Source organism: Amphiura filiformis, chromosome 2, assembly GCF_039555335.1.
Source record: "Amphiura filiformis chromosome 2, Afil_fr2py, whole genome shotgun sequence".
Classification (NCBI taxonomy): domain Eukaryota; kingdom Metazoa; phylum Echinodermata; class Ophiuroidea; order Amphilepidida; family Amphiuridae; genus Amphiura; species Amphiura filiformis.
In genome coordinates, this window is record NC_092629.1 from 68681512 (window position 1) to 69819045 (window position 1137534).

General features: G+C 36.3%; 14 protein-coding genes, 6 long non-coding RNA genes and 2 other non-coding genes across 22 annotated transcripts; 10 read left to right on the forward strand and 12 right to left on the reverse strand.

Annotated features, from left to right (window-relative positions):
- Positions 1-154728: 154728 nt before the first annotated feature.
- Positions 154729-154801, reverse strand: Trnal-caa (transfer RNA leucine (anticodon CAA)). The gene has a single exon. It is a non-coding gene; the product is annotated as a tRNA-Leu (tRNA).
- Positions 154802-170254: 15453 nt separating this feature from the next.
- Positions 170255-174709, reverse strand: LOC140171832 (ras-related protein Rab-2A-like). The gene is made up of 4 exons (XM_072195165.1): positions 174449-174709; positions 172684-172846; positions 170859-171023; positions 170255-170412 (listed from the first exon to the last, which is right to left on the reverse strand). Exons 1-4 carry the CDS (start codon positions 174632-174634, stop codon positions 170255-170257), a joined length of 672 nt encoding a protein of 223 aa, XP_072051266.1. The 5' UTR covers positions 174635-174709.
- Positions 174710-214822: 40113 nt separating this feature from the next.
- Positions 214823-223331, forward strand: LOC140171843 (N-acetyllactosaminide beta-1,6-N-acetylglucosaminyl-transferase-like). Its single transcript, XM_072195176.1, is given in 6 exon segments — positions 214823-215236; positions 215729-215812; positions 215815-215862; positions 216655-216693; positions 219180-219983; positions 223131-223331. Coding segments are annotated over 6 exon segments (1590 nt in total).
- A 3000-nt stretch (positions 223332-226331) lies between these two features.
- On the forward strand, positions 226332-259493 carry LOC140146551 (DDB1- and CUL4-associated factor 11-like). Its single transcript, XM_072168425.1, has 15 exons — positions 226332-226567; positions 239384-239484; positions 240482-240513; positions 241630-241725; positions 241904-241968; positions 243034-243237; positions 244138-244181; positions 247491-247614; positions 247949-248006; positions 248795-248980; positions 249519-249678; positions 251101-251210; positions 252603-252642; positions 253077-253183; positions 255154-259493. Exons 1-15 carry the CDS (start codon positions 226470-226472, stop codon positions 255346-255348), a joined length of 1620 nt encoding a protein of 539 aa, XP_072024526.1. The 5' UTR covers positions 226332-226469; the 3' UTR covers positions 255349-259493.
- A 27789-nt stretch (positions 259494-287282) lies between these two features.
- On the reverse strand, positions 287283-298556 carry LOC140136665 (uncharacterized). Its single transcript, XR_011856730.1, has 4 exons — positions 298482-298556; positions 295527-295599; positions 290921-291043; positions 287283-287720 (listed from the first exon to the last, which is right to left on the reverse strand). It is a non-coding gene; the product is annotated as an uncharacterized lncRNA (long non-coding RNA).
- Positions 298557-320844: 22288 nt separating this feature from the next.
- LOC140146557 (uncharacterized) lies at positions 320845-739357 on the reverse strand. Its single transcript, XM_072168431.1, has 13 exons — positions 739247-739357; positions 733565-733665; positions 731243-731355; positions 729467-729650; positions 728959-729063; positions 332573-332649; positions 331882-331995; positions 329675-329771; positions 328808-328976; positions 326115-326206; positions 325565-325732; positions 321528-321659; positions 320845-320968 (listed from the first exon to the last, which is right to left on the reverse strand). Exons 1-13 carry the CDS (start codon positions 739323-739325, stop codon positions 320897-320899), a joined length of 1503 nt encoding a protein of 500 aa, XP_072024532.1. The 5' UTR covers positions 739326-739357; the 3' UTR covers positions 320845-320896.
- Positions 398411-403277, forward strand: LOC140146552 (cell adhesion molecule CEACAM5-like). Its single transcript, XM_072168426.1, has one exon. The coding sequence runs from the start codon at positions 398831-398833 to the stop codon at positions 401849-401851; it is 3021 nt and encodes a 1006-aa protein (XP_072024527.1). The 5' UTR covers positions 398411-398830; the 3' UTR covers positions 401852-403277.
- Positions 596612-597652, reverse strand: LOC140136676 (uncharacterized). The gene is made up of 3 exons (XR_011856741.1): positions 597486-597652; positions 597234-597427; positions 596612-596780 (listed from the first exon to the last, which is right to left on the reverse strand). It is a non-coding gene; the product is annotated as an uncharacterized lncRNA (long non-coding RNA).
- On the forward strand, positions 615502-621203 carry LOC140171853 (uncharacterized). The gene is made up of 6 exons (XM_072195185.1): positions 615502-615559; positions 617706-617951; positions 618529-618642; positions 619739-619984; positions 620408-620554; positions 620913-621203. The coding sequence occupies exons 1-6, from the start codon at positions 615502-615504 to the stop codon at positions 621101-621103; spliced, it is 1002 nt and encodes a 333-aa protein (XP_072051286.1). The 3' UTR covers positions 621104-621203.
- Positions 635597-637366, forward strand: LOC140146553 (uncharacterized). Its single transcript, XR_011858262.1, has 2 exons — positions 635597-635731; positions 637069-637366. It is a non-coding gene; the product is annotated as an uncharacterized lncRNA (long non-coding RNA).
- On the reverse strand, positions 730213-730285 carry Trnat-ugu (transfer RNA threonine (anticodon UGU)). The gene has a single exon. It is a non-coding gene; the product is annotated as a tRNA-Thr (tRNA).
- A 754-nt stretch (positions 739358-740111) lies between the features above and the next one.
- LOC140136687 (uncharacterized) lies at positions 740112-742484 on the forward strand. Its single transcript, XR_011856751.1, has 3 exons — positions 740112-740407; positions 741666-741754; positions 742305-742484. It is a non-coding gene; the product is annotated as an uncharacterized lncRNA (long non-coding RNA).
- A 9569-nt stretch (positions 742485-752053) lies between these two features.
- LOC140146554 (uncharacterized) lies at positions 752054-772414 on the forward strand. The gene is made up of 4 exons (XM_072168428.1): positions 752054-752226; positions 756389-756706; positions 767723-767761; positions 771434-772414. The coding sequence occupies exons 2-4, from the start codon at positions 756391-756393 to the stop codon at positions 771715-771717; spliced, it is 639 nt and encodes a 212-aa protein (XP_072024529.1). The 5' UTR covers positions 752054-752226; positions 756389-756390; the 3' UTR covers positions 771718-772414.
- Positions 772415-796810: 24396 nt separating this feature from the next.
- Positions 796811-810747, reverse strand: LOC140146555 (large ribosomal subunit protein eL13-like). Its single transcript, XM_072168429.1, has 3 exons — positions 810467-810747; positions 808913-809086; positions 796811-797115 (listed from the first exon to the last, which is right to left on the reverse strand). Exons 1-3 carry the CDS (start codon positions 810710-810712, stop codon positions 796891-796893), a joined length of 645 nt encoding a protein of 214 aa, XP_072024530.1. The 5' UTR covers positions 810713-810747; the 3' UTR covers positions 796811-796890.
- A 5021-nt stretch (positions 810748-815768) lies between these two features.
- On the forward strand, positions 815769-952690 carry LOC140146558 (probable leucine--tRNA ligase, mitochondrial). The gene is made up of 19 exons (XM_072168432.1): positions 815769-815918; positions 822704-822829; positions 824232-824327; positions 825092-825220; positions 826218-826309; positions 826920-826980; positions 827931-828071; positions 828527-828619; positions 829462-829572; positions 830699-830873; positions 831986-832221; positions 832897-833064; positions 833833-834118; positions 835607-835780; positions 837133-837315; positions 837939-838090; positions 839382-839618; positions 951147-951215; positions 952246-952690. The coding sequence occupies exons 2-19, from the start codon at positions 822713-822715 to the stop codon at positions 952477-952479; spliced, it is 2754 nt and encodes a 917-aa protein (XP_072024533.1). The 5' UTR covers positions 815769-815918; positions 822704-822712; the 3' UTR covers positions 952480-952690.
- On the reverse strand, positions 845278-847653 carry LOC140171862 (E3 ubiquitin-protein ligase TRIM45-like). The gene has a single exon (XM_072195198.1). It carries the CDS (start codon positions 847486-847488, stop codon positions 845278-845280), a length of 2211 nt encoding a protein of 736 aa, XP_072051299.1. The 5' UTR covers positions 847489-847653.
- LOC140171869 (uncharacterized) lies at positions 879320-890543 on the forward strand. The gene is made up of 7 exons (XM_072195211.1): positions 879320-879865; positions 880056-880217; positions 882017-882216; positions 883073-883169; positions 884264-884374; positions 887834-888000; positions 889080-890543. Exons 1-7 carry the CDS (start codon positions 879320-879322, stop codon positions 890377-890379), a joined length of 2583 nt encoding a protein of 860 aa, XP_072051312.1. The 3' UTR covers positions 890380-890543.
- On the reverse strand, positions 905913-914951 carry LOC140171878 (uncharacterized). Its single transcript, XM_072195222.1, has 6 exons — positions 914803-914951; positions 911346-911429; positions 910015-910079; positions 908148-908227; positions 907532-907573; positions 905913-905978 (listed from the first exon to the last, which is right to left on the reverse strand). The coding sequence occupies exons 1-6, from the start codon at positions 914934-914936 to the stop codon at positions 905913-905915; spliced, it is 471 nt and encodes a 156-aa protein (XP_072051323.1). The 5' UTR covers positions 914937-914951.
- LOC140136698 (uncharacterized) lies at positions 915913-922873 on the reverse strand. The gene is made up of 3 exons (XR_011856752.1): positions 922743-922873; positions 917010-917099; positions 915913-915971 (listed from the first exon to the last, which is right to left on the reverse strand). It is a non-coding gene; the product is annotated as an uncharacterized lncRNA (long non-coding RNA).
- Positions 952691-956307: 3617 nt separating the features above from the next.
- Positions 956308-974278, reverse strand: LOC140146556 (uncharacterized). The gene is made up of 11 exons (XM_072168430.1): positions 973947-974278; positions 971785-971872; positions 969840-969961; positions 967982-968170; positions 966893-966971; positions 965688-965736; positions 964389-964481; positions 962465-962601; positions 961554-961702; positions 959296-960300; positions 956308-958151 (listed from the first exon to the last, which is right to left on the reverse strand). The coding sequence occupies exons 1-11, from the start codon at positions 974187-974189 to the stop codon at positions 958071-958073; spliced, it is 2235 nt and encodes a 744-aa protein (XP_072024531.1). The 5' UTR covers positions 974190-974278; the 3' UTR covers positions 956308-958070.
- Positions 974279-982520: 8242 nt separating this feature from the next.
- Positions 982521-983006, reverse strand: LOC140142430 (uncharacterized). The gene has a single exon (XM_072164402.1). It carries the CDS (start codon positions 983004-983006, stop codon positions 982521-982523), a length of 486 nt encoding a protein of 161 aa, XP_072020503.1.
- Positions 983007-1133199: 150193 nt separating this feature from the next.
- On the forward strand, positions 1133200-1136118 carry LOC140136709 (uncharacterized). Its single transcript, XR_011856753.1, has 4 exons — positions 1133200-1133286; positions 1133713-1133833; positions 1134389-1134430; positions 1136073-1136118. It is a non-coding gene; the product is annotated as an uncharacterized lncRNA (long non-coding RNA).
- Positions 1136119-1137534: the final 1416 nt, after the last annotated feature.

Genomic DNA, 1137534 nt, shown 5'->3' on the forward strand with positions numbered 1-1137534 from the left:
TGCCACAAACAACATAGCAGGGTGACACTATTTGCACACATGCATTGTTATTACTATGTGCCTTTAGGGTGTTGACAGATTTGGGGTCAAAGGTCATGAAGGGGGTAAAATCTTACAATTGCATTATCTGGACATCTGTAAGGGGTATGGGCACAAACTCAGTGACAAAAAATGTCATGACCAAGGGAACATTTTGCAGGGGTCAGGTCAAAGCTCATGCAGAGGTCAAATCTTATAAATGCATTTTCTGGACATATGTAAGGGGTATGGGGCTCAAACTCGGTGATAATAAACTTGATGACCAGGGCAATATTTCAGAACATTTTGCAGGGGTCAGGTCAAAGGTCAGCTGGGGCCAAATCTTGGAATTTCAATAACTGGACATCTGTAAAGGGTACGGAGCTCAAACTCGGTGACAACAAACTATGTGATCAGTGACAACAAACCTCATGACCAGGGGAACATTTTGCATGGTCGGGTCAAAGGTCATGCAGAGGTCAAATCTTAGAAATGTATTTTCTGGACATCTGCAAGAGGTACAGGACTCAAACTCGGTGACAACAAACCTCATGACCAGAGGAACATTTTTGAAACATTTTGCAGGGGTCAGATACCTCCACAACACCAACACGCCCCAGCTAGGTTTGTGGTCTATGACCACCATTTGCCACTAGTTTACTCTTGTGTTTTAGCTACCCATATCCGTACCAAAATGAATACGTGGGCGTGTTTATAGACGAATCCAACGAGCCAAGTGATGGTCAGAATTCATTTGGCCATTTCACTTGGTCCCCTCCGCACCAATCTGGTGGTGTAAATTGGGTGAATTAGAACCGCTTAAAAACGATGTTATATTGTATTGTATTGTAAACTTTCATAATTCTTTTGTTTAAGTGTAACACGAGTGATAGAATGCAGTTTAAAATCCCCGCCAAGGCCGCAACATTTCCAATTACAGGTGGGATGGACTCGACGGGAGCTATGGTTGTTATTGAGGTGTAGGAATGCGTGAAATTGGATTCATCTGTACCAGCTACAACATGGAATGGAAAGATTGATAGTGTCACTAATTTGGTGTTGTTCTGTTTCAAATTTCAGATCCAGCTAGCATATACATCGAACAAAATGTTTTGTTCTGGACCGATAGCGCTGCAAATACAATCAGTCGTGCCGATGTTGATGGTTCGAACAAAATGGTGATAGTAAGCAATTTTGAACAATGCAGGGGTATTACAGGACATAACAGGTATGAATGTGCTTATGTATACACATATTAACATCAATATTTTTTATCTTGTCTTGTATTTGTGTGGTTGAGCAAAATTATCAGGATCGGAGAAGTAAACTTAGTAAAACAAGTTCGTTGTATCTGATCCAGAAAATACAACTTACTTTTGTACGTTTCAGAGAACACTGTTGCCTTTGTCAACACTTGATAATGAATGATTGCTACTGGCAACCGACACTAGATGTATTTACAATGCAATTATTGGTGTTACCAGTTGATTTTCCGCCTGGGGGATTTCTTGAAACCAGTTTTAGAAACTCATCGAAAATGTGTGATAATTTTATTGATACTGGCCTTCATCGCTGTCCATGAACAGAGATGAAGGACATCATTAATTATCTCGATAAGTTTCCAAATCCTATTTTCCACCTTACGAAGCGACTCATTCTTCCAAAGTAATGTTTTCCTGAAACACAAACAAACAAGCAAGTGAACAAACGAAACGAAACATATTCGTGAGCATTGAATGTTCTAGCTACTGGACCGCGAAGACTGTAATAAAACTCCATTTTCAGAATAGCACCACTCATGATTTCATAATACATTTAGGAATACATTGGAATTCTGAATATAAACCCAGAATCTTTCTCAATCTTGGCAGATGCTTAGATTCAAGCCTACATTTAATACTTGGCACTCATTTTTAACAACATTTGCCCAATTTTGTTGGTTTAATAGGTGTCAGAGTTTTCACAATATAAAAACACTGCAGATCGAAATGATGTTAAATCTTACGGATCTAAACAGGAGCGTGAAGGAATTAAATTGCGGGGTCTATCCCAGGCTTCCAGAGCTTCCAGAGAGATGCTCTGTAAATATTTTGTAATAATAATAATAAAATAATATTCAGTCACTTCATTATTTGAATATCCCGTGAACATCTCTGGATAAATTATGGTAATTTTGATTTGTATGGTTTCTTTATCAGTTTTATCTTCTGGACGGAACAAAACACCGGTACAGTTAAAAAGGCGGCGATGGATGGCAGTGGTATGAGCACTGTTATATCTGGGAGGGATAAACCTTACGCTATTACAATCGATAACGCTGGTAAGTTACGTGCTTTTACTTGATGTATGATTAGCAGCGGTTTCCAGTGAACGTACGCTTAAGCGTGACACCCGACAGTGTGCCCGATTGTTGAGGTCCGAACTTACATCCGTAACATAGGGCTTGCAGTATATCTTCGTTATTTGAAGGGGTGTGAACTTATTTTTGGACACGCCTCTATTATAATGATACCCACACAGTGATCTGTCTGTACACAGATTCTCTATGCATATCTAGGGACCGTGTATGAAGGAGTTTACTGGAAACGGATTATTGATAGCTATTGTCATGCCCCTTGATACAGGTATATGGCATTTATTTGACATGGCAGCAGGTTGGTTGACAACAAGAATGTCGAGTCCAACCAACCAGCTGTCATGTCCATCAATGACATATCCTATGTTAACGCGGCTGTGTACTCTAGCCATTGTTTCTTTCTCAAAATTGAGTTTTTATGATATGTTTGTACCTTGTTATGTTTTTTATAAATACAAGGAATGAAAATCCAGATTTGTAAACTCCAACTGCAATATTTTAAGGATTTTATTTTACTATTCCACTCGTGTTTGAAATTGAAAAGGAAAGAAAATCTTTGTTGTACCAGCAAGGTACACGCGCGCAACAACTCATCGCGTTGCGTATCGCGCAATTTGTTAACGCACAAATACGCGACGCATACGCGACGCTTATCTGCATGCGCGGCGCATCTTATGGAAACACCACGGAAGAAAAAAAAAAAAAAAAACCTAGTGGTCAAATGGCTCCGTTTTAGCTGATAAAATGTGGGTTTTTCAAGTTCTTTCCCCGATTTAAATATCAAGTTATGAATGGATTTCGCTCAAACTTCTCAAGGGGCTGTGGATTTACCCAATGTTCACGTAATATAAGTTACAAAAACGAAAACTGTCGCATTCTCCTGTGAGATTCGATGAACGTGCAAAATGTGACCACTTTAAACTTCAACGGCCATTATTTCAATGTTCATTTTCTCGGTAAAATGACGATTTAGGTACACGATAACTCAATAAATACAGCATCTATAGGTAAGCAAATATGATCATCGTAAAAGCATGATCGACTCAAGAAACGGTTTTCTCATTTTTTATATTTTGGTCTATTTCCGAGTTTGGGCATCATTTTGTGCAAATAGGCGTTTTTGAATTTTAAAATTCATTTTGATGCCTTATATGGTCAATATCTCAAAAATAAGGCCAATATCAAAAAATAAAAAACCGTTTTTGGAATGGAGCCTCAAGATTGAGCTAAAAACAAAATAAAATATTTTAGAAAGAGTGTTTTTTTTTTTGATATACCTAAAAAATATTGCCAAAAACTCACTTTTTTGTGATTTTCTTCAAAATTGTTGTTTTTACCCCAAATCTGTATTTATATTAAGATTTATTGATGTCTTGCCTTCATAAAAATGTATACTTTTATATGTTTTGCGCGAATAATTACAAAGTTATTGCACTTTTACTACATGCATGTCTGAGAGTACACAGCCACCTTAACATTTTAGGAAAAAACAACGAAAAACAAAAAAAATGCACATATCAACTAATTATTGAAAGTAAATTAATGAAATTAGTGAACAAAATATTGACGAGGTACACATGATTGAAAGACTGTATATAATTAAGAATAGCTTTGCATAAGATGTTGTTTATACTTTTTCCGGAAGTGTTTCACTAATGACGAGCACTTGATATCAGAATCAATATCATTCCAAAGCTTTATACCTGCATATTTAATAGATTTCTCACAAAAGACATTCTTGACTCGAGGTAAGATGAGATTCTTTCTATATCTAGTGTTTATAGCGTGAATTTCAGAGTGCTTTGTAAAGATGTCGTCAAAACATTTGGTAATAAGCAATTTGTATGTTTATACATGAATGTCCCAAGCTCCAGAGCGTACATATCTTTGATGCTTAAAGTATTATATTTAAGTAACAGAGGATTAGTTCTAGATCTGTAATTACTGTTACTAATAATACGCAAAGCTCTTTTTTGAATTTTAAACAGATTATGAATATATGAAGAGCAGGCACATCCCCATGCTAAAATACTATAATTCATGTACGGCAAGACTAACGAACAATATAATGTATACAAAGCTTCACTGGGTAGAAAATGTTTGACTCTGTTAACGCCGACATTTCGAGAGCAAGTTTTAATGACACTGACAATATGCTCCTTCCAAGTAAGATTTTGATCAATTTGAAGGCCTAGAAACTGGTGACTCTTTCAAGAGGAATGACTTGACTTTCATATGAGTCAAGACAAAGATGTAGTCAGAGCATGTATTTTTACCACTGCCAAGTAACACGTAGTTTTTGGGTTTTTTTGGCGTTTACGGATAGTTTGTTTACTTTAAACTATCTGTCTATATGAGTAAGCTCTTTATTCAATACTGTTTCTACCTCCTCAATTTGGCTGTGTGAGAAAAACAAGTTAGTATCATCTGCAAAGGATATAACATCGAGAGAATTTGTAACGAGATGGATATCGTTAACATATAAAATAAAGAGCAGTGGCCCCAAAATTGATCCCTGAGGCACGCCACAAGTGATATTTTTGCTCTCTGATGAAACACCATTGTAAGTTACAAACTGTTTTCTGTTACACAGCATAGTCTTTGAACTAGTCATAACATACACCTCTGAAGCCATAATGGTATAGTTTACTCAGAAGTATTGAGTGATCAATTGTATCGAACGCTTTTGATAAATCCAAAAAGATACCAGCAGTAAATTTGTTTTCATTTACTGCGTCCGTAATTTTATTCACCAAATATATCACTGCCAAATTTGTACTGTGGTTCTTTCTAAAACCATATTGGCGCTTATACAAAATGCTATGTGTATCTAAGTATGATACAGATCTGTTGAGTACAAGACGTTCAAGAATCTTTGATAGAATGGGTAAAACCGAATCAGGACGATAGTTTGAAAACAAATCACAGGGGAATGACCTTTGCTATTTTAAGAATGTCTGGTACTCTGCCAGTGGAAATAGATACATCGAAAATGGTTATAAGTGGATGCACTATTCCAGGAGCTACATTTTTGATGATGAATGAACCAAGACCATCCTGCCCTGTACTTTTATTTGAATCAAGCTTATTGATTATTTTGAGAATTTCATGATCAGTGATGGGTGTAAATAGGACGGTGTTCTTGTTCGCAATCTTACTCTTTGAAAGATAATGTGAATAGTCAATGCCAGGAATACTGTCAATTGATTGACCTAGATTTGGACCAATGTTTATAAAGAACTCGTTAAAGCCATTAGCAATATCCTTTGAATGTCTGGTACTCTGCCAGTGGAAATAGATACATCGAAAATGGTTATAAGTGGATGCACTATTCCAGGAGCTACATTTTTGATGATGAATGAACCAAGACCATCCTGCCCTGTACTTTTATTTGAATCAAGCTTATTGATTATTTTGAGAATTTCATGTTCAGTGATGGGTGTAAATAGGACGGTGTTCTTGTTCGCAATCTTACTCTTTGAAAGATAATGTGAATAGTCAATGCCAGGAATACTGTCAATTGATTGACCTAGATTTGGACCAATGTTTATAAAGAACTCGTTAAAGCCATTAGCAATATCCTTTGAATGTCTGGTACTCTGCCAGTGGAAATAGATACATCGAAAATGGTTATAAGTGGATGCACTATTCCAGGAGCTACATTTTTGATGATGAATGAACCAAGACCATCCTGCCCTGTACTTTTATTTGAATCAAGCTTATTGATTATTTTGAGAATTTCATGTTCAGTGATGGGTGTAAATAGGACGGTGTTCTTGTTCGCAATCTTACTCTTTGAAAGATAATGTGAATAGTCAATGCCAGGAATACTGTCAATTGATTGACCTAGATTTGGACCGATGTTTACAAAGAACTCGTTAAAGCCATTACGGTCTAAACGCAGGACAACCGATTGTTATTGTTCTGCAAGGCTCACTCAGTCATTTAATAAGGCAATACAAACGATCGAATTTGGTATTCAAATGAACAAAATTTTGAGTTACACCTTTTCAGTGTAAATTTTTTTTTCTCGGCCAAATGAAAAGCAATAATTTTCATTTTTTCAGTATATGTCAGTAAAACTGTAATGCTTGATACTGTATTTTTTTTTTCAAATCTTAGTGTTAAACTTAGTCGTGAAATTCAGTCATTTAGTGTAAGATTTTCGATTTTGATAGGCTTCAACTCTGCCCGCGAGCCTTTTTTGGATCAACCTTTTAGCTTTTCAAAGTAATATAGTTCGCTAAAGAAGGATTTTTCCCAACTTTCTAACGCACATCACCGTGAGCGATATATCATAGTTTTGTCAGAATTTCCGTTTTGATTCCATAATTTTTGACTACCAGCTGAAAAAATTTCAAATCCACGCGTGAAATACTAGCATTGTGGATCGATATCTCTGGGTGCCCGGCCTGGATACAGTTTTGCCAGAACTTCAATATAGCAAAGAAATTACCTAGTGTTTCGGTATAGTGCCTTTTGTTTGTGTTTGTTTGAAATTGCTTAAACCCACCGAAAGTCATAATGAAGCAGCCAAAACAATACAAGGTTAAACACGGAAGTTTATAACAACCTATTATAATGACCTAAAGGAAAAATCATTTATGGTAACAATGAGCCTTGCATTGTAAGTCATGGTTAAAATGTGTTGAGTACCCACCCCACCCCCATAGGCCTACATAATATTACATACCGGTACCTTATAATATTTATATAGCACGGCTATAGCTATACATTTAGAAAGTAGGTCCTATAGCGCTAAATTATGACAAATAGGCCTACACAAACCCGAACGCAAGTCTGAAGGGTGTAATGAAAAAGCCAACCCGCGATGGGGGGGGCTCATTCAAAATTCACCTGGAGATAGGAGGGACAGAAAATTAAAATCCCCTCTAATAACACGCGAATTTTTCTAGGTTTGGACAGTGGATTTTCCCATGGACCTCATCCTAGGTAAATAAATAAACAAACAAACAAACAAACAGACAAAATGGTTTTCATAATCATGGAATCCATAGCCCCTATAAATTGAAATTGCAGGCTATCACGGGAGCAAATTTGCAAAATCCACCTCATTTACCAGAATTGGGGATTTGGGCTACCAAATCGCTGGTCAGGCAATCCTGGTTTTCAATGGAAAAGGGACCTGGGTTGACAACAATTGAAATATCGATTATTTCTGCTGGTTGCTCTCGAGGTAAAGTACTAAGTTTGACATTTTCGGAGCATGAAGGGAAAAGGGTAAAATAAAAACGGAAATTCTGACAAAACTATAATATATAGACCCACACGATGTGCTTTACAGAGGTGGGAAATATCTTTCTTTAGCAAACTATATTAGTTTGAGACGCTAAAAATGAATTCTGTAAAAAGCTCACGGGCGAACTAAAGGCCTATAAAAATCAAAAATATCACACTAAAAGACACAATTTGATGCTTAATTTTAACACCAGCATTTAAAAAAAAAAGTTCATCCAAGCACTATGTTTTTATTTGACATTACTGAAGAAGAAAAAAATTTTGCTTTATATTTGACCGAGAAAATAAATTTCATAGCAAAAAGGTGTATCTCGGAATTGTGTTGATTTTAACATGTATCGATCGACTTTTAGCGCGACTAAGCAGAAAATAAGATCGGTTGTCCTGCGTTTAGACTGATTAGCAATATCCTTTGAATTAGTGTAAACTTTATTTTTGTCCCAAAATTGATTAGACTGTTTTGAAATTTTATTCTTATTCAAAATATTTTTTAAAGTTTTCCAAGTATTTCTCATATCATGCGTGTAATTTTCTAATTTATGAGTGAAATAATTTTCTGTATTTAATTTGTTTCTATAAAGTTTATATCGATCTTGTTTATCGGCCGTTCGGTGTTTCAGATAATTTATTTTTATGATTAATTGAATTCAGAATACCTTTAGTTATCCATGGCGAAATCGGCTCACTGTTCCTCCTATTTTTTAATTTCTTGGTGGGAATACACTCATCATATAAAACACTAAATTTATCCATGCATTTATTATACATTGCGTTAGCATCATTTGGTGATTGACAATTTAAGATATCATCCCATTTGACTGACGAAAGTCTGTTGTTTAGTAAGTTTATTTTATCATCTGTAAGTTGCCTTTTATAGTTGCTTTTATTTTCTTTACATAGATTGTTTTTTTTACTATTTAAATCAATATTAGTCCTGGCAAAGATTGGAAGATGATCACTGATATCTGCTACAAATATACCAGAATGATACTGAGTGTTGTTATTCGTAATTATGTTGTCAATAATAGTAGCAGAAGTTTTGGTGATTCTAGTTTGGCTTATTAATTATTGGATGAAATGTATAAGAATAAACCATGTTCAGAAAATCGCCTATTGGTCTATGAATCTCTTCCTTCAGCAAGTCTATGTTATAATCACCGAGTAAATAGCTGATTTTATTTTCATTCGAAATCTTATTCAAAATATAATCAAACTCAGAGTTGAAATGGGAAGTTGGGTTATCATTTCCCGGAGGTCTGTAGATAGCTCCTACGATAATATTCTTGCAATTTGCTCTTTCAATTTCGACAAACACTGATTCAAATGTTTGAATGCTGATACAAACATGTATTATATTTTGAGAAGTCCTATAGAGGCCCTGTATATGACATATCATCCCGTAAATATGGCGGACTACTCAAATGCACTCAACAAAAGCATGATTGCAATCTACCGTGACAGTTCGTCTCACACACATAACCCTGCACTACGATCAAATAGGTTGATGACAACATTTGATTGAATGGACTGCACTCCGCCATAACTACGGTAAAGGACACCGTTTTGTTTTTATGACACATTTTATAGCGATACCCAATTTTAATGTTTGTCCAAGAAACATCTAAATTTTGAATGTCAGCCCACTCTGTGTAAGGTAGATTTGGAACAACTACTATTTTCTTAATCTCATTGGCATTGAAATAAAATGGAGCACCCAAATTGTTATTGTCCTTGGTCTTTTTTAAGGAAAAGAAACATTATTTGTTGTTATTTTCATTTTACCTCTACTCTAAAGATGTTTATTCTCTATCAAAAATATACACATTTGAAGGCGGATTTTTTCAAAAGTCGAAATGAAATGCGCGCAAATTAAAGTGGAGTGAATTATAAAATATCCAGTATGTTGGACATATTGGGATTAACAAAACCTTGAGTTGAGTCAAGTGTGGAATGAAGGACTTAAAGTAATGTCAGAAAGTTTGTTTGGACAGAAAAACGAAATTAAAATAACGCAAAAATCAACCTTATTTAAGTTAAAGTCAGTTTCAGAGCTGGTGCCTTTATCGTGCATAGTATGCTCTCATTCAAAATACATGGTACCTCGTGGACAATAATGAAATTGGGTGTTGTAGCAAAAGGACTCATAAATATTAAACGGTAGATGTGATTGACTTCATTTTTTCACAACAGGTGACTATTGAGTGTGGCATTTATTAAAATTTTCAATAATTGGAAAGTTCAACGTGGTTCTTACATAAATATCGATTCTTTCCTCTATTGCACTTTTTTTATTCGCCCTGTATGGCGGAGTACTCAAATGCATTCAACAAAAGCATGCTTGCAATCTACCGCGACCATTCGTCTCACACACATAACAAATGCACTACGATCAAATAGGTTGACGACAACGTTTGATTGAATGCACTGCACTGCGCCATGATTACGGTGAAGGACATCGGTTCAAATCCTTTGTTTGGAGCCAATCAATAATTTCACGTATAACCTCTATGGATAGAAGTCCTTAATATTCAAATGAGGTTATCCTTGGGCAGGCATCCTTGAGAGTCTATTCATAAACCTCATTTAAATACTTGGGACTTCTATATGATACATCTACCTATGTGCATAGAACAATACCTGGAAGCGTCAATAGAAATTAGCATGAGGCCGCATTGATATGTAAATAGCGTATTGTTATTGAAATTTGTGCCCAGAGTTATAGAGGGCGGTAGTCATGTTATGCAGACAGAGATATATGGGCAGCCAACAACGATTTATCAGCATTTAAAAGATATATTAATTAACAAAGATAAATAATCAATAATACACATGTCAATTTAACTAGTAAACAAGTCTGAAATCTTAAAATGTTGCCACGTGATTTCCCGAACACATGATATGTCAACATGTGACCATTATTCAGATTTACCGTAAATATTTGGAGTATTGGTGCACGGCTTGCACATAGTCGTAGTCAACTGTGCATTTCTTTACCTCCGTATAAAATCAATAATTCATGCTGTGAGCCAAGTAACATTCTGTCTGCTTAGTGCAGATTGGTATTTTATTTTACTTGAGAACATAAATAGAAATACATAAGATAAATAAGGCGCCATGATGGAAGGTCAGGTCGGGTATCAAAGGTTATTGTAACTTCAAATACTACTAACTTGTATTTCACACCTTGCCTCTGTCACGTATTTCCTTCATATTATTGACAGCAAGTCCTAATTTTGACTTTGCTATTGCAAAATGTCATTTCATATCAAATTAGTAGACTTTCTTTGAAAAAATCACTGGTGCCTGATGGGAATACCCGTCCGCCATTTCATAAACTGGATCGTTTTCGTGTGGTTTGTGCCCATATGTATTGGGGGCGCGCTATGCTCTCATTGAATAAGGCAAAAAATAACAACGTTGTTATTTGACAATCTCAATTAACATGATCCAAGGGATCGAACATGAATTATTCATAACGGATCGATAACTGGCCTCATTTTCTAGTTTGTAAACCAGCGGAATTTTTCATAGGTTTTGCGTTGCTAATAGAACAACCGTCAATTTAGTGTCACCCCCTTGCTATATTTTCAATGTAAGGGATTGAATGGCCAATCAGAATGAAATAGTAATCAAATTGCAGTGACCATTTCTTTTGTAACCACATGCCAATCATCTGATGCTTATCAGACCGTGCAAACCTGCAAAAAGCTCGATATACTGCAAGCCCTATGATTATTTTAATTATTAACACTGCATAATTCACATGTTTGAAATGTGCACGCTGTCGTATTTTGTACAAGCAACCTACATTTAGCCATTCATCCAATCAATTAACCGTAATCCACAAAACAAGTCAATTTCTAAAGAAGCCTGGTAAGTCTTGCCATGGTAATGCGGCCTCGATGTGTTTTTTTTTTCTTTTTGTTCTTCTTTTCTTTTTCTTTTTTTGATTTTTTTTCTGGATACTGGCACCATGCAGTCTGAACAAAACATTAAGGCCGCAGGACCGGCAGAACCGAGACCGGCGACTCCCAAACGACGACTAAACACTCCAAGTGGGACCCAATATAAGGGCCCTGCAGGGCATGAAAGCAATAAGTAACCTTAAGGGTGACGGGCTGTCTATACAAAATTTAACTCTATGTTAAAACCTTTAAGTAACCTTAATGCAACGACCTTTTTTTTGTTGTTTTTTTGGTTGATTTGTATGGCGCTTTCAACTACTGAGGTTATTTGCGCCAGTACTCACTCCTTTGTCAAGTTGCACCTGTATATCTCCATTCAGTCACAATACGTAATTATCTGCTTCACTGCATCTTAGTGATTTCTATCTTCTTCATATCTAGCTCGTTGTATATCTCTTGCTGTATATGCTCGTACGATGAGTCCAAATTTGTTTCTTTGTCGACGTGGTAAAAAACCAAACGGTGTCTCTTCAGAGCCACACCAGGCTGAGTCAGCCGAGGAAGGGCTAAAACGTGGTCAAAATACTTTGCATGATCCTCCGCTAGCTTGACTTCCTCGCATTCAAGCCTTTTCCCCAGAGCCCAAGTTTGCGTTATCCATCCGACACCATGTAGCGGTTTTGGTTAAGTTGCCCGCGAGCAAATACTAGAGACATTGCGATTTTCCAGACGCAGCACGTAGCACGTACGTTTTCGCGTACGTTTTCGCGTACGTTAATACGGTGTTAAATATTGCTAGTCTCAGTTCCAAACTGGATTTTGCTCATTCGTCACGAAGGAGAACAAATGAGCTGAAATAAAGACTATACTATTTGATCAAATCTCAACAGCTTCTAACCTAGGTCGATAGAGGGCATAGTACTTGAAAAAATAACAGTGAGCGGAGTCTCTGCTTAAATTCAAACAGACCGCTTTTGATTTTGATTAAAATGTTGACCAACATGCTCATTAAACCTAATTGTTTTTTGTGCTCCCCAAATATTATAGTTGCCCCAAAACATATATTTTGGTAGATTAAAGATCACTACATACATACATCATGACTTTAGTTTCAAAATGAGAATTTTTCGTCCTGAAAATTGGGCGCGTTGCATGGACTTAGACATGAGGTAAAATCAGCATATTTCACGTAGCATCTGCGTTTTTATTCTACGTTGGAATCCAAAATGGGAAATCGCAATGTAATTTTCTTAACGCAAAGTATCACACACATTTCAATGGGCAATCTCTGCGTGTGAATATTGCGTTTAAATTTAGTCCATTTTTAACACATCGCTGTACCTTTATTACAATGATATATTACAAACAAAAAGGATCATAATAATAATTAGACTTTCCTTCATATGTTCATTATCTTTGACTGTCTTTAATATATTGTGAAATGGACCAATTTTGTGCATTTTCAACGATGTATCTACGTCGATTTCGCACGTGAATATCTTCAAAAATAGCTAAATACGTGACCTCGCTTCGATACAGGAGAGTGGTTTTGAATAGATCAACGTACGTCCGATGTCTACGTTTGGAAATCGCAATGTCTCTACTATGCCAGCTCTGCGGGCCTTGCCGGACCTGCAACGACCTTGAAATGTATTGTAGAATACTACTTTTTATATTCTATGGTGTTCAAAATTTAAACTACGTACTACGTATTTTGACAAAGGGGTATGCCGTAACACAGTATGGACACTATGTGTTTCGTGTACATATGTATGTGTAGAATTTTTCTTGTCAACATGCTTCCCGCAGAACCAGGAGCTAATTTACATGACATGCAAAATCTGAATATTGACAATACGTAATTAATTGTCCACAAAAGAAATGGACTGACACACTGCCCAGGTCTACACCACATTTCGCCATACTGCATTTTAGAAACGCTTGCTGTTAGAATAAGAAAAATTTTAATTGTAATTATGGCGACCCTGTGACCTTTCCGGAAAAAGCCGAGTGGCAGGTTTTTCAAATAAATATTTTCTGTGTAAAAACTGTACCATCAGATAGGAAATGGAATATATGAATATTAACTGTACATCTATCACAACAATTTTTGATAACAACTTGAAGGTAGAGAATTTATTTCAATCTTATATACGCCTTTTTTTTTGGAATTAAGTGAAAATTAATTCTGTAAAACTGTAATTTTTATGTAATTTTCACATTAGACCCGACAAAAGATTACCGTTTTGTTGTTATGATAATCTAATCTTTTGATTTCGTAAATAAAATTAGGGGTCTAATGCGGATTTAGGATGCAAACTAGAACAATCCAATGCCTTGTCAAAAGCATTTGCTTCAAAATGGAGTTCGGATGCACATCGTAATACAACTTCCGCCACTGCGGGAAACCACATGCACAGCAGAGCACGTGGCCGATATCAAAATCGATTTTATGTATTGTGTATGTATGCCTATTCATAGGACCCTCGTATTAATTGTCTCTATGCGCTTGAGAATTCAACAATATAAATAATGGTAGCTTTATTATAATACACATTAATGTTTTAAGCAGATAAAATTCCAAAATATGATGTAGTAATGAAGTTGCGATTTATTTTAAAATAATATAACATTTTAAAATATTATATGTTTAAATTTTCACGATGACATTATCAAGTCCTTCGTGGTCGAGGGGTCTAAGGCGCTGGTCATATGGTATACGTGATAGTGGCGCAGTGCAGCGTGGGTTCGAGCCCCGCCTCTGCCTAATTAAATTTCCTTAATTCTTTTTTAAATTTCATATTATGTTAGGGAAATGTGGCTTGGAGAATGTATGTATGGCGAAGAGTGGTGTGGCCCAGGTCTGTCCACTAGCATACACACCCAAATTGCAAGCTTCAGTGCACACCACTTGCAAGCTAGATGTAAGGGATCATGTCGAAAAATGTGAGCCCAGAAAATAATCCACTTTTATTTTATGGGATCAATTCTAAAATGTGACATATAATAATGTTCACTAATGGCTGATGGCACAACTGTCACATGAACAACTAGAGGTCAAAGATATTATGGTAAATTATATGTTTTTCTGAGATTTTAACTACATAGCTCAATGACGGGACTTCCACGTATGCATCAAATATACCAGTGTATATCAAATGTACAAAAGAAATTGGGGTCAAATGTCATTTAGGGGCCTGTTCCTAATTTCATATTATTTCAGTGTACTAAAAATTAAAACAATACAAATTAAAACAAAACAAATCTATGTAGTGAAAACTGCCAGGGCTGGAGCAGAAGACAGATGCGGAGCAGGTGGTCATGCATCACCTAACGCCAGTGTCTAAAAGTTTTACAATCATTGATCAAAAGCCATTTAGTGATGCGATAATCTAAATGACCCAAAAATAACCTTGGCATTTTTGGGCTTGCATCGGTGGCCAATCCTACCAAATTTCATGAACCTGCGACAATTTGACCCCAGATGATCCCGAATGACCCCAAAATGACTTTAAAATTTTTTGTCTTGCATGAATTTTCATGAACCTGCGACAGTCTATGTGGATTTGACCCCAAATGACCCCAAAATGACCTTCTCGCTTCGGTGGTCGTTCAATTAGTTACATCCATCCACCAATAGTTTACATTAGTTACCTGTCAATGGTGTTAATAAGAGAGACTGACCATGGCAACCTATGGGGAGTAAGTTTAAAGGTCCCAGGTAATCCACTGACAAATGCGCACTTGCTCTGGCTCGGACTAAGTCGCACCTACCGACCAGGTTTGAGGGCTCTACGACCTATCAGTTCCGAGAATAAGGGCGGACAGACAGACTCACAGAATCACAGCCAAACTACCGGTATTAAGATTATTATTATTTTATTATTATCATTACAGAAAATATTCTTTACGCAGGAACCTTCACGTCACCTGCCCAGATTGTTAGATACGATCTGGACACCGCTAGCCTGGTGGATGATTTCAATACGGGAGAATTGATATATGACGTCACGATCATTGGCGACTTTCTATTCTATGTTATAGGAGACAATGGCCTCAAGGCCGTACATAAGAATGGAAGTTCACTACTGCAACTCAGCGTTAGTGGTTTACAGAATTGCACTCATTTCTTTAGCATTCACGCTGTGAACGGTAAGTGAAATTTAGTTATTACTTGAAGCATTATACAGTCTCAAAAAACATTGTGCAAGTAAAAAGCGCCCTCTATGGCAATTAGCAAATACCGTTGTGACATGATGCCTACATCAACGTCAAGGGCGTAGTCTTAGCTCTCAAATACCGTTTGTTCTGTTCTATTTGCTTGTTTCAATCTCGAGATATGTTTAGTTAACAACGAAATGGTAAAATCACAATTGTGCCACTTTTACTAGGGAAATGGGCTGTACATGTAAATCAATGATAGCATCAAGTTTATCAAGAGTTCCTTCGTGAAATCAAAAGAATGCATCAATTACACAACAATACAAAATTTGTTTTTACTGTTTTATCATGATACAGGTATAATGATTATCTTTTTCCATTTAAACAGATTAAAAGATAAATAAATATTTCACATTTGTCTATAAAATTAAATACATATGCATGTCAATGATTTTATCATGGTAAATACTGTTCTCTTTGTCACTCAAATAGGTTAATGAACGCGTATTACTTGTTGGGAGAGTAATTAGACAAAATAATGCAAGCGCGCTGATGTTGATGCGTCTAATACACGAGCCCCTATCAACCTCAGCTATCATTGATTTACATGTACAGACCTTTTCCCTAGCATGCCTAGTAAAAGTGGCACAATTTAGGTTTAGGTTTAGGTTTTGTGATTTTGTGATTTGTGAAAATTGTGATTTTACCCTTTCGTTGTTAACTAAACATATCTTAAGATTAAAACAAGCAAATTGAACAGAACAAACGGCATTTTCTAATTGCAACAGATTGCGTTTTTCACTTGCACAATTTTTTTTTGAGACAGGCTGTACATTGTAGATGCAGTTATAACTAAACGAATATGACCGCTTTTATAATGTGCTATTTCTACCATAGACCATTTCTAGGGTCTATGTTTCTACCATGGTTTAATGACTTTGACCCTACTCCCTTCCCTACACATGAAGTTTCATGACAAGGTTTATATCTCATGTAACATGATGCAGTCATGTCTACAGTAGAATTCATTTCGACCTTTGCAGGACTTAAACCCCATTAAAAGCTATTAAACCAAGATAACACTCATTGAAGCAGCTCAACTGATTAAATCAGATCTTCTCTGGTTGTGCACAAGTGTCTGTTTTCAATGTGCGACATCACAATAAAGCTGGTATTATAGCTTCAGTTGGGTAACCGAAACAATGGTATGTGTACTTTTGTTCACGAAATGAGACAAAGACCTGCTTTTTGTTAACCAGCATTCTTCAAAATGAGCAACATAATGATTGTTGACTTAACACGGTTTGGAAATAATTTCTTCATATTTTTGGTTTTATCTGTCGTTTACATATCCTTCCTAAAACACAAAAGTGCGACCCTCTCCAAACATCTAAATTAGCTAAAAATTTAGGACATGTTACAAAACTATATTTTCTAGAACCTATTTAGAATAGTTAAAATGTAGCTTATACCCTTTTTTAGTGGCATCCTTCAGAAGTGAGCGGTCCGATACTAATATTTTCGGTCAAATCTCCATTCAATTAACACGGGGAGTTGGCTAGCTATGCCTTGCCCTCACTCATATTTTACAAAAGTGCGACTATTTCTGAACATCTAACCTAGCTGTAATTTTAGGTCATGTTAGAGAAATATATTTGCTAGAAGTTTGGAGAATAGCTAAAATATTGGCTGGTTATTTTTCACACAGTGATGTTAACTAGGCATGTGCCCATTCTTCCAACGTACATCATTTGTAGAGTTCACGCGTCAATGGTGAGAGCACTGTGTATTGTGTATAGGAAAACGGACAGTAACTGCAGTATGAGAGCCAAAAACTCGCCATAGAAGTAGTGCTTTAACAGGATTAATTAGCGATGGTTCTAAACAATTTTGAGTGTATTACCCCGCATCACCCCCGGGGCATCGCCATGAGAGCTGCACTCATCACCATTCACCTGTCATGCCTGTGTATGTTTGTAATAATAGATAAGACAGTCGTGCAGGTTCGAGTGAACGTAAAAGGACTCAGCATAATGTGAAATATCGATTGAATTACGTGCAAGATCTTTATGCCTAATCTTTGATGATCGTTGGTGTGATGCTGGTGCAGGACCTTACATTCAAAAATAGTTTTGACTCATCGCTATTGTAATAAATCATATTATATACATCCCTACTTATATTACCCTGCACTATAAGCAGGCTGCACTCATCACCTGTCATGCCTGTGTATGTGTGCAATCATAGATTGAATACAATACCGCTCTTTTCAAAGACACTTATTGTTCAGTTTCGATTGAAAAGTAAATGGACTCAGCATAATGTGAAATATCTAAATGTGTGCAATATTTGAGAACAGGATCATACTTCAATTATCCAAACGGCTTAGTATATTTAGTAAACCGACAAAGGGACGGTTTGTAAATATCTCAATTTCAAATTTTTAATTTTCATTGCCGAATTTTGTCTCTATAATGTGCGCATATTCTTACCGTAGAGTGATTTGCCTCGAATTGAGTAAAAACAGTATCTTAAAATGTTAAAAAAATTATTTCTCAGAACTATACAAAATTGACTTAACTCCATTAGGGAACAAACTCTTTATATGTTTAATACTAATACTTAAGGACAAAAAGAATGTCTCAAAGCTCTTGGCAGTTTCAAAAACCAATGCGGAATGCGGGGTATTTTTCGGTCTTTTTTTTTTTAAAGATCTTTTAAAACTTTTAAAACTATTTTAAATTAAGGTGTCATTTGCGAGTGTTCAAAAGTACACAGCGTAAAATTGTGGTTCATTTGTTTTATATATCAATTGTTTTATACCTCATATCAACTCAAGTAATTATTGTCTTCAAAATATATCTCAGAATTTCATGATATTATGACAAAAACATTTGCGTGATTCATGTTCTTTAGGAACTTTAAATGCGATTAAATAAACAAGTGAACCATAATTTAAACAATGTCTTCAAATATAGTATTTTCTACAATCCAAGGTTAGGGTGGGAAACTTTTAAAAATATTACTATGAACAAAGTGATAAACTAAAATGTCTAAACGCATGGAAAGCAGAATTAAATTGGTCAAATTGAACAACAAACACCCATCTTAAAAGCAGGTGGTCGTAAAGGCAGACAATTCTTGTGGTTCAAGAACCCTTTTGTTTTATTATTTATCAACAGAAGCGACGATAGAACCAACGACGATGCCGACGACAGTTCCGACAACAGAGCCGACAACAGTGCGCACGACGAAGTCGATGACGGAGACAATAGAGCATACAACTACGGGTATGTAGGGTAAGAATGTAGATGGGGTTAGGGATGAGTGTGGTAAGTGGTGAGTTGACTTAGGGGTGGGGTTACGAGGTTGAGTAAGGGTAGGCATTGAGGTTGGGGATTGTTGGTGTAAGGTGTTGGGGTGTTGAATGGTATGGTGAGGGTAGCGCGTAGTGGTTAGTAGGTGCGGGTGAGGTTGGGGATGGGTGGGGGTTTGTTAAAGGAGTAGTACAGGGGTAGGTAGAGTGGGGTACGGGTAAAGAAAACTAAATAGCACTATATTAATGTGGTTGACGTTATAATGAAAAGTAGTAGCCCGAAGGTAAGATAGCAACGGACCCGAATGCCAAGATAGCAAGGGCAACTGCTGACTTGCAGCTTAAATCTGCCATTGTTTGTAGCATTGAAAGTGTTTTAGATTGTAGAATTTGCATACTGACAAAATTGGTACTCTTGATTTCTATATTAAACACTCTTGAGTGAACATATGAGTAGGTCAGGTTCTCTTTTATCCAATTATGCAAAAATAAGAAGCATCATTCATCGCTGATAACTATGACTCCATCATGTGAGTGCGCACTTCCGGACTGAAAACAAAACATAGGCAAAAATACCTGTGGGCAGAATCTCGTAGCTGGGGTTAGGGATGGGTGTGGTAAGTGGTGAGTTGACATAGGGGTGGGGTTACGAGGTGGAGTAAGGGTAGGCATTGAGGTTGAGGATTGTTGGTGTAAGGTGTTGGATTGTTGAATGGTATGGTGAGGGTAGCGCGTAGTAGTGGTTAGTAGGTGCGGGTGAGGTTGGGGATGGGTGGGGCTTTGTTAAAGGAGTAGTGCAGGGGTAGGTAGAGTGGGGTACGGGTACATGAAAACTAAATAGCACTATATTAATGTAGTTGACGTTATAATGAAAGGTAGGAGCCCGAAGGCAAGATAGCAACGGACCCGAATGCCAAGATAGCAAGGGCAACTGCTCACTTGCAGCTTAAATCTGCCATTGTTTGAGTGAACATATGAATAAGTCCGGTTCTCTTTTATCCAATTATGCAAAAATAAGAAGCATACATACATACATACATACATTCATCGCAGATAACTATGACTCCGTCATGTCAGTGCGCACTTCCGGACTGAAAACAAAACATAGGCAAAAATACCTGTGGGCAGAATCTCGTAGCTGGAGCAGTACAAACAAAAAATCACAAAAGCAAAACAGATCTGCACCAACCCATGCACCCAATCCCTTATCTTCGAAGACTGACCGACGTCCTCAAGTTTGAAGGTAGGTTGAAAAAGCGTATAATTTCTTGTTATTAAAATAATAGGATATTTGATACATTTTACCGCTTAATTCACGCGGGAAAAACCTCATATATAAAAAGGTCAAATGCAAAACCTGATATGTAAAAAGTGGGCCCCAGTATCGAAACCTCATATATATTGGTCAAATTATTTCTTTGGGTGCCAACTTGAAGAAAATGTGCTATACACCTACATACTGATACCACCTGTTAACTGTATACCGTATAAGTGTCTGTAAATTACAAAATACCAACCCCATTTTCTATGTAAATTCTGTTCATTTAAAAAGAAAATTGTGCCTTACGCTAAATGACAGAATCGTTACATATGAGGTTTTGTCATTGGGGTCTACTATCTACAGGGTGTCCCAGAATGATCTATACCGTGTTTAAAAAAAAATTTAAAAATATATAGTCAACAGTGTATCTAATTTTGACATTGATATTACTGAAAATGGACGAAAACTGCATTTGTGTAATTTACAGCGCAAAGGCGTCATGGATGCTTTATCACCATTGTCAAGCCGTGCTGGAGAAATCCACATTCTTTTATGGGAAATACATCAAATTTGGCACAGATGTAGAATGTACAACGCTGAACAATTTTTGATGTGGAATAAAGTGACACGTTTCAATATGACTTCAGATATTTAGGTTCAAATACGTACTTTTTATGTAATTTTTACCACAATTTTTACCCACAAATGTCATTATTACAGAGAATATAACTTCCTCGCGGATCCTACGCAGTCAATTTTAATCTTCTCCGTTACGTAGTTGTTGCTTTGCCAATATACTATGGACATAAATAAATGCTACGATACTAAGGACAAACATTCTCTATACTTTTATGACAAATACATCTTTGCCAGCATTTAAAATGATGAAACTCAGACACATGAGCAATCTTCAAAACTGCCAACAAAGAAACAATAGTATAAGGTCACTCAAGCGTTTATTCCATACAAGGGTTACTTTGTAACATCATACATAATCGATAGATATTGACTATTTAGGAAAGTAAGAACAAAAGTATCTGCATAGCAGTTAGTAATTTTACAGATTTTCAAAATAGGTTGCTTTGTGAAAACCTTAAATTCACCAATTTTACGCAATATCCTGTAATTTCTATTAGAAACGTCCAATTTCTAAAATCTAAAATTTCTAAGAAAGCTAAATATTATGTAGATATTAGAATTTAAAACAATACTACCAATAATAATGCCCTTCATACCTAAAAAAATCAACTTTCCCGGTATAGATCATTCTGGGACACCCTGTACATATAAGGTTTTGCATTTGAACCTTGAAATTTCATAATTGAGGTTTTTCCCGCCAAGCAACAAAATGCTACTCCCAAAGTTAAAGCACGATCCTATGCATATGGAATCATTATTCTTTAATTCACTCTTTAATTTCTTATAGGTCCACTGCTCGACATCACAAAGCTTGCGTGTTACCTCAATAGAGAGACTGTTCCAGAGTTCAATAATGAGTTTCGTTGGGTCCTTGACATTGATAAGCGTCAGGTCTGTCGTTGTTCCAGTGTTGACGTCGGGAAGATTTATAGGAAACCTGTACCCAGAAGCTTTCAGCCGTTTTTTGTTCGATGTCCAATGGACGTCTTGGGAAAGGATGAGGAAACACTCACCAAAGTGTTTCAATGTTAAATGAGGACTTACATTATTTGCGTGAGCGATATGGTACCACTGGCCGGTACTGCTCTGGAATGGTGTTTATTTTATTTACATGAACGTGTACAATCAATTAACATTGGTATAACGTCCTTTCTGATGACCTTTCACTTTGTGAAGGAGTTCCACAAGGTTCGGTGTTTGCAAGAAGCGAACGAGCTCCACCGGTTAACCGTGCAACAGCGAGTGAAGTATAAAATCGTACTTCTCACATTCAATACCTTAAACGATATGGTACCTTCATAATATCTGATCTTTTATGGGCGCTCATCGTCACAATATCTTCTTCGTCACCCGAACTCTGTAAATACCATTTACTACCGTAAACAGTTTTACCTTCTAAAACTCTCGACTCAAAATCTCTGGTCAAGTTTTTAAAAACTCTTAATACTTGTTATTTAAAATTAATAATTATGTAATGTTGTTTATTCATGTTTTATCGCAATTGTATGATAAAACTGCCTGTGGAAATATTTTTGTTCTCCAATTTTGAAAACCTGCCACCATGTTTTGGTTTTATAATTTCTGGAGATTCCCCGTGCAGTCTGCCTTTGTGATAGAAGTCTGTACTACCCCCTCCCCCTACTACCCCTTCCTTAACTTTATTGTTGGCATTGATAATCAAACTAATACCCCCGGGTAAGGCTAATAAAAGGTCGAGCTTATTTTCGGAGTAAATACATCTACCACATTTTGGTTTTTATCGGGGGCGTAGCCAGCTTTCTTGGTGGGGGAGGGGGATAACATTTTCGGGGGCAAAAAGTTTCGCAAATGCATAATTTTTTTTAGAGAGAATGTACAATCTTTGAGATTCCAAAAGGCTTTATTAGGACAATGTGCGCGCGTGTTTTACACTATTTTGCACCATGATCTAGGTGAAGGGGACCGATTGGCACTCAAATTGTTTTGTATTTAACTGTATTGGCCCATGATCGGGATGAATTTTCGATTTTCTCTTTTATTTTTTGTCGGATGGATACTTTTCTCTTTCATTTTGGTTAGGCCCTGCGTACCAAACCCCCCCCCCCCCCCAACCCACCCACCCCTCACACACACACTACTACGCTACTGGTTTTTATTTGAGCAACCAGATTCAGTGATATTTTTGAGCAAGAAATTTATGAAATTTTTATCTCGTGCATTATGTATTACAACTAATATGCAATCAATTTAGTATTGTTCTGAAGCTTACAATTTTATTTATCATGGACATTGGCTCTAAAAATATAAGAAAATCACATTTCGCATTTTGTTTTTCAGTCCACCTACATACTTAAGTTAACGTAAGTGCTGGGTTAACATTGTTATCACTAAAATGAGCAAAAACGGTTGGATCTACGATTAAATGGAAGTATTTGGTTGTACCGCAAGCCCCTTTTCCCATCTTTGATAGGACGAAGGGTTACATTACAGCCACAAATATGTTTTCAATTATATGTGTATAAGAATGTAAGTTATTAAAGTTTCGAGCATCTTAAGCTTATTTTTAACTGAGTTTAAGGCAGATTAAAAATACGCAGTCTGCATTAGAATTTTAGAATCTGCGAATGCCTTATAACATGCTATTGTGTTTTTGTAATAAGACTTTTTTTTCAAACTTACAGTATATACAAGACATAATTTTTTTATAGTTTAGCATCTTAATATACCTAAGATGCATCAAATATTTCAGATAAAACGTTATACAGGTACTTACTGCCATTATGTGTAATTTTGTGGGCTTGTCTTTAAAATATAAATTCGTCGTTGGGCAGGAAAAACCTCCTTTGTGTCATTGGCCCCTGAACATGCTTAAAGCAAAACCTCCTATGTTTATCCGTTGGCAGTTTTGTTTTAAAAATGTTCAGGGGTCACAAGCACATAGTAAATGTTTCCTGCGCAACGACAATATACGAAAGCTCAATCATATAAGAGATATATGTCAAAAAGTGTAACTAACAATAAAGAAAATTAAAAATTCAAACCATAAAATATCTGAATTGAATTGTGTAATTGTGTTCACCCAAAAATAATGATAAAATAATATTAGTAATAACACTGTTTACGTTAACAAAAAAATAGATCTTAAAGGTGGTGTATGATTGGACAATATTCTTGAGTTTGGGTGGGTGATATAAGGGGTGGGCGAGATAGGGATGGGATAGCGGGAGCAGGTTACAGGTTACAGGTTACAGGTGGGGATATTTTAAACGAGTTTACTGTCTACCATACCAAGGTTAGGAAGATTAAAAATATACCAAAATAATGCTGGGATGGACTCGTCCTGTTTAGTCCTACCAAGGAGGACTTTTCAGAAAATTAATAATGAAAATAATGGACAACGTTCTCTTTCATACCGTAAAATAAAATTTATGTCGTTTAAAGTAATCTCGGACAGGTGGTCTTGAAGGCAGGCGAAACACTATGGACCACAATGGCCTCATCCCAATAGCATAGTTCAATAACCTCAATTAAACAATATTAGTGCAATAGTAGACCTCAAGTTAGAGATTATGAGTTTTTGTACCCAAAGGTCATTCAATGAATGTACAAATGTATTGGGGTCAAAGAACTGTGCCCCTGATAGATGGATATGTTGTGGATCCTAGGGAAAGTGCTGTTTTATCATCTATCAACAATTATTCTTATATAGATTCCGAGATAACAACCCAACGAATAAGGACAAACAGTATGAAGCCAACAATGATAATACAAATTGCAGCAACAGGTGTGCAATCTATATCAGCATTTGAAAATGTGGCTTCTATGTTCCCTGCCAATTCTACACCCGGGATATTAATTAATAACAGTGATTTAGGTAAGTCAAATATTACTTTCTGTCCTCGTATTTCTAATCGTCGTTCATGAATTAAACCATATATTTGGCTGAAGATACAAACATATATCATTGGATCTGTGTAATGGAACTGTAAATTGATTTCAAAGAAATATAATGGATTATTTTTGTGGATGGGAATCTTCATGTTTGCATGTTTTAAATGCTCTCGATAGTAAGCACATATGTTAACTATCGAGTTTTTACGGTATTGCAGTATTCTACCTATTTGACCAAATAAACCGGGAAGAAGATTTCCATCTTGATAGCGAAGGTGACATGGCAGTTACAATTCCAAAGGAATTTCTTGAGTCTGGACTTTATAATGGAACCGGTAAGTTTAGTTGAACATGTAAGTGCAAATTGTGTGATGAGTATGTTTCTCTGTTAGCGTGTTCGTTTTCTATATACCATTGAAGCTTTAATAATCAAGGCTGTCTAGTTCCCCTCCCATTGTACACGAGAAAACCTGTACTGACATTGATTTTATGTGCACTAAATCTTCATATTAATAATATACCTACATGAAATGATTAGCCTATAGATCTCTTTATGAGTGAAGGATAAATCTGACAACGATAGTAAGTTAACACCCCATGGTGGCAACCGTACATACATGTAGCTGTTGCCTTTAACATGTAATTTAAGTGGATTACTTGTTTTAATATTGATAAACATTGTTCAAAGAGCATTAAATAATTCAGATTATTCCTCTATAAACCACATACTTTGGATGGTATTCTAGTGCAGCATTTAACAGTTGTTCGCAATGGTCAATGGATATAAGACACACAATAATATTCTTTAATAACATTTTTTGTGACAGGTTATCTCACAGTCATCATTAGGACAACTCTAAATGATGATAATGAGTACAGCGGTGATGACTCGGACACAGTACAAGTGCTTGGAAGTGCATTGGTGTCCGTCAACCTGTTTGATGCATCTGGCACCATAAGGAAGCACGAGGATGGCGACAATCCATTGAATATCACTTTCCTATAAAGGTAATGCAGTGTCAATCATAGCGAGAGTGCCACAATCTAAGCAGTAAAAGAAACTTTTATAGATATATTGAGAGGATATTTGGGGCTATTTATAACACACAGTTAACATCAGAAGAAGGAAATTACAACAGTGACCTATGGAGCAGTGTAATACACATAATCATGCAAAACTCGCAATCGCAAAATTGGAATCAACTTAAATTTGGGGAATAAGCTTTTTTTTGTGGATATCTACTGAAAAATACCCTAAAAATAGGATGCTAGGATCATGAAATACTCCTTTAAATTATCGTAAACAATTGAATGAAAAAATGACCAAAATGTCAATGAATGCAAAACACTCTATTGGCAAAAATTAATATATCCGTAGTACACAGAATAACAACAAATACATTGCTTCCTAAAGATGTATTTACTAATCGGTCCTGATATGGTAAAACTATCTAACTTGAAAAGCTCCGTTTCCAGTAAAAACGCTTTAAAATTTGAACATATGACGTTTTTCTTTCTTAATCAAATAAATTTATAAACACATCTTAAAAGTATATAGATTTTATTATTTGCACGGATTTAGCTAATTTGGAGTAATTTTGAAACAACATTCATTTGTAGCAAGTGAGATATTTTTACATTATGCGTTGTAAACATAACAAGACTCGTTAATGTGGTAAACTTGTCTACCGAGAGATAGTGTTTTGCAGTGTTATCATAAGCGTTGGGGTTTGTTTGGCGCCCTCTAGAGGGTCTTGGCTACACGGATACACGGAAAGAGACAAAAAGTGTCAAGACGTTTTTGAGGATTTGAGGATGTCACCAATGGAAAGACCACTCTCACATTACCCAAGATATGGATTTATCTAATTATGTCAAAACTAGTTAGATAGTTTCACCAAATTGTCTAACATTTTTGAAACTCATTGTGTGATCTCCTTTTCTGAAATACTTATGTTTTTACAATAAAGTATTATGGTTATCACGCTAAAACACAAAGACAGTTTTAGCCACACAAAGACAGTTTTGCCCCTGGTTTTCTACCAACGTGTATGTTGTGTATCTTTTAAAGGTTTTGATCTTAAAAGTAGATTTGTTGACATGTCGGGGTTTTGTGAGAATAGGTCACATTATGTGTATTGATAAACAGTCCTGAGTGTAACCCGACTTACAAAATTAATTCTGTGTTTGACAGGATCCTCGTAGTCTGAATATTTCAAAGCAAACAGAGTATAGCAAGCGTGTCTGTGCATTTTGGGATGTCGAAAACAAGTAAGTTAATCCTTCAAGTTTTTCGGGCGTGAGGTGGCTCATGTAGGGTACGGTAAAACCTGTGTCAATATTATAAATATTTAGAGACATTTCACATCACTGTTTTTGTTACTCAATTACTCATACACATTCCCAACAAGTTTACAAAAGTAAACGTACAGTAACAACATTGCAGAACTTCATAATACCCGCTCAGTCCTTGCCTCATACAGGCTTTCCAACCAATGTGAGCCACAGTGACCCCATGGAGAACTCATTATTATAATTAGTGTCTTTGTCTAATATTATAATAGCCTGTGGTCCCAAGAAGGTTCATTGACGTATAAGGCAGACACTAATGATACACTCCAAACCTGTGGATTTACCCATCTTACAACCTTTGCTGTACTTTTCGAGTTTTCGAAGGTAATCACTTTGATAACACTTCTTTAATAATTTATAAAAAAAATTAAAGAAAATATTATGTCATGTTGGTCAGTCATTGTAAGCTGCTTAGTACATATTTTTTGTTACGAAATTTATTTATTCTAGTCCATCAAACCTAACTCTCTGGGGAGTGGGGTTCCGGGGCGTTGGCCGGAGATGTTCTATGACATGCTCGTCACCGCTCGACTTACGGTGAGGCACGGAACTTGTAGTTTTTTGTGGTATATGTCGAGTTAGGGTTGTTGAGGGTGCTAAATTGAGGTGGTTGGTGCGCATGCATCGTAGACGTGGCAGAGGAAAAGGAAAAACACAGAGGACGTGGTAGGGCTGGGTTGCTGTTTTAGTTATGGCATGAGCGACGTACGTCGGGCGGTTGAATTTCCGTTCCGTTTTTCGTTGTAAACAACACCAAGAGGGACAACAAAGCTCTGGAAATAGCTAACTTGAACATAAATCAAAACTGAGAACCGACAGTCGCTGCAGGGAACTGGAAACGGAGTATCTGTCACGACGGAATATCTCCCATATATATCTGTGATATTTGAATTCTGTTATACACTGTCTATGAATTGATTAATGCAATTTTTGCCAAAGCTTACTACCATTCACAAGATGCTGTGAACTACCAAATCGCAACAGTTTAGAATAGTTGCTAAACTTAATAAGGCAACAACGTTAAATTTAGCCCCCCCCCCCCTCATTCCTGACGATTTTGTGGTATTTGGAGGCGTTACGGTTAAAGGCCATCTATAATTTGATGTCCTGCGGGCGAATTTCCGTTGCATCATTCGCTGCAAACAACATCAAGAGGGAGAACAATTAAGCCATGGGAAAAGTTGAGAACCAAAAGTCGCTGTGGGGACTGAAACGCGGTATCTGTTGCAACATAATATCTCCCGAATGTATGCCGGACTTTAACCATGTTAACAAAGTAATAAGGTATAGAAAACTGACCCCCCTCTCCAACATTCCTAACAATTACACCTTACCTAACCTCACCTCACATATTGTGTCACCCACTTTCGGATGTAGTCCTCCTCAAGTAGCTTCCATTTACTTCTGTTCTGTGCTTATCTTGTCCAGGATGTGAGATCATCACGCCATCTTCGTTTTTGTCTTCCGCTTCTTCTCTTTCCTGTTCTTGGCTGTCATTCAGTTAACATCTTTGTCCATCTATTGTCCTCTCTACGAGCTATGTGACCCGCCCATCTCCACTTTGCCTCTTTGATCCTTTTAATGATATCTTTGGCATTTGTTTTGTCCCTTTTTCAACATTCTTTACTATACTTTATCACGTATTGTGATATGTAGCGTTTTTCTCTCCATAGCATGTTGTGCTACCTTGAGTTTTTGTTACACGTTCATTAAATCTTGTCGGTTTGCACGTTACGCATGCGACATCACGTGTATTGCCATTAATGTGCTTTGAAACTATACACACTTTTAACACATTTTGTCTTCAATTTTACCCACCATTATAGGGTGTTGCAAATAATTACTCACCCGTGATTGACAAGGTGGTAAAAGTTCTCATCGGTACTTCTCTCGCCGCATTATGTATTGGTTTAGTCATCTGTGCAATATTGTTGTAAGTGCACTCTTTTCCGTTTAAGATGATAATAATAATATTTATAATCATAAAAATGATAATAATTAATACATCATAATTCAAATTGATCTAAACCTATTGTTAAGATTTGCTCCAGATACCTAACTGCCTAGTTTACCATTCAGAATAATTTCACATGAGCAAAATTAAAATCTGTGCATTTTACTGTATACTCACCCCACCTTATTTTCTACGGTTGAGCTTTACTGCCGGGTATGGTGGTGGGTTTAACTTGAAACAGGTGCAAAGGATGGATTTACGATTAGGTTAAGTCGTTAAAATTTGAGTATAAATGCGAGCGTCATGCTTGATAAAAATCCTTAGTGTTGTGCACCAACTTTAGTAGGATGGGACTTATAGATACATGATAATTATAAAACTCAATTTAAATACTAAAAAAGATTGTACAAAATAAAGCAAATACTAATGATAGTCAATAATGAATTTTACGCAGGAAACGAACAGCCTTGGATAGAGAGAAGATACTGATCCATGCCAACCTAATGGCTGCAATGACTTTCGCGTACTTTATAACCCTTGCAAGCAATAGCGCAACATCGAATCAGGTGTGTAATGAATTCTTCTACATAATGGTTGCTGTACGTCAGTAAAAAAATACACGAAATTAATACTCCAGACACATGGTCAGAAAAACAAAACATTAATAAAATATTTACTTAGTTTTTGAATAACTCTCATGGTCGATTTCATTACTTTTAAGTTATTATAAGTCTCAACATTTGTTGCATGTTTCTTTTCTAAACATGCTAAATAGCGATAAATATATCAAAGCCTTATTGGCTTTCAGTCATTTCCACATATCCCCTCTCATAACCTCTTTTGTTTCTTGACATATTATGGAATTACGTTAAGAAATTGCACCGATATATAGCAAAAACGAAAAAAAAATCAAGTGCGCGGCGCAAGATGTCACTGTTGCCTTTGTCAACACTAAATGATGGGTTATTCCTACTGGCAACAGACACTAGATGTAACTCCAGCGCAGGTCTCGGTATTGCTGAAGATACACCTACGCTGGAGATACATCTAGCGTCTTGTGACAGTAGAAATCACCATCATTTAGTGTTGACAAATGCAACAGTTTTTCTGAAACGTACACAAGTAAGCGCAATTTTGGATCAGACACAACGAACTTTGTTCACTGAGTATATGGGATTTAGTTCTATAATTTCTCCCAAAGCTATACTCCGCTATTGAATACAAATAAATATGCTGTTTCGTATTTATTTTATGCCCTGATGTGTTGTTTTTTCATCAGATCGTCTGTCTTGCCGTAACCATCTTGCGGTATAACATGCTCATAGCTGTATTTTGCTGCATGCTCGTCGAAGCTTTACATCTGTACCGTATGATTGTGCTCGTTTTCGGAATTGAGAGAAATTTTAGAATTGCTTACATCGTCATTAGCTGGGGTAAGGACAAGAAATAAAGACAAACAGAACAAATGTGTCTTACTAGCATTTTGCGATTTTTGCGTTTACACCGGCAATTGCTATTACCATAAATCCCCCTCCCCACATGTGATCGTTTGTTTGTTTGGTTTTTTCTGGTACGTGGTTCACCACAATACGTAGCTCTAAATAGTAATTTTTGGCATTTTGTTTTTTAAAGCACGATATTTTATTTTTACCCAAAAATTGGTAAGGATGTGAGAAAAAAAGTTACCTGAAATTTTCAAATAAGCAAACTTTCCCGCTTTCGTTCGCATCATAATTATATTTGGACCAATTAAAAGCCCAACATTAACACGTACCGAGGATAGCGATTGTCGCATCAAGCAGATGCAGGGAATTTTGAGCAAGCTTCGGGAATGTTGTTCGAAAGTTTAAACAAGAATCACAACAGCTAACAAGCAATTGGATATATTTGAATAAGTATGCATTAATCTTCCACACAGGAAGTTCCATTTGAAAGCTACAAATTCTGTGTGGGAGATTAATTATGTTATGTCTTCCGTAGAAGATGCATATATTTCAATTGGAATAGCCCAATATTACTAGTGAAGAAGATTAATAATATTCTCTTGGTTGACTTAGCATCATCTCCTTCTTATTTTGTATTACATAAAATGGTGTGTTTGTAAAAGTATGATGATTTTAAGTTAAATATCTCGATTAGCACAATACATGAAATACGCACGGAACTATGCATTTTACTTTATTAGGTGTACCTATGTTAATGACCACCATTACAGCTGCAATTGGTAGAGAAGATTTGCGCGACCACAAAAGGTATAGTATAACCGGAATTTGTATTATCATTGTATGACCAATAGTGTATAATTGTTTTAAAATGGTTAGCTTTCAAGATATGGATTTAAATGACAATTTATTTATATTTTAATGTTTACTTTAAAACGATGACAATACGCATTGACCCAAGGAGTTATATTTAATTAACACGGAAAATATAAAATGCGTAGTGCTTAGATCAACATCATGTTTTAATAAAATATTAGTAATACCTAGGACTCGTGTAGATAAATAAATTGTGTTGTTGTTAAGATTTAGAGTTGTTCACTGTTTGTAAATTAAATAAATGACGATTTGGTCTTCTTTAATAAACCAATTCATACGTGTCCCCTTTATGATTGTTCTCATTAGGTGCTGGTTGACAGAACAGTTTATTTGGGCATTCATCGCCCCTGTAATTGCCATTCTGACGGTAAGTGGTTCAGTAGTCTTTTTAGAAGTCTTGCATTCCATAGCGAATCTCTTTGGCTGGATATTTGCAAGACTGTCGTGAAAAACATTAACGATATCTTAAATACTTAATTTTCAGCTTAAATAGTAATAATTAGTACTTTAAAATACCCCAAGAAGTATCAATTCTGATCGAATATTTAACGGTACCAATAATTTGGTTATTTATAGCTTAACCACATAAATGTAACTTGCTCTTGGACCGTATCTGGTCCACCCCTACTTTTTTACTTGTGCAGGGGGGTGTGTGGGGTTGGGGTGGGTTTTGTGTGTGTATTATATAATTATTATTATTGTTGTTGTTGTTGTTGTTGTTGTTGTTGTTGTTGTTGTTTTGTTTGTTGTTGTTGTTGTTGATGTTATTATTATTATTATTATTATTATTATTATTATTATTATTATTATTTAGGTAAACTTAGCAATCCTTGTGGTCATCGTGTGCAAAACCTTGGGAGTAGCAAAAGCTGATAATCAGGATAAGATTCACTCCATCAGGTAAGATGTCGACCAATAACAACATTTGGTTCCAAACAATCATACGTGGCAAGACCTGATTCAATCTGTCCAAAGATGGCAATTTTGAATTTGAGATACAGTCAAGTATAGAGAGCAGAAACAACAATATCAGTATAATAACAGTTCATAACTTATCAGCCATGTGTCCTAGTTCCTAGTGATATTAGGATTTCAGTTGAGTATGTTAGGTTAGTGAGGTTACAGAGTGGATGTTGATAAGAAGTCAATTTTCAAAATTGCCTCTTTTGGTTTGATTAGATCACATACAGTAAACCAAATAAATAAGATACCAGTTATGTTCACCCACTGTATATCCTGAACAAAGACAGATATGTCGTAATTGGATCAGCTAATAGCTGCATCTTTGAGCTCGAATTTAAGACCTCATTCGTTGAAATTATTCAAGACACGACGATCCAAAAACCCAAGGAAGATGCCAATTTAAAAGTTGCAGTTTACCCCATTGCATGCCTTATTGATTTGTACATAAAGCGTTCACGAACTAGAGAACTAGCGCCAAGCTTCCATTGATTAGCACGTTAAAACTAGCGTCGTGCTTTCATTGATTAGAACACAAAAGTGCAACATTTGATTTCGTTTCTTCGTTAGGTTTTAGATCACCGTTGCTTTACTTCTCAACCAATTTCAGCAATAAGGTCGTAAATCAGAGCTTAAGAGTACATGTATTGGATGCTTGTTTTAATTTTGATATAACTGGTACAACTGGTACCTTAATTCCTTGACTCACTGTATCTGCAGATTTCATATCTGCAAGCAGTATTAACATCTGAAGCCGTCACGTTCTTAAAGGGACCAAAATCACAAAACAAATATCTGTTATTTATTTTACACTTAAATTTGAAAACATAGCTACACCTAACCAATGTCATTTTGTTTTATTTTCCCCAACAGAATTGGACTGCGAAGTACAGCCTTGTTACTTCCAATGGTTGGAGTAACTTGGCTGATTGGGCTACTTGGCAACATCAACATACATATTGTGTACGTGTTTGACTTACTGAGTTCCTTGCAGGTGAGTGTGGACGCCGGATGTGGGCGTTTATATCAAAGCATTGAGATCAAGGGGGAAACATCATAAGCCATCGTAAATGTTTCAAAAGAAAGAGTGCAAACATTGCTATCTGAGCCCTTAATGCTTTTTTTCTATTATGTATATTTTTGTCTGCAACATAATATGTTTACACGTTTTTCAATATTCATTTCTGTTCAATGCAGGGGATGTATCTGGTTTTCGTCACCTGCTATGTTAACTCAGAGGTACGTAGTTATAACCTATAAAAGGTTCTGATATCAATATTTAAATTGAATTTGAGAAAATGGTATGGTCCAAAGTATAATCAAATTATGTATAAAACACACAAATACAAACCACGTGCGTTCGTGCAACAAACAAAAAGAAGTGATAACATTTCTACATATTTTTTATATATATTCAAAAATATTTTGCACCCATATTATAGAAACAATGTGACTATATCAGCCTCTCCCCACTTTATCATATCAAATAGAGATTTTGGCTTCAAAAGCAAGCTCATACTTTTTCCATGATCCCATCGTGATTTTAAGCCTGAAATATGTTCAATTTATGAACGAAAAGGTGATAGCCTTATCACCATTTATGGATATATTGTTCTATGGGCCGATGTGAAACACGTTTATGCTTCTAATATCAAAACCACTAATGCAATTTATTTTAATCCAATTTTATTTGTTTGTTAATCAGAATGTTTATATTAATGGAGAGATACTTTATTACCTTTGTTATGGCGCTATTTGCTTTCCATAGTTTCTAATTTAAATATATCGCTCCGCGGCTTCGTGTCATCAATTACCCTCGTCTATTATTCTGGGTAGTTGACAGTTAGCCGCTGGAGAGGACGGACTGGAGAATATTCACTCATCTATATTATGTTGTGATCACTTTGTTGATGAGAAATTAAAGTTTAGTTGTGAAGTTATATTTTGCTATATGTATGTTTCTGTTTGAGTCTTTCCCCGTCTCACTGGAAAATCCATTGGCCATGTATCTGGTTTAATTTATATTGACCAAATAACTGGTTAGTGGATTTTCACATCAGTTCTGAGTCATATCACCTTTGTATTTTGTTGGTAAATTGCCTTCAAGTGGTGTTGATGTGCTCTCAGATCTATAAAATAATACTAATTAAATTGACTTATTACTAATTTCAGGTTCGTAATGCATTGACGAGCGAATGGAGTAGAAGAAATGGACGAGTCGAACATATAAACGTAAGCAAAAACTACTTTATATCTTATTACTAGTATCCTGAGATGTATCAGATTTAAAGAAAAACTATTGCTATTAATAACATCCTTATTATATTTTCTTCTATTTTGAAGCTTCGAAGGATAAATACCCGACCAGCGGATGACGCTATAGATACAACAGATGAGTGAATGTACATAAATGTGACACGATTAAGGAAAATAAGCCTGATGACGTTAATATTGATAATTTACCCATGCATTGGTAACATGTAGTTGGCATCAAATGTAGCAGGTTTGAAATGCTAGTAAATGGTGTAAAATAAATAATATGCTCGACATTATCATCATTTCCCGTGATCTTGCTACAAATGAGATGAATATTTAGTATATATTATATAGATTATAAATAATCAAAATCTTTGTTTCTGAAGTTGACCCAGCAAATTGTGTACATACAATTCGTACTTGTTGCCCTTTGATTAAAGTATGTGGATATAGTGAACTTAGCCCCGAAGTCTTTGAGCTTTTGGGACGTTGTTTTGTACAATAAGCCAAGAAAAAGAAAACTCGAACTTGTAATGTAATATATTCTGAGGTGTCAAAACGTTTAATATACGTAAACTGCAGTATATAATGAGTTTAAGATCATTTGTAAACTGGCCATATACGGCAGTTCGGTTGGACACCAGGTGGTGGAAACAGCTAAACACAGGAAATGGAATTGGGCAGGGCACATCAGTAGAAGAACAGGCAACAGATGGACAACAGCAATTACTGCATGGAAACCCATGTTGCGCAACAGGAACCGGGGAAGACAATGCAAGAGACGGGGAACAGTAAATTAGTTCAGCAAGGCTAGAGACAACCCTACCTGGCGGAGACATGCTGAGGCTTTCGTCCAGCAGTTAATTGTTATTGGCTGATGATGTTGAAAACGGACACAGGCCTGTTATCAAATAACTCAAGGCTTTCCTTTTTGTATATTTGAATTACTTGAGATGATTACTTTTATTGAAATCGGTTGAGAATTAAAGAAATGGTGATCGAAAACCTAAGGAAGAAACAAAAGTTGCGCTTTAATGTTTTAATCATTGAAAGCTTTGCGAACAAATCAATAGAGCATCAAATAGAGCCATTTGCAACTTTGCATCTACCTTGGAGATGTTTGATCAACTTGTCAAAAGATGCAGCTGGTGGTTGTACGACATATCGTTGTTTAAGATAATTCAGGGATGAAAATAACTGGTATCTTAATCCTTTTGCTGTCTATATTAGCAATCACCCAATCAACCGATGGAGCTATAATATGTCTGCATTGCAAACAATATTTACATACCAGTTTGTGCTGCAGTAACCTTGTGCATCACCACAAATAAAAATTGCATTTGCAATCACTCAATTAACCGATGGCGCTATGTGGATGCATTGTAAGAACTTGCTACACACGGGCTCGTGATGTATTAGGGCCTCGTCACAATATCTGCAATAATACTCCAATTAACCGATGGCACTACTTAAGTCTGGTTGCCAAACGAAATTTTGCTACAGAAGCTTGTTTTGGTGTCAGGTGAAAATACCACTGGAAAGAGCAAATTCTACACGTCTGAATAAAAATAAAAAGAATTGTTGCAATTGCTTACAGCAAACTCAAGTTATACTCATTTGAATACAACCACCCATTTTTGTAACTGCACTCGGTTTCACTTCCCAAGTAGGGGCCTACCTATTATATTGATTGGTAAGGCGCAATATTCAAATGCAAATAAAGTTCTGTGGCAGGTGTGGTTTAGATCAATAATTCCTACATGTTAAAGGACTCTTTTGAAAATGAATTTTACCTCATTGCACTACATTATAATAAAACGGGCCAAATGACAACATGGCACCACAATTAACCGCACGGGAGCGCACGTTTCTGTCGACGAAGTATCATGAAACTAAGAGCCCCACTGAAGTACAGCGTCTTTTTCGTCTCCAATTTCCTACAGCTAACAAGGTTTCATGCAAAGGAGCCGTATATAAGAATGTGAACAAGCTCAATGTGCATAGGACACTAAGGAACAGACAGCCAGAAGCTTCAGGCAGACCACGAACTGCTAGATCACAAGTGAACATTGCTAGAGTTAGACATGCGTTACAGCAAGACCAAAGATCAGCTCAATCCTTTACCCAACATTCCCCAATCAAGCTTCTGCCCTTCGTTCGTAAAGACTTGAATTGGTATCCCTATAAATTATAGTACCGTCATGGACTTTGTTGAATATTAATTAAAAGCAAAAGTTGTCTTTTCAACAATAAATCCTGTTAGCACTTTGCTGATTCGTCGAAATTTAAATGGATGAAAATCAATCAGCCGTGTGCTGCTACAAAAATGGGTGGTTGTATTCAAATGAGTATAACTTTAGTTTGCTGTGAGCAATTGCATTTTTTTATTTAGACGGATATAATTTGCTCTTTCCAGTGATATTTTTATTTTTGCAGATTCTTTGCAGATCTCGAGTTACGGCCCCTCAAACATGAGTTTACTTCTTTTTGACTCAGCCAGTACATGTACAATAAGACTTTTAAAAACTTACTTTCAAAACATGTGAAAAAATCATATAAATAGAATCTTATTACAGAGTAGATATTGAACACAGTGGAGTGAGTGTTCATCCGTCAGAATTTATTGATCCCATAACAAAAGGTAGCAGAAATCGCCTTGGTGAAGGAAATCGACCTTTTGAAATTCAAATCCCTATAGTTTAGTGGAATAAAATCGCATCGTGCCGAATAAGGTATCAAAATATGCAGAACAACATTCTCCATATATCGACTACTTTATTTTGCAACTTAGTTTCAGTGTCTTTAAGACGTTGTTTTTGTATTCAGATACTTTTTGCGCAGTATATAAGAGGCATGGATCGACCTAGATTGTTTATACCTGTTAGTGTTATTAGGCCAAACTAAAAGAAAATAGGTGATTATCTGGAAGCACCATGCGCATGTGCGAACCTTTAGTCATGTCAAATATTAACCAATGAACCTCTCTACCAATGACCTGTACCAATTACTGCGCATCACATCAGGCGTCTATTGTCATTGGTCGATATTTGAGGCATTTTCGTAAAATTCTTATTATTTCAAGAACGGAGTGGTAAATTTTCACAATTTTAAAAATATGTGTCAGCTGTTTTAACCTTTAAACACATCAACTATTTTTTAGTTTTGTTTGATTCGGGCATTAACGTAGCCAAAGTTTCTTGGCTAAATACAGGGGTTTACAGCCTACATCGCCCAAATACTTTAACCAAGTCTAAGTTGATGACAGACAGCGACCTTTCTGAAATATTTTGGTACAAAAAATGAAAGCGTTTTAATTACACTAACAACGCCCTCAAATACCACAAATTATTGATAGCTGTGTGACTCCCCTTAAGTGGGCGGGGACTGTCAACATATAGGGCACATACGACCAAAGCCTGTCGGAAAGCGCCAGGTTAAAATTCTCTTTTCATGCTATAATTTGAAGTGAAATGACTGATATGAAATATTTATAGGCAATATATCAAACAGATTATTAGCAGGAACGCATTATTGAAGTCGGTCAGCAAGTCACTTACGACGATCAGAACCAGGGAGTGGAACCAATGTAATTAGCTGTCTGTTTCTTGTGGTATTATAAATGTATGACCAAAGTAAGCGATAATGAAATTTTAAGTCGAAAACTTACCATTTTCGTAGTGGATACCGGCTGCGCTGGCATCCACTACTCAAAATATTGGACCTGTCGTCTATCACAGGGTAGAGCATATTAAAAACAAAAATTCCTATCGTTTATTCTCTAAATTGACCATAAAATGTATTCATCCATTAAAAAAATATTTCAGTAAAAGTACGTTGACCACTCGCGTGCAAGGTAATAGGAATTTTGTTTCAAGCCTGAGAAGGCATATAATTAGAAGGTAAAGGTAGATTTCCAATAACAATTGGTATCAAATGACTATAATTGCTCTTAGGCGTTGTCATATTATTAGAAAAATGGATAAAGTGCATGTCACATCCTTTGTATTCTATCATAAATTATTTTGAGATCGGATGGATGGTATCAATAAAAAAGAGCTTAGCCTACTTAATAGCCGATTGTTAAAGACTCATTTTAAGATGTCTGGACTTATTTAACAATATATCTTATGCGAAAAGGGTAATTAATCATAAGCATGATAGCCAGTTTATTAGGGAGTGGGGCACAGCGTCATCATACCTATATCTTCGTGTCAGAAATTGCCATGATAATAGTGCGAATCCACTAGTTCTTCAACAGCCACGCATTGCGAGTTTGTTTGAGATAGGCCGATCGACTCAGGCTAAGCACATCTATCACCTGGACGATACCACAAGATACCACAGCGTTTAGGGTAGTTTGATTGAACACTCATGAACATCAGGTAGTAATTAACTGCCATTATAAATATCTATGGTTTTCATATAGTTTTGGCATTGTTTAATAGTTATGAATTGAAACAGTACAAAAGAATTATCTAGTATTTTAGGGCAGCTCTGACTTGATCAGAGGTTAAACCGATTTGTGGTCATTTTCAAGGCCGTGTGAACTTTTACCTCTGGTCAATACATAGCTGCTTGAAAATCATTAAAACAAATTCGGATTGTTGCAGTTCAAATCTACGCAACAAGACTACATTTGTGAGATTTGCCTGAGTAAAAGATGTTCTAGGGGTTAGCCAATATTGGCTATGATGTCATCTGAATGGCACTTTTATACCCAGGTTGTTCCTACTGATTTCCCTATATAGAGTTATACAGTAAGAAATAACAGCAAGGGAAATACGCCAGAGTGCTACCCTTAAGGAACTTAAAGACCATCAATATTTAACTATACAAATGCAAAACGCACTTTGAATCAAAGTTTGCCAGGCACATAGCGAAATAATCCCGAGGTACATGTAGTGACCTCCATGAGCAACACACAGACATGGATGAGTCAGTTCTCTTTGATTCTACCCCAATGATTGGGTCCCATTAGGTACATTAAGTAGCCTCCATGAGCGACACAAAACATGGCGAAGTCGGTACTCATTGATTCTACCTCATTGAGTGAAAATGACAACTATATAAGGCAGAGGCAACGTAGTGGGCTGTCCCTATGTAAGAAATGACCTTAATCTCCCACACAGGGAGTATAGATTTCAAATGGAGTTACTCATTCAGGTAACCCCATTTGAAAATCACACTCCTTGTGCGGAAGATTAAGGTCATGTCTTCCTGAGGGGAGTGTGGATTTGAAATGGAATAGCACAATGGTACCATGCTATGTTATAGTTTCACTTATGGCCAATATCACAACACAAGACACTGTTATCCATTCAAAGACAGGTCAATAAGCACATGGGTTACCCAGTGCGTTGGGTGAGATTAAGAAGTTTTGAACATTCAAAATATTCTTTTAAGCAATCATTTAGCTATAAGTTATATTCACCACGTTCACATGGCTCCAAATTAGCCGTGTATTTAATAGGCATGTAAAATCGTTGAGTACCAGCTAAATCATCTGCGTACATGTTGAATTATTAATCTCTTGCTTCCGTTGTCAAATTAAACATTTTATTGTATTTAAGAAAATTTATATAAAAAAGAGTGTAGTATAAAACCACTTAACTTGATATAGTGCTTTTAATGCCATATAGACTACATAATTATAATAATGCTTTATGAATTTTTAATTTGGTTCCTTTTCATCATAGCTGAGAGGCAAAGTTAAAATTAATTTCAAAACACGTATGTAGATGCAGAAGAAAAGTTAATGTTGACGTAGGGTCGAGATTGTCGTCTTCAGAATTGTTTTTTGTTATCACCAAGGAAACAAAACATATTCAGTGCGCGATAAAAGGTAGGTTTTTAGTTGGACTTCACTTCTGACAAAGCGGTTGGAATTGGCATACGCGTTTTTATCTTCTCTCGATTTAAAAGATATCAGTAATAATTATTTGCTAAAGTAAGAGACAGTTTGAATAGTCACCAATAACTTTTCATCTGCTAATTAAAGAAGTAATTAACAGGAATTAGCTAATTTAATCATCTGCTGATTTAAGAAGAAAAATAACTAAAATGGATAAATCAAAGGCTAGCTGCAGTTTGGTGTGGATCGTTGTAGGACTGGTGACAATGATGCTTTCATGTATTATTGCAATTGCTTATGGAGAAAAGGGTAAGTACTGTGTCATCATCTCCACATCATCATTAATCTTTTTCTTACTTAACATGAAAAGTAATCATGTATTATTAACATCCCATTATCAGAGCAATATCTTTTGGAGATTAGACGCGAAATCTCACCTTTTTTGATGATATTTTGCTTGAAAATTCTGGCTCATATGTGACACGATCTGAACCAAAAGATCAAAGCAGGTGCTTTTGAAAATTGCGTTAATAGTTTTACAACTTTACAGTGGCCAAGTGTACCATGAGTACTGAAATCTTGACATCCCTAGCATACTTGCTTGCAATGTTATGAGCCAACTTTCTTATGTATTTTATTCTGTGTTCCTTATTTCCTGCATGTATATCAATTTCACCATGTTCACATTTGCCACCTTTGTCTAATTTGATCAGAACATGTCACATATTTACAGCTGTTCTTGTTTCATTTCGTGACGTAGTCCAGGATGTTATTTATAATTCGTTCTAAATTCATAATATAAATTTGCTGATATTTATACTTTTTTGACACTCTTTTGTAGTATATTTATATCACCTTCAAGAATTCCCTGGAAATGTGGTAATGCATTATAATAGAGATAAATTCTACAAAAAATCACTGGGTTACTACAAACAAAAGATCACATACGTAAATCACGGAGGGGAGGTCATTGGGTAATAATAAATAATAATTCACAAAGTATAAAATACACAAAAATCCATATTCTAGCAAACTAAACTATTGTAAAGGCAAGACGAGGAATATCCGTAAGCCCTGTTAAAAATCTTTAAAACAAAATTTGCACATGAAATATTACATGAAGAGCATACATTTTAAAAACATTTTCAGTCTTCAGAGCAGAGCTAAACATAAAAAAGGTGACATTGTGCAGGATTTCAAAAAGAGGTATATTGACATGCTAATGATATATACCTTCATATGAGGTAGCCTCGGTTCGAGGCGTTAGGGCGCTAGGATAGTATTTTTAGTTTTTGCTTCTTGATTTATTTGTTTTATTTATTTATTTTTTCTTTCATTTTTCTTTTTTTGCTTCTCATTTTTTTTTATTCTGATCTCTGTGAGTGTTGTCCACCTACCTCTGCTCTATAGTATATCCAATTGCCAGTGATCCTGATTGTCATTTTTATTCACCCAACTTTAATGGAGTAAATGGAATTATAGTTTTAAACATAGCAATGAAAGGCACACAGAAACAAAAACAATGGTGTTTGTGTGTCCGAGAAAATATGGATATAAACCATCTCAAACTCTTTTACAGCATACAGATGTAATGCATTCATGACCTAACGAGGAATTAATTTATTTTCATTATTTCAGTGTTTGTGGGTTGTAGGGACGGAACACCGGGAGGTGTCTACGTAGCTGAGACAGAATCCAATGTGGATTCCCTCAGCTTTACCCGCATCATCGAATTGAGCGGGACACCTTGGGGCATTACGCATAACCCACTTGGTGGTATGCTATATGTAACACAGCACCAGAATAGGATCCTAAGAGCAAACCTTGACGGTTCAGGAGTGGAGACTGTAATCGACCTAACAGGAAAAGGTGAGTATAATCGATATCCCATATTTTTTGGGAAAACGGTGGCATGATCGACGGGAATTACATATAATAAACATAATTTTTCACCAGGTTCGCCGTCGCAAATAATAAAGGAAACAAGTAAAAAAAAGTGATGCCGCCTGGGAATCGAACCAAGGACCTCGGGTTTACAAAACCTGTGCCTTAAACACTTGGCCACGGGAGCTTCGTGATTAGGCTGGTTGCAATTCGAATCTATAAGCGGTCACTTAAACTTCTCTTCCCCGCAAGTAGCCTATAGTAGCTAGAGCCTGTCTAAAAAAATTGTGCAAGTAAAAAGTGCCCTCTATGGCAATTAGAAAATACCGTTGTGACATGATGCTTATATCAACGTCAAGGGCGTAGTCTTAGCTCTCAAATGCCGTTTGTTCTGTTCAATTTACTTGTTTTAATCTCGAGATATGTTTAGTTAATAACGAAAGGGTAAAATCACAATTGTGCCACTTTTACTAGGGAAGATCAAGAGGACCGTACACGTAAATCAATGATAGCATCAACTTTATCATGAGTTCCTTCGTGAAATCAAAAGAAAGCATCAATTATACAACAATAAAAATAGTTTTTACTGTTTTATCATGATACATGTATTATATGATTCTCTTTTTCCACTAAAAACAGGTTAAAAGAGAAATAGATATTTCACATTCTGCTGTAAAAGTAAATACATGTGCATGTCAATGATTTTATCATGGTTAATGCTGTTTTCTTTGTCACTCAAGACATGTTAAAAGACAAACAAATTATTGCAAACTTATAGGTCAATGAACGCGTATTATTTTTTGGGAGAGAAATTAGATCAAATAATGCATGCGCGCTGAGGTTGATGCGTCTTATGGACGAGCCCGAAGGGGGAGTGCATTTGACACATCAACATCAGCTATCATCATTGATCTAGGGCCTACTTGTGTAGCCCTCTTCCCTAGTAAAAGTGGCACAATTGTGATTTTACCCTATCGTGGTTAACTAAACATATCTGGAGATTAAAACAAGCAAATTGAACAGAACAAACTGCATCTGAGAGCTAAGACTGCGCCCTTGACGTTGATGTAAGCATCATGTCACAACGGTATTTTCTAAGGTGGAACCTCTATAATCCGACGGTTCTTTTTTTCCGACGGTTCTTTAGTCCGAAGGTTCTTTATTCAGACGGTTTTTAATTACGAAGGTTCTTTATTCCGACGGTTCTTTATTTCGAAGGTTCTTTAGTCCGAATTTTAAAAAAGGTTCCCCAGTCCGAATATAAAAAGAGGTTCTTTAATCCGAATTTTAAAACGGTTCTCTAGTCCGAATATGAAATTAGGTTCTATAATGCGAATTTAAAAAATATCGTGTTCTTTAGTCGGAATTGGTAAGCGGGTTCTATAGTCCGAATTTTATTTTTATCATTTGTTTCAATGTCAAATCATCAATTGTTAATACAAATCCGCTGATGGTCAACATGGTTGCTTTCTCTGGATATTTTCCGTAGCGTACATTGACGTTTATCTTTATTCTGGTGATATTTTCTTAATTTTTATCAGGTGGTGGTCGCCGTGCATTCTCTAAATTCAGTAAAATTTCATAGTCAAGCGTGTAATTGAATGGGATTATTTTGACATTTTAAAACGCTTGAAATATCACAAACAAATAGGCCTATGTTAATAAATAATATAAATACAAGCTAAAACCGTTGGGGTTCGATAATGAACCCCACAAAACTAACCGAGTATAATGGAAAATGCCATACGACCGGGCGGTTTCACAAGTTGCCGGCTCTATCATGTCACTCGCCGCCTGATTTTTATCTGTTTTTCATTCCGTTATAATATTATACATGTATACTAGTAATACACTACGCTGTATTCGAACATTGTCGAGTTCAAATTTTCATAGCGCTATCCCTCCTTGTAAAAGCTGCGGCTTTAGTCATTGAAACAAATTTTAGTCATACAAATTAGTTTAGAAAATAGTTAATTTAAGTATGGTTTTATCTTGCGATTTGGGGAGTGTGTGTATAGGTCTCAAATTTGTATTTAAGTTATATATAGCTCTCTTTTAGTCCACAGGAAGGCCAAAATATCTCTAAAAAGATTTTGTTTTTACCGAAATCCATCCACATTACATCGTAATTTGCTATTATCTAACTAGAGGGCGCATGCGCAGTATACGTTAATGTTATAAAAATTCGGACTATAGAACCTTTTTACTGATTCGGACTAAAGAACACGGTATCCGTTTCGGACTATAGAACCGTTTTGCAATTTCGGACTAGAGAACCTTTTTTTAAATTAGGATTATTGCCTATTTCTATATTCGGACTATAGAACCCTTTTTTAAATTCGGACTATAGAGCCTATTTTCATATTCGGACTAGAGAACCGTTTTTAAAATTCAGACTATAGAACCTTCGAAATAAAGAACCGTCTGAATAAAGAACCTCTTTTCAATTTTTTTTCGGACTAGAGAACCTCTTTTAAAATTCGGACTAGCGAATGTTATGAACACATGTTTGGACTAGCGAACCTTCGGACTAAAGAACCTTCGAATTGTAGAAGTGTCGGATTATAGAGCAGTCCCCATTTTCTAATTGCCATAGATGGTGCTTTTCACTTGCACAATTTTTTTGAGACAGGCTGTAGATGTACCATTAATATCAAATGAATCAGGTAAGGGCTTTATCCTATTATTACTTAAAAGATTGTTGAACACTTTGCTAGTCTCCAAAAATAAATAAAAGGAAGTTTTTTTTTTTTTTTTTTCAAACTCTAATGGTGACCCGCAGGTCAAATTGCTAGAATTGAACATTAAACACACCTAAACAGACATGATGCAATTTGCAGGCAGCAGCTTAATCAGCGCCAATATTGCAACATTGAAACAAACAACTATACAAACATCCAATCCAACCCAACCACATCCCCCAGTAGGCAATGAGGATAAAGTTCCTTGCCCAAGGACACAACACGTTGGCACGAACTCACAACCTATGCATTATGAGTCGGGCGCCTTATCCACTCGGCCACACGTGCTCCACAAAAACAAGACTAGATACTCTAGTATAACCTGAGACTACTCACAGAAAATATAGGGTCCCAGGGCGCAGGGTGCAATTGTTGTTTGTATTGTGTAATATGCCAACATATGTAATTTTGAAAGTAGTGTTATGGTCAATTGTCATAATATCGTGAATTCTGACTTGGTTGTTTCTTGTTGTTTATTCCACGATCTCATGTTATTAATTCCACATTCCCCCTCCCCAACTAAGAATTTCTCACCCCTCAGCATCTACCCAATACCCATACTAAATACATCTCGTTGATAATGTGTCATGTTTATACTAGCTTCATCCACCTAAGCACGTTTTATCCTCATGCATAATGAACTGCTAGTGTCACTAATTTACTGTTGTTCTGTTTGAAACTTCAGATCCAACTGAAATATACATCGAACAAAACGTTATGTTCTGGACCGATCCCACTGCGGATACAATCAATCGTGTGAATCTTAATAGTTCAGACAGCGTAGCTATAGTAACCAACGCAGACTATTGCTATGGAATTACAGGACATAATAGGTATGGATGTGTTAATGTATACAGGGTGTCCCATAAAAAATACCGGGTGACTGAATTTAGACGTAAATCTAGAAATGGGCATCATAATAAAAAAAAAATTAAAAAAACATCGTGTTGCCCATCTTATTATGCGCCTTATATGCTAAGTTTACTTGAATCGGTTGACCGATTGCGAAGAAATGAGCGATTACATAACGCATGCGTCAATTCACTTCATTCCAAGTTTGAAAGAAAGATCATTCAACCAACGCAATGCGAACTAGTGGTTAACTGTCAATGGGCTTTATATTTTGTTCGGTGAAATCCGTCTCGATCTTTCTAAACAATCTGTTTCTTGCAAATTTGACAAACTGCACGATATTGAAAATGAAAGCTTGCATGTAATTAATTAAATAATTTTTTTCGCTAATGTTGATATAATTATTGCATACAAAAATTCCAGCTGGCTAAAAGTTTTCTCACACACATTAATTATTTCTGAGAAATGGTAATGTAAAGTTTAAATCTTTTAACTTCAACATAATGCTGCATGATATCAAATTAAATTACATGTAAAGTTGTACGTGTAAGCGCTTGATCATTGTCATTGATCATTGTAAAATGAGCTACGCGATACAGTTTATTTATTTATTTTTTATTCTGATGTCTATTTCTCGACTTATGTAAAAATTAATGTTTTTCTGGGACACCCTGTATTACTTACCAACAGATAATAATACTTACATAGAATATGGCCTAAAAAGTAATGTATTATTGTATTTGCTTATTTTTTTTACTTATTTATTTATTTATTTATTTATTTATTTATTTATTTATTTATTTATTAATAAAACTGGTATCAAAATGCAGACATAAGGGAAAATACAAACTCAGTGACTTTGGAGTAACATGACATTTTTCTTGGTTGGCCAAGTGGTTATTGACGGTTTTTCACAACTTCAACTAACTCGTTTTATGATGGACTATTGTAGCTTAAGTTCAAGCAGTTTATGTCAAGTGTATAACGATTGTATTTATATATGTGTGTGCTTGTAATGTAGTTTTAAGATCAGTATGCCTGATGATTCCATCATGGATGAAACTGCCAGTTGCATAAAAATTTACTTTTTGCATTACTTTTTGTTTATACTTACGCTCTCCTTACGGATCGAGCACTTTGTTTACTGGCAAGTCAGCCTTATCTACTTCGTATTTATTTATTTATTTATTTATTTATTTATTTATTTATTTATTTATTTATTTATTTATTTATTTATTTATTTATTTATTTATTTATTTACTTATTTATTTACCCATAAACATGTCTGTCTTTTTTCCTTTTCTCTATTTAACTAATGTGTAGTATTAATATTAAGAAATACACTGCCATTTTGTTAATTTAAAGATGCCGCAACTGTTTAAAAATGAAATCATTTTTCAGCGTTGGACTATGTGATGTGCCCTCAGTAATTTAATTTAATTATTTAACTTTGTTTACAAGCTGAAAGTATGTCATGAGAAGTGTGAGACAAGGGGGAATACCTTGGAAGCAATCATGCAAGAGTTTTTGTGTTACGACATGTTTTAGAGGAAAGACCTTAAAAGCTATAAACAAACTGAATCAGAGTTATTAATATCATAGGAAGTAAATGTGACAGAATGGTCTATTAATAGATTGTGTGTATAAAAGGTGAAGATTTGGAGTTTGGTTTCACAGAATGTCATGGGAGATTGCACAACTCCACATGTGTGTGATGGTCTTCGTGCTTCAAAAAAAGTACATTTAACCAGTTTACATAGCTAATAATTGAGCTATTTTGAATACAGCAACGAAGGAGATTTCGAGTACACAAATGTGCTCTTCCTCATCAAAGGATTAAAGTTCTGTCGAATTCCTCGAGTTTGCTGGGTTTATGAAAACCACACATCTGTCAAATACAGCGGAGCAGTGTTAATGAAGCCTGTTCCCTGGAGAGAGAGTGATTGGTGAAAGAAACACCATTTTTGGAGAAAGCAGCGCAAGAAGATAAATATTTGGAGAAAGCAGCACAAGGAGATATATTTTCGGAGAAAGCAGCGCAAGAAGATAAATGATTGGAGAAAGCAGCATCATTTTCGTGTGATGATTTCATACGCAAGGATGTACAATGGACTTCACTTCGCTGAGGACAAGTGAATAAGGATATATTACATCAGTCGTCCAGAACATTGCTAGAACTCTAGGATCACCAACAAGAAAACCGCTGGTTAAGTACTGATAGAATAAAACTGTGATTGTGTGATTTTATTGTATATGCAATTGTTGTTATATGTACCAATCATACTTTGTTTTCAATTAAAGACTTAGATTTTGTTAGCTTAATCAAACAGTGTATTTGTGTTGTGCATTCGTGTGAGTTCGGGTAAAAAGGTAAAAGGTGAGTTTGGCCTTTAGTCAAGTACGACTCGTAACAACTATGATAACACTGAATACAGCATAGATAGCAATTTCAAAACCTTAAAATCTTAAAATGACTTTGTAATGACATAATACTTGTTTGGAGGTGCGGGTACCGGGTATACTGAGTTAGTATACCCGCACTTTTGAATTGCTAGATGCACATTCGGCCACTTACCGGGTATTTTAAAATGATATGTATGGGTGTGTAGGGGTATTAAACAACTCCCATCAACACCTCTGTATATTATGGTAATTATGATGTGTATGGTCCCCTCATCAGCTCTATCTACTGGGCGGAAAGGAACACCAATACAGTTAAAAAGGCGGCGATGGATGGCAGTGGTGTGATTACAGTCATATCTGGACTGATTAATGTGTTGTCTGTTACTGTTGACAAAGCTGGTAAGTCACATGCTTCTACTTAAAATGTCCATACAGTGGTTTGCCCCATCCGGAGGATAGTAAAAATCACCAAAATTCAGATGGCACCTTTGTTAGTGTTATAGACATGCCAACATAGCCTGCTAGTGGCTTAGTCAAAAGTCGTGTATTAAAGACAAAAAAAGACATTAATACACGAGTCTGTAATTTCTATAATTAAGGTAGGATTATCGGCTATGGTGTCATGCACAGAGTTGAAAATGATACAGGATGTGTAGTTGGGTGAGAAAAACTTGCCTGCCAATTTTTAATTTAGAGAAATTAATTACCTGAAATTAATTACTTGAATGGGGCTTTATCTTTAACTTTATCAATACTGCTGTCTTCCTTGTTTGATGTGAATTGTTGCATAGCAAAAATACCTTTTAATGACTTCACTCTTTGGCACTTTATATACAATATTAATTTTTTACACCTTCGCTGGGATCCCTGAATATGCTTTTAATGTACGATTTAGTTTACAGTTTATGACATATACTTGTTTCATTTTGCTGTTATAATATTATCGCACATGCATTTTTATGATTATTTCTATAAGGTGTGAGAGCACCATAACAACATGTTCTAAGGATTCTTTCACCAATTTTAAGCACGATCGGGCAAACTTTAACATTTGCCCTAAGATGACCTTTGATCTTGGATGACCTCCGATTGATTTTTATTTCCCCTATCAAGGATTTACGAGTATCAAGTTTAAGCCCAATTGGGAAAACTTTAAAATTTACCCAATGGTGCCATTTGAGTTGAGTTTTTTTTTTTACCTGTTAAATTCCAATTAGACAATTTTTTTTAAATTTGGCCCTTATAGCCATGATGACCTTTGACTTCGGATGACCTTTAAATATCGTACGCCCGGTACCAATCACTGTCTATAATATCAGGAGGGGAATTGCCGTTTGGTCTAATACCATTCCGTCTAATATCCCTTTCGTCTACACCTATTTCTTCTAAACCCACTTGGTCTATATCTACTATGTCCACTAATCATTTAGTCCTATAACCGTTTGGTCCGATAACCAGTTTGTCCGATACCCATTTAGTCTAATAACTGATAAGTCTAAACCCATTTAGTCTAACAATCATTTAGTTTAATAACCAATTGGTCTACCTCCATTTGGTCTAATAACCAATAGTCTAATGACCATTTCGTCTAATACCCATTTGGTCCGGCAACCATTTAGTCTACTAACCGATTGGTCTACTAACCGATTGGTGTAATAGCATAAGGCTACCATTGTGTGCGGCACTACTCTTCAGTACACTCATACAGGTCATATTCTGGGGGACTCACAGTGGTTCTAAAGGAGGGCGCCTGTCGGGATTTCATGCCCTATATTACCACCCCAGGCCCTACTAAATGTAGTATTTAGCATTTTAATTTGCAAAAACAGGAAAACATATTTTTGTTGAATTGACAGGTATACTGGCCCATGTGCCACCCATGGCATCCCGGTGATGTAGCTATAGAAAAGACCGGGAAAAGACTGCCGAAGGACAAATATCCCAGCAAAATATCGATTTAACCCATAACCAGTAGTAGGCGAATTTTTTTTACACGAATCGGCAAATAGTCAAAATGGTATTAGACTAACTGATTAGACCTAACCGTTATTAGACCAAACGGTTATTAGACCAAATGGTTATTAGACCAAATGGTTATTTAAAAGATATTAGACGAAATGGTTATTAGACTGAATGGTTCTTAAACCGAATGGTCAATGGACCAAACAGTATTAGACTAAATGGATATTAGACTATATGATAATTAGACTAAATGGTAATTAGCCTTTCTGGTGATAGACGAAATGGATATAGACTAAATGGGTATTAGACCAGATGGTATTAGACCAAATGGCAATAGACCTATTAGGAGTATCAGATCGGTACATCGAAGCGCCTAGCAGGACAAATACGCACACAGACACCTCTCATTATTTTTGTATATTATCGACGCGATATTATCGAGTTTTGATATTGGGGTAAAAATTTCTGCGTGTTGTGGTTGAAAGGATGTTTTTTTTTGGGGGGGTTTACATCTGCATATTTTGTACCTGTAGGGGTGTGTTTATTACTCAGCATAAAACGTTCGCCTAATGACGCTATGGGCTCCTTGACATAAGTGGAATTTTAAGCACAACCTAAAAGTGCCCTCCTGTAAAATTCCCACCAGCAATTAAGTGCACGGAACCTTAGTTCTTATTGGGATTTCAGAGAAGAGAGCTCTCTATTTGCACATGAAATTTCCCCCAAGGCAAAGGAGCCCGGGCGCGTCATTAGGCGAACGTTTATGATATGCTGTTTTGAAATTGATATAGCTTGTCCCATTTTTTGCGTTAATATTTTTGTATAAAATATTCACACAGTTGACTTTTGATCAACATTCTGTGTGAATCATACGCAAAAATAAGTCCAAAGAATCTCAGATGGTAAAAGATTATTATTATTATTATTATTATTATTATTATTATTATTATTATTATTATTATTATTATTATTATTATTATTATTATTATTATTATTATTAATACAGATAGGATACTTTACATAGGATCATACGGAACATCTGCTGACCGCATTGTAAAATACAATCTGGACAACAACAACCAGGTTGATATATTCAATGCGGGTAAATCGATTACTGACGTTACGATCCTTGGTGACTATCTCATCTTTTTGGAGCATTCCAGTGGCCTCAAGGCCATACCTAAGAATGGTGGGGCACTACTATCCCTCACTGTTACTGGTTTGCAGGATTGCACTGCATTCGACAGCATTCATGCAATGAACGGTAAGTGCAGGTTAGTTAGTTATTCCTTCAATCATTATACAATGCAGATTGCAGATACACAATAATGATAGATTCAATACGGGTAATTGAATATTATGATTTATGACGTAACGATTCTTGGTAACTGTCTATTCTTTGTGGAGGCCATTAACAAGATTTGCGGTTCACTACTACTTCGATGGAGTACCAGAGAAACTTGTGGCGGCTATTGGAAGCACCTATGAGAACACGGTTGCCCATGTTACCACACCAGATGGAATCACCGACGACTTCATAATTCAGGCTGGAGTACTGCAGGGGGACACACTTGCACCATTTCTATTTGTAACCGTCCTCGACTACGCTCTCAGGAAAGCACTACATGGGAATGAAGATCGTCTAGGGCTCACGCTAAAAACAAGGAAAAGTCGGAGGATAGGCCCGCAAACAATTACAGACCTCGACTTCGCTGACGACATAGCACTGTTGGCCGACAATCTCAGGGATGCCGAAGAGCTATAAAAATACTCCATCTTGTTGAGACTGCAGCACTAACAGTCGGTCTCAGCATGAACGCCAAGAAAACCAAGGCAATGGTTTGTAATATGGCTGCATCCCCAATCCGAACACTGGATGGAAGCAAGCTTGAAGTAGTAGACGATTTCAAATACCTTGGGGCTTGGATTGGCAGCAGTGAAAAGGATTTTAACATCAGGAAAGCCCAGGCATGGAGGGCCTGCAACAGCATGAACAAGATATGGAAGAGCAGCCTGCCTAGAAATCTTAAAACCAAGCTTTTCACCACCACAGTCGAATCAGTTCTGATGTATGGTGCAGAAACCTGGACAATTACATCAAAGTTTAGGAAGGCGCTTGATGGTTGTTACACAAGACTACTGAGAAAAGCACTCAATGTTACCTGGCAGTCGCACACCACCAATAAGGAGCTGTACGCCAATCTCTCCCCAATCTCCGATAGGCTGAAAACAAAAAGGCTGAGATTTGCTGGACACTGTGCCAGAAGTGAAACAGAGGCAGCTTCCAGAGTTTTGCTGTGGCAGCCTACGCATGGTAAAAGATCAAGAGGACAACCATGGAAGGACTACGTCAAGCAACTAATCGAGGATACTGGACTAGAGAAACAAGACATTAGGAACTGCATGCAGAACAGAGTTGTGTGGAGAGCCATCAGCGGAGTCCGACTAGACAAGTCGACATAAGCAAGTAAGTAAGCAACTACTTCTTACCATTAATGGTTTGTAGGATTGTACTACCTTATGGAGTATCCATGCGATGCGATGAGCGGTAAGTACAAGTTAATTATTAATTCAGACATTATACAGTGCAGATACAGCCATAATCAAAGGAGTATGACAGCTTTCATCGTGTGCTATTTCTACCATAGTTAAATGACCTCAACCCCACTACCGATCTTTGTAATTATTGTTTAAATCTGATTGTCAAAAACATCGAGGATTTAAGATGAATTAACGCACTTTTTACTTTTGCAGACAACATATTTTTCAGCCCTGATATTTATCATGTTTATAGCGTCATTGAAATAAACACAGCCAAATTAAACAGTCTCTACTATTTCCATCCCCATTTAATCAGAGTCTGATGAGTTTATGGCAAAATAATTCATATAATAATTTTCTCTACACTTTCCTTCGAAGGTTGATACCAAATTTGATATCAAAAGTTTAATCATCGTGAGCATAGGAACCGATGTTTGGAAATTCGTGCAATTTTAAAAATGACATAGGGAATTGTATCACGTAGCGGAGCTAGCGTGAGTGCCAAGAATTACGTCCCCTAAATAGGCCGGCAGGTTAAAGGTTTACCCATGCATGTCAAAATGCAAATCAAATACCCCGCTCTTTCAATTGTGCGCAGGCAAGTGTACAATGAATCCTGTACGGGTTGCTTCAGGCCACATAATAAGCTGATACCATGCATTGTCTTTTGCGTGGCCAATTCGTAATTTGTCATTTTTAAAATTGCACGTAATTTCCAAACAACGGCTCCTATGCTCACGATGATTAAACTTTTGATATCAAAATTGGTATCAACCTTCGAAAGAAAGTGTATAGAAAATTATTATATAAATTATTTTGCCATAAACTCATCAGACTCTGATTAACTTGGGATGGAACTAGTGGAGACTTTTTAAATTTGGTTGTGTTTCGGACTTTCCACATCTACATTGTGATGGAAATAAGTGGAGATGGGTTGGTTGCGCCTCGGAATATCTTCATTTAACATCACGATACTTAGTTTCTGTGTCCAAGATTGATGTTGATTAAAGTGATATTTTGGATAAAACAAAATATTTTGAATGTAAAACATATCAATATGTTATTTAATTGTGTTGATATTTTGAAAGAAACCAATCTGTTTGTATACTTTTGTCACTATAATAATATAATTTAATTTAAATTTGAATAAATTCTACATGTCAAAGTGCAGAAGACATTGATGAGGATGACTTTATTCTGAAATTGCTAAAATAAAATGCCATAAACACCCAACATTTAGGAAAGAACTTTTTGGCATCTGCTTTACACGGATGGGTCATTTTATATATCAGTTTTAAAGCAATAGACAATTCCTTGTAAGACTTTGTAAGTAAATAGACTGCTTGATATAGTTGTCTTTCTTTAAAATGGCTTGGGATACAAAAATGATATAAAAGATAAGGTTGTATTAAAACAATAAAATATTTTTATTGATTTGAAATTCTGCTGTAGACAATTCAAACAAGTTGCTACAAACTTTCATATACTTTTGTCAGAAATGTCAGATTTCAGGGTCGGATCCAGGAATTTTTGATAAAGGGGGCGCCTTTTGGTCGACGACGAAAAAATGTGTTAAAGGGGTTACCCCTCGAAAACTCAACGGTTTTGGCCCATTGTTCGCTGCTCATGGCCGAATGTGTCCCTCTTTTTAAATTTCTTACAATTTTTGTATTTTTAAGCTACCGGCGCCCTTTGCTAATCAAAAAATAGAGGGGGCGCGCGCCGGCTGCCCCCCCCCCCCCTAAATCCGCCCCTGGATTTTGATTTAAAAAAATGTCTAAGATTGTTCCGCTTGCAAACATATTTTAAACAAAGAACAGTTTATCATGTGTCAGATGTTTCATTCCCTGGGTAATAGGACAAACAAAGGTCAAAGCCCCTTGAGCTCTGTTGACCTTGAACTATTTTGTGATGTTTCCATTACAAAGAAAATCAAAATGAGCAAATGAAACAAACTTTTTCATATGGAGCTATATGGGTACGGAGTGTGTTAAGAGTAGGGTCAAGGCAGGGATAAGAAGTGGGTAGGGATGGTCATGCATTCTTTAGTCCTACTTTCCTGACCATTAATGATGGAAATAAGCTCTAAACCAATAAGCTCTACTTGCTGTCGCCCAAAGTAATCTAGAAAGTAAGTAGTCGTGAAGGCAGAGGGTTATCATAATACCTTTTTCTATATAGCTTACGAGATGACGGACACTACAACAACAGGTGTGCAATCTATATCAGCTTTTGAGAATGTGGCATCCATATTCCCTTACAATGCGACACCCGGGATAATAATTAATAACAGTGATTTAGGTAAGTCAAATATTATTTTCTGTCCTCGTAATTCAAATTGTCGTCCAAGAATTTGACCATAAATTTGGTTGAAGATAAAAAAACTGTAAATTGATTTCAAAGAAATATAATGGGTTGTAAGCGTCATGCATTAAAGTCCCATTCAGTGATCCCAGCGAAAGTGTTAAAAAATGAAATTGTTCATAAATTGCTTAAAAGTGAAGGATAAGTCATTCATTGTGTATTTGGTATTTTTTGAAATGAAAATTTGGCAAAAAACGAAAAAACAACAGTATTGACGAAGTTGAAGCCCCATTCAAATACATGTAGCTAATTTAGATACTGTCAGTATCTAAATTAAAGATCCATATAAATTCCTTATTGTTGTCTAAAATACACGGCTTTCGGCTGAACCACTAACAGGCTATGTTAACACATTTATGACAATGACAAAAGTACCAAAATTTTGATGATTTTTACGATCGTCTGTATCAGCAAATCACTGAATGGGCCTTTAAATGTCCATTCCTCTATAACTAAAGAATGATAAGGTTTTTTATTGTTTTTAATTTTATAAACAATGTTTTTTCTCCTTCTCTGTCAGCTTTGACTGCTTAATAGCAGTGGTATTCCCGTCGTGAAAAGTAGAAATTGTTATTTTTATATCACCTGAGGACCTTTTATAGTCCAATAGATTCCCGTAACCATCGTGCAAATCACGAAATTTCCCATATTGGACAGATTTATACAGTACTTATAGAACTAATCATTATAGGAGCAATTTCACCAGCACCCCTATGTGGTGGGAAAAGGTCATTGAACTTTTACACAGTGCTCAAGTTCAAACTTACTCGGACTTTTAAAAAACATATTAATGTGTTCTTCTAATCATAAGGATTCACAAAAAGTATAGTTTGACCTATCTACGACGTAGGGTTATGGGGTTATTAAATCTTAATGCTAAGAAATGCCAGGCACTTGAGGTTAATTTCAGTCAAACCAAACCACAGCATGCTGACTTGAGCATTGGATCTGACAAGCTTGATTATGTTGACAAAGCCAAAATCCTGGGTATCTGTATTTAAAATGACCTGAAATGGCAATCTCAGGTTGATATTATGATCAAGAAAGCTAACACCCGTCTTTTCATGCTTATATCCCTGAAAAGGGATGTCAGAAGCTACAAAAGCTATGTCAGACCAGTTCTCGAGTAAGCTGATGTGGTTTGGCATTCGGGGCTCACATGTAAACAGGCTAGTGATCTTGAGCGCATACAAAGAAGGGTAATTAGAACCATACTTGGTTACAAATACACCTCATATTCAACAGTGCAATATTAAAAACCTATCTGACAGAACTTAGGTTGAGCACTGCCGAACCTTTGCCAATGGACTGAGTGACAGTCTAATAATTTATCATTTATTACCGCACCAGAATTTCAGTCCATGGCAGAAGTTTGTACAATGCCCACGATCATACACAACTCAGGGCTAACACGAATCGTTTTAAACAGAGCCCTATCCCCTTTTATTCCTCCCTTTTAAATACGCATTAATTGCCATACTCGTAATATCAACATGGTTGTTTGGCGATTGCTTTTATCTATTCTATTTTTATATAATGATTTTATCCTGCTGGCAGGTTCAACATTTTACTTTTAGTGCTTTTCAACCAAATCTATTGGTGATTTTTACCCATTGTAATTAACCTATTTTTTGTGCAAATTTCATATATTTGTGTCGTTGTAATAATATATTTTCCATGTGTCATGTTTATTCATACTACTATGTGCAATACTTGTGTAATTTTAAATATTATAAATTTGTGTGTTATTCTAAGTATCTTCAAATAATAATTTGTAATATTTCTCTGTATTTTGGCCCTTGGCCAAGAATGTGAAATAAAATATATATGAAATGAAATTATTAGCAAATGTGTACAACTGTGACGTCATAGGTCTAAGTTTGGTTGTCTAAGTTGTCTAAGTTTCACAGGGGACGAAAATTATAATTGCTCCGATTTCGTTGAAAATGGTCTCAAATTATTTGTCTTTCCATAAGAAATCAGAAAAAGAATAGGTTACCCTAAATAAGATGTTTCGTTACCTTGGTAACACAGCCAAATAGAACAATACCCAGTCTCATTAAGTTCTATATTGAGTCCCATTGTCCCTGACAATTGTTGTGTTACCTGAATAAGAAAGCATTCTAGGGAGTTATAACTATTCTTCTTCCTGCAACAAGATGAATAATTTGAGACCATTTTCAACCAAATCAGAGCAATTTTCCTTTTCGCCCCCATGCAGAGCCAAAATTAGAAATGACGTCACAATGTTACACTTTTGCTCAACTTTATAACTGTAAGTCATAGATAGGTCAAAGTATACTTTTTTATTTAATTCTTATGGCCAGAGGATGACGGCGGTGTGAGCAAATTTGAGTAACTTGAACTTGACCCACTATGCAAAGTTCAATTACCCTTTCCACTAAATGTGGGATGTTGTTGAAATGGCTCCATATCTTAAATTAATCAGCTCTATAGGTACCTACTATTACTCTGCCAAATACGGCAACTTTAACATGATTTGCACGATTGTAATGCCAATGATCTGAAATCTCTAACATTAACCTAAATTAGTTTGTGAATTAAAACATAATTCTGATAGCTAATATCATTTCTATTTCATATGGACATTACCTATTGGCAGTATTCTATCTATTTGAACACAAAAACCGAGAAGAAGATTTCCAGTTCGAAAGCGAAGGTGACTTGGCGGTTACAATTCCAAAGGAATTTCTTGAGTCTGGACTCAATAATGGAACCGGTAAGTTTAGTTGAACAAATTGTGAGATAAGTATGTTTCTTTGTGAACGTGTTTCTTTTCTTATGAATTACCGTTGAAACCAATACCAAATATTGCTTGAAAATATATCTAACCACCAAGTTTAATAATCAAGACTGATAAAACCTGTATTTGACACTATGCCGACACGGTATTATCAGGGGCTGTGCAATAATTATGAGCCCTGGGTGGAGGGTAAAATTGGGGGCAAGAAAATTTTGGCGAGCCGAAAGGGGGGTAAGTAATTTTTGGCGGGCCGTTCAGAAATTTTATTCCCCCCCATCCCCCCCCCCCGTGTGGAGCTCATAATTATTGCACAGCCTCTTATAGATCACTTTCATGAGTGATAGATATATCTGATTATGGTAGTAAATTAACATCCCAATTAAGTGTTTCAATAGTGATGAAGAAAGTACTCAAGAGCATTAAAATAATTCAGATTTGGCAAAAAAGTTTGTTTCCTGTAACGCGCGCATTAGCTTTTTGACAGCCTATTTTGCGCATTAGAATTTTTTTTTCAAACAAAATCCCCAAACCGGAAAAAAAATCACAAAAAATAAAATATAAAACACTACTGGAGTAAACATTTACACATCACACAAAAAACAAGCGTAGTGAAAATCTGCTGGAGAAAACATCACACATTTTTTTTAATACTTTTTTAATCTGCAGATTGAAAGGGGATCATAAATATTCTTGAATATGAAGAAATGTGATTTTTTGTGTGTGTCAGATAGACCCACTGTAAATTTCCATTCCAATTTGCAGCAAAAAAGGTTGTTGTTTTTTTCATTTGAAGACATGGATTATAAAAAAAATAAAAATAAAAAACCGCATTTCGCATTTGACTTTTTTGACCTGCTACAGGAGACAAACAATTTGTTTGTCTGAGCATTGCTAAAAATATTAATAAATATATAGTAGTAAATAAACTTAGATGAAATAAAGTTAACATAACATGTTAACTTTTCACTTGTTCTGTCGAAATACATTGCTTATGAAACTACACTATCTTGAGAAGAGAAAGCATGATTATGTCGTGTTTGCATCTTAATTCAATTTCATCAAGTATTAAATCATTTAATATTAATATTTAAGAAATAAAGGGTAATGCATTATCCTTTACACGCAAATAATGTGTCCGAGGCAGTAAAAACGTAAATAATGGGTGAGGCGCAGCCGAACCCATTATTTTAACGTTTGTACTGTCGAGGACACATTATTTGCGTGTAAAGGAAAATGCTGCACCCTTTATTTCTATTCTATTACCACAAAATAGTGCGATTTAAAGTGAAAATATCACATTTTTTGCCCAAATATTTCAAGTTGTTTACCTCAAGATGGAGCGCCTGCGCATAGCCAAAGCGTAAGTGATAGCGAGTATTGCAGACCGCGTAACCAAGCGTAAAGCTTTGCGTAGAATGCGTAACAACGCTAAACATACTGCATCGCGCTTTGCTGTGCGCTGTGATACGAGAAGAACATAAAGTTCGTTGCCCCTGCCACTTTATCGCTAATTAATGGTCTTTCACGTGACGCGTTTCAACAAATCACAGTACGCGATTTTGAATAATGGGTCGTGGAGGTAATAGAATATAATATAATAGGTTCGTACTAATGAACTAATTAATATATTTGATTGACAGCCACCTGCTATGAGTAACACGTCAAACCAAACAAAATATATCAAACGATTTTGTGGATTTTGGGATGTCAGAAACAAGTAAGTCAATTGTCGAAGGGCGGGAAGCACGTGTGGAGATTAAGGTGAAGTAGGAGGCAGTGGGTGTACATAGGTTAAGTTGATATAAGGCCAAGAAATAAAGCCAAGACAGTATGTGTTGATTTTTTGTCAATTTCTGCTTCTATTAAAGGTCAAATTTACAAAATACTACTAATTCCCTCTCCTTAAAGATCATCTCATCAAATTTTGGCACACATTGACTCATCTATCGATTTAAATTGTTCACCGAATTAAGGACCGAAGTATTCTATCTACATAATCATACTTATTGATATTTAATATGTTTCATTATGTTTCCCATATCATGTAGCCGTTGGTCGCGTGAAGGTTCCTTTACTTATCAGGAAAAGAGAAATGAGACATATCAAACCTGTGGATTTAACCACCTTACAACATTCGCCGTCCTTTTTGAGTTTTCGAAGGTAATGTCACACTGTTGCAAAAAATGTATTTAATGGGAATGAAATATAATAGAGATAAATACGATACATATTTTAACATTATTGAGACGATACAGATTTTAACATAAACTTACTTGCTACATTTTCTCAAAACATAGGATGTTTCCCAAGTTTATTCGCACGTAATTGAGGAATTAGTCGCTACTGGAATCGCCATTTCCATTATATCATTGATATTTGGATTGGTCATCTGCGTAATATTGTGGTTAGTAGATATTTTAAGATAAAATAAATAATAAACCAAAAAAAAAAAAAATAACCGGGAAAAACCTGATACCATTAAATCTGTACATTAGTGTTTTCTGTTTTGTTTGTTAAAATAGGAAACTAGAGAGATGAGAACACCATAGCATATATTTGTATGCTAATTTTGTTTGTTTCAATTCGTTTTAATATCATTATTCAATTATTATTATTATTATTATTATTATTATTATTATTATTATTATTATTATTATTATTATTATTATTATTATTATTATTATTTTTATTGTGTCATTTTCTTCATTTTGTACTTCGCTAGGAAAAGAACGAGTTTAGACAAGGAAAAAATATTGGTGCATGCCAACCTGATGCTTGCCATGGCAGTCGCGTATATTGTGACCTTTGGAAGTAAATGGGCAACATTAAATCAGGTATTTTAAGATGAATAGCTAGTTGTGATTAACTCTCGTTCTACGAAGACCGAAAAATAATACCAGTAACCTTATCCTCGAACTTAAATCGTTGACCCAACCGCCGACTAAGGTGTTGGGTCATTTTTTCAATGAAATAAGTGCAAGGGATGGTCATCAGCAAACCATTTGGTGACTTATGTGAGCGTTTAAGTCCGGGAAACATAATATTAGGGGAGGCATTTCCCTTAGTAAGACGAAACTTAAATATGAATATTCTCCTTTCTACATTAAAATGAGACAAGTACAATTGCACATGAGTCTAATTTGCCACAAACGAAACTCGGTGGTATTTTCCAACCTCTCTCCTTTCACAACCCAGCTTTTAGTGTATTATGCTTTGCTATATACTTATGCAGGACAGATATTAAAGACAGAAGGAAATGAGCTGTTTCATTTAATGTTATACATTGGTTTTCTTCACCAACAGATCGCCTGTCACGCAGTAACCATCTTGCGGTATAACATGCTCATGACAGTGTTTTGCTGCATGCTCGTTGAAGCGTTACATCTGTACCGTATGATAGTACTAGTTTTCGGCATTGAGAGAAATTTCAGAGTTGCTTACATTGCTATTGGATGGGGTAAGGGTGTAATTAAAACAAAAAGTTAAAACTATCGAATCTCTCTAAGATATTCTAAGATTTGAAATCCTCAGAGAAAAGGATCCACAATTGAATAGACTTTTCATTCATAGAACAGTCTCTACGCAGGACAACCGATTCTTTAGAAATGCATAGTCGCGCTAAAAGTTTATTTCCTCGGTCAAATATAAAGCAATATTTTTTTTTCTTCAGTAATGTCAGTTAAAAACATAGTGCTTGGATGTACATTTTTTTTTTAATCCTGGTGTAAAAATTAAGCATCAAATTGTGTCTTTTAGTTTGATATTTTTGATTTTTATAGGCCTTTAGTTCGCCCGCGAGCTTTTTACGGAATTCATTTTTTAGCGTCTCAAACTAATATAGTTGGCTAAAGAAAGATATTTCCCACCTCTGTAAGGCACATCGTGTGGGTCTATATATTATAGTTTTGTCAGAATTTCCGTTTTTATTTTACCCTTTTTCCCTTCATGCTCCGAAAATGTCAAACTCAGTACTTTATCTCGAGAGCAACCAGCAGAAATAATCGATATTTCCATTGATTGTCATCCAGGTCGCTTTTCCATTGCAAGCCAGGATTGCCCGACCAGCGATTTGGTAACCCAAATCCCCAATTGGGTGTTCTGGTAAATGAGGTGAATTTTTCAAATTTGCTCCCGTGGTAGCCTGCAATTTCAATTTATAGGGCCTATGGATTCCATGATTATGAAAACCATTTTGTCTGTTTGTTTGTTTGTTTATTTATTTACCTAGGATGAGGTCCATGGGAAAATCCACTGTCCAAACCTAGAAAAATTAGCGTGTTATTATAGGGGATTTTAATTTTCTGTCCCTCCTATCTCCAGGTGAATTTTATATCGCGGGTTGGCATTTTCATTACACCCTTCGGACTTGTGTTCGGGTTTGTTTTTAATTGGACATGTAGGCCTATTTGTCATAATTTAGCGCTAAAGGACATACTTTCTAAATGTATAGCTATAGCTGTGCTATATATTTAAATATTATTATGTAACGGTATACGTGTAATATTATAGGCCTATGGGGTGCAGAGGTGTGTGAGGTGGGTAGTGGGGGTGTATGTAGGGATGGTAGTGGTACTCAACACATTTTAATCATGACTTTCAATGCAAGTCTCATTGTTGCCATAAACGTTTTTTCTTTAGGTTATTTAATAGGTTTTTATAAACTTCCATGTTTAACCTTGGATTGTTTTGGCTGCTTCATTATGACTTTCGGTGGGTTTCCAAAAGCAATTTCAAACAAACACAAACAAAAGGCACCATACCCAGTCACCTTCATGACAATTGAAACACTAGGTCAAGTATTAACATCCAAGTTATTCTGTTTTTAGGCAAGCAATTTTTAATTAATTGCTTGAACAGGTTTTTGTTTAAAAACAAAAACCTGTTTAAATTAACAATGATAATGAATGGTTCTTAATAAGGCACAATTTCTTCCGATGAGGAACTCACAGCGCGTAAAGCACGAAATTGACAAACAAACATAAAAACAATCAATTCTGGGGATGTTACGAAGGTTATTTGGAAACAGTTTGCTTGAAAAAACATACAGCGTAATATTTATGTTTTGTAAATGAAAGTTTTGTTTAAAATATTGCCCAATTGTAAGATGTAAGATTGTTGGGCAATGAATTCAAATAATTAATCGCTCACGTGATGAAAGATCCTCATAGCATGATCAGTGTCATAGGAGCGCTAGGCCTGGGAATATCTTTGCTATATTGAAGTTCTGGCAACACTGTAGCCAGGCCGGGCACCCAGAGATATCGATCCACAATGCTAATATTAGCCTCAGATTTCACGCGTGGATTTTGAAAATTTTCAGCCGGCAGTAAAAAATGGTGAAATCAAAACGGAAATTCTGACAAAACTATGATATATTGCTCACGGTGATGTGCGTTAGAAAGTTGGGAAAAATCCTTCATTAGTGAACTATATTACTTTGAAAAGCTAAAAGGTTGATCCAAAAAAAGGCTCGCGGGCAGAGTTGAAGCCTATCAAAATCGAAAATCTTACACTAACTGACTGAAGTTTAACACTAGGATTTGAAAAAAAAATACAGTATCAAGCATTACAGTTTTTCCTGACATTTACTGAAAAAAATGAAAATTATTGCTTTTCATTTGGCCGAGAAAATTAATTTTACATTGAAAAGATGTAACTCACAACTTTGTTCATTTCAACACCAAATTCGATCGTTTGTATTGCCTCATTAAATGACTGAGTGAGCCTTGCATAACAAAAGAATTGGTTGTCCTGCGTAGAGACTGAGAATGGGAAGATTTGATTATAACAACCAAACAAGGACACAAACAAAGAAACAAAATAATCTGTCTAAAATTTCTGCTACTGGCTCGATATTAACTCTCTCTTACTTGTATAATGCATCGAGCGTATAAGTGTTTAAGTTAAGTATCTCCATTAGTGTTTGCATCAAAGCAGTAAGAATGCAGACAACTTTACATTATATTATTTACCTCAACAGGGCTACCTGTGTTGATGACCACCATTACAGCTGCAATTGGTAGAAAACATTTACACGATCCAGAAAGGTAAAGTTTACAAAATGTTAATATTTTATGGCTAATGATTGTATAAATTTTTAACATTTATTTCACATTTATTTAAGAACATGTTCCAATAGCAATTTCTAAAATGTTGGAAAGAATGTGGTAATGCACATGTGTGCCTTGATGGAAAATATCGCTTAAACATTTTGTGCTCAGACCAAATAATAATATTGATACAAATCAACAATAACGCCTTAGCGCTTCCACTCGCCTTTGCGTTTCCAGTCGCGATTCGCGGTCCGATCGAACCGAGCCAGTTCTAATTAATAAGTTAAATAAGTTCGTATTATGAATTAAATAATTGGCGCTTTAAATATTTGACAGTAAACGATGATTGTAATATTTATTTGTAATTATTTATACAGTACGTAAAACTACCGTATATACACTATATTGTTTCCATTAGGTGTTGGTTGACAGGACATTTTGTTTGGGCCTTCATCGCTCCTGTAATCGCTATTCTGACGGTAAGTATTCAAATCAGCATTTTTAAGATGGTTTGCAGCGCATAAACATAAATAACGGACAAAAACAATCACCAAACTGTGGGCAAACTTCGAAGAAATAATAAAGAAAGTATTGTATTATTATTATTATTATTATTATTATTATTATTATTATTATTATTATTATTATTATTATTATTATTATTATTATTATTAGATAAATCTAATAATCCTAGTGGTCATAGTACACAAAACATTGGGAGTGGCTGATATACAAGAACAGGATAGAATTCGTTCCATCCATATGATCAGGTAGGTTACTGACCTATAACATCATTTATATGAAACATTTTTGAAGTTAATTTGTGTAAAATATAATAACTGATAATGTAAGTGATTCGAGAACCTTTATAGGTGGATCCTGAAACCTCATTACACACACTTAGCATAGAATTTGAAGCAGTCTGATTCTTAAAATGTACCTAAAAGTACCAGACTTGGGGCTCATGGGACAGTCTGTGTAGCTCAGTGGTTAGACAAACGATAGGTCTGGGCTCGGGTCTGGCGTTCAAGTCCCTGCACATGCAGGTGTGTTCGGAGTTTTTTCTGTGGTGTATCTGCCTATGCATGTTATGTTTTTATTGTAATTTTGTGCTTAATTTTGCTAGCAATACGTGCTTCTTCTTTTCTCTGTATACCTACAAGTCACAAAAGGTATTATTTTACAAAAACTAAATTCCAGTTCATATCAAAAACAGAGCTTCACCCAGCCAGCGTATTTCTTTTCTCCTTTTCTCTACAAGGATTGGACTGCGAAGTACAGCCTTGTTACTACCAATGGTTGGAGTAGCTTGGCTGATTGGGCTCTTTGGCAACTTCAGCATAAACGTCACGTACGTTTTTGATATACTTAGTTCCTTGCAGGTAAGTGTGGACATTTATATCTAAGCATTGATTTAAAAGGGAAACCTCAGGCTATTTAAGTTTTAAAAAGAAAGAATGTTATGCCAAACTACTATTCAATATAGAAAATCAGAAGGTAACCCCATTTCTATATTTCTTTTTACCGATATAAGTAAGAAGCAGAATGTCAACATAACACGAGACGATCTAGATTCCCCATTTTTCTGCGACATTTTTGTAAACACTGGCTAGTTAAATATGTGGTCGTTTCTCTCTTTTGAACCAAATGCTGGCGATAAATTTGTTCAGTTTTATTTGTTGGAATTAGGCCAACCGGATAGGCTTGCGTGCTTGCCTTTTTTCACTTGTTTCAGCATTATAAAATAAAAATAAAAACAAATTTTGGATTTATAAAGCGCCTTTCTCCAGATCTTAGAGGACTCAAAGCGCTGTAATTTCGCTGCAATGGTGAATCATCACAATCAGATCGCATCAACTAGGTTGCTGCCGAACGGCGCACACCTATCCGCATTTAGATTGTAACATCCACCAATTATCTGTGCAGCTCCCCAAATTCCATTGGGTGAAGGAAGTTTTGATAACCAAACAACTAATCACCGATTTTTGCGATACAGGAGGAAACCGGAAACCCGGAGAAAACCTGCGAGAGCGAGCATGGAATCGGGATGAACCAAATGCACATGAGTCCTTGGGCCGCGCCGGGGCTTGAACCCGGGACCTCAGTGGTGCAAAGCGAGGGAATTATCGATGCGCTAACTCGCCCTCCCAACTGAACCTAGTCTCAGTATAGACTGAACCTAGTCTCAATATGACCAAAGGTGTCTCAATATGACCAAAGGTGTCTTTGTACAGAGCGACCGTTACTCTGATCTACATTGTGTTTTATCCCTTAGCTTTTTATGTCTGCCTCGTAACATTTTACCCATCATTTTTTCATTTTTGTTTAATGCAGGGGATCTATTTGGTTTTCATCACCTGCTATGTCAACTCAGAGGTAAGTAAATAAAAGGTTTTAATTCACGAGGCAAATTTACCATGAGAAAACTATCACAAATTATTGTAAGATGCGGAACAAGGTGTAAGAATTGTATTTCTTATCAAATCCTCTTTCAAACAAACAAACAAACAAACAAACAAACAAACTCGCATGTGTTCAAGCAGCAGTAATAATGTCCACTAAAACTGACACATGTTTTTTATTTAATTTGAATTTAATCTTCGTTTTGGCAAATAACCATTATTTTATTAAATAAAAGGATTCAGAAGAGTGGTGAGAGGTATCGTCTGCCATCTGAATGCCCGAACTGTTCTGAATCTCAGGATGCTTTCAGTTTAGGTCATACACTCCCATCGCACCGCTTAGGTGTGTATCTGGGGTGAAGGGGCCAGCAACCCCCACCCCCCTGTTGCTGCTGTGAACCACTGATTGGCACACGTGGTTGTCTTTTATAGTGCATATGTGCCTATATAAGTTGTTAAGCTGTGTCACTCCTCATGGGCTATTGTTCACTCTAGCATTTGATATTTAAAAAACATGTTACTTCTAATTCAATTATGAATCTGTGATTTTATTATAATCATAAACAAAAAAAATAGTGCTAAAACGGACGGCTTATTTGAAAGAAAGAAAGGAAAGAAAGGGAGGAAGAAACAAACACAAAGACATAAACAATAATTTGAATTCATTCATTGAATTTTATTATTACTTTTAGGTTCGTGATGCATTGAAGAGAGAATGGAGTCGAAGAAATGTGCAGGTCAACAATATAAATGTACATGTCAACAATATAAATGTACATGTCAACAATATAAATGTACATGTCAACAATATAAATGTACATGTCAACAATATAAATGTACATGTCAACAATATAAATGTAAGCCACAATCCCACACTATACTAGATTAGTATAGGTATTAAAACGTGTAACATTCATGGGTTATGAAATGTTGAAAAATGAAATAACTTTGGTAGTTATCAAAGTTTACAGCTAGTGGGTAGAGCTTTCAATCCTGTAGAACCTCAATCAAAGGGTTACAAGCTCAGTCCACTAACTAAAACAAATTAAACCAAATAGATAGATGTAGGTATTACATTGTTCGCAAACACAAGGAGCGCCTAAAATGAGGACAAATATAATTAAATAAGTACTTATATGCAATAGCTGCCAGGTGTCATATATTCAGAGTATGTGCAATACAGAATGCAGAAATTGTCATATGTCTATAGGGCAGTTATTGCAGATATGGTCTTATGGAACTTATCCTCGATATATAACACATTTCTTGGTTTTTGTAATTACATCTGAAAATGGTTCTCGAATATTATTAAATGTGTTGTTTTTAATTACTATTGATATTAATAACAACCTTATTATATTTCTCTTTTATTTTGAAGCTTCGAGTGATACAAGTCCGACCAGCTGATAACCCTATAGATACGACAGGCGATTAACTTCACAAGTACATACATGTAACACGAACAAGTGAACTAAGTCTAATGTCGCTAATATTGATATTAAGTTGCATATATAACTTGGTAACGTGAACTTCTCTTTGCATGTTTTTTGCATCGAACGTAGCAGTAAAAATATTATATCGACATTAGCATCATTTTTCTTTATCATGTTACAAATGAGATGAATATTCAGTTTATAGATTACAAACTTAAAGAGGAAGCCCCGTCAGAGCAGTTCTTCTGGGGTGAACCAAACCTGCCAAGTTATCAAATTAATATCAGTAAAAAGGTTATCCCTGAATTTGATTATGCTAATCGATGCAATAACATTAAACATCAATTAGCATCTATCAAATTAAGAGATAACCTTGTCACTGATTAATTTGATAACCATGCAGGTTTGGTTCACCCCAGAGAAATAGTCTGGTGGGACTTGCTCTTTAAACAATCAGAGTAATTGTTTCTGTAATTGATCAGCAAATTGTGTACATAATTTATATTGATAAAGTATGTATATATAGTGAACTTAGACCCGTAGTCTCTAGGCTAACATGCAGCAGGTAACCAAATGGGGACGTTGTTTTGACTGGTCGGCAATAAGCAGACAGGGCCGGATTTACCTTTTTGTGGGCCCTGGGCAAGGTCAAAATTCGGGGGCTAAACTCACCGTGAGGAAGGCATGTGCACTCAAGTGGCCAAGTTTTGGTTTATGTATAAGATCGACGGTGTCGGTGGGAGTATTACAATAAAGAAGGGAGACGAGCATAAATGTTATTAGGCCATTTGAGCGCGACGCGCGAAAAACAAATTCAGTTTCAAACTTTTTAGCCCAAATGAACGTGAGTTTTGCTATATAAGGGGCCAGTAGGCATACATGCGCGCGAAGCACGTAAAATTATGCAATTTTACCCTATTTTGGCCCATAACATGGTGTTTTTTGGGGCTAAGGAAGATGCACAGGGCAATTTTTTGGGCCACCTAGATTTGGTGGCCCTGGGCCCGGGCCCATCTGGCCCAATGGTAAATCCGGACCTGTAAGCAGACCAGTCATTGAAATAGATTATGTTGTTGCGATATAAAGCTTAAAGATGTAGGAACCTAAGTGCAATTATTGTATAATTATATTAAAGTAGTATATAACGACACATGTTTTGTTGTATATTTTAAAATATGGTATCAATTTGTTATATGTATAAAAACAAGACCTTGTGTCTAAAACAAATTTATCAAAATATAGTTTTAAATAGAAAGAATACTATAATGTAATGTGGATATGCCATGATATAATGTGAATGCTTCTAAAAATGCAAAATTACATAAATATATAATTTAAATGGATGGGACAAAGCAAAAGATCAGAACTTAATTTACAACTCTCAGCATGGTTTTATTATTGACAGTACATTTTCACTTAATAACATAAAACAAAACAATAATTTCAAGTAAACCTTTCAATGAACTGCACGTTTCTCTCAAGGTGCTCAGAAGGAAGAAAATAATACATTTAAAGTGGAAAAGTATAAATTAATGCAAATGAAAGTAACATTATTAAGGGTTTCAATATTTCAATGACAAGCACTGCAAACCAAACAGCCTCTCTCATACATTGAGATAAAGATTCAAGTTATGTAGTAAGTTAAAGGATTCAGTGATTTGCGCATCAGGACGATCGTAAAATCATCAAAAACTTTTTTGGTACCCATGTCATTGTCATAGATGTGCTAACATAGCCTGCTAGACGTTCAGCCGAAAGCTGCGTATTTAAGACAAAATAAGGCATTTACATGAATCTGTAAATTATATACTGACAGTATATAAATTAGCTACATGTATTTGAATGGGGCCTCCACTTTGTCAATACTGCCGTTTCCTCATATTTACCAATTTTGTTCATTTCAAAATACATAATGACACATTTTAATGATTTATCCTGCACTTTTAGGCAATTTATAAACAATTTTAACTTTTTTTGCACTTTCGGTGGGATCACTGAACCCGGATATGTGATTCGTGAACTATAATATAACAAGTCCTAGAATTGGTGTTAATCCTTCTGAATTTTCAAATATTACAAGCATTAATTTCTCAAAATTTGACAAATCTCTAATACTGTTACTGTAAAGACGTCGTGTGTGATGATTAAACTAGATATAATAAATTAGATGTACATGTTATATTAATGTTTAAGGCCTGGAGGAAAATATTGTGTTTAGGTAGGGTCTTTTACATATCATTCATTAAACCCTTGTGTGAATAAATCAAATGTTCCATTTGTTTCAAAAGTTCAATCAATCAATCAATCTTTATTTCATTCAAAAATACAACAATACAATAACAGCAAAACATACACATGTGAATGAGGAGATGCTCAGAAGGCCAAAAAGGTCTGAACAAACACCCCCTTAACTTTAGCCTAAGTTTTCTTGTTTCCTAAGTTGATGAATATAATTAAGTCATATAATCCAACAGATCCCAATAGGATTTAAGCTTTACTTCGCACATTTATGTCACTTATTTCACTTATTTCAAATATTATATGTCTAAATGCGGACAAACAAAATTGCTGTTCATATATAGTAATGATATAACAAATTGTAATAGTAACGAATATTTTTAAAAAAACACTTAAGGTTTAAGCTTCAAGGGCATAGATTTTGAGCTGTTTATTGGTTCATTTATTAAAATGTAAAGTAAAGAAATATTATTTATCTCGTATAAACAAATAAATATTTTGTATGTTACATGCAATGAATTTATAATGATGTTAACATAAAATAAAATTTGCAATAGAAACAATAAAATGTGTCTTGTGTCTTATGATGGTAGTGGTGGTAGGGTTTGTGTAATCATTATTCAAAATTCAGTATTTGAAATTCTAAAAAAGACATACACACCAGCATGACTACTGTCTTGTCGCACGCATCTTTTTAGAAGCTAAGTTTATAATTGTATGCGAATATGACGACGATACAGCATCTCCTAATAAAAAACGCAACACCGCATGCGTTGAGGACCATAACCCCAAAAAAATCGCCTGTCGCCCTCAGCTTTAAATATAACGTCATAGGCATGTCTTGGACATCACACAGTCGAGGTTTAGAAAAATGAGCTATGTCGTTGAAAAAGAATCTAATCTGGAAACCCAATTTGCAACACTTGCCTTTATCGTGCAGTATTTGTAACCTAATATCCCCATCAATTTCCTGTTGCGGTTATTTGGGGGGACTCGCTATTCAAACACAGTTCTTTCGTTGAAAATAAGCCTATATCTCTAGATATATATCATAAGTTGGCCATCCTGTAAGCGTTTGGTAGTGTTGACTGTTACACTGCAGATATATGTTTTTCATGAATCGTAGCAATAGCTACTAACACTCCAGACCGTCCAAATATGCAACAGTGCACCATCACCAATAACATTTTTTGCTATAATATCAGCAATCGCTCAATTCACTGATGGCGCCAGATGGCTGCATCACATTATGCGTACGTGATGCAGTAGTGCAACAAATACCAATACGATTTCCAATATCACAATGGCACTACTCAAACAAGGGTCACAGGCAAAACTTCAAACACATTTTACGGTGTAAGTTACTCTCCACTTTCCCTGCTTTTTATTGATAAAGCCTACTAAATAGCAAGCAGACAAAATCAATTTGTAATCTCAGCAATTTATCACTCAATCAAGTATGCCCAGTGGCGGCTCCACGGGGGGGGTATGCCCCCCCAGTCAGAACTCTTGCCCCCCTGGTTGCCCCCCAGAAAAACCCAAAATTACGAAAATTTCCACTTTTTGCTGTAATTTTCCTCAAAATTGCCCCCCCCCCCTGAAATTCACTTTGCCCCCCCTAATGCCCCCCTCCCCCCGAAAAAAATCCTGGCGCCGCCACTGAGTATGCCTATGTCTGAATCATAGCAATAGCTATACTCCGGACCGTAAAATAATAGTGCAGCACCACCAATAACTACGGAAATTGGGAACTTATTTCGAGATTATAAATTATCCCGAAGGTTTCTTATTGATAGAATTAGAAATGAAGTAAACAAAAAGTTGAGAGACGAGCATTTTAGACGATTTAGAAGTGGAAGAAGTACATGTACAGCAAACATATTTTTGTTTTGCAAAATATTTTTCGGAAACATTTTAGACCTGCTTCATACTTCTGTATGAGTACTGTAATATTTTGATTTTATTGTTTTATTCACATCAGAGTTAAAAGTGAATTGGCACGTTTTCTACAGCATCAATACATTTTCTAAACCCATGCAAATTTCATGACACTCCTCTTTACCTGACAACATTGTCATACAGAATCGTTACTAGAGCAAGTTGACAAAACAGGGCGGAAAACAAGAGAACCCTGGCAGGGAAAGCCAAATAGTGACAAGGAGTCAACTTTCAAAGTGGCTAACCGTATGGTTCTCTACAAACCACATATACAACAAAAAGCGCTGAGAGACCCACCCCCAGGACGAAAGAGCAAAACTACCGCCAGTCCAGGCAGCTCATATGAACATCTAAAATTTAAAGTAAACAAGACAACAAATAACCACAAATCCCGACCGGCACACAACCCAACTTGAAAATATACATTAGTACCAAATACAACGGTATATGACGTTTTTAATTGAAAATTAGTAGCTGGGTTGCAACAACCCTCGTAGTCAGTGTTATAAAATATGACCCAGTAGTTTTAGAGACTATTTGTATCCTCCTACAATAAGACGTTCTTCCAAAATATGTACAACAATGATCAAAAAACAACTTTTGACAAAGTATATATTTAAACATATTTGCAATAACATGCAGTACATGCAGAGCCAAATAACACAATGAAATGGAGCTCCATGGTTTTGAATTGATTACTATTACTTGTAATACTAATGTTACATTATTTTTGTTATAACTGTTAAAAGGGTGGATTTCAGCTGGATATATCAAACAGATTCCGGGTCTTGAGCATGGTTGACGCTACACCCATCTTTGATAGGTATGAGACCTTCGAAACCGCGGTTGCTGAGTAAGTTATTGGAACACAAGAGCCATACGGACTGCCAAGTTGGGTATCAGATGCAACCATCAGACTTAAACTTGAAAGGGATAAGGCCAAAAAGCAGTACTCCATATCAAAGTCTTGTCAATCTAGAGAAAGATAGAGGAACTTGAACACCAGCCTTAACAACTCTTATAAATCTGATGAGCTTGCTACCCTCAATAAGCAGATGGAAGACCCGAAGCTGGCTAACGAGATGGGAAATTATAGACTCGCTTTCTCGGAAGAACTCAAGGAAAGGGGTGAAAGTCAAAAATAGAGAGAGGGGTCAGCTCCAAACAGTGGCTATGAACTGCTTGAGGAATGGAAGGAATATTTTAGCTCACGACAGTGGTACAGCAGCCTCAGAACTTCCTGCACCAGCTGATGGAGATCTTCTTATTATCACTGAGCCCCCAACTGACTGTGCTATAACTGCTGAAGCACTTCAGGGAGGATGGGATAGCATGATTGATATGATTCTCGAATTCTATATGGAAGTATTTTCAACGCTGACACCGCCACGTCAATGGGTCACAAATGTAATCATTCCTCTACCAAAGAAAGGCGACCTCACTCTCATGACAAACTACCGTGGTATTTCGCTTATGTCCATCGCCGCAAAAGTGGACAACAAGATCCTTCTGAACAGGATCCGACCCCACATTGATCCTTTACAAAGAAGCAACCAGGCTGGCTTTAGATCAGGTCGCATCTGTGCTCAGCATATACACTTTTTGAAGAGGATCATGGAAGGCTTCAAGGTTTACCAACTTCCCTTGACAGTCACTTTCATGGACTTCAAAAAAGCCTTTGACTCCATCAACAGGTCCGTCATGTTTCAGTGCTGCGGTATTATCGAATACCAAAGGTTGTGGTCAATGCCATCCAGGTGCTCTACAAGGACTCAAATAGAGCCGTTATGGTAGATGGAAGTATCTCAGAGCCTTTAAAGTAACAACTGCAGTTCTTCAGGGTGATATGTTGGCATTATGTTCATTATCCTGGTAGACTACCTGCTGAAGCCTGGTCCATCAAGACCCAAGTGTGTGTCCGCCCGGACCGTCCGGTTAAACAAGCAATTAAGTAATAATTGACCTGTGCATCTTCCTTTTTAGGCCGAAAAAATCCGTGTTTTGGGGCTAAAATAGAGTAAAATTGCACAAGTTTGTGCGCAAAGATCCATCAAATTCAAAACTTTACCTTCATTCGGCGTTTCGCTTCGCGCGAAAATGTCCCTTTAAGACTGCAACAAAATATGTTCCTCCCTAAATGGTAATACTTCAGCCGCCATTGATGTGCATCTCATTGTATGTTCTGGTTTGAGGCCACAATTTACCCATTTAAACGTTAAAATTGATCTTTTTACGCGCTTCGCGTGCAAATGTTCCGGTAAAAAAGTTTTAGTACATGTAGCAGGTAAGCGGGTTGATTTGGAAATTGTGATCCCCTAGGCTCGTTGGTGCCCTAGACGAGAGACAAAAGGCAAAAAAGCGAAAGAGTGTTTTTATTTTAATGCGCGAAGTTTACCTTCATTATTGCCATATTATTAATGTCGGCAGTTTTGCGTGTAATGTCAGTGGTTTCGTGCGCTACACGCACAATTTGTTCAGCACAATTCATAGGAGCAGATTTAGCTGGGCGTAACATTGCTGAGATACCAGGACTAAATCAACCAAAAGCTGTAATGTAAATCTTCCTTTGGCCTGGATTTAGGCCACAATAGTAATAATAATTTCCTCATTTGGCTCATTTTAGCATTACAATTGCACATTCTTTGTCCCGGTATTAATAGCAGTAGATTAGCGGGACGATTTGATAATTTTGTCCTCCTGGCTGGTCCGCTACCTAAAATAGCCAATGGACATGGCCCTACTAAATTTTACTTTTCTTACTTTTTTCGCAGTTCAATTGCACCTTTCCTTGAAATAAAATGTCTTTCTTTTGACCATGTTTACCCCAATTCCTTCCATATTCCTCTTTCATGTCACCCTTATAAAATTGATGGGGCATTACAATAATTATTTGAGCGTATTTGCAAAGTCCCGATTGATTAATACGCAAAATTTTTAAAGTCGCAACGCGGTGTATGTTTAGTTGCAATGTATTATGATATGCCTTATATTAATTACATAATAGACACAATAAAGATAATACGAATGCTGTCTGGAAGTTGGAAATTATTACAGCCGCAATCAGGGCTTAGGCAGGGGGTGGTCCCCCCCCCCCCCCATGACCAAAAGCGAAAATTATCTACTTTGCGAGTGTATCGAGCGAAACAAACTAGGTTTTTTATGTTTTTTCGGTCAAAAAGGTAAACATTTGCCCATTATCGAACGGAGCGAGCGAAAAACTAGGGTCTTTATGTTTTCTTGGTCAAAAAACCCTAAATTTTAGGAAAGTGTCCAAAACAGGTTTACTTTTTCAAAACCAGCCCCAATAAGTCCTGGCTATACGCCCCTTGCCGTTATGAAGCTTGTGGGAAAAATCACCAAAAGCAGCTAAGGGTTAACATATTTTGCAAAGGGTTTACGTTATCTGCACTGACACACAGTCAGCCAGACACACATACCACCGAGCTCATTTTATAGTCCTCATTGACACACAGCCAGATACAGATACAACTGAGCTCATTTTATAGTCCCATTTTCAAACTTCGTTTGGTGGGGAGGAACAATATTGTACTCTATATGCACTTTTTCATTAAAAGTTGGAGAAGAAAATCCATTACGTAAAAAAATAACGTTGGCTCATAGATCATAATATTGGGGTTTAGTTGCATTGCAAGCCGAAAGGTCAGTCACCTTTTCATTGCCTGTGGACTATTAGCCAATCATCATGACTTTCTCTTAATATCTGGCGATTTTTAGCCAATCATCGTGAGTTTCTTTTAATGTCTAGGAGCAAGACGCGGACTTATCAGAAACAGTAATAATAATAACATTTTCACCACAACCATTAAGAAACAAAATGTAAATAAATTATATTTTTCAGTAACATTTAAAAGCAACCAATGTCGCTACAAGTCTGCATTACAAAACAATATCTGCGTACCGGCTCGTGTTCTAGTACCCTAGTGCATCACAGGAGTTTGACAGTTCTTAAGAGCAATGCGGAACTTACGGTCACAGTTCGAGAAGAGATGATATACCACCACCGCTCTTTGTGGAAGCAAAAATCACGTCAGTGACCTGTACCATAGTCTGGCTATTCAGGAAGGTTATAAAAATCCCTGCATATTATGCCTCATCAGTTACTTGGTATAACCAATTTACTAATATTTACTGAATTAAGTTTTATCATATTGATACAATGTGACCAAATGTTTATTAAATATACTAGTGCGCCTGTTGCTGTAATAGCCCTTTAGCTATTAGGGGGTATGTGGGCACTTATTGGGGTATGTGGGCGCTTATTGGGGTAGGGGCGCTTATAGAAATCATTTTCAGCAATGAATGCTGGGAAGACACTATAACATATTTGCAGCAATGCATTCTGGGTAGACATTTACAGTGCATTTCAAATTGGGCATGTAGCCAAAAGCTGAATTGAATCTATGAATGAATGACCTTGTTCACCTGCTCGGGCAGCTTAAAACTTGTTGTAGATTGTCTAGTGGATTATTTTTATCCATGTGCACTTGCTGCTTTGTATCCACGTGGGGTATTTTCCCCCATGACCTTTGACCTTGACCTCCGATGACCTTCGAAACTACCCGGTAAACAGCGCACGCCCGATACCCATCTAATGTATGTGTGAAATATCGGAACGATGCGTCGAAGTGCGGCGGAACGCATAGCCGGACAGACATACAGACACACAGACAACGGCTATTATTTTAGTAGTATAGATATCTTCTAGGGTCTACGGTGAAACGGATGTGCCTACTAAGCATGCCGGGAAATATAATGACCTGTTTCAATTCAGGCCACAGAGATGAGATCTGTGACCTTTTTCCGTCTCAATTCTCGGGTCAGTGATATAGTAGGGCATCACCGCAATGTACAATATTTAAGAAATAAAGGGTAATGCATTATCCTTTACACATAAATAATATGTCCGAGGCAGTAAAACGTAAATAATGGGTGAGGCGCAGCCGAACCCATTATTTAAACGTTTTACTGCCGAGGACAAATTATTTGCGTGTAAAGGATAATGCTGCACCCTTTATTTCTATTCTATTACCAGAAAATAGTGCGATTTAAAGAGAAAATATCATTTTTTGGCACAAATATTTTAAGTTGTTTACTTCAAGGTGGAGCGCGTACGCGTTAAGTGACAGTGCGTATCGCGGAAATATTGCACGCGTAACCAAGCGTAATGCTGTGCGTAGAATGAATTACGGCGCTTGACCCATTATTGCAGAATAATGGGCTCTCACGTGACGTGTTTTAACAAATCACAGTGCGCGATTTTGAATAATGGGTCGTAAGAGTAATAGAATGTACAATATTGGCCATTGCGCTATCACGTCTGCATTGTAGTAATCAATTACTATCATATAATCAGTTTCCATACAACAAAACTGTTAGTTAATACATGTTTTCCCCCATACAAAACCACGGAATCCTCCCATACACACACCCACCCACCCCCACCTACACAAAAGAAAAGCTGGCAGAAAACGTCTAAATGCGAGCGGGGATCGATTAATTCTTTTGTACATCATATTTGTAACACATACGTGTAAAATCAGTTGATTTTTCAGAAAATCTTATTTTTTAGTGAGTTTTGCTTTATTCAGTGTTTGATTATGAAAAACGGAAAAAATCACAAAATATTCGCGATCTTCACACAGACATGTTACGAGTCGTACTTGACTCAAGACCAAAATCACCTTTTACCCAAATTAACACGAATGCACAACATAAATACACTGTTTGATTAAGCTAACAAAATCTAAGTCTTTAATTGAAAGCAAAATATGATTGGTACAATATATGACAACAAATGCACATAAAAAATAATCACACAATCACAATAATATTTTAACTTATTAGTACTTAGCCAGCATTCTTCTTCTTGAAGATAACAGAGTTCTTGCAATGTGAATATCCTTAATCACTTGTCCTGCGAAAATCAGCGAAGTCCTTTGTACACTTGCACTTATAAATATCCTTGCGTATAAAATCCTCACACAAAAATGGTGCTGCTTACTCCAAACAATGATCTCCTTGAGCTGCTTTCTCCAAACGCTTATCTCCTTGCGCTGCTTTCTCCAAACATTTATCTCCTTGCGCTGCTTTCTCCAAATATGGTGTTTCTTTCACCAATCACTCTTTCTCCAGGGAACAAGCTTTTTCTGCATTGCTCCACTGTATTTGACAGATATGTTGTTTTCAAAATACCAGACTCCAGCACGTCGACAGAAGAACTTTAATCCTTCGATGAAGAAGAGCACCTTCGGATTCAGGGTGCCCTGCTCTAGAACTCCTTCGACCAATCATTGAAACAGTCTCCAACATTGGCTATTTTCAAACATAGACTTAAAGATTATTTAATCGAATCTTATACCACAACTGATTAAGGGTATTTTCAAACTTTCCATCTCTCTTGGGTCTGTCCCGTCCTGTCCTGTCTTGTATTGTTCAGTCTGTCCATACCCCATTAATTTATTTGGCACAATATATTTGATTCCGATCTTGTCCGAATTATCTTTACGTGAAGGAATCATACGCTTCTCCTTTCATTCAGCTTTGTGTCAAAATAATATGTGATTTATTATATATTTTTTTATTATTGTACTTTTGATTATCTGATTTAATGATTCCATTCAATTAAATTTCATTTATTATTATTTCGGCCACATGATATCAACTTGTGTACTCAAAAATCTCCTTCGTTGCTGTATTTAAAATAGCTCAATTATTGGCTATGTAAACTGGTTAAAAATGTACATCTTTTTTTGAAGCACGAAGACCAACACACACATGTGGAGTTTTACAATCTCCCATGACATTCTGTAAAGTCCAAACTCAAGCCTCCAGCTTTTATACCAGTACTCATGCAAGAACCCATCATCTATTAATAAACCATTACTTCATTCACATCTTCATAACAGATGATGCAAGCTTGGGATTTCCCAAGATTAACTATACACATTAACCTTTCACATTATATCACTTACGGGGGGTTTTTCCTATGGTGCAAATAACTGGGAATTTCCAAGTTCCAAACATAGATCTCACTTTGTTTACAATAACTTGGGGGAATCCCAAAATGACTTAAAACTCATGCAAGTGCAAGGGGGTTTCCCATATCATGAAATACTCAAGGCACATCACACAATACACTACTATTATAAGCATGATTGTAAAGAAACCGATGTGATGGAATTGAAAAGTTTTTCCTCTCTTTAAATTATATTTTGATAGATAAAAAATTAATTATGGTTTGTGCACTACATAAAAAGCGGCAATATTATATTACTTTTCTCGTTCATTTCAATTAATAAACCATGCTTCCTTATTTGACTTTATAGTATGATGCTATGTCTTCATAATAAATAAAACCTTATCAGATGCATGTATCTATGCGGCACAACTTCCTAATCTAATCTAATTGTGTCACATACCGGGGTGTAATATTGCCGTAAAAAGTCCTCAAGTAAAAAACATGTAGTTACCATGGAGTTTATTCTAAATAATTAAATACGTTTAAATTATAGAGTTATGTCCCTTTTAAGTTTCTTAAACTGACTGTATCAATGAAACTTTTAATAACACAGCCACATCGCAGTTTCTGACTTATTAAAAAATCAATTGAAATTGCAATAAACTTTCTTTTGTTTTTTGCACGTACATAAAGAAAAATAATTATATTGTTAAAAAACAAATACAATAAACCTACGCCACTTGTAAAATTCAAATTTATAATGCGCCATTTTTACAAAGCGCCCTCTACGCTGAACTTTGGAGGACAATTTGTGTCTCCATAGCCTTATGAATATATAATATATATTCTAATATAAAATGAAATAAAATAAAATAAAATGAAATAAAATGAAATAAAATAAAATAAAATAAAATAAAATAAAATAAAATAAAATAAAATAAAATAAAATAAATATAATATAATACAATATAATATAATATAATATAATATAATATAATATAATATAATATAATAAAAAGCAAGCGAGTGCAGCATGCTCTACCGAGAAAAACATGCTCACCATTATTTTGTTTTTGTTAAGTTGTTTCAATATTCAGTGTACGTGTCTTTTCTCCATGATGTATCTATAGAAACTAGATAAATTTTCTGACAGAGTTACGAAGGACGAAATTGCATTTTTATAATACTTTATATAATTTTAAGGGTTCTGTTTTGTTTGTTTTTTATCACCAAGGAAACAGAAGCATAAATTCAGGCCGCGATAAGGGTAGGTTTTTCGTTGGACATCACTTCTGACAAAGCTGTTGGAAATGACATACGCGCTCTTTATCTTCTCTCGATTTAAAAGATAGCAGTTGCAACTTGCTCAAGTAACACATTGTTTGAATAGTCAGAAACAACGTTTCATCTGCTAATTTAAGGGGTAATTAACAGGAATTGTATATTTCAATCGTCTGCTGATTTAAGAAGAAGAAAAACTTGCGAAAATAACAGATATGGATAAATCAAAGGCTATCTGCAGTTGGGTTTGGATCGTCGCAGTCCTGGTGACAATGATACTTTCATGTATCATTGCATTTGCTTATGGAGAAAAGGGTTAGTACTATATCGTCATCTCCTCATTATCATAAATCTTTTTCTTACTCCTTTTTCCTTTCTTCTTCCCCCATCTGTGTAGTAGAACTTGAAAGTAATCATGTAATCCCATTTTCAGAACAATATCTATTGGAGATTGGACGCGAAATCTCTTCTTTTTGTTGTTGTTGATGATATATTGTTTGAAGGTTTTAGCTCATATGTGGCACGATCTGATCCAAAAAATTGCGTTATTAGTTTCATCAACTTTAGAGTTTTAAAGTGCGCTATTACCATGAGTACTTAAATCTTGACATCCCTAGCATACTTGCTTGCAAAGTTATGAGCTTTTGCTTTGCCGACTTTTTATGTATTTAATTTTGTGCTCCCTTTTTCTGCATCAATTTCACAACTGCCACCTTTGTCTAATTTGATCAGAACGTGTATCATATTAACAGCTGTTCTTGTCTCATTCCATAACGTATAATACAAAGTTGCTTCATTACAAAAAATAAGTTTATAATGTGTGCTTTGATAAGTAATATTCTCTGTTCCAATGTTAAGAACTTAATGCTCACTAAGTCTGTTTTCTTTTCTCATGTCATGATGTAGTCCGGGATGTTATTAATACCACAAAGCTGCTTCCCTATTCTTTACAAAAAAACATGAGAAATAAGTTCATAATCATGTGTATATAAGCTAGTTCCTATGTTAAGACCTTCATGCTCACTTAGTCTGTAAAAGTTAAAGACTTGTTCTTGTCTCATAACATGATAAATGCTCATTGTAGGTGATAGAGCAAAAATGTTTAATTAAGTTTCTTTTATGTTTCCTATGTCCTTACCAATGAATGGTGACGGTATATGCCTACCAGCATCTTGAAATTGGGCCTTTGATAGTGAATGTGTTCACAAAATGAGGCATTATGTAGAATGTTTTTAAAAAAATGTGGTGATTGCCTAGGAGATTCTTAAAAGAGGGTTATTAGCTATACAATTTTGAAAATTAATAATAATAAAATTTCATCAATTTGTTATTAATTCATAATATAAATTTGCTGATATTTATAAGTATGTGATTGTTTTGCACTGTTTTGTAGTATAGATATCACTTTTAAGAATTTCCTGGACAATGTGGTCATGCATAAAATTCCACAAAAATCACTGGGTAGCTACAAACAAAAGAGCATATGCGTAAATCATGGTGGAAGGGGAGAGGAAGGTCGTTGGGTAATAATAAACAATAATAATTGGTATTTGTATGGCGCTCCATCAGCCCCAGAGTGCTTCACAATGAATAAAATATAAGCAAATTACATAGTTAGTTTAGTTTTTACATATAAACACATTCATGAACTATTAAACTTAATATACCAAATTCTACTTACTCAAAGATAACATGATAAGTTAAAAATGACAGAGTATGAAATACATAAAAATCCATATTTGTGCAAACTACATTTAAAAACCGAAATGTTGGATATTTCACAAACAGTAACTATTGTAAAACAAGATCAGCAATTAACGCCAGCCCTATTAAAAAAACAACGTTCAAAACACAATTTTCACATGAAATATTGGATGAAGATCATACATTTTAAAAACGTTGAACTTTTGAGTCTTCAGAGCAGAGCTAAACAAAAAAAGGGTGACATCGTGCCGGATTCCAAGAAGGGGTATATTGACAAGCTAATGATGATTATTATACTTCTATATGAGGCAATGCCCGCTGGAACCTTGAGCAAAATTGAACAAAAATCTTCCTTTTGGTCTCTTTTAGTCCAAAATTAGAATTAAAATTGCTCATTTTTGCATTTGTCATGGTAAAGTCATTTTGTTAGCAGACGATTTGCATTTTCCCCTTGGACATTTTGATCGGTACGCCACTGCTTGGTGCTTTATGTTTAAACAACTGTTTCCAACACACATGATGCAGTCATGTCTACAGTAGAATTCAATTCGACCTTTGCAGGACTTAACCCCCATTAAAAGCTATTAAACCAAGATAACACTCATTGAAAACAGCTCAACTGATTAAATCATATCTTCTCTGGTTAAATACACACATCATATGTTTCTGCTTTTACACGTACAATGGAGCAATGCGCTGGGATTATACTTTCAGTTGGGTGAACGATTATAAAGCGAGCGCTAGAGAACAATTGTGTGTGGTCTTTGTTTACGAAATGAGACAATACGTGCTTATTGTTAACCAGCGTTCTTGAAAATGAGAAACATGGTGGTTTGCAGACTTAACACGGTTTGGAAATAATTTCTTCATATTTTTTGGTGTTATCTGTCGTTTACATATCCTTCCTAAAACACCAAAGTACGCATATTTCCAAACATCTAAATTAGCTAAAAATTTAGGACATGTTACAAAACTATATTGTCTAGAATTTTAGAAGAGTACTTTTAATATTGGCCGGTTCTTTTTCACACAGCGACGTTAACTAGGCATATCCCCATACTTTTAACGTAGGCTATTTGTAGAGGTCACGGTCATGGGAAAGAGCACTGTGTATTATGTATAGGACAACGGACAGTAACTGCAGTATGATTTTATCATCGGAATGAGAACAAATGCACAAATTCGAGCTTGATAATGTTCATAGATTACGTTCCTCGGCAATGTGTTTGGGGTGTATGGGGGTGTTGGGGTGTACTTGAGGATGTGTATTTTTGTATTCATATTGCATCTAAAGTGGATTTTACCATGTGATGGTATGTGGGGAATAGCCGATTGTGGATGTAGTTGTGGGCATGGGTCACAGCTTGCATGGATAGTGAACAATAATTATTGTAAATGTGGTTATCTGTAGGCCTGTTCCATATCATTTTCGCAATATTCTATGTAGTTTTTATATTCTTCCTGGTTTGTGTTATGTAGTGTTGTAGTGTTCAATTATTTAAATACATTATATGTTATTTTCGGGTCATAACTTAAGTTAAGAGCAATATTGTAATTGAACATGTCTTACCATTTCGAGGGGGTGTTCTGAGTGGAAATGAGAGTACGGGGATGTGCGGCACATTCGGGTGCATTTTGCAGTCATTTAGTTTAGACTTGGGTGAATTTTCAGCCATTTAGGTTTATTGATAGCCATCAATTTCCTAAAATGTAGTTTAAGAAATGGTGGTTTTTCAACGTTTTTTCAAAAAAGAGTAGAATTTTCATTTTTAAGCAAAATTTGTGAAAATATATTCCAAAAATTGGTATAATTTCAGGTCTTGCTTTTCATCCCCACCCTCTCTGCCGACACAGTGTATAAATTGTAATAATGATATAGTAATTCAAATTTAAACCAATTGTCATAACAAGCTGTCTTTACAACAAATTAATTGTTGAGACTACAAATTACAAATGACATATTTCAACTGCAATCACTTAATTGTATAAATGGGAGGGGTACTATTATAGTAACCATGATTTGTTCTTTTTACTCTCGCATTTTAACACTGAAAATATTTGTGATTGTTTCATTCGCCCAACTTTTACACCGTGCTAAAATATTTGTTAAGATAAAGTACCCTATCTAGTGGGTAGTGAATACCCTACACAGTGTCATCGCCCCTATATCTTCATGGTAGAAATCGCCATGGTAGGTTGAATCCACAGCCACGCATGGCAATTTTCTTCCGACCTGTAATATGAGAGGCAGTAGCCAAGTGACCTGACTAAGGCTACTGACAATAGCCGGGGTAATTGATTTCTCGCTGTGTGAGTAAGCTTGTATACGACATTGCGGTCAATGGTCATACAGCCTCCACTGTAGTGAGTGCAGCTATATAGCATGCGCGCTGTAGTCCATACAGGACAACGCAATATAAAATTAGGGATTTTGGTCAGATTTTGAGTTCAAGACTCACGGCCGTCTGTTCAACACGTATTTTCAAGTGTATGAGACCACATCTGGTTTCTTGAGACAAAATCATTTACGGGATATATTCATCATTTTCCAACCCGGTATCCGAAGATTTTCGTCTGATATCAAAATCGTGCATAGCAATTCACGTGTATCGATCCCGTGTATTTATTTTAATATCTCTGCTGCATCAAATAATTATTAGCCAGGCGATGTCGGTGTGCCCTACAACTGTAGGTTTTCAAAGCAGATCTTTTAAAGAATGGTGCATAGCAGCATAGACATGCAGAGTAAACAGAATCATAGCAATGAAAGGAACACAAAAACAAAAGGTGGTGTTTGTGTGTCCGAGAAAAGCTAGGATATTTATAACACATCTCAAACACTTTTAGAGCATACATGTACATGTATAATGTATTTATGAATTAAAGGAGTATTTCGTGATCCTAGCATCGTCTTTTTATGACATTTTTCAGTAGATATCCACGAAAAAGGTTATTCCCAAAATTTCAGTTGATTCTGATTTTGCGTTTGCGAGTTATGCATGATTATGTGTTTTACACTGCTCCATAGGCCACTGTTATAATTTCGTTCTGGTATACCAGAACGAAATTCAAATTTGGAGATATTTTTGCTAAACGAATTAATCTGCAAGAAATATTTGGTACATAAACATTATGTAGCCAGAGGTATCCAGAGGTATAAAAATCTCAACTTTTTTTGAGAAAAGTGGGGGGATGAGGCTGTGGATCACGAAATGCCCTTTTAACAATTAATTAATTGATTTTCATTATTCCAGTGTTTGTGGGATGCTATGCAGGTGGGCCATATGCCATCTATGATTTTAGAGCATACATGTTTAATGTATTCCTGACTTAACAATACATTTATTTATTTTAATTATTCCAGTGTTTGTGGGATGTAAGGAGGGAGGACCTTTTGGGGTATACAGAGCTGAGGCAGATCCCAATGGGGACTCACTCAGCTTTAGCCGGATACTAACCATGGATACTTACCCTTACGGCATCACGCACATGGATGGTACTCTGTATATTACACAGCACAATACCAGGATCCTGAAAGCAAACCAGGACGGGTCGGGGGTGGAGACTGTCCTAGACCTAACAGGAACAAGTGAGTATAATCAACATCCCATATTTATTGTCGAAAGTAAGGATCTACAGCCATTATTCTGATGATGCCTACCGACCATGATAGGCAAAACCGTCAATAATGAGTTACATTTTGGTTTTGTACAAATAAAATCATTTATAATGTTAACCAACAAACCTGATGAATCTATTTATTATTATTATCATTATTAATTACATTACTGAGATTATCGAGGTATTCAATACTAGAATCGGGTGGTTGCGATAACAATATTAGTACAAGGTAGGTTTAACGGAATCCCTTCAATATCATTATGAGTTTCTTTGGATGTTTTGCTGAATATGCAAGGAGCTGACTACAATGTACTAAAGTTGGAGTGCACATCTCCATCAGAGGCATTTCCAAAGTTTCACAAAAGATGTATATGACCCTAAATGATCTTTGACTGTTTTTTGTTTGTTTGTTTGTTTGTTTGTGTGTTTTTTTGGTGTTTTTTTGTAAGAGGCACTATTCAAATCATGATACCGGGGGACAATCCAATGGTCTAGTGACATATGCCACGAGAACTGTCAACATAGACATCTAAAGGGGAGGATTTGAATGTATTGAGCACAAACGGTGGGCCTTTTGGAGGCATGGTAAAATTCAGGGAATATGCTAACACATTGGGTCATTCGGGAGAAGATACACGGTTGAAATTTCCCTGATAAGAACCTTAGTATTTGGGTTTGTTTACTTCATTAAATCACACAAGATTGTTTCAAATATTTATTTGTAGCAGCAGCAATGTTGAAAAGTAAATCAGCGAGGACTATAGAATATACACAAAGGGGAGTCTCTTGAGGAAAAACGAGAACAAGTTTTATAGAACTTTTAACATTTAAAGAGTTAAACTTTTGATCCCTGTATTATTCTATCGGAATCATTGTAATATGTAAGAGATGGATCTAGGAGCAGAGAATGAAAATAAGTTTTTAAATGGTAAAATTGAATTTAGTCAACCAGAATTTGTTTAAAATACAGTAGTTCCAACTTATACAAAAATAGGTAAACAAGACTAGATACCCCAGTATAGCCTGAGACTAGTCTCACATAATATAGAGGGTTCTAGGACAAGGTGCAATTATTGTTGTTTGTATTGTGTAATATGCCAACATATGTAATTTTGAAAGTAGTGTTATGGTCGATTGTCATAGTATTGTGAATCTTGTCTCGGTTGTTTCATATTGTTTATTCCACGATTTCATGTTGTTAATTCCACATTTTCCACACCCCATCAACACTCCCTTTATGATCTAGTGTTGTTTTTTAGTTGTCTCAGTTGTTTCATGCTGTTAATTTCACTTTTACAGTCACCTACATTTTATTTAAAAGGACCGATTTCAATACAATTTTAGCCTGTTTAAGGAGTGAGGTGTATCGGTGGTGGGGGTCATATATTTTTTGTTGCCGAAATAGGGGGTCGCAATTTTATTGGCGCTAATTTTTTGTAAATTTGGGACCCCGCCCGTCCGAAGAAAATGCCAGCCCCCTAAATACATACAAGTAATGCATGAGAAAAAAACCATGAAAATAATAGGCCTATACCTTGGTTGTGAAATAGGCCTAATAATGGAGAAATGTTTAAATGGCCTGGCAGAAAATCCCCCTCGCATGGCAAAAAAACGTGAAATTTTTTGTAGACCGAGAGGGCAGTGGCGGATTTAGGAATAGCGCGACCGACCGTCGGGAGGGTGTCTGAGGGGGATGTCACCCGACAGAATTCGAAACCTTTTCAAAATAAAGGCTTATTAATTGACGCCATTTTGTAGACCATTTTTACACTGTTCTTGTTATCATTGCAAGTGTCAACGGGTGTCCGAAATAGAAGCCACTTATTCCATACACAGATGGCGGGAGGGTGAGGGGGATGCCCACCCCTCATAATTTGGATTTTTTTAAATAAAGACCCAGTGAGCTAGGCCATTTCGTGGACCATTTTTACACTAATTAATTGCTTTATCTGTCATTTCTTGGAACATTTTAAAATTATTATTGTTATGATTGCTTAAAACACAAGTGTAGGGGCCCTACAGAAGCCACAATGAACACTTCTTCATTCATACGCAGGGAGGGGATCTTTGGAGAAATGTCGAAAATAAAGGCCCAATTGAAGCCATTTTGTGGACTATTTTTACACTATAGATGTGAATAAGTTCATTATTTTTTCTTTTTTGTCCGGGGGGCGGGGGCTAAGTTCTTTTTACACAGCATTTTGTTTGTGTTAGCACGAAGGGTATGGGGGCATGGGCTGGGTTTAGCCCTGTCAGGATATGCCACTACGTAGAACATTTTAAAGCTAAACGGAGCAAAACAAAGGGCTTTTTTCCAACAAAATTGTAAACATTGACCCTCGAAAACCAGTGTGCCCCTGCCTTGATTCTTGTCTGCAGGGGCTCAAATTGCAAAACCCGTGTCGTGATGACCCACGGTCAAAATTATTTTGCTGGAACAAATTCGCACGAATGGAGCAAAAGTTTTAATGTTATTAAAAATGGGCCAAAATACTCGGACCTTTATATACTGGCTTGTCAATCTCAGTCCAAGAAGGGGGGGTGAACAAAAATCAGACCCCTTAACTTTGTGGATTGTTACAAAATTAGATATCCCCTTTGTCTCTGTTAAAACAAACAAACACCCAACCCCAACGAACTAACTAAACATAGGCCTACAAACAAATACATAATCTCAGACAAATTGCAAGCCTGCCGTTCGTGCTCATAAAACATGCGCAAGTCGGAAATGAAACAAATAGTTTGCATTTTACTCCAGCAAACTCTATCACAGCCCGTTATTTGCTAATATCGCGCAACTGGGGCGGTGCCTTCCCTAGTTACGCGATCATGACTAACTAAAACATGATCACGATCACGGGCCGTAAGGTATTTATTTGACAGGCCCGATCGCGTCTGGGTCGAGCTATATTATAATTTGACATGAGGCTGACATCCTTATAGTATGTTTTTGATACAGCCATTTGTGTTGCTCATGGCAGTTGAAAAGCTATCGTCTGTCAATCAAGTTTGTTGCCCATTGGGCATGATAGAAGGTGACAAAATAAGCTAAAAAGGACATTTTTACACGGTTTATTTTTCACACGATTGGTATGCATGTTTTCTTACGTGTAAGATGATAATATATTTTTGCAGCTGACAAAGCCATCAAAGACATTATTTAACCTTTAAGTCACCTATTAATTGGGCAGAAAATTCCGGCTGATAGAACTAATGAAAAATGAAACTATTAAAAATACTATTACAGACCTGGTCAAATGACAAGCTAAAAAGAAAAGTCTGTTTTTGTTTTGTTTTGTTTTGTTTTGTTTTGTTTTGTTTTGTTTTGTTTTGTTTTTGTATTCCCAACTATACACACATCTTTGTTTTACTCTAATGCTCAGCATCTACCCAATACCCATACAGCTCGTTGATAATGTGGTCGTGTTAATACCAGCTACATCCACCTAAGCACATTTATCCTCATGCATGATGGGATGATGAGACTGCCAATGTCACTAATTTACTGTTGTTCTGGTTCCATCTTCAGGTCCACGCAGAATATACATCGAACAAAACCATATGTTCTGGACCGATAACGATGCAGATACAGTCAGTCGTTATGATTTTAATGTTTCAAATAGCACTGTTATAATAATTTCAGACTATTGCTATGGAATTACAGGACATGACAGGTATGTATGTGTTAATGTACAAACCTTAATCAGATGTAATGTATTCAATAATAATAACACTTACGTTGAGTATTTGAAGAGCTTTGTTGCAAAACCCCTTACATCCATTTTTTTACTTTTTGAGAAAAACAGCTTTTTTGAATTGTGCAAGTAGTACTTGTTCGGTTTGATTCAATTTGGGTTTGGATAAAGTGTTGATGAATAGAAACTAAAAGAATAGGTTTAGTATAATTTTCCAGCCTTCCTATTTATTTTATTATTTATTTTAGGCCGCGCATTTTGTGGATTTAAGGGCTTCTGCAACAAAATAAATTTACCCCTTTTCTAGAAACCACCTCTGCACTTTATCTAGATGCCTATGTAACTTGTCAAAAAAGTACCCTAGACTTCCATTCTAATTGTATTGTATCTCAGATGTTGAAAAATGTAAAACTAACTGGTTATGTAATTGTTGTTTCTCAAAAACTTGTAATGAGGAACTTCTTTTTGTTGAGTGCTTTGTTGATCTAAATTGTAAGTTACAAAAGGGACTTAAAATTGCTCATTTGAACATCCGATCCCTCATAAACAAAATTGATTCTATTAATCTGCTTTTACATGACAATAATATTGATGTATTTTGTATCACCGAGATTTGGTTGTCTGATGACATTGATGACTCAGAACTTGGTATCAATGGATATTCTTTTTGTAGACTTGATAGATTTAATGGCATGTCTCATGGCGGTATTTTATGTTATGTGAAGGAAGGAATTTCATTTAAGAAAAATTGTGATCTTCATGACAATGACATTGAAAGCCTTTGGGTTGAAATTATTCTGCCCAAAACAAAACCAATTATTGTTGGGACTGTCTATCGCCCACCAGATTCTATACTTGATTAATTGGAAAAGGTTGATTCAATTTTTCAAAAGCGTAATTTTACTATGATGATGTATATATTCTTACAGGTTTGTGTAAAAATAGTAATATGAAACAATTAATTACAGATTATACTAGGATTACTGACAAGAACTAGACAGGGCTGTGGTCTAAGACCACGAACACAGCCGTGTTTTAACCCCATTAATGACCTTTGACCCCAAAATATATGAAAACCCCATAGACATTGGCTAATGTCAATGCATGTGTGCACGTGGCATCACTTTGCTATGTTATTTGTGGCAGAAGGGGCGTTTGAAGGTTTTTCGTCTCAGACCGGAAGTAACCCCTTAATGAGCTTTGACCTCAATTTAAAAATACCACATATACATTGGATAAACACAATTCATGTGTGAACGTACCCTCACTCTCCTATGTTTTCCTTGGCTGATAAATTTTTTTTGAAAGTATTTCGTTTTATACCGGAAGTGACACATTGGATAAACACAATTCATGTGTGAACGTACCCTCACTCTCCTATGTTTTCCTTGGCTGATAATTTTTTTTTATTCGGAAGTGACACCTTAATGACATTTGACCCCAAATATAAAAATACCACATATACATTGGGTAAACACAATTCATGTGTGAACATAACATCACTCTCCTATGTTTTTCTTAGCTAATACAATTTTTGAAGATAATTCAATTTATACCGGAAGTGACCCCTGAATAACCTTTGACCTCAAATCTGTGAGAACCTTATAGACACCGGATAATAACAATGCATGTGTGCAAGTGGCGTCACTGTCCTATGTAATTTGTGGGAGAAGAAGCATTTTAAAGATATTTCGTGAACCCTTAATGACCTTTGACCCTAAATAAAAACATACCACAGATACACAGGGTAACCAAATAAAAAAAATACCACAGATACACAGGGTAACCACAATTTATGTGTGAACATACCGTTACTGTCCTATGTTTTTCTTAGCAAATACAAAATTTTGAAGGTTTTTCGTTTCATACCGGAAGTGGCACCTTAATGACCTTTGACCCCAAATCTGTGAGAACCCATAGACATTGGGTAATAACAATGCATGTGTGTAAGTGGCGTCACTGTCATGCGTAATCTGTGGGAGAAGAAGCATTTTAAGAGGAAATCACATTTGTGACCCCTATGACCCGTGCGTGACCTTTGACCCCACGACTTTCTTGTGACATGTAGCGTTATGGTCAATGATGGTTGTGACCAAGTTAGGTAAAATCGGAGTACGTATGTTAGTGCTAGAGCAAATGTAAAGGTTGACAGAAGAAAGAAAGAAAGAAAGAAAGAAAGAAAGAAAGAAAGAAAGAAAGAAAGAAAGAAAGAAAGAAAGAAAGAAAGAAGAAGATCCTGTAAGAAGAAAGTTTGATATCGACAATCAAAATTCCTCATATGGCCATTATATACCAAGAGAGATTTTTCAAATCGGAACAAAACATTTGAACTGTATTTTACGAAAAATGGGAATTTTAAGCTGTTATAATCCAAACCGGAAACAAGTTTCGTTCCTTCAGGTTACATGAGATATGATGTGCATAAAAATGATTAAAAAAATCTTGCTTTCCTAGCACTTTGGAAAAAATCATATTTTCAAATTATTGCAGATATCCAGTTCTGCCAGTTGCGTAGGTCTATACCTTTTTAAACATTGAATATTTAAAAAAGAATTTATTGATTATCAATAATCGGTAATCGATATTTTAGATTAATATACATTTTTATATTGACATGAATATGAGGATTTATCCCTGAAAATTTGGTGGCCATATATTTTATGGTTTATATTTTATAAGCCTAATATGAAATTAGATGCATATTTTTGGAAGAATTATCATAGCTTTAAACTACGAACATAATCGGCAATCATATAATATTCTTTGACTTGCCCATTATTTCACATTATTTTTTTATTAATACGAATTTTATATATTGATAGGAATGTGAGGATTACTCCCTTAAAATTTGATAGCCATACTTTTGATGGTTTTTATTTTATGAGCCAAAATATGAAATTAGAGGCATATTTTTAGAATTAATTCAGACAATATGGGAAAAAAATGGTTGGCACACTTACACTAAACAATTGAAATGCATGGCCTACCAAAATTGGAGCGGCGTGTGATATATGTAAAGTACAGACTCCTCCTATATCTCACCCTTCCACACTCCCCATCTTTCAATGTTGGAGGGTCTCACGGACCTGTTGACAACATGGCTTGGTCCAACATTGAATTGGGGGGGCGGGCGCAGGGATATACCAGGAGTCGGGCAAAGTGTGCCAACCTTTTTTCCTGGATTGTAAATGATCAGGCATTGCAAACATTTTCTCCTGAAGCCTTTTAAGTTGCTCTTGCTGTGTGTCACATTGTAATATTGAAATAATCACCCTAAATAATCTTCTAGAAAACTGAAACAATAAAAGTCAAAATTAACGTGTTGACCTTCATCTATTGTATTTGTTCATCTGTGTATGGAGAGAAGAAACGTCATTAAACGCCATTAAAACTCCATCAGTATTATGGCGTAACTTCAACAGGTTTAAACTATAATATAATGCTATTCAAGACGCATGTATATATATACAGTTAGCAGCCTGGACAACCGATTCTTTAGAAATGCTTAGTCGCGCTGAAAGTCGATCGATACATGTTAAAATCAGCACAATTCAGAGATACACCTTTTTGCTATGAAATTAATTTTCTCGGTCAAATATAAAGCAATATTTTTTTTCTTCTTCAGTAATGTCAGTTAAAAACTTTGTGCTTGGATATAGATTTTTTTTACAAATCCTGGTGTTAAAATTAAGCATCAAATTGTGTCTTTTAGTGTGATATTTTTGATTTTTATAGGCCTTCAGTTCGCACGCGAGCTTTTTACGGAATTCATTTTTAGCGTCTCAAACTAATATAGTTTGCTAAAGAAAGATATTTCCCACCTCTGTAAAGCACATCGTGTGGGTCTATATATTATAGTTTTGTTAGAATTTCCGTTTTTATTTTATTTTTTTCTTTTCATACTCGGAAATGTCTTACTCATTTTACTTTTATCTCGAGAGCAACCAACAGAAATAGTCGATATTTCCTTTGTTGTTTATCCAGGTCAATTTTCCATTGAAAGCAAATTGCCCGACCAGCGATTTGGTAGCCCAAATCCCCAATTGAGTGTTCTGGTTAAACATGATCAGTAGGAGCGCTAAAGGCCTGGGAATTTCTTTGCTATATTGAAGTTCTAGCAACACTGTAGCCATGCCGGTATTCCTATTAAACCCAGGGATATCGATCCACAATGCTAGTATTAGCCTTAGATTTCACTCGTTGATTTTGAAAAATGGTCAGCCGGCAGTTAAAATAGTGAAATGAAAACGCAAATTCTGACAAAACTATGATATATCGCTCACGGTGATGTGCGTTAGAAAGTTGGGAAAAATCCTTCATTAGCGAACTATCTTACTTTGAAAAGCTAAAAGGTTGATCCAAAAAAAGGCTCGCGGACAGAGTTTAAGCCTATCAAAATCGAAAATCTTACACTAAATGACTAAATTTCACGCCTAAGTTTAACACTAGAATTTGAAAAAAAATACAGTATCAAGCACTACAATTTTTCCTGACATTTACTGAAAAAATGAAAATGATTGCTTTTCATTTGGCCGAGAAAATTAATTTTACATCGAAAAGGTGTAACTAAAATTTAGCTCATTTCAACACCAAATTCGATCGTTTGTATTGCCTCATTAAATGACTGAGTGAGCCTTGCCAAACAAAAGAATCGGTTGTGCAGGCTGCTAACTGTATACGCTCTTACGATATACAGTCAAACAAATCACACTTTTACGGCATTTGTTTCATTAACTGAATATTTATCATATAACAGGTGTTGGCTGACATTGTGCTCCACATTTATTTCAGTTTTGGGGCGGGGTAAAATGACTTCGGGACAAAAACGAAAAAATTTAATTACTCATTCATTCAGGGTATTAAAACATGTTTATGTTAAAATTAAGAGGGAAGGGTTTTTAAATGATAACCTTGGTAAAATTTGGAAAGAGAACTAAAAAATGAGTCACAATTGGTGAAAATTATTTTGAAATCTAAACATGCAACAATGCTTTCAATTGGTCTCAAGTCCATCATTATTTTAAGCAGGGGCGTACCCCTGGCGGAAAACAGAAATTTTTTCATCAATAAAATGGGAACGGCAAAGAGTAAAATGTTCTTAAAATGACTAAAATGGGACAAAATTGACAAAAGTGGACAAAACTTTTGTTTTACCCTCACACTAAAATTTTGGCTACTTATAAATTTCTTTATATAACAGTATGCTGGTACTTTTGCCAAAACATTTTGATTGATGAAAAATTGAGGTCAAATGTCAAGTAATTTGCGTATTAATGGATATTTTGCCATTTCAGTTTTTTGATAACTAGAATTTTCAATTTTCATTTTATTAGTGATACTTGCAAACCTATAAAGTTATAAAAAGACCCAACGGTGAACTTTTTAAATGGTAGGGTGAAGGGGGTAACAAAATCGATTGTATTCAGTCGAATGTCATGATTTATGTTCAGCTTATTTTGTTCAAAAAGTAAAATAAATTAATAAAAGCTCGGTTATGCCTTTTGCCATCACAAGAAGCACCATCAGTCAAATATCGGTGGCAATAGGAGGCAAAATATGAATTCTGAAAAACAGTTATCAAAAACTAGTCCACCCACCTTCAAAATTGTGAAATTTGATGAAAATGAATAGGGAGTAATTAGGGCTATCCTAATCCAGCAATGTGTGTGTGTGTTTTTGTTTTGTTTTGTTTTGTTTTGTTTTGTTTTGTTTTGTTTTGTTTTGTTTTGTTTTGTTTTCAAAATGAGAATGATATATTAACACACAAAGCATAGACTTTTTCCAACCCAGTTTGGTAGCAAACTATGTTAAGTCCACGAACACTGCACTCATAAATTGTAATAGTGGGATCAAACAAGTAGATATTTCAGGTTATCACTTATTATCAGTTTTATTCAATTCTGAGAAATGCAATACAATCACTGCAATAAATAGGCGGGATGAGGGGTTCGAGATGCAAGGTGTTTTGTGGCAAGATTGTGTTTTGTAGTAAAGAGAATCACATTTTGTATGTTTTTAATAAATTGTAACACTAGTTTGAGAAAAATTTGGTCAGTTCCGTGTTACAGATACTGTGTTTTGTATCAAAATGCGTTAAGTCCATGCCAGAAATTGCGTTTTGTGTCAAAACGTGTTAAGTCAATGCTATTTTTAAAACAAATTAATTCATTAAAAAAAATCGGTCTTATGTACGTTACCTTCACTTAACGATAATTTTATAGAAATCTAATTATTTTTCATTGCCATAAAGAAATTTCCTCATTTTCTTCAAAGTGAATCTTGTGGACTTTTACGGTTTGGAAATAAGCTCTTCATATACTGTTATATTTAACCCATATATATTTGGTATCACTGTATAGTTATGGGTCTTCACTATCCATGTGATACCAAAATAAATACAAACATTCCCCATTTATATACTGTCGCTATGAATATAACGTCATACTGTGGGTGGGCCTCCCCAACTCCTCTATTTTTATGGTCGGTCCTACCACCAGGTAAGGTACTGGGGTAAAACTTTTATCGTTGAAATGAGCGCAATGGGTGGATGGTTTTTTTATGCCGGATAAAAAAACCCTTCGCGGGACTAGGGTTAAAAATTATTCAAGTTAATTCATGCACCACCATAAAGTTGTAATCCAAATGATTTTAACATCATTTGGGAGTATTTTTATGCTAGCTAGGTACTTATTTCAAAGATTATGAATTCATAGTAAAAATTGTTAATATTAAATATCGCTCCTTCAAAAACAATTTTACTAAATGAATACAATTCTGTCATGTATTCCTCTTGAACGATTTTTGTGAAGATTTGCATGAAGTGGACATTTATACATTTGTTACCTGTGAACAATAATGTCCGATTTTCTTGGAAAAAAGCAATTATGCTGCTTTGTGAACAATATCTTGCTTTGTGTCACTTTATATCACTTTGCATCATAAAAAATCTTTCTAGAAAACTGAAAACATGGATGTCGAAAATATATATTTCTTCAGCACAAATTTACAGAAATGTCAGATTCAGTGCCAAAGTTTTTCAAATCTCACATGAATGACACTAGTTTATGGGCAAATCCATCATCCTTTTTGATATCTTATATTTGGATTTAAAAATCACTTCAACATTTGAATATACCGGGTATTTTAAAATGATATGTATGGGTGTGTAGTTATATTAAACAACTCCCGTCAATACCTCTGGGTATATAGTTTAGTGGTTTAAACCTTTGATCACAACACAAAAAATTGCATCCCTGCTATGTCCTTCTTCTCGGTTTTGTCTTTTGAGGAAACAGGCAGTTGTCTTAGCGTTTGGGTAGGCTTGAAACACGCTCTCATCCCGTAAATGCCAAAAGTTCTTCCAAGCGCATCGGATGTTCCCTTTATATACGGCAAAAACCACTTGTCCCTTTGTCTCAGTGTTAGGTCACGGTTAACTTTTTTCTGTGTCACGTGTCCAAAAGGTCGCTGACCTCTAATTTGGGTTACCAGTCTGCTGATGAAAGCCGAAGTGTCGACTGAAAATTCCAGGTACGCAAATTTTTGTGTTCAAAGGTTTAAACCACTAAACTATGTTTACTACCAACACAGATGAACTCTCATACCTCTGGGTATAGTTATGGTAATTTTGATTTGTATTGTTTCCTTATCAGCTCTATATACTGGGCGGATTCTAATACCGGTACAGTTAAAAAGGCGGCGATGGACGGCAGTGGTGTGACGACTGTCATACATGGACTAAGCAATGCAAGATCTGTCACCATTGATAAGTCGGGTAAGTCACATGCTTCTACTCCATGTATTATTAGTTTACAGTTCATGCTTTGAGAGTACCAGCAACATGGTAACGACACTGTTTGACATCCGATGACCTGCTTTAAAAATTTGTATATTTTCCCTTATATTGCGGATACTTTTTACCATGTTTAAGTCCAATCGGAAAAACTTTACAGTTTGGCCCCAGATGAACTTTGACTTCTGATGACCCTCTCTGAATTTTTGACATATTCTAAGTTCCCATCTTATCGAGGATAGTTTCACCAATTTTAAGCCCAATCGAGCCAACTTTAATATCTAACCCCTAGATGAGGGTTTGACCTTTGACCTTGGATGACCTCGATTTGATTTGTTTATGCTCCTTTATATCAAAGATTACTTCCAGCAAGAATAAGCCCAATCGGGAATTTCTTAACATAAATTTGACCCAATGATGATATTTATTACACAAAGTTGAAAATTTGGCCCCTCCATGACATTTGACTTCGGATTACCTTATATATATAACTAAAGACTGTACAACATTTCCATCGTAAGTTAAAAGAATGCGCGAGTAGCGCGCGAAAATTTTGAGCGACCAGCCCTTAATAATTCTATAACCCCCTATTTTGGGTCTAAAAATTCTTTGACTCCCCCAGTATATTCATGATCCCCATTTCGAAGAAAATTACAGCCCCCTTAGATAGACACGCACACAGAGACCTCTCATTTTTTAGTATATCGAGTTTTGATTGAACAAGCTTCAGTCAAAGCTAAAATTGTCATTGGCGTAATAAATCCCCGGGTGTTTTTGGTTGAAAGGGTGTTTGTCTTTATTTTGGTGAAATCTGTATATTTTGTGCTAACTAGTACTTAATCTATTCTTTTTGTTAGTTGGCCTGTAACGTATTTGAAGTAACCCTTTGTAGAAAAATTCTTTAGATGTCATGACTGAAGCAGGAGATGGAGGGTTCCATGGACCAAAGCACTTAAGGGATCTAGAATGAGCGTTTATGGCGCTTCGACAGTATTTTTGTGGGACATGAGAGCACCTCAGACGTATCGAATTGCATTCTGAATACGAAGCATGCCTTTCTGATATCAAATAATTTTCTTTTTTGAAATTCACTATATAATACAAATTTTATGACAATTTATTAAAATTTGATATTTTTCACATTTTTGATATATCAGTCCTCGAAATAAATTTTATAAATCTAATGATATATTCTTAAAGTGTATGTAGCTGGGAGGAAAAGCCGACGATCAATTGAAAATTGGATGTTTGGGGTTACTTGGATTCTTGGCGGGTACCCGTGCTCGATCCGAAAAAGCGAGACTACCGCTTGTCTCGAGACTCCCACTAGGGGTATCACATCCAACAACAAAAAATGACTCTCTAGGGATATCCTATTTCAAAAGTCTCTTCTAGTCTGCTAGGGATATTAAATCAAATCAAAGTGGTATTAAAATTTCTGATTCCATGCCCATTCTATTTTTTATTTTTGATAAAGAAAATAGAAGAAAATCTAATTTTTGTGAGTTTCAAATGTCATTTCTGGTACAATTATTCTCAATATATTCTCCAACTTGGTCATTGGGCATTCATTACACTGATGAAAACATCCTAAGTTGAAACATATACTAAGTATGTTTTATCACCTCCCTTCATTGCGATATATTGATTATTATATTATGTTTCATTATATTATGTTTCATTAATATGGTCGCTGAAATCCGCAACTATCCCGACTTAAAAAAAATTATTATTATTATTATATTATTATTATTATTAATATTAGTAGTAGTAGTAGTAGTAGTAGTAGTAGTAGTAGTAGTAGTAGTAGTAGTAGTAGTAGTAGTAGTAGTAGTAGTAGTAGTAGTAGTAGTAGTAGTAGTAGTAGTAGTAATAATATTATTATTATTATTATTAATATTATTATTATTACAGATAGGATAATGTACGCTGGATCCTGGGCGTCATCGGCAGGCCGCATTGTAAGATACAATCTGGACACTACTGTCCAAGATGATATATTCAATAACGGTCAATCTATATCCGACGTCACTATCCTTGGTGACTTGCTATTTTATGTTGAGCGATACAACGGCCTCAAGGCCATACCCAAGAATGGCGGTTCACTGATTCCCCTCAACGTTAATGGTTTGCAGGAATGTAATCAATTTCGGAGCATTCATGCGATCAGCGGTAGGTGCAACTAAATTAGTATTTCAGGCATTACACAATGCAGATACAATTTTATATTCAATACGGGTAATTACATATGTGACGTCACGTTCCTTTGGGGATGTCTATTCTTTGTAAAGTGAGATTTCGGCATCAAGGTCATTAACAAGACGTCACCACTGCCCACAGTTACTGAGCGGGAAGTGCAACTTAGTTATTGCTTCAGGCATTAAACAATGCATAATAATTTGAGCAAAACTTGGGATCTCCATTTTCACCCCTCTAAATGCCAGATCATATCAATCACCAGACGTAGGAATGCAATTCGTCATGATTATAAAACGAATGGTGCCGTTCTAGACCGTGTTAGTTCCATCAAATATCTTGGTTTTGATATTTCCTCGTCTTTCACTTGGGATGATCACATTAACAGGGTTGTTAAAAAGTGTAACAAACCACTTGGTATGATTAAACGCACCATTGGCTTGGAATATTGCAGTCCCCTCTGGAGTGGTACCTCAAAGCGCAGCATCCAGAAAGTTGAGGGGGTCCAGAGATGGGTAACTAAATTCAGTTTAGATTTTCCCGAGGCTGAGTACGAAGAAAGGTTAACCGAGCTAACTCTTCTTCCATTAAATTTTAGAATAGAATATGTTAATCTTAATATATTTTTCAAGTGCAATCTGGGATTATATGACATCAATCTAGATGATTATGTAGTTTTAAATGGTATTAACAAAGACCGTCCCACCACCAGATTTTCCTCTGATCCTTTGTTGCTGGTAAATCAGCGCATGGTGCCCATTTGACGCCAGCTCCCTTCAGATCTACAAATTATGTTGCTTCATTTAAGCAACAAGTGGTCCAAATAGACTTTCGAAAACTGAAAAGATAAAACGACCCTTTTATGCACATGATGTATGTTTCTTGTTATATTGGATAATACTGCTAGTCTCATCCACAGGGTGCTTTGATATTTCATATCATTCATTTTCATCTTCCTTAAATGCCATTGACCCATAAACTGCATTTTGTTAAATCAAGTCGATAGGTCTTAAGAAGTGAATGATGTCAAATTATATATTTCATACTGGCAACACTGATATCTTATACATTAATTGAATACTTTGGAAAATATCTTTTTAAATTCCTTGTCCCGTAGCTCCTCTGTAAACCGTTTTTACATATGTGAGTGGACGCGGCGAATCAGCCGTAAACTCGGTAAATTGTATTCTGAGTTAAAGTGTAAAATGTATGTGAAGGTCGTATTCATAGGTGTATCAATTCGTTGCGACAAGTATCTTATCAAACGCTGTTTAAATCAATCAATAATACTACTGCTGAAGAGGATAATAAGCTTCTACCTATTTCTATAGAATAGTTCTTGTCTTTGTTTGCTTTGGCTAAATCCTGTTCAAGTGGTAGATAACAAAGCATTGTATTTTGTCTAGGTATGTATAATCAACAATGAACAATGAGAGGATATTTCTGAACCTCGTTGACTTGGGGATGATTTGAAATGACCGCCAATTATTACTGTTGGATATTTATTACCAGAAATGTAGAAAAGGAGACACATGTAGAACCGATAAAAAATATAATTTTGTCGAAGGAACAGAGTTCAACAAATCATAACCCCGCTTTTGGATATCGTTTGAAGTCAAATGATATACCATTTTAAAGCTTATGGTATATATTTTCTAAACACGAAATAAAACAAAATTGACCGGGCCGACTTTACGGCTGATTCGCCGCGTCCAGTCACATATCTTACCTCTTAGAAAAAGGTTCAAAGTAAAACATAAAAAGGATCTTAAGTTGTCCTGTATAATGTATCTATATTTTGATGGACTTAAATGAGAATGGGTTAGTTGATTGTTTCCAAACGTGTTTTTAGAATAAAATGTATCTAATGTTAATTGCACTGGCTAAGGAAGCCTGATAACTTTTTTGAAATAGCCGAGTGGGGGGGTTTTTAATGAAATAATTTTGTGTAAAAAGCATGGTATGTATAAAAGAATATATGAATATTAACTATACATTAATATAACGATTCGTGATACCCACTCGCGGTACAATTGGTCTGGTTTAGAAGGCAGAGTATTCTATTTTGATTTTATGAACGCCAAAACAATTGTTGAAGTTAGTGAAATTAAAGACTGAAAAAATTGTGAAAAATCTATGTAAAAATATAAACCGCTGTTTCGTTTGTATGGTAATATAATCTTTTATTTTCTGAGGAATTTTTGTATAAATTGTAAAACTCCAGAGCGGCTTTACTAGAAAAATGGTACCTTGCAAGCCGGTGACCACCATGTGCACCGACTTTTAACATAGTCAGAATCGATTATGTATTGTGTATGTTTAAAGGCCTCTATTGTCGTAGTTCCTGTATGCAGACACACATTATCAACAATATAGCTAGCGCTAAAATACACATTAATGTTTTTAAGCAGGTAAAATCAAAAGATATGGTACAGGGTGTCCCAAAAAAATAGGCCCCTCATTGCGCTCTCCTTTTCTCCTATTTCAGAAAAGTTGATCAAGTATATGTTGGTATGTAAAAAAGCCTTTACCCGTTAGCTTTCATAAACCGAAACCATTATTTCAATCGGCTCATAACTTTTGAAGATATGCCCTTTTAAAGAAATGTATCCGTTTTTCACTCTGTCTACGGAGGAGGTTTGGCTACTTCAAAGAGTGAAAAGTGCATATACCAAGCATGAATAACTTTATAAAATAACAACTTTATGTTAGGGAATGGGCTTTACCGATGGGCTTATGGGTTATGGATTTTGTTAAGTGTCATTAATTTGGGCGAAATTGACATGGGATGGGACTTCTTTTGCTATACTTGCAATTATTTATGTTTTTCTCGGTTATTTTATGCCTTATTGTTTTATTATGTTTCTTACTTTCTTACTTTATTGTTTCTTGCTCTCTTTTTTATTGACAACATAAGTCATTTCTCTTTTTGGAGTAAAAGGTAGCCCTGAAGGGCGGTTTAGTTTGTCTTTGGTTCTTTTGAAGTGAGTTTACCAGAGGATGATTTAAGGAAGCCCCATCATGCACTGCAAACGTGTTATCACCAGAGTTTCAACTGCCACTTTACTTTTCAAATCCCATTGAATTCTGTGCAAAAGACGTTGTTTAAGAATTGTGCGTGTGTCATTATTAGTTGGTCGATTTCAGATCTAAAGTGATGTATGCATGAAGGATATTCACACCATCTGTAGGTAACATAAAATGTGAAATCGACCAGCATTGTGAATGCGTTTTTATTGTAAATATACCAGTCCAAATTCAAATTTAACCATGGCCGCCAATGCAGTGTGCGAGCAGTCGTGTCATGTTCACTCACACAGCTGTGCTAACCGCAAGTCAACACAGTGGCGTGGTGGGAAGTGCTTAAATCATCCTCTGTGAGTTTACTGTGCTGCTCTGCCCTCTACCTGGTTGCCTCCTTGACGAATACAGGTTTCAGCCCTAGTCCTCATTGCATCAATCGCGTGCGTACCAACCTTGTGCGCCGGATACTTGCGAATATAGGAGTAATACGTTTGCAAAGATCTTGGATTTTGCCACAAATGAAGAAATCAAGTGGTGTGAGGTCTGGTGATCTTACAGGCCACTCCACAGCATGACCCATTCCAACCACTTTGTTTACTATCTGTGGACAGAGTGAAAAACGGCTACTTGTCTTTAAAAGGGCATATGTTCAAAAGTTGTGAGCCGATTGAAATAATTGTTTTGGTTTATTAAAGCTAACAATTGAGGGTTTTTTTACATACCAAAATATATTTGGTTAAATTTTCAAAAATATGCGAAAAAGAGGGCGCAATGAGGGGCCTCTTTTTGGGGGGACACCCTGTATGTTTACTGTCTTTGCTTGTCATGACATTGTTAATTCTATACCAGATATATTCAAGTTGTGTATATAACTTCAAATTTCAAGATGTCTACTTATGAATCAAGTAGGCGACTGCCCTAGCGCATTTGTACTTTACTGTTGTATACTGGTGAAACCCCCTTGCAGTCTTATAAAAACTTATAAATAAAATAAAGCAATCTACAAAAAAAAAAGTAAATGGCAAACGAAGCCCCACAGTTGATTAATAGCCTTTGTGTATTCATCTTTTCTTTATCCAAGCTTGGTTCATTTTGATTGATTAGCACCTTGACTCTGATCATCTTCTTCACCGATTTGTATGATATTTGAATCTGGTGATATCAGAGGGTCCAACTTTGTGCCAAACCGAATAATATATATGTTGTAAATAGGTTACTGACACGTTTTTGGTCACGATACCCAAACAGCAAATACTTGTCTTCAAATTTCACACAAGGGCAATGATAATTATTACAAGTGTTGCAATGCAAAAAACATGTTCATTGGGAACATTAAATGCGATTAAATAACCAGGTCGACTATATTTTAAATGAGGTCGTATATATTGTCTACCCTACCGAGGTAAGGGAGGTATAAATAAATTAAATAATTATGGTAAGTAAAGTGATAGACTAAACTCAACAGCTTTATTCTTCAATAATTTTCCTAGATTCCGAAATTACAACCACGCAAATTACGACAGAAGGGATGCGACCAACTACTACAACACCAATGGGGACAACCACTAAATCGACGCAACCCACTGCCACAGGAATGCAAGATACAAGTACTACTGCATTCGCTATTGCAACACCAATGGGGACAGCCACGATATCGATGCAACCCATTACCACAGGAATGCAATATACAAGTACTACTGCATCGGCTATTGCAACACCAATGGGGACAGCCACGATATCGATGCAACCCATTACCACAGCAATGCAATATACGAATACCATTGCATCGGCTACATCGCCAATGGTAACAACCACTAAATCGATGCAACCCACTACCACAGTGCTGCAACCTAGTATTACTGCATTGGCTACTACAACCGAGACTGACACTACCACGTCAGCAATGGACACTGACGACACAACGACTTATCTTCATATTGACAATCTATCAGCCTTTGAAAAGTTTGCCTCAATGTTCCCTGAAAATCCCACACTCGGAATTATATCTAATAACAGTGTTTTAGGTAAGTCAAAATAGTATTTTCAGTCCACATAATTACAATCGTTTGAAAGTTGTAATTTGACCATTAATTTGGTTGAAGGTACAAGCAAATATAATTGGATCTGGGTATTTGAACGGTAAATTGATTTCAAAGAAAGGTAATTGATTTTAAGCGTCGATGTAGTCAATGTCAATTCTTCAAGGTTTAAAGCATCATAAGGACACACTACACAAAAGTATTGCAACATTGCTGAAAACCGAACAATTCCACAAACTGTAAGTTGAACATTGATCAAATATCATGAACATGTTCTTTTCATGAATTAAATCTCTTTACGGGTGTCGACTGCAGACGACATGTTTCATTTCAAAAATTCAACAATTTCAGAAATATAAACTTTGATGACCATATTTGGAATCAGCATGAAAAATGCATTCAAATGAGTATAAACAAGCCTAGTATTGGTTCAGTAGTTCTTAAGATAGCTCTTGATATTTTGAGAAAATATTTCAAAATTTCAACCTTTTCCGTTGAAGCGCATGGCTAGCACGCAGAGCATTAAGTGAGATTAGATTAATACATGAGATGGAAGGTGTCATTTGTAGTGATATCATGCGCCTATGCCAGTGCTTACAATGGCGGAAGGACGGTAATCCGTTTGAATAAAAAGACAAAGAAACTCTAGTCCACAAAATGTTCAGATGCCTTTAGAAGTGTCGCCAAATGGTTTAATCGCGTTCTGCAAGGAAAATGGTTACGGAAGAAGGTTACAGGGGAGTGGTGGTTGGACGAAAATGTTAATTGCAATTATAAGGTCACGTGGTTACTCTATAAAGGACATAATAGCATTTAAACACGTAATGAGCACACAAGACAATATTTTTGATGCGAATTAAGTTCATCTGGTGCCTTATGGGCTAGCCGCTTGACCTTTCATTCGGGCTTCGAGAGCGGGCTAGGCTTAGAAGCCTCAAGGCCACCTTAAGACTAAGGCTTACTAAGACTCCTGTCGAGAAACTCGCCCTAGCTGTGGTCCTCACGGTTTATCGTCTCATTATCGCAATGTTCCCGGCGCAAAAGACTAGACCTAATTGTGATGTGCCCTGAATAATTTAATTTGATTATTTATCTTTGTTTACAAAGTTACATGAGTGATGACATTTTGGGGGAATTCCCCTCTCAAATTGAACAAAACAAGTTGAATCATATCTAATTTGGAATATTTGCAAACCCCCTGAGATTGTAAAAAGTAAAGATGATGTCACGGGATTCCCCTCAGGAAGTGATGTCAGGGGATTCCCCTCAGGAAGTGATGTAATGAGAAAGGTTAATGTTATAAGTAAGACTTGGGAATTTCCCAGATTGAGCATAGTGTGAAGGTAGTAAATGACCCATAATAGAATGGGGGTTTTCCAATGCTTGATATATAAGAAAATGTAAACACAATTATTGTCACAGTTTATAGTGTTGATCTGGGCTACCTAGCTAATATGCTTACAGTCCAATTCCTTCAAAGAAAGGAAATTGCAAACCAGAAATATTTTATGTGGTCAAAGTACTACTATTTGCCAGTGTTGTCGGAGAAGATCTAGAATACGTCCAAGAACGTACTTCTTCCAAGAAAGGAATATATATTCTTCTGTCGACTTGCTGAAGTCTGGTGTTTTGATTCAACGCAACTGTCAAAATAAGTGGGGACAACTGCATCGCAGTCCTGCTTCCTGAAGATATTGTGTGAAAGGTGGAAATAGCACCAAGTTTGGAGAAAGCAGCGCAAGGAGTAAAGAGATTTGGAGAACTGCGCAAGGAGGTTAGCATTGGAGAACGGCGCAAGGAGTTTAGTATTTGGATGTTATACGCAAGGATTTATAAACTCAAGTGTAAACTGAACTTCGCTGATTTTCACAGGACATGTGAATAAGGATATATTACATCAGTCGTCCAGAACATTGCAAGAACTTTATGATCACCATGAAGAAGAATGCTGGCTAAGTACTAAATAGTTAAAGAGTGATTATATTTGATTATTGTGTATGTGCATTTGTTGTCATATATCAATAATAACGTGCTTTCAATTAAAGACTTAGATTTTGTTAGCATAATTAAACAGTGTATTTGTGTTGTGCATTCGTGTGAGTTCGGGTAAAAGGTGATTTGGCCTTGAGTCAAGTACGACTCGTAACATAATCCTATAGTTAGTCCTAACTAGCAATAGAAGTCAAAATATAATATTCTTCCAATTTTTGGAAATAAGGGCCAAAAACAAGCCCAAAGACATGTACTAAGACTAATTTCAGTTTATGGTTAAATACCACTAAATAGGCCTGGGCGATACATTGAAATACGGGGAGTAACTATTTGTTTTCATTGCATCTGAAAAGACTGCATTAAAATCGCTGAAATTGATCAAGTTATACAGCCAAAAAAGTACTTTTTAGGGTTTGATGCTTCAAAATGGTACATTTTCTCTCATTATATGACATTTTTGTTGTAATAGTACCAAAATTCATACGCACGGCTTCGGTTTTTAGTAAATATTCGCCCTGCCATATTGTAACTTTCAGCTTCGAGGGCGCACTGTAATTTTAAGGTGTTTACGGTTCAGTGTGTTAAAACAAGAAAAGTCTCAGGTCAACTTATGTTGAATTTTTGATCATTTGGCATCTAAATCATATAGTTTCACCTGATATTATTGGCATTGAACTGTGAGAGTTCTGAATATGAGAAAATTCCACCCGAAATTAGCCATTTTTCCATTGAAACCAGTGTAATACATAATTAGTGGTATTTAACCTTATGCATTTTAATTTTTGGAAAAGACATGTTTCATTCTTATAACCAACCATTTAATTAACGTAACACAAAAAAGTGAAAATTAGAGCAAAATTTCGGCATATACTCAAGATTTTTAATGCTTAGACTTGTTCCAAGTCTGTGATTTTTGTGACTCGATTGTCAGAAAACATGCCGAACATCATGTTTTAGGCTCTTTTTTCAAGAAATTAGTAAAATAGTGAACTTTTTCTTTTATCTCCAGTTAGGCCTAAATGAATGATTAGAATTGAGCTATGTTTCATTTGGCAGATCTTGATAATATTTTTTTAATCCCCAAAAAATAGTGTTGTATTATTCTGGAATGGGGAGTAGACATTTTCATTTGGGGGGACAAGCGGGAGAAAACATAATAAATGAGGGGGCAGGCATCGTTCATGCTGTTTGGGTTTGTAAGCGCGCGCGCGTCAACACCCTTGTCGCACTGGGCGACATGGGGGTCTGAGGAGTTATGGGATATGCTTGGAATGTGTCCTAACAGTGGCATTTTTGACATGGGGAGGGTGGGGGCTAGGATCGGAAAAATTGTCTTGAAGTATAGTGAATGCAGCAACTGTTGGTGACATAGGCCTATGGCACAAAAGTGGAATAATTGCAGTTTAGTTAACCTTACAAATTGGGTTTTTAAGGTTAAAATGACCAAACATTAGGTTAATTAATAATTCTCAGAAGTAGGCCTAATTTACCTTTTTCATTGGGGTGGGGCAAGTAAGGAGCTCCCCCCAACCCCCCCCCCGCCGCTAGTTACGCCACTAAAAGTCAAAAATATGAAAGAAAAACCTTGCATTACAATTTAAACAATTTGTAAATTGAAATAGACCAAGGCTTTCAACCTAAGACCTACTCTGAGGCAGGGCCAAGAAAAGCCACTGTAAGCCTGGTCTAACAGGCTTGTGAAGACTACGGCTACAGAAGACTGATTTCGAGAAATGCAAAATTTACCGAAGCCTGGGACTAATCCTACAAGCCTGGCCCACAGGCTAACGAAGCCTCGAGGCTATGGTAGCCGCCGTGCTTCGGGAAACGCGTTTTCAGTTAAGCCTGGTCTTACAACATCTTAAGCCTTGAGGCTAGACAAGCCAACTGCTAAGCCACCCGTCGAGAAATTCGCCCCTAGAGTCACGGTATGGGGAGCATTTCACAGTAGGTCGAAATCACACCTCTACATGCTAGAAGGACACATGAACCAGGACCATACCTGTATGTTCTTGATACAGTTATGCTTCCGTTTGCAAGAAGAGACTTCGGGAACAATTTCGTGATCCAAGATGACAACACCACGACGCACAGAACCCTACGCGTAAGGCAATTCCTTGAAAATGAGAAAGTAGAACACCTGGACTGGTCGGCTTTGACCACGGATATGAACCCTATAGAGAACTTATAGGCAGAAGTATCCCGCAGGATAGGTAACATGGACAACCAACCAATCACCCTGCAGGAACTTAGACACGACCTCATTGCTTGCTGGCGAGATATTCCACAAGGGACATTGGCAAACCTGGTCGAGGCAATGTCACGTCGCGTAAATGACCTTGAGCTGGCAAAGGGTGTACACAACGAATATTGAGATGTGTTTACTCAAACAAGAGATTTATCTAAACAAAATCACAGTGAGAGTTTAAGTTTTTGTTTAAACAGTAAAGTTTTCTAGTGTCTTTAATTTCATTTTGTCATGTTTGTGATACAAAGAGACCGCCAAAAAGTGTTGCGATTGTGTGATCCTTCCATTGTAATGCGCTTCCTCGGGTAATTCTTTGTTTAATTGGCTAACTGTGTGATGCAAACATCAAAGGACATTCATATCTTTCAATTCAATTCAACTGAGCACTACTCCCGAATAATAAACATGTTCTTAATATGATTGAAAACTGCATTTGATACAAAAATAAGAATATTCCAAACTTTTGTCCATGACGGTATTATGTCACCTGGATAGCGTATATGTGCTTCGAAAAAATGCACCTGAGTAAGTGTTAAAACATGTTTCTGATATTCATGACAAACCTGAACTTATTTGTGGTTATGTTTCTGATACTTTAACATTATTTCTTTTATTGCAGCATTTTACCTATTTGAACACCGAAACCGAGGAGAAGATTTCAAGTTCGATAGTGATGGCATGGTGGTTACAATTCAAAAGGAATTTTTGGAGTTTGGACTTCATAATGGAACCGGTAAGTTTAGTTGAACAAATTGTGAGTATATTTCTTTGAGAGTGTGTTTGTTTTCTTATAAAGTACCATTAAAAATCACCTCCAAACACTACTTAATAACACTAAATATATATAACCACCAAGTTTAAATAATCAATGCTCCTCTTATTCGAGAGTTGCATTGGTTGCCAGTCCAGCAGACGAATTGAATTCAAGATCTTAATGCATGTGTACAATTGTGTTAATGGTTCTGCACCTGCTTAGTTACACGATGTCCTTACTAAAAACAACTTAGGTCGTCAAGGGCTCAGATCTAACCAAGATCATACTCGTCTTGCCATACCCCCAACTAAGCGATCCTTTGGGACAAGTCATGTTCTGTTTTAGAGCCCAAACTGTGGAACAACTGGCATTTGGAAGTACGTGCTGCTCAGAATGTGTAATGTTTTAAAAACTGGGTTTTTTAAAACTTTTCTTTCTCCAAAGATTTAAGCCGTAGTCATTTGTTTTGTTTTGTTTTCAATTTGGCTACTGTATATTGCCTGCCTTGTTGGTTTTTAAATATCTCTCTGATGTTTCATGTAATACCATAATTTCCATGCAGACGTGTATATGTATATGTATATGTATATGTATATTTTTGTTGATGAAATTGGCAATATGTTTCCTTTTATATAATGCTTTTGATATGTATTTATGTCTCTTGTACTTGTAGTTATTTTTTTATTATGTAAAATGTTTTTGTGACAGGTTATCTCACAGTCATCATTTGGAAAATCCCAAATAATGACTCGGACACAGGACATGAGCTGAGGCATGTAAGAAGTGCGTTGGTGTCCGTCAATCTCTTTGATTTAAATGGAAATTTGAGGAAGCACGAGGATGGAGACAATCCATTGAATATCACTTTCCCTCTAAAGGTAATTAATTGTCAATCATAGAAAGAGTTGCCCAATATAAGCGGTAAAAGCAACTCAACATATAATACAGGTATACGAAAGCATGGTAATAAAGATATATTGAGAGGATTAGGGTTAATTATATCATTTAATCTTAGAAGGTTGCATACCTCTTAAAAATCTTAAATTGAACCAATTGAATCAATATGGCCAAACATTGAATGTAGTACAAACAACGAATAAAACGTTTTTCCCAAATTTGAACGAGATTTAACATGGTCAACGCCTCAACGGGCAATAATTCTACTTCTCTTTAAGGGGTATTACACTGCCCAATTTTAATGTCTATTTTGCATTTTTCTCAAAATTATAGCGCATTGGTGACAAGTAAGATATGTATATTATAGGGGGCAAGGACTACAACTACTGCACTGGAAATTTTATTTCAGCACAGACAACAGTTGTGGAGTTACAGTCAAAAATGAGGAAAACCAATATTTGATCAATAAATCAATAACTACTTGCCTTGAGTTGCTGAATTTTCAGTGCAGTAGTTGTAGTCCTTGCCCTATAATGTACATATCTTACTTGTCACCAATGCGCTATAATTTTGAGAAACATGCAAAAATAGGCACAAAATTGGCCAGGGGTGTAGTACCCCCTTAAATGCTTGTGTTTTTATATCAATGTAATATAAGTATCACATCCAAACACACCAACAACCCATAGTCAGTTTTAGACACGTGTTTTTAACCATTGTGTATGGTGTGTACCTTTCAAAGATCTTTATATCAAAGCAGGTTTGTTGACATGTTCGGGTTTTCGTGGGAATGGGTAACATAAGGTGTAACTGATAATGTTGAAGTTACCTGACTGGTAAAATTAATTCTTTATTGGCAGGCTCCTCGTAGCCTGCATGCTTCAAAGCAAATCGAGTCCAGCAAGCTAGTTTGTGCATTTTGGGATGTCGAAAACAAGTAAGTTTGGACGATGACAGATATTTAGAGACAATTTACACCTGCATTGTCTTCATTAACGACAATTTTTTCGCTTATTTATGTTTCGTCTACTTTTATGCTAAATATAAAAGATTTTGTGTAAATATTATGTTGTAAATGGTGTATTAGGTGGGAATCACTTCTGAGACCATGCAAAGCAACGTTTAGATTCAGCTTTTGTGTCATTACTAGCGGTTTACTTCTTGTTTTGTTCTTCGTGGCTTTATCATATTTATAAGTTGTTTTTTTGTCATGCTTTCGGGCGAGCGGAATCGACTTTGGGCTAGCAGTTTGTTGTTTGGTTTCACTTTTTTGCATACCCATGCTGAACCTGTCACTTATCTCTTGGTTCGCTTGACTTTTCGGTTTCCGCTCTCTCGAGAATTCAGTGTTTGTAGTTGAAGGTAGTGTTAAGGTATTTTATCATGTTTATGAAGGATGTGACTTATTTTTGTCAGTTTTTCATTTCATTGAATGTCATTTTAAATTTGTTTGCTCTCAATTACTCACACACAAATTTACAAATAACTGGCAGCATGTAGAGTAAGCACACTGCACACTTCTAAATATGCCACGTGTTCTTATTTTTAGTATATGGAGGCCATTAAGGGTAGACGAGGTATTGTTGGTCGAAGCAACCTAAAAATCGATTTTCATTATCTAGATCAATATATTATTGAAAAATCACACCTTGATGTTTTGCAAAAGTTCATTCTGCAAATCATATACTTTGCAAACTTGCTTAATTTATTGTTGTTAAATGAGTTATGTACGTTTTACACAAAGTGTTGTTGTTTCAGCCCTCTTTACAACGTAACTCAAGAACCGCAGCACCTATAAAAGTATATCTGTGATATTTTAATTCTTCTACACACTCGCTATGAATTGAGCAATACAGTTTTTGCCAAAGCTCACTATCATTCGTAAGATGCTGTGAACTACTATTAAAATAATTAATAACCTTAAAACGTTAACTTTCTACAATACCGCTCATTCGTTGTATCACACAGGCTTGTAAATCAATTTATTTTATTTATTTCTTATTTAACCTGGGGTGACCAATCAATGCACTGGCACTGTCCTCCCTTGATTACCAGGTGGCACAAAGGCCATACATATAATACACAGTAAAAACGTCATATGAAACATTATATCATACGATTGCACACATTACAACAACTTACATCAAGAGTAAATTGTTTTCCCTAATTTGAGGGGAAACATAAATTAAATTGCCCACCCAGTAAATTATCCTAGTAGCAAATACGCTTTCCAGGGTATCTTCCGGGTCACGAGGTCAAAGGTCAAATCAGGTCAAAGGTCAAAAGGTCACTTCCGGGTCATGAGGTGACGAGGTCAAGCGGAAGTGATCAAAGGTCAACAGGGAGTGGTCAAAGGTCAACCGGAAATACCACCATTTAAAAAAATTTCAAAATAAAAAATTTCACAAAAAAAATTTCCACAAAATTTCCAACAAAAAATTTCAAAAACAATTTTTGCAAAAATGTTTGGAAAAAAAATCAACTTTTTTTTAAAGAGAGACTTTTTACCCGGAAGTGACCTTTGACCCGGAAGTGACCTTTGACCAGAAATTACCCTCACGATGCTGTTTTTGTTCTCGAAACACTGAATTTTTAAAAAAAATTTGGCCTAAAATAACGCGCCGTATGTGCCGTATTACGGAACGTATCGGTATCAAATTCGGTATACTCATATAAGGATCAAATTACCCGCGGGGGTCGAGAGGTTAAAAGGTCGATGCGCATCGAAGTCAAAATTACGGGCTTGACCTCGCGATCCAGAATGACCCTTGACCTGGAAGTGACTCTCGACCCGGAGCGACCTTTACACAACCTTCGACGCCTACGTGACCTACGACCGTTCGCGCGTATCCGTATGAAAACGACCTATCTAGTAGGAATGCGTAAATGGAGTAACGAAATGAGCGGATGAGCGGTAAAATGAGCGGATGAGCGATAAAATGAGCGAATGAGCGGCAACATGAGTAAATGAGTGGCAGAATGAGTCAATGAGCGGTGAAATGAGTAAATGAGCATGTAAATGAGTAAATGATCAGGGAAATGAGTCAATGAGCTGTGAAATGAGCGGGGCAATGCTATATATAGAGCCGGATAAAACCGGTTAGAACCGGTTTAAACCGGTTCTCCTCTTCCCTCCCATCACCACCAAATAATCAACAAAATGCACAAATGCGTCAAAATGGGTCGATTGCGTAACAAAATGCGTCAAAGCGTAAAGAATTTTAAGAGGTTTAAAATTGGGGTAATAAAGAGTAAAAGAGTAAAAAAGAGTACAAAAATTGTATTTTGTTTCTCTACTTTATTATCGTTAAAAATACGCGAGTATTTGCGGGTTAATCATCGCCGCCTTCATCCGTGGCAGACTCTCCGACGTTATCATCTTCATCGTACTGGGACAGCCCGTCAAATTTAGACCGATGTTTGGGCATCGTTCTCTTCACGGCTTTGTCCACGTCGACCTCTTTTTCCATTTTCTCCTCGAGGTCGTCTGTGATCTCCGTATAAACGTCTTCCTCTTTGAGACGCGCGTGGCTTCTTAGAAACGTACTGTACTGGTCGAAAAAGTCACGTTTGACGGCCCATACCGTTTTCATGTAGGCCTTTTCCCTAGCCATCTCAGGGTCCATGCCGTCTTTCATGTACTTTTGTACGTTGTCTTCCAGTTCGTCGTTTTCTTCGTCCGACACAGCGCGCTCTTCGACCTCTGAGTCGTTATCGTGGGAATCCATCTCCTCCTCCTCTTCTTCTTTTCGTTCTTCAGGGTGTACGTGTCGCGCGTGTCTCTCGAGATCGTAATTGCGCGAGAACGTCTTCCCGCAATTAATGCATTTTGACGTATGTGGGGTGGTGGTGGGAGGGGAGAGGAGAACCGGTTTTATCCGGTTTTATATCGCGATTCCCCTTGATTAGTAAATACGCCTCAAAATACCCATTTGGGTTTTTTAAAGAACGATACTCCGCGAAAGGGAAATATTCGATATTTACGGTCAAAAAGCGTTGCACTGTCCCGCTCATTGACACATTCCTTGCTCATTGATACGCCCATTCGGTCATTTTCCTACTCATTCCCTGCTCATTGACTCATTTTACCGCTCATTCGCTCATTTTGCTGCTCATTTACATTCTCATTGATTCATTTCCCTGCTCATTGACTCAATTTGCCACATATTTACTCATTTCCATGCTCATTTCACCACTCATTTCACAGGCAAAATTGACGTGTTTGATGCAAACGGCGCATTTGAGGAGCGGTCACGTAGGGGGTCAAAGATCGTGTAAGGGTCACGCTGGGTCAAACGGTACTTCCGGATCAAAGGTCACTACCGTTTTGCATGGTCAAGGCCGTAATTTTGACTTCGATACGGGGTATAAAAAAAAAAATATGATATTTCCCTAGACGAAATAAAAAATTTTAACGCATCGACCTTTTGACCTCTCGACCCCGGCGGGTAGTTTGTAATTCGACCCTTAACCCGTATACCGAATTTGACACCGATACGTTCCATAGAACGGTGGATACGACGTTTCAAATTAGGCAAACAAATTTTCTTATTTTAAAAACTCGGTGTTTCTAGAACAAAAACATCCCCGTAAGAATCATTTTTTTTGAATTTTTTTTTGAATTTTTTTTGAATTTTTTTTTTCGAAAATGTTTTTTTTAATTTTTTTTAGAATTTTTTTTTCGAAATTTTTTTTTAATTTTTAATTTTGAAAATTTACAAAATGGCGGTATTTACGGTTGACCTTTCAAAATGGCGGCACTTCCGGTTGACCGTCCGTTGACCCCAGTTGACCTTTCACCTCGGCTGACCTTTGACCTCGGTTGACCTTTGAGCTTGGTTGACCTTTGACCTCATGAATATTAAGTAGGCCCTAAATACGTACTTACTACTTATCCTTATTTACCTGTCTGACATGGTCCCAGGAGCCAACACCCCATGGCAAAAACGAGAACACAGTGTTGTCGTCTCCCAGATCCATATGCCGCTACTGTCAACCCATAGGCAGCCGGGTAATGGGCCCATGGCCATGCCCCAGGGGGCAGAGCTAGAAGTACAAAAGTCAGGGGTTCACTCAGTCCGAAAAATTGCACACAAACATTTAAAAAGTTCAAGATAAATAAAAGATATAAAATATGCATCAACTGAGATGAAACAAGATATAAAGAGGAAATTATATGTAGGCCACAATGACCCCATTCTGATGTCAAATGTAATATTATTATTATATTAGTCTGTGGTCGCAAGAAGGTTCATTGACGTATAAGGCAGATACTAATGATGCACTCCAAACCTGTGGATTTACCCATCTTACAACCTTTGCTGTACTTTTCGAGTTTTCGAAGGTAATCACTTTCATGAACTATTTAATAATGACTTAAAATTATTAATGAAAATAAAAAAATATCATGTTGGTTAGTCATTTGTAAGCTACTTAATACACATTTTGTATTGCAAAATTTATTTATTCTAGTCCATGAAACCTAACTCACTGAGGGGGTTTGGTCAACATGGTCAAGGTGCCCTATGTGTTGCCTGACACCGCCTCACTCAAGGGGAAACTAGCTCCCAGTCTATGGTATTTGTGGCCATGGTATAAACCCATTGTATGGTGTTACGTTACATATACGCGTGTTTCCCGCACCTTCCCCGCTGAAGGGGAAGGCACCCAGCCTGCGGTGTTTTGTGGTATTTGGAGGAGTTATGGTTAAAGACCATCTATAGTTAGATGTCTTGTGGGCGATTTTCCGTTTTGTCTTTCGCTACAGAAAACTACTGTTCGATCAGCCTTAAGAAACCATATACTGAAAATTGAGCCCCCATTGGCCCCCACATTATTCCTAAAGATTACACACTATTATCACTATCAATAATGTCGGTTTGTAGGTTATGCATACGACATCATGTGTATTGCCATAACTGTGACTTAAAACCAAACACACATTTAACCTAGAAATGATACAATTTATATTGTATTCACCATTGTAGGGTGTTACCAATAATTATTCACCAGTGATTGACAAGGTGGTAAAAGTTCTCATCGGCATTTCTCTCGCCGCATTGTGTATTGGTTTGGTCATCTGTGCAATCCTGTGGTAAACAGTCTCTTTTTCCGTTTAAGATGATAATATTAACAATCATGAAAATTATAATGATTAACACACCTCAATTAAAGTTGATTTAATCCTAAAGCAATATTGTTAAGTTTTGCTCTAGATATAAAGCAATAGTTTGACAAGAGAACAAAACGAAAATCAAGTACTTCAGTGTCAGAGACCTATGCATTTGTCTGTGGACCTCCCCCACCTTATTTTTGACGGTTGAGCTTTACCGTTGGTTAAATTTAAAATAAGCGCAAAAGATGTACGCTCCCCTTAGGATGAGGTTAAAAAATACATGATAACAATATAAATATTAATATCAATTTAAATACATAAAAACTACTGTACAAATCAAAACAAATAATAATGATTGTTAATACCCTCTTCTCCAAAATGTATTTTATTTAGGAAACGAACATCCTTGGACAAGGAAAGGATCTTGATCCATGCCAACCTGATGGCTGCAATGGCATTAGCGTACTTTATGACCCTTGCAAGCAGCAGCGCAAAATCGAATCAGGTATGTAATGAATAGTTGCCGTAAGTCAGTAAACAAAATACGTGAAATCAATGCTCCAGGCACATTGCTAAGAAAATAACAATAGTAAAATATTTACTAACTTTTTGAATGGTCAATTTCACTATATTTAAAAGTCTCAATTTTTTGGCATATGTGACCGTCCACGGCGAATGAGCCGTAAATTCCTCCCCCGGTCAATTTTGTTTTATTTCGTGTTTAAAAAATAAACATCATAAACTTAAAAATGGTATATCATTTGACTTCAAACGAAATCCAGAAGCGGGGTTATGGTTTGTTAAACTTTGCTCCTTCAACAAAATTATAGCTTTTTACATTTTTACATGTGTCTCTTTTTCCTCATTGCTGGCAATAAATATCAAACAGTCATAATGGGCGGCCATTTCAAATCATCCCCAAGTCAACGAGGTTTAAGAAAGTTCTCTCATTGTTAATTGTTGGTTATGCATACCTGTACAAAATACAATGCCTGGTAACCCACCACTTGAACAGGATTTAGCAAAAGCAAACAAAGACTAGAGCTAATAAAGGTTCTATAGCTATCTTATTATCCACTTCAACAATAGGATTATTGATTAGTTTTTGACTATCAAAATGAGACGGATGTCGGGCCAGCTTAAGTTACCGATGAATATGACCTTCGTACACATTTTACACCGTAACTCAGAATACAATTTAGGGAATTTACGGCTCATTTGTGCTGCCGGGTCACATATTTCTTTTAAATAGGAATGAACATATCTAGCTTAATTGGCTTTCAGTCATATATTTCATATTATGTTATGGAATTACGTTAATAGAAACCACTCATATATAGGGAGAATAAACATAGAAACAACAGTCACTGGATCTTAATTTGACAAAACAAGTCTAAAAGTGTCTAGTAAATATCTGTGAAAGTGTGGCACAAGTTGCTCCTTCCGTATGGACGTACGTTTGCCCCAGGTCGCGCAAAGTTCTGGTTTATGACTGTCACTCATTACAAATATATTACCATGGAATAAATACCGGTTAGTTCTATAATCTCCTTCAAAGCTATACTCCGCTATTTGATATAAATAAATATGCTGTTTCATTATACATTTTCCCGGGTACATTTTATGCCCTGGTGTTCTTCTTCATGCAGATCGCCTGTCTTGCAGTAACTATCTTGCGGTATAACATGCTCATGACAGTATTTTGCTGCATGCTCATCGAGGCTCTACATCTTTACCGTATGATAGTGCTAGTTTTCGGCATTGAGAGAAATTTTAGAGTTGCTTACATCGTCATTAGCTGGGGTAAGTGCATGAATAAATAAAAAACGAAACTAGCGAATTCCCGGGAAAACTTACGACCACAATAATCACAATGCGTCTTTCTAAGCATAGAGTTGTGGGTTTTATTCACGTGCTGGCGCCAATTCCCGATTTCTTGCGTTTACACTGGCAATTGCTATATGAATTTGTTTGGAGGTAATATATCGTAGTACATTGAGTGGTTTAAGCCATTCTTTTCCCGTGCTCTGATTATATTTAGTTTCTCTCTTCGTTATAACCATAAACTTAAGAGGGTACTACACCCATGTGGTAAATTTGTGACTATTTTTGTATTTTTCTTAAAAAATAATTACACACTGGTAACAAAAGTTATTTATATTATTGGAGCAAGGAATGCAATTACTACACTGAAATTTCAGTGACTCAAGACAACCGGTTCAGTACATATGATAGGAAACGAGGTACATCCTAGCGGTACCTTATTTTTGATCATAAATAACAAACCGCTTGTCTTGGGTCACTGAAATTCCAGTGTAGTAATTGGATTCCTTGCCCCTATAATATACATAACTTTTGTTACCACTGTGTTATTAGTTTTTGAGAAAAATTTATCGAGGGGTGTAGGCCTACCCCCTTAACCCCTTCGGGTGATTTGTTTTTTCTGGTAGGTGATTCACGATGCGTAGCTCGAAATAGTACTTAAAACCACATTATAATATCATCCTTCTAAAACTCGATGGCCAAAGGGACTGTAAAATAATTATGTGTCTCGTGAGACTGCAATAAGGGACAGGCCAAAAGGACGCGATAATGGGGGTTATGGCCGGCCTAAAGGAAAAGGCCAGACATACTGTCAGTTCAATGGGTTGACGGTAATTTTTGAAGCAGCACAATTATTCGTTTCACCTACTAAATATTGCTAAAGATGTGTGAAACATGTTCAGTGAAATTTTTAAATAAGCAAACTCTTCCGCTTTCGTTCGCATCATATAATTGGACCAATTAAAAGCCATAAACAAGAATCAGAGACGCGAACGGCCAATGAGCTATATGGAAGATGTAGGCCTTAGTCTTCCACACAGGAATGTGAATTTCAAATGGGGTTACCTGAATGGATGACTCCATTTGAATTGTATTTCAACTGTAATAGCCCAATATTACTGGTGAAGAAGATTAATAATATTCTTTTGCTGGACTTGGTATCATCTCCATCTTATTTTGTATTACATAAAATGGTGTGTTTCTAAACTATAACTTTAAGGTAAATATCTCTATGAACACAATACATCAACTTCATCAACCTTTGCATTTTACTTTATCAGGTGTGCCTCTGTTAATGACCACCATTACAGCTGCAATTGGTAGAGAACATTTGCACGACCACGAAAGGTACAGTATAAACAGAATTTTTATGATCATTGTAACCTTTTATTATAGTGTATGATTGTGTTATGACAATTTATATTATATTTAATGTTTACTTTAAAAGGTTAGCAATGAGAATATATTGACCCAAGGACTTGCACTACTTAATTAACACAGACAATCAATAACACTTAGTGCTCAGATCAGTAGCAAATTCTATGTTTTAATTTGAATATTTGTTATACCTGGGACCAATGTAGCTAAATAAATCGTGTTGCTGTTAAGATTCGGAGTTCACTATTTGTAAAATGAATGAATGGCGCTAATTGGTCTTCTATATTAAATAAACCAGTTAATACGTGCCCCTTTATGATTGTTCTCATCAGGTGCTGGTTGACAGGACAGTTTATTTGGGCCTTCATCGCCCCTGTAATCACTATTCTGATGGTAAGTATTCTGATGGCTCAGTATTGTTTCTAGATATCTAGTTTCCACAGCTACTCTCTTAACCTGAACCCTTGGGTCCGTAAATGCACAAAAGAGTTAGACCGGGTCTAAAGTTAGACCTGGTCTAAGTGGAATTTTGTCCAAGGAGAAAGGGCATTTTCCTTTATATTTGCTCAAGTTATTTTGTATTATTTTTGAACTTTGTATTTAAATCTTTAGAATTTGCTAGCTATTCTAGGAAGGAAATAAGAGTAAAGAACCATTCCTGATGGAACTAAATCCCACTTAGACCCGGTCTAACTCTTTTGTGCATACGGACCTTGGTGTGCAAGACTATTGTAAAGGACACTAACGACATTTTAAAACCTGAATTGGCTACTTTTAAATAGTAATATTTGATACTTTAAAATTATTATAATTATTATTATTATTATTATTATTATTATTATTATTATTATTATTATTATTATTATTATTATTATTATTATTATTTAGATCAACTTAGTAATCCTAGTGGTCATCGTGTGCAAAACCTTGGGAGTAGCTGAGGCTGATAAACAGGACGGAATTCATTCCATCAGGTAGGTTATCGACCTACAGGGTGTCCCAGAATGATTTGTACCGTGTTTGCAAAAATAACTAAAAATAGAAGACGGGCAGTGTATCTATTTTTGATACCAGCATTATAATGTTGGACATGTCTCCTACTTATTCTGTTAATTTCAGCACGCTACCTCTATTTGTTTTGGCGTGGCATGCAATAATGTAAAATCGATGAAAAACGACTCTCATACCTTTGAAAAATGGCACGAAACGATTAAATGAAGAACGTGGGATGTTTGGCACAGCATTTCGACGACAACTACTGTTAGTTGCGCCTTAAAGCTTGCCGGACAGATACAATGTTCGCTCTAGTTCTTAGAGTTTAACCATGCTTACGAGCACCTGAAGCTTCACTCTGCCGATTCCTGACAGTTCCGTGCTCGTCAAACTTCTTTACGTTATACACTATCGTCTAATGAATCTTCTTTGCGTCTCAACATAGCTGCCGGTTTGCCAGTAAGTTTTTGAAAGAAATCCACGCTGCTGTACAGTAAATTGAGGAGCCGTCTTTCCTGTACCACAACCAGTTTGATCTCTGCAAGCATTTCAAATGACATGGACCTCACACCACAATAACTATATTTTTAAATACAGTTTTAAAAAACTACCGCCAAAGAGAGAATGTGATTAGGCCACAAATCCGTAATTCCATATAATGATTGCTTCTTAATGTCATAAATAATAGATAAATATCGGCTATTTAGTGGAAATATGAACAGGGCACAACTAAAATACCTGCACCACTTTTTCCAAATAACTTTGTGCTGAACGGTTAGTAATGTTACAGATTTTCAAAATAGGTTGCGTTGTCAAAACTTAGAATTCACCCATTTTTACGCAATCTGCTATAACTTCTACTAGAAACGTCCCATTTTTAAAATCTAACAAATCTGAGAAAGCTAAATATATGTAGAACTTAAAATGCAAAACAATATGACCATTCAACATGCCCTTCATACCTAAAAAATTCCATCTTTCCCGGTACAGATCATTCTGGGACACCCTGTATAACATATGAAAAAATTGGTTCCAATTATAGGTGTCAAGATCACTCCATTTTCCCAAAGGTAGTAATTATCAATTTGAAATACAGGCAATATAATCATAACTTCGCAACCATGTGTCCTAGTGACATCAGAATTTCGGTAAAGTGTGCTAGGTTACTGGGTAGATGGTGATAAGACAATATTCAGAATTGTGTCTTTTAGTCTGATTGGATCACATCATGTTATATATCGTTATGAACACGGCAGAGTGCCGAATACGCAAAATTGCTGTTCTGAGTAAACGGCGTTTGAAAATCTTGGTACCATTCCATTGGTCCTTCTAAAAATTGAGAACATTATTGAGCACTCATTTGAAATGTATATTATAGAAGTGAATGTGCGCGAATTATTTGCAATAATCAAATGTTCTGAAACAATCGATATCATCCCTCCAAATGGGTATTTACAGCTATTCGGCTTTATGCTGAATCCAAAATGTCTCTATCGCTGCACAAATAGTTGTATACGAGGTCGAATACGCATTCAACAACGTGTAAAACTATAGCACGCATTCTTGATTTTGGGCTTTTGTGTAGAAATTATTGGTTTGTCAAAGGCTGTAGACTTTATATTTGATTCATAAGTTATAAAATAGTCATCACTGTAATATTTAGCAAAACCCGAGGATTTTAAACCAAAAATAACAATATTGGCCTATATTTTGCATACAATTTTTGGGATTTTACGAGGGCGCACTCACATTACTAAGCCATAGCGATATCATGTGGGGAATGTTTGTACTTATATTGGTATCACTAGATAGATGACACCTATAGCTATCCATTGGTATCAAATATAATAGTATAGGACATTTAATATAGAAAATTCGGGGTTTCCAGCTATACAATACTACAGATTAACCTGATTTGTACAGGGAAGTATACGATTCGTCTTTTGGTCGAATTCATTAATTGCACTCAGGCGCGATTCGTCCAAATCAAAATTTTGGTATCTACGTCAGGGGGTAACATTTACCATTAATTTTTGGTGGAAATAAAAGATCACCTGAAACATAATCATAAGTATACAATAACTCAATTTACTCAAAATTCTCGATTCGTCACTCTGCCGAATTCATAACGATATATATAAGCAGTAAGATCTGAAACCGTCAAATTCTTTTTTAAAAAGGGTATATTGTATTAATTTAGCACTTGAAACATAGCTACGCCTATAGCAATGTCATGTTGTTCTATTACCCCAACAGAATTGGATTTCGAAGTACAGTCTTGTTACTTCCAATGGTTGGAGTAACTTGGCTGATTGGGCTTCTTGCGAATGTCAACATAAACATCGCATACGTTTTTGATTTACTGAGTTCATTACAGGTGAGTGTGGACCGTGTGTGCACGTGTGTGATATCTATGGGGAAACGTCATAACCCATCGTACATGTTTCAACAGAAAGACTGTTGCATGTAAAAATTGCATGACGTGTGGATCAGCTTAGTAGATTGACCCTAGTTTCACCAGGACCCAACCTTGTCTTTTGCAATGTGCGACCGTTTAGTCAAACCAGGGATGGTTAAACACAGAAAAATTGATCGCCTTCCTATGCTTTGTTCTACTATATAAATTACGTATATGTTTCTCCTTTAGGTTTTTGTATGTCTTCTCCATAATATGTTTACACATTTTTATATTAATTTCTGTTCAATGCAGGGGATGTATCTGGTTTTCGTCACCTGCTATGTTAACTCAGAGGTACGTAGTTATAACTTGTAAACGGGTTGTAATACACTATTCGAATTTTATTTGAGAAAATAGATACCAGCATGCTGTACTATAAGCAAGTGTGAAACACTTTTTGATTCTAATATCAAAACCACTTGACTGACTGGTACGATTTAATTTTGAATCAGATTATTTTGGTACCCGGGTTTGGTACAAGCGTCAATATGAATAAATCTGAGCATGTCTCTTTAATGTAAAGTATTATTATTTTTATAGTCATAATGTTAATAAATAATGTTAATTTCCTTTTGTTTTATTGGTAAATCGCCTTCAAGTGGTGTTGGTGTATACTGCACAGTGTCAACACCCTATATTATAAATATGTTTTCATACAGCTCCATACTCCGTTGGTGAAATTAATATTCTATTATTGACATAGATAAAGAAAGTTTACATATGCATTGTGATATACACGTGTGATCCCTGGTGTGATCGAATATTCTATACAAGCCGCACATGGATCTTAGGTGAATGGGCTATGTGTTCCTTTATATAATTGTAATTCTCAAAATTAAATATATCACAATTTTAACTTACGATTTAAAAATTGTTACTCCAAAAATGCAGTAAAATGTATCCAGAGCAAACAGCAATGGCCGCTAATTAGTGTATTTAATTTCAAGTTAGTGTATTAAAAACAAAACCTGTGTTTTACCTGAAAACAAATCGAATTTCCTTGTAATAGCAACACCATATGGGATACTAGAGCATGCGCAAATCGTAATAATGTGTAGAATGGAACTTGGTGGTATCTCATACGATAGTCGTACTATGCTTAGCCTGAGTCGCTCGGCCTATCTCGAACAAAATCGTCATGCGTAGCTATTGAAAAAAGGAGAGGATTCGACGTACTATCACGGCAATTTTTGACACGAAGATATAGGGATGATGACGCTGTGTACTGCCAGGCACTATACTCAGATCTAAACATAATATTCATTTATTTATTGACTTTCGTTATTAATTTCAGGTTCGTAATGCATTGAAGAGCGAATGGAGTAGAAGAAATGGACGGGTCGAACGTATAAATGTAAGCCAACATATCATACTAATTATTAAGGTTTTACAATAAAATGCACCAATGATAATAGGTGAATGTATATAAAATAAAACTAATTAAATAATTAATAATAAAAATCAAAAAGAATAACATACGATTCCAGCTTGACCATGCCATATTTGTAGTATTGGTCATGGTTACGGGTCCGGGCCATGAGTACGGGTACGGGTTCCATGCCATGAGTACGGGTACGGGTACGGGTCCCAGGCCATGAGTACGGATACAGGTCAGGTACGGGTCCCAGACCATGAGTACGGATACGGGTCCCAGTCAATGAGTACGGTCCATGAGTACGGTCCGAAGCCAAAATAGGGCTTGAGTACGGGTACGGATCCAGAGTCACCGGTACGGGTACTGAAATTGCGACACGAGTTCCTGTACGGGTGCGGGTACTACAAGTATGGACCGTGCTAATTTCAAAGTTTTGACATGTATACCAAACTGAAATATTTAATTAATTACATTGTTCGTAATTATCAAACAAAGGTCGCTCAAAGTGACAATAAATTGGCACAAACCCAACACCTATAAATATCGTTCTTTGGGATGGCAGCCATTTTCTTTGGGAGGAGTCCCAAATAATGTTTGTGGTCCTATATTTTGTACACCAAATATACGGAGTCGTAATTTGTGTTTATATTAAAAATTAGTATTCTTTTCAAATAAACTAGAACGAATATAAACACAATTTTTTAACCTTTGTTTTGGTTCTGTGTGTGGGAGGGGATAAATTGTTTTTATCTGTTCAGTTGTTTGTTTTTACGGCATCCAGTTTCAAATTGTGAATTATAGCTAGAGGTTACAAGCTGAAAATGCTTCTTCAATGTTATGGAATATATCGGATTAAAAGATGAATGACAACAAATAATTTGTTTTTATCTGATCAGTTGTTTGTTTTAACGGCATCCACTTTTAAATTGTGAATTGTAGCTAGAGGTTACAAGCTGAAAATGCTTCTTCAATGTTATGGAATATATCGGATTAAAAGATTAATGAAACCTTTATATTTATCTTCTATTTTCAAGCTTCGAAGCATAAATGTCCGACCAACAGATGACGCTACAGATACGACAGATGATGGTTTGAAGCGTTAGTAACTGGTTAAAACAAATACATAACATTTCTCTTGATCATGGTCACAAATGAGATGAATAATCAGTTTATAGATTATAAACAGTCGAAGTCATTGTTTCTATAGTTGGCCAGCAAATTGTGTACATAATTCATATTAGCTGTCTTTTGATAAAAGTGTGTGGATATATTAAATTTACCCCCGAAGCTTCTGGGCTTGCATCCAGCAGGTAATATATGGGGACATTGTTTTGACTGGCCTACAATAAATCCCTTCTGAATTATCAAATATAACAAGCATTCAATTCTCGAACTTTGACAATCCTCTAATAAAGTTATTACGTTATTGTCTGACGATCACACTTTGGTATCATACTTCAATGGGGAATACAAACAATGAAATAGATGCACATGTTACATTAATGTTTAAAGACCAAATCCATCACGTGAATGCAACGTGTTGTCGTATTTTTGGGATTTTGATGCAAGCCGAAAGGTACGGATAGAAGATGTTCTTTTGTACCGGGTTGAAAATTCAGATATTTTGAAAAAAAATAAGTAATTGAAACATAGAGCAAGTACTAAAATCATAGCTTTTATACTTTTTGATATATGACGCTAACTAGTTCATCTCCTATATTTTTTTTTATTTGATTTGTTCGGGTTTTGACAACCCTGGATAACCCAAGAACGCCTCTATTGAAGCTTATTTCCATTGGGGTCCATTTGAACACCGGGACGGGTTGGAAACAGTCAGGGGTTATCACCCTACTCTTTTCGAAACTGGCTGCGAGATACATGTACAGGTATGGCTCTCTGTACACGGGACCGACGGCTTAACGTCCCCTCCGAAGGACGGAGTACTTTCATGATTCATTTACCCAATTCTAAATGAACCATGGGAGAGTGGAAGTCTGAATTTAATCTACAGAAGTTGCCAATTAATTTCAGACTTTTTTTTCCAAGTCGATATCCCAGCAAATCGCCACCGCCGGGAATCGAACCCGGGACCTCATGCACTAAAAGGCAAGTACCCTGACCATTGCGCCACGCTCTCCCTAGAATATCTACAACACAGCGCTACCAGTAGAGGTCAATAACTGCATGATGTGTTTTGATGGGTCTTTTCAAATATCATTATACCCCTTAATAAATGGGAACTCTGATGTAAGTAAATCTAGTGCACATGTTAATGTGCAATGGAAATATAAATACATATTCATGTTTTACTCTTTAATTTTGATTGTGTCTGAAACTCATTTACAGACACCGCGTTATACATGTTGTGCAAAATGATAAATAATACTTAAAGGGTGAAACATAGAATATAATAAACTGGCCTCAAAAAGAAACTTATATTTTTCACAAGGTCATATATTAAAATCCTCTCCATAAAAATGAATAAAAATTGCACAGGATTACTTCAATACTCTACTCTAAACACATGTCAGTAACCAAGCAGTTGNCCAACTGACCCAACATTAAAATGNACTGACACTGAACACCTTCCGGGACCACATTCACAGACGAATGATTGGAATCCAACAAAGGAAATTTGTTGGGATGTGAATTTTGGTCCAGAAAGGTGTTCCATGTCAGTGCGTTTTGCTGTTGTGTCATTTGGACAACTGCTTGGTTACTGACATGTGTTTAGAGTAGAGTATTGAAGTAATCCTGTGTGCAATTTTTATTCATTTTTATGGAGAGGATTTCATTATAACCTTGTGAAAATTATAACTTTCGATTGACCAGTTTCGCCTATATGGTCGATATTTGCATCATCAGAATGATGCTTGTTGATCCTTTCAAATTTTCAAAACTAGACTGAATGAGCACCAAAAGAAACGGCTAGGTGTCAAAGACCAAAACCAACTATACCCGTCAATCGCGCAAGCAATCAGCGAGTGAACAGTCTAAGTCTCTATTCATGACCATGCGTCCAGCAAAACCATGATCAAATTGGGACAATGCTAAGATCTTGTGCAAAGAGTGCGATGCAAATACAAGAAGAATCAAAGAATCCATTTGGATCAGGAGAAGAGGCACGAACGTCATGAACAGAGACGAGGGGGCCCACTTCCTTAGTCACGGTATGATCCTTCCTGGCTGATAAAACACCTCGTCGGCCGGGATTCGTCCAACCGGAAGTAAGGATCAACAAGCATCATTCTGATGATGCCTATCGACCATGATAGGCGAAACCGTCAATCGTGAGTTACATTTTGGTTTTGTTCAAATGAAATCATTTATAATGTTTACCAACAAACCTGATGAATCTATTTAGTGATTATATTATATGTCTTTAAAGTATTTAATATAATAATTGTCGATTTTTCACAATATATAGAACACGCACCTTTCATATTTGTATTTGTTTTCAAATATAATAGATATTATTAAGTCAAACATTTAAGGACCTCATCTTTAAAAATCGGTTTCCAGCCTGAATTAAATCCGAGATAACCCATGTGACCTGCTATCACGAAATGAGTGTAAAGTCGCAAGTTGGTAGTTTCGAGACATCCTAGCTGACTAGTTTTATGTTGTTTGTTTGCCGCGCACCTGTACAAGCCAGTAGTATGTCCTTCGTGAATAGCCCATTGCCCCCCCCCCATTCACAAAGTGTAACTAGAGCTAATTGCGCATACACATATACGCGACCTTAGCAATAGCTAATTAACTAGGCCTATGGCTAATTAGCCCAGCTAGCTATCTAGCATGCATGGATGTATTAAGGCATAAACAGCCAGCAGTAGTATAATATGCTGATTTTACTGAGAGGTCTTTGAGGTCCTTGAGAAATGCACTGTAATTTGAAATTGACCATAGGGACAATGGGAGCAAGGTTAATTTGTTAGCTCACCTATAGCATATGTGAGTTCAAAAGGTCCAGCAGTTTGGTGTAATTCATTGAAATATACATGTATAACTACAACAGAAGTTTGTAGTATCATATAATTAGACCAAGTAAAATAAAAAACATGTTTCAAGTCCGGGTTTTTGTAAAAAAGGAGGAAGAGGGGCTTTTTATTTTATATTTTCATGGCAAAATCGGTGTGAATACCCATAATTTGAGCTGTTTTATTATGCACAATAATGCCTGGAAAAAGGAGGAGGCCTCTTTTTATTTTTGTTCTGAGGATATAGGCCGTCTCCTCTAATTTTCATAAAACCTTCCAAAGTGTTTCTTGTATATTAGCAAGGCTATAGAAATATTTCTGCTTCCTAGATATATTTTTTGAAAAGTTATAACTGAATAAATATATAATTGAAGAAACCTCAAAAAGGAAGCGGGAGGGTACATGAAACATGTTGATTTTTTATTTGGCCTTATAATTATTAATTATATTTATACATAATTATTTTCCATAGTTGTAAAATCATTTTGTTAACCAAAATTATTCAATATTCATGTAAATATTTCTGTGCAACTTTGGTCATGCGCTATTAGAGTGCGACTTTTTTTTTTTATACCGGAAGTAATATCTGCATGACCTTTGACCCAATGACCTTTGACCCCAATGGATGAATACAATGTGTAATGTTATCATGCTATATTATAATTTGTGGAATGACTTAGCATTTTTAGTAACAGAACAGAAAATCACATCAGCCATAATGACCTTCGTATGACCTTTGACCTCAAGGCTAATGCATGTGTCAAGTGACATCATCTTGCTGTGTAATTCGTGTAAGGAGTAGCAGTTTTAGTAACGGGAAATAACATTTTCAGCCATAATGACCTTTCCATAACCTTTGACCTTGAGTCGGTCACGTGACATTTGTGCCACCAGCTATTGGTCCTGATGACCAAGTAACATTGTTGTACCATATATATTTGCGACAGCAGCAACATTTTAGGGTATTTGGTCATATACCGGAAGTGTCCCCTTAATGACCTTTGACCCCAATTCTGGACAATAACTTTTAGACACTGGGTATAGCTGATGCATGTACCCAAGTGCCATCATCGTGCTGTATAATTTGTGGAAGAAGTAGCATTTTTAGTGAAATCACGTTTTTGGCCATTGACCGGAAGTGGATGACCTTTGACCTGAAGTTGACCATGTTTCATTTGTCCCCCCACCCAATGGTCCTAATGACCAACTATGGTCAACATGGCTCAAAGCATATGGCTACGGTGGCTCATTATAAGATTGACAGAAAGAAAGAAAGAAAGAAAGAAAGAAACAACTAGATCTGGTTACAGATCTGGACCTAGCCGGGGCCGGAAATGCCAGTCTTAACTTAAAGTTTGACCTTTGACCTGATATTGTGGACATCTAACACCGTTAATGGAGCTTCACTGTAGCATGTAGGGGCTTTATCCGTCTTCCATAGGCTGATATACAGCTACTTTTCCGTAATTTTAAACTTTTTTTTGCAAATTTGACGTTTTGACTTCCTTAATGACCTTTGACCCCAATATAAAAAAACCCTCATATACACCGAGAAAATGCATTGTTACCGTTTAAATTAAAAAAATCAACTATGCTTAGTTATGGAGATAAAAATTCTTGAAGTTATTTAGCTTAAAACCGGAAATGACGTCTAAATGACCTTTGACCAAAATAAAAATACCGTGCATACATAGGGTAACACTAATGCATATATGAAGTTTATGTCACTCTGGTTTGGTTACGTTTTGAGATTAAAAAAAATGAACATATTTGATGATTTTTTTTTTTTTACCGGAAGCGACCCTTTATGACCTTGGACCCCAAAACTGTAGACACCCCAAAGACCCTGGTTGGTAGCAATGCATGTGTGCTAATGACAACACTCTGCTATGTAATTTGTAAAAACAGTGATTTTTAAATATTTTTAGCTTTCAGACCGGAATGACCCCCTTAATGACCTTTGACCCAAATTCTGTGAATAAGTTATAGGCACTGGATATAGCCGATGCATATGTGTAAGTGACATCATCGTACTATGTAATTTGTGGCAGAAGAAGCATTTTAGAGTAAAAATTGCATTTTTGCCATTGTGAGCAGGTCAAAGGTCAAATGGAGTCCAATGTCATGTCACTTGTGGGGACATGGTCAGTGGTGATTGTGACCAAGTATGTGGTCAAAATCAGTCTAAGCATAACAGAGCTGGGGCGAAACGTGGCAAGTCACGCAAAATGTCACGTGTTGCCAGAAGAAGAAAGATCCGATAGCATCCCAAGACCTAGCCGGTGTCCCGGCTAGGTAAAGAAACAAAGAACTTGACAGAAACAGACCTTAGCAATTTTGCAAATTGCTAAAGAAAAACAAAGAACACGAACACAGTAGCCAGCGCGTCTCGAAACTAACAACTTGCGACTTTACGCTATTTCGTGGTAGTAGGTCACAAATAAGTAGCTTTATTTGGCATTTATGTGACTTATTTAAAATATTATAATAAATGGACAAACAAAATGCTGTTCATAAGTAATAATAATGATACAATAAATGGTAATAATAACGACTTTTAAAAAAACTTAGGTTACAGCTACAAGGGAATTAATTTCATTTGATAAATTGATGTAAATTATATTGTGTATCGTATAATAAACTAATAATTATTTTTAAATGTTTGGAAAATCACATACAATGAACTTATAATGATGTAAACATAAAATAAAATGTACAGTGGAAATAATAATTTCTTGTAACTTGTAAAGTTAATCATCTGTCGTATCTATAGGGTAATGTCTCTTTCGTTCGCTTACTGGCAAAACTAAGAATTATGTTTGTTGTTGATATAGGTGACGATAGCGATGGTAGGGCTTTTGCAATCATTATTTTAAAATTTATTGTCTGAAATTCATAAAAAGACGTACACACTAGCATTACTAATGTCTTGTCGTTGGCATCTTTTTGGAGTTAATGTAATAAATGTATTAGAATAAGACGATACAGCGTCTCCCAATCAGTGGCGTAGCTAGGGGATGGCAATGAATGGCACGTGCCCTGGGAGCCGTCTATAGAAAACATCGAATTGACCTATTCAGCACTCCTAGATCGATTCTGCGTAAAATATACAAATTTTTACACAATCTAAATGTGAGGATATTTACATTACATAAACAAACAGATTGAGAGAAAACTAAATTTATATAAAATATAAATTTAAACAAAAATATAATAAATTAGAACAAATCGTCCTTCAGTTTATTTTTGAAAATATTTAAATTTGGAGAATTTCTGACATTGTTATCAAGGTTATTCCTAATTGTTGCACCTCTGTAGGATAGGCTTCGTTTTTTAAAGTCAGTACGAGGTTGTGGAATAAAGATGTTATGAACACTTTGCCGAAAATTGTATTTTTTATTTGAAACAGTTGAAACAGTAAGAAGGTAAGGTACGGAGGTGCAAGGTTGTTTAAAATTTTAAAAATTCAAATTGAGATGTTATATTGATGCATATACGAAAGTGGCTTCCAATTAAGCTGATCAAGAACAATTGCACTGGAGGTGTCCCAGGGGGCTCCACAGATAATGCGAGCAGCTCTGTTTTGGATTATTTGCAATCTATTTACAACAGTCATACCACAATTTTCCGAAACTACATTACAATATTTTAGGTGAGGAAGTACGATTGTATTATATACATGTACCATATTCAAAATATCTTAAGAAATAAAGTTAGATTTACATTTCTTTAACATAAACATACCTTTAAGAGATTTTTTTCTAACTTTTTCAATTTGCTGGGTTCAAAACAATGTATTATCAATGAGGACCCCTAAATGTTTACATTCATAAACTTTCTTAATGTTAATACCATTTATATTTATTTACAGAAGCATTTTCAAAAGCATCTTTAACAGAATACAACCGTTGTCTGTTTTCTTTATGTTAAGGCTAAGTTTGTTGCTTTTAAGCCAATTATTGATTATTTCAAGATCCTTATTTATGCAATTAATTATATCAGTAGTTGAGTTGGAAGCAAAATAAATTATAGTATCATCAGCATACATATTAACTTTACAGTGTGTGACATAATTAAGTAAGTCATTAATATAAATAAGGAAGGCAAGTGGGCCATCGATTGACCCTTGTGGCATTCCACATGTTATGCTACAAGTTTCAGAGAGTGTACCATCCACAAAAGTGCATTGGGTACGTCCTGTAAGGTAACATTTAAACCATTTAATGCAGTATTCACTGATGCCATACTGAGACCGTTTATGACGGAAATTCAACTTGATTATAACCAAATTATATAGTAATATTTTGCGCGCACCGGGCGCAATTGTTTCAGCAATGGGTTGAGGATCATAACCCAAAATATCGCCTGTCCCCCTAAGCTTTAAATATATGTCATAGCCATGTCTGGACATCACACAGTCGAGTTTTAGAAAAGTCGGTCATAAATTGTACTGAAAAATAAATAAATTAAACCTAAATACCCAATTTACAACATTAAATCTTTATATCCCCCATCAACTGAGAATAATTAGAATTCCTATCGGTTGTTTGAATCTGAACATATATGACAGAATGACTAAAGAAGGGTAACAATTATTTAAATATTTGAACAGAATAGGAGGAAGGAGGGAGGAAGAAAAATAAGGCGAGGAAAGAAGTAGAAAGAAGGAAAAGAGAAAGATGTGTAGTAGAAAGAAGTAGAAAGTGAAGGGAAGAAGAATAAGGGAGGAAGAGAAAGTAGAATAATAAAGAGCACTGAAATTTATACTCCACTATAATTTTGATCTGATTTTCCGTAAGACAAGAAGAAGACACATAATTATGTTATTACCTTAGTGATAATAAATAAGGACAATATCCACCATGATGTAATATTATGAAGTGTGTCCGATTCATAATATCCAAATACAAAATACGCTTTTTTCTTTATCCTTATCGCAAAAAACCGTCAACGGATGTTGCAAGCATGCCAACAAAACGCCTTTCTGCGTGCGTGGATACGCTCTTTGGGATTAGGATAACGCACGCGATTCGATGCTGCGACCAGTAAAATACGCAGCTACCGTCACTACCATACCCGAGAGGGCACAATGTCCAGGATAATGAGATCTTTGCCGGGGATCCCTGTAGCCGTTACGAAATCAATTACGAAATTGTAATTGACTGCCGCAGCAATAACGTGACTTATAACGATGACTATTAAATTACATATTTACAGTAGAAGTGTGACAAAAAGCGTCAAAATGTGGTCAAAAGCAATGCGAAAGATGGATTTTTAATGTCACGAAAAACAAATGAACCCGCTTCACAAGCCCCGGCGCATTCAACGCTACGATAATATACCATGTCAATACAAGATAGACATTGACATTCATAGATAAACAAATTAAATATTTGCAATTAAAACTCATGTTTTTGAACGATTCTGCAAATTTATCAATGTTAATCCAGCGATGACGTCATTGGGTAAACGATTTCCCGAATGCTGATTGGTTGATTGCATCACTGTCGGTGATCTGTACACGTATGGTACGGAATGATTTTTTCTATGGGTAAAATACACTGTGAATGTACCGCTGAATGTTGGTCAAAACATTTTCAAAACATATCACCTTATATATTGGCAGCATGCTGTTCAGCAATATTAACCGGCATGCTTACGATATTTCAACGAAGACACAAAAAGAAAAGGTGCATCGACCACAAGTTAGATAGAATATCGCGGGGAGAACGAGTTGGCGCAGCGGTTGTTCCCTCGCCTTGCACCACTGAGGTCCTGGATTCAAGCTCCGGCCGTGCCCAAGACTGTATGTGAACTTGGTTTATCCCGATTCCATGCTCGATCTCGCAGGTTTTCTCCGGGATCTCCGGTTTCCTCCTGCTTTCAAAAAATCGGTGATAAGTAGTTTGGTTATCAAAAACGTTCTTCACCAAATGGGGAGCTGCACAAATAATTGGGGGATGTTATAATCAAAGTGCGGATAGGTTTGCGCCGGGTTCTGATTGTGATGATTCACCATTGCAGCAAAATTATCATCATTTATTTATTCATTTATTTATCATGACATAACAAAAGCATACATTTGTAATACATTCGAGTATAATGAAGTCCAGAGTACATCACAAACGTGTAAATGGAGAATGACAAGTGATGTAAGAATAAACTGCGTATAATTGTTAGGTCTGTCATAATAATTGGAAATTTCATGGTGAAAATGTCGATTTGACAGGTGTGTCCTCCCACTGCGTTCTATTCTGATGTATCGTAGGGAGTACCGCTAGAGCTGTCACCCTACATAATTACATGGTATTAGGAACGCCCCATATGACAACAGTTAAGGGTAGACGAGGTATTGTTGGTCGAAGCAACCTAAAATCGATTTTCATTATCTAGATCAATATATTATTGAAAAATAACACCTTGATGTTTTGAAAAAGTTCATTCTACAAATCTTATACTTTGCAAACTTGCTTAATTTATTGTTATTAATGAGTTATGTACGATTTACAAAAGTGTTGCTGTTTCAGCCCTCTTTACAACGTAACTCAAGAACCGCAGCACGTATAAAAGTATATCTGTGATATTTTAATTCTTCTACACACTCGCTATGAATTGAGAAATACAGTTTTTGCCAAAGCTCACTACCATTCGTAAGATGCTGTTAACTACCAAATCACAACAGTTTAAAATAATTAATAACCTTAAGGTAATACACTATTTTAAAGTGTTGCGATTTGGTAGTTCACAACATCTTGCGAATGGTAATGACCTTTGGCAAAAATTGCATTGCTCATTTCCTTGCGAGCGTGTAGAAGAATTCAAATATCACAGAAATAATTTTGTAGGTCCTGTAGTTCTTGAGTTATGTTGTAAAGAGGGCTGAAACAACAACACTTTTGTAAATGTACATAACTCATTAACAACAATAAATTAAGCAAGTTTTCAAATTATATAATTTGTAGAATGAACTTTTGCAAAACATCAAGGTGTTATTTGTCAATAATTTATTGATCTAGAGAATGAAAATCGATTTTTTTGGTTGCTTCGACCAACAACACTTCGTCTACCCTTAAAGTACTGTCTGATTTAAATATTATTTTAGATGATACAAGTATGAACAGAGTGAAACAAACCAAATTCTTAGTTGAATAATTGGAAAAGACTTTTAAAGAACGACGCATATTATATTGTACACTAAAGTTCCATGCATCAAGTTTCCTAAACCATGAATATTGCTGTAAAAGAGTTTAAAAGAACGACGCATACACTAGTGATATTACATATCCTAATTATCCTAATTAGTCAGAACAATATGCAAATTATCCTAATTAACCATAATAATATCCAAATTATCTAGAATATCAAAATATCTTAAATATCCCAATTATCCTAATTAGCCATAATAATACCCAAATTATAAACCAAATCTAAAATATCCAAATATCTGAAATATCCAAATTATCCTAATGAGACATAATAATATCCAAAATGTCTAAAATATCCAAAGTATCCTGTCTAAAATATCCTAATTATCCTAATTAGCCATAATATAACAGGGCTATGCAACAAAATAAAAAATATTCCAAACTTTTGTCCATGACTGTTAGTACTTCAATAGTAAAACAGACTTATCCTGTAGTTTGATTGACAGTTGCTGGGGAGTCTGGTACACTATTTTTTTCCAAGATGGCGCACATCGACTGCCATTAATTTGGACCCTTTCCGGCAAAAATACAGCTTATTTAGCCAAAGTCAACATAGGGGCATCTGTTTGAATATTTTCCTAGCATATTGAGCTAACACCTCAGCGTTTTGGTTTTCAAATTATGATAGTAAAGGAAAGATACAGCCAAATGTGCGTCGTTTTTTGAAAGTCCTAAACAAGATTATAGCAGTGAGTCGCTGATAGGATATGCAGCTTATAGAACACGGATAACCTCTATTGGTTTATATTCAATGAAGACACCAAAAGAATAAGTGAATCAATCACATAGGTTAACAAGAATATCGCGTTAAGGATACGATACATGATTTACCGACAAGTGACTCATTTCGGAATGCGATCATGAATTTTGAAGGAAAAAAAGTTTCCACAGGCTTCGTTGGGATTCGAACCAGCGATTCGGAACTTCCTTTGATTACGCGTCTAGCGCTTTACCGCTCGTCCACGGTGGCAGTTGAGTGGAGGAGTGTAATGATAAATGATAAATGATAAATTTCATAATGCCATCTTTAGCCTTTTGTTTACTAAAAAAGAAGCGTTTTGTAAAGATAGATTAGCCGTTTTATGCATAAAGAGCACGAACGTTTGGGAAATGTTTCAAACAAATAATAAAGACACTGATGTGATGATGAAATTGCGTAAGTCGGGAAATATCTGGGTCGCAGTGTTTTGTTTTGGTTTTAGGAATGTGACCTTAAAATTTACGACTTCATGATAATATTCGAAATCAACAAAAGATATTTAAACAGTATATGTATGTGAAATAGCTTCAACAACGGTTCGCTGCATAATGGTAAAAAACAGCCTTGACCTAAAAAAGGGCGAGAGGTACCATATTTACCGATTCAGGCTAAATTTAAAATTGATATAAAACGTTTGTTTTTTGATCGATTACAAAAGTTAATTTTTGTCATATAAAGAAATTGGCTCTGGCGTGAATTACACTACAGTTTTTTATTCTTAGGGCTCTTTAACTTCTTCAAATAATTTTTTTAATGATAGAGTGAATCCCCTGGCCCTCTATAATTACGCACAAAAGATCGAGTCCCCTTAACAAAAGCATTCATGTAGTAGCTTAGTTTAGTTAGTTTAGTTTAAGGTTAGCCGAGAGTTTTTCATGCGCTTGATTTCAGAGGGGCGTAAGTTCATAACAGAAACAGCCATGCAGAAAATGAACAAGCGTACCGGGACGTAGGCCTACTTACAATAGAATATCGATCCACGGTCAAGACATGAAAACGCTATGAAACTTGGCTTAGCTCGTGCCCGGAGCTCGGATGCCGGGGGGGGGGGGTGGCACAAGCCGTTTTCGGCAATTTTCACAAGGATTTTATAAATTTTAATATTGATTGGGGGCATTTTGAATTTATAGCCTTGATATCTTTGATGAAATCAATGCTGCTATTCCCTGATTACAATGTAAGGGTAGGCAACAACAACAATATCAAAAAGCAATTATTTGTAAATCGAATTTGGGATGAAAATCAACAAGACAGACTTAGCAGGCCTACAAATTTCTGAATTATATAAAGTGAAAAACAATCAATCACGATTCACTGCACTCAGCGAATCAATCAAATAAAACTAAAAAGAAAGGAGCAAGAAAGAATAAAGAAATAGTGAAAAGAGAAAGAAAGAGAGAGAAAAGAAAATGAACGAAAAAGAAAGAAAGAAAGAAATGAAAAAAAAAGAAATGAAAAAGAAAGGAGAAAGAAAAGAGGAAAGAAAGGAAGTAAAAATGAGAAAAGAGAAAAAAAAAGAAAATTCAGCCACACGGAGACTCTAAAATATCCAAAGTATCCTGTCTAAAATATCCTAATTATCCTAATTAGCCATAATATAACAGGGCTATGCAACAAAATAAAAAATATTCCAAACTTTTGTCCATGACTGTTAGTACTTCAATAGTAAAACAGACTTATCCCGTAGTTTGATTGACAGTTGCTGGGGAGTCTGGTACACTATTTTTTCCAAGATGGCGCACATCGACTGCCATTAATTTGGACCCTTTCCGGCAAAAATACAGCTTATTTAGCCAAAGTCAACATAGGGGCATCTGTTTGAATATTTTCCTAGCATATTGAGCTAACACCTCAGCGTTTTGGTTTTCAAATTATGATAGTAAAGGAAAGATACAGCCAAATGTGCGTCGTTTTTTGAAAGTCCTAAACAAGATTATAGCAGTGAGTCGCTGATAGGATATGCAGCTTATAGAACACGGATAACCTCTATTGGTTTATATTCAATGAAGACACCAAAAGAATAAGTGAATCAATCACATAGGTTAACAAGAATATCGCGTTAAGGATACGATACATGATTTACCGACAAGTGACTCATTTCGGAATGCGATCATGAATTTTGAAGGAAAAAAGTTTCCACAGGCTTCGTTGGGATTCGAACCAGCGATTCGGAACTTCCTTTGATTACGCGTCTAGCGCTTTACCGCTCGTCCACGGTGGCAGTTGAGTGGAGGAGTGTAATGATAAATGATAAATGATAAATTTCATAATGCCATCTTTAGCCTTTTGTTTACTAAAAAAGAAGCGTTTTGTAAAGATAGATTAGCCGTTTTATGCATAAAGAGCACGAACGTTTGGGAAATGTTTCAAACAAATAATAAAGACACTGATGTGATGATGAAATTGCGTAAGTCGGGAAATATCTGGGTCGCAGTGTTTTGTTTTGGTTTTAGGAATGTGACCTTAAAATTTACGACTTCATGATAATATTCGAAATCAACAAAAGATATTTAAACAGTATATGTATGTGAAATAGCTTCAACAACGGTTCGCTGCATAATGGTAAAAACAGCCTTGACCTAAAAAAGGGCGAGAGGTACCATATTTACCGATTCAGGCTAAATTTAAAATTGATATAAAACGTTTGTTTTTTGATCGATTACAAAAGTTAATTTTTGTCATATAAAGAAATTGGCTCTGGCGTGAATTACACTACAGTTTTTTATTCTTAGGGCTCTTTAACTTCTTCAAATAATTTTTAATGATAGAGTGAATCCCTGGCCCTCTATAATTACGCACAAAAGATCGAGTCCCTTAACAAAAGCATTCATGTAGTAGCTTAGTTTAGTTAGTTTAGTTTAAGGTTAGCCGAGAGTTTTTCATGCGCTTGATTTCAGAGGGGCGTAAGTTCATAACAGAAACAGCCATGCAGAAAATGAACAAGCGTACCGGGACGTAGGCCTACTTACAATAGAATATCGATCCACGGTCAAGACATGAAAACGCTATGAAACTTGGCTTAGCTCGTGCCCGGAGCTCGGATGCCGGGGGTGGCACAAGCCGTTTTCGGCAATTTTCACAAGGATTTTATAAATTTTAATATTGATTGGGGGCATTTTGAATTTATAGCCTTGATATCTTTGATGAAATCAATGCTGCTATTCCCCTGATTACAATGTAAGGGTAGGCAACAACAACAATATCAAAAAGCAATTATTTGTAAATCGAATTTGGGATGAAAATCAACAAGACAGACTTAGCAGGCCTACAAATTTCTGAATTATATAAAGTGAAAAACAATCAATCACGATTCACTGCACTCAGCGAATCAATCAAATAAAACTAAAAAGAAAGGAGCAAGAAAGAATAAAGAAATAGTGAAAAGAGAAAGAAAGAGAGAGAAAGAAAATGAACGAAAAGAAAGAAAGAAAGAAATGAAAAAAAAGAAATGAAAAAAGAAAGGAGAAAGAAAAGAGGAAAGAAAGGAAGTAAAAATGAGAAAAGAGAAAAAAAAAGAAAATTCAGCCACACGGAGACTCGAACCCACAAAAATAGTTCATATTAGATTCCCAGTCCAGCGCTCTATCCACTGGGCCATAGCTCAGCTTACGCAATTGACTGCTCTCAAAGCGGATGATATTACTCTAATTGGATGCAATTACATATGATTACAATCGCGTCCGCATTATGGCTCTTAGAATAAACACGCATGTCGGCGCTGAAATTTTGAACGAACTGATGGAGGAAAACCTCGTTTTTTTTTAAACTAGCTTCAATTTGGAGTGAAAATCAAATGGAATAGCAATTGGCAGAATGTTGAGAAATAATGTAGGTATTCAGATGTCTAAATTAACGTCTCGTAATCAAGATATCGATAATTTCACAAACCAGCTTTTTCTCAAGCAAATTCTCCAAAATTTTCCCCCAAAACGGGCTTTTAAAATTTAATCGGTACTGTATTTGGTTCTTCCCCATGGCAACATTATTTCTTTGATCGATTTGTAATACAATACGAAAAAGAAGAAAACAATCGCTCGGTGTGGATTTATACGGAGCAAAAAAAAAAAAAAAAACCTCATGGAACGTGTTTTTGATCTTGTGTACATGGTGGGTAAAAATGCTTTAAACGAAGGATTTTCAAATTTATTCTAATAATTTGTATATAACACACACAAAAAATGTTAAGCTACTTCCAATGCACCAACATTTCACTCGCTGCGATATTTGATTACTGAGAAAACTCTGTTTTAGAGAACAACTTTATACGTCTTTTATACGTTTTTTATACGTCTCTTTGTGTAACCTTAATCTTTATTAACGTCACACTCTCACATAGAGACCAGCCAATTCTGGCTTATGAGTGACAAAACAATAATATACAATATAAAAATATAGCACATAATAATACATATAAATAGCACATAATAATACATATAAATATAGTCAAGGTTTTTTAAAAACAACAACATAATATACATTTAAAAAAAATAAACACAAGGAAATGTTAGCTGAAACCTCATCAAACGCCCATCATGCTATAGGCCTAGATCAAAAGAACCAAATAAAAAGCAAGCCGCAAATGCGCAACATGGCAGAAGCAAGCATGATGTTGACGTATATGAGGAGACAGCTAAATAATAATTACAATTTATCCCTTAGTGTACACAATAGATTGACGAAGTGTGAGAACTTCATTTGCAAATTTTGCTACCCTGCAACAATGGTTGCCATCTGACATTACAAAAATAAATTTATTGTAATCTGAAAGATTTGAGAAACTTGGGTTAAATTTAACCATGTCATTAAAGAAATTGGATCTGATATCATTATACGTTGAACAAATTATAAAACAATGGAACTCATCTTCAATACAATTCATATTACAAATATTACAAATTCGGTTCTGTACTTCAGTGTTGTTATAACGACCCGTTTCAATGGCAAATGGAGCGCATCCACACCTGAAGAGGGCTAAAGCCCGCCTATTACACTTCTTTATAATGGTGTTTACATACTCAGCAGTGCCATAAGTGGATTTAAAGGTGCGATACGTACGAAGTTTATTGCGAGCATTTGGGTTCTTTCTTCGATCATTAAAGATTGCCTCTTTCCAACGATTTTCTACAAACAATTTAGCAGCATCGGAGACGAATCCAAATCCACGCACTCCTACACCTGACTAGCAGCCTTTAGTTGGGTAGCCGTCGGCTACAATGCACCCAAAATGTGAAATAATTCGCCCTTGGCGGAAATTTCAAACTGCATTCCATCACCCGTTTTACACCTTCCGCGAAAACACAGGTAGACAAAAAAAATGAGCACAGGAACACCACAGTTTAATTCTTGTATTTCATTCACAATACTATTCAAATAAATGTTAAAGAGCACGGGAGAAAGTAAACAACCTTGTTTCACACCGATTTCAACATCAAACCAATTTGTCATAAAGTTATTAACCTTTACCGAACATTTCACATCTTCATAAAGACTTTTAATACAGTTATAAAAGTTACCATTAATACCTATACTTCTAAGTTTATACCATAAACAATCACGATTGACACGGTCAAATGCCTTCTTGGCATTAATAAAACAAGCAAATGTGTCTTTTTACAAAGATTTCGATTCTGTACAATAGATGAAAATGTGTATAATGAAGACAACCACGATTCTTTCTAAAACCATTCTGCTCTTCATTGATAATGTTATTTTCTTCAAGCCAATCTGTGAGCCTTTTACGGATCACATCACAATATATTTTACATACCACTGAAATCAGCGTTATACCTCTGTAACTCATCGGATCTCTAGGGTCATTACACCATTTGTTTAAAACATGGTCAGTATTATCTGTAGTTTCACCAGTATCTGTTATTACCTCCATTGGTATACTACTACTTTGTTTACAACCAATTAACACCAATTTTACCGATCTCTTTCCAAAACATAGATTGGTCACCATTCAACATATCATCAATATCTTTGATCTTACTGTATTGAAATTGTCGTTTAGCTTTCTTCACAGCTTTATCAAATTGTCTATGAGCTGATTTATATTGCACAAATAAGGTATTACGCATGTTTGGTATTTTACATCTTAGCCAAGATTTTTGTTTACAACACACCTCATCCCAGATCAATTGAAGTGATTCGTTCCACCATGGTTTAGGAGTATGTCTCATACCCTTATTTTGTTTACCACGCTTATTGTTCTTTTCTTAATGCTCTGCATGCTATAGCCATAGGCTTCAACATAAAAAGTCCTAGTTTTCAGGTATTTTCTCAAAATATCAAAAGCTATCTTATGAACCACTGAACCAATACTAGGCTTGTTTGTACTCATTTTAATGCATTTTTCATGCTGATTCCAAATATGGTCATTTTTGAAATTTTTGACTTTTTAAATTTTGTTTGAAACTTGACGTCTGCAGTCGACACCCGCGTGAAGAGTTAAAGTTCTTTTCAACTGCAGACTTAATGTAAGTTTCAAACTTGTCATAAACACTGTCAACCTCACTCTGATTGCCTTGGTTGGTATTTATTTCAGCAATCAATTCATTTGCTTTTGACACACTAGACTCATCCATAAGAAAAGTGGACGGTATTTCACGCAAATCATACAATTTAGCCAGACTTTTCAAGTCGACATTTGACTTATTCACAGATTATTCATAACAAGAGAAAACATTAGTTTTGAACACCCATGATAACAATGAATGGTCAGGTATAGTACTACACACAGGCACACTATACTTTTCAATAAGATCTTGAACAAGTGACACTTCGAACTGCGCAAAGTTCATGTATCCATCAAATGGAACGAGACAGTAATCAACAACTGATTTACCTTTTGTTGAAACACAAGTGAAATTATCTATTACATCATCATTTCTACCGTTTAGACAACACATATTAGCACTTATGCAAAAGTCAATGAATGGTTTACCTTGTGAGTTTGTACTAAAATCAATGGCTTTACGAGTTTTAACTTCATCAACACCTTCAATATAATCTAAACTGTCACCAATTCTGGCATTAAAATCACCACATATTTGCAACGAACCAGTATCTTGAAATTTGTAAATATCAGAAATTAATGCATCAAAAAACTCTTCAGCGTGACCACCGCGACTTGAATTTTCGGGTGGTTAATAACAACAGCAAACATAAAAACTTTCCTTGGCACTTTTGTTAGTAAATTTCGACCACAATTATACCATCATGCGTTTTTTCCACAGTTTTGATTGTGAACGATTTAAGAATACGTTTATGTACAAGGATACCAACACCACCTGAACCTTTTCTTGCTTTACAATGGAGAACGGATCTATTATCTATTATGACCAAACCACATATAGTTGGGAACATTTATAACATCATTTTCTTTCATATGAGTTTCTACAAGATACAAAATCACACTTAGCAATAATATTTTTACGCAATTCACAGTTTTCTAAGTACCAACCCCCAATGTTCCAACATTGCGAGCATTTGGGTTCTTTCTTCGATCATTAAAGATTGCCTCTTTCCAACGATTTTCTACAAACAATTTAGCAGCATCGGAGACGAATCCAAATCCACGCACTCCTACACCTGACTAGCAGCCTTTAGTTGGGTAGCCGTCGGCTACAATGCACCCAAAATGTGAAATAATTCGCCCTTGGCGGAAATTTCAAACTGCATTCCATCACCCGTTTTACACCTTCCGCGAAAACACAGGTAGACAAAAAAATGAGCACAGGAACACCACAGTTTAATTCTTGTATTTCATTCACAATACTATTCAAATAAATGTTAAAGAGCACGGGAGAAAGTAAACAACCTTGTTTCACACCGATTTCAACATCAAACCAATTTGTCATAAAGTTATTAACCTTTACCGAACATTTCACATCTTCATAAAGACTTTTAATACAGTTATAAAAGTTACCATTAATACCTATACTTCTAAGTTTATACCATAAACAATCACGATTGACACGGTCAAATGCCTTCTTGGCATTAATAAAACAAGCAAATGTGTCTTTTTACAAAGATTTCGATTCTGTACAATAGATGAAAATGTGTATAATGAAGACAACCACGATTCTTTCTAAAACCATTCTGCTCTTCATTGATAATGTTATTTTCTTCAAGCCAATCTGTGAGCCTTTTACGGATCACATCACAATATATTTTACATACCACTGAAATCAGCGTTATACCTCTGTAACTCATCGGATCTCTAGGATCATTATTACCAGATTTAGGTATTGGGTTTAATAAACCAAATCTCCATTTGGATGGACAAATACCACATGTAAAACAACGGCTAAAGAGAGCATGGAGGACAACTGTCATAATTTTGTTCTTAAGTAATTCTGTTACAATAAGATCAACACCAGCAGCTTTATTCAATTTAGCTCTATTAATTGCACCAATAACTTCATCAAGCTCAAGAGGTTTATTGAGATTAACTGTAGTATAATTTTTCTCAGACGAACTAGCTTCAAGATCTTTCAATTTTGTCTTTATATGTGACAAAAACTCCTCATCAAAATTATTTGCATCAGCTTTGAAAAGCGATTAAAATTCATTACACCATTTGTTTAAAACATGGTCAGTATTATCTGTAGTTTCACCAGTATCTGTTATTACCTCCATTGGTATACTACTACTTTGTTTACAACCAATTAACACCAATTTTACCGATCTCTTTCCAAAACATAGATTGGTCACCATTCAACATATCATCAATATCTTTGATCTTACTGTATTGAAATTGTCGTTTAGCTTTCTTCACAGCTTTATCAAATTGTCTATGAGCTGATTTATATTGCACAAATAAGGTATTACGCATGTTTGGTATTTTACATCTTAGCCAAGATTTTTGTTTACAACACACCTCATCCCAGATCAATTGAAGTGATTCGTTCCACCATGGTTTAGGAGTATGTCTCATACCCTTATTTTGTTTACCACGCTTATTGTTCTTTTTCTTAATGCTCTGCATGCTATAGCCATAGGCTTCAACATAAAAAGTCCTAGTTTTCAGGTATTTTCTCAAAATATCAAAAGCTATCTTATGAACCACTGAACCAATACTAGGCTTGTTTGTACTCATTTTAATGCATTTTTCATGCTGATTCCAAATATGGTCATTTTTGAAATTTTTGACTTTTTAAATTTTGTTTGAAACTTGACGTCTGCAGTCGACACCCGCGTGAAGAGTTAAAGTTCTTTTCAACTGCAGACTTAATGTAAGTTTCAAACTTGTCATAAACACTGTCAACCTCACTCTGATTGCCTTGGTTGGTATTTATTTCAGCAATCAATTCATTTGCTTTTGACACACTAGACTCATCCATAAGAAAAGTGGACGGTATTTCACGCAAATCATACAATTTAGCCAGACTTTTCAAGTCGACATTTGACTTATTCACAGATTATTCATAACAAGAGAAAACATTAGTTTTGAACACCCATGATAACAATGAATGGTCAGGTATAGTACTACACACAGGCACACTATACTTTTCAATAAGATCTTGAACAAGTGACACTTCGAACTGCGCAAAGTTCATGTATCCATCAAATGGAACGAGACAGTAATCAACAACTGATTTACCTTTTGTTGAAACACAAGTGAAATTATCTATTACATCATCATTTCTACCGTTTAGACAACACATATTAGCACTTATGCAAAAGTCAATGAATGGTTTACCTTGTGAGTTTGTACTAAAATCAATGGCTTTACGAGTTTTAACTTCATCAACACCTTCAATATAATCTAAACTGTCACCAATTCTGGCATTAAAATCACCACATATTTGCAACGAACCAGTATCTTGAAATTTGTAAATATCAGAAATTAATGCATCAAAAATCTCTTCAGCGTGACCACCGCGACTTGAATTTTCGGGTGGTTAATAACAACAGCAAACATAAAAACTTTCCTTGGCACTTTTGTTAGTAAATTTCGACCACAATTATACCATCATGCGTTTTTTACACAGTTTTGATTGTGAACGATTTAAGAATACGTTTATGTACAAGGATACCAACACCACCTGAACCTTTTCTTGCTTTACAATGGAGAACGGATCTATTATCTATTATGACCAAACCACATATAGTTGGGAACATTTATAACATCATTTTCTTTCATATGAGTTTCTACAAGATACAAAATCACACTTAGCAATAATATTTTTACGCAATTCACAGTTTTCTAAGTACCAACCCCAATGTTCCAACATCCAATTCGTAATGAATGATGACAGCCATCTCTGTCCTAGTCCGAATGATCGTGATGAGAACCCGTGTTCTCTTGAGAACCCGTATTATCAGCGTTGTCACTTGATTCTTTGTACAGTTTATTATCTATGAACAGTTTACCGCGTTTGAAAACTGTTTTCTTGCCAGCTTTATACGCGGTCTCCGCAACTGATTTCAGTCTGAACCGTTCCTTTCTGTCTGACTCGATTTCGTCGGTCTTGATGTAATACATGGCCTTTTTAAGTTCCTTCTTTGCTGTGATAATGGAATCTTTATCGATTAGCGAAAGTACTTTAAAAATGATTGGCCTATGACGATTCTTGTCTTGACTCTGTCTACCCGTCCGATGGGAAACCTCTACCGTAATGTTCAGCCCAAGATCTTTTTTCAGAACTCTGTTTACGATATCTGCGGGGACCTCATCTTTCTTCTCAGGACCATAGTTGCATAACAACAAGTTATGACGCCGTGAATGCCTTTCTAGATTATCACTTGATTCACGTAATTTCTTCACATCACTTTTGTGTTGATCTATTTGGTGTATCAGCTTATCAGCTTGTTGTTTTAAAGCTGAGACCTGTTTTTCTATGTCTGATGTACGGGATGATTGAAATTCAATCGATTCATCAAAATTCTGTTCGTTTTCTTTAACCATAGCTTACAGTTTGTCTTGACGTTTTTGGAGGCTTGTAATTGACTCACGTAAGGAATTTTGACCATCAATCGTTCTTCGGGAGCTTCTGACAAAGGTTTCGAAGTCAGGCTCTGTTTGAGGTTGAATATCAGTACTCACATCACCAACTTTCACGGGTTTAACTTTCCCGCTCCTACCTCTCAGTTCCATTGCTGGTGTTGGTGGACCCATTCCGGACACAAAAAGTCACTTAAATATCGCTGAAAGTAACAAAACCAGTCAAATATGGTCCAAGTATGATCCACAGGACACAAATAGTAGGTGATGATGAAAATGAAATATTGATGGCAAAACTGCTTACTGCCCCGATCTCTGCGAGACACGCTGCGGATCGTTTTAATCACAACTGACAGCACTGACAGTATTTACTTGCGTATTGTGGTTATAGTTATTAAAAACGGTACTAATAATGAATTCAACAAATAGTCTTATTTTTGAAAATGACATGTTCTATGTGATATGGTTTGAAAAAGCGATTTGGCATGTATGGTTGCTAGTTCTGTCACAATGATTGGAACACTTCATTGAAAATGACAACTTCACAAGTGTGTCCACCGACTGTGTTCTGTGCTGCTGTATCACGGATACGTTTGTACCGGGTACAGTAATTGTTGATCAAATGTTGTCAAAAGCTGACGCCCTATATGTTGACAACGTGCGGTTTGGGCTCTTTAATTTTCAGCAATAACCGGACGTGCTTACGATATTCCGATGAAGACACAGACAGAATAAGCGAATCGATCGCATAGGTTAACAAGAATATCGCGGAAACAAAAGCATTCCAGTAGTATGATCGAGTAAGAACTCCAAAGTAGATCAGCACCGTGTAAGTGGCGTATGGTAAATGACAAATGATATAAGAACCAACTATAATAGCACTTGCTCGAAGCGTAGCTATCTCGTACCGCGGCCGCTTTCTGCCACGACCTCTGCAAGACAACGCTGCGGATCGTTTTTTAGTCACATAAGACAACACTGCATACCCGAAGAAGATAAAGAAAAATAGTCCCATAAAAACGGCCGTATTTACCACCGTACTATGGTTATTTGTGCTGCTGATATTCTGGTTACAGATGTTATTTTTCGAGAAAAAAGTGCGGTAGATTGAAAACGGTACGACTACTACAATATTAAAGCCAACGAGTAATCTTATTTTCGATATGGACATTTGCCATACATGCTTTGAAAAAACAGATTTAGCGCGTATAACTGCTAATTCTGTCATAATGAAGATTGTAAACCATTTGACAAGGTTCATAGTGAAAAGACTCATTTCACAAACAGGTGTGTCAAGCGCCTTCGTCCTGTGATGGTGTCTCACTAATATGTTCGTTAGCGGTACTGAAACTGACGATCCTATAAAGTCAGCGACAGATAAAGCAAATGTTAGAACATTGAATGAGGTGCGAAGCCGAGGAAAACGAATTATCACAGTACAATAAAGCGAGTTGCTTAAAATACCAAAGATGAAAATGAACAGATGTACTGCTAATGTAGTGTAATACAAAATATACTCATAAGGCTTGGTAATCGCATCCGGCGATGAAGTAGTCATTGTTGAGAAGTTTGATGAATTGATGGCCATTTTGAATATTATTTGTCAAAAATGCTAAAAAAAGCGTTATGGTTTTAAATATTTTGTTAAGCTGGCAGAAGCAAACGCAACATAGACGCTCGGCATAGACGTAACGTATGGAGACTTCTAATAATACTCCGACGGTTTCGGCAACTTTCTCTTTTAATATATCAGTCGATTATCTCCGACACTTCTGACATCATAGTTAAAATGTTAATATTTACTATGACGAGTATGAACATGCGTACTTACTTTTTAATACGCCGTCGTTGCACATGCGCATACCTGTTGATTTAAAAAAAATGAAAGAAAAGTTGGCGTCTATCAAAATTGTATTCATTAACCGAGATTAATGGGACCGAGATTATGCAAATGCGATAGTGGTGAACACGGAAGAGTCTTCGTGCCACGCCTTGACACGATAATTATCTTGCCATGTCGACTTATCATCAGTATAATGTCGACATGACGAAATAAATTAACTCGCCAAGACAACTTACCAAAACATGTCGACTTATCATGATAATTTATCTTGACACGTTGATTTACATGTTTTGGTAAGTTGTCTTGGCAAAATATTGATATCTTCATGTTGACATTGGGAAGATGAGAATAGATTTTCTTCTTCTCTCTTCGAACCCACTTTCTTCGGTATTAATATGCAAATACGACTGGCTGTATCTATTGCTCTATGCATTTAGTTCAAATTAGCGATGTTTGAGTTTTGCATAAACTAAACAGAGTTTGGTGTTGGATGCCTCGGAAGTCGCCATGGTGTATATTATTCGAACAACAAGAAACAAACCCCATTATCATATAGATAGTACCCTGTTTACTTATTAAAGCAAAATGAAAATAGATACTTTAACATGCCTAGCTCGATTACTACCCACCAAACACAAATATATTACAGAAAACGGGGAAGGGGTATAAAAGGTTTTAATATCACTCAAAAAACATTTTGTTCAAAACTTGCTGTAAAACATTTTAACATATAGACACATACACACAATGTTTGGCAAATAATATTTTACAATATTCTACCGCATTCTGTCGTAAGACGACACGAACTTGCCTAAAACGCCTCTTCGCAAGCTGATTTTTGGACGGCATTCTCCACATACAAATGAATAGGCAATCTGCCCGTTTGAATTCGTGTCGAAAAAAATCGAAATTTATTCAATTTTTCTTGTCTATACTAGGTCAAGTTGTAACCCCAAAATGGGTCATATTACATGTCGGACTCTACTTGTTCTATTTGGATACTTTGATTCGCTTCATAACACGACAAACATATCATTTTTCTGCATTTTATATTGCGGGGTTTTTTTTTGTCATTTTGGAACGTCATTTTTTGCTACCAACCGCAACGTAATCCCCTTACGGTAATTCAACGATTGACCAATTCACAATAGATTTCACCCGCTAGAGGGCATACTAACTGATTTTCGACTAATGTAGCTTGCCGTTGGTGTTCCCGTATCACGTTTAACGTAAATTTCGCAATCTTTCTAGTGTTGATAATAAGTCGACATGGCGAGATAATTATCTTATCGTGACACGTGGACTCTGTTCACATTAGGGAATTTTCTTCTTTCGAAGAAGGTCGAACGAAGATTAACAAGCATTTTTTCCTAATGTGCACGCACATGTCTTCGTTCGACGAAGATTAAAATTGCTTCGAAGCTAGAAAGTTTGTTTCGACGACGGAATACTTCGTTCGACGAAGCTATTTTTGTAATGTGTACGCTCACTTCGTTTAACGAAGGAAAATGATCATGTGACAGATGGCCCTCGCTAGCTAATTCATTCATTCAAGGTTTATTAGAAAAGTGCATTTCGTAGTCAAAGTCTGAATTACATACATTGCACAGATAAAAATACATAAGCTGAATAATAATTGGCATATAAATGACATAATAGATCTATCGCATGTGTCGCTGTATCAATATAACTCGCATTTAGAAATTGTTTTATCTATTATAGGCCTAATTAATTTGAAAAGCAACTCATTAGCCATGGCCGAGGATACATGGGAGATTGTTTTGTTCAATTAATAGGCCTAATTAGTTTGAAAAGCAACTCATTAGCCATGGCCGAGGATACATGGGAGGTTGTTTTGTTCAATTAATAGGCCTAATTAGTTTGAAAAGCAACTCATTAGCCATCACTAGGAAACCCAAAAGTCCGGAAAGTACCAATTTTGTCCGGAACAGGCGAGGTCTGTCCATATTGGTCCGCAAAAGTCCAGATAGCCAACAGCTAAGACGATAATTCAATTAACTCTGGTTCAGAGTCTGGTCACTTTGTCCGCAAAAGTCTACAAGAGTCCGCAAAAGTCTGCAAAATCCTAGAGCTTGTGATAGAGCTGTAGACTTGAAGTCTGAGCTGGTCAAACCAGAAGTCTCACCCAGCTCCAGGCCATTGTTAAACTATTTATTTAAAGGATCATAAAGTTCTGGCCCTGTTGGCTGTGAGCAGTAAAGTATTGATTGGAAATGGTCATGGTTGGTGATCATGATATATGACAACTCACAAACTACAGAATTTGAACAAATTCAGAGATGTTTTTACACATTTTATTTCTTATTTAGTAAAGCTAGTAATAATTATGTCACATGTTTTGATCATGATCGAGTGAGTAGTGTTTTTGAGTTGACCATACTCAGGAGTTACTTTTGTAAGACATCAAAACAAGAGGTGACGAAAAAATCCGGAACCAGAATTTTGCACTTTGGAGAATTTTTTTGTAATTTATTTAAAATCATGTAAAAGTACAGATATTTAGGTTGAACATTTTAGAAAATAAGTTTTCAAAAAAATTTTCAGATTTTTTTTAGATTTTTCAGTTTTGGTGATATAAGGAAATTTTAGCCTCCAGGAAAACCAATACAAAAATATCGCCAGACATACTTGAAAGGTCCCGTCCTGTTTTTTTCCCTGTCGCCTTATTTTAGTTTATTTTTCACAAAATTGGTAATTTTTAATTTTCTTGGTTTTTTTTAAATTTCCACTCATTTGATCTTGATTAATGTGACCTCATAGAATGTTATGAATGTTATGTGTACTTTTAAATATCATCTCTGCTTGAACACACCAGAAATGTCATACTGATTTCTGGCCGATGTGTTACCTAAGAAAGCTCTGTAGGCAATGAATTACAGAGTACAAGCTATTGTTTGATACAAAATTATTGGATGAAACAACAGGGCTGGCTAATTCTTGGCAACATGTAGACATGGATTTGAAAATGATTTTCTAGGTTACCATGCAACATTCTTGCCTTAATCATGGGAAAAATAAATAAATAAAGTATTTTACAATGCTCTTTTTAAGTTGGCCTAAACAATGACCTGATTAATTATTTAACTAATTACTCAATCTTAAGTGATATATTTTCATATTTATGCATTCTTGATACTGAATGCAAAAAAGTAACTTAATTAACATTCAACTGACTTATAAGACACTTCATTGACAATACACTTGACTTAATCTGACAGCACTTGACTTGATCTGATCATGTTAAGTGGAATACAATAGTGGACAATTGATCTTGTGATCTAGTAAGTGTACACTGTAATGGACCATTAAATGTAATCACTTGTCACCAGCACCTTGTGGGCCTATCTCTGAATCTACTATTTCAATGGTTTCTGCAGAGGTGCTTTGTGAAAGAGTGGGGTTGCATGAAATTGGTCAAAAACAATGGTTTCTAACAATCTAAACAATTAAAAATGATGTGTGAAGAGGTAATTTTTAATCACCCACTTGAAATGTGAAGTTCATGACACAAAGGAGACACAGCTGGCTATTTGGTATTCATCATTTACAAGTAGTTGATGTTTTGGGTTCATAATATTTGTCATCATTGTTAAAATTAGGGGGTGGGAACTTAAAAATATATTTTGCAAAATTGATACAAAAATGGAAATTATCTTGGAAAAGATTCATCCCCATCATACTTCATTTGTTTATTTTAATTTTATTTTAACCTGCAAAATGTTCAGTTCACTTGTAAATAGTAGAGGCAATTTTTATGGAAATTTGAAATAAAAGAATGTGAACACCAAAGACCATTAATTATTCCATGCTTAGTGATTAAAATGAAACCTATTCCTGTCTTATAATTCTAACATTATCATCTTACAACCCGAGACAAAAAAATATCTTTTGGTATTTCAAATGGTGGCATAAGTGTGTTTTTATGCAGGTCTGCAGTCTAAATATTAGGCAAAATCTCAAGTTACTCACGCAGAAACATTACATCCCAACAAACACAAAATATTTTTGTTGCTCAAGTTTCTTGAAATATTTACACAAAAACATGATCAGAAACATTTATTAAACATTTTGAAGATGTTTTTCTATTTTTCTATAAATATTTTTGAGAAAATGTTTATCTCAACCAATCTAAAACCACACATTTAATATTATAACATTTAAAAACAAAACAAATGTTGTGAAAATGTTTTGTATTTGCTGGGATATCATGACACACCACTAATATTTTGTAATTTTTCATAGAAACTAAACAGAAAATTCAAATAAGAAATTTGCATTTAACCATGGATATTGTTAAAACATGCAAAAATATTCTGAATGTTAGGAAAATATTTTAGACTCAAACCTTGCAGATAAAAAACCATGTTCAACCATGACCATTTCCAATCAATACTTTACTGCTCACAGCCAACAGGGCCAGAACTTTATGATCCTTTAAATAAATAGTTTAACAATGGCCTGGAGCTGGGTTAGACTTCTGGTTTGACCAGCTCAGACTTCATGTCTACAGCTCTATCACAAGCTCTAGGATTTTGCGGACTTTTGCGGACTCTTGTAGACTTTTGCGGACAAAGTGACCAGACTCTGAACCAGAGTTAATTGAATTATCTTCTTAGGTGTTGGCTATCTGGACTTTTGCGGACCAATACGGACAGACCTCGCCTGTTCCGGACAAAATTGGTACTTTCCGGACTTTTGGGTTTCCTAGTGCATGGCCGAGGATACATGGGACGTGGATGTGGACAGAAGCGTAAGAATTGGCCTGAGTGAATGTGTTTATGGTCAACGGTACACAGTGGCGGCGCCACGGGGACAAGGGAAGGGGGATTTCCCCCCCCCCCCAATATTTATCTTGCCCCCCTCCCACTTTTGAGGCAAAAGACCCCAAACCACATAAATTTTCACCTTAAGCGGCAATTTCGCGCAGAATTTGTCAATTCACCCCCTCCCTGAAATTCACTTTGCCCACCCATGCCTCCTCCCCCCAAAAAAAGAAAATTCCTGGCGCCGCGACTGACGGTACAGCTTGTAGCTGTATTGCCCCATATATCGTTGTGCGCCGCACTAGTAATAGCTTCGCTTGATCTTCGTTAATTTTCATGAAATCTGTACAGTGCAACGTCTTCGTTCAGCGTAATGTGTACGCATGCTTAATTAGTTAATCAAGATTGACTAATATTCGTCCAAGTAAGAAATTGTCTAATGTGAACAGGGTCTTAGACACTTCCGTACATGTAGTATGGGTGGGTATTCGAAAAGACATTTTCACACTTTGAGTTATTCTTTTAAAAACATACAGTATGCGTGGCTGGAGCTCACAGGCTCGTCTATTGGTTTGGAAAGAATTATTGGCTGCATTTGCCTTTACTTGTCTGATAAAGCAACATCATGTCATGTCTATCATTGCTTATCAACTCAACCGTCTCTCATCGAACTTCACTGGCTGCCTTTCCAATTAAAATTAAAACTTGCTGTTTTGGCTTTTCTCTTGGGTTCAACCCTTCGATTTATTATGACGTTATTTTCTCTAGGAATGATTAACGGAGGAAAGGTAATTCCACCCGGGAATTGAACCCAGGACCTCTGGTTTTTGAGACCAGCGCCTTAACCACTTGGCCACGGGAGCTTCATGACTGGGAATTCAACCTATAAGCGGTCACTTAACCCTATAACCCTACCTCCTTCGTGCAAGTCACTCCCAATGTGGCTCAGGCTTTGACAAGCGTAAATAATGCCGTCCTCACTATAGAGGGACATAACATGAAACACAGCGGCTTTTTTTCGACGGGAATACGCAAACTATGATGCAATTTTATCAGCTTCGCCGTCGAGCAATGATTAAAGGAGGAAAGAGGAAAAGTGATCCCGCCCGGGAATTGAACCCAGGACCTCTGGTTTACGAGACCAGCGCCTTAACCACTTGGCTACAGGAGCTTCATGATTAGGCAGACTGGGAATTCAACCTATAAGCGGCCACTTAACCCTATAACCCTACCTCCTTCGTGCAAGTCACCCCCAATGTGGCTTGGGCTTTGACAAGCGTAAATATTGCCGTCCTCACTATAGAGGGACATAACATGAAAAACAGCGGCTTTTTTCGACGGGAATAAGCAAACTATGATGTAATTTTATCAGTTTCGCCGTCGAGCAATAATTAAAGGAGGAAAGAGGAAAAGTGATCCCGCCCGGGAATTGAACCCAGGAGCTCTGGTTTACGAGACCAGCGCCTTCGCCACTTGGCCACAGGAGCTCCATGATTAGGCAGACTGGGAATTCAACCTATAAGCTCCCGTGGCCAAGACCAATTCTTGTTTAGTATCTTTTTACCTTAAGGTTGTGCTTATTATCAAGCCTCTTCTTATGCTGGAGAATATAGGCAGATTGCATCCTTTGCCCCGTTCACCTGTGTTGCTTGTCTGTGTTTCTGTGGGAATCAATTAGGTTCAGCCACTTTAAAAGTGACTTTGTCACTATCCCTGTCAGGGGCTCTCTTGTCCTTTGTTTTGTTCCTGGTAAGTTTCTCTCTAGTTTCTACAACATGGGTCGATTCAATGTCATCCTATATGACCTTCCACGGTTTGCATTTTATACTTTTTGCATTGTGTAATTTATATGTAAGTGTGTAACTTTGATATTGTCTCAATATTTTATATGTATGTGTTTTTTACTGGCAAAAAAATGATATGATATGATAGGCCTAAAAAGCAGAAGAACAAAGTGCGGCCGACAAAAAAAGTTAATAAAAACATCAGCAGCAAATTGTTTTCCAATAAACAAATTTCGTTTGAAGCAACGACGTGTAGGCAACACTGCCACTTTACTCCCAGTATTCAATTGTCCCCTGCGACGGTCATGTTAAATTTGTCTGCGAGCCCGTGTCTGAGTAAGCGGGGGTGAATGAGTGCGTGTGAAATTAAGCAAATTCTTTGGAATGCCAATGTATATTTACGCCGACTGGTACCCACGTCTGAACATGGCTACTGCTGCCCGATTTTTCCTAACTATAACACCTGCTACTTGTATCTGATTTATATCAGCCAAGTTGAATCGTGATTAAAATCCAATGACAATTCAATATTTTAAAAGGAATTTGGTTCTCTTTCTATCTCTCTACTCTTTTACTTATATATTCCTTTTCTTTTCACAGTCGGAGGTGGGGGTTGACTGGTCTCCGGCCACCAACGGATATCAATATACATTGAGTGATCATTAATAGTCCATGCGACGGATGTGTAGAAGCTTTATTTGAGGTTTACACGGACGCATTGCCACTGTTGAAGATATCGCTTAGACAATTTTCTGAACATGGCTACTGCTGCCCGATTTTTCCTAACTATACCACCTGCTACTTGTATCTGATTTATATCAGCCAAGTTGAATCGTGATTAAAATCCAATGACGATTCATATCAAATTCAATATTTTAAAAGAAATTTGGTTCTCTTTCTATCTCTCTACTCTTTTACTTATATATTCCTTTTCTTTCCACAGTCGGAGGTGGGGGTTGACTGGTCTCCGGCCACCAACGGATATAGTTAGGGGGAAAAGTTCAATTTGGTGACCACTCTCTGGCTAATAAGGTTTGACGATTGATTCGACTTCTATGGACCATTTAGAAAAAAATTGCCACCATGTCCCTCGCGAAAATCCCGGCATTTTTCGCTAGAGTCCAAAATCCAAAATGGCCGCCGCCACCATTTTGAAAATTTAAGTTTTGAACCAGAGCACCTATAATCATGTGCAAAGACACTTTTTCGGATATGTCGAGTACAAGGATTACGATTCTGACATTAGTTTGACATTACGGCATCATTTTCACCCAGAAATCCAAGATGGTGGCCGGCACCATCTTGAAAAATTTAGTTTTGAACAAGAGGACCTAAAATCGTGTACAAAGACACTTTTTTTGGATAAGTCGACCACAAGGATTTCAAATTTGACATTACGTTGACATTACGAACTCATATTTACCCAGAAATCCAAGATGGTGGCCGCCGGCGCCATCTTGAAAAAAAAAAGTTTTGAACCAGATTACCTAAAATCGTGTACAAAGACACTTTTTCTGGTAAGTCGACCCCAAGAAATCCGAATCTAACATTAATTTGACGTTATAACATAATTTTTGCCCAGAAATCCAAGATTGCCCCTATTTGGTAGAGCGTAAATGTGATTTTTGAATGAGAGTAGAAGCATAAGTGTCATTTCCGCCTTATCCGGGGTTCATGTCCCTTATATGGGGTTTAAACTGCCTTATCTTGGGTTTACATCCCTTATCTAGGGATAAGTAGCGCCTTACCTGTGGTTTAGACGGCCTTATCCTGTGTTTACGTTCCTTACCTGTGGCTAAGATGCCTTAACCTTAGCATATCGCAGTCTAAACCCAGTTAAGGCATCTAAACCCCAGATAATGCGCCGTAACCCCAGATAAGGGACGTAGACCGCTGATAAAGCATTCCAAACCCCAAATAAGGCGCTTTAACCCTAAATGAGGAACATAAACCTAAGATACGGCATCTAAACCCCACATAAGGTGCCTTAACTCTAGATAAGGGTCGTTAACCTCAGATAAGGGTCGTAAACCTCAGATAAGACATCTAAACCCAAGATAAGGCGCCTTAACCCCAGATAAGAGACGTAAACTCAGATATGACAGTCTAAACCCCCGATAAGGCGCCGTAACCCAAGATAAGGGACGTACACCTCGGATAAACCAGTCCCAACCCCAAATAAGGCACCTTAATCCTAAATAAGGAACATAAACCTAAGATAAGAGAAGTAAACCCCAGACGGCGCCTTATCTGGGGTTTAGACTGCCATATCTGAGTTTACGTCTCTTATCTGGGGTTAAGGCGCCTTATCTTGGGTTTAGATGCCTTATCTGAGGTTTACGACCCTTATCTGGGGTTAACAACCCTTATCTAGAGTTAAGGCACCGTATCCCGGCACCGTATGTGGGGTTCAGATGCCTTTTTCTGGGGTTTATGTTCCTTATTTAGGGTTAAGGTGCCTTATTTGGGGTTTAGACTGCTTTATCTGGGGTCTACGTCGCTTATCTGGGGTTACGGCGCATTATCTGGGGTTTATATGCCTTATCTGGGTTTAGACTGCGATATGCTAAGGTTAAGGCATCTTAGCCACAGGTAAGGAACGTAAACCCATTATAAGGCCGTCTAAACCACAGATAAGGCGCCTTATCCTTAGATAAGGGATGTAAACCCAAGATAAGGCAGTTTAAACCCCATTTAAGATACATGAACCCCAGATAAGGCGGAAATGACACACTTAGGCTTCTGCTCTCATTCAAAAATCACATTTACGCTCTACCAAATGGGGCCATCTTGGATTTCTGGGCAAAAAATTATGTTGTAATGTAAAATCAATGTCAGATTCGGATTTCTTGGGTCGACCTCTTGTTCGAAACTAAATTTTTCAAGATGGTACCGGCCACCATCTTGGATTTCTGGGTGAAAATGATGCCGTAATGTCAAACTAATGTCAGAATCGGAATCCTTGTACTCGACATATCCGAAAAAGTGTCTTTGTGCATGATTATAGGTGCTCTGGTTCAAAACTTTAAAAATTTCAAAATGGTGGCGGCGGCCATTTTGGATTTTGGCCTCTAGCGAAAAATGCCGGGATTTTCGCGAGGGACATGGTGGCTATTTTTTTTTCTAAATGGTCCATAGAAGTCGAATCAATCGTCAAACCTTACTAGCCAGAGAGTGGTCACCAAATTGAACTTTTTCACCTAACTAGATATCAATATACATTGAGTGGTCATTAATAGTCCATGCGACGGATGTGTAGAAGCTTTATTTGAGGTTTACACGGACGCATTGCCACTGTTGAAGATATCGCTTAGACAATTTTCTGAACATGGCTACTGCTGCCCGATTTTTCCTAACTATAACACCTGCTACTTATATCAGCCAAGTTGAATCGTGATTAAAATCCAATGACGATTCATATCAAATTCAATATTTTAAAAGAAATTTGGTTCTCTTTCTATCTCTCTACTCTTTTACCTATATATTCCTTTTCTTTTCACAGTCGGAGGTGGGGGAGGGTTGACTGGTCTCCGGCCACCAACGGATATCAATATACATTGAGTGATCATTAATAGTCCATGCGCCGGACGTAGAAGCTTTGTTTGAGGTTTACACGGACGCATTGCCACTGTTGAAGATATCGCTTAGACAATTTTCCATTCATAACCGCTTATGTGAATTCGTATTTTCCTGGAATCTAGACAGTTTAAATATTTTAGCATCCACAAGGTCGCTGTTCTGGTTTCTTTTCTAGCTTTGTAGCGAGTAAAAAGAGCTGATGTTCTTCCTCGTTGGTCATGTTGATGCTTTCGCGCTTCCGTAAATTAGGATGGGCGAGCATTGATCTGGCAATTTCCTGACACATTCCTTTGATTCCATCACCTAAGATTTATAAGAAACAAAAGTAAACAAATAAACACATTAACAAAATAGTCACAAACAATGGTAAAAATACTAATACGCGGGTTTCTTTATCAAAGTCAATTTGCGCATTGCATAACAACGGCGATGGATTAACCGAACCACAGCAGTATATGTCATAAATGACAAGTTGAAGTTTCTAAAAGTGTTTTTATAATCAAATCAAATAATAAACGCTAAATATACACAAGCTAGGAAATCCTGATTACCTTTAAGAAATAGCAGAGTGGCAGGATTTCAATGGCATTATTTTATGTATTAAAACTGAAGAATCCGATGCATAAAGGAATAGGCCTATATGATTAATGTACAAAATTATAACGATTCGTGATATCCAATCGCGTCACAATTGATTTTCTTCGAAGGGAGAGTAATTATTTAAATTTTTATAAACGCCATTGCTTTTTCGGCTGAAATTGATTTCTAGTAGATAAAATTAAAATCCGCGTATTGCTTTGGTAGTTTTGTTTGTAAATTCCTGTCTAAGTTGTCTTACTGAGATATTTACATATACTTCACTTAGGAGGACTGTTCGAAACCAATTTCCGTTCTCTTTCGAAAAATGCCGAAAGTCTTTGTCTTGTCGATGACGATGCTCAAATCGTTACTGCGCATGTTGGCAATGGCTGAATTGCACAATAAAGATGTGTGCATCGGCGTCTTCACATCTTCTCTAGTATTCAGGGTTGCATCTATCTATCTCCTAATTGGTTAACAAGATATCCTTTGACCACTCCCGGAGGTGGCGACGTCTCTACAAGCAATATTACTACTGACTTCCATTGCACATAACAAGTAATGTAAACAGTTTAGAAGGCAAGCTCTATACTATTTCTTGATTCTTGAGTAAGTTGAAATTTTTACCCCTGTAAAACCAAAAACCTGATATTTTACCTAAAAGTTAGAAATTTGTAAAATAGCTCCGTAGGTAGCACAAACTATACATTATTTTAATCCTTATGATCAAACGACTAATTTGGTATACATGTCAACAAGATCCGAGCATTTTTAATTTTTTACCCATGTATGACTTTTTGTGACCTCTAGCGGTCCCCAGGGGTCAAATCAAAATGGTCCACGTCTTAAAATCAACAATGTACTTGTACTTTATGTGTGAAAATTCTCATGCTTCTACTAAAAAGTGCAGTGTTTCAGCTTAGCAGCTGTACTGATGATGAAAAATGGCAAACGCAAATTTTACAGGGTAGAATTAAAACAACCTAAAATAATATTATAACAAATGTTATATATAATTTAAGTCAGAACAATATAAATGGATATTTTAAAAACGCAGTGATTTATAGTGCACTACGCACAGGCACAACGCCTGGACGTTGATTCACAAGCCTCAGCACACTTTAGATCATAAACAAATACCATGTCTACATGTAATGACTTTACTGTCTCACCTGTTTTAGAAGAAACACGGAATTGCCCATCTAGTTGATAGGCATAGCAGAAGTATTCCATATGTCGGTCAGTAATCTTTGCCTCGTTGCTATCTGATAATGTCTACATGACTTTACTGTCTCACCTGTTTTTGAAGAAACACGGAATTGTCCATCTAGTTGATAGGCATAGCAGAAGTCTTCCATCTGTTGGTCAGTTATCTTTGCCTCGTTGCTATCTGATTTGGTACCAACTAAATATAGAAACGCTTGAAAAGGATTTTAAAAAGTGGTGAAAAAAACAAGTATTAACTGACTGAATTCTCTGTGCAAACATAAATTAGTTTATGGTTAGCAACTGTTTAAAACTGTTGCGATTTGGTGATTCACAGCATCTTGCGAATGGTATTGTTAGCAAAAATTGCATTGACCATTTCATAGCGAGTGTGTAGAAGAATTCAAATATCACAGATATAATCTTTAGGTCCTGTAGTTCTTGAAATATGTTGTGAAGAGGGCTGAAACAACAACACTTTTGTAAAACGTACATAACTTATTCACAACAATAAATCAAGCAAATGTTCAAAGTATATTTTTCGGCTGCTTCGTATTGAGCTCAAAAACTGACAAAATTTCTGATTTTATATATGCCGAACTACAGCGCAGCGTAGGCTAGCTGCACTCACTCGTGAATGCAGTCTAAAAGCAGATAACCTCATGGCGTATACATGCTCACTCACACACAGAGAGGTCAGTTACCAGGCTATTGTCAGTTGCCTTAGTCGGATGTCCCACGGCTCATTATGCGCCTCAAAACTATTAAACAGGTCGGAACAAAATGGCCATGCGTGGCTGTGGATTCAACCTACAATGGCGATTTCTGCCATGAAGATATCGGAGCGATGACACTGTGCAGCGCGTAAAATGACGCTTGATTCATCTGGTGCCTTCATCGAAGAAAGGAATCGCAGCAAATGGCGACAAGGCAAAAACAAGTTTTCTGGGCATTGTTGACATGATGACCTCAGAAAAGAAAATTTCCAATTACTAAAACCTAACTTTTGAAACGGTTTGTATGTTTGAAGGTTGATTAAATTTTTACATCATTTGGGAAATATTACAGAGTTCTGAGGTAAATTGCACTTTCGAGGTTCTATACTTACATAACGTCATGTAAAATTTCTCTGTGTGTAAACAAACTTACCATCTCTTTGGAATTGTTTAACCTGTTGTATCCAATGTCGTGTGTTTTCTAGTGAATTCCTGTTAGTCAAATCAAAGATGAGTAATCCAACATGGCAACCTCGGTAATAGCTATTGGGCATTGAATCATGCGCCTCAAAGCCTCCCGTATCCCATAGTCCGAGCTAATCAAAATAGAAACCATAGAACGTAACGGTTATCAGTGGCGTACCGTTCATGGCCGCTCAAATCAGGCGGTGGTGGAATCGATATCGCAATTTTTGACGTCGCCATTGGATTAACACATAATCATGAAATAGGTATTTTTACCATTGTTTGTGACAATTCTAAATTTGTTATGTGGTGTCAAAGCAAAATTATCTTACTCTAAAACCGTTGGGGTACGACAATGTACCACACTGTACGTATGTTATTTTTCAATTTATAAATGCTAACCGTGTATTTTGAATGGGGCTGTCAGCCTTGTATTTTCGCCAGCCTCGAACGTCACGTGTCGCGTGACCTATGTCACCTGGCTCCAATCCCGGGGCTGCAGAAAAGGTAAATTTTGCCGCCCCTTCATCAACAGCCCGAAACGGTTGACCCATTTTTTTGTTAACCAGGGCGCTCAAGAATCTAAAAAGTAGGGAGGGGAATGGGATGGATTAAAAAAATTTTCATTAGTAACTATTTTCTAACACCCCCTCTAGCAGCGGCCCTGATGGCGACCAAAAAACAAAATTTTAAGATATAGTTTTATTCGTTGCACAACTTTTTTAACCTTTTCAATAATTTTCCGCCTTTTTTGCATTAATAATTCTCCTTTTTTCTTTAATTAATAATCTTCCACCGCCCATTATTTTTGCCTCCCCCTGCTTTTACCCCGAGGGGTTCGCATTCGGCTCGTAATCGTGAGGTTGCAGGTTCGATCGAACCCCGACGGCGTTAACGTGTCGTATGTCACATGAGCCAATCACAGGGCGAATTAAACAGAAATATGAATAAATGAAATAACAATGCAATAAAAAAATTGTTACAAATTGAAAAGATAGATCTTCAGAGTAGCTTTAATTCATTGGGCATTGGTGGTTTTTCTGATGTTCTCTGAAAGCAAATTCCTTTTTGTAGAAGCTGCAACAGAGAAAGCTCTTTCATCCCATCCTACGTGCCACACTGGGGGTTTCTTGTAGTAGTGTGAGGGAGCGAGAACGCGATTTGATTGTACGTGTAAGCATAGACGTCAAAGTTAGCTCCCGCAGTAAATTTACTAGATCGTGTACAGACTTCGATTGATCCAGTGGATTTCCTTTTCCAGCCAATCGAAGCACATGGAAAGATAATGAGAGTGCAGTCATTGGCTTAGGAGAGTATCATAATGGTATACAGCCCGATATTCGTGTTCCATATGCCACTCTCATGAACTGGCATTTATTACAGTTTTATGGTTTATGTTTAGTTACACATACACATCATCGGCACGCTGACACCAACGTCCCAGCAAACACAAAAACGTTTTAAATAAGTTATATTTTGGCTTTTGGTTTAGGTAAAAACGTTTTAATAACATTAAAATGTCGGGTTATATAAAGGTCATGATAACGTTTTAAAACGTTTTGTATGAAAACACACTACAACAATATTTTTAAATATTTCAAAAAAATGTTATTGTAAACTATTTTTTGCAAACATTTTTGCGAAATATTGTGTCAATACTTAAATAACATCATGTTAAAATGTTTGAACCCAGCAAACACAGAAATTTTTTTTAAATGTTTTTTTTCAAAACCTTTTAATAACATTTAAATGTCTGGTTATATAAAGGTCATGAAAACGTTTTTAAAACGTTATTGAAAATATTTTTCGCAAAATATCTTTCATTCTGTTTAGAATGTTTTGTATCAAGTTTTCAAGAACGTTTTTGGAATGTTATTAAAACGTTTTATACCCTTTATATAACCAGACATTTAAACGTTTTCTGTAAAACATTTTTGTTTGCTGCTCAGTAGATTATCAATAAATGTTTTTTTAAGCTTATGAAAACGTTTTATACTCTTAATATACCCTTTATATAACCCGACATTTAAACGTTTTCTGACAACCTTTTATAACCTTTTGCGAATGATGTCGAAAACGTTTTGTGTTTGCTGGGGTAAGACACTTAATAAAAAATTAAAGTGGATGCACTTAGCACAAGACGTCATAAATAGGTCCTGTGGACTTCGGATTCGCACTTTCCTACGTGGTTCAGGCGTCCATCTGTAGTATATTAACCTGTGAACTAAAACGCATGAATGTAACACACGTATGTACACCCCCACACTAACTATGACACACTTTGTGCGCGCATATATATTACATAACCTACCTTAACTATCCTTGAATCTACACGAATTTCTTTCACATGGAAATCATTTCGTATGGAATTTCGTCGAGTCGAAGTAAACTGGTTTGTCTGTAGACGATAAAACAGGCTCGATTTTCCCGTTCCTTTATCACCTAACAAAATCACTTTGCGAGTATCCCATACATGCTTCTGCTTGTATGACATTATACTTTAATGGTTCACATTTGCACTGTTATAACTAATTATCACAAAATTCGCATTTCTCCAGGCCATTTTTACCACACAGTATGTGTTATTTAAATCGTGAACTGAAGGCGAATGTCGAATATTAAGAACGAGGAAAAACATAAAAACAAAGTGTTTCATGAAAGTCGTATTTTGGAATAGCTGCCGGTTAATGCTTCGCACGTTTCAATATTTGAAACGTGCGAAAGAAGACTGTCATACCAGAACATCAACAAGTCGTAACTGGACTATTTTAATTTCCAGACACACGGCTGATCTTGTTAAAGCTTTGAATGTCGTTACACACTGCAAATTATACTCAGTCTTGATCCCAAGTCTAGCATTGTCCCAGGAGGATTGTCAGGACAAAACCTACCCAATGCTGAACGAATGAAAAAGGGAGACTATTTTCCAAGATGGCGGGCAAGAAATGGTACTAACTTTTACCCTTTCGGGCAAAGATACAGGTTATTTGGCCAATTTCAACATAGGGCATCAGCAGCAATACTTACCCAACATACTGAACTAGTACCTCAACTACTTGATACTTCAGAATAATGACAGCAATGGAAAGAAAAGTGCAAATGTTTGTCATTATTAGGCAGTTATATTTTTTCAAAATTTGCGATGAATTATGCATCATCTCTTACACAAGTCAATATATTAAACAAGACATGGCATTGCGCATTGAGAATGTGGGATTTAAGGCAGTTATATTTTTTCAAAATTTGCGATGAATTATTATGCATCATCTCTTACACAAGTCAATATCTTAAACAAGACATGGCATTGCGTATTGAGTATATGGGATTGACATCATTTGCACAAACGAGTTACTAATCCTATAGTATATTATTAGTCTATGTTTTCAGCTGGCATTTTAGCTACAATATATTATTATATTATTATTATATACAACTTATTCGAGTGCTTCGCGTGCATCTGTAATATCAAAAGCACGGGCTAATCATGTTTCCGTGCCCAGAGGCCAGCAAAAGGTAAATCCGGTCCTATTACTTTTAGCCGCCTAGGTGTTCAGGGAGAAAATAGTTGCTTTATTCTTCTGAAACCAAAATACTAAGTTCTGAAATAAGGATTTCTTCTCTAAAGTGTTCTGCGGCAGCTTTTTTTTGGATTAGTATCGTTTTACGGGATGTACTTTGTTCGATAGATCGATAGATAGTTATGGCACTTTGATTAAGGGTATACGATGTATTGTTGGTCGAAGCAGCAACAAAAAATGTAGTTCACAGCATCTGGCGAATGGTAGTGAGCTTTAGCAAAAATTACATTGCTCAATTCAAATATCACAGATATACTGTTGTAGGTCCTGTGGTTCTTAAGTTATGTTGTAAAGATGGCTGAAACAACAACACTTTTGTAAAACGTACATAACTCATTAACAACAATAAATTAAGCAAGTTTTCAAGTATATGATTTGTAAAATGAACTTTTGCAAAAGGCCATTTAAGTGTTATTTTTCAAAAAAATTAAAATCGATTTTTTGGCTGCTTCGACCAACAATACCTCGTATACCCTCTTTTCTCTTGTTTTGGAAACTCTTTAATTGCTCATATCTTTGGAATTGGTTGTTCAATTTCAATAGGGTTTTCTGCAAAATGCAGCTTTGTAAATGCCTTTTACTATCCTTATATATATTTTATATTTCCCAGTTCCGACTGATTTTGCAGAAATAAGGCTGCTGGGCCAGACGGAATAGTTGTTAAAATGATTGAAGCATTAGAGGATTATGGAATTGAGAAACTGACAGGAGTCATCAACAGAATGTATGATGATGGGATATTTCCGGAAGACCTGAGCAAATCAATCTTTATTGCTCTTCCCAAGAAACCTGGCGCTGTGGATTGTGAACAAAACCGTACAATTAGCCTTATGAGCCATGTTACAAAGATAATTCTAAGAATCCTGTTACTCCGTGCAAGAAGTAGAATAAAACCTGAGATTGGTAAAGAGCAGTTCGGGTTTGTAGAAGATGCTGGTACCAGGAATTCGATTTATGTCTTGAGAATGATAACAGAGAGAGCGGTAGAGATGCAGAAGGATGTTTTCATGTGTTCCATTGACTACTCAAAAGCCTTTGACAAGGTGAGACATGATCAGCTTTTTGAAGATCTTGGTAAGCTAGACCTGCATGGAAAGGATCTACGACTGTTGCAGAACCTTTATTGGAACCAAACAGCGTGCATAAGGGTGGATGGAGATTGTAGTGAATATACAAGCATTAAGAGAGGAGTCAGACAGGGATGTGTGATGTCACCAGATCTCTTTAATTATTACAGTGAGCTGATTCTAAGGGAGCTAGAAAAGGAAAATGGTCTCAGTATAGGTGGACATAACATCACGAACATAAGATATGCAGATGAAACTGTCCTATTAGCTGAGTCTGAGGAGGATCTGCAAAGGCTTCTTGATGTGGTGGTTCAGGAAAGTGAGAGGAAGACGGAATGTATGGTGGTATCAAAGACTGAAAGCCCAACATGCATATTAACGGTGAAAGATCAAAGAATTAAGCAAGTTTCCTCCTTCAACTACCTTGGCAGTATAATCACAGAAGATGCAAGATGTATTAAGGAGGTTAAGAGAAGGATTGCACTGGCTAACAGACATTAAAATAAGATTGGAGAGCTGCAAGATGTGGTTCCTTAGAAGAATGATGAAGATCCCGTGGACTGATAAAGTATCTAATGACGATGTCCTAAGTAGAGCAAATGTAAACAGGAAGCTGTTACGTGAAATCAGATTTAAGCAGCTCAAATTCCTTGGTCATATCCTCAGAAAGGATGGTTTCGAGAACCTAGTATTGACAGGAAGAATAGAAGGAACAAGGAGCAGAGGCAGGAAGAGAGTGATGTGGTTATCAAATCTGAAAGACTGGCTAAAAGAAAGGGGAGCTGAACATAAAGCGACAGAGCTTCTGGAGATGGCTAGCAATGTACCAACGGACGTCGATACCGGGTCCCGTGCCCTTTTTGGGTCTATACGACCACTTTATTGCACAAGTGTCATCTTGGTTGTTATTCCTTTGTTTTGGGGGTCACGTGCAATCCTTTATGGAATGTTGCAGCCATACCAAATTGTATCACTGGTCTAGTTTAGACAGAGACCTACATATACACCTTTTTCGGCCACTTCGTTGCCGTTGGCGGCGTTTGGCTCTGCTAACTCCAATTAGGCCGAGCAGAAAACTGAAAGCGAGGTCAAAGATATAAATTACATACACCCAATTATGCAAAGTTAATTAGCCAAGTAACTTTAAGGACTATCTAGCTGAGACTGGGTACATATGTACATGTAGTACAAGCACAATAAAAATGTATAGTGTTTAGCATTTTGCTAATTTTAATCCGCATAATTAATTAGGTTTAATTTCTTGAAAAAATAAAATGAACTCTAATTACCTCCAATTAATTATGCAGATTAAAATTAGCAAACTGCTAAACGTAATATATTTTATTTTACTTGTACTACATAATGTACCAAGTCTCAGCTAGATCGTCCTTATAGTTACTTGGCAAATTAACTTTACATAATTGGGAGTATGTAATTTACATCTTTGGCCTCGCTTTAAGTTTTCTGCTCGGCCCATTGGAATTAGCAGAGCCAAACGCCGCCAACGGCAACGGAGTGGTCAATTACGAAAAATGTGTATTATATCTATATTTTAGCAAACGTGATTGTTTCTACCCCAGGTCTGGGAACTAAGGTCTAAGGAACAACCTAGGATTAGAGTACACTCTGTATGTAAATACGATAATATTTTATCATCACTATGAATAAGTCACGATCTCTGTAGTCTATACTTGATCAGCCATTATAATAATAACATTACTGAACATTGATTGATATTATCTTGAAGTTCCTTGACAATTCGATCAATTTATTCAAAATATTCAAAGGTGACGGGGGGAAACCCGTACTACGGGCCCGGCCGACCCAGATTGTGCGTTTTGGGATTTTCTTTAGCTGTATCCAATTAAAAACAGTCGAAGTGGACTGACTTTGACCATGTTGACTGAACTATTTTTAACTAAAAATCAAACAATTTCAAAAATGTTTTTAAAAAAAGATTTTGTTTTCAAACTTCCTTGGGGTTTATTAGTCTCTTCCAGAAAAAAAATAGACATCCAGACCTACTGACCGACCGACTCTACTTAGCAAGTCCAGACCGTCTTTAAAATGGGTTCATTTTTTCTCGTAACCCAGCCTAAACGTCATATCTATAGACCACTTGACATGTGACGTCATTGCCCGGCAGTATGCGCACGCATTATGGTACTTTCCATTGTTATTTGCCCTGCAGTGTGCGTGCGCATCGAAGTCTGCTCAGGGCATGTGTATTTTAAATCTCCCACCACATTTCATATAGTACAAGAAAGCCATTGAACAGTGAAGCGGTTCGTTCGGGCATATCGACAGACCAATCCCTCGCCTTTGTTGATAAACAATGATGTAAAGTGGTCTATATCCAGGCGCCCTTGGGCAATCCAAGAATTGCAAGGTCCGATTTTACACAGGGGTAAAAATTCAAAAATGTTCAAATTGTGCAACTGAAGGTCATTTTTTGTGCAAACATTAATGAATTAATTAGATATTAATGACTGCGCATCAATTGTTTTGATGGTATTGTGAACAATCTAACTGTTTTGCAAGCACGTAATCAAGCGATGTACGGCGGTCAGCTCGAGAGTAAATTGTTCCAGTGCATAACACGTCACATGACACGGTCATTGTAAAATGAATCAATGTACATGGTCGTTATTCGCTATCGTAGACATGACGTCATATTAGTGACCCCGGGCGTTACCATAGCAACTGGATTACGCTTTCGTGAGAACCGCAATGGCGATATCAATGTATGGAATTTATATATCAAATTTTTAAATTACCAGTCATATTTAAGACCTGAAACCTGATGATTTCAGAAGGAAAACATCTTGCAAAAGCATACTAGGCAGTGAAACCCGTACGAAGTGGCTAAAACTTGATTTTCATACAGAAGAACATCGACGTATACAGCGTAGATAGCGTCGTCATGCAACCGCTTGATCCATCACTACGAAAGTAGTTGTGACCTCGGCAGGAACTGACGTCGGACTACGACAGCGAATACGATTTGAATAACCTGCATTTGCGCCCTCTATTTTTTTCGATTGGTATTTTAGTCGCGGAATAGACTAGTAAGCCACCAGAACCAAATATGACCGTCGATGCTGCTTCGATCGATGCTTGTAATTAATGAACTACCAACTAATTAATCAAAATTACTGGTAAATTTGTATTGGTCAATATCAATACATGCAAGGGTTCATATGCAATCACAATTAATAATAGTCAATTAATTGACATTATAAATAACATGGATAGACCAAGCATCGATGGTTTGATCGAAAGATCGAACTAATTTGGTTCTATTGCCTAATAAAAATCAGGGCAGCTTTGTGAATCCGTGTTTCAACAACTACAAGCATCCGTTTTATTTTGTTCATCTGACGTAGTATAGAACCCGTGATGTTCATGTGTGAGTTCTTGAGTTTCTCGTCTCCTTTTTGTTTTATGTAATGTATGAATCTCGTGAGCTATTTCATGAATTGCTTCCTCGACTCCAATACCTGGAATAGAACAAAGACGGTATAGTTTAACCCCATGAGAACTACCTGCCTATCGGTCAAAAAGAAGCTTTCATTATCAATTGGACCAATTGCAACATTGTTAGAATACTTTCACCACACAAAACAATTGGAATGAATTATTTGCAAAGCTCCATTCTGATTGGTGATTAAAATGAAGATATCATGTAATTGACCAATGTTTGTAATAGCCTACCAGACAGCTCAGTTCACCATCCTTCAAGAGCAGAGTGCATAAACTTCATGTGTCTGATGCTTTACTGTACCCCATCACTCTTGTTGTTCCTGAACTTCTGTGAACCTCTGATTGGCCCATGTGGATTTCTTTTATAGTGTCTGGGTGCCTATTGAGTTCTTGACCTGTGTCACTCCTCATGGCATTTCATAAGAAAACCCATAATAGAGAAAGAAATATAATGTGTAATTACTTCGTATACGATTTCTGTCAGTTGACGGTACGAACCTGCCCATTTTTGCTGACGTCATAAAGATCTTCCGACATCCATGGGCCTGAGCAAAATTGTGTGCGTCTTGTTCAGAAAAATCCTGGTCACTTGGCATGTCACATTTACATCCTATGAGATATCGAAGAGCTGGCAAGATTTGAAAAAAAGAAAAGAAGAATACTTCAAAGAATAATAATTTTCTTAATCTTACGTATTTTTGTTTATTTACCGTGATATTTTAATCGCTTTTATCACAGGCTACAAAGCCTGAAACGAAAAATTTGAAAAAAAACACTCGACGCCACTATATGACCTCCCCCGCTCAATTCTGTTCAAAATGTGCTTCTAAATACATAGAGCTCAAGCCACCGTCCTCTTCATTGATCCACAAATAATACTCACACAATACTGCATTGTATACGTTTTATTGACCACGAAACTCCCGACGAAACATCAACCGAGATTCTTTGACTTTGTTTAACGAATATTCCTTCCATATAATTTTTAAACTTAATACGGTGAGATGCAAGTTAGCACGCGATGTTATCAAGAAGAGTCGTTTTACATATCGCGGCGATATCAAATCAATACAGAGTCTCGCTACTAATACAACCGCAAACCTTGGCGCATGTCATGTCTGCATTCCAATTTTGAACGATCCAACAGAGCGTACAGTACTCTAGTATGACATACATGCATTGCACACGAGACCGATGGCTTATCGTCTCTCCAAAGGACGGAACACTCTCATTGTGATTTTATATGTGCATATCAATTTGTAAGCACTCTTTTTAAAAATCATAATTCATTGAATTTACAACCGTATGACAAAACAGGCAAAAATAGTAATAGTAATAGATTTGCAATTTAAAGAGAATTGACCATTGCTCATTCTAGTGACTCTAGTATATGTACAATATAAGTGTGCTTTTTCATTTAATGACATAAAAATCGAAAAATATTGTAAGGAACACTCGAGGCTTTGACTTTTAAAACCTACATTTTGGTCAAAAATGTGCTTGGATAGGTAGTTTTCAACAGATTTTCCATATTCGCCTTGCTATAACATTGAATTGTGTTATCTGTTGACCTAGTGACGAAAATTGTTTTAGGGGGAAGTGTTAGCTTTCGTTTGATATAAAAAAAATTCTGATTGGATGAAGGGAACACTTGAGGTTTCGACAAAACCAATCAAATATGCCAATTTTTAGCTAGAAGCTTCACAGCTCCTACATTGCTATGCACTCAAATGTGTAGTGTAATCAAAGACTGTGGTGGAGACATTCACTGCTTGTTGTTCTCTGCTTGGAAGCTCTTGGGACGAAAATGTGTCCTCAGGCGTGTCGAAGTGGAAACTGTGCACATGATGGTTTATAAGAGAATCGTTTTTGTATAGAAACATTTCCATATGTCGCGAAGAGCCTTAGACTTATGTTTTCTTCTGATCGCTCACGGCTTTGTCTTCTTAAGGCTAGTTCACACATGAAATGTCTCCCAAGTGTACTAGGGTCTAGTCACACTTTAACCAAATTATATATAACCATAACACACAGGAAATCCTAACATGCACCAATATAGCTTTGCCCACATATTTATCTGTGATTTTTAAAAATTTTAGAATTGTACAATTTCATGACCATATTTGGAATCAGCATGAAAAATGCATTAAAATGAGTACAAACAAGCCAGAATAGTCAGAATATTTGAGAAAATATCTCAACACTTGTATTTTTTTATATTGAACCCTATGGGTAGCATGCAGACCATTTAAAACATCGTTAGTTTAGGCATCAGAACAGATACTAACCATCAGGTGCGCTGTCAACGGTGTCCTCTACAAATTGCACTAGATTCAGTAACGAATTCTTGTTTGCAGTACTGAATGCAAACAATACTGCACAGGCCCCACGAAAATAGTTCCGTGTCAAAGTTCGAAAACGTTCGACACCTGCTGTATCCCATATCACGAGCTGAAATAACAATATATTCAAGGTATTCAAAACAGTAACAAATAACTATCCTTTAAACTTAATGTTGACCATTTGATTTGCGCCACATTCATATATTTCATTCATATTTTTACCACATACTCTCAGGTAATGATCTATCAGCGTAACGCAACAGGTTATACGTTAAATACCACTAATTAGAGCCGGGAAGTGTTTCTTGCATGGCATCTGAAAAAGGTGCTTTCAAATCACTGAAAACACCAAGCTGTATAGCCAGCAAACACAAAAAAGTTTTTAAAACGTTTTAAATAAGTTATATTTTGGGTTTTGGTTTAGGTAAAAACGTTTTAATAACATTAAAATGTCGGGTTATATAAAGGTCATGAAATCGTTTTAAAACGTTTTGTATGTAAACACACTACAACAATATTTTTAAAATGTTTTCGAAATGTCATTGTAAACTATTTTTGCAAACATTTTTGGCCAAATATTTTGTCAATATTTAAATAACATTATGTTAAAATATTTGCACCCAGCAAACACAGAAATGTTCTTAAAATGTTCTTTACAAAACGTTTTAATAACATTTAAATGTCGGGTTATATAAAGGTCGTGAAAACATTTTAAAAACGTTATTGTAAATATTTTAGGCAAACATTTTTTGCAAAATATTTTTTCAACCCCAAAATAACATTCTGTTTAGAATGATTTGTACCAAGTTTTCACAAATGTTTTTGGAATGTTATTAAAACGTTTTTGTACCCTTTATATAACCCGATATTTAAATGTTTTCTGTAAAACATTTGTGTTTGCTGTGCAGTAAATTACCAACAAATGTTATTTAATGTTATGACAACCTTTTATAACCTCTAGCGAATGATGTCGAAAACGTTTTGTGTTTGCTGGGTAGCCACAAAATGTGCAAATGTCAGAGTAACATGCAGAAATGACATATTTTCTGTCGTTGTTTTGCAGTTTTTATAAAAGTTTCCCAAATTCATCCGCTGTACATCGATTTTCCCACCCAGCCGGTGTGCTCCTATCTCGTCCCAAAAAATGAGGGCGCACTGTAAAAGTAAGGATTCAGCCTTCTATTCCCCTTTTCTTTTCCTTTGTCTTCGTGATTTTCTCTTCCGACTTTTTTGTCACTGTGAGCATTTTCCACTGCCCCAGTTGCCCGCAGGATCACTCAAAGTGAAAAAATTTTCAGAATGGAAATGATGCAAGGAATCCAACTAGTACGGCGGATTTCTGCAAAACTTTTGAGAAAAACGTCAAATTTGGCCACCACAACAACTTACCCTAAATATCAAAATTGATAAAATTATATATTTGTGGTCAGCAGACACAAATCTAGAAAGTGTTTTTTAAATTTTTTAATTTTTTCTTCATTTTGAAAATATACTTAAACATATCCACAATTTCGGTGAAAATTGAAAGAAATGTCAACTTTTATGTACTTATCATCATTACTTTTAAAGATACAATACAAAACAATGTCTAAAATTTCCCACTTTGAGTGATCCTGCCTGCAACCCCCCGCCCCCTTAAAACATTTTAACATGTTATTGAAGAATACAGTGATATTCTAAACACCAATTTATTTCGAAAACCAAAGCTCACCTGTATGGCATCGTTATCTACCGTTATCGCCTTAGTAATATAATCAACACCTGGTCCATAGCTCTCGCTCGGGACATATCGTCTGTCTCTTATATGGTAAAATAGCGTCGTCTTACCAGCGTCTACTTCCCCTAGCAGAATGACCTTATAAGTTGGTATATTTTCGGTTGAAGGCTCGTTCGCCATACTATAATTGTTGTGGTAATGTGATAATAATCGTCATGCTGGTCAATTTCGTTTCCGTACTGACGTTGGAAATCCCTGGTTAAACTGAAATGGAATAGTTATTATGAATGTACAAGACGACAGTATTGCATGCGATACGGACGGAGCCTACACCGGCAAAGGCTGCTATGTATCGTTTTCAGTACTTGCACTATAAAAGTCATAGAACACTTGACACTAGCGTTCTGCCTCTGTTTCCAAGATTAGTTATGAAAAGATGTCTGCATATCCATACTAAAATTTGCCTTAAATAGTGTCTCCTTACCTAGCACTATCACAAAAAGTAAACATTGTTACATTAATATTTGATTTTGAAAAATAAAACAACATTTTCAAAACTTCCAGACAATGCCCTTGACGTCTTATCAATACTACCAGACGATTATATGTAACGCCTTTTGAACACTTAACACGTGTTCTTATTTCCTTAAATGTCTTCTTTGTTTCAATGGAATACTGGTGTTCTTGTAGTTTGAACACTGATGTTTTGAACTATTTTAGAACACTTTAATTACACATGTGTCAAGTGTTCAACTGTATCTTATGAACACGTCTCAGGTGTTCATACTAGTGTTCTCGAAATAAGTTGAACACGTGTTAAAAAACCGTTACATTAATGAACGCGTTCCATGTGTTCTGGCCAATTTACAGTGTGTGAATATACCGACAACATGATATCACCGAAACATGTTCTTTTCAAGCATGCCACATTATAGTTTATATATCTACCTCCAGTCACCGGCACTAGCTTTGAAGTTCAGCGTGTTCTGCGTTAGCTTAGCGTTACTTGGTGCATGTACATACTTTTATTCGAGCGATCAACGTGCCGCATATTTACACGCAAGAAACCACGCTATGTCAACGCAGCGCACGCCGAACCTCAAAGCTAGTGCTGGTGAATCGAGGTACTCCCTTCAATATAGCTTTCAGTGGTGTACCAGCCGATATTTCTGGGAGAGATGCTCGAAAAATGTTGCAATATTAATGCTTGAAATGGGCCAAAATTATGTTAATATTGGAATGAAATAGGCGAAAACGAAAGAAATCACATCGCAGTTATTGGTCACTTTTCTTAAGGTGGCTGTATTGTGTACTGACGATCTGTGATGTACCAAATCTGGTGATAGGAGAGTACAGCCCCCAGCCCTTACACTGGCTATACGTAGTCTCCTCAGCAGCCGGTTTGATTCCGCTCACCGTGTGGAGTGTGCACAATCATATTGGCTGCTGAGGAGACTAACTGGCTACACTAGATTTCCGGGGATGCTTCCTACAAGTGGGTGACGGGGAAAATTGGCCATATTTCCTTTGTCAATGAATATCATAAATTACTCTTTTTGCATTTGATCCTCATCTAAGACCCCATCTTAATAACGAGTCGAAGAATGACCTAATATTTGCAACATAATTTAATCCTCTCACCGCATGATCTCGCATGTCCCACTTTGCAGAATAAGAGCTCAAAGAAAGTTAACATTAAAATAATATAAATGGGGATCAGGTTTCATGCAAAACTGTTCAAAATAGCCCAGATCTTTTAGCACGCTTTAAATTTCAAGTTAGTTCAATAACTTCACGACGAGAACAAAATAGAATGAGCCGGGGCTCGTATTGTCACGCACCGGAGTCTACCACTTCACCGACTGAGTTTACTTGACTACATTTATAATAATCATACAGCAGCTTTACTGCATCACTGCCGTGACTTTGAACTTGCTGTGTAAATACTAACTGTTGACAACCAACATATAAAGCCTGAGTCATACTTTTTATTTGACGTCGAAAATAACGAATATTCGTTATTCAATCTGTTTCAATTTACATCATAGCCATAAATTTGACAATCTCATCCATAGACCACCGTGTTAAGCAAGTTAACCGCAATCCAATGTAAGTAGTCCACTTGGGAAGCTAACAAACAGAGGGAGTACAGAGACTGAAAAGATCAGATGTGATCAATCGCGCACAAATAATACAAATCAGAGTTTTATGCTTATATGTAATAGCTAGAGTATATGCACAATGGGCAAGTGGACTACGGAGAAGTCTAGTTGGAAATTTAGTATCGATTTTGCCATGTTTACGTCAACAAATAAGATAAAACTTATTGTAAAGAGAATGGAATTAGACATCGGAACAAAATATGAATCGGGCCTAATAATAACAAAGTTCACAGGGGTAACTTCTGGGCTTGATGTTTTGAAAATAGTGTATTGTAAAAGTTGCATTCTGTTAGTTTACTCTGATGTGCGTCATCGATGAAATAAATCAAACATGATTTACGACGTGTAAACAGATACGATTATGTTAGTTAAAGTAAAGTTTATATGACATTTAAAATAATAAAACGAAACACTAGGTAAAGGGCTGTGCAATAATTATGTGTACATGTACCCCGGGTGTTGAATTCTCAAAATGGTCTGCCAAAAATCGCTTCCCCCTTTACACATGCAAGATTTTGGTAACGCCGAATTTAAAACCTTAAATTGTCTTATCATATAGACGAATCTCATTTCACGCATTCCTACACCTCACTGGCAGCTATAACTGGGTCCCCTTCGGCTACTATGCACCCAAAATGTGAAATGATTCGGCATTGGCCGGAATTTCAAACCGCATTCCATCACCCGTTTTACACCTGCGGCGAAAACACACGTAGACAAAAGAATGATGAAAGTTTACAACACAATAGAGGGTATTCATTACTACGTCATTAATGTGATTGCTCATGCACAAAATTCCTTCACATAGGCTGTTCAGCTTAATCGAGTGACCTTTTGAAATGATATCACAGTGATCTTTATGTTATTACAGTTGGCTTGTGAGATTCGTCAATAGACGAATCCAATTTCACGCATTCCTACACCTCAATGACAGCCATAGCTGGGTCCCCTTCGGCTCCATCTCACCTAAAATGTGAAATGATGCGGCCTTGGTGGGTATTTTAAACTGCATTCTATCACCCGTGTTACACGTAGACAAAAGAATAATGACAGTTTACAACGCAAAATAATCTAGCATCGAACTTTAAGCGGCTTTAATCCACCCAATTGGGCAGTCACAACAACAGTTAGGTGCTGCGGGGACTCAGAATGGCCGACTAAATCCTGATCATGACTTGGCTCGTTGGATTCGTCAATAGTGCGAGCGCAGCGAGCAGGAAATTTTGCATATCTGAACATGTTCCTAATGTTTTCCTACACCTTTTTATGGCGTAACATAGACCCGGTGTCCAGAATATCTGTGCCAAAAATCGCTTGCTCCCCTCTTTCTACCTGCCAAAAACCGCTTCACCCCTCCCCTTCGACCTGCCAAAAAATGCCCCCCTTTTGGCCTGCCAAAAATCTTTGCCCCCCCTATAATTTACCATTTGGGGGTACACACAATTTTGCACCACCCCTAAGGAAAGAAACAAACCAAGAACATTACATTCCCTGAGTACACTAATGTGATGTATAGTCCCCACGATATACTCGTGCGATAAGCTCTTGTCATGTTCATTTAGGAACGAGTCAAAAAGTGTAATAGGGCAAAGCATCGATATTTAGGTCAGAACCGTTTTATATTTGTAGACCTGAGCGCAAGAAGATCGTAAGTCTACTTGGCCCCTCAACATGTATACACTAAAGTTACGTATAGTTTCTTAGGGTTTTATGTTTAATACATGTTCCAGGGTGAAAACATCATGAAAGGTTGTGAAAGAATTGTTTTGGCCCTGAACATGCATAAAACATTACCAACCTATGCAAAACTATACGCAACTTTAGTGTATACATGTTGAGGGGCCAAGCGGACTTACGGTCTTCTTGCTCTCAGATCTTCATTTATGGATCTCTTTACTGCGATACCAAATTTATTTATTATTTGTCCACGAGGCACCATGTATTCACCACGTATTCACCAGAAGAATAAGAGAAACAATCCAAATTCGCAAAAAGGGGGCCAAAGCAATCAACCGTGACGAAGGTATCGTCTCTCTCGATCACGTATCTCAAAACAAAAACATCATCACTTACGGGAAATGTTAACAAGCCATTTCGCGAGAAAAGCGGTAGACCAAGCCACTTGTGATAAAGCCGTCAGACCTGATGGCGAAAGCTAAAGAAGTGAGTTATTTTTTTTATTTGATTTGCCTAGCAAAATGTTTGAATTATGTATCGACGAGAGCTTTTTATCGCCCGGTATTCTTGCGCAACTCATTCATTAATAAATGCGCAACTTGTGAAGTATGGATGAGAGGGTGTTTTGGGGCAAGAAGCGTGCGCAACTCATTCATTAATAAATGCGCAACTTGTGAAGTATGGATGAGAGGGTGTTTTGGGGCGAGAAGCGTACGCACTTCTTGCCCTTTCGTCTGAGTTTTGACCTTTTGACTCACAGTGTTGCAGAAAAAATATTCGTGCTGTATATATACACGGGAAACTACAGAGAGGCGACAGTGTACATTGAAATTTGTAATTATTATTACTTCATTCTGATATTTAATCAGTGCGATAAAGCCATTTTAGGTAGCAATGTGTTTATATTGAAAAGAAATAATAAACTACAATGAACTAGAATTACTTGCATGCAAATCCGAAAGTTGCAACAGATATTTTCATTTTTTTTTATTTGTTAGCATGATTGCCAGTTTTTACGTTAAGTTGGGCTGCCTATGTGTTGTGCGGCACGAATTTACTAAATTCGTTAATTTTCCTTTGTCGGCCGGGTAATTGAATGGGATTATTTTGTAACACTGTATTATCAATGTCATAACTACACCTTTAACTTGACAGTTCCTCATTTCTTATATATAATTGTGATGGTTGATATATGTTCACACATTTTGTAGTTTTCATAATTGGGACTTGTTAATATGAAATAAAAGCACGTATAGGTCTGTAATAAGCTCAATCGCCATTCTAACTTCCGGTTTTTGAGAGCAGTTTTGGGACACTTTGACCTCTGACATATCGGGAAAATTAACGTAATTATTATTAGTTTTCTTATTATTGTCGTAATGTTGATCATTAAAAATACTAAATAATTAATTTACAAAATACTGATATTTTTATATTTGTTTTAATTATTGTAAAACATTTTAGATTATATTTTGTACGTACAAAAACCCAACATTTCTGAATTTTCTGAAAGGTCAAAGGACAAAGTGTCCCAAAACCGCAAAAACTGACCTACAATGCATTGCAAACTTTCAATGCCGATTTGGCTTATTGTAAGAATAATTGGATCATTTTTAACATAAATAATTACGAAACGTTTTATGAACAGAATACAATGGTGGATTGTAATAGATTTTAAGTATTTTAAGACTTTGCACTAACTTTATCTTGTCGCGTTGCTTAAATTTCACGTTATTATCATTTTTATTTTATTTTTCTTATATGCCCTTTTTTGTCAAAACTTTGACCACGGTTTTTAATAACAACAACAACATCGACAGTGTGTAAGAACCAGAGCTGCACCTAATAATAAGTATTACCACAGGGTTAACACGGGTCATTCTGTCCTATGAGGTACAGCATAACATGTTGAGAACACTACATTATTTACAGTCTTGTAAAACAAAGGATTACCGAGTAGGTTTGCTGCTTATAATATACAGGGAAATCCTCGTCACATAATATAAATATTACTTTACATAGAAATGTCTAGAATGTTATGTACCTTATACATACATTAAAACAAAAATCCCTTAAAAGGGGATGTGCTGCGACGAAGGTGTGGTACACTCATGTAATGCAAATGATAATTGTTATGCTTGATACAATTTATAACATCACCAGCAATATGCTTCGACTATATTTATAAATACGTATTTATAAATACACACGTGACCACTTCTGCGATGCCCTAACAGCTTGTAGACAGTAAGTCTCGAAGTGACCTTCTACACAGCGGGTGGAAATTTGATGATACGAGGGGCGGTCAAAATTTCGTAGAACAAGGTGTGCTACTTTGTCGCACGGTAATGAATTTCATCGCATTTGAAAGATTGTTCCGTCAAAACAGTAATACAAAATTATTCTATTTTTGCATCACTGTATTATGAGCATGACACTCTGCAGAGGAAGCATACCTCCTTGAATTCACGGATACTACCAAATGTGAACACATGGTCATCGAAGAAAATTCACCCGACGGTGGCGAAAACAATTAAGTTAATTGAACAATGTACATTTGCTATAAAAGGGTGATCAAGTTCTTGATTTTCAACAGCAACGACGTGGTCCTTAGAGTTCAAGGATGGAATGAGTGTCTTTGAAGATCAGTCAAGGTCCAATAGACTTGCTGACATCACTATATGTGCAGGTACAGTGACATCGATAACGAATATAAAGAACCAGACAAGAAAGATAAGATACCCAAAAAATATGACAACTCTGGTGAAATTGTTATCAATATAAATCCATTAACATTTGGGTATTCCAGGGTATCTTCTAGATGGGGGGGGCTTGAATCTTCATGCACAAAATTGACATCAGTTGACATAATCAGTTACCCACTTTCTATACACTTAAAATGAGGACCGATAAAAGTTTCATTTATTTGGTTAACTGGAATTATGTTTAATGGAAGTACCTGCAAGTCCTGGATCTCCCACCCCTAAGAAGATCATCACTTGGTCACCATAGTGGAAGGTCTTTGTTGCTGTTTTCTGAGATTCAGGGGGGAGTCTTGATTACAGATCACTTGCCAAATGAAAGTACAATTAGAGGCATACACCATACAATTTTGATAGCAATGTGTATTTTTAAATAGGTATTTATAAATATAAAAGAAGCATAATTATGTGATGCTATCAGCAAAATCAGTCGGAACTCGGAAATATTATTTTTCTAGACTCTTATAGGATAGTAAAAAACATTTACAAAGCTGTATTTTGCAGAAAACCCCATTGAAATCGAACAACCAGTTCCAAAGATATGAACAATTAAAAAGTTTCCAAAACAAGAGGAATCAAAAGGAAATATTTCCTTTGTTTGGCTATATCTGAAAATCAATATTTCCGAGTTCCGACTGATTTTGCTCAGGAAAGCTGTTTTGCTTGATCGCATCACATATTGACCAGTATGACAAAAAGAGTCATTGGTACCTACCGATAGTGCTATAGGACCGAATAAGACGCGGTGCCTTAGGGTGCTTGATTTATTAGGCTAAGATCGACCGGAGACATCGTATGGTTTTGATCTTCTTTTCAACAGCAAACCAATGTGTTTACGGTATTCCGACGAAGTGATTGAAAGAATGAACAAATCAATTATGCAAGGTAATAAGAAAAATGAAGCACAGAATGCATGATGATAATAAGATCGCTTAAGGACCCCCCAATAAATTAACACCCAGTAAGTGAAATAAGGAGCATGGCAGATAATATACGAGATAATAACGACAGCACTTGCTCGGAGCGTGGCTATCTCAAAACGGTGTGGATTGCTGCGATCGGCCCTTCGAGATGATGCCGATGCTCGCATCTTCGCTACAATGATCAATACAGTATAACAGATGAGAATGATAGTAAATAGTGGCAAAAACACTATCGCATTTACCAATGAAGTATGATTATCTTCGTTCACGTAATGGTAGCAAATGATATTGGTAGTTATAAATGTGCGATACATTGAAAACGGAATAACAATCATAATGTTGAATATCACGAGTAATTTGACCTGATTGAAGGAAATTTGCCATCTACGTGTTGAAAGCATCGATTTTGCGCGTATGATAGCTACTTCTGTCATGATCAAACAGGCAAACCACTTCAAGATATTCCCAGCGAAAACAAAGACTTTGCAGAGAGGGGTTTGTAGTGACCCAGTGTTATAGTGGTAGATAACCACTGCGTCTATCAGAGGTACTAAGATTGTTGATGCCAGTAAATCTGTGACAGATAAAATGAAGGCTAAGATATTAAATGACGTGCGAAGCCTGGGAAAGCGAACAATGACAGTACAATACAAACTGTTGCTGATTATACCAAAGATGATGACAAAGATATGTACAGAAACTGTAGCGTAGAAAATGACGCGATGATATGGGACGATATCACTATTAGACGTCGAGTTTGGTGATGAAGAGTTTGTTGTATTTAAAGCCATTTTCCTGGCAATGTTATGTTTAAGTCTTTTCTCCAACAAAATGGGTATTTAAGGTATACTGCATAAAGGAAAAAGAGTAGCGTAAGAAGTTAAACTCGTGCCTCCGACACTGAGAACATGATTATAGTCTATGGCAAAAGCCGTGATTTATTGATCCAAAACTGTGAAACGCGTACTGACTTAATCTCAGGAGTTCATTTTGGTTTTCTTCTTGAGCTATAGGCCTATCTCCCATCTCCTAAAGCTGAAGCGTACAATAAATTTGATTGAAAGGATTCTCTGTAGCGCCGTTCAATTGTAATGTTATAGAAGAACTCGCAGCAGTTTTGCGATCATACTACTTTCATAAAGATGTTGTCCTAGGATGTTGTAGCTACCACAGACTTAGTAGAGATTCTATCTGCAAGGACAACGTACTTCAAGGCCAGTACTGAAGGCTAAGATGTTAAATGCCGGTATTAAAAGATATGTGTAGCCTGGAAAAGCGAACAACTGCAGTACAGTAAAGACTGTTGCTTATTATACCGAAGACGAAGATAAAGAGATGTGGTGACACTGTAGCGTAGAAAGTTACTATTAGAGTTCAAGTTCGATGTTGAAGAGTCTGTTGTATTAAAACCCCATTATCCTAGAAACGTGTTTTAAGTATAAGTATTTTCTCTGACAAAATGGGTAGTATCGTTGTATAACTCCGGCCTCCGATACTAAAAACGTGCTTAAATAGTCTATAGCAAAAGCCGTGATTTACTCATCCAACACAATGAAACGATTACTGGAGAATGATCAGTTTGGGTTTGGTAATGCAGAAATTGTAGCTAATTGTCAAAAAAATACAAAAAAACACGAAAAAGTACTCCGCTATGATACCAATAGTAATATGCAGTCACTGCATGAAGTTTACTAACAGAAATTCACGATCTACCTCAAAACACATCCAGACCACTTGCGGCAAAGCTAGACAGAACTAAATAGTAATAAGCTTACTACTTAATTCCGCAAAACGTCATAATTATAATTGTCGTGCGCATCTAATATCCACCTGCCTTTCTTCTGTATTAAATCTACATATCTGTGTTTCAATTGGCTAATTAGGCAATAATCATATCATAATGAGTGCCTAATTAGGGGGAGAGCTAATGAATGATGTTCACCATCTGCCAACATGGACGCACCATTTGATATCAAGGGGAGGGCTTGTGTGTTGCTAATCTTCGAGTATCGAGTTTCGAGTTCAGTATCGAGTTTCGAGTTGCAATTTTCGAGTATCGAGTTGATATTGTCGAGTATCGAGTTGAAATCTTCGAGTATCGAGTTGCAATTTTCGAGTATCGAGTTGATATTGTCGAGTATCGAGTTGAAATCTTCGAGTATCGAGTTGCAATTTTCGAGTATCGAGTTGCAATTTTCGAGTATCGAGTTGAAATCTTCGAGTATCGAGTTCAATTTTCGAGTATCGAGTTGCAATTTTCGAGTATCGAGTTGAAATCTTCGAGTATCGAGTTCAATTTTCGAGTATCGAGTTGCAATTTTCGAGTATCGAGTTGAAATCTTCGAGTATCGAGTTCAATTTTCGAGTATCGAGTTGCAATTTTAATTTTCAATCTGCTTTTGAAGTAGGCTATAGGATGTCCCTCTCCGACATGAAGAGAAAGCACAAATGTTTAACCCTTCTCTATCCAATTTGTTATTACGTTCTCCACGGAATTCGTAAAAGCCCCGTAAAAGCACACTAGTTGTTCATAAAAAGGGTAGGCCTACTAGTGGATAGGTATTAACCTCGGGGTATTACCCTCCCGAGTAGGCCTACATTGATACCAGAATGACTAAATTAGACTAGGGTTAACTTATATATATACCGGGATATATACACGTTACCATTATATTAAGGGCTCGTGGATAACGAGAAAAAAGGAAAATCTGCATCAGAAAATTCAAACTAGAAAATCGTTCATTTTAGCATACTTCAAGTTTCAAACTCGAAAACCTGCAAAATGAGCCTACTTCGAGTTTTATACTCGAAAATCTGTAAAATGTTTAATTTTAGAGTTTCATTTATACCTATTATAATGAAAAGCAAACTACTTCACATCATATTAGATTAACCCTACTCTAACGCAGGGGGTGCATGGTACCGTGGTATCCAACTCCCCTTACGGATGACTTTAACGTAACCCTAAAACGCTTTTATTTAGTTTTAGCACCCTCTACTTTTATATAGCTCGAAAATCGTTCATTTTGGCATACGTCGAGTTTCAAACTCGAAAACCTTTAACATGAGCCTACTTCGAGTTTTAAATTCGAGAATCTGCAAAATTTTAAATGTTCGAGTTTCATTCATACCTCATACCTATCATAATGTAAGGTAAACTAAATTTACTTCAGATCATTAGATTAACCATATAGTCCAACGAAGGGGTCGTATCGTGGTATCCAGCCCGGGATCCAACACCCAACAGATAAGTTTACCGTAACCCAAAACGCTTTTATTTAAGCTTTAGCACACATTTCTTTTGTGCATGCGCATGTGCGAAAAATGTATCATTTGTAACAGGAAAGTTTAACTCGAACTTCGTTCATTTGAGCGCATTTCGAGTTACAAACTCGAAAACCTGCAAAATGAGCGTTCTTCGAGTTAAAAATTCGAAAACCTGCAAAATGCTTAATATTCGAGTCTCGTCCATATTTACTATATATGAAAGGCAAAATACTTCAGATCAATCTAGATTAACATTTGGCCTAATAATATGTGTTTACCACTTTGATTAAGGGCCGCATGTGCGAAAAGTGTATCATTTGTAACAGGAAAATTAAACTCGAACTTCGTTCATTTGAGCGCATTTCGAGTAACAAACCCGAAAACCTGCACAATGAGCGTACTTCGAGTTAAAAACTCAAAAACCTGCAAAATATCCAATATTCGAGTGAAATCCATATTTACTATATATGAAAGGCAAAATACTTCAGATCAATTTAGATTAACCTTTGGCCTAAATAATATGTGTTTACCACTTTGATTAAGGGCCGCATGTGCGACAAATGCATCATCATTTGCAACAGAAAAGTTTAACTCGAACTTCGTTCATTTGAGCGCATTTCGAGTAACAAACTCGAAAACCTGCAAAATGAGCGTACTTCGAGTTAAAAACTCGAAAACCTGCAAAATGATCAATATTCGAGTGAAATCCATATTTACTATATATGAAAGGCAAAATACTTCAGATCAATCTAGATCAACCTTTGGCCTAATAAAATGTGTTTACCACTTTGATTAAGGGTCGCATGTGCGACAAATGCATCATTTGCAACAGAAAAGTTTAACTCGAACTTCGTTCATTTGAGCGCATTTCGAGTAACAAACTCGAAAACCTGCAAAAAGAGCGTAGTTCGAGTTAGAAACTCGAAAACCTACAAAATGATCAATATTCGAGTGAAATCCATATTTACTATATATGAAAGGCAAAATACTTCAGATCAATTTAACTTAACCTTTGGCCTAAATAATATGTGTTTACCACTTTGATTAAGGGCCGCATGTGCGACAAATGCATCATTTGCAACAGAAAAGTTTAACTCGAACTTCGTTCATTTTACGAATTCCGTGGAGAACGTAATAACAATATGGATAGAGAAGGGTTAAACATTTGTGCTTTCTCTTCATGTCGGAGAGGGGACATCCTATAGCCTACTTCAAAAGCAGATTGAAAATTAAAATTGCAACTCGATACTCGAAAATTGAACTCGATACTCGAAGATTTCAACTCGATACTCGAAAATTGCAACTCGATACTCGAAAATTGAACTCGATACTCGAAAATTTCAACTCGATACTCGAAAATTGCAACTCGATACTCGAAAATTGAACTCGATACTCGAAGATTTCAACTCGATACTCGACAATATCAACTCGATACTCGAAAATTGCAACTCGATACTCGAAGATTTCAACTCGATACTCGACAATATCAACTCGATACTCGAAAATTGCAACTCGAAACTCGATACTCGAACTCGAAACTCGATACTCGAAGATTAGCAACACTCGGAGGGCTTGGTAGTTTTATGGAAAAAAATTTGCCTCACCATCTGAGCAAAAAGAAATTGCTCAACCTCAGAAACACTTGATTCAATCTTCTTCACAAATTTTCACCAAAGTCCACCTGATATCAAAAAGAATTTTATGCCAGTCAGAGCCAGATTTACCATTGGGCCAGATGGGCCCCTGCATGTTTCTTTTTAGCCGAAAGCACCATGGTTTAGACCAAAATAAAAATTGCAAATTTTTGCGCGTTTCGCGTGCACTGGCCATTTACATAGTAAAATTCACATTCATTTTGGATTATAATTGTCTGAAATATAAAATATAAAATAACGCAAATGTCTTAATATTATCAGAACAAAATATGCTCATCTCCGCTACTGTCGATCTTATTGTTAGGCCCCTATTTGTAAATGAAAATTTGGCTACTTGAGTGCACATACTTTCCCCACGGTAGGTTTGGGGCATACAAAAATAGCCCCTGCCCCCTGAAAAAAAGGTTAATCCGGCTCGTATGCCACATGGATGGGAGCCATACATGGGGAAGACACGCAAAGCTCTATCGCGTGTACGAGAAGGCACGCAACGCTGGCGTGATAGTTAGACACGGCGCGATGGAACAATCGGCCCTCGTGAACATACGAGATTCACAGCATACAAAACTTTGACTGGTTGCGATTGGTTTGTATTATTCTGTGCTTACATTTTACCGATTGAGTTTACGTGATTACATTTATAATAATCATACAGCAGCTTTACTGCATCAGTGCCCGTGACTTTGAACTTGCTGTGTAAATATTAACTGTTGACAACCAACATATGAGTCATACTTTTTATTTGACGTCGAAAATAACGACAATTCTTTATTCAATCTGTTTCAATTCAGTTTTATTTTCTAACGAATGTTTGTTGACAAAAGGTAAATTATATTTGTGACGTGTCATGTCAAAAGAAGACACTTTTGGGCAGGTTATCAATTGTGAGATTTCGGACATTCCTAAGCGAAGATATTGAGTTCGTAAGTTATGGTATTATGTAATTGGAAATTGAGATATCGACCTTTAAAAATATTATTGACAATGTTGAGAGTAGGAATTACCTTTAAAAATGTCTCAAAAAATACAAGATGTCAGTTGTATTCCGATCTGAAATTATCAAACAATATTTTAAACATTAATAACATCATACGTTCGCAACAAACCCAAATTGTGAAAAAATCTCCCCGGGCAGAATTTTGGCTATTTCTTCATTTACGATCCTGCCCAAAAGTGATTCCCTTTGACATGATACGTCATATTTGACTTCCAATGTCCGTTGGAAATATATGATCGATTTTGCCATGTTTACGTCAACAAATAAGATAAAAATGACTGAAAAGAGAATGGAAATAGACATCAAAACAAAATATCAATCGGGCCTAAAGATAACAAAGTTCACAGAGGTAACTTCTGGACTTGATGTTTTGAAAATAATGTATTGTAAAGTTAAAAATAACATTCCGTTTTGATATGCCTTTAAAAGGCCCATTCAGTGATTTGCTCATCCGGACGATCGTAAAAATCATCAAAATTCAGACTTTGGTACCTTTGTCACTGTCATAGATGTGCTAAAATAGCCTGTGAGTGGTTCAGCTGAAAGCCGTGTATTTAAGAGAAAATAAGACATTTTACACGAATCTGTAATTTAGATACTGACAGTATCTAAATTAGCTACATGTATTTGAATGGGGCTTCAACTTCGTCAGTACGGCTGTTTTCTTCGTTTTTTGCCAAATTTGTCATTTCAAAATTTGAATGACTTATCCTTCACTTTTAAGCAATTTGTAAACAATCTTGATTTTTTACACTTGCGCTGGGATTACTGAATGGGTCTTTAAAGTGTATGTAGCTGGGATGAAAAGCCGACTATCATTTGAAAATGTTGACCTTTTGCACTGAATATAGACCTGTACATTTTTTTACTCAAAAGACTTGCACAATGAAAAGTATCAATCAGCCTACCGCCCATTCAATAGTACGGAAACTGCTTTGTTACGAGTGCAAAATGATTTTCTACGTGCAATGGACAAGACCAAAATTACGCTGCTTGTACTCCTTGACCTTTCCGCAGCAGTTGATACTGTAGACCACAGGATACTTCTGTTGCGCATGAAAGAGAGACTTGGAATTGATAGCACCGCACTTAACTGGTTTTAAAGTTACTTGTCTAACAGGAGCCAGTTAGTTTGTATTAATGATCAGACTTCGGACACTGTTGCATTGGATTATGGCCTACCGCAAGGTTCATGTGTTGGACCAGCATTATTTCCAATTTACATTCTTCCCTTAGGTGATGTTATAAGCAAGCATGAGGTAGACTATCATTTCTATGCTGATGATAGCCAATTATATCTATCTGTTGAGCCTACTCAAGAAGCTGTTGATGCAGGCCTTGCCAAACTTGAGAACTGCATTGACGATGTTCGCGGGTGGAAAGGAAGCAACTGCTTGAAGTTAAATGACTCTAAAACTGAATTTATAATCATTGGCTCAAGAGTTATTGGAGAAAGTCAACATTCCGCACATTAGGGTTGGTTCTTCTTACATTGAACCATCCACTGACATAAGAAATCTGGGTGTTATGTTTGACACTTCATTGACTATGGAGAATCAGATCACGTCCATGTCCAAAGCTGCTTATTTATCACTGCGCAACATTGGAAGTGTACGCAAATATTTGACCAGAGATGCAGCATAAACTCTCACTCATGCTTTTGTGACATCAAGAATTGATGGAAATAATGCTCTCTTAAATGGTCTGCCAGATAAGCAACTTTTAAGTTAAAATAGGCTCCAGAGACTACAAAACATGGCTGCACGCATCATAACTTACACCAAAAAGTCTGACCACATCACACCTGTGTTAGCGGACTTACATTGGTTACCTGTTAAACAAAGAGTGTCTTTCAAAGTTTGTTTGATCTTGTTCAAATGCATGCATGGTCAGGCACCCCTCTACTTGAGTGATCTAGTTGATGCTTTCACTCCGGATAAAGCTGGATTGAGATCAACGGACAGTGGATGCTTGCTGGAGCTTCGTACAAGAACCCTTTGAGGAGATAGATCCTTCGAAGTTGGTGCACCTAAACTATGGAACACACTGCCTGTAGCACTAAGAACATGTGACAATATCGCAACTTTCAAATCTGGACTTAAGACCCATCTATACAATGAGGCATTCAAAGAGTGACTCTTTTAGTATTTGACTCTTTTTCTTATGAACTGTGTCACCATGTTGATATAGTTTTCTATTATCTTTTGAACTTGTTGTGTCAAGCGCCATTGAGCGTCGACAGGCGGATACCGGCGCTATATTAAATCGTCATTATTATTATATTATTACAATATAGCGACGTCTTCAATGGGCCAGAGATCACTGCCACAACAATGTGCTTACGTTATATTTAGGCCAATCAAAATAAAGAATCACCCACCTCTAATTGAAACAGAAACCATTTAATCACTATTCATTTCAGAAAAGTATATTAAAGAATTTATTAAAGTCCCCAAAATCTCCTTAGCGGAACAGTGCCTAATTTGCACAAATCTAAAATGGCCGCTTATGCAGGGGTGAAATTTAAAATTTGGTCAATTGTTGTTAAAAACCATACCAATATATTCCTTTTATTATAAGGATTCAAAAAAGTATAGTTTGACCTATCTCCGATATACATGAAAAATGCTCTGATTTCATGGTTTCATATTGCTCCGCTTGCAGAAACATGTTTTTTAAAGAATAGTTTGCCATATCTCAGGTGGTTTGTTTCCTTGGAGACATGGCAAAGAAGCTCGAATTTCATTGAGCCCTGTTGACCTTGATCTATTTTGTGATGTTACCAATGTAACAAAACACCAAAACAATGCAACCTTTCTCATTTTGATTTATTTTCCCAAAGGAACAGTTTAAGACCATTTGCATAAAATCGGAGCATATTTCCATTGTAAACAACTGAGGACCCAAAAATTTGACCTTTGACCTTTTTGCCTATAACTCCAGAACTGCATGGTAGAGAATGGTCAAACGGGGATTTGCCATTTGGTCTTTGGATTTATGCAAATTAGGCAATGTTCCACTATTGGACTTTTGGGGACTTTTTATATTTTCTTTAATATACTTTTCTGAAATGAATGGTGATTAAATGGTTTCTGTTACAATTAGTGGTCGGTTTATCCCTGCTTTCCCTTAATTTAATTGGCCTAATTCAGTGATGGTGTAGATTTGAGGTCTACCACCATAATGATCGCAATAGAGTCCACAGCTGTGCACACATGCGTCTCAATGAACAGTGCACCCTGCCTCGAGTACTGTCATGCAGGGTGGGGCACCTCCATGTGGCGGTGCGTTCCATGCAGGTAAAAAATAGGACTTAATTGTCTAGGAAGGCAATCTCTCTGGTCCACTGAAGACGTTGTTGACGATGATGTCGGCTCAGCAATGGTTTTCCATAGTGATCTTGTAGCAGAATAACCAGTCTGAATCAAGCGATTATGTAGTATACTTCTTGATTATTGCATTTCTTCAGGGTTGAAGCAGTCTTTGTGCGGTCATTCAAAACTATTCGGATTAGGTAATGGTCTGAATCGTCTGGTAGTATTGATAAGACGTCCATGGCATTGTCTGGAAGTTGGTACACCTGTCTCAACAATCCTCTTCAGGATCTTGCTATTGGGCACTTCCTGTGGAAGATCTTGGAAATATCTTCCTCAAGGGTAGTATGTTTTTCAAATGTAATTAGTCAGGGTTAATCATTTTGAAACCCATACTCCCCCTGTATTATGGTTTTACCTATTTCTTCCACAACTGGAGTGAGTATTTCAAATGAAAGTTACTCAACTGTCTATTTTATTTGAAACTCATAGTCTGTGGAAGATATTTCCAAAATCTTCCACGGGGTAGTGTGGATTTTAAATGGAACAGCCCATTTTCTCCTTGCGTGAAGTTGTACTGCCGTGCAAAAGTGCAATAACTCTAATGACAAATAATTGGCGAACCATCACTTCAGAAATCTCTTCTTAGAGTTTCACTGAGATTCTTCAAACCATTTGTCAGATATGGATGTCGATAGATGAAAGACCATGCCAGGGGGGTGGCACTAAATTCACGGTTGTTCTATGAAACACGCAAGCTGAATGACAATCTCGCTTGCTGGTTTGGCTAGAAAATGAGGCCAGTTATCGATCGGTTGTGAATAATTCATTTCGATCCCTTGATTATGTTAATTAAGGTTGGCAAGTAACGACGTCGTTAGTTTTGCGAACTCTGCCTGTTTAATGCGAGTAGAGCGCGCCCTCATAAGACCAAGGAGCAATTCGCCGGCGGCGTACTACTATTTCCCATCAGGCACCAGTGTTTAGTTTTTTACAGAAAGTCTGCTAGTTTGAGAAGGGAATGACTTTTTACAAAAGTAATGTCGAAATTAGGACTTGCAGTCAGTAATGCGATGGAAATGCAGGACAGATGTAATGTATGAAATACAAGTAGTATTTCAAGTCAAGAAAACCTTTGACACCACATCTGACCTTCCAACATGGCGCCGTATTCATCGTGTGTTTCTAATTCATGTCTCGTGCAAAATAAAATCAATCTCAGCAGTGAATCAGACATAATCTTATTTGGCTCGCGGCGTGAATTATTGATTTTATAAGTAGGTAAAGAAATCACAATTCAGTATCGAAGTTACGTAATGTTACTATGTCAACGGGATCACGCGCTAGAGTAATGAACCACGATCGAAATGATCACCACATAAAGTATATGGCACTCGAAGGCATACCAAAGTAGCGTGATCCGGTAACCAAGAGAATTACGTAACCACTTCGATGCTGAATTGACTCACGGCTGTGAGGCAGTTATGGATCAATGACTCCAAATATTGAAAAGCCTGATGACTAGTCACATGTTGACATATCACGTGTTCGGGAAATCACATGATCAACATTTAAGATTCAATGTTGGTTTACAAGCTTTTACATATAGTTAATTGTCATTTGTATTCTCGAGTATTTATCTTCGTTAATTAACATCTCTTTTAAATGCTGATAAATTGTGGTTAGTGCACATTTATCTGTTAGAATTCAGTATTATTTGAATATAAATTCTAATACGCAGAGTAGACTGCGGAACTCAGTCCTCAATGATAGTCAGTCATTTATCTTTTGGTCGTTATATGACTATCATTTGAGGGACTGAGTTGTTATAATATATCTTCCGAGGTGCAATTTCAGACAATAGCTGGGGATTAGTGGGGCAGAGGTTATCTATTGAATCCTTTCATGACCACTGAAGCATAGTCAAGTCTGCCAAGGACACTCGGTACAAATTGAAAGACCATCACAAAAGAATGCATGCATGTCAGGTCATCGACACCAATTTGGTGTTTGTTATGACACAAATTTGGTGTCTGTTATGCACCTCGAAATATGTACCTTAAAGTCTGTATCTATACGCAGAGGGGGTCACACGGCACTGGAATTTCACATCACCCTACTTAGCTAAATTTCGAGCTCTGCACTTCAAAATCAGGTAAATTTCAAAGTTTATGCACTTAAAACATTTAATATAATACTCATTTTTATAACGGAATGATATACGAAATATACCAGCTTATACGGTACAGCAGAAAGGTGATATACGCATGCCACCCATCCAACAACATTGCCATACCTGCACACTAGCCATGCTCCCTCTGCATGCCATGAATACCGCACTCTATAAGCAGGGGGATGACACTCTATTCACGTGGTTTCTTTTCCAACGCTAAAAGATTACGAATTTTGGTGGTTTGTAAATGAAAAGTGTCCGCACTATCGATTGATTACGTAACTGTTATGAATAATTTATTAGTTTTTCAATGCAATCGCCTCGACCCATTAATACATATTATCTGTATTTATCAAAGTACTTGGAATAGCAATCTGGTGAGTTCACTGAACTACGCCCAAATACTGATGGAGTTTTAATGGCGCTAATCCTCTCCATACACAGATGAACAAATACAATAGGAGAAGGTCAACACATATGACCTCCTATATGACATGTTACATGAGATGTACAACAACCTGAATATCATAAAGATCAGTGTTCGAATGTGCATATGAACTGCATATTTACAATACTAAATATTACTCGTTATATATTATGTCAAATATTGGTATTATGACAACACGGTATATACATTGTATATAAAACGACTAATAGATCCTACTATCATGGCGTCAGGTCATTGGTTCATCATATCCCGTATGTTTCTTAAAATTCATTCATATTTGAGACAAATGTCTGTGCCCATTTTATAGGCGTACAGGTGGATCCGGTTTTTTTGTCATTTTCATTTCTTTTTGATGAAAGAATTAAGGTTTTCCACTGCACGGAGGCCACTATGTGATACTAATTTAATGCTATTTGTAAATGAATGCGGATTCCCGGTTGTTGTTTTTCCACAGTGTGACAACTGTCCACCCATCCAGACAACATCATCACACAATAAAACGTCTGTATTTGTACGATGAGTAAATATTAAACTGAACTTTGCCTTGGAACATTGTGTAAGACGGTGTAAGATTTTGTGGGCGCCCTCAACATTATTATCCTCTTTGTATCCGTAAATGACATGGCATAGACTGTGTGAATTCTATGAAGACTATACTTATACATGGGGTCATAATACCGTCATATCCATGGACACAAGTAACGATAATTGACAACACGATACGCGACTGTATTTAGGGAGGCTAACCACTAGACTGCGGAACTCAGTCCTCAATGATAGTCAGTCATTTATCTTTTGGTCGTTATATGACTATCATTTGAGGGACTGAGTTGTTATAATATATCTTCCGAGGTGCAATTTCAGACAATAGCTGGGGATTAGCGGGGCAGAGGTTATCTATTGAATCCTTTCATGACCACTGAAGCATAGTCAAGTCTGCCAAGGACACCGACACAAATTGAAAGACCATCACAAAAGAATGCATGCATGTCAGGTCATCGACACCAATTTGGTGTTTGTTATGACACAAATTTTGTGTCTGTTATGCACCTCGAAATATGTACCTTAAAGTCTGTATCTAGCTAACCACTAATAATTAATAATGCCGGGTAGGGCCTACTCCTGGGCGACTCGTGTGGGCAAGGACGCTTTAATAGGACGGTGACCAAATGAGTCTCAAATTTCACCGGGGAGGGGGGAGGGGCACTCAAGTATGATAATGTAGGCCTATACGCATGTGTGGCCAACTTATTTAAACACCCCCCTAAAACGAGTTTTACCCTACCAGCAAATTTAGGATCTATAGGCCTAACTTAATACACTAAAGGAAGTTTTGGATGAGAAAACGGACATTTTGATGAGAAACGGCCAAAATGGTGAGAATTTAAATTTTCTCATTCTTTTGGATGAGAAACTTCCTGGTGTGTGTGTCAATCATTATTATTAAAATCCGGGACTTTGGTTGACCTGTGCTAGACTCCAGCACATGTTAATGACGCAAAGACAGTTGTGGTAACACCATGGTCGCAGACCTGCAAAAAAGCTCAAAAACAGATAGTAATGAAACCAGTTTTTATTTTCCTTGCTCTAGCGAGTTCACAGAGAAGATGTTTCTAGTACAATGCAGCGTCGGACTCTAGCTGAGAGCGTAGCCTGAGTCCAAACGGACTCCAAGAAGGGCTCTCCATACACAAATGAACAAACACAAAGGAAAGTAGTCTCCTCCGTGACCAGCTTGATTTCGATGAAGCGAAACCAAATTGGCTGCAGAGGAGACGGGTAATTTTGCCATGCAAATGAGGTGAGTGCCCTCTCAAGAATAACTACTCTCTGCTATAAGACCAGGGAGCAAATTTAAATAACAATACGCTATTTTAATAACACTGCGGCTCATGCAAATTATTTATTGACGCTTCCAGATAAATCTTCCTTGACCATGCATTCATCAACGGAGCAAAAAGGAGCTTATACTAAGAGAATCATACATTCAATAACCTTATAGAGGCCCTGCATGAAATTATCGATTGGCTCCAAACAAAGGATTTGAGCCGGTGTCCTTCACCGTAGTTATGGCGGAGTGCAGTCCATTCAATCAAATGTTGTCATCAACCTATTTGATCGTAGTGCAGGGTTACGTGTGTGAGACGAACTGTCACGGTAGATTGCAATCATGCTTTTGTTGAATGCATTTGAGTAGTCCGCCATATTTACGGGATGATAGTATGATACGTCACATGCAAGGCCTCTATTGGCTTCTAAACCTCGTCGTAGCATAAAACACCCTGGCCAAAAAGAAGTCGACATGCATGACGTACCACAGGTGAAAACAAAGTGTCCGCGGGTCATAGAATTGTCGATATAAGAGACTTATCCGGGTGAAAACAAATTGGAAAAAAAATTCCATGTTAAATATCAAGACTTAGAGATTTAGATTTCCAATGCAGCTCTGTGTTTGATGATACCATTTTTAACGACTGCTATTTTTGTAAGTCCTAACTTCATAATATCAGGTTTGCTGGTGATCAGTGGTTCATGGTGCAATCGGAAGACTTCCATTTTGTTCACATTGGAAGTACTCTAGTCTAGTACTCTTTCAAGTACCTTGTTCTACGAACTTATTGACCGCCCCGTGTATTTATCTAAAGAGTTACTTTCCTTTTCTGTATGATAGTGGTCAATGGCATGAAGGTTTGATATGCCCATGAGTCACATGTGTATTTAAAAATACGTATTTGTAAATATGTAACGAATGACGAATGACACGACGAATGAGCCATAAATTCCTCCCTCGATCAAGTTTGTTTTATTTCTTGTTCAGAAAATATATATCATAAGCTTTAAAATGCTATATCATTTGACTTCAACAATATTCAGAAGCGGGGTTATGGTTTGTTGAACTTTGCTTCTTCACAAAATGGTACTTTTTCCCGCTTCTACATGTGTCTCTTTTTCCACATTGCTGTTAATATCAAACAGTCATAAGTGGCGGTCATTTCAAATCATCCCTAAGTCAACAAGGTTCAAGAATGTCCTCTCATTGTTAATTGGTGGTTATACATACCTAGACAAAATAAAATGCTTTGTAACCCACCACTTGAACAGGATTTAGCCAAAGCAAACAAAGACCAGAGCTATTAAGAATTCTATAGACATCTAATGTAGGAGTTTATTATCTTTTTCAACAATAGGATTATTGAAGGATGTTTGACTATCAAAATGAGATACATATCGCACCAACTTGAGGTACCTATGAATACGACCTTCATGCACATTTTACACTGTAACTCAAAATACAATTTAGGACGTTGACAGCTCATTCGTGGTGTACGGTCACATATAGTAGAAGCATACTTCTAAAGAGTCATTAGTACCTAACCGGACACCAATAGTGCTGTAGGACCAATAAGACGCGGTGCCTTAGGGTACTTGATTTATTAGGCATGCTAAGAGCGATCTGAGACATCGTATGGTTTTGACCTTCTTTTCAACAGCAAACCAATGTGTTTACGGTACTCCGACGAAGTGATTGAAAGAATGAACGAATCAATTATCAAAGGTAATAAGAAAAATGAAGCACATAATTCGTGATAATAATAAGATCGCTTAATAACCCCACAGTAAATTGACACCCAGTAAATGAAATAAGGAGCATGGCAGATAATATATGAGATAATAACAACAGCACTTGCTTGGAGTGTGGCTATTTCAAAACGGTTTTGATTTCTGCGATTTCCTCGAGATGATGCCGGTGCTCGAATCTTCGCTGCAATGATCAACACAGTATAACCAATGAGAATGATAGCAAATAGTGACAAAAACACTATCGCATTTACCAGTGAATTATGATTATCTTCGTCCACGTGGCCGTAATGGTAGCAAATGTTATTGGTAGTTATAAATGTGCGATAAATTGAAAACGGAATAACAATCATAATGTTGAATATCACGAGTAATTTGACTTGATTGAAGGAAATTTGCCATCTACGTGTTGAAAGCATTGATTTTGCGCGTATGATAGCTACTTCTGTCATGATCAAATAGGCAAACCACTTAAACAGATTCCCAGCGAAAAGAAAGACTTTGCAGAGAGGGGTTTGTAGTGACCCAGTGTTAAAGTGGTAGATATTCACTGCGTCTATCAGAGGTACTAAGATTGTTGATGCCAATAAATCTGTGACAGATAAAATGAAGGCTAAGATATTAAATGATGTGCGAAGCTTGGGAAAGCGAACAATGACAGTGCAATACAAACTGTTGCTGATTATACCAAAGATGAATATAAAGATATGTACAGAAACTGTAGCGTAGAAAAAGACGTGATAATATGGGACGATATCACTATTAGACGTCGAGTTCGGTGGTGAAGAGTTTGTTGTATTTAAAGCCATTTCCTGGCAATGTTATGTTTAAGTCTTTTCTCCAACAAAATGGGTATTTAAGGCATAGTGCATAAAGGAAAAGGAGTAGCGTAAGTAGTTTAACTCTCCGACACTGAGAACATGATTATCGTCTATATGGCAAAAGCCGTGATTTATTGATCCAACACTGTGAAACGCGTACTGACTTAGTCTCAGGAGTTTATGTTGGTTTCTTCTTGAGTTATATTTCCTAAAGCTTAAGCGTACAATAAATTTGATCGAATTGATTAGTGTAGCGTCGTTCAATTGTAAAGTTATAGAAGAACTCGTAGCAGTTCCGGAAATAGTATATCCCTTTCGCGAGCATACTAGCTTTCATAAAGATGTTGTTGTCCCAGGATGTTGTAGCTACCACATGCTTAATTTCTATCTGCAAGGACGACATACTTCAAGGCCAGTACTTAATGCTAAGATATTAAATGCCGGGATTAAAAGATATGTGTAGCCTGTTGCTTTTTTACCGAGCACGAAGATAAAGAGATCTACTGAAACTGTAGCATTGACAAAAACGTGAAGATTTGGGACAATATCGCTATTACTATTAGAGTTCAAGTTCGGTGTTGAAGAGTCTGTTGTATTAAAACCCATTCTCCTGGAAATGTATTTTAAGTGTAAGTCTTCTCTCTGACAAAATGAGTAAAAAAGAAGAGTATCGTAGTTTAACTCGGACCTCCGAAACTATGAACGTGCTTTATAGCCGTGATTAGTTCATCCAACACAGTGAAACGGTTCCGGGAAACGGTTACTGACTTATTTTAAGAATTTTAAAAGGATTTTCTGGAACTGAAGCGCTTACTGACTAAGTCTCAAGAGTTCTTTATTTGGACTTCAGCTTTCATAAAAGATGTTGCAGCTACCAAAGTCTGCAAGGGCGATGTGCTTCCAGCATGTCCAGGCCAGTACAGTCGCTGATGAAAGTATATAGTACAATTTTAATAGATTAGATCTTCGAGCAATAGTCTAAAAGCGTCACCCACTAATAAAACACTTATATTGACATTCAATTCACCAAGTGTCTGGAAAATGATCAGTATGGGTTTAGTAATGCAACAACTGCAGCTAATTATCACAAAAATACTCCGCTATGATACCAATAGCACTATGCAGTCACTGCATGAAGTTTACCAACAGATATTTACGATATCCCTCACATGCTCCAGGCCTTAGACGTCGACCAACAACTCTTGTGGCAAAGCTCGACAAAACTAAAAAGTAATAAGCTGTATTTTGTCTTAATTCCTAAAAGCTCATAATCATAATAAAGTGTCGTGCACATCCGATATCCGTCTGCCTTTCTTCTGTAATAAAGTTTACATATCTATATTTCACTTGGCTAATTAGGCAATAATCATGATAGTATATTATAATCCTCATGACAAAAATCCTGTTTACAAATAATATTGAGTGATTAGTGCCTAATTAGGGCAGAGCTAATGAATGATTAGGCCCATTTATATGTTCACCATCTGCCAACATGCCACGCCTGCGGAGACACCTACAGTCTCTTGTTTTGTATGCTAATTAGAATTGCTATTGATTGATCTTTTTGGTAAGTCTCAGTGTTTAGCGAACATCTTCACTGCGCAATACAAGTCGGTGTGACGTCAATTGACGACATCTGGGGTCTAACCGCATGAATTATGGGATTTACCAAAAAGACCAATTGTCAAGTTAAGTTAAGAATGCCAGAAGATTATTATTGACTTCTAACAAAAAATATTAAACAATCGTTATGACCAATAAAATATTGCTCCCCTAAATTGTAATCTATAAGATATTTATAGGTTAATAAATGCGTATCACTTGCTGGAAGTAAAATTGTACTTTGTACAATTTCAGGAGCAACAAGTGACACGGTTTTTTTTTCATACAAACATGAGAAAAAAATAATTCCATTTGCTATTTTTATAACAAAAGTGCCAGTAAATGTGTTGGAAAATACAAGCAAATATACATGCATGAACCCACAAGAAAAATGAACGCGTCCGTAAGCACTGCACATAGTACGCGGAGTGCGCACATGTGCATATATATACACAATCAATGCATGGTTTGGAATTTTCAAGAGTGTATGAAAATACCATAATAAATCAAATGCATTGCGGCACAGTTTGCTTGTAAGTAGTACACGGGATAAACTGGAGACGGAAATGAGAGCGCCCCAACGTCGAACCGGAAGGGAAGGGGAATCTAATTAGTTAGAGTGACCTGATATGACCCTAGAATCCCTTTCCTGGGGAAATTCATAATTGGAGTGACTGTCTGTCTTAGGGATCCATTAATTAAGATGTACTGACTATCTTAACATGTTCCTGGTATAATAATTGCTTAATTAGGTGTTCCCAACATCTTGGATCAAAGTACTGCAGGTTGTCAAAAGTGAAATCATGAACTAATAATAGCAACTGTTACAAAATCCAAAATCATTAAAACCAATTAGCGATAATATGTCTCAACTAGTAAAATGAAAAAAATGTAAATATGAAATAAATACCCAGCAAACACAAAAACGTTGTAATAACGTTTTAAATACGTTATATTTTGGCTTTTGGTTTAGGTATAAACGTTTTAATAACATTAAAATGTCGGGTTATATAAAGGTCATGATAACATTTTAAAACGTTTTGTATGAAAACACACTACAGCAATATTTTTAAATGTTTTCAAAAAATGTTATTGTAAACTATTTTTGAAAACATTTTTGCCAAATATTGTGTCAATACTTAAATAACATTATGTTAAAATGTTTGAACCCAGCAAACACAGAAATGTTCTTAAAATGTTTTTTCTAAAACCTTTTAATAACATTTAAATGTCGGGTTATATAAAGGTCATGAAAACGTTTTTAAAACGTTATTGAAAATATTTTGAGCAAACATTTTACGCAAAATATTTTTTCAACCCCAAAATGACATTCTGTTTAGAATGTTTTGTATCAAGTTTTCAAGAATGTTTTTGAATGTAATTAAACCGTTTTTATACCCTTTATATAACCCGACATTTAAACGTGTACTGTAAAACATTTTTGTTTGCTGAGCAGTAGATTATCAAAAATTGTTTTTTAAGGTTATGAAAACGTTTTATACTGTTAATATACCCTTTATATAACCCGACATTTAAACACTGTGAAACGCGTACTGACTTAGTTTCAGGAGTTTACATTGGTTTCTTCTTGAGTTATATTTCCTAAAGCTTAAGCGTACAATAAATTTGATCGAATTGATTAGTGTAGCTTCGTTCAATTGTAAAGTTATAGAAGAACTCGCCGCAGTTCCGGAAATAGTATATCCCTTTCGCGAGCATACTAGCTTTCATAAAGATGTTGTTGTCCCAGGATGTTGTAGCTACCACAGACTTAATTTCTATCTGCAAGGACGACATACTTCAAGGCCAGTACTTAATGCTAAGATATTAAATGCCGGGATTAAAAGATATGTGTTGCTTATTTTACCGAACACGAAGATAAAGAGATCTACTGAAACTGTAGCATTGACAAAAACGTGAAGATTTGGGACAATATCGCTATTACTATTAGAGTTCGGTGTTGAAGAGTATGTTGTATTAAAACCCATTCTCCTGTAAATGTATTTAAAGTGTAAGTCTTCTCTATGACAAAATGAGTAACAAAGAAGAGTATCGTAGTTTAACTCGGACCTCCGAAACTATGAACGTGCTTTATAGCCGTGATTAGTTCATCCAACACAGTGAAACGGTTCCGGGAAACGGTTACTGACTTATTTTTAAGAATTTTTAAAAATGATTTTCTGGAACTGAAGCGCTTACTGACTAAGTCTCAAGAGTTCTTTATTTGGACTTCAGTTTTCATAAAAGATGTTGCAGCTACCAAAGTCTGCAAGGGCGATGTGCTTCCAGCATGTCCAGGCCAGTACAGTCGCTGATGAAAGTATATAGTACAATTTTAATAGATTAGATCTTCGAGCAATAGTCTGAAAGCGTCACCCACTAATAAAACACTTATATTGACATTCAATTCACCAAGTGTCTGGAAAATGATCAGTATGGGTTTAGTAATGCAACAACTGCAGCTAATTATCACAAAAATACTCCGCTATGATACCAATAGCACTATGCAGTCACTGCATGAAGTTTACCAACAGATATTTACGATCTCCCTCACATGCTCCAGGCCTTAGACGTCGACCAACAACTCTTGTGGCAAAGCTCGACAAAACTAAAAAGTAATAAGCTGTATTTTGTCTTAATTCCTAAAAGCTCATAATCATAATAAAGTGTCGTGCACATCCGATATCCGTCTGCCTTTCTTCTGTAATAAAGTTTACATATCTATATTTCACTTGGCTAATTAGGCAATAATCATGATAGTATATTATAATCCTCATGACAAAAATCCTGTTTACAAATAATATTGAGTGATTAGTGCCTAATTAGGGCAGAGCTAATGAATGATTAGGCCCATTTATATGTTCACCATCTGCCAACATGCCACGCCTGCGGAGACACCTACAGTCTCTTGTTTTGTATGCTAATTAGAATTGCTATTGATTGATCTTTTTGGTAAATCTCAGTGTTTAGCGAACATCTTCACTGCGCAATACAAGTCGGTGTGACGTCAATTGACGACATCTGGGGTCTAACCGCATGAATTATGGGATTTACCAAAAAGACCAATTGTCAAGTTAAGTTAAGAATGCCAGAAGATTATTATTGACTTCTAACAAAAAATATTAAACAATCGTTATGACCAATAAAATATTGCTCCCCTAAATTGTAATCTATAAGATATTTATAGGTTAATAAATGCGTATCACTTGCTGGAAGTAAAATTGTACAAATTAATGCACGCGTGCATTATTTTGTACAATTTCAGGAGCAACAAGTGACACGGTTTTTTTTTCATACAAACATGAGAAAAAAATAATTCCATTTGCTATTTTTATAACAAAAGTGCCAGTAAATGTGTTGGAAAATACAAGCAAATATACATGCATGAACCCACAAGAAAAATGAACGCGTCCGAAAGCACTGCACATAGTACGCGGAGTGCGCACATGTGCATATATATACACAATCAATGCATGGTTTGGAATTTTCAAGAGTGTATGAAAATACCATAATAAATCAAATGCATTGCGGCACAGTTTGCTTGTAAGTAGTACACGGGATAAACTGGAGACGGAAATGAGAGCGCCCCCAACGTCGAACCGGAAGGGAAGGGGGAATCTAATTAGTTAGAGTGACCTGATATGACCCCTAGAATCCCTTTCATGGGTGAAAATTCATAATTGGAGTGACTGTCTGTCTTAGGGATCCATTAATTAAGATGTACTGACTATCTTAACATGTTCCTGGTATAATAATTGCTTAATTAGGTGTTCCCAACATCTTGGATCAAAGTACTGCAGGTTGTCAAAAGTAAAATCATGAACTAATAATAGCAACTGTTACCAAATCCAAAATCATTAAAACCAATTAGCGATAATATGTCTCAACTAGTAAAATGAAAAAAATGTAAATATGAAATAAATATACACCAAATAAAATCATGGAAATAATTAAAATTGGTATTGTCCGTCCAAACACCAGTCCAAACTGCTTCTATCGGACATAGCTTTAATTAAGTAAACTGTATATAAAGCGTACAGTTTGTGGGTCTAACCATTCACTTTTCGATTCGACACGAGAGCAGCAAAACCTGCATCAGCTATGGCCACCAGTTGTAGCATTAGTATGTAGTATAACGCATTCATAGGTTTACGGGAGGGGGCTGAGTGGTGATCACGGGCATAATATTTGCATAAGAATGAATATTTGACAAATCCTGCCCTCTGCGGACTGGACAATCCCAATGGGTCACGGAGAGAGTCATCAAAATTCTATCCTCTGATTGGTCAGTTAAAGATTAAATAGCAGTGGTTAGGTACACAAGAAGGAAATGCAGGGACAAGAGTAGGAACAGCAGGGGCTGTATCTGGTAGTCAAGGTTACTTAGATTGGTAGTTAGGGTCATCAGTATGAATATTTGTTTTAGAATCCAAAACAACTAACTGCAGTAGGTTCAAGTCAAATAAAATGCTCAAATATTTTAAGAGGGGTTAAATGTTCAATAGGGGTATGATGTGGCAGTGAGGTCTGTGCGCATTTCATTGGACGCAGCTTCAAACCCTGTGTGTTCGCTCAAAGCGCTGGTGTACATACGCACAAGCTTAAAGAGCTCTGCTCAGTGCTTTGTTCACATCCATGCCTTTATTCATTTTCTCTTCAAGATCTTCCACAATCTCTTGATAAGTGTCATCGTCTTTAAGGTGTAGGTAACTCGACAAAAACTCGACTGCCCAAGTGGTCTTCATATTTGCTTTTTCCTTGGCTTCATCTTCCCTCATGCCTCCATGGACATACTTTTATACTTCCCACTTTCATCTCTTCAGTTGATTCCATGGCTTCTTTCAACCAGTCTTGATAGGCGGTATTGTCTTCCAGATCAGAACTAGACTCATTTTCATTCGATGACTCATCATCTTCTACCTCCTTTTCAATCTCAGAATCCTCTTCCTCTGAATTGTCATCTTCATCCTGAGATTCACTTTCACAATCTTCTTCTTCTGACTCTTCAACTCTAGGATTTTTAAATACAGGCTCATAATTGTTCATCATAGAATTGTTAGGATCATAGTTCACGCTTTCATCCATTGTAGATTTCTCTTCGGCTTGTACGCCCTCTATATGTCGTCTTAAGCTATACCTTCGACCAAAACCTTTATCACACATGTGACAAGTATGGGGTTTGAAGGCAGAAATAGAATTCATGATGTTTACTCTTCAAAGCTTTGTCTTCAAATGACAGGAACATTGTTTATATATAAGAAATACTGAATACGAAGACTCTGAAAATATATGTCATTGGCTTGCAATTTAGATCGCAAGATTTGAAAAAGCAAATAATGTGCATGATGTTGTGCCAGAAATGTGCAATTGTGCAAATAAATGTGCCGGAAATATGCAATTGTGCAAAGATATGTGCCGGAAATGTGCAATTGTGCAAAGAAACGTGCCAGAAATGTGTACCTCTAAAAAGGTACAAAGACTGCCTTAAGTCATCTCTGAAGGCCTGCAACATGGACCCCAGACACTGGTCTACCTTGGCTGCTGACCGTGTTGTTTGGAGACACGCTGTGCAGCAAGCTATCTCTGCCTTTGAAGTTTCGAGAAGAACCCAGTTGGAAGACAAGAAAAAGAGGCGGAAAGAGAGCAGCAACAGACCCCCACCACTGATCAGACTTTTACCTGCAACTACTGCAGTCGGACCTGCCTATCCCGCATCGGCCTTGTTAGTCACCAGCGAGCCTGTAGCGGCAAACGTGGACAACAGCCTTAAATCTTCGTTAGCGAAGCCAAGCCGAGAGAGAGAGAGAGACGGATACAGTGTGTGCGAAGTATAGTTTACATTGGTAAACGTGTTAAAATAAGGGAATGGAGCACTTGTGGTATGGTACGTGCTGAGATGCTCAGAAAGATTCCCAATTTCAAATGTTAGTCAGAAAAACTTTTACTTTTATTTTTCATCAAAAGACCCCATATTTTGTCAGGATGCGCTTGTGTTATTAGGATCGGTCAGAGTCACTGCGTGGTTTTGAAATTCTTTTCAACAGCAAACGAATGTGTTTACGGATTGAAAAAATAAACGAATCGATTTTAATCAAAGGTAAAAAGAAAAATGAAGCTCCGAATTTGTTTAGATTTGCTTGAGGTATTACATGTATTAGGCATGTTAAGATCAACCGGAGACATTATGCGGTTTTGAACTTCGTTTTAACAGTAAACCAATGTGTTTACGGTGAACCATCGTTCAAGTGATTGAAAGAATAAAATAATCTACTACTAGAGATCAAAAGCACTCTGTATGCTTGTAGCGAGGTTTTACGGTATGTCTTTTCTTGACCATAATGTACTGATGTATAATGTACTTAATATCTCAAAAACTTTGAACTTTATCAGGGATTGTTTATGTTGTAGGCTATTGCTAGCACGCAAAGCATTAAGTGATCACTGTATGGTGATTATTTACTTTCAAAAGCCAATCCCGCAGGTAAGGTGGATCCCAGTGATCATTCTGAAGAAGCCAACTGCCTAGATGGCCAAAATCTAAAAACAGTGAGTAATTATGGATTTGTCGATAATTCAGACAATCTAGTCAATTTTAATCTACTATACCACAAATGCATCATTTCAAGACTGATTAATTATCTCTGCAAGGACTGCGTGGTTCCATTCCAGGAAAAACATGTTGCAACTATTTAAGACTGATTAGTTCTCACTGCAAGGACGCCAAGTATTAAGATTGAAGATACAAAGAATGATTAGTTCTCTCTGCAAGGACAATCGCCCATCATTAAAGATGTAGCTACAATGAATTTTGTACGGGGATGAGCCACGCTGACTTTCGCAAGATGACTTTCACTATACCTACCTTATACTCCCACCCATCAGTACATTAATTTTACACTAGAACTAGTTCCAGTTCCACGACGGGGGTGCGCGCGAAGCGGAGCGGTCAACCAGGCGCGAAGGCATTTGAAAATCTCCCATTCACCCGTGTCTGACTACGTAATAATAACACACTCCAGGGTATAGGCCAACTGCACGTATCCACTTCTTTCGAAAGCCATATCTTGCTAAACAAAATGTATTTTATACATTTAAAAGGCGAAAATATCACAATTAATATTGATTTGAATATGTTATCTTCGTATTTCAAAAAAAAAAAATCAAAAGACTTAAAAACCGACTCAGGTACCGATGTAATTTTTACTGTTTCGTATTGAATCAACTCTGTGGATGGTGGCGTGCTACCATTCATACTACGTTCATTCATAAAAAAATATAATACTTACTCGATAGTATCAACCATAAAGTATATTAGAGGCAAATTTGGACACCATCCGGGTATATACATAAATATAGCACTATAATGCTCATAATTTGGCAAACCACTGCACAAATATTATACTCGTGTGCGTTAGAAATTCTGTGTTATTTTTTGACACAGAAAACAGCTAGGTTCTCTTTTGATGTTTACTGAGATATGGAGATTGTAGCCTTCAACACGTAAAATTGGGAAGGCTATTTAGCATAACAATGGGTTATGCGCATTCAATATATCCGCCTGCACTCCACCTGTAGCTGTATCTATAATGAAAGACAGAGATAAAAGACTAGTTCGCGTCTGACGTCAGGGCAAAGGCGCGCCGTAATTGGTTGCCGACCTGCGCAGTATGGCATTTTCTGTCTAGTTGTTCAGACTCGAAGTAATCTTTTTATCTCTGTCTTTCATTATATATACATGGTGTATCAAAATTCAGTATACACTTTGAAAAATGCCGCTAGATTAAAAAGTATGAGGTCTTTGGTCAATATTCTCTAGTTGATAACTCAATCAACATCTTGTCCTCCTACAGCTGAAAAATCACTGGCGTGTGACCATTAATAAGGATTTGGTGGCTACTTTTGTGAGCCGAGTACAAAAAGCAGTTGCGCGAAGTCAATTGGGTTCAAATGCCCGGTGCTTGTTATTGCTGTGCAGTCAAGAGAAACATGCAGGTGTACAGATAATTTGCCCTCATTGTTAGGGTTCCAATCCAGTGCATGTGTGAGTTACATAACGCGCGACTTTGGGTAAATCTGGGCAACTATCTCCTTACATCTGCTAGGTTTTACTTGACAAGGAAAATAGCAACATTAAAATGGATACTCCACAGTACACGCCAGAGCAAAGGGCCTTCCTTGTTGCAGTGTACCATCGCACCCAGAGTCTAGCAGAAGTGCTTCGGAGATTCCGTCAGCAGTACCCAAATGCACGTCCCCTTCAAGTGGCGCTATTTACAAAATGTTGCGAAGTATCAGATAACTGGAACGAGTCGTAATCTGAACAGAGAACATTGTGGTTGCCCTGAACTGGAAGATCTGCTACTAATATCCTAGCAGTCCATAACACTCTGCAGGCGGTGCAAGCAGGAGGTCAAATTAGCTGCCATCGAAATGGACTTGGAATACCATCTGCAACCTTTAACAGAATAACTCATTTATGACTTGCGATCTCATCCCTATCAGACGATAAGGAGAAATCAACTTCAGCAAGCAGATCACCAATGTCGCACTGTGTTCTGTCAGTGGCTTCTTGCCCGTCCTCTATGTTTCCTGGAAGATTTCATCATTGGCGATGAAGCAGAGTTTGCATTAAATGTTTTCACAAGTCCTCCTGCAGACCTTGATGAACTTCAGAGACGCATAATTGCACAAGTTGACATTCTCAGGCAGGACAGACATCTCATTCGCCGTAGTCTGCATACAGAAGAATTGTGGGCATGTGGAAGATTAAGACTAAAACTGTCAATAACTGTAAACAGTAAAGAAAGTGGTGAGACTTTTTTGTGATTTGTATGTTGTTTTGATTTTGATTGACTTCGCGCAACTGCTTTTTGTACTCGGTTCACAAAAGTAGCCACCAAATCCTTATTATTGGTCACACGCCAGTGATTTTTCAGCTATAGGAGGACAAGATGTTGATTAAGTTATCACTAGAGAATTTTGACCACAGACCTCATACTTTTTAATCTAGCGGCATTTTTCAAACTGTATACTTAATTTTGATACACCCTGTAGTTCAATTAGCTAATCGAGTAATAATTAGAAAGCTTTGTTTATGATTTATAAGGTCACCATCTGCCAATTTTGACAAATTGGTACAAATTAATTGTAAAAATCTTTCATTTTGTAATTGTGTATTGACTACTAAGGCCACATCTTATGTATTCCAAGGTCTACTGATACAGTGCCTCGCTTTTGGAAGTACAACATTCATAAAACGTTTTTGAAAACGTGATGCAAAATATTCTAACAAAATAACTGTTGAAAATATTCAGCAGAATGTTTGGCCAAAATATTTTACAACAATGTTTTATAAACGTATCCATGATCTTTATACAGGGTGTCCCTGAAAGAACTGTATCGTGGGAAATGTAATTGTTTGGGTATTTTAACGCCACAACTAAACATCACTAAATACTTGGTGTGGTTGAGGAATGCATCAGCTATCACATACTTTTTGAATTTTGACAATTGACCATACCGTTCTTGAAATATAAGAATTTTACGAAACTCTCTCATTTTCAAGCCTTTCCACGGATTCAAATATCAATCGATGATCTATATAGTATAGTCAAAGTGCTAAGGCCATCTTGATTTAATAATTCGTCTCACAGCCCCGCGCGCATTAATAAAATCGCCTGTTTTTTCGCGTTATTCCCGCTGGATTGAGTAAATTTCATTTTTCCCCGCTATTTTATTTTTTTCCCTATCCACCACACAAAAATCTCGTGTCTCATATCGTCAGACGTCAACATAGACCAAGGCGTAAAGCTCAATAAAAAAATCTTTATCTTGACCACAGAGCAACCTCCCTGAGAGATGAAAAAGTGGTCTATTCTTGCCTCAGATACACAAAATTAAAGTAAAAAATTAATTAATTAATTAACTAATTAATTAATTAATCAAAACCACATTCCGTATTAGGTTTTTAACTTTGGAAAGGCGAACTATTAAGATTAAAAATTAAGATGGCGTATCATCAGCGCATGATGGCTACTTTTGTGAGCCGAGGAAATTATTAAATTTATTATGGAAATAAAGATTATGCCGAGTTATCATTGTTAGATATTGACTCCGGGAACTCCGGGACAGTCGCGAAGAACTCACAGACTTGATTATGTTCCGGGTCGGGTAAATCCCCGCGAATCACAGCAGTGGCCGCGATTCTTTATAAAAGGCTGTTAGAATAAGATCAATTTTAATGCTAATTTATTGCACATGCTAAGACTGCTTGGTCCAAGTATGAAGGCACATCCTTCATGGTAGCGTCAAGCACTACGCTGAAGCGTGTGATTGGCTGCTCGGGCTTGGCTGAAGTAAATCTTAGCTGTGATTGGCTAAGCACTCCTTGCTCCTACCATGAAGGATGCTTGGTCCTACCATGAAGGATGGTTGGTCCTACCATGAAGGGTGGTTGGTCCAAGCGTGAAGACTGATTGGTCCAAGTGTGAAGGCACATCCTTCATGGTAGCGTCAAGCACTACGCTGAAGCGTGTGATTGGCTGCTTGGGCTTGGCTGAAGTAAATCTTGGCTGTGATTGGCTAAGCACTCCTTGCTCCTACCATGAAGGATGCTTGGTCCTACCATGAAGGATGCTTGGTCCTACCATGAAGGCTTCATGCTTGGACCAAGGGATTTGTCGTATTTGGCCAGCGATACTAAGGAAGCCTGATTACCTCTTTAAATTAGCCGAGTGGGAGGGTTTTCAGTGAAATAGGGAGAGTGAGGGAGCGCGAGTTAGCGCAGGGGTAGTTCCCTCGCTTTGCACCACTGAGGTCCCGGGTTCAAGCCCCGGCGCGGCCCAAGGACTCATGTGCACTTGGTTTATCCCTATTCCATGCTCGCTCTCGCAGGTTTTCTCCGGGATCTCCGGTTTCCTCCTGCTTTCAAAAAATCGGTGATTAGTTGTTTGGTTATCAAAAACTTCCTTCACCCAATAGAATTTGGGGAGCTGCACAGATAATTGGTGGATGTTACAATCTAAGTGCAGATAGGTCTGCGCCTGAGGTTCGGCTGCAACTGGCTTAGATGATGCGATCTGATTGTGATGATTCACCATGGCAGCGAAATTACAGCACTTTGAATCGTTCAAGATCTAGCTGGAAAAAGGCGCTATATAAATCCGAAATTTATTTATTTATTATTTAATATTTTTTTGTAAAACTGAAGCATCATATGTATAAAAGAATATTTGAATATTAACTGTACATCATACATACCGATTCGTGATACCCAATCGTGCTACAGTTTATGTGGTTTAGGAGGCAGAGAATTTTATTTCAATTTTATATACCCAAAAATATTTTTTGAATTGAGTGAAAATTAACACTCTCTAGCTCTAATATAATACACATTAATGTTTTTAAGGTCAATTCCGAAAATATGGTAAGTTTTCTGTCTTCATATTGTTAATTCTATACCTGATATGTTGAGGTAATGTACATATCTTCGTATTTCAAAATGCCTACTTCACAATCGATGGGCGAGCGGGCTAGCGAATCGGAACCATACACTGACGTTTTAGTTCGATAGCCATGCTAGCGACAGGCGGCCTGGATTTGAGGCCCACCTCTGCCAAGTTCAATTTTTGAGATGTATGTCGTAGGGAGGAGTGCTCGCGAATCTTGTCCTTTAAATAGTTTTGTTTTGATTCCAATAACTTAATTGTAACATTATTTTGGCGGATTCTCTCATTTAATAGAGTTCGTTCAGCATTAACCGGAGGCTCTTCGGAGTAATACGCGATTCTGTGTTGAATGACTATTTAAACTTTACTTGCTGTTTAACTACCAGCACGTATGGGCATTCACTCGAATCTTAAAAGTAGTAACTGTGAATGTGACATATTATAATAACGAAACACAATTAAAGATTATAAGAAAATGTGTTTTAAAAGTATAATGAATTTGTAATATCCGTTAGTAATGCAAATCTCCACTTCATTCACATAATAATATTTTTTCCAGATCTCTTCAGCTGATTATCGGCCGAACTTTTCAGTCTTTCAGGTAAGCTTGGCGGAGAACCCCACGTTGTATCCTGAACACATGCTTATACTTTGATCAGCTCGTAATCGGCGGGAATTATTAGGCTTTTACCACTGCGCCGAAAAGTAGACCCACGTTCAGAAGGATGTAATTAATCTACCTGGTCTATATTTTGTGTGTTAAAGCAATTAGACAACGTACATGACTTCAAATAATAATTTGTAATACTTCTGGCAAGATGTCACAAGACAATTCTTCAAATAAAATATATTGATATTAATCCGCGATGTTATAAGGCTCGCCGATTACGAGCTGATCAAACTATAATCCATTTTAAACATCTCTACCAATTTAATGACATAATTGTTGCAGATTTTATCAAGCACTGCAAGGCACCTCATTTTAAAATCCTAAAATGTTTAGAAACATATTTCGAAATACTCAAAAAACAAAATATAAATATAAACAATGTTTATATACATTTCACGGAGCGTGGTGTAAAATGAAAACATCAAGAACAAACGTGAATAAAATATAAATTAAAAGGAAAAATTAAAAATTAAAATTAAATATAAAAAGGAAAAATTAAAATTAAAAATAAACATATATATAAATATAAATATAAAATACATAAAACAGCGTAATTATGTTATAACATAATTACGCTGTTTTATGTATTTTATTACACGCTCTACTATCTATTCTATTACCTCCACGACCCATTATTCAAAATCGCGCACTGTGATTTGTTGAAACGCGTCACGTGAGAGCCCATTATTCTGCAATAATGGGTCGAGCGCCGTAACACATTCTACGCACAGCATCACGCTTGGTTACGCGTGCAATATTTCCGCGATACGCGCTGTCACTTACGCGTACTCGCTCTACCTTGAAGTAAACAACTTAAAATATTTGTGCCAAAAAATGATATTTTCTCTTTAAATCGCACTATTTTCTGTTAATAGAATAGAAATAAAGGGTGCAGCATTATCCTTTACACGCAAATAATATGTCCTCGGCAGTAAAACGTTTAATAATGGGTTCGGCTGCGCCTCACCCATTATTTACGTTTTACTGCCTCGGACACATTATTTTCGTGTAAAGGATAATGCATTACCCTTTATTTCTTAAATAGTATCGAGCACTATCTTCAGCTGTTTTGATTAACTATATATTATAAATATAAATATAAATATAAAATTAAATATGATAATAAAAATGAATATTATGAAATAAATATAATCATTAATGAAATGAATAGTAAGTTCACCATTTCTCATCATGCATTCGACCCAAGGTCCCATGAACTAAAATCTATACGGTATCCTTTGTAGTCTGAATTCACTGAATTAACTAATATCAATAACGTCGATTATTAACCGATGGTTAACACCACGGTGTGAAAAAAGCTTTGTTTTGCTAATAATTTATGCATAATTTTAGTTCATGAATGGTTAGCGTAAAATCTGCTTTTTATGACATCGCATTTTAGTTGTACTTACGTACTTCAAGACTATAAGCAAATGAGGTAAGTAGATTTGTTGGTGTCATTAAGGGAACTGGAATGAGCGTTTTGAGCGTTTCGACAGTATTTTTGTGGGACATGAGAGCACATCAGACATATCGAATTGCATTCTGAATACAAAGAATGTCTTTCTGATATCAAATAATTTTCATTTTTTGAAATTCACCATATAATACAAATTTTATGACAAATGATTAAAATTTGATATTTTTCACATTTTTGATATATCGAGGGTTGACAAACAGAAGGCCTTAACTCAATGAAATTAAAATGAGTAAAATAATATTTTTGCATTGAGATGTGACCAAGTATTATTGTGCTATAGATGCAATAGGAAGTTGAATTGAGTTAAGGCTTATGATTTTAAGAATCTGTGGGTATTACAGATTATTTTGGTACCAAAATCTTAACATGGCCAAAAGTGAGTTAAGGCCTTCTGTTTGTCAACCCTCGATATAACAGTCCTCGAAGTAAATTTTATAAATCTAATGACATATTCTTAAAGTGTATGTAGCTGGGAGGAAAAGCCGATGATCAATTGAAAATTTTGACCTTTCATATTGAAGATATGGATTTTTTTCCCAAAAAGACCTAAAATTTCAATTGATCGTCGGCTTTTCATCCCACCTACATACACTTCAAGTATAAATCATCAGATTTATAAAGTTTACTTCAGTACTGTTAAATATCAAAAATATCAATTTTAATGATTTGCCATAAAATGTGTATTACATTGCGAATTTCAAAAATCAAAATTATTTGATATCGGAAGGACATTCTTCGTATTCAGAATGCAATTCGATATGTCTGATGTGCTCTAATGTCCCACAATAAATACTGTCCAAACGTTCATACCCCACCCCTTAAGCCCAAAACACTTTCAAACCTTTGTTCCAAGATTTGGTCACGAAACGTTAGCATTCTTCCTATAGTACTAAGACATGACTGACCCTCAAAAGTATACATTTGTTCTCATTCTTAAACAGATCAGCCGTAAAATCATGTTTGATGTAATCGCGTTCACTCTTTGTGGCCATTTTATCAGTCCAACCAGTCACTCACGTGCACGAATTTGGCGAATCCATTGGGCCCTTCACACGCGGGTGCAAAATATCGCACCCCGGGTTCGCACCACTCCAACACGTGAGATCACTGCGGGCATACCCTGTTACATCCATCGCAAACGATTACCACATCCGCGCAGTTCAATACACAACTAGCTTTGCTTCATTGTCTCATGTGACAGGTGCAAGAACCAATTAAATTGAATTAAAAACGACAACTTTTTAAGAATGTCCTGATATTTTCTTGGTCTTTTATCGTGAATAAAATCGTTTGCAATGATTTCCCCCATTATTGCTAAGCGCACTATTAACACAATAATGTAATAATTTGAATTTATACATTTTAATTTTAAGGCCATCCAGATAACCAACATGAAAAGGCGTTGCGTCAGAACACTCTTCGTAGTCATCGTTTGCCTCGTTGCATGGCAATTATGTCTTTTTATCATCAATGAATCAGACTTGGGATCTGATGGCGATGGCTTACATCAAAGGCTACATAAAATCGTTATCAAGCCAGATGAAGAACGTGTTACAGAAGAAACAAATAAGAACGAAGAAGAAGTAAAGGATGACCATTTTGATAAAGTGGTACCAGATAAGATTAGGAAGATAAGACCAACAGCGTTCCCGGGGAATTCCTTTATCTCTCCATTTCATAAACATTGGGATGTCAATTGTTCCGAGATTTTAGGTGGTGACAATCAGATTGTAAGGGAAACTACAACGATGCTGGACCAGCTTCGAGATAAAGATGGATCCTTACCCATACCTACAGATGAAGAGGTTAGTATTAGACTTTGATCTTGGTCATGATCCTCTTCAACATCGTTGTCGTCTTTGTCTCTTTCCTCCTCCTTCTCTTGTTCTCTTCTTGTTCCTCTTCTTATATGTTCTCTTTCTTCTGCTTTCTCCCCCTCTTCATCTCCTCTTTCTTGTTTTTCTCCTTGCTCCTCTTCCTTCTCCTCCTTTTTGACTTACTCGACGATTCCGGGGATACTGACATGTAAAGGCGCTTCACTAGATACAAAAAGTTTCGTTCATAATCCTCCATTTTTTTGCCGGGAAATCAGTTCTTCTGCTCCTGACATCCGCGCCAATCCAATATGCAAGTTAAGTTTATCCGGGGACCGACTAAAAACTCTAATACTCATTTCACTGATATTGTAGTTGTCAAAATTATACGATCACGGTTTTGACGAGTACGTCGTGGCTAGCTATTAAAAAACGTGTTTTGCATGATATCTGTAGATTGTTTTCTGTAATCTCTATTTTTAGATAGAGAAGTGGATGGATGATTGCCGCGAATTTACAGGAAAACGACATTATCTAGAAACACCATTGTCAGACGAAGAAGAAGAGTACGGTATCCTGTAGCATTTATCATTACTACTCATAAAGAAGTCGTCCAGGTAATGTGTTCCTTATTTTACTTTGAAAACATTTTCTTAACTGAAGATAGTAACGTAACCCTTGGGAAGCCAGACGTAAGAGAATCTTATGTGTGTAGAAATTCCTCTCTTGTTACGATATTTCGCACTTTGACTGGACATGCTCGAGAAATAGGCATACACGCAGAACGCTAGTCAGTCGATGGCTAGCTATGATCGAATTTGGTGTTGAAATTGGCAACATTTCACTTCATAATTAATTTTCTCGGCCAAATGAAAAGCAAACATTTTAATTTCTTCGGTAAATGTCAGAAAACAACTACAATGCTTGGTTCTGTATTTCTTTTCAAACCCTGGTGTTAAACTTATGAGTGAAATTTAGGCTTCTAGTGTAAGATTTTCGCTCGTCGCTTTCGCATCTATACTTATCACAGCGATAGCGATTCCAGACGACAATTAAATATTCAATGCCACAAAATACATTTTAGAATATCCATTGCTATCAATAATCATTACTTTGATTAATTAATCACCGAAAGTTAGTAATCGAGAAAGGTATATTATTTAACCAAATAATATATCCAGATGATAAGAAACGATTGGTTGAATCATTCACGTGTCAAGCGATTTTGCTCGAAAGTTGAGATTTCTTCAACTCGCCAAACCGATGTCGTTTTGGCCTCAGCGATTTGTATCGTTTGATCGGCTTGACGCTCCGAAAAGGAGAAGTAAACACTGAGCATGCGCGAGAAGTGCTTTTCTACAAAAGCTATCGAGTATAAATTCATATTTACTTTCTCCTTTCTAATACAGGTAGAGCGTCTATTACGATCAATTTACCAACCACAGAATGTGTATTACAATACAATACAATACAATAAACGGAATTTATATAGGGCCTTAGCATAAGTATGAACAAAGCGCTTTACAATGATCTTAAAAGTACAACTTACACTACATCTTAGGCTACACTTAATGTACAACTTAATTAAAAATAAAAACTTAGTTTGGAAACAAATAGGTTTTCAGGTTAGATTTAAAAGTGGCCAGACTATGTGAAGTACGAAGTTTTAAAGGTAATTTGTTCCAGAGAGCTGGCACAGAATTGCAGAAGGCATTATTCCCATATGTTGTGTGAGTTCTTTTACATTCAAGCAGACTGCCATCAGCATGTGATCGTAGGAACATACCATCAGAAAATGTGTGAGATTTTAGGAGATTTTGTATGTACAGTGGTGTTGTTTCATGTCTACTTTTATAAGCGAATGTGAGTAGTTTGTAGGTAATACGCTCATTTATTGGAAGCCAGTGAAGCTCTTTCAGCAGAGGAGTGGTGTGTTCCATACGGTTTGCCTTGAAAACAAGTCTGGCAGCTCTGTTTTGTATCTTTTGTAGTTTTTGTGTTTTTTACAGTTGTTCCATATAATAAAGAGTTACAATAATCAATTCGAGAAATAACAAGTGAGCGGACAGCATGGTTGCAAGTATCTTTATCAATATAACAGCGAATGCGTCCTATATTACGAAGATGATAATTTAAAGAGCGAGAGACAGCAGATATTTGAGATGACATAGACATGGTTAAATCAAAAAGAACTCCAAGGTTGCGTACAGAATCAGATGGTTTGATAATTGTTCCACATACATTAAGAGTTGGTTCATATATATATTTCAAATTATATGCAGAGCTAGCAACAAAGAATTCGGTTTTATCTTCATTCAGTTTAAGCTTATTTACATTCATCCAATTCTTGATTTCAGCAATACATGATTCCAATTTGAAAAGAGCAGTTACACTATCTCCAGGTATGCGGGGATTAAATTCTGTATATATTTGCGTATCATCTGCGTATATGTGATAGTTCAATCTGTGTTTCTGGATAATTTTTCCAAGTGGGTATGTGTAGTAGCTAAACATCCCAGGACCTACCACTGATCCCTGGGGTAGGCCAAATTCCATTGTTTGAGTTTTAGAAAAATCACCACCTATACCAACTTGGCTATTGCGTCCTTTGAAGTAGGAGAGTATCCAGGATCGCACGGCTCCATTAATGCCAAGAGATTTTTCAAGTCTATCATTCAAAATATCAAAATCAATAGTGTCAAAAGCTGCACTTAGATCTAATAATACAAGATAAACAGCTTTTTGTTGTCCAGTGCACATAGAATATCATTTTCACTTTCAGAAGAGCAGTTTCTGTTCCATGATTAGGCTTGTAAGCAGATTGGTAAGGCTCCAGCAAACAATTTGTAGACATATGGGAAAACATCTGTGACATAACACATTTTTCCATAATTTTTGAAAAACATTTAATATTGGAGACAGGTCTATAATTTTAAAGTTCATTGGGATCCAGGGTTGCTTTCTTTATGATAGGGGTGACAATAGCTTGTTTCAAGGAGTTGGGAAAAGTGCCAGACTTTAGTGATATGTTAATAACTGTAGTTAAGGTGGGAATAATTGATGACATGCATTGCTTGAGTAGCCAGGTTGGAATAACGTCAAGAGAACAATTCTTATTTGGTAACTTGCATATAATTTTTCTGACGATTTCTTCCTCTACCAAATTAAATTCTTGCATTGACTGTATTTGATTGAGTTCTTGAACTTCTGTATGTATTCGGATGTTATTACCATTTTTGTCCAGATTATTTCGGATTTTGACAATCTTGTTTTTGAAGAAGTCGGCAAACGAATCGCTAAGTTCTTTATATGAGTCACATGATGGTAGAACTTTGGCACCCTTATTGAGAAGTTTATTTATAATTTGAAAAACCTGTTTGTTGTCAGCGGCTGCTAGTTGTTCATTATAATAAGATTTCTTGGCTTCGGTTTTCTTCAGTGTCATGTTTTTGCCATTTACGTTCTAGATGTCGGCGAATGCGATGTGCCTCTTTGATTTCATCATTGTACCAAGGTGATACTGGTCTTACTGTCCTGATTCGTGTTGTTGCTGGTGCATGTTTGTCAAGGACATTTTGTATGGTTTGTTCAAATAAGTCATAAGCAAAATCAGCATTCATGTTTTCATTTAGTTCAAGTTTTGACAAATCCAGATTCAGATCATTTATGAAAGATGGCATATCAATTGTTTTATATTTGCGAGATACAGATTTGATTTTCTGAATTGGTGGTTTCTTTTTGCACACATCGAAATGTATAACATAATGGTCAGAACTGAGACATTTGCGCACATTACAGTTCTTAATTACTCGTATATCATCATCAGACCTCGTTATAACCAAGTCAAGAGTATGACCTCGTTTGTGAGTTGGTTCCAAAACATGTTGAGACATATTCAAACAAGATAAAATAGATATGAAAGATGCAACTTCAGATTTATTGCATTCACCCGGATGCCAAATCACCAGCAGCCTATCAAAGAGCTATACGAAAGCTTGTCTCTTATTTTGACAATGTTTTTATCGCTTCGAAGGTAGAAAAGGTTGAATATTACGGTTTTACTAGATTATTAGCTGATATTAACTGTATGGCAGATTTAGTTCAACATCATGTGAAATGGAAATACGTAATCAATCTATGTGGTCAAGATTTTCCTCTGAAAACCAATTTAGAGATTGTACACCAATTGAAAGCTCATAATGGCCATAATGACATCAATGGTATCATCCCACCACCGTACATTGTGCCAAGAATTAAATATCCACCACCTTATAACCTCACCGCATACTTCGGGAACGCGTACTACGCAGCTACGCATGAATTTGTTGATTTTGTTATTCACGATAAAATAGCGATAGATTCATTAAAGTGGGCGAGAGATGTCTGGAGTCCGGATGAACATTATTGGGTGACACTCCAGAGGGCGCTTTACACTCCTGGAGGATATCCAAATGGAACGTGGGATTCAAACGTGCGGTTTATCAAATGGGGAGATAACCGCAAGATCCCTAAATGTCGAGGGAAAGGGAAATATGCAAGGGCAATATGTGGGTTTGGTGTTGGTTATCTAGAGTATCTTCATCGCCAACCCTTTTTATTTGCTAATAAATTTTATTATTCGTATGATCCTATTGCGATACAATGCTTAGAAGAAATGCTGGATTACAGAACATGGCATCCTGAGCTGTCAGATCAGTTAGACGATTTCCCAAGGAAAGATTATGTCTGGCAAAGTTATGTACCGCCCAAGAGAAACGATTTACAATTATGATCAAATCCAGTGGCATAGCCAGGATTTTGGAACCGGGGGACCACAACTTGTAAATGTACCGAAGAAAATATTTTTGCCGAAGGAAGTTGTGAATTGTTGAAAAAGTGAAGAGCAAAAAAATAAAATAAAAGGATAATAGGCGCTAGCAACCTAAAAACGAACATGTTTAGGTATAATTGCGTTTGTTTCACACAACTGAAAAGCCTTTTTACCATAAATTTTTCAGCCTCTTTTTCTGTAATAATTCTATTTCGGGTAAAGAAATTGTAAATTGCCTATTGTGCACGTATTTGCCTATTTTTCACCAACACCTTTCGTGAACCGACAGCCTTACACAAACCGACGGCTCGTGTTTATAAAGCTCCCGCCACATCACAATAAGACTATTGAACAGTGCAGTGGTTGCATGGGGTTCACTCAAGCATTAAGATATACCAGTCCCTTGCCTTTGTTGATAAACATTGAGGCGGGGTTCGAACTCACGGCGCACCACGCCGCTTTGGATATGCTCTATGAGCCTAGCGCCTTAGACCACTCGGCCACTTGTCTTGATGGAATCCATTTGAAACTTATTTGAAGATATAATCGCAACTACAATATAGGCCTACCACGTGACAAGCAAAAGCAGAAAACGTACTATATTTTGGAATTTTATTTGCCTAAAAACATTAATGTGTATTAATAGCGCTCAATTGTTGTTAATCCGACAATAAACATGATAAATGCGCGTCTATATGGACAATACATTATATCGATTTTGACATGTGCTCGCACGGTGTCGGTACATTTCCATGGTCAGTAAAATACTATAGAGGAACCTACCATTTTTCTTGTATACACGTTCGATGTTTTTATCAATTACATACAAAATCCATCTTAGACCCCAAATGTTTTTTCAGGAAATAAAAGATTAGATTACCATAAAAACGAAACAGTAATCTTTTGCCGGGTCTAATGTTATTTATACATAGAATTTTCAACGTTTTTTCTATCCTTATTCTTGCTCAATTAAAAAATATTTTTGCGTATATAAAATTGAAATAAAATTCTCTGCCTCATAAACAACATCAAATGTGCCACAATTGGGTATCACGAATCGTTATATATGATGTGCAGTTAAAATTCATATTTTCTTTTATACAGAGGATGCTCTAGTTTTGACAGGAAAAATATTTTCTTGAAAACCCTCTCACTCGGTTATTTCAAAACGCTAACCACGCTTCCCTAGAATGTGCAATAATTTAGCATTAAAATTTTTCTTATTCTAACAGCAAGCGTTTCTAGAATTAGAATGCAGTATGGCGAAATGTGGTGTAGATCAATTCTTGGATTCGGCAACAGCTATATAGCATGTGACCCATTGTTATGTAAATAGCGTATTGTTATTTAAATTTGCGCCCTGACTTATAAGTTATAGCGGGCGGTAGTCATGTTATGCAGACGGGGCTTGCATCCATGCCAAATTGATCAGTGAATACCTATAATAATCATCTATCCATACTGCAGTTACTGTCCGTTTTCCTATACACAATACACAGTGCTCTCACCATTGACGCGTGACCCCTACAAATGATGTATGTTGGGAGAATGGACACTTGCCTAGTTAACATCACTGTGTGAAAAATAACCAGCCAATATTTTATTTATTCTCCAAAACTTCTAGCAAATATATTTCTCTAACATGACCTAAAATTACAGCTAGGTTAGATGTTCAGAAATGGTCGTACTTTTGTAAAATATGAGTGAGGGCAAGGCATAGCTAGCCAACTCCCCGTGTTATTTGAATGGAGATTTGACCGAAAATATTGGTATCGGACCGCTCACTTCTGAAGGATGCCACAAAAAACCGGTAAAAGCTACATTTAAATTATTCTAAATGGGTTCTAGAAAATAAAGTTTTGTAACATGTCCTAAATTTTTAGCTAATTTAGGTGTTTGGAGAGGGTCGTACTTTTGTGTTTTAGGAAGGACATGTAAACGACAGATAACACCAAAAATATGAAGAAATTATTTCTAAACCGTGTTAAGTCAAAAATCATTATGTTGCTCATTTTCAAGAATGCTGGTTTACAAAAAGCACGACATTGTCTGATTTCGTGAACAAAGCCACACATAACATTGTTTCCTTTCGTTTCCTTTATAATCGGTTACCCAACTGAAGCTATGAATACCAGCTTTATTGCGATATCGCACATGAAAACAGTCACTTGTGCACAACCAGAGAAGATCCGATTTAATCAGTTGAGCTGTTTCAATGAGTGTTATCTTGGTTTAATAGCTTTTAATGGGGTTAAGTCCTGCAAAGGTCGAGATGAATTCTACTGTAGACATGACTGCATCATGCTGTATTAACTATAAGCTGCAGTGGCGTAACTAGGGCTGGTAGCGCCCGGGGCAAGAAACAAATTGGCACCCCTCGACCCTACCCCCCCCTCTCCGAGAATATCTTAGAAATTTTGGACAAATAAGTCCTACCACTAATTAATGTTGGTTACTAGAAGTTGAATATCGGGCTTAAAATGTTCTTTTTATGTGCTGAAATGCGCGCAAAGCGCGCGAAAATTTTGACTTTGGAGGCATGGAGGGGCGTAGAATCGATGCTGAATTGGTCAATTTGGCGCCCCCTAAGGGTGGCGCCCGGAACACGTTGCCGTCCCCTAGTTGTGCCACTGGGGATGATAAGCTGGTATATTTCGTATACCGTTTCGTTATAAAAATTAAACCCAAATATTAAATGTATCAAGTGTACAAACTTTGTGAGATTTACATGCCTTTTTATCGTCTGAGGCGACTGAAGCTACAGCTGAAGCTAGTTGGTGATACAACGGTGGCCGCACCCGGCTGCATCATAGAATCCTAATCCAATAATATTGCTTTTTATCAAATACATTTGAAGCAGGGAGAGCTCTGAAGAAGGGAGACAATAAAACTGCTAAGGAGCTGAAGAAAGATTTTCATAAGCGTATTAGATTACATAACAAAGTAAGGAAGTTGGAACTGTGAAAACTGGAGGATGCCTCAAGCGGCAAAGCTCACAATAATTTTAGAAGGAATCCACACCAGTTTGCTAAGAAACTTCTAAACCAAGATACAAATAGAAACCCAACATTTCAGAAACCTGCTGCAGAAAAGTACTTCAATTCTGTCAACAATGATAAGAAACGTGGCTACAAGTATCACCCACTGAAAGGGATGAAAAGACCGCCATGTCCTAAACAACCCTTCAATACCAAACCACCAAGTCTCACAGAACTGACCGATTATCTTATGAAACGAAGAAACTCCAGCGCTCCAGGAATCAATCGCATCCCTTAGTGTTGAAGAAGCGCCCTAAAACAACAGAACTCCTCCACGAAGTAATCTGCAACATCTGGAGAACGGGTGACATTCCGATGAGTTGGCGGGTGATGGGAGAAACCATTCTTATTTCCAAAGATGAAAATACATCTGAACCTGCCAACTTCAGACCAATCACAATCAAGAATACAAGTGGTAATCTTGGAATGGGACTCCTAGCTCAGAGGACGATAAGCTACCTGACTGAGAATGAATATATTGACAAATCCATCCAGAAAGGGTTCATGGAGAAAATAACGGGATGTGTAGAACATACTGAGGCACTTTCCGAGATACTCCAAGACGCCAAAAAGAATGGAAAACCGAGTGTGACAACGTGGCTTGACCTACAAAATGCATATGGTACCTTGCCACACAACCTCATCCAGTTTGCATTAGATTGGTACCATGTTCCCGACCACATCAGGAAGATGATCTTTAACTATTATGATGAAAGCTATCTATGTAAAGACTAAGGAATGGGCAACAGATTGGATACACTGCAGCATAGGAGTATTCCAGGGATGCCCACTATCTTGCATCCTATTCCTGGCAGTATTCAATCTTTGTCTTGATCTTCTTGACCAACACAGCCATCTGGGGTACTGCATGAAGGATTCATCCTTCAAATCTTCAGTCAAAGCTTATGCTGATGACCTTACTCTAACTGCAAGAAACCCAGAAGACTGTCAGAAACTGGTCATAGTCGTTAATGACTTCCTGAGGTGGACTCGATCAATGAAGGCAAAGCCAAGCAAATGTCGATCCCATGTGATGAAGTGATTTGTCCCAAAAAAGAAACAAAAGCAAGAGGGACAGAAAACCCAATATGTGGCATACGATCCACAGTTGACAATAGATGGAGAAGAGATTGCGTATATCCACGACCAACCCATGCGATTCCTCGGCAAGCTTATCTTTAAAGATCTGAAAGATAAGGAAATCAGAGAGTCTGTAAAGCAGAAACTAACAGACATGCTGAAAAAGACAGACAAAAGCTTACTCAATGGAATCATGAAGATGTGGATATATATAATAATGCAATCCTACCCAAAATGACATGGGAGTTTACCATCTACAACTTCCCATCGAGGGCTTGGAAGCTACCTGCACCAAATACTTGAAAAGATGGGCAGGAATAAGCAGATGTACCACCAACAGTGCTCTATATATACAGAAACAGGAAGAAGTATGGGCTTCACCTTAAAAGACTCACCACTTCTGTAAAATGCATGCAAGTCACCAAGCACCATCTCAACAAGTATTCTATTGATGGAAAAACACAGACTCTCTACAAAGAAAAGAAAAGCAATCAAGGTGGAATGGAGTCAGAGAACTTGAACAAAGAGAGCGACATCTGATACTGAATGAGATGTGCAGAAGTCAAACAGACAGAGCAATTTACAAGTTCGATTTGAACAGCAACTTTCATTTATCACTGATTTGTTACTTATTTTGAAAAAACAAAGAAATTTGAAGCCATTTAGAACTAGAAATTTGATTTTCGAGGTTTCTGTGGCGCTGTTTCGGTTCTCACCCAAAGATTCCATTTAAAAAAGGTCATGTTCTCACCCAATGACCCCATATTTTTTACATTTTGCTCTCACCGAATGCCAAAAATCCTGCTCTCACCCAATGACCCCATTATTTTTTACATTTTGCTCTCACCGAATGCCCCTTAGTGCGAAAGTGCCAGCCCTACACCTATTTTATCCATTTCAAATTGAAGTGCCACCCCCCCGGGACTTAGCACGCTGGTTTACGCCACTCATGCCAGCTGTTCCTACCCCGAAAGTAGGATGGAGTGCCCAATCTCTGATGATGATTTAATTAAATCTATCTCTGAGGGAAGCGGGACGGTTCATACTGCAGTTACTGTCCGTTTTCCTATACACAATACACAGTGCTCTCACCATTGACGCGCGACCTTTACAAATAGTGTATGTTAGAAGTATATTGCGTTTGCCTAGTTAACATCACTGTGTGAAAAATAACCGGCCAATATTTAAACTATTCTCCAAACTTCTAGCAAATATATTTCTCTAACATGACCTAAAATTACAGCTAGGTTAGAAGTTCAGAAATAGTCGCACTTTCGTAGAATATGAGTGAGGGCAAAGCATAGCTAGCTCATAGCTAGCCAACTCCCCGTGTTAATTGAATGGAGATTTGACCGAAAATATTGAGCTATATTGGTAACGGACCGCTCCGTTCTGAAGGATGCCACAAAAAAACGGTACAAGCTACATTTAAACTATTCTACGAAATTCTAGAAAATATAGTTTTGTAACATGTCCTAAATTTTAGCTAATTTAGGTGTTTGGAAATAGTCGCACTTTTGTGTTTTAGGAAGGATATGTAAACGACAGATAACACCAAAAATATGAAGAAATTATTTGCAAACCGTGTTAAGTCAACAATCATTATGTTGTTCATTTTCAAGAATGCTGGTTAACAAAAAGCAGGCCATTGTCTCATTTCGTGAACAAAGGTGCACATACCATTGTTTCCTTGCGTTTCCTTTATAATCAGTTACCCAACTGAAGCTGTATTATAGCACCTCATAGCGGTACCGCACATACACATGTGCACAACCAGAGAAGATCCGATTTAATCAGTTGAGCTGTTTCAATGAGAGTTATCTTGGATTAATAGCTTTTAATGGGGTTTAAGTCCTGCAAAGGTCGAGCCTGATGAATTCTACTGTAGACATGACTGCATCATGTGGGGCCCCCTAAAACCGGTTTATCCCACCTGCAGAGTCTGGTGCCCGGAAAGTTGACATTGCCATTAATTAACCCCTCGACTGATCTCTACAGATCATAACAGATCAGTGGTCTACCCCCTCACGAAAAAAAAACAAACGGCAAGTCAGGGAATAACTTCTACTTCTACTTCTCGGTAGGATCCACATAAAGAGATGGTGGCGCCCTATCAAAACAAATACCGATGCCAAAACAGGGCAAAGGTCATGGGAAATTGGATGTTTTCGTAATGTACAGACAGAGCTGAATTCGGGTTGAATTGCACTCAGAATTGCTCATTTTGCAACCAGTTCTGATGTTATGATCCATCTATAATCTTTTCCCGTTGTCTTTCTTGTTGCGTTCTGATAATATGGGGTCCAGACATGCGAGTGGCGACGGGGGCGACAGCGACGACGGAACGACATCAGAGAGAGACGCAACACGTTTACTCGCTATGTTAATTCGCAGGTAAAATTCTGCTAGTGCTATCCTTCCCAGGACCGCGACACTCCGGAGGACAGCAGAAGACAGAAAAATGTGACTCTCCTGCTAGTCTCCTACACAACCAGTTAATTATGTTTTTGTTCATACCGCATACAGTCTGGCCCGCGCTCGAGACTAGCAGGAGAGTCACATTTTCTGTCCTCGGCAATATCGTGTTTGACGGCCCACTATTTTGCCGCCAAAATTTGACTCCCTAGCTTACTGAAAATTAATCAATAATATCTGCGAGCTGTATAAGCGGATGTTTTTCTGTCGTCTTGTGCGTAAAATCGAAGACGAGAGATTGCGTAGTTGTGCAAGCTTAATATATATCGTGTTTGGCGCCCACCTACACGCAAATAATAGAATTTTCCCCTAGGGTGGGCCGCGAAACACGATTATATATATAGGGTCGAACATCATCAAGCTTAATATATAATCGTGTTTGGCGGCCCACCTACACGCAAATAATAGAATATTCCCATAGGGTGGGCCGCCAAACACGATTATATATATATAGGCTTTCCAACAAGCTAAAACTAAAAATAAGTCCCCGTCCGGAGGACGAGAAAGAGGGTTTCCTTTGGGGGGGTACATTGCGCAGCAAAAGCGGGGGTTAGGAGATTTTGCGGGGCTATAACAAGCTTAAACTAGAAAGAGCGGGAACATTTTGGCGGGAGACTTAAGTTTTAAAAAGGCGGGAAAATTATAAAACTGAACTTGGATCATCAAGCTTAATATATAATCGTGTTTGGCGGCCCACCAACACGCAAATAATAGAATTTTCCCATAGGATGGGCCGCGAAACACGATTATATATATATAGGCTTTCCAACAAGCTAAAACTAAAAATAAGTCCCCGTCCGGAGGACGAGAAAGAGGTTTCCTTTGGGGATACATTGCGCAGCAAAAGCGGGGTTAGAAGATTTTGCGGGCTATAACAAGCTTAAACTAGAAAGAGCGGGAACATTTTGGCGGGAGACTTAAGTTTTAAAAAGGCGGGAAAATTATAAAACTGAACTTGGATCTACATCAAGCTTAATATATAATCGTGTTTGGCGGCCCACCAACACGCGAATAATAGAATTTTCCCATAGGATGGGCCGCGAAACACGATTATATATATAGGGTCGAACATCATCAAGCTTAATATATAATCGTGTTTGGCGGCCCACCTACACGCAAATAGTTGAATATTCCCATAGGGTGGGCCGCCAAACACGATTATATATATATAGGCTTTCCAACAAGCTAAAACTAAAATAAGTCCCGTCCGGAGGACGAGAAAGAGGGTTTCCTTTGGGGGATAAATTGCGCAGCAAAAGCGGGTTTAGAAGATTTTGCGGGCTATAACAAGCTTAAACTAGAAAGAGCGGGAACATTTTATGGAAACTTAAGTTTTAAAAAGGCGGAAAATTATAAAACTGTTTATTCTATGACACTATAATAGGCCTATATTGTGAGATTGCTCAACAATAAATCGTTAAAAATAGGCCTATATCATGCCGTCACAAAAAACAGGCCCCTAGCATGATTAAAATAATTATAAAATCAACGCAATATAACTTGATTTTGCCTTTATTCCGTTAAGACTGTAACACAGAATATTGCTGTATGATTAAGCCAATGCAGGCTGCTTTGAAATCATTCCTAATTTTTACATTTATTCCGTTCGGTAGGTAGGCCCTACGGAATAAAGCAAATTAATCAACTGCGCTTCAATTATTATTACCTCTAAAAATATCGTATAGGCCTATATCTCATACCATACCGGCACTAGAATGTCAGCATGATCATGTATGATCAAGAAATATTTGCATATTCCGTTATTACTGTTACATGATACCGTGTTTAAAAGTTGGTAAATGACACTGATTCGATTTATTCCGTAAAAGAATAAGACTGATAATTAAAAAAAGCAATTGCTTTTTAAAAAAAATATTATTACAGACAAAATTTTGACGGAATAAATTGCATACTTTATACTATGATTTATTCCGTAATTTTATAGCCGACACGCGACAATAAAAGATTTATTATTATTATTATTATTACAGGCAACATTTTGACGGAATAAATTGCATACTACATGCTTAGGACTACTATGATTTATTCCGTTATTACTGTAACATGTTATGACTTGATCCCGTGTTTAAAAGTTGGGAAGTGACACTGATTCGATTTATTCGAATAAAACTGATAATTTAAAAAAACCATTTTTATATTATTAGGCCTACAGACAAAATTTTGACGGAATAAATTGCATACTTTATGCCTAGGCCTACTACTATGATTTATTCCGTCATTTTATAGCCGACGCGCGACAATAACAGATTTATCTGCATAATTTTGACGGAATATATGGCATGCCATAGTATAGGCCCTCTGGATTGCTATTTATGATTTTCATTTTTACCGCTCCCAATTTTGTTTTAATAGGCATAGTAGGATAGGACAATACAAGAAAGAAAATGCTCTCAAAGACAAAAAGCAACACTGGCAAACTGTATTTTATTTCATTTTTTTTTTAATTTACTATAATTTTCACCAAGATACATTTCTACACATTAAATATAATATCTTACCAAATTTTTTAACAAGATTATAGAACAATACAGCAAGAAAACATTAAACAATTCAAAAACATCATCATTTTTGCTATTTGCGTATAGTGCGACCAATTTTCAGTAAGCTAGGGGGTCCAACTTTGGCGCCAAAATAGTGGGCCGTGAAATACGATATTGCCCTGTCCTCACATCGGTATAGGCCGTCTGCACGTTAATTGTACGGAGTGTCGCTTCTCTACCTTTATTTTCTCTGTCCTTCCTTCAAATGAATGCTGGACGGTTCGCACCCTTTCAATTTCGGACCCGTGCACTTTCGCCCCCTTTCTATTTCGCACCCGTGCACTTTCGCCCCCTTTTTTATACCGCGGGTATTGTGCTGCTCAGCTGCTGTCATGTTGTTGATTGATGCATGATCGATTACTTGAACTCCCGGCGATGCGGCGTAGTATGTTTATGTGCCGTCGCGTCGGGCATGCACTTATTAAAGGGGCATTTCGTGATCCACAGCCTCATCCCCCACTTTTCTCAAAAAAAGTTGAGATTTTTATATCACTGGAATACTCTGGCTACATAATGTTTATGTACAAAATATTTCTTGCAGATTAATTCGTTTAGCAAAGATATCATGAAATTTGAATTTCGTTCTGGTGCACCAAACGAAATTACAACGCATTGTCTATGGAGCAGTGTAATACACATAATCATGCATAACTTCGCTAACGCAAAATCGGAATCAACTGAAATTTTGGGAATATGCTTTTTTTTCGTGTATATGTGGTCATGTGTCTTATGGTGGGACCCCAAAATACCTGGTGACGTTACATTTTTCTCTCCTCTTTCAGATTTAACTTGTTGTCACACTCACAGGGCTATTCTTGGTCCAATTGCATCAAGTTTGGGCTCATTATACAGCCTGATTATTCTAATTTTCAAATATGTTTCTCAATTTGGAATGCCAATTTGTTTAATTAGTGAAAAATACCAAAATGTTAACGAAGATAAACCTGGTGGATAAGCGGTAGTGGATAAGCGGTAGTGGAGTATGTGCATTCTCTATGAGCGACATGGCATCCTTTTGAATTTTAAATTATATCATTGCCAAATAGTGTGCTATACTTGCAAATCATACCTCAAATGAAAGCTTGATCATTCATTATTCATATTCAGCTATTAATTTTTATCAAATCGTGTTAACAAGTATTCACTGAGAACCGCAAGTCACAAGAACCTCAATTTTTTCCTATTCACTTACACACAAATGCCAAGATTTTCAGTTACGACATGCGTTTTGGCTTTCAATTGTTGTATCTTGAGAATTATACACCCTAAGATAGGAAAAGTATACATTTTTGGAAAGCTTTTTACACAAGGAATCCAAATATGCAGTTAAAATAAATGTAGGATACACTCTAAAGAAAATATCTTCAAAAATGTAATCAACATTTTGTGCGTGAAATTACGTATATTTTCACACCCTGTATCACCACTTTGGTCAATCATAACATGGCAAAAGTATACATTTTATTTAAGCTCATAGAGTTGCCTGCCACAAAATTAGATTACATTTGAGGTATTCCATATCAGTAGCAAATGCAATAAATTATTAATTTACTAGTAAAAATTTTTTTTTTCATGATATCACCCTATATATTTTCTTACGCACCCTGTATACCAACTTCATTTTTGCATAGTTGGATTCCTTGGAACATAAGCTTTCCAAAAATGTATAGTTTTGTTGATGTGAGATGTATAGTTTTAGAGATGTAACAATTTAAGTGAAAAGGAGGACAAATGATCAAAATCAGTGCTTGTAACGCAAATGTGCCCCACCATATGACACATGACCATGTACTGAAAAATGTCATAAAAAGAGGATGCTAGGATCACGAAATACTCCTTTAAGTCATAATAAACCCGGGAAGGAAGGAAAGAAAGGATATTTTAGCAGCAGGCTTACCCAAAATAATGAAATAATTAGAATTTAATGATAAAAATAGTAATAATAATAAATAGTAATAATAATAAATTTATATTTAATTATTAATTATAATATGTACAAAAACAGGGGAAATTTGTTCCAACTGACGACCAAAGGATGGATCCAAAAGGATACAAGTGTCAACAAGCAATGGATAAAATTAAAAACAATGAAAGTATGACACACAATCCAATGGGGAGTAACACAAAACATATAAACACAGTTAATTTAATAATAATAATAATAACAATAATAATAATAATAATAATAATAATAATAATAACAATGATAATAATATAAACAAAGTTAATTTAAAAATATAATATGATGATAATAATAATAATATGATAGTAATAATAATAATAATAATAACAATGATAATAAGGGGCTGTGCAATAATTATTCCCCCCACCCCGGGGTTAATTTCCAAACGGCCCGCCAAAAATTGCTTCCCCCCTTCTCGGCCTGCCAAAAATCGCTTGATGTGCTCTAATGTCCCACAATAAATACTGTCCAAACGTTCATCAAGTACCCCTTCCCTTAAGATGAACCGAACAAATCTAATTGATAGAAATAAATTATTATGTGCAGCAACTTCCAAAAACAAGACATGTTTCAAAAGACAAAGCAGCTTTCTTGATAAAAAAAAAGAAGAAAAAAAAGGCACTATAATAGTATAAAAAAATAAAAAAAGAAAGTAATCCCCTTTACACGATCTTCTTTATTAATATCTAAGAAATAGATGCTATTACATTATTGACATCTTCGAGTTCAAACATCCTGCCTTAAAATGGTCGGCATAAAGTATTTAGCGGATTAAGATACCGCGTAAGATATGCCGTGGTGTTAATGAAGCATCGTCATAATGAGTCCGTGATTGACAGGCCGTTAACAAAATGAATCATGAACACAAAAATGTCAATCATTTACAATGCAGAATTGGATAGCATGAAGCATTTTTTCCACAAATTTGTTTATTTACGTATGTTATTTATTAAAACCATATTTATACAGGGTTACCATTCAGATAAATCTGATATTACAGGGGCCCTGTGTCATGAAAACAATATACATAACAATTTGTAGAATTATACATAGGGCCTATATAAGAATTTTTTTTAAACATAAACAAAAAAAAATCATACATCAAATAATTATATCAAAATTCATTAAAAGTATTTACATTTCTTTTGTTTTATACAATTTACGTAACACTTGTAGAAATATATATATATTAAATTAATTAAGAACACAGACAAAATACATTATTCATTAAGACATAAAAGTTAAAACATTTGGTTCATTAATTACATTTCTCATTAAAACGAACAGAAAACTTTTCTGATTAATAATATTTTATATTTGGCAAAGAATATGGATGCAATTGTAATATTTCTCAATGTGCAATCGTAACATATTGTTCGTAATAAATATCTTTGTATGCATATGTATTTCTTGACAAGTTTATACCGGCACGAGGCCGCGGGGCCCGGGGGCTTGTCAAGCAATCGATCGTATTCGTACGTCACTTGGCATATATGGCAGTTTTGCGTGTCTGTTTACGGTACCATTGATTGAACCCACACCATACCGGTTCTTTCCGTTGAAGAAGTCACACCTTATGTATACAGTCACGCGTCGCGTGGGTCCGGAGACTTGTCAAGCAATCGATCCGGTACGGGCAAGTTCTGGGACGAATATATGCGTGCTACTGCCTAGTCACTGTAGGCTACCATTGCATTGATTGAACCCATGTCACGCCCGGCGCTTTCGCGTACTAGTGGCAGCTAATACTCGCGGTGATTGAAGAAAGGTGGCGAAAGTCAGCACAGCATTATCGCAAAGTTGCTGCCAGGCGTTTGTTTAATTGCTTGTGCGCATTTGTCTTTGAGAAATTTGCTAAATATTTTTTCCCATTAGTTTCATGTCAAAGAAGATCAATTCGGCAACATAAAGATGGGATAAAATTATAAATTATAAGCCATCAAATTTTTGGCCATATCAATATTAGGCCCTATATAAATTTTATAGGCCATAAATAATTTAACACTAAATTATATAGCTATTAATAAAGTACTAATAAGGTAACATAATTCTAATAATAATAATAATATAATAATAATAATAATAATAATAATAATAATAATAATAATAATAATAATAATATATAAAAATAATAAATAGGCCTAAAATAAAAATAAAATAGAAATGAAATAAAATAAAATAGGCCTAAGTAAAATAAAATAACAAATCAAAAACATAATGAATACCAATCTCCAGTCGAAGCACATTTAATGTATTGTAATAATATAACAAGTATTATTTTCAGGTGACTAACTTTGGAATTAAAAGTGCTCAAACCCATTACAGGTGAGCGTAGAAACAAATTCAAAGTATAGACCTCTGGAAAAGGCAACCGTTACTACTAGTTTCACAGCATACCCTCACTTACGATCATAGACCTATTAAATTCAATCGAACCGGAGAGTCCATCAACATCCCGGTAAACGTACTATTTCCTTTTGTACACGCTGGACTCAGTACCGGTACTGCAAGTCTGCAAACACAGACAATCAACATTAAACAGTCAACCGATCGATCGTGCATCATCAATCAACAGCAGCACATTACCCGCGGTTGTAAAAGGGGGCGAAAGTGCACGGGTCCGAAATTGAAAGGGTGCGAACCGTCCTGTTTCCCTTCAAATAGCGTCCCATTTTTTTCAGCTCATAATGAGGCAACTATTACAATATTCATTATTTTCAATGTTTCATTTATAAGCGGCCTTTTACCATAAATTTATTCTAATGCACTTTTGTTCATTCTATTTGGGTATCGTCAGTCCCAAAGAGCTCCAAAGACAGTTCAAACTGCAATAATTATGAGCCCCCGGGTCAAATTTCCAAAAGGCTCGCCAAAATCGCTTGCCCGCCCCCCCCCCTCTCGGCCCGCCAAAAATTGTTGGCCCGCCAAAAATTCTTTGCCCCCCCTCCCTTGAACATGCCAAATTTTTAGGATCCCAATTTACAAATCTTAAAATGTTCTAGATGTATGTTGCGAGCGCAGCGAGCAGGAAAATTTGCATATTGAAGCGTTTCCATACTGTTTTCCGAAGCCTTTTTAGAGCGTTTTATTAAAAAAGCACCCCATGAATGTGTGCCAAAATTGCTTGCCCCCCCCCCTCTCGGCTTGCCAAAATTGCTTGTCCCCCCTTTTGGCTCGCCAAAATTGCTTGCCCCCCCCAATTTTACCCTCTCCCGAGGGCTCATAATTTTTGCACATCCCCTAAATGTCACACACAAACGTTTTATAAAAGTAGGTATGCTAGGTGAATTCAAATTTGCCATCAAACTGCATCATTTTATACAAATTAAAGCCCTTGAGTAAATAAAGCCAAAACTGAAAACCTTTTTTTCATAGCATTTTCCGTAGCAAAGTTACATCTTGTCAAAGATTGACTTTCATCAAAAAGATTCAGCTAGCAAAATTCCCCAGATCTTAGTCTCATGATGATAGCAGCTTTTTTTAATGGAACTGCTATCAAAATCCCTCTAAAATTCCATGTGCGATTGTCTTATCACCATAAAAAAACATACATGTAGGCCTATATGGTCAAGTGAAGTATAGAAAACATATTTATGTAGGTTTCCTTGACCGGCCAGTTCTTTTAATGTAAATAATATGCATTGTGTTCTAGGCGAATTTGGCTGACTAGCAAATGTGTTAACTAAGGTTTGCCTGGCATACCTAATAAAAGTATATTTATCTTGCTTTGAAAACAAACTCGATGTACATGTATAGTCTTCACTCCAGTTTGTACAGTGTTGTAGGTCTCGAGACCAGTCTCGGGCTCGGTCTCGAGACCATCTCGAGACCTGGTTTTGCAGTGTCTCAGTCTCTGATGTCAAGGTCTTGGTCTCGGAACTCAAAAGTCTCGGTCTCGGACCTCAAAAGTCTCGGTCTCTAACGTTTTTTTGGTCAAGACCTGAAGAAAAAGATATGATTTTCTATTGTTGTTCATTATTTTTATTCCTTACCCTAAATTTCAATGAATGCTGAAGAAATTGTTAAGAATAAAGATACAGAAATCATTTTATAAAGTTATAAAAAGTTATAAATGAATCATAAGTGAGCATGTTCGTATGTGAGCTTCCAATTTCAGTTCATGATTAAACATAGGTGGGCAGATGGCGGAAGCGAGGATCCCACTAAACTTTTACAAGGGGAATATTCTCCACAAAAGCATAATAGATGAACAAATAGTTGCCCTGTGCAGTGTGCATCTTATTTTCAGCACGAAAAACACTGTGTTTTGGGCCCAAATATGGTAATTGCTCAATTGCTTCACGCACTTGCCCTTTACACACTAGCCTAATTTTGCCTCCACTGTATCCAACATTTATGAAATTTTCTCAAAATTTGGAGGAAAATTGTACAAATTAAGACAAATAGTGTTAAACTGAGGGTCCAAATTTCTTGAAAAGTTGGTACAATGATGGGTTCTCTTTCAAATTTTCAGCGGCACACCAGTACCCCTACCCAAACCAAACTTGAGTATCCCCCGGGATTAAACCAAGGTCTCGGTCTCGGTCTTGGTCTCGGAACTTAGAGGTCTTGGTCTCGGAAGGGGTGGTCTTGGTCTCGGAAGGTTTGGTCTCGGTCTCGGTCTCGGACGGGAAGGTCTCGGTCTCGGACATAGAGGTCTTGACTACAACACTGGTTTGTACTAACCTCTCCGTATGCATTTGAAAACTAAAAACATTCTGCGCAAAGCATTACGCTTGGTAATACGCGTTCAATATGCATTATTATTTATATCAGGCCTTTGAGCGATACAATAAAACTGTATATTGTACAATATTTTCAAAATACCCCGATGCAATAATATTTCTTGAATATTGTACACGTATCGTATGCAGCGTCGCTGCGATACCATGGTGACGGCACAAACACGCAGCGTCATGATACAACAGCACAACAATACACAGACATCGTTACGGCTCACAGGAGATTTCGTACTGTAAACAAGTAAAATCACAAACTTAATTTGCGGCAATTCTGGATGATAGGAAATATAATCCACATCTACAAATAAACCTGTATATAATTATTCCGAAATTGTTTTTGGAGAGTAAAGAGCAGAAAACAAGAAGGTCAAAAGGTCAGGGCCGGATTTACCATAGGGCCAGATGGGCCCGGGCCCCCAAAATTGCCCTGTGCAGTGTGCATCTTCCATTTTAGCCGAAAAACACCATGTTTTGGGCCAAAATAGCCTATAAAAATCACAAAATTTTGCCTGATATAAATAATTTTTTTCGATAGAAAAATATTACACTCGTCTTCGACTTGTGCAATATTTTTCTATCTCGTGCAATATATTCTTGTATCACACGAAAATAAGCCATTCAATATTATACTCTCTGTCACTTACACCTAAGCTACACATGTATATGCGCGCCACCTTCAAGTAAACAACTTCAAATATTTGGGCAAAAAAGTGATATTTTCTCTGTAAATCACACAATTTTGTGGTACGGTATTTGAATAGAAATAAAAAAACAAATTTTAAATGAATGAATGGATGCATGCATCCAATTATTTTTAAATGGATTTCCACATGACAAAAAAACAAAGTATCTTCTACAAATTCAGTGGATTCAGACATTCAGTAAACTTGTGAATAAGGCCAAAAAAAAAAAAGTTGTTTGTTTGTCCTCCACCCACCGATCCTCAGATGAAGGCCTGACCAATATTTTTTTTTTTTTTTCAAATTTTTTTTTTTTAAATAAGTAAAATTCAATTTTTTTTTCAGATTTGAAGTATCTCTGGACCTAGCTAGAGCTAAATACTAAGATCTTTCATGGTTGAAAATTAAAAAAGCCCCCAAAAAACATTTTGTGTCTTCAATATGCAAAGTTATAACTTGTGTTCATGTCATAGTCTATTATTTTTAGTGACTTCAAAATACATTGGATTCGAAATCATTGAAAGACTATGACATGAACACAAATTATAACTTTAACTGCATATTAATGAAACAAAATGTTGGTTTTTTTAAGTCACCATGAATGATTGTAGCATTTAGCTCTAGCTAGGTCCAGGAATGCGCCATGCCAAAAAAAAAAAAAAAAAAAAAAAATCCGCCCGCCCGCAAGTCCTCTTTCAAAGCTGTGGAGGACAAACAAACAATTTTTTTTTTTGGCCTAACAGTGCTCGAGGAAAACAAGGAAGTCCTTTTTCCTGTTTTTTCTAATGTGATATCTTGATACAGCCTTAAAAAACATTGTTTGATTGGCGTTGCAAGCTGACCGACCCTAAAAATAGGCCTGACCCTTGTCTTTGTTCTTATTTTTTTGCCAAAAAAATATCAAATAATTTTTTTTTAAATTAAAATTTGAAGAAAATGGAAGAAAATAGCAAGGAAAGGAGAGAAGACCACTCTCAAACACATTGAGGGGGGGGGACGAGAACCAACAAATAATTTTATGTGGCCTAAATTTTGGTATTAAAACTAATAAACAATAACAAATGTCAACAAAAGATGCAATCCTATGTAGATGCATGTTGATGTGTGTCTGTGGGGCCGGGTGCACTGAGCAATGCCCATGACACTGATATGTGACATGATCAAGGGGAATGAAAATGAGTTTTACACATGTTTCTGAAGAGGACATTTAAAGAGCTTTCAGAAACTGAAACCCCATGTTGATGCGACTTTTCTTTGTGAAGTTACATCAATTTATCAATCGCTGAAAACAATATAAAACAAAAGAATTTTAACACTTTCTTTGCCAATATCTCAAAATCAACATCAGCAACATCCGACTCATTTCCCTTGATCGTGTCACATAATGTGTGTCATAGGCATTGCTCAGTGCGCCATATGATATCAGGTTGTACATGTATAGGCTGCTAGCCTGCTAGGCTAGATTTGTAAATACTGGGTGTAAACAATGACTCAGGATTTCCCTTATCACATGTATGCAGTGCAGGGCCAGGGCATGTACATTGTAGGGGTGCATGATCATGCATATAAACAAACATTTAAGTTATTATTGTGACCTGCTTGCTGTGTATGCCCTACTTAAGCTTTTGACACTATTCAAGTAATCCCCCCATCATGGCTCTCAAATAATATGGAATGTTTTATTCATAATTATGAATGAGACCACTATGTGCCGACTGCCTTTCACAGCCAATCAAACAAACTCAGCTTATGGAGATATATGATTGGATCAGGGTAAATGAGTCTGATATCGACCTGATACTTTTCTTCTTTGCAGTTGATTTCCTCTTTTTTTCCCAGAAATTTAGGGTTTTTTTTTTTTCAGCCCAATTTGAGCCATTTTACCCCAATTTTAACGCTGTTTTTCTAGAGGTTGCTACCTCTTTTCTTATAAAGACCCTGTTTCAGGTCTGTGATTAAAATCTAATTCAGTTTTCAATTTCATTGTAAACATGAGCCATTCTCAGAGCTTTATTTGACTGAAAATCCCATCATAATTAGACTTACGCTTCTAGAGATTCAACCATTCTAGTATTCTGAGAACAATAAAATACAAAGGAAATTGAATACTACTATATAATGGCTATTTCTCAAAATCAATATTCCAGACATCCGACTCATTTTGCTTGCATTATATGTCTTTTGATTAAATAAATAAACAAATAAATTAAATAGATTTATATAGTGCCTTTTTCCAAATCTCAGAGAACGCAAAGCCAAGGGTGAAAATAAGAAATGATGAACCAGGGGCTCCTTTTTACACAAAATGGCCCCTGGTTCACTTCATTCAACATGGAACCAGGGGCCACTTCTAATCAACAGGGGCCAATATTGTTCTGAATAAGTTCATCATGCGTTAATGGCTATGGAATTGAATTTTTGGGTGTAGTGACCAGGGGCCAGTTTCTGAAGAAAAGTGTCCCCTGGTCAGCTTAAATTTAGATGGGACCAGGGGCCATTTGAGGGTTTCTGTGGGCTTAAACGGCTCCCGTCTCCCACTTATTTTCCCCCTTGCGCAAAGCGCTGTAATTTCGTTGCCATGGTGAATCATTACAATCAGATCGAGAAACTGGTGCAAACCTATCCACACTTGTAATATCCACCAATTAATTGTGCAGCTCCCCAAATTCCATTGGGTGAAGGAAGTTTTTCAAACTAAACAACTAATCTTTCTGCTGAGTGTAAGCCATAGATTTCCTTCTCAGAGATATTGTCTAAATTGACACACGTTTCAATTTTTTATGTTTCAGTGGTCAGATACGTCTAATTACTCAAGACAGAAGCCTAGATTTCATGGATGATGATGACGATGATGATGATTATGAACCATACATAGAGTGCAAACCTGAAGGTATGTGCATGGTGTGGACCACGAGGGGTTCCCCCTAGTTAAAAAGTTATACGGGGATGTGCCATGGTTTGGGGGTACCTAGCAATTTTGGTATATTGATGGGTGGGTTTTCACATTCAGATATAAAACCCTTTGAGAGGAACTGACAACAACCAGGGGGAATTGTTGAGGTTGTTTTCTATCGTTAGTGGAGTGGAATATACATGTATTATGTATGTATTGGCAGAATTTCATACTTGCCAAGTTTTTTCCAAAACACTGAAATACTGGATTGTCCAGTTTTCCCTTTTTCAGGAAAATTAAAAAAAGAAAATAAATGAAGGTTAGGTTATCTATTTTTATGGGTTTGTAGTGTCCCTGGACCTAAAGCTAAATGCTAGGATCATTCATGGTTGACCTATAAAAAAAAGTGAGTGTTTATAATATACAAAGTGATAATTTGTGTTCATGTCATACTCTTGGCCCCGTCCGTGACAAGTGAGAGCTTCGCTTTGCATATAAGCTTGTCCCTGTTTTTGATTTTCCAATGATGGCAAGTATGGAATTTACATATGTGACATGATCAAGGGGGAACGAGTCACATGTCGGCCCTGGTCGAAAATGAGTTTTACACATGTTTCTAAAGAGGACATTTAGGGCTTTCAGAAACTGAAAACCCCATGTTGATACGAACTTTCTTTGTGAAGTTACGTCAATTTATCAATCGCTAAAAACAATATAAAACAAAAGAATTTTAACACTTTTTTTTTGCCAATATCTCAAAATCAATATTAGCGACATCCGACTCATTTCCCTTGATCGTGTCACATATTTGGTTTCCAAAAAACTACTGGCCCCATCGGACCAGCTAGGCAGAAAGTTCACTGGCCTGACAGTGAAAGTTACTGGTCCAGGCCATGCAGGCCCGCTGCTATTTGGAGCCCTGGTATTATTAGATGTGATTTTTGTCTACAGAATTAATCAAGAATGCTTCTTTCTACTTTGTTATTTCTTGCAGCTGATAAATGCCCTGATACTAAAGCTATCGATGTAAGTATAGCCATTGTGATGCATATATTCCTTATTTTCAGTTCTTGTCAGCCTGTTATAGTTGCCCTAGGCCACCTTAAGTAAATAGTTTGTTTAAAAGTCCACACACACAATAGTAAAATCTACCGCTTTATATTGGCGCTCTATTCTTCAAATCATCCACACAAAATCTCACGTCTGACATTATCATAATTATGTAAAAATAGTTAAACAGGTTAAAATTTCCTTAATAATAATAGCTTGTGTCTTTTTATTTGTCTACAATGAAAGGTTGTCTAATCTTGTCAAAAAGTTTGTCCCACAGTTTGATAAAAAAGAAAAACTAAAAAAACACATTCCGCTTTAGAATTTTGACTTGGGAAGGGCTTTGAGACAAAAAAAATAATTTAAGGTGCATGGCCTTATGATTAGTGATGAACCGTTCAAATCAGTAATTTCTGAATATGTCCTATTTTCTCATCTGATCTGGATCGGTATTGGGGAAAATCCCTTCATTTGCTGATCAAACTAAGGAACCGATTATAACTATTTAACTTGCTCATGCAAAATTAGTTTTAGGCTTCAAAATTCACAGCAGCAATTAACCAAGATAAATCAAAGAAGAAAAATCAATGATTATGTAGTGTACCATATTAAACTACACTTCCTTGGGCTCACTCGCTTCCACGGGATTAGCTTATTACTCAAACTTTAACTTTCTGATGGAAGGTTTTATGATCATTACTCAAGATTGTTAGCGTTATAAACTGACACTCGTTGCGTTGACTAGAGATGTAAACAAACCTTATATAACTTCTTTCTGTTCTTTACTAGTGCAGTTTACCTATTACTTCCATTTGTCAATCTTTTTGTGAGTTGTAATTATTTACTTTAAATGTGGTCTCCCTCTTTTGAAGCTATTATAGTTAAAAGTTAGGTAAAATGCGATTTATCCATGCGGGTTCCATGCAAGTCGCCATTTTGAGCCAACCTTCCCACAATGCATCACTAATACCTTACAGGGACAATCAACGATTTTGGAGTGACTCAGCAAATAAACAAACAATTTCAAAAATAGGGTTTGGACATTACAGTTTGATCAAGATATTTAATTCAAGATTTTATTTTCATTCACAGAAGAGTGAGTTGAAGCAGCAGATGCTAGGCCAAGCTGGTTTAAAACATGATGCCTCACTACCTACTGCAGTGTCTGTTAACAGATTGTTGAGAAAGGTAAATAAGTATGTATGTACGTCCCATGTGATATTGGTATGATGTGCATGTGATATAACATGATGACCACCTAGCTACTATAGTGTCTGATGATAACTACTCAATCATGTAATTTTAAAAATCATGTTTATTCATTACATATAATGTTTGCATGCATCCATGGATATTGTTTTTTCAGAGGTCATTAGGCAGATGTTCACAGGGGCACTTTACTCCCAATGACTGTGCAATGTTAGGTGCAAAGTAAGTGTTTATACCAAATTTTACTGCACACAAAAAGTATCCACACATATGAAGAAAAGCAACAAAAAGACACTAAACCTTAAATTACCAAAATAAAGTATACAGGGGAAAGAAGAATTACGCATCACACACTAGCACAATTGAACATGAATTTACCAATGGAAACATGACATGTATAGGCAGATATACCAGAGCAAAAACTCTGGACATACCTGCCTGTGCGGGGAACCCCAGACCTCTCGCTTGTCGGACGAGTGCTTTACCACTGAGATACACACACTGTACCTGATAAACAGGACTCTAGTACTTATGGATATGAGCAGTTAGGGTAAACAGTACAAACAACACATTAAACACCAGTGTACGAGATACATTGTAAATTAAGGATGCTTACCCGCCAGCCTCATATAATCATGCAAACAAGGGAAGAGGCTTACGCATCATACAGGGTGTATCAAAATGATTGGTAGCAATCAATTTTGATGTTTATTGAAAAGCCTGCCTCTTCCAAATACAACATTGGATACATTTGTAATGTCCAGAATGTGACTTGTTTTACAATTAATATACAAAATATTTGGATCTTGTGTTGAATTTTGATGTGTCAAGACTCATCCATTATCGATGAAAACTGATGGATACCAATCATTTTGATACAGCTTGTACACTGGAACATTAAATCAAGAGTGAACAAAATTCCTGACAGGAATTGAAATATTTCTATTTAAAATCCACACTACCCCTGTGGAAGATTTTGGAAATACCTTCCACAGGGGGAGTATAATGTTTTTCAAATGTAATTGGTAAGAGTTAATCATTTTGAAACCCATACTCTCCGTGTATTATGGCTTTACCTATATCTTCCACAACTGGAGTAAGTATTTCAAATGGAAGTTACCCAATTGTGTAATCTATTCAAAATTGATACTCCCTCTGTGACAGACTTTACCTAAATCTTCCACAGGGGTAGTGTGGAATTTAAATGGAATAGCCCATTGGACCTGAAAAAGAGAACCTTTAGAGGTGACATAAAATACCTGTACTTATTGTTTTTAATCCCCTCAGCTATTTACCAAACCAGATGGAAATTGTTGCGAGGCTTAATTCAAAAGTGTTCTGTGGCACCTACTCCAAAGATGGCAATGTCTTCCTGTCTGCGTGTCAAGACCAGTATCTAAGACTCTATGATGTCACCAAGGGAAATTTTCAGAAATTCAGAGAAATTCGTGCCAGAGATGTTGGGTGGAGTATAGTGGATACGGCCTTCAGGTGAGTGGCTTTGTTAGATTTTGTTACAGACAGCCCATCACCCATTTCATAAGTAGAGGTAGCCCGTCACCCATTTCATTCACCTTCAGGCCTGGTTGAATTTTGTGAAACGTTTCTCTTAAACAGAAAATTTGCCTCTTTCACTGAACCACAGCACTCGATCACTGGGCTATTCCACCCCCATATAAAAGACATGACCTTAGTGTTTGATTTCCGTTATTTTTGTTATTCTTTACCAAAAGCAATGAAAGAATATTCATATTACCTGTGCGTCTCAGTCTGTTGCATGTTAGATTATTACTAGTCGAGGAGTACGTATCAGGTATAGGCAGTAGCCCGAGCCAGATACAGATTTAAGAGACTAGATGTAATCCGTATCACCCCCTAAACCGTACCGAATAACGATTTTATCATACCATACAAATAATCTCACATAATGAGAAAAAATATTCACAGGCATAATTCCTATGGTACCTGACACTAGACTGCTGCCCTCAGTTGTCAACCGTTTGGATTGATGACTGAGAAAACTATGTGGAAAAAAAGTGACGGATTTTGCAACAGGAGTCCTGTGGCATAGAGCATGCGCAGTTGTGTCCAAATTGACCTTTTGACCGAGTTTGTTGTTTTTAGAAGTTCAGAGCGCGATCTTGTCACAGCGGCGTGGTACAGCGACGCGGTACACGGGCGCCGCTAGTCAGTCGCGCTACGGCGCACAACCAAAGTCGCATTGAATATTTTTCAGAAGTCTGTCATGATATGGACTGGAAGATAATCAGTCGTCACTACGAAGCATACACAGTACATGCGAAGCGTAGACGGGCTGATTGGAATTAGTCTAACCTGACACATGGATACTACAGCAGTCAGTTTGATGAGTGTGTTTGTTTTCTTTTGCAGTCCTGATGGATGCTACCTCATCTACTCCAGCTGGTCTGAATGCAGTAAGTTTATTTAAGGGGAGGCGATCTTTTGTGCATAATTATAGAGGGCCAGGGGATTCACTCTATCATTGTACAAAAATATTTGAAGAAATCAGAGAGCCCTAGGAATAAAAATTGTAGTGTAATTCATGCCAGACACAATTTCTTTTAATGACAAAAATGAATTTTTGTAATCGATCAAAAACCAAACGTTTTATACCAATTTTGAATTTAGCCTGAATCTGTAAATATGGCACCTCTCGCCCTTTTTTAGGTCAAGGCTGTTTTGACCATTATGCAGCGAACCATTGTTGAAGCTATTTCACATACATGTTCAAAACACTCTAGAGAAAGAATGTGGCCATATACTGCTGAAATATCTTTTGTTGATTTCGAATGATAATCTCTTAACGTCGTAAATTTTAAGGTCAAATTCTAAAATCAAAACAAAACATTGCGACGCAGATATTCCCCAATTTATGCAATTTCATCATCGTATCAGTGTCTTTATTATTTGTTTGAGGCCTTTTCCAAACGTTTGTGCTATTTATGCATAAAACGGCAAATCTATCTTTACAAAATGCATAATTTTTATGTAAACAAAAGGCTAAAGATAGCATTATGAAATTTATCTTTTATTATTACACTCTTCTGTTCATATGCCTCCGTGGTCGAGCGGTAAAGAACGGGACTGATAATCAATGACACGCGGAATCGTTGGTTCGAGTCCCATCGAAGCCTGTGGAAACTTTTTTTTCTTCAAAATTTATGATCGCATTCCGAAATGAGTAACTTGTCGGTAAATCGTGTATCATATCCTTAATATTGTATCAGTGGCAAAAAGAGGATGTCTAATTATCATATGTTCGACTTACATACACAGACCACTACCAGTTTATATGTTCACCCCTGTATATCCTAAACAAAGACAAATATATCAAAATTAAAACTAGCAGCCAGTACCTGTACCATTTAGATCTGATTGAACACCTCATTTGGTGAAAGTGGTTGAGAATTACAGAATTCAGTAATCTAAAACCAAGGAAGCAATTAACAATGGAATCAAAAGTTGCTTTTTTATGTTCTAATCAGTGAAAAGCATGGTGCTAGTTTTAATGTGCTAATCAATGAAAAGCATGGCACTAGTTCTCTCGTTCGAGAACACTTTGTGTACAAATCAATAAGGCATGCAAAGATTTCAACGAATGAGGTCTAAGTCTGAGCTAAAGATGCAGCTATTGACTGCTGATTCTAATAACATATCTGTCTTTGTTTAGGATATAATGGGGTAACAAGTAACTGGCACCTTACTTGTTTTATGGTCTGTATAATCATGGAAGTAGTAGAGCTACTACTTCCATGGTATAATTGAATCCATTGATCACAAGATGGATGTGTGCAGCAGTTCACAAAAGCCGATGCATGGCAGAAATGGCACAAGTCAGTTTGAATGCTACATTTAAGCTTGCTGTAGATACCAGATTTATTTTTGCCAGTTATCTATGCCCGTGCAACGGGGCATAGATATTGTATTTGTTCTGTTTAGTTTTCTCCTTCTCCTCCTTCTTTTCACGCTTCTTTTGCACGCCTCTAGCTCAGGAACTAAAGTAGCCTCGGGCCCATACTTGGCACAATGATGGCCCATGACCCCTAAAAATTTCCTAGGGTACCCATGACCCCAGAGGTCAAAGGTCATGGGCTACAGGGGGCAATTTGTGTAAAATTTCAAACAGCTCTAGCTCAAGAACTATAGCGCCCTCAGGGTTCATACTTAGTATAATGATGACCCATGACCCCTAAATGTAACCTATGGTAGCCACAACCCCAGAGGTCAAAGGTCATAGGCTACAGGGAGGAATATGTGTAAAATGTTAAAACAGCTTATGCTCAAGAACTATAGCGCCCTCAGGGTTCATACTTGGTACAACGATGGCCTATGACCCTTAGATATTTTCTGCAGTAACATCGACCCCAGAGGTCAAAGGTCATGAGCTACAGTGAGCAATATGTTTAACATTTCAAACAGCTCTAGCTCAAGAACTACAGCGCCCTCAGGGTTCAAACTTGGTACAATGATGACCCCATGACCCTTGATGTATTCTATATTAGCCGCATCCCCAGAGGTCACCGTCTAAAGGCTTTAAAAAGCAAAATAGGTACGACCAATTAACACGGTGTAGCGCAATAGGTAGTAGTTTGTTAGCTACCTGTGTTTGCAATGATAAAGGTCTGAATCGTACGTCAAGGAAACTGATCACTTGACAAAATCTCCCTTAAAAGGGAATGTGTGGACATTTTGATTTTGGTTCCTTGGACCACCTCAAAAGGTTGTCATGATGGGACAAGGGGTGTGGATGGTTAAGGGGTGGGGTATTAGAGATAATGCGGTCCAGTCTTGTGGTGTTTTAGAGAGAGTGAGTCTGATGGGGTATAAGAGAGAGTTAAGGCTTGGTAGGGTATTACAGAGAGTGTGGGCCAGTCTGGTGGTGTTTTAGAGCGAGTGAGTGTCTGGTGGAGTATAAGAGAGAGTGAGGGTCTGGTGGGGTATTAGAGAGAGCGTGGTCCAGTCTGGTGGTGTTTTAGAGAGAGTGAGGGTCTGATGGGGTACAAGAGAGAGTGAAGGCTTGGTAGGGTATTAGAGAGAGTGCGTGCCAGTCTGGTGGTGTTTTAGAGCGAGTGAGTGTCTGGTGGAGTATAAGAGAGAGTGAGGGTCTGGTGGGGTATTAGAGAGAAAGTGTGGTCCAGTCTGGTGGTGTTTTAGAGAGAGTGATGGTCTGGTGGTGTATAAGAGAGATGGGGTATAAGAGAGAGTGAAGTCCAGTCGGGTGGTGTTTTGGAGAGAGTGATGGTCTGATGGGGTATAAAAGAGTCTGGTGGGGTATTAGAGAGAGTTTGGTCCAGTCTTGTGGTGTTTCAGAGAGAGTGATGGTCTGGTGGAGTATAAGAGAGTGTGAGTGTCTGATGGGGTATAAGAGAGAGTGTGGTCCAGTCTGGTGGTGTTTTAGAGAGAGTGATGGTCTGATGGGGTAAAAGAGAATGAAGGCTTGGTAGGGTATTAGAGAGAGAGAGTGTGGGCCAGTCCAGTGTTATGAGCATTACACGTATATCAAATGAAAGCTTAAAACAAGTGCTTTCACATGGTGCTCACCAAGTTTTCGCTTTGTGAATAGGGGAAGGGGTTAGGTGTGGTCACGGGCATAGATATTCGTGTTTGGTAAAACACATTACTGTGGCATCTAGTTTATTTTGGGCTCATAATTGCACAGCCCCTAATGTGAGATGGAAATGTGCATCATAACAAGTGTTACAATTCTCCTCTTTGAATTTCAGTTCATCTATGCAACATCTACGGAGATTACGACACCCATCAAGCCTTAAACTTGCGTCCTGGTGACGGACATTTCTGTGCTTTCTCTGTGAAATTCTCAAGTGATAACTCGGAAATTCTAGCTGGGTAAGTCATGTTTGTTACCATACTGTAAAGGACTATTATAAATCTTTTCATCTTTTCTCATCACGTCATATCCATATCTAATGCCCTTGAATTAGTTCTGTATTATTGACCTGTGACGTCATTGTGGTAGTAGTGACGTCACACGAGTCGCTGAGGAATTTTCCTGATGGTTGGTTCGTAACTCTTTGGCAAGTTGTGGCGTAGTCCTCCGTAATTTGTTCTTTGTCGAGCACAATAACATCCAGGCAATGGCCTTGGTGGTCTCCCTCGGAAATTCGACCCTGGACTGATTATTTAACATCATGTAACTTTCTCTTTTTTTTTCAATTTTCAGAGCTAATGATGGCCATCTTTACATTTATGACAGGGAGAAAAATGATAGGATTCTAAGAGTAAGTTATATCCAAAGTGACACTAAGAAAGATATAATTATAGGAATACCAGTGTGGATTTCATGACCGAAATTATGATAATACATGCTAACAATAAATGGTATTTTAATGCTGAATATAACCTTGATTATTACTTACTTTATTATTACTTATTGTATATTCTCTAAAGCTCTCACAAATGTAACATTTTCAAAAGGGGGCCATTTATTAGAAATGAATTTTTCAGAAGTGAATTTTCCAGGAATTTTCAATAAAAAAAATTCTGGGAAAAGTCACAAAATGTGACTTCTGGTTTGAAATACATTGCGGCACTCACACAGGGCCACATATCATCGGTAAATACTACTAAATTTGATCTGTAAGTGCATTTTTATGTAAGAATGTGATTTATTAAATATATGAACTATAATATAGCAATGAATTTGATGGAAATTTTAGTTAGGGTTTGTCCATGCAATTTCACGATCATGAGCATGCCAGTTTTAAGCTTACTTACCATGCTTAGTTGCTTACATGCTACGGCATGGAAATTTCTGTATTTCGGTCACTTTTTCTTAGCAAAAGGTTGGGGACGAATATACGTTATCTACTTGGTGATTACAAACTGTGTATCACTTTACTTAAACGACAATAAGACAAAAAGTAATTGTATTTTGCATCAGAACTGTTTACTTTTAATTAACATTTTATTTGTTTGTTGAGTTGATGAGCTGTGTATACCTTTTGCATAATTGCTACAAACAGTAGTAGGATTGTGACTCTTTTTCTGCCACATTATCTTAACACAGATTGATGCTCATGAAGATGATGTCAATGCTGTGTGCTTTGCAGACGACAGCTCGCATATCATTTACTCCGGCGCTGATGATGGATTGTGCAAAGTATGGGATAGGCGTATGCTTGGGGACGACAATGCAACTCCAGTAGGCATATTAGCTGGACATCAGGATGGCATCACATATATTGACGCAAAGGTATGGTGTTATGGTGTGATGTTTATGATGGATAAATAACTCGCACAGAAATTATAGGATAAGTAGATTGTTGATAACACAACAACTGTAGTAGGCAGCTTGGCATGAGGGTGGTATAACAATATGTTGGCTCAAAAGTATTGGTGCGTCCCTAACAAGAATTTTTTGCACCACATACGTCAAGTTCACTTTTCAAAGGGTCAAACTGTTATTAAGAAAACAAAAACTAGTAAAGATCATCTGTGAAAATAAAACTGGCAACAAATTGTCTCAAATTTGCTAAAACACAGCTTATTGAGCCAATGGGTCATCAGCTGAAATATTTTCTTATATATTGGACTAACACCTTGGCTATAGTACTTTACAATATGACAGTGATGGAAAGAAAAGTGCAAATGTTTGTAATTTTTTGTTACTAATAATTTTTACAAAATGCAATTTCAAATTGACAAATGTTAGCACTTAACCACCATTCCTATAGCTAGCTTGTCAAAATCCCTGGGCTGTTATTTATATGTGATGTGTATGGTTTTTACAGGGTGATTCTAGGCATTTGATAACCAATTCCAAAGACCAGAGCATCAAGTTGTGGGACATGAGGAAGTTTTCAAGTAACAGTACCATTGAGAAATGCCGTCGTGCTGTGGCTACTCAACATTGGGATTATAGATGGCAGGGCATACCAAGGAGCTCCAGATGTAAGTAACATTACTGTGTTTTCCTTTCATTTACAGACTGCAAAATCATTAAGGCACCATTTCTACGGTTTCACGATATGTGACCCGCTCTGACGAAACCCGCCATAAGTCGCACTCAGCCATTTCGAGATGCGGCAAGTCAAAGTTGGGAAAGGGGTGAAAAACCTTGCAGATTTTGTTTTTCAGTTTTTATTATTTTTTGATTCCTTAATATGTTTACTTTAACCTACCATTGAAAACAAAATATTTTTACGTCTAAAGCACCCAAATCTAGCATTTTCTGAGCCAAACCCAAGTCCTTTACATGTCATTTTACAATTTTAAAGTCATTTTTCTTGCATTTGCCTTTTCTTTATGTGTAACTTCCCCCTTCCCGTTGAAAGACTGTAGAATAAGGTCTGTATGTCCCAGAAACATAATTTTGGTATCAAATAAAAGCTGAAGACCTGTATTAAATGATGACATCAAAAACTCAATTTTCAAAATTAGTGACTTATGTCTGGTTTTGTGGGAGCGGGTCACATACATGTATGTGATGCGATCAAATCAGTCGGAACTGGGAAATATTAAATTTTTCGTTTCTTATAGGATGGTAAAAAGCATTTACAAATCTAGATTTTGCAGAAAATGCAATTGAAATTGAACAACCAGTTTCAAAGATATGAGCAATTAAAGAGTTTCCAAAACAACAGGGAACAAAAGGAAATATTTTGTATGGCTATATCTCAAAATCAATATTTCCAAGTTCTGACTGATTTTGCTTGATCGCATCACATATAGTACAAGAATGGTCCAAGAAGGCATTGGTTCAAAGTTTATTGAACGAGATGAAAGTGACATTATTGAAGTGAATAGATGAGACAAAATGTTCAGTTTGCTTTCTCATGTAAACTTTATCGAGTGACTTAAGTATGTGGCACATGCATATAGAATTGACCATTATAAACACAGAATAAAGTACATGTAGTATTTTATTTTATCTACATGTCTATAATTCAAAAAATTCCATATACATGTACGTTAATGGAAAAAAAAGTTCAGCATGCAACAAAAAGTGTGTAAATTAAGCCCAATGTGATCTTCCTAAATTTGCCATATTTTTCATGTTAGAAAATAAGTTGTATTTCCCTCTTTTTATGTTTTAAAGCTAGATAGTCTGCTTTCACCAGGTCAAAGGCCAATGGGGTGAATAGTGCTATTTATGGGCTATTCCAGTTGAAATCCATACACCCTCTGTGGAAGACCTGACCTTAATCTGTCACACAGGGAGTGTGTGTATTTCAAACTTGAGTTACCTGAATGGGTGACTCAATTTGGAGTCTTGAAAGATCATGAACATGTCTTTCATAGCGGGTGTACGGATTTAATATGAAATAGCTCAATAGGGTTGGCTTATATGTGTTTTCTTAATTCAACCTGCAGCTAAGAAGAAAACAATTGCTGGTGATTCATCCTTGATGACATACAGAGGTCATGGAGTACTACATACTCTTATCAGATGCTATTTCTCACCCACATTCTCCACTGGGCAGGTGAGTTTATTTATTGTGACTAGTCCCTAATGAGAGGTATCAGTGTTGTGACTGGTCCCTGATGCATACAGAGGTCATGGAGTACTACATACTCTTATCAGATGCTATTTCTCACCCACATTCTCCACTGGGCAGGTAAGTTTATTTATTGTGACTAGTCCCTAATGAGAGGTATCAGTATTGTGACTGGTCCCTGATGCATACAGAGGTCATGGAGTACTACATACTCTCATCAGATGTCATTTCTCACCCACATTCTCCACTGGGCAGGTGAGTTTATTTATTTATTGTGACTAGTCCCTAATGAGAGGTATGAGTATAGTGACTGGTCCCTGATAACATACAGAGGTCATGGAGTACTACATACTCTCTTCAGATGCTATTTCTCACCCACATTCTCCACTGGCCAGGTGAGTTTATTTATTGTGACTAGTCGCTAATGAAAGGTATGAGTATAGTGGCTGGTTCGTGGTGGCATAAAGAGGGCATGGAGTGCTACATACTCTCAACAAATGCTATTTCTCACTAGCATTCTCTTCTGGGCAAGTGAGTTTATTTATTGTGACTAGTCCCAAATGAGAGGTATCAGTATTGTGACTGGTCCCTAATGAAATAAAGAGGTCATGGAGTCCTACATACTCTCATCTAGTTTTGTTCAAGATGCTCTCTTAGCAATATGACCAGCCGACCTCCCCATTTATAGCCTATTTCAGACACAGACCACTACCGTGCTCTGCTAGAGAGATGAGAAACTTTTGTGGTTGTACGAAGCATTCAAAGTGCGTTTTTATGTACACAATGAATTTATATAACCTTGGGAATTATTGCTATTTATAGCAGATAAAGAGGAAATAGACATAATTGAATTGACCCTATGCACGGTCATCTCAAAAATGAGGTTCTACTCGCAAAGTGTATATATGTTGTGTGTGTGTACACTTGTCAAACGTGTGCTTTAATTACCATATGTACGCTTTGCAAATGCCTTCTGTTGTGTTCCTAGAAAAGCTCGAGAAATAAAAATGCACTTTTTGCGCATGCGTTTGTAGGGAAAACCTTGTTTTGATAGCAAGATCGTGGGCACGGTGCAAAGGGTTTTATTTACATTTTGTACAGTAATTTAAAACTACCCTTCATACACTTACCCTAACTCCAAGGCTTCCCACATAGGGCAAAATTTCCTGCTGACTGGCTCCCAGAGTGACTTTATCAGGACTAATGCATGCAAAAGACGCAAAAATTTGCAATTTTAACGCTTTAAAGGGGTTATATGACCAATATGATGGTGCCCTTTACGTTACTGCACGGAGACATATAGAGGTGTTATAGACACATGATTTCTAATTCAACACTTTGTCGGCGAACTACATGTATTGTCTTTTTTAATTACAGAGGTACATATATACTGGATGTGGAACTGGAAAAATAGTTAGTAAGTATACTATACAATCTAACTCATTTTAAAAGGTTTTTGTACTTTTTGTACTTGGATCTTAAACTCTACTACTGAATTATAAAAATTGTGTATTAAATGTGCATTAAAACAGTGAATGGAAGATACATTTTCAATAGTCTTTTTAAGTAAAAGATTTTGTTATTTGCATGAAACAAATTTATAAAATGGCGAAAATGAATGACAATAACTTTGCACCATCAATTTTACGGTCATTGCGGGAATCATCATGGTTTGTGTTGTGCCTGGAGCTAGAGCTCCAAAGGAAAATTACCCGTCCCAAAACAAACCTCTCCAATTTCACAATGACCTCAAAACAGATAGCGCACATTTATTGTTGTCTAAATATTTGCTTAAACAAGCATATTGTAAAGCATTTGCTAACCCTAAATTCTTTGTGTCTTTTCTTCTAGTATATGACGTGCTAACTGGGCAGATAGTAAGCAAGCTTGATGAACACCATGGAGCTGTCAGAGATGTGTCTTGGCATCCATATGAGCCTAAACTTATGAGCACATCAGTAAGTATTGGGCTATTCCATGTAAAATCCACACACCCCCTGTGGAAGATTTTGACAATATCTTCTACAGTGGGAGTATGAATTTCAAATGGAATGAACACATTAGGCAGCTCCGTTAGAATTTCATACACGTTCTGAGAAAGATTCAACCTGAATCTTTCACAATGGGAGGGTGAGTTTCAAATAGAGCTGCCTAATGTGTTCATTCCATTTGAAATTCATACTCCCCCTGTGAAAGATATAAGGAATTGTTGGCCTTTTAGCGCTACGCCGAAAAGTAGTCCAAGGTGAAGAGTGATATAGTTGACCTGTATGGTCTATATTTTTCATGTTAAAGAAAGTAGACAAAAGTATATGACGTCAATAAAAAACTTGTGATGCTTCTGGAGAGATGAAATATATTGATATTAATCTGCAATGATATAAGGCCCACCAATTGTGAGCTGATCTAACTATATGATGCCATTTTATTTAATGCTAAAAATTCATCTTCAAGGTGTAGAATTCAACAGGTTTTTCCCATGATTTCAAAAATTTTTTTTCCTTTGAAATTTCAATTTTTTTTCCTTTGAAATTTTCACAGGTAAAAACACATTTTGATATTTTGTAAATACCTGATAGGATTGTGCATATATCCTGCATTCAGATCCACTGGTCTCTTTTGACTTAATCATGGTGTATAGCAGTTCTTGGAATAAAAAAAATCAATTTAAATAAAAAAATAAATTGATTTTTAAAAACAAATTTTAAAAATCAAACAAATCGCCAACCGTGATATAAAAAGGTATTCCTACAACACATTTTGTTTCTAAGGTAATGTAACAATCTATAAAAGAAATGTGTAATTCTCGCTATTCGCAATAAGGGCGCCGCCAGCGGTTTGCGATGTATCATGGGAAAAATTGTGATGTATCATGGGAAAAGGTCGACATCAAGTCCGGCATAATCGAATATTACCATGCTATTACATAGGAACCGTGACAATATTTTTTAGTTTGTCAATATAGCGGTATTACACGCCGTCGATAGAAAAAAATTAATTGTGCACATTTCAAATCACATTATTAAGTATTATTGAGTATCGATTCGTGTAACACCTTTATTTTGACAAACTAAAAAATATTGTCACATGTTCCTATGTAATAGCATGGTAATATTCAGATATGCGGACTTGATGTCGACCTTTTCCCATGATACATCACTGATTTTTCCCATGATACATCGCAAACCGCTGGCGGCGCCCTTATTGCGAATAGCGAGAATTGTATCATCCAAAGGAGTTGAAAAAAGATGCTATTTTCTAATATTTTCTGCTTATTTACGTCACACTGCTAGGGTGAGAGAGTTCCTCATTTCAGCTAATTTCTTTTTTTGTTACCAACATATATTTGTTTTCTTTTATTTTCAGCCCATATTTGTCGTTTTTATCCTGATTTTACGATGTTTTTTATTTTTTTTTATACAATTTTCCTCATATTTGGTCTATGGCCTCTCACACCCCTGAACTGTCCAAGCTCTTAGACAAGATCCCACTACTGCACTGCCCTCAGCTTTACGATCAGAGTGATGCTTCTCATATTTAGTACTAAAATCCTCTAGCATATCGCCCTGAGATGTGATCAATGTATCAGACTTCCTCATTTGCTGACAGTCTTCTGTTTTCTGCATTTGCAGCCATCTGGCTAAAAAATCAAAACAAAATCAAATATATGTCCACTGCCCTGTCCTTTTGCAAAAAAAAAAGGTTGAGTCGCCCTGGAAAGGCATTTATAAGGGTCTCAAAAAGCTAACATCCAGGAGCTTTCGGGGGCGCTGATCCCACGCCAAGGGCTGCTGCCCTTGGCATGATACATCCTAAGCTTTTTTTTACACTTCAAAGAAATCTTCTACATTTACATATTCCAATGTTGGCAGCTCTGGTGATAATTTCCAATCCATAACTAGTTTATATCTTAAATTCTTTCCTTTAGTGGGATGGTACTCATGGTTTATGGACCTACAAAAAAGATGACTACCCAGAGGATGAAGACCCTGAAGATAGTCTAAACGAATCTAGCGATGATGAGACCGACATATTTAAAGTCTTTCGCAGGAAAAGTCGCAGATTGCAGGAGCAGAGACGAGAACGAGAACGAAGGCAACAGAGAACGGGTCAAGGGTTTTAGTAAAATAAGGGTGTATATGCTCTGATTACTCTCAATTCCAGAAATTGGGGGACTCATTGTTCATATAAAATCTATGTACACAGTGGCGTAGCGAGGGGTTCTGGGGCCTGGAGGAAAACGATACAGAAGGGTGCGCCACAATTTCTAGCTCCGGGCAAAAATTTGCACAAATGCTACTAATTTGATTATAATCTAGTCAAATTTTGGTCTTTCAAATGATTATTGATGTTGAAATGCGCACAATTATTTTTACTTTCACCACTTGACGGGGTGCAGCTGATCGGGGAGTGCTGAAGTGATCGATTTTCCCACCACCTCTGGTCCCAGATGGTGCTTAGGTGCTCCGTCGCCCCTAGCTATGCCACTGTATTGTAAAGACATGAATGTATGTAAAGACATAAATGGTTCTTTACATTAGACAAAAACAAATATTGTGTTGCCCTTACCTGACTGACAGGGCAATAAGGCCATGTGTAAGGGCAATTAAGACCATAGCCTTCATGGCCTCCGTGAATTTTGAGGCCTGTCTTAACCTTCCACACTGGGAGTGTGAATTTCAAATGGGGTAGCCTGAGTGTGTGATTCCATTTTAACTTAACACCCCCTGTGTGGGAGATTAAGGTCATGTCTTCCTTGTGAAGCTTAATCTTTACTTAAGTTTGAGTGGGTAAAATCAGGAAAAGGTGGAAGAAGTCATGGCAGCCAATGGGCTATATTCCAGTTGAAATCCATACACCTGGTGGATGGGTTTTAACTGGAATATCCCTATATGCAGGTCTGTTAACAACTCTGTTGGAAACTGTAGATAAAAAAGGATTTCCAATTTTAATCATGTTTAAGAATAAAAATATTGTACCTATAAGAAAAAGAGGAGAAGATTTTGTATCAATATCTTGTAAATTATGTTTATATCCATATATGTGACCCAATCTGATCCACTCAGGCTAAAATCAGAAATTTTGAAAATTTAGTTACTACCATTACTAACTTGCTCAGTACATACAATTACTGATAATGAATCCCCAGGTCTGTTGAATTATTGGTTGCAAAGTTATGAACCTTTTATATATCTATTTTCTTATTTTTTTTCTCCTCCTTTTCAATATTGCCAACTTCAGCCTGATTGGACCAGATCTGGCCACATATTGAATTTATTGGTGTGTGATATTATATTATTATTATAATTGCTTTGTACCACACTTAAAAGTGGAAATTTTTACACAATTAATTTTTCACACTTTTGCCAATTTTAAACAGTTTCCCTTGTTTTTAAATTTGTGATTCAAAGTTTCCTTACATTGACCTATAAACAAAAGGAATATATTTGTGCATTGTTATTATTGTGGTAGAAGCTTGGAACGAGAAAAGCGTGAAAATAAATGTAGTGCGAAATTTCTAATTTTAAGGTACATACAAAGTAAGTTAACAAGGTTGTGATTGAAGGGTACATGCCATTGAATTTGTGCAACCATCAAATTATGTCTTTTAGTTGTATGTGTTCTTTTGTTTTATCTATAAGTTTTATATACAATGCGATAAGCTCACAAAAAGTAACTCGGCCATTAGAAATATGCTGATAATTTAAAAACTATTCATTTTTGATCCAAACACAAGAAATTAATTCCTAGGAATTTTCAGATAGTATTCCATCTTTCATCAGTGAGTGAGTGACTATCAGGTCGTGATCTCTTTGACCTTTGATCTGATAACAGACTTGTAGACTCCTTAAAGTTTGGATCCCCCCCCCCCCCTCTTTGTTGAGAGATGGTTGGTTGGCTTTGATGTGACGAGTCTGTTATCAGATTAAAAGTCAAAAGATCACAACCTGATACAGTCACTCACTCGCTGATGAAAGATGGAATACCCTCTGAAAATTCTGAGGTAGGAATTAATTCCTTGTTTTTGGATCAAAAGTTTAAATCAAAAATCATGATTTATGCCAACACAGATGAACTTTCATGAACTTTTCATCGTATTTGGTATTTAAGAGAAAGGCAATTTAATTACAGTACTTTTGACGCAAAATTTGTTACAATTCATTGAGTAATGTGGTCCCAGTGTAAGTATGAAGTGACAAGTACAATGTACCCATTTTCATTTTTGCAGTAAATTGTATTAATTTCAATTCAGTGTGGAGATAATGGCAGGTTTTACATGCCACTATGCGTGTGTTTAATAACCATTGATCGCTGTATGTGCAGCTTCTAACTTCTGGTGTTTATTTATTTTTTTATTATTTTATGAAAACTACTCTGTTAATATTGGACGAATGGATATCAAAATGCACATAAATAAAGCAAATTGTAATCATGTAATGGCTAAGTTAATTTATGTGAGGTCTTTATACTGGGTGTTAGAAAATAATGGGTTGAATTAAATATTTTTGTAAACTACCTATATTTTATGTAGCATATATCACTCCACTCCACTCCACTCCATAGGAACTGAGGTATCTTCAATGTAAAGCTTGTAAGCTAAACTATAGGATCTACAACTTAAAAGTTCCCCCTAATCTTTTTGAAATAAATTGAAAAAATGTTTTACGAAATGTAAACAGGTATATGTAGCCTTTTTTGTGGTGTCATCAAGCAAAATCAGTCTGAAGTCGGTCATATTCAATTTTCATTTTTTTACTGGATTCTAACAAGAATTTGCAAAGCTACATTTTGCAGCAAACCCCCATTGAAATTGAACAATATGAGCAATTAAAGAGTTTCCAAAACACGTGGAAACAAAAGGAAATCTTTATTTGGCTATATCTCAAAATCTATATTTCCGCCTTCCGACTGATTTTGCTTGATCACATCACATTTGGTTTGCACATTTGGACCAATTTATGGCATCACACACTATTGCGTTCGGTCATAATGGTTCATTATGCAGACAAAGTTGTATCCGAGTCCATAGGAGTCAAACAATACTGTAGGCCAGGCTTATTTGTGCGTTTGTTAAGGAAAGTTGACTATTTTGTACTCAGATGCAACTTTAAAAACGGGCTCATAATGACCCATTGTGACTGATCGCAATGATGCGTGATGCTATAAATTTGTCCAGATGTGTACAACTAATAAGGCTACATAACCTTTTTACATTTCATAAAACATTTGATTTATTTCAAAAAGCATTAGGGGGAACCTGTAACTTGTCGATCCTATATCTCTATGTACATTAGTCATCCAGTAAATTGGCTTCTGTTAAAACTGTTTATAGACATCATTGTTCTTTTATATCTTTGTTCTTTGAAACCTCACTAAAATGATCTTGGAATTACACAAAAAGAATGAAAATTGTCTCAATCATAATGTGTTATTTTAACTTATAATATCAACAGCAATTTAAGACTTGTACCTCAAATTTTCAGTCACACTGATTGGGACTTTCATTAACATGCTTAATAGAAATGAACAAAAATTTAAAAATGGAAAAGAACAGGTTTTTATACAGTTAAGCTTCACATATAGGGAGAAATTATTACAGAAATGAAATTTGGAAGTGACTAATAATTTGTGTATTGTGCAATTTTTTGTCATCGGTCTGGGCAGTATTCTGATGCGAGTTGTGTTTCCCCCTAAACAAGAATTTTTTGTTACTTCTCTACTTAAAAGAGCATTTCGTGATCCACAGCCTCATCCCACACTTTTCTCCAAAAAAAACAAGAAAGCTCTGACTATGTTATGTTTATAATACCATACAGAGATGTGCGGCAAATATGGATATCATTTTCGAGCCTTTGGTATAGCGAATGACCCCTATTTGTCAGCTTTGATATAAAAAATTATAATTTTTTCAAAAAAAATACCCCAGTTTCACCTTCTGAAATTTTGTACAAATTTCACGATATTGTGTTTGTGTTAAATTTGGCCAAAAATCTGGACCTCTGGTAAAACTAAAGTGTCTAATTTTTTTATAGAAAATTGGCATAAATATGGGTCTTCTTTCAGATTTTCGGGGGCATCCCTATATACCCAAATCCCCCTGATGCACTATCCTTCAGAATATTGTACCATACTGTTACCATGGTGATATGGACTTTTTCCTTTTATATTATATATAATCTATATATCTACAAAACCTCTTTGTACATAGTATAAAAAGTTTTACTGGTTTATAATAAATTTGTCACAAAATATGCAGTGAACACTTAATTTAGATTTTGCCTCATATTTAGAGTGTATTTTAAAATACTTGGAAACAATATAGTCGAGGATAGAGACCATTGACAACCCAGTATAAGCATGTAGTTGCATACTACCACCATTTTTTCTTCAAGTAACAGCCAGGCGTGTATAGATTCAGAATTAGCCGGGAGCCAAAATGGCATCCTTGAGCAAATTGAGTTATTGAGGTCAAAGGTCACACAAGGGGATAAAATTTTAAAATGCTTATATCAAAGTATAAAATAGCATAAATTTTTCTTTGGGTTCAAGGAGAGGAGTAAAAAAATAGTAAATAGTCATATCTCTAGAATATTTAATTAATGAGATATAGATCAAAATAGGTCAAAAGGAAAAAACAAAAGTGTACTGGGTAAAATTTTCAAAATGCTCCAATTGCAATGAAAATGGTCTAAAATTACCCGTCTTGACAAAATAAAACATAAAATATATAGTTTGCCATATCTGCGGAGTAAAGATTTTATGCTATGACGACTGAAGTGCTATTGTTATACATATTGTGTAGGATATATAGGGTTGTTGAACTCAGACCCAAGATTCTAGAATAAGATGACTTCTCAGATATAGCAAACTATACATTTTGTGTTTCATTTTGTCAAGACGGATAATTTGAGATCATTTTCATTGCAATTGGAGCATTTTCATTAATTGGGCATTCTAGAGATATATGACCTTTGACTCCTTAGGACACAAAGAAATATGTCTGCTATTTTAAACTTTGATTTAAATTTTACCCCCTTGTGTAACCTTTGACCTCAATTTGCTCAAGGGTACCATTTTTGGCTCCCGGCTGATTCTGAATTTACACATCCCTGGTTACTTAAAAGAAACAAATTGCAGTAATACGCAATTTCACGCTCATACAGCAATTTTCCTTGACTAATACCAGAGAGTAGTTATTCTTGAGAGGGCACTCACCTCATTTGCATGGCAAAATTACCCGTCTCCTCTGCAGCCAATTTGGTTTCGCTTCATCGAAATCAAGCTGGTCACGGAGGAGACTACTTTCCTTTGTGTTTGTTCATTTGTGTATGGAGAGCCCTTCTTGGAGTCCGTTTGGACTCAGGCTACGCTCTCAGCTAGAGTCCGACGCTGCATTGTACTAGAAACATCTTCTCTGTGAACTCGCTAGAGCAAGGAAAATAAAAACTGGTTTCATTACTATCTGTTTTTGAGCTTTTTTGCAGGTCTGCGACCATGGTGTTACCACAACTGTCTTTGCGTCATTAACATGTGCTGGAGTCTAGCACAGGTCAACCAAAGTCCCGGATTTTAATAATAATGATTGACACACACACCAGGAAGTTTCTCATCCAAAAGAATGAGAAAATTTAAATTCTCACCATTTTGGCCGTTTCTCATCAAAATGTCCGTTTTCTCATCCAAAACTTCCTTTAGTGTATTAAGTTAGGCCTATTGATCCTAAATTTGCTGGTAGGGTAAAACTCGTTTTAGGGGGTGTTTAAATAAGTTGGCCACACATGCGTATAGGCCTACATTATCATACTTGAGTGCCCCTCCCCCCTCCCCGGTGAAATTTGAGACTCATTTGGTCACCGTCCTATTAAAGCGTCCTTGCCCACACGAGTCGCCCAGGAGTAGGCCCTACCCGGCATTATTAATTATTAGTGGTTAGCCTCCCTAAATACAGTCGCGTATCGTGTTGTCAATTATCGTTACTTGTGTCCATGGATATGACCCCATGTATAAGTATAGTCTTCATAGAATTCACACAGTCTATGCCATGTCATTTACGGTTACAAAGAGGATAATAATGTTGAGGGCGCCCACAAAATCTTACACCGTCTTACACAATGTTCCAAGGCAAAGTTCAGTTTAATATTTACTCATCGTACAAATACAGACGTTTTATTGTGTGATGATGTTGTCTGGATGGGTGGACAGTTGTCACACTGTGGAAAAACAACAACCGGAAATCCGCATTCATTTACAAATAGCATTAAATTAGTATCACATAGTGGCCTCCGTGCAGTGGAAAACCTTAATTCTTTCATCAAAAAGAAATGAAAATGACAAAAAAACCGGATCCACCTGTACGCCTATAAAATGGGCACAGAAATTTGTCTCAAATATGAATGAATTTTAAGAAACATACGGGATATGATGAACCAATGACCTGACGCCATGATAGTAGGATCTATTAGTCGTTTTATATACAATGTATATACCGTGTTGTCATAATACCAATATTTGACATAATATATAACGAGTAATATTTAGTATTGTAAATATGCAGTTCATATGCACATTCGAACACTGATCTTTATGATATTCAGGTTGTTGTACATCTCATGTAACATGTCATATAGGAGGTCATATGTGTTGACCTTCTCCTATTGTATTTGTTCATCTGTGTATGGAGAGGATTAGCGCCATTAAAACTCCATCAGTATTTGGGCGTAGTTCAGTGAACTCACCAGATTGCTATTCCAAGTACTTTGATAAATACAGATAATATGTATTAATGGGTCGAGGCGATTGCATTGAAAAACTAATAAATTATTCATAACAGTTACGTAATCAATCGATAGTGCGGACACTTTTCATTTACAAACCACCAAAATTCGTAATCTTTTAGCGTTGGAAAAGAAACCACGTGAATAGAGTGTCATCCCCCTGCTAATACTGTAGAATTCCCCTAAACGCATCAAATTATGTTTTGTTTCGTTTGTTTGACAAAAGAGATGAAAGGCTACAAATATAATTATAGCAACATACGGAGCATTCAAGAAAACACATTTACAACATTTTATGGTGCAATGAGAATATTTATTGAATAATATTACTTACAAGTATATTTTGCTACTACTTTTATAGGAAAAAAAGTTTTAAACTTGGGTTGTTTAAGTGCTAGGCTTTTTAAACCTGGCACTTAAAAAATATTTTTTTATTTAAACCTGGTGCTTAGAGTAGTTATGTAGGATTTTCCTGCTTATATTCAAACACAAGTTTGCTCTGATGAACAGTGGTGGCACCATGAATTTTTTTCGGGGGGCGGGGGGGGCATTGGGGAGCAAAGCGAATTTCAGGGGGGGGGGGGTAAAATCAACCAATTTTGTGCAAAATTGCCGCAAAAGCTTGAAATGTACATAATGTTGGGGATTGCCTCAAAATTTATTTGGGGATGCACCACCCCAGTCTAAGAACTGAGACTAATATATACCTGAACCCGACACCCTTACATGAAGCTCCAACCACCTTAAATTTGCCCTGTTTTTGTTTTCAAATTTTTGACACCTTATTAAAATTTCAACCCCCTGATATTTATTAAAGAACACACTGCATTACATGTTCATTGCATTTATATATTATCTCTGTCGTAGATTTGGAAGATTCACCATCTCATCCATACAGTCCTGCATGAACAGAAAGAAAGTAAAAAATAGAAATTTGATGAATATGTTAGAAACATGATCAGCCATCATCAGTTGTAAATGATCAACTTTTATCATTTGATCGTTAAAGAAATCCAGGATGTTTTTTTATTTCTACATTGATTGTTTTAATAGAAACTGTTGTCTTCTGTACAGAACCGTAAAATGGGGTAACTTCGGTCAGCGGGGTAACTTTGGTCAGTCAAATATATTTTTTTAAATGGTCATATTTTCGTACAGCAATATTGTTTTTAGTCATATTTGGTGTCAATTTGTTAAGAAATATGTTTGGAAGAAATAATAGTCGCTCATGTGTAATTTCCTTGAAATTTACGAAAAAGCGGGATTTTTGACCAAAAATCAGCATTTTTTACATTTTTTCAGAAAAATAAAAATCGATATTTGTGAGCAAGGATGTGTGTTTGATTAATTTTGCAAGGTGTCAAATGTCACAAAAAACAACAACTTGCCCATATTCAGCGAAGATCAATTTTTTGATTTTTTTCCTTCATGGAATGTAATACTGTGACCAAAGTTGCCCCAAAGGCGGGGTAACTTTGGTCAGGTCATTTTGAACCCCTAGGGCACCCTTACAAAATTATTAAAAAATCTTTTTCAACTTCAAGGTGTAGAAGGGAACCCTAATGTCACAAAAAAGAGTTAATTAGAAATATAATTGGTTTTGTTTGGAAGCAGTGGTTTAAAAACTCTGAAAAGTGCCCAAAGTTACCCCATTTTACGGAACCTTTCTAAATAGTTCTCTGAAGAACCAAAAAAGCTCCTTAAATGCCCGCTTAAATGTATTCAAGAAACGTTTTTGAAAACTTGATGCAAATCATTCAAACACAATGTTATTTAAAGACCCATTCAGTGATCCCAGCGCAAGTGTAAAAAAATATAAATTGCTTAAAAGTGAAGGATAAGTCATTCAAATTGTCATTTGATTTTTTTTAATGAAAATTGGCAAAAAATGAAGAAAACAGCAGTATTGACGAAGTTGAAACCCCATTCAAATAATACATGTACATGTAGCTAATTTATATACTGACAGTATATAAATTACAGATTACATGTAAATGCCTTCGTTTGTCTTAAATATACGGCTTTCAGCTGAACCACTAGCATGCGATGTTAGCACATCTATGACAAAGGTACCAAAATCTGAATTTTTATGATTTTTATGATCGTCCTGTTGAGCAAATCACTGAACGGGCCTTTAAGTGTTTACAAAATATTTTTTTAATGTTTGCCCAAAAATATTTTACATGTTGACAACATTCTTGAAATGTTGTAATACTTTTTCATGTAAATGTTTAAAAACGTTTTCATGACCTTTATATAAGGCAACATTTAAATGTTATTAACACGGTTTAAATATAATCAACACGTTTTTATAACGTTTTAAGAACATTTTTGTCATTAAGCAAATGAACTCTAAAGAACTCTTTTTGTTCCTTCTCAGCTTTATAATTTTTTTTGTCTCAGATCATCTTTTACCAAAAAGTGCTGAAATGATCATTTGAGGAAAATCAAGAATGTAGCTTAGAACCCCAACTAAACACGCAACCCCGTTGGATCCATTTTTAGCGAGACTACCACTAGTTTCAAGACTAAGTTTAGACTAGAGTTATCATATCAAAAAACATGACTCTCTTGGGGTATTATATTCCAAAAGTCTCTTCTAGTTCCGCTAGGGATATTAAATTTGCCTCTTCTAGTAGGTATGTCACAGTGGCTGCACAATAATTCTGTCATACTGTGCACGCATACATAACAGTGAATCAAAAAGCGCGCGGATCAAAGTTGGCCAATTTTTGAAAACATACATGTCAAAAAACGATTTCCTCGTTATGTTTCATTGATCACAATAATTTGTCTTTTTAATATATGGTAGGTGAAACATTTCCTAAATCACTATCAACTCCGCCGAAATTAAACACTGCCTAGTTTAAGAGTTAAGACCTGTTTTATGAATTTTTTAGATCGTCCATAAATCAATAAATATAGGTCTCTCGAAATAGAGGACCTAGTACCACCGGTCTGAAATACCAGTGTTTGTTATCATGTATTTTTTTTCCTTGGACAATGAGTGAAACACTTCCCTATACCAATTGAAAACTCGGTGCATTTAGGCAATTAACTGCAGTTTCTTTATTCAACTTCACAGCAGGTTCATATTTGACAAAATCATGCTGTATGAATAAAACATAAATAAAACATTGAAAAAAGTAAAAATTACATATGCCTAATTAACATAAGAATGGCATAAATATATAATTAGATGTAATTAGCTAATTTGCATAATTAATGACTTTTGTGAATTTTTTTGTTACCAAATGAAAGAACTTTGGGTACTTATGTGTGCAAAAAAACCGCATCCTCATATCATGTACGGTTCTCTGTTGGCATTATTTTTGCATATTAATTAGCTGGACTTTTAAGCTTTTATTTGTCTGCAGATTGGTCAAAATGGCTAAAATTGTATATTTGGTGGATTTATTACATTTATTCGAGGAGAGATTTTTTAATCTTGTTTCTTTAACGAAGTCCGGAAAGATATGCAATTAATCTGTGATACTTAAATCAATGCTACCTTTTCAAGTAAGTGTCCGAATAAGCATTACAGATCCCAAAATTACCATTTTGCCATTTATAGCAATTTGTGGCAGGTTTTCACCCGATTTCCGGGTATCTTCAAGTTGACGTTACATCACTTTGCATTATCCGATTTCAATTCTGTTTTTTGTTTTTTGAAGCATTCATAACGATGATTCAATTAAAAGCGTCAAATAACATGTTTCTGCTGCGCTTATTTTTGGGGTGATATACCTACTTCTAGTCTCCAAATGGGTATATAGAACAAAGTGTGACTTTTTGACTTTCAAAACTTATGTCAATGCATCTAGGGCGTTCTAGGGGGGACTTATTTAAAACTAGTCCCAGTATAGGGGTTACCTCCAGGAAACTCGGATCTAGCATGGGATCCCATAAAATCCCTGGGATCCCCCCTCCTTGGCATACAACGGTATGTTTTCAGATTTTACAACATGTACATGGGAACATGGTATTATATCCTTCGTTAATCTCACAGAATAAGCCACTAAAGCCAGGAGCACAAATGCATTTGCCATCCGATAGACACAGCCCGTTTTTGCCACAACAACATGCACATTCTCCAGTGCCTTTACACCCATTGCAACCTGTTCACGGATATTAAGGTTATTAATTATTTTAAATTGTTGTGATTTGGTAGTTCACAGCATCTTACGAATGGTAGTGAGCTTTGGCAAAACTGCATTGCTCAATTCATAGCGAGTGTGTAGAAGAATTAAAATATCACAGATATACTTTTATAGGTGCTGCGGTTCTTGAGTTACGTTATAAAGAGTGCTGATTGCTGAAACAACAACACTTGTAAAACGTACATAACTCATTAACAACAATAAATTAAGCAAGTTTGCATACGATTTGTAGAATGAACTTTTGCAAAACATCAAGGTGTTATTTTTCAATACGGTAATATATTGATCTAGATAATGAAAATCGATTTTTAGGTTGCTTCGACCAACAATACCTCATCTACCCTTAAAGGGATACATACAGTCATTTTGATGCCCGGTTTGTAGATCCTTTACGTTACGTGTCGAAATTAAACTGCGTATCCCTTTAAAACTTATAATGAATGGAATAATTTCAATGAATTGTTAAGGAATCGGATAGCAACGAAAATCCAAACAAACATATTTTTGTTGTTGTATCTAGTGCAAATAAACTAATAATGATGGAAACAGACATGCTATGTTACATGTGTCTGCTTCATTGTGCATTAAGTTGGTTGTCAGGAGTGTAACACCATTTTAAAGTTACACTCTTGACAACAAAACAACACCAATGTACAATTGTAAAGTGAAATTTATGGCAATATTATCAATAATATATCATTTAATCATATAAACTAAAGTACAAATAACAACAAAAATAAAAAATCATGGCAATGTTAATGTGTTCTGTTCAAAAACAGGACTTCACCTTGCCAAAGTACCATAACAGGCACTTAGCCACATATTTGTACTTTTTATAACAGATGTATGTATAAATAATATATTTATGATTGTCAGCATTACTTTAATATCTCTAACAGTTATTATTTTAAACAATGTGAAATGTTTGTGATCATTAAGAGCTGCTAGTATTTACCACTCTTGGTGTGTCAGGAGGGTAACACAAAGCGAACAAAGTACATTATGTTTCTTGGTGTTGAACTGTCTTAGAAATGAATGAAGCATTAGCTCCACATTTCAGGTAAAAACAAGACTATGTTGAAATTTTAAAGGCAAGTTTACATGGTGTTATACTGATATTTGTTTTGAATGTCATTAAAATATTACAAACTTGAGATAAATTCTTGCAGAAGGGACAAAAAATTTCAAAGACACCCAAAATAATTGGTGTAGAATAAGCTTTTCTATGTTTCATATATGTTGGACAATCTAAATACTTGATTTCTAAACAAGACAAGGATTTTGAGATACACAGAATAGCAATTTCCTAGCAAAGTTGGCATGTCAGGAGTGTAACGCCAATGTACAAATATGGTATAAATACATTTTGGATCCTGCAGTGCCTTGTCATGCATTATGCTATGAACTTGAAACTTTTGGAATAGTTTCTGACAGATATTGTTTATAATGTAAGTATGTTAAACAGTTTAATTACAGTTAATTTGTTTGAGAATGAAAACTTCTGCCCCTCAAGTGAGTAAAAATCAGTGTTTTTAATATGAAAAATGATATTTTTTTCAATTTTTGATGGTAAAGATATACTTTTAAAAGGGCTTGTTTGTCTTTAACCATGTCACAGATTACCTCTGAATGTTACAGTAGTGTTGCTAACCATTATTATACCTAAAAGACAAACAAAGTTTTATGTGTCTTTTCTTAAAAAGTGGGCATATTCTGTAGTACATGTGTCATAAGAAACAGAGATGTTTTCAGACTGTCCCCTCAATTGTTTCACAAACTTTAACATACTAACAAAATAACACACACAAATCACTTGGATAGCGAATTTGAAATTTCGGACAAAATGTCCCATTTTGGAGTCCTTTTTTTTAAGTTGCCCAAATAATGAACCCCTTGTCTTGAATCACTGAAATTTTAGTGAAGAAATTGGATTCCTTGCCCCTGTAATATACGCAACTTTTGTTACCAGTGAGTAGTTGTTTTTTTGAGAAAAATAAAAAAATTAGTCACAATATTTATCAGGGGGTGTAGTATACCACCTTAAACAATCAACCAAACAAACATAATTTCGAACAAGCACATGCAGGCCCGTAGCCACAATTTTTTCGTCGGGTGACGATTTTCGAAATGTAGACCTTTTAATTTTAAAGAGCAACCTTCAATTTGGCCAAACTTTGTCCTCTCTGCAATGAATTGGATTTTTGGATCCCCCATTTTTAACATAATCACAGAAAGTATTATCAATTTTTTTGACAGTTTTGGTCCAATTTTGCTATTTTTTTAAACAGACAAAACAGACCTTTTGCAGTTTTATGGGGGTGCGTCGCCCCGCCACACCCCCCCCGGCTACGGACCGTGGCACATGGTGAAAAGTAAATTAAATTTGCAAAATTAGGCCTACTTACTGGCGCCCAAACTGAGTTCAGTTTGTATTAAAATACAGAGACAGATCGTCGTAAACAGCAACAGTCGACCCATTTCAAACTAAAAGAACAAAGTCAGTATTACAGAGATGATGAGTACAACAATTATAAAGTTGGCATAAAATCCACAGCATCAGTTTTAAAATATTGGACGAGACGTAGTCTCGTCCGATATTTTAAAACTCATAGCGAGACTAATAAATATTGGGCGTAAATCATCAAATTTTATCATTATTATCTCAATATTTTCACACACTTGGATTCATCAAAACATAATAGGCCTAATGACGAAAATGGTTCGCAAAACGCATGAAGCACAAAAAACACCTACAATTCTTAAATATGATGGCGGCCAACATCCTAGTGATTGACAAGAAAGAAAAAAGAAGAGAAAACATGGAAAAAGTTAAATTGTACGTTATTGAGTAGGCCCAGGATAGTAGTAAGCCTTAGTATAGGCCTGTGATTATTATAGGCAGTGCTTAAAATTAATGTGGTTCCTTGGCCCAAAAGCCTGTGAAAATTACTGCCGGCCCGTCGATATATAGGGCCCGTGACATTTTGTCACCAAAGTCAGTATTTAAGACGGACTTAGGTCTATTACTGACTTTAACATATCAATCCATGCATGCTTTACCTGAAATTACGAGTCTGAAGTCTTCAGTGGATCAGTGTAACATTTTAAATTTTGCAAATTCAGTTCGGGCCTTATTTGTTTTTTGTTTAAGGCAATAATAGTGTAAAAATGATGCACCAAAAACAATTTTCCAAATTTTCCATTTTTAAAACTAAATTTTTACACAATAGGCCTAGGCCTATGTCCACACATCCACGTGTTATTTTTAAAACAATTGTTTATATTATACAATAATGGTGAAAACTTTTCAATGGCTTCAATTAGGCTTTCGTTTCACCAATTTGCGGCTGTTTCAAACTAAAATAGTACCCAATAATAGTGCTAAAATTTATCCAAAAAATGACAAATGGCTTCAATTGGGCCTTCATTGTCCAAAGGTTTCTCACCTCTGTTGCCCCCGGACGCTGGTTGCCCTGATATATCAGATTTGTAGCCCTTTTGTACTTATTAGCCAATATTTGACCATTTTCGTCAAAGTTTCCCCCCTTAAAAGTTGTCTTTCCCCACTTTGTTCACCCTCTGAAAAAGTGCTTGCTACGTCACTGCCTCTTAGGGGTCAAAAACGCTCTCAAACACCCTCTCCTCCCCCACTTTTCTGATAGGGTGGACGTCTCTGTTGGTGCCACATGCGACGGATTCGCCGGTCATTTGTCGGACGTTGAACGATTGAATATAAAACGCCTGCAGGATTATTAGCGGCCACAACGCATAGAGAGACGAACGGGAATCGGACCCCCAAATCCGGTCATTTGTCGGACGTTGAACGATCGGATATAAGACGCCTGCAGGATTATTAGCGGCCACAACGCATAGAGAAACGAACGGGAATCGGACCCCCAAATCCGGTCGTTTGTCAGACGTTGATCCCCAAATCCGGTCATTTGTCGGACATTGAACGATCGAATATAAGACGCCTGCAGGATTATTAGCGGCCACAACGCATAGAGAAACGACCGGGAATCGGATCCCCAAATCCGGTCATTTGTCGGACGTTGGACGATCGGATATAAGACGCCTGCAGGATTATTAGCGGCCATAACGCATAGAGAGACGAACGGGAATCGGACCCAAAATCCCACCGAATCTTCTGCCGGACTGGTGATTTTTCCACCGAATAAAATATTTTTGTATTCGGTGATGTACGTTGATCCAGTCCGTCGTAGTGTGACAGACCTATACTGCCGATGGAAATCGCCCTGAAGGAGGAAATGTCCCAAATTTGTCACTTTGGAAATGCTCTCTTTCCATTCAAATTGGCATAACTTGGGGAATAAAGTCGCATTGTGCCGAATGAGGTATCAAAACACACAGAACAAAATTACCCACCTATTGATTACTTTATATTTATACTTTTGTGCAGAGTATATGGTCGAATCCAACGAAAAATGTACACGGCATGTTCAGGGCCATAACTTAAAAGTATTAATCAATTGGCATTCGTTTTTGTATTGTGTTTATTCGCCTTGCATGATCATACACTTCGCGCCATATATAATAAGACCCCTTCTGTGAAAAACTTAGACACAGAGTCCCCAAAACATGCTATTTTTACCCATTTTTTTAAAATATTTATTAAAGTATTTTTAAAAACATCTAAATCAGTTATGAAAAGAAGTCATTGGATTGAATCTAAATTGATTTCTGTAAGGTGTGTATTCAAAGATTGCCTGTTCAATTTTTCACATATTTGTACATAATTATGAATTTTTGTGATAATTTTTTGAGTGGTATTTTTTACATTACCTACGAATACAATTTTTCATAGCACTAGATATATCTTTAAAAAATGGAAATCACTAATAAATGCGCAATTGTTACAAGCTTTGATATGTCCAATACTGAAATGCATTGCATTCGGACATCTTTATTATTGTGTTTAGCTGCCAGAAATTCTAAATGGCACAAAGGTAGGTTTGGTAAAAATATACATTACCTCCGAATACATGTTAAAAGCTGTGTCATTTCCACAAAGTGAGAGAATAGTAAACAAGTTAAGCAATAGGTGCAGGGTAATACACTCTTTATTTCTACCAAGTTTCAATAGCCTGCGTTTAAATATTTCTGAGATGTCAACAATAAAAGCAAGTATTCGTAGGTCAATTTCGGTAACCGAATGTTACCTACGAATACAATTTGACATCATGACAGTATTGTGAAACACCGCCATTCATGCCAATGCCCATATTGGTACATAACGAAGGCCTGTATGTTTGCTATCAAATCATATGTCAATGAAAGTTGCGAATTCACATACATGCCCACCATGCAAAAGTGAATACGGCTTTATTGTTGAAAAATATGTACTGAAATAGACGACGGTCTGTTCATTTGAAAGAAAAATCAGATTCAAAGAAGATTAGAAGGGGATAAATACTTGGATTTGTCAACTGTCATATGTGCTTCATTTTAAATGTTTACCGACCTTCTGGTTTCTGAGTAATTTGTGTCCAAATTGATTTATTCGAATGGTAACTTTTGACGTTTTCGCTAAGGCCTACGAATACCATGGAAAAAACGACTGTTCTCATTGTCTCATGATGTAGACAACACAGTGATGGACCCTGGTATAAAGCTAATTGTAGTTGCCCTCAAACGAAGGGCCACAAGACGTAACTGACTCCAAGATGGACTTCACAAGTCGGCAATAACGGTTTTAAGCGATTTGTGTGCAATTAAGCAAATTAAAGTCACTTTAGTGCCTTTGTTTCTTACTTCAATCCTCTGTGAACCGACATTATTAATACATGATAGGGTCTAAGTATCAATAAACGCACATAAAGAAAATAATACATTCGAAGTGCTTTATAAAATGAAGTTTTGATTGCGATATCCACCAAAAGTCTAATTCTTACCTACAAATACTGAAATGTTACTTACGAATACAGCATAATACATGACATGTGTAATGAAGTGTCCCTACCAATGGAAATTAATTGTCAAAAACATTAAGCGGTACCCCAGGACACTATTATTACCCATATACGGATTCATTCAACAATTATTTATTATGTAAAATTGCTGATCAACTACTTGTATATCAAAATGAAGTGGTCAAAATCTTCCTAAAAGCATCAAAAAATTTTTGATCTAAGGTAATAGCATTTATTCATTTGGACGTACCATCTGAAAGAGATCTAAAACTACCATTTTATTAATTCATTACCATAATAGCAAAATTTAAACCTCTAAACTCAATATATCAATCAATCAATCAATCCCTGAAACTTATATAGCGCCTAAAACCAAGAAAACTTGCACTAAGGCGCTGGACACATACAAAGATCATCAAATGCAAACAAATGAAAAGAAATACATACATAATATCAATTCAAAATATACACAATTACAAAGAAAGTTAATGCTTATACGCAATTCCAAACAGGTGATGTTTAACCAGTTTCTTAAAAATGACAATGGATTCTGCATTTCTGATGTGTTTGGGCAGTTTGTTCCAGATGCGGGGTCCATAGCAGGAGAAAGACCTGTCCGCGAATGTTGAATGTTGAGTTCTTTGTTCAATGAATAGTGTTGTTGATGTTGTGGAGCGAAGGCCAGTTTGTTCATGAAGCATATCAGAAATGTAATCCGGAGTTTGTTTGTGAGAAGATTTGTAAACGAGGACCAGGATTTTAAAATCAACTCGTTGCTTAATGGGTAACCAGTGCATGTCAATGAGATCATTTGTGATGGAGTCATACTTGCTTTTTCTGGTAATTAGGCGTGCAGCAGTGCGCTGGATATTTTGAAGACGCTTGAAAAGTGTTTCGCTGATGCCGACAAGTAAACTATTACAATAGTCGAGCCTTGAGGTGACAAGAGTGTGAATATAGATATTGTTAAATCGCTCATGTTACCTACGAATACCCGGATTTCTTCACCTTTTCATTGTATAAAGCGTTAGGTGTATGCGTATAATTCCTAATATTCTTGAAAACATATATCCTACTCGTTCTTATACAATGTGTAAATTGATTCATACTCATTTGATAAATAAAATACAGAAACTGACCTAAACTTCATTTTCAAAAATAAACTAGCATAAATTGACTAAGATCATATTGATCGCGTTATAAAAAAAACAACAAATATTTTCTGGTTGAGCTAGCATTTTCCTGACACCCTGTGGTCTACATTACACGAAAAAAAGCGTTAATGGGAATATTCCATTTGTTTTAGGTTGATTAGTATTGCGATAGTGAAAGCATCCTAGTGGTATTCGTAGGTAACATTGGGTTTTGATATCACATTTACTATCACACGTCCTGGATTTATTTTTCAAGATTAGTAATGGCACTTTTGGTCAATATGTCATCAATCAATGGGCAAAAGGAAAACATTGTGGAGACATTTTTATTTCGGACTTTGATTTTTGGCCCGTGGACACTTTTGGTTGGATTCGACCATATGAATAAGACTAAAATAATTGACTCGTCTTACCTTAGATAGAGAAGTCCCGCTTAATATTGATGAACAAGTGATGATTTCAACAGGTCCTTGATGTACTCGAACCGAAATTATTTCAAACAAGTTATGATTAATTCTTGATCCCATGGGTCTTTATATATACACATATCACGACCAGGTGCATATCGAGTGAGATACCAAAATTATTTATTCAAACCATTAACATTAATTAATTGGTAGGATGGTATTGTTTTTAACCAATGAACTCTATCTATTGAATATTAATCGCAACCATTGTGTTTGCTCGTGAGACATCAACATATTAATTAAAAACCATTTACATTAATTAAATGCTAGGATGGTTTTGTTTTTGTACAATTGCTCCATCCATTGCGCTTTATACCCATAATTTTTCACGTCTTGTCAAAGAGGACACCCTCGCAAAATCCCTATTGATTGTGTACAGGGCCTTGTCTTTTCTTTTTGTAATTATTCAGAGTATATTATCCTGATAAGAAATCAAACTTAAGGAATGATTTCACCAAGAAGTTTTTATTTTATGTTTTGCGATTTCCCCCACTGAGTGCAACGGTAAGTGTCCCCTTCGTGTCAGAGGGTGCGATATGGAACAGCCGAATCCCTCACAAGTGACGTCATGGCGACCGACCGAATTGAACTTTTAAACACAACACTTTCTTTGAAAATTGAATACCATGAATACAAAATTAATGTTAACAGTAAAGTGCATTTACACCGGTAAAGGGGCAATGACCATAATGTTATTGCATGCATGGATATCAAAACCTTATTTGATTGTGTCTTGCCGGGTGTCTTGACATTTTTAAATTGCAAATTGTTGCGCGCTTCGCGCGTAATTCAAAGCGGATAAGCAGGATGACTTCGCAATTCTCACTCACTAAATAACGAACCCACCCTCTCACTTACTCAGTGCGAGTGGCATGGGATTTCCAGGGTCAAGTGCACGTTGGGGCACATCTTCTTTACAAAAACCTACAAGCAAAAAAAGGAAAAAGCTCACACCGTAGTTTTTAGACGCAAAATATAGCTCCGCAACCATGGCAACTGCAAGGAGGGACTGGCCTATAATTAAACCCTAAATGTTCGTCCCATTTGTCCATTTTAGCCCTATCTTATAGTCATTAATTTTTAAGGACACTTTCATCTCTGCTGTCCCCATTTTATCCCTGAAAAGTTCCCCCAGATCCTATGCTACTACTAGTGGAATCACCACTCCCCCTAACTCATCCCTCACTTAGTTTATTGACTCAATGGTCAATATATCGAGCAATTAAGAAGGATATACGTATTGGTCTCATTAGTATTTCCTATGTATATGGTTTAGATGAAGTAGCTATCTACTGCTGATATGGTGTTAATGAAGTAACTATCTACTGCTGATATGGTGTTGATGAAGTAGCTATCTACTGCTGATATGGTGTTGATGAAGTAGCTATCTACTGCTGATATGGCGTTGATGAAGTAGCTATCTACTGCTGATATGGTGTTAATGAAGTAACTATCTACTGCTGATATGGTGTTGATGAAGTAGCTATCTACTGCTGATATGGTGTTGATGAAGTAGCTATCTACTGCTGATATGGTGTTGATGAAGTAACTATCTACTGCTGATATGGTGTTGATGAAGTTGCTATCTACTGCTGATATGGTGTTGATGAAGTTGCTATCTACTGCTGATATGGTATTAATGAAGTAGCTAATATATCGGGTACTGCTGATATTGGTACTGATGAAGAAGCTATCTATACTGCTGATATGGTGTTGATGAAGTAGCAATGTAAAGCTGACATGGTATTGATAAAGTAGCTATCTACTGCTGATATGGTGTTAATGAAGTAGCTATCGGGTACTGCTGATCATATTGGTATTGATGAAATAGCTATCATCAGAAATAGCTAATGATGTGAATTTTTTAATTTGTACTTACCCAAGTTTGATGCTTACGAAGACTCCTTTTGTTCCCCCAAAACTACTGGAAAGGTGCAACAAAATACTAACACGTTTGCGTATTTTGCTCCTACGTTATTGTTCGGTAGAACTTTGACGCTAATGATCCCCGGATTTACAAAATTGAAATCTATTAAGAGCGGACAACTCACGCGTCTTGCCTTGATCAATAGATGTGCTGCGATTAATCATGATCCAAATGGTACCACAACTTGTTCTATGAAAATCACACCATGTTTTTGTTGTTTTGAGCATCAGTTGCTTGATAATAGATGGCATTCCAGGGGGTGACACTCGCTTGATTTGAGGTGGCAATCTGAGAATAAATCTGATAATTTATACTACTTGACAATTTGTGACCACTTCGGGCAATTTCCGCTGTGGAGCAGTGGTATTGATGAAGTAGCTATCTACTGCTGATATGGTATTGATGAAGTAGCTATCTACTGCTGATATGGTATTGATGAAGTAGCTATCTACTGCTGATATGGTATTGATGAAGTAGCTATCAACTGCTTATATGGTGCTAATGAAGTAGCGATCTACTGCTGATATGGTGTTGATGAAGTAGCTATCTACTGCTGATATGGCATTGATGAAGTAGCTATCTAATACTGAAATTGTGTTGATGAAGTAGCTATCTATTGCTGATATGGCGTTGATAAAGTAGCTATCTACTGCTGATATTGCGTTGACGAAGTGGCTATCTACTGCTGATATGCTGCTGATATGGTGTTAATGAAGTAGCTATCTACTGCTGATATGGTGTTGATGACGTAGCTATCTACTGCTGATATAGTATTGATGAAGTAGCTATCTACTGCTGATATATGGTGTAAATGAAGTAGCTATGCTACTGCTGATATGGTGTTAATGAAGTAGCTATCTACTGCTGATATGGTGTTAATGAAGTAGCTATCTACTGCTGATATGGTGTTGATGAAGTAGCTATCTACTGCTGATATGGTGTTGATGAAATAGCTATGCTACTGCTGATATGGTGTTAATGAAGTAGCTATCTACTGCTGATATGGTGTTAATGAAGTAGCTATCTACTGCTGATATGGTGTTGATGAAGTAGCTATCTACTGCTGATATGGTGTTGATGAAATAGCTATCTACTGCTGATATGGTGTTGATGAAGTAGCTATCTACTGCTGATATGGTGTTGATGAAGTTGCTATCTACTGCTGATATGGTGTTGATGAAGTAGCTATCTACTGCTGATATTGTGTTGATGAAGTAGCTATCTACTGCTGATATGGTATTGATGAAGTAGCTATCTACTGCTGATATGGTATTGATGAAGTAGCTATCTACTGCTGATATGGTGTTAATGAAGTTACAAGGCATGTTGTTAATACTGAAATTATACATAAATAAAGCTTTGATAAGTTTATGAATATCAAAAATATTCAAAGTATTTAACTGTCCAAATAAAGGTGATGTACTCTCTAAATTCCTAAGATTTAAAAATAAGTCTAAGAGACTTGTTAGAATGACAAAACCTTTCAGAGACTTAAAATTCAAATCTTTATTAGAGTAAAATTTAAATCCATTAGATTTGAATTTTAAGTCTTTTCAAGGTTTTGTCCTTCTAACAAGTCCCTGGAATGGGCCAGCCAGCTAGAATTGGTACATAACCTGATAATTCTCTTTTGTTTCACATAGATAGAATTCAAATTACAATTGTTAGGATCTGCCCAAATTATATTACAGTAGTGTAGATGAGGTAGAACTAATGTATTATACAAGGTAAATAACGTATCACACGAAAGAATGTGCTTTAGACGAAATAATATTCCACTATATCTTGAAACAATATTGGTAACATAAGAGGTATGATCATACCATGTCAGAGATTCATCAAGAATAACACCCAAAAATTTAGTACGAGTTACTTTAATAAGTTCATTGCCATCTATAAATATATGAGTATTGTGGTATGTGCGATTGCTATGACGGTTTTAAACATAATATAATTCGTTTTTTGAACATTAAGGGACAACTTATTGGCTTTGAACCATACAGAAATATTAGTTAATTGATTATTAACAGAACAAATAAGTTCATCAAGGTTCGGATTGAACATAATAGCATTTGTATCATCTGCATAAATAAAAAAGGACAAATCTTTCGAAGAATAAACAATATCATTAAGGAAAATAATAAAAGAAGGGGACCCAATACAGAACCTTGGGGAACACCACATTGAACTGTACTTAAAGAAGATTTACAATTATTAAACACAACAAATTGTTTTCTGTTGGTAAGATAGCTCCTGAACCACTCCAAAGCCTTTCCACGTACTCCATAATGGTGAAGTTTCTCAATGAGAATATCATGATTGATCGTATCGAAAGCCTTGGAGAGGTCCAGGAATATACCCAAAGTATGGTGACCTTTATCAAGGTTAGAAACTATCATATTGTAGGCCTCTAAAACAGCCATGTAGGATGAATAATTTGTCCTAAAACCAAATTGACTTTGATGAAGTAATGAATAAAATGTAAGAAAATTATAAAGTCTCTTGTGAATAATACGCTCAAATATTTTTGAAAACACAGGAAGGATTGAAATTGGGCGATAATTGTTACATAAATGGGAGTCGCCAGCTTTAAAAATAGGAACAACTTTAGCGTGCTTAAGCTCATCTGGAAAAATTCCATTAGAAATAGACAAATTAAATATGTGAACCAACGGAGAAGCAATCAGATGTTTAACATGTTTTACAATATCAGGTCTAATTTCATCATATCCAGGACTTGCACCAGATCTAAGAGAAGCACATGTTTTGATAACTTCATTCGTGTCCGTTGGTGTAAGAAAAAGTGAATTCTGGGGAGAAGGAATATTATTCAAAAAGTGATCAAAAGAAACATGTGTAGGAGGAATATTTTAGCTAATTTAGGACCAATGTTGGTGAAGAAATCATTAAAACCATTTGCAATCATTTCAGGATTAGTTGTTGGTGTGCCATTTATATCAAAACAATCTGGAAGAGGTTGCTTACGCTTCCTTCCTAAAAGATCATTAAGGATTTTCCAGGTTTGTTTGAGATTGTGCTTTTGTTCACTGAGCAAATTACAATAATACATTTTTTAGAATTACGAATCAGACTGGTAAGAGTATTTCTATAATTTACTAGTAAACGCTTATTGGCATCTGTTGGAGAAGATTTAAATTTACGGTACAGCTTATCCTTACGATTGATGGATGTTAAAATAGCAGTTGTAATCCATGGTTTATGAGGAATACGCTTATAACTTAAATTCACACGTTTAGCCTTAACGGGAAAACAACGATTATATAATATAGACAGTTTATCAATAAATAACTTATACGCTTGGCTAACAGATTCCTCATTAAGAACATGATTCCAATTAGTTAATTGAAGGTGATTTGTAAATGAATGAATGTTCCGTTGAGTAAATGAACGACCATGTGTGGATCCAACAAAATTATATTTCAATGAAATATAATCAGTAAATTGAAAAATAGGGTAATGATCCGTGATGTCAGACACACATATACCAGACTTAATTTTCTTATCAAAAACATTAGTGAAAATATTATCAAGAAGTGTGGCAGAATGTGACGTTATCCTGGTGGGGCGATCTATAAGTGGAAACATATTATGATCAAAGAAATTTGTAAGGAAATTCTGAATTTTAAATCATTCTCGTGCTGTAAAAGGTCTAAGTTAAAATCACCTGAAATATAGCAATGCTTGTTTTCATTTGCAATAACATCAAGACAACGGTTTAAATCAGAATTAAATGAATCAACGTCAGTTTTGTGAGCACGATAAACATTACCAATAATTATATTCTTACACTTTGAATTCATAATTTCAACGAAGATAGACTCAGAATGATCAATAACATTAACAGAAGAGTCATGCTGAATTAGATCAAGATCCTTTCTTAATTTAAAAGAAAGCGAATTATGAATATACAAAGCAGCACCACCACTTTTCCTGTTCTTCCGTGGTACACTAATTAAATTATAATTGGTAATATCAATTAAATTGGATTGATCCTCCTTAAACCAAGTTTCTGACATTGCAATTACAGAAAAAGTGTGTTTCAAATTTGATAAGAAAATTTCAATGTTGTCACGGTTTTTGTTAAAACTACTGATGAAGTACCGTAGCTATCTACTGCTTATATTGTGTTGATGAAGTAGCTATATCTACTGCTGATATGGTATTGATGAAGTAGCTATCTACCGCTGATATGGGTATTGATGGAGTAGCTATATACTGCAGATATGGTATTGGTGAAGTAGCTACCTACTGCTGATACGGTGTTAACGAAGTAGCTACCCAGCAAACACAAAACGTTTTCGACATCATTCGCAAAAGGTTATAAAAGGTTGTCAGAAAACGTTTAAATGTCGGTGTATTTAAAGGGTATATTAAGAGTATAAAACGTTTTCATAACCTTAAAAAACATTTTTGATAAGCTACTGCTCAGCAAACAAAAATGTTTTACAGAAAACGTTTAAATGTCGGGTTATATAAAGGATATAAAACGTTTTAATAACATTCCAAAAACATTCTTGAAAACTTGATACAAAACATCGAAACAGAATGTTATTTTTGGGTTGAACAAATATTTTGCGAACAATGTTTCACCAAAATATTTTCAATAATGTTGTAAAAACGTTTTAATGACCTTTATATAACCCGACATTTAAATGTTATTAAAAGGTTTTGAAAAAAACATTTTAAGAACATTTCTGTGTTTGCTGGGTTCAAACATTTTAACACAATGTTATTTAAGTATTGACACAATATTTGGCAAAAATGTTTGCAAAAATAGTTTACAATAACATTTTTTGAAAACATTTAAAACTATTGTTGTAATGTGTTTTTCATACAAAACGTTTTAAAAGGTTATCATGACCTTTTTATAACCCGACATTTTAATGTTATTAAAACGTTTTTACATAAACCAAAATCCAAAATATAACCATTTAAAACGTTTTTAAAACGTTTTTGTGTTTGCTGGGTATCTACTGCTGATTTAGTGTTGATTAAGTAGCTATAATGGTGTTCATGAAGTAGCTATCTACTGCTGATATTGTGTTGTTGAAGTACCGGTAGCTATCTACTTCTGACATGGTATTGATGAAGTAGCTATCTACTGTTGATATAGTGTTGATGAAGTGGTATTGATCTACTGTTGATATGGTATTGATGAATTAGCTTTCTGCTGCTGATATTGTGTTGATGAAGTAGCTATCTACTGCTGATATGGTATTGATGAAGTAGCTATCGACTGCTGATATGGGTATTGATGGAGTAGCTATATACTGCTGATATGGTATTGATGAAGTAGCTATCTACTGCTGATATGGTGTTAATGAAGTAGCTATCCACTGCTGATATAGTGTTAATTACGTAGCTACCTACTGCTGATAAGGTATTGATGAAATAGCTATCTACTGCTGATGTAGTGTTAATGAAGCAAATATCTACTGCTGATATGGTGTTGATGAAGTAGCTATCTACTGCTGATATTGTGTTGATGATGTAGCTATCTACTGCTGACACGGTATTGATGAAGTAGCTATCTACTGCTGATATGGTGTTGATGAAGTAGCTATCTACAGCTGATATAGTGTTCATTAAATAGCTATCTACTGCTGATATGGTATTGATGAAATAGCTATCTACTGCTGATATGGTATTGGTGAAGTAGCTATCTACTGCTGATATGGGTATAATGAATCTACTGCTGATATGGTATTGATGAAATAGCTATCTACTGCTGATATGGGTATTGATGGAGTACCTATATACTGCTGATATGGTGCTGATGAAATAACTATCTAATGCTGATATGGTGTTGATGAAGTGGCATGGGATTTCCAGGGGCAAGTGCACGTTGGCGTGCATTTCTTTAGGATCTTCTTTACAAAAACCTACAAGCAAAAAAGGGAAAAGCTCACACCGTAGTTTTTAGAGGCAAAATATGGCTCTACAACTGCAAAAAGGGACGGGCCCATAATTAAACCCTACATTTTCGTCCCATTTGTCCATCTTATAGTCATTTTAAGGACACTTTAGTCTTTACTGTCCCCCATTTTATTCCGGGGCAGTTCCCCCACCCCATGGCTACGTCCCTGCCAACCCCAGATCATATGCTTCTAGTGGAATCACCACTAACCCCTAACTCATCCCTAACTTAGTTTATTGACTCAATGGTCAATATATCGAGCAATTAAGAAGTAAGGATATACGTATTGGTCTCATTAGTATTTCCTATGTATATGGTTTAGATGAAGTAGCTATCTACTGCTGATATGGTGTTAATGAAGTAACTATCTACTGCTGATATGGTGTTGATGAAGTAGCTATCTACTGGTGATATGGGTATTGATGAAGTAACTATATACTGCTGATATGGTGTTGATGAAGTAGTTATCTACTGCTGATATGGTGTTCATGAAGTAGTTATCTACTTCTGATATGGTATTTGTGAAATAGCTATCTACTGCTGATATAGTGTTAATGAAACAAATATCTACTGCTGATACGGTGTTCACGAAGTAGCTATTTACTGCTGATATGGTGTTGATGAAGTAGCAATTTACTGCTGACATGGTATTGATGAATTAGCTATCTACTGCTGATATTGTGTTCATGAAGTAACTATCTACTGCTGATATGGTGTTGATGAAGTGGCTATCTACTGCTGATATGGGTATTGATGAAGTAACTATATACTGCTGATATGGTGTTGATGAAGTAGTTATCTACTGCTGATATGGTGTTCATGAAGTAGTTATCTACTTCTGATATGGTATTTGTGAAATAGCTATCTACTGCTGATATAGTGTTAATGAAACAAATATCTACTGCTGATACGGTGTTCACGAAGTAGCTATTTACTGCTGATATGGTGTTGATGAAGTAGCAATTTACTGCTGACATGGTATTGATGAATTAGCTATCTACTGCTGATATTGTGTTCATGAAGTAGCTATACTGCTGATATGGGTATTAATGAAGTAACTATCTACTGCTGATATGGTGTTGATGAAGTGGCTATCTACTGCTGATATGGGTATTGATGAAGTAACTATATACTGCTGATATGGTGTTGATGAAGTAGTTATCTACTGCTGATATGGTGTTCATGAAGTAGTTATCTACTTCTGATATGGTATTTGTGAAATAGCTATCTACTGCTGATATAGTGTTAATGAAACAAATATCTACTGCTGATACGGTGTTCACGAAGTAGCTATTTACTGCTGATATGGTGTTGATGAAGTAGCAATTTACTGCTGACATGGTATTGATGAATTAGCTATCTACTGCTGATATTGTGTTGATGAAGTAGCTATACTGCTGATATGGGTATTGATGGAGTAGCTATCTACTGCTGATATGGTATTGACGGAGTAGCTAATATCTACTGCTGATATGGTGTTCATGAAGTAGCTATCTACTGCTGATATTGTGTTGATGAAGTAGCTATATACTGCTGATATGGTATTGATGAAGTAGCTATCTACTGCTGATATGGTGTTGAAGTAGCTATCTACTGCTGATATGGTATTGATGAAGTAGCTATCTACTGCTGATATGGTGTTAATGAAATAGCTATCTACTGCTGATATGGTGTTGATTAAGTAGCTATCTACTGCTGATATGGTATTGATGAAATAGCTATCTACTGCTGATATAGTGTTAATGAAGCAAATATCTACTGCTGATATGGTGTTCATGAAGTAGCTATCTACTGCTGATATTGTGTTGATGAAGTACCGGTAGCTATCTACTGCTGACATGGTATTAATGAAGTAGCTATCTACTGCTGATATGGTGTTGATGAAGTGGTATTGATCTACTGCTGATATGGTATGGATGAAGTAGCTATCTACTGCTGATATTGTGTTGATGAAGTACCGGTAGCTATCTACTTCTGACGTGGTATTGATGAAGTAGCTATCTACTGTTGATATAGTGTTGATGAAGTGGTATTGATCTACTGTTGATATGGTATTGATGAATTAGCTTTCTACTGCTGATGTTGTGTTGATGAAGTAGCTATCTACTGCTGATATGGTATTGATGAAGTAGCTATCCGCTGCTGATATGGTGTTAATGAAGTAGCTATCTACTGCTGATATAGTGTTAATTACGTAGCTATCTACTGCTGATAAGGTATTGATGAAATAGCTATCTACTGCTGATGTAGTGTTATTAATGAAGCAAATATCTACTGCTGATATGGTGTTGATGAAGTAGCTATCTACTGCTGATATTGTGTTGATGATGTAGCTATCTACTGCTGACACGGTATTGATGAAGTAGCTATCTACTGCTGATATGGTGTTGATGAAGTAGCTATCTACTGCTGATATAGTGTTGATTAAATAACTATCTACTGCTGATATGGTATTGATGAAATAGCTATCTACTCCTGATATGGTATTGATGAAATAGCTATCTATTGCTGATATGGTGTTGATGAATTAGGTATCTACTGCTGATATGGGTATAATGAAGTAGCTATCTACTGCTGATATGGTATTGATGAAATAACTATCTAATGCTGATATGGTGTTGATGAAGTAGCTATCTACTGCTGATATGGTATTGATGAAATATCTATCTAATGCTGATATGGTGTTCATGACGTAGCTATTTAATGTGGGTTCAAAATGAATGTACATTTTAATTAATACAATTATTGTATTATAACATGTTGTGTAGTAAAAGCATTAGACTCTTTGTATGAATTTGTAGGGACCTCAGTGAGAGCAACACTAAGTGCTGATGAGGCTACCCTGTATAAACAAAATGTAAATAAATAAATAAATAATAAAAATAAATAAATAAATAAATAAATAAATAAATAAATAAATAAATAAATAAATAAATAAATAAATAAATAAATAAATAAATAAATAAATAAATAAATAAATAAATAAATAAATAAATAAATAAATAAATAAATAAATAAATAAATAAATAAATAAATAAATATATATATATATAAACAGAAGTAATGCAAAAATTAAATTTTTATGCAACTGGCAGTTTCATCCATGATGGAATCATCAGGCATACTGGTCTTTTAAGAAACTACAGCACAATCACACACATATATAAATACAATCGTTATACACTTGGCATAAACTGCCAGTTGCATAAAAATTTAATTTTTGCATTACTTCTGTTTATACTTACACTCTCCTTTACGGATCGAGCACTTTGTTTACTGGCAAGTCAGCCTTATCTACTTCGTAAATAAATAAATAAATAAATAAATAAATAAATAAATAAATACTGGTGATATGGTGTTGATGAAGTAGCTATCTACTGCTGACACGGTGTTGATGAAGTAGCTATCTACTGCTGATATGGTGTTGATGAAGTAGCTATCTACTGCTGATATGGTATTGATGAAGTAGCTATCTACTGGTGATATGGTGTTGATGAAGTAGCTATCTACTGCTGACACGGTGTTGATGAAGTAGCTATCTACTGCTGATATGGTGTTGATGAAGTAGCTATCTACTGCTGATATGGTGTTGATGAAGTAGCTATCTACTGGTGATATGGTGTTGATGAAGTAGCTATCTACTGCTGATATGGTATTTATGAAGTAGCTATCTACTGTTGATATTGTGTTGATGAAGTAGCTATCTACTGCTGATATGGTTTTGATGAAGAAGCTATCTACTGTTGATATGTATTAATGAAGTACATACTTGACATTTAGTATGGAATATTTATTCACGAAGTACCAAGACTAATCTGAAAGGGCACGATTTAAATATTTTTGGGGGTGTCGGGAGATGATGTCAAATCATTTTTGATAGAAAATGTGCTTTCCACGAGTTTCATTGTAGAGAATTAGCCTAAAACGGCGGATTTAATTTGAGTCTTTGTGTGGGGTAAAAATTCTTAATTTCTGAACTTTCTTTGTTCTGATATTATCAAATTTATTGAAGTTTGAGGTGATATGTATACTAAACCTAAATACCAATAAATGTTGATCAGAACTGAAATGCACTTGTAATGTACCAATTTTGAATGTGGGTGGAGCTTTTTGAAAAAATGGCGGTACATACTCAGAAATTTTGATTGGCCATCTGGGGCCAAGTGTTATAAACTTTTTGTACACAAATTAACAGCGCGAGTTCATTGGACAACCAGTAATCCGAAACAGTTGTTTTTGTACCGTAAGTTTATAACATTTCACTCAAACTTTCTGAGCACGAACCACTTTTAAGAACCATCTTTTAAGCTGCTCCATTTGCAACAAAAAATTGGTACATTGCAAGTGCATTTCAGCTCTGACGAATGCCAATTACTGACGAAGTTTAGGAAATATCACCTGATAAATAAATTTGATAATAACAGAACAATGTTATCTACTGCTGATATGGTATTGATGAAGTAGCCATCTACTGCTGATATGGTATTGGTGAAATATCCATCAACAAAAATCAAAGTCAGTCTCCTTAAGGGGGTACTACATCCCTGGCCAATTTTGGGCCTATTGTTGCATTTTTCTCAAAAATTGTAGACATTGGTGACAAGTAAGATATGTATATTATAGGGGCAAGGACTACAACTACTGTACTGAAACGTCAGCAACTCAAAGCAAGTAGTTATTGTTTTATTGATCAAATATTGGTTTTCCCTCATTTTTGACTGTAACTTCACAACTGTTGTCTGTGCTGAAATAAAATTTCTAGTGCAGTAGTTGTAGTCCTTGCCCCTATAATATACATATCTTGCTTGTCCTACAATTTTTGAGAAAAATGCAAAAATAGACACAAAATTGGGCAGGGGTGTAGTTCCCCCTTAAATCCACCATTTTAGGCAAATTCACTACATTATGAGCGCCATAACGTAAACTATCTCCCGGCACACCCAAGTAATATTAAGCCGTGCGGTTTATGCAGATGTCTACCAGACCAGTCTTGGAATTTTGCGAAAAAGTATTCCATATTAAATGTCAAGTCTGTAATACATGTTTGTATTGCTGCCTGTCTGTATCAGTATAGTTGCTCAAACTCCAAGTCAAGTTTTTGTGGAGGGTATCTTAAAGGTGGTAAAGGAGTCGAACCTGTATTTTATACGACGGAGTGCTCTTTCGTTAGCGATTAGGACATGTTGTTGCTGTGGGGATCGCCACACCTCCTCCACCTCGAGTCTGTTACCTTCCCAGCATTTAACAATGCCGGTACCCATTTATACACCTGGGTGGAGAAGAGTAATCGAGATAAAGTGCCTTACTTGATGGCACAACACGATGGCATTGCCGGGGCTCGAACCCACAACCTTCCGACTATGAGTCAAAGTTGGAGCCCGTTCCACTTGGCCACCGTGTTCCCTGTGGAGGGTGTCTGCAAATTCCAAATAAATGTTTTGTGGAGGGTGTCTGCCTTTCGTAAAAAAAAAAAAAAAAACACCATTCCTTTAGAGGCATATTTGCTTGTAGATAGAATTCTACATTATTCTGAAATCATGCTACAAATATAATTATAGCAACATACGGAGCATTCAAGAAAACACATTTATTACAACATTTTATGGTGCAATGAAAGTATTTATTGAATAATATTGCTTACAAGTATGTTTTGCTATATACTATCAGTAAAAAATGTTTTAAACTCGGATTATTTTAAATGCCACATTTAAATAACGTAATTTTTTTAAATTTAAACCTGATGCTTACACAACCTGAGTTGTTTAAAATATTTAAACAGTTTAAAATATTTTTGCAGTGTAGCGTACATTTAGAGTTTTAGGATTTTTCTGCTTAGATTAAAAAACCCATTTCTCTCCGATGAAACATTCATTCAAGTTGTCATTACATCAGTTTGGTCTTTGCAGCCGATTTGGGGTTCACCACCCCAGTCTACGAACTGAGACTAATATACCTGAACCCGACACCTTCAAATAAAGCTCTAACCACCTAAAATGTGCCCTTGTTTTTGTTTGTTTTCAAATTTTTGACCCCTTATTGAAATGTCAACCCCCTGATTCATTAAAGAACACACTGCATTACATGCTTATTGTATATTATCTCTGTCGTAGATTTGGAAGATTCCCCCATCTCATCCATACAGTCCTGCATGAACAGAAAGAAAGTAAAAAAATAGAAATTTGATGTTAAGTATGTTAGAAACATATCAGCCATCATCAGTTGTAAATAATCAACTTTTATCATTTGATCGTTAAAAAGGCATTTCGTGATCCACAGCCTCATCCCCTACTTTTCTCACAAAAAGTTGAGATTTTTATACCACTGGAAACCTCTGGATACGTAATGTTTATGTACCAAAAATTTCTTGCAGGTTAATTCGTTTACCAACAAAATTAGCAAATTTAGCAAATTTGAATTTTGTTCTGGTATATACCAGAACGAAATTACAACACATTGTCTACGGAGCAGCGCAATACACATTATCATTCATAACTCGCAAACGCAAAATCGGAATCAAATGAAATTTTGGGAGTAAGCTTTTTTGTGCATATCTATTGAAAAATGATATAATAAAAATTCCCTTTAAAAGGGAAGGCCAGCGTCAATGCAGAAGAGGTCTTGTAAATAGTTTGGGTCACCGTGAAAGGCATTTTTAGGATCACGCTTACATCCATGTTACATGACAGTTCACCAAACCATCAATGGTGAGAACATGCACACTGAAACAGCAAAACACATTAACTCCTATATTACTCCTGTCAACTCTTTAATTCATTACTCCAAATTGTTCTGTATTTTTGTCTTTACTGCTTTTTACCCATGCTTATTATAAAAATCAAGAAATACACTGCAGTTGTTAGTTAATTCGCTATGTTAACTCAACTTATATATACATGCACATTTTATTTTAAAATAATTTTATATTATTTCGCAATGTATAGTTTACTATAAAGTAGATAGTGGCAAGCACATGATAAAGGACTGATCATTCACTACAATCTTCACTTTTAAACTGTATTTTTTAATGTGTTGATTGTTTGTCCGAAACTCCTGCAAAGCTATGGACATGGCATCTGCATTGTGTGTTTTCTCAGTCTTCAATCATTTTGTTGAATGTAATTTTATGAATCAAATAAAAAAGATAGAAATTGGCCTCACTTTAGTTATGTGTCATTTTACAGTATTTATCATTTATAAAGTAAGACAATAATTTATTTATTTTCTATAAGTGCATGTCAAAATATGGGATATATTGTTCAATATTATAGCTAGCCCCTAAAAACTTTATTTTCAATCGGATTTTTCCCGTTGAAAAGACAAAACTGATGTTAAAGATAGCAATAATATCATCAATAACATTTTGAGTCAATTTTATCCATAAAACGATAAGGATAGGATAGATAATTACTTTGACTTCAATGTGGTCCATATAATGAAGATTTTGATTCCACAACATTATTAGATCTGTTATCAACATATCAATTATGCACTCACAGGCAACCAAACATCAGTAGTCCACTGATATGACCTCGTGATCATTCCCCGCTTTGACCATGTCATTTTTTTGATATGCTGATTGCTGAACAAGTTTATGTTTATATGTGTAGGCCTAACCTATGATAACTTTTTAAGTCATAATTAATTCAAACATAACTTTGGCAATACTCAATCGTTTTCGTTCGTTGAAACGGCAAAACATACTTTCTTTTCCTTGCAAATCGAATTAGCAGACATCAAAAACATTTCCACCACGAGAAGTAAAAAAAAAATTCATACCAATAGAAGAAGGCTATAATCTTAGCTAATCTTTAGTGTACACAAACCCCATCTCAGAATTAGGTACCAGCGCCCTATGCGCTGGCGAAAAGAAATCCATGATGCTTTTTTTTATTTATACATTGATTGTTTTAATAGAAACTGTTGTCTTCTGTACAGAACCTTTCTAAATGATTCTATGAATAACCGCAAAGGGTCTTTATGTAATGTGATCAAGCAAAATCAGTCAGAAGTCGGAAATATTGATTTTGAGATAGTCAAACAAAGGAAATAATTTCTTCTCTTTCCTATTGTTTTGAAACCCTTCAAATGCTCATATCTTTGGAACAGTCCAATTTCAATGTATTTTTCTGCAAAATGTAGCTTTGCAAATGCTTTATACATCAAAGTATAAAAATTAAAATTTAATACGCCCGATTTCAGACTGATTTTGCTTGGTTACAGCACATATAACACAGCAAACACAAAGCATTTTAGGAAAATCAAGAATGTAGCTTAGAACCCCAACTAGACACGAGTCCATTTTTATCTCAGAAAAAAAGGTGCTACTTAGAACCTTTTTTTGTCCTCTATGTAGAACCCTAAGCAGTAATAAGGTTCTAAAAAGAACCTTAAAAGGTTGTATAAAGAACCTTAAAGATTGAAGTAGGCCTGGGAGCATTCTAATTCATTCATTCAGGGACTCATCACAAAGTTAATCAAAGTAAAACGTAGTGTTAACCCATTTGGTACTAAAAATCATTTTCTTGGATAAAAAACCTTTTTTCTGTTCTACTAAGATTCCTTAAAGGTTCTTCAAGCTTAAGGTTCTACAAAGAACCTTTTTCTTCGCTAGAGAACCTTTTTTGGTTCTACAAAGAACCCCATTGGGTTTCAGTTGGGTTCTTTGTAGAACCAAAAAGGTTGTGTAGCTAAGAAAAGGTTCTTTGTAGAACCTTAAGCTTGAAGAACCTTTAAAGAATCTTAAAGAAAGAACCCTCAAAGGGTTCTTAGTAGAACAGAAAAAAGGTTTTTTATCCACGAAAATGATTTTTTAGTACTATAAAGGGTTAACACTACGTTTTACTTTTCTTAACTTTGTGATGAGTCCCTGAATGAATGAATTAGAATGTCCCCAGGCCTATTTAAATCTTTAAGGTTCTTTATAGAACCTTTTAAGGTTCTTTTTAGAACCTTATTACTGCTTAGGGTTCTACATAGAGGACAAAAAAAGGTTCTAAGTAGCACCTTTTTTTCTGAGAGTGATATATACCACTAGTTTTGAGACTGGAGGTATCACATAAAAAATGACTCTAGGGGTATCATATTCCAAAAGTCTCTTCTAGTTCCGCTAGACATATCAAATTTGCCTCTTCTAGTCTCCAAAGGGATATATAGAACAAAATGTGACTTTTTGACTTTCAAAACTTATTTGTACATCTGGTGTTCTGGGGGGGGGGGGGGCTTATTTAAAACTTGTCCCAGTATAGGGTTACCTCCAGGAAACCTGGATCTAGCATGGGTTCCCATGGGACCCCCCCCCCCCCCTGCATAAAACGGTATATTTTCAGATTTGACGTATTACTTACCTTCGTTATTCTGACAGAATGTGCCACTAAAACCCGAAGAACACCAGCATGCGCCATTCGGTAGACATTTGCCGTTTATGCAACAACATGCACATTTTCCATCGCCAGTACACCCATTGCAACCTGTTCACAGAAAAACATGTTAAAGGAATACACAGTCATTTTGATGCCCTGTTTTATTGATCCTCAAGTTACTCTATGTAAGGGGTGTCCAAATTATACTGTGTGTCCCTTTAAAACTTATAATGGAATACTTTTAATGAATGGTTAGGGCAGACCTCAGATAGCCACGTTCGCACAGTATTTTTTGTGGGACCTGAGAGCACATCAGACATATTATAGAATTGCATTCTGAATACGCGTTCTGAAAATAATTTTGATTAAAAAAATTAAATTCGAGATAATACAAATTTTATAGTAAATTATTAAAAGTTGATACTTCTTATTATATTTTTGATATTTAACAGTCCTCGAAATAAACTTTATAAATCTAATGATATGTACTTCAATTGTATGTAGCTGGGATGAAAAGCCGACCATCAATTTTTCCAAAAAGACATTTTTTGGTGTTTTGGGATCAAAACTTTGTATTTTCAATAAGACATACTGCAGTTACTGTCCGTTTTCCTATACACAATACACAGTGCTCTCACCATTGACGCGTAACCTCTACAAATAGTGTATGTTAGAAGTATGGGAAATTGCCTAGTTAACGTCGCTGTGTGAAAAATAACCGGCCAATATTTAAAGTACTCTTCTGAAATTCTAGAAAATATAGTTTTGTAACATGTCCTAAATTTTTAGCTAATTTAGATGTTGGAAATATTCGCACTTTGGTGTTTTAGTGTATGTTATAGGTAATAGGACATTGCCTTGTTAACGTCACTGTGTGAAAAATAACCGGCCAATATTTAAAGTACTCTTCTGAAATTCTAGAAAATATAGTTTTGTAACATGTCCTAAATTTTTAGCTAATTTAGGTGTTTGGAAATATTCACACTTTTGTGTTTTAGAAAGGATATGTAAACGACAGATAACACCAAAAAATATGAAGAAATTATTTCCAAACCGTGTTACGGTCCACAGCCATTATGTTTCTCATTTTCAAGAATTATGGTTAACAATATGCACACTATTGTCTCATTTCGTGAACAAAGGCCCACACAGTAATGGGCTATTCCAGATGTATTCCGCACCCCCCTATGGAAGACATTTAAAAAAATACAATTCCAGCTGGAATTGAGATGTGTCTAGAATTCCAGCAGTCATTTTTAGCAGAGATTCCGGCTGGAAGGTATGGAAGACATTGAGATTAGGTGAAATTCCGGCTGCTAAAATAAACGAAAAAACAAGAGTGGGGATTGTGAAAGGCCATGATGATGTGCCTATGGAAGACATTCACATTTCTTAATATTCCGGCTGGAAAATGGTCAAAAATGCTCCAATTCCAGCAGAATCTTCACTTATGATCACCATCTCGATTAACCTATGACAGACATTTACTTGAATTCTGGCTGGAAACAAAAAATGTTCTAATTCCAGCTGGAACCCTATGGAAGACATTTACATTTACGTTAATTCCGGCTGGCCATATTAGACATATTACCACAATTCCGGCAGTGTCTTCCATGGGTTTTTCCTGACATGTGAATTCCGGCTGTCAATTTAGCCCCGTATTCCGGAAGTGTCTTCCATAGGGGGGGTGCGGAATACATCTGGAATAGCCCAATTGTTACCATGCGTTTGCTTTATAATCGTTCACCCAACTGAAACTATAATACCAGCTCATTGCTCATTGCACAGGTAAAACAGAAACATGTGTAGTGTGGATTTAACCAGAGAAGATCTGATGTAACATAGTTGAGCTGTTTTCAATCTGCGTGTTTACACTGAGCACCCTGTATTTTTACTCGGTATTACCGGGTAACCCACAATCCGATTCAGGCAACAACCACCACGTTTCTACAGGCGCTTAAAATAAGGGCTGCGGTGTGTACCGGAAGTACTGAAAGTATTTTCCTGACCCCAAGCTGCTTTTAAGGTCACGATGTGATACATGAAATCAACATAAAAGATGTTCAACACCCAGCAACCGTTAACCGTTGTGTTTCCACTGACAGAAATAACGGGTGTCACACCACATCGTCTACCTCACTGGGTGGATCACGGTTGCCGGGTGTCCACACCGCATCACTCTGAACTGATCTGTTTCCACTGGGCACATCAACCGTTCCCCAGTAGAAACACCCAGAATGAGTGTTATCTTGGTATATACGTCTAGCCCTTTTCTATTCACAGATTATCCATTGTATTCTTTTTGTTTAAGGTTCGTTGCCTCGACCATTACCTAGAGCAATGGAGGTAGCTAGCTGCCCAGATACCATTATCAACACAATAGCTCAAGATAACGGTCTCGGGCAGCGAGCTAAACAAAAGGAACACCATGGACATTCTAGAAACACTATGGAAAGGATCACAACATACATGCAGAATCTGAGTTGGTTACTTGTCTCGGATAGGATTACGGAACAAATGCATTTACAGCTCGATTTAAATGCAAATGTTACATGACAAGATAAAATTATAGAGGGCTCCTGCAGTCCGTATAACAGTATTCATATAACGCCACTGGTGCTCAGTTAAATTTATGCAAATTAAATTTTAATTAACATAACGAAGTAAATATTCATAAATAAAAAGTAACCGTTTCGTTGAATGTATACTCAGTACATGTATAATAACTTGCCATTGGTCTTTAGAAGGGAATCTGTCTTTATCTAATTGCCCAACCCAAAAACGCTCAACGGTCCATGCAAATTAGCTACTAGGCAAGAACCCCGGGATACTACCCGACCAGGGGAGCTTCGCAAACTAACCTGCGGTACTCATTACAAGTCAAGAGGCTGGGGGTGCAAAGCCTTACTGTGACCTACCCGTAATGGGGAGTACCATTGGACACAACGTTACTAGGTTTTTCAAATATCTGCTTATACTCACATTTTTCTAAGATATAAATTTCATGGTGTTGAAATAGATCATAGTCTAAACGTTGAAAACTCTATACAATTTGCATTATTCATTAATCATTTGAATAACAATGGTCACAGGGTTAATACACTCCATCGGATTAACTATGCAAGTGAATAACCTACCAAACCACTTCAATTACTTAGATATCAATTGAGATCAATTCTGTATTGATTTGATTAATCTTTTGCATTTGTCAATAAATAGACTCGTATACTCGCACGCAGGACACATGGGAAGAATATTACACTATCTCGGGGTGTTTTTATTTTGGGAAAAACCCACAACTTTTACAAAATAATACATCAGTTTTTTCCATTTTGTCTTTTGGAAAGTGAATACACCATTACAACAAATTCATTTATTTTGGCTCGCCGTATATGTAAGCGGGGTCTCGCTTTCCGAGCGACTAACATGCTCACCATACCTCAACAAGACACCGATTATCTATGGTAATGGTCTGTTTCTCACCCTTTATCTACTACTTAAAGTCATAATGTACGATCTTATAATATGAATTTGGTTAATTTTTTTTAAACTTGATTTTGGCATATTTGTAATGTTTACACATGTCACAACTTGCACCTAAATGGAATCAGCCAAATTTGTTGTGTTTGTAGGTAAACAGAGCAAAGTTCGACATAAAGTCATAATTCAAGAAATTATGACTTTATGTCCGCCCATAGAACTGCGTGTTAAACGGCAAAATAACAAGCAGTGTTTCTTTCACGTTACCTCGTTATTTCAGCTCAAAATGGACAGAAACCATTCCCGATCATTATTACTAGTATTATTTCAGCATTTTGAGTATATAATGACAAATTTAAAATTTGAAGGAAATCGTACATTAAGCCTTTAATAGCTTTTAATGGGGTTTAAGCCCTGCAACGGTCGTGGTGAATTCTACTGTAGACATGACTGCATCATGAAAGGTTGAAATTTTCATATGATTGACAGCTTTTCATCCCAGCTATACATACACTTTAAGTACATCATTGAAATTTTAGATTTTTGGATCCCATTTTTTTAAAATTTCACAGAAAGTTCATGGTTGGGGGTATATTCAGTGGCGTCGATTTCTTTTTGACATGGGGGAGGGGGGTGGAAATTGTTTTGCTTGGTAGAGTGAGTCCAGCACCTTTTGGCGACAAAATACGTTTATGGTACAAATGCGCGTGAAAAATTTGGGTAATGCAAGCTAAACTTGGGAAATATGGTACAAAAGCGGAATAAATGTGCGAGAAGCGCGCAAAAATTTGGTTTTTTATGTTAAAATGACCAATGAAGTTATTTTGATCAGAGATCCACATACGGGGGGATGATTGTATGGACCATCCCCTAGCAAAATATTGGGGATTTATTCCCCTTCCCACTCCCATCGGGATCTACGCCTATAGGTATATGTTTGTCAATTTTGTGACATTTTGGTCCAATTTCGCTATTTTTCTTACAGACAAAGCAGACCTTTTGCAGTTTTAAGGGGGGGGGGTTTGGCGTCGGCCCCACCCCACCCACCGGTTACGGGCCTGAGAACATGGTGAAAAGCAAACTGAACTTGTGAAAAGTTACGACTACTTACCCAAACTGAGTTCAGTTTGTATTAAAATACAGAGACAGATCGTCGCAAACAGCAACAGTCGACCCATTTCACACTAAAAGAACAAAGTCAGTATTACAGAGATGTGATGAGTAGACCTACAACAATTATAAAGTTGGCATAAAGTGGTTTTTTTTCGTATCAAAATATAAATTTATAATTGATTTAATTATAAATAGAAGAAAAAGATGATGCAAAGATGCGCAATGATGGTTCTGATTTTTATGGGACACCCTGTACAAGGCCACCCAAATCCACCAACACAGAAGAGTGGTTGCTGATGGTTGCAAGGAACCCAACATTTGGTTTTGCTTAAGGGATGGGGTATGAACGTTTGGACAATATTTATTGTGGGACATTAAAGCACATCAGACATATCGAACTGCATTCTGAATACGAAGAATGTCCCTCTGATGTCAAATAATTTTGATTTTTTGAAATTCGCAATGTAGGCCTAATACACATTTAATGGCAAATGATAAAAATTGGTATTTTGATATTTAACAGTACTCGAAGTAAACTTTATAAATCTGATGATTTATACTTAAAGTGTATGTATAGGTGGGATGAAAAGCCGACGATCAATTGAAAATGTTGACCTTTCGTATTGAAGATATGGATTTTTTTCCCAAAACACCAAACAAAATTAGGTCTTTTGGGGAAAAAATCCATATCTTCAATATGAAAGGTCAACATTTTCAATTGATCGGTGGCTTTTCCTCCCAGCTACATACACTTTGTCCTCAGAGGGTCTTAGGCTACATGCACTGAGAAAAAACCATCACACAGCCAATTTTTGATACCACCCAATTAACTTTTATTTTTTGCGGAAATAGCTGAAACGGTCAGAGCACCACACTGATGCACGAACAAGTAGGACTATCTACAGAGATTTCCCATTGATGGGGAACAAAAAGGTGGGAACGGATTCTGGACATATTATTTGATGATTTGGATGGTGGATCCCACTTGGGGCAACACACCTCCAAATATTTCCCGGACATGACCATTGAAACTACCAAAAAAGAAACGGTCCAGACCCTGATCCCCCTGAAAAACATGCCATACCTGGCTGAGCACACGGCTGCAAGATATCTTGCCAGCCCACCCCCACATCCAGACGGGGACTGCGCAGTGCGCATAGACCTGGCCAGCTACCCCCAAACACCACTGGTCTGGGAACGACCCGCCGAACCCTCCCCCAGCTGCAAAACTGGGCGGGTTGGGCGGGATTTTCAAACGAACCTGACCGCTTCAGCCGAAAAAGTGAATGAGGAGGAAAGGGGAAAAAACGCGAAGTACCAGACACTCGCTAACAAGAGATCTGATTGGTACGAGCCTGGCATGGTCGTAAGGCAGCCAATCAAGAAGGGGAACAGCCCCGCCGCAGTTACTACCTCACAAGGGTGACATTACTGATATGGCTTGAGCTGGGGCAATTAATACAAACTGCCTTATTACTCCCCCCGAACAGCGAGAAAAAACCCAGCCAAAACAAAACCAAACAGGGAGACCACATGGAGACAAAAACGCTTTTGAATAGACAAGCTATTAAAAACCGCACTTAAGAATATATCATTAGATTTATAAAATTTACTTCGAGGACTGATGTTATATCAAAAACAGAGGATTATTTAAGGAAGCCCCATCATGCACTGTAAAAGTGTTATCACTAGAGTTTCAACTGCCACTTTACTTTTCAAATCCCATTGAACTCTGTGCAAAAGCTGTTGTTTTAGAATTGCCCGTGTGTCATTATTACTTGGTCGATTTCAGATCTAAAGTGATGTATGCATGAAGGATAATTCACGCCTTCTGTAGATAACATAAAATGTGAAATCGACCAACTTTTTGAAGGTGTTTTCATTGTAAATATATCTGTCCAAATTCAAATTTAACCATGCACGTGTGTATGCAGTGGGCGGGCAGTGGTGTCATGTTCACTCACACAGCTGTGCTAACCGTAAGACTTGCTGGGAAGTGCTTTTAAAAATCATCCTCTGTATCAAAAATGTGACAAATATCAAATTTGAATAATTTGTCATAAAATTTGTATTATATTGTGAATTTCAAAAAATGAAAATTATTTGATATCAGAAAGACATTCTTCGTATTTAAAATGCAATTCGATATGTCTGATGTGCTCTCATGTCCCACAAAAAATACTGTCGAAACGCTCAAAACGCTCATTCCAGATCCCTTAAAGGGGCATTTCGTAGATATCTTCTGAAAAATGTCATAAACAGAGGATGCTAGGATCACATACTCCTAAGGCTTCTTATTTTTTAATCGTACGTATATCAAACATGTGAATACACTGTTTTTTTGTCGAAAAAAAAATCCGCCAATGCGTTGATGAGATAATTAATTTGCTTGGTTCATTAAGACCCCCCTTCTCCCCTACATAATACAATATGTATACCACATGTATACTGCGCACAGTATCCGTTCACTTAAAACAAAAGAAATATCTTAAAGACACTCAACCTAAATTCCCAAAGAAAGCAGTCAATAAATGAAGAATTTTCTTCTACGTATTTTTATATCCCCATTCGGCACGATGTGGTTTATTTTAGGCCTACAAACTTATACCAATATTTGAGTGAAGAGAGCATTACAAAATTGGCAAAATTTACACTGCTCTGGCACGTTAATTTTGAGTAGGCCTACAACGAGTGCATGTTGATCATGTCACGCTCTGATAACCCCGTTACAAACGCTTACAAACGCCGCGGTGCGAATCGCCCTGAAAGAGGAAACATCCAATTTTGAAATGTTCTCTTTTTCCATTCAAATTGGAATAACTTGGAGGAATAAAGTCGCACTGTGCCGAATGAGGTATCAAAATACACAGAACAAAATAACCCATCTATTGATTACTTATATTTATACTTTTGTGCACAAATGAATAAGACTAAAATAATTGTCTCGTCCTACCTTAGATAGAGAAGTCCCTCTTGATGTTGATGATCAAGTGAAGATTTCAACAGGCCCCTGTAATCGAACCGAAATATTTCAAACAAGTTATGATCAATTCCTGATCGACTTATGCGTATTTATACAAATATCATGACCAGGTGCATGTCGAGTGAAATACCCACATTATGAATTTAACATTAACTAATTGGTAGGATGGTATTGTTTTCAACCAATGAACTCTATTAATCATAACCATTGTCTTGAGAAATCAACATATTAATTAAAACCATTTACATTAATTAAATGCTGGGATAGTTAAACCAAGGTACAATATTGCTCCATCTATTGCGCTTATGCATCATTTCTCACGACTGTCAAAGCAAAGGGAACAACCTCGCAAAAATCCCCATAGATTTACAGGGCCTTTCAGTTCTAGACAATTTTCTCCGCATAGAAAATACCAAATTGCCTTTTCTTTTGTAATTATTCAGAATTTATTCCCCTGATAAGAAATCAAACTTTATAAATTGTTTCACCATGCATGAGGGTTTTTTTATTTCGTGTTTTGTGACCCTTCACCCCCTCCACTGAATGCAACGGTAAGTGTCCCCTTCGTGTCAGAGGGTGTTGTAAGTGACGTCATGCCGACCCATCGAATTGAATTTTTAAACACAACAATTTCTCTGAAAATTGAATACCATGAATGCAAATGTAATTTATTGTTAATAGTAGAGTGCATTTACACCGGTAAAGGGGCAACGACCAAGATGTTATTGAATTTAAATTACAAATTGTTGCGCGAAGCGAATAAGCGGAATGACTTTGCAATTCTCACTCACTCACTCACTCACTCACTCACTCACTCACTAACTCACCATCTCATCCAGTCTCACTCAACCCTCAGTGCGAGTGGCGTGGGTTCTTGTCAGGGGTATGTGGAAACCCGGGTGGGGGGAGAGGAATAAACCCCCCACTATTTTGATACGGGAATGGTCCATACAATCGCCCCCCCCCATTTTGACGCCTGTATGTGGGTTTCTGACCAAAATAACCTCATATTTCGCCATGGTATTGATGAAGTAGCTATCTACTGCTGATATGGTGTTGATGAGGTAGCTATCTACTGCTGATATGGTGTTGATGAAGTAGCTATCTACTGTTGATATTGTTGATGAAGTAGCTATCTACTGCTGATATTGTGTTGATGAAGTAGTTAGCTACTGCTAATATGGTGTTGATGAATGAAGTAGCTACCCAGCAAACACAAAACGTTTTCGACATCATTCGCAAAAGGTTATAAAAGGTTGTCAGAAAACGTTTAAATGTCGGGTTATATAAAGGGTATATTAAGAGTTTAAAACGTTTTCATAACCTTAAAAAACATTTTTTAATAATCTACTGTTCAGCAAACAAAAATGTTTTACAGAAAACGTTTAAATGTCGGGTTATATAAAGGGTATAAAAACGTTTTAATAACATTCCAAAAACATTCTTGAAAACTTGATACAAAACATTCTTTTTGGGGTTGAAAAAATATTTTGTGAAAAATGTTTGCCCAAAATATTTGCAATAACGTTTTAAAAACGTTTTCATGACCTTTATATAACGAGACATATAAATGTTATTAAAAGGGTTTGAAAAAAAAAACATTTTAAGAACAGTTCTGTGTTTGCTGGGTTCAAATATTTTAACATAATGTTATTTAAGTATTGACAAAACATTTGGCAAAAATGTTTGCAAATAATTTAAAATAACATTTTTTGAAAACATTTAAAAAATATTGTTGTAGTGTGTTTTCATACAAAACGTTTTAAAACATTATCATGACCTTTATATAACCCGACATTTTAATGTTATTAAAACGTTTTTACCTAAACCAAAAGCCAAAATAATATAAAGTTTTTGTGTTTTCTGGGTATCTACTGCTGACACGGTATTGATAAGTAGCCATCTACTGCTGATATTGTGTTGATGAAGTAGCTTTCTACTGCTGATATTGTGGTGATGAACTGGTTATCTACTGCTAATATGGTGTTGATGAAGTAGCTATCTACTGTTGACATGGTATTGATGAAGTAGCTATCTACTGCTGATATGGTAATGATGAAATAGCTATCTACTTCTGATATGACGTTGATGAAGCTGCTGATATGGTGTTGATGAAGTAGCTATCTACTGCTGATATGGCGTTGATGAAACAGTTATCTACTGCTGATATGGTGTTAATGAAGTAGCTATCTACTGCTGATATAGTGTTGCTGAAGTAGCTGTCTACTGCTGATATGCTGTCGATAAAGTAGATATCTACTGCTGATATGGTGTCGATGAAGTAGCTACCTATAGCCTACTGCTGATATGGTAATTGATGAAGTAGCTATCCCAGAGCTGGTATGGTACTGATGAAGAGCTATCTACTGCTGATATGGTACTGATGGAGTAGCTATATACTGCTGATATGGTGTTGATGAAGTAAGTAGCTATCTACTGCTGATATGGTGTTGATGAAGTAGCTATCTACTGCTGATATGGTGTTGATGAAGTAGCTATCATGATGCAGTCATGTCTACAGTAGAATTCAATTCGACCTTTGCAGGACTTAAACCCCATTAAAAGCTATTAAACCAAGATAACACTCATTGAAAGCAGCTCAACTGATTAAATCATATCTTCTCTGGTTAAATACACACATCATATGTTTCTGCTTTTACACGTACAATGGAGCAATGGCTGGGATTATAGTTTCAGTTGGGTGAACGATTATAAAGCGAGCGCTAGAGAACAATTCTGTGTGGGCTTTTGTTTACGAAATGAGACAAAACTCTGCTTATTGTTAACCAGCGTTCTTGAAAATGAGAAACATGGTGGTTTGCAGACTTAACACGGTTTGGAAATAATTTCTTCATATTTTTTGGTGTTATCTGTCGTTTACATATCATTCCTAAAACACCAAAGTACGAATATTTCCAAACATCTAAATTAGCTACAAATTTAGGACATGTTACAAAACTATATTGTCTAGAATTTTAGAAGAGTACTTTTAATATTGGCCGGTTATTTTTCACACAGCGACGTTAACTAGGCAATGTACTATTACCTATAACATTAACTAAAACACCAAAGTACGAATATTTCCAAACATCTAAATTAGCTAAAAATTTAGGACATGTTACAAAACTATATTTTCTAGAACTTTAGAAGAGTACTTTTAATATTGGCGTTAACTAGGCATATCCCCATTCTTTTAACGTAGGCTATTTGTAGAGGTCACGCGTCAATGGGAAAGAGCACTGTGTATTATGTATAGGAAAACGGACAGTAACTGCAGTATGTCTACTGCTGATTTGGTGTTGATGAAGTAGCTTTCTACTGCTGATATTTTGTTGATGAATTAGCTATCTACTGCTGATATGGTGTTGATGAAGTAGCTATCTATTGCTGATATGGTGTTGATGAAGTAGCTATCTACTGCTGATTTGGTGTTGATGAAGTATATAGCTTTCTACTGCTGATATTTTGTTGATGAATTAGCTATCTACTGCTGATATGGTGTTGATGAAGTAGCTATCTACTAATGAAATTATGTTGATGAATTAGCTACATACTGCTGATATGGTGTTGATGAATTAGCTATCTACTGCTGATATGGCTACCTATAGCCTACTGATGATATGGTAATTGATGAAGTAGCTATCCCAGAGCTGGTATGGTACTGATGAAGAGCTATCTACTGCTGATATGGTACTGATGGAGTAGCTATATACTGCTGATATGGTGTTGATGAAGTAAGTAGCTATCTACTGCAGATATGGTGTTGATGAAGTAGCTATCTACTGCTGATATGGTGTTGATGAAGTAGCTATCTACTGCTGATATGGTGTTGATGAAGTAGCTATCTACTGCTGATACGGTGTTGATGAAGTAGCTTTCTACTGCGGATATGGTGTTGATGAAGTAGCTATAATTATACTGTTGATATGGTGTTGATGAATTAGCTATCTACTGCTGATATGGTGTTGATGAAGTAGCTATCTACTGCTGATATGGTGTTGATGAAGTAGCTATATACTGCTGATATGGTGTTGATGAATTAGCTATCTACTGCTGATATGGTGTTGATGAAGTAGCAATCTACTGCTGATATGGTGTTGCTGAAGTAGTTATCTACTGCTAATATGGTATTGATGAAGTATATATCTACTGCTGATATGGTATTGATGAATTAGCTATCTACTGCTGATATGGGGTTGACGCGACGAAGTACGGTAGCAATCTACCGCTGATATGGTGCTGATGAAGTACCTATCTACTGCTGATATGATTTTGATGAAGTAGCCAGGGCCTATCTACTGCTGATATTGGTATTGATGAAGTAGCTATCTACTGCTGACTCAGCCCCATCCCCATCCGCCCAAGATTTTTTTTTTTTTTTTTGGTCAAATTGTTTTCTTTTACTGGAGTGACCCGTTTAAACAATGAAAAGAATAAATTGAATGCCGCCCGTCATCGCACTGGAGTGAATGAAAAACCAAGTATAACTGCGCCCCCAATAGCTTGGAAATTCCCCACAACGCCACAACAGCCCGAATGAGGCGCTGCGTTGCTTTACATGTCGTGTCAAATGACCCTGATTTTTGGATTGGCGTATACTCAAATCTTTAACATTGTTGATGCCATATTGGGTTCAGGAAGTTAGTTAACGCCATTTTACGTTAAACATAATGTGACATACGTCAAACAGACACCTGTACTAACATTGGCGTATCACAAATTGTTCAAAGGTCTGTCACACTACGACGGACTGGATCAACGTACATCACCGTCACCAGTCCGGCAGAAGATTCGGTGGGATTTTGGGTCCGATTCCCGTTCGTCTCTCTATGCGTTGTGGCCGCTAATAATCCTGCAGGCGTCTTATATCCAATCGTTCAACGTCCGACAAATGACCGGATTTGGGGGTCCGATTCCCGTTCGTTTCTCTATGCGTTGTGGCCGCTAATAATCCTGCAGGCGTCTTATATTCGATCGTTCAACGTCCGACAAATGACCGGATTTGGGGTCAACGTCCGACAAATGTTCGAATTTGGGGTCCGATTCCCGTTCGTCTCTCTATGCGTTGTGGCCGCTAATAATCCTGCAGGCGTTTTATATTCAATCGTTCAACGTCCGACAAATGACCGGCGAATCCGTCGCATGTGGCACCAACAGGGACGTTCACCCTATCAGAAAAGTGGGGGAGGAGAGGGTGTTTGAGAGGGGTTTTGACCCCTTAGAAGCAGTGACGTAGCAAGCACTTTTTCAGAGGGTGAACAAAGTGGGGAAAGACAACTTTTAAGGGAGTAAATTTTGACGAAAATGGTCAAATATTGGCTAATAAGTACAAAAGGGCTACAAATCTGATATATCAGGGCAACCAGCGTCTGGGGGCAATAGAGGTGAGAAACCTTTGGACAATGAAGGCCCAATTGAAGCCATTTGTCATTTTTTGGATCAATTTTAGCACTATTATTGGGTACTATTTTAGTTTGAAACAGCCGCAATTTGGTGAAACGAAAGCCTAATTGAAGCCATTGAAAAGTTTTCACCATTATTGTATAATATAAACAATTATTTAAAAATAACAGATATAAGACTTCAGACTCGTAATTTCAGGTAAAGCATGCATGGAATGATATGTTAAAGTCAGGAACAGACCTATAAGTCAGTCTTAAATACTGACTTTGGTGACAAAATATCACGGGCCCTGCATATGGACTGGCCGGCAGTAATTTTCACAGGCTTTTGGGCCAAGGAACCACATTTAAGCACTGTCTATAATAATCACAGGCCTATACTTAGGCTTACTAGTACTACTATCCTGGGCCTACTCAATAACGTATACAATTTAACCTTTTCCATGTTTTCTCTTCTTTTTTCTTTCTTGTCAATCACTACAACTGGTAGGAATTTGATATTGCGTCCTCTACCCTTCAGAAAGGGCCCCTCTCTCTCTTCAATACTACTTACATGCATAGGCCTACTATAAATTACGTGCAATTTAACTTTTCTCTTCTCTTCTCTCTTCAATTTTTCTCACTTTCTTTTCTTTTTTTTTTCTCTCCTTTCCCCCTTTTTTCTACTTGTCAGTCACTAAAGTATAGGGGAAATATGATATTGCGTCACACACCCTTCAGAAAGTCCCCCCCATGATCGATGCACATGTTCGCCATAGGCCTACATCCGGCACAAGCGCCTGCGAAACCTTGCAAACACCTGCGGTATATAAACGAAAGAATAACGAACAAACCCAGGGTATATATGGGCAATTCCATGGTAACTCGTGCTACACTTTATCGCGTCCTTTGACAAACTTTATGCTCCAACCTTTAAACTCATTTGAGTGGAATCTTTATTTTTTGTATTTTAATACCCAACATTCAAGGCTAGATCCTCATAGTATTGCTAAATGCAGATATCAACTTTTATACGTATGGGACAGTTGTGAAAAACGGTAACTCGTGCTACGAGCCGTGACATGCCAAAAAAATCACTCACTTTAATTTGGATGGTGTCCTAAAACAAAAAACACTATAAAGCCTAATTGATTATGATATATAACTACTTTGTTAAGCTTGATCTTGATATACATAAAAAAGATTTGTCCTTCATAGTTTTACTTTGGCTTGCAAAAAACATGGTAACTCGTGCTACGGTAACTCGTGCTACAGTTTGTCCGCCCAAAAAGATGGAAACAAATTACGTAATAAATACATTAACAAGCTAAAAAAACATGAAAAACATCATAGAATATGTAAATTTCAATATTCCTTGAGCAATCTAAAACAAAAAACATGAAATAAAACCTTAATGAAGATGTGCAAATGAGATCCCAAATATAGGTCTTTTTTCACTTAAAAAAGTAACAAATTTGGCCCAAAACAGGTTTTTCAAAGAAAATTCATGATAAACATGCAATAATGTAACTGCAAGTCGACTTAATTTAAAGAGTATGATAATTTCTTTCATTTGATACCAATAGTTTTGAATTTCTGAGCATTTTGCATGTTTTGGGTCATGTCCACTTTTGCTTGGAATTGCCCATATACAGAACAGTACGAACACACATCGGACAACTTCCGAACATGTGTATTCAGCACACTCCGTTTCAAGTTTTGTGCATGCACAAAACTTGAAACGTATTGTCGACGGACTAAACAAACATCACCTAACACGAAACGCATTTGGCGGATAATAGCAAGACATATGAAGAACATAAAACGAACATTGACGAACACTAACGGATTTGCTAAAATACCATCCGTTTCTTATACGGAAGACCGATCCGGTGTAGTGTGACACTAAGACGGTCTGGGTCAACGTACATCACCGAATGCAAAAATATGCTATCCGGTGGTGAAGGCCTCACAGGAACGTATTTGCAACGAACACGGGCCGAGTGCAACGAACAAAGAACGAACATGAACGAAAGGCCAAGGAGAGCGAACAAACTCCGGCAATATGCAGCACCATACGAACGCACATCGGATAAATACCGAACATGTGTATTCGGTACACTCCGTTTCAAGTTTTGTGCATGCACAAACTTGCCGACGGACTTAACGAACATCACCTAACTCGAAACACATTTGGCGGATGATAGCAGGACATAAAAAGATCATAGAACGATCATTGACGAACAACAACGGATTTACTAAAATGCCATCCGTTTCTTGTACGGAAGACCTATTCGGTGTAGTGTGACAGACCTATCAACCTGTGTGTTGCTGCATAGTACGAGAATATAACGTCAATGCATTTGTCTGATGATGGCTGCATACCTTGAAACACACGTTGCATTTGCAGCTGTTTGACGTATGACAAAATATAACAACGGATACAGGGATATCAAACCAGCTCGGCCTATCAGTGTCGACTATCACTATCAGTGTCGTGAACATGACAAAGTTGTATAGGCCTAATTAATACGCGGCTGTGGGAGAATTACAACATTTTGTTCTGTTGACCTACAAACATAAATTTAGCTGATTCCAAATAAGGCGATCCGAGAGGAGCATGACTTAGCTGTGTCTGCACTCAAATATTGATACAAATAAAGCTGACACACAAGAGGAATGGTACGGATTATAAGCCTATAGGCCTACACAGGAAAGTCCAAGGGTGATACAAGTGGTGCCGCCCATGTGCATGATATTTCCTGGGAGGGGGAAACCACAAACTATCTTGAAGGGTCACCCTGGTGGGGATATTGTGGAGAACTTGCTCTGTTGACCAGGCGGCGGATGACATGATCGAGCCGGCAACTTGTGAAACCGATACACTCGGTTAGTTTTGTGGGGTTCATTATCGACCCGATTATCGAACCCCAACGGTTTTAGCTTGTATTTATATTATTTATCAACATAGGCCTATTTGTTTGTGATATTTCAAGTGTTTTAAAATTTCAAAATAATCCCATTCAATTACACGGTTGACGATGAAAATTTACTGAATTTAGAGAATGGAATGCGGTCACCACCTGCTGTTGGCCTACAAACAATAAATATGGCTGATCCCCATGAAGGCGGTCTTGAGGGAAGCATGGCTTAGCTGTCAAATATTGCCACAAATAAAGCTGACACACAAGAGGAATTGTACTATGTATATATTTATAAGCATAGGCCAGGCCTATATACAGGAGATTTCAAGGGTTAAATAAGGGGGTGCTATGTGCATGCTATTTACTGGGTGGGAAAAATGCACAAAACGTTTGATTCCTGTGAAAAATCTATGATTACTATTTTATCACTGATAACGTCATGAATATCAGCTTGATATTACAATTTAATTCTCAAGTTGAAATGATTTATGATGCAACCATACCCACCAAATCTATCCTTACCCACGAGTCCAACATGGTGAAGAATTCATTATATGTTCGTGTGCAACTATTTTAAGAGTTGACAGATCTAATAATACTACGACAAAATAATATTAGAGTCAAGCGGTAGCATGACCAGCAAGTTTTAAAAAAAACGACTGATAAAGAAGAATAAATAGATGCACCGCGGACTATATTTACACGAAACAAAACGCTATTGTTCTGTGATATTTTTCGCTGAGTACAAAATATATCTAAAATCATGCTAAATCTTATTTACTGTCGAAAGTGTAATATTTTAATAACTCATTAATTCAAAAAGTTACACCAATCTTACAGTCAATCCGATTGTTTGATAATAAACAAACATTCTTGTATTATTTCACGCGGTATTTCATAGCCAAAATTAGTGTAAAATCATAGCTAATCATACTGATATCCAGAATCTTTCGTCACTGCTACAGCCATACATGGCTGTCACTGTCACACTACTTTTTGAGATTCACTTTCAAAATATACCCTAGCATTTTCCTGGATACCCTACATACAAATTCTGGATCCCATTCGCCAAAAAATCAAGTTTTTCACAATTCTTTTATTCTTTCCGGACCACAGCATACATTCATATTAATAAATACTCCACTTTCACACGTCGTTACGTCGGGACGTCCCCGTGGCGAAGTGGTTAAGGCCATGGACTTCTAATCCACTTATGAAGTTTTGCCCAAGTTCGAAACTTCCCACCACCTTTTTTTTTTAATGTTTAATTAACCAATTTATTGTCATAAATCAAGAATAACACCATTTCGAACATCCATTGCTATTGTGATATTATATTTTTTTTCATCAAACAAACATGTTTGATTTTTTATTCACATTTAGGCCTAGGCCTAGGGCCTACTTTCACCATCCAGATGCTTTCACCATGCCTGACTATCATGATATCTTCGTCATTTAAAACACATTTATCAATGGCTCTGTTCACAGCTCAGACTGAAATTATATTTGGAATAAATATTATAAATTGTCACAAATTAAAATCACAAACAGCGAAAGATCGCCAACAACTGCCGCTGAATATTGTTATCCAACTAGATTTCCCCACAGGGCTACAAAGAACCAGCTATAAAGAATCACACACCACGAAATATGGATATCCAACAAGCGTAAACTATAAACTAGCTCCAGATAGAGGGCAGGGCTTGATAAGGGAAATTAAAATCACAAACCGCGAAAGATCGCCGACAACCGCCGCTTAATAGGGATATCCAACTAGATTGCCCCGCAAATACAAAGAACCACAAACCGCGCAATTTGGATATCCAACCAGATTTGCCACAGGCCTATCGATTATAAAGAACCACAAACCGCGAAATATGGATATCCAACAAATTAAGACCACAAACCGCGAAAGATCAACAACAACTGCCGCTCAATATTCATATCCAACTAGATTGCCCGCAGGGCTATAAAGAACCACAAACCGCGGAATTTCGATATGCAACTATTGCCTCACAGGGCTTCAAAGAACCACAAGCCACGAAATATGGATATCCAACAAGCTTAAACTATAAACTAGCTCCAGATAGAGGGCAGGGCTTGATAAGGGAAATTAAAATCACAAACCGCGAAAGATCGCCGACAACCGCCGCTTAATAGGGATATCCAACTAGATTGCCCCGCAGGGCTACAAAGAACCACAAACCGCGCAATTTGGATATCCAACCAGATTTGCCACAGGCCTATCGATTATAAAGAACCACAAACCGCGAAATATGGATATCCAACAAATTAAGACCACAAACCGCGAAAGATCAACAACAACTGCCGCTCAATATTGATATCCAACTAGATTGCCCGCAGGGCTATAAAGAACCACAAACCGCGGAATTTCGATATGCAACTATTGCCTCACAGGGCTTCAAAGAACCACAAGCCACGAAATATGGATATCCAACAAGCCAGATTATAAAGAAGCACAAACCGCGAAATATGGATATCCAACAAATTAAGACCACAAACCGCGAAAGATCAACAACAACTGCAGCTCAATATTGATATCCAACTAGATTGCCCCGCAGGGCTATAAAGAACCACAAACAGCGATATTTGGATATGCAACTAGATTGCCCCACATGGCTACAAAGAACCAAAAACCACGAAATATGGATATCCAACAAGCTTAGACTATAAATTAGCTCCCGATAGAGGACAGGGTTTGATGAAAACCACAAACCACGAAAGATCGCCGACAACCGCCGCTTAATAGGAATATCGAACTAGGTTGCCCCGCAGGGCTACAAAGAACCACAAACATTAAAACACGATTATATTGCCTACTCGGGGCATTTAGACACTTCCGTAGTATAGGCTTAAATATAATGCGCATTTTACAGTTCCGACTTGAAGTAGGTCTAAATCGGACTTACTCTCTGTGTCTCTCTGGCATTGTCAACATTTGGTGTGTGTTGTTCATATTTAAATTTTCTTTACATATTTACGTTGCCTTGAATAATTAAAATATATTAAAATGTATATTGATCATTGTGTACGCATCTTAACATTACAGTCACGTGTGACAAGCAAGTTTTAAAAATAAACGACTGATAAAGTTTGGTTTAATTATTTATTGCCATGAATCCAGAATTGCAACTTCAAACATCTATTTTTCGTTTTATTTGTTTTATGGAGCACATCCTAACCTGATGACTTTCCAAGCTTGGAGCTGCTTGGCTACATTCATAAAAAGAAAAGAAATCTACCAAAAAACGTTGACAACGTAAAGAAATCAGCAAGTTTAAAAAAACCCACCTCGGCTCACTTTTTGAAACTTGGTCCCATTTTAAACACCAACAGCAAATCGGTGTTTTTATTTTATTTCAACAGAACACAGCGTTTCCAACAAGATTACAAACCTACGTGTTATTTGTTTAATTCAATCATTAATCATGATTATTATAAAACAAAACACAATAGGATATTGGCTTACCGTGCAAGAACAAGATAATAACCTTTCAGGTCGTTCCAGAAAGCTTAAAAATTAATATCGCATCTGCACATTAAAGATACATAACACTTCTGGAAATGTTTTAAATTGATATAAATATGATAAAGTTTAAATCAGTACCTTTTACAAATGGGACCAAGTTTCAAAAAGTGAGCCGAGGTGGGTTTTTTTTTAACTTGCTGATTTCTTTACGTTGTCAACGTTTTTGGTAGATATAATATTACAAACATCCAACAACTATTATTATAGGCCTAAACTGCTTAATAGTGCATTTTATATCACTCATACATAAATTCTAGACAGTTCATTGGTTGATTACCATTTGCTACCATTTGCCATTTTTACCATCACCCACTCCGTGTGATAGTCTTTACCATCATGTGCTTTGCCGTAGTGCGCCTGGGCAAAGCGGTGCGTTGACTCTTGGACTCGCCGATTTAGTTATGGGGTGGACCCCAAAATGTGAAGTATATCGCCACAAAACATGGTGTTATGTTGATGAATAAATGTCGGACTATTTCCTACCTGCAATAGTATTTTTAGTAATAGAATTTATGCATGAGTGATATAAAACAAATATTAACTGTCTTAAATTCGTGTAATGGTCGAAATATAATCACTCGGTGAAAGATGTATTGTTCCATTCCACTCGCCGTTCCGGCTCGTGGAATGGAACTATCCATCTTTCACCTCGTGATTATATTTCGACCATTACACTCACAGACAGTTAATATTTGTATACAAGTCTATGTAAATACTTCAAAGTTATAAATGCAAAATTATTGTAAAACATTTTACATTAACATTTTGACAATATTTTAAAAATGTTGTTGTAGTGTTTTCATACAAAATGTTTATCAATACGTTTTTTACAAACCCATAATATAACTCGTTTCAAACATTTTGAAAACGTTTCGTGTTTGCTGGGATGGTATTGATGAAGTAGCTATCTACTGGTGATATGTTGGTGAAGAAGTGGCTATCTCACCTACTGCTGATAATGAAGTAGCTATCTACTGCTGATATGGTGTTGATGAAGTAGCTATCTACTGCTGATATGGTGTTGATGAAGTAGCTATCTACTGCTGATATGGTGTTGATGAAGTAGCTATCTACTGCTTACATCCCAGCAAACACAAAACGTTTACGACATCATTCGCAAAAGGTTATAAAAGGTTGTCAGAAAACGTTTAAATGTCGGAGTATATATAAAGGGTACAAACGTTTTCATAACATTAAATAACATTTGTTGGTAATTTACTGCACAGCAAACACAAATGTTTTACAGAAAACGTTTAAATGTCGGGTTATATAAAGGGTATAAAAACGTTTTAATAACATTCCAAAAACATTTCTGAAAACTTGGTACAAATCATTCTAAAACAATATTATTTTGGGGTTGAAAAAATATTTTGCAAAAACTGTTTGCCCAAAATATTTACAATAACGTTTTTAAAATGTTTTCACGACCTTTATATAACCCGACATTTAAATGTTATTAAAACGTCTTGTAAAAAACATTTTAAGAACATTTCTGTGTTTGCTGGGTGCAAATATTTTAACATAATGTTATTTTTATTGTTGACAAAATATTTGGCCAAAATGTTTGCAAAAATAGTTTACAATGACATTTCGAAAACATTTTAAAAATATTGTTGTAGTGTGTTTTCATACAAAACGTTTTAAAACGATTCATGACCTTTATATAACCTGACATTTTAATGTTATTAAAATGTTTTTACCTAAACCAAAACCCAAAATATAACTTATTTAAAACGTTTTAAAAACGTTTTTGTGTTTGCTGGTATGGTGTTGATGAAGTTGCTATCTACTGCTGATATGGTGTTGATGAAGTAGCTATCTACTGCTGATATGGTGTTGATGAAGTAGCTATCTACTGCTGATATGGTGTTGATGAAGTAGCTATCTACTGCTGATATGGTGTTGATGAAGTTGCTATCTACTGCTGATATGGTATTAATGAAGTAGCTAATATATCGGGTACTGCTGATATTGGTACTGATGAAGAAGCTATCTATACTGCTGATATGGTGTTGATGAAGTAGCAATGTAAAGCTGACATGGTATTGATAAAGTAGCTATCTACTGCTGATATGGTGTTAATGAAGTAGCTATCGGGTACTGCTGATCATATTGGTATTGATGAAATAGCTATCATCAGAAATAGCTAATGATGTGAATTTTTTTTAATTTGTACTTACCCAAGTTTGATGCTTACGAAGACTCCTTTTGTTCCCCCAAAACTACTGGAAAGGTGCAACAAAATACTAACACGTTTGCGTATTTTGCTCCTACGTTATTGTTCGGTAGAACTTTAACGCTAAATGATCTCCGGATTCACAAAATTGAAATCTGTGAAGAGTGGACAACTCACGCGTCTTGCCTTGATCAAAAGATGAGCTGCGACTAATCATGATCCAAATGGTATCACAACTTGTTCTATGAAAATCACACCCTGTTTTTGACATGTTGTTTTGAGCATCAGTTGCTTGATAATAGATGGTTTTCCAGGGGGAGACACTTGCTTGAGGTGGCAATCTGAGAACAAATCTGGCTAAAAGTTACACTTTTGTACCAAGAAATCGCAACTTTCCTTTCACTTACAAAGTTTCCCTTTTTGTTATTGTTGCACAAAAATATTTAATTCTTTTTTCCCAAAATCGATACTTCCTCCAAATAAAAATCTAAATAAACAAACAAACAAACAAATAAATAAATAAATAAATAAATAAATAAATAAATAAATAAATAAATAAATAAATAAATAAATAAATAAATAAATAAATAAATAAATAAATAAATAAATAAATAAATAAATAAATAAATAAATAAATAAATAAACTAATTAACTAACTCATTAATTATCAATTATTTACGTCAATAAAATCTTATACGTTTGATAAATTATTTCAGCATATGCCCCTACCATGCATGTATGGTTATACCCCGGGTCCTGGCGGGTCCTGGTTAATTAAATAGAAGCCCATCCCATTTAGGTAATAAAAATTTTAATTTCCGATCATGAACCTTCATCCGGTGTTATTAAAATCATCTGGTGTTTACAAGAGTGGTTAACAAAACTCTTATAGTTGATCAAAATGATAGGATTACATGTAACTTTACCCTCGTAATATATAGGATTACAATGTTCCTTGGTTTCATTTAATTTGATTAATCGGCCGTTTCTGTCTTTCATGCCACATGTCACAGTGGAAATTGACCAATAATGGCAACATTTTCCAAAAACGCCTGCCATTTCACAACAGTTTTATAATATCACGTCAAGTTCCCCAAAGCTGCGCAACATTGTCTTGACCGCATTGGAAAATTTTGGACATCTTTGTGAAATCCGCGGCTACTTGACGCAGTTTGGGCGCAGGGTGAAGCAATTTTGAAAACTTTTGAGTGTCGTTTCAGCAACTTGACGCAATTAAAAAAAATGTTAAGCAATTTTGTGAAACTTTGAAAGACTTTACGCGATTTCGAGAAACTTTAAAGCAAGTTTGTGAAACTTACCACGATTTCGAGAAAGTTTTAAGCAAGTTTGTGAAACCTTGAGCAACTTTATACTACTGTACTTGACAATTTGTGACCACTTTCGGCGATTTCCCCTGTGACATGAGGCCTTCCTTCCTCGTCAAGTTATTGTTTGTTGTTTGCCCTTTGTTTTACCCAATTAATATAGCTGTTGTGCAGTTTATCAATTTAGCCGAGCAGAGTTTTTAGTTTTTTTTTTTAACTTTTACTGCCAGTTAGTTATATGTGACGTGGTATATCGAAAGGAGACACTTTTGGGCAGGATCGTAAATGTAGAAATAGCCAAAAATCTGCCCGGGTGATTTTTTACACAATTTGGGTTTATTGCAAATTTGTGATGTTAATAATGTTTAAAATATTGTCTGATAGTTTCAGATCGGAATATAACTGGCATCTTGTATTTTTGAGACATTTTCAAAGTAATTCCTACTCTCAACATTGTCAATAATATTTTTAAAGGCCTATACTGTATCTCAATTTCCAATTTATAAAACCATAACTTACGAACTTAATATCTTCGCTTATTAATGTCCGATTTCATTGGGGAAAACGGCGTTGTGGAGCAAAATATCTCTATATTTAAGATATGTATACAAAACACTCAAAATTGATAACCTGCCCAAAATTGTCTCTTTTTGATATGTCACGTCACATATACTCGATAGGCTGCGCGATTTCCATAAAGAACAGATTCTTATTTTGTTTTCCACAACATTATTAGTTTCCACTGATCACGTGCCCCCTTTTAATTTCGAGTCAAACATTGAGGTAAAACAAAGAAAATCACAATTTCATTCTAGCGCCTGTAATTACCGTCAATGTGTGTAGTAGCTCGTGATCGTTATTGAGCGGAACTCCGCGCAGTTGGGACGTCATATTGTATTTTAGTGCACCATCATTGGACATTAATATCGTGCAAAAAGGAGCAGTGGTATTGATGAAGTAGCTATCTACTACTGATATGGTATTGATGAAGCAGCTATCTACTGCTGATATGGTGTTGATGAAATAGCTATCTATTGCGGATATGGTGTTGATGAAGTAGCTATCTACTGCTTATATGGCGCTAATGAAGTAGCGATCTACTTCTGATATGGCGTTGTTGAAGTAGCTATCTACTGCTGATATGATGTTAATGAAATAGCTATCTACTACTGATATTGTGTTGATGAAGTAGCTATCTACTGCTGATATGGCGTTGATGAAGTAGCTATCTACTGCTGATATGGTGTTGATGAAGTAGCTATCTACTGCTGATATGGTATTGATTCGATGAAGTAGCCATCTACTGCTGATATGATGTTAATGAAGTAGCTATCTACTGCTGATATGGTGTTGATGAAGTAGCTATCTACTGCTGATATGGTGTTGATGAAGTAGCTATCTACTGCTGATATGGTATTGATTCGATGAAGTAGCCATCTACTGCTGATATGATGTTAATGAAGTAGCTATCTACTGCTGATATGGTGTTGATGACGTAGCTATCTACTGGTGATATAGTGTTAATGAAGCAGCTATCTACTGCTTATATGGTGTTGATGACGTAGTTATCTGCTGCTGATATGGTGTTAATGAAGTAGCTATCTACTGCTGATATAGTGCTGATGAAGTAGCTATCTACTCCTGATATTGTGTTGATGACATAGCTATCTACTGCTAATATTGTGTTAATGAAGTAGCTATCTACTGCTGATATTGTGTTGATGAAGTAGCCATCTACTGCTGATATGGTGTTGAAGTAGCTACCTACTGCTGATATTGTGGTGATGAAGTAGCTACCAACTGCTGATATTGTGTTGATAAAGTAGCTACCTACTGCTGATATAGTGTTGATGAAGTAGCTACCTACTGCTGATATTGTGTTGATGAAGTAGCTATCTACTGCTGATATTGTGTTGATGATGTAGCTATCTACTGCTGATATGGTGTTGATGAAGTAGCTATCAACTGCTGATATGGTGTTGATGAAGTAGCTATCTACTGCTGATATTGTGTTGATGAAGTAGCTATCTACTGCTGATATTGTGTTGATGATGTAGCTATCTACTGCTGATATGATGTTGATGAAGTAGCTATCAACTGCTGATATGGTATTGATGAAGTAACTATCTACTGCTGATATGGTGTTAATGAAGTAGCTACTGCTGATATGGTGTTGATGAAGTAGCTATCTGCTGCTGATATGGTATTGATGAAGTAACTATCTACTGCTGATATGGTGTTAATGAAGTAGCTCTCTACTGCTAATATGGCACTGATGAAGTAGCTATCTACTGCTGATATGGTGTTGATGAAGTAGCTATCTGCTGCTGATATGGTATTGATGAAGTAACTATCTACTGCTGATATGGTGTTAATGAAGTAGCTCTCTACTGCTGATATGGCACTGATGAAGTAGATATCTAATGCTGATATGGTGTTGATGAAGTTGCTATCTACTGCTGATATGATGTTAATGAAGTAGCTATCTACTGCTGATATGGTGTTGATGAAGTAGCTATCTACTGCTGATATTGTGTTGATGAAGTAGCTATCTACTGCTGATATTGTGTTGATGATGTAGCTATCTACTGCTGATATGGTGTTGATGAAGTAGCTATCAACTGCTGATATGGTGTTGATGAAGTAGCTATCTACTGCTGATATTGTGTTGATGAAGTAGCTATCTACTGCTGATATTGTGTTGATGATGTAGCTATCTACTGCTGATATGATGTTGATGAAGTAGCTATCAACTGCTGATATGGTATTGATGAAGTAACTATCTACTGCTGATATGGTGTTAATGAAGTAGCTACTGCTGATATGGTGTTGATGAAGTAGCTATCTGCTGCTGATATGGTATTGATGAAGTAACTATCTACTGCTGATATGGTGTTAATGAAGTAGCTCTCTACTGCTGATATGGCACTGATGAAGTAGCTATCTACTGCTGATATGGTGTTGATGAAGTAGCTATCTGCTGCTGATATGGTATTGATGAAGTAACTATCTACTGCTGATATGGTGTTAATGAAGTAGCTCTCTACTGCTGATATGGCACTGATGAAGTAGATATCTAATGCTGATATGGTGTTGATGAAGTTGCTATCTACTGCTGATATGATGTTAATGAAGTAGCTATCTACTGCTGATATGGTGTTGATGAAGTAGCTATCTACTGCTGATATGGTGTTAATGAAGTAGCTATCTACTGCTGATATGGTGTTGATGAAGTAGCTATCTACTGCTGATATGGTGTTGATGAAGTAGCTATCTACTGCTGATATGATGTTAATGAAGTAGCTATCTACTGCTGATATGGTGTTGATGAAGTAGCTATCTACTGCTGATATGGTGTTGATGAAGTAGCTATCTACTGCTGATATGGTGTTGATGAAGTAGCTATCTACTGCTGATATGGTGTTGATGAAGTAGCTATCTACTGCTGATATGGTGTTGATGAAGTAGCTATCTACTGCTGATATGGTGTTGATGAAGTAGCTATCTACTGCTGATATGGTGTTGATGAAGTAGCTATCTACTGCTGATATGGTGTTGATGAAGTAGCTATCTACTGCTGATATGGTGTTGATGAAGTAGCTATCTACTGCTGATATGGTGTTGATGAAGTAGCTATCTACTGCTGATATGGTGTTGATGAAGTAGCTATCTACTGGTGATATGGTGTTGATGAAGTAGCTATCTACTGGTGATATGGTGTTGATGAAGTAGCTATCTACTGGTGATATGGTGTTGATGAAGTAGCTATCTACTGGTGATATGGTGTTGATGAAGTAGCTATCTACTGCTGATATGGTGTTGATGAAGTAGATATCTACTGCTGATATGGTGTTGATGAAGTAGCTATCTACTGCTGATATGGTATTGATGAAGTAACTACCTACTGCTGATATGGTGTTAATGAAGTAGCTATCTACTGCTGATATGGTGTTGATGAAGTAGCTATCTACTGCTGATATGGTATTGATGAAGTAGCTATCTACTGCTGATATGGTATTGATGAAGTAGCTATCTACTGCTGATATGGTGTTGATGAAGTAGCTATCTACTGCTGATATGGTGTTAATGAAGTAGCTATCTACTGCTGATATGGTATTGATGAAGTAGCTATCTACTGCTGATATGGTGTTGATGAAGTAGCTATCTACTGCTGATATGGTATTGATGAAGTAGCTATCTACTGCTGATATGGTGTTGATGAAGTAGCTATCTACTGCTGATATGGTGTTGATGAAGTAGCTATCTACTGCTGATATGGTGTTGATGAAGCTATCTACTGCTGATATGGTGTTGATGAAGTAGCTATCTACTGCTGATATGGTGTTGATGAAGTAGCTATCTACTGCTGATATGGTGTTGATGAAGTAGCTATCTACTGCTGATGATAGCTATCTACTGTGATTAATGAAGTAGCTATCTACTGCTGATATGGTGTTGATGAAGTAGCTATCTACTGCTGATATGGTATTGATGAAGTAGCTATCTACTGCTGATATGGTGTTGATGAAGTAGCTATCTACTGCTGATATGGTGTTGATGAAGTAGCTATCTACTGCTGATATGGTGTTGATGAAGTAGCTATCTACTGCTGATATGGTGTTAATGAAGTAGCTATCTACTGCTGATATGGTGTTGATGAAGTAGCTATCTACTGCTGATATGGTATTGATGAAGTAGCTATCTACTGCTGATATGGTGTTGATGAAGTAGCTATCTACTGCTGATATGGTGTTGATGAAGTAGCTATCTACTGCTGATATGGTGTTGATGAAGTAGCTATCTACTGCTGATATTGTGTTAATGAAGTAGCTATCTACTGCTGATATGGTGTTAATGAAGTAGCTATCTACTGCTGATATGGTGTTGATGAAGTAGCTATCTACTGCTGATATGGTGTTGATGAAGTAGCTATCTACTGCTGATATGGTGTTGATGAAGTAGCCTTTAGTGCATCGCCTGCATCCCTTCATGTGTTTGGCACTCTGTCATCTTCATAAAGCAAAAAAAAATGTTGTGTTGCCTTTTATGGGAAAATCAGGATGGCTAGTCGGTCAATTTTTATTTTTTTTGTAATTTTTTTTTACCTTCAGTTTTTAAAAATCCCCCCAAAATATTACATGCTGCTTCTTCCATGAGGGATATTTGTCAAGTTTGACTACTGGATAATTGTTAGTAAATAATCAATTTAGGACTAGTCTTTCAATAAAACATTAATTTTAAAGTAAAAATCATCATTCAAAAAACAAAAAACGACCCTGCTTTTTCAGGATTTTAGTGCTGGTCACTGAGGGCAACACATTTTTTGTCTAATAGTATGTAATACACATTTTTATGTTCAATGAAGGATAAGAGACAGTATACAATAATAAAATGCAAAATATAAACATTCATTTCATTTGCAATAATTATTTTCAGGAATTTTATTATTTCATATTTGAAATTCACATTAAAATGCTTTAAAAAGGTTTGAATTTTCTACCTTATATACATGTTATTAACATCATGATTATGTGTTAGAGTTAACACAATAGCAAAAGAATTAAGGTCCCACTTATATTCACCTCGACCTAAACAAAGACAGATATGTCATAATTAGAATCAGCAGCCAATAGCTGCAATTTTTTTTTATAGTTCAGATTTAAGACCTCATTCGTTGAAATCAGTCAAGAAATAAAGATTGCTACATATGCCCTATTGATTTGTACACAAAGCATTCTCAAGCAAGATAACTGGCGCTGTGCTTTCCATTGATTAGAACATTAAAATGCAACTTTTGATTTTGTTCCTTTTTGGGGTTTTCGATCACAGTTTCTTTAATTTGCAACTGATTGTAACAAATGACGTCTTAAATCAGAGCTAAAACTACACAGAAATTATGATTGAAAACTCAAAGAAAATTTACACAATTTGGCATAGCTTTAGAAAATATTGGAATAGTTTGATGATTGTTTGGTATTTTGAAGGGTAAAATGAGCAAATGTTAAGAAATCATACATCGCACCCTCAGCGCCATGGGCGTCAATATGGGGGGGGGGGGCAAGGGGATGTGTCCCCACCTTTTGTCAAAATGATCCATTTTTTGTTCTTTTCAGCCACTTTTTAACAATTTTGACCGGGTGCCCATACCCCCACCTTTCAAGCCGGATTGGCGCTAATGCTCAGTGCAACTTGCATATAATCGAAGGTAGTAACAGATAATCCAATAACGATAATCATCAATAAGCCATTTCCAGTCCCTTCATACACAGTCCCTGATTACAGCTACATGCAGAGAAATTCTGGAGATTGTGTGGCATATGTACAGCTACAAATTGAAAGGATTCAATCATGTTTCCCTGTTTTCATTACGGTTTAACTACAATGCTTCTACATCATCTGTGTGGTAAACCACAGTGCCATACATGAGTTGTTAACAGGTGGTGAACAACAGTGAAACTTGATTGAACCCCTTCAATGAAAACAAGCTAAAATTAGCCTAATTCACATGACTACATCATGAAGAGTGTCACTTTATAGTCATTGCCACTCAACATTACAAGAAGAGCTATGACTTCTGTTAATATCAGCAATAAAACTTCCAAATAAAATGGCAATGTTTAGCCACTTCCTCCAAAATAATGAATTCAACATGTAGCCTAAGTGTATATGCACAAAACTTCCAGGATGACAAATTTTACTTGATCATGTGTATGCATGCTTCCTTTATCCCCCAGGGCACTACCAGCTGAATTATCAGCCTCTAAAGATTGATTGGTTACAAAAAAGACTTGTATCATATATTGAGCCAATCAGAGATATGGTAAGAATAGCCAGTAGGACGGAAAAAAAAAAAAAAAAAAAAGAATAGCCAGTAGGGCTTTATGTTTAAAACTACTAAGCGATTTAAAAGCTATATTTAGATTGGTTACTCAGATGACTATTATATTGTAATTAACCAATCAGAAGAGCTGTATGAGATGCAGTAGTGCCCATGGGGTATATGCACAGGATGACATCCTAGAATTCTTTTCATCTTTTTTCTTCTGATGTGTTTAATCTCCATGTTGGATAATCTGTGGGATCATCTTGTTCACCGGAATCCTGTCAAGAAAAGATAACAAAAGAGTAAATTCGCTGACTTTTATGCACAAAGGGATGGCTTTAAAACCCAACCGTCAGTATATTCTAACAGCTTTTATGATTGGCTAAGTGTTTCTAAGAGTGAAAGAATCTGACCAATCCAACCAGGCCAAAGGAGGTCATTGTTAAAATTGAGTTAGTATTATCATCACCTTGTATGCTATTGTTGAATCCTTTACATCCCTAGCATATATCTGGTTCCAAAGTTATCAGCTTTTACTAGTTTCTTATGTATGTATTTTTTTTTGCTGCCTATTTTTTCTCTGTGCAAGATTTAAGAAAAGTCTCCTACAGAGGGAGTATATGTTTCAAATGGAATGGAATTGACTAGGGTTCTTTATTTTGAAATCCATACTCCCCTACATAAGCTTTATCTAAATTATCCCCAACTGGAGCGAGTATTTCAAATGAAAGTTACCCAATTGTCTACAATGTATTCTATTTAAAACCCACACTCCCTATGTGAAGTTAAATCTTCCCCAATGGTATAGTGTATATTTCAAATGGAACAGCCAAATACCTGTTGCTCCGTGTCTTGATAGAAGTATGTTTCCAGTAACTCATTAGCTTGTTGTTGTACTGTCTGGTTGCCATGGTATTCCAGTGCTTCTAACCTAGCAACACCGTCATTCTCCTCAAAGATACGACTACCCTGGAGAAGCAAAACAATGAATTGTAATAAGCTCATTAATATTCATAAATATGCGGATAATATACACTCCCACCCTATTCATTGGCTGTTGCGTTTAGGCGGCACCTTGCACCTATATTTCTTTAGCACTGAACCACAAAAATTAACCCTAAATGGTGATGTATGAGGATCAAAAAGAGACCCCTAAACACCTCTGTAGTCAAAAAACGACCCCTAAACGTTGACGCCGCTGTATTCTCAAAATCCTACCCTTTTACGCTGTTTTTATTAATGAGCAAACGTAGAACTTTTATGACCAACTATACATCTATGTCATAATGAAACAGTGTTTGACAGGTTGGGCGGGTTAGTGCAGTGGTCTTCTCACTCGCTTCTCACCACTGTGGCCCGGGTTCAATTCCCTGCGGTGCCACATGTGAGTTTGGTTGTCGATCCATGCTCATCCTCGCAGGTTTTTCTCCGGGTGCTCCGGTTTTCCTCCTGCTTCTAAAATCGGATCTCTTCCCAAATCCCTGTCCCGTCATATATGGAGGCATCCCTTGAATTTAGTAGCCTCTGAGCACTATTGGGTTTAGCCTGGCTTCGGCCGAATGTTATAAATAAATAAAGGTTGCTGGTATGCCAAAGTGACAAAGTTACAAATGCCAAATTTGTATACTGGGAATGTCCTCAGTGTATGTTACCAAACGTTTCTAGTTCATTTTTCTCACTCTCAGACTTGAATGTATCAAACAGTTTTTCAATCTTAGATTCAGATGATGATGTCTTCATACCCAGTGAATTTACATCATCAAGTCCCAAACCTGTCAAATTAGATGGTAAACATGGCAAACCAAAGACTGGTAAGAAACCTCAATCAATCAAGATCATGCTTGTTAACTGTCGCAGTCTGAAAAGTGAAAGAAAGCGGCACGATTTTCAAGAGCTTATTGAAACACATAAGCCCGATGTTATATGTGGCCAAGAATCTCATATAGACAATTCCTTTACCAATGGTGAGATTTTCCCCCCTGGATACAATGTATCCCGTAAAGATAGAAACATCAATGGTGGGGGTGTGTTCGTTGCAATATCTGACAAACATGTTGCAAGCACTGAATATTTCCTTGATACTGATTGCGAAATTGTCTGGTGTAAAATTAGCATTGTTGGATCAAAACCGTTGTTTATAGCATCTTTCTATAGACCAACAAATGAATCTACTGATGCTTTAATGGCTCTCAATCAATCCCTCAGGTTACTTCCAAATAATGGAGCACTCCCCAATGTGATTCTTGGTGGAGATATAAATCTTCCTGATATAGATTGGGATAACTATACTGTGAAACCAAATCCCCAGTATGGCCATAGAGTAAACCGGTTATTTCTCGATATAGCAGAAGAGCATGGGTTACAACAAAATGTTCACGAACCAACACGTTTGGACAACATTCTTGATCTTCTCCTTACAACATACCCAGACCTTATAGAAAAGCGTGCAGGTGTCCTCAGGAATGAGTGACCATTCTGTTGTTACGGCAGAGGTTAATGTTAATCCTAGACCGAACAAAAAACCTCCCGTAAGGTCTTCTTGTTTAGAAAGATGAATGTTACCCAAATGAAATTGGGCGAGTGGCTTTCAAAGATCAATATCTTAGTCAGAGTGTAGACGTAAATCACATCGGCGTGAATTGGGAAACCTTTAAAACAAATGTCACAGAAATGATAACCGACAACGTCCCAGCAAAAACGATCAAAGACAAATGGGACGTTCCATGGATGACTCGGGTATAAAGAAGTTAATTCGAAAGAAACACCGTGTTTATAATATAACTAAGAAATACAACACCTATGAAAACCAAACCAAATTCAAATATCTTCGCAAACTTGTGCAAAGAAAAATGCAGAGCGCCAAAAATGACTACTTAATGAGTCTCCTATCAAGACCAGACCAATCTGGTAAATCTGACGGCCAAACAACGCCCGTCAATGATGGCAATGTTTGCGTCACAAAGAAGTTCTGGAGTTACATCAAATCAATGAAAACAAATGGTTCTGGTGTAAGTTCACTTATGGTGAATAACAAAGAAATATCAAATGCTAAGGGTAAAGCTGGAGCATTAAGCGATCAGTACTGTAGTGTTTTTACGATTGAAGATGTTTCAAATATTCCATCAATGCCCAGAATTCAGTACCCAACAATTGACGAACTTAGTATTGATGTAGATGGTGTAGAAAAGTTGCTGAAAAATATCAATATTAAAAAAGCCAATGGTCCAGATGGAATACCATCTCAAATTTTAAGAGACCTAAGTGAAGAACTGGCACCGGTCGTAACCAAATTATTTGCACAATCCTTAAATTCAGGTCAACTTCCCACTGATTGGCTCACGGCCAACATCACTGCTATATTCAAAAAGGGTAGAAAGAGTGATCCAGCTAATTATAGGCCAGTGTCACTGACATCTGTATCGTGTAAGTTATTAGAGCATGTAATATACAAACATATAATGAACCACCTTGAAAAATATGAAATATTATCTTCTTTTCAGCACGGATTTCGATCCAATCACTCATGTGATTCACAACTCCTAATTACAGTAGAAGACCTCGCCAGAAATCTCGACCATGGCTTACAGACTGACGTTCTTATTCTAGACTTCCAGAAAGCCTTCGACAAGGTGCCCCATCAACGATTAATACAAAAACTGCATTTCTATGGTGTCCGTGGTAAGATCTTGGACTGGATAACGCAGTGGTTAACATCAAGGACACAGCGTGTTGTTGTTGATGGGGAAATATCCAAACCTGTCCATGTAAAATCGAGGCGTTCCTCAAGGGACAGTCTTAGGACCCCTTATGTTCCTCGTTTATATCAATGATATCTCCGATAATGTTAGCACCCAAACAAACATCAGACTTTTCGCAGAGATGACTGTGTACTCTATCGAGTCATAAAATCAAACATCGACACAGAACATCTGCAAAAAGATCTTAAGTCTCTCACTGACTGGGCTGCCGCTTGGCAAATGTCTTTCAACACGGCTAAATGCAACATTCTCCGCGTCACCACAAAAAGGAACCCAATCATTCATGACTACAAAATGGAAAATGACTTTCTGGACAGCGTCCGACATCATCCATACCTTGGTATTGAATTAACCCATAACCTCAAATGGTCTGAACATATTAACAACATAACTCTGAAAGCTAACAAAGCCCTCTGGTTTATTCGTCGCAACTTATTTAGATGCCCACCATCAATTAAACAGCAGATGTACTTTGCACTGGTAAGACCAATTCTCGAGTACGCGAGTGTAGTTTGGGATCCTCACACTGCAGCGGATATTAATAAAATAGAGATGGTGCAAAGAAGGGCAGCGCGATTTGTAAATAATAACTACAATAGAACAGAGGCACAGTTACCAACTTGTTAGAGCAGTTAAACTGGACATCACTCCAACAACGAAGGAAACATCACGTTTAATCACCATGTTCAAAATTCAAACTCAAAACATTGCCGTCCCCATACCGGATTATATACAAACACCAAGGGCATCACATACTCGCCAATATCATCCTCTTAAATTCCGTGTCATGGCTCCCAAAACAAACGTATATAAGTTCAGCTTCTTCCCGCGCACCATACTGGACTGGAATTCATTACCCTCATCATTACTCGATTGTAACAAACTGGAATCATTTACATCTGGTCTTAAAAACAAAAGTGTTAATTAAGTAGTGCAGTTCTTTTTGTAAGTTTAAGTAGCTTTAAGTGTAATTTTATTATTTGTCAATTTTTGATCCGTGTCTGATGACCGGCGTCAGTATTGTTTTCTCAGTCAGATATTGCCTTGGCAACTTTACTGAGTATCCTAGTAGATGTAGATGTATGCCACATTTAAAACAAGTAACCTATGACTTACATTTTTGGTTTGTCTGAGTATCATTTCGGCAAACCCAAGAGCAAGACAGATGGTATCAGGGTCATGTGACTTGAGCATTGCTATGACTTCTGGGAAGGCTCCAAGATGGAGGATATCTTGACAGTATGCTGGACCTCTATACGCCAAGTTACATAAGCAAACCACAGCCTGAAAATGACAAAATAATTGAGATCATATTTTTACGACTAAAATAAATGAAAAATTATATTTTTATAATTTTTACAGGAGGTGGGGTTGGGGGGGGGGGGGCAAGAGTTCTGACCGTGGGTATTTTTCCCATCCTCCACCCTGGCCTGGCGCCACTGCTGTTGGTTTCAAGTTTCAAGAACCCCAAAATGGTTATTTCTTGCCTTTACATAACCTTTTTCATGTCCATAATTGTTCTTCCTAGTCTTTGCAAAATCATTTATAGTTCTTTGTAGAACTATTGAAGGTTCTACATACAGGACAGCTTAAGAACCATTTAGGTGCTACTTGGAATCTTTTTTCTAAGAGTATGCACTAAAGTAAAAAACATATTAAGACTTACTTCTCTTTTGATATCATAGGTAGAGTGTAGATGATGAACAATATTTGCTAGTACACCAAGCTTGACTACTTGCTCACAGACTCCTTCTGACTCTGGAAAACAAATGTCAAGATTCAGATTTGAAGTTCTGTAAACATTTGGTCGTCTATTATTTGCACTATTAGGCACCATTAATTTGAAAAGCTCCTCTGATGTTCAAAATCCAATGCAAATTGGATGTTATATTTAGTTTTAGATATAATTGATTTATGACTGAGTAATATTGCACATAATGAATTATAAATACAAAATTATTTGAGTCTTGTGTTCTTTATTTTATGCTGTTGGGGCATACAAATAGCCTGGCAACCTTTGCTACTAAAAAAACAGTGAAGAAATTTTGGAAACTATATCTGTTGACTGTAAATTACGGCCTTCTTTCATATATTTGGTAAAAAGTAAATATAAAATTGCTTTTTGACAATCCAGGCAATCCTAACACAAAGTTATTTTCTAATGTGTGTGGGAGCTGCAAACTTATAAATTAATGGGGCCTATTTATGTTAATACCATGCAAAAATCAAAGGCCTAGGGTGCTGTATTGATGACAAATCTGAGATGTTGAAATAAACCGTGGGCTACAAGGACTCAATCAGCCAATAAGATTGGGTAATACACACATTCATGATCTACTCCTGATTCCAGAATAATTACAGCACTATTTTTTTTTGATAAAAAAATATTATCACGTTACACGCAGAACACTAACAACCGCACATTTTATGAGTACACGCGGTATTGTTGGTCAAAACAGCCAAAAACTTGATTTTCATTATCTAGATAAAATATTATTGAAAAATAACACTTTGATGTTTTGCAAAAGTTCATTCTACAAATCATATGCTTTGAAAACTTGCTTGATTTGTTGTTGTTTTAAATGAGTTATGTGTGTTTTATAAGTGTTGTTGTTCCAGCCCTCTTTACAACATAACTCAGGAACCACAGGACTTACGCAAAAGTATATCTGTGATATTTGAATTCTTCTACACGCTCGCTATGAAATGATCAATGCAATTTTTGCCAAAGCTCGCTACCATTCGCAAGATGCTGTGAACTACCAAATCACAACAGTTTAAAATAGTTAAATCAAAGTTTGCACGGCGCATTATACAAATATTGACTGCTATGAGAGGCATGGTTAAAATTACAGGCCCAAGGTGATGCCGAGGGGCATAGTCATGGTTTTGAGATCACCGCGGGTCTATAATTTTAACCATGCCCCCCAAAAAAGCAGTCAATATTTGTTTTATATACCAAATCTTAAGATTCTTGTCATCTGTTTCAATGCAAACGGCACGGATTACAATTTGCGATTTCTGCATAGTTATAGCGTGCGAATACATTGATGCCTGCGTAATATCATTTTATGCTGAGAACAAAGCACACACAGAACTAATGCCTGGGAAATAGTTACTTTTGCAGGCATTGTCAAAATTATGCCTGCGCTTGTAACCAATCAGATGGCAGGAATCTTTAGATGAGGTATAAAAAGCAAAATAATCAGCAGGTACATTAAGTTGCCTCCATGAGCAACACACAAATGTGGTGGAGTTGGTACTCCTTGATTCTATCTCATTGGGCTATTCCAATTGAAATCCATACACCCTCTATGGAAGACATGACCTTAATCTCCCACATAGGGAGTGTGAATTTCAAACAGGTTACCTAATGTATGACTCCATTTGAAATCTACACCCCCTGTGTGGGAGAATAAGGTCATATCTTCCATAGGGGGTGTATGGATTTCAACTGGAATAGCCCAATGTGTGTCACAGACAGTGAACCATTTTGACATTTTCAGAAATCAAATATTTGAACATTTTTCTTCTTTGTACCAAATAATTCAGAATTTTCAGAGGTTACACAGAATATAAATGGTAATAACAGGTAAGGCAATAAATGCAGAATGGGCTATTCCATTTCAAATCCACACTCCCCCAGGCCCGTACGCAGGGGGGTTGCGGTCGCATCCCCCCCAAATTGGTCAAAGTATACAAAAAGTTTTTTACGCTTTTTTGGTCAAAAAAAGGTCAAAATTTTGGGAAGAAAGTCCACTTTTCACAAAATTACCCCCCACCCCCTGGAAAAAAGTATATTTTTTCAAAATCCGCACCCCCCAAATAAATCCTGCGTACGGGCCTGACTCCCCCTATGGAAGATTAAGCTAAAATCTTCCACAGAGGGAGTATGAGTTTTAAATATAATAAACAATTAGCTTGCGACCGCAAGCCGAAAGCTCACGTAAGTGAACATTTTTGTTGTGAGAACAGTCATAAATTCATCAATATAACAATTAGGTAACTTCCATTTGAAATACTCACTCTAGTTGAGGCGGGTAGAGCCATACTACAGAGGGAGTATGGGTTTCAAAATGATTAACGCTGACCAGTTACAGTTGAAAAACATACTCCCTCTGTGGGAGATATTTCTAAAATCTTCCACAGGGGTAGTATGAATTTTAAATGGAAGACTGTGGACGTCCACGGTTCGCTATGTGTGGTTTTTCACTTCATAAGTGTGGACTCAAAGTCCACGTTTGAAGGTGAAAACAAACGCAAATAAAAGCAAATTTTACCAAAACATGGCAAAATAATGTGTGACATGCAAACATGGCGGATCCCAACTCCTCCATTTGAATTCATTGGTGCAATTACCTGTCATGTTATTGAGTGCCCACAATGTTTCCTTCTGTACATGTCTATGTTCTGATTTCAACAAATGACTGATGACTGGTAGGAGGTGGCCATCTTGGATTGCCATGGTAACATATTCCTCTGGTCCACTGCAGATATTACCTAAACACCTCACAAGAGGTGTGATTGTCTAGCGGAAATAGGAGGAAATATATGGTGAATTAGGTTATTCTTTTCCAAGCTCAAACATACCTGTCATGCACATTTTTTTTTTGGGGGTTTGGGGGTGTGAGCCCCAGGGTAAAAAGCAGGGGCTGCCAAAGCGAAGGGCGGCGGAAGAATAAGGGAGGCAAAGCGAGGGGCGGGAAGAAGAAGGTGGCAAAAAGAATAAGTAAATTAAAAAGGGCGGACAAAATTGGAAATAGTATAAAAAATTGTGAAATTTGTACTCTACATTAAAATGTGTTGCTTTTAGGGCGCTAACGCCTATAATCCTTTTTTTTTTTTTTTGCTCTTCACTTTTTCAAATGACAAAAAAAAAATTAGGTCAACCTTTTCGGGCTGTTGAGGAAGGCGGCAAAATTGAATTTTCTTCAGCCCCCCGGGGTAGGAGCGGCCATGGTACGCCACTGCCTGTTGCATCCACAAATTATACTAGCGGGCATAATTAACATTTATAATTATATAGTGTTATTGTTTCATTTAAATAAAAAATGCAAGCACTGTGCAAATGTACAGGGTACAATAGAAAGAGCTATCAGTACCTATCAGGACCAAATCAGATGTTGTGCCTTATTCAATTTCCATTCTATTTCTGGCCATTTTTTTTCTTCTAACAAAATGTTTGTTGATTATAAAGTATGAACTGGGCTTAGAATGGGTACTTACTGGACCATTGTTGGGATGGTTGGTTGCCACATTGACAAGATTTGAAACTAAATTTGGGATGATCCCTAGTGACTCCAGCAGCGCCTCATGTTCACCACTGTACAGATTAAGAAAAAACCAGATAAAAATTAATAAGACTACTTTCATAAAATACCAAAATTAGCTTGAAGTATGATAGTTGCCACTTCACCAATTTTTGACCAATTTTTTTAAATAGTAACTACTATAACATTAACAATAGGTCTATTATGTAACAACAGCACAATTTTGTAACACATTAACCTTTTATATGACAATCACACCTAGCTTTGACTACATTTGCCGACAATCACATGGTTTTGACAACAACAGCTAATTTTTGCAGACAAAATTTTGTATTGGGGGGTGTCACACCCCCCATCTCTAGCGATGGCCCTGAATGGGTTCACCATCATGATCATACCACTATACAGTCAGTTGACAATCAGAATGAATAGTAATAATTTGGACCTCTCTCTCAACCTTAAATTGCATAGATATTTGGCGTCAATTTTCACTACTTCTGTTAAAGTTTGTACTGATGAGATACTTGCATTTAAATGGGCATTCTCCAATTTTTAATTTTCTTAAATATGTTAAAAGCACTCCCTGATCCGAATTACATTTTGACAGGGGTGTGCCGCTGGAACTCTGCAACCCCTACCTATATTTAGGGATTTTTTTAACCTAAAAATTTGACAGTTTTTGGCAATTTTATTTCTCAAATCTGGACCCATGTTTGATTTTTTACATAAAAAACAGGTGATTTCACAGTTTTTGACCAATTTTTTTCAAATCAGGACTCATGTCAAGGATTTGTTTCTTGAATTGGGACACATGTTTATTGATTTCTTGCAAAAAAGTGACCCATTAGAGCATCACATCCCTGTGTACCTCCTGGTCCCTGATAAGCATACCTAATATTAATAAGCACACCCTAATAAGTGCTACCCTAATAAGTGTCCCCCTAATAAACTGCCCCCAATAAGCACCCCTAATAAGCGCCTCCAAATAGTACCCTAATAAATGCAAACTGCAAAAGCCATTTGGTTCAAACCCCTCACAAGAACTGCTCTAGTTAATGAATCACCCCTATTGTGCTAGACCATTCCATGCTTTGGCAACTGCAGCAGGAAACTTGTAATCTCCAGCAATAGAGCTGAATTACTGAATATAATGCTGGTTTCATACTTTCCTGCAGCTTTGCCGCATTTTGCTTCACTGCGCAGTTGCACCAGAAACTCTAGCAGTGACCAGCCGCAAGGTGATATATCAATCACCCCACTGCTTTGGCCAAGCGGCAGCATCGCTGGGAGTTGAATGCAAGTCAACTCGGAGCTGTGCCGCTCTGACGAATGAGAACAAAATACGATTTTGGAGCAGTGTTGAGCGGCAAGTTGGCTTTCAGAGTCATGCCACTGCCGCTCAGCGGTGTGCCGCTCCGGTTGCAGACAAGTGCAATCGGCAAGATTAAGTGTCACTCAGCGGCAAGCGGCAGAAAGTATGAAACCACATATCTGTGATGAAACCAGCATTAGACAGGATATAAGACAGGAGGGTCATTTGAAGATCTGAGTGGGTGCACACAAACATAATATGAGAACATTTGAGCAATTATGCAGGTGATTGATCATGAAGTAAGTGTCACAAGAAACCAGTGTAACTTTGTAATTTAAGGGTGTGGCTTCAATTTGACAACCCACAGTATAATACATCCTACACTGTTCTGTAGGTGTTGCAAGGGGCTCATGTTATGAGATGACAGGTGTGTCCACTTATTAGCCCAATTGGGTGACTTCTGAAGATTTCACTGTGACTTGTGATAATTTCCTGTACCATTGAAACCAATGGTTAAGAAAAGAATTGGGTGACTTTTCAACATTGGCTCCGTCACTTTTGGTAGTTTAACCTGGGATTTGGGCTGAAATATTTTGGCAACCCTGGGTGTGTCAAAAGGATGTAACAAAGAGGTGAAATTAGTAATGCTTTATCTTTATTCTTTTTACTTTCTCTTTTCTTTGTTGTCTTGTTAATTGTTGTCGTTAGGCAGGAAAACCCTCCTATGTGTCATTGGCCCCTGAACATGTTTAAAGCAAAACCTCCTATGTAACCTATAGGTGGTTTTATTTTAAATATGTTCAAAGTTCCACAAGTGCAGGAAGTTTTTCCTACCCAATAACGTTGTTTACCTTGCTGTCAGGTAGGTGAGCACCCAGGAGACCTCAGAGAGTAAGTCCAAGTTGTCATGGCAACTGCTTAGTAGATGTAATAATTTGGGAGCGATACCAGCATCAATTAACAACCTGTAATCACAGCATAACAATATTTTACACAAAAGAAAATAAAACAACCAGTCAGCAGCAAATGCCTTGGGTTTTTGATATTGTAAAAAAAAACCTGCCTTTTCCAAATGCAACTTTGGACTTTTTCATTAATGAAGATGATGATGACGATGATGATAATAATGATGACAACAATGTTGATTACAACAATGATGTTGATGATGATGACAATGGGAATAAAGATGATGATGGTGATAGAAATGGTGATAATGATGGTGGTGATGATGATGATGATGATGATGATGATGATGATGATGATGATGATGATGATGATGATGATGATGATGATGATGATGATGATGATGATGATATCGATGATGACAATGATGATGATTATGAAGGAAACAATGACAACAGAATAGAATAAACACATAAACAATGGTGGTGAAAGGTGGCAATAGAACGATTATTACTCAAGAATTACCTTGCTGCTCTTATCTTTAGGAGGAAGTGAAGGACAAAGAAAAACAAAGAGGAAAATAAGTGAAGGAAGGAGGAAAAAATAATACAAAAGAAGGAAAAAGAGCTGAGTACTTACTTTGTATTGGCACCAGGTCCTCTTGCCAAATTTGACAGAGCAAACGCTGCTGACTGAACAACACTTGTTACGGGAGACTGTAAAATAGACAAATAAAAAATAATCACAAAAAATATAATTAATTATGGTCCAGAATAAGAATGTTATGATATTGAGGAAAATAACTATGTGGTCAAGAGAAGCTTTCAAACTCACTGTATTTTACTGTTTCCGCAAATGAGCAATCCAGCAAACACGAAAAATTTTCTTAAAACGTTAATTGAAAAAATTTATATGTCAGATTATAATATTATAAAGATCATGTTTACATAAATTTTAAAAACATCATTGTAAAATATTTTGGGCAAACATTTTTGCAAAATATTTTGTAAACAGTTAATTTGCATCATGTTTTCAAAAATATCTTATGAATGTTATTAAAATCTTTAAACCTGTAAAATGTTGTGTTTTTGCTGGAAACCTACTACAATTGTTGAAGGAACTAAAATGTGGATCAAAACATTGAAAGAGGTCTTGTTAGACAAACTTAATTTTTTGACCCTATCTGTAGAGTAAATCTCATCTACTTAATTATATTATCGGATATTAACCCCAATATTAACAAACCAAAGCAGAATAATCTTTCAAATCTGTTTCTTTCAACAATTCTTAAATACATCTTTTACACCAAGAACCTCAAGCTGTAATTTTAAAGACTTAATGAAAGGCTACAGGAGAAAACAAAGACAAAACATTTCAAATCAACTTGTGTTTTCTAACTAAAATATACCCCTTTAAGCTAACATATTTGAAGTTCTTACCAAATTTAAGGTCACATATTACCAACACAATAAGGCTAATGAATAGCGGTTTATTAAGGTTTATTAAGTGTCAAAACTTATATGGGATTAAGTGCTCTATGTGATTTGGTGCAACGAAACAATACATATTGTATGAGGTATACCAATGAGCATTCAGATGCAAAACATGATATAATAGCCAAGGCTGCCTTCTGTGTTTATTGCCACTGGTAATGAGACCATTCTTACACTTCCCACAATGCATTTCTTCCATTTCAATTTTCTGTACTGATTTTTTATCCAGTGCAACACAGATCTAGACCACATCCAGATCTTGTGAACTATGTTTATTTCTTGACTATCGACCTATGTTTAGCCAGTCTATTCTCAACATGAAAACAAATGGAACATGTACAAAGTAATAGGAGTGTTATTTGATGAAATGAGGTGATGTGTCATGTTGCAAAGGATTCTGGGAAGGGTAAGATGTCTTCTCTAATTCTGGCTTAAAGGGAATCTATGAGGGTCATTCAAAAAGTTCTGCCTGCCTCCATCCTTATAACTCGGCATCTGTAATTAGTAGCCCTTTCACATTTTCCATGATTATAAAATCTGGGTTCTTATCTAGCTCAAGCGAAAAATATTCTTTTAATATCCTTTTCCATTTGTTGTAGGCAAAGTAAAAAAAATGAATTTAGGATTCAGTACCAAGCAAATAGAGAAAATATGTACCTTCAAAGAAGACAATGAAATACCATTTGTCACTTCAGATGGCTTAAATTGAAGCTGATGTAAGGAAAAATATTTTAAACTATTCGGAATTACAAAAAATTATTCGCCATCATTTGTAGATGACATTCCAATGTATACTTATGCCAAGTTTGAAGAAGCTACCACACTCTACGAAATAAAGGTTCTAAAAAGGTTCTAAATTTGTCCTCTCAGGAGAATCCTTAGAGGTTCTCTAAAGAACCAAAAATGGTTCCGAAACCGTCAAAAATGGCCTCAAAAATGTGATACAGAACCATTTTTGGGAGGTTCAAGAGGGATGCATCTCCTGAGTAGACAAAAAAGGTTCTATTTAGAACCTTTATTTCTTAGAATGCATTTACAGAACCAAAGTTATAAGAGCGAAGGTAGAACTTATTGAATGACCCTCGTAGACCACCATAGAATAAATTTCAGACAATGAGGTCATTGCCCTTTATAAATCCATCAAAACAAAATTACTATTTGGGTTGAAATTTATTCCATTCCTTTATACACAATCACCCATGCACACTCATGAGATTACATCAATGACCAATTGATAACATGCATTGAATTCAATGGCAAATGATTGGGGTATTAAAAGTCAGTTTTTTGTATTTTTGAGTTTCGCTTTCTATGAGTATGAAAATTAAGGGTAAATAGTCACACATGAAATATGCTTTTATGGGTTTAGATTTTTTAAGAGCATTTTAAAAGTGCATTGCTCGTTTGTCAGTTAGATTTAATGATTTACACAATGATTTTGTACTTGAATTAATATGCAATCAAAAAAAATATTTTAGTTTTTCTAAATTTTTATGCTGAGTCTGCCCCTATATAACATTAAATGTTGACTTTGTCATAATGACATTTGCTTAAAAAGTTTTTCAGAGTAACGTAGCTTGCGACACCGGGGGGGGCACTCAACTTTGGAAGTGACAGGAATGTGCAGACAGCAGTTCGAAACTAGGAGTCTTTCAGTGAGAGCCTAGACACCAAATAAGGGGGTCTTTCGGTACCAAGGCCCCCAAAAGGGGGTCCTTTTGTGAGACTGGGGAAAATCTTACCAAAAAGCAGGGTCTTTCGGTGAGACTAGGAAGAATTATGGGTCAAAATATTTATATAATATTGAATGACTTTGAGTGTGATACAAGAATATATTGCACGAGATAGAAAAATATTGCATGAGTCGAAGACGAGTGCAATATTTTATATTCTTGTATCACACAAAAATATTAAGCCATTCAATATTATTATTATTATTTATATCAGGCTTTTGCTACACACTTAAAACTACGGGGTCAAAAAATGACCCAAACGGGGTCATTTTTGACCCCAGCATAGTTATCAACTAAACACCATACCACTAACGGGGTCATTTTGACCCCATGGGTCGGGGTCATTGCAATGACTACATATTTGGGTCAAATAGTAACCCCATTGGGGTCAAAATATTACCACATTTCGGGGTCAAATGAAATGACCCCTTCAAAAGGGTTGCCTTATTGGGTTACTTAATGACCTCATTTCGAGGTCAAATGAAATGACCCATTTGAAAGGGTTGTTTTATAGGGTTACTCAATAACCACATTTAGGGGTTGTTTGGATTTTTTTAGTAGGCCTATGGTCATGCTGGTCCCACCAGGACATAAGTGTGTTTCTGCACAGAGAAAGCATTACATAAACAGCAAACTGCAAAATGCATCTGTGTATCACACTCACACACAGTCAGTCATCGCCTATGACAGTTCACGTATTATAAGCTTACATGATATAAGCTTATATAAGAACTGCAGCCAAGACACCAGCCACGACAGCATGAAATTGGAATGAATCTGTGTGCATAGACAAGGGTCTATGCATCCTTGCAGTCTCACTTTTCAACTAACTTTTCATATTCCATCATGCAGACAAGCACACACGACAATCCGCTGAGCTGCACAATCAGAACAAATATGGCGCTGATGTGACCACGTGAGCCGATGCACACCGTGTGTGCAAATAGTTCCGAAATGCAAGTCATTATAAAGTTGACAAATTGTATAACTTCGGTCAAAAATTAGTTTTATTTATTAATCAACAAACATTAATTGCAGCTCATGTTTAAACTCATTTATGAATTGAGATTTTCAAAGCGGAAGATTGAAACTGATATCAATGCGCCGACGGTATCGGCAAAATGACCACTAAGTTTTTGACCACGTCCGTCGTGGCTAAAATGACCTCGTGAATGTGGTCAAATTAAAACAGTACAACCCCCCTTGAAGGGTCAAAACAACCCCAAACGTGGTCAATTCAAAATGACCACGGAAAATATAACCCCGTAGTTTTTAGTGTGTATGTGGTAAAATGAAAATTTAAGCTTACCTAGCCACCGGGTTCAACCAATGTGTATTGTAATGTAAGCTTACCTTTTACCTTCTTGGTTTCTGCTCTTTCTTTCGTAAAAGACAAATTCGGACTAATTTATATACAGGTTTATTTGTAGATGTGGGTTATATTTCCTAAGGTTATTCATCATCCAGAATTGCCACAAATAAAGTTTTGGTTTTACTTGTTTATAAAATCTCCCGTGAGCCGGTATGGCTGTATTGTCATGATTGTTGTATTGTGCATGACGCGTGTTGATAGTGCTGTCAGGTGCTGTGACCATGGTGACGCATGATGGCGTACGCGCTACGCAAGATTGCGCTACGCGTACAATATTAAAAACAATATTGTATTGCATCTGGGTATTTTGCAAAAACTATACAATATACAGTTTTGTTGTATCGTTTAAAAGCCTGATATAAATAATAATGTTATTTGATGGTTCTAAGGAATTGACAAATCTATTTTAAAAGCTTATTGGACAGAAGCAATTATATTGCCAAATGTTAACTTATAAAACATTTTATAAAAAAGTTATGCCTGAAATAAAGAAAATAACAAAACAAAATTGAATATCACTAAAAAAGAAAGTGGGCAGGGCCGATCAACTGGGTGTTTAATTTACTTGTTAAAGGCTTGTAAAAATGTGTAGGTCAATATTTGCAAAAATTTCATTCATTTTTTCCACTAAAATTTCTGATTATAGTTAATTTTGTGGAAAACTTTATAAAATATTGTCATAAATCTTACATCATTGTTTTAATTTTAAGATAGACCATAACAATATTATTTTATACAGTCTATATACACAGCTAAAGGGAAAAGGTCATATGACAGTCAAATCTAAAATATTTGACAAAATAACAAAAGACAACTATCAATGATTTTTTCCCTTAATTCTTTTAATTGTTAAGTCACCTAAGCAAAACAAATATGTCAACGAACTTGCTACTGTTGCATTCAATAAGTCACCATTCTCATCTCCATAGTCACATTACAATAATATACATTGGTTATCTGGTGGGAAAAGTGATTCTGTGCACAAACGGGTATGATATTCAAACCCCAGAAGGCACAATTCAATTAAGTATCCTAATGCCTATTGAACTGTGACTTGAACTATGAGAGCAACTTGAACACACTTGGCCGTTCCATACCACTTGTTTAATTCACCAAAAAGTCACACAAATTTCCGCTTGACAAGATATTTTGAACCGATGGACTGGTCCACTATTTGTGACATTTCTCATTGTATGCCAATTATAACTGGATAATAATAATCATTTGTCAATTATTATATGGGTAATAGTGGTAATATGATGGTCAATATTAGCCGCATTATGTGGACTCTTGAACATGTTGAACGCGTAGTCTACTCCCAATTCCGCAGAAAAATATAGCCCTAATTTTTTGGTATTAAAAAATATTATCCTGTTTTGCCAAATGAAACATAGCTCAATCCCAATTATTCGTTTAGTTCTAACTGGCAATTAAAGTTAAAGTTCACTATTTGGCCAATTTTATGAATTAAGAGCCAAAAACATGCATTTTTAGGGTGTTTTTCACATGCTGTAACAATCAAGTCTAAAGACTTGTACGAAGTCTAATTTCAATTCATGCATTCTAATTTTTGGAAAAGACATGTTTCATTACACAAAAACGTGAATTTCCACATAATACTCAAAGATTTTGAATACTTAGACTTTGATTTTTGTTACTCAATGCTCAGAAAAAATGCTAAAAATTAACATTTTGGGCTCTTTTTCAAGAAATTGATAAAATAGTGAACTTTTTCTTTTATCTCCAGTAGTACTAAATGAATGATTAGTATTGAGCCATGTTTCATTTAGCAGAACTTGATAATATATGATTAATCCAAAAAAAGTAGTGTTGTATTTTTCTGGAATGAAGGAATACTGCATTTTTGCTTCATCTTTTTGAGTTGCTGTTTTTGTTTAATCGTCAGGAAAAAAGTTTCAAAATGGACACACACAAAAAAGTGGGCCACTATGCAATAAAAAAGATATCCCGCATCCGCAAAGCACTTTGGGCTTTATCCACAGGAAGCTGAGACTTACTTTATTATTCTAATCAAGCAATGCAAAAATAAATTGACCCACTTTTCACCAGGGGTTAATATTATATGGGTTTATTTCAGACACCCACAATAATGTTATTGGCTGCTCATTTTTTCAATAATTCTTGGAATAGTTATTAAAAGCTTTTTAATATATGTGACGTGTCATGTCAAAAGGAGACACTTTTGGGCAGGTTATCAATTTGAAGGTTTTTACATATCTTAAATATAGAGATATTGTGCTCCACAATGCCGTTTTCCCCAATGAAATCGGACATTCCTAAGCGAAGATATAGAGTTCGTAAGTTATGGTATTGTCAAATTGGAAATTGAGATATCGGCCATTAAAAATATTATTGACAATGTTGAGTGTAGGAATTACCTTGAAAAATGTCTCAAAAATACAAGATGCCAGTTATATTCCGGTCTGAAACTATCAGACAATATTTTTAACATTAATAACATCACAAATTCGCAATAAACCCAAATTGTGAAAAAATCACCCCGGGCAGATTTTTGGCTATTTCTCCATTTACGATCCTGCCCCAAAGTGTCACCTTTTGACATGACACGTCACATATGAGCTTGGAACGGTCCATGGATTTCCCATGGATTAGCATGTGTCCCTCACAGACCAACCTGGGTAAACAAACAAACAAACAAAGCACGCAAGTCTCTACAGAATCACTGGAAGCCCCTTTAAACCTAACACCCTCTACAGGGATTTTGCATAAATGTGCTCTATTTGTTGCCAGCCCCACCAGCTGAAGGGGAGGCACCCAGCCTATATGAATCTGAAGGGTTCAGTGAGCAGGCTGAAGAGGAGGGTGGGTGAGTGTGCAAGCGTCGTGGATGTTGCAAGGGGCAGAAAAAGAGGGCATACAATGTGGCAGGACCATGGTAGGGTTGCTGGTTTTCAGTTATGGCGTGGGCAGGCGACCAACAGGCCAATGCAATGTTGCCTCTCCTTGTGAATATACCTTCAGAATCATCGTAAAGGGTATATACGTAGCCCAATGGTGTTTTTCCATGGTACTTTTTGGCCACATTTCCGGTCACATGGGTCTGATTAAAGCCATATTATAACTTTTACTGAGGAGGATGCCCTCAATATTTTTCAAAATTCTATTTTTTACAGGATTATATTGTACTTTATTAAACCAACATACCCTGCAAAGATCAAGACCCTGGGTGTTGTAGTTTTGTCAAAATCCGAGATTTTGAATAAAACCGCAGGAACCGTCATTTTATTATTACGATGGAAATATTATCAGTCGAACGCATACGCGATCATTCATAACACAGTATACATATGGTGCACGGGACGGAGATCTACACAACTAAGGATTGTACTATAACATGACCGAAGGAGTGATACGTATTGGCAACATCGGCCCTGGTAGTAAATTCCAATTTCCTTTGCTTTGCCTTAGTTATTTGGCTCAAAAATAAAAGGGGATTATCTGACAGTAAAAGCTACCATTTTATGGCAAAGAAATACCAATCTATTTTGTATGAAAATGTTATAATATGGCTTTAACCCTAACACTCTGAGAAGGTTTGCTCAGACATGTTAGAGGTGCCCTATTTGCCCACCCCTGTCCACTGAACGGGAGGTACCCACCCTGTACATTTTGAAGGGCTCAGAACCAGTGTGGGATCAAGTCATCATGAAATCTTTCAAGACATGACATGGATTTTAGACCCAAATTGAAAGCAAAATTAACCCAATGTTGTCATGGTACCAGCATGATATACCGTAACTCACCATAACACAACCAACACAAAAAGTACACTATGAAAAGAATGTGACATAGAAATCAAACAGCATAAAACATAATAATAAAAAGTTAAAAAAAATTCAGGGGAAATCCCTTAAATCGGAATACAAAACCTTGAATGTAAACTTAACATGACTGACACATGTATGTGGGCACCAAATCTGTTTCCTGAAAACTGACCTGGCCCTTGGACAGCAGAGCTCTGATTGGACAGGTTCATGAGCAGTGGCAGGCTGGCAACTCTAGAAAATGTTTTTCTGAGAGGGGTCTTGGGGGGGTGCAAAGTGAATTATGTGCAAAGTGCACCCCGTCCGGAAATCGCACATCCGTACTGAAAGTTAATGGCCTGGGCGGCCAGCTAGATAACATTCAAATAAACACTTGAAGCTTGGGTATAATCATACATACCTACATGTCTGCCCTACCAAATAAAATCTTTTGCTTTGGTAGTAGGCCTATCTGCTGTCTTATTTACCAATAGAGAGGCCCATATGTAGGTTGTTTCTTCTTCTGGGGGTGCAGATTTTGAAAATATGGGCCTTCTTCCCAAAATTTGGACCATTTTTGATGTGCCCCCCAATTGATCTGAAATTGTTAAAATCCCATAAAAATTGCCAAAAACGGCATGCCCCCCCCCCATCAGACCCGGTGCCCCCAATCATGGTCGGTGCCCCCAATGTGATGACCCGCGCTACGCCACTGGTCCTCAGTCTTGCCCTGGTGGGCTTGTGCTCAGTGGCTTGCAGCCATGTGGCATCCACATGGTATTCGAGGGCATCACGGTAAGAGGAACTGAGCCGGTTCTATGAAATCAGCAGTGTAAAACCCACCAGTTTTTATGTGTCATAAGCCGTGTTCAGACGGCGTAGAGGTAAGTTTGTGCTAAGCTAACACAAAGCTACATCTGAGGTTGCTTCATGTTAGCGCCAGTCTGAACAAGTATCATGTTAACACAGAAGATTTACCGCAGAGAAATCTCTGTGGTAGTGTGCTAACACGAAGCGATCGTTCCGTGTTAGCGCCCATGTGAACAAGATTCCATTGTAAGCTTGAACTTATGGATACAACACTGGCACTTTCGCAGTATTTTAAATTTTCTTTCACAATAAATTATCTCCGTTCTCAACGATAATGAGCATGATGAAAGAAGCACCATAAAATGGGGAAAATTACACTAAACTGGTCAAAAGAAGAAATGGAAGCACTGATAAGTGTCTGGAAAGACGAAGATATTGAGTGGAGAAGAAAACTACAGATAAAAACTTGTGTAGGACATAATTCCCATGAAACTAAGAGACATCGGCTTCCGCAGCGTACTTGCAGTCAGGTAAATAGAAAACGGCCCTATAACTTCCAGGAAATTCCTATTTTTACCTCGAAGCAAAGACTGAGCCGTGCAGCTTACACAGAGTGCTTAGAGTTAAATACCATGAGGAAGGACTGTGTGGTCAAGTATCCTTGTTAAGTGATGACTTTGCACTTACTCTGTATTACGTTAACACGGAGGTAGGCTCCCGTGTGATCATGCCTATAGCGATATTGCCACTATGATAAAATAGGCCTGTCAAGCCTAACAATGAGACTCACCACACATTTTTAGCTGCAATAATTCATCAGTTTTGTATGTATCTCAGTTGTTTGGGTTCATTTACTTCCTTGTTTGTTAACACAATTATGATAAATGTCATCAGCGAAGAAATAAATTACAACACAATATTTGACATTTATGGTTTTTTCTTTCATCAGTAGGCCTAAATTGTTTTGTTGCAGTTCAGAGTTGAAGTATAGGCCTTCATATTTCATATTGTTATAGCATGACTACTGAATTCTTCTCTTGCTATACTATTCATCCCGTTGGCAAGGATGTGCCGCTAACATGAGTTGCATTTCCCACCATTTGATATATCAATGACCTCTTAATAGGCCAATTATGGTACATGGATAATGGGTTACTTTTTTCAAAATTGTCCTATTTCTTATATATTTTTTTGGAAAATAGCCCAATTTCATAACGGTGTACTGAGCTGTACTGATAATGGTGTCCTTTTGTGGCAATTTGTGTTACATTTGGCTGAACATTTGCACTTTTGCTGTGGTGCATGATGGCCCCAAATTTCTTTGAAAAGTTGCAAGCAATGTGTCCCAATTAGGCAAAAAAAATTTGTTGTGTTGCCCTCAACCGTCCGACCCTAAATCCTGAAAAATCAGTGTCGCAATTTTTTTTTGAATGATGATTTTTACAGATTTGGTCAAAAAAATCAATGTTTTTCAATTAAAATTAATATTTTATTGAAAAACTATAGTCTTTAATTGATGTCTAACAGGTATCCAGAAGTCAAAATTGACAAATGTCCCTAATTGAAGAAGCATTATTTAATATTTGAGGGGATTTACAGGGCTTCAAATCCGACGCGAACCCGCGAACCGGTTCGCGTGAAGGTTCTCGCCGGGTTGCAAACTGGGCGAACCAAAATTGGTTCGCGCACAAGCTTGGAAGTCTAAGATCACATTTTGTGTTATTTTTACCCTTTTTTACTGCAACGGAAATGTGATTTAATAATCTCATTAATCCATGAATATAATTCTGAAATGTTGAGGAAAAAAGGCAAAGTTTTCATCATTTTAGCTGTCCATCTCGTACAGAGCGTGAAAGTTTCGCCCTGGCCTGTGTTTACAACCCACCATCCCATAATAATAGATATGACCTCGCTAGTAAATAAAAGCGTCTATGTCATTGGTTAAATCACATTCATCTCACGTATTTCCACCAATCACGGCAACTCTTTCTTACCAAAGAGTCGGGTCATATGAATAATTAATCATGACATGAATAATTAATCGTCAAATGACGTCGTCATTTATTACACACGTGCTCACCCTTTACCCGATGTACAAAATAATATGTGGAATAAATTTAATTTAATTTAATTTGCATTTCATTTGAAAATATATGGTTTAAAATTGCGAATCATATAACAGTACATACAAAAGCTATTTTAAGCAATTTCCAGCGGACATTTAAGGAAATTTGTAATAAATTTATGAATAAAATGTAAATAGATATCAAGTGAAATTAGGGGTATTGCGGTATATGGTATATTTTCATGTTTTGACATCTCTTCATCGCGTAGCTAGCAGTAGGAGATGGGTCATTCGCGGCCTCAGATTCTCCAAAACTAACTCATACGGGTGTAAAACCTTTTAAACTGCACTATATTTAATACATAAACGTTATGTTATGGTCTCATTAATGCATGATAGGTAAGTTACAGCGATAGTCGAAGTTTAATAAGCTTAAAGAAAGTTGCTGAGCTTGCTGTGTATTTTACGTTCGGTAAACTACAATATTATTATTACTTTCAGGATTCAAAGTTGAAACAGCTGCTTTTAACAAAAAAAAAGATAACCAACATGGTTTTGTTATTAATAATGTTATAGTAAGTTGCAAACAAATTCCCACCTATTTATAGGGTATTATGATTTCACAGGGTTTTTTTCTCAATATTACGGGAATCGAAAGCCTGGTTCTGATGAGAACCAAAGGTTCTCAAAAAAGCCATTTGCGAGAACCTAAACTGGTTCCCGCAATTGATTGCGAATTTGAACCCCTGATTTAAAAAAACTGAAGGTTTAAAAAAAAAAAAGAAAAAAAAGAAAAAAGAAATCCGACCGTCCGACCAAACTTTCCCATTTTCCCACTTGAGGGCAACACAACAATTTTTTTTTTGCCTTATGAGCTCTTATGGACTTTGCTGGCCCGGGAAAAGTTGAAAAAGCAATGGTTGTGGGGCACTCTGCCCCCTTCTCCTGCTTAAAATTATTGGGTGTTAGAGCCACTGAAACTTGATATTAAACTGAAAAAGATTTAATATGCATTCTTTCATATTTGACTTCAATAAGGTGACTCAATATTTATCAAAAGGATCACAATATTGGTTTTATTTATATCAAATAAATGGTTAAATTTGTCCAAGTCTAAAACATCAAAAAATTCAACCAAGTCAAAGAGACTAGCTAGTCAAATAGAACTGTTAGTTAAACTTAGATTTGTTTAATCTGCAATAAGACATTCTTTATGAAAACCAGGAATATGTCAACATTGGTTTTTGATATTTATCAAAGATTGGTAAATACATGTAGGTTTGAAAATGACACCAAACTTGTTTTAGTACCATGTGTAAGTTTCAAAGGTATGTCACCCAATCTGATCCACTCAGGCTAAAGTCGGAAATTTTGAAAATTGAATTACTACCATTACTAACGTGCTCAGTACCTACACTTAGGCCAAAAAAAAGAAAATTGTTTGATTGGCGTAGCATAAAAAAAAAATATTAGGGTAGGTAGGTCGGCAAATTTTTTTTTCTATTATTTTTTTTTTTAATACACACATTTTAAGCTGTAAATTGTGTATGATAAGGGCTTTGGAACTTTAAAAAATTATTTTTGCAAAAAATAAGAAAAAAAAGTCTAGGTCAGGCCTATTTTTAGGGTTGGTCGGGTTTTTTTCTAGGCCTTACTGATGTTGAATCCCCAGGTCTCTTGAATCCTTGGTTGCAAAGTTATGAACCTTTTTTCATTTTTTTTTTATCTATTTCTTTATGTTTTTTATTGTTTATTTTTTTTTTATCCTCATTTTTGCCTATATCTCAGTTTCATTATTGCCGACTTTAGCCTGATTGGACCAGATCTGGTCACAATACAATAAATTCACACATCCATAGATCTTGCAAAACTCTTCAGCAAAAGATATTTATTTCTGTGCGACCCATGTTTAGCCAGTCTATTCTCAACATGAAACCAAAGGGAACTTGTACTAAGTATTAAAGAGTGTCCTTTGCTATGGTGATCCATCATGTTGCAAAGGATTCTTGGAAGGGTAAGATATCTTCTCTGGCTAAAATTAAATTGCAATGGTTAGGGGTGGTGCAATAATTATGTGTACCCCCGGGGGGTGAATTATAGGGGGGGGCAAAGATTTTTTGGCAGGCCAAAAGGGGGGGGCAAGCACTTTTTGGCAGGTCGAAAGGGGGGAGTGATTTTGGCAGGTCAAAAAGGGGAAAGCGATTTTGACACAGATATTTTGGGCACCATTTCTATATACGCCTCAAAAAGGTGTATGAAAACATTAGGACCACATTCAAATATGCAAAATTTCATGTGTAAGGGGGGCAAAGAATTTTTAGAACATCAAAAGGGGGGGCAAAGGTTTTTGGCATGTCAAAAGGGGGGGCAAAGATTTTTTGGCATGGCCAAAGGGGGGGGGGCAAGCGATTTTGGCAGACCATTTTGAAAATTCACCACCCCAGGGTACACATAATTATTGCACAGCACAGCTCCTTAGAAACTTGTCAAATAATGCACAAATGCAAAGTTTTGTTTTAAAAACAAACAGTTGTGACATACTCAGATTTGTTTGATTATTCCCAGAAAGTCAACATTATTTGTCTGCTGAGAAATAAAGCAATGAATTTCTCAAATGTTTCTAAAATATTTTTGTGATTTGATAAGTACAACAGGTTCCACAAGCAATAATACCTGAAAGTCAATTTCAAACATATGACCAATTTTATGGTATGTTATAATCTTTTTTAAAATGCTTTTATCTCAAACTTTATAGGTCTGCCAACATTTCCCAGGGTTTTGTGGGAACACAAAATTTGTGGTCGCCACAAATTTGTTTTGGTAGGATAGAAAAAAATCCTAAAGAATTCTTTTTAAATTCAGTAGTGGCACCAGGAAAATGGGGGGGGGGCATGGAGGGCAAAGTAAATTTTTGGGAGGGGTGCAAAAATCTACAATTTGTTCCCAAAACTGTCGCAAAAATGGGAATTATCAGTACTTTTGGACTTTTACAGGTAGGGGGCAGGGGAGGTTTTGTGACCTGAGGAATTTTCCCCTGCCCCTCTGTGGTGTTGCCACTGTTCAAACTGCAAGACCACCGTCCAAAATGATCCCCTAAATATTATACATGATTAAGTTTGTCTGCCTTTCTGTTAGTTTGTTTAAAAGTTATGACAACTTGGCCCAAAATAACATGTTGCCAATAAATGTGCTCGGTGCTCCTTTAAAAAAAATATCACAGAGCAAGACTAAAATTTTACTATTTTACAAAAATTCCGCCAGATATTTTCTATTTATACAACAGGGAAATCACGCTTCTCAATTACCAAACTATTTGATATCACAGTCCTATGCAATGTTTATACACGATGTTATTGTGTAGCCTTCAGCTATTTGGACCTGTATCTAAAGTCACGATCAAAATCGTGGAATTTTACACTCCGATTACAGTTGCCTCCATACACACATATTTATTGCACAATTTTTAATCTTTATGAACAAAGCATTCAAATACATACCGAGTACATGTATTGGTCATATAAGTTTACCAACTAGAATAGTTTAGTGTTTGTTCAATATTTATTTATTTTTTGGATTCAAGAGAAATCATGTCCTAATTTCACCAGTGGCATAGATTTTTTTTTGACATTGAGGGGATGGAAATTGAAAAAATTCTTGAAGTATACTGAATCCAGCACCTTTTGGCGAAAGAATAAGTTATGGCACAAATGTACCTGAAGCGTGTGGACAATTTTGCTATTTGAAGCTAAACTGATAAAATATGGTGCAAAAGTAGAATAAATGCGCTGTGCAAAGCTCATGAAAATTTGCACTTTTGGAGCCAAAATGGGCAAATATGAGGTTAATTTGATCAGATATTCAGGTGTCAACATGGGGGGGGGGGGGTGATTGTATGGACCATTCCCCCTGGCAAAATATTGTTGGGGTTTATCCAAACCAGGTTTCAAGTTGATCGGTTATTGCATTTAAGCTGCAGAGTGGATTAATTAAAATTTAGGCAAAATATGCAAATAAGCTCATTAATTTTCATAAATATGTAAATAACATGACACAAAACTATACAGCACATGAGGCTACCACATCCTATCCCAATACCATGATCGGTTACTGCATTGGAGCTGCAGAGTGGATTAATGAATTTGCTCCCGCCCAGACAGCCAGTCAAACAAAGAAGCAAAGAAGCAGGTAACCATCTGGATGATAACATCATGCGCATATTTGGGGGGGCTTTGGGCGCGAGCCCCATGGGGTAAAAGCAGGGGCAGCCAAGGCGAATGGGCGGCAGGAGAATTTTGAAAAAGTATAAAATTGTACTATACATCAAAACGTGTTGTTTTTAGAGCGCTGAGCGCTTATAATCCTTTTTTTTTTTTGCTCTTCACTTTTTCAAACCACCGAAAAAAAAAAAATTGGGTCAACCTTTTCGGGCTGTTGAGGAAGGGGCGGCAAAATTGAATTTTCTTCAGCCCCCGGGTTGGAGCGCCACGATGCACGCTACTGAACATAAGCCCCACATATGTGTGGGGGCCAAAAATCTTAGAAATGCTTTCCACCCAAACTAATTACAAGACCTCTTCTACATTGAAGCTGACTTTCCCTTTTAAAAGGAATTTTTTTATTGAACCTATGAGGTGAGCTGCTGGGCCGTAGCAAGGTTGAAAAATGTGGGGCGGCCAAAATACAAATATATGCCCAAATTGAAATGAAGATATAAAGAAAAACATAACAAATTTCTCAAAAAGTGGGGCGGCCATGATGGCATCCCTGGCCGCCCCGCTTGCTACGGCCCTGGTGAGCAGGATAAACGGATATGAGTGAGTAGCTCTATGTTGTTCCATATAGACCTGGAGCTGCAATAGAAAAAGCTTTATCAGTGGCAGATTTGAGTGATTTGGTAGATGATTTGGGTAGTGCACCTTTAATACTAAATAGAACATGTGAAAGCTCTACATGTCCATGGAGAATACACATTTTGTGCAAACCACCTATTCCAAAAAACAAAAGAATGTTAAAAATTGCTTGTCTGTGCCCGCAGTCATGATATATTATTTATGGAGCATTATTCTTGTTCACTACCAATGCACATGTCCATAGCATAGGATATTCCCTTCACATCATGCACCATTCTAGTACAGTGGCATAACCAAGGGGAGCGAGCATCCTTTTTTGTATTATCTTTAGCCCATTTTAGACCATTTTCGTCAAAGTTTCCCCCCTGGAAATTTGCCTTGCCCCCTCCAAAAAAGGGGTGAGTGTAGGTCACTGAGTGTAGGTCCTGAGCAAGTTAGTAACATAATTTCAACATTTCCGACTTTCGCCTGAGTGGATCAGATCAGGTCACATTTGGCAAAGTATAACAAGTTGAATGTGCGATTAGCCAAATTTCAACAATGCATCATGGGAAGGCATCATGGGGAGTCATGGCACACATGCTTCAGTGGCTGAATACAGAAGAATACAACCATAGGGTTAGACTGGTATTAAGCTGCTAATCAATTATTGTTTTGTTGTTTATTTACATGACATAAAATATTTCGGTCTCATTTATCATTAATAGTAAATATACCGTTTAGGCCATCAGTTTTGCGCACATTGTTTAAGCTGGTAAATTTTCAGTCTGACATTGACAGATTACAATCATGGTGTTTTTATTTTTGGTACGATTACCGAATTCACCGGTGTAGTGCATGTTAGAACATCAACTGGCTTACACTTTCTTTGTTGTGAACCACTGATCGAAATGATCACAACACAAAGCCTATGGCATATCATAATTCGGGACAAGTGTGAGCCCATGCTTGAACCATTAAGCGCGCTTCAGACTCCGTATTGTACGTACAATATTGTATGTACAATACTTTTCGTGACGTCAAAAAGTATTACACGTGCAATAAATAGTATGTACCGGAAAGTATATATTTTGCTACAATCATAGGTTGCTTAATTGATACGGAGTTGCCAAATTTCTAAGAGTTCTAAATTTAGTGAGTGCACGGAATGATGAACATCTTTTAATGTCTTCTTGTATTCAACCATGGTAGGTATCATAATACCTACCATGATTCAACTGTACTTGAATTATTATATAATCAATGGGCACCTTTTTCAAGTTAATACTAGGTCGTATTAATACTAATATTAATAATATTAAAATTGTAATAATAATATAAAAGGCACATTCAGATCTTATTTATTTATTTATAGATTTATCTATGTAGGCCTATTTATTTATTTATTTATTTATTTATTTATTTATTTATTTATTTATTTATTTATTTATTTATTTATTTATTTATTTATTTATTTATTTATTTATTTATTTATTTATTTATTTATTTATTTATTTATTTATTTATTTATTTATTTATTTATTTATTTATTTATTTATTTATTTATTTATTTATTGATAACTGATTGATTAATTGATTTAGAGATTCATTTATACTGATATTTAGTCATATATTGATTTAGAAAGTTTAAAAGTATTATTTTGTTAATTTTTAAAGTTTTGGCATAGCATGCGTTACATTATAACACGCTGTGTTATGAATTTGCAACACCTTTTTACATATTGATATCGTTGAGGCATGTTATGATAGGCCTACTTATGATCATCACAATACATCCATAAACGTGTTAATGCAGTAACAGTAGCGTTAGGGGCACGGAAGCCCCCCCTTTGATCTGAAATATTAGAAAATCCCATAGGAAAACTGCCGAAACGGCTTGTGCCCCCCCCCTCATCAGAACTGGATGCAACGCCTTCTATACCTTTTCATTAATTAATTATAGGCGTATTAATAGTAATGCGTTGAGTTTTTAAAAAGTAATATCCGCCTTTTTTTTTTCTTTTTGAAATGATATTCGGTTCTTGTTACAAAAACAAATCAGCATGGAAAACATTTTTTTTTTAAGTCAGAGGCAGATATTTGGCCTATTCAGTGTCATAAAGCTACAAAATAGACGATCTTTTAAAATCATTTTAAAGGGCTATTTATTTTCAACCTTATTGTTTGTATTTGTAATGTTCACACAATCTGAACATGTGCTTGTAGGACAACGATTTTGAATTAAACATGTTAATTGTGATATTTTAATTCCCCTAGAACACCACAGTTAAGCGTCCAAAATTGTAAGTGGGTTTTCTTTTATTTATCCTCATTATTTCGCTAAAATTACTCGAAAACCCTCCTAAGAGTTGTTGTTACTAATAAACATTTCATAATTTTGGGCAAAGGATAGCCAAATAGTTGACCGAAATCGTATATTTGCACCAATATTTGATTGAAATCGATATTAACATTACCGCCCCTTCGTGGCTTTATTGCAAGCCAAAGTGTGAAACGAGATTACTTGAAATATATATTTCAGAGTTGAAAGAGTTTCAATCCTACGAATATATTTCTGAAATACGTCTCTCTGATTGGTTGATGGTCAAGAGGATTACGGCATCCTCAAAGCCTCTTGCTGTAATTCTCTAATCGATATCTATTATAGGACCGATCTTCTGAAATCCATACAACCGTGTCAAATGAAATAGTCTCGAATCATAATTTGTGCACGATACAACGTTGATACGTCAGATCTCGGAATTTTATTAAAAATAGGCATAAATCACATTGAACAGGTTGAATGCTGGCAAAAGTAGATAAAATAACTATGGGTCAATTTACATTAATCAGTGTCCTGGGGCCAGGATAACATTTAGGACTCCTTCAATTCTAAAACAATACTTCGCCAAATGTCCTTGCTTTCATTTTCTCATTTAATTTGTTTTAATTTTAATTAATTTCTTTATCCACTGGCTCTCTGGTAAATCCGGTATTGCCAAATATTTCTTGTCCATTACCCGTGTTAATCTATTTATTTATTAAAATGAACCATCTATTAAATTCCTATAATACAATGTATAGGCCTAGTGTATTTAATAAAAATTTGTTTTTATTTTTGATTGGAATTTGGGTTCCATTACACGATTTCATAATAAGATATGTTTGGGCATGGCGGAATTAGAAATAGACATACTCTTAGGCCCCCTTTTTTAATGTTTGTAGGCCTACATTATTGATATCAATATTTATGTACAAAATGCAAAAGAATGTATATATATATTTGATTGTTTTGTAAACATTAAATTTGATGTTTACTCATAATTATGTCTGGAAAGTCAGGGAAAAACTAAGGAGTATCGGTATTTAGTTTCCTGGGAAAGTGGATCAGATGAGCAGTGAGTAAAAACATTTGCCCTAAATCTTTATTTGATTTTTATTGTTTTATGAATTTATTATAGGGCTACTGGTAAAGTGCAGAAAAAACCTCCAAACGCACTCTAGGATTTTTCATCAGCAGCAGTAGAAATTTCTCTTGCATAGATTTTCTGGTGACCTCGCTTGGATTTAGCAAACAATGAACCGTAAGGGTTATAGCGCGTTATTTAATCTGATTCAACTCGTCGTGTGCACGTATATTTATTGCACGTGTAATACTTTTTGACGTCACGAAAAGTATTGTACATACAATATTGTACGTACAATACGGAGTCTGAAGCTAGCCTTAACCAATGGTTACTAACGTGCCGCTATGTCAGCGAAAAGGGTGCAACTTGCTAGACTTGAGTCCAGTCCTCGTTTACGGAGTTTAGGGTTAGGGTTGGGGTAGGGCAGTCTTGTAATAAGACTAGGAGTTGCACCCTATTTGGCAATCGCTCCTTTTTTTTTAACAGGGTCTTGATGAACTGTAACATCTAACATTTTAAGGGGTCTAGTGAGCTAAAAATTGGACCAAATTCTAACATGTGGAAGGACTGTGGATGTGAAGTGTGGAATGAACGAATGTGATTGAATGGACGAACGAATGAACGAACAAACAAACAAATGAACAAGCTAATAAATAAAAAAATGATGGCCTTACATATTACGAACAGAACGTGACAAACATCCCAAGCAGGCAGGACCATCTGTTTGCACGTTCAAACCTTTTAACCATGTTAACACAAATCATGTCACCAGCATGTTGAGACCTTTTCACTATGACGACAATAAATTTTGCAATAATATTTAACATGAATCAATGCAAATATCATTCATCATGTTGTAATTTCATGCAATTGGTTTTTTCTTCTACTTTAAGTCTTAAACTGCTCCATGTTTTGAGGAAAAAAAACCAAATTTCTTGAAGGCCATCATCAGGGATGAAAGTCCACATTTGACAAACCTGAAAAACAGTGTAAAATGACCAGAATGGGCCTAAAACGAACTGAAAAGAAAAGAAATTGCGTAAATCTAGACAAAAAAAGACTGAATTCAGGCAAAAGCCTGAAAACTTACGTCCCTGCATCGTGAAGTGAATTGCTTGATTCATTGACATTTGCTAAATCATGTAAATCAGCTGTTTTTTTGGCCAAAATGCATTGATTTTGACTGGAAAATATTTCAAAATATGTTTGCAAAACATGATCAGATAAAAAGCTTTTAAGTGATATTTTAGGGTCATTTTAGCTTTTAAGAAGAAACAAGAATTTGTCTTAAAAAAAGACAAGTTCACGGATCAGGTGTATAGTTCATGTACTTTGAGCTACTTTGGTCTAACATTCAATAAATAAGTGATATGAGGCTTAATAATGATACCTGCGTCTTGACTCTGGAAAACAATATTTTTTTAAAAACCTCATTTTGCATTTAGTTTTTTAAGCCACCTCGGGAGCCACCTACAGGATCTCTTTCTGACCGACCGACCCAACTTCAAAAGTCCCTACACCTGTAAAACAGGATGTGTTATACATCACCTTAGCTATGATTATCAAATTGACCCATGTATGCTTGCTAATCAGTTATGCCTATGGAGCACTTAGGCAACCTATTGTGCTTTACTTTGATAGCTTCAGAATGGTTTGGGGGGAACTACTGCATACTGACCAGGTGCTATGAGAGGTGTAGCCAGCTTTCTTGACTGGAGGGGGGGGGGGCAAAATCAAATTTCAGAGGCACAGCTGAAAAAAATTGCAGTTGCATCATGCAATACATATACCGGTTTTGATTTTTAGAGAGACTGTGCATGTCTTCGAGCTTCAAAAAAGTTTGAATTTGACACTATTTTCGCACATGATCAGATTGAAAAAGGCTTTATTGTGACAATGTGCGTATGCAGCAAGCAAAAATTTTGCATTTTACACTATTTTGGCACATGATTGGGGTGAATTTTGATTGAAAAGGGGCTCCTTGCCACTTTTCTTTTTCTTTGCCCTCCAGATTTTCTCTTTCATTTTTTGTCAGAGGGCCACTTTTATATTTCATTCCCCCCCCCTCCCCCCACTGGATGCTATAGAAACCAAGAGACAACCAAGTTCTATCTCTCATTTCCCCATTAAATTATCATAATTTCAAGATCTAAAAGCGCAATTTGATTTTTAGAATATAAAATATGGGAGAAAATATTAAATTGACTGCCAAAAATCAAATCCATCCAGCTTTTCAAACATCATTTTCAGTCAACAACTATACACCGAAACCACTTTGCTAAAAGTACAATATAGCGGCATGTCCTTAGGCTTATTTTATATGTATAAACACACCACGCATGTTATGAAACTTTTTTTTCATTTATAATGCTGTGAATAATTTCAGGAATTAAAAGTACATGTAACAAAACAGTCCTACAGCTGACCTGTTAATCAGCCCCTAAGGGAATTATCCCAAAGTGCATTTTTCCTAATGTAAGTGGGGTACTTAATCCTCACCAAAAGGTTACCAAATATGGTCAAAAGGTCCAAAATATTTCAAAAAGTGCAACAAAAATTAGAAAATTTTACATTTTTGTACCCTTTTTGATATCTACATAAAAATGCATTCAAATGAGTACAAACATGCCTAGTATTGATTCAACATTTCTTAACCATCTCCACACAGGTGTCAATGGCAGCAACAAGTTTCAAAGTTTCTTAATTCAAAAATTTCAGAATTACATGTATAAATTTCCATGACCATATTTGGAATCGGCATGAAAAATGTATTAAAATGAGTACAAACAAGCCTAGTTATTGGTTGAGTAGTTCTTAAGATAGCTCTTGATATTTTGAGAAAATATCTCTAAACTTGGACTTTTAAGTTGAAGCCTATGTCTTGCAGTAGCACGCAGACTCACAGAATAAAGGTAAGGTTTGTAATTTCTCCCCTGAAGATGACAAAATATGGTCCAGAATATTTCAAAAAATGCAACAAAAAATGGGAAAATATTACATATTAGTAATGATACTTGAAATCTACATAATTAAAATGCATTCAGATGAGAACATAGGCCATTAGGCCTACATGACTAGTATTGGTTCATATAGTAGGATTTGTAATTTAGCAGGTTTCCCCATTATAAAGTTAATGGTTCTAAAGCCATAAGTACACATTAACCCACATAACAAAAAGTACATTCTGGGAACGGAATTAATCACATAGAATAAGCAAACACAAGCTTTATATTGTCTGCATGCTAGGCATAGGCTTCAACATAAAATATCCAATTTTTTCTCAAAATATCAAAAACTATCTCAAGAGCCACTGAACCAATACTAGGCTTGTTTGTACTCAGTTCAATGCAATTTTCATGCCGATTTCAAATATGGTCATAAAAATGTACAATTCTGAAATTTTTGAATTTTTAAAGAAATTGTGAAACATGCCGTCTGCATGTTAACACCTGCATAGAGAGGGTTAATTGTCAAAAACCATTTCAATTATCAAATCAAAGTCAAGTTCATAAGACTTGGTTTAAGTCTAATTATGCCAACCATTTAAATGCAGCAATTGGGAGGAGGCGTGTCTTTGCTTAACAAAAAGCATTAAAGTCAGTATTGCCACAGTGGTTCCCATTTCTTACAATTGGGCTAAATATGAATGTTCTTTTGAAAATCTCTGTGCATTGCTTGATATACACTGGAGCCCATTGTTGGACTGGTATACTGTAAAAAGTAGACATTTTTGTGTGATCAATTTTTGACACTCCGCCAATTTTGAACTGTTTTTATTTTTAAATTCACAAGCTGAAAAAATGTGTAAATTTGGACAAGCCAAAACTTGACAAAGTGTTCATGCCTGGTATCTAAAGTAATAAGAATAGCAAACTTGTATGTGCTTTCATGCAAAGATACTCCAGGATTAATAATGTTAATTTTGAGACCTAAAATTGGAAGGGAAAAGTAAACAAACTTTGATTTTATTAATTTCGTTTGTGTGTGAACATTTGATAAAGTGTTAAAAATTGCACCAAAATGCCCCAAATTCTTTTCAGGTGTCACCTACTGCAGAAATACTGTACTAATATTGTGGTGCAACCAAATGCTCCTTGGTTGGAAAGCATTACACTCAAATGAGCCTATTCCAGTTGAAATCCATACACCGGCCCTTATGGAAGACACAACCTTAATCTTCCACACAGGGAGTGTGAATTTCAAATGGCAGGGTTTACCTGAATGGGTTATTCCATTTGAAATCAACTGGAATAGCTTTAGAGGTTACCACTGATTCTATGCCAGTACATTCTATGCTAGCAGGTCATAGTCTGAATTCAAAAAGGTCCACTTTACAGGGGAGAAATGTTGAAAATATTCCTGAAAAGGTCCAAATTGTAAAACAATTTAACAAATGTGCCACTTCTTCATTAAACTCTTCACAATAACCCCCCCCCCAAGTCCATTTGAAGGGAGTTACGTTCTCTTCCAAAATAACCCCAAAAAAGTCCATTTGAAGAGAGTTACATTCACCTTTTGCATTTAAGGGGGTACTACACCCATGTGGTAAATTTGTGTCTATTTTTGCATTTTTCTCAAAAACTAATAGCACACTGGTAACAAAAGTTATATATATTATAGGGGCAAGGACCCGGTACCCCAGGTCAACATAAAAAGTGGTAACCATGTGTGTTCTAAATTTCGCGGAAAAGGGGTATTTTGTTGACTGAAATCGCGGACCGCGAAATCGCGAAAAAGGGGGTATTCTGAGCATTGTCTCCGCGAAATTTAAAAAAAGGGGTATTTCACAGGTTCGCTTCGATCGATGTCTTCAGCCCGAGTCTTCAGCCTCCATCCTCTGGCATTTCATTGATTCCGCCCTCAATCGTCACAGCGAGAGCGTCAGAAGGCAGCTTTTTTACTATTGGCACGGCGGTTTCCCGATATAGTTGTCTAGTGGGTGTTGCAATGTATGCTCCCAAGCGCTTTGAAGAGAGCTGAATGAGCGACGCGAACATCGATGGTGTCAGATGTAACCGCTTTTGGCTGCCGTATACACTTTTCCATGTGGTGAATTGAAAACATTGCGGGAAACATTGGCAGTGATTGGAGCGAATTCTACGACCGACCGAAAGTGATATTTTTCCTTGGTTTTTAATTCTGTTCGAATTCTGATGCATGTAAGTTTTATTTTGTATCGTTGTTTCTCTTACCCCAGTTAATAACACAGGATCATCTGGGAGTACAACAGACACAAAGTAATGTTCATACTTGCACATTTTGTACTTAATATATTAAAATATTTGGAGTCATTGAAAAGGGGTGTCTGGAAATCTTCTCATTGAAAACCTTGAAAAAGGGGGTATTTTTTACCCTGATTTTGTCAGTGACTTGGCAAAAAAGGGGGGTAAAATCAATGAAAATCAGTGAAAAGGGGGTTTTGAAAAAGGAAGAACACACATGGTTACCACTTTTATGTTGACCTGGGGTACCGGGGCAAGGAATCCAATTACAACACTGAAATTTCAGTGACTCAAGACAAGCGGTTCAGTATATATGATAGGAAATGAGGTACATCCTAGCGGTACCTCATTTCTTATCATAAATAACAAACCGCTTGTCTTGGGTCACTGAAATTCCAGTGTAGTAATTGGATTCCTTGCCCCTATAATATACATAACTTTTGTTACCACTGTGTTATTAGTTTTTGAGAAAAATGCAAAAATAGACACACATTTATCGAGGGGTGTAGTACCCCCTTAAGTATTTAAAGTAAATTTACTTTTGAAAAGATCAACATATTGGAAATTACTACAATAAGTCTACTGTTTTGACTGCTAGTTAAGATACCCAAGTTAACGTTATATGCCTACATGCAAAGCTGAACCTTTGGGCTGCAAATTTCTGGCAACACTGCATCACTGCAACAGGTGACTGGTGATGCTTGCCTCACCATTGCATTATACATTTGGTAGCACCAGTCAATTCTATATGGGAAGGAATACATGTATCATCTAGAAAGGAACAATCTATTGTCATATACTTCCTTGTGTCGTTAACACTGGAAATTTGGTTTTCGTTGCTATAAACGCTAGGAGGTATTCTGCATGGACTAAACTAGCTGCATCGATTGGAATTTAATATAAGCATCTCAATTGATTTTACTTAAAGACTTGAGTGGAATAATTAACTACACTTGATTTCAGAGAGAAAATTAATGCGCTGTTTTAAAATTTCTGTGTATACAAGTGAGGATTACTGCTAATTGCTATGAACGGTTTTGCTTGACTGATTTGTACATCGATTAATAATAAACATGCATCATTTGCAGAAAATGACTTAAATTTACTTCAAGACTCAAAATCAAACTGTAAGTAACCATGCTGGATGAAATGAAAGGCAGTTTTACAATTACTGGTATAAGTGAGCATTTGGTGAGCATAAGTGATCAACATTAGCAGCAGTTGGTGAAATGTGACTTAATTTGAGTTCAGCTTCAAGACAGTACAAGCAACCATACTTGTGTTCCAGAGAGGTTATTCTATATGTAAGGGAGGATTTATTCCGCTGATGAATTGGACTTGATCTTACTACAAGCTTTGATCCTACCAGCAACAAAACTTCTGCACCAGGTAAGATTTATGCTGTTTTCAGTCCCGTAACCAGGATTTATTCTGGAGGGGGCTGATTTTGTAAAAGGGAACCTTTTTTTAAACAAAATTTGGACCTTTTTGGATTACATATTTGGAAAAAATGAACTTTTTTTCAAAAATGTTGACCTTTTAGTGACAAAAAAGGCATAAAAAAACCCAAATTTTTCCCTCATTTTGCTCCCAAAAGGGACTGATTGTGGATGGGGTGCGGAGGGGGGGGGGGCATCTGCCCCAGCCCCCTGGTTACGGGCCTGGCTGTTTTACAAATCCTTAAAATATGTATTGGCGGTGACAATAAAAGAAAACTGTGTTCTACAGGCCCGACCGACCCAGATTTTACAAATTGGGAAACAAATTTTTCCTGTACAAATGAATGCTGACCAAAATTTTGAAAATATCAGGAACAAAATATTTTTTGGTACTTCCCCAATTGCAAAATATTTCCAGATTTTGGTGATTTTTGGAGTCATTTGCAAAACAGAACAAACAAAAACGCCTGATTGCTAATTGCTATCAACTGTTTTGCTTAATTTAAAGTAGTGCATCATTTGCTAATAAAAAGTAGTATCATCACTGCAGTTAGTTTTACTTCAGATACCAGCAACCATATTCAGTGGCGATGCCAGGGGTGCAAAATTTTGTGCAAAATTTGTTGATTATGCCCCCCCTTTTTCCCCCAATGCTAACCCCTCCTCCCCAAAAAAACCTGGTGCCGCCATTGACCATTATATACTTCTGCACCAGATAAATAGAATTATGCTGTTTTACAATTCCTTGTATACATAGCTTATATTATTGAGGATTTATTCCGCTGATTGCAATAGGCTGCTTTACATGACTTGTGTATCGATTGTTAATTAACTCTGCCATTGTGAAAGGCATTGGTTCAATTTTCATTAACAAAAGCAATTTGGATGACTATTTATCCACGCACCATTTAAGAATTTCTCATTTGATATTTTTTATGGCTGAGAACTATTTTCTGAATACTGAGAATTTATCACCAACAACTGGTGTTACTTTTTGCATAGCTGCATTAAAAAGACCATAAACTCTTACATTCTCATACAAGGGAAATATGATTTAATTTATGGGAGTTCAACTATTGTGAACTTGAAAGAAAAGAAGCAAATATTTATTTTGATGATTTCAAGCTTAGAACTGACTTTGAAAATTTCAAAAATATTTCAAAAAGAGTGCAACAAAATATTTGAAAATTTTACATTTTTGTCATCACTTTGGGAATATTGATGAAAAATGCATTCAAATGATTACAAACATGCCTAGTCTTTAATCTTTACACAGAGCAACCAGCGCACATAAACGTTAAAAAAAACCCACACTAGTGCATCTGGCTGGATTTGAACTGGCAACCTTCATAATATTAGCACAATGCTCTAACCAACTGAGCCACAGAGGCACCCTGGAGAAGAGCGGAAGGTATAAATCTAATGATATAATATAAGGTTCAAAGGATATTCGAATCCGGCCAGTTGCACTGGTTGTGGGTTTTTTTTTCAATGTTTATGTGCGCTGGCTGCTTTGGTAAAGATTAAATGTGTTTATCCCATCAGGGATATGAAACAAATCACTGATCCTATCAACCATGAGAACTAAGTATAACTTTCAAACATGCTTAGTATTGGCTCAGTGGTTCTTAACATATGCTTTACATGACTTAATATATGTTTTGTGCTTTCCCCCTCAGGTACCAGTTTGCTTGACCGTGCTGTAATTGATCTGAATAACTTCTGCACTTGATACCAGAGGCTCTGCATTCATCACTGAGGAGTGAGATTTTACCACCAATGCCAGCTGCAACTTTTGCTTTGACAATCATCAACTTGAACAAATATTAAACTCCAGCTTCAAATCAAGAATTTTTAATGTTGACAGCACTTGAAGTAACTTTCTACTCCCATTTATAAAAGCTGAAATAAGACCAAGAACTTCAGTAAACACTAATACTCCTACACATTGAATTCCTTCATGTAAGTCTATTATCAACAAGTGCAATCACCTGGAATTAGTCATCTCATCATCTGTGTGGACACTTGAACATTAATATAAGCTCTATATGACTTTCCTCCTAATGTCAAACTCACATCAAGTTGAAAAAATACTACTGTACTTTCAATTCTTTTATATTACCGCTATCATCAGTGAAATTATCTCCCGCATTTCTTCAACGCCACCTTGGATGCATTACAGATGAACATTCATGTTTATCTGTTTATGCCCTTGTGAACTTTGTCCCAATTACAAACTCACGTTAATACTCTGCGTGCTAACCATAGGCTTCAACATAAAAAGTTCCAGTTTTGAGATATTTTCCCAAAATATCAAGAGCTATCTCAAGAGCTGCTAAGCCAATACTAGGCTTGTTTGTACTCATTTTAGTGCATTTTTCATGCTGATTCCAAATATGGTCATGAAAATGTAAAATTCTGAATTTTTTTAATTAAAATTTTTTTTGTCATCTGCAGTCGACACCCGCGTGGAGAGAGTTGACAAACTAAACTTTGAATTCTTTGATGTTCCTCTCATCAGTAAGATCAGTAAGAATTCTCCAATGCCACATTGGATACATTAAGGATGAACATACTTGTTACTTGTTAAAAGCACTTTATGACCTTTGTCGAAATTACAGACTCACGTGAAGTTACAAAATATACTAGTACACTTTAAATTCCTTAATGTACCTAAAATCATCATCAAGGTATAGCCAAGATCTACCATTTTGTGCATGGATACATTTACCCCGCACCATTCATGTCTTCCTGTTGACAGAGCCTGATGTGACTCCTATTTCACAAATGATCAACCAAGGAATTTACTTCTGTGGGCTTCTTATTAATACACTGATTGATTCTCAAATTGATCACAGAAAATTCTTTGGTGTAGCACCTCTAGTGTGAATGAATTACATGTGTACATTCATTGACTTTTCCCCAAATACGCCTACATCTAATTGCCTACAAGGGAAAAGAAAAACTAACATTCTCAACTAAAAAACTCCTTGCTGTGTATAGAGAATATACAAACTTGTAACCAAAGGAAAAAGAAACTCACACATTCTCAATTATAAAATTCCTTGCTGTGTATGAACAATTTACAAACTTGTAACCAAAGGAAAAAGAAAAACATGCATTCTCAACTTTAAAACTCCTTGATGTGCATTCAATCTACAAACTTGTTACCAAATGGAAAAAAGACTTAATACTCTTTCTCATTTTTAAATTCCATTCCTTGCTGTGTAAAAAACAAGCTGCAAGAACTTGATATTTAAGTGAAACTGTGACTCAAAACATCTCATCTCTGTTTTCATCCAACTCTTCATAACTGAAAGTGAATGTATGCTTTGTGTGTAAACTCAACAAGGGCTGGAGCTATTCTGTTATCAAGGAACTACATCTTGGAATTTTGATACTGGATACTTGATTTGGTATTTAGCACCTACTGAATCTAAACACTTATGGTGACTGAATAAAAATTGTAAACTTCGATCAGATTGATGTCAAATATCATTTCATCATAGTGTGTTGATACAAAATGGCTTGGTTTAATATAGTAGCAACAATATTGTGCCTTTTGGTGATTGGCACAATTTTGACATCGGCACAAACATTCACAACGCAGCCGGTAGAAACAGATGCTAGACGAAATGAAAATACACAACTTTCTTGCGGTGTATCGGGTCTTAACAACAATCAATATGTGTCGTGGTTCAAAGGACCACAAGAGTTAACTAATAATGATGCAGTGACCGCACCTGGGGGTAGCTTGCAAATAGAAGTGCAGATAAGCACGAGTGAGACTTTATTTACATTGACTCTGTTGAATGTTACGGATGCAGATGGCGGTGCATACGGCTGTAAGATTCGAAGCGAAATCGACAGTTCATTCAACGACAGCAAATTTGTTACCGTAGATGTTATATACTTCCCTCCTTCCAACTATCCTATTTGTGATCCCGCAAGTAGTTTCACCATTGTGGATGGATCAACAACAACCGTAACGTGCCAAAGTGAACTTGGCGTTCCTCAAGTGGATATTGCGTGGGAACGAGCAGACCAAAGGGGCCGCATCCTACAGTCCGATCCTCTGACAAACCTACCAGCTGGCTTTATAGGTGTGAGTCACTCGTTAACAGCGGATAGATCGCGTAATGGAACTGAATACATATGTTCGATTTCAAACTTGGCCAAATTCCCGAACGTCATGTCATCTTGTTCCTCTGGACCATTGAATGTTCTGTATCCGCCTGATAATGTAGCTGTGTCACTAACAATGTCTCAAACTTATAGCGCATTTCGCTGTTCAGCATCCGCTAATCCGGGAGCAACTTACTCATGGACATTTAATACACCCATAAGAGCTTCATTGCATAACATTATCGAAAACAACCAGGTACTTGTGTTACTTGATTCCATCCCATGTGATGAAGTTGACATTATTGCGACATGCACAGCATCTAACTCACAGGGTGAGTTTACTGCCAATGTAACATTGTGTCAAGTACCAACATGCACACCACCTGATATTCCTGATAGCAGGGAGCGTGACAGTCAAACACTATCATGTCAAATTCCAAGTCCTGTTGATAGTGTAGAGTGGACTCGCACATATGTCGCAACTAACAAAATGGAACAATTAGCAATGACGGAAACCGAAACAATGCTGGATTATGATTTGTTCGTTAATAGAACATACGCAAATACCGGTTATGAATGTCGCGCAACAAATAACGACCCCCCATGGATTGGTGTATGTCAATCAGGTCCGCTTGTCAATGTTTACTTCCCACCCAATGATATCGCTATTACTCCCACCGTCTTTGACGAAAAAAGCGCTTTCCGCTGTTCTGCAACTGGCTTTCCTGAAAATATCACATTTACATGGACGATTAATCCTGATTTAGGGGACACCCTGTATGACATCATGGACAATGGTCAACTGCTTGTAATAAATGACATAATCACTTGCTCCGATGCAGATATAATGGCAACTTGTGAAGCATCAAATACTCTAGCTACCTACGCTATTAATACAACCCTATGTCAAGTACCAACATGCTCACCTCCTGACACACCTTTTGACAAAACAGAAGGTGAAACTGTAGCTTTATCATGTGAAGTCTGCGGACCAAGTGAAAGCTTAAGCTGGACTCGCGTCAACCTCATATTAAATTCAACAGATGTTCTTGTGTCAACGAGTACCGAGACATTATTACAATACGATATGAAAGTCAACCGAAATCACGCACAGACTGAATACCTATGTACAGCTATCAGTGAAACGCCCCCTTGGTTAGGTTGGTGTGAATCTGGTCCGCTCATGAATGTCCTTTTCCCACCAAATGATTTCACCATTACCCAAACAACGCATGACACATACACAGCTTTTCGCTGTTCTGCAACTGGGTATCCAAGTCCTACATTTGCATGGACGGTCCCCACAGCAGTTGACATTTCTAAATATAGCATCATGGAAAGTGGACAATTACTGGTTGTCATGGATACAATTATATGCGATATGACTGATATTATTGCAATTTGTGAGGTGCAAAATTCTGTGGATTTGTACAGAGCTAATGTGACTCTTTGTAAAGTACCGACATGCACACCATCAGAAGAATTTGAATACAGGGAAGGTGAACATGCGCGTTTGTCATGCCAAGTTGATCAAGCTGTTGAAACTTTAACTTGGACGCGTACAAATGAAAATTCCAATGATTCAGTTGAACTTGCATCATCTGTCAATTCGGCTTTTCTTAATTATGAATGGGCTGTGGATAGAAACCATACGCAGACATCGTATGAGTGTCTCATATCGAATGCAGCGCCCCCATGGACAGGTTTGTGTCAATCTGGTTCACTTAATGTGCCATTCCCACCCGATGATATATCCATTTACGCAGAGTTAATTGACGATGGTACCGGACAATATGAATCGTATTTGTGCTCAGCTAATGGGAATCCATCTGATATCATGTATGCATGGACAATAGTGCCCCCTCTTGATGTATCCTCGTACGAAATTTCCGATGACGACCAACGCCTGATAATAACTAGAAATATTGTATGTGATACTGACATTATTGCAACTTGCAAGTCTTCCAATAGTATTGGGACATATGTGGCTGACATTGCACTCTGCAAAGCTCCAATTTGCACACCATCTGATAAATGGAAAATGACCGAAGGTGTTAATGTAACACTACTTTGTCAGCACAATGTCAGCCCTGTGGATATTACTTGGAATCAAAATGGCTCCCTAGCAACTGCATCAAATGCTAAAGAACTCAGTTATGCATTCCCCACCAACAGAGTAAATACAGATGAAATATACACATGTACTATATCCACTAACGCTCAGCCAACATACGAGGGCGTGTGCACAGCCGGACCGCTAATCGTCCAGTACCCACCGGAACAACTCGCAATTTTGCCAAGTGAATATGAATTGAAAAATGAAACACTCCCAAGCTTTATTTGCTCCGCAGATGGAATGCCTCAAGTCAGCTACAGTTGGAAGTTCACATCCGCATTTACACAGGGCTTGCATTACTCTATTGAAGATGACAGTACACGGTTAGTGATACTTGATGTGGCGCTATGTGAAACTAACGATTTTATGACTATTGCAACCTGTCTGGCGAGTAATGCACTGGACACCGCAAGCCTTGATATTATGATATGCGACGGCAAACCGTACACGACTAAAAGTAAAGGAGGAATGGGCAAATCAGCTGCAGGCTTTGAATTCACGCATCTATGGATTATCGTAATTGCTCTATGCTCTTTCATGATCCTCGTTATTATCATCGCTTTAATCATCTGTGCGGTGCGAAGCAGTCCGCTAATATCTGTGGACGTCGAGAATCGCAAGCCTAAAGAGGAGAAAACGTACGCAAAACCGATCAAACTTTCTCTAGCACCCAGCGAAGTATCATTTGACGATAATTCAAATCCTAAATCAATGGATCAACTTCCACCTGCAAAGTTGGCATTAGCAAATAGCAATAATTCGGCAGATGATGTTGACGATGAAGATGACACTGATCAAAAATTATTTCTGGCGGACATTCAGGAAGTCGATGAGCCTAAAGATGCTCACTTAGTAGGTGTTGATAATCCAGCATACACATCGTTTAAAACTAACGGAGATGCTCATTCTCCGGCAAAGACTAATAAACCTGATTTGCTAACCTATATGACCAGACCTGTAAGTCAGGATGCAGATATCACATTAGCAAATGTGCCTGCGGAAGAGTCTAACATGCCAAATGGATCAGCAACAAAATCTGATCCTGCGGATGAGTCTAATAACGTAAGTGACAATTCTACCAATGTAGATGAATCAGTTCTACCATATGAGGAAGACGAGACTGAGATGGAGAGTAACAATACAGAATCAAGTGTGCCAGTTCAGACTCCGGAAGAGTCTAGCATGAACAATGATCCAAGCACTAAAGAATCTAGTAATATAGACTCTAACACAGGAAGTCCTGATGTGAAATCAGATCCTGAGATTAGCAATACAGGAAGTGATGGGACTACTCCAATGGAACTATGAAAACTTTTTAGATTTGAAACCATACACAGCGGCGGTGCCAGGAACTTGGGGTGGGGGGGGGGGTAAAGTGAATTTCAGTGGGAGGGGGCAAATCAACAAATTTTGTGCAGAATTGCTGCAAAAAGTGACAATTTTCATAATTTTGGGTTTATGGGGAGAAACTGGGTGTATAATGATTTTAACTCAATTTACAAAATGTCCAACTTTAGTCTGAGTGGATCAGATTGTGTCAGATATGAAGAGTTATGATGCAAAAAGCGACATATTCATTTTTCCAGTTAGCAGCCTGGACAACCGATTCTTTTGTTTGGCAAGGCTCACTCAGTCATTTAATGAGGCAATACAAACGATCGAATTTGGTGTTGAAATGAGCTAAATTTTTAGTTACACCTTTTCGATGTAAAATTAATTTTCTCGGCCAAATGAAAAGCAATCATTTTCATTTTTCAGTAAATGTCAGGAAAAATTGTAGTGCTTGATACTGTATTTTATTTTCAAATTCTAGTATTAAACTTAGGCGTGAAATTTAGTCATTTAGTGTAAGATTTTCGATTTTGATAGGCTTAAACTCTGTCCATGAGCCTTTTTTGGATCAACCTCAACCAAAGTAAGATAGTTCGCTAATGAAGGATTTTCCCCAACTTTCTAACGCACATCACCGTGAGCGATATATCATAGTTTTGTCAGAATTTGCGTTTTCATTTCACCATTTTAACTGCCGGCTGACCATTTTTCAAAATCAACGAGTGAAATCTAAGGCTAATACTAGCATTGTGGATCGATATCCCTGGGTTTAATAGGAATACCGGCATGGCTACAGTGTTGCTAGAACTTCAATATAGCAAAGAAATTCCCAGGCCTATAGCGCTCCTACTGATCATGTTTAACCAGAACACTCAATTGGGGATTTGGGCTACCAAATCTCTGGTCGGGCAATTTGCTTTCAATGGAAAATTGACCTGGATAAACAACAAAGGAAATATCGACTATTTGTGCTGGTTGCTCTCGAGATAAAAGTACTGAGTTAGACATTTTCAAGTATGAAGGAAAAAGGGTAAAATAAAAGCGGAAATTCTAACAAAACTATAATATATAGACCCACACGATGTGCTTTACAGAGGTGGGAAATATCTTTCTTTAGCAAACTATATTAGTTTGAGAAGCTAAAAAATGAATTCTGCAAAAAGCTCCTGTCGAACTAAAGGACTATAAAAATCAAAAATATCACACTAAAAGACACAATTTGATGCTTAATTTTAACACCAGGATTTGTAAAAAATGTATATCCAAGCACCAAGTTTTTAACTGACATTACTGAAGAAAAAAAAATATTGCTTTATATTTGACCGAGAAAATTAATTTCATAGCAAAAGGTGTATCTCTGAATTGTGCTGATTTTAACATGTATCGATCGACTTTCAGCGCGACTAAGCATTTCTAAAGAATCGGTTGTCCAGGCTGCTAACTGTTTCTTGATTGGAGATATACGCTGGCGAAGTTACGTAATAATCGGATTAACTACCATAGCAATAGATGAAAACAATTTTTGAATACAATGCATACCGCGCTGCACTGATACGTTCACGCGGTGCCTTTTCATTGAACCATATCGTACTGATTACTTGCACCTGTAAGATTAGTATCTTTGAAAAGACCAGTATTGTATTCAATCTATGATTGCAGACATACACAGGTGATGAATGTAACCTGCTTGTAGTGCGGCGCAATATGTTCAAAATTGTTTTCACCTATTGCTATGGTAATTAATCCGATTAATTACGTAACTTCGCCAGCGTATAGGCATATAACTTGTCAAATCAGAGAACATATATAATAAGAACATAATTATATTCTGTTTCTGATCATTGTTTCAAAAATATAAACTTGATTTTTTAAAAGTAATGTGTCAATTTAAAGCTGGCGTTATAGGGCAGATGTTGGTGGCCTACACAGGCAAAAAGTTTGAAAATGACATATATCACATTTTGCATCTGAGTTCTTCATATGTGATGAGATCGAGCAAAATCAGTCGGAACTCAGAAATATTAAATTTTTTGTGTCTTACAGTATAGTAAAAAGTATTAAGCAAGCTGCATTTTGCAGAAAACCCCATTGAAATTGCACAGCCAGTTATAAAGATATGAGCAATTATTAAAAGAGTTTCCAACACAAAAGGAAACAAAAGGAAATGTTTCCTTTGTTTGGCCATTTCTCAAAATCAATATTTCCGAGTTCCGACTGATTTTGCTTGCTCGCATCACATAATATGCATAAAATCAAGTAAATCAATTTAATTTGTCATGATTTCAATTTGTCAGAGAGACAGGGTGATTGATACAATAGGGCCTACATTGCAAATGTGTGTGTTATTTTAAATGTACTGTATAATATGTAATATTTGTTAACATACATTATTCTTTTCAAGTTTTGATGAAGTTGTTTATGTACATATTATAAAATATTTTTTATTTTTGTGCCTCTCTATGGCAAAAATGAAACCCTTGTGACAAATACCATTGTTCACAAAATATTTGAATGTATCTTCTTCTTTCAAACACAGTTATTATAAAATGCAGTAATATGGGCTAATATCACAGCTAAATGGATTGAAATTTGAAATGAAAAAACAAAAACAAAACATGTTCTATATGATGATCCTTTTAAATTATATGGTGCATGCATCCACTTCAAAGAAGACAGATATTTTTTTGACACAATCATGGCTTTTTACATCATTTACTAGTCCATAAAAACAGTTTTGATGTAGCACTTGTTCAGTGCAAGACTGTGGCAGGCTCTCTCTGACATTACGCGCTTGAAGACCGCTTCACGGTCATGCTTACTTCACATGCACCCCCCCTCCTGGGTGCGAGGAGCTGGAACCACTTCTATTTTGATGCTAACTCCAGGAAAATTGAACTTCTGGTTAATATACCAAATTATATGCAATTTACCAGTTATTGAAAACAATCAGAAACAAGCAGAATTTTTTTGCCAATTTATAAGTTGTTGAAAACATTTAGAAATAAAAAAAAATAGAGCACTTTTTTGCCAATAATTTAAAATCAATATTGTGACTTAAGACTTGACTTGTTCCCCTTGATCGTATCACAATGGTTTTTTTCACAAAATAAATACTATTAGTTAGGTCCCAACATTACTCCAAAACACTGTATCAGCATCAAATCATTCATAACATTAACACGACTAAAAACAAATAATGCAAAAATTATTTTTAGAAATATCTATTTTTGTATCAAATATTGCTCTACATTGATATACAATGAGTAGGATGTTCATGTACATCTTTGTTGTCTCATAAAGGCAGTAAAGCAGTGATTTGGTGTATTGACTACTAGTATTCTAGTTGAAATCCACACCCCACCCCCTATGGAAGACATGACCTTAATCTTCCACACAGGGAGTGTGCATCTCAAATGGGGTTACCTGAATGGGTGACTCCATTTGAAATCTATGCCCCCTGTGTGTGAAAGATTATAAGGTCATATCTTCTATAGTGGATGTACACTGCAAAAACACTGCGGTCCTATAATGACTTCAACCGGTGTTATTTTTAACACCTACGTTTTTGCAGTGTATGGATTTCAACTGGAATAACCCAATTCTCAGTTTCATTGGAAATTTTTTCCTTTTCCAGAATCTATTGCTAAAATAATAGATTTCACAGCAAACTTCTAAAGAAAGAAAATTTAATTCAAAATCAATAAATTTTGGACAAAAAAGCACTGATTTTACAAGATTATACCAAAAAGGAAAAAAAAATCCAAAATGCAACATCTGAGTCAGTTGGACTCATAAAATATAGGGTTTTTTTCATTGCCATAGCAAATAATTGTGCTAAAATTTACAATGTGAAAATCAGTGGCATACAAGGGGAGACAATATTGTAAAGTGTCTGCTGCCCTTCTACCAGAATAACATTACAATAACAAAATGTGCCTCAAGCCCCGCCTCAGGCACACACAAAATTGCAATTTTAATGCTAAATGTCGTTCAATTTGGTCTAAAAGACACAAAAAGGAAGATGTGCATTGCAAATTTTGATTAACATAATAATATTAACATAATCAATTTTGTTCCTGTATTGTGCTATTCCAGTTGAAATCCATACACTTCTATGGAAGACATGTGAATTTCAATGGAGCCACTTATTCAGGTTACTTCATTTGAAATTCACACTCCCTGTGTGGGAGATTAAGGTCATATCTTCCATTGGAGTGTATGATTCAACTAGTGCCCCTCTCCACAGTATGCCACTGTTAAAATGTGTTACGAACCTACTTCTTATAAATAAACCACTTTATACGCTCCATACAGTACTGTACTATAATGTAATAGCAAATTTGAATGTATATAAAATTGTAAAAAAGTTGCAACTTTATGTTTGTTTTGTTTACTTCATTTCATTTCAAGAATGGCTTTTTCCACATGGTTCTTTTTCCCCTTTGCAAGTAGTCATTTTGTTCACATTTTCTTTTTCCATGTTGATTTGAGAAATTTGCAACAAAATAACAACTGCAAATATCTTACAGAACTGCATGGGTCAGCTGATTTATTAAGCTACCATTTTCAATTTTTTACAAAAGTGTGAAAAATTACACTGAACAGAGTGTGCTAAAAGTATGGTAACCTTTATTGGACAAAAGTATAATGGGAATTGTAATACAGGTGGATTATATAGAATTTCTTAGTGTTTTGATTAGACAAAAAAAATCTAACAGGAGGTTGGAAATGCAATGCGGTGCATATTTTTGGGTGCTTTTTTTTCATGATTGATTTTTCAATCATTTTTTGACTTTTGCTGGATAATTTTTTAGAATGAACTAAAAACAATAACAACAACAAATTAAAAACAAAAGCAACAAGGAAACTGAAATTTAGTGGTTCTTGGGTTGCATAGTTCTCGAAGGCTGAATATTGGTGGGCTGTTTTTACTTTAAGGAATCGGATATTAATGTTTGCACAGCACTTTTTGTGTGACATGAGAACACATCAGACATATCGAATTGAATGCTGAATACGAAGAATGTCCTTCTGATATCAAATAATTCAGATTTTTTGAAATTTGCGATATAATATAAATTTTATGGCAAATTATTAAAATTTGATATTTTTATGTGTTTGATATTTAACAGTCCTCGAAGTAAACTTTATAAATCTAATGTGTACTTCAAGTGTATGTAGCTGGGATGAAAAGCCGACCATCAATTGAACATTTTGACATTTCATATTGAAGAAATACATTTTTTCCCAAAAGGCCTTCATTTCTTTGGTGTTTTGGGAAAAAAATCTATATCTTCAATACAAAAGGTCAAAATTTTCATGTGATGGATGGCTACATACAAGTACATATCATATTAAGATTTATACAATTTACTTTGAGGACTTAAATTTCAAAAAATATCAATTTTGAATTTCAAAAAAGTCAAAATTATTTGAAATCATCAGGATATTCCTCCTATTCAAAAGGCAATTTGATATGTCTGATGTGCTCTCAGGTCCCACAAAAAATATGTAAAAACTCACAGTCTTGAGATTGTGGTCAGGGTCGCATGTACCCAAGGCTTTCACATGGGCTAGCCTATGCTAGGGTAGTCAGAAAAAAATAGGGCAAACACTCCAACGAACACTCCTTGGTCTCCTCTAGAGGCCCTTATATAGACCAAATATGTGCAAAAGTCAATATAATATTTGAACTTAGCAAATAAATTTTCTGCTTAAATCCAAATGTTTTCTCTCTAGAATCCATGGTTAAATATGACATGTGTGATATTGACATTGCATTGTGCTGTTGTCATGCATCATTTGTTATGCACACAATAGTTCTGTCAACAGGTGCCAGTCATTGGGTAGACTGGCCCCCAGTCTCGGTTCGGTTCCATCTCTGGATAATGTAACAATAAATAATTACGTAATGCCCTATGAAAAAAAATGCCAACTCTCCCCCCCCTTTATTTTCTTCAATGCCAAAACCCATTCCTCTTCATCCACAAATCGACGCCACTAATTACACCCACCACAGTCAACCATGCAGCAATATAGAAATATACTCAGTATTATAAGTGAACGCGAAAGTCCATTGAGCGCTGATTCCGAGACTGGTCCAATCTGTTAGAGATCTCACTTCCAAATATTCGTTCAACGAAGCACGGTTATTCGATGTCAATTACGAAAGCCCGCCCCAGTTTCAATTCAAATATGGTAGCACAAAGCTATGCAGCGGGATGTGACGCAAGATCGGATGGGACACTTGTCAACAACTGAGAGGTATTGAGCTCAAGTGGCACGCGTCTGATAGACCCATGGTACGCGCAATAATAAAAAAGGCAACCACTCGACTCGGACTTAGGCCTATTGTCCATATTATGTACATTATCGCGTGCGGTTTGCAAATGTTTGCACATTATTTAGCTAGGAAGCCTTTTCAAATATCCCCGCGCTGCCAAGCTGCGTTGATTGGTCGGATACAATATCGTTGTTTAGTCGCTACACAAACGTTAATGTAGTGAAAACATGGACGTGGTATATAGAAAGATTGCGTGACTCCAAATCCGTAAAAGTGAACTTCCAGCAGTTTGTGGGAGCTGGAAGTCAAATTGCCTACAGACTGGGAGGGTCCGTGTATTGGGTTGATTTTTAATGCTATGTAATCTACATTACCAGTCGTTCTCCACGGACCCGAGGGAGGGTCTAGTCATTGGGGTATCCATATGGGTCACTTATTCCACATTAATCCGGATCGATGTGGCATTAAGTATAATATGATCAGTTCATAATTCACTACTTGCACGGTTCCGCTATTATGTACTATGTGCAATATGACTGGTTCGCTTCTCATTCATGTGTGCTGCCAGTTTGAGGCTCTCCTCGTCTTCGCACATTGTGCATAATGGTAGAACCGTCAGTGGCAGCGCCAGGAATTTTTTCGTGGGGGGGGGGGGAATTGAGGGGCTAAGTGAATTACAGGGGGGTAAAATCACCAAATTTTACACAAAATTGCAGCAAAATATGAAAATTTTTGTAATTTCGCAAACTTATACCGGGTGCCAGGTGTACAAATGTAGCAGCATTCACATTGCAACATACGCCTGGTGGAAATTACACCTAACTTGCTACCCCTGACATTTGTCAGGAGTAAATGGTCGGATTTTACACCTGGCGGAACTTACACTGACCATCTCCTGCACAATGAGTCTGTTTACCTTTCCAGTGCTATATATAGACCACTTGACATATGTGACGTCATTGCCCGGCAGTATGCGTGCAAATTATGGCAATTTCTGTTGTTCTTTGCCCTGCAGTGTGCGTACGCATCGTAGTTTGCTAAGGGCACATGCATTTTAAATCACCCACCACATTTCATTAGTACAAGAAAGCCATTGAACAGTGTAGCGGTTCATTCAATAGACCAGTCCCTCACCATTGTTGATAAACAATGATGTCAAGTTGTCTATACTACTACCTATCTATTCGCTGTCGTAGTGCACATTAGAATATGACCGTCAACTGGATCACGCTTTCTTTGTTACGAACCACTGATCGAAATGATCACAACAAAAAGCCTATGGCATATCAAAATTCGGAACAGGTGTATGAGCCCAGGCTTGGAGTAATAACCAATGGTTACTAACGTGCACTACGACAGCGAATGCACCTGGGTGGTGAGAGACAATAGAGAGTTGAGAACCAGAAAGTGCAACTCATATAATCTTTGAAGGACAATGAGGGTTGAGAACCAGAAAGCTATAACAAATGAGTTAGCGCCCTCTGGCAGGTAATAACCATTCTGTCCCATAGCCATGTTAGCATCAGTGGCATCAGAAAGCCTGTCAATAGGCCCCCTTTTTTGAAGTTGAATATACCATTGCCCAATGACACCCTTTTCAAAAATACAAAAAGTCATACCCAATGATCCCCTGTTTTTTAGGTGTGGTTATACTAAATGACCTCCCTTTTTAACAGAATTTTATCATCAAAGTGCCACAAAATAATGCAGAAATTTTCAAATTCTCTTCTTTCAGCAAATTTGTATTGCAAATTTGGAACAAAAAATAGAAATCCCTGCTCTACCCGATGACATATTTTTTGAAAATATTTACCCAATGACCCTCTTTTTTCAAACTATTATACCAAATGATCCCTTTTTTCATTTTGTTTGTACTCAGTGACAGTGACACCTTTGTAAAAAAACATTTTGTACCAATATATTAGGCCCCTACTTCGCAATGTCAGCAAGCACGTCACATACCCGTCAGCTTCTATAAAGTTGAGTGCCCGCCTATAAAGTTGAGTGCCCCCCCTGGTCAGAAAGCCTAAACTCATGAGATAAGACTTTATGGTTCTAACTGAAAAACATATGAATTCTCTGAATTTCATATCATATGTAACCAAATTTGTAGAAACTACTTCGTACAAACATGGCATTTTTTGGTTCAGTAGTTCTTTAGATGCATTATACACATATGAATGTTGATCAAAAAAGTTCAATTTTACTTTAGTGGCTTTCAAAATTTTTAATATTTGTTTCAATTCATGAAAAAGATAGCATTTGTAAGATTGTAGATTAAAATTGACCAAATTCTCTGACATTGTTGTTGCAATGTTTTAAAGTTTGAACATTAACACAAGTTAACATTTCCCAATTTCAGGTTATTTATGTTTCATTGTATTGGTAAGGATTTTATAGTTCCCTTCTGAGTCTGTCATACAAGGGGAAGACAAATTAACCAATCCTGTACTAATATTAGGTACAGTTGGCAAACCTAGGTATTTTATTCATGTAGTTTTTCAAAAAATCTCAAAAAGTTTGCATTTTAACAAATTTGAAATCCGTGTCAAAAATGCATTAAAATAAGTAGGCTACAAACATGCTTAGTATTGGTTCAGTGATTCTTTTGGATAAGACTTTCCATGTTTGATGAATCACTATGGACCACAATGGCCTCATCCCAATGGCACAGTTCAGTAACCTCAATTTACCAATCATAGTGCAAAATTTGACCTCAAGTTTCAGAGTATGAGTTTTTGTACCCAAATTTTCAAAGGTCATTCAATGAATGTGCAAATTTATTGGGGTTAAAGAACTGTGCCTTGGTAGATGAGCATGTTGTGGATCCTAGTGATTGTGTATCAAGAAAAATGTAACTTAATATGTTGCCATGTGTTTTAACATTTTTAATGTATTAAAGAACCAGGTTTTTCAGCTACTTCCTCTTCAAGGAGTTTTATCATTCCCAATAGAACCAGAAATACCTGTATGTGTGACCCACACTCTCAGAACATTGGATAAAAAATGAATGGGCAGAAAACAGTTGGTTAAAAAATGCCCAACAATGGTTAAGATTCGTGAAGTTGGGCAAAATACAGTTTAATACATGGTTGGTCAAACCTGTTAATATGGTATTTACACAATGTTGGTTAAAATTAACCAACCTTGGTAAAAACATCCTTTTCCGCCAATAAAGTTGGGCAAAGTATGGTTTTGCCCAACCATGGTCATGTGGTGTTCCTTTGCGAACTGTGATTGGTCATTGTGTTGGGCAAAAATGCATTTCAGAAAACAAGATGGCCGATATGAGTGGCTTGTTGCAAAGCTGTGGATCGGGGTCTTCAAGATCTGTTGGAGACATTTGAAGGTAGGAAATTATATTATAAAGTATATCATTTCATCGGTATAACACTTAGTTTAAGTGTGTGCGAGGCGAGACTGTGAGCAAGACTTACGATGCTTTATCGGCGACAACTACCACCACAACGGTAAGCTTAAGCTTAAGCTTACGGTTGTGGTAGCTGTCGTCGATACAGCATCGTAAGTCTTGCTCACAGTCTGGCCTCGCATACACTTAAACATTACCATAAAATGTTTATAATATAATTTCCTACCTTCAAATGTCTCCAATTGGTTAAAATATGAACAATGAAATGAACTTCCCATGCATAGTGTTTAACCAACTATTGGTTATATTTTGCCCATTTTGCCCAACATACTTTGCCCAACTGGTTGGTTACCGTAATGTTTACCAGTAGTTGGTCAATGTTTTTAACCAACCTGTGGTTATATTGTTAACCAACCCAGGTTGGTTAACAATATAACCAACTGTTGCGCTGTTCACCTGTAAATACATGGTTGGTTAAAATTTTAACCAAGTTGGTTAAAATTTTTAACCAATGTTCTGAGAGTGCAGTTCCTACAAGGCCCAAAACAAGGCAGAAGACCTAGTTTTGAAGATAAATGCCTTTTAAAGTTTTTATTCTGAAATTGAGTTCTTTGGATGTGGCACCCAGGGCCTCCACACTTCATGTATCAGTGGGTACTTTTTAGTTAAAAGGCAACCAACCTTTCAACCTGCAGATTTTTGATATTTAACAGTACTCCAAGTAAACTTTATAAATCTGATGATTTATACTTAAAGTGTATGTAGGTGGGATGAAAAGCCCACGATCAATTGAAAATTTTGACCTTTCGTATTGAAGATATGGATTCCCCCCCCCCAAAAACACACAAAAAAATTAGGTCTTTTTGGGAAAAAAATCCATATCTTCAATAGGAAATGTCAAAATTTTCAATTGATCATCGGCTTTTCCTCCCAGCTACATACACTTTAAGAATATATCATTAGATTTATAAAATTTACTTTGAGGACTGTTATATAGGCCTATCAAAAATGTGAAAAATATCAAATTTTAATAATTTGTCGTATTATACGAGTATTGTGAATTTCAAAAAATGAAAATTATTTGTTATCAGAAAGACATTCTTCGTATTCAGAATGCAATTCGATATGTCTGATGTGCTCTCATGTCCCACAAAAATACTGCTGAAACGCTCAAAATGCTCATTCCAGATCCCTTAAGGGATGGGGTATGAACGTTTGGACAGTATTTATTGTGGGACATTAGAGCACATCAGACATATCAATTGCATTCTGAATAATGAAGAATGTCCTTCTGATATCAAATAATTTAGATTTTTTGAAATTATAATGTAATACACATTTTATGGCAAATGATTAAAATTGATATTTTGATATTTAACAGTACTCAAAGTAAACTTTATAAATCTGATGAGTAATACTTGAAGTGTATGTAGGTGGGATGAAAAGCCGACGATCAATTGAAAATGTTGACCTTTCGTATTGAAGATATGGATTTTTCCCCAAAAAAACACCAAAAAAGAATTAGGTCCTTTTGGGAAAAAAATCCATATCTTCAATATGAAAGGTCAAAATTTTCAATTGTTCGTCGGCTTTTCCTCCCAGCTACATACACTTTAAGAATATATCATTAGATTTATAAAATTTACTTCGAGGACTGTTATATATCAAAAATGTGAAAAATATCAAATTTTAATAATTTGTCATAAAATTTGTATTATATCGTGAATTTCAAAAATGAAAATTATTTGATATCAGAAAGACATTCTGCGTATTCAGAATGTAATGCGATGTCTGATGTGTTCTCATGACCCACAAAAATACTGTAGAAACGCTTAAAACACTCATTCCAGATCCCTTAAGGATGCCAAAAATATGTTGGTTCCACTAAAAGAAAACCTGAAACCATGCTCAAACCCATATGCCATCCAAATACAAAAAACATGTACTACACATTCATAAGTATGTACATCATAAACAACACACAACAAGAATTGTCTTTAAAAAAGACAAAGTTCGTGGATCAGGTGTATTTGTTCAACTTAAGTCCCCACTTCTTTAACCTGTTGTAATTCTAATTTCTGATGTATTTTATTGTTTTTTACTCCATACTTTTGCCTTTATCTGTTTATCTCAATATCAAATTTATAGCATTTGGCCTCCATGGACCGGATCCTGTCACATGGACTTGTGCACAATCTTTTTTGTGGTGTTTATGTGGTACAGAATCAAATTTGGTGTAATTTTCTTTCTAATTTCTACAGGGTTTTTAACTTTATTTATATGTCTTATGTTACTCCCCCATTGGATGTTGTGTCATATTTTCCCTGTTTTTAATTTTAATTTCTACAGTTACATCAAAATCTCAAATTCCTGGTTTTGTGGGACTGGGCCATGCACATAAGGGAATAAGAACAAGATTTGATATGACCCATATTAGACTATCTCACTGGGGGTATTCTGGGTGGGGGTAGGGAGATTCAAGAAATTTTGGTATACATACAACATGGCCAACATGTCATAAGGTGCAGTTTTTTTATTGTTTCAAAATGATTTTCAAGAAAATGATTATTTTTTTCCATTCATGCTTAATTATTATTTTGATAATTTCTAAAAGACCCCCTAGATTGCTTGTTCCACATATTTCTCATTTTTTAGGTGATTTGCAGCCAGAAACTTGAGCCAAGAAAGACCCTTGATTTTGACTGTTTACAGCTTCAAAAGGCTCCAGGATTTATTTGCCAATTCCTCTAAAGAGCTCCAGAGTCAAGCAGCTAATTTTCTTTTATTTTACTTCATTAATATTTCAGCTAAATATGATCGGAAAACCTCCTTGACAGTTGTTACTAATATTATGTGATAATTTTTGGCCAATAATATGACCGAAATCATACATTATGGCTTTAAACAAACTATCATCTTCACACAACTATGCACAAATAAGGTAAAACCAAATCCTTTGCTACAGGGGTGTTACATGCCTTGGAGTAAGGTGATAGCGCCATCTATAATCAGAATTCTGACTCAAATGCAATGTTACCAAAAACCACACTAAATGTTATACAGATACTAGTAATACAATTTGCACATAATATTGAGTAAAAACACATTCAAATACCAGCACAGTTCATTGAAACAAAAACTAACATTAGCATGATGAATTGTCAAGGCCAGAGTAAGGCCTAAAAAATTGTTTGATTGGCGTAACCTGACCGACCCTAAAAATAGGCCTGACCCTAGACTTTTTTTTCTTAAAGAAAATACATGCACACTCCCTATAGAGAAGTTCAGATTTCACAACTTTTTGACCAATATATGATTGCTTGAAATCCAGACTTAAAAGTGTCTAAATATGAAGAAAATCCAACAAAAAATAGTTCACAATAGAAAATCCTTAAATGTGTGGGGCTCATTAAGGACAATTCCGTGATTTTTTTACAAATTTTATCGCATTTCCATGCTTTTCCAGTAATATTGGCAACTGTAATTATTCCAGTCGTTTGCTGGAAGTGAACCTGCAAATCTGGACTATTTTTTGTTGAATATTTTTGGGAGTGTGCACTTATTTTCTGGAATAGCCCACTTTGAGGCAACCTGCATTGTTATACAGAATGTCCTTTTGTATTATGATTAAGAATTATTGCAGACTTTACCCACACTTTCTGTGTCCAGGGACCAAAAATATTTTCACATCTAGGACATTAAAACATCTTAAAATAACAGAAAGAGCACATAATGCGTTAAGATCACAAACAATTTATCTACCAAGGCACAGTTCATAAACCCCAAAGTATCATAACATTCACAGAATGAACTTGTGACAGTTTTAGGTACAAAATCTCATCTACTCCACTACTTGAGGTCAGATTTCAACTCATTGTTGAATGTATGTCATTGAACTCTGGCTTTGGGATGAGATCATATTGGCTTTATAGTGATATCAAGTGATTAGTGCCAGAAGGTCCTATCTGCAATAGCTGCCTTATAAACATTTTGACAATTACTGCAGTCTATATTGTACACATCTCAAATTATAACACATGGCAGCTATTGCAGATAGGGTATTCCTTCCCTAAACTCTTCATATCTGAAAATTATTAAAAGCTATATGCCCTAAGATCAAAAACATGATCATCTGTAAGGTCTAAGTTCTATGATACAATATTATCAGTACATTCACAGAATGAACCTTTAAGTTTTAGGTACAAGGAACAGCACTCAAGTACCCCAAAACTTGAGGTCAGATTATGATTCATTGTTGAATGTAGATTATTGAACTATGCATTTGGAAATGAGGATATTTTGGCTTCAAAAGTACTATGATATCTTAACATTATTAACAGCTAGTTGAGAGGTTGCCAAAACTACAATTTGGTAGCCCAATTGGGTGACATCTGAAGATTTTTCCAGAGATTTTTGATCGTTTCCTGTCCCTATGTAGAAACCAATAACCGATGGTTAAGAAAAAGACAATTATTGGGTGACTTTTCAACACTGGCTCGCAATTTACTGTAAGTGTCCCATAGATACCAACAACTGACCCACAATTTGGGCTGAAATCTGGCAGCTCTGGCTATTTGAGACACATCAATGAGACCCCTATGGCAGCTAAAACACCATTTCCCAAATGAACCGAACCAAACATTGCAATAATAAACAAAGCACATTTCTTGGATTTCAGCCATACAGACAATATACTATATTAAATGAAAAATTTGAAGCAGCATTTTGATCATAATAAAGTATAATATGTGTTCCTTTATCTGTTCCTTTATGGCAACTTTTGTAACCTAAGCCTAATTTTCAGAATAATTATACTACTGGTGCACAAAGAACCATGCATGGATCCTGGGGGTGCTTTGGTAGTTGCAGCACCCCAGGTATGAATCGCAAAAAGAGACAGAGAGAGAGAAAAGAAAAAAAGAAAGAGAGAAAGATAAAGTATGCACCAAATCGTGAGAATTGAGTTCAGAAATGCAAAATTTTTCTAGGCAAAGGGTGTTTCCCCCTTGCAGCTGGTGCTAACCCCTGGACCCCACCAGGGGCCAGACCCCTGGACCACTGTTTTGGTTACTAACTTTACAGCACCCCAGGGGGAAGCAGTCCTGGATCCGCCAGTACAAAGAACCCCCACCCCCAACCCTGCCACTGACACAATCTGATCCAACAAGGCTCAAAGGTACCAATTTTTGAATATTTATTTACTATCTTCATCAACTTGTAAAATACCCAAACATGCTAAATGCTGATATCATTACTTTCCAATCCATGGCAGCAAAGTTGCAAAGAGCTAATAATATAATGCCAATTTTCCCGGGCAATTTTCCAAATTATTTGATTGGTTTTTGCTCTCATTATTATTGTGTGTATACATCAACTTCACCATTCCCATAATTGCCCTGTGGTGGGCTATTCCATTTGTGACATGATCTGGTCCATGGGGCCAAAGGCGGCAAATTCAAAACTGAGATAAAGGTAATAAAAATTCCCTTTAAAAGGAAAGCCAGCCTCAATGTAGAAGAGGTCTTGTAATTAGTTTTGGTCAATGTGAAAGGCATTTTTAGGATCACGCTTACATCTACATGACAGTCCACCAAACCATCAACGATGAGAACATGCACACTGAAACAGCAGAAAACATTAATTCCTAATCTCATGTCAACTCTTTTAATTCATTACATGTACTCCAAATTGTTCTGGTCTGTTTGTTTTGTTGTTGTTGTTGTTGTTGTTGTCGTTGTTTTTTTTTGTCTTTTCAGCTTTTTACCCACGATATCTCAATTTCCAATTTTGTAATACCAGAACTTACGAACTCAATATCTTCGCTTAGGAATGTCCGATTTCACTGCTTTCGATATATACACTGCGGTTTGAGTTAACTTACATGTACATTTTATTTTAAAATAACTTAATTAATTAGCAATGTATAGTTTAAGCCTACTATATTATAATAGATAGTGGCCAGCACATTTATAAAGGACTGGTTACTCACTACAATCTTCACTCTTAAACTGTGTTTTTCTGAATGTGCTGATCATGTTGATTGCTAGTTGGAAACTCCTGCGAAGCTATGGACATGGCATCTTACATACTCCATTCTATAACAGTCTGCCTAGTGCCTTGTGTGTTTTCTCTTCAATCATTTTGTTGAATGTAATTTTATGAATCAAATAGTTATGTGTCATTTTATTTATAATAAAGAAGTTATTAAATTAATAAAGTAAGACAATTTATTTATCTATAAGTGCATGTCAAATGGGGTACATTGTCCAATACTATATGCATAAATTATGCCCATATTCTAGCTAGGCCCTAAAAACTTTAATTTGCATCCAATTTTTCCCGTTGAAAAGACAAAACTGATGTTTATGATAGCAACCATTTCATCAATAACATTTTGAGTCATTTTTATCCATAAAACGACACAGGATATGATAGATAACTACTTTCACATCAATATGGTCCATATGATCACAGATTGTTGAGAATCTGTGATATGATCCGAGGATATGATGAAGATTTTGATTCTATAGATCTGTTATCAACATGATATCACGCTGTTCAGTGGTCAAGGAGTAAGAACCCCCGGTCAAGGACACTGATATGACATCATAGGTGATGTCAGATTTTCTTCTGCTGACCATATGATGCTATATATATTAACTATTATTGTTACATTTAGGCCTTTAAACTTTTAAAGTCATAATTAATTAGTTCAAACATAACTTTGGTAATACTCACTCGTTTTAGTTCGTTGAAACGGCAAACCATACTTACTTTTCCTAACAAATCAATTAAAATATTTAAAAAAAATTTAACCACAAAAAGTAAAAAAAAAAAAATCATTCCAATACCACTAAAATATAATCTCTTGAGTAAACTGACCCCAAACCTGAAACAGGTACCAGCCCGAATGGGCTGGTGAAAATATGGAGTAAAAAAACAATGAAATACATAAGAAAATAGACATCAAAAAACTTCATAACTTTAGAACCAAGTATCCTAGACCTTTGGTGTTTTCAGTAAATGATAGCCTATTGTATGTGTAATGTAATAATAACTCAATTTTCAAAACTGCCTCCTTTGGCCCCCATGGACCAGATCGTGTCACATTTAAAATTCACACTACCCTTGTGGAAAAGTTTGTGGGAGGTATGAATTTCAAATGGAATTAACACATTAGCAGCTCCATTTGAAACTCACTCTCCCTGTGGGGAAGATTCAGGTTGAATCTTTCTCAGATGGTGTATGAAATTCAAATGGAGCTGCCTAATATGCTCATTCCAACTGAAATTCATACTCCCCCTGTGGATGATACTTCCAAAATCTTCCACAGGGGTAGTGTGGATTTTAAATGTAATAGCCCAATAGCACACTCCTCTAGCCCCCCCCCTTCCTTTTTTTTTACAAACTTAAACCTAGATCCACCCAGGGACCATGTATGAAGGGACTGAAAACGGAATTATTGATAGCTATTGTCAAGCTATTGTTATCAGATTATCTTTCACAACCTTCGATTGTATGCGAGTTGCACCGAGGGCGCGATGTTTGAATTTTATTATTTACTCATGTTGCTCTACAAAATATCAAAAACACATCAAAGTATTCCAATATCTTTTTAAGTTATGACAAATTGTGTAAAATGTCTATCCTTTGTCGAAAATAATTTCTGTGTTGCATCGAGAATCATTTAAATAGGATTTTGGAGACAAAATGTGATAATTTTGTGGAGATACAGAATGCTAGAACAAACAAAATTATATTTTTTCTGGAATGTGTACACTGTACGCTTGGTATTCCTACTGATTTCGATACTGAAATAATTCTTAAGATGATGTTCTTTGAAGATTTATGTTGGCATTTCTAGAGTCTGTCATTATACTAGCAAACATGTAGGCTCATTTCGTAATGTACAAGACATGCCAAGCGCAGTGTTGTAACTGTGCTTGGATTCGTACTAGGGTCTATTGATCAACGTATTATTCATGCTTGCTCAACTGAGGATAATTTGTAAACCAGCAACTCGCATGGTACAATGGATGGAAGGCGTTTCCAGTCCCTCCATACAAGGTCTCTGATCCACCACTGTCTGGATTTCCAGGATATGTGTTGACAGTCTATCTTTATGAATATGACAGGTAGTGGTGTAGCCAAGAGGGAGGGGCAAAGTGCCCCCACAGACATTGTTCAGGGATGAAATGGGGACGGCAAAGAGTAAAGTCACTAAAATTGACAAATGGGGGACAAAAATTTGCTTTGCCCCCCTCCCCGAAAGTCTACGCTGCTAATGACAGGACCGGAGCTGCAGGACTTGGCCAATGTCTCTTATTTTTGAGCCTAAAGAAATCAGATTTAAGTTTCACTGTTTAAACAGTATATATCCATGCCAACACATTCATTATTTTGATTTTGTCGAAATGCGCTTTTTTTCTGGCAACACTACTATTTACATGATGAGCTTGCTTTTCACATTAGAAATAATAAATCCCCTTTACTTGAAGAGAATGAAGTGGTAATGTACACATTGTAAGAAACCTGACAGTGTAATTGACATCTTAATTTGTACAAAACCCCAATGTAATTTTGCCAAAATGCTTTTTTTTGGCAACACCCTGTTCTATATCATGCGATACCCAAAGCTTTTCACAACAGATATGCATAACAATTTAATTAAATAAGACACCTTAACATGTCAGAAATACTGGAATCTTAAAAATTAGATTCATATTTCACTGTACAAACGTTATTATATACATGTATGTCAGACTTTTCATAAGGCAAAAAAAAGTTTGTCTCGAAGCTTGCGCGATTTGAAATATTAAAATTCGGCGAAAATCAGACTTTTTTTCTCAAAATACCATAAAAAAGTTGGGAATACAAATTTTTTTTTTAAATTGCATTTTGCATTTGTTTTCAAACTTGTGAGTTTTGAGACAAACCTTTTTTTTTTTTGTCTAATAACAGTATTTTGATTTTGCCAAAAATGCACTATTTTCTGGCCACCTTGCTTTGAATATACAACATAACAAGTTCTTCTGATCAGAAACAAGTGAACCTAAGTCCCCGTTACTCTAAGGCTGAAGAGAAATACAATTAAGTCTTTTAAGACTTAAAAGAATCCTGCTTCTGTGTATCAATTATATCATAGTTTCTAATTTTTTTAAATTTGCCAAAATGTATCATTTTCTGGCAACACTATTTTCAATATTCTATAATTGCCCTAGCTGTTCTCCTTCATTAAACCAGTGGCTTAGGAAGATTTTAAATATTGAGGGATGATTATCATCTGATCATAGTCGAAAGTATAAACTACGTGAATATTACAGACTACGTCTTTAGTCAACTTAGTCATGCTGGTCAAGATCCTGATAAATATGTTCTTTTTCTTCCAGTACACTAACATCCTCAGGTTGCGTTGAAGTATTTCCCAATGACTGGTAAACATGAGATTTATCCATGGCACTCTTATTCAATTCTTGGTATTTCTGCTCAGCTTTTCCACCATTGTCATCTAGGATTTCATATTCATCACCTTGCTTCATTGCTGCCAAAGATCCTTCATAGTTGGCTTCCATCTCCATGGCATCATTGCTCTGTGCTCGAGGTGCACCACAAGGAGGAGGAATTTCCTGCACTAGTTTGCTATCATATGAAGAAAATGGTACAATTTTGCTCATATATGTGTGGTGGATGCTGTCGAGATCATCTGGGTTTGTTCGGCTGTTTTCAGGCATGTCAATATCTTCCTGTGCAGCGGATATTCTGGTTTCATACACACGTTTATCGTCACTATTTTGTCGCTTTTGTCGTATCACATACACAACAAATGCAATAATGAAGACCAGTAATAAAATAGATAGAATTATGATGACTGTATATAAAGGAAAATTGGTTGAAGAAGTGACTGTGTATGTCAAAGGAAAGTTTGTTGAGTACATGGAAGAAGTACAATTGATCAGGACCTCTTGACGGATGGACCCTAATTCATTTGACGCGATACAAAGTGCGGTGATATCCGTTTCACATTCACTTACATCAAGGATCAACAACAAGCGACCATTATCTTTTATGACATAATTTTCACCTTCTTTAAGGTCCGGAATAAGCCAAACATATTGAAATGCTGGTTCTCCAATCGCTGAACATTCATAGAGAGCTGGATTGTCTGGTCTTGGCTGGATTGAGATTTGCTCCGGTGGAAACTGGATATATAGCGGTCCAAGTTTACAGATTCCGTCATATGATGGCTGGGAAGTGCTTGATGCAGTGCATGTGAAGAAAGCATCAGAGTCGTTTCTGTCTGCAGCGTATGTATAGGTGTGCTCAGTTACCGCTTGTCCTGTTGCTATGGTATCACCTTTATCCCAAGTAATATCTACAGGGCTGACATTGTGTTGGCAAGTGAATGTTTGGTTGGCACCTTCTATTAGGGTCAATTCAGGTGGTGAGCTGCTGCATGTTGGGACTCGACACAGAGTATAAGTAACCTCACTAGATCCATAATCATTTGTTGCTATACATGTGGCTTTAATGTCATTCTCTTCACATAATATGTTACCCATAATTATCAAACTATTTTGATCCAAATCAGACACTTCATACAAAGACGAATCAAGAGCTGGTTCTGTCGTCCATTCGTAAGTTATATCATCTGGATGGCCATCAGCTTCGCACCAATAGGCCTCATATACAGCGCCATCTATAGTTTGTGTTACTGGTACAGTCCTTACATTTTCCACAGGGAAGAAGACTTCAGTAAGTGGACCGGATTGACAAGTTCCTATGTAAGGGGGCGCTGTGTTGCTTGCTACGCATTCATACAGCGTATTACTATGTTCCCTTTTAACAATCCATTGGTATTCCAGGGTGTTTGTATTTTGCGACAAATCAAGATTATCATTTGTGTTTGTTAAGAGGTTTAGACGTTGCCATTGCAGGCTATCCACGCTTTGATCTATGGTACACAAAATGGTCAAACTTTGATCCTCAGTTGTTTCTAATGCTGTATTATTTGGAGCACAAGTCGGGACTTGGCATAACGTTACATCATATGTGAAGCTGTCCACAGAGTTAGATGCTTCACAAGTTGCAACAATATTTGAAGTGTCACATGCGAAAGGCTCAAGAATGACCAGTAACTGGCCGTTATCAGTGATGCTGTAAGATGAATTACTGACCGCTGTGTTGAATGACCAGGAGTAGGTTGGTGGAGGGTTACTGGACGCTTCACATTGGAAGGCAGAATAACCTTCATGGGTGGTTAGGGAGACTCTGACATCATTGGGTGGATACTGGACATTGATGGGTCCTGCAATACACGTTGCCAGGAAGTCAGGGAAATTCCTAGGACTTCGAATTTTGCATGTGAATTCAATTCCATTTTGTATCCTACTTAGGCTAAACATGTAGGTCAATGTGATACGGTCCTGTACTATGACAGGAGCATTACCAACATCGATAGCTTGTCCATTAGTGTCTAACCATGTAATTGATACTGTGGGTATAGCTCTTTCACTCTCACAAATGAGATCTATTTCTTGGCCTTCTGTAGCTTTGAAGTTGCCATCTGGATTACAAGTAGGATATTGATCTGAAGGCATATATACAATACTAACACCTACAAATCGGTTAGCATGTTGTGCATTGCTAGAATCTGTAATTCTGCATTCAAACAAAGTGTCAGTTTGGAGGATTCCTGTAATTTTCAATTCAATGAGTATCTCACCATTGTTACCAGGCATCACAGCAACTTCATATAAACGCCCTGAAGTCAGTACAACAGTGTCATTCTCAGATATCTTAACACTACCGCCTGTGTACCACGATACAAACTGCCCATCAGCTAGGTCTGTTACCCCACAAGCTAATGTTAAATTATCACCCTGTATGGCGGTTGGCGTTGCTGGGTTTATTCCAGTTATTTGAGGTTGTCCTGCAGATAAACCTGCTACGGCTAGCAGAAGACAAACTATGACAGCAACTGCACTGAACTGCCCCATCGTGTTGTGATGAGTAGTCAAATGGTTTGGGCCTACATGCAGTTTGATGCATGCACAGGCAAATTAAGTTCCTGGTTAAATTGACCCTGGACTGAATCTATTGTCTAATTGCATGTCACAATTTCAGACTGGTTATTGCACTCTTAAAGGTATACTCTCTCAAGTTTTTTGATTGAATATTCAATAAAAAAGATTGAATTGATTCTTCAATCTTTTGCCAACTGCAGTTCAAGACAAATCAATCTCAACTGAATAGAATATTTAGCGAAATGAATTGAATTTCCATCAAAAGATCCGATTCTGGGAGGTAGTGATTCTAGATTTTATTAAATTGAAAGCATTGATTTTCATTGTTTTTCAGTACTTTGCCAACAAGGGAAATATCTCTTTCAATTGAAAAAAAAAAGAAAGAAAAAAAAAAGATTGAAAATATTTCCTCTAAAAAGTTTGAAATCTCATTCCAACCATATGCAACACATGCCAATTGGCAGTAGGCCTACATCAGGAGTAACACTTTGTTTTGATGGTAAAACCAGTTTACAAAATGAGTAAGAATTAATCCAAAAATGCATTTCAATCTACTTTGCTATTTATTTAGATTGATTACTATCATGCATCATCTATCTGTTAAAAGATTGAAATATTTCAATAAAGAGATTGTATAGCACACTATCTATAAACCCTGCAATATTATCTGGTTATTGAATCATAGCTAGTTGGAAGTATAGGCAACAAGGACAATTGAAATACCTGTTCATATCATGCCTGATATTTCATTTTTTTCTCTCAAAACGTTCACTTTGAGTTTGATGGGGTACTATGTACCCCCTCCCCATTGCCCCTATAAGACACTACATCCCAGGACTACATCCCTGCTATAAACCATGTCAAATTCATTCCACATTTTTTTCTCATAGTGTAGCAAACTCATGATAAACAAAGAAAGTTTAAAAAACCAGTTGGCTGTTACCATGGCAACAAAGAAAAATGATCAAAATAATTCTTGCTATTCTATCATGCTACCACAGTACTTCAACAACCCAAGGTATATACCACTTGACATGTGATTATGGCAATTTTTATTGTTCTTTGCCCTGCAGTGTATGCATCGTAGTTTGCTCAGGGCATGCACATTTTAAATCGCCCACGATCCACCGCATTTCATATAGTACAAGAGAGCCATTGAACAGTGTAGCGGTTCGTTCAAGCATACGAGGGGGTATCCAAAAGTTTTTGACATCACCCAGAAGGAAAAGAGCTATATAGATGAAATGTTGTCAGTGTATTCACTGGTCCTTATGTACATTATGGTCCAAAAATGGTCTCATAAGTATGTTTACTTTCTTTACAGGTGGCGCTAGATGGGCAGTAGGCGCATAACCTGCAAGATGGTGAAAAATGAGGCACACAGCGTGATTAAGTTCCTGCATTTGGAGGGTTAGGCCTACAATGCTCAGAAAATCTATGATGAAATGAAAGCTATCTACGGTGACGATTGCCCATCATATGGCACTGTTGCTTTTTGAAAAAAAAAATTTCCAAACTGGCCACATGTCCCTCACAGATGAGCCAAGAAGTGGACATCCATCACTTACGGATGATGCGGCCACAGTGAAGAAACTCAAAAAAGTGGAGGATCTTATCATGAAAAGGTTATGCGCCTACTGCCCATCTAGCGCCACCTGTAAAGAAAGTAAACATACTTATGAGACCATTTTTGGACCATAATGTACATAAGGACCAGTGAATACACTGACAAAATTTCATCGATATAGCTCTTTTCCTTCTTGGTGATGTCAAAAACTTTTGGATACCCCCTCGTATTGATAGACCAGTCCCTCGCCTTTATTGATAAACAATGATGTCAAGTGGCCTATAAGCAAAACCTATTTTTTGACATTTGACCTACTAAAAATTTACCTGAACTTACAATTAAATTAATTTTCTCAAACCAATTGATTTATATAAACACAAAACAAATTTTAACACTGTTTACATAGCCACAAAAAGATTCTGGTGACGTAAATCTAGCTACATTTTATTTCAATATTTCCTTTAGGCTAAAAAAAAGCAAGGCTATTTCCTGTAGGTACGTGGGACAACCTAAATGATAAATGGACTGTTTTCTTTTCTTTTTTATTTTTAGAGTCATGATGTATGATAACTATATAATAGAGAGCTTGCGATTTCCAAACATACGTTTCAAACGCCAGTGCATCTATTCAAAATCCTGTCACATGAGAGTGATTTTGAATAAATGCATGGGCGTTTGAAATGTACATTTCAGACCTGGAACTTTTCCTCTTTTCAGCTGATTTCCTCTTTTTTATTCCTGAAATATATGAGTTTTCTTTTATTTTCAGCCCAATTTGAGCCATTTTACCTCGATTTTACACCGTTTGTCAGTGTTTTTTGGGGCATTTTCAGCTTGTTTCCTCTTTTTTTATAAAGACCCTGTTTTATTAGGTCTGATTTGGAAATCGCAAGCTCTCTAATATTCCTTAAATTACTTACTGTCAAATCAGTGCAGATTAAATAATTATGAAAATTGATTGAACATTTGATTGATTAGATTGGTTTGATTAGATTGATTTTCATAGGACGTTCATATTGGGCTATTCCATTTAAAATCCACACCACCCCTGTGGAAGATTTGGCTAAAGTCTTCCACAGAGGGAGTATAAGTTTTGATTAGAAAGACAAATGGGTAACTTCCATTTGAAGTTCTCACTCCAGTTGTGGAAGATATCATTCTTTGCTTGAAACTTTTTTCTGGATTTCTCAAATAGCTATTTTTAACCATTCATTACTATGTATATAACATACAGATCTATTCAGAGCTTATTTACATTTGTAACCAATACATGCATCACATAGAGATCTATAGTACTATACGTATCAAGAAAAACATAGTAAGACTGTAGCATAATATAGCGACAAAGTAAAAAAAATTGTTTCACATACAGATCTATATAAGTTTAACACCAAATTAAAACAATTTTACTTGAATGATATGGATATGTCAATTTCACCAAAATGAAACTTTCAAGTCTCTTCTTTATATAAATACCCTGTCGAAGAAATTCTACTGAGAAATAAGTAGTATAAAGGCAAATCCAACAACAGAATTTTCAATCACAATTTTTTTTTCAAAAAGCTGATGAAGAAGCAACAACGCGAATATTCCCGACTACAACTTTAGTAGAATTAGTCATGCATCCTTACTGGTCAAGATCCAGATAAATATTTTCTTTATCTTCAATTTCATTTTCATCCTATGGTCGTTTTGAAGCATTTCCCACTGACTGATAAACATTCTGGTCAGCTATTCCACCATCACCTGGGATTTCATATTCATAACCTTGCTCCATTGCTGGCAAAGAACCATCATAGTCGGCTTTCATCTCCATGGTATCATTGCTCTGTGCTTGAGGTGTACCACAAGGAGGAGGAATTTCCTGCCCTAGATACGTGTGGTGGATATCATTGAGATCATCTGGGATTTCGTTTTCATCACCTTGCTCCTCTGCTGGCAAAGATCCCTCATCATAGATGACTTCAATCGCCATGGCATTATTGCTCTGTGGTGCATCACAAGGAGGAGGAATTTCCTGCACTAGACTGCTATTACCAGATGAAAGTGGTATAATTTTGGTCATATATGTGTGTTTGTTATCAGGGTTTGTTAGTCTGTTTTCAGTCATTTCAATATCTTCCTGTGTAGGGGATATTCTGGTATTGTCACCCGTTTGTCTTTTTTGTCGTATCACATACACAACAAAAGCAATAATGAAGACTAGTAACAAAATAGCTAGAGTTATTATGATTGTGTATGTTAGAGGAAAGTTTGTTGAGTACATGGAAGAAGCACAATTGATCAGGACCTCTTGATGTATGGAGCCTACTTCATTTGACGCGATACAAAGTGCAGTGATATCCGTTTCGCATCCACTTACATCAAGGATCAACAACAAGCGACCATTATCTGTTATGACATAATGTTCACCTTGTATAAGGTCCGGAATATGCCAAACATATTGAAGTGCTGGTTCCCCAATGGCTGAACATTCATAGAGATCTGGATTGTCTGGTCTTGGCTGGATTGAGATTTGCTCTGGTGGAAACTGGACATATAGCCATCCAAACTTACAGATTCCGATGTATGAGGGCGCTGCGTTCCTTGCGACACATGTATACAGTGTATTACTATATTCCCTTTTGAGAGTCCATTGGTATTCCAGGGTGTCCGTATTTGACAGCGAATTGAGATTATCATTTGTGTTGGTTAGGATCCATTCCAGGTTATCCACGCTTTGACTTACGGTACATGAAATGGTCAAACTTTCATTTTCAATTGCATTGAATGCTGTATTATTCGGAGCACAAGTCGGGACTTGGCATAATGTTACATCATATGTGTAGCTGTCCACAGAATTAGATGCTTCACAAGTTGCAACAATATCTGAAATGTCACATGCGAGAGGCTCAAGAATGACCAGTAGCTGACCGTTATCAGTGATGTTGTAAGATGAATTACTGACTGCTGTGTTGAATGACCATGAGTAGGTTGGTGGTGGGTTACTGGACGCTACACATCGGAATGTAGAATAACCATCTTGGGTTGCTAGGGAGACTTCAACATCGTTGGGTGGGAACTTGACACTGATTGGTCCAGTAATACAGGTTGCTATAAAGCTTGGAAAATTCACAGGACTTTGAATCTTGCATGTGAATTCATATCCATTATGTGTCCTGCTTACGCTAAACGTGTAGGTCAGGGTGATACGGTCCCCTACTATGTCTGGATTATTACCGACATCGATAGCTTGTCCATTACTGTCTAACCACGTAATTGAAACAGTTGGTGCAGCCTTTTCACTCTCGCAAACAAGATCTATTAGTTCGCCTTCTGTAGCTGTGAAGTTGCCATCTGGATTACAAATAGGGTATTGATCTGAAGGCACATATACAACACTAACACCTACAAATTGGTTAGCAATTGATGCGCCACCAACATCTGTAATCCTACATAGAAACACATTGTCAGTTTGTAGGACATTTGTAATTGTCAACTGAAAGAGTATCTCACCATTGTTACCAGGAATGACAGCAACTTCATATAAACGTGAAGTCAGTACAACAGTGCTATTCTCAGATATCTTAACACCAGGCCTACCGCCTGTGTACCACGATACAAACTGCCCATCAGCGAGATCTGTTACCCCACAAGCTAATGTTAAATTATCACCTTGTTTGGCCGTTGGCATTGCTGGGTTAATACCAGTTATTTGTGGTTGTCCTGCAGACAAATCAGTCATGGCTAACAGAAGACAAAATATGACAGTAACTGGACTGAACAATGCCATCTTGTTATGATGCGTAGGCCTAGTCAAATGGTTTACATACAGCTTTGGTATACAGGAAAAGTTCCTGGTTAAAATTCCCCTTTACTGATTCTATTGTTTAGTTGTATGTCACTCATGAGTGCTCATTTCAATCATTTATCATGCACTCTTATACTTTCTTATATTTTCTGATTGAATATTCAATCAAAAAGACAACTAGAAACTTCACGGTTTTCTATGCAAGGCGTCAAATGGGATGCCTCTACCATGGGGTGATTTTAAATTCGGAAAGCTATTATAACAGCTAAATGTCAAACTGTATGAGTGGTAAACAAACAAACATAACCTCAAATGACCTTTGACCTCTGTATGTGACCTTGGATAACACCAATACATCAATGTACCCATAATGCAGCTATGACCCAAGTTTAGTTGCATTAAGATTTAAACTGTTCATATGAGAACAAATTTTAACCCAAAGTATTTTACAAGTTGACCTCAAATGACCTTTGACCTCAGTAAATGACACCACCAACAGATGAGGGTTCCCACAGTGCAATAGGATTTGAAGTGTTCATGTGACCAAATTTTAATTTTAAGTTGACCTGAAATGACCTTTGATCTCAAAAATGATGATTGGCGACTTCAGGGCTCAGTTGTGCTGAGGGGTCACATATAGTTATAGACTTTCTAACAGTACCTAGAAATAATTCTAGAATGCCAATAATTTGGCCCGAAGTGCCCATTACAAAAGATTCAAAAGTTTGATAAGCTAGTGGTTAATTTGTCAAAAATGATTTAAAGCCTTTTGTGTTGTGTCACCCTTGGTCACATCACACTGACCATATGTGACATGATCAAGGGGACATTTAGAGCTTTGTGAAATTGAAAACCCCATGTTGATACGACTTTTCTTTGCAAAGTTACAATTTATCAATCGCTGAAAACAATATAAAACAAAAGAATTTTAACACTTTCTTTGCCAATATCTCAAAATCAATATTAGCGACATCCGACTCATTTCCCTTGATCGTGTCACATATAAGAAAATTAAAATATTTAAACCCACATGAACTCTTATTTAACCACAAACCAAACCAATAAACAGCCCTCGAATTAACCCACAGCACCCATGGCATTTTGCCGTGGGTGCCCATCCCCACTGCCATAATGCCATTATATGGCATTTACCCAAGGCAGTCACTTGCCGTGCCCTCTAATAAAGTTGCCGTCGGTGCCCCAGCCCTGCCCCTTCATTATAAAATTATCTACCTATGTTTGTGTGTGTTTTCTTCACTTTTGAGAAATTGCCTTGGTGCCCTTCTCAAATTTTCAACAGTTGCCATGATGCCCTCTTGAAATATTACAAACTGCTGTGCTGCCTTGCCTTTTCAGTGAAAATCCAAGGCAATTATCAACTTGCCCTAAAAAAGTTGCCGTGCCCCTTCAGATCCTTAATTCAATGGCTGCCAATAAATAAATGTAAGATGATTAGCTATTGGTTTAAATTAATCAAGAATGATTCAAAACTCCTGATATGTCACATGAGATTGGACCGACTATAGATAAGGAAATTAAATACTTGAAACCATGTCAAAGGCTTTCAACTACTATACATCACACCACTTAATAAGGTTAAAAAAAAGAGTTTAATTAGCTAGTGGCTTATTTGTCAAGAAGAATGATTCATACTATTTTATGGTATGTCCCCCTGGATGCGTCACATCAGATTGGACCAACTATAGATAAGGAAGTAATAATGCTTTGAAAATAAAAACAAAATACTTTACACCATGTCAAATCTATTCAAGTATTTTCTATAAAACACCAAACACAACTATAAATAAATGTCAATAAATAAAGTTTGACAAACGATCGATTTGAATAGTACCAATCGTGCGTAAACGCACGTATAAGATATGTTATGGACCACTGACATTGAGCACGTGAAGTTGCAATTGAAACTGACTTCAATAGAAAACTATTGGGCTATTCCATTTAAAATTCGCACTCCCTCTGTGAAAGATTTAGCTTAAGTCTTCCACAGAGGGAGTATAGGTTTCAAATATAATAGACAATTTAGTAACTTCCATTTGAAAAACTCACTCCAGTTGTGAAAGCCATATATGGGGGAGTATGGGTTTCAAAATATTTAACTGTAGCCAATTCTATTTGAAAAACATACTCCCTCTGTGGAAGACTTTTCTTAAATCTTCCACAGGGGTATAGAGATTTCAAATGGAATGGCCCATTTGCATGACTAGTGACTACATACCAGAGCTTTGTCAGCCTTGTGTACATATACAAGTGCAATAGAAAGTTCAGAAGTTGTTTTGGCAGTAAAACCTGAAAATTCCATGACTAGTCAACTATGTACCCAACACATAACAGGATGTATATTCAATTCATGTACCATGCATGGTTAAAAAACTCTTTTTCACGCTTTCTTGCAATTTTGAATGTATTGTCTTTGACCTGTTTCCAAGACTCATATTTCTTGCAAATGGCAATAAAAATTTGCAATCTTTCCGATGAGGTAACATAGAACTGAAAAAAAATATAATAAACATTTTTCTAACATTTCATATTTAGCACACTAAATACTCAACCAATTTGGCCAAATTTGAAAAAAAAAAACCAATTTTTTCAAAACATTAGATTAACCACAGAAATCAGTACAATTTAATTGATCAGATTATCAATATTATTGTATGATTGTACATCTAAACAATTACTCATTGACTGAATGCTGTCCCTTTTAAAGGATATTCTTGTTAACCTTCAATTCATGAAACAATAGGCATCACACTTGTCAGTGGTAAGAACTAATTAAGTCATAGATTACTTTGTCATTTTAATGGCGCAATCAATAAAATACCATCATAATGACATCTAATTATCTGAAAACCAATTTGTAACACATGATGCAGACTTGGAACAAGTCTGTAGCTGTATAATATAGTATAATTATTATTAATAATATGTATTGTTACTGGGATCATAATGAAATTCCATGAAAAACATATTTTCCAAATTTTAAACACAGGATACACTGATACAATATCAATGCAATGTGATACAGTGGTGGCATTGGGGGGAGGGGGAATTTGGCACCAAATATTATTCTTGCCCCCCCCCCACCACTTTAAGGCAAAAAAACAAAAGTTTCCACATTTTGAGGCAATTTTGTGCAAAATTTGTTGATTTTGCCCTCCTGAAATCCAATTTGCACCCCCATGTAACCCCCATGAAATAATTCCTGGTGCCGCCACTGATATGATATCAATTATCTTCAGTATACATACATGGTTTGATGATAGCAACATTAAAATAACAATATCAAAATTACCTGATATCAGCCATCTTCCATAGATAGCAATATAAAAAATAATCTGATATGAGCTATCTTCAATAGATAGTATAACAACCATCATAGAAAGCAACATTAAACCAATCTGATGTCAGCCATCTTCAGTAGATAGCAATATCAAAATAATCTGATATCAGCCATCTTCAGTAGATAGCAATATAAAAATAATCTGATATCAGCCATCTTCGGTAGACAGTAATATCAAAATAACATGATATCAGCCATCTTCAGTAGATAGCAATATAAAAATAATCCATATCAGCCATCTTCAGTAGATAGCAATATAAAAATAACCTGATATCAGCCATCTTCAGTAGATAGCAATATAAAAAATAATATGATATCAGCAATCTTCAGTAGATACCGGTAGCAATATAAAAATAATGACATCAGCTATCTTCAGTAGATAGCAATATAAAAAATAATCTGATATCAGCCATCTTCAGTAGATAGCAATATAAAAATAATGACATCAGCTATCTTCAGTAGATAGCAATATAAAAAATAATCTGATATCAGCCATCTTCAGTAGATAGCAATATAAAAATAATCTGACATCAGCCATCTTCAGTAGATAGCAATATAAAAATAATCTGATATCAGCCATCTTCAGTAGATAGCAATATAAAAATAATCTGATATCAGCCAACTTCAGTAGATAGCAATATAAAAATAATAGCAATATAAAAATAATCTGATATCAGCTATCTTCGGTAGATAGCAATATAAAAATAATCTGACATCAGCCATCTTCAGTAGATAGCAATATAAAAATAATCTGATATCAGCCATCTTCAGTACCGGTAGATAGCAACATTTAATAAACCAATCTGATATCAGCCAGTAGACAGCAACATTAAATCAATCTGATATTGGCTATCTTCAGTAGATAGCAAATTAATACAATCTGCTATGAGCTATCTTCAGTAGATAGCAATATTCAGCTGTCAATCTGCTATCAATGGATATGTCTATCTACTGAGGATAGCAGGACTTAGAATTAATATAATTGATTCTTGTGGGTTTGTTGTTCAAATAATACGGTGATCAACAGACTGCTGTATTTATGTTGATATGCACTTGAACTTGTAAATAAAGGACTTAATACAAGACTACAAAACATGCTTACTACCAAAGCCATATACAGACTTGAACTTGTAAATAAAGGACTTAATACAAGACTACAAAACATGCTTACTACCAAAGCCATATACAGACTTGAACTTGTAAATAAAGGACTTAATACAAGACTACAAAACACGCTTACTACCAAAGCCATATACAGACTTGAACTGAATGCTCATACAAATGAGTCCCTTGTCTGCAGAAGTAATTTTTAGATATAGCCAATAGAGATTGAAATTTGGTTTTTATTATTTTCAATAGTGGGAATAAAAACCATAATTCATGAACCGAAAGTCATAATTTGATCAAAGTTAACTTGTGTACTTGACATTATCACATTAGTAACATGATCAAGGGAAATGAGTTAAATATGTGAAATATTTTTCAATTTTATATATTATTCTTCCCCTTTAAAGAGACTTTACTCAAATTATGACCGAAAGTGTTCCTATGATATAAATATTTACAGAAGTTGATATAAACAGGAGAAGTTGACCTGTCTTTTTGGTAATAACTCACAATCAATATAACTCACTTGACTAAATATAACATCACATATTGGAAGAGTGAGCGTGTCATATCGTTGTAGACATCACCAACATCTCATATACACTCATCTATTAGGGCAAAGTTCTGCAACTCCTATACATTTGTACAGTCACAGAATGACCTTTCAATGTGCTGGGTACAAAAACTCATACTCCATAATTAGGGGTCAAATTCTGAGCAATGTTGCTGAATGCTGTTAAATGAGCTGTGGCATTGACTATGAGACCAATTTTGAATGAATAGAATACAGTAACAGGTGACTATACCATAGACTTTACCCAGGATAGAGACGCTATGTATAGGACAATGGCATAAATGGGTGGATTTTACTATGATACTTCCTGGTGGGGCTGCCAGTCAGAACCCTGAGCCAGAACCATATTATCCCATATTGCTAGTCAATGAAGAAGGCTCTGTTTAGCCATTTGATAAATTTTACACTTTTTTGCAACATTGCCAACGAATGGATATACTTGAGGATTATATGTCTAACTTTGTATCTACACTAATGCATTTAGCTTGGCTGAGATGTAGACATTTGGAGTCATAGATTTTAACATTGATGTAATTGTTACACCAATATGTGCTACGTTATTTTCAACCAATGTGCACCTAGTACCTATTGTTATGAATTTGGTGAATTTGTATCGACAAGTTGATTGTGACAATACTATTGTGGTTTTTACTTCCTGATTTATTGCTAGTTGTAACAGACATAGTGGAATAAACTTGCAGTTGCTGTATTCTTTCAACTCAGTGTGTCAACGATATTCATGCCAAAGGAATTTAAGTCTTCAAGATTAACATCATTTGCTTGCTATCAAGAAGGAAGGCCAGTCCTGCAATCATATTATTGTTTTATGCAGCTATGGTAATTTTGGATTTAACCGTCCTAGCCCAAAGCCAAGATTAAACGTATAGCTTGTTGTGAGGATATCATTGCTAGAGGATAATAATTCAAACTTTGTCACAATTGAGTCTTTTGACTGGAGAACCAACAAAGACATTAGTAAGTGTCTACAATTTTATTTTACCTTTGATCCTTACTAAAGAGTGATTTTTACCTGAGATTAAACTTGTGCACCAAAAGCTGTGATTTAATGTGAACCATTTGACTACTCATCAAAAAAGATGGCATCATTAAATGTAGTAACTGTTGCAGTTTGTCTTCTGCTAGCCATGACTGGTTTGTCTGCAGGACAACCACAAATAACTGGAATTAATCCAGCAACGCCTACAGCCAAGCTGGGAAATAATGTCACCGTAGCTTGTGGAGTAACAGACCTCGCTGATGGACAATTTGTATCGTGGTACACAGGTGCACTGGTTAAGATATCTGAAAATGGCACTGTTGTACTGACATCAGGACGTTTATATGAAGTTGATGTCATTCCTGGTAACAATGGTGAGATAATCTTTGAGTTGAAAGTTACAAATATCCAACAAACTGACAATGTGTTTGAATGCAGGATCACTAATCCTTCTAATGCAATAATTGAACGTGCATTTGTAGGTGTTAGTGTTGTATATGTGCCTTCAGATCAATACCCTACTTGTAATCCAGATGGCAACTTCACAGCTACAGAAGGTGAACTAATAGATCTTGTTTGTGAGAGTGAAAAAGCTATACCAACAGTATCAATTACGTGGTTAGACATTAATGGACAAGCTATCGATGTCGGTAATGCTCCTAACATAGTAGGGGACCGGATCACATTGACCTACACGTTTAGCCTAAGCAGGACACATAATGGATATGAATACACATGCAAAATTCGAAGTCCTGTGAATTTCCCCTTCTTTCTGGCAACATGTATCTCTGGACCAATCAATGTCCAGTATCCACCTGATGATGTCAGAGTCTCCCTAACCACCCATGAGGGTTATTCTGCCTTCCAATGTGAAGCGTCCAGTAACCCTCCACCAACCTACTCCTGGTCATTCAACACAGCGGTCAGTAATTCATCCTACAACATCACTGATAACGGCCAGCTACTGGTCATTCTTGAGCCTCTCGCATGTGACACTTCAAATATTGTTGCAACTTGTGAAGCATCTAACTCTGTGGACAGCTTCACATATGATGCAACGTTATGCCGAGTCCCAACTTGTACTCCGAATAATACGGCATTAGAAACAACTGAGGATCAAAGTTTGACCATTTTGTGTACCATAGATCAAAGCGTGGATAGCCTGCAATGGCAACGTCAAAACCTCTTAACCAACACAAATGATAATCTCAATTTGTTGCCAAATACAGACACCCTGGAATACCAATGGACTGTCAACAGAGAACACATTAATACGCTGTACGAATGCGTAGCAAGCAACACAGCACCTCCCTATGAAGGAACTTGTCAATCCGGTCCACTTAATGAGGTCTTCTTCCCTGCGGAAAATGTAACAATTGTACCAGCAACGAAAACTATAGATGGTGCTGCATATGAGGCATACTGGTGCATGGCTGATGGACATCCAGATGTCATAACCTACGACTGGACTATAGAACCAGCTCTTGATTTGTCTTTGTACGAAGTGACAGATTTGAATCAAAATTTGATCATAATGGGTAACATATCATGTGAAACAAATGACATTCAGGCCACATGTACGGCAATGAATGGTATTGGATCTAGTGATGAGGCTACTGCCACTCTTTGTCAAGTCCCAACATGCAGCAGCTCACCACCTGAATTTACCTTAATAGAAGGTGACAACCAAACATTCACTTGTCAACACAATGTCAGCCCTGTAGATATTAATTGGGATAAAGGTGATACCATAGCAACAGGACAAGGGGTAACTGAGCTCACCTATACATACACTGCAGACAGAAATGACTCTGATGCTTTCTTCACATGCACCGCATCAAGCACTTCCCAGCCATCATATGACGGAATCTGTAAGCTTGGACCGCTATATGTCCAATTTCCACCGGAGCAAATCTCAATTCAGCCAAGACCAGACAATCCAGCTCTCTATGAATGTTCAGCGATCGGAGAACCAGCATTTCAATATGTTTGGCTTATTCCGGATCTTAAACAAGATGAACATTATGTCATAAAAGATAACGGTCGCTTGTTGGAGATCCTTGATGTAAGTGGATGCGAAACAGATGTCACTGCAGTTTGTATGGCATCAAATGATTTGGGCTCTATACAACAGGATGTTAAGATTGAATGTGGATATATCGCACCTGAACCCGGTGAAAAAGATTTTATCTTTACTCCGGCTTGGATCGCTATTATTGCTATAGGCAGTTTTATGGTACTTGTAATCATTATCGCATTGATAATTTGCGCCGTCCAGCAAAGCCCGCTTATTAGCGTGGACGTGAGGAAAAGATCCGCGCAAGATATAGAGCAACCAGTACAGCCAACAAGACTATCAATGGCTTACGATCTGGAAATGACCGAAGACGAAGATTCCAAAGAGAAAGGTGCAAACAACAGGATATCTACGACCTCTAGCATAGCGTCTAGCGTAACTTCCAATCACATGGCTGGTATTGCATTGGAGGAAATCAAGGAAGGGGAGGAGCCTAAAGATGCTCGTTTGGTTGGTAACGATAATCCAAGCTTGATCGGTGCTGATAATCCAAGTTACTCAACTTTTGGTATAAACAATCCGAGTCCACGTCCAAAGAAAAAGCCGGATTTGTTGAACTACATGACTCGGCCAGACAGTATGGATGTGGATGTCACCTTGGGCAATGAGCCTGTGGGTGAGTCTAACATGACTGATGATACAATATCACATGAGACTGCACCAGACTTAAACATACTACAAGATGATTCTGCTAGAGAACCTGAGACTCCACCACAGACTAACGCACCAGAAGCAGATTCAGTTCAAGAACCTGAGACTGCTCAAGAGCCTAACACACCAGAAGCTGATTCTGTTAAAGAAGCCGAGACTGTGCCAGAGATTAACACACCAGAAGCTGATTCTGCTAAAGAACCGGAGACTGTACCTGAGACTAACACAGATACAACGGACACTGATAATGACCCCCGATTAAGCTCCGGCACAAGTGCGATGTTTAAGCAAGTCATGGAAGATATTGATGGGATGCTAGACTCCGACAATGATGCTGATCAAACTCCAGCAACACAAGAAGATAACAAGGAAAGTGAGGTGTTAGAAATGTAAACCAAAATGAGCTATTCCTGTTGAAATCCATACACCCCCTATGGAAGACATTACTTCAATCTCCCACACATGGAATGTAAATTTCAAACTGAGTCACCTAAAGGTGATTCCATTTGAAATCTTCACCCCCTGTGTGGGATATTAAGGTCATGTCTTCCATAGAGGATGTATGGATTGCAACTGCAAAAGCCAGACTTAAAGGTGTAAGGTCAGATTTTCCCATAAGTTGTTTTTTATTGTACTTGAAGGATAGCCATTATTCACCAGCGAAGTGTTACATGTAATCCGATTATCACTATGTCAACTGGATCACGCTTTTGAGTTCTGCACCACGATCGGAATGGTCGCAACACAAAGTTTATGGCATGTACTACCAATACCAAAAGGTGCCTGATCCAGTTACCAAGGAGTTATGTAACCAATTCGCTGGTGAAAAGTAATCTTTTACAAAATTTGAGTTGTATTGCTCCAGCGGTTTGACGATAGAAGCAAAAACGTGTATACTGCGCCAATAAAGTATCCTTACACTTGGAAAAATAATCACAATTTCAAAACTGAACAATATTGGGGTAAATTTGTTTTTTAATAGATGCACTATTTAATTATGCACATTATGACACCACATTGAATCCAATGTGACCTCAAGAAGTAAAGTTACAAGCAATTGAATAGACGAAGGTCCAGTTTTAAAAGTGACAAACTGGTCTATACAAGGCGCAAAAAGATTCCAACAAGCGAAACAAAGAGACAACACAGTTTCTTCAATGAAGTGTTATTTAAAGCAGTTTTTATTTCAGTTTTTACTTCTCTGTACTTTTCATAACTTTCATTTTATTTGTCAGTTCTTTTGTTTCCGTTTTCTTTTGTTCTTTTTGTTTTAAATTAAAGCCAAACGCATAAAGTACCCATTCACCACTCTCAAACCAGATGTCTAGTCTGTAGAGTTTTGAATTTACCCCAATATTGTTCAGTTTTGAAATTGTGATTATTTTTCCAAGTGTAAGGATATTTTATTGGCGCAGTATATTAAACAATGCCCATAGGATAGTATATACATTTGGTGGCAGTTACCACTTTACCACCTATTTGTTCACATCATTTAAACTAAACCTATCTTGGGCATTAAAGTTTACTGGGGTAAAGCAACGAAAAAAGAAAACCCTGTTCTACAGGCCCGACCCAGGTTTTGAACAAATTGGGAAAAGAAGTTTTCCTGTACAAATGAATGCCGACCCAAATTTTGGAAATTTCAGGAACAAATTTTTTGTTTGTATTTTCTCAAAGGCCGACCGACCGACCCTACATGAAAGGTTCGTCCGCTCGTAGAACAGGGTTTCTTTTTTCGTCGCCTAATAAGAAAAGTATGAGCTTATTCTGAAATGTGGGATGAGTTTTTATAAGAAAAAATGTAGCATTAGGCTGTTAAGTGTGCCAACGTCTACGCATTGTGCCTGTCTGTAGCGCACTATAAATCACTGTGCTTTTTTATCTTCTTTTTTTGATCTCATCACACACCTTTAATATCAAGCAAAATGAGAACAGCAGCATGAAGATTAATCTTTGATATAAAATTGGATCGGTTGAGCCCATATTTATTGATCGAGCTATAAGTTTTAAGATATTGGACGAGACGTAATCAAGTCCAATATTTTACAACTCATAGCGAAACCAATAAATATTGGGCGTAAAGCATCCAATTTTATCATTATTATGTTTTGGATCCAATATTATCACAACTTGGATCCATCAAAACATAATAATGGTAATAGACGGAATCTATGTAGGCCTATAAATATGTCTTTCAATATTTTTCTCAATTAGATATTAATTCTGCAACATTTTTGAGTATAAGATAGATGTAGATGACTATCAAACAGTAAATTAACTCAGCTATAAACAAAAAGGCATAAAAGGTGACAAAAAAATCCTGTTCTATGTGTGGGCGGACTTGCAAAGCAGGGCTTGTCGGTTTGGATTATTTTTTTTGGAAGAGGCTTTATAATGATTTTTATAAAATCACTAAAAATTTGAAAAATCTTGAACAAATCTGAAAATCTTTTGCAAACATATTTTGAAAATTTTCTGAATATCAAACAATTTCAATCAAAATCAATCCATTTCAGCCAAGAAACCAGCTGTATAATTGTATACAGCTTTAAAAAAAACCATCCAAAATTCAAAATCTGGGTCAGCCGGGACAAATAAAACATTCAGAAATTCTCCTTTTCATATCAGAATTTCCAAATATTGCCTTCATTTTGCTTGATCGATATTAAGGGCCTATATATTTGTACCTGAAATAAGCATATCTTAACATGAGATGTTTTGTATGCAGATTATATAGCTATTTTAATTCAAAAATTTGTAAGTAGATAATTATGATATGTAATACTCGTATATATTTTCCATTTTTCCATAGTAACATTTTTACTTTTTTTATAGTTACAAATTAAGTTCATTCCTTTACTGGTTTCTATGAAATAGATGGGATGTGCTAATCCATTTAAAATCCACACCCCCATGGAAGATGATTTTTGGAATTTCAACAAAATTTAACAATTTGAATAATTCCATATCCAGCCATTTTCATGCGCAAAAACTGGTAAGGTGTGTAAGATTTTGAATTCGAAATAAATAAGTTCCCCTTTGTAAACAATGGGCTATTCAATTTAAAATCTACACTGCCCATGTAAAAAAATAGCTAAAGTCTTCCAGAGGGAGTATGGGTTTCAAATAGAATAAACAATTGGGTAACTTCCATAATTAAAGCATGTGTTTGAAATCTATACCCCCTGTGTGGGAGATTAAGGTCACATCTTCCACATAGGGTGTATGAATTGGAATAGGCCATTGCTTGCCTCCTTTAATTAGCTCTACTATAGGGCCTTCTTGGCTATATCCAAAGAACTGTGAAACCCAGTGAGCGCTCCCCCAGGAAAAGTTTTGCAGGTATAGTGGTAACTGGGTTTTTGCGGTTCTCGGGGTATAGCATGCTATAGTAGGGCTACATTTAATTGGCCTGATTGGCTACATCACAAAATCAGATCTTGTCACATAATAACTTTTGTATAATTATTTGTATCATTTTATATGGGGAACTGAAAGGAGCACCAACACCACGCATAAGCTTTTGAACATATGCTGTTCTTTTTCAAAGGCATAAAAGGTTCTTTTATGCCTTTTATGCCTTAGACAAAAAAAAGAGCACCTGTATGGGTATAAAACATTGTAAAAACATTATTGATCAAGACAATACATATGTATTGTCTTGATCAATAATGATTGTTGTTGTAAAATGAACTTGTTTGTTTGTTGCCATCCTATACGGATGTGTAGCAAGAAACTGGCAAAAAACATGTAACATTTGAACTGTTTTTTGTATAACTATATTACCGCTCTTCAATTAAATCGAGCACTTTCAACCGGCAGTTTTAATTTAAGCTGAGCGCTGTATAATTATATATGCGGGTTTTACTGTGCAACTACAACATAATTATATAACATTTCAAAATAATATCAATCAAAATGCAGAAATTAAATGCAATCTGAAGACACAAGGCTTACATATTGGAGAATTGAAGGCTTTACTTCTATGGGTGTAGTATGCAAAGCAAAAAGTGTGAACCCTATTTGAAATTTGCACTCCCTGTCTGGAAGGCTAAGGTCATGTCTTCCACAGGGGGTGTTATGCAGGCCTGTATGCAGGCCCGTACGTGCGGGGTGCGATGCACTGCCCCCCCCCAAATTTGGAAAAGTAAAAAAAAAATTTGGAAAAGTATACAAAAGTATACAGGTTTTTAACGCTTTTTGGACAAAAAGGACAAAATTTTGTCCACTTTTCACAAAGTCGCCTCCCCTTGGAAAAAAAGTCCACTTTTTCAAAACCAGCACCCCCCCAAATGAAATCCTGCGTACGGGCCTGGGTGTATGGATTTCAACTGGAATAGCCCTATTCAGACAGCTTGGAAAACCAATGTCTGGTAGGTTCATTGGGTTTTGGCAAAAAGCCATTGTCATTAAAAATGTCAAGTCAACTCCATTGCTTTACATTGAAAGTTATAAATAGGTCTAGAGAAATGCATGGGCTATTCTATTCAAAATACACACTCCTGTGCAATATTTAGCGAAAGTCTTCCACATAGACAGTAGCGATGACAAGGGGGAGAAAGGCAAGGGTCTCCCAGTTAGGACAGAAATTCACACGAAATCTACTATTTTTGGCAAAAATCATGCAATTGTAGGAAATTTTTCTAATTTTGCCCCCCCCAACATTTTTTTCTGGCACTGCCACTGCACAGAGGGAGTATACAAATGTATATGAGTTTCAAGTATAATAGACAATTGGGTAACTTACATTTGAAGTACTCAGTATGGGTTTCAAAAAAACTGCATTTGAAAAGCATACTCCCTCTGTGGAAGACTTTTCTTATATCTTCCACAGAGTGATAGCCGATTTCAAATAGAACAGCCCAATGTGCAGGAAGAATGTTCTCGCTCTACTAGCGATGCATAGAAAATGCAGCTATGAAAAACCTCATGCCACATAAGAACAAATGTTTGATGCCACAGAGTAAATAAACCATTTTGTCATGCAGTAAATTTATGGGGCCAAAGAATGTCTTTTTCGGTATGTTAGCATATTCAGCATCAGTAATTGTACACCTTTAAAATAGTTGCTTAACTTTGTTTCGTTTTTATGGGGATTTTAATCATACTGTGCCCTGTTACTTTGCAAATTTCATTTTAAAGGAATATTTTGTGAGTCTAGTATACTAAACAGGCTAAAAGGAAGTTGGAATCATGTTTGTTTTTCATATTCAACATTAATATTATAGTTTTCAGATACTGGGACTGTCCCTAACCTTTTTAGGGGCAAAGTAGGGACAAATAGGTGTATGGTTTATCATTGTTTATAGCCATTCATTTCAAGAGAACTATAATTGCATTTTAATTGCACGTAGTTGAAGTCTAAAGACTGAATTTCTGTAATTGAATACCTGAGTGGAAGAAGGGCCCAACTCCATCGTAACTGTTTTTGAGATATTAAGAAAAAACTTAATATATGGAAAAGTTTTATAGACAGAATGTTTTCGTCTTCAAGGGACCTTTAATACATGAACATACAATATTACATACATTCAAATTATATATGATGTTTCCATGGCAACGTACAGGTCTTAATACTGAGCTGGAGTTGGGCCCTTCTTCCACTAATATACTGCAAGTGCCAGTTCTGTGTTATAAATATCTACAGAAATTAGGTAATTACCATTATGCACAAGTAGAACTCATGTAATATGTTAGCAAGAACGTTTATTGTAGTGAAAAGCAGATTTCATGGATGAACAAAACTCCCCTTTAACCCTATATTTGTGGAAGGAAGGCCCAACTCCATGGAGTTGGGCCTTTCTTCCATGAAAACCATGATTAAGTGTACGTGGAAGATTGGCTCATCTTTCACACACAAGGAAGAACAGTCTGCTAGCAATAAAATGCTGGGTCTAACTAATTTTTGTAAAAAATTGGAGTTGGGCCCTTCTTCCACTCAGGTATTCAATTGTCTACCATTATGTATAAATACCAATTCGTACAAGGAAACAGTTGTTAAACCTATCCAGGGTTTAGTGCAAAAGTGGATATTTTTGTGTTATTAATTTTTTGCGCTTTGCCAATTTTGAACCGTTTCCCTTGTTTTTAAATTTGCAATTCTAAGTTTCTTTACAATGTCCGATACACAAAAGGAATATATTCATGCGATGTTATTTTCACGGTAGCAGCTTAGAATGTGAAAAGCGCAAAAATAAATGACGTACAAAAATTTCCATTTTTACAGTAGTGCAAGGGGGCCCTATCTGAAATGGCTGCCCCACAGACATTAGACAATTTCTGCATTTTGCACTGTACACATCTGACCAGGGGTAGCCGGGGGACAGAAAACTGCACAGAAAATATTTATGGATAAAATGGGGATGATAGAGAGTAAAGTGTCCTTCAAATGACTAAACATGGGACAAAAAATTGACAAATGGGGGAAGAAAACTTGACTTTGCTCCCTCACACTAAAATACTGTCTGACAGCTAGTGGCGGCACCAGAATAAAATTCTGGAGCATGAGGAAAAAGCCAATTTTAGGGGGGGGGAATCAACAAATTTTGCGCAAAATTGCAGCAAAAATGTGAATTTTCATATAATTAACAAGAGTTCTGAATACGCCCCATGCCCACCCCCTGGTGTCACCACCACTAGCTGCTGGCAGCTATTGCAGATAGAACCTTCTTGCACTACCACTCAATATTTGAGTATAAACACAAGAGTTCTGCTTGGTTGGTTTGTGGTCTCCTGCCAGGAATTAGTCTTTTCAAAACTTTTCTTTTTTACTTTTTATGTGTAACTTAACTTTTAATGAGGGTCTAGTTGACTTGATATGAAGTGTTCTTTCTAAACTAAATATTTTATGGTTCAACATATGATCAAAACCATTGTAACATTCATTGTTTGTAGTTATTTGTGTGTAACATTGAAACCGCATTATAATGTTACCATGGTTACTTATTAAGAACTGGTTGATTCCTGTTTAACAGGCTTGTTATTCTGAACATTTTTAAAGCAGCAAGTGGTGTTTCTTTCATTTTATCTTATTTGGCCAGAAAACCTTCTTGACCGTTGTTAATATTATTTAATAAATTTTGGTGAAGAATAAAGGGCTGTGCAATAATTATGAGCCCCTGGGGTGGTGGGTGGGGGTGGGGGTAAAATTTCTGAACAGCCCGCCAAAAATTGCTTGCTCCCTTCTCAGGCCAGCCAAAAATTGCTTGCCCTCCTCCAGGCTTACCAAAAAATCTTTCCCCCCTTTGCACATGCTGTTTTCCTAAGACTTTTAGAGCATTTCATTTAAAAGGCACCCCCATGAATGTGTGCCAAATATTGCTTGCCCCTTCCCCCCTCTCGGCATGCCAAAAATCACCCTCCCCCCTTTTTGGCTTGCCAAACATTTCTTGCCCCTCCAATTTTACCCTCCCACCAGGGCTCATAATTATTGCACAGTCCCTAACACAATTAAAACTTAAATAATGAAGAAGGAGGCGGCCTATATGCTTCACCCTAGCAGGGCGTAAGACAATGCGAAACACAAATTAATATATGCGAGGATCGGAAATAAACGATGCAAGCTCGAGAAATTATAATTTAAATGGCGTGATTGGGGCTCGAGCAAACTGGCATATGAAAATATTGAGAGAGAAAAAAATCAGGACTCAGTGGGGATTGAACCCCGGTCGCTGGATTACAATTAAAACTTGACTGAATTATATTGTAATAAAATGAAAGAAATATTTTTATATTCTTATTATTAGAATTTTTGTTGTAAATTTATATGAAAAGCATAATAGTTTATACACAGAGACATATCCCAACAAATACAGCATAAAAACATTTGCAAAATCGTCATATGCTGGGTTATTAAAAGATTAAAATAGGGACGGTACGTGATCCCAGATAGGTTGTCTGTATAGATGTGGGTAGTGGACACCACACATAGCTAATATTCATGCAAAACTTTTTTCTTCTTCATTTTTGTGAAGCACAAAATTTTCATCCAATTATTTTACATGTTGAGCTCAAAATAATATTTTTTTGAGGGGAATGTCAGTCTGTGGATCACAAAATGCCCTTTTAAATAAAAGCAAAGGGCTTTGTTTATTGCTTGCCAAGCCAACAAAAAGGGCAGATGCAAAAATGCTGCCTGCTTGTTATGTTATATTATGTTATGTTATATTCTGTAAAACAGTAATATGCAATTTAATAAAGCAAATAAATTTGTACATTTTTTAAATCATTATTTGTGTGTGTGTTATTTTGCAGATCTTCCTAACAGCATTCTCATTTTAAAAGTCTGCAACAAGACTTAGGGAATAAATGTATTGTGGTATTTTAAATAAAACAACAAGGCGACGACGAGTTGTTTTACACCCAAAATAATGATGTCGCCCGTGTTATATGAGACGATAGATGCACGACAGCGGCTAAAAACAATACTCTTCCATGGGGGTGTATGGATTTCAACAGGAATAGCCCATATCTTCCCTTTAATAACAGTAACGGTTCCTTGTTATAGTATCAAGTGCAATGTGCCATTATTAGAGTTGTAGACTATTATATTAATATCCTAACCATGGTTCATTAAACATACTATAGCAACAGGTTAAGTGTTGCCATCTATTATTGACATACCAAACTAAGAATTGATAAAAATATGTTTAATTATTTTTGATTAAATATTTGCTCATTATAATTTTCCTTATACAAATTTGATGAAAAAAAAAAAGTTATTCTTTATCATATGTCAATGTAAATCTGTGATTGTAATATAAAATGAAGAATTGTTAAATTTCTCACAGATGTGAAAATTATGATCACATTATTTGTATAATTTACAATAAACTCTAAGCATAATGAGATCAGAGTTGCCACACCCACTATTTGGTAGCCCAATTGGGTGACTTTTGAACATTTTCCTCACAAATTTGAACTGTTTCTTGTCCCATGGAAAACAATGGTTAAGATAAATTGACATTGCCTCATTTCAAATATATAGTTTTAGTTTTGGTTTTGGTTTTGGTCACGTGGTTTCCTATTGTCCTGCCTAACCACTTGAATCACAAGATATCGAACTCTTTGTTTCTACCTTTTGTTTAAAACTAAACATTTGTGACAGGTAGTTTCGGTTTTGGTTTCAGTTTCTTATAAGTGGTGTGACGAATAAAATTACAGGATTTTCGAGTTACCTGATCTAAGTATACAAAAGAAATGTTTAAATTTCGCAGTGCAATATTCACGAGCAGAGAAGTCGAACAAAACAGTCTACATTTGAAAGCATTGATTTAGTTTGAAAGCATTGGCTTGAGACTACGAAATAGCCTAAGCTGATTTCACTGTGAAAATATATAGACCATCGAAATATTTGCATTCGACATTACAAAAGGGACCACTACTGTAATATAAACAAAATCGATTCATGTCCTTAATCCCATGTACCAGAATCGATGGAAGGCCATTATATGACCTCTAATAACCTAATGACTTTTACTGAAGCAATTTTTACTGCAAAAAGTACAAGATAGAGGGAGAAGATTGGGGTGTGTGTGTGTGTGGGGGGTTGGAGGGCAAGGGGGATATGGGCCGGGAGAGAGAGAAACATATGAGAGAGAGCATTGGAAGTGAAAGAGAAGAGGGAGGAGAGCTCGAGATGAAGATATCGAATGTAGGGGAGGAGGAGGGGGAAAGGGGTAATTTAGGAAAGGGAGGGGAGCCCCTCTTAAAGAGGTACGGGTTTTGCTTCCCGGGATAATAAACTAATTCATAATCAAATCATCTCCATGCATCGTTTATGTTTCATACAAACAAACAAATTCCCCACCCCACCCCATCCTTCAGTATACGCAAGCATGTATATGATTTCTAGGCCTAGAACTTCGTGAGTGTAATATGCCACCTACCTTCGACAGAGAGCATCAACTGTCGTCCATGGGATAGATTTCCGATATCAATCATGATAATAATTATGTTAGCACAATAGGCTATTGTATACTTCTGGTTATATACCCTATACTGTGTCCTCCCAGCATAATAGTGTTATGATTGCAGATCAGATCAGCTCTACTTTTTAATCCCTTGATTTTTGGTTTTTGAACAAAAGAGAAACCAAAACTATATATTTGAAATGAGGGATTGATTTTGCACCTTTTGGTAGCTTCCTGTTCCATAGAAACCAATGGTTAGAGAAAAATTGGGTGACTTTTTGCTGATTTGTCCCGCCATTTGGGCTGATAGCTGGCAATCCTGCATGAAATGGAACAACCTTGACATTGAATACAATAATTTTGTATGAATGTAAAAATAGACAATTCTATATTGCTACTAAATGATAATAATTCAGTGTTAGAAATAAAACAGCATTTTCAGGTCCTTAGGTTTGAAAATTTACAGACTATGGTCAATGTTAAGGGATGGGGTATGAACGTTTGGACATTATTTATTGTGGGACATTAGAGCACATCAGACATATCGAATTGCATTCTGAATACGAAGAATGTCCTTCTGATATCAAATAATTTTGATTTTTTGAAATTTGCAATGTAATACACATTTTATGGCAAATGATTAAAAATTGATATTTTTGATATTTAACAGTACTCAAAGTAAACTTTATAAATCTGATGATTTATACTTAAAGTGTATGTAGGTGGGATGAAAAGCCGACGATCAATTGAAAATTTTGACCTTTCAGATTGAAGATATGGATTTTTTTCCCAAAACACCAAAAAAATTAGTTTTTTTGGGGAAAAAAATCCATATCTTCAATATGAAAGGTCAAAATTTCAGATCCCTTAACAGGCCCAAAGTCAATTATTGTAAACATGTTTAGACTTCAGATTCGCATAACCGCAACAGCTGCCAATGGTCATAGCTGAGAAGGGCCTCAAAAATATATGGGCCCCATGCATTTTTACAGGCTCAAGCTCAATTTTTGTACATAACATGTCTAACCCTAACACCGGACACTGCTTTTTACTATCGGAAAAAGAAACAAAAACGGAGAGAAGATGAATAAAGTCAAGAAGTCACTTGACACCCCCGGAATTTGAACCTAGACACCTCGCATGCCAAGTACCAGCGATTCCCTGAGCATAAAGCATTTGGGGTGATTGCGTCATCACATCCTGTGGGATTGATGCATGCGCCATGGTTATCACTGTGGTGTTGTGTGGTTTCTAACCATGTTAAGGTTAACATTTGAAGATTTTATGATAAACTGGTTCACATTTGTGACATTTTCAAAGACTTCAGACTCACATTCAGCGTTCGAAATAGGGCCGGTCAGCCGGCCGCCGGTAACTTTTTAAGGTCAAGCCTGGCTGGTCTGTAACTTTTTGAGGCATATTTCGAACACTGCTCACATTATCAACAAGAACCTACTCCAGATTCCAGAAAAATACAGCACTACTTTTTTGGATTAAAAAAAAATAATATCCTGTTTTACTAAAATAAAACATAGACCCCGTTTACACACAGAGAAGTTGATGACTAAGGATTAGCATAAATTACTTGTTGACTGGGTGTTTACAGCTGAACTTACACAAATTGTGACTTTGACTTTTATGTCATCACTGCTCGTGCTTCAAATAACCACATGAACTTGACTTCTAATTACATCTTCGTTGACACTGCAAAAGTTGAGATTGAAGCGAGTTGTCTTGTCTCTAGTTTTCTAATTTCTAGTCTCTTTTATTATCAATTATCAGAATTAACATAAAAAATTGCATGGTTTTGGCCCATTTCTCTCAAATTTGAGGATTTTTATGTTAAACTGGTCCGCATTTGGTGACGCTTTCTACAACTTCACAACAGCTAATAACAAGGAGGTTATAATAACACGGAGAAGAAATACATTACGTAATACATTGTTCCTTTCATATCAAATTGATTTACCAACAAGCTATTCATAAACTGATACTTTCTCATGCTTCTATTAAAAAGTGCACAATGCTTCAGGTTAGCAGCTGTACTATCATGCCAAACACAGGCTCTATGCTAATACTCTGATGATTAAAGCAGATATTCCAACAAACGCTTGCTTCACTTGCTATTCGAGGGGCGTCGGTTCCCCTGAAAAAAAAAAACACATTGCTTAACTGGGCCAATGTTGGCCCCATGATTGGGCCAATAAATGCCTGCACACTGGCGTAGAACTGGGCCAGTGGTATCCCGGACAAGTAAAAATTACTGTTTCAAGCTTGCACTCTCTTTGCCCCCTTTCTCTCTTACTCTATCATGACTCTCGCTCTCTTACCCACATACTGGCAAGTTCAGCCAGAAAATATATACTTGTCCAGCTAATAGCACCAGTACTGACTCAGTTCAATGCCAGTGTGCAAACATTTATTGGCCTAATACCAGGCACCAGTACCCGGGCACCAGTACCCAGTATGGGCCTTTATTGGCCCAGTATTGGCCCAGTACTGCAACAAAATATATAATATATATGGGCAGGGACAAAACAACTTTGTGGTGGGAAATTCCAAAATATCAGGCAATATTATTAATCTTTTTTTGTGCATTTTCATTATGGCGTCAAGCCATGAAATTTACTGCGAAATCCACCATTCTGTGAACAGGGCTAGTTCTAAGTTTTGCCTATTCTTGCTAGGTGCTGACAAAATGGCCACAGATATTGATGTGCTCCAATAGTTGTGCTCGACCATTGTACAGGTTTCTATACCCAAAGAGGAACAACCTGATAGAGCAATTAGGTAAGATATCTGTATAAACACTTGAAATTATATAAATATTGCATCAAATATCAACAATCTTCAGTCTGCATCTCGTGACTGGTAATAAACCAGTTCAGCATGACATGTGCATTGTTATAACCCCAGCAGGCAACAATGTATAACTTCTAGCTTGATAAAATGTTGCATGACTTTAGTTTTTTAACCCTAACACTGAACCCTGCTTTTTGATATCGGAAGTCAAAGAGATCCGAAAAAGTCAGGAAGAAGAAGAATTTTTGACTTGGCACCCCCGGGATTTGAACCTTTGACCCCCCCGCATCCCAACCACACGATCACGGTAGCTACACGGGTAGCTACACGGGTTATTGCTGCCCGGCCAGCAATTCCGTGCGCATATAACACTTAGAGTGATTGCGTCATCGCAGACCCTGGGATGCATGCATGCGCACAATTTTTCATCGTGGTATTCTGTGGTACTTACGGGTGTTAGGGTTAATAGTAGTCTATACTAGCACAACCAGCCAGCATTAGATCACTTTTTTCTAATGCTCTGAAAGTCTGGATTTTTACACAATTTTGCCCATGGGAGCCCACATTGAAAGTTGCAATCCTACATGCATGTTACTCTACTATTTGAGTGTTTAACACATTATACAATCATTTATGGCATCAGAACAACTTGGGTCCATTCTACTTTAAATAATGCTGCTATGATACTTGATACATATTACGACCAAATTGGGCTACCTAATAATTGTACCTTATTTTCAAAGCCAATTTAATTGATAATAATTTCATTTGATTAATATTTCAGCACACGCCCATATTCATATCACAAGAGGAATGCTATACTGAAACTAATGATTAGGCTATTATGATTGAAAATGGTCTTGTTGACATATCATTGTTTCAGTGACCTCCATTTAATAGTGATAGCATAAAACTGGACCTTATTTGGTTGAGGATGAGTTTTTGTGCCTAATTACATTAAAGGTCATTCCATCAATATACGAGTTAATATTTGGTGTGATCACGCAAAATCAGTCTGAAGTTGGTCATATTCAATTTTCAGTTTCTTTTTGTAGAAAGCATTTGCAAAGTTATATTTTGCAGAAAATATCCCATTGATTGATATTGAACAACTGGTTTGAAATATATGAGCAATTAAAAGAGTTTCCAAAACAATAGGAAACAAATGGAAACATTTCCTTTGTTTGGCTCAAGGTTTGGCTATATCTCAAGATTAATATTTCCGACATCTGACTGATTTTGTTTGATCACATCACATACATGTATGGGTTCAAGAACTGTACTCTCCTATCCCTTTGGCATATCTGCCATATCCTGGTACAAGGTGTGTACAATCCAGGTAGGACTACAGCTACAGTCACAGTCACAAAGTCCAAAGTGTTACAATTCTTATCGGATATCGGCGGTTGTACCATACAGTGCAGTGAGTATCTCAATCCCCGGCCTCATGCAATAGTGAACTATTCACACAGAGGTCACTGAATGAACTATTCACACACAGATTTAGTTGTCAACCTCACAGTCAATTTATGCATCAACAAGTTCTCACCACATATTATGTTCTCACTGCATACATGATCACTTCTGTTTCTGTGTTAATATATCAATATGGCTGCTTCTTTGCTCCCACGTAATATGAAGGAAGAATTCAAAGAAGAGTTTTTAACTTGCTCAATTTGTGCTGAGCCGTATGACAATGATGAACATAAAGCCAAATGCTTGCCCTGTCAACATACCTACTGCAAATATTGTTTACAACGCATTGCTGGTAAGAGGTCACAGCTTAACTGTCCAAATTGTCGCGATCTGATCACCTTACCAGGAGGAACTGTGGACAACCTGCCGAATAACCGAATGGTGGAAAGCTTAAAACCGTATGAAAATATCATTAATCCAGCAGAGATACAACATGTTTGTGGAAATTGTGATGATGGTAATCCAGCTGTGAGTTTTTGCCATGATTGCGATTCTTTCCAATGCCAGGGCTGTATTGATAGTCATCAGAAAATGCGCTCCATGCGACATCATCGGCTTGAAGAGCTACAAGCAATGAAAGGCAATCCCATGATGCAACAGCAGGAGCATTGTACAAAACATCCAAAGCATTATGTTAACATGTACTGTCAAGAAGTGAACTGCAAAGTTCCTGTTTGCGCAACATGCGGTCATCTTGACCATCGGGGCCATGGGCTTACTGACCTACCAGTAGCCATTAGGGAGATAGTAGCCAATATGCAGCACTCCTCAAAGAGGATAACCAAGAGAAACCAGGAATTATCTCACAAACGACTGGCAGTTGAAGAATTGAAGCAAACTTTGACCAAAAACTTCCAAAAGAAAGACGATGAAATGCAAGAGTCAACTAAAAAATTACATGCCCAGATTGATGCTAACTACAAAAATGCTCAAACACACTTGAAAAACTTGTATGAAACGGATTTGGACAATTTGACTGCAAGCATTGAATCCATAGACTTACTCACTGCCCAAATGACCAGTGTCTGTGAGTTTGCTAATCAATCATGTGACATGCGCCATCAGGGGCAGCTTCTAACCTCACATAACCAAATCATGGAAAGACTGAATGAACTAGAAATTGCACAGCTACCTGCGACTGCACCAGAAGAGAGTGACTTTGATTTCACAGAGAAGCATAGTGCAGCCCTGTCACAGATTCAAGAATCACTGCAGGCTTTTGGTGATATCAGACGGATACAGCGTCCTATTAATAAAGAAAAGAGTAAGCAAAAGGGAAGCAATCGATCAAGTTCAACTGCAACCGACGACAAATCTACATCAAAACTAAACAAACTGCATGTTGACCAAGCAAATTCCACTATTCTAACCAAGAATGAGAATCAGTGGACATCCTCACCAGCAAGAGATGTCCCTTCAAAATCTACATCATGGAAAAGCAAATCAAATGACCAAGAAAATTCCACCAGTCTAGACAAGAATGAGAATCAGCAGAAATCCCCTCCAGCTACAGAGAAACGTTTGCCAAAATCTACAGCAGAAAAGCAACCACACATTGAACAAATGGATTCCACTATTGTAGCTACGAAAGAGAACCAGTTGAAATCCCCATCGGCAAGAGGCGGACTTCCAACATCTACATCACATAAGAGCGCACAACCCAAGAATGAGAATCAGCTGAAATCCCCACCAGCGAGTGAGAAACCTACACACACATCTACAACAGAAAAGGAAGCACACATTGGACAAACAGACTCAGTTATTGTAACCAAGAATGAGAACCAGTGGAAATCCCCACCAGCAGAAGACAAACCTTCAACATCTACATCACATGAAACCAAACCAAGAGCTGACCAAGCAAATTCCACCAGTCTACCCAAGAATGAGAATCAGCAAAAATCTCCACCAGCAACAGAAAATAGTATGCATACATCTACAGCAGAAAAGAAATCACACATTGAACACACAGACTCGGCTATTCTAACCAAGAATGAGAACCAGTTGAAAACCCCATCAGCAAGAAATGAAATATCAACATCTATATCACATGAACGCAAACCAAATGTTGACCAAACAAATGCCATTATCCTACCCAAGAATGAAAATCAGCTGAAATCTCCACCAGCTAGAGACAGACCTTCAACATGTACATCGCATGAAATCAAACCAAAAGTTGACCAAACAAATTCCACCAGTCTATCCAAGAATGAGAATCAGCAAAAATCCCCACCAGCGAGTGTGAAACCTACACATACATCTACAGCAGAAAAGGAAGCACACATTAAACACACATACTCCACTATTAAGAATGAGAACCAGTGGAAATCCCCGCCAGCAAGAGACAGGCCTTCAACATCTATATCACATGAAACCAAACCAAGAGTTGACCAAGTGAATTCCACCAGTCTATCCAAGAATGAGAATCAGCTGAAATCCCCACCAGAGAGAGAGAAAGCTACGCATAAATCTACAGAAGAAAAGAAACCACACATTGAACAAACAGATTTCATTGTTGTAGCTACAAGTGAGAACCAGTGGAAATCCCAACCAGCAAGAGACATACCTTCAACATCTACATCGCATGAAATCAAACCAAAAGTTGACCAAGCAAATTCCATTGTTCTACCCAAGAATGAGAATCAGCTGAAAACCCCACCTGCAAGTGAGAAAGCTATGCATAAATCTACAACAGAAAAGAAACCACACATTGAACAAACAGACTCTGCTATTGTAACCAAGAATGAGAACCAGTGGAAATCTCCTCCCGCAAAAGACAAACCTTTAACATCTACATCAAATGAAAGCAAAGTAGAAGTTGACCAAGCAAATTCCAACAGTCTACAAAAGAATGAGAATCAGCTGCGATCCCAACCAGCAACAGAGAAAAGCATGCATGCATCTACAGCAGAAAAGAAACCACACATTGAACACACATACTCCGGCATTCCAACCAAGAATGAGACCCAGTGGAAATCCCCATCAGTGAGAGACAGACCTTCAACATCTACATCACATGAAATCAAACCAAATGTTGACCAAGCAAATTCCATTGTTCTACCAAAGAATGAGAATCAGCAGAAATCTCCACCAGCAAGAGAGAAATCTACGCATATATCTACAGCAGAAAAGATACTACACTTTGAACAAATGGATTCCACTATTGTAGCTAAGAATGAGAAACAGTTGAAATCTTCAATAGCAAGAGACAGACCTTCAACATCTACATCACATGAAATCAAACCAAAAGTTGACCAAGCAAATTCCACCAGTCTACACAAGAATGAGAATCAGCAGAAATCCCCACCAGCGAGTGAGAAAAGTATGCATATATATGCAGCTACATCTCCAGCAGAAAAGAAATCACTCATTGAACAAACAGATTTCATTGTTGTAGCTAAGAATGAGAACCAGAGGAAATCCCCGCCAGCAAGAGACAGACCTTCAACATCTACATCGCATGAAATCAAACCAAAAGTTGACCAAGCAAATTCCATTGTTCTACCCAAGAATGAGAATCAGCTGAAATCCCCACCAGCAAGTGAGAAAGCTATGCATATATCTACAGCAGAAAGTAAACTACACATTGAACACACAGACTTGGCTATTCTAACCAAGAATGAGAACCAGTGGAAATCCCCACCAGCAAGAGACAGACCTTCAACATCTACATCACATGAAAGCAAAGCAAAAGTTGACCAAGCAAATTCCACCACTCTTCTCAAGAAATGAAGAGCAGCGAAAATCACATCCAGTGCAAGACAGACCTATGCCTACATATACAGCAGTTGAAAAGAAAAAACAAATTGATGAAGAGGATTCCACCATTCTACTCAAGAAATATCCACTAGCCCCAGGGAAACCTACACCAACTAAAACTAAAAGGCAATCACATGTGGATAGAGAACGGAGACATACCATTCAGGTACTGCCGCAAAGCTCATCACCTAAACCTTCATGGTCATCAGGATCGCTTGAAAAGAAATCCACCACTACTCGACCAATACCAAGAAGGGGGACAAGTGTGAATAGAGAGTGGAGAAATACCATACATGGCGGGGTTCCGGTACTGCCATGTAACCCATCAGAAGACGCTTTGCAATCTGTAGATTATGATGAACATAAGATGCCGAGAGACGAACCTACACCACTAGCCCCAGACAAACCTACACCAATTAAAAGGCAATCACCTAAACCTTCATGGTCAACAGGATTGCTTGATAAGAAATCACACACTACTACTCAACCAATGGATGAGAATCAGTGGAAATATCCACCAGCCCAAAACAGATCTTCATCAACACTACCAAGAAGGGGGACACATGTGAATAGAGAGTGGAGAAATACCATACATGGCGGGGTTCCGGTACTGCCATGTAACCTATCAGATGACGCTTTGCAATCTGTAGATTATGATGAACATAAGATGCCGAGAGACGAACCTACACCACTAGCCCCAGACAAACCTACACCAATTAAAAGGCAATCACCTAAACCTTCATGGTCAACAGGATTGCTTGATAAGAAATCACACACTACTACTCAACCAATGGATGAGAATCAGTGGAAATATCCACCAGCCCAAAACAGATCTTCATCAACACTACCCAGAAGGGGGACACATGTGAATAGAGAGTGGAGAAATACCATACATGGCGGGGTTCCGGTACTGCCATGTAACCCATCAGAAGACGCTTTGCAATCTGTAGATTATGATGAACATAAGATGCCGAGAGACGAACCTACACCACTAGCCCCAGACAAACCTACACCAATTAAAAGGCAATCACCTAAACCTTCATGGTCAACAGAATTGCTTGATAAGAAATCACACACATCTACTCAACCAATGGATGAGAATCAGTGGAAATATCCACCAGCCCAAAACAGATCTTCATCAACACTACCAGGAAGGGGGACACATGTGAATAGAGAGTGGAGAAATACTATTCATGGTGGGGTTCCGGTACTGCCATGTAACCTATCAGAATCTGTAGATTATGATGAACATAAGATGCCGAGAGACGGACCTACACCACTAGCCCCAGACAAACCTACACCAACTACGGGGAAATCACATGTGGATAGAGAACGGAGACGTACTATTCAGGTATTACCACAGAGCTCATCACCTAAACCCACATGGTCATCAGGATTGCTTGAAAAGAAATCCACCACTACTACACAAATGGATGGGAATCAGAAAAAATATTCACCAGCTCAAGACAGATCTTCATCAACACTACCAAGAAGGGGGACACATGTGGGCAAAGAACAGAGAAATACCATTCACAGCAGAGTTCCGGTACTCCCACACAGCCCATCAGAAGGCATTTTACAACCTGTAGATTATGAAGAACATAAGATTCGAGGAGCCCATCCTAGAATGGGGACACATGTGGATAGAGAACAGAGAAATACCATTCACGGTGGGGTTCCGGTACTGCAACGTAGCCAATCTGAAACCAATTTGCATCCTGTAGATTATGATGAACATAAGATGCCCAGAGATGAACCTACACCACTAACCCCAGGGAAACCTACACCTAAAAGGAAATCAAAGGTGGATAGAGAACGGAGACGTACCATTCAGGTATTACCACAGAGCTCATCACATAAACCTACATGGTCATCAGGATTGCTTGACAAGAATTCAACCACTATTCAAACAATGGATCAAAATCAGACAAAATATCCACCAGCCCAAGACAGATCTTCATCAACACTACCAAGAAGGGGGACACATGTGGATAGCGAACAGAGAAATAACATTCACGGTGGGGTCCCGGTACTGCCACGCAGCCAATCAGAAGATGCTTTGCAACCTGTAGATTATGAAGAATATAAGATTCGCGGAGCCCGTCTCATGGCAGGAGCTACAACGGGTGGATCTAGCGACACAGAGTATTCACAACATGCTATGAATGGAACAAAAGAGGTTGACCCGGGGCAATGTACTTTTCGAGACATGCCAGACGATGCAGGTGAATGCGGACCCTATCCTTCACTACGTATGCCAAAGGGCGTTGTTCAAGCTGTAGATTGCAATGGATGTAAGATGACCATTGGGGGCACTGTTGTGGTAGCTAAACAACATGGCGAAACACTGGATGTACTGGACAATGAAGATGGCACATATTCATTTAAATATGTAGGGAACTCACTTTTATATATTACAATAAATGGAACTGAGATGAACGGAAGTCCATTCAGGAATTGGTAAAAATTATTGACAATGTGATCAGACTACTAAGGTGACGCAACTCAAGTTCAAGAACATGAGGTGTTGTGACTGAAAGAGTTATAATAAACAGTTATTTAACAGATCCCACAAGTCGCTGTCATTCTGTGTGGTTTTGCGCTACTCTGAAGGAGTCCTTGATTGTCAAGTATCATCAATAGTTACACCATCGGATCAATTCTTTCACACAATCTTTTTCATGCCGGATATGGGTCATTCTAATTCAGTTGGTGCGTCTTGTCAAGAATACATGCAATTTGATTGGTTTATACCCATCCATTATGACACTATAGTGGATAGTCATATAAGACAGTGAGCACGCCGACACGCAACGACAGCACGCTTTGTAGATCCTCAATGATTGCGCGATAATGCGTTCGTGTAATACACGTGAGCGAATTAAGAACGCGATTCGGCGGACTAGATGTTCGTAACAATTTCATTCATTTAAAACAACGGGGATGTACTTACAAAAGTAACTTGATTATTTTCTGGAAAAAAGGCAGTTTTACTTATAAAAATTGTACTAAACTGAATAAGAATGAGAATAAAAGATAGGATTTTGTCTTTTGCCTATCCAATATTGTGTCATAATCGTAGTGAATACTGGCTGCGCCGGCATCCACTACTCAAAATATTGGCCAGCCCATCCATTATGACACGATATTGGATAGGCAAAAAACAAAATCTTATATCTTTTATTCTCTAATTTACAGGTTGGAAATATCCAGAAACTTACAAATGATGTATCATAACTTACTATAGACTGAAGTGGATCATTTTTGGAGAGTAATTTTTTGGTCTTGATGAATTTTGAACTACATCGCTTGTTTCTGAACACTATTTAATTCTGTTTTCAGAAAAAATACAGCAATTTTGGATTAAAAAATTATTATCCCGTTTTGTCAAATGAAACATAGCTAAATCATAATCCTTTAGCTATAGTTCTAACTGGCATTGAAAGTCAACTTTTTAATGTTTGGTCAATTTTTAAAAATAATGGCTAACGTTTTTACAGTATTTTTCACATACTGTGACAACCAAGCCCAAAGACTTATACAAACACTATTTTCAATTCATGCATTCTAAATTTTGAAGGCAGCAGAGAACTGAAAACCCTGCATGCATTTGGCAACAGCAAAATCTAAATCATTCATTCATCCTAAGCAGGATGTTGAGATAGAAATTTAGACATTTGTTTTAGTGCATTGAAAATGGACACTTAAAAAGTTGTGACTTGAAAAACTCTGGACGGGCACTTATTAGGGGAAGTGCACTATAAGGTCAAAGTTGGTATACCAAGGTTTGTTGAAGCGAAATGTTGATAGGGGTATGCCAATCCTCCAGCACAACAAGTCTGTTTACCTTCCCAGCATAAGACTAAACAAGGTTAAGTGCCTTGCTAGTATAAGGACACAACACATTGATCATAATGTGACTTGAATCCACGCCATGTTGGATTTCACAGTGGCAGATTCAAATCATGTGATGAGCTAAACCTAATCCTGCGGGGTGTATAGATATGTGTATAGCATGGGGATCTGCCACTACGAGATCCAACATGGCATTACTCTCAACTTGAGATGAGACACACTATAAGCCTCCTTTGTGTTCTAGGAGGAACTTCTACATACATGAAAATGAGGAATTTGTATAAAAATAGTAATTGTTGTTACCTTTTATATATTTATATATCCTTTATGTAATATTCTTAGTCAGTAGGAGTGGTCTAGTTCGTAGACACATTTCTGATTGGATAATCGCATGATTTCGGTGCCGTCTATCAGGCCGTGAGACGACCCCACGTCATCATGCGTAACACTCTTGTAGAGGTGCACGTATGTATCGCGCTGTATCGTAGACTAGTGCGGAATCTGCGAACGCCGCTAGCAGTACAGCGCAACAGAATATATGTGAAGTTGTAAACAAGTTTCGTTCATTTGATAATGAGGGGAGTTTTTATGACGATAACTGAGAATAAACGATAGGAATTTTTATTTTGCCTATCCTCTACCTATGATAGACGACAGGCAGGTCCAATATTTTTATCGTAGTTTGCTCCGGTATCCACTACTCAAAATATTGGACGTGCCTGTCGTCTATCACAGGTAGAGGATAGGCAAAATAAAAATTCCTATCGTTTATTCTCTAAATATTTGTCAACTTTTACTTTGTAACATGTTTTGGTAGATTATATAATCATATATCTTCTTTGTAATCAAAATGTAATAATATACCTTTATCCTGTATAAGCATATGTACAGCATGATTAAGGAATGCAAAATCACATTTTTGGTGGTCATTTAAAACTTAAAATTCACTCTACAATACTCAAACGTTATAGTAACAAAGACATGTATCGGTATATAAAAGTATTCTTTTAAAGGAAGTGATGAAAGGAATTCAACATATTCCGGCATGATAATAAAATTTTAATGAAAAAAAAAACCAGGAAAATTCTGAAAAAAAAGAAGAAAAAAGGAAAAAGCAAGTGGAAATTGCCTGGTTGGTAGAATACTTTTTACATAGGAATTCAACTATATTCCGCATGATAATAAATTTCAATGAAAAAAAAACAGGAAAATTCTGAAAAAAAGAAGAAAAAATGGAAAAAGCAAGTGGAAATTGCCTGGTTGGTACAATACTTTTTACATCTATATAATACTGGTGAAAAAAGTTTTCAAATGCTTAAAATTGTTTCCAAATTTCAAAGATATAGTTACATTCCTTTCATCTGTTCAAATACTTATTATTGTTACTTCAAAAGTTATAGAGAAATTAAAATTTTAAAATCTCCGCCAAAATGATCATGCATGCACCCGTAAAATTATGACTATAATCTTATTATTTAGGTAGGCAAAACACTCTATAAAGCTGGATGTATACTCCACATTGCAGCAATGATATCACATCCATGATGAATTAGAGCCATGTTTTTACAAATTCTTATCGGGCAATGTATTTCAAGTCATTGCCCAGAGTTAAATTTTTTTCATCTTCATTGCAATATTGCAGTGCTGTATGTATCTGATTGGCTGCTCCGCTGCTGTGAAATTATGTCGGGTTATATAAAGGTCATCAAACCGTTAGCATAAAATATTTCAAGCAAACATTTTTGCAACATATTTTGTCAATATTTAAATAACATTCTGTTCAGAATCTTTTAGCATCAAGTTTTTTTTTTAAATATAGTTCTTATACCCTTTATATAACCCAACATTTAATAATTTTCTGTCAAACGTTTTGTGGGGATATACAGTTCATTCCTGATATGCCTGGTATTATAGTAAGGCATTTCCAGATAATTTCTAATCGGACAGAATGTATATACGAGGGGGTATCAAAAAGTTTTAGAAATCGCCCAGAATTGAAAGAGCTATATCAATGAAATTTTGTCATTGCAATCACTGGTCCTTATGTACACTATGGTGCAAAAATGGTCTCATAAGTATGCTTACTTCTTTTTTTTCTCTTTTTTTGAACAAGTTCATTAGGAATGTAGATTTCAACTGTAAATATTGTTCATTTTGAACAATTCCTAAGTAAAAACGAAGACATGACACTCTAAACAAGGATGAGGGGGCCTACGCCCTCAACAACATCTTTGACCAACTCATCACGCCCTCAACGGTGCCTACTGTTATCCATAAAAGGAAACAGTCAGATGTGATGAGTTGCCAGTCTGATGAAGCCACTAGTGTAGTGGTGAAACGTCACTAAAATGTGAGTCAAAAACTTTGTTTTTACTTAGGAATTGTTGAAAATGAACAATATTTACAGTATGCTTACTTTTTTTACAGGCGACGCTAGATGCTAATAATCTGCTGCCCCAGTTACTGCGCATAAACTGCAAGAGTGATAAAATTGAGGCAAGCAGCGTTATTAAGATCCTGCATTTGAAGGGTTGCAGTGCCTAGAAAATCGATGATGAAATGAAAGTTATCATTGGTGGTGATTGTGATATTGTCACTGTTGCTTTTTGGAAAATGAATTTTTATTTCATCACAGATTTTTTGGTCACTGTAACCCTTAAAGTGGAACTTAATCATGCTACATGCCTCAATTTTCTCCATTTTGCTGGTTATGCGGTTACTTCTAGGCAGGTACTGACATACAGCGCCTGTAAAAAAAGTAAACATTCTTATGACACCATTTTTGCACCATAGTGTACATATAAGGATCAGTGATTGCACTGACAAAATTTCATTGATATAGCTCTTTCACTTCTGGGCGATTTCTAAAACTTTTTGATACCCCCTCGTAAATACGCTTGTAAATACGCTTGTAAATAAAAAATTGATTTGAAATGCAAAGGCAGAGGAGGAACTTCCCAGCAAACACAAAATATCTGCAAAACATTTTTGTCAACATTCTGTCCTTTTTTGTTTTGTTTTGTTTTTTTACCAACTCATCACGCCCTCTACGGTGCTTCCTGTTACCCATAAAAGGAAATAGTCAGATGTGAAGATTTGCCAGTTTCGAGAAGCCACCAGTGTAGTGGTGAAATGTCACTAAAACGTGAGTTAATCACCTTCATTTTTAGTAGGAATTGCTCAAAATGAACAAAATTCACAGTTAAAATCAACATTCCTAATGAACTTGTTCAAAGATGTTGTCAAAATGTTATTGTAAACTATTTTAGGGAAACCTTTAACAAAATCTGTATGTTACAATGTTTTTTCTACTTTTAAAAATGTTTTAAACATTTTAAAGTTATAAACATTTTAAAATCTTTATGCAACTCTGGTAGCCTTTGTACACCCTTTTGAAAATGAAATTATTTTGCATTTGCCATGTTTAATTTACTAAAATACTATGGCCTATTGTGCTATTCCATTTAAAATGCACACTACCTGTGTGGAAGATTTTGAAAATATCTTCCACAGGGGTAGTTTGAACTTCAAATGGAATGAACATGTTAAGCAACTCCATTTGAATTCTATACACCCTCTGAGAGTTGAAATTTCAAATGGAGATGCCTAATGTGTTCATTCCATTTGAAATTCCTCTCCCCTGTGGAAGATATTTCCAAAATCTTCCACAGAAAAGTGTGGATTTTAAATGGAATAGCCCATATGTATATGGCTAAAAAAGTTTGTTTCCTGTAGCTGGCCTGAAAACCAAAATGTGATAAGCAGTTTTTTTAGAGTAAGGATATATTGTAACATGTGCCTTAAGGGGGTACTACACCCTTCGATAAATTTGTGTCAATTTTTTCATTTTTCTCAAAAACTAATAACACTGTGGTAACAAAAGTTACATATATTATAGGGGCAAGGAATCCAATTACTACACTGGAATTTCCGTGACCCAAGACATGCGGTTCATTATTTATGATTAAGAAAAGAGGTACCGCTAGAATGTACCTCATTTCCTATCATGTATATTGAACGGCTTGTCTTGAGTCACTGAAATTTCAGTGTAGTAATTGCATTCCTTGCCCCAATAATATACATAACTTTTGTTACCAGTGTGTTATTATTTTTTTGAGAAAAGTGCAAAAATAGTCACAAATTTACCACAGGGGTGTAGTACCCCCTTAAGGGAAGGGGTATGAACGTTTGGGCAGTATTTATTGTGGGACATTAGAGCACATATCAGACATAATAATCGAATTGCATTCTGAGTACGAAGAATGTCCTTCTGATATCAAATAATTTTGATTTTTTGAAATTCGCAATGTAATACACATTTTATGGCAAATCATTAAAATTGATATTTTTGATATTTAACAGTACTCAAGTAAACTTTATAAATCTGATGATAAGTGTATGTAGGTGGGATGAAAAGCCAACGATCAATTGAAAATTTTGACCTTTTCAGATTGAAGATATGGATTTTTTTCCCAAAACACCAAAAAAATTAGGTCTTTTGGGAAAAAAATCCATATCTTCAATATGAAAGGTCAAAATTTTCAATTGAATGTCGGCTTTTCCTCCCAGCTACATACACTTTAAGACTATATCATTAAATTGATAAAATTTACTTGAGGACTGTTATATCTCCAAAATGTGAAAAATATCAAATTTTAATAATTTGTCATAAAATTTGTATTATATCGTGAATTTCATAAAATGAAAATTATTTGATATCAGAAAGACATTCTTCAGATTCAGAATGCAATTCGATAGGTCTGATGTGCTCTCATGTCCTACAAAAAATGCTGTCGAAATGCTCAAAATGCTCATTCCAGTTCCCTAATTCATAAATATTTATTGTCAAATCAGTGCAGAGTAGGTTAGATATGAAAATTATAAGTTTTAGGAAATTTATAGAATGGTTTTCACACGATATATTGATTTCATATTTTTTGACCAATTTTTTCATTCATTTCTTGCTTGAAAATATCACCTTTCTGGCTTTCTCAAATAAAAAAAAATTGGTAAAATTGCCCCAAAGCAAAATGTTTGCTGTAAACGGAAACAAACTTGTTTTGTTTTTTTAGCCTAATGTTGTATAATTATGAGAGCTTGTTTTCCTTGGCTGATTATATTTTTATATATACCGAACCATGCTTTGCCCCACAATTCACCTTTTAGGTAAATCCCATAAGCCTTTATGAGTACACCTGAAACCTTGTCATTTGATCGTCACGCCAATCTGCGCCGATCGCATTATCGTTTATCGAACTTCGTTACTGCGCATTGCAAGTCGGCGTGACGTCAAATGACAAATTCTCAGGTGTACTCGCAAAGGCTTATGGGATTTACCGAAAAGGTGAATTTTCAGACTTGCTACAGCCATATTTCAGTCCCATTGCATTAGTATAAAAGTAGCGTAAGAAAAAAAACACATATTCACAATTATTGCGATTGTGCCTGCTCTCATTGAGCTTCAGAGTTGCTGTGGTGCAAATAATACCAACATAATGCAAAATATGTGTCAAGTGAGTGTTCATTATGTCTTTAGACCTATAGTGAAGAATCGATTTTTGAAAACTAGAGTGGTTACCGCACCATAGCTGAACCATGGGGGGTCGGCAGTATATTGTGGTATACCACAGTCACTCGGGGGCATACCTTCTTGAGATTTAGAGATATGAATAGGATGTAAAATAGGAATATTAGTATTAAGAGAAGTATCACCCCTACACTCAGTCTACTCTGAAGAACAAAGTACAGACACGGACGCATACATTGTGCCGACTTTGAAGGCACGCATACCTGCAGCAGAGACGCAGCACTACGCACTGTTAACGCGCTGTATACGCGCACGTTGTCACTTTGTACTTCACAGTGGACAAACTGTAGTGGGGAAATTATTTTTTATTATATTCTTTTCTTTTTCTCTTTCATTCGACACCACTTGCAGGGGTCACACCTTTTTGGCATTTTAAGATATATGAAAAGGTTCAAATCTCACTTTTGAAAAAAAGCCTCCAAGAGGTATGTTTTGATGTGGCGGCTCACATATTTGAACTGGACTATAACGGGCCTTTATAGGTATTGCAAAGAGATTGTGCATCAACAAGAACATCTCGTCACCCATCCTATTTCTACTGGGAACATCACCCCGTATTGCCTACTATTGACCACCCTGGTTAACACCTTGTAGTAGGTAGTTGATGATAGGTTTACGAAATTACCCCACATTACCATCCACCTAATTTTCACTCATCATATATTTGCTAAGTAAAAACACATACCGGTAAATTGTCTGAAGTAGGGTATTTCCAAGTATATGGGGCAGTGGCGGCGCCAGGAATTTTTTTCGGGGGAATTAGGGGGGAAAGTGGATTTCGGGGAGGGGGGGATCAACAAATTTTGCGCAAAATTACCACAAAAAGTGGCAATTTTTGTAATTTTGGATTTCAGGGGGCAAGAGTTCTGACTGTGGGGGATTTTGCCCCCCCCCATGGCACCGCCACTGATATGGGGATGTGCATAGAGGTTTTTCACAGAAAATCCTTAGACATGGGTCTATATGAAAAATTAAAACAGTCCAGAAATGCCAAATATGGGGGTAGGTTACAAAATATACTTGGAGGTAGGCCCATGTTTCGACCACCAGAAAGAGCAAGATATAGCTGTTTTGAGTCAAACTTATCCTTAGAACTGGGGTCATGAAGATTAAGCAACACACCTCATCAAATGATAATTCCAGTACCCCCTTCCCCCTTCAGGGGTGGGGGAATATATACAGCCATCTCCAACCAAATCCCTGTATTTCCAAGTGTGCCCAATTTAGCACTTGTTTAGTGCAGAGGGGACTGTGACAGGCCCTCTCCTCATTTGCTTGCACCCCACTCCTGACAAATATTGTAAGTGCGTAACAGGATAGATAACTGCTTAAAGGTGGGTATTCCGATTGACAGCCTCATCCCCAACTTTATCCCATTAAAATGCAGACTTTGGTATCAGGTGAAAGCTCATATTTTTCTCATTAACATATTGAAATTAAGTGATCCAAATCGGTATATTTCCTAAGAAATCTTCAGAAAACTGTCTCAACTTTGGTATACCACATTTTCGACTAATTCAGCAGTTTTTTGATGATATCTTCAGAAATACACCAATTTGGAATGAGAAAAATAGGATCTTTCATTTGATATCAATTTATGACATGATCATGATGATTATCATTAATTAAAACACTGTAGACTACCAGTTTTATGCTGTATTAAATGTCAGTAATTCCATAAAGAATTATTAGAGTCACGCGGTAGCCGTGACCAGCAAGTTTTTTTTAAAAAAAGACTGATAAAGAAGACTAATAACAGATGCTCCCGCGAGACTATATTTACACGTAACATTAAAACACTTGACTTCTATTGTTCGATGTTATTTTTCGCTGTGTACAAAATGTATCTAAAACCATGCTAAATGTTATTTACAGTCCCAGGTGTAATATCGTGACAACTCATTAATTCCAAAAGGGCCACCAATCCTACAGTCAATCATTGTTCGTAATAAACAAATATTTTTGCTTCCATTTCACGCGGTATTTCATAGAGAAAATTAGTTGCAAATCATACTGATCCAGAATTTTTGGACACTGCTACAGGTCTACCTGGTTATCACCTTCACACTACTTTTTCAGATTCACTTCCAAATATACCCTAGCAGTATCCTGGATACCCTACAAACAAATTCTGAGCGCAATTCGCCAAAAAATCAAGTTTTTCACAATTCTTTTGTTCTTATCGGACGACGCATCCATTTATATAATAAATGCTGTATTTCGACAGAGTAATTTACAGCAGAGGTCCGTGGCCTAATGGTTAGTGCGCTTGACTCCAGATACGCTATCTCGAGTTCGAAACCCGGTGACCAACTATTTTTTTTTCAATGTTTTATTAACTAATTTATTGTCATTAATCAAGGATAACATAATTTTAAACATCCAGTGCTATTGTGATATTATTTTTTTTTATTAAAGCAAGTTGTTTGATTCTCATGGAAATTGTTTATTGTGTTATGGGCCTATTTAAAAACACAGCATAATGTGATACAACACCATCAAGGATCAAAAGAAATCTGAATAACACAAGAAACCAGATCAGACAATAAGACGTTACTCATTGTTATTCTCATTTAAATATATTTTGTCCTACCACGGGCAAATTCGCATGATAATAGGACAATGATGATTGTGATATGTATGAATGGTTGTTGAATTGATTAAGAGACCTGACTCTCTGTCATCTTCAGCTATCGTAGAACATGACAATTGTCATATCGTCCCGGTAGGTTGATTACAAACACTCTGTAGGTGTGGAAAATTGTTCCGCTAGTATGGAAGGCCAGCAGGAAAAAAATATCCAAATAACATTTATCAAGCATAGTACGGAAGGCGTCTATGTGACACAACTTGACAAGATAATTATCTTGCCATGTCGACTTATTATCAGCATTATGTCAACATGACGATATAAAATATCTCGCCAAGACAAATGAACAAACAAGTCAAGATGGCAAGATAAATTATCATGCTAAGTCGACATCCATTTTTGGTAAGTCAACATGGTAAGATAAATTATCATACCAAGGAATAGTAATTTTTGACACCGTATAATTTAAATTATTGAAAAGCATCCTCGGGATGGAGAGGAGGGGCAGCCCGAAACTAAAGGGAAAATTAAATCTCAAAAGACCGCCGACAACCGCCGCTCAATAGGGATATCCAACTAGATTGCCCCGCAGGGCTACAAAGAACCACAAACCGCGAAATTTGTATATCCAGCTAGATTGCCCCGCACGACTCAGGAACCACAAATCTTGAAATATGGATATCCTGCAAATTAAAACCACAAACCGCCAACAACCGCCGCTTAATAGAACTATTCAACTATATTGCCCAGAGGGCTACAAAGAACCACAAACCGCGAAATTTGGATATCCAACTAGATTGCCCAAGAGGGCTATAAAGAACCATCAACCGCGAAATATGGATGTCCAACAAGTTTTAACTATAAATTAGCCCTCGATAGAGGCAAAGCTTGAAGGATTAGGGAAATTATAACCACGAACCGCGAAAGTTGCCTTAACAAACAATATAAGTCAACATGGTAAGATAAGTTATCATACCAAGTAATAGTAATTGTTGACACCGTATAATTTAAATTATTGAAAAGCATCCTCGGGATGTAGAGGAGGGGCGGCCCGAAATTAAAGGGAAAATTAAATCTCAAAAGACCACCGACAACCGCCGCTCAATAGGGATATCCAACTAGACCGCGAAACTAAACTAGACCACAAACCGCGAAATTTGGATATCTAGCTAGATTGTCCCGCAGGACTCAGGAACCACAAATCTTGAAATATGGATATCCTACAAATTAAAACCACAAACCGCGAAAAACTGCCAACAACTGCCGCTCAATAGAAATATCCAACTAGATTGCCCTTGGGGCTATAAAAGAACCACACACCGCTGAAATATGGATGTCCAACAAGTTTTAACTATAAATTAGCCCTCGATAGAGGGCAAGGCTTGAAGGATAAGGAAAATTATAACCACTAACCGCGAAAGACCTCCAACAACCACCTCAATAGAGATATCCAACTATATTGCCCATTGAGGGCTACAAAGAACCACACATCGCGAAATATGGATATCCAACATGCTTAAACAATAAATTAGCCCGATAGAGGACAGGGCTTGAAGAATAAAGGAATACCACGAACCGCGAAAGACCGCCAACAACCGCCGCTCAATAGAGATATCCAACTAGATTGCCTGCAGGGCTACAAAGAACCACAAACGGCGAAATTTGGATATCCAACTAGATTGCCCCAGTGCTACAAAGAACCACATACATTTTAGTTATAGGTATAGCTTCATATACTCGTATTTTTTATTGTCATAAATCAAGGAAAATATTATTCAAACTTCTATTTTTCGCTTTATTCGTCTTATGTAGTACTTCGTAACCGGATGACTTTTCAAGCTTGGAGCTACTCGGCTTCATTCATAAAAGAAAGGAATCTACCAAAAAACGTTGACAACGTAAAAAAGCAGCAAGTTTAAAAAGCCCCCACCTCGGCTCACTTTTTGAAACTTGGTCCCATTTGTAAATGATACTGATTTAAACTTTGTCATAATTATCAACTTAAAACATTTCCAGAAGTGTTATGAATCTTTAATGTGCCGATGCGATATATTACTTAAAAGTCGTTAGCATTCTGGAACGATCAGAAAGGTTATTATGTTGTTCTTGGCCAATATCCTATATATATGTTTTGTTTTATAATAATTATTAAGTTCATGATCAATGATTGAATTAAACGAATAACAAGTAGGCATGTTAATGGCAATGATGCTAAAAAACACCGATTTGCTGTTGATATTCAAAATGGGACCAAGTTTCAAAAAGTAAGCCGAGGTGGGGGCTTTTTAAACTTGCTGCTTTCTTTACGTTGTCAATGTTTTTTTGGTAGATTCGCATTTACAAGGAACATTCACATGATCTCTTTGCATAAATGCTTGAAAGGGACAACAGTTTATGTTATACATAAGTTTTAAAGAATTTGATTTTCCAAATATATCAGGTCATCTTCCTTAGTTTAAGGCTAGGTCTAGGGAAAGAGTTAGGCTTAGCTTATAGACAAAGTAAAAACTTAATGCACAGCGTACTAACCATATAGGCTTCAACATAAAAAAAGTTTTGAGATATTTTCTCACAATATGAAGATATATTCAAGAACCTATGACCCAATACTTGGCTTGTTTGTACTCATTTTAATGCATTTTTCATGCTGATTCCAAATATGGTCATGAAAATTTACAAGTCAAATGTTTGAATTTTGAATATTTGTTCAAACTTGTCTGTAGTCGACACCCCAGTGGAGAGAATTAAAGAAACACAAACATATGGTGGCATGGCTGGCACAGAAACAAACTTTAGAATTAAAGCTCTACTTGCCCATACAATTTGCACTTTCACTACATGGCAATTGCACTTTTAGAATGCAAAACAAAATTACATCTCAAATCCATAATAATCATACCAGTATAGTTCCGTCATGATCTATAAAAATTCGAATATGGGACTGATTGAGACCATTTTGTTTCATAGTAATAAAACTGGGTAATTGGTTATCCCCCTGTATAAATGCGGGGACATAGCCCAAGGACTAATACCTCCCCATTTAAGTGTGTACATATGTAAGGTGATTAACACCAAAAAGGGTTCTAACCTCAAACCCAGAGTCAACACCCTAAAACACCCTTATTTTGTGCATAAATGTTAACAATTTGGTAAAATTCTGTTGATTTTCACTATTGACCATGTAGTCCACATTTCATGCAATTTAAGTAATCAGGTGTGGTAGGATTATAATATTAGTGGGAAGAAGAATTAGGAAGGGGTATGTGCCTATGTGGTGGGAATCAAAGCCCCCCGGCTCTGTAACTGGGTATGCCAACTTGATTGAATGCACTGAAATCAATAAACCTTTGTTGTGAGCCTTCATTTGGGTTCATTTAACACTCAACATTAACTTTGATTATGGGACAAAATAGTGTAAAATTTCAATTTGTTCCCAATAAAGCCTGTGTTTGGAGCAAGTCAGTATGAATACTTGACATATTCTTCCTTATACACCAGTAAATATTATTAGGTTATATACAAACAACAATTATGATATATAAAAACAGTGTCTACACTGAGTTTTGTTACCCAGGCAAAAGAAGTTTTAATAAATAAATAAATAAATAAATAAATAAAACTGCTTGTCCTAAGGTTTGCTAGTCAAAATGTCATTTCCCTAATTGTGTGCAATGGTAAGTGTCCCCTTGGTGTCAGAGGGTGTGGGATGGAACAGCCCAATTCCGGCAGAAGCAACCAATGGGATGAAGCAATCCATCGCTAGTAACGTCATGCTGACCAACATAATGACTCAACATCAAGGTACAGAAAGTTCACTTTTAAGTTTCCAGAAAGATAAACATCTAATTCAGTTGATATCTCAATTGTTAAATACTATAAGCCCTGGTCAATGGTAGAGATCACAAAGCCCTAAGCTCCAAAACTATGTAGGGGTAACTTTTCCCAAGACCACCATTGTGATTTAAGAACAAATGGGGGACAATGATATTGGCTAAGAATGAACAACTAAATCTGAGAAGGGTTTCACAAGTTGAGGTTGGGAAAATATATTTCATGTGAATGATACAGGCACTGATCCTTCTTTATTTAGGAGTGGTTTATTTTTGACATTCCTGCGCCATAAATAGCCAAGTGGTTAAGGCACAGCGCACAGGTCTTGTAAACCTGAGGTTGTGTGTTTGATTTCCAGGCAGGAGCACTTTATAAACTTGTCTGAAAAATTATGATTATTTGATGAATCGGATAGTCTCATCAAAATGACAAGAAACTCATCAAATTTCATAAGATTGCCTTATCATTTAAAAAAATGAATAGATTCTTGTCAAAAATGACCCAACTGATCAAATTTAAGTTTGCAGCCAACCTGTGTGGAACCCAGTGTGGAGAGAGTTAATTCAAAAGAACTCTGCTGCTGAATAGAGGGCTCCATGATAAAAAGCTTGATATAATTATTTGTTCAAATACAATCAAATACAAATTATATAGTTATAATCACAAGAGGGCAGTATTTATTAGTCCTACTACTGCTGAGGGTGCTGGTATCTTGACACTAATTTGTACAGAAATTTTTTTTTACTAACATTTTTAATTTTTGTCAAAAGCAATTCGTCGGGTGCATCACATACTGGTCTATCTTGAATTTTTGACTTTTTTGAGAAAATTGGTATATAGTTCTTTTTTACGGAGCTCTTCAAATACAACAAATTACAGACCTCAATTTTTCCTAGATAATTAGTTATAAAATGTTTAATTTAAACTATCTATGAATTTTTCAAAATACGTATTTTCACATACTGATCTATCTCGAAAAAAAACACGCATTTCTAGAAAATCGCAATTGAAAATCTTCGTATTAAGTTTACCTTTCTATAATTTAATTAGACTACGGATTTTCATGAAAGTGGTTTTAAATTAAAGCATATACTTAGCAGATTTATTTAAAGGAAGTCTCCGGCAATCACAACATTATTCCTGATACGTTTTAAAAATAATTATCAAGCACGAATCACATGGTTTTATTTAAAACAAACTCATAGTGACCATAAAAACGAATAAAAACATCCGTTTCTCAACACGCGATATTCAAAATTCCCGGCGCCGAGTGCAATGACGTCCCCAGTAATACAATGAAGGCTGACAACAATTGAACACAAATAACCATTACGTCATTGCACTTAGACAATTTCGGCGCGGGAATTTTGAATATCGCGTGTTGAGAGCCGACTGTTTTTATTCGTTTTTATGGTCACTATGAGTTTGTTTTAAATAAAACCATATGATTGGTGCTTGATAATTATTTTTCTAACATTTAAGGCATAATGTTATGATTGCCGGAGTCCCCCTTTAAGTGGAATCTGTAATTATATTTACGTATGTAATATTGCTTAAAACTACACTTAAGTTGTAGTTCTGTATGTGAAATCGTTAATTTCCGATATCGTATTGAAAGTGCATTACATACTGGTCTATCTCGAGATAGACCAGTATGTGATGCATCTAAAGTCATATCATTGTTCGCGAAATCGAGATAGCCCCCAAGATAGACCAGTATGAAACGAATTTTAAATACGCTATCGGGAAATTAACTATTTCACATACAGAACTACAACTTTAGTGTAGTTTTAAGCAATACTGCATACATAAATATAATTCAAAATTCAACTTAAATAAATTTGTTAAGTATATGCTTTAATTTAAAACCATTTTCATTAAAATCCATAGTCTAATTAAATTATAGAAAGGTTAACTTAATACTTAAGATTTCAATTATGCATTTTCTCTAAATGCGTGTTTTTCGAGATAGATCAGTATGTGATGCGTCCGACGAATTGATTTTGGTCTAAAAATGGCTGTTTTTTAATTTAATTCAGCTTAAAAAAATCTGGGTTGGTTGGGCCCATAGAACAAGTTTTTATGCCTGCAGAGGTATTTCTTTACATAAAATAACAAAATGAATAAAAAAATACACAAGGCAGCCATTGTTGGATATAACTGAAAAGCTCAGTGCAAAGGCGATATATGCCATTACGCCACTTGCAGTTCATCATTATGCACTATATGCGGGAGAGCCTCGAACTGGCAGCATACATGAAAGGAAGAATTACGTAACCTTACACAGAATGTTATATGACTGGTTCAATTCCCATTCATGTATGCTGCCAGTTCGAGGCTCTCCCGCACATAGTGCATAATGGCGGAACCGCAAGTGGCGAATGTGCTGCTTTTTTTATTTATTTTTATTAATAGCGTTATTAATAGTTCTACAGGGTGAGTCAAAAAAAGTGCAATAGAGCAAAGAATCGATATTTATGTAAGAACCAAGTTGAACTTTCACATTATTGAAAGTTTTTATAAATGTCACACTCAATAGTCACCTTCTGTGAAAAAAAGAAGTGACTCGCTACTACCGTTTAATTTTTATGAGTCATTTTGCTGCGATACCCAATTTCATTATTTGTCCACGAGGTACCATGTATTTTGAATGGGAGCACACAATGCACAATAAAGGCACCAGCTCTGAAACCGACTTTAACTTAAATGAGGTTGATTTTTGTGTTACTTTAATTTCTTTTTTCTCGTTTCAAACAAACTTTCTAACATTACTTTAAGTCCTTCATACCTCACTCGACTCCAACTCCAGTTTTTGTAACCCCAATATGTCCAACTTACTGGATATTTTGTAATTCACTCCACTTCAATTTGCGCGCATTTCATTTCGACATTTGAAAAACCCGCCTACAAATTTATATGTGTTTGATAGAGAATAAACATCTTTAAAGTAAAGGGGAAAATGAAAGTATAACAACAAATAATGTTTCTTCTCCTTAAACAAGACCAAGGACAATAACACTTTGGGTGCTCCATTTTATTTCAATGCCAATGAGGTTAAGAAAATGGCAGTTGTTCCAAATCTACCTTACACAGAGTGAGCTGACATTCAAATTATAGATGTCTCTTGGACAAACATTAAAATTGGGTAACGCTATAAAATGTGTCATAAAAACAAAACGGTAAATGCTAATTCCTTGATTTTTTCACACAAGATCAATAATGGATATGTTATTTATAAAATGTTTTAAAACCTAAAAGGTTCAACTCGGTTCTTAAATAAAAATGGATTCTTTTCTCTATTGCACTTTTTTTGACTCACCCTGTATATTATATTTTGCTACACATTTTTATTTTTGATAAGCTGCAATGGTGCTTGAAGGCATATTCAGTGATTTGCCCATCATGAGGATCATAAAAATCATCAAAATTCAGATTTTGGCACCTTTTTTGTGTCATAGATGAGCTAACATAGCATGCTATAGTGGTTAAGCCATTTTACATGAATCTGTAATTTATACTACATGTATTTGAATGGGGCTTCAACTTTGTCAATACTGCTGTTTTCCTACTTTTTGCCAAATTTTTTATTTCAAAAATACGTACCGACAAGTTTAATGATATCTTTCACTTGTGACACACTCTAGTCCATGGAGGCCAAAGTAGGCAAATTTTGAATTGTGATAAGGGCACAAATATAGAGTGAAAAAACAATGAAATACATAAGAAAATGGACATCACAAAACTGCATAACTTTAGAATCAAGTATATGCTAGACCTTTGGTGTTTAGTATATGATAGCCAAATTTTGGTATCAAGTAATAGTAACTCAATTTTCAAAAACGCCTCCGTTGGCCACCACGAGCCCAGATCGTGTCATAATCTGTATTTCGTACTTTGAACTCATCATATCATATATATTTTCCTTGTTTCCTGCTACTGGGTTATTCCAGTTGAAATCCATACACCCCCTATGGAAGACATGGCCTTAATATCCCACACAGGGGGTATAGATTTCAAATGGAGTCACCCATTCAGGTAACCCCATTTAAAATTCACACTCCCTGTGTGAAAGATTAAGGTCATGTCTTCCATAGGGGGTGTATAGGCATCAACTGGAAGAGCGTACTTACTTGTTTCCTGCCGGCCCTTAATATAATATCCTGTACAGTAAAATATTTTAGTATGTTCACAATTTTAACTGCGACAGTTTGCACTTTCTTACACACAAAAACCTATGGGTCAAACATACTTTGTAGGCTTTTAAATTTGTAGTTCAACTGTGGAAAAACAAACTCATCACAAAACTTTTCCACTGCAGTATCATAATCACCCGTTCCACGACTGACTTAGGGACAGTGCAATGAGTATGTGCACATGCAGGGTGAATTATAGGGGGCTGTAAATGGGCTATGAAACTATTCCATTTAAAATCCACACTACCCCTGCGGAAGATTTTGGAAATATCTTCCACAGAGGGAGTATGAATTTCAAATGGAATGAACACATTAGCAGCTCCATTTGAAACTCACGCTCTCTCAGTGGAAGATTCAGGTTGAGTCTTTCTCAGAGGGTGTATGAAATTCAAATGGAGCTGCCTAATTCCATTTGAAATTCATACTCCCCCTGTGGAAGATATTTCCAAAATCTTCCACAGGGTAGTGTGGATTTTAAATGGCATAGCCTAATCTTTGTTGGCCTATACGTTTAAGGCATCAATATTAGGCTGTTAAAAAAGGCATAGAAAAACAGTAGCAAAATGTTCAAATAAGCTTAAATAAACATGCAGAATTGAATACTTGCTGCGCTTGCAGCCTTTAATCACATGATATGGCAATATACGGTGTGTCTGAGCCTTCCGGCCATAAAATCCTGGGGATTTAAATTTTCAAATCGATTGGGGCATGTGCCCCCCCCCCAAATTGGAGCATACACACTGTAGCTCAGGCACCACTCCACCTTAAGGTAAGCTTAAATATATATGGATCCAAAAAAACCTGGCATGTGCTCCATCTGTTGAAACTTCTAAAATCTTCTACAAGGGGAGTGTGAATTTCAAATTTACGGCATAGAGTGCATCATAACTCAATAAGTGTAGCATAACTGGTAAAGCAGTACAAAATTGATGTTTTGGTTCTTGTCCCCTCCCTCCTCAATTTCTGGGATTTGTCAGATTATTTTTTTTAGATTTCAAAAGTATTCTTTTATTTTTATTTTGGAATACTGTAGGAAAACTTTATACATAAAATAAGTTTATTAGAGAACATGGATCACTTTCAAGACTTTTTGTGGTATTCTAGGGGGTTTGTCCCTCAGAATCTCGCATTAAAAAAGTGCTTCCTCCTTTCCCAGAGCACTGTTGGAAAAGACCAAAAACTTCTAACACTGCTAATTTTACATTGGACCCCCCCCCCCCTCATCAATTCATGAAAATCTCCTCTGGACTGGATGAGAACCAAAACATTTAATTTTATATGGCCTAATCCAAAATTATGAGCATTATGGAACAGCCCACAGAACAGCCTATATCATTATATGTATGGAAAGATTTTAAGTATATGTTCAAAGGGCGGCACGCAATTTCTGGATCATCTCCTGCACACATAATCATTGCACAGCCCCTTAGCAATTTTGACTCATTCCATGTTGTGCATGTAAGCAAGTTAAACAGGAAATAAAATTGTAGAATATGTATGGTACAGCTGCAGTACACACATATATATAGCTTGTGTTTTTAATTAATTATAATTTTTATTGCAAATTATATATATTAATCTTCAATCTGCATTTTGATAAAAATAATCAAATTATCAAACATCTTCAAATTGCTTACAAACATGGCCGCTTATTTGTCACAGTGTCAGATGGAGGAATATCTCACTGAAGAGTTTTCAACTTGTTGCATTTGTGTTGAGCCATATGACAATGCTGAACATCAAGCCAAATGCTTGCCTTGTCTACATACCTACTGCAAATCTTGTTTACAAAGGATTGCTGGTAAGAGGTTACAGTTTGGCTGTCCAAAATGTCGCAAACTGATCACCTTACCAGGAGGAACTGTGGAGAGCTTGCCGAATAACAGCTTCATCATGGAAAACTTAACAGAGCACCAAAGTCTTTGTAGAAATTATACTGATGGTTATCTAGCTGTAAAGTTTTGCCATGACTGTGGCTCTTTTCAATGCCAGCAATGTATTGATAATCATCAAGAAATGTGCTCCCTGAGACTTCACCAGCTTGTGACTATTGATGATCCACCAGCCAAGAAATGCAATCACATGATGCAACAGCAGCAACATTGTACAAAACATCCAAAGCAAGATATGATGTATTGTAAAGAAGCTGACTGCAAAGTGTCATCAGTTTGTGCAACATGCGGCCATCTTGACCATCTGGGTCATGACCATATTAATTCACCATCATCAGCTGACCAAATGCATCGTTCCTCATCAACGATAAACGAAAGAAACCAGGAATTAGCAAACAAGCGAATGGCGCTTGAAGAACTTCAGCACACTCTGACAATAAATTTCAGAACAAAAGAAAAAGAAATGCAGCAATTGGCTCAAAAATTGCACTCACAAATTAAAGCAACTTATAACAGAGCTAATTCCAACTTGAAAAACATGTATGAAACAGAGATGAACAATTTGAATGTGAGTATTAGATCTATAAATGCTCTCGCTGCCCAAATGAACAGCGCCTGCGACTGCAACAAAAATTCACCCGATAAGAATCATCCAAAGCAGCTGACGCATAAACTGAATGAGCTAGAAATAGCAGAGCTACCCGAGACTGAATCTTATAAGACCGACTTTGATTTTACTGAGAAGCATCATTCAGCTATGACACAGATTCAAATATTTCTCCAAGATATGTGCGATATACAGTGGATGCAGCGCCCTCAGTGGAAAAGACCACTTCAACAAAAAAATACGGATCTGAAGAAATCATCTCTACACGGAGAGAAACTTGAAAGAGCATTACACGAGGAGAAACCACATGTCGACCCCCAGCGATGTACTATTCAATTAGGCCTTGACTCATGTCATTATGGGTTCAAGAAAGCTATTGTTCAATTAGTTGACAGTAACGGACATCATATGACCACTGGTGGTGTTAAGGTAGGGGCCACACAGCCTGGAAGCCCAGCTCTATTTGTAAAGAACAGAGATGATGGCACATACATGTTTAACTATTCTCTAAGAAGCTCATTACTACGTGTAAGGATAAATGGGATTGAAATGAAAGGAAGTCCATTTAACTTACAAAAATACTGATCAGTGTTAGCCAGTGAAAACCACTGCAGGACTGCTAGTAGCCTGGTACTACACACAACACTCAGATTTGTCACATTGAGACCAGATTTCAGATCTCGAGATTTTGAAGGCCCATTCAAGATCAGGGGTTCATTTCACTAAACTTTAAGGGATCTGGAATGAGCGTTTTGAGCGTTTCGACAGTATTTTTTGTGGGACATGAGAGCACATCAGACATATCGAATTGCATTCTGAATAAGAAGAATGTCTTTCTGATATCAAATAATTTTCATTTTTTGAAATTCACCATACAATACTAATTTTATGACAAATTATTAAAAATTGATATTTTTCACATTTTTGATATATAACAGTCCTTGAAGTAAATTTTATAAATCTAATGATATATTCTTAAAGTATATGTAGCTGGGAGGAAAAGCCAGACAGACAACCAGGAAACATAATTCCTCTTGTGGAGGCATAAAAACAGCCATTGGATATATCGCGTTTTGCACTGGAATTCTTCATTTGTACTCATCGTTGAGCTATTCAAATTAAATTCCAACACCTCTATGGAACACATCTTAATCTCCCACATGGAGGGGTGTAGATGTCAAATGAAGTCACTCCTTCACAAATACCGTAAAACCCCGTCTACAAGCATATAGTGTGCTTCTGATGAAAGCTACATTAATCCAGTCACCATTATGGAGTTAGAGCAAATAAATTACGGATCAAAACATATACAAACAAGTATTATTTTAAGACCGATCTATTGTATTGGTATATTAACGCTTGCTTCGAATTAATTAAGCTTTTATAAAAAACACTATATATGCTTGTAGATGGGGTTTTATGGTAACCCCATTTGTGTGGGGTTGTAAGGACTCCATTGGGGTGTAAGGACTGCAACTGGAATAGTACATACTGGAATAGCAAATGTCTTTGTTTCCTGCCATTTCATATCATATCCTGTGTATTATAGCAAGATATTTGAGTAAATTATTATTCACAATTTTCACAATTTGTGCTTTCTTACACACAAAAGCCTACCTGCTTGGGTCATAAGTACTTATGTAGGTACTTTTGCAGTTCTGAAAATTGTAGTACTTAAATGAACCGTGAAAAAAAAAAACCATTGTGAAACTTTCCCGCTGTCATGACTGACCTTAGGGATAGTGTAATAGTTATGTGTACCCTGGGCCAGGGTGAATATAAGGAAGGACAACCTTTTCTTGGCAGGGCCAAAGGGGGGAGGGATGGTCGAAAGCAGGTAATTTGGTCCGGGGGTACTCCCACTTTGGAGGTGACGCGTATGTAGGGCTGTCAAGGTTGGACTGAACCTTGGAATTATGGAAACTTTCGGGCCTTATAACTGCTAAATTGTTGGTCTAAAGTATATAAAAGTATACATATTTAGAATGGCAAAGACTTGATAAGTTCATCTGCTCATTTTTGGCCAAAAAAAAAAAAAAACGTTTTTTTGAATTTCGACCAACTTCGAGAAATTTGCACCAAAAATGGTCAAAAAATGCTGAATTTTCAAAAAAAAATCATAAAAAGCCTGATTTTCACCCAAATTTCAAATATTTTTGGTGAAGTTGGTCAAAATTAAAAAAAAAAGGAAAAAACGGCTCCTAGATATTTTTAATTAGTTTTTAAAAATTAATAAAAAAGAAATTTTGGCCCAAGAATTTTTGTTAACGTTGCACAAAAAAAAGTGGGTCAAAAACAGTTTTTTGGGATTTTGGGCCAAAAATGAGCATTTTGGCGCAAATAGGACATCACAGATGAACTTATCAAGTCTTTGCCATTCTAAATATGTATACTTGTATATACTTTACACCAACAATTAAGCAGTTATGAGGCCCGAAAGTTTCCATAATTCCAGGGTTCAGACCAACCTTAAGACCCCTCTTTTCAGTCTCGCTGTCATCCAAAGACCCCATATTAGTTTACAAACACATGCTCTGTCTCCTTTCATTTATCACTGATTTTGTTACTTATTTTGAAAAAACAAAGAAATTTGAAGCCATTTAGAACTAGAAATTCAATATTCAAGGTTTCTGTGGCACTATTTCAGCTCTCACCCAAAGGTTCCATTTAAAAAAGGTCATGCTGTTCTCACCTAATGATCCCATATTTTTACATTTTGCTCTCACCGAATGCCAAAAATTTGCTCTCACCCAATGACCCCATATTTTTAACATTATGCTCTCACTGAATGCCCCTTACAGTGAAAGTGTTAACCCTACACCTATATCCATTTCATATTAAAGTGCCTCCCCCGGCCACATGTTCAATGATGAAATATTTGTGATGTGTGATGAGACACTTTTGGGCCGGTTATCAATTTTGAGGTTTTTACATATCTTAAATATAGAGATATTTTGATATTTTTGAGATATTCCTAAGCGAAGATATTGAGTTCATAAGTTATAGTATTATAAAATTGGAAATTGAGATATCGGCGTTTCAAAATATTATTGACAATGATGAGAGTAGGAATTACCTTGAAATATGTCTCAACAAAATACAAGATGCCAGTTATATTCCGGTCTGAAACTATCAGACAATATTTTTAACATTAATAACATTACAAATTCGCAACAACCCCAAATTGTAAAATAATCACCACGGGCAGATTTTTGGTTATTTCTCCATTTACGATCCTGCACAAAAGGGTCTCCTTTTGACATGGCACGTTACATTTAAGGGGTACTATACCCCTGCCCAATTTTGTGCCTATTTCTGCATTTTTCTCAAAAATCATAGCGTATTGGGGACAAGTAAGATATGTATATTATAGGGGTAAGGACTACAACTACTACACTGGAAATTTTATTTCAGCACAGACAACAGTTGTGGAGTTACAGTCAAAAATGAGGGAAAACCAATATTTAATCAATAAATCAATAACTACTTATTTTGAGTTGCTGAATTTTCAGTGCAGAAGTTGTAGTACTTGCCCCTATAATATACATATCCTGCTGAATTTTCAGTGCAGAAGTTGTAGTACTTGCCCCTATAATATACATATCTTACTTGTCACCAATGTGCTAAAATTGTTGAGAAAAATGCAAAAATAGGCACAAAATTGGCCAGGGGTGTAGTACCCCCCTTAATGTTCGCTGTATTTGCAGCCTATAATCACATGATTTAGGCCAGGCCTTCTCAACTAGTTTATTTGAAGTGCCAACTGGAAAATTTTAGTGATCATGAAGTACCAACATGTTAAGGGGGGATTTTGCGAGGGATCATGTGCGCGACCGAATGCATGGCCCCTGGAGGGGTCAATAGTGAAAACCCCAGCCACGGTCTGATATTTTAGGGCTTTGTACATGCTCAGATTTGGTATTTTCACCCCGTTTTTGTTCAAAATTCATGTGAACAAAATTTGTAAATTAAATGTGCGCCACATCGCGCGCCACTTTGATTAACTCCAAGCGCCACAAGTGGCGCGCACGCCGCCAGTTGAGAAATTTAGGCAGTTTAATATCTGTGGTTTAAGGTAGTAGATTCCCATAAATCTGGCATTTATAAAGGGGGAAAAGAGTTTTTATGATGAGAGGGTCGCAAGCAAATTTTGGCAGACCATTTTGAGAATCATTCCCCTGTACACATTCCGTAACCACTCGGGTATAAGCCCACCCTCCTATGGGCAATTTCACTTCAAAAATGGGGGTGGGCTTATAACCGAGGAGGGGCTAGTAGTTAAATTTAAAAATAAGAAAAATCTTCCCCATTTGTATATTGCCCAATGTATCAGTAATTTCTCTCATCTTTGTCAATTTTTTTTAAATTCCTAAGTATGGAAGGTTAATTTTTAACTGATAATTTTTAAATATTTGTTCTTAAATGTGAAAGAAAAGCATTGATATGATTTAGCCAAACAGTACAGCAAAAACATAGCCAAAATGACTACTGGGCTTATACTCGAGTGCACCCTTGTTCCCCGAATGGTTTGAAAAATAGGGGGTGGGCTTACAGTGGTTACAGTAATTATTGGACAGCCCCTTATCAATTTGACTCATTGCCATGTATGTACTCGACAATAAAATGGCATTCCTGGTTACGGTCTATGCCTTTCACGGTCTATGAAGCTGGACACTAAATTAAACAGGAACAACATTGACTGTGGATCACAATGGCCTCATCCCAATGGCATAATTCAATAACCTCAATTAAACAATCATAGTGCACAATTTGACCTCAAGTTGCAGAGTATGAGTTTTTGTACTCAAATTTGCAACGGTCATTCAATGAATGTGCAAATGTATTTGGATTAAAGAACTGTGCCTTGATAGATGAGCATGTTGTGGACAACATAGCTGAATGTGTATGGTTTAGATGCAGCATACACATATATAGCTTGTGTTTTTAATTTCATTGTGCAGAGGCAATAACACAGGAAACATCATTGTAGAATTTGCACTGTACAGCTGCAGTACACACTTATAGCTTTCTCCTAATTATCATTATTAATGCAATTATAATTATCAAGCTGCATTTCAATGCAAATAATTAAATTATCAAACATCTACAAGTTGCTTACAAACATGGCTGCTTACTTGTCACAGTGTCAGATGAAGGACTATCTCAATGAAGAGTTATCAACTTGTTGCATTTGTGCTGAGTCATATGACAATGCTGAACATCAAGCCAAATGCTTGCCTTGTCTGCATACCTACTGCAAATCTTGTTTACAAAGGATTGCTGGTAAGAGGTTACAGTTTGGCTGTCCAAAATGTCGCAAACTGATCATCTTACCAGGAGGAACCGTGGAGAGCTTGCCGAATAACAGCTTCATCATGGAAAACTTAACAGAGCACCAAAGTCTATGTACAAATTGTACTGATGGTAATCTAGCTGTGAGGTTTTGCCATGACTGTGGCCCTTTTCAGTGCCAACGTTGTATAGATAATCATCAAGAAATGCGCTCCCTGAGACTTCACCAGCTTGTGACTACTGATGATCCACAAGCCAAGAAATACAATCACATGATGCAACAGCAGCAACATTGTACAAAACATCCAAAGCAAGATACGATGTATTGTAAAGAAGCTGACTGCAAAGTGTCATCAGTTTGTGCAACATGCGGCCATCTTGACCATCTGGGTCATGACCGTATTAATTCACCATCATCAGCTGACCAAATGCATCGCTCCTCATCAATGATAAACGAAAGAAACCAGGAATTAGCAAACAAGCGAATGGTGCTTGAAGAACTTCAGCACAGTCTGACAACAAATTTCAGGACAAAAGAAAAAGAAATGCACCAGTTGGCTCAAAAATTGCACTCACAAATTAAAACAACTTATAACAGAGCTAATTCCAACTTGAAAAACATGTATGAAACACAGATGAACAATTTGAATGTGAGTATTAGATCTATAAATGCTCTCGCTGCCCAAATGAACAGCGCCTGTGACTGTAACAAAAATTTACCTGATAAGAATCATCCAAAGAAGCTGACGCATAAACTGAATGAGCTAGAAATAGCAGAGCTACCCGAGACTGAATCTTATAAGACTGACTTTGATTACACTGAGAAGCATCATTCAGCTATGACACAGATTCAAATATTTCTCCAAGATATGTGCGATATACAGTGGATGCAGCACCCTCAGTGGAGACCACTTCAATGCAAAGATACGGATCTGAAGAAATCATCTCTACACAGAGAGAAACTTGCAACAGCATTACATGAGGAAAAACCGCATGTCGACCCCCAGCAATGTACTATTCAATTAGGCCTTGACTCATGTCACTATGGGTCTAAGAAAGCTATTGTTCAATTAGTTGACAGTAACGGACATCATTTGACCACTGGTGGTGTTAAGGTAGGGGCCACACAGCCTGGAAGCCCAGCTCTATTTGTAAAGAACAGAGATGATGGCACATACATGTTTAACTATTCTCTACGAAGCTCATTACTACGTGTAAGGATAAATGGGATTGAAATGAAAGGAAGTCCATTTAACTTACAAAAATACTACTGAGGCGACAAAAAAAAACACCCAGTTTTACAGGTGAATGTAGGCCTACTTTTCAATTTTCTTTCTCGAGGCTCAAATGACCCTGAAATAGAACCAAAAGATTGAAAATTTTCTGCATTTTTTTCAAAAAAATTCAATCAAAATCAGTAAATTTTGGCCCCAAAATGATTTTACATGATTTTTACAAAAAGTAAACAAAAAAAAATCTTCCAAAATGTGAAATCTAGGTCAGTCAGGCCCGTAAAACAGGTTTTTTTTCATGGCCTAAAGTACATTTTTCTTATTCCTTAAAAGGTAGGCCTACTGGCTATGCTGTTATTTTCGTAAGGGTTATATTTCCACAAATTTTTATCGGTAACATTTTCCTTATTGTTATAAAATTATGTACCGTAACCACTCGGGTATAAGCCCACCCTCCTATGGCAATTTCAATTTAAAAATGGGGGTGGGCTTATAACCGGGGAGAGGCTAGTAGTTTAATTTAAAAATAAGAACATACAATCTGCCCCATTTGAATATGTCCAAAGTACCAGCAATTTCTATCATCTATATCATTTTTAAAAATTATAAGTATGGAATGTTAATTTTTAACTAATATTTTTTATATTTGTTCTAGAATGTGAAAGAAAAGCATTGACATGATTAAAGAACTAAGCCAAAATTACCACTGGGCTTATACCTGAGTGCACCCTTGTTCTCAGAATGGTTTGAAAAATAGCGGGTGGGCTTATAGCCGAAGGTGGGCTTATACCCGAGTGGTTACGGTAATAGCTATGAAATAATATATAAAGCAACAACAATAACCTCTGATGTGATGCTTAATCGGAGTACATCATCCAGATCCAGATGAATCCAGCTGTGCAGTTGAAATAAATAGAAATCAACTCGGTTCCACAGCGGAGTGCTCATTTTCATACCAGATATTTTAGGATATTAATATGTGATGCGATGAAGCAAAATCGGTCAGAACTCGGAAATACTGATTTTGTGATATTGCCAAACAAAGGCAAAAATAAAACAAAACTGGACAAATATGCTCTCCCCTGACTCCCGTAAATCTTACTGTTTCCACCACTGAGTTTAACTGTTTAAATTATAGATTCAAACCAAATATGCCATTTCGGGAAACTGCTGTTTATGCCCTCCGTAATTAGGCCATCTTAATTTAATAGTTTGTCTCAAAGCCCTTCCCAAGTTGAAAACCTAATGCGGAATGCGTTTTTTTTTCTTTAATTTTTTTTAATCTGTGGCACAAGCTTTTTGATAAGAATAGACCACATTTTCATCTGCCAAGGAGTGCTTACTGTGGTCAAGTTTAAAGAATTTTATTGAGATTAATGATTTACGCTATTTTGACGTCTGATGATGTCAGACCTGATATTTTTGTGGGGTGTAATTGAAAATTAAAAAAACTGAAATTTCTTCAATCCAGTGGGAATAACACGCAAAAAGTGAGACGAACAAATAAATTATGATGGCCTACCAAAATTGTATGAAGAAATATTGTCAGCACAATTCACACTTAGGTTACATAGAACTACTTTACACTTTGTGTATTATTTCTGCTTTGAACATTAATAATAACCCATGAACTGGGCCCTGGGAGTCTGAACAGGTAGTTTAACAGGTGAGCCTTATAACAATAAGAATAATTATTGGTAGATGTTCCCAGGACTCAAGTGGAATCATTTGCACTGTAAAATGAATCTGGCAACATATTGTGTCGACAGGCCAGTGCTCAGGGGGGATACCAAAAGTACCAACAAAGTCCCATAAATCCCAATTTGTGAGCGTACTCCGTAGCAAGCAAAACAAATAAGGTTTTTATGCTTTATAGTCCACTTTTCAGAAAATTGAAAAAAGGTCCACTTTTACAAAATTACCACCCCCAAAACAAATCCTGTTAACTGTGTGTTTTATCACATTTGGGAGTGCAAAAGATGACTATACATCATTAATTTTAGTCAGTTAATCTGTGGTGGCACTACGGGGGTGGGGGCATTTATCACTTTTTTCCACTTTTTCCTGCAATTGTGCACAATATTGATTGAATCCCCTAAAATTCACTTTGTCCCCATGCCCCCCCTGAAAGAAAATTCCTAGCACTGCCACTGACCACTGTAGTGAATATTGACTAAATCTAGTTTTCATAAACATGAAAAACATACAATAACCTAAAATAAGCTGCTGGACATTTCTGTGCGATTAATTTTCTGCGCTTTGCCAATTTTCAACTGTTTCCCCTTGTTTGTTTGTTATTTGCCATTCTGAATTTTCATACATTGAACTACACATAATGAGAATATATTCATACATACGCGCTACATAACGGCGTACGTGATTGGTTGAGGGCCGGGCCCCGGATGTGCGAACGCAGGGGTAGGGAAAACGAAGGAAATTCATGGTTTTTAATGATGTTTCTTGTTATTTTATGTTATTATTTTGATGAAATAAGAATCACAAAATGTTCTGGTATGCATGAACAGGGTTCATTCAAATATTTTTATGACTAAACGGTTGTTTATTCCCTCGCCCCTCGGGCATAAACAACCGTTTAGTCATACATATATATGAATGAATCCTTACTTTCACAATAGCAGCTTGTAACATGAAAAGTGCAAAAATAAATTTAGTGTGAAAATGTCCACTTTTAAGAAATTTTCATGAAAATTCTCCTTAATGTTGCATTTTTTGTGTGTGTGTATGGTCTATTTAGTGGCTATATAGAGGCCCGGCATAAAATTATCGATTGGCTCCAAACAAAGGATTTGAGCCAGTGTCCTTCACCGTAGTTATGGCGGAGTGCAGTCCATTCAATCAAATGTTGTCATCAACCTATTTGATCGTAGTGCAGGGTTATGTGTGTGAGACGAACTGTCACGGTAGATTGCAATCATGCTTTTGTTGAATGCATTTGAGTAGTCCGCCATATTTATGGGATGATACGTCACATGCAAGGCCTCTATTATGTTTGTGTAAATGATACCGGCTGTTTGACAGCCTCCCCCCCCCCTCCCGAAGAAAGGAATGGTTGGAACACTTCCACTTCTGACAAATGTCTGTGCACACACAAGAACTAGATAATTTAAAATGCAAAGCCAGTGTTTCAAGATGTAGGCCTACACATGGCATTGACTTGCCTAAGATGTTTACTTTTTATTAATTCAAAAAGTGAGATCAGATAGAAATATTAATAAAATAATAAATTATAGCTCTTAGCTAAAAAGATTTTTGAATTACACCATCAAATTTGGTAAAATAAAGAGACTGCAAACAATTTTGTCTCACACATTTTAAGAAACTATCTGTAAAAATTTAATAATCTTCTAAAACCGTCAACAAATTTCTGGGCTCAGTAAATTGCACTTTTTGAAGTCTTATGAATTTTCTTCAAAAAAAGTATATTTAAACATAATATGAATGGTAATGGTATACCGGACGTCTCAAACAAAAATTTTAGAATTTCATATAAAAAGCATCATCATGATCCATCCAAATATTATGCATATTGGATGGCTTTGATTTGTTTAACTGCCAATGCTTGTTTTTGAGGGCAGTATTCACAAGCCTGTTTAGAGCTCAGTATTACCAGAGGGTTGTGTGTCTCTTTAGAAGCAAAATTTCTTTCTTTTTCTTTCTTCCTTTGTACAAATAAGCCTTGTGTGTGAAACTGTCCCGGGGGATCACTCCCATTGTGGCCTGTACACCATCCGTGATAACAAAAATGTGTAAAAAGGGTAGTTTTTCGTGGGTAGGCACGATACGCGCGTAACACGTTTAGGGTGTCAAAAACATGAAATATTGGAAAAAAGGGTAGCAAAATTGCAATTGCTAATACGCGGAAATGAAATTTAGGGTATGAAATTTGATGCAAGGAATAAAATCCCTGTTTAGGGTGTGAAAACACCTGTTTAGGGTATTGTTTTAGCCAAGGGGTAAATCCTTGTTTAGGGTGCTTTTCAAAAGTTGATTATCGCGATGGTGTACAGGCCACAATGGGAGTGACCCCGAAACTGTAGGGTTTTTTTTAACGTTCCAATGTTTGTCAACAAATTTTACATCATGACATGTCCCATGACATGCAGATCTTCAATGCAGTTTGAACATTTCTTCCAATTTCTTGTTTTCTCATCAGCAAATAGAATCCAAGAAATCAATCATCTAACATCCCAACAGTGACAGTGGGGGAAAGGGAACAGCTGCCCTCAAAACTCCCCCTGCCCCATCAAAAGTCTTGCCTCCCCCTGCCCCTTCTCGGTGGGATGCTAGCCGCCCTGATATTAAAGATTGATAGGCCTTTTTGTACTTTTTAGCCCATTTTTGATCTGCATTTTTGTCAGCTTATCCCCTTGAAATTTAAGGGGGTAGGATGCTAGCAACCATGATATTTTAAGATTGTTAATCCTTTTTGTAGGTTTTAGCCCATTTCTGACCATTTTGGTCAGTTCACCCCCTTCAAAGTTACCTTGCCCCACCCAGTCCTGGCTACTGTGATTATTTCCAACTATTTTTTTGTCTAATACTCACATCCTTGTGGTAGGTTAATTTACTCACATCCTTGTGGTTGGGTAATTTTCTTGACAAATTATTTTCTGGCCTTGTTCTTTATTTTTATTGGTTAAGGATGCCTTAGTTCTCTGTTTTGATTGGTTAAGGGTGACTTTGTTTTCTATTTTGATTGGTCAAGGGGTCACTATACTTTATAAAGGCTGACTGACATTGGTTGACCACAGTGTCAAGTGAAGCTTGTAACTAGCCTATTACTAAAATTAATCAATTCCAAGAAATATATAATATATTACTAGCTGGCTTGATATAAGGTAAATTGTTTCTGTTATGCAAAATCAAATTGAGGTGTTCAATACCGTACTCTGCATGCTGGTTATAGGCTTCAGTATAAAAAGTCCAAGTTTCAAGCGCTATCAAGAGCTATCTCAAGAACAACTGGACCAATATTTGGCTTGTTTGTACTCACTTTGATGAATTTTTCATGCTGATTCCAAATAGGGTCATGAAAAATTCTGAAATTTTTGAATTAAAAATGTTTTTTTAACTAGTCATCTGCAGTTGACAACTGTGGGGAGAGAGTTAAAGTTGTTTGATTGTCCTCATCTGCCTGACCCTAATCTGGAAAATCTGGTAAAAAATTTTGTTTTGTTTTACTATATAACAGAATACTGACTCTTAATTTTGGAAATTCATGAAAAAGTGGGGTTTTTTTTGACATCCGAAAGAGTTTTTTAAAGAGTTTCTTCATACTTCTAAACTGTTTTAAAAACATGCATTAAGTGCTACACATTAAGAGAACTATCCCAATTCACACCTATATTTGTGTTGTTTATTAAGCTATTTAGGTCATGCTTTGTAAAACATAAATAAATGATTAAAATTTCAGCTTCAAATGACAAACATTTGTTCAAAGCACTGGGTGTTTAAAGATGCCACAATAGATGCACACACAAAAACGCTACAAAGCATTGGTGTCACTAACTTGGAAGTAAAAATAGCACCCCCTCTGCTCCTCATGAATCTGCCACTGTGTTTTGCTCATCTGGATGATTGTAAAAATTATCAAAATTCAGATTTGGGTACCTTTGTCATTGTCATAGATGTGCTAACATATATAGCCTGCTATTGGTTCAGCCTAAAGCTGTGTATTTAAGACAAAATAAGGCATTTTACATGAGTTTGTGATTTATATACGACAGCATATAAATTAGTTACATGGATTTGAATGGGGCTTCAACTTTGTCAATACTACTTTTTTCTTTTCGCTCAACAAAAGTTCCTTTCGAACTCAAAATGACCACTCTATACTACAGGTTCTAAAAATGTTCTAAAGTTATCCTCTCAGGAGAACCCTCTTGAACCTCTCAAAAAGGTTCTTTAATCTTGGAGAACCCTTACATGTTCTCTAAAGAACCAAAAATTGTTGGAAATTGCCCAAAAATGTGATACAGAACCATTTTTGGTTCTTTAGAGAAATTTTAAGGGTTCTCCAAAATTAAAGAACCTTTTTGAGAGGTTTAAGAGGGAGGGTTCTCCTGAGCGGACAAAAAATGGTTTTATTTAGAACATTTATTTCTTAGAGTGCAGGTCAATTCCCTCGTCTTTCTCCAAAAAAACACCACACATTGCGGTGCAACAGTCAAGTGGCCCTTTATAAAACAAAAGACTTAATACAACTATATCAATTACAAAACACTAAATCCATGCCCGTTAACTTTCCACATCATTGACTTAATTAAGCAGGAAACACTTTATAATAGCTGCAGGCATGCCTGGCTGGCAAAGGGAACTTTTGTAGCACCTTGCTATTGGTCTGTGCTACGGACGAATGGTGTACCTATATCAATATAAAACGTCCCAGTTTTGAGATGTTTTCTCAAAATATCAAAAGTTATCTTAAGAACCACTGAACCAATATTAGGCTTGTTTGTACTCATTTTAATGCATTTTTTATGTTGATTCCAAATTATGAAAATGTAAAATTCTGAAATTTTTTTATTTTCCAAATAAAAATTAAGCATGGAGAGAGTTAACACACTCACAGAAACCAAAGTGGTTTCTGGTGCTACCTTCCAGCTAAAGCCAATCGATTTTGGTGCTCCGCTTGCGAAGCTGACTACTCGCGGTATGGATCACCAGGATCTTTGACAAAAACTACTTGTTTCTGGTGTGACAAGTTGGTACCTAGAACTATTAATGCTGTATTCCTCGTAATTGCAGATTATGGGACATCACTCTCAAATGAGGGTTAGGCTTAGGATTAGGGTAAGAGTTTAGGTTTATTATTAGGATTAGTGTAAAAGAATAGGGTTAGGGCTATAGTATAAGGAGTAAATAAATAAGAGTGGTGCCTCATATTCAGCCATTATCCACCATATTCTTCTAAATTGTGCCATATGCACCTAGTAAGTACACTATCCAGAAGAGCGCTTAAAAATTACCATATTGAAAGTGAAACTAGACATTTTTCAGTTCAATTTAAAAAGAAAATTTGAAACTTGTCGTCAGCAGTAGACACCCCTGTGGCGAGGGTTAAGATTTTGATGCTGCTGTCTACTGAAGATAACATGTACACTTCTGTACTGACAAATTCTAGAAACACTGAAGTCAGTCTGTCTGCATACAACACCTTGTTACTATGAAGTGTGAGAGATTAATGGAGCTAACCAGAAAGGAAAGCAGACGACAATAAACTCTTTTGTGAAATTCAAGAGGTCTGATGTTAAAACAAACCCACCCCTGAGGGGGGCTAAGAGAGGCTCACACCCGGAGGGGGGGGGGGGTGAACTAAAAAAGACTTGCACCCTGAGGGGCCAAGAGTCAATAGACCCTTACAATGTATGCTAAGTGTGGCTAAAAGCGTGCCACTTAGGGTAATTTAAATGATTTGTTTGGTGTACATGACTTGCCTCACATTTATCCCTTTCCATTCTTTTAATTTTGAAAGTTACATTTTTTTTTTTTTTTTGTAGAGTAGAGTCGAGTTAGCAGAGCAGAATGAAGGAAAATAGAGTAAAGAGTAGAGTAGAGTAGAGTAGAGTAGAGTAGAGTAGAGTAGAGTAGAGTAAAGGAGAGTAGAGTAGAAGAGAGTAGAGTCAGACTTGAAACTGACCATTTGTGAAAAACGAGGACAATGCTTTTAAAAAAAGAGCAAAATAGAGCAAAATCATGCTAAAAAAGCTCAAATTGGGCTGAAAATAAACAAATAATGCGTAAATTTAAGGAATAAAAGAGAGGAAACCAGCTAAAAAGAGGAAAAGTTTCAGGTCTGTAGAGTATAGCATATCAAATTAAGAAAAATTGATATCAGTTTTTGTATCTAAACTCTTCATTTGTCACAAATGCAATAAATATATAAATATTGTTGATCAAACTGTCAAATAAAACACTTTGTGAAAAAAAATACAACTTCTTTGGTGTATTTTCGCTAAAATTAAAGAAAACAGATTTCATCAAACAAACCATGTTTTCTTAATGCCCATAAGCGTGCCACACTCGTGCCATCTAGTATTTTGGCGGGAGTTTTCAATGACAAAGCCGAGTAAATCTGAGCCATGAATGGATGAATAGGTGTAACAATGATCCGGTTACCTTTTTAATACTGTAATAAAACCTAAGTATTAGAATTACCGGTATTGTCTGTGATGCCAGCTGGTAATACATACAAGACATAGGTGGAACCTTCACCCTACTAATGTTGTGTAGAGCGTAAGTGAACTAGTCAACCAAAAAGACAAAATAATAGTACGAAAAATTGACATTTTTTTTAAAGGCCAAATCTCTGATTTTATACCATGGATACATTTTACTTGCAATTAACTTCATACTACCTCTCTGGTAAGCACACATGTAAAACCTTTTTTCCTGTGAAAATTTAGAAGAAATGCCAAAAATATTGTGGCAAGAAAGTTCTTTCTATATTCTGATCTTTGGCAAAAATTCCTAATTGTTCAATAAGAATTGGTATTTTAAGACTTACAACTTTAGATATAATTCCTTTTTATAGTAATATTCATTATTATTAAGTCACAAAAATAATTTCCTAGATTTAAAGGAGGATTTTGTGATCATAGCATCCTCTTTTTATGACATTTTTAGTAGATATCCACGAAGAAAGCTTATTCCCAAAATTTCAGTTGATTCCAATTTTGCGTTTGCGAGTTATGCATGATTATGTGTATTACACTGCTCCATAGGCCTGATTTGGTAATTATAAGTAACATTTTAAGAAATTAAATGTATGAATTTTCATTGCTCACTAGTGAACTTTGTGCATATGTGTCATATCAAATTCATTAAAGGAACTTGATGAGACAAAAAAATATTTTAAATGAATCATTAAATGTTGTGTGTTACTGTTTATGAGCTATCTGTGTTACTTTTTAATACTTGACTGACTATACAGTTTAAACCAGGCAAAAACATGTTTTTTCCAGTTTTTGCCACTTTTCCGGCAAAAACAGTTTTTGCCGGCAAAAACCGAACCCTGCCAGAGGAGAATTTAATGTAAGTAGCCTGTTTTCTATGCTTCTTCTATGTTGTTACCCAGCCCAGCAACCAAACCCTAGCAGCTCTGACAGGGACCACCACATCACCAGTCACTAGTCCGCCTATGATTTGCAGATACACATGTTGACAGCTCGCGATAATTAAAAAGATTCGACTTCTCACAGATTTGCTTTCTACTGAAGATAGTAACAAAATTAACAGAGTGTACTAATGGTGCTGCAAAAAGGGAAAGCTGTTTACTTCTAACAGGTTATAAAAACAAATTCTTTACAATTAAAAAACAAAATCCACTTTTGCACAATATTTCACTAGGGGCCTATGTTTAATTTATGTTAGCTTCAATATGGCAAAGTTTTCTCATGCTTCGTGCACATTTGCATAAACTTATTCTGTCACCAAAAGTTGCTGGATTCACTATACTTCAAGCAATATTTTCCAATCCTATCCCCCAAGTCAAACAGAAATCTACATCACTGTCAAGAAAAGCTTTGTCTGGGGACAGTAGATCAAGAACCCGCTGCAACTATATCCATTTCAAATAATTTATTATCAAAGACAAAATCAAGCTGTTCATTGATAATTTGATATATGTGACGTGTCATGTCAAAAGGAGACACTTTTGGGCAGGTTATCAATTTTGAGGTTTTTACATATCTTAAATACAGAGATATTTTGCTCCACACTGCCGTTTTCCCCAATGAAATTGGACATTCCTAAGCGAAGATATTGAGGTCGTAAGTTATGGTATTATAAAATTGGAAATTGAGATATCAGCCTTTAAAAATATTTTTGACAATGTTGAGAGTAGGAATTACCTTGAAAATGTCTCAAAAAATACAAGATGACAGGTATATTCCGGTCTGAAACTATCAGACGGTATTTTAAACATTAATAACATCACAAATTCGCAACAAACCCAAATTGTGAAAAAATCACCCCCGGGCAGATTTTTGGCTATTTCTCCATTTACGATCCTGCTCAAAAGTGTCTCCTTTTGACATGACATGTCACATATACCAAATTCACTCAAATTCAGCCTATTCCAAACAGATAAATCACATTAATTGTCATCTCAACAATAATTTCACTAGTACAAGTATACTGATTACATCCAGTTTCAAGTGTACCACATGATCCAAGCACATACACCAAGAGAAATGACTAATTTGACCACATAATATATTGCCCATGGTGACACAAGGATCTTTCAGGGGGAGGTTACATGGGCAATACAAATGTGAAAACTTGCCTAAAATCTGGCATTTTTTGCCCAACATAAGTGCAATTTTCAGTGATTGTTTGTTCTGAGGGTAGGAGGGGGAATCGGGGAAAAGTCTATGTTGAGGTGGGTGAAATGGCTCCATGCCCTCTGCACACTAAAAACTACGGGGTTATATTTTCCGTGGTCATTTTGAATTGACCACGTTTGGGGTTGTTTTGACCCTGTAAGGGGGTTGTACTGTTTTAATTTGACCACATTCACAAGGTCATTTTAACCACGACGAACGTGGTCAAAAACTTCGGGGTCATTTTGCCGATACTGTCGCGCATTGATATCAGTTTCAATGTTCAGCTTTGAAAATCTCAATTCATAAATGAGTTTAAACATGAGCTGCAATTAATGTTTTTTGATTATTAAATATAGCTAATTTTTTGACCGACGTCGCCCAATTTTACAACTTTATAATGACTTGCATTTCGAACTATTTGCACGTGCACGGTGTGCATCGGCTTCCCGGTCACATCAGCGCCATATTTGTTCTGATTGTGCAGCCTGAGCGGATTGTCGTGTGTATGCATGATGGAATATGAAAAGTTACTTGGGAAAGTGGGACTGCAAGGATGCATACATAGACCCATGTCTATGAACGCAGATTCGGACAATTTCATGCTGTCGTGGCCGGATGTATTGGCTGCAGTTGTTATAAGCTTACATATCAATGATATCATGTAAGCTTATAATGCGTGAACTGTCATGAGGCGTGTCAGTGTGATACACAGATGCATTATGTATAAATTTGCTGCTTATGTAATGCTAGTGTGCAGAGACACACTTATGTCCTGGTGGGACCAGCAATATCAATACCATCCATCGCATCATACTAAAAAAATCCAAACAACCCCTAAATGTGGTTATTGAGTAACCCTATTATAAACAACCCTTTCAAATGGGTCATTTCATTTGACCCCGAAATGTTGTTATATTTTGACCCCAATGGGGTTACATTTTGACCAAAATATGTGGTCATTGAAATGACCACAGCCAATGGGGTCAATATTGAATAACCCAAATAAGGCAACCCTTTTTTCATTTGACCCCAAAATTTGGTAATATTTTGACCCCAATGGGGTTACTATTTGACCCAAATACGTAGTCATTGCAATGACCCTGATCAATGGGGTCAAAATGACCCCGTCCGTGGTATGGTGTTTAGTTGATAACTATGCTGGGGTCAAAAATGACCCCGTTTGGGTCATTTTTTGACCCCGTAGTTTTAAGTGTGTGTGGCACTGCAACTAAGTATTTACTGCCTGCTTCAAACACATCACTCCCATCAGCAAACCAATAATTGTCAAGATTTCAAGTGTTGCTTTCTTCTAACATATCATACCAAATGTGCCGTGTCATGTCAAAAGGAGACACTTTTGGGCAGGTTATGAATTTTGAGGTTTTTATATATCTTAAATATAGAGATATTTTGCTCCACAGCGCCGTTTTCCCCAATGAAATCAGACATTCTAGAGCGAAGATACCGAGTTGTCAAGTTCTGGTATTATGAAATTGTAAATTGAGATATCGGCCTTTAAAAATATTATTTCCAATGTTGAGAGTAGGAATTAACTTGAAAAATGTCTCAAAAATACAAGATGCCAGTTATATTCCGGTCTGAAACTATCAGATAATAATTTTAACATTAATAACATCACAAATTCGCAACAAACCCAAATTGTGAAAAAATCACCCCGGGGCAGATTTTTGGCAATTTCTCCATTTAGGATCCTGCCCAAAAGTGTCTCCTTTTGACATGACACGTCACAAATTTCAAGTGTACCATATAAACACAAGTTGACCTCATCAAACAGAAAAACGCTGAAGAAATTTGAAGAGAAATTACTATTTATGTTGGGCAGTAAAACCTACTATTTGCTTGTGGCCCCTGAACATGTTTAAAACAAAACTGCCAACAGGTTACAGGAGGTTTTGCTTTAAAATGTTCAGGGGCCAATGACACATTTTTCAGGGGCCAGTGACAATTTTTGTTCATAGGGCTTTGTTGATCTTATGGTTTACTCTGTTTGAAAGGGTAAAGGGGACAAGCCTGCATTAATAGGCGGGTGTCCATAAGTAAGTCAGTCACCTCCCCGGCATTGAATAAAGCCGGTACACCCGTTTGTACACCTGGGTGGGGAGAGGCAATATGGGTGAAGAGCCTTGCCTTAGTGCACAAAAATGTTGACACCGCAGAGACTAAAACCCACAACCTAGAGTTACCTATAGGGATAGGGGGAAATATATATGTGACCATCCACCACGAAGTGGTAGTAAAGTCGTCCCTAGGTCATTTTCTGTTTATTGCAGATTTTAAAAGAGTGCACTTTCAGCTTTAAAATGACACCTCAACCAGCTTCATCGGACATCTGGAAGTGAAGTTATGGTACATCAAAGGTCAAATTCCTAATATATTTTACATATAAATCCATATACTGTTTTTGATTGTATCTCAAAATGGAATATGCCGACTTTACGACCAGTTTGTGGTGGATGGGCACATATTACCTGTGTAATGCTACCAACTATTCTTGCATCAAAAAAATTTGATTTTTTAAACCAAATTATTATTTAACCTTCACAATTACATGTCCCTAATTTGATTTCATCATCCCATCTCAAACATCTGTGCATCCAGCCATCACAAGCTACATACATGCCTACTATGTGTTCCATACAATCCAACCCGTACCATACACCCCATGTAAGATATACCAGCTAACATATGTTACTCACATGTGCAACAGTCAACGCACAAGTATTTAATTGATATCATGTTCAAAAACCACTGACAGTAAACAAGGAGACCCATTGAAAATGGGTCAGGTCAAAAACCAGTACAATTGGAAAAAATTGGGAAACAATACTGTTGACTGGCAAAATTCTCTCCAAGCAGCCAAATTTTGAAAATTGGCAAAATAGTTTTTACTGTTCAAATAAATATGGCAGGATTTTGTTTCACTTGCAATATTTTTGAAAAATTCTGATGCTTAAATGCAAATTAATACTTAAATTGACAATTCTAAACAATTTAGAATATACTAACAGCTATAGGCCTATATTACATAAATCTGTGCTTTAAATGGTTTAGAATTGTAAAATTAAGCATTTGATTTGAATTTAAGCATGAGACTTTATGCAGGTTTTCATATGGCTGCATGATTGATCCGGAGGGAAAATGTAAAAAAATATACATTTTTTACCATTGAGAGGGCAACACAACAATTTATTTTTTGGGCCTTACAAATTTACTGATTTCAAGTATGCAACAATGACAGTCCGTTCATTAATATCAAATCAAAAACTCACTGACAATAATTCACAGATGTATTCAAAATAAATGAGGCCAAACATCAGCACCATGTTGGCTGCATGTGCCCATCATTCATACACAAGTCTTTCATTAATATCATATTTCAAAACCACTAAAACTAATCAACATAATTGGAAGATTCAATTACATAGCAATGAACCAAACTTTGGGACCAATATGGCTGTTAGTGAGCATCACTTGATTTACATGCTCTCAAGTGGTATCATGTTTCGTAATTATGAATTAATTAAAACTCAAACACAAGGTACTTTCTGTAAGAGTCAACAAGTTCTTAATTGGTATCATTCATTAAGTCAAGTGTGATAGCTTGTGAATGAAATTTGACACTATGTGTATAAATATTTTGAATTAATTAACATAGTCATGGGCACTATGGCCAAATTATCAATATCTAAGAACAACTTTGATTGGCTACATAGAGGAATATATCATGTATTGAGCCAATCAGAAATATGGTATGAATGCCTAATAGGACTGTAGGGGATTAACCTTAAAAATATGAAGAGATATATAGAAACCCTATTTTGATTGGTTACTCAGATGTTTATTTCATGTGATTAACCAATCAGATGTATTGAAAGAAAGTCTACTAGCAGTGCCCATGGGGTTAACTGGTATTTTATCAATTATTCAAAACAATGAGTATTGACATGCTCATTTACAACTATTTTTTGATAAAATAGAAGGGAAAAAATATGAACTATCTACATTTGCAGGTGCGTATGCAATTGGATAGCAAAAGTTTCATTGTGTCGTAGTCTCAACTACCCACAAACACACCCCTACACAAACAAATACACATGTGCAAACAGCAGCATAATATCACAGCAACTGTAATCAATCCAAAAAATAAAATTATTTTATCAACTTACCTATTGGCGAAGTACCATCAATGTAGCAGAAACATGAAAAAGAAAGAGAAAAACATTATCAACATTTTGCAGAGTAAATATAGGAACATTCATGTCATTTTCCTTATCTGTCCAAGTAACATTTGACATAACACAACAATGCTACATAATTTGCTAGCTACTGCAGATACAAGATATGCCATGTAATACAATTTGCTATCTACTGAAGATATGCCTTGTTACACAATTTGCTATCTACTGAAGATAGGCCATGCTACACAATTTGCTATCTACTGAAGATAGGCCATGCTATACAATTTGTTATCTACTGAAGATAGGCCATGTTACACAATATGCTATCTACTGAAGATAGGCCATGCTACACAATTTGTTACTATACCTCATAAATATTTATTAGGTAATCCAGACATCTTATTGGTTAATAACGCTAGCGTCCGAGTACGGTATTTTGACTACTTCCCCGCGCCTGTGCAATTACGTGCACGCGGGGAGTAGTAAAAACTTTCGCACCCTACTACCACACGTGTCTTGACCCCGCGCGTCACTGTTCCTTCAGATGTAGCATTATGCTACACAACGGTGATTCTGCAGACACGTTTATCGTGAAAATGGCGTCTGCTGCAGTTATTTTGACGAGATTACCGATGGATAATAACACGCAAATATGACATTTTATGAAACAAAATGCTATTTATGGAATGTTAAGAAGAAAATTAAAATAATATAGGTCAAAATATTTACTGTCTGAAGATGGCCCGCTATTTACTGTCTGAAGATGGCCCTCTATTTACTGTCTGAAGATGGCCCGCTATTTACTGTCTGAAGATGGCCCTCTATTTACTGTCTGAAGATGGCCCTCTATTTACTGTCTGAAGATGACCCTCTATTTACTGTCTGAAGATGGCCCTCTATTTACTGTCTGAAGATGGCCCTCTATTTACTGTCTGAAGATGGCCCTCTATTTACTGTCTGAAGATGGCCCGCTATTTACTGTCTGAAGATGGCCCTCTATTTACTGTCTGAAGATGGCCCTCTATTTACTGTCTGAAGATGGCCCTCTATTTACTGTTTGAAGATGGCCCTCTATTTACTGTCTGAAGATGGCCCTTGCAGAGCTTTTAGAGCTCCTATAGGATTTAGCTTCTGAAGCTAAATCCTATAAAACACAGAAATTCGCGTTTTTGGCCCTTGTTTCTAAAAATTGGCCAAATATTAAAATTTTACTTTTATTGCTAGTTAGGACTAACTAAAGGATTAGGATTTAGTCATGTTTCATTCGGCAAAACAGGATAATACTTTTTTAATCCCAAAAAATTAGTGCTCTATTTTTCTGGAATTCTGTCGGTCCATGTCACATCACTTCGAGTTGATGATGTTCGAGTGAAAACAAGTCCCTGATTCGATTTTTGTTGATGATTTCTGTCATTGGTGTAATGTAAATTTCGATCGCAAATAGTCAGTGGAATCAAACAACTGTTTCTAAGTCTTCAGAGTGAAAGAAACTTACTTGATTTACCGTTTATATACTGACAAACTTAAAATTAAATTCCATGGTCGAGTGTTGTTTTTTCCGAAATTGAATGTCACTCCAGCAACATCGCTATGTAGCCTCCTTCACAGCCGGTTTCTGTTGTTCACAACAAACCGTGAGCCACATGCAGTTTGGGCCCAAGACTAGAGATAGCCAGGATGTCCGACCGACAGAATAGGGAGTACTTAGCACAAGGGCATTCCATCATTAAAATGAAATCACGGAATTTAGTACTAAAGTATTTAAAACAACCCATGGAAAATCGTGGAATTCTGTGTTTAAAATCACAGAAAACTTGCCACCTTAATCTATATGCAAGAGGCTCATGAAATTCAATTTCATATTAAAATTACTTTGAATAAATTATAGACGTCGCACTCAACCCCACATCTGCAACAGTATTCAAATATAACAACTTAATTAATATTACATTTTATAAATCAACGTCAAACTAAAGGTTCATAGAATTCAATATAATATTTAATATTAATTAAAGAGTAACAGACAACTACAAAATGTTCAACAGCCATAACGAGCACTTAATTGATATTATATGAGTAAAACAAAAAATTCATTATATTTATTTTAAAAAATGAATTAATTAAAGGAGTCACACTCATGCCAAATCTGTAACAGTCTTGATTTGTATAATTGATATTACACCAATTACAAGTCATGCACAATTTGATTCATGAAATCCAATATCATATCTAAAATACTTTGAGCTAATAACAGGAGTCACAGACAAGGCCACACTTGCAACAGTATTAACAAGTTCTTAATTGATATTATAATGAATTAATGAGTGTCAAACAAAAATGCCTATGAAATTTAATATTTTATTAAAAATTTATTAAATTTTATTGGAATTAATTAATTAAACGTATCACAGGACTGCAGAATCACAGCAACGTGGGTTCTCTCCCAAACATGAAATTTGAAATCTCTCTACTCCAGAAGACAAGTTTCAATTTTTTTTATTAAACTTAAAAATTTGAGAATTGTACTTTTTCAGGGTATGAAAAAATGCATTAAAATGAGTACAAACAAGCCTAGTATTGATTCAGAGGCTCTTCAGATAGCTCTTGATATTTTCTTTTTTATGTTGCAGCCTATGGCTAGCATGCAGAGCATTAAAGCCACGAAGATATCACCCTCTAAAGTGCTTAATTTGTAAGTCAATGTTGATAATTTCAAATTCCAAAAATTAAAATTTACAAAAATTGTTTGAAATAGCTTTAGTGCTAAAAAGGAATTGCAATGAAATTACCAACATTATTGAAATGAATATATATTTTGAATAAATTATAAAAGTCAGCTGCAAAAGCCTGGTGTAACTTGATATCTGTGAGAGAGTGAGTGCTATCTACTGAAGACAGCTGTACCCAATGTGTGTTGCTAATGCAGTGCAGAAACCACTGAATTGGGTACCTTAGGACTTGTCTATTGTGGCTTGCAAAGGCATACCTTGATTTGCCTAAAACTGAGCTGCTTTGGAGATACCATGCAGGTTGTAGCAATTTTTGTATTTTCTTGCTTTCTTCAGAAGATATTACATGAACACAACTTAGTCTATTTTGTGATCCTAGCAATCCTCTTTTCAGTAGATATCGATGCAAAAAGCTTATTCCCAAAATTTCAGATGATTCCGAATTTGCGAGCTATGCATGATTATGTGTATTACACTGCTCCATAGGCCAGTATTGTAATTTCGTTCTGGTGTCCAGAACATAATTCAAATTTGATGATATTTTTGCAAAACGAATTAATCTGCAAGAAATTTTTGGTACATTAATATTATGTAGCTAGGGGTTTCTAGTGGTATAAAAATCTTAACTTTTTTGGAGAACAGTGGGGGATGAGGCTGTGAATCACAAAATGCCAATTTAATATGATTTATATTTTAAATGAAACCTACCCTTCTAAATAATTCCAAACAATTTCTTTTCTGATTAACATTTTCTAAAACATAATACCGTTAATGTCACATTTAATGAACCAGGTGTGTACTTTCATGGAGCTGTAGCTAAGTAATGACAAGCTAATCCCTACCCTTCTAAATAACTCAAAATTTCTTTTCTGATTAACATTAATAAAACATAATGCTGTTAATTTGATATATTCGTGAACCAGGTGTCTAATTTCATCGAGCTGTAGCTAGGCCAAAAAAAAAGATACAATTTTTTTAACAAAAAAGAAAAAGGCCGGCTTTTCATACACAGCTACATACACTTAAAGTACATATCATTAGATTTGACAATTTACTTTGAGGATTGTTAAATTTCAAAAATATAAATTTTAATATGTTCATGAAAGTTCATCTGTGTTGGTATAAATCATGATTTTGATTTAAACTTTTGATCCAAACACAAGGAAATAATTCCTACCTCGAAAATCACGACTTGATACAGTCACTCACTCGCTGATGAAAGATGGGGTACCATCTGAAAATTCCGAGGTAGGAATTATTTCCTTGTGTTTGGATCAAAAGTTTAAATCAAAATCATAAATTTTAATAATTTGCCATAAAATTTGTAAATTAAAAAAAAATCCAAATTAAAAAAAATGCAATTCAATATGTCTGATGTGCTCTCAGGTCCCCCCAAAAAGTGAAAACGTCTCTATCCGAGCTCTTAAACATGTTAAATGTTGGGCTGCTTGAGAGCGCTAGCTAAAACCGTTGGCAACACTGGCTACTATTATACACTGCACACAGAAGTCAGACTGGGCATATGTGACCTCTGTGTGACCAGCTAATATGAATGTATTCCCTCCTGGGTTTGGGCTGGTAATGTATGGGGGTTTCTTTGGACAAATGTTTCACATTGGTTGCATTGTTGTGTTCATGTATGTTATGAGGGAGTTATTTTTATTTGTTCATGAAGATGTTCAGGCCCATAGCGAGTATTTATAGGTGTGTGTGGCAGGCTCAATGAGTGGACCTTTTATGAATTTTTCCTTCAAAAAAAGGTGTATTTCATAACTTTTGCTGAAAAATGTGGACCTTTTATGAAATTTTCTTTCAAAAAAGGGCTGATTTTTAATGTTTTTCAAAAAGTGGACTTTTTTTATTCAGATTGGCATTAAGGGGTGGAGGTGTGCTGCAACTTACTATTACTTTTGCTGTTTTTACTTTTGCATATGAGAAAACAGCACAAATATACCTTTGTTCCACAAACTTGGAGGTCACTTTTCAACTCCAAAATATGCATACAGGAGCTGTAAGACACATTTGTAATGTGTATATTCCTCACCATTTCTTTCTGTTAAGGTGAGTCTGAGCTGGCAGTGTTTGTGCTCAAATATTGAGAAAAATAAAGCCTACGCTAGAGGAATACAATTTTGATTTGATTTGTTCGGGTTTTGACAACCATGGATAACCCAAGAAAGCCTCTATTGAAGCTTATTTCAATTGGGGTCCATTTGAACACCGGGACGGGTTGGGAACAGTCAGGGGTTAACACCCTACACTTTTCGAAACTGGCTGCGAGATACATGTACAGGTATGGCTCTCTGCACACGGGACCGATGGATTAACGTCCCCTCAGAAACGGGGTACTTTCATGATTCATTTACCCAATTCTAAATGAACCATGGGGAGAGCGGATGTCTGAATTTCATCTACAGAGGTTGACTTTTTTTCCAAGTCAATATCCCAGCAAATCGCCACCGCCGAGAATTGAACCGGGACCTCATGCACTAAAGGCAAGTACCCTAACCATTGCGCCCACGCTCTCCACAATGGAAATATAAATGTAACCAGTGAATTCCTTGACTTGTTTCCTATAACTTCAATGTATTACTCTGCAGATATAAACTGTATTATTTAAGCAAAATAATAAAAACGGGAAAAACATGACCTGAAAGCTCCGACTTGCATTAACAGGGAATCTTGAAAAGAATGTGCGCATAATTGAAAATGATTTATAACATTTATTGCTCTTCAAAATTCCTAAAATTAATGAACTTTAAAAATTTAAATTTATCAACATAAATTCAAAGTTTACTGCCATGTAACCCGACCCAGAAATCCAAAGCAGATGGTACCATTCATATCCATATGTGTCAGGTGTGCGACCAATCAAGTCACAACTCTGACCCATCTCAACTAATGGATATGTTCACACAAGCCTAATATCTTGAGAGTTTTCTAACTTTGGGAAATCCAAATGGGATTACACTTTTATTACTGAGATAAGAACTATATACTATTATGCTCACTGAGTCTAATTTATCATACATGAATAATTTTATGCTGCTTTTTTTTGTTGATAAAGATATGGTTATTCCTTCATGTAATTTTACACAGAATTAGGGTTAGGGTAGGGTTAGGATTAGGGTTAGGATTAGCCTAAGAATTAGGGTTAGGATTAGGGTTATGTTTAGGGTTAGGCTTAGAGTTAAGATTAGGGTCAGAGTTAGCTTACACAAAATAATAACATGAAGGATCGACCCAAATGTTACTGAAATCTCAAGATATTTTAATCCAGCATGGACAGAAAAAACTTTTGTCAAGTCAATAGATATGAAGCAGGTGAGAGTATTAGAATTAGGATAATTACTGATTCTTTGTACTTAATTTGATGTCTATTCAAAACTACAAAAGATATTTAAGAATAATTAGAATAAAGGCACTCCAAATTGACCTCAATTGTCCTCAAAAGAAAATTGGAATAAAAGATAAATATGTTGAAGAAAAGTAAGCAATATCTCAAAAGAGTACATATCAATAGATTGTATAATAATGAACTTGAATCAAATAATGAATAATGAAAAGCCACCTCGTCCTTCTTCTTTTTGTAATAATAATAATAATAAAGACAGATTTAATATAGCGCCTAATGCAAATGCCTCTAGGCGCTTTACACAACCAAAAACAGATTAAAATATCTTAAGCTACAAACAAAGAAAATTTAAGGGCCTAACAAAAACATTTGTGTGTCCAAATGCCGGGCAAAAGCAAAATTCAATTCCATGATCTTACAGTTATATGAGCTAAAGGCCTCATGAAAAGTAACTCAGCTTTTAACTTACGAACTTAATGATATGTACAATACTGTACTATAATGAGTAAAGTTATTAATGTATGCGCATTTTGATATCCATTTTCCCAATTTTGTTCAATATCAACATTAAAGCAGTATTTTTAAAGAAAAAAAACCTGAAGTTTCACAGTGATGAATGGTTATTATGCAAGCACTGTGGTATGTAAAACCTGCCATTATCTCTGCACTGAATTCATACCAATACAATACAATTTACTGCAACTTTAAAATTCTATTTTTTTCTTTAAAAATACTGCTGTGTTGTTAATATTGAATGAAATTGGACGAATGGGGAATCAAAATGCTTGTACATAAACCATCATGTTAAAACATTGTGAATACATAGGTCTGAAGCTATAGGCATATTTGTATGGCTGAGCTAACTCAAATACAATTAGTAATGGCTGAAAGCTAACTCAAAGACAGTATTTCTTCACTGCTAAGTCCATTTACAAAAGCACCGTCATGTTTCTTGAACAAACACACACCACCTCTCATTACTACATTGTTCATGTGATGCGATCCCTAACGACGTGTGCCTGGCACACGCCAACAGACCACACCTGAACTCTAACTGACCAATTAAAATACCATCTCAATGCTTGGCGCAACTTTACAGTTGAGTGACCGGCACAGACAAATGACCGTTTTGTTCAAGGTGGCCAGTATGACTTTTAATAATACTTGCCGGTGATCTGACATATTGTTAAGTGTGTGTGATCAGTGCTTGTGGGTAGTTCAAAAGGTACCTCCAGTTCAAGTTATCTCAAAATCAAAATTAATTATTGTTGCAAGACTTTTTTATTAAATATTAATATTTTGAAATGTCAATATTTCAAAAAGAAGTATTTTTCCTTTTGAACTATTTGACATTTTTAATGTAAAATTCAGATCAGAAGTTGACAGAAAGTACTGCTAACAAGATGTACACACAAGTATAGAAGTGTTTGCATTACTGTAGATAAAAGAGTGCAATTTGTCGGTCACTCACAACATATAGTGGCGTACGGGAAGGACAAAATATATTTGCGAGAAAAACTTGTTCAAAGGATTTGTTACTATTATAGCAGAGTTGATACTACTCCAATGTATTATCTCTCAGTGGTCCGGTTCCATTTGAAATTGAAAATAAAGGTTCAAGCTATTACACTGTGTGAAGTAGTTAAAAAGGAATAACTATTATAGGATATTGCTTTAGCTCTATAAACCTTTACGTCACTATGTGAAACAGAATATTTAAAAAATCACTCTACGCCACTATGTGTTGAGACGGATGAATTATTACTTTAACATAATAACATTATTTGCTGTAAACACACTTTAAAAGAAATTTGACATAAATTTGACATCAAAAGACCTCATATTTTGTGAAAGTTGAAAAAGCTGCATGTAAAATGTCTATTAAAAGTGACCCACATTGACCATAATCACCAAGAGATCCATATCACAAAAAATGTTCATCACTTTCAGTTGAAAATATTGGAGGACACCCTTTCAAAATCTTTAGGCTGTTGGTACATTTCCAATTTTGTGCCCCTGCCACTGGTCTTGTAAAGCTGGCTTCGCTGGGTCACTCCCATTGTGGCCTGTACACCATCCGCGATAATCAACTTTTGAAAAGCACCCTAAACAAGGATTTAACCCTTGGCTAAAACGACACCCTAAACAGGGATTTCATTCCTAACATCACATTTCATACCCTAAATTTCATTTCCGCGTATTTAGCAATTGCAATTTTGCTACCCTTTTCCAATTTTTCATGTTTTTGACACCCTAAACACGATACGTGCGTATCGTGCCTACCTACGAAAAACGACCCTTTTTACGCGTTTTCATTATCGCGGATGGTGTACAGGCCACAATGGGAGTGACCCCCCCCCCCGGGCTTCGCCACTGGATTACATGTAACACTTATTACAGGTGTTGTCTTGCAACTAATCTTTTCTTAAAGTCTTTCTATAGGTAGCATCTGCCTATAATCTGCCCATCACAGTCAAGTTGTCTCCAATAAAAACAAATATACAAAAAATATATGAACAGAAGTTGTCTCCACTAAACTTGCTGATTTGACTTGTTGAAGGCCAGACTAACCCACCAGTCTGGCTAAATAATACATTTCACACATTATCACAAAGAGCAAGTCAAATGGTTGGCTACATCACAAAACAAAATACTAGAAACAATGAGTATTATATTCCATTTTGTTACAGTATCATTTATATGTCTATTCACTGTGAAGGGAAACTATTGTTTCTATTCAATGGTGGTGTGATGTTGTTCAGTGTTTACAGGTTTGCAGTAATAATAAGAACATAGAATGGCTGTTCCAGTTGAAATCCATACACCCCCTATGGAAATCATTGCCTTAATATTCCACATAGGGAGTGTGAATTTCAAATGGGGTTACCTGTATGGGTAAGTCCACTTAAAATCTACACCCCTTGTGCGGGAGATTAAGGTCATGTCTTCCACAGGGGGTGTAGGGATTTCAAATGGAACAGCCCAAATAGAACTTGGAATTCAATGGAGGTGTGAAGTTGTTCAGTTTTTACAGGTTTACAGTAACAATAATAAGAAAACATATTATTACAATAATGGATATTACAATAAGGGTGCAAATATTACACATTGTTTTGAAATAATCCATAAAAGTCTGTTGTCCTTGTTAGGATTCAGAGTAGTGATATATTTGTCTCTTTTCCCCTAAATAGACAGATTTATTGTATTCTATGTCATTGTTCTTAACTGTCATTTTCCCTTTGTCCTCCACCTTATTTCAAATTACATTTTGCCAATACAGTACATAGTCATGGTCTTCTTTGGCAAACATTGAAACTGACAAATTAATAGCATGGCTAAGCCACAAATTGGTTGACCAATATTAAAATCAAATTTAGGATAAACCACAGCTAGACAAAGCAATCAAAATGATATCTATAGCTCACCAATTATCTACAATGATATCATAATGTTACACTTCATTTCCAGTGGTGGCACCAGGGTGCATGTAAGGGTAAAGAGGGGGTGGGGCAAAAATCAACAAATTTTGCTCACAATTGTTGTAAAAAGTGGACACTTTGGGTTTGTACAGTGGAGGGAGCAAGCCACCTGATTGGGGGGGGCATTTCCCCATACCCCCTCATGGCTCCTCCACTGTCCATTTGTACCCTGGACTGATCATACCCATCCAGCCACCATAACAGACCTGCCAACCTACCGAAGTCAGAATGAGGAACATTAAGACCAAAACCATGTACATGTATATAAACCAGGTACCAACAAATTCAAAGACTTGAGGTGTGCAATTACTTTCACAATTCAGAGAAGGTTTTGCAAGTCTGAATTTATCACAATAGACTAAGAGAATGCTAAAGCAAAATTTTAAAGTGAAATTTGTATCATTTTCTGCTGTTCTAACATTTAAATTTGCCATCACTGAAATTTTCAGAAAGCAGGACTGTCCCTCGTTTTCACTTTGGTAAACCCCAAATGAGGGACAATCCCTCAAAATGAGGGACAGTTGGCAGGTCTGCCATAACCATGCTAGCAGCTTGAATACACTTATTAGAATGGTGGCACACTTTCACCTAGTCTTTGCAGACTGTCTGGTGATTTTGTGAACATAATCCTGTTATAACTACATTTGATCTGCAGTATAATTTCTGACACTGTATATATTTAGGTACCATAAGGCAGGTGGAAGGGAGGAAGTCAACCAGATATAATGGCCCTATTCAAGGGTACTGTTAATTTATCGGATGATGTACAGGTATCATGTTTTGTGTGCACCTGACCGAGAACAGGATTTCACACAAAAAGAAATGATCACAAAACTTTTGGGTGTTTTGTTGTTGATTGTTTTGCAATTGGCCAACATATTAAACAATCAATTTTTTTTATTGAACATTATAAATAGGAAAAGTTAAGCGAGTAGCTTAAATCTAATATGATGACCACTTTTCTTGTTTTCTATGGATTTTGTCATCCTATTTTGGTTTGATATCTCATATTCTTGTCTGAATCTGAAACTGACAGTACCAGGTCAGGCCATAGTTACAATATACCATTCCATTGGAAATCCACACTCCCCATGTGGAAGATTTAGCTAAAGTCTTCCACAGAGGGAGTAAGGGTTTTAAATAGAAGAGGCAATTGGGATACTTCCATTTGAAATACTACAGTCATGGAAAATATAAAGATAATTAACCCAAGCCAATTCCATGTTTAAAACATACACCCTCTGTGAAAGACTTCTCTCAAATCTTCCACAGAGGCAAGGTAGATTTCAGATGGAACAGCCCAATGGGCTATTCCATTTAAAATCCACACTACCCCTATGGAAGATTTTGGTAGTATCTTTCACAGGGGGGAGTATGAATTTCAAATGGAATGTACACACTAGGCAGCTCCATTTCAAACTCATCCTCCATATGTGGAAGAATCAGGTTAAAATCTTTCTCAGAGGGTGTGTGAAATTCTAATGGAGCTGCCTAATTTGTTCACTCCATTTGAAATTCATACTCCCCTGTGGAAGATATTTTCAAAATCTTCCACAGGGTTAGTGTTGATTTTAAATGGAAGAGCCGATTATAGTGAGACTGGATGACACTATGTGGGCAGGTGGGGTTTACCCATCCAAGCAAATATAAGTATCTTCTAAAACTACCGTGAGAACTGCACCTTATGCTGAGATGAAAGGACCCACGTTATCCTGCACACCTCAGTGCAAAATAATAATAACAGTCATTGTTACTGGTACGCAAAAACTCCATGTTTGTAGTATTAATACCACGATCAAGTGAATTGAGCCATTAGAATTGCAAAGATTACAGACACTTTTGTAAAAATTTTATTGAATTTGATATTTTTTTGTAAGGTTACCTTCCAGTTCAAAATTGTTTGCTTCAAAAATTTGTATAACACAAACAGATACTGTGCACTCTCAGAAATGCATTAATTATAAGTGTTAATGCAACTTCTTTATTGTTCATGCAAGCTATATAAAAGTATGAATTTGGGGACATAAAATACAATTTTGATTGTATCATATTTTGTACCTATCCTGCTGTCTATATACACATAATCTATATGATTGTTTGTTTGTTTGCTTTACCATGTTATACAAATGTCACTTTTCCTGGTAGCTACCTTTTGTTTGCAAATTTATTATGCATTAATCTTTTCATATAAATTAATTATGTCTATCAATGTTCTGAAGTGCAAAATATTAAAATATCAAAATATTAAAACAAGATAAGGGTTTAAGGGTACACAGTGTACTCAAAGCAGCCCAAAAACAAAATCAATTTTTATTATCTAAATCGATATATTATTGAAAATAACACTTTGATGTTTTGCAAAGGTTCATTCTACAAATCATATACTTTGAAAACTTGCTTGATTTATTTGTTATTAATGAGTTATGTAGGCCTACATGAAAAGTGTTCTTGTTTCAGCCTTCTTTACAACATAACTCAAGAACCACGGGAACTACAAAAGTATAATGTGATATTTGAATTCTTCTACACACTCGCTATGAAATGATCGATTTAATTGTTGCAAAAGCTCACTGCCATTCGCAAGATGCTCTGAACTACCAAATCACAACAGTTAAAAATAGTTGCTAACCTTAAATAAGGGATCTTGGACTGTATAGAAATCGAACCTTCTGAATAAACAACAGTTTTGAAAATCTTATCGATACAAGAAAAACCCAGTTTCTCAAAGCTGTAAATAGTAACGCAAAAGCTGTAAATAATAATGCATGTTTTGCTCTCACATTTGGTTAAAAAACAACCCATAACAAAACCTCTAAGTTTTAACGGTTTCATCTTTACAACACCGCAAATTAGTGTGGGAAATCTCCGTTCCATCCAGTTTATTATCCCTCCAACCACAACATAGCACCCTACTGTGTCCTCATTTGCATAATATAAGAATAAATTAACAAATTCTGTTAAATTAATTTTGTTAGGTCATTAAACAAGTGAGCAGGACTAGTGACCACAATTAATTCTGTGTTTTAAGTACATATTTTCTTGCTCCAGATCTACTGAAGATCTGTGTGGGAAGTCTTGTCAAGATATTGTTACCATTTATTTTGACAATACAAGTTATTGCTAGCTTGACCTGTCAAAATCTCATCAAGAGTTTCTTTCAAACAAAGTACGCTGTCAGTCTGCAACTACAAGTCTCGATATCGCAATAAAGTTAAGGGGGTACTACACCCCTCGATAAATTTGTGTCAATTATTTCATTTTTCTCAAAAACTAATAACACAGTGGTAACTAAAGTTACGTATATTATTGGGGCAAGGAATCCAATTACTACACTGGAATTTCTGTGACCCAAGACATGCGGTTCGTTATTTATGATAAGAAAAGAGGTACCGCTAGAATGTACCTCATTTCCTATACTGAACCGCTTGTCTTGAGGCACTGCAATTTCAGTGTAGTAATTGGATTTCTTGTCCCAATAATATACATAACTTTTGTTACCAGTGTGTTATTATTTTTTGAGAAAAATGCAAAAATAGTCACGAATTTGCCACAGGGGTGTAGTACCCCCTTAAATACATTTTAACTTGGAAATGTGACGAGTTGGGTGAGTTGCGGCAAAAAGTAATTGATATATCAGCAACGCATTGCATCATAAAGCAATTGCGGCATTTAAAAATTAAATTAAACGTTGTACACATATTTTTGGTATAATTGTTCAAAACGTTTTCATAACATTCAAATGTCAGGTCATATAAAGGTCTTGAAAATATTCGCAAGCCCTGCCTTGATCACAGATAATTGAGGCAGTGCAGTATTTACAAAGTGATCACAATATCAAGGAACTGATTGGTTGTTGCTTGGTGCTATACACTCTTAAAACGATCTACTCATTTTTCAATATAAGCTTGTCAAATTTGTCACACAGGAAACTATTCAGATGGGGACATAACATATTTATCTTCATAATGACAAGAAACTACTGAAATGTCATTCAAGATGGTGATCTTGTTAATTATTATAGATTGAATAGATTCTTGTCAAAAATGACCCAACGGATCAAATTTTAGTACTTTATCCCATCAAAAATGACCCAACTTATCAAATTTGAGTACTTTATCCCATCAAAAATGACCTAAATTATCAAATTTTAGTAGATTATCCCTTCAAAAATAAAAATGAACTATTCATTTTGACCGTCGGTTCAAAGTGATAATAAACTTAAAATAGGCTGATTTTGTAGAAATTTATGTGGCATAGCTAGCATACCCGTAAAAGCCACACTAGATCCACTGCAATGGAATATCCAATTATCTCTTGACTAAAATGTCACAGTGGCTTACAGCACTTATCTTAATCAAGTCATTTAAGCTTATCTTGTCAAACTATCTGTATTGCAAACAAGAAATTAGCCTTATCAGCTTGAATCAATCAATAAACACTATCAGATCATATTTGATGATGCGTTTCCAAGGGACAGTCAGAATCCGCAAAATGATGGGGTTTTTTTTTGTGATAATGAATTCTTTATGATTTGCTTCATCATTTACATCAACATCAACAACAGTAATAATATCAACATCAACATCATTGTCATCATCATTAAGCATCACCACTATCAATATCATCATTGTTGTCATCACCATCATCTTCATCACCAACATCATCTTCATCACCATCATCATTTGTTATCATCATCATGATTATTGCAATCTTCCTCCTCCATATCCCCATCATCATCATTGCTATCATCATCATCATCATCATCGCTATCATCATCATCGCTATCATCAACATCATCGCTATCATCATCATCATCATCGCTATCATCATCATCATCATCGCTATCATCATCATCATCGCTATCATCATCATCATCATCATCATCATCGCTATCATCACCATCATGGCTATCATCACCATCATCATCATCGCTATCATCATCATCATCGCTATCATCATCATCAGCATCATCGCTATCATCATCATCGCTATCATCATCATCATCATCATCAGCATCATCATCATCATCGCTATCATCATCATCATCATCGCTATCATCGCCATCATCATCATCATCGCTATCATCATCATCATCATCATCGCTATCATCATCATCATCATCATTGCTATCATCATCATCATGCATTATCATCATCATGCAGCATCACTTGCTTCTCCAATTTCATAATCAACATCAATAATAATACCAAAATCAACATCACTGCCATTAATATTAAAAGCATCATCACTATCATCATCATTGTCATTATCATCACCAAAAGCATTATCATTATCATTGTAAATTCCTTCTCTACCAATTTCATCATCATGCTTGGTATCTCATGTTACAGTTGATAAATTTTGAAATGCATTTACAAATTTTTAAACATATAGTACTGTACTTTTTTTTAAATTATCCAAATATCAACAGTTTTATTCAAACCAATAGACTCAGATGTGCACCACTAACCAAATTTGCAATATGGTGATAAAATCAGAAAAGAATCATGTATGATTTTTAGCGCAATGCATAATTTGAATAAAAAGCAAGTCAAACTTGCAAAAAACGCAAAAACAGGTTCTCTCTGTCTCCGATCTTTGTCTAAAGTATCGTCAATTTCAGCTAAAAGTACGCTGGTCGGCACCTGGTGAGGGATTAGGTACTAATCCCATATTAATCCCACATAGTCATGCAAAACAAATATGATAAAAAACAAAAAGGTTTAATTCAATAACCACAATTTTAATTCACTTCAGCTATTGTAATAGCATTTCAATTTATAAGATTAGTGGTTTCCTCTTCTGGTGCTCACAGTTGCCATCCATTTTGAAAGCATATAGTGGCGGTAGATGTATAATCCTGTAGCCCAATTTCAGTCCAAAAGAAGCCTAAAACTGTCAAATTGGGATGTTTTAAAAGAATACAGCAAAGAAATCCCTCAATTGCGAGGTTTATTTGTTTCACTAAATAGATTCATCAGGTTTGTTGGTAAACATTATAATGATTTCATTTGAACAAAACAAATGTAACTCACGATTGACGGTTTAGCCTATCATGGTCGATAGGCATCATCAGAATGATGCTTGTTGATCCTTACTTCGGTTGGGCTAATCCCGGCCGACGAGGGTGTTTTATCAGCCAGGGTGTTTTATCTCCTGGCTGATAAAACACCTCGTCGGCCGGGATTCGGCCAACCGAAGTAAGGATCAACAAGCATCATTCTGATGATGCCTATCGACCATGATAGGCTAAACCGCCAATCGTGAGTTACATTTTTGGTTTTGTTCAAATGAGTTTATTTGTTTGTTGTTTGTTTGTATTTTGTTTTGTTAGCACTTTTTGCAAAACATTCAAGTTTCTCTGGTATTTGGAATCAACCAAACACATTAAAATATGCATTTCTAGTTGAAATCAATACACCCCTTTTGGAAGACATGACCTTAATGCCAAAAAAAATAAATTGTTTGTTTGTCCATAGAGACTTATGAAACAGTTGGGTCGGTAGGTCAGATTTTTTAAATTTTTTATTGCACTTGAAACTGACAATTTGAAGACGGGTAAATAAGTCAAAACACACAGCACTTTACTGGTTTAACTCTTGAGATGGTTCTGCATGTTATACTGTTCATTTTCTTTACATTTTCTTTCTTTAAATTTATACTAACCACTGTTTTATACGATGTCCCATCGATGCCAAAAAAAATATATAAAAAAATAAAAAAAATAAAAAAAATGCCAACAAAAAAAATTGCCCCCCCCCCAAAAAAATTCCCCCCCCAAAAAAAGACACGGTCGGGACCAGGGTACACGGTCGGACGTGGACAAACAAACTTTTTTTTGGCCTTTAATCTCCAACACAGGGGGTGCAGATTTCAAACAAGAGTTATGGTAATTTTGTTAGCGGGTCAGCGGAATGATTTTGCAATTTTACCAGGTACTTCACTGGTTAAAATAACCCCAATTGGGCAGGAAATGTATGACATGGCAACACTGAATAAGCGGTTTCCCCATCCTTGCTCCTGGATGTTGCTGACCGTGTGAACATCCTATAGGTTCTTGATTGGGTCACTAAATTCCACAGATTACAATATTGTTGCATGAATATGAGAGACCGTTTGTAAACTTGACATCTGCTTGTTTCAATAGAGAAAGCTTATAAACCATTTGTCCTAAAAATCAAGATCCTTATTTCTTATGTCCTCTTCAAAATATAAACTTGCTCATTTTACAGGAAATATTTTAGAAAATTTCTTTGAGCTCTGATGTATACAATGACTTTGACATTTTTGATGTACAGATGATTCTACCACTAAGCATATGGTCCAGGTTAACGCTCCTCGGAAATAATAGGTAGTTTTGAGATAATCCTAAAAAATACTACATGGTACTATGGGATTTCATTTGAGCAAATGCTGAACTTCAGTCTCTGGCTCCTGAGGAAGAAATAATTTTCTACAACTCTAATAGACTACTCCATTAGGATATTGAGAAGAGAGCCCTCAAGCATTTGTGATTTGTCAGAGAGAGAATTAAGTTCAATACATTCACACAATGATTTAGTCACTTCTCTAAATGTATTGAATAATATTAAATCTAAAATGATTTGAGTTTGTCAGTATTTGTTTGTTTGTTTGTCAAGTTGACAAGAGTTTTTTTTTTTTTTACAGTGGTTACTTCCCTAATTGAAATAACAATATATATCTAATTTGATTTTGATTGATAAGGTTTTCTTTGCTGGTTTTCTGGTTTGTATGATGGTTCATTTGCTTGCTTGCTTGCTTGCTTGCTTGCTTGTTTGCTTGTTTGCTTGCTTGCTTGCTTGCTTGCTTGCTTGCTTGCTTGCTTCACACATTTGAATGGTGACACATCCTTTAAGGGGTGTTAAAAGGACGGGAACGTGGTTTGGATTCCAGAGGGAGGTTGTCTGTAAGAGTCACAGCCATTAGAAAAGGACCAGCTCAGATCGCGCACCAAATAAATTAGCAGTTCAGATATTGCAATATCTTTCCAAGACTTGTTTGAAAAAAATTAAGCAAAGCCTGGGAATCAAACCCGGGACCTCCCGGTTGTGAAACAAAGTGTATTACCACTAAACCAACTAACTGTTATACCTGTGAGAAGTACAATTGTAATTCTTGATATTGCTAATAGAATAAATCAATACTGTAAATGTACCTATAATGTATGATGCTATTTAAATAAAAGTTCTATAATAGTAATATGCCTGTAAAATGTGAAAAAAGAAGAACTACAGCAAACTGCTACCAGCCAAAATCTAGTATTTTTCTGAGAATCAAGGAAAAAGTGCACCCAAAGTTCATTTTGCCTCCAGATTCAATCCAATTAAAGAAAGTAAGAAAGTGTAGCTAGCACTGCTTCAAATAATTGTTAAAAACCTTTTGATATTATTGCCAAACATCTCTCAAATGATTAAAATCATATTTTCAAAAGTTGTTTTTACTGATTCTGTTTCTGTGTCCATTGGACTGGTTAAAAGAGGCTTAAATCAAATTTAACTGGCCATGAAATATGGCAAACATAAAATATAAAGACTAATAATATTTATAAAGGTGACCTGTTGTTACCCCTTTTTGCAAACCAAGCTCTGTACAACAATTGATTGGATAGAGTAAGAATTTTCAAAAAACACAATAGGTTGTTGCACCTAGAGGGCCATAGTTTGCAAACACACACATGTTCAGGGACTCTTTTCTATACATGTTTCAGGGCCAGTGCCTGGAGCTGTGCATGTATGCATTGATTGTGTACATTATTATGCAAATGAACTGTGCGTGTGCCAAGCAGATGGGGAGATTCTGATTGGTCGCTGACATCATGCCTGGATTGTCAATCACTGAGCTTGGCACGTGCCAAAATCATTTGCTACTGTGGGAAGTTATGAATAGGTAATCAATGACATCACTGCTTGGGCGGAGGCGGACTCGCTGTGCAGCGAGGAACTTTGGTTAGCAGTATAGTAGCAGTGAGTGATCATAACAAGTCTGATTCTGCTGTAGTGTTAACCTGCTGGTAGTGAGTGTGATAGAAAACCATGGTGATTGATGCAAATTCTTTAACAGTTTGGGATAACTAGTGGTGAGAACTTACTACTTGCCATGACTACTTAGGGACAAGCTTGGCATATTGGATGATATTACCGAAGCCTTTGATGTGTGGACTGGACTGAGCTATGTACAAGCTTGCGTGTATGCATGTGTAGCAGTGATTTATTTTATTTACAAGATATTTACGGTTCTCGGAGCAATTTCAAACCGGAGTGCTAATGGAACTTGACATTCAGACCAGTTGATTACTAACCATCTCCTTCTTGGAATTCAATTTTCGTCTGTCTTCGATTATTTTTTCGTAACTCCGTAAATATCGTCATGGCGATTTGTAACCAACCTCACACCCAAGGATTATTATCCATATGTCTACTATTTCTTGTTGCTCTTGCTTCTTCTCAAGTTCAACCACAACTTGGGTTTTTAGCCGCACCTGATGATACAACAACCTTATCCGGTACGGATGTCACATTTTATTGTACGATTTTAAACTTAAAATCCATGCATTCTGTGGTATGGTACAAGGGGAGTATGCCGCTGACAAATGGCTCAAATGTCCTCCAAGAAATCACCCTCAGTCAGCCTAATAGATATTTTGTGATGGTCAACCCAGGGATTGGTCAGTATAACCTTGTTATCCGGGATGTCAGTCTGTCAGACGATGCAAACTATTATTGCGCAGTACACCAATACAGAAGAGATTATCCTATCTTAAGCTCTGATCCCGCCCGCTTGGAAGTGCACAAAATCCCTGATGAGAACTTTCCAACGTGTCGACCGCTTGAGAAAGCAACCTATAGAGTCGGTGAAACCATTCGCTTGACTTGTATATCTGAGCGTGAAATCCTCCGGTCATGTTGACGTGGAATCACGGAAAGCGTGTGATTCACAGTAAAGTCACCCAGGATGATACCGTGATCGGATACCGCCATCTTCATTACGATTTAACGATTACACCTGCCGATCACGGCACCACTTTCCAATGCAAAATGACGACGACTGCCGCATCGGCACTCTTTCAACGAAGCTGTAGTTTAGGACCGTTAGATGTTGTATACAAACCTCAAGTTTCCGTCCAAGCATCGCCGGACCCTGTCGTCGCAGAGCAAACGGTGAGTTTATTTTGCGATGTGAGCGCCAACCCTGCTCCGACCCAGTTCAAATGGACTTTCAGTAAACCTATAGACCCAAAACATCTAACTTACAGTCGAAACAACCAGCAACTTGACATTGTTGCGACTTTAGCCGATAATAGAACGACAATCACTTGCAACGTGACAAACAGGCAGGGATCCAGACAAGCTCATATTTCACTGATCGTACTAGATCCAAAAACACAGTCAGACTTAACATCTAATCCGACTCTAATACTTGGCGGCGGGACAAAACCGCCGAATAGTAAATCATCGGACACCGATGATTTGACATTTGATCTCAAACCAGAAGTACTAGCTGTAATAGCAGGGACGCTTGCCTTAATCGTCCTCGTCTTAATACTCTTAATATTAGTAACATGTCGTTGTACGTTACAACAAAATAAATCCTCGCCGCCTCCTCCCCCTCACCCGGTCATATACGGGGCACCAGAACTCTTCTATGATCAAGGGAGTGTATATTTTGAACCTAAAGATAGGATAAGCATACGTGAAATGCCGACGTTAATGAGACCGGCCCCTTGGCACAGGACAGTGGGGGTACAGGTGCCATATATGGAGGACGAGGATTCAACGTATGAGGAGATTGGACAAGACTGGGATGAAGGAACAGTGGAATTAAGAATTTGATGTGAAATTGGTTGTTTGATATTGTGCTTTATAGTCTCATTTTTGAAGACGGAAATGTTTATGGAGAAACTGCCAACTTGATTGATGAAAGGAACTTCCAGCCAGAGGATGTATTTTGGATATGAAACTTTTATTGGAACACATAATTTGCATAAAAGAAACACTGGACCTTTTCAAATTTTCAGTTTCCAGTCTCATAATTGTATTTTATATTGATTTCTAGTTTTTTGGTGAATTGCATTGTGGGAACGACCAATCAAATTACAGAATTTGCTGCCCACTATAAACGAATAAGCCTAAAGAAGCCTTTTTCCAAACTTTTGGTTTCTCAGTAGCACAAAAGCAATTTGAATATATTATCTGTCAGTCAAACTGGAACTTTATAATTGAAACACCAAAACCAGAAACAAAAGCATAATGTGAAAACATCATTGTGCAAAACTGGGAACTTGAAAAGGCCCATTGTAACATGTCTTACTGTATCATGATGTAATATCAATTAAAGTTTAATTTGCGGGGACACAAAAAATTCACTTCATACATGTAATTGAGAATTAATAGTATGGAATATTAATAGTAGAAGCTATTACTACCAAGCAGATTTGCAACATGTCAGTACATGATAATAGCATGACCAACGCCCTATATTGACATAATGTGCATCACTTTTTATGAGCAAATTTGCTGGAAGTGGTGCATGCAAATTATGTGTAATTTGCCTAGGCGGTGTGCATCACTGCGGTCAGAGGTTTTGACAGGACCTATCTACTATAAACTATTCTACTTGAAGAATACAGTTTCACCTGCATGGGCTAATTAATTTGAAATCCCCAGTGATGGATTTTGGAATTCCAACCAAATTCAGTAGTTTAACCCCATGAGAACTACCTGCCGATTGGCCAAAAAGAAGTTGGACCAATCAATAATATTATTAGAATAATTTCACCACACAAAAAAATTGGGGTGAATTATTTGCAAAGCTCCACTCTGATTGGTTATTATAGTGAAGATATCATGTTATTGACCAATCAGAGGCAATGTTAGATAGGCAGGTAGTGTTCAGGGGGTTAAATAATTCCTAATCCAACCATTTTCATCCTTAAAAAGTGAAAAAGATAGGGAAACTTTTGGAATTCAAACAACATTTTTCAATTTAATTAAGTTCAAATTGTGAGAAATTCAACTGCTGCCAATTTTATAACAAAAAATTTCAACTGGAATTTTACTAGCGAAACTGTCCAGCTGGTTGGTGTACAGTGTAACTGAAATTGAAATGGCAGTAAAATCTTGTGCAGGGTGTGTGTGGATCAGACCCGTACGCAGGATTTTTGGGGGGAGGTGCTGATTTTGAAAAAGTGGACTTTTTTCCAAAGGGGGTGCAATTTTTGAAAAAGTGGACTTTTCCCCCAAATTTGAACCTTTTTTGAACAAAAACCCATAAAAAACTGATCTTTTTTGCTCGCTACACTCGCAAATTCTTAAATTTTGGGACTTTTTGTATACTGTTGCCAATTTGGGGAGGTGCGTTCGCACCCCCGCACCCCCCCCCCCTGCGTATGGGCCTGGTGTGGATTTATATTATTAATGAATTAGCCCAATGTATTTCATCATCATCATAGTAAAATTTCACAAATTAAAAGTTTAAATTGTATTATGACTATATCTCAGTAAAAGTGACACTTTTTCTTCTGCTATTTAACTAAGTTCACACTGAATCACGCTTCTTTTGTTTCTTTTGAAGATATATATGCATCTTTTGATATTTTTGGCCTAATAATTAGGATTTGGTTCTATGCAGATATATGAAAAATGTTAGTGAAATTTGTTGTTGTTGTTTTCTGTTTTGTTTTGTTGGTTTTTTTTGGTTTTTTTGTTGTTGTTTTTACCAAAATTGTTTATGATGTGGAGGTCATGTCTGCTATTTTGAAATGTAAATCCATCTGATGCTTTAAGCCTGGACACTACTGGTCATCTAACAGCATTTCTGATTGGTTGATAACTTGAAATGCTCATTTCAATTGCCAATTATCTCTAGGCTTTAAACTAGTTATGGTCAAACTTGCATTTGCAGATGATCTTATTAATACCCTCCTTGATTGGTTCAAAATTGGACACAATATTCATTTTGGCCAATCAACAGGTAGTTCTCACGGGGTTAAGCACTGAATTCTAGGAATATTATGGTTTCCTTCTAAGTAGTTCTTCCAACATTAATATTAATTTTCTTTTATTATTTTTACTTTATTTGATTTCAATTTAATTTTAATTTATTTTATTTTCATCACATATCTAATATTACCAGACAGCAGAAAAGGTGTCACTTTTACCATCACCCAAATGTGTTAAATTAACAACCTGATATTCACTGCTTTGTATAAAGTCACAAAAATGTATATAATTTATTTCAAAAATGTATAAAATGGTTTTGTATATAGGAATGGAGTGTATATAATATTTTTATGAAGCTACTGGTGTAAATTATCATTGATTTTGAATTTTGTTTAATTTATTTGTTAAAGAGACCTTATAAATTGTACTCAATGTATGCATAATTTGTACCTATATATATTTAATATGATTATTTGTTTCAAGTAACAAATTTAAATAAATTATGATATCTGAACTTGAAACCATATGCCACAGGCAACAAAAGGGTTAGTTTCCTGTTCAGCAATTACTGATGTTAAAGCATTTCATATTTATTTCACAAATTGAGGATTTTTTGTGTGTTAATGTGCTAAAGACAAATATCTCAAAATATCTGTAGGGGTCCTTATTGTGGGAGGGGTGTTTTCTAAGTGCCAAAATTCGGTCATAGCGCATAGTCCAAAATGCTAAGATTTTTATGAAATATAACTCTAGTGTCACTGTTTCCAGAATACCAAAAATAGGCCATTGCAGTTGACATCCATACACCCCCCTGGAAGCATGACCTTAATCTCCCACACAGGGAGTTTGAATCTGAAATGGACTCACCTGAATGGGTGTGGGAGATTAAGGTTGTGTTTTCTACAGGGGGTGTATGGATTTCATCTGGAATAACGCAATGTTGATTTTACCAACTAAGGTTCCACCATATACCTCACTTAACCAGACCAAAACTTGTCACATTTGAACTGAACCAAAATAGAAAGTGACAAATGACCAAATATCTGTTTTTCTATACCTTCATCCAAAGAGAACATAAGAATGTATTAACGTTATACATGTATGTAACTCAAGTGCTGCATACACAGATTCCTTCTTCATTTCTGCTATATGTTCACACTGTGGAAGATTTTGAAAATATCTGCTACAGAGGGAGTATATATATTTCAAATGGAATGATTGCATTATAGGCAGCTCCGTTTGAATTATATACACCCCCTGAGGGAGGGAGAGTTTCAAACAGAGCTGCTAAAGTGTTAATTCCATTTGAAATTTATATTCCCCCTGTGGAAGATATTTCCAAATTCTTCCTCAGGGGTAGTGTGGATTTTAAATGGAATAGCTCAATCATGTCCACCAGGTTCTACTTTTGTGGAAAAGTAGACCCTGGTTCGAACCCTGCTATTTTTTCCCATGTACAGATTGTACAACCCACTTTTACACACACAAAGAAGGAATCTTATTCTATGTCATTTTACTATGTAACCAAAGTATTAAAATGTATACTCATTCAAAACAAAAGAATATGTACACACCCCTGTAGTTAGGGGCTTTCATTTTCTTCAGAAACCTGGTCAAAACAAAAACAGTCTTTAAGTGTTAACTACAGGTAAATTAAGTAATTCTTGGCCAAACTCAAACTTTATGAACGCTAGTGTGATAAACACACACGAAGATAGCGCGGTACAGTAGAAAGCTTACACGCGCCTTACATTGCATACAGTACATCCTAATAGTATGCTGCAAGGACGAAATGAGCATGTTCCAGCTTGGCCAAGAAATACTTAATTTACCTCTATAAAAAATTTAATTATTCAAAATAAAATGTCATCATTTGTATGTTCTTGTGTTCATATTTTGCCAAGTGACAATAATTATGCATTAAAATGTATTCAAATGTTTAAACTTGAAACCAGTGTCTATGACTTCATGTAATATTCTGTGTCAGATGTTTTCATTGTAGTTAGCTAATTACCTAGCTGGGGGGTTTACAACCCCTGAGCTAGGTACTGTTTTGCTATCCGATCTTTCTTCTTTCCTTCTTCTTCTTCTTTCTGGCAATAAATTTCAAAATGCTTCTCCTCCTACATGTTACACCCTACAATTATACATGACCAGGGGAACATTTTTTGAACATTTTGCAGGGATCAGATACCTCCACAACACCAACACGCCCCAGCTAGGTTTGTGGTCTATGACCACCATTTGCCACTAGTATTCCTTTTCCAATCTTGAGAACGGAAGATGACTTTTTGACTTGCTGCACAACTTGCATGAAATGTGCTATTCCATTTAAAATCCACACTACCCCTGTGGAAGATTTTGGAATTATCTTTCACAAGGGGAGTATGTTTTTCAAATGTAATTGGTCAGGGTTAATCATTTTGAAACCCATACTCCCTCTGTAGAATAGCTTTACCTATATCTTTCACAATTGGAGTTACCCAATTGTCTAGTCGTTCATTTTAAATTAACTCAGATACCAAGTTAAATGGGCTATTCCATTTAAAATCCACACTACCACTGTGGAAGATTTAGCTAAAGTCTTCCACAGAGGGAATATAAGTTTTGAATAGAATAGACAATTATATAGGTAACTTCCATTTGAAATACTCACTCCAGTTGTGGAAGATATAGGTAAAGTCATAATACAGAGGGAGTATGGGTTTCAAAATGATTAACCCTGACCAGTTACATTTGAAATACATACTCCCCCTGTGGAATATATTTCCAAAATCTTCTACAGGGGTAGTGTGGATTCCAACTGGAATAATACAATCAAGCCCTAGCCATTCTGCAAGATTAAAACTGTTATTGCTGATTTTGCTCTAGCATGAAGTTGTTACAAAGCTCAAAAGTTTGCTCAATGTTATCTCAAAGCCAATACAATGTACTACCGAACCAACTACAAAAAACATCACATGTGCTATACATCTGCATATACTTTTGCGTGTGACCCCGCCTGACCCGTAGTGGGTTAATCCTACATTACAGCTTTAGAACATCTGAAAACAGCATAAAATTGGTTAAACTTTGGCATATATTCTCAATTCATGCTGGTTATTAACAATGCTGAGGAACTTGTTAGGATTTAGATCGGTTCTGCAGAAAGATTCCCCAACATTCATAAGTATTAAAATGAATTGCAAGAACCTCTGAACAGACCAGTTCCATCAGTACATAGCCAGTGGGTGTCATGCATCCCTTAAAATCAACCAAACATCTATTTTTTGTGGACTTTTGTTAAGTTGCAGCACCAGGGTGCCATGATTGAAACTCTTGCTCCCTCTTTAGTATTCCCCCATGCAGTAAAAACAGAAAATTACACAAATTTCCACTTTTTGCAGCCAATGCACCCCGAAAAAAGTTCTTGGCCCTGCCACTGCTTTTGTTTAAATATGCCAACAAAAGGTCTATATCTATTTTTGAAAATAAAGTTTAACACAGTGCAACAAGTTAAACTCAATTTACCCTTGCTAAGAAATGGGCCAATCCATGTTATTGTTTACCGGGTCAGATGTCAATCATTGTCATGCAGATAAATTTGTATTGTTTGGCTCGACCGGGAACCAATGGGATTTGTCGCCTTCGCGGGTTTCGGGCGTGATTAGGTAGTGATTTATTCACTGTTGGTTTTGTATTGGACACGACAACAACAAAAATCTTTGGCTACCGATTCTTAGAAATCAACAGCAACTTCATAAGCCATAAACAACTGACTGATTGATGATAAAAAATCAAGCTTTGGGAAGCTTAAAATGTGCACGTTTACTGCATCAATAACAAGGACACGTTGATTTTTCTACCTTGTTTCTGCTTACTGCACAACAATATAATCATGATTCAGGTTCCGAATTTAATGCTGGCATGCAGTGCTAAAACTTGGATGTTAAAAATATTTATACATGTAGTAATATCAACATTTTGTGCACGTTTTGTGAGCTAGCCAAGTCAGTATTCTATACAATAAATCGTGGAAAATTACGGTAGACGAATCCTACTGAACAGCACAACATGCACGCAAAGCAGTCATCTTCAAGACTTCATGAAATTTGTGGTTGAGTAATTTCTGATTAGACGGAGAAATATCCGGGTGAGAATAAATTTATTTAATTTCTGTATAATGCGGGAGTCGAAATTGTATTTAAATGCATCTAAATAATATTTAATGGTGTTTTCTTGCACACCTAAAAGTGCTCCAAAACTTTGCAATTCCTGTGGCTTTACGCATTTAATATTAATGTTTGTTTACCAAGTGTGGTTCTATGAATAATTCATGAGGTGTAATTGTTATGGCCAACACGGGCAGGGTTTTACAATGCACATGTAGCCATTATCCAAATAAGGCAAGGCGTAATAAAAGGCGCTCATTATGACGTCAGGGTCCTTGAGAATTTGACATGGGCGAATCAATCGATATCCCGATTGGCAAACAATGACTTCCCATTGCAAATCAATGGCGATTTTTTCCGGTGTCATCGTATACATTTGAGCCATAGTTTTTACCCAGCGAATTTGGACAAATATTACCAAAGTTACAGCAATTGTCGAATCAGTGTGGCAGCTCGAATTCGGGATGACAAAATTTAAGCAAATTAAACTATCGTTTTTGATTAAATCGGTTCATTTAAGTAGGTTTTTTTTTTAGCATTGGGTATGTTTTTAGGGTAAAGTTGACAGTCGTATTTTAATTTGGTGCCGAATTCAGTTCAAGCAGTGCCAAGAAATATTGTCAGTTTTCTTGAAATTAATGTGGTTATCATTCAAGGGATCCTTTTATAGTTAAAACTCAAAAATGTTGGGATCATTTGGCTTACAATTTACGTATTAAAAGCTGGAAAGTCATAAGTAGAGAATTTACAGATGGTCAATTTTATGTTCCTACTTGTAAATAACAAAATGAATAAAAATAGAATAACAAAAGGGAAGATGTAAGACGATGATAATGTCGGTCAACGATTACGTGATTGGGTTGGAAACAACCTAATAATGATAATAGTTTTAAGTAGCAAAAGATACGGTGTGCAGATGATAATATTTAACGCCACGTGTAGCAAAATAGTTCACAAAGGCAATTTATTTTAGCCATAAAAATCTGGAAAAATCCGTGTGCAATTTCCGTCTCCCTCGTTCGTCAAAATGGGGTAAAGACAGCCCGTCACCCCTGGCTTAATTTAGCGTGATGGCGTTTGTGGTAAAATTTTAGACAATTTCTAGGTGTGATTTCACCTTTTTATGTTAATGCAAGCATATTTTGGGTGATAGTTGTTAGTATAACATTAGCAGGCCAGGTTTTTGTGGCTTATTGAAAAGAAGGGTATCATGAGTATATTTACCCTTGGATATTTACCTTCATAATGGACGATTATGTCTAAGCTTACTCTGCATAAAACGTATATAATTTACATGACAGAGTCGGTAATGCATTAGTTTTGTTTGTTTGGTTGAATTTGGTTTGATTGTGGCATAATGCCTTATTTATAAGGTAACCTAGTTTCATTCATAAAGTGGTCATATAGTGTAGGTCTAATTTTAGTCACGGGTTGTAGACAAAATGTATCGATAAACAAGGATAGCCCGATATGTCCCTAGACGAGAATGGTTATTGAATACTTGGATTTTGGGAAAAATATGCAAGGCTCTTTTCTTAGGATTGAATTTGGATTTAAAATTGGTTTTTGGATTTGGATTGGAAATTTGATTGGACTGGAATTGTAATGTTCTTTTCTTTGGATTGGATTGAATTTGGATTTAAAATTGGATTTGGATTGAAAATTGGAGAAAAAAAAAAATAAATAAATAAATAAATAAATAAATAAAAATAAATAAATAAATAATATTGCAATGCTTTTTTCTTTGCATTGAATTTGGATTGAATTTTGGATTGGAAATTTGATTGGACTGGAATTGTAATATTCTTTTCTTTGGATTTGGATTGAATTTGGATTTAAAATTGGATGTGGATTGAAAATGGAGAAAAAATAAATAAATAAATAAATAATTGCAAGGCTCTTTTCTTTGGATTGAATTTGGATTTGGATTGAAAATTGGATGTGGATTGAAAATGGAGAAAAAAAAAATAATTGCAATGCTCTTTTCTTTGGATTGGATTTGGATTGAAAATTGGATTTGGATTGAAAATGGAAAAAAAAAATAATAATAATGAAAGACCAGGGTTTATCATGTGTGTTTACGGTCTGTGTGAGGGATTTTGATCATAGTTGCATACCTTTTTTAAGTATTGGGAGAAATTGATATGAACGCATCCCTTGTTAGGCTTTGATCACAGGCTCAACGGGAATGTGGACGAGCTCTTCTAGTCTTTATAGAACTTGATGGTATTAGTTCAACGGAAGATTTTAGATCATAAAACTTGGTGAAGAAGGATCTTGGATACAAATGTAGTTTAATAATCTTGTGGTAATTCTCAGGTCATCAAATATTGGGATGGTGATTTAAGGAGGAGTAGTTATGAGTGCCGCAAATACATTGGCAATCTCCCTGTTGGCCACAAGGGGGTCAATTAAAAGTAAAGTAAAATAAATTGGATGGTCATGAAACCAATATAAAGATATCTGATTAGGAAAAATCGTTAAGCAGGGTCAAAGAGCTAATTAATGTAGCGAAGGATTTCATGAAAACGGGATAAAAATTCCTGAGGTCAAGTAAGTAAAAGCCGGATTGTGTAAAAATTGGGAAAATGTGTTCCCTCATCCCTTGCATTTGTGATACAATGACAAGTATATATTGTGTCAAAGCATTTTTATTGTGGATTAAGGGTAATTAAGGCAAAGATTGCTTCAGTTTCTGGAATTAGTAATTAGTAAATGTCATATTTTGAAAGGGTTAAATTTGTATGAGAATAGATCGCACAAATAATTTGTCATGCTTATCCACATAACACGATGGTTCATAAAAATGGTCAGGGAAAGAAATTAATACAAATTAAATATTCATCTGTCTCCTGATTACTTGTGTTGGATCACAAACAAAAACAAAATCACAAAGTTACACAGGGTAATTAGTATAGATGTGCTGGCAGGTTGTTTCCCATTTCTTTTTCTTTCTTTTATTTATATTGCAGGCGATACCAATGACACTTTGATGCTGGTGGTAAGAAACAAGCCTGACCTGTATGTACTTGTACACCTGGACACCCTTATAATTGCTAGTGACTACTAGACTTTGTGTGAGGCGACAGTAGACTTTGACATGCACAGCGAAGCATATTGAAAATTTTGTGTCATCTGCGAAACTGAACTTACGCATACGAGCAATACAAGGAGAACATGCATCTTTTACACATATTGTACTGTCAGAAGTCTATTGAACCAATTAAGTTCTGAAGTTCGGAGTCCAGCTAACGAAAAAGTTAATACTTTAGGGCTTCTCTGGTGTATATAATAGCATCGTTTGATCAACCACAGTTGAACTTTGCATGGGAAATATTAATTTGAGCATTCCTTCGATGTCGAGTAGTGGAAATTTGGAAGATAGGTTGTGCATGATTTAGCCATGACCGGCGCTTTGGTAAGGCAACTCAGGAACAAAGGGACGCATGAACATCGAGAGTGCTGAAATAGAATAAAATAAAGCAAGACATCAGGCAGAATGCTGTTAGCCACATTGGTCCAATATTTTGACGCAAAATGGAACTAAACAACCCAATCACTGGGTTCCGTATAAAGCGGTTGTGCGTAAGTGTACTGGCCAGTGCAATGGGTGCCCTACTCGGATCACAAGGTCTATTTTCACTACACAACAGAATAACCCGATTTCTGCCCGAGATAGACGAAAAGATTTTTCAATTGGTAACTAAAAGTATGAAAGAAAGTTAACCATTGCGATGTTGATCATCAAAAAGCTCAAATCAACATCTTCATTACCGATGCTTAGAAATCAACAGATTTTCAATTGGTAACTAAAAGTATGAAAGAAAGTTAACCATTGCGATGTTGATCATCAGAAAGCTCAAATCAACATCGTCATATATTTGAAGAAAGAGTCGTAAATTCATCCAACTTCGCATTGGTAGTGGACAACATATACAAAAATTTTATACAATTTTGCAGAGTTGGACGAAAACTTTAGGGGACAACATGGGAATTTTCCATTGGACAAATGAATCTCATGGGACTTGGAATATCACTAATATCTGGATTTCTAAAATTGAATTGCATTGTAAGTAAAATTGTACAAGAAACAATTTATACAGTGGTGAGCCCTCTGATATTATATTGATGTGCTTTTATGCTACGTAATAGTATGACTATACGAGGGTAGAAGTGGTGAGTACATCACGTCAGGTGCGGTTTATATCTCAACAACACATATATTCTGTTGCACATTTGAAATTAATAACATTTAGTCAATCGTGCTGGTATTTGTTTGATTAAGTCTGTGTTAAAGGGAAGTAGGAATCAACTCCAGGTTGGCATGGGGTAGCTAGACTCTGGGGCCAAGTACTATGCCCTCATTTTTTCTAGTTTTTTTGTGAGGTTGCATTGAGCCGGCTAGTTATCGCGTTGATTTCTTTCAATATCCTATTGTGACTATACAATGTATCTCGCAGCATATAGAGCCAGCATAATTAGTAGTGTTATTGTGGAGAATTATATGGATTACAGTCAATATCCAGCAAAGAAATTATAGTGCTGTTTTATGCTAATCAGCAATTAGTGGCACAGAGCCAAACTGTGATTTATATTTCAATGTGCCAACAATAAAATCCTTCATTGAGGTTCCATTTAGTTATCAGTAGCATTATCAACATAGGCAGATATATCACCATGTAGTTTCTGGTTTTCAAACAGACTCTCTCAAATGCGCTAGTCAACTTTTAAATATGTGCCTCATTCCATTGTGTATCATCCAGGAGCGTTAGAGGAGGTTTAGGTAATGATATCCGTGCAGCAAAGTGAACAAACAAGTTTAAGGGGGGGGGGGGAATTAACCAAGTTCCTTATAAAATAAGTCCCTTGTGTGGGGTTTTGAATTATCTTTTCTGTATTTATTTATTATGATATATGTATATGTCATAGAATGCTAACATTAAGACTTGATCCTTTGTAACTTCAGGTAGACCACCTGTTGAAGAGTCTCAGGAATTCCACTTGGGAGCGTGGGATCTGTATGCACCAGTACCGTAATTTATTGTTGAGTTTCCAGCCATGATATTTGATGAATGTTCCACGGGTTCGGGGTCAAACGCTCAGAATTTAGCCTCGGGTGGCGGCCACCCGAGTGCAAGTTTGGATCACATTTGGTTTAGCCATGATATTTGATTTAATGATCCACGGGTTCGGGGTCAAACGCTCAGAATTTAGCCTCGGTGGCGGCCACCAGAGTGCAAGTTTGGGTCACATTTGATTTTGCTAAAACGAGATTTTCTGCGCCTTTGGTCGTTGTTTCGCTAGAGTCTTGGGTTGGGTAATTCGCTCGATTAGAGAATCTCCTATTATATATTTGGCTATAATACGGCTGAGAATTTGTTTGTTTGTTTGTTTGTTTATTTGTTGTAGGTACTGGTGCGGGTCTTAAACAAAAGTCAATAAATGGTTGTCGTGTCTGATTGCCAACATGCATGCAAATTTTGCGTCCGAGTGTTTTTCAATTTCTCTGTCTTAGGGTAATAAAGTTTAACACAGTGCAACAAGTTAAACTCAATTTACCTTAACTAAGAAATGGGCCAATCCATGTTATTGTTTACGGGTCAGATGTCAATCATTGTCATGCAGATAAATTTGTATTGTTTGGCTCGACCGGGAACCAATGGGATTTGCCGCCTTCAGGGTTTCGAGGCGTGATTAGGTAGTGATTTATTCACTGTTGGTTTTGTATTGGACACGACAACAAAAAAATCTTCCCACCCACCGCGCCCTGTGTGGACATGTGAGAAGGAAGTAAAATATAATTATGTGTGACAGTAATGAGATAATGACCTGTATAAATACAGATATATTTTATCTACTACATGGTAGTGTGTATAGCTAATTAAAGCATTTAACTATCTGTAAGTTTAAAAGAAAAATCAAGAATTATGGTCCCTGTAGATAAGGAGGGAGGAATAAAGAGTTGACGCCGATCATTAAAATTACATGTGACTTGCAATTAATTTCCCTTTCTCAGATCTTCAAAGATACAATGTACACTGTTTAATTAGATCATGTGTTCAATATGTTGCCACATAAAATTTATATAATTGTTCTGTATCAACCTTTTTTAGAATGATAGTTCAAGAGGGAAAGTAAGTCGTCAAAACTATATATATGTACAGGAATTGACAATCGTATTGTTACATACAGGCACAGGTGTCATCAAAAACAGTAAAGTAGTCTTTTATAAGGTCAAAGACTTCACACAGTAAGCAAAAGAAAATAATGCTGGGTTTTGAATTATCTTTTCTGTATTTATTTATTATGATATATGTATATGTCATAGAATGCTAACATTAAGACTTGATCCTTTGTAACTTCAGGTAGACCACCTGTTGAAGAGTCTCAGGAATTCCACTTGGGAGCGTGGGATCTGTATGCACCAGTACCGTAATTTATTGTTGAGTTTCCAGCCATGATATTTGATGAATGTTCCACAGGTTCGGGGTCAAACGCTCAGAATTTAGCCTCGGGTGGCGGCCACCCGAGTGCAAGTTTGGATCACATTTGGTTTAGCCATGATATTTGATTTAATGATCCACGGGTTCGGGGTCAAACGCTCAGAATTTAGCCTCGGGTGGCGGCCACCAGAGTGCAAGTTTGGGTCACATTTGATTTTGCTAAAACGAGATTTTCTGCGCCTTTGGTCGTTGTTTCGCTAGAGTCTTGGGTTGGGTAATTCGCTCGATTAGAGAATCTCCTATTATATATTTGGCTATAATACGGCTGAGAATTTGTTTGTTTGTTTGTTTGTTTATTTGTTGTAGGTACTGGTGCGGGTCTTAAACAAAAGTCAATAAATGGTTGTCGTGTCTGATTGCCAACATGCATGCAAATTTTGCGTCCGAGTGTTTTTCAATTTCTCTGTCTTAGGGTAATCACACTTAGTCCTAGTATAAGCATGATAAGTTAAAACATATGGTCCCTGGTTAAAATGTAGACCTATTCAAAATATTCATCAATAACTACAAGCATTTAGTTAACAATGGTCAATATTCTTCATTCAAATGAAATTATGAAATTTAAATTGATAGTTTCAACAATGAATGACTATTTTCTTTTACTCCATTCCAGCTTGGGTTTCATTTGGACTTTTGTTGTCTTCATACAGATCATTTTTGTCAATAGCCTGGAAATTTGATCAGATGCTGCTTGGATGCGCCTTTGTTCCTATCCATAATGAGTAAATAGCTGGATAGTGATAGTAATTCTTAATAGTCATATCAGCCTATATCAACATATTCATTCAGATAAGTTAATGATCAGATAACGTTATAACTGGACCTGGTGGAAATTGGTTTTTGACATAGCAGATGTGACTCATGGCATCTGAAATAATTTCAAGGCACAAAATTATGAAAGCGCTCTGGTGAGTGTACTAAAATTGAGTAGCGTAGAAGTCTAAAATTGCTTCCTATTTACGTTTACCGCTACATATAAATATACATCATTACACAAAATTAACATTTGAATAATATAGAAATTATAGCATTTGAATAATAGAGAGCTTGCGATTTCCAAAAGTAAGCCAATGCATCTATTCAAAATCCCGTCACATGAGAGTGATTTTGAATAGAGCGTATGATACGTATGTTTGGAAATCGCAAGCTCTCTATCATTAAAATATTATGCATATTTCCTTTGGGGGAAAAACAGAATTCCATATTCAGTTTTGTTTTCTCCAAACCTTCTTTCCATTTTCATTTTCAAATTAACAACTTCAGGTTTTGGCAAAATAATATTCTTGACTTCATCATGCATCATTTATTTTATCTTCATCACTTGAGACATTCAATAAAATATATGCTTTGCATGCTTTTCCTAAGATAGATTTTCAACAGAGAAAACATCTTACTCTTCCCAGAATCCTTTGCAACATGATACATCACCTTATTTCATCAAATGATACTTCTATTACATTGTACAGGTACCTTGTTTTCATGTTGAGAATAGACTGGCTATATAAACATGGGTCGATAGTCGAGAAATCATATTTTGCAAGATAGCTACACAGGTTACACTGTCCCGGAGAGCGATTCCACAAGCATATAACACTTAAGGTGATTGCGTCATTGGGATTCACGCATGCACAGTGGTTTTCATCATGGTATTTTGTGGTATTGGGTGTTAGAGTTAAGGTACTTTTTATCACTATCGACCCATGTTGCTCTATATAAATCAGTAAAAAAATTGAAGAAATGCATTGTGGGAAGTGCAAGATATCTTCTCTAGATTTTTAAGTAGAGAACTTAAGAAATAGAAGTGTTATACAATTACTTTTCACTAATGTTACGAGTCGTACTTGACTCAAGGCCAAAATCACCTTTTTCCCGAACTCACACGAATGCACAACACAAATACACTGTTTGTTTAAGCTAACAAAATCTAAGTCTTTAATTGAAACCAGAGTATGATTGGTACATATAATAACAATATCGCATATACAATAAAATCACACAATGACAGTTTTACTATATCAGTACTTAACCAGCTGTCTTCTTGTTGGTGATCCTAAACATCTACCAATGCTCTGGACGGCTGATGTTATATATCCTTATTCACTTGTCCTGCATGAAAATCAGCGAAGTCCATAGTACACTTGCATTTATAAATCCTTAATGTATAAAATCCTCATACGAAAATGATGATGCTTCCTCCAATCTCCTTTGCGCTGCTATCTCGACAAATATATCTCCTTGCGCTGCTTTCTTCTTAAATATATCTCCTTGCGCTGCTTTCTTCAAAAATGGTGTTTCTTTCACCAATCACTCTTTTCCAGGGAACAGGTTTCTTTAACACAGCTCCGCTGTTTTTTGACAGATGCGTGGCCTTCACAAACCCAGCAAACTCCAGCAATTTGACAGAAGAACTTTTAATCCTTTGATGAGGAAGAGCACTTTTGTGTGCTCGCTGTCTTCTTCGTTGCTGTATTAAAATTAGCTCAATTATTGGCTATATAAACTGGTTAAAATGTACTTCTTTTTTGAAGCACGAAGACCATCACACACATGTGGAGTTTCTTAATCTCCCACGGCATTCTGTAAAGTCCCAACAAAAGCCTCAAGCTTTTTATATCAGTACTCATGCAAAAAACCCATCATCTATTAATAAACCATTACTTCAATCACATTTTCACAACATTGCTGCAATCTTGGGATTTCCCAAGATTAATTATACACATTCACCTTTCACATTACATCACTTCCTGGGGGGTTTTCCTGATGGTGCAATAATGAACTGGGGCTTTCCAAGTTCCAAACATAGCTCTGACTTTGTTTACAATAATTTGGGGAATTCCAAAACGACTTTCCACACCATTATCTTGCACGTACAAGGGGGTTTCCCATCTCATGAAATACTTTCAGCTTGTAAACAAAGTTAAATAATTAAATTAAATCAAATTACTCAGGGCACATCACACCCTCACCCTTAAAAGAAGAAAGTTCGAATGTAATGAAAACTTTCTTAAGCGTTTTCTTCTTTTACAACAACTTCAACATATTATTAACTTTGAGTATTTAACTCATCATACACAGTGACTACTTGTCACACACAACTTCCCTTTTAAAGGAAATTTTTGTTTATCAGCCCTTTTATGCAATTCTGGACAGGGCATCAGCCATTACATTGTCTTTTCCCTTAATATGTTTGATGTCCAGATTGTACTCTTGCAAGGTCAAACTCCACCTCACCAGTCTTTGGTTTTTGTTCTTCATCCTGTTGATGAAGGTGAGGGATTGTGATCTGTGAAAACAAGCACAGGGTATACTGTGGTACCCAAATACACATCAAAATGTAGCAATGCCAATAGCAATGCTAGACACTCCTTCTCAATTGTGGAGTAATTTCTCTGGTGCTTGTTGAATTTCCTTGAAAAGTAACAAATGGGGTGATCTATTTGATCTTCACCCTCTTGCATCACAACACCTCCACAGCCTATGTCACTGGCATCAACAGTCAACTTGAACTGCTTCTGAAAATCAGGTGCAGTAAGCACTGGTGAACTCATGAGTATCGATTTGACTTTGTGAAAAGCATTTTCACACTGTTCTGACCAAATGAATTTTGCATCTTTCTTCAACAAATCAGTCAAAGGACTTGCTATCTCTGAAAAGTTTGGGCAGAACTTTCTATAATAGCCAACCATTCCTAGAAATCTCATGAGTGCCTTCTTGTTTACAGGTGTGGGGTATTGCTCAATTGCTTCAACTTTGGCTTTAATAGGTTTCACCTGACCTTGACCTACAACATATCCCAAGTATGTGACTGTGGCATGGCAAAACTCACTTTTTACCAGATTGACTGTCAACTGTACTTCAGACAGCTTCTTAAACAATTGATGGAGTTGTTCCATGTGTTGTTCCCAAGTTTGACTGTAAACAATCAAATCATCTACATACGCTTCACATCCCTCTATGTCTGCCACAATTTGGTTCACCATTCTCTGAAATGTTGCTGGGGCGTTTTTCAACCCGAATGGCATAACTTTGTATTGGTAAAGACCAAATGGTGTACAAAAGCAGAAATCTCTTTGGCACGGTCTGTGAGTGGAACCTGCCAGTACCCTTTCAAAAGATCAAATTTGCTAACAAATTTTGCATTCCCAATTTTGTCTATGCAATCATCAATTCTTGGAATTGGGTACGAGTCTGTCTTTGAATGAACATTTGCAGCTCTCATGTCTGCGACCAATCGGTATGAACCATCAGGCTTGGGAACCAGTATACACGGTGAACTCCATTCACTACTACTTGGTTCTATGATATCATTGTCTAGCATATAATTAATCTCATTTTTGAGATGTTCCATTTTCAATGGATTGACTCTGTAAGGATGCTGCTTGATTGGTTTTGTATCACCAACATCTACATCATGAAATGCAGCATTTGTTCTACTTGGTGTATCAGGAAATATATTGTCAAATTTGTGAATCAAATTTGCAATGTGACTTTGTTGATCTTGAGAAAGATGACCTAACTTTGAGTCCAAATTAGTGAGCACATCAGAATTGTTCAATTTTACATTATACTCTTTGTGCTCCAGCTCTTTATCCTGGTCAAATGTGACATCAGAATTGTCATCTTTACTCTTGTCTACATTGGCGATTTTGTCTACATCGGCATGTTTGCCTACATTATCAGCATGTTTGACTGTACACACAGGTTTTGGAATGCCACTGTCACTTCTTTCAACATACTCTTTGAGCATATTTATGTGGCATAACTGCCTGCTCTTGCGTCTACCAGGAGTCTTGATAATATAATCTACTTCACCCACTTTTGACTCTACTTCACATGGGCCATGATATCTGGCTTGTAATGGGTGTCCTGGAATTGGAAACAGTACTAGAACTTTGTCACCTGGTTTGAACACTCTCTCTTTGGCATGTTTATCATACCATTGTTTCATTTTGGCCTGACCCTGTTTCAAGTTTTCTTTGGCGATATCAGTTACTCTGTTAAGCCTATGCTTAAAATTGGAGACATAATCCAACAAATTGATATCTGATTTCTCATTGAGCCACTTTTCTTTCAACAACTTCAAGGGTCCGCGTACTGTGTGTCCAAACACTAACTCAAAAGGACTAAATCCTAAAGTTTCCTGAACAGCTTCCCTAGCAGCAAACAACAACAAGTGTACTCCCTCATCCCAGTCCCTCTGAAATTCCAAACAGTATGTTCTGATCATGTTTTTCAAAGTTTGGTGGAACCTTTCTAGTGCACCTTGTGATTCTGGATGGTAAGCACTTGAGGTATACTGTTCTATACCTAATTGATACATGACCTGCTGAAATACTCCAGAAGTAAAGTTTGATCCTTGGTCTGACTGTATGGACTTGGGGAGCCCCACAAATGTGAAGAACTTGGTTAAAGCTTTCACTATTGTCACTGCTTTAATATTTCTCAAGGGTATGGCTTCAGGAAAGCGTGTTGACGCGCACATAATTGTCAGAAGGTATTGATTACCTGACTTAGTCTTTGGTAGGGGCCTACACAATCAATAATAACCCTACGAAATGGTTCATCAAAGGCTGGAATTGGCTTTAATGGAGCAGGAGGTATTTTCTGATTTGGCTTCCCTACTACTTGGCATATGTGACATGTTTTGCAATATTCAGAAACATCTTTTCTGAGAGTGGGCCACCAGAAATGTCTCAGAATTCTTTCATGAGTTTTCTTAACACCCAAATGCCCTGCCATGGGACTATCATGTGCTATGTTAATTACTTCAGTGTGGTATACTTTTGGTACCACAATTTGATGCACTACCTTCCACTCTTCATCGGCAGGAACATCAAGAGGGCGCCATTTTCTCATTAGCACACCATCTTGTTTGTAAAAACAGACAGAATTTTGTTCTGCTTCTTCTAGGGTCAATGCCCTTTGATTGATCTCTTTGAGTTCTGGGTCATTTTGTTGCTCCAGAATCAGCTTGTCATGACTTAATGGGTCTTTCATGGTTTCCCCAATTTGTTCATGCTCAGAGGCTGTGTCATCTTTAGGGTTATTTTTATCCCCAGGAGAAGGAAGTTTATCTTCTTTCTCATTCAACTTTGACACAAATGTGTCTTCCAAATTGTAGCCTAAGTCGTCAATTTGGTTGTCCTCAATTGTTTCTAATGAGGCCTTCTTACTCATTGCCCGTGTCACTGCACATGCAGGAAATATCTCCTCTTCCTCACTATTATCATCCTGTATACAGGGCTTATCTGTGACTATTGGGTCAGGAAAAACCTTCCCCCCTGCCAGATCATTTCCTAGCAACATGGACACTCCCTTGACTGGCAATTCATGTCTAACTCCTATGGTTACAGGACCAGAAACTAAGTCAGATGTCAAGTTAATTTTGTGGAGAGGTACATTAAGTATTTCCATCCCAATACCCTGGATCAAAGCATTACCTGCTGAACTATCCTCATTAAAGGGCAAAGATCCTTCCAGAATCATAGACCGTGCACAACACGTATCTCGCACAATCTTAATGGGCTTTGGACTACCATTATCACCAAGTGATACTACTCCCTCTAACACAAATGGTTCAAATTCTTCACACACCTTGTCTGTCTCACCTCCCTTTTGTGGGAATTCTTGTTTCTTGATTTGACTGACTTGTTTCTTTGACTCAAGTGACACTGCACATCCCACAGTATTACTAGCAGTTTGCTGCTGTTTTTGTGCGCCTTGTCTGCCTTTTAAGAAATAACACTGGGTCATCGTATGCCCTGGTCTCTTACAATGAGTACAAGTTACTTTGGCTTTAAATTCAGTCCCAAATTTTGCTCTGTTACCTGAACTCCCTGGGGTCCCTCTACCACCAGCACTATGCTGTGAATTAGACTGAGATCTCCCTTCTTGTGTACCACCCTGATTTGTTCTAGGTTGATTATGGCTGAACCTGTTTGAATAACTTCTGTTATGACCAAATCTACTCCCATTCAATTTGTGAGTTAAGCCATAGTAGTCCGCCATTGTCGCCGCTTCGTTTGGCGTCTTAATTTTGCTAGCGCTTTCATCCAAATGGGTTTTAATGTCAACGTGGACACATTTCTTGAACTCTTCTATAAGAACTAATTGCTTAAGTTGGCGAAATCATCTTTGACTTCTTTTGACCCAAGCCACCTGTCAAACATTTGTTCTTTTACTCTAGCAAATTCTACATGGGTTTGATCTGCTTGCTTTCTTGAATCTCTGAACTTTTGTCTGTATGCTTCAGGCACCAGTTCATAGGCCTTAAGGACTGCCTGTTTAACTTCTTCATAATCATTACACTTCTCTATTGGTAGAGCTGAGTAAGTTTCCTGGCCTTCCCCACAAAACTACTTTGTAACAGTAGGGTCCAATGCTCTGGAGGCCATTTCAAATTTGTAGCTACCTTTTCAAAATGTTGAAAGTACTCGTCAACTTCTTTCTCTTTGAATTTAGGCACAAGCTTTACATACTTTGTAACATCAAACCCTGACTTTGACTTTGAGGAGAAACTTGATGAGTATTTGTCACCTAGTTTTGCTAACTTCTCTTGTTCAAACTCAATTTCTTTTTCTTTCAAATGTGCTTCCATTTGAATCTTAGCTAGTTTTTCATTTTCTTCCATATCCAATTTTTGTTTTTCAAGTTCTAATTTTGCTACTTTTTCCTTTTCTTCTGTTTCTAATTTGTGGTGCTCAAGCGCCATCTTTTCTTGGCGTGCTTTTTCTTCCATTTCTAGTTTCTGTTGTTTTTCTTTATTTTCATTCTCTAACTTGATCATTTCCAGTTTTTTTTTTTGGTCCATTTCTATTTTCTTTTGGTCCATTTCCATTTTCTTCATTTCTAATTGAATTTCCAGCTCTTTCAATTTAAATGCGAATCCCTCCAATTTCAGTTTCTACTGCACGTTTCTCTTCCAAATAGGAATCATCAAAAATATCTTCCCGACCAAAACATCAATCAAGGCATTTTTGATTATTTGCTTTCTTGTAGCTTGCTTTACTTTCAAGTCATAATGTTTAGCAAATGCTAATAAATCAGGCTTCTTCAACTCATCAAACTTCTCCCAATTTATAGTTTCAAGAAACTCTTCTGCTTTGAACTCTGCCATACTGTACTTTCACTTTTAAGACTCAGTAAATTAATGTCAACTTTTTTACAGTGTAATTCCCGGACGAGCCCCCAATTTTTGTTACGAGTCGTACTTGACTCAAGGCCAAAATCACCTTTTTCCCGAACTCACACGAATGCACAACACAAATACACTGTTTGTTTAAGCTAACAAAATCTAAGTCTTTAATTGAAACCAGAGTATGATTGGTACATATAATAACAATATCGCATATACAATAAAATCACACAATGACAGTTTTACTATATCAGTACTTAACCAGCTGTCTTCTTGTTGGTGATCCTAGAGTTCTTGCAATGTTCTGGACGACTGATGTAATATATCCTTATTCACTTGTCCTGCGAAAATCAGCGAAGTCCATAGTACACTTGCATTTATAAATCCGTGCGTATAAAATCCTCATACGAAAATGATGATGCTTCCTCCAATCTCCTTTGCGCTGCTATCTCGACAAATATATCTCCTTGCGCTGCTTTCTTCTTAAATATATCTCCTTGCGCTGCTTTCTTCCAAAATGGTGTTTCTTTCACCAATCACTCTTTTTCCAGGGAACAGGTTTCTTTAACACAGCTCCGCTGTTTTTTGACAGATGCGTGGCCTTCACAAACCCAGCAAACTCCAGCAATTTGACAGAAGAACTTTTAATCCTTTGATGAGGAAGAGCACTTTTGTGTGCTCGCTGTCTTCTTCGTTGCTGTATTAAAATTAGCTCAATTATTGGCTATATAAACGGGTTAAAATGTACTTCTTTTTTGAAGCACGAAGACCATCACACACATGTGGAGTTTCTTAATCTCCCACGGCATTCTGTAAAGTCCCAACAAAAGCCTCAAGCTTTTTATATCAGTACTCATGCAAAAACCCATCATCTATTATAAACCATTACTTCAATCACATTTTCACAACATTGCTGCAATCTTGGGATTTCCCAAGATTAATTATACACATTCACCTTTCACATTACATCACTTCCTGGGGGGTTTTCCTGATGGTGCAATAATGAACTGGGGCTTTCCAAGTTCCAAACATAGCTCTGACTTTGTTTACAATAATTTGGGGGAATTCCAAAACGACTTTCCACACCATTACCTTGCACCTACAAGGGGGTTTCCCATCTCATGAAATACTTTCAGCTTGTAAACAAAGTTAAATAATTAAATTAAATCAAATTACTCAGGGCACATCACACTAAGCTTACCTTACAGAGTGCGAAGGAGTTGAGTGACCATGGTATATGCCGGGGCACTCAACTTTACTTTTAATTTTGGTAGGGGTATATGTGTGCGTGCAGGAAATTTGGCAACTAAGAACTGATTTTCAGGCAAAATATAGGGCTTGCTCAACTGCTGAACTGAAATTTCAATATTTGGGGGTAGTGAACTAAAATTTGGTCCAATTATGGGCTGTGGAAAGGAACAATTCTAAATTTGTAAATTTGAGCTAAAGAGCTATAATTTTCCAAGTTTGAGGCTCGGTTTGAGGCTAAAGAACTGGAGCATGATCCAAATGTGGGTCTAACTAAGGAACTGCTGGAGAGTCTGAAAAAGGGATCCTTGACAAGCTAAAAAGCCTACACAAACATGCTGGCCTATAAAAATGGGGGGAAAAGAGAGAAACAAGATTTTAAGAGCAAGGAAAAGAAGGACAATCCTAACAATCAAGGGAATAAATTTACTGTCAGCATCTGGGTCAAGAGAAAGGAAACTTCTTGATCCAATTTAAGCATATCATCCCCATCATGTAACCAAGAAAGTCCTTTGTCTAGTTTTCTAGAACAACACCATATACAAAGTAAGAAAGACAGTGCGCATCAAAACACATCAAGATGCATTAAGAAAACAAAAACTAAAGTAATATTATCCTTTTTTGTGCAGCTCACCAACGACTAACGTCTCAATCTAAACATACATAGTACACACTACACCAAACTAAAAACTATAGGATGGATTCCTACATATGGTAATATACATTCATACTCAATGCCTGCAGCAAATTGTGCCAAATGTAATGGCACAAATGATTAATCTAAACATCAAAAGAAAGAAATCAAAATCTTTTCCTGTGCAAATGATATCGGCTGCTTAGTACCAGAAGTTGGTAAGTGCAATAGCTACCCTGTGAATATTTGGCAATACACACAGTAGGCCTACATAAGTACTCATCTACACAGCAGCTATACATGGCAGCTATTAGACTTACCCACTTCTGGCACTGAGCAGTTGATATGTGCTTGACATTTCACTTTAGATCACTGGTTGCAACTCTGGGATTTAGGAGCCCAATTGGGCTAATTGTAGATCAATTGCCAGACAGAAAATCATGCTTCAACTATCCAGGCTACAATTCCAAAACATCTACCTTTAGCGCATATTTATTTTTTGCAGTCCAGGCCGTACACAGGGAGAGGGTGCAGCACCCCTCAAAATCCACTTTTTGCATTTTTTCCAATAAAAAAGTTCAAAAATAGAAAAATTGACCAAACTAGGAGGCTACTAGGTCTACTTGTTGGCAATAAGGCATTCTAAAAGTCCAAAAAAGGGCAATTTTAGTGGGTTAAGGTTATACAGGATTTTGAACTCTTGTGTAGGCAAATTGGCTGCACGTAGCCACCTAAAATATTTTGTTTTTCAAAAAATAAACATGGCAGGCCTAAAATCATACTTCATCTTAAAGTTGACACTCTAATGATTATTATTGTAATACTTTTAACGTCATAGCTCATACACAAATGTACTTTGTAAGTGTTTCAATTTGTGTTCAATTTCATGAGCATGAGGTTTTTTTGGGAAAGAGGCCAGGAAAATATGGGGAGAGGGTCCGATTTCATTGCGATTTCGCATATGTGTTACAAACAAACCAATGAAATAATGTACCTATTTATTCTTTCGATAGGTCCTCCTGATTTAAAACAGTAAGCTTACATGTTCACAGAATGTCAATGAAAATGATGGGGTAAATGTCGTCTTTTTTGCAACAACAATATTAATTTAGTGTGCCAATATATTGACACAATTATTCCCTACATTATTTCTTTGAAGTATCAGCTAACACATGCATATCAAAATTTTATGAATCAGCTACGGGAAACATTAAAAATAATTTATTTCATCATCTCAGCATATCAGGCCAAATGGTCCAAAATGGAGTTCTGAGATATCCACACATTTAGTTTCAAGTACTCACATTTTCTGCTATTTCACAGTATCAATTCACAATCCCATAATATTCCAGGTGCAGTGCTCCTGTATTACTACTGATAATCCTTACTGCATGGGAAGTATCAATTGATTTTCACAAAACTTGCAGAAATTGACAAATTTCTGCCAAAACTTCCACACTATCTATTATCATGTTCAAACCATGTGCTAACTTGTTTACAATGCTAGTTAGTGTTGCCAGGGCCAAGGTGATAGTACTTATTTTATTGATTTTGTCTAGTATAGTGCTGGTTGAATACTCATGCTCCACTGTGCATATGCTTCAGTGATTTTAGCAATCAAATGAAAATGATAGGGTTGCCAGTTCATGCACTGGAATAATAATCACTATCAGGGGGCACATCACTAAATAAATGTCCCATTGAAATACATGTGAAAATACACTAACGTAACTAGGTGCATAATAATTATGAGTCCTGGGGAAGGGTAGAATGGGGGAGGGGGAGCAGTTCTTGGCAAACATTTACAGTGCATCTTTATAAGGCTTAGGAAACACTACAGAAACATTCAAATCTGCATCATAATATCTAGGCCATTTAAAGTTTCCACATTGTCAAAGTTAGGCTGGCCGAGAGCAGGGCCAGGGGAGGATGACAGGAAATGTTGGCATACCTTTTAAAATCTAACCCACGGGCCCCCCATGTATATTTGGGATTCCCCCTTCCAAAGAAAATGATAGCCCCCCCGGTCCCCGCACTCCGTGCATCCGCGGGTATTCATGCTTGTCGGTGAACTTTAAAACACCCCTTTGCATCTCATTTCGCGAAGTTTTTAGGGAAAAAACACACCCTTTTTTTAGCGATTTCACAATTATTTGCCCTTCGACAATACCCTATTTTCGCTAAAACGCGAACGATATTTCTAATATGCAAATTTTTCTGGCAAAAACGCGTAGGCTGCTCGACCAAAATACCCTTTTTTTTTCAATTTCGCGAACACATGGTTTGAAAAAACACCCCTTTTTGTGTGTTTCATGAATCGCGTTTCTTCATCTGAAAACACCCCTTATTTCGCGAAATTTTCGACGAGCATGAATACCCGCGGATGCATGGAGTGCGGGGACCGGGATAGCCCCTCACACCTTCTCTTTCTTCCATGAGTTACACCAAATGCGGAAGGATTTAGTGTAGTGTCCCTTAAAACAAGAACTGTCTTTAAAAAAGAATTAGTGCTGTGGGATATCTAGAGCAAATATTGATACACAAAATAATTTAAAAAATACTTTGTTGATACAATTTTTTCAATCTACATCTCTGAGATGTTTAATATATACATATACTTCATAAATAAAAATTAAAAAACAAAAGACAAGTTGAGTGGAATTTTCACCCTCCGTAACCTTAAGGTCTACTTTCTACAAAAAATCTGTGCAAGTGCACTTTTCATTCAAAAACATTTGAAAATCCCGCACATATCCGGTGATATCCCCAATACAAATCCTGTGTACGGGCCTGCCACTGTCTACTAATTACCATGATTTAACAATGTAAACTTATGGCAACACTGCTTCAAACTATATTTATACCTCACATATGATAGCAATGCTCCGAGATAGCCAGTTTAAGATGACTGAAAGCTACAGAAGATTCATTGAATTTCTTGAAATTCAAAGCTTGGATAAATCTTGAGTAGAAAAAAACATGCTGATGATGGGCTGATGACTTAAGTACCTAGTGATACCTAACCCCATAGCTGTATACATTGGGTGATGGAGTAAACAATTTGGCCTGCATGTCAATGTGATTTGATCCATGCAAAATGTATCATTTGCTCGACGAGCAATTTTAATGTTTGAAACGCTTTGACCAAAGGCAAATTTGTGGATATAGACACTAGGATCCACAACATATTATCTATTAGGGGCACAGTTCTTTAACCCCAATACATTTGTACATTCATTGAATGACCTTTGAAAATTTGGGTACTAAAACTCATACACTGCAACTTGAGGTCAAATTTTGCACTATGATTGTTAAATTGAGGTTATTGAACTATGCCATTGGGAGGAGGCCAGTTAACTCATTTATTGAATGAAATGGGCTATTCCAGTTGAAACTTGTACACCCCCTGTGGAAGACATGACCGTAATCTTCCACATAGGGAGTGTGAATTTTAGATTGAGTAACCTGAATGGGTGATTCCATTTGAAATCTACACCCCCTGTGTGGGAGATTAAGGTTATTTCTTCCACAGGGGAGTATAGATTTCAACTAGAATACCCCAATGTTTCATGCTGCACCGCATGTTAACATCATGATGTATTTTAAAGAAATTTATTAATAGTTATTTATTTGTTTTGTTCATTTACTAATGTGTTCATTCATTTAGTCTATGAAAACATTTTTCAATTTATTTTTATCAAAATCTTTGCAGAAGTTACAAATACCCTGCAGGGCATACATATGTTCTGATCCCCATAATGTGCTAAATAATTCAAAGTATAAATTTCATATCTTACTTATGTATTTCTTGCCACAATTTGCCTATAGTACACCACCAAATATCAACATTTATCAATAAGAAAAACAGTCTCTGCTTTCTTTCAACACTCGCTATTTTTCATATAAGTACGCTAGTTTCACATCAAATGCGTACATCAAATGAAAATTACAAATGATAAATAATATACTCCCAATTTTAATATTATATTTCTATTTATTACTGGTGTTTTAATTTCCATTTTCACACTAATGACACCTAATGAGCATACAAGATACACTCAGATACACACCAATGAGCCCCAATACTGTCTGCAAACTATCTCATTTTTGCCAGATAAATTTTCACAGCTGAAAAATGTTCAAAATTAGCTAAATATTGGCTAGGCATCAAATCCAGTAAATAAACCTAATATTTAGACTTTTGTCATCTTAGTTGATGAAATCCTCAGAATGACCACTGGGGTCCACTGCTTTCCTGTGGGATTTTTTTGGTCTATAGAAGCTTATAGAATAACTTCTGATGTTCCAATTTATTGTATTATCCTCCTCCCCTCCATCAGTTAAAAGCTAAACATTGTAGTTACTAATTTTGCCACTCAAAATATCACTGCTATTTTAATCTACAATCCTAATGATTCTATTTCATAGAATAAGTTATCAATAACATTTATCAATAACATTTATCAGTAACAGTTATCAATAACATTTATCAATAACATTTATCAATAACATTTATCAATAACATTTATTAATAACATTTATCAATAACATTTATCAATAACATTTATCAATAACATTTATTAAGTCAACATTTCATTTTCTTTGTGAATATCATGAAGTTAGAAATTTTATGTAAGCTTACAAAAATAAATAAAAGTGTGAAAATTTAGACATTATAAAAAAATAATCCTGAAACATCCTACCCTGGGGTTTTAACAGCGATCTTTTGACTTATTAGTCATTTAATATAAAAAACAACAGGGGTTTTCCACCAAGCATAAAAAAGAATACAGCTAATTACAATGCATTGTTATTTTTTATGTTTGGGCGGATTCTGGTTAGTTCATGAGTCACGACTCACTCTTTTGCAGCACACACCCAAGATCCATCTTATTTAAATTGTTTTTCTGATAACTGTCAATGTGGACATTTTTGTGCGATGAATTTTTCAGACTTTGCTCATTTTAAAGTGTTTTATTTGTTTAAATATTTATGATTCTAGAGCTTCCTTACAAAGACCTATACACAAAACGAATAAGTGTTTCTTTGTTATTTTCACGAAAGCTGCTTGGAATGCAAAAAGCACAAAAATAAATTTAGTGTGAAAATTCAATTTTTACAGTACTCTAAATACCTATGTACTATTGTGTTAATACGATTCTCGCATCTGCCAAAGTGAATTAATTGATCACCAGAAATGAGGGTATTCAAACAGGCGTTGACTTCTGTTTTCTTACAACTCAGACAAATAATCCACAAAACTGTGGGGCTCATTTCAGTTGATTTGGTTTTCATCTCCCCCTAATATCACGATGGATGGTCACAAACAAACTCATTTATGTCTAAGAGATAAGTGTAGGATATAAGTTGTCATGCCAACTGGTCACCATGGTTACCGATGCATCGGATGTAGGACAATATTCTTAGAGATGCTGTGCTGTGGCTTTGTTTTGAGACACAATTGTGAATGCAGAGAAAATGACTAAGCTATATATAAAATAATATGTCTTTGACTTGGAATTCATCAACAGCATGGATAGTAAAAGTTTATTTTTATTATAATATTATACTATACAAGCAGGCCCATTGGAACCGCTGTTAGCCTAAAAATTTTTTAAATAAACAAATTGACACACACAAAAAAATCTGATTTTTAATGTTATAGTCTTGCAGTTTAATTCTATTAACTAACCGTTCAAATTGTAAATTCATTTTCAAGAGTTCTTCTGCTTTAAGGGGGCTTTGCCCGCTTAGACCCCCAAAAGAGGCTGCCCCTTCAAACCCCAGACCCCAATTTGGGCCGCACCACTTTGAAATCTGTTCCAACAGGCCTGATACAAAGATATTTATAAAGCACTTATTCCAATTAAAGTGCCAAAATATTCATTTTATCCTTTTCTTATTTTTGATAAGGGATAGGTTTTGATAACATAAAAGTATAAAAAATGTTTTTAACATAAGTCAAAGTAATTAGAAAGTTCATATCAGTTCATTTGCACATGAATTATCAATCATAATGATACATAACTGAAAAGGTACAATATCATTAAAAAAAATTTCAGCTTAATATGCTTCCACATCACCAACATCTATTTGAGTGAAATCGGTATTGCCGGATGTGCTTTTAAGAAAAATGGTTATTCACTTAATTTAAGTTCATACAAATTTGAATAATTTTGGCTAAAATTTGGATTGATCATGATTAGCAGTGCTCAATCCTGCAATTCAAACACAGATGTGATAGGTCAAGTAATTTTGAATGATTTGAAGCGCCCTTTTTCTTCTGTTTTCTGACTAGAAACTCGAGCATGATTTGAGAGTCCCAGATATCATGGACTTGTGGGGAAGGTTCAGCAATACTGTAAAAACAACTTTTATTGTCAAACGCATGCAACATCTCCTATTCTTTTATGTGTAAAAAATAAAAACAAAATGTGTTTTCATTAATTTAAGTGTTATCCATTGTATTATTACAGTGAACAGTTAAATATATTAAGTATTAAGTTCATATCAGTTCATTCACACAATAACTAATTGCTAACTAGATTAATTGGCTTCAGTTTCTGATAATGAGCCATTAATATCATATTATCCTATTGAAAATATAGAAAGTATATGACTGAATCATTGTGGCCAGGGACATAGTTTGAATTCATAATACTCATATCATCATTATCAAATTTCTTTAGCAAATATGAAACCAGTGTGTTATCATGTATACAAAGGAAGGTGCTGTGATCTGATCTAGTCAGGCTGAAGGTGGGAATTGTAAAATTGAGATATAGTCAAACAATAGAAAGCAAAAGAAATAGTCAAATATATGAAAATGGGCAATATCAGAGAACCTTTTAAGGGTAGACTAGTGACCAAAACAAAAATTGATTTTCATTATCTTAAGGGATCTAAAATGAGCGTTTATTGCGTTTCGATAGTATTTTTTGTGGGACATGAGAGCACCTCAGACCTATCGAATTGCATTCTGAATACAAAGCATGTCTTTCTGATATCAAATAATTTTCATTTTTTGAAATTCACGATATAATACAAACTTTATGACAAATTATTAAAATTTGATATTTTTCAATTTTTGATATATAACAGTCCTCGAAGTAAATTATATAAATCTAATGATATATTCTTAAAGTGTATGTAGCAGGGAGGAAAAGCCGATGGTCAATTGAAAATTTTGACCTTTTATATTGAAGATATTGATTTTTTTCCCAAAAAGACCTAATTTTGTTTGTGTGTTTTGGGAAAAATCCATATCTTCAATACTGAAAAGGTCCAAATTTTCAATTGATCGTCGGCTTTTCATCCCACCTACATACACTTTAAGTATAAATCATCAGATTTATAAAGTTTACTTTAAGTACTGTTAAATATCAAAAATATCAATTTTAATGATTTGCCATAAAATGTGTATTAAATTGCAATTTCAAAAATCAAAATTATTTGATATCAGAATGACATTCTTCGTATTCAGAATGCAATTCGATATGTCTGATGTGCTCTCATGTCCCAAAATAAATACTGTTCAAACGTTTATACCCCAGCCCTTAATCAATATATATTATTGAAAAATAACACTTTGATGTTTTGCAACAGTTCATTCTATACTTTGAAAACTTTCTTGATTTATTGTTGTTAATGATTTACATGTATGTACGTTTTACAAAAGTGTTGCTGTTTCAGCCCTCTTTACAACGTAACTCAAGAACCACAGGCCCTACAAAAGTATATCTGTGATATATTCTACACACTTGCTATGAAATGATCAATGCAATTTTTGCCAAAGCTCACTACCATTTCACAAGATGCTGTGAACTACCAAATCACAACAGTTTAAAATAGTTGCTAACCTTAAAGAGATGTGTAGCAATTCTCCTGCAGCATCATTATCCCGGATCATTATATGGAGGAGTCTAGCCAAATCGCAAATTCCGGTCTGTGAACACAGGTTCATTGCCTCTACCATAGGTTTCAATAATTCATTATACAAGGGTTATAGTTTTGGAAGAGAAGGAGCAGATACCTGTTGTCCCCCTCCCAGTGGTGTAGCCAAGGGGGGCAAGGAGGCAGCTTCCCCTACCCCTGTGAGGAGTCTTATACCCCCCCCCCCTTGGGATGCTGGACACCCTGATATTAAAAATTTGTAGGCCTTTTGTTGTACTTTTAGTCGGCCCTGGCCCCCCTTGCCCCCATTTCCCCCATGAGAAAGTGCTGGCTATGCAACTCCCTCCCCAGCTAAATGAGATAAATGTACAGTCAATCTTTGCATAGTCTTCTTGGGATGTATTCTAATAATAATAGAAACAATATCCCAATTCACATCAGCATATCGGAATCTGCTAACCACATTTCATGATAGCCAGTCGCATGCATGGTGCTTCATAGCTATTAATAGCACTCGCTCTATATCATGTTTGCCCAAACCCAATTATACAATATTGGTAAACGGTAATAGGAGGGATTCCTTAGTAATTGTTTTATTAACTGAAGATGCACAACAAATTAGTGATGTATTTACCAGCAGTAGTTTAATTCCCAACTCACTGATGTAGCATCAACAGGAGTAAATCTAGTGCTATTATAATATGCCTGCATAAGCCTGTGTTTGCTGCCAATTATAGTGTTGCCAGACGTTTAACTCTAACATAAAAAACACCATTTTTGCTACCTTTTTTGTGTGTGATTTGCTGTTAATTGTCTTAATTTTTTCTTGTTTATGAATAAAAATCAATAAATATTGAAAGATATAATAAAAACACCTCAATACACAAAGCATGTGCACTCGCAGGTATCCCGTGTGATGCAATTGCATCATCATGAAAACAGGGCATATGGCGGCGGAAAGCTTGGCCGGCCAAGCTAGACCCCCGTGGCAAGGTAGGCCTGTGCATGTGTTTGGCACCCAAGGGGTCAGAGTTCAAAACTGCAACCGAGAAAAATGTTTTCCCTTCTTCTTTCTTTCTTCCTCCTTTCCTTCTCCTCACCAAAAAGCAACTGGGGCATTAGGGTTAGTTAATGCAAGCATAAACTGGGACTTTGGCAGGCAACAAGCATGTACATTTTGCAAATTTAAATACTCTTAAAGAAATCTCAACACTCCATTGGAAATGGTTGTAGTAAATGGTTAGTCTAGAAAATAATGATCAAGATTGCTATAATTGCATAGGAGATATCACAACTCCCAGCACTATTTACATATTGATTGCATTTGATATATTACCCCTTACTTGTTCTTAAATATCACCGCATAAAGTAGGAGCCTATATAATGCACACTTTTGTTTGATGCAAAAAAAGTATCACTAAATTATTCATCATTTATCAACTTTGTTCTACCTGACTCCATCATTGGTATTCTCTTCCACTTTACTTCTTTCCCTCTTCTTCTTCTTCATCCTTTCCTCTACTCTCTGCTCACTGCTCCTCTCATGTCCTCTTTTCCTCTCCCCTCCAATCCTCTCCTCACCACCCTAACCTTACCACTCCATACTAATCTACTCCTCCCCTCTCTTCTGATCTCCTCTCCTCTCAGTTCCTCCCCTGTCTTGTCTCATCTCAGTTCCTCCCCTGATCAGTCCTGTCTTGTCTCATCTCAGTTCCTCTCCTTATCAGTCTTGTCTCCTTTCTTTATCAGTCTTATTTCATCTTGTCTCAGTTCCTTGCCTTATCAATTTTGTCTTGTTTCGTCCTATCAGTCTTTCTTGTCTGGCCTCAGTTCCACCCTTTAACAGTCTCATCTCATATTTGTCTCATTTCCTCCCCTTATCAATTTTACCTTGTCTCATCTCATCAGTCTTTCTAGTCTTGCCTCAGTTCCTCCCCTTAACAGTCTCGTCTAGTATTGTCTCCCCTCGTCTTCTCTATTTTCCCCTTTCTTTCTTTTTTCTTTTCTTCTCTTTAAAAATGCTAAATATGCAGATGGCCATAATTGATGCAAGAAATTCAAGAATACACAGTCACACAAAACAACGGTACTTGTGTAGTCTGCATTTTCTTTCCCATAGTCTATACTTGAACAGCTATACTGGGCTATTCCAGTTGAGATCCATACACCCCTATGGAAGACATGGCCTTAATCTCCCACACAGGGAGTGTAGATTTCAAACGGAGCCACTCATTCAGTTGAAATTCACACTCCCTGTTTGGAAGATCAAGGTCCTGTCTTTCATGGGGGGGTATGTATTGCAACTGGAATAGCTATATATTGCCATGTTTATATTCATAACATTTATCACCAGCCCACAGTGACTTTGCATTCAAAACAGTCAGTACCAATAAGCCTGTAATTCTAAGGAAATCACAGAGCAACAGATTGGCACAGAATAGGCAATTTATATTCACAATGTTTGGATAACGTGTAAGTCTACTAAAAATGGTTGCAGGACATTTCCTGTGTGATTCTCAAGTATGTTGGCCAATTTATTTCAAAATTAGAATTGATCGTTGGTGAATTCATGCAGACCCACAAATATGTCTAGAACTCATACATTGTAAGCTAACAGTAGAGATCATAATAGTACCAGTACATCTTAAAGTCTTAATGTAAAATCTTTTTTCAGAATATACCTTTTTTTTTTCAAAACCAATTTTTTTTTGGCATATTTGTAATACTTACACATGTTCCAACTTACATCTATGAGCAAACTGTCAAATTCACCCCTATTTGCAGTAAAACGGAATGATTTTCTGTTGGTCCGACATAATTATTATCATATAGTCCAGTCAATCTAAACAAATTAGTGGTGTCACTCACCACTAATTGCAACAGAATTTTTTTCACTTTTATACATTTTAGAGATGTCCCCTGAACATAATACCAAAGGTACTACCATATACTTGGTGGAAAGGTAGTTTTTGGTGGGAAAAGGTCATACAGGGATCAAATTTCAAAATTGCTTTAATCTTTTTAAAAACTATACCAAAGCATTCCTCTAGTCTTAATGATTCAGAAAAAGTATAGTTTGTCATATCTGTGATGTACCATTCTCAAGTTATAAGCAAAAAGGTCAAAGATCAAATTTTGGGCTCCACGTGGGTGAACTTCGAAAAAATGCTCCGATCTCCTTAAAAATGGTCTCAATGTGTTCGTCCTTTAAAAACAATCCAAAATAAAAATAGTTTGTCATATCTTGGATGCTTCGTTACCTAGGTAGCAGGGTAAAAGAGGTCATTGACCATTGAACTCTATTGACCCAACCTAGTTTTCGATGTTAGGCATGTAATTAAACAACCTAAACAGTGCAAATATTCTCTAAATGAATGATGTTTGCAAGCCGAACAATTTGAGACCATTTTGGTTTAAATCAGACAATTTTTAGTTTTTTGACCTCTGTTGAACCCAACATTTGACCTTTGACCTTTTTGGCTATAACTCAAGAACCGTACATCACAGGTATGGTAAACTATATTTTTTCTGAATCCTTATGACTAGAGAAATAATTTGGTATAGTTTTTAAAATGATTGGAGCAATTTTGAAATGTGACCCCTGTATGACCTTTTCCCGCCAAAAACTACCTTTCCACCAAGTATATTTTAGTATACTTTTGAATGCTGTTCAGGGACATCTCTGACATTCAAAGGAGTGAAAAAAATTCTGTTGCAATTAGTGATGAGTCAAAACCCACTTTGACTGGACTAATAATATTTCAGATTATGATAATATGTCAGAACTCGGAATGATCGCAAATCTTAATCTCCTACGAAGCCAGTTTGGTTACGCTCCCTCAAGGAGCGTAACCAAACTGGCTCTGAAGGAAACTAACTCTGAGGCCGCACTTCGGCATCCTAATCCAAAAAGTACGAGATATTTTGAGTGATAGAGGTGTAGTTTATGATGTTGTTTCTTTGCAATTTTCAAATGTTTTTCGTGTCCAAATGTATTGGGAACTTTCACAATGATTGCATATTACTATAGTATCATTTTGGAAGAAATAAAGAAAAATCTAAAAATTTAAATAGATCGTACATTAAGGGGGTACTACACCCCTCGATAAATTTGTGTCTATTTTTGCATTTTTCTCAAAAACTAATAACACAGTGGTAACAAAAGTAATGTATATTATAGGGGCAAGGAATCCAATTACTACACTGGAATTTAAGTGACCCAAGACAAGCGGTTTGTTATTTATGATCAGAAATAAGGTACCGCTAGGATGTACCTCGTTTCCTATCATATATACTGAACTGCTTGTCTTGAGTCACTGAAATTTCAGTGTAGTAATTAGATTCCTTGCCCCAATAATATACATAACTTTTGTCACCAGTGTGTAATTATTTTTTTTGAAAAATGCAAAACTAGTCACAAATTTACCACGTGGGTGTAGTACCCCCTTAAGGCTTTAACTGATGAAAATTCTACAATAATTATAATCATCCTGATCCTTCTCTTCATTATCATCATAATCCTCATCATCATTGTCATCATCATCATCTACATCATCATCAAATTGGTGTCTTCGTTGTAGCAAATAAAAATCTATTAATGAACCAGAGATGCCAGTCATAGTTGTAAAATAAAATTCCCTTTAAAAGGAAAGCCAGCCTCAATGTAGAAGAGGTCTTGTAATTAGTTTTGGTCAATGTGAAAGGCATTTTTAGGATCACGCTTACATCTACATGACAGTCCACCAAACCATCAACGATGAGAACATGCACACTGAAACAGCAGAAAACATTAATTCCTAATCTCATGTCAACTCTTTTAATTCATTACATGTACTCCAAATTGTTCTGGTCTGTTTGTTTTGTTGTTGTTGTTTCGTTGGTTTTTTGTCTTTTCAGCTTTTACCCACGATATCTCAATTTCCAATTTTGTAATACCAGAACTTACGAACTCAATATCTTCGCTTAGGAATGTCCGATTTCACTGCTTTACGATATATACACTGCGGTTTGAGTTAACTTACATGTACATTTTATTTTAAAATAACTTAATTAATTCACAATGTATAGTTTAAGCCTACTATATTATAATAGATAGTGGCCAGCACATTTATAAAGGACTGGTTACTCACTACAATCTTCACTCTTAAACTGTGTTTTTCTGAATGTGCTGATCATGTTGATTGCTAGTCGGAAACTCCTGCGAAGCTATGGACATGGCATCTTACATACTCCATTCTATAACAGTCTGCCTAGTGCCTTGTGTGTTTTCTCTTCAATCATTTTGTTGAATGTAATTTTATGAATCAAATAGTTATGTGTCATTTTATTTATAATAAAGAAGTTATTAAATTAATAAAGTAAGACAATTTATTTATCTATAAGTGCATGTCAAATGGGGTACATTGTTCAATACTATATGCATAAATTATGCCCATATTATAGCTAGGCCCTAAAAACTTTATTTTGCATCGGATTTTTCCCGTTGAAAAGACAAAACTGATGTTTATGATAGCAACCATTTCATCAATAACATTTTGAGTCATTTTATCCATAAAAGCGACACAGGATATGATAGATAACTACTTTCACATCAATATGGTCCATATGATCACAGATTGTTGAGAATCTGTGATATGATCCGAGGATATGATGAAGATTTTGATTCTATAGATCTGTTATCAACATGATATCACGCTGTTCAGTGGTCAAGGAGTAAGGACCCCGGTCAAGGACACTGATATGACATCATAGGTGATGTCAGATTTTCTTCTGCTGACCATATGATGCTATATATATTAACTATTATTGTTACATTTAGGCCTTTAAACTTTTAAAGTCATAATTAATTAGTTCAAACATAACTTTGGTAATACTCACTGTTTTAGATTCGTTGAAATGGCAAAACATACTTACTTTTCCTAACAAATCAATTAAAATATTTTAAAAAAATTTAACCACAAAAAGTAAAAAAAAAAAAAAATCATTCCAATACCACTAAAATATAATCACTTGAGTAAACTGACCCCAAACCTGAAACAGGTACCAGCCAAGAATGGGCTGGCGAAAAACAGTTAAAAGTTTCCTGAAAATGCATTTTGTCTGTACTTTTGTACAGCATCATCTGAGCAAAATTTCCTGCAGACCCCACATCTATGCTGAGCGAGTAAAAAACCCAAACCATATGTCACCATTTTTTTTCTGTCTACAAATTCATATTCATCATTTATTTCCATATCAAATACATACATATACATCAAAATCAGTAAAATATCATATCAAATAATAACATGATTGCCACATGGAAAAACACTGGTATAATCAACAGAATTAAATATGATAAACATAATTTTTCACCAGGTTCGCCATCGCAAATAATAAAGAAGAAAAATACAAAAAGTGATCCCGCTTGGGAATCGAACCCAGGACATCAGGTTTATGAGACCTGCTGTGCCTTAACCATCACTTGACTACAGTCAAGTGGTTAAGGTCTGTTTGGTTCGAAGACGGGATCACCTTTTCAATTAACTCCTTATTTGTGATGGCAAACCTGGTGAAAAAGGATGATTGCTGCACTTAAAACAAAGTAAACATTCAATCAACATCTGTTAAGCTTATGCATATTGACGAAAGAGACAATTCAACATTAACCATTGATTTTGGATTCTCCAAAGAGCAAGTCTTTGTCTTTATCTCATAGCAGGTGCTAAATAGTTTTAATATTTTAGTGATTATATTGATTAGGGCTTTCCCAATTAACACTTTTCCTCTCAAAATGGGCGCTATGATATTAGTGTTCAGCTATTATATGTATTAACTATTGCTGCTTATTTATAATTTATGGTAATTATGAAACTATTATTGGGAGTGCCAATTTACTTAATTACAGAGATGTAGATTATAGAAGTGGCGTAGTGTGGCTCATCTGATATTGGAGGGGCACCAACCATGATTGGAGGGGCACCAGGTCTGATGGCGTAGTGTGGGTCATCATATTGGAGGGCACCAACCATGACTGGAGGGGCACCAGGTCTGATGGGGGGGCACAAGCAATTTTTTCTGCCATTTTGCTAAGGGATTTTCTAAATTTTCAATTATTTATTAGAGGAGGGCACGTGCCTAATGCTCCGATTATGCTACGCCACTGGATTATAGTGAAGAAACAATTATAAATATAGCAATTAATGTTATATACTTGTGACTGCATGGAAACATGAACTATTATGTATGGCTAGCATAACTTTTAAGCCACATACCTTTAAAAGGGGCATTTTGCACCTTTAAAAAGGGAAATTTTGGGATCTATTGTCTCAGGCTAGCTACAATGCTTGTGTGTAAGCAACTTCTTCAAGATTCATTTGCTTAGTAAAAATAGACCAACTTCCCAACCTGCATATTGTTTTTATTAGTGGCACACCTAACTCTACTACAATATCTGTGAATGATAAATTTTCTAAAAATTTGGAAATGGCAAAAATAGAATAGTCTAGTTGATTCAAAAAATTAATAAAAAAGAGTTTTTAAAAATGTTTTACAAATGTTTGATGTTGATTTGTATTTATCAGACCTACATATTGCCAACGCTGAAACCTCATTTCATAATCGACATCGCGAGCTTTTGTCATAATGGACTGACACTACCCAACAACTATTTCAATTCCCATTAACACATGCAAGCTGCACTTTTGCAAAGATGCTCATTACACAGTATAAACTATAATGATGATTGTATTGATTGGGCATTGTCCGCATTACCAAGCACCTATTGATGCTATAATCACACTCATTAATTACACACTCATTTACAATTTAATATCAATTATTTAATATAAATAAATCTATACATATTACTCATCTGTAATGAACGTCTCTGTTAGAATGCTGCTTACTATATCTGAGCCTAGCAACTGATGTTTTACAAAATTGCACAACTTTTTAAAATGTTACCTACCCTTTTTTAATCTTTTCAAAATATTTGGTAAAATTATACACAAGTTGTGAGATACTGCAGCAGCTGTTAAAAAAATTGGTTTATCCTTAGTATAAGAGAGCATGAAATACTACAAATGTAATAGGATTAGAGTTAGTGTTAGGGTTAGGGTTAGGGTTAGGAATTATGGTTAGTGTTAGGGTAAGGGTTTGGGTTAAGGCCGGGGTCACTCCCATTGTGGCCTGTACACCATCCGCGATAATGAAAACGCGTAAAAGGGTAGTTTTTCAGTGGATATGCACGATCTGCCACAGTAACGTGTTTAGGGTGTCAAAAACATGAAAAATTGGAAAAAAGGGTATCAAAATTGCAATTGCTAATACGCGGAATGAAATTTAGGGTATGAAATTTGATGCCAGGAATAAAATCCCTGTTTAGGGTATAGTTTTAGCCAAGGGTAAAATCCTTGTTTAGGGTGCTTTTCAAAAGTTGATTATCGCGGATGGTGTACAGGCCACAATGGAAGTGACCCCCCCTGGGGTTAAGGTTAAGGTTAGGGTAAGATTAGGGTTAGGGTTAGGATTGTAGTTGGGATTTGTTTGGTATTCTCTTACACGAAGGATACACCAAAAAATTTGACAACAAATACAATGTTTAAAGAACTTTGATAAAAATTATACAAAATTTGTACCATTTTTTTAAAACAATTACCAGTTGGTAGCTACAATCCTCGAAAATATGTTTGGACACCTGCTGAATGTAGACCCTCCCTCGGGTCCATGGAGAACGACTGGTAATGTAGATTACATAGCATTAAAAATCAACCCAATACATGGACCCTCCCAGTCTGTAAGCAATTTGACTTCCAGTTCCCACAAAATGCTGGGAGTTCACTTTTATGGATTTGGAGTCACACAATCTTTCTATATACCACGTCCATGTTTTCACTACATAAACGTTTGTGTAAGCGACTAAAACAACGATATTGTATCCGACCAATCCACGCAGCTTGACAGCGCGGGGATATTTGAAAAGGCTTCCTAGCTAAATAATGTGCAAACATTTGCAAACCGCATACGTGATAATATCATAATATGGACAATAGGCCTAAGTCCGAGTCGGTGGTTGCCTTTTATTATTGCGCGTACCATGGGTCTATCAGGCGTGTGCCACTTGAGCTCAATACCTCTCAGTTGTTGACAAGTGTCCCATCCGATCTTAAGGTCACATCCCGCGGCATAGCTTTGTGCTACCATATTTGAATTGAAACTGGGCGGGGCTTTAGTAATTGACATCAGAATCACGGGCTTCGTTGAGCGAATATTTGGAAGTGAAATCTCTAACACTTCGGAACAGTCTCGGCGTGGGGAGCGGTCACTGAATTTTAGCGTTCAATATAGGAGGTGTGATCAGTGTAGTGGCATCAATTTGAGCTAATTTGTGTAGAGAGAGGAATTGGTTTTGGGCTGTGTATTTAGAATCGGGGGGGGGGGGGTGAAGGACTAGGGCATATTTTGGTAGGCTATTATGTAATTATGTATTGTTCCATTATCCAGGTCGGACCGAACCGAGACTGTGGGACAGTCTAGCTGAATGTTGTGGTCTATTTTAATGCATGGACTGTGTCCCAACACATTTTTTCCAGAGCTGAGATTTTTTTAAATTACCGTAAAAAAATTAAACAATTATTTTAACAGTGAGCATCCATCAGGCTTGATGGGGAAGATCAGTGATTTAATAGTGACCTTGGATGGATGTGTCAAATATATTGATTAATTCTCGCAATTTATAGCAAATATTTCATGAATTTCATATCATAATTCATAGTACGCAGACCTGTACTATGTTCTAGTGAACCATGCTGTGCAGTGGTAAAAATATTGATTCTATTGCATTTGCAATCATGATAACAATTTCATGAACATAACAATTTCATGAATGTAAACTTGTCTGATAGCAAACCTGCTAAAAACTTACTAATTAGGCTATAGGCCTAAATGATAGAATTCAACTTGTGTGAATCTATACTGAATCATGTTTGGTTAGCAAGCTAGCAATACCTGAAGATAAGGACATGTTGCTCTTTTGGCCTCTTTGCTCCCTTTTCTGTTTAAATATTATTCTCTCAGATCCTCATCCTTTATTTGTGATCCTTTGTATGTATAATTTGTGTCTTAAATCATCTAACATCCTACTAATATGATGAAGCGTTTTGACCATATCCTTAATTTGAAAATAAATAGGAGAGAAAAACATCTAAAAATAAAAATAGGCATGTCAGCAAAATCTTCATTTATGATACAACACAAACATGTTAATATGATGTTTGAACTGAATTAATGCTGTGCAATATCTTGCTCCACTGAACTTCATACCATATTTGACCTGTTTTAATGTCATGTTCAAAGTAAATAAGCGCATTTGCAATAAATGTGTCTGACAGTGAACAAAGTATTTATTGGTTGCAATATCTTCACATGTAAAAAATGGCATTCATATTTTATCATCCAATGGATGTGATCATCTAGTCATGATGTTCACACATACAATTTTAAAATTCCAAAATTCCATGCAAACAAATTAATGAAATTATACACCACTTTAAGGGGGTACTACACCCCTGCCAAATTTTGTGCCTATTTTTGCATTTTTCTCAAAAATTATAGCGCATTGGGGACAAGTAATATTATGTATATTATAGGGGCAAGGACTACAACTACGGCACTGAAAATTTTATTTCAGCACAGACAACAGTTAAGGAGTTACAGTCAAAAATGAGGGAAAACCAATATTTAATCAATAAATCAATAACTACTTACTCTGAGTTGCTGAATTTTCAGTACAGTAGTTGTGGCCCTTGCCCCTATAATATACATATCTTACCTGTCACCAATGTGCTATAATTTTTGAGAACAATGCCAAATTAGGCACAAAATTGGCCAGGGTGTAGTACCCCCTTAAAGCAATATGGTTTGATTTCTGGAATAATTAAAGCCATAATATAATGTATGATTTTAGTCAAATTTAAAATTTAAATGTTAGTATTCTTTGCCAAACTTACTACATAATATAAAGGGTTTTTCTGATTATTTTAAGCTGCAATAATGGGGTAAACCCCTGGGTAAACTGAAAGAAAATCACTAGCCACTTAACTGTGGAGCTCTATGGGGAAATTGGGAAATAAAACCCAGAATCCTGGGTTTCCTCTAAATTTTACTGAAATTAAAGCACACACATTGGGCTTTAGTCTTTAGGGTATTTATCACACCATTGGGTAGGATTAGGCCTACAATTGTGCAAAAAATAGAAATTCAAGAAAAATTGAGGCCTTTGATCGCTCATTAGGCCAAAAAAAAATAATGGTTTGTCTCAAAGCTAACAAGTGGTTTGAAAACAAATGCGAAATGCAATTTTTTTTTTTTTTTTTTTTTATTCCCGACTTTTTTCATGGTACCGTAACCACTCGGGTATAAGCCCACCCCCTAGATGGCAGATTTTACTTCAAAAATGGGGGTGGGCTTATAACCGGGGAAGGGCTATTGCTTAAATTTAAAAATAAGAACAATCACCCCCCATTTATATATGCCCAATGTACCAGTAATTTCTATCATCTATGTCAATTTCTAAAATTATACGTGTGGAATGTTAATTATCAACTGATATTTTTTATATTTGTTCTTTGATATGAGAGCAAAGCATTGATTTGATTTAAGGTTAGCAACTATTTTGAATTGTTGTGATTTGGTAGTTCACAGCATCTTGCGAATGGTAGTGAGGTTTGACATAAATTACATTGCTCAATTCATAGCGAGCGTGTAGAAGAATCTAAATATCACAGATATACTTTTGTAGATCCTGTGGTTCTTGAGTTATGTTGTAAAAGGGCTGAAACAACAACACTTTTGTAAAACGTACATAACTCATTAGCAACAATAAATTAAGCAAGTTTTCAAAGTATATGATTTGTAGAATGCACTCTTGCAAAACATCAAAGTGTTATTTTTCAATAACATATTGATTCAGATAATGACAATCGATTTTTTGGTTGCTTCGACCAACAATACCTCGTCCACCCTTAAGAACTTGGCCAAAATTTAGCACTGGGCTTATACCTGAGTGCACCCTTAAGTTCCCAGAATGTTTTGAAAAATAGGGGGTGGGCTTATAGCTGAAGGTGGGCTTATACCCGGGTGGTTACGGTATTTGGAGAAAAAAATCTGATTTTCGCGAATTTTTCTGGAAAAACTAAAAAAAAAAAAAAAATTTTGAAATAAAAAAAAATTCTGCATTTCTTTTTTTCCAAATCTCACGATTTTACAAATGCACGCGGCAGCTTTGAGACAAACCTTTTTTTTTGGCCTTATCGCATGTAAATCAGGGCACTAGATGCTAGTGTCTTGAGGAAGCCAAATGGAATGTCATTTAGAATATCTGTTTATCCCTTTAATGATATTTTTCACAGAACTAAATATGCAGCTTGCATGTGTGTAATGAAATATAATACCTCTATGCTAAAAAATAGCAATATTATTTCACTATGTTCCATCTGTGCATGGTAGACATACAATAACACACTGTGATGTGGAAGAAAATTATAATATACATGACATCATTGTCACATGATAAAAAATGTATGTACCGGTATAATACATGCAATATTTACAGCATCCTATTCAATGTGCAATATAAAGATAAGTAATGTAAAGCAAGATATTTTCACAGCAATTCAAATTTAGTGATTTGGGGAGAGCTCATGTTTCTGCTACATGGAATTTTGTGAATTTGTACATTTCCTATAGGCCTATTTTTTCTATAGAAAGAAAAAAATATTTGTGTGCTTGAAAATTTCGCGAATCAAGTGTACATTTGCGAAAATTCATAAAATTTTCATTCACTCAAACATTTTATGCATTACAGTATGTCAAAACATAGAAAATATAAAACTGAAGGTGCACTGGGATTTGATGTGTTTGTAGCAAAATTCATTTAAAATGTGCTCAATCAATGTTTTCCAACTCAAACTCAAAAGTTACAAAATCATGGTGGCCATTTTGAAATCATGGGATGCTAGTTCATATTTGTATAATTGGGCTACCAAATTGTGGGTGTGGCAACCCTAATTGCAAGTTGCAGCTGAAGAAGCAGACAAAGTTGGCAAACTTGCAATATGGTAGCCCAATTGGGTGACTTTTGAAGATTTTCCCCGCAACTTCCGATAGTTTCCTGTCCCATAGAAACCAATGGTTAAGAGAAAAATTGGGCAAATTTTCCATTATTTGACCGCGATTTGAGGTGAAATTGTTTGGCAACCTTGGAACAGGCCTAGCTGTTTGAGGCAAGCAATCGCTCTTGCTCGCCACCGCTTGCCCAAACTAAATTTCTAGTGAGCGATTTTTCACTCGCCATAGACACTAAATATCTCTCGCTGTGAATCACCCAAAATTGAACTACATTCAAGTTTCAACACTTTCAATGTAATCGATTCATCGTAATTACTACATACTAGAGAGTGATTCAGCTCTGTGAATGATTCTACCATTTGCCCAGCACCATGCTTGCGAGTGATCGAGTGGTTGACCACTCGCTTTTGAAATCTAAAGGACAAGGCCTGCTGGAAACAGAAAACAATTTGTGAAAAGATTACCTTCACTAATTGGTTTCCATATCTCAATTATTGAATTAAGCTTAACAAGATTACATGGGATACAGAAGCATCTATCCCAACAAACACAAGTAAACATTTAAATGTCAGGTTATATAAAGGTTACATATAGGGTATACATTTTTTAATGACATTCAAAAACATTTTCTGAAGACTTGCTGCAAAACATGCTATTGCTAACAAAAAGTTATTTAAGTATTGACCAAAAAGTTTATAACAAATATTTGCCAACAATAACATTTTGACAACAGTTTTAAAATGTAGTGTTTTTGCCACCCCAACAATATCTACAGCAAGTACGGGATGGCCATTTCACTTCAAGTATAGACTTGGATCCCTGTGCCTATTGCTCCCATTCTGCACCCCTTCAATATCACAGGTCATTGCACTGTCCATGATTTGTACAACATTAATAGAATTATTAATGTATTACAATATTTAATAATTGTAAGCTTTTTATCCCAAAATTGGTCAGCATTTATAAGAGCAACATAATTGGGCATAATGCTAAACAGCTTGAGAGATATTGGTTTCTTTTTGTTCAAAATTAAGAGCAACCCTCTCAGTGCAGGTGACAAGTTTATACTCTTTAAAAATTCAAACAGAATTGAACATTTTCATAACCATATTTGGAATCTGCATTAAAAATGCATTAAAATGAGTACAAACAAGCCTGGTATTGGTTCAGCGGTTCTTGAGATAGATCTTGATATTTTGATAAAATATCTCAAAACTTGGGACTTTTTATGTTGAAGCCTATGGCTAGCATGCAGAGCAATAACAATGCAGTGAATGATACTGGTATAATCCTTGTCATATTTGACACCAGCTTGTTCACAAAATTGTGATAATTTCTTTGTTTCAAACTACATAATGATGTTGCAATATTCATATTTTTGATGCATTATAACGGTGATATAATTTTTCATAATAATTAGGATTGCATGCTTTTAATATTCTCATTTTAATCTCATAATTGAGGAAGAAAAAAAAACATATTATCTGGATGTATTTGAAAATATCTTTGTTTGAAAATCCAGTAACAAAAACCGATAATTCCTGCCTATAATTTACGAGCTGATCAAAGAATAAATCTTAATTCTTTACTTAGAGCTAACTGGCAATGGAAATTTGGAAATAAGGGCCAAAAAGATGTAATAATGCATGCTGTCATACAATTGCAGACACAAAATTCAACAACTAATGACACAAGTCTAAACATACAAAATCTTGAGTATAGGCTAAGGGTTTACTCGTAATACTAATAATAATATTTTACATTAATTATTTTGATAGGCCTAATTGGTAATAAAAGCGATTAGAGATAGTGTCTTCCAAAAATTTAAATCCATAACCTGAAATTAGTCTTTGTACCATGTCTTTGGGCCTGATTATCATAGTATATAAAAAATAAAACACCATGAAAACACAACACAAGCTATTGCTGTATTAGTACTGTATATTTCTGGAATCATGGCTTATATTTAAGATTATATTTAAGGGAAGGGGTATGAATGCTTGGACAGTATTTATTGTGGGACATTAGAGCACATCAGACATATCGAATTGCATTCTGAATACTGAAGAATGTCATTCTGATATCAAATAATTTTGATTTTTGAAATTAAGTAATGTAATACACATTTTATGGCAAATCATTAAAATTGATATTTTTGATATTTAACAGTACTTGAAGTAAACTTTATAAATCTGATGATTTATACTTAAAGTGTATGTAGGTGGGATAAAAAGCCGACGATCAATTGAAAATTTTGACCTTTCGTATTGAAGATACGGATTTTTTTCCCAAAACGCCAAAAAAAAAATAGGTCTTTTGGGAAAAAATCCATATCTTCAATATAAAAGGTCAAAATTTTCAATTGATCGTCGGCTTTTCCTCCCACTACATACACTTTAAAATATATCATTAGATTTATAAAATTTATTTCGAGGACTGTTATATATCAAAAATTTGAAAAATATCAAATTTTAATAATTTGTCATAAAATTTGTATTATATCGTAAATTTCATAAAATGAAAATTATTTGATATCAGAAAGACATTCTTCGTATTCAGAATGCAATTCGATATGTCTGATGTGCTCTCATGTCCCACAAAAATACTGTCGAAACGCTCAAAACGCTCATTCCAGTTCCCTTAAAGCCATGTTAAAAACTCCATTTTGAAAATTTTCACTTCAGTATGTTCCCTATTTAGTGTGAGCTAATATACAGCATGCAATGAGCTAATATGATTATATTACATAGCGAAGGAGTTTCATTTTTCAGAACACGAAAAATGAAATTCAGTATGTTTGCAACTTATGAACATTATGAAATCCTTCATGAATTATAATGTGGTGTATTGTATGAGTAATTTATAATGCCCTATTGTACGTTTTCCCATGTTTTTCTAAGCGGCTCAATGTTTGCTATTTCAAAAAATTATTGGCAAATTTTCAACTGCGATTTATTCATAACAAAAGCAGGTACCAAAGTGCAAGAACATGTATTGCTTGGAAATAAATACAGAATATAGCTGGTGCTATTAAATAGCAGAGTGAAGCATACAATACAATTTTGCTTTCGTGTCTTTGTAAATGGTATACTATAAAAGTAGAAATTTTCGAATTTCGCGAGTGGACATAAAATTGTGAAAATAAAAACTCGCGAAAATAACCTTTTGCATTAGGTTTCTATTGTATCAATATTAAAACCGCAAAATTTAATTCTCACGCAATTGACAAAATCTTCAAAATCGCGAAAATATCTTCTCGTGAAAATATTGACTTTTACAGTAAATGATTGTAAAAGTATAGATTGTGGTAATTTCATGATGATCCAATGTTACATTATTTGGGAGAAGCAGGCTTTTTAATAAACATTTAAAAGTGATTACTCCCCATTCCAGAAAAATACAGCACTAATTTTTTGAGATTTAAAAAAAATTTGTTATCAACTTCAGCACAAACTGGCAATAAAAGTTAAATTTCACTATTTGGCCAAATTTATGAATAAGGGCCAAAAACATCATGCATTTTTAAAGTGCTTTTCATATGCTGTGACAATCAAGTCTAAAGACTTGTATGAAGTCTAATTTCAATTTATGCATTCTAATTTTTGGAAAAGACATGTTTCATTCTTATCACCAATCATTTAATTAAAATAACACAAAAAAGTGAAAATTCAAGTGAAACTTCAGCATATACTCAAGATTTTGAATGCTTAGACTTGTCTTTGATTTTTGTGACTCGATTGTCAGAAAACATGCATGTTTTGGCTCATTTTTTCAAGAAATTGGTAAAAAAGTGAACTATTTCTTTTATCTCCAGTCAATATGTACTAAATGAATGATTATGAATGAGCTATGTTTCATTTGGTAGATAATATTTTTTGAATCCAAAAAAATTAGTGATTTTTCTGGAATGGGAAAGTACCAATCATTTTGATATAGCCTGTATGTCACAAGGATCCACAACATGCTCATCTATCAGAGGCACAGTTCCTTAACCCCAATACATTTGTACATTCATTGAATGACCTTTGAACATTTGGGTACAAAAACTCATACTCTGCAACTTGAGGTCAAATTTTGCACTATGAGTGTTTAATTGAGGTTACAGAACTATGCCACTGGGATGAGGCCATTGTGGCCCATAGTGCGTGTACTATTATCCCATATATCTTGTTTCCTTCAGATATTATTCCACCAGTCAACATCTTGTTAGCATGTCAAAGAGCAAACTCACAAGATGAGTTTTCCATACAAATCTTATCTATTCTGATCATCACATAGTCATGGTATTTACAACAGATAATATGCTACAAAAAGTACACATCTGGTTCTTGAGGGAATGCATCACAACCATAACCTTTTTGTATAGCATACCAGACTCCCTGGAAAAGGGTCATTTATAATATCATGTTGGTATGGGAATTCAGCACCTTTGTATTTAAAGGATGACCTAATAATGATACTGGGTTTTTTTATAATCACCAAAGATGCCAAAGATTTGTGCCTCTCTCCCGGCCCTTTGAACCTGTCAGCAACCCCCCTGTACACATGCCAGATTTTGACAAACCCTTCCAATTTAAAACCATAATCAGATGATGTAAGGGCAGCGAGCTGAAGCAGGAACATATTTGAATATTTTCTAACATGTTTCTACACCATTTTAGTGTGTAATATCGAAACAGTGCTTGTCCCTCCTATAACTCACTATCTGGGGTTTGGAGAACATAGGTTTTCAGAAAATGAGTGGAAAGTTGAACTTTTCTTGACAACGATTTATCCAATTTACATGAACTTTCATGAACTACTAAAGCTTTTGAGAGTAAAAAATGTGTTTTTGTCATCCCCCTGATTCACCTTTATATGATAGTAAGTGAACTTTGATATATAATTATGAAGTTATGAACATATCATAGAATTTAAAGAAGGCAGATTTCAAACACTTTTGGGGACCAAAATTGTATACTTGCAAAATTTGAACATTAACCCTAACAGGACGGTATACTACAAAATACTACTTGATATATGTGCTGTTCGTGCATGCATCCCACGTGGTGATGACGCAATCGCCCTAAGTGATATATAGGCACGGTTTCGCTGGCCAGCGAAGCCCAAGACCCGTGGCAAAGTGTCGCCGACCCAGTGCCTGGCATGCGAGGGGTCTCGGGTTCGAATCCCACCCAGAGCAAACAACTTCTTTCCTTCTTTTCTCTCTTTATTACTTCCTTCTTTCCCTTCCCGTCGCCAAAAAGCCCTTAGGCAGTTAGGGTTAAGGTGTAAATCCAAGCCCAGAGGATTGAGTTTTGCATATTAAGCCAGTGAATGTTGCTATAGTATTATGTAGTTATGAACATATCATATAGACTTTAAAGAAGGCAGATTTCATACAGCCAGTCATATTAAACACTTTTGGGGACCAAATGGGGGACCAAAATTTTATAGGCCTGCTTGCAAAATTTTACTTATACAATGTGCAAATCCAAGCCGTGAGGATCAAGTTTTGCATATTGCATTAATTTGATAAAACGGAAGTTATAAAATAAGATTCACAAATAACAAATTTAAATTGTCAAGGTCATGACGACCATTATGGACTGATCAAAACAAAACCATACAAGTTTGATGCACTCCAACACATTTTCCTCATTACAAAACTTCAAAGTCATTATGACTGGCAGCCAGCCAGCTATCATGAGGAGATGTAATTGACCATATTAGTACATGAATACATTTGATATGAACTGTATCTATAGGATCTAGCACATTATAATGTGGGGATGAGTTGGGTTGAGGGAAAAAAACTTGTACCTCCAATGAACAGAGTGCAAGACCATCAAAGTACAGAATGTACTAAGAGCTGCCTTGTGTAAATTGCCTATATTCACAGTATAACCATAGATTATCAAAAAAACACTCCTCGTTATTTTTTTGATGTTCTGTATTACTTTCCTGATGGCCACTATGCTAACCCAAGGCATGTTGTTGCAGTTCTTTACATGTTATTGATCAAAAGTAAGTACATTTATTGAAATGTTGCAAATGGCAGCTATTACATTCTACTCCACTTACAATGGTCTTGCATTCTGCTCACAAATTATAGCTCCCATTTGTTGTTTTAACTTTGTATCACTGTGAAAATGGAAAAAATAGTCAAATTAAAAAAAATGTTATTCAAATGAACAAAATAAAATCCCCATAAAAATATCAAACCAACAAACAAAAAGAGTAAGACAGCCCTTGCATGTACATATAAATGTTCCTTGCCTCTGCAGCAAACACTATGGGCCACAATGGCCTCATCCCAATGGCATAGTTCAATAACCTCAATTAAACAATCATAGTGCAAAATAATTTAACTTCAAGTTGCAGAGTTTTTTGTACCTAAATTTTCAAAGATCATTCAATAAATGTACAAATTGTATTGGAGTGAAGAACTGTGCTCCTGATAGATGAACATGTTGTGGATCCTAGTGAAAGCATTCTGGTGTCATTATGACACATCTGCCCAAAGATGTGCTACATAATGATGTCAGACTGAAGATGCAGTATTTTTTGTCTAAGCAATGCTGCTTGATTTCTATATATTACACAATTATTAATAAGTTATTTTATTTTTGTTTGTTTGAGAAAGTCACAAATACTGAGTCAGCAACATCACAGATAGAAGATGACCTTTCAACCAACCTGCTCTGCTTTCAGTTTTGAAAGCTTATTCATAAATGAAATTAATGTGCTCAGTCTAAACCATGGGTTAGGTGACAAAAAACCCTGTTCTATGGGCAGGACGGACCTTTCAAGTAGGGTCAGTTAGTTGTTTTGGGTTTTTTTAAAGGAGTATTTTGTGATCTAAGCAGCCTCTTTTTATGATATTTGTAGTAGATATCCACAAGAAAAGCTTATTCCCAAAATTTCAGTTGAATCCGATTTTGGGTCTGCGAGTTATGCATTATTATGTGTATTACACTGCTCTATAGGCAATGTGTTGTAATTTCGTTCTTGTATACCAGAACATAATTCAGATTTCAAATATTTTTGCTTAACAAACTAATCTGCAACAATTTTTTATACATAAACATTATGTAGCCAGAGGATTCCAGTGGTATAAAAATCTCAACTATTTTCAGAAAAGTGGGGGATGATGCTGTGGATCACAAAATGCCCTTTTAAAAATGAATCAAATAGCCTTCAAATCAGTAAATATTTTGGAATATTTTAAATTGAAAAAAAAAAATCCTGAAATGATATAAAATTCCTTAGCTAGATTCTCTGTCCATTGTATTGTATAATACATCACCTAGTCCCATGGTACAGGCACTATAACCATTAAACCCTTTCTATATCCATAGTCAAGCCCATCAGATAGAACAACAAAATTATAATTTTGTTTCTAAAATTTCAAATTTTGTAAATTTCAAGACCATATTTGAAATCTACTTGTAAAGTGCATTCCAATGAGTCCAAACATGCCAAGTATTGGTACAGCGGTTCTTGAAAGAAACATTTCAAATCTTTATTGGTGAGAAGAATTATATTGTTAACTGTGTCGACTTTGCACAGTGAAGCGTATTAACCATTGAGTGTACATCATTTAATTTTCGCGAATACATTTGCACTTGGGTAATGTTGACTCTGATAACACCAGGGGGAGATATTGATCCAATCTTGTTATAACAAGCAAATAACAGCGGGGGCAAGAGAGGGGGTAACTTATTGGATATCTTAAAGGAATATGACAAGAAAAATGACAAGGGGGTGGCAGGGGTGAATCTATAGGGGGTCTGAAAAAGGTTTTGAAAATATAATAAGATAGCAGTTTCCAATTGAAACTTGCCATACACTTGAGGAAAATTTAAGAAAAGTCTTCCACAGAGGGTGAATGTTTTTCAAATAGAATTGGCTAGAGTTAAATATTTTGAAACCCATACTCCCTCTGTATTATGACTTTACCTTTATCTTCCACAACTGGAGTGAGTATTTCAAATTGGCTATTATATTTGAAACCCATATTCCATCTGTAGAAGACTTTAGCTACATCTTCCACAGGGGTAGTATGAATTTCAAATGGAACTGCCCAATGGTCACAAACCAGGGGAATACTCAGACCTTTTTTTTTATCTAGGTTTCTCGTATATTTAGTGGCATCTGGGGACTTTTAGACCTGCTTTGGCCTGGACACTCCCTGGAAACATATGTATATATGCATAATGTGGGCCATTTAATAAAATTCACACACATAAGCCCGGTATATTTTAAGAGAAGAAATTCAAAACACAAGAAATTTCACACCTATTTAGTACTGGTATAAACTGTAGTGAAAACATAACAGTCTGCCGCCTGGACAACCAATTCTTTAGAAATGCTTAGTCGCGCTAAAAGTCGATCGATACATGTAAAAATCAGCACAATTCAGAGATACACCTTTTTGCTATGAAATTAATTTTCTCGGTCAAATATAAAGCAATATTTTTTTTTTCTTCAGTAATGTCAGTTAAAAACTTGGTGCTTGAATATACATTTTTTTAAAATCCTGGTGTTAAAATTAAGCATCAAATTGTGTCTTTTAGTGTGATATTTTTGATTTTATAGGCCTTGAATTACCTGCGAGCTTTTTACGAATTCATGTTTTAGCGTCTCAAACTAACATAGTTTGCTAAAGAAAGATATTTCCCACCTCTGTAAAGCACATCGTGTGGGTCTATATGTTATAGTTTTGTCAGAATTTCCGTTTTTGTTTTACCCTTTTTCCATTTATGCTCCGAAAATGTCAAACTAAGTAAAAGTAGGCAATGGTGAGTACTTTTATCTCGAGAGCAACCAGCTGAAATAGTCGATATTTCCTTTGTTGTTATCCAGGTCAATTTTTCATTGAAAGCAAATTGCCCGACCAGCGATTAAATCCCCAATTGGGTGTTCTGGTTAAACATGATCAGTAGGAGCGCTATAGGTCTGGGAATTTCTTTGCTATATTGAAGTTCTGGCAACACTATAGCCATGCCGGTATTCCTATTAAACCCAGGGATATCGATCCAAAATGCTAGTACTAGCCTTTAGATTTCACGTGTTGATTTAGAAATTTTTCAGCCGACACTGAAAGATGGTGAAATCAAAACGGAAATTCTGACAAAACTATGATATATAGCTCACGGTGATGTGCTTTAGAAAGTTGGGGAAAATCCTTCATTAGCGAACTATATTACTTTGAAAAGCTAAAAGGTTGATCCAAGAAAAAGCTCATGGGCGAGCTGAAGCCTATAAAAATCGAATATCTTACACTAAATGACTAAATTTCAGGCCTAAGTTTAACACCAGGATTTTTAAAAAAAATCAGTATCAAGCATTATAGTTTTTCCAGCCATTTAGTGAAAAAATGAAAATTATTGCTTTTCATTTGGCTGAGAAAAAAATTTTTACACTGAAAAGGTGTAACTCAAAATTTTGCTCATTTCAACACCAATTTCGATCGTTTGTATTGCCTCATTAAATGACTGAGTGAGCCTTGCAGAACAAAAGAATCGGTTGTGCAGGTAGCTGACTGATAAGCACTCATTCTATAAATTACACTCAACTGATGGAGCATGACAAAGAGAATACATCCCTATTACTCCACTACAATAGCTATCTGAAGACCTGTTATCCCACTACAATGTTACCACAGTGACGAGTTTTGCTCATAAAAAATACATGGAAGTTAATTTGATGGGTTGAAAACTAAAGTCAAGTCAATAACCGCTAATAGTGAAAATGGAGTTTGCGGTAAAGTACACCATTGTGGCATAATGACATTTTACAAAAGAGCTTGTTAAAGTTCACAGTAATTTTTTCTGAAACTCATTTATCTTATAAATACGCATACACATGAAGGTCTATTATATTCTCATTTCCATATTTTATTAAAATTCATAAAATGTTGTGGGTGTGAAAATATTTATTCTTCATAATGTTCATAAATGAAGCTATGCTCAACTCAAGTCTCTTACATTTCTTACATTTATTTTCTTTCTTTCTTTCTTTCTTTCTTTCCTTCTTTCTTTCTTTCTTTCTTTCCTTCTTTTGGTCTTTTTTTCCTTCCTTATTTCTTTTGGTCTTTCTTACCTTCCATTTTTCTTTCTTTCCTTCATTCTTTTGGTCATTCCTTCCTTCTTTTGGTCTTTCCTTCCTTCTCCCTTCCTTCCTTCTCCCTTCATTCCTTCCTTCCTGCCTTCCTCATCCTTTCTTTCTTTCCTTTCCTTCTTTCTTTTGGTATTTATTTCTTTCCATGTTTCTTTCTTTCCTTCTTTCCTTCTTTTGGTCTTTCTTTCCTTCCTTCTTTTGGACTTTCTTCCTTCTTTTGGTATTTCCTTCCTTCCTCCCTCCCTTGTCTTTCTTTCCATCCTTCTTTTGGTCCTTCCTTCCTTCTTTTGGTCTCTCCTTTTCTCCTTCTTTCCTTCCTTCCTTTGGTCAAATTGTCACCCACCCCTGCTACCTCATGGACACCTGTCATAACTGATGCAACATGTGACATGACTTACTTAGTATTTTATCTTAGACTGTTAGGTCAGAAAAACACCCCTTCTAACCAGCATAATTTATACACTGGCATTCATATTGAACTCAAATAACACATCAATAATAAGAATTATCTTGCTTTTCATTCCTTCTTCAAGTATAATGATGCTATGTTAGGAAACACTCAGCACAAACCAAAACACACTTATTTCTCAAAACTACGCGTAAGATTGATGTTTGTGTGAGTTTTTTTCTTGATGATGATGATGAATCATTTTCTTTTTAGCAGGGTGGAGACTGTTTTGTAAGAATTCATTTAATATGATTGTCATTCAATGATGCAGATAAGAAGCTACGCAACATCCAACAATTTAATTGTTCTGCTTGTTTGTCTTTCTGTACACAGGGGTGGTCGGGGAGGGGGGCAATTTTTTTTTTTTAATTCGGAAAAGACAAAAAATCCTGGTTGCATCATTTTGAACTGGTATTATTGTTGGGATGTATTCATATACATATAAATTCTTCAAGCTTCCAAAAAAGTGCTTTATTGGGACAAATGTGCGCACATAGTATGCTAAAAGGTGGTATTTTACACTATTTTGGCCCATGATCGGGGTGAATTTTGGTGGGAAATGGGCTCCTTGCTTCTTTTCTTTTCCTTTGAAGTCCCGATTTTCTCTTACATTCGGGAGGGGGGTCATTTTATCTTTCATTTTTTGTCAAGGGGTACTCTGCCCCCTGCCCCCCCCCCTTTGCTGGTGATGCTACTGCCTGTACGTCTGTCTTTTTAGGATTGATTAATAAAAAAGGGGAAAAAGATTTATTTCTTGCTGAAGATGATGAATCAGCAGGGAGGAGAGTTTTATAAGAATTGATTACATTAATTTCAAGACGATGACAGTGAGTGTAAATAAAAATCTCAGCAACACCCACCCATTCTCTTAGGCATTCATCTGAGAAGATATCGCACACTTCCCATAATGCATTTCTTCCATTTTAATTTCCTGTACTGATAATTGCTATCTAGTGCAACAGGGGTTGATACTGGGGGGTTATGGTTTTGGTAGGGACGTGCCGCTGAGAATTTGAAAGCGGACCCATAAATATACCAATTTTTCAAAAAATTTGGACCCATTGATATACCAAAAGTCAAAATTTTCGGCCTAATTTAATCCAAATTGTCTTACTTTTTACAAATTTTCCCAAAATTTTGGGAAAATTTTGAAAATTTTGGCTAGATTAAGGAAAAATTGGGCTATTTTCAGAAAAAATTCAGAAAATTTTGAAAAAAGGACCCATTCATATACCAAAATAGGCTTTGAAAAAGGGGTCATTGATATACCAAAAGGCTGAAAATGCTACCCATGTTTGCGGCCCGTCCCCATATGGTCATTTGTACTGAGTACCCCCGGTGTTGATAGTGACGAAATGTACCACAATGAACAGACCACATAAATCCAGATCTTGCAAAATATATTTAATTTTTGACTATCGAGTGTCGATCCATGTTTAGCCAGTCTATTTTCAAAAATTAAAACAAAGGAAAAAAAAGGTAATAGAAGTGTCATTTGATGAAATGAGGTGATATATCATGTTGCAAAGGATTCTGGGAGGATGTATTCTCTGGGTATTCATTAAGTCTATATTAAACAGGTAGATGACCGCATGTTTAAGTATCATCCATAAGTATTGTTTCTTCTATTTGTCTGTCAGTCTGTCTGTGTGTATGTGTTGAAAAGATTGAATAAAGGGCATTGTTGAGTTGCCAATGATGAGTTCAGATACAAACACAGTCATATGGACCCGACACGTTATGAGCTCCCTTGCGCACACGCTCCTTCGCAAAGTCCTCCCTTAAGGGATCTAGAATGAGCATTTATAGCGTTTCGACAGTATTTTTGTAGGGACATGAGAGCACCTCAGGCGTGTCGAATTGCATTCTGAATCTGAAGCATGTCTTTCTGATATCAAATAATTTTCATTTTTGAAATTCACGATATAATACAAATTTTATGACAAATTATTAAAATTTGATATTTTCAAATTTTTGATATAACAGTCCTCGAAATAAATTTTATAAATCTAATGATATATTCTTAAAGTGTATGTAGCTGGGAGGAAAAGCCGACGATCAATTGAAAATTTTGACCTTTTATATTGAAGATATGGATTTTTTCCCCAAAAGACCTATTTTTTTTTTGGTGTTTTGGGAAAAAAAATCCATATCTTCAATACAAAAGGTCAAAATTTTCAATTGATCGTCGGCTTTTCATCCCACCTACATACACTTTAAGTATAAATCATCAGATTTATAAAGTTTACTTCAAGTACTGTTAAATATCAAAATATCAATTTTTAATGATTTGCCATAAAATGTGTATTACATTGCGAATTTCAAAAATCAAAATTATATGATATCAGAAAGACATTCTTCATATTCAGAATGCAATTCGATATGTCTGATGTGCTCTAATGTCCCACAATAAATACTGTCCAAACGTTCATACCCCTTCCCTTAACATGGCACTTTATGATCACTAACTAGTTGAGAAGACCTGCTTTAGATCTTTGTAATCAAATTAATCTTAAAGGTTACAATGCATGATTTGAACTTGACAGCACAAAAAGTACAAACCAACAAGCCTTGGAATTGGGCTAATCCCACTTAAACCCATACCCCCTATGGAAGTCATGATCTTGATTGTCCACACAGGGTGTGTAAATCTTAAATGGGGTTACCTGAATGGGTGACTCCATTTGAAATCTACACCCCTGTCATGGTGGAAGATTAATGTCATGTCTTCCATAGGGGGTGTATGGATTTCAACTTAAATAGCCCATTCTGATCTGTGCCATGCATCTACATCAAGAGTTCAAAGTCATTCTGTGTGTTTCTACTGGGGAACGGTTGGCGGGTAATGTGGTTTAGTTTAGAGTGTTACCGGTTAATGTGCCCAGTGGAAACAGATCGGTTCAGAGTGATGCGGTGTGGACACCCGGCAACCGTGATCCACCTCATGAGGTAGACGATGTGGTGTGACACCTGTTATTTCTGCCAGTGGAAACACACCGTTTAAAGGTTGCTGGGTGTTGAACATCTTTTATGTTGATTTCATGTATCACATCGTGACCTTAAAAGCAGCTTGGGGTCAGGAAAATACTTTCAGTACTTCCGGTACACACCGCAACCCTTATTTTAAGCGCCTGTAGAAACGTGGTGGTTGTTGCCTGAATCGGATTGTGGGTTACCGGGTAATACCGAGTAAAAATACAGAGTGCTCAGTGTAAACACGCAGATTGTAATGGATGTGCCTATTGTTATTGAACAATTGGATAATCCCATAACACCTGTACATAATTGTCTTTTCTACAAATTTTGATATGGCAGCATTTGAAGGATGAGTTCTAGGGTTGCAAAACCCATATTTTGGTAGCCCAATTGGGTGCTTTTTGAATATTTTCTCCAAGGATTTTGACCAGTTCACATAAAAACATATAGAAAGAAAAAAAGCAAGGTACACCAACTTGACGTGGGGGAACAAGTAAAATACAGACTAGGCAGTACGAAGTGATGGGGGAACAAAATAGGCATTAGAAGAAAAAGTGTACTAGAACAAGTGATGAAAATCATTAAGCACATAAGTAGACAGAAACCAAGCAACCAATATAGGCCTACAAACAGGCAAAGTTCGGTGCCGAGTGCCAAAGTTATATGGCCAAAAATTGCCAATTCCAGAACCCACGGAGGTGTCAGGAAAACAGTACAAAAGTACACTGGAGTGATGAAAATCACTGTGTACAAAGTAGACAAACAAAACCTAACAGACAAAAAATCAACCGACGTTTCGAGCAGATAAACTGCTCTTCTTCAGGGACAGACGACAAAATATTAAATTAAACAACGAAAACTACATGGTGTAGTTTAAAACCAAATACAAGACAAAAACTGAAGGCAAGTGAAAGGTAGCAAACAAGACAAGCCCAGAGCAACCAGCAACTATAAGCTATGTCTTTACTGTAAGAGAGCATGTTCACTACTGAGTGCTGTGAAGCAATATGCAAATTGACAACTCCAGAGGACAATAGGGTATTGTCCTATTGACAGGATGTAAATGTCAAGAGGGGTCGCAATCAATAGAAGAGAAATAGATTGAAAAGAGGATATTGGACTAAATAGGAAAAAAAAGTGTCACTCAAACAATTAATAAGAAACCGCATCATCAGTTCCTATCCTGAGACGCTTCAGAAGAGAAAAGATGACGCGGATTCAACATGGTTAAGACAAGACGGATTTGGGGATATAGACGAGAGACAAACAAGGGGGGTCCTAGGTCCGGAACCATGACGGCTGCAGGGGATCACCAGCAAAATCAGACAAAGTAGGTAATGGTGAATCCAACGGACGAGGACACAAAACACATCAAGGATCAATATAATGATACAAGAGGATACCTTGAATAATGAAAAAAAAAAAAAAAAAGCAAGGTACACCAACTTGACGGGGGAACAAGTAAAATACAGACTAGGCAGTACGAAGTGATGGGGGAACAAAATAGGCATTAGAAGAAAAAGTGTACTAGAACAAGTGATGAAAATCATTAAGCACATAAGTAGACAGAAACCAAACAACCAATATAGGCCTACAAACAGGCAAAGTTCGGTGCCGAGTGCCAAAGTTATATGGCCAAAAATTGCCAATTCCAGAACCCACGGAGGTGTCAGGAAAACAGTACAAAAGTACACTGGAGTGATGAAAATCACTGTGTACAAAGTAGACAAACAAAACCTAACAGACAAAAAAAAAAACCGACGTTACGAGCAGATAAACTGCTCTTCTTCAGGGACAGACGACAAAATATTAAATTAAACAACGAAAACTACATGGTGTAGTTTAAAACCAAATACAAGACAAAAACTGAAGGCAAGTGAAAGGTAGCAAACAAGACAAGCCCAGAGCAACCAGCAACTATAAGCTATGTCTTTACTGTAAGAGAGCATGTTCACTACTGAGTGCTGTGAAGCAATATGCAAATTGACAACTCCAGAGGACAATAGGGTATTGTCCTATTGACAGGATGTAAATGTCAAGAGGGGTCGCAATCAATAGAAGAGAAATAGATTGAAAAGAGGATATTGGACTAAATAGGAAAAAAGTGTCACTCAAACAATTAATAAGAAACCGCATCATCAGTTCCTATCCTGAGACGCTTCAGAAGAGAAAAGATGACGCGGATTCAACATGGTTAAGACAAGACGGATTTGGGGATATAGACGAGAGACAAACAAGGGGGGTCCTAGGTCCGGAACCATGACGGCTGCAGGGGATCACCAGCAAAATCAGACAAAGTAGGTAATGGTGAATCCAACGGACGAGGACACAAAACACATCAAGGATCAATAAATGATACAAGAGGATACCTTGAATATATGAACAACTGGAAAGAAAAAAAGCAAGGTACACCAACTTGACGTGGGGGAACAAGTAAAATACAGACTAGGCAGTACGAAGTGATGGGGGAACAAAATAGGCATTAGAAGAAAAAGTGTACTAGAACAAGTGATGAAAATCATTAAGCACATAAGTAGACAGAAACCAAGCAACCAATATAGGCCTACAAACAGGCAAAGTTCGGTGCCGAGTGCCAAAGTTATATGGCCAAAAATTGCCAATTCCAGAACCCACGGAGGTGTCAGGAAAACAGTACAAAAGTACACTGGAGTGATGAAAATCACTGTGTACAAAGTAGACAAACAAAACCTAACAGACAAAAAAATCAACCGACGTTTGAGCAGATAAACTGCTCTTCTTCAGGGACAGACGACAAAATATTAAATTAAACAACGAAAACTACATGGTGTAGTTTAAAACCAAATACAAGACAAAAACTGAAGGCAAGTGAAAGGTAGCAAACAAGACAAGCCCAGAGCAACCAGCAACTATAAGCTATGTCTTTACTGTAAGAGAGCATGTTCACTACTGAGTGCTGTGAAGCAATATGCAAATTGACAACTCCAGAGGACAATAGGGTATTGTCCTATTGACAGGATGTAAATGTCAAGAGGGGTGCAATCAATAGAAGAGAAATAGATTGAAAAGAGGATATTGGACTAAATAGGAAAAAAGTGTCACTCAAACAATTAATAAGAAACCGCATCATCAGTTCCTATCCTGAGACGCTTCAGAAGAGAAAAGATGAAGCGGATTCAACATGGTTAAGACAAGACGGATTTGGGGATATAGACGAGAGACAAACAAGGGGGGTCCTAGGTCCGGAACCATGACGGCTGCAGGGGATCACCAGCAAAATCAGACAAAGTAGGTAATGGTGAATCCAACGGACGAGGACACAAAACACATCAAGGATCAATAAATGATACAAGAGGATACCTTGAATATATGAAAAAAAAAAAAAAAAAAGCAAGGTACACCAACTTGACGTGGGGGAACAAGTAAAATACAGACTAGGCAGTACGAAGTGGGGGGGGGAACAAAATAGGCATTAGAAGAAAAAGTGTACTAGAACAAGTGATGAAAATCATTAAGCACATAAGTAGACAGAAGCATATTGCTTCACAGCACTCAGTAGTGAACATGCTCTCTTACAGTAAAGACATAGCTTATAGTTGCTGGTTGCTCTGGGCTTGTCTTGTTTGCTACCTTTCACTTGCCTTCAGTTTTTGTCTTGTATTTGGTTTTAAACTACACCATGTAGTTTTCGTTGTTTAATTTAATATTTTGTCGTCTGTCCCTGAAGAAGAGCAGTTTATCTGCTCGAAACGTCAAGGGTTGATTTTTTGTCTGTTAGGTTTTGTTTGTCTACTTTGTACACAGTGATTTTCATCACTCCAGTGTACTTTTGTACTGTTTTCCTGACACCTCCGTGGGTTCTGGAATTGGCAATTTTTGGCCATATAACTTTGGCTTTGCACTCGGCACCGAACTTTGCCTGTTTGTAGGCCTATATTGGTTGTTTGGTTTCTGTCTACTTATGTGCTTAATGATTTTCATCACTTGTTCTAGTACACTTTTTCTTCTAATGCCTATTTTGTTCCCCCATCACTGCCGATACTGCCTAGTCTGTATTTTACTTGTTCCCCCACGCCAAGTTGGTGTACCTTGCTTTTTTTCTTTCCAGTTGTTCATATATTCAAGGTATCCTCTTGTATCATTTATTGATCCTTGATGTGTTTTGTGTCCTCGTCCGCTGGATTCACCATTACCTACTTTGTCTGATTTTGCTGGTGATCCCCTGCAGCCGTCATGGTTCGGACCTAGGACCCCCTTGTTTGTCTCTCGCCTATATCCCCAAATCCGTCTTGTCTTAACCATGTTGAATCCGCGTCATCTTTTCTCTTCTGAAGCGCCTCAGGATAGGAACTGATGATGCGGTTTCTTATTAATTGTTTGAGTGACACTTTTTCCTATTTAGTCCAATATCCTCTTTTCAATCTATTTCTCTTCTATTGATTGCACCCCTCTTGACATTTACATCCTGTCAATAGGACAATACCCTATTGTCCTCTGGAGTTGTCAATTTGCATATTGCTTCACAGCACTCAGTAGTGAACATGCTCTCTTACAGTAAAGACATAGCTTATAGTTGCTGGTTGCTCTGGGCTTGTCTTGTTTGCTACCTTTCACTTGCCTTCAGTTTTTGTCTTGTATTTGGTTTTAAACTACACCATGTAGTTTTCGTTGTTTAATTTAATATTTTGTCGTCTGTCCCTGAAGAAGAGCAGTTTATCTGCTCGAAACGTCGGTTGATTTTTTGTCTGTTAGGTTTTGTTTGTCTACTTTGTACACAGTGATTTTCATCACTCCAGTGTACTTTTGTACTGTTTTCCTGACACCTCCGTGGGTTCTGGAATTGGCAATTTTTGGCCATATAACTTTGGCACTCGGCACCGAACTTTGCCTGTTTGTAGGCCTATATTGGTTGCTTGGTTTCTGTCTACTTATGTGCTTAATGATTTTCATCACTTGTTCTAGTACACTTTTTCTTCTAATGCCTATTTTGTTCCCCCATCACTTCGCACTGCCTAGTCTGTATTTTACTTGTTCCCCACGTCAAGTTGGTGTACCTTGCTTTTTTTCTTTCCAGTTGTTCATATATTCAAGGTATCCTCTTGTATCATTTATTGATCCTTGATGTGTTTTGTGTCCTCGTCCGTTGGATTCACCATTACCTACTTTGTAAAAACATATAGTTAAGGTTATTAATTATTTTAAACTGTTGTGATTTGGTAGTTCACAGCATCTTACGAATGGTAGTGAGCTTTGGCAAAAACTGCATTGCTCAATTCATAGCAAGCGTGTAGAAGAATTAAAATATCACAGATACACTTTTATAGGTGCAGCGGTTCTTGAGTTACGTTGTAAAGAGGGCTGAAACAACAACACTTTTGTAAAACGTACATAACTCATAAACAACAATAAATTAAGCAAGTTTGCAAAGTATATGATTTGTAGAATGAACTTTTGCAAAACATCAAGGCGTTAATTTTCAATAATATATTGATCTAGATAATAAAAATCGATTTTTAGGTTGCTTCGACCAACAATACCTCGTCTACCCTTAAGAAACAAATTGGGTGACTTTTTGCCATTGGCTCTTGCGACTTTCGGTAGCTTCCTGTCTCATAAAACCACTGGTTACGAAAAAATTTAGGTGATGTTGCGATGATTTGACTCGCGCTTTAGGCTGATAATATTTGGCAACACTACCTTGATGATTTGCAGTCACCTTGGAAATGGGAGGGGACCATCCCTAGGTAGCATGCAAAAGTAGCATGCAATTGATTTGCTGAACAATTAATAGCAATATTTGAATTAACAAAATACAAATAAGCAAGTCAATGGTAACTCAGGAAAGAAATCAACTTGTGAGTCCAAACACAGAGTGCTTTCCTTTCCTGCAGGAAAATTTAAGAGTAATTAGAAATATTTTACCAATTAACAATTTACCAATGAACCAGTACTTATGTCAACTAAAAGATGACAAAGTATAGTGTACACTATTTAGTATGAATGTGGTCTGTGAATACTGGAATGTGTGAATCTGGTTACATGATGCACATCTTTTCACCTAAGTTAAAGCTTATACCGGTCTTAGGCATTTATACAGTGCTGTATGGCTTATTTTCATTATTCTTTAGCTATTTGTTATGTAATAAATAACTTATTTGTTATGTAATAAATAACTGGTCTTAACCTAAACCATCTAAACATATACATATACACTTTTCAAGCTTCAATTATGACCATATTAAGATCCATAAAAACTGTGAAAATTAATAATCAGTAAAATATATATTTTTTGGCTCCATAGTTAGCTATCTTCCTGTTCACCTGTTCTATCTCTTTTGTTCCTCACTATGGGCTATTCCAGTTGAAATCCATACACCCCCTATGGAAGACATGCCCATAATCTCCCACAGAGCTGGTATAGATTTCAAATGGAGTCACCCATTCAGGTAACCCCATTTGAAATTCACACTCCCTGTGTGGAAGATTAAGGTCATATCTTCTATAGGGGGTGTATTGATTTCAAACAAAATGAGTCAGATGTCAGGCAATTTGACCTCAAGATATGACCACAACAAGATCCATTTGTTTGTTATTGTCTCAAAAACACTTTAAATATTAATATTTCAGGCTTAGGAGTTGAGAAAATGGTGTGTTTGTAATGTGGAGATTAGCGACATAAAACAGTTCAAATTGAATTTAAACAATTAACATGGCTCTCATTTTGCTTGATTGTATTACTATGTAGTTGCATTAGCTCTTAAATGTGTAGTAGGCATGGCACAGATGTAGGCCTCTGTAGAGCTATTAGTTATGTATAGGCCTTCAGCTTTTTCTTTACTCTTTTCTTTGTTGTGCTGTTTAGCTGCCAGGTACCACCACATGTAGGGACAATAATGTGAAGTATGCTGGTGTCTTTCAGATCTTAGTCAGTGGCATAACAAGCAGGGACATGAGCCCCCCCCTAGATTGAAATCATTTCCACCTGTTTGACCCCCCCCCATTAGATGATGGTCTGACCCCTATTTGGCTTCCCCAGATTTTTTTACCAATAGTATAAAGACAAGCATGATGTTCACAAAGGCTGTACTTGTGAAGGAATCAGCGACGTGCCAATTATGTCGAAAATACGGAGAAGTTTAATTTCTAAAGAACGAGAGCGCATTCAATGAGATACTAATTTCTATAGTGCTTAATTTCTATTGTGATGTACATGCGACATTCAGTTCCTATCACTTCAATGAACACAATGAATAGAAATTATGGACATCTAGGCCGCATTGCATAAGTCACCAATAGACAGCTTACGCAATATGAACTGTCTTTTGTTCTTTTTTGCTCCACAGTTTTCGACATATGGTGGTCTAGCTGAAAGACAGAAAACATGATCTTTATTTCCATGTTAATTTTGTTGGTCATTTGATGATTTTTGAAAATTCTATTTGTTTTTCATTTGCCTTTATTTATACTTGTTTTTGTTAAGTGCTGTGTTTTCTATAGAGCATAGATGCTTGTTTAGATTAGATAGATAAGATGGATTGATAAACACCAATATTTGTATCCATATAATTAGCAGCCAAGCTGCCAATCTGTTATATATAGCTTGGTCTAAATTACACAGCGCTGACAGACATATATCCCAGGAGGCCAATTGCAAAGTGTGCTATAAAACGATAAGTACATGTGATAAGCGCCAACTTGGTGTCAAACTTGATTGCAAACATCAATAACATTGATGAGGCTGGATGCCGATAGGAAACAACAAGTTATACATGTAGGACCTATAGGATGTAAAAGCAGCATACAACAATGGCAATGCATGTTTGTGTGTTTAAACATTGTTCACAAGATTCACTTTGTTGTTGGCTTTAATTGAAAGCTATTATGTAATAGATTGAGAACATATGGTGACTGACTAAAGCTGGTATATAAAGCACATTAACAAAGGGGCATTTTTGCTACAGCAGTGTGATTCTTGAAATCAACCTGTGAACTGTCTAGAGTATTCTAATCTCTAAATTTGTCTCTAAATTTAACCCCATAAATATCCCCAAGAAAGTTTTGGGATTTCATAATTTCTATTGTTTTAGTCATGTTTTTATGGCCTATATCTTCAAATTTGGGCTATCTCGAGTAGATAGCAAAGTTGTATTATTTGAGTACATAGCAATGTTGTATTATTTGTGCTATCTTCAGTAGATAGGAAAGTTGTATTATATTGAACTGAAGGCCTATAGATGATGTGACTTCTGACGTCAATGCCTGACAGTATCTTGCACGCATCATCACAATTTCCATTGTTTTTGCCTGGCAGTATCTTGTAGCGCATCATATTTTGTTCAGGGCTCGTGATTTTAAAACTCCCACCATATCACAATAAGACTATTAAACAGTGTAGTGGTTGCATGGGGTTCATTCAAGCATAAAGATGATACCAGTCCCTTGCCTTACATTGAGGTCACCTCATCTATAGATAATAACATCACTGCTCTTCTCCATCTGACTTATTAGCTCAGTTGGTAGAGCATCCATCCGGTGAAATTGTGTTGACTTGTGTTAAAAACCTTTCTCATATTATATGGACTATTTTCAGTAGATAGCAAAGTTGTATTATATGGACTATCTTCAGTAGATAGTTAAGTTATGTTATTTGGGCTGTCTTCAGTAGATAGCAAAGTTATGTTATTTGTGCTATCTTCAGTAGATAGCAAAGTTATGATTTTTGTGCTATCTTCAGTAGATAGCAAAGTTATGATATTTGGGCTATCTTCAGTAGATAGCAAGGTTAGATTATTTGGGATATCTTCAGTAGATAGCAAAGATAGGTTACTTGGGCTATCTTCAGTAGATAGCAAAGTTATGATATTTGGGCTATCTTCAGTAGATAGCAAAGTTATATTATAGGGGCTATCTTCAGATAGCACATTTCAATATCCAACATCATCTGCCCTAAATATTGGAATTGGCTCAAATCTGTGACCCATCACGGCAAACCCAAGGAAAAGTTGACAAATGTATTTTGTTCTTTGTAAGTATTTTTAAAATGCCATAGGTATAAGGTTTAAGCTATGTATCGCATGCACAGTTAAGTACATTTTTTTTTCTCTTGAAACTATCTTGAAAATTCTTTTGGTTTCTATTGTTCAAAAGTGCCCTGGCTGTTTATACTTTTTGCCATGATGTGTCACTCTGATTCAATCAATACAAAGAATAAATGTACACTATACACTAGTAATTATGTATAGGAATGTGTCCTTGTGCAAATAAATAGATCAAGTGTAATAATTAAATCATCAATATCTGTGAAATGAGTTAATCAAATCTCAAAATTATGGTTTAGAAATGTCAAGTGATTGAACTAAGAAACAAAAACAAATAACAAAGATAGCAATCAGAAAATTAAACTGGAACATGTTGATACTACATGTAATTTGCAATCATTTTTGTGAAAATTCCATGGTTGTTAAAACAAGGTTAACGACTGCCTAACTATGTAAGAATATGACAGTTCTATCACAGTGAACATCTGCACGCAAGGTTAACATATATAATACAAATGAACACAAAAGTACAAATAAATCAATATATCTAGGTGCCTGATATTTTCTGGTTTTGTTTTTAACTAGGTTATTGGATAGGAGGATCTCTTTTGCAAGATGTTTATTTTCAGGCTTTGGGTGAATTCAGAAAATGAAATTACAAGCATGCCACAGATATTTTGACTAATTGTTTTTAAATAAAAATAAAGTGTATAGATGTTTAGAACAACAAAAATTACCACTAAAATATCTAGATAAACATGTTTAAAAAAATTTCAATCTGCATGCAGCTTTTAAGGGGATCCTACACCCCTGCGCAGATTTGTGCTTATTTTTGCATTTTTCTTTCAAATTATAGCGCATTGGGGACAAGTAAGATATGTATATTATAGGGGCAAGGACTACAGCTGCTGCACTGGAAATTTTATTTCAGCACAGACAACAGATATGGAGTTACAGTCAAAAATGAGGGAAAACCAATATTTGATCAATAAATCAATAACTACTTGCTTTGAGTTGCTGAATTTTCAGTACAGTAGTTGTAGTCCTTGCCCCTATAATATACATATCTTACTTGTCACCAATGCGCTAGAATTTTGGAGAAAAATGCAAAAATAGGCAAAAATTTGGCCAGGGGTGTAGTACCCCCTTAAGATGTTTTGGGTGTTTGTATATTATGTTGCTTTCCCATCATCTTATTTGACCCAGATTCAGGCAATTGTTAAAAACAATTAATTATCACAATAAAAATAAAACTATTGATTTAATCGAGACAATCAAATTATTTTACCAATTGTGTTCAATTTCAACATGTTCAAGTGTGTAAATTGTGAATCCATTCTCACAAAAGAATTTATCAAACTTGGCAGTCAAAATATGCTAATATCATCCCAAATTATATTCTATTTATCAGTGTAGATATTCAAAAATCTTACATGTTTTCAAACCATCAGGTACTTAATTTTTAAAATTTTGTTATAATTTTTGAAAAATTGAATAACCGCTTGAGCCTCATTTGATCTGAATTCCTGAACTTTGAGCACTATGTTGCCTTAAACTTTTACATCCCATTTTGACATCCAACCATCATAATTGCTGCTGTGGCAACCAGAATTTATGATATTTTACGAAGCTGAGTTTAGCTAGCTGCAGCGAAGCATAAACAATTAAATGAAAAAGGACAAGGACTTGAATCTACAACAATTATCTTATCAACTATTTATAATCCCCACGGTTGGTTTACTTGTGTGTATCGATGCACAACTATGAAATAGTAATGATATACTAATTGAAAACAGGCTTCATCAGAGAACGCTTCTTACGCTTCCCACGATGCATTTCTTCCCTGTACTGATGCACAACTATGAAATGGTAATGATATACTAATTGAAAACAGACTTCATCAGAGAACGCTTCTTACGCTTCCCACAATGCATTTCTTCCCTGTACTGATGCACAACTATGAAATAGTAATGATATACTAATTGAAAACAGACTTCATCAGAGAAAGTATCTCTTACTTCCCACGATGCATTTCTTCCCTGTACTGATGCACAACTATGAAAACAGACTTCATTATAGAAAGTATGTTACACTTCCTACAATGCATTTCTTCCCTGTACTGATTTGCTGTTCAGTGCGACATGGGCAAATAGTAACAAGAAATACCTCAATTGCAAGATCAGGCATTTTTTTGTCATTATCGACCCATGTTGCACTGAACAGCAAATCAGTAGAGAGAAGAAATGCATTGTGGGAAGTGTAACATATCTTCTGTGAGGCTTCATGAAGGATGTACAGCACAGAATCATAGTTGTGATATGCATCTAATCATCCTATTTTAGCCAAAAAAAAGACGTTACTATCTGCTGAAGATAGCAAAAACATAACTTTGCTATCTACTGAAGATAGCCCAAATAACACAACTTTGCTATCTACTGAAGATAGCCCAAATAACACAACTTTGCTATCTCCTGAAGATAGCCCAAATATCATAACTTTGCTATCTACTGAAGTTAGCCCAAATAACAATTTTGCTCTCTACTGAAGATAGCCCAAATAACACAACTTTGCTATCTACTGAAGATAGCCCAAATATCATAACTTTGCTATCTACTGAAGTTAGCCCAAATAACAATTTTGCTCTCTACTGAAGATAGCCCAAATAACACAACTTTGCTATCTACTGAAGATAGCCCAAATAACACAACTTTGCTATCTACTGAAGATAGCCCAAATAACACAACTTTGCTCTCTACTGAAGATAGCCCAAATAACACAACTTTGCTATCTACTGAAGATAGCCCAAATAACACAACTTTGCTATCTACTGAAGATAGCCCAAATAACACAACTTTGCTATCTACTGAAGATAGCCCAAATAACACAACTTTGCTATCTACTGAAGATATCCCAAATAACACAACTTTGCTATCTACTGAAGATATCCCAAATAACACAACTTTGCTATCTACTGAAGATAGCTAAAATAACACAACTTTGCTACCTACTGAAGATAACCCAAAATAACCCAACTTTGCTATCTACTGAAGATAGCCCAAATAACAGTTTTGCTATCTACTGAAGATAGCCCAAATAACAGTTTTACTCTCTACTGAAGATAACACAAATAACACAACTTTACTATCTACTGAAGGTACCAGAAATAACAAAGCTTTGCTATCTACTGAAGATAGCCCAAATAATACAACTTTGCTATATAGTAAAGATAGCACAAATAAAACAACTTTACTATCTACTGAAGATGGATAAAATAACACAACTTTGCTATTTACTGAAGATGGATCAAATAACACAACTTTGTTATCTACTGAAGATAGCCCAAATAAAACAACTTTGCTATCTACTGAAGATAGCCCAAATACCTTTGCTATCTACTGAAGATGGATAAAATAACACAACTTTGCTATTTACTGAAGATGGATCAAATAACACAACTTTGCTATCTACTGAAGATAGCCCAAATAAAACAACTTTGCTATCTACTGAAGATAGCCCAAATACCTTTGCTATCTACTGAAGATGGATAAAATAACACAACTTTACTATTTACTGAAGATGGATCAAATAACAGTTTTGCTCTCTACTGAAGATAACACAAATAAAACAACTTTGCTATCTACTGAAGATAGCCCAAATAATACAACTTTGACATTTACTGAAGTAACTGATGTTTCAAATAGCACAATTTTTGCTATCTTCTGAAGATAGTCCAATGTTAGCAATGTATAGTAAGATTCCATGCTGATGTAATTTTGTTTAGCAAAGATATCGACAAATTTAAACTCGCAAATACAAAATAGGAATCAACTGAAATTTTGGGAATAAGCTTTTTTCACAGATTTCTACTGAAAAAATGTCATAAAAAGAGGATGCTAGAATCACGAAATACTCCTTTAAATTAAGGGGTGATTACCAGAATGTTGACACAAAAGAGACGCTATGGAAGAGTGTGTGATGGGATATATAGAAAAAAAAGGTCCATAAATAAATTTCAATTAAAATGTCCATAAATAAATTTTAATTATTGTTTTGCTAATGGTAGAAGTCTATCAATAAGCCATTTCAGTATGTACAGAAGGCTATTGACCTCAGAACCCAAAACATTGGACAATATCAAATATTCATAAGTTCATTAATATACATGATGTGTGTGATCCAGTCATATTTTCTTATTTGTAAACATACAAAGCGTGGGATCAGGAGATACATTTTTGATAGTTTTTTAAGCAAAAATTGTGATATTTTCATGAAACAAATGAGTAAAATGGCAGTAATGAATGACCACACGGACCTTGCACCATCTGTTTTATGGTCATTGCATGAAATTGTTGGGGTTTTGTTGGGCCTCTGTATTTTTCCTCTCTCGAAAAATTACCTCAGCCCAAAACAAACCCCTCAAATTTTACAGGGATGTGGTGGCTTATGGATCTCTTCAGGCTCCACTACATGGGGTAGGTTGAGGTATGTTAAAGAAAAATTGTTTGTGTATATGCCCAGACCTAAAGGGGCAAGAAATCACACATGCAAAGGGTCCAAAGTTAACCCTTTTCAAAACAAATTGCCTTTTAGATAAATATTTCAGGGGGAAAGTGGGGGAGGCAAGTGCCCCAGGTTCCATTCTGTGTGTGTTGAAATGGGATTCATGATAGGCAATTTATACCCTCTTATATTTCCTGATCAGTACCACAAAACCTATCTTCACCAAGCAAAAACAAATTGTTCACACAACAAATATAATAGGACTATGTTACCTGTATATAAAGTTGAGCCTGAATTTTGAACGGTTACGACTAGCAAACCATAATTTTACATTTGAAACCCACTCATACTTCTTCTTTGCCCATTCCCTTTACACATATCCCATCAAAAGAGAGCTTTTTTCATGTACGAATTTAAGTTTCATAGTGTTATATACGATATTGCTCTGCTGCGGTAAAAGAAAATATTGCATTCACTCTCTTTAACATCATGATTGCAGAGGGCTATTCCAGTTGATACCCATACACCCCTATAGAAGACATGACCTTAATCTTCCACACAGGGAGTGCGAATTTCAAATAGGGCTATCTGAATGGGTGACTTCATTTGAAATCTCCACTCCCTGTGTAGAAGCTTATGGTCACATCTTCCACAGGGGGTGTAATGATTTCAACTGGAATATCTAATTTTAAGTACAAACCAAGATATGTTGATTAGCTGTGGAATACCAAGAGAATTGAAATGCATTTCTTTAATCTATATGCTGATGAAACCGGCGTCTATGAATTTGTATGAAGGATGAATGGATGTATGAAAGCAAAATGAGCTGGATGGCTACAATTATCAATTCTGACTTTTTCATGTAAATAATGCGAGTCATATTTGTTCAGTTTTAGCCATAAACCTAGATAATTGCAGTGTACTTCTTAAAAATAATATTAATACATTGATTTTATGGGAAATGAGTCAAATAAGCCAATAATTGCATTTATATTTCCATAGGTCATGCAGTTCTTGAGTTAAGGCCAATAATATATCAAAATGAAAGTTTTGGGCATTTTCCCCCTCCCAAACAAAATCATGCAAATGTAGCCAAAATGACATCCCTTATATCAAGCCTCATGATCTCCTTTAGGCTTATAGAAACCATACCATTCCTCTTGTGTGTTAACTTTATTTGTGTCAATATTTTGAGTACAAACACTGCTAGGTTATGCTCCCCTCCAATCTGCCTAAACATGCAAATTGAAGACAGTAAAATTTGCTGACAATTTGTCGGATTTGAACTAGTAGTTATATTTCCAAGGGACCAACATTTTTATGAAGGCTGAGACTCTGTACAGGGTGTCCCAGAAAAAATTACCGCGCGAATATAATTGAACGTAAGTCGAGATATAGACATCAGAATCACAAATTTTAAAATGTAGCGCATAGCTTAGTTTCTTGTGCACTACATACGAAAATTTTATTTGATTTGGTTGACTGGTTGCGAAGAAATGAACGATTTCATAAGGCGTGCATCAATTCAGTTCATTCCAAGTTTGATCAACAGGCACTTTTTCATACTAGCTCACCGCTTCCTAAAGTTTGTGTATTATCATTAAATTTAGTCCATATTATCTATTTTATAATCGGACGGTGTTATGTCATTCATGTTTTCACTGAAGATGAATAACAGTTTGTCCGAGAAAACTTTGGTTTCTGCAATTGGCAGCTATGGAAGATATGTTATATTTTAACTTTCCAAAGAACATTTGACCCAAGAATAACAATGATCAAGTGCTTACAGCTTTACGTGTGATTTTTGATACCATGCAATATTAATGTTGACATTTTAAAAGATTTAAACTTTGCATTACAATTGCTTGGAAATATTCCAAAAACATAAATGTGTGTGAGAAATTTTTTTTAAGCCAGCTGGAATTCTTTATGCAATAATTCCTTATGTAACAATTACGTCGTATATCAACATTAACCAAAAAATATTTTTACAAGTACAGAGCATTATCTTACATGCAAGCTTTAATTTTCAATATCGTGCAGGTTTTCAAATTTGAACAAAACCTAATTAAATGTTTTGCAAGAAACAGATTGTTTAAAAAGAACAAAAAGGGTTTCACAGAACAAAATATGAAGCACATCGACAGTTTAAATCACTAGTGCGCATTGTGTTGTGAATGATCTTTCTTTCAAACTTGGAATGAAGTGAATTGACGCATGCCTTGTGTAATCGCTCATTTCTTCGCAATTAGTCAACCGATTCCATTAAAATTGGCGTATAAGATGCAGAATAAGATGGGCTATCCGCTGATGTTTAGATTTTTGGATTCTGATATCTATTTCTCGACTTACGTCCAAGTTCATTCGCCCGGTAATTTTTTCTGGGACACCCTGTATATGTGATGAGATTAAGGAATAGGAGCCATATTAAATTCAGATTATTTTGTGTAATTAAAGTATGCATTACCAAAACACTAAATTATGCTGAAAATTACATAAATTTTAGTGTCTTTTAAACAAATGAAAACAGAGCCAGTCTTAATTTTGGCCATCATCAATACACCTCACACACATCCACTCACAACACATCTTACATAGTGGTACACAAATATTCACATGAAATTCTTAAATCAACTTACCTGTAGTATAACAGTGACACAGCAGCAGGTACATGAAAAAGAAACAGAAAAAACATCATTAAAAATCGGTCGGTCACATTTAGCAAGTTTAGGAAAAGTATTCATTTGGTATAAGCTTCTACACAGCAAATACAAAAATGTTTTCACAACATTTTAAACAGGTTGTATTTTGGGTTTGGGTTTAGATAAAAATGTTTTACAACCTTTTATAACCTTTTGGGGATGATGTCGAAAATGGTTTGTGTTTGCTGGGTAATTACTGAAGATAGTCTAATCACAAGACACTGAAGATAACCCAAAAACACTGTATCTGCTGTAGATAGCACAAAACACACAACTTTGCTATCTACTGAAGAAAGCACAAATAATACAGCTTTGCTGTCTACTGAAGATAGTAGTTTCGGCATTTACTGAAGAGGGTCCAAATAACATGATTATTATATAATCTGCTGAAGACAGTCCATAAAACATAACTTCAATATCCACTGAAGATAGCACCAAAAAAAAACCACTTTGACATCTATTGAAGATGGTCCCAAAATACAATTTTGCAATCTCTGAAGATAATCCAAATGACACAACTTTGTTATCTACTGAAGATAGTCTAAATTACAAAACTTTGTTATCTACTGAAGATAGCCCAAATAAAACAACTTTGCTATCAACTGAAGATATCCCAGATAACACAACTTTGCTATACTGAAGACAAGCCTAAATGACACAACTTTGAAACCTACTAACAATCTTTTGATATCTTCTGAAGATAGTCTAAATAACAAAACTTTGCTATCTACTGAAGATAGCCCAAATAAAACAACTTTGCTATCTACTGAAGATAGCCCAAATAAAACAACTTTGCTATCTACTGAAGATAGCCAAAATAATATAATGTTGCCATTGGCTGCAGAGGGTTGCATATAACACAACTTTGCTGTCTACTGAAGATAGCTTATGTGACAAAATTGGCTACCTATGGAAGACATCGCATGCAACACAACTTAGTTATCTACAGTAAATATTTTGTAAAACATTATTTGCTATCTTATTACAAAAACATACAAGTTTGCTATCTACTGAAGATAGCTCATGCAATACAAATTTGCCATATTTCATGCATGCAACATGCATGATACAACCACTAAATTTTGCATTTTTATTTCAAGTTTTAAAATTAATCCAAAATATAAGAATTGGAGCACACAGTTAAATGCGTACCATAGGTTATTTCCAAAAGTGAAATGCCAAGCAGACTCTTCTCAAATTTACCTCTCAAATCACTAAGGTGCCGCACAGCCACAAATGTATAACTTATTGAATTACCATCGATGGCTCATGTTTGAGAATATATAAACTTAATGACATAACAGAGATAGAAGTCACAGATAAAATGCTGAATTTTGATGGAAAATGTAATGTTCCAAAAACAATTCTTAGAAAACAGTGATTTGATTATGTAATGTGTGAAATCCAGGGAAAACACATCCAAATGTTGAAGCAGTGTATGCAGGCAGCTAGCCATATCCACTATACACACTCCGTTTCTGTACACAAACTATGACTACACTGTAAGTACATTGGGTAAGCCTTGCCCAGAAGATATCCTACACTTCCCACTTCTTGTCACTATTGACCCATGTTGCATTGAATAGCAAATCTTCTCACGAGGCTGAACCTTATCCTAGGACTGTCAAATTTCAGTCTATAAAAACTATTTGAATAACTTAAAAAACAGTAATCAAACAATTGGGTTTATAAATATTACCCATTGTGAGGCAAATATTAAGTATTATTATGTTTTGAGAATCCAAGTGTGTGAAAATGTTGGATCCAAAACATAATAATAAACTGGATGCTTTACGTCCAATATTTTAAAACACATACCGTGACCAACAAATATGGGCTCAATCGATTCAATTTTATATCAAAGATTTTTAAACTTTTGTTTCCCCAAAATCTGTCCATGTATATTTGCACAAACAAGCTTTACAATAACCCCAGGGGGGCCACTCAAGTATGATAGTGTACGCATGCGTGACCAAATTTTTTTGAAACACCCCCTAAACGAGTTTTACCCTACCAGCAAATTTAGCCCCTTAATAAGGTAATTTAATATAGAATTTACCCCCTAATGAGTTTTTTTTTTTTTTTTATTCAACAAATGTACCCCTTTTGGACTCATAATTTACCAAAATTTTAAAAGGTACCCTAAACAAGTTGTTCAGTTTCAGAAAACTACCCTTATTCTTAAACATCAGTGTTTTTTAGACCCTAAATGCATCATGCGCGTAACTTGCATTGCCTAAAAAAACACCCCTTTTTACTTGTTTTTTTGGTCACGCATGCATACAGAACATTTTTGTGAGTGCCCCCCCCCCCCCGGGACAATAACACATTGTAAATAATTTAATTTAAATCATTTTAAAATTTGCCAAAGCAAAATCATGGTGGTAAAAAGCTAGACACAGCCAACTATTTATGGTTTTCTGAGTACACCATTTTGACAATAAGTCAAGGAACATGATATTCCTATCATTTGATTTCAACATATTGGAATGTGTGTTAATATATGAATGCGCAGGGCATAGTGCCAGAACTAAATATAATTATATGTATGCAATCTCACTTATTATATGTAGACATTCTGCCTGTCAAATTTCATTTCATGCTATTGAGAATTGCATGAATGTTTCCTATGTGTGTTAATCAATACCCATGATGGCAAAATCTATTGCAAAATGATTTCCCCTCATTTCTCCATCAGATCTATATCTCAAGCAGGTACTGCACATTACTTTTGCAAGGGATTTATTTTCCCAAATTTCACAAGTGAAGATAGAGGCACACAAATATTTTATAAAGTTATATTATAGTTGAAGATCTACATGTATATCTCAAGCAGGTACTACAGGTAAATTATGTTACTTTTGCAAGGGCTTTATTTTTCCAAATTTTGCAAGTGACGATGGAGGCACACAAATATTTTATTAAGTTATGTTGTAGTTGATATAAATTCTTCAATAAAACTACTTGTATAATTTCAAAAACTTCTAAATTGGGAAAAAATGTGTTAGCCAAGAAACCCATCATATACAAAATGTGATTTTACAACACACTGTAACAATAAAAATCAAACAATTGCAATTTTGCTTCTCACAAAAATATGTAAGCGATCATGACAACAATGCTATGTGCAGTGGAATCAGTAATATCTTGGATTTTCTTGGTTTCTCTACTAGTTTAAATTGTCACAACCTGTATTTTAGTATTGTAATGCACAGTACAAACTTCATGGTAAAGAAACAGGGACATCAAGACTAGTGGGAAAGATATTTTTCATAATTATTCTTTCTTCTGTGTCAGTACAGCTGCCCAGCTTAATGCTCTGCATGCTAGCTATGATAGATTTCAACATAAAAAGTCAGTTATGTGATATTTTCTTACAATATCAAGAGCTATTTAAAAAAAACACTGAACCAATTCTAGGCTTGTTTGTACTCATTTTTATGCATTTTTCATGCTGATTCCAAATATGGTAATGAAAATTAACAATTCTGAAATATTTAAATTTTCCAACAAAACTTGTCCTCTCCTGCCGGTCGACACCAGTGTGGAAAGAGTTAATGAGATCAAAATCATCACTGACACAAATGACCAGAACCAGCACAGCATTAGTAAGAGGATGTACAAGTATGACGAAAAGCAAGAGTCTTTCGATCCCCACTCATATTCAAAAATGCTTAGGCCTATATTATATAAGATTTCTTTTACAGCAAGGAGTGCTATAAATAGTAGCAGACACATGACTTAAGATTGGTCTTATCCCTGGAATTATGGAATCTTTTGGGCCTCATAACTGCTAAATTGTTGGTGTAAAGTAGATAAAAGTATACATATTTAGAATGGCAAAGACCATTTTGGTGCAAAGTTCTCAAAATTAAAAAAAAAAAAAAAAAAAAAAACACCATCACATACTTGAACTTGCAATCAAATATATAGGCATAAGCACAATTATTTTGTTTAGACACATGAAGCACCGCAATCCAATTATTAGGCAGGGGAGCACTATATGACTAAATTACACCAGTAGGGAGTTGATTCATTAAACACTGTAAAAAGAAATTGCTTGCTCCTATCATTTACATTCCATATGTGACCTGTTGCATGATAAATGGGCTAATCCAGTTGGAATACACCCCCCCCCCCCATGGAAGACATGACTTACTCTTCCACACATGGAGTGTGAATTCAAATGAGCTTACCTCATTGGGTGATTCCATCTGAAATCTATACACCCTGTATGTGGGAGATTAAGGTCATGTCTCCCCTTATCATGCTTATGGTCATATCTCCCATTATGTGGAGATTAAGGTCATGTCTTCTCAAGGGGTGTATGGATTTCAACTCGATTAGCCCAATATATCCAATATTCTCTGAACTTGCCAGGCCATCGGATTGCTGGAACAAGTCACATATTTAGGCCATCTTAACTTTTAGTTTCAAAGCCCATGCGCCTCCCGCATGCATTAGTAAAATCACGTTTATTTTGTTTTGCCAAAATCCACCATACAAAAGTTCACACTTCTACATCAGCAGACGTAAAAAAAAAACACATTGTAAATCTCAATAATATTCTTCATCTGGAACACAGTGCAACTATGTGTGAGTGTTCCCGGGCATATTATCAAAAACTACAGTTTGATAAAAAAATAAAGTAAAAACAAATGCTACAAAAACCCTGCATTTTGCATTCATTTTTCAACTTGGGAAAGGTTTTAAGACAAACTGTTAAATTAAGAAGGCCTCATATGTAATAAAATCTTCGCTTTGCTCCGTCAAGTAACAAAATAAATGTATAAATAAACCTTGTGTGAATTTCAATTTCATGGTCACAAGGTCCATGTTTTGTAATAAGAGGGTATCACAAGAATGAACAGATAAGGCACTGTGATCCCATGTATACATGCTAATCCACCAGGGCAAAGTTATTTAACCCCAATATACTTGTGCACACATACAATGACATCTGAACAAATTGGGTACAAAAACTCATCCACCAGAACACAGGGTCAAATTTTGAGCTATGGTTGATGAATACAAGTTATTGAACTCTGCCATGTATATGAGGCTGATATTGAATGGTATAGTGTTGAAAGATGAGAGGTGAGGATCACAGCCAATCTTCCTAACACCTACTCAGTGTTAAGCAATAATTTTTGCAAGATTAAATTTTCACTTTGAAATTTAAAACACTGTTCTTAAATTGTCATGAACTATATTCCCGCCTGATCATGCACAAATTTACAAAATAATATTGCTGTGTGTGTTTTAATTTTTCACATCTTTAAAGAGATATAAAGACTTCAAAATTTAGTAGCACAAATAATTCACATTTTTTCATTATTACTTGGTCAGTACAGGTGCAATCATTTCCCATTCAGATTCAGGGACAAGCTGAAACAATCATATGCTTTGCTATCTACTGAAGATAGCTTTATATAATACAGACAGAAAGGTTTCTACTACAAATCATTGCATATAGAACCAGACAGAGATGGAGAGAAAGTAAAAGAGACATGCACAGACAGAGATATGGACAGACACACAGGCATAGAGACAGACAAACTGATGATAAGACAAGCAGAAAAAAGTTGAGAGAGGGAGAGAGAATGGGCAAATCAGGTGTGAACCTGAAAACCTTATACCCGGGATGCCCATCAGCAAGAATAGTTCCAACTAGGCTGATGTTGCATGTTTTAGGCATTAGACCCTGGGGGTGCACACACATCCTCTGCACTAGTGCCACACAGAGTCACAGAAAAAGAAAAAGACAGACAGACATACACCCAGACATATAAACACAGACAGACAGACAAAAAGATGATATGACAAGCAAAAAGGTAGAGTCAAGAGAGGGGGAGCAAGTCAGGGGTAAACCTTAGACGCCTGGGCATGCAGCGCAAACCCTGGGTTGCGCATCAGCAAGAATATCCACATAATACCCCAAACTACACTGATTTTGCCTGTTTTAGGCATAGACCGCCGGGTACGCATGTATTCTCTGCACCCCCTGGATACGCCCCGCATATGATGTTGAGATCAATAAATGTGACATAAATAGTAATGGCTATATAGGACTGTGTCTGCACACCTGACAGAGTTAACTACAACCTATTTGTGCCATCATTGACTTGTTATTTGTCTTCAAACTCAATAAATCACTACAACACACTAGGTTAGAAGTCGACCTGGTTAAAATTAAGGAACATAATTCAAAGTTAATATAATATTAGGCAAAAAAAAAAAAATTTGCCTCTTGTAGGTGGTGCATATTTTAACCAATTTAATTAGTTTTATTGAGAAATTCAGAACAAATAAATTTTTATGCAGAACATGCCTCAGAAAAATATTTGTAACCTCCTGTTTCTCCACATATAAGTACTGTCACAACTACCACATGGAATGTCATGAATCTCTGTGGTATACTGTGATGTCTCCCACATTTTTCTGTTGCATTTGAGGGGGGGGGGGGAGGAGTGGGTAGACAAGATGCAAAGGTGGACAAGTTACAAGATGTAAAATGGGGATAGGTTACCCTCCTTCCCTGTCATCTTCCTCTCCTCTCTGCTGTCTTAAGACTCAACCAGGGGCGTAACAAGCTTTCTCGGTAGAAGCTTTTCTCTTTCTTTTTTTTCTCTGTCCCCCTGCCCCTGGCTATGCTACTGGACCCAACCCAAAAATATATAAAGCTGCTGCTATACTCTTCACAGAAGTAGTCTACCATACTTCCTCAAATAGTTACCCCCCTCAAATAAACGCCCCCACCACTTTTTTCAACCGACATGTTTCAAAAATGCTGATATTTCCATGCTATCTTGTGTAGTAAGCTTACCAATTCGTACACATGGTCGATAAATAGCATCGATAATCGGCGAAAATCTGGTCGGAAACCCGGAAGTGAACCAGAAGTCAGTGTTTCTAATTCATATTTCCTCATTTCAGCGTGAAATGACACCCCCCTTACCTGATGATTTTAACGGGAATTGTCATTCTAAAAATGATCTCTGATAAACTCCCCGTTTGGAAAATGCAACGCCCAGGGGCATTTATTCCAGGAAATATGGTATATTGTTAGCTCCAGTAAAAACACAGCATTTATACGTTAACATAATGCCCTAGCTGTATAAAGTCACCACAAGGCGCCATTTCGCAAGCCTTTTTTTATGTCATGATCACACACAACAGTATAATATACAGCCTTGACATTAGGAACAGAAAACTATTTTAGCTTAATTCAATCACTAATTTTCAACAACATGTGGTGTGCTTAATCACCCAAACCGAAAGAAATTTCCAATATTTGGTCTTTAACTAGATAATGCGTAACTTGTATTGCAATGCACGAGGAAATGTAGAAACCATTATTCTTAAATTGAAGTATTTCCGTTCATAATTTACAGCTACTATCGATTTACATGTTCACTTCAACTTCTAGAGGCTTTCATGGCAGAGTGGTTTTGAATAGATAATCCTCTAGCAGTAGAAGTTTTGCTTTTGAACTGTATTTCACAAACTCTCTAATATGTTCATCAGAAATTCATTGCTAACAAATGTTGAGAACCTACTAATTTATAAACTCTGTATACATTGCCAATATGTATTTTTCATATGAAACATTTCTTTGATATATAATTAATTGCCAATTAACAGGAAAACTCTTCAACACAGAGCAATTAGCGATGAATGATTATGATGGATATGACAATGAAGTAGTTTGCATTTAACATGAACAAGATTTGGTTTGATAAATGAATTGCTTAACTGTTTTAGTATAAGCTATAATGTTTCACACAACCTCCTTACTGGGCCATTCCAGTTTAAATCCACCCACCCTCTATAGATGCGATCTAAATCTCCCACACAGGGGGTGAAGACTTCAAGTGGAGTCACCCATTCAGGAGACCCCAACTGAAATTCAAACTGTGGAAGATTGTGACCATGTCTTCCATAGGGGGTATATGGATTTCAACTGGAATAGCACATTTGGAAAGAAATAGATGCAATACATAAATTTCTCGGCCATATACTGCGTCTTGAAGATGGCGAGCCTGTGAAAGAATATGCGCTTTATATTCCACCACATGGGAAGAGGAAACCGGGACGGCCACACACACTGTACTTACAGTACGTCCAGCACCTCCTGGGAGATACTGAAGGGATGCTGCAGCCAAACAAAATTGTTTCGCTTGCCCAAGATCGCATTAGTTGGAGAAAGCTTGTAGTCGCCTGCTCTGCAGCCGACTGATGATGATGACATAAATGCGATGTGATCAATCAAAATGAGCCAGTCTTTGCTAATACTGATTTTGAGATACAGTCAATAATAATATTCAACTTCTTTTGTGTTTTATTATTCTGAGCAACACTAAAATGACCATATCTCTGAAATCTGAAATCCAACTGTGATAAAGTTTACAGCAAAATAAAACTCTGAAAATAGTTTATGAAATTAAATTGAAAACTGAAGTTTGCTTGTGCTCGACAACAAACTCATATTGCATGATCGCATCACATATGTCTCAAATAACATTTCTGGTAATATATGCCCATGTCTCTAATCATTATTTGTTCTCATTTTCATCGCCTTGATGAGCGGAAACAGAACACTCATTTATAAATTAAAGTGTTTCCTCAAACAGACACCATGAAGCTAAAAGCTTTGCCTGCTAGCTGTAACTCACATCATATACCATTACAACTTATCTATCTTACCCCAATTCTCTCTTTTTCTGTCTCTTTCATTCTCTCTCCTTCTCACCCTCACTACTTTCCTTTCTCTCTCTTGTTTTTCTTCTCTTTCTCTTCCTAACACACTGTACACACACACCCCTAACCGTACCAAACATCAAAAAACCTCAATTCAGAAAGCGTAGGCACAAGCAGGTATCCGATGTGATGCTATTGTCATTTGGCGACGGAAAGCTTGGCCGGGCAAGCTACACCCCTGTGGCAAGGTAGGCCCATGCACGGGCATGGCACCCGAAGGGTCAGGGGCTCAAAACCGCACAGAGAGAAAAAAATTTCTCTTCTTCTTCTTTCTTCCTTTCCTCCTTCTTTCCTTCCCCCTCGCCAAAAAACAACTGGGGCGTTAGGGTTAAAAATGTGTCCGGGATTGTCCGAGGACCTGAACAATTACGAACATTGTCAAAGTCCAAAAGTGCACTGTAAGTCTCATTGTTCTGTCTCACAGCCTTTCATCTCTTTCATTTGGTCCTCTATTGGGCTATTCCATTTGAAATACACACTATTCCTATGGAAGAATTACCTAAGTCTTCCACAGAGGGGGTATGGGTTTCAAATAGAATAGACAAGTGGGTAACTTCCAACAGAAATACTCCAGATGTTGAAGATATAGGTAAAGCTTTATACAGGGGGAGTATGGTTTTCAAAATAATTAACCCTAGATTATTCCACTTGAAAATCATACTCCTCCTGTGAAAAATTTAAATCTTAAATCTTCCACAGGTGTATGACAGATTTCAAATCATTTGGATGATTCCATTTGATTTGGATCAAATGGAATAGCCCATTTCTTCTTCTCTTTTCTATTTCCATATTTGGAATAAACAAATAAAAGCAATATTGTATATACATCTCAAATATCTGACAAATCAAATCACTATTTTGTTCTCATTGTTGACACCTTTGATAAGGGGAAACAGAACACTCATTTATAAATTAAAGCATTTCCTCAAACAGACAGCATGAAAGCTAAAAGGTTTGCCTCCTAGCTGTAACTCACATCATCTACATTTACAACTTATCTATATGTTACCTTGTTGAGGCCCTAATTCTCAATTCTTTCCCTTTCATTTTCTCTTTCCCCATCTGCTTCTTTTTGTTCTCTCTGCTGCTCTCTTCATCTCTGAGTTTTTCTTTTCAACTTTCTCTTCCGTCTATCTTTTCTCCCTTTCTGTCTTGTCTGTTTGCCTTCCTTTCTCTTTGTTGTCCTTTTGTCTCCTAGTCCTTGCCTGTCCTCTGTGATTCTATATGTCTCACAGTCTAACTGTGTCTCTGCCATATTCTTTGTTGTCTCTTCATCTTTAGCCCATTCTCTTGTGATTCTATGTGTCTTTACTATAGAGTCTCACTGTTTCTCTACTGCTTACTTTCCTTTAATTTTTTCATTTCTTTTCTTCTTTCTTATATAATTCCCGTTTTATCATATTTGTATTTTTATCTTTCTTGTTTTTCGCATAAGCTCTCCCTATATATTTTACCTTTTCTTTTCTCTCTCCTCTCTCTCTCTCTCTAACTCACCCCTACTTCTTTCTCTCTTTCTTTCTCTCTTTAACTATGTTCAGACCTGAAACTGACCATTTGTGAAAAAAGAGGAAAATTCTAAAAAAGAGGAAAATAGCACAAAAATCATGCTACAAAAGCTCAAATTAACAAATAATGCATAAAATTCAGGAACAAAAAAAAAGGAAATCAGCTAAAAAGAGGAAAAGTTTCAGGTCTGTACTCTCCCTCCTCTCTCTTACCCTCTTGTCCCTTTCCACCTGCTTTATTCTCTCTTTCTCTTCTCTTTCTCCATTTCCTCCTCTCCTTCCTCTTTGCATGTCGGTTTATCTCAGTCTATCTCTGTCATATCTTTTATTCTTTTTTCTGTCATTTCTTTCACTTTCCTTTTATTTTAAATTCATTTATTTCTATTTTTCTCACTTTTTCATATTCCTCCTCTCTCTATTTCTCCCTCTCTCTCCTCCAATCTTTTTCCATCTCATCAAGTTGTCAACATCTCACATACTTAAGGTACTTGACTACCTTACACAACTTCACTCACTCACTCACATACTATGGCAATAAGCCTTAAGTGTTAAAGTCTTGCACGATAACGGATATCAATACCAACCTGCACCCAGGAAACTGTTGAAATATGCATGCAACCACCTTACTTACTCTCATACCCACAGTCAAAGCTCATAAATACACACACATTAAAGGTGGGTGGTCAGATTATTTCATTGAGGACTACCATCAAAACAAGCTGTTTCCATATTTTGAATTGTATTACTTCAGCAGTTTTGATATGCGAAGCAAAATGTGAATATCTTGCAAAAGGGAGACACAGAAGTGTAGAGGAACTGAAATTTACCTTTGCCAGTACCCACAACATTGTTTGCAAAGATTCAGTGTTTAACTTGCTGTTTCTCAGGTGTTGGATTTCCCATTGGATGCTCCTTATTAAATGCTATCTAGGCACTTACTATAAGATCTAGTTTCATGATGTTAGTACATATTATGCCTTAACATAATTTTTTTAAACAATGCCCAAAATGATATACATACTTTTGATGGTGGACCGGTGGTTGCCATTTTTGATCATGTTATCAAAAAACATGTCTCGATCTCGGGCATTAAATTTACTGGGACAATGAGACAAATATGAGCTTCCTACTGATACCAAAATCTCAGTTTAGGCCTACATGAGGAAAATTGGGGGATGAGGCTGTTAATCTGGTCATACACCTTTAATATAATTGCACAGCATTCATGGAGTGTACCCTGGGAATGATGTTTCATATTTTGACAAACTTTTGTGTGAACCTGGTACTGATGTAGCTTACAGATAATGGGCTATTCCAGTTGAAATCCATACACCCCTTATGGTAGACATGACTTTAATTGTCCACACAGGGAGTGTGAATTTCAAATGGGGTTACTTGAATGGGTGGCTCATTTGAAATTCACAACCATGTGTGGGAATTTAAGGTAAGGTCTTCCATTTTTTAGAGGAGGTATATGGATTTTTGACTGCAATAGCCTATATAATTCTGCATGATTTTGACATGATGGGGAAATAATATTCGCCCAAACACCGAGCCATGCTTTTCTAGAGCAATTCAATATTAAAGAAACATGTTCTGCATGTAACAAAAAAATTGTATCCAAAATCTGCATGAGTAGCTATGTGACATTGTACTTGCTGCCTAGCATTACACATTATTTTGGCCCAGTTTTGACTTTTTAAAAAACTTGCCAGAAAGAAAAATTGTTAAAACTGGAAACAAAATTTGCCACAAAGTTGGCCACAAAGGTGAAAAAATAAAATAAAATGACCAAAATGCAACTTAAAAAGCAATCCTGCCTAGCACGTAACTTTTTTTTTACCAAAAAAACAAAAAATCCACAATATATTTGAATCCTTATTGGCTCCCAACACCATGTGAATTCTTTTATTCAAAATGGCAGATTTCCTACAGCATATAGGCCTACACATAATCATACTCTATCATTTCTCCCGTTGATTTCTTTGATTCCGGCTCATCCAGTTTCCCAAGCTCTCTCAAAGATAGCTCCAGACATGGGCAATTCCAGTTGAAATCCATACACCCTCTATGGAAGACACAACCTTAATCTTCCTCACATTGAGTGTACATTTCCAAGGGGATTCCTGAATATATCCCTCCATTTGGAATCTACACCGCCTGCGAGGGAAATTACGGTCATGTCTTCCATAGGGGGTGGAAGGATTTCAACTGGAATAGCCTAATGGTGTATAATCCAGGGAACCTCATGAAATATACATACCATGGTATCGATGAACAAAACACAATACAACATGATATTTACCTGAACAGATTTGGTGCCAATACATCGTATATAGTGACAACTTATGCTTAGAAAGAATTCAGAATTTTTCTCTCTTGTGATATAATATTGTATGCTCAGCATGCTGGTCATAAGCTTCAGCATAAAAAGTTTTGAGATATTTTCTTAAAATATCAAGAGCTATCTCAAAAACCACTGAACCAATACTAGGCTTGTTTGTACTCATTTTAATGCATTTTACATGCTGATTCCAAATATGGTCATGAAAATGCGCAATTCTAAAATTTTAGAATTAAAAAAAAATTGGAATTTGTTGTGTATCTGCAGTCAACATTCATGTGCAGAGGTTTAAATGTCAGTCTACCTAATTTTTCATTTATTGATAATGTCTCAGACACATTGATTTTTTAAAGCTTGACATATTGAGTCACAACTTATATCTTGAATAATAAAGAACAAATAAATTAATATCTAGACATTTTCTTCTTCATCTTTATTTCCTTCTTTGTGACAGGATCTTACCAATTCAGGTCATGTCTGAAATTTTGATGCTGAATTCTTGAGCAGGGCAGTTAGTTAGTACTTAGTACGTAAAAAGAGTATATGGGCCCCAAAGTTTATAATTTTAACATGTCTCTTCTATTCAATTGAAAAACAGTAACCGCTCGGGCGAGATGGCCGAGCAGTTAAGGCATTGCGCTGTCGGCTGGGAGATACGATCGACGAGAGTTCGAGCCTTGGTCTCGACTTAGGTGAAAATTCTCCTGCCTCCCAAAAAAGTTCCTATATGGTTGGGAATCCTTCAATTAAGTTCAGCTTCATCACAGAATTTAATTGTATAATTTCTTCTCGCCCCTATACACTGCTTAGCACGTGCAGATATAGGTAGTGTGTGTGCGATGTCCGTGGTTCGGAAGTCACATAAAGCCGTTGGTCCCGTGTTCAGGAGGATTCATCCTTGTGCACGTTAAAGTGTCAGAGCTATTCGAAAAGAGAAGGGGGATCATCCCGGTTCTGATATCTGCAATCAATCCTAGGTTCCAGGATCAAGTGTTGACAAAATGTGGCATATTATAAAGTCGCTCTGTCGACTGAAACCAAGAAGAAGGGTTTAACACCAATACTTGACATATATGTTGAAAGCTAAAGAGCACCCTGGGGATGAGGAGGATTCAAATCAACTTTCAAGTGATTGTTAACTGAAAGCTCATACTCTATTTGTGACACGATCTGGTCCATGGTTGCCAAAGGCGGCAAATTTGAAACTGAGATAAAGGTATAAATATGGAGTAAAAAACAATAAAATACATAAGAAAATAGACATCAAAAAACTTCAGAACTTTAGAACCAAGTATGCTAGACCTTTGGTGTTTTCAGTAAACTCAATTTTCAAAAATGTCTCCTTTGGCCCCATGGACCAGATCATGTCACATTTGGATTATGACTTGTTTTGAAAGGTAAGTAGCACCCTGGGAATGATGTTTCTAGCCATTTTTTTAATGCTTGTTACAGTTTGTCCACTCTGAAGTACAAAGTGACAATGCGACGATACAGCGCATTAAGATTATGTAGTGCTGCGTCTCTGCCGAGGTATGCGTGCCTTCAAAGTTGGGCACAATGTGTGCGTTCGCGTCGGTACAGAGTAGACTGACTGTAATTAAGAGTTGCTAATTGGTGTTACTTCATTTAAAAGGTAAGTAGCACCCTGTGGATGATCCATCATATTAACTATTGTTACTTGAAAGTTGCAAATTTGTATATTTAACTTTCATCATGCCTTGTATCATATGAAAGGCAAGTAGCACCCTTGGGATGATGTTTCCAGCCTTTAATGATTGTTAATTGGAATGCCACTTGGTATATTTTCAGCATGCCTTGCCTTGCTTCATTTAAAAGGTAAATTAAGGTGTTGATATTCCGCATGCACAGACGTAACCTTTCTACATGCAGCCACTGGCTTTAGTAATTACCAAATAACCAACATGTCTGAAATACAGGGTGTCCCAGAATGATTTGTACCGTGTTTGCAAAAATAACTAAAAATAGAAGATGGGCAGTGTATCTATTTTTGATAACAGCATTATAATGATGGACATGTCTCCTACTTATTCTGTTAATTTCAGCATGCTACCTTTATTTGTTTTGGCGTGGCATGGAATAATGTAAAATCAATTAAAAACGACTCGTATACCTTTGAAAAATGGCACGATATGATTAAATGAAAAACGTGGGATGTTTGGCACCGCATTTCGACGACAACTACTGTTGGGGTTGCGCCTTAAAGCTTGCGGACATCTGCAATGTTCGCTCTTGTTCTTACCATGCTTACAGTCTTACGAGCACCTGAAGCTTCACTCTGCCGATTCCTGACAGTTCCGTCCTTGTCAAACTTCTTTACGTTATGCACTATCGTAATAATGAATCTCTGCTGGTTTGCCAGTAAGATTTTGAAAGAAATCCATGCTACTGTACAGTAAATTGAGGAGCCGTCTTTTCTGTACCACAACCAGTTCGATCTCTGCAAGCATTTCAAATGACATGGACCTCACACCACAATAACTTTATTTAAAACTACCGCCAAAGAGAGAATGGGATTAGGCCACAAATCCTTAATTCCATATAATGATTGCTTCGTAACGTCATAAATAATATAGATAGATATCGACTATTTAGTGGAAATATGAACAGGGCACAACTAAGATACCTGCATAACTTTTTCCAAATAACTTTGTGCTGAACGGTTAGTAATGTTACAGATTTTCAAAATAGGTTGCGTTGTCAAAACTTAGAATTCACCATTTCTACGCAATCTTCTATAACTTCTACTAGAAACGTCCAATTTTAAAATCTAAAAAATCCGAGAAAGCTAACTATATGTAGAACTTAAAATGCAAAACAATATGACCATTCAACATGCCCTTCATACCTAAAAAATTCCATCTTTCCCGGTATAGATCATTCTGGGACACCCTGTACTTTGTCAATTGCAACATGGTCACTAACAAATAAAGCTGAATTTATACTCAATCGCCAAGCAATTGCGATGCACCGCTATTTGGAAAGCAATGGGCAATCACCAGTTTTATGATGCATCGCTCGTCACTTTGCATTTATACTTATCACGCGGCGATAGCGATTGCAGATGACAATTAAAATATTCTAAATGCCACAAAATACATTTTTAAAACATCCATCGGTGTCAATAATTATTGTTTTGAATTAATAATTCATCACCGAAAGTTAATAATCGAGAAAGGTAAATGAATTAGCAAAATAATAGATCCAGTTGATAGGAAATGATTGGTTGATGCATTCATGTGTCAAGCGATATCGCTCCAAAGTTGAGATTTCTTCAATCGCAAAAGCGATGTCTTTTTTGCCTCAGCAATTTGTATCTTGGTCCCTTGACGCTCTTAAAATGGAAGTAAACACTGAGCATGCGTGAGAATCGCTTTTCTGCAAAAGCGATCAAGCTTATGAACCATTAACATGCACTGGGCATGTTTTTACTCACCTGTATACAATTTCTGTTTAAAAACATTCACCATATTCATTTTGTACATTACGGCTTCAAATAAATGAAAAGTATCTACATCATAGAGACTGAGATGCTTACCAGTAACAGATTGTAAAAGCCACTGACTTTGTGTGTCAAAATATTTGGTAGAGATCCCTAGCTGGAAGGTGCAACATGATAATCAAGTATGTATAGATTCCAGAGAGATAGCAGTGTGACAAATACAAGTGTCCAATCAATAGCGCCAGAAACTATCAACCCCTCCCCTGCCCAAATGTTGTAGAACAGAGTTGACTGATCAAAACAAATTGTAAATTGTAAAAAGTAATGGAGAGAACGGATAATTGAATATCAATTTTACCTCCACCTGGGATCAAACTAAGCGCCACTCACACCAGAGTCAAAGACCTTAACCACTGGACCACACCGAATCTACTGGCACTGGGAAAATGGTAATCTACTGTAGACAGCAAGTTTATCCTTTGCTGTCTACTGTAGATAGCAAATTTAACTTTTGAAGGACATAATATTTCAAAATTGGCTGTGTACTGTACCATGTATCTTCATTGAAGGACATAACTCTTCTAAATCAGGCTGTCTACTGAAGATAGCAAGTTTGTTCTTCTAAATCAGGCTGTCTACTGAAGATAGCAAGTTTGTTCTTCTAAATCAGGCTGTCTACTGAAGATAGCAAGTTTACTCTTCTAAATCAGGCTGTCTACTGAAGATAGCAAGTTTACTCTTCTAAATCAGGCTGTCTAGGCCCTACTGAAGATAGCAAGTTTACTCTTCTAAATTAGGCTGTCTACTGAAGATAGCAAGTTTACTCTTCTAAATCAGGCTGTCTACTGAAGATGGCAAGTTTAGTCTGCTAAATCAGGCTGTCTACTGAAGATAGCAAGTTTACTCTTCTAAATCAGGCTGGCTACTGAAGTTAGCAAGTTTACTCTTCTAAATCAGGCTGTCTACTGAATATAGCAAGTTTACTCTTCTAAATTAGGCTGTCTACTGAAGATAGCAAGTTTACTCTTCTAAATCAGGCTGTCTACTGAAGATAGCAAGTTTACTCTTCTAAATCAGGCTGTCTACTGAAAATAGCAAGTTTGTTCTTCTAAATCAGGCTGTCTACTGAAGATAGCAAGTTAACTCTTCTAAATCAGGCTGTCTACTGAAGATAGCAAGTTTACTCTTCTAAATCAGGCTGTCTACTGAAGGGTTTACCACTTTCAACAACTCTTCCTATACCTTTGTACAGGAGCCAACCGTTGTTAATCCGTTACTGTAGCATATACGCGAACGCGAGCGAGACTACGCATTACGCGAGAGCGCTAAAATTTATCATGCCTGGAACCTTTTGTGCGTATACAAGCTTACAAGTTGAATTCAGTATATTTCAGGTAGCGGGTAAGCTTACAAGTTGAATTCAGTATATTTCAGGTAGCGGTTAAACATTGCCGTTTTATTCTGTAGTTTTATTGCTGATATCAACAGAGAAATAATCGAAGTTTTTGTAAGGCTGAGTGGCAATGATTAACTGACATTCCTCATAAAATAATCTTGAATTATACGATCTTTAGCTTGTTTTTGTTGTTGAAAGAGATTCAATCATGTTTCACCGTTGTTTATCACCGATTAACAACTCGCGTCCGGCACGTCTGCGTGGTTTACTTCGCGAGGGCAGCTTTCGCTACAACATCGTAGCTAAAGCTACGATTGTTAATCGGTGATGAACAACATTGAAACATGATTGAATCCCTAAATCTACTTTGTACATGGTGACCGGGTGTACTCACCCTACACATAAATGTGCACAGTGACAATTTGACAGCTGCCTCAATATCACTCCTAGGCAACTATTCCTTTTTCATATTACAGCTGGTTTATCAGAGCATATAGAGTCTACAGTCACAGACACTGGCCTGAAGATGCTGTCACCTTATCATACAAACTGTCTAAGAAATATTTGACTCTTCCTGACAATTTGTATTTGACAATTGCCCTAATTGTTCCGTCAGATAATTTGCAGCTGGCATATCAGGGCATCTATGATCACAGACACTGGCCTACAGGTGCAGTCAGTCACCTTATCATACACAGAAAGTATTACATATCGTCACCCTTATAAGGGGTGAAATCAAAACTCGACCACTGGTTGACTGGGGGGTTGCCAGTGGTTGAACCACATTCCATTGTTTAGAACAATAGAAACCCTCTCCAACCGGATGGAACCACCCGGAACCAGCGGTCAACTAGCGGACCAGTTTTGATTTCATCCCAAACACAAGTACCCAAGTGATTTTTTAGCAGTTTTGAAATTTTCAGCCTAACTCACTTCTTGTAGCAATTGCCACCCCAAACCCTATAAAATCATTGGTATGGCGAGCTTTCTAAAAAACCTTAAACATTATTTTTTCTCTGACAAAGTGTATGGTGTAACTGAGGCCAATTATTTAAATGAATTTGGCAAATTTCAACATGGCTAAAGCTAATGATGAAGACCAGATGATTATTTTAAAACTTTATTTTGAGTTCAAATGTAATTTTCAAGCGTTCAAAAATATACAGCTTAAACTGTGGTTGGTTTACACAATTGAAGTGCAAATATCAATACCTAAACAATACGAGTATCGAATCAAGTAAATTTTCTCAGAATTTCATGATTTTAAGGCCAAAAACTATAAAAAGGGGGAAATAAAAAAAATGAATTCGCTGTTTTAGCTGACATGGACGTGCTAAGAAAAATGAATGTGCACAGCAGCTTGATCTGTATTTCATTTAGCTTCCATTGATGATACACAGACATTGGTAATATATGAATGGGTTGTAATGTCAGCAGGGCTTATTTTGAGATATTGGCTAGTAACCCTAACGCCCTAGTTGCTTTTGGGGATAGAAGGAGGAAAGAAGGAAGGAAGGAAGGAAGAAAGAAAGAAGAAGGAGAGAAAACTTCTTTTCTCTGGTGCGGTTTGAACCCCCCCACCCACTCCTCGGGTGCCAGACATATGCACAGGCCTATCTTGCCACGGGGGTGTAGCTTTGCCGGCCAAACTTTCTGTGGCCATATGACTGTTCGCATGATGAAGTAATAGCATTATATGGGATATCTGCCCGTGCATATATGCTTTGTGAATTGTGGTTTTTGATGTTTGGTAAGGTTTGGTTTTCTCAAAAAATAGGAACTCTTTCACTATCTTACAAACAAGGAACAGGGACATAATAAATCATTGTAAAGCTTATTTTGAGCCTGCATAAAATGACTTGGGCACATATGAGACATGACATGATATACAATATGTTCTGCCTGTATACATATTCCAAATGTATTTTGACAATTGCTCCATGCAATAGTCCCTGCAAGGCAATTACTCCTTTGTACATATTACAACTGGCTGATCGGGGCACTGGCCTGAAGAATCTGTCAGTTTATAACAGAAACTGTTCAACATGTCTAGGAAATGTCACACTCTCAGGTTCCCTACATGTCACTATCAGTTTGACCACTACTGGACAATAAACCCTTTCTCTGTGGACAACCAGAGAAGATATCTAACACTTCCCACAATGCATTTCTTCAATTTTCTGTATTGATTTGCTATCTAGTGCAATATAGGTTGATAGTGATAAAAAGCACCTCAATGAATCGAGCACATCCAGATCTTGCAAAATATGTTTATTTCTTGACTATTGAGCCATATTTAGCCAATATATTCTCAACATAAAAATAAATTGAATCTGTACAAAGTAGGGGTGTCATTATTTTGATGTAATGAAGTGATGGGTCATGTTGCAAAGGATTCTGGGAAGGGTAAGATATCTTCTCTGTTGAACAACAATTCATAGCTCAAAATTTGTATAAAACTCAGTTAAAGGGGCATTACATGATCAATAACCTCATCCCCCACTTTTCTTTAAAAAACTTAGGATTTTTACACCACCTGAAACCTGTATTTATGTTCTGCTAACAGAACAAAATAATATAAAGTACACAGTAATATAAATTAGGTAATCATACATAACATGCAAAAGCAAAATCGGAATCAACAGAAATTTTGGGAATAAACCTTTTTTGTAGATATCTACTCAAACATACAATAAAAAGAGGATGCTAGAATCACAAAATACTCCTTTAAACATGCATGATATTGTATTTTGCATTACTTGAATTGTTTGATTTAATATCTTTTTGGCTGTCCCTGAACACAGATTCAGCACAGAAAGCTTTCCAGTATCTGTGCCCCAAAGGAGAGCAGTTTATCTGTTTGAAATGTCAATTTTTTCTTTGTCTGCTCAGGTGTACAGTGATTTTCAACACTTGTTCCAGTGCACTTTTTTGTATTATTTAGGTCATTGCTTGTCAGTACCTGATGTTTTTGCAGGTTTTACACTTCTGTGGGAATTGAAATTGGGAATGGGCTATGAGACCATGGAATTTTGAGGGAAACATTTGGTCATAAGGTCTATGACAAAAAAATAAGAATGCAGTGATTAAAATGGGGGCACCATACAGGGTAAGCTTTTATTGTCTTCTCTTGTTGAAATTCTACAAATTTACATCTTAATGGCTATAGCTTGAGCTCTCTACATTATCCACAAGCAACCTACTGTCTACAGTTTGCTGTGCATCACAAATGCTGAGATGGTGAGCCTATAATTTATTAGCCCCCATTCTCCTTTTATAATCATGTTAAAGTGGTACTACACACTTTGATAAATTTGTGACTATTTTTGCATTTTTCTCAAAAACAATAACACACTGGTAACAAAAAGTTAAAAATATTATAGGGCAAGGAATCCAGTTATTCCACTGGAATTTCAGTGACTCAAGAAAAGCGGTTTGTTATTTATGATAAGAAAAGAGGTACTGTTAGAATGTACCTCATTTCTTACAGATATAATGAACCACTTGTCTTGAATCACTGAAATTGCAGTGATGTAATTGGATATACATAACTTTTGTTACCAGTATATAGTTATTTTGTGAGAAAAATGCAAAATTAGTCACAAAATTTATCAGGGGGTGTAGTACCCCCTTAAATAAATGAATATAAAATCAATTTTCAAACAACTTTTAACCACCACATGCACTAAAAAAATATCATTTTTAAATTGATTAAGATTTAAACAAATGCAGCTGAATTGCTGCAATAAATCTAGGGACTCCTACTAAACCATACAGCAAAATCTCAAAACCAGAGCTCAATAAAATACTCATGAAGCTCAGCTGCATCTAGTTGTTGATCAAAATACAATTTAAGCACAAAAATGAAATAATCCCATTCACCAAATCTAAAAAACAGAGGCTAAATAATGAAATAGAATCAATCCGTTGAACATTTGAACTCTTCCAGCAACCCACATTAAACAATAGAACACCTTTCCCGCCCGCCGCAACAAAGCGTGTAATTTGCCTCGCTATTCAGGTAAAACAACGACTCGCACTTAATTCACCCTCAGGCCAGGAGTGTGGACTTTCTCTTTTGTCTTGTCGCGTGGATCCGGTGTGTTTCACCTTGACTAGGACAATTGTTACTTTATTAAGCTCCAATGAGCAAAACTACCTTAATACTTAGTACTCTGTATGCTGGACATAGGCTTCAACATAAAGTTTTGAAATACTTTCTCAAAATATCAAGAGCTATCGCAAGAACCACTTAACCAATACTGTGCTTGTTTGTACTCATTATAATGCATTTTTCATGCTGATTCCAAATATGGACATGGAAATGTACAATTCTGAAAGTTTTGAATTTAAATAAAATTGAAACCTGTCGTCTGCCATCAACACCCGCATGGAGAGAGTTCAGCTAAAATGAGCAAAACTACCTTAAAAATTTCATTGGATTTCATACTTTCTTAACCCTCATAAGATGTGTTGTCAATGACGATAACATGGTTTTAAATTTTTACGAAAAATTACAAATAAATAACAAAATTTCAAAAATTTCAGAAATTCCCATCTGCAATACCATATTTACAATTTTCATGAAAAATGCATTCAAATGGGTACAAACATGCCTAGCATTGGTTCAGCCATTTTCACACAAAACTTTATAATTTTAACAAAAATCCAATAATTTTGTAACTTAATGTGTATAAGCTTCATTGGCATACAAAATCTTAATGTTATCTTGTGGTCGATATAGGAAACAAAGTTTTTAATCAAAAAGTAAGACTTAACCCAGCTTTGACAGGTTTTAATGGATTTACAAATTATTAGCTAGTTGTGAAAATAAGAATTCTATAGAAGTTTGAAATTGTTACATGAAGGGGAAAGATGGAGCTAAGAAGGAAATGCCCACAGCACACCTGCACGTGCAAAACCGTTTAGCTAACATATGTACCAATAATTACAAGGTAAACTTACACAATTTAAAGGCTTATTCAGTGATCTTGCTCATTAGGAAACTAGTAAAAATAATCAAAATTCAGTTTTTGCACCACAAAAGACCTAAAAATGTTAAATATGTTAAATGTCAAATATGTCAATTTTTAATAATTTGCCATAAAATTGGTATCTATCGCAAATTTCAAGAAATCTAAATTATTTCATACCATCAGGACATTCCTCATATTCAGACTGCAAGTGTGTCCGACGTGTTCTCAGGTCAAACAAAAATACCGTGCAAAATATAGTTCACAATAAAAATCTTAAACCTGAGGGGCTCATTTCAGACAAATTCATAATTTTTTATACACTTTTTTATGCATTTCAAAGTTTTTTCCAGTAACATTGGCAACTGGAATTCCAGTCATTTTCAGGAACAAACCTGGAAATCCACAGACAGGTGATGTGTACTTAATAGCCCAATAATTGTACAACAGCGGAATCAGATCTACAACAAGGTCAAGTCAACAGACACAAGATATTATTGTCATACAATTGACATTCACCTTGAATTATAAAAGACAATAGTTTCTAGGTTACTACAAAGCAAACATAACGCTACGCTTGCAAACATAACAATCAAAAGGTGTTTTGCTAAGGAGGCTTTGTCTGCCTTAAGTCACCTGGTATAGCTGGGTTGTTCAACGGACTGATATCAGGGACAGTGGAGTGCTTACCTTTGTTTGGCAGAACTTGCAAGTTCAGAACTATTCATTTGTTCGTTTGTTTATTCATTTTCTTTACATCTTTGTGTCTATATTTTGATACTTATGACACATGTCGAAGCCCCTCTTCCTATTAACAAGGACCATTCCAACATTCCCGGGCCAACATTATTACAGCCTCTTCATCCAAATTCAAATTTTGACCTATTTAAGCACGCTTCAATCACCCAAGGGGACCACGAGGCCAATTGCGACAAGGGAAAGGGAGTTACCTCCATGGACTACATGTTTAACAATTTGACTTGGCTACAGGGACCATATCTAAATAGCAAATTCCTAAATCCAGTACATTTTGAACAGAGCACTGTTGTCTTCACCTGGATGGGACCACATCAGAGAAGATATCTCACCCTTCCCACAATCCTTTGCAACATGATACATTACCTTATCTCATTTAATGACACCCCTATTTCTTTATACATGTTCCATCTGTTTTCAAGTTGAGAATAAACTAGCTAAACACGGGTCTAGTCATGAAATAAACACTAGTATTTTGCAAGATCTGGATGTGCTCTGTTCATAATTGAGGTATTCATCATCATCACTATCGACCCATGTTGCACTAGATTGCAAATCAGCACAGAAAATTGAAATGGAAGAAATGCATTGTGGACATTGTAACTTGGTATCTTCTCAGGGACTAAGCTTTCCCCTTTGGCTGATTGCCTCAAGGGGTACACTCCTAGAGGCACCACCCTTTCCAATTGAATTTAAACAGCAGGGACCATATCAAAATAGCCACCTTGACCAAATCCTATACATTTTGAAAAGAGTACTGTGGTACTGGTACCAGCCTGATGGAGGGAACTATCTCCCCTTTGGTCAATTGCCTCAAGAGATATCTTCCCCTAGAGACCACCCTTATTAATCCAAACCTAACAACAGGCACCATATCCAAATAGACAATTATTTCCTGTTGCCAAAAATTTCCAGCCCGAATCGTGGGACAAATAATTGTAAAGTTTCTGATGTTTAAATCAGCTTGTATGGGACAGAAAACTACCAAAGTAGCAGGAGCCAATCATATATAAAATTTCATGTAAACAAATCCAATTGATTATTTGGTAAAATGATGTTAAACATACCTAACAATGACGTTTCGTGCTACATCGTAGCACTTTCTCAAATCGACTGACCAATTCTCCCAGTCCTCCTCGTCTGCTTCCTGTCGGAGCGTGACGTTGGTGGCGCTGTTTTAGGTGGTTTTAGGAGTTGGTCATAGATGTGCGGCAGGAAGTATCCAAATTGCTTCTTTTATGTGTCTTCTATTTCTGTTTTGCTCTCTGTCCTTTATGCTCGCGTCATCCCAATTGATCACATGGTTATCCTCCGCTACATGGTCAGTAATAGCGGATTTGTTGACCTCACCGGTGACCGAGGCCTGCCTCTGAGCTCTGGTATAAGCCTTCGTTGAGGCTTTTTCCGCTTCGGTTTTGTGTTCATTAAGCCGCGTACCTAGAACTCTAGAGGTTTCACCTATGTAGGTTTTTTCACAGTTGCGGCAGGGGATCTCGTAAACGCATTCGGCGGTTTGTAAGGAATCACGTTTGTCCTTTGGGTGGACCAGAATGTTTCTTAATGTCTGGTGTGGCTTAAATGATGTTTGAATGCCATGCTTATTAAATATCCTCCTAGCACGCCATGTAAAAGCCCCTCTTTGTAGGGGAGGACGACCATACCTCTAGTGGTCGACTGTGACGGTTCCTTTTTGGGGGGTTTCTTTTTGTCCACGTCTTTGAAAGCCCATTCTGGGTACCCACAAAGTTTGAGGGCTTCCTTGATTTTGTTTTCTTCCATTCTTTTGTCTTCCTCCTCTGTGATGACTGAAAGTGGAGATTGAAAGTGGAGGTACTGATCCGTGTGTGTCTTTTCACTCAACCGGGATGAAGGAAATCACTTCCTGCCACACATCTATGACCAACTCCTAAAACCACCTAAAACAGCGCCACCAACGTCACGCTCCGACAGGAAGCAGACGAGGAGGACTGGGAGAATTGGTCAGTCGATTTGAGAAAGTGCTACGATGTAGCACGAAACGTCATTGTTAGGTATGTTTAACATCATTTTACCAAATAATCAATTGGATTTGTTTACATGAAATTTTATATATGATATCTACTGACAATCCTGATGAACTTGTTTACGGATAGCAGGAGCCAATGTCGAAAAGCGGGGCAATTTCTTTCTTAGCCATTTCCATTGGTTTCTATGGGGCAGCAAATTGACAAAAAGTGGTGGGGAATTCTTCTGGCAACCTAAATCCATTGCACTTTGCCCAGAGTTGTCAAATATTTTCAGCCCGAATGGAGGATCAAAAAATAGAAAAGTCACCCAATTTTAGTTTCTTAAAGACAAGAAACCACCAAAAATCTGTGGCCAATATCAAAAAGTCACCCAATTCCTTCCTTAACCATTGATTTCCAATGACACAGGAAAGGGACAAAAGTGGTAGGGTAAATCTTCAAAAGTCACCCAATTGGGCTGTTAAATCACACATTAGCAATCCTTTATGGCACAATGCACACACCGGATTTCTCTGATTATTACAGCATGGATGGAGACAAAGTGCTGCGACAAAAACACACAGGATTTAATGGGTATTAAAGTTCACAAATGTCAAAAATAATCTCTTGGATTGGTATTAAAATTGAAAAGAAACTGGCTCAATATGAAGATTAATCTTGAATATTGGTATTAAAATTTGAAAAGAAAGAAATTGTCTGGATGCCCCAACTGACAGATGTTATTCTTACTTGTAATGTTGATATTACAATGAATAATAGATGTGAAACAGTTTATCATTTACAAATCATAGAATTGGACATTTTGATCCATGAGCTAGAATTTGACCCCCGGCGATGATCATTACACCATTAACCCTAACGCTGAAAGTGGTTTTTGAATATCGGAAGGAACAAAAAAGAGAAAATGAACAAAAAAGTTGTTTGCTACCATTGAGATTTAAAATTGAACTCCAGACTCCTCACATGCCAAGCACTACATTACTGACCTGTGGCCACAGGTGTTTAGCTGGCCCAGCCAATGTAATAATGTGAATATATCATTATATGACAGGGTTTTGTTTGATTTTGCAGTGTTAGGATTCATAAGGGCAAATGCAACCTTACAATAATTTACATAACTTTTGTTACCAGTGTGTAATTATATTTTGAGAAAAATGCAAAAATAGTCTCAAATTTACCACATGGGTGTAGTAACCCCTTAGGGACCGATCGTTATTTACGGCAGGGGGGGGAATGGGTGTTTTGGCAAAAATATCGACAACAAATTTCGCGTTCCCCCTCGCGTCCGCTCAAAATTTTCGCTTCCCCTTGTTTTCCCAATTTTCTCCATTTAAAATTTAACAATCCCCCTCCTGGTTCAACTAAAATTTCAGATTCCCCCAAGACCACAAAAAAAAATCTGTGTCCCCCCCCCCCAAATTTACCCATCCCCCCCCCCCCCCCTGCCATAAATAACGATCGCTCCCTTAATGACATCAATTCTGCTATCTTCTGAAGATAGCACTGCTTAATCCTTACCAACCTGAATGCTACAAAACCCTATATCCTAACTATCCTGAATTCTACACACCCTGCAGGTAGGGTGACTCACTCAGGGCATTAGGGTTAATGTGCAGAGACTATAGCATGCAAGGGCAATAATAATCATTTTCAATAACTTTCCTCTTCTGTATAAGAACCTTGAGAAGATATCGAAATATGAACTTTTTGAAATGTAAAACGTCTTTTGCTTTGAAGATGGGATAACATTTTCTGATAAAAAAAAATGAAAAGAAAGAAAGGGAAAAAAAGCTCCAAGGCATTTATGTCTTTTTAAACTTTTATTCACTAACACTTAACATACTGCTTTTAGATGATTCAACATTTAACAAACTCCAAAATTATATATTTTCTCAAATTTTCAGGGCCTGAAAAAGTGCTGATACAATGCATATTTTACACATTTTCACATAATTTACAAAAAATTATTGTAAAAATGCACAATTCTACAAATGTTGAAAAATTGTGTAATAAATCTTATACTTGTAGTTAGTAGATACCCGCAAGGGTAGACTTAATGCTCTGCATGCTAGACTGGGTTTCAACATAAAAGGTTTTGAGATATTTTCTCACAATATCAAGAGATATCTTAAGAACCACTCAACCAATACTAGGCTTGTTTGTACTCATTTTAATGCATTTTTCATAATGATTCCAAATATGGTCATGAAAATGTTCAATTTTAGAATTTTTGAATTTGTAAAGAAAATTTTAAACTTGTCATCTGCAGTCGTTACCCGCAAGGCAAGACTTAATAAGGCATACAACAGAATTGCAGATTAGATCGCAGCGAGAATTTCTCATTTCCTATATTTTGAGCATAAAATATAGAAATGGGTATATCAAATTGTCATACATGCCCCGTAGAACGTCTGCTAAATCAGAACATCAAATCCTCTCCATTTTGCTATGCTTCTTATCCTGTTCTATTCATCCGGAGAAGTCATCTTACTCTTCCCATAATCCTTTGCAACATCATACATCACATCATTTCATTAAATGACACCCCATTACATTTGTTTTCATTTTGAGAATAGACTGGTTAAAAATGGGTCGATAGTCAAGAACAGAACTTAACTTAACTTAACTTAACTAACATAATTTATAATGCGCCTTTTCCTGTGGCTACAAAGCGCAACAAGCATATTAAAAAGAACAACAAACATGATCAAATACAGAAAACAACATTATGGAAAAAGATATGTCTTGAGCATAGTTTTGAATGATTCAAGAGTAGCAGCATTTCTGATATGAACCGGTAAGGTGTTCCACAAACGTGGAGCTGCCACTGAAAAAGCTCTATCCCCAGCACCCTTCTTAGAACGAGGCACAAGGAAGGAAATACTATCTGCCGAGCGGGTCTTCATTGCGCTCTGGGATGATCTTTTCACAGTGAGGCAGTTAGTTAAGTACTGAGGAGAGAGCTCATTCAGAGATTTAAACACATAAAGCCGCGTCTTGTATACAATCCTCTCACTGACAGGGAGCCAATGAAGTTGGTTCAAGAGAGGGTAACATGCTCAAATTTTGGTTTGAGACATATTAAACGGCACACTTATTTTGCAACTTCTGCAAACGATTTAGATCTTTCTTTGATATACCATTAAGTAGCACATTGCAATAATCAAGACGTGATATAATGACAGCTCTAACAGTATTATGGCAAGTATCATAATCAATGTATGGGCGAATTCTGTATATGTTTCTTATCAGCCAGTTGACAGAGTTACATGATCAGACATACACATGTGATGATCGAAAACAACCCCAAGATTCTGAACAGACATAGACGGAGATATCTCAACACCATCCAGAAGAAGAGTGATGTTTTCCAATCTCTTCTGATGATGCAGAGAAGAAGCGATGAAAAACTCCGTCTTGTCTTGGTTCAACCTGAGTTTGTTCTCAATCATCCAATGCTGAATGTCGGCAACACACCTAGAAAGTTTAAAAAGGGCACATTGGACATCACCGAGCACATACTTTTGCAAGATATGGATATGCTCTGTTCATTGATGTACATCTTGTCACTATTATTGACCTATGGGAATTCAAATGGGTGAAATGCATGATGGGAAGCATAAGATATCTTCTCTGCTATTCTTTATTCTGAAAAAAAACCCAGCATTACATTTTTGCAATTAGGAGATTAAAATGACAAATACTAATATCCTTTAGATTGACCTCTTATTGACCTATCAAGTGAACATTTGCAGGAAATTCAAATTGGTGAGAAAATAAAAACAAATAGAGATTCATTAGGTCTGTTTATTAAATATGTGTCATGATCAAGGGGAATGAGTCACATGTCGGCAATTTTCAAGTAGAAGTTTTTTCCATCATTTTCTGGCAGTGTACGAATGCTACATTTTGATGCAAACCCCATCAAAATCGGACATCTGGTTACCAAGTTGTGATCAATTATCAATGGCTGAAAACAATATAAAACAAAAGAATTTGAACACTCTTTTTTGCCAATATCTCAAAAACAATATTAGCGACATCCGACTCATTTCCCTTGATCGTGTTACATATGCATTTTTTCAGTATGCTTGATAAAATTAAGTTAAGTTTTAATCACTACAATATTTCATCCTTCCATAAGAAGGGAAAGCAAGATGAACAGAGAGGAGTGCACATATTTTCTAAGCTATATTTATGATCTGCTAAGAAAAGAGACTAATAAGAAGTACTGGAAACCAGTTTCATGGGAAATCGATGACCATTAGGCATATCCAATGAAGTCCTCTGATCTGGATGAAATATTATGGTGATTAAAAATTTACTGATTTACTGGTTTTGTCAAGCAAAATGAAAAAAAAAAACCGCATAGATACATTAATATTGTGTTAATTTAACAGAAAAATATATGATTTTGTCTCAACATGCTTTAGGCAATATTTCTGTTTTGAAAATCTCAAAGAACAAGTTCAAATTTGGTAGATAATACAAATGTTGATTGATGTGTCAGTTTTATTTTATAAATTAGATCAAACAAAATTCTATTATTGTTCAAATTCCTTTGTAACATTTTAGCAATGTAGAAAGAAATAATGCTTAAAACATGCTTATTTGACACATTTGAAGAGAAAACCCACCACAAAAAGCACACAGTCAGAGAGCCTTCATATGAAATAATCAGCGCCAGTCATGTGATCCTGCAACTACGACAAAGCTGCCACAAGTGGCCAGGTGTGCTGGGTGAGTTCCTGGGAACATTATCCAACAAGCTGTCTGCTATCGGCATGTTTACCAGTGCCACGTGCCACTAACCCATTATATGCTGTGGCTATGTTCTCCCAGTATGTTTTACAGGGTTGCAAATTGTAGAGTGAGGAACATTAGGCCACATAAAATTATTTTTTTGGTTCTTAAGAGGATTTTTTATGAATTGGTGAGGGCAGGAAGCGGTTTTAATTTTTTGTGTTTTATTTATTTTTTTGCAATGCAAAATTGGCATTGCTAGCAGTTTCAATTTTTTTTCGATGAATTCTTGGAAAAGGATAAAGTACTTTTTGTTTGAAGGTTTTAATGGGTAGATTATTACAAATCATAGATCTGTACTACAAACACTTCTCTACAGTGATTTAGGTTGTTTAATTAACTTATTTATCATTTTAATACTGTAGCTTTAAAAATTATCAAAACTCTCAGTCTCATTTTGCGAATCATAGAGGGGAAAGTCGCCCCTGATACCAAGGATATTGTATAACCAAGGAGCTTAGTAAATGAAGGAGTGCTAGCTTGCTAGCTATACTGGATAATTTACTGTTTTCATGCAAGCAAACTGTTAACTATGTTCCTCAAACAGTATTGGCATTCTGCACACTGCACCTGGCTTTGGTAGAAATCAAAGCTAGGGCTATAATATTATACCTATACAAGTGTGATCAAAACAATATGCTAATTTCTCTTCAAACTTCCTTTAGCAGCTTTTAGCAGGAGCCCCTCCACCACAAAATCTACCACAAAGTGATGTTGGCATTAATTAATGTTATTTTGTAAGTTTCTCTTTCTTTTCTTATTTTGCAGATTATCTTTAAAAAGCTAGTGATTTTTCCCATGAATTTTGTGAGCGTGTTTGTCCAATTCATACAAGTTGGTAATTTGCATCATATATACAGATATGTCACTCAGTTTCACAAACGTTCACTCTACTTTAGACTGGGGGGTCACTCCCATTGTGGCCTGTACACCATCCACGATAATCAACTTTTGAAAAGCACCCTAAACAAGGATTTAACCCTTGGCTAAAACGATAACCTAAACAGGTCACACACGTCTGTTTTCACACCCTAAACAGGGATTTTATTCATTGCATCAAATTTCATACCCTAAATTTCATTTCCGCGTATTAGCAATTGCAATTTTGCTACCTTTTTTCCCCAATTTTTCATGTTTTTGACATTCTAAACACGATACGCATGCGTATCGTGCCTACTCACTGAAAAAACTACCCTTTTACGCGCTTTTTATTATCGCGATGGTGTACAGGCTACAATGGGAGTGACCCCTCCCGGACTTTAGAGCCATGGCAAAATCCCAAGCTACAAACAAATATCCCATGTGATCCCATTGCATAATCATCCAAACACAAATAGAAGCATGAAAACCTTGGCAGGGCAAGGTACCCATGCATGGCTAGCTATTCCTGGTATCATGCTTCACACCCGTCGGGTCCGTGGTTCAAAACCGCACACAGGAAAACAACTTTTCTTTATCTAATTTCTTTCTTCCTTCCTTCCTTCTTTCCTTCCTTCCCTTTCACAAAAAGCCTTCAGTAAGGGTTAACACCAGATGGTCTGCATTGGGCTATTCCACTTGAAATCCATACACCCCATGGAAGACATGACCTTAATCTTCCACACAGGGAGTATAAGTTTCAGATGGAATCACCAATTCAGGTAACCCCATTTGAAATTCACACTCCTTGTGCAGCAGGTGTATGGATTTCAACTGGAATAGCCCATATTGAAATCAGACCTTAAACCATCCACAAGCTTCTTATCCCTGGTTGAGCAGGAAACCAATATTACCTTGGCATGCTTAAAAACTTTTTAATCATCTTAAAACCAGGAATAATAATCTCTAATTAAAAACTTACACCATGATGAAATTATGTAAATCTTAAAACTAAAGAAAAATTTTGCACTGAAGTGCCAACTTTTATGTAATGCCATTATCAAATTTAAAATCTTAGATGAGATAAAACATAGGAATGCAACTGGCATTGATTTGTAGGAGAGAAACAAGAAGAGAATGCAAAAGAAGAAGGGATAAATTATATGTATATTCGAGAGGAATTGGCTCCTTTTGGACCTTTTACAAACCATACACCATGCAAGGCTGGAGCTAATTACTTAAAGAACAATGCACTGTGATGGTAGTAGTTACATTACAGGTGCGACCATGCCAGTGGGAACTTGGGCACGCGTAAGAATACCACAATACACCTTTTATGCATAGGTGCGCGTGCTACGCTTATCGGTGCATGAACTTTTCATTGTCAGGTAGACAGTTGACAGTGGTTATTGTGGCCTTAGAGTAACAAGAACAGTGTGAGCTTAAAATATTAATACTTTTAATAAATTTGTAATAATAATAGACTTTTTTAATTGTTAAATGAGTTTTCTGCCAGTAGGAACACTGGCATAAGTTTGGAGTGGTTCTTTTCTTTGAATGGAAGTATCTCACAGAAGATATCTTACACTTCCCATAATGCATTGCTTCCATTTCAATTTTCTATACTGATTTGCAAGAGCTTGATTTGCTATCCCATACAACATGGGCAGTAGGTTAAATAGTGACAAAAGGTAAATCTAAATAAACGGAGCACATCTAGAGCTTGCAATTATGTTTATTTCATGACTATCAATGCATATTTAGCCAGTGTATTCTCAACTTGAACACAAAATGGAACATGTACAAAGTAAAAGGTGATATATTATGTTGCAAAGGATTCTGGGAAGGGTAAGATATCTTCTCTGAAAGTGTCTCATGTGTGAGATTAACATCATGTCAAATTTCAAAGGATATTTTGTTATTTTAACATCCTCTTTTTAGATGTGGTTCAAAAGATTTTCATGAAAAAAACTTGATTTGGACATTGTATTTGTGAGTTATGCATAATTGGATGTATAGTAACAGTGTCCCATAAGCCACTGTATTGTAATTTTGGGCTGTTGATGACTGGAAAATATAAATTGGACGATATTGTTGTCAAATGACCAGGCCCAAACTGATATCTTCAGGAAAAGTGATCCAAGGTCTAATTTACTATGAACTTGTGTGAACAAGGACACCTGTATACGGATCACAAAGATAGCGAGATAGAATTGAATGGAAATATATCAACAATGTCAATGACACTGTGTATATATAGAGCTGAAAATAATTAAATGCTTTAGTTCTTGTCTGCTCCCGCCTTAATTTCTGGAATTTGCCTTTTTTTTAAATATTTTTTTTTAGATTTTGAAAAAAGTTTTAAGACTTTGGAATGCTTTAGGAAAACTTTATACATAGGCCTATAATAAATTTATTAGAGAACAAGGATCACTTCCAAGTCTTTTTTCCAGTACTCTAAGGGGTTTATTCTTCAGAATCTTTCAGAAAAAATGGCCTCCTCCTTTCCTTGAGCACTGTTGGAAAAGGCTCATGCTAATTTTATGTTGAAAAAGAAAAAAAAAACACCTCCCTCATCAATTTATGTAATTATGCCCAAACAGAATCAAAAATCATCATTTGGACTTGCATTTTAAAGCAATCTGTTTTGTTGAAGTTTCAGGTCCAAGATTTTAAACACCAGTAATTAGTGACAATTTACAATCAAATACAAACAATATGGCCAATTCATTAAGGGCGCACCATTAGATCCTCAGGGGGGGCATGGGAGTTTGGGTCAGGCAGAATTTTTTTTTTTGCCTCCGAAGGCAGAATTTTTTTTTTTCGCCACCTTTGGCGGCGAAGTATTTATTTTTCAATTTTAATGTATACCTTTATACAAAGTTGGGTGGGGGAATTTTTTTTTTTACTCATCAGTGAAGCAAAATTTTTTTTTGTCTCACTAGTGGACGAAGTTTTTTTGTCTCAAAAACTTCCATGCCCCCTGAAATCTTACGGTGCACCCCTAATGCATAACATATTGGTGCAATTGCCTCTACAGGTTTCTGACCCCAAGATTTTTAAGGAGGGGTAAGTCTACTTTTCACTTTGTTTTATGCAAATTTATTTTGGAACAAGGTCCACTTTTGGAAATCAAGTAAACAAATTTATGTGTAAAATTTAGTATCGTATCTCCCAAAGTTCAGTGGGCTGTTCCAGTTGAAATCCATACACCCCTATATGAAAAACATGACCTTAATCTACCACACAGGGGGTGTAAATTTATAATGGAGTCCTCCATTCAGGTAGCCCCATTTGAAATTCACACTCTTATGTCTTCCATAGGGGGTGTATGGATTTCAACTAGAATAGCCCAATTGCGCTATCTATATGATCGATATGGAGATGAAAGTTCTGTCAATATTATATTAATGATAATAATATGTACCTTGTAACTGTGTATTGAAGAAGAGGTCAATACACTGTTGTCATGGTTTAAAAAGATAAATAAGCTCCATGCAAAACATACAATGTGTTTGAAAAAGGCAGCATTATGACAGTCGTATCTGATCAGAAAACTCCCCTGGCCATGTGGATAAGGCACATGTCTCGCATACCTGAAGTCCTGATTCAAAAAGGGACAAAATTTCCAAATAGGTTGTCTAATAACTCTTGGAAGAATTTTCAAAAATGAAGTCCCAATTGAAGGCATTTGGTGCACCATTTTTATACATTATTATCAGGAATATATGGATTCAATATATTATAGCAAAGAGGCAAATAAACGTGGTTAAAACAAGAAAAAGTTGCATATCAGTGCGTTTATTTCATGACAAATAATATCAATTATTTTTCCTATGTTATCTCACTTTCTTCATCTCTGAATCTTTCTCGGTCAACCTTTTTTTGTACACCAAATAATTTTTTTTAAATCTTCAAATCTATATAAGATGCAGAGCTAAACTAACTCTGCTATTTATTGCACTTAATAAGTCATCATTATATTTTCCACATACAGAAACCGGATGTAGGGGAATTTTCAAATCGTCCCGCTAATCTGATCCTAAAATTGCTGACAAATGTGAGCGTAGCGCAAAAATTTACCATTTTTATGATAAAATGTCCATTTCGCCCACATTTCCCCTCGAACCCCCCTGGCTATGGGGCTGCATACATCATGTGGCCCGGGCATGTGGCACTTCTGAAAATCTAATTGAGGGAGCCTGACAAAACCTCTCAATTTGGACAACATAAAAGAATTAAGCACAAAAGTGAAATTGTTGAAACCGTAAATGTTCCTTTAACATACATGCTAGCTTTGGAGCTTTCTTGAGCAGATATACCTTGCAACAACATTATATAAAGTAATGGTAACCACGCATGTCAAGTTCAGTCTGGTTTAAAAGCAATCACTAATGAACTGCCGGGTATCCCGTAATAAAATGCTCTAGTTTCCTGCCTTAAATCTTTCTTATTCAATCCAAACTTGTATAACATGAACTCATCAACTTGCTGACTGACTTAAAGGCACAATATAGTGATAACCAGAAGATAATATCAAATTCATCTGACTTAAATGGATAATATCTGGGGGATGGGGGTACTCATTTACTCAAGTTTGATTTGGGTAGGGATGTGCCGCTGAGAATTTCACAAAATAACACAGCACAAGCAGCCCACATGATCCAATCGCAAATTGCACATTTATCCAAGCACACATATACACACAAAACTGTTGGCCAGGCAGCGTTCACAATCATGGTTTATAATCCTTGGTCTTGTCCTCTGCATTCAAGGGGTTGGTGGCTCAAAACCTGAGCAGAGATGATGAGAAAACAACTTTTTACTTCGCCTTTTTCCTTTCTTCCTTCCTTCTTTCCTTCCCCTTTTCCAAAAAGCAGAAATAACATTAGAGTTAAACAGAAATTGAGAAATTGTCTGTATATTTCTAACTGTTCCACCATAAGGGACTGTTCACAAAAACTTGTTAGGGGGGGGGCTGATGCAAAAAAATTTGACCCTCCTAAGGGGGCCCTGAAAAAAAAAATTTCCTGGGAAAATTGAGTTTATATGCTTTTCTATGGGGTTGACCCATAATTTTCATGTCAAAAAGGGGGACCCTGAAATTTTGAGGTCTGTAAAGGGGGGCCCGAACAATTTTTGCGATGACATTTTTTTGCATCAGGTTACAAGTGCTTGTGAACGGTCCCTAAACACCAAACATAAATCTAGGGCATAAATAGCTTAATTTACACTCACTTAAAGATCGGGTTGTTTATATGCTGTATAAAATCAACATAATCAACTCGGCCTATGTAATTGACCATTTGGTGGTGCAGAAAGTCTTTCATTTTCATTGTCTGGGCCAATTGGAATAATGAGCCTTTTAAGTGCTTTGTTCCATATAAGAGACAGCAGCCTTTAAGGACTCTAGTGTCCCTATGCTGCATTTACTTAGCAATAACTTACGACAGCGAACTAGTTTTTAGTTAAAGGGTATAAGCAATAAAGAAAAAGATAGTCTTGTTGAGGGGATAGACAAGGACTTGGTTTAGCAAGCTGAAATGGGGGAGATGAAAATTATCTTTCGAAGAATTTCGAAATCTGAGATCTCATGTTTACTCTTTTGGTATAATTTTCCCCTTTTCTTCTCTTTTTCTGCCCTCATTTTCACAGATGTTGAACATTTGAACCTCCCTAGCTACAGGGCTGTAATATGTTATAAATGAAATGGGATGTTATGATTGCAATGTGGTAGAAAACCTACTTCATTGTTTTTGATATGTACCATATCATCATATGTATGTCAGCTATCATATATAAAGCGGTCCTGAGGCACTATGTGAACATGTGTTATCGATTACGTCAACCCATGTACAACATATGTTATGGAATGAAACAAATGGATTCAAGCAAAAACAAGATTTTCCTATATTTCATATTTTTCCAGTTTTCTTATTAGAAAATAAAACAAGAGCTTGCAGATACAAATCCTAAATCCTAGACATGATAATTGTTCATGTTGTTGGTGATGAAAAAGTACAAACTATATATAGTTAGAAAATAATGAATTGTTTTGAGACCCAGCCCTGTCTCTATCGCATGATCTAACATAGGAGATTGCATTTTTTATTTGCATGGAAAAACTTGGCATGCTGCCTCATTATTCAACATAAAATAATGCTAGATCCTGCTAACCTTGCTATCTACTGATGATAACACTGAGTTTAAGCTATTTCCCACTCACAGCTATGTTTCCATTGTATTTTAATTTCATGTTTAAAATGTGCTAGTGTGCGATGCATGGTTCTTCTTTCCCCTGTATATTCCAATATAGCTTCATCTTACTGCAAACGAATCCCTGCACTAAAGGCTGAAGATGATTTGAATTAAAATAAGATCAAATCATGTAGAAGTAGGCCTAATGTAGAAGTTAATTCAAAAGATACAAATGGCCAGCCTTTTGGTGATAGTACTTGCTGAATAGCCATTTCTTCTGTGCTTCCATACAAACTTCCAAAATTCAATGCCCCCCCCCCCATATATGGATACAAAACCTTGGGGGACTTTGCGGTAAGTGCTCTTCAAGATATAGATAAAATAGACAGAAAAATAAGGATTGAGAAAATTAACAAGAATTTGGAATGTTTGTTTTTAACTTATAAAATATGAATGCCTTGAATCAAAGAACAACATTTTCAACAACTCTTCCTATACCTTTGTACAGGAGCCAACCGTTGTTAATCCGTGATGAATCCACAGTTCAGTAGCGTGATACGCTGAACGCAAGGTTACGATAATGCGCGTTACGCATGAGCGCCAGTATAATTCGTCATGCCTGGAACATATGCGTAAACATGAACTCTCTTATGTTGGCGGTAGCAGATAAATATTACAGCTTTATTCTTTAGTTTTATTGCTGATATCAACAGAGAAATGCCGCGATCATTTTGTAAGGTTGAGCGGCAATGACAAACGGACATTCCGAATGAAAGAATCATGTGAATTGGACATCTTTAGCCTGCTTCGTTGTTGAAAGGATTCGATCATGTTTCATCGTTGTTCATCACCGTTTAACAACTTCGCGTCCGGCGTCTGCGTGGTTTTTCGCCGGGCAGCTAAAGCTGCCCTCGCTAAATAAACCACTCGGACGACACGGACGCATCGTTGTTAATCGGTGATGAACAACGGTGAAACATGATTGAATCCCTAATTGATGTGCTACTTCACATAATTATTTCAAAGCTAACATCACAGACCCTATGCTCAAATTGTACAACACACTGCTGCAGCGATTGAAACAAAAATTCACATGCACATTTCACCGCCATATGGTACAAACCAACAATCGGCTAATCATCATCCATCCAAAAAATAATTCATTAACCACTTAATTAATTAACCTTTTTAATTACCAAACCCACCAAATTAATCTTGCAAATTTCCTGAAAACATACTGAAAACCAACACAATGGCGTATTCATGTTCCACACACATATTATCGACCCGCTACAAAATGCCCTCACGGAATAAGTGTGCCGTTGCGTTGTCTTTAGCTAATCAAGCTGGGGGATATACTGCATCGGTTAATTTTTTTGATCAGTTGAACATACCTTATAAGTCCTGTTTTCCAACTAACAAATTTTTTCACAAAATGTATGATTTGATTGAAATTTGGTAACCAGTTCTGTTCAGAATTTGTAAGTCTTCTTTCTATGGCAATATGTAACATTATTGTAAATTTTTATTAATTGAGTTCCTTTTGCACCAAAAAAGCCATGATTTAAACAAAATTAGTGAAAATTTTCTGCATAAAAAATTGTAAGCTTACAGAGTTAACGAGGTAGGTCAATTAGTGGTATTACAACTATTGGTAATCGGCACAAAAGTTAAAGGCTAATGAATTAATAATAATATGTGGCATTTGTCGAAGCTTTTATATCTAACATATAGGTTTGCTTCATTTTGTGCACTGGAGCACATGTATATGAATAGCATGGTTCCAATATGAATTAATAATAATATGTGGCATTTGTTGAAGCTTTTGTATCTAAAGTTTGCTTCATTTTGTGCATTGGTGTACATGTATATGAATAGCATGGTTCTGATATAACAAAAGAGGGATTAGATTTAATGGAGGTGTGTGCACTTTACTGAACTTGGACTTGAACTTGAGATTTAAGTATATGCCAATTGTTATGGGTAAAAACAAACACTGCATATATCAGCATGACGGCAACAAAAATCCCGGGGGGTTCACTCCCATTGTGGCCTGTACACCATCCCCTTTTTACGCGTTTTTATTATTGCGGATGGTGTACAGGCCACAATGGGAGTGACTTCGGGACAAAAATACTGATTAAAAATTAAGGGCTATTCCAATTGAAATCCATACACCATCTATTGAAGACAACTGGAATATTTTGTATGGAAAATCTATGAAAATCTCTTTGATGTTAATTAATAAGCAGTTCAAACAATAATTTATGATTTCTCAAACTTAAAATTCTGTGACTATTTGTCAAAAGTTTCCATTTAATATCACCAATTCCAACTTTTCACCACCACAAAAGTTCAAATCCAAAGCCCAATCATTTATTTTCAAATCCAACCATATAAATAAACTCTTGCACACTTTTCTTCCTACCCACAGTTCTAAACAAACCTACATGGGAGCAAGACAAGAATGGCTGCCATGTGCAGCTGTAATTTTCAACATCAGCAAAAACTAGATGGACCGCGGTTCTCGGATGTCGCGGTTTTTCGACGCAAAGCGTCGACCGTGATGCCTCCACCAAAGGGAGTGATGTGGCACGTACTCACAAGCTGATACAAAGCTGGGTGACCCCGAATGACCCCAAAATGACCTTCCAAATATTTGGCTCTAAATGTTGACTGTACCCACCAAGTTTCATGTACGTATGAGTTTTTACTAATTTGACCTCAGATGACCCCTGGGTGACCCCAAAATGACCTCCCAAAAATTTGGCTCTAAATGTGACTGTACTCACCAAGTTTCATGCCCATATGATAGTTCAAACTAATTTGACCTCAGATAACCCCTGGTGACCCCAAAATGACCTCCCAAAAATGTGGCTCTAAATGTTGACTGTAACCACCAAGTTTCATGCCCATATGATAGTTTTTACAAATTTGAGCTCAGATGACCCCTGGTGACCCCAAAATGACCTCCCAAAAATTTGGCTCTATATATTGACTGTACCCACCAAATTTCATGCCCATACGACAATTTTTACTAATTTGACCTCAGATGACCCCTGGGTGACCCTGGATGACCCCAAAATGACCTTCCAAAAATTAGGCTCCAAATGTTGACTGTACCCACCAAGTTTCATTCCCATATGACAGTTTTTACTAATTTGACCTCAGATGACCTCTGGGTGACCCCAAATGACCCCAAAGTGACCTTCCAAAAATTTGGCTCTAAATGTTGACTGTACCTACCAAGTTTCATGGCCATATGACAGTTTTTGCTAATTTGACCTCAAATGACCCCTGCATGACCTCAGGTGACCTTGACCCACTAACCAATACAAACTTGTTCTGCCTGGGGTCAAGATGCACCCACCCACCAAGTTTGAGGAACATGCGACCCCTAGTCTCCGAGAAAAGCGGTAAATAAGGAAAATGAGCCCCCTGACCTCAAATGACCTTTTACCTCAGTATATGACCTTGAACCTCACCCAAAAAAAGTAGCCAGAGTTTTTGACCATAACCCACCTATCCTGAAAATCTGAAGTCAATCCGCCCATCCATGCCCGAGATATGGCATCCGGACGGAAGGACGGACATTGCAAAAACAGTATGCCTCGCGGTGGAGGCATAAAAATTGGACAAACCCCTGGACAAACCCTAACCCAACCAAAGGCAACATGGCTACAGCACAAAGCAACTGCAAGCACAAGTATCCCACTGGATCCAATTGCATCATCATGCAAACACACATATGGGGCAAGGTACACCCCCCATGGGGCGCTAAAGGATTGGTGGTTCAAAATCGGACCAGATAAAAAAATTATCTTCATCATTTTCCCTCCCTTCCTTCCTTTTTCGCCAGCGCATAGGGCGCTGGTACCTAATTCTGAGATGGGGTTTGTGTACACTAAAGATTAGCTAAGATTATAGCCTTCTTCTATTGGTATGAATTAATTTTTTTACTTCTCGTGGTGGAAATGTTTTTGATGTCTGCTAATTCGATTTGCAAGGAAAAAAGAAAGTATGTTTTGCCGTTTCAACGAACGAAAACGATTGAGTATTGCCAAAGTTATGTTTGAATTAATTATGACTTAAAAAGTTATCATAGGTTAGGCCTACACATATAAACATAAACTTGTTCAGCAATCAGCATATCAAAACAAATGACATGGTCAAAGCGGGGGAATGATCACGAGGTCATATCAGTGGACTATAGGGCATGATGTTTGGTTGCCTGTGAGTGCATAATTGATATGTTGATAACAGATCTAATAATGTTGTGGAATCAAAATCTTCATTATATGGACCACATTGAAGTCAAAGTAATTATCTATCCTATCCTGTATCGTTTTATGGATAAAATTGACTCAAAATGTTATTGATGATATTATTGCTATCTTTAACATCAGTTTTGTCTTTTCAACGGGAAAAATCCGATTGAAAATAAAGTTTTTAGGGGCTAGCTATAATATTGAACAATATATCCCATATTTTGACATGCACTTTAGAAAATAAATAAATTATTGTCTTACTTTATAAATGATAAATACTGTAAAATGACACATAACTAAAGTGAGGCCAATTTCTATCTTTTTTATTTGATTCATAAAATTACATTCAACAAAATGATTGAAGACTGAGAAAACACACAATGCAGACTACAGAATGGAGTAGGTAAGATGCCATGTCCATAGCTTTGCAGGAGTTTCGGACTAACAATCAACACATTCAAAAAATACAGTTTAAAAGTGAAGATTGTAGTGAATGATCAGTCCTTTATCATGTGCTTGCCACTATCTACTTTATAGTAAACTATACAATGTGCATGTAAGTTGAGTTAACATAGCTAATTAACTAACAACTGCAGTGTATTTCTTGATTTTATAATAAGCATGGGTAAAAGCAGTAAAGACAAAAATACAGAACAATTTGGAGTAATGAATTAAAGAGTTGACAGGAGTTATAGGAGTTAATGTGTTTTGCTGTTTCAGTGTGCATGTTCTCACCATTGATGGTTTGGTGAACTGTCATGTAACATGGATGTAAGCGTGATCCTAAAAATGCCTTTCACGGTGACCCAAACTATTTACAAGACCTCTTCTGCATTGACGCTGGCCTTCCCTTTTAAAGGGAATTTTTATTCCTTCCTTCCCCTTTCCAAAAAGCCTCCAGAAAGTTCAGGTTAAATAAGAGCTGATTTGCATTCCGATGCTCCTTGATACACCTAAAAATGTCCAGAACTTCTCAAAATATAAAACTGTTATGGATACACAACATGAAAAACAGTTTGCTAAAAACTTTCACAAAACTTGTACCATGTTGTACCAGATTACTGGTATGTCATTGTGGCATGCACAAAGGGCCGGAGGGGCCTACCTGAGGCATGCTCTCCCCCTTTTGTGCACCAGTCCAAGAAATCATCCCCAGTCAAGGGAATTTTGGGTTTGTAACATCATTTTCTACTCAGTTTGGCTTCAGGTGGAGCTCATCAGTACAATCCAACTTGTGAAATTCTCCGCACATATCTGCCATTTGAATTCTGAGGGTACCATGGACTGACTGCAGAACAAATGACTGGGTGCTTGAGATGGTAGGGACGGAACTGGCACTTTGAGCTAACATCGCAAGTAGGTAACAAAGCTTCTTTGTCTATATCACCAATGTTTAGACAGAGAAGACGATGAGATGGTTGCAAGGCTGAAGACAAAGAGGAAGAGCAACAGCAAGATGGATGGACAACATCAATACTGAAGAGTAGAATGGTATGAGTATCACAGATGCCTCCAGACTTGCCACAGACCAAAGAAGATGAAAAGTTCTCTTTCGAACCACACCATCGCTAGTTAACTCAATGTGACTTCAAAGAGAGGGAGATCTACATGTCCTTACAGCAGCTATCTATCGTTATGTGTACACATCACCCTTGCACTTGTACCATGATGTTACCGTGGCAACATAAATATACACTTGCTGTCAGTGTAACCTGTCTATGTCTCATTAGCAAATATATGAAATAACTTGAGCCGTCCATATTTTGTGTTAATTATAGAAATGCAATCTAAATTGCCTGTAGATAGTAGTTATTATAGCACACCACTGCCCACCACGGGAATAGTGTTTCTAGTCTGAATTTTCAATAAAACTATTCCTCCTCCCTCTTCCACCACAGCTGGAAGATCATGTTTGGCAGGAATTTGTTTGGCAGGAATTTGTTAAAGCAATCATGTATGATTTTTAACAAATTTCCAATTTGTTTTCATGACAAAAACTGCATGTTTTTTTTAATGAAATAACACTGGAATTGGCTTCCATTTTTTGGAAATACCCCCCGTCCCCGCACTCCGTGCATCCGCGGGTATTCATGCTTGTCGGTGAACTTTAAAAACACCCCCTTTGGCAGCTCGTTGCGCGAAGTGTTTAGGGGGAAAAACACCCCTTTTGGTAGCGATTTCATGAATTATTTGCCCTTCGACAATACCCTATTTTCGCTAAAACGCGAACGATATTTCTAACATACCCTTTTCTGACAGAAACATGTAGGCTGCTCCATGAAAATACCCTTTTTTTTAATTTCTCGAACACGTGGTTTGAAAACACACCCCTTTTTTGTGCATTTCGCGAATCACATTTCTTCATCTGAAAACACCCCCTATTTCGCGAAATTTTTCGACGAGCATGAATACCCATGGATGCACGGAGTGCGGGGACCGGGAAATACCCATTTGAGTCAAAACTACATAAAAATGGATTTTACACCAACAAACTTTTGAGCCACCACGATATGTTCCCTGCCATGGTACAAAGTACAGACTAACATAATTTTAGGAAAACAATCAATCTTTTAGTGGTGGGTGGTGTACTATTAACATGTTTATAATGACGAGTATATTGGTGGTATTGCCACTAGCATCCGTTGACATGCGGAGAAGGAATAAAATAACCATTGATAACTGGGGGAACTGTTGATGTTATGTACAGGTGGAATGGTACTACCAATTTACACATTTTTTCAACGTTACTTTACTGCAAAAACATTTTTAATAGCAATTTGCGATTATCCACTGCATCTATATACACATGACGCCAGGCATTGATACTGTCCACTGCTTTAATTAGACTAGTGGACATACTGTCTCTGGTCAATCTTTATAGCCAATCTTATGACGTCAAACATTTGATGACTTTAATAAGATGAAAATCGGTGTGAAATATAGGATAACCTACTCAACTTGTTTGGAGTCAGGAAGCTGTGCTCTGTGGCAGTAATGTTCACCCTTCCATACCCCCACCATGGAGCAGAAAGGAGGTCACAATGAGTTAAAGTGCTGGTCAGACTTCATTTTGTGCTTGTACAATGTACCATTCATTGAGGCCTGTACCAGAAAAATCTGATTCCGAAGTTTTGAGTTAAATATGATATCACAAGTAAAAATGTGTTTTACCAGGACCCGGACGGGGACGCAGGAACCCATAGAACCACCATATGGGATGGGGGATGATGCAATCAGGCCTAAAATTTTCAGGCCTAAAATTTCTCTGCGGCTATGAGATAAATATGAGCTTTCTTCTGATGCCAAAATCTCAATATTGATAAGATAAATAAAGGGAGACCTAGGATTGTTGATTTGGTCATATACATTTAAATAACCTTTTGTTTTATTTATCAACTATTAACTACATGTAAAAAAGGCTTTGTGGGTCTTAATGGACATTGTCAAGGGCTACATTTGGTCCACATGGCGCCCCTGATATCTGATATATAACAGTCACAATCACTTCTATCATGATGACTATCATAAACATGAAAAATAACTTATACAACCCCATTCAACTCTTTAGGCCTAAATCTTACTTAAAATAAAAATTCCTTTAAAAAAGGAATGTGGCGCCCAATGTGAACTTGGACGTGATATGGTGAAATCCATGGTGTGTAGATTTGGTATTATAATGATTTTTCTAGGGAAGAGTAGAAGATGATCCAAATATAAACTTAGTCCACCTCAAATGACCTGTAACAATTTGTGATTGACATTACTTAATTCACCTCGGATGACTTTGATCTGACATTCAACATTTTCGCGCTTGCACCAATCATATCCATAAACAATTTAACTCTTACAACTTCCTGTCAACTCTCTAATTTAAAACTCTAAATTTCTGTCTGTTTGCCTTTTCTGTCTTGTACCATTTAGTACACTACAGTTTGTTACAATTATTAAGATAAGGGGTAGATAACAGGATTTAGTTATTTACTTAATCCAATGAATAACCGCTATATAGATTCTATGGTAATTAGCAAACAAAAGCCATCAGTTTAAGAGGCCTCGTTAATTGATCTTATCACTATGGACCACAAGAGTCTCATCCCAATGGCATAGTCCAATAACCTCAATTACATAATCATAGTGCAAAATTTGACCTCAAGTTGCAGAGTATGAGTTTGTGTACCCATATTTTCAAAGGATGAATGTACAAATGTATTAGGGTTTAAGAACTGTTCCCATGATAGATGAGCATGTTGTGGATCCTAGTGTATGGTCAAATGTCACCATCTATCGGGTTCTAAGGCACACGGTAAACTGGTTGAACGCATACAAAGGTCAGGATTTATTTGGTGTTTTTATAAATCCTAATTTTGTATTTTAAACAAAGAATATACGCTCACCATTTTATCCCGTGCATATCAGAAAACAACAATAAAATAAAATCCAAGCAAATTGTGGTTTTATTTCTGAGCTGGGCATAATTTTAGCAAAACAATTGAAAAGTCAATCTAGCAAGAGTGAAATTAGAAGCTTTTCTCAAAATCATGCCTATATTGTGGCGCCTCCGTAGAGGGCGCCACAAAAACAAACAAACAGCAAAAAAACCCTAGTTATGTAGATTTTGCATGTTAGGCCCTTCAAATTAAAATCTTAGTTTACTGTTCAAGATTTTCAAAAAGGCACGAGGTAACTTTTAATTATTAATTATTAATTACTTATTATTTTCTTTATTTTGAAACGAGTGGTTACAGCCCAATATGAACAGCACATTTTGGCACTGCGGATTTAATTATTTTGCAATTATGGTTGATTTTATACATTGATGATAATGTAGGTATTCATTGTTTGTTCAGCATCATAGTTAGGATGATCAAAGTAAGAAAGTAGCAAATAAATGTCATTTAACAGAGAAAATGTCAAATAAAAAGAAAATAATTAAATATTTTGCATTTCTCAATTTTGGATGCGGGCGGAAACAGTAAACTCAAAATCAATTGTGAAGGGCCGTATGTATAGTTATCCCTTTTACTTGCTTCGATGTAAAACACTCTTTGCATGATTAGGAATCTGTTGGGTATGCCCACAGTACGTATAGCACTTTTTGAAGACATGAAACTGCAAAAACTAGTATTATATCAAAGTTGTGACTACAAGTTGAAAGGCATTATTCAAGACAAAATACACAGTGTAGCAGACCTTTTAGGATTAGGCTATTTCATTCAAAAACCACAACCCCTTGAGCAAAATTTTGGATTTGCAAACAAATTCAATATGGACAATTTTGAAATTCAAACAAACCCAGTGTCACATTTTGGACCAATTTGTGCACAAATTTCAACTGGATTTGATCAATTTCAACAATTTTCAACTGGAAATGAAAAAACAAATTACAGCAATTTATAGCTGGATTGAATATACGGTGTGTGCAACTGAACTTGAGATGACAGTGAAATCTTGCACAGACGGGTGTGCGGATTTTAATTGGAACAGCCCAGTAGGCTTTACCTGAGGCCAGAGGCATAGACCACAGTTTATTTTTAAGAATCACAAACCATAGCCAAGGTATACACACACAGTACATTATCTGAGAAAATGCATATAAATAAACTAGGCATACACTCTATAAACAGAGTTACATTCCACGTTTAAACTTGTAACTAAAAAATATATGCGATGCTTTAAGGTGAGTTGGATGGCTGGGCCATTATTTTTCCTGTTTTGTTAGCAATTGAACAAAAAAATACAGTGTACTTCTTATATGAGGTACATCCTAGTATGGACATTTGTACTGAGTACCTCCCCCCCCCAGGTCACCATGGGGGTGTGCCAAATAATTTGCTTTGTAAATCCAGAGAAAATGGAAAAATCTCATCTTCTCTGATAAATGAATCTATATTTCAAGCATATAGGCATGATTATAAAACATCAACATTCACAAATTGTAACAACTTTGCTATATTTTCTAATTCCACTTCACATCCGCTCTATAAGAGGACCCAGAGCATCATACTTTGTCTTGTAATTAATATCAAGTTACATTATTATTTTTCCATCTATTCATTCATTAACATCAGCGCTTACATCCAAATATACCAGTATCTTGTTTATTCACCTTTGTGCCATGTCTCTTCATTGATGAGTATCATATAGCATGTTTCATATGTAGTTAATCTACCATGTCACACAATCTGTTATATCAGTCTTGCTAATGCTATGAATAGTATCTTTTGGCTTTAAGCCATCTCAAATCATGCTCAAATCATAGACCATATTCTAAATAAATCTCTCTCACTCTATCTCTCTCTTTATAATTATCTGTCTCTCCTCCCTCTTTGTCACTTCTCTGTTCCTCTCTTCTACAGTGGTGGTGCCACAGGGGAGCATGGGGGGAAAAACCCCCGCCCCCCCGAACTCTTGGCCCCCTGTTTCCCCCAAGTAAAAACCCAAAATTACGAAAAAAAAAAACCTCACAGAGAAAAAAAGTTTTCTCTTCTTTTTCTTTCTTTTTTCCTTCTTTCCTTCCTTCCTTATTTCCTTCCCCTCACCAAAAAGCCCCTGGTTCGTTTAGGGTTGATAGAGGCCAATGGCAAATGACTGTCCTGCAATTTCATCCTCCCATCATTTTGTTAAAATCACTGGCTCAGTCAGATTTCAGCACTCAGAAATGGCATAGGTTATGGGTTCAGCATTGAGCAGTGTAATATAACCACAGGGGCAAGGGGGTAGCTGCCTCATCGCCAGTTTTCCCCATCTTGTTCTCCCCCCCCCCTGCTGAAATTATCAAAAAGCAAAGTACTCTTACTTTTGGTAAAATTAAGGGTTCTTTCAGAGCTGTGCAGTCCAAAAACAGAAAACAGGTCTTTCCCGTGGAGCATTTCCATATGGTCATTTGTGTTAAATGCCCCCATGCTCTAGTGAGGGTGAAGGAGGACTAGTTGTTGATCACATAAAATAATAGAACTGATAATTTTTGAAGAAAAAAAAAAAAAAAGAAGAAGAGAAAAGAAATTAAGCTCGCCAAACCCATGTCACATAGTTTAAGGAAATGGTCAGTGCTAAGATCGGGTTGGGATTAGAGGAATAGGGATACTGTTAGGATTATGGTCAAGTATTATGGCTTGAGGATCAAAACCACACAGAGAAAAAGAGGAACGGAGAAGTTAAATAACATGGTCAATTATTACATGGCTGCCTTACGGTCATTCACACCATCAGTAATTGACCGATGAGTGGACTGGTCAATACAAAAAGCTGCCCTACAGAGATACACACACCCTATTCTTATTATAGTAATTGACCAATGTATCTTATGAATCAAGATTACATGGATGCCTTACGGACATGAAGCGTCAATGTGTCAGATGATTAAAAAGGGGCAAGGATTGCAGGGATGCCTTACTGACACATGGGCATCATCTTGGTCTGAAAAAAACCATTTGGTGATGGCTTCCAAATGAGCTATTCCAGTTGAAATCCATATACCCCTTATGGAAGACATGACCTTAATCTGGCACACAGGGGGTGCAGATTTCAATTGGAGTCACCCATTCAGGTAGGCCCATTTGAAATTCACACATCCCCTTGTGTATGAGATTAAGACCATGTCTTCCATAGGGGTTGTAAGGATTTCAAATGAATAGCCCAATAATAATGCTTAGTAATTTATATATGGTAACTACCTGTCAAGAAAACCATGGATGTCCATGTTTCATGTATGTCCACTGTTATACAGATTTTTTGTGTGTCCTCGTTTGCTGATGTTTAGAAACACAAACTCCAACAGGCACCCCCATACAAATCATACTTATATAAATTCTTCTGTTGGACAACCTAAGAACTTGATGTTTTACCACTACCACTCCCATATCACCCTCCACTGACTGGGCTCACCATTGGCAACTAAAATGTAGCTAGGAAAAACAAAACATAATTATAGCAGGGCATGCCCAGAAAACCTTCAACCCAGGGACTAGGCCGGCTGAAAAATGAACAAAATAGGCGGATTTGTATCAATTTAAGCATAATCTGTGGGGGGGCTAAAAAACTAACAAAGCCCCCCCCCACACACACACACACATGCATAGGTATTTAGCTAAAATTATCTTTCTGTACACAATATACTTTCATATTTGTCATTATATACATGTGTTTATATATCACCCCGGTCCCCGCACTCCGTGCATCCGCGGGTATTCATGCTTGTCGGCGAACTTTAAAAACACCCCCTTTTTTTTTTTTTTTCGCGAACTTTTTGGGGGAAAACACCCCTTTTTTTAGTGTTTTCGCGAATTATTTGCCCTTCGACAATACCCCTATTTTCGGTAAAACGCGAACGATATTTCTAATATAGGGCCTACCCTTTTCTGGCAGAAACGTGTTGGGTTTGCTCACAGGCCCATGGCTAAATGCAGAGGCTATAAAATGTATGAACTTCAATCACTTGGCCGGGTGCACACCGGATGCGCCGAACGGAAAATTGAGAAACTGTGATATTTTCGTAAAACCACAGAAGATATGTGACGTGTCATGTCAAAAGGAGACACTTTTGGGCAGGTTATCAATTTTGAGGTTTTTACATATCTTACATAAAGAGATATTTTGCTTCACAACGCCGTTTTCCCCAATTAAATCTGACATTCCTAAGCGAAGATATTAAGTTTGTAAGTTAGGGTATTAGAAAATTGGAAATTGAGATATCGGCCTTTAAAAATATATTTGACAATGTTCAGAGTAGGAATTACCTTGAAAAATGTTTCAAAAAATACAAGATGCCAGTTATATTCCGGTTTGAAATTATAAGACAATATTTTAAACATTAATAATATCACTTATTCGCAATAAACCCAAATTGTAAAAAAATCCCCCCAGGCAGATTTTTGGCTATTTCTCCATTTACGATCCTGCCCAAAAGTGTCTCCTTTTGACATGACACGTCACATATAATAAAATATTACCGCTTCTCTGGTAAAAGCAAGAGAAGTGATATTTCTATGAAAATACCCTTTTTTTCAATTTCGCGAACATGTGGTTTGAAAAACACCCCTTTTCTTGTGTTTCGCTGAATCGCGTTTTTCATCTGAAAACACCCCTTATTTCGCGAAATTTTCGACGAGCATGAATACCCGCGGATGGACGGAGTGCGGGGACCGGGTATATCACATCAGGAGGCAGCTTCTGTTTTTCAACAAGTTGATTGTCACAGCACATAAAGCTAGCCCCATTGGGCAATTCCAGTTGAAATCCATACACCCCATACAGAAGACATGTCCTTAATTTCTATTTGAAATCTACACCCGGCCCTGTGTGGGGAGATTAAGGTTACATCTTCCATTGGGGGTACATGGAATTCAATTGGAACAGCCCATTGATTCTGCCAGCAGACTCCTCCATCCCGGAAACTCTTAACATAATTGCATTACACAGCACAGAAAACTAGAGCTTGTTTTTCAGCCCCTAAAGGCAAAAAGAACTGTGATACTAAAGATGAAGGAGTGCTTGACTGGATGGCTGGTTGAGTGGGAATTAAAGATCAAAAAGGTTAAAGGTCATACTTGCTTCTGGACCAAGTGATGGTGATTATATTAAGTTACATTAAAGAGAAAATAAAAAGTCAGATGCAAAAACTGATATTATCCATTTTTCGTAAGTTGAGGTGAATGCACATGACTGGAAAAAAATATAAAGAAAACTAGAGCGATAACCGCACCATAGCTGAACCATGTGGCTTCGGCAGTATATTGTGGTAGACCTATACCACTGTCACCCGGAGTCTGCAATGGACATAATCTCGAAATGCTACGAAGGTATGACCGCCCGAGTGGTGTTAATGAAAGAGGAAAAGTAAAGAATATAAAATAAACTAGAGTAACTGTGCCTTTGCAAGGGCACAAGGTAAGTTAGGCGGATGACTGTGACGATCTGATCAAGCAGCAATACTGTGCTGGATAGTATTAATTTTAATAAGACTGTTTCATTAATTGCCGTTTTAATATACCTTGATCATGGAAAGCTGGCATTTTGAAAACTTGACTTTTGACCTCAGTATGATCCCCTTAATGACCTTAAATGAATTTTAAAATATTTAAAACATGTTAAGAATGTCATAAGGATCATTGCATTTAAATTTCAGCTCAATTGGAGTATTTTGAAAAACTTGACCTTTGACCCCTTTATGACCCCTTAATGACCTTAAATAATTTTTTTAAGTGTTTTTAACATGTTTAGAATGTCATAAGGATCATTGCATTCAAATTTAAGCCTAATCGGAGCATTTTTGGTTAAAATGACCTTTTTTGACCCCTGTGACCCCTGGATGACACCACTCATGGGGTCATACCTTCGTGGCATTTTTTTAGAGATATGTCCATTTCAGACCAAATGGTTAATCAGTTAGTAAGCTAGTAAGTAAGTAAGCTAGTAACATACATTCAAATAGGCTGATACCATTTCATGGTTCAGCAACAATAAAATAAAAAATAAAAAAAGGTTTCAGAGCCCTGTGCGCATAGGTGTATGTGAAACTGGATTTGCTGCATAGCCCTACTCAATCACATTTTTCTTCTTTTGCTTAAATTGTCAAAAAAAAGGAACAAACATTAACAATTTGGCTGCAAAGCAACAACAAAATGGGCCAAAAAGGCAATAACAAGAGAAAAATCTGGCATAGTGCATAGCCCTCCCCCACCATTTTTTTAAAAACTGCATAGCATTAGCACATAGCTTTCTGAGAAAAACTTTTTTTATTTTGAGCCTAAGAAAATATGCGCTACTTTAGTAGGATGTCAATTTCATTATAGACCTACAAATTTTAGGTTTTTTGGGAAACATCATGTATATCTTCAATACAAAAGGTCAAAATTTTCAAATAAAAAAAAATCAAAATTATTTGATATCAGAAGGACATTCATCGTATCCCAGGTCCCACAAAAAATTGTGCAAAGATCATGAAGATGGGTGGCTGTGCCTGTAAGGGACATTATTTGGTGATGTGGAATCTACACGACCACCACAGTGGCCAAGAAATTGGAAAAAGTTACTTGCACAAAAAGAAAAATAAACAAAGCTACATATCTTGATATATAAACAAATTCAAAGTATAGACCTCTGGCAAGGCAACCGTTACTTAAAGTTTCACAGATATATCTTGATATGTACATGAAGATAAGAATACAACCTGTTAAAAATGGATTAGATGTTTTGTAAAAATGGTAACTATAAGTTCAGAAGGTCAAAGGTTAACATGCTCTAGGACCCACCTACTGTAAGTGTTAGGAAGATGAAGTTATTAGGAATTGTATATAATACTGAAGATGAAAAATAAACCATCATAATATTAAGTTCTTCCTTGAGGTAACCTGCCCAGATCCTGGTCCTGAAATTGTTTATAATATAATCTTTATTACAATATCATTTCTAACTTAAGCACACAGCCACTGAAACTGAGCCAGTTCCGTCCAATCACGACATCCAAATTGCAGGCATACAGCACAAGCAGCGAGGATGAGCATTAAGAGCATCAGCGCGAAACCTACGCATCAGCGTAGCATAGCTTATCATACTGATGATACTTGTACTGGGGCTTGAACTCCTATCACCAAACATCAATGTAATGGAGTCTAATGCTATCATGACTGCAGATAGCCCTACTAGATAAGCCTTTTGACTGTGGCAATCCCTCAAAAATGCTATGCCTTGAGAACTGCTATGCTAAAGTCCATTGACAATTCCCCCGAAAAACTTTTTGGGGGAGTTGTTACTGGGTTGGGTACAGCATGTTTAAAAGGCCCTATAGTAGGGCTAACTGCAGAGACATTTAGATACATCCTTGTCTGAACATACTTCCCAAGAAAAGTAAAACAATCAAAAATTTTACAAATATCTTACAGACAACTTTTATAGGAATTCAAAGTTTTAAATCTTCACAAAAATAATTTCAAATGAAGGTATAAGTAATACTGTAGCAACTCACAGCCCCAAGCCCTAAGCTCGAGCTGAGACGCATAAAATATTCGTCTCAGAGTGGGGGTGCCATATTTAGCGTTAGCTTTTGACATTTAATTGTTTTCTTTATTTTCCACCAGACTTACCCGGGTGAAAAATAAAGAAAATAATTAAATATCCAAAGCTAACGCTAAATACGGCACCTCCGCCTAATGGCCATGCCAAAATCCCAACAAGTCAAGAATCTGTCCGCACTCATCTTACCATGCTTACAAGCAGGTCACTTTTCATTGATTCCCTGTGCTGACAACCTCTCCCCATTCCTACACTAAAATTCTGCCAAAGCATCATCAAAATGTTGTTAGATAGGACCACGTTAACGAGATTTTAAAAACACCCTTTGTCAAGTCGGTTCATTCATCAGCTCATCTTCTTGCTACATCTGGTATCTCCTAAAAGGGGTATGGTTAAATGGTGAGTTATATAGGGGCGAGTTGTGCATGGATGAGTTGTTAAGTGAGTTGCAGCCAGGCAAGTTGTACAGCAAGTTGAGCAACAGCATGGTAATTAAGCCAAACTTGTATTACTCTTGCATGAATATTTTGGATAGTGTTGGGTGATTTCTTTTTCTCTTCGTATACCAATTTTTATTTTTGACCTACAATGAGAGGTCAATGTGTTTTTTAAACTGCAAAATAGAGTAAAAGTAAACACATTGTTGGCTGTACCCAGGAGTGTATATTTGTTTTGCCAAGCAATAATGATTTTTCTAACTTCTATTATTACAAAACAATGCATACCCAAAATTTAGCCAAAATCGGGTCGGTTGGATAAGACACACAACACCTCTTTTTGCTTTATTGTGGCTGTTGTAGCTATTGACATTATCACCTCTTCTACTACTTAAAGGTTGATGACCCTAGCTATTTACTTCATCATCCTCCACTTAAAGGTGGATCACCCAATTTACTACATCATCCCCTCACTTAGGCAAAAAAAAAGTTGTTGTGTTGCTCTCAAACGACCGACCCTAAATCCTGAAAAATCAGGGTTGGCTTTTTTTTTTTGAATGATGATTTTTACAGATTTGTTCAAAAAATCAATGTTTTTCACTTAAAATTTATATTTTATTGAAAGACTAGTCTTAAATTGATTATCTAACATGTCTAACAAGTATCCAGAAGTCAAAATTGACAAATGTCCCCTTAAATTGAAAAAGCATTATTTAATATTTGAAGGTTAAAAAAAAAAAATCCGACCTACCGACCCAACTTTCCCATTTTTCCCACTTGAGGGCAACACAACAATATTATTATTGGCCTTAAAACTGCAATTCACTTCACAACTGACTTGGACCACCCTTGTAACTCCCTTTACAGCTCATCCTACCAGTCAACTTACCCCTGCAGCGATGATTTCTGTCACAAACATCACATCTCTGCTTGCTATTATTGTCATAACCTATATAAGTTTGCCACACGCTAGACATGTGTGGAACATTAATGCATTGTTGTTACAGATATGGTGTATTATCATTATAGGGTAGGCCTACAGTATGTCTCAAACAAAGTTGGCCATAACAAAATATGTTGAAACCTTAGCAACTAATTAGCCCTATATAACACTAGGCTAATGTAAGATGAACGCATGGGGCACACCGTCATCATCCCTATATCTTCGTGTTAAAAATTGCCGTGATAGTACGATAAATCCTCACGTTTTCAACAACTACGCATGGTGATTTTGAGCTATTTTGTTCGAGATAGGCCGTGCGACTCAGGCTATGCATACAATTTGAGATTTTGAGAGCCGGCCACACTGTTTCTATTCTATGTTTTACGATTTTCGCATGATCAGTATAATGGCTGGCCGTAACCGCCACAACGTGGAGCTGCTACGCGTAGCTTACTTTTCGCTTCGCGGAGCTAAATTGACCAATCATGTTAGATCTTTTCATTACGCGGAGCCAGTTGATGCATCATCGCTCCAGAGAGAGAAAACTCTTGCCAAAATTAATGTTTACTATGTGGATTTTAAATGAATCGAATGTAAATAAACCACAAACAGTTGTACAGGATCAATACCATTGTTTGATTAGTGTATAGTCAATGTTACCTTGCATGCATGTGCCATGTGTGTGGCGTGTTTGTTTGTTTGTCTACTGTGTCAGGCCAGGATCACTGAAATCCATGGTACTGATACTGTCATACTATCACGGTGATCATATTGTTGAATGTTGTTGACTTTAAAATAATCATGATGCAGTCATGTCTACAGTAGAATTCACCACGACCTTTGAAGGACTTAAACCCCATTAAAAGCTATTAAACCAAGATAACACTCAATGAAAACAGCTCAACTATGTTACATCAGATCTTCTCTGGTTAAATACACACTGCACTTGTGTCTGTTTTACCTGTGCAATGAACAATGAGCTGGTATTATAGTTTCAGTTGGGTGAATGATTATAAAGCTTAACGCAAGGTAACAATACTGTCTGGGCTTTTGTTTACTTAAATAAGACAATAGTCTGCTTATTGTTAACCAGCGTTCTTGAAAATGAGAAGCATAATGGTTTGCAGACTTAACACGGTTTAGAAATAATTTGTTCATATTTTTTGGTGTTATCTGTCGTTTACATATCCTTCCTAAAACACAAAAGTACCAATATTTCCAAACACCTAAATTAGCTAAAATTTAGGAAATGTTACAAAACTATATTTTCTAGAATTTCAGAGAATACTTTAAATATTGACTGGTTATTTTTTACACAGTGACGCATATAGGCAATGGCATAATACTTCTAACATACACTAGGTCACGCGTCAATGGTGAGCGCACTGAGTATTGTGTATAGGAAAACGGGCAGTACCGTAACTACAGTATGTATGGCCTACTACTAGTATATAAAGTAAATCCGAACTGGTTTGCTGAAGGTCGAATTCCAGAGGCCACGCCACATAAGATGTACAAATCAGCTCCCGGCGATACACTGCAGATCGCAGAATTGTGTGCATAGTTTACCACCACTCTGCCTAGCTATATAGTTGTGTACAATACTGTATGAGTTTCTTGTGAGTGCATGTCCATCTTAATAATAAGTCGGTTCGTACTTTTCATAAATTACTTTTTGAATCATAAGTATCGTGACCGAGGATATCTTGCAACTACGTGAAGCTCATCTGGCAAATTCTTAATGACTAAATTCGCTTCACGTAATGAGTAAGTCGTACTTGATTGGTCAGGTTTACCTCCGAGTAATGAAAAACTCTAACATGATTGGTCAATTTGGCTCCACGGAACAAAAAGTCAGCTACGCGTAGCAGCTCCACGTTGTGGCGGTTGCGGCCTACCATATCAGTATCCCATATGATATTTCTATTGTAAGAAAATTTTATTTGTTGTCACGTAAATCACAGGTTTCGTTTAAATGTACTAACTGGAAATTAAATGTACTAATTAGTGAGGACCGGTATTTTGCTGTGGATATGTTTAACTGCAATTTTGATGTAAAAAATTTGAAATCCTGGGTAAAAATTTTGATAATATTCAACTCTTTGAGAAAATTATTTTCTAAAGGAATGCTGGTAAAACCAGGTGCAATACAATGTACATTATTGACACACTATCACGCTCTTTATCTTCGTCAATAATAGAATAATCGATTTCAATCGAATTGAATGCATGAGTTTGTAGTTGACTACTGAGCGACCTAAGCGATCGATTGCTAGCCAATCAGATAGAACTCCTTTTCTTGCGTTCAGTGAAATACCACTACCTGTCGCTCACTACCACTCGCCTGTCGCTCACCAACGGAGTATTAAATTTATATTTATCGATAGGACGTCGACGGTGTGTGGGGGTACTGTAATGGTGAGGAGGTATCATGTGATGCGATCAAGCAAATTCAGTCGGAACTCGCAAATATTGATTTTGAGATTTAGCCAAACAAAGGTAATATTTCCTTTTCTTTCCTATTGTTCTGGAAACTCTTTAATTGCTCATATCTTTGGAACTGGTTGTTCAAATTCAATGGGGTTTTCTGCAAAATGCAGCTTTGTAAATGCCTCTTACTATCTTGTAAGAAACTGAAAATTTAATATTTCCGGGTTTCGACTGATTTTGCTTGATCGCATCACATATGTTGAAACCTTAGCAACTAATTAGCCATAATAACATAGCATTATGCTAACAGGTCAAAGTGTCCATCTCTATTTCCTTGGCATTTGGGCCAAACTCCTTTAAATTAACTTGTGAGAGGTTCCCCACTACTCCTGCACAAGTCTATATTACCTTCCCAGCACTATACAGAGTGTCTCAAAAAGAGATGGCCATAAAAAACAACCTCTCTGGATAGTATACTATAGCAACAGAGCCTGAAAGTTTACAAAGATTTTAAAAACCATTATGGAATACATATTTTCCCTCTTTTTTTTTTTTTTTTTTACCCGACTCATGAATTAAGATGACTGCTTTCAAAACTTACATTCTAATAAACAAAATAAAATATTTTCACTAATTTATAGTCTTAATCACACAATTATTCAATAAAAATGCTTTTAAAATTTGCTGCTTTGCATGGATAATTTCTGTTCTTTATACTGACCTTGTAAACAAATGCATGGTGAGAGTGGTATGTGTGATATTATAAACACTTTAGCTTTAGATTTTACACATTAATTTACACCTATTAAACAAACCACTATTATACTGAGGTAGCAAATTGATCATTTTGAATTGTTCTTAGCTTTTAAACTAATTAATTCCTGTATTGGGCTATTCCAGTTGAAATCCATACACCACAATGGAAGACGTGACCTTGATCTTCCACATGTGTGAATTTCAGATGGGAATAATGGGTGACTTCATTTGAAATTCACACCCCCTGTGTATAAGATTAAGGCACATCTTCCATAGAGGGAGTATGGATTTCAAATTGAAAAGCACATTTATATATGGGTGATAAAAGCAAACAATCTCTCATGCTTGGGTAGTAGATGCCATTTAGATCTTTAAATAATTAATTTCTGGGAAAAAAGGTGATAAAAGAAGAAAAATCTCAAACCAAGAAGCTAACAAAAAAATTCTTGGGCATACAGTGCTACTGATGCAAGTCACCAAGACCATGTTGCCATTTGAGATGGCAAAGACACTCCTTATGACTTACCATTTCTGGACAAAATAGGTGATAGAGAGAAAGAAAAAAATCTCAGACCAAGAAGTTTGACAATACATATTTCTTGCGCAGTTCTGCTGTTGCAAGTCACCACGAACATGTCGCCGTTGTTGGTAACAACGCTCTTAAGTACTTTACTGGTCTTTTTTTGTCATGGTAAGTTTTATTAGATTGCTATTTTTGTTTAGCAATTCTTTTTGACTTAATGACCTAATCTTTTCTTTGCTATGTGTTTTGTGTATTTTAATCTGTTGTATGGGTAAATTTAATGTTGTGTTTTATGTGTGTAGGCCTACATTTCCTTTTTTGAAGTTGTAAAGCACAATGGGGCATCTGTGATGCTAATGTGCTACAGAAACATTGGTTTATTATGATCATCATCATCATCATCATCATCATCATCATCATCATCATCATCATCATCATCATCATCTTCATTATTATTATTAATGTCATTCATTTTCTGGTATGTGACACTAGGGAGTTGAATCTTCTTTTATTTACTAAATTGTTCTTCAGAATTAGGGCAGACTAGATTGTTGGATTTCGTTATTTTTCAGGAAGGGTCTATCTCGTGAAAAAGTGGGGACCAGGCTGTGCTGCAAATTGTGATAGCATTTGCATGTTGACATGGGTCACAAATTTCAGAGACTTATTTAAAAGTGGTGCTTAGTTGTCTCCAAATATCTGGAAAAGCTGAGACGAATTCGTCTCAGTGGAAAAGTGCGCATTTTTCAAGCAAAATATTTTACATGATGGTGGCAAATTTAGTTTCAATTTAAATATTAAGTCATGTCAAATTCTAGACCATTAGCAAGTATAATTTGGGTCCTATTTGTCATCAAATCTGGTGTTTTTGGATGCAAGTTTTCATGAACTCAGCTGCACATTGCCACCCAATCTAATATCAAGAACACACTAGAAAGGAAAATTATTAAGACAATATAAAGGTGAGAATAAATGGGACATGGTATATCGAAAAGAGACACTTTTGGGCAGGGTAGTAAATGGAGAAATAGCAAAAAAATGCATGGAAGTGATTTTTTCACAATTTGGGTTTGTTGCAAATTTGTGATGTTATTAATGTTTAAAATATTGTCCGAGAGACATTTTTGAGACATTTTTCAAGGTCATTCTTACTCAACATTGTCAATAATATTTTTAAAGGCCGATATCTCAATTTCCAATTTTACAAATACTTAGCATAGGAATGTCCGATTTCATTGCGGAAAACAGTGTTGTGGTGCAAAATATCTCTATATTTAAGATATGTCAAACATTCAAAATTGATAAACTGCCCGAAAGTGTCACTTTTTGATATACCACATCACAAATGAGGATGACAAAAGATACTTTCTTCATTGCTGATAATTATTACTGTTTTTTTATTTGTTATGTAAAGGCACACATTTAAAATTACTGATTTAAATCAACTTTTTCAGTTTTACCGTTTTTGATAAACTTAAGTTAATTTCTATCTTGAATGGCCTGTTTTACTTCATTTGTAATGTTTCTACACCTTTTGGATACAATTAAATACCTCTATGATGTCATTTTATTTATTGCTAAATAATATCATTTTCAAGGTGCAGAATTCAACAGGTTTTTTCCCATGATTTTACCAAAGTAAAAGTAAATTTTCACATCTGAAAACATGTTTTGATTTTTTGTAAATACCTGATAGGATTGTTCATATGTCTAGCATTCCACTGGTCTCTTTAGACTTTATCATGGGGTAAATTAATTTAAACCAAAAAAATCCGATTTAAATCAAATAAATTGATTTTTTTGATTTAAAAAAAAAAAAATGTAAAAATCGCCAACCCTGCTCCCAGATACATGTAGCTAATAAACTCCTGGCTGGCTCCAGGTTTTATCCAAATTCATCATCTCAATTCCTACTTTTATTCTCTTCAAGAGAATCAGTCAAGTTATCTCAATCGATAAGGTGTTTGTGGTGGGAGAGGCTGTGGGTTTGAACCCTGGTGGTGGTTTGAGTTAGCTTGAAATTCCCCTGGACAAGGAACTTACTGTAATTGTCTTGTTATAACCCGTACAAAATTCAGAGAGCTGATAGACTGCTGATCCTGGCTGCGAAGGTCAATTGTGGAATCTCTACAGTGTGCGCTTCTAAGCAGCAAAGTCCATGTGTTGTTGTTAAATGGTTTATGGAATGATATGGGGCTGTAGTGGTCGGCGACAACCTGTAAAGTGTGCAGAGGCTTGTGAATCAACATCTAGGGGCATTGTGCCTGTGCGTAGCATACTATAAATCACTGCACTTTTTTTTTCTTCAACACAGGTCATATGTACGAACAAGTGTGCTTGCTGACGAAAAGGTTAAACCCAACTGGCGTAATGCAGTGGTCACTACCTTACAAAGGCCGCTGTTTTTGCCAAATTGTACTCGAACCAAGAAGCCAAATTTGCCATAGGAACAAGCAAGAGGACACTTTCTGGTTTACTAGTGATCATGAAGCACTTATACAGAGAGACAACTGGACACCTCATAAGCTGGATGTACTTCTAGAAAGAATTGGTTACTGTGGTAAGTATGGAAATAATATACTGTAAAAGTGGTAATTTTCATGTGGGTAATTGTTCACGCTTAGCCGATTTTAAATTATATTGCTTGTTTTTAATTTTGCGATTTTGAGTTTTCTAACATAGACCTATACATTACAAGAACAAATTCACATGTTTTTATTTTCGCGGCAGCTGTGTTGCGCATAAAAATTAATGTACTGCAAATATTTCTACTTTTTCAGTAATTGAGTACAGAAAAACATCAAATGTTTAAAGCCCCACATTGAAAATCATCGTTTTCCAGGAAAACAGCAGGCCAAACCATGGCTAAACAGTAACATGAGTAGGTTTATTTCACATTGAAGACAAGGACAGTCTTGCAAATATGGGTTAACTTTCCCCTAGGCCATCCAATATGCCATAAATTAGTAGGACTACAATAACTTCTTGTCAGTTTATACTCTCATTTGTGTGTTTTCAAAGTGTGGCTTTAAATTTATTAACAAGTAATGACCTGTTACCGCTATCAGAATGTAAGAATAGCACAATTACCTATAGTTACTTACACTTCTTACATGATGTTATGTTTTTATTTGTAGATGTAGATGAGTGTTCATCAGACCCTTGTCATAATGGAGCTACATGTTATGATAGAGTTAACATGTACATTTGTGTATGCTCTGAGGGATTTGATGGCACTTACTGTGAATTCGGTGAGTAATTAATAAAACTTGCATGATCTAGTAGTATTCGCTGCTGTAGCTTTACATTTCAGAATGTAAGAATAGCACAGTTACCCAGTTACTTACACTTCTTACATGATGATATGTTTTCAATTGTAGATGTAGATGAGTGTTCATCAGACCCTTGTCACAATGGAGCTACATGTTAAGATAGATTCAACAACTCCTCCTATACCTTTGTACAGGAGCCAACCGTTGTTAATCCGTGATGAATCCACACTTTTACTGTAAGCGTATACGCCAACGCGAAGCGAGACTACGCGTTACGCGAGAGCGCGTAAAATTCGTCATGCCTGGAACCTTTGTGCGTATACAAGCTTACAAATTGAATTCAGTATTTTTCCGGGTAGCGGCTAAACTTTGCCGTTTTATTCTGTAGTTTTATTGCTGATATTAACAGAGAAATCATCGAAGTTTTTGTAAGGCTTAGTGACAATGATTAACTAACATTTCCTCGTGAAATAATCGTGAATTATACGATCTTTAGCTTCTTTTCGTTGTTGAAAGGGATTCAATCATGTTTCACCGTTGTTCATCACCGCTTAACAACTCGCGTCCGCGCGCTGCGTGGTTTACTGAAATTGTACTGAAAAAAAATTGTGTGGAAATGCACGGCAAAAACAGCCACTTGTGCTGAGATTGCACAGAACTTTTATACATAAACGTAATAGTAAGAAATTGAATCGCGTCACTGCAGCAATTTCAATTCAGTGTAGTCATTGCAGGAGTAACCCCCCCCATGAGTTGGCTTACTAACTCAACCCCAAAACCAAAAAATTTCAATCATCACTAATCCCCCAAATAGTGTAAAATTGAAAATTGGCATGGTACCAACACAAAATTTCAACTTCACTTTGGGCAAAACTAGTATCAAATTGAAAATTGGCTTGGTAAATGCAAATTCACACCTTAATTTGGTGCTAAAATAGTGTACAAAAGAAAAAAGCTCCCGAATTATGAAGTCTAGTATTCTTAGTATAGTCTCATGTCTATGATACAATAGTCATAGTCCAAATAGCCCAACCGTATGGTAAATTATCACTAAAATAATGATTCCTGTTTGCAGATATACAAAGCCCAGAGATTATCAACATACCAGATAACATCATAGTTTACATCCCCAATGGAACCTACTCTGCGGCTATCAACTGGACACAACCTTTGGCTACCGATAATTCTGGCATTATATCTTTGACTTGGACACACTCATCTGGAGAGGACTTCTATACTGGTGTCACCAATGTATCATATACAGCAGTGGATGGCTCTGGGCATGAAGTAACTATGGAGTTCTTTGTGTCTGTGTTCCCAGGTAGGTACTTGGTGATTAGTAGTCAGGTTTTTTTCCTGAGGTTGTGGGTTTTCAAAATGCAGACTTTTTCCAAGAGAAATCATTATTCTGGCCAAAAGAAGACCATTATTCCCTCTGCAATTGATTTTTGGATCCTATTTCTTTAAAATGTTACCAGTAGGGGGGCAGGGTAAATGGGGTAAATGGCCATATTCAGAACTCTTGCCCTCCTGTGCCCCCCCCCCCATAAAAAAAACTGAAATTACAAAAATTTCCACTTTTTGCGGCAAAATTTGTTGATTTTGTCCCCACTGAAATTAACTTTACTCCCACCCCATGCCCCTTGAAAAAATTCCTGGCACTGCCACTGAATGTTACAAAGGATTGTGGGAAGGGTAATCTATCTTCTCTGAATCCACCTGTTCCCTTTTGCTTTGAACACAGTGCCCTATTGGAGTGACTGGACTGACTGGAGTAAGTGTCCGCCTTGTGGAACCAGACAACAGAGACGTACACGAACCTGCCACAAACATCAACTTTCTAACATTACATGCACTGGGGAATCTATAGAGAGTAAAACATGTTTGATACGTAAGTCTCCCCAATCTTGCACAACCATGGGATACTGGAAGGCCTGGGGGTGCAGGGGGAGGACCTCAAAGATCCACTTTTTGCTATTTTTTCCATAAAAAAAGCCTAAAAGTGAGATAAAAATAAGGATGGCGTTCCCATATAGGTCTTTCGAAGATTTGGGTTGGAACACCAGGCAGAGTAAATATTCATGTGAAACTTTTTTTTCATATTGTGAAACACTTTTTTTTTCATTTTCAACCAATTTTACAAGTTGACCTCGTTTGTCTTTCAATTGGTTACTCAGATGATTATATCACATAATTAACCAATCAGGTGCCCTGTAACAAAGACAGTATTTCATGTTTGCTAAATACAGGTGATTGGTGCCGTGGGGATACACAATGTGGACCTAACCAAAATTCAGAGAATGGTCTGCCTGGAAAATGCTACGGTGGATGTTGCTCCCCATGGGGATGGTGTGGAGCGAGCCTGACACAACATTGTGTTTCAGGAAACCTTGGAGACTACAGATGCTGCACTGGATTGACGTGTGATGGACCCTGTTAGATGATTAAAACAAATTTCTCCAAAATTTAGGTTTAGTGTCTTTAAGGTATTGCTTTTGTTTTAAGTGTTCAGGGGCTGTGTAATAATTATCAGCCCCGGGGGAGGGGTACAATTTACAAACGGCTCGCCAAAAATCGCTTGCCCCTCCCATCTCGGCCTGCCAAAAATTGCTTGCCCTCCCCTCTCGGCCCACCAAAAAATCTTTGCTCCCCCCTTTTTGAACCTGCCAAACTTTTGTGATCCCAATTTGCAAACCTTAATCTAGATGTATGTTGCGAGCACAGCGAGCAGGAAAATTTGCATATTTAAGCATTTCTGTACTGTTTTCCTGAACCTTTTCAGAGGTTTTTTTTTATAAATGTGCCCCATGAACGTGTGCCAAAAATTAGTTGCCCCCTCCCTCTAAGCTTGCCAAAAATTGCTTCCCCCCTTTCGCTCGCCAAAAATGTCCCCCCACAATTTTACCCTTCCCCAGGGCTCATAATTATTGCACAGCCCCTCAGACACTTTTTTTGTGCACAGCATAGTTTGGAAAATAACTGAAGAATAACTAGCAGCTGAATAAAATACAAGCCTACGTCGTATTTAGTTACTGATAACTGTTCTCAGTATTATTTTTTGTGTGACGTATGTTTTAGTTAAATAGATTCATCAGGTTTGTACCACAGCAGCTAAAGGGAGTATCCCATCATGCATTGCAGTCTATCTGCTTGCTCCATAGCAAATGTACACAAAATATAAACACGAGCTGCTTAGATATTGAGAGCTATGGATAGTTTCACAATACTTTAGAGATCATATTTTTTCAAACAAAAGTCTAAGCTCCCCTGATATAAGCAAGTAATTGAAAGTTGAAGTGAGGGATTTTGTATACACTTTCTATGGCATGTGCATTCTACTATGGTACTGCAGAGCATGATGGGATACACCTATCAGCTGCTGTGGGTTTGTACAGTAAATAAGCATTGCATCGGATGCAAACATTTGTGATCTCTCTTATGTCAGTGAAACTTCAGGTATGTTCCGTACCAGACTAGTTGAACATCAAGCAGTGGCACATGCAAAGGGGGAGGGGGCACAGGCCCTCCAGATTGACTTATCAGCCTGGTCAATTGGGGGAGCTGAAGTGGTCACTGTGATCTCTTCAGGGGGCTCAGCCCCCTGGCAGGTTTAAAAAAAATATGAAACCAATTGAACTATACATAAAAAATGGGGAAAAAATGATTTTGGTCCCTAGCACCTATAATCCTTTTTTGTTTTTGCTCTTCACTTTTTCAAACCAAATAAAAAAATGGGTCAGCATTTTGATGAGGTAAAGTGGGGAATGATATTGTCAACCTTTAAGACAAGATGTAACTTTGTGCTGTGATTTCAAAACAAAGTTGAATCTTGTTCTGTGATTTCAGATTCTTTTTTTGCAATTCCAAGTATTACTCACACATTATATTTGTTGATTCACCATTAGGCGACATGGAATTAATTTTCCCCTGGCCCGACCGACCCACATATAAAATTTGGGGAATATATTTCTTGTAAAATGAATGGCCGCCCAAATTTCAGGAAAAAATTTCATTTTATTTGGAATTGCACATGCACAAAAATAATCTGAAATCATAATTCTTACAACAGATGAAAGTTTTTTCAAAGAAAAAATAGAATGTGTATGAAGAGATTTATATGTGTTAGTTATAGATATCAAAAGTAGTTTTTAAAACTGGTCAACAACACTCACTTTTGACCATTTTGACCATTCTGCATCATCAGTGGTGTAATGTTATATACTGACTGATGAATCTCTAGTGTTTCTAGACCGACTGATGATTCTTTAGTGTTTCTAGATGTTGGTAAAATGATGTAGACTCTTATGGATGATAAGAATCTACATCATTTTACCATAAAATACATGGATTTACCTTAAATATAGAAGGTTGCAAATATGGAAGATTGGTCACAAAATTTTTTGTATATCAATGGGTCCAAAGTATATAAATGGGTACACTTTCAGTGGCACACCCCTACCCAAACCAAATTTGAGTGCCACCCCCGGGTCATTGCTTCAGTATGTTTAGGAGATACCATCTAAAGGGATGATCGTCAAATGAGTTGATGATGGATTGAACTATTGATGTAGTGTGCATTTTAAAAACACATTAAAATGGTTGTATCTGATGAGGGATGCACCATGATACTAGTATCTCTCAAATCAAAGACCCTAGAAACAAGAACCATGATATGGAGCCAGGCAGCGGCATAGCTAGGGTTTGTGGCCTGAGGCCCATAGCCAGGATTTATTTTGATGGGTTGGGGTCTTGCTATCAGTAGTGTGCTATCAGCAGTAGATAGTGGATGAAGTAGTGTGCTATCAGCAGTAGATAGTAGATGGTGTAGTGTACTATCATCAGTAGATAGTGGATGGAGTAGTCTGCTATCAGCAGTAGATAGTTAATGAAGTAGTGTGCTATCAGCAGTAGATAGTGGATGAAGTAGTGTGCTATCAGCAGTAGAAAGTGGATAAAGTAGTGTGCTATCACAGATGAAGGAGTGTGCTATCAGCAGTAGATAGTGAATGAAGTAGTGTGTTATCAGCAGTAGATAGTGGATGAAGTAGTATGCTATTAGCAGTAGATAGTGGATGAAGTAGTGCACTATTAGCAGTAGATAGGTGATGAAGTAGTGTGCTATCAGCAGTAGATAGTGGACGAAGTAGTGTGCTATCAGCAGTAGATAGTAGATGTAGTAGTGTGCTATCAGCAGTAGATAGTGGATGAAGTAGTATGCTATTAGCAGTAGATAGTGGATGAAGTAGTGCACTATTAGCAGTAGATAGGTGATGAAGTAGTGTGCTATCAGCAGTAGATAGTGGACGAAGTAGTGTGCTATCAGCAGTAGATAGTAGATGTAGTAGTGTGCTATCAGCAGTAGATAGTTGATGAAGTAGTGTGCTATCAGCAGTAGGTAGTTGATGAAGTAGTGTGCTATCAGCAGTAGATAGTAGATGAAGTAGTGTGCTATCAGCAGTAGATAGTGGATGAAGTATTGTGCTATCAGCAGTAGATAGTGGATGAAGTAGTGTGCTATCAGCAGTAGATAGTGGATGAAGTAGTGTGCTATCAGCAGTAGATAGTGGGTGAAGTAGTGTGATATCAGCAGTAGATAGTGTATGAAGTATTGTGCTATCAGCAGTAGATAGTGGATGAAGTAGTGTGCTATCAGCAGTAGATAGTGGATGAAGTAGTGTGCTATCAGCAGTAGATAGTGGATGAAGTAGTTTGCTATCAGCAGTAGATAGTGGATGAAGTAGTGTGCTATCAGCAGTAGATAGTTGATGAAGTAGTGTGCTATCAGCAGTAGATAGTAGATGAAGGTAGTGTGCTATCAGCAGTAGAGAGTTGATGAAGTAGTGTGCTATCAGCAGTAGATAGTAGATGAAGTAGTGTGCTATCAACAGTAGATAGTTGATGAAGTAGTGTGCTATCAGCAGTAGATAGTTGATGAAGTAGTGTGCTATCAGCAGTAGAGAGTTGATGAAGTAGTGTGCTATCAGCAGTAGATAGTAGATGAAGTAGTGTGCTATCAGCAGTAGATAGTGGATGAAGTAGTGTGCTATCAACAGTAGATAGTGGATGAAGTAGTGTGCTGTCAGCAGTAGATAGGTGATGAAGTAGTGTGCTATCAGCAGTAGATAGTGGATGAAGTAGTGTGCTATCAGCAGTAGATAGTGGATGATGTATTGTGCTATCAGCAGTAGATAGTGGATGAAGTAGTGTGCTATCAGTAGTAGATAGTGGACGAAGTAGTGTGCTATCAGCAGTAGATAGTGGATGAAGTATTGTGCTATCAGCAGTAGATAGTGGATGACGTATTGTGCTATCAGCAGTAGATAGTGGATGAAGTAGTGTGCTATCAGTAGTAGATAGTGGACGAAGTAGTGTGCTATCAGCAGTAGATAGTAGATGAAGTAGTGTGCTGTCAGCAGTAGATAGTGGATGAAGTAGTTTGCTATCAGCAGTAGATAGTGGATGAAGTAGTGTGCTATCAGCAGTAGATAGTGGATGAAGTAGTGTGCTATCAGCAGTAGATAGTGGATGAAGTAGTGTGCTATCAGCAGTAGATAGTGGATGAAGTAGTGTGCTATCAGCAGTAGATAGTGGATGAAGTAGTGTGCTATCAGCAGTAGATAGTGGATGAAGTAGTTTGCTATCCGCAGTAGATAGTGGATGAAGTAGTGTGCTATCAGCAGTAGATAGTGGATGAAGTAGTGTGCTATCAGCAGTAGATAGTAGATGAAGGTAGTGTGCTATCAGCAGTAGATAGTAGATGAAGTAGTGTGCTATCAGCAGTAGATAGTGGATGAAGTAGTGTGCTATCAGCAGTAGATAGTAGATGAAGTAGTGTGCTATCAGCAGTAGATAGTAGATGAAGTAGTGTGCTATCAGCAGTAGATAGTAGATGAAGTAGTGTGCTATCAGCAGTAGATAGTGGATGAAGTAGTGTGCTATCAACAGTAGATAGTGGATGAAGTAGTGTGCTGTCAGCAGTAGATAGTGGATGAAGTAGTGTGCTATCAGCAGTAGATAGTGGATGAAGTAGTGTGCTATCAGCAGTAGATAGTGGATGAAGTATTGTGCTATCAGCAGTAGATAGTGGATGAAGTAGTGTGCTATCAGCAGTAGATAGTGGATGAAGTAGTGTGCTATCAGTAGTAGATAGTGGACGAAGTAGTGTGCTATCAGCAGTAGATAGTGGATGAAGTAGTTTATCAGCAGTAGATAGTGGATGAAGTAGTTTGCTATCCGCAGTAGAGAGTGGACAGAGTACTGTGCTATCATATATACATGGCTTTCCTGGGAAAGTAGATCAGATGACCATATCAATCATACCAGTAAGAAGTCCTCCGAAGTGAAGGATGAAATATTGTAGTGAGTACAAATTCACTTGGTTCTATCAAGCAAAAATGTCAATTAATTAACAAACCTGATGAACTTGAATATTCAAGGGTGTAATAATGCCATTCAAGAATTATTTATTGCCTTTTTTATATGTTTAAAAAAATATTATTTTTGAAGTATCATGTTTGACCTCTGTTAGCATAAATATTTTTATTTAAATAAACAAACATACAAATAAATGAATAAATAGTTTACCTAACATGAGCTAAACCCATTCTGTTATTCTACAAACTCAACAAATTTTAACTGATATATTCCAATTCAGTGCAAGTTGGGACACAAGTAAACATGACAAATATACCAAAAAATCAGGTTTGAAAAAAATAACCAAATACATTTGAAAAGATGGTACATTATTAGCTTTAAGCTTTAAGTAAGCAGTGAATGTATGCAGCAATTCCATTTCTCTTTCTGCAATTGCAATTAGCATGACGAGACCCATCCGTCATATCATAGCAATCTAAAGTACAATGTAAAGGAACATCAATGCTTTAAATAGCGCTCTAACTCATTAAACAAAATTTTATCACCCATAAATTTAATGTGTTCTGGTAGTTAGAAAGATCATAGCAGACAAATTGCATCTTTTATTACTTGCTATTATTATATTGTTCACTTAGAAGATCATCTTCATCTTGAATACTGGTACTGTAAAGCAATATGTTTTCATGGCATTAAAATATTTTGGATAAAACCCATATTGTGGGTTTGCATATTATGCCTTATATGTTAGAAAAATAATTATCAAGCACGAATCACATGTTTTTATTTGAAACAAACCCCTATTGAGCAATGACGTCCCAGCAGGCCTATAGCCAGGGGGGTACAGGGGGTGCAACGCATCCCCAAAATGCCAAAGGCTCAAAAAGTCCTATTTGCGAGTGTAACAAGCAAAAAAATAGAGGTTTTTTATGCCTTTTTGGTCCAAAAATGTCCAAATCCGCCCCCACCCCTGTCCACACGTCCAAATTTTGAAGAAAAAAAGTCCCCTTTTTCAAAATCAGCACCCTCAAAATAAATCCTGGCTACGGGCCTGCATCCCAGTAATACAATGAGGGCTGACAACAATTGAGCACATGACGTCATTGCACTAGACAATTTCGGTACGGGAATTTTGAATATCACATGTTGAGAACAGACTGTTTTTATTCATTTTAATGGGAATATGGGAATTTAAATAAAACCATATGATTCTTGCTTAGTAATTTTTTTTCTAACATATAAGGCATAATGTTGTGATTGAAATACAGAAAAAATATTCATGTGTTTGAAAAATTTCGGGAATGAACTGCACTCACACAATTTGTAAAATTTTCCTGCACACAGACATTTCGTGCTGTACATGTCAGAATACATTGTACATGATAAAGGAAACAAATAAAAATGCTCACTCTAGATTCAGCAACAACCAATCTTCAAAATGTGAAATGTCCGATAAATTATATTTTTGTCTTCTTTATGTTTTTTCCAGATTTTCTTGCAGTGTTGCAGAAAATATTTGTGCTGGTTATAACACCTGCAAACATTACGATATGTAAAATATGTAAAATAATGTTCTAATTCCAAAATGTAATTTCAAAGTTAACATATTTTAAGACATGTGATACGCTGGTGTAGACTTGCTGGTACTTTTAGGCTTACTATTTCTAAAATGTATTATAAAATTCTCTTGGTTTTTTTTTTCACATGGAGTGTTACAGAAAATATTTGTGCTGTTTATAACACCTGCAAACATTACGATATGTAAAATATGTAAAATGTGACATGATCTGGTCCATGGTGGCCAAAGGCGGCAAATTTGAAACTCAGATAAAGGCAAAAATATGGGAGTAAAAAACAACTAAATACATAAGAAAATACACATTACAAAACCTCATAACTTTAGAACCAAGTATGGTAGACCTTTGGTGTTTTCATGACCGGGGTGCAAGAGTAACTGAGAAAATATATTTTCTTGTTGACGCCATTTTATCAGTTGAATGTTTGCCTTTCAAATGGATGCTCCTCAGGCATAAACAGAATGGATGAGGAAACGCAGTAAAGATTTGATCCTGGATTTTTACAAACTGGTTTTGTTCTTAGTCATTGGGCTAGGTGAGGTACGCCACACTCGCTCTATATTCGCTTGGTTTATGACCTATTTTTCACATGCAGTGTTACAGAAAATATTTGTGCTGGTTATAAAATATGTCACATAATGTTCTAATTCCAATATGTAATTTCAAAGTTAATGAATTTTGAGACATGTGACAAGCTGGTGTAGACTTGCTGGTACTCTTAGGCTTACCAATATCCTTTTAGGTTTACCAAAATTTGATTTAAAATTCACTTGGTTTATGACATGACATACTTTTCACATGCAGTGTTGCAGAAAATATCTGTGCTGGTTATAACACCTGCAAACATTACGATATGTAAAATACATAAAATAATGTTCTAATTCTAACAAGTAATTTCTAAGTTTACTAATTTCAAGCCAGGCAAGGTAAGCTGGTGTAGATTGGTTGGTAGGCCTACTTTTAGACGTATGCCTACAATTTTGACAAAATTATTCGGGCTGCCTCACTCCCACCCCGGTTCCAGAGCCACTGAAAATGATAAATCAGCATATTTTTAGCACAACCACTCAGCCCTCTGGATCATCTACCAGCCAAAAACTCAAGCAGGAAAATTATTTTTAATTTAAATATTTTCTTAGCTATGGCTATGTAACAAACTCTACAATTTTCAACAACCTTACAAATGTCAAGTTCACCATACATCACAGTAGCACTTTATACATAAAAGCCTGGGAAAGTGGTTCTGGTATTTTAAACTGTTTTAAACAACAAAACCCTACCTGTTTGCCCATTGTTTTACATCCCCCAGGCAATTACTATTAGTATTTGTGTACAATGCTGAAAAGTCGCTAATCGTGTTGCAAATCAACAGGCCTTTGTATTTATACAAAGTAACTTTAGGCTGTATTCAGAGGGTCGTAGAATTCCTGAGGATCGTCATACTCAAGAATTGCGAATCACAAACCCATCCCTGACTGCAAGTAAACACGATTCCATTGAACACCTGGAATTCTAGAGTTTGTGATGCCTGATGTCAGCTTTGGAATTACAACTGAAAGCTTACTGTGACCCAGTGACATCGCGGCGCCAGGGTGGGGGCATGGGGAAAATGCCCCCAGACAGAACTCTTTCCCCCAGTTGAGTTGCCCCCCTAGTAAAACCCCAAATTACACAAAATTCCACTTTTTGCGGCAATTTTATGCAAAATTAGTTGGATTTGCCCCCCATCCCCCCTCGAAAAAATGGCTGGTGCCACCACCACTGCTGTGACCAATCTATTGATGCACTCAATTGAATAATATTAAATAAAATTAAACCATTAAGGTCACACAGCAGTAGCACTGGAGGACTTATTGAAGATCACTCTTCAAAAAATTGCAAAATCCCCCAAATTTCTTTTTTTACTCAAGAACGGTGTTGCTTAAGCATAAATCCATCCATGTGGATTTACCTTTAATTCTACAATAGTGATTGTGACTCATAAATAAAGTGATTCATAATAATGTCAATGTTTTTTCACCTTTAGTAGGTTTTGTTTATTTGCTTTAACAATTTAACAGCCAGTATAACAATAAGCGACTGAGATTGTGTTCTGATATGGAAGGCTGCATTTATTTTATTTACACCATTACAGCATAATCGCTGCTTTCTGTTAAATTTTATATGAGAATCCAGGTCTGTAGCAAGGATTTTATGTAAGAGAATATATGTATCTAAAATGTGGACTTATTTTGTTTCCTAAATAAGAAAAAAAAACCTTTATTAATATTAGTTATAATTTTCTGGGCTTTGCATCCTTTATTTGTGATCCTCGCACATACTAGCATTGCCTTACCCAAGTGCCACCCTATGAAGGTAAAGCATTTTATACCCACTCTTACAATTAAAAACATAGGCATGTTTAGACTGTAGCCTACTTTCTAAAGTAACTTACTTACGATCCACAAATTTAATTAGGCTCTACACTACTTGCAAGTGGGTCATTCCATATGAAATCAAGGAGGCGTCCCACCTGACCCCTTCAGATTTGCTTTATATTGTAGTCATATGTTGTACCTGTAAAAATATTAAAAACCTGCAAATTTGAGGTCTGTAGCTCTTGCGGATTTTCTGTGGCAGCCATTTAAAGTTGGAGTATGGGGTCTAAATTTGGACCCAAAAGTTGCCCTTTAAATAAATTTCATCTTTGGGAGTCTGTGCCTTCTTTATGAAAAGAAAGAGAGGTCTGAAACTTTGTATACACACTAACTGCATGCCCAATTTGTCAAAAAATAAAAATAAAAAATTCTGTAATTATGCGTTGTGTCACGGGGTCATTAAATATGCAAGAAAAAATGTAATATTTTGTAAACTGGCAAGTTTAGCCCCCCTAAATTCACACTGTTTGTCAGATTAATTATTTTTTGTTATCACTGATGCTATGTATAGGATAAATACAATGCATATCCAAAAAATTGAGGTCACAACTCATTTACATTTCAACAGCGCCTCACGAAGATGAAATTTATTGCAAATTCAACATTTTCAGGGGGCCCAAAGTCGATGTGGTCCACCTTCAAAATTTATAAAACATCACTTTTATATAACTACTAGTCTTAAATTACAACTTTGGTAAGTCCCAGTAATTGTATAGGTTTACTTCATATAAAATGACAAGCCCAAAGTTGACCATTTTCTTATGATTGCATGTAGTGCAAATGTGCAATTCGGAAGGCTTGAAAGTCAAATTGGCCCCATATTGAAAATAAAATGGAAATAAAAGTAAATAGCGCCAATATTGGCCACAATATTAAAAAATAAATGACTAGATGAGTAGTTATTGGTCCTATTTACTTTTATTTCCATTTCATTTTCAATATATACAGATTTTCTACGGTAGCCATTTCAGGGGGCCCAAAGTCGATGTGGTCAACCTACAAAATTTATAAAACATCACTTTTATATGACTACTAGTCTTAAATTACAACTTTCCTCAAACCCAATAATTTTATAGATTGACTTCATATAAAAAGACAAGCCCAAAGTTGACCATTTTCTTATGATTGCATGTACTGCAAATGTGCCGAATTCGGATGGTTTAAAAGTCAAATTGGCAACAATATTGAAAATAAATGACTAGATGCATAGTTATTGGCCCTATTTACTTTTATTTCCATTTTATTTTCAATATTGGGGCCAATTTGACTTTCAAGCCTTCCGAATTCGGCACATTTGCACTACATGCAATCATAAGAAAATGGTCAACTTTGGGCTTGTCATTTTATATGAAGTCAACCTGTACAATTACTGGGACTTTGCAAAGTTGTAATTTAAGACTAGTAGTTATATAAAAGTGATGTTTTATAAATTTTGAAAGTGGACCACATCGACTTTGGGCCCCCTGAAAATGTTGAATTTACAATAAATGTCATCTTTGTGAGGGCGCTGTTCGAAATGTAAATGAGTTGTGACCTCAATTTTTTGGATATGCATTGTATTTATCCTATATATAGCATCAGTGATAACAAAAAATAATTAATCTGACAAAAATGTGAATTTAGGGGCTAAACTTGCCAGTTTACAAAACATTACATTTTTCTTGCATATTTAATGACCCCGTGACACAACGCGAAATTACAGAATTTTTTTGTTTTTTATTTTTTTACAAATTGGGCATACAGTTCGTGTGTATACAAAGTTTCAGACCTCTCTTTCTTTTTTTATAAAGAAGGCACAGACTCCCAAAGATGAAATTTATTTAAAGGCCAACTTTTGGGTCCAAATTTAGACCCCCCTACTCCAACTTTAAATGGCTGCCACCGAAAATCCGTGAAGAGCTACAAGCCTCAAATTTGCAGGTTTTAAATATTTTTACAGGTACAACATACGACTAAAAGATAAAGCAAATCTGAAGGGGTCAGGTGGGGCGACTCCTTGATTTCATATGGAGTAACCCAAGTGTGTGTCCACATGGGACTGTCTTGTAAGTTCACTCACAAGTAAGTCTATCCTTCACTTAGAGAATAAAAGATAGGATTTTGTCTTTTGCCTATCTAATATCGTGTCATAATGGATGGGCTGGCCAATATTTTGAGTAGTGGATGCTTGCCCTCTCTCTCGTTTTCTGTATCATTATATAAATCTCAGTAAAGTCTCAATTATTATATTCCAAGCCAGTTAAGCGAGTGCCATGGTGCCGTGTTTAATTACCGCTCTACCATTGCTTAAGCACATGATCAGAAGAATCGGGAATCACCGTCAAAAAACTTGGCGCTTGGTGGCAAGTAATTTTCGCAGTCTCCTCGTCGAAGTTCACTTGTAGCAAAGAAGAGTGAACCATGTGTACTATTTATGATGTCTTTAAAGGTCACGACGTTCGCATCAACTTCCGGTTACAAATTTCAACTGATTGCATGCGAGCTGATATGCGAGCCACTGTGATGCGAGCTGATCTTTTGATTATAATTCATTAAAAAGTAAACAAAGGCACGCCAGAATGGTGCAGAATTGTTCTGCTCCATTAGAGACTAAACGACAAGGAACATCAAGTCCACAAATTAAGTTTTCAGCGGTAATGAAGTTTAAGCTTTAAGGGCCAGTCCGCGGCACGGTCACAGTGGCAGTCAACTCTGAACCGAGTCTGTATGCTCTGTACTATGCCGAACTGCCGACTATTTACTGCATGCACTGCACAGTGCCTTACTCGAGAACTCCAGCTTTGAATTTGCACATGACACAATCATGACAATAGTAATGCATTCGATGCTATAGATAGTCTGTATATCTACCTTGGGTCACCGGCAAAAGGTTTGAAGTCATGGAAGTTCAGCATGAGCGTGCTGCGTTGGCTTAGTAGTAGTACAACAAGTCATACCTAGAATATTTTCTCAATTTGAATTTGATCCTTTCTAGGTATGACTGATTGTACGCGTAAAATGTGCGTCAATTCCCAATGCCATGATGCGCCACGTTTTGTAGGCTCTGATTGCCGATTCATCGTGGATTACATAGACAAGTACAACCAGCCAAAAGCCAGTAGGGTACGGTCTACTGGTAACCAGCCAAAAACCAGTAGGGCCTACTTTGCAGTGCAGGTTTGCTATTCAATTGCGTGGTGCATTGGGTGACATGTATTTTCTACATCATTTGCCTATAATGATCCACCCAAAAATAAAAATCATCATATATATCCCTGTACTAGCGTTGGCTTAGCGTGGTTTCTTGCATGTACATTTCTCAGCGGCACATTGATTGCGCGCGTAAAAGTATAATGTACACGCCCTGCAAGTAACGCTGTAAATGAAGAACACACTGAACTTCAAAGCTAGTGCCGGTGACTCGAGGTAGATTATACATAGAGTATGTTGCTATCGTTTTTCAGTCAGACATCATTGACATTTTTATTCTGTTAATGTTGAAATTTGGATTTAAGTTATTTCAATCCGTCAACTGTATTTTTTTTAATTTGCCTAATCATGTATTTTGAACATGCAACATTTTTTATGCGGTCGCCCATCGGCTGTGTTTACTTCTGAACTTCCATTGCTATTCGGTGTCATGCTTCAGCAAATCAGACTAGATTTTAAATGCAAAGGTCTCTAACCTCAAATGTGAAGCTATCGGTGAGCAAATTTGTGGCTAGGCTTATCGAGCAAGGCTCGCATGATATGTCGGCATACGGTACTTATTTTTATTCTCACAAAAAGATGTGTTATGAAGTCAGTGCATTGATCGATTATCATAAATAATGATTTACACCGATTGCTTTGCTCAGTGGCATAGTTTCATAGGGGCATGGGGGCAATCGATCTGACCCAATCGATCTGAAAATTAAAAAATTGCGGAAAATGGCTTGTGCCCCCCAATCAGACTCAGTTCCCCCAATCATGGTCGGTGCCCCCCCAAATGTGATGACCCACGCTACACCACTGGCTTGGCTTAGATTTAGAAGTACAACAATGTATTATTATTTTCCTCAAGAACGGGCTGTTGTTGACTTGGTAAACTTGTTTGGAACAAAATCACTTACAATTTTGATTTTAATTAGGCCTACTCATTTCCATATTTTCTCGGTCATCTTTTGAACATTGCATTTAGCATGTACTTGCAGTCTAGCTCTGTACATGACTACAGTGATTGTCCACATAGAAGTACAAACCAAATTTGTGGCACCTGGGGTCGATGCTTAGCGTCACACGCACTGCATGTTTAAAAAAATGTGACGCGCGGTGCGCTCGGCAAGTACAAATCGTGCAACAGTTGGCGTGCCAAAGAAGCAGTTAGGCGCATTGCATTGAAGAATATATTCTCATACCTGTAGTTGCCGAGGTCTATTTACTTTGTACTTCTAAGTGGACATGTGGTCGTGGACATCCGGGTGCTTAGCAACAAATTAAGCCAAATTCTCTAGTAACAAGTGAATCAAAATAAAAATATTCCATGCACGTATTCAGCGTCGGTATCACGCACATGATGTGCAGTAGTCGACACAATGTGCAGTAGTTTTTATAATTGATTTGTGCATATCAGTACCGATTTACTGAACTTGAGGTGAACTACATATTAGAGTCTCATATCTAGGCCTTCTGGTGTATCATAGACCCACTATACATATGATTTGATTGTTTCTGATTCAAAGCTTATGTTATTTTGAGCTATTTTGAGCCATATTGTATATTGTTGATGCATATTTTCATGGGTAGGATTAGGCAAATGTTCACTGAATGGGCATGAAAACTGCCACTGCAGCCCTGATATACATGTATATATTGGTCGGGGGGGGGGGTACTCAGTACAAATGATTGACCATACAGGGACATGCTGCAAACATTGGTAGCATTTTCGGCCTTTTGGTATATCATCGGAAACCCTTTTTCTACGTCATGGATGGGTTCTTTTTTCAAAATTCTCTCAATTTCTTTTTTTTTAATAAAAAAATAGCCCAATTTTGCCAATATTTTTGAAATTTCACCAAAAATTGAGGAAAAATTTGGCGAAAAATATTTTAAAATATTTAACTGCAAGGCCCATTCATCCATTATTTATTTGTATTATACACACCACCATGTTTAACAAGCGAGCTTGAATGCCAGTTGATGCTTGGAAAGCCATTTTAACACTTGAAAATGTGTTGCAAGTATGAAATAGGCCTGGTGAAATATGTACAAATTATTATCTATTTTTAAATAGGCACTTCATGTACTACTGAAATTTTTTTCCTTGGAATCGTATTCTACTATATCATTACCAGTTGAGTTTTTGTACCATCTGCTGTGTATTTTAGGTTAAACCTAAAACTGATATTCAGGTTTTTAAACTCATCACAGATGATCATGCATTTATAATTATAGGCCTATGTCAACAAAGACAACAATGCAGTGTACTTCCATCATGTATTTAATATTTAATCTCCTGTTAATTTCATGAATACAGGTAACTTAGTATCATCAACGCCAGGGGCAGAATCTTCGAAGTACAATCTTGATCAAGCAACATGATGACAGTTGTATTTGCATCTCAGCTGCACTTTTTGAAAATGAACATCTGCAGGGACTTCTCAGAGATTCTGGCTATGCTTTAAAACTATGAATGATGACTTCTGTTCAAAACCACAGAAGCAGAGGAAGAATACAATGTAACAGGTAATGTATTTATTTATGATTTTTTTTGAAGGGGAGCATGCAGGCATAAAAGTTGTGTTCACATTGTCCGACGTACACCCAGTAGAACTGGTGTAAGTTTGACCTTTTGTTGATCAGAACTAAGACATTACATATTATCTGTAATTAGAAAGGGCGGCAAAAAAGGTCACAGAAACACCGGAAGTGGTAGCTGATGTTTACGCCGACCAGACGGAATGCTTGGTGGAACTGGTCGGCATAGTGCTCTGTGTAGGCTAGGTGTGGATATGCGGTAGGAGTAGGGAAAATATTGTGGAATTTTCATCAATGTTAGCGTAAGTTTACACCGGTGTAACTCAAAATGTGAACACAACTGTATTTGACTGTTTTAGAAAAGGCCTCAATGGGGACTTATTTGCTATGTTACCCCCCCAAGCGGTACCTCCAACTCCTTAGCATCACCCACTCTATTTAACTGTTTTTGAACCACCTTGTTTGTTACAAGTACTGGCAACATGTTGCAAAAAGATGCCCATGAATAGTCATTGAAAAAATTGAACAACTTTTTTAAGGGGTATAAAACTTTGGTTTTTTAGCAGTGAGTCGGTGTGAGTCCAGACCCTCTTTTGTGGGCTCCAAACCATGCAATACATTCATATGTATGTCACTGCCCTTTTTGTTGTTCCTTATAGGTGTAGCTGAGATAGGTCAGTAAGTTATGGGAAGCTAGTTGTGAATCAGAAAATGCACTACTTGATGGTCAGGGTTCACAGGTTTTTGCCGAGGTGGAAAAAGCCATGTTTTAACCACGGTTTTAACCGCTTATAAAAAACGGTTTTTACCGGCAAAAATGGCAAAAACTAAAAAAGTGATTTAAAGTTCAGATTTTTGATCTCAAAATGAATTATTAAATTAAAAATTATTTTCCGAGTGTAACAAGACCAGATTTTGTAATGAAAAATAACATGTTAAGAAATTAAAGGCATGCATTTTCATTGCTCACTTAGTGCATCTGGCATATCAAATTCAAAACTTGTTCATTTTTATTTCTTGTTTAGACAAAAAATTTGTTGAATGATTCATTAAAAGTTGTATGTTTACTGTTTATGACCTTTCTGTGTACTTGTTAATATTTGAGTGACTATACATAAGTTTTTGCCATTTTGCGGTTTAAACCAGGCAAAAACAGGTTTTTGCCAGTTATTGCCACTTTGTCGGCAAAAACCGAACCCTGTTGAATAGTCAACTTGTTTGTGCATGGTATGTTTTAACTGAAAATTTGAAAAAAAAATTCAATACATTCTGCACATTGATTATAATTTTCTCTCTTGATCTCTTTCTCTCTCACTGTTTTTCAGAGCTCATAGATCTACCCGGATATCCATGTTCTGATTGAACACCTGAATGGTCAGCTCAAGAGAAGTTCCCCTGCTATGATGGTACTGGAGAAGTCCTGTGATACATTGTTGTTTGCTGCATTTTTTTCAACATCAGCCAGGATGACTTAAAATGCAGAGCCTATTGATCATGTTGACCATCAATGATTTGGAAGGAAGCTTCAGATGCTGATGAAGTAGACCTGTCCAGTCCTGATGTCACGGACCCTCCCTAGCACTAACCAATTGCCCTACCCCGCTCCAGGAACTGAGCCAGTGTTATTAGGAAAAACAGTGGAAACTTGTTAACACAAAATCTGTCAACCTAAAATTTGTGATTGAACACAAGTAACACTCGAATTTCATAGACTTTTGATGTTTTTGTGTGAGCTAGCTTTTGTGGGATGGATGCATGTGAAATGGATCCTGTTGGAATTACTCCCAATTCCAGAAAAATACAGCACTAATCCTAATCCAGTGGCATAGCCAGAATTTTAGTGGGGGCAAAGCCCAATTTTTGACCACATTTGTCAATTTCATGTCCCATTTTTAGTCATTTTATTGACACTTTACTCTTTTCCATCCACAAGATATTCCTGAAAAATGTCTGTGGATTTGGCTCACCTCACAGAAATTCTAATATTTATTTCATTATTTTATTTTTATTGCCCCCCACACACCCCCCCACATATGTGGGTCTTATGATATCATCCAGATGGTTGCCCGTCTGCTTGCCTGGTTGTTTGTTTGTTTGGCTGGCTGTCTGGACAGAAGCAAATTCATAAATCCACTGTGCAGCTTCAGCGCAATAACCGATCAACTTCAAACTCTAGTCCAGGTTTCCGGGCACCATTTCGTGCTCAAATTTTTGGACAAAGGTGCCAGTGGGGTTAAAATTAACCATAAGAGTCTCGTCTTTCTGATTAACCCGGCTGGCATTTCTAAAAAGTGATGTGAGCTGAATTATTTGGTTTGAAAGTGCAGTTTTTGTGATTTTTTCCCCTTTTTACCAAAAATGCCAATTACTAAAACAGAACTTTGAAAGTAAATGTGGCAGGGGTAGCGTTAATCCCCAATCGGGGGGTGAATGACCCCCTAAATTTAAAAAATATCAATTTTTCACCCTCTATATTGGGAATATGTGCAAGCTCGGGGTTGAACTCTGACCTCTACTTTTGGACCTTACTCCTACCCCTGACTACACTGCAAAATATTTTTCACCCCCAAGATTTAACTTTCTCCCCATGTATTTGGATTTTCTGCAAGCTCGGGAGTGAAAAACATGGGAAAACAACCCCCGACTTTCGGGCCTTAACGCTACCCCTGAAATATGGTATGAACTTCATATTTGCTGTGGGGAATACATGTCACATGTGTATTCAATATTTGTTAACAAACAATTTTGTCTTTATATCTTCATGCAATATTTTGGGTGAAATGCATTATTTTCATGATTTTGTTCAATTTTGACCAAAAAAGTTATTTTACATGGTAAAAAATTAAATTTAAAATATTTGAAATAAAAAGTATACCAATGCAGTGATATGAATGTGCACATCAAAAAAGTCAATCATGAGAGCTTCCTGAAACCAGACGTTTTTACCAAGGTGACCTCTTGAAGATCAAGATCAACATAAAATGATCGTTTTTGCAGTTTTGCCACCAAAATCGACTGAAAATGGTGGGAAATGTGGTTGCTATGGTAACTGACCAACCTGTGACTCCTGCAACTATCCTAAAATTGTGGTACTAGTTCATATAAATAATATTAGTTGCAATAAAAACTTGTGTATAGCAAGTAAACAATAAAATGTTTGAAAAAAATGACCATTTTTAGCTCAAAATTGCATTTTTAAAGCCAAAAACAAGCATTTTATGCTTACCTTTGATTTTCAAGAGGTCAGATAGGTCAAAAACCTTTCTTTTTAGGAAGTTGCCATGATTCACTTCTTTGATGCACACATTCATATCAATACATTGGTATACTTTTTATTTCCAATATCTTAAATTTGTAAATTTTTTCCATGTAAAATTCACCTGTTTTGGTCAAAATTAAACAAAATCACCGAACTAATGCATTTTCCCTCAATGTGTAATCGTGATAGTTCCACTAATGTAGCAAAAGAAAATCCCAAACCCAATATAGCACCTTGTACTATTTTGTTGGAGCTGATTATACAGTATATTGTGCTATCTACTGAAGGGGCATGAAAACTGTTGATCATGCAGTGTAAAGTGCTACATTTTGTATCAATCGAATCGAACTGTCTGATATTTTCTCTCCTTTATTAGAGTGCCAGTTTGTCTGAGCTTCACTCTTTACAAACTTTATTTATCAAATAATATAAGAAATAAGTTGCTGAACAAGAATCTGGTTTTTGGTGTGAATTTATTTTGCCTCATACATGTAGATAAGGTGGCAAAAAAAACTTGTTATACGGGTGGAAGTACCTTTTAAAGTTGGGCCTAAAAATCAACAAAATCTGTAATATTTTGCAATTTACGGAAATACAAACAAACAATTTTTCCTGATATATTCGCATTCATTTCATCATTTGTACAGGAAAATTTTGTTTCCCAAATTTCGGAAAATCAGGGTCGGTCGGGCCGGTAGAACAGGTTTCTTTTTTCGTCACCTTAGGGTATAGCACTGTTTCCCTCCTTTTGCCAGCCATCACTAACCATGGCCAGAGAATTATCGGTCTTTGTTGCACAGCAGATATTTACCAACTTTCCTAAACCTCTGGCCTATGACAAAAAATTGTTGACATAAAAAGTGGAAATTTCACACAGTATGTAATTTTGTGTGCTTTGCCAATTATCAACTACTGGTTCTTTTAATTTGTGAGTATTCTCACAGTCCTAAACATGAAAGAATATAATTCTCAATTGAGCATTATTATTTTTGTGGTATCTGAGTTAAGCAGGAAAAGCATAATTATATTAATATTCTGTGAAAATATCCACTTTTACAGTATTCATGTGTCCTCGGGGAGGGTAAAATTAAGCAAGAATTAATTTATCAGATTCTGGCACACAAAAAATATATGGGAGGCTATATTACAGGCTGCATCAAAGTGATTGATACACATTAGTTGTGACATTAGCCACATAGAATTCTCTTGAAATGTCAAAAAATTATATATTAATCCCCAAATTTAATATGTGATTTTGTGTTGCAGTCTTGTACATAATATTATATACTTGTACTGGAAACTGTTAGGTAACAATCATTTTGATACAGCCTTATAAGAAAAACCACTAAATACATCAAACAAAAGCAGTTTCAAAACATAAGCAAATTTGGGGAGTCATTTTATTTATTGCATACACAACATTTTGACTTTTGCATACACAATTAACATCTTCAAAATAATTTTAATATCCCAGGCTTTGACCTATCTACATGAAGGTTACTTACTATTGGTTATGTGCCAGCGAGATACAATTATTCTAATTTCAGTAGTCTTGGTGTTTAGTTCATGTGGTATTAGGTCAAATATCAAATACCTCATTGCATAGTGGTCAAATTTTCAAAATGCACCGATTCAATCGTGTTTTGTCTCAAATTACTCCTCTCTACAACCGAAATTGGAAAATAATTTGTTTGAGAAATATTTATAATCTCAGAATCGGATGAAATCATGGGTCAAAGGTTATGCATATACAGTACATATTTCTATATTGGACTTTGGCTAGTGGCTACATTAACTCTCAAGGCCAAGGGGGACAGAACAATACAAATTACACCAAAATTAACTTTAGATTTCTTATGTTAAGGGGAGTAATAATGACACCAGTTTCGATGAAATCTGACCATTTTAAAAATTTGACCTCTGTGCCAGTCAGTGATGTCAAAAATCCTGAAATGGCAAAAAATATCCTGAAAATGTGCATTGCCTATACATTTGTACAGGATCACCCAAGTAAAATTTCCTGTAATCAGGAAATTTCCTGAAGACTAGCAACACTGAAAAAAGTTTTGACATTTGACCTATTTAACTCCTGAACTAAGCACTGTAGAAAAATATGACAATACAATTTTTTATTCCCCGTGATCATTGGTGATAAGAGGAACAATATGAGATACATTACAACATGATGGGACTGTTTTTCAGTTTTGGTCCCACTGTGACCTTCGACCCCTCGTGGATACCACAGGGGGCATAGAAAACAAGGCGGTTCTCGAACCACGAGTCTCGCCTGCTTTCGCGTCCACCTGCCTTTGCGATTACTTTTGGTATTTGCCTGTTCAATTTGAGCTTGATTGGACCAATATTGAAATTTGACCTTTGACACCTACATTTTAGTGGTTCTCAGTTGGGCACAATTACCTGGCTGATGGTGACTGTACCAACAAAGTCTCATGCCCATTTGACAGTTTTTACTAATTTGACCACAGATGACCCCCAGTGACCCTGAAATGACCTTCCAAAAATTTGACTCCAGATGTTGACTGTACCCACCAAGTTTCATGCCCATATGACAGTTTTTGGTAATTTGACCTCGGATGACCTCAAATGACCCTGAAATGACCTTCCAAAATTTGACTCTAAATGTTGACTGTACCCACCAAGTTTCATGCCCATACAACATTTTTTAATAATTTGACCTCAGATGACCCATGGATGACCTTAGATGACCCGAAATGACCTTCCAAAAATTTGGCTCTTGATGTTGACTGAACCCACCAAGTTTCATGCCCATGATACAACAGTTTGTAGTAATTTGACCTCAAGTGACCCCTGGGTGACCTTGGATGACCTCGGAATGACCTTTTGAAAATTTCGCTCTAAATGTTGACTGTACCTACCAAGTTTCATGCCCATACAAGTTTTTAGTAATTTGACCTCAGATGACCCCTGGGTGACCTGGGATGACCCTGAAATTACCTTAAAAAATTTGACTATAAGGGACCATTCACAAACACTTGTAAGGGGGGCCTGATGCAAAAAACATTTTCATGAAATTTTTTGCATCAGGCCCCCCTTACAAGTGTTTGTGAATGCACAGTCCCTAAATGTTGACTACCCACCAGTTTCGTGCCCATACGACAGTTTTAGTAATTTGACCTCGGATAACACCTGGATGACCTTGACCCACTAACCAATACAAACTTGTTCTGTCTGGGGTCAAGATGCACCCACCCACCAAGTTTGAAGGACGTGCGACACTTAGTCTCCGAGAAAATAGGTTTTTGCATTTTATGCATAAATTATGCTAATTAGGTACTTAATTACCATAATTTGCACAGAAAACCGAATCAGGTCGAGATCGTCTGGTCATGCTACCCCCTACCAAGTTTCATCATCATAGCGATTAGGGTTCTTACGGATCCCCAGATACAGCTCCACAAGGCGAATTTCTTCAGATTTCCTACCATATTTGTAAAAGCGTTCCGCATAAATTATGTAAATTAACAACTAAATGCGCATACTTTTCGCCGAAAAACTAATCATGTGATTAGCAGGTGTGTATCATTTCTGTCACCAGGTTTCGTTACCCGACAGATCGTGAAGTAGTCTGTCCACAAACGCCGCTATCAATTTACGCTGATTTTCTCATAAATGATGCAAATTAGCTATGTTAATTTGCATATTTTTTACCGAAAACATATGTTACAGAGCAAACTCAGATATCCTTCCTCTCACCTAGTAGCGTCCCCGTAGGTCTTACGGTTCCCTAGATACAGCTCCGGACATACATACACATCCACCCCCCCCCCCACATCCATCAATCCATCCACACAGATAGACAGAAATAGTGATTACTAAGTCCCATCCTGAAGTTCAGGCGATACAAAAATGGAACGAATCAACTGATGATAGGGGACAAATACACCACTAATCATGCAGTGTAAAGTACTATCTATTGAAAGTAACACTCAAATACTATACTGATTATGCAGTGCATAGTGCTATCTACTGAAGATAACAGATCCACTGCTTACAGTGGATAGTACTATCTACTGAAGATAACAGATCAAATTATTACAGTGCATAGTGCCATCTATTGAAGACAAGAAAATCATTACTGTAAACTTCGCACAGCTGATCATACAGTGCATATTAGTGCCATCGACTACAGGCCTATACAGTAGCGAGTCATTAAAAAATAAAAATATTTTTCCAACTGACCAACCCACCGCAAAAGTCCCACTGGAGGGCAAGCAAACATTTTTTCTTGGCCTTATTCAGTGCATAGTGCTATCTACTGAAGATAACAGCTATATCATGTCTCGTCTCAAGTTTGAGAGGTGTTGCAATTAGTGATGGGTCAAGCCCTTAGTTACCTTAATTTGACTGGGCTACCTCTTCCACAAGTTTTCAACACGACACAACAGTGTCAAGTGTCATTCGTATGTAAAGTCCATCTTAGTCCATCTTCAGATCTTTAAAGATAGTCTGATTAATGTCACTTACTACCAAAGGTGATTTAATTCAGCACAACTGATTTTTGCTGAATGCTGCTACGGTACTTTATAGAATTGTGTGACAAATGTGAAGGTTGAATAAACAACAAGAATATGTGCGCTCCATTCTAAAAGCATGGTTTTTTCCTGTAACGATGGCAGCTCTCATGAAGTACATTGTAGATTGATGTCCCGAGGTGAGTGAGGTCCCTTTTTCAAATCATCATGCCCCTGTGAAACAAGACAATAAGAACATGTTTAAAAAGCTTGAATTAAAAAAACAATTTGATGTATGATCAATATGTTATTTTATGCAATGCACTGATGGATTTGTTGCAAGTGTCAAGTGTGACTGTATTCTGTGCCATGGGTCTAGGCTTTTCCTATATGGTATGTTTAAAATATACTAAGCATTAATTCATTTATGCTCCAAAATGTTCCAAAATGTTCCAAAGGTCAGATTTCTTGAAGGATTTACCCTACTGTTGTAAGTTCAAAATCATTTAATGAAAATTTGATGAGGAAATTTGATGTAGGACATGAAGGAAAATTTTTTGATTGATAATGTCATAAAACAGGTTTGCTTTTTTGATCGGCTGCAATTAAATCGGTCGCAACACATAGTGGCGTCGTGCAGGACAAACGCAAAAATACATTTCTGAGAAAACGCGTTTGAAGGATATGCTACTAATAACATAGTCAGTACTTCTCCAATATAATCTCTCAGTGGACCGATTACATTTGAAATTGAAGTTAAAGGATTAAACTATTAAACTGTAACTTAGTAATAGTTAAAAAGGAATAACTTTTACATGATATATCTAGCTCTAAACTTATACGCCACTATGTGAAACGGAAGATTTGGTGGTTTCATGGATTTTTGAAGCGTAAGTCACACATACGCCACTATGTGAAACGGAAGGTTTGGGGGTGTCAGCAGGTTTTTGAAGCGTAAGTCGCACATACGCCACTATGTGAAACGGAAGATTTGGGGGTGTCAGCAGGTTTTTGAAGCGTAAGTCGCACGTACGTCACTATGTGAAACGGAAGATTTGGGGTTTTCGGCTGGCTTCTGAAGCGTACGCCACATTATTGACGGATGATGTGCCTAAATGTCATCAAATCCGATTTTCGTCGTTTCACATAATGGCGTGTGTTGATCGTACGTCAGTTTGTGAAACGGAAGATATTGGATTCTTACGGGATTATTAGCATAAGTCAATTTATTAATTAACGTTATTTATTAATTAAGTATAGTTGAGTTTTCTAACTTGGTATTCTTGAAGAACTTGATATATAAAACCGTTGGGCCAAATTTCATAAATCACCGTGCGCCACTATGTGTTGCGACCGGCAATTTATTAGCACATCTGGAAAGGTTTTACCAGAAAAATTTTCAAGTTAGTAAATTAGAGAGGAATAAACTATATTTTTGAAACATGGTGATGCATGGCCATATGTATTTCTAATTTTGACTTTTGAGTATGTAACATATTTTGCCCCAATTCATGATGCATGATAACAGTTTTGTTGTTGTCATGACTCTACTTACCGAGTACCCAACAACAGATCAATTGTGTCTTCAAATACCCCAGTAACAGACTCTTCATAAATTTAATCAATCCATTTACATCTCCATACATTGATAAGCTGGTTCAACTGCAAATCAAACATACACAAAAAAACATAATTAGCATAATCATTAATCAGTTATATCAAATGAACAAAATTGAACAAAATCACCAAAATACCTAATTTCCTCCCTAATATTTCACCAAGATATAACGATTCAATTTTTTGATTAACAAATATTGAATGTACATACATGTGACATGTACATGTATTCACTATAGCAAATAAGAATTTCATACTTAGGTGACCTGATCGAGTATCATCCCCCACTTTTTCCTATCAAAATTAAGATTTTGACATCAGAAGAAAGCTCATATTTTTCTCATAATCCCAGTGAAATTTTAGGCCAGAAATATATTCCGTTTAGATGTTATGAAAAGTAATAGCCTCATCACCAATTGTGGTATACTACCAGCTACTACCACACAATGGGCTGTTGTGAAACACATTTTAACTTCTAACATCAAAACGGCTATTGTACTTTACCTCAAAATTTGAAGTGGCCTCAATGCGAGGTACAAAACACAATATTTACAGAAAAATCTGATCAGTGATCACTTTATACCTTTAATTTAGTTTCAAGGTAAATAGCTAAATTATTTACAAATATCCCGGTAAAATGTTAAAATCATAGTGTGTAGATAAATTTCAACACCATCAGAAGCTTTGTTCAAAAATCTCAATTTTGTGAAGAAAAATGGGAGATGAGGCTGTCAATCGGGCAGGTCTTTTGCTTCGAGGAGGAGAGCTGGCTTTTGGTGTGAGCTATAAATCACTCTTTTTACTTGCAACCAGGGAGCTGCTTTTCTCAGCTCGTAATGCACTCTTTGCACAGATCTGCCATCTTGCTACCAAAACAAGTTTCTCCCTGCAATGCATGCGCAAAATGTGCATTTTAGTTTCTCACGCTTTTCTAACTTCGACTGACAGAGACGCGTTGGATTTGCAGCATTCATGCACAGCAAAAAGTGCTATGCAATATTTGTTTTGTGTAGCAATTTCCAAATTTTCCATCGTCTTTTTACTAACTTTTTTTTAAATCAATCACTTAAAGCAGATATCCAAGAATTTGGAGCCCTGCAGATATCTGCAAATGGGCAGATATGCAGGCCATGACACTGTCAAATTTGGGTTATTCCTTCATGTAATTTTACACGAAATTAGGGTTAGGGTTAAGGTTAGGGTTAGTTTAGGGTTAGGATTAGGGTTAGGATTAGGGTTATGATTAGGGTTAGGATTAGGATTAGGCTTAGGGTTAGGATTAGGGTTAGAGTTAGGATTAGATTGCACGAAATAATTACATGAAGGATCGACCCAAATTTGGCATAACCTGGAAAAAACTGTGTAAACACGATTTTGTTATGAAACTGAAAAAAATGGCAATTTTGTGCATACATAATTGTAGGAATGAAATCAAAACATTTTTATGCTAGTGCAATAGGGGTGGACCGCTTAGTCCGACACGCTGTTAATCTGACCTGCCTCTAGTCCGACACGCCGCTAGTCCGACTACACAAATTCCCTTTACTCAGGGGTGTGTCAGTCTGAAAAATGAAAAACACTGTGCTAGTCTGAAAAAGCATGTGCTAGTCCGAAAATGAAAACCACTGCAACAGTGAGACACTCCGCTAGTCCGAATCTAAAAACACTTTTTTTTTCTGTCCGACACGCCGCTAGTCCGAAATACACTGCGCTAGTCCGAATCTGGACAACACTGCGCTAGCCCGAAAATGAAAACCACTACAACAGTTCGACTCTAAAAACACTTATTTAAGTCCGACACGCCGCTAGTCTGAATCCGAAATACACTGCGCTAGTCCGAATATGAAAAACACATTGCGCTAATCCAAAACTGAAAAGCACAGCGCTAGTCCGAATATGAAAAATACTGCACTAGTCCGAATCTGAAAAACACTGCGCTAGTCCGAATATAGGACTAGCATTCGGAATAGCACGGTGTTCATCTATGCAGATGCGGACTAGTGCAGTGTTTTTCAAATTCGAACTAGCGCAATGGTTTTCAGTTTCAGACTAGCGCAGTATTTTTTAGATTTGGACTAGCGCAATGTCAGACTGAAGGAGTGTTTTCCAGATTCGGACTAGCGTAGTGGTTTTCAGTTTCGGACTAGCGCAGTGGTTTTCATTTTCGGACTAGGGGCGTGTTGGACTGGCAGAGTGTAGGCCTATCTAGATTCGGACTAGCAGCATTGTCGGAGTAGCGGCATGTCGGACTAACGCCCTGCACCCATGTATTAGCGAAACGATTAATTAGCAAAAATTTGAAAGTGTGGAGCATTTTTTATTGCAATGCAAATCCATGTTGTAAATTCAACGCTGGTACCAGAGAAGGCTTTTGCAAAGTGTACGCGGTGACACGCATAGGCACACACATCATATCGTTTTGAGATGACAGTGCGATCGGATATCGGCGAAAAGGCAAGACTTATTTGGGTTTTTGTACTGCATGAGTCAAAGTTTCAACTTACACCCATGAAAATTCACAAAATTGCACGTCACAATGATGTCCGTCTGTCACGCAAAGCACAGTTCACGTGGTGTATGTGCTGCACCCAGCTGCCTGTGTATAAACTGTGTAGGCCCTTCTGTATTAATGCGATCCTGTTACGAGCTGGTCAGATATCACTGTAATGTATTACAGGCCTACATGAACATCACTGACTACCATGACTACCGTACCAAACTTTAGGTGAATACATCAAGATTTTGGGACCGTTCCATGGGCGCAGTCGTGTGACACACATTCGATGGCTGTAAACCCTACTAGCTTCGAATGCGCCACTTTCGTGTGCAAATACAAACAAAGACTACTTAATTCTACTGCCACTCACTGACTGCACTGCCGATAGGCCTACCAAAAATTTAAAGAAGCAATTTTTGTTCCTTTTTTTCCCTCGCCCAGCCACTAAATCAACTGAAACGAACCTGAGTCAATGACTCATATTAACTGACACGATGACGATTTACTTCTGCTTCTGAATAGTTTATAAGCTTGAAGCTATTACATGTAGGCGAACTCATGTTCGGAATGCTAGCACTAATAAACACTAATGAACATGATAAACCATGTAAACAAATACTAAAACATGTAAAAAATAATAAGCTTATCGACGTGAGATACTCACCGCGGCGGCGTTACATTGGCCGTGACGGTTGAGTTGCAATTCGATTCGATATTCATGCATTCTGCAATATTGTCGGCAGTTTTTTAGTGAAAGTTACAAGGAATATTGGTTTTAAATAATATGAAGTAGTATACAGGATAAAAAGTTTGAAGTGTCAAACTGTGATTGATCTCGCGCCATCTCCATCTGCTGAGCTGGTGGCTGGTAATTATGGCATCTGTTGCGCGCAAGCGCGATGACCTTACAGCCGCCATTCCGCCAGCTAGCTCGTCGAACTCCAACGCTTGAGGGCAGTCTAGATCTTTTAACGTCTGTGTTATATTCCATACCAACACATAAACCTACAACTCACATCAAGTGTACCAATTACTAATGAACTTTTTCAATTTATCGTATTTCTTTTCCTTAAAACATGGATACAGCCCCATTATGGTCAACATATTCAACATATGTCATGCTTACTTGCTAGTTACTCATTGTTACCTGCGAGTAACGAGCCTTACTTGCAACAGCTGGTCGAAAGTAATGTGTTATATGTAAGATATCCTGCATTTAAAATTGTAGCAAGTGCGACCTCATGGGTACTATTGTTAAGTTAACTTTCAGAAGTAGTTAGTGCCAACTTTACTTACGATAATGAAGAAGCCTACTGGTACCTTGAAATGTAGAAAGTCAACATTCACTTAGGGCTGAACTTATACCACTTTTATCAAGTCTGAAGATCTCCTTTATATATCCCATATTACTATACCTCATAAATATTTATTAGTTAATCCAGACATCTTATTGGTTAATAACTCCAGCGTCCGAGTACGGTATTTTGACTACTTCCCCGCGCCTGTGCAATTACACGCACGCGGGAAGTAGTCAAACTCCGACTTACTACCACACGGTGTCTCGACCCGCGTCACCGTTCCTTCAGACGTAGCATTATGCTACACAACGGCGATTCTGAAGACGCGTTTATCGTGAAAATGGCGTCTGCTGCAGTTATTTTGCCGAGACTACCAATGGATAATAACACGCGAATTTGACATTTTATGAAACAAAATGCTATTTATGGAATGATAAAAAGAAAATTAGAATAATATAGGTCAAAATGTAAATTGATTGAACAGAAATCTTCCAATAAAATCAGGTAAGTAAAATATTAAGCTTATGCTGGCCGGCACGTTGACTGATATGTGTGTTGACTTTTGTTTACGATTTTACCGTGATAGTGAAAATATTTATGAGGTATAGTAAAACAAATACAACATGTTCCATTTCGGGGAAGTAATCAAAACTACTGGTCCCTCGGTGTTGGATGATTTGACTACTTCCCTCCGCTGGCGCATCGGGAAGTATAGTCAAATCATCCAACACCTCGGGACCAGTAGTTTTGACTACTTCCCCTCAAAACGTGTTGTATTTGTATACCATTCCTCTTGTGTGTCAACTTTATTTGTCTCAATAGTTGAGTGCAAACACCACTGTAGGTTATGCTCCCATCTGACCTGTCTTTAATAAGGCAAATTTTCAGCAAATTTTAGTGTTTTCAATTTACAAGTTAAAACACTAAAATTTGCTGAACATTTGTCAGATTTTAACCAGCAGTTTTCGAGGGACCAACATTTTTATGATGGCTGAGAATGTACATGTGATGAGATTAAGGAACATGAGCCCTATTAAATTCTGATTATTTTGTGTAATTAAAGTGTGCATTACAAAACCCTAAATTGTGCTGAAAATCACATCAATTTTTAGTGTCTTTTAAACAAAAGAAAACAGAACATGTGTCATATTTATGGCCATGATCACAAATGCCCACCCCACACACACACCCCTACCCACAAGCCCATACAAAGTGAGGGTGCCCACACTTTATGTGTGAAGTCTGTTCATTCACACTAAGATATTCACACTACCCCCATTATAAGTGAGAAAAGCTGTACCGTATTCATTCCAATAAGCGCCCAGGACGCTTTACAAATTCATTTTGGGTGGGCGCTTATTTTTTACCTGGTTTACCTAATTTTTCGTAAGGGCCGTTTATTAGAGACAAATTTAGCTACGTTATGATAGGGTCCCAAGACGTTGTAGTAGCTTTTCTGATGCAGTAAATGTATTGCAAGTTTACACAGGACTTCAAATCCTCAGCTATTTCACTGTATCAACATCTATTAGTCACTTCAACATTAATGGTACCCGTTAGCAAATTGAAAATACCCTGGGTGGGCGCTTATTGGGGCATGGGCGCTTATTGGAACGAATACAGTAATATAAGAAAGTTTTTCATACACCCCATACAGAGTGAGGTCTGCTTATGTTAAAGATAACCTCTCTTTGCATACGCTATCCTCGCTTCGACCTCGCTTTACGGCAAACATCACTATGATGGTGTGTATGCAAGTTAAACACCTTGGTTTGACAACGTTTCAATAGCACATCTTACAAAGTAGCACACAAATATTTGAATAAAATTCTTAAATCAACTTACCTATTTAGTATAACAATGACGCAGCAGCAGGTACATGAAAAAGAAACAGAAAAAACATCATTAAAAATGGTTGTTAACATTTAGCAAGTTCACATAGATAATTGATCTGGATTAGAAGATGTGCAACAATGCAGATCATTTATCCTATGCAGACATCCCAAAAATAACCTAGGGACTTTTCACGGAATAGCCAATTTTTTATTAGTTTTATTTTCTAAAGAGTGGAAATTTAGTTTAGTTAAGTTTTTGTTCAGCTTTGCAACAAAAAAGAAAAGACAAGAATACCAAAAAGTACAAAATAATGATTAAATACAAAGCATCAAATAATGCCACTTCTGGTGTAATTACACAACAATACATTGTACAACATGAGCAGAGAGAGTGAGAAAGAAACCAAAAAATTGGGCGTTATCACAAAAAGTCAAATCATGGTATAGTACCAGTATTTATCAAAAGTTTGGTTTGGTTCCAACAATAATATACTTTTATGCTCAGTTCAATACCCTGGATTAGGCATTGTCACATGACTCACAAATGAATATTAATTAGCTTATATTCATATATGCAGGCAGGCTGTCAAACATTTGTGAGCAGCAGCAGCAGCACCAGATGGGGTTTTTTTTGCGGGGGAGGGGGGCATGGGGGAAAAGTGAATTCCAAGGGGGGCAAAAATCAACCAATTTTATGCAAAGTTACAGCAAAAAGTGGAAATTTTCATAATTGTGGGCTTTTACTGGGGGCATCTAGAGGAAACAAGAATTCTGATTTGGAGTAGAATATTCTATAAATAACTATAATAGGTTTTAACTGAAAATTGCAGCTGCAATGAGGGCACCAGGCCATTATTACTTCATTAAACTAGTTTGTTTTAGACATGAAATATGGCTTTCTTGAGTGGTTTGACATTTCATTTATGGAAATCTTCTTCACCATGTTATCTTAAAAAAGGCTTCCACGTAGAACATAAAAAAGTTCTTAAGCTGTCCTTTATGTAGAACCTTAAATGGTTCTATAAAGACTAAAATGATTCAGACATGAAAAAGGTTCTGTTAAGGCCAGAATTAAACATTTTGGGGTTCTTGCAATTTCCTAGAACTTTAGCTGTCCTGTATGTAGAATCCCTAGAACTTTTTTTTCTAAAGATTGCACAATGTACTGTTACACCTGAGACGGTTATATTCATCTCAGGTTAAACGCTTTAATTTTGCGGAAACTTCATTACGCAAATTGGAAATTACTGTTATATTTGTGGGCATTTGATTTAAGTTTTACTGCGACTCTATATGTAAAATTGGCAAATTTGCGAGTATTTAATTCGCGAATCCCCATCCCTCACAAAATTTGCGAAATTAAATTCCTTAGCGAAATTGAGTAGTTTTACAGTATATCAATATTCTGAGACAAATTTGGATGAGGGGACAAGCTCTGGTTGAAACAAGGACAAGTTACAAGGGGGGTTGGTTGGTTAGATCAGCACTGAGTAACACCTTGGTCTGCATGACTCATTATACAAAAGTAAAAAGGCCTACCACTTTTTGTGATAGAAGAATAGGAATTGTTTTTTGCACTATTATTAAAAACCACATAACAAAAAAGAACAAAATGCTCAAAGTCAATGCATTATTTTACATAGATGGACTAAATCTATATTGATTGTAACAATACAAGCTTTGTGTTAAATCTGTCTATGATGATTTAATGACTCACAAATCATGTAAGCTTACAAAGAGTGTGGTGAAATAAAACAATAAGTCTTTTATTCATACCATTGTAATGTGTGGTGAGTTATTATGTCAATTTTGTCCTGGGAATATTAATTGTGTATTTCAGACTTTGACCTAAAACACCTCATTATTGTGGTCATGCATCATGTCATATTCGTCATAATAGAGTTAACTCTCTCCATGCCAGTATCGACTGCAGACGACAAATTTATTTTTAAAAATCAAAATTCAAAAATTTCAAAATTGTAAATTTTCATGACCATATTTGGAATTAGCATGGAAAATGCATTAAAATGAGTACAATCAAGTCACGTTCAGTGGTTCTTGAGATAGCTCTTGATATTTTAAGAAACTAGCTCAAAAATTATTATGTTGAAGCATATTAAATCTCCTATCAGGAAATACTAATGATGTTTACCATACTTGACTCATGTTCCAGAAAAATACAGCACAAAATTCAGAGACTTAGCACAAGTCTATGCATTCAAAATCTTGAGTACAGGCTAAGAGTTTGCTTAAAATATGTTATGTTAATTATGACAATTGGTTATAAAAGAGATTAGAAACTGTTTTCCAAAAAATTAGAATGCATCCTGAAATTAGTAACAGTATACGAAAAACACCCCCAAAACACATGTTTTTGGACCTAAACACCTCAAAAGAAATAAGTCCCCCTCTGAACATGTCGTCATAACATCGTAAGGTTTCGTTTTGTACCAACAAATCTAACTTTGAAATAATTATATGACTGTTTACTAAGTGCTGTGTGAAAATGAGAGATTTCCATGACTTCAGGGTTGATTGAGCCTAAATTGAAGACAAAAAGTGCCCTTTCCAAAAGTCACAAAGTAGGCCTATGCTTGTTAACTGCAAGGCGTATTGGGACAAGGAATGGAACTGACCATCTTACAACTCACTGTGCTGAACTCTGCACCAAGGGGATTTGCATGGCTGAATGATCAAGAATCGATACACATTACAGTAAATGTTCACTTGGTAAGGATTTTAAACTGCACTCAAACACATGGGGTTTTCCATTAGTAACAAGCCATGAATCAACTTTTGTGACAACCATAGGCCTACTTTGTGACTTTTGAAAAGGGCAGTTTTGCCTTCAATTTAGGCTCATTCAGCCCTGAAGTCATGGAAATCTCTCATTTTCACACAGCACTTAGTAAACAGTCATATAATTATTTCAAAGTTAATTTTGTTGGTACAAAATGAAACCTTACGATGTTATGACGACATGTTCAGAGGGGGACTTATTTCTTTTGAGGTGTTTAGGTCCAGGGATTAATGGTTTAACCCCATGCTTGTAAAATAAATATAATCAAACTTTTGCAAAAAAACAAAAAAAATCATGAACTTTTAAAACTAATTTTGAAATTTTTTTCACAAAACGAACATTAAAATATACCAGAATTCTGCATTAGGATTCCAAAATTGCAATATCTGACAAGCTTTGAAATAATTTTAGTTTGTGTGCTTGTTTGTTTTGTTTGTTTGTTTTGTTTATGCCTCAGTAGTACTTTGCTCATTTTACATGACATCATTTAAGCCATGTTGGAGTTAGTCATGACGAGGAAACCCCCCAAAAGTCAACCATGCAAGCAACACCACACAATAATCATAACAATAATTGTGGTAAATATGCATCATAATCTCTGTAGTAATACATATGTGTCACAGTAAGAGCCCAACAAGTAAACCGTGAGAAATCCTTGACCTAAATTGATCATAATGTAAACAAATTTATTTTGATGCATTATGTCATTGACCGTGACTTTGTTTGGTGAACAATATGTTAGTGGTAGGCATTTGTGTGTTGGAATTATTGCACACAGTCATTTTTAATATGGTTAGACCGAACCGATCATTATCTGGAAACTATGAGTTACATAGGCCTATACCAGTAGTTATTTACTTATTTAATTTTGTTCATGTAAAATATACACAGAGCATTTATACAGGGTGAGTCAAAAAAAGTGCAATAGAGCAAAGAATCGATATTTATGCAAGAGTCAAGTCGAACTTTCCCATAATCGGGTTTTGATTGAGCCAACTTCAATCAAAACCAAAATTGTCATTGGCGTAATAAGCCCTGGGTTGTTGAAAAGGGTTTCATTGTCCTGTAGATCAATAAAAGGTGGAGCTATGCGTGTTGTGACATCAGGCCGACACCTGTTGTGCATCCATGCCCTGGGTCGAGTCGCGTGCCAGTAGCCAATCATAGGCAGCGGTTCTGGGGGCGTGGCCGTTTTCTCAGAGAAAATATTGCCGGGAAAATTCATAAGCTGTTTTGATACCATCCGAAGAGGTCAGGAAAAGTTTAAAAATTTTATTGAAGGAAGCCTACGGCACGTCACCAAGTGTTTTGGAGACAGAAACTGGAAATAATGATTGGGATATCGTGTATTAATTTCGCAAAATTAAGAAGGATATAAACCGTAAAATATTGCGAACGAAATAGAACTTGAACTTCCGACGGTATCCATCGTGTACAATGGGTCGTGAAAGATGTCGAGAAATCAATATTCTTCACATTAGTTCACGGACGTAAAAAGTGATGTTGTAAAATCGACATATTTATTCATGGTGGTTGACTAAACAGTGCCGTGACTTGGGTTTTAACAAGTTGACAATCTAGTATTTATCATCGTGGATTTGGCGTATCGTCAGCGGAGAAGTGAGAAGAAAAGCGCCATCTTGTATTCAGACGCCGAGATTGGACAACTTTAATCATGGCGATACTTGGAAAACAAGGGTGAGAAAATTATAGTAGACATGATTATGAATTAGATGCGGTGATTTGATGGGAATTTGATGTGTTGATATAATTAATCTAAGCTGTTAAATGGGTCTGTATACATTAATCAAAAGCCCCGGGTGAAAACTGACTTCATATTTAGCATGCTGCGAATAATTGTTTATTAAATCCAGTGAATCAATTTACTGAAATCCAGGTTGAGATCATGTGATCGCTCTTTTTATGAATGTAACAGGCATAGAATCTTTGACACGATTATAATTGAGGTTGTTTAGGTTTAATGTACCGTAATAAAATTGATCAATAAATTTGACTATCGAGCTATAGTAGTTACATAATTCACCTATTTGGGCGAAAAAATAATGAGCAAAATATTGATGTAAATTTTGACGACACGCTGGGATACGAGTTTGTTGTTGTCACAAAACTTCCGGGTTGCATTTCTAGATTTCCGTACGTTCATTCCCAAATTGTAAATCAAAAATTGTTATTTCATCCGTAGTGGGGTTTTCGTTACTTGTTATAATTGATACATGGTTTTTCTAACAAATAAGAAAAACTGATTGAAAATTTCACGAATTTCGGCGAGTTATAAATTATCACAACACAATTTACTTTAGACATTGCATTAAAAACACAGCTAGATCGCGTTCATGCAAGCAGTTTGATGTTTTACCTCCAACATGGTTGCTCAGTGAGGCGGGGCTTACATATTAATTGGGTGTGACGTAGTATTGAATACCTTGGGCTGATGGCTGTTCAAGGTCATTAAAAATAAATACATGAATATAGATCGTGGGTTTTTTCAGGAAACGCGGTGAATATGAATAGGATTGCATAATACATTTAAGCAAAATCCCGCCTGATCGGGAGTGAGGTCAGGAAATGGAACACAAATTATTGACAGATGCAATTTTTTGTTGGTCATCTCAGTTCAAGGTCATGCTGAAATCAAATAAGATGTTGGTTTCTTAAGATGGAGAAAAAGCACAAGAATGTAAATTAATAAATGGGGAGAATAGGTCCGGAAATAGGGAATGGGTGTTAGAATTCAGAAAAGGGGGCAAAATAAAGGTAAGAACGAAATAAATAATAATAATAATAAATAAATGAAATAAAAATAGGGGAAAATAGATAATTAATTAGATAATTAAATAAAAGCAAATAAATAAAGAAAAAAAAAAAAAAAAAAATAATAATAAAAAAAATAATAAAAAAAAAAAAAAAAAAAAAAAAAAAAAAATAATAATAATAATTAGGGAAAAAAAAAATATATAGATGAATAAAAAATAGAAAAATAATAATAATAGCTATAAATAAATAATGATTGAAAAAAAAAATAAATAAATAAATAAAATAAATAATGATTGAAAAAAAAAAAAAAAAATTTCTCGGAGGTTAAATAGACATCATCGGAGGTTAAATAGGCTAAGATTTTTGGATTTCAGAACTGCAAGTCAAAAATTTATGTAAAAAATCATCACAAGTCAGGTGAAGAATTTTCATGAAATATGGTAACATAGAACACAATGGAGAGGCACAATTTCTTGCGGGTCAAAATATATAAGGCAAGATCAATGGAATTGCAAAAATCTCGAGGTTAAATAAAATTTAAAAAATAATAAAAAATAAAAAATAAAAATATAGGTCTTCAAAGGACATCGAATGGCAAATATATAGCTAAATTTAAATGACATTTTATGAAATATGCAGTTTCTTGTGTTCAAGGGTAATGTGAACCTATAAGATAGCTAGCAAATTCTATGACTATTGCAAGGCTAGATGGAGGGGTCACCTGATGATCAAATAAGTATTTATATAATATCAATGAATGTCAAAAAAGGGTTGGAGGCCATGAAGGTGCAATAATGAAGGTCAATTGTGATCATTGGGATGGCAAATTAAGAAACTTTGGGAACTCATGAGATTGGGGTATATCGCAAGTTAACAATTCAAAAGGTAAATTTAGGTTGCAAGTTTAATTGGAAGCAGGAAGTAATGAAGCAATCAAACAAGTAAGCAAAAATGGAAGGAAAAATGCAATGAGAATTCGTAATGGGTTGGGAAAAGCAGTGACAAAGACAGCAGTGACAAAACACTTTTTCTCCTTTTAATAATAATACTTTTTAGTAACAGCAGGAGCTCCTACATGTTTCCTAATAGGAATAAAATAACTTTGTTTTCATTCATATTCATTCATTCATTCATTCATGTCATTCATATTTCATTTTGCTAAATCACCAATCAATAATACAATGTACATATACATATAATGTTTACATGTGCATGTATGGCAAGTTAGTTCCTTTCTGTCTTTGTTTTTTCTAATTTATTTCAGAATATGGATATCTTAATGCTGGTGATTAGAAATGGAGGCTTGGCATGTCCGGAAACTTGGAATTAATAGTGGCTACTGAAACTGGTGAAAGACTGTATATAAGAATGCAGGGGAAGGTGATACATTGAACATTTTGTTATCAGAAGCTATCAGACTCGACACCTAGTATCTGATTCAACTCATGGCTATGAAAAGTTGGAAGTATCAGTATCTTTGTTACGAACCATTGATCGAAATTAGCACAACACTAAGCTTATGGCATATCTAAAAATTGAAACAGGCGTATGAACTCAAGTTACAACAATGGTTACTAACACGCTCTACGACAGCGAATTACAAATGTATGACTGACAATAATGGCCAAGACTATGTAAGATCCGAGAAGAAAAACACATGAATTGTTACAGTACTGAGACTACGGACAATTAATGCTGGTGATTAGAAATGGAGGCTTGTCATGTCCCGGAAACTTGTAATTAATGGTGGCTTGAAACTGGTGCAAGACTGTATAAGAATGCAGGGGAAGGTGATACATTGAACATTTTGTTATCGGAAGCTATCAGATTCAACACCTAGTAATGAGTCAACTCATGGCTACGATAAGTTGGAAGTATCAGTATCTTTGTTACGAACCATTGATCAAAATGAGCACAACACAAAGCCTATGTCATATCAAAATTGGGAACAGGCGTATGAACCCAAATTACAATAATGGTTACTATGTGCTCTCGACAGCGAATTACAATGGATGACGAGAATGACTGACAACAATGGCCAGGGCTATGTAAGATCCAAGAAGAAAAACACATGAATTGTTACAGTGCTGATGTAAAGTGATGTTACAAACAACGGATATTATACATCGTAGGCGACTAAAGCAATTGCATAGGAAAAATAAAAAGATACAGTCGTATAACGATATTGGCATTTGACATTTATCAAACAATAAAGCGATAACCGAAATAAAACATATTGCAGTATAGAAGATATCACTCTTGAGAAGTCGCCACACTTAAAACACCTAAAACTCTGTAATATAAGAAGAAAATAGTGATTGAACAATGAACATTGAATAATTAAATATTGATAGCAGAAATGCATGAAATGATTTAAAGGCCACAATTGAGTACTACTGCACCACTTTAATAATGAAGAGGGTAATCGTGTAAATGGCCCAGATGAATAAAAAATTGCAAACATTGGATTTAACAAGGCAAAATATACAGGTATCATATCTATGTTAACGTCTTAACGAATCGGAAATTTGCTTGGGATTGATATTTGCTAGCCTATTCTACAGGTTATAATAAACACAAATATGTGAAAAATGGTGTATATATGTAAGGTAATAGGACACATAAAAAGCATATTTCTTCACCTTAATAAAGGCTCAAAATGTCCAGGTAAAGGGGTGCAAAATGCAGGTCAAATATTGCTATGGACAGCAAAGTGGAGTGCCATTTAACACAATACTTCATATTGTTAGATTTACTGTGGCCATAAATATGACCACAAAACGGGCAGGTCTGTAAGCTCATCATTCAGCCCTGATCAGTTAAATGATTGGTTAAATTGAAATAGAAGCTGGGATAATGCATTTTCAAATTAATGTAAAATGTGCAGAGGTCTGTGGGTTGGCACTGCACTATATATCCCAAATTTAACTGATCAATGCATTTCATGGCATGTTCCTGGTAGGGATGCTCTTTAGTAACTAGAACAGATACTGCGCTGCCATTGGGAGGTTTTCCTGTTTTTTTCTCTACGAGTTTTTTGTCCAGGTTTTTTACTTTCCAATTTTCAGCTATCCGGTATTGTTGTTAGTAAATTCAAGGGAGCACCAACTGTTCTCAATGCTTCAAATGCTTAAAAATTCAGTAGCCTTGTACACCCTATGTCTTTGCAGTAATGATAAACTGTGGATGTGGGCCTTCCACTTTACGGGGGGGGGGGGGGGTAGGCAAGTCCCTAGATTAGGTCCTTGGTTGGCATTGTTTCTTTTGCTTTTTACCATTTTGTCCAATATATGAATCAAAATGGAGATACATTGCTGCATTTGAGCAAGTCATTGGGAATGTTTTCACATACTTAATATTTAATGTCAATTCCAAATTCCAAATTAGGCTGTTTGGAAATTGAATGGGGTTGTCCTAATTCCGGAAATGAGTAATGATTAGGTCCAAGCCAAATTATGCTGTTTGGGATTTGAAGTGGGTCGTCTCACTTCAGGACCGGAAATGGCATCAGATGATATAGCTGTCTGATTAAGTAAAAAGGTATCAGATGATATTGCTGTCTGGATACATATATGATTGCTGTCTGATACATAAAGCTCAGAAGATATAGCCGTCTGAAGTGATATTAAAAGTATTAGATAATATAGACAGTTGATTTCCTGTCAACTGTGTATACTCTCAGATAATACAGCCGTCTGAGGTGATATTAAATGAGTAATTGTTTAAATCCTAGCCAAATTATGCTGTTTGGAGAATGGGACAGGTATCAGATGTTGTAGCTGTCTGATACATCTGAAGTAATATACATGTAAGAACCTCAGATGATATAGCTGTCTGAGGTGATACAAAAATGTATGTGATATTAAATTAAGTATGAAGAACACAGTTGACACTTGATCAACTGTGTAAATGAAAGGAAATAAAAGATTCGGATGGTAAAGATCCAGCTCCGGCAATAGTTGTGTTTGATCTACTTATTGCGTCCATAGGACAATTGAAAAATTCTTTAAATGCCACACTCAATAGTCACCTTATGTGAAAATATGAAGTGAATCACGACTACCGTTTAGTTTTTATGAGTCCTTTTGCTGCGATACCCAATTTCGTTATTTGTCCACGAAGTACCATGTATTTTGAATGAGAGCACACAATGCACGGTAAAGGCACCAGCTCTGAAACTGACTTTAACTTAAATAAGGTTGATTTTTGCGTTATTTTAATTTCATTTTTCTGTTCAAACAAACTTTCTAACATTACTTTAAGTCCTTCATACCTCACTCGACTCCAACTCAAGTTTTTTTAATCCCAATATGTCCAACTTACTGGATATTTTGTAATTCACTCCACTTCAATTTTGGCGCATTTCATTTTGACATTTGAAAAACCCGCCTACAAATTTGTATGTTTTTGATAGAGAAAAAAACATCTTTAAAGTAAAGGTAAAATGAAAATAACAACAAATAATGTTTCTTCTCCTTAAACTAGACCTGGGTGCTCCATTTTATTTCAATGCCAATGAGGTTAAGAAAATGGCAGTTGTTCCAAATCTACCTTACACAGAGTGGGCGGATGTCTCTTTTAGATGTCTCTTGGACAAACATTAAAATTGAGTATCGCTATAAAATGTGTCATAAAAACAAAGCGGTGAATGCTAATTCCTTGTTTTTTTCACGCAAGGTCACTGATGTATATATCATATATAAAATGTTTTAAACCCTAAAAGTTTCAACTCGGTTCCTAAATAAAAATGGATTCTTTTCTCTATTGCACTTTTTTTGACTCACCCTGTATATACTATTTTCCACCATTAACTCTCTCCACGCAGCTATCGACTGCAGTCCACAAGTTTCATTTTTTTTTATTTCAAAAATTATCAGAATTATGCATTTTCATGACCATATTTGGAATCAAGATGAAAAATGCTTAAAAATGAGTACAAAAAAGCCTAGTATTAACTGAGACCATAATACCTTAGGTATTATGGTCTCAGGTATTAATTTTGTGATTCTTGAGATAGCACTTGATATTTTGAGAAAATATCTGAAAACTTCTGACATTTTATGTTGAAGCACATGGCTAGTAAACAATGTATTAAATATAGAAGATGTGGTTACTGCCACTTTATCAGAAAATGGTTTTACCTAAAATTACTATCCTCTCCTTTTGACTTTTACCCCTCTTCTCCTGACATGCCACAATATATGCCCTCCAATGCACATTCTGAATATAGGGGAACCCAAATATGAAATCTTAAATAGTCTTAAAAAGCACAGCAAACAGGAAAATTTGCATATTTTAACACTTGTATTTTTTACATCTTTTGCGAAGCCCCCCCCCCCAAGTGCTTTCCCCACCCCCTTGTGATATACCAAAATGGCTTGCTCCATCTCTTCTGCAGCTTGTCAAAAATAAATTGTTTGCCAAAAATGCTGTCACCCCACCCTCTACACTGGTGCACACTGTCTGTACGTCCCCTTACAGATTAAAGAAATACATGCTTTTTGAAATCATTTGAAACGGTCACAATTTGAGCCAACTACTAATGCAAATCAATGCAGTACAATAAAACCACCCCATCAGTCAAACACAGACTGCCAGACACTCCATAAATAGTGACATTACATCATGCATGCAGACAATAAAACAAATAGGTCTCCACCCAAAGTATTGAGTCATGCACAGCCAATCAGATAGCAGCAATTTATCACTAGGCGTCACAATCCTCTGGGTCAAATCAAGTTTAATTAATGGCATCAATTTCTATGGTTTTTGATCTTTTGCAATCCTACCCAATTCCATATCTTTCTTTTAATTTAGCAAAGAATATCACTAATAAATGGTGCAAATCTGTGTAAATTATTTTTTTAAATCCTTTGAATTCAATATTTTGACTTGCAATTTTATATATGGCATTGCCAAGCTGGAAATTCAATATTTGTACTCTCTATACAGAAACTTATTTGAAAATTGATCAGTACTGATCAATTGTCTCGAGACAGCAGGAAAGCACAACAACGCAAAGAATAGACTCCGCATTGCCCCCACGATCATGAGGACCATTTAATACACATAAGCTTATTTATAATAAATTCACAATCTCATAGAAATTAAGACTATATTGAGATAATAACAGATTTCATATCAATTAAACAACTTATATACATTGAGATAATTAATTGCAGCAAGCATTTGGAATTATTTATCATCTTCATATAAATCAATAAATACACAAATTATTGGAAAAGATTTGCAACTTTAAAAAACGGAATTATGTAAACTGTAAATTTAATAATATTCTGATATAGAACACTTTATTATAATTTATTAAATGTTTCCTTGTTAAATGACAAAAAATGTATAAAGCATGTAGTATTAAAATTGTCAAAATTGACAGTTTAGATAGAGAAAATGAATTTTCATTTATTTTATCAGCAACAGCTAAACTCCTCATTAATTGCATGTGTGATGAAGCGAGTTGGGCTATTCAGTTGAAATCCATACACCCCTATGGAAGACAGGACCTTTGTCTTCCACACAGGGAGTGTGAATTTCAAATGAGTTTATCTGAATGGGTCACTCCATTTGAAATCTATACCCCCTGTGTGGGAGATTAAGGTCATGTCTTCCATAGGGGGTGTATGGATTTCAACTGGAATAGCCCATTGAAGCACATCAAATATTAAAATTCTATCACAGTGCAGCAACAAAATTAGAACAGTAAATTGAATGTGAAATTGAATTGATTGAATGTAAGCTCTAAATAAATATTGCTCTCTAAGTTTCAATAATTTGTTTGTGTATGAAATGATGATTAACCTTTTTAAAATATGAATGCCTTTTCAACTAGCAATTATTCATGACACTTGTAAAAGTTATATAAAAGGCATGTACTTTGTACTTCAGCAAAGTAATCATTATTTTCTCTTCACTAATTAGAGAAGTGTCAATTTTTGCACACTTAATTTTTGCATTTATGTGTGTTGTGTTATGGGGGCATGGTGGTACAGCGGTTAAGGCTCACCTCACTGCCTTACAATCAGAGGATTGTGAGCTCAAGTCCTGGCGGTGCCATCGTGTTTTGCACTTGGGCAAGGCACATTACCACCTCACTTGCCTCTCTCTACCCAGGGGTGAAATGGGGAGCTGTTGGAATATTGTCCATAAGTCTCGCCCAAAGGTAGGATCATGCCTTGGGCATTGTATTGTAGCTGACATAGTCTAATGACAGCAGAATAAATATAAAGCATATCACATGAAAAGCGCTGTATAAATGGTATGGTTTTTTTTAGGACAAGGTCCCAAGGGATATAAGGTGTGTCATTTCTGCCCAATGTGCATGATTTTTCACAGGAAGGGCAAAACGTCCAAAATTTTGGTTTTGATATATTTTTAGCCTTAGCTTAGCCTTGGCTTCCTAGACTCATTTCTTTTAACATCAATGCAGTTTTTTAGTTATAAACGGCTAAAACTGTAAAAATATGGTGGCTCCTGTTATCCCACTTGCCATAATGTATTTGTCTGGGTTTGATTGCATTATGAAATAATCAATTCACAGCTGCATATTTCATGAGTAGTATCAAAATTAAATATGAATTATAAATTTGTTTTCATATTACATTTGAAGGTGGGTGGTCTGATTGTAATACAATATATTTTTTAACTCACATGAGCCCGTCATCAAAGCATTGTTATTCCAAGTTTTGATTTAAATTTCTAAAACTGTTTGAATTCTACAAGCATACAGTGGCCTATATAAAACAGTACACAACTTCTGGGGTAGTGTACCATCAAACTATCTACTTTCTATTTGTACTGCCTAAACTATTTACATTTCAGGCTCAAAATTTCACTGGAATTATGAGAAAAATATGAGCTTTCACCCGATATCAAAATCTGTACCTTGAACAATTTTGATGGGGTCAGTTATTTACGGATATTTGGCAGTCCTTGTCCCAGGAGAGAGTCAGAGGGTTCAATTGGAGGCTGTCAATCAGGTCACCCCCCTTTATTGTTTTGATATCAGTTGGATTGATTCTCTATTTTTATCAATGTCCACATCTACTGCTGATATCAGGTAGTTATCAATGCTCACATCTACTGCTGATATCAGGTACTTTATTAATGCTTACATCTACTGCTAATATCAGATAGTTTATCAATGCCCACATCTACTGCTGATATCAGGTAGTTTATCAACACCCACGCCTACTGCTGATATCGGGTAGTTTATCAATGCCCACAAACACACATATTTACGCATTCACACACTTTGCAGCCCCCTTCAAATCCAAAAGTTGAAAGTCCAACGCGTACAAAAATCTTGAAAACGTAAGCGTTCAAATGTTACAAGATTTGAATAAAAACACCCAATATTTTATTTTATCAACTGATGATATCAGGTTGTTTAAACATGCTCACATCTACTCCTGATATCAGGTAGTTTAACAATGTCCACATCAACTGATTATATCAGGTAGTTTATCAATGCTCACATCTACTGCTGATATCAGGTAGTTTATCAATGCTTACATCTACTGCTGATATCAGGTAGTTTATCAATGCTCACATCTACTGCTGATATCAGGTAATTTATCAATGCTCACATCTACTGCTGATATCAGGTAGTTTATCAATGCTTACATCTACTGCTGATATCAGGTAGTTTATCAATGCTCACATCTACTGCTGATATCAGGTAGTTTATCAATGCTCACATCTACTGCTGATATCAGGTAGTTTAACAATGTCCACATCAACTGATTATATCAGGTAGTTTATCAATGCTTACATCTACTGCTGATATCAGGTAGTTTATCAATGCTCACATCTACTGCTGATATCAAGTAGTTTATCAATGCTCACATCTACTGCTGATATCAGGTAGTTAATCAATGCTCACATCTACTGCTGATATCAAGTAGTTTATCAATGCTCACATCTACTGCTGATATCAGGTAGTTTATCAATGCTCATATCTACTGCTGATATCAGGTAGTTTATCAATGCCCACATCTACTGCTGATATCAGGTAGTTTATCAATGCTCACATCTACTGCTGATATCAGGTAGTTTATCAATGCTCACATCTACTTCTGATATCAGATAGTTTATCAGTGCCCACACTGCTGATATCAAGTAGCTTATCAATGTATACATCTACTGCGGAAATCAGGTAGTTTATCAATGCTCACATCTACTTCTGATATCAGGTAGTTTATCAATGCCCACATCTACTGCTGATATCAGGTAGTTTATCAATGCTCACATCTACTGCTGATATCAGGTAGTTTATCAATGCTCACATCTACTTCTGATATCAGATAGTTTATCAGTGCCCACACTGCTGATATCAAGTAGCTTATCAATGTATACATCTACTGCGGAAATCAGGTAGTTTATCAATGCTCACATCTACTTCTGATATCAGGTAGTTTATCAATGCCCACATCTACTGCTGATATCAGGTAGTTTATCAATGCCCACATCTACTTCTGATATCAGGTAGTTTATCAATGCCCACATCTACTGCTGATATCAGGTAGTTTATCAATGCTCACATCTACTTCTGATATCAGGTAGTTTATCAATGCCCACATCTACTGCTGATATCAAGTAGCTTATCAATGTATACATCTACTGCGGAAATCAGGTAGTTTATCAATGCTCATATCTACTGCTGATATCAGGTAGATAATCAGTGTGTACATCTACTGCTATCTATTTTCACAAAAAAATTAATACTACTGAATTTTTCATATATCAGTCAGAATTAATAGGTAAATTTTCACGGGAAAATTTTCTGGACACGTGACACCCATAGGCGCAGACATATTAGCATTATGGAATGTGACCCCGAGCACAGCAGGTGTTCTTCCAATGTATTTGAATAGGAAGAATTCCTCCTGAGAGGCAAAATAAGTTACTTATCGTAAGTTAATAATATTATGGTAAGAGTTTCCGTAGATAAATATTTTTTTCCGTAGATAGATATTTTTGAAATTACGTTTTGATGATATTGTGAAGAAATTAAGATAACGTAATATTTAATAAATTTGCAATCCACAAATTTCTATCAAAATTGCGGTCAAAAATACTATTCCAATTCAAAATTACTAAGACTTGAATAGCGAGGTCACCGCCGGGGTCAGAGATCAGGCTCGAAGTTACACTCACATTGATACGCATTGGTCACATGTCCAGAAAATTTTCCCGTGAAAATTTACCTATTAATGTTGACTGTATATTCATGGTCAATATCATGCACAAACTTACATATTGCAATACTACTGAATTTTGTTCTCAAAAATCTTCTAAATTTGTAGTTTTTTATTCGTGCCTATAAACTCAAATAAAATTTAATCCTTTTCATGAAATGAAGTATTTCATAGAGTTTAGAGCAATGCCTGATTGATTCTTTTTACAAACATGTCACAGACCTTACAGATTTATGGTAAAACAAATTATTCTGTCTTTCAGCTTTTTTAGCCAAGGTAACAAGGACAAAGAGGCATATTATGGGTGTTAGTAACAGCAGATATTGTGCAATAAGAGGAACTACATAATGTATATGGGGAATCCCCATGAATCACTCAGTATTCTGCAACTAAAGAGATGCAAAAGGCTGCCTTGTGGATATTTTGAATTAAAAGGATATGCAATGAGATTTGTAATCAATGGTTAAAGTGACTATGTAGGGGTGTATGGTGTCATAGGGTGAACACCTATTTACAAGCTCATCTCCAGTCAAGAGAGAATAAGAGAGATCAAGAGAGATTGAGTGAGAAAGCAAGAAAGGGAGAGAGAAAGGAAAGACAGTAAAAGAAATAAAAAGAAATGTGCTTAAATACAGAATAAAACTTTCAATAACATAATTGATGATTACAAATAACCCAAGGCAGCCTACCATGGCATATGATCTTGTCTTGCTTTGCAACTAAACATTTCAATTCACAATTATTGTGTATATGTGGTAGTGAACTTTCCATTGTGATGAAGAAATTGAAAACAATGGGTGGGAATTCCCTGTGATATTACCGTTCCGTGATTTACATTTGTATTATGTGGGTGCAAGGTAAACTATTGTGTATAATCAGCAAATGTAAAATCACAGTATACAATTGAATATAAATGGTGCAAATTGTAACCTGATTGGATGCTCTTGACATTAAAAGTAGGCCTACATACCGCAAACATGCTATGAACTGAGTTGTTTGATTTGTTGATGTGCTTCGTACCATTATTATGTAGGCCTATATGATCAGTGCATTACCCTGGCATTGATTTGACATAAAACTACAATTGGAATCATACACACTATTTGACTAGCTACGACAGCAGCATCTTGGACATTTACCTGTGATTGTGAGATATGAAATAACATGCAACTTCTCAAATGAAAGGTAACAAATATTGCATTGTGAAACATACTATGATCAGCTCGTAATAGGCAGGAATTATTTGGCTTTTGTTGCTGTGCGCGCAATAAAGTCCCAACTTATGCTTGCGTAAATTCACAAAAGCACCCATCAGTCAAGCTGAAGCAATACCCAAGGTGTAGTTTGTGTAAGTGGTGCGCCAAGCTCTTTGTATGCTATTATATATCAATCTGTGATGTTATAAGTCCCGCCTATTACGAGCTAATCAGAATATAACATAAAAGTAGTAATTTTGTGCAAGTCATTTTCATGCTGCAATAATTTCAGAAATTGTTGCTTGTTTTTAATTTCACTTGCAAGTTTTCTACATTGCCTTACAAACTAAATAAAACTTTTTTTGATAGTGGGAAGTATCTTTTTCACAGTACAATGATCTGCCTTATCAGCTTTACCTCTCGTTTTCATAATTTTGCGCTCAAGATTATACATTTGGAGCCTACCTAAGAGGCCATCCATAATTGTCGACATTTTAAGTTTCGCACAAAGTGTGCGTAAGAGGGAAGAGGGGGTAAAAATTCTGGGCATGTGTGCATAAGAAAAATGGTGATTTTTTTTTGTTTTAGTAATAAAAAAATATCAAGGTATTTTCTAATATTTTATTCATAACTTAACAACCAATTGAGCTAAGTAAGGGCATGGTGGCACAGTGGTACAGGCTCTGCCTTGCAATCGGTGGATTGTGAGTTCGAGCCTGGCAGTGCCATTGTATTGTGCTCTTGGTCAAGGCACTTTAACCTTACTTGCCTCTCTCTACCCAGGGGTGAAATGGGGAGCTGTTATGAATATTGTCCATTGAGCGCCACACAAAGGCATGAGTATGCCTTGGGCATTGTATGGCAGCTGACATTATTCGACGGCGGAATAAATGTAAAGCCTTTGATACATATGCACATGTGAAAGACGCTGTATAAATACCAACATTTATTTTATTTATTTATTCAAGAATATTTCAATGAAAGTGTTTAATTTGTTGTACAGGGCGCATGGTCCAAATAGAACTTTAACCAATTTGAAAGGTTAATTTCTCAGAGTTAAGAGCAGCTTTTCTCAATATTGTTACATATTATTTGTTTCCTTCTAAGAATATGTGGTGAAAATTGAGAGAAAGGGAAGTTTAAGTAACAAAATGACAGTAGTTTTACATCAGAGGGGCAAAAAATCGCTTTGTCCACATGTAATTTAATGAAATGTATCCGATTACCAACATTATTATGTTTTGATGAATCCAAGTGTGTAAAAATATTGGATCCAACACATAATAATGATAAAATTGGATGCTTTACGCCCAATATTTATTGGTCTCGCTATGAGTTTTAGAATATTGGACTCGACATCGTCTCGTCCAATATTTTAAAACTCATAGCTCGACCAATAAATATGGGCTCAATCGATCCAATTTTATATCACTATTGCGTTGGAAGCATGCATATTGGTAAACATCCTTGGCTTGTCATTCAAAATTTTACATACATGAATGAATTACTCATGCATGAATGAATTATCACTAATCATGCATATGAAACAATGTAACTAAAACTAACATAAACATTATTAAATTAATGTAACAATTACACAATTACTTTGGTTTCACCTGGTGCAAGTTTTTAATTTGAAACGTTTGCATTTTGTGACTGCATGGATTCAAAGACAGGATTTCAAAGTTTTTACACACATGCAAGACAGGACTTTTTGGCAGAAGTATACTTAAAAGAACAGGGATTTTTTGTGCTGTGTGAATACGAATTTGATAATGTGAGAATCCCAACCAAAACCATAAGTCCAAAGTACATGCATATTTTTTTTTTGGGGGGCTTTGAGGCGCCAGCCCCGGGTCAAAGTAGAGGCGGCAAAAGCGAAGGGCGGCGGAAGAAGAAGGCGGCAAAAACAGGTGCGGCAAAAAGCGATAGGGCGGCAAAGCGAATTAGCAAAGAAAAAAGAGCGTAAAAAATGAAAAAAGCATAAAAATTTCGAGAAAAGGTTACTTTTGGGTCACTAGCGCCTAAAATCCTTTTTTTTTTTTCTTCTTCACTTTTTCAAACGACCGTGAAAAAAATTGGGTCAACCTTTTCAGGCTGTTAAGGAAGGGGCGGCAAAATTGTTTCTTCTTCAGCCCCGGGGTTGGGGCGGCCACGGTACGCCACTGAAGTAGAAGTGTAGAAGTAACTGTATGTTGAATAGATAAAGGACAGAGTGGATGTCATATAACTGGCCAAACTGCTGTCTACTCCAGAGTCAGTTATAAACGCAACAGTTTGTTGAATATTTTTGAAGAATATCTGTTTAAGAGTGTTTGATGAAAAAGTTATTCAAAAATAAATTGTGATTGTTTTGTTAATTGTGGGGATTTGGGCTCCTTGCACAAAGTCCACACAAACAGATGTCTCATGTGTTTCTTGTATACAAAAAAGCAGACAAACGAAGTATTTTTTTTCAGTGACACTTTCAGGATATGTCAAGTGTGTGCTAATGATGAAACCTATTAAATTTGAATGGTAGTCGACATCTACAAAAAGAATAACGAAGTATTCAGAATTGTACTAATTTAGTTGGACGTTCACAAAGTCACCCAATATTATACCTTATTAATCTGTATTGGCAACTCTGTATTCCGTGCGATCCAACCAGAGGTTGGTCCATATAGTCGTGCACATAGTTGTGCATAGCCGGTTTTGCCTACCGTTGCCATTGGTTACGAATTTATACTTCTATCTCAGACTGGCTGAGGGCCAATCAAGTGGAAGTTGCCCAATAGTCATGATAGTATATCCCCCGTTGACTCGGTCGCTTTTAGAGTCGTAACGATGTGGTATAGACTTGCCAGTCTCGTGTACGCCGTTTGTACACAGAGACTGGCTTATGCCACTGTGTGTGTCATTGAGTCAATTTATATAAAATTGGTACTCACATATCTGATTTCTAAATCATAATTATCCTGTTTAATGTATCCAAGTACCTTACACTTGGAATTTGTGATACTTCAAAGATAATTTTTGAGCCATCGACCTTACGAGATGAAACAATGCAAGTCACAAGATCTCGCGAGATGACCCACCTCTTTTACAGCCGGTTTCTGTCTTCAAGTCATGTGCGCGATACAGCCACGTTGCACTCTGGGGTCGAGACTAATCAGTTACGTCGTTAACAACGAGTAAACAAAATGGCTGGGAAAAGCGGAGGAAATTGTGTCCTTAAAAGTGTTTCAGCGTGACGATCAGAAACCTCAAAAAACTATTTTTGTTGGGCTGCGCTTGATATGCTAATGATATACAGGTACATTGTAGGATATAAATTGGATGGTAAATAAGCCAAATATTGCAAGAAATCTACTCGCTAGAATCCTAGCGACCCCGCAAAAAAAATGACCGTCCATGCGAATGTAATATTGAAATCGTAAAATCCCTACTAGTAATAGACCTACTTGTCACTAATGGTAGGCGCGTGATCAAGTCGTGATAAAAAGGTCAAAGTGGCTGATCAATGTGTGGGCAAATGTTCAAGTGGCTTTTTGACCAATCGGCTTTCTAGCAGTAAAATATGGGGACCAATCAGGTTGTATCAATGTGATACCAATAAACTATGATGTATGACTCATCTTGTTAGGCCTACTAAAAATAAAATTCGGTTTCCGGTAACCCGCCCGCCCTCTTTTTTAGTGCCGCAAAAAAAATAATTTATGCCACTTTTGGAAAAAATAAAATTTTTCAAGAGTCGTCCGTGTCGAAATTCTGACATGAAATAATTTATGCCACTTTTGGAAAAAATAAAATTTTTCAAGAGTCGTCCGTGTCGAAATTCTGATATGAAGTTGTTGGAAATCACATTATTTTATTTTCACCCGACTTTCTGCCATTCAATGATTAAAGAAATACAGTTGAATTGATAGATAATATTTATCGCGATATAGGCCTAGGCCTATGCACAACTATTTTATTTATGAAAACAGCGTGCAGCAGGACTCGTAATATTAAGTAGGCCTACAACTATTGAAAAACTATTGAACTATATTTTGTCTGTGTCCATAAAAAATTTGATAAAAACGGTAATAGTAGGCCTAACACTATAAGACAAAGGCCTAACGCTCATTAAATCGGTGTTGTTGTCGAACTAATTCCCATAAAGCTCGTATTAAAAAGCGCAAGTAATAAAAAAGTTAAAATGCTAAAAATGATGTAGGCGAAAAATTGTGTAATCTTGTCCTAGACACTCAACGATAAACCCCTATCAAGTATGAATAAAAGACTGTTCATTTCAATTAATAAGCGTTGAGGAAGTTGTGCATTTTGTCAGCACCGATATAATAAAAATTAAAATAACTAACCTGGCAGATTTCAGGATTAACCAACATTTATTTTCTCATGCCGCTCGCCCAGGCCTGCATATTATCCCGTCAAGAAACTCAACCCTAGGCCTACCTTTTTCAACATGTAAATATAATTCCATAGCGATAAATAGTGAACGTTGCATTGAAGATGAGGATACTTGGATGATACAGATATTAAGCACATGTTAAATGGGGGTATGGGGATGTCCCAGTTTGTTTTACAAGGGCAATTATTATTTGACCCAAACTTTTTTGGTGGGTGGGTTAATCATGACCCGAGACAGAACAAGTTTGTATTGGTTAATGGGTCAAGGTCATCCAGGGGTCATCTGAGGTCAAATTAGTAAAAACTATCATATGGGCATGAAACTTGATAGGGTAGATTCAATATTTAGAGCCAAATTTGTGGAGGGTAATTTCGGGGTCACCAAAGGTCAAATTAGTAAAAACTGTCATATGGGCATGACAATTGGTTAGTACAGTCAACATTTAGAGCCAAATTTTTTGAAGGTCATTTGGGGTCACCAAAGGTCATCTGAGGTCAAATTAGTTTAAACTGTCATATGGGCATGAAACTTGGTTAATACAGTCAACATTTAGAGCCAAATTTTTTGAAGGTCATTTGGGGTCACCAGAGGTCATCTGAGGTCAAATTAGTTAAAACTGTCATATGGGCATGAAACTTGGTTAATACAGTCAACATTTAGAGCCACATTTTTTGAAGGTCATTTCGGGGTCAACAGAGGTCATCTGAGGTCAAATTAGGTTAAACTGTCATATGGGCATGAAACTTGGTTAATACAGTCAACATTTGGAGCCACTTTTTTGAAGGTCATTTCGGGGTCAACAGAGGTCATCTGAGGTCAATTAGGTTAAACTGTCATATGGGCATGAAACTTGGTTAATACAGTCAACATTTAGAGCCAAATTTGTTGAAGGTAATTTTGAGGTCACCAGAGGTCATCTGAGGTCAAATTAGTTAAAACTGTCATATGGACATGAAACTTGGTTAGTGCACTCAACATTTAGAGTCCGATTCTTTTACGGTCATTTAGGTCACCAGAGGTCATTTGAGGTCAAATTAGTTAAAACTGTTATATGGGCATGAAACTTGGTTAATACAGTGAACATTTAGAGCCAAATTTTTTAAGGTCATTTTGGGTCACCATATGTCATCCGAGGTCAAATTAGTTGAAACTGTCATATGGACATGAAACTTGGTAAGTACAGTTTACATTTGAGCCAAATTTTTTGAAGATCATTTGGGGTCACCAGATGTCATCTGAGGTCAAATTCGTTAAAACTGTCATATGGGCATGAAACTTGGTTAATACAGTCTACATTTAGAGCCAAATTTTTTGAAGGTAATTTGGGGTCACCAGAGATCATCTGAGGTCAAATTAGTTTAAACTGTCATATGGGCATGAAACATGGTTAGTACAGTCAACATTTAGAGCCAAATTTTTTGAAGGTCATTTTGGGGTCACCAGAGGTCATATTAGTAAAAACTGTCATATGGGCATGAAACTTGGTGGATACAGTCACCATTTAGAGCCATATTTTGGTAAGGTCATTTGGGGGTCACCAGGGGTCATCTGAGGTCAAATTAGTAAAATGTTGTATTGGCAAGAAACCTCTGTCGAGATTTGATCCCCAAGTCAGGTAAACTTAAAAAATTGGTTTGATTTACACTTATTGATTTAACGTTCAAGTCATTAACTGTTTACAAGTTAATATTATATTTGACTATTTTGGATCCCAAAAGTTTGGTTATGGACCCCTATTTTTGGATTTAAGATAAGAGGGTCCATTTGGAGTTTGGACTCCTTACTTTTTTCTACCCCTAATTATGGTCATTTCAAAATATTATTTTATCTGTTTAGTGTTTTGTATTGCATAAATTTCCAAATTGTATGTAGCAGTTTTCTATAATTGCACAAACAGAAAAAGCTTTTATATATAGACAAGAACAGTGAATGACAGAGAGTAGGTAAATGATATTGGACAGTACGACATACTTGTGTAGTATGAGAAGAGCTTTTGCGATTGAGACCCCGAGTCATACTGTTTTTCTATTGGCTAGCCTTCAAGTGTTAAATTGGGTCGAAATTTCAGTATGTGTAAATAATTTTTTTTTCCTTCCTTCCGTCCCAATTTTTTAAGAGCATGTTACCGGAAACATCATTTTATTTTTATTTAGCCTTATTTATATTATGGTGTAGTACGTTTTGTGCATTGCCGTCCACGGGATATTATAAAAGAAAAATCGATTTTGCCCAAACCCCCCCAAACCTGTATAATAAACACATCAAGGAAATTGGTACTTGACTTGATGAATGACTCATCGTGTTGAGCGAATTGATGATGATGATAGCGATTACGTAAAGCTATGACACAAGTTTTTGTACATTGAAACGCCTACAATGTTGTATCGGTAAATAATAATTAATTTACATGATGTTGCGCACGCCTATGCTATATTCCATGTTTTTGTTTACACCACGCCAAAGAAAGCGTCACATGCGCCCGTCAGTGAGTGAGGATTGCCAAACCCGCGATTTGGTAGCCCAATTGAGCGACTTTTGAAGATTTTCCCGACTTTTGACAATTTCCTGTCCCATAGAAACCAATGGTTAAGAAAAAAAATTGGCGACTTTTCAACATTGGCTCCAGCGACTTCCGATCATTTCATGTCCCATAGAAACCAATGGTAAAGAGAAAAATTGGGCGACTTTTTCGATTATTTGACCCATAATTGGGCTGAAATCTTTTGGCAACCCGGGCGTCACTTCCCTTCAAAGTATCCACTGCAGACAGGCGTGTAATTAATTCGGTCAAATCGGTCTCATTCATCAACAAACATTATACATTCAACTTCTATTCAACAACTATTTCACCAGGCCAAGTGTCCATGCTCCTGTTTTCCCTTCAACCTTTACAAACCTCTACCGTCTACCTCATTTTAACTCTCTAACCTCTCACTTTCCCTTCTTACAAACATTTAACTAATTACCCCCACCCATCGACTCGCCAAATCCCCACAAGGTTCTGAACAGAAACAAAACATACATCACCCAACCTAAACCAATCAATCACAAACACCATCAATGATCACCCAAACACATGTACCATTCAGTACCAAAACAAACCACCAAAGCAGAGAACCGTGAAGCCCGAGAACCGCTCTAGTTTCATTATTATTTTGTCAATGACGGGAGTTACATTATTGTATCTAGCATGAAATGTGAGGAATAAAATCTTGGATTGTAATTCATTCATGCATGGAAAACATTTATCACTTTTGAATGACAAGCCGAGGGTGTTTACCAATTACATGTATGCCTAACGCAATGCTGATGGTAATCGGATACATCCAATTGAATAATGTGTGGACAAAGTGATTTTGACCCTCTGATGTAAAACTACTGCCATTTTGTTAATTTAGCTTCTTTCTCTCTCATTTTTTTCACCACATATTCTTAAAGGTCTGTAACCCGATCGACAACATCATCCCCCCGATTTTTGACATTGTTAATGAGTTTTTGGTATCACAAAATAGATCATATTTTTCTCATTACTATCCTGAAATTTGACGCTCCAAATCGATGTATTTCCGGAGAAATCGGAGAATTCACACAAAAATAGCTTCCTTGCTGGCTACCAATTTCTTGAATTATGGACAGGCTTATCGTAGATAATTATAGTCTCCTCAACAGCTAGTTTCGCATCATTCACATTGTATGAAAAGAGCGAACCGCAATAACTGCTGAAGAGACTTCAGATCGACCACGTTACTATAAAGCTTTGAAACTTCCTGCCCAAATTAGAAGCTGCTCGCGTAGCGCAGTTGGTTAGAGCGTCGTATTTTGTACCAGAGGTCTCCGGTTCAAATCACGGTAGTGATAAGATTTTTTTTCTGCTCCACTTTTTATACCCAAAATTATTTACATTCATTTGAAATGTACATATTGCAAGGGGAAATATATTTGGTTTCTTTGAATCGGTACGAAAAAGAATTTTTAAAAATCTAAATTTTCCGTTCAATACGGGCATTTCCAGCATTGTCGTCGGGGCATTTCTGTTTTGCTTTGTTATTGAGCTCTATTGCCATATGCCATAATTTATATAGACCTTTTTCTGATGACGTCACCTAATCGATATTGGGGTCTCAAATGTAAACAAACAACACATGCGTTTCCCACATGCCCACAGTGTGAAAACACCAAATACTGCGTATTTTCTCCTCTGTTCTGTCATCTTTCACTTTAGCTTCCATAAAAAAATCTTTTAAAGGGAACTGTATACTGATTACCCTTGTTTCAGATTGTTTTGATACCACAAAATACAAAAGATACGGAAAACCCGTCATTCTATTTGAAAATTAATCTTTGTTTTGTTTCACATTTTTGTTTACTTTTACACCGTGGCGAACGAAACGCGTACTACTGCGAGCTGGCAATTCCGTGCAGGGCGCCTAGCGTGGCGCAAAAGTTGATCGCGGCGCTTGGCGTGGTAATTGCGTTTGGGTGCTGATGACTCGAATGCTGGACCCCAATATCGGTTGATTTGTGACGTCTGAGAAAAAGGTCTATACAAAAATCATCATGAACGATATACAGATGAACACGAAAATACTGGTTGTGGGGAAATGTAACCGTAGTATTGGAATGTGTACATAGTACAGTGGAGCTTGGTTTATAATGTCAGTGCAACCACGCACGCATGGCACATGACGTTAACGGGAATTACGGTACATGTTATTGCTTCCCTTCCCAGAATGCAATTCACGCATACCAAGTATTGGGTTGCAAATTTTGCTATTTATTCACATTTACGAAGAAAATACTCTCGTTTTTTTCACAAAACTGCATAAAGGGACAATATTTGATATTATATGTAATTTTAAAGACAATCCATATCCAAAACCAATAGGGTTACCCCCCCTTTAAAAAGATGTATATTTAGAATATGTAACAATATTGGGAATAGCTGCTCTAAACTCCAAAAAATAAAGCTTTCAAATTGGGTAAAGTTCTTTATGGACCACTCTGTACTGTAACAATTTCTTTGTGCCAACACTGATTTTTTCTTTAATTTTGAGTCTATATTATGCACAGTGGTCCTAGGCCTTTATCTTTTGCTTAATTTATTTCAGAATAGGCCTACTGAAAAGGCCTAAGAAATGAGCGTTTCCTATCCTGGACTAGGATGATCAATGGCAACAAAAGGATGTCTGTCCTGTAACTGTAGATTGCCACTGTTGTAACAAAAGACATGAAGCCTGTAGTTTAGTAAGGACATCTACCAATAACATTCCCCACCCCTCCCCCTAATATATGATGTGATCCCGAGAGGTTCATGGTGGAAATGAGAGTACTGGGATGTGCGGTAGATTTGGGGTGCATTTTTAGTCATTTAGTTTAGATTCAGGCTGTATTTTGATTTACTGATGCTCTCATTTTTATGAAAATATGGTTTCAGAAAGGATGTTTAAGGAAGGTAAAGAAAAGGGGAGGCAACAATTTTTTTGGCATCAGGAAAGGGGCAATTCTGGCAAATCATTCTGAGAATTCAACCCCTGGGGTACTACCACAGAATTAAAGAAGGAGAATCGGGACTCCCTATACCGTCATGTAGAATCGCACCGTCAGTTATGGGGAGAAAATTGGGGGTATTCAGGTCCTTGCCGACGGTGCGCAGAGACTAACGAAAACAATTCTGCGTCTCATCTGAAGCGTCTTGGTACTCGCGTGCAGGTCGCATCAAGTGCGTCTCTCAAATGCGCCCATCATCCATGTCGCGCTTGCACGACAACGAATGCCTCGAGTCATCCCGAGGTAAACTGAATACCCCCAATTTTTGCTCCATGTCTGTATCAAGATGGCGGTTGAGTCCTGGTTCTCTTTCTTTAATTCTGTGGGTACTACACATAAATAGAAGTAGTTCACTCTTATGCTTTTAGATTAAAAAGTATTTTATAAATGAGGTCATAATTAATGTGAATATGAAACACCTTTGCCAAAATCTGAATGAATAGACTGAAATAAATCTTTGTACAAGTCTTATAGGGTGGTTGTTTTATATGTTATAGTGTACCAAAACTGAATAATATTGTTTTGGTTCTCTTTTTTTTCTTGAAGCAGGAGTAGATTGATACCAGATTGTCCTGATTCAAATTTACAAAATAATTGTATTTCCTGTTTTGTGTTCAGGACATACAGGTCTCATGATGAAGGCAATCCTATCACATCAGTGCCTTATTTTGTTTACGCTTGGGATGGTCTGTGTAGAGGTCGCAACATCTGAAGTAACCCATGATATTATAAGATGTCCACAGCAGGACTTCATTCTCCGGCAGAATGATACAATTACAATTCAAACGCATGAGAATGAAACTTGTAACTTTACTGTATCCTCATCAAATTACCAAGGAATTATGGTGAATGTTCTTCATTTGTCCTCATGGTCTATTTATGACTACTTCACTCTACAGGAAGCAGGAGAAGAATGCTTCAATCGATTGTTTGGCTGGATTGGATCTTCTCAAGAACCATGCGCAATAATACTAAATTGCAGCACTATGTATATCAACATGAGAGCTTCTTCTATAGTTGAAATACACAAGAGTAATTGGATACCACCAACAAATGGAAATGTTTTGCTTGATCCAACTAATCTCCAAGAATCCCGCAATAATAATTTCCATCAGTGTGAAAATGTTAAGATATTTGATGATATTTTTCAAATTCCATATTATTATCCATTTTCATATTTTGAACTAGAAGAGTACAATCCATCTCTCAAGATAACTTTAACAGGTGATCCATTCTTCATACCAGATGAACTACCTGGATTTGACCTTGGCCTTCCAGATGACATACTTCTGGCTGAATTCCCACCATGTCCAATTGGCTGTTTTTGTTCCCTAAACTTCCAATTGTTTCTCACCGATTGCCCCGATATACCTGCTAACAAAAACACAATGATACTGTATCAACCTCCTGATATGATTCTCACGAACTCAACCACACTAGACCTCTCCAACAGACGAGTTACTCAAGTGGAACCCAACACCTTCTCCAATCTAACGGATGTTATCATTTTGTTACTGAGTCGTAATAACATTAGCACCATTGAACCAGATATTTTTAAAGGTTTACAAAACATTCATACACTGGATTTGTCTTTTAACCAAATCTCAAGTATAGAAGCAGGCTCATTCTTACATTTGTATACATTAAAACGATTACTCTTAAATGTGAACAAGTTATTGTATATCTCACATAGTTGGTTAGATGGTTTAGTAAGTGTACAAGTACTGTATTTAGGTAATAATACTATCAATGATGTAGAATCAGACATATATTCTGACATGGAAAGTTTACAAGTCTTGTCAATAACTGATTCCCAATTATCCCAAATTGAAAACCTTCCCAGTGAATTGCTTTTGTTAGACCTTTCCTCAAATAATTTCTCAAGTTTTCCAATTGATCTTCCAAAGAATTTGACTCATATATCATTTGATAATAATCAATTTTCTCTCCTCAATCAAACAAAATTTTCATCCACTCTGATATCACTAGTCCTTTCAAACAATGTCATAGTGTCCATTCCAAATGATACATTCAGTCATCTTCAAAAATTAAAACGTCTGAGGTTAAATCATAATATAATAGAGATAATACATATTGATCTGCTCCAGAATTTGACAAAGCTAGAGGTATTAGGTATGAGTTACAACAGAATTGAATCATTACCATTGGGGGTATTCCAGGATCTCCATTTATTGCAAGAACTTTGGCTAAACAACAACAAACTGAAGATGATTCACACTGACCTTTTCCAGGATCTCCATTTATTGCAAGAACTTTGGCTGAACAACAACAAACTGAAGATGATTCAAACTGACCTTTTCTATGGGTTGACAAAGTTACAAACATTAGATCTGGGCAACAATAACATTGAATCATTAACAGTGGGTGTATTCAGAGACCTGCAATTATTGCAAGAGCTTTATCTGTATAACAACAAACTGAAGATGATTCAAACTAACCTTTTCTATGGCTTGACAAAGTTACAGCTATTATATATGCATCACAATAGCATTGAATCATTACCATCAGGTGTATTCAGAGATCTGCAGTTATTGCAAGAGCTTCATCTAAATAACAACAAACTGAAAATGATTCAAACTGACCTATTCTGTGGGTTGACAAAGTTACAGATATTATATCTGGATAACAATAGTATTGAATCATTACCATCAGGTGTATTCAGAGATCTGCAGTTATTGCAAGAGCTTTTTTTAAATAGCAACAAACTGAAGATGATTCAAACTAATCTTTTCTATGAGTTGACAAAGTTACAAACATTAGATCTGAGCAACAATAGTATTGAATCATTACCATCAGGTGTATTCAGATCTCTGCAATTATTGCAAGAGCTTGCTCTAAATAACAATAAACTGAAGACAATTACACTTGACCATTTCTATGGGTTGACAAAGTTAGATCCGAGCAACAATAGCACAGAATCGTTACCATCAGGTGTATTCAGATCTCTGAAGTTATTGCAAAAGCTTTGGCTGAATAACAACAAACTAAAGATGATTCAAACTAATCTTTTCAATGGGTTGACAAAGTTGCAAATATTAACTCTTAACACCAATAGCATTGAATCATTACCATCAGGTGTATTCAGAGATCTGCAATCATTGCAAATGCTTGGTCTAGAAAACAACAAACTGAAAATGATTCAAACTGACCTTTTCAATGGGTTAACAAAGTTACAGACATTAGGTCTGAGCAACAATAGCATTGAATCATTACTATCAGGTGTATTCAGAGACCTGCAATTATTGCAAGATCTTAGTCTGGGAAACAACAAAATGAAAATGATTCAAACTGACCTTTTCTATGGCTTGACTAACTTACAGGTATTAAATCTGGCCATTAATAGCATTGAATCATTACCATCAGGTCATACTTCAGGCAATCTATTCTTGAATAATGATGTGCTTAATACATCTCCTCCTACTTTATTTAAAGACCTCACAAACTTAAAATCACTCTTTCTTCACGGAAACAGGTTGACTGAAATTCCAGAAGACTTTTTTCACCAATCTGGAATGTCATTACAGCTATTAACACTTAGTGCAAACAAAATTAACAACATTTATTCATATCAGTTTGCAAATTTAACAAATTTGAAGGTTCTGGATCTTGGTTATAACACATTAAATCAAATCCACAGTAGATCCCTGTATGGTCTAACCAAATTAAAATACCTTGACCTTGACTACAATGATTTAACAAAGGTTACCAAAACCTCTTTCACAGGAATGACTCTGCAAGAGAACAGCTACCTTATTGTTGACAACCCTGCCATATGTTGCTTTCTTGAACCATCAAACCGGTCCCAATGTGTTCCAAGAAATCAAAAGTCTCCTTACTTGACATGTAAGCAGCTTCTTCCCTCTACTGAGGTTAAGTGCTGTACATGGATTTTTGCTTTTCTGCTTTGTTTGCAAACACATTAGTTTTAATTTGGGGTTGTCAAAAGATAATAAAGTCTAAATCAGCAGATGAAAAAGAAGTGAAGCAAATTGTTTTTATCACAAATTTGGCTCTAGCAGACTTGCTTATGGGTATTTATTTGTTAGTAATTGCATCGGTTGATCAATACTATAATGAGTACTTTCCTCTGCATGCTAAACTGTGGAGAAAGAGTGTGCTTTGCAAAGTAGCTGGATTTCTATCAGTCTTATCAAGTGAAGCATCCCTTCTTTTTTTAACCATTATATCTGTTGATAGACTATGGGCATTTAGAAAAATTGTTATAACTCATAAGCTTTTCGGTAAAAGGACACAAGTATTGCTGGCAATATTTGCTTGGTTATTGCTCTTGCATCAAGCATTGTGCCCGCTATCCTTAATGATGATAAATTATATCAATTTTCTGATGTATGCATTGGGTTACCATTAGTAAGAAATAAAATATATAAAGGAGAAACTGAAAGCATTACGATATCTTACAACTTTGATAGAGCGAGGCGATATTGTTCAGTTACAAACATTTACACAAATTGGCTCACGAAGAGAAACTACTTCTCAATTGGTCTTTTTTCTTGGGCTGAATTTTCTGTTATGTTTGATGATTGCAATATGTTACATACTTCTATTCATGAATATCTGGAAATCCGGCTTTGCACTGCTTAAAACTGATTTCAAAATGTCTATAAAGATGAGTGCCCTAGCGTTGACCGACCTCATGTGCTGGTTTCCTATTATCATCTTGGGTATTCTAGCACAGACAGGAGTAAAGGAACTCCCCCCTGAATGGATCCCATGGATTACAGCATTTGCTTTGCCGATCAATTCTGTACTCAATCCATTTCTGTATGCAACTATAGATCGTGTATCAAAGCATTATGTAGAACGAACACACCCACATTGTTACATTGATATGGAGACTATGCTGTAGTCTCATCAATCATGTATCAATAGGACTTTCCTCAAACATTGCTATATTTGATATACAATGTACAACCTGAATATTTTGTAAATATAAATAAAATAGTCAAGTAGAGAATGAATCCCCTTTATCGTAAAGACGGCCAGTGCATGACCACTAAAATCCACTAAAAAAAGGGAGATAAAGATAAAGAGAGAGAGGTGGGAGAGACAGAGGTGGGAGAGAGAGAGTGAGAGAGGGGAGGAAGAGAGAAAGAATGGAAGAGGAGGAATGAAGTCCAGAAAGAAGTATAATCCATCTCAAATAACCTGATGGTGAACAAGACGTCATGGGTGTGGTGCCAATCCCGGCATACTTTCCAGTGTTAGGTGCGTTGTACAAAACATGCACCCACCACATCTTGATTACGCTTTACGCCCCAGGTGTGGATACAGGGGGCCTCAAATGATTGGGATTGTCCCACTTTCAGGGAATAAAAGAGGAATGAAAAGACAGAACAAAAGAGGAAAGAGAGAGAAAAGTAAAAGGAGGGAAAATAAAGTGAAAAAAAAGAGAATGGGGAGATAAAGAGAATTTGGGAAAAGAAAAAATTGCAGGTAATTGAGTAAGTCTATGCCTAAAAGTTGAGCCTAATTAACTGTAAATCCATACTAACAATGGCATAGCATGAGTCATCCTATGGGGGGGGGGCGACCATGATTGGAGGGGAACCGGGCCTGATTGAGGGGGGGGTACAGTACAAGCCATTTTTATGCAATTTTCCTATATATTCCGCGAGCATCATTTACAGCCACCTGGTGCTCTGATGAAGCTGCCCATTGAGCCACCTGGCAGGCTAATGATGTCGCTCTTTGAACAAAGAAATATTTGGCAACACTCAGCTCACAGATATTGGCAAGACTTAATATGCAATCCATGTCTATAATTATAATACTCATGTAATTGTTCTACTCTTAAGTTGTAAAGAGGGCTGAAACAACAACACTTTTGTAAAATGTAAATAACTTATTAACAACAATAAATTAAGCAAGTTTGCAAAGTATACGATTTGTAGAATGAACTTTTGCAAAACATCAAGGTGTTAATTTTCAATAATATAATTGATCTAGATAATGAAAATCGGTTTTTAGGTTGCTTCGACCAACAATACCTCGTCTACCCTTAATGTGACACGATCTGGTCCATGTAGGCCCAAAGCGGCAAATTTGAAATTGAGATAAATGCTAAAATATAGAGTAAAAAAACTATAAAATATAAGAAAATAGGCATCACAAAACTTCTTAAATTTAGAACCAAGTATGCTATACCTTTTTCAGTATATGGTATACGAGGGGGTATCCAAAAGTTTTTGACATCCCCCAGAAGGAAACGAGCTATATCGATGAAATTTTGTCAGTGTAATCACTGGTCCTTATGTACATTATGGTCCAAAAATGGTCTCATAAGTATGTTTACTTTCTTTACAGGTGGCGCTAGATGGGCAGTAGGTGCATAACCTGCAAGATGGTGAAAATTGAGGCACGCAGCATGATTAAGTTCCTGCATTTGAAGGGTTAGGCCTACAATGCTCAGAAAATCTATGATGAAATGAAAGCTATCTACGGTGATGATTGCCCATCATACGGCACTGTTGCTTTTTGGAAAAAAAATTCCATACTGGTCACATGTCCCTCACAGATGAGTCAAGAAGTCGGCGTCCATCATTTTACGGATGATGCGCCACAGTGAAAAAACTCAAGAAAGTGGAGGATCTTATCATGAAATGGATATGCGCCTACTGCCCATCTAAGCGCCACCTGTAAAGAAAGTAAACATACTTATGAGACCAATTTTGGACCATAATGTACATAAGGACCAGTGATTACACTGACAAAATTTCATCGATATAGCTCTTTCACTTCTGGTTGATGTCAAAAACTTTTGGATACCCCCTCGTATGTTTGTATAAGATAATAATTATAGTAACTCAATTTTCAAAAATGCTTCCTTTGACCTCCATGGAGCATATCATGTCACAAATTAAAACTCATCATTTTTCACTCCTATGGCTTTATGTTATTCTATATTTTGATGTAGCCATAATATTATATAGCACATTGAGATGTTTTTTCAAATATTGTGAACTTTATGAGAAATGCTTAATGTATGCATGTGGGTAGGGGCGTAGGTGTCTATGACCCGTTTACACAGAGAAAGTCGACTTCAATTGCGACATCGGATTCAGATTGCGACTAGGGATTAGCATACATTATTTCTTGCCAAGGTGTTTACACTGTAGTCGACTTCAAAACAAATTGTGAATTCGAATTTTATGCCATCACTTGCTCATGCTTCAAATTACCATCATGAAGTCGACTTCTAATTACATATTCGTTTACACTGCAAAAGTCGACTTTGAAGTCGACTTTGAAGTCGACTTTGAAGTCGACAAATGTTGCTCCGGGTCATCATTTGAAGTCGACTTCTGAAGTCGAGTTCAAAATGCGACGACCCTGTTTACACACAAATGAAGTCGAGTTCAAAGTCAACTAAAGTCGGCTTCAGGCTCTGTGTAAACGGGGTCTATGTGTATGTAGTAAACTGCTCAAATAAAGAAAATGCATGAGTCATGTAACCTGTTTTCAAACACTCATAAGTAACAACGATTGATACCAATTTATGACATTTGGTGCATTTTCAAAAGTTGCAAATCAAAACCATGCACGCGGTCGAAATTGCTTAGCATGGCAATGGGGTCAAGCTTGCTTGCCCACGATGGGCCCCTGTCGACTATCCCAAGTGAGCGCTTCATTCAATTGTTAATTTAAAACACATGGATTGCTACAGTGCTTTATCGATGAAAATTAGGGCACGATACGATCGATATGACCTAGCGGTTGTTTCAGGCTTTGTCAATGGTCGCGCTCTGCTTCAGCTGTACAGGTCCGCATGGTCAGTTTTTGATTTGCAACTTTTGAAACTGCACCAAATTTCATATACTGGTATCAATCTCTCTGAATTTAGAGTGTTTGGTAGCAAATTTGGTATCAACTTGGAGCTAACAAGATTCTTCACACGACCTTATCAATTAAATTGACATAACAAGATCAGGTTTTGGTGTAGGACAGGTTACATGACTGCGGACTTTCTTTATTTGAGCAGTTTATATGTACAGTATGTAAAACAATCATAAGCTCCATTCAATTGTGTGTTAACTGTTATTCTTATTAGTCTTCTCACTCAGTGCCCCCCCCCCCTAAATAAAAGAGGAAGGCGCTCCCTCTGAAAAAAAAAATGAAAGGGAAAATCAAAAAGGCAAAGGAAAAGAAAAGGGGAAAGGACACTGTTCCTTACCAAAATTCACCCCGATCATGGGCCAAGATAGTGTAAAATATCACATTTTTATTGTCCCAATAAAGCACTTTTTGAGCTTGAAGACTTGCAATGCAGAGTCTTTCTACAAAATGATGCAACTGGAATTTTTTTCATCTTTGCAATAAAATGTTTATTTTGCCCCAACCAAGAAAGCTGGCTATCCCCTGTTCTCACTTGTATGTTATAGTACACAAACGTTTCTTACTAAAATGCACAATTCTGATTTTTGATCATTTTTTGTATAAGCAAATCACTGAAAATGCCCAAAGAAGATTATCACCACAATGCACCATGCTATTTGCAAAACACCCTAAAACTGGTTCCTGGTGCTTGTAAAATGTTGACTGTTACTTCCATCAGAATAAGCTTGCAACAACACCCTATATGTGACCAGCTCCAACAAAACCCAGAATAAGTCGCCAGACATATTTTTGAGTTACAGGTCTTTAAAGATGACATTCCCATAAAAAAAATCCAATTGGAATTCTTAATTTCACTGTATTTGACTGTGGGACTATGTGGATTTTCAAATCCTTGAAAGTACGTATTAATCCCTATTCAATCCTGTGTAAGGCATGAAACTAATTGGTCCATTACTCAGAATAGCAATTTGGCAAAAATATCAAGGTATAATTTACATCTTTATTCAAAACATGAAATGTCAAAATGTGACTTGTTCCTGGTTTTGTCAGAGCAGGTCACACATAAAAAAATTAAAGGTCAAAAACCTTTTGTAAAAATAAAAAAATATCCGAAACCCTCTCATAGACTACCACAGTGTACCTACAGCTTTGAAGAGCTGATAACAAATTATCTGATCCAACAATTTTCACATAACATGCTTTTCTTTAATTAACATGTTGTTGTAACTTTCGCATTTGGTATTTCATTTATAGATGTATAGACGAATCCAATTTCACACATTCCTGCTCCTCAATGGCAGCCATTAGCCGCGACGGGTACCCAACTATCCCACCTAAAATGTGGGATGATGTGGTCTTGAAGGGTATTATAAACTGCATTCTATCACCCGTGTAACACGTAGACAAAAGAATGATGACAGTTTACAACACAAAAGAATCTAACATCGAATCTTAAGCGGGTTTAATCCACCCAATTGGGTACTCACAACACCTGTTTGGTGCATGCGGGTACCCAAATATGGCCGACCAAATCCTGAGCATGACTTGGCTCGGTGGATTCGTCTATAGAGCACATCATGAAGCCAAAATAAAGACAGCTGGCCACCCACAAAAAATCTGTGACTGTGCCTTTAATTAAAGGCATGGGCTATACCAGTTGAAATCCATACACCCTCATGACACGGACATGTGGAAGAACAATACTGTATTGAACATGTTTTTACCGTGTATAAATAAAGCTATTATTATTATTATTATTATTAATTTCCCACAGAGGGAGTGTGAATTTCAAATGGGATTACCTGAATGGGTGACATCATTTGAAATATACACGCGTGTGGCAGATTAAGGTCATATCTTCCACAGGGGGCGTATGGATTTCAACTTGAATAACAAAATGTATATCGTATTGATGTAATCTTTTATATTTCTGCTTTCAACTTGTACAGTGTTAAATAATATGGAAGTCAAACATGTAAAATATTATTCCTAATGTATGTTATAAAAGCCCAGTGTGTGTATGTATGTAGTAGACCTATTTAAATCCTGGTGTATGTATGTATCTAATATGCAAGTAATTGGGTTGTTAGCCCTATATCTACAACTTTTATCAGAAAATTTAGCAATGCTCATTTATTAGCCAGGTAGTTCATCAATGCCAATATCTACTGCTGATATCAGGTAGTTCATCGATGCTCACATCTATAAGTACTGCTGATATCAAGTACTTCATCAATGCCTATATCCACAGTTGATATCAGGTAGTTTATCAATGCCCACATCTACTGCTGATATCAGGTAGTTCATCAATGCTCACATCTACTGCTGATATCAGGTAGTTCATCAATGCCTTCATCTACTGCTGATATCAGGTAGTATATCAATGCTCACATCTAATTGCTAATTAGAACAAATTAATACTGTATACATGTTTAATTATTTACAAATATGATGTGCACCTTTGTGTTATTAATATCAAAGTACTAAGTATAGGATGGCTTTTGTGTCATTACTTACTTCAGTATAACTATGAACAATGATTTGGGTTTTTTTCTAAAACAAAATTGTGATTTATTCTCCAATCAATTTTTGAGTATGTCATAAGAGCATCCAAAGTACCTCTTTAGTGAGGTTGTTTCTGTCATTAAAAACATTTTGAAAAATATAATGTGTCAATAATGATTGAACATAATAAGTTAAATTGGGCTATTCCAGTTGAAATCCATACACCCTGTATGGAAGACATGACCTTAATCTCCCACACAGGGTATGTTAATTTCAAACGAAGTTACCTTACTCCATTTGAAATCTACACTCTCTGTGTAGAAGATTAAGGTCATGTCTTCCACAGGGGGTATATGGATTTCAACTTGAATAGCCCATTCTATATTTAAATGGGTACACATAGCCTATTTTCATCATCAACTCCTGGCACAAAGTATTCACAAATTTCACATCACTAAATATTTAAGAATGATTGAATACCTTGCAATACTGATGATTTCTGTTTTAAATATTTTATTCTTATTGTTTTAGAGAACAAAATTATTATCAAACTTGTCCCATGCATGAATTAATATATCTTATATCTCTAAAAATTTGTGAAAATAATAACCCTGTAAAAATGGAATCTTAGTGATTAAGAGCTCTTGAACATAATTTTTTAGAAGTGGCTCTATACCTCAAAAAATAGATTTTTCTGATATTTTGTGCAATGATGCATGTTAGGGTGTTGACTACTTGTGTGACTAAAAAAAATTCAAAAATCGGCTCGTTGCCATGGAAACGGCCAAAACCCAGATTCTGTCATTTTGGGCCAAATTGGCAGTGAAATTAGTTAAAAAACATGTTATTTCAAGTGTTCGCTGCAACTAAGCCATATAATGCTGGTACATTACATTAAGTTCTTGTGAAAGGACATCTATTCATTTGATGATCAGCATATTTAGAGGTCAATAAGTTATTCTTAAGGGTACGTGGAGAGGCCATCTGTCAGGTGTATTTTCACTTTTTCATAAAATGTCATTTTAGCACCTAAAATATCATCATGAAAATCAACAACCCGGTGTTGCCAGGACTTTGTCCATTCTAGTGTGGGTAGTACAAGCTAGGTACTTTACATTTGAGTAAAAATCAGCTTGGGCAAATGTTACTTCTAAATACAGTGTTGCCAGAAAAACCGGTATTTTTGCAAATTGACATTTTGTCAAATTACGCCTTTTTGTCACAATTATGTGCATTTTGACAAATACTTTCCTTCAAGGTGAATCCAAACAACACTTTTTTGTCTCTGTAAATATGTAAATACTGAAAATTCAAAATTAGTGTTGCCAGAATTCTTGATAAAACACCCAATATTAGTATTTTACTGATAGTATGATTTGTTGTTGATGGTTTGGTTGGGAAATGATTATTTCTAATTTCCATACATCGAATGTACATAGTATAGATTGTTATATGAATTTTTAAACACCTGAGCACAAAGTAAGTGTTGCCAGAATTCTTGATAAAACACCCAAAATCATAATGCCACGATCCAGTCCTCTCACGCTAAAGTTGACAACGTCAAAATTTGGTTTACTATCATCAATAGCTTGTCCTAAAAAGTTTTGAAAACCCCACGGTTCTAGTATTATCTAGTGCAAAGTTATAGTCAGGGTAATTATGGGTATTAATTTTGTTCTTTGTTTTCTATTGAATTTTGAACTGGTCACTCAAGCCTTACTGGACTGGATCAATAATAATCAAAAATATTGATATCAATTTCAACAATAATTAAAAAATATATAAATATCGTTATCAAAAATATCAAAAATGTTAACATCAATAATATCAATAATAATCAAAAATATTAACATCAATATCAAAAAAAAAAAAAAATATTAATATCGATATCAATAATAATGAGAAATATTAATATAAAAATCAATAATGATCAAATATATTAACATCAATATCAATAATAATCAAAAATATTAATATCGATATCAATAATAATCAAAAATATTAATATGAATAATAATCAAAAATATTAATCTGAATAATAATCAAAAATATAAATATAAATATCAATAATAATCAAAAATATCAATATCAATAATAATTAAAAATATTGATATCAATTTCAGTAATAATTAAAAAAAAATATAAATATCGTTATGAATAATAATCAGAAATATTAACATCATTATCAATAATTAGCAAAAATATTAATATTTATATCAAAAATAATCAAAACTATAAATATCACTTTAAATAATAATCAAGAATATTAATATCAATATCAATAATAATCCAAAATATTAATAACCATATCAATAATAATCAAAATATTAATATTGATATCAATAATAATGAAAAATATTAATATCAAAATCAATAATGATCAAATATATTAACATCAATATCAATAATAATCTAAAATATTAATATCGATATCAATAATAATTAAAATATTAATATGAATATGAATAATAATCACAAATATAAATATCAATATCAATAATAATCAAAAATATATATTAATATCAATAATAATCAAAAATATTAATATAAATATCAATTTTAAAATATTAAGATAGTTTTGATTATTGTTGATATTGATATTAATATTTTGATTATTATTGATATTAATATTTTGCTTATTATTGATATTAATATTGATATTTTGCTTATTATTGATATTAATATTGATATTTTGCTTATTATTGATATTGATATAAAAACATTTGTGATTGTTATTAATATTGATGTTAATATTTTTTATTATTATTGATATTGATAGTTTTGATTATTAGTGTTATTGATATTGGTATTAATATTTTTAAATATTATTGATATTGATATGAATATTTTTGATTATTATCGATATTGATAGTTTTGATTATTAGTGTTATTGATATTAATAGTTTTGAATACTATTGATATCGATGTTAATATTTTTGATTATTATTGATATTAACCCTAGAACTACTGAAGTACCACCCAAGATTTCTTATCCGTCATAAAAAAAATGTGCACATTTACGCTCCGACCTAAACTAATCGTAGATCCATTCTTTGCGCTCATATTAGTGTAAAAGTGTTTACCACGGGTTTACCAGCACCTTACCTGGGGGGTAGGACCGACTGTCAAAGATGACAATAGAGGGGGGGTGAGGGCCACCAATGGTTTCTACAGTAAAATAAATTATTTTCATTTCGCTCATGTAAAATTATTATAGTTTTGTAGAATTTTTAGCGAAAATTAATTTTGCCAATACTTTTGTACATAGCTGAAATTTTCCAAATTTGCATGGGCGCCCTCACATTATGACGTCATAGCGATATTATGAGAGGAATGTTTGTACTTATTGGTATCAATAGGGTAGAGGAGACCCATAGCACATTGATTCCAAATATAACGGTATATGACGTTTATAAGTGAAAATTAGGGGTTGCAACCCCCCCTTCGTAGTCCGTGTTACAAAATATGGCTCAGTAGTTCTAGGGTTGATGTTAATATTTTTGTTGATTGTTGATAATGACGTTAATATATTTGATATTATTCTTAATATTATTGATGATAGTAAACCAAATTGATGCTAATACTTTTGATTATTATTTATATTGATATTAATATTTTTGATTATTACTGATAATGATGTTAATAGGCCAATAGGCCTACATTGATATTATTATTAATATACTCGATAGTAAAAAAAAAAATTGAAGTTGGATCGTGGCACATATAAATATATATATGATTTTGGGTGTTTTATCAAGAATTCTGGCAACACTTACTTTGTGCTCAGGTGTTTAAACATTCATATAACATGGTCTCAGATCTATACTATGTACATTCGATGTTTGAAAATTAAAATAAGCATTTCCTAACCAAACCATCAACACAAAATCACTAAAATGCTAATATTGGGTGTTTTATCAAGAATTCTGGCAACACTACTTTTGAATTTTTAGTGTTTAGATATTTACAAAGACAAAAAAGTGTTGTTTGGATTCACCGTGAAGGAAAATATTTGTCAAAATGCACAAAACTTTGACAAAAAGGCGTAATTTGCAAATTGTCAATTTGCAAAATACCGGTTTTCTGGCAACACTGTATTTAGAAGTAACACTTGCCCAAGCTGATTTTTATTAAAATGTAAAGTACCTAGCTTGTACTACCCACACTAGAAAGGACAAAATCCTGGCAACACCGGTTGTTGATTTTCATGATGATATTTTAGGTGCTAAAATGACATTTTATGAAAAAGTGAAAATACACCTGACAGATGGGCTCTGCACGTACCCTTAAGAATAACTTATTGACCTCTAAATTTGCTGATCATCAAATGAATAGATGTCCTTTTACAAGAACTTAATGTAATGTTCCAGCATTATATGGCTTAGTTGCAGCGAACACTTGAAATAACATGTTTTTTAACTAATTTCACTACCAATTTGGCCCAAAATTACAGAATCTGGGTTTTGGCCGTGTCCATGGCAACGAACCAATTTTTGATTTTTTTTTAGTCACACAAGTAGTCAACACCCTAACATGCATCATTGCACAAAATATCAGACAAATCTATTTTTTGAGGTATAGAGCCACTTCTAAAAAATTATGTTCAAGAGCTCTTAACACCTGTATAAATCATTAGATGTTTAATGATGCTGTAAATGTCATGAGTGTGTTTTGTTAAATACAGTGTAAGCATTCATGTACATGATATAATCAAGTGATATGAGGGAAGAGAACTTATTATGAGAGGTGATATTCTAGTCACAAAGCTGTGGACAGATTCACGTGACTACCGAACACCAGGGGAGGCACTCAACTTAAATTTTGGTAGGGGTGCGGAGCAGCGGCAAACTTTTGGAACTGAATTCGGGCAAAATTGTTTAATAACATTTAAAAAACAAAATACAAAAATAAATAATGAACTGAAATTTCAACATTTTTGGGGGGTCTAGTGAACTAAAATTGGACCAAACTACAGGCTGTGGAGCTAAGAAATTCTAATTTTTTTCCAAATTTAAGCTAAAGAGCTACAGTTTGAGGCTAAACAACTTGAGCACGATTTCCAAATGTAGGTCTTCGGAACTACCGGAGAGCCTAAAAAAGGGACCCTTGACCGCTGCACATACCTGTACAACCGTTACATGTGAGTGCCCCCCCCCCCTGCAGAGCACTGACATTCAAAATGTGATCCTCTATGGTAATGAGCTATGCAATGATGTAAATAAATCAGCAAACATTTACAAAAACATCTTTTCTCATATTTTCTTGATGTCCTATATAGTTTATGTCGCTTTCACAGATTGTTTAATAACATTTGAAAAACAAAATACAAAAATAAATAATAAGTTATTATTTATTTATGACTTTCATGGGTAATCCTGTTTTAACAACAATTGTTAACATATTTTTATAACTGTGATGTACTTTTTAAGACATATAAAATTTTGTTAAAGATTGTTATTTTGTTTTAATGTTGTTAATTCGAATAAATTCAATCAATCAATCAATCAAGGGTCACCATTTAGATTATTTTTTGTGTATATATATTTATCACTCCTTATAATTCTTAGTTCCGACAAAATCTCCAATACTTCGCTTATCTTTAGAAGAATGATTGACAGTGGTGGATGGGGTCATTGGGAAGGAGCTCTGTTCTGTCAATGGTTAAAAAAAGGTGATCCTCAGATACGAGGCTGGCATATTTTTCGCATCCCTTTTGGCATTTTCACTATTCATAACATATGTGATGCGATCAAGCAAAATCAGTCGGAACTCAGAAATATTAAATTTTCAGTTTCTTACAGATTAGTAAAAAGCATTTACAAAGCTGCATTTCACAGAAAACCCCAATGAAATTGAAAAACCAGTTCCAAAGATTTAAGCAATTAAAGAGTGTCCAAAATAAATATTTGCTTTGTTTGGCTATATCTCAAAATCAATATTTCCGAGTTCCGACTGATTTTGCTTGATCGCATCACATATATAGACCTGACAGAGGAATCACATCATGTGAGGACAATTGTGCTAATCCAATTGAAATCTGTGGAAGACATGACCTTAATCTTCTACACATGGAACGTTACTTGAATGGGTGGCTCCATTTGAAATATACACGCCCTAACCAGTGTTGGATTTTTAACAGCATTTTTTTATGCATAGCAAAATTTGCTTTCATTACTTTTCTCTTGGTACATTTGTATACTTCAGTGTGTAACTCTATGGCATAAAAATGCTTCTCAACTCCAAAATTGTGTAGCAAATTGATAAAATTGTGCAGCATTTTGCTACGCGATACCAGCTATTTCCAACGCTGGCCCTAACTCAGTGAGAGATTAAGGTCTTCCATAGGGGGTGTATGGATTTTAACAGGAATAACCCATTGCGACTCCAAGTCTCTATAGAGACAAACAGATTCTGAGATATTGCCAATTTTACGCTTGTAAAAAAAAAAAAAAAAAAAAAAGATATATTTTGTCCCTATTCAGACTATTTATTACAAGGTTCCTATTCCCACCAAACCAATTCATACCGTGAAGAGATTCATCTGGTTTACAGATAATTATATTTGCGCTTCATCTGAGAATCACTTGATTTCACAAAAGAGAACCTGTCGTCATGAACAGGGACTAGGGCCATCTATTAAGTCACATCTATGAGGCCCTCCTCAAGAGCACACTACAACAAGATGGAGGTGTGCCACCACCAGCAGAGATGGATGATGGGATACCAATCACTCTGAAGAAGTGTGTTGACCATGACATACAAAACTGTCAGGTAGGTGTTAAAATTGGATTTTTGAAATATAAAAAGTACAACTCATAAATTGTTTGATCCAATAGCATTATGATGCAATGTATGATATAATAATATGTTTTTCCTATTTATTTGCTATTACAAATCTTCAAAGCTCTTCAATTTGCAATAGACCTCGATATATTTGACCTTTGAATTTGAGAAGAAAGTACCTCAGTTCTTTCGGTGAATTGTAGACAGGCACGTAGCAAGGTGACAAAAAAGTGGGGCACCCAAAGTTACGCAAAGCTGCAAAAAAGTTTTAAAAATTGCATAAAGGGCAAAAAAGTGGGACGCCTCAGGTGCCCTGCATGCAACGCTCCTGAATGTAGACCTAAGTGAGAATGCATGAATGTTTGCATGATGGTCACTTTTGGAGCAAAAAAAAAATAGAAAAGGGGAAAAAATGTTTAAACTTTCACAGACCAATCAACCTATCTATAAAATGTGGTCTATGGAAAATTAAACAATCTTTTTTCTTTTTTTGTTTTTCCATATCTACTGTGTGGACTTTGAAATATACAATAAATTTGATGTAAGTAAAGCTAGAGTAAGTCAGCTTCTGAGAATATCACCCAATATCATTAAACTGCTTAATTATCACTAAATTGATTTCTACAAAATGGCAATCTATATATACATCTATATATACCATATCTTTTCCCAAAGTAGCTTCAATAGTGTTCCAGACAATCATTGCTGCAATAAAATGTCTGCCTCCATAAATATCATTAATTCCCTAGTAGATTCATGTTTGTTTTTATAATTGCAAATTACGATACATCACCGTCTTCCATCAAGTAATTTAATTTGGAAAGCAGTTTCATTTTTATTGAGTTTAACAACACATATGTTGAGCTGAAATTCAGGTGGTTTGAAAGTGCCATTTTGAAGAGAGAGAGAGAGAAAGAGAGAGAGAGAGAAGGGAGAAGGAGAGAGGTGGAGACAGACAGACAGACATGGGTTCCAAATAGAAGAGACAAATGGACAGGGCCTGCACTTAATTTTTTCAACAACTGGTCCGCTGTTTTAGCTTGGACCAGTTGCCAATTGAGTTGGCTGTATTTTACAACTTGCCAATTCCATTTGAAAAACATACTCCCTCTGTGGAAGGCTATTCTAAAATCTTCCACCAGGGTGTGACAGATTTCAAATGGAATAGTCCATTATGTCCCCTAGCTGCTCTTATATAGGATACACATGAGTCACAATTATCAATGTCTACATCTACTGCTGATAGCAGGTAGTTTATCAATGCTCACATCTACTCCTGATATCAGGTAGTTTATCAATGCTCACATCTACTGATGATATCAAGTAGCTTATCAATATCAATGCTTACATCTGCTGCTGATATCAGGTACTTTATCAATGCTTACATCTACTGCTGATATCTAGTAGTTTATCAATGCTCACGTCTACTGCTGATATCAGATAGTTTATCAATGCTCACATCTATTGCTGATATCAGATAGTTTATCAGTGCCCACATCTACTGCTGACATCAGGTAGTTTATCAATGCACACATCTACTGCTGATACCAGGTAGTTTATCAATGCTCACCATGTATATCTACTGCTGATATCAGATAGTTTATCAATCAGTCTTTTTGAAGCATGGCGTACACAATAGGAGGGCAGTATTTAATCTGAGTAAAACCCGCCAAATGCAAAAGCCTTTACCCATTTCGTGCAGCGCCATCCTACTGTGTCCGACATACCTCTAGAAGGTCAATGCTTACATCTGCTGCTGATATCAGGTAGTTTATCAATGTTCACATCTACTGCTGATATCAGATAGTTTACCAATGCTCACCACATCTACTGCTGATATCAGATATCAATCAGCCTTTTCGAAGCATGGCGTACACAATAGGAGGGCAGTATTTAATCTGGGTAAAACCCGCCAAATTCAAAAGCCTTTACCCATTTCGTGCAGCGCCATCCTATACTGTCCGCCATACCTCTAAAAGGCTAATGCTTACATTTACTGCTGATAACAGGCAGTTTATCAATGCTCACATCTACTCCTGATATCAGGTAGTTTATCAATGCGCTCACATCTACTGATGATATCAGACAGTTTATCAATGCCCACATCTACTGCTTATATCAGGATGTTTATTAATGCTCACATCTACTGCTGATATCAGGTAGTTTATCAATGCGCTCACATCTACTGATGATATCAAGTAGTTTACCAATGCTTACATCTACTGCTGAAATCAGGTAGTTTATCAATGCTTACATCAACTGCTGATATTTTTTTTATTTGATAAGGCCAACAAAAAGTTCCTCTCAGAAACATTTGGTCAGAAGGCTATTTGCTATGGAGTTTTTTGGTATTTTTTTTATGTGGGCTTCGCTGGATTTCTTTTTTTATTGTATATATACGACCCACCCTTTTACTATGAGGGGGAAAGCCAAATTTTTGCCCACTTGTCATTTTACGTCCTGATAGTCATTTTAATGACATTTTACTCTTTGGTGTCCCCATTTAACCCCTGAAAATTCCCCCATTCCCCATACTCCCCTGGCTACACCACTGTTCGTGATGATTGATGGTTATAGTCTAAGTACTTTCACTACATCACAACGTTATTGTGACATTATTCCATATTTATTTGCTCTTAAATTAGTGGTGGATTTGGTGATATTTTGTCATAGATTGACTGACCTATTAGGCTATTTCCAAGATCAATGCCTTGCACATTTCATTCTCACATTTTACACTACAAAATGTGTAGAATAGCTATAAAACTTTTTTTTTAATCTTCCAAATTTTAGTCTTATATTCTTACTCATAAATTTGAATCAAATAAATAAACTCTTTATTTTCTTGAATTAAAAAGTATTTTATAAATTCATTTTTAAAGCAATGCTTACACTGCTAACTTGAAAAAAGACAAATTTTCTTTCTTATGAAAATGTCACAGATCTTACCCATTTTATGGTAACCTAAATCATTGGGTATTTTGCCCTTGTTTGCTAAAAGGTAAAAAAGTGGAATGTTTGTCAACACAACATGTACATGTATTGTGCAATACAAGGAACTACATAAAATGGGATTTCCCAGTGAATCACTATTCTTTAAATGAAGAGATCATCCGATACAAATGGCTGCCTTGTGTATATCTTGTAATATGCAATGAGATTTGTAACCAATAATTTTCCATAGTGGACCACTGAAAGGGTGAACACATAATTATTTACAACTCATCTCCAGTCAAAGAGAGGGGGGGGGAGAAGGGGGGGAGAAGGGGGAGAGGGAGAGGGGGAGAGATGAAAGAAAAGGAGCAAAAATATGATTAAATACAGAATAACACTTTTAATACCATAACTGATGACTAATAATAACACAAGGCAGCACATCATGGTGTATATCTTGTTTTGCAACTGAACTCTCCAATCACTATTAGTCAAGATGATCTACCCAATACATCCAAAAGTCACTCTTTGAGTGTAGAAACATATTGGGGTTAAGGAACTGTGTCCCAGAGATTGTCATGTTTGAGATTCTTGTGTGTGTAAAGGTCATTCTTTGAGTGTAGAAGCATATTGGAGTTAAGGAACTGTGTCCAATAGATTGTCATGTTTGAGATCCTAGTTGTGTGTTAAGGTCACTCTTTGAGTGTAGAAGCATACTGGGGTTAAGGAACTGTGTCCTAGAGATTGTCATGTTTGAGATCCTATTATGTGTAAGGTCATTATTTGAGTGTAGAAGCATATTGGAATTAAGGAACTGTGACCTCAGGTTGCAAGGGATGAGTTTTTGTACCCAACACATCCATAGGTCATTCGTTGAGTGTAGAAGAATATTGGGGTTAAGGAACTGAGTCCCAGAGATTGTCATGTTTGAGGCCATAGTGAATTGGTAGTGAACTTTCCATTGTGATGAAGGAATTGAAAACATTGGGTTGGAAATTCCCTGTGACAGTATTATGTGGGTGCAAGGTCAACCCTATTGTGTATAATCAGCAAATGTAAAATCAATTTACAATAATTCTTTGTATCATATATGCATGATAAATGAAGCAAATTATAACCTGATTGGATGGGAACTATTGGGCTATTCCAGTTGAAATCCGTACACCCCCTATGGAAGATGTAGCCTTTATCTTCCACATAGGGAGTGTACATTTCAAATGGGGTTACCTGAATGAGTGAATGCATTTGAAATTCACACTCCATTTGTGGACGTTTAAGGGTATGTCTGCGACAGGGGGTGTATGGATTTCAACTGGAATAGAACAATTTTGTCTATTAAAAGTAGACACTGCAAAAAATGCTATCAACTGAGTTGTTTGATTTGATGACATGCTTGGTACCAATATTATGTTTATGATCAGTGCCTGGCATTGGTGTGACATTGAGACTTCATACATTGGAATCACACACAATATTGAAGTTGGACTAGCTTGGACAGCACCACTTTAATCCAAATAGTTTTTCAGTATCTTGGACAGTTACTTGTGATTGTGGAATATCAAACAAACTGCAACTTGTCTATGGAAAGGTAAGATTTAAATAAAAGTAGTAATGTTGTGCGAGTCATTTTCATGCTACAGTCCAATTCTCTTATCCAGCAATGATGCGACCAAGGTACAGTAATACTGCACTGCAAAACATTTAAATAAATTTGAAGACCCCCAATGACCATCCCTCCACCAACTTGCATCACTGTACGCCTTACCAGTTCTGAGAAATTGCACTGCAAGCTCGGACGGACAGAGAGACAGACAGAGAGACAGACAGACGGACAACCAGGAAACATAATACCTCCGGTGGGGGCATAAAAAATGTTACTCAAAATGGGGTAATAACACTGAAAGATGGTATTTGAGTGTTGTATGCCACATAGTTTACAGTCAGCATTAATGAGTAAATTTTCTTGGGTAAATTTTCTGGACACATGACCAAGGTCTCAAAGAATTAAGGGTTTACCGTCGTAACTAAACCTATCGATCAAATTTTTTTAAATTGACATATTTTGTACATTAATATGTGTAGATAATAAATCAGTACGAAAAATTAGAAGGTGACGGACCTCACTTTTGAGCTACAGACGGATTAAAAGAGGTGTACATTTCCAAAATTCTCTGTACACTTCAATGGCAAAATCAGCAATTTACTTAAAATAGACAACCTTTTGCGTTGTAGAAAAAATTGTATCGATCAAATTTTTTAAATTTTATATAGAAAAAGCTCTGTAAATCGCGCAAAAAAAAAATTGGGGTACCGACCTTGTTTTCGCAGTAAATTGACCAAAATAGGTCAAAATGCATTTTTTCTGCGACACCATGCGTAGTTAATTGCGTACATGGATATTTTGTTGCGGACCAACGCGTTAGTATACAAGCGCGATCTGATGACGGATCAGCGTTCATTTACGCATATGGCCACAAAAAAGGAATTGTCTGTTTACGCGGGAAAGTTTTCACTGTAAAAAAGTTACCTAAGAAGTTACCATAATAGAACAATTATTCTAATGATGTCGATTATTAAGACTTCATGCCTTAATATTCTTACTAATTTGGTGTATTTTGGTCATAAACGGGTGTAAGAAAGACTCTCATTCTGCAATCTGCAAAGATATTGGACCAAAGAGTCAAATTACACAAAGTGAGGAATTGTCAGCTTTCAGCATGTTCACCTGAATCGTTCGACCAAAAAGAGGATTTATTAAACATATTAAAGCGAAGCGTTTGACATCATGGCCGGAAGTGTTTGACTATAATAGGCCTACAATTATTATAGGCATAGGCCTACTTAGTGCCGCTTACGAGAGGAAAACTTTTTGGTGACAAAAACTATATAATACTGGAATTATCTCGAGGTGGATTCATATCACATAGCAGTTCAATTAAAGCAAAGTTAAACACTGGGTTGCCTCTAGCTGTAGAAAAACGCTTGGCTTATTAGGCTATGATATTATTTTTGTAATGTTTGAAATTGAATAGTTTTGATGGTGTTGTCTATATCGCATGCATTATGAATTCAGTGCACGTAGTATAGTAGGCCTAGGTCTTTACCCAATAACACAAAATGCTTTAAACATTTAAATGTTGGATTATAAACTTTCAAAAGTTGCCGTGTGGTGCGTTTCATTATGAAACGTTCTACAATAACCTTTAATAGGCCTATAAAATACCGGTAGTGGTTACCCAACATTTAGGCCAAAATATTATTAAAATGAATTAACCAATTTAACCAACACTCGTTTAGGCCTAATGTTTAAAAAAAACCACCTGATTCTGTGTTTGTTGGGTAGGCCTATAACTTCATACCATCTATTGGACCCTACTGTCGTAAGCCTACTTTGGGGGAGGGGTCCAGGTCCGTTATCAGTGGAAGCACGCTGGCAAAATTTGGTTTGTAGGCCTACATGTTATATTTAAGCGGCCACCTTTCTTGCGCTCAGCAAACATTGTTTTCTATATTTTGTGGCCCTGGTTATCGCCGGTGTGCAAAAATAGCATTGACACACACAAAACGCATCGTTCTCTGCGATGTCTGCAACGCAACGCCGAGCAAGACGCGGAGTACGCACGCGTTGAAAAGAGGCGCAATAGTCGAGTCGAATCGGGTGACGACGGAAAACCCTTAAATAGGCCTATTATATGTTTCTATGAAGATCACATGTCCAGATAATATAGAGATCTGTATAAGAGAAGGGTTGGACTGTACAATAATTTCAAAATTTGTTGCTTGTTCACATTCAAGTTTCTACATTGACTTACACACTAAATAAAAATGGAATGGGGCGCCCAATAGGAGCTTTGATATGTGACCCATTCCATGTCAACTCCAGGGATGTGCACCGCAGCACCTCTTCAATTTTTTTCTTTTTTTTTTTTTTTGTAGATATTGATGAGAAAGTAAAATCCTGAAAATTTGAGCTTCATACTCCATTTTCGTTTTTCCATAAGTGGCATCAATTTGAAATTTAGAGGTCAGCATAAAAAATGTAAATGTTGAAGAGGCGGACGTTTGGAGGTCCAAAATGTATAGGTTAGCCTTCCACAGACTTTGACAAGTTTGATTTCGCATGGGATAATGACTTTGTGTACAAGTCGATGGAGAATGCAAACCTAACTAATGTGTTTAAAAGCCATCGAGACCTCAAGCCAATATCTCCATCAGAAACTGTTGTCCAAGGACATATTTCAACATACCTGAAGTTGATGGTGGATCAAATTGTTGACATTGGTTTTCAGGGGGACAAAACTCTACAAAAAATGTACAATTGGGGTTTTGTATGAGTAATATCTCAGCTAAAATTATTCTAATAGACTAAAAAAAGAATAAGAGTAATGTCCTACCAAAGGGCTCTGACTGGCAAAAAATGGATCTTAAAAATTATTTTTACTTTTGGAGTTCTGACCCCCAAAGTTGGTCCTGATGGACGGCATCACTTGAGGGCCCTATATCTTTTAAAGTAAAGGAGTTACAAGTTTTCTGATGCCAGATTTGAATTCTACACAAATAAGTATGCCAGGATACATACTTTTCAAAGTTGTAAAGGGTTCCTTTATACATTCATGGACCTCAAACGTCAGTTTTCAAGCATTTACACATTTTTTTATGCTGACCCCTAAATTTCAAATTGATGCCACGGGATTGATTGATCGTGAGAACTTTGGCGCGAGTTTTCTGGTGCGGTGTTCATTTATGAATGACGATCAAGCTTGTCAACATCGAAGAAATTTTCCCACCCACCACTCCCAACAACAAGTGATTGGTGAAAAATATGAAATAGATAAAGCATTGTAAATAGAGTTTAAATCCCCCTGAATAAGGAAAAATGTAGAAGTAATAGGGGAAGGAAATATGAAATCTATGTTATGATTAGTAAGATGTACAAGACAAGACAGGGTTATAATTAAAAACAATAATAAAATGTGTTATACTATAGCAGGGGCAAGCAGGCTGCATCAGCACACATGAATTGAAGTGCTATCCAAGTTTATTAAGGCATAGCAGCTCATAGGAAGAGAAACTAAGCAAATTAAAAAACTATACAAGGAACCGATAGCAGATTCTCCTGATTCAAATTTGCATAATAATTGTATTTCCTGTTTTGTGTTTAGGACATGCAGGACACATGATGATGGGAGTCCAATCATATCAGTGCCTTATGTTGTTTATGCTTGGGATGATCTGTGTAGAAGTTGGAACATCTGAGGTAACCAAGGATACTATAAGATGTCAGCAACAGGACTTCATTCTCCGGCAGAATGATACAATTACAATTCAAACGTATGAGAATGAAACTTGTAACTTTACTGTATCCTCATCCAATCACCAAGGAATTATGGTGAATGTTCTTCATTTGTCCTCATGGTCTATTTATGACTACTTCACTCTGCATGAAGCAGGAGAAGAATGCTTCAATCAATCTTTTGGTTGGATTGGATTTTCTCAAGAGTCATGCGCGATAGTACTTAATTGTAGCACCATGCATATCAACATGAGAGCTTCTTCTATAGTTGAAATACACAAGAGTACATGGATACCACTATCAAATGAAAATGTTTTCCAAGAATCCCACAATACTCACTTCCATCAGTGCGAAAATGTCAAGATATTCGATGACATTTTTCAAATTCCATATTACCCATTTCCATATGTTGAACTAGAAGAGTACAATCCATCTCTCAAGATAACTTTAACAGGTGATCCACGCTTCAAACCAGAAGAATTACCTGCATTTGACCTTGGCCTTCCAGATGACATACTTTTGACTGAATTCCCACAATGTCCCATTGGCTGTTTTTGTTCCCTAAACTTCCAGTTGTTTGTCACTAACTGTCCTGATATACCTGCTAACAAAAACACACTGCTACTGTATCAACCTCCCAATATGATTCTCCTGAACTCAATGGTAATAGACCTCTCCAATAGACAAATTACTCAAGTGAAACCAAACACCTTCTCCAATCTGACTGATGTTATCATTTTGTTGCTGAGTCATAATAACATTAGCACCATTGGACCAGGTATTTTTCAAGGTTTACAAATTATTCATACGCTGGATTTGTCTTTTAACCAAATCTCAAGTATAGAAGCAGGCTCATTCTTACAGTTGAATACATTAAAACGATTACTGTTAAATGTAAATAAGTTGACGTATATCTCACATAGTTGGTTAGATGGTTTAGTCAATGCACAAGTACTGTACTTAGGTGGTAATACTATAAACGATGTAGAATCAGACATATTTTCTAACATGGAAAGTTTACAAGTTTTGTCAATAACTGAGTTCCAGTTATCCCAAATTGAAAACCTTCCCAGTGAACTGCTTCTGTTGGACCTTTCTTCAAATAATTTTTCAGGTTTTCCAATGGATCTTCCAAAGAATTTGACTCATATATCATTTGATAATAATCAATTTTCTCTCCTCAATCAAACAGTATTGTCATCGAAATTGATATCACTAGTCCTATCAAACAATGACATAGTGTCCATTCCAAATGACAAATTCAGTTATCTTCAAAGTTTAAAACGCCTAAGATTAAACCATAATAGAATCGAGAAAATACATATTGATCTGTTCAAGAATTTGACAAAGTTAGAGATATTAGATATGGGTTACAACAGTATTGAATTATTATCATTGGGGGTATTCCAGGATCTCCATTTACTGCAAGAACTTCGGCTTGGCAACAACAAACTGAAGATGATTCAAAATAATCTTTTTTCTGTGTTGACAAAGTTACAGATATTATCTTTGGCTTACAATAGCATTGAATCATTACCATCAGGTGTATTCAGGGGTATGCAATTATTGCAAAAGCTTGGTCTGAATGACAACAAACTGAAGATGATTCAAACTGAACTTTTCTATGGGTTGACAAAGTTACAGATATTAGCTCTGAGCAACAATAGCATTGAATTGTTACCATCAGGTGTATTCAGAGATCTGCAGTTATTGCAAGAGCTTGGTCTAAGCAACAACAAACTGAAAATGATTCAAACTAATCTTTTCTATGGGTTGACAAAGTTACAAATATTAGTTCTGAGTAACAATAGCATTGAATCATTACCATCAGGTGTATTCAAAGGTCTGCAGTTATTGCAAAGGCTTAGTCTAAGTAAAATCAAACTGAAAATGATTCAAACTGACCTTTTCTATGGGTTGACAAAGTTACAGGTATTACATCTGAGTTACAATAGCATTGAATTGTTACCATCAGGTGTGTTCAGAGATCTGCAGTTATTGCAAAAGCTTTGGCTAAAAACCAACAAACTAAAGATGATTAAAGCTAATCTTTTCTATGGATTGACAAATTTACAGAGATTAGATCTGAGCAAAAATAGTATTGAATCATTGCCATCAGGTGTATTCAGAGATCTGAAATTATTGCAACAGCTTTGGCTGAATAACAACAAACTGAAGGTGATTCAAAATGACCTTTTCTATGGGTTGACAAAGTTACAGCTATTACATCTACATTACAATAGCATCAAATCATTACCATCAGATGTATTCAGAGATCTGCAATTATTGCAAGAGCTTAGTTTAAATGACAACAAACTAAAGATGATTCAAATTAATCTTTTCTATGGGTTGACAAAGCTACAGCTATTATATCTGAGCAACAATAGTATTGAATCATTACCATCAGGTGTATTCAGAGATCTGCAGTTACGGCAAAAGCTTAGTCTAAGTAACAACAAACTAAAGATGATACAAACTGATCTTTTCTATGGGTTGACAAAGTTACAGATATTGTATTTGAGGAACAATAGCATTGAATCATTACCATCAGGAGTATTCAGATATCTGCAATTATTGAAAGAACTTCGGCTAGAAAACAACAAACTGAAGATGATTCAAGCTAATCTTTTCTATGGGTTGACAAAATTACAGATATTAGATCTGAGCAACAATAGTATTGAATCATTACCATCAGGTGTATTCAGAGATCTGCAGTTATTGCAAGCGCTTGCTCTACAAAACAACAAACTGAAAATGATTCAAACTAATCTTTTCTATGGGTTGACAAAGTTACAAATATTAGTTCTGCGCAACAATAGCATTGAATCATTACCATCAGGTGTATTCAGAGATCTACAGTTATTGCAAGAGCTTGCTCTAAATAACAACAAACTGAAGATGATTCAAACTAATCTTTTCTATGGGTTGACAAAGTTACAGGTATTAGTTCTGCGCAACAATAGCATTGAATCATTACCATCTGGTCACACTTATTCATATCAGTTTGCAAATTTGACAGATTTAAAAGTTCTGGATCTTAGTTATAACACATTGAATCAAATCCACAGTAGATCCCTGTATGGTCTAACCAAATTAAAATACCTTATCCTTGTCTACAACGATTTAACAAAGGTTACTAAAACCTCTTTCAGAGGAATGACTCTACAGAACAACAGCTACCTTAGTGTTGACAACCCAGCCACATGTTGCTTTCTTGAACCATCAAACCAGTCTCAATGTGTTCCAAGAAATGAAAAATCTCCTTACTTGACATGTAAGCAGCTTCTTCCCTCTACTGCAGTTAAGTGCTTTACATGGATATTTGGCTTTTCTGCTCTTTTTGCAAATACGTTGGTTTTAATTTGGGGTTGTCAAAAGATAAAATCAGCAGATGAAAAAGAAGTGAAGCAAATTGTTTTTATCACAAATTTAGCTATAGCAGACTTGATTATGGGTATTTATTTATTAGTAATTGCATCGGTTGATCAATACTATAATGAGAACTTTCCTTTGCATGCTAAACTGTGGAGAAATAGCACATTTTGCAAAGTAGCTGGATTTCTATCAGTCTTATCAAGTGAAGCCGCCCTTCTTTTTTTAACCATTATAGCTGTTGATAGATTATGGGCATTTAGAAAAATATTTATAACACATAAGCTTTTTGGTAAAAGGACACAAGTATTACTGGCAACATTTGCTTGGATTATTGCTCTTGCATTAAGCATTGTACCTGCAATCTTCAATGATGATAACTTATATCAATTTTCTGATGTATGCATTGGCTTACCATTAGTAAGAAGTAAAATATACAGAAGAGAGAATGAAACCATTACGTTATCTTATGACTTTGGTAGAGCTGATGATCATGTCCTGTTAGAAACATTTACAGATATTGGCTCAAAAATAGGAAACTATTTCTCAATTGGTCTTTTTCTTGGGCTCAATTTTCTGTTATGCTTGGTAATTGCAATATGTTATACACTCCTATTCATAAATATCTGGAAATCTGGATTTGCACTGCTTAAAACTGATTTCAAAATGGCTATAAAGATGGGAGCCCTGGCGTTGACTGACCTCATATGTTGGTGCCCTATTATCATCTTGGGTATTCTAGCACAGACTGGAGTAAAGGAACTCCCACCTGAATGGATCCCATGGATAACAGCATTTGCTTTGCCGATCAATTCTGTACTCAATCCATTTCTGTATGCTACTGTAGACCGTGTATCAAAGCATTATGTAGAACGAACACACCCACATTGTTACATTGATATGGAGACTATGCTGTAGTCTCATTAATTTCATGTCATTAATAGGACTTTACTCAAACATTGCTACATTTGATATACAATGTACAACCTGAATGTTTTGTAAATATAAATATAATAGTCAAGTAGAGAACGAATCCCCTTTATCGTCAAGATGGCCAGTGCATGACCCACTAAAATTTTTTTTAAAGGAGAGCGAGAGAGAGAGAGAGAGAGAAAGCAAGAAAGGGGAGAGAGATAGAAAGGAAGAGGAGGGATGAAGAGCAGAATAACGTTTCTGAAAGCTTGTCTGTAAGAAACCAGTTTACCCATGCAGAGAAATGGTTGCTTCCGTAATGACTGTTGATGTAAGGTCATTGTGTTTTGAACCGTGAGGTTATTGTTGTTATGGTTTACGAAAGTGCATCATACCACGTCCAATCGTAAGGCCCGTTATGGCCTAGCCATGAACCAATGGGAGTAGACATAATGTTGATGCGGGTTTGCTTTTGGTTCATATCACATTCAGCTTTCATCAAATTCGGATCGAGAAATTTATTTATTTTTTTTTTTTTTTTTTTTAGTTTATTTTTTTTTTTTTTTTATATAAAATATGCAGTTGATGGCAAATTTAAATTCACCTAGCATAATGTAGGGAGGATTGGGTTAAATAAATAAATAAATTAGTTAATAAAATAAAAGTTAGAATAGAATTTCATTGCTTTATAATTTAAGTATCAGCAATTATTCAATTTGCATGCATTTTAGATACGTGTGGATTGGTCTTTTGATGATCAACAAGCTAAAACAACCTGTTATGCGCGGGCGCTTTGTCATAATTATAAAAAAAAAAAAAAAAAAAAAAGTATTATCGGGTCAGGAATATTGATATTTGATTAGATCTCATTGAAATTAATTTCGAGTCATCGTAGTTGCAGGGAATAAATAAAGATTGGTAGTGGTTGATCATTGATGCATGTACTTTCCTCCCACGGGGCCAGTGAGTACAACAGTGGCTATTCAAGGTTATTCATTTCGTATAAAACTAAATGCTTTAGATCTTTAATTTTATTTCAAACGAGTCTTTAATTAGCAAGCAGAGTCTACCTGTCGGGTGAGGTATGGCTATCAGTCAAGCCAAAGGTGCTCTTCTGGTTAGGTGTTGGTTGATCAGTAGTCATAACATTGTGAATTATTCATAATATTGTCATTTGGATATATTATTTGTGTTGTTTTTACAGGATCCGCTTTTTACATTATGATAAATTAAGGCTATTACAGAATACACATGCAAGTCTCTATAAATTGAGACGTTTTGCCCAGGTGCAGTTGGACAATTATGAGAAGCAAATAAAAATTAGGGGCCTAGATATAGGCGGCCCATAGTGAGAGTATTAATGGATACACTTTGGGTATACCGTATTATACATCGGATTACGTTTCAGTATCAATTTCTTTTTTATATCTCGGGCGTTAAAGTTTCAGTGGGTACAAAAATCTCAATTTCGATGGAGTATTGGGGTCAAAGGACAAATATAATAAGTCCTATTCCAATTGCAAGGCACAATCATGCAGTGAAAAAGAATAGGGCCATACTGTTTGCTCATTCGTACAGTAAGGGTTTTATTGGCACAATTAGTTCTCTTCTTTGTATTTTTGAATTGCAGATTGGGCTGAGATGCTAAAGGATGGGGGTACGAGAAACGCTGGAACTTGAATCATAATTGGATGTCCAGGACTGTAAAGATGCAGCCCTAAAATGCATGCATTCGAATTAGCTCAAATACGCATATATTCAGAATATTATATGATATTGGAAGACAATTAAAAATTGATATTTTCTGAATGGGCATTAATGCAGCAGCAGTGGAAGAAGAAAAGGCAGAATGAGTAGGTGTGCAGGAATAAAAGACCAATGTTAACATTACCAAATATTTACTATCGATATTATTATTATTAAAACGATGAAGCAGGACACTGTCGTTCTTGCTCTCCTAGTCAAAAGAGAGCTTGTGTCAAACTTACAACAATTGGTTCCATCATCCGTCATCTACCAGTACTATCAAATTGGGATGAAGTCATAGTCTATCTACAAACACCAACGCTTTCTTACAGCGGTTTGTTTATGGAATGTACGTTATAATAAATAATCATTACGGTTAACGATTGAACTGCTAAAATTGATTTTCTACTGCGCAAAATACCCGATGCCGCTGATTTGCAGAATTGCTGATTGCCGAACTGAACAAGGAGAAGCAGATGAAAATATTATACTATTATCATAGAAGTGGTCAGGCTCAAGAATTGTGTAAACAAGACATTAGACAAGCATCACTATATACATAATGTACTTATGCTGGTATACATTTATTTATAGATTTACTTGAAATAGAGTTATTTTCTTCTTTTCTTGGCCAGTTATTAATATGATTTTATATAAATACAATGTATCAGGTTATTTTGTAAATTTTCTGGATAAATCTTGGAAAAATTATCTCATGTTATGCACGAGGGCCTGCTTGGAAAGCAGTATTAGCCATCTAATTCATCAATAAAGCTTCGGCAGGGTCCAGGGTAGGACCATTCATCTTAAATTATTTGTTTCCTCAGAATGTGGAATGATCGGGTATGGTAGTTAAAATAGTTACCACCATTTGATTCAATTCAAAACAAGCATCATTACTTGTACTGTGGAATTGTAATCATTCTTAGGATCATGTTTGCATGTAATTATATACATGAAGATTTATATCAATTATATACGGTACTTGAAATATAGTTATTTTCTTTCCCATTTATTATTTGATGAGTTTATATAAATTTGTAAATATCACATTATTTGTCAATTTTCTGTATTAAAGCAGGTGATAAAAATGTCACTTTATGAGTGCTAGCCATGGAAGTAACAAGTCCTCAATGAACATGATAAAGATTTCACAAATCAAAATAGTTAATACATGTACTATCCAGTCATGAATTTTCGTGAAAGTTGTGTAAAGTCCTCAATGAACATGATAAAGATTTCACAAATCAAAATAGTTAATACACGTACTATCCAGTCATGAATTTTTCGTGAAAGTTGTGTTTCATTATGAAGAAGGATTACAATATCGGTTAAAGGGAAAGGTGTAATAATATAGAATTGTAATTAAGTCGTAATCCATTGATCAGGGCTAGCAAATGAGTTCCAGAGTCATAAATTGCATTAGTTACAGGAAAATTTAACAAACACAAACGGGGGGGGGAGGAGGGGGGTTTGGGCGAGTTCCTAGCATGTCATGACTAGTAACTCGTTGGGAGTAATTCCCTCTGCTTTTTCTGCATATTTTCTTAATTTGATGTATTTCTGAAGGTTCGCAGCCATTGTTTCATATTTGTCAGCTTTTGCTAAACTTATATTTAATGCACCCTAGCTTTTGATGTTATTTGTAAGCAGCTGCTCCTTACAAATTTTTAGAGTAATTCACCCTAGCTTTTGCTCTTGCAACTTTATTTGCTTTGTTTTTGTAGGAAGCTATTCTCTTACAAAATTTTAGAGTAATTCACACCCTAGCTTTTGCTCTTGCAACTTTAATTGCTTTGTTTTTGTATGAAGCTATTCTCTTACAAATTTTTAGAGTAATTCACACCCTAGCTTTTGCTCTTGCAACTTTATTTGCTTTGTTTTTGTAGGAAGCTATTCTCTTACAAAATTTTAGAGTAATTCACACCCTAGCTTTTGCTCTTGCAACTTTATTTGCTTTGTTTTTGTATGAAGCTATTCACGCACAATATCTCATAATTATTACCTCCAGATACCTCACTCAAAAAGAATTATGTTTGCCTTAATGTTTGTTTACATGTATGTGGCTTGCTGGAACCTTTATATACTTATGCAATTGATAATGCTTATCGTTGTTTGTTTATGTAGAAATATTAAGCGAAAATAAATTCTTTATTCGGTTTGATGCTGATATGTGTGTGGCAAATTAAGTGGTGCGTCTCATATTCATTTCTCGTGTCTATGGGTAATAACGCTTGAAAGCTTGTCTGTAAGAAACCAGTTTACCCATGCAGAGAAATGGTTGCTTCCGTAATGACTGTTGATGTAAGGTCATTGTGTTTTGAACCGTGAGGTTATTGCTGTTCTGGTTTACGAGTGCATCATACCACGCCCAATCGTAAGGCCCGTTATGGCCTAGCCATGAACCAATGGGAGTAGACCTAATGTTGATGCGGGTTTGCTTTTGGTTCATATCACATTCAGCTTTCATCAAATTCGGATCGAGAAATTTATTTTCCCACCCACCACTCCCTAAATAGGAAAGTAAGGTTGAGGAAAGCTTTGAAGTGGTGGACTATTGCTCTGGGGAAGGTAATTTGAAATACATTTGTAAAGGTATAAATCCAAGCTAAAAAATCAAACTTGTTGGTACTGTTCATGCATGTAATATAGACAGCTTAGAATATTAAGCGAAACAGGTACAATTAAAATGATAGGTTTATGCCACTAAGTTAATCATCAATCTGCCATGAGGAAAGTGGATCAATGGGGGGGGGGGGGATCATGTAAGTGATTGAGTTTTTAGTACAACTACAAATCGTGTACATATGGTATAATTAAGCTGAAAATCATTTAAAGATTTTGAAATTCTGATATAATATTAGTCTACAACCTTTCATAGACTGTATACATGTGCTTCTCCCATGAGAAGTACATGTATTATTTTATTTGTGCATATTGGATTTTGTATGTGTTTTAAATTGGGAATGATGTACATGTTAATGTCTGTGAGACTTGGTAAACAGTACAGTATATTTTTAGTACACATATTGTTAAGCTGAAATATTTATTTCATTATCGAAATGGGTTGATAATATTGATTACCGTAATATTGGTTTTAAAAATAATCAGCAACTGTTCTTTGATTAGTTACATGTACTTCTATGAGTAGTACATGTAATGATTTTATGTGCTGGAAAAAGAAAAGTTGATTGGCACATCATGTCTTAAATTGAGTTTAGTGTTTCAAAAGAGGACCAACCGTCCTGCTGGTTCCTTTCTGTGCATTTTAACATAAGCAGTATGTTTGTTGTTCAGTCGCTTCCAAATCTTTAAAGTCAGTGGTTGAGCAGCCACAATTGCGATTTTGTTGCCATTAATTCAAAGATGGCCAGGAATCTCTTTTGAGATCCAGTCATTGCATGTTACAATTTGCCTAATTACAATGTGTTTCAAAAGCATTAGCGTTAGTGCTAAATATGGCATGGTTTATGAGTAGGTGGGTATTTTAGCCTATATAGCGTCAATGATAGTGAATGGGAGTAATTCCTCTGCTTTTTCTGCATATTTTCTTAATTTGATGTATTTCTGAAGGTTCGGCAGCCATTGTTTCATATTTGTCAGCTTTTGCTAAACTTATATTTAATGCACCCTAGCTTTTGATGTTATTTGTAAGCAGCTGCTCCTTACAAATTTTTAGAGTAATTCACCCTAGCTTTTGCTCTTGCAACTTTATTTGCTTTGTTTTTGTAGGAAGCTATTCTCTTACAAAATTTTAGAGTAATTCACACCTAGCTTTTGCTCTTGCAACTTTAATTGCTTTGTTTTTGTATGAAGCTATTCTCTTACAAAATTTTAGAGTAATTCACACCCTAGCTTTTGCTCTTGCAACTTTATTTGCTTTGTTTTTGTAGGAAGCTATTCTCTTACAAAATTTTAGAGTAATTCACACCCTAGCTTTTGCTCTTGCAACTTTATTTGCTTTGTTTTTGTATGAAGCTATTAACGATAATAGCGCATAATTATTACTTTTAGATACCTCATCCAAAAGAATTATGTTTGCCTTAATGTTTGTTTACATGTATGTGGCTTGCTGGAACCTTTATATACTTATGCAATTGATAATGCTTATCGTTGTTTGTTTATGTAGAAATATTAAGCGAAAATAAATTCTTGATTCGGTTTGATGCTGATATGTGTGGCAAATTAAGTGGTGCGTCTCATATTCATTTCTCGTGTCTATGGGTAATGAAGTATAATCCATCTCAAATAACCTGATAGTGCACAAGACGTAATGTCATGGGTGTGGCGCCAGTCCAGGCGTACTTTCCTGTGTCACTGTCAGGTGTGTTGTACAAAACATGCACCCATCCCTTCTTGATCACGCTTTACACCCCAGGTGTGGATACAGGGGGCCTCAAATGATTGGGATTGTCCCACTTTCAGGGAATAAAAGAGGAATGAAAAGACAGAACAAAAGAGGAAAGAGAGAGAATAGAGAAAGGAGGGAAAATAAAGTGGAAAAAAAAGAGAAAGGGGAGATAAAGAGAATTTGGGAAAAGAAAAAATTGCAGGTAATTGAGTAAGTCTATGCCTAAAAGTTGAGCCTAATTAACTGTAAATCCATAATAACAATGGTGTAGCACGAGTCATCCTATGGGGGGGGGAGGTACCGACCATGATTGGAGGGGAACCGGGCCTGATTGAGGGGGGTACAGTACGAGCCATTTTTATGCAATTTTCCTATATATTCCGCAAGCATCATTTACAGCCACCTGGTGCTCTGATGAAGCTGCCCATTGAGCCACCTGGCAGGCTAATGATGTCGCTCTTTGAACAAAAATATATTTTGGCAACACTCAGCTCACAGATATTGGCAAGACTTAATATGCAATCCATGTCTATAATTATAATACCCATGTAATTGTTCTTAAGTTTAAGAAATTTAAAACAAATAGTTCAAGGTCAATTTTCAAGATTCTGGTCTCTGGTTTTTACAGATTAGGTTTGTTAAAATTCCAAGCTTATATTTTCTAAGATCTTATTTAGGATTTATAAACATAAATATACAAACATCTATTTGCAAAGCACCATCTAATCCCCCTAACCCATACGAAACTCAGGGAGATGATCCAGCCTACAAAGGTCAATTGTGAAATGTTTAGGGTGTGCGCTCCTAAGCCATAAAGTCCCAGAGTTTTTGTTTTATTGGTTTATGGAATGATGTGGGGCTGTAGTGCACTATAAAGCATTGCTTTTTCTTATTATTTAAATCAGCCAATTAAAAAGCATTCTTAATGTGACACAATCTAGTCCATGTAGGCCAAAAGCGGCAAATTTGAAATTGAGATAAATGCTAAAATATGGAGTAAAAGACAAGAAAATATAAGAAAATAGGCATCACAAACTTTTTAACTTTAGAACCAAGTATTATACACACATTTTTTCAGCATACAGGGTGTCCCAGAAAAAATTACCGAGCAAATAAAATTGAACGTAAGTCGAGAAATAGATATCAGAATCAAAAAAATTAAAATGAAGCGCATAGCTTATTTTGTAGTGCATTACATACGAAAATTTTATTTGATTCGGTTGACTGGTTGCGAAGAAATGAACGATTACATAATGTGTGCATCAATTCAGTTCATTCCAAGTTTGATCAACAAATGCTTTTTTCATACTCGCTCATCGCTGCCTAAAGTGTGTGTATCTCATTAACTTTAGTCCATATTATCGATTTTATAATCGGACGGTGTTATATCATTCATGCTTTCACTGAAGATGAATAACAGTTTGTCCGTAAAACCTTGATTTCTGCAATTGGAAGCTTTCCAACTTCAATTCTTCATGTTGTGCAAATACGTATGTTATATTTTAACTTTCCAACGAACATTTGAGACAAGAATAACAATGCTTACAGCTTTACCTGTGATTTTTGATACCATGCAACATCATTACTGTTAAAGTTGTAAAAGATTGTGCATTACAATTTCTTATAAATATTCCAAAAACATTAATGTGTGTGAGAAATTTTTAAGCCAGCTGGAATTCTTTATGCAATAATTCTTTATGCAACATTAACAAAAAATATATATTTACAAGTACCGAGCATCATCTTACATGCAAACTTTCATTTTCAATATCGTGCAGGTTTTCAAATTTGAACAAAACCTAATTAAATGTTTTGCAAGAAACAGCTTGTTTAAAACGAACGAGGATTTCACAGGAGAAGATATGAAGCCCATTGACAGTTAACCACTAGTGTGCATTATGTTGAATGGTCGTTCTTTCAAACTTGGAATGAAGTGAATTGACACATGCGTTATGTAATCGCTCATTTCTTCACGATCAGTCAACCGATTCCAGCGAAATTGACGTATAACATGTAGAATAAGATGGGCTACACGCTGATGTTTAGATTTTTGGATTTTGATGTCTATTTCTCGACTTACGTTCAAATTTGTTCGCCCGGTAATTTTTTCTGGGACACCCTGTATGATAGCTTAATGTTTGTATAAGAAAATAATTATTGTAACTCAATTTTAAAAAATGCTTCCTTTGGCCTCCATGGAGCAAATCGTGTCACAAATTAAAACACATCAATTTTCACTCCTATTGATGCTGCTACATGGCTTTATGTTATTCTATATCTTGATGTAGCCATAATTTTATATAGCACATTGAGATGTTTTTTCAAATATTGTGAACTTGCTTAATGTATGCATGTGTGGGTGTGTCTATATGTGTATGTAGTATTATGTACAGTATGTAAAACAACCATAAGTTCCATTCATTTTAGAACTTATTGCAAAACACCCTAAAATTGGTTCCTGATGCACGTAAGTTGATGGTTAGTTTCATCAGAATAGGCTTGCAACAACACAATATTCACAGAAAATAACCCAAACCCTATCAAAGACCAGCATGCCTACAGCTTTGAAGAGCTGATGACAAATTATCTGATCCAACAATTTTCACATGTTTTTTTTAAAATCAACACCCCCTGTATGGAAGATTAAGGTCATGTCTTCCACAGGGGGTGTATGGATTTCAACTGGAATAGCACAATGTACTGATGTAATCTTTTACATTTCTGCTTTTAACTTGTAAAGTGTTAAATAATATGCAAGTAAAACATGTAAAATATTATTCCTAACATATGTTATAAAAGCCCAGTGTGTGTATGTATATAATGTAGTAGGCCTATTTAAATTCCAGTGTATGTATGTATGTATCTAGTATGTATGTAATCAGGTAGTTATTAATGCCCTATATCTACAATGTTTATTAGAAAATTTAGCAATGCTCATTTATCAGGTAATTCATCAATGCCAATAATCAAGTAATGATATCAGGTAGATCATCAATGCTCACATCTACATGTACTGCTGATATCAAGTATTTTATCAATGCTCACATCTACCGCTGATATCAAGTAGTTTATCAATGCTCACATCTACTGCTGATATAAGGTAGTTTATCAATGCTCACATCTACTGCTGATATCAAGTATTTTATCAATGCTCACATCTACTGCTGATATAAGGTAGTTTATCAATGCTCACATCTACTGCTGATATCAAGTATTTTATTAATGCTCACATCTACTGCTGATATAAGGTAGTTTATCAATGCTCACAGCAGTCAAGTTAGCTCAATCGATAAGGCGTTCGACTGTGGTGCGAGAGGTTGTGGGTTTGAACCCTGGCGGTGCCTAGTACGCTCACATGGAAAAAAAATTGAGTTAGCTTGAAATTCCCCTGGACAAGGAACTCGTTGTAACCCGTACGAAACTCGGGGAGCTGATCCTGGTTGCGATGGTTATTTGTGGAATGTCTAGGGTGTGCGCTCTTGAAGCAGCAAAGTCCCTGATTTGTTGTTTAATGGTTTGTGGAATGATGTGGGCCGTAGTGGTCAGCGACAACCTGTAAAGTGTGCTGAGGCTTGTGGATCAACATCTAGGTGTTGTGCCTGTGCGTAGCGCACTATAAATCACTTCGCTTTTTTTTATCAATGCTAACATCTACTGCTGATATTAAGTAGTTTATCAATATTCAATATCTTCTACTGAAATGCACAAAAAAGTTAGACCTGATCTTACCATGGAGATTAGTCCTAAGGAGAAAGAACTATTCAAACTATATGAACCGTATCTTTAATAGGAATACCGTAACTATCATAGGATATAGCTAGCTCTAAACCTTTACGCTACTAAAACTATGTGAAACAGAAAATTCATTCTATGCCACTATGTGTTGCGACCAGTGAAATGTTTCAATCAACAAAATTACCTAATAATCCTTCCCTTTTAGAATTAAGATAATTTAAAGTTCAGAAACACTATGTTTTTGGAAAGTTTATGCATGTAAATTCCTTTTTGTAACTTTATTTCATAATTTTAATAAGTGTCTTCCTGGAAATGACTGACTAAAGTGCCGTGATCGCTAATTAGGATAAATATTATACATGTTTAATCCATTACTAATCTGATGTGCACCTTTGTGTTATTAATATCAAACTACTAAGTATAGCATAGCTATTGTGTCATTACTTACTTCAGTACAACTACATACTATGATTCCATTTTTATTCTAAAACAAAATTGTGATTTATTCTCTAATCAATTTTTGAGCATATCATAAATCTCATTTTCTACGCACATCCCAAGTACCTCTTTAGTGAGGTTGTTTCTGTCATTAAAACATTTTGAAAAATGAGCTTTAACATGGCATAATGTTCAAAATAAGATTGAACATAATTGGGCTATTCCAGTTGAAATCCATACACCCTATTGAAGACATGACCTTAATCTTCCACATAGGGAGTGTGAATTTCTAATGGAGTTACCTTACTCCATTTGAAATCTACACTCCCTGTGTAGAGATTAAGGACATGTCTTCCATAGGGTGTATGGATTTCAACTGGAATATCCCATTCTATATTTAAATGAGTACACTTAGCCTATTTTCATGATCAACTCCTTGCACAAAGTGTTCACAAATTTCACATCACTAAATATTTAAGAATGATTGAATAACTATCAAATCTGCAATACTGATGATTTTTGTTTTAAACAAATCTGCAAATTTGTTAGACATATTATTCAGAGAGCAAAAATAATGATTATAAAACTAATCCTACTATAATATGAATTTTGTGAAAATTATAACCCAGTGAAAATGAAATCTTAGTGATTAACACCTGAATATATCATTAGATGTTTAATGATGCTGTAAATGTCATGAGTGTGTTTTGTTAAATATAGTGTAAGCATTCATGTACATGATATAATCAAGTGATATGAGGGAAGTGAACTTATTATGAGAGGCGACATTCCAGTCACAAAGCTGACGACTAAAATGAGCTATGTAATGATGTAAATAAATCAGACAAAGTAAACAAAAAAACCCTTTTCTCATTGTTTCTGAATGTTTAAAGAGAACATACCAAAAGTTTAATAGCATCCTATAGACGAAAATGCTTTCGTTAGGAGGCTGACCCCCCTTCCTCCCATCCTCCCTGTAAACATACATGTAAGTTTGAAATGCCCAGGGGGAACTGGTCATTGACCACAGGGTATTATACGTGACCAAAGATTCATATAAAAGTGGTCTTTTTTCATGATCAGGCAATGTAGGTACATATCATATCATATTTGTTTAGGGGTACATTTTCAGACCTCAAAAATACCTGTTTAGGATGCTTTTTGAGAATTTGTGGTTATGCATGATACCCCATGTCAGTGCCCAGTGCCCCCTCCCCCCAGTGGAATGTTAAAAATTCCAACCCGAAATTTCAACTTTTACCAATATTTTAACCAGTTTTTACAAACCCCCTAAAAAAAGGATTTAGTTTATTGGACATGTTGGACATCATCAAACTTTTGGTTTGTATCTCTTTCATATAATTATTTAATTACCTTTTAAAAACAAAATGCACTATAGGATCACTTATTAAGATATGTTTTTTTGCATATAACCCTTAACTCTGACAAGATTTCCAATGTTTCAATTGCTTTTAGAAGAATGAATGACAGTGGTGGATGGGGTTGTTGAGGAGGAACTCTTCTGTCAATGGTTAAAAAAACCAAACCCAGACACGAGAGTGCCACTTTTTTCGTTTCCATTTTGGCACGGTTTACTGTTTATAATTTGACAAAGGAGTCACAAACTACAGGGGCGTACCGTGGCCGCCCCTTCCCGGGGGCTGAAGAAAATCCAATTTTGCCGCCCCTTTTCAACAGCCCGAAAAGGTTGCTCAATTTTTTTACTTATAAAGTGAAGAGCAAAAAAAAAAAAAAAAAAAAAGAAAGGATTTATAGGCGCTACCGCCCCAAAAGCAACACATTTTGATGTATAGTACAATTTTTTCACATTTTCCGCCTTTTTTTCTTGACTAATTTTTTTTGCTGCCCTTCTTCTTTCCGCCGCCCTTCGATTTGGCTGCCCCTACTTTGACCCGGGGCTGGCGCCCCAAAGCCCCCCCAAAAAAATACGCGCATGAACTATATGTTCCATCATATGCAAGGAGAGCCTCGAACTGGCAATACTATATAGACATGAAAGGAAGAATAATGTAACTTTACACAATGTTATATGACTGGTTTCCCATTCATGTATGCTGCCAGATCAAGGCTCTCATATGGTGGAACAGTGCAATCGGCAAATAGGCATTTACTACAAGAACAAATAGATTCTGATATATTGCCAATTTTACGCTTGAAAAGAAGCAATAAAATTAAAAATAAATTTTCTCCCTATTCAGACTATTTATTACAAGGTTCCTATTCCAGCCAAACCATTTCATTTTGTGAAGAGATTCATCAGGTTTATAGATAATTATATTCCTGCTTCATCAGAGAAATCCATTTAGAGTCGCAAAAGAGGTCCTGCCATCATGAACAGGGACGAAGGGGCCTATCAATTAAGTGACACCTATGACCCCCTCCTCATCAAGAGCATGCCACAATGAGATGAAACTGTGCCACCACCAGCAAGTATGGATGATGGGATACCAATCAGTGCCATTCTGTGAAAGTATGTTGACCATGACGTACAACACTGTCAGGTAGGTGTCAAAGTTAAATTTTTGAAATGCGAAAATTCCAAAATACGACTTGTATTTTGATGCAATACTGTAAACCACTTCATTTTGCTAGGGATTTAATTTTGCTAATTTCGCTATAGGCCATAATTCATGAAATTAAGTATCCATGAATTTTGGCAGATTTACATTGAATTGTAAACATGAATTCCTGGATTAGCGAAATTAAATACCCATGAAAATGGTGGTCATTGGGAATTAGTGAAATTAAGTACTAGCGAAATTAAATATCTTTACAGTATACAATATTCTTTCCCAATTTATTGATTATTACACCCCTTGCACTTGAGGTTTGATATTCTTTAAGAAAACTCTTGCAAAGGAATTATGAATCAATTCATTCTCACATATTATCTACTGTCTACTGAAAGATTACAATAAATCAAGCAAATTGGAATCATTTGACAATGCCATCCTGGGTATTAGGCCAAAGAAAAAAAGATTATTTGCTTGTGCTTGTCAATCCAACCATCCCTAATAAAAAACACATTTTTTGTTTTATTTTATTTTCATTTTTTTTTAAACTTCTTAAAAACTATTTTCATTAAAAACCTTGAATTATTCAGTCTGTGCCTGAGACTAGTATACCAGTCTTATACTAGTCTCAGGTCTGTGCATTTGAGAAAGGAGTTTGTACAAACAAAAGTGTTGCTGAAGTATCAGATCGTGCCTCCGTTCCTCAGGTGAACTGTAGACCCAAGTGAAAATGAATGAGTGCTGGCATGCTGGTCACTTTTAGAAAAAAAAAAAAGAAATAAAAAAAGAAGCTTTAAAATCTTTCACAGACCGAACAACCCGCAGACGACCCATCTATAAAACGTTGACTATGGACAATCAAACGATTTCTTTTGGAATACCCTACCACTGTAAATTATCAATGGCATCTTTTATGAACGACCCATACACATACACTGTGAACGTAAAAAATGGTAGGGTATTCTAAAAGATAGCCAATTAAACAATCTTTTTTTGCCTTATCTACCATGTGGACCAGACAGGGTCTAATTCTGCATAAAACCGGGCAACGTTATTTCTATAGATCTGCTGCGCATTCAATTGCATTGTATTGCATCGTAATTTCATTTGTGTCTATGCTAATTATGTTTACACAACATGAACTCACATGTTTTTAAGCAAATTCGCCGATAATAGGTGATCAAAAGCGATCGGAATGTTACAAAAGAGCAGATCGCATTCAGCTTACTTCATATGAGATGATCTTTGGAAATATACGGCATAATTTGTCTTGGTGTTTGCGGTATGCCATGCAGTAAAATATTAATACGTTGCGGCAATTCATGATTGACAACTAACAATTGGCGTGTCCTTCGTATCCTCCACTGTCAATTTCTTATCCACTCACTAATCCTCACAAAAGCTTTGTGTTGATTACGTAATATGTGGAGGCACATTGCAATAAGTACAATGAAATAATGAGTAGGGCGGGCTCCGAGGCGGGTTTCTTCTTCATCTTACGTAACAGTATTGTTCTCCAAAAAACCCGGAAGCTTGTCGTTTGGAGCTCTAGCTGAAATACAGCAAGATAATGTAAGATAGTAAATGTAAACCTGTATTTTAGCTAGAGTATCTCGAGCTAATGTGGACTTTGAATATATGAGTCGGATGTCGGGAATATTGATTTTGTGATATAGACAATAATAGTATTCAACATTCTTTGCATTTAATTGTTCTGAGCAACACTGGTGTGACCATATCTCTGGAACCTTAAGTCTAACTATAATGGGGTACTCAGCAAAATAAAGCTCTAAGAATGGCTCATGCAATGAAATTGAAAACTGAATTTTGATTTTGATCGACATCAGACTCATTTTACTTGATCGCATCACATATATAATAAATTTGATATAACTAAAGCTAAAGTAAGTCATCTTTTGAGAATACCACCCAATATCATTTTGCTTTTAATTATCACTAAATTGATTTCTACAAAATGGCAATCTATATATACATCTATATATATACCATATCTTTTCCCCAAGTAGCACCAATAGCGTTCCAGACAATCATCGCTGCAATAAAATGTCTGCCTCCGTAAATGTCATTAATTCCCTAGTAGATTCATGTTTGTTTTTATAATTGCAAATTACGATACATCGCCGTCTTCCATCAAGTAATTTAATTTGGAAAGCAGTTTCATTTTTATTGAGTTTAACAATACAGATATGTTGAGCTGAAATTCAGGTGTTTGAATTGAAGGTACCATTTTGAAGGAGAGGAGAGAGGGACAGACAAGCAGAGATGACAGAAAGACAGACACATCCAGCGTGGTAAATAAGGTGGGCCCGGGGGCCCATAGCCCGTGAAAATCAATGCGGGCCCAACGAAAATGTGCCATGAGGGCCCGACTGGCCCATGAAAAAAATAAGTAAATAAATAAATAAATTTAAGCTTACTGAAAAACAGGACTGAAAATACAAAAAATCTTCCAAGACATCGTCCATACTACATTAATTCATAATGGAGATTCATTTTAAATGCTGATTTTTTCAAAAAATGTGTTTATTTTCCACTCTCAATTTATTCGGGCCCGCAAAAGTTTGTGAGGGCCCCTAAAGATTCAAGAACAAGGGCCCAAATGGCCCATGGTCATTTTTGCTTATTTACCACACTGAGACACACCGACATATAGGCAGACAGACCGACAGACAGACAGACAGATAGACATCCAGAGGGAGTATGGGTTTCAAATAGAGCAGACAATTGGGTAACTTCTAAAGCCATATACAAAGGGAGTATGGGTTTCAAAATAATAAACCCTAGTCAATTCCATTTGAAAAACATACTCCCTCTGTGGAAGACTATTCTTAAATCTTCTACAGAGGTATGGCATATTTCAAATGAAATGGCACTAGCCCAGTACTGATACCAATAATGAAACTCTGACTTCAACTCCCCGCGCTCGCCGCCGTGCGCAATCGGGCATCGCAATCAGAGGGAACTGAGTTGGTTCTACAAATAGTCCATTATGTCCCTATGCTGCTCTTCATACACACTTCATGTATAAGAGTCAAGATTGAACAGGACAAAATTAGGGACAAGGGGAATTGATGAAATTTAATAGAATTTTTAAGCGGGCACAAACCTGTGTACATGAAACCAGTCGGTCTTATATTTCACAATAAATTATAAAGAGACTAAAAAGTGAAACTTTTATGATTATGATATTCCCATGCACCTGTACTCCTCAAAGCTTTATATCAAGTGAGAACAAGATCATATTGACTCTGTTGTCTATCTATTCTAGGGCTTATTTATGGGATACTCAATGGGCTATTCTAGTTGAAATCCATACACCCCCTAAGAAAAACATGATTCTTGTCTCCTACACATGGAGTGTGAATTTCAAATGGGGTTACCTGAATAGGTTACTCCATTTAAATCTCAAATCTAGGATAGCAGTGGCGTAGCATCATACGGGCATGGTGGGGGCATGTGCCCCCCAATCGAGTGCAACATTTAGAAAATCCCATAGGAAAATTGCAAAAAATTAGCTTGTGCCACCCATCAGACCCGATGCCCCCAATCATGGTCGGTGCCCATATGATTAACGCTACGCCACTGTAGGAAAGTGAACCTAAACCATGCCAAAAGGAAGTAATTGCTAGTGATGTAATAGAATATACAGCCTTTTATCATACCAACACTAACATCCCACAACCCTAAGTATCCCACATGATGTGATTGCATCATTATGCAAAATCACATTTTGTGGTGCAACACATCAAAAGGGAGGACTTTGCAGGTGAAGTCAATTTTGAGTTCAGTATTTCTGCTTTGAAAGCATTTTGTAAGCTTTAAAATGACACCTCATTTGCTAAAATTAATCAAGGCATTCATATATTGTAAGTAAAAAAGCATCCTGATTTTTTTATTATTTTCCTTATTGTTTTCCATCTATTTTAATCTATACCTTGAAAAGCAATTTGCCGCAAAGTCCCCATTTTTGATGTGCTGCGTCACATATGGTCATGGAAAGCTTGGCTTTGATGCGTTATCGCCATTTGTGTGTCTAGCACCTGGGATCTAGGTTCAAAACTACACCTGAGAAAAAACTTTCCTCTTCATCGTCTTCCTTCCTTCTTGCCTCCTCCTCTGCCAAAAGGCCTCCAGTAAGTTAGGGTATTACTGTAATGCTAACTGCAACCTGTACATGTATGTCATCGGTTGCTTCATATTAAACTAATCCTTTTTAAGCTTATACTAATTACTGCTCCTAGGTTTGAAATCAGGTTAATCTTATGAAGTAAGCTATTCCAGTTGAAATCCATACACCCCCTATGGAAGACATGACCTTAATCTTCCACACAGGGAGTGTAGATTTCAAATGGAGTCACTCATTCATGTAAACCCATTTGAAATTCACACTCCTGTATAGAAGATTATGGTCATGGCTTATATAGGGGGTGTATGGATTGTAACTGGAATAGTGTAATATTTTATGCTTGACCAAAGATTTGTAGAAGAGGCTCCTCTTGTAATTGCACTGTCCATTAATAGGAATCAATCAAATATTTGAGATATCAACATTTCAACATTCTGTATGAAACAAAGGCATAACAAAATAAAACAAACAAAAATATTTATAAAAAAAACAACCGAAACTCTGTAGTAAAGATCCGCAACTGACAGTGGGTGCCACATTCCAAGCAGCACACGGCAGTTAGTAAGAGAAAAAAGATGTTTTTGTACCTTGATTAATAAAAAAATGTCCAAGAGAGCCATCCTAAGCCATATAAAAAGGCTACAATCCAGGGGCTTCTGGGGCACAGCCCCCTGGACCATTATCATCCATTTTGACCTTTTAACATTATCAATAGCTTTGTAAAGACTTCTCTCCCAAATTAATAGCCCATTATTTTGATAATATTGTACCATTATTTTGCATGGTGGAATGTTAACAAATGACCTACTTAAAAAGATTTAATAGTAATAATATTTTCACACACATGTGAGTTCTTAATTATAACAAAAAGTGGCAAATTTCCATCATTCATCCTTTTCAAAACAACGCTCAATTGGGTCTGAAAATATTTCCAGTTTCCACAACCCGATGTTTCAATAACTACAGAAATCCTCTTGTGCATTTTTCCAGAAAATGTCCACTTGACCTTGTGGTACCATCACTGTCTATGCACTTATTTCTTTTTGCCCAAAATTTTCAATTAATTTTGGCATAACATGTTTAGAAAATATGTTTGCAAAAAATTGTCAGATTTTTCAGATTTTGGTGAAACTATAGGGTAATTTTAGCCTCTAGAAAAAAGACATCCCCTTTCTTGGGAAATCTTTCTCATCATCATATTTCTTCACATTAAATTATTCAAAATAATAAAAGCAATACAAGACAGCTATGGCTCATATTGATTTTTGCATCTGAACTTTTCATATATACGCAAGAATGGCTACTTGATTAACTTAACACTTTGTGTATCTAAAAATATATTGCATGGGATTAGTGTAGCAACAAACATGACCGTAGGCTATGATGAACAAGCCTCAAATCTAATACTTAGGGTTACTCTTCAAATTTAACAGGTTGAAACAAGACTGACCTGTGTGATTCTTCTCATCCATGTCCAAGAGTGAAAAAAACAACTTTTCTACCAGGACTCAAATTTGGGGAAAATAGTTGGAACCAGGACTCATTTTAGGCTAAGTAGGACTCAATTTTGATTAGAAACAGCAAGTATTTAAAGGCCCATTCAGTGATACTGATTTGCTCATCTGGACGATCGTAAAAATCATCAAATTTGGTACATTTGTCATTGTCATACATTATAATAACATAGGCTGCTAGTGGTTCAGCCAAATGTTTTAATTTGTTCATGTTTTTAGCACAAGGTTTGAAAATTTTACAGAATTTAGGCAAAATTAGCTTTACTTTGAACAGGAAAGTAATTTCAAATTCCATAACAATAGTGCATTGTATGTCTCTTCTACATCAAATTGGATATATATTCTTAGGGTCAGCTTTGAATATTCAGACCACAGATAGCTATGTAACTTATGCCATTTTGATGAGGAAAAATTTTGAGATTAGGTCACACTATCCTCCTTTAAACTATTAATGATTATTTTTGCTTTCAACAGAAACACATCATGTGTTTTGTTATCACATTTGCTTGTTTTTCACTTTATGTCCAACAATTTTCCACTTCCCAATCAATCTATACACCGTATTAGAGAAGACATGTTAAAACATGCCTAAGATTATTAGCAATAAACTAACTAATCCCTGCGCATAAACTATAAAATACCAAACACTAATTTTTGTGTCAATTACATAACAAGGTGGAAAATGACCTGCTTTTGGTTTCCAGCAATATCAATGCAACCAGTGCATGAGGGCGACATTTCAACACCCACCAAAAGTTATCATGCAGGCAACAAATTTTCTTATCTAACAGCATTGAGTGGTAACTATAGAGGGCAGCATTGCATGTGTGCCGTTGCAATTCCAACACTGCCTGGGAAAGTTTGGTATGAAATAAAATTGGATATTATATTCTTCAATATTCAGCTGAAATATTGATTTCAATCATGATTTGCTTTTAAATAATAGATCAAATTTATTTTGATTGTGCATTAAATATATACTGCACCCAGAAAGTATCCTTACACTTGGAAAAAGTTCCTAATTCCTAAAACTACACCATATTTGGGTAAATGTATTTTTTAAATAGATGTACTACCTGATCCTGCATATTATAACACCCCATTGATTCCAATGTGACCCCCAGAAGTAAAGTTACAAGCATTTAATTGGACGAAGATCCAGTTTTAAAAGTGACAAACCACAGATTCTAGAAGGGTGGACAAACTGACCCATATGCACCTGTTCGGGAGCATGCAACGACAATGTACAGCCATTATAGACAATAACGGTGGCCACACAAGATATTGATGGGATCAAAATAACTTAAGGGAAGGGGTATGAACGTTTGGACAGTATTTATTTTGGGACATTGGAGCACATCAGACATATCGAATTGCATTCTGAATACGAAGAATGTCCTGATGATATCAAATTATTTTGATTTTTTGAAATTCGCAATTTAATACACATTTTATGGCAAATCATTAAAAATAGATATTTTTGATATTTAACAGTACTGAAGTAAACTTTATAAATCTGATGATTTATACTTAAAGTGTATGTAGGTGGGATGAAAAGCCGACGATCAATTGAAAATTTTGACCTTTAAATTATTGAAGATATGGATTTTTTTCCCCAAAACACAAAAAAAAAATTAGGTCTTTTTGGGAAAAAAATCCATATCTTCAATATGAAAGATCAAAATTTTCAATTGACCGTCGGCTTTTTCTCCCAGCTACATACACTTTAAGAATATATCATTAGATTTATAAAATTTACTTCGAGGACTGTTATTATATCAAAATTTGAAAAATATCAAATTTTTATAATTTGTCATAAAATTTGTATTATATTGTGATTTTCAAAAATGAAAATTATTTGATATAAGAAAGACATGCTTCGTATTCAGAATGCAATTCGATAGATCTGAGGTGCTCTCATGTCCCACAAAAAATACTGTCGAAACGCAATAAACGCTCATTCTAGATCCCTTAAAGAAAAGGACCTACAGAAAATTGAAACAAAAGAACTGAAAAATAAAATAAAAGTTGTGAAAAGTACAGAGAAGAAAAAATCAAGTAAAAACTTACTGCTTTAAATAAAGCGTGACTGAAGAAACTGTGTTGTCTCTTTGTTGCGCTTGTTGGAATCTTTTCGCCTTGTATAGGCCAGTTTGTCACTTTAAAAACTGGACCTTTGTCCAATCAAATGCTTGTAACTTTACTTCTGGAGGTCACATTGGATTCAATGGGGTGTCATAATATGCAAGTTTAGATGATGCGTCTATAAAAAAAAACAAAGTTACCCAAATATGGTTTAGTTTTAAAAGTAGGAACTTTTTCCCAGTTTTTTTCAAGTGTAAGGATACTTTCTGGGTGCAGTATATTTTGTCTTTTTAAAATGAGTGTAACTTTGTCCATTGGCTTAGGGTAGTGGTTCGTCATATTAAGAAACTTGGAACTATCAATGTCAGCATGGTTATTGGTTAAGCACATTTTTTCAGTGATTTCACTCTGAAGACCTGCTCAAAGCAATTCAAACACTACTTAAGATCCAGCACTTTCAAACTAAAGTAATTTCACTTGTTTTCTTGTTGTTTTCTCGTTGTTTTCTGGTGTCGCGGGCCGCAAAAAATTGACAGGTATGACAAATGCTACACCACAGGCCTTAATGTACATTGTAGATGTCGACCCCTGAGCTAGATAGAAAGATATACTGACAGGCAAACAGACAAACAGATAAACAAACATACAAACTTACCTCCGTTCCAATTCAATAGGTTAACCATTGGTTAAAGTTGTCCTTGTAGTACTCCAAACATGACAGACAGACACCCCTACTCACACAGGTACTTGTGTGTCTGTAAGACTTGTGTGATTTTTCTTGTGTGTCTTTTTGTCCAGACGGACACATAACAGACACCTGCCGGACACCTTGTGTGTCTTTTTTTTCATATTGTGTATCTTTTTTTTGTTGTTGTTGCTTGTGTACCTTTTTCAATACCTTTAAAAATGAGCTCTACACACCCCCGAAAGATATTGCTTCTGTGTCTAAACACACAAGAAAAAAACCACACACAAGCTAGTTTTAGTACGCAAAAAAGACACACAAATATAGCCTTGGACAGACAGACAGACACCAAGACACCCGACACACAACTATGCAAACTTACCTCCAACAGATTAACCATAGGTTGCAGTGCTCCTTGGGTAAGTAATGTATCCCTGCATTCAGGTCCATCCCCGGCGATGTTGCCAAGAGCCCAGCAACACTGGTCCTATAGTAATAGGATAAAAATATTGCATGGAAGCTACAAATCAAAGTCATGAGTAGGCTAGAGCTCAACCGATATTGCATTTGTCTACCGATCTGATATCCAATATCGATTTTATAATATCGGCCGATATACCTGTGAATGATCCTAGCACTTCAGAATACGTCCGGTGGTTCTCTAAAGTTGCAGAAATTTTTTTTTAAATTTTTTTTTTACCGATATCCGATCCGATATTGCAAATATCGGGTCGATATGATGATATCCGATCCGATAATCGGTTGAGCCCTAGTCATGAGGTTCTTTAACCCTAAACACTGACAGTGCTTTTTGGTGCTAGGAAAGACAGACAAGTAAGAAATTTGGAATTCTTATTCCGTACCCTGATACAAAGACATGCTTTTTTTACCTGTAATACAGCATTTTGGCCACTCAGATAAGTGATGAGATAAGGCGCAGCATGTTTAAGGGCTAACAAACAATGTTCATGTATACTGGCTGATAGGTTGGTCACACACCATGCTGCTTCTAGCTGTAATGCTGGGTCCGTTCCACTTAGCAGGCCTACCAGACATCGTAGGGAGTTGTCCACGCTAAAAAATATCAGTAATGGGAAACACAATCAAGCAATTTAACTAATTGGACTAATTTGACTAAAATAGTACTCTAAACAAAAATTCATTTTACGAGGTAAGTGATAGGCAGTGGTGGTGCCACGGGGGAGGGGGGATGCCCCACAGTCAGAACTCTTGCCCCCTGTTTTCCCCAGTAAAAACCTAAAATTACAAAAATTTCCACTTTTTGATGCAATTTTGCACAAAATGTGTTGATTTTGCCCCCCCATGCCCCCCAAAAGTTCCTGGTGCCGCCACTGCTGATAGGCAACATCAAAGCACAACAGCAGGTCTATAACTTGGTTTAAAAATTATCTGGCTCCTTTCACAGTTCAATTTTGGAAATAACTGCCCTGTTTTTATGTGATGTGACTCCATCCTCCAGCCCCCATCATGACCCCCCCGACATGCCACCTTAAAAATGCTTTTACTAAGCCACTACCCTGGGAAAACATTTTCTTCAAAGTCTAATAAGAGTATCAACATATCCTTCTTGAAAAGGCAATGGTAGTAAACATAATTTTTCACCAAGTAGAAAAAGTGATCCACCTGGGAATTGAACCCAGGACATCAGGTTTACAAAACCTATGCCTTAACCACTTGGCCACAGGAGCTTTGTGATTAAGCTGGTTGAAATTAGGACCTATAAGCGGTCACTTAAACTTATCTCCTCCCCACAAGTAGCCCATAGTGGCCCCTCCTTTCTCCAAATCCTTTCTCTACACCCAATGCCAGCTCCCAATAAGTCAGTTATCTGAATAACACCTCTAGTACCAATTCACTGCCCAGGTCAAACATCTTCTTCAAGGTCTTCAAGAGTGAAAACCTATAATTACTGGGGAGGCAGTGGTATCCCTTCCTTTCTCCAAGCCCCTTCTCTAAACCCATCAAATCGCTAGCCTTCGCTCAAAGTGCTGGTGTACACACGCATGCGCTTAAAGACGCCACATAGAAACAGCTGCTTCAACGCGTTGACATCACTGCCACATCAGGGTGAAGAATGGTATAGCTCCTAATAAGTCAGTTACCATAACAACACCTCTACCAATCCACTGCCCAGGTCAAACATTTTCTTCAAAGATTTCAAGAGTGTCAACTTATCATTGGTGGAAAGGCAGTAGTAGTTTCACTCCTTTCTTCAAACCCTTTCCCTAGACCCAGCCCCAGCACTCTGTTATAGGTCAGCCCTGGAATTATAGAAAATTTTGGGCTTCATAACTGCTAAATTGATGGTCTAAAGAATATAAAAGTATACATTTTTAGAATAGCAAAGACTTGATGATTTCAACTGTGAGGTCAAATTTGGGCCAAAATAAAATAAAAATATTTTTTGGGCCCAAAAGTTTTTGGTCAACGTAACAAAAATAATCTTGGCCCAAATTAAGATGAATTTATCAAGTTTTGCCATTCTAAATATGTATACTTTTATATTCTTTAGGCCAACAATTTAGCAGTTATGTGGCCCAAAAGTTCCATAATTTCAGGGTTAAGACCACCCTTAACAAAACCTCTACCCCAATCCCCATTTCTCTAGACTCAACCCCATCTCTAGCTACCAATAAGCCACTTACCTTAAGAATGCCTCTACCAATCCACTGCCCTGGGCAAACATCTTCTTCAATGTTTTCAAGAGTGACAACCTATCATTGCTGTGAACCTGCAGAGCTTTGCTGGTGTGTTTCACCTAGAAATTATACATCATAAAAATATGTTAATATATGTGACATGTCATGTCAAAAGGAGACACTTTTGGGCAGGATCATAAATGGAGAAATAGCCAAAAATCTGCCCGGGGGTGACTTTTTCACAATTTAGGTTTGTTGCGAATTTGTGATGTTATTAATGTTTAAAATATTGTCTGATAGTTTCAGACCGGAATATAACTGGCATCTTAAATTTTTTGAGACATTTTTCGAGGTAATACCTACTCTCAACGTTGTCAATAATATTTTTAAAGGCCAATATCTCAATTTCTAATTTTATAATACCATAACTTACGAACTCAATATCTTCGCTTCAGAATGTCCGATTTCATTGGGGAAAACGGCGTTAGCGTTGTGGAGCAAAATATCTCTATATTTAAGATATTTTAAACCTCAAAATTGATAACCTGCCCAAAAGTATCTCCTTTTCACATGATACGTCACATATATATACAAGTATGCAAAGGTCATCTATTTAAAGACTGAAATTATCATCAAATTATAATTGTTTTCATATCATGGTCATGATAATGGAGCAAGGGTGGGTAGTAGTGGCCACCTGTTTCAATCTAATGCTCACCATGGTGAATTTCAATCTTGATGGCATGCATGGGTAAACTGGCCAGATGAATAAGTGTTAGAGATTGGAGTTGCATCCTTGCCACATCACCCTTCAAGATGGCTGACAATCTATGGGCCCACATAGATGTCATGAAGAAAACTTACTTTATAACCAAAAGGGGCTCTACTATTTGAAATCCATACACCCCCTATGAAAGTCATGACCTTATTTAATCATCCAATATATTCATAAATATGCAAATAACATGGCACAAAACTATACAGGACATCAGGCCACCATATCCTATCACCGTTCCAAGTTTGATCAGTTATTGCGTTAGAGCTGCACAGTGGATTAATGAATTTGCTTTATTATCATAATACAGTATACACTGAGATTTTTGCAGTGGTTTTATTTTTGTGAATTTCGCAGATTAGTATGTAACCACGAAAATAATAACCTGCGAATATGTTGAAATGAAGAAATTTCTTATGTGTTTTATTTTATAAGTTGCCAACAACTGCGAATTTAACCCTATTCTATTACCCCTCATCAATTTCGTGCCATATGGCACAAAATGGCTTAATATGCATGTAAAAAATATTTTCATAAATAAGGTCTTATCTTTTGAACATTTTTGATAATTTATCACTTCTCTATCAACAATATTTCCTAATATAACTACCATACACATCATAAAAATTTTTGGTGTATATATAGAAACACGGCAGTGTATTTAAAACTGCATGAAAATGCCACATTGATGTACTCATACACTTCAAAAATGTAAATCAAAATATGTTTTTCATCATATCTGGCTATGAACTCATTAATTATTCATGAGCTAATTTGCATAGAATTTACATAATTAATTATTAAAGTACACTGTTGATTGGTATTGTGATTGGTTCACTTTTATTCTGAAATTTTTTTGGAGGCACCTACAAACCAAAGAACACATCATCCCTTAAGAGGTGGGATATGAACGTTTGGACAGTATTTATTTTGGGACATTAGACATCAGACATATCGAATTGCATTCTGAATACGAAGAATGTCATTCTGATATCAAATAATTTTGATTTTTAAAAATTTAATACACATTTATGGCAAATCATTAAAATTGATATTTTTGATATTTAACAGTACTTGAAGTAAACTTTATAAATCTGATGATTTATACTGAAAGTGAATGTAGGTGGGATGAAAAGCCGACGATCAATTGAAAATTTTGACCTTTCGTATTGAAGATATGGATTTTTTCCCCAAAACACCTAAAAAATTAGGTCTTTTGGGAAAAAATCCATATCTTCAATATGAAAGGTCAAAATTTTCAATCGATCGTCGGCTTTTCCTCCCTACATACACTTTAAGAATATATCATTAAATTTATATAATATACTTCGATGATTGTTATATATCAAAAATTTGAAAAATATCAAATTTTTATAATTTGTCATAAAATTTGTATTATAGTATTGTGATTTTCAAAAAATGAAAATTATTTGATATCAGAAAGACAGGCTTCGTATTCAGAATGCAATTCGATAGGTCTGAGGTGCTCTCATGTCCCACAAAAAATACTGTCGAAACGCAATAAACGCTCATTTTAGATCCCTTAAGCTTACCTGCTCAACAGTATATTCAACTTCTTCAAGTTCCTCTGCTACTTCTTCTAATCTAACACGTTTAGAATTTAACAGCTTCTCTCGTCTCTGTTTTCTGATTCCTGGAAATAACATAAAGTCAGTCATAATCTCATGAATAAAGGTGATGTGTGCGATGCAATCATATTTTATTACCGTATTATCTGTAATAAACGTCCTGTCCTGGGGACGTTGCATTTTTCCCAAAAGGGGCGTTTAATAAAAGTGAAATTTCAGTGAAAAAGACTTAAAAATCAGGTCCAAATTCCCATTGGTGCACCTGTAGAAAGGAGGTATTTACGACTATACTAATACTACCGGTACTACTGATGATGGCATCCACATAATCGCATGGAAAATGACATTTTCGTGGTAAATGCAACAAAATTTCACCCGTAAGTGCATCATCAAGCAAGAATCTGATGAAATTAGTAAAATTCTACCATAATTAGGCAATGAAATGGATGGATGTACAAGTCATAATAGGTTTTGTCTATGCAATTTAGCGATCATCACTGACATGACTGATGCAAGTTTTATGCTTACTCACACGATATGGCATGGAAATGCTTGCATGTTTGTCAATTTTCATTGAAAAATTAGAGGAGGCATTTATTAGAGGGGAGCGTTTATTACAGACAATACGGTATTTGTTAACACACAGCCACAAATGTAGACTCGCTTGCCAGTCTCGTGTACGCCGTTTGTACACTGAGACTGGCTTATGCCATTTTGTGTGTCAATGGGATTTACACACTTAACGTTTTGCGCAGCTCAAACATTTCAACAATTTTTTTTGCAATCCAGTCAATTTATATGAAATTGGTACTCACATATCTGATCTCCAAATCATAGTTATCTTATTCAATGTATCCAAGTAAATTAAACTTGGAATTTCTGATACTTAAAAGGTAATTTCCAAGCCGTCGACCCCCCTACGTCCGACTAGCGTGATCGGTGGTGAAACAATGCAAGTCACGAGATGACCCACCTCATTTACAGCCGGTTTCTGTCATCAAGTCGTGTTCGCGATATAGCCACGTTGCACAAGTGAGGTCGAGACTAATTGGTGACGTTGATAACAACAAGTAAACAAAATGGCTGGGAGAACTGAGAAAGTCGTGTTTTTTAAAAAATGTTTCATCGTGATGATCAGAAACCTCAAAAAACTTTTTTTGACCGTGCTTGATATGCTAACGATATACAGGTACATTGAAGGCTATAAATTGGATGGTAAATAAGCCAAATATTGCAAGAAATCTTCTCGCTAGAATCCTAGCGAGCCCGCAAAAAAATGTCTGTCCATGCAAAAGTAATATAGGTATGCTAGGTGAATTCAAATTTGCCATCAAACTGCATCATTTTACATATCAAATTAAAGCCCTTGAGTAAAGAAAGCCAAAACTGAAAACAGTTTTGTCATAGCACTTTCCGTAACAAAGTTACATCTTGTCAAAGATTGACTTTCATTAAAAAGATTATGCTAGCAAAATCCCCCAAAACGGCATTTAGGGGTGTTTCTAGATCTTAGTCTCATGGCGATAGCAGCTTTTTTTTTTTTTTCTGCTATCAAAATACCTCTAAAATTCCATGTGCGACTTGATTATCACCATAAAAATCATATATTTGGGTCAAGTGAAGTATAGAAAACATATTTATGTAGGTTTCCTTCACCGACCTATTCTCAAAAAAAAAATCAAATTTCTAGGGAAATATGCATTGTGTTTGGGCCCGGTCTCGGCGAATTTCGCTGACTAGCAAATGTGTTAACTAAGGTTTGCCTGGGATACCTATACAGTAATAGTGACAACGTAAAATCGTGACTACCACCCAGCTAACCAAATAACGTTCTCTGAACGTTCTGAGAACGTATCGTTGACGTTTTCTAGACGTTTCGATAAAACGTTTTTAACACATAACTTTGTTGAAGGTTTTTACGTTCTAAAAAACGTTATTAAAAGACGTTCTAAAACGTTTTCTAACGTATAAAACGTTTTAAAAACCTTTCTTTCTGTCACCCAGGGCGTATCCAGGACCTACAGAAAGCGTGTCGGACGTTGTAGCACGCAACGGACGTACTACTTAACGTTGTAGAAACGTCCAAAACGTCCTGAAAACGTTATAGGAACGTGAAAAACGTATTGCATATTTTGGTTTTTTTTATTACAGGACGCACTTGTCACCATCAGAAAACGTATGTTACCTTTCTACAACATTTTTAGAACATTTTAATGACGTATAGACAACTTTTACTAGTACACTTTACAAAAGTACCAAAAATATTATACATAATATACAAAACTATAGGTCCGGCTCCTGGGGAAAAAACGCGGTCCATGGCAGTTTTACAGTGACCAAGTGACGGAAACACCGGACGAAAACTCTGTAGTATAAACACGAGAACCGTGTGTAGTGATACGTCTACCATGATGATAGAATAATGTTTCACACCAGGTAACAGGCCCTCGAAATCCGCGGTAACGCGGCCGCGCCGTTCCCAGCAAAAAAATTGGAGGTCACAGAAAAAAAAAATTGAAAAAAAAAAAAAAAAAAAAAAAAAAAAATGATTTTTTTTTTCTTTTTTTAAATTTTTTCTAAGTTTCTAACCTTACTGCATGTATTCAAACCACCCAAGCCAAACTAACCTTTAACATAACCCAAAACCCAAAGGGAAATTGATTTCACCTGAAAATGACAGAAAATCTGACCTATATTTAATGTTTTTAAATGCATTGCATGAATGTGTTTATAACGTTTTAATTACTTTAAATTTGCCTTATTTCAATTTTCATGGAAATTGTTATTTTTATTGGTAATAAAATAAAAGAGAAACCTTTCACATAATTTTGGAAAATTGAAAAATTTCTAAAATTCTGGAAATACAAAAAAAATATATTGAAGTGCAAAAGCTTTTTTCTTCTGGGTAAGAACTTTTTTCTTACATGCAACAGCTTTGATATTGCAGGGTAGAAATTTGATAAATGGGTCATCATATACAAAATGCATGCATGGACCTATTTATCAAATTTCTAACCTGCAAGAAAAAGGATGTTGCATGCAAGAAAAAATTCTTACCAGAAGAAAAAAACTTCTGCACTTAAATGTATTTTTTTTGTATTTTCAGAATTTTAGATTTTTTTTTTAATTTCCAAAATTATGTGAAAGCTTTCTCCTTCCTATAATATGCCATAAAATAGCTATTTTGATGAGATGAGGCTAAATAAAGTAATTGAAACTTTATATATTCATGCATTTAATAATACTAAACATGCTATATATACATGTAGGTCCGATTTTGGGGTGAAATCAAGTTCACCCCTAATTCTCTTTTGGGGGTTGGGCAAGGGTGTTAAGTTTGGTTTGGTTATATTTATAGTAAGGTTTGTGAGATGGGTTAGAGTTTGTGTAAGGCCAGAAAAAAAATGTTATTAAAATTAATGCTATAATTACTTGACCATGTCGGAAATGAATTTCACAAGATAATTCTGAAGATGAGGAATTCCAACACTCAACTCTTGTTCATTGTTGTATTGTAGAGCATAAAATGTAGCGTATTTTACACATTACTTTTATCATACAATGCATTCTTCATGCACATTAGTAGGCCCTCCCCCCGCATGGGGGCCCCCTCCCACATACCCGAAAAGGGGGGTGTTAAAAATTTTATGAATCATCGTTTTTATATTGTGCATTATATATCAATTTCAGCCATGTAGGCCATGTTATTAGGCAAAGAAAACACTTTGAAGAATGCCTCTCATGTACAAAAGTATAGGAAACTGAACATTTAAAACCACCTTTTTAGGATGAAGGAAGCATTTTTTTCAAAAATGTCTGAAACAGGCCAAGAATTACATTAACATAGATATATGCATTTTTTATGTCACAAATGGCCTCTTTTGGGGTGTTAAATCTGCTAAAATCGCCTGGACTCTACCCCTGCGGGGGGGCAGCTCTGCCTCCTCAACCCACATGGATAATATTTTAGAGTTTTTTTATCAAAGCCCACTCTCATGCCTGAATTAGAGCCTCAGAATGGTGATTTCTTACTTTTACAGTACTTTTAACATAAATGCATACATAAATCATATTTTAAAAGACTAAAATCCATGAGCTTTTTAGGCTTTTTGAGCCCCTGGACCCCAACCGTTTAGGGCGAGCGACAAGGCGCTCGCGAATTTCACAGAAAATTTAAAGCAACATAGTTTAAGTTCCCAGACAGGAAATATTTTTCCTATGCCCTGCCAGGTAATACGTATGACCTCAACAGTTCCATGTTCGACAGCGACAGCAGCAGCAGCAGGTTCTGTATTTTACCGGCAGGAATATCCGCATGATCCCGGGAAATATATACACGAAGCAGAAACACACCATTGTTATGCCTATACCTGTTTGGGATAACTATTATGTTGGTACCTTAATCATGTTAATATTACATGTATCTACCGCCAATACATGTACCAACAAGACACTTACATTACAAAGACTACACCACACTTTCCGTTTTCACAGGGAAGTGGTTAGTCGGTAACACAAATCGCGGAAAAAACATCACTTTAATATAAATAGGCCTACCTGAAAATGTCACAGTCACTCCTTGGAAAATGTTGTTTTGATAATATACATACTAGAGGAATTATTCCCGGAGCCATGTCACCGTGAGATAACGGCATACATATACTAGTACTGTGCTTTCGGCGAGTAACCGTTAGGTCAAGTTCAACCTGTGACATTCCAATGTCTTTCCATATTATGCGTGGGCGCTATAGTCTTGAGGTCAAGACACAAAGTGAGAGTGTACGTAGTCGTAGGCACATCTACATCGTTTGCCCGGGTTCATTTTAAATCTTTGATCGAGGCTAACTTCCCTTTCACTATTTGAAATATTTGACAACTATTTATGCAAGAATATATAAATAATTGACTAGAACAAAATCGCAATAATTATTATTTATATTGACTTCATACATGTAGGTCTATGGAAAATGCAAATAAACGCGGCATCTTCAAGTTCATATGTAGGCTACACGTTTATGAATAAATTAAAATCAAATTTCTACTTGTAGAAGTTAAAATTTTTCTTTTAGGCCTACATTCTATTGTACATTTCCAATATTCTATCGATAAACTTAAGAAACGTTTAACAGACATCGGCGCAAAATGTTTTGAGAATGTTGCAGGCGGATGTTTTATAAACGTCGCGAAATAACGTTAACATTTTATAATGTCCACAAAACGTCATGTGAACGTCCTAATGAAACGAAATTAAAGCTTCAACATTATGACCAAATCACAACGTTTTAAAAATGTTTTAAAAACGTTTTGGAAGACGAAGACGTAACAGACCTACCCAGAACCTAACAAAAACGTTTTGTAAACGTTGTGTGTTTGCTGGGCACAAATGCAGGTTGTTAAGTAGTACTAATAACCACGTCTTGTGATATAGTACATCAATACGCTTTATAATGACCGTTCGAATACCCCTTTAAATACACCTTTAACTATATTGACTTGATGCAGGATACATTTCTCGATAAAAATCGCTGCATCTCTGCCCGGCATCTCTGCACATGTTTCAAAATTCGGCAGTCATTACAAAAATAAACAAACCCTGAAATATAACTATTCTTACCAAGCAATGCGGCACACAATTCATACACTTACCTACTTCCTGACCTCGGCAACGTTCCCGTATATTACTTGTACCAGATGCACCGTGTTTATACTGTTCTTTTCGGGACATATTGATACCTTTGCGTTTGTTTTTGATAGAGCAATTCACAAGGCGGTAGACGAAGCACATTCTCCCACTGTTCTCGTTGGATTATAATCTCCCAATCGATCCTGCGGTTGTTGATCAATAATCGTAGTGTCGCTGCACGGAGCATGTGCTCTATGTGTCCAACGGAGCATGTGCTATGTATCAATGTTTTTAAAAAAGCAAATAAAAATAAATAAATAAACAGACTTTTAAGTACTTTTATTAAAATAAAGAAAGAAAGCCAAGAAAAAAAAGCCAAATAAAAATAAATAAATTAACAAACGGACTTTTAATAACTTTTATTAAAAGAAAGAAAGAAAGCCAAGAAAAAAAAAACCAAATAAAAATAAATAAATAAATAAACAACCGGACTTTTAATAACTTTTATTAAAAGAAAGAAAGAAAGCCAAGAAAAAAAACCCAAATAAAAATAAATAAATAAACAAACAAACGGACTTTTAATAACTTTTATTAAAATAACTCGAGACTCAATCAGTTATAATTTGATAAAAGTATTATTAAAATAATATAAAATAAGCAACAGCAGCAGGACGGCAGTGTCACTGTAGTATAAGTACATCGATAATTCGATATGGTGATTGAGTCATAATAATAATCCCTCTTATTATCTATTATAGTCAGCGAGAACAGTGGGAGAATGTGCTTCGTCTACCGCCTTGTGAGCAATTCGGATATTTCAGACTTTTAATTATTACAAACTGCGCATGTGTAGTAAATCAATTACTACTAAGAATAGTCTCGGTACCAGCCGGTTTGTGCTCCTCCGTCCCTAAACAAACCGTCTGGCGACAGCCTCATAGTACGTCTTTTCTGATTGGCTGAACCCTAACCCGCTCACAAACTGGGTTTACAAATAAGGAATGTGATGCGCACGCATCCCAGTACTAGTGACAGCCCAGAATACGTAACTTACAGCCTGTATGCAACATTGATAAACACTGCACCGGGGATAAACATTATATTATTTGTGTAATAAAATCGGTAGTTTTCTTCACTTTTTCGACTCTACGTTTCTGTCAAGACAAACCAAATGCGTTAGAAAGGTGAGTGTGCGGAGTAATTGGTATAGTAATTTCATGGAGTCGTTTTCTCGAGCTCACTGTTTTATACTCAACAGTAGAGTAGAGTCAGTAGTGAGTACGTCGAGTCAACATGATTGATTCATGACATGCATGTATAAAATTTATTTAAAACATGATTAGTATGTACAGGACATTCAGAAAGCTTATACAGAACATGCAGAACACATGAACAGTGAGTGCAGTACGTATGATCTAGTTCGCAAGCATAAACTTAAAAAACAGTCATGACAGTGCAAAACAGCCGGGCAAAACAGACGCATATCATTTATCGGCATGACGTATCAATTGCATGCTGCAGAGTTCCATGTACTATGTGTAATCATGCAGCATGAATTCTGCAAATTTGTTTTGCACACATCCAATATGCATGCAGGGCGGTCGCGGCTGTAGCTGGGGGAGTATCGAGTATAATGGGGTGTGACACCCCCTAATAATTCTTAATTTTGTCGGCAAAAATTGACTGTTGCTGGCAAAACCATAGGCAAATTTAATACAAGAGTCATATAAAAATTAAAGTGTGTGGTTTTTACCAACTTGGGCTGTTATACAATATTTTTATGTAAAGTAACTAATGAAAAATAAACGATGACAAAAAAATGTTGAGGAAAAAATTTTATCCTCCCCCCACTCACTTTTTAGATTCTTGAGCTTTAATTGTTCTGGTTAAAAATTAAGGTCATCAATTCACAATTTTACTAGGCAAAAAAGCGAGATGGTAAGTTATCTTGAAATAATATATATTTTCTTAAGATATTAAAGTTATCTTGATATAATAAATAATCTTGATAATAAATTATCTTGAGATGATAAATTATTTTGAGATAATAATAAGGTAAATTATCTCAAAATAATAAATTATCTCGAGATAATAAATTATTTCAAGAAAATATTTTTTATCTGGAGATCATATATTATCTTATATAATCACCTTATCACTTATCTTCAGATAATCAATTATCTTGAGACAATCAATTATCTCGAGATAATCAATTATCCTGAGACAATCATTTATCCTGAGATAATTATCTCAAGATAAATAAAAAAAAAAAATTACATATTACATATACCGTACTCTATATATTTTTGTCCAGATAAAATATCTTGAGATAATAAATTTATATCTTAAGATAATTGATAACAAATTATCTTGAGATATGTATCATCAGTAATTATCTTTTTTTTTACTCATCACTCATCAATGCTTGTCATTTGTATTTAGTTTGCAGTTGACCAAGATATCAACATTAATGGAGATTAGAGATGAATGTGGGATTTCTGTGACAATTGACCTGATACTTACAAGTACCGGTAAGTAGAAACATGCGCTAGGTCAACTCAGCTTTTTTTTCTTCTTTATTTAGAATAGTGCCAACAGCAAAAGGACACAGAACTGTTCGGGTCAGTCAGTCAGCCCATAGAACAGGGGTTTCTTCCATTGCTTTACTGTATTTCAGTATCAAGTCCATTTTAATCCACAGCTCAAGCTTTCTTGCTTTAATATGGCTTTAGTTTATCTATATAACAAAATGAAGATTATTAGGATCTTGGTATAGAGACCAGTAACACTACCATGTACCAGTACATGCCATGTATATTTCAATATGCCATGACTTCTAAAAATGGGTGTGTTTCATTGTGAGTACTTCCATAGCAAAGTTAAGTGTTGGACACTGAAATAAGAAGCTTGTAATGTTCAAATCTTCTTTCATTCAGCAAATTCATCTGTTGAATATTCATGCTGGTAGATTTCATCCATGCAATAACTGTACAATGTAGACATTAATCATCCAGATGCTATTACAAGCATGAAAAAAGTTTTTATATTATGTAAAATTGTTATTATTGTCTTGTTTTACAGGGGTCATGCATGATGGTTTGGAAAATGGACCTTGTGATGGCTATACCATGGACATAGGAAACAATTAATTTTTGAATCAACGGAGGGAACTATTCTTGTTGGAGCTCAATGGATTATTCAACCTACGGATTTGTCACAAACTTCTCACATAACATTATAATGCAGTTAATGGATGTAAAGTACCAGCATTCAGCAAAAATCAATACGGTTGAATTAAGTTAATGACATGTCGAAGTCTGGCTATCTTTGTGACTAATTTGTGAAACATTGCACTATTTCCCTGTTTGATGCTTCAAAAGAACTCCAATGATAAAGGTTAGACCTGTACAATAAATGAATTGTGAAGAAAAACAGAACAAAAAATATTTAGGGCTCCAGAATTACACAAAAGATTGCATAAACAAGGGAATAATTGCGCCAAGATCATAACACAGGAAACAGATATGATACAGGGTCTTTGAAAGAGCTGTGCAGTCAGAAAATTTAATTTGTGAGAACCGTAATATATAATGCCACAACAAAAATGATGTTGCTTGGTAAAGCATCTGCCACATATTTTTTTGAATTTTAAAAATTGACCCATCGGGTCTGGAATGACAACAATTTGAAAATTACACCTCAAAGTGTAATCGTTTCCACAAGTCAAATTATGATGCATGAATAGGAACACAAATTCAATTTCCAACGGTACAGTTCTTCAGAGACGCCCTGTATACTGCAAAGCAGGTTATTTTAGCGGTATACTTTTTTTTCATGATTTTAACTGTTTTGAGGTTTCTTGTATTCAAGTTTTGGTTATTACAACATATGGTTCAAAAATAATTATTGCAAGCTATAAAATTTACGCTTCTGAAATTAACAGCAAAAATAAAAAACCTAGTGAAAATTTCCGCCTATGCAGTAATGGTGATAGTAATCAACAAATGCTACAGTTTTGATGAAACTGATCTCACAGCTTGATTTCAAATTGTTTATTATTAAAAAGAAAATGTTGCATCACCTGGAATGACTCTGTAACTATGTAACAAAGGAAGTAGAAGTGGTCATGAGTATGGCGTAGGGGTGGTCTTAACCCTGCAGAATTATGGAAACTTTTGAACCTCATAAAATTTTTATTTTTTTAATTTAAAAAAATAGATATATCTAGGACTTTTTTTTTATCAACTTCACCAAAAATATCTGAAAGTCAGGCTTTTAAAAATTATTTTTGAGAAAAATTTAGCATTTTTCAACCTTTTTTTGGTGAACATTTCTCAAAGTTGGTCAAAATTCCATTTTTTTTCAAGGGTCCTAGATATCTATATCTAGTTTTTGAAAATTAAAAAAAATTGTTACATTTCCCCAAATAATTTGGATGAAAAAACGTTTTGTTCAAAACTGAGCATTTTTCACAAATTTGACCTCACAGATGGATTTGTCAATTTTTGCCATTCTTCACCCAATGGAATTTGGGGAGCTGCACATATAATTGGTGGAAGTGCTGATAGGTTTGTGCTGCAAACGGCCGTGGCCTAGTTGATGCGATCTGATTGTGATGATTCACCATGGCAGCGAAATTACAGTGCTTTAAAAAAAAAAATTAAATTAAAAAAAAAAAAAAATAGAGGATTAAAATCCTCTAAAATAGTAAGACCTAGGAAAGAGTGCTATATAAATCCAAAATGTATTTATTTTTTATTTTATTCTAAATTTGTATACTTTTATATACCTCAGACCAACAATTTAGCAGTTATGGGGCTCAAAAGTTTCCATTATTCCAGGGTTAAGACCAACCTTAATACCTAGTGTTGTCCAGGTAACAAGCCATTCTTGGTAAAACTATTCTTTATTAGAGTGGTAATGACATGTAAAACAATTAGAGACCAGTGTTATCAAATGTGGGGCATTACATCTACTTGATCATTCATGGTGCCCAACATTTATTAACCTTGGTCCTTTTTGGCTCGTACACATAAACTGGAATGAAAGCCATTTTTTGTGGGACATGAGAGCACATCAGACATAATTTTCATTTTTTGAAATTCATATCATCGTAATAGAAATTTTATGACAAATTAATATTTTGACATTTTTCACATTTTTGATATATAACAGTCCTCGAATTTTTTTTTGGTGTTTTGGGAAATCCATATCTTCAATACGAAAGGTAAAATTTCCAATTGATCGCAGGCTTTTCATCCCACCTACATACACTATAAGTATAAATCATCAGATTTATAAAGTTTACTTCGAGTACTGTTAAATATCAAAAATATCAATTTTTAATCATTTGCCATATAATGTGTATTACATTGCAATTTCAAAAATCAAAATTATTTGATATCAAATTTAACACTGAAGAAAATTCAAGCAAAGCAAATAATTATGTTTGTAATTTATTATTCTTTTCATTGTTCACAACAAAGTCATGATTGTTAACATCATCTGTAATGTACAATGTTTGTGTTAAAAGTTACCAAATTTTTCTTCAATAAGGTAAGCAAATCTTCAGATACTATGTAAAGAGGTTTAATAAAATGTTCCTTTTATATAGCATGATTGATGGTTCTACTTAGAGTGATTGTAGTCATAAGAAATTATACATTTCATGTAAAACTAGCTCAGTTCGCTGACCATAAGGCCATCTATTGCCACATGACTTCGACTAAGTAAGTTGGGAGTGTTTCAAAATACTTGGATTTCCCTGACAATAATAGAAATAACTTGGAGCTGTAAACAGATGTAACGACAGTGGCGTGCGCAAAGGGGGACCATACCCCCACTATTGCTGAAAAGTCAGGAGAAATGGCCCAGTCAAGGACACATTTTGAAAAATTTGGGAATCAAGACCTATCCTCCACCACTTAAAAAAACTTGCAGATGCCACCGTAATGATAGCCAGATTGTTTTGCTGTGACTTTTATTTTTACCAATTACATACTGAAGGTGCACCAATTTTTCAAAATGTGTCCTTGACTGGGCCATTTCTCACGGGCACAGGTAGGTACATCATTGCCAAGGTACCAGGCTGGTACACACAAAGTACCTACACAGTACCAATACTGCTACTGCACAGGATCTACCAGCAGTGGTACTGCACTGGTCCCACACTGGTAGTACTCCTGGTACTGCACAGTACCAGCCAAGTACCTTTGGCGATGGTGTACCTGTGCAGGAATCTGGTACTGTTACTAAGCTTGTTTGTTTAAACGGTCGCTCTGTGTCCAGTTGAAATTGGATTACGCATCTCCTTTCTCTTGGCCCAAAGGCTGACAGTAAAATTGTTCACTTGATTATTGGAAGTGGTCTTCTCTTCATAATATTAATCCTTAAACACTTGTTGTCACAGTCCACTGCTTAGATTTAATTTCTTGATTGGAATGTATTACCGGTAATCAAAAAGTTACTTGTGGAGTGCTTGTTATCACACATGGCACTGCAGTACACTGCACCGCTAAACAGACTTGCAGAGGAATGTTTATCACAATATGCTGAATGTGGGTCCTTATATCGACAACCAGGTGACTGAGTTTCCAGGCCTTGGTCAATCTTTCTGTAAATTTTAAAAGAAATAGAATAAAATATTTTATTGTTTCACATCGGACAAGTTGGTAAGGTGCAGTAATGCCTTATCGGGGGTTCCAGGGGGCAGCGCCCCCAAAAGCTCATGGATTTTAAGGTTTTTCAAAGGGCCAGATTGGGTATTTCCCCCTTTTTTGTTCAAGATTTATGTGAAAAAATTATTAAAATTACCGTGCGCTACTTCGTGCGCCACTTCGACTGACTCCAAGCGCCACAAGATGGCGCGCGCGCCTTTCAGTTGAGAAGGCTTAACGATTCTGATCAGTGCTGGCCCGATGCCAGTCACTAAGCTTCATTCACTGTGAGCTACGTTGCACTGGCATACCAATTACTGATATTAAATTAGTTAAAAGGGCATTTCATGACAATCCATAGCCTCATGGCCCCACTTTTTTCAAAAAGGTTGAGATTTTTATACCACTGGAAACCTCAGGCTACATATTATTTCGCTCTGGTATACCAGAACGAAATTCAAATTTGATGATATTTTTGCTAAAGGAATTAATCTGCAAGAAATATTTGGTACCGGTACATTTAATTTTTTGAGAAAAGTGAGGGATCCGGATGAGGCTGTGGATCACGGAATGACCTTTTAATTAAGTTTGTACTGTAAAAATAAAAGGGAATTTGGCCGGGGGAATTTGTTACTGACTTGATTTAGTAATACCAACAATCTACCCCGGGCTTACTACACTATTCAAACAGTGCAGCTTGCATACATTGTACGTATTAAACGTACGTATAGCTATTTCATCATTACGTGTCGTAACTTATTCAACTGTCTTCTTGGGCTCTGATGGAGGCTATAAAAAGCCTATAAAATGCCCACCTTAAACACCTAAATTACACTGCATAATCTAATAAATGAGTAGGAGTTAGAAGACTTCTGCTGCCAATCGGGTCCAATTCCATGTGTGTACTTGTTGTACCACTTGGAGAGAACCGTGTCAACACCATTTCTTGAACTCGTTGACTGATTTGGCTGTTACTAGCTTACTTTAGCTTACCCGGGACCATTTTTAATATACTCACTTTATTACAGCACTCAAAACTGGCATACAGATTCAATCCATATTGTAGTTCTACTCGAATTTCCACAACTCCACAGCATACACCAACGTTGTTTACATTCTCCGCACATGAGGGTGCACTACACCAAATCCTTCCGCATTTGGTGTAACCCTTCATAGTTCCGGTTAAAAATAGCACCTATGCGAAATATATCGGCGTCCCGAGGGAACCAAATTTGAGTGACTCTTGGTTGTTTTGATAAAAAAGATAGAATAGGAGCTCAACATTACATATCTGTTCAGAAAATTTTCTGAATCGAATGTGCATGGGTAATAGGCCATCGGAACAATATCATGGCCGGAACTGGTAAGGAGGCGAGCGTGTCGGCTGAAATTCGGGATGGCGCTGTTCAGGAGTTCGTATCTTTTAAGTTTGTCTTAACTTGTCCCAAAAATTAAATTTAAATAAAAGTTTAATCTTTATTTAAGACACTAGTTTGATCAAAATATTAAAAATGTTGTTACATGGGGTAGAAAAACAAACTTACTTTCTTGTATTTTCCCGTGTATTTCAATGGGACGATTATTTAGTGGTGTGTGCCCTTCGAAGACTCATTTTTAAATGCTATGTACATGATTAATACCTGATTTTAAGTGCCAAAAGTTGAGATTTTTGACTGAAACTGATGTTTTTGCAAAGAAAAAAAGTCTGTTTTTCTATTTCCGTCTACAAATACGCGATTTCATTCTTAAACGCACGAGAAATTAGCTTCAAAACGCAAGTTCCCGTTGAATTGACAATTTAAGACCGTGCTTGAAATTGAGCTATTTTGGCCCCAATATCATAGAAGTGGTCACTTTTGGTTATCTCGGTGCTGAAAAAATGAAACATCTTTGGAATTATTTTGATGCCAAATGTAATTATAAGATCAAAACTCAATTATAACCGTTTTGAAAATAATCACTGAACCTTTAATTGGTTCTCAATAGACATTTAAAGTCAAAGCATACTATATTATGGCCTAATGATGACAAAATAACGGCATTTTTATCTCATGACCAAATGTTCAATTCCCAAGAGAGAAATTTATCAATTAATTCTAATGATGGGGTTTCTTAATTTTAGATCTTGCAAAAATAATACACGCAACTTGGAAATTTAACATTTTAGAGTGTCAAATTACCGTTCTATCTACCCATAACACCCCCCAAACTTAAGGCATATGCCTATTGACACGTCTTTATATTATGCATGATCTAAGAGTGGGGGGTGAAATGATCACATATGTCGCTTTTCGGTCATGTTAAATTTGTGATTGTACATATATTTTTGTAAACAAAGTCACTTTCCTGATGTTAATGGGATTATAAATACAGTTTAACATGGTCCAAATGTTGCTCTGGCCCTTGAATGCTGAAAATTGCGAAAAGTATCATTTTTTCACCCAGTCCAAGCTTGTTTGGAGCCCTGTTTTATAAGTTTGGAGTGACTAGCGATAAAAAGCAATTACACTTTTTTAGGATGTTGACCACTGATTCCAAAAATAAAGAATATCAAAAATATTTTTTCTTATAAGGGTGCACTACACCAAATCCTTCCGCATTTGGTGTAACCCTTCATAGTTCCGGTTAAAAATAGCACCTATGCGAAATATATCGGCGTCCCGAGGGAACCAAATTTGAGTGACTCTTGGTTGTTTTGATAAAAAGATAGAATAGGAGCTCAACATTACATATCTGTTCAGAAAATTTTCTGAATCGAATGTGCATGGGTAATAGGCCATCGGAACAATATCATGGCCGGAACTGGTAAGGAGGCGAGCGTGTCGGCTGAAATTCGGGATGGCGCTGTTCAGGAGTTCGTATCTTTTAAGTTTGTCTTAACTTGTCCCAAAAAATTAAATTTAAATAAAAGTTTAATCTTTATTTAAGACACTAGTTTGATCAAAATATTAAAAATGTTGTTACATGGGGTAGAAAAACAAACTTACTTTCTTGTATTTTCCCGTGTATTTCAATGGGACGATTATTTAGTGGTGTGTGCCCATGACTGAACCCGGAAGTCCCTGTTGTGAGTCGCTTCCTGGTTCCGTTCACGTGACTCTGCTCAGCCAATTGAAAATGTTTTTATATCTACGCTTTTGAATATTCATTAAAATTCATTAACCAATCAGCGATTGTCAATTTCAGGCTGTCGCCAGACGGTTTGTTTAGGGACGGAGGAGCACAAACCGGCTGGTACCGAGACTATACTAAGAACAGCCCGTAGGATTGATTTGATTGGCCAAAACCAAAAAGATGACCCCGTAAAATAAATGATAAGGGAGCGATCGTTATTTATGGCAGGGGGGGAATGGGTAAATTTAGGGGAACACGAAATTTTTTGTGGTCTTGAGGGGGAACCTGACATTTTAGTTGAACCAGGAGGGGGGATTGTTAAATTTTAAATGGAGAAAATTGGGAAAACAAGGGGAACGCGAAATTTTGAGCGGACGCGAGGGGGAACGCGAAATTTTTTGTCGATATTTTTGCCAAAACACCCATTCCCCCCCCTGCCGTAAATAACGATCGGTCCCTAAAGTTCGATAAAGGTCAAGCCAGTGAAAATAGATTCAGTTCATTCATTCTCTCGTTCCATTTTCATTTCATTTCATTTCATTTCACTTCATTTCATTTCATTTCATTTCATTTCATTTCATTTCATTTCATTTCATTTCATTTCATTTCATTTCATTTCAACCTTTCTTTCGATTTTTCTCTCTTTCTTTTCATTACAACCTTTCTTTTTCATTTCTTTCTTTCTTTCTTTCTTTCTTTCTTTCTTTCTTTCTTTCACTTTTTCCTTCATTCTTTCTTCCATTTTACTCATTCTGTCTTTCTCTTCGATTATATAACTCTTTAACATCTGTTGGATTAGGGGAGTGTTCATTAATACTTTGGTGGGGGGCTGGTCTTCCTCCAATTTTTCGGTCGAAAACTTTTTTGACCCTCCTCGATGGACCGCTAAACTTTTTGACCCCCTCTTTTGACAGACAAAACTTTTTTGACCCCCCCCCCTCGATTATCATAACAAACATTATACTAAATAGGCCCCTAGTGTTGTTTCCAGTGGTGTGGTATCTGGGTCACATGTCATTGAGGGAGGTAAATGTTTGAAACATTCCCGGTGGGGCAATTGCGCATGAAATACAAGCACAAGGAAATTTTCATTTTATACTTAATTTATAGATTTGTCCCAAATCAGGGTGTTTATCTGATTTTACAGGTATTAATGAAATAGAGGATTTATTTTGAGGTTCATAGGTACATCAGCATATAATTTGGATCCGTGTCTATTATGATAGTACAAATGCAAAAATTTGGCCATATTGAAGCTTGAATGGTCAAATATTGTTAAAATTGGAACTAATTTATGCAAAAAGGTAAAATGGTCAAATATGAGATTAATTTGGTCACACAAATGTACACAGGTATCAGTTTTGGCCCCCAAAGACCGTGGCACCTGGGCCTGTGCCCACTCTGCCCTATGGTAAATCTACCCAAGGGCCTATGTGTACAAAATAATTTTGCAATAAGAAATAGTAAACTGAAGTGTGCAGTTTACGTGCAAAGAAATCCAATGTATTTGCAATATTTTCTTGATTTAGTTGTATTTTGATCAGATTGGTACATAATCATGTTTGAAGAGATATCAAATTCTATGATAAAAAGTGTCAGTATTTGTTAGACCAACCCAGATGTTGCATGTTGCTGATTATCTTTAATGTTATATTAATTAATATATGTGCCACTAAGTGCCATCATTTTTGGCAAAAGCATTGAAAACCCAAACTTGCTCATGTTAAAAGTGATATAGAAGGTCTCAATGCGCGAAAAATTGTGGGTTTTTAAGCGGAAAACTTTTTTGGCCCCCCTTTCATACCACCTAAAACTTTTTGGTCCCCCCTCTTTTAAGGTCCAAAACTTTTTGCCCCCCCCCCCCACCAAAGAATTTCTGAACACTCCCTATAGTATAGGCCTATAATACAAAATTACAACCAGAACTACTTGTCAACATATCCCTTCTTACTTTCTATTAGACTATGCCATATTCGATTTTAGATATAAAAATATGTTATTAACAGGGGCGTAGTCAGCTTTTTTGGTCGTTGGGGGAGGGGGGAAAAAAAAACAAAAATTACAGTTGCATCATGCATCACATAGAGACTGTGTATGTCTTCGAGCTTCCAAAATAAGGCTTTATTGGGACGATGTGCGCGCAAAAATTTGGTATTTTTCATTATTTTCGGCCATCATCGGGATGGAAATATTTAGGCCTACAATGCGCGTGGGTAGCTCGCAAAAATTGCGTATTTTACACTATTTTGGCCCATGATCGGGCTAAATTTTGGTAGAAATGGGGCTCCTTGCCCCTTTTCTTTTCCTTTGCCCGCCTCATTTTCTCTTTCATTTTTTTGTCAGAGGAGCACTCTGCCCCTGACCCCTGACCTCCCCCCGGCTATGCTACCGGTACTGGTTATTGATCATGATCAATGCATTCAGTTGAACTCAAAATTATATATATGCTTATGTTTATTCATCAAAGTCATCTAGTAGTAAGTGGTTATAAAAAAGTTTATAATTTAAATTAGTGACAGTAAAAGTAAAGTAGGCCCATAGGTATAGGCTTTTATTATAGAATACAACATAATTATTATTATACTTCAATCCTGAACAATTCTGATTTTAGAATCTATCACAGTTTCGCGAACTGAAAGCCCGAGTAAAAATCTTGGGAAGCTAACAAACAGAGGGAGTACGGTGACTGAAAAGATCAGATATATGAAAATGTATCAATTGTACACAAATTAATACAAATCAGAGTTTTGTGCATAGGCCTAATAGCAAGGGTATGCACAGTGGGCAAGTAGACTAGGGAGAAGTCTGGTTAATATGAGTGTTTGAAAAATTAAAGAATTATCTTATTTTAGTTTCAGGTTTAATATTTAGAGTAAAATGAAAAAAATATTTACGTGACTAAACACGTACAATTTCCGAGGAAGTACACAAAAACCTTAAGTTTTATTACAGTGCACGCTGTATCAGGACATATCGTTTGTATAGTCACATAATGTATAAACTAATCGGGTGAAATATTTTGTCAGAACGGAAGAATTCTTTGAACTTGGTTTTCGATTCATCAAGTTCATCCGAGTATGACACGGTGAGCATGCAGTTATACACAATCAACTTTCTTTTTTGCCTACATGTACACACCATTGCAGACAACAACAAACCGTACATTATCGGATAGGCATGTTAGTGGATTAATCACCGGGTTTAATTATTAATTGTAAAGCAACTTTTACAAGGTGAGTTGTGTAATTCATGATATCACGATAAATAAAATAAATAAACATAATCATCAGTATAGGGCCTAATAATATACAAAGTTGTATCGTCATGTTATACCCGGGGTAATATAATTCGCGTATGGTACGGTATAGTACATTTTTACATTAACATGATTAAAGAATATATGTGCCTAAATTATGGTGTATACATTTAACATGATTACCATTAATCTCTCGACTTTAATTTCTTTATTATAATGTAATAGATTAGCAGCAATTCTTACTCCGTACAAAAAGTCTACAAAACTAAGGACTAATTGTGTTTATTATATCCTATAATGCGAGTGATGAAAAATATATATAAGTTATAAACTGATAGACATAGGCCCAGATCCTATATTTTTTTTTAGTTCAGTTGCAAGTTTGTTGATTCACATGTTTATATATCTGTACCGGGCTTTAATTTAACAACCATTCGTTATCTGCTTCAGTATGTAAAATTACATTAGGATTATAGGCCTATAATATATTGGAGTTATAATATAGGATTTCGGTCAACTTTTTATTCTGGTTATTCTGTCCCCAAAATTATGAAATAATATTATTAACAACTGCAATTAAGTATAAGTTGTGACATATATAATATATTGTAAAGATGTAATGTAATTAGGCTTTAAAAAAATAGCCAAATTCATTCAGAAAGATCAAGGGCCCAGAAACACCGTCAAGAAATTATCGTCATATTTTTTGATTTTAGTAATAAAATACAATATGATTTTACTTTGCTGCCACGAGGAAGGCCCCCACCCGCGTCCGAACACCTCTGAAATGCACCCTTAATGGCGAATTTTCACATAACCAAATTGCACCCATTAATGGCGAAACACATGCAAAATCCTACCCTAAATGGCGTAGCACATGCAAAAACCATACCGGTACCCTAAATGGCGTCAACTAAGAAATATCTATATTGATACCCTCGTGGCGTAAACAGGTAAATGAGCTAATTTGATGCCCAAAGTGTCTTTTTGATGATGCAGATATGTAGATACTGAAGAAAACATGCACAAAGGCAACAAGAATCAATTAAAAAGTGGTGATTTTTATCAAATTAGTGCAAACTCACTCAAACAATAATATTACTAACCCTAAACGTCTAAGGATTTGGCTGAAAAAGGACCCCTAAATGGTGATGCCTTCTGAAAAAGTTAAGTACCCCTTTTTCAAAAAGACGTCGACGCCACTGTGTGGTGAACACTCTTAGAAAAAAAGGTTCCATTTAGAACCATAAAAGGTGCTAAAGCTTGTCCCGTGGGGAGCACCATGTAAGGTTCTACTTAAGAACCCTTTTGTGGAGGTTCTATAAAGAACCATGAAACCATATCTAGAACCCATTCAGGTTCTATTAAGCACCTTAATGGTTCTTTCAATAATGGTTCTTGCAGTTTGTCCCACTGGGAGCACCCTACAGGTTCTTGATGGAACCTTTTTTAATGGGTTCTAGAAAGAACCTTCTTTGGAGGGCAACAAAGAACCACTAACCGCGAAATATGTATACATCCAAGAAGCTTAAGGGCTGGGGTATGAGCGACCTTGAAGTTCCGGTATCTGGAGAGGGGAAGCAATGAGTTACCCCAAATCACAGTGGCAGGTAGTGACTGGGCCGCCGAGTGCTAATATATATTTATTTTGGAAGGTTCGTGTTTGTTTCAAATTTTGGGGCGTTTTTCCAAAATTTGATATTTTTGGTCATATTTCAAAAAAGCGACATGCCAAAGACAACTCTTTGGGCACATAGTTTGTTATTGTTATTGCAGTTCTTTTCCACATACCTACGTTAACATTCGATTTCGTGATTTACTAATATTATATATTTTATGACTGCAATTTGGCGTTTTCAATGCGTTTTACACGTATCATGAAATTAACGCAAATATCTAGTCACGCTGCTTTTAGAATTTTTACCTGATCGTCGGCTTTTTGCAGGCAACAGAATGCAGATTGGCTCACGATAGATGTCGTATTCCTCTATGTGGTTCACTCATTGATAAAATGAGTTTGCATTCCTTGTAACAACACACACATTGCCGTCTGGAAACCGGGTCTGGTACTGATTTTGGGACAGCCAATAGACTTCAGCGCCGTATCAAATCTCATAAAACCACACGACTGACGACTATGTGTTTATGTTTCCCGCACGAAAGCTTGTGTCTACATCTATTATTATACTTCTTTGGAAACGTTGACCTTTGACCATTCTTTGTATAACGCCCTGATATGACCTTGATATGTTCGCTTGATTGGGTACGTTATAGCATCCATTTCATTGAGGTGTTAGGACTTGATCAGTATAATACTTGCAGGGATACAATAGTTTAACATGGTGTGTGAGCATGGTGAAAGACTCATTATTGATTAGGCGCGGACATATTAAAGGCACAGGTCCTTTGCGTGTATAGCAGAAAATTATAATAGAATGTGTGAATAGAATGTTTGGAATTTTTCAACTAAAATACTAACTGCATTCTGCATTATGTATTTATTTATTTATTTAGGCCTATGCCTATTTATTTATTTACTGACTTATTTATTTATTTTATTTATTTGGAATATTAGTTAGTAGGCCTAGTTAGTAATATTCCATGATAGGCCTACGTCGGTTTATTATTGATTGTTGATAACTTGACAACTTGATTGATTGATCGATTGATGGTCATTTCACATTATAGAGGCCTTGCATGCGACGTATCATCCCGTAAATATGGCGGACTACTCAAATGCATTCAACAAAAGCATGATTGCAATCTACCGTGACAGTTCGTCTCACACACATAATCCTGCACTACGATCAAATAGGTTGATGACAACATTTGATTGAATGGACTGCACTCCGCCATAACTACGGTGAAGGACACCGGTTGAAAACCTTTGTTTGGAGCCAATCAATAATTTCATGCATGCAGGGCCTCTATATTCCTAGTTTATAGGCCAATTTGAATAGCATCGTACATTAGATAAATAGACCTATCAGTATTGATTTATTCTATTCAGCAATATCAAGGATTACTATCAAACTTCTCATAGCTGATTGTCAGTTGGCTCAGTGGTAACGCAGTAGGTTTTACAACACCGAGGTCCCGGGTTCGATTCCCACCTCTGCCTATTTTTTGCAAGGCTGAGAAAAAAATGAAATTTCTGGACTGCAAACTTATTTCGCGCGCGATCTGAGCTGGTCCTTTTCTGGTGGCTGTGTCTGTTACAGGCACACCCCCTCTGCATCCAAACCAGGTTCACGCTCATTAGACCTCCCTTAAGCGATATTTTTGTCCCTTTTTTATTAAAGGACATTCACTACCGGATTAGCCCCCGATAAAGGCATGGCTTGAAGAATGGGGGAAATTATGGGGTCAAAGTTTAAAAAGCAGAATATGTATTCTATGGTGTCAACATGTGAACTTGCTAGATGGCCGCTTTACTGCACACTACATATCGTTACGCAGCAGGAATAATTAATTGAAATTCTCACCAGTGTATCATTGAAATAGGTATATCAAATAAATTAAGGAAAATAACATAACTAGTAAGCTCACTTTTTATAGACAGTATTGTTCAAAAGGATAAAGTACAAAAACATTTAATTTAAAACTCATTTATCATGTGTAGGTATATTATTGCAACATAGGTGTGTGTTGACAGTCTGGAACCTGTTGTCCTTAAAATTATGGTTCTTGGAAGAACCCTATAGCCATATAGAACGCTTTTCAAGAACATAAAGAACCTTAAAAGGTTCTTTGGAGATGTGATGTTCCAACAAGAACCATTTGTCATTTCAAGCACCCCCTCTGGAACCTTTTTTCTAAGAGTGAAAAACCTACCCTTTTAGACGTTTTTCTTGGACACGGGTGCGTAGCAAGTCAAGTAGTGAGTGACCCCCCGCGCGGAGAGGAAGGCATATTATTGGATATAGCTATATTTTTGCTATTTATACAAAATACAACAAAACAAAGAGATTCATATATAAATAAGGTATGAAAAAAAGTCCCAACAACAAGAAAAAAGGGGGAAGGCAAAAGAAAAGGGAATAGGCCTATAATTATAGGGACTGTTGTTTAAAGTTAAGGTTGGGCCGGGCCTGTGTAAATAGCAAGTTACTTTATCTATCACATTTTTTTTGCTACAGACATGGCGAGCGCGAGCGACAATCTTGCAATCGTCAAGAAAATCTTAACAGAAGCTACCGATATCATCTGTGACAATTTGGACCCGGAAATCTTACTTCGAACCATGAAAACCAAAGGTGCACTCACGGATAATGATGTGAGTTACATTCGGGCCAAAATCACCACTGATGATAAGGCTGAACAGCTGCTGAGTATATTGATGAAGAAACCGGTTGAATCTTATGACATATTTATGGAAACCTTAGTAGCTAAAGAGAGGAAGGATCTTTATGCGCAGATCAAAAACATTGAAATGAGGCATGGGTATGTAAAGGCAGGTGAGTCGTCGGGGAATCGGAAAATGAGATAAAACAAATAAATAAATAAATAAAATAAAGTAGCGCGTTTTTCCAGAGGATTCAAAAATCATTAAAACCGCTGTGTGCATCATGCAGAATCAGATAGGCTGGTTGCAGCTGACGGCGGTGCAAATCTATATACATGTATAACAAGGTTGACATCAAGGTTGACTTTCCCGACTTTGGATGCGCTCACAAAATAACTTTATCAATACATGTAGCACAATCACAACACCCTGACCGCTGATCCACCACTACACATTCCACGTCCGTGGGGGCACTCATGAATATATATATGATCATACAGAGATGTGATGTGGGTCCCCGGTGTGGGTCTCATTTTGGGAGCTCTGACCCCTTTAATTTTCGGTAATTAATTAAAAATAATTGAAATGTTTCAACAAAATACCCAATTTCATTTTTTTTAAATTTTCTTTTTCACGAAGGTGTGTTAAATTTGGCCAAAAATCTGAACCTCCCGTATAAAAACGGGTCAAATTTTGAAAAATTGTACATTTTCATGAATGGATTGTACATTGTATGTTTTTCATATTTGGAATCAGCATTAAAATGGATTAAGATGATACAAACATAGCCAAAATTTTGAACTTGGACTATATAATGTTGATATATGGCTAGCATGCAGAGCATTAATTGTTTATGTTTATTCCATGATGGTAACATGGTGTTTATCCCGGTAACTCACACTATATGTGCACTAGGTTTTAAGAATTGTTATTTTTAATGTGTTGAATGTTTTAATCAGGTCCTACAGGGTGTCCAAAAAAAAAGAGGCCCCTCATTGCGCCCTCTTTTTCTCCTATTTTTGAAAAGTTGATCAAATATATTTTGGTATGTGAAGAAACCTTGAGTCGTTAGCTTTAATAAACCAAAACAATTATATCAATCGGCTCACAACTTTTGAAGATATACCCTTTTAAAGAAATGTACCCGTTTTTCACTCTGTCCACGGAGAAGGTTTGGCTACTTCAAAGATTGAAAGGAGTACACATACCATGCATGTATATCAAACATTCCTCAATGATAACTTTATAAAATAACTTTATTTATGGAATGGGCTTTATCGGTGGGTTTATGGGCAATGGATTTTGCTAATAGTGTCATTAATTTGTGGGTAAAATGGATGCCGAAAGGGACTTCTTTTGCTTTACTTGCAATTACTTATTTTTTCTTGGTTATTTATGCCTTTTTGTTTCGTACTTTCTTACTTTGTTGTTTCTTGATTTTTTAAATTTTTTTATTTACAACATAAGTCATTTCTCTTTTTAGGATAAAAGGTAGCCCTAAAAGGCTGTTTGGTTTGTCTTCAATTCTTCTGAAGTGAGTTTACTGTGCTGCTCTGCGAACTATTTTTAGGGACGCGGAATTGTGCAGTACCGCATGCGGTACTGCACACTTCCGTTTACAGTCCCGCATGCGGAACTGCACATCCCTACCTGCATTCCCGCATGCGGGAATGCAGGTCGGGATGTGCAGTACCGCATGCGGTACTGCAACATTTTTTGTGCATTTCCGCTAGGGGATGTGCAATATTTTGGTGTTTTTTCTGCATGGGGATGTGCAATATTTTCGGTGTATTTCCGCGTGGGGAACTGCAATATTTTTGGTGCATTTCCGCTAGGGGATGTGCAATATTTTTGGTGTTTTTCCGCATGGGGATGTGCAATATTTTTGGTGTATTTCCGCCAGGGGTGGTGCAATATTTTTGGTGTTTTTCCGCATGGGGATGTGCAATATTTTTGGTGTATTTCCGCCAGGGGATGTGCAATATTTTGGTGCATTTCCGTTAGGGGAACTGCAACATTTTGGTGTTTTTCCGCATGGGGATGTGCAATATTTTTGGTGTATTTCCGCCAGGGGATGTGGAATATTTTTGGTGTTTTTCCGCATGGGGGTGTGCAATATTTTCGGTGCATTTCCGTTACGGGGGATGTGCAATATTTTTTGTGCAATATTTTTGGTGCATTTCCGTTAGGGGAACTGCAACATTTTTGGTGTTTTTTCCTTATGGGGATGTGCAATATTTTTGGTGTATTTCCGCGTGGGGAACTGCAATATTTTTGGTGCATTTCCGCTAGGGGATTTGCAATATTTTTGGTGTTTTTCCGCATGGGGATGTGCAATATTTAAATTATATTAAATTACTATCCTCCGTAAATTGATTGATAATCGATCCACTTGAGAAATTCTCCGTTGGAACTTTAATAGAAAGTGGTCACAATGTCAAGTTGAATATATAATAGTCATCATTAAAGAGGCGTGTGAAATTGATTTTAATAATTTTAATTTTATACAATAACTACGGTATATTAGCAAGGTTTCTATACTATGCCGACCTTTCGGACAAGACTTTCCAAGACTCTCTTTTAAATACAAAAATGCGACATTAATTACATGCGACGATCATTGATTGTCTAAAACTAATTACTAAAAAAAGTAAAAACACCTAAGAGCCTGACGTATTTTTTCACCACGAATGTAAGCCTACTAAATTTTTGTCATACCTATTTTGTTGCATGTTCGCATGCAGAACTGCAAAATATTTGGTGCAGTTCCGAATGCGGTAATGAACATATCTTTTCGTATGCCCGCGTGCGGAACTCTCAAATATTTGGTGTAGTTCCGCATGCATTTAATGTGAATGTCCGCGTGCGGGAATGTAATATATTTGGTGCAGGTCCGCATGCGGGATGTCCGCATGATGAGGGAATGCAAGACGAGATGCACAGTTCCGGATAAGTAGGCCTACAGTATGTTGTACATGTTTTATTTATTGAAATTTTTAAAGAAGAAAGTCTTGTTCGAAATTTCTGCATATATTTTCATTGTTGTAATTAAAAATAAAGTCTTCTCCAAAGGTCGACAGAGTCAGGCTTAAAATATGTACACAATTTTATATTAAAATCATTTTCACACGCCTCTTATCACTGCTTATGATGATTAGTGACTATTATAAATCTACTTGATATTGTTCTATTATAAGAACCCAGCGGACATTCCTCAAGTGGATCAATCATCAATTCACACTGATCTCAAACGATGCATGCGCATCAATAGCAGCGGCAAGATCAGAAAGCAACTTTTAATGTTTATCACAGCATGACCAAGTCAGTATTGGGCACACAGGTCTGTCCCGGGGGGTGGGGGCACTTCAATATGAAATGGAAATAGGTGTAGGGCTGACACTTTCGCACTAAGGGGCATCCGGTGAGAGCAAAATGTAAAAAATATGAGGTCATTGGGTGAGAGCATGATTTTTGGCATTCGGTGAGAGCAAAATGTAAAAAATATGGGGTCATTGGGTGAGAACATGACCTTTTTTAAAATGGAATCTTTGGGTGAGAGCCAAAACAGCGCCTCAAAAACCTCGAAAATCGAATTTCTAGTTTTAAATGCCGGGTCTAAATGGCTTCAAATTTCATTTTTTTTTTCAAAATAAGTAACAAAATCAGTGATAAATGAAAGTTATTATTTAAATCAATGCGTGTTCCCGGTTGGCTCTATAGCGATTTCACAGAAAAGGTATTTCTACATGTAGTACCGGTATACTGACAATGCAGCGTCGGACTCCAGCTGAGAGGGTAGCCTAAGTCATTTAGGGCGAATTTCTCGACGGGTGGCTTAGCAGTTGGCTAGTCTAGCCTGAAGGCTTAAGAGGTCGTAAGACCAGGCTTAACTGAAAACACGTTCCCCGAAACACGGCTACCATAGCCTCGCGGCTTCGTTAGCCTGTGGGCCAGGCTTGTAGGATTAGCCCCAGGCTTCGGTAAAATTTGCATTTCTCGAAATCAGTCTTCTGTAGCCGTAGTCTTCGCAAGCCTGTTAGGCCAGGCTTACAGCGGCTTTTCTTGGCCCTGCCTCAGAGCAGGTCTTAGGTCGTAAGCCTTGGTCTATTTCAATTGACAAATTGCTTAAATTGTAATGCAAAGTTTTCATGGTTTTTCTTTCATATTTTTGAAGTAATAATCATTGTTCGATTTAGTTGAACATTTCACCATTTTATTTATTTATTCATTTATTTATTTATTTATTTATTTATTTATTTATTTATTTATTTATTTATTTATTTATTTATTTATTTATTTATTTATGTATTTATTTATTTATTTATTTATTTATTTATTTATTTATTTATTTATTCAAACTTCTTTTGCCTGGGTAACAAAACTCAGTGTAAACACTGTTTTTCAGTTTGGCCCAGGGGTCAAACTTAAAACATCAAAAAATAACCAATACATATTAAAATACATATCACCTTTTATTTATTTTATTTATTAAAACACTTTTTATTTATTAAAACATTTTATTTTAGTGTTCATTCGAGTCAGTTAAACCTGCTGTTAGTTGAACATTTCACCATTTTATTTTAGTGTTCATTCGAATCAGTTAAACCTGCTGTGATATATAAAGGCCTACTCATTTTGAATATGGACTTTCTTTTGGAGCAACGGTGCCAAAGGGGTGCAATTAAAGCAAGACGCAATCTTCGACGTCAACTTGCTGTTGTGAGCGTCTTCAGGAGAGGAAGGATCCTTTTCTGAAGTATTCGTATACCAGTGTTGTAGTCAAGACCTCTATGTCCGAGACCGAGACCGAGACCAAGACCTGCCCGTCCGAGATCGAGACCGAGACCGAGACCAAACCTTCCGAGACCAAGACCACCCCTTCCGAGACCGAGACCTCTAAGTTCCGAGACCAAGACCGAGACCTGAGACCTTGGTTTAATCCCCTGGGATACTCAAGTTTGGTTTGGGTAGGGGTGTGCCGCTGAGAATTTAAAAGGGAACCCATCATTGTACCAACTGTTCAAGAAATTTGGACCTGCAGTTAACACATTTGTCTTAATTTTTGCAATTTGTTCTCCAAATTTTGGGAAAATTTCAAAATTGTTGGCGAAAGTGGAGGCAAAATTAGGCTAGTGTGTGAAGGGTTGGAAACAACAGTGCGCGAAGCGCGCAAAATTGAGCAATTTTACCATATTTGGGCCAAAAACACACTTGTTTTTCGTGCTGAAAAGAAGATGCACACTGCACAGGGCAACTATTTGTTCATCTATTTTGCTTTTGTGGAGAATGTTCCCTTGCAAAAGTTAAGTGGGATCTCACTTCCACCACCTGCCCACCTATGTTTAATCATGAACTGAAATTGGAAGCTCACATCCGAACAAGCTCACTTTTATAACCTTATAAAATGATTTCTGTATCTTTATTCTTAATAATTTCTTCAACATTCATTGAAATTTAGGGTAAGGAATAAATAATAAACAAAAACAGAAAATCATATCTTTTTCTTCAGGTCTCGACAGGTCTCGAACAAAAAACCGTTCGAGACCGAGACTTTTGAGGTCCGAGACCGAGACTTTTGAGTTCCGAGACCGAGACCTTGACATCCGAGACCGAGACACTACAAAAAAGGTCTCGAGATGGTCTCGAGACCGAGACCTGGTCTCGAGACCTACAACACTGTCGTATACCAAATTTAAATCGCGCTGCCGATTCAGTAAAGGCAATGTTTTAAGGCTTACTGATATGCTTGAACATAACTTGTAACGGTCAACAAATAGAAGTGCCCCCCCCCATGTTTGACATGTCCTAAAACCTTGACCTTCCATGCTTTCCTCTTTTTGCCTGAGATTTATTATTCTGTAAACATGTACATTTGTTGCCTGAGTTCGACTTCACTTCGGAGGCATGCTGAAAGTAATCATGGTAATAATGATTATATTTGTGAACGGAGTCGTTTCGTTAACATACCCGAAGGAACAGTTCTTGAAACGTTTGAATGATCAAAAAACAAAACTTTTTTCATCATCATCATCATCATCATGATCATCATCATCATCATCATAAACTATGCACTCATGCTAAATTCGCAAATAGAACATGAAAATATCAGCAGTAGATAGCACACGCGATGGTGGTCAAATGCTTGGTTATGTTTTTGTTTTTGCACCAAAATTATCCTTAAATAATGATTTACTTTTGACAAACATGCGTATGATTTGTTTGAAGTGTGAAACAATTTTTGCTTTAGGCCTACTTTTAGGGGAATCGAAGTTTCCTTTTCTGTAGGCTTGCAGTTTGACCCTTTTTGAAATGCAAATAAAAAATAAAAAATTAATGAGTCGAGTAAAAAGTATAGAAGTATCATTCATGCAAGCAGGACTCATAATAAAGAAAAGTGGAAATAAAATAATACATAAAAGACACAAAAACAGAAAAATACTAGTCTTGCATATCAAGTTGTGTACAGTGGTGTAAGCCCAAGCACAAGACCGCCGGTCTAGGCTAGTCTTTGCGCTGCTAAACATGTTAGTACGGTAAACCGTGAAGGACAACAGCTTATGCACATCTACCTCCAACTGCCTATACAATTAAGTCGCTGGTAAAAAGGGACGAGGTTGTCAAGCGTTAAGCCGGCAAGGCCACTAAGACCAGGTTGAATTTGCGTTCAAGAAATCCGGCTACTGTTAAGACTCGGGCTTCGAGAGCGGGCTAGGCTTAGTAGCCTCAAGGCCACCTTAAGCCAAAGGCTTACTAAGACTCCTATCGAGAAATTCGCCCTTATAGACTCCAAGAATGGCTGCTTTTGAAGGGATTACGAATATACGATCATTGATTGACCCGCTAAAAGTGAGTTACCTGACGAAAGCCTACTTTTCACTCTTTTTGGTACCCGGGTATAAAGGACCCCTAACGAAACCACTTTCCCGTATTGAAGAATGAGTGCAAACAATCTATACAACTGTGCGAAATTGACCAAGTTTAACGTGTGCTCATAAATCTGCATGGAATAAAAGTTAAATAAATATTACAATTTGAAATGAAATAAAAATTTATAATAATAATGAAAAATCATCACAATGTTATATAAATAATGATATTAAGGGCCTATATTTTTGGGTTTTGGTGTTGGTAAAAACGTTTTAATAACATAAATGTCGGGTTAAATAATGGTCATGAAAACATTTAAAACGTTTTGTATGTTTTCAAAATGTTATTGAAAATTTTTTCTGCAAACATTTTTTTTTTTTATTTTGTCACCCTATGTTTGAGAATATTTGCAGTAAGTTATCAAAAATGTTTAGCCCTAAGTTTGAGAATATTTGCAGTAAGTTATCAAAAATGTTTTTGAATATTCACCTCGTAAAGTATTAAAGTGCGCCGCCATAGCTTAATTCCATGATCTTGATCCTATTTTTATCGATATACATCGATCACTTATCGGATTAAGTATTGGACACAATAGATGAAGTATTTGAGCTTATTTGATTGACAAGGTTACCCCTGCGTCCCCTCTACACACTAAAAACTACGGGGTTATATTTTCCGTGGTCATTTTGAATTGACCACGTTTGGGGTTGTTTTGACCCTTCAAGGGGGTTGTACTGTTTTAATTTGACCACATTCACGAGGTCATTTTAGCCACGACGAACGTGGTCAAAAACTTAGTGGTCATTTTGCCGATACCGTCGCGCATTGATATCAGTTTCAATCTTCCGCTTTGAAAATCTCAATGATAGATGAGTTTAAACATGAGCTGCAATTAATGTTTTTTGATTAATAAATAAAACTAATTTTTTAACCGAAGTTGCCCAATTTGTCAACTTTATAATGACTTGCATTTCGGAACTATTTGCACACACGGTGTGCATCGGCTTCCCATGTGACATCAGCGCCATTTTGTTCTGATTGTGCAGCTCAGCGGATTGTCGTGTGTACTTGTCTGCATGATGGAATATGAAAAGTTACTTGAAAAGTGAGACTACAAGGATGCATAGACCCTTGTCTATGCACGCAAATTCATTCCAATTTCATGCTGTCGTGGCCGGTGTCTTGGCTGCAGTTGTTATAAGCTTATATCATGTAAGCTTATAATGCGTGACCTGTCATAGGCGATGACTGACTGCGTGTGAGTGTGATACACAGATGCATTTTGCAGTTTGCTGTTTATGTAATGTTTGCTCTGTGCAGAAACACACTTATGTCCTAGTGGGACCAGCATGACGATACTAAAAAATCCAAACAACCCCTAAATGTGGTTATTGAGTAACCCTATTATAAACAACCCTTTCAAATGGGTCATTTCATTTGACCCCGAAATGAGGTCATTAAGTAACCCAATAAGGCAACCCTTTTGAAGGGGTCATTTCATTTGACCCCGAAATGTGGTAATATTTTGACCCCAATGGGGTTATTATTTGACCCAAACACGTAGTCATTGCAATGACCCCGACCAATGGGGTCAAAATGACCCCGTTAGTGGTATGGTGTTTAGTTGATAACTATGCTGGGGTCAAAAATGACCCCGTTTGGGTCATTTTTTGACCCCGTAGTTTTAAGTGTGTAGGCGCTTGTCTATTAATGTGTGCATATTATAATTTATACCATTTATGCCTATATGATTATGAGAGCTTTAATGAGGGGTTATAGTTTTTAGTCTGGTATGTCTGCCTATGCATGTTATGTTTCCATTTGTAAATTCATGTTTAAATGTGCTAGTGTGCGATGCATAATTCTTCTTTGCCCTGTATATTATATAAAGAATAACGATTAAGCATCATTTAATAATTTGAAATGTTTGTATGTTTCCATGTTCCGGTGTATGATTTATTTAATATAGCTTTTACTATATCATGATATCGCATGTAAAGCTGCACCAAATATATTGCAGTTCCCCATGCGGACATGCGAACAAAAAACAGCTTTTGCCATAAGCGTAGATCCCGGGGGATGAGGGGCTAAGGCTAAACCCCCTAATATTTTGCCAGGGTTCCATACAATCCCCCCCCCCCAATGTTGACGCCTGTACGACCCCTGTTAGGTTTATCTTAATTTAGCTATTTTAGATCCGAGACGAAAATACCTATTTCGTCTCAGTTTTAGATAGCTTTAGATACTTTTCGTAAACATCAAAAAACCCTTCTCTGATCTCGCCGCTGCTATTCATGGGCATCGTTTGAGATCTGCGTAAATTGATCCACTTGAGAAATGTCCCGCTTGGGCAGCTTCTAACATGAATAAAATGCACACAATGTCAAGTTTATTACAATGGTCACTAAATAGATTCATCACAATAGCCACTTATCAATCATTAAGCGACGTGCGATAATATTTGTAATATAATAAAATACTATACACTTTAAAGTTTATAACACTTTCTTTTAATTACAGCAAATGAAGCAAAACTCACAATAGGCTAATAGTCAAAGTCAAACGATAGTAATATTAAAGAAATTTATATATGCATGTGATAATATTTTCTACGCCGCAGGGCCTACAAATAAAAAACAATACAAATAAAACCAAAAACAAACAACAACAACTACAACAACAAAAACCTTTTCGCCGCCGCACACGCGGAACTGTAGGACATACAACTCGTCTTGTATTCCCTCCCCGGATTCTCTCATGAGGACATGCGAAAAAACATGTTCACCCCACATGCAGGGCTGCACGAAATATATTGCATTTCCGCACGCGGACATTCGAACAAAAACCGTTCATTATGCGGAACTACACCAAAAATGTTGCAGTACCCCATGCGGAAATGCACCAAAAATATTGCAGTTCCCCATGCGGAAAAACACCAAAAATATTGCACATCCCCATGCGGAAAATACACCAAAAATATTGCACATCCGCTAACGGAAATGCACCAAAAATATTACAGTTCCCCAATGCGGAAAAAAATCCAAAAATATTGCACATACCCTAACGGAAATGCACCAAAGATATTGCACATCCCCATGCGGATAAACACCAAAAATATTGTAGATCCCCTAACGGAAATACACCAAAATATTGCACATCCCCATGCGGATAAACACCAAAATATTGCACATCCCCTAACGGAAATGCACTAAAAATATTGCAGTTCCCCATGCGGAAAAAACCCAAAACATTGCACATCCCCTAACGGAAATGCACCAAAAATATTGCAGTTCCCCATGCGGGACTGCACATCCCGACCTGCATCACTGACACCGCATGCGGTACTGCACATCCCGACCTGCATCACCGCATGCGGGAATGCACGTCGGGATGTGCAGTCCCGCATGCGGAAGTGCGTGACGGAAGGTGCAGTTCCGCATGCGGGACTGTGAGCGGAAGTGTGCAGTACCGCACGCGGTACTGCACAGATAGCAGTCGCTTTCAATACCTGGCTCTGCCCTCTACCTGGTTGCCTCCTTGGCGAATACAGGTTTCAGCCCTGGTCCTCATTGCATCAATTGCGTTGCGTACCATCCTTGTGCGCCGGATACTTGCGAATGCATTCAGTAATACGTTTGCGAAGATCTTGGATTTTGCCACAAAGGAAACAAATCAAGTGGTGTGAGGTCTGGTGATCGTGCAGGCCACTCCACAGCATGAGCCATTCCAACCACTCTGTTTGCTATCCGTGGACAGAGTCTTCAAAAGTTGTCAGCCGATTGAAATAACTGTTTTGGTTTATTAAAGCTAACGATTAAAGGTTTCTTTACATACCAAAACATATTTAATCAACTTTACAGAAATAGGAGAAAAGAGGGTGCAATGAGGGGCCTCTTTTTTTTTGGGACACCCTGTAAATCAGTTCAAATCACTGTGTGCTTTTCGGTCTTAATTAAGTTTGTGTACTGAATAAAATGATTTGTTTACACACATTGGCGTAAATATCGATGATAAGGGGAATGGTCTACCCCCCTTGATGACGCCGGCATGTGCGTTTCTTACCAAATTAACTTAATATTTGGCCATTTTAGCAAGTTTTGCACTCTTTGTTCCACTTTTGGCCAATATTTCACCATTTTAGCTTCAATATGGCACATTTTTCGCGCGCTATAGCCGTTTGTATCATAAACTTATTCTGTTGCCCAAAGGTGCTGGATTCACCAGATTATAAGAAAGTTTTTCCAACCCCCTCCTGTCAAAAAGGAATCTACGCCACTGCTCTCACACACACTCTGTCTCTCTGTCTCTCTCTCTCTTTCAGGTGAAGCAAAAGACAGGAAGCCAGCCAAACAGGTCTCTGGTATGTAAAACTTGATTTGGTATTTTAAAATCCACATGATGTGACCAACAGCTAGCTATAGCATTTAAAGTCATAATCTTTCAAAATGAATTTGGTCATTTTTTTTAAATAACCTGATTTTTCATTGTGCGCAACAGAGCAATTTTAACTTATTAACATGTTAAAACATTTGAACACCACAGTTAAGCGGCCAAGACAGTAAGTGTGTTTACTTTAATTTTACCGCGTTATTTTGGCTTTAAAAGGCCAAAGATATTGCTAAATAAATATTAGTTCTAGGCCTATTGCATAATTTTTGGCAAAGAATAACAAAATTAAAATATGACCGAAACTGTAAAGTAAAAACGCATGTTTTTGCTGATATGACTTAATTCATTGGAAAATCTTTAAAAATACACAAAATGTCAGTCTCCCATACATTGGCAAAATGTCTGAGCAAAATTGACAAATCGGCCTGATGGCATGTTATACCAAAATTATGTAAAAGGACAGAAATGAGAAAAATGATGGCCCAAAACAATACAAGCCAAAGGAAGATGCACATGACACATCAATTGTTTCCCGATATTTTGAGCCAGCGGAGTAACTTTACCCCCTCCCCTATCTCCCGGTCGGTATTGCAAGTAAAACTAAAAACACAGCATATGCTATTAAAGTGTTTTTTTTGTCATTATATTTTTTATTGGAAAAAGCAAACATAAGAATAATATAATCACAGAGAATCACAATTACAGCTGCAAATGTGTGTATACATACATGGCATAGTGTACTACATAATGCACAAATAATGAATAATGAGATACAATTAGTATATCATACAGAGTCAACATACATGTACATGTGACATAATGGCAAACCAATATTACAGTGCTGATGCACCTTGTACATCAAATGTCAAAGCACCACTTTTTAAAGTGATTACTTAATTTACCCTTTTATAAGCAATATCATATTCCATTTTTCTTTTCATCAAAATGAAGTTTTTCAAAGCAGTAAAGTTTGGGTTCACTTCCTGAAATCTACATCTGTAAATGTAGTATTTACTGCATAATATTAAAAAGGAAAGTAAATTATCATTGGCAATACCAAACATAAGGTCAAAACTATTAAACTGAATATTCAGGTGAAGTTTGTCATTTAACATGTTAAATAACTCATTCCAGATACATTTAACTTTATCACATTCACAAAAAACATGAACCACAGTTTCGGGAAATTTGTCACAAAAGAAACAAAGAGGAGAATCTTTTCTTCCAATTTTGTGGAGAAAGCTGTTGAAAGCAATTGCCTTATGGAATAGTTTAAAATAAAATGATCTTAATTGAGTCTCAATGGTACATTTGAAATTCCGGATATGAATTTCTTCCCACCCTACATTCCCCTTATCACAAAAATCTTCAAAGATATCTTCCCAGAATTTTTTGATTTTTTTCAGGGGAAGCTTGTTTAACATTATACTGTAGGTGTAGCGAGGGACCCTGGGGACCAGGATAAGATTATTAGAGAAAATGTCGAAAGTGTCAAAATCCTGGTCCTCAAAATCATCCAGCATCCCACAATAATGAACAATGCTATCCATCAACACATTATATTTTCTCCTATCTCTGTAAGAGATATCAAATTCAATTATTAAGTCGTCAAAAGATTTTAAGACTGGTGTGGGAAGATTATCATAAAGAACATCAGATAGAGTACAAATCCTTTAGTATACCAAGAATCGTAATAAAATACTGTTTTGATTTGGATCTAATACTTCTATTGAACCAAATACAAGTGCTATTCTGACTCCTCATTTCTCGGATCTCATAACCAAGGTCTTCAGTGGCTTTATCTCTAAAAGAATACCACGATCTTATTGAATCCCAGATGAAATTAAAAAATAATTTATTTAAATTTTTGAAAAAAGTTTCTGGAATTTTTATACAGAGCACAGAAAAAAGATACAACAACTGTGGAAGCAAAAGAGATTTTATGACACAAATTTTACCAATGAGTGACAAACTTCTAGCTTTCCAACAATTTAAGGTTTGTTCAATTTGCTTCAGTTTCACCTTATAATTTAAGTCAAACAACAAACTCAGATTGAGGGAAAAATTAATACCAAGGTAACTGAATTTGTCTTGAACCCAGCAAAGCCCCTTATCTTGAAATGGAAACTCTTGGTTGCTTTTAGAGCCTATCCAAATTGATTTGGATTTAGACATGTTTACCTTACAACCAGAGTTTACCTTACAACCAGAGTATGCTATTAAAGTTATCATTTAACCCTCGTCCTCGTGATTCATGTCATAGCAAGTATAGCCTACATGCGTATACTTTAATGTGCACTTTCCAGTTCCTGGGTCTACACTGAAAACGATTTTACTATTATTTTAAAATTTAATTGCACTCATGAAAATATGTTGCTTTTGGGGCGGTAGCGCCTATAAATCCTTTAAATATGTTTTTATTTATTTATTTATTTTTTTTTTTTGCTCTTCACTTTTTCAAACGACCGTAAACAAATATTGGGGCAACCTTTTCGGGCTGTTGAGGAAGGGGCGGCAAAATTGGCTTTTCTTCAGCCCCCCGGGGAAGGGGCGGCCACGGTACGCTACTGGATTACTACTCCCTATTCCAGTTCTAAATATTTTGGAAAGGACATGTTTCATTCGTATAACCAACCATTTAATTTAAAAGGACATTTCGTGATCCACAGCCTCATCTCCCACTTTTCTCCAAAAAAGTTGATATATTTATACCACTGGAAACCTCTGGCTACATAATGTTTATGTACCAAAAAATTTGTTGCAGATTAATTTTTTTAGCAACAATATCGTCATAGTGTAATACACATAATCATGCATAACTCACAAACGCGGAATCGACTGAAATTTTGGAAATAAGCTTTTTTGCGTGGATACCTACTGAAAAATGTCATAAAAAGAGTATGCTAGGATCACGAAATCCTCCTTTAAGTACTACACAACAAAAAATGAGAATTACAGCAAAATTTCGGCCATATACTCAAGATTTTAATACTTATGTGATTTTTGTGACTCGATTGTCACTGAGAAAACATGCCGAAAATGTTTTGGGCTCTTTTTTCAAGAAATTAGTAAAATAGTGAACTTTTTCTTTTATCTCAAGTTAGGACTAAATGAATAATTAGGATTGAGCTATGTTTCATTTAGAAGAAATTGATAATATATTTTCAATCCTAAAAAATTAGTGCTGTATTTTTCTGGAATGAATGATTCCTCTATATGCCTATTTCTGTTATAGGAGTTTCATGCCACAAATGTTGGTAATATTATACCATTCCTCAATCCCCCAACTGGGCCCCCACCTATGGAACAACATTATTGTTTCCTGGATTCCAGGATTTCCATAATTTCCATGCTGGTATTGTGTGGATTTCCAATTTTTTGTTACATCCAGGGGTCCATTTCACACAAACTTTACGAAGCTTCATAAGTCTTGAAAGGTACCTTCTTAAGTAAAAGGGAATTACTACATGGACCCTTCGTAATGTTACAATTGGGTATTCGTAATTTTACGAAGAGTTACCCGTTACTTGAGTTACGAAAGGTTATAAGTTTATTGAAATGGACCCCAGATTTCACATTCTTGATGGGGGAAGCAAAATGGATATGGAATAGTCAAGTGTATTCTGATTTACTTTTCTTATAGATCTGAAACCCTCCCACATATCAGACGTAATAGATCAACTTTCACCCGACGAATTAACCAACCTTTACGAAAAACTAGATATATCGTACCGAGAAGTAGAGAAGGCCCACCAGAAAGCCAACACCACCGATCCAGATCAGAGAGCCAAGACGGTGTTACGAAGATGGCAGGAGAACAGCGGAAGCAAAGCTACGAGACAAGCCATTCTGGACGCCCTGAAGGCTGCTAGATATATAAATTCGATGGAAGCATTGCAAGATTTGTGGAGCATGGGTGCTAAATAGAGATGTACATGTATACAACTTTCAGTGTTTTATATTTCTCCAGTTCAGTACCGGGTTCACTAGGTCTTGTAGTTGGAGTAAATGTATTTTCTGAGCACACCCTAGAAGATCTATGTTATGAGTTACTTTTGGCATGATTGGAGTTAAAGTTACATTTTAGAAGTTAAGTCAGGGGGGTCTCTGCTTTGGTTTGGGCGGGGATGTGCGGCTGGAACTCATCCGATAAATGACCCGGTCTTTAACCCAAAATTTGAAGAAAAAGGTGATCCGAAATTGCTACCAATTTTGGTAAATTTTCGTAAATTTGGCTAAAAATATTATTAAAAATGGACACTTGTTTTAGAACATTTGAAATGCACACATTTCTTAAAACAAATTTCCATGAAATTTAAATGATTTAGGGCCATCAATAAACCAAAATGGCTGAAAATGCACCCTGAATCTAAATTAAATGGCTAAAAATGCACTCCAAATCTGCCGCTCATCCCCGTACCCTAATTTCCACTAAGATCCCCCTGAATAGTCTTCACAATTATAATTATTATAAATTTATTTAGTTGCATATCAATGTATGAATCTGAGGTCGCTGTAATTTAATATCTTGATCCACAAGTGGAGCAGCGTGGCACACTGGTTAAGGTCTTTGCCACTCTGGGTCTTTGCTTTTGGTGCGAGAGGTCCTGGGTTCAACTCCCCAAAGGAAAAAAAAAAAAACAAAATCTCCGCTCTCCCCGTGGTTCACCTGGTAATGGCGGGGCAGATGATCCATGATAAAAGACCTCGTTACAGTCGGTTCCGATCAGGGTAACGCCCGATTGTCGGCTACACTTTCCTGTCATGTAAAAATACCCCATGCAACTCTAGCTCTAAAACTCAAACCCGAACTCTGAACACAACTCTAACTTGAACTATATACATTTAATGGAACTCGAAACTCTTAACTCAAATAAGGTAAACACTCTTGCAGTTGCCAATTATATTTATACCATATGTATTACGGAATAGGTGATGGTACTGATAAAATAAAACTTCCTTTAAAAAAGGAACGGGCGCCCAATGGGAGCTTTGATGTGATGTGCTGAAATGGGGGGGGGGGCCACTCCCACTTTTGAGGTGACGCGTATGTATGGCTGTTAAGACCCCCCTTTTCACCATCGCTGTCACACAAAAAACCCATTACCAGCACATGCTCTGTCACCCAAAGTCCCTATATTTTTCCTTTAGATCTGTCGCCCAAAGAGACCCATCATTATAGTTTCCATCTGAACAGCAACGAGCATAGTCTATCTGATTTTGTTAATTCTTTTGAAATTAAGCCATTTGAAGCCATTTAGAACTATGAATTCAATTTTCAAGGCTTCTTTAGGCTCTCACACAAAGACCCCATTAAAAAAAGGTCATATTCTCACCCAATGCCCCCTCCTCCATTTAGATCCAAACGGTCCTTCTCTCACCCAATGACCGCATGTACATTTTGCTCTCACCGAATGCCAAAAATCATGCTCTCACCCTTGCAATGACCCCATATTTTTTCATATTTTGCTCTCACCTGATGCCCTTTATTGCACAGCCCTACACCTATATCCATTTCATATCGAAGTGCCACCCCGGGGCTGAAATGTAACCGTTTGGATACAATTTTTTCTTTAAAACAATAATGTAACATTAGCATAATAAGCAAAGAAAGATTAGGAAATACAAAGCATATTTATTGCAGTGAGAGAGGCAATCGTACTGCATTGGGATGAAAGCGGTTGGTTTCAAATAAAAAGGAATAAAGATAAGGTTACCACTGTTGAGCTTGTTAGGAAATCATGGGTTGTTGGAGCAGAATTATTTTATTTCTGAATATAGATTTGCATATTTAATTCTTCATTGTTTTCCAAATGGACATATGATACAGTATAACTATAAAAAAAAAGTCTGTCCACTTAGAAGTACAAACCAAATCTGTGGCATCGGGGGTCGATGCTTTGCGTCACACGCGCTGTACAAATCGCGCAGCATTGGCGCGCCAAAGAAGCATTGCGCTGAAATAATTATTCTCATACCTCCAGTTTCCGAGGTCTATTTACTTTGTACTTCTATGTGGACCACAGAATTAAAACCAGAGAACCAGGACTCGACCGCCATCTTGATACAGGCATGGAGCAAAAATTGGGGGTATTCGGTTTCCCTCCGAATGCGCTCGAGGCATATTCGTTTTCATGCAGCGCGCCATGGATGTTGGGCGCGTTTGAGAGACGCACTTTAAGCGACCTGTACGCGAGTACCAAGACGCTTCATATGAGACGCAGAATTGTTTTCGTTCGTCTCCGCGCACCGTCGGCAAGGACCCGAATACCCCCAATTTTCTCCCCATAGCTGACGGCGCGATTGTACGTGGCGATATAGGGAGTCCCGGTTCTCCTTCTCTAATTCTGTGATGTGGACAGACTGTATCGCTTGTACCTGACAATATTTCATGCCTGGTTATTGATTTAACGGATAGTCGCCGCGGATACCAGGTTTAAGGAGCATTTGAACTTGTTTAAAATGTTTAAGCGACACAAAAGTCACGATGTTTTTGGGTGTTTTTATAAACCCAATACGGGATTTCAAGGATTTTTTAAACTGTTAAAGGTAAATGTTTTAAATAACACAACAAATGTCAATTGCAACTATAGCTAAAATAATAATTTCTCGATCATGAGAGTATGAATGTACTGCGTGCACTGCGTAATGTTGCAAGTTTAGTAGAATGACACAATAGCGCGATCGATTGTGCACGCACAGGAAATGCAGCGCTACCCAAAGCGTGTGTGGTAGGCGTTGTACGCCGACGCAATTGTTATTGCGTGCCTATTGAGTTCTCATGATCGAGAATCTATTATTTTAGCTATACCGCGTTAGATTTCCCATGGATAAGAGACCAACCATCCCTGGATCATACTCTGCGATCGTAATAGCGCCATCTCTTGAAAAGCGTCGGTGTTTTTATGAGTCAATTATTAATTTTTTATTTTAAACAAAGGATAACGGGCCTAGACGCACAAGATTTCATCCCATGCATATTAGTAAACAATAATAAAATCAAAACCAAGCCAGTTGTGTTTTTATTTCTAAGCTGGGCATACTTTTAAGCAATACAGTTGCAAGACCGAAATTAGAAGCTTTTTGCAAAGTCAAGCCAAATAAGGGACCCACCGTAGCGGACGCCCCAAACAGTGGCGTAGCTGCCGGGGGGCCCGCCCCCTAGTGCAAGGAAAAAAGAGGAAAAAGGAGGGAGAAAGAGGAAAAAGAGAGGAGAGAGAGGGGGGGGAGGGAGAGGAGGGACAGAGAGATGGGGAAGCCATACGATATGCAATACCATACGATTATTATCAATAAGCCTGGCAAAAATAGTCTATTTGGGCCCCCGCCCTCCCCCCCCCCCAAGTGCAGGGAAATTTGGTGGATTTGGGCCCCCGCCCCATACAGGCTTGCCCCCCTTGGAAAAAATCCCAGCTACGCCGCTGGCCCCAAAAACGTGTTCTGCAGGGTGATGTTCTATCTCCATTCCTGTTTGTCATCATCGTGATAGACCGTCTTCTGAAGAAGTCATATCTGAAGTCAAATCAGGAGTAAATGACCCATCTTGAATCTTGAATGTGTAATTTAGTTGAACAGGAAGGGTCACTCTTTTGGGGAAATTTTAGACAAGTTGATTGGTTATTGCGTTGGAGCTGCACAATGGATTAATGACTTTGCTTCCGCCCGGACAGCCAAGCAAACAAACAAACAACCATTATACGCCGGCCCCACATAATATATGGGGGCCAAAAAAAATCTTTGCCCCCTGCTCTTGCGCAAATTTCTGCCAACATAATTTGCAGACCAAATAGGATTGGACCCAGTCTGTTAAGTGGTGTAGATTAATTTCTGTTCATGATGCCTTCTTTCGTTAGTCCCCGTCATTATGTCACTTTCACAGCTTTTCACATGCATATATAGGCCTACACATAATTATGGACAATATCATCATTAAGGGTATACTTGCCCATCAGTCAGGGAGGTAAATAAGGATAATTTACTTGGTGGGCAATTTAATTTATTTTTGCCCTCAAATTAGGGAAAATAATTTACTGGGTGGAGAGCGATAATTAATTTCATAAAGGCCTTTGGATTTTCGGAAATAGACCTGGTTTTGCGTGGAAGTTGGCTTTGATGTAAAAAGTGGACTTTACCCTCCCCATAAGGCCAAGAAAAAAATTGTTTCCTTGCCCTCAACTGAATTTTAACAATTGGGTCGGTCGGTCGGGATATCTTCTCTTTTTTAATTACTAGCAAACTCTACTGTTTGTATTAATCAAGGCTCAAAATATGAAAAATCAGACAATTTTGGTGTCAAAATGAATCAACTAACATTACAACATTACAAAACAACTAAAATGTTGAACACAAGAAAAAAAAACTTTTTCAAGAATTTACAAAAATAGGGTCGGTATTCTTTTGTACAGTAAATAGAAAAAAACAACCCTTTTGTCTGATTTCCAAAATTAGGGTCGGTCGGTTGAGGGCAAGCAAGCATCTTTTTTTTTGCCTAAATGCATCTTATTAGCATATGTTGCAACATTCAAGAAAAATTGCATATCATATTAGTCGTATATATATATTATATTTCACTTTGGACATTTAAAAATCTTACACTAAATTTTCACTCACCATTACACCTAGGCAGGAAAAAAGCAGTAAAGTTAGAAGGGCAATGTTTTTATTTGGTATTACAGTGAAATAATATTTTGACTTTTACTCTTTTGACACACGTCACTCGCAGATTAAAGAAATATAAATTTCTGTTTGGACGAGTGGCATTTTCTAAAATGTATTGAAATTAATTGATAAGAAATTATATAAAAATGTGTTAAAACCTTGAACAAAACTATATTTCTAAAATTTATTTAAAAAAAGTTATTACCAAACCAGTAGATTGCCAGGTATTTACTAGTAATTTCAATATGTTCAATGTTTTTAAGTATTTCCCAGTAATTTCTGGTATCAGAGATGCCACATTTCTTTCTCATGCCTGAATTTCTTCTTTTATTAAGTCAAAATGTCAACACTTTTAATTATCTTCAGCCTATTTTTGTGACTTTTTATCCAAATTTTCACAAAGTCTAGGGTTTTTGGAGTACCCAAAGTTGCATCTTTGGGGATATATTGGTATTACCCGGTATTTTCCACCCACTGCGGTAAATGAATCTACCGTGGAATTTGGCAATATATGGACAGGGTTCAATTTTGATCATTCTTAATTCTTATAATATAGGCCCCAATGTTGCTCAAAATAATAATAAAGACGGATGTAGAATCACAGTCAAAAGGTGTAAAAAGATGATAATGTAAAATAACATGCATTCTTTCAACATTTAAAATTTAGATTGATTTCAGTAAATTTTCGTAATGCTATTACCTATTTGTGCATGCTCAAAGACTTGAAATGAACAATGTACGGTATATCTGGATCTAAGTTTCAAATAATTATAATGTTCCAAGTCTATTAAAAACACACCTTATTCAAGAATATTCAAATTTATGGGCTCATAAGCATGATAAGAATCTTTTCAGGTTTTGTGTGGAAATTGCTCAAAATTATATTAATTTTTGGCTTCTTATATACCATTTTGTACTGTGTGATAATTATTCCTACTCCGAAGTTGTAAACACGGTAAATGAATAAATTGGCAAATGTTAAGAAAAGATACATCACTTTCATTATTCAACATCACTTTCAAAATGCAAGTTGATTTCAAGATATGCACATTGGTACTAGTTTTATGATAATTATTATGGTGCCCAATTTGTTGTGGGCAAAATAATTGACTGGGTGGGCACTTTTGGGCAATGCAAGTTGAATTTACTGGGTGGGCAAAATAATTTACTGGGTGGGCATTTGCCCACCCAGTTAACATGTTATTTACCTCCCTGCCATCAGTTTCATTCAGGGGCGTGTTTGAAAAACGGCACAGCGCATTAGTAAAAAGAATAAAAAATGCTAAAATTTTCACCGGGGTTCGAATAGACTGGCCCCCAGTCTCGGTTCGAGTCCATCTCTGGATAATGTAACAATAAATAATTTTATAATGCCCTATGAAAAAAATGCCAAAGTCCTGTAACCCCCCTTATTTTCTTCAATGCCAAAAACCCATTCCTCTTCATCCACAAATCGACGCCACTAATTACACCCACCACAGTCACCCATGCAGCAATATAGAAATATACTCGTATTATATGTGAACGCGAAAGTCCATTGAACGCTGATTTACTGGCCCCCAGTCTCGGTTCGAGTCCATCTCTGGATAATGTAACAATAAATAATTTCATAATGCCCTATGAAAAAATGCCAAAGTCCTGTAACCCCCCCTTATTTTCTTCAATGCCAAAACCCATTCCTCTTCATCCACAAATCGACGCCACTAATTACACCCACCACAGTCAACCATGCAGCAATATAGAAATATACTCGTATTATAAGCGAACGCGAAAGTCCATTGAACGCTGATTCCGAGACTGGTCCATTGAACGCTGATTCCGAGACTGGTCCAATCTGTTAGAGATCTCCCTTCCAAATATTCGTTCAACGAAGCACGTTGTTTCCGATGTCAATTACGAAAGCCCCGCCCCAGTTTCAATTCAGATATGGTAGCACAAGGCTATGGCGGGGGATGTGACGCAAGATCGGATGGGACACTTGTCAACAACTGAGAGGTATTGAGCTCAAGTGGCACGCGTCTGATAGACCCATGGTACGCGCAATAATAAAAGGCAACCACTCGACTCGGACTTAGGCCTATTGTCCATTATCTTAATACTAATTATGGCGTGTCCGTCCGTCCCTCTGTCCGCGCGCTATCGCGTGCGCGTGGCTCGCTAACGCGTGCTCGCGGCGCGTATCGCGTGCGAGCGGTGCGCTATCGCGTAGTGCGCGGAGTACCGACGGGCGCAGTGCGAGCATCGGAAATCATGCAGGTGCATCTCATCGGATCAATAGTCAATAGGCCTATAATTTTCAACACATATTTCAATACGGCACACGTGCAGAGGCCTATTCGCCACTTGCACGGTTCCGCCATTATGCACTATATGCGGGGAGAGCCTCGAACTGGCAGCATACATGAAAGGAAGAATTACGTAACCTTACACAGAATGTTATATGACTGGTTCAATTCCCGTTCATGTATGCTGCCAGTTCGAGGCTCTCCCCGCACATAGTGCATAATGGCGGAACCGTGCAAGTGGCGAATTAGTAGCAGAACATGACTATTTCCGGGGTGCAATATTTTATTCCGTATATAGTTAAACCCTAACCTGTAACCCGTTATATCAGCCTAATTGCGTTCACATTTATCCCGATTGATTTTATTACTTTATCATGTTTTGTAACAGCCTACATCATGATAGGGCCTACTAATTTCGGGGTATTTGGGGGGGGCTCATATGTGGTAGCAGGACTAAGAGGCGAACGATGGGTTTCCAGATTACAGCCAAGTAAGCATCACAGCTACAAAAGTAATTAGTCACAAGAACCACCCAACCCGAGAACCGCGAAATCTAGTTGCGTATATTATCGCGTGCGGTTTGCAAATGTTTGCACATTATTTAGCTAGGGAAGCCTTTTCAAATATCCCCGCGCTGCCAAGCTGCGTTGATTGGTCGGATACAATATCGTTGTTTAGTCGCTTACACAAACGTTAATGTAGTGAAAACATGGACGTGGTATATAGAAAGATTGCGTGACTCCAAATCCGTAAAAGTGAACTCCCAGCATTTTGTGGGAGCTGGAAGGCAAATTGCTTACAGACTGGGAGGGTCCATGTATTGGGTTGATTTTTAATGCTATGTAATCTACATTACCAGTCGTTTTCCATGGACCCGAGGGAGGGTCTAGGGTTCGAACCACTGCCAATTGCACTATGAATGCTAAAGATGCCTACTGTGCCACGGTGACTGTGGTTAACATTCGGCGATTTTCAAAGATATACATATCAACACGTTTCTAGTGTATTGAAAATCAGATTTTGGTAGGAATACGGTCATAGAAAGACATATGACTCTACTTGTCTGTTTGTTTTTCATTTAACTTTGATGAATTGAACTGGTACGACTCTTAGGACTCGTGATAAACGACGATTAATTTAGTAATAATAAAATGAAAACGCTGGGTCATTCACGACGTCATTTGTAATTCATGTCAAAACCTGGGGAGGACCACACACATCCGTGTTGCATGTATAGGCCCTACGTGCGCAATCGATACTCAATGATCCAGACAGTAGTGTTTGAATATAGGCCTACCGCCCTTATGTATGCACCTGCTTGATACATCTTGTCACTTGGGGGAAGATTAATAGATATACTATAGGCCTACCCTAATAGCTTACAATTAGATACCCCACCGTAAATAGCTATCCCGGGTAGCTATCTTCATTACCTCGCTATGCCAGGATATACTCCTAGTGTAGGCCTACGTACTTTTGAACCATATTTTGTTCAAAAATGATAGGAAGGGACTGCTTTCAGCTAAAATGTTGGTTATCAGCAGATGCTTAATGATACCGGGAAGTGTTGCAGAAAGGTACTCTTTATTTATTCAAAATATCACATATCAATGAATTTAAATTGGAAATCATGATGCAGTCACGGTCCATGGCAAAGGCGATTCGACCTTTGTGGCATTAATCCCAGTCAACAGGAAATTAATCCAGTAAATCGATTCAGTAAAGCAAATAACCGAGTAGCAAATACTTAGTAACCAATGTTAGGCAGAGATACGGGCAGTCCCAACGCACTGAAGGGTCTATTGTTCTATTGTACCATGCGAGTTGCTGGTTTACAAATTATCCTCAGTTGAGCAAGCATGAATAATACGTTGATCAATAGACCCTAGTACGAATCCAAGCACAGTTACAACACTGCGCTTGGCTTGTCTTGTACATTGCGAAATGAACCTACATGTTTGCTAGTATAATGACAGACTCTAGAAATGCCAACATAAATCTTCAAACATCATCTTAAGAATTATTTCAGTATCGAAATCAGTAGGAATACCAAGCGTACGCTGTACACTTTCCAGAAAAAATATAATTTTGTTTGTTCTAGCATTCTGTATCTCCAAAAATTATCACATTTTGTCTCCAAAATCCTATGTAAATGATTCTCGATATGATGCTACACAGAAATTATTTTCGACAAAGGATAGACATTTTACACAATTTGTCATAACTTAAGGGCTGGGGTATGAGCGACCTTGAAGTTCCGGTATCTGGAGAGGGGAAGCAATGAGTTACCCCAAATCACAGCGGCAGGTAGTGACTGGGCCGCCGAGTGCTAATATATATTTATTTTGGAAGGTTCGTGTTTGTTTTAAATTTTGGGGCGTTTTTCCAAAATTTGATATTTTTGGTCATATTTCAAAAAAGCGACATGCCAAAGACAACTCTTTGGGCACATAGTTTGTTATTGTTATTGCAGTTCTTTTCCACATACCTACGTTAACATTCGATTTCGTGATTTACTAATATTATATATTTTATGACTGCAATTTGGCGTTTTCAATGCGTTTTACACGTATCATGAAATTAACGCAAATATCTAGTCACGCTGCTTTTAGAATTTTTACCTGATCGTCGGCTTTTGCAGGCAACAGAATGCAGATTGGCTCACGATAGATGTCGAAATCCTCTATGTGGTTCACTCATTGATAAAATGAGTTTGCATTCCTTGTAACAACACACACATTGCCGTCTGGAAACCGGGTCTGGTACTGATTTTGGGACAGCCAATAGACTTCAGCGCCGTATCAAATCTCATAAAAACCACACGACTGACGACTATGTATTTATGTTTCCCGCACGAAAGCTTGTGTCTACATCTATTATTATACTTCTTTGGAAACGTTGACCTTTGACCACTCTTTGTATAACGCCCTGATATGACCTTGATATGTTCGCTTGATTGGGTACGTTATAGCATCCATTTCATTGAGGTGTTAGGACTTGGTCAGTATAATACTTGCAGGGATACAATAGTTTAACATGGTGTGTGAGCATGGTGAAAGACTCATTATTGATTAGGCGCGGACATATTAAAGGCACAGGTCCTTTGCGTGTATAGCAGAAAATTATAATAGAATGCGTGAATAGAATGTTTGGAATTTTGCAACTAAAATACTAACTGCATTCTGCATTATGTATTTATTTATTTATTTAGGCCTATGCCTATTTATTTATTTACTGACTTATTTATTTATTTTATTTATTTGGAATATTAGTTAGTAGGCCTAGTTAGTAATATTCCATGATAGGCCTACGTCGGTTTATTATTGATTGTTGATAACTTGACAACTTGATTGATTGATCGATTGATAGTCATTTCACATTATATTCCTAGTTTATAGGCCAATTTGAATAGCATCGTATAGGCCTACATTAGATAAATAGACCTATCAGTATTGATTTATTCTATTCAGCAATATCAAGGATTACTATCAAACTTCTCATAGCTGATTGTCAGTTGGCTCAGTGGTAACGCAGTAGGTTTTACAACACCGAGGTCCCGGGTTCGATTCCCACCTCTGCCTATTTTTTGCAAGGCTGAGAAAAAATGAAATTTCTGGACTGCAAACTTATTTGGCGCGCGATCTGAGCTGGTCCTTTTCTGGTGGCTGTGTCTGTTACAGGCACACTCCCTCTGCATCCAAACCAGGTTCACGCTCATAACACCTCCCTTAAGGTTAGACGAGAGTTTTTCATGCGCTTGATTTCAGAGGGGCGTAAGTTCATAACAGAAACAGCCATGCAGAAAATGAACAAGCGTACCGGGACGTAGGCCTACTTACAATAGAATATCGATCCACGGTCAAGACATGAAAAGGCTATGAAACTTGGCTTAGCTCGTGCCCGGATGCCGGGGGGGGGGGTGGCACAAGCCGTTTTCGGCAATTTTCACAAGGATTTTATAAATTTTAAAATTTATTGGGGGCACTTCGTCAAAAATGTGTTGATTTTGAATTTATATCCTTGATATCTTTGATGAAATCAATGCTGCTATTCCCCTGATTTATACAATGTAAGGGTAGGCAACAACAACAATATCAAAAAGCAATTATTTGTAAATCGAATTTGGGATGATAATCAACAAGACAGACTTAGCAGGCCTACAAATTTCTGAATTATATAAAGTGAAAAACAATCAATCACGATTCACTGCACTCAGCGAATCAATCAAATAAAACTAAAAAGAAAGGAGCAAGAAAGAATAAAAAGAAATAGTGAAAAGAGAAAGAAAGAGAGAGAAAGAAAATGAACGAAAAGAAAGAAAGAAAGAAAGAAATGAAAAAAAAAGAAATGAAAAAAGAAAGGAGAAAGAAAAGAGAAAGAAAGGAAGTAAAAATGAGAAAAGAGAAAAAAAAAGAAAATTCAGCCACACGGAGACTCGAACCCACAAAAATTGTTCATATTAGATTCCCAGTCCAACGCTCTATCCACTCGGCCATTGATCAACTTACGCAATTGACTGTTCTCAAAGCGGATGATATAACTATAATTAGATGCAATTACGTATGATTACAATCGCGTCCGCATTTAGGCTCTTAGAATAAACACGCATGTCGGCGCTGAAATTTTGAACGAACTGATGGAGGAAAACCTCGTTTTTTGCAAAACTAGCTTCAATTTGGAGTGAAAATCAAATGGAATAGCAATTGGCAGAATGTTGAGAAATAATGTAGGTATTCAGATGTCTAAATTAACGTCCCGTTATCAAGATATCGATAATTTCACAAACCAGCTTTTTCTCAAGCAAATTCTCCAAAATTTGCCCCCAAAACGGGCTTTTAAAATTTAATCGGTACTGTATTTGGTTCTTCCCCATGGCAACATTATTTCTTTGATCGATTTGTAATACAATACGAACTAGACTTAGCTGTGGTCTAAGACCACGAACACAGCCGTGTTGTGACCCCTTAATGACCTTTGACCCCAAAATATATGAAAACCCCATAGACATTGGCTAATGTCAATGTATGTGTGCATGTGGCATCACTTTACCATGTTATTTGTGGCAGAAGAGGCATTTAGAAGGAATTTCGTTTTAGACCGGAAGTGACCCTAAATGACCTTTAATCCCAAATAAAAAAAATACCAGAGATACCCTGGATAACCACAATTCATGTGTGAACATACCGTTACTGTCCAATGTTTTGTTTAGCTAAAAAATATTTTTGAAGGTATTTCGTTTTATACCGGAAGTGACCCTTTAATGACCTTTGACCCCAAATCTGTGTACACCACGTAGACACTGGGTAATGACAATGCATGTGTGCAAGTGGCGTCACTGTCCTACGTAATTTGTGGGTGAAGATGCATTTTAAAGGTATTTCGTTTTATACCGGAAGTGACCACTTAATGACCGTTGACCCAAAATAAAAAAATATCACATATACACTGGGTAATCACAATTCATGTGTGAACATACCGTTACTGTCCTATGTTTTGTTTAGCTAATAGAAATTTTTGAAGGTATTTCGTTTTATACCGGAAGTGACCCCTTAATGACCTCAAATCTGTGTACACCACATAGACACTGGGTAATAACAATTCATGTGTGCAAGTGGCGTCACTGTCCTACGTAATTTGTGGGAGAAGATGCATTTTAAAGGTATTTCGTTTTATACCGGAAGTGACCCCTTAATGACCTTTGACCCAAATTTAAAAAATACCACATATAAAGTGGGTAAGAACAATTCATGTGTGAACATACCGTTACTGTCTTATGTTTTGTTTAGCTAATAAAATTTTTTGAAGGTATTTCGTTTTATACCGGAAGTGACCCCTTAATGACCTTTGACCCCAAATCTGTGTACACCAAATAGACACTGGGTAATACCAATTCATGTGTGCAAGTGGCGTCACTGTCATACTTAAGTTGTGGGAGAAGATGCATTTTTAGTTTAAATCACGTGTTTGACCCCTGCGTGACCTTTGACCCCACAAGTTTCATGTGACATGTAGGGGCACGGTCAATGATCAATGTGACCAAGTTAGGTCAAAATCGATGTAAGCATGTGAGTGCTAGAGCAAATGTAATGGTTGACAGAAAGAAAGAAGAACCTGTAAGAAAAAAGACACAGCCGTGACTAACGTCACGGCTGTGTAAAAAGAAGAAAACAATCGCTCGGTGTGGATTTATACGGAGCGCACATTTGAAAAAAACCTCATGGAACGTGTTTTTGATCTTGTGAACATGGTGGGTAAAAATGCTTTAAACGAAGGATTTTCAAATTTATTCTAATAATTTGTATATAACACACACAAAAATGTTAAGCTACATCCAATGCACCAACATTTCACTCGCTGCGATATTTGATTACTGAGAAAACGCTGTTTTAGAGAACAACTTTATACGTTTTTTATACGTCTCTTTGTGTAACCTTAAAGAGATATTGGAATACTTTGATGTTTTTTGATACACTTATTTTGTCGCCAAAAAGAGCTGGATTCCCTATGACTTCAAGATATTGTTATCCACCCATCACCCCCAATGTTGAAATCCCAATCTCTGTGACTGAATTAATATTTAAGTTTGCTTGAAGGGCATTTTCAAGCGGGGGGGGAGGGGGGGGGTGGGGTTATGTGATTTTGTTTGATTCAATAGGGGGGTTACGTGAAATTGATTTATCGCAATAGGGGGGTTAGGTATTTTTCACCCACAAAGTTCAACATTCTCCCGGCCCCCCTCCCGCATTAATAATGAGCGGTCCCTAAAGGGATTTTTATTTAAAATGTTTAAAAGCGAGAAATTATTATCTCCCCTGTTTTAATTACGCTCCGCCTGGGTGATGGGCATCATGGGCTGCTCTGACCAAAATAATAAGGCACTTCAATAATCAATAATCAGTCCCGTGACGGCCTCCACTAACTAGCTACTAACTTGGGTTTATTCGCCACTTGCACGGTTTCGCCATTACGCACTATGTGCGGGGAGAGCCTCGAACTGGCAGCATACATGAATGGGAATTGAACCAGTCATATAACATTCTGAGTAAGGTTACGTAATTCTTCCTTTCATGTATGCTGCCAGTTCGAGGCTCTCCCCGCATATAGTGCATAATGGCGGAACCGTGCAAGTGGCGAATGGGCGCTGATATTTCATGTTCACATGTCACTTATTTATCAGAAAAGTGCGACCCTTTGTCAATCACCTACAGTACCCAATTTCGGCATACTATATAAGAAACTCATCATGATGATTGCCAGAGAATAGTTAAAATGTAGCTTTTACCGTTTTTTGTGGCATCCTTCAGAAGTGAGCGGTCCGATACCAATATTTTCGGTCAAATCTCCATTCAATTAACACGGGGAGTTGGCTAGCTATGCCATCGCCCTCACTCATATTTTACAAAAGTGCGACCATTTCTGAACATCTAACCTAGCTGTAATTTTAGGTCATGTTAGAGAAATATATTTGCTAGAAGTTTGGAGAATATATTAAATATTGGCTGGTTATTTTTCACACAGTGATGTTAACTAGGCAAGTGTCCATTCTTCCACCATACATCATTTGTAGAGGTCATGCGTCAATGGTGAGAGCACTGTGTATTGTGTATAGGAAAACGGACAGTAACTGCAGTATGTCCAAAAAGGAAATGTCAGGTCAAAATTCTCACCTTAGAATTATTGTGAAATTAAATCAAACCAAATTTAGGCTCCGCAAACAACGTCCAATTATCCCCATTGGTGTTTGCTACACGTGCATATAATAAATTATGATTTGGGGCTAATTTGAGAAGAGTTAATGCCTCGAGTTTCAAAATACACCGAGTGGTGTTTTTTGATCAAAAACATCGACAATTCAAGACTCTGTAAAAACAAATCAAGAATTATCTGGGATAATTGCAACTAAGTATAATGAAAGTTATGATCTAAGCTACCAGATGCATCATTAATTTCCTGACTATGATATTTAGTTGTGGGAAAAGATTACTTTAATGTTTGGCGGATTATTTCCCGCCAAAATTTCAACCAAAAAGAGCATGTAGCCTTAATGGATCATTCATTTCCATTCTTAGTCTCCATCATTATGTTGGCAAACAGTACCTTCTCCAATCTCTTATCTACTTCCTTTGTCCTACTGCTTCTTTCTATTTCCCTTCCTCTGTCTATTCTCCTCCCTTTCATCTGCCTTATCCTCCTTCTTTCTTCATTAGGCCTATCTCCTTTTTTTTTTCCTTCCTCAATATTGAGCTATATTGTCATCTTTTAAATTGTCACCTGTGTATATTGATCCGAATGGGACATGGCCTAAGTGGGTCTTGGCCCTAGTGGGAAATGGACCTAGTGGGACATGGACCTAGTGGGACATGACCCTAGTGGGACATGGACCTAGTGGGACATAGTCCTAGTGGGACATGGACCAAGTGGGACATGGACCTAGTGGGACATGGATAGTGGGACATGTACCGAGTGGGACATGGCCCTAATTGACATGGACCTGGCGGGACATGGCCCATGGCCCTAGTGGGACATGGACCAAGTGAGATATGACCCCAGTGGGACATGGCCCTAGTGGGATTGGACCAAGTGGGATTGGACCAAATGGGATTGGACCAAATGGGATTGGACCAAGTGGGAACTGGACCATGTGGGAATGGATCAAGTGGGAACGGATCAAATGGGATTGGATCAAGTGGGAACGGATCAAATTTGATTGGATCAAGTGGGAACGGATCAAATGGGATTGGATCAAGTGGGAACGGATCAAATGGGATTGGATCAAGTGGGAACGGATCAAATGGGATTGGATCAAGTGGGAACGGATCAAATGGGAACGGATCAAATGGGATTGGATCAAGTGGGAATGGATCAAATGGGATTGGATCAAGTGGGAATGGATCAAATGGGATTGGATCAAGTGGGAACGGATCAAGTGGGAACGGATCAAGTGGGAATGGATCATGTGGGAACGGATCAAGTGGGAACGGATCAAATGGGATTGGATCAAGTGGGAACGGATCAAATGGGATTGGATCAAGTGGGAACGGATCAAATGGGATTGGATCAAGTGGGAACGGATCAAATGGGATTGGATCAAGTGGGACCGGATCAAATGGGATTGGATCAAGTGGGAATAAGACTAAATTACTTTTTTTTTACAGCAAAATACAAAGTATCTGGCGTATATACATGTCACTTACCTTAATTAACACGGCTCTTACTCTTACGATGATACTCATTAACGCCCCAGGTGGGGTCAAACGACGAGGAAAAAAAATAATTAAAAAAAGGGGTCCCGAAAGCAAAAATAGCAAGGGGGCCTAGTCAGCAACTGCTGACAGTTAAATTCGCCACTGAGATTCATCTTCTCTTCCCTCCCCAGTTTTAATAACGTTTTATTACAGCATATTATACTTTGGGGTTTGGTTTCGATAAAAACGTTTCAATAACATTAAATGTCGGGTTATATAAAGGTCATGGAAACATTTTAAAACGTTTTGTATGTATGACAACAACACACTACAAAAATATTTTTTAAATGTTTTTAGTTGTGGGAAAAGATTACTTTGTTTTGGCGGGATTATTTCCCGCCAAAAATTTCAACCAAAAAGAGCATGTAGCCTTAATGGATCATTCATTTCCATTCTTAGTCTCCATCATTATGTTGGCAAACAGTACCTTTTCCAATCTCTTATCTACTTCCTTTGTCCTACTGCTTCTTTCTCTTTCCCTTCCTCTGTCTATTCTCCTCCCTTTCATCTGCCTTATCCTCCTTCTTTCTTCATTAGGCCTATCTCCTTTTTTTCCTTCCTCAATATTGTCATCTTTTAAATTGTCACCTGTGTATATTGATCCGAATGGGACATGGCCTAAGTGGGTCTTGGCCCTAGTGGGAAATGGACCTAGTGGGACATGACCCTAGTGGGACATGGACCTAGTGGGACATAGTCCTAGTGGGACATGGACCAAGTGGGACATGGACCTAGTGGGACATGGATAGTGGGACATGTACCGAGTGGGACATGGCCCTAATTGACATGGACCTGGTGGGACATGGCCCATGGCCCTAGTGGGACATGGACCAAGTGAGATATGACCCCAGTGGGACATGGCCCTAGTGGGATTGGACCAAATGGGATTGGACCAAATGGGATTGGACCAAGTGGGAACTGGACCATGTGGGAATGGATCAAGTGGGAACGGATCAAATGGGATTGGATCAAGTGGGAACGGATCAAATGGGATTGGATCAAGTGGGAACGGATCAAATGGGATTGGATCAAGTGGGAACGGATCAAATGGGATTGGATCAAGTGGGAACGGATCAAATGGGATTGGATCAAGTGGGAACGGATCAAATGGGATTGGATCAAGTGGGAACGGATCAAATGGGATTGGATCAAGTGGGAACGGATCAAATGGGAATGGATCAAATGGGATTGGATCAAATGGGATTGGATCAAGTGGGAACGGATCAAATGGGATTGGATCAAGTGGGAATGGATCAAATGGGATTGGATCAAGTGGGAACGGATCAAGTGGGAACGGATCAAATGGGATTGGATCAAGTGGGAACGGATCAAATGGGATTGGATCAAGTGGGAACGGATCAAATGGGATTGGATCAAGTGGGACCGGATCAAATGGGATTGGATCAAGTGGGATTACATTTAGTTCCAGATTGAATATATGGGATTGCAGATTTCTGCACAGAATAATGGTCAATTTGGCATATTCTGTTTGAGACCCCACTACATTCACAAGACTGTATTCAGGCGTGAAAAAGCAATTGTTTCAGATGTGGTGTTATTGTAAAGGGGAATAAAATAACTATCCTTTGACATGAACATCGCCTACACCGGATAGGGTAGAGATTTTGACACTTGATTTGGGTTATTGGACCTTTGAGGTTAACGAATCACAGAGGTGCTTTTGCGACAGCGGCTGCGAATTCGAGAAATCCAAGATGGCCGCCGGCGGCCATTTTGAAAATTTTAAATTTTAGTTTTCACTCAATATTCATGTGTAATACATCATTCTATAGGTTTTTGCATACAAGGAATCAATTTCTGACATTATTTTTATGATTGAAGGTCAGTATAACATGTTTACATTCAAAATGGCCGCCAAATGGTTGCCAAAAGATGGGGTTTTCATTAAAATGTATTTAGAATTCAATATTTTAACTTATTTGATGTTAAAAATAACCATGGGTTGCTGATATTATGGTCAGTTGTCTATGTCATTTCTATCATCTCCTGGATATGTTTAAAAATCAAAATGGCTGCCAAAATCGTCTTTTTTCATTAAAATGTTACAGGAGTATTATGAAGTACCAGATTTACAATGAAATGGTGCCAAACATTGTGTTCTTTTGTATTCAAAGTATCTCTCTGGTAAAGGGGTAACAATATGACATCAGCATCAATTAATATGATCTCATGGGCATGTAAACATTCATGATATTTAAAACAGCATTTTAATAGATGTTGTGTTAAATATTTTCATTGAACGCTGATATAATGTTAAAGGAGTATTTCTATCCAAATTTCTTCCTGCTCATGTGTTTTTACATTCATGAAAGAAACCTAAACCCAAATTTTCATGCAAATCGGACATTCAGTTGGCGAATTATGGGCTATAACATATATTTCAATGGTCCATAGGATTGTGTGTGATACTTTCGTTGTCGACAGAATGAAATTCAAAATCGAACATTTCGCCTGTTTCTCTAGATATAAATTATAAATTTATAAGATAAATTTGCAAGATTCCTTTTGCACATGATCATTATGCACCTAGTAAGGGAGACCGGGGCGGGTTGGCCCCCTTTTTTCCCCACTTATCTGGAGAGCTCAGTTTGTGGGTTAGGAGGCTCTCAATTTGATACTTGAGAGCTGTTTACTCTAGGTAAATGCTAACAAATTTATATGGCTCTGTGACTTATACAAAAGTTATAGTAGTTGTAGGAGAGAGCGAAAAGAAAATTAACCAGTCCGGGGCAGGTTGGCCCACCAAACAGGGCAGGTTGGCCCTCTATGCACAACCGTGTGTTATTGCCATATTTCTTTCCAATAAAACATTCTAAAGTTACAACTCGGTAAGATATCACCTATCATAGTTCCAAGATAATCAAAAATAAAATTCATTTTATGCCATCATGGGTCATTCTTGAGGAAATGGCTAAAATCAAGGAAATAACGTTAACCGATCATCTTATAAAACCCATAACGAAAAACTGAAAGGCTGTGGATAACAATTGTAATTGACTTTTTTGTTCATTATTAACTATTCTGAGTGATGAATTACTTTTTATGTACAAATTCCCAATTATAAAGAAATATGATATTGAAATATTGCTATTTCCAGTCAAAAAGTGCTCAAATTGGACAACAATATAGATTTTTTTGTACTATACTCCGCCTTTGAACAATTTTATCCATGGAACTGACTAGTGTTGGTGTGTAAATTGTATTTTGCTTCATTTGACACAAAATGGGTGAAAATGGAGAAAGTATGCATAACTCTTGCCCATAAACACAATGGGGGCAACCTGCCCCAGCACAAGTGGGCCAACCTGCCCCATAGTCTATTTTTTGTTTTCCATCAAATTCCATAAAACAGAAACAGGATGGAAAGCTTTCAACTATATGGCATTTTAAGCAAGACCCATACCTTCCAGCAACTTACAATTTACATAATGTATTATGTGCAACAATAGTGCTTTCTTTCCTTTCTTTTTTCTCCAAAATGACCATGCAAGTAGTTTTAAATTGATAATATTATGTCTCAACAACATGTAATTTATCTGATTTTTAAGGAAATGGTGCCACATGAGTGCTTTCTTGAGATCCAAAAATATCTTTGTGGCAGAAGGGTAACGTAAAATATGTCATTCAAAATTATCCCATGGGTAAGTTCAAAGAAATAAAAGTGACTCCCAAAATGGCCACCAAAATATTATTTTTTCATCAAAATCTGTTACAGCGACACTAGGTATCTGGTTTTCAAGGGATGGTGCCATAAAAGGAGAGTATTTTCCCACATAATCATTATAGCATAGCAGTAATAGGAAAACAGCATGGACTTATGGGTAATTGGGCATGTTTAAAATTCAACTTGGCCACCAAAATAATATCTTGAAAGTTGGTGTAACAGTCATTTAAAAGAGTATATTATATTCTTTTAAATGACTGTTACACCAACTTTCAAGATACCAGTTTTTTACAGGAGATGTCATTTTTTCAGCTTCATGGCATATGGTTAACATTCTGTCGTAAAATGATTCTGCCGGCATGCTCATACCAACGGGACATATACTAGGTGCATAATGATCATGTGCAAGAGGAATCTTGCAAATATATTCCCTTTCCAGAGAAACCGGCCATCATGTTCGATTTTGAATTTTATTCTGTCGCCAACGAAAGTATAACACACAATCCTATGGACCATTGAAATATACGGTATGTTATAGTCCATAATTCGCCAACGGAATGTCCGATTTGCATGAAATTTAGGATTTAAGATTCTTTTATGAATGTAAATACACATGAGCAGGAAGAAATTGGGATAGAAATATCCCTTTAACATTATATCAGCGTTCCATGGAAATATTTAACACAACATCTATTAAAATGCTGTTTTAAATACCATTTTAATGAAAAAATCATGTTTTGCAGCCATTTTGAATGTTTACATGCCCATATGAGATAATATTAATTGATGCCGATGTCATATTGTTACCCCTTTACCAGAGGGATACTTTGAATACAAAAGAACACAATGTTTGGCACCATTTCATTGTAAATCTGGTACTTTATAATACTCCTGTAACACATTTTAATGAAAAAAAAGACTATTTTGGCGGCCATTTTGATTTTTAAACATATCAAGGAGATGATAGAAATGACATAGACGACTTATGCTTTGTTGTCACCATAATATCAGCATCCCATGGTTATTTTTAACATCAAATAAGTTAAAATATTGAATTCTAAATGCATTTTAATGAAAACCCCATCTTTTGGCAACCATTCAAGTGCCATTTTGAATGTAAACATGTTATACTGACCTTCAATCATAAAAATAATGTCAGAAATTGATTCCTTGTATGCAAAAACCTATAGAATGATGTATTACACATGAATATTGAGTGAAAACTAAAATTTAAAATTTTCAAAATGGCCAAGGCGGCATCTTGAACTCTCGACCAAGAGCCGCTTTACAAAAAAGCACCTCTGTGATTCTTTAACCTCAAAGGTCCAATAACCCAAATCAAGTGTCAAAATCTCTACCCTATCCGGTGTAGGCCGGGTTCTAGCTAGGGCATGGACTATATCAAATAATCCGAGATATAGATGCTTGAAAAACTTTTGTTGAGGAGTTTTTGAACTGGTTTTGTGTTTTAAAAGTGGTAGTATTTCACATCTTATCTGGGATGCATCATCAGGCCAACAGATGTTAACACTTTATTGTATTGGGTTCAGCATTCTACTTTAAGGGCTCTGGTATGAACGGTTGGACAGTATTTTTTGTGGGCCATGAGAGCACATCAGATATATAATGGAATTGGAATTCTGAATAGAGGAAAGTCCTTCCGATATCAAATAATTAAAAAAAAAAAATTCGATATAATACTAATTTGATGACAAATTATTAAAATTTGATATTTTAAATTTTTTTTGATATTTGAGTTTGACAGTCCTCAAAGTAAACTTTCTAAATCTAATGATATGTACTTAAAGTGATGTAGCTGGCCCGTGGTAGCTGGGATAAAAAGCTGACGATCAATGCATTTTTTTTTTTGCATTTTCAAAAAATCCTATTTTTGAGGTCAAAGGTCACAAAAATCAGAAAGAATCCGATTAAATCGGAACGGTTGGCAGGCATGGTTCTGACTGATTTTGCTTGAATTGCATCACATGAAGAGCTTTGTTCCAAAACCCCTTACACCCACTTGCCCAATTTTGAGACCACATGAAAAAAATCACTGATATATGGGGGTTTGCAACAAAAGCAGTTTTTGGCGGGATGCTTGGATAGTATGAGCATCCCGCCATAAACTGCTTTTGTTGAAAACCACTAGTCTTTATATCACCCATTTTTTTGATGTGCTCTCAAAATTGGGCAAGTGAATGCAAGGGGTTTCGCAACAAAGCTCTTCATATACTATAAAACCTGTGGGTCTAGCTAGCGAAATCATTAGTCTTTCCTTTCATGATTTGAGTAATTTTCAAAAAATGTCATCGTCTCTTCAGGGATGGCTTCAAACCCAACCGCTGGTTAGCTGTCCGAGCTCTAGAACCTGCAACTGGACCAGGTTTCTAATTTTGGTCCACCTTACACAACATTATTCCATTTAATACCCACACTACCCCTGTGTAAGATTCAGTTTAAAGTTTTCCACAGGGGGTGTTCAAGTTTTGAATAGTATATATAATGAACATTTGGGCAACTTCCATTTGAAATACTCACCCCAGTTGTGGAAGATATAGGTACAACCATATTACAGGGGGAGTACGGGTTTGCCCAAATACCTTTCAAAAGGTAATAGGTATCGGTGGAAAATATTTCCAAAATCTTCCTCAGGGGTAGTGTGTATTTCAACTGGAATAGCCATTTTAAATTAATCTTTAGATTCTTTCCCATTTAGTGTACAGGCTCAAAAAAAAATCTACGAAAAATCTCTAGATTCTCCCAAATCAGTTTAAAAGAATCTCTACGAAAAGGGATTCTTGCTGCATTTCTGGGCCTGTTCAGATCACGGTTCTGTCAGGATGCTGGCGGACCAGTTTTGAAGCCAAGCCACCCTGGTCAATTTAATACAAGCTGTATCAAAATGATTGGTACCCATCGATTTTGATTTTATTAAAAAGCCTGGCCCTTCCAAATACAACATTGGATGGATACTCTTGAAATATCCATCTATGTTACAAAATGTATCTACAAATTTAAATCTGGTGTTGAATTTTGATGTGTCAGACTCATCCATGGCTATTTCAGTTGAAATCCACTAGGCCTGGCATTTTCGGGTAATTTTGTACCCGGGTACCCGCCGCAATTTTCGGGCGGGTAACCGGGTACCAAATTGCAAAAAAAAAAAAAAAAAAAATTTTTTTTATATTTTTTTTAAAGTTTTTTATTTTCGGTTTTGTAGTGTCTCTGGACCTAGACCTAAATGCCAGGATCATTCATGGTTGACCTAAAAAAAAAAAAAAAAAAAAAATTTCAAGATATTTTGTTATTTTTTATATGAAAATTGATAATTTGTATGCATGTCATAGTCTATTAATGATTTCAAAATGTATTGAATTTGACCGAAAATGCCAGCCTTAAAATCCACACAACCCCTGTGGAAGATTTTGGAAATATCTCTCACAGGAGGAGTATGTTTTTGAAATGTAATTGGTCAGAGTTAACCATTTTGAAACCCATACTCCTATGTATTATGGCTTAACCTGTATCTTCCACAACTTGAGTATTTCAAATGGAAGTTACCCAATTGTCTATTCTATTCAAAATTGATACTCCCTCTGTGGCAGACTTTAGCCAAGTCTTCCACAGGGGTAGTGTGGATTTGACGTGAAATAGCCCATGGTAATCGATACAAATTACTCTGATCCAGTTTGTATTGGAGAATTTCAAAATAACAACATTACTTTTTCCCACAGCCTAATAGTAGGGATGACCAATGAACCATCAACTTGATTAGAACACTCCCATAGACATGCAGGGAGCTCAACTGTGCACTGCTTGCACATACATTTCTAAATTGATCTCATTCTTTTATTTTTCAATATTTTTCTGTAAAATTTAGGGAAGTTACTGCCAATTATATTTTGTAACTATCTTGCAAATTACAGCAACATAACTTATTTTGTTTTTCTGTAAGTGCGAGTCAAAATTGGTCCATCGCCACAGTGCGCTTAATTGCCAGTGGCTGAGTTTAGCACTGCTCAAGAATGGCACAAAATATTCAAATCAGTAAGATCAGGTGAAAAACGTGGCCTACTGAGCTGTAATTTGGCAGAGTTGCCAGTAATACCTCTATCATACCCTCTGTAAAAAGGTTAAAAAATTGAACAAGTAGATCTCGAGTTACAAATTAAATCACCAGCTTCCCTTTGGAATTTTTATATTCCTTTCAAATCATGTTAAGAAGACACCTTTCTGAACATAAATGTGAAGTTTCGTGCTCATTCGATGTATTGTTCACCTGATCTTAACCCTAAACGTTTTCTTATATTTAGGCCTATAACATCTACAACTTGCTGCTGGCTATACCTTGTTTAGGACTTTCAAAAGAAGTACCTGAATGTGCAACCATAACTGTTTCAAAATAGCCCGCGATAGTCATGCAGGTAACTCCGAGGTCAAGCATTGAATTGGTTTGAACAAAGATACTCATAATGTATTGAGTGCTACTTTGGTTTGAATGAGGAATACAACAGGAATACACATGAGCATGATGAGGATAATCTCTATTGTTGTGAATGAGTCAATGACCTTCAAAACTTAAGATTTTGTTTACATACACCTACTAATTGGTCATATTAAACCCAATACCATTGAAATTCTTGGTTGTGAAAAAAAAGTTCACCTACTTAGTGCAATTTTGATTTTGTGCCATATCGGCTATCTTGGATGATTTTTGGCAAATGTCCTCTAAATTCATGATTTCAATGCCTTGGTTTGAAAAAATAAGTTATGCCAGTGACTAGTTAAGTGCCATTTCATAAGAAACCCCTTCGATACTTTCACAATATGCTTGTTTCATGTTTGCAAATATGTTAAAATAAAGAAATATATAAAGGTAAATATATGCTTATGCCAATTTTGCTCCCAACTGCTATTTTTGGACCTTGTCATTTTATTTCGTTCCAATGACCGGTCAGAATGGGAAACTTTGATAATTCATAATTCGAAAAGTTTTTGACCAATTTTGACCATTTAACCACCAAAATACTTCTGTTGATTAGTTCTACTCAGAAAACAATCTTTTGTAGCAATAGGGTCAACATGAAATTTTGATGGTTATCCCTACTAATAGCAACTTCTAAAATAACCACACAGCACTCAAGAAGTACAGTTACTTCATAAAACTGTATTTATTCTTCACAAGATGTTCCCAGTGTACACATGATATAGTCCATTTCAAAATCATTTACTTCTTCTTGGTTGCTTTGTCTCTTTCTTCTTCTTCCTTCTCCTTGCGTCTCTTTGCGCGGATACCAAACAGTCTGGCGTTGGCGCGTGCCATACGCATGCTTCGGAACACGCTGTGTTTCTTTTCCTCATCTGTGATAGCGCGTGCTTTCTCGGTCTTGAAGGTACGTTTGATTGGCATGATTGTTCCGGCCAATTGTGTTGCCATCTTCACCTCGGCCTCCTGTGATAGAGGGGAAAGAAAATAACGGAAAAACAAGCGTCAGGTTTGGACTGAATTTCCTTAGCTATTAGGGGCACAGATGTTTGATTAGTGATACAAGGGGAACTGTAGAAGAGGTGGACTTTTCTTTGGATCTGCAAATATTATGTTTCAATGTCGCCAATGCTATTTACCATGTTTACAATATTTCTTGGATGGAATTTTTTCCGGGTCCAAGCACAGCCTGCTGGACCCATTCCGGTGAGTACAAAAAGCGTCCTGGACGCGAAAACCTGTGAACCCTGGTGAAAAGTAACACTTAAATAGAATCTTTTCTTTAAATGCAAATCACACATTATGACTTTAATAGAGCACATACAGATCTTGCAATTGAGATTTTCTTGTCACTATCAAGTATCAACACCGAATAGCAAATCGCTACAAAGAAGAAATACATTGTGGGAAAAGCACCATATTCCACTGGTCCACAATATTAGTGCAAGATTAATTAGGTGCAGCTAAATTGCGAGTGGTTATTAAAAGCGCTGGCACACACAAAAAAAGCACACCCTAGATGTGCACAAAAAACAGTCAACACATTCATGTCAATGATTGCAGTGGGACAAAAGCAATAAATTAACTGTGCCGCCTCATTCAGTGATAAGCCACTGGTTAGGTACATGGCTAGTCAATGGTTCTGAGGCGGTTGGTTAATTTTCTCTAGCATGTCAGAAATGGTCATCACTGACTGGGAATTCATCAGGATGAGATCCTGCTTTGTCATGCATTTTGTCTGCCCAAATAAAAAGAGAACAACTGCTTGGTAATTACCAGCAGATTCTGTTTTACTTTGTGAGCAGTAACAGTTAAAAAACTAAGTATATAAACAGTGTGTAAAATTCTGTTAATTTTAGCAAAAAAGTAAATTGTCCATACCACAGAACAGGTTGCTCCTAACAACCTGTCTTGCCTGGAAGTAACCCGTCCATCTTTTTACATACGTATATGGTCATTTTCACGGTAAAGGGTGTAACTTTGGATTTTTAACATTTTGATCCGTAGTATTCTAATAAAGCCACAGAATTCCATGGTTTTTGGCCACATAAGTCATCTAATTAGCAGCTACCTTGGACGTAGCATAATCAGCTTTGGGAGTTACTGCGTTCAGTTTTAGCAGGCTTAAATGTACTTAATATTGCCATTTTGAAAAACTATAAAAAACAGTAACATTTTTGTAAAACCCTGTGTTTTCTTCAGTTAGTTCATGGATAATTTTTTTATCCTGAAAGTACAGTCATATGTTCAGTAAACACTGCCACATTAGATTTAATTGTGAACAGCCCTGTATTTTTGAGAACCAGACTTCGATATTTGTCGCTTTGAGGCTTCATTTTCCGTTAACAATTGTTAACAAACTTTGTGGGTGTAGCTTTGGTTCATAATTCTTGGTTATTTCTTCACTTCTTCTTGATTCATAACAGTTGTTATCTTAACTTGAAATGGGTAACAAAAATTAGTCGATTTGCAAGCTTTTAAAATTTTTATAAAATCTTGACTTCAAAGAGCCGTTTTCCGTTAACTTTTTGAAGCCTCCAAAACAAACTGTTCAGCAAGCTTGTGCAAATATAAATAAAAGAGCTCATCCAATCTATTTATCAAAATGTAGCAAAGTAGATCCTCAAGTCACATGTTTTTAAATCGTGGAGATATATATCACCGTTTGAAAATGGGACCCAATACAAACTTTCCGTTAACAATTGAAGCCTCCAAACAAGTGAAGCCTCAGAAACAACAAGAAGATTAATTATCATCTATGCATATCTAAATTGGTGTGTTTCATACTGTTATCTGCATTGTAATTATTACTTGATATGTGCAGAATGTCATAAATTAAAAATTTTTTTGACATTATGGTTGAAAAATATACTGATACCCAAAAAGGCCTGTTTCGGAGGAAAAACATGCAAAAAACACCATACTTAACAAATGGGTGAAAAAATTAACATGTGATAAAAAAATTTTAATTCTAGATAGGAAACCGAGTTTGTATAGACCTGTGTCCAAATCCACACCACCAAAGGTAGACATTTGGCAAGAATCAGCTAATTGATTCTGCAAAGATTGGCATGAATCAAAATTGATTCTCATAAAACACAAAATTTGTAAGAATCAAATTATAATTGCATCGTTTATCTTTTGGTTGGAATCAAACCTGCAGTCTACAATGAAATTATACCACATCACCGCTGAACAAAACTATCACGTTCAAGACAATTACAATGGTAGTTTGACTGTGCCGACTCATTCAGTGATAAGCCACTGGGTTAGGTAGATGGCTATCAATGGTTCTGAGGCGGTTGGTTATTTTTCTTTAGCATGTCATAAATGGTCATCACTGACTGGGAATTCATCAGGATGAGATCCTGCTTTGTCATGCATTTTGTCTGCCCAAATAAAAAGAGAATAACTGCTTGGTAATTACCAGCAGATTCTGTTTTACTTTGTGAGCAGTAATGGTTAAAAAGGTAAGTATATGATCAGCATGTCAAATTCTGTTATGTTCAGCAAAAAAGCAACAAGTTTGTCCAGACCACAGAACAACTTGCTCGTAACAAATCGTCTCGTCCGAAAGTATCCCATCCATCTTTTTACAAAGTATATTTGTACGCCTGGGCGACTATCACTTTTTTCCTAGTCGACTGCAAATAGTCGCGACTACGACTATAGTCGCGACTATCTGTGGTTAAAATTGGACTGAAAAATCGGGTGAAAGATTGGTGGCAATTTAGTATTTATAATGCATGATTACAGGACCCGTGATTGCCAGCATCGCATCAGTTTGCTACACAAACCAGCACTGTTGCGATACAAATTGCTACACTGTATCGCACGTTTGCGATGCAAATATTTGACTGTAAAATGCTGTAATATAGGCCTAACTTTTCTGTTCAATTAAATTCACTAGCCACTTTCCAGCAACAGCACAAGAAACTTCATATAATTTCTCAAACCTTCAATATTCCAATAGCGATCTTCGTTCGTTTCCATGTTTTGCTGTGCATGAAAACATGCCGCTTCTGGCAGTGCATATTTTCCATGGTATGCTCATGAGCGTGTTGCATCGTGCATGTACGATTAACTTTCACCTCCGACCTCGTCACCTGACCTCATCTAGACTACTGCATTTGTCGCTACAGGGTGGCATTGCAACATTACGACTGTTTGTCAGCAAATTTGTTTATTTTCCTGTTGCTTTCTAAATATTCTGTTACCACAATAAGCATAGCTTTTTTTTTTTTTTGAAAAGTACTTCTAATCTAATAATATTTTCCTAAATTTTCCCTTTTGGAAAACACTTCTCGGAAGTTCTCGCTGTTTCTTTCCAAAGTTGAAATAATCTCATACCTTCAGTAGTTGGTACAAACACCCAACCTGGGTCTGTACATGCACGATATGACGCTGCTACACCTGTTATCGCTGCATAATCATAATGAGATGTTCGACAGTTCTAAGTAATTTGAGTTTTTTAACGGCTTTTATCTTGTGGGAAATTCAAACTTCTTAAGTTAAAATTATGCAAATTTCCTAGCACTGCCCCACGCACCCACTGCATGACATCACGTGCACAGAACTGACGAATGCGGTAATGCGTGGGATCGGTGAAATTTTTGTAAAATTTGGTAAAAACAGCTCGTGCATATTGTCTGTCTCCGTTGAAAAACTGCAACCTCCGCGGTAAAATCCATCATGACCACTTTAAATAAGCTTCCAGCCAAGTCAGAAAAAATATTCCATGTCCAACAAAAAATTATAACCAAAATTACAGATAAATGAAAATTGAGTATCTTCAGTCATCAAATTTTTTGCTCGTTTGGCGCCAGAAAAAGTCAATTTTCAAGCGGCAATATTTTCGAACGGAACCATTGATTATCATTCTGTTTTCGCCATAGCCGATCGAGCAGCCATCTTGAATACAAAATCACTGAATTATGCATGTCTGAGCCCAGTAAGGTCAAAAATTCATTCATAAAACCATGTCGGGTCAATTGTAACGATTCTGATCGGCCGAATAAGACCACATGCTTGTGACGTGTTGGGTTCATGAATATTTAATGAGCAGCCTGACACGGTAAATAAAGATAACGGGGATCACCAAAAGTCCGATGCTATGGACTTTGCATGCTTAGTGGTGCCTGGCGTGCTAACTGGCTCCTTTAATTCTAACTTCGTACAGCGTGAATGGGGGTAGTTCGTTCGTGGTAAAGTAGTTCGACAACAAGTCAATAACACCAATTTAATGATGATTTATGGACATTATGATTACTTGTTGGTTAGTGTTACTATTGGTAAGACAATGACTAACATTTTTCGCAGTTTATATGTTAGTATTTGGTTGGTTTTGAAGTGCGAATAACTGGCACTTTTAAAGTAATTTTTAACACAAAAATATACTTGCATTAGTCGACTTTTGGTTTTCAATAGTCGTAGTCGCGACTATCAGTAATAGTCGCGACTAACGACTATTGGCGACTTAGTCGCCCAACTCTATATATTTGGTCAACTTTGGTATCCGAGTTAGGGCTGTCGGGCGCTGTATTTGTGTCTAATTATCAGTGGCATAGCGGGCAAAATTGTCCAACTGAGCCACTAACAAATTGAATTTACCGCGACATATGCGGGCAAAAAGCGCAACTTGTAGAGTTGGGCGATTAAGTCGCCAATAGTCGTTAGTCGCGACTATTACTGATAGTCGCGACTTACGACTATTGAAAACCAAAAGTCGACTAATGCAAGTATATTTTGTGTTAAAAATTACTTTAAAAGTGCCAGTTATTCGCACTAAAACCAACCAAATACTAACATATAAACTGCGTTAGTCATTGTCTTACCAATAGTAACACTAACCAACAAGTAATCATAATGTCCATAAATCATCATTAAATTGGTGTTATTGACTTGTTGTCGAACTACTTTCCCACCTAACTAACTACCCCCATTCACGCTTGTACGGTTAGAATTAAAGGAGCCAGTTAGCACGCCAGGCACCACTAAGCATGCAAAGTCCATAGCATCGACTTTTGGTGATCCCGTATCTTTATTTACCGTGTCAGGCTGCTCATTAAATATTCATGAACCCAACACGCCACAAGCACGTGGTCTTATTCGCCGATCAGAATCGTTACAATTGACCCGACATGGTTTTATGAATGAATTTTTGACCTTACTGGGCTCAGACATGCATAATTCAGTGATTTTGTATTCAAGATGGCTGCTTTGGATCGGCTATGGCGAAAACAGAATGAAAATCAATGGTTCCGCTCGAAAATATTGCCGCTTGAAAATTGACTTTTTCTGGCGTCAAACGAGCAAAAAATTCGATGACTGAAGATACTCAATTTTCATTTATCTGTAATTTTGGTTATAATTTTTGGTTGGACATGGAATATTTTTTCTGACTTGGCTGGAAGCTTATTTAAAGTGGTCATGATGGATTTTACCGCGGAGGTTGCAGTTTTTCAACGGAGACAGACAATATGCACGAGCTGTTTTTTACCAAATTTTACAAAAATTTCACCGATCCTACGCACACGATTCGTCAGTTCTGTGCACGTGATGTCATGCAGTGGGTGCGTGGGGCAGTGCTAGGAAATTTGCATAATTTTAACTTGGTAAGAAGTTTGAATTTCCCACAAGATAAAAGCCGTTAAAAAACTCAAATTACTTAGAACTGTCGAACATCTCATTATGATTATGCAGCGATAACAGGTGTAGCAGCGTCATAGCGTGCATGTACAGACCCAGGTTGGGTGTTTGTACCAACTACTGAAGGTATGAGATTATTTCAACTTTGGAAAGAAACAGCGAGAACTTCCGAGAAGTGTTTTCCAAAAGGGAAAATTTAGGAAAATATTATTAGATTAGAAGTACTTTTCACGTAATTTCAAAAAGCTATGCTTATTGTGGTAACAGAATATTTAGAAAGCAACAGGAAAATAAACAAATTTGCTGACAAACAGTCGTAATGTTGCAATGCCACCCCTGTAGCGACAAATGCAGTAGTCTAGATAAGGTCAGGTGACGTAGGTCGGAGGTGAAAGTTAATCGTACATGCACGCAGTGTTCGATTTTCATCTATTTTTTTGTGTAGCAAAAATTGCTACTCACTTTCAGATTTGAGTAGCGATTCCAAAATTTTGAGTAGCAGTTTGTTTTCACCATATTTTATCGATTTTTTTGTATTTTCTTGTCTTCTCACAGATTACTCATTCCCGGTACTCTATGCTTAAAAAATAGACAAAAATCAAGCACTGCATGGATACCATCTTTAGGCCCCTATTGGAAAAGAGAAAGACCTCACCTTCTGGGAAAATCCACCTTATTCTAGTTACATTGCCCTTCCCATCCATGGATCTGATGTTTTGAAATTGCAACAATAATTTACACATACCACACCCATGCATGGAAAACTGTAACATTTGTTAAGCTTAATATTACTGGGTAATTTTGTCATTTGGAAGGAAATTAACTAGATGATGTGAAACTTTACCATATAATGCGCCGGTTAACATAGTAGAGAGGCAACGTCCCGGGCAACGTTATGCAACTGCAATTGCAGACCGAATGTGGTTCAAAATTCGGCACCTAAACTTCCTAAGCTGATTATCATGTGCCCTTTCTAAACGCAAATTTTCCTAAAAAGTCCTACATTTTTGAGTAGAGGAAACTCACTTATTTACTAGCTGAAGCATTAAAATAATGTGAGGAATCTATGAAATCCTAAAAATCTTGTGTAGTTTTGGAAGATTGTCACTAAGGACACACGATATTTCCGTCTCACCACTGAACTATACACCCATATAAACATTGCTACTTCTATGATGTCATAAATGAATATGCATGTTTTTTGTTATCTGGTAATACATGGAAGTATGTAACACAACATGTCATTTGCATAAAATTTGCATATAAGGGAGGATACTGTATTTCGTTTAATGGCGTAAACATCACGATTTGGGGACTTTTGGGTCATATTTTTGTGGATGATTTTCTTGGAAATGGAATTTATGGAGACATTTTTGACTTTGACAAATGGTAACTTGCAAATGATGGTATATCAGCGTGGTTCACGGTCACAAGTAGGCATTTTCCCCGATTTTTTTGGATCGCTTTTTTTTGCTACTGGTCTGTGTAGTTGAGTAGCAGTTTGTAGAAAATGACTCGCATTTTGCGATGCGAATCCAGGTAAATCGAACACTGCATGCACGATGCAACACGTTCATGAGCATACCATGGAAAATATGCACTGCCGTAGCGGCATGTTTTCATGCACAGCAAAACATGGAAACGAACGAAGATCGCTATTGGAATATTGAAGGTTTGAGAAATTATATGAAGTTTCTTGTGCTGTTGCTGGAAAGTGGCTAGTGAATTTAATTGAACAGAAAAGTTAGGCCTATATTACAGCATTTTACAGTCAAATATTTGCATCGCAAACGTGCGATACAGTGTAGCAATTTGTATCGCAACAGTGCTGGTTTGTGTAGCAAACTGATGCGATGCTGGCAATCACGGGTCCTGTAATCATGCATTATAAATACTAAATTGCCACCAATCTTTCACCCGATTTTTCAGTCCAATTTTAACCACAGATAGTCGCGACTATAGTCGTAGTCGCGACTATTTGCTGCCGACTAGTCGACTAGGAAAAAAGTGATAGTCGCCCAGGCGTAAAATATTACAGGGTAGGTCTTAAGTTTTGTGTAAAGAGATTCATCCAATAGGATTGTTGAGATCATAAACCAATATACTTTTGTTAGCCAAATCCAAAAATTACTACTCGCAAATCTTTAGCTTTCGCCATTTTGGCTGATGGCTTGATCACAAATGAACTGGTCCACTGCTTTTCCCGCGAAACTTGGTTGCTAATGACATATGAAGAGATATTGATTGTTGGGTTCATATTTTCTGGATCATGTATATGACCCACTTCTAAAATCAACATCTCTTCTGGGTAACAATTAAGGAGTCCAGGATGCATCATTAGCAACCAAGTTTTGCGGGCAAAGCAGTGGACCAGTTCATCTGTGATCAAGCCATCAGTTTACATAAGTTATGTGGTTTATGGGGTGTTGGGGGATGGGATGTGTATATGGTCGAATCCAATGAAAAGTGTACACGGCATGTTCAGGGCCATAACTTAAAAGTATTAATCAATTGGCATTTGTTTTTGTATTGTGTTTATTAAGCCTTGATCATACGCCATACCATATATAATAAGACCCCTTCTGTGAAAAACTTAGACACAGAGACCCCAAAACATGCTATTTTTACCCATTTTTTCAAAATATTTCTTAAGGTATTTTTAAAAACATCTAAATCAGTTATGAAAAGAAGTCATTGGATTGAATCTAAATTGATTTCCTGAAAGGTGTATATTCAAAGATTGCCTGTTCAATTTTTCACATATTTGTACATAATTATGAATTTTTGTGATAATTTTTTGAGTGGTATTTTATTTCATTACCTACGAATACAATTTTTCATAGCACTAAATATATCTTTAAAAAAAGGAAATCACTGATAAATGCGCAATTGATACAAGCTTTGATATGTCCAATACTGAAATGCATTGCATTTGGACATCTTTATTATTGTGTTTAGCTGCCAGAAATTCTAAATGGCACAAAGGTAGGTTTGGTAAAAAATATGCATTACCTCCGAATACATGTTATAAGCTGTGTCTTTTCCACAAACTGATAGAATAGTAAACAATAGTTATGCAATAGGTGCAGGGTAATACACTCTTTATTTCTATCAAGTTTCAATAGCCTGCGTTTAAATATTTCTGAGATGTCAACAATAAAAGCAAGTATTCAGAGGTAAATTTCGGTAACCGAATGTTACCTCTGAATACAATTTGACATCATGACAGTATTGTGAAACACCGCCATTCATGCCAATGCCCATATTGGTACATAACGAAGGCCTGTATGTTTGCTATCAAATCATATGTCAATGAAAGTTGCGAATTCACATACATGCCCACCATGCAAAACTGAATACGGCTTAATTGTTGAAAAATATGTACTGAAATAGACGACGGTCTGCTCATTTCAAAGAAAAATCAGATTCAAAGAAGATTAGAAGGGGATAAATACTTGGATTTGTCAGCTGTCATGTGTGTTTTATTTTAAACGTTTACCAACCTTCTGGTTTGAGTAATTCGTGTCCAAATTGGTTTATTCAAGGTAACTTTTGACGTTTTCGCTAAGTTTACCTACTGAATACCATGGACAAAAACGACTTTTCTCATTGTCTCATGATCTAGACAACACAGTGGTGGACCCTAGTACAAAGCTAATTATAGTTGCCCTCAAATGAAAGGCCACAAGACGTTACTGACTCCAAGATGGACTTCACAAGTCTGCAATAACGGATTTAAGCGATTTGTGTGCAATTAAGCAAATTAAAGTCACTTTAGTGCCTTTGTTTCTTACTTCAATCCCCTTTCAACCACTGTGAACCGACATTAGATATACATGATAGGGTCTCAAGTATCAATAAACGCACATAAAGAAAATAATACATTCAAAGTGCTTTATAAAATGAAGATTTGATTGCGATATCCACCAAAAGTCTAATTCTTACCTACAAATACTGAAATGTTACTTACGAATACAGCATAATACATGACATGTGTAATGAAGTGTCCCTACCAATGGAAATTAATTGTCAAAAACTTAAAGCGGTACCCCAGGACACTATTATTACCCATATACGGATTCATTCAACAATTATTTATTATGTAAAATTGCTGATTAACTACTTGTATATCAAAATGAAGTGGTCAAAATCTTGCTAAAAGCATCAAATATTTTTGGATCTAAGGTAATAGCATTTATTCATTTGGACGTACCATCTGAAAGAGATCTAAAACTACCATTTTATTAATTCATTACCATAATAGCAACATTTAAACCTCTAAACTCAATATAGATATTGTTAAATCGCTCATGTTACCTACTGAATACCGGGTTTCTTCACCTTTTCATTGTATAAAGCGTTAGGTGTATGCGTATAATTCCTAGTATTCTTGAAAACATATATCCTACTCGTTCTTATACAATGTGTAAATTGATTCATACTCATTTGATAAATAAAATACAGAAACTGACCTAAACTTCGTTTTCAAAAATAAACTAGCATAAATTGACTAAAATCATATTGATCGCGTTATAAAAATAAAAACAAATATTTTCTGGTTGAGCTAGCATTTTCCTGACACCCTGTGGTCTACATTACACGAAAAAAGCGTTAATGGGAATATTCCATTTGTTTTAGGTTGATTAGTATTGCGATAATGAAAGCATCCTAGTGGTATTCGTAGGTAACATTGGGTTTTGATATCACATTTACTATCACACGTCCTGGATTTATTTTTCAAGATTAGTAATGGCACTTTTGGTTCCTATAAGGCCAATATGTCATCAATCAATGGGCAAAAGGAAAACATTGTGGAGACATTTTTATTTCGGATTTTTATTTTTGGCCCGTGGACACTTTTGGTTGGATTCGACCATATATGTGTGGAATGTTTGAAAGGAATCTTCGACATCTTGTTACTTATGCTAAGGTTTCTAATTATAGATAGGAAACAGAGTTTGTAGACCTGTGACCCAAATATACACCACCAAAGGTAGACATGTGGCAAGAATCGGCGAATTGATTCCGCAAAGATTAGCATAAATCAAAATTGATTCTCGTAAACACAAAAAAGTTCAGTTGTAGGAATCAGATTATAATTGCATCATTTATCTTTTGGTTGGAATCAAACAAAATTAATTCTAATTCATGCAGTCTACAATGAAATTCTACCCAAGTTTGATTGTACCGCCTCATTCAGTGATAAGCCACTGTGTAAGGTAGATGGCTTATCAATGGTTCTGAGGCGGTTGGTTAGTTTTCTAGCATGTCATAATGGTCATCACTGAATGGGAATTCATCAGGATGAGATCCTGCTTTGTCATGCATTCTGTCTGCCAAGTAAAAAGACAGTATTTGGTTTGGAAATTACCAGCAGATACTGTTCTGCTTTGGTAGCAGTAAATGTAAAAGGCGATACCTGTTAGTGTTACAAAAAAGTGCTTTTACCTTCCTCGACACAGTGATGTCAGTGCAAGATTCAGTGGTTGCAGTATTAAATCAAAGCACTGCCATACAGACACATGCGTTTATAGGCAGTGTGTATTGTGTAGATAGTATACACGCATGAATCAACAATCTGCATGCATTGATGTCACCGACTTGAGGAATGCAAAGAGACTATTTCGACTGCTCAGTGCCAGAGTAGGCAAGTGCAATAGCTGCCCTGTGAACATTGGGCAATTTACACACAGTATATTTTGTTATTTGTACTCATCTACACATGACAGCTATTGCACTTACCCACTTCTGGCACTGAGCAGTCGATTTACTTGTATGACTGACAAAAAACATCTACTATAGCCAAAATAATTAATTCTCGATCATGAGAGCCAACTTGGGTACGCGCAGTTATTTGCAAATACTGGGCGCTTACGGCGCAAACACAGCTTCTGAGAATTAACCAATCACACGGTCGTTGCTAGGCAAGGTTAAGGTTCGGTCATGCAGGTCGCGCTATTGTGTTATTCTATGAAAAGTACGCTGACGCAGAAGGTACATCCTCTCATGATCGAGAATTTGTTGTTTTGACTATATCAGAAGGTTGCACTTACAACCCTCGCACACTTCAACCAACAAATTGACACACAGTCTATGTGTACATGCAATCACTTACAGTGGAATCTCCTGGTTTGGGCTTGCTGGCCTTCTTGGGGAAGAGGATCAGCTTGTTGCGGTATTCCTTGAGACGCTGTACGTTGGCTTGCAGACCTTCTACAGATTTGTTCCTTCTCCTGTGATCCACAGAGATACCAATGGTGGGTGCAAACTTCTTGTAGATACCTGCAGCCTGTGGATGGCAGGTGGAAACAATAATTACTTGATATCTTACAGTAATCAGACACTGAATTAAAAGTACTAGTTTGCATCCGATGTCATAGGTCAATCAGGCGACTTGCTGTGAATGTTTACGACTTGTCGTGATGATTGAAATTTCTGAACGAAGTGTTAAAACAGCATGTCCTATGGTTAATTTTGCACCTTGGGGTCAGAATTTTGGTGAGAATCCTAGAATTGATTCTTGCATAGATTCTTGTGAACAGATTTATGTGAATCAAAGTTGATTCTCCCAAACTTTTGTAATTTACACAGAAATTGATTTGCAAGAAGCAAGTGATTCCCGCTTATTTATTCTTGATTCTTGCACTGTGACACAAAATTCTGACCCTGCCCCTTCCAATCCATCCAATCCAAGATATCTTGCACATCCCACGATGCATTTCTTTCGTCCTGATTTGCTATTCAGTGCAACATGGGTTGAAATACATCAATTAACAGAGCACATCCATATCTTGCAATTGAGATATTTCTTGTCACTATCATCCCATGTTGCACCAAATAGCAATCAGTATTCAGTACAAGGAAGAAATTATACATTGTGTGGGAAATGCAACATATTTCCGCTGGCCGACAATATTAGTGCAAGATTTATTAGGTGCAGCTAAATTGTGAGCAGTTATCAAAAAAAAAAACACACTCTTTTATAAAAGGCACAAAAACAGTCAACACATTAATGTCAATGATTGCAGTCAGGCAAAATAGATTAATTGTGCTGCTTCATTCAGTGATAAGCCACTGGGTTAGGTAGATGGCTATCAATGGTTCTGAGGCAGTTGGTTAGTTTACTCTAGCATGTCATAAATGGTCATCACTGAATGGGAATTCATCAGGATGAGATCCTGCTTTGTCATGCATTCTGTCTACCCACATAAAAAGAGAATATCTGCCTTGATGATTACCAGTAGATTCTGTTTTAATTTGCAAGCAGCAACAGTTAAAAAAGTAAGTATATAAACATACAATCCATCTCAAAAGTTCTTAGTAGTAATTGGAAACTTATTTCCTGGAGACAGCATGTCAACACTACTGTATGCCTACTTATTACTACTTAGTTGCTTTTTGCCTTGTAAAATAATGTTATTTTCCTTCTATTTCTAAAATGAAGGCACCAGATGACTTAATCTTCATTCCTTTAACGGGGTACCCATTGCCCATTGCATTTTTTTGCATTTTGTGAAGAAATGAGAAAAAAAATTGACAAAGTGGTATGAAAAATGAAGGGGCAAATTTTCTTGTTCTATTGGTGGCATCGGTATCAATGTAGCTTATACATGCTTTTAAAGGTAGTTAAGCCAAAAAGTGGTACAAGTAAAAACATGCACACACTTACCTTAAGCTCTTCCAAAGTGAATCCACGTCCGGCCCTGACCTTGGTGTGGTACTTGAAAGTTTGGCAGTGCACGATGGGTCTCAGAGGTCCAGCTACCGGTCTAGGGGCGACAACGCGAGCCTTCTTGATCCTGTTATTTCTACGGCGCTTGGCACGCATGGGCTGGTTGAACCATGTCTTCACACGATTCTTCCAATCCTTCTTGAAATGGACGTTGGGAATCCTCCCGTTTCTGACTTTGGCCATGGCTGCTCACCTGCAAAAACAAATTTAAGCCCATGAGAACTACCTGCGGATTGGCCAAAATGAATATTGAGTCAAATTTTGAACCAATAAAGGAGGGGTTTAGGGGACCATTCACAAACACAAGTTTGTTAGGGGGGCCTGATGCAATTTTTTGGGGGGGAGGGGCCTCCTTTTCAGACCTCAAAAATTTCAGGGCCCCCCCGTTTTGACATGAAAATGATGGGTCAACCCCTGGGGTCAACCCCATAGAAAAGCATATTAACTCAATTTTCCCAGGAAAATTTTTGGTCATTTTTTTCAGGACCCTCCTTATAGGAGGGTCAAAACTTTGAAGGGTCCCTTTTTGCATCAGACCCCCCTAACAATTGTTAGTGAACGGTCTCTCAATAAGATCATTTGCAAATGCAAGTTTGACCATATTAATGGTTTAAAGGGGTACTACACCCCTTGATAAATTTGTGACTATTTTTTGCATTTTTCTCAAAAAATAATAACACACTGGTAACAAAAATTATGTATTATACTAGGGACGGATATCACATACTAGTCTAGTCCAAATAATCAGCCCCAGAACAAAATGTACATTTACTGACAGATCGTGGTCTGGGCATGAACCGCTTCCTTTCGAAATGTTGATGGCAAACTGGATAGAAGCACATGGAAACAACCGAAACATTTCCACTATAAATCACTCTATTGCATGATTGTGATTATATTTCGACCATTACACTCATACATGCATAGACAGTTAACATGTTTTCAGGGTTCGAATTCAGTCAATTTTTTGCATAGCTGTTTGTGCGATGCAAAACAGATGTTTGTATAGCAGTTTCCAAATTTTGCATAGCAGTTATTTTGCTGTGCAAAAAAAGAAAAATGCGTAGCATTTTGCGATGCAATATTTGTATTTGCATCTAGCGCGGGGCTCCGAAATAGCGGCCTTGGCCACATGTGGCCGCCGTGGCTTCCCCGAAAGTGCAGGCGCCGTTTAGATTTAAAATAAATAAATAAACAATGCGATTCCCATGTTATCCTTGTAAAGACAGGCTAAAATAGTACAAAATGTTGCACCAAATGGCGTCATTTGCACCTCAAATAAAAAAAAAAATCGATAGCTTCACAGGGGGGAAACCCCCCTCTGACTCCCGCCGCGACTTCGCAGCCATTGAGTGGCGCTTTGCAGGGTTTTTTTTAATTCATGTGGCGCTTCAACAAATCTATTTGAGGAAGCCTGATCTAGCGAATCTACAACTTCTGTCATTGTCATCAAATCTCGGCTATAAAGCCCCCAGACGATCACATGTCACGCTCGAGAGAGTTTGAGGGCAATTAGCAAATATAATTATATGCACGAAGCATAGCATTTGAAAAAAAAAGGTAGGCCTATACTTTTACCGCGAGGAATGAGCATTAAAAATAATGTTGCAATTTTGCAAACCTGGTAAAGTCGCTCCACGACCATAAAGTACAGCAAAAATACCACAGATGAAAAAACCCTTCAAAAACGATAAAACCAGATTAGGTCTTCACTCTTCAGTAAAACTCTTCACCTAATTTTTGTTCAACATTATCTCGAAATTATCTCATCCCCGTAAAAATATTGCAAGCTTCAGAAGGTTGCTGATCTTATGCTTTTGGTAACTCCCTTCACCAGGAACACGTATTATGATTTTGTGTGTTAGTGCGTGCAATGGCGACATTCTCTCACATAATTTGGGGGTAACGCTAGTAAACATAAGCATGACATACGCAATCAACCACGATAGATTCCATAATATGGTACCCGACATTGCTTTGTCTTATTTTTGCAACGGGTCGGGTACAGCCAGGGCTGTGACACTCGTATTCAAACCCTGTATAAAAATTGAAGTCACTTTACGGCAACTTAATTGACATATCGGCAGTTTGAGTGACAGTTGCTAGGCTTTTTCAGTACACCTAGTAACGTCCTGGTAACGCTCAGGCACCTTAGCCTAAAATTTACAAGACGGTTCGCACAACAACGTTGTAGCGTACTTCTCTGCCACGGTGGAACAGACTTATCCTATATTCAATTGACAAGTTCGTATTTGATTGACAGTTGCTGGGCATTTTCAGTACACCAAATTTATCCAAGATGGCGCCCATCGACTGCCAATTTTTCGGACCCCTTCCAGCAAAAATACAGCTTATTTAGCCAGTCTCGTCATAGGGTCCTCGAACAGAATATTTTCCTAGCATATTGAGCTAACTCCTCAGCTATTTGGTTTTTCACGATATGATAGTAATAGAAAGATTCACCAAATGTTCGCCGTTTTTAGCCATTTAATTTTTTTTTGGAAACGATGACGTAAACATTGCATCATCTCTTCCACAGGTTATACACTCATACACGTGCAGGGGTACTAAGCCATCACATGCATTATCGCGCATAGGCTGAATGACTGACTTCATTTGCGCAAACGAGTGGCTTATCCTATAGTATATTAGTACTCGAGAATCCTTGGTACAGCATAATTATCTTAGATGTAACGAGAATGAGCAAATACCGACTGCGAGATGTTTTTGATTTTCGGGAATTCCAGATCATCCAGATGTGTTTAGCTCAAATTTATGTATAGCACTTTTAGCGATGCATTTTGGAAAAGTGCATAGCAGTTGATGGAAATTGAATCGCAAAATGCGATGCGATACCATCGAATTCGACCGCTGCATGTTTTATTTGTATACTGTCCCCGACAGCCAATATAGAAGGAGAACCGGGACTACCTATACCGCTACGTACAATCGCGCCGTCAGCTATATCATTTTTATATGGGGAGAAAATTGGGGTATTCGGGTCCTGCCGACGGTGCGCGGAGATGAACGAAAACAATTCTGTGTCTCATCTGAAGCGTTGTTGTACTGCGCGTGATGGTCGCAAGTTCGCAACCATTTGCGTCTCTCAAATGCGTATTCCGAGGGAAACCGAATACCCCCAATTTTTGCCCCATGTCTGTATCAAGATCATGAAGATGGCGGTCGAGTCCTGGTTCTCTGCTCTGGTTTTAATTCTGGGACTGTGTGTGGTCCCAGCATAGCCCGAAACATCATGGCCCTGTTCCTTCCTCACTAGGCTAGGGCCATGAATGCCCTACGTACGTAAAAACGGGGCACCGAGAAAACATGTCGCGGTGATGACGTCACACTGACAGCATCTATTTATAGGAAGAGTTCAAAACACGGCGACGATAAGTCACAAGTCTGGTCTTCAAATGCAAATGTGCTTAAAATTTACGAACATGCACCAAATATGTTTTGTTTAAGTCTCATCTTCACGTGAGGAATGGTAGGAAGTGGTATTTATGAGAAAAAGTGGTATTTTATGTGTACCCTGGAGTGACCAGATATGCTCAGGAGTCTCAGACCTTCGTACGGAGAAGGACAGTGGAAATCGTAGTGACGGAGGTGTGAGTATCTCGGGCTAGTCCCAGCACATGTCATGAAATATGTCATGTAACACAAAATGCAAAACTATCTGTCTAAATGGGTAAATTACGAATGTCAAACATCTTTCATATAATGTATAACATATGAGTCTGATGCCGGGGTCTGATGGCACACACGGCTCCATACCAGCCATACATGCATAGTGTACAAATGTATGGGTTTCATGGCCATGGTTCATACCTACATCGTAAAGGATTATAATGGCGTGAATACCAATAGATTTTCTATATTTTAAATTAATTTTAGTGTTTAATTCATGCTTGATATTATTGTCACTACTTTATTTTACACATATTTGCAAAAAATTATGGTGTTAACGATTTGATTTCTGTGATATTTAGCGATTTTTTTGGTTGTGTCACACGGTAATTCCTACCTAATTGGCCAACACTACGAAAAAGGGTGTTGCCGGCATGAACATGTAAATCCCTAATTTCGTCTGTATCAAAATCTCATTTTAATTTAGGGAATGCCCCCTAATTTTTGGTGCGTTGGGGGCCCGTGTTGGGGACGGGTACGAGTGTGTGGGGGGTGGATGTGTGTGTGTGTGTGTGGGGGGGGGGTGCAGACCCGTAACCAGGATTTATGTATTTTTGGGGGGGTTGAGTTTGAAAAAGTGAACTTTTTTCAAAATTTGAACCTTTTGGACTAGATGGCGGATTTTGAAAAAAGTGGACTTTTTTCTTTCATTTCATTTTTAACCAAAAAGGCATAAAAAACAACATTTTCCAATCAATACCCTTGCAAATGGGACTTTTTGGGCATTTTGGGAGGGGGGGCATTCACCAAGGGCCTGGACCTGGGGGGGGGGGGGGGTGCCATGGTGCAACTGCAATAAATTATGTTGTCCATATTAAATTATTTCCCAAATATTTTCAGTGTTCTGTCACTCCCACACCCACTTTTTTCACATTATTCACTTTCCCGTACAAATGTAGCAATTCTCCGTGGCAGTTGCCGTAGAGGGTTGGGGCAGGCAGTTGAGATTAAACAACCTAAAAATTGTTTCCCTCTCTTGGAAACCTAAGGCTGATGATAGGCCAAGGAGAATACTTATTGTGCCTTCCCCCCCCATTCTTGAAACAATTACATATGTGGAACGCACTGGAAATGTGTACAAATAGGCCTACCGGCAAGTAATTTTAGTTATCTTTCAAACAGTGCTGAAATGTGCCTGAAGCAAGCGAAACTGTTGACTTTCATCGCTTGGAGGGGCGCACATTCGCAGAATCGATAGATGGCACCCACCCAGGACATATTATATACATGTGCCTCCCCCCGCTACGCCGCTGCTCTTATTTCACACTATTCATTTTTCTTAATAGAATGAGAATCCCTACTCCAGGGTTTGCCCTACTCATTTATTTTTAATCCCAAACTATTCTTCTTGAATGATGAGATAATGTTCATCTTGATTGGGCAGGGCCTTAAGGATACGATACATGATTTACCGACAAGTGACTCATTTCGGAATGCGATCATGAATTTTGAAAAAAGTAACCGAGCCCACTTATATTACTCAGGATTTACTTATTCAATTTGGTAACACTGTTTTCAACGCATGCGTGATGGATAGCAAATATTCAAGATGTCTGCGCCCATCTGATGAACGTGTGGTTTGTTATTGTAAACTTTCAAGCATCCCAAGGCAAACATTGGTGATTTTATGCATTCATAAACTAAGATGAGGTTATTTCTAGAATGTTAGATGCTATTATAAAATCACTATATAATTACGGTAAGTTTTTCTTTACTTGTTTTTTTACCCTGAGCATGTCTTGATTTTTTTTAATCAGTGAAATCATTTTTAGGCATGGTAAGCTTATTAGGCCAAATAAAAAAATAAACATGTTTCACGTCCCCTCCCGCTTCCTTTTTTGAGGTTTCCTCAAATATATTTTTATTTTTTGAAATTTAGCTAAAACTTTTCAAAAAATATGTCTAGGAAGTTGGGATGCTCTCTATAGCCTTGTTAAGATACAAGAAACATTTGAGGACGGTTTTGTGATCATTAGAGGGGTGTAACTCCCAGAACAACAAATAAAAAAGGGCCTCCTCCTTTTTCCAGGCATTTTTGTATGTACGGATTGTACGCTAAAACAGCTCCAAGTATGGGTATTTACACACCAATTTTGCGATAAAAAATAGAAAATAAAAAGCCCCCTCTTCCTCCTTTTTTTCGAAAACCCGGACGTGAAACATGTTTTATTTTTACTTAGCCTTATACTAAAATGCAGCAAACCTTTTACGAGCGCGACTACCGTGATGTTGCAAATTCGGCGCTAACAACGCGTACGGCGCACAGTTCATTCATAAATTTCCACTCAGCAACAATATATCGCCTTAGCAGCCAATCAGAGACAAGTGCGTTCAACGCAGTATATATCATGTATATATACCTGGTCTCATGTACCCATACCTAGTGTATGGGTACATGGTATAACCAGGCATTCAAACAGGCACGGAGAGAGCTGTCAAAGAGTGTATATTTCAAAACATGATAACTACACCAGTTATAAAAATTCCTGTATTCCTACCACTTTCAACTTGCATTAAAAGTCCTTATTCCATGTCTGAAAAATATGATCCCCAATTTGTACTCACTTTGTTCAAGAAAGTTTAAATATCCACAGTCAAATTTCAGCTGTATATGTTCAATGTATATACTCCAAAACATAACCCCAAATCATGATTTCCAATTATTACACCTCAATACAGCCCAAGGCAGCATAAGCAATAGAAGAGCACAGTAATCCATAGCACCAAATGTGTGCAGAAAGGCATGAAATGGCAACCCTTTCTAAATTGCCAACATGTTAACTCCTCATTGGTTAATGCTTGCATGCTTAAGTGGAGGGTATTTCAAGACATAGCATGCCATGCATGTGCAATGATGTGTGCAATATTGCATCATTATCTGGAACATGTGTGCATATTATCATCATTATTGAGGCATAGTTCTTATTCTCTGCACTAGATGGTATTGAAGAATAGGTCAGCCAGTGCAAGGAATGAGATGGAAAAAAACATCCTATCCTGCATTTGGGAAGAAGGCATCTCCCAATGAGTGTGGTTGGGAGTTGACACAGGGATATAAAGGGATAGGCATCGTAGCTATTACGTAACACAACGAATGATGTAGTTTAACTCTAGACAATAGGCGCCATATTGCAGGAGGGTTAGAGTTCATAGAGGAAACGTTAAAGGTTAGTAGATTAGGTCACCCAGGCACATCACTAATGTGTTTCACGAGTTGTAATACCGACAGGTAAAAACATTGATTTTGTAAAATTCTCCGATTTTTAAAATTACTAAATAAGAGCTAATAAGGTTAGTACTTCAAACCATTCTTTGATGAATCTATGCAATATGACGGTAATTTTTGAAACATCTAAGAATCAATCTTAAACATCTTCATGATATTCATTTTTTGCGCATGGTCAAAGCATGCTCTTGCGCTATCCACAGACTATCCGGTGGAAACTTCAAAGCAACGATCATGCGTTAATATTTACAAAATGGCGAATGATGTAGTTTAACTCGAACAATAGCGTGACCGGCGTGACGTAGTTTTTGGCATTGTTCCTATATGCACTTTCACCCTCCTGGTTGACATGGCAATTGGGAGGCTTGGTCAAGCACATTGTCATAGAGGTCAGAGCATGCTATGATAACATCTCTGATCAATTCATGAAAGTTGGAGATTTAGGAAGCTGCTGGTGGGAATATTGACATGGAATTATCATTTTTGAAGGAACATAAATGTTGAAAATGGGTTCTATAAATTTTTCACCATGTGGTGGTCAAGTTTGGACAAAACAAGAAATGGTAAGTGAAACATATTTGGGAGAAAATTACAGCTGTACATTGAAGGTGGCATGTTGTGGTAGTACATTGGGAATGTTAGTTAGTATGATCTTCCGCGTATACAGTATATACGCGATGTATCCTTACAATACGCGCTCGTCTAAGGTTTTCTGCCTTTTAGTATAGGCCAAGTAAAATAAAAAACAAGTTTCACGTCCGGGGTTTTGAAAAAAAGGAGGAAGAGGGGGCTTTTTATTTTTTATTTTTCATCGCAAAATCGGTGTAAATACCCATAATTAGAGCTGTTTTAGCGTATAGGTCACCCCGGTCATCCGGGTACTTATTTTACATGACGCTACAGTCGGCTACACTTACGCTTTTCAACCCACAATAGATCGTGCAGCTGAGCGACTACTTGAAGACTTGTAGCAGAGCTCATTTGGTTGTTTACGTTCTGTTTTGACCTCAAATCAAGCAAATTTCTTGGCCGATTTCGGTAAAATAAAGGTTAAATACTTGGCGAAAATTGCATTTTATGTGAAGCTGAATACATGGACATGTAGAGGAGAGTCTTTATTTTTGTTGTTGGCTGGAGGCCCCATGTCGAGAAGTTATAGAAATGGTAGTATTTTGGCCGATTTGAAAAGGGACAAACCACAGAAAACTACAAATTTGACCTCTGAATCGGATTTGTTGTCAACGGAGGTCAACGGCTTGTGACGTCACTCCGGGGTCACCTATACAATAATGCCTGGGAAAAGGAGGAGGCCTCTTTTTATTTGTTGTTCTGAGAGATAGGCCCCCTCTAACTATCACAAAACTTTATAAAAGTGTTTCTTGTATATTAGCAAGGCTATAGAAAGCATCTCTACCAGGGCCGTAGCAAGCGGGGCGGCCGGGGATGCCATGGCCGCCCCACTTCTTGAGAAATTTGTTGTTTTTCTTTGTATCTTTATTTCAATTTGGGCATATATTTGTAATTTGGCCGCCCCACATTTGTGATGGCCACCCCACATTTTTCAACCTTGCTACGGCCCTGATCTCTACTTCCTAGATATATTTTTTGAAAAGTTATAACTGAATTTCAAAAGATAAAAATAAAATTGAAGAAACCTCAAAAAAGGAAGCGGGAGGGGACGTGAAACATGTTTTATTTTTTATTTGGCCTTATAAATATAAAATATAAATAAAAAAACTAATATTATAAAATACTAGATTTCGCGGTTCTCGGGTTGGGTGGTTCTCTAATTACCCAACACCCATTACCCATTATGCCTACTTGCCCTGAACTTTTAAACTACTCATTGTACTATGATTGATATACGTCTCTCAAGATCAAGACCCAATTTGACACAATAATTATAGTTTTGTAGCTGTGATACTTACTTGGCTGTAATTTGGAAACCCATCGTTTGCCTCTTCTCCTGCTACCACATATGAGGGCCACCCATATACCCCGAAATTAGTATCTGGATGCAGGCTGTTACAAAACATGATAAAAGTAATAAAATCAATCGGAATAAATGTGAACGCAATTAGGCTGATATAACGTGTTACAGGTTTAGGGTTTAACTATGGAAAAAAAATATTGCAACCCGGAAATAGTCATGTTCTGCTACAATAGGCCTCTGCACGTGTGCCATTTTGAAATATGTCATGTATGTGTTGAAAATAGGCCTATTGATCCGATGAGATGCAGGTCTGCACGATTAACCACATGATTAACCACTACGTACTACGATAGCGCACCGCGATCACGCGATACGCGGACAGAGGGACGGACGGACAGACACTCTGTGATTAAGATCTATAGTCAAATGCAACAAACTTTTGACTACCGGTACCGTGATGTTGCAAATTCGGCGCTAACAACGCGTACATGTACGGCGCACAGTTCATTCTTAAATTTCCACTCGGCAACCGCAGATCGCCTCAGCAGCCAATCAGAGACAAGTGCGTCCAACGCAGTAAATACGCGATGTATACTTACAATACGCGCATTCGTCAAAGGTTTACTGCATTTGAGTACCGTATCTAATGCCAGGTGAATTCAAATTTGCCATCAAACTGCATCATTTTATATATCAAATTAAAGCCCTTGAGTAAAGAAAGCCAAAACTGAAAACCTTTTTGTCATAGCACTTTCCGTAGCAAAGTTACATCTTGTCAAAGATTGACTTTCATCAAAAAGATTCTGCTAGCAAAATTCCCCAAAACAGCATTTCGGGGTGTTTCTAGATCTTAGTCTCATGACGATAGCAGCTTTTTTTAATGGAACTGCTATCAAAATCCCTCTAAAATTCCATGTGCGAGTGTCTCATCACCAAATAAAAATCACATATTTGGGTCAAGTGAAGTATAGACAACATATTTTTGTTGGTTTCCTTGAGCTAGCAGTTCTTTTAAATTAAATAAATTTGTATTGCCGGTTTAGGCCATTTTGGCTGACTAGTAAATGTGTTAACTGAGGTTTCCCTCTCATACCTACTAATATCATGTAGGTATCACAGGCAAACTTTAGTTAACACCAAAAGGCTTTAATTTGATATACAAATAATAAAATGATGCGGTTTGATGGCAAATTTGAATTCACCTTTCATACCTATATCATGAGAAGTGGCTACAGAGTGACAGGTAACCTATTTTTGTCACACAGTAAGCAGTAATCCATTGACCGCTATCCTGTCAATAGACATGTCTAATTGCAGGGTTATTAGGGTTAGGGTTAGGTTGACAAGAAAAAAAAATAGCGAGGTTACCTGTTATATCCAGTCTGGACTCTGGACACACATAACACTTCATGTGTGATGTGTCCCCAGGGGGGGGTTGACTCCCATTGTGGCCTGTACACCATCCGTGATAATCAACTTTTGAAAAGCACCCTAAACAAGGATTTAATCCTTGGCTAAAACAATACCCTAAACAGGGATTTTATTCCTTGCATCAAATTTCATACCCTAAATTTCATTTCCGCGTATTAGCAATTGCAATTTTGCTACCCTTTTTCCCAATATTTCATGTTTTGACACCCTAAACGTGTTACGCAGCGTGTCGTGCTTATCCACGAAAAACTACCCTTTTACGCGTTTTCATTATCGCGGATGGTGTACAGGCCACAATGGGAGTGACCCCCGGGATGTGTCCAGCTAATCGCCAAACTCGTTAATACAATCGATGACTTCGAGGACTGTCACTTTTTAGCTTCCTGAGAACACTCTTGTACATAACTTACGAAACCACAAACTCATTAACTTCAACTTGCACTACTCACAAAATAAAACATATATTTAATTATTACCGATCCTTCAGAATACTTGCAAATATTGGTTATGCACCATTGGTTAACTCAGTGAAATATGGTTAATCAAAACTATTCAGAACTGAACATGATCGAGAAATCATCATCATCTTCTATGCTTTCCGGCTATGTTGCCATCATATATGTTGTTCATTTTTTATTCAATAATTGTCATAACTGACCTGATTTAAAGTCTGTTAGTTTTCTCTTTAAATTCTCTTTCTAGTGATGATACCAAACTTGATATTAAGGTTTGTTTAAAAAAGGCAAAAAGTGTCGGACTCCCTAACTTGATTTGCCAAGGTCACAGGAATTTTTGCAGAATTAGAACCAGGGTCTGTTTACACATACACGTACTATTTGTTTGAATAGCTTTGTTTTCAATAAGTTGACATATAAATATCATATACTACAATTACGAGTCAGTTTTGAGGTGTGTGAGTGAGATGGCAAATGATTCAAATCAACAAAAATCGGGTGAAAAAATAATGAAAATGTGTTAATGTGATCATATGGTATGTATTTACTGGCTGTATATCCATTTTTATAAATTCTCAAGTATTCATTGAAAGTTTTCACATTGCTGTTAGCCTGTTTTACTCTTTAAGGAAGGACAACAGTCTCATTTCATTCACAATATTTGATTTATGAAAACAGGTAAAATAGAAACTTATAAATCTTGTCATCTATTGAGACACTTTAGCCGATATTTACCATACATGTATGCAGCAGGATTCACTGCACAGGCCAGGTGCTATTTGACATCAAATTGTGGTGCCTGGTATGCTACTTTATGTGAATTATAATCATGTGGCACAATTGGTGGCTTTGCTTGTGCTATAGGGCGCTTGCACAAAAGGTTAAAAGGTTGATAAAAATGACCTGCATTGAGAGTCAATCAAGTGACGCTGGAGGACAAACAAACTATTATCATCTTCTGTGAATCTTTGGTGCCTCATTCAAACCCATGCTTTGTAAGGACTACTAGCACTCTGTGGGTGATATTTCATTTTCACATGCTCCAATATCGTTGTTGTGCCTCCAGGGCTAGTGACCTGTGGCGTACATGAAACCTGCCTATTACATGCATGTAGCGCTCAGCGCCCGCTTGTGTTGAAGCTTGCCTACAGTGAAAGTTGTTTTAATGAGTCAACTGTATGTTTTGAGCAGAGGTGGCCTATTTTGAACAATCTAAAATATACTAATATGTTCTACGGCTATGCCTTGGAATAGTGTATTTGAATGAGAATTCAACTATGTCAATACTGCTGTTTTCCTTGTTTATTGCCAAATCTAATGACAATTTTAATGACATTTCCTTCCCTTTTATAGGAACTTTATGAAGATTTTTTTCAGGGATCACTGAATAAGACTTTTAATAAAAAATAAGCAATGTTTCAACGATGTTTTCATTGTAGATCCTGAGAATGGCTCAGCTAGGGGTGAGGAGACACCTGATTAGTGGTCTTCCATCAAGGACTCAGTCCCATGGTTACATCTGGAGAAAGCTTGTAAGGTGTATCTACAGCAAGACTGGAATTTGGGTAAGCTACATCAGCTTTTAGTAGGCAACTTACTATGCCGACTAGTCAACAGTGTTTGAAATAAGCACTTACCGTATTTCGTCAAATAGTCGCCCCCCCCCCCTCAAATAAACGCCCCCACCACTTTTTTCAACCAAGATGTTTTAAAAATTCCAATATTTCCATGCTATCATGTGTAGTAAGCTTACCAAGTTGCTCACATGGTCAATAATAGCAGCAATAAATGGCGAAAATCTGCATCCGAACCCAGAAGTGAACCAAAAGTCAGTGTCAAAAGGTCATAGTTCGTCATTTTAGCGTGACTTTTAAGCTTACCTAATGATTTTAACGGAATTTTCGTGCTAAAATGACCCCCCCTTTGGGAAAATGTAACGCCCGAAGCGTTTATTCGACAAATACGGTATCCTCTTGCTCGCTTGTCCAAAAATTATGATTAGACATGCGATTGTCCAACTGACAACCACTATTTATTTTACCTCCAACATAAAGAAAATAAATATGATGTCATATTTCATTTGTATCATCAAAATCTCCAACTGTAAATTCCTAATTTCTTTACAATTTCTCATCACCTTTTCTCGATCATGTTCAGTTTGGATATTTTTCATTAAACATTTCACTGAGTAGACCAATGGTGCCAGTTATTAAGAGCCAAATTCTGAAGCTAGTGCAGGTTTTGTAAGGGGGCTATCATTTTTTTCAGAAGGAGGGGAGTCCCAAATATACAGGGGAGGGGGTCATAATTTTTGGAAAGAAAAATAGGGGGGTCATAAAAATTTTGATGACCAAAATGCAGGGAGTCACAAGATGACCACAGATAGTGTGTTTATTTTATTCAAAAATTCTGATTTCAATACAATTTTAGCATGTGTAGGGGGTAAAATACAGTGCTGCGCAGATCAGCAACCAATGATGCAAACTTAGTGGTCTTTTCAATTCAGTCTTTAATTATAGTCATTACAATGCCGACTATTTGGAAAGTACAAACAAGTTCAAAATAACATAGTGCCCACTAGTTTATTAGTCAGTATTAGTCAGTGGTTCTTGAGTTATGTTGTAAAGCGGGCTGAAACAACAACACTTTAGCAAATCTTACAAAATTCATTAAACAACAATAAATCAAGCACGTTTTAATGATTTATAGAATGAACATTTGCAAAACATCAAAGTGTTATTTTTCAATAATACATTGATTTAAATAATGAAAATCAATTTTTTTGACTGCTTTGACCAACAATATGTTGTGTACATGTAGTAGCCTTAATGGGCCATCATCAATTTGGTAAAATCACCATTTGATTCCAGTGCCTTTAGCATCCACTGGTTAGTGCAGCTTCACGAATAGACATATAATTTATAAATAACCTTTAATATTAAAAAAAAAATTTGTTTTGTTATCCAGGAGGATGAATACAATGCATCAACCAGGCAGGAGGTGGAGACTTACTGGAAAGAGAAAATACATAAATATAATGAGAGTCTGGCTTATAAACCACAGGTAGGAAAACAATGGGATAGCTTTCAACACGTGGAAGATTTAAGAAAAGTCTACCACAGAGGGAGTAAGTTTTTAATATGGAATTGGCTAGAGTTAGTCATATTGAAACCCATTCTCCCCTGCATATGGCGTTACCTACATGTATGTGTTCCACAACTTGAGTAATTCAAATGGAAGTTACCTACATGTCTCTTCTAATCGAAACCCATACTCCCTCTGTGGAAGACTTTAGCTAAATCTTCCACAGAGGGAGTGTAGATTTCAAATGAAATATAGCCCAACTAAGCATCACAATTCGGCAATCAGTAAGGCGCTGGCATATGGTGTTTGGTCAGAGAAGATATCTTACCCTTCCCAGAATCCTTTGCAACATAATACACCACCTTGCTTCATCAAATGAAACTGATACTTGCATTACTTTGTATATGGGTTCGTTTATTTTCATCTTGAGAATAGACTGGCTAAAAATGGGTCAATATTCAAGAAATAAACATGTTTTGCAAGCTCTGGGTGTGCTCTGTGAATCTATTTAATGTTCTGTGTGCTAGCCATAGCTTTGAAAATAAATATCAAGAACTATCTTAAGAACCATTGAACCAATAGGCTTGTTTATACTCATTTTAATGCATTTATCATGCTGATTCCAAATATAGTCATGAAATTTTTGAAATTTTTGAATAAAAAAAACATGTTTAACTTGTCATCTGCAGTGGATACCCACTTGGAGAGGTTTAACACATATTTTACCTTTTACATTATAACAGGACAACAAAGAGAAATATTATGTACTTTCCATGTTTCCGTACCCATCTGGGAAACTACACATGGGCCATGTGAGGGTGTATACAATCAGTGATGCGGTGGCGCACTTCCATCGTATGAATGGCAAACAGGTGAGTTGGGTATAGTGCATCTCATCTCAAGTTGAGAGCAATGTTGGATTTCGCAGTGGCAGATTCGAATTGGTGCGTTTACATGTTTGCATCGCTAGCGTATGGAAAATTGCTTGTATATGTTAGGTCAGTGCTCACAATTCAAATCTGCCACTGCGAAATCCAACAACATGGTGTTGACGAGACACACTATAGAGTAATTGGAAACAGCCCACTAGTCTGAAGGGTCATTAGTCCAAAAATGGTTAGGTGAAGTTTGGGCATGTTAGGTCAGGATTAGGGCTATGGTTGGGGTTGCGTTAGGGTTAAGTGTTGGGGTTAGTGTTGGTGAAGTTCAGAGCTGGAATTAGAGTGAGAGTTAGGTTTAGGGTTATGGTTATAAGGGTTAGGATTTATAATACTTTTATTGGGTTTTTGGACTATCAACCTGTAAATGAGAAATTCAGTGTAGCATATTTTAATTTTGGGGTTGGTACAATCCATGGCAAACAGGAAAGTTTTGTAGTGCAATTCTTTGTATTGAGGTATTTGGTTTCATGCAATCAGCAATGCAGTGTCTCATTTTCCTACTTGAAATATGTGACATGATCTGCTCCATGCAGGCCAAAGGAGGCATTTTTGAAAATTGAGTTACTGTAATTATTACATTATACAATCAGTAGGCTATCAGATACTGAAAACACCAAAGGTCTAGCATACTTGGTTCTAAAGTTCTGAAGCTTTGTGATGTGTATTTCCTTATGTATTTTATTGTTTTTTACTCCATATTTTTGCCTTTATCTCAATTTCAAATTTGCCGCCTTTGGCCCCCATGGACCAGATCATGTCACATATGAGGTGCCCCCAAGCCAACTTATTGATCAAAAACTAAAAAGTAGCCCCAGGCTTCCTATTAAAAACTACACATGATTTCTAAATAAAATTGCTATTCCCACTATCTAAATATTGACTGTTGGGAGCACAGAAATGTTAAAATTCACACTCCCTTGTTATTCAGGTATTACACCCCATAGGATGGGATGCCTTTGGTCTGCCTGCAGAAAATGCTGCCATTGAAAGAGGTCTACAAGCAGATGAATGGACATACAGGTACAATATTGAAAACACATGCTTTATAATTGAGAAAATTGCAGCGAATAATTAAAGAACAAGTTAAAAGGACTAGTTTGTGTAAGACTTCCTGTCAAGCAGACCAAAATTTCGACCAAAAATGACGTACTACGCAGGTCAGCAACCAATCACTTTGCGCCTTTGCCCTGACGTCAGACGCAACTTAGTCTTTTTAATTCAGTCTTCAGTTATACCTACAGGAATTAGGCCTGGGGTACTCAAGCATGGTTTGGTTTATGTGTCAATGAGAATTTGAAAGTGGACTCATCCATATATCAATTTTGCGATAAAATTGGACCCATCGGTATACCAAGAGTCTAAAATTTTGACCAAATAAACTCTTCCCAATATTTTTGGCAAATTTAGACAATTTTGGCTACAGTCGGACAAAATTGGGCTATTTTTTGGGAAACATTAGGAAAATTTTGCAAAAATTACCAATCCATGTATCAAATTGGCGTAGAAAAGGGCCCAGTTACCCTTAACAGGTCTTAGCCTAAGGACGCCAGGTTGGGATGTAATGTCTGGATAGGAGCCTTACGGTCAAGCAAAGTTTAACACAGATACTGGATTTTCTACTTATTTGCAGCAATATTGACTACATGAGGAAGCAGCTAAAGGAACTCAGTATGTGCTTCAACTGGGAAAGGGTGAGTGCAACTTGGAATTGTAAAATACTTATTTATTAAGTTAAAAAACCCAGTTAAAAAGCCAGCTGTTGGAACCTACTTATCCATAAAAAAACCTGCTTAGTAACATTTCAAACAAGCAAAGTGACTCTGATAGGGCATGTGCCCTGGGTACCACATTAGGGGGGGGGGGGCCAAAATGATGATGGTAAAAAAAATGGGGTTGACGACAAATAGAACTCCATATGAAAAAAAAATAAAATAGTTGTTATTATAGTGTATCAATTTGCATGTGGGGTTGCTGTTGTATGGTGTTAACTGATTGGTATCTATTTAATTTGGATTTTAAAAAATTGTGGAAAATTTTGATCTCTTTTTAGATTCTTGAGCGCACTAGGCAAAAACAATTTGGGTCACCAATTAATAATTTTCATTTTGTGTGCTGCCATTTTGTATCCTTGCCCTGGTTGCCAAAACCCCTAATGCCACTGACAGTGTTCGAAATAAGCCCTTATCCTCTTGTCCAAAAATTACTGGGGACAACCATATTGAGATATGTACTTATCCTCTGGACAACCACGATATTTTATCTCTTAAATATGACACATTTTGGGGACAACCAAAATGTTTTGAGGACAAGCAGAATTTATGCTTTAGTTGTCCTCAGGACAACCTCCATATTTTCCTTATTTCGGACACTGGCCACTGACTTTGACAAAGATCCTGCCAGGATGGAAAGCTCAGCCCCATAAAAAAATAGAAAAATTATTGACTGTATCATCTTTTATTGGTGGTTGTGTTGGGTGGGGTGGGGTGGGGTGTGCACATGCTTGAATTTATCTGTGAAATAGATGCAATAACCCCAACTCCCTTGTGGATGGAGGTGCCTTATGTGTAACCCATTTTATGGTCATGATATAACATAGTTTTGTTGAGTTATTAGTTTTTTGGTCTGTATCTTCATTCTTTAGGAAGTGACAACATGTAGTCCAGACTATTATCGATGGACCCAGTATCTTTTTGTTAAGATGTTTAAAGCAGGTTTGGCATATCAGAAAGAAGCTCTAGTCAACTGGGATCCTGTGGACCAAACTGTCCTGGCCAATGAACAGGCAAGTATCATTTTGGTGGATCCAGTAATTTTTTGTTACAGTGTTTAAAGCTATTTTGGTATTCCAGAAAGAAGCCCTAGTCAACTGGGATCCATAGTGTCTCACCTAGAAATTGAGGTTTGCCAATAATTTGATTAAACCTGCCCATCCAAATTTGACTTTGACTTAAATGCAGCATTAATTTTCGGGATTAAAAAAAAATAGTACCCCATCTTTTTAATATCGGAAAATTAGTGTTGTATTTTTCTGGAATTGGGAGAAGGCTTCAGCAGAGTGGTTCAGTGAGTTCAATTATTAGAGCAACATTATACATGATGAGTTTAAAAGTTTGAATTATACTTTTTGTTGATGTTAAAACATATCCCTTGATGTCTCCTCTTTCATGTGGAATAGTATTTTGTTTGTATTAATTGAAACAATAATGCTGAAATATTATATTTGTGCACATTTCTCAGGTTGATGAGAATGGTTGTTCCTGGAGGTCTGGAGCCAAAGTAGAGAAAAGGCTTCTGAAGCAATGGTTTCTCAAGCAACAACATTATAATAAGGTAAATGATGACAGTAACAATAGCAAACTTTGATGGGAACAAAAGGCAGATTCAGAGACCCATGAGTTGGCTGAATTTGTGTAACTTTTTTCCTTTGAACCCCTTCCTTGTTTTCCTGTGATCTCCTCTCGTACACGTCAGTGTGCGCAGATGGCATTGCGCCATAAGTGCCCTACATGCACACAACATGTCCAAGCTCCTTACACGCTCCTTGCACTACAACGCACTGTAACACACATATATTATGGGGTGAATGTGGCCGAGCGGTTAAGGCATTGGACTGTGAATCCAAGGGCCGAGGTTTGAAATCTGAGTAGGTCCACTTGAGCTCGGCTGGCTCTTTGTGTCCTTGAGCAAGGCATTTCTCTCTACTTGCTTAGTGCTTCGGAGGGCACTTTAAGCTGTCGGTCTTGTGTACATGTATTTCTGACATTGATGCAGTGTGCACGTTAAAGAATGTCACAGGCGATTCGAAAAGAGCAGGGGATCATCCCATTACTGTTGACTGTACTTCAAAAATACACACATCTACTATAGGTTCCAGAGTGAAAAATAAGTACAGCTTGTCTGTATGCAGTGCGATAATACTCATACATATGAGGAAGGCACTTATAAGGAAGAAGAAGAAGACTAAATGTGTTCACTTGGCAATCATTCCACGGATACAGATCCAAGTGCTGTGTAGACATTATACTATTATAGATGCGGATCCCAGGAGTGCGCATTGATGCACATTGATGTGGATCCCAATCTTGTGTGGGTACCCCCATTACATTGCAGTCTTGATGGATTGTAAATTATGATATTAATATGTTTGTGTATTTTGTTCCTATTGTTTGTAGGCCTTGGTGGAGAGTCTAGAAGATCTACCAGACTGGCCTAGTGGAGTTAAGACGATGCAGGCTGCTTGGATAGGGGACTGTGATGGGTGCACTTTCAACTTCAAATTGCAGGTAATTTGTAATGTATTCAAGAAAGATAAATTATGCACTGAAATGTGCCATTGTAGTTTGAAAAATGACAATAATCCTATCTCAGGAAGGAACATACAATCCAGTTTTTTACTGTCAGGTTCATCCTAACTCCCTATCTGCTTTTGGGAGAAGGGAAAGGAAAGAAGGAGGGCAATGGACTTCATGTTCTTCTCACACAGTGCACAACGAGCATGAAGCACATATAAAGTGCAGTAAGATATTTTATACAAAGCATTACGCTTGGTTACACATACAATATTTCCGAAATATACGCCATCACTTACGCATTGGATACGCATACACACGCACCTTGAAGTAAACAGTTTAAAATATTTGGGCCAAAAAAAATTTCTCTTTAAATCACATTATTTTGTGGTAATAGAATAGAAATAAAGGGTGTAGCAAATTATGTGTCCTCGGCAGTAAAAATGTTTAAATAATGGGTTCGGTTGCACCTTGCCAGTTACTGCCATTACTACCTCAGACACATTATTTGGGTGTGAAGGATAATAATGCTTAATTTCTTAAATGAAGAACTGGTCCAAAACTGCATTCCAATCCTGCTTGGCACAACAGTGAATTACTAAAGTTATCAGCAAATGTTCAAATTCTGCATTTTTCTGTGGCCATCATTGACAATGCCTTACAATGACTTACTGTATGCATCATTGTTCACCACTGCAATCCATTTTACACAAAATCGATTTTATTTGATGAAATCTAACTAACACTGCATGATAATAACTTCTGTATCAAGGATAAGGTACCATCTATTTTTTGCCTTCATCCTCAAATTTCTGGTGTACAAAATTCACATTTGTGTATTTCCTTATGGGTATTACACAGTTAAGCCATTTAGTTATTTTACTGTGATCGCAACTTCTAATTTGTAGGCGGACCTCTATAATAAGCAATGTGGACATGTCTATCTTTATTGCCATATTTTTGTATACATATCTTTAGATGAACCTTGGCAAGAACAGCTTCATACTACCTGTTCATACACCCACACCAGAGCTGATATATGGTGCAGCTTACATAGTATTGGCTCCATACCACACTCTATTATCAAAGACAGAATTCATGCAATGTCTCAGTGAAGAAGTTAGGAATAGAATACAAAAGCTTGATAAAACTACACAACACACCAGAGCTGATATATGGTGCAGCTTACATAGTATTGGCTCCATACCACACTCTATTATCAAAGACAGAATTCATGCAATGTCTCAGTGAAGAAGTTAGGAATAGAATACAAAAGCTTGATAAAACTACACAAGGTAGGTGCACACACCCACACCAGAGCTGATATATGGTGCAGCATACATAGTATTGGCTCCATACCACACGCTATTATCAAAGACAGAATTCATGGAATGTCTCAGTGAAGAAGTTAGGAATAGAATACAACAGGTTTATAAAACTTCACAAGGTAGGTGCACACATCCTTATGTATAAGGTATAGTAAAATGGACAATAACTGCACAATGAAAATATTGCGAATAACGTGTTTGGATAGCCTCCCCAGCGTCGTCTGCTCACAATCATATGTTAACCATGGCTTCAAAAAATTTGATAGCCTCACTTGTATGATAAGGCCAACAAAAAAAAATTGTCTCAAAGCTCACGAGTGGTTTGAAAACAAATGCGAAATGCGATTTTTTATTTTTTATACCCAACTTTTTTTACTGTATTTTGAGGAAAAAAGTCTGATTTTCGCCGAATTTTTCTGGAAAAACTAAAAAAAAATTTTTTTTTTGAAATAAAAACAAATTCCGCATTTCTTTTTTGTCAAATTGCACGATTTTACAAATGCACACGCAAGCTTTGAGACAAACCTTTCTTTTTTGGCCTAAGTATATGCAAGTACTTATGTCTTAATTCCATATCAGATTTTGTCTTTATCAGAGATGCCAACCCTCCCTATTTAAGAGGGAGGCTTCTTATTTTTGTAAAAAATTTTGTCCATTTTGACACCACCCAAATTTGGCAACCTCCCTATTTCTGGCAAATTTTGTGCCCTTGAGTTGCATGTAATTTTGAAAACCTCCCTATTTTTTGTTTGAATCCTCCCTATTTTCTGGATGTTAATGTTGGCATCTCTGAATTATTATAGAAGATGAAGTCCATGAAACATGACAAAATTCAATACAAGACAAAAGAAACTCTAGAGGAAATATTGCTTGAAAACACAAGCAATGAGCCATCGTAAAATGTTTGATATGATTTAAAAGAGTATAAAATAATGGTAATTAGTAATATACTGACCACATCCAATTCACTATTGTTTTTTCTGTGCAATCAATTTACCATGCCCCCACACCATGTGCAAACTAAATCATCTAGCCCTTGATAATGGTCAAATATTTCATATTTCATATTTTTCTTATAGATATTGATCTAGGCATATGTGCTCTGCACCCACTCACCAACCAGCTTCTACCCATCTATGTATCCAATAGTCCATCTATTTTCAACGAAGATGAAACTCACATTGAGTGTAGACTTGGTATTCCATCAGCCAGCAAGGAGCTAGCAGAGTTTGCAGTGCATCATGGGATTGATTTTGTTCCAGTACTTGTAGGAGAGGAGGATTTAGATAGTGATGTTCTTATAAACTCTAAACAGGTAAGCTAAAAACAGATGATTAAAGCTTTCACATGATTCAGTTCGATTTACCAAGGAGCTAGCAGTTTATAGGGATTGATTTGAAAATTGGTAAAATTTTGATTGTTTGATTGATGTCATGGAAATTAAACACACAAATGTTAAATTCAGGGACAAGGCATTTCTTATGTTTAACACTAAGGTCGGTGTACTGTACCTGCATAAAAGCCAATGACGTAGAGTGTTCATATTACATGTCCTGTGTGAAAAACTAATCCTGTCAATATAAGGTAACAATTCATGCGGAGTGTCCATCTCTCTTTCTTTGATGCCAGACTCATTCATGTATAATGTTTCTGTGGGGTGTCCTCTACTCCTCCTGCAGATAGAATGAGTCTGTTTAAATTCCCACTTTAAGCCGGTACCCATATACACCTGGGTGAAGTGAAGCAAACTGTTTTTAACAGAACACAAATACAAATTTTGATGATATTTTTGCGAAACAAATGAATCTGCAAGAAATTGTTTGCACATAAACAATATGTAGCCAGAGGTTTTCAGCGGTAATAAAATCTAAACATTTTTTGAGAAAACTAAGCTATGGATTACAAAATGACCCCTTAAACTACAAAAGTTTCAAAATGGTGTTATTGGTTTTTGCTTCTCAGCTCTTTATGTGCTGTATTTTTTCACCAGTTTTCAGGGTTAGCAAGGATCAAAGGCAGAGTAGCTGTATTAGACTATGTGAAAGATAACAACTCACTAGGTGAAGCATGGACCAGTCCCAGGCAACATGATTGGCTGGTATCCAGGCAACGCTATTGGGGAACTCCCTTACCCATCATACATTGTGAGAAATGTAAAGTAAGTATCATCGTTTTGCTATTGGTTATACAGTGTTATTCCAGATGAGAAGGAAACTGGAAAATAGCCTGTGAAAGTGTTTTCTACTTTGATCAAATACCAAGGAAATGCTTGACACTGCAGACCCCTTGATCACTTACATAATTAGAGGAGGAAACTTATATGTGACACGATCAAGAGAGATGAGTCAGATGTCGCTAATATTGATTTTGAAAATGATCAATTTCTTTTGTTTTATATTGTTTTTAGCGATTGATAAATTGATGTAACTTCGCAAAGAAGAGTCGTATCAACATGGGGTTTTCAGTTTCTGAAAGCTTTAAATGTCCTCTTTAGAAACATGTGTAAAACTCATTTTTGACCAGGTTCGACATGTGACTCATTCCCCTTGATCATGTCATATATGTGGTATATGGGCCGTGAACAACGGTGAAACATGATTGAATCCCTTTCAACAACGAAACAAGCTAAAGATGTCTAGTTCGCATGATTCTTTCATTCAGAATGTCCGTTTGTCATTGCCACTCAACCTTACAAGAAGATCGCGGTATTTCTCGTTGATATCAAACATATCAAACTAACATTCGTCATTTAGCACTACTTATCTAGACTTAGGCCATTGCATGATATGATGGTTGTTATTGTTAACCTTAATGATTCTAAATATGCATGGCATAAAATAAGTTTTGTTTAAATGTCTTTACGTCTACTGGATCTGTGAGGCACATAGCTTTACCCTAACATAACACAACTTATACATCTTCACAGGCTGTTCCAGTACCAGAATCTGATCTACCAGTTATTCTGCCAAAACTAAAGTCAGTCTCAGGCAAAGGAATATCTCCTCTCTTACAAGCTACGGACTGGCTAAACGTCAAATGTCCTCAATGTGGCGGAGACGCTAAACGAGAAACCGACACTATGGATACATTTGTTGACTCTGCGTGGTATTTCTTGAGGTATACGGATCCGCATAATGAGACAGAGCCATTTGTTAAGGATAAGGCAGATAGCTTGATGCCAGTTGATATGTATGTTGGAGGACAGGAACATGGTAGGTTGTCACTCTGCAATGGGCTATTCCATTTAAATCCATATTCCCCCTGTGGAAGATTTTGGAAAATCTTCCACAGGGGAGTATGAATTTCAAATGGAATGAACACTGAATCAATTTTGAAAATATAAAGTGCTACAGTTGTGAGATTTGAGGCCAATGTCAAACTTTACACATATGGTTTAAAAAATCAGATTACCACTCATTTATGGACTATATACTTCCAAATATGCTCAAATGAAACCTGTTTTTGTTTAAAAAATAATACTAGAAAGTTAGGAAAATCATTTAGCTACATATTGATACCAAAATGAATTCAAAATCACAAGTAAAAGTTGAGTTCTTGGAGTTTATATCTCCCCTACCCCTTAATTTTGTCCTATTTTTTGTGATTTTATGCGATTATCGTCCATACATAAAATGACCTGTAAAAAAAAAGCGATACCACAATTTGAGTCCACTACCTACCTAGCAGTGATCTAGAGGGTCCATACTAACTACCTATGGTGTCAAACCTTGTATGTAGTGGGGGATGAACGAAGTCATTTTTTTGAGGTTGCTGCTCCTGTACTACCATTTGAATTTCATACACCCGCTGAGAAAGATTCAACCTGAATATTCCACTGAGGGAGGGTGAGTTTCAAATACAGCTGCTAATGTGTTCATTCCATTTGAAATTCATACTCCCCCTGTGAAAGATATTTCCAAAATCTTCCACAGGGGTAGTGTGGATTTTAAATGGAATAGCCAAATGATCTGTTCTAAAAACTCACATTAAACAATGATAGGTGGATGTGCAGTGGTCAATTAAGGGTCCCTTTTTCAGGCTCCCTGATAGTTCTGAAGACCATCAATTAGGGATCATGCTGCAGTTCTTTAGCCCCATTTGATAACCCCCCAGCACTACCTGCTGATCTAACATGGCCTCTGATTGGTCAATTTCATGATATTTTCACTCTAATCACCAATCAGAATGGAGCTTTGCAAATAATTCAGCCCAATATTTTTGCATGGTGAAATTATTCTAACAATGTTGCTGATTGGGCCAATTGATAATGAAAACTTCTTTTTGGCCAATCAGCAGGTAGTTCTCATAGGGTTAAGACCCCTAAAATTGTAGCTCTTTAGCCACAATTAAGGAAAATTTGGAATTTCCATAGCTCCACAAGGTATATTTTGGTCAGTAGCCCCAAAAATATTTTGAAATATCAGTTTCAAATCCCCTCAGCTCCCAACCAAAATGTAAGTTGAGTGCCCCCCAGGTTAGAATTAAGGCACATCAGACTTAAAGAAAAGTCAACCAAAATTGTGTTATTACAGAATCCTCACCAGAATTACCGAAATGGAGTGTTTTACACTTGATATAAGCTAAGATAATAGACTAACAACTTTTCATCATAAGTAAATAAAGTAATACAACTTGAATAAAAGAAACAGAAAAGTTGATGTAAATCAATGAATAAAAAGATAACTTTATTTTGTTTTCAGCACTTTTGCATCTCTTATACGCCCGCTTCTTCAACCATTTCATTCATGACCAGAAGATGGTGTCACATAAGGAACCGTTTAAGAGGCTGCTGGTCCAGGGTCTGGTCAAAGGTCAAAGTTACAAAGTTGCAAGTACAGGGCAGTATCTAGCACCGCACCAAGTGGATTTTTCAGGTTGGTTGATATTGTTTAAATTTTTATACATTTTTGGTATTTTGTTTGCTATAAAAATTAGCAAAAATTGTACAAATTCTTCGTCATATAATTGGTAAATTCGTCGTCCGTATTCCATAGTGGCGTATAGTGGGCGCCAAATAAACAACTTTTCGAGAAAATCGGGTTTGAAGAAATGCCAATTTAAAATCGAGTTGTGTAAATCAGACATTCATTATATTTTGTAAATGATGTGAAATTTTTGTAGTAAACTAAATAGATTTTATTGTTATATATTTTTCAAAAGAAATAAATACATACTATTGCTGGCAAACTGAAAATAAAACTATACGTCACTATGGAAAACAAACAAAACGCAATACCCTAACCTAACGTTAACCGGACGCCACCTCGGTCGCCGTGTAATCCCTATGGCGTTACTTTTCGTCGTTCGTATTCCATAGTGGCGTATAGGTCCGATACGTGTACGCCACTATGACATACAATGTTTTTCATTTTGCCGATATTTCATAATTATAAAATGTGTATAAAAAGTGGCGTATGGTCGATACGCCACTATGGAATACAAAAAATGTCACTTTGTAACTATACGCCACATTTAATTAATTAATTACTAATTAATTAGCTAATTATGACTGATGAGACTTTGAAAAAATGAAAGAGAACATCATTAAAAACATATGTGCCAATTTTCAAAAAAATGACCAAAAATCACTATACGCCACTATGGAATACAGCCGACGAATTGGTCTATTCCTGTTGAAATCCATACACCCCCTATGGAAGACATGACCATAATCTCCTATACAGGGAGTGTAGTGGAATCACCCATTCAGGTAACCCATTTGCAATTCACACTCCCTGTGGGAGAGATTAAGGTCATATGTTTTCCATGGGGTGTATGGATTTCAACTGAAATAGTCCATATTATCACAATCCATACTGAAAACATGATGCATCAGCGAATCTGATTGGCTGATCAAGATCTCGTGATTTATTTAAAAATCACAGATTTGGAAAAAATACATGCCTTGCTTATCACAGGACTCTAGTTCATCAAAATCATGTAAAAATCTGAATTTTGGAAAAAAAAGTGAGGGCCTGCTATTGAGTAAATTTCGCAATATTCCTTTATGTCCAAAAAGAAACAAGGTTTGAATTTGGTCATACAGGAGATTGGAAATGCAATACGATATGTTTTTTCCCTGCATAAATTTGAATTCCGGACTTTTTGATGATTTTGCTGGATAATTTCTTAAAAAAGAAAGGAAAAAAAAATGCAAGGGTGACCAAAGATAACCATATCTATTTTTTTGCCCAATGCCTTACCACTTGTTTGCCATATTATTTAGGTGATGAACCTGTTGCCAAGGAGACGGGTGAGAAGCTGATAGTCCAATGGGAGAAGATGAGTAAATCCAAACATAATGGAGTCAACCCTGAGGAACTGTTAGCAAAGTATGGTACTGATGCCATTAGGATAGCAGTATTGAAGAATGTGCCGCCAAGACAAGATATGCTATGGGATGAACAAGGTAGGAACTGTTAGCAAAGTATGGTACTGATGTCGTTAGGATGGCAGTATTGAAGAATGTGCCGCCAAGACAAGATATGCTATGGGATGAACAAGGTATAAAGCTATAAATGATCTTTTTCACTAAATATGCCAATAGCCATAATAGGGGTATTGTGATAGTGTATTGCTTCTGTACTAAAAGCACTTTCTCAAATTGAATGACCAATTGCTGTACACCTTTGACTGTTTTCTGTTGGAGCTGTTGTAGATACGAACTGTTTTGTTCTTTAAAAGTTGTTCATAAATATGCAGTAGAAAGTGATTTTCCCTCATCCTGTGTCTCTATCCTTGATATAATACCAGAGATAGCATTATTCACAAATGAATATTAATGAGCTTATTTGGATATTTGGAATTTATTTTCAGATAATAATACTCAAAAATACAATAAAAACAACAATTTTGATACAAAGCTGAACTGGAATGAGTAGAATATGATTCCATCAGTGTGAGATAATTTTGATAAGATCGATTTCAAATAATATGCCAGATACATTTTTGGGTATAGGCAGACAGGACAATACAAGACAGGACAGGACAGACCCAAATAAAACAACATTCTTGTTTCTTGTTTTTGATCAGATCTGGGAGGTGACTGGATACCCAATGTATGGAAGCTGGTCAGCAGATTTATTAAGTTGAGGAATGAACTGGGGAACACAAACAAACAAACAGAAGATGTTGAGAGACAAGAAGATGAAATCAAGATAAAGTGCAATGAGACAATTAATATGGTAAGGAATGTATAAACACACTGAAGAGATGCGTTTATAGTGTGTCTTGTCTCAAGTTGAGAGAAATATTGGCAGATTTGAATCAGTGCGTTTACACGGTTGCGTTGCCAGCATACGGACAAAATAGCCCTTCTAGGTTTGTTTATACGCCTCGCGTGATTTGGTTAGCATGCATGATACAGGGAAATCCAACATAGTGCTGCCCTCAACTTCAGACAGACACTCTATTATGGTGATGCCTGTGAGCATATTTGTGTGCGTAATGCACTGTAAATCACTGGTTTTCAGCATGATGTGGTATGTAGCAAGAGGTGATGAAAGCATTTGTGACCCCTCGGCACAACTGAGCCCGGATGTCGCCAGTGCCACTATTGAGATATGCTCCATCGAACTTAACAATAAACAATAGGAAACAAAGGATTTATTGACTGTTTTATTGATTTTCACTACTTAAATGTCAAGTACTATAGACATGATATACATCATTTTAAAGCTAATTTCAAGCAGAATATTTTGGTTGAATATCTCAAAAATGATGATTGGCGACATCCGGGCTCAGTTGTGCCGAGGAGTCACATTTATTTTGCTTTCCATATTGTTAGAGGAGAACTGTGATGCATGTTGTGTTGAACAGCCATACTTTTGGGGTAATCGCTAGAGGGGCCAACTCTCAACAACTGTTTCAACTTCCAAAGAACTACCCAGGCCAGTGATTTGTGTCTTTCTAGGTCACTTGCACTAGATGCTGCCATGGCTCCTAGCCCAGCCCCCAACTCAACACAAAAGTTGGTAGCCATGTGTGTTACCAAATATCGCAGAAAAGGGGTAATTTTTATGCCAGTAGCGAGGACCGCGAAATTGGGAAAATAGGCGGTATTTAATTCACACTGTCCGCGATATTTGACTGTGAAATCAGAATAGGGGACTGATATTTTATTCAGAATGTCCACGAAATTAGGATAAAAGGGGTACTTGGGAAAATACGGTAATTTTATGTCAATCTTTAGTGTCATTGAAAAGGGGTGTTTGAAATTTTAGTAATTGAAAACCACAACAAAGGGGTTGTATTTGGCCAAATTTTGTCTTGGATTTTGCATGAAAAAGGGGGGTAAATTTGATGAAAAATCATTGCAAATGGGGTCTTTGAAAGATTTGGTGACACTCATGGTTACCAATGTTTGTGTTGAGTTAGGGGGCCGGGGCTCTTAGATATCTAAAATCAGTCGCACGGTTGGTTAGACAGCCAAAAAGTATTCATTATTAATCTTTGCCATCATTTATTTATCTACAGATCACTGAAAGTTACCAATCTAGAAATACCACCCTTAACTTAGTCATCAATAACCTCATTGGGTTAGCCAATCGACTTGCCAAAGCATCAGATCACATCATAAAATCTTCAACAACATATGAGAGGGCGCTGTGCTCATTGGTTATCATGGTGGCACCCTTTGCACCTCATGTGACCTCTGAGATGTGGAAGGGAATTGCTGGTGTGTCAAATCATGTGGCTGCAGATTTCGATTTGGTAAGTTAAATTTTTTCATCACAAAGCGTCTTGTAATTCATTATCAAGGACTTACTGTATTTACCCCATTAAACGCCCCTGCTGGGGTCATGACATTTTCATTAAAGTCCTGTACTTTACCTATTTTATTTAACACTAAAAATATAGACCATACATGTCAACTATATTACTCTTAATGTGGATCATTTTTTGGCGTAATGGTAAAAGCTTAAAATTTCCTGCCAATTATGAGCTGGTCAAAGTATAGGTGAAATGGCCAGAAATGGAATGATGGATAGACTATGATGATAGGCTTAACCGCTTTGATCCATGAAATAACTGCATTCACCTGTCAATCAGGCTGAAAATGTTGTTGTTTGCTAGAATTTGTAGCAATCAACAATTATGAATTACGAATTAAACATGCTACATGCACGAATTAAACATGTAATGATTTTATTCTCTCGGAAATGTCCCATGGCCATGTAAATTTGATTCTGAGTGAATAAAACCATCACATATTTAATTTGCAGATCCGTCATGAGGTGTTGTGGCGTGTGGGGGTGAACTCAATGCATGTTATTGTGAGTGCCTGCTAGACTATGCCATAGTCTATTTTTGATGTTAATCATGATGAAAGCATTCAGTTGAACTCGAAATTATACTGATATTAATTACATCAAAATACTAGTATAAAATTGTTATGAAAAAGTTTATATTTATATTAGTGACAGTAAAAGTAAAGTGTAATGAGGCTTATATTATTGAATGCAACATATCATAATGTCATAATTGTATTGGCACTTCAATACTGAACAATTCTGATTATAGACTCTGCCAGTTTATTAATCGCAAAATTCCAGGTTAAAAATAGACTATGGACTTTCAATTTTAAACGGGATTTTGAATGGGCAAAGTCCCTAACACTCACACTGTCAATCATACTTGTTTATCAATCAAATTTAACCGCAAGCAAATACAAGACGCGTTCATGCACTTGACCGACGCGTTCATGCAATTACACAACACAAAGACGGGGTAGGCCACATACTTGTGTACCATGTAGTTATTAATGGAAATGACAGGTACCCGGAGGATTTAAACCATAACGAGATCGGGCGACCAATCACAAGCCAGATCCATTTAAAGATGCATTACATCATGGCCAATTTTAGTAGGCCAGATTTCCGACAATCTCATCCATACGAAGCTCATAGACATCTCTGACCGCAATCCAAAGTCAGTAGTCCACTTGGGAAGCTAACAAACAGAGGGAGTAGGGTGACTGAAACGAACAGATGTGAAAATCTATCAATTGTGCACACATTAATTAAATCAGAGTTTTAAGCTTAAATACAATACGGGGTAGTCTAAGTGCCTGCTGGTTCGAATCTGAACAGTTCTGATTTTTTCTCTCCTTTATTATTGTGCCAGTTTGCCTTAGCTTTACTTCTTTATTTATTATAAATTTTCTCAGGCATATAATCTTTCTGATCCTCGTATTTAATATTTAATGTCTCACTTTGATGTCCAGTGCTAGGTCACAGTAGTTAGGGCGCCCTCCCTCTTTATAAAATTTTACTTAACTACATTTGGAATGGACTTCCATTCATTTCAATCCCATTTATCTTTACACAGAAGTCCCTATAGATAATTCTATATGTGACTCCTCGCCACAACTGAGCCCGGATGTCGCCAGTGCCACTATTGAGATATGCTCCATCGAACTTAACAATAAACAATAGGAAAGAAAGGATTTATTGACTGTTTTATTGATTTTTCACTACTTAAATGTCAAGTACTATAGACATGATATACATCATTTTAAAGCTAATTTCAAGCAGAATATTTTGATTGAATATCTCAAAAATGATGATTGGCGACATCCGGGCTCAGTTGTGGCGAGGAGTCACATATGTACCATCATTGTTGTCATGTACATGCAGTGTAGCATCTACCTTTGCATTGCCAACGTTCATATTGTGGCCATTAACATCTACAGTTTGAACAAGGGCTCTTTTGCCCTTCCTGAGAAATTCAATAGTACATTGCTGTGGGTCAACTAGGGTATTGAATGGACTTCCTTTCATTTTAGTCCCAATTATTTTTACATTTATTGGTTGAGAGCCCTTATATGAGGCATAGTCTATCACATAGGTGCCGTCATTGTTATCCTGTACATCCAGGGTGTCTCTTCCTTGCGTAGCTTCTACGTTAGTACCACCAATTGTCATCTGTTGTCCACTGCAATCTACACATTTAACAACCGCTCTACACTTCTGCTTAGAACTACTTTCAAATCCTAACTGAATGGTACATCGCTGTGGGTCAACCTGAGTTTTCCATCTGATATCACACAAATCCTGCAGTGATTTTTGAATCTGTGCCATAGCTGTATGATGCTTTGCAGTGAAATCAAAGTCAGTCTTATCTGATGCAGTCTCGGGTAGCTTTTCTATTTCTAGTTCATTCAGTCGTTCCATGATTTGATTTTGTGAGGTCATGAGCTGCCGGGGATATTTTTGGCTCATATCACATGATTGATTAGCAAACTCACAAGCACTGGTCATTTGGGCAGCGAGAAAGTCTATGGATTCCATACTTGAAGTCAAATTGTTCATCTCCATTTCATATAGGTTTTTCAAGTGTGTTTGAACTTTGGAGTAATTAGCATCAATTTGGTTATGTAATTTCTGAGTCAACTCTTGCATTTCGTTTTCTTTCTTTTTGAAGTTAACGGTCAAAGTTTGCTGCAATCCTTCAGCTACCAATCGTGTGTATGCTAATTCCTGGTTTCTTTCATTTACCCTCTTTGAGGAGAGCTTCATATCAGCAACCATCTTTTCAAAGGCTGCTGATAGCTCAAGAAGCTTATGACCCTGATGATCCAGAAGGCCACAGGTAGCGCAAACAGGTACTCTGCAGTTGGCTTCTATGCAGTACATAGTTATATCTTGCTTTGGATGTTTTGTACAATGCTGGTGCTGTTGTATCATGGGATTGCATTTCTTGGCTTGTAGTTCTTCAATAGTCACAAGTTGATGATGTCGCATGGAGCGCATTTTCTGATGACTATCTATACATACTTGGCACTGGAAAGATGCGCAATCTTGGCAAAAACTCACAGCTGGATTATCATCATCACAATTTCCACAAATCACTGCTGGGTTAAAGATATTTTCATACGGCTTTAAGTTTTCCACGATGAAGTTATTCTGCAGGCTGTCCACAGTTCCTCCTGTTAAGGTGATCAGTTTGCGACATTTTGGACAGTCAAACTGTGGCCTCTTACCAGCAATGCTTTGTAAACAAGATTTGCAGTAGGTATGTAGACAGGGCAGACATTTGGCTTGATGTTCAGCATTATCATATGACTCAGCACAAATGGAACAAGTTAAAAACTCATCTTTGAAATCTTCCTTCATCTGGCATGGCAACTGAGAAGCACAAGCCATATTGCTTAGGTAGAAGCTTGTATTTTGTATGGTTTTGTGTGTTCAACATCCAACAGAACCACAGCAAGGAGGGCAGGTACCACATTACTTCCTTGTGTGTGTACAAGTGGAATATTTTATGCTGCATTTTATTTTCACCCTTTTAGGCTTTCTTTAAATCTGTGTAATTTAAAAATACATAGACATTTGTTAATGTACAGTGTATGTTAAAACTGAAAATTTTATTTTCACCCTTTAAAAACTGAAATTTTTTATTTCCACCCTTTTGTGCTTTCTTTAAGTTTGTGATTAAAAATGCATAGACATTTGTTGTTGTGCAGTGTGTTATGAAAAATTTTATTTTCACCTTTCATGCTTTCCTTAAATTTGTGTAATTTAAAAATACAGACATTTGTTATTGTGCAGTGTGTGTTAAAACTGAACAATCAGTTAATTATTCACACTTTACTACCGAAATTTATTAAACAAACATAAAAGTTGTTGAAAATTTGATTCGGTGCAAAAAATAACACCTACCAAAATTAATAGTACTCATTCAAGTGTGACACCAGAGAAGATATCTTACACTTCCCACAATGCACTTCTTCTATTTCAATTTCCTGTACTGATTTGCTATCTATAGTGCAAAAAATGGGTCGATAGTGACGAAATGTACCTCAATGATCCAGTTCTTGAAAAAATTATTTTATGACTATTGACCCATGTTTAGCCAGTCTATTCGCAACATGAAAACAAAGGGAATCGGTGCAAAGTAGTAAGAGTGTTCTTTGCTATGAGGTGTGGCATCGCGATCATGTTGCAAAGGATTCTGGGAAGGGTATATCCTCTCTGGTGTGACACAAAGGAGTACAATAAGTTTACCAGTACTTTAACTAAGGGACAGGTATAATGTGTGATAATTATTGGTTGTGATCCCTTTGTGCGTGTCTATATATTTATACATGATAAAGAATTTCTTTAAGTTCTGTATTTTCATTACAAACAAAATACTAAAACTGTTGGTAAATTTGACTAATATTAAGAAAAAATGATTAATCCTACAAGATGCGAAGTTTTGCCAAATGAAACATAGCTAAATCCTAATCCTTTAATTAGTTCTAACTGGCAATGGAAGTCAAATTGTAATGTTTGGTAATTTTTTGGAAATACAGGCCAAAAAAATGTGTTTTTAGGGTATTTTTTGTATGCTGTGACAATCAAGCCCAAAGACTTATACAGGGTGTCCCAATAAAAACAGAACCCTCATTGCACCCTCTTTTTCTCCTAGTTAATCAAATATATATTTATATTTATTCGGTAGCTTTAATAAACCGAAAGAAATATTTCAATCGGCTCACAACTCTTGAAGATATGCTCTTTTGAAGAAATGTACCTGTTTTTTACTCTGTCCACGGAGGAGGTTTGGCTACTTCAAAGATTGAAAAGGATTGACACGTACCATGCATGAATATCAAGCATTCCTCAATAATAATGGTATAAAAATAACAAACTTTGTTTAGGGAATGGTGTGGCTATGGATTGTGCCAAGTGTCATTAACTTGTCGGCAAAATGGATGTGGATGTGCCGATGTGGTCAGGGCTGTAACAGGCGGGGCGGCCGGGGATGCCATGACCGCCCCACTTATTGAGAAATTTGTTATGTTTTTCTTTATATCTTTATTTCAATTTGGGCATATATTTGTAATTTGGCCGCCCCACATTTGTGATGGCCGACCCACATTTTTCAACCTTGCTACACCCTGGATGTGGTATGGGACTTCTCTTGCTATATTTGCAATTTAACTTATTTTTTCTTGGGTTATTTATGCCTTTTTGTTTTATTATGTTTCTTACTTTCTTACTTTGTTGTTTCTTGCTTTCTTTTTATTTGCAACATGTCATTTTCTCTTTTTGGGATAAAAGGTAGCCTGAAAAGAGCTGTTTGGTATGTCATAATGTCCTTGGTTCTTCTGAAGTGAGTTTATTGTGCTGATGTGCCCTTTACCTGGTTGCCTCCTTGACGAATACAGGTTTCAGCACTGATCCGCATTGCATCAATTCCATTGCGTACATGTGCCCTCCTTGTGCGTCGTATACTTGCGAATGCAGCAGTAGTACGGCTGCGAAGATGTTGGAGGCTAGCTGTTGATCCTCGCTCATTTTTCAAAAGGGCAGTGAACAATTCTACTTGATTTTGAAAAATTAACTTTGTAATCTGAGTATAAATTGAATCAAATAATGCTTTACTACACTTTGAATGGACTTCCATTCATTACAGTCCCATTTATATTTACATATAGTAAGCCTGCGTATTTATAGTCAATTGTATACGTGCCATCATGGTTATCCTGCACATGCAATGCATTCATTTTATCTTGTGTAGCTGCCACCCTGGCATTAATGGTATTATGGCCATTGACATCTACAACTTGAACTATGGCTATACTGCCATAGACACCAGGCAACCCTACTCGAATGGTACATTTCTGTAGGTCAATAAGTGGCATGGTTTGGAAGGGTGATCCTGTCATATGAGTCCCATTTATCAGAATACATAGGGGGATTGAGTACGAAAAATTATTGTCGTAATATGAATCGTATTCAATTGTATATGTGCCATCATGGTTGTTCTGTACACTCAGTGAATTTCCATCTTGTGTAGCGTCTACCTTGGCATTACCATTGGTCACATTATGGCCATTGGCATCTACAGTTTGAACAACAGCAGTGGCTTTCCTCAAGTTATATCTATATGCTACTAGTCCTAATTGAATGGTACATCGTTGTGGGTCAACCTCAGACAAGGAATTGAATGGACTTCCTTTCATTTCAGTCCCATTTATCTTTATATACATTGGCTGTGAGCCCCTACATGAGGCATAGTCAATTATATATGTGCCATCATTGTTGTCCTGTACACGCAGTGAGTTTCCACCTTGTGCAGCTTCTACCTTGGCATTGCCTGTGGTCATATTATGGCCATTGCGATCTACAGTTTGAACTTTGGCTTTATCATGCTTATTGCCGGAGACTCTTAGCAGTCCTAATCGAATGGTACATTGCCGTGGGTCAACCTCAGGCAGGGTATTGAATGGACTTCCTTTCATTTCCATTCCATTTATCTTAACATACACTGGCTGTGAACCCCTACATGAGGCATAGTCAATTATATACGTGCCATCATGGTTGTTCTGTACACGCAGTGAGTTTCCACCTTGTGTAGCGTCTACCTTGGCGTTGCCAGTGGTCATATTATGGCCATTGGTATCTACAATTTGAACTGTAGCCTTCAGCCTCTGATATCCAGTTGGCAGTCCTAACTGAATGGTACATCGCTGTGGGTCATCCTGAGGTTTCCATCTGATATCACACAAATCCTCCAGTGATTTTTGAATCTGTGCCAAAGCTGAATCATGCTTCTCAGTGAAATCAAAGTCAGTCTTATCTGATGCAGTCTCAGGTAGCTTTGCTATTTCTAGCTCATTCAGCCTTTCCATGATTTGGTTTTCTAAGGTTATGAGCTGCATGGGATGGCTCATATCACATGATTGATTAGCAAACTCACAAGCACTGGTCATTTGGGCAGTGAGAAAGTCTATGGATTCAATACTTGCAGTCAAATTGTTCATCTCTGTTTCATACAAGTGTTTCAAGTGAGCTTGAGTTTTGTTGTAATTAGCACGAATTTGGTTGTATAGTTTCTGAGTTGATTCTTGCATTTCTTTTTCTTTCTTTTTGAAATTTGTGGTCAAAGTTTGCTGCAGGTTTAATGCTGTGAATCGTTTGCGTGCTAATTCTTGGTTTCTCTCATTTACCTTCTTTGAGGAGAGCTGCATATCAGCGACTATCTGTTCAATAGCTGCTGATAACTCAATAAGGTCATGACCCCGATGGTCAAGATGGCCGCATGTTGCACAAACTGGAACTTTGCAGTCTTTACAATACATAGTCATATCTTGCTTTGGATGTTTTGTACAATGTTGCTGCTGCTGTTGCATCATGGGATTGCATTTCTTGGCTTGTAGTTCTTCAATAGTCACAAGCTGATGATGTTGCATAGAGCGCATTTCTTGATGATTATCAGTACATCGCTGGCACTGAAAAGAGCCACAATCATGGCAAAATCTCACAGCTGGATCACCTCTATTGCAATTACCACAGGTTACAGCCAGATTAAAGATATTTTGGTACTCCTTTAAGTTTTCCACAATGAAGTTATTTGGCAGGCTGTCCACAGTCCCTCCTGTTAAGGTGATCAGTTTGCGACATGTTGGACAGTCAAACTGTGACTTCTTCCCAGCAATGCGCTGTAAACAAGATTTGCAATAGGTATGTAAACAGGGCAAGCATTTGGCTTGATGTTCAGCGTTATCATATAGCTCGGCACAAATGGAACAAGTTAGAAACTCATCTTTGAAATCCTCCTTCATCTGGCACTGTGGCAAACAGGCAGCCATATTGTTTGGTCAGATTTATATTATAGATGCATTTATACACTGTCAAGGCTTGTTGATAGAATTTATCTCAAATTTATTTCACAGGCTTTTTACCAGAGTAGTTCCACATAATGTCACAAAATAAGCTATTGTTTTCTTGGAATTCATAGCCAAGCTGCTATGCCTCAAACCAAAGCATTGAATACGATCGATGCTATGCTAACCGTGACACTTTGACCCAGACAGCCAGCTCAATTCAGTTTACAGCATGATCAATATTTTCACTTGTGAAATGTTGGCTCTTAGCCATTTTAAAGTAAATTTTGACCAAATATTTATTGAATAATATCATTAGATGACTATTACTAGATTGATATACATTCAGGAGAAATTAAAAAAAATTCTTCTATTGAATTAATTACATGTAAATGCAAGTTGTCAGTGAGATATTACTCACGGTGCATGTTAGTATAGCCACACTGTGAATGTTGCGGGCTGTGAATCGACACTGCACTACATTATGATTCGGCACATGTACAGCAGGAATTGGTACATAATCATGCTAATTCACATTACATTATGTGGAATGCTGCATTTTATTTTCAACCTTTCACGCTTCCTTAAAATCTGTGAATTTAAAAATAAATGACAGTTTATTGATGTGTAAGTGTGTTTGACAAATCCATATATCTTCATAATTATTAACACTGTACCACACTGGCATGGAGTTTATTAAACAAACAGAAAAGTTGCTTAAATTTGATTCATGTAATGTGAAAAAATGAAAAAAAAAAAAAAAAAATATATGACTAGATTTTTGAAATATTCAGTCAAATGTGACATACTATAAGGGATAGGGGAATAATTGCATACACCAATATTGCTATCTTCATAAGATGAGTAGTTTATCAATGCAGTTATCTTCATAAGATAGATAAGTAGTTTTCCCTTTGTGGGTGTGTCTGTTTGTGGGGGGGGTATTGTGGTGTGGGTGTGTGGGTTGGTGCATTTGAGATCTCTTACCTTGTGGATACTTTAACATGCTCTCAAGGAAATTATTCTAATTTTCAATTTTATGTCAATTAGGCCTAAAAAAATTGTTTGATTGGGTTAACATAAAAAAAATTAGGGTAGGTCGGTCGGCAATTTTTTTACACATATTTTAAGCGGTAAATTGCGCATGATTAAGGCCTTGGAACTTTTTTATTTCTTTTTTTTCCTTTTAAAAAAAATTTTGCCAAAAAATAAGAAAAAAGTCTAGTGTCGGGCCTATTTTTAGGGTAAGTTGGGTTACGCCAATCAAACAATTTTTTTTAGGCCTTATTGTATGTCCAGAATAAAGCAACATATTCACATAAATGTATATATTTACAAACACCTTTAATATACATCACAATATTACAGTAAATAAAATTCCATAAAGATAAAATAATATTTAATACCTCTGGCCAGGGTTTACTTTAACGCACAAAACACGCGTATTTACGCGTTCACACACTTTGCGGACCCCTTGAAATCCAAAGTTCAAAGTCCAATGCGTACACAATCTTACAAATGTACGCATTCAAATATTACAAGAACTGAAAATAGAAACACCCAATATTGTTAAAAACATCTTCCAAAAAAAAAAAAAATACCCCTTGGGCAATATTTTGGACCCCTTCAGAGGAAAATTTCACAATTAAAAGGGTCAAAAAAATTTGAAAATACCCCTTCAGCAAACTACTTAAAGAAAACCCTGCCTCTGGCTGTATAATCAGTGGTGTAGCCAGGACTTTTTCAGAAGCGGGGGGACTTTGACAAAAATGGTCTAAACACAATCCACCCGAGAATTTTTTGCATTTTAAAGTTCAATGAACTTAAATAAAATAATTTGCCTTATTACATATGCAGAAAAGGTGTGTGTGTGTGGGGGGGGGGCTCAAATAGTACATTAAAGGGAATATCTTGAGATGTCATATTTTAGTTTGGGAAAGGATCAGCCTGGAAATTATTTAAATAACATTACATTTATATGTGGCATATGGTCATTTTCACGGTAAAGGGTGTAACTTTGGATTTTTAACATTTTGATCCGTAGTGTTCTAATAAAGCCACAGAATTCCATGATTTTTGGCCACATAAGTCATCTAGTTAGCAGCTACCTTGGGTAGCATAATCATCTTCGGGAGTTACTGCGTTCAATTTTAGCAGGCTTAAATGTACCTAATATTGCCATTTTGAAAAACTATAAAAACAGTAACATTTTTGTAAAACCCTGTGTTTTCTTCTTCAGTTAGTTCATGGATAATTTTTCTTATCCTGAAAGTACGGTCATATGTTCAGTAAACACTGCCACATTTGATTTAATTGTGAACAGCCCTGTATTTTTGAGAACCGGACTTGAGATTTGTCGCTTCGAGGCTTCATTTTCCGTTAACAATTGTTAACAAACTTTGTGGGTATAGCTTTGGTTCATAATTCTTGGTTATTTCTTCACTTCTTCTTGATTCATAACAGTTGATATCTTAACTTGAAATGGGTAACAAAAATTAGTCGATTTGCAAGCTTTTAAAATTTTTATAAAATCTTGACTTCAAAGAGCCATTTTTCCGTTAACTTTTTTTTTTCCTCCGCAACAAACTGTTCAGCAAGCTTGGGCAAATATAAACAAAAGAGCTCATCCAATCTATTTATCAAAATGTAGCAAAGTAGATCCTCAAGTCACTTGTTTTTAAATCATGGAGATATATATCACCGTTTGAAAATGGGACCCAATACAAACTTTCCGTTAATAATTGAAGCCTCCGAAACAAATGAAGCCTCCGAAACAACAATTAGGTTAATTATCATATATGCATATCTAAATTGGTGTGTTCCATATTGATATCTGCATTGTAATTGTTACATGATATGTGCAGAATGTCATAAATTAAAAAAAAATTTGATATTATGGTTAATGTTTGAAAAATATACTGATACCCAAGAAAGTCTGTTTCGGAGGCTTCACATGCAAATAACACCATACTTAACAAATGGGTGAAAAAATTACCATGTTATAAATCTACAATATCTGCCGCATAGAATCATTGATTCAATACACACAAGAAAATAACAGCTTAGATGATCCCAACAGTGTTGTTTTCAAAAAACTACTTCTGCAATGTTTAACCATTGTTAACATGAAGCCTCCGAAACAAAAAAAAATGACTTGCTGTGATAATTTAAGTTTTGTCACAACTGAAATTCAATACTTAGAAGCAATGCATGAAAATTGGTAATTGTGATATTTTTTACCTATTTTTTCTTGTCAACTTGTAGTAGTTAGCCAAATATTTTACTTTTATGATCACCTGTGTTGTTAACTGAAGCCTCCGAAACACAGATCGCTTGAATTGCCAATTCTAGAAAATAACTCCAATTTATGTGAAACTTGGCGGGGAGGTTTCTTTCAGCAAGCAGTATTTGTACATGAAGTTAGACATTCAAATTATTTTAGGAACCCAATTAAAACTTAAAAATATGTTTAAGGTTGGAAAATTTCCATTGCAAATGACCCTTGATGTTAAAAATTTTCAAAATTGCAATTACAAACATAGCAAAACATGGTATAAAATTTAACTTGTATCTGTTGACTTACTTTGGAATGGGATTTCGTATGTATTCCAGCTTTCATGTCATAATTTTCTGAGCTTATGTAAAATACATTTTTCTTAGATTTTAACCAAAATGTTATGGAAATGTCAATTTTTTATCAGAAATCAAAAGGTTTAAGCCTTGAAACATTATTTTACTGGAATTTAAGTTGCTTCTATGCATGATTACAGTAAATAGAAACATATTTAAGTGGTTTGAAATTTTGACTCTAAAAATCAAAAGTTACACCCTTTACTGTGAAAATGACCATATTCCATACTGCATTTCTCAGAATGAATTTCATTTTCTTTTGAGTTGTACCCCTTCCGCTTAGTAAAGTGTGTATAACCAAAGGATACCTATAGTGTTTGACAAGGGTTCAACTATAGTCAAATAGTCTTACAATAATAGCTGATCACTCACAATGAATTTCCTTTAATTTTAGTTGTATACCCCCTCACCCTTAGTAAAATGCGTAACCAAATAAGACCATTTAACTTTACAGTCGGGATAGGTCAATCATAGGTCAAAAAAAACAAAACCGAATCATACAAACCATAATACAACAACAAAATATTACTTTGCATAAAAGCTATTTTATTTATAAGTTCAGTCTTTATTTTTTCTTCTTTTAAATTTAAAAACAAAATACGATATGAATTTTATCTTTCATTTGCCCTGTAAGAGATCGAATAGCCGATTAGGGACATACCACAGACTAGGGACCAATCACACTAGTACGCAATCATGCAATGTCCACTGCAACCAGTGGGGTCGGACCTAAATTGTTGAAGTTCATAACACAACACATCACACACAACGCAGTCATTATACAGCATATTCATGTAACACGTCATAAGACATGGTCACTTTACAATAAAAATAACCTATATTTGTATCCATGTGTTTATGCAAATTCAGTATGATTGGATTGCATGCGTCATGTTTATTCATGAGGTTATGAATATACTTCAAGTAATGTTTACAATCATGTGTTTCACATGTGACAGTTCTGATACAATTATAATGTTATTATTTTCTTTAAAATGACCATAAGGCCTAAAAAAGAATTGATTGATTGGCGTAACATTAAAAAAAAACCCTTTTACAGTTGTAAATTGCGTTTGAGAAAGGCCTTGGAACTTTTTTCTTCTTTTTTTTATTTTTCTTAAATTTTATTTATTTATTTATTTATTTATTTTTTCAAAAATAAAACAAACAAAAAACCTCTAGGGTCGGGCATAATTTCAGGGTCGGACGGGTTGCGCCAATCAAACAATTTTTTTAGGCCTAAATACAAAATTGCTACTGGAATTGTATGTCAATTGTCTTATCTGTATCTAACTATATGACATGATAATTACCAAGATTCTTCTAAACAAAACAAAATTTTACTCCCTAGTTTGACGGTTTCGCTTTGTGGTCGAAAAGCATCGGAATATTGATTGATGATAACTTCTTCCAGTTGGACAAATCCCAGCTTAATCAGAGTGACCCCACTGAGAACATTAAATTTACTTTTGAGAAAGAGCATGAGGGTACTATACCGTTTTTGGACACATTAATTGTTTGCAAGCTGGATGGGTCAGTTACTTGATAGAAAGGTCACACACACTGACCAGTACCTCAATTTTAAAGCCATATTATAACATTTTCAAACAAAATAGATTAGCATTTCTTTGCCATAAAATGTTTAGCTTTTACTATCAGATATATCCCCTTTTATTTTTGAGCCAAACAACTACGGTAAAGCAAAGAAAATTGGAATTTACTACCAGCACACATGTCACTAATACGTACCACTCCTTTGGTCATGTTGTGGTACGACCCTTTGTTGTGTATATCACCACCCGCACGCCGTGTACGTACCGTGTGTTATGAACATCGTGTATGCGTTCGACTAATAATTCCATTGTAATAATAAAGCGCCGGTTCTGGCGTTTTATTCAAAATCTCGGATTTTGACAAAACTACAGCACCTAGAGTCTTGATTTTTGCAGGGTATTTTGGTTTAAGGGATCTAAAATGAGCGTTTATTATGCGTTTCGACAGTATTTTTTTGTGGACATGAGAGCACCTCAGACCTATCAATTGCATTCTGAATCTGAAGCATGTCTTTCTGATATCAAATAATTTTCATTTTTGAAAATCACAATATAATACAAATTTTATGACAAATTATAAAATTTGATATTTTTCAAATTTTGATATATAACAGTCCTCAAGTAAATTATATAAATCTAATGATATATTCTTAAAGTGTATGTAGCAGGAAGGAAAAGCCGACGGTCAATTGAAAATTTTGACCTTTCATATTGAAGATATGGATTTTTTTCCCAAAAAGACCTTTTTTTTTTTGGTGTTTTGGGAAAAAAATCCATATCTTCAATGCGAAAGGTCAACATTTTCAATTGATCGTCGGCTTTTCATCCCACCTACATACGCTTTAAGTATAAATCATCAGATTTATAAAGTTTACTTCAAGTACTGTTAAATATCAAAATTTGCCATAAAATGTGTATTAAATTGCGAATTTCAAAAATCAAAATTATTTGATATCAGAATGACATTCTTCGTATTCAGAATGCAATTCGATATGTCTGATGTGCTCTGATGTCCCAAAATAAATACTGTCCAAACGCTCATACCCCAGCCCTTAATGAAGTACAATTTAATCGTGTAAAAAAAGGAATTTTAAAAATTCAGTGAGGGCGTCTTCCTCAGCAAATGTTATAATATGGCTTTAATTCACCCCACCCTTTTCCACCAATTCCACCAAAAAGTTGGGGTGATCAGGACTCTTTTTGATCATCATAACTGAGGACGCGGATAAAGCTGTGGATACCCAAATTGGGCTTTTAAGCAAGTAAAAGAAAAATGGATAATTAAGAAACAGGCAAAGAAACCTAAACAGAAAACGGACACTGACACCCAAACCAAAGGAGTTGTTGTCATTCCTTATGTGGAAGGGCTTGCGGAAAAGGCCAATTAGGATATTCAGAAAGCGTGGCATAGCCACGGAAATGAAGCCAAACACTAGCCTTCGCAAATTTCTGGTCCACTCCAAGGACAAGGTTGACCCCATTAGCAGCACGGATTGTGACAGGATTCATCCAACTGGAAGAAGTGATCATCAGTCAATATTCTGGTGATGCTTTTTGACCATGAAAAGCAAATCCGTCAAACTAGTGAGTAAAATTTGGTTTTGTTTAAAAGAATCTTCATGATTACTAAGTATTTATCGAACCTGATAAATGTATTTATAAACAATAGGAATTTTTGTTTTTACTGTCCTCTACCGTGTGATAGACGGCAGGCAGGTCCAATATTTTGAGTAGTGATTGCCGGCGCAGCCGGTATCCACTATGATAAAAATATTAGACCTGCCTGTCATCTATCATAGGTAGAGGATAGTAAAAACAAAAAATTCCTATCATTGATTCTCATTCTTAGTTAAATTTTATTATAATAACTGTAAACTATTTTTTAAGCAAAAACTAAGTTACTGTCATAAAAACTCCCCTTATTATAAAAATGAACAGAACTTGTTTACAACTTCACAACACTGGTGTAGCCTCTACTTTGTCTTTGCCAATGGTCATTTTATGGCCATTGACATCTACAGTTTGAACTATGGCTTCATACTCATCATCATAATATCTACTTTGCTGTACTAGTTGAATGGTACTTAGGCAGAGTATTGAATGGACTTCCTTTCATTTCAATCCCATTGATCTTAACATGTAGTGGACCCCCATATGAGCCATATTCAATTGTATATGTGCCATCATTGTTATCTTGTACATCCAGTGAGGATGCATGTTGTTTAGCGTCTACATTGGCATTGCCAGTGGTCATCTTTAGGCCATTGACACCTACAGTTTGAACTATAGCTCTCTGTCTCTGATATCCATTTGGCAGTCCTAACTGAATGGTACATCGCTGTGGGTCAACCTGAGTTTTCCATCTGATATCACACAAATCCTGCAGTGATTTTTGAATCTGTGCCAAAGCTGAATGGTGCTTCTCAGTGAAATCAAAGTCAGTCTTATCTGATGCAGTCTCAGGTAGCTGTGCTGTTTCTTGTTCATTCAGTCGTTCTATGATTTGGTTGTGTGATGTTAAGAGCTGCCTGGGATGGCTCATATCACATGATTGATTAGCAAACTCACAGGCATTGGTCATTTGGGCAGTGAGAAAGTCTATGGTTTCAATACTTGAAGTCAAATTGTTCAGCTCTGTTTCATACAGGTCTTTCAAATGTGTTTGGGTTTTCTTGTAATTAGCACAAATTTGGGTGTATAGTTTCTGAGTTGATTCTCGCACTTCTTTTTCTTTCTTTTTGAAATTTGTGGTCAAAGTTTGCTGCATCTCTTCAGCTGTCAATCGTTTGCGTGCTAATTCCTGTTTTCTCTCATTTACCTTCTTTGAGGAGAGCTGCATATCAGCTACAATCTGTTCAATGGCTGCTGATTGTTCAATAAGGTCATGATTCCGATGGCCAAGATGACCACATGTTGCGTAAACTGGAACTTTGCAGTCTTTACAATACATAGTCATATTTTGCTTTGGATGTTTTGTATAATGCTGCTGCTGTTGCATCATGGGATTGCATTTCTTTGCTTGTAGTTCTTCAATAGTCACAAGCTGATGATGTTGCATAGAGCGCATTTTCTGATGACAATCTATACAGCCCTGGTACTGGAAAGATGCACAATCATGGCAAAAACTCACAGCTGAATTATTATCATCACAATTTCTGCATATCACTGCTAGATTAAAGATATTTTGGTACTCTTTTAAGTTTTCCACGATGAAGTTATTCTGCAGGCTGTCCACAGTTCCTCCTGTTACGGTGACCAGTTTGCGACATTTTGGACAGTCAAACTGTGACCTCTTACCAGCAATGCTTTGTAAACAAGATTTGCAGTAGGTATGTAGACACGGCAAGCATTTGGCCTGATGTTCATCATTATCATATAGCTCGGCACAAATGGAACAAGTTAAAAACTCATCTTTGAAATCTTCCTTCATCTGGCACTGTGGCAAAGAGGCAGCCATATTGTTTGGTCAGATTTATAGTAAAAATGCCTTATACACTGTCAAATGCCCGTTATAAATTTTGGCTTGTCGATACAATTGATCTCAAATTTATTTCACAGGCTTTTTACCAGAGTACTTCACATATGTGCTAAAGAGGCAGCCATATCTTTGGTCAGATTTATGTTCCATTGAATTAATCAAATACAAGCTGTTGATGTCTGAGATGTCCTTGTTTTGCATGTAAGCAAAAGGCATACTATGAATGTTACCATGGTTACAGGCTGTCCGTATATAGTTTTAGTGTTGTGGGTACAACAGAATTGGCAGTGCAATACATTACAATTTGACACATGTACAGCAAAGAGTGGTGCATAATTATGCTAATTCACATTACATTATATGGAATATTTTATGCTGCATTTTATTTTCATCCTTACATGCTTGCTTAAACCTGTGAATTTAAAATTAAATGACAGTTTTATTTATATTGTTTGACCATGGGTGTGAGCTAACCATTATGTTGGACTTCAATGACACATCAAACTACAATGTATTAGTGAAGTCGACCGTACCATTTATTCAAATTTGATTATCAAATGTACATTTTAACCTCTTGTAGTTGTATTAGTTACATTTGTCTCTAAGCCATCAAAATCCCAATCTTATCTGACCAAAATGTCATGAAATATTACAAAGTGACAGTATAGATTGTTATGTCCATACTAATTACTCCGGTACAGATCCAAAAGGGATACTGCAGGATTTTGTCTTAAAGGTGCTACCAATATAGGTTTTAAAATAATACACCCTTTATTTACATGTTTTGTATCATTTTTAATGTTTACATTGTTTGAGTGATTCAAGAAACCCTTCGTGAGCATGTATTCAACAGATTAATTGAGTAGGGCAAACTACACGCATCAATATGCCTTTTGTTTGAAGTAAATTGGACATAATGGTTTTCATGATACACCAATTTATATTTTCTTTGTATGTTTTTATCAATAATCAATGTAGTTAATGAGCTAAAATGACTGTAAAGGCTCATTAATATGTAATTTTTGCCAATAATTTGTATAATTAATCAGCATTTATGCAAACTAGCTCATTATTAATTATGTGATTATGCAAATTAGAGGGTGGGTTCACTATATAATACATTAGAACATATTAGAAACATTTTGACCAAGTTTCAAAGCAATAGTATGCAAAATAAAAGTGCCCTGAACATTTATTTATGCATGGATTTTTGAAGTACCCTACAATGTAAGATAGATGATGAAATCCCATAATGAGTCATTCTTTACATCGCTTTGAATGGACTTCCTTTCATTTCAGTCCCATTTATCTTAACATGTAGTGATGACGAGCCCCAATATGTGTCATTATTATGTTTTCAGGGTTATTAGGAGTTAAGAAAACCTATAATGATAATATTGATGATAAGCTTATTTTCATGATACCATAACATATCGGATTCGTCATACAAATATCGAACTCGCCGTTGGCTCGTCCGATATTTTTATGACTCATCCGATATGTTATGGTATCATGCTCAGCCATCCAATATTATATCATAGTCAATTGTATATGTGCCATCATTGTTGTCCTGTACATCCAGTTCGTATCCATTTTGTCTAGCTTCTACCTTGGCATTGCCAATGATCATGTTATGTCCATTGCCATCAATGATTTGAACAATGGCTGAATATTTCAAGGCAAATTTAAGGGTACATTGCTGAGGGTCAATGGACTTCCTTTTATTTCAATCCCATTTATCTTAACATGTAACAATTGTGAGCCCCAATTATAGTTATAGTTAATTGTATAGGTCCCATCATTGTTGTACTGTACATGCAGTGAGTTTCCTCCTTGTGTAGGGGGGGGGCAAGCATTTTTTGGCAGGGGGTTTCTATATTACACCCTAAAAAGGTGTAGGAAAACATTAGGAACACGTTCAAATATGCAAAATTTCCTGCTTGCTACGCTCGCATTATATAATAAGACAATTTAAGGTGATAAATTAGGGTTCCCCAAAATCTTAGTGTGTAAATGGGGGGGGGGGGCAAAGATTTTTTGGCACATGGAAAGGGGGGGGGGGCAAAGGTTTTTTGGCCCGTGGAAAGGGGGGGGCAAAGATTTTATGGCACATCAAAAGGGGGGCAAGCGATTTTTGGCAGACCACTTTGAGAATTCACCACCCCGGGCTACACATATTTATTGCACAGCCCCTAATTGCTGACACATTTTTACCATTTTCACACTTTAACAGCTGCTAATATTTCAATTTTATCAATTTCATGTCAAGAATTGATTTAAATTCACAATAGACATGGTATGCAATACATAAATGACATAAATTGGCAAATGTGGAAAGCAGAAGTGAAAATGGCTACTTGTTAAGCCACTACACAGGGGGTGTCTGAGGGGGATGTGCCCAATACAAACTATTGGTCCACTTTTCCTATTCTACTCCGTATTAAACCAGATGACCTCTACAAACCCCTGCGTGCTACGCTATAGGACCAGCAACAGCCGTCGGCGGTTTAGTGTTAAAATCAGGAAAATTGTAATAGTCACAATTTATGCTAAGGTGTATATGGATTTCATATACATTTGTGCACTTTGTGTATTTTTTTCGTGAATTTTGATGGCTGTTATACACACCGCCCGATTTTTTTTGTATAAAAAATACGACAAAATCACCCATACCACAAAACACACGATAAGGCGGAAATGACACACTTATGCTTCTGTTCTCATTCAAAAATTACATTTACGCTCTACCAAATGGGGGCCATCTTGGATTTCTGGGCAAAAATTATGTTATAACGTCAAATTAATGTCAGATTCAGATTTCTTGGGGTCGACTTACCCGAAAAAGTGTCTTTGTACACGATTTTTGGTGCTGTGGTTCAAAACTTATTTTTTTCAAGATGGCGTCGGCGGCCGCCATCTTGGATTTCTGGGTAAAAATGAGGTCATAATGTCAAAGTAATATCAGATTCAAAATCCTTGTAGTCGACTAATGCCAAAAAGTTTCTTTGTACACGCTTTTAGGTCCTCTGGTTCAAAACTAAATTTTTCAAGATGGTGCCGGCCACCATCTTGGATTTCTGGTGAAAATGATGCCGTAATGTCAAACTAATGTCAGAATCGGAATCCTTGTACTTTCGACATATCCGAAAAAGTGTCTTTGTGCATGATTATAGGTTCTCTGGTTCAAAACTTACATTTTCAAAATGGTGGCGGCGGCCATTTTGGATTTTGGCCTCTAGCGAAAAATGCCGGGATTTTCGCGAGGGACATGGAGGCTATTTTGTTTCTAAATGGTCCATAGAAGTCGAATCAATCGTCAAACCTTACTAGCCAGAGAGTGGTCACCAAATTGAGTTTTTTCCCTTAATTAGATATTTCAGTAAGTTTTCAGGTCAAAATTTCTCTGCATATCAGGTCACGTTCACTCGAGGTTCTTGAACGCTGTTCTCCACATAGGATATTTTGGTTGGTTGCAGTTTTCAGCGGGTATGATTTTATAATTTTTTTACTACGTGGCATGATTTTATATGCTGCTTTTTTGTTTGAACTTTAATAAATAATGATTACTCTTACTTATATTTGTCTTTGGATGAAATACAGAAAATATATCAGTTACTACACTTTACATTTCAGCGCATAAAAACTATATATTTGTCTACTCTTTGTAATACCAACCACCTACTCGTGTGAATAATGGTACAGTCTGAATGGATGGTAAATGGTAGCAAGGTCGTCCTTCAGTTAAGTTGATGTTGAACCTGGTTTATCATGGTAGGTCGCTATTAACCCAAATTAATAGATGTTCGTGGGACAAAGGTCGCGCCTATGCGCCGCACAGTAGAAAGATTGAATTGCCCCTGAGAAGTAAGAAACTTTTGCAAAATGAATACCTAATTGAAGCGATTTGGTGGCCCATTTTGGCACTATTAGTGTGTAAAATTTTAGTTTAAAAAAGCCAAAATTTGTGAAATGACGGTCCATGAAGCCTTTTGTGGAAAAGTTTTCCCTATTATTGCAGACCTATTAAATTACATAAATTGGCAAATGTGGAAAGCAGAACCGAAAATGGCTACTTGTTTACCCACTACGCAGGGGTGTCTGAGGGGGGATGTTCCACTCTGAGAAGTTGAAGCCATTTGGTGCATCATATTTACACTATTTAAATCATTGCTTAAACAGAAAAAAGGGTCCGAACTCAATTAGCAAAATGTTAAATGTTACACAAGTCCACTGAATTCAGGCCCATACCCAGGATTTTTTTGGGGGGGGGGGGGGCGCTTTTGAAAAAGTGGACTTTTGGGGGGGGCAATTTTGTAAAAAGTGGACTTTCTTCCCCAAATTTGGACCTTTTTTCACCAAAAAAAGTGTTAAAAAGACTTTTTGTATACTTTTGCAAATTTGGGGAGGTGCGGTCGCAGACTCGCAGCCCCCCTGTGTACGGGCCTGCCACTGATATGTTAGGCATAAAGACCTGCCCCCCTGAATCCGCACCTGCGGGTGTAGAAGTGAAAGCGACCACTTGTTTATAGGCCTATACACACAAGGGGTAGGGGGTGTCTGAGGGGGATGTTCCCCTTCAGAGGTTGGAAAATTTTACAAAATGAAGGTCCAATTATTGAAGTCATTTTGTCAAAATTTTACTTGAGATTTGAGATTCACAATTACTAAAGCATGCATGGATTGATATTGAAATCATTTTTTTGGTGATAAATGTGACAGGCCCTGCATATATAGGCGGGCCCGCATGAATTTTCACACGCTTATGGGCCGTGGACCCACTTTCACACAACGCCTAAAATAACCACAGGCCTATATATGACCGACTGCGGTTTTTGTAGGCATGAGCAGTGATGGGCATACTCAATTACATGCAATTTAACATTTCTCTTCTTTTTTCCTCCCTTTTCTCTTCTCTTTTTCTCCCTTTCTCTTCTCTTTCCTTTTTTTAGGGGTGGGGACCAAAAAGTGGGGGACATTTGATATTGTGTCCCCCACTTTAAAAAGTGAGGGGACGTGTCCCCTGTCCCCACCGATTTACGCCTTGCAAAACCAATAGGGTTACCCCTTTAAATACAATTCATAACCTCATTAATAAACGCGATGCGTGCATCCAATCATATTTTATTATTTGTGAAAACGCTTAACGCAAATCGAGGTCATTAATATCTCACAATTGACCGCAAAATGCGTAATTGTTCCAATGTCGCACACAATTGACTTCTCGTGCGCCCGTGACAGCGTCCAACGAACTTCTGCGCGCTGGCTGTCAGATTTGGATTATGCGCGCTACCATATTTGCACAGATTCTGATACGCACTTTTTGTTATTGGTCGCTTTTGTTTTAGCCTGATCGATTTTGGGAAAGGGAAGATGTAAGAATTGTTTATTTTTACAAACTTTTGAGGAAAATTTTGTGTTATTTTGTAATTTATAAAGATCAAAGTGACGGTTATGAATGAGGTTAATAACTTTGCATCGGTTATATAGTCGGGCATTGTGAAAAATCTAAACATTTTGCTTTGGAACTCGGAATATCCCTCGGGGCGCATCGGGATATTCCTCGGTTCCAAAGGCAAAATGTTTAGATTTTTCACAATGCCCTCCAAATAACCGATGCGCAGTTATTAACCTCTAATTCTGTAAATTCAGGGGGCCTCTATATGTACATGTAAAGGGTAATTGCATTATGGGGCTATTTTGAGGGACAATATTGAAACTATTCATAAGACCAAATTTAACCAAAAGTTGTAAATATGGTATTTTAACCTCAAATGACCTTTGACCTCAGTATGACCTTTGAGTTTGGTTGCATTAGGATTTATATTGTTCATGAGGCCAAATTTTAACCAAGTTTTAAATAATGGTAATTTACCAGTTGACCTCAAATGACCTTTGACCGCTGTATATGACCTTGAATACCACCAATAGATGAGGGTTCCTATAGTACAGCTATGACATAAGTTTGGTTGCTATAGGATTTGAAATGTTCATATTACAAAATTTAAGATTTGACCTTTGACCTTTGACCTCAGTATATGACCTTGAACACTACCACAAAAAGTATCCATAGTTTCTGACCATGACACACCTATCCTGAAAATCTGAAGTCAATCCGCACATCCATTCACAAGATACAGCATCTGGCGGTACATACGGAAGCACATAAGTATGGAAGCATGGACAGTGCAAAAACAGTATGCCTCATGGTGGAGGCATAAAAATGACCCATCCATATACCAAAATTGATCTTTGGAGAAAAGGGGTAGTTAATATACTAAATGGCTGAAAATGCGACCTATGTTTGTGTGGTCATTTGTACTGAGTACCCTAGGCCTTCAGCGTGGCTGCCAATTGTTATATCACCCCAGTTGGATTTTCATATAACTTGAATATGAAGAGTGAAGGAAGTCAATTTTTTTTTATGGATATCAGAGTTCATCCGAGGTCAAATAAGTAATGCATATTACTTGTCCATAAAAATTGATTGTTTTCAAAAAGTCCAGACCCCTCCCGATGGTGCATCCCTGTTAGACAAAATGGATTGATTGCTTCTGCCATTTTTCAGCTAGTCAAGTAGTCTAACAAGTAGAGCTTTTAAAAATGTTGAGGGTGGGTGAAGTAAAAAAAGAGAACAATACATATATAACTGTAATATTACAATATAAACAACAAACAAAATTCCTTTAGCATAGAAGTTTTATTTATGTATTAACTTCAAATCTTTATTTCATACTTAATGTGCTTCACACCAAGCAGTCCTGATAACAATTATAATGTTATTTTTTTCTTTAATAAAATGACCATAATGCAAAAGTTCAAGTGCAACCTTATGTCAATCATGCAATTGTATATATATATATATATATATATGCAGACATGGATATGCTCATACAACTTTCCACCTCAGGTGATATCACCTCAGGTGATATCACCTGAGGTGGTCGCATATTACTTAGCCAAAATATCAACTCTGTTGTGTTAGCGCTGTGCAGACTGTTATATAGGCCTACTGCCAGCTTGGTGTTTGAAGTTTCATGTTTCTGTTATATTTATTTTATCCCAGGGATTTTATAATTTATCGAAGATCATAATGATATAACAATTATGGGTAATGGTACAATTATACTATAATTATCTTCAGTTCTGAGTTTTATTAAAAATAATTACACCCCGGGAATTACACCATTCATTACTAGCTCAATAGGCTGTGAAGAGTAAAATACGCAACGCTGTGGATCTGGCCTGATTTCATAGGGAGTGAGCGTAATTAGTGGAAAAGTAGACTCTGATGCAGACAGTACAATACGATTAAGTACTATACTGATGGTGCCACAGCACAGTGCACAGTGTAGGGTCGATGATAATTAGATGGGTCAGTTATATACAGCAACAATCACAACACGTAATACATCCATTTCGACCTCGAGAATTATGTTGCCATTGGCAGACGCTATACAGGAGGGATCGGATGGGCTGATTGCATTGAAACATGGAATTGTAAAAAACTTACGAAGGTAATTATATATTCAATTTTATATACAGTAAATCCCCGCAATAATCATGATAATATTCATTGTATCTTCTAAACGTGCGACTCCGCAATATTGTGAGCTTATTGATATATTTTGCCTAGGCTATAGCCTGCTGCACGGCCACATTAGTAGGCCTACATTATGTTTATACTAGACTTCCTTTTGCAATACAAGTGTCTATTTAAACTAGCTCTACATAATTATAGCTATTAGCATAGACCTACAGTTACCACGAAGTCGCATTAATTTATGTAGGCCTACAGGTACATAATTATACCACATAAAACTTTAATACGATTCAACACGGACTTGTTTTCTTCATTCATTCACATTAAATTAGGTCTAATATCCCGGGCTATTATCGTCTGTTTTGATTTTAAAAGTAACTACCCAGCAAACACAAAACGTTTTCGACATCATTCGCAAAAGGTTATAAAAGGTTGTCAGAAAACGTTTAAATGTCGGGTTATATAAAGGGTATATTAAGAGTATAAAACGTTTGCATAACCTTAAAAAACATTTTTGATAATCTACTGCTCAGCAAACAAAAATGTTTTACAGAAAACGTTTAAATGTCGGGTTATATAAAGGGTATAAAAACGTTTTAATAATATTCCAAAAACATTCTTGAAAACTTGATACAAAACATTCTAAACAGAATGTTATTTTGAGTTGAAAAATATTTTGTGAAAAATGTTTGCCCAAAATATTTTCAATAACGTTTTAAAAACGTTTTCATGACCTTTATATAACCCGACATTTAAATGTTATTAAAAGGTTTCGAAAAAACATTTTAAGAACATTTCTGTGTTTGCTGCGTTCAACTATTTTAACATAATGTTATTTAAGTATTGACACAATGTTTGGCAAACATGTTTGCAAAAATAGTTTACAATAACATTTTTTGAAAACATTTAAAAATATTGTTGTAGTGTGTTTTCATACAAAACGTTTTAAAACGATTATCATGACCTTTATATAACCCGACACTTTAATGTTATTAAAACGTTTTTACCTAAAACCAAAAGCCACAATATAACTTATTTAAAACGTTTTTAAAACGTTTTTGTGTTTGCTGGGTATGTAGCCTATTGCAGCATTATCAGGTTTAAACCTTCATTCATGTGGTAGTCATCCTATGACCTAGGCCTAGATATGTTGCCCTATTAAAATTTCAATTAGGCCTATAATTTTAATGTCACACAAATTAACTATAATATAGGCCTAATAGGCCTATGTCACCTATTTTTAGAGTTACAACGAACCCCTCAATAGCCTATATACAATGTACGTTTTAATAGACCCAATGTTCTATTTAAGCAACCTAAAGTGGTCACAATAGTCACAATTGATCACCTCAAGTGGTATTTTATAGGCCTAATATGCAACATTGTCACCTTTATACAAGAGTTAATTTACGTATGAGCTAGACGTATGCTTCCTACTTATTCTATAAAAACACCCTCCTGAACAACATATCCAAAAAGAGCTAAAAGTGGCACAGGGGAAAATGTTAATGGCCGCTAAATGAAGGCCTTAAATTTCGAAATTGGGGGACTTTGTATTATAAAATGTCTAATTTTGGTCTCCATCATTAGGCTAAATAAAAAAATGTTTCACGTCCCCTCGCGCTTCTTTTTTTTGAGGTTTCTTCAATTTTATTTATATTTTTTGAAATTCAGTTATGACTTTTCAAAAAAATATGTCTATGAAGTAGAGATGCTTTCTATAGCCTTGCTAATATACAAATTAAGAAACACTTTATAAGGTTTTGTGCAGTAGGCCTACTTTTGTTTTTCATGATTAGACATAGTGCTTCAGTTTAACCTCCATCATACCTCCATTAAAAACCTGCTTAATCATGCGAATGTGAGATTTTTTATATTGTCACTTCATTTGCAATTCAGACTTAAACTTCGTATTCAAGGCAACTCAAAGTGGTTATACCAGTACTATTGATCACCTCAAGTGGCCTTTATCAACAACAATACCACCTTATTTAGCGCTTCTCTAGGCGAAATAGTTTGTTTCCTTCAACCATTCGCATGAACATATTATCACCTTAATATTGCTATAGTGTATTTTAGCTTTTGAAAACCTCTTACATCATTTGGTCTATATGTTGTTACTTACTTCATTTTAAATTCACCTAGTTAACGCTGTATTTTTGGTAACCTGGGGTGGTTTTATAGTTACAGTAGATCACCTCAAGTGGCCTTTATCAACAACAATACCACCTTATTCAGCGTTTCTCTAGGCGAAATAGTTTGTTTCCTTCAACCATTCGCATGAACATAAATTATCACCTTAATATTGCTATATAGTGTATTTTAGGTTTTGAAAACCTCTCAATCATGCCAATGCAAGGTTATTTACATCATTTGGTCTATATGTTGATACTTAACTTCATTTTGAATTCAGCTAGTTAATACTGTATTTTAGGTAACCTGAGGTGGTTTTATAGTTATAATAGATCAGCTCAAGTGGCCTTTATCAACAACAATACCACCTTATTTAGCGTTTCTCTAGACGAAATAGTTTGTTTCCTTCAACCATTCGCATGAACATATTAATACCTTAATATTGCTATATGGTGTATTTTAGGTATTGAAAACCTCTTAATCATGCCAATGCAAGGTTATTTACATCATTTGGTCTATATGTTGTTACTTACTTCAATTTATATTAAGCTAGTTAACGCTGTATTTCAGGTACCCTGGGGTGGTTTTATATTTACAATAGATCACCTCAAGTGGCCTTTATCAACAACAATACCACCCTATTTAGCGTTTCTCTAGGCGAAATAGTTTGTTTTCTTCAACCATTCGCATGAACATATTATCACCTTAATATTGCTATATATAGTGTATTTTAGGTTTTGAAAACCTCCTAATCGTCCCAATGCAAGGTTATTTACATCATTTGGTCTATATGTTGTTACTTACTTCAATTTATCTTAATCGTGCAAATGCAAGGTTATTTACATCGTTTGGTCTATTATGACTACTTACTTCATTTTAAATTCAGCTAGTTAACGCTGTATTTTAGGTAACCTGAGGTGGTTTTATAGTTACAATAGATCACCTCAAGTGGCCTTTATCAACAACAATACGGTACCACCTTATTCAGCGTTCTTAAGTCTAAAGGATACTGTTTCCTTGATCCGTTCGCATAAACGTATTATCACCTTAATATTGCTAGTATATAATATATTTTAGGTTAAAAACCTTCTTAATCATGCTAATGTTAGATTTTTATATTTCACTTCATTTTCAATTCAGACTTAAACTTTGTATTCAAGGCAACCCAAAGTAGTTTTTATCAGTACTATTGATCACCTCAAGTAGCCTTTATCAACAACAATACCACCATAATATAGCGTTTCTCTAGACGAAATAGTTTGTTTCCTTCAACCATTCGCATGAACATATTATCACCTTAATATGGCTATAGTATTTTAGGTTTTGAAAACCCTTAATCATGCCAATGCAAGGTTATTTGTACATCATTTGGTCTATATGTTGTTACTTATTTCAATTTATATTAAGCTAGTTAACGCTGTATTTTAGGTAACCTGGGGTGGTTTTATATTTACAATAGATCACCTCAAGTGGCCTTTATTAACAACAATACCACCCTATTTAGCGTTTATCTAGGCGAAATAGTTTGTTTCCTTCAACCATTCGCATGAACATATTATCACCTTAATATTGCTATATAGTGTATTTTAGGTTTTGAAAACCTCTTAATCGTGCCAATGCAAGGTTATTTACATCATTTGGTCTATATGTTGTTACTTACTTCATTTTAAATTCAGCTAGTTAACGCTGTATTTAAGGTAACCTGAGGTGGTTTTATAGTTACAGTAGATCACCTCAAGTGGCCTTTATCAACAACAATACCACCTTATTTAGCGTTTCTCTAGACGAAATAGTTTGTTTCCTTCAACCATTCGCATGAACATATTAATACCTTAATATTGCTATATGGTGTATTTTAGGTATTGAAAACCTCTTAATCATGCCAATGCAAGGTTATTTACATCATTTGGTCTATATGTTGTTACTTACTTCAATTTATATTAAGCTAGTTAACGCTGTATTTCAGGTACCCTGGGGTGGTTTTATATTTACAATAGATCACCTCAAGTGGCCTTTATCAACAACAATACCACCCTATTTAGCGTTTCTCTAGGCGAAATAGTTTGTTTTCTTCAACCATTCGCATGAACATATTATCACCTTAATATTGCTATATATAGTGTATTTTAGGTTTTGAAAACCTCCTAATCGTCCCAATGCAAGGTTATTTACATCATTTGGTCTATATGTTGTTACTTACTTCAATTTATCTTAATCGTGCAAATGCAAGGTTATTTACATCGTTTGGTCTATTATGATGCTACTTACTTCATTTTAAATTCAGCTAGTTAACGCTGTATTTTAGGTAACCTGAGGTGGTTTTATAGTTACAATAGATCACCTCAAGTGGCCTTTATCAACAACAATACGGTACCACCTTATTCAGCGTTCTTAAGTCTAAAGGATACTGTTTCCTTGATCCGTTCGCATAAACGTATTATCACCTTAATATTGCTAGTATATAATATATTTTAGGTTTAAAAACCTTCTTAATCATGCTAATGTTAGATTTTTATATTTCACTTCATTTTCAATTCAGACTTAAACTTTGTATTCAAGGCAACCCAAAGTAGTTTTTATCAGTACTATTGATCACCTCAGGTAGCCTTTATCAACAACAATACCACCATAATATAGCGTTTCTCTAGACGAAATAGTTTGTTTCCTTCAACCATTCGCATGAACATATTATCACCTTAATATGGCTATAGTATTTTAGGTTTTGAAAACCCCTTAATCATGCCAATGCAAGGTTATTTTGTAAACATCATTTGGTCTATATGTTGTTACTTATTTCAATTTATATTAAGCTAGTTAACGCTGTATTTTAGGTAACCTGGGGTGGTTTTATATTTACAATAGATCACCTCAAGTGGCCTTTATTAACAACAATACCACCCTATTTAGCGTTTATCTAGGCGAAATAGTTTGTTTTCTTCAACCATTCGCATGAACATATTAATACCTTAATATTGCTATATAGTGTATTTTATGTATTGAAAACCTCTTAATTATGCCAATGCAAGGTTATTTACATCATTTGGTCTATATGTTGTTACTTACTTCAATTTATATTAAGCTAGTTAACGCTGTAGTTTAGGTACCCTGGGGTGGTTTTATATTTACAATAGATCACCTCAAGTGGCCTTTATCAACAACAATACCACCTTATTTAGCGTTTCTCTAGGCGAAATAGTTTGTTTCCTTCAACCATTCGCATGAACATATTATCACCTTAATATTGCTATATAGTGTATTTTAGGTTTTGAAAACCTCTTAATCGTGCCAATGCAAGGTTATTTACATCATTTGGTCTATATGTTGTTACTTACTTCATTTTAAATTCAGCTAGTTAACGCTGTATTTAAGGTAACCTGAGGTGGTTTTATAGTTACAGTAGATCACCTCAAGTGGCCTTTATCAACAACAACAATACCACCTTATTTAGCGTTTCTCTAGGCGAAATAGTTTGTTTCCTTCAACCATTCGCATGAACATATTAATGCCTTAATATTGCTATATAGTGTATTTTAGGTATTGAAAACCTCTTAATTATGCCAATGCAAGGTTATTTACATCATTTGGTCTATATGTTGTTACTTACTTCAATTTATATTAAGCTAGTTAACGCTGTAGTTTAGGTACCCTGGGGTGGTTTTATATTTACAATAGATCACCTCAAGTGGCCTTTATCAACAACAATACCACCTTATTTAGCGTTTCTCTAGGCGAAATAGTTTGTTTCCTTCAACCATTCGCATGAACATATTAATACCTTAATATTGCTATATAGTGTATTTTAGGTATTGAAAACCTCTTAATCATGCCAATGCAAGGTTATTTACATCATTTGGTCTATTATGTTGTTACTTACTTAATTTTAAATTCAGCTAGTTAACATTGTATTTTAGGTAACCTGAGGTGGTTTTATAGTGACAATAGATCACCCTATTTAGCGTTCCTCTAGGCGAAATAGTGTGTTTCCTTCAACCATTCGCATGAACATATTAATACTTTAATATTGCTATATACAGGGTGTATCAAAATGATTAGTACCCATCAGTTTTCAGTGATTATTGACATGACTGCCATATCAAAATGCAAAATAGGAACCGCATAATTTGTTAATTAATATCATAAACAGTCATCTAACAATACATTACGGTCATTACAAGAGGATCAATGTTGCATTTGAAAGAAGCAGGATTTTCAATAACCATCGAAACTGATGGATACCAATCATTTTGATACAGCTTGTAGTGTATTTTAGGTATTGAAAACCTCTTAATCATGCCAATGCAAGGTTATTTACATCATTTGGTCTATGTATTGTTACTTACTTCAATTTATATTAAGCTAGTTAACGCTGTATTTTAGGTAACCTGGGGTGGTTTTATATTTACAATAGATCACCTCAGGTGGCCTTTATCAACAACAATACCACCCTATTTAGCGTTTCTCTATGCGAAATAGTTTGTTTCCTTCAACCATTCGCATGAACATATTATCACCTTAATATTGCTATATAGTGTATTTTAGGTTTTGAAAACCTCTTAATCGTGCCAATGAAAGGTTATTTACATCATTTGGTCTATATGTTGTTACTCAGGTGGCCTTTATCAACAACAATACCACCCTATTTAGCGTTTCTCTATGCGAAATAGTTTGTTTCCTTCAACCATTCGCATGAACATATTAATGCCTTAATATTGCTATATAGTGTATTTTAGGTATTGAAAACCTCTTAATTATGCCAATGCAAGGTTATTTACATCATTTGGTCTATATGTTGTTACTTACTTCAATTTATATTAAGCTAGTTAACGCTGTAGTTTAGGTACCCTGGGGTGGTTTTATATTTACAATAGATCACCTCAAGTGGCCTTTATCAACAACAATACCACCTTATTTAGCGTTTCTCTAGGCGAAATAGTTTGTTTCCTTCAACCATTCGCATGAACATATTAATACCTTAATATTGCTATATAGTGTATTTTAGGTATTGAAAACCTCTTAATCATGCCAATGCAAGGTTATTTACATCATTTGGTCTATTATGTTGTTACTTACTTAATTTTAAATTCAGCTAGTTAACATTGTATTTTAGGTAACCTGAGGTGGTTTTATAGTGACAATAGATCACCCTATTTAGCGTTCCTCTAGGCGAAATAGTGTGTTTCCTTCAACCATTCGCATGAACATATTAATACTTTAATATTGCTATATACAGGGTGTATCAAAATGATTAGTACCCATCAGTTTTCAGTGATTATTGACATGACTGCCATATCAAAATGCAAAATAGGAACCGCATAATTTGTTAATTAATATCATAAACAGTCATCTAACAATACATTACGGTCATTACAAGAGGATCCAATGTTGCATTTGAAAGAAGCAGGATTTTCAATAACCATCGAAACTGATGGATACCAATCATTTTGATACAGCTTGTAGTGTATTTTAGGTATTGAAAACCTCTTAATCATGCCAATGCAAGGTTATTTACATCATTTGGTCTATGTATTGTTACTTACTTCAATTTATATTAAGCTAGTTAACGCTGTATTTTAGGTAACCTGGGGTGGTTTTATATTTACAATAGATCACCTCAGGTGGCCTTTATCAACAACAATACCACCCTATTTAGCGTTTCTCTATGCGAAATAGTTTGTTTCCTTCAACCATTCGCATGAACATATTATCACCTTAATATTGCTATATAGTGTATTTTAGGTTTTTGAAAACCTCTTAATCGTGCCAATGAAAGGTTATTTACATCATTTGGTCTATTATGTTGTTACTTACTTCATTTTAAATTCAGCTAGTTAACGCTGTATTTTAGGTAACCTGAGGTGGTTTTATAGTTATAATATATCACCTCAAGTGGCCTTTATCAACAACAATACCACCTTATTTAGCGTTTCTCTAGGCGAAATAGTTTGTTTCCTTCAACCATTCGCATGAACATATTAATACCTTAATATTGCTATATAGTGTATTTTAGGTTTTGAAAACCTCTTAATCGTGCCAATGAAAGGTTATTTACATCATTTGGTCTATTATGTTGTTACTTACTTCATTTTAAATTCAGCTAGTTAACGCTGTATTTTAGGTAACCTGAGGTGGTTTTATAGTTATAATATATCACCTCAAGTGGCCTTTATCAACAACAATACCACCTTATTTAGCGTTTCTCTAGGCGAAATAGTTTGTTTCCTTCAACCATTCGCATGAACATATTATCACCTTAATATTGCTATATAGTGTATTTTAGGTTTTGAAAACCTCTTAATCGTGCCAATGAAAGGTTATTTACATCATTTGGTCTATTATGTTGTTACTTCATTTTAAATTCAGCTAGTTAACGCTGTATTTTAGGTAACCTGAGGTGGTTTTATAGTTATAATATATCACCTCAAGTGGCCTTTATCAACAACAATACCACCTTATTTAGCGTTTCTCTAGGCGAAATAGTTTGTTTCCTTCAACCATTCGCATGAACATATTAATACCTGAATATTGCTATATAGTGTATTTTAGGTATTGAAAACCTCTTAATCATGCCAATGCAAGGTTATTTACATCATTTGGTCTATATGTTGTTACTTACTTCAATTTATATTAAGCTAGTTAACGCTGTATTTTAGGTAACCTGGGGTGGTTTTATATTTAAAATAGATCACCTCAAGTGGCCTTTATCAACAACAATACCACCTTATTTAGCGTTTCTCTAGGCGAAATAGTTTGTTTCCTTCAACCATTCGCATGAACATATTAATACCTTAATATTGCTATATAGTGTATTTTAGGTATTGAAAACCTCTTAATCATGCCAATGCAAGGTTATTTACATCATTTGGTCTATTATGTTGTTACTTACTTAATTTTAAATTCAGCTAGTTAACATTGTATTTTAGGTAACCTGAGGTGGTTTTATAGTGACAATAGATCACCTCAAGTGGGCTTTATCAACAACAATACCACCTTATTCAGCGTTCTTAAGTCTAAAGGATATTGTTTCCTTGATCCGTTCGCATAAACGTATTATCACCTTAATATTGCTAGTATATAATATATTTTAGGTTTAAAACCAATCATGCTAATGTTAGATTTTTATATTTCACTTCATTTTCAATTCAGACTTAAACTTTGTATTCAAGGCAACCCAAAGTAGTTTTTATCAGTACTATTGATCACCTCAAGTAGCCTTTATCAACAACAATACCACCATAATATAGCGTTTCTCTAGACGAAATAGTTTGTTTTCCTTCAACCATTCTCATATTATCACCTTAATATGGCTATAGTATTTTAGGTTTTGAAAACCCCTTAATCATCATGATCATGCCAATGCCAGGTTATTTACTTCATTTCGTCTATATGTTGTTACTTACTTCATTTTAAATTAAGCTAATTCACGCTGTATTTTAGGTAACCTGGGGTGGTTTTATATTTACAATAGACCACCTCAAGTGGCATTTATCAACAACAATACCACCCTATTTAGCGTTTCTCTAGGCGAAATAGTTTGTTTCCTTCAACCATTCGCATGAACATATTACCACCTTAGTATTGCTATGTAGCGTATTTTAGGTTTTGAAAACCTCTTAATCGTGCCAATGCAAGGTTATTTACATCATTTGGTCTATATGTTCTTACTTCATTTTAAATTCAGCTAGTTGACGCTGTATTTAAGGTAACCTGAGGTGGTTTTATAGTTACAGTAGATCACCTCAAGTGGCCTTTATCAACAACAATACCACCTTATTTAGCGTTTCTCTAGGCGAAATAGTTTGTTTCCTTCAACCATTCGCATGAACATATTAATACCTTAATATTGCTATATAGTGTATTTTACGTTTTGAAAACCTCTTAATCGTGCCAATGAAAGGTTGTTTACATCATTTGGTCTATTATGTTGTTACTTACTTCATTTTAAATTCAGCTAGTTAACGCTGTATTTTAGGTAACCTGAGGTGGTTTTATAGTTACAATAGATCACCTCAAGTGGCCTTTATCAACAACAATACGGTACCACCTTATTCAGCGTTCTCAAGTCTAAAAGATACTGTTTCCTTGATCCGTTCGCATAAACGTATTATCACCTTAATATTGCTAGTATATAATATTTTTTAGGTTTAAAAACCTTCTTAATCATGCTAATGTTAGATTTTTATATTTCACTTCATTTTCAATTCAGACTTAAACTTTGTATTCAAGGCAACCCAAATTGGTTTTTATCAGTACTATTGATCACCTCAAGTAGCCTCTATCAACAACAATACCACCATAATATAGCGTTTCTCTAGGCGAAATAGTTTGTTTCCTTCAACCATTCTCATGAACATATTATCACCTTAATATGGCTATAGTATTTTAGGTTTTGAAAACCCATTAATCATCATGATCATGCCAATGCAAGGTTATTTACATCATTTGGTCTATATGTTGTTACTTCAATTTATATTAAGCTAGTTAACGCTGTATTTTAGGTAACCTGGGGTGGTTTTATATTTAAAATAGATCACCTCAGATGGCCTTTATCAACAACAATACCACCTTATTTAGCGTTTCTCTATGCGAAATAGTTTGTTTCCTTCAACCATTCTTATGAACATATTATCACCTTAATATTGCTATATAGTGTATTTTAGGTTTTGAAAACCTCTCAATCATGCCAATGCAAGGTTATTTACATCATTTGGTCTATATGTTGTCACTTACTTCAATTTATATTAAGCTAGTTAACGCTGTATTTCAGGTAACCTGGGGTGGTCTTATATTTACAATAGATCACCTCAAAGGGCCTTTATCAACAACAATACCACCCTATTTAGCGTTTCTCTAGGCGAAATAGTTTGTTTTCTTCAACCATTCGCATGAACATATTATCACCTTAATATTGCTATATATAGTGTATTTTAGGTTTTGAAAACCTCCTAATCGTCCCAATGCAAGGTTATTTACATCATTTGGTCTATATGTTGTTACTTACTTCAATTTATATTAAGCTAGTTAACGCTGTATTTTAGGTAACCTGAGGTGGTTTTATATTTACAATAGATCACCTCAAGTGGCCTTTATCAACAACAATACCACCCTATTTAGCGTTTCTCTAGGCGAAATAGTTTGTTTCCTTCAACCATTCGCATGAACATATTATCACCTTAATATTGCTATATAGTGTATTTTAGGTTTCGAAAACCTCTTAATCGTGCAAATGCAAGGTTATTTACATCATTTGGTCTATTATGATGTTACTTACTTCATTTTAAATTCAGCTAGTTAACGCTGTATTTTAGGTAACCTGAGGTGGTTTTATAGTTACAATAGATCACCTCAAGTGGCCTTTATCAACAACAATACGGTACCACCTTATTCAGCGTTCTTAAGTCTAAAAGATACTGTTTCCTTGATCCGTTCGCATAAACGTATTATCACCTTAATATTGCTAGTATATAATATTTTTTAGGTTTAAAACCTTCTTAATCATGCTAATGTTAGATTTTTATATTTCACTTCATTTTCAATTCAGACTTAAACTTTGTATTCAAGGCAACCCAAATTGGTTTTTATCAGTACTATTGATCACCTCAAGTAGCCTCTATCAACAACAATACCACCATAATATAGCGTTTCTCTAGGCGAAATAGTTTGTTTCCTTCAACCATTCTCATGAACATATTATCACCTTAATATGGCTATAGTATTTTAGGTTTTGAAAACCCCTTAATCATCATGATCATGCCAATGCAAGGTTATTTACATCATTTGGTCTATATGTTGTTACTTCAATTTATATTAAGCTAGTTAACGCTGTATTTTAGGTAACCTGGGGTGGTTTTATATTTAAAATAGATCACCTCAGGTGGCCTTTATCAACAACAATACCACCTTATTTAGCGTTTCTCTATGCGAAATAGTTTGTTTCCTTCAACCATTCTTATGAACATATTATCACCTTAATATTGCTATATAGTGTATTTTAGGTTTTGAAAACCTCTCAATCATGCCAATGCAAGGTTATTTACATCATTTGGTCTATATGTTGTCACTTACTTCAATATATATTAAGCTAGTTAACGCTGTATTTTAGGTAACCTGGGGTGGTTTTATATTTACAATAGATCACCTCAGGTGGCCTTTATCAACAACAATAGCACCCTATTTAGCGTTTCTCTATGCGAAATAGTTTGTTTCTTTCAACCATTCGCATGAACATATTATCACCTTAATATTGCTGTATAGTGTATTTTAGGTTTTGAAAACCTCTTAATCGTGTCAATGAAAGGTTATTTACATCATTTGGTCTATTATGATGTTACTTACTTCATTTTAAATTCAGCTAGTTAACGCTGTATTTTAGGTAACCTGAGGTGGTTTTATAGTTATAATATATCACCTCAAGTGGCCTTTATCAACAACAATACCACCTTATTTAGCGTTTCTCTAGGCGAAATAGTTTGTTTCCTTCAACCATTCGCATGAACATATTAATACCTTAATATTGCTATATAGTGTATTTTAGGTATTGAAAACCTCTTAATCATGCCAATGCAAGGTTATTTACATCATTTGGTCTATATGTTGTTACTTCAATTTATATTAAGCTAGTTAACGCTGTATTTTAGGTAACCTGGGGTGGTTTTATATTTAAAATAGATCACCTCAAGTGGCCTTTATCAACAACAATACCACCTTATTTAGCATTTCTCTAGGCGAAATAGTTTGTTTCCTTCAACCATTCGCATGAACATATTAATACCTTAATATTGCTATATAGTGTATTTTAGGTATTGAAAACCTCTTAATCATGCCAATGCAAGGTTATTTACATCATTTGGTCTATTATGTTGTTACTTACTTAATTTTAAATTCAGCTAGTTAACATTGTATTTTAGGTAACCTGAGGTGGTTTTATAGTGACAATAGATCACCTCAAGTGGCCTTTATCAACAACAATACCACCTTATTCAGCGTTCTTAAGTCTAAAGGATATTGTTTCCTTGATCCGTTCGCATAAACGTATTATCACCTTAATATTGCTAGTATATAATAAATTTTAGGTTTAAAACCAATCATGCTAATGTTAGATTTTTATATTTCACTTCATTTTCAATTCAGACTTAAACTTTGTATTCAAGGCAACCCAAAGTAGTTTTTATCAGTACTATTGATCACCTCAAGTAGCCTTTATCAACAACAATACCACCATAATATAGCGTTTCTCTAGACGAAATAGTTTGTTTTCCTTCAACCATTCTCATGAACATATTATCACCTTAATATGGCTATAGTATTTTAGGTTTTGAAAACCCCTTAATCATCATGATCATGCCAATGCAAGGTTATTTACATCATTTGGTCTATATGTTGTTACTTACTTCATTTTAAATTAAGCTAATTCACGCTGTATTTTAGGTAACCTGGGGTGGTTTTATATTTACAATAGACCACCTCAAGTGGCATTTATCAACAACAATACCACCCTATTTAGCGTTTCTCTAGGCTAAATAGTTTGTTTCCTTCAACCATTCGCATGAACATATTACCACCTTAGTATTGCTATGTAGCGTATTTTAGGTTTTGAAAACCTCTTAATCGTGCCAATGCAAGGTTATTTACATCATTTGGTCTATGTTCTTACTTCATTTTAAATTCAGCTAGTTGACGCTGTATTTAAGGTAACCTGAGGTGGTTTTATAGTTACAGTAGATCACCTCAAGTGGCCTTTATCAACAACAATACCACCTTATTTAGCGTTTCTCTAGGCGAAATAGTTTGTTTCCTTCAACCATTCGCATGAACATATTAATACCTTAATATTGCTATATAGTGTATTTTAGGTATTGAAAACCTCTTAATCATGCCAATGCAAGGTTATTTACATCATTTGGTCTATATGTTGTCACTTACTTCAATATATATTAAGCTAGTTAACGCTGTATTTTAGGTAACCTGGGGTGGTTTTATATTTACAATAGATCACCTCAGGTGGCCTTTATCAACAACAATACCACCCTATTTAGCGTTTCTCTATGCGAAATAGTTTGTTTCCTTCAACCATTCGCATGAACATATTATCACCTTAATATTGCTATATAGTGTATTTTAGGTTTTGAAAACCTCTTAATCGTGCCAATGAAAGGTTATTACATCATTTGGTCTATTATGTTGTTACTTACTTCATTTTAAATTCAGCTAGTTAACGCTGTATTTTAGGTAACCTGAGGTGGTTTTATAGTTATAATATATCACCTCAAGTGGCCTTTATCAACAACAATACCACCTTATTTAGCGTTTCTCTAGGCGAAATAGTTTGTTTCCTTCAACCATTCGCATGAACATATTAATACCTTAATATTGCTATATAGTGTATTTTAGGTATTGAAAACCTCTTAATCATGCCAATGCAAGGTTATTTACATCATTTGGTCTATATGTTGTCACTTACTTCAATTTATATTAAGCTAGTTAACGCTGTATTTTTGGTAACCTGGGGTGGTTTTTTATTTAAAATAGATCACCTCAAGTGGCCTTTATCAACAACAATACCACCTTATTTAGCGTTTCTCTAGACGAAATAGTTTGTTTCCTTCAACCATTCGCATGAACATATTAATACCTTAATATTGCTATATAGTGTATTTTAGGTATTGAAAACCTCTTAATCATGCCAATGCAAGGTTATTTACATCATTTGGTCTATTATGTTGTTACTTATTTAATTTTAAATTCAGCTAGTTAACATTGTATTTTAGGTAACCTGAGGTGGTTTTATAGTGACAATAGATCACCTCAAGTGGCCTTTATCAACAACAATACCACCTTATTCGCGTTGTTCAGTCTAAAGGATATTGTTTCCTTGATCCGTTCGCATAAACGTATTATCACCTTAATATTGCTAGTATATAATATATTTTAGGTTAAAAAACCTTCTTAATCATGCTAATGTTAGATTTTTATATTTCACTTCATTTTCAATTCAGACTTAAACTTTTTATTCAAGGCAACCCAAAGTGGTTTTATCAGTACTATTGATCACCTCAAGTGGCCTTTATCAACAACAATACCACCATATTTAGCGCTTCTCTAGCGAAATAGTTTTTTCTTTTAACCATTCGCATGAACATATTATCACCTTAATATTGCTATATAGTGTATTTTAGGTTTTGAAAACCTCTTAATCATGCCAATGCAAGGTTATTTACATTATTTGGTCTGTATGTTGTTACTTACTTCATTTTATATTCAGCTAGTTAACGCTGTATTTTAAGTAACCTGAAGTGGTTTTATACCGTAGTTACAATTAATCACCTCAACAATACCACCTTATAGAATGCTTCTTTAAGGAATTTATATTTACAAGTAATTGGCGTTCATGTAAATGAACACTGAAAGACTTTAATGTTTGTTTATTTACAAATTATATTAATGTTTACGCATCCTTTCTATCTTGTCTATATACAGATAACAGAGATGGAGAATTTCATACGTGCACAGGTTACTAAGAGATTAAAAGCAAAATTTGATCAGAGTACTGATGAAATTCATATAATATCTACTACTAATTCTGTTGCTGACTTTGTATCCAGGAGATTGGAACAACTGCCCATTAGGGTTCACACCCATGCACACGTACAACGTGTTAATGCTCAAACAGGGAAGTACTTTCAATTCAAATGTGTAAGAGCAGGGAAGAAGCGGGCTACCAAAAGTGTAAAACCTGTTGCATGCCCTGCGTATGTTTCCTACAAAGCCATGGATTTTGGCCAGTACACTGCTATTGTTGAAAGAAAAAAATTACAGCATATCGGTCATGACCCTCAGAGTCAAGAAGATAAGCGTCTTCACAAGATTGATGAGGAATTAGAGTCCCTTGTATGCAGTTATTTGGAAATGGGTGTAAAACCTGATGTGATTTTAACACTTACATACCAATGGGCGCAAGACCGAGGACACGCAGACGTCAATGACCGCCAGTTTTATCTGACACCAACTGATATTAGTGAAATAAGGAGAAAGGTACACCATACTCACTTTCTATAAATATTTTTAGCATGAATTGTTTAAAGAAGGTAATAATAGGCAATTGTTTATGAAAGACATGCATGTAAGACATGCATGTAAGCTATTGTTTGGTTCAAATTTTATTCACGTAATGTACTAATAATAGCCATTTCTCCAATTTCTCTTTAAAATTCATATATTACAGGTAATGAGTGCAAATCACTTGGGTAGAGATGATACAGTGAGTGTTGAAGAGCTCACCAAGAATGACTTCAAGGACTCAACAGTATTTTACCAACCAATCAATCATGCTGTAGATCAACCATTGATTATTGTACTACAGACGCATTTCATGAGAAAGAAAATGGTAAATATGTAAAAGGATCAAAAAGGGTAACTTCGTTCATTCATTCATTCATTACTTCAACATTATGTCCATAATCAAAACAGATAAATCGAGGGTTGACAATCAGAAGGCCTTAACTCACAAAGGATTCCTTGTGAGCTTCTGTTTGTCAACCATCAAAATATTTATATAAGGCCAACCATGCCAGCATTGACCACCCTCTGATATAAGACAAAAAAGAAGCTAAATGAGAGACTATCACACAAGACACATATAACTTGTTCTAAGAATTAATTGTAGGATGAAATAAGGTGCAATTTGTATTTTTTCCAGAGGTTTCCAATGATTTAGCTGCTTTGATATTTTTGTTTAGGGTGTACCATATGGGATTGGGCCTGTGGTTCTGACTGCTTGATCAGTAAAAACTTTTTTTTTAATCTTGTTTGATTAAAATAGTTCCTGTTACTTGTGTCATAGCTATTGGTAGCAGAGCGTTTTATAAATGAACTATATTAATGAATTCCATCAATATGACATATCCATGTAAGATTTTCATCCATTATAACTCCTAAAATACGGTCTTAGTTACTCTTTGTAGTTTAATATTTTCTGATATAATATCTGCTTTTGGGGGGAGATGTGCCATCACCCATAATCATATATTGGTCTTACTAGAATTAACAGAGATTTTGTTTAATTAAAGGATCTGGAATGAGCATTTTGGGCGTTTCAACAGTAATTTTTATGGGACATGAGATCACATCAGACATATCGAATTGCATTCTGAATACGAAGAATGTCTTTCTGATAGCAAATAGTTTTCATTTTTTTAAATTCACAGTATAATACAAATTTTATGACAAATTATTAAAAGTTGATATTTTTCACATTTCTGATATATAACAGTCCTCGAAGTAAATTTTATTAATCTAATGATATATTCTTAGAGTGTATGTAGCTGGGATGAAAAACCGACGATCAATCGAAAATTTTGACCTTTCATATTGCAGATATGGATTTTTTCCCCCCAAAAGACCTCATTTTCTTTGGTGTTTTTTGGAAAAATTAATATCTTCAATACGAAAGGTCAAAATTTTCAATTAATCATCGGCTTTTCATCCCACCTACATACAATTAAGTATAAATCATCAAAAGTTTACTTCGAGTACTGTTAAATATCAAAATTATCAATTTTAATCATTTGCCATAAAATGTGTATTACATTGCGAATTTCAAAAATCAAAATTATTTGATATCAGAAGGACATTCTTCTTATTCAGAATGCAATTTGATATGTCTTATGTGCTCTAATGTCCCACAATAAATACTGTCCTAACGTTTCATACCCCTTCCCTTAAACCAGTTGCTTTTACAATGTCATCATTTCAATATGAAATTGTTGTGTCATCGGCATAGAGTGTGAAGTCCAACAAACTTGATGCATTAGTTATATCATTGATACACATAATAACAAGTAGAGGGCCTAATTTTTAGCCAATTTTTTCAGCATATTTTAATATCCAGGCATGATATATTTCAAATTAATAAAAAAAAATTTTTTTTGGCTGTGGGATCATAAAAATGGTACTGCAGTATACAATATTTATTGTGCCGACTGTATGAGCATTGAACTTATTTGACACCGTATTTGTAAGTTAAATTCAAAGACTCTGATCATTATATATCCAAAATGTAACCATGGTTCTTGGTTTAAAATTTTTTAAGTGTCCGTGTCATTGGACCAGCATGAATCAGGGCAATTTACGCACAGATCTAATAAAGATTTTAAATGAAAGTGGCTTATTTTGCTCTGTTTTCAGATGGAGTGCGGTCGCAGTGTGCTCTTTATGGATGCAACAAACTCAGTCACGCAGTATGGATATCCACTCTTTGCTATCTGTGCAAGAGATGAGGCTGGGTATGGAGTACCTGTCGCATTCATTATTACAAGTTCAGAACAGGAAGATGTACTGGTTACTGCCCTTAGAAGTCTCCGTAAAGAAACACAATTTTATCCAAGGTTTGTGTACAAAACGAAATAATATTGCATTTTGACAATTTCTTTAAAGCACTTCTTCTATGGGCCGACAAACCACACTTTTGCTTTTGGGGGATTATTTTAGCTGTTTAAAATGAAAAACAACCATTAGTTTTGGCCAAATTTTTTTGATTTCGAAAGAATTTTCTTAAAAGCAAACAATCTGGACCAACCAACCATCGCCAAAAAAAAAAAGGACATGCCCCCATATTTATGTAATTGCCTAATATGTGGTGCCAAGAAATCAAATGGAAAAAAGTGCACAAACTGTACACTGGAACCAGATTCTGAAATTCTTCAGCAAGCTTAGGCTACTTGTCCATCATGTGATCAGATGTGTGTTGGCATCCTTTAGTGATTTAGATTGGGTACAGTGGGTGACCTTCCTGTGTATTTCAATGGAAAGGTGCAGCATGCATGATCAGATTTTGAAGTGTTATTGTAAAATAGAGTTTGGTCAATAATTTTTTCTGTTAGTGTAATACTTCCGTCCATAACTTTGCCATCTGAAAATCCTTACAAATTCAATTGTTTTTCTTGAAAGCATGAAAGTCATGTCTGAATTGTTGAGACAACACTACTATAATCCTTAGTTTCCAGTGACTCGTATAGCGTGTGCACTATGCTAAGAAGAACATGGGAATAACAGTGGGTGTTCGAACACATTTTTTGCGGGATTGCAGTTTTTTTGTATGGAAATAATGTGACAGGTACGTGTTGATATTGAAGGTGAACACAATATTTGTGCAAGATAAATGTAATAGAAATGTGCATGTGAGTTTAGTTTTCTATTTCTAATCAAAACTGATACTGATGAAATTGTTATACTTCACCACAGGGCATTCATTGTGGACAAAGACTATGCCGAAATTAATGCACTAGCAGAAGTATATCCCGAATCTAAGGTTCTGATGTGCTGGTTTCATGTGTTACAGGCAAGTTATATAAAATATAATATATAGGCCTAAATTAATTGGAAATCAAATCCTGTATACATCGTCAGATATTCAGGAAAATGAAGTATGTCATTTGTCATTTACATGGCTGTCTTATCTGTTATATCCTGGCCTGTTGTACTCTGTCTGTCCTACAACAATGTTTTTCATTTACATTATTCCCAACATTTCAATTCATAATGTATGCATTATACAAGATATACATATACTTATTACAACTTGTTTAGTACATCCTTGGATCTCTCCCATAAATGATTGTATATATACCCGCATAATCAGTTTTCATTTATAATGGATGTGTCGATCTGACACATCAAAATTCAGCATGAGATGCAAGTATTTTGAAGTAGATAATTTTGTACAACGTCATAAACTTTACATTCTCCACTGTTTCATTTGGAAGAGGCAGGCTTGGTGGGGGTGTTGGTAGGAGTGTGTGGCAAACTTTGGAAACTATATAAGAACTGGCTCGCTGCAAAATAGGGGTTGATGAACTGAAATTTTAACATTTTTGATGGGTCTTGTGGGCAAACTATTTGGAGCTAAAAAAAATGTCAACTTAAGAGCTATTATAATAGTTTGAGGCTCAAAGAACTGGAGCATAAAGGGACCCTTGACCATTGCACATACCCATACCACATTTACATGTGAGTGTCCCCCCCCTCCGGGCAGGCTTGTCAATAAACATCAACATTGTCGGGTATATTTTGATACAGCATGTACTATGAGATCATGAATGGCCAACCTTGTACGTGATGTACATGTAAACTACAATGCCCTGCATGGCCTGTGAAAAAAAAACCACACAAAACACACACACACACATTCACAAAAAAAACAAAAACAAAACACAACAAGAAACAATATAATATATAAAATTAGACAAAAAATAGTAATGAGGTGGTTAGGTGTGATGAGTATATCACATGATGAAGAAGTTTAAAATTGTAATAAAAAATCTCAGATAACTAAACTTTAATATATTCGCTTCATCCCTAGCCATAAACAGCCCATGTTCTTATATAAAACTGGAATAATAACAATAACATTTATTGTATTACACTTTGATACAGGCTGTGTATAGGTGGATGATAAGAAAAGAATCGGGCATTGCTGGTGAAGAGAACAAGGTGATTAGGAGTGAGGTTATAAGCATGATGACCAAGTTGAAAAACCAGTCAAAGGTAATTTTTTTATTTTCATTTTTCCGGGGTTATACCAAGGGGTGTAGCCAGCTTTCTTGATTGGAAGGTGGGTGTGGTGTGGGGTCAAAGATGGGGAAATTTTCATTTTGACCCGCTAATATCAGTGGTATCCATGCTTAAAACAGGTTTTTTTTTAAAGACACTATACATTTTAAGTCATCAAAAGCTTTGAAAAATGACTTGAATTTTGGTCGGAAATGGCTCCTTGCCCCTTTTCTTTTCCTTTGCCTTCCAGATTTTCCTGTATCATTAACTCTTTGTCAGAGAAGCACTGTTTCTTTCACTTTGCAGACTGATCCACCTACCAGTATAATGAGCCATTGCACCATAATGCCTGGTTGCATACCCCACCATGTGTGTGAAATTTGAATTTTAAACCATGTGGAGTTACATTAAGCCCTATTACTGTTTCGTCACAATCACCAGAAGCCTTCGACACTTGTTCCATCTTGCTCTTGATTTAAGTAGTAGCTATGATCCTCACTATTCTCCTCTATTCCTCTCCCTCTTTCCTATTTTCTTCTCTTTCTCTCTCGCTCTTCTTCTTATCGGATAATGTGTGTGTTTGTCTGTTAACGAGGTCTCTGCACCCCACGCCCCGCGTTAGGGTGCATCTATAGCCCCCATAGTTTGCATTATTTTTGTCCATAGCCTTAACATGTTCCACTTGTCCTAAAACTAATCCCTACCAAATTTTATTTAATGCGGGGTTTGTCTTATGGGGCCACCACAGACTTGAAGTCCGAAAATGGGCTTGTACATTGAAACGTGTAGTAAAGTGAACTTTGCACTCTAAAACACCCTATATAATGCATGTAATGTATAAATGAAAGAAGAGGGCCATATGAAACATTACTTTAACACTCTGCTGTGGGATTTGTTTCTTGGATATTCAGATGAGGGTCAAAGGTCAACAGAGTTCAATGTCAGCAAAGATCAAAGGTCAACCAAATAAGGTCAAAGGTCAACAAACATATGAATGACATTCAGAGCAGAGAGATGATTATCTTGAGTTTGTCGAGCTGTGCATCCTCTTCTGAGGAAGCGATGATGCAGCAATGTCAAATAAATCCAAGCAACCTGGAGATCTCCACAAAGCCAGGTGGATGGCAAAGCTATTTTACTCAGTAAAGATCTGTTTGCTAGAAGCCCAGATTTCACAGCTGCCACAAGGTACCATAACAGCCACCCATCAAGTGCCGAAAGTGAGAGAATTTGTTATCTTCGCCACTCTGATCTAAAGTTTATGGTGGTTGACCTGCACTTCAGCTGCTGATGCCCTATATGGCATGACCTCAATCTGTTTCACAAGTTGCTCATGTATGACTATGAGGCTGTGAATCCAGTCATTTCTTCAAGTGCAATTAAAGCTTTGAAGCGTCACTTATGGTACTTGACAGGAGAGATGGTGCCCCTTGCACTGTTTAGTGATAGAGTGCCCACAGATAAGCGACGTGAACTCGCTGATAAACTCCTTGCAGTTAAACTTGCAATAGACATCTTAGCACCTAAGATTAGAAGCGGATTGGATTAGCCTTTGGAAAGCCTGAGTGTCCATCCAACATCATCGCTGCAACATCTCTTGGAGACTTGGTCAATGAGGACTCATGGTTCACTATCCACATCCTGCAAATAAACACTTTCTCACTGAAGATGTTAATACATGGCAAATTCTCCAGCATATCAAGAATCCTTTGCCAACATTGGAGCCATCAATGTTATCAACGACTGTGCAGAACGCGGTTTAAAGCTTAGCGCGGACTTCTTGGATGCAGCAAGAACGGAAAAGCACTACCAAAATACACTACAAGTTGTTGAACTAAGCCGCAAGAACGAACCAAATCTCTGAAAGCGCAAATCTAACACTGATGATTAAATCCAGACTCCTCAAGAAGCACTGAACTTCTTACTGAATGTACATGTAATAGTGAGTGCTGAAAATAGCATTTTAGGATTGTAAAACTCTTTTACATAAGGCAGCTATTACTTGATACAGCAATCAAGACTGCAAACATAGCTGCCATTTACAAACAAAATAGGCAAATGTTTTGGAAATGGTCTAAAATCTTTAAATTGATGCACTTAGCAGTATTGAGAATATGGCAGCTATAATTAGCCACACAAAGTATATGAAGCAAAATAGCTGCCTTATGAAATTGTGATATAGCTTATCATAATTGTTCTGATGGCCGGTGGCCCCATAGGACGAGGTCCGATTTCAATGAAATTTTGTGTGAGGTATTTATTTTAATAGTGGAACACATTTATACTATGGACAAAAATCAGGGTTAACATTTTTAAAATAGGGGGGCTATAGATGCACCCTACCCCGCGTTTAGCAGAGTCCTCGTCAATCATCCTTTTCCCCTCCCATTTTAATTTTGCTCATCAACCTAATTCTAATATATATACTCTCTGTCATCATGTATAGCCCCTCTCACTGTAAAGTATGCAGAGATTGTTGACTCATTAACATTATTATCCAGTGTATCAATGGTCATTTATGTATTTTGTAAAATCTAATGTATCATACTTATGATTCTTATCATATATTACTATACATTATATTATGCATCCATTGTATCAACAAACATTTAAAATGTACTCTGCCATCACTATAAGAGAATTAGAAATATTATTATTATACTATTTTATCATCATGTTATTATATTATTATATTGTAATATTATTATATTATCATTACATTATTATGTTCTTATAATATTATGTTAAAAACATTAAAAATTTTATATTCATTATCATGTATTACCATGTTATATTTTGATAGTATGTATTATTCACTGAGCGTGTTTGTAGAGAGCCATTGATTGTTCGGCGCTTATCATCATAGAAGTACTTCAAAATCAATTGCCATTGCAGTGTGGTATTTCCGTGATAAACTACCACAAGCACGCTCGTAATATTATTATGCATTTAAAGTGTATTTTGGTCAATCATACATAGTAATGCTATTCTAATTTAATTATATTGATTTACTTGTTACTGCCTAAATGTATTGATATTTATTTATACCAATGACTCTTGTTTACATTTAATTTTATTACCTTGTTGAGCCATTAGTATCACTCGTATATTGATGTTGATGATTGATGAAAATAAAATATGAATGAATGAATGAACAAAATGTACTTAGTGGTGAGTTACGGTGAAGTCTGAGGGCTGGGTATGGGTAGTGAGCAGATTAATTTTTGAGAATTCAGGCCGATTGCCCCCTCCCCCAACACACACACACATTTCAAGCCGGTTTGGCGCTAACTTCAGATGATCTTGGGGTAAAATCACTATAGATTATCAGAGGTTTATGAAATTTTGTGGGAAAGACCACTAAAGCAAGACAATAAAGTCACAATCATCTTTTTTGTTAATCAGGGTTGAACTATTATATTATTATCTTTTTATTATTAATGACTTTAACAGGAAGATAACTTTAAGGAGAAAGCCTCTCAGTTGATGGACAAGTTTAAGAAGTATCCAAAGTTGCAGAGATACATTGAAGAAAATTGGATATCTATATCAGACATGTGGGCAGATTATGGGAGACCATTTTATCATGAGGATGCTAAAACAAACAATCTTTGTGAAAGGTAGGTAACTAAAATAAACCAGTTAGCTCAGTGCCTAGCTGCATATGCCTCGTATTCCGAAACTCCAAGGGGGAAGGGCTTTCTTTGAATACAAGCCAAATTACAGTTTGGGAAGTATACATGTAGGTGTGACGTGCACATACATGTACAACGTATACACGTGTTGTGGCATCAAACTGTAATATGTATTATTATAATGCTGATAATTAAATATACGGGTATTTACACTTCATGCATATCTGCTGAAATCAACAAACTTTACATGTAAACTATGCATGGTTTCCTTGGGAAAAAAGAAACATAAAGAACTTTTGAAACTTATGCAATTCAATTTTTTTTCAGAGACAATTCTTGATATGCTCAACATCGAGTAGACAATGATGAAAACCCTTAAAATACACTTCAAACTTTCTTATAGCCTGCACTTCTCTGATCCTTGGCAGTTGGTGAACTCTGACATCCCATCCCATATTTTGAAACACCATCCATGCATATATAACATACCCATTCTTTTGAATACTGTAATATACATATTTGATGCACAGCATATGTACCAATACCAGGTGGTGCTTCGCTATTAAATCAAATCATTGAAGATTTAATTATGTAAAATAAAAGATAGGATTTTATCTTTTGCCTATCCAATATTGTGTCATAATGGATGGGCTGGCCAATATTTTGAGTAGTAGGCAGCATCCACTACGATAAAATATTACTTCTCTGTTGTCTTTAAATGAACGAACCTGTCACACACATTTAAGCTATACCGAATCGCGTTCATAGTTCACGCACATGTATTACACGAACGCATTAATTATCGTGCGATCATTGAGGATCAACAAGCGTGCCGCCATTACGTGGGGGCGAGCGCGCTGTCTTATATCACTATCCACTATTGTGTGATATTATACACCCAAAAACTGTGTGTATTCTTGATAAGACACATCTGAATAAATGCTTTGCAATATGCTTATCAATTTGTGAAGTAACTATACATAAAAAGTAAATGTGAATAACATATTTCTGTTGGTTTTCTTCAAGATCAAATAATAAAATCACACTTTATACAATTCTTTCAGATTCTTCCTGAGGCTGAAACACCAATTTTTGAACATGACATTGAACCGCAGACTTGACGACCTTATCCGCCTCCTATTGTTAAGAGTAATGTCATACTTCATGATAAAGTCCAGGCTTCAAGAAGATGGTCGTCTGCCAAGTAAGCGTGACAAAAGCTCTTCTGTCACTGCAGCTGCTGCTGAACGTCTCATCAGTAAAGGATGGACAGAGAAAGTTAAAGGACACATACATCAGAGAGGTACATATGTTATGGTGCCATCAGAGAAGACATTAGGGCTGACATATAAAGTTGTGCCATCAGAGATGTATTGTGAGTGTCAGCACAACCGAAATGGTGGGCACATATGCAAGCATTTAAGGCTATGCTTCATCTTGAGCCGATCAGCTGAATCATTTGTAAGAGATGTTGAAACACTTACAGCTGAAGCTATACAGCACATCATAGACTCAAAATCGTATGACATTCTGGACAATGCACTAGGGGAGGTGAAAGTGAAGAGCCCACATTCAGGGGAAGAGTATTTAGTAAGATCAATAAGTGGGATATGCACCTGCACAGCATATGCCCACCAGGGTAGTTGTCTATGCCTCCGTGTGGCAAAGATGGTGTGCACAGATGTAATTGTACATGAAGAGGAGCTAAATCAGGAGATGATACAACCAGCAGATGCTCCACAATTAGATCCATGCCCCTCTAGAGATGTGGAGACAGAAGTCAACAACCCCCGCGAGTTGTGCATCCAGCAGTTATCACAGATGCTGGAATTCGTTAACAACACTGGCAATTTTCTCTCTACTACTAGTGTTACTGCTATTAAGCAAGCACATCTTTCTATGTTTTCTAACTATAAAAAGAAAACAAAAAAGAAAAAGAATACACCACTATTCCCCAATCGGGGAAAAGGAGCAAGCAATAAGTCAACTTCTTCGGCCAAGATCATAACAAAAGGAAAACGGAAATCAATGAGTAGAAAACAGATAAATGGCAGCAATCCTGAAAAGTTCCAAAAAATCACAAACAGTAACAAATTACCCAAACGTCCTCGTCAAAGACCAATGAAAGAGGCTCTGAAATCAGTTATGTTGGTTAAACTCCCACTGAGTGATGTGGAATTGACACAAGAAGCGTATGACTATGTAGTAATGCAGAAAAAGAAGACAAACATTCCGAAGAAATTGGGCATAAGAAAGTCTTTCCTAAAAACCATAGCTGACAATTTGCAGCAGAAGTATTGCATTCAATTAGATAGTGACACAATTTGCAATGCACTGCAGTCATTTTTTGCACCGACTGATTGAAGGCATTTGATGAACCGAGATGGTGAACTTCATTCCACTTGTGTCGAGTATGAAAAACAGATGGAAATGCCTTGTAATATCATATTGTTGGGATTAAAGAGGAACACTAGCTGTACCTGTTATTTTCACATATGTGATTATGACTATTAAATTACAAGAATTTACTCATGCATATTATGTTAGCCTAAACTGTGTGTAGAAAAGTTTAGTAGAAAATAGGTCTGGAATTCAAATGATGCATGTTGCTGATATTAAATAGATATTAAATCATATGCATCTCATTGTCTAATTACAGGATTCAAGAAATGAAAGTTTGTTTGTTTTGTATTATTGGTAAGTATATCACTACCAACAAACGGCAATGTTTTTCTCTATGCCCAACAAGGTATCCAAATCAAGTTTGGGTATTACTTTTCTAATATTTGTTCATATTAAATGTGATTATTTTGATACTATTACAATCTGGATTATTTTAGTTGATGTCACTATTGAAAAAACAGCAATTTGCTCTTTGTGTGTTCAAGTAATATGGCTATTAATGCAAAGAAAAGTATGGCCAGGCTACTTTGAGCAAAGGAAATTAAAATCTTGAATATTGAGGGAGTCTTTTTGTCTGATAATAGATCGCACAGAGGGGCTGATCACATTATATATGTAGCACTCTGCGGCAAATTTAATTTCATAGTTTTGTGCAACCCTATCTTGTGTTCTTAAGCTGAAGTAATAAAAAACTAACTATACCATAATTTTTTGTTCTTGGCCGAGCAACATGTTAATAGGCACAGTATGCTAATTATCATTTTCTTATGGTATAGCCCTGTATATTTTTGATAGTTGGGGACAATCTTTTATTTGCGAACTATATTACGTTGAAAAGCTAAAAGGTTAACCCAAAAAAAAACCCACAGGCAAAGTCGCAGCCTGTCAAAATTGGGAATCTTACACTAGATGACTAAATGTAGCACCTAAGTTTCACACCAGGATTTTTAATACATATATAATCAAGCATTAGTTTTCTTCTGATATTTGCCAAAATGAAAATTATTGCTTTTCATTTGACCAAGAAAATTTATTTTAATGTGAAAAGGTGTAGTGCACAATTTTGCTCATTTCACCAAATTCAATCAGGCCCCAGTGCCTGATTAAATGACTGGAGTGAGCCTTGTACAACAATGGCCAGCGAGTGACTAGCGTTCTTAGCGAGACAGTCATCATGTTATTCATTAATTACAAACATTTTGTTATCTAGATCATATGTCATTTTATGGTTTTTTTAGAAGAATTTAGTGTCTTCTTGCCTCTTATGAACAACCAAGGCATAAGGTTTAATTTTTTTTCAAAAGTGCTCAAAAGAAAAATAAACAAACCATGATGATCAATTTTGGCCGTGCCAATTACGAAAACTGATTCTTGTTGTGAGTACATTGTGTCAAACGGATAGAAACAGTAAAAAATTTTTTTTTTTAAATCCTCTAAAAAATTTTGCACCCTCCAGTTTGACTGTTGTAGGCACTTTTGAGAAAACATGTCTTCATTTAGATTATAAAAAATTTAAAAATTTAAATAGGCTTTCAAATTGTGGAAATAAATACATCTTAAAATATAAGAAGAGAATGAAACAAATCTTGAGTGACATTTACTCGTATTATTTCTTTATTTAATAACACATATACATTCTTAATACAAAAAGCAGGAACTATAATATACTGCATGTGGTAAGGTAATAATACTTAAAAATATAACTTATAATACAAATGACAATCTGACAATTTCTTAAAAACATTTGGTTATTAATAGCACCTTTAGAAATGAGGTAGATGATATATAGTTCTTCCTTCTTTTATCGATTAACTCATAATAACCATAATCTTTTTGTTGACATGTAATTTTAAGTATCTTGTAGTGCAAGACCTTTTGTACACTTTTTTAACATTGATTTATTTTATTTGTTGCAGCTTACTTAAGATATTTTACTGCAAAGCGCATTGGGATATGTTCTTTTATGTAATGCGCTTCATAACAGTGTTTTGTTATATTTAATGAAAGAAACATGCTTACTATACTATAAGCAATTCAATTTAATTGTGTGTGGATCCTTTTGACATCCAGTTTGTAGCATTAAACAAGGTACATGTAGTAACTGAAATGTGGATATTGTTTTATGATATCATGCATCCAGTTATGTTGAAAGTACTTCCAATGTTATTACGCCATTGTGTGGTATAATATGTCTTAAAGGTAGAATACACATTTTATGAAAACACTGTACAACTGTAACAATTAAATCAACAAGGCTCCATTCCTTGTGTATCTACATGTATTTATTTCATCAACCTTTTTAAAAGACTTGAATAAATTAAACATCATGGTCCATCCAGCCTGAAATAAATATTGATGCATTGTGATACTGCATATCATTTTCATGTTTAACTGCAAAACACAATATGGGAAGTTGTATCAGGTGGAGAACACTCATGCTGTATAGAGTGTATGCAATTATGTTCATTTTGCAAATCCCTCATAATTTGCAGTTCAACATGCATATATGAGTCCTATCTCATGTATAATGATTTCACTTTATAACCTTTTTGTGTAGGTTCTCTTGTTTTCTACTATTTGTGTAATACAAATACAATCTGAGCATATCTCGAGAAACATCAAATCTCAAGAATCAATGCTACAACTTGATTTATGGGTTTCAAGAACATAACATTTTATCTGCATAATGTAAAGGTACATTATATGATTGTTTGCCCCAACATCTCACTTTAAATTTCAAGCTAGAATTTAAGTACCACCAAAACTTTTTACAACTTGGCATCTCATCAGATCTGCAAACTTCTTGTATTTCAAGTTATATCACCTGCATACAAAAGAACTTGACTAGTCTTCTTACAAGACTGCTCTACCCCAGCTGGGTGCGATAAGCAATGACTCGTTTAGGGTATCAAACGAAACCCAAAAATGGAGAAAAAGTGTACCTTATTGCATAGATGTTAATTAAAAAGGATTGTTAAACTTGGCACCCGTACGCTGTAAAAAAAATCAGATAAAATGGATAGAAAATTTTATTCAAAATCTCATCAAAAAGTGTGTTTATCAAATGTTTTTTCAAATGCCTCTTTCATTCATCACTTCGGTCCTCCATGAAATTGCATGAGGGATATATAATAGGGAGAACACAAAACATTACCAAGATGATTCATTTGTCTTGATCACTTTACATTTTTGCTACTCCGTAGTAGTGTGGTTAACATATTACTTCAAACTAAACTAAATCTACCGATACAATAATGCATATAAATTATGTTACAATGTAATATCATTTTGTGTTGAGAATAGCGCCCTCTGTTCGAATAAAACATCACAATTTGAATTATGAACAGACCACGGTAATTCATGTATGTATAATCGGCAGCCTCACATACATCGTTTTCAGATTATCGGTGCCAGAATGGAATACTATTCATGTAGCTCTAAAGCAACACACATGTGTAGGCCTAAAACACATCTGTAAACAGAACTGATCAATTCAAAATACTCCTTCAATAATGTAACCAGGCATCTTCCACTTTGTACATTACTTGATGGGTATATTGTTCCATCTTGGCCAGACTGTCAAGAAATTCTATGCAATTTCTTTGTTTCTAATGGATCAACTAGGTTAGGCTAAATACAAATAACTACATGTACCTGTATCTCATTGTCAATGGTTTTTCACAGTCCAAATTATGTTTTTCTGGTATTTCGCAAAACAAAAAGAGGGAAAAAGGATGCACCCCTTTAATGGGCTTGCTCTGCAAACATAAAAGAAGGTATACAAATTTATACTGTGTAGAAATCGGGTGTAGAATAACAAGATTCTCATGAGTATTAATTATTGTACAGACACCTACAATAATTTTTCTTCATGCACACTACTAAATATTGTAATATTCTGAAACTACTTCTAATACATTGTACTAGATTAAATATTTTGTTTAAAGTTAAATGATATGCAAAATAAATTTTACACAAATTAAATATAAGCATACCAATTCAATGTTCATCAGTTTGTTTAATTTTCGTATTTGTGGCATAATTACAAAATCACTATTTTACTAATTTCTTGAAAAAAGATCTAAAAACATGCAATTTCTGCATGTTTTCTGACAATCGAGTCACAAAAATCACAGACTTGGAACAAGTCTAAGCATTCAAAATCTTAAGTATATGCCAAAATTTTGCTCTAATTTTCACAGTTTTGTGTTACCGTACTTTAATTAAATGGTTGGTTATAAAAATGAAACATGTCTTTTCCAAAAATTAGAAGGCATAAATTGAAATTAGTCTTAGTACAAGTTTTTGGGCTTGATTGTCACAGCATACAAAAAACACCATAAAAATGCATGTTTTTGGCCCTTATTTCCAAAAATTGGCCATATATTAAAATTTGACTTTTATTGCTAGTTAGGACTAACTTGACTAGCTATGTTTCATTTGGCCAAACAGGATAATATTTTTTTCAATCCCTAAAATTTAGTTCTGTATTTTTCTGGAACTGGGAGTAATTAGCACATTACTCAGACTAGCAATTATGCAAATTATCAATGTATCATTTACAAAATTATCCATATCTTGAAAAGTATTAAATGATGCTATGTATATAATTTTGGTATCATTTTAAATATGCGACTTGTTCCTGGTTTTGTCGGAACGGGTCACATATTCCCATCCTGGCAAGGATGGCCTTGGGTCGCAATGTACAGTGTACAGTATGTATCCACACAAGTGCAGCATGGCAATTACATGGCGGTCGATACACATGCTATACAAACCCTCAACGATATACATGTAAAATACGACAATCTATCTGCATGACTTGTCTTCTTTGATATTTACTTAAACATTAATATATGCAAATCAGTCAGTTGTAGTCAAATGTAGTCAGTACCCTGAAGTGACAACATTGCCTAGTGAATTTAAACAATGTCAGTGCCAAAATCATTGCAATTTGACTGCTTAAATTATGAATACAGTATTATTTAGGTGGAAAGTGGGACTGAGATGTGGTACTCTGAAATTATTCCTTTGTCAATCATCATGAAATTCATGTATAATCGTTTAATAGTAAATTAAGTTCAATCTGCGGGTCAAGCATGTACATTGTTTAAAAAAATGGTGTCCTCCTTTCACATAACAATATTATTAAAGAAAAATAGTCACTAGTGATCTAAATGTATCAGTTCCCATTTTATGTTACACTGCATTTTATAAGATGTGACCCACTCAACAAAACTAAGATAGTGTGAGGGTCATTAAATAAATTCTACATCCAAATTACCCATAATAATAATCTTATAGGTCTTGGCTACAAAATAAAAGTTATTTCATTGACATTTGATTTTGGTAAAGATGTGTTGGTAAATTGAATACAGATTTGGTACGTCGGAAACGGTCTGAAAAGAAAGGCCAATTTAGATTTACAGGGTTGCCCACATCTAGGTGGATGTCATTACAGATTAATTTCAAAATTATTTTCTCAATATCTAATGCTTGTAGTTGTACTGGGTATTATGTCTTTTGCACAATATATACATGTTCAGAATAGCCTTCATTACTTCATCAATATGTTGATGCCTTTGATCGGGTGAGCACTTGTTGGTTCAAGTTGTATTAATTGGTCCATAAGTTTATATCAAATAAGTTGTTAGTCGTATGCACAGTTGTTGTATTTTGTAAGTTTATACATGGTCTAGTGGAAAGCTGTTAAATTTCACCGATATTTGTGTGGCTGTTGAATCCTTCAATGTTTTCTTTTTATGTAAAACATGTTTTATTTTGTTTTGAAGTCACAAGGCAAGTTAATGAGCTCATGTGGGAACAAAATCCTGAGTAAGCAGTTAGTCAACCACATCTTTAAAAAATTTCACGGAGATTGTTATGGAGAAAAACTTTCACCTTCAGTTTTTAACCATTTCCAACAAATCTGTATTTGCTTTAACCATCATAATCATCCAGAAACACACTTTCATAACATAATTTTGTAGCCTAGATTAAGAGTATAATCATGGTTGATTTCAATATCCTGAAATATATTTTCAGATTGACATTTTGGAATGTTTACATTTGTACCAGAACCACTTACACAAGTGGGTGCAACTAGCCTAGTCTTCTTACAAGACTGTTCTACCCCAACCATAACCCATAACCCTAAACTCCGTAAACGATGACTGGAAATAAGGCTAGCAAGTTGCACCCTATTTGGTAATCGTACCCATTTGGGGGCATATACATAATGTGTATAATGCAATTTCAGCTGGAAGTTCATAGCACACAACAACATGAAAGAAATATACATTGCACATGATTAAATTAACATGTATGCCAACCACGATTCAACATTACATGTAGTTTTAAATAAACTAAATAGACTGTTGGCTAATGTTGGACCTAGACACAGTGGAATAGCAAAGATGCAGCTGCACCTCCCTCACACCCCACCTAAGAACTACTGCATTAACTTTTTAATTAAAAACTACTGAATACAAACAAACAAAATATGAACTTCGCTAATTTTTTTCAGCTGATAGGTAAAAATATTTTTTGTTACTGCGCACATCAACCAAAGATTACATTAATTCACATAAGCTTGCGCCAGTCACACATGCAATACACAACTAGCATAAGTGCTGCGCCCAACTGCATGCACACCATTCTACATCGAAAAACGGTGTTATGAGTCTGTATCTTTTTGCTTATTATAAATGTTAGAACCTAACACAACGCAATATAATCCAACCTCTTTTATCCGTACCTATTTGATATGGATATTTCAGAAATCCTGCTGTGTGATCTTCAAAATGAAACAGTCATGCTTTTAATAATTTAACACCTTAAATTGCATAGAACCATTTACAAATGATTACAGTATGTTGCATGACAACAAAATAGCATCTGTCAGTGCTATGTCATATTAAAAAATCTTTTGTTGTCCCAAACTTAGCACTTCACACGTTCGTTGCAGAATTACATATTATTCAATATCCAGATTTTTCAATTATCCGGCCAACGCTTGGTCCCATGGCCTGATAAAAGAGGTTGGATTGTACTTTCAAAGTTGAAAAGACTACTGGTTAAAACATTAAGAAAACAGAGCACAATTAAATATTAGTATAAGCATGCGCTACGTGATTTTTGAGTGACTGTAAAAGTCAATATTTTCGCGATTTTATCCATTGTGCGAGAATTAAATTTCGCGGTTTTGATACTGATACAATAGAAACCTAATGCAAAAGGTTATTTTCGCGAGTTTTTATTTTTGTGATTTTATGTCCACTCGCGAAATGCGCGAAAATTAAAACCTCACGAGTTTTCCTGCATTGGTGGAACTAAAGTTTTAGGCATCCTTTATATATATAAAACTAGAATTGGTTTTATTTTCTTCTATGCCCCCTAATGCTTCTCACAAGAGGTCGAAGGTCATAATAGGGCCAAAATTATATATTTGTTCTATCGTGCTGGAATATACCTCAAATTCTTCCCTCTCATTCCTACTACCATATTATAGAGTAAAGAGGGTGAGTATTCATATTGAAAATTCTCTTGAGTATTCGCAGTGGGGTTGTGCCATCCATTTGGAAGCAAAGTAGAGTTACATCTATTTTCATAGATGGAGAAATACTTGAAACCAACAACTACAGGCCCGTTTCAATAATTTCAGCAATTATGAAGGTGTTTGAAAGATAATTCATGACCAGCTGTATAGTTATTTACAGGAAAAAATGTCATGTGACCATTCAGTCAGGCTTCATACCAAAACATCTACTCAAACTTGCCTGCTAGATGTCACAAACTACCTTCTCCAAAATATGGATAATGGTTTGCTCACTGGTGCTCTCTTTCTCGACCTGAAGAAAGCGTTCTTATCAAGTTGAGTAAGAGTGAAATAAATGGTTTGCATCTTGACTGATTTATGTCAAACCCAAGTGAACGTCTCCAAGTTTGCAAAATTAATGACGCCCAATCTGATATGCTCCCATTCCTTTTTGGTGTGCCCCAAGGCTTATATGTTGATGGTCTACCTTGTCTTGTTGACAACAAGCAAGCTTTGTCTCTATGCAGATGATACAGCCATCTTTGCAAGGGGACAGGGTGCATCTCAGATTGCTGAAATTATAACTCATGATATGAATAAAGTGCCTAAATGGTTGTATAAAATAAACGTATATTGAATGTCAAAAAATAAAATTATGCTGTTTGGAACAAATGCCAAAATAGCAAGAAATTCTGAAGCTTTTACTGTGTAGAAAATGAGGTCTTAGATGAGGTACATTCTTTCAAGTACCTGGGTGTCTAATCGGGGGGTGGGGTGGGGTGGGAGGGGGGCTCACATAAATCATGTTAAGAATACAGTAAGTAAAAAAAATTGGAGTTCTTAAAAATCCATGCTTGATTGCGTGGGTAGAAGGATCTTGACACTAGAAGATTACTTCATCTCAATACCAAGGTTTTTAAATCTATGACTGAAAATGTCCCTAGGTATTTGTGCAATATTTTTCATAAAGTCAGTAACAATTCCCCCTACCAAACAAGACGTAGTGAGCATGGTAACTTAGTTCCCCAAAATAAGATTTCCACTGGTAAAAGAACTTTTAGATACAGAGGAGCAATCTCCTGGAATAGACTCCAGGTTACTTGTACAAATCCTCTTCCACCTTGTACTAAAAACTTCTAGCAGGTTATGAAAAACATACAATTTTCACTTTTTATCTTGACTCATCTCAATTGGTGCATATTTTATATCTTTTTATTTATCTTAAAGGAGTATTTCGTGATCCTAGCATCCTCTATTTATGTCATTTTTCATTAGATATCCAGAACGAAATTCAAATTTCACGATATCTTTGCTAAACGAATTAATCTGCAAGAAATATTTTGTACATAAACATTATGTAGCCAGAGGTTTCCAGTGATGTAAAAATCTCAACTTTTTTTGAGAAAAGTGGGGGGGATGAGGCTGTGGCTCACGAAATGCCCTTTTAAACTTTATAAATGTTTGTGTGCAATTTTTTCGGACTGGGTGAACCCCTGACAAAATGCACTGATTCAATCAAAATTGATCTTAAATTACTCCTCTAGGCAAACCAAATAGGAAAATAATTCATTTGAAAAAAGTATAACCTTAGAATTGGATGACATCATGGGTTAAATGTTATGCTTGAACCATACACTGTATTGCTATTGGACTTTGGCTGATGAACACTGAATGGAGACATGAGAATACAAAAATTGCTCTTACATTGTGGATAATGTGTATAACTGAGATTGAGGGTGATAATTTGAGAGAGTTTTGATGAAATCAGGCCATTTTTTAATTTTTACCTTTGCATATGAAATATACTAAGCACCGTTCAATAATATGACAATTTACGGTGATAAGCACAACAGGTTTGGCCCCACTGTGACCTTTGACCCCTCATTTGAATCATAGAAAAAAATGGAACCATTCAAAATTTATTGTTTAAAAGGGCATTTCGTGATCCACAGCCTCATCCCCTCACTTTTCTCAAAAAAAAGTTGAGATTTTTATATCACTGGAAACCTCTGGCTACATAATGTTTATGTACAAAAAATTTCTTGCAGAATAATTTGTCCAGCAAAGTTATCACAAAATTTAAATTGTAACACTTTGTCCTATGGAGCAGTGTAATACACATAATCATGTTTAACTTGCAAACGCAAACTCGCAATCAACTGAAATTTTGGGAATAAGCTTTTTTCGTGGATATCTACTGAAAAATGTCATAAAATGAGGATGCTAGGATAACGAAATACTCCTTTAAGGATGCAAAAAAAAATGTAAATATTGGTTCCAGAAAGGAAAATAAAATCCCAAACTCGTAGTCCCACCACATAAAACAATTATAAAGATAACAATGGCAATACAAGAACACAATGTTAGGTCAATATGAAACCAAAGCACTTGAAATCACACTGATATTTATCACAATATAGCACCACTGAGAATAATACGGAAATAGTTATTCTGCCCGCAAATGACCATTGTCCAACCATACTGAAATGAATTGAATGATACTGAAATAAGATGAGCAGATATATTGTGATGGACCTAGTGGAATTAATGCACTAGGTCATTGCTTATTAAAGCAGCATATAGATAGCCACTTGATAATTATATACTCTCCACCGGAGTATTTATGAACATCCCCTTACACACAACTGAAAACAATTTCACTGTTACACTTTTGTTATTGTGATTTTCAGTGTTACACTTAATTTTAGTGTTGAAATTTCATAGTCAAATACACCATGATTTGATCTTAATGCCCACCTGGGTCACACAACTATCTCTACTAAAATAAACTCACATGTAACTAGATAACTAATGTTAGATGCAAGGTGTAAACCATAATTTCTTCACCACTGGGGGATTTAACTTGAAAGTGTAATCCTGCAATTTCAATCTGCATTTGCATCCACTCCCTCAACAAGAAACTGGGACCATTTTGGTTTGGTTTGGTCAATAGCCACAACCCTTTCTCTGATATGGGACTTGTCTTCTTCATCTGCCCTGGAGCATGTAATTTTCCCCTCAGACTGATCCGGTGAGGTAACATGTACTAAGACCCTCCCACCACATGTGCAATTTCTCGAGAGCTCTACTTCTGGGAAATCCAGATATGGTGCAGTTTTCTGAAAGATAACAACAAAATATAGCAATTAATGTCTTGACAATATGATACACATTACAAATATCTTTGTTGAGAGCTTTAAGCGCCATAGGAGAGCAGAAGTTATAATGACCACTGTTGTAAACAGGTCTAATTTGATCCACAATTGATGGAGAAGTGTGTATATTTTTTGTACAATAATCATGTATCTATAAATTGACAAGCAATTAGTTACCAAAAGGCAGGACCAGCCACTGGCTTGTAGGGAAAAAATACAAGGTGTCCCAATAAAAACAGAACCCTAATTTTCTCCTATTTCTAACAAATTGTTCAAATGTATTTTGGTACGTAAAGAAACCTTAAATCGTTAGCTTTAATAAACTAAAACAATTATTTCAATCTGCTCACAATTTTTGAAGATATGCCCGCTTTAAGAAATGTACCAGTTTTTCACTCTGTCAACGGATGAGGTCTGGCTACATCAAAGATTAAAACGAAACACACAGTTAACGACATGGATAGATAATAACTTTGATTATAGGCTTTGAAACTCATTCACTACAGGGTTTAACAACAGGACCCCTTGCGTGCCAAGCAGTGAATCGCCTACCTAGCCAAGGGTGTTTTGCTGGCCACCAAAACTATACCTATATTATGACTAAATAAGGTGATTGCATTGTGGCATCACATGGTATGCATGCATGCGCAGTGGTTGAAATTTGTAAAGTTTTATAAAAGTTATGATATAAAATGACACTAGATATGGAACTTTTCCTTGGTCTTGCACAGGACTAACAACTATGCATGGTCTAATATATGCTATGCAACGGATGCAATATATTAATCTCTTAGCCATATGCTTGGGGCCAGTTTGACCACAGCTGGTCACTAGGTGATGGGTCAAATGTCACATAATCAACTACCGGTCAGAGGTCATGCACTTCAGGTCACCGTCCAAACACGCAATTTTCAATATGCTGCTCCTACCTACCACATTTTACAGAGGACTTGCACACATGCATTAATATTGACCTTTGCTGGTGCACAAAACTCCAGTTTGGGATCAAAGGTCATTTTGGGGTCACTTCCTGTCATTTAGGAAATCTCTTTAATTGCTGCTACTTCACCCAATTACATTACAACACAGAGATGCAAGTGGTCTGAAGTGATTTTGCATGAAAAGCCTGAAAAAATGCGTAACTTAGTGACCAAAATAAATAAAAGTGCGTAAATTTGGAGTAACGAAAGGCATGAATTCCTGCAAAAGCAGGAAAACCTGCATCCCTGCAACAGGACTATTGGGTAAGGGGATAAATGTCAAATAATCGACTCAAAAATAAAAAATATAAAAATATATAAAACAGTACTGGAGAAACATTACACATACAAGTGTAGTGAAAAATTACTGGAGAAAACATCACACATTTTTTAAATACGTTTGTATATCATAAATATTCTATAAATATTGAAGAAAGAATCGGAGTTTGCAGTACAATTTTTTTTTTTCATTTCAAAGCATGAATTAAAAAAAAAAAAAAATGATTTGACTTTTAGACCTGATATATATATGGATGAAACTTGTCTTGGTTCTTATTCTAAGTGTATAGGAGGTGTGGACCTGATGTCAAATGGTACACATATTTTGCAAAACAATTATTCTGGGACCCTCATCTAGAAGACACACTGGAATACCCAAATGTTTATGGATTCACATTGAAAACACTTTTATCAGAGTTATTATGGCCATCTCATCTTTCTTGTTTGGTTCTTTATCTGTTATCAATGCCACTGTACCAGCACGTATATCGTTAGTGGTGACATCAGCAAGTCTTTTGGACCTTGGATGATCTTCAAGGATGCTCATTCCATCCTCGAACGTGAAGGACCATTTCTTTGCTGTTGAATATCAAGGACTTCAGCACCATTTACAGCAACTGTACATTAATTTCATTTCAGTTTTCACCTCCGCCAATTAAGAGCAAATTCCATGATGATGCTAGGTTCACATCTGGTAGTACCTGCAAATTCAAGGAGGTAGGCTTCTTTTGCAGGGTGCCCTTACTTAGTGGTCAGCGACAACCTGTAAAGTGTGCTGAGGCTTGTGGATCAACGTCTAGGCGTTGTGCCTGTGCGTAGCGCACTGTAAATCACTGCGCTTTTTTTTAATGCAGTGATGTGATGCAAAAATTGAATAGTTTTGCAATGTTTTGGGTCAAAAGGCATTTTAGAAGATCACTTCTGGTATGTGGCCATTTTTATTTAAGCTTATAGTGTGGCCTGTAACAAAATTAGATTTCTTTTGAAGTGTTTCATAACAGTAGTAAATGCAATAATCAATTTACTAGTAAAATCTGAGTTTTTAAATAGCATCCTATATATTTTCTTACGTACCCTGTATACCAACTTGATTTGTTTCCTTGGAACATCAGCTTAAAAAAATGTATACTTTTGCTATTATTGGGTCTTTATTTTTAAAGATACATTTCAAAAACCAAAAATAGATGCGTGCGTATAAAAATTTAGTGATATGAAACAAAAATTATGACCACTTCAAGAGGCATGGCCATATGTACAAGTTACCTACAGTATTGATTGTGTTGCAACAGACATGCATGCACTAATAGTTTATCCAATGTTAAAATAGCTTAGGCAATGAGAACAAATTAGCTTGATCTTTCGATCGACCATCGATGCTTGGTCGATCCTCGTTATTTTTGAAATCAATTAATTTACTATTGTTAATTGTGATAAAATAGCAATTTGTGCCTGTAGGGATATATACCAATATATATTTAGCGTTAATTTTATTAATTAGTTGATAGTTCATTAATAACAAGCATCGAAGCAGCATCGACGGTCGATCCTAAGATCGAACACATTTGTTTCTGGTGCCTTACCTCAAGAAGCAAGTCAAACAACTCTAATGCATCTGTTAGGTGTTTGATCCCAAATCCGTGGGTGATATTGGAGTATGATGATACATCATTACCCTCCATTTGGGTTAAGGAGTGCCTGATGAGTTGCAAACCATTCCTGAATTATGGAAATAAAAAGTAATAAAACGTATCCATTTAACAAACAGGCATTGGAGCTGAAATATTATTAAAAACATTTAACCACAACTACGGACAGCCTCATAGCAGGAACATGTCTACTCCATTTCAGTCAATGTATAAAGGTCCGGCTCAACTTCTAAAAGTTTGACAGGTCAAACATCAGATTTCCAACACATGCAAAATAATATATGGTTTAATTCTGTCATTTTGGTACTTGAGAAAATTATTTCCACCATAGACAACTATTTATAGTCTTGTATAATGTACTTAAAGAGTTGTCTTTGACAGGGGCTCATATTATGGCGGACCCTTAATATATTTCAAACTGCATTAAGGTCCCACAGGTAAACATTTTTCCTGGCTGCGAACACTTGTTGAACACATCATAGAACATGGATTGCATCATCATGGTGCTTCAGAGCTTTGTTATTGGTTGTTTGGCTACCAAAAACTTTCTTCACCCTATAAAACAGATAATTGATGTTACAATCTAAGTGCTGCAACCATCACATAGTTGATGCAATTTGATTTTGATGATTCACCAGTGAATTGCAGCCCTTAGAAAGTCCAACATTTTTTTCATTTATATTTATGTAGCTTTACTTGCTAATAATGAAATCCTCATATAAAATCAATGACTATGACGTTTACATCGATCAATGTCAAACAAACCTTGTTTTGTGTAAAACCCCTCTCCTTTCCTCAGCAGGCCCAACATGATCGGCCAGAGGCCCTTCCTGCCTTGGAACACTCCCCAGGGCCCTCGCTGCTGTGTCCATGGGGAAGCTTTTGATATCCATCAAGCGGATCCCTGAGGCTAGCTCCTCACACTCCTTCTCACAAAGTCGTATGTAAGGCGACTCTACGACCTTGCATCTATTCGATGCTGGGATTTGTATATCACCAACCGCCTGCTTGACAGCGTTCTCCGCTTCTTTTGATCGGCTAAGCCTGAGGTAGTCTCTCAGGTTGGACGCCGAGTAAAACTCAGGCCGCCCAACCCTTCTTTCTACCTCCTCCCTGCTTATCGCGTATTTTTTTCCTTTACAATAGTCCGTTGGGACCAGCAGGGGAGACACAGCAGCTGAATGCTCCTCACCATCTGCAACACAGATAAAACATTAGGAAAAATCTGTCTGAATAACTTGTAGCTATTGTAAAAAATTTGCACTTTTTTCATAAAAACTTTTCAGTTTTTTTCATCATTGTCTACAATTACATCAAACCAAACATGTGGCAAAATTTACTTAAAATGTTATAGTGTATATGAATTTTAGGGCATTTAATTAGAACAAGCATGTTTAACTAATCACAATAAGTTTGTGCACTTGTAATGTATATATCACATTCCAAGGATGCCAACTTTTGAGAAATAATATGAGTGCAAGTGAGAACTCTGCTGTCACATAGTTATTCACAAGCAGCCATCTTAATTCAATAGTTTGTCTCTGAGCCCCATGTGCATTAGTCCGCTTTTTGTGCGTTATTTCTGCTGTTTATTTTTATTTTTTTCAAATCCACCACACAAAAATATCACATATGACATCTGACATCTCAATAAAAACTCTTCATCTTGACTATGTGACACCTCCTTGACAAATGAAAAGGTGGTCTATTCTTAACAAAAAGCTTGTCCCACAGATAAAAAAATAATTCCCCAAAACACATTCTGCATTAGGTTTACAACTTGGAAAGGGGTTTGAGACTATGAAACTATATTAAATTAAGGTGGCCTTATGACTGACATAGGGCATCCAACCTGCAGTTTGCTGTGCACATACTTTCTGTCCATTTTTATGTCAATCTAATTAGGATTACCTGATGAGCTACTGGATGCATACGTCGTCTTCTTAGATTTAGCTTTAGGTGTCTGGGGAAAGCAAAACAAAACAAAACAGAAAATAAATATTGAAGTACTGACTATTTGAATCAGGGATTCATCCATAGAATTGAGGGTATGCAGGGATGTGAGTAACCACTATTGAAAAAAAGAGGAACTTTGTTCAAAAAAGATGAAAAAGAGGAAAAGCACTGAAATATGCTCAAAATGGGCCGAAAATGAATAAAAAAGCTGAAAATTTGTCTCAAAGAAATGTCCAAAAACGAGGAATTTAGCTTAAAAGAGTAGATTTCACACCCCTGGGTATGATAGATTATTATGCCCTAAATTCTATGAATGAGGCCCGTTCATGCATTCCATAGCATTCAGGAAACAAGTAAGTTGTGAGATATTGGTTAAACTTTTCATTCATTCATTCATACCGGGAAGGCAGTATGTCCATTTTAAGTTTAAATAGCAAGGGAGAGTGAAAGGAACCTCATTGGTCATTTAACATGGATTTCTGTGGCAGACATAGATTCCATTTAGTGTAAGTTGCGACATGATTGTGTAAACATTACAAATATGCACACACAAAAAATCAGCCCTGGAAGAAGTGAACAATTGACGGACAAAACTGTTACGTTCCTTTGCAAGCCAAAACCACATTTTGGGTGAAGAAGGGGACACTCTCAAGTGTTTGAAACACAATCAGGAGATCATGATTGCCCCATTGAAAAAGGGAGAGTGACTAGTAGTTCTGATTACTAATTAGGACTACAAAACAAAAGCAGAAGCCCTGCTTAGACTTTGAGGGTTAGTCATATTTTTCCTAATCAGTGTAAATAGGCAATGGTTGAATGGTGCTATCATAGCTTTCGCACGATCTGACGGCTCCTGAAGAAACAATGTGTTCTTCAGGCAAATTTAGTACACATCTCTACTGGATTGGTGGTGTCAGAATTGGTATCAAAATTCTGTAGTCATCATGCATGTTCTGGATCAAAATCGATCGCAACCTAATAAGTATTTGAAGCTTTATAATACCATTGATAATTTATACCGAATTTTTGATTCGATATCACTATCACTCCTACAAAAATTATGAGTTGTTGCCTTTAAGCATTAAAAAATTACTTGTTTGACATGTTATAGGCCTAATCAAATCCGACCTACATACGCCAACCAATTATCAATTAATTACCGTTTAGGGCTACAGGAATTAAATATGAAGAATAAATTCTTGAAGTGTTAAAACCAATCCCATAGTACATGTAATAGCACCAAATTAGACATTGTGCTAACTTTAACCTCCAACATACCTCAATGCTTTACAAGAATTTCCCTGCATTAATGTAGGTATTCCCTGTTTGCTTAGGAAATACTGGTATATTTCCTGGGAAACGTGATAACCACGATTACCATGTATGCACTGTATTACTCACATATAAAATTTATTGTGTTTCCATTTTGTCCACTACTTATTGGTTGATCATGGATGTGTTTAATTAGATCAGGACTTGAGCCTGTTTCACTAGGGAATTCACCGATTGTATTTATTAAAAGACAATAATTATAATATATTGTTCAGCTCAGAAGTTTACCTTTTTGGTTTTTTTACTGCTCTTGCCCTTCACACTGGCTGTCTGCAAAGAAATGCACATGAAATAGTTCTCAACTGTCATTGATAAAATTGTAAACATGTTACAATACCCAAGAAGATTCGGTATATTAGTTCAGTTCAACTTTAGCTCAAGTTACATTTTATTTCCAAAAAGATATGTTTGCATCCACAGCTAGTATTTCCTGTGATATCATGCGAACATGTAAAAAATCAAATTGAGGTTATCCAAGTTTAAACATCATTATGTTATGAGGAACCTAAGTGTGTGAAAATATTGGATCCCAAATATAATATTGATAAAATTGGATGCTTTTCGCCAAATATCTATTGGTCTCGCTATGAGTTTTAAAATTTTGGACCTGACTATGTCTCGTCTAATTATTTTAAAACTTGTAGCTCGACCAATAAATATGGGCTCAATGGATCCAATTTTATATCATATCATCTATAGTGATCAAATCTTTAAATTCCTCAATGAGGGCACACTTCAAGAATTTTTTTAATGTTTAAGTAGTGTGATGTTGTCAGTGTAATACATGCCTAGTTATATAGTGTGTTAAATTTTGTATAGTGTGTATTATGACCAATCTATTTACCTCATTTAGTAATTCACCTTCTGACATGTTGTTTAATATCACAACAGCCCTAGCACCATCTGCATCCATTTCCAGTTCTTCTATTGAATACAAATTAAATAAAATGACATGGTTATTACTGTTAAGACAAAACTATGAAATATTATACAAATAATTTCACAATTTGCGAGGTCTTTGATATTTTTTTGCCAGATGTATTTTTCTTGAGAAGATTGTCAAACACCACTATGATCGTCAAGGGACCACCATGAACAGAGACGAGGGGTAATACAATCTCAGTCACATGCTTGACGATCTTCTCAAGAAAAATTACTAATATGTATGTCACATATTTCAAAAAGCAATGGGAGCACATGACCTTGGATACAATAATGCAACTACTGACCAATCACCATGATTCAGTGGGCATGGTTGGATTCAATTTTGTGTTACACACATGCAGGCAATCATCGCGCAGTGTGGGCATTGTAAGTCAAGAAATATGCATCCACATTAAAACCAGCTGCCTAACTCATTAAGTTGCATCATATGGGCAGGTTCATTACCAGAGGATGATTTAAGCACTTCCCACCAGGCCACTGTGTTGACTTGCGGTTTGCACAGCTGTGTGAGTGAACATGACACCACTGCTCGCACATTGCATTGACGGGCATGGTTAAATTTGAATTTGGACTGATATATTTAAAATAAAAACGCATTCAAAATGCTAGTCGATTTCACATTTTATGTTACCTACAGAAGGTGTGAATTATCCTTTATGCATACATCACTTTTGTTCTGAAATTGACCAAGTAAATAATGACACACGCACAATTCTTAAACAACATCTTTTGCACAGAATTCAATGGGATTTGAAAAGTAAAGTGGCAGTTGAAACTTTTGTGATAACACGTTTGCAGTGCATGATGGGGTTTCCGTAAGTCATCATCTGGTTCATTACATAGTGGCATATTGGAAGAACAACTGTTATGCGCACCTCAGTGAGAAAAAAAAACGAGTTTGAAAAAAAATACCCATTTGTAACAAGGTTGTTGCACTTGCATTATACATAGTGGTGTATCGTGCAGACTATGCTCAGTGGCGGCACCAGCAAATTTTTTCGGGGGAGGGGGGCAATTAACAAATTTTGCTCAAAATTGGCGCAAAAAGTGACAATTTACATAATTTTGGTGTTTTTATCTCAAGGTGCATCATCATACAATGGCTTTTTGTGCACGATACACCATTACACATTCTCTACTTTTTATATCCCAATTACATTATTTAATTTAATTTTCAGCTTTGGGACTTGACGTAATACTTCACACTAATACACACATTTAGAGCGTACCGATTCACTATGGCCCATGTCCTGGCCTATGCATACAATCCTTCTAACACCCCTCTTCATACATCCCTGCACCCACCCACATAGGCCTACACATCCTATAACCCTGCCACCCCACACACACTGCCATCCCACACCCCACAATATACTGCACACACCTCAAATCAAATTGTCAAAGCATTTGGGGCATGAACATTAATCACATTAAGTTGAATTTGGCACAAGAAACATTTAATAAAATGTATGTCGCCAACTCACCACACACTGTAACTCACTGATTTGTGGTAGCAGAATGTACAAGGTAGAAGGTAAAACACAGGAACCGCAATTGGGAGCAAGTTTTGATTTACAAAATATTTTGAGATTGCCATTGATGGAATGGCTGGAAGAATCAGCAATCAATCAATCATGCATTATATTGAAACAACAAGGATGCAGTATCTGCGGACCTTGGCACTGACAGTCCTGGGAATTAAATTACCAAATCTGTCAAAAATCAGGATGTCCAGAAACTAATCATTCAAAAATACATTTACTTACCCTTAAGGGATGGAATAGTCAGATGGGATATATCTTTGAAGTCTAGCATGCTCATTTTGTATTTCCTGCATGAAATAATGATAATATAAAATAATTCATGTATTATATTATATTAACTACCGGTACTTATTAATAATTTACTATTCAATACTCAATACAATTAAAACAAAATGTCTAACATTTTCATAAAATATTTTAATAAATCTTAAAGGCAGAAGAATGGGAGACATGTTCAGGGTCAAATTGAGACTTATTGACACTTTCACTTGAAACTGGTAAAATGCTTTTTAATTTTCCCTCCCATTTTTCTTGATTAAAAAAATTATTATTTCACTATTTCCAACTCTGGAAACTCACACGGTTCAAGTCAGAAGAAGTAAATTGACGGTCATGTGTGAATACAAAGTAGTGTGATTATGCACACAATTCCCCTGTTGCGTGATGCGGCACAAACATGCGTGTATGTTCAATGCAGTCAAGCTGCATTTGTATAAGGATATTTTGTGCATAAATTTGACATTTTTTTTAGTAAAACATCAATTTCTGAGAGTTTCTTTCAATACGAATATAAAAAAATCTTGGTGGCTATCAATGTGTAAACAAATTAATTTTGCAATTGTCACCACTTCAGACCAAAACTGATGGTTTCACCAGACTTGCAGACGTTTCACAAGGCAATTATGGTAAATTTCTACCTAGTAGATTGAATTAACCAGACCAGCAAAATCCATATCATGGATGCTATCCCCAACAAGCCATCTGATATTCGCTACTGCCAGTTTGACATGGACAGAGACAGACAGACATACAAATCATAATAATTATGGATGACATTAAAAAATAATCAACAACATCATTATGCCAAAATTGACATTTTTCAATAACATAGGATCTTTAGTGGTGCATACACTTGTCTTATAATAGAAATTGTTAATTGCCCTTTTGAATAGGTGGACATAGTTACACCATTTAACAATTCACTCTCCATATCAAACAACCCTCAACCCTGGCTAAAAGAGTCAAGAAACACCATAATTTGCACAAAGCGGCTGCAACCCCAAAAGATCCAAGAATTGTTCAAATGCGAAACAAAATATAACTTTTCATAGTATGTTGAAAAATTGAAAAACAGTAAGGTACTATATCAAACTGGATATTGCGCCCTATAAGAAATTGTTGTATGTACAGTGTATGTATAATAGACATTTAAACAGTACTAGTAAATTAACTTAAAAACTGACATGCATAACATTAGTTGGATGAAATTATTGGATTTTGTTATTTTTATTGTTGGTACAGAATACAATTAAAAATAAAAAGTAAGCACATACTTAGCCACTTCTTGGACGCCGTGGATATCCTCTACATCCACACTTGCTGGGCAGGTTTGCTGCACATGTCCGGTAGTGAAGGTTCTGAAAATATTGATTTGTTTATCATTATCAGTAGTTTAGTATCATTCACCACTGTGGTCTGTAACAAAACAATTTCTGTATAGGCTTCTATCACATCTGTGGACACCTTTGTTTACTTACACATTGCTATGTACATGTAGGCTCAGGGTTTGCACCTACCTTGATTGGTCCTCTGTTTCTGCTGGGTAATATTTTGACCAATGGCAAGTTCTAAGACTAGGGACAAGAAATTTGCTTGCATGAAGGGCGTTTGATGCACCATAGTTAGCATTTGAGTGAAAAATTAAATTAGTGATAATGCAATGAAGGCTGATGACAATTGAGCACAAATAACCATTACGTCGTTGCACTTAGACAATTTTAAAAGAGGTTTGTGGTGTACGGTCACATCTATATTGCGAGGACACTCCATATCTACTGTCTCAGCTAACTCAAAAACATAACTACATGGTGTCCCAGAATGATCTATACCGGGAAAGTGTGATTTTGATAAGTATGAAGGGCATTATTAATGGCACTATTGTTTTAAATTCTAAGATCTACACATATTTAACTTTCTTAGAAATTTTAGATTTTAGAAATTGGATGTTTCTAATAGAAGTTACAGGATATTGCGAAAAATTGTGAATTTATGGTTTTCACAAATCAACCTATTTTGAAAATCTGTAAAATTACCAACTGTTCAAATCAAAGTTATTTGTAAAATGTTACATGTACGTATTTTTGTCCTTATACTTTCCTAAATAGTCGATAACTATCGATTATTTATGGTGTTATTAAGTTGTTACGCTTCTTTGTTGGCAGTTTTGAAAGATAATGCGGTGTCCGAGTTTCATAATTTCAAATGCCGGCGAAGATAGGTTTGTCATGAAAGTCTAGAGAATGATTGTCCTTAGTGTCGAAGAATGTATAATTTATGTCCACAGTATATTGGCAAATCGACAGCTACGTACGTACGTACGTAACAGAGAATATTAAAATTGACTGCGGGGATCCTTGAGGAAGTTAAATTCTCTGTAATAATGACATTTTTGGGTAAAAATTGTGGTAAAAATATTACATAAAAAGTATGTTTTAACCTAAATATCCGAAGTCATATTGAAATGTTTCACTTAATACCATATCAAGAATTGTTCAGTGTTGTACGCTCTACATCTGTGCCAAATTAGATGTATTTCCTACAAAAGAATGTAGAATTTCTCCAACGTCGGGACGATGGTGATAAAGCATCCATGTGTTTATGCCTTGCGCTGTAAATTACAAAATTAAGTTTTTGTCCATTTTCAGTAATATCAAAGGCACGCCAAAACGCATCAAGCAATTTCCATAAAAATTAGAGAATAAGTAGGTGACATGTGGGTCATTCCATGTCGAAACAGATTGAGTGTACACCCACCCTCTTGGATTTTGCTCTCCTTTGGCTCAGGGTACCTTTCATGGATCCCTAGGTGAGGTCACAAGAAAAAATTCAAATTCCATTTCGTTTATGAATGGCGGGCAATCAAAGTTTGGCGACCTCGACCAAAATTGTGAATTTAAGGGGTCCAAATGACAAAGTGCTCTCTTTGAGGGGTACTTTCTTCTTAATTGAATCAGTTGTGATCCTCTTTTTGAATGTGGTCACTCACTGGCTGTGTCTGAAATACCTAATGCCAAAAAGATAGATTTGAATTTCGTTGGGATTTCAGAGGGGGTCAAAATCAGCACTTCGTACTGTTCAATCAAATTATCTTGATTTTGAAGGACCCATGATAATGTCCCAGTGCACTTATAGGTCCTAATTATGTTCAGAATGGATTAACCATATGCCAATGTCTATGAGCAATTTAAAAAAAAGAGAAATTTCTAGACCCCTACAGAATTTTAGGCCACCCCTAAAGTGGTTCAGCCACAAATGGCACTTAAAGTCGGCAAATTTTGACCCCTAATAACTTTAGGTGTACACCAGATATGAATTTCTAGTCTTTTGCATCTGAAAGAATGTAGTTTAATGTTATTAGGAACATAAGATTTGTTTTGTATTTTTTGTGTTTTAGTATTAAGTTGACGCTTTCAAAAATAGTCATTTTTTTCTAACATACCATGCATACAGGATACGGTACAAAATGCCAATTTTAGTATGATATTTTTTATATTTTTGATCACTTTATAGCCATTTGTATTATTTATCCTGATATTTCAAGTTGCTCTTGAGTCAAGTAATAAGAAAAAACTACTTTCTAATCCTCTGTATGGATTTTTCAGGGGGTCACAAATGCTCTTCCTGGCAACGATGCACATGCAAAGTACAGGTTATGGGGGTCAAATTTTCAGAATGCTCCCAATTATGTCAAGTAATATATCAAATTACTCAGTATGGTCATGAGGATTCCAAAAATGTATAGTTTGTTATGTGTCAGACCTGTCAGGAGGGCGCTATGACGAAAAATGTTCATAGGTCAACGACCTTTTTGAAAGTATCAAAACACAAAAAATACAAAACAAATCTTATGTTCCTAGTAACATTAGACTACATTCTTTCAGATGCAAAAGACTAGAAATTCATATCTGGTGTACACCTAAAGTTATTAGGTGTCAAAATTTGCCGATTTTAAGCGCCATTTGTGGCTGAACCACTTTAGGGGGCCTAAAATTCTGTAGGGGTCTAGATATTTCTCTTTTTTTGAATTGCTCATAGACATTGGTACATGGTTAATCCATTCTGAACATAATTAGGACCTATAAGTGCACTGTGGCATTATCATGGGTCCTTCAAAATCAAAGATAATTTGATTGAACAGTATGAAGTGCTGATTTTGACCCCTCTGAAATCCCAAATCGAAATTCAAATCAATCTTTTTGGCATTAGGCATTTCAGACACAGCCAGTGAGTGACCACATTCAAAAAGAGGGTCACAACTGATTTAATTAAGAAGAAAATGCCTCTCAAAGAGAGCGCTTTGTCATTTGGACACCTTAAATTCCCAATTTTGGTCAAGGTCGCCAAACTTAGATGGCCCGCCATTCGAAACGAAATTGAATTTGAATTTTTTCTTGTGACCTCACCTAGGGGTCCATGAAAGGTACCCCTGAGCCAAAGGAGAGCATAATCCAAGAGGGTGGGTGTACACTCAGTCTGTTTTGACATGGACTGACCCATGTGTGCCATTGTATTGCACTTATCAAAATTAGATACACTCTTGACTATGTATTTTTAAGAATTTTTTCAAACACAGTATAGATCATTCTGGGACACCCTGTACCTGTCAGCAGTCTCTAGCTACAAGATGATAGTTTCATTCTGTTAATGCTTATATGCCTTGTCTTCAAAACATCTCATACAATCGTCCTGCTGAAGACTCGAAACAGTAATTAAATTGAAAATCATACTTACTCTCTTTCCTTTATCAGCACATCCTTGCAGATGTACTGCACCCCCTTCTTCCTTGTATCCACTGATACATGTAGTATCAGGCACAGGTACCACTGAAGAGACTCTGCAAAGGCATGTTTGACATAACAGAACATGCCTGCAGATGGGCGTGTAGCACCTGTAATATAAAGAACAACCGGTTTTTTTTTACTGTTATATGACAACTTTTAAAATAAAACAAAATAATAATATAAAATTGCACTGATTGATCATGTAACTATCATATCACATGCCAGGTACACATGGGCTCCAGAAATCAGAGTGACTTTTAGTACTTATTACTAGAGCATCAGCAGGATCTGGATCTGGATTGGTTACTCCATATTAACAGGTACCTGCATCTCAACAAAGGTTTTGAGTGACCTTTGAATTCCTAAGCTTGGTGTGAGGTGCAAAAAATATTCATGGAGTAATTAAGTGAAATGGGTCCGGATGGCAGTCTTGAAGTCAGTAATGTACAATGTAAGTAATTGCCTTATTTCATACTTTTTTTTATAAATGGGTGGCCGAAATAGCCCTGTCTCAATTCAGGGCTATTTCGGGAACACTATAATGATGTAGAAGGCCAAAATAGCCCCAATAATAATAAAACTATGGTCACAGTTCCTATATCTTTGTGGTATATATCAATAGAAACTCATAAAAGGTGTTCTCAAAGATTTCTGAGGTAAATGCACATAAACGTTTAAAATAGCCCATCATTATTTTTCTGATGGCTGAAATATAATCCCATTTTTGGCTTCTGAAATGGACCTTACTGAACCACAATCTTATGGTAAATGATGATCAAAACTTCCTACGTTTAACTATTACTACTATTAATATCAGTTAAATAAGGTATGCAACCATGGCATTTTGACTTTCTAAAAATACCTTTGTGTGGGCGGGCCAGAAAATTTTCAGAAGTTTATTTTTGCACGGTCCGGGTGTAAACATATTATATTCCTGTGGAGCCTATAGTGTACCCTTTCAATCTTGTTAACAACAAGGGGTCATATCCATACCAAAATTAAGATAGAAAAGTAAATAGTTGTGTACCAAAGCGACAAATCTTTTTTCTTTCACTCACCATCAGGTTTCCTGGTCTTTTTCTTGTCAGTTTTCTTCTTCTTCTTTGCTGGTGTTTCAGCCTGCAACCAAAACAAAAGTTTTCAAAAAGTTGATTTCACTCATTTTCTTGAACCAGAGAACCTATAATTCTAGCAATGCAAGGTGAACTCTGGCTTGCACGGTTAGCATTACAAGGGAAAAGTGTATATGTGCAGAAAACACCAGCAGAAACTAAATGATATACAATCTAATCCATGTTGCTGTCAGTTTACAGAAAGCACATGATAATACTTGTACACTGTATGACCTTGAAGACATTTACCAACAATATTCAGTTGATCTTTGCTTTTGCCATGACACTTTTGGGGTCCACCCAATGGCACCCATACTAAATCAGCGAGACTTAAGAGTCAGCACATAGCCTAGTGCTCATGTCCTATAAGGACTGTGATAGTAAAAATTATATATCATGCAAAGATGCTGATGGTAAATGTGATCAATGACAATTAACCGATTAGCTGTCTTGAATTTATGTATTGAGTGAAATAATTGCACTGACTTGTACGATATGGTCCTGCAAATCCAATCATGCATGTTTACCTTATTTATATTTTAATGTAAAACTGTTTTCTATGCAAAAGGTGATATCCGAAATTTTCAAACTTTGTGTGTTGGAAAGGTCACTAACATATCTGCCCTATATTACTAGCTTTTAATTGACACCCTGTTCTTCATATTTGACAAGTTCTATCAATTTAGAGCCTCAATCCAATAGTCTCACCTGATAGTGATAGTGGGGTATTAAAAATATCAGAGGAAAGATTCACTGTAAAACAATTCAATTTTGCAAAAGATAATGCTTGTAACCATCCAGTACTCAAATGCTGGGAAAAACAACCGCCAAAATGAATTACCATTACAAATTCACAAACAAAAGTTGTAAAAAATACCTTCTGTGAAGTACTACAATAGGTATGGCCAATTATTGACCAGGGGGCCTATTGTGGCATGAGCAGAATTTATTATCTATGTATAGTCAATCTAAGTGATGAAACTTGACAATATGACTATCAGCATGTTCAAGATATGCATTTCTTTAAAAGCTATGTGTACTGCACCTGATTGTCTGTGTCCATTCCCTTTGAGCGTGTATGCGGAGGGGAAAACATCAATGAATTGGAAGATGACGCCATGGTGAAAGGTAACACCTGCATTTGCAAAATGGAGAACAAAATATGCCATATTTCTGATTAAACTCATATTTTATCAGGCTTGGGGATTTTTAATTCTTTTTGATTTAAATCGGATTTTTTAATTTTTGCTGAACCATGAAATGACAGCCTATGAGTATGAGTGTATCTTTACTTACATGTACTTCCTTACTTACAGACTGACTAACCATTTGGTCTAAAATGGGCATATATCTCAAAATGCCACTAAGGTATAACCCCGCAAGTAGTGTCAAATGAAAGAGAGAAAAGTAGAGAATATAATAAAAATATTTTCTACCTGGGGGTGGTACTCATGATAAGCCCTGGGTTAGGGTGCATCTCTTGCCCCTCATGTTACCCAAATTTCTTGTCCCTAGTCTCAAAATGTTCCATTGGTCAAAATATTACCCCATACCAAATTTAAAATTATTCAAGTCGTTTAGGGGGCCTCCGTGGCGTTGAAATTGTTGGTCAATGGCCATACCATATGCATAAAGCAGCTATTTTGTTTTGCATGGTTAACATTAGAAATTACTGCTGCCTTATGTATTTTGTTCATGTAGTCAGGACTATTAATGAATCAAGATGTTAAAATAGTCCAACTCAAAAAATAAAACATAAGGGAGCTATCTACAGAGGTCAAGTTTATGTAAACATAAATGGCTGCCCTTTGCTGTATTTACTGTGTAATTGTGAATTTGCTTCGATATACATATCTTTACTGTTTTCGTGCCAACTTTGACCTATTAGGCTGATACTACTACAGAAGAGTGATCGCACACTTGCAAGTTGTACAATTTCTAGACCTTGCTCAATTTGATGAGACAGTACAGCATCATGTTAAATACGTTTAAAAAAAGAATGGAAGGCTAAGGTCCTTCAAATCTTCAGACCGCAGCTCTCAGCAGAGATGATTTTCTTGAAGTTGTGAATTGCATTAGTGAGCAAACTCAGAAGTTAAGTTTAAGATTCCAGAGCATTGTAGATGCTAGGCCAGATGAATGGCAAAACTTTTGTTCCCAAAATCTGCTTGAACTTGAATTGAGGTTCCAATCCAAGAACTACATGTACCTCATGGAAATATTCATAGGCCTATACAAAGGTTAGTATGTGAATCATATAATTTCAAAAAGTGCCAGTTAAATCATATTACATAAAAGAAAGTTGCAATGTAAAACCAAACAAAATGGTACACTTTGCAGTTGCATTCTCCAGTGACATTTGACTAAGTACCAACACAGGAGAAGCACTAGCTTAAACGGCAACAACAAAGACAATGTATAAAGCTGAATAAGGTAAATGATCATGCCAGTACCAGTCGGAGATACCCAAATCAAGATTTGAAGAACCTCAGTCCTGTGTGTGTTGTCTCATCAAATTCAGCAAGGTCTAGATGCAAGTGTGTGATCACTATAGTCTGTAGTAGTAACTATCAGCATAACGGTTCAAAGTTGGCATGGAAACAGGAAAGTTATGAATATTTAAGTAATTTCACAATTACACAGTAAAGACAGCAAAGGGCAGCCATTTATGTTTACATAAACTTGGTCCTTGTAGATAGCTCCCTTTTGTTAAATTTTGGGACATGAGCTTTTTAACATCTTGAATCATAATAGTCCTAACTACATGGGCAAAATACATAAGGCAGCAGTAATTTCTAATGTTAATCATGCAAAACAAAATAGCTGCCTTATGCATATGGTATGGCAATTGACCAACAATTTCAACGTCACGGAGGCCCCCCTAAACGACTTCGGAATAATTTTAAATTTGGTATGGGGTAATATTTTGACCAATGGAACATTTTGAGACTAGGGACAAGAAATGTGTGTAACATGAGGGGCAAGAGATGCACCCTACCCTGGGTCAATATTCATATGGGTCCTTTTTATATCTCAAAATGCCAAGAAGGTACATTTATATGTATTGTACCCCCGAGTGGTGTCAAATGAAAGAGAACAAAAGTAGGGCCTAAAGAATATATTACAAATAATATTCCCACCGGGGGTCACACTTCTCATAAGACCCGGGTCAATTTTCCTATTTTGGGTCCTTTTCATATCTCGAAATGCCAAGAAGGTGTGACCCCCTGAGTGGTGTCAAATGAAAGACAAAAAAGCAACAAATATACTAGTAATTGAAATAATTTCCCAATCAGGAGTGACACATCTCAAAAGACCTGGGTCAATTTATTCATAATTGTGTGTTCTTTTCATATATCTTGTACTGCCAAGAAAATATGACCCCCTGAGTGGTGTCAAATCAAAGAGAAAAAAAGTACAAAATATAGAATAAAAATAATTTCCCCACCGGGGGTGACACTGTTTATATTAGGGGTGGTGCAATAATTATGTGTACCCGGGGTGAATTATAGGGGGGCAAATATTTTTGGCAGGCCAGAAGGGGAGCAAGCATTTTTGGCAGGTCAAAAGGGGGTCAAGCGATTTTTGGCAGGTCGAAGGGGGGGGGGGCAAGCAATTTTTGGCACAGATATTTTGGGTACCGTTTCTACATTACGCCCTAAAAGGCATAGGAAAACGTTAGGAACACATTCAAATATGCAAAATTTCCTGCTCGCTGCGCTCGCATTATATGATAAGACAATTTAAGGTTTTAAATTCAGGTTCCCTAAAATCTTGCATGTGTAAGGGGGGGCAAAGATTTTTTGGCACGTCAAAAGGGGAGGGGGCAAAAGGTTTTTGGCACGTCGAAAGGGGGGGGCAAAGATTTTTGGCCTGACCAAAGGGGGGGCAAACATTTTTGGCAGACCATTTTGAGAATTCACCCCCAGGGGTACACATAATTATTGCACCACCCCTTAAGGCCCTTCGCATTTGATTATTGTTGAAGATTTTGAAAAGGGGACGAGGTGACTTTTAATTATTAATTTATATATTTTATTTTATTTATCTAGTTTGAACTATTACAAGCAACTATTGACTCGTTTTGACTAGAGCGGGCAGCATTTAATTATTTCACAACAATATTTGATTTTATAAATAAGTGAAGGTGGAGTCAGTACTCTTTGTTCATTCATCATTATTGTTGATATTATTAAGGCCGTATAAAATTAATGTTTTGGTTCTCGTCCAGAGGATTTTCATGAATTGATGAGGGAGGGAGGTGGTTTTTTTTTTTTTTTTTTTTTTTTTTTTCAATGTAAAATTAACATTGTCAGTAGTTTTTTTTTTTCTCCAACAGTGCTCGAGGAAACGATGAGGCCCTTTTTTTTTTTTTTTTCAAATGTGAGATTCTGAGGGATAAACCCCCTAGAGTACCACAAAAAGACTTGGAAGTGATGCTTGTTCTCTAATAAACTTATTTATATGTATGAAGATTTCATAAATCAATCCAAAGTCTAAAAAAATTGAAAAATCTAAAAAAAAAAAAAAAATGTGACAAATCCCAGAAATTGAGGAGGGAGGGGACGAGAACCAAAATATTAATTTTACACGGCCTAAAGTCAGAAAATGGCAAGTAGAAGTAGTTGAAAGTTATTTTAAAGGAGAAAATTAGAGATAAAAATAAAATAATTAATTATTTTGAGATTTTCAATTTTGGACGCGGGCAGTAAACAGGAAACTAATAATCAAGTGCGAAGGGCCTAAGACTTAATTAGGTCAATATTCCTATTATGGGTCCTTTTTACATACTAGCATGTGTAGCAGGCTGATGGTTTATACAAAATAATGTGGATGCACGATCCGAAAGTGTTGAGAATATTATGTCGGAAACCATATATTGTAGGCCTATATTAGCCTAAATTTTACTTTACTTGCATGCACATTAATATTTTTCATTAACCATACAACTGCTACGGTATTATGCCTACACATGTTAATGACTTGTTCTGAAGGTATAATTCAGAAATACTATTTAGCTCGTTGAATCAACGTTGAAATATCAACCTGATTTCAACTTCAGGTTGAAATCACGTTGAAATCAGGTTGATTTGCATTTCAACGTTGACATGTCAACTTGTGCCCAATGGGTTGTTGTGTAACCTACAATTTTAAGTTTGAAAAGACCGAAAATGACTGCCCAATTGAAGGCATTTGTGGACAAGTTTTGACCTATTACCCGGTATTGCTTTACATAAAGCATAAAGTTGCGCACGCAGGGCCGGCAGGGGGGTGTCTGAGGGGGATGTGCCCCCCCCCAGAAGTGAGAAACTTTTGCAAAATGAAGACCTAATTGAAGCCATTTGGTGGACCATATTTGTGATTTTTAAGATTGTGTTATTTAAAAATACAAAATTAAGTTCAAAATGGTTCTTTTTACTGAAATTGTTTAGTTCAAAACACACATATATTTTTCATCTAAATCTTTGATTTCCTTAGTTCACTAGTTTGGTACGATAATGAGAGAGTCATAATTTTTCGTGTTAAAATATTAAAAAGAAATTAGAGCTCTTCAAACAGGGGAATGTCACAGGCTGATTGTTCTCGAACCTCATTTGACCTTCGCAAAAAAGTGTCTACCTCCTGGTCGATTACGCAAATTCGTACGGATTTTTTCGAGTCATATCGGTCATATTTTTCAGGCATGAGACTGCACTTTCCTAAAAAAAACTGAAAAAACTGAAAATGCGCGTGAAATTGGGCAAAAAGTACCAAAAACAGGCTGAAATTAAATAAAGTTGCGGAAATTTTGACTATAAAAAAACTGAATTCAGTTTTTAAACTGAAAATTCTCATGCCTGATTTTTGAATTAGGCCAAATAAAAAAATAAACATGTTTCACATCCCCTCCCACTTCCTTTTTTGAGGTTTCCTCAAATATCTTTTTATTTTTTGAAATTCAGTTATAACTTTTCAAAAAATATGTCTAGGAAGTTGGGATGCTTTCTATAGCCTTGTTAAGATACAAGAAACATTTTAGGAAGGTTTTGTGATCATTGGAGGGGGTGTAATTCTCAGAACAACAAATAAAAAAGGGCCTCCTCCCTTTTCCAGGCATTATTGTATACACTAAAACAGCTCTAAGTATGGGTATTTACACCAATTTTGCGATAAAAATAGAAAATAAAAAGCCCCTCTTCCTCCTTTTTTTTTCGCAAACCCGGACGTGAAACATGTTTTATTTTTACTTGGCCTTATACTGAACGTGTTATTTGAATTACTGCCGAAAAATGGAATTTAACTTTGTACCGGTACCAGGGCCGTAGCAAGCGGGGCGGCCGGGGATGCCTTGGCCGCCCCACTTTTTGAGAAATTCGTTATGTTTTTCTTTATATCTTTATTTCAATTTGGGCATATATTAGTAATTTGGCCGCCCCATATTTGTGATGGCCGCCCCACATTTTTCAACCTTGCTACGGCCCTGACCGGTACTGTGTTTTTTTCCGATTTGTTTACTGAAATTTGCTACTTCACGTGCATAGGCCTTCTTCAAATAGCGGTACCGTACGAAGAAATCGTTGCTCGATAAATGATTGCAGTATGACTGAAGTCTGGCTTGCATGCTTGCTAGGACACTACACTCCCATGACTCCTGCATGCCTGAGCTGCACTCTGCACTGATGACCGATATATGCAGTGCACCGTCACTGACAGTCATGTCATGAGACTGACTGAGAGTGATCATGTATAATTCATGAATTGTATCGTATTAGGTGTAAACGCAATGAAACGAACTTACTTTGCAGATGAACAGCTAGGTAGTCGGCACGGTTCTTCTTCAAACTTTCCAGCATTCAAAGTAAATATTCGAAAGAAAGCACCAAACTTCAGCCAAGCACGTACTGTGATCAGTATGCAGCAGACCGATCACATGTGCACACACGAAATGCGCCGCGAAATTCCCTGTTTTTTGTCAGAATAATGTCGCTATCACATGGAACGGGCGCAAAGTGTCAAAGACATCTAGGCGCAATGGACGTATCGTCATCTCGCGGCTGCTGTGGTACTACGAACCTACAAACGAGATTACATCGTTTCTGCGATTCGGTGTTCCTCTAACAATACTTACTCCCGCCGGAGATTGTAACACGCACGGCCATGCGACATTTCAAGAAATTTCACGTCAATACGACATATTATACGCCAAGTTGTTTAACTCTAAATGCCTACTTTACGTGATGCACGACATTTACACGTCACATGCGACATACAGTGAACAGAATATTAACATGATTAAAGCGAAAGTCAGGTAAATATTGTTGATCAAACTCAGCACTGACGATATTATTTAACCATATCATGTCATTGTTTTCTTTGAGAAAAGTGCTTTGTGCCTCATGCAAGCACGAGACCATAAATAAATAAAGTAAATTAAACAGAATTAAATATAAAACTTCGAAGCACCAATAGTTACATGGATGCCTATACATATTATACATTGTTATTTTGGCTAAGTAATATGCGACCACCTCAGGTGATATCACCTGAGGTGATATCACCTGAGGTGGAAAGTTGTATGAACATATCCTTGTCTGCATATATATATGACTTGATTAGTGCCTATATTTAAGAATAATTATGAAGATACATTGTGAGAATTTATACAAAGTGTTTATTATTATACAATCAATGTTTAACTATATATTTCATTTCCAATTATTTAAATGTTATGGATGTAAATTGTGCTATAAATGCCTGTGCACTATAAATCACTGTCCATTTTCATATACATATGGGAGAACAGAGGATTACTTCTTTTATCCAGTGAAGGAGTAACCCAGGTGATAGAAAAAAGGGAAACAAAATGACCCTTCAGATGGCTTTCCCCCAGTACCCCAGTAAAAACTTATTACGAGAACGTCCAATTTTTGCCCAAATTTGGTTGATTTTTACCCCCTCCTGAAATTCACTTTCACTGATGCCACCCGAAAAAAATTCTGGTGCTGCCACTGACAACTTAGTGTAACCAGCATCCATTTTGTTGGCTTAAGGCAGTCCTGAGGCCATTTTTTTGCGGGAGCACTGCAGGCCTTCTCAAGAGAAATCTTAATTCTAGCCAAAAGCAGACCTTTACCCCCCTGTACAATTGATTTTAGGAGCCAATATTTTGGACAAATTTCATAGAAAATTTGTCGTAATCAGGGACGGTTATCTATAATTCTGATATTTTTTACAGACCAAGCAGATCTGCCCCTGACTATAGGCCTGGTAATATCACAAATCCTTTACTATGCTTTGAATATGACTGCCTTTCATTTCAGTCCCATTTATTTTTCAAAACAAATGGGACCATCCGTCACAAATGGGAGCTAATGGGCTGTAATGTTGGCAGAGATTGTTTTGAGATATGGCCCATTAAGGGATCTAAAATGAGCGTTTATTGCTTTCGACAGTATTTTTTGTGGGACATGAGAGCACCTCAGACCTATCGAATTGCATTCTGAATACTGAAGCATGTCTTTCTGATATCAAATAATTTTCATTTTTGAAAATCACAATATAATACAAATTTTATGACAAATTATAAAAATTTGATATTTTTCACATTTTTGATATATAAAGTCCTTGAAGTAAATTATATAAATCTAATGATATATTCTTAAAGTATATGTAGCAGGAAGGAAAAGTCGACGGTCAATTGAAAATTTTGACCTTTCATATTGAAGATATGGATTTTTTTCCCAAAAAGACCTAATTTTTTTGGTGTTTTGGGAAAAAAAAATCCATATCTTCAATACGAAAGGTCAAAATTTTCAATTGATCGTCAGCTTTTCATCCCACCTACATATACTTTAGGTAGAAATCATCAGATTTATAAAGTTTACTTCAAGTACTGTTAAATATCAAAAATATCAATTTTTAATGATTTGCCATAAAATGTGTATTAAATTGCGAATTTCAAAAATCAAAATTATTTGATATCAGAATGACATTCTTCGTATTCAGAATGCAATTCGATATGTCTGATGTGCTCTAATGTCCCAAAATAAATACTGTCCAAACGCTCATACCCCAGCCCTTAAACCTCTCAAAAAACAATAGAAAACAAAGAATTTCCTAATAACTCTTTTACTGATTTTTAATTACTTTCTTGCAAACAAGCAACAGGGGAATGTAATATATCAATATGAAGCTTATTTTTAGGAAAACTTGCCTGTCCAATATCTCAACTAGTGAAAATGCTGACATTACAGCCTATTTCAGTCCCCATATGGGTCATAGTACAGTCAGAATTAATAGGTAAACTTTCACAGGAAAATTTTCTGGACATGTGACACCCATGGGCGCAGACATATTAGCATTATGGAATGTGACCCCGAGCACAGCGGGTGTTCTTCCAATGTATTTGAATAGGAAGAATTCTTCCTTTGATGCAAAATAAGTTACTTGTTGCAAGTTAATTATGTTATGATAAGAGTTTTCCGTAGATAAATATTTTTTTCCGTAGATAGATATTTTTGAAATTACGTTTTGATGATATTGTGAAAAAATTAAGATAACATAATATTCAATAAATTTGCAATGCACAAATTCCTATCAAAATTGCGATCAAAAATACTATTCCAATTCAAAATTACTAAGACTTGAATAGCGAGGTCACCACCGGGGGTCAGAGATCAGGCTCGAGGTTATACTCACATTGATACACATTGGTCATGTGTCCAGAAAATTTTCCTGTGAAAATTTACCTATTAATGTTGACTGTAGTATTATGTACCATCATTGTTGTCCTGTCTATACACATGAAGGTTCCATCTTGTGTAGCTTCTTCCTTGGCATTAGGGGCTGGCATTTTCTTCAGAAGGGGAATGTCCCATATATATGGGGGGGGGGGTCATAAATTTGTGGGAAAAAAATAGGAGGGGGATATAAAATTTTTGATGACCAAAATGTAGGGAGTCACAAGATGACCACAGATAGTATGTTTATTTTATTCAAAACATGTGATTTCAATACAGTTTTAGCATGTTTAGGGGGTAAGGTGTATCGGTGGTGATGGTGGGGGAGGGGGGTCATAAAATTGTTGTTGCCAAAATTTTATTGAAGCCGACTTTTTGTAAATTTGGGACTCCCCTTCCGAAGAAAATGCCAGCCCCCTTATCAGTGGTCATGGTCATTGACTTTTTACAGACTGAACAATAGCTTTCTTCTTGCCAAGTCTAGTGCAGTCCTAATTGAATGGTACATCACTGTAAAGTCAAGTTCAGGCATATATTAAATGGGACTTTATGTCATTTCAGATCCGGGCATTTGTTTGTTTGTTTGTTTGTTTGTTTGTTTAAACGGTCGCTTTGTATGGAGACACGCTTGTCTGAACATGTGGGTCACAGTAACATGTATATGCCATCATTTTGATGAGTACTGCTTTACTACACATTGAATGGACTTCCTTTCATTTCAGTGCCATTGATATTAACACTTAGCGATGAGTTCGGGAAGAACCTACGTAATAGTGAGCCTCCATCGTAGTAAATTGTATATGTGCCATCATTGTTGTTCAGTAAATGCCGTGATTCTCCATCTTGTGTAGCTTCTACCTTGGCATCGCCAGTGGTCATAGTATGGCCATTGACATCTACAGTTTGAACTACGGCTTTCTTATTGCGATTTTCACCAGGCAGTCTTAACTGAATGGTACATTGTTGTGGGTCAACTTCAGGCAGGGTATTGAATGGGCTTCCTTTCATTAAAGTCCCATTTATCTTTACAGACACTGGCTGTGATCCTCCGTATGAGCCATAGTCAATTGTATATGTGCCATCATTGTTGTCCTGTACATGCAATGACTCTCCATCTTGTGTAGCTTCTACCTTGGCATTGCCAGTGGTCATATTATGACCGTTGACATCTACAGTTTGAACAACAGCTTTGTTCAAGGAACGTCTACTTAACAGTCCCAATCGAATGGTACATCGTTGTGGGTCAATCTCAGGCAGGGTATTAAATGGACTTCCTTTCATCACAGCTCCATTGATCTTAACATGTAACGGGCCCCCATATGGGGCATATTCAATTGTATATGTGCCATCATTGTTATCTTGTACATCCAGTGAGGATGCATGTTGTTTAGCTTCTACATTGGCATTGCCAACGGTCATTTTACACTTACTGTTATCTACTGTTTGAACAATGGCTTTTTCCCATGAATCACCTAACAGTCCAAACTGAATGGTACATAGCTGTGGATTACATTTTGTACCTTGTAGTTCATCAAAAGTCACAAGCTGATGATGTTTCATGGAGCTCATTTCTTGATGATTATCAGTACATCGTTGGCACTGAAAAGAGCCACAGTCATGACAAAACCTCACAGCTGGATCATCTCTATTGCAATTTCCACAAATCTGTGCTGAATTAAAGCTATGTTGGTACTCCTTTAAGCTTTCCACGTTGAAGTTATTTGGCAGGCTGTCAACAGTACCTCCTGGTAAAGTGATCAATTTGCGACATTTTGGACAGCCAAGTTTTGATCTACCAGTACCAGCAATGCGTTGTAAACAAGCTTTGCAGAATGTGTGTAGACAGGGCAAGCATTTGGCTTGATGTTCAGCATTGTCATATGGCTCAGCACAAATGGAACAAGTTAGAAACTCATCTTTAAAATCTTCCTTCCTTTGAGCTGGTGACAAAGAAGTAGCCATATTGTTGGTCAGATTATATTATAGATTTTAGAAGTACTATGCAAAAATAGGCACTTGCTGTCTTGAAATTCATAGCCATACAAGCCGATATGTGTTAAACCAATACATTGAATAAGATAGATCCGCTCTTTTACTTGTATTTAACCCAGACAGCTCAGGTTAACCAACGGAGTAGAATTCAGTTTGAGCAATGATCCTGATCTTTTTACTTGACCTAATAGCTTGCACGAAAACTATACTGACAACACTATACACCGTACAGCTACATGTGCACTGTTGATACATGTACTATTAACCTCTATATCCGGGCTCTATATTAACCATATGTTTAATATTAATATTACTTCTATATATTTCATGCTACATTTTATATTCACTCTGTATATATACTTCCTTAAAACATGTGATTATATAAAACTAAATCATATACCATAAATATTAACACTTTACTGCTGGAATCTTATATAAGCAGAAAAGTTGTTTAAAATTGGATTCAATGTGAATAATGACACCAACAAAATTTTAATTTCAACTTTCAAGGTAGTGCATTCAAGTGTAGCATTAAAAGGGGGTGCAATAAACTTTACTAGTAGGTTAGTAAGGGGCTGTGCAATAATTATGAGCCCTGGGATAGGGTAAAAAATTTTTTTGGGGGCAAGAATATTTTGGCAAACCAAAATGGGAAAAGTGATTTTTGGCACACATTTACATGGCACCTGTTAAATACCATGCTCTATTAAGGTTTCATACATTCTTAGATAATGAGAAACAATCAAAGGAAATGTTAGAAAAATGTGAGCCATTAATTAATTGTGTATATGCACAGGCACACACTCTGTGCACGTACTGCGGTGTGGTGATTTTGGACACTCTTGTGGGTTGATACATTTGTATTTGCTTGTATTTTCCAACATTTTAATTGATGATTTGTTATAAAAATAGCAAATATTGTGAATATTTTTCTTGTGTATGATAATAAATGTGCTTGCTGCTCAAGAAATTGTACAAATAATGCACTTGTACATGTGAGATGTTAATGCGTCTCTAATGCACTTCCCCTTGCGGTGCTTGTGTATTAGACATTATCAACATCTCAGTACACATGCTTTATTTTGTACAAATTATTGACAAGCAATCAAGTTCTTGACTATTGAATCCCTCGGCTGTGTATCATGGGGTTATGAAGTATTCTTGGTTTGTCCCATGTATGAAATAGGTTAAAGGAGGATTTCGTGATCCTAGCATCCTCTTTTTATGACATTTTCAGTAGATATCCACGAAAAAAGCATATCCCTAAAATTTCAGTTGATTCCAATTTTGCGTATTTGCGAGTTATTCATGATTATGTGTAATTACACTGCTCCATAGGCCACTGTTGCACCAGAACGAAATTCAAATTTGATTATATTTTTGCTGAACTAATTAATCTGCAAGAAATATTTTTTATATAAACATTATGTAGCCAGAGGCGTCCAGTGGTATAAAAATCTCAACTTTTTTTGAGAAAAGTGGGGGGATGAGGCTGTAGATCATGAAATGCTCTTTTAATAAACACAAATCACTTGTTGCTTGAGAAACTGTACAAAATAATGCACTTATACTGAGATTTTGATGTGTCTAAAGCATTTTCCCCCGTGGGGCTCATGCATTACAGTCCTTCGTTTAAATAAATCAGTGGAGCGCAATTAATTGCTCTCCTGGAATTGTTCAGGAGTGCAACTTTGAGCACTTAAAATTACACTCCTGGTAGAACTGAGGAGCTCAATTTGTGCTCCCAATTGAACATGAAGGCAGATTGTTTTGCGTCCATATCCCATGCATTTATGAATATGTGGACGTGCGGTTAATGTTTATATACTTATTTATCACAACCTGAAAATATTAAGTTTTTAATGTTTTAAGTTTATTTTATCATAAATAATCTATGTTTCCTTTAACATATGGAAACCTTTTTAGTGAAAAGGGCCCTATCAAAATTGGTCTGAACGCACAGGTCACGCATAGTGAACACAGATCGATACTGTCAACGAAGCACTGAAACCTATGATACTATCGGCCGATTTTTTTACTTTGACATGCGACTCGTTTATCTCTATTTTAACCACTTTATATTGTGTTTTATTGCAAACAAATACACACCTTTATTCTGTATTACTTATTTTACAATACTATGGTTACAGAATAATAAAAAAATTAAAAATTTAATTACAATTTGGCCACAAATACGATAGAATCTACACGAACTTTGCAAAGAAGCTTGTCCACTTTATGCACAATAGCTCACTTAACCTCTTCAGCGGGTTATTTGTTTACTTTCTGATCGATTGGCTTTGCGCATTCAGTGCGGCGAAATGTTTAGGTCTGTGCAAAAGACTAGGATATGACGGCCTGATGGCTAGATTTCAGTCAGACTTCGAATTCACGATGTTTTCTTTCTTGAACACACGCGAGTCTTAATCTGAAGCCACCAAAATGAGTGTTACATCAATGGAAATCGGTCACTTTGAAGAAATTTTACTCAAGAGATCCAAGTGATTAGATGGCACTGTTTATTTTTCTGGTGAATAGAAGCTGACTAGAAGCTCCCGGTTTTTCAAGAAACGCAAAATCTACACTGAAATTTTCGCAATTTTTGACTACAAATAAAAAGTTTACCCCTAGACACGCGAGTCTAAACAAGTTTCGTGCATGTTTATTTTTGAAAAAATCAAAAGATCACAGTATTAGCTCCATGTAACTAGCAGATCCAGGTTATATCACTACAAATTATGTTTCAGTGGCAAGAGATGTAAAAAAAGACCTGATTTTAGCCCGTGTTTCTATAGGAGTTCAAGCGTGGAATAGCTCGGAAAATCTTAGTTCCCCAAAGGTTTCGATATGTAATATTATTGTAACGTTGAATAAAAGCAATTTTAAAGGCAAAATCCTTTATGTCTAACTTTGTACAGCGTGAATGGGGTGGGGGAAGTTCATTCGTGAGGAGCGCAGTGAATTGCGCTAAAGGATTAGAATTCAGGAGCGTCAAGGAGCGTTAGCGCAATTGCGCTCCTTAAAAATGAAGGACTGCATTATATGCATCAACATCTCAGTATGTGTGCATTACTTTGTACTATTTCATTCTCAACCAGTGATACACATTTATTAACCTATAATTAGGAATACAGTACAGAAATGTTCAAATATGCAAAATTTTCTGCTCGCTATGTTTGCATGTCATATCTAGACCATTTAAGATTTGTAATTGGGAATCCAAATATTTGGCATGCGCAAGGGGGGGGGGGGCACAGATTTTGTTGGCAGGCTGTTAGGGGGTGAGGAGGTAATTTTGGCCAATTAGGCAATTAGCAGTAAGATTCTTGTCCAGGGGAATTGCAAGGTAAGGCACCAGAAACAAATTTGTTTGATCTTTGGATCGACCGTCGATGCTGCTTCGATGCCTGTTTTTAATGACTATCAACTAATTAATCAGATTTAACGCTAAATTTATATTGGTCAATTTCACTACAGACGCGAATCACTATTTTATTACAATTAACAATAGTTAATTAATTAATTTCTTAAATAGTAAGGATCGACTAAGCATCGATAGTCGATCGAAAGATCGAACTAATTTGTTTCTATTGCCTAACTCAATTTTTACACGAGAGCATGCCAGGGTTTGAACATGCAACCTCTTGCACCATAATACATATATTGCTATGGGTCAACCTCGGGCCAGATATTGAAATGTCCGGGCCCTCATTGATCTTTACCGGCCCAAACTCAAATTTTAAACTTTGATGTTATACTGGTCCACATTAATGTGACACTTTTAAGGTACAACTTTTCAAAATCAAAAGTCTCAAACCACATTGAGTCACCTGGACAATTTGTGAACTAAGACAAGGACATGATCTTGGACAGGCCTTATCAGCTATTGCAGATAGGGCCTTCAATCTAATCTCTAATCCCTCGATATAAAGCCAAGTTAGCTCAATCGATATGGCGTTCGACTATGGTGAGAGAGGTTGCGGGTTCGAACCCTGGCGGTGGTTTAGTTAGGTTGAAATTCCCTGGACAAGAAACTGACTGCTATTATTAGGTATGTCACAGTGGCTGCACAATAATTCTGCTACACTGTGCATGCAAGCATAACAGTGAATTGAAAAGTGCGCTTCAAATTTGGCCAATTTTAGAAAACATCCATGTCGATAAATGAATTTCTTCATATGCTTCATTTATCCAAATTGTTTAAATTTTTAATATATGGTGTGTGAAGCCTTTCCGAGGCTAACATTGGGTCCTTAAATAAAAATATTGTTTTGTTTAAGAGCTACTGCCTCTTTTTATGGATTTTTGAAGATCGCTCATAAATCAGTAAATATAGGCCTATTGAAGTAAAGGAACTACCACCATTTAGCTGAAATACTAATCTTTCTTAGCATGTAAATTAATTCCGTCGACAACGAATGAAACACTTCCCTAAAACTAGTTGAAGCAAAACATTAATCAATGATATTTTTAGGGAGTAATTTTCCAAACCACAATAGCTTTAAGCCATTGTGTGTGTCCAAGGCCATACTATTTTTGTATACGCTGTACAGTAAAATGGCTTTTGCTTTTACCGATTATCCTCCCATGTTAATCCAGATGACAAAATATTAATTTAAAGTCTCATTGCAACTGAATTTTAATTTTTACTTTTCGGACTTGGCTTTGAGTAATGGTGACACATACCATGTTTACAGTAAAAATGAAAATTATATTCCAGACACCGTCAAAATGTCAAACTTTGTATTTTTTTGTATTGTTTTTAAATAATTAACTGCAGTTCATTTATTCAACCTCATAACAGGATCATACTTCAAAAATTTATGATGAATGAACAGACGTTCATTAAATATTGAAAAAAACCTAAAATTACTCATGCCTAATTTGCATAATAATATCATAAATACATAATTAGCTGTAATTACCTAATTTGCATAATTAATTACTTTTGTGTATTTTTATTATCAATTGAAAGAACTTTGTATACATATGTGTGCAAAAAAAACTATTTTTCTATTGGCATCAATTTTGCATATTAATTAGCTGAACTTAGTCATTTTTTGAGATTTAATTTGTCTGCAGATTGGCGAAATTGCTAAAATAGTATATTTGGTTAATTTATTATAATTATTCAATGATAGATTTTTTAATTTTGTTTTCTGTAACGAAGTCAGGAAAGATATGCATTTAACATGTGATATTTAAATTAACGCTGCTTTTTCAAGCAAGCGTCCAAATATACCTTCAAAATCTTAAAATGTGCCAATTTTGTCATTACAGCCATTTGTGGCAGGATTTCATTCCATCTACGAGCATCTTTAAATTGACACTACGTCACAATGCATTGACCGATTTCAATTCTGAATTTTGATTTTTGATGCTTTAATAAAGCTCAATAATGTAGGAACATTAAATAACATGTTTCTGCTGCGATTATTTTTGAGGTGATATGCCTACTATTATTGTCTAATTATAAGCCGTAAAAAACTCGGGGAGCTGATTCTGGTTGTGATGGTCATGAGCTAGCTACAGGAATTAAAAGTGCCATTACATGTATCTGTACAATTTCATAAAAATCAAGTGAACATAATAAGCTACAGGTTACAGAAGAGTCCAATGCCTCAATAGCATAGCATGATTGTATTTTTCTGGGTTAGTTTCATGACATTAACATTAATTTCATTGATATTAGACATGGAACTATTATTTGCAGTTGTTAGTAACAGGTTATAGCCATTTCAATGCCATTTATCATAAGCGATAAGTTTGAGAATAACCTATGTACAGTATTTAGTAATCGGAGCCTTCATTTCTCGGGTCATAGTAAATTGTGTATGTGCCATCGTTGTTTTCCTGTACATTTAGTGAGTAACTACCTTGTGTAGCTCCTACCTTTGCATTGCCAATGGTCATCTTATGGCCATTGGCATCTACAGTTTAAACAATGGCTTTTTTCAAGTCACGTCTACTTTGCAGTCCTAATCAAATGGTACATTACTGTAAGTCAACCTGAGGTAGGGTATTAAATGGACTTCATTTCATTTCAGCCCCATTTATCTCAACATGCAATGGGCCCCCATATGGGGCATATTGAATTGTATATGTGACCATCCACCACGAAGTGGTAGTGAAGTCGGCTCTAGATCATTTTCTGTTTATTGCAGATTTTGAAATCATGCACTTTCAGCCTTAAAATGACACCTCAACCAGCTTCATCGGACATCTGGAAGTGAAGTTATGGTTCATCAAAGGTCAAATTCCTCATATATTTTACATAGAAATCCATTTACAGTTTTTGATTGTATCTCAAAATGGAAAATGCTGACTTTACGACCAGTTTGTGGATTGTCCTGTACATCTAGTGAGTCTCTACCTTGTGAAGCTTCTACCTTGGCATTGCCAATGGTCATAGTATGGCCATTGACATCTACAATTTGAACAATGGCTTTCTTCCTACCAGGTGTACTTGGCAGTCCTAATTGAATGGTACATTGTTGTGGGTCAACCTCTGGCAGGATATTGAATGGACTTCCTGTCATTTCAGTACCATTTATTTTTATATGTAGTGAGCCCCCATATGAGGCCTAGACAATTGTAAATGTGCCATCAATATTGTCCTGTGTATGCAGTGGGCCTCCACCTTGTGTAGCTTCATATCAAAACCTTTAGTAACATTTCAGAATCAGTGAATTCACGGCAGACTTGGCCATTCAAAACGCAACAGAAAACTGGCTAAAAATGACCAAATTTTTCTTTAAATCGCCAATCAATTTCGAACTAGTGAACTCAGAATTCTATACCCACGCTTATATTACCTTGAGATATTCTTTAACCCTAAAATTATTTTTTTGAAGCTGTAAGTGCTTCCATAAACCCGCCTGAATTTTTATTTATTCCATCTTTTCACTCATTTTGTTCCTTTCCCTCGTGAGATCAAGTTTTCTGGGTTTTCCTGTCAAACCTGCCCTGTTCCAACAGTCACTCTACGAAATAGCGCCACGTTATTAAAAATGTTCTTGGGTTAATCGACTGTATAGACATTTTCCCTAATGGTCATCTAAAAATGGTTATGATAGACCTGAATTTAGTCTCGCAGCATACAAAAAACTATGGGTACCCCCTAATCAGAAGTCAATTCTAGTCCCTTCGATAACTCGCTGGGTCTGCCAGTCTTAGTCACAGCCTATATGGCACAGCATAATTCGCATTACGTGAAATACGACCAAGTGTAGACTTTGCGTGACTATACGATCTATTTTTAGCATGACTCCACACAGCTCAAGCTTCATCAAGGTCACTATTGCTTTTCATTGTGTAGTGAATATTATTTTGGGTAAAAAACATGTTACTTTTCACATAGAAAGGTTTTGATATGCTACCTTGGCAATGCCAGTAGTCATATTCTGGCCATTGACATCTACAGTTTGAACTATAGCTTTCTTACTGTGATTTCCATTTGGCAATCTTAACTGAATTTTACATTGCTTAGGGTCAACGGGTGGTAGAATACTGAATGGACTTTCTTTCATTACAGTCCCATTTATCTTTATTAGTAGTGAGCCCCCATATGGGGCATAGTCAATTGTATAATGTGCCATCATTGTTGTTCTGTACACGCAGTGAGTTTCCACCTTGTGTAGCCTCTACTTTGGCATTGCCAATGGTCATATTATGGCCATTGACATCTACAGTTTGAACTATTGCTTTCTTCAAGCCACATCTGCAGTCCTAATCGAATGGTACATTGCCGTGGGTCAACCTCAGGCAGGGTATTAAATGGACTTCCTTTCATTTCAGTCCCATTTATTGTAACATGTAGTGGCTGTGGGTCCCCATACGGGTTATACTCAGTTGTATATGTGCCATCATTATTGTCCTGTACATGCAGTGAATCTCCATTTTGTTTAGCTTCTACCTTGGTATAGCCAGTCGTCATAATATGGCCATTGGCATCTACAGTTTGAACAATGGCTTTCTGGAATCCACATCTACCAAGCAGTCCTAATCGAATGGTACATTGCCGTGGGTCAACCTCTTGCAGAGTATTGAATGGACTTCCTTTTATTTCAGTCCCATTTATTTTAACATAAAGTGAGCCCCCATATGAAGCATAGACAATTGTATATGTGCCATCATTATTGTCTTGTACATGCAATGTGTCTCCAAATTGTGTAGCTTCTACCTTGGCATTGCCAATGGTCATCTTCTGGCCATTGACATCTATGGTTTGAACTATGGCTTTCTTATTGCGATTTCTATTGGGCAGTCTTAACTGAATGGTACATTGCTGAGGGTCAACAACCTGTGGCAGAATATTGAATGGACTTCCTTTCCTTTTAGCTCCATTTATTTTTACTTGTACTGGTTATTTACACTCATTCAAGGCATAGTCAATTAGGGATTCAATCATTTTTCACCGTTGTTCATCACCGATTATTAACGATCGTCAACGTCGTCTCGCGTGGTTTACTTCGCCGGGCAGCCAGCTTTAGCTGTCCGAGGGAAGTAAACCACGCAGACGCTGCTGACGCGAAGTTGTTAATCGGTGATGAACAACGGTGAAACATGATTGAATCCTTTCAACAACAAAAAAGAAGCTAAAGATATAATTCATGATTATTTTACGAGGAGTGTCAGTTAATCATTGCCACTCAGCCTTACAAAAACTTCGATGATTTCTCTGTTGATATCAGCAATAAAACTACAGAATAAAACGGCAATGTTTAGCCGCTACCTGTAAAATACTGAATTTAAATTGTAAGCTTGTATACGCACAAAGGTTCCAGGCATGACGAATTTACGCGCTCTCGCGTAACGCGTAGTCTCGCTCGCGTTCGCGTATACACTACAGTAAAAGTGTGGGTTTATCACAGATTAACAACGGTTGGCTCCTGTACAAAGGTATAGGAAGAGTTGTTGAATTGTATATGTGCCATCATTGTTGTCCTGTACATGCAACAAGTTTCCACCTTGTGTAGCTTCTACCTTGGCATTGCCAAAGGTCATATTATGGCCATTGGCATCTACAGTTTGAACAATGGCTTTCTTCAAGCCATGTCTGCTTTGCAGTCCTATTCGAATGGTACATTGCCATGGGTCAACCTCAGCCAGGGTATTAAATGGACTTCCTGTCATTTCAGTCCCATTTATCTCTACATGTAATGGGTCCCCATATGGGTCATATTCATATATTATTTATATGTGCCATCATTGTTGTCCTGTACATCCAGTGAGTTTTCATCTTGTGTACCTTGGCATTGCCAGTGGTCATAGTATGGCCATCTACAGTTTGAACAATGGCTTTCTGGGAACCATGTCTTCCAAGCAGTCCCAATCGAATGGTACATCGCTGTGGGTCAACCTCTTGCAGGGTATTAAATGGACTTCCTTTCATTACAGTCCCATTTATCTGTACATGTATAATTAAAGACCGAATTAAAAAGACTAGTTTGCGTCTGACGTCATGACAAAGGCGCGCCGTGATTGGTTGCTGACCTGCGCAGTATGGCATTTTTGGTCTGGTTGACAGGACGTCATACGCAAACTAGTCTTTTTTAATTTGGTCTACAATTATAGTTGGCCTCCTGAGGGCATGGATGGGGCAAGGTCAATTGTATATGTGCCATCATTGTTATCCTGTACATCCAGTGAGTCTCCATCTTGTGTAGCTTCTGCCTTGGCATTGCCAGTGGTCATATTATGGCTGTTGGCATCTACAGTTTGAACAATGGCTTTCTGGAGGCCACATCTACTTAGCAGTCCTAACCTCAGGCAGAGTATTGAATGGACTTCACTAGTAGTCAAAATTATCACTTTTCACAGTCCATTAACCCCCCCTCCCCCATTTAACAATCATAGCTTAGCATTTGACCTTAAGCATGTTAAGTTGCAGAGTATGCGTTTTTATACTCATCATATTCCAAGAACCTCGTGATGAATGTACAAACATATCAAGGATATAGAACTGACAGATGAGCATGTTGATTGCTCAGTACCAAAAGTGGGTAAGTGCAATAGCTGCCATGTGAACATTTGGCAATTTAACATACGGCTATCATAGTAGATCTACACATGGCAGCTACATGTAGCTATTACACTTATCCACTTCTGGCATGGAGCAGTCAACACAATACTGTTATTGTTGGTGTTTGTAAAGATGGCTTTTTTGTTATTAGAAATAATATATATGTGGCATTTGGGTATTCCCACATTTTTGTTTGCAAAGATATTTGAGAGTTCCCATATTTGTGCACACGGTGACAAATAATAAATTATGTGAAAAGTCTGTAAGAATTATGTGAAAAGTCTGTAAGAATGTTAGGGGTGGTGCAATAATTATGTGTATCCCCGGGATGGTGAATTCTCAAAATGGTCTTCCAAAATCGCTTGTCTCCCTTTGGCTGTGCCAAAACATCTTCCCCCTTTTGAAGTACCAAAAACCCTTTGTCCCCCCCTTTTGATGTGCCAAAAAATCTTTGCTCCCCTCTTACACATGCAAGATTTTTGGGAACCTGAATTTAAAACCTTAAATTGTCTGATCATATAATGCGAGCGCAGCAAGCAGGAAATTTTGTATATTTGAACGTGTTCCTAATGTTTTCCTTCCCCTTTTTAGGGCGTAATATAGAAATGGTGCCCAAAATATCTGTGCCAAAAATGGCTTGCCCCCCTCCTTTCGACCTGCCAAAAATGACTTGACCCCCCTTTCAACCTGCCAAAAAACCTGCCCCCTATAATTGACCACCCCGGGGTACACATAATTATTACACCACCCCTTATTCACAGAGCTAATATTGTAGATGATTTTTGATCGGTAGAGCTTATGGTAGATTATTTTTGATTTGTCGCGTTTATAGTAGATGATTTGGTAGTTCTCAAGTTTAATTCAATTACGTTTCATGAAAATATTTCACCAAATGTAGTTCATGAAGATTTGTTTTTGAGTATTATTGTTATGGAACAGATTCTTACCACGCTATTATATTATTCCACAATTTCAAGCTGTCATTGAATTGGTATTCAACAACTCTTCCTATACCTTTGTACAGGCGCCAACCGTTGTTAATCCGTTCAGTAGCGTATACGCGAACGCAAGATTACGCGTACGCGTTATGCATGAACGCGTAAAATTCATCATGCCTGGAACGTATGCGTAAACATGAATATGTTGGTGGTAGCAGCTAAATATTACCGCTTTATTCTTAGTTTTATTGCTAATATCAACAGAGAAATACCGCAATCTTCTTGTAAGGTTGAGTGGCAATGAAAACGGACATTCCGAATGCAAAGAATCAAGTGAATTCATGAATTAGACATCTTTAGCTTGTTTCGTTGTTGAAAGGGATTCAATCATGTTTTACCGTTGTTCATACCGTTGTGGCATATTTTCTAGAAAACTATACAGCACATCAAGCTACCATGACCAATCACCAAACTAAGTTTGAAGTTGATAGGTTATTACGTTTAAGCTGCACAGTGGATTAATGAATTTGCTTCCGCCCGGACAGCCAAACAAAGAAACAAAGAAACAAACAGCCAGTCAACCATTTGGATGATAACATAAGCCCCACATATATGTGGGGGCCAAAAATATTAGACCAAATGGTTATTAGTCTATATGGTCAGTAGACATACTGGTTAATGGACCAAACAATATTATACTAAATGGACATTAGACTATATGATTATTAGACGTGGTAATTAGCCTTTCTGGTACTAGACCTTTTGTATATACAGACTTGATATTTAGTATGGAATATTTTTTGCAAAATTCCAAGACTGGTCTGGAAGGGGTCTGCATAAACCGCACAGGCTAAATATTAATCGGGTGTGTCGGAGATGGTGTAACATAATTTTTTTTCTTTTTATGTGCTTTCCAAATTCCATTAGTTTACATTATGGCGCTCATAATGTAGTGAATTATCCTAAAATTGCGGTTTTAAGGAGACTGAATTGGATTTTTGTGGGGTAAAATTTCTGAATTTGAGCAACATCATTCTGTTATTATCAAATTTATTGAGGTTTAAGGTGATGTTTACTGAACCTTAATACCAATAAGGGTTCATCAGAACTGAAATGCACTTGTAATTTACCAGTTTTGAAAGTGGGAGGAGCTTTAAAAATATGGCCCTTAAAAGTGGTACCCACTCAGAAAGTTTGAATGGCCCCTTACAATCTTACTGTACACAAAGAAGCAGCGTGAGTTCATTGGACAACCAGAAATCCGCGCAGTTGTTTTTGTACCATAAGTTTATAACATTTGAACCCTGGGGGGTCATTTAAACTTTCTGAGTACGTACCACTTTTAAGAGCCATATTTTTATCTCCTCCCATGTTCAAAAATTTGTACATTGCAAGTGTATTTCAAATGTGATAAATGCCTATTGCTGACGAAGTTTAGGAAATATCACCTCAAACCCCTATACATTTGATTTTGATAATAACAGAACAATTTTGCATAAAGTCCGAAATTCCAGCCCAGTCCTCGATTTTTGCGAGAAAATATTCCATACTAAATGTCAAGTCTGTAGATAAAATGGGTATTAGACCAAATGGTATTAGACCAAATGGCAATAGATCTGAGTCTGACGCTCAATGAGATATTGTAAACGTACATTATTACATGTACATATTCACATTCAATTTTAGACAATGCTTGAAGTACCTGTACATGTTATTTGATAGATAACTCATATTATCAAATTCGCCTTTGAAAAGAAATGAAAATTCCATTGCATTGGTAGTAGATATTATATGAAGTATGGCGTGGTGTTTGTTTTGTTTTGTTATAAATGTGTTGTTGTTTTTTGCCTGATCTAACAGTTAACTAAATATTAGTCAATTTTATTTTAAATATGATTTATTACCTAAACAGTGTAATGTTGGTTGCAAATTCCACTTTCGAAAATATGTTTAAAGACACAAATTCCTTGGAAAAAACAAATTCCATAAAAAAAAACCATTCTGTTATTAGAAACATATTTCTAAAATCAGCAATCAAAATAAATATCATATCAATCTAGGAAACCCGAGTTTCATATCATTAGTTAGCAGGGAGATTCATATGGAAATTCCATGAAAATTAATAAATTCCACTATAATAAAAGAGCAAAATCCACATGAAAATAGTTATCAAACTTAAATGAATAATAACCTTGGTTGAGAATTGAAGCCGTATTGTGAATGTAAAATAATTAGTATGTTTATACATTGGAAAACGTTAATTGAGTCTACAAAAAAAAAGCAAAAAACGGAAAATCCGCCAAAATCAACAAACTCCCCTGCAGTGTAGGAAAAAAGTCCCACGTTAATTTAAACATATTTCAGAAGTACAACATGTTGGTTAAAAAAAACAAAAGGTTTGATCCAATGTTAGCCTGAATATAGCAGAAAATGTGATTTGAAAATGCTCTTTTTTCGCTACTTTCAAAATTATGAAAAATCCTGTTTTTGCCCAAATTCCACGATGATATTACGTAATTATATCAAAAGAAATAAATTTTTCTGAATGGGTCATCTTATAAAGCATAGTTCAATTCCAATATGTTCAACTTTCTGTCAGACCCAGGTTATTTCAAAGGACATTTTCATGATGTCAAATGTTGTTCATTTTTAAGCTGTATCAATTCTGAGGCAGGTCAAAAGAGGGCCAATTTTAGGGGGTCATGGAATTTCCCCAGGGGGTCACCTGATTTTTTACTATCATAGTTGTGAACCATCTGACCTAGCTAGACTACATACCAAATATCATTGGATTTGGCTGACCTTCATCTTTCAGCTTTGTGTACAGGCCGCATGGTGCTTAGAAAATATTCCACTTAACAACTCGCATCCGGCGTGTCTGCGTGGTTTACTTCGCTCTCGAAGTAAACCACTCAGACGACGCGACGCATCATTGTTAATCGGTGATGAACAACGGTGAAACATGATTGAATCCCTAATTTTCTGATATATGCAAGCTTATGAATAGCATTACCCCACAAAAAGAACCTACGTATAAAATCAAAAGTATAAAAAAAAATTACCAAAAAAGTATGATACACTGTGATTCCCCTCTTTTTCAAATCAATTCAATTTTATTTCCTGCTAAAAAATTTTTTGCAATGATTTAAGGTCAGAAGTTACTCAACCATATTAAATGATAGTATCCCATTGCAAAGTGTATAACACCAAGGTATTGGTTACCATATTGATGATTGAACCATGCATTTGGGAGCGAGATATCTAGCTTTGTTAAGGGTAGACTATTGTTATTTCACTCCAGAAAATTGTTTATAGTTCTATTCAAATTCAATTCTTTCTGCACCTGGAGTCTTGCTATTCAATTCAAATTCAATCCACCTTGCTTTAGAATTAATTCAATTTGATACCAATTCAATTTTTCAATTTCAAAATCATTTCATTTCAATTCCAATCCAATGCAGTGAAATTAACAGCTAATCAATTTCAGTTCAATTCTGAGCATTCATTTTAATTCCAATTCAATTCCAATTCCAATACAGTTGCAGTTAGTGTTTAAAATTGACCAAAGGCACACTGCAAAAATTGTGTCAAGAGATTGAACACTTGTTTGTCCTCGATTTGTAAACACATGTAAAATCTAAACAGGGCCGTAGTAAGGTATGAAATAGTGGGGCGCCATATGGCGGGGTCTGGGGGCGGCTGAGGCCCCCAGCTGGGGGTCAAGGGGCAGAGCCCCTTAGGGGTTCAGGGCGGCCCCTGAAGCTCTCATTTTGAGGTACACAATGTGCGTAAACCCGTATGTGAATTGAAACTACTCACATCATTTGTATGAATGTAAATGTACATAAAGTGCTAAAACTAGTTTTAGGGTATCAAAACTTGTATCGTTTTTTTTAACTGCCATATGGTCAAAAATTGGCCTATCTCATTTAGATGTTTTTAACCTTAACGCAAGAACTACACACATATAATTCAAATGCGCTAAACAATAAAATATTACTGTCTGATATTGTGATTATTGTTAGCATAATAAATAATAATACCGATATAGAATGTTGGAATGATGTGGTGAAAATCGTTCATGTTTAAATATTTTTCTTGCCTGCAAGAGCTTTTTTCTTGCATGTAAGAAATTTGAAAGTAGGTCATCATACACAAAATGTATTGTGTTTAGTTTTTTCAAACACACAAGATAAAGCTTTTGCATGCAAGTACAAAATACAAACATGCAAGAAAATTATTCTTGCATTCAAGAAGAAAATTCATGCATGAAAGATTTTTGCTGAACCATGAAATGGTATCAGCCTATATGAGTGTATGTTACTAGCTTACTTACTTACTAGCTTACTTACTTACTAGCTTACTTACTTACTAGCTTACTAACTGACTAACCATTTGGTCTGAAATGGACATATCTCTAAATGCCACGAAGGTATGACCCCATGAGTGGTGTCATATGAAAGAGGAAAACATAAAGAATATAATAAAAATATTTCCAAACGTCAGAGGTCATCCAGGGGTCACAGGGGTCAAAAAAGGTCATTTTAACCGAATATGCTCCGATTGAGCTTAAATTTGAATGCAATGATCCCTATGACATTCTAAACATTAAAAAAATATTGTAAAATTCATTTAAGGTCATAAAGGGGTCAAAGGTCAAGTGTTTCAAAATGCTCCAATTGAGCTGAAATTTAAATGCAATGATCCTTATGACATTCTAAACATTTAAAAATATTTTAAAATTCATTTAAGGTCATTAAGGCAATAAAGGGGTCAAAGGTCAAGTTTTCAAAATGCTTCAATTGAACTGAAATTAAAATGCAATGATCCTTATGACATTCTTAACATGTTTTAAATATTTTAAAATTCATTTAAGGTCATTAAGGGGTCATACAGAGGTCAAAAGTCAAGTTTTCAAAATGCCAGCTTTCCACGATCAAGGTATATTAAAACGGCAATTAATGAAACAGTCTTATTAAAATTAATACTATCCAGCACAGTATTGCTGCTTGATCAGATCGTCCGTCATCCGCCTAACTTACCTTGTGCCCTTGCAAAGGGCACAGTTGCTCTAGTTTATTTTATATTCTTTACTTTTCCTCTTTCATTAACACCACTCGGGCGGACATACCTTCGTAGCATTTCGAGATTATGTCAATTACAGACTCCGGGTGACAGTGGTATAGGCCTACCACAATATACTGCCGAAGCCACATGGTTCAGCTATGGTGCGGTTATCGCTCTAGTTTTTGTATTTCCAAAATTCTTTGGAAGGTTTCTCCTTTATTTTATTAGCAAAATATCAATCGGGTAAGTTCAATGAAATGAGGCTGAAGAAATTAATTAAAACACAAATTGCATATCCATGCATAATAACACTAAAAATAGGTTAGCCAAAGTTTTTATATTAGGGGAAATTAATTTTTCTTCCAATGATTATTTACCTGGGGGGGTCTGGGTGAGGGCCAAGGATTTGTATAGTTCAGGGTTAAGCCTGTACGGTTTTCTTTAAATGAAAGGTTAGGACAAAAAATAAAACAATTATAATTATTGATAGGAGCGGCACGGGCCAGCCTGAAAATGAAGAAATCGACTAGACATGGAGTCTAGTGAGGTGTCCCTAAACTATCTGATGACTATTTCTCATTGATATTTGGTTGCATAATATTTTTGTTCTCGGGTGGCAAGGATGAGAGGCTGGTACCGTGCAGTGCTCCCCCCACCCACCCACATCTTTTTTCTTTAAAAAAACCAAAAAAACAAAAAAAATTTTATTTATTTATTTTTTTTTTTTTTTTTTTTTTTTTTTTTTTTTTTTTTTTTTTTTTATAAAAAGTGGGCGGCCATGACGCCTCAGCCGCCTCGGTTGCGACGGCCCTGAATCTAAACACAAATGTCAAACTTCAAAACATCAAGTGTTTAATATCTGAACACAAGGCATCAAATTACTAAACATGTTTAGCATTTAGACATGTTTACAAATCGAGGACAAGATGGTGTCTAGAATGGTGTTGAATATCTATACACTGTTTTTGCAGTGCATGTTTTAAATTTTACTACCAATTTTATAACACTTAAGTCAGCAACACAAAGTCAAAATCAAGTACACTACTTGTTACAAAAGCATTTCAACAGAAGATACTTTATTGTTATGTTAACTCACTTTTCACATTCAAACAATGCAAGTGATCCATGACCTCTGGGTCCTATTTTATGAAACTTTGGAACTTCTTTAGTTCTTAGGTGACTGACTTCATAATATTTGTCTTAACTTCTTGTCCACCATGCACATTATTTCCTAAACATAAGGTGTGTGGTAGGAAGGATAATGGGACCCTGTCCCCACACTGACCTCACAGATGTCAAAAATCAAGGTATTAGATAGCAGCCCCTACTGGTCTCCTGCTCCTAAGATTTCACACCCAAAATTCTTGTACTTTTGAAAAAGTGTGAAAAAAGCTGTCAACGATATAAGCATTTTCTTTAATAGTTTTCTCACAATTTGTTCAAATGTACAATGACTTTTGAGCATAAAAATATGAGCTTGAGAAAAATAGGGGCTTTATGATTAGTGCCAAAAGTTTGAGATCTTTGGCAAGTTGGGGGGGGGGGGGATCTCATACTCACCTTATCGATCATATCAAGCAATTTAAAACATTGGAAATGCTAAGAATCCATTTGCATCATATTAGAAGATATTAGTGTCTTTATGAACATAGAACCTATAATTTTTCCACATGACAAGAGAGACAGTAGATATTCTTCTGAAGAAAAATTAAGAAGACCTCCAAAAAAGTCTCAAAAAGTTTAACTGTACCTGTGTATGAGAAATGATATCATACTTCAAATTTTCTTCAATATAGGCCTATGTGTTTTATGCTATCATTTTTAATGAAAGTTTTGTAACACTATTGATGCTAAATTTTTAATGTGTGTCTCTTGTGTGAATAGACCTGGAATTCAGAATGGGGAAGGGCACTTTTTACAGGTGGAATGATCTGAATCACAGATTTCTGCTTGTGAATTGAAATGCTGAATTGAAATCAAAGCTGAATTTCATTTCAATTCCACTTCATTCTTCATCACTCAACATGATTTCAATTCCAATCCAATACAATTCTTCATTGCTCACAATGATTTCAATTCCAATCCAATTCAATTCATACCCAAGCCCACTCATTTCTAATTCCATTTAATTCCAATGCATTGAAATGAAAATTGCCCAAAATTCATTTCAATTTCAATGCATTAAATTAACATTAGGGTAGACTAGGTACTAAGTATTTTGTTGGTCTAAGCAGCCAAAAATTAGATTTTCATTATCTAAATCAATATATTATTTAAAAATAAAAAATATATTATTTGGAAAAGTTCATTCTACAAATCATATACTTTGAAAACTTGCTTGATTTATTGTTGTTAATGAGTTATATGTTTTACAAAAGTGGTTTTTTTTCAGCCCTCTTTACGTATACAACAGAACCACAGGACCAACAAAAGTATATCGTGATCCACAGCATCATCCCCCCACTTTTCTAAAAAAAGTTCAGATTTTTATATCACTGCAAACCTCTGGCTACATAATGTTTATGTACCAAAAAAAATTTGCAGATTAATTCGTTTAGCAAAGATATCGTGAAATCTGAATTTCGTGGTTCTGGTGCACCAGAACGAAATTACAACACAATGTCTATGGAGCAGTGTAATAGACATAATCATGCATAACTGGCAAACACAAAATCGAATCAACTGAAATTTTGGGAATAAGCTTTTTTCGTGGATATCTACTGAAAATGTCATAAAAAGAGGATGCTAGGATCACAAAATCCTCCTTTAATAAAATTAACATAATACAAAAGTGCAATTGCAACTGTATTGTATGATGAGACTTTTGCCAAACAATATGAATAAATGAAATTAATTGGTAGGTGCACTCTGTGTGAATATTTCCAAGGTGTTTAAGTTGACAGTTCTGGGATCGATCCAGTAATATTCAGTAGCGTAGCCATGGGGGGATGTTGGTACATCTTGGGCCATCTGTACACAGTGGACCTGGGCGAAAAAGAATTTGGGTCACCAATAGACAATAATTTTATGTGAACTGCATGTGCATGTGGAGAAACAAAATACATGTTACCCCCAATCTAAAATGCCTGTTTACGTTATGTTGCTAGACATAAGGTATATAAATGTGGGTTGAACAAATTTTGGGAAATATTTGGTCCGAACAATTCACAACTTGCGTCAGAAAAAATATGTCTGTTGGTACATTAACAAGTTTGTGCCCCGCTGGTTCAGAAAACCTGGCTACCCCACTGGTAATATTTGTGATGGACCGTAATTCATTTATCCCTTGTAAATCCATGATAAGTCTTAAATAGAATTATATGTTAGAGCTATGATAGATTTGGACTTGCAATTAGTTAAAGGACCATCATGACGCATTGCAAGTGAAATCTACCCCAGTTCCAATTATTTCAAATTTGATTATTAAAAGGGCATTTCATGATCCACAGCCTCATCCCCCCACTTTTCTCAAAAAAAGTTGAGATTTTTATATCACTGGCTACATAATGTTTATGTACAAAATATTTCTTGCAGATTAATTCGTTTAGCAAAGATATCGTGAAATTTGAATTTCGTTCTGGTGCACCAGAACGAAATTACAACGTATTGTCTATGGAGCAGTGTAATACACATAATCATGCATAACTCGCAAACTTTTTTCCGTGGATATGTACTGAAAAATGTCATAAAAAGAGGATGCTAGGATCACGAAATACTCCTTTAAATGTACATTTCAGGGTAGGCAACACTCTCACATTATTGTCACTGTACTTTATGTCATTAAAATGTTAGGTTTTGACGACAGGACGGGGACGGTGGCGGTGGCGCCACAATATTGAAGGGAGATCCTATCATTTGAGTTCCGTTTATTTGAACATATAATGGTTGTGAGAACGGAATATAAAAGTCCCTCAATGTAATTGTGTATGTGCCATCATGGTTGTTCTGTACACGCAGTGAGTTTCCACCTTGTGTAGCTTCTACCTTGGCATTGCCTGTGGTCATAGTATGGCCATTGTGATCTACAGTTTGAACTATGGCTTTATCATGTTTATTGCCGGAGATACTTAGCAGTCCTAATCGAATGGTACATTGCTGTGGGTCAACCTGAGGTTTCCATCTGATATCCCCCAAATCTGGCAGTGATTCTTGAATCTGTGCCATTGCTGAATCGTGCTTCTCAGTGAAATCAAAGTCAGTCTTATCTGATGCAGTCTCAGGTAGCTCTGTCATTTCCAGTTCATTCAGTCGTTCCATAATTTGGTTGTGTGATGTTAAAAGCTGCATAGGATGACTCCTATCACATGATTGATTAGCAAACTCACAGGCACTGGTCATTTGGGCTGCAAGAGAGTCTATGGATTCAATACTTGCAGTCAAATTGTTCAGCTCTGTTTCATACAAGTTTTTCAAGTGTGTTTTAGCTTTTAGAATTTGGTTGTATAGTTTCTGAGTTGATTCTTGCATTTCTTTTTCTTTCTTCTTGAAATTTGTGGTCAAAGTTTGCTTGCAGGTCTTCAACTGTCAATCGTTTGCGTGTAAATTCCTTGTTTCTCTCAAATACCTTCTCTGATGAAAGCTGCATATCAGCTACTATCTGTTCAATTGCAGCTGATAGCTCAATAAGGTCATGACCCCGATGGTCAAGATGGACGCATGATGCGCAAACTGGAACTTTGCAGTCATCTTCAGTACAATACATGGTCATATCTTGCTTTGGATGTTTTGTACAATGCTGCTGCTGCTGTTGCATCATGGGATTGCATTTCTTGGCTCGTAGTTCTTCAATAGTCACAAGCTGATGAAGACGCATGGAGCGCATTTCTTGATGATTATCAGTACATCGCTGGCACTGAAAAGAGCCACAATCATGGCAAAACCTCACAGCTGGATCACCTCTATTGCAGTTTCCACAGGTTACCGCCTGATTCAAGATATTACAGTACTCCTTAAAGTTTTCCACAATGAAGTTATTTGGCAGGCTGTCCACAGTTCCTCCTGGTAAGGTAATCAGTTTGCGACATTTTGGACAGTCAAACTGTGACCTGTTACCAGCAATGCGCTGTAAACAAGATTTGCAGTAGGTATGTAGACAGGGCAGACACTTGGCTTGATGTTCGTCATTATCATATGGCACAGCACAAATGGAACAAGTTAACAACTTGTCCTTGAATTCTTTCTTCATTTCGCATGGTGACAAAAAAGCAGCCATATTGATAGTATTAACTCAGAAACAGAAGTGATCAAGTATGCTGTGAGAACTGGTAATGAAATGATCTGATAGTGCTATTACATTATGAGGCTAGGGATTGGGACACTCACGGTATGGTACAACTGATAAGAATTGCAACACTTAGAAGATTGTATACATCTCATACCAGGATCCTTCGGATATGCCAAAGGGCTAGGACACAATTCTTGAACAATAGTATCTTGCATATTTGTGGAATGACCTTAAATGTCATTGGTTACAAAAACTCATCCTCAACCAAACAAGGTCTAGCTTTGTGCTATCACTATTAAATAGAGGTTGCTGAAACAATGCCATGTCAATGAGACCATTTTTCAATCATAATAATCAGTAGTTTCAGTATTTGTTTCTTTGTGATATGAATATGGGAGTGTGCACTGTAATATCAATCAAATGAAATTATTATCAATAAAATTGGTTTCGAGAATAATGTACTGTTTTTAGCTGGCTAGATCTGCTTGTAATATGCATCAAGAAATGAAAGTATTATTTTAACCCCCTGAGCATGACCTGCTGATATAAACATTGCCTCTGATTGGTCAATTATGTGATATCTTCACTTTAATCAACAATCAGAATGGAGCTTTGCAAATAATTCACCCCAATTGTTTTGCGTGGTGAACAATGTTGCTGATTGGCCCAATTGATAATGAAAACTTCTTTTTGGCCATGGTTCTCATGGGGTTAAGTAGGACATGCCAAAGCATGAGTTGTTCTGACACCAAAAATATCAAAAAGTATCACATTGTAATAATGACAATAGGTTCAGGGGTAACATGCATGCATGTGGCCCACACAACATGTGATCTTTAATGGGCAAAATTGTGTAAACAAATATGGAACTTTCAAGGGCAATGCTCAAAATGTGGGGTCTTTCATGATGAATTACATTGTACAAAAAAGTTAATGTGCAAAAAAAGTGTCTTTTGGTGAATATTTGATGCTGACCAGTATATAGTGGCATAGCCAGCACTTTTTCAGAGGGTGGGCAAAGGGGGGGGGCAAGACAACTTTTAGGGGGGGGTAAGAGTGGGCAAGACTTTTCACAGGGAGGCAGCTGGCACCCTTTGCCCCCACCCACTTGGCTATATACGTACATCACTGCTACTACAAAAAACTGTGCAACTCTAGCACAGTACATCTAGTGCAATTTAACCAAGCAATAATTATTTTCATTAATTTTTTAACCACCAATACATATACTCCTGTTACAGTACCTGTTATCAGTCACAAGATATATAGACTGGAGAGTATTGCTCAAATAATGAAAAATAATTTCAAGTGTTTATACAGATATAATTTATCTGATAATTATCAGGTTGTTTCACTATGTCTCTCTAGTAACCTTTACAATGGCAAAGTTTGTTGCCACCAAAAATATTAGGCAAGTTAAAGGGAGGAAAAGAAAAGGCTTGTTATTTTTGGCACAAGTTTTGGTGTATTTTTGAAGGGATAAGCAAAACAGAAAATAGTAGGGAAATGTTAAAATATGCAGATTATTTATGCATTATGTCACATGTTCAAGTTTTTGGTTTCCTTACAAGTGCTATAGGTGATGGTGGTGGTGAGGGTGTAGTCGGTGGTAGTATTGATGATGATGGTTTCATGGGGGCCGGAGTCCAATTTCAATTGGCCTGTATCCCTATATTATGTAGCAAGAAAAGCAGCCAACTGGTGATCGCAAGCCATGGGTGTGACCATTATACAGCCAATAGTTTTGTGCCTATATGTGATGCGATCAAGCAAAATCAGTAGAAAGTATATATATTGATATTCAGCCAAAGTGATTAAACCCAGAAAGTGATTAAGCTTGCTGATGCTGGCCCTTGACCTAATGGCTGGAATTTGGGTAAGAAGAGAATTCCAAAATTGGGCTGTAGAAATGATCTTTCAAACTTTCATGGCTGACAAGGTTTGATGTTGGGACTTCCACTGCTAGGTCATGGGATCTCACAGACCGTCGCAACCTGGGGTCATGGGCATGGATGTCTGGCAATAGCTGGCATAACAACTCGGGGGCCTCCTTGTAGAACATACGATAGAAGAGGGTGGCTGCTCCATCTGCCCTGCGGTGGCTCAATATGATGATCTTCATACTCATTCGTTGGCAGACCAATGACACAATATTTGGTGGTATAAGTTATCACACAATAACATTTTCAATTTGTGTGTTTCTTTTTGTATTTTCCAGGAAAAGGATGTACTTGAACAACAGTGGCCCCAAGCTATTGAATCAGATCTGTTTCCACTCATCATAAAGGTATACCCATATAACACCTCAAAAAAGAAATTCACCACTGAATGTAATGAATACACTGAGTTCAAACACCCCCTGTTAATCTCCCACACAGAGAGTGTAGATATCAAATATTGAATGAAGTTAGGTGTAATTTGAAAGGTTGCAGATTGAAACAGACTTTGTGGTGTGAACAAATGAGGGGGGGCAAGGCAACTTTCAAGAAAATTGACAAAAATGGGCTAAAAAGTACAAAAAGGCATAAAACTATGACAGCCAATATTCCATAGGAGGAAAGAGGGGACAACACTTCTCACAGGGGGGGGGGGTAGGGGTGTCAGTCATCCCCTTGGCTATGCCACTAGTGAGAACTTGCATATCCTAACATGTCCTACGTGCCTGAAATGTGCCATCAATTGGAAGCAGCTACCATTTACCGCATTGTTTTAATTCAGAGAGCATTGTGTTTGCCATGGTCAATATACATTAAAATTTACACAATGATGCTGCAATATTTTGAATCACGCCAATTCAATTATTAATTTCCCACTCATTTCAATTTCATTTTACAAAATGTTTGATAATGTTGCAGCTAAGAAAATTCTCTACACATTTATGTAAATTTTATTGCTTGTATACAAACTTTTAAGACTTAAAAAAAAGGGGACTCCAAAGAAAATCCTGGAAAGAGACTAAAACAACAAAAATACTTGGGGTGGATTTTGTGCCTGAAGCGAACAATAAAATTTAAAAAAAAGTATAAATATATTGACCATTGACACCTTGTGACTTAGGATTATTTTGACTTCAGATGCACTGTATTTTGAATGTTTGTATAAATCACCCATTTTTGACTTCATCATTTTAAAAAGCATGCCCCCATAACTGGCTTAGTGCCTGGTGGGCTAATTAGATAGAATACGCTACCAGTGTTGTACCAACGGACCACAATACAGCCCCACCTTCTGCCCCCACTGGCTATGCCACTGGCTACTAACTAGGTTGAAAACATAATGCCTTTGTTTATCATGTGTTTTTATGTTTCATTTTTTAGGTCAACAATAACAACATTGGAAAGATTCCTGTACCCTTGCAGCACAGACAAAACCAAGACACCTTACAGGACCTTGTCATGAAAAGCGCCATCGGTAGAGAACACTTAAACAATGTGCAGATACGCAAAGTTATTTATAACCCTAGTGCTAAGTTCAAGGGCTCCACTGCAGCACTCATGAACTTTGTTGTAGAGACAGATAAACAAAAAGTAAAGAAGAAATCTAATGATTGATTACCAAAGACAAATTTTGTCAGGCACTTGGCAAATTATCTGGAGGCATACGAGGGGGTATCAAAAAGTTTTAGAAATCGCACAGAAGTGAAAGAGCTATATCAATGAAATTTTGTCAGTGCAATCACTGGTCCTTATGTACACTATGGTGCAAAAATGGTCTCATAAGTATGTTTACTTTTTTTTACAGGAGCTAGATGTCACTACCTGCCTATGCAAAATCATAACCAGCAAATGAAGAAAATTGAGGCATGCAGCATGATTAAGTTCCACTTTAAGGGCTACAGTGCCCAGAAAATCTGTGATCAAATAAAAATTCCTTTTCCAAAAAGCGACAGTGACATATCACAATCACCACCGAAGATAACTTTCATTTCATCATCAATTTTCTAGGCACTGCAACCCTTCAAAAGCAGGATCTTAATAATGCTGCTTGCCTCAATTTTCTCAATCTTGCCGCTTATGCGCAGTAACTGGGGCAGCAGGTGATTGGCATCTAGTGCCCCCTGTAAAAAAAGTAAGCATACCTATGAGACCATTTTTGGACCATAATGTACATAAGGACCAGTGATTGCACTGACAAAATTTCACTGATATAGCTCTTTCACTTCTGGTCGATTTCTAAAACTTTTTGATACCCCCTCGTATACTGCTATTGATTTTGCCCTCCATGATGAACACACAAGCATGGTGGAGCCCGACTCAAGTCTAATATCTTTGGTGAATGCACAGTGATTTTGCACATGGGCACTATACCTTGTCGCTTCGAGTTTGATGATGTCACTGGCTGCGTATTTTAGGTTATGTAGCCTTTAGACATGCATGCCCTTCTCGAATTCAAAGTATAGTAGGCTTTCATGTAAAGGCAGTACAATTGGAACACTCTCTCCCATACAGAGATGTATTTTGGTACACTCCTATACTCAGTGACGTGAGGTAATAGATGAAATAGTTCTATCAAAAAGGATTAGGCTATTCCTTTTGAAATATGGAATACATGACCTTATATCTCCCACACAGTACAGTGTAGGTTTCAAATGAGGTACACCCATTCCAGTAACCCCATTTTAATTTCACAATCCCTGCCCTGTGTGGGAGATTAAGGTCTTGTCTTCATAGGGAGTGTATGGATTTCAACTGGACTACACCATTCTGATCGAATCTATATCCAGGATCTATAATCTGTCTCATCTCAAGTTGAGAGTAACATCATGTTTGATTTCGCAGTGGCAGACTCGAATCGGGTGCGATAACCTATTTAATCATGCGGGGCGTATTCATGCGATTTGTCAATACGCTGGTGAGGCACTGATTCAAATCGGACACTAAAAAATCCAACAAGGTGTTAATCTAAACTAACTTGAGATGACACACACTATAGCTGAGACACTTGTGCTGTGTGTTGCTTATTACAGAGGGGATAATAGTTATTTCCTGTAGTTGGCAACTACAATGTCTTTCAGTGAGGCAATCACAGCCGGTAGCATCTGAAGTGGCCAGATTTTTGCCTTTTCTGATCTTGATCGGTAAAACTAGCTCTATTTCCTGATTTGTTCACAAGATTAAATTTCCTGCTGGAAATTAGTATTATATATATTCAAGAGGTAATTATTTCATCAGATAAGCAGGCAGCTTTAAATCTACAATACATTTATTACTAGTAGTGTACAACTGCAGTATGATATCATTGTGTAAAGAGAAATCAGAATTATCAAATTGGGTTTAGCTTACATGATTATCCATGTTGCTGAAAACATTCCATATTCCAATTCAAATCCATACCCCCGTATAAGACATGATTTTAATTTTCCACAATGTGAATGTCAATTCAAATGGGTTACCAGAATTTTGGGCATATGAAAGTTAAACCCACTGTGTGGAAGATAGGTCATGTCTCCCATAGGGGTATATGGATTTCAACTGGAATAGCCCAATGTCAAAGGGGGTGTACAAAGCTGCTTTCGCCAAACGTGATCGTCACCTAGGTTTCATTATCATTGAGGTATAGGACTTTTTATTTTTTCAGAGAAGAGCAGGTAAGGCAACTACTTGATTATATTTCTACATGTTCATACTATATACTCTGAAAATTTTAGAAAATTCGCACGAGTCCCGTTTTTTTAAAATCACATTTTTGTTCCTAAAATGGGGGTTATAGCGCAATCAATGGGCACTCTCTCCATAGGGCTACATGTAAAGACCAGTTATAGAAAAATGGCCCCAAAATAAAATGGACTCGTACGAATTTCCTCAAATTTTGCATATGATGTAGATTTAACATCTGGAATGTAATGCAAGTGATGTCGTTGCTGCTCTTCTAAATTCATTTTTAAAATGTCCGCCCCAGACCAAGGTGGATCACAAACGTTTACAAAAATGTTTAACAAACGTTTGGCTCCTTATCCGTTTATAAACCCTTTGACTATAAACGTTTGATAAATGTTTGTCAAACGTTTGGCAAAAACAGCTGTTATGACATGAGCCAATCACAAGATAATTAAAATACAACCAAATAATTCACACAACCTCTTTTGAACTCAACATTAGTGGCTTGATTTGACAGTTTTTTACTCAAAGAAATAAAGTTTGCAATATTAAAAGCACTGAAAATAAAGAAACAAAATGAGAGTATCATTTCAATCCCTTTTATGTCTTTTATTTGTCTCTTTTACACATGCTTTTTAACAAGTATATTCATAGGGCAACCAATAAAACAAACGTTTTACAGGCCTGACCGGCCCAGATTTTTTTGTTTTGGGAGATTTTAAAACAAATTTGTTGAAATCATGGAAAACCAAATTTTTTTCAAGCTTTTGGTCAATTTAGCTTTCCAGAAAAAAATCTGTACAATTCTGGTTTACCCTGCGCACTCTGTATTCCTATATGGTACAATTCTGGTTTACCCAGGATTAGGGTTATATGTGTGCGCAGGGTAAAACATAATTATTCCAATAATTCTGACTGACGACCTTAACTTCAAAAGTTTGTCCGCCCATAAAACTGTTGTTTTTCATCGCCTAATGGTCCGTTCATACTACGCCGCAATTGCTGTGCGATGCGTTGTCGATATATTGATTACTTTTTGCCGCAACTCGTCGCATTACCAAGTTAAAACGACCTTAAGCTAGAATCCAACATTTTAGTAGTGCTGTTATCAAATATGTTGACATTTATAACAAACATCCCGACATGTCGACGAAATTTGGGAGATGTTGACATGAAAAAGCAGTTGAAAAAACAAAGAAGTGCCAAAAACCTCAGGCTGCAGTGCAATATAGCAGTTTTACCAATTCACTGCTACTACCTGAATCAGTGGGATAGTACATGTATTGCATGCATGAATTGAAGGCCCACAGCTTTGAATACCAATATATACCTGATATTAAACCTGATGGATTTCGTTCATATGCACATCCGGAATTTATGTCTTCATATGGACTTTAATTATTCTGACATATCGACATTAACATATCATTTTCACTATGTACACTGTACAGCATGTGCTACTTGTATAATAGTGTGCATTGGGCTATTCCAGTTGAAATCCATTCACTCCATGAAATGTCTTTCATGACCTTAATCTTCCACACAGGGAGGTTACCTGAATGTGCAACGCCATTTGAAACCTACACCCCGTGTTTGGGAGATTAAGAGCATGTCTTCCATAGGGGGTGTATGGATTTCAACTGGAATCGCCCATTTTGCATTATGACAGCAATTTTCCATTCTAAGCTGTGGTTTTCACTCAAATGTTCATGGCTTTGTTTCAGCATCAATTGTTGCTGCGGAAATTACGGCATTAAAATTCGAATTGTAGCCTAAAATATTGAACCATTATTGTGGCTGTCCACCAAAAATGGGCTTTTAATGTCAGCATTTTCATTTTATGAGATATTGAACAAGCATATATTGTTCATATTGGTTCAATGAACCATAGCTCAGAAGTAGTTGACATTACGGCCCCTTTGCGGTGGATGGTCACATACATGTATAATACTGGTCTTTGTAAAGACTTATCGTATGAATCATTTTACCTAGCATGTAAAAGGCTTCTGGTCAACACCACTCACATTTTTGATCCAAATATGACGGAGAAACCATTTTCCATACCCGGTATTCATCTCATCTTAACTCCTCATCAGTACAAGGATCATAAAGATTCAGTCGACGTACAGAATAACAGCTGAGGACGGAGAATGGTTTCTCTGAAATATTTGCATCAAAAATATAAGTGTTGTTGATTATGGTAAAAGAGGGGAATCAAGATGGCTATATAGACAAAATTTAATTTTGCACATCCCTACACCTTAATGGCAGCCATAGCTGGGTCCCCGCTGGGTCTATCCCACCTGAAATGTGAAATGATGCGGCCTTGGTGGGAATTTTAAACTACATTCCATCACCCGACAAAAGAAAGATGAAAGTTTACAACACAATTTTAACATTGATTATAAGTGTCTTGAATCCACCGAATTGGGCAGTTACAACACCAGTTTTGTGCACCGGGCCCCCAGTAATGGCTCAATGGATTCCTCTCTAGCCGCTGCCAATCTGGACCTTAATAAAGACTTGGGCCACCACCCTCTCCCAGCTGCCTACAAGAAGGTAATTGAGTCAGGTGACTTGGGATCAATATCACATGATCCAATTCATGGAAAAACATCAAGTAGCAGCAACCCATCAATGCTGAAGTGATGATTGGATGAACTACGAAAATTTCACTGTAAGTGGTATTTCTTTGCTTGTGTAATTAAGTTGAAATTTATGCCAAATATGTTGTTGACCAGTTTCAACCTGAACAGTATTTTGTTGAAAACTTTGTTATAGTGCTTCATTACATTGCAATTGTCTCAGGGCTTCATCAAATATTTCTTATTTTTTCCATGAGGGATGTCTACCCAATAAAAATACTACCAGAAAAAAAATAGCAATAATTGCCCTGTGCATCTTCCCTTTAATTAAGCCCAAAAACACATGTTTTGGTCCAAAATATGGTAAAATTGCACAATTTTGCACACTGGCCTAACAAATAGCAAAATGCACCTTAATTTTGGGCTAAAATAGTTGGAAATTAAACATTCTTTGTGCACTTCAAGCGCAAATGTTTCCAGTAAAACCGGAACAAAATATGCTCCGCAGTGCTGTACAGTGTGACCATTTTAGGCGCATTGGCTGAAGTTCTGACTGTTTTTAAGTACTCAAGATGCATCAAAGTCAAAAAGACCTTTGAATTTTATGAACTTTTTGGGAACAAGGAGAAGGATGAAACAATAAAATAAGGGAATCACCTATTGATACTATTAATGAAGCTAGTAGTATTAGTGGTGTTATGTAAGGTAATGGAACTGGAAATGGAAGTAAGCCTAAAAACTTGAACATAGATTTAAACCATCATCACAGAATGACTTCGAGTGGTTGGAATACGACGAGTTGGTGCCTCAGTTTTTTTAAGTTGGGGGCAAAATGTGGGTGCCTAAATTTATAAAGTTAGGAGCCAATGGGGTCCTCAATCAGTTTTTGCACAATGCAGCACTGATGCTCCCCGCTAAATTTTAATACTTCCACCGCCACTGTCATCCATAAATGTTCCTTCAAGGCATTTGTGATCCAGTTCTTTCCATGTGTTCTGTAGCCCATTTGGGTACTGGTGTGCTGAATTCAAAATCTGGTCCCTGAATTGGGAAGAGAAAAGAAAAATTATCACATGATATACTCACTAATTTTCTCATGCAGTGTGTCTCGTCTTAAGCTGAGAGTAACGCCATGCTGGATTTTGCAGTGGCAGTTTTGAATTGCATAATCTAATCCCATGTGGCATATGCACATGCATAAAGGGTGACTTATTCGTACGCTGTGAGTATGTGACCTAAATTTGGGGTGATATTATGACCATGAACACTGGGGAATGAATGCTCATATTGTTCTCATTAACATATTGAAATTAGGCATTCCAAATTGGTATATTTCCAGAGAAATCATCAAAAAACTGTAGAATTAGTCTCAAATCTGGTATACCACGTTTGAGACTAATTCACCAGTTTTTGGATGATATTTTCGGAAATACACCGACTTGGAACTCCTAATTTCAATATGTCAATGAGAAAAATAGGATCTCTCATTTCATACCTATTTATTACATGATGATTATCATTAATAAAACACTGTAGACTATCAGTGTCTTGCTGTATAAATGTCAGTAATTCCATAAGGAATTAGTTACAGTTGCCTTTTTGGAAGGATAGCTTGAAAGGGACAACATTTTATATTGTACATATGGAATTTGATTTTTCAAATATATCAGGTCACCTTCCTTAAAAACTTTTTTTCCTCAAATGTAAGTTCATACGTGCTGGTGATAAACAATTTCTTAAAGTTTAAACTGACTTTCAGCACAAAAATCCAACTATATATAACCTTGAATTTTCGATGTGTGACACGTCACATCTTCATCAGAAGAAGTCCTAGGATGTTGTGATGGACTTACCCTTTTGTTGACCATTGGCGACTTTTGGACGAATGAGGGCATTGTATAAGGTTGGCAATTCCAGTCCTTTAATAAAGGAATCGTGATAAAGGCTTTATCACGATTCCAGTCCTTGATCACCTTATACAATACCCTCATTCGACCAAAAGTCGCCAATGGTCAACAAAAGGGTAAGTCCATCACAACATCCTAGGACTTCTTCTGATGAAGATGTGACGTGTCACACATCGAAAATTCAAGGTTAGTTGGCTTTTTGTGCTGAAAGTCAGTTTAAACTTTTAGAAAAACTTTTTGTTTTGGCCTAGTTGAACACATAATAATAAACTAATTACCTTGTAAGAGAGAGCATGTAAGTACATCACCATGCTCTCTGGTTCCGGATCAGGCAGTGGGTGTCGGCATTCCCGGCACAGTTCCAAAGCCAATCTATTCAATGCTTCCTCCTCTGAATTATCCGCCGTACTTCCACCACAACTTGACCCTTCACCTTTGAGATCTATGGAGGTTGTTAGGTCACCAGCAGCATTGTTCCTTTCACTTGCAACATGGGTTGTATCACTGCAATGGGGAGTTTTACTTTGAGTAGCTAAACTCACATCAGTCACAGTATCCTTACCCTGTGCAATTTTACATATATCGCTTCTAGTGTCTCCCAAACTCGTATCAGTCACAGGAACTTTACCCTGTGCAATCTCACATTGTTCACTCATTTCTGAGTCATTTGGATTTGAAATAGTACTACACAGAGGTTTGCTTCCACTTGTTAAACTTGCCTCAGGAACATCACTGGCACCATGTATCTTACTAACAGTATACATATCTTCACCGAGATCCTTATTTTGAGTTCTTCCATTGCTGTCCACGGATTTAGTGCTACTTTCTTTGTCCAAAGTGCTCGAAGTAGGTCTAGTTTCAATTAGATTATTCTCACAAGAAATATTCTCATCTATAACCATGTGATTTTCAGTGACCTCTCTGTCCACATCCTCTTTGGTTACCATGGTTACAGAACCAGTATCATCAGCTTTGGTACTAGTTCTATCAAATATATGCTCATTAGCAGCTACCACACTCACTCCACTTTTGCTACTTAAACATTCATCACCTGTGGTTGAGGCAGTGTTTCTAGACTCTCCTTGACTGGTCATGACTTGACCAACATTGGTGCAATCTACAGTCGTCTGTTGGTCAACACGACTGCTTAGCTTGTTCTCAACTGTGACCTGGTTTCTTGCTTGTACGTCATTGTCAAGTTTTGAGACAAGATCCTCGCAATCCAGCTTCATCTGGTTCTCCATCTGCTCCTTGTTATGTAATCTTGTTAGCTCTTTGATAAACTGTTGAATAAAATCAGGACACCAAAAGATGGTAAATTTGCTATTTTAGAGGACCCTGATATACCTTGGAATTTTAGATATAGTCATTGCTTTTCCTTCCAAATGTCGCAGTGATTGTGCAATCATTACGCCTTCTGGAGAGAGGGTAGAATTTGTGAGTGGTTTGCCAATATTGGCTTGTTTCCCACTCCTTCCCCCCACAATAGGGTACTATAGCTCATCATATACTAAACATCACATTCACTTCAGGTTGAAATTGATTTTTTTCGCACAAAAATGTCCTAGAAACTGTTGATAGTTTTTAATTCAAATTCCAGTGGAAAATTGAAGCCAGTTGAAATGTGCAAATTGGCCTACAACTACATACTTGTCTTTGGAATTCCAAAATTATCCTTTTATGGATAAATCAGTTGGATTTGGAATAATCTAAACTGTTGACTTTGGTTGAAATTGCAGAATCTTCCTCATGAGGGACTTGTTTTTCAAATGGAATAGCCCAAGGACTAAAGAATTGGGCTCTTACAGATGAATTATGCACCCTCTATAGCAAATACTGCAAGAATTAGGGGTCAAACTGACAGCCAGCTGGAATTTGTAATTCAATTTGTGGCCCAATCTGATCCACTCCTGAAGGCCAAAGTTGGAAATTTTGAAAATTGAGTTACTACCATTGCTAACTTGCACATTACCTACAATTACTGATGTTGAATGCCAAGGTCTCTTGAATACTTGGTTGCAAAGTTATGAACATTTTTTTTTTGCCTATATCTCAGTTTCATTATTGATGACTTCAGCCTGATTGGACCAGATTTGGTCACATGAAGTTAACAGGTGGATTTCATATGAGTCTACATATCACTACGATTAGAGAGAAAATGCAATCTCGCTTTTCTCGCTGTGAATCTCATTTCTACCACGAAAATCTATTTTTGTGGCGCATAGTTGCAAAATTCGACAACCATTGTTTGACCTGAATTTCCAGTCTGAATTTCCAAGTAATATTCTTTATTTACTACACAACTCTTTCAGTATATTGACCTTTTAAGCTGATTTATGAGGACAATATTTGTGTAATTTTTATTTCAATAGTTCTTTGTTGTGGAGTCTAAGTAAGGAAATAAATACTGCCCTCAATCTTTTTAGCAGGGGGGATTGTTTTTTTGTGGGCATAAATCTCACTTTTTCAAGTTGCCATCTCGCATTTTTGGTCAAAAAAACTTGCGTTCTTTTCTCTAAGCCTACATATCACTCACCTCATCATCATTATCATATGGCATGTTGCCATTTTTGCCTTGTTCTGGTCCCCATACTGGGCCTGTATAAAGTGGATCATTCAGGATTGGGAAGCCAAGATACTGCAGGTGTACACGGATCTGATGCATTCGTCCTGTGTGGGGTAAGCCTGATGAGAAGAATGACAAGTTTTGCAAATTTGAATCAAAGCAGAAAATGGGCAAATAAAAACAACATTGCAAATAAGATATCTGTTAAAGCCATGATGTACAATTTCCATCAAATTTGTTATTCTGTACCCAAAATGCAGACATAATATCAGTAATAATTGTCAAGATTGTTCCTATCCATTTCAAGCCAAAAAAACAAGGTAAAAAGAAACACCACTCTATTTTGGGCTGTTTCACATGGAGCTCTATGGGATGACTTAATGTGTGAATTACAACATTACAAAAAATCGGGTTTAAAGAAAAAAAAACAGATGTCACAGGATTGTACATTATGGTTTTAATCCAGCAAGAGACAGAAACACATACTCTACTTTAGACAGTCTACACATAGCCAAGGTCATCAGCTCCCCACATTATTTGTTGTTAAAGTGCAAGCTGCATCCACCTTTTTGCAGAAAGCTAACTCTTGGTACTTTACCACAAAGGATAACCACTTCTTGACCCCAGGGGTAGTGCTAACTTGCACCATGGGTCATAGGCACATTGTTTTAGCTTTTGGAGCACAAAATTACCATTTAGAAGTTGCTAAAGGGTCATTTGAACCCTTTATTTTTATTGTTTTGGATCATTAGTTTAAAGGTCGTGCATTCACATTGTATTTTGAAGTACTGTCGCAGTCAGATTGCGTACAGATATTGGTAGCTGTGTTCATTCAAGTGAAATGTTTAATATAGTGCCACCCCTGCTTGACCTATACTCACATTTGATGATACTGGTTTCTCCATCATAACTGACTCGCTGAAACAAAGTTTTGGATGGTTTCCCTTCTGGGCTGACTCTACACACACCAATCTTATGAGAGACTGTAAAGATTGGTTCGCTGCATTCTATTGGCTCACTGTAAAAGAACAGAGATTTGTATTTATTAGGACTTAACTGCTTAAGCAGAAGGGTACCCAATGCTCATCTTAAGGGCTCCCCTACAATCTGGACAAATTGTAACAGCCAGGAGTACGACAATCTTATGTACAGGTATAAGTGATTCTCTCTGCATGGGAACAACAGCAATAACATTGCCTGTTGCATTCAGTATTGAACAGAGTAGTTGGTTTACTCCTGGCTGTTGCAATTTGTTTGGTTTGTTGTGGAACCCTTAACCTGAACCATGCTGAGAGCAGAAGTCATAATTTAATTTACAGATATCACCAATTAAATTCAAAATGTACACATCCCCCAATTCAATACCCTAGCAAGTAACCATTCAGAATTGAACCCAGGACCTCATGTACATGAGTAGTGGAGTGTCTACAGAAGCTTAAAATCACTAATTTAAACACAACAAGTGAAACGGCTCAAAATTAGCACAGTGTGAAATATTCAATATCCATTGTTACAGTAAATTGTTTCCTTTGGTGAAAATTTGGTTCCCTGCAGTCCACTAGCTCATTTATGATAACAAATTGCACATATAAATCTATGTGATAGTTCCAGGTTGACAAGAGGACTCACTAACAAGGTATAGCCCTTTAAAGGCCCATTCAGTTATTTGCTCATCTAGATGACCATAGAAATCATCCAAAATTCAGATTTTGGTACCTTTGTCAGTGTTATAGATGTGCTAACATAGCCTGCTAGTAGTTCAGCTGAAAGCCGCGTATTAAAGACAAAATAAGATATTTTACATGAATCTGTCATTTATATACTGACATTATATTAATTAGATACATGCATTTCAATAGGACTTCATCTTTGTCAATAATGCTGTTTCCTTGATTTTTTTGCACAATTTTTCATTTCAGAAATACCTAATGACAATTTTAATGACTTATCCTTCACTTTTGAGGGATTTATACACAATTGTAATTTTTTTATACTTGGGATGCTGGGATCACTGATTGGGACTTCAAATGACTGGAACCACCCAATGCTGAAAAAATACCTTCTTGGGCGTGCTTTGGTGTCCCAAAGGTTATTTTTAAATTATCAATAAACAGTGGATGTGGCAAGGGTGAAAGGGTGAAAATGCACCCTAACCGTGGGTTTCAACAACCCCCTCAAATACAGGAATTTTTTTCATGTGTATTTCTTTATTTCAACATATTTAGAGCTCCCCAAATAAAATGGACTATTCCTGTTGAAATCCATACTCCCCTATGGAAGACATGACCTTAATCTTCCACACAGGGAGTGTAAATATATCAAAATGGGGTTTATGGGTTATTCTTATTTGAAATGTATATTCACTGCGTAGGAGATAAAGGTGATGTCTTCCATAAGGGGTGTGTGGATTTCAACTGGAATAGCCCAATATATCAAAGACCACATAGTCCACACTGCATAAAACATCCCAATCTATAAAAATTCACTTATTTCCAGCCATTAACCCTAATGCCCTTGCTGCTTTTTGGCAATAAGGGGGTAGGAAAGAAGGAAGGAAAAAAGAAGAAGCAAAAGGTGTGGTTTTGAACCACCGACCCATCGGGTGCCAAAAACGTGCACCCTACCTTGCTACAGGGGTGTAGCTTGCCAGGCCAAACTTTCCGTGACCATATGACTGTTCGCATGGTGACCAAATCACATCACGTGGGATACCAATGCCCGTGCCTATGTTTTGTAAACTGTGGTTTTGTGTTGTTTAGTATAGTTAGGGTTAAAACAAGATTTGTGCAAAGATTACCATATTACCTTGGGAATTCTCCATTCACTTTACATAGGTAGACTTTGTGAAGCTCTCTCCCTCTCACTTGAATGTCAACCTTCTTGACCACTTCTACAGACCTTGAAAGAACAACATTCGAGTTATAATTGTCCTCATTCACGATACATTACTAGTGCGCCATCAGCAGCTGACATGCCCAAAGCAATTGCGCATTGCATGATGGGAAATGTAAGCATCTTCTGTTAATGCTTATGCTCCATGGCTCGATTTGTGTTTGTATAATTATGTGATGATATCAAGCAAAATCAGTCGGAACTCAGCAATCCTAGTTTTGCAATATGGGCCATAAAAGAATGAAGCAAAATTGACTTTTTTGCAAAACTGGAAGGGAAAAACATTCTTCTTTCACATGAAATATTTAAAAAAAAATTTTTTACCCCATCTAACTTCGAGAATTGTCCAAAATTGTGAAATAATTCCAAAAGAAGCTCAAATTTAGCGTTTTGATATGCCAAATTTCTTAGCCATATCTTAAACCTGGACCACATTCACAGCCCAGTCCTGTTTCATGAAAAAAGTGTATGAAAAGCAGAAAGCAGCACCGTTTTATCATCTGTGCAAGGATCTTGTGTGCATTCTCACAGATTTTTTGTCCTGGGTGCCAAATGTTGGGCTGTGAAAGTGAAGGAAGTCCAGGAAGCTGTCCCATGACAGTGCATTTTGCTGTCAGTTGGACAACTGCTTGGTTACTGACATGTGTTTTGCGTAGAGTATTAAGGTAATCCTGTGTGTAATTTTAGTTCATTTTGATTGACAGTATTTTAAGATATGACCTTGTGAATCACAAGTTGTAAAAAATTATAAGTTTCTTTTTGAGGTCAGTTTAGGTCGTCATTTTTGTCCAATTTTGTGATGGCTATTATTCTTCTCAATCTTCTGAGCAGAGTTCTTTGGAATACATCAAATATGTTCAGATGACTTCAAATCCAGCATTGGGCTATTCCAGTTGAAATCCATACACCCCCTGTAGAAGACATGACCTTAATCTTCCACACAGTTGAGTTACCTGAATGTATGACTCCATTTGAAATCTACACCCCTTGTGTGGAAGATTAAGGTCATAATTTATGATTTTAAACTTTTGATCTCAACACAAGATTAGACATACCTGATTAAGGTCATGTCTTCCATAATAGTATGCATGGATTTTAACTGGAATAGACCATTGATACATTTTATTCTTTTGTTAAATAAAATCTGTGACAAAGAGATCCCTTAATTGAAATGCTGCAAGCAGTTTCAGTCAAAGTGCCACACTGCCTTACCTTGCAAATATGAATACGCCTGATGTGAGTCTGTCCAACCTGTAAAAGGCTTGGAAAAAGTAATCAAATAGTCATATTAATAACAATTCACCTATAATTGAAGACCTAATTAAAAAGACTATAATCAAATTAAGTATTTCTTGGCCAAACTGGAACAGTGTGAACGCTAGTGGCTCCGCGATAATCATACACGAATATAGCGCGGTACAGAAGAAAGTATACATGCGCCTTGCACTGCGTACACGCTTAGTACACTACATGGACGCAACACGCATGTTCCACTTTGGCCAAGAAATACTTAATTTGATTATAGTTTGCGTATGACGTCCTGTCAACAAGACCAAAAATGTACTGTGCAGGTCAGCAACCAATCACGTCGTGCCTTTGCCCTGACGTCTTCTAGTCTTTTTAATTCGGTCTTCAATTATAACTTTGAATTGACTTATTCTAACCTTATTTCAATGTTTTTAAAACATTGAAATAGATTTTAGTCTAAAACAGTTGTTTTAGACTCAAATCTATTGGACAGTCTGGAGAAAATGAAAATATGGTATCCATTTGTCCAAATTTTGTGTCCATTTTGTTTCAAAAGTTGGACATTTACCTTTGCTCCTAGTAAAATGAAAAATCATTGATAATAAATTTAACTATATTTTAGGCAAAATTTTCTGACTTTCACCTCACCTACTAAAATTTACATAAACACAAAAAAAAAAATCGTGGTACCTTCACTGCCTGAATTTAAATAATACCAATATAATAATTTATCAACTTTTTAAAACTGCATTTACTTTAATTGCAAACATGTTAGTCTTTTTTTTAATGATTAATATGTTTGCAATCAAGTTTAAAATCGCTGACATTTTTGAAAATGTTTATTTCTGTAAATTTCATTTCTTTAAAAAAAACCATGTTTTTCAAAAACCTTGCTTATCAAATTTTTTGATTTATTGATCTGAAAAGGAACGTTGTTGAAAAACTTATTTTCTTAAGCGAGAACCAAATTCTTCTCTATTGTACATTACACATTCTGTACCTGCCATATGTTTGTGCAATCTACTTGTTGTTGATCTATCTTGTAGGTTTGTTTTACTTTCCTTTAAGACTCCATTGTTGACAAAATGCTCATAAATTTCAAATCCATTTTTTCTTATGTTTCTATTACAACAAGGACCAAACAAGAAGTTTGGTCCTTGGTTACTTACTGTGTAATCCTTTCAATCCATGTTCCCTGGCCATGATATACACAAGAGAATTATGCCTGTATTTACCAGCTGGGTGAATCTGAAAACAAAATACACAAGTAGAATTATTTACTTTCTTTGGTGTAGTGTAAAAGGGGCATGTGCTCCCCAATCAAAGTAAAAATTTTCAATACACCCATTGAAATTTGTCGCTCAACAACATAGACACTCTAGTAATTTGGTATATCATCTTTCAACAAGATTGGAGCATTTTCAATTTTTTCATTACTTTATGGCGGTCACCAGGGGTCAAATCCAAAATGGCTTCACATCTTAAAATCAACATTGGATTTTGTAACTCATCATGTGTGGAAACTTTGAAGCTTCTAACAGAAAGGGCACAATGGCTCCTAGTTAAGAGCTTGGCAGCTGTACTACAAAAAAATGTATGTCCATGATATACACAATACATAATAACTGTACATAATCACTATAAGTTTACTGATCTTTAATAGATGCAGCAAATTTGAGCAATACATCGGATCGGCGGATCGGTCGATACGAAAAAAAAAAAACCCATTGGGCATCAGATCGGCAGTGGAAACCTTGCATCGGTTAAGCTCTAGTAATAAGAGACTACAGTATAAATTGCAAACAAAATGAACAAAGAGTGAGGAAACAACATACCACAGGGAGTTTACTGGATGCAGTAAACACATGCAATGCTGCATGCATCTAAAATGGTACACAATGTTCATATATTTAAAATTCTTACTGTACTTTAAAGGCTTAAGTTTTCCATCATTATGGAAAATGAACAACTTTCATAGAATTGAAGGTAGAAAACAGACATATTTCATAAATAAAAATTGAAATTATTGAAAAAAGTGAATAAATTACAAAGAAAATTTTTTTAAATGTGTGTCTGTTGTTGTTTGCAATAAGATAAATGTGTAAAAAAAACTTCTTGTAAAACGGACAACACATGGTAAAACAGACAAAACACAGAAAGCTATAAGAAAACGGAGAAATCACGGAAAGTGAGATATTGACAACAAAACAGAATTTCAAAAGTAGAACACAGAAAACTTATTGCTTTACTGTTCTTACCGGTATAGATGAAGGCTTGTCAATGACTATGAAATCTTCAGTTTGTGCTATGATATCAAGTGGTTCCCCTGACACAGGAGGTTCATGCCTATGTACCATAGACTGAAGGAAGTCCTGGTTGCGTATCACTCTATTTGGTGTCACTGTCTTGCCATTTAGTTTGATCAGGCCTCCCTCAATAGCTGTTTTCTATTGAAGCAATTAACAAAGTAAAACATTTTAGAAGTTTCCCCAGGGAGGTTCTTCAAAACTTTTTGTATGGGTGATGTGACACTATAAGAACACTGAAATTTCAACTTTTCTAAACACCTATTACCCATTCCCATACCTATTTGACCCCTAAATGACATTTGACCTGAATAGACCTCTGCTTGATTTTTAACATGTTAATTGCCTCCTCTCTATGTCCACCACCTTGAGTCCAATTTAATTAGAGCAATTTAAAAATTTGACCCCTATACAATAAAGATTTGCCTAATGGCACACTTGGGCTCCTTTGCCTTGGATTCAAGTGCAAATTGTATTCATCTATTGCTATGGTAGTTAATCCTGTTACATCATTACTTCTAGTTTGTTCTACGGCAAATAAAAAAAGATGGACCCGTAAACATTGCAACGAGATGACAGAAAGAAATTGCATTGGAATTTTTGCTTTTTGGATGTTTTTACAACAATTATTTGCATTGCAAACATGTATCATTAATTTGATTCACAGAAGGCCAATTCCATGCCAAAAGTGCCTTTGTAACGTCCGTAACAAAATTTTGGAACATTATTGCTCAAAACAGGAGCATTTATTTCAAACTTGCTAATCATGCCTCCATAGATTGATGTCACACCTACTTCAAGATAGTAAAGAAAAAAATCTGAGGAAGCACCTTGACAGTTGTTTTTCATCATGAAAAACGTTACGGACGTTACATTTGAGATAAAATGTAACGTCCGTAACATTAAATCAACAGTGTAGGATGATACAGGAGTATTAATTTCAAACTTGCTTTTCATGTTTACATAGAATGGAGTCAGGGCTTGCTCAATGTAGTTAACAGAAAAAAATAAAACACAGAACTGAATGGAGATTTAAGGATATGTACCATCTGTCAAAAAGGCAGGCACTTTCGCGTAACGTCCGTAACGCTGCGTTTCTAATTTCTGTAGCTAATTAACTAAGAAAGCCAAAACAAAATTGCTTCATAATAATGAACATTAGAGTGTGTACTAGTAGCATACTAAGAAATAAAGTGTTATCCTAACATCAAACATGTGTGCTATTCACTTAAAAGTTGCAAGTTGCATGTATATGTAACGTCCGTAACGGTGGAATTGGCCAGAAGTATCATTTGGTGTCACAAACTGCAACATGAGCCCTGTGTATAAATTAATACAGCCATGAAAAGTCAAGCATAAATGGGCTATTCCATTTAAAATGCACACTACCCCTGTGGAAGATTATCTTCCACAGGGGGAGTATGAATTTCAGATGGAATGAGTGCATTTTTTTGCAGCTCCATTTGAATTTCATACACCCTCTGAGAAAGATTCAACCTCATGAATCTTCCACAAATCGGAGGGTGAGTTTCAAATGGGGCTGTTAATTCATATTCCCCCTGTGGGAGATATTCCCAAAATCTTCCACAGGGGTAGAGTGGATTTTAAATAGAATAGCCCAATGTCACAATGTCACAATATCAGATATTTGTTTGTATATTAATTCATGCATGCAATATTTGAACATGCACCTGTTAAGGATTTCTTACGCACTGGACTTTAGACTTTGGATTTGAAAAAGTACGCAACATGTGCGAAGGCGTAAATACACATGATTTGTGCGTTAAAGTAAGCCATGGTCCACACTTACATAATATAAAGGCGTTTCCATACGGAATTCTTTCTTGAAGACGTCCATCATTTTCTTTCCAAACCAGCGACCTTTGGCATGCGTCTCGAAGGTAAATATGTAAGGTTTGATCTTTCTCATTCCTAAATAAAAGCAATAATTAAATTAATAAATTCCATGATTCTTAGGGGCTGTGCAATAATAATGAGCCCTGGGGGAGGGTAAAATTGGGGGGGGCAAGAAATTTTTGGCAAGCCGAGAGGGGGGGGCAAGCGATTTTTGTCACACATTCATGGGGCGCCTTGTTAATAAAACACTCTAAAAAGGCTTAGAAAAACAGTACGGAAACGCTTATGCAAATTTTCCTGCTAGCTGCGCTCGCAACATACATCTAGACCATTTAGGGTTTGCAATTTGGGATCCCAAAAATTTGGCATGTTCAAGGGGGCGGCAAAGAATTTTTGGCGGGCCGAGGGGGGGGGCCAAGCGATTTTTGGCGAGACGTCAATAACTACTTGCCTTGAGTTGCTGAATTTTCAGTGCAGTACATGTAGTTGTAGTCCTTGGCCCTATAATATGTAGGCTATATCTTACTTATCACCAATGCGTTATAATTTTTGAGAAAAATGCAAAAATAGGCAAAAAATTGGCCAGGGGTGTAGTACCCCCTTAATAAATGATGCTCATTATTATTATTAATTGGCAGAGGTTTTGAGTCTCTGAAGCATCAAATTGCAATACAGAGATGTAACTTAGTGTTGTCAAAATTTCCAGAAAAATCCAAAAATATACTTTCCCCTGTCCTTTTACACAGGAAGGGTAGAGCAAAACTTTCCTGAAATTGGTACATTTTCTTTAAAATTTTCTGAAATCAGGTAATTTCCTGAAAAGTTACATTGTAATTTACCCATTACCAACTTCAAAGTAAAGTAATGCACCCATATTTATACAACAAATATGTTGAAAAATAACTCATGAACTATCATGTTCATTCTTTTTCAGGTTCAAATTATTGCTAAAGAATTCAAATGCTTATATTTACACCATAATGTGTGATGCGATCAAGCAAAATTAGTCGGAACTCGGAAATATTGATTTTGGGATATAGCCAAACAAAGGAAATATTTCCTTTTGTTTCCTGTTGTTTTGGACACTCTTTGATTGCTCATATCTTTGGATCTGGGTGTTCAATTTCAATGGGGTTTCCTGCAAAATCCAGATTTGTAAATGCTTTTTATTATCCTATAAGAAACTGAAAATTTAATTTTTCCGAGTTCCGACTGATTTTGCTTGATCGCATCACATATATTTGAGAATTGTTTCTGCATGCAGGTCGTTATCAACAGAATCCATGCTATGCGGCGTGCATGCATAACTGACCCCTATTCACAAACACACCCCACACAGTCACACACACACCGAGGCCACACGAACGATGGCTTTTTAATGTCGCAAAAAATTTGCAACGGACCCGCTTCATAAGCCTCGGCGCATTCAACTCTACGATAATATACCATGTCAATTTGAGATAGACATTGACATTAATACACAAATGAAATATCTGCAATTAGAAATCATGTTTTTGATGAACGATTTTGCAAATTTATCAATGGAAATCCAGCGATGACGTCATTGGGTCAACGATATTCCGAATGCTGATTGTTGATTGCGTCACTGTCAGTTATCTGTACACGCATGGTATGGAATGATTTTACCTACATACCAATTACACTGTGTGGCAATAACAATGGGGTTTTTTGACCACGTATTGATCGGTCAGTAACTTCACAAGCTTAAGTCAAATGCTTTTCCGTCCAATTGGGAGATTTACATTCTAAATTCAGACAAAACCGCCAATTATTCAGTACTTATTTGGAATCTTACAAATTGGGCTACTTAAGAGTCAGTCACCGTGCCTTGGCACTGAATATATCTGGCAATACTGGTCACTCATAACCCTGCTTACCATTGTCAATGTAGTGCTCTATGTGCTCATGGTCCTGGTCTTGTTGAAATTTTTGCATCTTTTTGGGATGGTTGATATTGGGGTTGTTCTGCAAGGATGAAATGATAAAAAGTAAAGTACACATACATGTGTATATTCCGTAGATATAGTGATGATCATAATTCTGCATTTAATCCTGCATTTTTTTTTGCACTTGAGAAAATAATGAATATTGCATAAGAAATGTTTTCTGATAATATTTACTCAAGTAGTCTAGCTTCCAATTACCTCATGCATTGAAAACTAGTTGAAGTGTTGACGTAACTACAAAGTTTGATGACTTGTAACCTGGCGTTTCAATTACTGGACCTGAATCGAAGTTAGAGGCTTAAGGGGGTACTACACCCCTGGCCAATTCTGTGCCTACTTTTGCATTTTTCTCAAAAGCTATAGCGCATTGGTGACAACTGACAAGTACATACATAGACATGTAGGCTATATACATATATTATAAGGGCAGGGACTACAACCACTGCACTGAAAATTCAGCAGCTCAAGGCAAGTAGTTATTGATTTATTGATCAAATATTGGTTTTCCCTCATTTTTGACTGTAACTCCACAACTGTTGTCTGTGATGAAATGAAATGAAATTTCCAGTGCAGTAGTTGTAGTCCTTGCCCATATACATATCTTACTTGTCACCAATGCGCTATAATTTTTGAGAAAAATACAAAAATACTGTAGACACAAAATTGGACAGGGGTGTAGTACCCCCTTAAGCTACCTAAATGTAGATAGCTGATCACAAGGAAACTGCACTTCACCTTAATTTGAGACTGTTCAAAATATTAATAAGGCAAGCAAGCTATGCTCTGAAAGATAAAGTTGATTCCAATATTAAACTTTCATTCAAATTGAACATCAACAGAATATTTAACATGCGTTGCAAAAAAATGTCACTGGTCATCTGCCTAAAAACGATAGTTTGGGATTCTAGATTCAAATGCGTAACTAACGTGTGCAAATTAAAAGCTAGACTTCTTGGGTTTTTAATTATTGGAACTGGTCCATGATTAACATGATTATTAGTAACAGCCTAGACTAGCTTGCCAGTCCTATACGCCGTACCTATGTATATTAAGGACTGGCTTACGCCATTTTGGATGTAAATGGGAAATACACACTTAACGATTTGCGCCGGTTAGAAACTTGAAAAAAAATCTTTAAAATTTCATCAATTGTATATAAAAGTGGTACCAACCTTATTGTGCTTGCTAAGGGTGGTGCAATAATTATGTGTACCCCAGTGAATTATAGGGGGGCAAAGATTTTTGGCAGGCCAAAAGGGGGGGCAAGTATTTTTGGCAGGTCGAAAGGGGGGTCAAGCAATTTTGGCAGGTCGAAAGGGGGGGCAAGCAATTTTGGCACAGATATTTTGGGCACCGTTTCTATATTACGCCCTAAAAGGCGTGGAAAACGTTACAAACACGTTCAAATATGCAAAATTTTCCTGCTCGCTTCCGCATTATATGTTAAGACAATTTAAGGTTTTAAATTGGGTTCCCAAAATCTTGCATGTGTAAGGGGGGGCAAAGATTTTTGGCACGCGTCAAAGGGGGGCAAAGGTTTTTGGCACTTCGAAGGGGGGGCAAAGGTTTTTGGCATGGCCAAAGGGGGGGTTAAGCGATTTTTGGCAGACCATTTTGAGAATTCACCCCCCCCGGGGGTACACATAATTATTGCACCACCCCTAATTTAAGACTCGGTTGAAACAAAATTAAGGATCGAATGCATTTTAGTGTCCAAAAGGCAAAATTATCGTCAAAGTTCTGCGAAATCGGCTCCTTTGCGAAGGGTTCAGAATTGAATCGAAGCGAAAATATCCGATCTTTGCGATCAAAAACACATAATTACAACTTTAAACATTACTATTTGGCAAAAGACATTATTACCAAACAATATAGAATAGAAAATTTGACATCATTTTCATTTTCTCAAAATATTGAAGAAAGTTGCTTACTAGACATCGAAAAAGTACGCAATCCAATTCCCGTTCAAACGCGTGAGAAACTGAAAGTGCATAATCCCCACTATAACAGCCTAAAAAAACACAATTTTAAAAATCTGAAATATTAATATAAACTTTTAAAATTTAAATATTAAAAGGCTAGCTAAAACTTACTGGTTTTTGTTTCCGTTTTCCCATGTTTTCATTAACAGCCTGATAACTGTCAAAATCTTCTGATACGTTTCTATCGACGTCGCTTATTACTTGCGACAATGATGTTGTGGCTTCAGAATTCGACAACCTTCTTGAAGTTGAAGTAAGCTTAAAGTTTCGATTCAAAATAAACTGAAAAACAAGCCTTGAATTGGATAAATCTTGGATGAAACGAAGGCTTAGATGTGTAGTTTTTATCAGCATAATCTGAAATTTACTTCAAAAGCTTTTTTGAACAGGCATACATTTTTCTTGATGTGAGAGTTTATTCAGCTCAGCTGATTTTGTTTTCACATGTGTGACCTTTTATGGTCAATGTCCTTTTTTGGTACGAATGTGACAAGAATAGCTTTTAAAATGTACATGCTACAGTATAGATCTTTTGTTTCAGGTTTGTTAATATCTTCATATATTTTTATTATCAAAACAAAGAAATCACAGAGAAATCACAAGAAATCACTTGGAAAAAACAAAAAAAGATACACACGGTGGCTTCTTTGGCTGTGGAGAATATAGCGGGGGGGGGTGACAACAAATACAGAGCCTACCGTAACTTTGGGCACTTTTCAGAGTTTTTAAACCACTCCTTCCAAACAAAACCAATTATATTTCTAATTAACTCTTTTTTGTGACATTACAGTTCCCTTCTATACCTTGAAGTTGAAAAAGATTTTTTAATAATTTTGTAAGGGTGCCCTAAGGGTTAAAAATGACCTGACCAAAGTTACCCCGCCTGCAACTTTGGTCACAGTATTACATTCTGTGAAGGAAAAAAATCAAAAAAATTGATCTTCGCTGAATATGGGCAAGTTGTTGTTTTTTGTGACATTTGACACCTTGCAAAATTAATCAAACACACATCCTTGCTCACAAATATCGATTTTTATTTTTCTGAAAAAATGTAAAAAATGCTGATTTTTGGTCAAAATCCCGCTTTTTCGTAAATTTCAAGGAAATTACACATGAGCGACTATTATTTCTTCCAAACATATTTCTTAACAAATTGACACCAAATATGACTAAAAACAATATTGCTGTACGAAAATATGACCATATAAAAAAATATATCTGACCGACCAAAGTTACCCCGCTGACCGAAGTTACCCCATTTTACGGTATATCAAATATTCAATGCATCTTTATATTTTGATACAATATTTGAGGGAAAATGCATTATTTAGGTGATTTTGCTCAATTTTGACCCCATACCAAAAAGAATTTTACTTACCGGTAGTAAGTCATGAAAATAAATAAATAAATAAATAAATAAATAAATAAATAAATAAATAAATAAATAAATAAATAAATAAATAAATAAATAAATAAATAAATAAATAAATAAATAAATAAATAAATAAATAAATAAGAGGTCTAGGCCTACACATCAAAAAAGTGAATCGTGGCAACTTCAAAGGTTTTTTTGACCTCTTGAAAATCAAAGGACAGCATAAAATGCTTGTTTTTGGCTAAAATGACAAATTTTACTAATTTGCGAAAAATGTGCATTTTTTCAATATAGGCCTATTTATTTATTTAGGCCTACTTGCTACAGGCCTACACACGTTTGCATCCAATATACTTATACCAACTAGTGCAACAATTTCAGGATAGTTGCAGCAGTCACAGGTTGGTCAGTTACCATGATATAAAGCAACCACATTTTCCGCCATTTTCAGGTTGACCTTCAGTTTTCAAGAGATCATAGGTCAAAAACCTTTGGTTTCAGGAGTTGTCATGATTTACCTTTTCGATGTACACATTCATATCAATGCATTGGTATACTCGATGAATAAATATGAAGTTCATACTTTATTTACTTTCAAAGTTAGGCCCTATATCCATTTTAATAGTTGGCATTTTTTGTAAAAGTCACAAAACTGCATTTTTAAGCCAAATATCTCAGCTCATGTCACTTTTCAGAAATGCCAACCACGCTAAGCAGAATGAGACTCGAATGGTTAATTCTATACACGGCTGGCACCTTTTGTCTAAAAATATTGCACGAAAGCCTTTTAAAACTAGAGCAGAAACACCAATGTGGACTACTACCTGTCAGCCTCTGGGTCAAGAGAAATGAAATTTCTTAAAGGCCCTTTCAGTGATTTCACAGGAACATTAAAAAAATGGAAATTTGTCAGAGTTGCTTAGAAATAAAGAATAAGTCTACAGAATTTCATTAAACCACTTTTCCCTGAATACATCGACAAAAAAACAGAAGTTTTAGAAAGGTTTTCTACTTCAACTCAGATCGACTCGAGAAAATCGAGATTTTCGTACAGTGCGCCACCAATCGACTGGAAAAACTTCCTAGTCCAGTGTTTCTAACACGGGGAAGTAGAGTCTAAATTGATTTAAAACAGACGCTTCATTTTTGTAGTAGAAAACAAAATAAGCAATTAAAGGTCACCGAGGCAAACTAACGGTCAATTCAAATATGAAAAACAGTTAAAATTGTGTATTTTGTTTAAAATAGTAGCTACTGATGTAATAAGTAGTAGAAACAATACGCAACGCGTGTTGGTACAGTGGAGAGTGAGCTTCTTTCGATCTCGTCGGACTTTTTGTACTGTCAGTATCAAAAGTCCAGATTCATGTAAATGCTTTATTTTGTCTAAAATACACGGCTTTCGACCGAACCACTAGCAGGCTATGTTAGCACATCTATGCCAATTACAAAGGTACCAAAATCTGAATTTTGATGATTTTACGATCGTCGACTGCCACTAAGGCTGACTTGAAGGCCCCCCCCCCACTCCCTTGGTGAGAGCAAAATTATAAAATATGAGGTCATTGGGTGCATGATCATGATTTTGGCATTTGGTGGGAGCAAAATGTACAAAATATGGGATCATTGGGTGAGAGACGGACCGTTTCGTGTTACATAGGGCCTGCACTTTGGCTCGACATTTGAAAGGGGCGTGAATTCATTTTTGGATACGCCCCTATTATAATTAGGTAATACTCGACTCACACACATTCCCTATTATGTATATACATGTATCACATGTAGTAAATAGTTAAACACGATTTCATCAAACATTATAACAATAGCTCTTTTACAGTGTGCAATCATCCCGGGCAATAATTTGGCAATAATAGACGATGTGCGTGAAATTATTGATTGGCTCCATACAAAGGATTTGAACCGCTGTCCTTCACCGTAATCATGGCACAATGCAGTGCATTCAATCAAACGTTGTCGTCAACCTATTTGATCGTATAGTGCATTAAATTTGTTATGTGTGTGAGACGAGCTGTCGCGGTAGATTGCAATAGCTTGTAATCATGCTTTTGTTGAATGAATTTGAGTACTCCGCCATATTTACGGTATGCTACGTCATAATCTAGGTGATTATTTGCATTGGATGTCTTGAATACGCTGGCGAAAGTGTGTAATAATCGGACTAATGCTATAACAGTAGGTGAATACAAGTATTGAATATAGGCCTTTCGCGTTGCAAAGCCCAATTCAGTGATCCCAGCGAAAGTGAAAAAAAAAATCAAATTGTTACTTTTATAAAAAAATTTAATGAAAAAAAATGGCAAAAAAACCCAAGAAAACGGCAGTATCGACGAAGTTGAAGCCCCATTCAAATAGGCCTACATGTAGCTAATTTATATACTGTCTGTAATTACAGATTCACGTAAATGCATTATTTTTGTCTTAAATAGGCCTACACGGCTTTTGGCTGAACCACTAGCAGAAGACACCAAATTGATGTTTTATGACCTTTGACATTCTTTTGTGGCGAGTGACATGGTCAGTTCAATTCACGCCGAATGTCCTTGACAGGTTTGACTCAGTGGTCATGAAAGAATTCAAAAGATAACCTCTGCCCCAACAATCACAAGCAATTGTCTGAAACTGCTTTTCGGATGATGTATCATAAGAACTCAGTCGTCAAATGATGATAGTCATATAATGACCAAAAGCTTATTACTGACTACTATATCATTGAAGACTGAGTTCCGCAGTACAAAATCTGAATTTTGATGATTTTTACGATCGTCCGGATGAAAAAATCACTGAATGGGCCGTTAGTTCCCTCCTCTCCTTACCTTGGCAATATTATGAATCAAAGAAAAAAAAAGAAAACAAGAAAAAAAAAAGACAAAGAAAAGAAACAATAAAAGAAAAACAAATATGAAAAGTTCGAACAATATTTGGTTTATAAAATTAATGTGACCGTGATGAGGCTCGAACTCACTACCTTCCGATTTAAAGTTCGAAGCGCTCGTGAACAAAATTCTGATGCCTTACCAAGTGAGCTGTGCTCCTGAGATACGAAATAAAAAATAAAATAATTCACTGTATACCTGCTTGTGTCGGTAATTGATTTGCTCATATTCCATAATGGTACAGTGCAACAGAGCAAAAATGCCCATAATTTAAAAGCTATATATATAATTTATGAACAATATACACTACACATAAAAATACTAATACAAGGACATTTCAACATAAGAATCCAAACAATTAAGTACCAACATGCACAGCTTTGTCCTTATATCACATTTGGGTTTTAACAAAATGTTATCAAACCTCTACTGTGATTGGCAGCTGCACAAGGCATCTCTTTGATAGCTGATAATGGCCATCCATTCAGCAAGTGGCTACTAACTGATCTTGACAGGCTTGAATGAGCACTGTCATCTGCTACAAAACCATCACACTCTAGGTTTGACAATGGAGTGAAAGACTATTATTATTGATTAGGCGCGGATTTTAAAAGTACGCGTGTATAGCAAAAAATTGGAATAGAATGTTTGGAGTCATGTAACTAAAATACTAAATGCATTCTGCAAAATGTGCTCTTTCTGACCAATTTATAAAGCATTTCATTAGCTTTAATTTGACACATTGTTTGACATGTTTGGAATCATGGTAAATCATTAAATCAAATATTTATTAATTAATCAATTATGTCAATTAATTAAAAATTTAATGCAAATATGCATATTTTCTCTGACAGAATTGTAGGATTTGACAAGAGCCATTTTTCTTGTAAGTTTGATTCTTATAACATACCGGTATCGTATTGCGTCCCATTATAGTTACAGAAAAAAATACGCGTGCAGGACACACATACGCACACCTACACACCCCCACCCAAAGGATCGTACCGTTATACAATCGTATAACATTCTTTGGCGTTAGTAGTAGTAGTAGTTAATTCCAATTTTCTTTGCTTTACCTCACTTGTTCTGCTCAAAATTAAAAGGGGACATATCTGACAGTAAAAGCTTACATTTTATGGAAATTATGTTTAACTATTTGTTTAAACAGCACAAAACAGATAAAGCAAAATTACTATACATAGGACTATACATGTATGGTATGCCAGGGACTGTTTAAGAATATATCATTAGATTTATGATATTTACTTCGAGGACTGTTATATATCAAAAATGTGAAAAATATCAAATTTTAATAATTTGTCATAAAATTTGTATTATATCATAAATTTCAATGAAATTTATTTGATATCAGAAAGACATTCTTCGTATTCAGAATGCAATTCGATATGTCTGATGTGCTCTCATGTCCTACAAAAAATACTATCGAAACGCTCAAAACGCTCATTCCAGATCCCTTAAAGTCATAATGTACGATCTTATAATATGAATTTGGTTAATTTTTTTCAAACCTGATTTTTTAGCATATTTGTAATGTTTACAACTTGCACCTAAATGGAATCAGCCAAATTGCTTGTGTTTGTAGGTAAATAGAGCAAAGTTCGACATAAAGTCATAATGTCCTCCCATAGAACTGCGTGTTAAACTGTCAAAATAACAAGCAGTGTTTCTTTCACTTTACCTTATTATTTCAGCTCAAAATTAACAGAAACCATTCCCGATAATTATTACTAGTATTATTTCAGCATTTTGAGTAGGCCTATATAATGACAAATTTAAAATTTGAAGGAAATCGTACATTAAGTCTTTAATTTGGTTAATTTTCTTTGTCTTTTTTTTTCTTTTCTTGTTTTATTTATTTTTCTTTGATTTATATTGCCAGGGTAAGGAGAGGAGGGAACTAAAGGAATATTCAGTGATTTTTTTGATTTTTTTTCATCCCGACGATCGTAAAAATCATCAAAATTCAGATTTTTGGATACTAGACTGCGGAACTCGGTCTTCAATGATAGTCAGTAATTTTTATATTTTGGACATTACTGTGACTATCATTTGAGGACTGAGTTCTTATGATCCGAGGAGCAGTTTCAGACAATTGCTTGGGATTATTGGGGCAGAGGTTATCTTTTGAATTCTTTCATGACCACTGAAGCATAGTCAAACCTGTCAAGGACACTCGGCGTGAATTGAAAGACCATGTCACTCGCCACAAAAGAATGTCAAAGGTCATAAAACACCAATTTGGTCATTTGGTGTCTTCTGCTATCTAAAGGCCTTACATGGCTGATTTTGTACCTTTCGTCATTGTCATAGATCCCGGGTCATAGATGTGCTAACAAAGCTTGCTAGTGCAGTGGTTCAGCCGAAAGCCGTGTGTCTAAGGCCAAAAATAATGCATTTACGTGAGTCTGTAATTTATATACCGGTACTGACAGTATATAAATTAGCTACATGTATTTGAATGGGGCTTCAACTTCGTCAATACTGTCGTTTTCCTGTTTTGTTTTTTTGCCATTTGTTTTCATTAAAAAATTTATAAACGTAACAATTTGATTTTTTTTCACTTTCGCTGGGATCACTGAATGGGACTTTGTAGCGCGGATTATTCAAAACTTGTTTTTACCTACTGCTATATAGTATTAATCCGATTATTACATAACTTTGCCAGCGTATTCAAGACATAGGTTATGTAAGGGATAAACTGTACATTGGTATAGAGGCCCTGCATGATTTTATTGATTGGCTCCAAACAAAGGATTTGAAAAGTGTCCTTCACCGTAATCACGGCGCAGTAGCCTACAGTCCATTCAATCAAATGGTGTCAGTGTGCGAGACGAACGATGTATAAATCTGGAGGTCACATCATCACTTATCATGCTTATTGTAAAAAGGTTTGTCCAATGCATATACTGTGTGTAGGCCTATTGTTCCCGGGTATTGTCAATGCAATCAAGCAAACAGGTATTATATTTTGAAAAGGCCGCTATAGTATATTCACATGGGTGTCTTGAATGGCCAATCATATGGGACATAATCAAATTGCAGTGACTGCTTCCTTTGTTACCACATGTCAGTCATCTTGTGATTATTGGACCATGTAAACCTGCAAAAAACGAGCCAAAGTGCAGGCCCTATGGGATCTAAATTAGGAGGCATTTGGGTGAGAATAATGACCTTTTTAAAAATGTTATTTCAAAAGAAGTAACCAAATCAGTGATAGATGACTCGTTCAGTGAGTTACAATTGTTTACAGATAGTCTGATAATTTTTTTTATTAAAATGCACAGCAACTGTCAATCAAATATAGGACAAGCTTTTTTCACAATTGAAGCACTCTGTATGGAGCAACTCGCGTGGCATGCCGCGCACGTACATTCGAGGCTAAATTGTACTCAAATGCTTAGCAACTGTCAATCAAATTGGTGGTGAGTGTTAGCGATACCAATTAGATAGTTATTACCTTCCTTTAGGGGCTGGCATTTTCTTCGGGAGGGGGGGGGGTCCCAAAAATACTGGGGGGGTCATAGAATTTTAAGACCAAAAATCGGGGGGTTATAATTTTTTAACACCCAAAATAGGGGGGTTATAGAATTATTAACTTTGCAATCGAAATGTGCATACAATCTATGCAAAATTTTTACACGCTCCGCACGCCTTCTTTACACTTACAATAAAAGTTTTAACGCGCTCCACACACTTTTTTTCACTTTTAAGTTTTGACGCGCTCCGCGCCTTAGTTCCGGCAATGAATAATTTTTCTTGAGTCTGTGTAGTTGGAAGGGGGGGGGGTCATAAAATTTTTCGACCCGCGATAGGGGGGGTCGTAAAAAATTTTTTTGCCCGCGATAGGGGGGTCATAAAAAATTGACTCCGGTCACTGACATATTTGTGACCCCCCCCCCCCCTTCCGAAGAAAATGCCAGCCCCCTTATATCTGAACTCACCTCACCTCACTTGATGTAGCCCACCTCAAGTAGCTTCCATTTACTTCTGTTCTGTGCTTCTCTTGCCCAGGTTGTACCCAAATAGGATGTGAGATCATCACGCCATCTTCGTTTTTGTCTGCCCCTTCTCCTCTTTCCTGTTCTTGGCTGCCATTCCGTTAACCTCTTTGTCCATCTATTGTCGTCTCTACGAGCTATGTGTCCCGCCCATCTCTACTTTGCCTTTTTGATCCTTTCAATGATATCTTTGTCATTTGTTTTGTCCCTAATTTTCACATTTTTTACTTTGTCACGTATGGTGATATATAGCATTTTCCTCTCCATAGCATGCTGTGCTACCTTGAGTTTTTGTTCTAAAAACTTGGTTGTTGTCCAGGTTTCACAACCATAGGTCATTGTAGGTAATCCACACTGGTTGAAGACTCTCGTCCTCAGTGTCATTGGAAATCTTTTGTCACATAGGATTTGTTTGTGTCTGCCAAAGCAACTCCAGCCAGCCTTTATTCTTAGCATGACTTCTCTCTTCCATCTTTATTGTCTGGCCTAGATACTTGTAACTTTCTACATGTTCTATCTGCTCATTCTCTACTTCAATGGACTTGTTTGTCTGGTAATTTGTCATGAATTTGGTCTTCCCCTTGTGTATATTCAGTCCTATCTTCTTACTCTCCTTGTTCAAACTGTTTAGTTGCACCTCCATATCCTCAGCAGCTGTTAATGCAACATCGTCTGCAAATCTCAGGTCTGTTAGATAATCTCCGTCAATGTTGACTCCTCTCGGTTTTAGGTCTAAATTCTTGAACACTTCTTCCATGGCGGCTGTGAAGATTTTTGGAGAAATTTTATAACCCTGTCTTGCACCTCTTTTGATGTGTATTGGTTTGGATACATCATTTTCAAGATGAATTATGGCTGTTGCGTCTATGTATATATCCTCCATGATTTGTACATATCCCCGGGTACATATCCTTCGTTAAACTCCTCCAATCTTTCTTAAAGCTGTGAATAGGTCTCTGTGTTCTACCGAGTCAAAGGCTTTTGCGTAGTCTATATAGTCAACGCAAAGCTTCAACTGGTATTCATTTGCCTTTTCTATTAATTGATTTAGTGCATGAAGATGATCTGTAGTTGAGTAGCCCTCTCTGAATCCGGCCTGTTCTCTTGGTTGATTCTCATCCAGTATTCTCTTGATGCGGTTTTGTATTATTCTTGTGAAGATTTTGTACGCATGGGACAGTAAACCTATTGGTCTGTAGTTCTTGATATCGGCTTTGTCACCCTTCTTGTGAAGCAGTATAACTTTAGCCTCTTTCCAGGTTTTAGGTATCCTTTTCTGATGTACCGGTAATATGTTGTTGTACAGTCTGACTAGTTGTGTATTTATCTCTGCACCGCCTACCTTGAAGATGTCACTGGTTAGGTCGTCAGTGCCTGGAGCTTTGTCTGTCATTTGTTTCACTGCCAATATCTGAACTATAATGAGCCAATGAAAATGTCCGCATGGAGGCACGCTGTCTATTACGTTATTGTGGACCAATCGGTTTCCTTCTTTATTGCTAGCTCGTCACCTAAACGTAATCAAGGGCACACAGCAGTAGGCTACATGTAAATCAATGTGTGCTTTAGGCAATAAATAATTGGTATTAGGCTAAAAAAAATGTTATGTCTCTAAAGCTGATTTCATACTTTCCTGCCGCTTGCCGCTTTGCCGCTCTGAAGAAGATTTTACTTCACTGCGCAATCGCACCAAAAACGCTAGCGATGACCAGCGGCGAGCCGATATATCGATCACTCCACCGCTTTGCCGCGGCGGCACCACCGCCGCACAGTGGGCCAGAATCGCCTCAAAGTGTGCCAAAATTATAAACGGACAATCAAACGCATACAAACACGGTAAAATGACTATATCAGGGGTTTTCGAGGCTGCAGAATTCAATGGAAGCATTTTTAGAAATGTATGACGTCATCAAAATGCTGAACGGTGATTGGTCGATTATTTTTACAACAGTAGGCCTATTTCAAATGATACATGTTAAAATTTTAATTGAAAAAGCAAAATAGGGGTTCCAAGGGGAGCAAAATTCAATGATGACAGTTTGGAAAGCGTATGACGTCATTAATATGCTGATATATGATTGGTCAATTATTCCTCCCGCAATAATTCAAATGCCTGTGTAAGAATTATTATAAAAACTTTCAAATCGGGGGCTTTAAGGACTGTGGAATCCAATAGAGCCATTTTCCAAGGCATATGACGTCATTAAAATAACGAGCCGTGATTGGTTAATTACTCTTACAGCAGTGATTCAAATGTCCGATTGGAAAAGTATTGTCAAATAGCATATTCAAGGTTATACGGATTGCAAAATTCACTGACGGCATTTTCTAATACGTATGACATCAATAAAATGCAGACATTGTAATTGTTTAATATAAGCAAACAAACCGGGGGGTGGGGGAAAAATTTGTAGGTGATTCTTCCTGCCGGACTCCAAAATGTTGCCACTGCAAAGCATCCATACAAACATGGTATGATAAATTTATATCTGAAAGTGATATAAGCAAACAAACAACCAGCCAGACTAAATGTTGGGGGTGGGCCCGGGGGTGGGGGAAAAATTTGTAGGTGATTCTTCCTGCCGGACTCCAAAATGTTGCCACTGTCTTAAACGTAATTTTGGCCCTAATTTGCAACCCATCAATATACCAATTTCCTTGAAAAAGCAACCGATTTTGCTCAAATTGGGTGCTTTTACATTATGTTTATCAAAATACACAATAATACTGGGCGTTTTCGTCTATGGTGAAAACCCACCCATCGCTTTACCAAAATTGGCAAAAAAGCACCCCAAAAGGCAAGCACATAATACGTATACCATGTCAATGGAAGATCCCCACCCGGATGTTACAACTTCAACGTCATCACAAACGACACTAAATAGTTTGATTCAAATTGCAATTCTCCATTACAGACACGTGATTTGGTCGTTCGTCAGGCGAATGTGAATTAGATTTTTTTCAAGTAGGCCTAGACGTAATACCAAATCTAGATGTCACGTTTAAAATTGGCAGACCATGGGGTTCTTGTGTCTTGAGTTTCTTTCATAAATTCTATAATTATTTATATGGATGTTCAAAGCAGAATAGAATGTGCATGTAATATATGAATGTACGTTTCAATCAAAAGGCTAATGATGTTGGAATAGGCCTACTCTAATCCCCGATATTCATAATTTTAAAACAATTATTTTTCCGACCAAAACGACCACAACTTTATCACATGTCCTTAATTTCAGCACAGAGCTTAGGGTTTTTCATATGAACTGTGAAACTGAGCTACTTTCATGAAATTGTTTTATGATATTATATATACCATTATCATGATTAAAAATTCACAAAACTAATCCAAAAACTAATCCAAATGTATAGTTAGCATATGCCTTGTGATGCTGCGTATATCAGGCTCTTTTTCTTCTAAAAGATCATGTGCTTTCCTTTTCTTTGAACGATCGACAGTGCCTCCCACATATTCGATGGACGTCTCGGCCCTCCTAGGAGGTGCTGGTGCTGCTGAAGTTCCTTCAGAATGAGAAGTGCTACGAACCTCTGCAGCTGAAAGTTCAGCTGCTGCATTGGAGTTCTTCATCAAATGTCAGTTTCCGGTTAAGCCAGTCTTTATTTTGAGTGTGAAATGATCAACATAGTGTCTACAGTTATTCCATCGTTCACGTAAACGATAAAGAATGCTTTTTACTGTCTTTTAATACCTTTCAAAATGTTAAGCTATGTTATCTGGAAGTTCAATTCTATGATGAATGTGCAAAGCATCCATACAAACATGGTATGATAAATTTATATCTGAAAGTGAGCCTGCTGCATAAGCAGCATAAAAAAGTTTTTGATAAAGATTCCATGATTTTGTTTTAACTCGATTAATGATGTTTTAAAATATTGAGACCTTATGCTATTTCTTAGAGCAGAGTTGTAGTGAAAACCGCAAAATCCCCAGGGTATTTAAGCAATATGAGGGCGCTATGCATGACATGATAAACCCGTACGCCGTACTGATCCATCAAAATCAGCTGAAATGTGAGCAAATAGGGTACATTGTATGGACCCTGGAATGCAGGCTGGCAAATATTTGCAAAAACCATTGCCATCAACATAGTTCTAAGACTTGTCTACAAATGATAACATTATTTTTTGAACAGGAATCGACAGGAATCCAAACTAAATTTCTATTTTTTCCCAAAAATGCATATTTTTACCGTATTTCACCAAATTAGCCCCCTCATTACTCCCGATTAACACAATTATTTATATGTTGGCTTTAATGATCTGGTTTGACTACTATTAGGTATGACATATGCACAATGGTAAGACAACAGTTTCTCATTTACTAACGTTACATTAGTTGTTTTCAAAATTCACACTTTTACCCTTTTAAGAGAAAATATAACACTTTTGGGGCAAATTCATTACTAAACGACACTTATGAAATCCATCGAAACATAAATTATGGGCCAAATAATATACTTCAGAATGTTTTCTTTCTCAAACAACTGAAAAAGTTTGGAAATTCCACATTCACCAAATTTAAATTTTGGCACACTTTGATTCCGCCCTGGCCCACTGTGCGCCGGGAGTTGAATTCAAGTCAACTCAGAGCGGTGCCGCTCTGACGTATGAGAACAAAATACGATTTTGGAGCGGTGCTGAGCGGCAAGAGTGGCTTTCAGAGTCATACCGCTGCCGCTCAGCGGTGTGCCGCTCCGCTTGCACAAAAGTACAAGCGGCATGATGAAGCGTCATGCCGCTCAGCGGCAAGCGGCAGAAAGTATGAAACCAGCATAAGGACAGCGCCCGCGTGTTTTTCTCAGCTGAAACGCCAAATTAATTTTTTAGTTTTTCTTTAGTTTTGTTGCCGTAAAATCGTGAAATTCTGAGACACATTTGGAAGAAAAGTTACTTGATTCGATACTCGCTTTGATTAGGTATAAAACAATTGATATTTGTACTTCAATTGTGGTTGATCAACCACAATTTTATGCTGTGTACACTCAAAAATGACATCTTAATGCAAAATTTAGCTTAAAAAATAAAAATCTTGAAAAACCCCACCTCATTCCGCATTCGTTTTTGAAACTGCTATGGGCTTTGAGACATAACAATTTTTTATCCTTATAATTATATAATATTTCTTGAATTTTCACTGCAAGATACCTTCAAAACGTTTTTCAGTGCTTCAAATGCGGTCGAGCCAAGCACGGGCTGACACAGAAATTAATTTGAACACATAGGGCTGCAGAACATAATATTGAAAACTCACTTAACTGGAAAATTGGGTAGATAAAGGATTTTTTGGCAAAACTAGGCCTATGTATTAGGTACAGGGGTAGGGTGAATTTAATTTAATCTAATGGTTGGTTTGAGTTTGACACGCGAAGGGCTAAACTTCAAACCAACTAACTAATATGGGCTGTGTGAAAATTTTTATGTGTACAATTTCAAGACGATTGTGTGTTATTGCGTCCCAAGAATGGTTTGCTGATGTGTGTAATACTCCCAAGTTAAGAACATATAGAAATTTTAAAACATTGTTGACACCAGAAAAATATTTGCTTGAAATTTGTGATTATCGTTATCGTAAGTCTCTTTCTAGACTTAGATGTTCAAATCACATGTTGAAGGTCGAAATGGGTAGAAGTGAAAATATTGATTATTACGGTCGTATTTGCTCACTTTGTAACACCGCAAGCATTGTAATTGAGTATCATTTTATTATGTCATGTCCGTTTTATGTAGATATAAGATCTGAAATGTTACCATCATGGTCTATAAATGCACCAAATGAAGCCAAATTTATTTCACTAATGAGCACCGAAAATGCTCATGATTTACAATGTTTATCTAAAAGTGTTTTTTATGCAATGAAAATTAGAGATTCGATTTAATTAAATTATGTTATTGATGTTTTGTTTGTATTATGTTATAAATATATTGTATTGTGGGCCTGTGTCCTTGAATTACATGATAATAAATGAACTATTGCATTAACAAAACTTCTGGCACTGAGCAGTCGTGTTATGAACCAATTTAGCAAAACAAACTACGATTACTTAGGAAGACAGAATGGGCAATTACAGATGAAATCCACACTCCCCTATGGTAGATTTAGAAAATATCTTCCGCATGGGGTCGTATGGATTTCAAATGGGATGAACACATGAGACATCTCCATTTGAATTTCATACACACTCTGAGAAAGATTCAACCTGATTCTTACATAGAAGCTCATAGAGGGAGGGCGAGTTCAAATTCCATTTGATATTCATACTCCCCTGTGGAAGATATTTCAAAAGTCTTCCACAGGGGGATGGACTTTAAATAGATTAGCCTAATACAATGCTGTGTAAACAAACAAAGTAAAAGCAATAGTACCCGAATTGCCTCTAGTGTTATACGTGGGCATAAAAGCAAGCAAAGAAGAAAAGTTGAATGCTCGCTCGCAAAGTTTGCAATCAGTGACAGTAAGCATGCAAAGCAAATATGAGGGATCCAAAGGTGTGTCTGCTTATTGTGGCTACGTTTGTTGCTTTCTATTGGAATTCACCTGTATCGATTGCTGGACAAGCGGATCTACAAGCAGGTAAAATAACTGTAAAAGACAGAAAAAGTTTAATGTTATTATATTAATGATATTTTTCTTGTTGTTGTCGATGGTGTTGGTTTTTGTTGTTGTATTTTATTTTGCTGGTGTTTTTGTTGTTGTGGTAGTTGTGTTGATACTATTTGTTGCCGTGTCGGTGGATTAGAAAAATATATTCGGGTAATTGTGGTGGCCTAGTGTTATTTGCATGCCCCTAATATTATATGTGGGCATAAAACCGAGTTGAATCGCCACACAATCAATGACAGTAAGCATGTAAAGCAAATATGTGGGCTCCAAAGGCTACTGAAATTCACCGGTATCCATTGCTCGCCGAGGTACAGCTGAAGGTAAATTAACTGTAAAACACAAAAAAACCCTATTACAGCCTGTCTCAAAAAAACTTTGCAAGTGAAAAGCGCCCTCTTTGGCAATTAGAAAATACCGTCAAGGGCATAGTCTTAGCTCTCTAATACCGTTTGTTCTGTTCAATTTGCTTGTTTTTTTCTCGAGATATGTTTAGTTAACAACGAAAGGGTGATGTCGGCGATTGTGGTGCCAGTGATGAGAATGACTACAATCTAAATTACAATGATTTAAAAATAAATCCTTAAGGTTGCAATTAGGGACCAATCAATTTTAGAATTAAAATTAATCTGACAAATTTGAATTTTAAATCTTTTGATTTTAAATATGTAAGATTTAATTTCAAATCTAATACTTGATTGGTCCCTAATCACAATCTCTTGGAATTTATTTTAAATACTTGAAATTTAGAGTGTATGGAAGCCGACAAAAAGACACAAACTGAAAAACAAAGAAAACCAACCGTGTAAAATGAAATTGAAAGGTAACCGAAGAAAATGACCATGATAATTGTGCCAATATTGATCGCAGGCAAGTTAGCTCAATCGATAAGGCGTTCAACTATCGTGCGAGCGGTTGCGGGTTCGAACCTTGAGTTGGCATTGGTTAGTATGTTCTCGTGTAAAATTGAGTTAGCTTGAAATTCCCCTAGACAGGAACTTACTGCTGATGTCTCGTTGTAACAGGTATAAAACTCTGGGAGCTGATCCTGGCTGCAATGGTCAATTGTGGAATGTCTAGGGTGTGCGCTTTTTAGCTGCAAGTCCCTGTATTGTTGTTTTATGGATTATGGAATGATATGAGGCCGTAATGGTCAGCGACAACCAGTAAAATGTACCAAGGCTTGTGGATCAACGTCTAGGCGTGGTGCTTGTGTGTAGCGTACCTCTGGTAGTGTAATATAAATCACTGTTTCTTTTTTTATTTATTTATTTATTTGATCAAATTATATTTTGTTTCGGATTACAGACCAACTTGATTGGCGTTTACAAGGTGGGCAATATGAATATGAAGGACGACTGGAGGTGAGACTACAGACTGGATCTGGTGTTTGGCAACGGTTTGCTAACTGTCAAAATGACGGACGTTACCTCCTGGAACGTGAAAGGGCTGGATTGTGCGCTGCACTGGGATTCCATAAACCGGCTAGAAAACAAAATTCTACTAGGTAGGTCTGCTTTAATTTAAACTATGAATACTGAGAGTACTCTACCTTGACCAATGTTAACAATGCATAGGCCCAAACAAAAGAGGTCCATTTTACGTGGACGGCCCAATCGCGTAGAGACCTTTTCCAAATCATTTTAATACATGACATGCCATGGTTGTTTGATGTGGTAAAACATTATATAATGTTCAATCCTAGACCTGGATAATATCAACAGCTGTCACACAAATACACATATCTTTTAAAGCTATTTTTAAGATAGATTGTCGTTTCTATATCAAATTATTCACTTTTTTCCTGCTTTTTTGTGGTGATTGTTATTATATAAAAATTAATTGAACATTTGTTTGGTAATTGAGGGCGCTATTTAGATATATTTTAAATTTAAATTATACAACTAATATGACTTATTCCTTACATTTCATGATAAAAAGTATTTTCAAAATGTCCTTGCCATTTGTTAGTATTTTTTCTGATGTTCTAATATCATAATTAATCCTGTTACATTACTACGTCTATACGGTGAATAGATGCAACCCCTTAAAGGAGTATTTCGTGATCCTAGCATACTCTTTTTATGACATTTTTCAGTAGATATCCACGAAAAAGGCTTATTCCCAAAATTTCAATTGATTCCGATTTTGTGTTTGCGAGTTATGCATGATTATGTGTATTATTTCGTTCTGTATACCAGAACGAAATTCAAATTTCACGATATCTTTGCCAAACGAATTTAATCTGCAAGAATTTTTTTGTACATAAACATTATGTAGCCAGAGGTTTCCAGTGATATAAAAATCTCAACTTTTTGAAAATAAATTCAGGGGCTCGAACCCGTGTCCACTGTGCCTGTGGCAGATGCCGTATCCATTGCACCACAGAGCTGTATTACTTTAACAGGCTTAAACTGTAATATAATGCTATTCAAGATGCATGTATATAAATATACGCTCTACGGACGATAAACAGTCAAACAAATCACACTTTTACGGCATTTGTTTCATTAACTGAATATTTATCATATAGCAGGTGTTGGCTGACATTTGTGCTCCACATATATTTCAGTTTTGGGCCGGGGTAAAATGATTTTGGGACAAAAACGAACGATATACACGTTTGTAAAAAGAAAAAGAAAGTAATATTATATTAAAATTCTTTACTCTTTAAAGACGTGTATACCGTCCGATTTTGTCCCGTAGTCATTTATCCCGGACAAAAACTGAACTAAATGTGGAGCACAATGTCAGCCAACACCTGCTATATATGATAAATATTCAGTTAATGAAACAAATGCCGTAAAATGTATTTTTTGACTGTATATCGTGTGTAGAGCGTATATTTATATACATGCATGTTGAATAGCATTATATTATAGTTTAAGCCTGTTGAAGTTACACAGCTCTGTGGCGCAATGGATACGGCATCTGCCACAGGCGCAGTGGACACGGGTTCGAGCCCCTGAATTTATTTAGATTTCTTTTTCTTTTCTTTTTTGTTATTATTTTACAATATCCTTCATCATATTATATTCGTCGTTCTATTAATTTTTGCCAATGTCCGTCCTTCTTTTTTTCTGTATGTCTACCTATATTTTACTTTCTATACTTACTATAAGTTTCTTTGAAAGCGCTTTAATAAATTTCAGTCATAAAATGTAATTTAAGCCTACTCCTGCCGACTATGATTATATTTACACGATATACTCGTTGCAAATACCACATACGTTTTTGATGCAAACGATGAAAATTATTAAAGTTTTGTTTTTTTTCTTCTAAAATTAGCTTTTTTTTAATTTTAAGTATTTTTCCCCAAAATCACTCTTTTAAAAGACTTCAATCAATTCCTGTCAACAAATATCATGTATTTCTGGTGATTAAATCACTACTCTTTCAAAATAAAACGTCATTTTACGCAAAATACGTAGTTGGCATAGGCTAATAATGTTCAGAACGCACTGTAAAATACATGATATTGCGTATAAAACGTGACCGTATCCCTAAATCACATGAGGAAAATGCAATAATTTTTATATAAGTGAAAAGATAAATAGTTTCTCCGTTTTCATGTAAAATTTGATGAAAATCCAAGCTATGGTTGAGGAGATATGGGCCAAAACACACATTTTAAAATTAGATTTTTTACCTTAGAGACATGTATTTTAAAAGTTGAAAAAAAATCATCTAATTTCAGTTTTTTGCTTATAACTCAAAAAGTAAATATGATATTGACACCAAATTTGGAGCAGTTAGAGATCTTATCATGTGGCTTTACCAAAAAATTTTGGATGGCTACATTTGAAATTTAGGGACTGGTCACTTAAAATGTCTTAAAACGATATTTTGGCCCTGTCTAAGTTCACTATTCGTCACTTTAACTGTCAAAAACTTGGGTTTTAAAATGGAAAATTATTGTTTCCACCAATTAAAATGTTACATTACAGCTATAGAAGAAAATAAAAGTTATCACAACATCTCGTGATCAAAAAACAAATAAAGGAATCGAACCCATGCACACTTGTTTTCCCAATTTACCGCAGTCTACCACAAATGAAGCAACAAAATACAGAAAAAAGAAGGACGGACATTGGCAAAAATTAATAGAACGACGAATATGATATGATGAAGGATATTGTAAAATAATAACAAAAAAGAAAAGAAAAAGATATATAAATAAATTCAAGGGCTCGAACCCGTGTCCACTGTGCCTGTGGCAGATGCCGTATCCATTGCACCACAGAGATGTATTACTTTAACAGGCTTAAACTGTAATATAATGCTATTCAAGATGCATGTATATAAATATACGCTCTACGGACGATAAACAGTCAAACAAATCACACTTTTACGGCATTTGTTTCATTAACTGAATATTTATCATATAGCAGGTGTTGGCTGACATTTGTGCTCCACATATATTTCAGTTTTGGGCCGGGGTAAAATGATTTTGGGACAAAACGAACGATATACACGTTTGTAAAAAGAAAAGAAAGTAATATTATATTAAAATTCTTTACTCTTTAAAGACGTGTATACCGTCCGATTTTGTCCCGTAGTCATTTATCCCGGACAAAACTGAACTAAATGTGGAGCACAATGTCAGCCAACACCTGCTATATGATAAATATTCAGTTAATGAAACAAATGCCGTAAAATTTTTTTGGCATTTCTATATAAGTTTCTTTGAAAGCGCTTTAATAAATTTCAGTCATAAAATGTAATTTAAGCCTACTCCTGCCGACTATGATTATATTTACACGATATACTCGTTGCAAATACCACATACGTTTTTGATGCAAACGATGAAAATGATTAAAGTTTTGTTTTTTTCTTCTAAAATTAGCTTTTTTTTTAATTTTAAGTATTTTTTTCCCAAAATCACTCTTTTAAAAGACTTCAATCAATTCCTGTCAACAAATATCATGTATTTCTGGTGATTAAATCACTACTCTTTCAAAATAAAACGTCATTTTACGCAAAATACGTAGTTGGCATAGGCTAATAATGTTCAGAACGCACTGTAAAATACATGATATTGCGTATAAAACGTGACCGTATCCCTAAATCACATGAGGAAAATGCAATAATTTTTATATAAGTGAAAAGATAAATAGTTTCTCCGTTTTCATGTAAAATTTGATGAAAATCCAAGCTATGGTTGAGGAGATATGGGCCAAAACACACATTTTAAAATTAGATTTTTTGTAGCTTAGAGACAATGCTGGCCATAAGTGTTGGGACGGTTTGATAGGGTAATGTAAATAAGCCCCCACTCCCCCCGATCAATGTTGAATTCGATTTATTTGGTCACACGAGCCTTGTGGCACCCAACATTGATTGGTGGGGAAGGGGGAGGTTGGGTGTTAGGAAAGTGTTTAGGCTTGACACCAAAGAAACCTCCACTTTATCACGTTAATAATAACGGAAATAAGGTCATACTATAGTGTACGTTTTCCATAAGTGTCCCAACACATTTTGGCCATGGTTGTAGGTATTATAATTGTTCGGTTTGTTCTTCCGCTGGAAACAAACCATTGTAATCGGTTGGACTTGGTCTTCCGCTGGCAACAAAGTGAAATTGCACATGTTTTTTTCTCATCTATCAGGGCACAGTTCTTGAACCCCAATATATTTGTGTATTCATTGAATAACCTTTGACAATAATGGGTACAAAAAACTCATACCCTGTTCTCAAAATGCAATTATCATCTGTTCGTCCTCCAAGCCCAGGGAATGTTTGTATGAGAGGATTGATGGCTAATATGATTTTGGAAGGGCTCAGTGGGAATTGAAAGGTTGTTGCAAAAAACTTGAATAACAGTGACAGTGATTGGTGTATAGTAAGCAGTAGTTAAAATAATGGCAGGTGAAAGCAAAGCTACCAGAGTGCCCTATTTTACATCCATTATTACAATAAATTACACCAGATATAGTACACTCTTTGACTTAAGAAATAAAGAAAGCAATAGGGGCACGACACCAGTTCATCGACCCATTATGCCTTTAGTGGGTCACTACTGCTCTGATCAAAGACATTTTTGACCAAATTTATGGTCCCCAAGAATTGTCTGGTCAATTATCCTTTTTATGATTGAAAGAAAAACACCACATTTTATAAACTCCTGTGATAAGAACGGGGTCTCGGTCACCAGTGAAATTGGTTTTGAAATAGAAACCAGATTTTGAACCATATAACAGAGTGAGGTTATTGGGATCCATTTTCAACTACACCAACACTCTCGTTTCAGTACCATGCATGTACCATCTGCACAAGGACATTACTTTGTGAAATTTTTGTAACCAGTTCTGCTGTATGCTGTTCAAGTCTCAGTATAGATGTAATCCCAAATCTGAAATGTTTTGAGTAAGGGGTTCACGATCTTTGAGCATTTGCTATTATAACTGTTTACATATTTAGTTGATGTAAACTTATTTGTATTTTCTGTGTTTTGTAATCTTGAATGAGCAACAAACAAGGTAAGAACATTATATCGATTTCATTGTAATTCTAATATTGGTGGATGACTTAATTCAGATTAGATCAATACGTGTCGATGTTCATAAATATGTCAATTCAACAATTTAAAATGAGTGGCTGTAAGCCCAACCATCATAATGTGTGCATCTTTTTACATTTTGTGGTTTAGATATAAAAATGTTTTAATTAATGCAGCTCCATTTCATATTCTGCTGTATGTATTGTACTGTAATTATTTCAACATTGCTCTGTACACGTAGGTTTTTACCTAGCTGGGGGTTTACAACCACCGAGCTAGGTCCTGTTTTTCTATCCGATTCTTCTTTCTTTGTTTCTTTACCTAGCTGGGGTATTCTAATGCCATCCGATTCTGCTTTCTTCTTCTTCTGGCAACAAAAACTAGGTAATTTCAAAATGCTTCTCCTCCAGGTTACACCCTACAATGACGTCACTTACACATGTGCATCGGCTTTACCCAGTGTCCATAACTTGCACACGGAATTGGGGTCAAAGTTCATTAAAGATCCATTCATGGATCCCAGCGAAAGTGTAAACAATTAAAATTGTTCATAAATTGCTTAAAAGGGAAAGATAAGTTATTCAAATTCAGGGGTCAGGTCAAAGGTCATACAGAGGTCAAATTTTAGAAATGCATTTCCTGGACAACTTTAAGGGGGTACGGGCTCAAACTTGGTGACAACAAACTTAATGATCAGAGGAACATTTGAAACACTTTGCAGGGGTCAGGTCAAAGGTTAACTGGGGTAAAATCTTATAATTTCATTTTCTGGATATCTGTAAGGGGTATGGGGCTCAAACTCAGTGACAACAAGCTCATGACCAGGGGAACATTTTGCAATGGTCAGGTCAAAGGTCATGCAGAGGTCAAATTTATTTTTTAAATGCATTTTCTTGACATTTGTAAGGGGTACGGGACTCAAACTATGTGACAACAAACTTACTGACCAGGGGAACACTTTGGAACATCTTTCAGGGGTCAGATACCTCAAAAACACTAACATGCCCCAGCTAGGTTTGTGGTCTATGACCACCATTTGCCACTAGTTTATATTGCTATTGAAGGATAAAAATGAGGCTACTTTCACCGGCGTGGAGCTCACCTGTTGACTTTCGAGCTTTTTCCTTATAACACCAGAACGATATGTCTTTTTTGGGGAAAATGTATATCTTCAATATGAAAGGTCAAAAATGTCAATTGATCGTCGGCTCTTCATCCCAGCTACATACACTTTAAATATATACACTATTAGATATGTCTGATGTGCTCTCATGTCCCACAATAAACACTGTGTCGAGGGAACGGCTTGAGTTACTAATCGATATATCAAAAACTAGAGCAGATTAGGAATCAGTCACCGTAAAGGTCTAGCGGGTTGAGCTGTTGGACTCTGTGGACTCTGCTCTTCCACAGAATTCTTGGCTTTTTAATGAAATGCAGCTCAATTCAAATTGAGCTCTCGATCCTATATACATGATATAGTAGGATCTTTATAATTGAGACAAAAGGAAAAGCATTTTTAGCACTGGAGAGGAGGGGGGGGGGGGCAGGCGCGGATCCAGGAATTTTTTTTAAAGGGGGCACAAATCAAGCGCACGTCGCCCACACACGACGCTGGGCATGTCTGAGGGTGATGTGCCCCTCGGTAGTAAGAAACTTTTGAAAAATCAAGACCTGATTAAGGGAAGGGGTATGAACGCTTGGACAGTATTTATTGTGGGACATTAGAGCACATCAGACATATCGAATTGCATTCTGAATACGAAGAATGTCCTTCTGATATCAAATAATTTTGATTTTTGAAATTCGCAATGTAATACACATTTTATGGCAAATCATTAAAATTGATATTTTTGATATTTAACAGTACATATATTTTTATATTGAAGATATGGATTTTTCCCCAAAACACCAAAAAAAAAAAAAGGTCTTTTTGGGAAACAATCCGTATCTTCAATATAAAAGGTCAAAATTTTCAATTGATCGTTGGCTTTTCCTCCCAGCTGCATACACTTTAAGAATATATCATTAGATTTATAACATTTATTTCGAGGACTGTTATATATCAAAAATTTGAAAAATATCAAATTTTAATAATTTGTCATAAAATTTGTATTATATCGTGAATTTCAAAAAAATGAAAATTATTTGATATCAGAAAGACATGCTTCGTATTCAGAATGCAATTCGATACGTCTGAGGTGCTCTCATGTCCCACAAAAATACTGTCGAAACGCCATAATCGCTCATTCTAGATCCCTTAAGGCCATTAGGTGGTGAGAAACTTTTGCAAAATGAAGATCTAATTGACGCCATTTGGTGGACCATTTTGGCACTATTATTGTGTACAATTTTAATTTGAAAAAGCCGAAAATTTGTGACATGAAGGCCCAATTGAAGTGTAAATTATTGTTTTAAACAAAGAGTGTAGGGTGTCCAAAGCAGAAGCGAAAAGGGCAACTTCTTTATGCATAACGCAGGAGGTGGCTGAGGAGGATGTTTGCCCTGAGCTTTTGGACCGAGGACCCGGTTTCAAACAATGCCTTAAATTATCACAGATAAGTAGGATTGGACCTTCTCAATTGGACCTTCTCAACATAACTTTTTGTTCTTCTTCTTTCTATTCTCTAGTTCTCCATTTCGTCCATTCTCCTCTCGCCTTTTCTCCATCTTTTTGCCGCGAAGGAGTGGGGGAGGACGGGCTTGATCCGCGCCTGGTCCAAAACAGAAGCTGAATTGGGCATTTCTTTATCCACACTCCGAGTCTGAGGGAGGATGCATCCCTTCAGTATTTGAAAAAAATAAAGGCCAAATTGAAGCCATTTCGTGGACCATTTTACACTATTATTACGTGATGTCACAGTTTTTTCCTATTTTCACAGAAGTTTTTTTTTAACATGAAAGGGTACGTGTCAGGTGTGTCCCGAGCTGGATCAGCCACTGGCATGGGAGATCGTTGATCATGATCAACATACGATGTAATTTATATCTTCCATAAAACATGTAAAAATGAAAAGCAAAACATAGGGTGTTTTTTCAACAAAATTATATATATTAAAAAAATATTATCACCTCAAAAAAAAAGGGGGGAACGGGGCATAGATATTGTATTTGTTGTGTTTAGTCTTCGGCGTCCCCTTTTACTCCTCCTCCTTCTTTTCAAGACCACTTCTTTGCACCCCTCTAGCTCAAGAACCAAAGTAGCCTCGGGGCCCATACTTGGTATACTGATGGCTCATAACCCCTAACAATTTTCTAGGGTACCCTTGACCCGAGGTCAAAGCTCATAAGCTACAGGGGGCAATATGTGTAAAAAATCATATCACCCCCATACTTTATGAGCTTCATTGGCTACCCATAAAATTCCGGATTTGTTTTAAATTATGTCTGTTTGATTACCGGCACTTTGAGGCACCCTTCCTTTTTGGGGCTGTGCAATAATTATGAACCCTGGAGGAGGGTAAAATTGGGGGGGTTTTGGCGAGCCGAAAGGGGGGGGCAAGAAATTTTTGGCAAGCAATTTTTGGCACACATCATGGGGCGCCTTTTAAATAAAACGCTCTAAAAAGGCTTAGGAAAAAAGTACGGAAACGCTTAAATATGCAAATTTTTCTGCTCGCTGCGCTCGCAACATGTATGTATCTACACCACTTAAGGTTTGAAAATTGGGCTCCCCACAATTTGGCATGTACAAGGGTGGCAAAGAATTTTTGCGGGCCGAGAGGGGGGGGCAGCGATTTTGGCGAGCCAGGGGAGGAAAGCAAGCAATTTTGGCGAGCCGTTCGGAAATTCCCCCCCCCGGGGGCTCATAATTATTGCACAGCCCCTTAGCTCTCCTCGGTTCTCTGTACTTATTTTCCATAGCGCTCCCTCCGTTCATCATCTGAAAAACTTCTCAGGACCCCGCGTGTTTAATTTATCAGCGTATATCAGCTGGTCAGCGTTCTTTCGTTATGCTGCCACCGTAGCTTGGAATTCTCTTCCCAACACCATCCGGAATATCACTTCACTCGTTCAATTCAAATGTAGTCTTAAAACTCATTTTTTCAACTTGCTTTCTCTGAATCTTGGGTTTTTTTTTGGTTTCACGGTGTGTCCTTCGCTTTTTTTTGTTTTCGCGCCCTGAGATCTTTTTGATGATTTTTGCGCTCTATTATTATTATTATTATTATTATTATTATTATTATTATTATTATTATTATTAGTCATAATTATGACTTAAGACAAATTACGGAAGGTCAGAGGTCACTTGTATAGTTGATACGTGTTGTGGATATACGCTATTAAATATCACATTATTTCACCGTATTAACGAATCCATCTGTTAATAAAACCTTGATTTATACTCAACGGAACATCTATAGAGTTCAGTGAACATTGTGTTTACTTTTCCAAGTCAAGGATTTACGAGATATTTTGGGATTTTATCGTGTGTGGTGTCATCGCTATACTGTCAATTTAAATATGGCGCCGACCGTAAGTACAACGAACAGTGACACAGCTGATTTGATAAAAGACATTAAACTATGGGTGCGTATCAATATACCACGCTTTATACGTGTGAGTGAATGCGAGGTAGCTTCGGCTATACTTGCCGCCGCTAATACAGAAGAAGATGGTTTCTTAAGTGCTAAAGACATTTTAGGGGTGCAATACATGTCGGGTGCACAGCCGTTTTGGATTGTCAACCTCAGATCTATTCAAGCCAAAGCCCGTGTATTAGCTGCTGGCAGTGTGGAATTGAAAGAGAAATCACTTCAAATATCAGATTTTTCTGCCGCCCAGTCTGCACACCCCAAGAAAGCTAACAATATAAGACTAAGTATTCACGGCATTCCACAGAATGTTCCTGATGCTGAGGTTGAAAGTTGGGGTGGTGGTTTTGCTACCCTCGCTAGCCCTATCTTTCGCCATAAGAGTAAAGAAAAAGGTGATAACAATGAATTTGCACACCTGTTAACTGGACATAGATACTGTTTTGTTAGCAAGATACTTGAAGAACAACCCAGATATTCAAAGATGGCGATACCAGATCCATTGGATCCAAAATCTTTGACTGATGTAGAAGTTGTCCTATATTACAACGGACAAACCAAGGCCAATTGCAGATATTGCCATGGTACAGGTCACACCATATCATCGTGCCCTGTGAAGCCCAAGCCAAAATGTTACCATTGTGGTGTTGTAGGTCATGTGAAGCAGCGATGTCCAGACCTGGCAAAGGGTCCTAAATGTTTCAAATGTTCCAATTATGGACACAAGAGTTTTGAATGTAGCGGTGCTGTTGATCAAGATCAAGACCTGCAAACTCCAAAAGCAACAAGACCTGCTGGTAAAAGCGACAAAGTAGCAGAAGCTTCAGCGTTAGCGCAAGAGCTGATCGACCACTGTCTGCAGCATGATAGCAGTAAATCGCCAGAACTTTTGAACAAGGTAAAGGCCCTACTGAACTTTGATGTTGTAAGCGAGGAAAATGAAGATGATTTCCCATCGCTGTCTGAGCAAAATACTAAACCTAAGAAGAAAGGTGGTAAAAAGAAATCAAAAGTACTGGTAAATAAAAAGAACCCTCCTCCTAATACCACAGCCGGTATATCAAATAAAACGAGGCAATCCTCAATGAAAGACTACGGTAGGCCTACGGCCGCCTCGCAAACGCTTGCCTCAAATAAACGTAAAAACCTGTCTCCGGCATCGGCAGACTCTAAACAACCGGATAAAAGAGACAGGCGCGAACGGTTATCGCAGGAGGATAAGGGGGTTCCTAGTTCAAGTAAAATTCAGGAAAGTGCCTGCACAGAACCAGGAAACTCCTCTGTACAGTAGTTTTTCACAATATTTTGTTTTGATGTTTGTTTCTTACTGATGAACCCAATATTTTTATGCATTTATCATGTTTAATCTTGTTACATTTAATGTTCGTGGTTTGCGAAACCAGAAAAAACGCAAGACCATTTTTCACTGGTTGAACACCAAACAATGTGATGTCTGTTTTCTACAGGAAGTCTATTGCTGTCAAAATGATATTGATACCTGGGAAAAAGAATACAATGGTACCTTTTATAGTAGTACAGGTACAAATCATAGTAAAGGTATTTTGATTGGTATTTCTAATAAATTTGATTTACCAACTGATGTTGAAAAAATCTATGCTGATAATGAAGGTAGAATACTTGGTATAAAACTTTCTATTAATGATGTCAATTACAATTTGTGAAATGTGTATGCACCTAATGATATTCCAGATAGAAAATTATTCTTTGAGCATGTGCGCAATATTATTGATAAATACAGTGTAGGGGGTCACACAATTTTGGGTGGTGATTTCAACACTGTCCTGAACCCACTGTTAGACAAAATAGGTGGTAATATTCCAAATCGTGCTTGTTCTGATATTATTAAAACAATGTTGGATGATTATGAGTTAAATGATATTTGGAGGCTAAGAAATGGTGATAAAAAAGATTCACCTGGGCACAAAAATCTCCTCCAGTTAAGTGCACACTTGACTATTGGTTTATTCCTAATGCTATTGAGCACACAGTGAGAAAAATTGATATCATATCTGCACCTAGATCAGACCATTTAGCTGTATTTTTAACTATTTGTCACAATGATATTGTGAAAGGTAATGGTTATTGGAAACTGAACAATACATGGTTACAAAATTCTGATTACGACCATGGCATTAACAAACTTATTGATGAATGTGTTGTTGATTATGGTGATGTATTGTCTCCTAAACATTTCTGGGACTTATGTAAAACTAAAATCCGGTGTTTTACAATTGATTTTGCAAAAGGCTCACAAAAGCAGAGGATGAGTGCGCTAAAGCAAATTGAATGTAAACTACAAAAGCTTTATGAAAATTGCATCAATCAGACGGATGATGAGAACCTGAAATTGCAGTATAATGCTTGTAAACTGGAGTATGAAGTTATGTACAGTCATTTTATGAAAGGGTTACAAATAAGATCTAAAGAGAAATGGATTGATGAAGGTGAGAAATGTACTAAATATTTTCTGAATTTGGAGAAAAAAATGCTTCTAAGAAGTCAATCAACAAACTTCAGTGTAGTAATGGTGTGATGACAACTGATCAATCTGTTATTTTAAATGAAGAGGTTGTCTATTTTTCTGATTTGTTTAAAAGCAAAGTTGATGTGTCTGAAATAGAATTGGATGAGTTTTTTCGAGATACAATTTTTCCTACTCTGACTAATGAACAGAGTGAAAGCTGTGAGGGTATCTTGACAGCAGAAGAATGTGTAGGCGCGCTCAATTCTATGGCAAAAAATAAAAGCCCTGGCTATGATGGTCTCACGGTAGAGTTCTATCAGCACTTTTGGCCAAAGATTGGTCCCATTGTTGTTACGGCGCTTAATGATGCGTATCTTTCTGGGTCACTTACCACCTGTCAGAATCGTGGCATAATCTCCCTCATTCATAAAGGTAAAGGGCTTCCCAGGATTCCCTTAATAACTGGCGTCCAATTGCTTTGTTGAATATTGATTATAAGATAGCCACTAAAGCATTGGCTGCTCGTATTAAAAACATTCTTCAGTCTGTTGTGAATACTGATCAGAATGGTTTTGTTAAGGGTAGAAGTATACACGAAAATATCCGCCTTATTGAAGATGTTTTAAGATATGTTGATAATAATAATTTACCTGGTGTTATGATGTGTATTGATTTTTAAAAAGCATTCGACAGTATAGAACGTGACTTTATATTTTATGCGCTCAGAAAATTGAATTTTGGTTCAATGTTCAGAAAATGGATTTCAGTTATTTTTTCCAATACCACTAATTGTATTATTAATAATGGTCACATCTCAAGTTCCTTTGATGTAAATTGTGGCGTATGTCAGGGTTGTCCGATTTCGCCTTTGATCTTCGTCCTTAGTGTGGAGTTGCTCGCTTGTAAAATTCGTCAATCCAAGCAAATCCAGGGTATTACTTTACCATTTGAGAACTATGAGCGTAAAGAAATTCGCATCTCTACTTTTGCAGATGATACTACCATTTTGTAAAAGACCCTGAATGTGTTAAAACGGTTATGGATGTATTTGATAACTTTTCAAGATTATCTGGTCTTTCAGTAAATCATGCCAAAAGTGATGCCGTATGGATTGGGTCCTTGAAAAATAATAATTTCGGCATCGGAAATGTTAACTGAAATTAGCGCCAAATAACACTGTTAAAATCCTTGGTGTGTATTTCTCCCCAAGTATCTCAATAAATCATTTGTCTTGTAATTGGGAGGATAAAATGAATAAGATCGAGTGTTCAATCCGTGCATGGAAGATGCGAGGCCTATCAATGGTTGGTAGAAACTTGATCGTGAAAACATTGTTGGCTTCACAACTTTCATACATTGCTCCAGTTGTAGACCTTCCTGAGAGAGTTGTAAAGAAATTAAACACTATGTTTTTAAATTTATTTGGAATAGAGTGGAAGCGGTGAAGCGGAACACCATTATTGCAGATTATGAAAGAGGTGGTATAAACATATTTCAGGTTGAGATGTTTTTCAATGCTTTAAAGATGTCTTGGATCAAAAACTAAACAATTCTAGTCCTGCTTGCTGGAAGAACATTCCACTTTACTATGTCAACAAGTTTGGTTTGGGTATGAATGTGTTTAATTGTAATTGTAGCTTCAACCAAATCAACACTGTATGCAAGAATGTTATTGACACCTTTCCTGTTTTTTATAACAACATGTTTAAAGTCTGGTTCAATACTAAATGTACTTCAAATAAAGCTGACATATCTGATTACTACAATCAAATCATTTGGAACAATGATGCTGTAACTGTTAACAAGAAAACGCTTTTCTATAGAGACTGGATTGAAGCTGGCTTTATTTTTATAAAAGATCTTTTTGATGATGATGGTTCAATCTACTCACTTGAGTATTTTAGGCACCGCATTCCACGCACTGGCAACATTCTTTTTCAGTACTTCGCTCTTTGCAATGCTCTGCCGAATGATTGGAAGAATGCACCAATTAGGACTGAATCAATTGTCTTTAATGCAGTCCCTATAGAAGCCTGTTCTTCAAAGTTTTTTAGACATGCCATGGTTGATAAGATTTATGTTCCACCAATTTGTATGAACTATTGGTGTAGAAGATTCCCCAATTACAATTTTGATTGGGAAAAGATTTGGGGTTCAATACCATGTTGTACCAGTGAGGCCAGACTTATTTCACTTAATTGGAAAATTATTCATAACATTTATCCTACAAAAGTTTTATTATGTAAAATGGGGAAAGAAGATACAAATTTGTGCAATTCCTGTAATGCTGTTGATCATCCAGAGCACTTCTTTTTTCATTGTGATAAGACCACTCCTATTTGGGAATTTGCTAACAGGGTTATTACACAAAGGCTTGGTAAGAACTTTAGGCTTTCTGTTGAAAATGTTTTATTTAATTATCATAATGACATTACCAGTGATCGGTCAAAATATATCAATTATGTTATATGTGTTGGCAAAATGTGCATTGGCAAATACAGATACGGGGATCATCCTTGTCTTCTGTTCCTCTTTAGGCAGGAACTTCGTATGAGAGGTTTGGTCTGCGATGACTTTAGCTAGTTGATCGCAGATGAACAGTTACTTGGATGACTTGGCGTGTCTGTTATTGGCTCTGTCATTTTGCTTAAATTATTTGTTTGATTTTCTTATTATATACATGTATGTAAATTTGTTTTATAACATCTACTATTATATATGGATTATGTGCAGTGCAATAACTTTTGTTGTTATAATATTTAAAAAGTATTTAATGTGAATAAAAGGCATTTTGCCTGACAAAATATGTCAAAAGATAATTATGACTTAAATTCAAACTTGCCCCGTTATCCTAAAACACAATGAATTTGGCTAAATCAAATTAAGTTTAAGTTGGGACATGTGTAAACATTACAATATGCCACAAAATCAGGTTGGATAAAAATTGACCAAACTCATTTTAAAAGTTCGTACATTAATATGGTTTTAATGCATCTGACCAGCAACAGCATCACAATAAGAGAGAAGAAATCGGCATTTTTTTATTTATCACATTATCGTAGGCCAAACGGCCAAATGATAATATCGTTTGGCCGTTTACATATGTAATTTTACATATTATGTAAAATTACAATTCGAACATATATGTTAAAACATTAAAAAAATTGAACACTTTAAGATTTTTAAAAGACATCACAAACAATTTGGAACACAAAAATATTGACTTTGACCAAATATGTCACACATTCTATACACATCCAAGTTCAACATACACGCACCGATACACCCGCCACAGAAGAGCAAACGATGCACGTAATATTACATTATATATATTAGTAATAACTCAGAACCGAAGGTCGCTGGCAACGACCAAAAATGTCTCTATACTACTATATCACATACACGGCACTATTTTTATGACAATTTATCATATATTTTGATGGAATCCCTAGAACTGACTCAGTAGTGTCTGGTACCATACCCCGTAGCGTCTGGTACAGTACCCTTTAAAATAGCACGCTAATTTATTGATGAAGCTATATTTTATAACTTTAGCATTGTAGTATACGACGTAAGTATAATAATTATTTTGTATCTGATTTTGACAATTTAGCTTTGAGAAAGCTTCGAACTCGATGATTAAACCCGAATGCCAAGAAGATAAATATCCCCTGCATGGAGTTGATAATGACGAATATCCAGGAGTAGGCTTCCACATCTGTCGCACCTTCGATGAAGCCCAGTGCCCATGTGAACCCCATCACACTGGATATCTGTAATGTAAGTGTTAAAATATCACTTATCCGGACTAAAGCCAATTATACACCACCGGCAGCATCACCTGAATATAATTACCCCCCCCCCCCCAACACCACCGCCACCATCCTATCATCATCGTCAACAAGAACAATAACGACAACAAGAAGAGCAGCAGCTAGCAGCAGCAGCAACAACAGTAAGGGATGAAATCAAAACTCGAAAAGATAATAAAAAAAAAAAGAAAACTCGACCGCCGGATACCGGCTGTTGAACCGCGTTCCATTGTTTAGAACAATAGAAACTGGCTCCAACCGGAGGGAACCGTCTGGAACCGGCGGTTGACCGCCAGTCGAGTTTTGATTTCATCCCTAACTTAATATCTGCCATCACAATTACTCACCTTTAGACACACAACAAGTTCTTCCCATCGATTAGCATTTGAAGAATTTCGAAGTTTACGTGACGTCTGACCAGCTTTCAGTAAAGAGTATGCCGTTTTGGTAAAGAATACAACATTGACACACAAATGTACACCAATAGGTAGACCAAATGCGAACAGGTTAGCAATACCGTTTGAAATCCAGCAAAAATCTCCAGAACCATACGTCAGGAGACTAGTAAAGAAATGGAATGCCAAACATGTGGAAACAATAGCAAGCGGTGTGACCCAACCGATCAGAGGATGACCGACAAGATTCAGAGTGTTGTCTTCCGTTTTTTGCAAAGCTTTAAAGACCAATGTATTCATCAAATTACCAGCAATAATCGACATCCAGGTAAAAGATGATAACCAGAAATAGTGGGATAAAACAGCCAAAGAGATGCAAGCCCGTCGTGGAACGTCCACTTTATCGGAAATTAGAGATATTATCTGAGCAAAGAATAGGGATACACAGAGGGACATAACACCACGCCCATGGGCGTTCCGAATATCAGAAATCATACAATGAATGAGAAAAGTGAGGAGTAGGGTGAGAGAAGACAGCACGATACCGACTGTGTTCACAATATCTAAGGGTCCAGAGAAAGGCTTCCATTTCCTATTGCTACCTGCAATATCTGGGCTCAACTTTAAGAGGTGATCAGATATATTGAAAAGTCTTAGATTAGTCTTTTCATCACATATTTGTGCTTGACCATTTGGTAATAAGACAAAACTATCTGAGCTATAAGACCTGCCGTTATTAGTCAACGAATAATTACCATTCTCACTTACATTAAATGCATCTGCTTTTAAAGTCAAGAGTGGGCACTTTAAATATGGGACTTGTGTTCCACAAAACACTAACAAGTCCCTTTTGGTAGCCTTGGCTGATGGACTTCGGTAGCTGTACTTCGCATGGTACATCACAAAGTCAGGTGTGATAAATTCATCATTTAAATGGTAAACTGTTCCTAATTGGGTGTTGTTAACAAGAGTTACCTGCGAGGGTGCTACTTCGTACCACGTTTTAGAACATTTTCTTTTAGAATGAACATTTTCATCTATCCTTATGAGCTCAATCGGCATATTTGTATCAAAACAGTGCCGTATGTTACTTTCATTCTGTGCTGAGAGCATCTCCCGTTCAAGAGTTTCTGACAATTTAACCGATTCTTTCCTACTAATGATAATAGATATTCCAAACCTGTTTCCTAAGCTTCCTATCGGGATGGACTTTACGGCGAGACCTACATGGTTCAAAAAAGTCGCATTAAGTGCTTCGGTTTCGCTTCGCGCGCTGCCCATTAGAACACGTAAAAAACAATCTACGTTAGTGTTGTTATCCTCAAACAGTATTTCAGAAAATGTGTCATCGAAATTTTGGTGATTAATTACCCATTGCATTTCATTTTCAGGTCGGCATTCTTTCCCCTGTAATGTAAAACCACGAGCACAACTCAATGCATAGCAGGTCTCTGACAAGACATCATAAAATTCATTTTCCAAACAGTTTACAATTTGGTCTTGTTCTGATTTTTCAACCTGTCCAGTAGTCTGAAAATTCCAGATTCTAATTAATGTCGACTCAAAGCGTGGAAATTTAAGCTCCATTGGGTGATGCTCGCACTCAAAAGAACTACTTTCATTGTCGCAAAGTTGGCAAAAAGGATTTTTGTATTCAATGTTAATATCATTTTGATATGCTGCAAGTATCGATTCGGCACATCTGACTGGTGCTTGAAAAGCGCCACATGCTTTTCTCACTGTAGTATTTTCATAGAAATTAGGGCAATTTCCTCGTGTTGAAGGGTTGCAAACGCGTAGGGTATGATTGGAAAAAAACTGAACTGTACCTGAATTTTCTATACGTTTCATAGTTACTCTAAACAAGTTAAGCTTAGATATTTGAATTTCGTTACAGACGGCACAGAAAATATTTTTGAATGAAAGCGAAGACTGGTCATCAACAGGCCAAAGAGAGGAAAGCGTAGGTTCTTCATCAAGCTCGCATCTCTTTTTAATGTAAGAATTTGTCCAGGTTGAAGTGCATTTATTGACCAAAACGTAGTCATAATTCCATTTAAATGGATCTAAACATGAGAAAAGAGACTGTTCCATTATCCGAGTTTCAATCTTGTTGAGGAGACTAATACTGTGCGGACAGGTTGATACATAATCAACACAGCAATCAGAAAATACCTGACACAAATGATCGCAAGAACACGTTGGACTAAAATATTTTGACATAACTCCACGGTACATTTTCGTAGTCGTATTGCCACATCGATCAGAGCAGCTATGTATTTTCTCCAAAAGAAGTACGCGATGGCCCATGTAGCTTTCAACTGTGGAAATTAAAGGGACATGTTTTACAACAAGACAGAGATAAAAGACTAGTTTGCATCTGACGTCAGGGTAAAGGCGCGACGTGATTGGTTGCTGAACTGCACAGTACAGCATTTTTGGTCCGGTTGACAGGACGTCATACGCAAACTAGTCTTTTTAATTCGGTCTTCAATTATAGTTCTATGTTTTCGCGGGCAATTTTCTGTGGTGAGATGTCGTGAATTCATTTCTTTTGTTACGAGCCAAAATCACCTTTTACCCGAATTCACACGAATGTACAAACAAAAATACACTGTTTGATTAAGTTTAACAAAATCTAAGTCTTTAATTAAAGGCAAAATATGATTGGGTCAATTGCTTTGTGGTGCGGTGCATTTCCGATGTATCGATTGCTGTGTGCAACTCAATGCAACTCGTCGCATTTCCAAGTCAAAATGTATTCAACTTTAATACGCCGCAATTGCCTTGCGTTGCGGTGCGTTACGGCAAAAAGTAATGTATATTTTGGCAACGCATCGCATATAAACCTTTTTTGAAATATGGCGGGCACAAAAGGAGAGGGCGTACTTTTAAGTGAGTAATCTTGTCAGCTGAGAAGCATACAAAAGATTACTCACTTCAAAGTACGCCCCTCCGTTTGTGCCCGCCATGTTTCAAAAAGGCTTATTATTGCGGCGTAGTATGAACAGACCATTTTGCAGCACGATGCTGTTCGGCACCGCACCACACCGCAAAGCAATAATTGCGGCGTAGTATGAACGGACCTTTAATCCAATGAAAACTTGTGTTGGTGTTAATTAAAACAATTAACTATCAGCAAACAAACCTTTACCTTTGTGGCAAATAATGTCCTGTATCCGTCTGCTATACACATCTGAACATTTACTAGCTCTCATTATAAAAAGTGAAAACACCTTCCTCTCATCGTCATAGTCATCAATTAATATCAAATGTGTGTCATTTGTAGCAGTCATATTCAGGTACACGGATTCGTCATTTGGAACAAGAGGTCGTAGATAATCACAAAGGACGTTCAATCTCTCCGTAATAGATGATGTAATACATGTTGTAAGCCAAGTGGTGGAATCATAAAGTGACATTTGGACCTTGCCAGTGAATTTGTGGTCTTGGAAAATCTTCAAACCTGGTCTTTGGGTGATGAACTTTACAGCTGTAACATCTTCCTGAAGTATTTGCTCACGTGCTGTGATTTAAAAAAATACACGATATAACCGTAAATAGGAAAAGTAATATTGCAACATTTTCGAAAGAAATATAATTGTATTGGAAATGTTTTGAATCGAGTTATTCATTGTTTAATGTTTTGACATGAAATTGTAACTTTGGTTTGTGGTATATCTTCGTGTCAAAAATTGCCGTGATAGTAAGACGAATCCACTAGTTCTTCAACACCCACGCAAGGCGATTTTGTTCGAGATAGGCCGAGCGACTCAGGCTAAGCACACGACCATGTACGATAAAAATCTACGTTTCATCATCACTACGAATGCAGCGTTGCCATAATGACAAATTTTAAAGAGAAATTGACCAGAATTACACTGTCCAATTTCATTTTAGCCCAATAAAACCACCTTGTTTTGGATTTGAACGCTTTGCTCGTACTGACCCAGTAAACATCAAAATTCATCTTAATTTTGAGCTAAAATCTGAAATTGAAAGTTTCTTCCGGGGAACCGGTCCAAAATTTGCTCTAACAAAATTAGGATCTTGAAAGGGCCCATTGTTTTCCAAGGAAGCCCAATTCATTTACATATTGTGTATTGCCCGGGTTCATTACTAGAGCAGACATATATTTATAATTTACATGATTAACTTACGTACCTGCACACGAAAGTGAGACATCAGTGTGATTTTGGCACGCAATTCTATCGGTGTCATTCAAATCGTGCAGTGTCACGTAGCAGTATTTCAGATGCGGCCTAGGAAACCAGGTTCTCGGGCAATCAAAATCGGTTATGTATATAGAGCCATCACTTTTGCCAAATCTTAATATTTGTAAGCAAAATAATAAATCCCAAGCTTACTTTTCAATGATATATTATTTTATTGATGTTAATTTTAATATCACGATTCACCTTTTCGGTAAATCCCATAAGCCTTTGCGAGTACACCTGAGAACTCATCATTTGACGTCACACCACTTGCAATGCGCAGTAACGATGTTCGATAAACGATGTGCGCATCGGCGCAGATTGGCGTGACGTCAAATGACGAGTTCTTAGGTGTACTCGCAAAGGCTTATGGGATTTACCGAAAAGGTGAATTGCTGGTTAGGATTGACGTAATACAAAGTTTCTAGTTTGCTTTGGTGTCTTCAATTTGGTTTTTAAGAGATGGATATTATTTGGACAGTATCTCATCCATAGACAACCGTGTTAAACTTGTTAACCGCAATAGAAAGTAAGTAGTCCACTTGGGAAGCCAACAGACAGAGGGAGTACGGTGATTAAAAAGATCACATGTGAAAATCTATCAATAATTGTGCACAAATTAATTAAATCAGAGTTCTAAGAGTATGCACAATGGGCAAGTGGACTACGGAGAAGTCTAGATATCAAGTAATCTTGAATTTTTGAAATTGGCGATATAAAACAGCATATTTTTTATAATTAGCTCTAATGAGAGGTAATAAACTGCGGCGGACCGGGGTGGGGGGAGGGGGGTGGGGCATTCTTGGTACAATAGAGGGCATCGCAATATAGGTCTTCCATGATTTATTTTTGAGTTCCACACACGACGGTCACATCTTCTGTGTTTAGATAACCCCACTTTTTGAGAGTCACTTGACATTTAGTAGCAGCTCTCAGTCTATTGAGGCATTTCTATTCAGCCCAGTTTGAGTCGGCACCACGCAGGGAGAAGGTCTTCTTTGGCATTGATGGACATGGATGTTGTTTGTGGAAGATTGGCAAACCTCTCTTTCTAAATGAGCTAATTTGCATAAATTCTAATTAATTATGCAAATTAGATGGCGGTTTCACTATATAATACATTAGGACATATTAGAAACACTTTGGCCAAGTTCAAGGCAAAAGTATGCAAATAAAAGTACCGGAATACTTATGCATGGGTTTTTAGTACAATATTGGCCAATATTACATATTTATGAGCATCTCCAGTTATTTTAGCTCATTAACTTTATTGATTATTGATAAAAACAATAAGATACAAAGCAAATATAAATTGATATATTTTAAAAACCGTATGTCCGATTTGCTTAAAACAAAAGGCATATTAATCAATTAATCTGTTAAAAACATGTTTACAGCACCTCCATAATGCCTCAAATACGACCTTAAATTAAAGCAGACCCGTTTAAAGCAAGCAGACCTACCTAGTAGAATTTTGTTTCCTAGCCGGTTTATGGAATCCCAGTGCAGCGCACAATCCAGCCCTTTCACGTTCCAGGAGGTAACGTCCGTCATTTTGACAGTTAGCAAACCGTTGCCAAACACCAGATCCAGTCTGTAGTCTCACCTCCAGTCGTCCTTCATATTCATATTGCCCACCTTGTAAACGCCAATCAAGTTGGTCTGTAATCCGAAACAAAATATAATTTGAAAAAAAAACAACACACAACCAGAATAAATAAATTTAAAAAAAAACCACAGTGATTTATAGTACGCTACCAGAGGTATGCTACACATAGGCACAACGTCTAGACGTTGATCCACAAGCCTCGGCACACTATACCGGTTGTCGCTGACCATTACGGCCTCATATCATTCCATAAACCATAAAACAACAACACAGGGACTTGCAGCTAAGAAGCATACATCCTAGACATTCCACAATTGACCATCGCAGCCAGGATCAGCTCCTCGAGTTTTATACGTGTTACAACGAGACAATTATACGTGTTACACCGCAGATTTCAAATCTGCGGTATGATTCCAAGCTTGTGGAACAGGTGGCTGTATCTCAACTCCAAACTTACCTGAAGGATAACGATCTCCAGAGCAATAATCAGTCGGCATACCGCGAGGGATGTAGCACTGAAACCGCACTCCTGAGAGTGGCTAATGATCTGTTGACAAAGGTGATGAAGCTGTGTTGGTGCTGCTGGATTTCTCCGCTGCATTCGACACTATCGACCACCAGGTGTTGATTCACTTGATTGATCGCCTAGAGAGCAGGTACGGAATTAGCGACAAAGCGTTGGAAGACATTGCAGTGGGAAATGGAGTCCAGTGCATGTCATATACTGACGACGCCCAGCTTCACATTTCTATGACGCTATCTAATAGGCATTGCATTGCTAAACTCGAACAATGTCTCGTCAATGTGGAGTCTTAGACTGTCCAGAATAAATTTCAGCTCAACGCTACCAAGACAGAGATCCTGCATGTTACATCTCGGAGTCGCCAAACTACTCCTCTAGCTAATGTTCAGGTTGGAGATACGAAAGTGAAACCATCTTGTCTGCTCGCAATCTGGGAGTGATATTTGACGACAAGCTCTCCATGACACAGCATGTGAATAATGTTTGTCGGAACGCGACGCATGCAATCAGATGCATTGGACGGATAAGACACTATCTGGATCACGGAACTCATTACACCTTATACCCCTTACCTTACCGGACTCTTCGATCTTCGACGCAAAACCTCATCAAAGCTCCTCGCCGTCGCCCACGCACAGCGTATGGTAGAAGATCATTTGTAGAAGCTACGTACAAAGAGTGGAACAATTTGCCTTTGCATGTACGACTTGCTCCATCTATCAATGTATTCAAAGCACAACTCAAGACTTTCCTATTTAATCAATAATATTGTCATGTGCAATCTCATTCAATGGACTTCATAGACTGTATTTACTGTATTTTATGTGCAATCATGCCAAATAATGTCCAGAGGAAGAATGTCCTGATGTCGTGGTTTTGTTGTTGTTTTCCTTGCTCCTTCCATGGCCTGATACAGGCTACCACGGCATGACATTCTGCTCTCTGTTCTCTTTTATTGTGTATTATTTGTACTCTTTTTAATTTACTATTCCTGCTGTAGATTATTAGTCTTTTAATGTAACTGTAGTTTTAATCTAAGATTTGACTGTATATTGTAGGCTTAATTATCATGATTATGGTATTTTTATACTGTACTTTTCTTGTGATAGTAATGTTTTCAATGACCATTATGTATGTACGTGTTCGCGCTCATCGCTTGGCGATGGCATGGCTTCTGGCGGCGTTCTGTGCGTTTTTCTCGTTTTATAGACACGTACATGGATATGGTTTTGACTCATTGGTTGGAGAGGTTGTAGATCGATGTTTGAGAGCGATGTCATTTCTGTTTGTCGCCCGTTCTTGTTCCATCTCGTACGGACGCGATGTACAATGTTTCTGTAACAGTTCTATATTTGCTAGATGTTTTTATAATTGTTTTTAGTGTGTTAAGCGCCTTGAGACCCTCTGGGTTAAGGGCGCTATATAAGAGCCTGTTATTATTATTATTATTAAAGCCTTAATGTACGATCATTTTTCAGAATATACCTTAATTTTTTTCAAAACCGATTTTTTGGCAGATTTGGAATACTTACACATGTTTTAAATCTATAAAACCGTTTGGTTACGCTCCCACCGAACATGTGGAGGGAGCGTAACCAAACTGGCTGCGTAGGAGACTAACTCTGAGGCCGCACTCGCCGTCCTAATCCAAAAAGTGCGAGATATTTCGAGCGATAGAGGTGAAGTTTATGATGTTGTTTCTTTGCAAATTTCCAATGTTTTTCGCATCCAAATGTATTGGGAACTTTCATAATGATTGCATATTAACTATTTTATCATTGTGGAAGAAAAAAAGAAAAATCTAAAAATTTTTAAAGATCGTACATTAAGGCTTTAATTAGCAGGAAGTTCCTTGTCAAGGGAATTTCAATTTTACACGAGAGCATACTAACCAACGCGGTTAGAACCCGCAACCTCTCACACCATAGTTGAACGCCTTATCGATTGAGCTAACTTGACTAGAATGAATATAGGAACACTTCAATTTATCATGGTGATTTTCTTCGGTTACCTTTCAATTTCATTTTACACTGTTGATTTTCTCTGTTTTTCGGTTTGTGTCTTTTCCGTTGGCTTCCATATACTCTAAATTTCAAGGATTTAAAATAAATCCCAAGGGATTGTGATTAGGGACCAATCAAGTATTAGATTTAAAATTAAATCTTGCAGATTTAAAATCAGATTAATTTTAAATCTAAAATTGATTGGTCCCTAATTGCAGCCTTAAGGACCCAAAAGGGGTTCTTCGAAAAAACAAATTGTACGGCGATGTGCCACGCAGACTTTTGGATGCCGAGTTCCTCTACTATACTTACTTTTTGCTTATTTTGCATCCCATCAGTATGCAAATTTTTCACAGAAAGCACCCAAAACGCATCCAAATTTGCCATAATTGAGTGATAGTAGGGCATTTTTGACAAAATGCGTCCAATCAGGCGCATTGGTCTCCACTGAAAACGTACCCATCGATATACCAAAATCGCTGAAATAGTAACCCTAAGCCGTAGCACACCCCGTATACCTTCAAACAGGAAGAACCCAAGACAAATAGTACCACCACCACGACCACCACAACAACAAAAACAGCATCACAATAAAATACAACAACAAAAGCCAACACCATCGACAACAATAATATCATTAACACAGTCGACATCAAAATAATAACAAAATAGTTTTTTGTGTTGTACAGTTATTTTATCTTATCGGACAATGGATACCGGTGAATTCAAGTAAAAGGCATCATTTATTAATATTTCTATCAAAATATCATTATAATGTTCTATTCTAGACCTGAATAATACCAACAGCTATCACACTAATAAACTGTATATACACATATATTTTGTAGCAATTTTTAACATAGATTTTCGTTTCAATATGAAATTATTCATCTTTTCTGCTTTTTGGTGCAAATTGAGGGCGCTATTTACATCTATTTTAACTTTAAATTATCCAAATAATATGAGTTGTACCTTACATTCTATGATAAAAAGTTTTCTGAAAATTCCTCTGTCATTTACTACCTCTTGTAAAGATGTAAACATTTTAGATAAATAGCGGCATCATTGTTCAACTTTTCTTAACAATGACTCAGTTTTACATGTGATTAAACAACCGTGAGCAACAAATGTAGCCTTGGGATCCCACATGCTTGCTTTACATGCTTACTGTCATTGATTGTGTCACCTTCTTCGTTAATTGGTTTTATGCCCACATGTAATATTAGAGGCACGCAAATAACACTAGGGTACCAAAACCACCACAATCACCCGCATATTTTATTAATCCACCGACACGACAACAACACCACCACCACAACAACAAAAACACCAACAAAATAATATACAACAACAAAAACCAACACCATCGACAACAACAACAAAAATATCATTATACCGTCGACATAAAAAATAATATCATCATATTTTTTTTTGTCTGTTACAGTTATTTTACCTGCTTGTAGATCCGCTTGTCCAGCAATGAATACCGGTGAATTCCAGTAGAAAGCAACAAACGTAGCCACAATAAGCAGACACACCTTTGGATCCCACATATTTGCTTTGCATGCTTACTGTCACTGATTGCAAACTTTGCGAGCGAGCATTCAACTTTGTACTTCTCTCGCTCTCTTCTTCTTTGCTTGCTTTTATGCCCACGTATAACACTAGAGGCAATTCGGGTACTATTGCTTTTATTTTGTTTGTTTACACAGCATTGTATTAGACTAATCTATTTAAAGTCCATCCCCCTGTGGAAGGCTTTTGAAATATCTTCCACAGGAGAGTACGAATATCAAATGGATTTTGAACTCGCCCTCCCTCTATGTAAGAATTAGATTGAATCTTTCTCAGAGTGTATATGAAATTCAAATGGAGATGTCTAATGTGTTCATCCCATTTGAAATCCATACGACCCCCTGCGGAAGATATTTTCTAAATCTACCACAGAGGGAGTGTGGATTCCATCTGAATTGCCCATTCTGTCTTCCTAAGTAATCGTACTTTGTTTTACTAAATTGGTTCATAACACGACTGCTCAGTGCCAGAAGTTTGGTTAATGCAATAATTCATTTATTATCATGTAATTCAAGGCCACAGGCCCACAATACAATATATTTAGTACATAATACAAACAAAACATCAATAACATAATTTAATTAAATCGAATCTCTAATTGTCATTGCATAAAAAACATATTTAGATAAACATTGTAAATCATGAGCATTTTCGGTGCTCATTAGTAAAACAAATTTGGCTTCATTTGGTGCATTTATAGACCATGATGGTAACATTTCAGATCTTATATCTACATAAAACGGACATGACAAAATAAAATGATACTCGATTACAATGCTTGCGGTGTTACAAAGTGAGCAAATACGATCGTAATAATCAATATTTTCTCTTCTACCCATTTCGACCTTCAACATGTGATTTGAACATCTAAGTCTAGAAAGAGACTTACGATAACGATAATCACAAATTTCAAGCAAATATTTTTCTGGTGTCAACAATGTTTTAAAATTTCTATATGTTCTTAACTTGGGAGTATTACACATCAGCAAATCATTCTTGCGATGCAATATCACACAATCGTCTTGAAATTGTACACATACAAATTTCCACACAGCCCACATCTATCCATACATAACCAAATCCAAGACGAAAAATCACGTTTTTAACAAGGGTAGCCCAAGTGGTGACATTTTGTTCTTGATCTAAATCATACAACATTTTGTAACTTTTTTTCGGAAAACGGTTAGATGACATTTGTATCAATTTTGTCCAATATTTGACACACCTTAAAATAGTATAACGTGGATCGGGTACCGACCACATTCACCCACAGTAGCAACATTTGCAGTATGAATAGAAACGCCAAGAATTTTTTACACGCTTTCACTTGTATATTTTCAATCGACTTGTATGATTGAATACCCCAAATGTCAGATGCATATAATAATATAAATTAGGTAAAACACATGAGTCAAAAATCTTAAAGAATGGTACATAAGAGAGAAAACCAGCTTTATATGACACACCGATTAGAGCAGACAATGCCTTTTGTCCTTGTTCAGCTAAACATGTTGTAGCTGCCATGTGTAGCCTAGGTGTGTACAATATACTGTGCGTAAATTGCCAAAGGTTCACAGGGCAGCTGTTGCATTTAACCACTTCTGGCAGTGAGCAGTCGAGCAGTTCAACAAACTGACCATAGTGATTCTCAAATAACAACAACAACAACAACAACAACAACAACAACAACAACAACAACGATAAATAAAAACAGAGTATCTAATTTGGTATCCCGAACTCCCTTTTGATGGACTATGAAGTAACGATGTTCGCTAACGATGAGTGCATCTCCGTGACGTATATTACGGGTCCACCTCAAAGGTGTTTGGGGAAGGCTTACTGAAATGGTCTCTGACTAATGAATTTAAAGCAAACAAAGAAAAAGTAATACAATGGGCTATTCCAGTTGAAATTTTGGAAATATCTTCCACAGAGGGAGTATGTTTTTCAAATGTAATAGGTCAGGGGTAATCATTTTGAAACTCATACTCCCCCTATATTATGGTTTTACCTCATTTTCCACAACTGGAGTGAGTATTTCAAGTTACCCAATTGTCTATTCTATTAAAAACTCATACTCCCTTTGTGGAAAACTTTAGCTAAATCTTCCACAGGGATAGTGTGTATTTTAAATGGAATAGCCCAATATGCCTGTTGTGAATGACTGACGGATTTTGCTTGAAGCATTCGATAACATTTCAGAAATAAAAAGTCAGATAAAGCAAACAAAGACAAAGTAATGCAATATGCGTATTGTGAATGACTGATGGATTTGGCTTGAAGCATTCGATAGCAGCTCGTATTTGGTAGAAATAAAACGTCAAATAAGACGAACAAAGAAAAAGTGAATGACTGTGAATCATACGATACCAATTCGTTCTTGCCGTATATGGTAAGTTTACAAAGTTAATGATCTTTTGATACCACAGAATATATATTACACTATATTACAAGATCATTACATTAAGGTCACGCAAGGTTCTAACATAAAGGTAACGTTAAAATGCTAATTACGCCCTTTCCCTGCGAGGCACTTGCCCTGCGAGGCACTTATATGTATATCAGTGTTGGAGGACTAGGGACTCGGACTCGGACTCGAGTCCGGACTCGAGTCCTTTTTTCAAGGACTCGGACTCGGACTTGGACTCGGAAGCTAATGACTCGGACTCGGCAAAATAGGGGCTTGATGAACTGAAATTTCAACATTTGATCTAAAGAGCTATAGGGCCTATACAATTTTCAGTGTTAGGCTTAATGAACTGGAGCATGATGCAAATGCGGGTCTTAAGGAACTGCCGGAGAACCTGAAAAGGGGACCCTTGACCGCCGCACATACTGTAGTACCCCCTTAAGGTTTGAAAATTGGGATCCCCAAAATTTGGCATGCACAAGGGGGGTGAGCAAAGAATTTTTGGCGGGGAGGGGGGCAGCGATTTTTGGCGAGCCGTTCGGAAATTTTACCCCCCCCCCCCGACTCAAAAATACTGCCCAGCCCTTGAAATCTCCCCGGTTCTCTGTTCTTATTTTCCACAGCGCTCCTCCGTTCATCATCTGAAAAACGTCTCAGGAACCCGCGTGTTAATTTATCATCTGCTGGTCAGCGTTCCTTTCGTTATGCTGCCACCGTAGCTTGGAATTATCTTCCCAACACCATCCGCAATATCACTTCTCTCGTTCAATTCAAATGTAGTCTTAAAACTCATTTTTTCAACTTGCTTTCTCTGAATCTTGGGGTTTTTTGGTTTCACTGTGTGTCCTTCGCTTTTTTTTGTTTTCGCGCACTGAGATCTTTTTGATGATTTTTGCGCTCTATTATTATTATTATTATTATTATTATTATTATTATTATTATTATTATTATTATTATTATTATTATTATTCTTTCAAGTCATAATTATGACTTAAATTCAAACTTGCCCCTTTATCCTAAAACACAATGAATTTGGCTAAATCAAATTAAGTGTAAGCTGGGACATGTGTAAACATTACAATATGCCACAAAATCAGGTTGGAGAAAAATTGACCAAACTCATTTTAAAAGTTCGTACATTAATATGGTTTTAACGCATCTGACCAGCAACAGCATCACAGTAAGAGAGAAGAAATCAGCATTTTTTATTTATCACATTATCGTAGGCCAAACGGCCAAATGATAATATCATTTGGCCGTTTACATATATAATTTTACATATTATGTAAAATTACAATTCGAACATATATGTTAAAACATTAAAAAAATTGAACACTTTAAGATTTTTAAAAGACATCAAAAACAATTGGAACACAAAAATATTGACTTTGACCAAATATGTCACACATTCTATACACATCCAAGTTCAACATACACGCACCGATACACCCGCCACTGATGATATACATAATATATATTAGTAATAACTCCGAACCGAAGGTCGCTGGCAACAACCAAACATGTCTCTATACTACTATATCAAATACACGTCACTATTTTTATGACAATTTATCATATAATTTATCGAAGCCCTAGAACTGACTCAGTAGTGGCTGGTACCATACCCCGTAGTGTCTGGTACAGTACCCTTTATAATAGCACGCAAATTCATTGATGATGCTATATTTTATAACTTTAGCATTGTAGTATACGTCGTAGGTATAATAATTATTTTGTATCTGATTTTGACAATTTAGCTTTGAGAAAGTTTCGGACTCGGTGATTAAACCCGAATGCCAAGAAGATAAATATCCCCTGCATGGAGTTGATAATGACGAATATCCAGGAGTAAGCTTCCACATCTGTCGCACCTTCAATGAAGCCTAGTGCCCATGTGAACCCCATCACACTGGATATCTGTAATGTAAGTGTTAAAATATCACTTATCCGGGCTAAAGCCAATTATACACCACCGGCAGCATCGCCTGAATATAATTACCCCCCAGCAACAACAACAACAACAACAACAACAATAACGACAACAAGAACAGCAGCAGCTATCAGCAGCAACAACAGTAAGGGATCAAATCAAAACTCGACCGCCGGATACCGGCTGTTGAACCACGTTCCATTGTTTAGAACAATAGAAAATGGCTCCAACCGGAGGAGTTTTGATTTCATTCCTAACAATATCTGCCATCACAATTACTCACCTTTAGACACACAACAAGTTCTTCCCATCGATTAGCATTTGAAGAATTTCGAAGTTTACGTGACGTCTGACCAGCTTTTAGTAACGAATATGCCGTTTTAGAAAAGAATACAACATTGACACACAAATGTACACCAATAGGCAGACCAAATGCAAGCAGGTTAGCAATACCGTTGGAAATCCAGCAAAAATCTCCAGAACCATACGTCAGTAGACTAGTAAAGAAATGGAATGCCAAACATGTGGAGACAATAGCAAGCGGCATGACCCAACCGATCAGAGGATGACCTACAAGATTCAGAGTGTTGTCTTTGGTTTTTTGCAAAGCGTTAAAGACCAATGTATTCATCAAATTACCAGCAATAATCGACATCCAGGTAAATGATGATAACCAGAAATAGTGGGACAATACAGCCAAAGAGATGCAAGCCCGTCGTGGAACGTCCACTTTATCGGAAATTAGAGATATTATCTGAGCAAAGAATAGGGATACACAGAGGGACATAACACCACGCCCATGGGCGTTCCGAATATCAGAAATCGTACAATGAATGAGAAAAGTGAGGAGTAGGGAGATAGAAGATAACACGATACCGACTGTGTTCACAATATCTAAGGGTCCAGAGAAAGGCTTCCATTTCCTATTGCTACCTGCAATATCTGGGCTCAACTTTAAGAGGTGATCAGATATATTGAAAAGTCTTAGATTAGTCTTTTCATCACATATTTGTGCTTGACCATTTGCCAATAAGACAAAACTATCTGAGCTATAAGACCTGCCGTTATAAGTCAACGAATAATCACCACTCTCACTTACATTAAATTCATCTGCTTTTAAAGTCAAGAGTGGGCACTTTAAATATGGGACCTGTGTTCCACAAAACACTAACAAGTCCCTTTTGGTAGCCTTGGTTGATGCACTTCGGTAGCTGTACTTCGCATGGTACATCACAAAGTCGGGAATGATAAATTCATCATTTAAATGGTAAACTGTTCCTAATTGGGTGTTATTAACAAGAGTTACCTGCAAGGGTGCTACTTCGTACCACGTTTCAGAACATTTTCTTTTAGAATGATCATTTTCATCTATCCTTATGAGCTCAATCGGCATAGTTGTATCAAAGCATCGCCGTATTTTGCTTTCGTTCTGCGCTGAGAGCATCTCTCGTTCAAGGGTTTCTGACAATTTAACCGATTCTTTCCTACTAATGATAATATATATTCCAAACCTGTTTCCTAAGGTTCCTATCGGGATGGACTTTATGGCGAGACCTACATGGTTCAAAAAAGTCGCATTAAGAGCTTCGGATTCGTTTCGTGTACTGCTCATTAGAACACGTAAAAAACAATCTACGTTAGTGTTGTTATTCTCAAACAGTATTTCAGAAAATGTGTCATCGAAAATTTGGTGAGTAATTACCCATTGAATTTCATTTTCAGGTCGACATTCTTTCCCCTGTAATGTAAAACCACGAGCACAACTCAATGCATAGCAGGTCTCTGACAAGACATCATAAAACTCATTTTCCAAACAGTTTACAATTTGGTCTTGTTCTGATTTTTCAACCTGTCCAGTAGTCTGAAAATTCCAGATTCTAATTAATGTCGACTCAAAGCGTGGAAATTTAAGCTCCATTGGGTGATGCTCGCACTCAAAAGAACTACTTTCATTGTCGCAAATTTGGCAAAAAGGATTTTTGTATTCAATGTTAATATCATTTTGATATGCTGCAAGTATTGATTCGGCACATCTGACTGGTGCTTGAAAAGCGCCACATGCTTCCCTCACTGTAGTATTTTCATAGAAATTAGGGCAATTTCCTCGTGTGGAAGGGTTGCAAACGCGTAGGGTATGATCGGAAAAAAACTGAACTGTACCTGAATTTTCTATAAGTTTCATAGTTACTCTAAACAAGTTAAGCTTAGATATTTGAATTTCATTACAGACGGCGCAGAAAATATTTCTGAATGAAAGCGAAGACTGGTCATCAACAGGCCAAAGAGAGGAAAGAGTAGGATCTTCATCAAGCTCGCATCTCTTTTTAATGTAAGAATGTGTCCAGGTTGAAGGGCATTTATTGACCAAAACGTACTCATAATTCCATTTAAATGGATCTAAACATGAGAAAAGAGACTGTTCCATTATCCGAGTTTCAATCTTGTTGAGCAGACGATTAGCATTGGGCAGACAGGTTGACACATAATCAAAACAACAATCAGAAAATACCTGGCACAAATCATCGCAAGAACACGTTGGATTAATATATTTTGACATAACTCCACGGTACATTTTCGAAGTCGCATTGCCACATCGATCAGAGCAGCTATGCATTTTCTCCAAAAGAAGTACGCGATGGCCCTTGTAGCTTTCAACTGTGGAAATTAAAAGGACATTTGTTTTATAACAAGACAAAGATAACAGACTAGTTTGCATCTGACGTCAGGGCAAAGGCGCGACGTGATTGGTTGCTGAACTGGGCAGTGCAGCATTTTTGGTCCGGTTGACAGGACGTCATACGCAAACTAGTCTTTTTAATTCGGTCTTCAATGATAGTTCTATGTTTTCGCGGGCAATTTTCTGTGGTGAGATGTCGTGAATTCATTTCTTTTGTTACGAGCCAAAATCACCTTTTATCCGAATTCACACGAATGTACAAACAAAAATACACTGTGTGATTAAGTTTAACAAAATCTAAGTCTTTCATTAAAGGCAAAATATGATTGGGTCAATTGCTTTGTGGTGCGGTGCATTTCCGATGTATCGATTGCTGTTTGCAATTCATCGCAACTCGTTGCATTTCCAAGTCAAAATGTATTCAACTTTAATACGCCGCAATTGCCTTGCGGTGCGTTGCCGCACTGCATCGTGCTGCAAAATAGTGCATTCCCAGCAAACACAAAAACGTTTTAAAAACATTTTAAATAAGTTATATTTTGGCTTTTGGTTTAGCATAAAACGTTTTAATAACATTAAAATGTCGGGTTATATAAAGGTCATGATAACGTTTTAAAACGTTTTGTATGAAAACACACTATAACAATATTTTTAAATGTTTTCAAACAATGTTATTGTAAACTATTTTTGCAAACATTTTGCCAAATATTGTGTCAATACTTAAATAACATTATGTTAAAATATTTGAACCCAGCAAACACAGAAATGTTCTTAAAATGTTTTTTCAAAACCTTTTAATAACATTTAAATGTCGGGTTATATAAAGGTCATGAAAACGTTTTTAAAACGTTATTGAAAATATTTTGGGCAAACATTTTTCGCAAATTATTTTTTCAACCCCAAAATAACATTCTGTTTAGAATGTTTTGTATCAAGTTTTCAAGAATGTTTTGGGAATGTTATTAAAACGTTTTTATACCCTTTATATAACCCGACATTTAAACGTTTTCTGTAAAACATTTTTGTTTGCTGAGCAGTCGATGATTAAAAAATGTTTTGTAAGGTCATGAAAACGTTTGATACTCTTAATATACCCTTTTTATAACCCGACATTTAAACGTTTTCTGACAACCTTTTATAACCTTTTGCGAATTATGTCGAAAACGTTTTGTGTTTGCTGGGTTACGGCAAAAGGTAATGGATATATTGACAACGCATCGCATATGCCGCACCGCAAAGCAATAAACCTTTTTAAAATATGGCGGGCACAAAAGGAGAGGGCGTACTTTGAAGTGGGTAATATTTTGTCAGCTGAGAAGCATACAAAAGATTACTCACTTCAAAGTACGCCCCTCCGTTTGTGCCCGCCATGTTTCAAAAGGGTTATTATTGCGGCGTAGTATGAACAGACCATTTTGCAGCACGGTGCTGTTCGGCAACGCACCGCACCGCAAAGAATTATTGCGGCGTAGTATAAATGGACCTTAAGTCCAATGAAAATTTGCGTTGGTGTTTGCACAAGTAACTATCAGCAAACAAACTTTTACCTTTGTGGCAAATAATGTCCCGTATCTCTGTGCTATATACCTCTGAACATCTACTAGCTCTCATTATAAAAAGTGAAAACACCCTCCTCTCATCGTCATAGTCATCAATTAATATCAAATGTGTGTCATTTGTAGCGGTCATATTCAGGTAAACGGATTCGTCATGTGGAACAAGAGGTCGTAGATAATCACAAAGGACGTTCAATCTCTCCGTGATAGATGATGAAATGCATGTTGTTAGCCAAGTAGTGGAATCATAAAGTGACATTTCGACTTTGCCAGTGAATGTGTGGTCTTGTAAAATCTTCAAACCTTGTATTCGGGTGATGAACTGTACAGTTGTAACATCTTCCTGAAGTATTTGCTCACGTGCTGTGATATAACCGTGAATAGGATTTCATAAAACAATATTGCAAAATGTTCAAAAAAAATATAATTTGTATTAGAAATGTTCTGAACCGATATGTTTTTTTATTTGACATCAAATTATAACTTTGGTTTGTGGCAGACGTGCTCACATTTATCCGTGTGATAATTTGTTATATAATATTCGTCTTATATACCACCAGTCACTACCTTAAAACCTCGATAGTTAACGTATGTGCTTACTATCGAGCGCTTTTAAAACATGCAAACATGAAAATCCCCATCTACAAAAGTGTAAAGGGTTTCGAACAAATCATCGATACACATAGTTATATACGACCAAGTTGAACTGCAATGTGTGTCTCAACTCCATTAGCTCAGTAGGTAAAGCGCCGGACTTTTGTACAATTGTATGTTTTCAAAAGCGCTCGATAGTAAGCACATAATGCTAACTATCGAGTTTTTACGGTATACTATTTCACTGATAAGTTGAGTTACAGGCTGTATAATGAAGATGCACGTCTACACCAAAAACTACAAATATACCTGTACCTCGTTGTTTCCACTGCCCACGAACATTGCACTGCGAAAGACCACTTTTACCTACTTTGATCAGCTGACTTCTATAACTTAGTTCACCTCAAGTTCGATAGTGACGTACGTGCGTAATTCGCTCGCCGCAGTATCGAATTGCGCTTAAAGTTACACGTGCTGAGTATACACGCACGCGCACGGGAGCGATTTGCCGGCACGCTTGCGGCGTAATCGCGAAAAAGCATTGACGTCACTACCGAACTTGAGGTGAATCAAATTATAACCAGAATATCTGTGGTCAGACGATTAAAGAGAAACTAAGAACACCTTCCAGTTTTTGGACAAACATATAGACGGATAATGGACCACCATAAACATCATAAGAGATTCTAAAAATATAAACTTAAAGAAATTAACCAGAATTACACTGTCCAACTTCATTTTAGCCCAATAAAACCACATTGTTTTGGATTGGTAACATTGCAAAGTTTTGAACGCTTTGCTCGTACTGACCCACTAAACATCAAACTTCATCTTAATATTTGAGCTAATGATATGAAATTTCTTCCGGAGAACCGGTCCAACATTTGCTCGTCCCCCTGAAATTTTAATGCTTCCGCCGCCACTTTAGTTTAAGAAAAAGCTATTGATATGATAACAAGCTACGACAATGGGACACTACGTGACCAAACAAAAATTAGGATCTTGAAAAGGCCCATTGTTTTCCAAGGAAGCCCAATATTTGCAATTTATTTACATATTATGTATTGCCCCGGGTGCATTGCTAGAGCAGACATTCATAATTTACATGATTGACTTACATACCTGCACATGTGAGTGAGACATCAGTGTGATTTGGGCACACAATTCTATCGGTATCATTCAAATCGTGCAATGTCACGTAGCAGTATTTCAGATGCGGCCTAGGAAACCAGGTTGTCGGGCAATCAAAATCGGTTATGTATATAGAGCCATCACTTTTGCCAAATCTTGATATTTGCAAAATAATAAACCCCAATATTACTTTGCAATGATTATTTTAGTGATGTGCAAAATAAAATACATTTGATTATATAGTAATTTTAATATCGCGATTGCTGGTTAGAATTCACGGAATACAAAGTTCCTGATGGATATCAACGTTTGCACAGTATTTTTTGTAGACATGAGTGCACATCAGACATATCAAATTGCGTTCTGAATATGAGGAATGTGCTCCTAATATCAAGCTCTCAGTCTGTTGAGGCATTTCTATTCAGCCCAGTTTGAGTCGGCACCATCATGACCATGCAGAGAGAAGGTCTTCTGTGGCATTGATGGACATGGATGTTGTTTGTGGAAGATTGGCAAGCCTCTCTTTCCAAATGAGCTAATTTGCATAAATTCTAATTAATTATGCAAATTAGATGGCGGTTTCACTATATAATACATTAGGACATATTAGAAACACTTTGACCAAGTTTCAAGGCAAAAGTATGCAAATAAAAGTACCCTGAATACTTATGCATGGGTTTTTAGTACAATATTGGCCAATATTACATATTTATGAGCATCTCCAGTCATTTTAGCTCATTAACTATATTGATTATTGATAAAAACAATAAGATACAAAGCAAATATAAATTGATATATTTTAAAAACCGTATGTCCGATTTGCATATTGATCAATTAATCTGTTAAAAACATGTTTAGAGCACCTCCATAATGCCTCAAATACCACATTAAATTTAAGCAGACCCGTTTAAAGCAAGCAGACCTACCTAGTAGAATTTTGTTTCCTAGCTGGTTTATGGAATCCCAGTGCAGCGCACAATCCAGCTCTCTCACGTTCCAGGAGGAAAAGTCCGTCATTTTGACAGTTAGCAAACCGTTGCCAAACACCAGATCCAGTCTGTAGTCTAACCTCCAGTCGTCCTTCATATTCATATTGCCCACCTTGTAAACGCCAATCAAGTTGGTCTGTAATCCGAAACAAAATATAATTTGATCAACAAAACAAAACAAAAACAAAAACAAAAAACACAAAAAAAACGAACAAAAAAACCGAACAAACAAACAAAAAAGAAAAAAAACCAAAAAAAAAAAAGAAAAGAAAAAACCCAACAACAACAAAAAGACAAAACAAAACAAAACAACCAAACAACCAACCAACCAACCAAACAAACAAATAGTACGCTACACACAGGCACAACGTCTAGACGTTGATCCACAAGCCTCGGCACACTTTACAGGTTGTCGCTGACCATTACGGACACATCCCAGCAAACACAAAACGTTTTCGACATCATTCGCAAAAGGTTATAAAAGGTTGTCAGAAAACGTTTAAATGTCGGGTTATAAAAAGGGTATATTAAGAGTATAAAACGTTTTCATAACCTTAAAAACATTTTTGATAATCTACTGCTCAGCAAACAAAAATGTTTTACAGAAAACGTTTAAATGTCGGGTTATATAAAGGGTATAAAAACGTTTTAATAACATTCCAAAAATATTCTTGAAAACTTGATACAAAACATTCTAAACAGAATGTTATTTTGGGGTTGACAAAATATCTTGCGAAAAATGATTGCCCAAAATATTTTCAATAACGTTTTAAAAACGTTTTCATGACCTTTATATAACCCGACATTTAAATGTCATTAAAAGGTTTTGAAAAAAACATTTTAAGAACATTTCTGTGTTTGCTGGGTTCAAATATTTTAATATAATGTTATTTAAGTATTGACACAATATTTGGAAAAAATGTTTGCAAAAATAGTTTACAATAACATTTTTTGAAAACATTTAAAAATATTGTTGTAGTGTGTTTTTATACAAAACGTTTTAAAACGTTATCATGACCTTTATATAACCCGACATTTTAATGTTATTAAAACGTTTTTACCTAAACCAAAAGCCAAAATATAACTTATTTAAAACGTTTTTAAAACGTTTTTGTGTTTGCTGGGATATCATTCCACAAACCATTTAACAACAACACTGGGTCTTGCAGCAGGGACAGACTTAGGTTTCAGTTTTCTACTGGCCCTCCGGGCCAGTGAAATGGCAAATCTAGTGGCCCTGCAATACATTTACTGGCCCAGCTTTCAATATGTTCTACTGCAAAAAAAAAAAAAAAAAAAAGACCTAATTTTTTTTGGTGTTTTTGGAAAAAAATCTATATGAATTTTTTAATCATTTTTATGATATCAGAAGGACATCCTCGTTTTCAAAATGCAATTCGATATGTCTGATGTGCTCTCCCACAACAACAAAATTATGTGGAAACTTTGCTATCCGAGCCCTTTAAAGTCAAGCAAACCTTAACATTTTAATTTGTTTTGTACTGAATGTACTCAATGTAGAGAGTGTAGTCACTAACACAAATTCAGTCAAAGGTTCAAATATGTGTTTTTACTAGTGTGTAGGCCTACTATCGACGTAAAAATCAGCCGTATATTTCCAACTTGCTAGCAACACAAGAATAAGAATATATGAAAACTCATTAAATAAAGATATAAATTACAGATGACAGATGGAGCAGAAACTGTGTAAATATGGCCATCACTGATTATATCTTGTCTCAAATGTGTTATGTCTGGCTCAAACATCTTGTGGCCCGCCGGGCCAGCATTGTTGGAAGTTTACTGGCCCGACACAAAATCCACTGGCCCCGGGCCACCGGGCCACCGCTTAAATCTGTCCCTGTCTTGCAGCTAAGAAGCACACACCCTAGACATTCCACAATTGACCATCGCAGCCAGGATCAGCTCCCAGAGTTTTATACCTGTTACAGCGAGACATCAGCAGTAAGTTCCTGTCTAGGGGAATTTCAAGCTAACTCAATTTTACATGAGAGCATACTAACCAACACCAACTTACGGTTCGAACCCGTAACCTCTCGCACCATAGTTGAACGCCTTATCGATTGAGCTAACTTGACTGCGATCAATATTGGAATAGTTCAATTTATCATGGTCATTTTCTTCGGTTACCTTTCATTTTCATTTTACACGGTTGGTTTTCTCTGTTTTTCAGTTTGTGTCTTTTCAGTCGGCGTCCATACACTCTAAATTTCAAGGATAAAGGACCAATCAAGTATTAGATTTAAAATTAAATCTTGATTTTAAAATCAAAAGATTTGAAATTCAAATCTATCAGATTAATTTTAAATCTAAAATTGATTGGTCCCTAATTGCAACCTTAAAATAAAATAAATCCTTGTAATTTAGAGTGTAGTCAACACCAACAAAAACGTCCTGCAAAGAGTAGCATAACACTACCACCACAATCACCTGCACCAGGAGGGGTTCTTCGGAAACAATTGTACGGGGATGTGCCACGCAGACTTTTGGATGCCGACTTTCTCTACTCAAGTCCGAGTCCAACAAAAATAAGCCCCAAGTCCGGACTCGAGTCCGGACTCGGTCAGAGTCCATGACCGGAGGTGGGGGGGGTCATTCAACTTGAATGTGACATGTATCTGCCTGGCATTGCTTAGTAGGAATTTGTATAAAATGGGTCATTGGGTATAACAAAATGAAAAAGCTAGGGTAATTAGGTATAAAATTTTGAAAGAAGGGGGTCAGTTTGTATAAAATTTTGAAAAACTGGGTCATTATTCCAACTAATGGAGCAAAGAGTAGCATAACACTACCACCACAATCACCTGCACCAGGAGGGGTTCTTCGGAAACAATTGTACGGGGATGTGCCACGCAGACTTTTGGATGCCGACTTTCTCTACTCAAGTCCGAGTCCAACAAAAATAAGCCCCAAGTCCGGACTCGAGTCCGGACTCGGTCAGAGTCCATGACCGGAGGTGGGGGGGGGGGGGTCATTCAACTTGAATGTGACATGTATCTGCCTGGCATTGCTTAGTAGGAATTTGTATAAAAATGGGTCATTGGGTATAACAAAATGAAAAAGCTAGGGTAATTAGGTATAAAATTTTGAAAGAAGGGGGTCAGTTTGTATAAAATTTTGAAAAACTGGGTCATTATTCCAACTAATGGAGCAAAATTTTATATTTTGTTTCTAATTTGAAAATTTACAATACAAATTTGCTGAAAAAAGGACAATTTCAAAGTTTCAAGTTTTATTAAGGCATTTTGATGATAAAATTGCAGAAAGAGAAGGTCATTGGTCAAAGGTCACTCACTACACCACACTCCCTATACACACCCACCCTACCAAACCCCACCACACCCCACCCCACACAGTTGACATTTCAAAGACTCAACCCAGGTCAACCAACCAACCAACCGTACACATGGTACACACAATACTTCAAAGACCCATACCCATGAGCAGCTACATGTAACTCCTGAAGGTAAAAACTACATGTATCAGACCACCTGTATCAGACAGCAGTCATGTGGGGGTACGGTATTTTGTGTGTGTGTGGCACACTACATGTAAACTCAGGACTAGAGAAATGTCACTAGGCTGTGTGAAGCAGTATTTAGCATAAAGATGTGTAAATGAATTGCAATGTATTCAAATACATTTTAGAGGGAGGCTCCCTATTATTGTAAACATTTTTATCCATTTTGATACCCAAATTTGGCAACCTCCCTATTTCTGGCAAATGTTGTGCCCTTGAAGTTGCATGTAATTTTGAAAGTCTCCCTATTTTTTGTTTGAATCCTCTCTATTTTCTGGATGTTACGGTTGGCATATCTGCGCTGCATCATCATCGTCATCATCTTTATCATCATCATAATAATAATAATCATACTAACAGAAATTAACCTTTAATTCTAAACACCTTTTCAAAATTGTCCCACACAAATGTGCTGTGAGTATGAGCACACACAAACTACAGACACGGTAGCCCTGTACAGCATGGACCTACCAATTTACTGAGTGGCAGCTGAAATGTAGGGTCCAGTGCATGTGCATGTTTCTCTCTTAAATTTTAATGGATTGGAAAGTTCCATGAAAAAACTCTTAGATATTTTATATAGACCAAATATTCAAATTATGCATTTAATTAATTATCAATTATTTCATTACTAAATCAATGATAACAATAATAATTATGATTCTGCTAAGTGACAGATAAATCTAAATAATTTGCTGGACTTGTAGGATATATGACAGATCACAGATTTGACAGCCCCCAATTAATTTGGAAAATGTTCAAATAAGTAAAGTCAACAAATTTGAGATCTATTTTGACATTTTTAGATTTATCATTTCACATTTTACATGGATTTAATTGGACTGGACTCGGACCGGACTCGGCTTCGAGTCCGAATCCTTTTGTGTCCGAATCCGAGCCGAGCCGAGTATTTTCGTGTCCGAGTCCGAGCCAAGTCCGAGTCCAACAAATAGTGGACTCGAGTCCGGACTCGAGTCCGAGTCCGGACTCGAACGATACATCTCTGCCAAATGCGCATTGGTTTCCACTGAAAACCCACCCATCGATATACCGAAATCGCTGAAAAGGTAACCTAAACCGTGGCACATACCTTCAAACAGGAAGAACACCCTGGCAAATAGTACCGCCACCGGCCACCACCACCACCACCACCACCACCACCACCACCACCACCACCACCACCACCACCACCACCACCACCACCACCACCTCCACAACCACCACCACCACCACCATCACCACCACCACCATCAACACCACCACCACCAAAATACAACAACAAAAACCAACAACGACATCAACAATAATAACATTATATATTTTTTGTCTTTTACAGTTATTTTACCTGCTTGTAGATTCGCTTGCCCAGCAATGGATACAGGTGAATTCCAGTGAAAAGCAGCAAACGTAGCCACAATAAGCAGAAACAGCTTAGGATCCCACATACTTGCTTTACATGCTAACTGTTATATGCCAAACTTCTGCCTGTTGCGAGCATTAAACTTTGTATCTCGCCCCTCCCTTCCTTTTTTGCTTTTATGCCATAATGCTAAAGGCATATCGAGTACTGTTGATTTTATGTTGATTTGATTTTTGTTTGTAAATAATTGTATTAGGCTAATCCATTTAAAGTCCGTCCCCCTGTGGAAGACACAGAGGAGTATGAATATCAAATGGAATTAGCACATAAACCAACTCTATTTGAACTCACCTCCCTCTGCGTAAGATGCGGTTGAATCCTGGGCGTTATCTTTGATGATGTTATGAGTATGTTGCCGCAGATAACTTCACTGTCAAAGAACATCACATATCACTTACGCAATATTACTCGGATCCGTCGTTTTCTTGATAATGAAACATGCACCCATGTTGTTCGATCTCTTGTGCTATCACGTCTAGACTATGGGAATGTACTATTAGCAGGAACTAATGCAACTTACATCATGAAATTACAACGCTTGCAGAACTGGAGTGCAAAATTAATTTTCTCTGCTTCTAAGTATGACCATGCCAGCCAGTATTTGCAAGAACTTCATTGGCTCCCTGTGAAGCAGAGAATTTTATATAAGATCATGCTCTATGTGTTCAAATGTCTGCATGGATATGGACCAAATTATCTCATTGAATCAATTTCATTGTACAACCAAACTCGTCTCGGCTTGCGTTCTGCAACAGACACTACACGTCTCTCTGTACCAAAATTCAACCCTAAAGGCCTGCAATCAGCTTTCGACAAGAGTTTTCTCTCACCGCACCTGCACTCTGGAACTCACTTCCATCTGAACTCCGTACTGCTGTTTCTCTGCCAAGTTTCAAGAAAGGTCTCAAAACCTTTCTGTTCCCACAATAATCTGGTGGCTTGTTTCAGTTTTGCTGTTTTATTTTGCCTTTCAAATATTTTGTGTTCCATCTTGGCGCCGTGATCTTTATGAAATGGCGCCCTATAAATGCCTTGTATGTAATGTAATGTAATGTTCTCAGAGTGTGTATGAAATTCAAACGGAGCTCTCTAATTCCATTTGAAATCCTATCCCCTGTGGAAGATATTTCCTAAATCTGCCACAGAGGTAGTGTGGATTTCATATGGAACAGCCTATTCTGTCTTTCTAAATAGTATTTGTTTTGCTAATTTCAACACTGTATTTTACAATGCATATAATGTGATTCAACAGTAGTCCGACGAGTAGGACCTTTTTTCTTAGTTACCAGACTATACTCAGCTCAGACTATGATCACTATCTCACATGGCGCAAGAAAGACGAATCGCGGAAGTCCAAATACCGCACCGCCCGAAAAAGGTCCAACAACGTCGTTGGTGTACCGGGATTCCCGTACAAGTTAACTTGACACCAGTGATGACCTCACAACTTGACGACCAATAGAAAACCCAAACTTTTTTCCCGGGCAGGGTGGTTAGTGGATTTTCGTGGTTAATCTTTCTTGAGCGATCAGAGTCTGAGCATAGTTGGTAACTATTAAAGAAAAAACAGGTCCTACTCGTAGGACTATTCAACAGTTCAACAAACTGATCATGTTGATTCTCAAATAACAAAAAATAAAAAACACAGTATCTGATTTGGTATCCCAAAATCCTTTTCCATTGGACTGTGAAGTAACGATGTTCATCGCTAACGATGAGTGCAGGAGCGTGACGTATAACGGGTGCAACTGCAAAGGCTTTCGGGATATCACCGAAATAATCTATGACTAATGGATTAGATAGCATTGCGTATTTGGCAAACAAAGAAAAGATTGTGAATGATTGATGGATTTCGCTTGAAGCATTCGATAGCATTTCGTATTTGACAGAAATAAATGTAAAATAAAACAAAATAAAGAAAAAGTCATGCAATATACTTTACTGTGAATGACTGATTAGTTTACACATGATCTTAACTGGTTATATACAGCAGTTTACGTATACTAAACGTTGTTTCATCACAGAATATAAATATGATTTATTACATTACAATTACATTGCATTACATTACATTGCGTTGCATTGCGTTGCGTTGCGTTGCGTTGCGTTGCGTTGCGTTGCATTGCATTGCATTACATTACATTACATTACATTACATTACATTACATTACATTACATTACATTAAGCTCTGTATACTCTCATTTAAATTGTTCAAATTAAGATTTAATAGAAATCTGGTCAACCAGACATACCTATTTTTGACGGACGAACCGATGTTGCGACTGAAACCGTCAGTCTTCAGTTGGGTTGTGAAGCAAATTACCTTGAGTACCGAACACTAACGGTATTGGTGACAATCGGCGAGCAATGTCCTATATGATTCTGTCCAAGCCATGAGAAAGTTTGGCCCGGACGTCTCCTTCACGGTTGAGGTCAGCCCTCACCCAGATCGCCTCTTTCACACCACGCTCAACCCAAAGCTTCTCGCGATCTAAAATTCGGACATCCTTGGTGTCAAAATGGTCCATGGCTTTCAGATGTAAGAAAACAGCTGAGTCATTTCCACTTGAGCTGACTCTCCGATGTTGCATGAAACATACTGTTGTGAAGCGACTGGCGGTTTCTCTTATATAAGAGTCTTGACAGGCTTGCTCTTCAGAAAAGCGGACTCCGTTGACCAGGGGCGTGGCCAACTTTCTTGGACAAGGGGCAAAACTTTAAAATTTTGGGGGAACAGACGGAAAAAATTGCAGTTGCATTATACAATACATATACTGGTTTTGTTTTTCAGAGAGACTGTACATGTCTTTGAGCTCCTAATTTAAAGGCTTTAGGCCTATTGGATATTTTACACTATTTTCGCCCATGATCGGAATAAAAAGGGATTTATTGTGACAATGTGCGCGCATAGCGGGCAAAAAAATTTTTTGTCAGAGGGGCACTTTTTTCTTTCATTTTTTGTCGGCCCTTGCCACCCCACTGGCTACGCTACTGCCATTGACCACTCCACTTATCCTTCACTAAGTTTGTCCTTGAGATGCACTAAGGACTGGCGGATCGTGGTCGTCGGTTAAAGTGGGTGGTGATCCCGTGGTCGCGATAAATTCTTTTGTGTTTTTCAGATAAGTCCCCGTGACACGGGATGGTAATGCGTACACGCGTGTTGTTCACCCCGTCTGATTCGTACAAGTGGCAGTGGATTTATTGTTATCTTTGTTCAAGGCCTTGTGTATGGTCCAGTCCTGGTAACCACAGCTACTCAGAGCTTTACGAAGATGTTGATGTTCAGCAATCTTGTTAGAGTCTTTGGTGATGATCGACTCAGCTCTTGGAACAGGGTATTGACTACGCCGAGTTTCTGAATGAGCGGGTGATTGGAACCGAATTATTGTAAGTGCTGGTCCGTGTCTGTTAGGGCGCGATCTTCTTTTACGGACACTAAACAGTCAAGAAAATCAAGTTCATTGTCTGACAATCCTTCCTGTGTGAACTTTCTATAGGGATCAATTTGATTGATGTGGTTGAAAAACATATCAAGTTCATTGGATTTAATTATAATCCAAGTATCATCCACATAACGATACCATCTTGGCGTTGCTATACTGGGGAAAGTTGACAATGCAGTGCGCTTGAATCTTTCCATTATAAATAATCGGCGAAACAGGCGATCCCATAAAACATCCATGGTATTGTTGGTAAGATTTTCCGGTGCACGTTAAGTAGTTGTTGTCTAGACAATGACTACAGGAGATAAGTTAGTCCGTTCATGAAGTGTGGTATCCTGGGTCAGAACCGCTAGGACTACATCATTAGGAGGAATGCTCGTAAAGAGGGCGGTAACATCGAACGATATTATATAGTCTCGTTACATTAAGGTTACACGCAAGGTTTTAACATTAAGGTCAAGTAAAAATGCCATGAAGATTACGCATTGTTTTGGACCTTTTTTTATGTCGAGCATATATCTAGGCATTAACAGCTGAAATCTAGGAGATAACGCTGACGAAACTTCAGCCAGGCACAAGTGACCTGGTGAAGGGAGTCGCCGTAGATTTTTTTGGTCGGGGTATTTTTACAGGACATGCAAGCGTAGCCTCGGACATTACCCTGATAAAGTGTTCAAAATGCCAAATATGTGTCGCCCATAGTTTCAAGTCGTATTCAGACTTGTTTCGTCAGAAAGAAATGACTTTTATTAATATAACTTATACTAGCCAAGGTGTGTTCCGTATAATGTGTCCCTGCTCTCTAAACATGCGCGCATATAATAGATTATAGGTACTTTTCATTAGCTGGTATCATGCCCTAGTTATAAAGTATAAATCATCACAACACAGATTATTAAATTTTTCCAACAGGTCTTTCAGACTATGTCACCAATATTGTTCACAGATACGTTACCATATTTCTAATGGATAACAATCTGTGAAAATAATTGGCTAGATGATTGTTCTCATATGTGATGGATCAAGCAGGCTTCATAGTTATATTATATATATGGAACATAACACAATGGTTTCAAAGTAAAAAAAGGTCTATTAATGGCAAAAGTCCTGATGATACGTTCATGCCGTCACAGATACGTTACCTAAATTCTACTCCCCTCGGAAAAAAACGCTGTGATAAATGAAGCCAAATACCATACCAGACTTTAGTACATTGGGTGATGACTGATCAAGTATGGGTATTAAGTCGGTCAGTTATTACACTTGCACGATTAAGACAAAGATGGGAAAGGGTTTCACAGATACGTTACCACTGATACGTTACCCCCAATACGTACAAGTAATATTGCTCAAAAATGAAGTATTGTTGAAAAATCACCCATGCATTGTTTTGTGTTCTTAAACTATTATAGTTTACGATTCTGAATGAATTTTATGAATTCTTTGTGGTTGGCATTTTGTCATTCCGGAGACCAAACTTGGACGCTTTATCGGAGAATGGGCCGGGAGTCTCCGGCCTCAGGCCTGCCGGCCCTGCGTCCTTGACCTTTATTGTTCGAGTGAGTGAGTGAGTGAGTGAGTGAGTGAGTGAGTGAGTGAGTGAGAGAGAGAGAGAGAGAGTAAAGAAGTAGGTAAATTATATAATAGTGTCAATAGCTGTACAATCAGTGGTATTTTTTCATCAATCTTAATTAAAATAAAGGCAATTTGCATATCTAAATTATATTTTCAAAAAACCGTTAGCAATTATTATTTTGATATTTACATTATTTTCCTTCCGGTGAATTTGTTTTTCGGCGGTGAAAAATGTCAAACTATATGTAGCGCATATGTGTGTAAAAGAACAGTTTCTCCGTATATTCTATAAAATCACCATAAACAATTTAGCGCTTAGTCTGCCAAATTCGGAAGAGTTGCCAAAATCTATGTTGCCTGGGCAGGCAACATGCTGGCTGGCCCGGCAATGTTTCCTGGGTAGGCAGTTGGACTGGACTGTGTATCGCATTACTCTAATCATTTGGAAAGTGTTAAGTTTTACCGCTTTCTACAAATCTCACTTCTGTGAACAATACACTATATTTTGCTGGAATGGGTCACATAATGTGCTATTCCAGTTGAAATCCATACACTCCCTGTGGAAGACATGACCTTAACCTACGACTACTACTACCAAATGGTGTTACTTGAATGGGGGACATTTGAAATCGATTCCCCTAGTGTGTCCATCAAATTTGTGGCAGGTAGAGATAAAATATTTTCTAACATGATAAATACTTGTAATAGTTCGAGTTTATCAACATAATGCATTTTTCTAGGGAAATGTTCTAGGAAAAAGGCTTGGTTTTACGTTATAAACTAAATAATATTCATTTTAGCCAATAAGTTCTTTTTCGACAAAACGTTGTTGTTATTATAAAATTAAATTCAGTTAAAGTAACATTATAGACATCTGCATTAAAGGTACGTGGTCAGATTTTTTCGTAATGTGTTTTGTACCTCACATTGAGGCCTGTACCAAAGTAATCCCATTGCCAAATTCTGAGGTAAATTGCACTAGCCGGTTTGATTTTAGAAGAACAAATGTGTTTCGAGATGAGGCTATCATTATATTAGTCTGACTATTGACCTACTTTTTCACATGCCGCAGTGTTGAGAAAATATTCGTGCCGGTTATATACCCAAACACCCACAGAGGTGATAGTTTACGGCGAGTTTTGTAATTATTACTTGATTTTGATATGTAAGTAATACGATAAAGTTGTCATAGGCAGTAATGTGTTTGTATTAAAAGAAATAACAAAAATAATTATTTAAGTAATAGAAATACTATTTGGAAATTGCAGCAAGATTTGCAGATGTATTTATTTGAACAGTACCAGTTCACCAGTTTTGCTAGTTTTTCTAATCTTTGGGCTAAATTAATAGCATCGTGAAGGTCATATATATATATCATTTTATACTGACAGCTTCGGTATGTACTTTACAGCTTGTATGTGCATTGTGTTCAGTATGTACATAGGCTATTTACTTTTCAAATCTTGTGACAAATTGTGCTTGCTGATGCTTGTATAAGGTATTATAGACAAATTATTAGAATGCATGTGCACCAGTAGAAATGGCCCAGGTTGAATAAAATAAATAAACATATGAATGAATATTTTATTCCCTGGATTATTTTTGTTGGGACCAAATAATGATATAGTTTGACGCTTTGAAATACAGTTATGTTAATCATAATAAAGTTACAAAGTTAAAAAATAATATCGAAATATTGTAAAATCAAACTTTCCCCTAATAAGTTGTATCAAAACCACATATTGAGGAAATTGATATGACAGATTTTTAAACTTTGATATGGAAAGATACCCTAGCCCTGTTGTCTCACCAGAGAAGATGAGCAGAAGCCTTTCTATCTGATGATAAAAACCCTCTAGGTATGATTAGGAAAATGTTTTAAATAACTATTATCTACAAAAGTTTTATAACAATGTTTTATATAAAATGTTAACATAAAACGTCCTTTGTTATGATGTGAAGGGTTAATATAAAAACATGATGCAGTCATGGTCCATGGCAAAGGCGATTCGACCTTTGTGGCATTAAACCCAGTTAACAGGAAATTAATCCAGTAAATCGATTCAGTAAAGCAAATCGGTCGATTACCCCAGCTGCAGCGTGTGTAAACTCTAATTTGCATAGAGGCTGTACGTGAAATTATTGATTGGCTCCAAACAAAGGATTTGAACCGGTGCACGTAATCATGGCGCAGTGCAGTCCATTCAATCAAATGTTGTCATCAACCTATTTGATCGCAGTGCATTGTTATGTGTGTGAGACGAACTGTCGCGGTTGATTGCAATCAAACAAACGATGTCTTATGTATTACTTTGTTCCGTGATGAAAATCGTGATGTTTTATTTAATCACTCTCGAAAAATGTATTTCTTTTGTAGGCCTATTACTTTGTTTTGTGATGAAAATCGTGATGTTTTATTTCATCACGCTTTAAAACAAACGATTTCTCATGTATTACTTTGTTTCGTGATGACAATTTTGATGTTTTATTTCATCACTCACGAAAAATTGATTTCTTATGTATTACTTTGTTTCGGGATGAAAATCGTGATGTTTTATTTCATCATCACGCTCTAAAACAAACGATTTCTTATGCATTATATTTGTTTTGTGATGAAAATCGTGATGTTTTTTTTTTCATTAAAACGGTAGGCCCTATGTTGTTTAGAAAAAATGTAGAAAGTGATGATGATGATGATGTCGATGATGATGATGATGATGATGATGATGATGATGATGATGATGTCTCCAAAAGTGTCCCGCTTTGTTTTTCTTGCCCTAAATCGTGCGTATCTATTAATAAGGCACTTCAATAATCAATAATCAGTCCCGTGACGGCCTCCACTAACTAGCTACTAACTTGGGTTTATGGGCGCTGATATTTCATGTTCACTGTCACTTATTTATCAGAAAAGTGCGACCCTTTGTCAATCACCTACAGTACCCAATTTCGGCATACTATATAAGAAACTCATCATGAAGGTTTGCCAGAGAATAATTAAAATGTAGCTTTAACCGTTTTGTGTGGCATCCTTCAGAAGTGAGCGGTCCGATACCAATATTTTCGGTCAAATCTCCATTCAATTAACACGGGGAGTTGGCTAGCTATGCCTTGCCCTCACTCATATTTTACAAAAGTGCGACCATTTCTGAACATCTAACCTAGCTGTAATTTTAGGTCATGTTAGAGACATATATTTGCTAGAAGTTTTGGAGAATAAATTAAATATTGGCTGGTTATTTTTCACACAGTGATGTTAACTAGTCAAGTGCCCATTCTTCCAACATACATCATTTGTAGGGGTCACGCGTCAATGGTGAGAGCACTGTGTATTGTGTATAGGAAAACGGACAGTAACTGCAGTATGACAGGGAAAATCTGTTCCAACTGACCAGCAGAGAACCAAAGGATAAGCAATAGATAAGATTAAAATCAGGAAAATATGACACAACCTCCAATGGGGAATAACAAACGTATAAACGTATAAGTTTATACGTTTTGTGTTATTCCCCCATTGGAAATCGTTGTGTCATATTTTCCCTGTGTTTAATTGTGAAGAGTTACTCATTCTTTCATTTCTCTTTACAATTTTCATTTGCCCGCCCTATTCCTTTTAAAGGAATTTTTATTTGTTCATAACATCTAAACGAAATATATTTTAGGCCTAAACTTTTACTGGGATTATGAGAAAAATATCTGACATGTCAAAAGGAGACACTTTTGGGCAGGATCGTAAATGGAGAAATAGCCAAAAATCTGCCCGGGTGGTTTTTTTCACAATTTGGGTTTGTTGCGAATTTAATGTTTATAATATTGTCTGATAGTTTCAGACCGGAATAAAACTGGCATCTTGTATTTTTGGAAACATTTTTCAAGGTAATTCCTACTCTCAACATTGTCAATAATATATTTAAAGGCCGATATTTCAATTTCCAGTTTTATAATACAATAACTTACGAACTCAATATCTTCGCTTAGGAATGTCCAATTTCATTGGGAAAAACGGCGTTGTGGAGCAAAATATCTCTATAAGATATGTAAAAACCTCAAAATTGATAACCTGCCCAAAAGTGTCTCCTTTTGACATGACACGTCACATATAAGCTTTCTTCTGAAGACAAAATCTCAATTTTTATAGGGAAAGGTGGGGGGGGGGGATGAGGTTGTCGATCAGGTGACCCACCTTTAATTCATTACCATTTTGATACAAAACTTCTCACCATTTTGCCTATCTTTGAAAATTTTAGAAAGGCAATAATTACAGCATTTCAATTTTGAGCCTTCAGAGTCCCGAGTTTGTTAATAATTTAAGTACATTAAAAAATGCAAGATAATTAAAAAAGAGACAATTAATTACACGTAAGACGCATGACAAGTTATAATATTAATATATAAGTAAAGTGATGAATATTGAATAGTCAAACCGTTCAACATGGTTGAGTTTATTATTAATATCCGGAAACAAAACAACAGAAACATGTATTACAATTGGTATTATTTGTATTATTGCGTATCTACGGAAGTCGCAATTCTGTATCTATGAAAACATACGTTGATGCCTAATGATCTGCTTGTATGTCTACATCTTAATCAACTTGTTTGTACGTAACATTATTCATTTCCCCAATAAGATTGTTTTTCTACGTTGCTGATGTTTTCTAATGTATCGACAAGTTTTATTTAAGTATACACATACCAGGGGGATGACACTCTATTCACGTGGTTTCTTTTCCAACGCTAAAAGATTACGAATTTTGGTGGTTTGTAAATGAAAAGTGTCCGCACTATCGATTGATTACGTAACTGTTATGAATAATTTATTAGTTTTTCAATGCAATCGCCTCGACCCATTAATACATATTATCTGTATTTATCAAAGTACTTGGAATAGCAATCTGGTGAGTTCACTGAACTACGCCCAAATACTGATGGAGTTTTAATGGCGCTAATCCTCTCCATACACAGATGAACAAATACAATAGGAGAAGGTCAACACATATAAACTCCTATATGACATGTTATATGAGATGTACAACAACCTGAATATCATAAAGATCAGTGTTCGTTTGTGCATATGAACTGCATATTTACAATACTAAATATTACTCGTTATATATTATGTCAAATATTGGTATTATGACAACACGGTATATACATTGTATATAAAACGACTAATAGATCCTACTATCATGGCGTCAGGTCATTGGTTCATCATATCCCGTATGTTTCTTAAAATTCATTCATATTTGAGACAAATTTCTGTGCCCATTTTATAGGCGTACAGGTGGATCCGGTTTTTTTTGTCATTTTCATTTCTTTTTGATGAAAGAATTAAGGTTTTCCACTGCACGGAGGCCAGCTATGTGATACTAATTTAATGCTATTTGTAAATGAATGCGGATTCCCGGTTGTTGTTTTACCACAGTGTGACAACTGTCCACCCATCCAGACAACATCATCACATAATAAAACGTCTGTATTTTTACGATGAGTAAATATTAAACTGAACTTTGCCTTGGAACATTGTGTAAGACGGTGTAAGATTTTGTGGGCGCCCTCAACATTATTATCCTCTTTGTATCCGTAAATGACATGGCATAGACTGTGTGAATTCTATGAAGACTAGGGGCCTACTTATACATGGGGTCATATCCATGGACACAAGTAACGATAATTGACAACACGATACGCGACTGTATTTAGGGAGGCTAACCACTAATAATTAATAATGCCGGGTAGGGCCTACTCCTGGGCGACTCGTGTGGGCAAGGACGCTTAGGACGGTGACCAAATCAGTGAGTCTCAAATTTCACCGGGGAGGGGCACTCAAGTATGATAATGTAGGCCTATACGCATGTGTGGCCAACTTTTGTAAACACCCCCCTAAAACGAGTTTTACCCTACCAGCAAATTTAGGATCAATAGGCCTAAGCTAACTTAATACACTAAAGGAAGTTTTGGATGAGAAAACGGACATTTTGATGAGAAACGGCCAAAATGGTGAGAATTTAAATTTTCTCATTCTTTTGGATGAGAAACTTCCTGGTGTGTGTGTCAATCATTATTGTCTTATTAAAATCCGGGACTTTGGTTGACCTGTGCTAGACTCCAGCACATGTTAATGACGCAAAGACAGTTGTGGTAACACCATGGTCGCAGACCTGCAAAAAAGCTCAAAAACAGATAGTAATGAAACCAGTTTTTATTTTCCTTGCTCTAGCGAGTTCACAGAGAAGGTGTTTCTAGTACAATGCAGCGTCGGACTCTAGCTGAGAGCGTAGCCTGAGTCCAAACGGACTCCAAGAAGGGCTCTCCATACACAAATGAACAAACACAAAGGAAAGTAGTCTCCTCCGTGACCAGCTTGATTTCGATGGAGCGAAACCAAATTGGCTGCAGAGGAGACGGGTAATTTTGCCATGCAAATGAGGTGAGTGCCCTCTCAAGAATAACTACTCTCTGCACATACTTTTAATTTGATTGTATTGAAAGGTGGCGTGACACCCAGCATCATTATATCGTTTTATATATACACCAGCAATACTTTATTTCTAAAGACTTGTGTGACCCGTTCGGACAAAACCAACCACAAGACGCATTTGTGATACAATGATTTGAATAAAAATGTAAGCACCAGACAATCAGTTTTAAAATGATTATATAAATAGCACCAATACCTTTCAAGATATGGATAATAGAGGCCTTGCATGTGACGTATCATCCCGTAAATATGGCGGACTACTCAAATGCATTCAACAAAAGCATGATTGCAATCTACCGTGACAGTTCGTCTCACACACATAACCCTGCACTACGATCAAATAGGTTGATGACAACATTTGATTGAATGGACTGCACTCCGCCATAACTACAGCTCAACTGATCATACTTTTCCTACATTCGACCTTGCATGATTTTTGAGTTGACACAGTCATGAAAATAACTATAGATACTTGACAGACCATTAGTAGCCCAGTTCTGAACCTTTTCGTTGATCATTCATAACAATAGGTATCTGATGGGTCAGTGAAGATAAGAAGGATTATAATATATCCGTAACCTTGATATTATAGTACATCTCGAGGAAAAAGTGCAATGGACATGTTTTCATTTTATGTTTCAAATATCCCGCGCATGAAAATTGAGTATTTAACCCAAAATGGAAAATGGAACAATTTATTGGAAATCTGTTTTAACAGATTTTTTTGACATCTTTTTCTGCACTGTATTATACCTAAATTAAGAAATTTGATAAATATTCAAAGAAAATATAGGTCATCCAAAAAAAATTGTGATTTTTACACATTTTGGGGCAAAAATGGAAAAACAAGCAAAAATATCAAAATCTGTTTAACAGCTTCATTCATCAAGTCATAACAAACGGCCTACATGCTTAATTTCTAATAAAATATTGAAATTGTGAAAAATATAGGTATTTATTGATTTTCATGTTTTTTCTTGCAAATATGCTAATAATATGCAAATTATGAAATTGCAAAATAAAGTTTCTACATAGCATACATCTTTCAAGTGTGATGTTCAAAATGACAGACATCAAAAAGAGATTCGATGAAATGTAAAGGTGTAGTAACAATTTTGGCATGGACTGTCTGGTTAGGCAAAGTACGGTAAGTTGAGCTGTACGGTGAAGGACACCGGTCCAAGTCCTTTGTTTGGAGCCAATCGATAAATTGATGCAGGGCCTCTATTTTGTAAATGATACCTTGATATTTTTCCCAATTTGCTATTCTGAGTAATGGGCCAATTAGTTTCCTGACTTACACAGGATTGAATAGGGATTATCATAGTTCAACTGTTATTTATTGATTAAATAAACCTCTTTTTCAAGGATTTGAAAGTCCACTTAGTCCACAGTTAAATACCATGAAATTGAGAATTCCAAAATTTCATTTTCTTATGGGAATGTCATCTTTAAATGTCTATAACTCAAAAACCTGTCTGGCGACTTGTTCCGAGTTTTGATGGAGCTGGTAACATATTAGTTGTTTCTATTCAGAATTATACATATTCCGCCGGCTTGGTAAAACCAAAGATTCGCTTTCCCAAAAATATCACTAAATGTAATGGATTTAGGCAAGTACGTACTTTCTTTCCTTTCATACATAATATATCGTATATGACTGGTCTGCATGGCCTCTAAACTCTTTTATATACATATCCAAAATTCAGTTAGATGAGCCATGGTCCACTTTCTTCTAACATAAAGACATTTGAACCCAAATAATAATAATAAAAAATATTTTATTATTTTTATTTACAAAATATTTGTTGAGAATTAAGTTGAGACATGTGGAGAGGACGTCAAACTCCAGGCCTGCCAAACTCGATTAAAACTGGTCTACACAATACCATGAAGCCAGGGATGGTCGTGACGTTTTGCTATAACCTTGAGTATATTGAGAATGAGGACTACAATTGGCTTTTCCAGTTGAAATCATTTATAAACCCCCCAATGGAAGACTTACACACAGGGAGTGTGAATTTCAAATGGAATTACCCATTCAGGTAACTCCATTTGAAATTCAACTCCCTCTGTAGACGATTAAGGTCGTGGCTTTCATAGGGGCGCATGGAGTTTCAACTCCTTATATGAAAGTTTAAGGTAATGATTTCCATAGGGGCGTATGAATTTCAACTGAATAGCCCAATTGCACTCCTGACACTTTTATTTTATCTCATCTAATAATCTTCTTTAGAAATAATAATGTCTTCTGACGATCACACTTTAAAGTTACCCAGTGTTTTATCAATACGCGTGGAAATCTTATGCCATGTGTTCATAGGTTTGAGTCATAAGATTTGGGGAGATTCTAGGTTTTTATTCAGATTGTTACTGTATATTCAAGCTCGCTGCTTCCTTGTTAAAGCATTAGCGGTGATATTCTAAAAATTGTGTAAACAAACCTTATAGTCTTCGCACTTCAGTTCAGTTCAGAAGTTCGAAAAATCAATGGTCATGAATATATTTGTTTATGTTTGTCTGTTTGTTTGTTTGTTTGTTTGTTTGTCTCTAAAGAAAATGTTATTTTCGATACCTAAGTCACTTCGTAAAGGTAGTGATATTTGAGCAGGTGATTTTCCACACATATCTGTGGGACTGCTTATTACTAGCAAGGAGCCATATGGGACAGACAGAAAATATCAGCGGGTGTTCAATATTGTTAAGTGAAAATGAAAACGGCGTGACGCAATGGTACCATGCGATGTTTAAAGGTTAATAATTGCGCATTGGTTACTTGGAAGGCATAGTGAAATATCTAAATATTTTGCTTTTGTAACCTAGGAATATCCCTAAGTGCGTATGCCCGACATACTAAGTATTACCGATGTAAAGTTATTATTCATAACCGTCACCTTGATCTCGTCACTTTACAAAATGACACATAATTTTCCTCAAAAGTTTGTAAAAATAAACATTTTTTACATCGTTCCTTTCCAAATATCGAACAGGCAAAAACAGGACGACCAATAACAAAAGTGCGTATCACATTCTGTGCAAATATGGTAGCGCGCAATCCAAATACGGCGGCCAGCGCGCTCAGTTTGTTCGAGGCACAATGAATTTTACAATAATATTTACGCTGGAACAATTACGCATTTTGCGGGCAATTTTGAGATATCAATGACCTCGATTTGAGTTTGCGTTAACACAGTAGATATGCAAAACTAATTCTTTTTAGGATTCGCATCAGCTAAATGGACAATTTGCCACCATTTTTTTTCAAAATCTGATCAAGTTGAAAATTTTACCCTGTACAACCAGAATGTGCCATTTTAACCAAAAATGAGGTTTTTGTACCATAACTACGATAGGTCGTAGATAGCACACACTATACATTTTTGAAATTCTTGTGATCCGACAAATAATTAGGTGTATCAGTCGATAAGATTGGAGAATTTTCACATTTTTACCTCCGTGTGACCTTTTTTGACCTCTAGAGGTCACTAGGGGCCAAATCACACCACTCTTCGCCATACATACATTCTCCCAGCCGCATTTCCCTAACATAATATTTATGACATTTAAAAAAAAGGAAATTAAATTCGGCAGAGGCGCCGGCGGGGCTCGAACCCACGCTGCACTGCGCCGCTATTACATAGGCCTATACAGTATCGACAAATCACCAGCGCCTTAGACCGCTCGGCCACAAGGACTTGTTGATGTCATCGTTAAAATTTAAACATATAATTGCAACTTCATTACTTCAACATACCACGTGACAAGCAAAGACAGAAAACGTACCATATTTGGGAATTTTATTTTTTTTATAAACTTTAATGTGTATTAATAGCGCTCAATTGTTGATAACTGCGTGTTTTACATACAGAAATCCGACAATAAACATGATAAATGGGCAGCGACACATGCACAATACATTATCGATTTGAACTCGCTGGGCCGCTCCGGCTACACGTGCTATACTTCTATATTATACCGGGTATATACAGAGGATGATTTAAGCACTTCCCGCCACGCCACTGTGTTGACTTGCGGTTAGCACAGCTGTGTGAGTGAACATGACACCACTGCTTGCACATTGCATTGACGGGCATGGTTAAATTTGAATTTGGACTGATATATTTACAATAAAAACGCATTCAAAATGCTAGTCGATTTCACATTTTATGTTACCTACAGAAGGTGTGAATTATCCTTTATGCATACATCACTTTTGTTCTGAAATCGACCAAGTAATAATGACACACGCACAATTCTTACACAACATCTTTTGCACAGAATTCAATGGGATTTGAAAAGTAAAGTGGCAGTTGAAACTCTAGTGATAGCACGTTTGCAGTGCATGACGGGGCTTCCTTAAATCATCCTCTGGGGTATATACATGTGCTTCAGTATGGAACCTGCCATTTGTCGTGTATACACGGTCTGGATTTGGCAATTTATAGGATAATTCCACGCAGGGCCCCAAAAGTTTCTTCCAGATATTGGAGATTAGATTCCCATAAAGACGAAACAGTAATATTTAGTCGGGACCTACGTAAAATTTACATACAATTTTTACCATCAATTGAGTGTTAATTTTGACTAAATTCAGAAAGTATTTTATGTATATAAAATTGAAATAAAATTCTCTGCCTCCTAAACCACATAAATTTTAGCACGATTGGCTATCACGAATCGTTATTGTGATGTGCAGTTAATATTCATATATTCTTTTATACATAGGATACTTCAGTTTTAACATAAAAAATATTTCATTGAAAACCCTCCCACTCGGCGATTTCAAAAAGGTATCCACGCTTCCCTAGGATGTGCAATAAATTAACATTAAACATGTTCTTATTTTAGCAGCATTCTAGAAACTCTGGCGTACGGCGAGTACTGCTGTAGGTCTAAATATGAAATGGCTCCACATCTTAAAACAGACTTTGGACCCTGTTCTTCATGTCTTTTATCACAAAGTGCACAATGATTTCGCTCAGCAGCTGCACTATGACATTCTTTGAGCTAGCTACAAACTCCAGTCCTCACATTAAGGTAGCTGCAATTTAATAGTGTTTTTCAGTAGGCATGTGGAATATTAAATACCAGCTAATCATAGGCGTATATGTTGAATTATTAATTTCTTATTTCCGTTTTTAAATTAAACATTCTATTATATTTCAAATAAAATATAAAAGAGAGTATAGCATAAAACCACTTAACGTGATTAGGGCGGATGTCAAATATATAAATTGAAAAAAAGTTCACAATTATAAATTGTCCTAATGATATTGCTATAACGCGTAATTAAATTTCTAAAGGAATGGTTCATTTTCATTTGAAAGGCAAAGTTACCATAAATACATGTAGATGGAGAAGAAAGATGAAGTGTTGACGTGGGGATGAGGTTGTCCTCTTTTGACTTTTTTTATCACCAAGGAAACAAAACAAAAGTCTGTGCGCGATAATGATAGATTTTTTGTTGAACATCACTTCTGACAAAGCTGTTGGAGTTGACATACGCGTTTTTATCTTCTCTCAATTTGAAAGATAGTTGTAGCAATTTGCTAAAGTAAGATACTGTCTGAATATTCACAAACAACTTTTAATCAGCTAATTAAAGAAGTAATTAACAGGAATTTGCTAATTCAATCGTCTGCTGATTTAAGAGGAAAACTTGCGAAAATAAGAGAAATGGATAAATCAAAGACTAGCTGCAGTTTGGTGTGGATCGTTGTAGGACTGGTGACAATGATACTTTCATGTATCATTGCACTTGCTTATGGAGAAAAGGGTAAGTACTGTATCATCATCTCCTTATCATTAATCTTTTTCTTACCCTTTTTCCCTTTCTTCTTCCTCCATCTGTGTAGTAAAACTTGGAAGTAATCATGTATTAAGCATCCCATTTTCAGAACAATATCCTTTGGAGATTGGATGCGAAATTTCACCATTTTTATGATATATTGCTTGAAGGTTCAAAGCAGGTGCTTTTAAAAATTGCATTGTTAGTTTCATCAACTTTACAGTGTTCAAGTATGTTGACATCCCTAGCATACTTGCTTGCAAAGTTATGAGCTTTTGCTTTGCCGACTTTTTATGTATTTTATTTTGTGCTCCTTATTTCTGCATCAATTTCACAATTGCCACCTTTGACTAATTTGATCAGAACGTGTATCATATTAACAGCTGTTCTTGTCTCAATTCATAACGTATAACACAAAGTTGCTTCACTACAAGAAATAAGTTTATAATGTGTGCTTTGATAAGTAAGATTCTCTGTTCCAATGTTAAGAACTTAATGCTCACTAAGTCTGTTTTCTTTTCTCATGTCATGATGTAGTTCGGGATGTTATTTATAAGACAAAGTTGTTTCACTATTCTTTACAAACCATGAGAAATAAGTTCATAATCATATGTGCTTTGATAATGTATATAAGATATTTCCTATGTTAAGAACGTCATACCTTACTTAGTCTGCAACAGTTAAAGACTTTATTTGACGTAGTCCAGGATGGTATTTATAACATGAAGATGATTTTACTATTCTTTATAAACCACAAATACAAGAAATACGCTCAATAATGTGTGCTTTGATAAGTAAGATGTTCCGATGTTAAGAACATTAAACCCAAACAAGCAGGTTTATCGGTTGATCGGTTGATCAGCATTTAAAAACACAAATAACATGATAAATGCTCATTGTAGGTGATAGAGTAAAAATGTTTCATGTTTCCTACTTCCTTACCGATGAGTGATGACGGTATGATGCCTATCAGCATCTTGAAATAAGGCCTTTGGTAGTGAATGTGTTCACAAAAGGGGCATTATGTAAAATGTTTTGAAAAAGGTGGTGATTGCCTAGGAGAATCTTAAAATAGGGTTATTAGCTATATATACAATTTTAAAAATTAATAATACAATTTCATTAATTTGTTTTGTGAATTTCTTTGCACTGTTTTTTAGTACAGGGTGTCCCAATAAAAACAGAAACCTCATTGTGCCCTCTTTTTCTCCTATATCTGAAAAGTTAATCAAATGTATTTTGATATGTAAAGAAACCTGGAATTGTCAGCTTTAATAAACCAAAACAATTATTTGAATCGGCTGAAAATGTTTGACGATATGCCCTCTTTAAGAAATGTACCTGTTTTTTACTCTCTCTACGGATGAGGTTTGGCTACATCAAAGATTAAAACGAAACAAACGGTTAATGACATGGATATATGATAGCATTAGGCGTTGGAACGCATTCACTATGAGCGAGGATCACCAGCTAGCTTCCAACATCTTCGCAACCATATTACTGCTGCATTCGCAAGTATCTGGCGCACAAGGAGGGTACACAATACAATTAATGCAGTGAGGGCCACGGCTGAAACCTGTATTCGTCAAGGAGGCAACCAGATAGAGGCAACGTAATTCATTTCAGAAGAACCAATGAATACCAAACAGTCCTTTTCAGGCTACCTTTTATCACAAGCAGACTTGTAGTATTGGGACCCGTCATGAGTACGGGTACGTGTCCCAAGCCATGAGTACGGGTACGGGTCACAGACCATGGGTACGGGCACGGGTACGGGTCCCAAGTCATGAGTACGGGTACGGGTCCGAACCCAAAATAGGGTGCGAGTACGGGTAGGGGTACGGGTACGGAGCCATGAGTACGGGTACGGGTATGGAAATTGGGACTCGAGTACGGGTACGGGTACATGTCCCAGTATGGGTACGGGTACGGGCTATGGGTACGGGTACTTGTATGGGTCCTATTATGGGGTATAAACAAAGGTATTGTTATTGGTGTAAACATTAATTTATTAGCAATATCTTGCTGTAAACCCACTCTTTGATGTCATTTATGCCACAACAAATGAATAAACCTACATTCCGCACCAAAAAAAATCTGAGAAATTTATTACGTCATAATCAACAAAGTTGTTATGTGTGCCATTAAGAGACATTAAGCTAAGTATACTCTCACTTACACAAAGTTGCAGAACTGGTTTTTAGGAATTAGTCAAGTACAAAAAGATATGTAATATTGGTGGTCTTAGTGAATCTAGCTTAAAGGTGGCATATGCAAAATTCATGCAAATGAAAAAAAAACTGTATTTGTATGGACACACAGACTGCGCAATACTAATTTCAACATACATTTGGTAGTAATACAGTATTCAAGTTATTATTTATCTCAAAACATCAATTGGATCTCAAATTTGATCCGAAATTTGTAGATTTTTAATTGTCAATTTTCAAAATAAGTGGAGCCTTTCATGCACATCTACACATCCCTGGCACACACCAGATTATCCATTAGCATAATTATTATCATTATTTATGTACATCGGGATAATTATATCCAAGATTTATTAATACTTTGCCTATAAGTTCTTATAAATCCTAAATTTGTCACTGTTTACAGGTACATGTACGGTAAAGGAACTCTCTATTCATGTGACTCAGATGCAGTATCCTAAGTACATGTGCGCGTGCATGTTCACTGCTCACACCAGTCACATTATCATGTATAGTTCTTCATGTGTGCACTTGTGTATGTAGGGGTGTGTATTCGGATGGGAAATATTAAAATGGTGAATAAAAGCTATGAACACAATAACTTGAAATTCACCACAAAAGACAAGTTTGTTGCTCATTTTCTGTATCAGTCAGTCAGAGTGTGAATGTGACATGTAGTATTATACATGTGTATGGGTGGCATAAAGTGTCCACATCAGGTTGGAGGCTGTTACAATGTAAACTAATGTAGGTATATACACTGTAGCATACACATTTTGTGTAGCCAGGGCCATATTTTAAACCTTTTTTCATGACCCTGGGCCAGGATAAAATTTAGGGCACTTGCTATCTGACTCAATGTGTTACTCCCCACCCATCCCTATCCCATGTAATCTAGATTTGCTTTGATTATGATCATAGGATTCACAGTGTACATTGCAGTGGTATTCATGAGTGGGAAATGAGAGTAGATCTACTCTGACTCTCACTTTCCTGCATGGCATTTAGCCACGTAGGCCTACTATATGGTACCCGTACCCATAGAAGAGGAAGTTAGAATGTTTATTGGCAAATCTCCTAGCAAAACTAGCAGACTTGACCCAATTCCAACGTGGTTTCTAAAAGAACTATTGAGTAACGCACATCTTCTTACTTTGATCACCAACATTATAAATACATCACTTTCCACCGGTACCTTTCATAATGCAGCAAGACATGCTATAATCAAACCTCTGTTGAAGAAGCCATCACTCAACAGGAATGTCCTTAAGAACTACCGTCCTGTTGCCAACTTGACATGCATTGGCAAAATCATTGAAAAGATTGCATGCTCCCGAGTAACCGATCATATGAACTTGTATAACCTTGCTGATCCCTTCCAATCAGCCTACATATCACATTCTTGCACAGAATCTGCTTTAATAAAGATAAAAAATGACATTATGTTTGCGTTGGATTCGAACCAAGTTGTATTATTAGTGCTTCTCGATCTTTCTGCCGCCTTTGACGCCATCGATCATGGAATATTACTTTCACGCCTTTCAAATCGCCTCGGTGTCAAAGGTGTTGCTCTCAAATGGTTTGAGTCCTACCTCACTGGATGGTCCATTCGCGTTGACGTAGCAGGTGAGCTTTCACAACCAGTAACTGCAACATTTGGACTACCACAAGGTTCAATTGTTGGGCCAATTGGCTACACAATATACACACTACCTGTCGGTGATATCGCTCGTAAACACAAAGTGTCCTACCATGTCTACGCTGATGACACCCAACTCCTGTAATCCAAAGATACCTGGTGAACTAGATAATGGTATTGCAAAACTTCAAAACTGTATATATGAAATCAAAGCTTGGATGATCCAAAACAAATTACAACTCAACAATGATAAAACTGAATTTTTCATTGCATCGTCTCCTCATAACACACGCTTAATCAACAATGTTTCGCTCAAAATTGGAAATTCAACCATCTTGCCATCAGAGTCAGTTCGTAACCTGGGTTCATTTTTTTTTCAAACTACATTTCATCTACGTAATTTAACTAGAATACGGAAATATATTGATAAAGATACTTGTAATCATGCTGCTCGCTCACTTGTTTGGTCCCGTTTGGATTACTGTAATCAACAACGTCTTCAAAACCGGGCAGCTCGACTTGTTTTTAATGTACCTCGTAAGCACGATTCGCAACCATGCGGCCCTGATTTGGTAAAATGATCTATCTTGAAAATCGCTGTTTTGAGAAAAAGAGCTTTTAAGTTTGAACACTTGACGTTTTTCTTTTTGAATAAAATAAATTATTAAACACATCTAATATCTTAGAGAATATAAAAATCTTTTTATTTGCAAAAATTTGGCTAATTTGGTTGAGTAATTTTGAAATGACAACTATTTTTAGAAAGTTAGATTGTTTTACATTGTTTTACCTCGTAAGAAAAATAAACATAGCGAGACTCATTAATTTGGTAAAATGATCTATCTTGAGATAGCTCGTTTTACCACATTAAATACACGAAAAGTGACAAAAAAAGTGTCAAGATAGGTTCTGCTATCTTCAAAATGAAGCACGGTGGTGATTTGAGGATATCACCAATGGAAAGAGCGCCCTCACATTACCCAAGATATGGATTTATCTCAAAATGTCAAATTTTCAAGTTAGATCGTTTTACCAAATCAGGGCCGCATTGTTGTCTGCTCTTCATTTGCTTCCTGTCCAACAGCGTATTGTTTACAAACTGCTCCTCTACGTCTACAAGACTCTAAACGACTTAGCACCATCTGAATACTTGTCTTCATATTTATCATCCAACCCGTAATCTCAGATCCGTCAATGATTTCCTTCGTTTGGATTACCCTAAGGCTCACCTTAGAGCAGGCGACAGGACATTTACTTTATGTGCATCACGGGAATGGAATAAACTTCCCATCACAATAAGACAATCTTCTTCCATCGCGAGTTTTAAAAAGTCAATTAAGATCTATCTTTTTCCATGGTGTGTTTTTACTTTGTTGATCTGTTATTTTATGACTTGTATTATGTAAATTTAAGGTTTGTACTCTGTAATATTATTGATTTAAGGCCTTTGCTTTGTGTACCTTAAGATTTTTTTAATTTTTACTTTGTAAGCGCTACGAGCGTGTCATAAGGAACAGCGCACCAAAAAGTTTTCTGCTATGTGTTTCTGTTATGTTATAATAATAATAACAATATCAATAATTATAATAATAGTCCCATCCCACATCCATTTTGCCGACAAGTTAATGACACTAAACACAATCCATAGCCCATAGGCCCACCGGTAAAGCCCATTCCCTAAATAAAGTTGTTATTGTATAAAGTTATCATTGAGGAATGCTTGCTGTTCATGAAAACCAAACCTCCTCCTTGGACAGAGTGAAAATGGGTACATTTCTTTAAAAGAGCATATTGTTAGCCGATTGAAATAATTGTTTTGGTTTATTAAAGCTAATGATTTAAGGTTTGTTTTGATTAACTTTTCAGAAATAGGAGAAAAAGAGGGCACAATGAGGGTTCTGTTTTCATTGGGACACCCTAATTCCCTGGACAATGTGGTCATGCATAATAGAGATAAATTCTACAAAAGATCACTGGGCAGCTACAAACAAGAGCAAAGGTGTAAATCACGGAGGAAGGGGGAATGTCCTTGGGTAACAATTATCAGGTTATACCAGGTTCTACTGGGATGTATTTGAGGATGTGTATTTTTGTGTGCGTGTGCTTATGCATCTGAAGTGGATGTGATGGTATTATATGTGGAGAATAGCCGATTTTGGGTGTAGTTGTGTGCATGAGTGACAGTTTAGACTTGGGTGTATTTTCAGCCATTTAGGTTTATTGATAGGCATCAATTTCCTAAAATTTGGTTTAAGAAATGGTGTTTTGTCAATGTTTTCTCAAAAAAGAGTAACATTTTCATTGTTTTTTAGTAATATTTGCGCAAATATTCCAAAAATTGATCTGATTTCGGGTCTGGCTTTTCAACAAATTTAGTTTAAAGTATGATAGTCTGATAGCCGCACATCCCCACCCAAACCAAAGTTGACCCCCTCCCCCCGGCACAGTGTATAAATTGCGATAAAGATATATAGTAATATATAAATTTAAACCAATTGTCATAACAAGCTGTCTTTAAAACACATTAATTTTTGAGACGACAGGTAACATATTTCACCTGCAATCACTTAACTGCATTTTAAAGTACCCATAATTTATTCTTTTGACTGTTGCATTTAATCACTGAAAATATTTGTAGTTGTTTCATTCACCCAAATTTTACACCGTATCTATGGGTAGTGAATATCCTACAACTGTATGTTACAAAGCATGTCTGGTGCATAGCAGCATAGACGTGCAGAGTAAACGGAATCATAGCAATGAAAGAAACAAAAATACAAAAAGTGTTTGCGTTTGTGTGTCCAAGAAAAGCTAGGATATTTTTAGAGCATACATGCATTCATGACTTAACAATGAATTCATTTATATTCATTATTTCAGTGTTTGTGGGATGCAACGACGGTGGGCCATATGGGGTCTACATGGCTGAGACAGATACCAATGGGGACTCACTTAGCTTTAGCAACATACTTATCATGGGTAGGGAACCTCTGGGCATCACGCATAACCCGATGGATGGTGCTCTGTATGTTACAGAGGACCAGACTAGGATCCTGAAAGCTAATCAGGATGGATCAGGGGTGCAGACTGTCCTAGACCTAACAGGAACATGTGAGTATAATCAATATCCATTATTTTATTGTCATCCTCATATTGGAGAATATTATTTTATCATCAAACTTTGTGTTTAATAATGTATTATTATTATTATCATTATTATTATTATTATTATTATTATCATTATTATTATTATTATTATTATTATTATTATTATTATTATTATTATTATTATTATTATTATTATTATTATTATTATTATTAGTAGTAGTATTAATATTATTGTTATTTTTGTTTGTTATTAAACTATTATTAACAGTGAGTATGATCGATATCTCATATTTCCGTATCTTCGCGGATAATACTTATCATGACGGAGAATTTTATTGTCAAACTTAATTTTTTTAAATTTATTATTATTATCATTATTATTATTATTATTATTATTATTATTATTATTATTAATAATAATAATTATTATAATATCATCATCATCATCGTCATCATCATTATGGTCATCGCCATTATCCTAGTTATTAGTATTACTAGTATTATTACTAGTATTATTAAGTGTTCATGTCAATAGCAGGAATGCAATAACAATATGATGCTACCAGTGAACAATAGAAGCACATTTAATAATGTTAAGGGGACTCGATCTTTTGTGCGTAATTATAGAGGGCCAGGGGATTCACTCTATCATTTAAACAATTATTTGAAGAAGCTAAAGAGCCCTAAGAATAAAAAACTGTAGTGTAAACGTTCATGAAAGTTCATCTGTGTTGGTATAAATCATGATTTTGATTTAAACTTTTGATCAAACACAAGGAAATAATTCCTACCTCGGAATTTTCAGATGGTACTCCATCTCACTCGCTGATGAAAGATGGAGTACCATCTGAAAATTACGAGGTAGGAATTATTTCCTTGTGTTTGGATCAAAAGTTTAAATCAAAATCAAAACTGTAGTGTAATTCACGCCAGACATAATTTCTTTATATGACAAAAATTAATTTTTGTAATTGATCAAAAAACAAACGTTTTATATCAATTTTAAATTTAGCCTGAATCGGTAAATATGGTACCTCTCGCCCTTTTTAGGTCAAAGCTGTTTTTACCATTATGCAGCGAACCATTGTTGAAGCTATTTCACATACATGTACAAAACATTCTAGAAAAAGAATGAGACCATATACTGTTGAAATATCTTTTGTTGATTTCGAATGATAATGTCATGAAGTCGTACATTTTAAGGTCAAATTCCTAAAACCAAACCAAAACATTGCGACGCAGATATTTCCCGACTTACGCAATTTCATCATCACATCAGCGTCTTTATTATTTGTTTGAAACCTTTCCCAAACGTTCGTGCTCTTTATGCATAAAACGGCTAATCTATCTTTACAAAACGCGTCTTTTTTTTAGTAAACAAAAGGCTAAAGATGGCATTATGAGATTTATCATTTATCATTACACTACTTCACTCAACTGCCACCGTGGCCGAGTGGTAAAGCGCTAGACGCGTAATCAAGGAAAGTTCCGAATCGCTGGTTCGAATCCCAACGAAGCCTGTGGAAACTTTTTTTCTTCAAAATTCATGATCGCATTCCGAAATGAGTCACTTGTCGGTAAATCATGTATCGTATCCGTAAGCACAACTTCTTGTTATTCGCAAGCATGAATTGTATTTTATGTTTGCTTTTTTACTCTTCATTGCATTAGATATATTTCAATTATTTGGTTGAAACATTCACGGTGTCAATTTCTTTACGTACATCAGTTGTTGTTTTCCCTTGTTAAATTAGTTCAATTATTTATATACCAGACTCTCAAACTCTTCTTCGTTGCTGTATTAAAAATAGCTCAATTATTGGCTATGTAAACTGGTTGAAATGTAATTAATTTTTGAAACACGAAGACCAACACAATCATGTAGAGTTTACAATCCCTCATGATATTATGTAAAGCCCAAGCTCCAGGTCTCACATTTTATACACATCCAAAAACCCATCATCTATTAATAGACCATTCTATTATATTACAACACTTCCTGTGGGTGATTCCCAATTATGTCATTTCACAATCAATTATCAGGGGTTTCCCTTGATGGTGCAATGCACTGAACATTGAGCAATATGGAAAATCTCCTGTAATATTAATCTGATTGAGTTTGTTTACTGTAACCAAAGGGGTTTTCCCTAAAACATGGTGTAATACACAAACTCTTGCATGATTGCCTCCAAGGGTTTCCCCCTTATCTTACATTTCTCATGACATACTTTCAGCTGGTAAACAAAGTTAAATAATTAATTTAAATTACTGAGGGCGCATCACAACATGTCCCAACTATGCCTATTTGGGATCAACCAAATGTGTTGTGTTTATAGGACAACCGAGAAACAATCTTTATGAATTAATGTTGTAATTACAACATAAAATCCCAACAAATCAGCTTCAAATCTACTTGCTACCCACCAATAAGTGGTCAGTCTAACGGTCAAAGTGAGGTCTGCTTAATTGGAATATAAATGAATGACCAGAAGGATGTTGAGGTTAAGGGACATCTTAGGGAACAAACCAAAAGATCGATGACGTCCTATAAACTAGTTTCGTTTAGGGGGGAGGGGGTAAAAAAAATACTCGATTACGTTTGTACAAAAACATCGATCTGAAGAATGTGTCATTATTATTATTATGTCAAAATTTTCAACATTTCTTTTTTCACTTTTCTGGCAGGGAGGGAGGTGGTCGGCTGAGAAACGAAACTAGTTTGGTTTGTTCCCTTATGGTTAATATGAAATAAACATTTATAAAATTAATATAAAATTTTATTTTTCCCTGGAAGTAATACATCATTAAAGGTCCGTAACCCGATCGACAACATCATCCCCCCGATTTTTCTCATCGTTGATGAGTTTTTGATATCATTTAATAGATTATATATTTCTCATTGCCATCCTGAAATTTGCCGATCCAATTTGATATATTTTCGGAGAAATCATGAAAATCAGGCTAATAGTGGTATACCACCTTCGACATTCTGGGCAGGAAAGAATGAATCCGTGAATAAGAGCCGTTTTACTCCCATACCAATTCGCACGAACTGAAATAGGTCCAAAATAATAGAGGGCACTCTAATAACGCTTAAAACAAAAATAAAGAAATAAACAAGGGGCGAAATAAAAAGTAAGGCTATACTTTGTCAAGCATGATACGAGAAACATGAAAAAAATATAAGAAAACTGTCCCCCACTGCAAAATTAATTAATTAATTAACTTATTAATTAGAAACAAAACTTTTTTTCAATAAAACAAATCATAAAATAAAAGAACAGTGTGACATGTACATGATGATAATACACAAAACTAAAAGGAAATATATCAGGGTCAAATTAAAATTAAAAGAATGAGATATTTTAGCACAAGAATGATGGGCGTAGTGGTCTTCAATCTTCAATCTTCAAAGGTGCTATCCCTATGCAGCAACAGCTATACTGGGACTTGGTGCAGAAGTGAAGTCACAGGCAAGGGTGCAGAAACAAGCAAAACAGTACCTAGCTCGGGGGGTTGTAAACCCCCCAGCTAGGTAAGAAGAACTAGTGGCAAATGGTGGTCATAGACCACAAACCTAGCTGGGGCATGTTGGTGTTTTGGAGGTATCTGACCCCTGAAAGATGTTCCAAAAATGTTCCCCTGGTCATATGGTTTCTTGTTGCAAGATTTGACCCCAGATAACCTTTGACCTGACCCCCGCACAGTGTCCCAAAGTGTTCCCCTGGTCAGTAAGTTTGTTGTCACAGAGTTTGAGCCCGGTACCCATTACAGATGTCCAGGAAATGAAATCATAAGATTTGATCCCAGTTAAACTTTGACCTGACCCCTGCAAAGTGTTTCAAAATGTTCCTCTGCATGACCTTTGACCTGACCATTGCAAAATGTTCCCCTGGTCATGAGATTTGTTGTCACTGAGTTTGAGCCCCATACCCCTTACAGATATCCAGAAAATGAAATCATAAGATTTGATCCCAGTTAAACTTTGACCTGACCCCTGCAAAGTGTTTCAAAATGTTCCTCTGGTCATTAAGTTTGTTTTCACCAAGTTTGAGCCCTGTACCCCCTTACAGTTAGTTGTCCAGGAAATGCATTTCTAAAATTTGACCTCTGCATGACCTTTGACCTGACCCCTGTAAAATGTTCCCCTGATCATGAGATTTGTTGTCACCGAGTTTGAGCCCAATACCATGTCGAGATAATGCAATTGTAAGATTTTACCCCTTAATGACCTTTGACCCCAATTCCGTGTGCAAGGTATGGGCACTGGGTAAAGCCGATGCACATGTGTAAGTGACGTCATTGTGCTATGTAATATGTGGCAGAAGAAACATTTTGAAGGTATTTGGTTATATACCGGAAATGCCCCCTTAATGACCTTTGTCCCCAATTCTGTTTGCACCCTTTGGGCACTGGGTATAGCCGATGCTTATGTGCAAGTGACATCATTGTAGGATGTTATATGTAGTAGAAGAAGCATTTTTAGCTGAAATCATATTTTTGGACTACTTGACCCCTCTGTAACCTTTGACAATTTAAGTGTCATGTGACATATATGGTCATGGTCAATGATGGTTGTGACCAAGTTAGGTTAAAATCGGTCAAAGCATGTCTGAGCTAGATCAAAAAATGCCAGATAATTGCCAGAAAGAAAGAAAGAAGAAAGAACGGATAGCAAAACAGGACCTAGCTTGGGGTTGTAAACCCCCCAGCTAGGTAAGAAAGAACGGATAGAAAAACAGGACCTAGCTCGGGGGGTTGTAAACCCCCAGCTAGGTAAAGAAAGAAAGAAAGAAAGAAAGAAAGGAAGGAAGAATTGAGATTCACCAAAAGACCCGCTCACCTTCCAATCAACTCATAGATCATTGGTATAAATATATGCCGATAAAGCAGTTGTATAAATTGAATAAATAAGTTGAGATAAAAAGGTTTTTAAATATATCTTATAGAAGAGAAGAGGAAACGTAATAAATTTAATAAAAAAATAGCACTACAGAAGATTCGAACCCATGACCCTCAATATAGCCTATAGTTTACAAGTCAGATCCTCTGTCGCTGCACCACGAGGAACTCTATGAACATTTAATCGATTTGTAGTGTATATTAAGTTATTCAATGTACGTATGACCCGTGGCGTAGTATAAAACTGAACTGAAACGTCTCAAATAGACATAATTGTATCGGTTTACTGCGAATATATTTGTTGGAAATGTATTTATGGTTATGAAAATAAACTTGGAATTTTGATTCGTGCACTTTCCTCACGGTGGACAAAATTTAAATAAAGAAAATTATGTTAATTTCTTTTAACACTGTTTGTGTCGACCGTTCGGCCATCAACCTGTTATACTTACTATAAATAACTCTGCACGACTTACAACGGCCCTACTGCAGTGTAGTGGTTTCGTTAATGCCTTGCGATCACGAGGTCTAGAGTTCGAGTCCAATTGTCGCCGATTTTTTCCTTAAAAATTCTGTTCTTTATCCCTTTTTAAAATCTCAGATGACACCTACCACGGCGCAGTTTATCGATTTAAATTTGTTTAAAAAAATTATGATCAATAATGAAATATGTGAGATTATAAATTAAAATGGCTTCCATAGATTTTACATTCACCTATTTGGACACAAATAACGCAATGTAGGTATTTTGCATCAAAACAAAGTAATCATACTAATTCCTTTAATATGAGAAAATTGAAGCTCACATTAATTTCAGTGTCAAACGACCATCTGTGACAGGTTGTTGACAGGTGAATTAGTATTTCTCATTCATTTGAATGAGAAAATTTCAATTCTCATAGTTTTGTCCAATTCTCATCGCTTTGAAAGAATTCTCATTTTACAATTTCCACTAGTGACTGCCAGTGTCACTAATTTACTGTTGCTCTGTTTCAATATTCAGATCCACGCGGAATATACATCGAACAAAACCATATGTTCTGGACGGATTTAATTGCAGACAAAGTCTATCTTGCGGATGTTAACGTTAACGGGTCAATTGCTATAGTTAACAATGCAGACTTTTGCTGGGGAATTACAGGACATGAAAGGTATGTGTGTATAAAATGTATATAACTTATTAACAGATGTAATGCATTAAATGATAATAATACTTACATAGAGCATGGTGTACAAAGTTATTTATTATTGTATTTGTATTCTTGTATTTATTTATTTATTTATTTATTTATTTATTTATTTATTTATTTATTTATTTATTTATTTATTTATTTATTTATTTATTTATTTATCACTAGACGGACGCTCTATCCATTAGGTCGTGGGTTCGAATCCCATGCCAGCACATTCCCTTCCTTTTTTTCAAGATGGGTTGTGTGCCGGGGTTTGTGTTTATTTGTCGTCTTGTTTAATTGTAACACTTTTTTAATTGGTAACCTGTTCTTTCTTTCTTATTAATTATATTCAGTTTCCTCTTGTAGCGAGCAATCGTTCCCCATTGCGTGTATTTGTTCTTGTGCAGGATGCGAATCCCCATTACCTACTTTTTATTTGTATTTATTTGTTTATTTATTTTATGTAGTCTTGTATTCATGTTTTTTGTTTGTTATTTAGTGTCTATACATATAACTTATTCTCAAGCTATTTGTTTATTTTGTTTATTTATGTTTAATTTACTTTATTATCAGTTTATAAATATATAAACGGGTACTATACTCCTCAAATTAACAAAAAATCTTCAACTAACTTTAGTTTATCGGATGTATAGTTCAATGTGCAACATTTTAAATTTCATCATTCATTGGTAATAAAAATGATGGTGTTTTGTCAAATGCGTCATTGCACAACTATTATTTAATAGAATATTTTTTTAATTCTAGCATCCTCTTTTTTATGTAATTTTCAGTAGATATCTACAAAAAAGTTTATTCCCAAAATGTCAGTTGATTCCAATTTTGTGTTTGTGAGTTATGTATGATTACACTGTATTACACTGTTTCAAAGGCCACTGTGGTGTAATTAACCTGAAAGAAATTTTGTGCATGTATAAACTATACAACCATGTAGCTCCATATTTCGTTTGGCTGTCTTGCTTGGTCTCCCTACATTTCTTTTGCCATGACTTAAACATGGACCAGCAAATTGTAGTCTTCTTTTCCTGATTTTATTAGTTACCTTCGGGAGTCCCCCCCCCCATACAGAGGTTGCCAGTGGTATAAAACTCTCAACCTTTTTTTTTATTTTTAGAAAAGTGGGGGATGAGGCTGTGGATCACGAAATGCCCCTTTAAATAAGATGATTGTAAGAATGATTTCAGCCATGTAAAAGTTTAATTATCCATGTCATATCAATATTATAAAACTGATTTTGCCTAGACCTATTCATGTAATAGTAACAATAACTGTCTTTAAAAAGAACAATGCCATGGATGAAGATCAATCTTCATAATTTTGCATTGGAAATGCCTGAATGTTATTAATTTGTTTTGTTTAAGGAATAATAAAATGGATCGATAGATTTGGGGCTTTCTTTCTTTTTTCTGTTTTATTACATGTTGAAACAGAATTCAGGATAGATTTAAAGTCATCAGATCTTGGTAAACTTTGAGATGCATTAAGTTGTTTTATCTTTTTCTTGTTGTATCAGTTCAATCCGCAATGTATCCGAGTAAAACATCTAGTTAATGTTCAATGTAAGCCTTTCCCTCTCGCGTGCATTACGATACACTGCTAGTACACAAGTGGTCCAAGGACGTGGATCTATAATTAAGTAATGCATTGTCAGGTGAGACATGATCAGCTTTTTGAAGATCTTGGTAAGCTAGACCTGCATGGAAAGGATCTACGACTGTTGCAGAACCTTTATTGGAACCAAACAGCGTGCATAAGGATGGATGGAGATTGTAGTGAATATACAAGCATTAAGAGAGGAGTCAGACAGGGATGTGTGATGTCACCAGATCTCTTTAATTATTACAGTGAGCTGATTCTAAGGGAGCTAGAAAAGGAAAATGGTCTCGGTATAGGTGGACATAACATCACGAACATAAGATATGCAGATGACACTGTCCTATTAGCTGAGTCTGAGGAGGATCTGCAAAGGCTTCTTGATGTGGTGGTTCAGGAAAGTGAGAGGAAAGGTTTATCGTTAAATTGCAAGAAAGCCCAACATGCATATTGAAGGTGAAAGATCAAAGAATTAAGCAAGTTTCCTCATTCAACTACCTTGGCAGTCTAATCACAGAAGATGCCAGATGTATTAAGGAGGTTAAGAGAAGGATTGCACTGGCTAAGTCTGCGTTCTCAAAATTAGACAAGATCCTAAAAAACAGTGCCCTCAGTATAGAGACCAGAAATCGGGTACTCAACTGCTATGTCGTCCCTGTATTAATGTATGGAAGTGAAGCATGGTCAATGGCTTATAACAGAGAATTGTGGCATGACATGATCGCCAACGTCTTAGGATATGGCACCTAGAGAGAGAGAGAGAGAGATTGTCATTTCAAGCCTATAATTCACACCCTCGATACAGAATAGCCTACTTTATTATTTCCATGCATGTCACGTCTATAAAATGTCAATCCTGATGATAAATCTAGCAAATGAACCCACAAATATCCATCTGTAAAGTCTCAAAGAAGTCCATGCATAACTTACCGAACGAATCCCAAGTTAAGCTGAATGACCCAAAACCTACCTATTTGAATGAAGCTTCAGGAAGCTATACGCTACACGATCAACCAACACGTGTCCGCTATTGCCTATGTCATTTTAAACAGTAATTGGTTTAATGTTGGTTAAATAATATTTCGTTAATTACGGTCTTAAAGGGACATTCACGTATATAATAGGTTTCAATGTTTAAAAAATATGATGATCGAGCATAAGTACAAACTTAAAAAGTCAAATGATCATGTTTGTTAAGCCCAGTGCTTTCAAGGTCCTGCTTGGATCCCAATTGTAAGTAAATTACTATTCTTTTATTAGGATTGCAGGCTTTTGCAGCTATATAATTTAGACTGTCACTTTGCGAATTTCAAATGTTCTGTCTGTTTTTTATGCCAATCATCAAACCCTACAAACTCTTTTTGATGTTTAAACTTTTGTTTTAAACAACATTTATAAGGGTTTTTGTTTGCCTGATTTATCTTGATATAAAGAAAGCATTTGACATGGTAAATTGTGAAATACATTGCGAAATGGAATTGTTGATAATAATGATTCAAATCGCATTTGAGGAACAGATCCCTCTTCGTGTAAATTTGAAGGATATCAAAATTGGCTCCTGAAGCAAGCATGCAAGAAGAAACCTGTCAGGGCCCTTCTAGTTGGTCAACCTAAAGAATCTCTGTGATGGAAAAATGTGCATTACTTTTGTACATCAAGGTGGCTTTAAGGGGTGGGGTATGAACGTTTGGATAGTATTTATTGTGGGACATTAGAGCACATCAGACATATCGAATTGCATTTTGAATACGAAGAATGTCCTTCTGATATCAAATAATTTTGATTTTTTGAAATTCGCAATGTAATACATATTTTATGGCAAATCATTAAAAATTGATATGTTTGATATTTAACAGTACTCGAAATAAACTTTATAAATCTGATGATTGATACTTGAAGTGTATACATGTAGGTGGGATGAAAAGCCGACGATCAATTGAAAATTTTCACCTTTCATATTGAAGATATGGATTTTAGTCCCAAAAAGACCTCCCAAAACACCAACAAAAATTAGGTCTTTTTGGGAAAAAAATCCATATCTTCAATATGAAAGGTCAACATTTTCAGTTAATCGTCGGCTTTTGCTCCCAGCGACATACACTTTAAGAATATATCATTAGATTTATAAGATTTACTGCGAGGACTGTTATATATCAAAAATGTGAAAAATATCAAATTTTAATAATTTGTCATAAAATTTGTATCATATCGTGAATTTCATAAAATGACTATTATTTGATATCAGAAAGACATTCTTCGTATTTAGAATGCAATTCGATATGTCTGATGTGCTCTCATGTCCCACAAAAATACTGTCGACACGCTTAAAACGCTCATTCCCGATCCCTTAAGTAATTTGGGCTATTCTAATTGACATCCAAAGGCCCCTATGAAAAACATCGCCTTCTTATAGTCTTCCACAATGAAGTGTGAATTCAATAATAGAGTTACCTGAACATGCTGAATAGGTGACTCCATTTGAAATCTACAGATCAAGGTCATGTCTTTGATAGGGTGTGTACTATGGATTGTAACTGAATTGGCCCAATAGTACAATCACCTCACATTCACGCACATTCATAAGTCCACAAGCATCAGCACATTTTTACAATAACCACTATTATCCAAGACACCTCATCAGAATCATTTATATTCACAGTACCCTAATCACCTTACATCTAGGATAACCATCACTCCCCGAGATCACATATGGGTAACAAGACAAGAAGCAGCTAGTTCTTAAACTTGCGTCCCCATAAACCAATACACAGGAGTCGTATATAGTCGGGCTCTCATTCACGCGCGGATGGGAAATAGTGTTCACTTTATGTTTGATACGGTTTCTAGACTGAAATTTTGCGTAGAACACGCTCCCGTAGTCCACTTTAATTAAAAATGTGCCCAAAGTGCTTTTTCCGGGGGGTGCCCCTACAATGGGGGTCAAAATTACCAAACATGTATTCTTTGGCCAATGGTGGTGATTTTGGTGTCTAAATATATGTTTATGGACATCCAAAATGGCTTCCTTATGTTCCAAAATTCAAAATGGCGCCCAAAATGGTGAATTTTAGCCAAACTTATTTGAACGGCTTTATCAGGCCGATGGTGGTGATTTGAGTGTCTATGAATATGTCTGTGGACATGAAAAAGTTATTTACATAGTTTATCAAAATCCAAAATGGCTGCCTTATACAAAAAAATTCAAAATGGCCGCCAAAATGCCGAAAATTATTCTAACTTATTTGAACGCCGCTCTCGGCCCGATGGTCGTGATTTGGGTGTAGGTATATGTTTGCGTACATGAAACAGTCATTTATATTGCTCATAAAAATCCAAAATGGCTGCCCTATGCCCCAAAATTCAAAATGGCGGTCAAAATGTCGAATATTAGTCTATATCATTTGAACGGCATTCTCAGGCCGATGGTGGTGATTTTGGTGTCCAGTTATATGTTAGGGGACATGACAAAGTCATTCAGCTAGTTTGCAAAATCCAAAAAAGTTGCCCTATGGTCCAGAATTCAAAATGGCGGCTAAAATAGTGAATTTTAGTAAAAATTACTTGAAAGATATTCTTAGGCCGATGGTAGAGATATTGGTGTCTAGGTATATATTTCTGACATATAGGCCCCTATAGTGTACATGACCAAGTCATTTAGATGATGAAATCTTAAATGGCTGCCCTATGCTAAAAAAATCAAGTGGTGGTCAAAATGTTATATTGATTTCACATAATTATCATATAGACACCCCAGCTCTTGGGACATAATTTTTGTTTTAAATCTAAGGTCGCCGTGTGACAATATAATCACTTGTAATTGATACATAGATGCCCAAATTATTCAAAATGGCGCCATTAACCAAATAATAACATTTGATGTCCATTGATCTATTATGATTTAAAAAGGTGGCTAACTGTTGTATATCCCGTAAAAGGTAAGCGATTTGTATTTTTAAACTGGGGGTATTTGAAGATCGGCCATAATAAGAAACATAATAATCATTATAACGCAATTAAGGAATGTGATTAACCCTAGAACTACGTAAGGGGTTGTACCACCCCTAAGGTTTTCCATCCGCCATAAAAAACACGCGTCTTTACGCCCAAACGACGTAACCTAATCGTAGATCCATCATGTACGCTCTTTTAAGTGATACAATTTTTACCCACCCGGGGTATATGACCGACCATCAAAGATGATTGATCATAGAGGGGGGTGAGGCCCACCATAGGTTTCTACAATAAATACAGTTTCATTTCACTCTTGTAAAATTTTTACTTGTTAGTTAGGTTGAAATAGTCATTTTCTTTTATATTTATGAGACAATTCGGTGAAAATCGCATGTTCGTAGAATTTTTGGAAGAAGATCAATTTTGCCTATACTTTTGTAAATAACCAGAATTGAATACATGAATACAAAACCCACCCAAGTCCATCGAAAGTGATTTTGAGAAAACTAAAAAACAAATGTGTATCATACATGCCGGGTATAGGCCATTTTGGATTTCACATGCTAATAGACCCACGTAGAGGGTTGATTTGGGTTCAACCTTTATACATAATTATGATAGGCCTATGTATAAGCATTGTGCATTCATATATTCAATTTTACAAGGATGTGCTCACATTATGACGTCATAGCGATATTATGTGGGGAATGTTTGTACTTCTTTTGGTATCACTGGATAGACGAGACCCATAGCTATACATTGGTACCAAATACAATTGAAAATTAGGGGTATATATTTAACCTGGGGTGACCAATCAATGCACTGGTACTGTTCTCCCTTGGTTCCCAGGTTCCCAGTTCTAGTGTTAAACGTACACATGTTGCCACTTTTGATTTGTTATGAGTTAAAATGAGTCCAGGGATGCCGTTTTCAAGCAACCAGCCGTAGTTGAGAGGATATGTCTGTTTATACAAATCATAAAAGCAGTTAACAATGCCATTTGCGACGAATATTACTCGCAGGATATGACATTTCGTGGATTTTCTGCATGGTCAAGGAGCCTTTGCTAGGGAGTGAACTTTTAGGCGTTTCTTCCTCATGTCGCTATCACCATGATGGTATATAGCGACTGTTCCTTGGAGTCCGTAGGTAACTGCGAAAGCTGGATTTGTTAGAAGCTTTAAGAAAGCCATCACATTCGATTGTTTGGTAATAATATTGACCAAGACCTGATATCCTTCTGATAAAGGCGAGTATCCATTGAGCAAGGATAGATGATAAACAATAGTTACCACTTTTAGCACATTAATTTCACTCATAACAGATCAAAAGTGGAAACGTGTATAAGTTTAACCCTAGAACTACTGAGTCATATTTTATAACACGGACTACAAAGGGGTGGGGTGTTGCAACCCCCTAATTTTCAATTACAAACGTCATATGCCGTTATATTTGGTACCAAAGTATAGCTATAGGTCTACTCTCTCCAGTGATTAAAAAAAAAAATCCACATTCCTCAGTCATAATATCGCTATGACGTCATAATGTGAGCACACCCTTGTAAAATTGGGGAATTTTGGCTATCTACAAAAGTATAGGCAAAATAGATTCGGCCAAAAAAAAATCTACGATTTTAAATCTAAAGTGCGATTTAGTCACCGAATTTTCTCATAAATACAAAAGGAAATGACTATTTCAACCTAATTAACTAAGTAAAAAGTCAATATATCTTGGAATAATTTTACAAGAGTGAAATGAAAATCATGATGGGCCTCACCTCCCCCACCCCATGGCCATCTTTGATGGTCGGTCCTACCCCCCGGTAAGATGCTTGGGCAAACATTTTATCACTAAAATGAGCGCAATGGATGGATCTACGATTAGCTTAAGTCGTTTGGACGTAAATACGCGTGTGTGTTTTTTTATGGCGGATGAAAAACCTTTGGGGTGGTACAACTCCCTGCTTAGTTCTAGGGCTTATCACTTTACTTATTGAGTTATAATGATTTTCATAATAATGATGTTTCATATTATGGCCGCCAAGGTCTTCAAGTGCCCAGGTTTAGAGATAGAACTAGTTTACGGGATATACAACATTTTCAATCGTCTTTGGACTACCTTTTTAAATCATAATAGATCAATGGACATCAAATGTGATCCTTATAGTGTTAGTGTTAGTGGTTTAATGACGCCATTTTGAATATTTTGGGCATCTATGTTCCATTTATAAGCGATTATATTGTAACACGGCGACTTTAGATTTAAAACAAAAATTTAAGTCCCAAGAGCTGGGGTGTCTATATGATAATTAGATAAAATCAATATAAAATTTGCATTTTTGGCCACCATTTGATTTTTTAGCATAGGGCAGCCATTCAAGATTTCATCAACTATCTAAATGACTTGGTCATGTACACTATAGCCTATATGTCAGAAACATACCTAGACACCATTATCGTTACCATCAGCCCAAGAATATCTTTCAAGTAACTTTTACTAAAATTCACTATTTTAGCCGCCATTTTTAATTTTGAACCATGGGGCAACATGTTTGGATTTTGTAAACTAGCTGAATGACTTTGTCATGTCTCCAGACATATAACTGGACACCAAAATCATCACCAGCGGCCTGAGAATGCCGTTCAAATGATATAGACTAATATTCGACATTTTGGCCGCCATTTTGAATTTTTGGGCATAGGGCAGCCATTTTGGATTTTTATAAGCAATATAAATGACTGTTTCATGTCCGCAAACATATACCTACACCCAAATTACGACCATCGGGCCGAGAGCGGCGTTCAAATAAGTTAGAATAATTTTCGGCATTTTGGCGGCCATTTTGAATTTTTTTGTATAAGACAGCCATTTTGTATGTTGATAAACTATGTAAATAACTTTTTCATGTCCACAGACATATTCATAGACACTCAAATCACCACCATCGGCCTGATAAAGCCGTTCAAATAAGTTTGGCTAAAATTCACCATTTTGGCCTGCATTTTGAATTTTGGAACATAAGGAAGCCATTTTGGATCTTGTAAACTGTCTAAATGACTTTCTCATATCCATAAACATATATTTAGACACCAAAATCACCACCATTGGCCTTAGAATACATTTTTAGTAACTTTGACCCCCATTGTAGGGGCACCCCGGGAAAAAGCACTTTGGGCACATTTTTAATTAAAGTAGACTACGGGAGCGTGTTCTACGAAAAATTTCAGTCTAGAAACCGTATCAAACATAAAGTGAACACTATTTCCCATCCGCGCGTGAATGAGAGCCCGACTAATAGTGTTTTGCTGATTGAGCTAACATGACTGCTTGGGCTTGGGAGTAAAATCAGTATGATTCACTTTACTATGAGAACATTAATATTGATCATGCCGGAGTAAACCAGGCAGTGGCAGGAATGGTTAAATACAAGCTTTTTGAATGCATACTTTATTAATTAAGTTGAGTAAAGTTAAAAGCCTGATAACTAAAGCAAAATGTTACTAAAATTGAAGTGTTTCTAGATATTATTCCCCCTACAATGAGAAAAACCTTTTATCCAGTTATGAACAGATTCAAACAACAGTGCAATTAACAATAAGAAAAAAAAAAAAAAGGTTAGTATCACTTCCCTTGATAGGATTTAATCAATATAAATATGAATGTGGGTTATTATAGGCCAAGCCATTTACTAGTGCGTTCATGATATTGTAAATAACACTTTGTACTTTACAGTCCTTTTTGACGTCTAATTCACCAATGAAAACAAATGTCAGAATGTGTCCAAAAATTAAATGTAGGCCTTGTACTTCTTTAGATGAGGACAAGCAAGTATCGAAATGACATGTCTGAGGCAATCGCAAAAATTAACATCTGATTTTAATCTTTTGGCTATAACTTTAAAACTACTTGATAGAATCACTCCAAATTTTCAATGAATATTAGTTAGTGCATAAGCTATGATGTGGGTATAAAATAAAACAACTAATTGTATCAATTTTGACTATATCGCCCTGCACTACAAGCAGGTTGCACCCATCACCTGTGTATATCTACAATCATAGATTGAATACAATAGCGCTCTTTTCAAACATACTAATCTTACAGATGTGAGTGATCAGCATGATATAGTTCAATGCATAGGTACCGCGTGAAAATTTTTCCATGACTATTTATTAATAGATGCTATGATGTGGGCACAAAATAAAACAACTCATCTTTTATTTAGGTAGTGGTCAAATAATTCTTTTGTACTCCATCCATTTGCATATCTTCTGGAGCGTGCCTATAGAGGAGATGATTTGAACTAATGACCTTATGTGCAAGCACTCTATTATAAGTAAATACTTATGAAACGTATGAAACTTGAACGTGGGTGGGTGTGTGTGGGGGGGGAGGTTATCTTACAATTGCTATAGTGCCCATATTCATGACCTTTAAAGATGTCCGGATCTATGTTTGTCTTTATTACAATTTAAAACAAAAACAATCAATTATCATGCCATAGATAAATTAGGGTTTTAAAACTTATTTTCGTGTTTCACAATGTCAATTGTCATGAATACAGAAGAATAGTTTATCTTACAATTGCTATAGTGCCCATATTCATAACCTTTAAAGATGTCCGGATCTATCTGTGTCTTTATTACAATTAAAAAAATCAGTTATCATGCCATAGATAAATTAGGATTTTAAAACTTATTTTCGTGTTTCACAATGTCAATTGTCATGAATACAGAAGAATAGTTTACTGGTTTGAATAAGTCACACAACAAAAAAAAAGAAGAAAAAAAAAGGTGAAACTGTTGGGGCTCGAACCACTAGCCTTTCGTTTCACCGTCTGAAGTACTGTCCATTACACCACGCTGTCATGTTGAAATAATTAAGGGATTCCGTGATATATGGGTGCGCATTGCATTCTCGTGATTATGAAAATGGTAAATCTCGACAGACGATTTACATTTGCTAAAATCAGTCAAATGTAAATAATGTTAGAGCTAACAAAACGTAAAATAGTAAAATTAGATGTATTTTTTAACAAGCTTTCAAACAAAACACTTTAAAAATAAAAGTTGACACCAAATCGGCCTAAATTATGAATTTTGTCAACGGTTTACCATTTCTAAATTAAAGAAACTCCTTGTATTAATATTCAGTATTAGACTAGGGTAAACCGTCAAATCACTATGTGATTCAATGGGACGATTTACAATCGCACTTTACCATTTCACGCAAATAAAATGATCAATTTTAAAGATATGTCTGCATGAGTAGGCCTACTTCATAAGCGTACTAATGCGATTTTTTTATTGGTTCGTTTTGTTTTGTTTTTTGCTTTTGGGGAGGGCGTTGGTCTGAAAAAGGTGAAAAAGGTCGTTTTTTGACTATATTGCCCTGCACTGCAGCCTTCACGCGATACCTATGCATTGAACTATATCATGCTGATCACTCACATCTGTAAGATTAGTATGTTTGAAAAGAGCGCTATTGTATTCAATCTATGATTGTAGATATACACAGGTGATGGGTGCAACTTTTAGCGATTGCCTCAGACATGTCTGAGGCAATCGCAAAAATTAACATCTGATTTTAATCTTTTGGCTATAACTTTAAAACTACTTGATAGAATCACTCCAAATTTTCAATGAATATTAGTTAGTGCATAAGCTATGATGTGGGTATAAAATAAAACAACTAATTGTATCAATTTTGACTATATCGCCCTGCACTACAAGCAGGTTGCACCCATCACCTGTGTATATCTACAATCATAGATTGAATACAATAGCGCTCTTTTCAAACAGACTAATCTTACAGATGTGAGTGATCAGCATGATATAGTTCAATGCATAGGTACCGCGTGAAAATTTTTCCATGACTATTTATTAATAGATGCTATGATGTGGGCACAAAATAAAACAACTCATCTTTTATTTAGGTAGTGGTCAAATAATTCTTTTGTACTCCATCCATTTGCATATCTTCTGGAGCGTGCCTATAGAGGAGATGATTTGAACTAATGACCTTATGTGCAAGCACTCTATTATAAGTAAATACTTATGAAACGTATGAAACTTGAACGTGGGTGGGTGGGTGTGTGTGGGGGGGGGGGGAGGTTATCTTACAATTGCTATTAGTACCCATATTCATGACCTTTAAAGATGTCCGGATCTATGTTTGTCTTTATTACAATTTAAAACAAAAACACTCAATTATCATGCCATAGATAAATTAGGGTTTTAAAACTTATTTTCGTGTTTCACAATGTCAATTGTCATGAATACAGAAGAATAGTTTATCTTACAATTGCTATAGTGCCCATATTCATAACCTTTAAAGATGTCCGGATCTATCTGTGTCTTTATTACAATTAAAAAAATCAGTTATCATGCCATAGATAAATTAGGATTTTAAAACTTATTTTCGTGTTTCACAATGTCAATTGTCATGAATACAGAAGAATAGTTTACTGGTTTGAATAAGTCACACACACAAAAAAAAAGAAGAAAAAAAGGTGAAACTGTTGGGGCTCGAACCACTAGCCTTTCGTTTCACCGTCTGAAGTACTGTCCATTACACCACGCTGTCATGTTGAAATAATTAAGGGATTCCGTGATATATGGGTGCGCATTGCATTCTCGTGATTATGAAAATGGTAAATCTCGACAGACGGTTTACATTTGCTAAAATCAGTCAAATGTAAATAATGTTAGAGCTAACAAAACGTAAAATAGTAAAATTAGATGTATTTTTTAACAAGCTTTCAAACAAAACACTTTAAAAATAAAAGTTGACACCAAATCGGCCTAAACTATGAATTTTGTCAACGGTTTACCATTTCTAAATTAAAGAAACTCCTTGTATTAATATTCAGTATTAGACTAGGGTAAACCGTCAAATCACTATGTGATTCAATGGGACGATTTACAATCGGGGCGTTGGTCTGAAAAAGGTAAAAAAGGTCGTTTTTTGACTATATTGCCCTGCACTGCAGCCTTCACGCGATACCTATGCATTGAACTATATCATGCTGATCACTCACATCTGTAAGATTAGTATGTTTGAAAAGAGCGCTATTGTATTCAATCTATGATTGTAGATATACACAGGTGATGGGTGCAACCTACTTGTAGTGCAGGGCGATATAGTCAAAATTGATACAAATTAGTTGTTTTATTTTATACTCACATCATAGCTTATGCACTAACTAATATTCATTGAAAATTTGGAGTGATTCTATCAAGTAGTTTTAAAGTTATAGCCAAAAGATTAAAATCAGATGTTAATTTTAGCGATTGCCTCAGACAATCCCCGAAATATGTCTTGAAACATTAAAGCGTCTTTAGGGGAAAATAAGTCCCCCCACTCCCCGTGCAATGTTGAAACGTGCAAATGTGTTCAGCGTGTCTCCAAAGTGTTGCAACATTGAATGATGGGGGGTGGGTAAGGGAAAAGTGTTAATTGATGGCCCAGCTTTCTTCTAATTCCAAATATTGAACATTTTTATCCACATTAAAAATACACTTTTGATTTCATTCAAGATGCCTAAAGCGTTTCAAGGACATTTTTCGGGGATTGTAGTTGTTTGGAACTGAGTGCAATGTTTACATTGCTTTGAGGAATCACTACACTACAATAAGATCCGAATATTTTCAGAAAATGTTGATAATTAATATTCAAATCATCAGCCTCTGATTCAAGTGAAACAAATTTGATCTTCGGACGATGTTGGTTTGTTTTTAATAGAAAATACAGCGTTTCTATATGTATCACGGAACTAAAAATCTTGTAACAATAAAGGGCATGTTAAGGAAACATAATATGCCTTTTATCGCATAGGCCTACCCAGTTTCTTAAGTTGATTAAATTTACAAAGCTGATAACGAAAGTAAAAGTGTTTCTAGATTTAGACTAATTACAACAATTAATGTACAAATCATATTATCAAAATGTTACACACGTAACCCGTGCATACTTTTCCGTTTCCATGGCAACAGTCACCCTATTGAAATATTTTTCTTATTTTTTACCTAAAATGAGACATTTTAACTAGATTTTCTTTAAAACTAAATGGAGTAGACACATGGATATTTAATTCTAGAACTACTGAGCCAGACTTTGTAACACAAACTAACAAGGGTTGCAATCCCCTGATATTTTTAGCTATATGGGTCTGCTCTATCCAGTGATACCAAAATGAGTACAAACATTCCCACACAAAGTCCCACATGCAAATTTGGGAAAGTCTGGGTGTGAACAAAAGTATAGGAAAAATTGATATTTGGTTACATTTTACGTACATATGATTTTCACCAAAATTTCTTCTAAATATAAAAAGAAATGATAATTCCAACCTAACAAGTAACAAGTCAGTAGCTCTTGGGATAATTTTATCAGAACGAAATGAGAATTATAGATTTTACTGTAGAAACCAATGGTGGGCCTCACTGCCCCCCCCCCCTTATTGGTCATTTTTGATGGTAAGGTGCTGGGGTAAAAATTTGATCACTAGAATCAGCGCAAAGGATAGATCTACGATTTGGTTTGGGCGTAAACACACACGCTTTTTTATGATAGACAAAAAATCTTTGGGGTGTCACACCCCTTCTTAGCTCTAGGTTAATATCTAGGAACAAAATCTTAATTCAAGACATTTGATTTTTGGGTGCAAATGTCATTTGTTATGATTTATTTGCCATTTATTTTAACCAAAAGAATGTATTTTTTACACAGGAATATTTTTTTGAAAAATGATTTATGCATCACTTCACTAAGACGGATGTTTGAATTAAAACAGTCAAGTGCAACATTTATCTGCGAGCTTTGGTTTTGACCTATATGGACTCTTGTAATTCATAAGTAGGCATAAAAAGCATGTTTGAGTGATTTTGGGCATTGACCGAAAATGAAGGACACCTTTTCATAATTTTAGCAATTTCTTGCATCACAAAAGTTTGCATATGGTCCTGTGTCACAACAATCTTGGGTACCTTTGTGTTACAGTAAAAAATGAAATGTTTCAAACATTTTACATACACGTCTCATTTGAAGTTGTTCATCCTCCTGAGCATTTGACAACTTTTTTTAATGGAAATCGGCTAAAAAAGAAAGAGTGCGGGCAAAAACAATCACAAAGTAGGTGGCATTTAACCAACCTCTTTTTTCACATTTACATTCTGAGCAAGTATTAGTCTTTTAAATGACCTTCTGTATTTATTTACTTGGTTTAGATGTCTGGGAGTTCATTTAGACATTTTGTTACTAGGTTCAAATTTTTAATGGTGGTTTTAGATCAAATTTATGATATGAATCCCTCATCCTAATCTTCCTCCTTCTAATCCTCTTGGCACATTTCATGCCAAACGTCATAAGAAAATAATTAAAAATTATTTTAAAACAGGATAAAAACATGAGTAATATAGAATAAATTAGCCTCAATTTAAGACCTAATTGAACCTTCTAAGTGACGGAATACTCAAGCGACACTGTTTTGAAGTCCAAGCTGCACATCAAAATGAAACAAAACCACCTTTTTGGGTACCCCAGTATATGACACAGGATCATATCACTTTATTATTATCATTGATATCAAAGGAGGATTATTTAATTTATTTTCAGCAGATTTCACAAGTAAAACTTAACAAATTTGCTTTAAAATTTACAAAAGATGGGTTTAAATTGTCATTGCCATGTAAACTGACTTTGAATTTTCCTGATAGCTTAAAATTAAAAACGCCTTGTATTTCGACTTTTGTACTTAAAGTCATTTTTGGTCAAAACGCTCAAAATCAATGAAAACATGCATTTTATGACTACTTTAAGAGGTCATGTGTCAAAAATCGTAGGTCGCAGAAATATTTTGTTGTGATTGACTTTTTGATCCAAACATCCATCTCAATAAATTCATATTTTTTATGATGCAAAAGTCATTTTTCAAAAATATACCACATTAAGAAACGACATTTTCACCCAAAAATCAAATGCATTGCATGAAAATATGATTTTCTTTACAGATATCAATTATCCTTGTGTCATTAATATTAAGTTTCCAGTACATTAAGTTTCAAAGATATTACAATGTGACATTTTTCGATTAAAATGTCAAAAGTCCTCAAAAAGGGCGATCGGAATAGAATTCGTAGGTTAAAAATGTGGTAACATAGCAGAACATTTTTTAAAGACTCTTCTGAAGATTTTGATGTATGATTTGTCCATTTGAAACATCTGTTCTACGAAATCGTTAAGTAAAGCACATTTGGCTGCATGAATTCTATACTGGTATGCATTCAGATACCAAATATGAATTGTTTTGTGTCTAGAAACACGTTTGCAGGCTTGGCATTAATCTGTTTAGACAATTCTAAAACAATGTCATCATACGAAAAAGAAATTAACATTTCAGGACAAAAAATAGAGTTTTTACGTCCAGTTTCCTCATATTTTTAATATTCAAGAAATTAATTAGGCGACAATATTGTCTAGAAACACCAGTTTTATGCAAATTCGTTACACCGTCCGAATCAACTATTTATTGTTTGGAGTAGACCAATATAGCCTCAAAATGTTTACATTAAAAATATCCAAAATTTAAGATGTATATTTTCAAAAAAGGGCTTTAAATATTGCCCTTTTTTAAATAAAAAAAAAAAAATGCTAAAGAGGGCATTTTTTAATTAATAGTGTAAAAATAATGCACCAAAATGGCTTCAATTCTACCTTTATTTTGCAAATTTCCCCAACCCCTAATTACAATATTTTTTTAACAGTGAAAACCTGATCATGAATTGGGCCGTCATTTCACAAATGTTCGACTTTTTCAAATTAAAATTTTACACAATAATAGTGCCAAAATGGTTCACCAAATGGCTTCAATTAGGTCTTCATTTTGTAAAAGTTTCTCACTTCTCAGGGGGGCACATCCCCCCTCAGACACCCCCCTGCGTCGCGCAAGCGCTCCGGGATGTCCGCTTCGCGGCCATATTGTGTTTGACAAAGATCTAATTTGCGCCCCCCGGTCTACGAATTCCTGGATACGCGCCTGCTATCTGACGCACTCTAGAAACGCCAACTAAAATCATCCAACAACTTCATTTTACGAATTGTTTCAGTATCGAAATCAATAGGAATAAAAAACAGTGTTGTCTACACATTACAGGAAAATGTTTCTTCTTCCATTCTATATTTCACATTTTTCTCCAAAATCCTATTACATGCAAATGATTCTCCACGCTACGCAGAAATTATGTGCGATAAATTATACAAATTTTACACAATTTTACATAACTTTAGGCAGTATTGGAAGAACTTGATGATTTTTAGGCATTTTGAAGGGCAACATAAATATATTAAGAAATCAAATATCGCGCCCTCATCGCAATCTCCATGTAATCGAAGGTCGTAAAAGTTAATCCGAAAACAATAGAGGGTATTCATCACTTCATCATCGACAGGCTGACACTGGCTCATTTTCATGGCAAAATGACCCGTCTCCTCCGCAGCCAATTTGGTTCCGTTCCACCAAAATCAAGCTGGTCACGGACGAGACTACCCTCATTTGTGTTTGTTCATTTGTGTATGGAGAGCCAATCTTGGAGTCCGTAATGACTTAGGCTACGCTCTCAGCTAGAGTCCAACGCTGCACTGTACTAGAAATACCTTTTCTGTGAAATGTATACAAAATATGACCTTCTTTGAGGACATTTTCCAGGGCATGAATGAGACAGCCTCTAGGCTTGGTCAGTCCAGGGGTTAGTGTTGACCAGCTCCAACTATGTAACCTGTCACTCTTAATTATGTCATGGCCCTGAAGAAACCCCAAATAGTATGTTTTAGACCACAACTTTGCACATATGGCGTTCCAATATGCTCATTAAGAAACATTTTGAGTAAAACTAATGCGTTAATGATCTAAACTAGAGTATCACAAATTTAAATTGCAGGGTCTTTATAATAGGCCTATAGTGCTTCCAGAGAGGGTAAAATCGCCGGGAGCTAATTTGTATAACTTGCGCGGTGTCCCTGCGGAATTCGACCTTCAGCAAACTGCAAACCAGTTCGGATTTACTTTATATACTAGTAGTAGGCCATACATACTGTAGTTACTGTCCGTTTTCCTATACACAATACTCAGTGCGCTCACCATTGACACGTGACCTCTACAAATAGTGTATGTTAGAAGTATAGGCCATTGCCTAGTTGATGTCACTGTGTAAAAAATAACCGGCCAATATTTAAAGTATTCTCTGAAATTCTAGAAAATATAGTTTTGTAACATGTCCTACATGATGCAGTCATGTCTACAGTAGAATTCATCTCGACCTTTGCAGGACTTAAACCCCATTAAAAGCTATTAAACCAAGATAACACTCATTGAAGCAGCTCAACTGATTAAATCAGATCTTCTCTGTTGTGCACAAGTGTCTGTTTTTACATGTGCGACATCGCAATAAAGCTGGTATTATAGCTTCAGTTGGGTAACCGATTATAAAGGAAACGAAAGGAAACAATGGTATGTGTACCTTAGTTCACGAAATGAGACAATACGTACTTTTTGTTAACCAGCATTCTTCAAAATGAGCAACATAATGATTGTTGAATTAACACGGTTTGGAAATAATTTCTTCATAGTTTTGGTGTTATCTGTCGTTTACATATCCTTCCTAAAACACAAAAGTGCGACCCTCTCCAAACATCTAAATTAGCTAAAAATTTAGGACATGTTACAAAACTATATATTCTAGAACCTATTTAGAATAGTTTAAATGAGCTTGTACCGTTTTTTTGTGGCATCCTTCAGAACGGAGCGGTCCGTTACCTATATAGCTCAATATTTTCGGTCAAATCTCCATTCAATTAACACGGGGAGTTGGCTAGCTATGAGCTAGCTATGCTTTGCCCTCACTCATATTCTACGAATGTGCGACTATTTCTGAACATCTAACCTAGCTGTAATTTTAGGTCATGTTAGAGAAATATATTTGCTCGAAGTTTGGAGAATAGTTAAAATATTGGCCGGTTATTTTTCACACAGTGATGTTAACTAGGCAATGCCCATATACCTATAACATACACTGTTTGTAGAGGTCACGCGTCAATGGTGAGAGCACTGTGTATTGTGTATAGGAAAACGGACAGTAACTGCAGTATGAAATTTTTAGCTAATTTAGGTGTTTGGAAATATTGGTACTTTAGTGTTTTAGGAAGGATATGTAAACGACAGATAACACCAAAAAATATGAAGAAATTATTTCTAAACCGTGTTAAGTCATTAAGCTTCTCATTTTCAAGACCGCTGGTTAACAATAAGCAGACTATTGTCTCATTTCGTAAACAAAAGCCCACAGTATTGTTACCTTGCGTTCGCTTTATAATCGTTCACCCAACTGAAACTATAATACCAGCTCATTGCTCATTGCACAGGTAAAACAGACACAAGTGCAGTGTGTATTTAACCAGAGAAGATCTGATGTAACATAGTTGAGCTGTTTTCATTGAGTGTTATCTTGGTTTAATAGCTTTTAATGGGGTTTAAGTCCTTCAAAGGTCGTGGTGAATTCTACTGTAGACATGACTGCATCATGATTATTTGAAAGTCAGCAACATTCAACAATATGATCACCGTGATAGTATGACAGTATCAGTACCGTGGGTGTCAGTGATCCTGGCCTGACACAGTAGACAAACACGTCGATTACCTGATTCACGCTCAGTGGTATTCATTTGCTCTTCGGCTGATTATAAACTTACGCTGATCTCATAATGGATGAAACAACTCAGTTACTCAAATTGATGAGGACTGACATGACAAAAAACTTTAATAGTCTATCTCAACAGATATCGGACTTAAAAACTGAACTTACTGGAATTAGAGCAGACATTTTTGATCTAAGATCCAGCATCGAGCACGTTGATAGTGAAGTTACAGACCTTCGCGAAGACACAATTCCTGCTCTTCGTGATGAATTGAAGAAAGACATACAGTTACTGAAAGACCAGCGTTTGGAGACAGAACTGTATAGCAAGAAAGCCAACCTGTTATTCTATGGAATTGAAAAGCCAGATGGCATGGATGAGGATTGTGAACAAACTATCCGTAACTTTCTGCATGAAGAACTTCACCACAAGGAAGCGAAAAGTATGTTGTTTGTTAATACGCACCGCCTACCAACTAGATCTACAAATGATAAACCTAAACCCATCATTGTTAAGTTTGTTCAAATGAAGGACCGTGATTCTGTGTTGAAGCTAGCTCCAAATCTACAAGACACACCTTCAAAGAAGAAGTTTGGTATCTCTCAGCATCTACCAAAGGAAATGCAGTCTAAACGCCAAAACCTGCTACCCATCAAGAGTCAAGCTAAAGCTGCTGGAAGAAAAGCGTACATCAAGACCAAAGGTACTGACGTCATACTCTACATAGATGGGAAGGTGTACGATCCAATCTTCGCACCATTTGATCCTACAAAGTAACTTTTCAAATTGATCCTTGCTTAGCTTAATCCAGGAGCACTTTTATATTGCTAAAAACATTTGGTACCTCCTTGAGCTATAAAGCATGCATGCTCATGTTGTTATTTTTTATTTTATCTATATCATTTTCATGAACTTTGAACTGTTGAAATATGAAGTATGAACTATGAACTATAAACATGAATGATATTTTCAGTCATAACAAAAAGTTTGTGCATCACGATGCCTCTCTGAGTATAGCTGCACGTGATTGTTTATACCATTCAAACTGTCTCATCAAAATTGAGGTGTTTCTTTCCCTTTGTTATTTCATCAGACCCTTCCCAACTTCTGCTTCTGTTTAATAAGTATTTATTTATTCAAACTTCCTTTTTATTGCATTGAAAAATATTTTTTTCTTAAAATTAATGGCCCGGCCAAACCCTGGTGTTAGATGCATCTGTCTTGCCATGTACTATGGCACGCCAAATTGGCCCATATTCATCTTTGTTTATACTATATGTGTATAAATGTTTTATATGTTACTTCATGTTGTATGTTGGCAATTGGATTTATTGTATTGGTTACTAAGGTATACTTAAATGATGCTTACTGCTTATGTTATGACACTATTTGTATGTTCACTACAATGATGAATGTGATTCCTCAGGTTGAATTTAATTATGTTAAATAACTGCAACTCCTGTCACAAAACTATTCTACCCCGTCAGCCTAATATTTTCTGTTGCCTATGTAATTCATTTTACCATACTAGATGTGTTTATACAGACACAAGGGATCACGATGACTGGTTTTGTTTCAATTGTACAGGTGATTTATTTCTATTTAACCATTACGTAGACGATGATGAATTTAGGTTCTCGTTATATTATAATGGTAATTCTATCGATTATAATCGTTTGATGGGTATGAGATTGAATCCATTTTTGTTCGAAGAAAATCTCCACACAACTGATGATTCTAGACATCTGAATGATTATAATGTCACAGCTTCATGTAAATATGTTATTGATAACAATGATTTGACTGGATTATGTAATGCTGACTTTTCTGTTCTACATCTTAACTCTCGCAGTTTTAACAAAAATTTTGATAGCATACATAATTTTATTTCAAGTTTCAATCATGCATTCAGTATAATAACCTTATCTGAAACTTGGTTTTATGAAGATAACTCTAATGTAATTGATATTGAAAATTATATTCTTTTAAGTGCCCCTGCTATTTATGTCCACAACTCACTTTCTTACCGTATCAGAGATGATTTGAAACTTTGTACAAATGACATTGATTTACCCCATTCAGAATCTGTTTTTATTGAAATTCTAAGTCCCACCACCAAGAATACAATTATTGGTTCAATTTATCGTGCACACAGAACTGATGTTAATTTATTTATTACCGATCTTGATCATAGCCTCAACACTATTTCTGCTGAAAACAAAAATTGTTATATTTCCGGCGATTTTAATTTAGATCTACTAAAACACAGTGAAAATGATATTATTAATAATTTTCTGGAAACATTCCATAATAATTGTATGTATTCATTGATTGATAGACCTACCAGAGTGACACCTACTACTGCAACTTTGATTGATATTATTTTTACGAATGTTCTTGACCATCAAATCAAATCTGGTGTGTGTGTAGTGGGTCTTACTGACCATTTTCCAATCTTTCAATATACAAAATCAATGCCACTTCGATTTATTCAACCACACATCGGCACTACTCGCACTTATAACCAAAGTTCAATTGAACATTTTATAATCATTTGAAATTGATTGATTGGAAGTTTGTCACTGATATGACATCTGCTGATGGTTCGTACGAAGCATTTATTAGTAAATTCCTTCATATTTATAACATTCATTTCCCCGTTAAGGCACGCGGTACTCGAAATTCACGAAACCGGCATATACCACGTAAACCATGGATCACGTCTTTAATTCTCAAATCAATTCACAGAAAAGAAAAGCTCTATAGGAAATATATTGGTCATCCTTCATCAAGCAATAAAAATACTTATATTTCTTACCGCAACAAACTTACTTCCCTTATAAGAGCCGCAAAAAAGAATTATTATGCAAACAAACTCGAAAATTGTAAACATAACACTAAACTTATTTGGAATACCCTAAATGATATTCTCGGTCGCAAAAAGAAACACCCTCTACCGTCATTTTTCTACGATGATAACGCTCACCATGCGCAAATTATAGATCAAAACATAATAGCTAATAAATTCAATTCTTATTTTGCAAATGTAGGTCCTAACCTAGCCCACAAAATCCAAACTGATGCTAATTTTCATACTTTTCTGCGCAATATTAATTCCCCAAATAATTCTCTGTTTTTTACTCCAACTGACCCCGAGGAAATGATAGATATCTGCCGTTCATTCAAATCAGGTAGAAGTAGTGGCTTTGATGAAATACAACCCGATATTGTTAAATCCGTCCGCACAATCATAGCTTCTCCTCTTGCTCATATAATTAATTTATCATTAACCACCGGCATTGTCCCAAATCAGTTAAAATGGCCAAAGTCATTCCTATTTTCAAGAACGATGACCGGCACAAATTTTGTAATTATAGGCCAATATCCGTCCTCCCTGTTTTTTCGAAAATTCTTGAGCGAGTTGTGCACAATAGAGTATATGGTTTTATTTCAAGTCTCAATATTTTGCATCAATCTCAATTTGGTTTTCGCCCAAATCATTCTTCTTTTATGGCTATTATGGATGCATACAACAAAATTGTCACTGACTTAGATAACAATCAGCATAGTGTTGGGATCTTCCTGGACCTCTCGAAGGCATTTGACACGCTAAACCATGACATTCTTTTATCTAAACTAACTCACTACGGTGTACGTGGCGTTGCCTTCGAGTGGTTCAGGAACTACCTCATGAATAGGCCACAATATGTTTCGTTTAATAACGTTAAATCATCATTAATTCATCCCACTTGCGGAGTTCCTCAAGGTTCAATTTTAGGTCCTTTACTTTTCATCTTATATTTGAATGATATTGTTTACTCCTCAAAGTTTTTCAAATTTATAATTTTCGCAGATGACACTAATCTCCTGGCTTCCCATAAAGACTTCACCTATCTTATCAACACAATAAATCAAGAATTATGTAACATTTCCAACTGGCTTAAAGCAAATAAATTATCACTCAATATAAATAAAACTAAGTACATTATTTTTAAAAACAGATTTAGCAATCGAATGTATCACAATTCAGCCATATATGTTGACAATGTATCAATTTCAAAGGTTTCTTCTATTAAATTCCTTGGTATCACACTGGATGAGTCCTTTACTTGGAACCACCACACAACATATATAACTAATATTGTGTCCAAATATTCTGGTATTTTATTTCGGCTCAAACATGTCTTACCTTTAAAAACATTGTTTGCATTATATATAAGTTTGGTCTTGCCACACATTAACTATTGTAATATTATTTGGGCTGATCAAAATAACTGTAACTTAAACAAAATTCACATTAAGCAAAAGCGAATAATTCGATTGTGTTCGAATTCTCACTTTCTTGCCCACACTCCGCCCCTTTTGCTTCATTCAATAGTCTCACAGTGTATGATATCCACAAATTGCAGAAAGCAATTTTCATGTATAAATTTTATAATGATCTTCTACCAGATATTTTTGCAAATTATTTTATTAAAGCTAGTACGATCCATACACATAATACTAGATCATCTGATATGTATAGAGCACATCATAAAAAAATGATTTAGCCCGTAACACTGTTAGACGACAAGGTCCTATACTATGGAATAATGTTAGTTTAAATACCAAAATTCACTTACTCTGATAAGTTTCAAAAATAAGTACAAATGTGAGTTATTATCTCGTTATGAATAATTTTGTTAGTTTGTATAATCATGTAATTGCATAATTATTATTAATATGTATTATAATAAGTAATCTTAAACCATTGCCAACACTGTCTGTCTCACGTGTCCTGTCCGGTCTTTGTCTGCACATAATTATGTCTGATACGTCTTCTGATTGTGTTTCGTCCTAAATGTTTAACTTATTGTAAAGGGTGGCCAAAATTATTCGAGCCCTGCTCTGTTTGGTCTCCTACCATATGATTTTGCTATACTTATGTAAAGTTATTGAATGGTGAAATAAAACTAAACTAAACAAACAAACACGCCACACACATGACACATACATTGACTATACACTAATCAAACAATGGTATTGATCCTGTACAACTGGTCGTGGTTTATTTACAATCGATTCATTTAAAATCCCCATAGTAAACATTAATTTTGGCAAGAGTTTTCTCTCTCTGGAACGAGGATGCATCCACTGGCTCCGCGTAATGAAAAGATCTAACATGATTGGTCAATTTAGCTCCGCGAAGCGAAAAGTCAGCTACGCGTAGCATCTCCACGTTGTGGCGGTTACGGCCAGCCATATACTGATCATGCGAAAATCGTAAAAACATAGAATAGAAACAGTGTGGCAGGCTCTCAAAATCTCAAATTGTATGCTTAGCCTAAGTCGCTCGGCCTATCTTGAATAAAATCACCATGCGTAGCTGTTGAAAAACGTGAGGATTCATCGTACTATCACGGCAATATTTGACACGAAGATAAAGGGACGATGACGGTGTGATCGTCCCTTTTTTTGTGTCTTGTATTTTATGTAAAAAATCACTGAGTGAAACACACCCACTTTTGAATTGCTCGCTGCACATTCCGCCACTTGTCATTTGAATATACCAGGTGTCTTAAATACCGTAACAGTTGGGTAGGTATATTAAAACAACTCCTGTCAACACCTTAGGGTAATTATGGTTCTTTTGATTTGTATGATTCCCTTATTAGCTCAATCTACTGGGCGGAATATTTCACCGATACCGTTAAAAAGGCAGCGAGTGATGGCAGTGGTGTGACAACTATCATATCTGGACTAGACTTTGCAAGAGCTGTCACGATTGATACAACTGGTAAGTCACATGTTTCTACTTGATGTATAACTAGTTACAGTATATGATATAATATACTTGCTTCAGTTTGCTGTACTTACGGTATAAATCCAACAGATTCATATTGCCACCATTGGTCTTTGCTATACAGCTCAACTTACCGTACTTTGCCTAACCAGACAGTCCATGCCAAAATTGTTACTACACCTTTACATTTCATCGAATCTCTTTTTGATGTCTGTCATTTTGAACATCACACTACAGTGTGAATGTGACAAAACACACACACCTCTACAGTTGGAGGCATTTACAAACGGACAGACACCCCGACACACAGACAGACAGACACACATACATACATAGGCAGAAGACATTGAGATGGAGTGAAGGAGAGAAGGGGGGGGGATTGGGAAATGGAGGGAGGAGTTATGGGGGTGACGGGATAATGAAATACATTTGCAGGGTCTGTAAATTTGATAAAATGATGATGATGTGGTTATATTGATGATGATGATATGATGTTCAGTATGATGGTGGCGTGGTGGTATACTTTGTTTGGCTTATAATTGGCGAAAATTATTACGTTTTTGTTACTGCGTAAGTCAATAAAGTCCCGGCGTATTAATTAAATAAGTTCATGCCAATTATGCATTACGCAAAGCGCAACTAGAATAAATACTTTGTGAACTACATTTTAATAATTCAATCCACGATTTTAAGCGTCTTCGCCAATTTAAACCGACGATTTTTATTGGCCTACAACCATCAGATCTTCAACAACTGATGAAAGACAGAAAACTTTGGGCCCAGCATACTTTTGATGTTTCCTCCATTCCGTTCACATGAACACAGTACGTGCACGGCGTGCAGGACGGTCATGCACACATCAAAGGACTGTACCGTAGCACGACCATCGGAGTGACATGCATTGGCGACATCAGCGCTGGTAGTAAAATCCAATTTTCTTTACTCCACCTCAGCTGTTCGGCTCAAAATTAAAAGGGGACATATCTGACAGTAAAAGTAATTTTGTCGAGGGAGGAGGGGGGGGGGGAATTACACAGTGAGCATTTTTCCGATGCGCGCGAAATGATCAGTTTCGTACTATTTGAAGTGAAAGTTGCTCGGGAAAGTTGATACACATTGGACTCATTGCGCAGGAGAAAAATGTTCAATTTCATACTATTTTAGCCAACAATCAAGGTATAATAGCGAATATTGCTGTATTTTTAAAATACATCTACTTAGACAAGGGAAGTATTTGCCGAAACGTGGGGGGGCACTTGATATTGTATCCCCATCCCAAAATGTGGGGGCGTGTCCCCTGTCCCCCAGGATTGACGCCCATGCTGCCCACGACCGTTTTCCATCTTTTCTGTATTTTTTATCCCACTTTTTGTTCTTCTTCGGCACTTAGTATTATGGAGGGACCGGACACGTCCCCCATCGAAGTACTTCCGTCCGCTACCGCTTACACGAATTAAGAATAATACACACGATACCATGCATACTCCTGTAAGTTTTATTGCAAAAACAAACAAAATAATCAATGATACAATGGGTCGGGTCAAATATTTGTTTTGGTATCGTGATAATTTCCGTATTGTAAATTGTAATTCTATTCATTGAACAATAGAATTACAATTCACGATACGGAAATTATCAGCATACCAAAACGAAATCAAAGATTTGACACGGCCCACTATGCAATTGTTGATCAAACACTGGAGTACAGATCTATCTTTTCCCGTTCTGTTTTCTGTTTCTTTTCTCCTCTCTTCTATTTTTTCTTCTGTTTTTCTTTTTTCCTCCTGTTTTTTCACCGCCCATTTTCATCTTCCTTTTCTCCGCCCGTGTCTTATTTCTTTTTCTCTGCCCCGTTTCTTTTCTCAGGTCCCCCTTTTCCTTTTCTGTCATGTTTTCTGTTTCTCTTTTCGCCCCCTTTTTATTTTCCCTCCCATTTTTTCTTTTTATCCCCCCTCATTTTTTCTTCCCTTTTCTTTCTCCATTCCCGTTTTTTTCTTCTTTTTTTTCTCCTTTTTTTTGCGCCCCTCTGCGTTTTCCGCCCTAGGCGAACGCCTTACCTGGCCTAATGGTCAGAACGGCCCTCTATATACCCCACAATACCCCTATCCACAATCCATGATAGCAAGAGAACAAATTGTAGGTACTAATTGTGTAAAATATCCAATTTCTCCTGAGATAAAAAAGGCGATTACGGTACACTTACATGATAGAAAGTGTCCTTCTCTTATAGAACTTGATCAGTTCACTCGGATCGTGATGTCAAAACTGTGAGCTCTGCCCATGGTACTAATTAGGTCGAATACAATTTAAGCATAAGATTCTTCCTTCATTAATTTGTTTTTTCCATCTGCATTATAGGCCCATCTGTGTATTCATTTGTAATTTTTTAATTGTATCGTAAAAATTATTATAATCTATGTACTTGTAAGTTGTGTATAATTTCAAAATGTTTTTTTAATTACTGTATAAGAACTTTGTACTTTTTGCTGCAGGGCCTCCTTGGAAATCAGTGTATTAACATTGAAGGGGCTACCCTGCCTAAAGAAAGAAAGAATAAATAAATAAATAAATAAATAAATAAATAAATAAATAAATAAATAAATAAATAAATAAATAAATAAATAAATAAATAAATACATAAATAAATAAATAAATAAATAAATACATAAACAAACACAGTACACTTACATGATAGAAAGTGTCCTTCTCTTATAGAACTTAATCAGTTCACTCAGATCGTGAGGTCCAAACCTGCGAGCTGTGCCCAGGTTACTAATTTGGTCGAATACAATAATCTTATATGATAGAAAGTGTCCTTCTCTTATAGAACATGATCAGTTCACTCGGATTGTGATGACCAAACTGTACGCTGTGCCAATTTTTCTTATAGAACTTAAATACTCTTATATGATAGAAAGGGTCCTTCTCTTATAGAACTTAAATACTCTTATATATTAGAAAGTGTCCTTCTCTTATAGAACTTGGTCAGTTCACTCTGATCATGATGTCCAAACTCCGGGGGGCACTTCGATTTGAAATGGATATAGGTATAGGGCTGGCATTTTCGCATTAAGGGGCATTCGGTGAGAGCAAAACGTAAAAAACATGGGGTCATTGGGTGAGAGCATGACTTTTGGCATTCGGTGAGAGCAAAATGTAAAAAATATGGGGTCATTGGGTGAGAACATGACTTTTTTTAAATGGAATCTTTGGGTGAGAGCCGAAACAGCGCCACAGAAACCTCCAAAATTGAATTTCTAGTTCTAAATGGCTTCAAATTTCTTTGTTTAAAAAAAAAAAAAAAGTGATAAATGCCAGCTGCTGTTAAAATTGATCTTGTAAGGGTCTTTGAGTGACAGATCAAATGAAAAAATAGGGGGTCTTCGGGTGACAGAACATATGTTCGTAAAAAATTATGGGGTCTTTGGGTGACAGCGACGCTGAAAAAGGGGGTCTTAATAGGGGGTCTTAATAGCCCTACATACGCGTCACCTCCAAAGTTGAGTCCCCCGCTTCGGGGTCCAAACTGCGAGCTACCATGGTACTAATTGGGTCGAATACAGTACTCTTACATGCTAGAAAGTGTCCTTCAATAAAATAGTAGAAGTTAATCAGTTCACTCGGATCATGGTGACCAAACTGCGAGCTAATAGAGGCGCATAACGCCGAATACCAAGAAGAGGCTCGTAAGTGCCAACATCGAGACGCGTGTGCATTTGGCTCACGCCTCAGCTGGCTTGCGCATAGGGGTATTATGGGGTATATAGTAGTAGGGATGTCCACTGGCAATACATACAGTTGCTGCTAGAACGGTTTTCCATTTACTGTGGTGTGCACTCACCCATGTACTGTCTATGCAAAAACAGCTCAATGCAGGAAGTCCCAGACCACCTGATAAGTGGTATGAAGCACAGATATTTATTCCAATATCTGTGTATGATGTACTTGCATTGGCCCGATTTAGACATAAAACAGGTTGTTTCAAGAAATTCCTGATATCACCAGAAAACATTAACCAAACTCTTTCCTGATTGGTCAGTAAATAGAGAGGACCTTCCTTTATCAAGGGATCAACTGTTTTTAAAGAAAAATTTAATGAGATTAGAACTACAGCAGGTTGAAGTGACACCATTCTGTGCATCAGGTGTTGAAACGCTATTATCTCCGAATTTGGATTGATTCAGACAAGCAAACTTTATACATACCCATACAATCTAGCTATTTTTGAAGACAAAAATGTGCAGGATGTTAAGAAATTAAAGAATGTTTAAGCCTTCTAAAACCCATCTCAAATTATGCACTTCTGACCACCATGTGCATTTTAGATATGTTACTCATCATGGCTTCCATACACACACCAGATATTGCTCAATGTAGTAAAGATAACCTTTGATTTGGAGCAAATTTCTCAAAATTGGTAGTGATTAATGTTACCAGACTTATGTCATGATGAATTATAATCATTTTTTGAAGATAAAAGGTGCTGACCTTAAAAGATTGAAAAATGTTTAAGACTTCCGCTATTCATTTGAATGAGACATGGCTATATACTACTATTAGGCATGTCCACTAAAAATTGAAGTACTTTTAAATTGATTCAGACCTAACTTATTGGCTGGGAATTGATGAAAGAAACATGTTTGCGTTTAAATAATCTTAATCGGACGTTTCATTCTAGAGATGTGGCCTTTCGAGTGTCACGGTTTTATATAGGGCTGCTAGAACATGTTAAAAAGTTTAAGTCCAAAAAGGAATACTAACAGAAAGTGCAATTTTAAGGTGCTTTTTCTTAATGTATTTATTAACTAGCGTTATCTGGAACATTATATTTGCTTATAACAACATTAAATAAGATCATCCTGAAAATTTGTGACAGGGTAAGGGTGTGTGGGTAAGGTTGTCACAGGGTAGTGTGTTAGGAGTAAGGTGGTGGGTAATGGGAGGATGTTAGGGGTAATAGTGGATTTTGGGTTAGAGTGGTGGATAGGGTAACTATGGGATAAGGTTGTGGGTTATACTGTGTGGTTGGGTAAGGGTGGTGGTGTAGGATGGTAAGATATTGGGGTAGGGTGTGGGGTATGTGAATGGGGTAATATATGGTGTTTTGGGGTGGTGGGTAAGTTTGTTGAATGGATGATGGGGTAATAGTGGGTATTGTACTAAATAGTGGGGGCAGGGTATGGTGGTCAGGCAATAGGTGGTAGGGTAATAGTGGGTAGTGGGGTAAGGCTGGTGATGGGGTATGGTGGTGGGCGTAAAATGGTGGTGGTGTAGAATGGTGGCAGGGTGGTGTGTGTAGGGCATTGGGAAAAATAGTGGGTGGTGGGGTAGGTAGGGGGCCTATGGGGTATTGTGTTGGGGTAATTGTGGATGGTGGAGTAAGGGTAGTAGGGTAGCCGGGTAATAGGATAGGGTGGTGGTTTAATAGTGGTAGTGGGATAAGGGTGATTGTGGCATGGTGTTTGGGTAATAGTGGATGATGGGGTAGGGTGGGTGAGTAAGGTGGTGGTGGGGTAGGGCGAAATGTGATGGAGACTGAGTGGGTGGTGGAGTACTAAGGGGGTTGGTGGTAGGGTGGTGGAGGAAATAGGCAGGGTGGTTGGGTAATAGTGGTGGTGGGGGGAGGTATCCCATGAAAAGGGGGCCCACCGAATGTTGTGATATTTTAAAATGTGTTTATGTGAAAACCATATATTCTAGCTATCATTTCCCAAGAGCTCATGTGATTTTAATTCCAAGCTACATCCTGTAAGCACGTGTTTAGGTTACATGGGGTTTATAATAATAGCTGGAAGCTTTAACTTTAACTTGGAAAATATCTGAAAAATATTTTGTGGTCTCTTCTTTTGACCATACCACGTGAACCTTTTTAATGGGGAGGGAGGCAATTTTGTGAAAAGTGGACTTTTTTGACCAAAAATGCATTTAAAAAAATTGGCTCCCCAGCAAACAGAAAAATATCTTTTCAAAACTATTTAAACATGTTATATTTTGGGTTTTGGTTTAGATAAAAACGTTTTGATAACATTAAATGACGGGTTATATAAAGGTCATTGAAACGTTTTAAAAAACGTTTTAAAAAACGTTTTATATGAAAACACACTACAACAATATTTTTTAATGTTTTCAAAATTGTAAAAATTGTAAAATATTTTTTCCAAACAGTTTTTCCAAATATTTTGTCAACCCTTAAATAACATTATGTTAGAATATGTGTAGTAGGTTATCAACAAAGGTTTTTGAATGTTATGAAAATGTTGTATACCCTTTATATATCCCTTATATAACCCGACATTTAAACGTTTTCTGGCAACCTTTTCTAACCTTTTGCGAATGATGTCCAAAACGGTTTGTGTTTACTGGGCCGTTACGCTTGCAAATGGGGATTTTTAGGACTTTATATAAATTTATTTTGCGGCAGCACCCGCACCACCGTCCCCTTCCATTTCTCCACCCCGGCATATGGGCCTGGACCCTACATCGAGAATATAAAATCACTGCAGGCCCGTTATTGTAATTGACAGCTGTTATTGCTGCTAGTTGATAGTTTTGCTTCCATTATTGGTAATAACAAAACTGTCGACTTGAAATACTGATTTGTTATAATAGGATTATATAATAATATGCCTATTACAATAATGTTTTATCAGCAGGCAAAGTTATAGCATTCAACGTTGGTTAACATTTTAATGGAGATTTTCTATCAGTATCAAACATTAATTTTGAATCATAATTTGCACATAAAAGCTAAGATTTGTGCCTAATTATTATTATACAAATAATGAATGTTTATGAGTGCAATGGTAAGAATATTTTCATGAGTTGAAAAATGGTATGTTCCATTCAACGAAGCGAAGCTGAGTTGAATGGAACATTCCATTTTCAACGAATGATATTCTTTCCATTGCACGAATGAAAAAACATTCATTATTTGTTTTATATAACATCTAAATAGATCTTTGTTATTTGATTTGTTGATTGTAATGGCTTTGCAGGAGTTAAAAATATTGCACGAATCGTAGACAAATATGGCTTTTTTTTAGCAATACATTCTTGTATCACCCAAAAATAAGCCATTCAAAAGTATTATTTTAAGGATCTATTATTATTTTTACCAGGCGTTTGCTACGCAGTAAAATAGAATTTAAGCTTACCTAGCCACCGGGCCTATCCAATGCGTATGTAAGCTTACCTTTTCACTTTTCTTGTTTTCTACTTTTTCTTTCCCCAAAGAAAACAAAATCGGAATATGGCTATTCACGGCTTTCCTTGTAGATGTGGATTATATTTCTTCAAAAATATTCATCTAGAATTGCCGCAAATTAAGTTTGTTGTTTTAAATATCCCGTAACACGGTAGGGCCTATGCTATGCATACTGTTCGCCGATCGGACTGAAAAAAACACACCATGTAATCTAGCCGTGCAATAGAACGTACGGAATATAACGAAAATACACGGTGCATATAACGAAAATGCACGGCGCATATAACCAAATTCCACGGTAGTGACGTAGGCCGTAAAATAGTTTATTTATTGAATGACATGTGACCAACAATCAACCAATCAAATGACAAGGATCTACTTAGGTGTTATATAATATTTATTATTTTATCATTATTATTATTATTATTATTATTATTATTATTATTATTATTGTTATTGTTATTGTTATTATTATTGTTATTATTATTATTATTATTATTATTATTATTATTATTATTATTATTATTATTATTATTATTATTATTATTATTATTATTATTATTATTATTATTATTATTATTATTATTATTATTATTACAGATAGGATACTGTACGCAGCATCCGTCGGTGTATTTACTGATGGTCGCATTGTAAAATACAACCTGGACACTTCTGTCCAGGTTGATATATTCAATACGGCTGAACAATTATACGACGTCACGCTACTTGGTGACTATCTCATCTTTGTGGAACTGAGTGGCCTCAAGGCCATACCCAAGAATGGTGGTGCACTAATCCCCCTCACCATTACTGGTTTGCAGGATTGCACCGAATTCTACAGCGTCCACGCGATGAATGGTAAGTACAAGTTAGTTACACAGCCGTGACGTTAGTCTTTTTTCTTACAGGTTCTTACACAGCCGTGACGTTAGTCACGGCTGTGTCTTTTTTCTTACAGGTTCTTTCTTCTTTACACAGCCGTGACGTTAGTCACGGCTGTGTCTTTTTTCTTACAGGTTCTTTCTTCTTCTTCTTTCTTCTGCCGACCACTACATTTGCTCTAGCACTTACATGCTTACACCGATTTTGGCCTAACTTGGTCACAATGATCATTGACCATGCCCCTACATGTCATATGAAACTCGTGGGGTCAAAGGTCAAACAGGGGTCATAGGGGTCAAAAACGTGATTTCAACTCAAAATGCTTCTTCTCTCACAGATTACGTAGGAGAGTGACACCACTTGCACACATGCATTGTTATTAGACAGTGTCTATGGGGTCCTCACAGATTTGGGGTCAAAGGTCATTAAGGGGTCACTTCCGGTATAAAACGAAAAACCTTCAAAATTTTTTATTTGCTAAGAAAAACATAGGACAGTAACGGTATGTTCACAAATAAATTGTAGTTACTCTGTGCATTTGTGGTATTTTTTTTCATTTAGGGTCAAAGGTCATTAAGGGCTACTTCCGGTATAAAACGAAATTCCTTTAAAATGCTTCTTCTTCCACAAATTACGTATGACAGTGACGCCACTTGCACACATGCATTGTTATTACCCAGTGTCTATGGGGTCCTCACAAATTTGGAATCAAAGGTCATTAAGGGTCACTTCCGGTATAAAACGAAAAACCTTCAAAATTTTTTATTTGCTAAGAAAAACATTGGAGGGTGATGGTATATTCACACGTAAATTGTGTTTACCTATTGTACATGTGGTATTTTGTCATTTGGGGTCAAAGGTCATTAAGGGGTCACTTCCGGTCTGAGACGAAAAACCTTCAAAATGCCCCTTTCTGCCACAAATAACATAGCAATGTGGTGCCACTTGCACCCATACATTGACATTAGCCAATGTCTATGGGCGTTTTATATATTTTGAGGTCAAAGGTCATTAAGGCGTCAAAACACGGCTGTGTTCGTGGTCTTAGACCACAGCTAAGTCTAGTTCTTCTTTCTTCTGCCGACCACTACATTTGCTCTAGCACTTACATGCTTACACCGATTTTGACCTAACTTGGTCACAACCATCATTGACCATGCTCCTACATGTCATATGAAACTCGTGGGGTCAAAGGTCACGCAGGGGTCATAGGGGTCAAAAACGTGATTTCAACTCAAAATGCTTCTTCTCTCACAGATTACGTAGGACAGTGACACCACTTGCACACATGCATTGTTATTATCCAGTGTCTATGGGGTCCTCACAGATTTGGGGTCAAAAGGTCATTAAGGGGTCACTTCCGGTATAAAACGAAAAACCATCAAAATTTTTTATTTGCCAAGAAAAACATAGGACAGTAACGGTATGTTCACACATAAATTGTAGTTACCCTGTGTATATGTGGTATTTTTTTATTTAGGGTCAAAGGTCATTAAGGGGCCACTTCCGGTATAAAACGAAATACCTTTAAAATGCTTCTTCTCCCACAAATTACGTAGGACAGTGACACCACTTGCACACATGCATTGTTATTACCCAGTGTCTATGGGGTCCTCACAGATTTGGGGTCAAAGGTCATTAAGGGTCACTTCCGGTATAAAACGAAAAACCTTCAAAATTTCTTATTTGCTAAGAAAAACATAGGACAGTAACGGTATGTTCACACATGAATTGTGGTTACCCAATTCATATGTGGTATTTTTTTATTTCGGGTCAAAGGTCATTAAGGGGTCACTTCCGGCCTGAGACGAAAAACCTTCAAAATGCCCCTTCTGCCACAAATAACATAGCAAAGTGATGCCACATGCACCATGCATTGACATTAGCCAATGTCTATGGGGTTTTCATATATTTTGGGGTCAAAGGTCATTGGGGGTTACAACACGGCTGTGTTCGTGGTCTTAGACCACAGCTAAGTCTAGTTTCTTCTTCTTTCTTCTTCTTTTTACACAGCCGTGACGTTAGTCACGGCTGTGTCTTTTTTCTTACAGGTTCTTTACACAGCCGTGACGTTAGTCACGGCTGTGTCTTTTTTCTTACAGGTTCTTTCTTCTTTACACAGCCGTGACGTTAGTCACGGCTGTGTCTTTTTTCTTACAGGTTCTTTCTGCCGACCACTACATTTGCTCTAGCACTCACATGCTTACACCGATTTGGACCTAACTTGGTCACAATCATCATTTACCATGCCCCTACATGTCACATGAAACTCGTGGGGTCAAAGGTCACGCTGGGGTCATAGGGGTCAAAAACGTGATTTCAACTAAAAATGCTTCTTCTCCTACAGATTACGTATGACGGTGAACCCACTTGCACACATGCATTACTATTACCCAGTGTCTATGGGGTCCTCACAGATTTGGGGTCAAAGGTCATTAGGGGTCACTTCCGGTATAAAACGAAAAACATTCAAAAATTTTTATTTGCTAAGAAAAACATAGGTCAGTAACGGTATGTTCACACATAAATTGTAATTACCCTGTGTATATGTGGTATTTTTTTATTTAGGGTCAAAGGTCATTAAGGGGCCACTTCCGGTACAAAACGAAATACCTTTAAAATGCTTCTTCTCCCACAAATTACGTCGGACAGTAACACCACTTGCATACATGCATTGTTATTATCCAGTGTCTATGGGGTCCTCACAGATTTGGGGTCAAAAGGTCATTAAGGGTCACTTCCGGTATAAAACGAAAAACCTTTAAAAATTTTTATTTGTTAAGAAAAACATAGGACTGTAACGGTATGTTCACACATGACTTGTGGTTACCCTGTGTATATGTGGTATTTTTTTATTTAGGGTCAAAGGTCATTAAGGGCCACTTCCGGTACAAAACGAAATACCTTTAAAATGCTTCTTCTCCCACAAATTACGTCGGACAGTAACACCACTTGCATACATGCATTGTTATTATCCAGTGTCTATGGGGTCCTCACAGATTTGGGGTCAAAGGTCATTAAGGGGTCACTTCCGGTATAAAACGAAAAACCGTCAAAAATTTTTATTTGCTAAGAAAAACATAGGACAGTAACGGTATGTTCACACATGAATTGTGGGTACCCAATTCATATGTGGTATTTTTTATTTGGGGTCAAATGTCATTAAGGGGTCACTTCCGGTCTGAGACGAAAAACCTTCAAAATGCCCCTTCTGTCACGAGTAACATAGCAAAGTGGTGCCACATGCACCCATGCATTGACATTAGCCAATGTCTATGGCCGTTTTCATATATTTTGGGGTCAAAGGTCATTAGGGTAACAACACGGCTGTGTTCGTGGGTTAGACCACAGCTTAGTCTAGTTCTTTCTTTCTTTCTTTCTTTCTTTCTTCTTTCTGCCGACCACTACATTTGCTCTAGCACTTGCATGCTTGCACCGATTTTGACCTAACTTGGTCACAACCATCATTTACCGTGCCCCTACATGTCATATGAAACTCGTGGGGTCAAAGGTCACGCAGGGGTCATAGGGGTCAAAAACGTGATTTCAACTCAAAATGCTTCTTCTCTCACAGATTACGTAGGACCGTGACACCACTTGCACACATGCATTGTTATTATCCAGTGTCTATGGGGTCCTCACAGATTTGGGGTCAAAGGTCATTAAGGGGTCACTTCCGGTATAAAACGAAAAACCTTCAAAATTTTTTATTTGCTAAGAAAAACATAGGACAGTAACGGTATGTTAACACATAAATTGCAGTTACTCTGTGTATATATGGTATTTTTTAATTTAGGGTCAAAGGTCATGAAGGGCCACTTCCGGTATAAAACGAAATACCTTTAAATGCTTCTACTCCCACAAATTACGTAGGACAGTGACACCACTTGCACACATGCATTGTTATTATCCAGTGTTTATGGGGTCCTCACAGATTTGGGGTCAAAAGGTCATTAAGGGGTCACTTCCGGTATAAAACGAAAAACCTTCAAAAATTTTATTTGCTAAGAAAAACATAGGACAGTAACAGTATGTTCACACATAAATTGTAGCTAACCTGTGTATATGTGGTATTTTTTTTATTTAGGGTCAAAGGTCATTAAGGGGCCACTTCCGGTAAAAACGAAAAACCTTCAAACATTTTTATATGCTAAGAAAAACATAGGACAGTAACGGTATGTGCACACATGAATTGTGGTTACCCAATTCATATGTGGTATTTTTTTATTTGGGGTCAAATGTCATTAAGGGGTCACTTCCGGTCTGAGACGAAAAACCTTCAAAATGCCCCTTCTGCCACAAGTAACATGGCAAAGTGATGCCACGTGCACACATGCGTTGACATTAGCCAATGTCTATGGGCGTTTTCATATATTTTGGGGTCAAAGGTCATTAAGGGGTTACAACACGGCTGTGTTCGTGGTCTTAGACCACAGCTAAGTCTAGTTCTTCTTTCTTCTTTCTTTCTGCCGACCACTTCATTTGCTCTAGCACTTACATGCTTACACCGATTTTGACCTAACTTGGTCATAACCATCATTGACCATGCCCCTACATGTCATATGAAACTCGTGGGGTCAAAGGTCACGCAGGGGTCATAGGGGTCAAAAACGTGATTTCAACTCAAAATGCTTCTTCTCTCACAGATTACGTAGGACGGTGACACCACTTGCACACATGCATTGTTATTATCCCGTGTCTATAGGGTCCTCACAGATTTGGGGTCAAAGGTCATTAAAGGGTCACTTCTGGTATAAAACGAAAAATCTTCAAATTTTTTTATTTGCTAAGAAAAACATAGGACAGTAACGGTATGTTCACACATAAATTGTAGTTACCCTGTGTATATGTGGTATTTTTTTAAATTTAGGGTCAAAGGTCATTAAGGGGCCACTTCCGGTATAAAACTAAAATACCTTTAAAATGCTTCTTCTCCCACAAATTACGTAGGACAGTGACACCACTTGCACACATGCATTGTTATTACCCAGTGTCTATGGGGTCCTCACAGATTTGGGGTCAAAGGTCATTAAGGGGTCACTTCCGGTATAAAACGAAAAACCTTCAAAATTTTTATTTGCTAAGAAAAACATAGGACAGTCACAGTTTGTTCACACATGAATTGTGGTTACCCAATTCATATGTGGTATTTTTTTATTTGGGGTCAAAGGTCATTGAGGGGTTACTTCCGGTCTGAGACGAAAACCTTCAAAATGCCCCTTCTGCCACAAATAACATAGCAAAATGGTGCCACGTGCACCCATACATTGACATTAGCCACTGTCTATGGGCGTTTTTATATATTTTGGGGTCAAAGGTCATTAAGGGGTCACAACACGGCTGTGTTCGTGGTCTTAGACCACAGCTAAGTCTAGTTCTTCTTTCTGCCGACCACTACATTTGCTCTAGCACTTACATGCTTCCACCGATTTTGACCTAACTTGGTCACAACCATCATTGACCATGCCCCTACATGTCATATGAAACTCGTGGGGTCAAAGGTCACGCAGGGTCATAGGGGTCAAAATCTCACAGATTACGTAGGACAGTGACACCACTTGCACACATGCATTGTTATTATCCAGTGTATATGGGGTCCTCACAGATTTGGGGTCAAAGGTCATTAAGGGGTCACTTTCGGTATAAAACGAAAAACCTTCAAATTTTTTTATTTGCTAAGAAAAACATAGGACAGTAACGGTATGTTCACACATAAATTGTAGTTACCCTGTGTATATGTGGTATTTTTTCTATTTAGGGTCAAAGGTCATTAAGGGGCCACTTCCGGTATAAAACGAAATACCTTTAAAATGCTTCTTCTCCCACAAATTACGTAGGACAGTGACATCACTTGCACACATGCATTGTTATTACCCAGGGTCTATGGGGTCCTCACATATTTGGGGTCAAAGGTCATTAAAGGGTCACTTCCGGTATAAAACGAAAAACCTTCAAAAATTTTTATTTGCTAAGAAAAACATAGGATAGTAACGGTATGTTCACACATGAATTGTGGTTACCCAATTCATATGTGGTATATTTTTTTATTTGGGGTCAAATGTCATTAAGGGGTCACTTCCGGTCTGAGACAAAAAACCCTTCAAAATGCCCCTTCTGCCACAAGTAACATAGCAAAGTGGTGCCACGTGCACCCATTCATTGACATTAGCCAATGTCTATGGGCGTTTTTATATATTTTGGGGTCAAAGGTCATTAGGGGTCACAACACGGCTGTGTTCGTGGGTTAGGCCACAGCTAAGTCTAGTTATTACTTCAGACATTATACAATGTAGATACAGCCATAATTAAAGGAGTATGTCATTAGTTAATCTCACAGTGACTGGTTTGGAGGGTTGTAGTAGCTTTGTCAGCATCCACACAATGAATGGTAAGTACAATATTAGAGTCACGCGGTAGCCGTGACCAGCAAGTTAAAAAAAAAAAAAAGACTGATAAAGAAGACTAATAACAGATGCTTCCGCGAGACTATATTTACACCTAACATTAAAACACTTGACTTCTATTGTTCGATGTTATTTTTCGCTGGGTACAAAATGTGTCTAAAACCATGCTAAATGCTATTTACAGTCCCAGGTGTAATATCTTGACAACTCATTAATTCAAAAAGGGCCACCAATCCTACAGTCAATCATTGTTCGTAATAAACTAATATTTTTGCTTCCATTTCACGCGGTATTTTTATTGCGAAAATTAGTGCAAGTGGAAAATAATGCTGATCCAGAATTTTTGGACAAGGCTACAGCACTAGCGGGCAATCACCTACACACTACTTTTTCAGATTTACTTCCAATTATACCCTAGCATTTTCTGAGATACCCTACATACAAATTCTGAACCCCATTCTACAAAAAATCAAGTTTTTCGCAAATCTTTTGTTCTTTCCGGCCGATGTATCCATTCATATAATAAATGCTGTACTTCGACACAGCAATTTACATCAGAGTCCCGTGGCTCAATGGTTACGGAGATCGACTCCGGATACGCGGATCCGAGTTCGAAATCCGATGACCAACTGATTTTTTCAATATTTTATTAAACAATAATTTTATTGTCATTAATCAAGGATAACACAATTTTAATCATCCAGTGATATTATGATATCTTTTTTTTAATCAAAGCAAGATGTTTGATTCGCAGGGATATTATTTATTATATAAGGGCCTATGTATAGTGTAGCCGCTAGCAGAACAAATAATAAAAGAAATCTTTTTATTTCTTTCTTTCTTTCTTTAAATCTGAATAACACAAGAAACTAGATCAGGTTATCAATATTTTTCTAATATAAATTAAGTTATGTCCTACCACGGGGCGATTCGCATGATAATAGGACAATAAAAGATGTGATATGTATGAATGGTTGTTGAATCGATCTAGAGACCTGTCCCTCTGTCATCTTCAGCTATCTTAGAACTGTATTCCAACATGACTGTCATTTCAATTGTTATACCGTTCCGGTTGGTTTATTGCATACACTCTATAGGTGTGAAAAATTATTGTTCCACTAGTATGGAAGGCCAGCAGGGACAAAAACGTATCCAAAAAGAGACAACCAAATATGGAAGGCCATTAAAGTCATACATACAAGACAAATTAGCAAAGCGGCAAAAATACCCAAATGCCTATTGAAAGGAGGGACTGTCCCCACCACAGGCACACGGAACCCCCGATAGAGAGCAGGACTTGAAGAATGAGGTAAATTAAAACCACAAACCGCGAAAGACCGCCAACAACCGCCGCTCAATAGGGATGTCAAACTAGATTGCCCACATGGTTACAAAGAACCACAAACCGCGAATTTTTGATATCCTCCTAAATTGCCCCGCGGGGCTACAAAGAAGTTATCCAACAAGCTTAAGCTATAAATTACCCACCCCCTAGAGATCAGGGCTTGAAGAATGATGGAAATTAAAAACCACAAATCACGAAAGACCGGAGAATAGGGATGTCTAACTAGATTGCCCCGCAGGGCTACAAAGAACCACAAGCCGCGAAATATGGATATCCAACCAGTTTAAAAGACAAATTTGCCACCGATAGAGGCCAGTGGCTGAAAAATTAGGAAATTTAAACCACACACCGAGAAAAAACGCCAAAAACCGCCGCTCACTAAAGATATCCAACTAGATTGGCCCGCAGGGCTACAAAGAACCACAATCGCGAAATTTGGATATCCAACAAATTAAAACCACAAACGGCGAAAGACCACCAACAACCGCCGCTCAATAGAGACATCCAGCTATATTGCCCCGCAGGGCTTCAAAACCACACACCGCGAAGTATAGTTATCCAACAAGCTTAAACTATAAATTAACCCCCGATAGAGGGTAGCGCATGAAGAATGAGGGAAATCAAATCCACAAACCGCGAAAGACAGCCAACAACCGCCGCTTAATAGGGAAATCCAACTAGATCTATAAATCTAAATAACTATCAACCGCGAAATTTGGATATCCAACAATATTGCCCCGCAGGGCTACAAAGAACCACACACCGCGAAGAATAGTTATCCAACAAGCTTAAAGTTGTTAGCATTCTGGAACGATCAGAAAGGTTATTATGTTGTTCTTGGCCAATATCCTATATATGAAGAGCTTATTTCCAAACCGTGTTAAGTCCACAAGATTCACTTTGAACAAAATCAGGAATTTTCTTTATGGCAATGAAAAAAAGTTCGATTTCTATAAAATTACAGTGAAGTGAAGGTGACATATATAGGACCATAAAAACATGTTAAGTTAAAATCTAGAGACTTTTGATTTTTTTTAATGAAATAATTTGTTTTAAAAATAGCATGGACTTAACACGTTTTGACACAAAACGCAATTTCTGGCATGGACATTTTGACACAAAACATAGTATCTGTAACACAGAACTAACCATATTTTTCTCAAACTAGTCTTAAAAGATAACAAATTTATAAAAAACATACAAAATGTGATTCTCTCTACTATAAAACACAATTTTGCCACAAAACACCTTGCCTCTCGAACCCCCATCCTGCTGCCCATTTTTTACCAAAATTCGGCGTTTAAAATAGTTCAAAATTCAAAACTTAGTTGAATTACATTTCTCAGAATTGAATAAACATCATTTCACTGACAATAAGTGATGACCTGAAATATCCACTAGTTTTATCACATTATCACAAATATTTCCCCCTCCCCCCCATGCTGCCACCCTAATCTCATATTGACAGTCGTAAGTTTTTAAGTCCTAAGTTTTTTTATACCTTTAACTTTAAAATTATACCTTGAATTTAGTAGCACATTTTGATAATCATACAAAAGAATAATATCAAAAACTAACTCTACCACCATCCTCTAACATTAATTCTACCATCACAGCCTATCCCTCTCCCCCTTCCCACCCTATTCATGTCTTTCTGGAGGTATCTATCAAATATTTCAGAAATCCCATACAAACTAAGCCTACTAATATAAAACAAAAACAACAACAACAACTTTTTATGCAGACTAAATTCATGTATACTAGTCTCAGGACCAAACAAGAACTTTGGCGATTAACTATTGGAAGCCCTATGCCGTGCTACTTGCCTACAAGCTGCCCACAAGGGCATTGTTCGTGGACTTAACACAGTTTGCTACAAAACTGGATTGGACTTAACACGTTTTGGAAAAAAATCGATACTTTGTGTGTCAATATTTCGGAACTTGACTAATTTTGGGGGAAAACAAACACATTGCTGGATAGCCCTAGTTACTCACTACACATTTTCATCAAAATTTCAATTTTGAAGGTGGGTGGACTTAACACGGTTTGGAAATAAGCTCTTCATATGGTTTTTTTTATAACATAAAGTTCATGATCAATGATTGAAATAAACGAATAACAAGTAGGCATGTAAATGGCAATGATGCTATTGTTAAATCGTTAAAAACACCGATTCGCTGTTGATATTCAAAATGGAACCAAGTTTCAAAAAGTGAGCCGAGGTGGGGGCTTTTTAAACTTGCTGCTTTCTTTACGTTGTCAACGTTTTTTTGGTGGATATAGTCATTACTTCAGACATTATACAATGCAGATACAGCCATAATTCAAGGAGTATGTCAGCTTAGTTTCATTATGTGCTTTATCTACCATAGTTGAATGACCTCATCCCTCACTCCCTATCTATGAAGGTTCCTAGTGTATAAATCTGATTGCCAAACATGTGTAAAAACACCCCATAAGTGGAGTTTGTTGCGCCTCGGACTACGATGGGCAAAGATCGCTGCCACATGCGAGGCCACATGATGATATTTTGCATGAAACTACGCTTTTAGAATCTCAAAAATATCAACCTGTTATTTAATTATTTATTTTTTAAATTGAATTCCTAAGTGGAAGAAGGGCCCAACTGTTTTGAGATATTAAAAAAACTCCATGGAGTTGGGCCATACTTCCATGCAAATCATGATTTAAATGTACCTCAACTATTATTTAGAGAGTGGATTTTGAGCCCTTCTTTCTTTTACACACAAGGAAGATCTGGCTGCTGGCAACAAAATGTTTCTTTTTCTTTTTTACTTTTTTTGTTGTAAAATGGTGCAGTTGGGCCCTTCTTTCACTTAGGTATTCAGTTGCTAAAATGAAATGTCATAAACACCCAACATTAGGAAAGGACCTTTTTCGGCATCTGCTTTATACTGGTGGGTCATTTTATCAGTATAGATGAGTTGACTTCTGACGTCAATGCCTGGCAGTATGCGCACGCATCATCACAATTTCACTTTTTTTTTTTTGCCTGACAGTATGTGCACGCATCTTATTTTGTTCAGGGCTCGTATTTTTGAAACTCCCGCCACATTACGATAAGACTATTGAACAGTGTAGAGCTTGCACGGGGTTCACTCAAGCATATTGATATACCAGTCTCTTGCAATGTTGATAAACATTGAGGTCAACTCATCTATACAGCAATAGATATTATTCCTTGTATTACTTTGTAAGAAAAGAGACTCATAGTTGTGTTTCTTAAAAATGGTTTGTATTAAAACAATAAAATATTTTGTATTGATTAAAAGTATTATTTTGTACCCCAACAGCTCTTTATACAAAATAATCAGCACTTGCAACAGATATCAGAATCCAAACCTTCCAACATTATGTGTTTGCAATATTTTATTCTAAATTAAATCGGGCACCCTATTCAGTGTAATTATTATTATATATTGACGTGTATGTTCCGATTTTATTACAAAAGGAATTAAATCAAAATTGAGGTAAAATACTAATTAATTCAATCTTCTTGCACGGACGTGGATGATATTGAAGAGCCAATGTCCATGTTTATACCCTTAGGAAGAATACAAGATGATGAACACTGGGTAACAGTATGTAATTATTATGGCGCAAATATCAAAACTGTGATGTGCTCTGAGTAATTTAATTTGATTATTTATCTTTGTTTACAAAATTACATGCGCGATGACATTTTGAGGGAATTCCCCTCTCCAATTGAGCAAAACAAATTGAATATTTGGAAAACCCCTTGAGATTGTAAAGTGAAGATGACGTCATATGGAATTCCCCTCAGGAAGTGGTGTCATGGGATTCCCCTCAGGAAGTGATGTCATGGGATTCCCCTCAGGAAGTGATGTCATGTGAAAGGTTAATGTTATAATTAAGACTTGGGAATTTCCCAGATTGCAGCATAGTGTGAAGGTAATAATTGGCTATTAATAAAATGCGTTCTTTCCAGTGCTTGATATATAAGAAAATGTAAACATAATTCTTCACAGTATAGTGTTGTTTTGGGCTAACCAATGTGCTTACAGTCCATTACCTTCAAAGAAAGGGGGTTATAATTATTGCACAGACCCTTATATTTGATTGTATTGTTTGTGCATTTGTTGTCATATATTGTACCAATCATATTTTACTTTCAATTAAAGACTTAGATTTAGTGTATTTGTGTTGTGCATTCGTGTGAATTTGGGTAAGAGGTGATTTTGGCCTTGAGTCAGTGCGACTAGTAACAATACCTATATATTTCAATTTCACACTATATTTTGTACATGCACAGAGATAACACATTAATATATTGCACATTCAATGAAAGCAAGTAATTTGTTCGAAGGTTGTGTCTCGTCAAATCCTCTTTCCTAATAACGAATACAGAAGACCTTGCGATCTTATATAATAAGACAATGCAATATACCCAATGGATCACAATTTAAAATCTAATGAGCATAAAATGTAGATACAACAAAATTGATAAAATTGCATTTATATATAAATAGATTGCAAGAGTACAATATAAAAATATATTTATTAAAAAAGCTTGATACAGCAAAATCAAAATGTTACTATCATATAATAAACCTGGGTGTGATTCACTGCGAAAGCCATCGGATATCCCACAATTGCACACAGACCCAGGAGGCGCCGCACATGACCGTCCATCGGGGTCGCGTCACTGAAGTCATGAAAAGATTACGTGTTTGAATTGTTCGCGCTCTAGCTGAAATACGTATTAGATAAAGGGTGAAAACAGACCATTATCAGAAATAATGGGCGTGTTGTTCATGACTGGTGAGATGTTAGTTGGTTTGAGGTTGAGACCCAAATAGGGGTCGAAACCTCAAACCAACTAACATTGAACCGTTTATCTTACATATACGGCGAGCAAAATTAAATTGTTTGCACCAAAATATGTAGATATAATAGTTTAAAAAGAAATTTAATGGCAAAATTTAGTTTCTTGAATTAAAAACACAAACACCTCATCAGACGCCAGAATTATCAATACAGAATTGATCTCAGTTGACATTATCTGTATTTGAAGTGGTTTGGTAGGTTATTCACCTGCATATAGTTAATCCGCCGGAGTGTATTCACCCTGTGATCATTGTTATTCAAATCTTTAATGAATAATGCAAATAGCAAAGAGTTATCAACGTTTGGACTACGATATCTGTTTCAACACCATGAAATTTATATCTTAGAAAAATGTGATTAACCAGATATTTGAAAAATAGAGCAACGCAGTGTTCATTGGTACTCCCCGCTATGGGTAGGTCACAGTAAGGCTTTGCACCCCCAGCCTCTTGACTTGTAATGAGTACCGCATGTTAGTTGCGAAGCTCCCCTGGTCGGGTAGTATCCCGAGGGTTCTTGCCTAGTAGCTAATTTGCATGGACCGTTGAGCGTTTTTGGGCTGGGCAAGGATAAAGATAGATTCCCTTCTAAAAACTATTGGCAAGTTTCTATACATGTACTGAGTTTACAATGAAACAGTTACTTTTTATTTATGAGTATTACTTCAAAAATAAATGAATTATAAATAATGAACAATAAAAAATAAATAATGAAAAAGAAATAAAGATATAAAAGCATTGCTCAATCTAGGATTGAAAAAAAAAATCATCTTGAAAACGGTGGTCGTGAAGGCAGGCGAACTTGATTACTTTATCATTTATCAACGGTTTTCCATATAGATTCAGAGGTAACGACCGAGCAGGTGGAGACGACGACGGAGGCGGCGACGACAGAGGCGACGACGACGGAGGGGACAACGGGGGTAACGACGGAGGCGACAACAGAGGCGACGACGGGGGCGATGACGGAGGTGACGACGGGGGCGACGACGTGGGTGACCACGGGGGCGACGACAGAGGTGATGACGGGGGAGAGACCAGAGGAGACGACGGGGGCGACGACAGAGGTGACAATGGGGGTGATGACGGGGGCGACGACGGGGGTGATGACGGAGGTGCCGACAAACGCGACGACAGGGGCGACAACGATAGATGAAGTTACTACGGGTAAGTGGGAGTAAAGATGTTGGGTGGGGTTTGGGAATGGGTCGGGTAAGGTGTGAGGTGACATTGGAGGTGGATAAGTGTTAGGCGGTATAATATATGGGGTAAGGTAGGGACTTGGGTAGGAGTGTTGAATGGTGTGGTGGAGTAGTACGTAGTGTGTACGATAGGGTGTGGTGATGTTTAGAGATCGTTAGGGTGAGGTGATAGGAGTTGTGTATGCGAGGGTAGTGCAGTAGTGTAGGGTAATGGTATGAGTGGTGTTGAATAGGGGGGGGGACAATTTCGAAATGTTGAAAGTTTGTTCATGTGGCGCGACAGCGCTTGCGCGAGCAGGGGTGCCTGAATTTGGAAAATTTGAAGCCATTTGATGCACCATTTTCACCCTTTTATTGGTTATTTCTTTCTTTCTCAACAGCATATTTTTATGGATTTCATTCACGGGCCCGACTTCCGGACCGCAGGTTTTAGGAATGGACCTACTCAATTAGGCCTATGCGTTCAATTTTGGAGCCTTACTTTTTTCCCATGCTTTCCCAGTCCAATTTCACCTTCAATGTTGAAATAAAATGTATTCTTTAGGCCATGTTTACCCCCATTCCTTTCACATTCTTCTCTCGTGTCATTCTTATACAAATGATCGGGCATTAAGTACAATTATTTGCAAAGTCCCGGTTAATTAATAGGCAAAGTATAAGTTGTAACGCAGGTATGTTTTAAAGTTACATTGTATATGATATGCCTTATATTAATTACGATAAGAATTATATGGGGCTGTCTGGAAGTTGGAAAATATTTTAAAATTAAAACCGTTTTCAGGGGTGTAAGCGGGGGTGGTCGCCCCCCCCCCCATCACCGAAAGCCAAAACAGTTCAATTTGCGATCGTAGCGATCTAAAATCTTAGTTTTTTTTTTATACCTTTTCGGTCAAAAAAGTCACAATTTTGCCCATTAGCGAGCGTAGCGAGCGAATAAACTAGGTTCTTGGTGTAAAGAGTCCACAATTTTAGGAAAAGGTAGTTGGGAGAAAAGGCAAGAGAGGCCAGGTGACTTTCATGGGGGAAAATGTGCCGAAGATCGGCCCAAAATACAAAAACCAACAACTAAGACCTCGTCGGTCAGCATTCCACAGGGGCAAGGTGTCCGAAGAGGGGGAGGGGCTTCCTCCTTCGCCTAACCATGGCAATGGCCCCTTTTCTTCTTCTTCCCCCTCCTCTCTTTCTACCCCTTCCCTTGTTCTCTCTCCTCCCTCTTCTTTTTCTCTGTTTCCTTCCTTTTACCTATTTTTGCAAAGCATACCCCCCCCGTGACGCCGCTGTGTTGAATGGTTTGGTGGAGAAGTGCGTAGTGGGTACGATAGGGTGTGGTGGGTGATGTTGGGGATGGATGGGTTGTGAGGATATGAGTAGTGTGTGCGAGGGTAGTGTGTGGTATTGGTGGGTTGGGGTGCATGGGGTAAGGGGTGGTGCGAGGTTAGGGTGGGATAGGGGATGAAGTTGTAACATTATTTTATTTAAGCAAAAAAACCATGGTAATAAAGTTTATTGTATCTATACAATAAACAGATTTACCATCTGGGTCTATGGTCCAAGCCAGTGCTTGGACAATCAATATGATTGATTAATTGCCTTGTTACAGCTTTATGCAAGGCCAGTGAGGTTAGAGTCTATTGTTTGCGGTAGCCAATAGAAAGTGGTTAATAACATTCTGGCGCCGCCCAGTTTTCCCAGGAATAAGGCATAAGAGCTCATAAGGATATCTGTCACGGCAGGAGTATGAAGTTTCTGAAATTTGGGGATGGAAAAATTTTCCCACCCACCACACCCAAATTTTGTTTCATATTCCAGTATTCAGTATCCCGGTGGCATTTTATCGGGGAGCACAAAAGTGTATTGCAATATGCGTTTTTAATGGTAGCCTCTAGGCAATGGTAAACTGCCAGGAAGAGAGGTCGTTAACTGACCAAGGGAGTGGATTCAATAAGTTCACAAGTCATGAACTTCTTTTGGAGAAGGGGTCCTCATTTGGGTATACAAATCTAGGGGTTCAGGAAATCCCTGCAAAAGGGCTTTGTAGCTTGCTGGTTAATACATTGCCGTTAACTTCTTTTTAAGAAGTTGGGCCACACTTTGAATATGTTTGAAATTCCCTGGAGGTCCCGTATGTTACAATAAATTAATTTAGGTTAACTTCTCTGTGAGAAGAGAGGTCGGACCACAGGGGTCGGACCACACTTGTGTGTGTAATAGGGCCGGGAAAATTCCCTGGAGGGCCCCGTATCTTACGAGGAATTAATTTGGGTTAACTTCTCTCTCTGCAAAAGAGAAGTTGGGCCACACTTGTGGGTGTGCAAAGGGCCGAGCAAATGTCCTGGGGGCCCCGTAGCTTACGAGGAATTAATTTGGGTTAACTTCTCTGCGATAAGTTGGGCCATAAGTATGTGTGCAAAAGGGCTCGGTTAAATTCCCGGTGTGCCCCATATTCATTCATTCATTTTTCATTTATTCATTTATTCATTCGTGTAGTCATTTCCTTCATTCATTTATGTATCTTTCAAGGATTTAGTTCGGGTTAACTTCTCTCTGAGAAGTTGGGCCACACTTGTAGGTGGGCAAAAGCGGTTTGTGGGAAATTTCCTGGAGGGCACCATGGTCATTCATGTTTCAATCATTTATTCATGCAATCATTCATTTCTTCATTTCATTTCATTCATTTATGTACCTTACAAGGAATTAATTTGGGTTAACTTCTCTGCGAGAGGGACAATTAGGCTACACTTGTGTGTGTGTGTAAATTAGAGGCTCGGGGAAATTCCCTGGAGGGTCCCCGTATCTCACAAGGTATTAATTTGGGTTAACTTCTCTGTGAGAAGTTGGGCCACACCTTGATCTTGAGAGGCCCCGTACCTTACCGGGTAAGTAATTTAAGCATGGGCTCGGGAAATTCCCGGGAGGGCCCCGTATCTTACGGGTGAGCGGGCACACTGTATTTAGATGGTTAAAAAAGGTAGCGGTAAAAAAGGGACATGGCCACAAAAATTCAATCTTAAAGCCAATTACATGAAATATTTTGATCACCATAGGTAATTGCATAAGTGTTTACAAGTAGTAATAATTCGTTACTAATAAATTTGAGAAATAGTGCGTGAGAAGTTGAACGAAATTATGTCAATTATCCAGATTATTTTCCTGAATGTTCCCGGCTTCAGGAAAGTAGCATTAATGGTATGCACTTTTCTAAGGTATTTATATTAAATGATTGACTCAATAAATGTATGTAAATTTCTCGTGAGAAGTTTTCTCTTGAGAAGTTAGGCCACGTTTGATATATTGGAACGCTACCCTTGTGGTCCGTAAGCTGAAGTTAAATCCAATTCTGGATTACAAATAAATGGAGATACTCCTGACGGATATGCCTAGTAAAACTTTGAGTGAAATGTGCCTTATTTCATCTGGGGGTAATGATAGTTTAAAATCATGTAAGCTGATATTTTTGCATTATTAATGATATTATGATTTACATTGTAATTCACCCATTCACAAATTATTTATTAATATGGTCGAAATGGAAGGCACTAATTATTTTGATTAAAACATCAATTTTATTATGTTATCGAGAAGGTAAAACATTAACAAAGGTCTCACGACTTACCTTGTGGAGGTTCGTGGCCTTAGTATTGTTGTACTTGTTTTGGGATGTGTTTGCAAACTTCATTTCATTGATGATTTTTTTTCCTTTAGTAAATGAGCAGTTTACAAGTCTTTACATTTTTTGGACATTTTTGTGATTATGACCTTTGACCTAAGCTGGTGACCATACAAAGAATGTGAAATGCACATGTATTTTTGCATTATTTTTCTAAGCCCGTGTCCAGCTTATAACCACAATGTTTAGCAAATCTCTACAGAAGCAAGCTATGCCTAGCAAAGTGCAGCAAACACACAACGTTTTGCTGAAAAGGTTTTAATAAAAATATAAAATATATTTTGGATTAAATGTCGTGTTATATAAAGGGTATAAAAACGTTTTATTAACATTCATTATTTTTCTAAATTTAACTGCTAACAAAATATTTTGCAAGAATGTTTGCCCAAAATAGTTTACAGTAAAGTTTTAAAAACGTATCCATGATCTTTATATAAACCGACATTTAAATGTTATTAAAACGTGCTGAATAAACGTTTTAAATACATTGTTACCAGTCGTACAGACTCAGGCCAAAATCACCTTTCACCCAAATTCACCCGAATGCACAACACTGTTTGATTAAGCTAACAAAATCCAAGTCTTTAATTGAAAGTAAAATATGATTAGTACAATATATGACAACAAATGCACATATATACAAAAATAGTCACACAATCACAATATAACTACTCAGTATTTAACCAGCAGCCTTCTTGTAGGTGGTCATAGAGTTCTTGCAATGTTCTGGACGGCTGATGTAAATGTCCTTAATCACTTGTCTTGCGAAATCAGCGAAGTCGTCTTCAACACTGCTTCACTTGGCAGATGTGTTGTTTTATAAACCAGACTCCAGCAAGTCTCTCAAACTCTCCTTCGTTGCTGTATTAAAATAGCACATTATTGGCTATGTATACTGGTTTAAATGTACCTCTTTTTGAAGCACAGCAATGACAACACGTAGAGAGTTTACAATCTCTCATGTTATTCTCACTCCCCTTCTACTTTTGTATTCCTAAAAAAAACCCATGATCTATTAATAGACCATTCTGTTACATTACAACACTTCCTGTGTGTGATTCCCCCTGATGTCATCTACTTTATATTCTTGGGGTTTCCCCATTTAACACTAAGATTGAGCAATGGGAATCCCCTGTGACATTAATAACTCTGATTGAATTTGTTTACTGTAACCAATGGGGTTTCCCCTAAACAACTCTTGGTTGTCCCCTTTCCCTTATCTCTCATGAAATACTTTAAGCTTGCAAACAAAGCTAAATTAAATTAAATTATTCAGGGCACATCACAATGGATATGGGGGAACTGCTACCTGTCTAAGATTTAAGTAGGTAATTTGCATAATGTTTGCAAAATTCTTTGCACATTAATAGCGGACCTTGTAGATAAATTAAGTTCAGATCTGTCAGGCGTACATGGTAGTGAAACCTGATGGAAGTAATCGTGGTTTAGGACGTAGAGTGGGTAAGGATTTAGGTAAAGGTAGGGATAAACATGGGGTAAGTAGTGGGTAGGGATGGACTTGCCCCGTTTGGTCCTACAGTACTAAGGAAGATACTCCAGAAAATTAATGATGAAAATAAGCACTTTCATACTGTCAAACAAAATTGCTGTCGCCCAAAGTAATCTTGAACGCAGGTGGTCGTGAAGACAAGCGAAACTTGTGGTTCGAGACTCATTGTTTTATCATTTTAATTGTCATTTTTTCCTATATAGAGCCCGAAATCACAATCCAGCCGATAACGACACAAAATATGGCACCTACTATTACGAAGGACACTACAACAACAGGTGTGCAATCTATATCAGCCTTTGAGAATGTGGCATCCATATTCCCGTACAATGCGACACCAGGAACAATAACCAATAACAGTGATTTAGGTAAGTCGAATATTATTTGCTGTCCTCGTAATTCTATTTGTCATCCATGAATTTAGATCATAATTTGGTTGAAAATACAAACATATATCTACAACTGGATCTGTGTGTTAAATGGAACTGTACATTTATATGAAAGAAGTAGAATGGATTGTATATTTCATGCAATGTTCATTCCTCAATAACTAAAGAATGATAAGGGTTTTTTTAAATTTGGTCAACAAATGTGGGTTTTTTTTTTCTTCGAAAATTGAAACTATGTCAGCTTTTACTGCACATATAATAGCAATTTATTCCCGCCGTGAAAAGTATAATTGGTTATAGGGAAAGCTAGTTAAAATGTCAAATAGTGCTTCTAATTGTTTCACGTATTTCATATTGACATAACCTATTGCAGTTTTCTACCTATTCGAACACAAAAACCGTGAAGAAGATTTCAAGTTCAATAGCGAAGGTGACTTGGCGCTTACAATTCCAAAGGAATTTCTCGCGTCTGGACTTCATAACGGAACCGGTAAGTTTATTTGAACATTTAAGGGTAAAGTGTGCGACGAGTGTTTCTTTGTGAGCCTGCTGTTCACTTCTTAACATGATTTACTACATCGGATTAATTGTGTGCTAAATGTGCACATTAATTATATGCCTAAACCATATGATTACAGATCACCTCAATGAGTAAAGGATATATCTGACAATGGTAATAAGTTAACATCCCATGTTGGCAACCGTACATATATGTTGCCTCTAAAATATCGTTTTAATGGATTGAATTAAGTGTTTTAATATTGATGAATATTGACGTACGTAATTACAATTCAGATAATTTCTCATACTTGGGATGGTACTTATAGTGCAGTAGTTAACTGTTGTCCTCAATGGTCAATGGAAATAAGACACACAATAACATTCTTTAATAAATACATTTTTGCGACAGGTTATATCACAGTAGTCATTTGGAAAACCCCAAATGATGACACAAAATACAGAGGATCTGATTCGGGCAAAGTATACCACCTGCTTGGAAGAACAGTGGTTTCAATAAACCTATTCAGTATAAATGGCACTCTGAGGAAGCACGAAGATGAGTACAATCCATTCAATATTACGTTCCCTCTGAAGGTAAGTAATTGTCAATCATAGCAAGAGTAGCACAATCTAACCAGCAAAAGTAACACAACATATTATACGGGTATACGAAAACATGGCATTACAAATATAAATTTAGGTGAGAAGGTTGCAAGACTTTGTAAACTACCTTATTATCTTTTTATGTACATTTGAATCAAAATGGTAAAAAAAATAAATGAATAAAAAACGAGGTGTGACAGACATTCGCCAATCATATTTTCACACATTGGAGGCTACTCCACTGGCACAAATTAATCTTTCAGTAGTACACTGAACAACGAATAAAGCATTGCTTCTTAAAGTTGTATTCACTTGTCTACTAACATGTATTTCAACTCAGTATGTAATCCTTTCCCACAAAACATATTATTACGATTTAACTTTTTTGAGATTTTAGTATATGTATTGTAGTGCATGTATACTTCTGGATATATGGTACAATTTGTCCAGCATTATTACTTGCGTTTCAATGCACTTCTGAGAAAATACAGCAATTGACTTGTCCAAAATCTGAATAAGGTTTAACAGAAGTCAATGGGCCATTACTAACTAGATAATTCTGCTTCCCTTAAATGCTTGTGTTTATAATTATATTAGGGTCGGTTCATAGTGAATATTCGAAGGCGAATATTCGTTGTCGAATACTTTTTGTGACGTCAAAATATATACGGCAACGAATAAAATATGATGACACGCCGAGTTGAGTCGGATTAAATATCGCGCAACTGATAGCGAGATACTATTGATTTATATGAAAGGCTCGAGGTCACCTGAATATCGTTCGACGAACGATGATTTCAAAATTCCCCAATGAAAATTAACCTGCACAGTTGTGCAAAATACGTCTGGATAGTTCCAAAATGGCTGATAACGAACTGAAAGAAACTTTAGTGCGGTACAAGCGTACCCATTTTATATGACATAAAAGTAAGGGACTATATAAAGACGTCCAGAAAAAGGAAAATGCCTGGCAGGCAATAGCATTCCAATGCTGTAGTGATGGTAAGTTATGTTTTATGCAAATAATATGATATTTAGGCTTACAAACATAAGCTACAAGTGAACAGTTCATTGTTTGCTAAATCCAAGCGAGATCACCCGAAAATCTATGCAAGAGAAATTTTCTACTGCTGCTGATGAAAAATCCTAGAGTGCGTTTGGAGTTTTTTCTTCACTTTACCAGTAGGCCTAATAAATTCATAAAAAAAATAAAAATCAAATAAACATTTAGAGCGAATCTTTTTACTCACTGCTCATCTGATCCACTTTCCCAGGAAATATCGATATATACTCCTTTTTTTTTTTTTTTTTCCAGACATAATTATGAGTAAACATCAAAATTAATGTTTACAAAACAGTCAAATATATACATTCGTTTGCATTTTGTACATTAATATTAATAATGTACAAACATTAAAAAGGGGGCCTAAGAGTATGTCTATTTTTAATCATATATTAATTCCGCCATGCCCAAACATATTTTATATATGAAATCGTGTAAAAACTGACCCCTTGTAAATCTATGGAACCCCAAATTCCAACTTGTTATCAAAATACACTAGGACTATACATTGTATTACAGGAATTTAATAGATGGTGCATTTTAATAAATAAATAGATTAACACGGGTAATGGACGAGAAATGTTTGGCAATACCGGATTGACCACATAGGCAGTGAATAAAGAAATTAATAAAAATAAAAATAAATTAAATGAGAAAATGAAAGCAAGGACATTTGGTGAAGTATTGTTTTAGAGTGCGAAGGAGTCCTACATGTTATCCTGGCCCAGGACACTGATTAATGTAAATTCGACCCATAGTTATTTTATCTACTTTTGCCAGCATTCAACCTGTTCAAGGTGATTTATGCCTATTTTAAATAAAATTCCGAAATCTGAAGTATCAACGTTGTATCGTGCACAAATTATGATCCGAGACTATTTGTGCCTGGACACCTCGAATAAGCCGTAAAGTCCCCCTCTGGTCATTTTTACTTTTTTACATATTTGCAAAGAGCATGTTTCAGGGATTAAAATGACACCTCAATGAACTTATATGACAATCAGAAGCGAAGTTATGGCTTGTTATAGGTTGTCATGAATCAAAACGCGAAACCGAGAAAAACGCGTTCAAAGTTAGTTTAGCATAATGACCACTCATCAGATGGGCCTCAGAAAATGTAAATTATTTCATATTTCCACTTATTTTTTAAAAATAAAACTTTGTATGTGTTTAGAAGAAAGCTTAAACATTTCAAATCTGCAAAAATCTCAACTTCGCCAAAATACGAGATTTGCATATATTTTCACCTGTAGCTCGAAATGAAGTTTGCCGAGTTTACGGCTCATTCGCCGCGTCCAGCCACATTTCATTTGACACGGTTGTATATGGATTTCAAAAGATCGGTCCTATAATAGATATCGATTAGAGAATTACAGCAAGAGACTTTGAGGATGCCGTAATCCTCTTGACCATCAACCAATCAGATAGACATATTTCAGAAATATATTCGTAGAGTTGAAACTTGTTCAACTCTTGAAATATATATTTCAAGTAATCTCGTTTCACATTTAGCAGCAATAAAGTCACGAAGGGCGGTAATGCTAATATACGATTTCAGTCAAATATTGGTGCAAATATACGATTTCGGTCAACTATTTGGCTATTCTTTGCCGAAAATTATGAAATGTATATCAGTAACAACTCTTAAGAGGGTTTTCGAGTAATTTTAACGAAATAATGAGGTAAAATAAAAGAAAACCCACTTACAATTTTGGACTTGACGCTTAACTGTGGTGTTCTAGGGAATTAAAATATCACAATTAATAAGTTTCATTCAAAATCGTTGTCCTACAAGCACATTAATTCACATTAGGTATAAGTTGGGACATTGTCAGATTGTGTGAACATTACAAATACAAACAATAAGGTTGAAAAAGAAAAAAGCCATTTAAAAAATGAATTTAAAAGATCGTCTATTTGTAGCTTTATGACACTGAATAGACCAAATATCTGCCTCTGACGAAAAAAATGTTTTCCATGCTGATTTGTTTTTGTAACGAGTATGTCATTTCAAAAAGAAAGAAAAAAAGGCGGATATTACTTTTTAAAAACTCAACGCGTTACTATCTAGGCCTATAATTATAATTATAATGTTATACTTGATTAGATAACAATTAGCCATGTGTTTGATAATTACAGAAAATTAAATATGTAAAATTGCTTCTCAAAGCAAATTAAATTACCTGGAATATGATTGTATGGTGTTAAAGTATGCAGTTTAAAGTGAATTGTAAACAAAATGTGAAAAAAGAAATGGCCCTCTTGCATTATATGACCACTGGGGTCACTTATATTCAATTTGCTCCTCCTGATCATCCTCCACCCCTGCAAATTATGCAAATGTTAATAATGTTTACAATATTTATTATGCTTACTGTATTGGTCTCATCACAAGCTTTAGTTTGACACCAAATTTAACTACATAGGCTGTAGGCCTCCCCAGGGTAGGCCTATATTATGAACCCCAAAATGTTACATCTCCACTTAAAACGCATGGTCACTTATTGACTTATTTATTGACTTATTTATTTCTTTATTAACTTATTAATTTATTTATTCATTTTTATTTTCAGACATTAAATCATGACAGTAGTTCAATATTGAGTTTACCTATTATTTTATTGACTACGTTATAGAAATTCTCTAATTTTTGCTTACCTAGGTCAACGGGCAATACTTGTTAACAGTCGGGCAACGCTGTGAATTGTAGAAATATATCTTTCTCCGGTTCATAGTTTTATATTCGAAGCCGCATATATTTTGACGGCCAAAAAGTATTCGAAGCCGAATATTCGCCTTCGAATATACACTTTGAACCAGCCTTTAATGTTATATTGTATCACATTCAAACACACCAAGAACTAATAGTCAGTGATAGACCCGGGTATTTTACCATTGTGTATGGTGTGTATCTTTTAAAGGTCTTGATCTCAAAAACAGTTATGGGGGTGGGGGGTGGGGGGGGGGGTCACGTAAGATGTAATTGATTAAACAGTGCTGAGTGTAACCTGACTGGTGAAATTAAAGGCCCATTCAGTGATTTGCTCATCCGGACGATCGTAAAAATCATCAAAATTCAGATTTTGGTACCTTTGTCATTGTCATAGATGTGCAACATAGCCTGCTAGTGGTTCAGCCGAAAGCTTGTAGTTTAGACAAAATAAGGCATTTTACATGAATATGTAATTTATATACTGACAGTATATAAGTTAGCTACATGTATTTGAATGTAGCTTCAACTTCGTCAATACTGCTGTTTTCTTTCATTTTTGCCAAATGTTTCATTTCAAAATTACCAAATGACAAATTTGAATGATTTATCCTTCACTTTTAAGCAATTTATAAACTTTTTTAAACACTTTCGCTGGGATCACTGAATGAGACTTTAATTCTTTGTTTGATAGGATCCTCGTAGTCGGAATACCTCAAAGCCAATCAAGTACAGCAAGCTATTCTGTGCATTTTGGGATGTCGAAAACAAGTAAGTTAATAAAATTGGTGTGACATTTGGATGTGGACAGATATTGTGAGACATTTTACATTTGCACTGCCTTCATTAACGACAACATTTTGAGTTATTTTAGTTTCGTCTTCTTTTATGCTAAATGATTTTGTGTATATGTTATGTTTTATATGTATTGGAAAGAAATCGCTCCTGAGACTATGACACACAACTTTTAGTTCTAGTTTGCTCATTGGGCATAAATTTTAATCCTCGTGGCATTATCATTGTTTATAAGTTAGTTTAAGTGTATTATTTTTCTCTTTCTTTAGGGAGTGCAGAATGGACTTCGAGCTGGCATTATGTTGTCTGGTTTCACTTTTTTGTAAACCAATGCTTAATCACTTGGCTCGCTTTTAGTTTTTTTTGTAACTCATGGGTTGTAGTTTAAGGTAGTGTTAAGGTTTTTATCATGTTTATGGAGAATGAAATGACTTATTTTTGTTAGTTTTTCATATCTTTGAATGTCTCTTTAAATTTGTTTGCTCTCTTTGGCGCTTTTTTTTTGTTTTGTTTTTTCAATGTTTTGTATTTGATATTAATTATTAATATAAAAAATACTAAGTTCCTCACACACAAATTTACGAACTTAACAACTGGCAGCATGTACAGTAAGCACACTGCAGACTTCTAAGGCCATGTATTCGTATAATTTTCTTATTTTAATATAACATGTAAAGTGGGTCATTAAAAGTTTCTACAATCCTGCTCGTGTGTTGCCTCATACAGGCTTTTCAAACAATGTAGGCCACAGTAACCCCATACTGATGTCAACTCTTCAAGTTCACTGAATAGAAAGACCTACATGTGTGATTCTAATTATCTTTATTGTCTTTGTCTAATATTATATTAGTCTGTGGTCACAAGAAGGTTCATTGACGTATAAGGCAGATACCAATGATAAACTCCAAACCTGTGGATTTACCCATCTTACAACCTTTGCTGTACTTTTCGAATTTTCGAAGGTAATTACTTTCATTAATAATGCTAACAAATTCTTACTTTAACTAAAACGTCATATTAAACAAGCTGCTATATAATACACATTTTGTAGTACCAGTCCATAAAACTCTCTGGGGGGGGGGGGGTGGCCTTATATGGCTATTCAGCATGCAAAAAAGGAGGGTGGTCGGGTCAAAAACTAGAAGGCGTATCATTGCAGGGCAGTGTTGCGGGGGGGGGGGGTGATTGACTTAATTTTGATGTCGTCATTGGTTTACCATGTAAGCACAAAACTAACAAATGATTCCCAAAGTGTTTATGTTATCAAGCAATGTCTTACTAGTTGGGCGTGATAGTACAGGGTGAGTCAAAAAAGTGCAATAGAGCAAATAAACCAAGTTGAACTTTCCCATTATTAAAATTTCTATGAATGCCACACTCAAAAGTTACCTTCTGTGAAAAAATGAAGTGAATCTCAACTACCGTTTAATTTTTATGAGTCCTTTTGCTGCGATACCCAATTTCATTATTTTGTTCACGAGGTACCATGTAATTTGAATGAGAGCACACAATGCACGATAAAAGCACCAGGTTTGAAACTGACTTTAACTTAAATAAGGTTGATTTTTGCGCTATTCTTTTCTAACATTACTTTACCTCACTCGACTCCAACTCCAGTTTTTTTAATCCCAATATGTCCAAATTACTGCATATTTTGTAATTCACTCCACTTCAATTTGCGGGCATTTCATTTCGACTCCAACTCCAGTTTTTTTAATCCCAATATGTGCAAATTACTGCATATTTTGTGATTTACTCCACTTCAATTTGCGGGCATTTCATTTCGACAATTGAAAAGCCCGCCTACAAATTTGTATGTTTTTGATAGAGAATAAACATATTTAAAGTAAAGGTAAAATGAAAACAACAGCAAATAATGTTTCTTCCTTAAACAAGACCAAGGGCAATAGCACTTTGGGTGCTCCATGTTATTTCAATACCAATGAGGTTAAGAAAATGGCAGTTGCTCCATATCTACCTTATACAGAGTCGGCTGACATTCAAGTTTTAGATGTCTCTTGGACAAACATTAAACTTGGGTATCGCTATGAAATGTGTCATAAAAACAAAACGGTAAATGCTAATTCCTTGATTTTTTCACACAAGTTTACTAATGGATATATCATCTATAAAATATTTTAACACCTAAAAGGTTCAACTCGGTTCTTAAATAAAAATGGATTCTTTTCTCTATTGCACTTTTTTTTTACTCACCCTGTGCATTCCACTGTAAAGAATGTTTTTCATTCTTTTCGCGTGTGACTACGATATGTACTATAATATATACCTGGAAATTCACATGTATGTTACATTGGTTTAATAGCTGGTATAATGGTTAGCACTCTCGCCTTCGAACCGGGCGGTCCGAGTACAATACCCGGCGTAGTCATTTTTGTTTTCATTTTTAATCAAAATGGTTTATTTTCACTTGAAAATACATTGCACTGGGAAATATATTTTGTACACGTTTTTTATGTAACAGGGCCAATAAAGCCAAAAACGCACCTCAGTTCTGGGCAAAATATTGCGTCCAACGTCCAGGCAGTGTTGCCGTCACATTGTCATTTTTGCTTATGATATTGGCTGTAACAGGCTGTTGCCCCATTAAAATGACGTTGACCGCCATCGTCTGGTTGCTGGTTTAGTTATGGCATAAACGGGATCATGTTACCTCTACCTGTGATTATATCTCCGCAATAATCGTAGTTGGCCTAAAACCTTGTACACCGAGTTCATGGTGTTTTTGGCCATATTTTAGGTGGTCACTTTTTAACCATAATTATGTGCGTTATTAACCCAAACGCTCTTTGGTCGGAGGTACCCTACGCTGAAGGGGAGGCACCCATATTGTGGTATTTTGTAATATGTGGGAATGTTAGGGCATCTATAATAGTTCGATGTCCTGCGGGCGATTTCTTGTTACATCTTTCGCTACAGAAATTATCAAGAGTAAAAATATAGCCTAACAACTTGGACATGTTGAAAGGAAAATCAAAGCTGAGAACCGAGAGTGGCTGAAGAGAACTGAAATTGCAGTGTCTCACAACGGAAAATCTCTCGCAAAGCCACACATATAATGTCGGACTATAGCTCGACAAACCTTAAGAAAGTATATCTTGGAAACTGCCCATTCAACATACCTACACCGGCATACCTAGCGATTACATGTTCATTGTCAAATCATGTTGGTTGCTGCATGCTGGTTACGGATGCGACATCACGTGTATAGTCATAACTGTGCCTCGAAATCATATACACACGTTTAACTTAAAAATTATAAAATTGTATATTTTACCCACCATTATAGGGTGTTACCAATAATTACTCACCAGTGATTGACAAGGTCGTAAAAGTTCTAATCGGTACTTCTCTCGCCGCATTGTTAATTGGTTTGGTCATCTGTGCAATCTTGTGGTAAGTGGAATTTGTTTCACGTAAGATTATAATAATAGTAGTATTAATAATGATGGAAATGATACTGATTAATACATCTTAATTAAAATGAATCTAATTCTAAAGCAATATTGTTAAGTTTTCCTCCAGATATGAAAGGCAATGTATATCTTTACATAGTTTACCACCTCAGAATAATTTGACAAGAGCAAAATGAAAATCATGTATTTTAGTGTAGAAACCTATGCATTTTTCTGTAGACCATCCCACCTTATCTTTGACGGTTGGGCTTTACCACCGGGTATATGGTGGTTTAAACTTAAAATAAGCGCAAAAGATGGATCTACGATTAGCTTAAGTCGTGTGAGTTTGAGTATAAGAACTGTATAAATAGGAGCGTTGTATGCTGGATGAAAAACTTTAGAGGCTGTACGCCCCTTAGTAGGATGATGGTTAAAAATACATGATAAATATAAAGCTCAATTTAAATTCATGAAAACTACAATACAAATTAAAACAAATAATGATGTTAATATCCTTTTCTCCATAATGTATTTTACGTAGGAAACGAACATCCTTGGACAAGGAAAGGATCTTGATCCATGCCAACTTGATGATGGCAATGACATTAGCGTACTTTATGACCTTTGCAAGCAGCAGCGCAAAATCGAATCAGGTATGTAATATATTGCACATAATATAGACTAGACATTTAGTATGGAATATTTTTTCGCAGAATTCCAAGACTGGTCTGGAATGGGTCTGCATAAACCGCACGGGGTAAATATTAATTGGGGTGTGTCGGGAGATGGTGTAAAGTAATTGTTTGACAGAAAATGGGCTCTCCATTAGTTTACATTATGGCGCTCATAATGTAGTGAATTAGCCTAAAATGGCGGATTTAAGGAGACTGAATTTGATTTTTGTGGGGGTAAAATTTCTGAATTTGAGCAACATTATTCTGATATTATCAAATTTATTGAGGTTTGAGCCTGCTGAACCTAAATACCAATAAGTGTTCGTCAGAACTGAAATGCACTTGCAATCTACCAGTTTGAAAGTGGGAGGAGCTGTACAAAATATGGCTCTGAAAAGTGGTACGCACTCAGACAGTTTGAATGGCACCCTGGGGCCAAATGTTATAAACTTACTGTACACAAAGAAACAGCATGATTTCATTGGACAACCAAGAATCCGCGCAGTTGCTTTGTACCGTAAGTTTATAACATTTGACCTCAGGGGGACCGTTCAAACTTTTTGAGTACGAACCACTTTTAAAAGCCATATTGTAAGCTCCTCCCATGTTCAAAAAATTGATACATTGCAAGTGTATTTCAGATGTGATGAATGCCAATTGCTAACGAAATTTAGGAAATATCACCTCAAACCCCTATAAATTTGATAATAACAGAACAAAGTTGCATTAAGTCAGAAATTGTGTCCACCAGAAAGCTCAAATTCAGACTCCCTTGATCCGCCATTTTAGGCAAATTCGCTAAATTGTGAGCACCATAATGTAAACTCATGAAAGTACATTTTCTATCAAACAATTATTTTACATCATCTCCCTACATACCCCAATTAATATTTAGCGCGTGCGGTTTATGCAGACCCCTTCCAGACCAGTCTTGGAACTGTGCGAAAAAATATTCCATACTAAATGTCAAGTCTGTAGTTGCTGTCATTAAAAAAATATGAAATTAATGCTCAAGAAACATTAGTAGAATATTTACTAAAGTTTTGAATAGCTCTTCTCATGGTCGATTTCATTATTTTTAAAAGTCTCAAAATTGTTCATGTTTATTTTCTAAATAGGAATGAACATATCTAAGCCTTCAGTGGCTTTCAGTCATTTCCTTCATATTTCCTCCGTAGCCTTAAGGGATCTAAAATTAGCGTTTATTGCGTTTCGACAGTATTTTTTGTGGGACATGAGAGCACCTCAGACCTATCGAATTGCATTCTGAATACGAAGCATGTCTTTCTGATATCAAATAATGTTCATTTTTTGAAAATCACAATATAATACAAATTTTTATGACAAATTATAAAAATTTGATATTTTCACATTTTTGATATATAACAGTCCTCGAAGTAAATTATATAAATCTAATGACATATTCTTAAAGTGTATGTAACAGGGAGGAAAAGCCGACGGTCAATTGAAAATTTTGACCTTTCATATTGAAGATATGGATTTTTTTCCCAAAAGGACCTAATTTTTTTTTTTGTGTTTTGGGAAAAAAATCCATATCTTATTTATTTATTTTATTTATTAACCATATTTAAACAGGGTAACCTACTCAACAAATATTACAATGTTGATTTTCAGTAGGGCCCTGAGACAAACATATAAAAGCATTAAATACACGTAGATTATACATTATTAAAAACCATAAAAAATTGAGCTTACATAAATATTACACAGCATTAAAATACCTTATATAAATATTATACAGCATGAAAACCAAGTTTTTGTAATTAAAAATAATTCAAAGAGCTACAATACGAAAGGTCAAACTTCAAATTCAAATTCAAAGAGCTACAATACGAAAGGTCAAAATTTTCAATTGATCGTCGGCTTTTCTTCCCACCTACATACACTTTCAGTATAAATCATCAGATTTATAAAGTTTACTTCAAGTACTGTTAAATATCAAAATATCAATTTTAATGATTTGCCATAAAATGTGTATTAAATTGCGAATTTCAAAAAATCAAAATTATTTGACATCAGAATGACATTCTTCATATTCAGAATGGAATTCGCTATGTCTGATGTGCTCTAATGTCCCACAATAAATACTGTCCAAACGTTCATACCCCAGCCCTTAATGTTTCTTGATTATTATGGAATTCTTGTAATAAAGTCCTCCCATATATAGCAATAATGAAAAATTCAAGTGAGCGATACAAGAGGTCAGGCAAGTCACTGGATCTTAATTTGGCAAAACAAGTCTAACAATATTTAATTATGTTCTTTTATTAATTACGGTTTCGAACATGTCTATTCAATACCTTTGAAACAGTGGCACGGGTGCTCCTTTCTTCTGTATGGACATACGTTTGCCGCAGGTCACGCAAGGTGCTGGCTTATGTCTGACGCTCAGTACGCATATTACCATGGAATAAATACCGGTACCTATTAGTTCTAACATCTCCTTCAGAGCTATACTCTGCTATTTGATATCAATAAATCTGCTGTTTAATGTTATTTTTTATGCCCTGGTGTTCTTCTTCATCAGATCGCCTGTCTCACAGTAACCATCTTGCGGTATAACATGCTCATATCTGTATTTTGCTGCATGCTCATCGAAGCTCTACATCTTTACCGTATGATAGTGCTCGTTTTCGGGATTGAGAGAAATTTTAGAGTTGCTTACATCGTCATTAGCTGGGGTAAGGTCATGAATAAATAAAAGACAAACTAAACTAGCGAATTCCGGGGAAAGCTTAAGACCACAATAATCACAATGCGTCTTTCTAGCATGCCTTGAGTTGCTAGTTGAGGTTTTGATTCCCGTGCTGGCGCCATTCTCCGATTTCTTGAGTTAACACCGGCAATTGCTATATGAGTTTGTTTGCAGGTAATATATCGTAGTACATTGAGTAGTTTAAGCCGTTCTTTTCCCGTGCTATGATTATATTTTCTTTAGTTATTACCAAAAACTGGATCCCTTCATGTGATCTGCTGTTTTTTCTGGTACGTGGTTCACGATGCGTAGCTCGGAACTGTACTTAAAATCACATTATAAAAGTCATCATTCTAAAGAAATGAAAGCAATCTAAAACTGACAAATGTTTCACTCGATGGTCAAAGGGACTGCAAAATAAATACGTGCCCCGTGAGACTGTAATAAGGGACAGGCCAAAAGGGTGGGATAATGGGGAGGGTGGTCATGGCCGACCAAAAGGGACAGGCACAGTGGCGGTGCCGGGATTTTTTCGAGGGGCATTGAGGAAGCAAAGTGAATTTCAGGGAGGGGGGCAAAATCAACAAATTTTTCGCAAAATTGCTGCAAAAAGTTAAAATTTTCGCAATTTTGGGTTTTACAGGGGAGGGGCAAGATCTCTGACTGGGAGGCATTTTCCCCATGCCCCCACCCCCATGGTGCAGCCACTGGAAAGGCCTGGGCCTCAAGGAAGAACAGATGATTTTTTTATTGTGTTTTCAACTGACTGAGTGCCCAAAACAAACAAAGGCAAGACATACTGTCATGTCAGTTCAATGGGACGACGGTAATTTTGGTCTATTATTTTGAAGCAGCACAATAATTCATTTCCCTCACTAAATATTGCTAAAGGTGTATGAAAAATGTTCAGTGAGTTTTCAAATAAGCAAACTTTACCGCTTTTGTTCGCATCATATAATTGGAACAATTAAAAGCCCAAAATTAACATGTACCGAGGATAAAGATCGGCGCATCGAAAGGAGGAGGCAAGTAATTTTGGACAAGCTCTGGGAATGTTTTATAATCAGTTCGAATTAAACAAGAAACATGGAAGCAAACAACCAACGGGCTATATGAAAGATGTAAGCCTCAGTCTTCCACACAGGAATGTGAATTTCAAATGGGTTTACCTGAACGGATGAGGTCATTTGAATTATATTTCAACGGAATAGCCCAGTATTACTAGTGAAGAAGATTAATAATATTCTTTAGCTGAACTTAGCACCATCTCTTTCTTATTTTGTATTACATGAAATGGTGTGTTTCTAAACTATGGTAACTTTATGCTTAATATCTCCATGAACACAATACATCAACTTCATGAACTTCACACAAAACTTTGTATTTTACTTGATCAGGTGTGCCTATGTTAATGACCACCGTTACAGCTTCAATTGGTAGAGAACATTTGCACGACCACGAAAGGTACAGTATAACCAGAATATGTATGATCATTGTATGACCTTTTATTATAGTGTATACTATTGTCTTATGACAATTTATATGTGACGTGCCATGTCAAAAGGAGACACTTTTGGGCAGGTTATCAATTTTGAGGTTTTTACATATCTTAAATATAGAGATATTTTTGTCCACAACGCTGTTTTCCCCAATGAAATCGGACACTCCTAATCGAAGATATTGAGTTCGTAAGTTATGGTATTATAAAATTGGAAATTGAGATATCGGCCTTTAAAAATATTATTGACAATGTTGAGAAGTAGGAATTACCTTGAAAAATGTCTCAAAAATACAAGATGCCAATTACATTTTGGTCTGAAACTATCAGACAATATTTTTAACATTAATAACATCACAACTTCGCAATAAACCCAAATTGTGAAAAAATCACCCCCGGGCAGATTTTTGGTGGCTATTTCTCCATTTACGATCCTGCCCAAAAGTGTCTCCTTTTGATATGACACGTCACATATAAAGGTTGACAATGCGAATCATTGACCCAAGGAGTTGCACTACTTAATTAACACAGACAATCTAAAACACTTAGGGCGAATTTCTCGACGGGTGGCTTAGCAGTTGGCTAGTCTAGCCTCAAGGCTTAAGAGGTCGTAAGACCAGGCTTAACTGAAAACACGTTCCCCAAAACACGGCTACCATAGCCTCGAGGCTTCGTTAGCCTGTGGGCCAGGCTTGTATGATTACCCCCAGGCTTCGGTAAAATTTGCATTTCTCGAAATCAGTCTTCTGTAGCCGTACTCTACGCAAGCCTGTTAGGCCAGGCTTACAGCGGCTTTTCTTGGCCCTGCTTCAGAGCAGGTCTTAGGTCGTAAGCCTTGGTCTAAATTGTAATGCAAGGTTTTCATGGTTTTTCTTTCATATTTTTGAACCAAAACAGATGCTATCTTTCAATCAACATAGAGTAGGCCCCTACCCCTAAGTAATAATCATTGTTCGATTTAGTTGAACATTTCACATTTATTTATTTATTTATTTATTTATTTATTTATTTATAAACAAAAAGTAATGCAAAAATTACGCTCTCCTTACGGATCGAGCACTTTTGTTTACTGGCAAGTCAGCCTTATCTACTTCGTATATTTATTTATTTATTTATTTATTTATTTATTTATTTATTTATTTATTTATTTATTTATTTATTTATTTAAACTTCTTTTGCCTGGGTAACAAAACTCAGTGTAAACACTGTTTTTCTATTTGGCCCAGGGGTCAAACTTAAAACATCAAAAAATAACCAATACATATTATTAAAATACATTACATTATTATATATATATCACCTTTTATTTATTTTATTTATTAAAACACTTTTTATTTATTAAAACATTTTATTTTAGTGTTCATTCGAGTCAGTTGAACCTGCTGTTAGTTTAACATTTCACCATTTTATTTTAGTGTTCATTTGAGTCAGTTAAACCTGCTATGCTATCTTTCAATCAACATAGAGTAGGCCCCTACCCCTAAGTAATAATCATTGTTCGATTTAGTTGAACATTTCACATTTATTTATTTATTTATTTATTTATTTATTTATTTATAAACAAAAAGTAATGCAAAAATTACGCTCTCCTTACGGATCGAGCACTTTTGTTTACTGGCAAGTCAGCCTTATCTACTTCGTATATTTATTTATTTATTTATTTATTTATTTATTTATTTATTTATTTATTTATTTATTTATTTATTTATTTATTTAAACTTCTTTTGCCTGGGTAACAAAACTCAGTGTAAACACTGTTTTTCTATTTGGCCCAGGGTCAAACTTAAAACATCAAAAATAACCAATACATATTATTAAAATACATTACATTATTATATATATATCACCTTTTATTTATTTTATTTATTAAAACACTTTTTATTTATTAAAACATTTTATTTTAGTGTTCATTCGAGTCAGTTGAACCTGCTGTTAGTTTAACATTTCACCATTTTATTTTAGTGTTCATTTGAGTCAGTTAAACCTGCTGTTGCTATAAAGGCCTACTCATTTTGAATGATGGACTTTCTTTTTGAGCAACGGTGCTAAAGGGGTGCAATTAAAGCAAGACACAATCTTCGACGTCAACTTGCTATCGTGAGCGTCTTCAGGAGAGGAAGGATCCTTTTCTAAAGTATTCGTATACCAAATTTAAATCGCGCTGCCGATTTAGTAAAGGCAATGTTTTAAGGCTTACTGATCTGCTTGAACCTAACTTGTAACGGTCAACAAATAGAAATGCCCCCCCCCCACATATTTGACATGTCCAAAAACCTTGACCTTCCACATGAACTTGCTCCCATGCTTTCCTCTTTTTTGCCGTTTCGTTAACATACCGGAAGGAACAGTTCTTGAAACGTTTGAATGATCAAGAAACAAAACTTTTTTTATCATCATCATCATCATCATCATCATCATCATCATCATCATAAACTATGCACTCATGCTAAATTCGCAAATAGAACATGAAAATATCAGCAGTAGATAGCACACGCGATGGTTGTCAAAATGCTGTTATGTTTTTATTTTTGCACCAAAATTATCCTTAAATAATGTTTTACTTTTGACAAACATGCGTACGAATTGTTTGAAGTGTGAAACCATTTTTGCTTTAGGCCTACTTTTAGGGAATCGACGTTTCCTTTTCTGTAGGCTTGCAGTTTGACCCTTTTGAAATGCAAAAAAAAAAAAAAAAAAATTAATGAGTCTAGTAAAAAGTATAGAAGTATCATTCATGCAAGCAGGACTCATAATAAGTGGAAATAAAATAATACAAAAAAGACACAAAAACAGAAAAAAACTACTCTTGCATCAAGTTGTGTACAATGGTGTAAGCCCAAGCACAAGACCGCCGGTCTAGGCTAGTCTTTGCGCTGGTAACCATGTTAGTACGGTAAACCGTGAAGGACAACAGCTTATGCACATCTACCTCCAACTGCCTATACAATTAAGTCGCTGGTAGAAAGGGACGAGGTTGTCAAGCGTTAAGCCGGCAAGGCCACTAAGACCAGGTTGAATTTACGTTCAAGAAATCCGGCTACTGTTAAGACTCGTGCTTCGAGAGCGGGCTAGGCTTAGTAGCCTCAAGGCCACCTTAAGCCAAAGGCTTACTAAGACTCCTATCGAGAAATTCGCCCTATGTGCTCAGTTCAGAAGCAAGATCCATGTTTTAATTTGAATATTTGTAATACCTGGGACCAATGTAGCTAAATAAATCAAGTTGTTGTTAAGATTCGGAGTTCACTGTTATTAAAATGAATGAATGGCGCTAATTGGTCTTCTATAATAAACCAATCATACGTGCCCCCTTTATGATTGTTCTCAGGTGCTGGTTGACAGGGCAGTTTATTTGGGCCTTCATCGCCCCAGTAATCGCCATTCTGACGGTAAGTACTTGGCTCAGGGGTACAAGACTATCTATCGTAAAGGACACTAGCGACATTTTTAAAACTTAATTATCAGCTTAATAGTAGTATTTGATACTTGAAAATGCTTCAAGAAGTATCATTCCTGATCAAATAGTGAACGATACCAATCTTTTGGTTATTTACGGCTTAACAACGCAAATGTTACTGGCACTTGAGCCGCTTCTTGTCCATGCACCTCTACTTTTCATAACTTGTGTGTGTGTGAATTTATTATTGCTGCTGTTATTGTTGTAGTTGTCATTGTTGATGTTTTTGTTGTTATTATTTTTATTATTATTATCAATTTAGATGACCTTATTAGTATTAATATTATTATCATTTAGATCAACTTAGTAATCCTAGTGATCATCGTGTGCAAAACCTTGGGAGTAGCTGAGGCTGATAAACAGGACGGAATTCATTCCATCAGGTAGGTTATCGACCTATAACATATGACAAATTTGGTTCCAGAGCAATTATAGGTGACAAGATCATTCAATATTTCCAAAGGTAGCAATTATCAATTTGAAATACAGGAAAATAGTCATAACTTCGCAACCGTGTGTCCTAGTGACATCAGAATTTCAGTAAAGTGAGCTGAGCAGATTGTGATAAGACAATATTCAGAATTGTCTCTTTTAGACTGATTGGATCACACCATGTTATATATACAAGCAGTAAGACCTGAAACCGTTAAATTCTTAAAGGGACCCCAAATCACATAAATGGAATATTTTGTTTATTTAGCACTTAAAACATAGCTACGCCTAAGCAATGTCAAAACATAGCTACGCCTAAGCAATGTCAAAACATAGCTACGCCTAAGCAATGTCTTGTTGTTCTATTTCTCCAACAGAATTGGGCTGCGAAGTACAGCCTTGTTACTTCCAATGGTTGGAGTAGCTTGGCTGATTGGACTCCTTGGCAACACCAACATAAACGTCGCGTACGTTTTTGATTTACTGAGTGCATTGCAGGTGAGTGTGGACACCGGATGTAGACGTTTATCAATGGGGAAACCTCATAAGCCATCGTACATGTTTCAAAAGAGTGTTGTATAAAATTGCTTGACATGGTGAAGACCATCGTTAGACTGCTATATTTATTTCATAATATAGAATTGAAAATTTAAAGGAAGCCCCAATTTCTTTTGACGATGTAATTAGATCATGTTTATATCATGTAAAATATCAAGATTATCCCCTGCTTTCTTAACGACACTACCCCTGTTGTAATTGTAAACAATGCTTGTTATTAAAATGACTCGATCTCTCTCTTTTGAAAAAAAGAAAGCTGGCTGATGTAACTCTATAGACTAGATGCATGACGCGTGGTTCCACTTATAAGAATGACCCGGGTCACATCAGGACACAAGCTTGTCGTTTAGCCAAAGACAAAAAGATTGATCGCTTTCCTATGCTTAATGCTTTGTTCTACTACATAATTTATGTATATTTTCCCTTCAGGTGTTTCTATATCTGTACACATAATATGTTCACACATTTGTCAATATTATTTTCTGTTTAATGCAGGGGATGTATCTGGTTTTCGTCACCTGCTATGTTAACTCAGAGGTACGTAGTTATAGCTCCATCCGTAAAAGGATTTTAATTCACAATTCAAATTTTCCTTGAGAAAATGGTCAAAATTGGTGTACAACACGGAAAAAAGTAGCAGACAAAATACAAACCCCTTGCGTTCAAGACAACAGTTTTTACACGTTTTGTACACATATCATACGCAACATAAACAACTGCTAATTAAAGAAGTGTGGCAGATCGACATCCTCATCCCCACACTTAATCCAAGATACAAGATACAAGATATACAAGATACAAAATCTTATCAACATTTTGCATCAGAATAAAGCTCATATTTGTCTCATTCTCTCAGGGAGATTTTAAGCCTGCAATATGTTCCGTTTAGCTTTAATACGAACGAAAAAGTGACCATCCCTCATGATGGGATACCAGTATACTGTTCTATGGGCCGGTGAGAAACACATTGGGGCTTCTCATATCAAAACCACTAATGCAAATTAATTCAATTTTTTTTTTAATCAGATTATTTTGTTACAAGTCTCAATGTTAGGTACAAAACACAGTATTAACATATTTAAAGCAAAACCTCTTATGTTACCTCTGGGCAGTTTTGTTTTAAAACCTATTCAAGGGCCACAAGTACATAGGAGGTTTTCCTACCCAACGACAATTATTTTAGTTCCATAACCATGCTCATCAGGATGGTCAATAGATATCATTTGTAAAATTTCTTCTAAACCAATCCAAGTGAATAAGTGGGTAAAATGGTGCTAAACATACCGGCAATGACGTGTCGTGCTACACTGTAGCAGTTTCCTTTTCTTGTAGCACTTTCTCAATTTGAGAAATGTAGGATTTTACTTGGATTTGTTTATAATAAAGACATAATGTGATTCCTTTTGTTTCTAAATCACCTTCAAGTAGTCCCAGCAAACACAAAAACGTTTTTAAAACGTTTTAAATAAGTTATATTTTGGGTTTTGGTAAATTTGGTTTAGGTAAAAACGTTTTAATAACATTAAAATGTCGGGTTATATAAAGGTCATGAAATCGTTTTAAAACGTTTTGTATGAAAACACACTGCAACAATAGTTTTTAAATGTTTTCGAAATGTCATTGTAAACTATTACTGAAAACATTTTTGGCCAAATATTTTCAACACTTAAATAACATTATGTTAAAATATTCGCACCTAGCAAACACAGAAATGTTCTTAAAATGTTTTTTACAAAACGTTTTAATAACATTTAAATGTCGGGTTATATAAAGGTCGTGAAAACATTTTAAAAAACGTTATTGTAAATATTTTGGGCAATCATTTTTTGCAAAATATTTTTTCAACCCCAAAATAACATTCTGTTTAGAATGATTTGTACCAAGCTTTCAAAAATGTTTTTGGAATGTAAAAACGTTTTTATACCCTTTATATAACCCGACATTTAAATGTTTTCTGTAAAACACTTGTGTTTGCCTTGCAGTAAATTACCAACAAAGGTTATTTAATATTATGAAAACGTTTTATACCATCAATGTACCCTTTATATAACCCGACATTTAAATGTTTTCTGAAAACATTTTATAACCTTTTGCGAATTATGTCGAAAACGTTTTGTGCCAGCGCTATACTCAGATCTAAACATAATATTAATTTATTGACTTTTGTTATTAATTTCAGGTTCGTAATGCATTGAAGAGCGAATGGAGTAGAAGAAATGGACGGGCCGAACATATAAATGTAAGCTAATATATCATACTAATTATTAAAGTTTTACAAAAATGCACCATTCATAGATAATAAATGAATGCCTATCAAGATTAAAAACAATACCAAAAATAGAAAATAGGTAAATGTATATAAAAAGAGAGAAAAAAACTTGCGATCCCAGAATATTTATTATAGACAAAGTCTTGTGACCATGGTGACGATTCTATAAAGATCGAAAGCTCAGTCAACTAACCATGCTAAATAAAAAACTAAACTTTATACCAAACGGAAAGATTTAATTACATCGTTCGTAATTATCAAACAAAGTGCGCTCAAAATGACAACAAATCGGCACAAACCCAACATCTATAAATATACCATTCTTTGGGATGGGTGTCATTTTCTTCGGGAGAGGTCACAAATAATGGTGGTAGTCCTATTTTTTGTACACCAAAAATATGGATGAATTATAGCCAGAGGTTAGAAACTGAAAATACATCTCTACTATTATAAAGTATATTAGATTTAAAGAAAAAGTATTTCAATTAATGATAACTTTATTATATTTCTCTTCTATTTTGTAGCTTCGAAGGATAAATGTCCGACCAGCGGATGACCCAATAGATACGACAGATGACTAATGATAGATGTCCATAAATGTGACATGAACAATTGAAATGAGTCTAATGTCTGTAATATGTAGCCTAACTAGTAACATAGAGTTTAATTTGCATGTTGTTTGCATCAAACATAGCAGTTTTAAAGCACTAGTAACTGGTGTAACAATAATCAGTATATTTGACATTAGCATCATTTCTCTTGATCATGTTACAATGAGATGAATATTCAGTTTATAGATTATAAACTTAAGCAATCGAAGTCATTGTTTCTGTAGTTGACCATTAAATTGTGTACATAATGTATATTATGTGTCCTTTGATAAAAGTATGTGGATATATTGAATTTAGGCTCGAAGTTTCTGGGCTTGCATGCCAAAAAAAAAAAAAAAAGAAAAGAAAAAGAAAAAAAGTAGCATAACAAGTGTAAACAGAATGACTGTATTCAAATTTTAGCTGCTACGTTTTGTGTATATACACGTATAATTATCTGCATGTAAAAACAATATATACCTGCATATGAAAACTGTTATAAATGTTATTGTATCAAACATTTGAAAAATGAGAAAATTAATGTACAATATATATAGAAAAGGTACCAAATCCTTTACAAGATTCTATTGCCAAAATATTAAGAAATTTGAATGGTTTACGCACTATTCTCTTATTGTTAAGTCAAGACATTACTGCCTGAAAATAGTTTGAGAAAACTTGAGAAAGATTAAAAGACAACGATATCATCGCAGAAAGTAAAATATGCAAATTAAGCATTTTCAGAATGCCTGCACATAACACTTGTTTAAAACCACCGTTCT

Excerpts from the sequence above, each read along its gene's own strand:
- LOC140142430 (XM_072164402.1), bottom strand. The coding sequence starts at position 983,006 with ATGGAGGATATATACATAGACGCAACAGCCATAATTCATCTTGAAAAT.
- LOC140146557 (XM_072168431.1), bottom strand. The coding sequence starts at position 739,325 with ATGTCCCGAAAAGAACAGTATAAACACGGTGCATCTGGTACAAGTAAT. Across the intron at positions 733,666-739,246 it reads TTGCCGAGGTCAGGAAGTAG|GAATCAGAAAACAGAGACGA; the intron begins GTAAGTGTATGA and ends TGTTATTTCCAG. Across the intron at positions 326,207-328,807 it reads GGCACTCAATAACATGACAG|AGTCAGAAGGAGTCTGTGAG; the intron begins GTAATTGCACCA and ends TTTGTTTTCCAG.
- LOC140146555 (XM_072168429.1), bottom strand. The coding sequence starts at position 810,712 with ATGGCCAAAGTCAGAAACGGGAGGATTCCCAACGTCCATTTCAAGAAG. Across the intron at positions 809,087-810,466 it reads TCACTTTGGAAGAGCTTAAG|GCTGCAGGTATCTACAAGAA; the intron begins GTAAGTGTGTGC and ends TGCCATCCACAG. Across the intron at positions 797,116-808,912 it reads CCAAACCAGGAGATTCCACT|GAGGCCGAGGTGAAGATGGC; the intron begins GTAAGTGATTGC and ends CCTCTATCACAG.
- LOC140171878 (XM_072195222.1), bottom strand. The coding sequence starts at position 914,936 with ATGTTCTGTTATGTCAAACATGCCTTTGCAGAGTCTCTTCAGTGGTAC. Across the intron at positions 908,228-910,014 it reads GACTATTCCATCCCTTAAGG|AAGAACTGGAAATGGATGCA; the intron begins GTAAGTAAATGT and ends TGTATTCAATAG. Across the intron at positions 905,979-907,531 it reads GCAGTAAAAAAACCAAAAAG|ACACCTAAAGCTAAATCTAA; the intron begins GTAAACTTCTGA and ends TGCTTTCCCCAG.
- LOC140171853 (XM_072195185.1), top strand. The coding sequence starts at position 615,502 with ATGTCGCCGTTGTTGGTAACAACGCTCTTAAGTACTTTACTGGTCTTT. Across the intron at positions 617,952-618,528 it reads AGAAAGAATTGGTTACTGTG|ATGTAGATGAGTGTTCATCA; the intron begins GTAAGTATGGAA and ends TTTTATTTGTAG. Across the intron at positions 620,555-620,912 it reads GAGTAAAACATGTTTGATAC|GTGATTGGTGCCGTGGGGAT; the intron begins GTAAGTCTCCCC and ends TGCTAAATACAG.
- LOC140146554 (XM_072168428.1), top strand. The coding sequence starts at position 756,391 with ATGGCGAGCGCGAGCGACAATCTTGCAATCGTCAAGAAAATCTTAACA. Across the intron at positions 756,707-767,722 it reads GCATGGGTATGTAAAGGCAG|GTGAAGCAAAAGACAGGAAG; the intron begins GTGAGTCGTCGG and ends TCTCTCTTTCAG. Across the intron at positions 767,762-771,433 it reads GCCAGCCAAACAGGTCTCTG|ATCTGAAACCCTCCCACATA; the intron begins GTATGTAAAACT and ends CTTTTCTTATAG.
- LOC140171832 (XM_072195165.1), bottom strand. The coding sequence starts at position 174,634 with ATGGCGAACGAGCCTTCAACCGAAAATATACCAACTTATAAGGTCATT. Across the intron at positions 172,847-174,448 it reads TAGATAACGATGCCATACAG|CTCGTGATATGGGATACAGC; the intron begins GTGAGCTTTGGT and ends TTGTTATTTCAG. Across the intron at positions 170,413-170,858 it reads TGACAGAAATCGTATACGAA|GTATTGGAGTCGAGGAAGCA; the intron begins GTAATTACACAT and ends GTTCTATTCCAG.
- LOC140146558 (XM_072168432.1), top strand. The coding sequence starts at position 822,713 with ATGGCTCAGCTAGGGGTGAGGAGACACCTGATTAGTGGTCTTCCATCA. Across the intron at positions 826,981-827,930 it reads TGTGCTTCAACTGGGAAAGG|GAAGTGACAACATGTAGTCC; the intron begins GTGAGTGCAACT and ends TTCATTCTTTAG. Across the intron at positions 828,072-828,526 it reads CTGTCCTGGCCAATGAACAG|GTTGATGAGAATGGTTGTTC; the intron begins GCAAGTATCATT and ends CACATTTCTCAG.
- LOC140171862 (XM_072195198.1), bottom strand. The coding sequence starts at position 847,488 with ATGGCTGCCTGTTTGCCACAGTGCCAGATGAAGGAGGATTTCAAAGAT.
- LOC140146551 (XM_072168425.1), top strand. The coding sequence starts at position 226,470 with ATGGGGTCCAGACATGCGAGTGGCGACGGGGGCGACAGCGACGACGGA. Across the intron at positions 239,485-240,481 it reads CATAGAGTGCAAACCTGAAG|CTGATAAATGCCCTGATACT; the intron begins GTATGTGCATGG and ends TATTTCTTGCAG. Across the intron at positions 241,726-241,903 it reads TTAACAGATTGTTGAGAAAG|AGGTCATTAGGCAGATGTTC; the intron begins GTAAATAAGTAT and ends TTGTTTTTTCAG.
- LOC140171869 (XM_072195211.1), top strand. The coding sequence starts at position 879,320 with ATGGAGAATTTCATACGTGCACAGGTTACTAAGAGATTAAAAGCAAAA. Across the intron at positions 880,218-882,016 it reads ATTTCATGAGAAAGAAAATG|ATGGAGTGCGGTCGCAGTGT; the intron begins GTAAATATGTAA and ends CTCTGTTTTCAG. Across the intron at positions 884,375-887,833 it reads AGTTGAAAAACCAGTCAAAG|GAAGATAACTTTAAGGAGAA; the intron begins GTAATTTTTTTA and ends TGACTTTAACAG.
- LOC140146552 (XM_072168426.1), top strand. The coding sequence starts at position 398,831 with ATGGCATCATTAAATGTAGTAACTGTTGCAGTTTGTCTTCTGCTAGCC.
- LOC140146556 (XM_072168430.1), bottom strand. The coding sequence starts at position 974,189 with ATGCTGATAAAAACTACACATCTAAGCCTTCGTTTCATCCAAGATTTA. Across the intron at positions 965,737-966,892 it reads TGGATTGAAAGGATTACACA|CCTTTTACAGGTTGGACAGA; the intron begins GTAAGTAACCAA and ends ACTTTTTCCAAG. Across the intron at positions 960,301-961,553 it reads CATATGATAATGATGATGAG|TTTATCAAAGAGCTAACAAG; the intron begins GTGAGTGATATG and ends TTTATTCAACAG.